This window comes from Polypterus senegalus, chromosome 13 (genome assembly GCF_016835505.1).
Source record: "Polypterus senegalus isolate Bchr_013 chromosome 13, ASM1683550v1, whole genome shotgun sequence".
NCBI classification, from domain to species: Eukaryota; Metazoa; Chordata; class Cladistia; order Polypteriformes; family Polypteridae; genus Polypterus; species Polypterus senegalus.
This window is the reverse complement of record NC_053166.1, coordinates 129959799-130980572: the sequence shown is the minus strand read 5'-3', so window position 1 is coordinate 130980572 and position 1020774 is coordinate 129959799. Positions and strand designations below refer to the sequence as shown.

General features: G+C 39.9%; 2 protein-coding genes and 1 long non-coding RNA gene across 5 annotated transcripts in view; 2 read left to right on the top strand and 1 right to left on the bottom strand.

Moving 5' to 3' along the window:
• The window catches only part of mad1l1 (mitotic arrest deficient 1 like 1), an 898611-nt gene extending 897952 nt beyond the window's left edge, over positions 1-659 (top strand). Inside the window, exon 18 of the mRNA XM_039774048.1 lies at positions 1-659. This exon is cut by the window's left edge and continues 40 nt beyond it. Coding sequence (XP_039629982.1) covers positions 1-119 — 119 coding nt within the window. The 3' untranslated portion in view covers positions 120-659.
• Positions 660-67905: 67246 nt separating this feature from the next.
• LOC120542142 lies at positions 67906-84080 on the top strand. Its single transcript, XR_005636158.1, has 3 exons — positions 67906-68243; positions 69375-69536; positions 83995-84080. It is a non-coding gene; the product is annotated as an uncharacterized LOC120542142 (long non-coding RNA).
• On the bottom strand, positions 80624-939580 carry elfn1a (extracellular leucine-rich repeat and fibronectin type III domain containing 1a). Of its 3 annotated transcripts, XM_039774325.1 has the most exons (7): positions 931054-932250; positions 685001-685097; positions 455588-455688; positions 240095-240210; positions 113976-114054; positions 108263-108419; positions 80624-84547 (listed from the first exon to the last, which is right to left on the bottom strand). In XM_039774325.1, the coding sequence occupies exon 7, from the start codon at positions 84196-84198 to the stop codon at positions 81820-81822; it is 2379 nt and encodes a 792-aa protein (XP_039630259.1). In that variant the 5' UTR covers positions 84199-84547; positions 108263-108419; positions 113976-114054; positions 240095-240210; positions 455588-455688; positions 685001-685097; positions 931054-932250; the 3' UTR covers positions 80624-81819. The 3 variants fall into 3 exon arrangements, with proteins under 3 accessions (XP_039630259.1, XP_039630258.1, XP_039630257.1); XM_039774324.1 differs by lacking the exons at positions 108263-108419; positions 931054-932250 and adding an exon at positions 939190-939580; XM_039774323.1 differs by lacking the exon at positions 108263-108419.
• Positions 939581-1020774: the final 81194 nt, after the last annotated feature.

The window sequence follows — 1020774 nt, the reverse complement described above, 5'->3', positions numbered from 1 at the left end:
CCAATTTCTCCCGCTCTCTGACCGAACTGATTGAGCTACACCTCTTCCACCAGAACAGCATCCCAGCATTCCTCAGTGCGGTGACCCTTGACCTTTTCAGTCGCCAGACTTTTGCGTAGGCCTGCTGCCCTTCTTCCTGGGAGGCATTGAAATGCAGTGGTGATTCAGCAGAGGCCATATTTGTTATTTCTTCACTACTTGCAGTTAAGGCCATGTTTATAGTCGTATGTTTTGTTCTTTTTCTCCCTGTTACATCTATAAATGTGATCAAATGAGCCTTTTATTACATTTAGGCCCAGATTTCTCTTAATACTGTAATTATCATGTTAAGAAAGAGCAGGGACAGTTTTCCTAACATTTTGCAGTTTGATCTGTTTTTTTCTGTTAATTATGAAGTTAAATGAATTGTTTAAGGTTATGCATTTTACCTATTATATATTACTGTGTGTAATTCCATTTGAATAAATAACTGGAAAGAAAGGAAGGACACCAATATTTGAAAGTAATGGTGGGGGAAGGTTTGTTGTGTTCAAATGCGTAGCTTCTAATAAAATAAGAAAAAAAATCCTTCCTGTTTTTCATTTTGTTATTTTGGGCTTCATAATTATTAATCATTGGTATTTCCATGAAATAAAATGAACCAAAAATATTTTTAAAAATGTAGTTTGATTTCTTGGAATCTGTTTAACAAGCTCAATATAGTTTAATTTAGGCAGCATTCGAGATGGCCTTGGAAGCTCTCTGAGGTGCCGCTTTATACTACACTTACCTGGTAATGTGCTCTTTGAGTGTGCATTAAAGCATTCTTGACTTGTTAAGAAATGAAAATAAAATAATCAGCTTGGGAATGTGTCTTAAGATGATGTGTCTTCATTGTTGAAGAGTCAGCCAACAGACTTCAGACTCAATGTAAAGAGTGTCATCAACTGCATTTGTAATTAGTGCACCATTTTGATGGCACTTGGGAGCCATGGCTGACCGTACGTTACATTCACACGAACACAAAGTAAATCCCGGGACATCTGAGCACAGAATATAGGTGTATCACCATGGAAAATGCTTTCCATTTCACACTGACCCTAAACTTTAGACTCTTTGCTTATGTGGGAGCATATACTCCAAACTAGTGTTCTATAACACCTTCACCTGGAGAACAGCAGTGAAGGCAATCTGTTCATTTATTCAATATGACATAAGTAGCTAATAAGTTAACAAATGCCATAAGAAGCATAGGCAGAAGTACAATGAGCGTTCAAATATAAACAGAAATTTATGAGCTGCACTTTTTTTTTTTATTGAATACGATGAATCAACTTGCATGCTGTTTTTCTGTGTAGTCTCCTGCCACTGTAATCCACTTGCTCCAGTGCTCAGAAAGCTTCTAAATCCCATGAGAACAGAAGTCTTTTGACTGCATGTTGACCCTTTCTTGCACAGTGTCAATAACCTCCTCATTCAACTTGAATTTCTTCCCTCCTAAAAATTCCTTAAGTGGACCGAAGAGCTGATAGTCCCTCTCTGAATGACTTGCACCAATCATACACTGTAGACTGAGAGAGACACTCATCCCCAAACTGATTTTTAAGTCTCAAATAAATTTGAGATGGAATGACTCCTTCATTTGTCAAAAACTGAATAATAATGCACTGTTCAACACTACTGTGTACCTCCTGCTCCGACATGTTGATTACAACTGACAGGAAGGGGGGAAAGAGCAGCTAGCAATACTAACGACAAGTTCAGAGATGCATCTGTTTGTCCAATGAGTCGTATCTGCCTTGCACTCTTTATAAGAACAGAGCCTGAAAATTCCTTTTTATAATTGAGCACCCCTCGTACTATCCAGAGTTCACACCCTGGACTCTTGTAGCTGCTGTAGTTTTAAGGTGGTCCGTCACTCTAGTTGGTGCAATTCTTTGTTACAGAACCTGTCTGAAGACACACAGCAGCTTCTGTCTTTCTCAGATATAAAGAAGTAAGGACCTGTCACACAGTTATGGCCTGCTGTTTTTTTTTTTAAGTGTTCGGTCTACTAAGCATGCCCATCCTGGGAGTGCTGAGCCATGTCTCCTTTTTACCCTTTTAAAACCCTCAGTAAGTAATTATCAAACCTTTTGTCAGATATTAAACAATTAATATTTTGAACCTTAACCTAATGAAATAAGAATGCTAAACAAAGGCAAACTGTTAAACCTTAACCCAGTCGGGCAGTTCCAGTAATGTCTATGTAGCAGTTCAATCTGTTAGTTAGTTCAGCCTGTACATCGGAGTCCATGTAATTCCTCCCGTGGGTGTACCTCCATCATCAGAATGGTACAATTCAGTTGAAAGTGATGAAAGTTCCAAATTTTTACCTACATATCACTGCATCCACCAGAAACTCTTAAACATATCCGAAATGCAACAGATGAACTTTAAAGAAAATGTTGACTTGATACCCGCAATGGTCTGCATAAAAGTTGCTACACAGCCAGTTACCTGTTCAGCGTGAAGCGATGGCCCTGATCTTAGCAAACTGATGTAGTACTGGCTTAAGACTGCTGCTAAAGCTCAAACTGTTAAAGGTAATTTTTATCAATACCGTATGCCATAATGCCAGATTGCAGTCAGTCCCTCTTATGTCCACCTAGGAAGGTAAATTGGGGTTTGAAAATAAACAATCTAGACAAACCATCACAAGATCTGAAAACACCTTTGAGCACAAGCTTCCTGTTAACTGCAAGTGCTCCATTTTTTGTTAGTGTTGTGTTTCACTCTTCATTTTTCACTTTACAGATCTTGTTTCCAATCATGGCCTTGCCTATACTTTGTACTGTCATAAGTAACATAAGCCTAAAGTATTTTTGATTGAGTTGCCTGATTTTTTTTTTGTCCAGCACAATTTCTTAACTTATGAATTGCCAACAGTGGCATGATGTCATTTTAGTGTTGACTAAGCTGACAGTGACTTGTGTCTCCATCTTGGCAGAGTGGGCTGAGTATGTTCCTTGCTTCCCGAAAATTTGTTGATTGAAAACTTTAGCCCTGCTTCATCCAGAAACTTTTGTTCTGTTCCATTGTTTCCAGTTGACATATAAAAGTCAAAGAAAGTGAAGCATCAGAGAAAAGGTGAACTCTCCATCCATCCATCCTCTTCCGCTTATCCAAGGTCGGGTCGCGGAGGCAGCAGCTTGAGCAAAGAGGCCCAGACTTCCCTCTCCCCGCCACTTCTTCCAGCTCTTCCGGGAGAATCCCAAAGGCGTTCCCAGGCCAGCCGGGAGACATAGTCCCTCCAGCGTGTCCTGGGTCTTCCCCGGGGCCTCCTCACGGTTGGACGTGCCCGGAACACCTCACCAGGGAGGCGTCCAGGAGGCATCCTGATCAGATGCCCGAGCCACCTCATCTGACTCCTCTCGATGACGAGGAGCAGCGGCTCTACTCTGAGCCCCTCCCGGATGACTGAGCTTCTCACCCTATCTTTAAGGGAAAGCCCAGACACCCTGCGGAGGAAACTCATTTCAGCCGCTTGTATTCGCGATCTCGTTCTTTCGGTCACTACCCATAGCTCATGACCATAGGTGAGGGTAGGAGCGTAGATCGACTGGTAAATTGAGAGCTTTGCCTTACGGCTCAGCTCCTTTTTCACCACGACAGACCGATGCAGAGCCCGCATCACTGCGGATGCCGCACCGATCCGCCTGTCGATCTCACGGTCCATTCTTCCCTCACTCGTGAACAAGACCCCGAGATACTTGAACTCCTCCACTTGGGGCAGGATCTCTCCCCCAACCCTGAGAGGGCACTCCACCCTTTTCCGGCTGAGGACCATGGTCTCGGATTTGGAGATTCCCAGCCACTTCACACTCAGCTGCGAACCGATCCAGAGAGAGCTGAAGATCACAGCCTGATGAAGCAAACAGGACAACATCATCTGCAAAAAGCAGTGACCCAATCCTGAGTCCACCAAACCGACCCCTTCAACACCCTGGTTGCCCTAGAAATTCTGTCCATAAAAGTTATGAACAGAATTGGTGACAAAGGGCAGCCCTGGCGGAGTCCAACTCTCACTGGAAACGGGCTCGACTTACTGCCGCAATGCGGACCAAGCTCTGACACCGTTGTACAGGGACCGAACAGCTCTTATCAGGGGTCCGTACCCCATACTCGAGCACCCCCACAGGATTCCCCGAGGGACACGGTCGAATGCCTTTTCCAAGTCCACAAAACACATGTAGACCGGTGGGCAAACTCCCATGCACCCTCCAGGACTCTGCTAAGGGTGAAGAGCTGGTCCACTGTTCCACGACCAGGAAAAAACCACACTGTTCCTCCTGAATCCGAGGTTCACTATCCGACGGACCCTCCTCTCCAGAACCCCAATAGACTTTTCCAGGGAGGCTGAGGAGTGTGATCCCTTTGTAGTTGGAACACACCCTCCGTCCCCTTTTAAAGAGGGGACCACCACCCCGGTCTGCCAATCCAGAGGCACTGTCCCTGATGTCCATGCGATGTTGCAGAGACGTGTCAACCAAGACAGTCCTACAACATCCAGAGCCTTAAGGAACTCCGGGCGTATCTCATCCACCCTGCCACCAAGGAGTTTTTTGACCACCTCGGTGACTTCAGTCCCAGAGATGGGAGAGCCCACCTCAGAGTCCCCAGGCTCTGCTTCCTCTTTGGAAGGCATGTTAGTGGGATTGAGGAGGTCTTCGAAGTACTCCCCCACCGACCCACAATGTCCTGAGTCGAGGTCAGCAGTGCACCATCCCCACCATATACGTGTTGACACTGCACTGCTTCCCTCCTGAGACGCCGGACGGTGGACCAGAATCTCCTCGAAGCCGTCCAAAGTCGCTCTCCATGGCCTCCAAACTCCTCCCATGCCCGAAGTTTTGCCTCAGCAACAACCGGCCGCGTTCCGCTTGGCCTGCCGGTACCTATCAGCTGCCTCCAGAGACCCACAGGACAAAAAAGTCCTATTGGACTCTTCTTTCAGTTTGACGGCATCCCTCACCGCCGGTGTCCACCAACGGGTTCGGGATTGCCATCACGACAGGCACCGACCACCTTGCGCCACAGCTCCGTCAGCCGCTCAACAATAGAGGCACGGAACATGGCCCATTCGACTCAATGTCCCCACCTCCCTCGGGGCGGGTTGAAGTTCTGCCGGAGGTGGGAGTTGAAGCTACTTCTGACAGGGGACTCTGCCAGCCGCTCCCAGCAGACCCTCACAACACGCTTGGGCCTACCAGGTCTGACCGCATCTTCCCCACCATCAAGCCAACTCACCACCAGGTGGTGATCAGTTGACAGCTCTGCCCCTCTCTTCACCCGAGTGTCCAAGACATATGGCCAAGTCCGACACGACCACAAAGTCGATCATCGACCTGAGGCCTAGGGTGTCCTGGTGCCAAGTGCACATATGAACACCCTTATGCTTGAACATGGTGTTCTTTATGGACAATCCGTGACGAGCACAGAAGTCCAATAACAAAACACCGCTCTGGTTCAGATCGGGGGGCCATTCCTCCCAATCACGCCCTTCCAGGTCTCACTGTCATTGCCCACGGAGCATTGAAGTCTCCCAGCAAAACGAGGGAATCCCCAGAAGGTATGCCCTCTAGCAACCCTCCAGAGACTCCAAAAAGGGTGGATACTCCAAACTGCTGTTCGGCGCATACGCACAAACAACAGTCAGGACCCTTCCCCACCCGAAGGCGGAGGGAGGCCACCCTCTCGTCCACTGGGTAAACCTCAATGCACAAGCTCCAAGTCGGGGGGCAGTAAGTATGCCCACACCTGCTCGGCGCCTCTCACCGGGGACAACTCCAGAGTGGTAGAGAGTCCAGCCCCTCTCAAGGAGATTGGTTCCAGAGTCACAAGCTGTGTGTCGAGGTGAGTCCGACTATATCTAGCCGAACCTCTCACCTCGCGCACTAGCTCAGGCTCCTTCCCTTCAGAGAGGTGACATTCCACGCCCCAAGAGCCAGTTTCTGTAGCCAGGATCAGACCGCCAAGGTCCCCGCCTTCAGCCACCACCCAACTCACACTGTACCCAACCTCCTTGGCCCCTCCCATAGGTGGTGAGCCCATGGGAGGAGGACCCATGTTACCTCTTCGGCTGTGCCCGCCAGCCCCATGGGTGCAGGCCTGGCCACCAGGCACTTGCCATTGAGCCCCACCTCCAGGCCTGGCTCCAGAAGGGGGCCCTGGTGACCCGTGTCTGGGCAAGGGAAAAAGTCGTCCAAAGGTTTCGCTCTTTGTCTCATTCCTCACCTAGGACCAGTTTGCCTTGGGTGGCCCTACCAGGGGCATAAAGCCCCGGACAACATAGTTCCTAGGATCATTGGGACACGCAAACCCCTCCAGCATGATAAGGTGACGGTTCAAGGAGGGGAAGGTGAACTCTTCATGTTCTTAATGCTGGCTTACACCTGCTAAATGAAAAAACAAACCACTAAAGAAAGCCTGCTAAATCGAAATAGGACCCTGATGCTCATGGTATTGTTGTTGCATTTAGTGGAGTGGAATGCAGGCAGCCGAGGTGTCCTTTTAGCCCATGAGATGATCTTTTTTTTGGCTAGGATATGTGTGCTGTTTTACAACTTTGGGATATATTTGTTTTGAGAGTCCTTCTGATCAAATAAGAATCCATGACATAACATTCTTTAAATCCATTTGGTTTAACTCTAGAATTTCCAAAGCCTACGAAAAAACTCATAACTCCGTCCCACCTTAAATCCCTTCGCACCTCTCCGTCAGCGTCTTTTGTCATGTAAATATGTCAATAAGCAGCAAGCAGCCTGTTATCACATCCCCCATGTAAGTAACATATAAATGTTAATGTTTTGGGCACATACACCGTCCAGATCTAAACAATAGCGTGGAGAGTCACTCATGCATTGAAGAGTCTTTAGCTGCAGGTGGAAGCTGCCGTCGCTGTACTTTGTATATAATGTTATTTACCTTGATTTATTTACTTATCTTCCTAAAGTCACAAGTAGACTGCAGAGCTTCCCGTGTACATATACAAAGTACAGCAATGGCAAAAGTGCGATGTGCATTCTTTCTCCGATGTAGAATCCTCATCTGAATTCACCTCTGTTATAGGACGTCTTTATGTGAAAACAGCAGTGTCAGATCAGGGGAAGCATGAACGCGACTGAGAGAATAAAACTGAATAAAAAAAAAACAAAACAAAGTTAACCTTTAGTATCATATATTTACATTAGCTGTTACAGACTCAAATCAAATATATGTTTTTATTCTAAAATAGTAAGAATAAGACCAGCTCACTTCCCAAAGCAGTGTCGTCCGTGAAGTTTTGATTACCAGTCAACAGTTGTTACCGTTACACCACCAAAGCAGTCATATCAAAAGGGTGTTAATGTCGCACCCTAACTCAGGTTTTTTTTCTGCAGTTATATTCTTGAATAGAAGCCCACTTGTTGTTATATTTGTACCTTTTGTGAAAGTGTTTATTTGATATTTGGACTTAAGGCTTCACACATTATACACTTCATGTCTACATTTTGTCAATTATTACTAAAACATAAAAAAGTTTCTGTTTTAACTATGTGTTTACATAGATTGTTGTAGACACGGAACACACATGAAATGCATGTGTTCCAAATAACAATATAGTAGTTACTCTAGTCTATACAACTCTAAGCAACTGACACAAAGATAAACAGACTTGAGCTGAGAAAACTGTGCGGCGGTGGGGGGATGTGATAGCAGGCTGCTTGCTGCTTATCGACACATTTACAAGACAAAGGACGCTGATGGCGAGTCGCGAAGGGATTTAAGGTGGGACGGAGTTATGAGTTTTTTCATAGGCTTTGGTAATTCTAGTGTTAAGGATGTGAGGCGCCTGTCTCCGGAACATTAGAACAATCTAGACGAGAACAGGCCATTCAGCCCAACAAAGCTCGCCAGTCCTATCCACTTGTTAAAGAAAACATCAAGTCGAGTTTTGAAAGTCCCTAACGTCTTACTGTCTACCACACTACTTGGTAGCTTATTCCAAGTGTCTATCGTTGTTTGTGTAAAGAAAAACTTCCTAATGTTTGTGCGAAATTTACCCTTAACAAGTTTCCAACTGTGTCCCCGTGTTCTTAATGAGCTCATTTTAAAATACCAGTCTCGATCCACTGTACTAATTCCCTTCATAATTTTAAACACTTCAATCATGTCACCTCTTAATCTTCTTTTGCTTAAACTGTAAAGGCTCAGCTCTTTTAATCTTTCCTCATAATTCAACCCCTGTAGACCTGGAATCAGCCAAGTCGCTCTTCTCTGGACCTTTTCTAGTGCTGCTATGTCCTTTTTGTAGCCTGGAGACCAAAACTACACACAGTACTCAAGATGAGGCCTCACCAGTGCATTATAAAGGTTGAGCATAACCTCCTTGGACTTGTAATCTACAGATCGTGCTATATAACCTAACAACCTAACCTAACATTGGGCGCAAGGCTAGTGATGCGGTCTAAAGATGTGGTGGTAGTTCGTCATTGGGCCTACTTACGCAGCCTCTACTGTAAAGGGCAAATGTTCAATACATTTAAAGAACTTATCTTTGAAAATGTGTCTGAAAGAGAAAGCCTGCACAGGCCATGACTGGCCTCAGAATTGAGACCCTAGATGCCACATTGTGAGGCAGCAGCACAAACCACTATACCACTATGCTATGCTAATTTGGCTAAACACTTGATGGAGTTTTCTGTTAGTTAAGAGCCGAAAAATGATCGGTTTAACATCAGGTGTAATTACCCGTCCCCAATAAGTTTCAGTAGTTATCACGTTATTTTGTCTAACTTGCCAAATATATGCAATAAATGTGTATGTTAAAATAAGTCGAAGGTAGTTTATACGAGAAACATTCAAAAAGTTTCCACACTTTCGTATTTTCGTTGGAAACGGTGAAGGCACGGGAGGAGTAGTAATTGGGCATAAAAAAGTTGGTACGACTCTGGAAAAATTGGATCGCAAAGGAAGGTGACTATGTAGAAAAATTATGTCATTTGTTTTTGAAATTCTTAACAAATAGAGTTAAAAAAAAAGTGCGGAAACTTTCTGAATGTCCCTTCGTATGTATCAAGCAGTGAGACTTGCAGGCCAAAGGGCAGTTCTGATTACTCTTCACCTTGTGGAAGGCGGCCCAGAGGCAAATGCATGCTAAATGATAACTGAAGGGTGGTTTTGTTTTTTCAGTCGGGGTTATCAGCCTTTTCAATCATAACATTAATTTTCTTCTCCTGTCCTTATCTCTTTCAAATAGCAAATTGAAAAAAAAAAAATCGGCGTCTTCAAATTAAATAAATAAAGATAAAAATAATGTACATGATAATCAAAGAAAACGCAGAGCACAAATAATGCAGTACATATTTTATATTTCACAATATTTGTCATTACGTATAACAAATACAGGCAGTGTTGTCATACTTAGTATAACAGTGGTGATTGCAGACTATCTGTGAAAAAAGACTGAATGATAAACTTAATTTAAAAAACGGTTTCAGATATATTCTGTTAAGAGACGTTTAAGCCTTGGCACAGGAAGCTGGCTGCCAAGCTGTTGGTTGTTTACAAATAAAAATGAGAGTTTACTTTAAAGTTCATTTTGTTTGCTTTGAGCTCCAATGATCTGCTGTAAGACCCTCCATTTTTGTCTTTCCTGCTTTTTCTTCTTAATGGCTCACAGATCTCTGAACTAGTGGCAGAGGTCCGTTATTTTAGTTTTCTGTTTCAGTCTTAGCCATGCTGTAAATAGGTTTAAGTTTTTAGTAGTAATTTCTCTTTCTGTCGAGACTAAACATTTACTGCTGGCTTTGATAGTCTCAGAACTTATTTTTCAGTGTTTTCCTAGCGATGCATTGTTTCGTATTGCAATGCTTTTGAGCTTTGAATAAGTTCAAGCTGTACAACTATGAGTTAAAATATTTAGCACAATGTCTCCGTAATGGAGCTCACAGTGGCTCCAAAAATCACAGACATGACTAAACACAAAGTGATCCCAATTGCCTAGAAACGTCTCGGTGACTGACAGGTTTAGTGACCACCAAAAGAGTTGGATGGGAAAGTTCAAAATAACAGCACATTTGTATGGACTGCTGCTTTGCAACAACAATCAAAGTGTCATTTCACTGGAAATAACCACAGGCCTAATAATGGGAAGTCTGAAATTAAAGTACCACATGCTTTGCTTTGGAAAATCTGTCCATGTTCAGTGGGAGAGGAAAAACCTGCAAGTACTCCAGTGTGCTGTGGCTCTCACTGGGAGTTTTAAGAGAGAAAAGCACTGTGGGAGGCTGGTGGATTTTGAGTTTGATCAGCCATGCTGAAAGGAAACGGTTCAATGCGGTGAGTGCTCTAAGTTGAGCTTCATTTGCTGATGCACAGTATGCTATTAGATCACCAGTAAATGACACCTGAAATCATACCTGGTGGACATCATGTATCCCACTTTAGTTGGAGGTGGCTTGGAAAAAAACAAATTTGCAGTTGAAAGTTACAAAATAGAACCGCCTGTAAAATCCTGATTATTGAGCAAATAGCCCTCATGGGTATCAGTTAACAAACTGCCAGCTTTGCTTATGGCAGAGTTAATAATTAGCAAGACCTCCCCTCCATTGTCAGAATGCCACAGTTTAGCAAATTAACTAATGGACGGCTATTGTTAGGTTCCATTTATGTTGACCACTACTTTGTTTTCTTGTCTGTTTAGACAAATCTGTGTCTTTATGTGTACTCATTACATAAAGACTCCATTGGCATTTACCTGGAAACTTGTCACAGTACCCTGTGCCTGCAGTGGAGGGCGCTATATAAACCTAAACTGAATTGGCATGAGCTTTATATACCTGTCCCTGCAGCTTGTGATCCTCACATGCTGGATTATAACAAGGCCACTGAGCCACACGTGCTGTAAGAAACAGAATAATACAATTCATCTCCAATAAAAAGAAAGACCGAAATAACACTTTGATATTTATTACCAAAAACGATGCAGGGTGAGACAGCCAAGACAAATAGATATGCAAAACAGACGTAGCCTCCCTAAGTTTGTGTAGAGGTGTTTTTTTTTCCATTGAATGCCTTATTTTAACCATTTCTTTCATCAAGCAGCTTTTCTTTTCAAATGAATATGTGGTGTCACTGAGCACTCTGGGTCCTGTGGTGTTGAAAAGACCTCAAAACTGCATTGCTCTTTGAATGTTTGCACTCTCACACTTACTGAAGAGAGAGGCCTGAGAGTAAACTGTGAAGTTCAGGAGTGGAGAAGAAACATCGCAGAACTTTGAACAGATGACCTCACTGAGTCAGGACCAGAGTCCTCCAGGACTTGGCCTTCCTAAATCTGCTGAATCCTGAAAGAGGGGGGAAACCACAAAGAAGAGCCATCTCTTGAGAACCGTGGTAAGACAATCATACAGTTCAGATTGATCTCGCCTTTCAGGATTTTATTTCTTGTGCAAATTAGAAGATACAGCAGCTTGACATTCCTAGCACTTTCCAGTTGTTTCTAATTATTTCTTAGCCTTTCTTTTAACAGATTTCTGACAAACTTGCATGAGGAAGTGAAGTGCAGAACTTTGTTAGCAGGAGCTGAGTAAGCTGAACCAGCAGTCCTTGCAGGTGGGCCTCTCCAGGGGCTTCATGCATAACGCCACGTGTAGAATTCACACTAAAACATGGCATACGGAGAAAAGCGGAAATGTGTGTGCACACAAAAAAATCCAGATGCATAAATCTGTGCGTATGCCAACTTTAATGTTCTTCTGCTCCATAAATCCCAGTCAGCGTAATAAGTAACGCTCGTGCACGCGCCTGTCGCTCCACCCTGTCTCCTCCCAGAATGACACCTCTTTGAATATGCAAATCAATATGAATAGACCCTCATGTTTTGCGTTCTGTGAAAAGACAATGGCAAAATCACAAGGAAAAGGAAGAATTTCAGCAAATACTAAGTACAGGCAAGGAAAAACGTACTATTTGTTGGTTTAAGCAGTGCTATAAACAGCAAAAGGAAGTTGATCGAGTGACAGAGTGGCGGAGAAACTGGAAAGTTCAAGTTCAGAAAGTCTCACAGTGCCCAAAATAAATAAGAAGTGGTCAGATATCAAAGTTGCCGTGAAAAGGCGAGTTGTGGCCCACCGTCTGAGTGTCATATGAAATCGTATTAAGGTACAAAGAAAAGAAAAAAAAAACTGGGACACTGTGAAAAAAAGGTCAAAATTTCCACTTTAATCACGTAGTTTACTTTGTCACTAAAGTAGAACGTCATAAACGTCATCTTAAAATCGTTTAATAGTTTCTCAAATGCCATCGTAACTAAAGTAGCACGTTAAATGCTTCATATTCTATGTACTCTTACGTGTGTGAATCAGTACATGCTTCTTAAACAGGCTTTCTGTTATGCCGACAGGACACAATACATTACATTCATGATGTTACAGCTCTCTGAACAATTCAAATACTGATAAATAAGATGCATACTTGAAATCATTTTCATGATGATAGAAATTAAAGCATGTATAAAACAGTGGTAGTGACAAGCTGGCTTCCCTTCCAGAGAGAGTTCCTGCCTCCCACAAGATGCTTGCTGCGCCATGTGCGACCCTTGATAAAATCATTTATTGCAGCCCCCGATTCCTGTCCTTCCTTTTCTTTCTCCAAATAACCAATCGCCACAAAATCAACTCTGTAATAGATGTAAAGCCATTAGAATGCCTATTAGAACGCCGATTCTTCAAAACTTTTAAGGAACATTGAAATATCTTTGTAGTACATGTTTAATTATTCCCTCCATCTATCCATCCAGGGTAGCGCCAATCCCAGCAAGCATGCAGCTCAATCTCTGGACAGGGCACCAGTTCATCGCTACCGCTGTCCACCGTATCCACACATTTAATTATTAACAGTATACATTATTTAAATTAAGTTAAAAATGTATCTGTCAAATGTAATATATATACTTTAATGCATTTCATCTTTGAAATGATATCAACAGCTCCACAAAGATAGCACATGGAAATCTAAATCGACTTAGAAGCCAATCATCATCATCTGTAAATACTCGCTCTCAATTCAATTGAATTCCTTTATTGTTATTGTATGGTACAATGAGACTCAATATGCAAATCCTCCATAAACTTATTTTCCTATAAAATGGTGAAATAACAATAATGATAATAATAATAATAGGATTAAAACAGTGAAAAATATACAATATGAAAGCATAAGTGGCTCAGGTTGTGCAATATTACAACTATAAGATAACAGTGAGGAAATTGTACTTATAAGTACAAACAGTTCTATTGGGAGCACTTGATGGACTGATTGGGTGCTTTTATAGCTCTTGGGATGAAACTTTCTGAACAGCGAGGTCGCTACTTGAAAGGCTCTGAAGCGTTTGGTGAATGGGTGAAGTTCAAATAGACTGTGCGCATGGCTGAGGCAGCGTGTGCTAGAAGCCCTATCCCGATATTTCTCCCCACTCTTGACACAATCTGCTGTAGAGCTTTCCGATCAGCTGCTGTAGAGCTGTGATTCCACACTCCAATACAGTGGGTTAAAATACTCGATATGAGGTTACTTTCAGTCTATTTGCTAAAACCACGTCAAGGATGTGAATCTCAAAAATAAAGGGAAACCACACAGGAACTAGCATTGCTTTGATGCTGGGGGCCGGCAGTTTGCAAAACAGAGCAGGGAACTTGCGTACGTAAGGGATTGAGCTGGCGTGAAAATACGCCTGGCTTTACACAAGTTTTTATACATCGCAATGTGTTTGGAAATGGGCGTACACAACATTTTTGTGCATGCGCACCGTTTATACATGAGGCCCCAGGTGAGCTGGACAAAGCGATTGCTCTTTATTTGACAGTTGTATTTGTGTCTTTCATTTAACTATGCATATATGTTAGCATTTTTCGTCAGGCCGGAGTCTTGTCATAGGACCAGAAGCAGCCTGCATCTACCCTAACAGCATCAATCACAAGACAGGATACAGTCATACACACACACAAACACTCTCCAGGCTTACAGTGCCAATAAAATAAAATATTTACTCCTTGGAAGTGTTCACATTCTGTTGCTACAGTTGATGTCAGAAGTTTCCATACACTTCGGGAGAATTATTTAAAACACACTTTATGAGCCCTCCACAGATTTTATACTAACAGACTGCAAATTTGGTATATCCTTTAAGACATCTACTTTTTGCAGGGCAAAAGTATTTTTTTCCAACAATGTTCACCATGTTAATAGTTTGTTAATATAAAATCTGTGGAGGGGTTATAAAGTGAGTTTTAAAGAATTCACCCTAATTATTTAAAATCACAAACAGGACTTTGCACAATACGTTGGCAAGCTCTGTAAGCCCTGCTGGATGATGCCCGACCTGTTGCTGCATCCAAACGGTGCCGTCTTTCGCCTTTATGCCTGGTGCAGCAACGTTGTTCTTGTATGTGAGTGGATGTGGTGGGGAGGGCTTCTGTTCTCTTTCTCCAATGTAGAACCCTCAGCCTTAGCTGAGTTCACCTCTGTTATAGGACGTCTTTATTTGAAAACAGCAGTGTTGGATCGGCGGGAGCATGAACGTGACTAAAAGAATAAAACTGAATTTTAAAAAAAGCTAACTTTTACAAATACCATAAATTTACACCGGCTGTTAGAGACTAAAATCAAGTAGTAAGAATAAGAGCAACTCACTACTCAAAATGGAGGTGTTTGGGATCGAACCATGAACATCTTCATTACGAGTCAGCAGTTCTTACCACTGCACCACCAAAGCGGTTGTATTAAGGCCGTGTAAATGTTGCACCCTAACGCAAGTTCTTTTTCTTCAGTTATAGTCTTGAGTAAAAGCGCACTTGTTCTGTTATATTTGTACCTTTTGTGAAAATGCTTATTTGATATTTGGACTTCAGTCTTCACACATTATACACTTCATGTCAAAATTCTGTCGTCAGTACTAATACATGAAAAATGTTTGTCTTTTAGGTATGTGTTCAACATTTCTTACATTTCCTGTCACCCTACACTTACATAGATCTTTGTAGACACGGAACACACATAAAATGCATGTGTTCCAAATAACGATATATTTACCGTATACAGCTCGAGGTGTCTTCCTCCCAGATAATCAAGTCTTGAGCTGGGAGAACTTTTTGCCCTTTCTTTGGCGGTGGGGGGATGTGATAGCAGGCTGCTTGCTGCTTGTGTTGATCAACACATTTACAAGACAAAAGACGCTGACGGACAGGTGTGAAGGGAAGTTTGGCCGGGATTATGTTTTTTTTTTTTGTAGGCTTTGGTAATTCTAGTGTTAAGAAATGGAAAGAGTACAGCACTGCTAGAAATCTGTCTAGAGCAGGCAGGCTGTCCACAAAAACCGAATGACAAAGAATACTAGTGAGGGAGACCTGTAAGAACTCTGAAGAAGTTATAAGCTACAGTGATTGAGATTGGAGAGACTGTGCACATGATACCTGCTGCCTGCCACTTTATGAAAGGCTGTCAAAGAGAAAGAAAGCCACTGTTAAAAAAAAAAAGCAAAAAAAAACGGACATGACAGATTGGCTAGAGGTTTGTCAGAAGGCATGTCAGCTGAAGGCTCTATGGTCCGATAAGGCCAAATTGAACTTTATTATCAAATTATCTAAAGCAAACCAAGTTCACCATGACGCCTGGTGATTGCAGCATCATGCTGTGAGGATGCTTCTCTGCAGCAGGCCCTGGAAAGGTTGTGAGGATGGAGGGAAACATGAATGCAGCACAATTCAGAAAAATCTGATGAAGTCTGTAATAAACCTGCACCTCAGGAGAAGATGTGATGTCCAGCAAGACAACAACCCCGAGAATAAAGACAACGCTACACAGGAATGGCTTAAAAACGGCAATGTTATTGTCCTGGAGTGACCAAGTCAAAATGCAGAGCTCAGTCCAACTGAGAATTGTGGCTGGACTTGATAAGGGCTCTTCACTCAGGATCTCCACACTACATGGCTGAGCCTGAGTTTTGCAAAGAAGAATGGGGAAAAAAAACCTGCAGTGTGCAGATGTGCAAAGCTGATAGAAAAAGACCACAGCACACTCACTCAAGGCTGTCATGGCTGCTGAAGGTGCATCTACTTTATAAACACTGACTTGAAGGAGGTGAGCACTTATGGGATTGATTATTTTATGTGTTGGATTGTAATTAATTTACACCGCAATGCAGAGATTTGTTTTTGACATTAAAGAGTGTTTTTCTGTTGGTCGTTGTCAAAAAGCCAAATTATATCAACTGTGATTTAAAGTTGCGTAATAATAATATGTGAAAACCTCTGAAGAGGTAAGTGCTTTAAGTCCTCCCAAATCCACACTGATGACACAGACAGGACTTCAAGACAAGTCTCCTAAAGCTCTGAGGCACTAGTACTAATCATTGGGCCACCATTTTGGTTTAACTGTGCTGTTATTGGTATAAATGATTCTTAGACTGTTTATATAAAAGCATGTCTATAAGTGTGATTGTGAAAGGTCATCCTCAATCTCATGGGTTGGTGAGCTGGTCGATACAGAAGAGCAGGCCTAAGCATAGATTAACAGGTCAGATGCCAATACAGATACAAGTCCACATTTGTGGCACATGAGAAAGGGGTCTTGATATTCTGTACACACACAAACACACACACACACACTCACTTTATATCTCAATTCCCCACTACCCCCCTAACGCACTAGTCACTGGGAATTTGCTTAGCTCTGCTTTACTGAGATCCTCCTCACAATCATTTTTCTAAACAGCCAATTTTTCACAAAGACATCAATGGTTTGCGGGCTCATGAATGTGAACTCAAAGTAAGTTATGTTTAGGATTGTCCAGATTAAAAGAGCTGGAGGAAAGCAGCCTCTTGACCCCCAAAACTATAAAGTGATGATGAAACAGAATAATTGCAGTGAAACCCTTAATGTCTTTTCGCTGCAGTTGGTCATCCAGAGGAATCACGACATATCTGGTCATCTTCTGGATACCATATGTACAGAGCGGCCCCTTTCTGTTCTTGCTGCATTGGGCAGAGGGCTTTTAAGAATGCAATTCACTTCAGAGATCTTGAAATAGCTGAATGTATTACAGGTGCCACTTATTCAAGAGTACTGAATTTTAATTTGAACTTAAACACTTTTGTAAGCTGGGATAGGAACACAGATGAAGTGATGTATTAGTCACAGATGTCTGGCAAACTCCATTTAAGTGGCCTTTTTTTTATAAAAAAAAAAAAGAAATTCCTTGATGACAGAGTGTTCAAATATACTACTCAAAAAAATTAAAGGACCACTTTTTAATCCGAGTATAGCATCATGTCAATGAAACTTCTGGGCTATTGGTCTGGCCAGTTAAGTAGCAGGGGGGTTGTTAATCGGTTTCATCTGCTTTGGTGTTAATGAAATTAATAACAGGTGTACTAGAGGGGCAACAATGAGACGACTCCCAAAACAGGAAAGGTTTAACAGGTGGAGGCCGTTGACATTCTTCCCTCCTCATCTTTTCTGACTTTATTTTTTCACTCGTTTTGCATTTGGCTACATTTAGTGTCACTATTGGTAGCATGAGGTGATACCTGGACCCTACAGAGGTGGCACAGGTAGTCCAACTTCTCCAGGAATGCACATCAATACGTGTCATTGCCAGAAGGTATGCGGTGTCTCCCAGCACAGTCTCAAGGCCATGGATGAGATTCCAGGAGACAGGCAGTTACTCTAGGAGAGCTGGACAGGGCTGTAGAAGGTCATTAACCCATCAGCAGGACCGGTATCTGCTCCTTTGGACAAGGAGGAACAGGTTGAGCACTGCTAGAGCCCAACAAATTGACCTCCAGCAGGCCACTGGTGTGAATGTCTCTGACCAAACAACCAGAAACAGACTTCATGAGGTGGCCTGAGGGCCTGACATCTTCTAGTGGGCCCTGTGCTCACTGCCTGGCACTGTGGAGCTTGATTGGCATTTGCCATGGAATACCAGAATTGGCAGGTCCCTGTGCTTTACACAGATGAGAGCAGGTTCTCCCTGAGCACATGTGACAGACCTGAAAAGGTCTGGAGAAGCTGTGGATGAATGTTATGGTGCCTGTAACATCGTTCAACATGACCGGTTTGGTGATGGGTCAGTGATGGTCTGGGGAGGCATATCCATGGAGGGAGGCACAGACCTCTACAGACTAGACAACAGCACCTTGACTGCCATCAGGTATCAGGGTGAAATTCATGGACCCATTGTCAGACTCTATGCTAGGGCAGTGGGTCCTGGGTTCCTCCTGGTCCACAACAATGCCTGGCCTCATGTGGCGAGAGTATGCAGGCAGTTCATGGGGGATGAAGGAATTGATACCATTGACTGGCCTCCACGCTCTGCTCGCCTGACCTCAATGCAATATAACACATGTCAGATGTAAATATAATCCAGCTAAATTACATAACCGGATAAATTAAATATATGAAACGCATGTTAAAGAGAATCTTTGAGAAAACTAGCAGTACCTTTACACCAGCCAGGGGCCTCAAATATTAAAATCTTGTAAAGCTTTTACAGATTTAGTCTCTGTTCTGGCTGTTCCCCCTACGTTTAAATTTATTACCTTATCAGGTGCTTTTATCCAAAGCGACTTACAAAATAAGGTCAACATAATTGAGTAAAGTCTGGGGGAATGTTTAGGAACAAGTGTTACAGAATTGATCGTCACAAGTGAAGAACTCTAAACCAAGCATAACATCACAAGCCTAGTTTATCTTCCCTTACTTATAAGAACAAAGCCATTATCAAGTAGACAGAGCAAGTGAGTTTTCAGACCCTTCTTAAATGCAGGGAAGGAGTCAGCAGCTTGGATGGAGGTGGGCAGCTTGTTCCACCAGCTAAGAGCTACAAATGAAGGTGGCAACAATGTTAATAGGGTGGGAGATGGAGATTGCGTACAGGACCCTGGGGTGTGGAGCGCCAGTCCTTGGAGACTTGTATACCTGTCCTCCCAGCACTTCCAGTGGAACAACAGGAATGAGAGAAGTGAAATCTGGAGAAAAGTGCTGCTGGTGTTGCTGTATTTCCTGGAAGGATCTGTGCCTCAGGTAGAGTGCAGATTGACAGTTCTACTAGCCCTCAGAAAAGAAAGGCTCTGAAGGGTTTGATTGACAAAGTAGGTGAGGATTTTGTCCCTAATTGAATAATATTCCCCCTATTAATGAAGTGGAAGTCTTTCCACTGCCAAGTCCAAGTCCTTCCATTTATATTTTCCTCTTATTTAACTGCTGAAGGGCATCATAACCAGCCCACTCTCTTTGAGCCCATTAGCAGCTCCATAAGGTCATTCTGGACAAAGCCTGTCTGGATTATGTGATCCCAATGAAAGTTCCTGCAGTTATCTCCCACGATAACTGATGTGGGTGAGGTTCTCAGTTTTATTAATGGGATATGAGAATAAATTAAGCATAAAATATATCAAAGAACTCCCACAGCAGTCAGACTGGGATGACACATAAAGTGATAAGGCTCACAATAACACCGCCACTTTAGGTGCTTCATTGAGTTAACGTCGTAACCCTATTTTTACATATACATACATATAATATATATTTGCATTTCTCCTTTTTTTTTTTCTCTCAGATGACCATTTCATTAGCTTTTGAAGTGAACTGCTCTACTTTTCTGATTGGGGAAATGACCTGTGATAAATAGATCTGATGAGATGTGACGCACAATGAAGGTGACTTTCACCCCCTAACTGCCTAGCTAATGTGTCATTCAGATGTTGAGTCACCTTTCGCCGCAGTCTCTTCACCTTCTGAACTCTTGCAACCCCAGCCGTGTCCTGCAGTACTGTATGTGAGAGCGTGTATCTGTCATCCAGCCAGGGGAAAAATGTGTCAGCTTTAAACAAGACCATTGTCCAAAGTGCTGACAGCAAGAAGGTGGTGATGCACTGACATAAAAATGATACTGATGGGAGCGCATACAAGTTAATGATCAGCAAGTGTGTCATTGTCGGAGAATGAGTAGTCTTGTCTGCCTTTTTGATAGCTGGGGAGTTAAATCTCTCCTGGTGTGTATCAGTTAAAATCATGTGTCTTGAAGATATTTATTGTTTTAGTCGTTCACAAGTACTCCATGTCTCACTTCCCTGTCAGTAAAGAAAACGGCAAACCTCAATATTAAACGTGACAAGGCCACAAGGGACAGTCAGACGAGAGGACCTCTGTTAATTGTTCTATCCAAGTCATGATATCAGAATTGTGCAAATGCAGTCATTTTGGCTCCACTGGAACTGTCTACAGGCCACCAGGGCTTTGGCTAAGATGGCCCTAAGGTGGCAAAATGTCAGCTGTCAAATGAACCAGGATGTCATAATAGGATTGAGGGGAGGAAGTGACACTACAGAGTGTCAATGAAACTGATGCAGTTCTTTAGATGAGAGCTCATCATTGTGAAAAAATCTGCATGTGTAGTGCTTAATGGCAGGCATAAAGACACTGCAGTGAGGGGGCCTGTATGGAACCCCAGGTCTGCACAACTTTGTCAGAGGGCATGTTGTAGAAAGGACAAAGCTAGACTGCAGATAAGCCGAAAGCCACCTATTAATGCAAGATGCACTGCTGCTTAAGTGCTTGATTTGGCCCTTGTCAGTCGCTTGGATCCTTAACGCTTGCCTATTTTTCCTGCTTCCAACACATCACCATCAAGAATTGACTGTTCACTTACTGCCTAATATCGATCTTTTCAATCTACATGCTTCCAGTAGGTCAGATTATCTCAAGGCATAATGTGAGCTACCACAGTTATGCTAACAACACACAACTCTATTTATCAATAGCACCTGATGACCCTAACTCTCTTAATTTACTGACCCAATGTCTGTCTTGTGCTTCTGAGTGGATGAGTAGTAATTTTCTGAAACTAAATAAGGAGAAAACAGAAATCTTAATAATTGGCAAAAATTGATATAAGGAGGATATTAGAAATAAACTTGATCCATTAGGCTTAAAAGTCAAGACGGGGTAGAGAATTTAGGGATAATTATTAACTCTGACCTGAATTTTAAATCGCATGTTAATTCAATCACTAGGATAGCATTTTTCCACTTAAGGAACATAGCAAAAGTTAGATCCCTTATAACCTTGCAAGATTCTGAAAAATTAGTTTTTCAGCCAACTAGATTACTGTAACGCACTCTTCTCAGGACTACCTGAAAAAGATATCAATCAGTTACAAGTAGTGCAGAAGGCAGCTGCCAGAATCTTATCTAGGAAAAGAAAATCCAAACACATCTCTCCAGTTTTGCTGTCACTACACTGGTTACCTGTGTCATTTAGAATTGACTTTAAAATACTGCTTATGGTTTACAAAGCCTTAAATAATCTGCGCTCCATCCTATATTTCAGACAGCCTCTCACCTTACACTCCAAATCGTACCCTTAGATCTTCAAATGAGTGTCTGCTTATTATTCCAAGAGCTAAACTTAAAATAAGTGGTGAGGCGGCCGTCTGCTGTTATGCACCTAAAATCTGGAATAGCTTACCAATGGAAATTTGTCGGGCTAATATGATGGAGCACTTTAAAAAAACTGCTAAAACTCATTATTTTAACATGGATTTCTTAGCTTCATTTCAGTGTAATCCTGATATTCTCTGTATGCATTTAATTATCATTTTTATCATGGCTCCGCAATCTGTACTAGCCCCTGCTTTCTCTGCTGATCTTTTTCCAGTTTTCAGTGGAGGCCATCTGCGCACCACCACCTGATCAAGGCACCGTGCAGTCCCTACATTGATGGATTGAAGGCCAGATGTCCACATGACCATCATCTAATTCTTCTACGTGAAGCCTGAACACCATGAGGACCGATTGAGGTCATTTATGTTGGGTAAAATGCCCAGTGGGGGCTTGGCGGTCTCTTGGCCTCGGGACTCCTGCAGATTTTGTTTTGTGTTTTTTTTTTTTTTTCTGACCTCCAGGCCATTGGACCTTACTTTATTCTTTGTTATTTAGTATTGCCTAATGTTTTATTTTATAAACTTTTCTTTCTTCATCTTGTAAAGCACTTTGAGCTACACCATTTGTATGAAAATGTGCTATAGAAATAAATGTTGTTGTTGTAATATATCCCACCCCTTAAAAGGTGCCATTATATCAAGGTAATTAATGTTGATCCCATCATTTGTCTGAAGTTTTAATGTTGACTGATTGGTCCTTATAGACAGGCTAGTTGTTTTAATAAAACTGCAAAGGGGGTCTCACTTCCCAGAAAACTGAACATGTCATTCTTACAGTGGACGCCAGACAATCCCCCCCACCCTGTATGCTTTTCTAGCCTATCACAGAGCACACTTGTGCCCACCTGATACGCTCATGCCAGACCAGTGTAGCCTGTGAACGTTCAAATCTGAATGAGATATAAAATTCAACAAGCTCTTCTTCTCCTTCCATAGCTATTCCCAGTTTTTATGAGGTCACTATTTTTTTTTGTCTTGAAGTCAGTTCATTCATATTGAAAATTAAGTTCTGAGTCACGGTGAACAGTATGTGTAATAAAAAAGGTAATCTGCTTGCTTTTGAATGTGAAAAAACATCCTGTATTTCATAAAAATGATTCAATTTATCTCTATTATAAAAAAAAAAAAATCTTGGCAGGGAGACGAGGCGTGATCTTCTCGGAAGACAATTTGACATCCTGCGAGACAAGGCAGTGAGACAGAAGGATAGCTGCTGTACAGGCTTTTAAATGATCGACGCACAGCGCGACAAGCAGAACACGCACCTCAGCAGCAGCAGCAGCACAAAGCCAGCAGCTGATCCGTCCGCTTCCCCTTAGCGTGTGTTCAGCTCCCAGCCTTCACAACACAAGCGGGAGAGACGCGAAGTGGCAGGAGCATAGCGCGCTTCCATGGTGGGGGTTGAGTGAAACAATCGAGACCTGATCATCTCAGAGAGACACTTTGATGACACGCAAGACAAGACATTACAACCTTAGGAAGCAAAACCCGTGAGATGGTGACTTTTGCACTACTTACAAACTAATTAAAACAAGTTCACGTACATCTAACCAAGCAGTTGCTGGAATGCTTTAGGCAGACACACTTCATGTGCTTCCAGCTCTTAAAACAACAACAAGCAGAACACACAGCTCGCCAGGAGCAGCAAGCCAGCAGATGATCCGACCACATCTCCTTAGCGTGCATTCAAAACCCCAACCCCCCGCCTTCACAGCGCGAGCGGCAGAGACGCGAAGTGGCAAAAGGACAGCTGCTGTACAGGCTTTTAAATGATCGACACAAAGCGTGATAAGCCGAGCACGCAGCTCGCCCGCCAGCAGCAGCAGCAAGACATCAGCTGAACCGACTGCAACTCCCCCCATCACAACGCAAGCAGCATTATGACGCCCTGCAAGATAGAGATTTTACCATGCCCTGGGGTCGGAAATAAAGGACAAGTATTGTTTTTACAAAAGTTTTAAAGTAAAAGTGAAAATAATGCATATGTAACAATTCCCATGAAAATAACAATCTCTTCAGATTGTAAACCAAACCCTGGGGTGGGCGAGTGAAGTGAGCAGCGGGCAGATCCCCCTAGTTTTTATATAAACATAATCGATTGCTGTTAACCCTGCCACCTGATGTCCTGCCTTTGTATGTCAAACCCAGGATTTGGTGGTGTAGACTTCTTCCAGTTCTTCTCCTGTTTTCCTTCCACATTCCCGAATATGTGCAGGTTATCAGATGACCAGGCGACTCGAGACTGAACCCCTGGCAGTGTAGTTGTGAGCTTCACTGAGACGTGTTGGGCTGTTTTCTTGCCTGGCACCTGGTGCTGTCTGGATAGCCTCCGGCTGCCTGAAGCTGAAATTGATGACTTGAGCTTGAGAATGTTATGTTATGAGAGAGAGCGCGAGACGTAATCATTGTTTATTTATATAGCGTCTTCAGGGAGGGCACCACCACAAGACACTTTGGATGAGACAAGGTAAGGTTGTTATCCCTCAGTAGTGCTGGAGCTGGGAGAGTGGCAACATGTTGACTGTTAATTAGTGCATGCAGGAATGAATTTGACTGTACTCTGTACACATGTCAATAATGAATCTATAATCACATACTGTATAAAGATAGTTTAAGTATTATGAAAGACTTATAATCATTTTCTGAATCCCAGATGTGACAGATCAGCATTGTCAGTCACTGCTCTGTGCACTGCCAGCACCTGTGATAATTCAGGTAAAGCAAAAGTCAACAGTATGAAACTCGGACACATAATTGTGATATTGACGGTTTAATTATTAAACTCAACTCCGTTATTTAGTAGTGAATTATTTTTTTTAAACTCCATATCAGAGCAAATCACCAGACCTCGTCAGGTTGTTACATCTTAAATTGAAATGAAGGCAATTAGAATGTCAGCCTTACTCCTGTGTAAAGCTATAACTCTTAATTATGGTGATAGAAGACTTTTATTTTTTAGTGTGCAGTTCAGAGCTTTATGTCTCTCTTTCATTTTGCTTTGTGATTAAGCACCAGTGTTAAAATCATCCAAGATTTACTGTACCGGTTAGTTCACATGGCAGCATAATATACCAAATTTCTTAGGAGAAGAACTACTAACTTTTTTTTTTTGCCTGCAAATGTCAGGTGGTGTAGAAGCAAACATCGGCACCAACCTCCACAGGACAGAAATATTGAAAAAAGAAAAGAGAGCTTAACCATCAATGTCTAACTTCCAAACAACAAGAAAGGTTGTGTTTGTGTCAGGCGCTGCACTTCATATGCATTTTCACACTTTCAAGTTTGCTTTTTGCTTATCTGATAAGGAATAACACTAATGTAGCTCGAATTATCTGCCAAAGGTCTTATCTCTCTCTCTTCTCTTTTCCAAACACTCACCTACTCAAAAAAATCGAACTTTAATGTCTGAACAATAAGAAATGAATAAACAAATGGCAGATGTGATAGAGGCAGGCGTGCTGCTTACTTAGATTTGCTGCCTCACAGCTCCAGGGTCCCAGCCTGTCCTTGGGGTCCTCCAGCTCTCCTTCAGGGGCGGCTCTAGGCTCGTGGCAGCCCTGGGCAGAGAAAGAATCGGTGGCCCCTTCGCCCGCCAATGTCAATATGGTATCTTATATACGCCAGATGTCTACGTCCGTTGCGGACACTGCATAGCCGCCTCATGCTCATGACACAAGCGTTTAACTTATGATAAAGTTCAGGATTACTCCTTCCTGTGACTCAATGAAAGCCTCCTGAGCCGCCTTTCTCTTTCGTTTTGAATAACCGGAGTCGTGTACTCGAAATCTGTTCATTTTGTTTAGAATGGGTATGCGAATGTCTTGTTTCCCTAATCCAACCAGATATTCACTATGACTACTGCGCTAACACTAATACTTTATTAAAACAAGGTGAAACATTAACTTGTAAGACGACTCGACCACTTGCACTAGCTTCGCTTCAGCGGTGTAGTTATTTTCTCTTTCTGCTTTATATTAAATATATATTGGCTTGGCGGCCCTGTACAGGTGCACAGTTTGCACATGCCTAAGGTCGCCCTTGTCTCCTTCCACTTTTCACAGGCACATAATAACGAAGTGGCACCTTTCGGTTGGTCCGTTCTGACTGATGGTGACTGTGTGCAGGAATCAGGTGGCCTGTCCAGAGTTGTTTCCACCTGGCAATAAAGGGAAAAACAAGCCAATAAGTAAATACACATCATTACATCACAAATCCCCCCTCAGATGGGTATTTTCTTTTTTCACACTTTGCACCTTATAAGAGATATACTGTATATTTTATTATGGGTTCCTCCCAAACATCAATGATATGCATATTTGGTCTTTAACAACACTGAAGATCTGACCGTGGGTGGATTACTACCTGATGGCCTTGCTGTGGCTTCCCGGCTGAAGGGGATTTTAGAATATGGAGGTTTGATGTCTCTTCTCTTTACACATTTACACAAAAGCCAATGACACTCATTCTTGTTCCTTTCCTTTCCAGTGTAGTGAATGATGCTAATTATCATAGAATTGTAATTTCAGAAATATCAGTTCACTGCTCATGAAATTGATCTCTAGTTTGATTCCTCTTGAAATGTGCTATTATGTAAAGTCAATTTTATGCAAGCATTACAAGCACAGGATTGGTTTGTATTTTCCCAGTTTTCATTCTGTTCAGCTCATTTGATCCTAATTATCGTCTCTGGGGGTGTAATTGTCGTAGTGATGGGCATGGATCTGAACGGTTCCCTTCTGGAGTGAGTAGCAGCTTGACTGTACCCTTCATTATCTTTGTAATCTTTCGCTGTAGCCTGCGCCCGCATCCAGAGTAGAGACGGTCAGACCCAGAGCTTCTATAACTGGGCGCCTTATTCTTCCCAGGCCTTCACTAGGATGAGATGTCACCCAAAACATCATTGTCATCTGTTCTTAACAACAATAAACAGTAACATTTGGGTTATAAATTGTTAGACCATACAGTGTGTGGACCACCAGGGCGCTCCAGCCGCCCCAACCCCGACACAGACAGGCAGAGACTCGAGTTCCAGCACAGCACACACTTTATTTCTACTTTTGTCTCGTCTCCCCAACAGCAACACAGTACAAACACAGTTCTCTTCTTCTTCCTCTTCTCTCTCTCTCTTAATCCTTCCGCCTCTACTCCTTCTGGCAAGCTTTGTCCACCTCCTCCCAACTCGGGTTCCCAGAGTAGTGGCGGCTGGCCCCTCTTATAGGGGACCCAGAAGTGCTCCAGGTCCTTGATGATCACTTCCGGGTGTGGCAGAGGTGCTACACCATAGGGCTCAGTAATTGTCCAAGTGGCCACAGGCACCAGCATGGTTGAGCTTCCATGCGGCAAATCCATGACCAGGGTGGCTGCCCTCTAGCGTTCCAGGGGAGGTAGGGCCCTGAATATGCTCTCTCCTCCTATCCTTCCATTAGAGGGGTATCCCGGCTGGGCAAGGGCCCTGACCGTCCCCCACAAGTGTCACTCACGAATTGTCATCAAACAGGCATGGGCTCAGTGGAGTTTGAGGTGGAGCATCAGTTTTCCCTGTGATGCTACTATTCAGTACTGATTGATGCTACTCTGGACTCGTCTGACTTGCTGGTATTCCTGTGATATACCGGAATGTGCAAAAGTACTAAAGGGAAATAATTGTTAAAGTTGAAACAAAAAGATCGTAAAGAGAACGGTGGTTGAAGAAGGGAAGAAGGAAGCGAAGGAGCCGTTGTGAGCGAGCGAATGAGCGAGAACAAGCTCACTGTAAGGACAGGCAGCTGGGAGAAGTGAGTCCTAGCGGGGTGTTTGGCCGTCACCGGGGGCAGTGTGATTGGGTCACTCCTGTTGAGTGCTTGAGAGGAGCAGGAGTGACCTGAAGGTGGATGCATTTGAAGGCACTGGGATTTGTTTTTTAAAAGGACTGCTTCCAGCCAGAATTTTAACCTCATATTTAATAGAATTTTTTTTTGTAATTATTTTAACCTCCACTGTTTCACCCTGGTTTTAATGGATTTATTTATTTAATGACTATGATGCACTGCACTTTTATTTGAACACTGTTTTACAATTTGTTTTTATTGTAATAAAAGCACCTTTTTGCACCATCCCCTTGCTTCGTTGGTGTCCTCGCTGTCCAGCTCATCCGGTTACATGACCGACGGTGTCGAGTTCAAGAGGCTCCCTAAAGGGAAGTGGGAGCCATGGCACAGAACCCGCATCGTCACAATCCTACACAAAAAAACGTTGAACGTTCCTCTAGTATTACAGTAGGATTCAAACGTAGGACTCTGAAACTGTGAGGTTCTAGCACTAACCACTATAAAATTACAGTATTAACTACTGAATAATATTAATGACATGCAAATATCAAAAGTAAAGATAGCTTTTAATATCCATGTTATTAATGAAAACAGCAAATAAAGTATTAGTAAATATGAATAGTCTAAAAATTGTAACAAATAAGAGAACTACAGTACATGTACTTATACTAATAAACCATTATACACTGGCTAATAACAACAAAAACAAAAATGAGGTTATGTCAATAAAAAATACACAACACTCAAGGTTATTATGTCAAAAACAGTTTCAGAAAAATCAAAGCAATAAAATGAATGTGAAGTTCACGCCGTCGATCGAGTGCAGTCCCCCTCAGATAAGGAGACTTGCAGATGATTGGAGGGATGGCAGCGACAGTGACAGCGGCAGGCTCTGTGGATCTTGTTGTGCTCCTTACCAGCTTGTCTGACTCACCCTCCTTTATGGCAGTGAATTCTTGGGGCAGCAGCTGGGGGGACCGCGGTACGATAAAATTGTCTTTTATCTGACTTCCTCAACAGATGTGTCGCCTTCTGCCTCTGCAAGATAGTTGAGCGTTCTTTATTGAATGACTCGCTTTGTGCCATAGAGCGAGCTCTTTACCTTTAATCCCACATTGATTTAACGGAATTCTTTTTGAGTAACTACTTCTGTGAAGCCTGGAAGCCCACCTCCTAGCAGTGGTTTAATGTTTCCTCTTTCCACTTGCTTTGTCAGGTTTGAGAAATTCAGTGATTTGGAGTTGTAGATCAGAACATTCTGCATGAATCTGTTCATTTTGTTTCTCTCACCTTGCTTTCCATTTTATTCCTCCTTGTCATCAGAAGACTGCTGAGTATTTGCACATTTATTATTTTGTTATAATGTCTGTTTTACACAGCTTCACTAATCCAGGAGAGACTCGATGTGATAAGTTTTTTGTCTGTTAAAATTTCCTTGCACACGTCAGATAAGCACAGCGTGGGGCAGAGGGAGAGAATTGCGTACCCCCAACCTTCACAATGATGTGTCTTATATTCATATAGATTTGTACTTGGCTGATGCTGAATAAAATACAAAATTCACAGCAAACAATTAAAGAGCAAATTCTGATCTTTGGGATTCCATCAGAGCAGCTGCAGACGTATTACACAGCCGAGCTGGCATGGCACATCAGGCTGCGAAAAAGCCTGTCGAGCCGCATAACAAGTGGATAATGCAGGCTTACTATCTCTCAGTGGATTATTTTTCATAAGCTGTCACACTGCTGCTCAAGGGGGCTTTTTATCTGCAGGTTCAAGTTAAAGTAGTTACGCATAACTCACCCAAGCACGCAGTCAAGTGGTGCAGCCATTTTACACCGCTGCACTTCCCCAAAATCTTTCGAAGGGTGTTCATTAAATTTAATTGGCCCTTCCGTGAACTGCTTAGCTTTTACATAAAAGACATTCTCAGGAGTTTTCTAAATTTTCCCTGCAGCTTATCAGTAAGAGTCATTCTCTAAAAGTAAGTAAGTAAGTAAGTAAGTTTGAGTTTCATTACCAAAAACAAAAAAGTTAACCAGCTCAGCAAATGGTGTGTGACGAGACAAGAATGGAGCCATTAACAAAAGGAGAGTGAGAGGATAACGTGAGTCACCTGCACACAAATTGTCTTAACTTTGTATGCGTAGCTTGATAATAATATGAACAGCCATTGATGCCAGACAGAAATGAGCCAAGCCAAGTCAAGTCTATAAAGTAGAACGGGCCAAATCACGTCCTTAATGCTCCAGGGTCCTGATCGGCGGCTACAGTGTAAGAAATGTGTGCTGCACTTACCTACTCTAAGTGCTCAAATACACTTTCCATTCTTGACCTTGGTTGTGAGCACACAACTCAACATTTCTCATATTATCTGCCGTTATCCAGCAATGGTTTCCATAGACTTGTGTTCTATCAGAAATGTTGGTAACTCCGTTTTCCATGAAGACATGAAATTAAAATCACTGGAAACCACATGGGGTGAGTAACATATAAAGAATATCCCTCAACAAGTTTCCCTCAACACCATTTTGTTTCTTCAGTGTTGCCACCATTTCAAGCACCCATTGCTATGACACAACAGTTGGTCGTGCAATTCCCAGAAGGCACGTCTTGGACATAACATCTTTTAATCTGGTATTGAGTTTGGCACAGCATCCAAGATTATGGATATTCTCAAAAATAAAATCAAGAATGGTTTAGAGCCTTTTCACACATTCTTTGAGTGCAAGTTTTGTTTAATGCTTTGATATTTTCTTCTAACAGATTTTAACTTGGCCTGTTTCTAACTAATATTTCTTTTCTACTGTTCCCTGGTGTTGAACTTCCATGGCTATAAATCCCCACTTAAACAGGCAGGAAGGAGGCATCATTTGTTCTGTCAACATCAGAGAGAGAGAAGATCTTCTAACCATTAATTGCATATCATGAAGTCTTTTTGCTCCCCCCCTACCCATATCTACCTTGTTTAGTGCTTATAAAAGGGTTTTTCTCCATCATGGATCTCAATTCTTTGATGTTCTCTTGTGTTTTTTTTCTTGTTACATTCACCCTTTGCACCATTCACAATTCCCTCCTTTAAAAACTGCAGACAGTGACATACTGTAAATGATCAATATTATTAAGATCTGGCCAGTCAAGTCACACCTGCTTGCTCTGTTATGTTGAGTCAGAACACAAAAGAAATTTGAAAAACTAGAAGAGACCCTTCAGCCCATGAAGCCCGTTTGTTTAGCTAATAGCTAAGCTGTCCTGATATCTCATCCTGATTCTTCTAAAAGGTTGTCAACGTTTCTGCTTCATCTCCATGTCTCTGTAGTTTGTTCCAGTCTCACTACTCTTTGCGTAATGAGGTATTTCCTGGCTTCAGTCTTAAATGGACTTAATTTCCATTGATGTCCTTGAGTGTGTGATTCGCTGTTAATTGAAAGAAATTTGCCGGATCGATGCCTTTGAGAATTTTGAAGACCTGGATTAGGTCCCCATTCAGTCTCTTCTTTGTGAGGCTAAACAGGTTTAATTCTCTGAATCTGTGGGAGCCGGTCAGGTCTTTAAGTCCCATGATGCCCTTGGCTGCTCTCCTCTGCACAGCTTTGAGTGTTGCTACATCTTTCATGGAGTGTGTTGACCAGAACGGTACACAATACCCCAGATGTCATCTCTCTTGTGTATTATACAGTCTGAGTGTGACGTCCCTTGATTTATATTGAAAGATCTTGATGATATAACCTAACATTTTATTTGCCTTTTCAATCATTCCTCCACAATGTTGTGCCAACATAAACTCCTTTTCAGATGTTGCTTCCTTTTGGACAGTGTCCCCCACCTTATATTTATCATTGACGTTACTTTTGGTCACCTGTAGCACTTTGCCCTTTTCTACATTAAACACATACAATTACTCCGACATGGATTTTGAGAGAAAAAGTCTTTCAGTGCGCATTGTCATTGCAGAAGGAGCTATGCGATTTTCTGCTTGATTTTGTATGTTCATATTTTATGGCCCTTAACCTGCTTTGCCCATCTTGTGTACCCGTCTGATCCTTCTGATAGACTTAATAGTGTTAATTTGTCACTAAACGTTGCCAATTCAAATGTGCTGTCGGCAACTGACAAAATCGACAGTTTCATGTGAAAACTTGGAACAATGGAGAATGCAGGGGATGTGGGCAGGCAATGAACACGTTCCTCACCTTGAAGGAATTCATAATGGAACCTGAACTTAGCCTGAATGCTGTGAAAAAGAAAATTGGTCCAGGCCCTTTCTGAACATCAGCATTGGAATCAATGACCGTGTTTATCAAGCATCTCAGAATTACTCCTAGGAAGTACGCTAAAAGTCTTATTAGAATTAGAATGTATTCTACCCTAGAGTAGAACATGAGAAGCAGTTATGAATCTGGCAGATGTTAAGGATGTTCAGAGTCTGAGAAATGGATGCTTGTGAAGTACACAAATCATTATTGTTGTAGAGCTGCATTTTCCTGGTGGCCGGAAAATGTAACATTACGAACATTTTCATCTTGGCTGACTGCGTATGGCTTCTCTGCATAGATGGAGTGATCACATGGAATACTAGATTTGTCACAAATATTATTACAACTCTTCCTAATCGATCATCCATTCATGCCCTCTCCCAGAGTTTTGGCTGTTAACTAATGAAGAGTGCCCTGAATTGTCAAAACTCACAACTGATGTACGTCTGCCTCTTATCTTGGATAGACTCTGCAAAACAATATTTTTTGCCCTAAATTATATATAAAGCGGATGCTGCTTACTATTAATGACAGCGGAGGGCGATTTATGCTGATCTGTGTGTGGAATTGAACCACAAACCCATTATCACAAAGATTCAGGTCGTCTGTAGGCTGCATATCCTCTTTTGACTGTAAATGAATGAAGGAGGCCGAGACGCACATACAGCATATCTGCATCGTGTGAATTATGTTATGTGAGTGACTGTGGCAAAAGTGTGCCCTTTGTTTTAGGGATGGGCGCACATGGCAGAAAGGTTGGAAATCCGTTTTCTCGTTTCCTCTGTAGGACTCCTATTAGCAATAGTGCCAGTGAATGATAATGCATAGGCTGCTGCCAAGTAATGATTCCCAGAAATCAACGGCATCAGATGATATACCATAACTTGAATTAGAGCTCGGCACATCATCTTCCTGCATGCTCATTATTTTCCTGTCATTTGCACACACTTCTCCCTTGCTCCTCGCTCATTTACTTTTTGTACCTTTAAGCTTAAACTTCGCTTTATGTTTTTAAAATGATGTTAAGTTTTTGGCTCTTATCATTACACTGGCATGGAGACTGTGCTCATCCAAACACTTTATATCCCCATGCCTCTTTAGCACTAAGTTCCCCAAATATGAATTAGTTATCTCTACGGTGGGTACAGAGTGCCTTTTGAGGGACTTGCTAACTAGCGTATCGAGCAATGGGGGTCCTCATTTTCATTGTAAAAATGCCTTAATTTTCTCTAAAATCAGTCTCTCTCTTTTTTTTTCTACATGAACTATTGTTTAGCTAGCTGAAGCCATTTGTATTAAAATCATGTCTCATCATCATTCATCAACTGTTCTCATTAAACCACTCATGTTTGATCTATACAGTTGTTTATATTAGCATTCCTTGACAATCTTGAGTTAGAAAGCTTTAAATCACTGCAACAAAAATGAGCAAAAAGAAATGTCTTGGCTTACCTTTCAGTCTCATAATATCCAGCTTTGGCATTGACTAATGATGACCCAAGGGTATTGTACCTTTTTCCAGCAATTGTAAATAGAGAAGGGATTCGGACATTCTGGAAAAATTCATAGTGATCAGACACTTGGAGGTACAACGGAGAATCAGTCTGAGAAAGCGCATGTAGTCGTGTCTATGATGTGCGTGTACTCTATGGCCTGGCGACGAGGTTAAGTGGCTCAGTGCCCACCACTGACCATTGAATCTGCCATTTCAAAGACATGGAAGCAAATGAATTGCTGTAATATCCGTAGGTCCATTTTCTATTAACTTCACCTCTTCCACTTCCTCACTCCGGCCAAACACACACATTTGCAACAACCGAACTCTGACGATGCCTCCTCACTTTTTCTGCATGCATACATTTCAGATAAAGAAGGTCTCATATTGTGATAAGCCAAGTTCAGAGGCCGTAAATAATTCAGATAAAGAGGCACCCTATCAGCTTATCACAGACATTTGGAAAGAAAAATGTAAAAGAAAGAAAGTTTTCATTTACCTATTTTAGCACCCCTGCACGGATTAACACGGCAGCGGTACAAATTTTAGTGGCGGTTTAAGTGCCAGGAAGTTTGAAGGGCTGCCTGGTGGCCTACAGGTCCTCCGAGAGGGAGCTGTGGGGCTCAAACGTGCCAACACCGAGGGACGTGTCTGAGGCCGTTTTTCGAGGGCCAAGTGCAGAGGCGCACTTCCAAAACCGCTGGAGGAGAGCGGACGAAAATGCTATACAGTTGTACCTCAGGTCACGCCCGTAATTTTTTCCAAAACTCTGGACGCAACCCGATTTGGTCGTGACCCGAATGTAATTTCACCATAAGATTGTATGTAAATACAATTAATCCGTTACAGACCGTACCGTATGTAAATATATATATATTTTTTAAGCACAAAAATAGATAATCATACCATAGAATGCACAGTGTAATAGTAAACTAAATGTAAAAACCTTGAACAACAGAGAAAGCTAACATTGTAAGAGTTCGCGCTAGACTCTTACAAACCGCACTTTTTTTATGAATTTTAAGCACAGGGAAAAAAAATTAAACGCCACTTCTCTTGTGAAACTTTTCAAACCCTCCCCTACTGGCTTTAAATTCCTCACGTTCGCCACTCGAAGAAGGATTTTTTTTTCTGAAAATTGCCATGAATCTTCCTGGCTTTCTCGCGTATGATGTCATCGCTTACGCTATCCCCTGCAAGTTGCTTCTCGTTCAACCACACTAGCAACCATTTTTCCACCTCTTCCAGCATTTGAGGCCTCTGCTTGGTTAACATTCTAACTTCTTTTGCAACATCAGCTGCTTTGTTATGCCCTGTACATGCAAACAAAAGACAATGGGAAACGGAGAATGGGAGGTCATTGGTGCGTACGAATGCGCATAGGGAAATTAGCCACCAGTGTTTTTATTCGCCACCAGAGTGTGTGGTCGTGAGCAGATGCTAAATTTTGTCAAACTTTTTGATCGTAACCCAATTTGTGCTTGTTTGGAAACGTTCGTGACCAGAACTTCTATTGTACTTAAAATCAGAGGAACAGGTGTGAAGGTTTAAAAGCCTCATTTTGAAGTAGCCAGCTAAAAAGGAATTCACACGTGTGGCAAAGTATAGGAATGAACTTGGGAGAAAATAAAATAGAACTTACTTAACAGAGGTTGAACGTGGAACCCGCAAGTCAGCAAGACAGACAGGTATGCGTGCACAAGCGATAGAGAGAGAGCAGGGACATTTAAATAGGCTGGCCCATAGACACAGAGTTACAAGATGCCGCATGACCAGCAGCATCGTATGTCAACGTTGCCGCCATATTGCGAGTGACACTGCTGTGGAGTGAAGTAATAGATAAAGATGCCTCACGCATGTGCTGCTTGGGATTGTACAAACAGCTGTACGCTCCAAACCAGATCCTGCAAGATTACATTTCATAGGTAAGGCTGAACAATTGTTTTGGTTATATCTGGCCATTAGAAAATCCCATTTTATAATCTTAGCACTCAAGGTCACCTTACAATAAAATTAAACAACATTAGTAAAATTAAAACAAGAGAATGATAAATCAAAAAACAATAATTAGCAAACAAACAAAGATAACTGGCCGTAACAGTGCAAAATTCACAATTGGTATGCCAGTTTGAAAAGATACGTTTTGAAGGTAGTTTTAAAATGTGTTATTGAGTCGAGCTGACGTATATGAGAGGAAAGAGAATTCCCGAGTTGAGGAGCACTAGGAGAGGCGCACAGAGTCTGATGTGTGGTACAGAAAGTAGAGCTGCAGATGAAGATCTGAGTGAGCGAGAGGAGTGCAAGTCTGGAGGAGATCAGTGAGGTTGTGGAGAGCTTTAAATGTTCAGAGCGGTATTTAGTATTGTATTCTGTAGTTAACAGGGAGCCAGTGAAGCTGAGAGAGAGTAGGTGTAGTATGTTCAGTGGATTTAGAACAGCAGGTTATTATCCTGGCAGCAGAATTTTGAATAAATTGTAAGCAATGGATACGTTTTTGTGGGATAACAGATAGAATAGCATTACAGTAATCTATACGTGAGGTGACTCGGGCATTAACCAATACTTTAGTACTGTGTTGTGTAAGAACAGGACGAAGTCTAGAAATGTTTTGGAGATGGACGAAGGTAGTCCGAGAAATGTTATTTATATGGGAGGAATTATTTAATAATAATAATCCTAATATATAATTTGATACTATCCGTATGTATGGTGTTCACAGCAATACCTCGAGCAGCCACAAGAGCAGCAGCCGCGGGAAGGATGCATAGGAAACAAAGTCACATGACTGACGCGGAACGTAGACTTGCTAATGCGACCACACATACACAATGAGCACAACAAACGGATGAGCAGCGTACGGCTACAAATACTACTAACACTGAAAGAAATAGTGCAAATCGGACACAAAGGACAGATGAAGAACATGCGCTCCATAATACTACTAACACTGACAGATATCGTGCTAGCCTTGCACAAGCGACTGAAGAAGCTCGAGCAGCCACAAATACAGCACGGGTTGAAAGAAATTGAGCAGCCCGTGCCTTGCAGAGGCCGAAAAGGTCTATTTTATCCACAAATCAGTGCCATGATAACAAAATCATTTCAAGAACTTAACAAAACAAATAATTCTTTGCAGAGAAAGTATGGATTTCACAAACGTTGAATTTGTAGCCCGATTCGATCGGGCTCCCAGTCGCTAATAATTATTATTATTATTTAATAATTGCCGTTATTAGTGTATAAATGGATATAAATAATTACATTTAAACGATTCGCCAAAATCTATACTGATATATATTTATATCGATACTGTTTTAAACGTTATTGTTTTTTCATCATAAAACCCGGTTTCCACGTCTACCTGTATTAGTTTAAATGGCACTTTTGCCTCTCTCAATAGGGTGGACGCGCTGACGTATCGTGTCGACTGGACAACACAGTGAATGCGGCGTCTACCAATATATGTCTATGGGCTGGACTGTACCTGAACAGGTGTTGTTGAGTGGTGCACGTCCTGACGTGACTGATTATTGGAAGTCTGCGGGAAACGTAAAGGCGGATTGGATGGTCTAAAGGTCTCGCGATATAAAACCAGGGTCTGACCGCCAGAGGTCATCTTTTGTCCAGGTATTCAAGCTGAGTAGTGGAGAGACGTACTGTTCCTTGTGTATATTGTAGGTGCTTAGTTTACTCATTTTATTTTGATTATTTTTTCCGCCTGTCCTTCGTGATCTTTTTTGTAGCTGGATGAAGGAGGTGGAGGAGTTTTTTTTTTCTGTTTTGGTCTTTTCTCCACTTTTGTTTTGGAATCCACTGTAAATATCACAACACCTCCACTGATTTTTCTTTTAGGAAGTGTCTCTGCATTGGACTCTGTAAATATTTTTTTTTTTTTGCACGACATTTCTTTGTAAAATAGTATGGACACTGCTGGAATAAAACAGATTCCTGATTTTGAATAGTTTTTTTATTCTAGTCTGAATCTCTCTTACTCCATCCCTTGGTTGCTCGGTCTCGTCTACTGACACCCCAGGTTAGGGATTATACAACAGGGTCCTTACCTGGGGTGTCACACTTATGGCAATATGTTAACATTTCTATGCTGAGACGATGCCTACTGTAGCTCTGTAGGCGAATAACTTTGGGTTCCATGTCAGATACAAGGACCTCAGTCCTGACATCAGTGTGTGGACGTCTACTCGCTTCCTAGCTGAATACACACCTCAATGGCTTTTTGTTGCTGTGACCAAAATATTTTTTACCATTTTTATTGTGCATTTGTGTCCATTTTGTTCAGTTTGAATGGTATTCATTTTTATCTTAATGTTTATTGTAATTGTTTTCATAAGCACCATTTTGTGTGCTTCCTGTCCCTGTGTAGAATGGATTGGTATCATTAATTCACAGTTTTTGCCTAAGATCTTTGCTTGTTTCAGACCTATGATTCATTTATTTTTATGTCCTTTGTGTTCTTTATTCTCCGCTATTTTATATTCACTTTGGCAGAAGACTTTTGTCATCTCCAGCTGATCTCAAAAAGCCGGACAGCTCACTGAATTTCAGATTCTGCAAACTTATCACTTTATTTTTTTTCTCACCAGACTTGGAGTTGTGTGCAGCATCTCTGCAGTGGGCACTAGCCTTGAGGTCAAAGAACCACCAAGCGTGGCACATTGGCATTAAAGCAATAGAGTACTTGGGTCAGTCAGGATATGACAATATTGTGCTATTCATGTTTTTCATTGTAATCCATATTGCAGTTCAGCTTTTCAATGTATTATTCTTTTTATTTGACTAAAGTTAAAGTTAAAATCGTATCCGTTTAGTCAATTTGTCTCATTTAATAAGAAAAATAACTGACTTGATTCATCCCAGTTATTAATTTGTCTCAATTTTTTTCTAATAGTGGGAATGGATTTTGAATGTCTTGGCAGTCTCCACCATACTGGACAACTGAGAGGAATGGTGTAGATATAATACAAAAATCATGCAAACTTAGCTCTGCTTGAGTCCTTGTGAGATGAGTCCTTTTGTTTGCAGTAGGGCTGTCTACACGTAGTTGGCATCAGAATGTTATATTTGTAATAATTATTTATGAAATCCTACTTGACCCAGAAGTGCTTACTCCATGGAGTGTCTTGGCATCAGACATATTCCTGGCTCCTGAATGAAAGCTGCCACCTCATCTCATCCGAGGAGTCAGAGCTGGGGAAGATGATGCTGATGGCCTGGAGGAGTGAAGTAAAGAGTGAGGAAAGAATGAAAAAGACAAATGAAAAGAAAGAGAGATGGATATTGTGAGACCTGTGTGCAGTTCCAGTCAGCACTCTACAAGACGAAAGGAGAGCAACAACTGTAGGTGCATCCCAGTACTTAAGGACATGTCCCAGTGTGACAGACTGAGAACTAAACCTGCTTCGTCTCGAGCAGAGGAGACTGCGTGGGGACCAAATCCAGGTCTTCAAATCCTTGTATTATGGATAATGAAAACCTTAAATACGCACATCTCCCGAGGATCTGGTGCTGCGTTTCTGTCATGCCCCAGACTTGAGGAATCCCTCTGAGAGCACAAATATCTGGTTTGACTGTCTATTTGTCTTCATATGCCGAATATTCCCAATGTTTAATAATGAGATTCTGCTGTCACCAGATTTCGTTTTTTCATCGTCTCGGCATCTGCGGTACATTAAATGGCTTAGGAATATGATGAGAGTACTTTGAGTGTTATTTTAAAGTTGAATCACAATAGAATAACATGCTGTCATTAGGGGAGACAGAGGCACATCACAAATGTATAATGCATACACCATATTGCACTGAAAACGTCAGCGCTGTGGAATTCATGCGTTCTTCATTGATAAAGATGACAAGCTGGAGAGTAGAAATACCTTCATCAAAAGGAAAACTGTCTAAAAACAGTTGGTGTAAGACTATCTTGTCTGGCAGTACACACATACGCACAGCCATTAAGTGACAAACGTTCACTCAGTACAGTGTCATCATGGCACCAGAAATAGTGTTTACTGATCACGCGGCCCACGGCAGTGACATTGCAATGCTCTTCAGAAAAGACTCTCTGCTATCATCCTTCTCTGATGTAACAAGCACCTCAATTCATAGAACTGATGATAAAGTACTTTAAATCAATCCAAAGTTAAATTTAGGAAAAATTAAAAACACAAGTCTGTCATCCTTCTTCTGAAACATGTGGCAGCAAAATGATATAAAATGAAGTTTTTAACCTGTTAACTGAGGAAACTGGAAGTTTAGCTCGGGATCAGGCAGGGATTTTTATACTTGTGTATTCTTTACTCATTAATTCTGTTTTCTTGAGTTTTATGGTTCTGTTACACTGTCGTAATTAGCTGAAAATGTGATTGTAATACTAAAAGATTCATGCCAACCCCCAGTGGTGAGCTTTAGTGCCACATTCTACCTTACAGCAGCCTTTTGACTGCATGTGCTCCAGTCGGTGGGACATGACATACCACCTTGGGTCACCAAGCATAAACAAGTGAAAAAAATGACAATGCCGTCCGTGGCTCCACACCGGAGCTCTGAGTAAAGAAGGAGCGAAACTCATGCTAGAGAGTCAAGGCCCCCACAGCATGGACCACAGTGAGCTTTAACAGGCATGTTTTTTGACAGCCCCTCCAAAAGCTGCCAAAAAAGGGGCCTGTTAAAGCCCATTGAGACATTCCCCGAGTGGTTTGGGGCTATACAAGAATTATATTATTGTTGCTGAAGTGGGCTGCAGTTCAAGTTGTTATCACTGTGTGGCTGCTTACCTTTTCGTTGAATTTATTTCCATCTCTCACAGCCTGCCATTGTTTAATAAACGCTACTTAAAATGAAACATATTTAGTGTTTCCAACATAGTTATCGTCATCTTGGATTCTGAAAATTGCTTCACATGGCATTGATCGGTGGCCATACAGTATGTGATGAGGAGAGCAGTTTCTTAAAAATCCGAGGCAAGGTGAACCATTAGAGCGCCATGCATTTTGAGCAGAGCACTGCAAAAACCTGAAATCTAAGCAAGTGAACCATTTATACGTCATTCTATTACATTTTGTTTGCCTTATTGTAAGACTTACTGACTTATCAAGAAATCTGCAGTTATGATTAGTTCACTTATTTGAACAGATATTGTCAGGTTCATTGTGCTTAGCCCATTTTTGGATAAATAAAAGAAAATGAAAAAGAATGAAATCTTCTGACTTGGCTTAAGTCCCAGTGAGGCACTATGCAGACATGTTGCTATTGGTGTGAAGAAGCCCCCTTTGTGTTTCTTGACACATGTTTGTTGAATGATTTGGTGACTGGAATCCTCAGTGTTGGTGTGTCAGAAAGCGGATGTGTAGCATTATTCATAACGGCACTCAGTTTGGTTTTAGTTCTCTCCTTTGCTACGACATTCAGCGGGTCCAGCATGTGTCCCATAATTGAGTCTGTCCTTTTAATGATCTTGTTGATCTGGTGGGACTCTCTTAAAGTGATGCTACCGGCCCAGCACACCACAGCATAGAAAATCTCACTGACCATCACAGAGCTGTAGGAGACATGAAGGATGTCACTACCCACATAAAAGGAACGCAGGCTCCTAAGAAAAAAAGTCTACTCTGCCCTTTCTTCTACAGTTCCTCTGTGTTTCAAGACCAGTCCAACCTGTCATTAATGCGGACCTCTAAGTACCTGTAGAAGCTGATCCCCTCTACGCTCACTCCTTGAACTATGACCAGACAGAGAGGCTCTTCAGGGTGGAGAAAGTCAATAAGCAGTTCCTTGGTTTTGCTGATGTTAAATTGCAGACGAATTCTCTTTGCACCAGGAAACAAAGTTCTCATCCTGACTCCTCTCCTCTGTCTTATCCTCCTTATCAATGCACCCCATAAGTGCAGAATTATCTGAGAATTTCTGCAAGTGACATGTCCCAGTGTTATATTATACATCTAGTGAAGAGACAAGGAGACAGGACTGTGCATCGTGGTGCTCGAGTGTTGCTCACATCTGCGTCAGAGACACAGTCCTTGAGTCTCATAAACTGAGGTCTGCCTGACAGATAGTCCATTATCCAGGACACCATAGGCTCATTCACCTGCATATCCTGGAGGTAAACCCTTAACACGGATGGCTGGATGGTGTTGAATGCATTGTGGAAACCAAAAAACATAATCCTCACAGTGCTGTTAGCTTTGTCCAGGTGAGAATAAGCCTTGAGGAACAGACAGATACTTGCATCCTCCACTTCAATCTTTGTTTGATTGACAGACTACATTGGGTCCAGGTGGTCAACCGCAAGAGGACTCCCATAGTCCAGGAATAGCCGCTCAAAGGTCTTCATGATGTGATTGGTAAGTGCTGCTGTACTGTGGTCATTAGGTGAAGATGCGCTGCCATCTTTGGAGCAGGAACACACTGAAAAAAGTCTAACCTTCATTCAACTTAAAATAATTAAGGTAATGATTCACACTTAATATTTTCAATCTGAACCAATATAATTCTTTTTATCTTATTGAACCCACAGTTTTTAAGTTGAGGCAAATCATTTAGAGTGATTGGGTGCAATTCACTTGTTTTATACTGAAGTAAATCTATTTTTTATGTTGTTACAATTTAAAATGGTTTATTGGTCGCAACCTGGTTTTATGCTATTAGAAATATTATGAACATAAGACATTCCAATGCTGTACTTTTTACATTTATTTAAAAACCTAGTGCAAATACACAAGCATTTTGCAGTATCAATCTCAAATATACAGCAAGAAATGATTAAACGTTTCTACAGCTTTTTTGAAAGTATGTTTTATTACGAGTTCTAATACTTAAAATGAACTGTTGAGAAACAGGGTTACTTACCAGAAGGCCTCTGTTATAAAAGTCTGCTGCTGAAAATGACCAGACCTGTACAGCCACGTCCACTCCACTCGAGAAAGTGTTCTTCATTTTTAGCAGTTGGAAAGCTGGACCGGAAGAAAATACAAATGGCCCCTCACACAGCACACGATATTAGGTTAACTGAAATAGGATTTTAATGCCGATTCCCACCACCATAACTTACTTTGGTACAAACAAATTTTTTTTACTTTGATTGAGATCTGAAGCCAAATATTTCAAGCGACAATACTAAATGAGCAATCTTAAGTTGCTTGAAAGAGAACATTCATGTTGAATGAACAACATCAATGTTATACTTTTTTCGGTGCAATGCAGAATGTTTCCCATGCACCGCAGCAGCAGCACCTTTTGCAACTCGAGTGGCAGACTGAACATTTGACAGAGGACACCACAACGCTGTTTAGCACAGGCCTTAAAAACCCGGGGGCTGATTCCATCCGGTCCCACGGCTTTTTGTGTGTGTAGCTTTCTCGGCTGTCTCCTCACTGATGATCAGTGGTGCACTCCTCACTAGCCATACCAGCTGAAGTGGTGGTAGTCGATGATGTAGCAGAGATGGCGGTGTGGCATGGGGACTGCTCATTGGAAGAAGGTGTAGGGAAAATCTTTTAAAATGTGGAGCACCTGAGCCTTGGACTGCCTGAGTTGCTACTTTTTGGCAAACAACATTAGCATGTAACCTTGGAATGAGTGGCTGCTTTACCAAGAAATCCAGTTCTTTTTTTCTCCCATGAATAATATAAAAAAATGAAATGGACTTGCTAGGGCTTGTAGTTTTGATGATGGGGCAAACTTTTATTCTTTTTCCAGGTTAGCATCACATCCAACTCTAATGATCACCGCCTATAGAGGAGAATGTCTTCCAATATTCCCAGATAAAGATGGGGGGGTTTGCTTTCATGTATAAAGTTTAAAGTGTTCCACAAAATGGCAGATGATCTCATCTACCTGACTTGAACATGTAGCTGATTAAGGAGAGCCAATCTTGTTTAAGGGATTCTTTTTAATACTTCATTACATCTTGTAGTTTTGCCATATTCCTGTGGGATCAATTCAAAGGAAGCCTCTGTCTCTTTGAAGGGGGGCTCATGAGGATACAATATCTAGGTCAGGGTAACTTTGCTTAACCACTTTGAGAAGAAGTACAATGCAGTTCCAAGCTAGTCACCCTACTGTCACCACGGAAAAGAAGGACGGAGACAGAAGTTGCCAATTGGGCCTCCGGTGAAAGGGAAGCAAGAGATGCAAGTCTTGCTCGTGGCTTCCTGCTCTGCAGTCTGTCTGTCCTGCAGCCTGTCTGTGCCACTGGCTTCTCTTTAATGAATAAAGTTCTTGCCTCCCCATCCTTAATCTTTTGCCAAGAGTGTTAGTGACAGTTCTAGCAAAGAACAGAAGAACACAGTAAAGACACATCAGTGGTTCATCTCCACCATTTGGGTTGCAAAGACAAGAGAGACAGCTACACTTCATTGCCCCTTACAGAGATGGATGATCTTCAGAAGGTTGCCAGCATCAAACTGTGTCGGTCTGCGTCCCCTTTCCTTGATCCCACTAATCCTACAACACAGAGTCAGAGCAGACAATTACGGGGGATGAAAATGTGTATTTTGAACATGAATGATACTGACACCAACAACCACACTTGTGTATTGTGGCCGGCTGCAGGAATGACTGGTCATGCAAAGGTAAACCAACAGGTTCATCCAACAGAAACGAATGCCTCTTGGTGTTCTGCTTCTAGTCCTTAGGGACAATGCAAACAAAAAAAAATGATTTGGCTCTAGTCGCAGAACCTGGGGTCAACCACAGGAGCTCTGTCTGCTGGGTCGCTTTGGCCACAAAAGACGCCTCCTTCCAGGCAGCTGGGTTTCTTATAGGTGATGAACTGGAAGGGGCGGAGCTTACTGCCCTCACTGGGACATTTCTTGGCACTGCGGGGAAAAGAAGACGACAGTGTTCACGATAGTGCCCCTAACACCCTGGCAGGTAATTACATACCTCAATTGAGCGCATGAGGAGAGCCTCCGATGCACATGCATGACATTTACTAAAACAGGTGATAGTGCATGCTGTTAATGACCCCTTTTCCCACCCTTATGCACAAAGTAACAAAGTTTCCCTGTATCAACATACACGCTCAGACATTACTACATACAGTATATTCACACAAGAGAAAGAAAGAAAATATATTAAATGAAGTTTGATGGGTGGCCCGCAGGGGACGCACAACTCCCCAAACCCGACACAGACAGATGCAGGACACAAGTTCAGCACACTCTTTTTTATTTTCCTTGTTGGAAACACCTTCCCCCATGTCCCACCTGTGCAGCACAGTTCCAAAGCACCAAACACACTTCTTATTTCTTTTCTTTTTCTTTCTCTCTCTCTCTCTCTCTCACTCTGTCCACCTCCACTCCTCCTGGCAAGCTTTGTCCTCTGCCATCTGGCTCTGGATCCTGGAGTAGTGGCAGCTGGCTCCTTTTATAAGGCACCCAGAAGTGCTCCAGATGTTCTATGACCTTTATCCAGCAGCACATTTGGGTGTGGCAGAAGTGCTGCAACCAAACGCTCAGCAATACCTGCAGCACCCGCCGGCAGCGCCCACGAAACCCAACAGGGCTGTGTCAAACGTCAACTCCCATGGAGCCCTTTGGGAGTCGAAGGCACAGCCGGATCCCTGGAAGCTGCTATCTAGTGCTCTGGGGGAGGTAATGCCCTGAATATGCTGTCTCCTTCAGTCCTTACACTGTAGAGGCATCCTGGCCAGGTAGGGGCTCCAGGTGTCCTCCACAGATGATATAAAGTCTGTTTTGCTATTTTAGGTGCAGTGGTCTTGAAACTTGAGAATGGACAGCAAGTGTATATAGCCTTAGTAGACCAAAGGCCATCCTCTTTAGGTGTTCCTCCATTTAATTGTCTTTTAGGAGGCCACCTCAGAGCAGTGGCCAGTTTGCAATCATTCTGAAGGCTGCCTCCTTGTTCTGCCTCTCTTGATTCTTCTTCTCTTCAGTGTGCTGTCAGTCTTCTAAAAGCAAAGCATTTCCCACTAGAATGCTGCATCACTTCCTCCATTGTCATGCCAGTGTGACGCTAACCCCAAGGCAGCCTGAAAGTATTACCAAGTGGGGTCCTCCAAGCTTAGCCGTCACCTTTGATGCCTGCATGACTTCTACAAGCATTTTAAATTCCCGTGTAATGTTGAGGCAACAACCAGAAAAGAAGACCTTCAGCCTATGTGCCTGTGCTACAAACTGTGTTTCACAGAAGCGTTCCCACTGTGTAATAGTGCTGCTTGAAAAGACAAATTACTGCCTGGGTCCCTCAGCCATACTAAATGGTGCACCCTTTTACTGCAGGTATTACAACGCCCTTCATCCGACTCCATTTAATTCAGAAAGTGGAGGTGAACATTTACAGCACATGAAGGAATCCACACATTGTCACCCTTTTTCTCCATACTGCCTGCTGATAGTCGTGAACCAATGGATGTTGTTTTCTTTGTTTGTTATTCTTCTTCTCCTCTACTTGCCCCTCAGACTCTTTTTTATTATGCACATAAGAATTACTTATAAACATTTTGAAGTGGGTAGCACTGCTGCCTCGCAGTAAGGAGACCTGGGTTCGCTTCCTGGGTCCTCCCTGCGTGGAGTTTGCATGTTCTCCCTGTGTCTGCGTGGGTTTCCTCCGGGTGCTCCGATTTCCTCCCACAGTCCAAAGACATGCAGGTTAGATGCGTTGGTGATCCTAAGCTGGCTGTCCCTAGTGTGTGCTTGGTGTGTGTGTGTGCCCTGCGGTGGGCTGGCACCCTGCCCAGGGTTTGTTTCCTGCCTTGCGCCCGGTGTTGGCTGGGATTGGCTCCAGCAGACCCCCGTGACCCTGTAGTTCGGATATAGCGGGTTGGATAATGGATGGATGGACATTTTGTCAGTTCAGTGTTATTTGTCTGGCACCTCCTGACTCACCAGTATGAGAAAAAGAACCACAAAGTTCAATTTGTCTTGACATCTACTTATGCAACACATTGAGCTTTTTGGGGTTCCCACTTTAGACCCAAAAAACCCAAATTTTTTGGTGATTTTTGGGACCTTATTTTGTACAGGAAATGACACTCCTATGATAAGAGTAAATCAATAGGTGTCTCCAACAAAAATGATCAGTAGGACTAGAAGCTGTGCAGGTCAAGTCAAGTGATTCCAGGGGGGTTCCAAATGGAATATGAGGGGTTAAAGTTACTCCTTTTCACAAAACTAAATTGGGGATCAAAAATATAGACATGTGGAGTGTCAGTTTAGGGCTCAAAGGATGCTGATCCAAGGATATGATCAGATTGTTGATCTCTGATTCTTTATCGGTGGTCCTAGCCCACTATGCGCCACTCCCAGATTGCTAGAAATGATAAAATTCAAATGTAAACCTATCATTTTAGGCTATTTCAAGTCAGTGATTATGAATATGATAATATTTTTGATCCTTTACTAGTGAACTAACCCTCTATGGATCTTGATCAGGGAGAAAAATGACAAATGTCTATTACAATTATTAATTAATTACATCTTGCCTGAAGAAGGGGCCTGAGTTGCCTCGAAAGCTTGCATATTGTAATCTTTTTAGTTAGCCAATAAAAGGTGTCATTTTGCTTGGCTCTTCTATACATTCATAATGGCTAACACGGTACAACACCCTAGTACTATTACAATTATGTTTATATTGAGGCAATTTTGAATATGTCAAATATCTGATTGAGCTACTCTTGTTTTTTATGCACTTCTGCTTCATGAAGTAAATCATTGCATTTCTTATGAACACCCCGATTTAGGGCAGCTTATGCTATTTCAGACAGTTCGCTACGGCCATGTGTGTGCAGAACAAGCCCGGTGGTCTGCTACTGGTAAGGCGTGTAGTTCTGTAGGGTAAGGAGAACTGGGAGCTCACGTCAGACGCCTGGCTTAAGGAGCCCCACCGGGCCGCACGTGTCACTTTGCTCTGCAGGTACTTCCTTGGACACGTGTTGTGCGGAGTGCTGCGTTTTGGTGTTTACCCTCTTGAATGGTCCAAGAAGGGAGCAGGACTGACTCTACATGAGCCGCTGCTTTGCCAAGAAAGGGAAGAATCTGAAATTACTTAATAATGGCAGGGCGTGTTGAGTGTTCAGTGCCGTAGGCATGCAATCTCTTTGGAGGTCGCTGTTTTGTAATTACTCCTCTCTTTGTTTCTTTCTACACCCTTCAGGAATTCTTCAGTTTCATACATGTGAGTGATTGTATAATTTGCTTTAATCACATACACTAGTTTTGTATTTTATTTCAATTTCAGGATTTTTTTCTTTTACTTTTTCTCATTAAGGCAGGCGTCCTGAGGGGGAGGGGAGGACCCTATTTAATTAGAGGATCCAAGACTCCATCTGATAGCCGACGCCTGGATTCCTCATATTAAGCCGGCACATCGCTTTAGAACATGGAGATAGCATCAGAAAATTATTTGTGCGCAACATAGTTGGAAAAGCTATTTCCCCCAATATTCTAAGAACTATTAACCAATTTATTTTATCTTCCAGTTGCTAGATTTATCATACGTCAAGCTTTTTTTGTGCAATCAACCCCAAGATAAGTTGGAATGTGTTTTTGAGCACTGTGCATCCTGACTCTGGGCTCCATTATTACTGAGCTCTCAAAGGCCACCTTTAGATTGCCTGTGGCTTTTCAGGTATTATCACTATTTTTTTTTTTTAAGAAGTTTAGTAATTTTCATTTCTCCAAACACATTCAGATGACGTGTCTGAATCTTTTTGAATGTCAATACCCTTTTACTAAGCTGTAATTTCTACCAGAAAGCACATCATTAAGTGGCAGACTATTTTAACATTATAGCTTCGACTTAAAGGATGGCCACAAGCTGTCGATTGTAATGTTTCAGTTAGGGTTCCCCTCCCAGCTTGAGTAAAATTCCTTTTTTATGTTTTTTGTTCTTGCTTTTTTTATGTTTATTATTGACATTATTCTTTGTTTATTGTTAGGCTGAAATCTTCTTTTATTACTCAGGTCACTCCCCCAGGAGGTGGGGCCACCTGTCCATCACCGTCACCGGACTGCCCTCATCTCTGTAAAGGCTGAGAGAACACTCAGTTCCTGGCGGTGCATTGGATACGTTGGCTGTTGGTGATTATGGCTGTGTTTTTGCTGTGCACTGGATTTTCATGTCTTTTCTCTGTTTTTTATAACATCTCTTTGAAATTGTGTATTTCCAGCAAGCCTGTCAGTATCAAAATGGAGGAGGAAAGGACTGGGAAAAGGACAAAGAATGCTCATATTCAGAATAAGAGGCACAAGTCTACTACACCTGAAGACCAGCAAAACCAAGGAGCTGGTGGTGGATTTTAGGAGACCCAGGCCCCTCCTGGACCCTGTGATTATCAGAGGCACCTGTTTGCAGAGGGTACAGACCTAAAAATACCTGGGAGTGCAGCTGGATGATAAATTGGACTGGACTGCCAATGCTGATGCTCTGTGCAAGAGAGGACAGAGCCGACTATACTTCCTTAGAAGACTGGCATTCTTCAATATCTGCAATAAGATGCTGCAGATGTTCTATCAGATGGTTGTGGTAAGCGCCCTCTTCTACACGGTGGTGTGCTGCGGAGGCAGCATAAAGAAGGAGGACGTCTCACTCCTGGACAAACTGGTGAGGAAGGTAGGCTCTATTGTAGGAATGAAGCTGGACAGTTTGACATCCGTGGCAGAGTGATGGGCACTGAGCTGGCTCCCGTCAATCATGGAGAATCCACTAAACAGTGTCATCTCCAGACAGAGGAGCAGCTTCGGCGGCAGACTGCTGTCACCGTCCGGCTCCACTGACAGACTGAGAATATCGTTCTTCCCCCACAGTATGTGACTCTTCAGTTCCACCCCTGAGGGTAAACTTTAACATTATTCAAAGTTATTGTCTGTTTTTACCTGCATTTTTATTACTCTTTAATTTAATATTAAGATTATGTGAATATCTATCTATCTATCTATCTATCTATCTATCTATCTATCTATCTATCTATCTATCTATCTATCTATCTATCTATCTATCTATCTATCTGTCTGTCTGTCTGTAACCAGAAAGTAACGCCAAAGCCTAAACACGAGCGGGAAAAATGCAAGTCAAAAGTGTGCCAGGTTGTAAACAGGGATTGATATAGAAAGGGCTTTGTTTTTTGAAATTCAGATGGTATTTTTGAAGGCAACTCCTTCTGTGCCTTTTGTGCTGCTTGGAGTTTGTTTTGTTAGGCATTTCTGTGTAATAAGTTTTAATACTTTATAAAAATGCTTAATTTGCTCTTTTTAGTTATACAAGCTGAAGGCAGGCGGACTCTTCCTCTTACCAGTAGTTTTTTTGGACTTTAAACTTTGTTTTTTGTTTTTTTGTTTTTTTTTTTGGTATACTGTATTAATCCCCGAAGAGAAATTATCTTTTTCACATACCCCAACTTACTCAGCATTTTAGGTGCAGAGCCCCTGGAGCAATTGCAGGGTAAGGGCCTTGCTCAAGGGCCCAATGGAGTAGCATTCCTTCTGTCATTTCCATGATTTGAATCTGGCAACCTTTGAGTTACGTGCCCAGATCCTTTAGCCACAGAGCCACCGTACTAGGCAGTAACCCATTTTTGAGGGCCTGCTCCCCACCTACCTTGGAGGCCTCAGTTTGGGGTTTTGTTTGGAGGAACTCCTCAATTCACAACATAGATAAATTCTTCTCACCTCAATGAAAGGAATGACTATCCACCTAATCTGTCAGAGAGTTGTAGCAAACACTTAAAAGAAATCTTCCTGTTGGAATGAGGGAAATGGCTACAAGAATCTAAGAATGTTAGAGACAGTTTGTTGTGATTTTGAGTTCCAAACATAGTGAGGCCTCCAAAAGACCCCTAAAGCCAGCCAAGACCTTCACTCACCCAAACTCTGCCAAGCCTCAGGTATATGTACAATATGGTGCTATAACTTTATTTCTGCAACAAAAACAGAGAAGTGCACCAGTTGTGTTAATGGTGATGATGATGATGATTACTGCTGCCACACATGCCGGGTTTGAGCCCTACTGCTGGTCATCCTCTATGTCACGTTTTTCCCTTCTTCTTCAGTCCATGTTGGATTTCCTCTGGTTAAACTACTGTAGTTTTCTTCCCAATGATTCTCACAGACATGAGGGTCATGTTAATTAGTTATTTTACATTGGCCCTGTTTGGGAGACAGAAGGGGCCCAGTGAAGAACTGATGTCTGACGTCGACTATTATCTTGTGCCCAGTGTTTCTGAGATGGGCTTCAGCTTACCACAAACCCAGACTTGTTTAAAAGAGTTTAACCATTCTCTATTCCTTTTGTTTTGTATGTTACAAAGGTATGCATGTTATGTCTGTTTTTCGACCTCCTTGATAGTTGCGACCATTCCTGGATAATTTAGAACATCTTTGTATGAACTGTAGTTGTAGCCTTCTTTAACTGCAGCCTTTTTTGTGAACCTGGTTAATTCCATTTCCTTTGTCTTACACCTCATCTTGTTACGTGAAGATAAATTTTAAAAAGCACACAAGCCAACCTGTTAACTTTACTGCTGCTCTCGCGAGAGGTCTCTGTTTTAATTGGTTAATTGAAAAAGGGTTTCATGCTGTGCAAGTCTGAGACATTTTCAAGATTGACACTATTTTTTTTCTTCATTCCTCATTTGTTTTTTAATTACATGAAATGTGGCAGCAGTTTATGAAAAACTGCAGCTCATCACTTTTGTTTTCTGATAGAAGAGGTTGAAGGATTTCTGGAGGCAGCCCATCTGGTCCAGGTGCTTTCCCTTCAGCCACATTTTAATTGCTTTGGTAGTTTTATCAGGGCTGCAGCTCCTTTGCTCATCATTATTGCCTGTGTTCATAAATTTCATACATCTGAATTCTTCAACTTTAATTCTCAGAACTGCATTTATTAGTTTTGAAAAATGGTCAGTGATACAAACTGTACAAGTGCTCTTTGCTAAAGTCAGTAATAGCATCTCACGTTGATGTCACACATCTTGGCTTCAAATGATACATTATTTTATTTAATTTGCAACATGGGTGACTTACAAGATGACTTACACTGCTGAGTTACAGTGTTGGACTGTGAATGGTCAGTAGGAGTTGAGCTTGGGTGAATACAAACATGGGTTAGTGTATCCTCCATGCAGCTTTATGCCTGCACCTTTGCATATCATTTTGTAAAATTGAAATTACACAGAGAATGGTGCTGTTATCATTATTAGGTAGATATATATTAACGTAGATCTGTTTTGCACTAATAGGTGCATATATATATTTACTATATGAAAAAAAGTTCTAATTTACTTCCACACCGAAAAGGAAAGACAGTAAAAAACACAACATTTCAATTATTTGGCCTTTATCAGATATGCAAAAGGTGAACTTGATTGTGAAAAGCTGCCATTAGTGATGATGAATGGAGAGGAAAAGTTAGTCGGAGTTTAAGACTGGGGGAAGTGTGTTATCCCAGGCTGAGAACGAGCTGAGCTTCCTCAATTTTTCATTGAGAATTGTCTTTGATGCCCTGTGAAAGAACACAGAGCGATTCATGTAGTAGTGATCAAGAGAAGTGTTCTACAATACACTTTGTGAGGTCTTTGGTTTTAACGGCTCGATTGTGAACCTTGAAATGATTGGCTAGCTGTCCCCCAGTTTCTCCCACAGTATACAGATGGCTGGATTCTTCCTACAAGAAATGCAATAAATAATCTGAGGCAGACAAAACCTAAATGCACCCAAAAATTCCAAATCTAAGCCTTTGGGATAAAACATTCACTGTAATTAAACTGTTGCTTTGACCAAACTCTCCATTCCATACTTCGAAATACCAAGAGTTGTTACCTCAGCCATACTGTCATCTTAACTAGTGTGAAAGACAAATCACAAAGACTCGTGTAAAGGTTTGGCACACTGTCCCGTATACAGTAGATCACTTTGATATGTCTCTCTGTAACACAAAATGAGTACAGTAATCCCTCCTCGATCACGGGGGTTGCATTCCGGAGCCCCCCAGGATAGGTGAAAATCCGCGAAGTACAAACCATATGTTTGTATGGTTATATTTATATATTTTAAGCCCTTAGAAACTCCCCCACACTGTTTATAAATATTCTCCGCACAGTTATACAGTAAACCCTCATTTATCGCGGTTAATCCGCTCCAGACAGATAAATGAATTTTCACAAAGTAGGATTCTTTATTTATAAATCTATTTTCGCAGTTAGAGCATTGAAAACCTGTTTACGACCTTCTAAATATGTTTTTTAACATTATTAGAGCCCTCTAGACATGAAATAACACCCTTTAGTCAAAAGTTTAAACTGTGCTCCATGACAAGACAGAGATGGCAGTTCTTTCTCACAATTAAAAGAATGCAAACATATCTTCCTGTTCAAAGGAGTGTGCGCTTCAGGAGCAGAGAATATCAGAGAGAGAGAGAAGTAAATAATCAAAAATCAATAGCGCTGTTGGGCTTTTAAGTATAGGAAGCACCGCGATAAGGCGGCTGCAATGAAGGGATCAATGTGAAGGTAGTCTTTCAGCATTTTTTACAGGCGTGTCCGTATCTTCTAAGCAAACAGCCTCTGTGCGAACAGCCCCTCTGTTCACATCCCCTCTGTCAGGAGCAGAGAATATCAGAGAGAGTGAGAGAGACAGAGAAAAGCAAACAATCAAAAATCAATACGGGCTGTTAGAGCTTTGAAGTGTGCGAAGCACCACGCGGGAAGGATATCTTATATCATTGAGGAGTTTTATTTAATACGTAATATGTGCTCTGATTCGGTAGCTTCTCACCATCCGCCAATAGCATCCCTTGTATGAAATCAACTGGGCAAACAAACTGAGGAAGCATGTACCATAAATTAAAAGACCCATTGTCCGCAGAAATCCGCGAACCAGCGAAAAATCTGTGATATATATTTAGATATGCTTACATTTAAAATCCATGATGGAGTGAAGCCCCGAAAGTCAAAGTGCGATATAGCAAGGGATCACTGTATATACCAGACTTCAGTAGACATTGATTGAGTGAACCAGGGGGACTTTTATAGCTGACGGACAGGAAATAACATTTGTAATGGAGGAAAAGGACCGGAGAAATGACACGGAGGAAAGGTAGAAATGAGGTCATCAGGAGTGGACCAGAAATAAAGTCATCCAGTCGCGTAGTGTTTTCGAAAGCTGGAAGTGGATTACATGTTGTGGATGTGTTTGAGTTCCAAAAGGTACGTTGTCGTCTGTCTCCTGGAGAATAAGAGAGAGAGACATAAGCATTCCTTGTCCATTCCCTTCGATTGTCATTTTCCTGCAGCATCAGGCCAGATGGCTGCCTCCTATTCGCATGTGTGTGACACTGGACATGGATATTAATAAAGCCAAAGTGCCATCTGCAAGACTATTAGAATTTTTACAATTAAGAAAACTAATAACTTGGAAAATGGTAAAAGATAAAAAAAAATGCAGTGAAGCCTTTTGATTTGAACATGATAACTATCCAAGGCAAGTGTGTAAATCATTTATGCCTCTTCCTTAATTACCAGTAAATGAAAGCCATTGGTTTCCTACTTCCTATTATAAGCTGAAGATTTTTTTTATTAAAACATTGCCTGTAGATGGAAACATTAAAAATTTAAAGATGTGGATGGAAAAGGCTTCTTTTCATACTTTTGAGCTGATGGAATAAAATTAAGCAAATGCTCAGATTGGGAGTTGTGCCCTTTTACATGTCCATTTCATTCATTTTGCAATAAAACCCTCACCTTAATACATCATTAATCTCGAGCTGTAAACAGAAACATGCAGTTGTTTTACAAGTGTTGCTCTGTCCTCTTTCTACCTAAGGACAGTCCTGAGTGGAGCTATTCGGCTTCATCTGTAATAAAGTGAGCCTCCAATCCTACTGCTCCTTCTGAAAATGACGTCTGTGTGCCTGGCATCGAGTGAACATTTTGTGATCTGTCATTCACTGTGCTTGCCGACTCTTATTTGTCTTTTGCAGTGCTTGCTCTCTTATGTTGGCTTTTTGTCATTCTTGCCAGATGCCATTGTTTGGTACTGGGAAATACTCCATAATCATCTAAGATCAGTCTTGTCCTGTTGGATTGTTTAATTTAAAAAGGCATCTGCTCCTGTTTTTAGTATCTCAAGTCAAATCCTAGCCCCCCAACCGATGTGTTTTTGGACTATTAATGTTTGGACAAAGGTCTGCACATTCATGTACCAAGCCCACTTAGTCCGCTTTAAAGTCTCTGCTTATTTTAGCAACATTGGGTTCAAGGTAAGACCCTGTCCCAAACAGGCACCCGTGATGCCTCTTGCAGAATTCCTTTAGAGTCAACAATCGACTTATCCTGTATGTTTTTGCAATTTGGGAAGAAACAGAAAATTCTCCTTGGAATCCACACAGTGCATGACCAAGCCAATATCTGATACCTAAACAAATAACCTTGATTTAGTTTTTAAGTATTTCATGTTCTTGGGGGAGTGCTTCATTCCAGCCGTGGTCACAAATCTCTGTATTCTTGGTTGCTTTGTCTGGGCTCCTCAACTGGTCTGGTGGTAGTTGGTATGAGAGAATCTGGAGATTGCATTTATTTTATTCTTTAGCAATTCATTGATACTTTGCCTAAGTTTGGTTTTACTCTTTCTTCTAAGTCTTCTCTGATGATGGTCTTCTCTGAGTTTCCAAGGCGTGGTTAATGAAGATTTTGGTGATTTTGGCCTTTTATGTCTGCTACGGAACTGGTTGAATTTTTCTCTTAACATCTCAGCAGGCCAGAGTTATTCCCTTCTTTTTTTTGCAAGTCTGCCTGTTTGTAATCCCCTCTGTATAACCTGTATGTGTCCATCAGCTGGCATGTGATCCTTAGAAATGTGTTATTTTGGAATTGTAGCCCTATTACAACCAACATATCCATCTTCAGTGACCGTAGAGGAGGCACAAAGACTAAAAATGTGATAGTAAAGAATACACATATATTTAATTTGCTTTTGAGTGCAAGTTTCATCTCCCATGTATACACAGAACTGAAGAAAGGCCAATGGGCAGTACAAGAAGTTAGCAGTCAAGTAGAACAGGAGTAGAGCTAAACTAATAAAAGATTTTACAAATTGGTGCAGTGCTTGTTCACATTTGGTCAACACAAATCTAACCATCTGCTGCCTGCTGCTAAACATGGAATACACACTGTGAGACATGCCCGGACACCACCAGTCGGAGACCACATCTTTATAAAAGTCACACGTTTATTCATTCACAAATAAACACAGTCCCAAACACCACACAATGCACAAAGCAATAATCACCCCAATAATCTCTTCAATACTCAGTCCTTGGCCTCCAATCTCCTCCTGGGAGCTTCGTCCTGCTCCCTCTCCCGACCCTAGCTCCCCGACTGTTAGGAGACGGGCCCTTTTATTCTCGCCCGGATGCATTCCAGGTGGCTGGGAACGAACTTCCGGCAGCACTTCCTGGTGCCAAGTGTGGCGGAAGTAATGTTCTCCTGGGTCCCAGGAGGCTTAAAGCGTCCCCTGGCGGTGGCCACGGGTCCCAGCGAGTAGGAAAGTCTCTCCTGCTTTCCCGTGGTCCTCTCCTGCTCCAGGGCGGTTGTGTCCTCCTGACCCGGAAACTTTTAATGCCAGCTTCTGGTCCTTCTAGGCGTCCCAGCCGGGTAAGAACCCCAGCCGTCTGTGACAACACCAACCCTGCACCGGTTGTTTCCTCTTGTGGCCTCGGTTAACAAGATCTTGTTCATATATTGGTCTGTTTTTCATTTGCCAGAATGTGATTATGTACGTACACTAAGGATGGGTGTATTAAGAGTGTCTCACTGACCAATTGTTTTCTTTAATTTGGGCTGTAATGGTTTATTTCAGGTTGTCTTCTGTTCTACACTCTGACATCCAGTAGAACATAGTGGGAAGAGCTCTCTGGTGTGAGCAGTTTTGGAAAAAGGGTGTCCCTTTGCCTTGGTAACCCAACACATGCTGAGCTATTCAAAAAATGTCCCTTTGACCTGACCGACTGTGATTTTGTCTTGTGAGGGTTACTATAAAGGACCTGTCTACCATGGCCTCAGCACTCCAGGAGCGCTGCTAAAAGAGTAGCAAGCTGAACAGAGAGTGGAAGTAATCAGACTTGTGTATGGACAGGTCTTGAGCGACCTAAGGACACACTGAGAGTTAGTAAGGCCAGAGATTAAACATGGACTGCCGTGTAAAATAGACATGATAAATCCAAGAAATTTCAAAGAATCAGAAAAAAATATATATATAAATATTGGAATTTGGAACTTGATGCTTAAATTGCTGCAGCTCATAATTGGCAGATTTCATTTTCAGCGTATTTGCTCATATTCAGCTGAACACGGGCAGGTCTTATGGACCACATTTTGCCTAAGGAACGTCTGAAAGCATGATGGAAAGGCTCCACTCTTTATTCCATATTATCTGCTTGTGCATTTAAATGTTGAGATGAGGGATTTCAAATGTGAGGCATGCGTTTTCCTGTTTGCTATTCGGATGTCTGCTTCCTGCTTTTCTTGTTTTCTCTCCCTCTGTGACTCCTTTTGTACCAGAAGCAGCAGTGGCTCAGAACTGAAAGCCGTTATAAGGCAGCTTGTGACATTGCCTGATTCTGCCTGTTTTTGTTTGTTTTTTTTTAACCCTTTTGCTTCATTTTATTTTGTGAATAAGGGGAAAAAAGTAGAAAGGAATTGTATTAGTGATATGAGGATACTTTATTAAACTCAATTAGACATGTTCTTGCAATGTATGTCATTTCTTAATTTACATTACACATACGTGTGCTCACCTTTCATAGCAGCAAACGCCATAAGAGAAGTGACCAGTTTAATAAAGGCTACACTTACAAATACAGTGTATTTATTATTTCAGTGCTAGTTAAAAAGGTGGCAGAATACACAGTCCCCAAATGTGAGACTTGCTTATTTAAAATGGAAACAGAAACATACAGTCTCACTAAAAGTAAAGACACAAAGGATAAGGAGCCATAAGTATAGGGGCCCATTTACTCCAAAGTGCAAGACACTAAACTAATCTCATGACATGAAATGTCTCAGTTAAAATATTTTTCTTAAATCACTAAGCCCCTTATCAGCACAAGAACTGTGCATCAGGAGCTTCACGAAATGAGTTTCCATGGCCAAGCAGCTGCACGTAGGCCTAAGATCCCAATGTACAGTACAATGCCAGGTGTCGGCACACGGTGCCATTGGACTCTGGAGCAGTGCAAACGTGTTCTCTAGAGTGATGAGTCACGCTTCATTGTCAGGAAACCTGATAGACAAATCTGGGTTTGGTGGATGCTGCTGTCTGGACTGCATAGTGCCTACTGTGAAGTTTGGTGGAGGAGATACAATGATGTGAGGCTGATTATCAGGGTTTATGATAGGCCCCTTGGTCCCAGGGTACTGTTAATGCTACAGCACACAAAGACTTTTGAGACAACTGTGCACTTCCAACTTTCTGGCAAAAGTGTGGGTAGGTCGTTTTCAGTTCCAGCATGACTGTGGCCCTGTGCACAAAGCCAGGTCCATAAAGACATGGAGGAACGTGAGTGGCCTGCACAGAGCCCTCAGTCCTACTGAAGACCTTTGGAATGACTTGAAACACGGATTGCGACACAGCTCTTCTCATCCAACATCAGTACCTGAGCTCACAAATGCTCTTTTAGCTGAATGGGCACAAATACTTCATACTCCTAAGAAAGCCTTCCCAGAAGAGTGGAAACTGTTACATCTGCAAAGAAGGGAAGTAGCTTAGTATCTGTGCCTGTGGTTTTGGAGTGGGATGTCCAGCAAACTCATACAGGTGGATGGTTGGGTGTTCTCAGACATATAGTGTACTCACCCTAAAAAAACTTAAAAATAACAGTGACATGAAGAGCCAGAAAAGAATGCCGAGGGTTAGACTGTGGTCATATTAAGTCACTAGAATATGAAACTGTACATTCAAATTACTACATACAGGTAGTTGTCAACTTATGACCACGTTTGGTTCCGATGGACTGGTCATACGTCGATTTGGATGTAAGATGGACGGGTATTCAAACCTGACCATATGTATGTACTGCATAATAAGTCACTTAAGTCATATTATTTGCTTTATATCCTTTTTATCATCATTCTTAGCACATTGTGTAGATTTTTTTACATTTTTGTGCAAATTATTATTTTATTGTATTATTTTGTTTCGTTATTACTGTTGCTGACATGGGTGCCAAACCTTTAACAGCGTCACAAATTCTTTCTTTATCTGTGTGATGCTATGTCATCAGTGTGAGCCTCTCCCAGTGGTCATTGCGTTAACTGTGAGAGGAGGGAGTTGTACTGGTAGAGTCTGAGCACTCGTATGTTTTCTGTTTTAACATTTCAGCCTGCTAACAACAAACAAGTTAATAAAGAAGTTCAGTGTGGTTTCATTACTCTTTCATGGTGGTTCGTACAAAGCAATATGTCGTGAGTCACAACGCAGAAGCTTTGGAAGTTAACTGGATTCAAAGCCGGAGCTCAGCAGTATAGTGCAGGCACTGAACATCGGTTACAATGGGATAACTTAAAGTCACATACGATTAAATGCATTTTCTTTCCTCCCTCACATTGTGTGATCCACCTTCATTTTTGCGTTAAGATAAATTGCCATTTTTTCTGTAATTGTAAGACAAATGTAGTCAAAACCGGTGCAGGTAATAAACTGAGATCACGATGAATGAGTCATGGCATGCGGAGTTAGCATAGCGAAAACTGCTGTTTGCCTGTGAGATGTGGTAGCATTCGTAAGTCGAATGGTCATAGGATGCACAGGTCGTAAGTTGACGACTACCTGTAAAAGAAAGCTAAAGTACTAAACCAACACAAAAAACATGTGTGATCCTCTGGATGTTTACAGCTGTCACTCTTTAGCAGAAACTAAAAGAAAAAACTGCAAGAGCACACAAATGCCTCCGTTTTAGCCACAACATTTAAAAACTCACGCTATTTGCTTTTACAAAAACCAAAAGGTGAACAACATACCACTCTGCACACCACCATACCGAGCTGCCCAGTCACAGACAACACCTTCAGTACTTATTACGATTAAAGCAGCATGTGATTATTTACTGTGTGCTACTGTATTGTATTCTGAATCTAAGACAGTTCTGACACTGGTTGTATTTATAAATTGTGTTGTCACACACGTGCATGATTGGATTGTGTGTTTGAGGGGGGCAGATTTGGGAGATACTCGGTCACAAATCTCTCTTCCTTTTTCTACCCCAGAATGGAGAAGAAGCCTACAGAAGACCAATGACCTCACATCCAGATTGCCCAAACATCCCACCTCTTCCAATCCCACTCAGACTGAAGAACAGAGCCAGCCAGAAGTTGTCGTTCATTTTCAGACCTGCAACTGCCGGAGCTTCATTAGCGTACAGGAGCAACAACTTGTGGAGGCCTGAACTAACCTGTTCAAAGTCTTTTGTGTTGTTTTAGTTATTTCTTTAAATACTGCTGCTGTTAAATGGGGTTCTCTGGGAGACCCTCACACTTTATGTGGACCTGTCTTGTTCTGTATCACAGTGTGCAACATCAGAGTGCACAAAGTGAGGACAACAAAACAGGTAGTTAAGGTGTTTGGTATTATCTTTTTTTCCCTATAAGATTTTCACCTTCAAACTGACCAAATGTGTGAAGTCCTTTATTTACATTCCTAGTGTAAACCACAAATTTAAAATGACTAGAATTTAGACAATTTAAAATCGCAATATTCTTTTTGAATGTTTTCCTTTTTCAAAGTAGGTCAGGGCCAATTACCGTGGGATGTCCTGAGGTGATCAAGAAGTGCTTTGATTGACGTTTTTAATGGGGACAATGAAACATATCCTTACTTTGCCTTTTTATTGGTGCTCTTTCTTCAATGGGTGGAGTAGTGGCACTGAGGCAAGGGATCAGCACTGGTCATCAGAAGGTTGCCAGTTCGAATCCTGTAACTGCCAAAAGTAATTCTACTTCATTGGGCCCTTGAGCAAGGCCCTTAACCTGCAATTGCTCTGTCCTGGGTATGACATTAATTTGCTTCCAGCCCTGCATGTAGGTCCTCCAACCTGCAATGTAAAAACTGGAGGTTGGTGGCAGAATTGGCCCTCCAGCCGCCATAAAAAACTTCACACTGTTCCACTCCATCTGAACTAGTGTGGTGCTGAGGTGTCACCAGTTGTATGGCTGCACTCGGGTCCTAATCTGGGATTCTGAGTTGGTTTGTCATGTGGTGGGCGAGGCAATGCGCTGTATGAGCACCTGCTCCTAACCTCTCTCTCTTTCTTCAACCTTTAGTATCACCCTTCCTGAATGAAGCTATTGGAAATGAAAGCAACAACCTAGTTGTCTTCTATGTTTTTTTTCCTGGGGCCATAGTGTGAGTTTGGATTGCGTAGTGGAGACGTCATCTATGAAACTGAAGCTTGTGACCTTCTCTAATGTGTGCCACATCGTCTTCTTCTGAGCACCTGAGCGAAGCACACACCACAGTCACAGGCTAGACACGCTTCTTTCTACAGTGGACCGCTGTAAGCCATTTTTTTTCCCACAGTCTTCTTGAACTTAGCAGCCTCCTGTGCTCCAGGTTGTCATTGGACAGCAGGCTCTTGAAGCTATTATAGCTCTGACACATGGGGGAACCAAATACAAAGCATTTCTCTTCTTTTTTTTTTTTTTAAATACATTTTGTTTGTTATAAAACACTTGCTTCACAGTGGTATTGTTAGGGAAAAGTCAGTATTTTTCATTTTGATAAGGTCATGTCTTAAAGGTCAGATCATGTCTTAAAATGGTGTTGAATGTCTTAGTCCTGCATCTAATAAGAGCTCGGTACACAGATCCATGTTTCAGGTCTGCTTAATATACACCGTGATGTAGGCAACCAGGCAGCTGAAGCAAAAATGCGAGAGGAGGAGTGGAGGAAGGAAGAGTGTATAATGTTCAAGAACAAAGCAGTGGCCCCGTATTAATGGATGGCAATTTAAAATCGAGGAAAGCATTTAAATTAGGAAGAAGACGTTAGACTGACTGCAGCTTCTTTTTGCATTTGGGTTTTGTGCCCAACCTTAATTTTAAGGATGGTGAAGATCTTGTTGTAGCTTCCTGACCTCAATTTGGAGGGTATTGCTGGTTGGCTGCATGATGTTGACCAATGTGTCTTTAGAACTGAAGCCCCTCTTGTTTGGACTCTGTGAATGTTTTATTGAAATCAGACGCTTGGTGTATTTCATTAGATTTCTTTTGGTCTTTTTGAAAGATACGTTTTGTCCAACAGTCTTTATGTCGAAGTCGAGGAGCTCATTTTAAAGTGATGCTCAAATTTACTCTCTTATGTGATGAGTTTTTAATTGTTTATATGAAGAAACAGACATTTGTTTACAATCTTAGACAAGAGGGCACAGTTTTCCACCCACAGTTTGGAATCTACTGATATTGACACCTATGTGAAGCTGTATGTAAATCCACATGTGTCTGCAGACATTTTGATGTGAAATTAGTGAACAGGTACAGTGGCACAGAAGAGCATGCAGCATGAAGATCAGTGCCATTCAGGACGCTGTAGCTTGCTGCCTCTGTTGAATTAAGTGGTTGGCTCACTGGGATCACTGAAAGCTGGAATTCCACTGTCTGCCATGTGTGATTACACTGGCATAAAATTCTAGATTATGTCCCAGTTGCAATCTGCTGGCAGTCTGTGTCACCCGTGTAGCAGGTTGGAATGGTCCTCTTGAACATATGCTTGAGAGATCAGTGTGGACAATTTGGGCATTGATCCTTTTACCAAACAAGGACAGCTAGGCTGTAGGTTGGTTTTACCTTCTGAAGAACATCCTTGTATTTACCAGCAGCACAAACTACTCACTGGATTTGTTGTGTTGGCAGTAAGAGCAGGACTGGCTCTGCCACTGGGGTGGCATTTTTTAAGCAATACAAGCTCTGACTTTCAAACACTTGGACTCATTAAAACTCGTTGTTTCCCATTAACACTATTATATTGATTTTATATTATTTTCACATACTAACAATGTTCGATTTAACGTCTGATAAAGGCCTATTACAGCAACAACAACAATGTATTTCTTACTAGCCGTCCCCCATGGCTCGCCTCGCATAAAAAAAATGAAACAGAACGATGAGGAGGACCCTGCTTGGCTCCCCACTCCTGATATCATGATTCCCCCTCCCCTCAGCCCGCAGCCCAACACAAATATATCACTCCTGCAAGTGAACTATGATTCTCAGCATGATGAGAGAAGTTGCAAAATCAATTGGAATGTTCAAGCAAATTCTAGAAAAAAGCGTGATCTAAATCTGTTAGGTAGTTTTCTCGTTTGCTAGCTAAGCAGATGTAAGGTACACCCTGAGGCTGGCGCATCAGTGAGGTGGTCCCCATACCCTCTCCATGGTCTCGGTCTCGGATTTGCGAAAATTCATCGGTACCGCAAATGAACTATGATACTTAGCGCGATGAGGGAGGTTGCAAAATCAACCAGAATGTTCATGCAAATCATAGAAAAAAACCCCATCTAAATCTGTTAAGTAGTTCTCTCCTGAAAAGCAGACAGACATGCAGACAGACAGAGGTTGGATTTTATATATATAGAGATATAGCCCAGAATCACGCAAAGAATGCCTAAATGGGCTTTAACAAGACCAGTTGCTTGACAGCACCCCCAGCTTTGACTCTCTAAGAAGATGGATGGTCTTCCAAATTCCAGGATGTACTTACTCTGCTTCTCACCGAAACTCTTCAGTCACATTTTCTTTTCTGTACACTTTTCAAATGTGGGTTCATAGTTTTCATTTTGTTTTCAGTGGCGCTGACCTTTCATATTTGGGGGAAGAAGGGTGTGTGTGTGGCAAAAATCAAGTGCTACAACATTGTTAATAATCTAAAAATACTGAGAACAACATCAATAATGGTAATGATGATAATATCCATCCATCCATCCATCCATTTTCTAACCCGCTGAATCCGAATACAGGGTCACGGGGGGTCTGCTGGAGCCAATCCCAGCCAATCCCAGGGCACAAGGCAGGAACCAATCCCGGGCAGGGTGCCAACCCACCACAGGACACACACAAACACCAAGCACACACTAGGGCCAATTTAGAAGTGCCAATCCACCTAACCTGCATGTCTTTGGACTGTGGGAGGAAACCCACACGGGAGAACATGCAAACTCCACGCAGGGAGGACCCGGGAAGCGAACCCGGGTCTCCTAACTGCGAGGCAGCAGCACTACCACTGCGCCATTGTGCCGCCCCATGATGATAATAGTAATAATAAAAATAATCCTCAAACTGGCATAGCATAGGACACACTGATACGGCAAAATTAAATTAAACGATCAAACGGCAACACGACTGCAGCTCTTGAATGCTTTGCTAAAGGCAGATTTAATTCAAACTACAATCATCTCCCAAACAGGCTTATATTAAAACTTGAATGAAAACTTTGTAATTAATTGTTCCCCATTTTTCACAGCCATCAGTGACATTTGCTGTTGGTGCATTGCAAACATTTTCCATTATCCATTTTTCAATGGATCTGATGTCATCCATCCATCCATTATCCAACCCGCTATATCCTATCTACAGGGTGACGGGGTTCTGCTGGAGCCAATCCCAGCCAACACAGGGCACAAGACAGGAAACAAACCCCAGGCAGGGCGCCAGCCCACCACAGGTCTCTGATGTCATGCACTGTTTAAATAGTTGTTGCATCATTTGCATATATTAGCAAGAATACAGTAAGCATGAATCATTTAAAGATAATCATTATATTTCAATTGAACTGAATTTTGTGATTAAATTAGGCTTGTCAATTTATTTCAGTTACCTAAATGAAATGCATTGTTTTTGGGGCTACTTTGGTAAGAATATAACTAGATTGTCACCATCATTGTAAGCTCCCTGTTAGGCTGGCAATTTCATTCAAGAGCTACAGGACACTGTTTTAGTTTAAGTGGTAATTTGATTATTTGATGCGAATGTGTGTGTAATTTTTCTAATTTAGAGACATTTTTAAAGGCAAAATCAATAAATAAAGCCCAAGTCCTACATGTTTTGTGAAATGGCAGTATGAATTTTTCTGCAACAGTCTTGTAAACAGACATTGCTTTAAGTAATCAAATGCCCCCTTCCACGTTTTCAAGTTGTAAATTCATTATGTGGTATCCAAACCCTCCATATTACCCCCTCCTCTGTTCCGGCTCCACGCTCGTGTCTCCAGGTTTCTATGTCTAGCAGTGATGATTCCACTCACGGCCAAGCGGGTGGTGGAGCAGCATGTTCAGCTTCCCCAGTCTAAAAGGCATTGTGAGTTTTAAAATGCCACATCCTTGTAAAGTAATGAAAGTGTAAACATTTGGTCCACATGGTGACAGTCAAAGTAAAAAGCTTACTTGCTTTATGAGGAGGGTGGGTTTCCAGTCCATGTGCTGCACCATAACGACCAATTAAAAAAGGCAACCAGAAAGTATCTGGAAATGGAAGCTGTAGCCCACTGCCACTTTTGCTAAACTGCACCTCAAGCACTACCTTTCATACTTTACATTATCTGACACTGACGCACTATAAACCAGGCACATTCCTGCCCAATAAAAAAAAAACCAATGAGCTCTTCAGTTTAATGGGCACAAATATGCGCTTACAGTACAATTGGCTCATTTGAGGAGTGTTAATGTGCTAATGATGAAGGCCATGTGCATCTCTGTGACCACAGAGCAGATTGATCAGTCCAAATGGATGGAGTTTTATGCTCAGGATCGGAGCAGGTGGATCGCCGAGGGACCCTTGGCCTGATTCACCAGTAACAGGGTATACTGCTGAATGAACAAATGGATGGACTCAACCCAAAACTATGCCAGCTTTTCCTTCTTATCTAATTGTTCTCTAAATGCCTTCAGATTTTTAATAAAACAGTAAGGCAAAAAAACGCAGACCTTCCTTGTGCATGTGATGCATTGGCTGGAAGTGGCAAGAGTGCTGTCTCCAAAAGAAAGGTGACAGCCGGGATGTTTCTCTACTACAATGAATCATCCTCCCTTACTCACAGCACATTTGACATGATGCTTGTTCACTCTAATTTTGGAACACACTCGCACATTTTTCATAAACTTGTTTAACTGATGTGATGTTTGTAGCATATGAACCGAGTGAGATGCCAGTTTCAGAGAGTTTGGCCCATTTTTAGAGATTCTGCATTTTCATCTGCTAAACAGCTGCTTTGATGTTGTACTTTTTTTGGTTATAATTAGGGTTTTCCTACTTGATCCGTGAGTGAGCCAAGACTTTTTTCCACTCGGCTTAGTCACTCACACACATGCAATATTTTTTTGATGAATAATGCCCTTCAAACTATATGCCTGCCTGACTCTTGCATTTCTCATTCGATAGTTTGTGATTTTTTTTGTTATACTGCATAAAGAAACTTCTCCACAGGCAGCTTCTCATACACTTCAAAAGTGCATTGTGCTCTCTGGTATCTGCCACTTATGTTTTGAATTGTGCCAGTATACCCTGCGCTTGCTATTTCAGTAATGCCAGTCATGTCTGATGGCTCAGCAAACTCAGAAGGTGCTCTTCAGGTTCTGAACTGTGATCTCATATTCTGGTAGGTCATAAATAGCTCTTTGTCACCTCCGTACTTCAATTGTGGGACCTCTCAATACACAGGCATCTCAGGACGTTCTCCACTCACCAGTGAACCTGTTTGACTTTCTCAGGGTGAGTTGCTGACTAGGGAGACTGAATATGTCGGACTGGACGACTGGCCTTCACAGGAATGTGCTGTCAACGCCCCTAACTCGCTAAGATTACACAAATGAAGACTACCACTGAAAAGTCATCCAATGTTACATAGTCTGAGACCCCACAACAATACTAGCTGACATTGGGGTTAGGGTAGGGTTAGGTTAGTGAAGACTGATACCGGCTGAGTGTCAACAAATTATCGTCCTCTGCTATACATGTGTCTCCATAATAAAAATGGAAAAAGAAAACATATGCAAAGGTGCAGGCCTCTACATATGTATGTCCTGGTGTGTGCATTATTTATTTTTGATTCTTAAAATAATGGCTAATTTCAAAACGCAAATTTAAGAGTTGCACTTCACCAATTATCTTTTCCTTTTTGTGTAATTAATAATTTTTTATATCCAAATATGTAAAGTTACCATTAAACTAAAGTACAGTTTCTTCAAGTAAGATTTAGGTGTAGTGCTGTGTAAGTGTTGTAGCTGGTAACATGCAACTTGGCGTTCTACCACTTTAGGCTCCAATGTGATCTTCTAAAGATCGTAACAGGATGTGCCGTGTGGGTGTTTCTCCTAGAAGTGACTTGCAAAGTTTACAGTTGGATCAGCTCTCTGATTGGCTCCATTGGGTCTCAGATTGTCGTTACACTGATTTGGGTTAATTGGGCTCAGATATTCTAACGAACAAACAGAATGTATAAAAAATCGAAATGGAAAAAAGCATAATTACTCTGGTACATTCTTATATTTGCATCATGTAATTATATGTTAAGTGTTTGTTATCCTCAGCAGTGCCATCCTCATCATCATCAGGTGCCGTGTGTGAATGTACAAGTACAGCTAATTTTTTTTCTCCATCATTTCCATGCAGGGTGCATGCCAACCGCTATTCACCACACATTTGTGGCACTGAAAACAGCTGTTTCTACCAGCATAATGACTGGAAAAAGTTTCCCTTAGTGATAAACCTAAAATTTAGTGCTGTGAGATCGAGGGGGGATCATTAGTTCCAGAAAAAAAATTCCTTGTAAGTACGTGTTATGAGAAGTATTTAGGAGTTGCAATGGATGTGACACTACCAACTGCCAGACAGTGTTCAGAAACCATTTAGAAGGCAAACAGAATGTCAGGTTATATAGCGTCTTGATGTGTGGAGTACAAGTCCAAGGAGGTTCTGATCAAGCTTTATAACACACTGGTGAGGCCTCATCTGGAGTCCTATGTGCGGTTTTGATCTCCAGGCTACAAAAAGGACATAGCAGCACTAGAAAAGGTCCAGAGAAGAGCAACTAGGCTGATTCCAGGGCTACAGGGGATGAATTATGAAGAAAGGTTAAAAGAGATGAGCCTTTACAGTTTAAGCAAAAGAAGATTACGAGGTGACATGATTGAAGTGTTTAAAATTATGAAGTGAATTAGTACAGTGGACAGAGTGTTATTTTAAAATAGAGTTCATTAAGAACATGGTAACATAGTTGGAAAATTATTAAGGGTTTGTTTCGCACAAACATTCGTAAGTTTTTCTAAACACAAAGAACGACAGACACTTGAAATAAGCTACCATGTAGCGTGATAGGCAGTATGACTTTAGGGACTTTCAAAATTTGACTTGATATTTTTTTGGAAGAATTAAGTGGATAAGAATAGTGAGCTTTGTTGGGCTGAATGGCCTGTTCTTGTCTAGATTGTGTTAACATTCTAATGTAATGAAAAGCACTTAATTGTACAAAGTCAAATGTTAAATTGGAGCAGTGTGGCAATAAAGTAAGACAAGCCCTGCAGAGTATAACTAGTCCTCTGGAGACCACCATGTGCCTCATTGTTGTTAATAAGTGCCAAGAAAATTCTGCTTAACATCCTTAACTATAAAGATATTGACAGGCCATTTGTTTCAGTGCCAGTAACTTGCCATTATTATGTGAAAGCTATATTGAAGGGGGAAGCTGTCAACCTTAGAATCTTGAGTAATGGAGTTCTGGGCTGTCCTGGGGCTCAGAGGTTTGAGTGACTGAATTTTAGGATTTGCGAGTAGGTGCTAATAATCGTGTTTTGTGTGCCGGCGTCACTTAGACCTCTTCGGATTAATTATAGTAAGTTGTTTGGATGGCTTAATTGTCCTGCTGCCAGCTTGGTCAGTACAGCTTTGCACTTTAGAGGATGTTTTTGTTTTAATGATGGTGTTTAATTCTTTCTTTGTGAAGAGTGAACAATTGTTTCATGTTTTATCTTGGGTCTTAAGTCAGGCAAACAAAAGCAATTTGATAATAGAATATAATTCTTTTCTTCCTTTCATTGAACAGTTATTTCATAAAAGCTAAAAAATGAGTGCATTGCCTTCATGAAAAGCAGGAGAGTTAATCAGGGATTTCTCTACACTTAGAAGAAGTCTCTGAAAATATGTTACTGAAACAGCACTGTGATGGTCGGGTGAAAAGGTAAACCATTTTTTTGTAACAGCACGTATTGCTTTATCTGCAGCTTTCCATTAAATTTAGTAAAATTAGTAAATTAAGAGTTGTTTGTGGCCCACACATGCTTAGATAGCTTTTATGAATGACCACACACGCACACACACACACACACATGTGTACGCCTACAATCACAAGAACTTCTCACACTGAAGGCTGTGTACTGTTTACATGGCACTGCCAGAGACCACCAACGGGAGGCCCCTCGGACCGCTTGGTCTTCCATCTGAGTTACTGTTAAGTGCAAGCATTTCAGTTAAAACGGTCTGATAAATATAGCCATGAAACTCAGTTAACATTTCAAAGTAATCCTCAAATTCTGTCTTCTAAATTTAGCCACACACAATTTTTGTTCCAATTTCATTTTTTATTTTTCTGACAAAGAATATAACTGTAATGAAACCCCAGCTGAAACAGAAGATCACCAGAATTTTGAAAAGTTTATGATTCTGCCAGAGGCTGGTCTAAAAATATTATTCTGATTTTTGTTCCTGCTTAGATAGGAAATTTTGTCAAACTCGTTACATTTATATTATCCTGTGATCAACATACAATCCGTGCTTTTCGACAGGTAGAAATGACCAGCATGTGCAACTAAATAAAACTAAATTCCCCTGCTCAGTTATAATATTTAATGTTTATGCCAAAATTATAACATAACAACATGGGTCTGTACCAAAATCCTCCTGCATACAAAATTTAGTGTACTTTATAGATTTAGGTGTGCCAAGTCCATTTCTGAAATTGGAATTTTTCGACCCCAAACCATTTCTGCAAAATATCGGATTCAAAGAAAATGACATTTTGAAAAAAAATGGATTTGTTTTATGGCATAAGTATTTTTCATGCTCAGAATATTTTTCAAGTATATTTTGAAGCAGTCTTTCTCATTCTTAGCATTAGTTCAGGTGAAATAAACCCGAAATCAAATATTTGGGACACATCTTTGGCTCTCAATCAGTATTTTTTTTCTCTCTTCTTATTCCTTCAAAATAGTAATGTATGTCTTTTTATTGTCCAGAAGTTAGAAAGTTGTTATATAAATGTTTTTTACTACAATCTGCAAGGTTGGGTTGATCCTTCCACTGTCTTGACCAGGCAACAGGAAAGTAAACGGTACAAGCAGATGTGGGAGCGGTCTGCCCACCAGGACATCGCTCAGATGGGGAGACGTTATGGTGGGCAGCGTTAGCAGACATCATCGTGAAACGCCCTCAGAGGGTTACAAGAGGAAATAATCAACCGAGGGGACTGCCTTTTGTAAGTAATAATTATATTTAAAACAATTGTTTGTGTAATTTATAATTTATTGAAGCCGAAATAATTAATTAAAAAAATTTTTTTTTTTTCTCTAAAATTGTATTCTTTTTTCAAACCTTCATCTGTCACAGAGTCAGTATCATAGAGCAATTAAATTGTCAGACACCCTCAAATCTAGAAGAACGGCTAAAATTTTTGACAAGTGTTTAAACTCTTTTTTTTTTATTGCAAGATATTTTTTGCAATGAATTTGACTTCTGCAACATCTATGAAATTGTATCTGCACAAAGCTATGCATCCAAAGTAAAGTTGAACACACCACCTTCCTGCAGGTCCAGTTTTTTCACCTGTCATTGACCACTGTGGGCACAGGTTGGAGACTCTAATGAGTGACAACAAAATAAAATCTGTCCTGAACGCTCCCACACAGGCCACGGGTAAAAATCAGAATAGGCTTGAATTGAGTGGTCCATTCAAATGAGACCCTCAGTTGAAGTGTAAGGCTCTGAATACTTTTTGTTTTTTGTTGTTTGTATACCAGTGTGGGGTTCAGGGGGGCATCTGATCTATGTCAGATAGGCTAAAAATTTACAACTGGGTACAACCATAGGCAAAATGTAAAACCAGACATTCATATTAATGTATGTCTAATGTTTATGAACTTCAGGTTTTTACATTTAACAATCATATATCTCTCTATTGCCTCGCAGTTAGGAGACTTGGGTTTGCTTCCTGGGTCCTCCCTGCGTGGAGTTTGCATGTTCTCCCCGTGTCTGCATGGATTTCCTCCCACAGTCCAAAGACATGCAGGTTAGGTGCATTGGTGATTCTAAATTGTCCCTGGTGTGTGCTTGGTCCCCTGCGGTGGGCTGGGCACCCTGCCCGGGGTTTGTTTCTTGCCTTGCACCCTGTGTTGCCTGGGATTGGCTCCAGCAGACCCCCGTGACCCTATAGTTAGGATATAACGAGTTGGATAATGGATGGATGGATATCTCTCTATATATAAAGTCCAATGTCTGTCTCTCTCTCTATGTGTTTCTTTATCTATAATTTGCTTGAACATTCCAGTTGATTTTGTGACTTCTCTCATTGCGCTAAGTATCATAGTTCAGTTGCGGCACCGATTTATTTATGCGAATCAGAGACACGGGCTGCGGGCCAAGAGGAGGGGAAGGCAGGACCTCAGGAGTGGGGAGCCAGGCGGGGCCCTCCTCACTCACGCACCAGCCTTGTTTTCAGTCGCTCTACCTCTCGCCACATGTTGAAGCATACCTTCCCTCCACTTAGGTAACGTTACCTGTTTGTTCAACAGACATTATCATCTAGAGATTGTTAAAGAGTATCGTTTGACGTTCTTGAGAGACAGATCACAGCTACGTGTGTTTTATCTCATTGGCAGAGATATCACAGCCACATGCTCTTCTCCCCACACAGGGGATGCTCTCCCGTCAGAGCTGAACACGATCACATACAGAGGGAATGTTTGATGTTGGAGTGTACCTACCTCCTGCTTGGCCAGAGATACCTCGCCGACTTTTTATATTTTTGGCAAAGAGATCACAGCTACATTCTCACCCCTGACAACAAAACCAAAAATTTTATATATCAAGAGGCCCTTGGATACGAAAGCTAGCGATATAAATTCTTCTCAACAGAAATTATTACATTTTAAAAAAATCTTTTTAATTGATGTTTAAAGTTCGTCTTTTTTCACTACTATGCAGGCGGTGATGTGAGGAACAGTTAGTATATACAGGGTGAGGCAGAAAGGATGGGACGTTTTTTTACAAAATCACAAAATTGTTCATTTTTTCTTACAAAGAAATTTATTGAAAGATTTGAGTTCATATTGAAATAGCATTTGACAATTTATAGGGATGGAAATGCAGGTCTAAATGCAAAATATGCCTTACCGAACGATTACTGAGGCCAAGTTCAGAAGAATGCTTCTGAGCAGATCAACTTGAACTGCGCAGCAGGGCTAGTCGTACGCTTTCCACATTTTCAGGGGTATGTGCCGTTTGTGTGGCCCCCGGCGGTCTTTTGTTCATTAGTGTACCTCGTGTACGAAGTGCTTTAACCCAACGTAGGATAGTGTTACGAGCAAGAACAGCTTTATTTCTGTGGATATTGAAATGGCAACGAAACTCACGCTGAACTGCGGTAATAGATTGGTTGTTCTTGACAAAACAGTCGTACGCAAAAACGCAGTGTTCTATCGTCCATGGCTCCATGGCTTCAACTAAAAAGGACATCAAAAATGTTAAGAATTCACGAACCTAACGCCACCTACCGCACATCTGTCATTCCACCTAATGGTGAGTTCTAGCCATTTCAAAGATATTGTTAAATTATTATCTCTTGCCTTATATGCACCTGCAGCACCTTTCCTCTGTTCTCCCATGTGTCTGAATATCTTTTGAGCGCCTTCCCGTAAAGCCTTTCATTATTTTTGAGGCGCCTTTCTCACCTCTTGTCCAGCTTTAAACTTGCCATCTTTGAAGATGACTCTCTCAGCATGCGTCATATGCCTTTACTCCTCCTCCTCCATCTCACACTCGCACTTTCTCTTTCATCGTGTCACTAAAGTCAAACTGACCAATCGCACGAAAGCCAAACTGACCAATCGGAATGCTCTTTGGGACTGGTCACACACACCTTAGTGTTTTATTACAGAGCAGATATGCTGTATAGTGGAGTAGTGGTTAATGCTTTGGATTTCAAACCCTGAGGTTGTAGGTTAAAATTCCACTACTGACACTGTGTGACCATGAGAAAGTCACTTCACCTGCTTGTACTCCAATTGGAGAAACAAAAGAAATGCTACCAATTGTATTTGAAATATAATAACCTTGGAAAAAGGTGTTTGCCAAATAAGTACATCTGTAATACACAGTGAAGACTGAATTTGTGCAGGTGTTGTCCTCTTCCTTGAACGTTTTCATAACCTGCTGTTTGGTTTTATAAGCTATTTTTTGCAGCTATACTGTGGGCCACATGAATAACCTAAATATGGTGTGTAAGTTCATTAATATTATACACAGATGGTTTATATAAAAGTGTGAAATGAGCAATTGTCAGCAGATACATGACTTAAAACTTAGAACCACCTATGGCAAAGGCCTCTCACAGATGCTGTTGTTTTTCCATCTCAAATACCAGTGCTCCTGCCTAAGACCACACTCCTTGTTTGTTATATCTTTGCCCACTCCTTCTTTTATTGGAGTGTCACCTTTTAGAGAATTGTAACACCATGTAGCCCTTCATTCTTCTACAAAAATAAAATGACAGCTGTGAGAGTTCAAGCCAGACCTGCCACCCTTGACATATACGTACATTGGATTCAGAAAGCATTCAGACCCCTTCACTTTCTACATATTTTTGTACTCATCAAACTACATTCAATGACCCATAACAAGTTTTCAGAAAGGTTTACAAATGTATTAAAAATAAGAAACTGAAACCTCTCATTAATAGAATCATTCAAAGCTTTTGCTGTGGCACAGCAGATGTGGTCAGGTGCATCCTGTTTGCTTTAATTCTTCTTGAGATGTGTCTAGAACTTGGTTGGAGTCTATTTGTGGCCAACTGAATTGATTAGACATCATTTAGAAAGGCACACACCTGTGTATATAAAGTCCCACAAGTCCTACTGCATGTCATGACAATAACCAAGCCATGAAGTCCGAGACCACCTCTGTAATCAAATTGTGGTAAGGAATAGATGAGTACAAAGGGATAAAACTGTTTATACAACTTTGAATGTTCCTAGAAGCCAAGTGTTCTCAATAATTGTAAAAAGGCAGAAGTTTGGAACCACCCGCAATCTTTCTAGGGTTGGCTGTCTGGCCAAACTGACCAACTGGGAGAGAATGGCTTTGACTAAGAGCCCAATGGTCTCTCTAACTAAGCTTCAGAAGAACTCTGCTGAGATGGGAGAACCTATCAGAAGGACAACCATCTCAGCAACACTCAATCAATCAGGAGATTATTGTAGAGTGACTACATGGAAGCTTCTTTTGAGTGAAAAGAATTTAAAAGACTCTGAGGGAAAGAGATTTCTGATCTGATGAGACAAAAATTGAACTCTTTGGACACAACTCTAAACACTATGTCTGGTGAAGACCAGGCACTGCTCAACAGTAATTTCATTCCTATATTGAAGCGTGGTGGTGGCAGCATCATGCTATGGAGGTGCTTCTTAGCTGCAGGTCATTTAGATTGGTCAGAATTGAGGGAAGGGTGAGTGCAGCCAAATACAGAGAGGTTTTCGAAGAAAACATGCCTAGATTAGTGGTCTCAAACTCCAGTCCTGGAGGGCCAAAGTGGCAGCAGGTTTTCATTCTAACCCCTTTTTTAATTAGTGATCTGTTTTTACTGCTAATTCACGTCTTTTAAATTAACTTTAATTGACTTGCTCTGGAATACTCAGACCCCTTAGGTATTTATATTTCCTTAATTAGCAGCCAAACAATAATGAGATTTAAAATGAGCCAAAACATGACCAGCAAACCATGTCCATTGTACAATATCTGAAAATAAAGAAAGGTGAAGGTCTCCGGAATGTCGATCTGCTCAGATCCCCCAAAACATTTTAACAGTGCTCTTAAAAAGAGAAAGTCAACAAAATTCACAATTTCGGAAATGTCTGCTATTGCACAATGAGAGCAGCAACAAGCCATGGAATTAAAGAGCAGGTTTAATTAACAACAAGAATTGGCGCCTAATTAAGCAACTGGTTGGAGTTTGAGGCCCTGAATTAGTTGGTCTTCCGTTGGCTCACTCACTTCAAGTTTCACGATGAGGAAATTCAGGGAAACAAATCTTAAAAAAACAAGTCAATTAAATGAAAGGAAAAAGAATTAATTAGCAGCAAAAATTGGTCATCGATTAAGAAAAGGGTTAGAATGCAAACCTGCAGCTACTGGGGCCCTCCAGGAATGGAGTTTGAGACCACTGCCTTAGAGTGCACATGACTGGGGCAACGGAGAACCTTTCAGCACTACAATGACCTGAACAATTGGTATCAGTTTAGATTAGGTGTCCCTAATTACACTGTACTCACCATGTAATTACCTGTGTAATTACAGAGTAACTAGGTACTTGCGTTATTATCTTGTACTTACTGTGTCATACAGTGTAACGCTATAATTAACTCTTAAACCGCCGCAACTGGCTATAGTCAGTTCCCAGTGCAAATTGCCAGCATGCCGGACTTGAGTATATTCGGCGACGTACATTGGTTGAATGCTACAACCGGCTAAAGTCGGTTTCCAGTGCAATTTGCCAGCATGCCAGAGCTGATCGGTCAGTACTGTACATTTGTTGAGCAGCCAGATCATGACCACTGCCACCCCGAAGTGAATCAGGGTCACTGTCCCTGGGATTCAACTGCTGTACTAGAATAGCCTGCAATCATCAGCGCTTACCTCTGTGTGCTTGCATGCAGCCAATTAAAGTGCAGTCGGCTTGGTGATTTACTGAATTTGATTAATTCTGTCAGTTGCACCTTGTACATATAATAAATTGTTGCAGTAGTTTTTTTATAGTTTTTATATTTCATTGACAGTGTGTAAAATGATCAGTGTTGCAGTAATTGTGATGCTCTTTGCATTAAAAAAAGTGTTCCTTTAAAATGTAACTTTTTTTTTGTGATGTTTCCTTAAAAAGTGCAACAAAAAAATATTTGGCGTCCGGAGGTGTATTAACCTTCCAAGTATGTGGCGGTTTAAGGGTTAAGCACTCAATAGTAATTGTTACTCCACAGTTTTTATGAGTACCAATGTATATAAATTGTGGAATAACAATTACAATTAAGTGCTTAAAAACAGCATTACATTGTGTTACACAGTATATACAATGTAATTACAACCAGTTACTCAGTAATTACACAGGTAATTACATGGTAAGGTAACACTTATATACTTATATGAATGCTTTCTGAATCCAATGTATATAACAACATTTGGGATGCCCACCTACTACTTCGCAGTTTGCCCAGTATCTATGTCACCCAAGGAGTTTAGTTTGCATTTGCAAGGCTTACTCTGAATCAGGTGACTTGTAAACACGTAATGGTCAATGTCTAACCAATGTGCCCCAACTTTTAGTGGTCCAACAGGAGCAGCAGGCCAGACGACATGCTTGGGGCTCTTGATCTTTGGAAGTTCTCTACTTTTCCATTGTTTTTCTTTCAGTATAAAATACTGCACTGCATTTGCTTTGCCAGTGACTGTCTGAAACGATTTTTATGGTGATGTTATGAGGAATGCATAAAAATTCAAAATGAAGAGCATTCTGACTCATGCATCGTGGCTCTGTTTCAAAAAGATTAAGTTCCAGAAGCTTAACATGCTAATTTAGAAATGGAATTAGCTGACAATTTAAATATTATTTGTGAAGCTTCAGCTCTATAGAGCTAGCGGTGCTTCAATTCCTTACCAATCTCTTCTTTAGATCAGAATGTATAGAAGTGCAGACAGCAGATGCGTGATTTGTAAATGTTTAACAACGTCTTTTTTTAACCCAGCTTCCTTCTTCGCACAACAGGAGTTTGAATGGCTTAGCTCTGAAAAGTGGTCTTTTGGCTCTTGTGTGTCTTGGTATTCTGTCTCTAAACTTTTCCGTCTGTTTCCTAATTACTTTAACTCCTCTTTCTTGCTTAAAAAAAATTGACTTGACTTTTCTTGGCTCTATGAGGCTGCTCATTTATTAGTGAAATCAAGCACACGGCTGCTTAGTTAAATATTTGGTTTTAAAGCAGAGGCTCGTGTTTTAACTACTAGCTTACTAGCAGCTGCCAAGGTGTCATCCTAAACTGTGACGGTCAGGTAAAGTGCACCTCCAATACGTTGTCTTGTCTGAGTTAACCTGAATTACTCCTCAAGCTCTGTTCACTTAGCCTGTAGCTCACATGCTTAACATACGGTAGAAAGTCTTAATGAGGGCAACGATTAAACTTGAAGTAGCAATATCAGTTCGTTAAAACACTTCACTTTAACTGTGGAATGGTGCCCCAGCCACTGTGCCGTCTTGTACAGTGTCAGATCTTTCATGATACTCCCTCACATTTGAAGCCATGTAGGTGTTCACATGTATGGAACACATTTTCTGTTAGGTTACTGGGTCTGTATTTATCAAGTGTCTCAGAATGAATCCTAGGAATTACACTAAAAGTCTCCCTAGGATAAGAATTTTTTATACCTCAGAGTCAAATGTAAGAAGTATTTACAAAGCATCCAACACCTGCTCTCACTTTGAGAATGAATGATATCTTGACTTCACGACACCCCGAGCCGCAAACTGGAACTGTTGATGATGATGACTTGTACTTTTCTGATACTGATGCTGCACCCCAAAGATTGTAGTAGTAGTAATAGTAGTAATAATAATGGTCAAAGTAGTAGTAGAAGAAGAAGAAAAATATAATAAGGTTGTGCAAACCTGTGCATAATTTGTTGATGATTTGAACATCAAGAATAATATTGTAACAAACAGTGTGACGTAAAGACCAAGACACACTCGCCAAATGAGAATACAGCCTGAAATCGGTCACATATATTAATGAATGCTCCATGGATTGTTTCTGCCTTGCGCCCTATGCTTGCTGGGATAGTCTCCAATCTCCGCGTGACTCTGCTCAGGATAACGCAGATTTAGAAAACAGATGGATGGCTAGATGGGTGATCCACAGCTGCACTTTCAGATGAAACACCTTCCCACTCTTATGGCCACAGGAAACATCTTGTAAAGTAACAGTTACTGACACCAGCCACGGCTATTCTTGTGCTGTTTCTGAAGCCATATTTATTCTCCCACAGTCCCAATCGTCTTCCACTGTGCCGTGCCATGTCTCTCTCTTTATGATTCCCCTCTTATCTATTGCAGGGCTCTATTTATCCAAAGCTTATGAGCTCTCCTAAATTATAGTGAAGGTTGGAGTAGTTTCCTAATTAAATAATTTATAATTAAATTAGGAAAAATAATAAAATGCTTTTACTTCTACTCCTAGGAATAGAATTCAATTTACGTCACCAGTTAAGACCTTTGTCCTCATCTGAGACACTTAAATACGGGCACTGTTTTCCTGAAAAGGTTGTAGCTCTTTCAAATAAATCATAGAGGTTGAATTCATGTTAAAAATCTCTTAGACTATGCTGAGATTTAAAAAAATATATTTTTGTGAAAAGAAAAAAACCATTGAAGACTGGAGCCTCTTCAATGTCTAGTTTGATATCTACTCCGCATTACGAACATGAGAAGTTTCACAGACGAGAGGAGAGCATTCAGTCCATCAAGCTCGATTGTTTAGCTGATAGCTAAGCTGTCCCAACATCTCGTTCAGATCCTCCTGAAAGGTTGTCAAGGTTTGAGCTTCAGCTGCGTCACTCGGTAGTTTGTTGGCAGATTAGCACAGTATTCCACTACAGTAACGTGTACAGTTATGCTTTTTGTGAGGAAAAACAGATGACTTGTATTGTTTTTCTAAATATCATAAAACACTGCACAGAAGATCACGATTTGAAAGTTCATAAAATAGCACTGTCTTTATTGTAATAACTTTTTTTTTTTTTAAAGCTAAATTCTTCTTCACTTTAATGACTTACTTACCCAGATAACAATTTTTAATCAAGCACTTTAAAAAATGAGGCTTGCAAATGACAGGTATAAAAACATACAATGTACTTCTTGTCTATAAACTATAATCTTCTTTCAGTATCAATAACTGACAGCTAAACTTTCACAATATGGACTGATGGTGTGAGGTATGTCACCACTCACTCAATCGACCAAACGTTTTTTGTAACTTCAAAACTTGGAATCCTGGGGAAATGAATCAGCTCCAGCCATTATCTAGGCTCCAAAGACTTGCCATCTGCACACAGAGGTGGGCTCTTCCTTTAGCTAGGCAGACTCCCTGATCCCAAAAGCCTTTGCAGTCTAGAAGATATACCGGAGTAAGCAGTTTTCTGACCGCAAACGTGGGTGGAAATGTAGATGGACGCTAGGATTTATGAACACACCAGAACCGCAGAAACCTGAACCTAGCCTTGTAATTTCCGGCAGTGCACACAAATCAATTTGTTAAGAGTGACGCTCAAGAAGATTCCCCACATCAACATTTGATTATAAATGAATGAGAGTAGTGTATTTGTTTCCACTATGACTGATGTACACTAATGGATGTTGTCTGCTAGGGACCCCACTGTCTTTTCTTCTTTTTCTTCTTCTTCTTCACTCAGTCCAGTTGTGATATGCCCTCATTGGGAAAGCCCAGTGGCAGTTCCAGGCTGTGATGCTTTCTTCATTGCCTCCAAAACGGCATGTGAAGCTGTAATGGGTGATTTCCCTACCCAGCCTTATACTGTATAGTAAATAAGTTGTTGAAGCATCTGATGGTAATTTTTAATAAAATCTTTATGTTTTGAAGTTTTTTCTTAAATTCACACAAACTCTGCCTTTAGAGCCGCTGAATCCCCTGTATCTGTAATGATTATTTCTCACTTGTGCACATCAGCCACCCACACAGTCAGAATTATGGCAGGTTAAAAACAAAGTTCTAAAGGCATCGGGGTGATTTATCTTGTGCTGCTTTGTGTTGCCCTCTTGTTTGCCCTATAAAGCACCCTGTGATGTTGATGAGGATGAAATGTTTAAAATGAATGTTTTTTACTGGTTTCAGAATGGAATAAAAGGAATGATCTGGCTTGTGTTTCCAGTAACATGCTCTATTATAGCTTCTTATCAAATAAAGAGGTGACACTTAGAGATCTGGTTTAGTACAGCAGGAAGGCCACTGTGGACTTTTGTGAGTATGTTAGAACAACAAAAAAATTTAGATGAGAACAGGCCATTCAGCCCAGCAAAGCTTGCCAGTCCTATCCACTTAATTTTTCTAAAAAAAACCCCATCAGGCTGAGTTTTAAAAGACTCTGATATCTTACTGTCTACCATACTACTTGGTCACTTATTCTAACTGTCTATGGTTCTTTTGTAAAGAAAAACTACCTAATATCTGTGCAAAATTTCCCCTTAAAAAGTTTCCAGCTGTGTCCCCGTGTTCTTGATGAACTCATTTTAAAGTCACAGTCTTGATCCACTGTACTAAATCCCTTCATAATTTTAAACACTTCAATCAGGTCTCCTCTTAATCTTCTTCTTCTTAAACTGAAAAGGCTCAGCTCTTTTAATCTTTCCCCATAATTCCTCCCCTGTAGCCCTGGGATCAGCCTAGTCGCTCTTCTCTGGACTTTTTCTTGCGCAGCTATGTCCTTTTTGTGGCCTGGAGACTAAAACTGCACACAGAACTCCAAGTGAGTTCTAGCAAAAGCTTGAGTATGTCCTCCTTGGACTTGTACTTTACACATCAATGTGCTATAGTATAACCTAACATGATGTTAGCCATTTTAATAGCTTCTGAACACAGTCTGGCAGTTGATGGTGATGAGCCCACTTTGACTCTTTCTCATAAGTGGTACTTTCCACTTTCAGACCTTTCCATTGTGTATTCAAAACCTAACATTTATACTTATGAGAAATATCGTACTTTCAACACACAATCCTCTGTTTGCTTCTTTTCTGAACGTTGCTGTCCATTTTCCATTCTGAGCAATCAATGAAAGTTTGCAAAAATGAGAGGCTTCAGTATACACGATACAGGACTGACAACGTGTATTCAAGTGCGGATTAGTGCACTGTTCTGGGCTGGATCTGCTGCGATGAAGCGGAGATTGACCCCTGTGTGCTGTGACCCTGTAATGGAGGTTTTGTTACAAAATGGATAATATATGTATGAATATATTCAAGTTATAAATTGCTGCATGTTGTACTTGAAGTAGAGGATATTGCTGCTATCAAATCATCATCTGCAAAATCTGATAGCTCGTTCTGGACTTTTGAGTGGAAGATGCACACCTTAAACTCGACTTTCTTTGGAAAAGGGTTGCATCTTGGGAAGAGCAGGAGGTAGAAAGAGAAGGTCTGGCAAAATGGTTGCTGTCATCCGAGCAAATTGCGGCCTCTTAGCTGACACTCGTCTGTGTTGCGTAAAGCAAGGGAGAAAAAAAAGGAGTCATTCAAAACAGACATTCATTAATGACATTGTGCTTCTGTTATTACCTTATACATTTAGGCAGCCGTAATCAATAAATCAATTCTTGAAGTTCCTGTGAAATGTACAATATGCAGGAGTTTAAAAAAAAATAGCAAAATCAAATCACGCAATATGCACAGTGATTAGTTTTATAACAAAGTAAATGAGCTTATTGGACAAGAGAGCAGGAAAAGGCAAAGAGATGTTATATTAATATTAATGATTTAAATACACCCTTCCCCATAAATGAAAATTTAATTTGGCGTCCAGGACATCAGCTGAGCAGGTAAGGACTCTTTTATCACAGCACTTCGGTAATACATAATTCAACTAGAAAGAGAGCGCGCGAGCGAGCGAGACAGACAGAGAGTGGATGAGCTTTGTACGGTTAGCAGTTTGAAGGATGATTTGTAACGTCTGCAAGTGATATGTGAAAGAGAGGGTGAGAGCAAATAATAGGCAGGATGTGTTCTAGAAGTATGTACCATTTCATTGAACAGTGCAATTTTATCCATCAGGACAGAGAGACATTCATTGGAGACAAAAATGAACAATTTGTCTCTGAAATCCATGATTTAAAACCTGGTACAAATAGGTGATATATATATATATTTATATATATCTATATATTTTTACAGCAGACTTGCAAATATAGAAATTTTATCTGTACATATCTTTTGTACGTAGAATTCACTGATAAATAATAACTTTACAATGCGGTGTGTGAAAACAGTGTGCATGTGGGTGTAGATCTCCGACAGAAACATTTGCACAGTTAGAGAGTCTTGTATACAGAGTGTTCAGTGGACACAGGGTTTGTATTTGTTCTCTTTTTTCTTTTTTTTTTTTTCTTTCAAAGTACACAATAGTTAATCCACAGAGTCACAGGACACGGCCATGCGATACCCAAGTTATTATAATCCAATGCTTTTTTGTTGTTTTTAATCTTTAAAAAAATGAATGTATACAGTTTTGCCGAGTTCATTTTTTTTGGCGCATAAACTCTCACATTTCTACTTTGAAATGACTTTGTCCAGAAACTATTTTTTTTTCTTTAATAAAAATAGCTGCAGAAGAGTTTCTTCTTGTAGTTTTTTTTTTTTTTAATTGAGTTGATTTTGTTTTGTTTTTTGTTTTTTTTTTTTTCTTTTCTTAATTTGGTCCAACTTTAAAACAAAAGTCAGAGAAGAATCAAGATTTGTGCTGGGCCGACACACCCTTCCAGTAGTCTAAAATGTCATGCAAGTCCTCGTCCTTGGCAAACTGCACTTTTTTGCGCAGTGCATGACCAGCTGCCATGTACTCCTCTTCTTTGTGTCGCTTGCGGTGCAGTTTGAAGCGCTCCCAAATGCTGTGTGCAGGTTTGCACGAGTACTCGGGGCTGGAAGAATAGCTGAGATTGTGATACTGTGGCGAAAGCTGGGAATAGGCTAGCTCTCTTGGACGGGGACGGGTCAGAGGCTCCAAGATGGATGGTTTGCGGCTGCCAGGTCCCTCGAGCTGTTCACCCTGGTGTGACCCAGGATAGGAGTGCCTGTGCTCGCTGTACTGTCTGATTTTCTCCGCCTCTGCTCTGAGGATGGCTGCTGCTGGTGTCACGGTCAGAATTGTGTCCGCAGTAGGTGATGTCTTCTCGATATACTTTGCTTCTGACTTGTATGCTCCTTCTGACCGAAAGGATCTGGGACTCCGAACGGAGCCACTTGATGAAGTACTGGACCGCTTGGGTGCTGCTTCCATGCTGTGGTGCCGTTGCAAAGGGTGATGGTAGCTGTCTTTGTACACTGGAGACAGGAAGCCAGATTTGCTCTGCGGTTGCTCTGAGATCAGCATTAACTGGGGCTCGGCTGTGGACACGGCTCCAGATTTTACTCCCTGGAAGGAGGTGGATTCCGATTTTAAAGCATCAATGCAGTTGTTGATAATCTGATTGACCTTGTCCACTTCTTTTGCAATGGTTGAGATTTCAGCCACTGAACCTTGGTTATTGCCGGCGATGGATAAATCACATTCTCTACGGTCAGGTTGCTCCCCAGTTCGCACCTCAATATAATTCCCCTTGGTTCCTTTCGGTGTATCGCTAATGTCTTGGAGTTTGTACTGCTCCAACTCCCCAGCGGAAGGCAGATATGGCATCCGGGGCATGCTTTCTCCAGCCATCATCTGCTTCTGAGTGAGTTGGGAGATGGTGCCACTTTCCAGCTCAGCTCCATATTTCAGCTCTATGATTGTCTTTTTCATGCTCCCTGCCTTTTTGTGCTTTTCATCCTGCTGTCTTTTCTTGCGAAGGCAGTAGTAAACCACACCTAAAACAATGACCATTCCAAAGAGGCAACCTAGAATGGTCATAATGTAATGAGTGGCAGTGGAAGGAATGCTTTCGGGTTCGGAAACAATGTTGTTTCGAGTATTGATGGTTAGACATGTGTGGTTATATCGCAGGGAGTTACGGATTGAAGCCACGCAGTATGTGTACTCGGTGTGGGCTTTCAACCCGCTGAGTGTTACCAGCTCCTTCTCATTTCGGAGGTTTCGGAGGTCCTGATAGAAACTGTTGTTGTAAAGGACAAGAATGTACATTTTGCTGTAGGGGTAAGGAATTTGCACCATTAGGGTAACACTGGAGTGAGTCACATGTGCAAGCTGCATAATGGGCTTAACATCAGCATCTGGATAAGGAGTATTAATAGTAATCATAATATTAGGTTCTGAACCTGAACCACAGTCATCCAGCCCACATGGTGTGTCTGGCGGAGGGGATGTGTTGCTTGGAAAGCTGGGGGGAATGTAAACGGGTCTTTCTGTGTCATCGGAGCACTCATTAAAAAGAATACTCAGAGCATTCCTGTAGTTAGGCTGGTTGGGATTCTGGCTCAAGAGGCTAAAACCGGCAAGGTTACTGGGGGAGTCGCACTGCATTCGCTCATTGGTTCGATTTGGAAAAACTGCCAGCCACTTTAGGAAGCCCAGGAGGTCACAAGAGCAATAGAAAGGGTTAGTGTACAGCTCACACGTGGTGAGTTTGCTCAGGCCAGAAAAAGTCGCACTGTCCAACCTCTGTATCCGGTTCATGGACAAGTCTATATTTTCAATGTTAGGACATTCCCAGAAGGCATTGGGGGTTACTGTCTCGATCAGATTGGCCTGCAGATAGAGATACTGCAGCTTACCCAAGCCCCGTAGAATCCCTTCTGTCAAGTTCCTTAGCCGGTTAAAGCCGAGCTGCAGGATCTGCAGGTTGAACTGGGCAGAAAATGCCCCATCCTCGATGTAGGAAATCTCATTCTTGGTCAAGTTCAGGTAAGTAAGGTTTCCAAACCGACTAAGAGAGGAGTACTGAATACTTTTGATTTTGTTCTCATTTAGGCGAAGATCCACGATAGTGCTGTTGATGTGCTGTGGGATTGCCTCATATGGGGGCTGATTCTGGCTACAAATGGCCAGCCATACAAAGCCTTTCTCCCCTTCAATAAGCCAGCAGTCCCCTCTGACTCCAGCTGCCTGCATTAAAGCCACAAGCGCCACACACCAGTAAAGAGCACTCATTGCTGTCCCTCCATGGCAAGCCATCTGTATTCCTCCCGCAGTGGGAAATGGACTTCCTCTAGTCACTGGAGCACCTTCTTCTGGCTTACAAGGGAGAGGTAAACATTCAGTTTTCTTTGTGTGAAACAGTTATTGGTTTATTACCAGTCAGGTTCAGTGCAGAGCTTTAAATTCACTGGATGATAATGTTAAGTTGCCACATTTGCAGATTGGAAGAACAGAGTGTAAGGTTTTACTTTTTCTTTATATCTTCAATACAACCTCTTTTGAGCTTGGTTTGTGCTTATTTCCCGTGTGGCCCACATTTCTGAAACATTCTCTAGTTTTCCATCTTTGCCATTATCCTTTTGCCAGTTTTCAATTGATGGTGTTTCTAAAAAAAAAAAAAAAGAAAGAAAGTATATTATCGTAAAAATACAAGCATTTGCATCAGTACTTGACTTTGGCAGTTTTTCTAAAACTCAGAGCAGAATAACGTTGTCTTTGAAATGAAAACCGCATAGTTATGTTCTTATGTAACGTAAAAAATAAATACAGTTCAGTATCATTTTCTCACATAAATAAAATGATCTTTGCTTTTAAGAGTGGCATACATAAACTCAAGTTCAATAATTTCATTATTTCAATTTAGCGTGAGTAAAAGACAGGATTTTCTTCCATTGCTCATAAAAGTATATGTTAGGATGAGTGGTGACACAAAAGTAGCTCAGTATGGCGGAGGGTGTGTGATTATACCCTGTGATGGACTGATGTCTGCTCCAGGGCAGGTACCTGCTATAGAGTCTCTGTGAATATGTACAGATTAAACAAGAAACCCGAAAAATCAATCATAAAATCAGAACCCGACTTATACGCCCGTTCAAAAATGCAACAAAGTTTATTTTTTAACATCGTCTTGCCTCCTCCAATCTCACATCAGTTTCTCAGACAAATCGAACTTTGTTGCAGCAGCGCAGTTACCAATTTCTTTTGCCACTTCAACAACTTTTAATTTAAAACCAGCTTCATATTTTCTTCTGACCAAATGCCCGATCATAGATAAAGGATGCTCTTACGATAAAGGTGTATGAGGGTGTGAGATACAAAAAACACAAAACAGTGCAAACGTCACTTTAGAATAGTTCAGGTATTAAAGCGTGGTCACGTAGGCACAATACATAGAAAAAAAAGACAATATGCCCCGTGGTTACTCTCTGAGGTGGGGCGTTAGCAGATCATAAACTCTTGTACCAATAGCGTGAGTTTTCCACATTTGACTTATATGACCGACATTATAAAATACCGGAAATTATACCGTAAAATCAAGCCCCGACTTATCCGCGGGAGAACTTAAATGTGAGTACATACGGTAAATCTAAAATACAATCATTATTAAAGCTTATGAACTTGGATAACAGCTTGAGCTTTCAAGATCATTTTTGAAGTTGTTTAGAAGTATTAATTAATTAGAGATATGCAGGTGGATGAGCCTATGGAGTCCTGGATAATGGACTATCTGTCAGGCAGCCGCAGTTTGTGAAGCTCAAGGACTGCGTCTCTAATACGGGTGTGAACAACACTGGAGCACCACAAAGAGCAGGCCTGTCTCCTTTTCTCTTCAATTTGTACATCTCATACTACAAATATAACACCAAATCAACATTATTGTGGACAAATTAAATTAAATACTCAGGATCTGTGCAAAACCTTTTTTAAACCTCGCAGATTCTAATTAATAACATTTTACAATAAGCATTTATACTGAAGAGCAGGACTTCTTTCTCTCTTTACTACTGTCTAAAGTTTTACTCTGGCTGTTGGCAGGGCCGTCTTAACATCATTATAGGCCCCCGGGCAAAGCAGTGGGGTCCCTACCTACACAACCACTCAGCAAATCACAACATACATAGATTAGCATGGGACCCTTTTGTGTGTGTGGCCCCCAAGCAACTGCCCAGCGTGCCCATGTGTTTCTAATAGGTGGGGGTTTAAATTAATTTAGTTTTGCTAAGTTTGACTTTATTGTATGGAATGTTACATGCTTTTAATAAATATAATAAAAGAAAAAAAAAACAAACAAATATAACAGCAGGACATGTCACACGTAGGAATTCTCAGACTCGGATGATTCTGCACTTATAGGGTGTATCGATGACCAGGGTGAGCCGGAGTATAGGAGTCAGTTAGAGAAGTTTGTTTCATGGTGTAAAGAGAATTGTCTGAATCATTATGTGGAGGTAGGCACTACTACAAGTACTTGGGGATCCCCATCAATGGCCAGCTGGACTGGTCTCATGACACAAAGGAAAGAAAGAGCAGAGCAGGCTCACTTTTCTTAGGAGGCTGCACTCCTTTCTTGTATGTGATAACGTCCTTCACATCTTCTACAACACTGTGATGGCCAGCACGATTCTCTATGCTGTGGTGTGCTGGGCTGGTAACATCACTTCAAGAGAGGCCCACCGAATCAACAAGCTAAATAAGAGGGCAGGCATAGTTATAGGATACACACTGGACTTGGAGGTTACAGCAAAGGAGAGAATTAAAACAAAACTGAGAGCCATTATGAACAAAGCTGCACATTCTCTGTCAGACACACTAACACCGAGGACTTTCAAACATTACAAATTATTCAGCAGAAGAATGCCAAGAACAAAAATGAGTGTGACAACATTGTAAAGGGATGTATAGCTGACTACCAGTGGCTTGGGTTCTACAGACTCACGGATGACACTGGACACTCCAACATAGAAAGTTTCAGTTTCATAGACAGGGGCTGTCAATGTGGTGGTAGACTCTGTCAGACGAGTTAGTCTCCTAAAAGTAAAACTGAGGGTGTGAGGCAGGGGCAATTTCACGGAAAACTAGCAGGATGTCAGTAAGCTCCTCTGGAGCAGCAGGTGGGACCAAACTGGTTATATTTGTCGCAAGTTATCTGGGAGATTTTAAGACTAAACAGGACCCATAGGGTACAAAGTAGAAGAGCTTTTCATCGCCATGGGTCTGACTGTTTTTTTGTATTAAGTATTGTTGAATAAACCTTTGAATGCCTGCTTTATTTCGCTATATTTTGTTTGGTGTGTGGAAGTCAAACCCGACAGTGAGTACAGCTTTTGATTCATGATTTACACCCATTTTTTGTTTGTTTTATTATCTTAAATAGGTGGTGTAAAAAGCTCTGAGTGGAGTGGTTCATGTCGCCATGTTTAGTTTCTGTGTCCTTGCACTGTGATCATTACTGATTAGGGCATCAGCTTAATAAAGAAGTGAAATGAGATGGTGAGTACAGCTTTGGGTTCATGATTTAAACTGTTTTCTTATTTTAATTGGTGTTGCATAAAGCTCTGAGTAGTGTGGTTCATGTCACCATGTTTAGTTTCTTTGTCCTTTACATAACAGACTCCATTCATACTTGTACTCTAATAGTTACTGATTCAGGCATCAGCTCAATAAAAAGACAGAATGACGCTAGTCTGGCAATAGATCTCCAGAGGGCCACCTTTGACTCTGTAAGTGATTGTGGTACTAGGCCCTAACATGATATACATGGCACTCCAAAGCTTTCTCTAACTATGTTGAAGTTAAGTGACCTGAACAAAGACTGATTAGTGGCAGGAGGAGAAGCCAGGATATCAAAAAGCTAAATTACAGTAGAGAAGAGGGGATATGATATGTCATGATATGTTCAAATGGGTGACCCACCTCACTAGATACGTAAGAAACATCATGTTAGGCATCATGGGGGCAACAGGGTGTGTTTTTCACTTTCATTTGTGAAAGGCACTTAATGTCCTTCCTGTAATTTTCATTCCATTTTATGTTCATTGGTTTTGAGCACTTAAGACATTATTGGTGTTATTCCAGATGTGAAGTTATGCCAGAGGGTTCTCTACTGTTTCTTTCACAATAGAAAAAGTGAAGCATCTTGTAAACTGTTCAAATATCTTTAAATTCTGAAAACACATTAAGGTGGAATCCAAGCCGTCGTGTATGGTGACTTTTCAGTAGTTGACAACACTAAACTGACAAATTAGACACCAAGGGTACGGCACTGTCACACCTTTTGCCAAATTAATTAAAAACTTACACCTGTTCTAAATTCCAATAACTACTTCATTAATCCCATTATCATCACACATAAAGTGTAATGCATTTTAAACACTTCTTAAAGACACGCTCCATAAAATGGGTACAAAAATTTCACCTTTTTCACATTAACAAACAGAAATTTTGCCAAGACGACCTGCAGCTTTTTCACACGGCGACCGAGCTACAGGCTATGGCCGTATATATGGACGAAAGTAGGTTCCAGTTATGACCGTTACGCGTAGAATTTCGAAATGAAGTAAGCTGTAAGGAATGAGCCTGCCAAATTTCAGCCTTCCACCTACTCGGGAAGTTGGAGAATTAGTGATGAGTGAGTGAGTGAGGGCTTTGCCTTTTATTAGTATAGATTCTAACACAAACAACCCTTCTGGCAGCTGCTGCTGTCAATAATGGCTTATAGATGGCAACAAGATGAGTTCAGACTTGATTGTACCACAGGTTTATATTTAATGCCATTAATATATTATACTATATGGGTCAATACAAGGTCCAGCTTGTAGTGTCCATGATTGGAACATGCCTAATAGACACTTGATTCCTTGTTTGAATTCGCCAGCATTCAGAATAATTCACCAAGAAGACATTGGTGAAGTTGCTGAGTCAGTCAGGATGTAGTCCCTTGGCAGTGATATGGTCATACTTCATGTCACATCATTTACTAACCCACTTAACCTAGACCAGGGGTTGAGGGGGCTGAAGCCTATCCCAGCTAGCATAGGGCGTAAGGGTAGAGCAAACCCTGGATAGGGTGTCTTTCCTTGGTAGTAACATGGACAAACTTAAGATGCAATTATCATGTCAGGTCATTTATTAACCTGCTCAAAGCATACCTGGGATGCATGGCGGGCTGGAGCCTGTCCCAGCTAGTGTAGGGTGCAAGACTAGAAAAAAACCTTGGACATGGCAGGCACCAGTCCATCACAGGCAAATACACACACACATACATCCAAACTACACACTAGGGCCAATTTAGTGTTGCCAATCCACTTAACCTGCATGTCCTTGGACTGTGGGAGGAAATTCATGCAGACACAGGGAGAACATGCAAAACCCTGGCAGGGAGAGCCTGAGACATAAACCCTGGTCTCCTTACTGCAGAGCAGCAGGTCTACCACTGTGCCACCATACCACCCAAGATGCAATTGTATTTTACTGTTTTTTCTTACTTTCCATTTTCTGAACACACTTCTTGCATTACAATGTTGTGGTGGGTCAGAGCCTGTCCCACCAGCATCAGGTGTTAGGTAGGACCATTGGGGTCCAATTGCAAGGCATGCTGAGCTAACACAGACAATCAATGATTGCCATTATACTCACAAACAATTTTTGAGATGTCAGGTGAGGTAGGTGTACTGACTAACCAGTCTGCTGCTAGGGGTTCACTGAAATTCAAATTCTACATATCCACTTCAGCTCTGATTGTACTTACAGGAGAATGAAGCATCAATATATACAGAGTTATGTGAAAAAGTAAGTACACCCCATGAAATGATTCTAGTAGTATAGCCAAATAACTATCTTTGCTTCCTCTATCCAGAGCACATTGTACAAGAAGTCCTGCTCTTTACCTAGGTGTTCTTTGGAAAACGTTTGTCTTGCCCTAATGTTCTCGACAGCAAAGGTTTCCTCCTGGACCACCTCCCATGTAGATCTAATTGTGCACTCTTGTACTTTGACATGAACAGTAGCAAGAGCTACCTGTAGGTTCTGTGATGAACTTCGAGGGTTCTTAGAGACGTCTTGTATTCTGCTCTGGAGCTGCACTTTCTGGGTCAGCCTGGACTAGAGAAGCAAGCAGTTGTTTGAAATTTTCTCCACTTGTAGATGATCTTTTAGGCAGTGAAATAGTTGATTTCCGATTATTTGGAGATCTTTTTAAATCCCTTCTTAGACTCATCGACATCTGTAACCTTCTTTCTGAAGGCCTCAGAGAGCTCTTTTGATCTTGGCATGGTGATAACACCCACTTCAACAACAAAGAGCAAATCAAACTAAATGTCTGGGGTTGAAATGAGTCAGGCTGCTCCAAGATCCTCTCTGAAGATGAAGATGTGCTAATCATTTGCACCTGATCGGGTTGACCTGATTCTAATTTTAGGTGTTTGAAGAAGGGATAAATGTGGGGCTGTACTTACTTTTTCCACGAGTGAAGTTTGCATTTAGATGTACTTAAGTTATGCAATGGACTACCCAAATGTGAATGTGGTATGGTGATCCCCTTTCTCTATTGATATGGTTAAAATGCAGATCAAATCTTGATATGTCCACATATGTTAAAAAAGAAAAAAAACATTCAATGGTGTGCATTTACTTACTGTATATAAAAATATATACATATGCCTGTATACTTAAATAAACATAAATATTTATGACTTATGTATTTTTTAATAATGAAAGCAGTTGACTTAGGGTGCAGGTAGAAAAAGTAAAACAAACCCCTTGGGTAGTTCACCTTAGTGTACATTTATCAAATCCATATCTCAGTGTTAATTCCAAAAATTGGGGAAACACCAGTAACTTTAATGTTAAATGATAAATTATATTTTATTATAAGTACAACACAAGTCAAAAGAAAACCTGGCACGTTGTCAGAGGATCAGAGCATTGATGAAAATCCAAGCACTGAAGCTCTGAAGTGGAGACGATTTGGCTGTCAGTACGCTATGCAGAATTTTCGTAAGCCCATTACTAAAAACGAATCCCATAAAGTAAAGATATATTGTAAATTATCAGCAATTTTTAAACACATAAGTTTTGAAGAATGACTAAAAATGTCTGCCATTGTGCTTTGTTTGCTGAAGAGTTTAGACTGGAAACGGATGAATCATACTTTATGCCTGTCACAGACTGGCAATACGTATATTAGCGAATACATTACCACGCAATATGTTGAAAACTGTTAACAGAGGCATGATACCCCGAGGGAAGCACAAAAAAAAGCAATCAACACATTGAGCTGTTGATTGCTTTACCAGCACACTGAGCTTTTTAAATATGGCCTTTAGTATGTTATCTGGGGGCCGAAAAGCATCCAGCTAAATGGGCTCCCATACTGGCATCACATAAACTTGATTTCAGCCATTTGCAAATGTCCTTGAGATGGAGGCTCATAATATTTTTGTTGACCTCTTTCTTTGTATGATTCTGCTGTAGAAATTAGTCAATTTATTGGGGTTGCCAAATTGATCTTAGAATGGTTACAGAATAATACATTGGCTCCTGTAGGAGATACTTTATTAGTTAGTGAAAAGTGTATGATATAATAAAAATGCCCTGGTGATGTACATGTTGTTTTGTTGTTTTGAGCTAGTTTGGCATGAGACTGTGGGCATGTCACAGCTGTCATTACAGAGAAGTTAAAGTAGAAATGTATATCATGTCCCATTTGGATCACCAGGACTTTCTAATGTGTTCTTTTTTATTTTTTAATCCAAAAGCCCAGTACCATATCAAATGGATTTTGCAGACCTGCAGTGTATACTAAACATCAAAATGACCTGCGTCCAGAGTCGTTACCAGTCTGGGAAGAATACACAAGCACAGCCTTTTGAACTGACAGACTACAGGGCTGAGAACTTTGGGCTAACACCACCACCATCAATTTATTTCTTGCACAGCCCAAAATCACAGTGGGCTGTCAAGTCAAGGCAAGTTGGGGAGCATGCACTGATACAGTGTGTTGCCACATCCACCACACAACAAAACAGCTCGGGATCCCGGTTGGCAACCCCCCAGGCAGACACAAGGTCCAATCCCACCCTCCAGAAATGACCCTCTATCTGCCGCAGCCAGGTATTACGTGGGCGACCCCTTGGCATGGTCCAGCCACTCGGGTCCCCAATAATGAGGATTTTACGAGCTGCCGTAGTGCTGTAAGTGACACTCCCTCAAAATGCAGGTAATGTGCCTCATTTGGGACTCCATGAGCAACCGCTCATTCGACACAAAGTCAAACCAACAGTACCCAAGGATTCTCCAAAGAGACACAGTACCAAAGGAGTCCTGCCTTCGTCTCAGGTCACTGGATAGCATCCATGTCTCACAACTACATAGTAAGACAGGAAGCACCAGGACTCTAAAGACTTGGACCTTCGTCCTTTTGCATAGATATTGGGAGCGCCACACACCCCTTTCCAGCGACCTCATGAACCCCCATGCTTTCCCAATCTGACTTCATAGGAAGAGTCCACAGAGACATGAATGTCACTGCCAAGGTAAGTAAACCTCTCAACAAGGTCAACACTCTCTCCCCAGATTGACACACTGCTGATGACTGTGCCTAAGAGGTCATTAAAGGCCTGGATCTTGGTTTTTATCCAGGACACTCGCAAGCCCAGACACTCAGACTCCTCGCTCAGTCTCTTGAGCGCCCCAATCAGTGCCTCCATTGACTCTGCGAAGATCACAGCATCGTCAGCAAAGTTAAGATCCATGAATCTTTCTTCACCAACAGATGCCCCACAGCCGTTGGAACCCACGCCCTCGCCCAACACCCACAGTCCATACAAGCATTGAACAGAGTTGGAGCAAGAACATACCCCTGATGAACCCCAGAATCAACTGGGAAAAACGCAGAGGTTCTGCCTCCACTCTGCACAGTACTTACAGTACTAATGTACAGGCCGGCCATGATATCCAGCAACCTCGAGGGGACCCCGCAAACCCTCAGGATGTCCCACAGGGCAGCTTGATCAACTGCTTTATGAAAATTAACAAAGGCTGCAAAGAAACTCTGCTGATATTCGTGTTTGTGCTCCATGAGAGCCCTCAGTGGGCTTTAACAGAAAAAAAAACTCTCAAACAACCTTGAAGGAAAAACAAAATGCCAGAAATCTTGGGAATGACATTTCGGAGAAAGATCCCCTTCCAGGTAGGTTGGATTTGCAATGCCTGTCAAAAAAATGGGGTAAATACAGAACACAAGTAATCCTCTTCACAGAGCTAGATGGCCCCCTCAGAAATACAATACAAGAGTACAAGCTACTTTGTTCTTGCACAGCGTGTCTCAGCAACTGCAGGTGAAGAGTGACAACTCTCAAGCCAACATCCGACCACGTCGACGGCTGATTGGAATAATTCTTCATAGGCTCTGTGATAAAGTTAAACACCGTCCTTGACTTCACTAGTATATTATTTTACTAAAATTAGCAACAAGGAGTACTGAACAATGCATAATTTATCATGAGAGATTACTTAAATAAATCGAAATGAAGTAACTGAAAAGTACAGAATTTTTTTTTTCATGTTGCTATACAAATGCAATTTGCTCTTTTTATGCTAAGTTTAAATTAAAAGCTTAGCCATAAAACAAGTTAACAATGCAGCTCAACTTTTTTTTACAGTGTTGACTAAGACCAACATTATTGTTTGTGAGTAATTATAGAGGTTTATGATCCACTGAAAGTGATAAAGCTGGGAAACAATAAATGTTTATACACAATGGCACAGGAACATAATAAGAGATAATCTGCCAGCAATTCTAATTATATTGTTATATATTGTTAGCTAAACTGAAATAATGTACATACTCAGAGTTGGGAGTAAGTGCGAAGAAAAAAAAATCCACCTTTTCTTCCATTTTACCTTGCAAGCCAGAAAACAAGAACTTGTTAATATCACATTAGGCCGCATCGGAGGGCTGCTTTGGTGTTTTTGTAGCATGTGGACAAACGCTCTCCATGTTTTACTGGCTTTCAGTTTTATCCTCCATTGCTGCAGCCTTCACAACACAGTCAGCTCTCTTAGCCGCTGGACCCCACTGCCTGCTGCTGTTGGCTTTTGACAGACTGTGCGCAACACACTGTTCAACGTTACAGAATTTATATGTCAAAAATGAAATCTGCACCTTTTTACACAACTGCAATTCAGTATATCTGTGCTAACTTAATTTAACTAAGCTAAATGTCTATAATGAAATAGCTACCTACTACGACTTAATGGAAAAAGTAGTTTCAGAAAATTAACAGATATGTAGAGTACATACATAAAACCTATACAAGCACTTTATATACAGTAGTTTTGTGGGGGACCTCGGCATGGACTTACGAGATCATCAGTACACAGTTGAAGTCACAGTTCCTTAACCAGAAACATCATGATGAATCGTGCTTTTTAAAAAAGAGCAGAAGTTCATTTTTCATTTGGTTTACTTTTCTGATGTTTCTGTTTTCTGTTGTCTTGAGAAGCTGATGGCCATTTCCTAGCATGATGTGATCTCTATGGGGACAGGCAGCCCTGATTACAGACTGAAGTTCTGATTAAACAATTTGTTAATCAGAAGCTAATTCTTACTGTCAATGGTGTATGTCGTACGGTTAGACCACTTGGTGCTGGTTATATTGCCACGTCAGAAATTCCTGCCTGTGTGTAATTTACTTTCATGAAACATCAACATTAGAATTGTACCAAAATGAATTAGCACCCTCTTTTCTCAACTTATTTTTTTCTCTCATGTCTTTCCAAATTTTAAAATAGATTCATTACTGTTGAAAAACTATAGCATGTTAGCTCATTATTTATTGACTACTTTTTTATTTGTTGAGTACTTCACCATTAAATGGTGACTCGCTAAGGGGGAAAGAAAACACAATCTTAAAATCTTAAGAGAGGACAATAAAAATAGAGCAAACAAAACTGAAGAATTGATCCATTTCTGTTAAGTAAAAGGTGTCAGACTCATAGACTCTACCTCAGCTTCCTAGAAGAATAAAACCTGCACTGTAAGTAAACTGTGACACCAGACAGAGAGTTTATGAAAATCATCTAAATAAATCACAGTGTCCGTTAACAGTTCAGATTGATTAGAAAGGAGGAAAGAATGCAGCTTCTTTAGTACTCCAAAGTTGTCAAATCCTTTCCTACATTCATCAAGCAAAACAACCCTGGACCAATTGGAAGGTACCCATAGATCTAACACACATCTTTGGAATATGAGAGGAAAACTGGAGAATGCCACAAACAACCCAGACAGATGCATAGACGATGACCTGATTGGTTTCTTCAGCCAGAACTCTGGAGCTGTGAGACAGCAGGGCTAACTACTGTAAAGATTCATCTCCTTCACCTCCTTCCCACAATTCATACTCTGAAATCCTTTAATTAGTCTTCTATGAACATTCTAAAATGCTGTCATGTTGTACTTGTCAGGTAAAGATCAGAATAACACACAGCAGTCTAGACATGACCTCACATGCGTCTTATACATCTCCAGTCTTTTGACTTGGATTCCACCTAGTCTGGACACTGTATGACAGACGGTCTTTCTTTCAAATCACATTTTCTACCTCCAGACTCATACTACTCTCCATTTATCTATACTAATAAAAGGCAAAGCCCTCACTCACTCACTCACTCACTGACTCATCACTAATTCTCCAACTTCCCGTGTGGGTGGAAGGCTGAAATTTGGCAGGTTCATTCCTTACAGCTTCCTTACAAAAGTTGGGCAGGTTTTATATCGAAATTCTACGCGTAATGGTCATAACTGGAAGCAGTTTTTCTCCATTTACTGTAATGGAGATGAGCTTCAATGCCGTGGGGCGGAGTTTCGTGTGACATCATCACGCCTCCCGTAATCACGCAGTACATAGAAAACCAGGAAGACCTCAAAAAAGCGCTGAAGAAAACATGCATTATATAATTGAGAAGGCAGCGAAACAATAAGAAGCGAGCGAGTGACATATACAACCATGTTCATGAGTTCTGCTACTTCGGAAACAAAGCACGATGTAAACCTACACTTTAAATTAAGTTCATAGACAGGCTGCCGCTGGCGTTTGTAATTTAGTGCCTGCCCATATAAGGCCGTCCGTCAGCGGCAATCCAATAGAAAACTGCCACGGGTAAATATTCACGGGTGAAGGACTGTGCTTATGGAGAGGAAGATGAGATGGTCAGGGTGGTGTTTGACACAAACTCAGCGAAACTGCGAGAGAAAGTTTTAAGTGCCAGGACTAAGGTAACATTAAATACAGCCATGGACATAGCACGAGATGGCACCAGCACAGCTGGGAACCGTCGATGCATGGCTCACGTGAACTGTCGCAGTGCACAGATAAAAAGCAAAAGTTCCAAAGAGCGCTGAACAAAAACCGAATTACACAATTGAAAAGGCAGCAAAAACTATGAAGCGTCTGATAAGCATATTCATAAATCCAGCTACAGCGGAAACAAAGCACACGTTGGAAAAAGTCAATGTCCCGCTAAAGGAAGACAGTGTAAAAAAAAAACCCGTGCATGCAGTGTGTCAGGTCTCAGATAAAGAAGAAGACAAGCTGTTTATTGATGCAGTAAGAAACGAATCGATGAATGAAACCTGTCATCTTTACAACGATTGACAAACACGGAATGTAACTTGAACACAACACATCCTACAAATACGAACCTGATTGAAAGAAATAATGATAATCAAATCCTTGATGACAGCAACACTCACAAAACAAATACTGTATATTGACAGTCATGTTACGTTATTTTTAAAATGTTCCCTTTTCTTTTTCTAGCTTTTTTAACACACTACTTCTCCGCTGCGATACGCGGGTATATATATATGTATATATATGTATATATATATCCCGATCTACATACTCGAATAATGGATACTTTATTCGCCATCAATGATTGTTTTGTAAAGCCATACTCAGTGTATTCATTAGATGAGCGGTAAAAAGTAAGAGCGAGGGAGGATGACTTATTGAGGCATGCAGGCTGTAGTGCGTCAACTCTATCTGAATTGCGATCACATTTGAAAAAATATATCTTTTCAAGTTCTATTTAGTCCATATGTGTCAAACTCAAGGGCCGCAGGCCACATCCGGCCTGGCGTGTAATTATATCCGCCCGAGATCATTTTATATACTGTATTATTGTTATTAAAGCCCGGGTATATGAAGCGCTGGTAACACAATAAACTACAGATCCCATAATGCAGCGCTTCAGCTGCCTTGCCGAACACTTACCGCGTTAATCAAGTCTACCTTATGATGCTGCAAGTTATTGCGAAGCTAGCTCACACGATGCTGAAGAGAAAAGTTGATTCTGAAAATAGAGCCTTTAAAACCGATGGGAGGCTGAGTATATGTTTACTGAACCCGTGTGTCTCATTTGTGGAGCTAATGTGGCTGTAATTACAGAATTTAATCTAAGACGGCACTATGAGACAAAACATCAGGGTAACCTGAATGCAATGCAGAAGATACAGAAAGCAGCATAATTAAATAAGAATCTGACACTTCAGCGGACGTTTTAACCCGTGCACAATCGCAAAGTGATTTCAAGTGAAGCTGCTTTTATGGGAGACACAAATGCACCAGTGCACCTTGCCAAGTAATGTGGAACCAAGTCGTCACTACGGTGTTCCCAAATACGCACTTTGCTGATAAACTGAGCGCACTGCACTGAGTTTGCATGGCGCTTTGGTGACTTTGAAGAACAAAAAAGTCCGTCTACATGCGGCTCGAACCTTGTGCATGTTTGGTACCACATATCTGTGTGAGAAGCTCTTCTCAGTGATGAAAACTAACAAAACAGCACACAGGAGTCGCCTCACTGATGAGCACCTGCAGTCCATCCTGACAATCTCCACAACACAGAACCTCACACCAAACATTGCCAAAAAAAGATGCCAGGCGTCCAGCTCTAAAATGACATCAGAAAAATCTGAATGAGAGCATGGGGTAGCTGTTCACATTGGTATATGTGGCGGTGAGCATTCCCATGTACACTGCTTCTGTCGAGCGGACATTTTCAGCCCTAAAGCGAATTCAAACTTATGCCAGAAATACCATACGCCGGGTTCGCCTTTCAGCATTAGCTTCGATGGTGATAGAAAGGGACATTTTGATGCAACTGAAGCGCAAGGATAATCCGTACGACAGAGTAATTGAACTGTTTTTGCCATACTCAGTGTAATCCTCCTTCCATTTTCTATATTTTTTGCAACTAGCCATGATTAAATGAACGGTAAAAAAGTAAGAGTGAAGCGAGGGTGACTTATTGAGGCAGGCAGGCGACAGCACAATAGCTCGCAGGCTCGATGTCGTGCGCGTCAAGTCGATCTAAAATACGCGATCAGATTCAAAAAAATATTTCTTTTCAAGTTCTATTTGGATATAAGTAGGTTCTATTTAGTCGACAAAAATACTATCAAAAATCTTTGGTAGTAATGTAAGTTGAATTTAGTCTTTAAATTTCTATGGTGAAGAAAAATGTATGCAATGATGACTAAATTTAACTCATATTCCTACCAAACATATTTCTGTTGACTAAATAAAAATTACTTATATTTAAAATTTAAATAGAACTTGAACAGATATGATAGTTCATAATACCCACGCAGCACTAAGTGCATTTTGTACAAATGTTTTTAATTTTTCTTCCTCGATGGATTCTGGCACCCCCAGCAACAGCTGCTCGCACCCCAAAGGATATATATATATATATATATATATATATATATATATATATATGTGTGTGTATGTATATGTATGTGTGTATATATGTAGGTATGTATGTATATATATATATATATATATATATATATATAAAATTTATCACAGCAACACTTATAACAGTGACAAAACAATTACATTGACAATCATGTTACATTATTTTGAAAATGTTTCCTTTTCTTTTTCATTACTTCTTTAACACACTACTTCTCCACTGTGAAGCGCGGGTATTTTGCTAGTCTACTATATAATGAAACGCTACTCTGTGTGTGTGGGTCTATGTACTGTACATACCTGGTTCCTCTTAGCATTCTGATTGGTCAGTTTGGCTTTTATCTGATGGGTCAGTCTAATTGTTAAATGTGTTAAATGTGATCAAGAGAGCAAGTGATGGGCAAGAGACATTTTGACATACTGTATGATGATATCAAAGAAAGGTCTAGGACAAACGCTGAGAGTTTACAAATGATGTTTTCACAGTGGGTACTGGGGGCCCATTTACAATTGGTGGTAGTCAAAAAGTGGACTGGAGCAACGCACTTTGAAATAACAGAGTCTGAAAGGAAGGCTTTATGCGCCTGAAAGAGGAAGTGTCAGGCAAGATAGGTTGAGACACGTGAGGATGCTGAGGAAGGGTGCTGATCGAGCAAAGAGGAGGTAAAAACAAACTGTATTTGTTTCCCATTGTGTCACCATTTAATTGGGGGTTTCAGAGGAGCGACCACGTCTCCTTGGGGTGCATTTAGTCCCCTACTTCACAACACAAGTGGCAGGGATGCGAAGTGGCTGGCGCGTAGCACAGACCACGGGGGTCGGCAAGCAAAGCGAGCAGGGGGTAACCCCCTAGTGTATATATATATATATATATATATATATATATATCCAATATCTGTCTGTCTGTATGTCTGTCCTCTTTTCACAAGAGAACTACTTCATGGATTCAAATAGGGTTTTTTCTAGAATTTGCTTGAACATTCCAGTTGATTCTGTGACTTCTCTCATTGAGCTAAGAATCATAGCTCGCTTGTAGGAACAATATAATCATGCTAATCTGAGACACAGGCTGTGGGCTGAGGGGAGGGGGAAGCGTGTCGTCAGAAGTGGAGAGCCGGGCTGGGCCCTCCTCACTGTCCTCTTTCAGTACTACATGGGCATAGCTGCGATTATATTATGGATTCACAACTTTCTTTTAAATCATTCACAGGCAGTCAAAGTACATGAAACCTTTCCAAAAATCCTACTCTCAAGTACAGGAGGCTCCTCAAGGATGTGTTTGGTCTCCATTATTAATTACACTATACACAAGTGACCTGAGGCAGGACAGTGACCACTGGTCCATTATCAAGTTTGCTGATGGCACAATGTTGACAGGACACATATCTGGAGAGGATGAAAGCCACCATTTAAACCAAATGGACTGTTGAGTAAATTAGTGTAATAAGAAATGTCTTACACTGAGTGTCAAAAAGACCAAAGAAATTATATTTGTCTTTAAGAGGCAGTAATCTGCATGTTCACAGAGTGACTAAATATAAATGCTCTGAACTACCTTAAGCTAACAATCTTAATTGGAATATTAATACAAAAACATATACCAGTACTCTAAATGCAATCCGCGCTTATTTTTCTCTCATAAACTCAGACTAAGACCTCATGTTGCCCTATTACCTCAGCGCAATCCTTTCAACCTCAATGCCTGGTTTAGTAGTCTGACAAACCAAAATTTAAAATGCTTCAGCAGATTACCAAACATGCAGCTAAACTTATTGGGGCTGGTATGCACTGCATTTACATGTACTTCAATAACCCAGTTATTCACTGAAACCTGATTTCTAAAATGCCATGTAAACCCTTGTTTCGATTAAAGAAATCGGATTATTGACCTTTGAGAAACCTGATTAACAGAGAGAGATTTCTCCACAAATAACTCAATTATATGGCAAAGTAAACCCATAAATAAGTTCCTGTTAAGGATTTTGTAGTCTGCGTGTGTCCGTTGCACTCTGTCAGCCTGCACATGCGTGTTTGCTTCACACCCGCTTTCAGCAGCCAAGGGTAGAAGCGTCCACAAAATAAATTCCAGAGGCAAATGTTTGGTGATTTAATTATTCCTCCATTTCATTGAAATAATCAATCCCAGTATTTCAGAAATTGTGAAATTTGTAATGATGAGCTGAATGTACACTCAGCAGCACAATCTCAACAGCAGCAGGGTAATATGTTAAAAGTAACGTGCATTACGTAGTCTGATTACTTTTTAAAATAACTAGCACAATACTTATTGAAGTAAAACTGCCTGCGTTATTACTATTCCAGCAGCACTGGGTGTGAAGCAAAAAGCTCATGTACTGGTATGCCAGCGCCCTCTGCAGGGCTCAATCACACATCCAAGCAGAAAAGTTTGTTGTGTGCATTTCAGTACCAGAAACCCACAAATGAAGCTTCAATATGACTAAACATACTTATAAAACACAGGAAAATGATCACAGGTGTCATGCTCATTTTCAGGTTCACAATGGCCACACTTATCCTTACATGTTAAAATGGTCTAAAATGGAAGAGGGACTGTGCCATAGTTGTAAGCAATGCCATGTACATTAAGTCTCACTAGGCGTATATTATATTATGCCAGACCAAGGCTATCCAGAATAAGTATGCATTTAGCTTATTCCCACTAATTGCTGAATGTACACAAGATATCACCTTTGCTAAGGCGGTGCAAAGTACCAACGATCATCTGCCAGCGAGACCCCTTTTGCTGCTCAGCATCTTCAGGTGCCTTGTAGTCCAGAGTATAGTTGGAGACAGAAGGTCTAATGCAGTCGGGCAAGTGACCATCAGCTGGGCCAGTGTTTTGTCACATTTCTCTACCCTTCAAAAATCCTGAGCTGTATTTTTCCTGGTTTCTGATTGGACAGCGCAACATGTTTGCATATATACTCAGCAAAAAAAGAAACGTCCCTTTTTCAGGACTGTGTATTTCAACAATAATGTTTTAAAAATCCAAATAACTTTACAGATCTTCATTGTAAAGAGTTTAAACAATGTTTTCCATGCATAATCAATTAACCATAATCAATTAATTAACATGCACCTGTGGAATGGTCGTTAAGACCTTAACAGCTTACAGAAAGTAGGCATTTAAGTTCACAGTTCTAAAAACGCAGGACACTAAAGAGACTTGTCTACCGACTGTGAAAAACACCCAAAGAAAGATGCCCAGGGTCCCTGCTCATCTGCGTGAACGTGCATTAGGCATGCTGCAGGGAGGCATGAGGACTGCTGATGTGGCTAGGGCAATAAATTGCCATGTCCGCACTGTGAGACACCTAAGACAGCGCTACAGGGAGACAGGAAGGACAGCTGATCATCCTCGCAGTGGAAGACCACGTGTAACAACACCTGCACAGGATCGGTACATCCGAATATCACACCTGCGTGACAGGTACAGGATGGCCACAACAACTGCCCGAGTCACACCAGGAACACACAATCCCTCCATCAGTGCTCAGACTGTCCGCAATAGGCTGAGAGAGGCTGGACTGAGGGCTTGTAGGCCTGTTGTAAGGCAGGTCCTTACCAGACATCACCAGCAACAATGCCGCCTATGGGCACAAACCCACCTTCGCTGGACCAGACAGGAGTGGCAAAAGTGCTCTTCACTGATGAGTCACGGTTTTGTCTCACCAGGGGTGATGGACGGATTCGTGTTTATCGTCGAAGGAATTGAGCACGTCTGGGACCTGTTGGATCGCAGGGTGAGGGCTAGGGCCATTCCCCCCAGAAATGTCCAGGAACTTGCAGGTGCCTTGGTGGAAGAGTGGGGTAACATCTCACAGCAAGAACTGACAAATCTGGTCCAGTCCATGAGGAGGAGATGCACTGCAGTACTTCAAGCAGCTGGTGGCCACACCAGATACGGACTGGTACTTTTGATTTTGAGCCTCCCTTCATTCAGGGACACATTGTGAAACATTTTTAGTTTATGTCTTATGGTGTTGACTCTTTTAGTGTTCATACAAATATTTACCCATTAAGTTTACTGAAAGTAAAGACAGTTGAAAGTCAGAGGACGTTTCTTTTTTTGCTGAGTATATGTTGTTTATGCGTTTTACTTTGTGTTTTTTAGGAGATCTACAGCCGTCCTGGGACACACTGGACAGATTATATCTCTGTCTGGGCCTGCTGCCACTGCGACCCTCACCAGAAAAAGAATGTGAGATGATGAGATGAAATGAGACATGAAATCTTATTTTTTTATTTGCTGAAGATGTGTTGTATAAAAGACACAACGTCTGAAAATCACAAGAAAAGACCGATCAAAATGTATTTTGTCAACATATATTGTAATTGAGCGCACTATAGCAGCAGTTCTATTTGCTGATCACGTCTTAAATTATATACACAATTGCTTTCATTTATTTGTTTTATGTGCAAATTATATCAATCAACAATATCAAAGACTGCATTATTTAGAAAGAACAGAGCAATATGTTGAATTTCACTGTGAATTGTCAAAAGTATTTTCAATAGTAGTCATGCGAGCATTTAATTTAATACAATATGTCACCTGATTCTATTGACAAAGAGTGGCATACCATTACATCCTTACAAAAGGATAAAAAACTGTTCAGACATTGTCAATGAAACAAGATATTATAACAGCTGCTAAAATAATAATATTAATAATAATAATAATAATAATAATAATAATAATAATAACAACAGAAACCTATGAGCATGACACACAACTGCAATAGCATGCTCATCAGGTAGAGAAACCCTGAGATGGACTAAAGCACTGATGGACATGCCAGAGCTGACCCTAACTTGACTAGCACTGATGGAGATGGCGCTCTGCACCCTGATCCATATCAGTGGGAATGGCTGACTAATTCAGATTTCCAAGACATGTTTCCTGATCAGCACTGATGAAGATGGTGAGCCAAGACTTCTTGCTTCCCTGTTTAGCATAACAGAAAACTGGATGCTGCAGGCTACATGGTTTTCATAGCGTTGAAATCCCACTGAATAATGGATATTTTGGTCATGATAGTACACTGTGTGTTATGCTGCTGTTCTACACAGCAATATGTCTTTGTGAAAATGATGCATTTGTGCTATCATTTATTTTTTATCACCCTTTCTCTTTAAATCTCTTAAACTAAGAGCGAAAATATGAGGTCAGTAGCAGGTAAATAAACCTGACCTGAATATAGCAAGAAACGTGAAGAACCTGAAGTTGGCAGATTTCATGACTGCTATATCTGCAGCATTAATAGAAGTTGGGCACGTGGATGCTTTATTTATATCAATACATCTGTACATTCTCCTCAAATAGATTTTCTCCTTTGGATAAAAAGTTATCCATATTGAATATTCACGTGCCATGAATTTTGACACAGCATGTGTCACCTAGCCTGATAACGCTTTGGTGTCACCCTAATTAGACCCCTGAACATCACGATCCTTCCAGTGTAGGTGCTTAGATCTATCTGCAGTGACCATCAGTAAACTAAACTGGGCCATCTCATATTTATGGCATCTCAGCCGTTCATCCCAGCCACTTACACTTGAAATTTCCCGTGCTGTATGCTCCTTTTTTGATCGAATGATACTACAGATAACCACCACATTTAAATTCCCGTGGCTTGTGAGCTAATCCATCTAACACATACCGTCACACTTTTCCAGGATCCTTTCAAAAGATATGATAAGGTTCGCCAGCTGCACACTATAGCCGGTATTATTAATTTATAAGGCCCATCTTGAACTTGTGTAATTTTATATTCTGATATTAGTTAGCTTCAGATGCTGGCTTCAGCTTCCTTTCAACAATCTCTGATTCAAAATATAAGCCCCCTGAGCTACCTGTTTATTTCAAATGGATTATATATCCCCACAATGCCATTTGTTTTGTTTTCAACTGTTCCATTAAGGACGTATCAACCTGCTTTACACGACATAAATAACTTGAGCAGCCCGGCTGAAGCCCTTCAGTTTTTTTTATTAAAGCTGCTGCCTTAATACTAGAGGCTGTGTTCTTCGCAGTTTTTAGTGGTGTGTAGTGAATGTCATTTTGTTTGAAGACACAGGTAACCAATATGTAAGCACGTTATATTGCATAAGCATAAGGCACATTTTGTTTCTACTTTTATTTGAAGAGAGAAGTATGTCGAAGGCACCAATTTACAAACATATTGTTCAATGCAATGCCTTAGGACCTCTTTTTAATTTCAACTGCCCAATTATTTTTCTGTTTTTGTCCAGTTCAATCAATACCTTGTTTGGCCTGAGGGAGTCGGATGCTGATACCACCATCCCAAGAAAGGCATTTATTTTTGATTGAAAATATGGCTCTTTGGGAAACAGAATCAAGCCGGTATATTATCAGTGGACTGGTGCTTGCATGTACTGCAGACAAAGCAGAATCTCTGAGAGCAGCAACAAATAAAAGTATTGTTGAAATGGGTAGGAAAAGTTATTCTGAGATGATGGAGACAAACCTGAACGAGGACTAAAATGGTGACAACTCTCTCTCTCTGTCCAAAAGTCCAAAGCAGAATCCCCCAACACTCGTACCTCACAGAAACCTCACGGGTCAGCCCCTCATGTACTGATAAGTCTGACCTTTTCAGACTGTGCCAGTGAAGGAGATAAGGCTGGAGAGCTACATGGTTTTAACAAACAGCTTACACCACCTTTCAGACAGATCTCCTCAGCAAATGTTGAACAACTAGCTGACCTCTGGCTGCAGATGTGGCCGTGTGTTCATATTGTGTGGTGTGTAATGCGGCTTTGAGAGACACAATGAACGCTGTGCTGTATACGATTTATAAAGCTGCTCGGCTCTTTTGCTCCTTAGCTTGAAAGAACCCGGAAGTGCATGGCGGCTGAGGCAGCAGTACAGTATGTGCTCAATGAATCTCAAATGAACAGGCTATTTGAGATAAGAAAATCAAATCAAACTATCTTTAATATTTTAGGGACATTTTAAGCACCAATAAATCTTTCTGATGAGAAATACATTGGATCCATTTTTTGTAATATGAGATTTCAGTTTATAAGCCGAAAGATGGTAATCTCGCTCACTTCTGGAATTACACAGAGACCAGTGCAGAATAACAATAGCTGCTGATGTGTGTAATGTAAAGCACAAGATAGCAGCTGCAGCACAATTCGAGACGTGGATTTTACTGGATTGAGGTAAGACCTTCATTCTGCAGAAGGCAAAAAAAAATGAATGGCTTGAGCACACGTGAATGGATGTTAACAATCAGCTAATTCCATGGATCTTCTGATGCTTATTTCTTTTGTTAACCCATCCAGTTTCTGACCCACTTTTTCCATTACAGGCCTTTAGTGCTGCAATAATCAGAACGGAAAACTGCGCAATATGGCAAATTACAAGAATGGAAGAAGAAAAACGTGGAATCAGTTGGCGCCATACTCTGTTTGCTATGCGACAACTCTGAATACAAAATCCATTAAATTATTGTAAGTGCCGACAGTATTTTCTTCTCTCATTTTTGAGCAAATTATACATTATGACTGTACTGTACTAATGAAAGATTAGCACGGTACTTAAAATAGAAAGCCTTGAGTTGTGTAATTAAAATGCCAAAGTGCCTCTAAAGGTTAACCGTGCTCTCTTCACTTTGTTGTTCTATTATTAAGTGCAAAGCCTCCTCTGGCTGAGGCACTCACAGTATGGTGGTGTGTCTTGATTAGTTTTCCTAATAGGTCATGCAACTATTGTATATACGGTACACAGACAGGTACAGTATGTGTTCTGAACAGTGCATGCAGAGTGGCAATGACGCTGCATGGTTTGTAGTTTCTTTTTTCAGCCTTGATCCCCATCTGTTTTGTGTGCAGTGCAATCTGTCCGAAAGAGAAGAATTGCTAATAAGTGGTCCAGTGTGGCCTGATGTGTTACATGCTAGGTGTACAAAGGTACAGTGAAACACTCAGCTTCATCAAATCCTCAGTGAAGGTAGGAAACAAGCAACATTAGAGAGGGAGAAGGTCTGCTTTCGGGGAGTCCACTATTCCTACACAGCCATTGTGAGACAAATCATACCTGAGGAAAAGTGAAAGGCTGGCAGGGAGCCTGTTTTGTTTTACATTTTTTAATCAGTACTGTCAGGCTGCTGTTTCATCCTCATTTTGTTAACTACATTCTCATATTATGCAGCAGTTGTCCCTAAAACTATACTTTGCATGTCCCCAGAGCAGATCAGACTACAAAGAGAAGACTGGGGCCTCCAAACTGGTCCACTGGGAGTCAGGATTAGTTTGTGTTCGTGAGCCTAGTGATGGGCTGCTGTCTTGTCCTGGGGCAGCTTCCCACCTTTTCACCAGTGTTCACCACACCCCATGTTGGTAAGTGTCTTCACAAACCTGGATGTACAGTAGATTGCCCCAATGATGACCAACTCTCTCTCTCCAAAAGTCCAAAGCAGAATTCCCCAACATTCGTACTTCACAGAAGCCTCGCAGGTCAGCCCCTCATGTACTGATACGTGTGACATTTTCAGATTGTGCCAGTGGAGGGGATAAGGCTGGAGAGCTTCATGGTTTTAACAAACAGCTTACAGCTCCTTTCAGACTGATCTCCTCAGCAAAGGTTGAACAAGTAACTGACCTCTGGCTGCAGAAGTGGCCATGTGTTCATATTGTGTGGTGTGCAATGCGGCTTTGAGAGACACAATGAACGCTGTGCTGTATACGATTTAAAAAGCTGCTTGGATCTTTTGCTCCTAAGCTGAAAAGGACCCAGAAGTGCATGGCGAGTGAGTGAACCAAGTGATGGGGTGCTATCTTGTTCAAGGCAGCTTCCCACCTTTTCACCAGAGCTGTCTTTAAGGCCTCATGTTGCTTTGAAAAAATGGATCGATGAGAACCAAACATGACTGCCCATTATTGCAGTGCTGGCTACTATTACTATTGAGCATCTAAAAACAAGCAAAGACTAGAATTTAAACTGTTTTTTTATTCAGACAATATAGTGTTTTAATTAACATACTCATATTTATCTCTTCCAGTACTGGATGAATTCTATAGACTTTCTGGGTTTAGGCTGAAATTAAATGAAAGCATATTATTCTCATGTACAGCCTTGCATATCATCTTGAATTTAATCAGTTTTTGTTTGATTGTTTCACAGCAGTTCACAACTGGAGTTTTTCTTTTGTTGTTTTCTGTCCTCCTGGCCATTTGACGTTATCTTCTTTTGTTGCTACTCATTCTTTAATCTTATTGCCTAATCTTGTTTTTCATTTCTTGTAACTTTCTCTTTGTCATCTTGTAAAGCATTTTGTTGTATGAAAATGTGCTATAAAATAAATGTTGCTGTTCCACTATGTGTGAGTTATAGCTAAGATCCATTTCAGTTTAGTTTTTGTAACTCAATACAAAATATCCAATAAGAGTATTAAGATTAAAAGCCTATTAAAATGCCTGTGTCTTGCAGTACTGTATATGTGTGTTTGTGTGTGTGTGTATATTTAAAAAAAAAAAAAATATATATATATATATTGTTTCAGACATACGTGTCTGTGGATCACCTTCTGGGCTCATCTGAATCAGTTACTACCATCCTGGGTCGAGAGCGGGTACTCTCGCTAACCTTCTCTTCTGTTTTTCTCTCCACAGCACCAACAAGATGCCCGGTGAGGACAATTGACTCTGCCCCTTCTGTTCTCCCACCTTTAAACACCAGAAAGAAGAAAACGGTCAATTCTGAACCAACTGCACCATAGAGTGGAGCTCCTCAAACTCTAACGAAAACAACTGCTATAGTGAAATACTTTCTTCAGTTATTTTTGTTCTATTACTTATAGTGCCATGCACCGAAGCCTTTTCTTTTGTTTCTGTGTCTGAATTAAATGGGGTCGACTACTGTAGGTTGCTGCCCCAACATTTTTCTGTGGGAACCTGCAGTGCCTTTTTGACCACAATATATAACACAAGGGTCTCCTTGATGGATCAAGTGCGATCGTCAGAGCAGGTAGGATGGTTTGTCCAGGAAATATGGGGGAAATACACTGTAATGCCAAAAGTATTGGGACACCAGCCTATACACACACATGAACTTTAATGACAACCCAATCTTAATACATAGGTTTTAATATGGAGTTGGCTCACCCTTGCAGCTATAACAGCTACGCTCTTCTAGGAAGGCTTTCCACAAGGTTTAGGAGTGTGTTTATGGGAATTGTTGACCATTTTTCTAGGAGAGCATTTGTGAGGTCAGGCACAGATGTTGGATGAGAAGGCCTGGCTTGTTCGCAGTCTCTGCTCTAATTCATCCCAAAGGTGATCTGTTGGGTTGATGTCAGGGCTCTGTGCAGTCCATACCAAACTCACTCATCCATTTCTTTATAGCCCTTGCTTTGTGCACTGGTGCACAGTCATGTTGGAACAGGAAGGGGCCACCCGCAAACTGTTCCCACAAAGTTGGGAGCATTAAATTGTCCAAAATTGCTTTGTATGCTGAAGCATTAAGAATTCCTTTCATTGAAACTAAGTGGCTGAAGCTCAACCCCTGAAAAACAGCCCCACACCGTAATCCCCCCTCCACCAAACTTTACACTTGGCACAATGCTGTCAGGCAAGTACCGTTCTCCTGGCAATCACCAAACCCAGATTCGTCCATCGAATTGCGTGATTTGTCACTCCAGAGGACACGTCTCCACTGGCAGTGTGCTTTACACCACTGCATCCAACCCTTTGCATTGCACTTGGTGATGTAAGGCTTGGATGCAGCTGCCTGGCCATGGATACCCATTCCATGAAGCTCTCTATGTGCACAGTTCTTGAGCTTTTGGAGGTCTGTAGCTATTTACTCTGTAGAAAGTGGCGACTTCTGCACATTGTGCACCTCAGCATGCGCTGCACCCGCTCTGTGATTTTACGTGGCCTACCACTTCGTGGCTGAGTTGCTGTTGTTCCCAATTGCTTCCACTTTGTTATAATACAACTAACAGTTGACCCTGGAATATTTAGTAGCGAGGAAATTTCACGAATGGACTTCCTATCATAGTACCATGCTTGAATTCACTGATAGAGACTAATTCTTTCACAAATGTTTGTAGAAGGTATCTGCATGCCTAGGGGCTTGAGTGTATACACCTGTGGCCATGGAATTTACCGGAACACCTGAATTCAGTGATTTGGAGGGGTGTCCCAATACTTCTGGCAATATAGTGTATATCGAAGGGTGACATTGGGACCCAGTAGTACAACAGGCAATGGCAAATCTCAAGCCACCAGCAGCAGCCCGCCACCCACTTTTTCAGAAAGACTAGTCAATAAACTATACACACAATACATACTGTACATACAGTGGATTCAGAATGTATTCAGACCCCTTCACTTGTTGCATACTTCATTGTGTTGGAAATTTAATTTTAAAAGTATCCATTATTCATCTACACTCAGTAACTCATAATAGCAAATTGAAAACATATCTCCACAGAGGTCTGCAAACTTATTAAAAATAAAGTATTCAGACCCTTTTTGCTGTTTACTTTTGTTATTCTTGAGATGTATCTAGAACTTGATTGGCCTCCATTTGTAACAAACTGAAATGATTAGACATCATTGAGAAATGCACACACCTGTGTATATAAGGTCCCATAATTCTCGCTGCATGCCAGGATAAAAACTAATCCATGAAGTCCAGGAAATTATGTGCAGACATGTAGGATCAAATCGCGGTGAGGCACAGATCAGAGCAAGGGCATTGAACTATTTCTGGTGCTTTGAGTGTTCCCAGAAGTACAAGGTTAGGAATCACCTGGACTCCTCCTAGAGTTGTCCATCCAGATAAACTGAGTAATCTGAACAAGAGCAGTCTTAGTCATTTAGGTGTCCAAGAACCCAGATGGTCAGTCTGACAGGGCTTCAGTTCCCTGCTAGATGGAAGAACTTGTTAGAAGGATAACCAACTTAGCAGCACTTCCATTAATCAGGTGTTTATTGTAGAGGGACTAAGATGGGACAAAGATTTTCTGTTCTGATGAGACAATAATTAAACTCTTTGGGCTAAATTACAAGCAATATTTCAGCTGAAGACCAGGCACTGCTTATTAACTCCCTGATACCATCACAATGGTGAAGCCTGATGGTGGCAGCATCATGCTCTGGGGGTGCTTCTCAGTGGCAGGGACAGGGAGACTGATCATAATTAAAAGAAAGATGAATGTATCAAAATACAGAGATATCCTTGAAGAAAAACTCCTCAAGAGTACAATTGATCTCAGACCGGGGCTATGGTGCACCTTTCAGCACATCAATGACCCAAAAGATACAGCTATGCCAATGCACGAGTGGCTTCTGGACAAGTTTCTGACTGTCCTCGAGTGGCCCATCCAAAGCCCAGACATAAACCCTATAGAACATCTGTGGAGAGGCCTGAAGATGGCAGTTTAAAGGCACTTCTCATCTAGCTTAATGGAACTTGAGAGGATCTGCCAGGAAGAATGGGATACACTGGTCAAATCCAGGTGTGTAAATGTTGTAGTGACATTTCAGGTAAAGAAGATCTGATGCTATAATTGCTACTAAAGGGCCTTCTTTAAAGTACTAAAGTAAGGGTCTTAATCGTTATATAATTGAAAGATTTAACTTTTTGATTTTTAATAAATATGTTAACCTTTCTGCTGGGATGGCTTTGGCACAAGTCTCTGACTGTCCTTCAGTGGCCCTCCAAAGCCCAGACTTAAACCCACAAGATACCTGTGGAGAGACCTGAAGTTGGCAGTTTAAAGATACTTCCCACCCAATCTAATGGAGCAATAAAGTATGCAGAAAGTGAAGGGGTCTGGATATTTGCTGAATTCACTGTGTGTGTATTATGTTTGCCATTTTGCAAATACCTAAAGCAGTGACTATTATGATACTACTCAACATCCAGTTTTACTACTAGGCCTTGATAAGCTGTTCTTTGAGACTATGAAAAGAAGCAGAAAAGAGTTAACCTCTACCTCCCTGGTTAACCACAGAAAGGAAATTGTGCTTGATCTCTTCATTACATACTTTGCTCCATGCACCTACCATTGCTAATTATTGCCAATTAGCCAGTAATCTTGTGGTTCATCGCTTACTCATAACATTGTAACTAAGTGCTGTAAGCTTGAGACATTACTGTCAGTTGCTTGCATGCACAATAATCATCTATTTCAGCTATCCTTAACCTGTAATTTATTTCCTTTGTAAAAATCACTTGGTGTTCATACCTTTAGAGATCTTTGTATTGAAAATATTGTATGGGAGCTGACAAGTTACATCAGCCAGGGATGAGCCACCCAAGTATGAGCTGGCATTACATCAGGAGCACCCATACAGTATAAGTGGCAAACCTGCAAAGTCACACGCTTTTCCAACAATGTGGCTAAAGGTTAGCAGTCCTTTTAAGGATACTGAACCACCTCAAAGAGTCATGTGAAGAGCAGAGAATCCATTCATTGCAGCGCTCGGCACCGACACCACATTTTTGCGACATTTGATCAATTATGCCTCAAACACATTCTTTGGCAACCCATTTCTTTTACCATATCTACCGCATGGTTTAAACTATACTATCAAATACCAGCGAAGATGCAGCATATACAACACCTGTTGACTCCTCTAATTTACTTCAAAGAGGTGTACCCCTGGATGACATATGGCTGTGTTGGGAGGGGGCCTTGTAATTCAAATCTTACATAATGAATGGAACTCTGCCCTCAACAAGATAGACACTTCATCAGTTTGTACAGAACATGATGTCAGTCAGTTAAAAATCGTATAACACACACATTGCTTGACTATGATTATCTGAAAGACCACCTATCCAGGGCAAGACATGACAAAAAACAAATGTTTGCTCATGTGCCAGGAAATTTTGATTTCACAACTCCAAATATTCTAAACACGTTATCTGAAGTAGCATCTGATGGGACAACATTCTGTCATGAAAAACGCAGGATGATATCTTACACTACACTTCTTACATCTTACCTTACTCAAGTCAAGGAATTCAAACCCATGCTCTATAACTCAGTAGCAATGGTTTGTCTTATTTTAATTCAAATTACAAAAGAAATCAAATTGTATCTAATAGGAAAGCTAATTCTGAATTTGGTAAGAATGCATTAATGTTTTAAATTGATCAGGCCCAGCCACTGTTAAACATTTGATGAGGGACAACATCATACTCCATTCTCCGGTCACAAAAACTCTCCAACATTTGCCAGTGATTGGTAGTGAAATATAAAAGTATATGATTTAGCCTCGACTGTATCCCTGATTGATCTGTGTCTAATTCAACTGAATGTAATGTACAAGCTCAATAAAATTAAACCTGAAGTATAGGTGGATACATAAATAAAATTGTAAAACTGAGACACAAGCCACATATTGCTGACATTGAATTGTTAAATAAAACTGTTAAAAATTACTTTTTGTCCTTTCAGTTTTAGGTAGCTGCCTAACAAGCATATTATCAACAACATACATTATTTCCAATAATATTTACATTCATTTTTTACTTTTTGTTAATTGGGCAGCATAGTGTTGTACTGGTATAGGGGGGCTTCCTCATGGCTCCAAGGGATTTCGGTCAGTTTCCTGCTTGGCCACAGTATGCAATGTGTGGATGTTTGACATTTTACTTCAGTCCGTTTGATGGTTTACTCCAGTTTTCTGCTGCATTGTGAAGACTAAGATAGTAGCCGCTAAGTTAGTGGCTGGGTGGTCTTTTGCCCGTGGTAACCCTTCTTCAGCATCTCACCAGATGGAGTTTTATTTTTTCTGTCCTCACTGGCCATCTGACCATAGCACTGGACATAGCATATTATAATCATGAGAGACTTAAGAAAATGAAGCTATAATTTAGGACTCTATCTATTACTAGTATTATTTAAAGGGGTCTAGATTTATTCATATTAAATATTTTTGGTATTTCATATATTTATTCCTATATATTCATTTTGCTTTCTGTTTGACATTTCCTTTTCCACGCTGCTGATTTGCAGTAACGAGGTTGTGTGTTTGCTTCCCAGTCCTCCCTGTGTTGAGAATGCTTTGAGTAGTGAGAAAGTGCTATATAAATGTAAAGAATTATTATTATTTATTATTGTCTTGTAAAGCACTTTGAGCTGCATACCTTGTATGAAAAGCTGCTATAGAAATAAATAACGCTGTTGTAAAAAATTAGTAACTGGAAATTTTCTCATTGTGAGTGGAGATCTACTGTATGTAAACATAAATGTGGCTTACCATGAGTTGGTGCCCCATGTAGGGATGGTTCCTTTCTTCTTTCTGATGCTACGGTGTTTGACCCCAGCTCCAAAATATCCTGCAATAGAAAGAGTACATTCAGAATATTGATATCATTTCATATCAGAACACTAACACATTGGACACACTTGGTGCTCTCAGTCTACAGATGTCTCACAAAAGAAATGTCATGCCTGTGGTTGTATGATCTGGGCTGTCTGCAACACTTAAATGGAAACCGCAGGTTCAAAAAGTAGCTATCTGCAGTACCAGCTAAAGAATTACTTTTTTGATCAAACCAGTTACAAATCAGAAAAGTTTCCCGGTTTATCATTTGTTTCAACAAAGCCATATGGTGCTTAGCCAAAAGTCAAGCTAACACTGCTACAGGTGACCATAAGAACACACTGAGGTGGATCCTCATGTATCAGCATTGCATGAAATGGAATGCACTGCTTTAAATTTTCTTTAGTGTTTCAAAAACACATGCCTGTGTAAACCTGGAACCTTTGCTCTGTTCAGTTTAAAAAAGGGTCATTAAAATTAAATATGAATTCCTGCGATAATGTGGTCATGTGGGTCAAAAATACACTATTGGGCCAAAACTTTATGGATACTTGATCATCATGAGCTTCTTGGAAATCCCTTTCCAAGACCATGGGTATTAATATAGAGGTGTCCCTCCACCACTTTGCTGTTATATCAGCCTCCGCTCTTATGGGAAGACTTTAGAGTGTGTCTGTGTGAATTTGTGCCCATTCAGCCACAAGAGCATTTCTGATGCTCAAAAAAAAGACCTGGCTTACAATTGACTTTTCAGTTCTCCCCAAGTGTGTTCAATAGGGCTGAAATCATATACACTCAAGTTCCGCCATGTCTTTATGCACCTGGCTATGAGCACAGAGGCACAGTCATGCTAGAACAGGAAGGGGTCTTCCTCAAACTGTTGCCACAAATTCAGAAGCTAAGTGTCTATTTCTTTGTATGCTGTAACTTTAATGGCATCCTTCACTGAAACCAAGAGGCCTAGCCCAAACCCTGAAAAACGGCCCCAGGCCATTATCTCTCCTTCACCAAACTTTACAGTAGGCATTATGCAGTCCAGAAGGTAGCATTCTCCTGACATCTGCCAAACTCAGATTGATCCATCAGACAGCCAGACAGTGAGGTGTGCTGCATCACTCCTGAGAACACATTTCCACTGTGCCAGAGTCTAATGGCGGCATGCTTTACACATCTCCAGCCAACGCTTGGCATTGCACGTAGTGATCTTAGGCTTGTGAGCAGCTGTTTGGCCATTGAAACAAATTCATGAAGCTCCTACCATACAGTTTGTGTGTTGATGTTACTTCCAGAGACAATTTAGAAGTCTATTGTGAGTGATGCCACAGAGGAAAGGCGATTTTTATGAGAGGTCTACCACTTTGTGCTTGAGCTGCTGTTACTCCTCATCATTTCCACTTCCACAGATCTAGCAGAGCAAAATTTTCACATACTGACTTGAGTCAATGATGGCAGGCATCCTGTGCTAGTACCATTCTTCAAGTCACTGAAGTCTTCAGTATGACCCGTTCAACTGGCACTGTTTGTCTATGGAGGCTATATGGTGATGTTTTTGATTTTATGGTCTGTTAACAATCAAAAGATTGAACTTATTAATATGGAGGGGTGTCCACATACTCCCAGCCATATTGTGCATATAAACATATTTTGTTAACATTACCATAAAGACTGCTGAGAAAAGTTTTCAAGCTATAAAAAGTAAAGAGCAAGCTGAACAATTTGAGCACAGAAAGCCGACTGTCATCTAATAAAGCGACAGAAGACTCGTGAAAAAGATCCTCCCAGAGCAGTAAGGAAACGAAAAAACTGGGCACAGTTTTTCAGCTTAACCAACACCTTTGTTAAAAGTTCCTTCTCATGCTGCTTCCTAAACTGGTATTTATTTTGTGGATAACTAAACATGAAAAGCAAAGTTGACGTAGTAGAGTTTACTTCCATTGCACAAACACAAAAAGGATTTAAAGTGGAAATACTAATGAAACACAACTGAAGGGTACTTCTTTAGGGAAGGAAAATTAATAGTGCTCAGCAAAATGTGTTCTTGTATTGCCAGCAGGAAGGACATCTGTGCTCTGAGTACCATTCCCTACAGACAAGACAGATCACATTCAACAGAAGAAATATCTTCAAAGTGGCTCTAAAAAGCACATTGTTCTTGTAATTCAGCAAGGAAAAAAAAAACGAGTTTCTTTTTCCCCTTTAAATATCCTGTTAACATCGAGGAAATCAATAAAACCCATTTTAGATCAACAGCTCTTGTTTATACACCAAGCGTTTAAGGAGTAGCAAACCTGTTTACAGAAGAGCCCTTTGACATTAAATTGATATTGCTTACAGGCGCAATGATTTTATTTTTCTGCTCGAGTTACTCCATCTTCATATCAATCCTGAAATTTTAAATTACCGTGGTCTTTGAGTTGGTTGCATGACTAGTGTAGGTTTGTTTCAGTTTCTTCATTTACAGAAGGCATTTATTTCCCCTGAAAAAAAGATTTGAGAAGCCAATTGACTCATCTAAAGAACAGCAGCTTTGCTTGCCTGCTTATGAAGTCTCTTGATGCCCTTAAAGGGTGCACATGAAGCGGCATGCGCTGGTTTACTGTTCCTCTCAGACACGTTGTGCCTGTGCACCTGCTTATTTTGAGTCATGCGATTATCCTTCCTTGGGCTAAATATAGTGCGATGAACAATTGTATCAGTGACATTTGTGCCACTGAGAAGATTCACATAGCTTTCAGTTAAATGTTGTTATGTTGCAGTGTGAAAGCAAGTTCATGGCCTTAGAACTGCTGGAGAATAGCATTTGTGACCCTTGAACTGACGCCAAATAAGCTAAATTACCTTTCGAGCAAAACACCTTTGTATTGAGGAGACTCAATATACAAAAAACAAAGTTTTTAATTCTTTTAGGAGAAGGGTACATTCATACTATCCGACCAGGGGATTCTCACAGGGTCATATAGAAATAACAACATTTGGTCCTGGATATCCACCAACATTCTCCAACTTAATTCTAACAAAAGCGAATTGCTTTGTGTCCGACCTCCAGGTCAAGACACTCGACTCTTTTCCACTTAATTTCAGATCATCTCTTGTGATCAGCCTTGAAATCCAACTTGACAATACGTTGAACTTTGATTCTCATTTTATGGCTGCAGTCAATATTTCGTTCTTTCAGCCAGGAGATTGTTCCTAGTGTTTGACTGTACCCCACCATCTCAAATGTGGAAGAGCTTTGTTAGGCTCGCATTAACTTGTATAATTGAGATTTTCAGTATTGATGAGTGAAGTATCAACATATTACAAAAGAACTTTACAAACTAAACTACTGCACTTTTATTGCATCTCATCCTGCTCAACCTTACTGGTTTCCAATCTCATAGAAAATCAACCTCATAAATTTATTGTATTTCTAGTCTCATTGAAGCCAGACGTTTAATATTTACAGTTAACCTTGAGTGAATTGTGCTTAAAGCTGGGTGGGGACAATTAGATGGATCACTGATTGTCACAACTGTAAACCAATCCAATGCCTCATGAAGACGGTGCTCAAAGTAGGGGTGGTGAACTATGAAGAGCAGGGGTGCTCTCATGGCAGAACTGTTTGCAGTCTCCTGAAAAGACCCTACTAAATATATAAATGTGTGTTGCATGTGCAGAGAGCACATATGATATTTTAAAAATAACATAACCTGATGCAAGAGAAAAACCTTTCTATAGCATCAAATTATATATTGACAAATGGAAAATGTGAAAAATATGTTGTCACAATGCTGTTTGTGTTCTCTGTTGTTAAGCATTACGATAATAGTGTAGGAGTCAATGAAAGCTTGAAAGAATTGGCATTAACGTAATGAAAATATGAAGAGAAAAACATAGATTTATTTGAAGTAAGCAGTGTGTCACACTCCATCAAAAGAACTGCTGTTGAGAGAACTGATAACGAAGAACCACAGGGGATGCAGATTTCATACTCAAAACACCCGAATCAACAAATCTGCCTAACGACACCATTAAAATCAGGGAGAAGGCTGCACAACATCCACCTTCTGACTGCATGTCTAAACGAGTAACTAAAGAAATTTAACATTACTGTCTAATTGGAAATGGAAATATGCCATGGCAAAATAGCCACAGCGTTATAACACTTTGTATATTGTCACACATGAGCGCATGGGCTTGGTTGAACGTGATATGGTGGAACAGGAGCTAATGGGATGCACTAACACCTTTTCTCTCTCCCCTCCAGACCCTCTGAACAGAAGCCTGCCTAAATCCACCTTTACTTCCAGAATCTTCCATACCAGTGACCTTACTTCCAGTTCCAGTCCCTTGAACACACCCCTTCCTCCTTGGCAGCTATAAAAACAGGAACCTTTCTCTCACTCCTCATTCCCATTTTGGACACAGTCTGAAGTGACTACTCGGCTCCATTGAGACTCAATACATTTTTTTTCTTCTATGAATTAAAATATATATGGTGGGACCCCAAACTTTTTTCTGTTTCTTTTGTCATTTTCACAATATCCATAGAACACAATACTTATGTAAACTCGGTTTGCTGTTTAATGGTGTATAGTGATGCAGTAGTTAAAATGACAGAAAGCTATCATAACAGACTGGGGCACTTCTCAAACGTGGGGAGCCAAGTAGCTGCAGCGGTCTGTGTCTGTGTGTGTGTGTGTGTCTGTCTGTCTCCACTGTCTCAGCAAATTAATTATTAAGCTTCAGTTACCTTGTGCTATTGAGCTCCTGAATGGCTAACAGCATTTTTAGCTTTCTATTTCCACACAGTGTCAAGTCTTTTGTTCAGTATCTTTTGTGCTCTCACTCAAAGCCTGGCAATGGTTTGAAATGCATGGACTGGAGAAACTGAAGATGAAAGTGTTATGAAGAAGCCCTGTGTGTGAAGCCTTTGCAGTGCAGGATTGTCCTTCTATTCACTACACACGATTTTAACGGGTTGTCCCCAGATGTGTATTCACATTTGAAGGTCACATCTGGCCCTGCAAGGCTACTGTACTTCAGAACTCTTTTTCTAAACTGCTGGATTATGAGGCTGACCTTCATGTCATATGAGACACAAAGCACTTGGACTTCTGCTCCACTATAGAACTGTTGTGTAGCTGAATGTGTTTCTTTGGCAATTATCTCAACTTTACTTTAATGTGCTGTTCACGAAACCTTAAGTATGGACTCCAGTTTAATTTTTCACAGTCGTTGTTATATTTATTTTTTTCTGATTTTCTTATGGTCATTGTTTTGTAATTTTTTTCTTCTACATTGTGATCCTTTCAAGTCATATCCTTGTGTGCGTCTTTTGTTGCCACTTGCTACTGATGGTACATAAAAATCAGTCAGTCGCTGGACAGCTGAAAAAATCCCACATACTCTTTTTGTGGAGGCCATTTATTCAAATGACACAACTTTATTCATTCATCTGTCCTCTTCCCACATCCACATTTTTCTTTGTCTTTAAGAATATCAAAGATGACCAATTAGTCAACAAATTGATTTCTCAGCAGTAGAAACAACTGATAATTTTTAAAAAATTCAGATGGATAATAATCCCCTAACAATCTAAATAATATGCGCTGTGTATTACTAAGGTGAAATGTGAGTTCTACCACAGTGTAGCAAGTCATTATCAGCAGTGCCAAGATGAACAGAAATGTGAAAAATGTACTCAGAGAAGCTTTTGTATCTACTTGGGGACTGAATCTGAAGTGAACATATCAGAAAAATCACCTTATAAATACTGGAAATGCATGATCACATACTGTAAATACTAATTATTTGCAACTGCATTTCTACTATATGATGAAACGCTAAAATCTGTGTGCATGCGTGCATGCATGTGTGTGTGTGAGTCCCTTAGAGCAGTACGATTGGTCAGTTTGGCTTTGGTGTGATTGGTCAGTCTGACTTTGGTGATGCAATCGAAAATGGAAGTGCGTGTGTCAGTCGCATGACAAGGAGAAACGACATAAGAGGCACGCAGAGAGAATCACCTACAATGGCAGAAAGTATAAAACTGGAGAAAGGCTCCTCGAAAATAGTGATGGAGTCTGAGAGGCAGGCTTTATGGGAGTGGGCACGACAAAGAGTGTGCCAGTCAACAAAGGTCCTGACACATGTGGATACAGAGAAAAGGTGCTGAAGGTACAAGTAGGGCAAGAGATATCAAAAAAATTTGAAATGATTCTATTACTCTATCAGTCTTGGAGAGGTAGCCTGGCTAGTCCCCAAGAATAAAGTAGTAACTTGCAAATGCAGAAGAACAAAAGCATCTGTCATGTTTTGAAATGTTAACAGCTTGTGATTATTTTAAACATCTTATCTGTGAGTTGAAAGTGTTGTGTGATTTTTCATCTGCTCACTCACGGCCGAGCAGAGGGCCCCATTGTTTAGACCAGGGGTGGGCAGTGTCGGTCCTGGAGAGCCGCAGTGACTGCAGGTTTTCATTCCAACCCAGTTGCTTAATTAGAAACCAATACTTGCCAATCTCAGACCTTATTTAATCTTACGGCTTGTTACTTCTATTAAGTTTTTTATTAAATCAAACAGTGCAGAATGAACACACACACACACAGATATAAATGGAAACAAGCTAGATGGAGAACTTCTGGCTGCTTTGTCATTTCAATCTTATTGCTAATAAGGAGCCATTAAAACACTTAATGCAGCTGTTTACGATTGAAATAAGCAATTAAGGGTGGGGAATCTTAACAAGAGAGACCACAAAAATGAAGCATCAAAATGTCACGTTAGCAATAAGTGCATCATCAGCAATGATTGACTTCTCAATAAGAAACTGGGTTGGAACAAAATCCTGCAGCCACTGTGGCTCTCCAGGACCGACATTGCCCAATCCTGGTTGAGACAGTCAGTACAGAACTTACTGTAACTTGTAGAGGTGAAGGTCAAGAGTAAGCAATCCCAGCTTCATCCCAGGTGGAACCCCTTTTTTCATTTCACCCTTCTGAGTTAGGTTATTAAAATGAACTTACTCACTTTTTGTCTGCTTTGGACTATGCGTGTCCTAGTGACTACCATGATGGCAACGTGACAAGCAGAGTAGATTAGACTTTAATAATTCTAGAAACTTTAAGGGAGGTCTTGGCTATATGCGGCTTATAAACTCTTTAGCATGGTAGGTTCTTATTTCAATGGGCTGTGCCCAAGCATACACTAAATACCCAAAAGTGACAAAGAGCAGTGGCTTTACACCAAGGACATCTCCAAGCTGCCATCTTTGAACTTTCTTGTCTACAGTCCAAAGACTTTCAGGTTAGGTGGATTGACGGGACTAAATTGGCACGAGTGTTTGGTTGGAATGTGTGTTCATCCTGCAATGGGATGGCGCTATGTCCAGGGTTTGTTCCTGTCTTGCGTCCTGTGATTGCTGGGATACGTTCTAGCACCCCCCATGACCCTCTTCAGGACTAAGTGTGTCAGACAATCTCTGACTTGACTGACTTTAGGGCATAACATCCAAGACACGTACCATGAAGAAGATGCCCTTTGTGTTGGTCAGTGTTATAATCACTGCCATCAATCATGAATACAACCCTCTGGTGGAAAATCCTCCCGTCCCCAGCAAACAGTAAGCCAGTCTTCTGTGAGAGGCCACAGCCTACAGTTTGGTGGTCATTGTGACTTCACATTTGGCTTCAAGCTGCTCTAACGTGTTTTATAAAGCACAGCTAAATCATTATAAGACCAGAAAGATGGCACTGTCTGCAAGCAGAAGAGATGCAAACCTCAGGTCCCCAGACTTGATAGGATCCATAATGTGTTCTTTTATATTCCAATTAAAATGAACCATTTTCACTTTTCACCTGAATGGTTTTTGTTTAACCTTTCTGTCAAATTATCATGCTACTTGTATTACAAAAACCCGTCAGAATTAAATTTAATAGCTGCACATTTTACAAGCCGCATATAAGGTCGATAAACTCCACCTTGTGAAGCTGTGTAAAAAACTACAAAACCCATCTACTGTAAGCAAACAAAATGTTACAACTGTACTTCTCTGTAGCAAACCAACGTGAAGTTACCAGATAATAGTGGTAATCTGACTAAGGGGCACCTTTTCTGTCAAACTGCTCTTTTTATTAACTTACAGAATTATTGCCTTTTCATTATTTTTTTTTTTTATTTACTCCAGATTTCTTCTTTATCACCAAACACGCACAGGCCAAGAATCAGAAAGGGCTTCAGACAGATGGAAATTGCGCAGAAGTGACAACATTCAGCATTCTTTTTAAATCGGAGTGCATTTCCACAGGGAGATGACCAGAGTGACGTATGGAGCGTCACCAACCTCTTTGGTTTTATTTTAATCTTTTTTGCTCTGATTTTTCTGTTGTTTATCAGTTGTAACGTGTTCAATCTATGAGGCACCAACAGTGATTTTATGAACCAATAATTCATAACTTATACAACTTAATGCAAAACGTCCTGGATGCCTGGGGCAAACAGCAGGAGCCAGCAGGATGGACTGCTGGGACATCACAAGGGCCATATTTGAATAACCAATTAACCTAACATGCAAACTTTTGAGATGTTGGAGAAGAAACTCCTGTTTGAAAATAAATTAAACAACATTTGTAAGTTCCTTCCTCTTCTAATACAGTATAAACAGTTTGTTGCTCTTTTGTCCATCCATTTTCTGAACCTGTTTATTGCATTTGATATGTTCAGGAATCTACAGCCAATGTCAGGAGTACTGGGTGAAATGATGGGCACATCCCAGACACTCCACTGCTTCTGGCTAACTTGGAGTCAACTACTTAGTTAACTGACATGTTTAGGGGCCAACATTCCATCTGCATTACTCCACCATGAATAATAATTTCTAAAAATGAATGCCATGTATAGTGTCAATACTTAATTTGGTGTAACCCTCAGAATAAATAGAGGGAGAAGATAAGAAATCTGGGAGGAAAACACAGAGACTAAAGCAGGGCAGGAAAAGCCAAGAGACCAACAATAAATCTCTTTACAATACCCACCCATTTTGTAAACCTGCTGGGTCTCTGTCTGTCTGTCTATCCAACACACAGGCACTCCCATGTGGTATAGTGGGTCTGTGGCTTAAAAAGAAATGGCCAATTTTAAATTAATAAATAAATAATGGATGCCCTTTCACTGGGGAGTGGAGCAGGTGAGAGCGATCATCTGAGAAAACAAGGCGGTTAGCCGGCTGTGCATTGCATTGCTGGCTGGCACGTCCAGATGGCCTCTCTCATTATCAGCCCAGGGTGGCAATCAGGTGATTGCACCTGCAATCATTCCCCAACATATAAAAGGGGAGCACACGGGACTGGGGAAAGAAAAGAGACGAGATCAGAGTGGAGGTTAAAAGAAAGAAAGAAAGAAAGAAAGAAAAGCAGGCAGGAAGATGGGAGAGAGCCAGTGGAGGTGCGAGAAAGAGAGCAAACCAGGAGGCATACTCCAAGGAGCAGGTGGCCAGTGGCTCAGAGGGCTATCAGGGAGGATCGCCCCAGCTGAGCGACTTAAGGAGCTTGGAGTGACCAGGTGGTGCAGGCGGTTCGCCACAGAAGTCTGGGAAGGCAGCGGGAGTCGATGAGGCTCGGACCAGGAGCCCCATTGTGATCACCATGGTTTTTGGGGACCCGAGCCTTGGGTCTGCAATGAGGCACCATGGAGTGTCAGGAGCCGAGACCCATAGAAGGATGGCGGGTGCCTGTCTGATAGATCTCTCCTCAGCTGCAAGGTTGTAAAGGAGTGCATCTGGGCTCAATTTTTTCTGTTATGTTTTATCCTCATTTTAATAGCTTTGTTTAATCGGTTTTTAACCTCCACAGCACTTGTATAGATTATTTATTCATTGTACATTTTGCATTGCACTTTGGACACTCTTTGGATTAGTTTGTTTTTTAATAAAATCACTGAGCACTGTTTCACCATCCCTTTGCTTTGTGTGTTTGGTCTCATCTACTCAGCTCATCCCGGTCATGACTATTGGCAATGGTGGGTTGGAGAGGCTCCCGGTGTCACCCGTTAGTGTGAAACCGACCCACACCATCACATCCAATCCTCAATTCACCTAACCTACATGTCTTTAGACCATAAATGGGGGGGCATGCAAACTTCACACAGGGAGGACCTAGGACGTGGACCCTGGCCTCTTTATCGCATGGCAACTGCTCCACCACTGCGCCAACATGCTGCTCTCCTTAAGTTATATCTAATATCTCAGTGCATCCAGCTATGGAGATGCTACTATGGTTTAAGACTGACTATCCACCCCTGGAGTGGACATTGACCCCTGCCTGGCTTCAGCTCATGCTATTAAGAGAGGCCAATTAAAGACGTTCCACTGCATACTCGGCCTATCCATTCAACCAGGAGCGCACTTTCAATAGCAGGGGGCAATGAATTCATTTTTGTTTAAATGAAGCATCATGATTCAATTCAGTTGCTGCCAAATGTGTAATTTATAAATGTCTAAACTTGGAAATTCTGTAATATTTGGAATCAATCCTTTTAGACTCTAAAAGCTATTCATCACAGTGGACTGTAACATTAACTAGTATTTCACTCCAGAATTATGCGTTTAATACAAATGTGACATCTAGGTCATGTTTCATATGCTGATGATAAATCTGTTGCTTCTAAAACGTCTTGCATATCTTTAGTGTCAAGTTTTTTTTTTGTCTTCTGTAATTTGTGCTGAATCCTCCCATGGATGTGTTGCCTCAATCCACAGCTTGTTGGGGGGATACAGTATATGCTGTGTACAGTATGTATATATATATGTGTGTGTAAGTGCATATATATATATACACATATAGATTTTTTTCTTTCTTCTTTCATTACTCATTTCTATAAAGATGAGATGTTTCTACTCAGATTTGTAGAGGATGACATTTATAATCATACCCTCTACCTCTAAGTTTCATATCAACAAACTAAACACTCCCTCCTGTTAGGGCACTCACTCTTACAGCTTATATGTCTATAGATAGCCAATACATTGTGTCATTTGGAATTTTTTCATTGTTACGTTTCATAATTTTTACAGATCCCTGGGTTTCTTGTAAATCTTTACAATGAAATAAGGTAGAAAAAAAAGAATGAGTAAAATATAAAATCCACAACCAGATATGTTTTCTTTTATGCTGTTATTATTTAATTTCTAGAAACATTGCTGCCCCTTAAATAATAATAACATTTATATATTTTTTAATTATTATGTACATTTCTCTTCAAAATGACAACTCACGCGGGTTTTGCCCTCCATAATGTTTGGGACAAAGACACAAAGAAACAATTCAGATTTTGACTAAAGGGCACATTGCAGCCTTTCATTTAAGCGGTTTTGCATGCATTTTGGGCACAGCATGTAGAAATGACAACAGTTTTTCTACATGGTCTTGCCATTTCAGGGCATATCAATGGCAGGTCTAATAAAGCCATCATATTTAGCACTTTATCTCATATCCCTCGCATACAATGACTGCTTAATGTCTACATTTCATATGCATTACCAGGCTGCTGAGGATCTCCTCTGGTGATGCTCAGCCAAGCCTCTAATGCTGTCATCTTCAGCTCCTGCTTGTTTTGGGGACTTCTACCCTTAAGTTTTCTCTTCAGCATATGGAGGGCCTGCTCAAGTAGAGTAAAATAGGGTGACTGGCTTGGCCATTCAAGACTTTTCAGTTTTTTAGCTTTGAAAACATCCTGTGTTGCCTTAGCAGCATGCTTAGATTATTATCTTGTTGTAGGATGAAGAACCATCCAAAGAGTTTGGAGGCATCTCCTAGAAATTGAGTAGATGTTTCTATACACCTCAGAATTCATTGTGCGACTGTTGTCAGCAGTTGAAGAGAAGTGTGCCAATACCTGTGGCAGCCATACAAGCCATAACATTCCCACCACCATGTTTAACAGATGCGGTGGTGTGTTTTGGATTTTGGACAGTTCCATTTTGTCTCCACACTTTGTTCTTGTTCACTCTGATGCAGGTTCATCTTTGTCTCGTCTGTCCACAAGATAGTAAGATAGACACTTTATTATTCCCAAGGGAAAATTCACAAGACCTTTTTCCAGAATTCTGAAGGTTCTTTGAGGACTTTTTTCACAAATTGTAATCTGGCTGTCCTGTTTTGGCCTAACTTGTGGTTTTCATCTTGCAGTGTGGCCTCTGGATTTCTTCTGTGGATAGTCGTCTCCAACACATGTTCATCTGCCCCCTGGAGACTGTTTCTGATCAGTCAGACAGGCATTTGGGGCTTTTTCTTTACCTCAGTGAAGATTCTTCTATCATCTATCTATTCTTCTACTGGAGGTCTTCCTTGGCCTACTAGTCCCTTTGCTAATGACAAGATCACCAGTGCATTCCTTCTTCTTAATGGTATTCCAGACAGTTGGGGTAGGTTGTCCTAAGGTTTTGCAGATGTCTGGTTTTATTCTTGTTTTTCAGGCTCATAATGGCTTCTCTTGTTTGACTTTTATTGGCACAACTCTTGTCCTCATGTTGAACAATGGCAAATACAGACTCCAAAGAGTAGAAGCAAGATGAGGTATATTAATGAAGCATTAAAACCCACCTGAGGAATCACAAACACCTGTGATGCCAAACATTATAGTCCTCTGAAATGGTGTTGTCATTTCTACATGGCATGAAAGAAATGTATGCAAGTAGAAGTAAAGTCTGCGATATGCACTTTAATTACATCTGAATCATTGGATTTGTAATTTTAAATTGTAGAGCAGAAGGGTAAATCAAGGAAAAACGTGTCTTTGTTCCAAATATTATGGAGGGCACCGTAAAGCAGCAAGGAGGAAAATTAATAAAATCCATACAACAGAAAGGGCAACAGAAGAAGGCCATCCAGCATGTATCTGTGACTCTCCGCTAATCCTTTATTACAGCCACAGAGGAGGCTGAGTGCCACCTGCTGGCACAACAGTCACTGGCAGGATAATCACCCACGACCCTCACACAAGTTAGCATTTCCATTTTTGATCTTTTGAGAAAAGTAGAAAAAAATGGAACCCTATGAAAAGAGAAATGTAAAAGACGTACTGGAAATGTCACAACATGTACATGCGTACACTAAACTTCATTCCAGGAACAGGACTTTTATACACTCTTGGGAACAACACATGCATGGCACTATATTCCTATGGCATTGCTAAAGTAGACCACTTCGTCGAGATTGTCAGCCACCTCTATCTCATGCTCCATTGGGCCTTCTACATTTGCTAGGAATGCTTGCCTTTTTCTGTTTTTGCATTGTATAATAGCAATCCATAATAGCTTTTATGAGCACATCTAATCTACCAAGATTAAAAAAGTAATTTCTCCCTAAATTGTAGCAATATATGTCTGCTCACTTAGTGACTTTGGAAATAAATAACTATAACACACTTTTCAGACTGTGAAATAGCTCCTATTGTCATTTTATTTCTTCGGATTGCACGGCTTAGCTTATTTTCCGCCGTAATAGAATTAATAAAGGCACTTTATCAGGAGCGGAGTTTAATTTAGATCCATTATGGCATACAATTTGTGGGTTACTTGCTTTATAATGTGCAAATAAACTGACAGCATTAATGAGTTGTAACGGAGGATCAACGGCTAATCTCACTGTTTATGTAGCTCAGGCTATATGACCAGGTGCCCAAGATGAGTGTGACTTAGACCTCTATTAAAAATGTGTATTTAATTATATATTTCATTTCTTCCGCAGTCAACTCTCAATCAGCACTAGATTTAATTCCATACTCAGTATTATTGTGTTGGAGGAAGTTTCTGAAAGCATATTTCCAATTAGCAGAATGAGAAAGGCATGTTCACATAATTGAAAGTGATGTATTATAGCTGAACTAACACATTGTGCTTTGCTTATGACCGAGATTTTTCAAAAAGGAAAATAAATACACCAAATGTAGGAGATTGACATTCTATGCAAACAATGAGAATATTTCTCTTTCATTATAAGATTTCAGGGAGATGTGGACTTTAGTGGTACCAGCATTTGTAAGGCAGGAATCAGGATAGTTCATCAAGTGATGCATTCCTCCAAAAACCCAAACTCACACATAGTGGACCTGTTAACCAAAAATGTACCGCATGTTTCATGGACAAGGGCTAAAAACCAAAGATGGTGATTTTAAAATTACTGACGCCGGCACTACATCGTCAAATGAGACTCTAGCCACTGTCTTTGGTCAGGAACTCTTTTCATGGATTATAATTCTTTGTATACTCTGTTCAATTTCAAGTACATAACATGGACAGCGACATCCTAACGAAATGCAAAAATGAAAATCTGATCCCGACATTTAAGATTTCTCACTTAAAGATTTACCAATGTTGTTTCTTGTCCTAGTGTGTATATAAAACACAGGGAACTCCAGTTTCTGTATTACATCTTGCCTGAAGAAGGGGCCTTAGTTGCCTCGAAAGCTTGCATATTGTAATCTTTTTAGTTAGCCAATAAAAAGTGTCATTTTGCTTGACTTTTCACTAAGTACATATTCAGAAAAAAGGCTGCTGAGACCCCGAGTTTGACACGGTATTCAGCTGACCATCACATGTAACACTAGAGGTAACCAGCTCAGGAACGAATCGGACCAAATTGACATGTTAGCGTTTCTCGGAGAGAAGCCAGTCTCTAAGAATGTATGACTTAAATGTAAGACTTTGGGCTGACAAGTGGCACCACAGCACCAGAGACCTTGATTTGATTTCAGGACTTTCCACAGCTTCTGTGGAGCTGCACATTCTTGTAGTGTCCATGTTGATGAAGATGGAAAGCAGCTTTCTGTTACACACAGAAGAGTCACAGGTTACTACAGTTAGCACAAATGGCGACTCTGAAGAAGACTGGAGAACGTCTGACCAGTCATGTGAGTGTTTAGGCCTGCTTTACTGCCTTAAGGTCATTACACTTTGTTTTTATTCAGTTGAAGAATCAGAGTATTTTTTGAATGTGTTTGAAATGAAATGTTAAAGGAAGATTCTGAAAACTGGATGGAGACAAATGGTGACAAATGAGGGATTGTGCCATTGTTCAACATTGAGCCATACTAATATTTATTTGGGCAGAGCAAGTGTAACCTTCTGAAATTCACCAAAGGGTGTTGGCTTGTGCAGATCAGTAAGCTGTTGGGTACAAACTGCACAAACTTTACGGTACCCCAGGACATCATGCACCATAACATGTGCAGATCCATAGCTGACATCCAAATGTGCAGCAACAGCAGACAACATAATATTTTTGTCTTCACTGATGAAAGAATTTGCCATGTCAATGTGTGTGAGATGTTGATGGTCAATCAGATCGAACTTTGTTGGTTACATTTGTTTTTTCTGCTTTAAATGTTTCTACCCATTTGCAAACTTTTCGTGGATTCCTGCTGTTTTCACCTCTGTACTGAGCCGACATCCTTTGGTGAATTTCAGTAGGTTTCACTCCCACTGCCCACAGCAATCTCACTACGGCATTTTATTCAATAATGGTGCAATCCCATAGTGGAGCATGTATGTTTATTTGACCTTGGCTTCAACTAGTTTAATGGCACAGCACTGTGATGTTGTGTTTGAACTACCCAGAAGCCATTGCAAATGTGTTTTTTGCCATCTTCGATCTGTTCAGTCACTGTGTAATTTTCAAATTGCCTTTACGTTTTGATTTACAAAATTGCTCAAACTCCATCAAATTGAATGGTGACCAGTGCTCACTCCCAAATGGCACCCTAGGGAACATTGGCTTTTTAATTGCAAAGCTACTGTTGTGCAGCATTGAAAGAGAGTTTTATGTGAAATGTACCACTTTTTATGATATTGCAATGTCGAATATCATTAACATTACCTATCCGACTTTGTTCTATTGAACCATTACTAATCTGTTAATGAGCTATTCAGGCCAGTGAACTTCATTTAAGATGAAGATCTAAAAGTCCAAAGTGCAAACTACTCAAATAAACCCTCTATTACCTACAGGGAGAAGAAGAGCAACATGATGTTGCGCCCAATGAAATCCCACGATGGTGTGTGGTTTAACAATGGTGCAATCCAACAGAGGAGTGTTCATACTCTTGACCCTGGCTTCAATCAGACTAATAGAAGAGTGCTGCGCTGTGTGTGTGTTCAGACTACCCATAACCCATCACAACCATATTTTACTGCATCAGCTTCTATCCATTGTGGTTACTGCATAATTTTCAAATTTCCTTTACTTTTTGATTTCCCCTTATATGAATAGGCTTATGAGTTTAAATTAATATTGGTGCATACCAACAATACACGCTCAGTTCAGTTTTTCTTGATGTGTTAGTATTCTGCCTATTATACATTAATATATATCTGTTTTTCCCACATATTAGGAACTTTTTCAAAGCCCAAAGAACTTTCATATGTGAAGAAGCCTTCCAACATGAAATGCTTCTTTGTTAATCGATGGTTCAATAAGGAAGCCCAGAACCGGAGCCTTTATTTTATTGAGTGTTCCATATTTCATTGAGTGTAAGACGGAGAGCTGCCATGCATAAGGTTACTTTTTGATGGGATTCCTACACACACACACACATACATACATACATACCGAAGGTGGGCCTTATCATAGCTACTATACATCGTCATTTCCTGAACTCTTTCTTGAGTACTCAGCTATCACATACTGTCATTAGCTAATGGTAGCTGGCAATTAGTCTAATTGTTAGCCTAATTTACTTTGCCGTCAGCCTTTCTTTTCTTTTTTTTTATCTTTCTATCGATACCGATACATTTAATTAGAAAATTGTCTGTCCCATTTGGTTAGTGTCACAATTTTTAGATTACTTGGATCACGGGGTTGTGCACACGTTTGAAGATTTGTAACTTTTACATGCTGTAGTTTTTATTTCCATTTCGTGCGTTGTAGAACATTTCAGACACATACTATCAATCTGACTAGTGGGACGTGGATGAGCTTCATTGTGCCCCCTCATGCTCTGCTAGACCATTTTTCTGAATGGCCTCAAAAGGAAGACATCTTTCACTGCTTAAAATGCATACAAGATGAAGCAAAAGACAGACCGCAAGAAGACCCTTTTATAAGGACTGGACAAAATACAGAATAAAGAAAATAGTTTTTGGCTGGCAGTAACTTTTACCCTGATTTTAATTGCATTAAGATGGTATGAAAATCATGGAAAATTAAAACCATTCATTTATCTAGTTCAAAGCTACTGGCACAAAAGAATATCATGGGGGCAAGAAGGGAACCAGCCCTGAGTGCGGTGCCAGTATTTTCCAGGGCTCACTCATTCAACATACCCACACTCTCATACTGGAGAAATTTAGATGCACCCGTTAATGAAATACGCAGATTTGGAACTGTAGGTTGAAAATTGGAGTGTCTGGAGAAAAATCCCATGCATACACAGGGAGAACAAAGAAGCTCCACATGGACACTGGCCAGGATAGGGTTGGACCCCGGTGTGTTTGGATTACAGGAGACCACTGTGCCCCCCACTACACTGCTATGCCTAAGGTTCTATTCTAACAAATAAAACTGTCTGTTGTAAGCTTGACTATGTGTGTTCCAAGTGAAAACTGACAGCTGGATGGTTCATCTCTCACTCAAGATCCCACCATTTTAAAGTTGCAATGTATTTCCTGAATGCTGTGTTATCCCAACTGCATTTGACAGTCTGCATTGGAGTCTGTCGCTAATACAATGCACTGTAATGGATTCATCATCCTTCTAAACAGTCTGAATTTACATTACACTTTTCCTTCCCATATTTAAATTGTGTTGGTCTCTATCTTTGGTCTGATTGAAAAATGCAGGGAAATGTGCATTTTGACAGAAATGGGAGGTGTTTGCCTGTCGACAAATACGCAGCGCTCAGACGCAGTAATGTCTTAATGAGCTCCAGCTCAAGTAATGCTTCCTGGCCCATTGAAGGACATTTGTGATTTTGTGACAGGCCGTTGCACAGAAGTGCGTTTTGCTTTGGCCCTTTCAATAAGAGCATTAAATAAGCTGCCGGCAAATTACAGCTGTAAAGTTGCAATGGTAGGTCAAATTTCCCCGTGTGAAAATTTTCAGGGTAAATGTGACATCATACAAGCCAGACATTCACTTCCTAGCTCTTCCACTCTTAGGGTCACAGAATTCTGGTTTGTGTGGCGGCAAAGCAGGAACCAAGCATGCTCAGTCCATTTCAGGGCTCACTGACTTATATAAATCAGTTTAGAGCAGCAAAACTGAAGCTGCATGGCTCTCAGACATGAGGGGAACGACCAAACACGCACAACCACACACTGGGAGAATGGGCAAGCTCCACAGACAGTAACCAGACCCAGGATTTGAACCCAGTCACCCGGTGGGAACAGTTTAAATTAAATACTACAATGCCACATTGCCCATTAGAGTATCATCTCCTGAGAATGCAAACATTTGCACTCGCTACATATGGCAATAAACCTAACCTTACCTTTAAAAGACCTGATCTGGCATAGAAGGAAAAGTTAATGTTAGTTTTTGTCAGGAGGTGAAAGATTTGTAAGTACAAGATGTGACCAAATGAAGATACGAGAACAAAATTCTAAAGTCAAAAATTGGAGAACTCTTTGGAGGAACAATGAGTTTCGATTTGAGAAGAAGAATTGTTCTGGCTTTGGCTTGTTTGGTGAGAGGTTAGACGTTAAATTCCAACTTTGAGGTGTCCTCTGTCACCTGTTCAGGCTCCAGAAAGTGCCGTTGCTGTGGAAAACATCCTGCATTGTTCCTGTTCCAGCCGTTTCTTCAGCTAATGACTACAGACCAGTGGCACTTACATCTCACATAAAGGGGACCTTCTGTGAAAGATCAACTGGGCCCACTGCAGTTTGCCAACCAGACAAAGACTGGAGCGGAGAAGGCTTATTCTCACCTGGACTATGTGGTCATCTCTGTGAGGATTATGCTTTTTTTATTTCTCCAGTGCCTTCAATGCTATCCAGCCATTACAGTTATGCAGGTGGATGAGCCAATGGTGTCCTGGATTCTGTACTTATGGGATATATTGATAAAGGGGGATGTGACAGAGTAGAGGAGACATGTGGATAAATATGTTTCTTAATGCAAAGAGAATTTTCTGCATCTGAACATCAGCAAAACCAAGGAACTGGTTATTGACCTTCACTGCACCAAAGACTCTCCAATCTTCCGATCACAATACATGGAGTTGATGTAGAGTTGTTACGCTCATACAAATACTTGGGAGTCCACATCAATCCTGAGCTGGGCTTATAACACAGAGGAACTATAGAAGAAAGAGCAGACTAGACTCCTTTCTCTTAGGAGACTACACTACTATAATGTGAGAAGTGACATTCTGCACATCTTTTGTAACTCTGTGATGGCCAGTGTGATTTTCTACACTGTGGTGTGCTGGGCTGGGCTGGTAACATCACTTTAAGAGAGGCCCAGGAAATCAATAAGCTAATTAAAAAGGGCAAGTTCAGTTATAGGATGCGCTGTGGACCCCGATGGAGGTTGTAACAAAGGAGAGAGCAAAGACAAAACTGAGTCCCATTATGAACAATGCTGCACATCCTCTCCGTGACACACCAACACTGAGGGCTTTCAGACAAGAAATCATTCAGCAGAAATGTGTCAAGAAGTGTAACTGTGGCTCCTTTATACCAACGGCAATATGCCTTTATAGTGCCAAACTGGGCTCTTCTTTTTTATTCATTCTAATGTGCTTTTGAGAAGGGATTTGATGCTTGTCATAATATAACATTATTATTATTTGTGACACTTCTGTAAAAAGCCACATTTTCACTGAGGATAAATATCTATCTGAACATTTGTATTTCAAATTTTAACTCCTTTCTGAAAATAACTTGTAATCACTTCAATGTATGAAAACATAGCTTGTCTGTTATGTAATCTACATATATATATAAGTCAAATACCACTGACTTACTCATCACAAAATCTCTCAAACTATGAGGACTTGGGACTTGAAATTTGTAATGTAGGTTACCCTTGGCCCATAGGTGCTTGCTAAGAAACGGTTTTAAAAATTTTGTGGTCCAAGCGCGAAATTTCTTATAAATTTTTAGACCCATTTGTATGTTTGTCCGCTTTTCACGAGAGAACTACTTAATGGATTTACATCAAGTTTTTTTCTATAATTTGCTTGAACATTCTGTTGATTTTGTGACTTCCTCATTGTGCTAAGTATTATAGCTTGCTTGCGGTACTGATTTATTAGCGCAAATCCGAGAGAGACTCATTGGGCTGCGGGAGCCCTCCTCACTCATGCGTTTGCCTTGGGACGTAACCTTAACTCTCCTTAGTTAGAGAATGAGAGAACTACTTAACAGATTAAGATCGTTTTTTCTATAATTTGCTTGAACATTCCGGTTGATTTTGTGACTTCTCTCATCACACTAAGTATCATAGTTTGCTTACAGGAGTGATTAATTCACGCTAATCTAAGACAGAGGCTGCAGGCCGAGGGTAGGGAGAAGCGTGACGTCAGGAGAAGGGAGCCATGCAGGGCCCTCCTCGCTGTCTTGTTTCACTTCTACCTGGGCAAAGCAGTGGGGGGTGGCTAGTTGTAATAAACACATCTGTTTCTCTATCTATAGTGAGGAAGGGGAACAATAGCAGAGAGAAGGTGAACTGTGATGGAGGTGAAGCTCCCAGACTGATGCCAAAGAAGACAGAGAGAAAAGCACAGGAGGTAATGTACGAAAAATGGGAAGCACTAGGGAAGGTGGAGGCCATAATATCAGTGATGAAACATGGCTGCCACAATCTGTGTAACGGAGGACCAAGAGCTAGTAGCCAAATCAGCAGGTGTACAAAGTGGGCAGCTAATAAAGAGGGGCTCCCTCTTATTTGCTGTCTTTATTGGAATCTTTTGTTCAGTCTTGTCAGATAAATTACTACTTTATGTACAAGAGAAGCAGCTCTGAATAACTTGCTGTGACCACCTATGAACTGGAGAACAAAGGCAAAGTTAATGATAAGCATGACATTTTGAACAGCTGCCACTGTCCCTATTGATGGATGTGAGCATATTTCTGTCTGTATGAAATATGGGAACAAATAAAGTAATGAGTAACAGTAGAGTCCAAATATCAAAACTTTAAATTAACTAGAGCATTTATTATTATAATATGTTTAATGTAATTTCCCCCACCAAAAATAAAACATTTATCAAGTGCATTTGCCTCAAAATCAAATGTCATGGCACTGCTCACATGCCCTTTATCAGGCTACTTCTTCTGCTCCCTTTCCCCTGTAAAAGGGATCTGCACTGGCAATCGGAAGGTTGCCGGTTCGAATCCCATAAAATGCCAAAAGGAACTCTGCTCTGTTGGGCCCTTGAACAAGGCCCTTAACCTGCAATTGCTGAGCGCTTTGAGTAGTGAGAAAAGCGCTATATAAATACAAAGAATTATTATTATTATTAATTAAAAGCATGACATTAATTTCTCATGTATGAATCACACAACAAAAGGCAAAGAGACAAAACGTCCTCGTGGTTGGTTTAATCATCTCACAAAAAAAAAAAAAAATCCCAATTAGGCCCTCTGCTGTGGATCACCGGCACGCATCATGGATAAAAGAAGCCGACAGAAGCTAGAAGGGCAGGCTTAATCATTCCAGTCCCATAGGATTACTTATACAAGCTCCCATTCTAAGATAATGGGGGGAAAAGTAAAAAGTAAAAAAAAAAGAATGCTAAATGATTTGTTTATTTGTCGGGAATTGTGTATAGCCTTTCTGTGGTTTGGGATGTGTGTCTTTTGATCAGTAAGTGTGGCAAAATAAGGCATCGCAGTATAAATGACAGGAAGGTTCTGAAAAGGTGTGCAATTAAAAGCGCTGTCATCGCGGCCAGATTTAATACCAAGAGATAAGAACTGGTGAGCGGCCAGCTCAGACATCAATAATCGGACGGAGTCTCTGTAGCTTTGCTTACTTTGACATACTTACTTTATTCAACATTGTTAATGAATACTGGAAACTGTTTCTGTTTTAAATCAATAATTATGGACATGTTAGCTAAATGGAAGCAGTATTATAATTAAATTGAAATGCTGCCTGAGGTATGAGAGAAAAAAATAATGAAAGAACCTAAAGGCGAATAGAAAGAGGACTGAAATTTAGCACTGAAATGGAATCAATGCATATTAACTGTAAGGCTTTAAAAAATAATGCATTCGGTTTAATGTGCCAAATCCACCAAAGAACAGCTGCCGATGTACAAACTGCACTGCTTTAAAAACAATACAGGTAAGAAGCATTAAACTTATAACAGCATAGGAGCTACAGTGAAAGACGCTATATAACACAGCCAGTTATCTGAGTCATTTCATTCTTTTTTTGCCTTCTCTTTTGTTTATTTTACGTATTTACTTTACAAGCAAACTACTGGAATGGTGTCTTTAAATGAAAACAATCGTGGTTCATACAAGCATTATCACATCATTTACTGTACGAAAGTACCTCAATCATTACCACTAAAATGACACATACGATGTAGACGATAGCCTACACTGGGCATTTGCCCTTCAGCGGAAAGGTCAATAAAGGGATGGCAACTCTATCCAGCCATGACATTTATTACAAAACTGCACTAACCGGTAAATGATTTGCCTTTTGCTCATGTATGCAGTACTACAAAACACAGTTTAGATGCTGTCATGCATGTGCACCAGCGGATTGCCTTTCGAGCTCACCTGAGGTATGCAGTACCACCCTGAGACAAGAGGGGGTGCTGTTGCTAACAGTGAGAAGACACCCAGTGAGGGTAACTAAGCCAGAGAAGCCCCGCCCCTTCCAGTCCAGATGTTATAAGAATGGACGTCCTCGGAAGGTGGCATTGCATTTTGGACCTGAATGCCTGAGAGATTGCAGCTCCCCGAAACCCTGACTCTTCTATTATTTCGAAAGCTGTTTAAGGGTGAAGTTCGAGGTGATTGCTCATAAAGCCTTTCTTTTAAAGTGCCACTATGTGTCTGTTTGGTTTATTTTTTATTTAATCAGTATTAAAGGGGGCTGGCCTGGTGGGCACCACAACTTACTTTGGACTTGTTCTGCCTCAGTCACCTGTGCTACAACACACAGAGGTGCACAACATAACAAATGCCATGGAAAGCCACTCTTCTATATCTGCTATATCAGAATATATCTTTCTTATACGGAGGGTGACCAGCCAGGGAATGAGATGTAGTAACGAGTACTATCCAATCAGGGAAGAGCAACATAATAAATAATAACCAATCAAAGCGTGATTATAGCCCGTGTTTTCAAAAAGCTGAGTTTTTGTCTGTCCACATTACAATACCGAGGCTGTGTTTTCAAAAGTATATGGCTTTGGACAGCATTTTTAAAAATCCTCCATTTAATGGGTTGAAGATGCTGGGGTAGTTTGGACAAAAAGTGAAAAAAGAGACTAATGTCTTTGCTTTTTAACAAAAACATAGTAGTATGAGGGGGCCTTAGTGAAAGAAAATTGCAAAAAAACATTCAAACCTTAATTTGATATCAAAAAAATGAAGCAGATCATTTGGAAACATTTAGTGCTGATGAAGAGGCTGAAAGAGAAAGATGCTATGTAATTGCTTCATAGAACTGTCTGGACTTAGGGCAGATTTGGTGTTACACCCTTGAGCATATCAGTTCCTTCTGGGCTCTGATTTAAAGGGTGATGGAGAACAGAATTAAGTGCTACACAGCAGCATAACATCTTATCCCTTCTACCCTTAGCCAGCCAAGAAGACCTCAATCACCCAAGCAAACCGTGGCATCAATCATGTCTCTTAACCTGCCTCTTCTGGTCCATCCAGCATTTGAACAGCACAATACCAGCTCAAGGATGACCAGCACTAAAATAAGGCACACGTGACCAGCTCTGCAGCTAGACAAGGTGGTGCCCCTGACATTCTTCCTGTTCTGTTTGATTTCTTTTCCCAATCACGCTGGACATCAGTTAGTCTTGCAGTACGTCTGTGTAGGGTGCATCAATGGTAATTTTTTCTACAAAATTTTCAAGATACTGTAAATAGTATCTATCTATCTAACTATTGAATTCCTCTCATAGGTTCCACAGGAGGTCCTCACAGTTTGCTTCTAAGCATGTGAAGCTTTCACAGCCCCTTCCTGCACCACAAGGCGTCATCCATCTGATTAATTGATGCAGTTCCCATTTCAGGTGTATGATATCCTTATAATTATTGAACCGTAGTAGGCATGACACACAAACTGTAATTACTCTGTCACTGTCATGTCATTCGTGCTCTAGTGTTCTGCAGAAATGTTTACATCCTGTCAAGAGACTGCATAAACAGAACTGTCAGTGTCGCCTTTTACTAGTCATAATAGTAGTAGTGCTGGTACTGTCACGTGTACTGACTGCAGGGAAACTCTTATAAAGTGTCCTTTATAAACTGGCGGCCCTGTCGCCACAGTGCTTGGCTTTATCAGACTGTGGTGCTGTCCATGGAGAGTTTAGATTTTAAAACTGGGCTTACAGTCCAAAGAATCTGTCTTCTTGCTGATGACCATAAACCAGTCCAGTGTGAGTCAGTGAAACTATCACCCAACCCCAGGCTTTGGACACCTGCAACCATGAATTCAGTTTAGCTGTTCACTATCTGCTCCTAGTGTTGCTGGTATATCCTTTCACTCGCATGTCCCTGAGCTGAATTATGTCTGTTTAAATAAGAATGGATGGGTGGTAGACCTGACAGAGCCCTGAATGACCAGAAAAAAGGACAGCATAGACCAGGGGTCTCCAACTCCAGTCCTGGAGATCTAATGTGGCTGCAAGGTTTCAATCTAACTCTCTTCTTAATCAGTGACCAGTTTTTAGTGCTAATTAACTATTTCCCTTTAGTTTAATTGACTTTTCTTGAGACTTTGACCACTGAATTGATTCTTTTTTCCTTAAACGGCACCTAAACATAAATTTGATGTGAAGTGAGCCAACAGATGACCAACTTACTTGGGGCCTCAAACTCCAACCAACTTCACTTCATTCAGTTTCTTAATTTGAAGCCAATTCTCGTTGCTAATTAAACCCGTTATTTAATTCCATGGCACTCGTTCTGCCATTCCAGACATTTCCAAAAACTGTTGATTTTCTTTTTAAAGAGTGCTGTCTGTCAAAATGTTTTGTGGACCTGAGCAGATCAACATTACTGAGGCCTTCACCTTTCTTTATTTTCAGTTATTGTGTGATGGACGCAGGTTGTTGTTTATGTGTTGGTACATTTTGTGTCTTAATATTGTTTGGTTGCTAATTAAGGAAAAAAGAATTAATTAAGGGACATGAGTCTTAAGTTGTGCATCAATTAAAATTAAGGCAAAGTGTTATTTAGCAGCAAATTCTGGTCACTAATTAAGAAAAGGGTTAGAATGAAAACCTGCAGCCACAGTAGCTCTCCAGGACTGGAATTGAAGACCCCTGGCTTAGATAATATGCACCCATCTCTCTACTTTATAAAATCTTATTGTGTTATTAAATGGCTGTGACTAGCTTTGGATAACCTTTGAGGCATCAACAAACCAAAGTTGCCAAATTAAACTCCTGTATATCAAGTACTGGTGAGTATAACTGATTCTGATGAGATGCCAGTCCATTACAGGGCACACTCACTCGCACTGAAGCTATTTAGAGATGCCTGTAATGTGTTTGGCAGTGAAGGAGTCCAGCATAGAACTCAGGTGTCTGGAGCTGCGAGGCTGCGAAGTGAACCTGAAGTAAAAAACAGGCGGATGATAATTAGAGCTCTGTTAGCATGTAAGCACACATAGAAATTGTTGTCACCTTTGGCAAATGTGCACCACTTGCTTTGTTTTTCTTTAGGATGTTGGAATGTTTATGGGGGAATGAGTGACAAGCTTCTGTCCATCTCTCGGCTTTGCCTAATTTGTTTTATTCCATCTTCCCCATCTGGGGCTTGAGCCTTGGGGTCCATTGCTCAAGTAAGATAAGCTGAATGAAGACAGCTCTGTGATAGAATGGTGACCCATTCCACGTTGATTCCTACCATGTACCTGATGCTCTTAGGGTAGGTTCTGGCTCCTCATAAGGCTGTGACAAAAGAAGAGAATGGATGAACGAATGAACACACCATTATGTCATGATATTTTCTAACCCTCTTCATACAGACCAGGGGTGTGGGGGGTGCTAAAGCCTATTCTAGCTAGGCAGGTACAAACCCTGGGCAGGGCACCGGTCCATCACAGGGTAAACACACACAGGCATGAAACACAAGCTACGGCCAATTTAGTGTCACCAGTTCTTAACCTGCATATCGTTGGACTGTGGGAGGAAGAGCAACGGGAGAACATTCCAGCTCCACACATGGAGGACCCTGGACTCTTTACTGTGCTGCCCCCCATCATTAAATGACATCCATATTTGGCACAGCTTATTGTATACAAGCCTTTATGTGTCTTTTGCTGTTCTGTGTTTATTCTTGAACCTTCTCAGATTGTTCATCCTCCAGTGTCATGTAGCTGATGAGTGCTCTTCTAAACCCACAACTTACCTCCACAACATGGAGAAGTATGACAACAACTGAGAATGATAAGATTTGGTTAATTTGTTTTTATCTACAGGTCACTGGAGCTTTACCATCTTTAATGAACAATGCAATACTATGCTGTTTTTTTATCTGTTAAAGATAAGCTAGTTAATTGGAAAGTGTGCTAATTCAATAAACAAACAGCAAAAGCTCTGAAAACGGGGGCAGAATTGCTCTCACGGATAACTAAGATTTCAAATTAAAGAAATAAAATTGCTAACGGAGTATAACTTTTAGTTTTACTATATATAAGATGACATTTTGAACAAGTAAAAAAAGCCGGTCTCTTCAAACATTTTCTTTTACTGGACGTCAGTGAGGCAAATGAATAAAAGAGTGTTGTGTAATGCATTTATATGTCTCTTTTCTTAAAGATGAAAATCATGCTCTAATGCGTTTTCAGACCTCTAAATGTAAAAAAAATTGCCAGTGTGAAAGTAGCATTTCAGTACTGTAATATTTCAGAATGAAAAAAAAGATCACCTCCAGTTGCTCTTCTTCTAATGTTTTGAGGTTTTTTTTTTCTCTTTTAAAATGAGGATTGGGTTCCATAGTAACACATCTTGCACCAGCTCAGCCGCGCTGTGCTGCTCTTTTATTTATCGCAACAATGTAGAGATGCAAAGTCCTGTATGGTTATTTCTTAGTAAATAACAGCATAGCAAATGCAGTATTAAAGTCAAAAAGTGTAGCATGGCATTTCTGCAATTTAAAAGAGACACATGCAGTCATAAATTCTCAAAGCCACTTAATCAAACTGAGGGTCGTATGGCAGCACTGGAGGCAATGCTGGAAACAATGGCAGACATGAAACTGGTCTGTTGCAAACAAATAAAGGAAATAAAAAAATGCATGAACCATAGGTTAACATGAATTACTAATGTGTATAAAATAAATGTGATCTGTAAAAATATTAGATAGAGATGTGCAACATTTTTAAAGAAATCTTTCGAATATTTTGTACTTCTTCAATTCATATAGAAGCAGAAACTGCAACAGTCTGAGCTCTCCAAGACTACCTGTTGGTGGCAGACACCTTACGCTGTTGAAGATGTTGAAGGACCACTATGACTGCACAGACTGGGGGTATTGAATGGTGGGTGTGCACAAGCCTTGTGGATGGATATGCTGATACTGTCGCATTCTACAGCTCCTTATATGAAAGTTAGTATTGTTTGCAATGAATTTGCTAGTTTCAAGGTTGATATTGTTTGCCGAGTTTTTCCCAAAAAATTAGCTGTGCAGTCAGCTTAGGCATTTTTTTTCCCAGTGCCCCATGATGCTTTGTGAGGCAAGCAACAAGTCATAGTTTGCTATAGCAGCCAGTGTTGGATGGGGATGTGAGTATCTGATCTGCACTATCTGCCTGATTTGCGTTGTGCGTGCACAGAACTTTCACACATGCAATGTGAGCGGACTCTACCTCACACCATGCTGCCTGATCTTCTTCATACCTACGTGAATAATTTACAGTGTATACATACATACATATGTGCATGATGTCGGAACTGTAGTTGGGTTTGTACCCTACATGCGTTTGAGAAAAGAAAAAAAAAATAAAACAAAAAAACAAATAAAACAACCTGCAGTATTTTCATTTCTAGGGCACATCAGCTGACCATAATGAGAATATTATGAAAATACTTTGTTGTGCTGCAAAGATTTATAGTACATTGTGATTTGACTGGTGAATTAACTGTGTTATGCTCCTCACTATGTAGCACAGATGAAGAAGTGACAGGGACAGTCCCCCGAAGTATAACACGCTGAACCCTTGCATCACAGGCTTCTGGTTATAAGTTAGTTGCAGTGACAGGAGATCAGGAAATGCAGAGAAAGATAAAGGACTCAAAGAATAATTTTAGCCCAGGGTGCACATTGGCGAAGTTAGAACTGCTGCTTTACAGCTCCAGTCACATATTTGGCCAAAATAATTGGTCCAGCACAATTGGCTGAAGCTTCCTTAGCCCTCAGGGACGCTGAAAAATACATTGCATCATTATAATTCACTCAAAGCTAGTTCAGGTTCTCCTTCCTTTCCAAACCAAGTTTGCTGAAATTCCAGAACATTTATGTGATTTTGCCAAACTCGAGGTGAAGCAAATTCAGTTGGATTTGCTCATCACTAGTGAGGATATTGTGAAAAATTGTGTAGATATAACAGTGGCAAGCCATTGTTCACTAAGGAGCTGAGGGTACTCAGATCTGAGAAAGATCAAGACTACAAGTCTGGAAATAAAAAATCGGGAATGGTCTCCCCTAGACTTTCTCGCATACTCAGAAATGGGTATGGATATCTGAGAAGTAAATCTCAAGACAATGATTATATTTTTTTATTGTGTACATTAAAGAACCATCAACAACAAATCAAACCAAATTAATAATATACTGAACAATCATTATAAAAGTAAAGTTGAATAAATCGGACTCTGCAGCTGCATGAATAGAAATGTACCACCTTTGGTTAGCACAAATAGTTCAAAAGTTGATAGTTTTTTACCTAATACTTGTATGCAAAATTTGGTTGCGCTAAGTGAAAACGAACTCAAGTTATCATGTGTACACACACACACACACACACACAGACATAAAATGGCATTTTCGGACTCAAGGAGGTTCAATTCCAATACTATATTTCTTTAAGAGAAAGTAAAGAGGAACACCATTCTGCAAAACAGTATTTCACAAAAGGCCTAAAAGCTTCAGTTCAATACAAAGAATGGCTGAAGAAGGATGTTTCCTACAATAATAGCTGGTGGTTTAGCCCTCCCTGTTAGGTCTCACCATCTTCTTCTCAGGCCTTCCTCTCCACCACCTTGGCTGTTCAACATAAACAGTGTTACTTGTCAGTTTCCTTACCCTGCTATAATCCCAGATCCCTCATCCCTATCCTATCCCCTTTACCCCCCCATCCTTATTTTTCTGTGAGACAAGAGGATGAACATCAGCACTTTGGGTAGATCAATCTCGGCTAGGTGACTGTCCCTAATAATGTGTCATTTGGAAGCCTGAAATTCTGCATAGATCAGCTGGTTCTTGTATTTGCTAAATACTTAACCCCTCACTGCTTGCTTTAAAGCTGACATTATTGTCCCAGATCCAAATAAGGATAAGATTAGGGGACTTAATGATTATAGTCTAGATGCTCTAACATGAGTAGTTATGAAAACATCTGAGTGTTTGATGCTTGCCTACCTTAAATCCATCCTCCCTTAATTGCTTCCCTTAATCTCTTACAGTTTGCCTATGCAGCAAACCATTAAGTAGAAGATGTGCTCAATTGGTGCTTACTCCACATTCTTAAACACCTCAGCTCTCCTACAACCTACAGTATGTTAGGATCTAGGATGTAGATTTCAGTTCCACCTTTAGCACTGTAGTCTGAGAAACACTTTACAGCCAGCTATGTAGTCTAGCTGTATGTCCAATTGGTCAGTGGACTACTACCTTTCCAGCAGGAGGAAACATTATGTAAGAATATTAAAACATTAGAACAAACTAGACGAGAACAGTCCATTCCTACTATACAGCTTGCCAGTCCTATGTAGGGCTGAGCCCCCATCTGTCTGACCCGATGTCAATCAGAACAGGTGCTCACCGTGGGTCTTTCACCCCTCTTATTCACATTTTACAGTAATAATTGCAGTTTGTTTGATAATGCCATCAAAATTGTTAAGTTTGCTGTTGATATGAGAATTGTGAGTCTCATCACCAATGACAATGAGATCTACTGGTCGAGAGAGCAGGACCACCTTGTACCATGTTATGCTTGTAATAAGTCAGAAATCAACATCATCAGGACAGTGGAAATGGTGACTGACTTCCGTAGAAACTCTCCTGTCTGTCACCCTGTGGCAATCTAAGGCTGGTCTGTGTCAACGGTGGATTCATTTGAGTTTCTGGGTACCATCATTACAAACCATTTTATGTATGTCAAGAACATCATATCCATTATTTAGAAAGCATAACAGAGACTGTTCTTCCTCTATCAGTTTAGGGTCCTTGACACTTCCTGATCTATCTTAACTCTTTTAGGGCTGAATATTTTTTCCAAAAACCCCAGTGTCCTGAAAAGCACACAAAGCAATAGTTTAACACATAATTCGATATAAAATGTCTGTTGCTGCATGCTGTGGCTGCTGTTCTCCATCTTTGGCAGCAGTGGCTGTGCTAGGATGGCTTGATGGCCAGAAGGAATGCAGCAGTGGCAGTCACAGTGCAACACAATCTGGTTTGTACCTCTTGTCATTGTAAGTGGTGGTCCTCCCAGGCGAACGCTGATGTAGGCGCATCAGTTGCATGAACATGTTCAGCACCACAATCAGCTGGGGACCGATCAGCTGACATTGGTACCTCACTTTCCTTTTCAATCACTTGTATCAAAATCGGAGTTCGACAAGTCAGAGTCTGACTCAGTGAAAATGAGCATAAAGGTTGCTCAAGGAGCATTTTGCTTTGTGCATTTGCTTTGGTCTCCTGCCAAATGTCTATGCCATTTTAGAGGTTGTTTGCTCTTCGCTACTCATGCACATGCAGGTAATCGAGGTTAAATCAATGAAGCTAACTTTCCTTCCAGCAAAGAGAGTCAAACTAAAATGCAACAGCAAGTTTTGTCACACTTTACAGCTGATTACTGTCCTCTACTTCTGAATCTTGACAAAAGTCGACATCCGCCTTGAAAGAGTTATATTCATCTGTCAGCGAGAATCTTGTGACATTTTCCTTTCACTGTCTACTTCCTGCCCATCTTGTCTCTTTTCAAGACCAAGAAGGGCGGAGTACAACGCAGAGGACTGACAGTGGGGATATGATTGACGCAGTATACCCAGGACGGGAGGAGGGCCAAGAGGTTCGTTGGAGAAGGGGCTAGAAGGTTGCGTTGTGGGGTTATGAAGTCTGTATTTTTTTTTTCTGTTTTTTTGCTTTTATTTAATGGCCCACAAATATGAGAGAAATATAGGAGATTGTAAATAATGCAAAGTTACAACCCTGTGGTTTTTTTCTTCTTTATTGTCCAAGTGAACTGTTTTGTGAGCTTTACTTTGTCCGTCTGTTTTTTCTTGTTTTCGAACCTGATGTGGAGGTCGCTACAATATACGCTATATATATATATATATATATATATATATATATATATATATATATATATATATATATATATACAGTATATATATATATATATATATATATATATTTATTGAGATGTTCAGAGTAGACATCCAGCCTATTTAGTTTAAGTCCCAAAAAACTGAGAAACTTGCACGGGCAAATGAGAAAAACCTTGGCATTAGGTGGTGTACTTAATAAAGTGGCCTTAGACCAGACACTTAAGCGATATAACTGGGCAAACTATTTTAGGTGGAGGCCTATATAATATGCATTTTCTCACTGAAGAATGAATAACACAACCATTCTACTTTTAATTATAAAATATTTCTTATTAAACAAGTGTTTTAATATTTTATGTTTGCTAAATATTCCCATATGAAATTCTGTATTTGTGAAGTGCAGTCTTTTTTTGTATAAATTGTTCATTGAAATACCCAAAGCCTGATAAACACAGGAACACTGAACTGTAGCTCAGCCTGTAGTCATTCCCTCTTACTTCTCTGTGAATTTTTAAATCCAAACACATTTGAGGTTCTTTTGCTCTAGCGCTCAGGGTAGCCATTCGATTGCATGTAACACAGAAATCCTTCACATTGTTAAAATAATTAAAACTGGTAGCCACAATGTGAAAATACTTACACCGATAGCAAGATTTTTATAATTTTAATAGCCTGCCATTGGCTGTTATTGAATAGCAAGCTTCCAGGCTGCAGCATAAAAGGTCTTGAGACAGAAAATGATTAAAGGCAGTGAATGAAAAACAATAATAATTTAAAGTTTCGCAGATATGGCTGCTTGATAATGGGAATAAATGGGTTGAGACTTAGGCAGACTCTTAACTATAAACGGCAGCAAACCTCATCCGTGTTTTATTTGCTGCCTTTACAATCAGAGTACATGCAGGATTGTCAGGGCAGACGTTAGTAGCTCCATTTAGTTTCTATGGGCTGAACGTTTTGTAAAAAAGCCTTGATACATAAGGGAGGATGTGTGAGCACAGCTGGACTTTTATTTGTGTGTTTTGAATTTCTTTATTGGCAGGGCCCTGGAAATCATATACTGTATATTTAGCTTCCAAAGATGTCAACCCTGAACAAGCCACCCTATGAGTGATTGCGGACGTGAGTCTAAGGTTGTGTGCCCAGCTGGAGAGTGGCACTAACCATTTAGATAACAACTCTGTATCAGGTTGGAATCTGACCTCTGCCCTTACCTGGCCAAATTTCTCATTCTTGTAGTTGTTTTGCTTGGCCAAAATAATCAAAAAATAGTCCCGTGATTGGAGGGATTTAGGGATTTTGCCTGTGCTCAAGTATTGTGTTTTGTTTATGATTAGATTAGATAAACTTTATTCATTCCATGGGTGTAGTGAGAAGTTAAGCAAAATAACACCTTTTATTGGCTAACTAGAAAGATTACAATATGCAAGCTTTCGATGCAACTCAGGCCCCTTCTTCAGGCAAGATGGGAAAATTCAGATGCATACAGCAGCAGAGTCATAAAAAATCAAGATAAAGACCCACAGGATAGATAGTCCAGCCAACCAATCAATCAATTAATAAATAAATAAATAAATAAATAAATAAATAAATAAATAAATATGAACTAAATGTTTATTGAACACTAGCTGTCGTGATTGTCATTTTTTGTAAATCATTCCTTAATTTTCTGTCACTATTCAGGTCCATGTTTATGAGGGTTTTCCACCCACTGAGAATGAATTTTGGTCACAGTTTTATTTCTATCTTGTGTCATTTAAAATGTTATATATATTTTCAGTTTCGATCGCAGGTGACGCCACATTCAAACAGTTGTGTGTTTTGTGGGCAAGAGGATGTTTCCCAGAATCCCCTGAGGCTGTACAATCTGTGATGTCAACTATGCAACCATATAAAAATCATTTTGAGCATTTATCACACTATAAAATATTATCAATATCCAGACATTATTGGCAATGTTTTCTTTAGTGTGTCCCTGGTTAAAAGTTCTTGCTGAACTTTGTTTGTTTGATTTGTCCCTTGCTTATATAAAAGATAGGTTTGATTTCTAGTTAACTGTCTCGCCACAGCTGCTTTCTGTCCTGGTCCATTCTAAAATTAAATTTCTGGACATGTAAGTGCTTTACTGGATTTTTAGTTTATGGTTTTAGATGCTTGGCATTTGGACACCTCAGAATGGTTTGTGAGCTTTATTGCAGATTACCCAAAGCATTTCTATTTTCTAGACTTCTGACATCTGCTTTCATTATAACTTTATCCCAGTAGCTGACGTCAGTCCACCTCTTCGATACTTGTCCAGGGTGCTGAGGTGCCCCTCGGCTCTCTGTGCACGTGGAGGGGTGTCTACATAGCAGGAGCTGACATTTGAAATGCAATGACATACAACTGCTAACGCATATCTTAAAGAGGAGATCAGCCAAAACAAACACGATTTACTCTAGGATTCTTCTATCTAATGTTTCACAAACCTGAGATGCAGACCGAGGCGTCGCCATTCTGTTTAAAAGTGAAATTCTTATCGTGCCGGCATTTGTCCTCCCTTTACCTTAACTTATTCTTGTTGTCATCTAGAACGTGTAACTGCAGTAAAGTTTATATTAACTCCTATTTATTCTCTGCCCTGTCAGATGTATTGCAATATATTACTCTGTTTGATTCAAATTGTAATGAGAATTGATTTGTAAAGTGCTTTGAGGTAATACTCAGTTTGAAAGATGTTATATAAAATAAACAAAGGATTGATTGATACCATAATATAAAATGTGCAATACTGACATTCAACTCAGGGTGAAGTGAGCCATTTGAAAATCATACAAGTTTCTATAGAGGAAAATGGCTCCTTGTACCTCATCAAGTGACCATAAAATACACTGCCGCCGTGACTCTGTTTTGGCTTGATATTGATGCTGAACAGGAAAGGAAATGCACCAGAAAACTATGCGGTTGACCACGTAGTCATTTCAGAAAGGTTACACATGATGAACATGATGAACACATGATGAGTCTTTAGGACTCCTCAAATTGAGCGCTGAATTGAGACATCGAGTTCTTCATTCCAAAGACACAAAATGTTGCGGCTCTCAGGTATTCTAGAGCACAACCTAAAGGCCACACCATATCAAAGATGAACAAACAAGCTTGACTTTGGACCAAAAAGTCATACATGCTCACGAAGGTCCAGCTGTAGATTCAGAAGCCTCGTCTTCTAGCTGATGAATTGTGATGGATCAGGCAGTTCCTTGATCAAGATGAAGTGCCAAAACACATTTCATCAATGAAAAGAAAAGATGCATTGGTTGATACTCATGAAAGACCGGAATTGAAATAGTGATTACATTAATGGGGATTTCAATATTAGGAACACTATTAATAGACCCCATTGTACTCATGGGGAGAGAGAAAGTGAAGTCTGTTGATAGTCAGGTTAGGAAGTGGCCCACACTCTTAAAAAGAAAGGTGCCAGAGTGGTTCTTCACAGCAATGCCATAGGGGAACCATTTTTGGTTCCCAAAAGACCCATTAATATGAAAGTTCCAGAAAGAACCTTTATTTATTTAGACTCCATATAGTGAATAACCATGAATAGATTGGATGTTAACAGATTTGTGAAATACCAATGGTTAACAATTTTGAAGAACTCTTGCTGCATATGCACAGTAACATAGGCTAAGTCCAGGCTTTTTAATTTTAACATCCTGCTAAGTAACCTACCAAACATTCAATATTTTTAGGAAGTTTTGAAAAGCACAAAGAGCCAACTTCATATACAAAGAACCCTTCCCTATTGTCAAGTACAAGTTACAAGGAACCACACAAACAAGTAAAGAACTACAAAGTGCCATTAACTCTTTGAGGGCTGAATATTTTTTCCAAAAAACACCATTTTCTGAAAAGCACGCAAAGCAATGCTTTCACACAAAAATCAACATAAAACATTTGTTGTTACATGCTGTGGCCGCCAGTTCATCAGGAATGTGTGCCAGGCTGGAGCCGTATACGTCATGATCTGCTTTGTACCTCTTATCATTGTAAGTTGCTGTCCTCCCAGGCAAACTTGCCATAGGTGCGTCAGCTACACAAACCTGTTCGGAGCTGTGATCCGCTGATGCTGGTACCTCACGTTTGTTTTCGATCACTTGTATCAAAAATGGAGTCTGACAAGTCAGAGTCCAATTCAGCTGATAATATGCAAAACATCATCCATGGGGTATTTTGCTTTACACATTCACTTCGCCAGATGTCAATACCATTTTTGCCATTGTTTTCACCTTGCAGCTCCTGCAAGTGCAGGGAATCTTGGTCAGACAATGAGGCTAACTTTCCTATTGAATACGGCAGTGGCGTGATAAGATATGATGAATGGGAGTCCAAATAAAACATAATGGTGTGTTTTGTCACCATATACAGCTGATTGCCACTTTCATTTGACAGAAGTCAACATCTTCCCTGAAAGTGTTGGCAGCATTGATTGTTGAAGTGACAGCACTGCAGCAGGGCATACGAGCTTCAATGTCAGCATCAGTGGTTGGACTGAAAGTAGTGGCGTTTAGCAAAATGGTGTGTCCTGTAAAGTGGTTAAGATGTTGGGTAGTAAGATTAAGGGGTCACTTCATCTGTTGGACTCCAGCTGCCTAATAATAGGTGTAACTGCACTAAACACTGTGGATTAAAGATATGGCTAAACAGATATAAGTGCTGATCAGATAAAAATAACTGGTGATTCAAATAGTCATGCTATTGCTTTTTGGAATTTCTTGATAAAGAATGTCTTAAACACTGAAGATGGGGTTTGCACACTCTAAAATACCGCATTGGCCAAAGGGAGGATGGTGATGGCACAGATGTATGGTATACTGATACTGTATATAAAGATGGCAATGACATCAAGTAACAGTGAGGTGACATCAGAATGTGTATGAGGCAGTGGAGACATTCATATCAGACTACGTTTGTTAAATCTTTTACCACAATGTCCAAATAGCTGAGGAGTCTGAAGCTGTACTCCAGTAGAACATAATAAGTTATTTTTTTTGCTTGACTCATTCAGTGTAATGTACATTCTGCCAGGCAACAGCATGTCTGAAGTGTGAGTAGTGACATAAAGATTCATTGATTGCCTACTGGAAATCAAATCCTGTGTAAAACACAGCTTTAGGCATTAATAACAGCACCGTCTACTTCTGACCGTGTAATAATGCTCAGCTTTTATCATATCTGCAGTGGGAAATATTGGATCTTACAAAGCGTGGGGAGCCCCATAGGGAATGTGGCTCCGCAACTCGCGGATTGAATGGCCAGTCTGATCGTGTATCAGGTCTTCAGTGAATTCACATTATAAAGCTTGAATGCCTGGTCTGGGGCAGTACCACCAATACCACAGAGCCATTTGTGGCAGACAGGGAACAATACAAAAGGTACTCAGTGCTGAAGATGGCAGCCCGGATAAAAAGCCACAGCTGGGATGGCATTAACAATTTATGTGACAGTGTTAACAGTGCTGCGGTAAAATCAGTTAGCTGGTAAAGAGAAACACAGGAGAATGCAGGGTTACACAGAAAATCCATTTCAGAAACCTCTTATCTTTATATGTTCTATTAATTCCAAATAACTGAACTGCATATTTTATTTAGTTGTCAGATGATGATGTTATAAAAACAATATTAACTGATAAATTGATAAAAAAAAATTAAATGAATAATCTGGCAGCCATTTGTTCATTAATATTCATTATACACAAGTATATTGGGAGCATCCATGTGGTAAGCACATTGCCGCCACCACCTGTGGAAATGTGGTCACCAAGAGCTTCAATCCCCTCCAGAGGATGAGTTGCATGATGACCACTGACGTCATTTCTAGTTCAGCCCTGGAGGTCCCACCTCTTCTGCTCCACAAGGTATTTACAGAACAATATCAACAGAAGATGATGTTCATTTCTGGAACCAATTCAACAGGATGGCACTGCTCTGTGGAGAGCATTTGCCTGAAAGAGGCTCTGAAGGACGACAATGTATAGTTTGGCAGACGGCTGGGGCTCATGCCCAGTTGGGATGCCTGGAAGATTACACAGTAATCGAAGAAATAGAAGCTGACAAAAAACGCATTTGCAAAAGCTTCTGGGTAGTTTAAACACAACATCACAGTGCTCTGCCATTAAACTAGTTGAAGCCAAGGTCAAATAAACATGGATGCTCCATTGTGGGGTTACACCATTGTTGAATAATACACTGTAGTGAGATTTCTGTGGGCAGAGGGAGTGAAACCTGCTGAAGTTCACCGAAGGATGTTGACTCAGAATCTAAGTGACAGCAGAACTCCATGAAAGATTTACGAATGGGTAGAAAAGCTTAAAGTGGGAAGAACAAGTGTAACCAATGAAACTCAATCTGGTCGAACATCAACGTCGTGCACACAAGCCAACGTCAACATGGCAAATGCCTTCATCAGAGAAGAACGACGAATTATATTGCCTCTGCTGCTGCACATTTGGATGTCAGCTATGAATCCACACATGGCATAGTGCATTATGACTTGGGGTACCGTAATGTTTGCGCATAATGGATCCACAAACAGCTTACTGATCTGCACATCATCCTCCTAACATCACGACATCCAAGCTAACATTCTTCAGTGAATTTCAGCAGGTTTCACTCCCTATTAAGTTATTCCAACAGTTTGAGCAACCGATTCCTAACACAAGCTCAAATTCATCTGGATGTTTTTAGCAGAATTGAGATATTTGTCAGCATCAATTTGAAAACATGCCATTCAATTTTCTATTCAACTATAGCACAGCTCATAACATTTATTACAGAAAACAACAAACTTTTTTTTCATTTTCATAATGAAAGGCATTTTTTGCTCAGCAGCTAAATCAAAAAATGGAAATTACTGTAAAATAGGCTCCAGGTTGCAGTAATATTAGAACATTTCTCATAATTTATTAATTTTGTTATCACTCTGACTGAATGATTTTTTTTTCTTACAGAAGAAATTTATGGCTCAAGAGCTGTAAAGACAGATTTAGTGGCAGAATAAAAAAAAGTTTCCCTCTTGCTGCTGTTTCATTGACTGCTGATTCTGAAAGATTGTTGTGCAAATGTGGAAGAACTGAGTCGGAGGAAGAAGGGTGTTCTCTGCAAGCACAGGATTAAAGTGATAAATTAAAATCATAAATATGTAATCAGAAATGGGCTAAGGCTAAAAATGAACAAACACTCCAGGTTTTAATCTAAAATAATTGGAAAAGATGGACTCCTGCCCACAAAGCATTTACACAAAGGATGGTTAACTCGTTGAAAACCAAACCAAAAAGACAGAGCGAGGACCATTTTAAGCTAAGAGGCTGACTGTGCACTAAACTGCTCTGCCATCCGACTGCCAGTGTGGTGGGCCTTTGACCTTTGAAATTTTATTTCGCTTTTTACCCTCAGTAAGTGAGTTAACCTCTCCATGGGGTGGGGGGTCAGATAATTAAAGAGTGCTGCCCCCTGTGGTACTGCTCAGCTTGGTTACCTTGATGTCTGAAGTAAGTGACGCCCCTGGAGAAGGAGGTCAGATGCTGGCTGAACTGTCTTCAAGTCAGTGTAGTGGGCAACCTGTTAGGTATTGACCAGATATGGCACTCTTTTATTCAGATTTTTTTTTTGTTTTGCTTTTACGAGGAGCAAAGCAAACAAACTAAATATTACAGTAGCAAGAACACTGTGTAGTGAAAATTGTGTTAGCTTTCCTTCTGCTTTGTCTTTTCTTATTTTATATGGTAATCTTACACAGGCCATTTTAAAATGCCATCCACATGGATTCAGAAATGTACTTTATGACCAAAAAGATGAACACACAAACAGGATTTTTGCTGCCCTAGGCAAAGTTTTAAATGGCGGCCCGCCATTCACTTTGCTTTGAGAGGAATCATCACTGCCAGACCTGTACATTGGGACCTGGACAAAGGGCTGGGGGCATTGAAGTATTTAGGACCTGGAATTCACAATTTGAGAATGTCGAGTTATATCTGTTTACACGACTATCTCATAAAAAAAATGCTCATGAGGGGTGCCATTTCAGAAAATAAGGAGGAAATGCCTTTCTAAAGAAACTTAACAAAGGAACACTTGTGTTATTGCTAAAAGCATAAGGAAATTCTCTAGTTATCTGTTTAAGCAAACAGCTACAGTAAATGTGTGCCTTTTGATGATGGTGACATTCTTCATATCATTTTTTGTTTTCTAAGACATTTCTATAACTTATAAATGTTGTTTAAATTAATAAAATAAACTGAAACTTAGTATAATGTCTGATAATATAATGATTATCTTTAAACCAGTCATGATAACGTGCAGTGAATACACTTGGCTTACAGTTTTCATCCTCTTTCGTTTAGCAATTTATTTGCTCAGAGGTTGATGCACTTGCTGCTCCCTGAGCATCTCTTCTTTTCTCCACCCTAGTGGCCTGCTTCTTCTCTTCTTTCATTGGCATCTTTTCACGTTAAAACTGATTAAGTCAGTGTTTGTGTTGTGATTAATTAGTACATTTTCCTTTATTTTTCACTTAAACTGGCACTTAATTCTTCAATCTGCCTCAAGAATGATTTAAGATATGAAGAGGTAAAGGAAGTGACAGCGAAGGTGGTAGGGATGAGAACAGTGCCAATACGCATGCACCATACGGACACCCTACTGCCCGCTGCCAAGAGTTGATTCTACAATAAAATAAAATAAAAATAAAAACAGGAATAACCTTGGAGGTCAATCATCACCCCAAAATCGGATAGTAGATGTCACGTAGTACAGTATATGTGTACCAAATTTCAGGTTAACAGGTGATTTAAAATCCTGGACAGACAAACGAACAGCCATGGTAGTGTATTATATATAGAGGTAGGAATCTTTACCCACAATTCCTATTCATCACATTTTTGTGTATGCAAATAATGCAATCCACCTATCCAAAAAAACGCACAACTCTTTATTACACCCAGAGCGAATTTCGCAAGTGGTATTGAACAACAGAGGATGCTATTTGTTAAGTTTTAACAGAAGTTTTAATGTATGTTCATTTGGGAGACAACGTAATTTAGTAACAGAAACCAATAAAGTTTCAGTTTAGTTTTAATCCAGGAAGGGAACAAAGGCAGATGATTAAGGATAACCTTCTCACAATGTGGGCTGGGCCCTCAATCAAGCCAGGAGCAGATCTTGTAACATCCACTCAAAGAGGAACCCCAATAATAATAATAATAATAATAATAATAATAATAATAATAATAATAATAATACATTTAATGAAACAAACATTCTGCCAGTAGTGCCATTCCACCTTCAAACTCAATTTCTCCCACATTTCCTAATTTTGCAGACTGATCCCTCCACATGAGCTACTGTTATTTTAAAATGAGATAAACAAGAACATCGGGGCACAGTTGGAAACTTGTTAAGGATAACTTTCGCACAAACATTTGGAAATTATTCTTCACATAGAAAAGAACAGACATATGGAATAAGCCACTAAGTACTGTGGTAAACAGGAGGACTTTATGGACCTTCAAAGCTAGTCTTGATTTTATTTTGAAAGAATTAGGTGGATGGGACTGGCACACTTTGTTGGCCTGAATGGTCTGTTCTCATCCAGATTGTTCTAATGAACCTTTTCTCTTAACCTTCCCTTGATCCTCACCAGGAATGTTGAGCTGTAACAGGTGCTGCTGTGTCTTTATTTGTAACTTAGACAAAGCAATGTAATATTAGTGTTACATTATTGATAATAACAACAATAGTTTGATGGTTTAAGAACCCCTTCCCCCCTTTTAGGGTAATTTTACGGCAGGGTTTTTGGGTAGAGTGCCTCAAACAAGTTTGGCAAGTGTTTCTCTGTAGGACTCTCTCTCAACACTCACAGGAAAGTCAGGCTGCCTAACTGCCAAGCTTTACCTTAACATATGGTTTGGACGGCAGGTGTGATGGTGTTCTATTCTCCCATTGGTCTGAAGTATGGCTGTTTGGAACTGGCTTGTATTAAAAGCCTTTAAGTACCACGACGCCCTATTGGCTGGCTCTAGGGGTTGGACAGAAAACCTATAAATTTGCTTGCTTTACCCAACTCTCTCTCTTACCAAACTGATGAAAGACCATGTCACATCATGAACTGAAAAGGACAACACAATGAAGAGCACATCTCAGCAGCCATATTGAGACAGGCATGCGGACTGATGTGAAGAAGGCTGATCACAAATGATGCCTTATCTAGAGAAATTTTAAGTAACTAACAAGTCTGTGTGCCACCTGAAACTACACATTGCCATTTATCCGGTTGTATGGTTGTCAATATTCAAATGTACTTTGCATATTGTTATTATTTATGAATATTATCAATAATACATTGTTTAAAGTGTGACTTAACTCCTCCTTGTCTTTTAGTATACCTAATTGCCTGAGGTTATAGATGTAGAAGTAAGGTGGGGAAAAGGTATATACTATAATACCTTATAAACAGTGGTAAGTCTGGGAGATTTGAGGCATTCTGACAAAGGCTACATATTAAAAATACAAAAAGGGGAAAAAAGAGCAATATAATACTCTACCAAGACAAAACAGTAACTTACAAATACAGTATGTGACAAACGATACCTTTGTGTTTGGTCCCTCTGGTGAATTAATAAACAACAGGCTCTTGTGAGTTGACCAATTTTATTTACTGCATTTCTTATAGGAAATGTCCTGCCATCTACATGCTGTAGGTGAAACAGGGGATGGCTACAAGACCATTTCAAGGCACAAGTTTGAGCCATTAAAAATCAAAGACCTTACAAAGTGCATTGCAGAACGCTTCACATCCATTGATCATAGCCACTGTGATCTGTGTGTGTGTGTTTGTGTTTTTTCATGAGGCCTCAAAGACACTTTTCAAAGAAAAACAGAAGAAGCTAAACTTATTCTCAGCCTGGCATCACACATTCCTGCAGGTCTCAATGACCGATTAACTTTTTAGCCTCCCCCTTCATCTTCTTTAATGGCTGCTTTGTCTCATCTAATCTCACCTTCTTCTTTCATCTGCCTGGGTTTTTTTCATTCCTTTCCCCTCTTGTATATTTTACCTGCTTTTTAATTTTTCAGGTGTACACTTGATGAAGGCTAAACAGGCGAAACATTGGGTCTTTAACCTTCTTTCCTTTTCATTGAGTAAATAATCTTTAACACTTTTTATCAGTCTGCTTATCATATTGTGTCTTTCATATCTATCAGCCTGTCTTTCTCTCCATCATAGTGCTTTTCATTCCATGTCTGTCTATCCATCTACAGTATGTAACTGCCCTTCTTACATACTGAACTCTGTTTGAGAGGACTGGTTAGAGCCGCCTCTCCGTCAGTGAGTTCTGCTTCTCAGACTTCAGTATGTCCATCTCATTTGCTTCAAGGACTGACACATAATGCCCTGATCATTTTGGCAGACTGTGTCTAAGTAGCAAAGCACTGCATTCACTCATAACTTTTCAAACCGAAGTTCAAGCTGATGTGTAAATTCACCTCGTTAATGTTAAGAACCTTTGGATGGATGGATGTTAGAGCGATTCTTGCAAATGTGATCAGACAATATGTATCAAAGCTAAAAAAAAACCCTAACATTTTAAAAACAACCATCTGGGTTTTCCTGATGAGGAAAAAGTGAATGAATATATTTTTTGTGTCTCTCTAGATTCAAGTATTCAAATTACATAAAACATTAGAGATTATCCATTTGACAAAACTGTACATCATTTCTTTCCATATTGGGACGTGATGGCTAATTTTTAAGAATATTTCCATTTGTTTGTATCTAGTCAGATCAGATTAGATTTATAGTGTAAGAAGGTTATCTGTCCTGTTTAATTGTCTTGGATTTAATATAAAATAATGCAGCGAAACATTGATGGCAGAGAAACCGTACATATTGTACCATAATGCAAATTAAACAGAAAACGATAGTATGTTTTTAAAGTGATGAAACAAATGGCCTTGGATCATGAAGTTGAAATGTTGGCTGCCTTGCATCCTCTGCTTGAGTTAAAATGACCCACATCAAGTCCTGTGGTTGCAGAAACTCAAAATGAACAACCAAAGGTCCCTGGTGCCACTGTGACCTACAAAATAATATTGTGGATCAAAAGGGAAGGCCATCTTCTTATAACATGTGATTTTCTAACCGGCATCATCCTGACCACAGAGCACAAGACAGGGCCAACCCCTAGATAGGGTGCTACTCCGTCACAGAGGGCTATCTTGTGAGCTTCATAATAGAGCCAAATATATGGACACTCCAGCAAATCATTGAGCTCAGGAGTCTCAGCTGCACCCATTGTTAAGAGGTGCATAAAATCAAGAACATTGCCTTGCAATCTCCATTGACAGAATCCGGTAGGAGAATGGGTCGTACTGAGGAGCTCAGTAACTTTAAATACGGCAATGTCTTAGGATGTCACCTTTGCCACAAATCACCACTTAGATCTGCTCTGTTCAACTGTAAGAGCTATTATTGTGAAGTGGAAGCACTGAGGAGCAACAACAGCTCAACCATGAAGTGGTAGACCAAGCAAACATCATGAATGGGGCCACCAAGTGCTAAAGCACACAGCACGTTAAATATCACCTATTCTGAGTTGCATCACTCACAGCAGCACCCGGTAGCAACATCACCATAAGAACCATGTATTAAAAGCTTCATGAAATGGGATTCCAGGACTGAGCAACTGCACACAAGCCTAAGATCACTATGTGCAATGCCAAGTGGAGTGGTGAAAAGCATGCTGCCATTAGACTCTTAAGCAGAGGAAACATGAATGAATCATACTTCACTACCTGGCAGATGAAGCTGGGTTTGGTGGATGTCAGGAGAAGTCTACCTTCTGGACTGCATAGTGGCTACTGTGAAATTTGGTGGAGGAGATATAATGGCATGGGACTGTTTATCAAGGTTTGGGTTAGGCCCCAGTGTTAATGCTACAACACACAAATATTTTAGACAATTGTGTGCATAAAGACATGAAGGAACTTGAGTGATGTGAACAGAGCCCTGACTTCAACCCTACTGAATACCTTTGGGATGAATTGGAACGTTGATTGTGAGGCAGGCAGGCCTTCTTGTCCAACATCAGTACCTGATGTCACCAAAGCTCTTTTGGCTGAATTGACATAAACTCCCACAGATGTAGTTCAAAATGTTTTGGAAAGACATCTCAAAAGGGTTGTGTCTGTTACAGCCACAAAGGGGGGCACTCTCCACATTAATAATCATGGATTTGGAATGGGATGTTCATCAGGCTCATATAGGTGTGATGATGAGGAGTCCACAAACATTTGGTCATATAGTGTATAAGTAGTGATATTAAAAGAGTTTGCATGTGTAATTTCATATTTTGCCTTCAAGGCTGGCCCTCTTACATTCATTATAAAAGTCTCACTCTTATTTTATTTTACTCATTTATTTATCTCTTTGAATATGTAAGACTATTTAAGGAATGGGTTAGTGATTCTGATAATTGTAATAGGAGCCAAAATAGTGATGCTGCCTTTTAGCAGACTCTTTAAGAAGCACATAAATAATGTATGAAACAAAACAGTGCATGGGTGAAAGATGTGGAGATGTCAATGTGACCGACTGGTCCACAATACTCTAAATTCAATTTTATAGAATCAACGAACTTGTGAGTTGTGAAGACACCAGAAAAAATCAACAGTAGCAATAAATGATTCTTACATGTGAGAAGGGGAGTCCCATGGGTGTAATGCCAGGCCACAGGATTAATTTGTTAATGGCTAGTCAGGTATGTGGACATACAGTAGCATTAGATTAGCCGTGAAAGCACACTAGACGTGAAACATTTATTAATCTCTTTGTTTACCAGACAGAAACACGTCTTTTAGAGTTAAGCTTTTGTTTAATGTCTGCTTTGTAATCTACACTTCAAACCTCCAAGTTGAGTCAGCCAAAATGTCCATCAAGTATATGTGCGACTGCTATTGCTGATCTTTAGGTTTTCAAGATAAAGCCGTCAGCAAGGTGTGCAGAAACCCAGACTGGACCTATTTGTGTGCATTATTGGGTGAGCCATTTATCATTGCGTTACTGTGAAGAAGCCTGAGTGTGGCTGTACTGCTTTAGCAGCTTTCTTGTATGCCTTCCACAGGCCCAGATTTTAAGGACTGAAGTTTGTATGCACACTACATTCTCCCAGACAAACGTAAGGGCAGAGATCTGTTATTTATGGTAAGTGATGTTCTGTCGATTAAGCAATTACTTAATACTTAATGACATTGCACAATGTTTATTTGGTGTCTTTCATAGCAAACGACATGGCAGTCAGTTTGTGTTTTCTATAACCCCAAGCATCGAGCACAATGAACGACTTACAGAATGCCCTGTCCTGTCACAACATGGTGGCACTGTGCTCAATACCGTCACCTCACACTTTTTTCAGTACCACCCAAATATTTAAACCTGTAATGGCCATGTAGAACAAACACATATTTGCAATTCTAAGTAAGTGCTTTAAAAATACTGCTACATAAAAGAGGTGTGATATTACATAATTAAGAATTATAACTCTGCTGGAGATTAAGAAGGGCATCCTAGATTTTCCATAGCATGGAAAATACAGTATTGTGGAATGTTTCATAGTCAGTGGGTATAGACCTCACATCCTTGAAAACATTAGCCCAGCACCAGTTAAACCACACGCCAACAGTGTAACTGCCCCAGCCCCTGTGAAGAAGAAACGTCCGCCATTAGAAGTGCAACTTCCCCTCACAAAAAAGCTCCTGTGCAATGTGTCTTCAATCCACCTAGCCAGACTTAAGAAAGCATATATCCTGCATAAAGTTATTCACTGCTTATTCATAGTGGCACAATTTCTGTTTAAAGATTAAAATAAATGATTTGGGGTAGCACGGCTCAGTGAGATGTGAAGACAATGAGAAATCATAGAAAGCCCCCGGACATGAAGAGTGAGGCTGCTAGACTGAGCAGAGCACCTCTGATGCAATATTATTACATCTTATTGCTCTCTGAAGCCTTCTGTGCATCGCAGCAGAATCCAATCCAATCACTCCTCTCCTGGGCGTTTAACAGATGGCTGAAAAACAGCTCTGGCCAACACCATTCTCCACCCACAGGCGCTCTGGCACTCTCGCAGTGCTGTCACTTGCCGATCACAATGGTCACTATGCTGTGGCCACTGAGGCAGTGCTTTTGAAATGATTTCTGCTTTAGCCCATCTGGCCGCATCCCCTCATATCATCATATGCAGGGAGTCTGTGAATTTAAGGAGAGCTTCAAGGCTAAGTTAAAGGCATGTCATTAGCGAACAATGCTATAATTATTCTTCTGGATGGTGGACCTGTGCGTGTGGCTTGCATGATTATGACAGAGTAGCTAAAACGTGAATTACAACTCCAAAAAACTTATTTGAAATTAGCAATTAGAAAACATGTGAAGCTCAGGAGCAGACTCAGATTCAGATCATAAAGGAGTGTTGTACTGATGGAAGGAAGCAGAGCTGAATCTGACGAAAATTAAAAGAGGCAAAGTGAAGAGGGGACTGAGAAGTAAAAATCAATAAAAGACTTGAAAACAGTGCAGTAAGTGGAATTGGTGTGGTCAGAATGTGGAAAGAACTGACAAATATAAAGATGGAAGGAGCAATCAAATGACTGCAATACAAAAAGGCGGCTAGGGTGGCCTGGCATCTAAGGTACTCAACTGTAAAGCACAAGGTGGCTTCTGCTTTTGTTCAGTGTGTGACCCTGAGAGTGACACATCACCTGCCCAGCGCTAGTTGTAATTACAATCCTGTAATCATATAGTGCCTTACAGTGGTGTGCGCCATAGACATGGCCTTTACAAATTCAAGCTGATTGACAGTTTATTCTGAAAGACTCCATGGTAGTCTTACTGTTAAGACCACATCAGGATGTACAGTGCCCTCAGAAGGTCTTCAGACCAATTCACTTTTGACACATTGTGTTAGGTTGCAGCCTTGTGCTAAAATCATTGAAATTAATTTTTCCCCAGGATTTTACAAACTTTTCCAAATGTTTTAAAAATAAATTAACCTGAGATATGACAATGACGCAGGTATTCAGACCCTTTGCTATGACACATGAAATTTGGCTCCGGTGCATCCCATTCTACTGGTCATCATTGAGATGTTTCCACAACTTGTTTGGAGTCCACCTGGGGTCAGATCATTACGAAACACACACGTCTGTCTATAGAATGTGCATCAGAGTGAAAACCAAGACATGAAGTCAAAGGAATTATCTACAGAGCTTACAGACAAGATCATGTTGAGGCACAAGACACAAACAAATCTGCAGCATTGAAGAGCATGGCGGCCTCCAGAATTCTTAAATGAAATAAAAAGGTTTAATAATACATTTTATATATATATAGCGCCTTTCCCTTGCTCAAGGCACTTCACAGAATTTAAGAAAGAACGGCAGGGCATACAGTATATAGCATTGTACAAATCAGATAAATAAATAAAGAAAATTAAGACAGTAAATTCAGAGAAAAAGCCTAACAGACAACATAATTGGTGGTCTAGCACACACACACACACAGGTTACATGAGCATCTTGACACAGAAGTAAACTGAGAGAAGGGTAATAAAGTCAAATAGAGCTAAAAGCCTTCCTAAACAGATGAGTTTTGAGTTGTTTTTTAAAAGAATTCACAGAGTCAGCTGATCTGATTAATTTCGGTAGGTCATTCCAGAGTCTGGGTGCCATACAGTGAAGGTCCTGTCACCCATGGAGTGTAGATTAGTGTGGGGCACAACAAGATTGCCAGAATCAGAGGACCTTAGTGGGCGGGCAGGTACATAGTGATGGAGGAGGTCACTAATGTAGTTTGGCGCGAGGTTATATAAGGCTTTGTAGGTTATTAGTAGGATTTTATATTCGATTCTGTAAGACACAGGGAGCCAGTTAAGACAGAGCAGGATGGGTGTGATGTGCTCGCTGCTGCTGGTCCATATAAGGACTCTTGCAGCCGAGTTTTGAATAAGATGGAGCTGTGATATAAGATTAGAAGGGGCACCTGCCAGTAGGGAGTTACAATAATCGATGCGGGATGTGATAAAAGCATGCACAAGTTTCTCAGCATTAGAAAAGGAGAGGAAGAAGTGAGCATGGGATATGTTAAAGTGAAAGTAAGAAAGTTTCTTAATGTGATTTATGTAGGCGGAATAAGAGAGGAAGGAATTAAAAATGACACCAAGATTCTTTGCAGTAGAGGCAGGTCTGATGAGATCACCGCCAAGATGGACTGGAAAGGAGCTCATTGTAATAAGTTGCACTTTAGTCCCAATTTGCAGGAGTTCAGTTTTGTTGCAATTTAATTTTAAAGAGTTCTGTTCCATCCAGGTTTTAATTTCACTAAGGCAGGTTGTAAGCTGAGAAAGCTCTGATGAAGTTCCACTTTTAATATTGAAGTAGAGTTGAGTATCATCTGCATAAAAATGATAACCCAGTCCAAAGCTATGAATAATATGGCAAAGGGGAAGCATATAAATAGAGAAGGGAAGAGGGCCGAGGACAGAGCCCCGAGGAACTCCTTGTGTGACTGGCGCCGAGCTGGATCTGTAGTTGCCAAGACTAACAATCTCTTGCCTGTCAGTCAGATAGGACTGGAAGGCAGTGCCAGAGATACACAGCATTTTCTCCATTCTGGATAGTAGAATGTCATGTCAGACTGTGTCAAATGCTACACTGAGGTCTAACAGAATTAATATGCTGGTTTGTCCAGAGTCTGCTGCCATAAGCAAATCATTGGTTACCCGTAGCAGAGCAGTTTCACAGCTGTGCCATGCCCTGAAACCAGACTGAAAGGGTTCCATCAAATTATTAGAGGTTAAGTAATTGGTGAGTTGGGAGGCTACAACATACTCAAGAACTTTTGACAGAAAAGGTAAGTGGGAAATAGTCCTTGAAATTGTTAAGATTGTCAGCATCAAGACCAGACTTTTTTAACATTGGGGTTACAGAAGTGATTTTAAAAGTGAGCGGTACAGAGCGAGTGTCAAGGGATGAGTTTATTATTGTTGTAACAGTCAGGATTATGGCCTGAAGGCAGGATTTAAGTAGTGTGCTGGGGATGGGGTCCAGTACACAAGTAGTTGGCCTCATCTTACAAAGCAGGTTATTAACAAACGCAGACGTGACTGGTGAGAACTTAGAGAAGGAGCTGGATAGAGTGGGAAAACAGGGAGAGATATAAACAGATGATGTATTTATGTTAGTTGAATTATTTAGATCTTTAATTTTGTTACGGAAAAAGTGGAGGAATTCCTCACAGACTTCAGTAGAAGAGGTAGTTGAGCCAGATGCGGGTTCAAATAGTTTATTAACTACAGAAAACAAAACCTTTGGGTTATCATGGCCACTTTCTATTATTCTGCCATAATGGGTGTTCTTGGCAGCAGTCAGTGCTTCTCTGTGAGCTCTTTGGTGGTCAGCATTTTGGACCAGAAATAGATTGAAGGTATTCAAGGCCAGAAAAGCAAAGATTAACATGAACCTTTGACAGTTTAGAGATCAAGCAGCAGTTCTGAGCTGAAAGGACCGAAAAAAAGTCTGGTTCAGATCACATCTGTATACGTTCATCTTTGGTGGGCTGTAGTTTAAATAACTTTCAAACAGAAATGTGTCACAATCGAAGTTCTCTGCTGTGAAATATTTCATTTTAAATAATACGTAAGTACAGTATACCTTTCAAACTAATTACATAGTAAGTCTGAGATCTTTGGAAAATTGTAACTAAGAATAGGATAAGAAACAAAGGAATGTAATTAGAAATGTTAATTATATATAGAAATGTACTTTTTATGCATTTTATATGCTATATATTAATATTATGAGTAAAGAAACAGAGGAATACAGAATCTCTCAAGATCAGAATTTTAAGGCTAAATTAAACATTGTTCATAAAAAAGCACCGATTTCACTAGCATCTGGACAACAAAAAGGCTGGAGGACTCACTAACTATAGTAGTCTTCCATTTTTGAGGACAAAAGAGAAGGGTAGAATCTTTGTATCAGTGCCACTGGATTGTAGTACTTTTATTTTTTTAATACTGTAACTATATTATAGAAGTTAAGTAGGAAATAATTTAATTAATGAAGTTAATTTAATGTTAATTGGTATTTTATATGTTCTTAAATAAGTAAGACAAAACGTTTTAACATGAATTTGGCAGAGATTCTCTTAATTATCTGCACTTTTGTGATCATGTTGTTTGGGATGGCTGTACAGTTTTCTCCGTGCAAACATGGAAACCTGTTGTGTCTGTGACCACTGGGATAAAACAAAGTTTGACAGAGCGAGTGGAAGTAAGAAAGCCATTCTTTAAAGGACAAAATAGGGCCTTGAAATACCGGTTGTGTACTACTGTAGACTGGACAGTCTCCTCTTCACTGAGACTTACTTTATTTAACCTGCACTGTTAAGCTGTGCTTGAAGCTGTTGTGCCATTAGATGCCTATCATGAAAGCTGGTGGCCCTCAGAAACTTGTCTTCTGATTGGGTTGTGACTTTGGGTCTGCCAAATCTCTTCCTATCCGAGCTTCTTCCAGTTTCCAGTTGCCTTTGGATTGTGTAAGACACCACTGCACTTTGATTTTTTTGGAAACATTTCTAAATGAAAGGCCTATTCTTCTAAGGGTAATAATGCTGTCTCATTTCATTTTTTAGTTTCCATTATCACTGGAATATTGCCCAAGTAGTATTTCAGAGAGTATAGTAACACCGTCTGTTCCAATTCTGCTTTAAGACAGACAGATGGTTTTTAAGTAATCAATAGAAGTTAGGACACCTGTGCAAATTGTTTGCTTCAACATGCCAGGCTTAATTTACCTTAATTGATGCAGAACATCTGTAGGTTGTAACCTATTAGTTGTTCCCTGAAGTAAGCTCATTTGTAATATTCTGATATTTCCTTTTTTCATATTTTGCTAGCCTAAACTTTAAATTTCAGCATCTGGCATTTTACTGCTTACCCTTTCCACCATTTTAGGTCATTCATTTCATATCATCTGATTACATTTGAAGAAAAACTGAAAAAAGTGAGGTGTTCTAAAACTTTTGACTGGTAGTATAAATCAGCCAAGGGAAGCAGGCACGTGTAGTCACTTCATACAGGTCCATTCCCAGGCTAAATTAAGGTCTTAACTTGAGAGACAAATGCAACATATAGTGTTACCAAACCTGACACAGATGTGGCACAAATGTGGGCCTCCATTCACTGTTTCAATATTAAGTTATCTCAGTGCTGTCTTGTAATATCTAAGGATATGTCTTTAAATTAAAAATGAAAGACCTACTGCACAGCAACATTTCCAGTGTTAAATTCACATATAAAGTGTATACAGTATATTGAAATACTGTTCCTTCATTCAGTAAACTCCATTGAGGGTTTCTTTAACACAATACAAATTAATTTACCACTCGCCTTCTTTGCTGTTTTTCTTTATCCTCAGACCAACAATAAAGCCTTGATCTGTCCTCTTTCAAATTCCACGGGGTGGATTGAAGTAGCAGTACTGTCATTTAGTTGACCTGACTTCACTAGAAGCAATATTTATTTTTCCAAAATATGAACAACATAAATATATACAATTTTGAATTTCTTACTGCTAACTTGAACCTTTCCCTAAATCATCAAAGCTGTGCTGGTTCCTTTGACTGCTGATTCCAAATTGCCCTGCATAATAACTGCAAACACAAAAGCTAATCAAACACAAAAGCTGAAGTTTGTTTCTTGGAAAAGACAATCCTGTTTTGAGCTAATTCCTTTATGTTTGAGAAATGTTATGTAAGATTAGGCACAAAGATCGTTCATAAAAGTATTCTCAAAGCAAATGGATGCCCTTTCATACTGAAAGGGTTCCCACAGAATTTACATGTCTGCTTTTCTCCAGTTCCTTAGATGTGTCTTTTGCAGCACATGGAGTTTATTCTACTAACTCCATGAGCTACGGATCTGTGCTGGTATCCAGAAGGTTGCTGGTTCAAATCCCTGTTACTGCCAAAAGAGATCCTACTCTGCTGGGCCCTTGAGTAAGGCCCTTAACCTGCACTTTTTCCAGGGGTGATGTACAATGGCTGACAGTCCTGCGCTCCGACCCCAAGGGGCATGTGAAAACCAACAAATTCCTAATACAAGAAATTGTATAAGGTGAAATAAAGAGCAATAAATACAAAGTACAAAAAAAGTGTAGAAGCACAAAAGACAGTCAAGGCATGGGAGTTAATGGGAGTTATGAGATTTAATGATGGAGTACTAAACTTTAAAAATGTTAAAGTAAAAATAATTGCATCAACTATGGAAACTGACAGCACAGAGGTTAACACTGCTGACTTCAATACCCAGCGTCTAGAGTTTGCATCTCTCTCCCAGTTATCTGTATGGTATTTGCACATAATCCTTTAGTCTGTGCGGGTCTTCCTCTCACATCCCTGAAAAAGGATTTTTTAAGTTAACTGGTGTATGGGTGGGAGAATATGTGGGATAATTCCAGAATTGCTATCTGTGATCCTAAATTGGATTATGAATGTAAGAACATTAGTAAAACTGACAAAAGAGAGAAGAGAGTCCATTCAGCATGTTTGTTTAGCTAATAGCCAAGCCTTCCCAATATCTCATCCAGATTCTTCTTAAAAGTTCTCAAGGTTTCTGCTTCAAATACATGTCTCGGTAGTTTGTTTGAGATTCTTACAAACTCTTGGAGTAAAGAGGTGCTTCCTGTTTTCAGTTTTTTTAGCACATGCCCTTGATTCTTACTGGTGCTCTCAAGTTTGCCATTAAGTCAAAAGAATTCACATGGAGTTACTTTATCTATGCCTTTAAGAATTTTGAAAACCTGGATTAGGCCCACACATAGTCCAATCTCCTCGAGACTAAACAGGTCTGTCAGAGTGCTGCAATGTCTTGAAGCGTGGTGACCAGAACTGCACACAATACTTCAGATGTGGTTTCACCACATCGGCATTCCTGTATATAATCATTGCATAACGTCCCTTGATTTAAATTCAACAGTTTTAAGTGGTGGTAGAATGTCGTATTATTTTATGCTATGTGTTAATGCAGCTATTCAAATCAGTGAGGTGTGATATAAGATTTTCACATTAATTGGATTTTTCCTTTAAAAGTGCAGCATATCTTTTTATATCATCAACAAATGTAAAAATGGTTTCGTGTTTAAACACAATCCCTGGAAACTGTTACAACGTGAACGTATAGATATTTTCTAGTTAGTGTTTGTAAACTAGCAGTACCAAAAATACAAGGTTTCAAAAGGTGCTGCCTTTAATTTGACAGGAAAAATATCACAAGAAGATAATGTCAGGAAAATGGTAGGGTTCACCGGCAAAATCTTGGGGACCATACAATTTATTTTTACGAGCTTTTGCCTTTCCAAATTACAGATGAACTTGAATGAGTCACAAACACAAATCACGATTCTCAGAGGTGGTCATCAATAAGACAGGACTGCTAGAGGTCTTAAAGTTCTCCTTGACTTGTCTGTCACGGCGGCTTTGCAATCAGCCTCCCCAGACATACTCTAAGACTGGAGGACTTTATCCAATTTCCCTTTCTATATTTACTACACATGAGGTTTCTGCACTATCATAAATTGATGCTTGGCAAACCAGGCAGAGGACAACATGTCTCGAGTACTAAGTAAGCAAAGCAACTGTAATTAGAAATGCCTTTAATTTTCCAATTAAGATATTTCAAGGCTAAAAGTGGAGATATCAAGTTGTAAGGGAAAATCCACACTTGATTTTATTAGTCACATCATCAAACAATTTAAACCTAAGATGAACAATACCAAGCAGATGGCTATCTCTGAGGGGAAATGTCAGCTCCTCAGACCATCCTGACACTCTTGTCTTCCACTACTGCCCCTAAGAATCACCATCAGTGTGACGGTTCCATTTTATTGGACAGAATCGATGAGATGCTCTTAGAATGACAGGACTTTATTTTATTGAGAAGGTGTGTTACCTTACAGATACTTCAAGGTGTTCCTTAATTAAAATCACTGCCTTCTGGGACATGTGTCTCAAATTATTAATTTTTTATTCAAACTAATCTTTATTAAATATCTTCCTATAATAAATGCAAGCAAATATTTCTTCCAACTACAGTATGTTCAGAAAAGTGCTTTATAATCACTTTGCTAATCATTTTCTTTCCTAAAGCTATTCTAATGATGACTTGGAGTTGATAACAGCACATCTGTTTACTTCAACGATAAAGTTATTTTTTCATCTTTTGACATATTGCATAGCAAATATAAAGATAAAAATAATAGTGACTGTCATAAATCACCACCATGGTGGAGCAGTGCTAACGGTGCTGCCTTGGTACAATTCACAGCTGGTAACAAACACAGAACAAAGTGACACTGCACCAAGCATCCTCAGTGGAGATGACAGATACAGTGGCTTCTCAAAGTATTCAGACTGCTTCACTTTCTGCCCACTTAATTGTGTTGTAGATTTAATTGAAATGGATATGTTTGCCATTTTTGCCCATCAATACAATATGTACTCAATAATCTAGAGTGACAAAGTGACAGCATGTTTCCAGAAAGGTTTGCAAATTTATTCAAAATTAAAAACTGAAATCTTCCATTCATAAAAGTGCTCAGATCCTTAATTCAGTATTTGGTAAGTCTGTACAAGCTTTGCAAACCTGCGTCTGTAAACTGCCATCTCCAGGTCTCTACACTGATGTTCTATAGATTTTAAGTTGAGGCTTTTGATGGGCCACTCAAGGATAGTCAGGCTTGTCCCAAAGCCACTCCAGCATTGTCTTGGCTGTATGTGTGCTTGGGGTCGTTGTCATGCTGAAAAGTGATCTGTTGCTCCATTCTGAGGTTATGTGCACTTTAAAGCAGGTCTTCAGCAAGAACCCCTCTGTATTTGGCTGCATTCACCCTTCCCTCAATTCTGACCAATCTAAATATCCCTGCCTCTGTGATGAACACACACACCACCTTGCTTCACTGTAGGGATAGTATCTGGCAGCTGATAAGCACTGGCTGGTGTTCACCAGACATACTGATTGGAGTTCTACTCAAACAGTTAAATGTTTATCTCATTAGACCAGAAAATCTTTAACTTTCAGAGTCCTTTAAATGATGTTTGGCTAACCCCAAGTGGGATGTCATATGCCTTTTACTCGAGAGTGACTTCTTTCTAGGCACTGTAACAAAAAAATGTCTGAAAAAATGATGATACAGGTTCTCCCACCTCAGCAGAGGACTTCTGGTGCTCTGTTAGCATGACCATTGGGCTATTGGTCACTTTCTTGTTACTCGTTTCAGCTGGAGAGTCAATAGAAGTGTCCTGGTGATTCCAAAATTCCTCCATTATACACATATTGAGGTCAGCATCCTCCTGGGAACACACAAAGCTTTAGAAACTACTGGTCATGGCTTGTTTTATGGTTCTGACATACAGTGTGAATTGTGGGACCTTCTATACACAAGTGTATGCCTTTCTAAATGATGTTCAGTCAATCTGGTGGGCCACAGGTGATCTCCAATGACATTCTAGAATCATTTCAAGTATAATCAAAGCAAATAAAATGCACATACCCACAAGTTGGAGTGCCACAGCAAATGCTCTGAATAAATAAATGAGAAATTACAGTATTCTACATATTTATAATTCATGTCTGAAAACATGTTTGTACTTTGTCGCTATGGCTTAATGAGTGCAGATTGATGATCAAAATGAAAAATAAGTTGTGTAGAAGGTGAAGAGTCTGAAAGCTTTAGGATAGATAGATAGATAGATAGATAGATAGATTGGCTTTATTTGTAATCAAATTAAAATTAAAACTTTTTTTTTATATAATTTATACAATTTGGTTGCACGTCAGAATGACTTAGGTTTAAACACTGTAAATGAAAATTACATGATTTATAAAAATATTTTCCATTGGTTAAATAAGTACATTGGGCAGAGTGCTATTTTTATGATATTTTCTATCTATCTCATCATCAGATGCATGCATGCACATAGACGGCACCTTACAGGTGATTGTAATTATCCACCGAACCAGGGGTTGTTGTCTAATGCCTTCTCTCTTCCTCTCCCCACAGAATGGAAGATTGACAGCCATTCCACCGCTGACATCACTTCCGTTGTTTGCCACCCTAGACTAGCCCCCTCATGCCGAGATCATATGAACAACCTGGCACAGAAATCAGTTGTGTTGTGGACTTATGTCTGAAAAGACGTTAATCTGATTTCTCTCAAAAGAATTATTTATTGTTTTTCTGTTAATACACGGAGTCACCAGGTGGTGTCCCAACTCTTTATTATCCTATTTGTGGTTTCATTACACTATCTATTTAGATAGATAGATAGATAGATAGATAGATAGATAGATAGATAGATAGATAGATAGATAGATAGATAGATAGATAGATAGATAGATGAGAAGGGCACCATACTCTTTAAGGGCAGACAGACAAGCAGATATGAAATGTTCTGCATTCTAGGCAGATGGATAGATAGGAAAGGTACGACATTCTAGATAAAGCCATTTAAGTCTGTATGTTCTAAGTAGACAGATATGAAAGGCACTTTAATAAGGATAGGTTTTAGGTTTATGGTTTTGTTATCGGCTTTTGTACAGAGAACAGTGAAATTCTTATATTGCATATTAACAGTCTCCAGTGCCATGAGTATATCTTCCTAGATAGGTACTGGTTTGCTGGTATATAAATGTGCATGTGGTCATGACAGACTTCAGTGTCCCACCCTGGGTTTGGCTCCTGGTGAATTTATATATATATTTTTTTACATTTTATCCCTGCTGACTTTATTTATGTGTTCCTGCACCCCAGAGAAGTTAGCCAAGTTAATTGGTGGCTGAACTGTAAATGAGTGTGTGTATGTGCCCCAAAGTGTGCCCTGGCATCTCATTCATGTTTGGTTCCTCTCTTGTATCCGGCAGCCGTCACCCTATTATTAGTACAAGGAGATTCAGTACATGGGAGGATGTCTTTGGGAAAAAAAACAGAAAGGAAGAGAGAAGCAATTCCATATAAACATTTTAAAAGTAATAGTTAGGGTTAGTTTTAGTTCTAGAATGGTAGTCAAAATGAGCATGAGAATTCCAAAACTCACTTAGTGCACACTAGAACATTTAAGAAATGATGTTATGTAGTTTTATGGAAGTGCATCACATGTGGAGATGATCCAGACATTGTACCTGATGCTGCTGGCATAGGCCCAGCTTCCTTGTAACCCTCTAAGTGAAGACGCTGGATTGGAAAATGGATGGATTTAGCATCTCATCTTAAAAAATATTTTTATAGAAAAAAAAATACAAATTGAAAAGTTATTCTCAATTTTAGAGAATTTGAAAAACTTCATGCATTTTCAAGATGTGTTCAACCATTTTTCCATTCTTTATGTCTTGCCCTATAAGCCGGGCCGCCCACCTCGTATCAGTGTTTTCATTTGGAAGCGGTAACATTCACAGTTATATTCCAAGGTCTCTTCACATTCCCAGTGGGACATGTTGTACATTTCAGGAAGAAGCTGTTTGGTGTTTTGTCTGAGTAACATTTAAAAAAAAAGAAGGCCGTGTCCCAGTTGGTGGATTTTCTTTAACAAGGGCCCAGGCTGTTTTTTTAAGGATGTGCTGCTATGATTGCTACCTAATTAAGTATGCCACAGGTATCCCACCTAGTTGGAGATTACAGTGATTTTCCTAATTTTAGCCACTCCATCTATTGTCGCTGAGAGCTATTTGGGTTGTCCTTGGCGATAACAGAATGAAAGCAAAATAAAAAAAGGAGAGTGTGCCATTGCTGTCAATAAAAAATGCCCTAGGGTATCCAGAAAAAAATGGCGACAGCTTGACATTCTTCCAATCATTTTCCAAAAAGCTGCGTAATGTGGTAATAGTGGAGAATTCATAAACAATTCCATTAGTGGTTATCTGAGAGAAAAAAAAAATCTCTGTGGAGGTACGGAGCTTATCGTTAATAATCTAACTCTAAAAGGGGAACATCTGTTTTGGACCAAACATAATGAGATTTGAACCCCCTGGTGGAGTGTCTGTATTGCTGCTCTGTAATAAATGAGTTTCTAGTGTCTGCCTAAACAGTTTTTTTTTTCTTTTTTCTAGATTGCAGACAGTAAACTTGCAGATTCTCAAAACTGCTCTCCTCCTTCCCTTTCCAATTTAGTCATAATGATTGCCATCAATTTAAAGGCATTGCAAAGTGCAGACAATAGCCTATTAAAGGGGGAAAATGAGAGCGACAAAACCTTGCACATTTGCAGTGGGTGAACTAACAAATTAAAAAAATATAAAAACCAAAAATTCAGGGATAATGGCACTCATCAATTTTAAAAGGAGTCTATTAAAAGTCTCCAAACTGCCTCTTTTAATAGCTTAAACATTCCTTAAACAAACATACAATAAAACGTGAGACAACAGTACTGGCATGCAAAAAAATCCCATTGCAGTAACAAACCTGGCAGCGCCTTGTGGATTTTACACGGATCTGCAGCGGCCTGACAGCGGCACGCTTACAGCACCTAATGGAAGCAGTGAGTCATCATTTCTCTACTGTGAACGTTCAGTTACTTTGTGTAAAAAGCCACTTGGAGAGGAATTTTAATTTATAAGCTTTAAAATATTAAGAGTATTGCACCATAATTACAGTTCAACTGTATTATGTAACAGCCTGGGCAGAGTCTGAAACGTAACTCGAGGACCCTGCATGCCGCTCTTGCATTAGAGCTGGAGCTGTGCCGTCTCAGGGGCACACTGACACCGTTTTGTCTTTTTCCAGGCAGGGTCATAGCAGGTTCCTTTAAACGCCTGGCGCGAGGCACAAATAGAGATGTGGACAAATTTGTTGTCACCCCTTCACAAAAAAAGAAGAAGCCACAACAGTCTCTGGAACAACTTGAAACTGAAAAAAGTAATTGACAGCTATCACCATTTATTCCATTTTGAACAAAGATCAGATTTTGCTTTAGAGATTTGCTTCAACAGAATATTTTAAATAATAGCAGAAATGAAAATGGCCTGGACAAATATGATGGGACCCTTAACCTAATATTTTCTTGCACAACCTTTAGAGGCAATCACTGCACAAACAAGCGACTCCTGGAGCTCTCAGTGAGACTTCTGCACCTGTCAACAAGTCATTTGGCCCACTCTTCTTCAGCAAACAGGTTTGAGGGGGGCTTTCTCCAGACTGCATATTTCAGTTCTTTCCATAGATGTTTAATCAAATTCAAATCAGAGCTCCATAGAAGGCCACTTCAGAACAGTCCAATGTTTTGTGCTTAGCCGTTCCTGGGTGCTTTCAGCTTTGTGTTTTGGTCAACATTCTGTTGGAGGACCTATGACCTTCAACTGAGCTTTCTGATATTGTGCAGTACATTTCACTCCAGAATGTCTTGAGATTTCATTGTTTCCTGAACAAACTCAAGGCAAAGACAATGCTAGACAAAACATAACCGAGTCTCCTCCATGTTTCCCAGTAGGTGTGGTGGTCTTTTCTTTGAAATCTTAATCTTCTCGTCTGCGGACATAGAACTAATGGGACATACCAAAAAGCCCCAGTTTTGTCTCATTTGTCCAAAGGACATTCTCTCAGAAACATACTGGCTTGTCAATATCTAGTCTGGCTTTGTTATGTGGCATCCTCCTCAGTTTTCTTCTGTTGAGCCCACTGTCACTCAAAAAAGCATGGATGGTGCAATCAGACTCTGATGGAACTTGACCTTGCAGTTCAGCTTGTAATTCTTTGGAAGTTGCCCTTGGCATTTTGTCTACCATTCTCAATATCATTCAGCCCATTCTGGGGTCGATTTTCCTCTTGTGGCCGTGTCCATGTAGGTTAACTATAGTCCCTTGGACCTTGAACTTCTTAATAATATTTGCCATTGTTGTCACAGGAACATCGAGCTGGTTGGAGATGGTCTTATAGCCGTTGACTTTTACATGCTTATCTATAATTTTCATTCTGATCTCCTCAGATTACTTTGCTTTCTCTGGTCCATGTTAAGTGTGGGACGCACGATGACACCAAATACCAGAGTTGACTGCCATTCTCCATTTAAATACGCAGCATGATTGGAAACATACATGAGAAGAAAACAGCTAGCTTGAAAAAAATCATTCTAATCCAGGGGTTCTTAACCTGAGGTCTGTGGAGCCCTAGGGGGTCTATGGATGGATTTCAGGGGGTCCATGAGGGTAAGATAAAAATTAACATTTATATTCACTATATAGCCCAGTACAGTTGATTTAGAGTAGATGTAGTAGTTGTAGTAGTAATGCTAGTAGAAAATTCAAAGGTGGTAGAACTGTTTAATTTGCACAAGAGGATTGCATTTCATAATTTATAATGTGTGGCTATTACTTTTGGCATAAAAAAGGAGTGTTTTTTTAGATTGTTTACTTTAAAGTTTAAAAATATTTTGGGTATATCATATGAGATAATCTGATCTCAATAAATAAAGTACATTATATTCATTGCATGCAAAGATGTGTTTATGTGAATATTTCTGGGGAAAGTGGTCCATAGCTTTTATCAGATTTTTAAAGGGGTCCATGACTCAATTATTTATGATCTTTTCTTGGGGTACCAGCAAATGTGTCCAGGCCATTTTGGGATATCTTTGTAGAATAAGCAATCTTATTATTATTCTTGTCACACTTACTTTGCTTTACTCGATGTCATATCCAAGATATGCAGGTATACTTGGGAACAATTGCTTTTCATGTCCTTACTTTTAAAGAGGCAGACAGCACTTTTTCAATAAGCTGTAAGGGGACCAACAAATGTGTCCATGTCCTCCCTTCTTTTTTTTGACATTTTCAGAAGAGTGGTAAGCTGGTGTCTCTCCAACAGTTAAGTGGAGAACCAACCGTGGATAAAGCACCAGTCACTTGTTTAACCTACATCCATCCATGCTGTGTAATGACCATCACAGGGTCATGAGAAACTGGAACATACAATGGGGAACCTGACAACTGCCAGAATTGTTCAAAAAAACATTTATTATAAGACTTGAAGCAATCACCTTAAAGAACTCTCCTGAAGATACAATACACTTGTCCCAGTGATTCTCCCATTCCTGGAAACACTTCCTCTGCTTATCTATTGTTACATATATTTTTACCTAGATTTCTTTCCTTCAATTTCAATTTTAATTTCAGAGGTAAAGATAAATCTCAGGGAGTGAGATGTGGTGAATAGGGGGGTGTGGAGGAACAACCACATTGTTTTTAGTCAAAAACTCTTTGACTGATAATGCAGTGTGTGTAGGTGGGCTCTGCTCTCATGGTGCGCCACTTCTTTGGACGTTTTGTTTCTGATGCTTTCCCATATTCTCCTCAGCAGTTTAATGTAATGTTGCTGCTTAACATTCTATATGAACAAGTCTGTCTGTTAAATAAAACACACGTCATCATTGTCTTTTGAAAATCTGCCACGGCAACATGGAGAAGAAAAAAATGGCCCAAATCTCTTGCACGATTGTAGAATAAATGGCAGAATTATGCACTTCATCAATTCCGCACGATGCCACTTGGCAGACAGATTAGCCCAACTGTAGGCCTGTGATGCCTTCTGGTATATTTGATAACTACACCCTACTCCCAGACTGATTTTGAGAATTTTAGGCTCTCTCTTTGTATCGAAGTAAAATTCAGGCACAAGGTAAAAATTTATGTCAACAACAAGAGCCAGCTATTTGTACTACATCCATCTATTTATTTTCTACACATGCTTTATATGGTGGGGATGGTGGGAATTGCTAAATTATTTCAACAATGTCAAACACAAGGCAGGTACCAACTCTGCATGGCATTACAGGATTTACCAAAGCTGTTCTAAAATATATTCAGCTTTGTGCCCATTGTTGCCAGGGCGGGATCCAGTCCCTTGTATTCCCGAACAGGATTAGGTGTGTTTAAATATATTATGTTGCAACAAAGTCATCTTGTAAATGCATCATAACAAGTTAATTAAGGAATTATAGGATAGAGCAATCATATGCTGGGCCCCAGAATACCTTTTATAAAAAAGATGGCACTGATGCATCTGGCATTAAGTCAGCATCACCAAAGCCACTGTAAACTACTTAGAAAGTAGTAGGAGAAGTAGGAGAACTGACACATCATACTGGCATCTCCATCCAACATACACTACATCTCCTCTCTCTGGTAAAAAAGAATGTATTAAAATACAGAACTTCTTTTACTTTAATAGAAAGCAGAAATAAGCTCAGCTGAAGTACTCCATAGCCCTCATCCTATACCACTTGCTTCACCCTTAAAGTCTCAGGTTTTTGCTGGTTAACTAAAATGACCCCATATGACTCAGAGAAAAGTCAAGCAGTCCAACACCATACACTTGTTGGGTTGTGATTGCAAACGTGTTCTGTTTAAAAGTGCTGGAATGACACAGCATAATATTCTACTTGCGTAGGGGCACAGGGCTGTTACTCTCACTGCTGTCCTTGACATTGGTAAATTACTTAGAATTCAAAGCAGGAAATAAAGTAGTTCTAACGCAAAGCAAACAAAATGGATGTGTCAAAGAAAGCAAAAAAAAAAAGCCAATCTCTCACAGCTGCTCTGTACTCCCCACGGATCACTGCTGAAAATGCATTGTAGATTTCGGTCTACACTGAGAGAAGAACCCATACACCCTATGCTAAAAATAAATGCAAATAAGTGCTCTTCTTTCAAAACTCATATATTTTAGCCATCTTTAACTGGTACAGTATTCTGGAAGTCAGGTGGCACCCAGACTGTTACTGCTTTCTAAATAAACAAATGCATCCCATGAACAGCTATGTCATAAATATAACCCTCCAGCAACACAGTATTTTTTTTTTCCCCAACATAAAAGCTAGAAATTTTGCAAAAGTAACTTGTCTAACTTTACTCAGCATTTTTCAATAGCTACTCCCAAAGAGAAACTGAACATTTTTGTTGAAGACGTTACTATCTCTACTTAGAGATTTCAATGAATTTACACCTTGATGATATCAGGGATGAGAGGAAAAGGGATTTTTGATTAGAATTTCAGATAATGAATGGACTTCTGCCATCCATAAAATCTATTCTTTTTTAATACATGCCATAATTTGGTTAAAATGTGTATATCACACATGTATCTGCTCTTTAATACATGTCTAAAATGTATCTGGGACAAGGCTCAGTGCCTGCCTCACTAGGTCATATGTTTTGGAATGTTCTGCTGCTACCATTTTGGTTTCAAATTCTTGCACATCAGACAGCCCTGAATCCGAGAATTGCTCCCAATCCATTAAAAGTCACATTTGGAGTAAAAGCAGATGAGATAACTTGCAAAATCCATTGCAATATTTTATATGACACTGCTCGCATCAACTCTCATTTTGCTCAAGTGGAATAACCCTACCTGACCTCCCATAACCCCCTAGGAAACAATGTCTCAGATTAATTACATTTTCTCAACACACACTTTTTGTTGTTTTGTTGTACAGAATAAAAGGAAGTGTTCAGGAGGGATCAAATCATAAGTTCCGAACTGCAGACACTACATTAAAAAGCAAACTGCAACTGGGTCAAGTACAAGTTTTAGCTGAGGATACTGTGATGAACTGCTTTAGGACTCTCGAAGGCCTAATCATGTCTGTCAGATCCTTTCTTTACCAGCATTTTATTATCTAGTTGCTCCTTTCTTTCTTGCTTATCTAACCACATTTATGTACTCTTTGAAAGTGGAGAAAAAGATGACACGAACAAAAGCAGACTAGTTTGGTGGGGTGGGTTGGACTGGAGGACGAGGTTATGGCTAAACAGGTTTGGTCAAGAAAGTCATCTTACACCACGACACCCCACTGGTCCATGAGATGTGTTAGGAAACTCAAGAACTTGCATGTGGTTGGTCTTTCTGTCTCTCTTGCTCCATCATTCCACTATCCAGAAACCAGGCTAAAAATGACTAACAACTGCCCGGGACAACAACCTTTTTTCACATTCTTTCCAAGACTAAATATAAACATCAATATATCCATATGTTCTCTTCTACTGGCATTATGTTGTTTAAATAAATACCCTGTCGCTTTTAAACTTCTCTACTTTGTCTTTATACCTAGAGTGATTGAAGTAGTAAAGTAAATACAGGGCACCTGGTGCAGGGGGGGATTGCTACTTTCTCTTCTCCTACAGGGTAAGGAGGATGAGGGGGTTGCCCAATAGGGTGGACACCACAGGGAGAGTAAAATATCATTGGTTGGTAAATAGTTTAAGCCAAAGCATATTAGCCTCCATGTGTCTGAGTTATTCTTGGCGCTCAAGGTTTGCCAGCATTTAAGTCTACTTTATATCAGGGGACAGTTATGCATCTAGGTTATTTCTCATGGACCAAGGTAGCCTTAGGTCTAAGTTATATTTGGGAACACCTATGCATTGTTCACTCTGAAACTTGTGAGTCCCTATGTGGAGTACTGAGGAGTGTAGGCTGTGTAAGCATCGCTCATAACCAGTCCTTGTGCAGGTAGCATCTGACCGAGTGTGGATGTGAAAGTAAACTAATCCACGAATGAACTTGGTGAGTTCCCACCATAATACAGAGCCATGTTAAAGTTGGATCCCTTGTTCATAAAGCTCTAAATGGGGTTGCTTTTTCATTTTTTATTTTTTGTTTTTGAAGTACAATGTCTGTAGCACTGTACAAATCAAATGCTGGTGGGGCTCCGTCATACTTTACAGTAATACACGTTTAAAATTCCTCACTGTGAGTGCTCTCTGATTACTAGTTAAGTTGGACGTTTTCTTCTTTTTCGAGTGAGGGGGTTGTCATTGCTTGTTTGTTGTAATATTGGTTGAGCTTCTGTAAAAACCTGAATTTCCCTCTTTGGACAAATAGAGTACTATCTATCTATAAAAACTATGGTTGTATCTTTGACAGAACTGTGACTTACGGTTTGCGTTTTGTTGCCTTAATAAAACAAAAATCTGTTCAAACATTCACCTTCTTTTAGAGGTGCAAACACAATTCTTGAAAAGCTTTTGCATTACAAGGGTCCTGTGAGTGCATCATCAGCCCAAATAAAAACCAACATGCCAGTTTAAAGCAGGGTTTTGCTAGGTGCCTGACTCCCAGAGACCCTGTCACGTTATACCCTTTATCCCCGCAGTTTCTCCTTCCTCTTTTCAGATTCCTTTAGTTGGATCTTTCCATGACTTTGCCTCTTAATTTTCATTTGCTTGACAGTCAGTGCAGTAGGGCAGCTCTGAGGAGCAGGTGTGTAAGAAGATGGCGGTGGTCTCCTGCCTTCATAGAATGATCTCCCACTGAGTCTCTTTGGGTGCTCCAAGTCGCTGTACTCAGACCCCTTGGTAGTGGTCCTTGTGTTTTGACTTCTATTCTGTTGCTGATAGCATATCACCTGAAGGTTTCTGCCTCCTTTCAAATTCCTGAATATTTCCCAGCATATTCCTGACAATGTTTCTTTTTCTGAACTTCGCTCTGTAGCTAATGATGACTCCTCATGCTGTGGACTGAAGAATCACAAAGATGAGTCTGACCTTCAAATGTAATATCTGCCTCCCTCACACCTTCAAGTACTACGGAGTGTGGCAGAAAAGTAATGAGACTGATTTTTTATTTACCAAAGTTTTTATTTTTTTCAAACATTAATGTTATCCCCTTCAAAGTAGTTCCCTTGGGCAGCTACACACTGATGGAGACGTTGTTCCCACTGTTGGTAGCAGTGCTGGAAGTTTTCCACCGGTATGGTCTTTAGCATGTCCGTTACACTCTTTTGGATGTTTTCTAAAGTCCCGAAATGACGTCCTTTGAGGACATTTTTCAGTTTAGGAAAAAGTCACACGGACTGAGGTCAGGCCTTTTGAGGTCAAATATTCTGTTACGGAGAAGGCAGTGTGACATGGGGCGTTGTCATGATGGAGCATCCATGAATGGTAAATCTGTTCAAATTCAATTGTTCACTCAACATTCTTAATGTTAAACGACGGTCTGATCTCACAAGAGTGTTCACACGTTCGATGTTTTCATTGGTTTTCGAAGTTGAAGGCCTCCCTGAACGGTGTTCATCTTCAACATGTTTTCTGCCTTCCAAAAATGATTTGTTCCAGCGAAAAACTTGAGCTCGGGATAAAGAATGTTCCCCATAGGCCTGTTTTAACTTTTCAAACGTCACACTTGCCGATTCTCCAAGCTTAACACAAAATTTAATGGCACAACGTTGCTCCAAATTCCGCTATTCCATTTTGCGTGACGCACAACCAAAAACACAACTTCGCTAATAGCATTCACAAAAATCACGTATTTAACAGAAGGAGTTGAAACTCGCACTGAGCTATGGGAGGGTACTGATACACGTGCTCTATCAAGGACAACAGCGCAGCATTGCCAGATCGCTTGCAGTGTTGCCAGTCCCATTACTTTTCTGCCATACCTCGTATATTAACTCTTGATCTTTTTAAAAGTGTCTCCTTTAAAGAGGGGTATTAACTGTAGAATGGGAGAATGACATGCCCAATTGCACCGCAATGTGACAGATGCATTCAGGTGTATCATATTTAATGTTCTTGAACAGGTGTGGATGCATTACAACAAGGCCTGTACATTGCTTCTCAAAGCTATTTAATCAGATTATGACTTGCAGGATGTTGGAGCATGTCCTTGTACAAACTGGGAGATTCATCAAAAAAGGAAATCCTTAATTCAAAATGTTTCTCGCAACTGTTTCCCATATTAGACTTTGATTTTAGTTCAAAAATGGGGCAATGCCTCCATCAAATTCAAAATAATGAATTGTAGGCAATAAACAATCGACACCTGCCTGGGGTTTGTTTCCTGCCTTGTGCCCTGTGTTGGCTGGGATTGGCTCCAGCATACCCCCATGACCCTGTAGTTAGTATATAGCGGGTTGGATAATGGATGGATGGATGGAAACAATCGACACGTTCAAATTTAAATGTGCTCTTGCTCTGTTGTACTTAGATGACAAACAAGAGAATCATCAATGACAGAGCTCGAAAGAGTCATAAGTGAAACTTACAATATGAGAGGAGATCACAAAAATAGGTGATTGCTGTAAAACAGTACATGATACAGAAATTTAAAGGGGATTTGATTTTTGTAATCAGAAGGCCAGGCTAAAGTTCAGGAAGCAAACTAATCATTGCCAAGTGAAATTATGGACAGCCGTCTTTTTGCCAATGTTATGAATTTATAATGCCAAACTAAACCCTAAGAAATGTGAGTGGGTACTGATTTGTGTCCAGAATGTAACAAATTTGGCCCTGGTAAATGCCCTTTCTCCCTGTTTGACCTGCTGACCACTAAAAGGTCTCCGCACATCTCTCTCTGAACTTTAATCAAACCTTACAAATTTGCTCTTTCGCCTTGCCATCATTGCGTAAGACAGAACGTTAATTACCACCACCTGCTGAGTTTTCTCAGCCGAAAGAGGGGCACAGGGATATTCTTCAGGTTACTTTTCCATGTGCTTCCTCCGGCATGAGGTTGCCAGCTTTACTGCTCTAATAGGGAATCCTTACATGTGGAGTGTGCTGCTTTCAATAGGTTGTGACTGGATGTTGGACTGTCAGAAAGAATATAGCTGAAAGCACGTGGATGTACAGAGTTGGTTTCCGGCTTCTTCATGTTGAATTTGTTTCAATGTCCTCATTTGCCTTTTTCTTTCTAAATAAGCCATATTTTATTGCCACTTTTGTATCTGCAGGTGTGCAGAATAGGTGATAAATTGAAACTGCCACCCATACTATGCAAAGCATTTTAATGCAAAATGTGTTGGATGTTTTTGTTAAGTTAAACTACTCTTTTTGAATTTTCATAATATCCGTGATGACGCAGCTTGCAAGCACATAGATGCTCAAAGTTGGGCTATAGAGCTGATAAACAAATGTGGACATCTTTGTCTTGCCGTATGGTTCAATGGTGTCAGCCAATTTTGAACTCAACACATCTCGACCTTGTTGATGTCTGAATGAGAAGACACACAGCTAGCTCGATCAGAAGGAATACGTGCAATATGGCGTAGTTGATAATTTCACGACAAAAGAAGGAAACGAGCGAAGGGCACACTTTCATCCACCTTGAGGGATGGCAGGGGGTGGTGAAACTTAGCTGAGGTTGTCAAAGTTGTTAAAAGAAGACCAAACATAAAAACATATTGATTATTATCACCCAAGCTTCACTTGGGGCAGTTGTGAAAACACATTGAAGAAATCAGTCAGTTCTTCATTTTGCCAGTGTCTCCCCATTTATTTCTTAATACATTGCATGTGCATTAGAGCAGATGGAAGATCCTCTTAAAGCAACTTTTTTTTTCCCATCACATTGATGGGCTGATGACAAGATAAAAAGGGCCAAGAGTGTTAATTATTTTTTTCATTATGTATTCTGTAAATGTCTGTGGACACAGAAGCTTGGTATTAGCAGTCATGACACACATCACGCTTAAAGAAAAAGAAAAGAAGAAGCAGCAATATGTGGACAATTGCGGCTGGCAGATCAATTAGCTCCAATTCTGCTCACAACCAGGGCCTGGAGAGACTTAAAAAACGCACTCACACTCTTCAGGGTGGGAGATGAAGGATATGTCAATACTTGCAGAGGCGTTTTCATTTTAAAATCATCCTTCGGCACAGACAATTTCCAGATAGTTCATTAGTAAAACTTTCATGTATAAAACTTGCATTTGTGTATCTGATAATTGCAAGCTTTCTGTCTAACATCAGATATGATTAATGTCTCAGCTCTTAGTTATTAAGGCAGTTCAAAACTTATGAGAAATATGATCCAATGAATGGTTCTTAGTTTTAGTTAAGTAAAAAATTTTTGGGTAAAGGTAGAGCAGAAAAAAAGTAAAGCTTTGCTTCTGAATTTAAGTTTCATGTAATGTTATTGGGCAAAGGTGTGGGCTGAGATTTGGCACTTTCTAAATAGGTACAGTGGAAGGGTGGTGGTCACTTTTACTTGACCCATTGTATTTTACTTATCAATCTGTTCAAAGTGTGCAATAATAGGCCATGTTTAAGGCTGCACCCTGCAGAGCTTATAAGGTCCTGTTTTCACTTTCTCATTTGGTGAAACCTGACATTTGACCATGGTTAGCCCAACTTTATTGCACAAAGTAGCCGAGGACAATGACGATCCTGTACAGACAACACATACATTTTAACAACCTACAGAGTCAATGAGAGACAGGACAAATCTAGGAGTAAGGCTGAACAAAAAATGTCAGTGGAACACTTGTTTGGTTTGACTTGGGGCCCTCAGGCCAGCCCTTAGCTGCTCAAGGTTAGATCTGATTCCTTAATGACTTCCACGAATCAGCCTGGCAAACACACCCATACATAGAGTGTGTTTTCTGAACCTTCACTAGAAAGTGCAAGGCAATAAGCAATGTCAATCATGAAACTGGTCCAGCACAGGACCCTCACACACCATATAAGAATTAAACATATGCAACTATGCATGTGCAACAGATTTACTATATAAGAAAACACTAAGTTCTGTCCCTCAGAGCAATCTGATTGGTCAGTTTGGCCTTGGTGATGTGATCTTATGGCAGCAGACTCTGGACAAACCAGCATATTAATTCTGTTAGATCTTAGAGCAGCATTTGACACTGTCAGACATGACAATCTAATGTCCAGAATGGAGAACTTGCTGGGTATCTCTGGCACTGCCCTCCAGTGGCTTAAGTCCTATATGACTGACAGGCAAGAATTTGTTAGTCTTGGCAACGACAGATTCAGCTCTGCGCCAGTGATACATGAGGATCCTCAGGACTTTGCCCTCAGCCCTCTGCTCTTCTGTATTTATATGCTTCCCCTTGGCCATATCATTCTTAGCTATGGACTGGGTTATCATTTAAATGGAGATGATACTCAACTCAACTCTATTTCAATGTTAAAAGTGAAACTTCATTAGGACTTTCTCAGCTCACAACTTGCCTCAGTGAAATTAAAACCTGGATGGAGCAGAACTATTTCAAATTAAATTGCAAGAAAACTGAACTCCTGAAAACTGGCATCAAAGCGCAACTTAAGTGCGATCATTCTTGACCACATTAACCCATCTTACTTTCACCTCCGTAGCATATCCCATGTTCGCTCATTCCTCTCTTTTTCTAATGCTGAGAAACTTATCCATGCTTTTATCACATCCTGCATTGATTATTATAAATCCGTACTGGCAGGTGCCCCTTCTAATCTTATATCACAGTTCCAGTTGATTCAAAACTCTACTGCAAGAGTCCTAACACAGACCAGCAACAGTGAGCACATAACATCCATCCTGCTTCACCTCCACTGGCTCCCTGTGTCTTACAGAATTGAATATAAAAGTCTATTCATAACATAAAAAGCTTTATGCGGACTACATCAGTGACCTTCTCCATCACTATAGTCCTGTTTGCCAAGAAAGGTCCTTTGATTCTGGCAATTTTGTTGTGCCCCACGCTGACCAGCACTTTATGGGTGACAGGGCCTTTAGCTGTGTAGCGCCCTGACTTTGGATTGACCTCCCTAAATTAATTAGATCAGCAGACTCCATACATTCTTAACACTTAAAACTCATCCGTTCAGGAAGGCTTTTAACTTAACTTGACATTCCGCCTCCTCTTTCAGTCTTCCTCTCTATCCAGATGTTCAATATAGTGTGGGTGTTAAATCACAAAATGTGTTATTTGTTCTGTGTTTTCTTTTAGTATTAAATTTAGTATTTTACTCTGGTTTATTTTCTTTTATTCTATTTCATACTTTGTATATCCTGTATTATCTGTTTTAGTGTTCCATGCAGAAAATATTCGTATCCAGTGTTACATAAACCCTGCTGTTCTTTCTGAGACTCTGTGAAGTTCCTTGAGCATGAGAAAGGTGGTATGTAAATAAAATGTATTGTCATTATTATTAAAAAAGGAAGTGCGAGAGTGAGACACAAGGTTGCATGCCGAGAGAGTTGCCTTCAAAGACAGCAAGTAAAAATCTGGACAAGAGGTGAGAAAGGTGCCTTGAAAATAATGGAACGCGGTCAAGAACGGGACCACCGGTGAAGAGTGTGACAACTGTAGAAGGCGTAGCAGCCACAACCCGACACAGACAGATGCAGGAGGCATTATAAAAACGCAAGCTTTTTATTTAGTTTCTTCACCTCGTTGGAAACGCCTTCCCCATTTCCCACAGGCACAACACAGTCCTACTAAGCACAATCAGCACACCTTAAACACAATACTCTTTTTCTCTATTCTTTTCCTTCTCTTTTCGTTCTACTCCACTCCTCCTCAGCAAGCTTTGTCTCCCTCCTCCCGACTCTGGCTCCTCAAATGGAGTGAGGCGGCCACTTTTATAGTTCACCCAGATGTGATCCAGGTGCTCCCTGATGATCTCCTGGTGTGGCGGAAGTGCTGCATTCCAGGGCTTAGGAAATGTCCAGGCACCCCAATACCTACCAGGACAGCTGCCCTCTCATGGTCCAGGTTAGATACTGCTCCTGTCCCGGTCCTTCCAATCTCTAGGAATTCCAGCAGGGCATGAGACCCAGCCGTCCACTACAAGAGACATTCAGACATGTCCAAATATGTCCAAGCACTTTGAGCTACTGTTTGTATGAAAATGTGCTATATAAATAAATGTTGTTGTTGTTGTACAGTAGAGGAAAGTGCTAAAAGTACATGTAGTGCAAGATACTGCAAATGTTCTCTTACCTGTCATTGATAGTAGCCTTGCTAGTAGAAAATTAAAAATAATAAATAAGCATGTGCACGCTTTGAAGTAAACAGTACACACCTGACCACAATTTAATCTTAATACTTATACAAATTGAATCTTTTTCAGTTTTAAGTTGATAATAAATTTGAAAACCTTTCTGAAAACACGTTTTCACTTTGTCATTATGGGATATTGAATGTAGATTGATATGCAAAAATGGCAAATGTATCCACTATAAATGACATGCACAACACAATTAAGCATGCAGAAGGGGTAGGGGTCTAAATAGTTTCTGCATCCTGTTTAAATTGGCCCCCGATATAAATATATATATGTGTGTGCATGTGCCCACCATGTGATGGGGTGACGTGCCATCTAGGGATTGTTTTTATCTTGTGCTCAATGCTTGGGATAGGCTCCAGCTTCCCATGACCCTGAACTGGATAAGCAGGCTTTGAGGTTGGATCAATAAATGGATGCACATAAAAACAAACAGCAGCACACGTTAGACAGACCATACAACCCTCTAATGCCTAAAGCCTTTGGCCTTATGCTTCAGCTGTATAACCTTCGCCATGCAACTGATTTATACAGTACACACATATATATATATATATATATATATATATATATATATATATATATATATATATATATATATATATATATATATAATAGTGATGAAGGCCATTTCATTTCTCTTGTAGAATGGAAAACAACATTCTCAAGAATGTATTTATAGGAACAGAGGTGTGTATAGAATACTAATGATATACTCATGAACTGCAGTGATAAAGACCAAGTAAATAATCGCACAGGAGGAAGTCAGACATATTGTATGAACTAACAAAAAACAATTACCACAACATCACCCCGTTATTCCTGATTATTTCACAATTAAAATTCACTTTCCAGGGAGGCTGAATTTTTCTGGGCCTCAGGACCTCGAGCTCGATGCATTATTGAAAACAGTGTTTTCTTACATTTCCGGCAAATAGTCAAGAAAGTTTCGGCTGTCAGCCAATGAGTCGAACTGGGACATAAACCAGAGCTGAGTGTTCTGTATTTGAAAGCAGTGACTTCTCCTTTTTTCATTTTTATAATTGCCACCATTAATTTAAATATGGCACAATTTAAGCAAAGTGACCTGTAATTTCATTTATTGATGTCGAGATAAATTCCTGGCTGGCCTCCACATCTTTTGGGTTTCCCTAGTTTGTAAGTATTAACATTAATGCCTTGGAGAACTCCAAATTACTGGAGCTGTTCCTGGCTTTTTTTAATGTTCACACCTAATTATTCACTGTGATATACAAACTTCTTAATATACCTTTTTTACTCCCAGGAGCTACTAGAATATTAAAGCCCACAACCTGACGTTTGAATTAAATCTGTATTATTAACCATATTTTTCCTGTTGGCATTTCTAATTCTTTTTTTTTTTTCCTTTTAATTTCATGTTTTTAAAAGTGACCATTATTATTGTTAGCTTTGGTTTACATGGCACCAAGGTGATTAACATAGAGCTTCAGGGCTCAAACTCACACTCAGTCTCTGCCCTTGTAGAATTTGCATGTTCTCCAAGAGTCAGTGTAGGAAACAACCAGGTAATTCAGTTTCCCCCCCAAGTCCCAAAGGGGTGAATGTTAAGTTTGCTGGAGATTCTAAATTAACCCTGTGATGGACTGGCTCCCCATCTGAAGTTGGTTCTTCTTGCCTTATGGCCAATACTGCTGGCACTGAATTGAGCTTACTGTCACTCTGCGATAATATAAATGGATTCAGGAAATAAATGAATACATCAATTTAGACTAATTGCTGAGTTTAAAGCAATGCTGGGACAAGGTTTGCCTTACAGCTTCAAGCAATAGGGCTTAACTTCCTGCCCATTTGCATTGGCCTTTTGACGGTCTTTTTAAGTCTAAGTGGATTTTCTGACCAGATGTTTTTCCTATCACATCTCAAATACAAAGATTTGCTGGAATGGTGACTCTAAATGGATCTGCCCTGAGTTGGTATGGACATGGGAGTAAAAGTGTGCCCTGTGATGGAGCTGCATCTTTCCTAGGGTTGCACTGGTATAAACTCTGGCACCCTACAATCATACAGGGTGGCGCAAGGAAACAGGAAATTCTGGAAGTAGGTGTTGGCGACCCTGGGGCGTTGGCAGTTGTTTGTGACTAATGCGGCCTCGTTTAGAACCCCTTACTATTAGTTATAATGGACCAGTGGAGAGCTGCTCAACAAGCGTTCACTGTGAAAGCCTTTAATAAGAATGGTGATAGTCTGACGGCTGCAGTTAGGACATCATGATCGTGTCTTGTCTGCTCATGTGATTACAACATGGGTGCGTAATTTTGAAGAAATGGGTTCAGCCTTAAAAAAAGAAGTCCCCAGGTGGAGCTACTTCGCATACTGCCCAACAATCAATGGCAGCTCTTCGACGATTGCTTGGAAGGCACGTCGTGACATTCCATGGCCTCCGAGAACACCAGATCTTTGTTTATATGAGAACATCAAGTATACTGCACATGTCCTGCAACCATTGCTGAACTAAAAAGGAGGATTGAAGAGGAAATCGCTGGTATTCCTCTTGACATGTTACATTGAGCAATGCAGAATTTCTACAACAAGCTGTCAGAATATGTACAGAGAAATGGACAACACCTTCATGATGTTTTCTTCAGAACATAAAATGAATATTGAATGAATATTGATTACTCTCATTAATTGCATATCCTGTACAATACATATTATCATTAAATGCATTTTGTAGTGTATTTATTCGTGCACTGAGCATCAATTGAAAATTTCCCATTTCCCTGCACCACCCTGTTTAACTGAATTGAGAAGGTTCAAGTTCAAGTTAATTGCATTGTTTTTCAATACAGTGAAATTACTTACGTGCATGTCTCTTCAGGAAAGTGCCAATAATGCCAAACCAAAAGACATACATAGAGTGCAACATGTACTTATGTGGTCATGCCTGGTTGTTTAGCAACTTCACGGCCTGTTAATAGAAACCATCCCTTAATCTACTGAAATGCATGGCCTTGTACTTTTGCCAGAAGGTAGGAGCAAGAAAAGCGCTTGTGAAGGACAGGTGAGGTCTTTAACAGGTGGATGGAAGGGAAGACAGATGCATGGATAGAGGGTATGCTATATTTCTGCAAATATTTCTGTTTTCTTTGCTTGTCTTCTGAAGACTGTGTCTGCAGCAAATATTTAGTTCTGGGATTGTAGTTCATTTTTTATTTGACTGAAACTACTTTTATATTAGCCACTTGTTCTTAATGGTTAAACACCCAGCATACTTGGAGTTGGGTTTTGATCTACAGGACTGGGGAAAAGTTTATAAAAATACTAATATCATGAGGGTCATATCTGTTATGGGGGAGCCCTTTAGTGATATTCTATTCAAGCTAATTTTTTATACAGCTTTTTCATATTTCATACAATCTGTTCATACATTGGCAGTCTCCTGTGATATAACAGCCAGACGCAGTGTCAGTCTGGACTAGACATCTTCACTAGATGGCTGCTGTTCTGGTGTAAAGCACATGTGAAGCTACACATGTACCCTTGGCTAATTCAGTATTGCCAAAAAGGCTCATTGTTCGGTTTATAGCAGTTCAAAATTAAGTAGCTAAAATTCTATCAATATACTTCTTTTTAAGATGTTTTAAAATTATTTTCCAGACAGAGATGGAGGAGGTGACCAGAGAAGTGTGTAAAGCACTACAATGCGGGCTCTTGTCTTCTTATATAATACGCTACCGTGGCTGTCCGTTTGTGTGTCCAGGATTTTAAATCACCTGTAGCTTGCAAACCGTTTGAACTATTGACCTGAAATTTGGTACACATATACTACGTGACCTCTACTATCCGCGTTTGGGGTGATGATTGACCTCCAAGGTTATTGTTATTTCTCTTTTTATTTTATTATAGACTCAACTCTCGGCGGTGGCCAGCAGGATGGACGTGCGGCACATGGGTATGGGCGCTGTTCTCATCCCTACCACCTTTACCGTCACTTCCCCTACCTCTTCATATCTTAAATCATTCTCAAGGCAGATTGAACACTTAAGTGCCAGCTTTGCCACACAAAAACTGACAATCAATTTTAACGCGAAAAGATGGCGATGGAAGAAGAGAAGAAGCGGGCCATTAGGGTGGAGAAATGAAGAGCTGCTCAGGAAGCAGCAAGCGCATCAACCTCTGAGCAAATGAATGCTAAATGTACGGAGAAAGAGTCTGAAAACTATGAATGCTCAAGTCAAGTGTATTCACTGCTCATTATCGTGCAGTACACTATTACTGGTATATGAATGACTAGCAAATTACCCGCATGGAGAAGTAGTGTGTTAAAGAAGCAATGAAAAGAAAAGGAAACATTTTGAAAATAACGTAACATGATTGTCAATGTAATTGTTTTGTCACTGTTGTGAGTGATGAGTGTTGCTGTCATATATATATATATATATATATATAAATATAAATATATATATATTTATTTACACACACACACAAACATATATATATATACATATCTATACATATACACATATATATACACAAACACATATATACATACATATATATATCTACATATATATAAACATATATATACATATACATACATATCTACATATATACACACACAGCTATTTCAGATCAGTGCAATACGCTGCTTGTTAAAACGGATAACTCCGCTCTTACGTGCAAGTCTGCGTGGATATTATGAACTATCGTATTTGTTCAAGTTCTATTTAAATTTTAAATAGAAGGAATTTTTATTTAGTCGACAGAAATATCTTTGGTAGGAATGGTAAAACAGACAGGAATATTATTCCTGAATAAATCAACTCAAACCTTAAACAACTTATAATATTTTGCTCTCCATAAAAATATATCCTGTCTAAATTATACAAGTTAGAAATAAAGTAAACATTAAAAGAACAAACATTCAAATTTCTTTACTCTTATGTAATTTTATATTTTATAAAAAATAAACTTAGATTTTAAATATCCCAAAAGATTTTGCTCTCCATAAAAATATATCCTGTCAAAATTATACAAATTCAAATATGAACATGCTGCATAACAAAACCTAGAAATATAAATGAAATGTGTTCTTTTCAGCAATAACAAATCAAATCATTCAGTTGTCTTTGCTCATATGTCATTTTAGAGCTGGACGCCTGGCATCTTTTTGGCCACAGGTTCGTTTATGTTTGGTGTGAGGTTCTGTGTTGTGGAGATTCTCAGGATGGATTGCAGGTGCTCATCAGTGAGGCGACTCCTGTGTGCTGTTTTGTTAGTCTTTATCACTGAGAAGAGCTTCTCACACAGATATGTGCTACCAAACATGCACAAGGTTCGAGCCGCATGTAGACGGACTTTTTTTGTTCTTCAAAGTCACCAAAGCGCCATGCAAACTCAGTGCGCTCAGTTTATCAGCAAAGTGCGTTTGGGAACACCGTAGTGACGACTTGGTTTAACATTACTTGGTAACAGGGAAAGTGGGGCAAGTGGTTGTTGTCTCCCATAAAAGCAGCCTCAACTGAAATCACTTTGTGATTGTGCACGGGTAAAACGTCCGCTGAAGTGTCAGATTCTTATTTAATTCTTCTGCTTTCTGTATCTTCTGCATTGCATTCAGGTCTTTCAGGTTACCCTGATGTTTTGTTTTATAGTGCCGTCTTAGATTAAATTCTGTAATTACAGCCACAATAGCTCCACAAATGAGACACACGGGTTCAGTAAACATATACTCAGCCTCCCATCGGTTTTTAAAGGCTCTATTTTCAGAATCAACTTTTCTCTTCAGCATCGTGTGAGCTAGCGTTGCATTATGGGATCTGTAGTTTATTGTGTTACCAGCGCTTCATATACCGGGCTTTAATAACAATAATACAGTATATAAAATGATCTCGGGGCGGATATAATTACGCCGGGCGGATGTGGCCCGCGCCCTTGAGTTTGACACATATGGACTAAATAGAACTTGAAAAGATATATTTTTCAAATGTGATCGCGCAATTCAGATAGAGTTGACGCAAGACTACAGCCTGCATGCCTCAATGAGTCATCCTCCCTCGCTGTTACTTTTTACCGTTCATCTAATGAATACACTGAGTATGGCTTTACCAAAACAATCATTGATGGCGAATAAAGTATCCATTATTCGAGTATGTAGATCGGGTTACATATATATATACCCGCGTATCGCAGCGGAGAAGTAGTGTGTTAAAAAAGCTAGAAAAGAAAAGGGAACATTTTAAAAATAACGTAACATGACTGTCAATATACAGTATTTGTTTTGTGAGTGTTACTGAGTGTTGCGGTCATCAAGGATTTGATTATCATTATTTCTTTCAATCAGGTTCGTATTTGTAGGATGTGTTGTGTTCAAGTTACATTCCGTGTTTGTCAATCGTTGTAAAGATGACAGGTTTCATTCATCGATTCGTTTCTTACTGCATCAATAAACAGCTCGTCTTCTTCTTTATCTGAGACCTGACACACTGCATGCACGGGTTTTTTTTACACTGTCTTCCTTTAGCGGGACATTGACTTTTTCCAACGTGTGCTTTGTTTCCGCAGTAGTTGGATTTATGAATATGCTTGTATTTTTTGCTGCCTTTTCAATTGTGTAATTCGGTTTTGTTCAGCGCTCTTTGGAACTGTTGCTTTTTATCTGTGCACTGCGTCAGTTCACGTGAGCCACTCGGTGTACATGCATCGAAGGTTCCCAGCTGTGCTGGTGCCATCTCGTGCTATGTCCATGGCTGTATTTAATGTTACCTTAGTCCTGGCACTTAAAACTTCCTCTCGCAGTTTCACTGAGTTTGTGTCAAACACCACCCTGACCATCTCATCTTCCTCTCCATAAGCACAGTCCTTCACCCGTGAATATTTACCCGTGGCAGGTTGCTATTGGATTGCCGCTGACGGACGGCCTTATATGGGCAGGCACTAAATTACAAACGCCAGCGCAGCCTGTCTATGAACTTAATTTAAAGTGTAGGTTTACATCGTGCTTTGTTTCAGTAGCAGAACTCATGAATATGGTTGTATATGTCACTCGCTTTCTTATTGTTTCGCTGCCTTCTCAATTATATAATGCATGTTTTCTTGAGCGCTTTTTGAGGTCTTCCTGGTTTTCTATGTACTGCGTGATTACGTGGGAGGCGTGATGATGTCACACGAAACTCCGCCCCACGGTGTTGAAGCTCATCTCCATTACAGTAAATGGAGAAAACTGCTTCCAGTTATGACCATTACGCGTAGAATTTCGATATAAAACCTGCCCAACTTTTGTAAGGAAGCTGTAAGGAATGAACCTGCCAAATTTCAGCCTTCCACCCACACGGGAAGTTGGAGAATTAGTGATGAGTCAGTCAGTGAGTGAGTGAGGGCTTTGCCTTTTATTAGTATAGATCTGGTTTTAATAGCAAAAAGAGAAGTAGAGTTGAAGGAGAAGATCCTGAAATGGGAAGTTAGTTTGGAGGTGAAAGGCCTCAAGGGAACTGCAGGAAAGACCAAGGTGATGACTGGAAGTGAAGGGTCAGGAGACATGACTGGTGTGTAAGGGGGTGTAGAAGGCTAGTGTAGTAAATGTAGAGTTACATATCTGCAATGGAGTTGTTCTGATGAAAGTAGGGACGTTCTGCCACATTGAGTGCAGATGGACATGTTGAGCACAGAGGGGAAAGTGAGAGGTCAGAGGTATATGAAAGAAATTCTGGGAGCTGTTCCCCATTTGGACTTTTAAACATCTTCTGTGGTATTGATGAAAAAACACACTAAATCAATGTGATGAGTATTATGCTCTATGGGAATGAGATGTTGCCAATGAAGGTGGAACATAAAGGAAAGCTGGAAAATCCAGACATCAGAATAATCAGGTGGATTTGTAGAGAGTCATGGAGTGAGAGGAGTAGCAATGCTAAGTTACATAAAATACTTGGTGTGGAGAACTATGGCTGGGATCAAACACCGTTTCAAAAGTGTCCTGGTTGTTTATGTTCCCCTTAGAGACGACCTACACTATATACTGTATGCATGTGACGGGCAGTGCAAAAATCCTCAGCCTTCAGTTCTTAGTGAGCTGCCACCATGCTCACATTGATGAATTCATTCCTCAGTTTATAAATAAAATAAATTCTAACCCACAGGAAGTCATGGCAAGTTTTATGAGGGGGCTGATTGAGAGAAGAGGAGGTCAGACTCCACCTGATTCTGATAAAGTCTCTTTATTCCACCATGACGATGTGCCGACACACACTGCAAACCTGGACATTGAAACTGGCGTCCAGCTGGTTGTACCCCTGTATCATTCACCTGATTTAACGCCTTGACATTTCTTGTTGTTCTCAAAAATTAAAGAATCTTTGGATGGAAAATTCTGAATTGATCGATGTGGTGAATGGCTCACAGGAGAGCTTAACTCAAGATGATTTGGTATTTCTTTGAGAAATGGTGTTGAAGTGGCCAATAGATGAACTTTCATTAGAGAGAAAAGTTTTTGCCTTAGTTGCTATTTCTTTCATGAAAGGCTATATTTTGCACTGCTCCTCATATATAGTTTAAAAGTAATTCAATGTAGTGTGTGGCAGCGAGTCTGAAAAGACAAATAGCTGCTTGTGTCTTATAACACCCTGAAAGATGCAGTTAGAAGTCAGGGGCCTGCTTGGTCACTTGGCCAGAGGGGTTTGTTTTAAGTGAACTGGTTAAGCTGCTGTTTTTGACCCAGAGTCCCTGGGTCACAGCCAACCTCTGAGCGAGCATGTGAAATGGAGTTCATCCAGGATTACTTGGGGTAAAGGGTAGTGAGGCTAAAAAGAAAGAGTAAGATACCCTTATACTTGCAGGTTAGAAGACAGAAGTCCACTTACTCCCTCAGAATTGTGGGGTGAGTGAGGTGGGGTTTCCTTTAGCTGAGCTGATTCAAACGTCCCAAGTGTCCGACATCAAATGACATGGGATGGAGCCTTGTGACATTCTATATAATATTACATGTCACAAACATATTGCCAACCTATTTAACATTTATGAGAGGTGGGAGAGAACCACAAGAGACACAGGGAGAACACAAAAACTCCACGTAGACAGTGATTGGGAATTGAACTCACCATCATGGAACCGTGAGAAAGCCGGGCACCTCTACATCATGGTATGATGCTTGTCAAATCTGATGAAAGTTTTTCACCTTGCACTCCACGCAGGAGCTCTCTAATTACGCAGCTACACTTGTGAAGTAGAGACTCATCCCTTTCAATATAATTACATGCAAGCCGCTGTCAAATTTCTAATTATTTTATAGGGATCACCTTCACATAAAGTATAAAATCATTTATATTAAACCTCCCTGACCCCCTTGTCAAAGGTTATGTTGAAAATTTACCCCATCATGTCTAATGGCTGACTCAATTTGATTGCTGAGTTAACTTAAGATTCCTGTTTGAAATTCATTACAAGGAGCATATTGCCACACAGGTGACTGCTTAGCTAATGTTAGAATTAGATTTCAATTCCCTGCATTATTGCAATGTTAAATTGAATTTAAGGAAAGGATTATAAGAAAGAGCCTATCGGATCTGCAGTTGCTACGAGCTCACAAAATTAGGAACACTGGCTGTCAGTGCACCTCCTCGTGGCATCCTAAAGAATAACTGAGTCTGATGATTAAGTGGAGGGGCCTGTCACCTTGTCATGCTTTATGGGAGGTTCGGGTGAAGCACAGTGACTTTTACATATGTAGGGGTGCTGTAACAGACCGACAGATTCAAAAAAGCAGACTGACTTTATCTCTTACAGATTATTCTGCAAAAGATTCTATTTTCTACTTACAAGGAGTCACCTGATAAGGATTTGAGCATGTTTTGAAAAAGAACACGTCCAAAGTTAATAAGCATTTTAAAATTCTAATAGCAGTTTCTGAGTTTTTCAGCTCATTGACACACATCCTGACAGGCATCACTCTGAAAGTGGTCATGCTGTCTTCAGGGATACCCAAATACATCAGACTGTTGAAAACATGAAGTTAAGATTCTTTCCTTGTTAAAATACTTCCCTTGTATGCAGTGCGTACATGCATAAGTAAAGGAAATGTATAAAGATATACAGAAGACAAAGCAGATGCACACAATATGTGCACAAGGAAAAAAATCGCTTTTTGAAATTATTTTTTCTGATAGACTGTTGCAGAAATGTATGTGCGCACCCGTATATCCATCTGTGTAGTAGTGAAGGATAAACTTTAAAAATCAATTAAAATAAATATATATATATATACACATATATATAATAATTTGTATTGAGAAGATACTGATATCTGATATTTGAGAAGATATTGCTAGCTTTCGTATCCAAGGGCCTCTTGATATATAATATTTTTGGTTTTGCTTGGGTTCCGCAGGCGCCGCCAGGGAGTGCTGCAGCAGGAGCTGCTGGCCCCTTTTGGGCACTGGTTTCACCTCACCTAAAAGTGCAGCCAGATGTCTGGGTACCCAATAAAAGGAGCCAGCAACCACCACTCAGGGGCCAGAATCGGGAGGAAGACGACGGGGTTGCCAGGGAGGAGTGATGTTGGAAGAAAAGTATGTTTATCTGTGGGCTTTGGATTGCTGTGCTTTTGGACTGTGTTGTGGCTGGAAGGATTACACGGTAGACATGCCCTCCAGCTGAAGAAAAATAAACAGTTTATTTTATTTTACCCGTGCCTCCCGTGTGAAACTGTCAGGTTGGGTGCTATATAGCGCTCATCTTACAGTAGCTGTGATCTCTTTGCCAAAAACGTAAAAAGTTGCCAAGGTATCTCTGGCCAAGCGGAAGTTAGGTATTTTCCAATGTCAAATGTTGGCACTGTATCTGATCGGGTTCAGCTCTGACTGGAGAGCGTCCCTCACGTGAGGAGAAGAGCATGTGGCCGTGATATCTCTGACAGGTACCCTCTAAAACACACGAGGATGTGGTCTCTCTCTCAGAAATGTCACTCTTTAACAATCTATAGATGATAATGCCTGCTGAACAAAAGTTATTGCTAGCTACAGTAAGTGGAGGCAAGATACACTCCAACACATGGGGAGAGGTAGAGCGACTCGAACAGAGGCTGGCGCATGAATGGAAAGGGCCCCACCCGGCTCCATGCTCTTGAGGTCCCACCTCCTCCTCCCCTTGGCTCACTGCTTGTCTCTCGGATTTGCACAAATAAATCGGTGCAGCAACCGTAGTATGGTACTTAGCATAATGAGGGAAGTCACAAAATCAAACCGGAATGTTAAAGCAAATTATAGAAAAAAAACCTGATCTAAATCCGTTAAGCTGTTCTCTTATTTGCTTGTTCCGGGCTGAAGGAAAAGGAGTTTTCACCCGACCCGGAAGTGTTACAAAGTCACATGGACCAAGGGACAGAAACACTTCCGAGTCAAGGACTTTAAAAAGACTGTGAGAGATCCCAACAGAGAGCCGAGTTGGTAGGAAGGTTGACTGAGCTGCTGGGAGGTGTGGAGGATTAATTATTGTGGATTATATTGATTTGTTATTGTGATTTATTTAAATATAGAGGAGGTGGAGGTGCTTATGCACATTATTATAATAAATAAAGTCATTATTTGGACTTTTATCTGGTGTCCGGTCCGAGGGTTCAAGGGGACAACAGCGCCTCCTATCTGTCACAATATATATACAGTATATATATATATATATATATATATATATATACTAGCAAAATACCCGCGCTTCGCAGTGGAGAAGTTAAAGAAGTTATGAAAAACAAGAGGAAACATTTTAAATGTAACATAATCTAATTGTCAATGTAATTGTTTTGTGACTGTTATGAGTGTTGCTGTCATCAAGGATTTGATTATCATTATTTCTTTTAATCAGGTTCATATTTGGAGGACATGTTGTGTTCAAGTTACATTCTGTGTTTGTCAACCGTTGTTAAGATAACAGGTTTCATTCATCAAAGTGTTCACTACCCAAATCGCTAAAGGCAAGGAGGCGCGTATTTCGAACGAAAAGGGAGAAAACAGCGAAGGAGCGGAAAAGTGAGAAGAAAAACTGTTTAAATAAAGAGCTGGGAAGGTGAATAGAAAGAAGCAGCCAGCGGTAAAACAAGGAAGACTCCGTAATAAGGATGCTTGGGTGCACGTAGAAGGTGTAACAATAGGATTGTTAAGCCTTATGATAATGTTCCCGCACGGAGGAATGTGCGTCTCTCTCTAAACCCTCCGTGCAGGAACATTATCATAAGACTTAACAATCCTATTGTTACAGAAGGGGTGCCTGCTAATCTAAAAGGGATATTCAGACCTCACGGCTTTAGTTGTCTGTTGTGGAGCGGGCGTTTGATTTATAATATATAGCAAAATACCTGCGTTGCGCATCGGAGAAGTAGTGTGTTAAAGAAGTTATGAAAAAGAAAAGGAAACATTTTAAAAATAACATAACCTAATTGTCAATGTAATTGTTTTGTGACTGTTATGAGTGTTGCTGTCATCAAGGATTTGATTATCATTATTTCTTTCAATCAGGTTCGTATTTGGAGGACGTGTTGTTATGAAGTTACATTCCGTGTTTGTCAAACGTTGTAAAGATAACAGGTTTCATTCATCAAAGTGTTCACCAAGCATATCACTACTCGTGAATGTAAAATGTTTAACAGGCATTCCCGGTATTAACTTGTGCTAAATGTACCATGGTGTGACGTAAGGGGAGCTGACTGAAAAAGGCAAGGAGGCGTGTATTTTGAACAAAAAGGGAGAAGACATCGAAGGAGCTGAAAAGTGAGAAAGAAAAGTGTTTAAATAAAAAGCTAGGAAGGTGAATGGAAAGAAGCAGCCAGTGGTAAAGCAAGGAAGACTTCGTAATAAGGACAGTTCGGTGCACGTAGAAGGTGTAACAATAAGATTGTTAAGCCTTATGATAATGTTCTCGCACGGAGGATTTAGAGAGACGCACTGGGAGAAGTATAATGTGAACCTCTCTACAGTTTCGTTCATCAAATTTACGTATCATCTGGCCTTCAGTAGTGCTCCGTCTGAATCAACCCACCCCTCAAAAACTAATTTATGGTTATAAAATCCATCTTAATATGCAGAAATACAGTATAAAGAGCTGCTGCATCGCAGATAGGTAACTCCTGTAGCCAGAATAAATGCCTTTATTGAATAGACAAACCAGGGGTGAACAAGTTCCTTTCTACTGCAGCCACAGCCGGGACACAAATAAAAAACATCAATAACAACTCATAAACTTGCAATATTATTTAGGAAAATCGCAACAATTTACTCACCAAAAATTCAGATTATTTGTAAACAAAAACCATCCTCCTCTCTTTCCTCAAAAACAGTTCAATTACTCTGTCGTACAGATTATCTGTGCGCTTCAGTTCCATCAAAAAGTCCCTTTCTATCTCCATCGAAGCTAATGCTGAAAGTCGAACCTGCCCTGTCGTTTTTCTGGCATAAGTTTTAATTTGCTTTAGGGCTGAAAAAGTCCGCTCGACAGAAGCAGTGTACACGGGAATGGTCACCGCCAAATATACCAATGTGAACAGCTGCCCCATGCTCTCATTCAGATTTTTCTGATGAAGGAAGTCAAGGAGATCAGTGGGAGATTTTCCTGCAAAATCATCCATGGCATACATTAGCCGAGACAAATCAAAAACTGCTCCGTGGCTGTTGTGTTAAACCGGAAAAGGCTGCATGCGGGAAATTTTTCTTGTATTCCCGAAACTTCTGGGGCTCGAGGAGCGTGACAAACATCAGGTTTTCGTGGTCTTGAAATCTGGTCTGTCTGGCAAATAATATTGTCCAGAATCCTGCCATGAAGTTGGCCGTAGTGCGCGTGAGGATCTTGCGCTCGGAGCATTTCAGTGGCCTCGTAGAGTTCCTCATATCGGCTTCTATCCAATCAATGGGTCTGAATACAGTGACGTTGCCGTATGCCTGCTAGAGGGCCCTACTGACACCAACTCAAAATATGATTGGTCGAAGAAACAGGTTAATCGACATTTATTCTGTGTTAGAGTGCCTACACAACGGATTGTGAAGGCCTCTCTGCCTGGCAACAAACGATGGCTGAAATCTGATTGGCTAAATGCTTTCATACAAAAATACATGCCTGGAAGCAGTACAACTATCGGAAAAGCTATGAAAAGAAGCGGACTATTTGGAATTATTGAATAAGTATTCATGGACAAAATATAATTAACATCAGTTTGTGATTGAGATATTTTTACTTATGAATATGCTAAGCACAGTCCTTCAACCGCAAATATTTACCTTATATGGGCAGGCACTCAATTACGTGGGAGGTGTGATGATGAGAGACGCAACTCCGTCTCCCACGGCCATCGAGCTGCAGTCTATTACAGTATATGGACGAAAATAGGTTCCAGTTATGAACATTACGCGTAGAATTTTGAAATGAAACTTGCCCAACTTTTGTAAGTAAGCTGTAAGGAATGAGCCTGCCAAATTTCAGCCTTCTACCTACACGGGAAGTTTGAGAATTAGTGATGAGTGAGTCAGTGAGTGAGGGCTTTGCCTTTTATTAGCATATATATATATTCATAGTCTGAATCACAATCTGATTGTATGGGTGGTTACGTACCAGTTAACGCTTGTGGTTGGTCTGAGTTTTGAACCCCGAGACATGTTGCAGTGAATGAGTACGCCTAATTAGGGTGAAACATATGTTGCGTACTCTTTGCATTATTTGACAGTAAACTATGCAACATTCTATGATCTGCTTCTCGCAACTGAAGAGGGCACCGTGGCGGATGTTTGCTGACTTGCAGACCAACCACAAGCGTTACCTGGTAGGTAACTACCCATACAATCAGACTGGGATTCAGACTATGAATGCCATGAATGTAATTACCCCAATTTACATGCTGTCAAATAAATTAACCACACGCCGTGGCGCAACGTTAAGAGGCTTCGGCGCTGACATCCGAGGTTCGAACCCTGCAAGGGGGTGCAGTGAGTGTGTACGCCTGATGAGCCCAGAATTAGGGCGAAACACATGTTGCGTACTCTTTGCATTATTTGACAGTAAACTATGCAACATATATATATATATATATATATTTATATACACAGTATATATATATACATATATATATATATACACAGTATATATATATATGTTATAGACAGATGGATAGGTAGAAAGATAGATAGATAAACATTCTAGAAAATATCTTAAAAACAGCACTCTGCCGAATCTTCTTGTTTGACCAATGGAAAATATTTTAAAAATCACCTGATTTTCGTTTACAGTGTTTAAACCTAAGTGAAGTGCGTTATTGTGGCATGCAACCAAATCATATCAATTTTATTAAAACAGATATGTAAAGCTTACAAACATTCTCAGTTTTGCTTGAATCAACTTAAGATAGACACGTATCGGCATAATTTTGCCAAAAATCACCTTAAAGCTGTGAAACGTGTTAGTTTTGAGTTAAATCTATGTATGGTGATTGAATAACAGCAATAGTAATATACAAATTGAGCCTGACTTGCACTATCAAACTACAGTAATGGGGTTATTATGTAGAACTTGGCAGAATTGTATGTGGGTTAGCCAATATTCACCCACACTTTTCACTATTCACCTTCAGCCTGGATCATTGCTTGCTTTGGTGCAGACAGAGAGTGGAGCGGCTGAGTTTACTCTTAGAAAGCAACAAGTGAAACCGAAAACCGACTGATGTGACCAGAAACACACCGTCTGGCCAAATGTGGGTGGGGAAAGCTGGATAGCCAACCCAAACAACGTGACCACAAAAGTGCAGATAATTATTTACCTATCCTCTGCTTTGCAATAAGGAGGTTGTGAGTTTGCCTCCCTAGTTCTCCCTGTATGCCGAGTGCTCTGAGTGTTGAGAAAAATGCAGTATAAATGTAAAGAATAATAATTATTATTATTAGCCTTTCTAGTGGGTAAAGACATGAAAGTACTACTGAGGTGCTCTTTGCTATTGAAATCTGATTAAACCTTCTGCTAAATCCACAGATTTTAAAGTTGATTTTATTTTCACTGCACTGAAATGTTAATTGCATAACAGACTATAAGAATTCTTTTATTTTTTCTGGCTTGTTTAATTTTCAAAACTAATAAAACATGAAGTGTTCTCTTGGGAAATTCCACTGTATTCTACAACTGTTGGGCTTACTGCTATTAACAGTTATTTAAATTTTACTGTAGAAAACCTTTAGATCATTTGGACTTCAGCTACTTCTGAGGACTGATGACAGATGGACACATACAGAGAAAAAGAAAAAAAAACAAAGCTTCTTTCTTTTGCAAAAAGTGTAGTGTGGTTTGCTCCATGACCCAATGTGCATTTTACAGAGCAGAAAATGTGACAAGAATGCAAGAAAAGCCGCTGACCAATTTGTGGTGTATTACACACAAAAAACGATGGCCAGTCTTCAGTGTTTAGCATGACAAAGGTTTAAACCCAAGGTAAAGGTGATACTGGAGGCTGAACTGGAGGAGGTGGGAAGTCTGCGGTGTGGTGCAATAATCTGTGGGTCAGGAATCAAAAGAGGTTCAGGTGGACTGGGTGGGAGGTGAGTGATGATGGCAGATCCCTCAGGATTACTGAAATGAAGAACACAATTCAGCGAATGGGTAATACTTCAATTTAGGTACTGCACAAATACATCTATTACTCATTTACTCGTATGTAACAAATCCTTAACCAAGACTCCTTTTGGTCTTTGTAACATTTATAAAAAAACAATCAATAAGTTATTCATCTCTGTGCATTGAGACCTACTAAAATAACGTCACTTTAGAATGGCCATAGGTGGCTTAACTGAGACATGTTTCTCTTGCTATTTCATACTTCAGTGTAAGAGCTGTGAATCCTCCATATTAACCAGTAATTTTACCAACGTATCAAAGGATCTTCATAAGCCACACTGCCACAGATGAACAAGCTATCTACTGATGTTTTATAAGTGTAATGAAGACAAAACAAACTTTGTTACATATTAGTGAATGAGTAATAGATGCATTTTTGCAGTACATAAGCTAAAATGTCACCAGTAAATGCAAACAGTGAAACAAATGTACACTTAGAAATGCTAATGGAGCTGCTGCTGAATATGTATATCGGGCTCTATTCCCTTGGGCCATGCTGCCAAAGCAGGTCATTCCCACTGGGCTCCCAGGATATGAGGAGTGCATAACGTAATCATCTGAGCCCACTGAACCAAAGGATCAGCTCAGGTGAGTAATCGGGCTTTGGACCGCGAGGGTGTCTGTTCTTCTTAGCAGGCCTGATTCATTTGAATTCACCATGCAAAGCACCTCAACATGCAGACACACTGACTGGCAGGTCATTGTTCTCAGTCCTGGAGGTTTGCTGAAACTGTGTGTCATATGGAGTGTGGATTTATCAAAGTGACTTTTCAAAGTACGGATTGGTGGACCTCAGAATGCGTGATGCAGCATGAATACATCAGCAGTGTGCAAATGAATTCTTTAAATAGGGAAAGACAATAGGGACACAGTGTCTGATTACATTTTCTGTCTTCAGTTAGCTTCAATTTACTATGAAGACTGAAGTCCACATCTGCAAACCTCTCCACTAAGACGACAGTGAAATCTGCTGGACAAGGCAAATGCAAAGAGGGCTCCATGAACGTGTGTCTAATAAACATGGAAACAGGAGAAGCACCATACTGGCCTAAAAACCAAATGAAATAGTTGGAATATAACACGAGGGAAAGTGTGAGCTCAGATCATTTCACATTTGATTTTCACCTTTTTAAGTTGATAATTGTTTATAAATTACAACTGTTTGTGTGAAGGTTGAATGTTTCAATAGTAATCGGGGATACATTATCAATCACTTTGTGGATTTCTAAAACTTAACATCCATATGCTTAAATGTTCTAGATGTGTTGGGTGCTGATCAGACTAAGAAAACAATTTGAAAGGTGCTATATGAAGCTGATCAGGGCACATTCTGAATTTTAACAGTAATGACACATCATTAGTAGAAATTGTTATTTTTTATTTCTTTAAAGCAAAAAGCTGTAAAGATTTATGCTTTCTTTTTTCTCCAGAACATTTTGTTACATTCAAAGGCTTGAAAAGGTGATGAATTTAATTTTAATTCCAATAAAAAAAAAACAAAAAAACTTTTATTTAAAAACGCCATTTTGTTTATCATGGGTGGCACCATTTGGGGCTTAGTTTGTGTACTGTTGCTAGCCACGTTGCTATGCAGGACAACTGAAGGTCATGAGCCATAATGTCACTGCTATGGTCACGCCAGGGTTCCTTCCTTGGCTCATGTTTAAAGTGCTTCTTTATTTTATTAATGTTCATTGTTTTCTATCTTTATTTATTTAATTGTCTAATTATGTTTTTTTCTGTTAGTTTTATTCTGTTAACTTATTCTTTGGTTTCTTCATATGTCATCCAATTCTCTGATATTTCTTGTATTTTGTGGGTGGATCCCCAAGAGGCGGGGACACCTGTCCATCACAGTAAAGGCACCGCCCTCAGCCAATAAAGGCAGGCTGGGAAATGAAGTCATGAAGTCTCATCATTCTAATGCATTTAAAAATTCTGTTTATTGGATTTTCACTTTCTTGCCCTAGATGTCAGATTCACTTATGGATTGTGATTTTTGAGATATTGTTTGGTTTGGATTGCCTTTAGCTCTTTTATTAATATACTTCGTCTTTCATGAAAGATTATTTGTGCACTTGCCTCTGCTCCAGCTAGAGTTTTTACAGTTCTCCTCCGAGTGAGACAAACCTCAAGCCTTTGAGGCTGTTTTTGTAATTATTTTGAATTTAAAAGCTTGGACTCCCTTCTGAGGCCTAGTCTGACCTTAAGTCTCCTGTTTTCCTGGAGTCAGGATTGCCTTGGGGTCAGATGTGGTTTGTGAGCTATTTTGGAGGATTCATATTTTTATTATTTTGTTCTGCCGGAGCAATCACTACAGACACAAATTAACGGGTATTAACATCAGCTCCAATACTTCTTGGTTTTAAATGGGGAGTGCATTCTGCTTATTGATTGTTGTAAACCTGGAGAAAAGCTTAGCAAATACAGTCCCAAAAACACCTCAAAATGCCCACTAGAAGGGGAGATAGGGATGCCAGATGTCCCTTATATACGGGACATATCCCATATTTGATAATTTTGTCCCCTGTCCCATACTGACCTTTCAGGGACACCCAAATGTCCCGTATTTAGTTCATTTTCAAATTTCGTAATAAAAATATATTTTTACTACCTTCTCACGGTACTTAGTTGTAACTTTATAAGTAATTATACTTTCTTTTCTCAAATTCTCTTGATGAAAATAACCCAAGTGTAACAAGGAAACTAGTGTTTGCTGCCTGTTTGCAACTTCTTCAGCTGCTATGGTTGGCTGAGGACAGCGATACTTTTACCGTTTTGCTCTCCAGCCATGCTGCTGTGCAGTTCTGTATCAGCACTGCAACATACAGAGACTGTCAACAAAGTGTGTTGTTACTACTTGCCATGGCCCACTTTTTTTCTAACTGCCTGTATTAAATAATAGTAATATTTTGCTGTTGTCTGTATTAAATAAATATTTTCAATTGATTTCCATATAACCCATTAAAATCCTTGCTTTATGTTTTTAAGTTATGGCTCTACTTTTATATAATATATTTGTCTGGGTGTGTAGGGGCCATGTATAAACTTATATATATATAGTAATATAGAGAGAGATTTTAAGAGTGTCCTGTATTTCTAATTTTCTAATCTGGTAACCCTAGGGGTAGAAACAGTCAAATCTCGGCTGGTAATGAAAATGGCATATATGGAATATTTATAAATAAAAAACATTTTTTTTCAAAAAGCTCAAAGGAGGAGATGTTTAAAATAGGCAATCCCATAGCATACAATGTTCCAATAAAAACAAGGAAAAGAATAGTTGAAAAAAAGGAGCAAAAAATTGAGAGCAACAGATCAATGAACCGCAAGGGACTGTGGGTTTTCCTCAGCCATTATAGGGCTGAGGGCAGTGCCTTAATGGGGACTGGCAGGTGGTTACTACCTCTTAGGGGGCTAACCACAAAATACATGGAACATATAGTAAAAGATACCGAGACACATAGAAACTAAACGATCAACAATTTTAACATAAACAAAAGAATCAAAGATGAAGGAAACAGACATAAAAGAGGAATCTGAAGTGCTGGCTGAAACATAACATTGATCTTCAGCTTTTGATTTAGGCCTTCATGAGCTTTCAACTTTAGCTTCAGATCAGATTAGACTTCTTGGTTTTAAACTTTTCCAGGCTTTAGACTACAGTACATCTCCTGATTCTTGATCATAAAAATCGGCCTCAATTCTTTCTGCGGCAGATTAGAAGTATGCTGACCTTCAGTGAGGTTGAGACAATGCAAACAGTGCAGGTTGTCATGATCCACTGGCTATTCTTGCTATTGTTCCCTTTGTCTTTTGAAAGATAAATCATTTGTAATTATTCATGAAGATGCCATTTTGATTTTTGACAACTGCCAGCATATCCTGCAGTTTATAGATGATGTGGCAGATGGCGGTCCAACAAATTGATTATGTCAATTTCTTTTCTTATTTAATTTGGATGTCCCCAGCATCGTCCAAGTTTCTGGATTTTCAACATTACTTCTTGTCAGTGTGTGCTTTATTTACTTTTGTTTTTAATTTTTGTTTTTGAACTTTTGCTTACAACCTTCAGAGTTTGACTTTTGCCTCACCTTTTGGCTTTGGTAAACAAATGTTTTTCACTACCATTAACAATGTCTTGCCTTCCTTAAATGATCCTTTTTACTTTTTTTATCTCCTGCTTTTATTTTTAGTTTCTGTTTTGGAAGATCAGTTACTGGCAGCCCCTATTAAATGGATTTTTTTTTTCTCTCTCGCTGTGATAAACGTAATGAATTAACCTAAATTTCAATTAAGAAATGTGTTTTTAGCTTTTCGGAACACATCCAAACCCCCCAGCTCTACCCCAGAGTTCCCTTGTGGCTCTTGAACACTTTGGTAAAGCAACTACATTTTCAATAATGATGGAAATGTCAATTTAGCATATAGTGTATATTTTTCTTGTATTATTTTTCTCTTGAACTGCAAGCTCAATATGAAGCAAGTGACAAATGCGTCTGCCCTTTCCCTCTCTGGTGCGCTCGCATTTCTCAATTCTATTGTCTCCGCAGTTCAGGGACTACAAGCGGAGGGGCACCATTTTAAAGATCTGTCAAACATTTTCACATCTCCAGTGTGATGCCTTCTGAAGGGCTTATTGTGCTGTAAAAGATTCAATAACAACTCTTGAACTAGATGGGCTTTTTGAGATATTTTGTTCACAATGCAATGTGACAGGCTGCCGAAAGAAGACTTGCACAACTTTTACAGCTTAATTGCTAACCAGCACGTTTACCTTAAAAGCCCATTAGCTCAATGACCCTTCCTGGTGGGGCTGGCAGGTATAATTCCCATCCTACGATGTCTGTGTAGCCTCTTGCTTTGTACTACTGTTTTTTCTTTCAGTCCTGTGCTAACTGGAGAAAGTCATTCTCTTCAGTGATGAGGAAGGACAGTTACCATCCAGAATGAGTGGAAATGCAAAAGATCACATGCTGCCTTTCATGGCCAATAAGACAGTCTGCTGATCTGAATAGAGGAGACAATGATCTGCAGCAGAGCTTGAAATTATCCCAGATGCAGTTTTTTTTTCTTTCCAGGAAGGAGGGCAAAGCTAAAATCTGTCAGAATGTTCTTCTTAGACTTGTGTTGTTCATTCAACTTCTAAACTGTATTCATAAACACCTGTAAGTTTATTGAAGCCTCCCTATACACATCTATATAGTGATTTTTTGCAAGACAGTCTGCTATACAGTAGATGGCACTCAAAAACATACACAGATAATAATGTATATATAGTATTACACACAATATGCATACAATAAAAATGCACTCAATTCTTATTCTATAATTTTATTCTATAATATACAGTATATATATACTGTATATATATATATATATATATATATATATAGTAAGGCTTTTGAACTCTTTTGGGACTCCTCCCAATGGTACGACAAGCCAAAGAGCATCGCGAAGTGCAATCACTGTGTCTGTGGAAGACAGTTTATCAGTTGCCAGGGCAACCACGGGCTCCCAATGCTGCAGCGGCTCGCAGCTATAGCAAATCCAAGTTGATCGCATGGGTGATGCAAGGAACATTATAAATGCAGGGAACAGGATTACTTGGCCACTAACCTGGTCACAACCCTACCGGATTGTTGTGTCTGTGTAGAGGAGAGTGGTAGGTCCCACTACAGTAAATAATCCTACTGCTCCTGTTTCAAGAGGAAGAAAGTTGGCCCTGCTAAAGTACTGAGACCCAGCCTCGTGTTTTGGAGTGCAAGACAGGGACTCACACGTCACAATATACCGTATTATAGATATACAGATATATATTATAATGAAAACATCTTGTGTCGAGATGTGATTTTCTCAGAGACACTTTAATGTCCCGCGAGACAAGGAAGTGAGACAAAAGAACACCTGCTGTACAGGCTTTTAAATGATCGACGCTTAGCGCGACAGGTAAAACAAGCAGCGAGCCAGCAGCGAGCCAGCTGATTGAGCATAGAGGAGGTATTTGTTTCCGATTGTATCACCGTTTAAGAGGGGATTTTGGAGGAGCGACCGCATCTCCTTAGCGTGTGTTCAGTCCCCCTGTTCTCATTCACTACAGCTTTATTACTGGCAATTATCAAGAAATAAAAATTGAATGAAATGAAAATAACAATCTCTTTAAATTGTATATCCGGTTGACCAAACCCGAGGGTGGGTGAGCAAAGCAAGCAGGGGTATAGTATATTATATATATATATATATATATATATATATATATTTTGTGATGGATGGCCTGCAGCTCATCCTGGCCGACACATCCAGGCCGCTAGATGGAAACTTCCCTGCAGCTTAGAGGTGCCCCGGATTCCTGCAGGGCACCATGGGAGATTGAGTTCGGCTTCACAGCCCTGCTGGGTGCTGTGGGTGCTGCTGTGTGACGCTGCAGGGAGACGGGGGGATTTCTATTTTTCCTAAAGCCCGGGAGTACTCCCAAGTCACGGGGACAGAAGAACAGAAGTACTTCTGGGCTGAAGAAAAATACGTGTCCATCTGACCCGGAAGTGCTATTAAATCACATGGACAGAAGGACAGGAGCACTTCTGGGTCAAGGACTATTTAAAGGACTATGGGAAACCCAGCAAGCTGAGCCTGAGTTGGGTGGTAGTGTGATGGACCTGCTGGGAGTGGAGGATTGATTTATTGTATTACTAGCTCCAGCAGACCCCTGTGATCCTGTTGTTAGGATATAGCGGGTTGGATAATGGATGGATGGATTATTATTATTATTGTTTATTGATTGGCTTATGGTGGTGATTGCGGTGCACTGTGGCACAATTGAAAAACGAAAAGAAATTAAAAATTTTTCTGGTAGTTTTACCTGGCGTCCTGAACGTTTGTCTGTGGGGTTTGAGGAGCGACAGCGCCCTCTAGTGTCACAATATATATACTGTATATAGTGGTCACAATATTGAACTATTGCAGCTCTACAAACCCCAGACATGACTACACAGATAGAAGTCTTGGGTTCAAAGGCAAGCTTTATTACATTAACAATGCCCTACACAGGCTTCTTTCTCAACAATTACATGAACCAATACTCTTTCTTTCTTTCTTCTCCTCCATTTCCCCCAGGTGAGCTTTGTCCTTCTTTCTCCCAACTTCAACTCACAGAATTATTCCTTTTATCTAAGACTCATGAGTACTTCCAGTGCTACGACATGGTTCGTTGAAAGCACTTCCAGGTCATGTAAAAGTCCCATAAAGCAGGGATTTGAAAGTCCCCCCCACAGTGATTCCTGGAACACCCACAGAACCCAACAGTGCTGCATTCTGGGAGTATAGTTCCTTGCATGCCCTTTATGGATACTGAAGCCCAGGGACACTGCCATCTTGCCTATGAACGGAGAAAGTATTCACAAGTTGTGGTTTCTCTACTCTTTCCATTGTACAGACCTCCTGGGTAGGTAAGGGTCCCTGTTCTATCCCAGCTGAGATACCAGGGCATGGGTTCCGTCCATGACTATATATAAAGAATAATGCCCTGTCTTGTGTGCATGCAGTATTCTTCCATCTGTTCTTAGCCATAATTTTTAACACAGTTTTACACTTATGGCATTACAGATTTTCAGGAATCAACATGAGGGACAAGACAAGGACCATCGCTTATTGAGAGACATATTCATCCTAATGTGTGTCCCGATATACATGCATCATATGTATAATATGTTTAATGGGACAGAATAGGAGTCCCGGAGAGCAAAGGTATTTTGTAAGTACAAGACACTGCAAAGGAACACAGATTTATCAATATTATAAAATGCTAAAGTTTGTCTGCCATACAATTCCTCAGGAACTACTGAGGCTATAACCTTGATCTTGGTCTCTATCAAAAGCTTACGACCAGATACATTTTGGAATTTCAAAATATTTCACATAGCGGCAACCTCAACAAAGTTACCAGTGGCCGTGGGCTTATTACAGCAAAGTGATTGCCAAGCCAAATGACAGAGTGAAAGGAAAAGAAGAGTGGCGACATCTCCTGGGTGTCAAGCAAATCGCAGAGGCCAATGACGTGATGAAGAACACCACAATAGGAAGTAGAAGAATAAAGAGCAGCACCATGTGCTCAGTGTCATTTTACAGGATATAAAATGCAAAATGACAAGACAAAGGAATACAGTATATTCAATCATCAAATATATGCTTAGAATTCATAATGTGTGAGTATATAAACAACTAATGGAGAGTTTACTTTGCTTTATATTTCACCTATTGTTGTGTCACAACACGCTCTCTAATCCAAAAGGCTCCCTACGTTCCTTCTAAAACAACATGCTTATAAATAGAAGTAATCTTGAATACAGAACAATTGAGCTGCACAAACACAATGGCTTATAGGCATGCAAGACAAAGCCCAGGATACAGAATGCAAAATAGAAAACAAGGGAGAAATGTTTGCTGACAGGTGACAAAATAGTCAAATAATTATTTAGCAAACATAAGAAGTATCAACAGCTCCCTATCTATAACTTGGTTTTTAAGTCAGTCAGTCATGTCAGTCATTTTTCAAATCGCTATATCCTAATACAGGGTCACGGGGGTCCGCTGGTGCCAATCCCAGCAAGCATAGGGCTCAAGGCAGGAACAAATCCCGGGCAGGGCGCCAGCCCACCGCAGGACACGGACACACACACACACACACCCACACACCAAGCACACACTAGGGACAATTTAGGATTGCCAATGCACCTAACCTGCATGTCTTTGGACTGTGGGAGGAAACTGGAACACCTGTAGGAAACCCACGGGGAGAACATGCAAAGTCCACGCAGGGAGGACTCGGGAAGCAAACCCAGGTCTCCTTACTGTGAGGCAACAGCGCTATCACTGTGCCACCATGCTGTCCCCACTTGGTTTTTTACTTGTCTTTTATTTTAGGACCATGGACTATGAATTCTTTTGCACGGGAATCACTGGCTTGTCATTAATTATCACTGTTAAGAGACATTTTGGTCAATTCAAGACAAAAAGATGTCCCCCTTTCCTTGCCTGACAGGCTTTCTTCTCAGGATCCGGTATCTCCATTTCCTGTTAAAGCTTTTTTCCTTACTGTGCGCAGCCAAAGCCTTCAAAAGACGCAAGCCATGAGCCAGTTTGGATGGAACTCCGGTCCATGACAGGACCCACTCACATTGACATTGGGTCAATTTAAAGCCTCCTGTCAACTTATAGTACCCTGAGATAGGCACATCCGGTCTGAGAGCTGTTATGGAGTTTTGTGGTAAAGTGCCATACAGAATGATTACCTTCGTCTGACTGTACTGTACGCTCACTGCTGCATTGTTAACATTTGTGCAGATTTATACTATCGTGCATTTTAAGCTTCAGATTGTGATTCAGCTCAGCTAAAATGAAAGAAAACTATCTGCAATGTTTGGAATCACTTCGCTATCAGCTAAGAGAGAAAATAGCTTCAAATCAAATTGTAAACTGAGCCTGTAAGTTTTCTTTCTTTATGTTTATGGGGCAGAGTAAAATTAGTCATGCGAGTGCCCTAAAGATGGCTAATCAAACATCTGTTTTCCGTGCTCTGTTCACATCTGACAGTTAACGCTCATGCTGTACAGGAGGTGACATTCACTCTTGTCTCGCCTTGGTATACAGATACTCAGAGTTTATTTTGTATCAAGATACCGAGAGTGAAAACAGCTTATGAATATATCATATAGCTCTCCGACTAAAGTGTTCCCTTTTTTCTCTTTCATACATAATTCTTTTTGAAAAGGCTGTGCCCCTGATATGGCTTATACTAGTTACTCCATGATCGAAGAAGAAAAAAATAAGCATCTCAGTGTTCTTCCACTTTGGAATGCAATCTTCAAGCACAGCTGAATGTTTAACAAGTGGCCAGGATAAAAGGCTGTATTTACTTCATAAAGTAACATTTCTGTCTGTAGTTTGTGAACCGTTTATACTGAAATAAGTTCAAAGGACTTGATAGAGATTTCAGCGTGAGACGGAAAAAACAGAGCATTGGAATAATCACAGGATATATCATGTGTTCTAATCATATAAAGTCATCAGTCTAGTTTCTCAGTGTACTATGTAGATTGTAAGTTCATCGTCGAGGAGCTCCTGCTGCCTCTGTTAGCAATCCTGGATACAAGAACACTCTGCAGCACTTGATGGACATCATTCCATCACTGGACAGCCACACAGACCTACAATTGAGAGTCAAAATAAATCAAAATGGACTTGCATTATCCCTTTAATGGCCTGTATAATATCTATGTATCCATCTGTTTTCTAAGCCCAATGTCTAATTCCACAGCCCATCCTTGAAACATGGGAGCCAACTCTGGACAAAGAGCATTTTCCATGTTCATTCCTACCTCACCAGATTAGAGACCTTGTGAGCCTAACGTTAAGTTTCATTCAATTGCACTCTGATTACCCTGATGAAGGTTATGGTGGTATCATGATGAGCTTCTCCATAACCAGATCACACTATCCTTATCAACTTCTTCCTATGTCCCATGAAGAATTCTCAGATGCTTCTAGCCCAGCATGTCCGGGAACTGATCTTTGGTCTTCTACTTGTGGGTTGTAACTCCTTCTAAAGGAGGTGCCCACAGTACATCTTAACTGTATATCAAACCAGCTCATATGACTAATCCCAGTCATACTGCCAAGCTTCTCACTCAGTCACAGAGGGTAAGTGCAGCAACACTGTTCAGGAACTTCATGTTGGCTGCTTTTCTTTAGGACTTCATTCTTTCGATTCCTTCCCAGAGCTTGTGACCATACTTGATGATGTGGATGTATAATTGACTTGTAATCTCAAAGCTTTGCTTCAGGGCTCAGCATAAACACTTTTACCATGAACGCTATGATGTAGTAGTTCCCAAACTTGGTCCTGGGGACCCACTGTGGCTTTTCGAGACCCCTTGCTTGCCTCCTGTTAACTTTTTGGTACCACTAATGATAAAAGGGTCCCCCATTACCCGCTGTGAAAACATAATTTGTATTTTTGCAAACACTTCCTATGTTTGAAGGTGACTTGGGTTGCACCTCGCTAGTATTTAGCGACCTAACATCTATTGGTAAGTTATTCACTTTTTTTTTGTAAAATGCTCCATTTTAACTGCTTTCTTATAAATAAAAAAATAAAAAGTGGTCACAACAAGGAACTGAATTTTGGAACCCTAAAATATTGTGTCATCATCCCTATCACTGTGAAAAACTAACTAATCAGATCAAAGCCAAACAGTCAGACAGTAACATTTTATTATATAGTACAGATTCTTTGAGAAATGAGACCATCTTTGAGTACTAGGCCTCAGAACAAGCCAAGGCTAGATCTGAGAGGCTTTTGCCATATCTGAGTTTGGGACCTGTAGGCAGGGTTGCCAGATTTCCAAAATCACAGATCAGGATAGCCACCATTTTAAGCGACCAAAAAAACGATGTTAAAGAACTAAGGAAGACAAAAAAAAAGGTAATTTAATTAAATTATAATTAAAGATAAATAAACATGTATAGTCTAAATATATGAAGATATGTTTGTAGTAGTGCTACCGTGGGAAGAACTCCATTTCCCAGCAGCCCAAGGGGGATTACGCACATAGGATTACTGAAATGGAAGTAGGGGCTGCTGAAGATAAAAGTGGCCAGTGGAAAAGTTGAAAAGGGGGACCCGACGGAGCAACAGGAGGGAGCGGTGTTTTGTGTATCCTGTCCAACGTGTCGTCTAAAAAATCAATTGTGCCCTGGATTGTTTCACTTAGTAGAATGGACTGTCTCTAGCCTGCCTGTTGTGCCTGTTGTGTGTATAGTGGTGGATTATTCTTAGTGCATCTTCAAAAGGAGCGTTCCTAGAAATCCCACCCATTGCCACTCAGGACTACTGGTAGGACTGTTTCACTCATTTACTATGGAAGCTGTTCTTGGGATTCTCATTTTCACACCAAACCATGTCACCTGCTTTTGCTGTATTGGACTGTATTAGGACATTGTCTTGAGTGTTTATTGTTGTGGTTCATTGTTATTTTACAACTGTATCGCCTGAGGGGAAAGGGGAGGTTTGTGTTTGTTGTGTATTCGGTTTTCATTTATTCATTCACTGGTTTTGTGTCTCTGCTTGTGAGTGTGTGCAGGTTGGGCCAAGGCTGGGTGTGTCCCTGGAATCTCCACCAAAAAAATAAATAAATCACTGTCTCTTCGACAGTGTGGATCTTAGCGGCATTGCACCACTACATGTTAAAACATACACATACAGAAGAGAACATATATAAAGTAGTCACAGAATAATCATCCCTTCACTTTCAAAATGAATTACACACGAGCACGAACCACCATGATGAGCACGAGAAATGTACAACAACACAAACACACAATGTACACGAACACATGCAATTCAAACATTCGGATTTCAGCTGACAGTTACAGAATTATAGCGAGCCTCTTTAACTTGATATTCAATGTAAAAATTAAGATTTTTTTTCTGCCTACAATTCTTGTTCAATCAGGAGTTTCAGAAGCAATGCGGGACTCGGGATTTGTCTTTTGAACTTGAGACAGTCCTGCTCAAATCAGAACGTCTAGCAACCCTACCTGTAGGTAAGAAAGCCTGAGGCTCCATTTCAGAGACCTTTTAGGCCTCATCTGGCATTTTTGTATTTCTTGTTGCACACTCAAGCGTTGAAATCACAACTGGAGTTTGGAGTCCAGACACGGGGAGCAACTTCTTCAGTATCACAGGTGGGAATGGACCCTGCTGTCCAACGCCTACACTACTATATTACACATAAATTCTGCATTAGACAAAGAACTTACATGAATCCATTTCTAAAAGCTATTTTTAAATTCATCTCTTATACATTATGCATTTCCTTTAAATAGCTTGTAAACATTTTCAATATCCAAAACATTTATTAAAATAGGATTTTTTTTTTCTATTTACATTTTGTCAATTAGGCATTAATCATTTATTCTCTGTATTCACAAAAACACTCATTAACTTTTGAATTTGTGAATTCAGCAGCAAATCCCCACAGACGAGATTATGAAGTGACGGTGTTCCAGTGGATGACCTTCCTCCCCTCATTTTGGATCTCTGCTGTGAAATGGCTAGGAAGGCTGCCTCAAAAAATTCGTGTGGTGCCTCGCAGATCCTATCGCAGCTCGCCAGCAGCAGACACCGCAGCAAACTTTTAGAACTCTAGAGAACACTGGAATCAGATAAAGCCTGAACTTAAGCTTCTTTAATCCACTGTTATCTGCAACTGATTTAGTTCACTTACAGTGTACATCTGTGATTGTTATTCTGTGTATAATCTCATTATTTGCTTTTAAATTATGTTGGATACTGGACAGCATTTAATAAGTCTTTACGATATTTCAAAAACGTTCATATTCTTTACAAAAAAAAAATCTGTTTGCTTCACAAACACATAGTTTTCCATTTGAAGCTGAAGCTCAGTCACGCCACTACTGATGTACCCACACATCGCAAAAGCCGAGTGCCATGAGGCACATGAAGTGGGTGCTCATATCAGATGTTGGAATTCACTCTTTGCTAGGAGAATCTGACAAGTGCAAGAAATAAGAGACAAAAGTGGAAGTCTACGGACTCTCAAAAACACAGCAGTCCTCACAGAGTGTTAGGATTTACACATTTACTGTATAAAAGATTGTATCAGAGTAAAAAAAAACTTTTGTCACCCTTAAAGAAGAGCATGACAGTGGCATTTCAAAATAAAGGAGATATATTCATCGACAATTAAGACAAAAGAATAAGAAACAATAAAAATGATCAAACAAATATCATTGCAGATAATCACTTTGTACCCACAATCCTTACAGTATAAAAAAAGTCACTGTGTATTCTACAGTAAATTACTGGCAGCAAAATTGCAAGTAAGTATTGTAAGTAGCAGTACACGAATCAAACAGTAATCACTGGACAGTAGACAACTGTAAGCACCTTCTGTTGCAGAAACACTTAAAAATGACAATCACAAACTCTGGAAAGAACTTTGGTGTAATCTAACAGTTAATATTTCCAAACTTTAATTCTGTAAAGTTTAATAAACTATCATTGTTTTGTTGCTCAGAACAACACACAGGCATATAAGTCCAAGCCCTTCCCTGAGGAACAGGTGTTCCATCTGGACCCTGCCGATGTAAGGTGGACACTTTCCTGAGTCATCCTATGGAAACCTGCAGGTCCAGACAACATTGAGAGTGTGCTGACCAACTAGCTGATGTCCTTACAGACATCTTTAACATATCTTTGAGCCAGACTGTGATCCCCATGTGCTTCAAAAAGACCACTATCATTCCAGTGCCAAGGAAGTCAACGGTGACGTGTCCTAATGACTACCACCCTGTAGTACTGACCCTCCATCATGATGAAGTGCTTTGAGTGGCTGGTCAAAAGACACATCAACATGGACCCAATCTAGCCTGCTTACCATTCAAATTGCTCCACTGATCATGCCATCTCGTATACCCTGCACGCTGCACTGTCCCACCCAAACACTAGGGATATGTATGTCAGAATGCTGTTTGTTGATTTCAGCTCAGCGTTCAACATGATCATTCCCCTGCAGTTGGTGACAAAATTCTCTCCATAGGGCCTGGACACTCCTCTTTGCAACTGGATTCTGGACTTTTTGATAGAGAGGCCACAGTTAGTATGATTGGCAGCAGAACATCTAATACCATCAAGCTGAGCACAGGTGCCCCCCAAGGCTGCGTGCTGAGCCCACTATTGTTTACGCTGCTCTTCCATGACTGCACCACCAAGTCTGAGTCCAATGTCATTATCAAGTTTGCGGATGATACAACCATGGTGGGTTTCATCAGCAACAATGATGACACATCCTATAGAGAGGAGGATGAACATCTGGCAAGGTGGTGAGGTGAAAATTATGGCTCTCTTAATGTCGATAAGACAAAAGTTAGTCTGACTTTATCTTTAACATGTCCCAATAGTTTAGTTACCCACCTAATCAGGAGTAACAATCTGAAATAAACTTCTGCAGACGGCTGTTAAGCCCTGATTCTGTGTTACTGTCATGCCTTGTCTTTCAGTTTGCTTTCCTGGGAAAATATGGCTTCAAAATTTAAATGCCTACTACCTCAGCATACACTGTAATTATGAAAATTAGCTGAAAAACAAACAAACTTATGCAGATCAAACTTGCACTAATTATGCAGTTTAAATATGTAGACCGTCTCTACAGTATCTGCAACAGGATATGGCAGCTGTGTACGCTTTAGCCCGTGAAGAGTGTTAGCCCACACTAAAATGCATTGGGACAGGCACACAGCACGCACAGGGCCTCTGCAGATTTGACTGCTAGATTGCTGTAGTTGAATGGAAATGGGGCTGCATGGTGGCACAGCGGTTGGCACTGCTGCCTCACAGCTCCAGGAGACTGAGCTGAAGTCCCCGGTCCATTCACATTCAGTGTGGGGATGCCTTTTCATATGTTGCACATGCAGACTTTTCTCGTGCATTTCAATTCAATTCAGTTCATTTTAATTGTCCCAGAAGTGAAATTTGGTTTGTCAGCAGGCTTTACAAAGAGAGCAGAACATAACATTAAAAAATGTCAACAGAGAATATGGCAATTAAAACTTAAACTTAGTAGAAACAAATAAAATACAGAAGTGAGCCTAATATGTATGGTGAAACATTAGATCTAACATATTAGACATAAACATTAAACCAACACTTAGACTTGACTGACAATTGTCGCAAATTCAAACTGGATGTTTAATAAACTTAAATGTATTTAGATGATTAATAACACATGGAATGAGAGAGTATTTGAATCGGTTGCTTTTTATCCTTGGAACCTGATGGCAACAGCAGAAATTGAGAATGTCCTGTGTGACAGGAGACTCCGCCACTCTCTGTAATACTTGTTTATTAAACTGGCCTTTGTGTATTATTTTACAATCTGATTTATTCTGTTTTTGATACTGACACTAAGACTTTTTCTTTTCATCTACCATGATGATGAAATTAACTTACACGCAGCAAATGAAAGAACAAACAAAAAAACAAAAACACCCCGTTTTTACTTGTGATTCTTGTCAGACGTGTCCCTCTTTACTACACAATCTGGGCCCTCATTGCTGCATTTTGTGATTTCATTCAAATCTCCTCATGGAAGGTCTGGGGAGAGTGTAGGGCTTCTGTCTCATTCTGTAGCTCCGTGGCTGTGAATATCAACTGCGGATTTTACTCGAGATGCATTTATTTAGCTCTTCCCATATTTATTTATAATCAAACTAGTAAATACTTCAAATACTGCAGTATGAAAGGTGCCACCTCTCAGATAAGCCGACATTTAACCTTTTCTGCTACTTTCTTCTCTTCATTGAACCTTTGAAAATTACCAATTTCTGCCTTCTAACTCCGTACTGCAATGCACAGAGAAAGCCAGTTCATAAAATTGTATATCCAACACGTCATGTTTAAAATTATTTTTAGATAGATAGATAGTGTGGACTGGGACCCGGACACAGGCAGACGGACAACATAGTTCCACCACACACTGTTTATTTACACTACTATTTACACAAATTACGTGCACTCACAACCCCAGTGCCTCCAGCACCGATTCCCCCAATGTCCAGGCCACACTCTTCCAGTCACTGTGCCTCTCTTTCGACCACCTCCCGTCCTCTCCCGAGCTCTGTCCTCTTCCACCCGACATCCACTGCTGACTGGAGGGAGGCAGCTCCTTAAATTGGAACCCGGATGGGCTCATGCTGCTTCCCAGCAATCAGTCCTGACCACACCCCAGTGTGGCGGAAGTGCCGGCTGCACACCCGGAAGCCGTCCGGGTGTCCCCTGTCGTCTTCCCCCCAGCACTTCCTGGTGTGGCGGAAGTGCTGGGCTCCAGGGTTCCTCAGGCACCAGGGCGCCGCCTGGCGGTGGCCACGGGCCCCTACAGGGTTGGGCTTCCAAGCCCCCTACCCGTGGACCCCAATACAACCAGGGCGATCGCCCCCTTGCAGTCTGGAGGAGGCACAAGCCCTCCTCTGGTCCTCCTGGCGTCCCGCCGGGCTCCAGCCCCGACCGGGTCCCACACGGGATACTCCGGCATCGGGGCTCCGCCTGGCGGTGGCCACAGGTCCCTACAGGGCTGGGCTTCCAAGCCCTGTACCCGAGGCCGCCAACATAACCAGGACGGACGCCTCCTTACGGTCTGGAGGAGGCACAAGCCTCGGCCAGGGACCACAATAGATAGATAGATAGATAGATAGATAGATAGATAGATAGATAGATAGATAGATAGATAGATTAGGCACTATATAATAGTAGATAGATAGATAGATAGATAGATAGATAGATAGATAGATAGATAGATAGATAGATAGATAGATAGATAGATAGATAGATAGATAACTTTATTTGTCCCTGGAGGAAATTTGCTTTTTTACAGAAGTTATTTTAATAATAAAAAACATAAATAGAGAGATAAATATATACACATGCACACACAATTTACTCTGAACACACATCAGAATGACTATAAAGCAAGTAAATTAAAAAGAAAGAAAACATCTGACTTGGCCGTCACAGTCCCAGTGGGGCATTATGCAGATGTATGATGGTTGTTGGTATAAAGAAGCCCCTATAATTTTCTTCACACACTTCTGCTGAATGATTTCTTGTCTGTTACTGTAGTGTGTCAGAGAGAAGATGTACAGCATTATTCACAATGGCACTCAGTTTTGCTTCAATTCCACCCCTTTGTAAATGCTAACATTATTCAAAGTTGTTGTCTGTTTTTACATGCATTTGTATTACTGTTTAATTTAATATTGTTTTTTTGTATCAGTATACTGCTGCTGTGAATTTCCCCTTGGAATTAATAAAGTATCTATCTATCTATCTATCTATCTATCTATCTATCTATCTATCTATCTATCTATCTATCTATCTATCTATCTATCTATCTATCTATCTATCTATCTATCTATCAATTACCTTATTTGATACTACCTCCATAATGGGAAATAATCATTAAGAAAAAAAAAGTAGAGAACAATTGCCATCAAACATAATCATAGCCATGTATGTAAAGCTCGCTTAAGAGGCAACATGAGTTCCCGTCTCTTCTCCTCACCATAGAGTTGTACTGGGGTGGACCACACTGGCTGTTGTCCCCAGAGGCATTGTCAGGTCCTAGTGGCACAGGGAACATAGGTATCACTAGCATAATTATAATTTTTTTGTCTTAGTTCTGACCCATCACTAGAATTGTTTTATGTGATCTCTGGGGGCTTGCATTGATGTCACTACCTGTACAACAGATAAACTACAGTTAGGAGGTCCTAATACGGTGTCCATTAATGATTATTTCCTGATTAGGGTGTGCGGTACGTATTTAGCGAATAATCTAACATGGGTTTTTTTTTGCACATATCTACATTTTCACATTGCCTCTAATAGCACTATAACAGCTATTAATTAATTTATTGTCATTGCGGAAGCAAAAACTCCTGTGTGTGTCAAATGACTGTTCAGAACAAAGCAGGAACTGAAAATCACCTGATGCTGTGTTCATTGAGTGATGAATTACTGAAAGTTTGTTCATATTTTCCTCCATTTGATCAAAACTTTTTGAGATTACCAAGGTTAATTACAACATTATTGGTTATCCACTTAGGGAATCCTAAGTGTTTATGTAAAGCCAGCCTTTGTCATAGTTAAACAAACTTGTTTTCCGATCACGTCGATACAAATACATCTGCTGTTCACGTTTTTGACATTGCTCAAATGTTCCATTAAAAAATCTCTAAGTGGTGGAACATCTCAAGGGTATGAACTTTCTTTATCACGGAAAACATGCACATTTTTAAAGAATTTCTTTTTATAGCTGTCCATCAATCTCAGAGTTTGCTTCATGATCCGATAATTTTTTTATCATATCCTCTCTTACATTTTTAATAGGGTTTCTAGGCAATTTTTACTTTTTTTTGGATCAGTAGACTGCACAAAAATCCCCCCAAGCAAGCCGGAGTATGCTACTGACAAATTTTAAAAGGCCACTAAAACAGTTTTTGACACCTAAACGTCTTTAAACAGTTACTCTTGTGAAGGGATTTTTTTTCCCGCAGGTATTTAGAATGTGTACATGGTTTACTACTTTCATTAAAATGATAGCAAATTGTGGAAAGAACAGCCATGCAATAAAATGGACCATTATAAGTTAGTGGCTGTGGAGGACAGAACCGGTGCTGAGCTACGGTTTGCCAGAGGTGAGACGAAATGTTTCCATGAATGAATGTTATGAATATTAAATTGTTTGCTTTTTTTGAAAGGCTGGCTGAGATATGAAGGCATTTTTATTATATTTTTAAACTAGAACAATACAATGAAAACATATAAAACTACAAAATCAAGTGCATTAGTTAACATCACAGGGATATGATTAAGATGGAAGAAAAAAATTATTTGTGAAGAAGGAAAAAAAAACTAAACAGTATAAGAAATGCGAGTGGACGCTGGCAAACTGAATGGACTGAGTGGACGAAGACAAGCCTTTAGAACCACAGCTCCTTCCAGAAGCGTAGGCTGCCCTGAATTTTTCCAGTAAATTGGTCGGCTGAGGGAATTTGTGTAAGAAGCTTGAGTGCAGTGCTCAAGGGAACTCAAACTGGCAGTTTTTTTAAGATCTGCTGTAATTTCTAGGAATTTATCAGGTTTGCTTATGTAAGGAAAAAACTGCAAGAATGGAAACAAATAATCATAATGGCCTCATGTAAGGTGTACTGATGTTGATGCAAGTAAACGAATCCTAAGATATCTGGCTGTTGTTTGTATAAAGTTGATGAATAGCCTGGTCACTTTTCACAAATGATCACAAACTGTTGTTTCAAGTTGTCATTATAGATACACTGACTGATAAAATAATTAGGTACACCTCTGCACCTGCTTATCCATTCAAATATCTAATCAGCCAATCATGTGGCAGCAGTGCAATGCATAAAGTCATGCGGATACATTTCAGAAGATTCAGTCAATGTTCACATCAAACACCAGAACGAGGAAAAAATGTCATCCCAGTGACCTTGACTGTGCCAGATGGGCTGGTTTGAATATTTCTGTAACTGATGATCCCCAGAGATTTTCATGCACAACTACCTGAAAATGGCGTGAAAAGCAAAAAACATTGAGAGTGGCAGTTCTGCAGAGAGAAATGCCTTGTTGATTAGAGTAGTGAAAGAAGAATGGTCAGACTGGTTTGAGCTGACAGAAAGGCTACAGTAACTCAGACGCCATTCTGTACAACTGTGGTGAGAAGAAAAGCATCTTAGAATGCACAACATGTCAAACACTGTCACAGATGGGATAAAACAGCAGAAGACCATGTCAACTTCCACTCCTGTCAGCCAAGAACAGAAAGCTGAGTCTGCAGTGGGCACAGGTTCACCAGAGCTGGGCATTTGAAGACTGTGAAAATGTAGCCTGGTCTGACGAATTTCAATTTCTGCCGAGACACACAGATGGTTGGGTCAGAGTTTGGTTATAAAGCATGAAGCCATGCACCCAGGCTGGTGGTGGTGGTGTAATGGTATAGGGTATGTTTTCTTGTTACACTTTGGGCCCATCAATACCAATCAATCATTGCTTGAATGTCATGGCCTATCTGAGTGTTGTTGCTGGCCATGTGCTTCTCTTTATTGACACAATTCACCTTCTAATGGCAATTTCTTGAATGATAATGCTCCATGTCACACATGCAAAGGTCATCACAAACTGGTTTCATGAACATGACAATGAGCTCAGTGTCCTTCAGTGGCCTTCCTAGTCACCAGATCTGAATCCAAAAGATCATCTTTGGGATGTGGTAGAACGGGGGTTGATGACATGAATGTACAACTGACAAATCTGAAGAAACTGCACAATGCAATCATGTCAACATGAACCAGAATATCAAGGCAATTTTTCCAACATCTTCTGGAATCCATGCCAGGCAGAGCTGAATCTGTTTTGAGAACAAAAGGAGGTCCTACCCAGTATTAGTATAGTGGTCCTATAGTGGTGCTCAGTGAGTATACAGTGAAATGTAACACAACCTGTATCAGTAAGCTGGGGGCAAAGCAAACAGTGCAGTCAAACTGCTGTGGTGAAATGACTGGAAATGAGGACTCGACTTATTTAGGAGGGATTCTGATTTGAAGGTGTTCATTTTTAATACCGCAGGTAGTAGCCTTTCAACTCTGCTCTGAAAATACTGCACTCCGCAAGTGGAAATTGAGCTTTGTGCAACTTTCAAGTACAGCGGCAACAGCAAACGTAGGCCAATGAAGCTAGTGGGACTTCCCGTTATTGTTTTGTTCCAAATCTGTTTACTTACTCAAAAGAATACACGCCATATTCGCTGAAATGCAAATATAAAGTTCACCCTATGCATTCCCAGATTATCTGAGATTGGATAAACACATCGATTATGTGCGATTCTTTGTGTGATTTCTGGTAGAATTGAGCTCTGAATATTTGACTTTGGTCTTTTGGTTAACGCTTGTTTTTTGACTATGTCAATTCTCCTTGTTCTTCCTCATAACATTTTTTAAAAAGTTTTGAATTATTTCCCCCTTACATTTACCTTTGCTCTGGATCTTCACCCTTGCCATTCTTGGACGAGCTGTACCTCTGATACGATAGCTCCTTTGGTAGCAATGATTGCAGTGCTACCAGCAAAGTACAGGAATATTCAATATATCTCACTTTAAAGTTCCTCGAAGTCTCTTACATTCACAGATGTTGTGAACGTAAGGTAGCCTTCAGATCCTCAGTGCTCACCACGTGACACCGCAGCTTTTCTGCAAGGCAAATGAGACGAACTAAAGCTCAAGTCAGTGTTCACGGCAGCATATCCTCAATTTATAAATCCATTTAAAAAATCCCCTAGACTTTCTCGTATAGTCAGATATGAGGATGGATATTTGAGGAGTAAACCGCAAGACAATGATCATATTTTTATTTTATGTACATTAAAAAACCATCAACAACTAATCAAATCAAATTAATTATATATATTGAACAACTATTATTAAAGTAAAGGTGAATAAATTGGACTCTGCAGCTGCATGAATAAAAAAGCACCACTTCCGGTTAGTGGAAATAGCTCAAACGTTGATAGAAATCTACATTTTGCATACTTGACCTAAGTGAAAGCGTATTCAAGCTATCGTGTTTACACACACACACGCACACACACACACACAGACAGACATAATTCCAAAAATTGTATTTTCAGACTCAGGAAGGTCTAAAATACGAGATTTCATCAAAATCTGGAAACTGAATTTTTGGACGATTACAATACTTTCTGTACGAGAAAGTAAATTGGACTCAGGGAAGTCTAAGATTCATCAAAATCTTGAGGTCGAATTTTTGGACGATTACAATACTTTCCCTATACTTCATATATGAGAAAGCAAAAAAGTAACTTATAGTAACCTGCCAGTGGCCAAATCTTAACATTAAGAAAAAGAAAAGAAAAGAAAAGAGAGAACTTCTGTGAAAAGGCTGTCAAATGGTGCGGCACCCATAGGTTTGAATTTGTTGAAAGTTATAGCTTGATACAATTATTTGAACCTGTGTGTTCTTATATTTAATGCACACAAATCTGTGTGTGTTCTTATATTTAATGCACACACATCTCTTTACAATCTCTGCAGGGTCCAGATATTCATCCTAAAGGGTGGTACTGTATATGAAATGAAGATTGATTGGGTGGTAGCAGACTCACACCTCCTCAGGCCTGAACAGCTGAATTTCAGGGCTCCTTCTGTAATAGCCACTCACACAGCTGTCACTTCCAGACACAAGCTTTTCAGCTAACTAGAGTTCCTCCCTATTGTGTCACTCATCTGATAATGATCACCCAAGTGAACCTCAATTAGTCCAACTGTTACCCTTAAATAATACAGACAATTAGCCCAGCTAGCTTCTTATCTGATCATAACAATTTAAAAGCCCCAAGTATTTCTGCTTGCCATATGTTCATTCCATTATGTGGGGTGATTTACAAACTAAATTAACAGTCAAGAAAAAAATAAAACAGCCCTCCAAGCATCACAAGACCAACAAGTCAAGCAGTGGAATTAAACCATAGCAAGAAGCAATTGTTCCTCTTCTGCAGACTTTATTACTGCCTTAGCTGCTTCTGCTTCGGCTCATTTCTGGGGTCTCAGAATTGACAGGCAGTATGGCTACAGAGCAAGGCCTCACTCCACATTCCATTTGTAAGCCATCTATGACCCCCAAGCAAGACATTTAAACGAAACGGAAAAATATGGCACATTCAGAAAGTGTTAAGACCCCTCCACATTCTGCACACTTAATTGTGTCATAGATTTAATTTCAAATAGATAAATGTGCTGTTTTTTCTCATCAGTCCTCACATATAATAATAACAAAGTGAAAATTTTCAGAAAGATCTGTAGTATTAGAGTGTTGTGCTGTGTTAGCCATTATGAATGTAGTGAGAAGTCAAGTAAAATGACACATTTTATTGGCTAACTAAAAAGATTATAATATGCAAGCTTTCGAGGCAACTCAGGACCCTTCTTCAGGCAAGATCTGCAAATTTATCAAAAATCAGAAAATGAAATGTCTCACTTCAATAAGTATTGGCACTCCAAATTATAGTCGGGTATATCCTGTTTGCTTTAATCCTCCATGAGATATGTCAAGAACTTGACTGGAGTCCACCTGTGGCAAACCAAATTGACTGGACACTTATAAAGGCCCATACCTGTGTATAGAAGGTCACACAATTCACAGTGCATGTCAGAACAAAAAAGTTCACGTCTGTAAGCTTCCACAATCAAATAGCATAGATGAGGGTATGAAACCATTTCTAAAGCTTTGAGTGCTCCCAAGAGCACAGTGGCCTCAATAATTTTTAAATGGAAGACATGTGGAACCACCAGGACTCTTCCTAGCGTTGACTGAGTAAATGGACAAAAGGCCCTTGGTTGGTCAGGGAAGTGAGCAAACACCCAACAGTCACTCTAACAGCGCTTCAGAAGTCCTCTACTGAGAAGGGAGAACCTGTTGTAAGATGACCATCACAGTGGTACTCCATCAATCAGTTGATTCACTCTTGAGTAAAGGGCAAATGACAGCAGTTAAAGAACTCTGACAGCATAAGAAAAAACATTCTCTGGTCTGATTAGACAAAAATCTAACTCTTTGGGCAGAACACCAAACACTATGTTTGGTGAACACCAGGCACTGCTTGTCAGGTGCTTAACACCATCCCTGTAGTGAAGCATGTGTTGGCAGCATCATGCCACAAGTGTGCTTCTCAGGGACAGGGACATGGAAGACGCGTCAGAATTTTGGGAACAATAAAGATACAGAGAGTTCCTTGAAGAAAACCTGCTCCAGATTGCATGCAACCTCAGACTGGGGGTGATGGTTCACTTTTCAGCATGACTTTGACTTGTAGCATATGGCCAAGATAATGCTGGAGTGCTTTTGGCACAAGGCTCTGACTGTTTTTGAAAGGCCCAGGTAAAGCCCAGACTTAAACCTCACAGAACATCTGTGAAGAGACCCGAAGATGGCAGTTTAGAGATCCAGCAGAGTTTGAGGCTCTTCCAGAAAGACTGAGATAAACTGCCCAAATTCAGTTGGGCAGACAATATAGAGACTTACCCAAGAACACTTGCAGCTATAAGTGCAGCCAAAGTGGCTTCGACAAAATAGGATTTGAATATATAAAAAAGTGATTTCAGTATATAATTTTTAATATATTTTTAAAACCTTTCTAAAAACGTGTTTTCATTTTACAACACAATAAAGCATGCAGAAAGTGAAGGGTCCGTATACATTCTGATTGTGCTATATACTTCTCTTGATAGTGTTGTGCAGAACTTGGAAACATTGTGTGGTGGCAATCACTGTTAGAATCACATAATGGCCAACTATTTAGGTAATGAAAGGTTGCCTTTGGGTATCACCTATATTTAGGGCCTAATATTAAAGTCTCAGAGTCATTGTGCCATTAGGTTGTAGGGATCTGAACTTGAATGGGTGCAGAACAACAAAAGAAAATTATTGTTTTTTAAAAGAGAGACGTTGTTTACTGTGCATTTTGTCTTTTACATTGTTATTGCAGATTGGGTAATGGCACTCAGAATCATTTCAGTGATACAGCCTCTGATCTCCTGTGTTGATATACAATGAAAAAGTTTTAACGTCAGCAGGGCTAACACATTATATCTAGGATATTCTTTTTTGTATCTCAGAATACTGACACTGCACATTTTTGGGCCATTTTCTTCTTTTATTCTTTTCTTTCAGTGATGAGTAATGGGTGACATTTTGCATCACTTGTATACTGGAGTGCAACAGCACCCTTTAAAACCCTCTCGCACAAAGATAAGGGACCCCTTATGATTCTGAATTATGAAGAGCTTTGCTTATAGGCACCAATTTCATCTTTGAGTGATTAAGCTTCTGTGTTGGATGTAGATAAAAAAAAATGCTCCTCTGGTCCTTTACAAGCAGGCTTTCAGTGGTCTTTATTGACACGCTAAAGCCATGTTGGCATTTGGAGCACAAACTGATTAACTATAATTTAGTATTTACTTCCATGACACGGTGAGTCCCCTTTTTAAGAATTGCGGGGTATAGGCTGCAAACAGAATGTCAAAGGTGCAGATGTGTTATCAGAAGCACATGAAAGGGTCAGAAAAATGTCAGGAAGTCAAAATAACAAGCAAGAGATCCTAGCAATAAAGAAGTCTTAGGATTCCTTTAGCACTAAAGAGTGCAAGAAAGAGTAGCATAGGCAAAGAGAAACAATATGTGAATATCAGAAGCTTTGAGTAGCCATTTATTATAGGTGACAAATGATGAGACAATACATCAGACAAGCTATGTGCCTCATGAAATTCAACAGGTGTAGGAACTGTAAAGAATATGGCTGCAGCCATGCCAATAATGTCCCAAAATGGCAATGACTATTCAAAAACAGCATGCAACAGAATGTTACTAAAGTATCAATATACATGGTGAATCAAAACTATGTTAACATTTGAATGGCGGAAACAATTTATTCACAAAACTTGCTTCATATGTGCAAGATGATTTACAGAAATGTCTCAACCTGTTTGTCTCAACACATGTACCATATGTAGCACATAAATTGTCCACAAAAATGGTATATAAGTATATACATAGCAGTACCATTAGTGTTAACATAATTTTGACTCACCCTGTAATTATTCAAAAAGTATAAAAACAAATTGTGACGTGTGAGTCACTGTCTTGCACCCTAAAACACGAGGCTGAGTACTTTAGCAAAAACAGCTTTATTTAGCTTGAAACAGGAACAGCAGGGTTATTTATTGTAGCGAGATCTACCACTCTCCTATATAAAGACACAGCAATCAGGTAGGGTCGTGGCCAAGGAATACTGTTCCCTGCACTTACAGTATTCCTTGCATCACCCATCGATGGCAGGTGCTCATAACGTGATCATGATCTTTTCTAGTCTGTCAAATGCTCTATTTGTTTTTCTACATTATGTACACTTTAATGTAAGAGTTTACAAACCTTACAAAATGAATATGAACTCAAAATATACACAAAGTGCTAAAAGGTCCAAACTTAGAATACAATATGAGGTTGAGATGTACAGTGTTCTTCATGTATATTGCTTATTTGCCTCAGCGATAGTAGTCATTCTTTACTGTTTTTGAAAGTGTGAATTCTTAAAGCTGGCATTTCATTCTAACTTTGATCTTTTATCTTGTTTTACCAAAGCTCTCAGAATGTAAACTCTGATAAACTCTGCCACTAGCAGAAGAGCAAAACATTTTGTTCTCAGTGACTTGTATATCTCACAAGGATGCACAGTTGAAAGAACTCCTGAACATCTGCAATATTTTGTAAATTCATGAAACTAATCAGCTGCTGTAATTTAGTCATTGCCTTCCCAGTGCTGCATGTCTCCATGTGTGTAAAATAAAGGCTTCTCCTCTCATCTTGAGACTAGCTCCATGAATTTACCTTTGATAGTGTGACGCTGCGAGCAGGATTACACCTCAACCAGCCACTTGCACTGCCGAATAATGTAAAACAGTAGTTTCTGTCAATATTATGTAGTGACAGTGGAGGCTAGGATCTTAAAGAATTGTACAAGCCCTTCCAGGAAGTGAAGTTGAACTCCCCAGTGGATGAATGCTAAAGACTAGATCCTGAGCACCTTGAATTCCTGGGAACCATGACCTAATGTAGGGAGGATGTAAAGAGTATGTAGATGAGAGGGAGACAGAGAAAGGTAGAGAATGAGAAAATGTATAAAGCATGTCCCAGAATAGAAGATAAATTAAATAATTTGAGGGTGTTGTTTCGGGTAGAAATGAAAAGTAGGCATGGAAAATGTCTTGTGTCAAAACAAATCCCACAGATTCAGAGAAGAAGAGGCTTCCATGGCATCCTCCCTATAGTATATTAATGGATGAAGTGAAGAAAATACAAGGAAATGAGACCGCTCTATGATAAAGGGAAAAAAAAATGCTTGCCCATATTTCAGTTTAAGTATGGGTGAAGGAGAGGAGTTACAGTCTTTTTTCAAGCCTTCAAAAACCTCTGACTTAATACTCACTCTTCTTTACATAATTCTAAGCAAAGAACAGTTACAGTACACATAAAAATGGGACAAATGCAATAAACAGTAATTAAAACTTGAATTTATATTGACTCATTATTGCAGTGGAGAGAAGTTCCCTTTATTCTGTTGCGGTTTTATATTTGTAGGTCTGTACATATCATAAATAAATACAACTAAATAAAACCAGATTATATACAATACATAAAAGACGAATCCAATTAGGAACTTTGTAAAAGCCCGCTCATTTGCTTTTGATTTACTGAAGGAAGAAATGTAATTCACTCCTGTCTACTTGTAGGCTTCATCTTCTTTACTCTCAAAGCAGTGTGTCTCTCCAGCTTCTACCTTCTACTCCACACCTCTGATTCATCTCAGCCAGATTTTTCAATGTATGTTGACTACATGGCATTTTATATCAAGTTACTCTCATTTTAACATATTCTGTACCCTGCTTCTGATCACCTATATGGTGTCGGGTCAGTGGTTAGAAGGGTATCAAGAACTGCACTATTGCATAAACAGTATATTTAATATTGTGATGAGTGAAATACTGGAACAACACTAAACTTATCTTTTATGATGCTCTAGTTATATTGCATCTGAACCACTATGTGCAGCTCTGGTCATCACACCACAGAGATGATGGAGCAGTGCAATAAGGAATGAGCAGAATTCAATATGCTGGTGTATTTTTATCTTTCATCACATTAATAGAACAAATCAGCAGTAGGATGGCATACAGAAACACAGTCCTCAAGCAGAATTTCTGTTTTGCTTAAGTGGTAAGTCTCTCCTGAAGGTCTTCTCTTTGTAGTCAACGTTCGGAAGCTTCATTGTGTTCACTGCCTCTTTTAATAGCAGAGCTGAGCTGCCAGTGGTTGCTGGGCTCGCTTACATTACTTTGGTCAGCAACCTGTTGCAACTTCCATCACAAAATAAAAGTAATATAAGTAAGCACAGAGCTAATGAAGTAAAAAAAGCCATCAGTGAGAAATAAAAGTTAAAAACATTTGAGCACATGATGAAAAAGTAAAAATGAAAACATCATGATTTAATTGTAATAATAATAATAATGAGAAACAATAACAAACTGGAAAAAATTAATAATAAATTAATAACACACTGAAACAAAACCAGTCACAACAAGTCACACTGGAGACCAGGTTATGGATAAAATTCTCAATAAAGCTGATCCAAATAAGTTATTCTAGTTTTAAAAATAGTGGGCCACCCAGTGGTGGTAGATTGTTTCTTTGTTTTGCAGTATTCTTAATTGTTTGTGAATTTTGTAATTTTTTCTTCATTTCTATATGGGTTCTCTATTTACATTTTTTTTGTATTATTTGTAATTCTGCCTGGGTCGCTTTGCTCATAATTGTGTAACCTGAAAGCTTTATGTCAGGCATTGGTTACCTAAACCTCAGAGTGTACAGAATTCAACAAAAATCTTGTCAGAAACGACAATGTTAGAAACAAATCAAATGGTCAAAACAAGAGAACAAAGACAGAAATAAGAAAATCAACAACACTAACCGAAAAATCAAAAGCAAAAGTCAATTCCAAAAACTTTCAAATTGATATGAGGCTGCAAAAGGTGGCCTTTTACGTTACCATCCTGCATTGTGGAAAGGATTTCCGTGACATCAGAACACATGCGAACCTCAACCCAATGACACCAAAAATAGCACTGAAGAAGTGTAATCTTCAAAATAAAGGCTATGAATAAAAATGATGCCAGAAAATAAATCTTTGGGTCTATCTATCTTTCTCTTTCTTTCTTTCTTTCTTTCTTTCTTTCTTTCTTTCTTTCTTTCTTTCTTTCTTTCTTTCTTTCTTTCTTTCTTTCTTTCTTCAGGAAAGCCTGACAAAAATGTAATGCAAACTGAATTTATAACAAAGGGATGAGGCAGATATATTATCTTTAAATAATTATGCAAAATAAGAAAAGTCCTGTAGTGTGTTTCTGCTATTATAATGAAGTGCAACCCAATGATATCACTATGCCTTGGATTTGTGATGACATCTTACTAAGACAAGGAAATCAACTGTGTCCCTGCCATCCTCTTAGCCTGGCCACCATCAATGTGCGAGTCTTAACTGTCATAACGTCAAGGCTGTGATCAGAAAAGCAGTGCCAGTTATCTCAACGTAATTCTCTGGTGTTTTGAAAAGAAAGGACCAGAGAGAAGCAAAACTGACAAAACTAAACTTATTAAGCAAGTAAATGGCACCTCTCACTTGTTCATTAAGGGACCACAAGTACATTTGTAAAGAAGTGTCAAAAATCAATTTTAAATGCTTCAGGAAATCACACGTCAGGTTCTCTTTTGTTAGCCGGGTCCGATTATGTTTTGCAAATCCCAGAGCAGGCAATCATGTTACACATTGCATCTTGGCAGTGCTTAATTAACAATGCAAGCTGGCAACCAACCTGTAAGAATCAAGAAGAAAATCTTGAAAGTTTAATCTTTTCTCTAACCTAAAATTTGGATTGGTAATTTTGTTAATTTCAGGTTTCTGTCACAGAAATGTATTTGAAAGATATTTAGAATATATTGGATGTTCATAAGAAGCACACCAGACCTTCAGGAGTTTGGTAAGTGGGCATGTGTAATGGTACATGATTTACTTGTTCTTACCGACAGAAAATGAACACAAAAAAAAAAAAAATTGCAGACACAAAGAATATAGATAACCAGCAGATGAATTTAATAAAAGCTCAGTTTTTCCTACTACAACACTGTTGTTGTGAATGAATTTTGAATTATAATTTTTACACATCTTCTTGAGCTCCTTTTGTTAAGGTTTACTACATATCAGCCATATTTGAGTCACTCAATTCACTGTTTGTATCTATTTTTTAGCTGTGATTCTGTTTTAAAATTGTTATTTTGCATCATTCCTGCCTCCATTTTGTTTACTTCAGAGTGCTGCCATTTTGTGAGGAATCTACTACAGCATTGTCATGGAAATCTACAAGAAGTAGATAAAGAAGTTATAAAGGTCGGCATTGGGCACTTGTTGATAAAAATAAAGCAAGTTTCTTGCTAGTTTAGCATTGCGGGTTATGTTCTTTGGACTTAGAACTTCTTATTTAGCACTAGAAATTCTAGATAGTGTTTTGAAATTGGTAAAAGTAAGGATGGACGTTTGGTAACTGAATTTGTGGCTCCTTTTTTGATGTTATATTCCTGGTCGCCTAAATAATTTCTTATTGCCTTTCTCTTCATTAATGATAATGAGTGTCTCTAGATTACACTGGGATGGCAGGGACATTTTACACTTTTTGTAGCAATTCTGCCATTAACCTTCAATTCTTTCCATGCATGTTTTTTTCTTCATCAAGTGGACACATAGTTTCTTATTAGATATTCACGTTGAACCCCCTTTCAGAAGCATGTGAAGCAGGCAGTCCAGCTTCCCAGTCAGTACAAGGAGAAATAGCTCAGGTAAAGTGACCCCATTGCATATGCAGATCTTTGCACTGATGAAGAAATGCTTTAACAAGCCCTAGAATAAATAGCATGAACATTTTTATTTGAGCTTGTGTTATAAAATTCAAAAATGATATCGAAAATGTCTTAATCCTGCTTTTGGTATGCAGTAGTGCAACAGAAAAATGATATGATGACACATCTACTTTTTTGCAAGAAATATTTAACCATGAGCTTTGGTGGAAGACCAGTAGCATGCAAAACTTTTTAGTCACAGTCTGACTTATAAATTATTTAAGATACTGACCAGTAGACAGAGTAGTATGGAATAACAAGAAGATGAATACAAAGGGATGGAAAAATCATATTGAAGATCATCAACTGAAAAGACTAGCAATCTGACAGCTGATCCTAAAAACTAAACACCCATGTAAGTTCTATAAGCAGGAAACTCTAAACTCCTTAACACTATGTGTGTGTGTGTGTGTATATATATATATATATATGCATATGTATGTGTATAGTGGACCACCAGGGACATACCACTCCACAAACCATGACACAAACAGGTTGAGACACAAGTTCAACACAGCACACGTTTTATTCCTCAGTGGGGAAGCGTTTTCTGTTCACTTCAAAGCAAAGTACACTACAGTACAAAAGCACCAAATAATATGACACACAGTTCTTTCTTCTCTCTCTCTCTCTTTTCTTCACCTCTACTCCTCCTGGCACACTTTGTCCTACACCGGAAGTGCTTACAGACCATGAGGGTGGAAGAAGAGAAGCCCTTCCAGGATAGGCAGAAACCCCATGCCATATGGCTCTTTCATTTTTACCGAACCCCCTGGCAGCACCCAAGGTACCCAACAGGGCTTAGATAAAGAATAGTGATGAGCGAGCACCAAAGTGTTCGGGTGTTCGGTCCGAACACATCGCGATGTTCGTGTGCTCTACCAAGCACCCGAGTATAATGTAAGTCAATGGGAGACAACCAGGCTCTGAAGAGGGGAGGGTGTCTGGTCCATTGGAAAAGGTCAGAAAGTGACAGAAACACCACCCAAATGGACCGGGGACAGCATGGGGACAATGTCTGGATGCATGGAGTACTTACCTGCCCCTTGATTGGCTGTCTCCAACACGTGCGGGGCGTAGACTTGAGCATGGCGCACAAGCACATGTGGTGCTCGTTTGAGTAGCACCATGCTCCGAGCATAGCGATGCTCGAGCCAAAAACATCTCATTCATCACTAATAAAGAACTCCAAGTCCCACAGTGAGCAGCGCTGCAATCCAATAAATATAGATAGATAGATAGATAGATAGATAGATAGATAGATAGATAGACAGATAGATAGATAGATAGAGTCAAACATGTGTGCATGGAAGGCAGTTGAAAAGTGATTCTCCAGACCCTCCAAAGAAGATCCAGCATGACACTACTTCTGCTTCAATCACACCACTTCCTGTCTACCCTCTATAAAAGCCTGCCTATTCTCAATGTACAGGGTTCTTAGTTCTGTTTGGAGCACATTTTGTTCAAAGAATACAGGGTGGCTACCCAAAACCTGTTTCTGTCCTTCTTGTACAATATATATATATATATATATATATATATATATATATATATATATATATATATATATATATATATATATACTTTTTCAGAAAAGTCCTTTTAAACAAACATTATCCTTGAACTTGATGGAACAGTATCAGAGTCTTTTAAAGTTAGACTGCAAACGCAGTAAACTTTCTTGTTTGGCTCAAGTCACCTCTTTCTGGAAGGTAAATAAATCCTCTGTGCTGCCTTGCTCTGTAAATAGTCTACAGCAGGGGTGTCCAACTCTGATCCTGGAGGGCTACCATGGCTGCTGGTCTTCATTCTAATCCATTTTCTTAATTAGTGACCAGTTTTTGCTGCTAATCAACATATTTTGCCTGAAGCTTAACTGACTTGCTACATAAGAGTCAGACCCTGTAATTGTTTCTTGTTTCCTTAATTAGCAGCCAAACAATAATGAGATAAAAAACGAGACAACACATGACCAGCTATTTGGTGTTTATCATGCAATATTTGAAAAGAAAGAAAGGCTAAGGTCTCAGTAATGCTGATCTGCTTAGGTCCACAAAATGTTTTGATAGAATTCCTAGCAAAATAAAATCAGCAGTTTTGGAGCTGTCTGCTATGGCAGCATGAGAGCACCAACAAGCCATGGTATTAAATGGCGGGTTTAATTAACAATACAAATTGACTTATTAAGAAACTAGTTGGAATGAATGTGGTTGGAGGTTGAAGCCCCGGCTTAGCTGGTCATCTGCTGGCTCACATCACATCTTATTTTTGTTTAGCTGCCATTTAAGGAAAAAAGAAGCAATTCAGAGGACTGTGTCCTTCCTAAAGAAACAGGGCAATTAAAATAACAACACATCTAGTTTTAAAAGCTATTAAAGTCCTACTGTCTAGCACACTACTTGGTCACTTATTCTTATATGTCTGTGGTTCTCTGTGTGAAGTAAAACTTCCTAATGTTGGTGCGAAATTTACCCTTAACAAGTTTCCAACTGTGTCCCCGTGTTCTATATGAACTCATTTTAAAATACCAGTCTCGATCCACTGGACTTATTCCCTTCATAATTTTAAACACTTCAATCATGTCTCCTCTTAATCTTCTTTTGCTTAGCCTTTAAGTGTTCGGCTCTTTTAATCCTTCCTCATAATTCATCCCTTGAAGTTGTGGAATCCGCCTACACGCTCTTCTCTGGACTTTTTCCAGTGATGCTATGTCCAGCTTTTCCAGTGCTGCTTTGTCCAAATGAGGGGAAAAGAAATCAGTTAACAGCAAAAATTGGTCACTGATTAAGAAAGTAACAGGAATGAAAACCTGCAGGCATTGTAGCCTTCCCGGATCAAAGTTGGACACCTCTGGTCTATAGGACCGAGAACTCAGCCAGGCAGTATAACCAATATGCAGTAAGTTGCAGAATTGGTGGCTCTAGGCATAGGTTGAGTAGGCACCAGCTTAGTGGCACCACGACTTGGGAGGGGGCACCAAAAAAAAAAAATATCCAAGAGCCCCATCAACTGCAGATGCATGACATTTTCAAAGATGTACCTAAAGAGAATGTCAGTTTCACATACTGCCATGACAATGCCAATGTCCAAGGAGGACATCAGTTTGTCTATTTTACTTATGACTGCGAGCCCAGTAATCTCCAAGAATTACCCAAAACCCCTTGTCATCCATCAGTTTCACATGCTGTCACAAGCGACCAGATCTCCAAGGGGAATCAGCACTTCATTTATGAATTGTGGGCATCTGTACCCTACACTGCCTAGGGGTGCCATCTAATCCTGAGCTGGCCTTGGTTCCTGAGCTTTAGAAGTTTCTTTCAGCATGAGACACACGACATTGCACACTGGCCTGCCACCACCTGCAGCTGCTTACATGGCTGAACTGTCAGTGTGTTTTCTTTGTACTTGAACCTGCCCTAGAAAATGAAAGCACCGCCTGATCTGTCACAGTATATCCATAACTACACAAAACTTCAGGTTGTTATATTCTTGTTTTTGAAAGAGATAGACAGACAGAGATATGAAAGACACTCCATAAGATCGACAGGTTGATAGATTGATCTACAATGCTTCTAGTTCAGAAATATTATTAGTTTGACTTGCCGCCTGCGCTGCCTGTTTCAAAGATTTCTACTCCCATATATTTTTAATAATATTCATCTCTTCGGATGATGAATGCTTTTTCAAAACCTTAATCTTTTCTTCCTTGAAGTAGTTCATGTTTGATTTTCAGGTACTTTGTCTTATCTTGTAATTATCCAATTCTTTTCGCTTTCAGTTTTTTCACTAACTGTTGGACATAAGTTTTTTAGATTTAGATTTTAGGATTTTTGTATGGTCTGATGAAAGAAAAACTGAAATCTGAGCCCAAAATCACCACAGGTACATTTAGAAAAAAAGGCACATAAAGAATATACAAGGCAACTTCTGCAAATGAGATTATTACTATGCACTGAATAGGGTGTCCAAAGTTTAGCATATGCCATAGTTTTCCATTTTTTCCAATCTCTTAAAATTCAGCAAATGTGCAGTAGTTTTATATTTAACTCTGCAGAAGTGTTTTATGTTTTATTACCTGCTGAGGCTGTGTCATCTCCTTTTCATTTGCAAAAATAACATGTACACGGCTTCAACTCCATTATTAAATTTTCAGATGACACCAACATCATCGGTTTGAACATCAGTAATGAAGAAACAGAAAAGAGGTCTACGTGCTGACAAAGTGGTGAATGGACAATGCTCTCACACTTCATGTCAGCAAAGCCAAGGACATGGCAATGGACTTCAGGAAGGAGACCACACTGCCATCTTCATTGTACCAGATGATGCTGAGAGGGTGAGCAGCTAAAAGTACTTGGGAGTAACCATAACTTTATACAGGTGTTTCAGCTCTTTTCAAGAAGGCTTACCATCTCTTTTCAATATGTAACCACTGATTCCTTAATGACCTCTGATCACCACAGGTTACCCCCATCTGTTCTCACTAACTTCTACAAGGGTCCAGCAGAGTCCGTCTACACTGGCTACATGGCACCTGCTCAGCTCCGGATCACAAAGTGCTGCAAAGGGTGGTGAAGTTGGCACAGCAATGCGCTGCTCTCTCTTCAGCACATATATACAATATTCACAACTTTAGGAAGGCTAACAGGGTTATCAGTCACATTGGTCTTCCTGCATAGTTACTTTTCATACCTCCTCCGGTAAATAGTGCTAACACCAGTAAATTCACTGACAGTTTCTACTCAAAGGGTTATATGATTAGTGAACGGCCAATACGAATTAACAAATATTTTAACAAAAAAAAAAAACTGCATAAACAAATACAATTAAATTCTATACATTTTTGAGTGTGTTTTGTATGCATGTGTATGTAGGACTTTGGTATTAAGTTATTGTCATGGTATTGATGCAAATATTAATTTCACTGTATATATACATTACAATAAACTAGGGGTGGCCAAATTTTTGCACATGATGGTAGACAGAAGTCAAAATATAAGACATATAAAGATAGGAAAGACACTATGATTGATAGACAGATAGATAGATAGATAGATAGATAGATAGATAGATAGATAGATAGATAGATAGAGCAATATATAATACATTTATATAAAAGGGAAATATTAATTTCACTGTATATATACATTACAATAAACTAGGGGTGGCCAAATTTTTGCACATGATGGTAGACAGAAGGCACTATATAAGACAGATATAAAGATAGGAAAGACACTATGATAGATAGATAGATAGATAGACAGATAGATAGATAGATAGATAGATCATGCACTATATAATATATTTATATGAAAGGCATGGTATGACAATTGATCAGAAGAGCCTTTTTGGCCAGTGCATATGGCTCAGGCGTGAATGTAACAATCGTGACATCTTGTTTTAAAGATCTTTACAAAGGCAGAAAATCAACCGCATGAATCTCAAGTCACCTCAAGTTGTTTCCAGTTTGGATGCTTTCTATCTAAACCACATAAGGCTGCCACCTGCTTTACTGCACATGAGTCAGCGGCTGCTACGTCAAGGCAATTCCTAATGAAAAGCCAAATTGCATGAATCTAAGTCCTCACACAAAATTCAGAGGTACGTCAAGTGAAAATAAAAAAGGAAATAGTTTTGTGGGAGCAGCAATCATGTGAACCTAAATGAAGGTGCAGTATGTGATATTAAAGTTGAGCTCAGTCGAGGGAGAAGCGGCATTATACAGTAGGTCATCTAAAATGAGTCAAATCCTACCTTTTATTTGACTTCAGTGTTTGCCGCTGATTTGCCTCTTTCACGCTGCCAACTGCAACTCCTCGGGAGTCTTTAATAGAAAACAGTGGGCATGCAAGTTTACAAAGTGGGAGAACCTAAAAAAAAAGAAAACAACATTTCATTCTCACTTAATAATTTATACAGCAATTGAAAGTCATTTTTTAAGACATTTCAGGGCACCAAAGTAGCAATTCAATTAAAAAGCCATCTAACCATTCTTGTACCCACTTCTCCGATTACTGGGCAGTGAGAGCTGCGGGCTGCCCAGAAACAGTGGGAGAATGGCAGGACCCCCTGAAATGGGATGATGATCCAACACAGAGCACACTCACTCATTGACGCGGCTGTATTTAGGATGGGAAGGAAACGCGGACACCTAGAGAATATCAATGCAGACACGCAGTTCTCAGGTTCATTCTGGGAGACCACCCTAGATGAAGGTTTTAATCCTGCTTTTTAACTAGACCTTCTCCATAATTAAAGAAGCTGCTCCCAATATATGTAAGTTACAAAACTGAACTTTTACATCTTTTGGTGAAAAAACAAGCAGTTCTCTATGATACATGGAGATAATATCATTTGTTTCATTATCATTTTAAAACTGTAACCATCACGACAATGTTCATTTCACTTTTCCAGGTGTTTGACTGAGTTATGCCATATTGATTAACCAATGAGAGCACTAGTAGAGCTGACTGCCTTTTCTGTATTCAGGCCTGCTTGCTCCTGTGTCCGCTCCACCTGCCATTACTTGTCATTATTAGGATAAAATTAAAGGAATAGAAAAAGTCAATTAATTCAATTAACAGGAAAAGAGCTATGGCAAAAAATGTAAATACTTCTAAATTTATTATAAATATAAATTTCACACCATTGTGCTTTTCTGAATGCATACTAAGAAAAAGGATAAAAGACAAGCTAATTAAACAATGAGATTAATTAGTTGGAAACTATCTCATTGATTGTGAAACTGGTTAGGATGAAAACTTGCAGCCAAAGGGGTCTCCCAGAACTGAGCTTGGGGACCTCATCCAGCGTAATGTGACAGACTCAAGGGTATTCCTTAAAGGACTTCCAAGTCTGTTTCCAGCAATGGCAACATCATCTAAGGAAAGGCATAACTGTGGAATGTCTAACAATATCATGTTTTAAAATGGTCAAACATAAAGAAAGGCTTTACTTAATACTGGTTAAAACTAATACTGTATAGATAAAAATCTCAAAAACTGAGTGGTCAGCTAACCAGGGGGAATACAGGTGGGTTGAGATGAAAGGTATTTAACAAGCCAGCATAATCTGAAATGGAAAAGAGAGGTAGAATTTACACCTCTGGAGGAAAGCATCGGGTGGAACGGAGGCTGAGTCTACCTGACCAAGAGGTGTGTCAAGAATGACAGGACAGATTTAAATGAATAGCTAAGAGAAAGGCAAAAGGCAAGGTGTCTGCCGTTTTCCATCCTTAGTAGAGACCATTTCTGCTGCCATATGTAAACTCTCTTTCCTTACAAAACTGTGTTCATTTAATGTGAGAAATGACAACCTTCACACCTTTTACAACTTTCTGACGGCCAGTGCAGTTTTCTACGATGTGGTGAGCTGGGCTGATAAAATCACTTCAAGAGAGGCCCACCGAATCAACAAGCTAATTAAAAGGGCAGGCTCAATTATCGGACACACTCTGGACACCTTGGAGGTAGCAGCAAAGGAGAGAATTAAATCAAAACTGAGTGCCATTACGAACAATACTGCACATCCTCTATCAGACACAATAACACTGAGAACTTTCAGTCAACAAATTATTCAGCAGAAGTGTGTCAGGAAACGTGAGGGGGCTCCTTTAGACCAACAGCAAAATGCCCTGATAGCGCCTCACTGTGCCTGGGACTGACAAGTCAGAAGTGTTTGTTCTTTTTAATATACTTGCTCTTTACTCATTCTGGTATGTATTTAGGTCTTAGAGTGTGTGTATATTTATTTATGTATTAAAATATGTACCTATGTATTTATGTAATTATTTATTTAATGAGCTTCTGTAAAAAGCCAAATGTCATACTCGACACAAAGTTCATTCATTTGATAGATAGATAGACAGAAAATAAGCTGTATTAAACTAGATAGATAGATAGATAGATAGATAGATAGATAGATAGATAGATAGATAGATAGATAGATAGATAGATAGAGTGTATCCGGAAAGTATTCACAGAGCATCACCTTTTTCACATTTTGTTATGTTACAGCCTTATTCAAAAGTGGATTAAATTCATCCATTGCGCTGTGAATATTTTCTGGATGCACTGTAGATAGATAGATAGATAGATAGATAGATAGATAGATAGATAGATAGATAGATAGATAGATAGATAGATAGATAGATAGATAGATTTACAGAAGATCCAAAAAATAAATATGCTAAAAGACAAATATTGTTTGTTATTTTGGCCATATAATACATTTTAACAAGTTGCCTGGGGCTGTAGAGTGTAAATGAAGGTGGAATGTATTGAACTACAACAACAGTTAACCCTGACAGTGTGGTACGAGTATTGGATTTGGGGCAGTCTGTTAAGGTTTACATACAGTAATAAAAGGTATAAAAGGGAGAGTAGGGTCACCCTAGGACCCTGTCATGACTTAACAGCTATATAAAAATGAACAAATGATTATTAAATTCTTAACATTCAGATCAGTACAGTTTAATGCCTAATAGTTAAGCACATTTTTACTTAGCAGTCCAGCATGTTATAAAATAATTACAAATGTAGCATGGCTAAAATAAAAAGCAATGTCAAGATGAAACAAAAAATAAACAAAATGGAGTAAGTCATACTACAGTTTATGGACTGTACGTTCTCGATAATATCCTGCAACATGTAAAACACATTGAGGCTGGTTAGCATAAATCAGGCTGTAAGACAATTCCTATGTTAGACTCCTCTACTTTCTTCAGGTTTAATGAAGCTGCTGTTATGAAGCAGAGTTCACTGCCCAGCACACAGAAGCACACTAACAGTTCATCTTATTGAGAACTATTGCCAAGTCCTGCCATTTGGATTCTGTACCACCAATCTTGCTTTCATGAGAATGATCATATTTTGATTGAAGCTGCTTTTACCTACAGTATGTCTTGTCTTTATTTAGATATTCTCTTGTCTGCTCAGGAATGGTGCATGAATGTTTCTGCATTTCGTGATGACTATTGTGTAGGGAATCAATAACAAGCAGCGTAGAACTGCCGGCTTTGCCAGTGGCAAAATTAACATTAATGAAATGTGGTTGAATGTGTATCAGTTTCATCGTCTTGTCAAATGGCCTCAGCGTTTGCCTTTTCAAAAGATGCTCTGCTTAGAGGCATTTGAGACAAAGCATTTGTATAATGGGAAAAAAAATCTTTAAATTAAGAGCAGGCATTCAATGACATCGATGAGTAATGGCATAGTTTACCCCTACTTCTACTGTAATCGTTGAAGAATTCAATATCTGATGAAAGCTAATTTGAAATGAACAAAGGAATACTTAACATAAAAAGACAGACACACAAAACCCACATCTGAAGATACTCTAGAGGGCCCCAAATTATTACAATTATGTAAGTTTCATTGTGTAATTGAGCCAGATGATTACTCAGAATTGATTAGGAGCGTCCCACGTTTGAACAACTAATCCTCGTACTTCTTTGCAGGTTCTGATATATGATGCCATGGGAGAACGGTAGTAAATTAAAAATGTAATCGGCCTAACTGAGGCATACAGCGGCAGCTTGTATGATGCCCGTGGGCAGGTCCATATTTGGCTTGAGAGCACAGGGCCCGCTACTGAAAGATCTCACTCTTTATCACCTTCTTCAGCCGTATCTCCCAAGTGCAGAACCGTCCAGGCTTAATATCACTGAGCAGAGCAGGCTAGCCAAGAGATACAGCTTTAGAGTCTTTAATACAAGGTTTAATAGAAAGTGTTTAAGTTTACTGGGAAGAAATAAAAAAAAGGGTCTAGTAATAATAAAGTTTACTGGAGCTTAATCTATGAAATAAAAACAACAAAGGCACAAGCAATAAAAAAAAAAACAGGCTGACAAAATGTGATAAATTTCACATTACTTGTGGCTGCTAGGTATTGGAAAAGGATAACGCCTCCATGCATGTTCTTTAATTCAGTTGCTCTTTGGGCTAATGTACTGTGGAGGATGAGCCACTCGTCTATCTGATTCTTATCGGAGAACTCGGTTAATATGATATACGGCTATTCTTCGCACTGGTCAAAGAACATTTTCTGAAAAAGGCTTAGACCTTCCTTCAAACAGAAAATGTCAAGCTGTAGGTGCTACCAACGTGCGGCATTAAATGTTTATCTGAAAAGGTCATTTCTGTTCTGTACACAGCCTACTTTTAACTTTCTGATTGTTCCAGTTTTTTGCATTCTGCCTCAATTATTAAGGAGCACAGCCTTTGCTCTCCCATTACTAGAGAGGGGATCTGATTTAAATAAAAATGTCTTCTCAGTTGTCTCACAATCCAACACAAACGTTGGCCACAAATACATGTGCTGCAGTTCAACAGTTAAAAACTGGCAATAGGGTAGCACATGGTAGTTGAGTGTCCAGTCCGGGGATAGCATCTCTGCCCAGGCGCAGTCACCATCGAGTCCGGACATTGTTCCTAATGCTTTGTGGGGGCTTTCTCTTGGAATGGTGATTTTCATTGAAAAAAGTGTGTGAAAGGTTAAACAGAGATTCAAAATCGGCTTTTTATTAGGAACTGTGTCCTTAATTGGAATGATGCCTTGCTCCCAGTGATGAAGAGACCTCTGGGAATTTACAGTATTTTGCAAAAAAAGTGTTCAGAAATCAAATCAATGAACAAATGGATGAGAAGGAAAAAAATATTTCACAGGTGTCAACAGATACTGTATCAGCATAAATTCTTAATAAATTAAGAGGGTATATTTCATGCTAAATAATTTAAATATAATGGATCACAGTTAATTTACTCATTATACTTCCTCTCTATACACTGTAGTTTTTTATAAATATGGACTGAATCAAATAAGATGCTAGCCTAGATGAGTAATGCCTTACTTTGGTCTGACATCTACCGAATTTGGCTGACCGAAAACAGCTGGACCTAGGGTAACACGTATGTATTTCTGTATATGACGTTTCCCTATTTATGTTACAACATTATGTTTCGAGTTTGTTGCACTTCATTTTTCATATTTGTATTAATATGTAACTCTGGGCTCATAAGTAGAAGTGTACCTATGTCGGAGATGGCTGGGGTGGCAACCTGGCCGGGATGCCTAGGAAGATCGGAGGAGGACTTACGCCTTCCCCAGACCATGTGGGGCGACCGCCCTGGTTCCTTTGGGGGCCACGGGTACAGAGCTTTGAAGCTCCACCCTGTAGGGACACGTGGTCACCACCAGGGGGCGCCCCAATGCCTTTGGAGCCCTGGACCTCAGTACTTCCACCACACCCGGAAGTGCTGGGTAGAAGAAGAGAGGGGACACCCGGAGTGCTTCTGGGGATGCAGGGGCGTGTCCGTGGAAGATTGCCGGACCCCACCTGGAGCCTCATACGAAGGCGAGAGTTGGGAGTGTAGTGAACGAGGCCTCTGGAGGCGGCCTGAAGAAGGAAACAGGCATTGTTGTTGGCCAGGACTTTGGGGTTTGTGTGCACTTGAACTTGTTAATAGTTATGAATAAACGTGTGTTGGGTGACCTTAACATGTCCGCCTGTCTGTGTCCGGGCCGGCTTCCACATTAATAAGAATTATTTGAATTGAATTAAATACAGTAGCGCTGTTGCCTCGCAGTTAGGAGAGCCGGGTTCTCCCTGCGTGGAGTTTGCATGTTCTCCCCGTGTTTGCGTGGTTTTCCTCCAGGTACTCTGGTTTCCTCCCACAGTCCAAAGACATGCAGGTTAGGTCCATTGGCCATTCTAAATTGTCCCTAGTGTGTGCTTGGCATGTAGGTGTGTGTGTGTGTGTTTGCCCTGCAGTGAGCTGGTGCCCTGCCTGGGGTTTATTTCTGCCTTGCGCCCTGTGTTGTCTGGGATTGGCTCCAACAGACCCCTGTGACCCTGTAGTTAGGATATAGAGGATAATGGATAGATGGATAAATTAAATATACTAAACAGAATCCTTAACTGAGGCAAGAATCCAGCAAATTGGTAAGCCCTGCTGCCTTGTAGATCCAAGGACCTAGATTCAATTCCTGGCCTGCTCACCCTGTGTGTGTTGTCTGAATTTTATTATAAAATTAAAGGAATAGGAAAAGTCAATTAATTCAATTAACAGGAACAGAGCTATGGCAAAAAATACTTCCAAATTTATTATACTGTAAATGTAAATCTCACACCATTGTGCTTTTCTGAATGCATAATAAGAAAAAAGATAAAAGACAAGCTAATTAAACAATGAGATTAATTAGTTGGAAACTATCTCATTGGTTGTGAAACTGGTTAGGATGAAAACTTGCAGCCAAAGGGGTCTCCCAGAACTGAGCTTGGGGACCTCATCCAGCGTAATGTGACAGACTCAAGGGTATTCCTTAAAGGACTTTCAAGTCTGTTTCCAGCAATGGCAACATCATCTAAGGAAAGGCATAACTGTGGAATATCTAACAATATCATGTTTTAAAATGGTCAAACATAAAGAAAGGCTTTACTTAATACTGGTTAAAACTAATACTGTATAGATAAAAATCTCAGAAACTGAGTGGTCAGCTAACCAGGGGGAATACAGGTGGGTTGAGATGAAAGGTATTTAACAAGCCAGCATGATCTGAAATGGAAAAGAGAGGTAGAATTTACACCTCTGGAGGAAAGCATCGGGTGGAACGGAGGCTGAGTCTACCTGACCAAGAGGTATGTCAAGAATGACAGGACAGATTTAAATGAATAGCTAACAGAAAGGCAAAAGGCAAGGTGTCTGCCGTTTTCCATCCTTAGTAGAGACCATTTCTGCTGCCATATGTAAACTCTCTTTCCTTACAAAACTGTGTTCATTTAATGTGAGAAATGACAACCTTCACATCTTTTACAACTTTCTGATGGCCAATGCAGTTTTCTATGCTGTGGTGTGCTGGTCTGATAAAATCACTTCAAGAGAGGCCCACCGAATCAACAAGCTAATTAAAAGGGCAGGCTCAGTTATGGGACACACTCTGGACCCCCTGGAGGAAGAAGCAAAGGAGAGAATTAAATCAAAACTGAGTGCCATTATGAGCAATACTGCACATCCTCAATCAGACACAATAACACTGAGAACTTTCAGTCAACAAATTATTCAGCAGAAGTGTGTCAGGAAACGTGAGGGGGCTCCTTTAGACCAACAGCAAAATGCCTTGATAGCGCCTCACTGTGCCTGGGACTGACAAGTCAGAAGTGTTTGTTCTTTTTAATATACTTGCTCTTTACTCATTTTGGTATGTATTTAGGTCTTTAGGTTAGAGTGTGTGTATATTTATTTACTGTATGTATTGAAATATGTACCTATGTATTTATGTAATTATTTATTTAAAGAGCTTCTGTAAAAAGCTAAAATATCATACTTGACACAAAGTGCATTCATTAAATAGATAGATAGATAGATAGATAGATAGATAGATAGATAGATAGATAGATAGATAGATAGATAGATAGATAGATAGATAGATAGATAGATAGATAGATAGACTTATGTGACACCCCTCTTAATCATTGAATTCAGGTGTTTCAATCACTTCCATGGCCACAGGTGTACAACTAAAGCCCCTAGGCATGCAGACGGCTTCTACAAACAAGCAAAAGAACTCTCAGGAGTTCAGTGAATTCAAGCGTGGATGCCACCTGTGCAATAAGTCCATTCATGAAATTTCCTCACTTCTAAATATTCCACAGTCAACTGTTAGTGGTATTATAACAAAGTGGAAGCAATTGGGAACAACAGCAACTCAGCTATGAAGTGGTATGCCACGTAAAATTACAGAGCGGGGACAGCGCATGCTCAGGCACACAGTGTGCAAAAGTTGCCAACTTTCCACAGAATCAATAGCTACAGACCTCTAAAAGCTCAAGAACAGTGCAGAGTAGAGAACTTCATGGAATGGATTTCCATGGCCAAGCGGCTGCATCCAAGCCTCACCAAGTGCAATGCAAAGTGTCGGATGCAGTGGTGCAAAGCACACTGCCAGTGGAGACGTGTCCTCTGGAGTGACGAATCACGCAATCCGATGGACGAGTCTGGGTTTGGCAACTGCCAGGAGAACAGTACTTGAATGACTGCATTGTGCCAAGTGTAAAGTTTGGTGGAGGGGGGATTACGGTGTGGGGCTGTTTTTCAGGGGTTGGGCTTGACCCCTTAGTTCCAGTAAAATAAACTCTTAATGCTTCAGTATACAAAGCCATTTAGGACAATTTCATGCTCCCAACTTTGTGGGAACAGTTTGGGGATGACTGCACACCAGTGCATAAAGCAAGGGCTATAAAAAAAATGGATGAGCGAGTCTGGTGTGGAGGAACTTGACTGGCCTGCACAGAGCCCTGACGTCAAACCAACAGATCACCTTTGGGATGCATTAGAGTGGAGACTGCGAACGAGCCAGGCCTTCTCTTCTAATATGAGTGTCTGACCTCACAAATGCACTCCAGGAAGAATGGTCAAAAATTCCCATAAACACACTCCTAAACCTTGTGGAAAGCTTTCCCAGAAGTGTTGATGCTGTTATAGCTGCACGGGTAGGCCAACTCCATATTAAAGCCCATGTGTTAAGAATGGGATGTCATTAAAGTTCATGTGTGTTGTAAAAGTAGGTGTCCCAATACGTATGGCATTTCCCTACTTAATCAATGGTGTCCCCAAACATGTATCATTAGATAGATAGATAGACAGACACAGGCAGTGTATTAGTAGTCTGCCTTGTGCATCTTGTTTCATCTGACTTCCATGGATGTGCAGTTAACATTTAGATGTCAAGTTTTTATTATGTGAGCACCATAAGTCACGTGTTTTACAAGAAAAGGTACTCTGGTTTGAATTATTATTATTCACTGCAGTTTTTGATTATTCATTCTTTGTATTAATTTTACATTTAAAGCTCCAAAATTATGTTATAGAATTGACACTATTTAGATAAGAGCTCTACCTACTGTTTATTTAAGCTAATATGAATCTTTCATCTCTTTGTCTTCTCTTTTCTGCTGGGTTAGAGAAAGGAACCATGCAGAGTTGTGTGAACATATTTTCCTTTGGCCAAATGAACATTTGTTAAATTATTTTTTTATACTCATTAAAACTTCCTCTAAACTTTTAACAATGATATAACTTATGCTTCCTGGTAACAGTAACTGACTTAGACAAGCGATTTATAGCCCCTTTCAGTGGAGGTGGGCAGCCTAGGTCGCCAAAACTGTCTTTGCCTGTTATAACCAACCATGGAACCCTCCAGAGGTTTATTTTCTCCTGGAATCAATGGAGGTTTTGTTCTCCTCTCCTCTGTTGTCAATCGGACACATCTCAATTGATAATGTTAATGGGCTGGATGAAGGTAGTTTGTTTGTTTATGTGTGGAAATGTTGTAAGGTTTTTATTAATATATTGTAAAAGCATTGTGGAAGTGGTTTTAAGCAAGCACTCTGTACTCAAAAATAAATTAAATTAATCAAAAAATAATGTTTAATGCAGCTTTACAATAAATACTAATTCCAGTTCTTTCCATAAAGCTTCCCTGGGGCTTTGATTTAAAGAAAAAAATACAGTGATTAACATAAGCAAAAACAGATGACATTTTGGAATGACTAAAAATTTCTGAGTTGGTTCACTTAAATTGTCCTAAAGCCGTGTGAATGGATAGCCCGTGTGAATTTGAACACACACACACACACACACTCTGCAGACAGTCATGGAGCCTTGCACAATTAACTATGCTGAAGCACCTTCAGGAGTATCTTTAGGGTGCTTTCAAACAGATTTGGTATGTTTTGTCATTTTGCTTTCCAAAAGCTTCAAGACATTGGTATCCTTTTTTCTTTCCTTTTGTAGGTTTTGAGGACAGCAAAAGGCACAGACGACATCTCACATTTATAGACTCGGTGCTAATGATCATTAACTTGCACTGCTCGGCTTCACTTATTTAAAGTGTATGACAGTTCTCCTGGTTTATGGCTGGAGCCCGGTCTGTTTAGAGACAGGGAGAGAAATCACAAGCGGCGTTCGTTTGAGGTCTGGAGTGTGGAAAGAAGGCATGTCAGGCAGAGGTGATGCAGCAGCCTCATGTATCAACTGCACACTGCTGTCCACATATTCTCTGATTCTGTCTTGTCTATTATAGGTGGCCATAACATACACCTACAGCATTGAATACAAGGAAGGAGGCAGCCATTGTAATGCCATGTAAAGCCATGAGGCAGCCATTCAGTAAGAACAATGAATCAGCATACTGAGAGGAGGTGCAGGGGTTAACGGACTTGTGCAAAGCCAACAACCTGTCCCTGAACATGGAACATAGACAAAACAAATGAGATGGCTGTTGACTTCAGAAGAACTAGAAGCGATCACTCTCCGCTGTTCATCGATAGCTCAAGCATGGAGATCGTCAAGAGCATCAAATTCCTTGGTGTTCACCTGGCGGAGAATCTCACCTTGTCCCTCAACACTAGCTCCATAGTCAAGAAAGCCCTGCAGCGTCTTTACCACCTGTGAAGGTTGAGGAAAGCCCATCTCCCACCAGCCATGCTCACCACCTTCTACAGAGGGACTACTGAGAGCATCCTGCACAGCTGCATCACTGTCTGGTTTGGAAACTGCACTGTTATGGACAGAAAGACCCTGCAGCAGATAGTGAGGACAGCTGAGAAGATTATCAGAATCTCTCTTACTTCCACCATGGACATGTACACCACATGCTGCAGCTGCAAAGCCACCAGAATCGTGGAGGACCCCATCACATAAACTATTCGCCCTCCTGCCATTTGGAAAAAGTTACAAAAACAACTGGGCCTTCACCACCAGAATATGTAATAGTTTCTTTCCTCAGGCCATAAGACTCATAAACAATCAGGAACAAGACTGACAGCAAACACACACCTTCCCACTCAACGAGATCTTTATATATATTATTATATTGATTATTACACTGTTACCTTCTTCCTGCTTCCAGTGTCACATTTACACCTATTCTTTCTATTAAGATATTGCCACATTTTTGGTACTTTAACGTGTATTGGTCTGCGCTGCACTGTCTTCATTTGTACCGCTGTCTGTCTTTGCACTCTTCTGCAACGTTTGCACATGCTTGCTTACATGCACTTTATGTTATAATGTTTAGCTTTTTCTGTAGCACCGCAGTCCTGAAGGAACATTGTTTCATTTCACTATGTACTCTGCTAATTGCATAATAAAAGCTACGGTACTTGACTTGTAAGGGGTGCCAATGCTTTCAAAGTTTTTACAATATAATGTATGCTTTCAGGTTCCAGTACCAGTGCCATCTGAGATCAGACAATTAATGGGGGTACCCCACACCCCGTCAAAATGTAATAATAATAATAATCTACTCTATATATATAAAATCCTAACCCTAAAAGTGCAACGTTTTTGAGCGATGATTTTATGTGACATTTTTATGTCATGTTTTTTGTCACGCTTTAAATAGGACTTATTTTAAAACCTACATATATATGTTTGATATCATTCTTTTCAGAATTTATCAAACTTTAACGTGATGTTGTTAGATTTTCAGATTCTTATTCCGTTTTTAAATTATAATCTAAGATATCAAGAAAGTTGTGGTGTTTATTTTTGATTGAGTAAACTTTCTTTCACAGGAACAAACTATTAAAAAATATCTATTCATAACACCAATGTTTGTATTTACAGGTTGGTGATTTAGTTAGCTGAAGGTCGAATTACGATGACCCACTTTAGTTTTCACATGATTTTTCCTGTTATTTAAATGAGTTATTTTTTTAAAAAAACGTTTTTTTGTCTATAAGAATGTCAGTTAAAATGAATGGATCGTTTATTTAGTCTCTTATAAATACTCATCGAGCATAGTGGACCTCAGCTTAATGGGAATACTCCAATCGGTAAGAGAGTAAATATTTTTATGATTCTTACATTAAATAATAATTTATTTTTCTTTTACATATTTATAGAATTTCATGATTTTGACTCCAATAAATAATAATTTTTCTTTTGTATATTTAAGATTTTATTCATATTTTGGCTGCAACTGGGGTTTGGGTGCGAAGGTGCCAGTGGCTTGGCACCTCTAGTAATAATAATAATAATAATATTGTGCCAAAAATATTATAGAGGAGAATTTGACTTTTTCACAGTTTTTTTTTCCTTAAAACATGCCTGGTGCAAAGGCCATGAGCTCGTAATTCAATTTCAATATTAATTTGCTTAAGCTGAGATAATAATAAAAATGTATTTTAGGTCATACCATATAATATATAAGGTGCAGAATTCAGTTCTTATGTCTTTAACGTCCTCAAGTGCACTCATCTGTAAATATTCAGGATGACCTAAAGGCCTAATGGCATAAGAAGTGCTGTCAGTGGGCACTAAACATTATGGAAGTATTGTTGTGTATTGTATTTTACGGCTTTTCTTTGGAGTGTTTAATTTGCATGTGGCTTATAATAAAAAGATTTATAAACAAACATTGAATCATTCTTATCTGTTGCTTCTAAAAGACAACATATTCTGGATGCCTTTGGTTGTGGCAGAGGAATAAATAAATAAATGTGCATTTTTGTTTAGCCAATTCATCAATGCTGACTTGGGCCATTTTGCAGCCAGTCCACAGACTGTTCTGCATAGTAGAAAGAATTATTTATTTATTTTTCTTGCTACTTTAATGCAAAAGGATAAACTAGAGCTAGTTGCTTGTTTTTTCATTTTTATCTGAGAGGAAAAGAAAGTGTTGATAAAGCAAAGCACAGCATTAAGTACCCTACCGTGAGTCAAGGGAAGATTGTGGTTTGTAAAGACTGCCCCCAGTCTAATAAATCATCATTTATAGTTTATCCCCCAGTAACTATCTGTATGTGTTTCTCATATCACTCGTGATCTGCTTCCTAAAATAGAGGTTTTTGCTAAAAATCGTAATCAGCAATTACAGAATGTCAGCCTGAAGCCCATTGACTTAAAATCTTGTTCTAAAAGTGCTTAGGTGAATAGTATGGGCTTTTTTTTAAACTATTCAATTGGGACAGTTGCGCTTTTAATGTTACTCTGTCCTGTCTATGCTGTTTCTTATGTGACTGATTTCCTGATTGGGAATGATTGATAAATGAAATTCTAAGAATTTAATGCAGCCTCAAATGACAAATAACAGCAGACACACCATTTTATTATGCTGTTCTCTCAGCCATTCCCACTTCTCCACTTTTATCCGCCCCTTCTGTCTTGTAACCACTTTAGCCCCTCCTTCCAGGTGTTGTTAAGCCACACCCCCTCATTCAAATTGTATTGGGCTTCTCAATGTGTTGTAACTTGGTGATGTGTCTTTTTACATGTCTAAATCCACTAAATGCACATACCAAAAGCAAAATTTCAATCTGTTTGTTATTATTCCTGTACTTGAATGATAATACATTCTTTTAGTCTGTTCTCAATTTAAAGATTCAGATTTGAGCTCCTTGAGACACTATTCATTTCACTTCTGGATAATTTTGACCTATGTTTCTGGTAAGTTTATATTTTTAATTACTCAGACAGTGACGTTATCATGATTTGCTCTTGGATAGTTGTTTGCTGTGTGTGCCGCTGCTTTGCATTGCTGATGGCTGTGAATTTCCTGCCAAGAGAGATCACAAGGCAGTTTGCATTTGATTGGGGACCAGATGATGAAACATAGTCAAAATAAACAAGCCAAAGTGAAAATCAGGAAGTCATTTGAATCAAATAATGATGCCAAAATGATAAGCCCGAAATGTAGTAGAAAGAAACAAAGCGAGAGTGTCACGCTAGGAATACTAGCAAGACGTTATTTTTCATAACTAGGAGAAAAGATGCTATGAAAAGCACCAAAAAAAGGTCAAAATCAGAAAGACTAACAATAAGAAACCAAAGCAAGAATGCAAATCAAATGTTGTAGTCGTGAATGCAGGCAAGGATCAAAAACTAGAGATTCTAAGAAATTATTACAAAAGTACATATATATAATCTGTCAAAATGGACACAGAAACAATCTTTTTGAGTGAAAACCCCAATGTATAATTGTATAGAGGTCACAATCTCTGAAGCCATTGAAATACCAGAGAAATCCTAGAAGCCAGGGTACATACCTCTTGAAAAATAATAACAACGAATTTAAACTGTAATTGCAAAAACAAATGGCTGATTCATGATTTGCAGTACTGAAAATCCCCAGTTAGAGGGCAAAATGACCCTAAAAGAATGACGCAAATGTAGAAAAATTACAAAGACAGAGGGTCAATATATCAAAAAGGATGTAAACTAAGAATCTGTAAGTAATGAAACACACACAAAAAAGTCTTTAGTGAAATCCAAAACCTCCAATAAAGAGGAAGTGTGTGTACCGTTATACTGTTGGCATGAGTATATCATAGCTCATGACCTTCAGTCATCCCTAAGAAAAAACCATGAAAAGCCAAAATAGAGTTACAATAAATGTGAATACTTCATGTGTGAATGAAAACAACTTCAGAGTAAAAGATGTTGAGTCAATGACTAAAAAAACCTGTAATGTAAACTAAAAGTCTTGAAAAAACATCAAAACCATGGGGGAAAATATTAAAATGAGCCCAAATCATAGTAGTAGCTTTATTGTGTACGGTAATGATTTTCACTGCCAGTCACATGATTGGGAAGTGACATAGTGCTTGACGTCAGCCCCTATATAAGATGGTGGTACACATATTCCAAAAATCCTTTCTTTGGATCAAAATGCAAACCAACCGTATATGATACTCTTTCTCTCTTGCTAGTGTTAGAGGAGGCTTAATGGCAGCTCCAAGAAGATTTTAGCATTAAGACCCAACCTTTGCTTCCAAGACTTGGGTTCTCGCTTTGCATTTCTGCTCGGTCGCTCTCTTTCTGCTGACTCCTGTGTCTTCACCCTATTGGTTTTACCTCAGTGCTTTTATCTCCCAGTCATTTATTTTATAATTTCTATGGGCACACACTTTTACTACGGAGTGTCCTTACCCATTAAGGTTTTTTGATTGATTGTTCATCTTTATAGGTTTTCTTAAGCTCTACACAGTCAAACCTGTTCACCATTTTTTTTTAACACTCTTCTTTCTTCCACTTTTCTTTCTCATGGGCTATGACCCTCCATGGATTGTATTATTCAGGTTTGAGAATGCCATATTATGTCATTTTCCTCTGATGCCAATGTCTGTTCTTCAGCTGATTTAAACCCTGTATCACTTTTTGTTTCTTTCTATATTGTACTTTTGTTATTCCAGGAAGGCACATACTCATTTTTCCTTTATTGATCTAACAGTCAGTTTTTCATATTGCACTCATTTCCTTTTACTTGCTTGGCAGCTTATGCTACTGGATGGGTACATAACACATGGGCCGTGAGAATTTAAAGAGGTTCTCAGCCTCCATCAAGTGCTCAAGCACTGGGCCCATTATGTCTAGTTTGCTTCTTTCTTGTTTGGATTTTGCTTCATGTTTTCAGATATTTTTGAACTTAGGCTTTGTAAAAATGTTTTTGAAGAAAGTTTTCCTGGTTTCATTTATTTTTGACCCCTGATATTTTCAAGTGTTCAACCAAACATGATAATAAAAACTAACAAAGCTGTAATAAAGCCTGGCTGTATTCAGTAAGTGGATTCCACCTTTAATTGGGCTGATTAAACTAGGAGAGGTAATTACTTTTTTTTTTCCCCCAACTTTGACAGTTGGTTTTGCATAACATCAGTCGCTATAAAAATTAAATAAGATAAAAAGTGTGTTTACTGATGTGCATTTTATATATACTTGCTGTGCCCTGCAGCTCTGACTGTGTATTAGTGAAAAAGGACAATGACGAGGGCCCTGCCCGGCTTCCCACCCCTGACGTCATGCTTACTCCTCCCCTCAGCCAGCAGCCTGTGTCTCGGATTTGCAGGAATATATCCCTCCTGCAAGCGAACTATGATTCTTAGCATGATGAGAGAAGTCGCAAAATCAAATGGAATGTTCAACCAAATTAGAGAAAAAAACCCAATCTAAATACGTAAAGTAGTTCTCTTGTGAAAAGTGAATAGACATACATACAGACAGACTTTGGATTTTATATATATAGAGATTATACATTGGTTGAAGAGCTTGTAACATTCAATGTGACAAATTTGCAGTAGTAGTAATAGCTGTATTGTCAGGTGGACAGAGTACAGTGAAAATCTTACTTGAATGGCCAATCAACTCCGATGCCATGATGAACAAGAACGTATTAAAATATGGAACATCATTCAATTGGTCAATGCTAAAGTAGTGGGACATCTCCGGAGAGTAAGGCTCTAATTTCAAATACACTAAACTGGAATGTTAAATAAATGTATGATACAAAACAGGAGCAGGCAGGTCATCTAAGGATGTCAATGATCAACATAGTGTATACATTAGAGAAAGTGTTACTCAGGACTAAAATATAGAAGGGCAACAGTGTGTACGTGCAGGCAGTGAACACTGCAGGGAAAAGATCATTGAGCTGCATGGATGTAGCTGTTGAAGATTGGATACAGCCTCTCCCAAACCTTGCATGAGAAAGTGACGGAAAAACAAAGCATTTTATAATGTATTAAGCTGCCAGCTGAAGTACACTGTCCTGCTCAGGGCTTATTATCACAAGATTAATGTACTAAATCTGCTCTATATTGAAATAAACTCTAGTGATGGATGCAAAAATGGAATAAAATGTATTAGTTTAGATCTCTAAATAAGAGTAGCTCTGTCTAGGGGGCATTTACTTTGCAGTGTTGCCCAGCTCAGGTCAGAGAGGTGTAATGGCTGGAATTGTTAGATCTGACATGAACATCACAAGAATAGCCATGGAATGTCCTCCAGCATTTGGCTATAAAAACTGCTAACAAACTGCGGTCTTATCCTATTGATCTTTACCATCATGGATGAGTGTAACATCAACATTTATTTTCCTACAAACTGTGTTATTTGTTCGTGGCTTTCTAACTATTGTTTCTTAATTAAATTTAGAAACTTGACCTTCATGCATTTATCTATTATTTGGTTTTTAATGCTTGGTATTAATGTGTAATCTGTATTATTAATATCATCTTTGCTTTTATTCCTATTGTATTTATTTGAATATTTGTAAAGCGGTTTGTGCATAGGAAAGTTGGTATGCAAATAAAGTGTATTCTTCTTCTTCTTTCGGCTGTTCTTGTTAGGGGTGGCCACAGCGGATTATTTTGTTCCATATCTTCCTGTCCTCTGCATCTTGTTCTGTTACACCCATCACCTGCATGTCCTCTCTCACCACATCTATAAACCTTCTCTTATGTATTATTATAATTATTATTTTTATTATTAGTAGTAGTAGTAGTATGCAGTACAACTACCGAAGAACAGTATTAAAAGATAGCTCACCATCAACATCATATACTCAACACCAAAAGCAGAAACACAAATGAATATTCATAAATTTCTAAATTGTGTTCAATGATCAAAATGCTAAATCATGTTCTAATTGATGTGATTCATGATAATAATGACGACTTCTCTAAAACAGCATACCCTTTAAATTTCATCACAAAAAAGCAATCAATATGTCACTTAAAAGGGCTTCAACCTTCAAGCCCTAAGGCGCAAATGAAAAGTTCAGGCCGCTGTGGGGAGAGTGAGCTCCCTCAGACTTCAGTTTTTTTAAAGAATAGTATTCAGGTAATATGCTGTAAAACGTTCCATCCACACCCATTGATGAAAAAAAAGGACAACTTTAAAAACTAAAGTAAAGAGCTGCACTTTATGTCATTCAAATGCTGATCACATAAAGTGTTGAAAGAAGCCCATTTTTGATTTTTCTTTAAACTCAATTTTTACCTCTTCGGCTCGATTATGTTGGAGCAGACGCTACAAGCAAAGTGCAGGGAAGAAAAGCACAGCAAATGTCCCATTATGAAGTGATCATCTTCTTTAGTTCAAGGTCGTAGTATTTTCCTTCATATATTGGTAGGCCTCTCCTTTCCTCCATCATACACTGTATTTCTGTAATGTTTTTTAGCATCCCTCAAGAAAAACGTAAGCAGCCATGTAAAAGTATATATTTTTTGGCTTAGTTACACAAATTTACCTTTACTACATTAAGACATTAAACACTGCCCTAGTAAACATATAATTATTATATTCAAATCTCAGCAATGTTTCAAAACCTCACAATTGTAAACCTAGTCATAACAGCAAAGCATCACAGCCATATACATTTGTAACTCTGACCATAGCAATAGATTGGCACACAAAATGGTCACAATTACAAACCATGGCATCACTCCAAACATTATACTGTGTGCCAGTGTTCACGGACAACAGCACTGCAACAAAGCCCTTACTGTAAGAGCACACGCAAAATATGTGCCAGAAACACAACAGGGTCTAAAGGCCAGCCCAAACCAGTGGAAAAAAGGCTACTGGTGCCAGGCACAAAACATTTCACATACTCTAAAACAAAATACATATTTTTGAGATAGGTAATTGCATCAGGCATATCATGGAAAATTATAGCAAACTCAACTTAGTTGTTATAATAGTTTAATTTTAACAATGTGCTAAATTATTGAAAAGTGTTTTATTTCTTATCTAGGAGTTGCACAACAGTGCCATCTCTTGGGGGATAAGGAGCAGTGCACCACCTCCCCTTAGAACAGGGGTCCTCAATCCTGGAGGTCCGGAGTGGCTACAGATTTTTGCTCCAACCCAATTTTTTAGTAAGAAGCACTTATTGCTCAAGTAACATTTCTGCTTCACTTTAGTTTTCTCGCTCGTTAAGATTTTGAACCCTTATTTCTTATTTTAGTCTTAAACAGCTGTAGTCTTGGTGTTAAATTGCTCCTTAGTAGCAATAACATGACAAAAGTGACCAGCACTTCTCCATTTAGCTTGTTACCATTTACACATGTGTGTATTTATCATGCACGATTGGGTTTAATTAAATACTTGGAAGGAAAGTGAAGAGAAAAAAATGAAGGACTGAGAATTACTCCTCCATTTTAGCCTTCAAACAATTTGGATGATATCCTTAGAAAGGGGAAGAAAATCTAGGATATGAGAATGACCTGACATAGCAGAGTTAAAGCACCAACAAGCCATCAAATTAAAGTATTGCCAAGAATTGCTTTCTAATTAAGAAACCGGGCCACAACAAAAACCTGCAGTCACTGTGGCCCTCCAGGACTGTGATTGAGGACCCCTGCCTTAGAACATATCAGAAGACCATTCAGTCCATCAAACCCATTTGTTCAACCAATAGCTAAGCTGTCCCAGAATTTCATTTAGATTTTTCTTAAACATTGTCAAGGTTTGTCTTAATAGGTTTTTCCAGATTCCCACAAGTCTTTGAGTAAAGAAGTTGCTTCCATGCTTTAATCCTAAATGCACTTCTCCTTAATTTCCACTGGTGTCCTCGAGTACGTGGTTCACCGTTAAATTGAAAGAATTCGGCTGGATGTGCTTTATCAATGCCTTTGAGAATTTTGAAGATCTCAATTAGGTCTCCATGCAGTCTCTTTTGCATGAGACTAAACAGGTTTAATTTTCTGAGTTTGTCAGAGTAGGTTATGTCCTTAGGTCCTGAACCTGGCTGCTCTCTCCTGCGCAGATTCAAGTGCTGCTATGTCTTTCTTGTAATGTGGTGACCAGAACTGCCCATAATACTCCAGATGTGATCTTACTAGTGCAATACAGTATATGGTATGTCCCTTGATTTAAATTTAACAGTTTTTATGATATAACTTAACATTTTGTTTGCCTTTTTTCACTTCTGCTCATTGTTTAGATGATGACAATGTTCTGTCACTATATACCTCCAAATTCTTTTCAGTGGTCGCCTCCTTTTCGACTGTGTCTCCCAACTTGCATTTATAGTTGATGTTCCTTTTGCCATTGTGTAGCACTTTCCACTTCTGCAGGTTGGCCAAGTCTTCTTAAAATGTTTTTGATGCCTTCTCAGTGTCTACTATCTCTTCAATTTTAATATCGTTTACTCAAAATCTATGTCATTAATACAAATAACAAAAAAGTAGCAATTCAAGGGCAGACCCCAAAGGACTCCAGTGATGACCTCACTCCAGATGGAGCATTCTCTGCTTAATGTAGGGACGCCACTGCTAATGGCACAATGTTCTCTGTTGAGACGGAGTCACAGAGGTTGGCTCTTGTCACCATCCTGTGAAGTGTCCATCTTTTCCTGTTGCTGACCAGTGGTTCTCCTTACTGCTGCTGTTTGTGCATTTTGGCCTATGCTGTCAGTATTTTTGAGTCTGTATCACTTGGCACATGAAATCATTTTGTAATTTTCGTGAGCAATGCACCTTCAGTTTGACCACCAACAGTTTAGAACTCTGTAAATTGCCTCATGTTACTTAAAACACATATATCACATATCAAAGTGCTAATTGTCAGGCTGCTTTTCTAGCTGACACATATGGCTAGCAGAACTCATCTTTGGAATTGGGATTAAGTTCAGAGTTAATCTTCTTTTATTGTGGTGTTTCCATTTTTTTGTCCACCCCCTGTACAGTTTCTCATTCCTGATCCTGGAAACAAACGTTTCCCAAAACCTTCTAGCTGCTTTTGCTCTTTCATTTATAGTTGCAGTGATTTTTTAAGCAGACCTTGTGAAGATTAACAGAGGTCTCCAAACAGTAGAAAGCCTTTGGTGTTTATTTATTGACGTTTAACTCTTGGCTTCAAAATGTGGTTATTTTTTTGCACAATTTTGCCCATATTTATTTACAGTCAGGTCTACAAAAAAAAAGGCCTGATTTTAGGGTTAACCATTACTGCGTGTGTGTTAAAAATATTCCTGCTTCCATCAAGTCTTCTTTTTTCCACATACTGTCCTTTAAGGTAAATGCAAAATGTCAATTGCTGAATGTGTGAATAACCTCACCATTGCTTACTCTCAGCAGGCCTTTGAAGCAGGTATTCTTAAATTGTAAACTTTATAAAGCGGCGTTTATACCTGAAGGGACACGAGCCATTAATAATTCATGTCACTGTTATTTGTCCTCTCTGACTCACTCTACCGAGTAACGTAGAAATTCACAGGTGCAGTCTGGGCTAATTAAATGAGAATAAATTACTGTGCACTTGTGTGTGTGTATGTGTGTGTGCATGCATTTCCAGCCTTATTTACAGTACGCATCCAGCATTTACTAAGTTGTCTGCAGAAGCTCTTGACTGCAGATGGCACCTCTCAAAGATAGTCTCTATTGCAAAAAAAAAACAAAAAAACCTCACCTTTTTCATTTTTATTGAGCTTTCATACTCTGTCTATTGCAAATCACTCAAACACTCCTAGGGGTCCATTGCTAAAAGTTTCATTTTTTTAACAAGGTAGAGATGATCTCTTAGCAGAAAAGTGGTGCTTCAGGCAGATTTGAGTTTAGGTTTGTATTTTACTCTTATTTTTTAAAGTAACAGTGCCCTGGCAGGCTGCTTTGCAGGTCAAATTTAGAGGGCCCTGACCTAATGTATCATTCTGGACCCTGCTATTGGTCAGTCCTTTTATGCACTTTGTGCCTCTGACACCGCCCTTCTTATTATGTTGCTGGGCAACATCTGTGCATTAGTAGTCATGTGATAGGAAAGGCGGGAAATAAAAGAAGGGCAATCCCAGTTTATAGGAAAAGGAAAGGAAGAGGAGGAGGAGGAGGTTGGGAGCATGTGCTGAGTACAGCACGTTGCTGCAACCACCAAAGCATCTTAGTTTAATCTGGTGTTTCTCCAGTAGGCTGTTTTGGATTTCTAGATTTTGCTTTTTGTTTTTGTGGTCTACTTTTACTGTTACTCAGCCTGAGGATTATTGTGACCAAGAAGACCAGGAGATAAAACAGAGGCCAAAAGGAGAAATGAGGTGTCAAAACCCAGGATAAAAAGAGAGAAAAGTGACCAGTGTTAAAGGGCAAAGTGAAAGGAATGGTCAAAGCCATCAGTGAGGTCAAAAGCAAAATATCAGTCCAACCACTAGGGCCTACTTTGAACAGAAACTGACGACCACTAAAGTTCACATAATATCCACCGAGGGATAAAGTAGTATGCACTCACCACATTTTTATAATGCCACAACAGGCAACACCAGGACTGTTTACAAACGTGATCACGTGAACAAACTCAAAATCATGGAATTAAAATATGACAGTAAAAAAAACCAAAAAGCTATAAATTACCAAATTAAACAAAAAGGTGATACTGAACATGACACACTCAGATAAAAAATCCCAAAAATAAGAAAAATGTACATATAACAGATTTATATATTTAAAATGCTAATGTTTCTGTCTGTGTGACATGTGATTACTCACAAACCACTGGGACTAAAACTTTGATCTTGGTCTTAATCGAAAGATTATGGCATGATAAGCCCTGGTGAAGCAAAAAAGTTGGGTAAGAGCATCCTTTGTGAAGTTGTTAGGGTTTGTGTCTTTCTCATGGCCAGTTGATGAACATGAAATGCATTGCTGAGGCTGCTCATAAGAAGAAGAAAAGCAACACCATGTACTATTTGCTGAGCGTCAAGAACTGTATACAAAATACACTCACAACAAAGACAGGAAAATGCCTGAGCAAACTGGCTTGTGCTCATGTCCTCACCCTAAACTGATCATTATGATCTCAAAACACAGTGATTTGCACCATGATGGCGATAAAAAGAACTCCAATGGCGTCATCTTCTGAGCATCAAACCAAACACAGGGCGTGATTTAGTAATGAAGAACAAGAAACAATCAGATGAGAAGACACTGAAGCACAGAGCAAAATAGAAAAGTTTATCTTGCTCCACCTTTATCTGACAACGGGAGGTCTGCGCTCTTCCTTGTCAATTTGGATTTTAAGGTATATTCATTATTTTACAGTGTTGCTCTTCCATTTCTAAAATGGCACTGTAAACAACAAGAAAAATCAATAGTGCTACATGATCAGAGATCGAGAAATTGAGTAATACAGTAAATCCTCACTATCTGTGAATTTGCTTATCCACTATTAGTGTAATCCATTCCAAGACAACCGTGGTGCAATTGTGTCTATTCGTGGATAAGGTTGTCACTGTGGGCCAAGTTATGGGGCAGGGGATGGACATCAGTGGGTTGTATTCATGACCACATGCAGTAGAACAAACATTCTGACCTATTGCGTATGAGCGACATGTGAGGTTGAGCAATAATACGTCTGTGATGCACTTAGATGTCTGTGGCCATGCACACGGTATACTGAACAGGTTAACATGGGTCTAACTGGCATCGAGAGGCGTGGATAAGCCATTCATGATGGGGTCTAGGGCTTGCAATTGCTGTCTACGAATGAGAAATACCCAGATAGATGTTGCAGGTTATAAGTCTTTGTCCTTCATACACACTGCCCATAGCTATACGGATTGGATGGTTTAGTGAAGCCCTTGGAACTGCCCAACTGCACTTGATCACAGCCTCTGACAGAGCGTTTTGAACACGACTGAAATTTAGTACAGAGGAAGTAAAAATCATAACAAAGTTACCTATGGAAGGACCATAACAGAGCCTTGTGGAGCAAGAGTGGTGCACTGGTACGTCCACCTGACCCTATCTCCCCCCCATGCCAGCATCCCTCCAGAACCCCATTTTTCCCATAGGATCAATGCTCTAGTATCTGGATTTTCCACATCCATGCACTTTTTTAGGAACGTAATCCCACATATAATGAGAACTGATTGTACTAACAATGGGATATGTGATAAATTATATATGCTTTTGGAGATGATGGTCTGCCATATTGGTAAAAGACAGCCCTGAGTAAAATAATAAAAAAGACCGGGAAATAAAAAAGAAGCAAAGTCATAAACCAGAGGTGAGAAGCAATAAAAAAAGATAATAAACCAAAAGTACCAAAGGCCAATACGTAAAACAGTCAGTTCACAAAAAAAAAAAATCACGCAGGGTTCTGGCTCCCTAAACTTATCTGGAATAACTAAACACACTGCAAGAATTTCCTCTTTATTTAGTAACTTGGATGGCAGGATTAACATGCCACCATGATAATTTGTTAAAATGTGCTTATACATTTTATTTCATTTTTGTTGTCTTTAAGTTATTGTATGTCATATGTTTACAAATTTCCCATTATGTCTATTATTATTATGTTCTATCTTTTTGTGGGTGGACACCCAGGAGGCGGTGCCACCCTGACATCATCAATCCTGATCCCGCCCTTTGGCTGTTTAACTCAGCTGAGAATGCAGAGTATCAGGATATCACTTTTAGTATATGGTATACTTTATTAATCCCAGAGTGGAAATTGTCCTTATACATGATCTTTGGATTTTGTCATGAAATAAAATGTTCAAAAATGCTAAAAGGGTGTGACCTCCATAAACAGACCAAGAAACAGGCAGGACCTTGATTAACCTGCCCAGAAGAGGCTCACCTTAGCTCATCCAAGCCCCAGATACTACCTGCAGACATCCAAACACATGGAAAGCTGGCAAAACAACATGAAATGTCCACAAATATATCAAAAAGCTGCATAAAACAGAGGAAAACAATAAGTCTCTGGCTTGTGAACCAAAATATCAACAAGGGATCTGTCAAGATAATATTTGTTATTTTTTGCTCTGTGCCCTCCCTCAACATAACCTATCGTGTAAGGGGGAGGAGCGAGAGCTTTAGCTGATTTTTCACAGATCTCAACATTTTAGGGTCCCCTGATACCAAAAACATCCCGATGCTGGTTGTGTGTCTGTGTCTCACAGTTTCTTGAGGACGATCTAGAGCTAAAGCGGCTGGATGGAAAAATACCAAACTTGAAACTTAAGCCTGTTATGAGATGACAATGTGCTGATTAGTTTTTGAGCCAAATTGTACAAGAGAAAGAGGCATTGTAGAGGAACCTTCAAATACCGTAATTCTGCAATTAATTATGAATTCTTCTTGTCAACTGCTATTGTAATGACCTATTTAAAGTTCAGAAAGATCAGCATCAGAGCGGTAAATTATTACTGAAAGGTTATAGAGTAGTTTGGGTGACTTGGTTCATAGGGCACAAAGCCTACTGACGCTCATGTCTGAATTTGTACTCTATAGGAAATTCCCTAATTATGACAACACCATTAATTGTAGAATTCAACCTACCAGCCAGTGGCAAAGCCAGTCCAACTGAGCTTGTGTAGAGTAGCCAATCCACCTAATCAGCACGTCTTTGAGATGTGGGAGGTAATAAAAACCAGCCCTAAAGAAAAGGCATAGGGCACAGGACATTTACAAAGTAATCAGAATGAGATTTAGACCCAGAAGCCATAAGTAGCAAACAATAATCACTAGACTATCCGGGTTTGTTTTATAATTTTTAACTATTGATCCATCCATCCATCTATTTTCTAAACCCACTTTATCTTCAGCAGGGTTGCAAAAAAGCTGGAGTCCATCTCAGCAAGTATAGGGCACAAGACAGGAACAGGACGCCATTCTATTAAATACATTTTATTTTTCTTTGACTTAGAGTAACTATATTTCCTGATTAGTCATTCAGACAACACTTTCAGAGAAACTTTTTCTGCCTCTTTTCATTATTCTATATTCCCATCATCATAACAGATAGAAATGTATTTTTGGCAGTATTACTTTCATATTTCAACCACCAAATGAGTCTGCTTGAGTGTTTTTTTTTAAATGAGTCCCTCTGGGGTTACATATCCATGGTAATATTTGCAGTTTTGTTCAGTCAAATAGGGTCACGTCTCTTGTAGATGTACCGAGTGTCCCCACGTCCTCATCGCTGGCTCACTATGTGCGGCTCTCAATGATTGTCAGGGGCACAATTTAAGCACTGCTTATGTGCTCCGACACCGGTCACAGCAAACTTTAGAACTTTCTGTTTTGCCCATGGCTATCTTACTTTGACCGTCTACAATGGCATCACAACTATTCTATGCAGTCCACTCTAAGGTTTTTCTGGCTGCTGATGCTTCTATAAAGTGGTGTTTAATATTAGCTCAGCTAATATTTGTGAACTTAAATAGTAAGTGAAATTCTCCTTGTATAGAAGGGTGGTGTGTAACGGGAGGCCCAGGCCCCCACAACAGATGCATAATCTTACTAAAATAAGTCTCATATAAAGAATATTTCTTTCCTTGAGATTTTTTAGGGCCACAACTAATGGTAAAAAAGTCTAAACTAGCATAAGCAGCCCTAATTCAGTGTGTTCATATGAAATGTAATGATTTATTTCATGAGGTAGAAGTACATAAGAAACAAGAACAGTTGCATCAAATATTTAAACTATTAAAATGTGTGTTTAGTTTAGCAGTGTTCTCTGTACATTTATGTTTAATGGGGTCTTTTTGGGAGACAGTTTATGGTAATTAGAAGCTTGCTCTCTTTTGGCGCAGGTTAATGAGAGCACCTCTGCTCTCTGTAGTTCAAAATCACAACCCCTACATCGAGTGCCGCCTTCACGCGGTGTTGCATTGGTTTAGAAATGTGACACTCAATCAGCCATCTATTTGTTTCCACCTGGCTTTAAGCAAAATTCACTCATGGTTGCATCCAGAAGTGTATATTATGTACACCTGGGTCTGCAAGACTAATGGGTAACATTTTTGTTTAGGTACTGCAAAAACTGCCTCTATTCCTCATTTACTCTTATGTAACAGGATGGTAACAAACACTACTTGGGTCTTCATAACACTTCCAAAGCATCAGTAAGGTGTTTAATCATGTCTGCAGTGTGACCTACTAAGAGAACTTCACTTTGGAGTGGTCTGAGGTGGCTTAACTGGGATGCATTTCTCTTGATTTTATATATTTAGTATTAAACCTATGACTCCTAACAACTCATTTTTACCATCATGTCAATATGCCACACTGTACAGAGAAGAAATAAGATATCTACTGATGTTTTTAAAGAAGCCTTTCCTAAGGTCTTGTTACATAAGAGTAAATGAATAAAGGATGCAGTTTTTTAGCACCCAAAAAACACTAAAGTGTTACCGAAGTTTTACTGTATATCACAAACTAGGTGTGTTACCCATCTAAGACAGGTTAAAATGGAAATAATCAATTGGCACTTTTCCACTGCATAGTACCGCACAGCACGGTTCAGTACAGCTCACCTTGGTTCGGCTCAGTTTGGCTCGGTTTTGCGTTTCGACTGCAGTTTAGTACTGCTTTAGAGTGGGCGGGATTATTCACGTGTCGTTATAGTTGCGCCGCCTCTACTGCCGTGACATCATCGTAAACGCGCCACAAGCGACCTCCTGAAAAACTTTTTCATTCCGCGTCGCCCCATCCAGCTCTCACTGGATCCGCTCCTCGGCTACCAACGAGGAACGTCTGTACTTCCTCAATAGACCACGAAACAGCCATTTTTGGTTAAAACAAAATGGTGCATCTGAACCTTCGCTGGCTGTGCTAAAAATCTAGCGGGTCTGTTGTGTCTCGTGTCGCAAGTTCAGTGATGCAGTAATGACGATTTTCTCCGGCCAATCAGTGACCAGCAGAGTTTACACGTCACGTTTTGGTAACGGTTCGACGCTCTTGAACCTCGGCTGAGGTGGTACTAAAAAAAGGACCAGGTACCACGTACTGTTCCCAGTGGAAAACCCCCCAAAAGTGAGCTGAACTGAACCGTGTCGTGCCGTACTATGCAGTGGAAAAGCGCCAAATGTAGACATCAGCATTAACTTTTTCAGTGCACCATGCAATTCATATGTCTCTGTTATTTGTCAGTTGGTATTGGAGTCATAAAAGCAGTGTCAATGTTTGTGATGCACCATCTATTTTACTGACAAATGCAATGCATTGTATTACTAAACATGTTTGTGATGTGCCATGAGACATAGCAATCAAAAAGGCAGATTGACGTTTATCCTTTTATTAAGGTGGACAAGGTACAGTATTGGGCATGGGTTATAATGTAAGTATTAGAACAATCTAGATGAGAGCAAGTCATTCAGGTAAAGAAAGCTCGCCAGTCCTGTCTACTTTATTCTGCTAAAATAACATCAGGATCAGTTTTGAAGTCCCCAAAGTCCACATTACATTACATCTGCTACTCTACTTGATAGCTTATTGCATGTGTCTGTGGTTATCTGTGTAAAGGAAAACTTCCTAATGTTTGTGTGAAATTTACCCACAACAAGTTTCCAACTGTCCCTGTGTTCTTGATGAACTCATTTTAAAATAACCGCTTCGATCCACTGGACTAATTCCCTTCATAATTGTAAAGGCTTAATCCATGTCACCTCTTAAACTTCTTCTGCTTTTTATCTTTCTTCATAATTCATCCCCTGCCGTCCTGCAATCAGCCTAGTTGCTCTCCTCTGGACTTATTTTTTAGCGCTGCTATCCTTTTTGTAGCCTGGAGTCCAAAAATGCACACAGTATTGCAGATGAGGCCTCACCAGTGTGTTGTAAAGCTTGAGCATATCCTCCTTGGACTTGCTCTCCACTCATCAGGGCGCTATATAACATGACATTATGTTAGTCTTCTCAATGGCTTCTGAACACTGTCTGGCAGTTGATTGCGTCAAGTCCACTACAACTTCTAAATCCTTCGCATAAGGTATATTCTCAATTTTCAGACCTCCCATTGTGTATTTAAGCCTAACATTTTTACTTCTACATGTAATACTTTACATTTATTGACATTAAATTTCATCTGCCACAAATCTGTCCAAGTCCCTCTACAGTATAATGAGTTAACAGATTTGAGATTATCTGCCATTCCAATATGACTAAAAATGCAATTATGTTTTATGGTTCATCCAAGGGCCCGAATGTCTAACTCCATCCATGCTTGTATCATGTATCAAATGACCTTCTGTTTCACTTGGCATAACAACATTCTCAGACCTGCTTAGCTGAAATTAGGGTGATGATGTCTAATTTGGCAGGATCAGGTGCAAAGAAGGAAGCAACCCTGGACAAAGCAGCAGCTAATCTCAGTGCCCACTCATGCATGTTTAACATATGTGGGTAGTGATGACTTAGGTATGCAGACGGCGCACAGAGACAGTGGCCAATCACTTGATCTGAACCAAGGGCAGTAGATTGATGTGGCAGAAGTGAGAATCACTGCACCACCATGGCTGCCACATTTGATCTTGACTTGAACTGCATTCTTTTTGGCTTTATAAGGCACCTTGTAATGATGTGCTCATAAAGACTGGCTGATCAGAAGGGGTAATTTTTGATAAGAGAGGACTGTGTTGAGTTCTTATAACATACGCAGGGTTTTCTTACATGACCATGACTGACTCCCATGTTTTGCTAGTGTAGGTTATCTTGTGTTGAATTATACTTTTATTAAATCTGAAACTCAATTTGTGACAATGAGATCTGCGAAGGGTGCTATATAACTGAAGGAGCTCTTGGGTGGTAAGGCGAGCTGCATTATGTTGTTCCACTTACATGTATGCCTTCATGTTTGCAGCTGATTGCCATGTTTTGCTGCTCCTGCCAGCTTACATTAGCCCATGGTGGCTGAGTCTGTTCCCAGCAGAGATGTGAGGTGGCCAAGCTGCTTACAGCTGTCCTTTCACATGCTGCAAACACTCTCTGTGATGATTTTCCACAAGTCTCTAACCCTTGAACTTTTGAGACGGGTCGTGATTTGTTGTCGGCTCTGGCGGCTGCCAGGTCAGATTTAGGCCGTTAACGAATAGCTGTGCTAAAATTATGCAGGAGCCTCGGCCTTGAAAGTGACAGAGCTTTCATAGCCTTGCCGCTGGAAAGCGTGCACTTGTATCGCTGTCTCACTGTACAACTAGCATGTCACTTTGCATCCACGGGAGGATCTCTGAAGAAAATCACCTTAAAGGGTTATCACACTGCAGCGCTTATTTTACCTCCGGCATCTTGGCATTTTTTTTTTCACATACCTGATGACAGCAACTTTGCTTTGCAAGCAGCACAATAAATAAAAGGGAAGAGTGCAAAAAGCCAAAGGAAAGATAATATGAAAAATAAACCGTCAGCTCTGGCGGTGGTCATACAGCTGCAGATACCTTGGTTCAATCACTATCTTATTCACTAAAAACGTACAATGTTCAACAATCAACAAGTATCTGCTTTATTGGATATGCTTGATTGTTCCCACTCTCTCAAGTCAAATCATTTTAAGTGTTTTGCCAGTACTTATTAGTGTGAGTTTCCTCAGACAGAATAGTGTCTCTTTCAGATCTAGCTGATGTGTTATTCCCAGGGCTGCTGGGATAGGCTTGGGCTTTCCATGACTTTGTAAAGACCAAAGCAGATTCAGATTATGGAGAGATCAGCTCAGACTGTGTGAATTCACTCATTTCCAATCTGATTCTGATCTAGTAATATGCTAGATCTATAAACTATACTAGCACTATATACTATGTGCACTGAAAAAGTACACTCACGGAGCAAATTGGTAGGAACGCTCAGCTAATATTGGGTAGGGCCTCCTTCAGCTCTTAAAAGTGCCTCAGATATTCATGGCATGGATTCCACAAGATGTTGGAAACATTTTATTGAGATTCTAGTCCACATTGACAAGATTGCACCACATAGTTTCTGCACATTCATGCTATGACTCTCTCCTTCTGCCACATCCCAAAGGTGCTCATTTGGATTCAGATCTGGTGACTGGGAAGGCCACTGAAGAATACTGAACTCACTGTCATATTCCAGAAAACCAATCTGAGACGACATTTGCGTTGTGACATGGTGATTTATCATGTTGAAAGTAGACATTAGAAGATGAGTAAATTGTGGCCATAAAGGGATGCACATGATCAGCAACAATATTCAAAAGGTCGTGGCATTCAAGTGATGATTAATTGGTATTAATGGGTCCAAAATGTGGCATGAAAACATTCCCCACACCATTATAACACCAGCACTAGCCTGGACTGTTGACACAAGGAAAATTGGGTGCGTGTGCCAGATTCTGAAGCTACCATCTGTATGCCTCAGCAGAAATTGAGATTCATCAGACCAGGCTACATTTTTCCATTCTTTCAAGGGTCACGTTTTGGTGAACCTGTGCCCACTGCAATGTCAGTGTTCTCTGTTTGGCTGACAGGAGTGAAACTAGACATGATCTTCAGCTTTTGTAGGCCATTCACCTCAAGGTTCAATATGTTGTGCATTCCGAGATGTTGTTTAGCTCACCACAATTGTACAAAGTGGTCATCTGAGTTACCGCAGCCTTTCTGTCAATTCAAACCAGTCTGGCCATTCTTCTCTGTCCTTTCTCATGCTTCCATCTGCAAAATTTTCACCCACTGCATGTTTTGTTTTTTGCACCATTCTGAGATCGGAACAACCTACCACTAACGCCGGTCTATACTATAACACTTGAGATATAGTGGACGCGTTCATGTAGAATTAAGCCGAAAGTCAGAGGCCAGTCACTGAAAGTACGAAGGCAAGAACAAAATTGGTAAAGATGGTGATGATAAGCAGCCAGAAAAGGATTTTCAGTGTGTGGTGTACTTCTGCCAGGGCAGAGAAACATTCAACATGGGCTGGCTTACTCTGAATTTTTAGTCTGCAGAAGAAATTTGAGAGGCTTTTCCCTGGAATGTTGGAGGTTGTTCGAATGGCTCAGCGGCAAGAAAATCTGAAATTCCTGTCTTATTTTATGAGAAAATTCACTATGCATAAAGGAAAAAGAAAATTGAAGGATGACCACGTGCAGCCCAGTCTTTATCACTTAAGAACAAATGGCAGTGGCCTGTGAACAAGGTGTATACAGATTAGCACAGACTCAGAATTCTGATTTATCTTGATTTGAGCGACAACGAATTGGAAAGTCTTCCGGCAACGAAGAGATGCGTAGTTCATCTACAGACTCTTATACTGAATAACAATCCTCTACTGCAGGCCCAGCTCAGACAGCTACCTGCTATAGTAGCTCTTCATACCCTTCACTTAAGAAACAGTCAGAGAACCCAGAGTAATCTTCCAGCACATCTAGAAAGCCTTACTAATCTTGCAAATGTTGGTATATCTTGCAATGGTTTGAGCAGAGTTCTTGAATGTGTGTTTTGGAATAGGCTCACAGCTAGCAAAGACCCATTTGCAGTTTGTAAATTGGATACGCATACAGTTTTCTGACGAAAAAATTGTAGCTGCGTTTACCCAAAATTAACAAAGTTCTGCAGCTTTAGTTTGCTTCATGGGATTCTGGTAATAGCTTGATGCATTTAGAAATGGTTCAACTTTATGAGCAAACTTAAAGAATGGAATAAGATATATAAGCTTTAAGCAGAACTTTTCTTTGCTATATCAATTTTTTCTCAGTTTTTGTGTGAACTGTGTGTAAAGTTTAGAGACTGTTTTGTATGAAAAAAGATCTGATCTGGCAGCAACAATCATGCCACAGTCAAAATCATGGAAATAAAACTTTTTGCCATTTAATTGGCTGATTAGACATTTGCATAGATAAGCAGCCATTCCTAATAATTTGCCCAGTAACTACATATGAGATTTTGGCTAAGGGTTGAACTTTAATCAGCAAGGCTGTTGGTTCAGCTCCCAAATCTACTGCACCATGCGACCCTGACGTAAGGGGGTATCAAGGCTGAGAAAGAGAGTCTGCTACTGTTTAATATGGCATGCAGGCAGTTGTAGTTGACATCAGAAGCCCGCTTAGCTCCGATGGTCAGGGAGATTTCCCTTTAGCCGAGTTGGCGAAGGTGCTGCTTTCTGATCAGATGTCTCAAGTTTACCGTCAGTTTCTGAATGTGAAATGGAGAGGGGCAAAGTCCTGAATTGTTTCTCGAGTGTGACAAACCCTGAACAAGTCACTTAAACTGCTTGCTGTCCAAATGTAAAATGAAAAATGTATGAAAACATAATGTAATTTATGCTCATCTTGTAAGTGTCTTTGGATAAAGCCAAATTTAAAAATATAAAATACAATCCTTCATTATTTAGCATCATTTATTTATCAATTGATACAAAGGAAATCTTCCTCTAAATGTCTGAATGCATTCTACATACCAAGTATGCTTATCAGCAAACAATAGAAGTTGGTCGCTTGCTGCCAATGCAGAAATCCTGTGATGGACAGGAGGCTCCTGAATACTAATGCCAGTCTGCCCGATTTACAGAAGTTAAAAATAAAGCCTGTCTGCCTGTAGCCTGACCTAACAGAAGGAGTCCTGGATGAGGATGACAAGCACTCATCACAGTGTGGGCAGGGCTTACAGTCCAGGATGGTGGTCACTCAAAGGAAAACCGGCCATCCTTCCAGCTTCTTAACCCACTTATCTATGGCAAGGTTGAGTGGAAGTTGGAGCTTATTAAATGAAAACTCCACATGGAAAACATTACCTTCAAATGCATCTTCTGAAGTTACAGGCGAGCAGTCAGGTGGTGTGATGTCTGGGTTTTTACTTGTATTAGTTTTGAACTTTTTACACTGTATGGTTATTTTTAGCATTATCATTTAATATTTGATAATGCATTTTGAATAGACACAGGCTCCTCCATTTTATAATATTTTCTCACGGACAACAGCAGTTGTTATCTATGGTGGCGTGTCACGTGATCTTTGTTAGCAGGTAAATACGTCCAAGATTACGGATGTACTAAAAACAAGCGGCCTGTCTGGTTTTATTTTCTTGTTAGGAAATTTATTTCTTAGTGACAGTGCAGAAGAGTGGTTATGGCATTTTTTCCTTTGATTTTTGGTATTCACTTTGGCTCTTAAAGATCTTGGTACTTTTTAACCTCCCGATTGTTATAATTTGTTAACCTCTATTAATATTTTCTGAACTCGCTACTTTTTCTTTGAGTTTTGATCATTTTTTTGCGGAGACTTTTAACGTCAAAGAATTCAAGAATATAATAATATTTTCGATTTATTTTTTGTCACGTTTTAAAATTACACCAAGGAGTCTTTTATTCTTGGTTCTTTTATGATGTGATGATTAATGGTGGCTTGAAAGTCGTGCAGAGTGTTGATATTGTTGTGACGATATTTAAACACTGCAGGTCCTGTAATTTCCAGGTTTGTGAGCAAAATATCAAAAGAAAAAAAATAAATATTTTGTGCTATATTGTTGTTAAGAACATTTCCTACGTTATTCATTTTGGTTTTGGTACGTTTTGACTTTGACTTGGCTTTTGGTTACCTTTATATGTTCCTCTCCTGGTCCTTCATATGAATATACTCCCTGCATTCATTATCTCGCTGGTGCAGAACAATGATGACAAACCACTTTTAGCTGTTGTCTTCTCCCTTGCTCTTTTCATCTCCTGGTCTGTTTGTCTTCTTTTTGGGACAGGCCTTTTTCCCCAGCATAATATCAAGACAGTAATGATTGCTCTTCATGAGCGAACTTCAATCAATAGTTCCAACTCTGACTGAAACTAAAACCTACCATCCTGCCACTGTCCTGAGGTATCAGCCATCATGTGAGTTTTAGTTTATTAATATTCTAATAAGCATCTCAAAATATACCCCGTCCTACACCTAACCCAAGACCCTCCTACAAAACATAATGAAAAAAAGCTGCAATCTTTGTCAAGTAATTTATTTATTTTTTTTTAACCCTGGCCCACTTTTGCTAGATGATTTGTTATAATGCTTTGCAGATGCTTAGTATTTGTATTTGTTTAAATAAATGATGAGGTATAAACAGGCCATAATAAATCATAAAAGCAAGCATGCAGTGAAGTGCTGCATACTCAAACATTTTTACATTAGCAAATTATCTTCTCAATATTATTCATTAGGACCCATTTGTAATGTAAATGTTAAGACTAATACACATACAGTACCGTTCTTCAAAATAAGAGTAATTAAAAACGTGAGTAGAAAATAATGATGAATCTTGGACCAAGTAATAATGTAAATTAAGAACATCGCCAGAAAGAAACTGGCATAACTAGTAAATAAATGACTCCAATCGTAGGAGTGTAATTGGGAAAGAATATGCTGCTAATGTGCATCATCAAACTATGTCAAATGGCTGACGGCTGAGAAGCCAGCATTCAAAAACTTAAATGAACAAATGCTAAGCCTCACCTTTCTGTCTGTGTCATGTGATGTAGCTGACACCACATGTGAACTTGTCATGGTCAAGCCAGGGTTGCTTCCCTGGCTCATGTTTTAAAGTACTTCTTTTCATCTTTGCTCATTATTTTTCATTGTTTTCTATCATTTCCAATAATTGTTGTACTCATTTATTATCTAATTTTGTATTTTCTGATTCTCTTTAGTCATTATTTAGTTTCAGTGTACAGTATCCTATTACTCTGATGTTACATGTACTTTGTGGGTAGTTCCCTAGAGGTGGGGCTATTTGTCTATTACCATTAAGGGTCCGCCCCCAGGCAATAAAAGCAGACTGGGAAGTAAAATCCCTTTGCAGTTCATTCGAATGCTCTCTGGTATTCTTGTAGTTATTGTTCTCTTTGTGGTTTCTGATTTGTTTGGGCATTAGATCTTTTCTGTTCTGGAGCTTGACTTTTTCGTATTGAGTTTTTGATTTTGTTTGCTAGGACTGCCTTTGGCAACTTCTTTTTTGCTCTTTTACACATTTGTTGTATTTTTCTTTTCATTAAATAAATTCTCCTTCATAAAGATTTCTTGCGGATATCCTTGGTATAAGCCATGGGTTAATTCTCTCACTGTTTCAGAACATTTTAAATGTGATTTGGGACTTTTCAGAATATATTTTTGAACTTTGAGAGTGAAGCATGTATTTTCTCCATATAGGCCAAAGCCAGCCACTCCATATAAGCTTGGCTGCCTTTGGTGCACCTCCTTTAGGCAGGATGGTGGGATTCCCTGGGTGATTTTGAGGACTTCACATAACCTTGGCAATTTGTGAGATAAATCATAACACTAGTGAGTAAACTGTTCTGTTGATCTTTACATAAAAAAAAAGAAGTTACTAATGATGCTTCATTACCGATTCCAGCACAGCTAATGCAAATATGAAATATAAGAATCACACACAGGGTAGGCTTATTGACAACTATAAATTGTGCAAGTATGTGTGGCTGTACTGTATGATGACCTGATCAATGACAAAAAGAAATACAGACAGAGATAAAATGCATTAAAAAAAGTGTACCCCAAAAAGTGGATGTGAATAACATGTGCAGAATCAAAATTGATTTATTCTTTCAAAGTGGGATGCAAGTGAAGTGGAAGTCTGCCATGAAGCTTAGAGGGCCACGAAGCAATGAAATATAATCAATGATGTTGGAATAGGAAGGCTTTGCTCCCATGAAGCAATGAGAGCTATGAGGATCAATGATATGTGGATTTGTGGTGGGGATTTTTTTACCCTGTTAGGCGTCGAGTGCAGCTAAGCAATGAAACATAGTCGACAAGCTTTGTCCCTTGTTAAGCGCCATGATAACACCTTTATAGAAGGTATTGTGAGGTTTGTTAGAATTTTACATTACTTGTGCTTTAATGGAAGGTGTTATGTACGTACACCCACACCCTAGTGATATGAATTACTATATGCAAGAAGCTGGCTGGGCTGCATTTCCCTACTTGATCAATGATGTCCCCAAACATGTATCGATAGATAGATAGATAGATAGATAGATAGATAGATAGATAGATAGATAGATAGATAGATAGATAGATAGATAGATAGATAAGCGTCAGCGCTGGGCTGACATCCCAAACCCTTACCCTAAACTCCAAATCCTTACCTAACAGGAAGGCCAGTGTAATGGATGGACAGGGGAATTGCCTCCTAAGAGCATACACCACCCCAAATCACTGGATGGGGACACTACTGGACCATTATGCCCATTCCTGTACCTGTGTTCGGAATTGCGGTCCCATGGGGCAGTTCATCTGGGTTCCCTGGCTTTAAGTACATCCACCCACACCCTAGTGATATGAACTACTATATGCAAGAAGCTAACTGGGCTGCATTTCCCTACTTGATCAATGGTGTCCCCAAACATGAATCGGTAGATAGATAGATAGATAGATAGATAGATAGATAGATAGATAGATAGATAGATAGATAGATAGATAGATAGGTGTCAGCACAGGGCTGACATCCCAAACCCTTACCCTAAACTCCAAACCTTTACCTAAGAGGAAGGCCAGTGTAATTGATGGACAGGGGAATTGCCTCCTAAGAGCATATACCACCCCAAATCACTGGACGGTGACATTACTGGGCCATTATGCCAATTCCTGTACCTGTGTTTGGAATTGTGGTCCCATGGGGCAGTTCATCTGGGTTCCCTGGGCACCGACTGGGGGAGTTGCTGGCTGATGCTTGTCATATGTTATGGAAGGAAGGAAACTGAATCTCTGTGAAGGTATGGTTGAAAAAAGAAATGCCTTTTATTCAAACCCAGAACTATGTTGTGAAGGTGTGCCTGGGGGTTTTGGGTGCTGCAGTGCTCCCTATAAGCCACATTAGATAGATAATACTTTGTTTGTCCTCAAGGGTATATGCATATTATTCAAAATCTAAAAATATCCAAAATCAGAAATAGTTCCAACTTTCAAATTAAGTCCAGAATTACTGCAGGTAATGCAGGCAGTTTTCAAATGCCAGTCCTGAGAGGTTCTGGTCCTAATTTCTTTAGGGTTTTGTCTTCCTATCAAAGTTTGACTATTTGTTTGTCTCGTGCTCTTGTTTTCTTTTCCTGGTCATTTTTACCCCTTCTTTGGCTCACTTCTTCTTTCAGCTACTTCCATTAGGAGTTGCCACAGCGGATCATCTTTTTCCATATCTTCCTTTCCTGCATCTTGATCTGTTACACCCATCACCAGCATGTCCTCACCACATCCATAAATCTCCTCTTAGGCCTTCCTCTTTTCCTTTTTCCTGGCAGCTCTATCCTTAACATCCAATATACTCAGCATCTCTCCTCTGCTCATGTCCAAACCAACACAATCTTGCCTCTCTGACTTTGTCTCCCAACCGTCCAACTTGAGCTTATCCCCTAATGTACTCATTTCTAATTCTATCCATCCTCATCACAACCAATGCAAATCTTAGCATTTTTAACTCTGCTGCCTCCAGCTCTGTCTCCTGCTTTCTGATCAGTGCCACCGTCTCCGACCCACATAACATAGCCGGTCTCACTACTGTCCTGTAGACCTTCCCTTTCACTCTTGCTGATTTCCATCTGTCACAAATCACTGACACTCTTCTCCACCCATTCCACCCTGCCTGCACTCTCTTTTTTCACCTCTCTTCCACAATCCCTATTACTCTGTATTGTTGATCTCAAATATTTAAACTCACCCACCTTCGCCAACTATGTTCCCTGCATCATCACCATTCCACTGGCCTTCCTCTCAGTCACACACATTTATTCTGTCTTGTTCCTACTGATCTTCATTCCTGTCCTCTCTAGAGTATATCTCCAACTCTCCAAGGTCTCCTCAACCTTCTCCCTACTGTCGCTACAGATCACAATGTCATCAGCAAATGTCATAGTCCACGGGGACTGTCTAATCTCAACTGTCAACCTGTCTATCACCATTGCAAATAAGAAAGGGCTCAGAGCCGATCCCTGATGTAATCCCACCTCCACCTTGAATGCATCGGTCACTCCTACTGCAGACCTCACCCCTGTCACACTTCCCTTGTACATATCCTGTACAACTCTTATGTACTTCTCTGTCACTCTCCTCTCGAGGCACCCTGTTATTTGCTTTCTCCAGGTCTACAAAGACGCAATGTAACTCCTTCTGGCCTTCTCTATACTTCTCCATCAATGACCTCAGAGCAAACATCACATCTGTGGTGCTCCTTCTTGGCATGAAACCATACTGCTGCTCACTAATCATCACTTCTTCGGCTCAATGTAGCCTTGTTATTTCTTATAGTACAGTTTATAAAGAAAATAATTCCAAAAAGATTTGCAGCTATTGCCCTATCATGTTCAAATGTCAATACTTGGAGGTTTAGTTAGTGGTTTATAGGCCAATGCCTTAACCACAATGCCAAATGTGCAACAGATAAATGTATTTTATAGACCATCTTTCCATTTTCAATACCACCATAAACTATCTCACAGGCAATTCTTTTCTGTATCTCTAAGATTGGAACATTGGAAGGTTAGCAGACTCATGAAAGGGCAGTCTCCTGATTTTATATACGTAAGACATTTTATAAATTGAAAGAAAGAGAGGCTTCTAGCTACGGTATGGCTGTCATGAACAGCACCACATTATGTGACTCAGTCAGAGATGCACAGTGAATAAATCGCAGGTACTGAGTAGCAACCTTCAGGAATGCATTTAAACGTCCTATGCATTATGTAAAATGTCTGACATACACACTTTATTTTACATAAATGGTGAATTTCACCTAAGGCATTTCAGATGCACGGTATGTTACAGCTCTTTGATTTTTTCCACTAAGCTTGTCAACTGACTCAGGGTCAGGCTGTGGATCAATGGTAGGGACTGAACTGGAAGAAAGTGTGCTTTGCAGTCCAGCCTGTTGGTTACTAGGACCCACTTCATGCTGCAATATGTTTTTATTTTTCTTTTGCAAATGAAGCTTTAATACTGCTGATGCATCTGACATGTCAGGTTACCTTCCTTTATTAATGTACACACAGAAGCATATTAGTGAGAACTGCAACTGTAAAGTGCCTTGAGGTGATGCCAGGTTTGAAAACTAAAACACAAGATACAGACTCGCCTCATCATTACAATGAAGATGCAAACCACAGATATTCAACTATGTGAATTTGAATTTCCCCTTGGGATTAATAAAGTATCTATCTATCTATCTATCTATCTATCTATCTATCTATCTATCTATCTATCTATCTATCTATCTATCTATCTATCTATCTATCTATCTATCTATCTATCTATCTATCTATCTATCTATCTATCTATCTATCTATCTATCTATCCTAGCTAGCTAGCGAATGTCAAGAAGGCGGAGCAATGTTGAGTGGGAGGGGACATATTGATGGAAGGGATGAAGTTTTCAAAATTAAAGATCGTCAAACACAAAGCTGTCAAAATAAAAGTTTGTCATGAATATTCTGAAGTTTTAAAAGCTTATGCTATATATAATAATGAAAATATACAATTTAAATATAAAGTTTAAACAGAATTGACAGCATACACTGCAAAAAGAGTTAAGCCGTGTTCCCAAAACACAGACCTAAGTCAGCCTAAGATCCACACCAAGATCTTTAATTACACCACCCCCAACACCCCCAATTGAATTTTACAAAGGCCAGCTTGGATATTTCCAATTAAATTGGACAATAACTTTAAGCCTTGCAGATAGGATCGAGAGGTACAAGTTATTGCAAACCTTATCTTGCGAAAGCAGATTTACATAAATTCCTTCTCTCTAGTTTGGGAACTGCAGTGTCTCTGACTGCAAGGTCCTACAATGGATAGTGTACACAGCAGAAAAGATCATAGGGACCTCACTACCCTTCATTGAAGACATTTTTATTAACTGTTGTACTCACAGAGCCTTGTGAAGGATCGCTTCCATCCTTCTCACAGTCTCCTTGTGGTGACTCATAGCATTCAGACCACTTCTGCCAGGTTCTGTATCGGGTTCTTCATCTGTCTGGAATTTGAACTCTGTGCTGTCCAGCTCCCCTTAGATCTGCTTCTAGTAGTTGATCCGAATGATGTACCATACTTGTACATGTGTTACAATTGTGTCTTGTTATCATTTGTGGTTTTCATTAAACTGTAATTAATTAGCTCAGATTATTTGATCTATTCATTATTGTATTTAATTAATCAATAAGTATAGTATAGTCAGGTATACCTTTAGTGTAGTATAGTTTCTTACTTGTCCTGCACTTATCCTGTTTCTTATGTTATACTGTATGTGTTGTACTTGATTGTGTAAATGTTGCACGAGGTCCTTGGGAACTTCACTGTATACTGTAATGCTGTGTATGGGCGGTAGGTCAATAAAGTCACTCTTACTTGACACTGTAGTCCCTCATACTTGACATTCGGTTCCTGGCTGCAGTGATAACTTTCTCCAGATATTAGACACAGACACTCACCGGCCCAGCTCTCAAATTGTGATCGACAATGACAATGCTGCAGCCCTCTGAGGATTGCTGTAATCATTGCTAATCCTTGATACTACATTCCTTTAAGAGTCTTACTTGGAAAATGCTTTTGCTAAAAATGGTGTGAAGGGTTGGAGGTCTTTGCTTGATTTGATATGTACCAGTTGTAAGTCCAGTCACATTATAAATACATTTTTTGGTTATTATATAAAAAAATCTTGGGCTGAGATGTGATCATCTCGGAGAGACACTTTGATGTCATGTGAGACTAGACATTTCAACCTCAGGAGCAAGACCCGTGAGACAGTGACTTTTGCACGTCACACCCTACATACAAAAATTTAAAACAAGTTCACGGACATCTAACCTCACAGTTGTTGGAATGCTTTTGGCAGACACACTTCATGTGCTCCCACCTCTTAAAAATGTTATACGTTCTAGATGGCACGTGAATGACTAAGCAAAGAAGAAAAAGCAGTGCGTCAAAAAGAGACATGAAAGGCAAAAAAGGATGCCCAAGAGAACAATAATAATCTATGTGCAAATTCAGAAAATAAGGAAAGTAGTAATCAGCCCGGACCAAGTGGAATTGAAAAGCTCTAGGCCCAATTGGGGTCAGAAATAAAAGACTTCATAGTGACGTTTAAAAACGTTGGCGTGATAAACATGCAGAGCGGGTTAGAGATTATGAAAGTAGTGGAATTCGAAAGGCAATAAAAAAACATTGACGTGATACACATGCAGAGCAGGTTAGAGATTATGAAAGTTGGAAAATTGGAAAGTATCAAAAAAAAAGATAGTAAAGATCACATTAGCATAAACAAACAGAAATTATTACTCGGTGAAATAACAGAACAGCAAAAAGAGATTGAATATATGGACATAAGTGATATGTCAGAAGTATGTAGATATTGTAAGGCTTTAAGTTTAAGTCGGAGACTTGTAGATCATCTAACTCCTGTTGTCATCAGGGAAAAGTAGTGTTGCCTCCCAATGAAGAAGTGTATCCGCGAAAATTAAAAGATTTGTTGTTTGGTGATAGTGAAATCCACAAACACTACAGGCAATAAATCCGAGCCTACAATAATCTTTTCGCGTTTGCATCATTCAATGCTGAAAACATAGTGTAAGAGCCATTTTCCTACTTCTATAAGATTAATGAATATTTTACTAGATGACAATGCATAATCTATGGGAGGTTCCTATAAGCCCCGTAAACAGGTATTGGTATATTCCTACCATTTCTAACAACTTTGACTAAAACTATAATCTTCAGTTAGTGACAGCCTTGCCTTGTGTAAGGTATAGAAGGCATAAGGTTTTAAACCGTGCCAGGGCACATGTCTATGTGCCAATTGACCTACGGGTCTATTGAGTGAGTAAATATGTAAGAAAACAGCACTCATGCTGTGCCATTTGCTTAAAGCATACAGAAGAAGCTAAGAATCTTTAAGTATATAAGAATTTAAGAATCTTTAAGAAGAGAAGAAGTAAAGAACTTTTAAGTACAGAAATAACTGAAGTTTCTCAAGAAAAGCTAAGTTTAAGACAAGATACATTTTTTCCCTTTTTTTTGCCTTTTATTCTACATGCGTAACTATGTTTTCTTCTATTCTTGTGTGGATTATTTGCTTTTAACTTTCACTAAATATTTTCAAAACAAACTTTTAGACTGTGAGATTTCTTTAGACACGCATTTTACCCGTGCTTGACCATACCTTATTTCGGCAGCTACACGTAGATTTACACGATTCAGGACCATACACTATGAGAACCTGTGGTCCCACAACAATTAAAGCTACAACAAGTTTAATTTCGAAGACACCACAATTCGGGAAGGTGTTTATTTATGATAACGGAGAAGTGATGCAACATAGAATCAAAACGGTGTTCGGTCAAATCAGAGCATACATTTACACAATTGAATTTCAAAAATGGGGTTTACCTCACATGCATTTATTGGTTACTTTGCAAAATAAATTATTAACTGCTGATGATATAGATTGGTTTGTCTGTGCTTAAATTCCAAACATAGAAACCTATCTTGAATTATGGTACAAAGTCATTAAACACATGTCTCACAGACTTCATTTAAAAGATTCAATATGTTGGGACTCAAAGGAGAAAATGTGTTTAATGAAATTTCCAAAAGCATTCGTTCAATCAACAGGTAAGACTAAGGCTGGCTTTCCAGATTATCGCCAAAGAGATAATCATCACAAACAACACGGCAAGAAAGATGGTAAAATTGTGATGATCGATAACTCAACGATTGTACCATATAACCCGTATTTGCTCAAATGATTCGATGGTCATATTAATGTCGAATATTGTGCATCGAAAATGAGTATTAAGTACATCTACAAGTACATTCATAAAGAGCACGATAGAGTATGTGTACCTTTATCCAATGAACAGTCTCAGGACGAGGTTCAAGCATATTTAGATACCCGGTGTGTCAGTGCAATGGAAAGCAGGTGGCATTTAATGGAATTACCAATGCACGGTTGAAGTCATTCTGTTCAATTATTAACGATTCATTTACCAGATCAGAATATGATTCAATTTAAAGAGGGTGAAGAAGCAGAAGCTTTAAAGGTAGCGAAAAATAGAAACACAAAATTACTTTGAACTTAATAAAACAGATGTAAATGCAAAAGCATATACATATGCGCAGATCCCACAACATTACACATGGCAGAAGCAAAAAGGAGTGTGTATGTGTATATACTGTATGTGTGTATATGTAGGTGTATGTATATATATGCATATGTGTGTGTATGCATCTAACTAAGCAGTTACTCAGACATTAAAAAGAAAAGACCCTCTTAAATGGTGATACATTGAGAAACAAATACAGTTTTTTTTACCTCTTTTTTGTTTGATCAGCTGCTGCTGTGTCATGTGATCTGCATCTTGTACGCCGCTTTGAACATTTAAAAGCCTGTACAGCAGCTGTCCTACTCTTTGTCTTTCATTTCCAGCCCTGGGCATGGTTAAATCTCTTGGCAAAAAGTCTCGTCTCACAGGACCTGAGTTCTTGATATTTTTTAGTTTAGAATTTAAAAACGGAATAAGAATCTGAAAATCTTACATCATCACATTAAAGTTCGATAAATTCTGAAAAGAATTATACCAAACATATATATGTAGGTTTTAAAATAAGCCTGATTTAAAGTGCGACAAAAAAGTGACATAAAATTTTTGCACAAAATTGTTGCACTTTTAGGCTTAGGATTTTATTTATAGAGAGTATATATATATATATACACACATACAGTAGATATATATATATATATATATATATATATATATATATATTAGTGGCAGATGGCCGGGACAGTGTCTGGAAAAGTTGCTCCCCACGTTTCACCCCGACACAATTTTGCCCCCTACATTTCGTTCTTGACACTTCGCCCCAGATATTTTTTCTATCACCTACCTGGATCATTTAAACTTTTTTTTTTAATTATTACTACCTGTATTTTATTGTTTTTTTTTTTATTTTGATTTAAAATATCAAAATAGTGTTCTATAGAACCATTACTCAATTTAAGATGTCCGAACACACTACGGCCATTACACAGTGTGCATTTTCTGTTTCGCTGCCTGACTATCTGCAGTGCATCACAGTGCTGAAGAATAAGCTGCGTGTCACAGACAGTGCAATATTAATATATACGCTGCCACACACTGCACCATATAATATTACAAAAATTTACAATGGCAAAAAGAGTTCCATCAATAAGGGGCAAAAGAAAATTGGAAGATGATAACAGCCACATTTATGTGTTTTCAAAGAGATGTTGAATTAATTTGTTTTTACTATGGAGATAACAGTGACTTTAATGTATAGCTGGTACAACTGGCTTGGAGACAAAATCAAAAATGGGACTGTCATTTTTATTGAAACTCTGATATATTTTTCAAAACATTATATGATATAGTAATCGTCTTAATAAGCACTGCTTAAATATATTTCATATTTTTTTGTTAACCTTAAAATTCCAGGTATATTTTTAAGTTTATTTGTATTTCACGTATTTGGTAAATGTTTTGGCAATTTTAACAAGTGCATTTATTAAATCAAAATAAATTAGAAGATTTAAAAAATTAGATGCATTATTTACATTTCTGTAACCTACTCATTATCTACAAGAGGCAAATTGTTGAAGGAGAAATCTGGTAAGGGCAAAATGTGAGGAGCTAAGTGTGGGAGGTGAATAGTTGGGGGTGAAATGTGAGGGGTGACTTTTCTGTAAACCAGCTGGGATGCCTGTATAATGAATGGGCTGGGGGAGAGAGAGAGAGTCTTCAAGGCTTTATCTCCCCCAGGAGGATAGAGGGCAGCCCCCCTGGGTTGCTACAGCACCACAGATTCCTATAGGGCATGCTGGGAGCTGGAGTTTGCTACAACCCTATTGGGTTCTGTGGATGCTGCCAGTGGGTGCTGCAGAGCCTGCACAGCCCTATTACATTGGGCTTCCGCCACACCTGGAAGTGCTGCCAGAAGAAAATCACTGGACAACTGGAGCACTTCTGGGTATCTTATAAAAGGAGCCAGCCACCATTACTCAAGGAGCCAGAGTCAGGAGGTGGAGGACAAATCTGGCTGAGGAGGAGTGAAGGTGAAAATAGAGAAAGAGAAGAAGCGAGGACTGTGCTTATCTGTGCTATTTGGTACTTGTACTGTGCTGTGTAGTGTGGAGCAAAGGAAAAGCACTTCCCTACTTTAGATAGATAGATAGATAGATAGATAGATAGATAGATAGATAGATAGATAGATAGATAGATAGATAGATAGATAGATAGATAGATAGATACTTTATTAACCCCAAGGGAAAATTTACATAATCCAGCAGCAGCATACTGATAAAAAACGATATTAAATTAAAGAGTGATAAAAATGAAGGTATAACAAACAGACAATAATTTTATATAATGTTAGCGTTTACCCCCCCGGGTGGAATTGAAGAGTCGCATATTGTGGGGGAGGAACGATCTCCTCAGTCTGTCAGTGGAGCAGGATGGTGACAGCAGTCTGTCACTAAAGCCGCTCCTGTTCAGTGGATGCAGTGGATTTTCCATTATTGACAGGAGCCTGCTCAGTGCCCGTCGCTCTGCCGCGGATGTCAAACTGTCCAGCCTACAATAAAGCCTGCCTTCCTCACCAGTAAATAAACGTCTGCTGTGCTGTGTGGTAAGACTGGGCTCTGTGTCTGTTATGTCCGGGTTCCCTCATGGTCCACTTTATATATATATATCTATATAAAGGGTGGTCCAGATCTAATTATGCAGATCCAGATCGTCTTTATGTGGGGACAATTCCAGTTTGGAGTGAAGACGATTTTTCATGTCGTCAGTTCACACACTTCTCGATGGTCTGGGATTTTTCTGGCGATTTTCTATGTAATAAACTTAATAAGTTATAGTGTAATGAAAATTGCATAATCAGATCTGGACCACTCTATATATACCAGTAATGGTGCACTGCATGATAACGTGAATACACTTGACTTGAGCATTCATAGTTTTCATACTCATTCTCTGTACGTTTAGCATTCATTTGCTCACAGGTTGATGCTTGCTGCTTTGTGGGCAGCTCTTTTTTGCTTCACCTTAGCAGCCTGCTTCTTCTCTTCTTTCTTTGGCATCTTTTTGCGTTAAAACTAATTAAGTCAGTGTTTGTGTTGCAATTACTTTGTACGTTTTCCTTCGATTTTCACTTAAGCTGGCACTTAAATCTTCAGTCTGCCTCAAGAAAAATTTAAGATATGAAGAGGTAGGGGAAGTGATGGAGAAGGTGGTAGGGATGAGAACAGTGCCTGTAAGCATGTACTGCACGGCCGCCCTGCTGGCCACTGCTGAGAGTTGATTCTACAATGAAGTAAAATAAAAATAAAAAGAGGAATAACCTTGGAGGTCAATCATCACCCCGAAGTGGATAGTAGATGTCACGTAGTATATGTGTACCAAATTTCAGGTTAATAGTTCAAATGGTTTGCGAGCTACAGGTGATTTAAAATCCTGGACAGACAAATGGACAGCCACAGTAGCAGATTACATATTAAAAAATATACATACACACATATATATATATACTGTATATATATATATATATATATATATATATATATATATATATATATATATACAGTAAATAAATAAATACACCAAAAACAAATGCACATATACAAATTTAAAAAGCTAAGGCAAAAACATCGGCTTTCAAGCGGGATTTAAAAGTTGGTGCTGACCTAATATAAAAAGGTAGACTATTCCAAAGCTTAGGGACAGCTACTGCATAAGCATGGACCAATAACTTCTGGTCAGATAACCTCAGTGTTTGAGAAGGAGAGTAAGGGTTTAAGTGGTCAGTAAGATCAGTAAGATAAAAGGGGACTAAGTCATTCAGGGAGTTAAAAACAAGCAGTAAAATGTTAAACTAAATCCTGTAGCCAACAGGAAGCCAGTGAAGACAAGCTAAGACAAGTGTGATGCAATTCTGTTTCCATGTGCCTGTTAGAACCCTGACAGCTAGTTGAAGACGAGTAAGAGTTGATTGATTAACTCTGATGTATAATGAGTTGCAATAGTCAAGCCAAGAAGAGAAAAACGCATGAATTAGTGTTTCAAAATCATGTACTGAAAGTAAGGGCTTGACCTTAGCCAGTACCCTGAACCGATAAAAATAGGCTTTAACAATGGAGATGTTTATCAAATTTGAGGGCATTATCAAAAATCACACCAAGATTTTCGTGTAGGGTTTACAGTAGGGTTTTCAGAGGGCCACAATTAATTTATGGAGCACACGTAAGATCAGAAGGTCCAAAAACACACTCTCTGTTTTTTTGTCATTTATACCTGGAAAATGTATTGATTAGAATTATGGAAGAGTAGAGTGTAGACCGTATTGGTCCTTCATTCTTGTTTTTACTAGCATGTAATCTTTTTGCTTTTCCTATTTATTTTAAATTGGACAATCAACAAAGCCTTTATTATACTATTTTAACATGCATTTTTTTTTTACTTAGTTGTGAGCCCTGACAGGTGAAGTTATTCAGTCAGGGTCTAAAAGTCTAAGATTGAGTCAGTCTAACTTTGAGCTTTACAAATATTAATGTATTCATATTATTAATTATTAAAGTCAAGATTTTGCCTCTGGCTTTTTATTATATATTTTTTTGAATACATTTTTAAATTGAAGTTATGCTGCTGTCATCGCAAACCCGAGTGTCGATGCTTCTCAAATGTCTTTCTGACATTTGTCACAGGGTGAGCATAAAGAATCCGATGGCTACCTTATGTCTACAATTATGACAATGTAAGAGACCCTGTGAAACATAAACTGGAGATACTGTATATTAAATATTATCGCCACTGCGATCACTGCCAACTAAAGAACTCTGTTAAACCTTACTGAAAGAGCAGCTCATCCGAGGATTGAAGGGGCAAAGAAGGTGGAAAAGTTTCAGAACTGGTCTGCCACCATATAATAAAAAATGTTCAATTGCTTTTAAATGAATGTTGGACGAGCTGTCACATCTCATGGCAAGTCATGTCAAGTTTGATTACTGTGGCATTTTGTTTAAAGCGGAGGACCAGCTTAAATGTCTTATTTCAGATGCTATTTTAATGACGGGTGATCAGACGGAATGGAAAAAGCAGAAAACGAGCTGGAAACTTATGTAAATAAGGAATGGTAAAAAGCAATCACATTTTAATTAAAATAATCCAGATATTGAAATACTGACTGAATTTGTCCATGTTACTGTCTAGGAAGATATGTTACATCATGTTGGTCAATATTTCGTAACTCAGCAACAGGAAGCATTCATTCTGTTACCAGCATTTTAATGATGAATCTTTCTGACCCTAGAATGCTGGTGACTTCAACCAGGGGAACATCGGAAAGCACAAACTTCAATCAGCATGTTCTATGTGTGGACACAACAAGCTGGACCTGCTCTCTTCAAATGTCAATGCCATTAAATGTAGACCTGTGGTACAACTGAGCAGATCCGACCACATCAAACTGCCCCCAGAGCCTGTTATCAGACGACAGCAACTCTCTTGTGATCCAAGTCAGGAGTTCTTAGGTGTGTTTGGGGGATTGTGGTTTGTTGTAATATTTAGATTTCTCTTCAGCTTCTGTAACAAAGCATTTCACTACAATTTACACAGTGTGTATAATTGTATGCAACAAATAAAATTAAATTTTTTTTTTATTTGAAATAACCAACAAGGCTGATTTAGGATCGTTTTCATTTATGTAAAACTATAATAAAAAAATAGATTTTCATTAATTGTATTGGCAGCACCAGTTTGTATCTTGCTTCTGGCATTTTGGGGCTTGTGCATTCTCCCTCAGTGGGATGAATGTTACTGTAGGTGTTTTATTTTTCCGCCCTTACGTTAATTGGTGGCTCTAAACTGACTCCACATCCATAGTTGCTTCCTATACATTAGAGACAGCCCTGAACTTAATATGCACACCCAACAATAAACTTGAACTTGAATGGTTGGGAACTCTGCTACTGCAGCTTATAGGAAGCTGCTGACCCAAGTGGAGGGGTTCTAACACCACAGCTTACCGATGCAAGTGAGGGTAGAAGTGATCATGAGACCAATGATATTGCAGTATTCGTCATTTAATTACTCCATGGTAACACTGAGTCAAGATTCCTAATGTTTCTGTGAAATTTACTCTTACAATGTTTCCACCCGTGTTCCTCTGGCCTGGGCTTGGTGTTTGAATAAACTTCCCTTACGGTCGGTTATAAGCTCAGGGTGCTGAGTGAAAAAATGAAACCACAAGAATAAGAAGCTAAAATGAGGTACCTACAGTGGGGTACCTGGGTTCACTGTCCATGATAGCATGAGGAGTACCTTGCAATAGAACTGATTGTCCTCTGAGTTGAAAGGAGCCAACTGAGGTGGATTGGGCATTTAGTTAGATGGTGGCTCCTAAGTTTTTTGGTGGGGTTTGGGTTGGGGGGCGGTGCTCATTTCAGGCACAATCTTCTAGCAGAAGACCCAGGGTACTGTTGAGGGATTGTATCTTTTGACGGGGTTGAAAGTGCCTGGGAATTCCTCAAGGCAGCTGAAGGAGGTTGTTAGAATTAGGCTCAGTGTACTTCCATATTGTGTATCTCACTTCGAGAGCAATGTGAAATTTTCTAAATTATTGGGAACTAAAGTCTTTAATAATATGTTCATTTTTCAAACATCATCATCATCATCCACAAGACCTTAAACGCTTATTCAGCTTCTTCCACTAATAGATGTCTATCTTGCCAGCCCACAATGTCCACATGTTAAACCTTTTTATTCCAGGTAGACATCACAAGCTGTGATCCGTATTCCACAACATGTTCTGTCAAGCAGGCCAATGCCATGAAATTCATCCATTAGCAGTGAAATTCTGCTGTAAAATGTGAACATTGTAGGCTCACTCATTTGCCAAAAGACAGGATTTGCTAAGCTTATCTACTTGTCACCATGCAAATTAAATTGCCTACACTAGAAAAAGCAATCAGTCAAACAAATATTTAATATTCTTGTGTCAAAGAGGATTGTGCAGCCATATCTAAAATCAAAGCCTCATATGCATCTAACGTTTACTGTAAGAATTAAAAGACGTGCTGAGTTACGAGTTAAACATCAGTCACATAACTATCAGTGGCTGGAGTATGAGTTCAGCTTGGACACTTCTATGCAGGCACTTCACCAAGGACAAAGTCACAAAATGCCCGAACTACAATACATCCACAATGCCTCAGGAGCTGATATAAAACAACAGTTCGCTGCACATTTTCAGAAGTTCCTTCACACAACAGAGTTAATGGGAAGTTCTACCTTTAGTCTGAGTAGCAGCCTAAATGTTATTATGTGGCCAAAATAACCAAAATCCTTATTTTAAATAATAAGTATATTCATGTTTACTTAATATTATATTTTGAAATTATACACATTCATACCTCCTCTCTATGAAAATGTTTTCATATTCTGTACCATAGTAGTTATCCATATTCTTTATATACAATTTCATTTTAAATCACAGAGATGTGAGAGATCGGAATTTCTCCAGGTGTATTACACATCCACCTCTCTGGATTGGTCACCACTTTATAGCCAGACACACTAACCTATCCCCTGTGAATAAATGCGTTATATTGCGTCCGACCCGGCACAGACTACGCAGAGGCACGTATTCACACTCCAGACACTAATTTTTATTTCTTCAGCCGTGGGCACACGTCTTCCCCGTGTCCCACAGGCCCAACACAGTCCAAGCACAAAACCCACACAAACCAAACTTTCCTGCTCCACCACTCCTCCCAGGCAACCTCGTCCTCTTCCACCCGATTCTGGCCCTAATTGCTGGGAGGCAGGCCCTTTTATACCCCACCCGGAAGTGTTCCAGGTGCTTGACCAGCTGGTCTTAATTGCACCTCCGGGTGGGGCTGATAAACCGTCCAGTGTGGTGGCTGGTTCTCTGCAGCACCCCCTAGCGGCCACCCCATCTCCCAACCGGGCTGCTGTGGTGGACTCCAAGTCCCATGGAGCCACGGGGGAGATTGAGAAGGGATCCACGGCCAGGGAGACTGCCCCCAAGCGCCCCGGGGAAGGTACTGCAATGTCCATGATGGCTCCCCCGGGACGTATGCAGCAGAGGCGTCCTGGCTGGGCATGGGACCCGGCTGTCCGTCACACCCCCTAAATCCCCCCCACCAAACCAAGCCCATTAACATTCATTCATTCATTCATTCACTTCCAAGCAGTTAAAGGAACCAAATTCAAACACTTTACTGCATCGTAAGACCCATTAACGGTGGGATTAAAATGTAATTTGTGGACCTATGGGTCAGGGCAGTGACCACTGTACCACCATCGCCTCTATGTCAAAATAAACACTAATATTAATATTCAGAACAGTATAGCTTTATTTTTTTAAATAATTGTTTCTATAACTATTGTGATTGGTGTTACTATTTTTTTTTTTGCTTTCCTGAGGAATTTGTTGGGACTCCTTGGTGGCTGTTATAGGGTTTCTGAGGTCAAGGAATATGAATCAAACATTTATTGTGTTCTATCTTGGTTCCTGACTAAGATGTAATTTTGTCAAAACTAACCACAGTGCCATTTTAAATACTGATGGGCAACACCATCTTGGTAAATTTTGCTTTGACATAGATCATGCTTGGGTGTATAGAAAAGTGTATTCTTAAAACTGGTAATGTACACGTACTACAAAAGTATTATAAGCACATGAGAAAGTAAATATTGTATTTCACTAAGCATTAAAAATGTAACAGGATTGAAAAGGCTCATGCCTACATATGTTTTATTATCATGGCTATCAAATGAGAATGCCATCAGCAGACATTTGGGCATAAACCCATCATATGCAAACTTAAGAAGAACATGTTCATAATAAATAAAACTTTACAACCAATACCCCCGATCACACTGACTTAGCCCCCCCCGCCTACCCCCCACCTCCACGTAATTTTTGCTGTTTATTGCTTTTGATTCTTGTAAATCTAAGTATTATCCTCTGATAAAGGCCCCTGGCAGGGGCTGAAAACTCAGGAATAAAAACTACTTTATGATACGTGATTCATTTTCTCCCTTTGTGGATCTCCAGCTGCAAATATTTTAATATCTATATACAGTATATAAAAGCCAAATACCACTGACTCACTCATCACAAAAGCTCCTGAACCATGAGGACTTGGGACTTGAATTTTGGAATGTAGGTTACCCTTGGCCAATAAGTGCTTGCTAAAAAACGGTTTTAAAAATTTTGTGGTCCAAGCGTGTTCTGTCTTTATGTATGTCCGCTTTTCATGAGAGAATTACTTAACGGATTTAGATCTGGTAGTTTCAATAATTTGCTTGAACATTCCGGATGAGTTTGCAACTTCTCTCATTGCACTATGTACCATAGTTTGCTTGTGGTACTGATGTATTTATGCAAATCCAAGAGGGTGGCTGTGAGCCGAGAGCAGGGGGGCGGGGCCTTCAATATTCACTCGCCAGCCTCTGTTCGAGTTGGTCTCCGTCTCGCCACATGTTGGAGTGCACCTTGCCTCCGCTTAGCTAGCAATACAGTGAAACCTCGGGTCACGACCGTAATTCATTCCAAAACTCTGATCCGAAGTAAATTCCCCCAGAGGATTGTATGTAAATACAATTAATCCGTACTGGACTTTACGAACTGTATGTAAATATATTTTTTTAAAGATTATTAAGCACAAAAATAGTTAATTATACCATAGAATGCACATTGTAATAGTAAACTTAATGTAAAAATCATTGAATAACACTGAAAAAACCTTGAACAGAGAAAACTAACATTGCAGGAGTTCATTGCAGGAGTTTTAAGCACAGGGAAAAAAATGAATATTTGAAAAATCCTTAATTTATACAAAAACTAACCATAAACAACCAAGAAAACTAACCTTGCATGAGTTGAGTTCTGCCATGAAGGAAGTGTGGAGGAACTGGGTGCACAGTTACAGATAGCATCCCTCTGTGCGATGCACGTCTGACCGAGAAGAATTTACTGTACAGGGAGAGACTGAACACGTGCGTAAATTACCGGTGCGTACGAACCAGAAGGGAACCGAAATAGAGCACAAAGAGTTCACAGCGATTGCACAGGGAGAGACTGAACATGTGTGGAAATCATCGGCGCGTACGGACCGGAATGGAAATTGGCTTGTTTGTCACCCAAGTGTGTGGTCGTGAACAGATGCAAAAGTTTGGCGAACATTTTGGTCTTAACCTGATTTGTACGTGTTCCGAGACGTTCGTGACCTGAGGTTTCACTGTACCTGTTTGTTAAACAGACATTATCATCTACAGATTGTTAAGGAGTAACGTTTGACATTTTTAAGATAGAGATCAGAGCTCCATGTGTTTTAGAGGGTAGCTGCTGGTTGCCAGAGATATCATGGCCATGTGCTTTTCTCCCCACGCGGAGAACGCTCTTCTGTCAAAGCTGAACACGATCAGATATAGTGCCAACGTCTATTGATTTTTAAATTTGTCCTGTTTCATTACTATGTGGGTGCCAATATTTCATAAGTCAAAGGTTAGACAGGCAGGAGAACTGGAAAGGATGGATTCCTTTTAGGGAGGGAATGTGAGCTTTCCAACTATTAATATTGGTGGCAAGTGTTGAGCTAGTAGGGAGTAAAGATAGGCCTTGTCAGACTGACATGAAGGACAGAGAGGGGTATGACACTCCCTCAGCTAAGAAATATTGGTGGAATCAATAGGAATAGAGCAGTACTGTAGAATATTAGGAGTCAGATGAGGATGAATGATGGCTTGCATGATAAGAATTGCAATAAATGTTAGAGTTGGCCATGGCTGGGCACTCATTCCATTGGAAGTGAGTCTGGATGTGCGCCGTACAATAAATCTTGATTCTGCTGCCTGTCCTGAGACTCATGCCCATGCCTTCCTGCTTCTACAGGTGATGTCATCGTTGTGACCCTAAAAAAGTTCATATTATATACAGTACTATTTTAATATCATGTTTGGATAAAACTAAAGACTGAACATATGCTTCTCGGTATTTTCATTCTTGGTGTTCTGACTTATGATTCTGATTGTTGTCTCACATTTTGGCATGGGTGAAAGATCAGTTTGCCTCATTGTTTTCAACCCCGGTGTGTTCTCTGTTTTGGTCCCAGTTCAGTTTCTGCTCCCAAAATAAAAATCATTCAGCTTCGGTAGAACAATAATTAGTCCTCGCATTTGTTTGTCAAATGCAACCTGAGTCATAGCGGATTAAATTACTAATGAAGTAGGAAAGCCTCTAGCATGCATGTGTTGATTCTGGAGTTGTATATTGTAGAAACATCAGCTAATTCCAATAAATCACCCAACATAGGAGACACGGAGTAGTGGGGATGTTATTTTCAGAAAAACAATGGCTTGTTTTGAGAATTTACTGTTGTGATATAATTGCTTTTGACTGTTGTGAGCCATGCTCATTGCCAACAGGTGCCAAGTTGACGTAAGGTAAGTGAATTTTTCTGGGCAGACATTCACTTTGGTGCGTGCACATGTATAATGCATTTGCTCATACAGAGCTTGATCTACATAAATATATATATTGAGACATGCCACAAGATGAAATATGAATAATGCACACCTAGCAGTTGTAAGCTAGTGCGTAGAACATACAAAATATCTGACTGATATGGAGATACCAGTTATACATACTTACTGACCCCAGTAAAACTCTCATGAACATGAAGGAATACATTTTTCTTTTTACTTATTTTTGCCTCAAAGGCCACATATGAGTTTGGTTTTATAATACCTTCTACAGAGATCACCCCTATAAGGCCCTGCACAAATCATGCAGTTACATAATGTAACATTCTCAAACAGGTGTAATTCAGGATTGCTAGAGGCCAGAGACCATCCTGATAGAAGTAGGAACAAAGCAGGAAACATCCATCCATCAATTATCCTAAAGAAAGCGGCATACCGTTACAGGGTCCACTCACACCCACACAGATGCTAACTTGGAATCACCACTTCAATTAAAGCCGATGTCACCTTCACAACTACTAGTTGTAGAGTATGTCAGACTTACTGACTGCCATTGCTGATCACGTCGCGGGTCCATGTCAATTTACATGAAAATTTTGTTACACACAGTAATGTCTGCCCCTTTTTATGACAGCCAATAGCATGCTACCTAATGGAGCTCGGGCTGTACAGAGGTTTAAGATGTATGGCAAGTTCAGCCACAATCTCACCCATTTTTACTTTCTCGTATATGTCTATTCAAAGATTTGATATCGAGATTTTGATGAATCTTGATGTTTTAGACCTCCCCGGCTTCCTTGTATACGAAGTATAGGGAAAGTACTAGAATCCTCCTAAAAATTCAATTTTGAGATTTTGATGAATCTCAATGTTTTAAACCTCCCTGAGTCAGAAAATACTATTTTTGGAATTACGTCTGTGTGTGTGTGTGTGTATGTAAGCATGATAACTTGAGTACTCTTTCACTTAGGTTTGCATATAAGCATGAGGTACAAAACATACATACCTATCAACTTTTGGGCTATTTCTGTTAACCAGAAGTGGTACTTTATCTTTTATTCATGCAGCTACAGAGTCCGATTTATTCAACTTTACTTTTATAACAATTTTTCAATATATTATTAATTTGATGTGACTTGTTGTTGATGGTTCTTTAATGTACATAATTTAAAAATACAATCATTTTCTTGTGGTTTACTCCTCAAATATCCATCCCCATATCTGAGTATACGAGAAAGTCTAGAGGTGACCACTCCCGATTTTTAGTTTTGGGATGTAAAACACGAGTCATCAGACAGCCAAGCTTCTTTTCTGTTTGTGAAGTCTAAAACATCCACCTTCCTTATTCCTTGTCAAGGGATTGTATGTGTTATTCTTCCAGGAGGGTTCTCATTGGCTGTCAGCTCTCATGCACACAGTACCTGCCCCTAAGATTAACACATAATCAAACCAGTTTGATCCTTTTGAGGTGAGTCACAGACTAGTAGGAGTGAGTTGCTGGGTATGCCGGACTAGATGATCAGATCATCTTTATGGAAGCATAACACCCACTGCCTCTAAGATGATGTCAATGAAAGCTATGACTGAAAATCTCTGGGAAAATTTTCCAATGTGACATGGTCTTGATGTGCACATCTTTGATGATGTGGAAAGAGAACTGAAATACTGGAAAGAAAAGCTGCATAAACAAGGGAAGAAGATGCAAACTGCACACAGGTGCTGGGACTTGAGCCAAAGCTACTAGATCCATGGTCCTACCACACTACAAGCCTATAATTCAAGATAGTTATAATACGATACAAGAGGCATCACCAGGAAATATTCAGATGCCTCAAAGGACCTACAAAACTCAAGGCCAGTCTCCCTTTTACACATTCCCCATCGACCAATTCTTTAAATGAAAAAAATATTCCAAACATCTTCATGGTGAAACATTTGAAACAATTTCCTACAGCTCTAGGACCCCTGACCTGAACTCTTAAGGGGGAGACAACACACCCCCATAAAGAGCTGAATACACTGAGATAATGTGCACAAGCTTTAGATCAAATCACGTGCCTGCTATGCTCAATCAGACCAAAGCCCAACGTTCCACACATTCAAAGTGGCTTCATTTGGATCCCACCTTGTTTTTATATCTTCCCCAAAGTGTTGCAATATCAGTGCTTCTGTCTTGGTACTGACATTAATAAGGTAAGACTAGTCTTATTAATGAATATTCCCTTCCTATCAATAACACATTGTTGTTTTCACATTAATGTTCATCTGTAAACAGACAGCCGATGGTAAGGTGTATTGCTTTGGCATTATTCAGTCAGAAAATGAATGAGCTCATTATTTAAGGAGCACAGTGTGAACATTTAGTTTCCAAGTAGCACACAACTGATAAGCTCCACTAAACATCTTATTATACACAGCATGCGCACACCATTTCAATGAAATCTTTGCAGATTCTTTTCGGAAAATGCAAGGCTTCTCCAAACAAACAAAAATAACTAAGCGGGCAGAATTGGTTTTAAGTTGATTTGTTTGGTCAGTGCAAACCTTAGCAAACAGGAGCTGTCAAAGCTCATCTGACAGGGTGCATAAAAACAGCATGAGCAGCAGTGATTGACATGCGGAGCCATTAACGCAGTGGGTGTCGCTCCATAGAGGGATATTATTCACGTGGGATTGTCTCATTTTAATAGGTACAAAATAAATAAATAAATAGATGCATAAACACTGATGGAAAACTAACAATTATAAACTACATTTAAACACAGAGCAAGACAATGGCACTGTGAGTAGTACTGCTGCTTCACTGTTCTTCTACCTCTGGTTGACTGGAAGATCTTTAGTGGTCTGTGGAGATGAGCAAAGGGGTCTGCACAACTAGAATGTTCCTGTGCAAATCATCGTCCAACACAGGGACATGTAGATGTAGAAAATGGACGGGTGAAATTTTAAAATATGCCATTATAATTCCTATTGTACCATTCACACTTACTGAGCTGACCAAGATAGATAGATAGATAGATAGATAGATAGATAGATAGATAGATAGATAGATAGATAGATAGATAGATAGATAGACAGAACTTTATTTGTCCTTAGGTTGAAATTTGACTTTTTTAGAGAAGTTCTTTAAATACATAAATAGATATATATACCAACGACTTTACTCAGGCATATTGCTATTGGTCTAAAAGGAGCCCCTGTAGCGTCTCTTGGCTACACTTTTGTTGAATAATTCGCTGGCTGAAAGTCCTCAGTGTTAGTGTGTCAGAGTTAGGATTTTTTTATTTTTCGATTTGATGTACTTTCTTAATCCTTTAGGGGAAATTGCCTTTTCGCATGACCTTTTGAAGGTCTGAGTGCAGGGTTCAGATGAACAACATTGTTCATAATGGCGCTTCTTTGCTGCGACTTCCAAGGGGTCCACAGCATCCTTCTATATAAAAGCGGTCGGGATTGTCCTTCCGTCCCGTGAGCTCTACGCAGGCGCGGAGTTTCACACACGCCCCATCCATTTTGCAATGCACGATGGGATTTGAAGTTTCGTTTTTTCCAGGTAAAAGATGATTTTCTACTCCAGACTGTGCGATATCTTCTAATTCTTTCTTACTATATAAAAGCGGTCGGGATTGTCCTTCCGTCCCGTGAGTGGAAAGCGTAGCGGTATTCTGCTTATCACAGACTTACTACTAGCAGCTTGCAGTACGAAGCGACATGATGTGAGCAGAGTTCTGGTGCTCCCATCGTTCCCTTGCTTTTGTGCGTGATGCGCTGGAAAAATAGACAAAATTATGTCTCTGGAAATAATTAATGTTGATGGAGTACAAATGCCTCACCGCGTAGTAAATATCAGGGGGGTTCAAAAGGGCGACCTCAATAGAGAAAAAACGTTTAAATTTCATGACAAAAATATCAGAAACTACGAGTATTAAAGTAATACTGCTCAAATGCAATATAACCAAATTAATGAGTTTGTATAAAATATCAAATTGATCTACATATTGAATTGCCTTAAGAAGTGGTCAACTTAAAAGTCGGTCACCTTAAAAGGCGGGTCAGCCTAGTATCTTATAACTGAGTTTGCTCTTTTAATTAGCTTGTTAAACTGGTGGACCTCTCTTGATGTGATGTTACCAGCCCAGCAGACCACAGCGTAGAAAATTACACTGGCCATCACAGATCTGCAAAAGATGTGAAGGATCTCACTATCCCACATTAAAGGAACATGGTCTCCTGTACAATTCCTCTGTTTTTCAAGACTACTTCAATCATTCATTAGTGTGGACCCCAAAGTACCTGTAGGAGTGGACCACATCTACATGCAATCTCTGAATGGTGACCAGACATAGAGGCTCTTTGGTGTGGTAAAAGTCAATAAGTAGTTCCTTGCTTTTGCTGATGTTAAGTTGAAGACAATTCTCTTTGCACCAAGAAACAAAATTCTCCACCCGACTCCTCTCCTCTGCCTCATTCACCTTATCAATACAACCCATAAGTGCAGAATATATTTATACTCAGTGGTGTACAGAGTGAAGAGAGGAGGAGACAGGATTGTTCCTTGTGGTGCTGCTGCAGTGTTGCTCACATCTGTATCAGAGACACAGTCCTTGAGTCTCACAAACTGTGGTCTGCCCAACAGATAGTCTGTAATCGACAAAGAGCACAGAGAACGATAAGAAACATGTGTGTTCGCTGATTTGAACTCTTTACATTTTTGGTGTATTCCTGTGAATTTGAATTGGCCTGTAATTGGTTTCACCTTCCGGGTTGGTGTTTGTTTTTCATCCAGACACAGGCTTTTGGTACAAGAGATACATTGGCAGGAAGAGACAGCAAAATATGCAAAGGCTGAGGTTCTGACAAGACAAGCACAATGGATGAGCTGGGAAGGAGTGGAGAAAAGACATCAGATAAGTGCCAAAGCCCTTCTTACCCCTTCACCCCACTATACAGCAATAAAGTTTTCTTCTGTGAAGGCGAGGGTCACGCCAGACTCATCATATCAAGACCAGACATTGGACAGCTAGATGGGCCATGTGATTGGAAGATGGTGGCAGGCTTAGGCTAGAGGCTCTGCTTCCCAGGTGAAATCTTTGCAACCAACCTCAGACCAGACCTTGTTCTATGGTCGGCCTCACTTTGTTTCATTTACATTATCAAGCTTTCAATGTCCTGGGAGGATGCATTGGAGGAGGCTTACAAGTGCAAGAAGTTGAGGTATGCGGAGCTTGTAGCCAACGTGCAACAACATGTCTGGAAAGCAAATATCCGACTGGTCAACTGGGCTGCAGATGATCCATAACCACATCCACATTAAGACTATCCTGGGAATCTGGAGGGAAGTCCTACCAGGGAGCTGTCAAAGACCTCTCCAGAGCTGCTAAACAGGAAAGTAAGTGGTACTTGATGGAGAAGAAGGATTCCACTTTTGCCTTCAAGTGAGTGTATGGCATTTAGGGGGTGAGCCTGGGATGCTGGGATTCACTGCTGACCCCTCTGGAGGTCTTACAGGCCTATCAGCAAAACATCAAGAAAAGAGAGTGCCCACTAGAAAACCCAGAAGTTATCACCACTCACTTGACTATCCTGTAGAGTCTATATGTTGGAGTGATTCCATAGAAGAGCAACATTGGAACTGTTGCTGTTTGAGTCACAAAAGTTTCCCACAGTGCAAAAGATGATCTAGCAGAGCCTAGGCAACATGTCTCAGATACACGATTAATGGATAGAAACATCTAACTCTACACATCCAATCAGTGTTACAGGGATAGGCTCCATCTTCCTGTGACCCAAATCTGGAATACATGGATTCAGAAAATGGATGAATATCTGCCTAAACTGTGTTACGTAACAGAGGCACGGTTTTGTATTTTTCTGTTGCTGTTTTTTATATGTAAATATTTGCAGCAGTCTGAGCCTGTCCTTTGAAAACAGTGCCATATAGTGTAAGAATAAATTGAATTAAAATAAACTGAAAAAATAGATAATCACATCTTGCCCAAGATGATTCTGTACCCTAAGTGAAATAACTGCAGAGAGCTTTACTGAGTTTTGCTCTATTTTGTCTACTTTATCTAGCAAAATATAACCAATTCAACTTTTTATAATTAACCTTAGCACCTCATATCATTTAAGCTACTCCAAAAGGTTCAACTTCAATGGCCAAACTACAAAGACTAAAACAAATAAGAAGATTATTTGAAAAGAATTACTATTCAATAAAAGCTGCTGTCTCACAGCTCCAGAGGACTGAGTACAAATGTAAGCCCAGCTAGTGTTGTTGTGAAGTTTGTGTTCTTGTTCTGTACATGTCTGTGGGTCTCCTACCCTACCACCAATGCCAAACTCTGGTAAGCTTATCTAAATTAGCATGATGGGGTGACTGTAAAATGGCCAGGTGTGGAAGTGTGAATGTGCACTATGACACAACGGCACCCTGTCCAGAGTTAACAATAAGCAGAACACTTCCACGCTATCAGCAGAAAGGATCAGGCATGCCTTTAATCCCTTAGATCAGGGGTCTCCAACTGTTTTTTCATTTTGTGTGTACTGCAAACCATGACAAGTTTCTACATATTCCTATTTACCATGTCGACTGTGTCTGATATTTTCATGAACTGTAATTCAGAACATTATTGACTAGCTGTCAGATAATCATCAAAAATGGGCTCACATATTATTTTTTTTAATTGTTTTGTAAGCAGGAAATGAATGTTAAATCAGTGGTTCCCAAACTGTGGTACAGTTTCAGGTGGTACGCATCGCAGTCCCTGAAATTTAATTTATCTGTGCAAAACCCTGTTGTGAGCAAAAACCAATGAAACTGTTTAAATACAATAATACGTGGATTCCCAAATCTAGTGTGGTATGAAATTTCGTCATCTGAATAAATAAAACCTATTATTCGAATCAGTATTTAGTTCATTTAACGCTACCATAATTCCGTTTCGCAGAAGTCAACTTCTTCTTCTTCACTGTTTGAGCTTTTTGTCACTAGATGAAAGCACAACACCAACACTATTTAGTCTTCGGTAACTCTGCCTCACAGAAACCGCTCGTGTTTGTTGTTATACGTGCAATGCCGCTGTATCACATCGTAGTCACTAGATCTAAGCACAAAGCTGATACCATTTCGTCTTCGGTAACTGCGTCACATACCGGCCGAAGGCAGGATTTAGTTTTGGGGTGGAATTTATCAATTAATGTACATGCACAATTTTTTTCATTAATTTTATGCATAATTTTTTCCAATTCTTTAACTTTTATTCAGATTTCGGGGTGTTTAAGACCTGAACCCCCCCCCCCCTTACAGCTCTCCCTCCCTTTCAACAAGGTGCGGGTGGTATGCAACGCCAGTCACTTAACCTCAGGTGGTACTTGACGTCCAAAGGTTTGGGAACCCCTGTGTTAAATCAAAACAGATGTTTGAAATGAGTTGTCTTAAACCTGGCCAGGGATGAAAAATGAACAAGACAAAAAAACAAAATGGCAAAGTCAAAAAGAAACCCAAAACTGCAAAATAAAAGTCAAAGACACATTTTTAAAATATCATTTGTTGTTTAGAAGCCATTATAGCTTCTGCTATGTAAAGTCTTTCCTTAATGGATTAGTTAAAAGTTTAGACACTTTCCTGTGAATGCTTTAATGTTTTATATGGCCAGCTTGATGACATCACATCTCACATCACTCCCAGTATATGCAACTAGCTGTTGGTATAAACTTTACTATATGGCCAAACATTTGTGGACAATTGACCCTCATAACTATATAAGCTTGCTGGATATTTCATTCCAAACCGGTGGGCATTAATTTGGGGTAGCCCCCCCATTGTGTCTATGAGAGCCTCCACTCTTCTGAGAAGACTATCCACAATATTTTGGAGTGTGTCTGTGTGAATTTGTGCCTGTCTCGCCAAAAGAGCACTTGTGAGGTCAAGTAATGATGTTGGGCGTGAAGACCTGGCTCACAATCGACGTTCCACTGCTCAGAGTTCAATGGCAGTGTGACAGTTATACCACGGGCCAAGGGATTTACCACAAAACTGTAGCGACCAATAAACAGTTTGCCTTTTTTGCATGTATGCAGAATTCAAAACTGTACAATTTAGATACATACACGTAAGCAACATAACAAGCACCCTGGAAAGCAACTCTTCATTATCTGCTGTGCTGTAATATGGTCACCAATCAGGTAATGAGATGTTGCAATGAGTATGGCCCAATCAATTTGGAGGGCCGCATAATAAGCATGAACCAATCAGAGTGCAATTTGTGTGTTTTCGAAAGACTGCAATTTTGTCTGTATAACATGTTTTCAGAAATTGAATGCATTGGAGAACATTTTCAAAAGTCTCCCTTATCATGGTTAGTGTGAATGAAAGGCAAAAACAGAAACTATTGTCCCCACTTTTAAATGAAAACGTGTTCATACAGACGGGGCTTTAGAAATAAAAAAACAAAACAAAAACAAAAACTGCCATGCATTGAATGTTAACTTATCAACTGTATACCCTGCTGGGCTGGAGTTTCTTGGGCAATAAGAATAATCCACAACTTCAGATGAACCTTGGGACTTTTTTTTCCAAAATGTGAAGAATCCTTAAAAATGATATATAGATGTTACTATATACTACTACTATAAGAGATGCACCCTTCGGTCTCAGCTTTTATTTTCCTGCTGAAGACTCACTACTTCCGTTTAGCATATCCTGACTAGAGCTGCTGATTAACTGCACAGACTGCATTTCTATTGTTAGTCATTAGCACTAAAACATGATAGTTATAATTTGTTACTAACCCTCACCTATTCCTTTTCTCTTCTTGGTACTCAAATGTGGCACTTGGTGCCACAGTCCACCTGCCAGGTTGTTTTGCCTGCCTAAGGTAAAGTCATCCCTGATAGAGGATAGCAGGAATCATGGGGTAGAGGGGTCCTTTCATTGGATTGGCTGGCCCAGCACTTGCCAAATGTGGGAGGCAGCTTGATGGCTGAGGTCTCCAGGACTCTAAATAAATCCAAATCATGTTAGGTGATATCATCTACTGTTCAATTCTGCGCCGTACTTGTAAAATTTTTATTTTTATACTGTATTGGGGATTTGTTCTGTTCTGTGTATTGTATTGACCCCCTTCTTTTTGACATGCACTGCACACCCAACCTACCTGGAAAGGGTTCTCTCTTTGAACTGCCTTTCCCAAGGTTTCTTCCATTTTTTCCCTACAAGGTTTTTTTTTTGGAAGTTTTTCCTTGTCTTCTTAGAGAGTCAAGGCTGGGGGGCTTCTTGTGTGATTTTGGGTTATACAAAAATAAATTGTATTGTATTGTATGTTATATGATGAAGCCTCATAATCCTCAGAGTTTCTTCACTTCGTACGTATATAGTGCTTTTCCATAAGGAGGTTCCAATTTCAATGCAAGAGTTTAGAATTTGAAAAGGTAAAATGGATATACACAGACAGACAGACAGACAGACAGACAGACAGACAGATAGATAGATAGATAGATAGATAGATAGATAGATAGATAGATAGATAGATAGATAGATAGATAGATACTTTATTAATCCCAAGGGGAAATTCACAATGTAGACATGTTGGCTGGGGGAATTGTAATGGGCACAGGGCTTAGCTTAGCACTTTTGCCTCACAATCTTACAATTTGGCCATTGTGTTTGTGTGGGGCTTTCCTCCTTTGTCCTCCCATGTGTAAACAACATGGACGCTAGGTTAATTAATGACACTACATGAGTGTACCCTGTGAATGACTGACGCCCATTCTGTGGTTGCTTCCTTCCTTGAACCCAGTGCTGCCACGCTGTGAAGCTGAATTGAATAACTGAATTTGAACCTGGATGGATTGTAATGGTATATGATGATGTGCAGATAATGTTATTCTTAGTGAAGTACTATCTGCAGAGTGCAGTAAATATGAAGCACTTTAGCTGTAGTTCTCTTCAATGATTGAATAAAATGAATAACTAAAACAATTCAGGCAAAGACCCTGGGAAATTGCCTTTTAGTGATTTGACTTAACCGGTTACTCATCCTGCATAGTAAGACTTTATACCTAACAGCTGAGGAGACTCAATGGCATAGTGTGTGGCAGGGTAGCACAAAGATGCATAATGTTTCCAAACATGTCATTACGTTTTTATGATAATTAATAATGATAGTACTATTCAAAGTCAACTGCTTACACTGTACAAATGTAATTTTCACTCCCAGAAGATTCAATTTCCTCCCTGTGCTGTAATCCTTCAAGGTTAAAGAACCTTCTGCAACGAGAATATGAAAAGATAACGAGCAAAATCTATTTTCTCAGGTTTCACTTTTGAGCAGTTAGAGTAAGTAAAACTTTACATTTATTAGTTCATTATTCTAAATTTAAATGGGCATGTCTGTTTATAACAGTTGACCCCTTGCAGGACTGTTTCCTGTTGGCTGTCCAGCTATACTTAAAAGCGGGGACTGAAATTGTACATTCTACTTTAATGCCCATAGCCATTGCTGCTAGGCCCAAATCAACTGGAACCCCAATTCAGAAGGGTCTATCTAGGGTTTATGAAACTACCCCCCCATGTAGGCCCTTATATTGGGTAGAGTTTAATAAAGTGAGACATGGCCTTGGTCTCATAAAGTTGAAGACCTATCCATCAGGACATCTTTTATTATTGCCACTGAATAATGTTACCATGTGACCTGACATCCCAAGGAGGTCTGTGCAAAACTCTTAAAGAGAATGGCTGCTACAGTAAATCTGGATGTGTAAATCTGTATGATGAGGGACAAGGCTATGGCACCCAAGATCCCAATAACTTCTATGTTCACTCGGCGGCTAGATAGGCAGCTCGCTTTGAGCCATTCCCTCATATGCCATTTATCTCCTGCATGTTATTGAGAATGCACGACCGTGCAGAGCCAACATTAAAGGAACAACAAAGTGAGAATCAGAAGAAGAAACAATTCGGTTATAATGAAACAGCTTCTCCTGGGAAATTAAGTCATTCAGCTGACTGAGTCTCTGAATTTGGAAAGGGGGAAGGAGGGAGGGCAGGTGAAATCTCGTTACATGCACTGTTGACATGATTACAGATCGCTGTTAAGTACGAAAAGAGGAACGACTAGAAGAGAAATGTGAAGCGTCAGACCGCCCAGAAGTCTGGATGTGAGATGTATTTTCACCATAGATCTTACAAGCAACCGTCAGAACATCTGTCACCTTCTCTTTCACAAGAGCAAGTCAGAAATCTTTCAGTCCCACATGCCACAAGTGATGTCTTCCTCAAAATTACAATCTTTTCTCATTCAAATATAATTATCTTAATTATTTTTATTAGTGTAACCTTCTAGGTTTTTTTTGTAAGTTTGCTCTTGGGTGCGTATCCTCTGTAGTATGTTACATGTCACCAGCAACTTCAGAAGTTGAAGAACAGCTTTTATGCTACACTACATGTCACTTTGACCTCCAGAGGTGATGAAAAACTTGTATGATGTGCTCTGGGATGTCTTAAATACTGCTTTAACCTCCACTGTCAATGAATTCAACATAATGCTACAGCCTCAAAAGTTTGCAAATAACCACAAATAGGTTTTTATGTCCAGCCTTTCAAGTTGATGAATATCCTCATGTTGGGTCTCCATAGTCAACAGTTAACCTCAGTGATGTTCTCTATCCTTCTTTAGCCATGAAGGTTGTGGAATAAATTTGGGTGACCTACGTGCTGCTTTAGCTTTCAAAATTTAAGAATGATCTCAATGGTGCTTCAGCCTACAAATTCGTTGAAAACTCCAATGGCTTTCTATGTGATGTTTCGGTCTTCAAAGTTGATGAATAACCTCAGTAGTTTTCTTATTTGCACCTTGAGCCTCCAAAGTCGATGAAGGACCTCAGTTGTGCCCAATGTGCTGCTCCAAACTTCAGAAACAACGAGCAACTTCAAAAAAGGTCTTTGTGATCCTTCACTCTCCAAAGGTGATGGTTAGTCACAGTGATGCTCTGTATTGGTCCTTCAGCCTTCAAAGTCGATTAACATTTGTGCTCAATATAATGGTTACCAGAGCTGGCCCCAATGTCCTATTGTGTTTCCATAGCCATAGACTCTAAAGCAATAATATACACTTTCCTTTGATAAATCTCATTTTGAAAGTGACCTGAAATGCACTGAAAACCTTACTGATTAACTGAATATTAATAGTGTATTGAGTATTGATATAACATTGAAAACTTAATTACAAATTTTAATGAAAACAAAGTCCTACTTTTGCTGGTGTCTTCCTTATCAAATTTCTTTCATGCTTTTGGAGGTGGAATGCTCTGTCACAATCTCTGAGGTCACTTGGAAGGATCAGAATGATGTTTGTCAAAGCTCTTTGTGTCTCCTTAAATGGCTGAAGTATCCAATTTTTAACCCACTGATCTGGGGATGATGGGGGCAGGAGGTACCTTTTAGAATTTCCTCGCCATCCTTCAGGTCAGTATTAAAGGAAAGTACCACCTAAGAGTGGAGCCCTACAGGATTATGGATTAATGGATGTCAGGTGGATCTAACATTGTTGCGTTTCTGTGGATCCTGGAGCCATATCAAAGTTATCATTTCAGGACACTAACTTGCCTTTAACCAATCAAATTTAGAGGGAGCCTCTGACATCATCATTTATAACCAGTGGCATTTTTGACATGAGAATTATGTTTGAGCTATACCAGAATCAGTCTAAATGTGTGTGGATATCTCTAATGGTAACATTAACTTATCTTACTAATAATGTATGTTCCTTTTTTGGTAGTGATAAGTAAGAAGTGCAAGTTCACACACCATTAGCATTACAAAAAAACTTAAAAATTAGACAAACAGTGGGATGCTTTTTAATCTGATCTTTGTGATACCCTCTGCCATTGCCATCATCTGATGAAATAGAGCAGTGTAGAGTGAAACTTTTAGTAAACTGAAGTCTCTCAACCACCTGCTGCCTTGAAAATCTGTTGGCTAAGAACTGTCTAAATTGAAATAGCAACACCTCAAGTTACAATGACTGAGGTAAAAAAGATCAAGCACAATAACACAAAAAAAACAGTAAAGCCGGGGATATATGTAATGCTAATTGACGCGTGCGCCGGAGGATGCCACTGCCATGCAAGCAGTGTACCGACTATACTTGCTCAAGTACTTTAAGTAATTCTGGAGGGTTCTACTAGGTGTCAGTGTAAAAGATCATCACGGTGAGAAAACAACGTCTGGTTTTGCTGTGTTGTGAGCTGAGGTAAGAAAAATGTTAAAGAAAAAAATTCTTTTTTAATTTCATGCTGTTGCAAAAAGACGGCAAAAGCAACACAGAAGAAGGTACGTGAGACCTTTAAATGTATGGCGTCATTACAATGGGGAATATGCGTTACTTGTATTGCCTGTGCAAGAAATGAAAGAAGAAAAGCAACATGAATACATTCGCATGTCAGCATTTAAGTTTGACGATTTGCTTCACCACATTGTGCCATTCACCAAACATTGAAATACTCACATTGATCTTGTTGAAGTTACATTGCGGCTTGCTGTCACAGGTTGATAGTAAACAACAATGCTGATGTCACGTACCAAAACTTGAACACACAGTAATTTTTTTAGTTAAACAGTAATACAATAGAAGTGTTCCTTGGAGGTACTAAATCTGTACTTGCTAAGGCTAACAACCCTCCAGTTTTGATAAACAACACATTTACAAATATCTCCTTCAAGGTCAAATCATTCTGAATAGTACCTTTTCTTTTTCATCTCATATAAATACTGTTTTTAGGATTGCTTTTTTTCATCTTTGAAATATTTCATGACTTAATGCCCTAGTTACCTCACGTATAGACTACTGTAATGCCATTTTGTCTGGCATTCCTAAAAAACGTACCCATCGTTATCGAGTTATTCAAAATTCTGCTGCAAGGATAATCACTTGTTCTAAGTCCACTGAACATATTTCACAGATTCTTCTCCAACTTTATTCACTCCCTGTCTACTACCATATGCAATATAAAATACCGCTCTTAACATTTAAAGCTCTCCACAGTCTTGCTCCTCCCTATTTTAGTGATCCTTTAAAGACTTATATCCCTTCCTGCACTCTCAGATCCTCATCTGCATCTTTACTTTCTGTGCCACATGTTCTATGGGAGCCAGAGCTTTCTCTTCCAGTGCTCCGCAACTCTGGAATTCTCTCCCTGCTCATATTCACCAGCTAGACTCAATGACAACATTTAAAACTAAAATAGACCTCTTCAAACTGGCATATCAAAAACTAGCCATCCCCCTGCCTAGCTTCCTACTCCTGATGTCACGCTTCCTTTTTCCTTTGGCCTGCAGCCTCAGTTTCGGATTAACGTATATAAATCGCTCATTCTTAGATCGATGAGAGAAGTCACAAAATCAACCAGAATGTTCAAGCAAATTCTAGAAAATGACCCGATCTAAATCCGTTAGGCAGTTCTCTCATTCGCTAACTAAGCGGAGGTAAGGTACACGCTGCGAGGCTGGTGCGTGAATGAGGAGGGCCCCGCACCCCTCCCATCGGTCCGCTGCAAGTCTCTCGAATTTGCACAAATAAATCAGTACCGCAAGCGAACCATGATACATAGCGCAATGAGAGAAGTCACAAAATCAACTGGAATGTTCAAGCAAATTATAGAAATAAAAACCCAATCTAAATCCGTTAAGTAGTTCTTTCATGAAAAGCGGACAAACACATAGACAGACGTTGGAGTTTATATAAACTGCTAAAAAAAAAAATCAAAGGAACACTTTGAAAACACCAGGGCATCACTGAGCTCCTGGACAGTCTGTGGTGCAACCTGGAGGTGTTGGATGGACCGAAACATAATGTCCCCGAAGTGTTCTTTTGGATTTAGGTCAGGCAAGCACAGGGGCCGGTCAATGGTATCAATTTCTTCATCCTCCAGGAAATGCCTACATACTCTGGCGACACGAGGTCGGGCATTGTCGTGCACCAGGAGGAACCCAGGACCCACAGCACCAGTATAGGGTCGGACAATGGGTCCAAGGATTTCATCCCGATACCTAATGACAGTCAAGGTGCTGTTGTCTAGCCTGTAGAGGTTGGTGCGTGCCTCCATGAATATGCCTCCCCAGACCATCACTGACCCACAGCCAAACCAGTCATACTGAACGATGTTACAACCAGCATAACGTTCTTTATGTCACATGTGCTCAGGGTGAACCTGCTCTCATCTGTGGACCTGCCAGTTCTGGCATTCAATGGCAAATGCCAATCGAGATCCACGGTGCCAGGCAGTGAGCACAGGAGAATGTTGGGCCACCTTCATGAAGTCTGTTTCTGATTGTTTGGTCAATCAATTTGCTGGAGGGTCATTTTGTAGGGCTCTGGCAGTGCTCATCCTGTTCCTCCTTGCCCAAAGCAGCAGATACCAGCCCTGCTGATGGGTTAAGGACCTTCTATGGCCCTGTCCAGCTCTCCTACAGTAACTGCCTGTCTCCTGGAATCTCCTCCATGCCCATGAGACTGTGCTGGGAGACACAGCAAACCTTCTGGCAATGGCACATGCTGATGTGCCATCTTGGAGAAGTTGGACTACCTGTGCAACCTCTGCAGGGTCCATGTATCGCCTCATGCTACCAGTAGTGACACTGACCATAGCCAATTGTGAAACTAGTGTAAAAACAGTCAGAAAAGATGAGGAGGGAAAAATGTCAGTGGCCTCCACCTGTTAAACAATTTCATTAACACCAAAGCAGCTGAAACAGTTGTCAGGGATGCCAGGGGCAACGACCCGGCCGGGACGCCGTGAGGGACCGGAAAAGGGTCAGAGCCCACCCTGGATCACGTGGGGCCGCCTTCCTGGTTGCTCTGGGGGCCACGGGTACAGGGCATGGAAGCTCCACCCTGTAGGGGCCCGTGGTCACCGCCAGGAGGCGCCCCAATGCCTTGGGGACTTGTTTCCCCAGCACTTCCACCACACCAGGAAGTGCTGGGGGGAAGATTTAGGACGGCACCAGGAGAGCTGCCAGGAGGACGGCCGGCACTTCCGCCACGCTGGGGCGTGGCCAGAGGAGGAATGCCGGGAACACCTTGGGCTCATCTGGGGACTGTTTAAAAGAGGCCGTCTCCATTCATTCAGCGCTGGAGTCGGGAGGAGAAAGGATGAAGCACAGAGGAGGTGTGGAGGCGGCCCGAAGAAGGCATTTGTGGCCAGGACTGTGTGATTATTGGGGTTTGTGCACTAATTTGGGTCTTAGTGACCATTATTTGGGTCTGTGTGACCGTTGCAAATAATTGTAAATATTGTAAATAAACGTGTGGTGGTTGAGAAACAACATGTCCGCCTGTCTGTGTCCGGGCCAAGGCCACACAGTATATATAGAGATGATTTTATTATTTGTCAGTCAATTTGTTGTAAGCTTGTTACTTCTTTCTTGCTATATTGCTGTTGATTTTTATTTGTTCCAATTTATATTTTATTGTTGTTTAATTCTTTGTATATTATTATTATTATCACCACCAAAGGTGTTTCAACAAAGTATATAGGAAAGGGTCTAAATACATGTTTCAGTGTGATATTTCAACTTTTTAATTTTAATGAATTTGCAACAAATTTTAAAATTCTGCTTTCTTTCTTCATTTTTGGGATATTGGGTGCCACTTGACGTGGGGAACAAATTCATCAAAATATTTTTTAACACAAAATAATGTGACATAACAAAAATGTGAAAAAGAGAAGGGATCTGAATATTTTCTCACCTACTGTGTGACCCTGGGCAGGACAAAAGGGGTTTAGGAGATGGATGGATGGATGACAGCTGCCTTTTGTCTCTCCTCTTTACTTTACTTCTGTTTTGCATATTTTAAAACCACCAAATATCAAAGGCCCCAGAGCAAAGAAAGCAGTTTTTTTTGGATTTCATATTGCTGAAAAAGGCAGATTCACACAGTAACTGTGGATTTTTATATAATTTTCCAGACCATCCAACCAGTACCAGGAAGCTGACTTTTTTGTATTTCTGAGCGGTGCAGCCGGAAGCATGCGGACACAAGCCGGTGGTTCTCTGAGATGCTGAATCACTGCTGCGACGCAGGCTTGACTGAACGCTTCTCCAACCATCATCAAAAATAAGAAGATCTGCAATTTCCTGTGACTGCTAAAATGAAGGACGGCAGCCACCGAAAATGATTGGTGGGATGAAAGATTTGTTTTTCACAAAGAGCAGCTTGGAAGCTTTGCAGACAGAAATTCAGACCATGACAAACTACCTTGATGCTGTATGCATCCCCCTCAACCAAAATGGACGGTTACCACATTGTTTTTTGAAAAAGGTGGCTACTCATGATAAACACACAGACATGCCATTAGCTAAACTTCAATGAAGTGCTGTCAAATTGACAGATACTTTAGCCACAACCACCTTCTCTGTCATTTGTCAGTTTGACTCACTTGTGTTTAGTCCCCTTAAATTATGGAGTGGCATCTGAGGACGCCACATTGTTAACTCGATGGAGATGAGTTCTTCTGACTTGTGCACAGCACTCAGGATTCATTTGGGGTTTTGCAACTATTGCGAAAAGACAGCAGGATATTATAAATGTTAGTGGGCAATGGATCATTCCTCCATCCAGTTTCCGATGCCCATTAAAGGGCTATGTGAGGACAGAGCCTAATCTGACAAGTCCAAGTGCAAGGCAGGGCCTAACTCAGGTCGGACAGACACACAAGTCCATCACTGGGCACTGCAGGATAACACTGACACAGAGCATAGGTAGAAAGTGCAGACTTCATAGAAACTGTGAGTAAGCCAACGCTGAGCTCAGATCCTGAAGCGGTGCTAATAACTGTGCTGCCATTCCACAGTTCAATAATGAATCCAAGCCACCTACTGATTACTGAACCTGCTTCTTCCAGTATGAGGTGGTTTGGTGGTACCCGTTCAAAAACTATGTATGGACTGGCAGTCAATCATACACTGACACCCAGGTGGCAATTACCACACATACACACACACAGGTGGCAGTTACATGAACATACATTTCTTTTAGTTTTAGGACGAAAACATCCTAGTGGGCTAGGAACTGAACCCAATCTCTTGGAGACGGGAGGCAGAGGAAATATTTGCTATGCCACTCTAAACTATAAAAGATCTTTTTCTTCTTCTTCTTCCAGCTGCTCCCGTTATGGATTGCCACAGTGGATCATCTTCTTCCATATCTTTCTGTTCTCAGCATCATGTTCTGTTACACCCATCACCTGCATGTCCTCTTTCACCACATCCATAAACCATCTAATAGGCCTTCCACTTTTCCTCTTCCCTGGCAACTCTATCCTTAGCATTCTTTTCCGATATACTCAGCATCTCTTCTCTGCACATGTCCAAACGAACGCAGTCTCGCCTCTCTGACTTTGTCTCCAAACTGTCCTCATTTCTAATCCTGTCCATCCTCGTCACACCCAGGGGAAATCTTAGCATCTTTAACTCTGCCACCTCCAGCTCTGTCTCCAGCTTTCTGGTCAGTGTCACCGTCTCCGACCCATATAACATAGCTGGACTCACTACCGTCCTGTAGACCTTCCCTTTCACTCTTGCTGATACCCGTCTGTCACAAATCACTCCTGACACTCTTCTCCACCCATTCCACCCTGCCTGCACTCTCTTTTTCACCTCTCTTCCACACTCCCCATAACTCTGTACTATTGATCCCAAGTATTTAAACTCATCCACCTTCGCCAACTCTACTCCATGCATCCTCACCATTCCACTGACCAGGCCTCCCTCTCATTGAAACACATGTATTCTGTCGTGTTCCTACTGACCTTCATTCCTCTCCTCTCTAGAGCATATCTCAACATCTCCAGGGTCTCCTCTACCTGCTCCCTACTTTTGCTACAGATCACAATGTCATCAGCAAACATCATAGTCCACGAGTACTCCTGTCTAATCTTGTTTGTCAACCTTTCCATCACCATTGCAAATAAAAAAGGGCTCAGAGTCAATCCCTGATGTAATCCCACCTCTACCTTGGTCACCGCAGACCTCAGTACAGTCACACTTCCCTCGTACATATCCTGTACAACTCTTACATACTTCTCTGCCACTCCCGACTTCCTCATACAATACCACAGCTCCTCTCAAGGCACCCTGCCATATGCTTTCTCCAGGTCCACAAAAATGCAATGCAACTCCTTCTGGCCTTCTCTAAACTTATCCATCAACACACTCAGAGCAAACATAGCAACTGTGGTGCTCTTTCTTGGCATGAAGACATACTACTGCTCACTAATCATCACCTCACTTATTAATCTAGCTTCCACTACTTTTTCCCATAACTTCATGCTGTGGCTCATCAATTTTATCCCCTTGTAGTTACTACAGCTCTGCACATCCCCCTTATTCTTAATAATCGACACCAGTACACTTCTTCTCCACTCTTCAGGCATAATGTCACTTTCCAAGATTCCATTAAACAATCTGGTTAAAAACTCCACTGCCATCTCTCCTAAGCACCTCCATGCTTCCACAGGTATGTCATCTGAACTATACAAAATAATCAATACTAAAAACCTTATTAATGTACACCAACTTTACTTTCATTCCAGCGCGTACATTTTACTTCCCTTTCATTTCTTTTTCATACAATTCTGCATTTGGATGTTGAACAGTGACCTAGGCCTCAATGGAAGGAGGCAGACTTTCCTTGGGGAACAGAAGAGGAGATATTAAATTTAACCTAGTCTCGCCGAAGCCAGACATGTAATATACTTCTTGGTGCTCTAATTCTGCCAAACATGACTTTCATAAAACTGTAACCAAGAGCAGCAACCAAAATGTCAGATGGACAAGAGTAAATTAATATTTCTCACATTAACGTTTTTAACCGAAGCATTCAACCGAGGCAGCTTCCAACATCTGAGATACAACTGGTTAAATTTCTTTTTGTTTTTCCAATTAGAGCACAAACAGGTGAAGTGCCTTGCTTATGGTCACACAGTGTTAGTACCGGGGTTTGAAGAGCAAACCCTTGGCTAATACGCCACACTGGCTTCACTGTTTCCATTTCAAATCTTTTACTGGACCTGATATTGTACAATGGACTCATAGGGGCAAATGGGATGAAGTTATCTGGTCACCTGTTGGCTTGCTTTACATCTCATTATTGTTTGGCAACTGATTAGGAAAAAAGGAAACAATTAAAAAAAATGTGAATCTTAAAAGCAAGTCAATTAAAATTAAGGCAGCAAAGTACATTCCATTAGCAGTAAATGGCAGCTAATTAAGAAAGTGGGCAGAATGAAAATCTGCAGCCATTGCGGCCACCCTGGGTCCAAGTTTGAGGTTTTCAAAAAGTGTAAAAAAAGGACAGCTTATGATAATGGTATCCATAGCAAATATGACAACCTTATTATTGTTATTATCATCATCATTAATATTTCTAGTTGTGTTATCCGGCTTTGCCTGGGAAATCCTAAGACAATAGGCCTTATTTATAGTTTGCCATTGGTTAATCAGGTGTATCAAAAGTACTATGTAAAAGACTATCCATCCATCCATTATCCAACCTGCTATATCCTAACACAGGGTCACGGGGGTCTGCTGGAGCCAATCCCAGCCAACACAGGGTGCAAGGCAGGAACAAACACACACCAAGCACACACTAGGGACACTTTATAAAATATTTGTAAGGTTTTTTTTTTTAAGCCAAGTACTAATATTATTAATAGTCAGTGTGGTGCAGTGGTTAAAGCTTTGGCCCTAGGACTTCAAACCTTGTAGATGTGTGTTTAAATCCTGGTACTGACACAGTGTGACCCTGAGCGAGTCACTTTACATGCCATATGTATATCAAATGTTCTAAGTCGCCATGGATAAAGGCGTTAGTCAAATAATAATAATAAATAGTAGTAATTTTATAAGGTCACTGTAGCTGCTCACTCCACAAACCCTAACCCTAATTGCTCATGAGTTAAACATTCCTGCCACAGTTCAGGTCCTGCTTTTCCTACTGGCCTTTGTTGATGGTCTTTACAAAACACAATCACACAGAAAAGTGTATTCTTTCTAATTCAAATGGGTAATCAGTATTAATGATGTAAAATCTGAGTCTATACTATGAGCATTAGTAGATGTTTGCGATTTTCATTTGTCCACATCATTCACTTAAGTATTTCTTTTTGTATTTTCGTCAGTTGTATGTTGTCTCCCTTTAAAGTCCACAGATAAACAAATGCATATTTAAAAAAATTTTAGAGGGTGGGGAGGGAGTGTGGTATCTCTGTTCAAAGTAAGTAGAAGTGCATGTAAATATAAAGTATTTCAGCGATTGGCACCCTTTCAAAGTTCATGGGGGCAAATAAGTGTTACAGTGAAGTAGCTCAGCTTGTGAGGCACCTGTTGAGGTTAAACTGTCTCAGATAGTCTTGGATCTGAGGACACCACTCTCACCTCTACTTTTCTTTGCCTGCCTTTTTGCTTTTAGTGAAGCAACACCTACAGTATGCTCACAGCCACAGCGCCTGACACGCACATGCTCAAGCTTTATATCTTCCTTGAGATGTGCCAAACTTTCGCTTTTCATTTCACACCTGACTGTGCATGCTAACTGTGACCACATATCTTTATACCTGTAGAGGACACCAGCCCTTCTTCAGTCATCTGTCCACCCTACTGGCTAGAGGTGCCGTTGGCTTGGTCTGTTAATTGCTAATGCTGCATTCTTTATTTGCATAAAGCCCCCATCTTGGCACAGTGCAGAGCATTTATATTAGCAGAATATTAAAATGCAGGAAATCAACAATTAAAAAAACACAGGCAGATATTTTTTTTTCTTTTATAAACCAGTCAAAGCCCTTTTGAGATTTTGGTGTATTTAGTTTTTCTATTGCAGGTTTTTTTTTTAACCAATATAAATACTGATATATTGAAATGTTCTTTCTCAGTGGATACCTGCGAGGCCTAGTTCTACAATTCTGCCAAATATCAGCTTTTTAACTAAATGTTTTGAGAGAGTCAGTCAATCAGTCAGCCTTGCAATATATACTGTATATCGTCACGCATATGAGTCAGAGAATTGAACGCAGACTCAGTCAAGGTATATAATAGCACAATAAGATGAGAGGGGACACTGCTGCTAACACTTTCATCTCCTTCTTTTCCCACAATGGCTAGAATCCATCCAGTGAGGGCAACTGACCCCGCCCCCAACTTTTGTGCCTTTTAGTTGCCTCCTAGGCATATGTGTGTGACAATATCTATACTAATAAAAGGCAAAGCCTTCACTGACTGACTGACTGACTGACTGACTGACTCATCACTAATTCTCCAACTTCCCGTGTAGGTAGAAGGCTGAAATTTGGCAGGCTCATTCCTTACAGGTTATTTACAAAAGTTAAGCGGTTTCATTTCGAAATTCTACACGTAACGGTCATAACGGTCAACAACGTCCGCCATTTTGAACTTTCTTATTTATGGCCCCATCTTCACGAAATTTCGTAGGCGGCTTCCCTGCGCTAACTGAAACCAATGTACGTACTTATTTCGGTGGTATGACGCCACTGTCGGTCGCCATATTGAACTTTCCAACAGTCTTTATTACTTATGGGCCCATCTTCAAGAAATTTGGTACGCGGGTTCCCAACGCTAACTGAATCCTACTTACGTACATATAAACGTCCACAGCCTGCAGCTCGGTCACCGTGTGAGGCGGCATTGGGTCCCCCATCCCAACGCCTCCCACGTTGTTGGCTGCCTGCCTATATAAGGCCATCCGTCGCTCCGATCTCCACATTCCCTTCCTTGCTTCGCCATGGGATTCACGTCTCCCTGTTGATAACTACAGCCTTTTTGTTTAATCCACGGTTTCTCCTCTGTTTTATTGTTCGTTTATTACGATTATAGTTATTGTGTAGGTATTTTAGACTTACTTTACATTGTTCAGGTACCCATTTCCTTTATTGTTCCAACCATACCCCCATTAACATGTCTATCGAGGTGATCAAAGAACTGTCACTTACCGAGTGATTTCCATGCCCAGAGATGGCACCTACCTTTTCCATTCTCTTTGTTACATATTGCACGGCCATATCAGGCTCACTCTTGATATCCAGAGGAACATTGTGTTTTATGTATTGAATGACTTGGACAGGTTCAAGGTGTGGATTGATGACGGTACAGGAGATAATTATACTACACAGGAGCACAATAAGAGTGAAATGCTTAAGCCCTTCACTTATGGTTCTGCATGTGAGTTGATGGCTGCCGCTGAATTGTTCGGTTGTCGCTTTCAAGTGTACCGAAATGGCCAAATATTTTACACCTTTCGACAACCACCAATGCCTCTTAAACATCTTAGATTCACAGGTGACGATTTCAGTAGTGGACACTTTGATGTTTATGAATGTTTAAACTCTCAAAAGCTGGATGTGAAGTTATCGATGAAACCGGTTGTATGCTTATAACGCTTGACTGATGCCGAATGTCACTTCAACACAAGTCCTGCAAATACTGTTATAATTGAAACAAACCATGAAACTCAAACCGATTAGGACAGCAGCAATCCAAGCTGTGAGATTTAAAACAAGATTACTGTTCACATGGCCAACTGTACGTTGCATGCTCAAGAGTAAGCTCAGCGCACAGCTTGGTCATATTACAACCGGAGGGCCGAACTCACAATGTGATATACAAAGAGATCCTTAAAAAATAATTATTGGTATATTTTCCCACAGTTTAAAAAGGTTTAATTTTCGTCTAAATAAAAATTTTAAGGCAGTACTTCGCCACTGCGAAGCGTGGGTATTTTGCTAATATATATATTTTATATATATATATATATAAATTGTGACAGGTGTCACCACTCTTACCAGTAAAACTATCGCAAAGAAACACAGCTACCCTTCAGAATCTCCCTCTTAAACAGCATTTTAATGGGTAACAAACGCACTCTTGCCCGTCCCCTTTGCAGGATCAGGTACAGGCTTACAGGCTTACCGTGCGATGTACTTCTCGCACAATGTTTAGGACATTTAAAAGACCAAGTCCTGGCCAAACTAACAGCTCCTCTCTTCCTCAGACTGCTTCTGCTCCAGTCACTGGCCCGAACCATTGAACCCACTTGATGAGGGGGATTATGTGCTCTTTTGACCTGGAGACGGGAGCTGAAGCGTCATGTTTGACAGGTGCTTCCTGTGTGCTTTTCTGCTGTTGACAAACCCCTTCTGGATAAGGTCTGGTGTTTGTACCTGCCAGGTCAGCAATAAACATATTATTCCTTGGAAACCTGTTTCCTTTTCTAGCTTCCGGTGGAACTTAGTGACCCAAGCTTGACAGTATATACAGTACATTATTCAGCTTTATATATACTAGCTGTGCTACCTGTCTAAATTGGATTGAAATCTAAGTAATCAACACAGACCTCAGCATTAATGTTTCCAGTGCACCATGCAATGCTTATGTCTCTGTTATATGCAACTTAGTATGAGATTCATAAAAGCCGTGTTAATGTATGTGATGCTCCATCTATTGGAATGACAAATCCAAAGCACATGTCTTTATAATATGCGATTACTATGGGATTCGCCAAAGCAATGTTAATGTTTGTGATGTGTCATCTAGTGGAATGACAAATGCAATGAATTTTGTTACTAAATCTCTTTATAATCCACTATCTTTTGGAATGACAGAGACATAGCAACACAGACACACAGACAGTTATCCTTTTAGCAAAGTGGGTATATATGCATACTGGGAAGGTAGGTGTACTCCCATTGGCCGCCTATGGCAGCCCAACCCCACCTTGATAGCTCGCTTTGCTTGCTGTCTGTCCACAGGTATACTCCATCATGGCCAAAACTCTTGCCCTGAGATTTATTTTAGTTATAGCAAATGCAAAAACTATTGGAAGTTGCTGTCTATGGAAGATGAATGGCACTCTATTTGCTGAAGTATCGCCAGTATCTAACTTAATACGCAGAAGGAATACAACTTGTCCTACATGATCACCAGTCATGATATTGATGGCAACTGAACATTTATACAGTTTTACAATTTGTACGCGTGTGCCATTGCAGAGGTTTTATTTGTCAACTGCTAAGACACAACTGAACTACTACTGTTCTTAGAGGAGCAGATGAATATAAGGGATTTTGTTTGACATATGCACGTTAAATTGGTTCTATTGTATTGACAAGAGAGTATCGAAAAAACGATATACATTATAGATGTATACTACTGCATATGACATAATGGTTTTCAAGAAAAATGAGCGTCAAATGAAAGTATCACATGTTCCATGATTTTGCTAATCTTTTTATATTATTATTACCGATAATATTATTATTAGGTTTTGCATGACTGGTCTTAAGTAGTGCATTAGAGTTCTGATTCCATGCAGGAGAGCTGCCTCTTAACTGGAGGTCTCCAGCATGCCGCTTCCTCAGGCAGCAGTAAGTATCAGTAGATTGTTTTGCTGAACTTTCATCTAAGTGCAGGAGTTAAGCAAACATTCACACAGCTCAATGAAGTAATTTAGAGTCACTGAGCTCATCCCTGTTTTCTGCTTCTGTTATCCACAGATGTAGGACTAAACTCTCTCTTGTGTGATCAGATGCAATGTTTTTTTAATGCTCTGCCTAACAACAAGCCTCCATAATGTGGTGCTGACCTGAAGAACTAACCCTGTCTTCCAGGTCCGTATCTGTGCTGGCCCTGATTGATACATGCAATTTTTTAAAGAAGATAAGCTTTTCAAAGGGATAATTACAGCAAAAAGAATAATTCCATTTTTATAAATCACCACTATCTTAGGCAGTCAGAATGCCCTCAGCATTTACAATAGATAAATCAATGGCCTTAATCAGCAGAAATAAGGCTTTGTGAGTAAGCTGTGTGCTAATGCTGTACTGGACTGCTCATCTAAATGAAAACTTTTGGGGCAGGAAATGTGAAAATGTGTACCTTCTTCAGAATTCTTCTATCAAACTGGGCAAGGAGAGAGTTAAACCTGCGCTGCAACCATGAGGTGGCAGGGACCTGAGCTTAGCTTCACTGAACACTTCTAGCTCGCCATTGTGACAGTCATTGGCATATCTCAGAAATGAGAGCTGTCACTCTGTAATTGACGGCGGTCAAGTCCAAGAGACTTATTATTATTATTTTTTATGAAATACAATGGGTAAGCCAGATTCAGATGTCATTCATGCTAAAGAACTCATCAGCTTTTCAGACAGATAAAGTTAACACTGCCTTTGTTGGGTATTATAAAATGAAAAAAACGTAGCTCTTGTTTGTGCCTGCAGGACTTTGTGGGTGTGCTTGAGGGTATTAAATCAGTGCTGTTTTATGGGTGAATTAAGGATATCAAATGCAGCCCTGTGTATAAAAAACATTCAAATGCAATGCAAATTTGTGTCATGCATTTCATTTTGGCATGATTATTTTGTGTCATAATTAAAAAGCAATCAATTGAGTTATTAATTGCTTTTCAATGAATCACACTGCATTTCTTTCTAGGAGCCTGCATTAATTGTGCCAAAAGTAAATGAAATCAAATGACCAGTCAGCTTCAAGAAGTGGGTAGGGGTGTCAAGAAGGAGGGGTAAGAGACGTTCTCCATCATTAGTCTACCAAATGGTTGTATTTACTGTAATAATGTAAATGAAATCAAAGTCAGAACTTGCGTTTATCTCAATCAAAATGATTTCATTCCATTCCCAGTGGGGTTACAGCCTTAGCTGACTTAATAATTCTGCCCTATTGTTCTCTGCCCCCTCTTTTTTCCCCTAACCCGTCACTTGAGGTTTCCTCAGAACAGTCTCCACTTTCTCTATCCACTGTTTTCTTAGTTGTCCAACACTTCTGTTGACTTGTGGGTTACTACCATTTAACCTGTCCATGTGTCACAGCCATTACAGTCTTCTGATTTTCATTTTGCTCACAAGGTCTATGTTCTTATATAGCTCTGTGACTTCAGCATTAGTCCTTACTAGCCAACCCGCGGTGCACCATATGCCGCATAATCAGGCCGGTTTTTTAATGATTTTTAAGCACAGGGATAAAATTAACATTTGAAAAATCGGCAATGTAATAAATCAGCAAGAAATGCAACATTGTAACAATGCACGGAACAAACCAACACACAATCGTTCGTGACTGAAAACTGGCGGACCAATCTTGTTGATGTGAGCGAAGGTAATGTAGACGATCGCCTTCTGTTCTAAAATATGCGTTGACGATGTATTGCTGGAAGAGTTTGCCACTGGAATGCAAGACACTAAATGAAGAACTCATGGCAAGCCTGAAAGCATAAAATTGGAGCTGTGTGACTCGCGTTCTTTTCGCGCTTCGGTTTTACACAACATGGGTTAATTGTATATGCCAGCCTGGATCTCCGTAAGGGAATAGCAGTGGAAAAACCATGGGGTCACAGTTCATATTGAGAACAGAACTTGCAAGCATCTCCCCTTGGATATATGCAAATGTCACGTTGTGCAGGAGGTTCCCCGTCTTCACCTACAAAGCAGCAACATCAGTTTGACAGGATGGGGCGTTATACCTTCTCATATCCAGACCTGGATTTTCCATGAACACCATTCGTACAGCAGTAACAGAGTAACCGTGAGTGATAATGTCATGCATTTGAATGTAAGACTTAGCGAAGGGATTAACCTGGCGTATCATGTTGTCTAGTTGAAGCAACAAAATGTCACTGCAAGCGCTATTATATTCCTTTTGCAAACGTTGACTGGTAGCCTCAGCAGAATCAAAGATATACAGCTGACCGTATTGTGGTGACGTGTCAGGATTGTTATATAAAGGAGAGACCTGGTGATAAACTTGACCGTGGATTCTGAAAGCATACAGTCCTTGTTCAGATGGTTGAGCGATGTGTGCACCCATTGACGCGAAAGCTAAAGCAGAGTTGTATTCCCTGATATGATCACAGTAATTTCAGGACAGCGGGTTCTTGCCAGTCAAGAGTTCTTCTAATAAAAGAGGGGGCTTGGTCAGCGGTGGCAAAGACACCTTGCCGGCATGACAACACTTAGTGTAATGTCCGGATTTGCTGACCTCTGCTGGCCAATGAAGAGCATTGCAAGAAGCACATAGTGCGGTAGGTAGGCCAATGTTATGTTCTTGGACATGAATGGCGGTATCTTCTTAAAAAGCTGCAGAAAAGTGAATGCGATGTTTGTGCATGAACGATTTAGTGCTGTGTTGACACTGAAGGGAATTGGAATGAGTTGTGTCGAAGCATTGCTGGCAATGTTCACATTGCATAATTCGTTCAGTGGAGTGTGTTTTAAAATGCATGTTCAGAAATCTCTGCACTTGAAACGTTTTTGAACAAATCGTGCATTCAAATATCTGTTTGGAATGCGTTTGCTCAGTGGAGTGGGTGTGTAAATGTGCTTTGAGATATTTCTGGCATGTGAAGGTTTTGGAGTAGTGTTGACACTGAAAAGAATTCATCAGGGAATGTGTTTTGAGATGGTTAGTAAGGTATCTGCGTGCGTGAAAGTGTTTGTCGCAAATTTTGCATACAAATCTTTGTGTTGAATGGATCTGCATATGGTTGTGGAGATCCATCTCGCCTGTGAAGTCCTCGTTACAAAATGTGCAATTGAAGAGGAGAGTGGAATGAGTTCCTAAGTGGTTTTTGAGAGCGCGAGTTGTCTCGAAGCATTGTTGGCAATGTTCACATTGCATCATTTGGTTAGTGTTGTGTTTTTTCAAATGTGCGTTCAGATATCTGTGCACTCTGAAGCTTTTGGAAAAAAGGTGCATTGAAAGTCCTGTGTGGAATGCGTGTGTTCAGAGGAGGGTGTCTTTAAATGTTTTTCAGGAAGAGGAGAGTGGGCAAGTGGGTGTGCACATACCGACAGAGTCAAAAGATGTCACCAGAAGGTAATCACACGGTTATTTGAGAGGCATGAGAACCTCGTAATGCCCATGATCCAAAGGACCGCTAAAGAGCAGGGATATGAAGAGACGGTGGGCCGGATTGTAAACTTGAGGAGAGGCATGAGGACGTTCTTGGAAGTAAATGCTGATAGTAGCTGGAAGGATTTGGGACATTGCCACATTGTTTGATTTGGCGGGCAGTGGTCTGAGGTGTATTCCTGAGCACGTGGGAGTAGGGGTAGAGTTTCTGGGTGGGGCTTCGTTGTTCCTTTCGCATGGTTTTTCCATGGTGGACACGGTCGGGTGTTGAAACCGAAAAGAATAATGAAAAGTCAACGTGGCTTAGACGTGCATGTGGACTCCTAGCACAGACAAAAGGGGCTAATTGGGTGGTCGGTGAATTTTTGCGTCCGGGCACATGGGCAGGCAGTTTGAATGCCTAGAGAGCGAGGGTAGAAGCGGGCCGGTGAAAAAGGAGTGTTAGTGGGCAGGGAAACGTCTTCCGTATTTCTGCAGGAACATCTAAGAAGACGCATGTTTGTTGCGGATGTGAATTGCTGTATGTAGCGTGTAAAACAGTTTGCCATGGTGGACGCGGTGCGTCGTAACCGAAAACTCGGTTTTAAAGACTGCTTACTTCATTGTGTTTTAACCTCAGTTGTAAAGGATTGTTTTAAAGATCCCATGGGATACCCCTCGCAAACTGTTTTACACGCTGCATATGGCGATTTACCTCCGCGAGAAACATGCCTCTATGAACCGTCAACGTGCAGGTGCATGTGGCCTCTACGACAGACGAATATAAATGATGCCGTTTCTTCTGTGTCGTCGCGTCCGAGTTGGTGGGCGTGGCCCTGCGTGTTATCGTCATATCCAATGGTCTTGGAGTTGGTGGGCGTGGCTCATTCCTGCATGCGCCATAGGTGTCTTACTTGTTGGCGGCTCAGTGAATCCATGCACCTTCCGGCGTGCTTTCCATGGCTGTCTTGCCTTAGTGAATTTTATATAAAGATTCTCCTTGAGCCATCTGCATTTACTGGCCTAAATTTCCACCTCAAGGCCATTTTTTCCCAGACTCTCAGCATGTTTCTTCACTTTTTGTTAATGTGCAACATTCAGACCCCCCATGGAAATACTAGTTTTGTGACTTTTTACAATTGCATGTTAAGTTTTTGGTCAACAGGCTTGATTTGAATATTCCTAGTAAAGCATAACAGTACTTGTTTACCGCAGCCAGTCTTGAATGTTTTTCATTGTTTAACTTCAGAATGTTTTTCATTGTTTTCTTAATAAATTAATCCTAAACATTTAAATTGATTTACCCTCTCAAGTGTTTTATTAATGTTGTTCAATGTCTCTACTTCGCTAATTCTTCCCCTACTCTTTGTGCTTATCATGTATCTTGTCTTGTCCTGATTGATTTCCAGGCCTGATCTCTTAGATTCATTATTAAGTACTCTAGCTTTCTCTATTAGGCTCTTTGGTTTTTTAGTAATCAGCAGATGTCAATGGCACAGGCTTAGGTTAAACACTGGGTCCTCCTATCAGTAATCTCATTAATTGATTTGTACTCGGTTTTCAAGAAAGACCCAACTTGGATTTTCTTCGATAGGTCTTTGTTTTTGGAAATCATCAAAGACATACAGAAACTAAATAGAAGGATCAGGAAGAGGGAGAGTGGAGAAACAAGAAGGGGTTAAAAACCAGGATAACAAAAAAGCCAAGCGACTAAACCTGGGATTAGGCAAGAAATTAAAAAGAAACAAGGTTAAAGCTAAAATAAACATGACAATAAAAAACAACACAAGGTGATGGAACGGTATTCCCAAAGTTGGACAATGAGGCTACTTGTACCATTGCGGAATGACGTAAAGAGTGTAGCCTCTGGTGGGTCTCCCATAGTCAACAATAGCAACATCAACCGAAAAATAAAATGGTGTCGCCGGATATTCATAATGCAAACAAAATCATTTAAAATGTTTTCAGAATTACTTTCAATACAGGAAATAACTAATCTCCTGATTCCTGATATTCAAAAACATACCGTACATGGAGAGTCTTAAATTAAAAAGGAAAAAATGTATTCTTTTCTGAATAAATGAACAACAGTGATTCAAGACACCAGTCCACTCAAAAATGGGAAGCTAACTTCAAAGTATGTCAAATGAAAATCAGAAACGCTTTGTGAGAAGACAATCTTAGCCATTGCTTCTGCTGAGGCAAAAAATGTTATGATTAAACATTCCTAATAAAACAAACCATAATTATAAAGAAATAAAAAATAATTACCATCTTGCTTCTTGGTCCATCACTCTTTGTTTACTTTGTTGTAAATCTACCAATAAGAAATAAGTTCATATGTTCTTCAGCAGATCCTGGTGTATTGAGCTATGGGCCAACAACTTTAGGTTACTTTAGAAGGCAGAACATCAGCCAACTATCCTTTATGAAAAAGTAAGTGCCAGCTCATGGTGAACATTTTTTGCTGGGGCTTCATGGGTTTCTTGTGATCACTTGGCAGAACAGGTGATCACAGTTGTTAGAGAGCAATGGGAACAATTAAAAGGAGGTGGAAGAACAGACTGAACCCATGGTCACAAAACAAACCAAAAGAAACTGACTGAACAGTTCACCAAAATCACAACACTACATCACTATACGTACAAAATTATATGTTGCTAAAAGCTTTTATATTAACTTGACTACTACATTCCCCTACATTTTGCTAAAAAGTTTTGAATGTTTTAAGAATTGGCCCAATACTTGGACGACACAATTCTACCACCACCATCTTAAATAGGTGCAGTATGAAGACAAAACAGAACCTGTTACCAGTAATAGACACAGTAACTGTAAGCAACATGGCAGCAACCATACAACGACAGTCTTGAAAAGACAGTAATCATTTTGGATGAGAGCCTCAGTAGGCTTTGTGTCTTAGGAACCAAGTTACCCAACTATTCTATAACATTTCAGTAATCATTTACCGCTCTGATGCTGATCGTTCTAGCAATTGACAATAAGAATTCATGATTAATTTCAGAATTACGGTATTTGAGGGTTCATGCCTCTTTCTCTCATCATCATCTCATAACAGGCCTAAGTTTCGAGTTTGGTATTTTTCCGTCTAGCCTCAAGAAATTGTGACACCCAGACACACACACACACCCATTATTAAGATAGCAATGGTTTTGGTATCAGGAGACCCTAAAATGTCGAGATCTGTCGAAAACTGGAGATCAAAACTTTTGATAAATCTAAAGCTTTCGCTCCTCCCCCCATAGACAATAGCTTATGGTGGGAGAGGGTGCAAAGCAAAAATCAATTAAACACAAAATGGCATTGTTAGAATCATGAGAAGATTAATAAACATATTGAAACAACCCTACAAACATTTTAGAGCTGAAACCAATTGGATTAGGAATGGCAGAAACCATGGATTCATTAAAGTTGTTTCCCAGCACTGTGTTTGATTCGTAAAGGATTCGATGAATGGTGCCTTTTACTGGCGTGTAAGTAAGCTCTGGACTCCGCATACCCATTTGCTGTAATTATCTAGAGGTGAACTGTTTGGGTTTATCTTCACTTGTTCCAAAAGCCATTTTTGTAATGAAAACCCGATTGCTGGTTCTGTGCAAGCCCAGTCCTTGTGTCACATCATCTGCTCAAGCATAACCCGTGAGGGCTGGGGGTGATATAATTCAGTCTATTGAGAAATTATTGAAAAACGTTTTGACAGCTATAAACCTGCTTAATTAACAAGTGTAACGCTGTTTTGTTTCAAAAGAATTATGGAAAAGAGTTAGGGAGATATAATTCATTTTGATTTACATTTGCTGATTTTGAGTCCATCCAGTAATCCATTTTATAATCCTGCTTTCATGCAATACTGTGCACCACCACATGAAATTTAACTACCTTGTTTTGCCCTTTTATACTCTTTATTATGTAGACCTTGCCAAAATGTCTCAGATCCCATACACTTAGCAGTTTGTGTTCAGATACGTTAACACTACCCTCCTCCCTTCTCTTCTACATCTGTAACCTCAGGCAATTAGACAAAGTAAAGACACAGACAGGAGTTAAGTTACACATTTAATGATCTATTATTGATAGAATGCCCATAAATATTAAGAAAGCAGAGTACAATGTGAATGTTGGCAAGCCATATTATTAGAGACTAGCAGCGCATTTTGTGTCAATAGGCAGCGCTCAGTTAACCTTCAGTCTAGTTTGCATTGCTACTCCATGGACTTTGAATTAAGTATTGAAACAGGCCACATGTATGGCTGCCAACACAGAGTGGTCTTCTCTTCTCTAGCCAGATGGTGAGAGAGAAAGAGGTAAAGGCAAGGTGACCAAGTTTATACCATTCGTATCACAAATCATTAACCAATGAGGCATTGTGACACAGTATGGCCTCTAATTTCAAAACCAATCATAAACAGTCACACTTCAGATCTATAAAATTAGTTTTCCAGTCCCTTCCTGGGCCATTTACCAATGAATGCTTTACAGGTACAACTCATCTCCCAGCTGCTTTCTCTAAACAGTTTTTGGCCTTTCTGTGGTGGATGGCTTATAGGCTTATGTAAGTCCAAACACAGTCACCCTTGCCAAGATGGTTTGATACATGCTACATCTCCTCCTGCCATAAATGTCACATCCTCAGTAAGTCCTAAAGTCCTCCTCAAACACTATCTAATGTTACATTTGCTTTATCTAGCTTACAAATGAAGACATACAACATATTTATCAACTCATATGCTGGATATACACTCCACTCCACTACCAGAACTCGGTTCTGTAAGCATTTCACACACTCCAACAAAATGAAAAGGTTTTCCTGCTTCTCACAGTGTTAGACAACAGAAGCAGCTATCAAAGCACAGGTATTCTCTAAATGCAATCAGCGTTTATTTTTCCTCCGTAAACTCAAACTATTTAAAGTAGACACAGACCGAATGTTGTCCTTTTATCGCAGTATGATTGAGTCTGTTATCACTTTCAGTTTCACTGCCTGGTTTAGTGGTCTAACAAACGAAAACTTAAAAAAAGCTCCAGCAGATTACTAAGCATGCAGCTAAAGTTATTGGGACTGATGTAGATGATCTGGCAAGTGTGGGTCAGAGGACAATGCTAAAGAAACTGATGACAGACCTCAATTACATGTAGAACTTAACTTCAGTAAATCAGGAAGGATCATCGCTTTGAAAATTCACACAAATTGCTCCAGAAATTCCTTTCTTTCTAGCACCATATGACTTTTTAATTAGGCATATCGGAGAAAATGGTTAAGGTTTGATATGTATCCTGTATACATTTTTGTGTAAATATGCATGAAACTGCCTTACCTTCACCTGTCTTTTCTCTGTTTTGTTTCATTTCTTTCTGTGTTGTTATTGGATGCAACTGAGAAGGCAAATTTCATGTTTTCTTGTGCAAACATGACTAAATAAAGCAGCCTTGAACATTGCAAGACTTTGCATGCCCACGTCTTACATTACAGTAATTTGCCCAGTTCCTAAAACTAACTAGAGATTGGTAAATTATACAATCTCATATTATGAACAAAAAACATCAGGTTCTGATGTGACGGTAAATGGGTGCATCACTACTAATATGACAGAAAAGCAAATTGGAGTCAAACTCCAATCTGAAACAGCAGAGCTGATGTGCTGCTTTAGACTTCTGAGAGTCATGTGGTGACCATCACTGGGAGAGTCAGTGGGTTGCTTCAGATTCTCAAGAGCTGCATCTTGATCGACACTTAAAGTTAATGAGCTACATCAAAATTCTAAGAGTTACCATTACTGGAAAAGGCAGAGATGCTGCCCAGAACCACTTCACCATCACTGTTGGAAGAATTGTGTGGTGGCTTCATTTTGCTAAAAGTCATATCCCAATCATCAGTGATGTGCTGGGCTATTTTCGAATGCTGCTTTGGCTTTTTTCAGGACCACAATGGGACTGCTGAATATGCTGTATAGGCAGTGCTCTTGTTCACTTACAACATTAGAACACCCTAGACGAGAACAGGCCATTCAGCCCAACAAAGCTCGCCAGTCCTATCCACTTGCTTCCTCCAAGAAAACATCAAGTCGAGTTTTGAAAGTCCCTAACGTCTTACTGTCTACCACACTACTTTGGTAGCTTATTCCAAGTGTTTATCGTTCTTTGTGTAAAGACAAACGTCCTAATGTTTGTGCGATATTTACCCTTAACAAGTTTCCAACTGTGCCCCCTTGCTCTTGATGAACTCATTTTAAAATAACAATCTCTATCCATTGTACTAATTCGCTTCATAATTTTAATCCCTTCAATCATGTCACCTCTTAATCTTCTTTTGTTTAAACTGTAAAGGCTCAGCTCTTTCGACATTTCATCATAATTCATCCCCTGTAGCACTGGAGTCAGCTTGGTCGCTCTTCTCTGGACTTTTTCCAGTGCTGCTATGTCCTTTGTGACAATGTGTCACACTGGTAAGGTACTGTTATACACTTTCTTTACACAATTGGATTTAACTTTTTCTCACATGAAAGATAAATTAGTTCTATAAGGTAATGTGTTAATTTCAGATATAACTAAATAAAAGTTCATCAATGCAACTTCATGATGAAGCCTTCATCTGTAAGCAACAGCACTGCAGATCAGATCAGTTTAAGTAATAATCAGAGATTTTCTCTTTGTTGTTTCTTGCCATCTCCTGTAACTTCTGCATTTGATAGTTGATTGTGAAGTGACCTAGCATGCTGAGCCGCAGAAAAGTAATTTAATTTTCTCTAGGATCCAAAACACCTAAATGTTTCCTTTGAAGAGCATATCACTCATGTGTCTGCCTGTAAAAATAAAAGCGTCCCTTTCTCAGTTTCAATACGATCAGATCCAGGAATAAAAAAACACTTCCAAAATAAATGAATATTTTAAAAGATAACATCCCTGGAATATAACAGCTGCTCCCCTTTAAAAACAGGCACCCATATACCGCATTGTTAGTTTTTTTCTTTTTTTTCAGCGCTTCATTCCAATACGGGTCACTCATTAATTATAAAAGCTAACTTTAAGGGCCTAGTGGGTCAAATTAAACTGATATTTTGAATGCATGATGAAGAAGAATGCCACCTCCTTGGTTTTATAAATGAGCCCCTAAGAGGCATGAAAGCATGCTGTTATAACTATAGTCCCATTAAAAGTAAGCACAATGCACACTTCTTTCTTTGTCAGGTAAGTCAGCAATGAGCTTTACAAACAGGAGAAAGAATAAAGTCTTTTTTCTTATAATTCTGAGGACACAAACTCCTGCAGTGGAAGTGTAAGGTAAGAAATTTGGCAAAGATTTCTTATTGGGCAATATAGAGAAGGGCCTGATGTCCAAGAAGTCTCCATTTTAAAAATATTATGGAAGGCTGAGGTGCTCATAGTAAATATTTTGTTAAACTGGAAATTAGAGCATTAAAATTGTGATGAGAACAGGCCATTCATTCTGACAAACTCATCCATCCTATTCACCTAGATTGTATAAAATAACATCAAGTTGAGCTCTGCAGGTCCCTAAAGCCCTACTCTCCACCAGGCTACTTACTGATTTATTCCATGTGTCTGTGGTTCTTTGCATGAAGGAAAGCTCTTTAACATTTGTGAGAAATCTGCCCTTAACAGGTTTCCAACTATGTCCCCTTGTTTTTATTTCAGAGTTTATTAAGTACCAACTGGGAATCTATTGTAGAAAATTCTTTTATAATTTTAAACACTTCAGTCATGTCACCCTTTGAGCTCTGATATCTTAAACTGAAAAGGTTCATCTCCTTCAGTCTCTCCTCATGCAGTAGCTCACACATCTCAGGCCTGGAATCAGCCTAGTCGCTCCTCTCTGGACTTTCGCTAGTGCTGCTATGTCTATTTTGCAATATGGAGACCAAAACAACAGACAATACTCCAGGTGGGGCCTCACTAATGTGTTATGAAACTTAATCCTAATCTCCCTTGACTTGTGTTCCACACATTCTGCTGTATAACATCCTATTAGCTTTCTTGATCACTCATGTTCACTGTCTGCATGAGTCCACTATGACTCTCAGAATCCTTCTCATAAGGCACACTTTCAATTTTCAGACCTCCCAATGCAAATGTATGCAAATCTAACATTTCTACTTCTGACATGTGACACCTTATATTTACTTACATTAAATTTCATCTGCCACAAATCTGCCTAAGCCGGTACACTGTGCCAAGTCCCTCTGTAATAATTTAGCCGATTCTACATTATCATCCTGGGTATGACGTTAATCTGCATCCAGCCTTGCATGTAGGTCCTCCAACCTGCAATGTAAAAACTGGGGGTTGGTGGCAGAACTGGCCCTCCAGCCACCATAAAAGCCCACACACTGTTCCCCTCCATCTGAACTAGTGTGGTGCTGAGGTGTCACCCGTGGCATGGCTGCACTCGGGTCCTAATATGGGATCCTGAGTTGGTTTGTCATGTTCTGGGTGCAGCAATGCGCTGTATCAGCACGTGAAAGGTGAAAGATCTAAGAAATGTCAGTGTGAAACCCGACCCTGATCAAACTCCATTCAAGTAATCGACTTATCATTTTGCTCCAGACATGTCCTATGAGGTCACTCTACACAGAGAGCTGCCAAAAATTGGTTCAGTAGTGGCTGGAAAAGAGAAGAGAGAATTAGAGGTGACTGGTTGGCCTGCTGTGTGAAAAGTCTAGAAGGCAGAGCTGCTGCTGCCTTGCAATTAGAGAACAATTCAAGCCCTCGCACTAGGCAGGTCTGCACGGGGGCCTGTTAATTGGGCTCCATTTTATCATTTGTACTGTAGTTCCTTCCTTGTCTGCCTCATGTGTTCAACATTCCTTGTAAAGAATACACACTCTTTTTGTGTGCAGATAATTGGGTGTCTCTGTGCCCACTCTTGGATTGATGACACACAGAAGGTATCCTGTCACACTATTTCTGTCTGAAGGAGTATAGATAGTAAAAATGAATCGTTACTTACCTGCCAAACCAAAGATACAATGTGCAGTGCTCCTTCCTAAACTGGTGTTACACCATTTGGATTTGTACTTGGCTGGTAACAGTGGGGTCCCAGATAAACCCCATACAGGGAGGCTTTAGCCCTGTGCCAATTGCCGAGCAGAAAGTCTGTGGTTACAAGTAACGGTGACAATAAAACGCCTTGACAGAACAGAAATGCAATTTGACCTCTATTTTTTTTTTAAATAAAATCCCTCTGTTTTATAAACGACCATGAAGTGAACAACCTAGAGCTGCAGACTTCACTTTAAAAATATAAAAGTTATTTACACGCAGACCAGGTCTTCAACACCCAACAAAACTGCCAAGCAAGTGGTAATTGCTGAATTTCAATTAAGAGGATACTTCACCTCTTTTGCAGAGAGGTTTTCCTTCTTTACACCTTTTTTTTTTTATTAAAAGCTCAAGTGGCCATTTAGTGTTAATGAAACTTGGGCACTAATGCCGATTCAATTTTCCCTTTTTCAGCTCATATAAAACCGCATTCTTCCCTCCAGATGTTTTTTTGTTACTCCCTGTAAAACTCTCAACCCCAGGGGTGGCGCCATAACACTTCCTTTCCCTCTTGGATCACTAAGGCTGCACTTTGAGCTTGTGTTATGAACCTCTGAGCAGTGGTGTCTCCTGTGAAGAGCCGAACATTTTATACAAATTGATTTAAAGCCGAGGATGAGGTTATGCTTTGTCTCTGGTCTTGCCTCTGCACCTGGGAGCCATGTTCCAATTCAAGTTTAATTTTGAACAATTTGTAATAGGAGGAGGCCATTGTGGCAGTCCTTTACATCTCGGAAAGCGTGAAAGAGGAAAACATGAGCAGAACTGGTGCATTTATTAAACACAACACGGGGAATTATAAAATTGACATTGAAAAATATACCAAATAATCCCAGAATTTATAAAACAAAAAATACTTTATTATACAACTTATTGCAATTCTATTTTAGTCACGGTTGAAATACTCCCTTCAGATGTAACACACTTGTCCTAGCACTTCATCCATTCCTGGAAACATCCCCCGTACTCATCTTTTGCTACCGCGTCTAGCGCCTTTCCCACAGTGGCAGATCGTCTTTCCTTCCATCACAATTTTAATTTCCGGAACAAAAAAAGTCACAGGGTGTGAGATCAGGCAAATGCAGGGGTTGCAAATCAACAGCTGCAGTGTTTGTGGTCATAGACGCTTTGGCTGACAATAGGGAGTGTGGACATGAGCCGTCATGGTGCAGCAGGGGTGTTATCAAGGTGCAAAATGCAGTTTTGCGTTTGCCACAGGTCTAGAGGTTATTTCCTGATGCTTTCCCTTACATGCCTCAGCAGTTCAGTGTAATGTTGCGGATTAGTAGCCTTTGCATGGGGAATTCTGTTAATATCGACAAATGCGATCATCATTGTCTTGATGTTTGATGTGACGTGTCGTGCATTTTTCAGCTTGGAGAAAAAAAAATCTGCAAAGTCATATGCATGATTGTAAAATAAATGTCATAAATGTACACTCAATCAAATCAGCACAATGCCACTTGGTGGTGTTATTAACAAAACTGTAGGCAGTCACACAATACTTAGTGGCAGAGCCGAGAACGACACCCTACTCCCCTATGGCCGAATGTGACATGGCATGTGTTTTTCAGCCCAGAGGGAAAAAAAAAAGAAATCACCAAAGTCACATGCATAATTGTAGAATGAATGTCTGAAATACACGTTCAATCAAATCAGTATAACGCCACTCAGTGGACTTATTAACAAGACTGTAGGCACACAATACCTAGTGACATAGTCTAAAACGTCACCCTATTCCCATGCTATTGACCAATTCTGAAAATTTTAGGGTCCCCCCCCTTATAATAAATATGCTGCCCCTTCAGACCTGACCATAAAAGTCTTGGTGCCCTGTCTATCTGATTGATTGGCATGCCCTCTTCTCTCCATGGAACCATGGAGCCATAGTGCCAGTAGCCAGACCACCTGCACTTCATAATAGATAATCCCCCTTAAATGAAGCATGTTTGGGCCTGGCCAGTACTTGGATGAGAGACCATTTAGGAAAAGTTTGTGTTTCTCCTGCAAGAGTTGTTGGTGAAGCCAGTAGGGGGCGCTTACCTGTGGGTTGTGTGTGGATTCCAGGGTCTCAAAGCAATGATGCTCATCCTTCGAATAAGATGTAAAACCGAGGTTCTGATACTCTGTGACCATAAAAGATCTCTGGGCATCTTTCAAAAAGAGTAAAGATATTTCTAAACGTCCTAGCTACATTTTGGCCCATCCCCTGTCTCTTATTGGCACTCTGTCTCCCTCACCATTTAGTCACCTGATAGCTAAAGTGTGGTTAGCATACTGGTGCAAGAATGGCTGCCGTCACATCATCCAGGTGGACGCTACACATTGTTGGTTGAAGTGGTTCCCCACTGTATTTTTGAAAGTGCTTTGAGAAGGATGGTAATCAGTCAGTCATTTTCTAACCCGCTTAGTCCTGAACAGGGTCACAGCGGCCTGCTGGAGCTTATCCTAGCTAGCATATGGTGCAAGGCAGGAAAAAACCCTGGGCAGGGAGCCAGTCCATCACAGGGCAAACACACATGCAGACCCCAATCACACAGGAATGTCAAATTCACTTGACCTGCATATCTTTGGACTGTGGGAGGAAACCGAAACATCCGGAAGAAACCCACACAGACACGGGGAGAACATGCAAAATCTAGAAAGGGACGACCAAGAAAGCAAACCCTGGTCTCCTTACTGCGAGGCAGTGGTGCTATAACTGTGCCACTGTGCTGTCTTAGGTTGAAAATGCTCTATGTAAATGTAATTAATTATTGGTATTTCCACACAAAAGTATTCGCTATTTTATCTCCCTCTCCTGTCAGTTAAGCATTTTCCCAACTTGATAAGTCTCTATCGGATTTATGTTTTGGATTCAAACACAACCCTACCCATACCCCAGAAACACCAGGTTACAACTTTCTTGAGCAACTTCCTTTACTCTATTGACGTGTATTTGATTCAGATTCAGCAGGCATCTGCTTTTTCTTTTCATTAATTAGTTCAGTTATAATGGGCTCACTCTACACCATTTTAGTCTCCATTTTCCAGGAACATTTTTGAGAGTAACGACATAATGTAATAATGACTCACAGTAAAAAATAATGGCAGCTAGAGAAAGTCATTACAAGTATTAAGACAGTAAATAAAAAAATTGTAATAATGTTAAAAACCAAACCGAAATAAGTTTGCAGTGGCTGAAATGACTTTCATAGACCCTAGATTCAAGTGATATAAAAATTGTAGGAATTGATTGTTAGTTGTTGGATAAGAAGAGTCTTTGGTTAACTGTAGTTTTCTTCTTCTTCTTGTTTCAGCTGCTCCCGTTAGGGGTTGCCACCGTGGATCATCTTCTTCCATATCTTTCTGTCCTCTGCATCTTTCTCTGTTACACCCATCATCTACATGTCCACATCCATAGAGCTCCTCTTAGGCCTTCCTCTTTTCCTCTTCCCTGGCAGTTCTATCTTTAACATCCTTCTCCCAATATACCCAGCATCTCTCCTCTGTCCAAACCAACGCAATCTCGTCTCTCTGACTTTGTCTCCAAGCCATCCAACTTGAGCTGACCCTCTAATGTACTCATTTCCATCCTCGTCTCACCCAGTGCAAATCTTAGCATCTTTAACTCTGCCACCTCCAGCTCTGTCTCCTGCTTTCTGGTTAGTGCCACCATCTCCAGTCCATATAACATTGCTGATCTCACTACATTTCTTAAACATTTTTAGAAGAAGTGCCTTATGGAGAGTTTAAACATATTGTGTTGCTTCTGGGCTCTTTTGAGACCCTCTGCATGCCAAAACATGATTGACGTGTCTGTCGAAGGCTGCTTGTCTGTCGCCAAGGCAAACACAGGTTCGTAGCCCACCGAGGCAATTGAGAGTTCACAGCCTCCCTGCGTAATGCGTCTGTTGCCCGATGGGTGATGCAGGGAACATTATAACCGGAACACTGACCTGGCCCCATCCCTGATCATTTGCCGTCTGTGTCTGTAAGGAAGTAGTATCTCCCGTTTGAATAAATGACCTTGCTGTTCTTGTATGGATTGAAAATAAATCTGGTTTTCCTGAAGCCCTTTGGCTCAGCCTCTTCTTTAGGGTGCAAGGCAGTGGCTCACGCGTCACAATATGTTAAAGCCTGACTGCATGCACATTCAGCAGAGGTGACAGCGAGTTCTTGGCCGCAAGGCTGACTCTGCTGGCTTTCCAATAACTTGTATTCAGAGTAAAAGAGGAAAATATATAAGTTAAAATAACCTCTCTCAGAGTAGGTTTCAAAGAGTAAATGAATTTGTAATTGAGGTCATGCAAAATGTTTTTCTGTTCTAAGACGAATGATTTCAAAAAATTTGGCAATACAATACAATTTATTTTTGTATAGCCCAAAATCACACAAGAAGTACCGCAATGGGCTTTAACAGGCCCTGCCTCTTGACAGCCCCCAGCCTTGACTCTCTAAGAAGACAAAGAAAAACTCCCAAAAAAACCCTTGTAGGGGAAAAAATGAAAGAAATCTTGGGAAAAGCAATTAAAAAAGAGACCCCTTTCCAGGTAGGTTGGTTGTGCAGTGGTTGTCAAAAAGAAGGTGGTCAATACAATTACAAAACACAGAACAGAACGAACCCTCAAAACAGTATAAAAATAAAAATTTTACAAGTACGGAGCAGAATTTAAGAGCATTCTAAAAGGGAAATTTTACTGCACACCCTATTCAAGATAGCTCCATTAACAAATTTCCTTAAAGAATAAGTGTACCAAAGTTTAACAGAACTGGTTCACCTTGTTTCATGCAGTCAGACAACGATAGTAGGTGCTTTCCAGTTTTATGCACACTCTTATAAAACTTAAGTAAAAACCTAATTGTATTTAGAACACAAATGATGAAGGCTTGTAACACACAAAAGGAGCACTTAATGAACATGTTACCTGTTTGTATAAACAAATCAGTGTCTATAGATGCAGAGTTGATTTCTTGACTGTCTATAATGGAGAATAATATCTGGGATACATGTTGATAAATTTTTATTATGTCTAACAGTATAAATGTTTAAGTCAGTCCATTTATCAGATAATGTTTTTGTATTCAGCTTAAATTCCCAAGTAGGAATTTACTGTCCAGCTAGCCTGGAGGAATACAGGACACAACTGGACTAGGCTAAAACAGCTGCTACATTGGAGGACTGGAGTTGTGGCTGAATAGGATTTTTATGTAATAGGGAGTTAGCTTAGTCCATTTGTTTGAGAGGTACATCAAAGAAGATAAAGAGAGAGGTAAAAAAAGAAATGTAATCTCTCTCTTTTCCCACCTATGGAGGAGAAGATTAAGTCTGTCTTCTGCGGCCATATGTCTGCCTAGCCCTGTGATGTTGATGAACTGGCTAAAAGAGAATCAAGTGTAAGTACAAGTTTATGGGCTACCAGAAACTACAAACCTAGCACTTTTTGCAGATGGCTGGGACCCTTGCCTGGTTGGGATGCCTGGAGAATGAAAGGACCAGTAGAGGGGAGTTATCTTGCCCAGGACGCAAGATTGCATTAGGGCCACGGGAATGAAACATGAAAGCTCAACCCTGTTGGGGCTCGTGGCTACTGCCAGGGGGCGCCTAAATCATTTCAGAGCCATGGACTGCAGCACTTCCGCCATGCCAGGAAGTGATTCCAGTAGAGGAGCTGAATGCACCTGGAGTGCTTCTGGATGCTAATGCAGAACTTCCGCCACACCAAGAGGTGTCAGACCTGTGTCCTTCTACCTAAACCAATGTATGTAAAATTAGAATGTTTTTGCGTTAAAAAGATAAAAAGGCACACACACACACACACACTTACTCTCAAATCTGTGGGGATCAAGCTTTTTATTTATAGTGAATGTATTCTGCTCTTTGGGTCCCCCTCAGTGTCTTTACTTAGAGCTAGGGTTCTCAAGTTCATTGAGCAATCATATGTGCTTTCCTGAGGCACTTCATATAGTTCACTGGAGGTCGCCACTTTTCTTACCCCGAGAGACTGTCCACTTTTTAATCAGTTGAACACTCACTGGACTGTAGTAGATGGTGGTCTAGAGGGACGCCTGTGACAAAGGTCATGTGTCATTCTCCCAAAGCATTGTGAATCTCTAAAACCTCTGATAACCATATACAGAGAGTACAGTGTGTTAAGCGACCATTCCTGACAACATACAGGGTGATTCTTAGCTGGTTGTCAGGGTCCACCAAGGACTGTATGTGCACTTGGGTATGTAGTTAAAAGATGTAACATGCAAACTGGTTTAAACTACACAGATACAGCGTTTAAAGTTATTAGTATTGTGCCGAATCATATTCTCATGTGCAAAGTTAACCATCCCGTAATAGTGTGAAAAATGTACTAAATGAAAAAATGTTTGAAACTGTAAATAACAAAAACAAACAATACACGTATAAGCTAATTTATTTCACCAATCAGCAATGAAATTGTGATCCATTCTGTACTGGTTCCTACTTTATACTTAATGGTGCAGTATAAGTTACAGCACTCCATGGCCCTAAATTAAATGACAGGTCTTTATTTAGAATGTTGTGTTATGTTTCATTAAAAACACTACAGTGAGACATCTTATAGTAAGATATTTTGTAGGGTTTCAAAATAATCAGTCATGCAGGGTTTCAAGTCGAGAAGGTACTCGATTTAGCTTTTATTTGGCTAGAATCAATAAAACAATTACATTTTTTAAAAGAAGGATAGTAGAACAGGAGGAGAATGATAAGTTTGTTCTTAAATGGATGAATAATATGGATTCTGACATCAACTGATTGTCTTGAAATTTGATTAGTCAACCTTAGTCCCCCTGTTTGATGTGCTATGGATTGCGATTAGTCCATGTCAACGCCTGAGAGGATAGTGATACAATTTGAATTCTCCACGCCTTGGGCCACAGCTAATGCTGTTATATTATCAAGTGGAATGTGTTTAAGCTTGTTGAGTCGGCCCAAACGCATTACGGGCAGTAATGAAAGTCACAGTGCTCTGGGAAATCGGTCGCTGGACTGAGTGACATGGGATCGAATTACTGGGATTAAAGAAGTCAGATGCTAAGGGAGAAATTCAAAGTTAGGGTTATAAAAAATAAAACTGTAATTGCACCCTGGGTTATGCTGCACATTTATAGTGCTGTGTTTCAATTGACTAAGAGTTTCATTTTCATTTTAATATCTAAGATTTTCTGATGCAATTTTATTACAAATTGTAGGACAAGTTAAGACAATCATCAGTCTCCCAGTACTGTTACATTGTTGGTGCTATAAAACGTCTTGAGATGCCACAACACTCCAGCTGTAAAGATGAGTATGTAATCAATTGTATGTGGATCTTGTGATTTACCTTGGATAAAGACATAACCTAAACATCAAATGATATAAAAATAATGGACAGCATGGAGGAATAGTTGTTAGTGTTAATGTCTCACAGATCTGGCACCCAAGGTTTGAGTCCACAGTCTAGTTTTTGGCTGTACGGAGATTTCACATTCCCCCCACATGTGTTTAGCTGGCGGCTGGCAGTTGCAGACTGTCCTTGTTTGTGTGTGTTAGTGGTCCCTATAATGGACTGCATTCCTTCCTGGTGGGGCTCTTGATTTGCGGTCAGTAATGTTGATTGGTGAAACTCACCAAAGCATTTTCTCTGTTCACCAGTGACCTTATTCATGGACTATTTTCCTGGAAATTCACTGTATGGCTGGCTATACCAGTTCTGTTCTTTTTTTATTCCAGTGCCCCATGATGTATGGAGGACAACTCTTACTGAATTCATGCTCCATGTCCCTGAATGTCTGCAAGAAATTTTAGTTTATATTAGTTTTGTCTCAGCAATGTACAGTGTTGCAGTGGTTAGGACAGCTGGGGTCACATTTTTTTGATCACTATAATCGGCCCAGCATAATCGGCAAACATTTACCTAGTCATCGAGGATAAATACCGTTGCATCATTACAGTCCACGGAAAACTAGTTTAGTTTTTCAATGCATTTTACTATGTTTGCAAACTTCCTGAACATTTCAGATGTATTTGCTTAACACAAGGCAAAGCAAATTCAGCTGGGTTGGCTATTCACTATTGGCCAGCACTGTCAAGACAGAATCCAGTACCCTGTAACCCTTAATTGCATTAGGTGAATTGTTTGGGTCCATTTCCTATTAAACCAAACACACAAAAAAGGCCAATATCAATCAATTTTAAATCAGTAAGGATAAAATAATGTAAATCCCCCACTGGCACCAACTGCGGCTCTGCAGCCCTATAAAGAGAAGTTCCAGACCAAGGAGAAGTCATGGCCTTAGCAGGCTGGTCAAAGATTGGAACAGAAATGAGAAGCACACACCAGATATGCAGATCACAGTGTTAGGGGAACGTCAAGAATCTGATCACAAGCCATCCAGTTTTCAACCAGACACACAGCTGACTGGCCCATCTTGAGTTTCGAGTCAGAGGGCCAGTTAATCTGTGCCACAGAGATTTCAAGAAAACTACATTATAGGAATAGGTGGTCCAAAAGTTAAAAAAGAAAGAAGCAGAGGATATCAAGAGAGGCCAGAACTAATTTGGCAGCAGTTGTGTCCAGGTAGAATAATGTCTGTTGGGTAGAAGTAGGAGGGTAGTGAAGTCCAGAAGAAGCAAGGCATTAGGTGGAAAGTGAATGTTATGAAGAGAATAAAGGGCAAAGATGGATGAGGAGTCAACCCAACAGCAGTAGCAAGGCTCTTAATAGAACAGTTGAGATCAGAACATTAGAAAAATGGTGACAAGAACAGGCCATTCAGTCCAATAGACTCTGCCTAGATGTAAGAGCCATTTGCTAGTTATTTAAGTTACATTAAGTGTTTGCCTATATATTGGTGCATAGTCTATGGGAGGTTGTTACAAACCCCACAAGTTAAATTGAATTGGTATATTCTAACTATTTCTAGCCTATCTGACTACAGATTAGTCTCATATAGTTTTCACTAAATCTTTTAAAATGAACTTTTGGACTGAGAGATTTCTTTCAGGGGCGGCACAGTGGCGCAGTGGGTAGTGCTGCTGCTTCGCAGTTAGGCGACCTGGGTTTGCTTCCCAGGTCCTCCCTGCGTGGAGTTTGCATGTTCTCCCCGTGTCTGCGTGGGTTTCCTCCGGGTACTCCGGTTTCCTCTCACAGTCCAAAGACATGCAGGTTAGGTGCACTGGCAATTCTAAATTGTCCCTAGAGTGTGCTTGGTGTGTGTGCCCTGCAGTGGGCTGGCGCCCTGCCTGGGGTTTGTTTCCTGCCTTGCGCCATATGTAGGCTGGGATTGGCTCCAGCAGACCCGTGTGACCCTGTAGTTGAGATATAGCGGGTTGGATAATAGATGGATGGATTTCTTTTGGCACACGTTTCACCCATACTTAATCCTATCTTACGCACCAGTAGCTACACTAGATTTTTTAAAATAACATGCACCACGCTACATAGTAACTTATTTCATGTGTCTGTTGTCCTTAAGAAAAATGTTCTGACATTTGCGCAAAATCTGTCTTTAACAAGATTCCAACCATTTTCCCATGTAACAGCTGGGATCCAATGTACTAATTCCTTTCATAATTTTAAACACTTTAATCATGTTACCTCTTAATCTCTGATTACTTAAACTGAAAAGGTTCAACTCCTGCAGACTCAACTCTCAGTCCTGGAGTCGACACAGTTGCTCTCCTCTGCTACGTTTTTGTAATATGAAGAACATCACTCCAGGTTAGGCCTTGCTAGTACGTTATATAAGTTAAGCATAAGCCTCCCTTGACTTGTACTCCGCAAATTGTGATATACAGTATACCCTGATACCCTATTAGCTTTCTTGATCGATTATTTGCCCTGTCTGGACATCAACAGTGATGACTCTCAGGGCCTTTTCATAAGGTGCTTTGTCAAGTTTCAGACCTCCCATTGTGTACTCTTATCTAACCTTTCTACTGCCTATATGCAATACTTTACATTGATTTTCATCTGACAGAAATCTGCTCAAGCCTGTATGCTGTCCAAGTCCCTTTTAGCTGATTCTCCATGATCTGCCATTCCAACCAGTAATGCTTATGAGGAATGAGATACAGATGATGCTCAGATTTAAATCAAGTTTGAGAATGGCTGGATTTTGGTTCTGAAGGGAAGGAGGTGGGTTTAAAATGTGTTTAGTTTAATTGTTTTCCAAGATGGTTGTGAATGTGGGAGGTCCCCTTTCCACAGTGAAAGTATGGGCAAAGGCTTTAAGGACACCTAGCACAGACTTGTGTGTACAACAGAGCTTCCACATTCCTCAAATTGGGGGACAAGTAACAGAAAAAGAATGAGAGGGTGGGAAGAAAAAGGGAGAGGATACTGGGACAATGTTTAACTTGAAGACTTACTTCAAGCAAAAGGTGGAAGAGATAGAAAACATGGATCTTATCAATTATCACATTTCAAGCCCTGAATCATCAAAGATATCACCAACATCATGATACATCAATGTGCTCAGGTCTGAGAATAATATTAATAATCATAAAAAGATTCATTGCTGGAATTCTGCTGTGGTTATGAATAAAAATCCATTTTCTGACTCTTTAACACGAAAACACTAAAGCAAGGCCATCCATATTGTCAGATATGGTATGGTATTTATGTTACTTTATGTCAGGCCATAGAAATAACACTTTAGATTAAATTTCCATCTTTTTCTGAAATGCTTTAGAGATTTTTACTCTTTTACATCTTTTTAACATTACTGTATTACAAGGTTGATGGCGTTTGAGTGACATTACCTTTCGGAGACAATTTTTTTTTAATCTGTTTCAGTTAATAGTCACAGAGTTTCACGTCAGTGTAAAGGAAACGTATGGTTTCCCTCTCGTGAAATACGGAAAGGCGTGCATACTGCCATCGAGCAGGAGAACAAGGCACATTGTAAAGCAGAAGGGACAAATCCACTGCAGCTGCTCTCCATCGTGATGGCAGCTACCGCCTGCCAACCTGACAAGACTTTCCACTCTTTGAACTGTTGGAGACACAAGCTCACAAAAAAGCATGTAGAAAGCTGGCAAGAGGAAGACCCATACGCTTATGTATCGTTCAAAGTAATGTTATAAGTAAGAGAAAAATAGGATTGTTATGCTTTATAAAAAAGAGCCATACTAGCGATCACATTAAGCAGCACTCTTCTGTAACACCTCACTAGGCTCTGCTCCTCTTAGGCACCATTTGGTGTTTCATGCCACCATAGAGTGTCCTCTTTTGTCTGTCAGTAAGGCAAACTGATCCAAGGTCAATGTGCTCAGCTGCATGTGTAAATTTAGAAATCTTAAAATCATATTAACTCTTTTAGATGTCAACTTTTGTCAAGAGGAGAGGTTGAGGGTGGTAATCAACTGTAAACTGCGACCAAATCCACCATTTTGTTTTAGTTTGACTCTCTTTGCTAGAAGGACAGTTAGCTTCATTGGTTTGACTGAGATTCCCTGCACTTGCGTGAGAAGCATAGTGCAGACAATGGCAAAAATGGTATAGACATCTGGCGAGAGATCGAAGCGGATATGCAAAGCAGAAAAACTCCATGGATTACGTTTTACATGTTATCATTGAATTGGACTTGTCAGACTCCAATTTTGATGCAAGCAATCGAAAGCAAATGTGAGGTACCAGCATCATCTGATCAACCCCCAGCTGATCCTGGTGCTGAACACATTTGTGTAGCTGTTGCACCTATGGCAGCATTCGCCTGGGAGGATTGCCACTTACAATGACAAGAGGTACAAACCAGACTGTGTTGTGTTGCAACTGCAATCTCTCCTGCAAAGTGAGTGGCTCGAGCTGCAGAAGAAGTCAAACTGGTGGCCATAGCATGAAGCAACAGAAGTTTTTTTTTGTTGATTTATGTATGAAACCATTGCTTTGTGTGCTTTTCAGAAAACTGTTTTTTTTTGGAAAAAATATTCAGCCCTGAAGGAGTTAATTAATCTGTGAGGGGCTGAAAGCTACAACATATGGATTGCTTTCTTTGGGCATCACTCCCATTATTTTCTTTTAGTTCAAAATATAAAATGAGACACAACAAGGGGTGTTCTTATAACCTCAAAGAAGAAACAGCATCACCTGCACATTGAAAACTGAGGCAGCAGATACACCGAGGTCAACAGCTCAGCCAAAGGTATGGACAGGCGAAACTTTAACTCACCCAGCTCTTTGGAAACGTTTCTGTAAAAAGAGCACATTTAGAGGCGGTAGGTGTGGGTGTGGTCAAAGTGGGAGGGGCCACGGCTAATTACCATAGGTCATACCTGGGAAGGGCAGACAAGTACAAAATATCATGAATCAGCTGTAAGCTGGATTAAAGCGTTTTACACTGCAAAAGAAAAGTTGAAATGTTCTGCAATTGAAAATATAAAAAGTACATTCAATTCATCAAGCATGCTTGGTTAGCTGATGGCCAAGATCTCCTTCAGTTTTGAAGGTCTCTACTTCAACTTAACAACTTGGTGCTTTGTTCCAGATTTTCAAGCCCTTCTTTGGGGGCAGGTGAGAAAGTTTCCACCTTGAAAGCCTTTCTTAATGTCCATTGGTGTCCTCAAACATGGTTAAAGTGACTATTGTCAAGTTGGTCCAAATGTTCCCAAGAACAGAATCACAAAAGCATTATTTGCAAACAGTAATTTAAGGTTGCATTTTTAAACCTACTTAGACCAGTTCTAGAATATGGGGTGGGGGTGCTGGGGACAACGCAATAAATAGCCATGGATAGGGAGCCAGTCCTTCATGGGACAACACACACAATACCAACTTAGAGTCACCAGTTAACCTAACATGCATGTCTTTTGGGATGAAAACTGGACACACAGACACACGGAGAACATGGAATCTCTACATAGAGAACGGCTGGGCATGCAATTCAAGGATTGTGAATTCATGAAACTAATAATTATTAGCAACACAATTTATTTGTAACGTTATTCACATGGTGTGGTAGAACATTTTTTAGATTCTACTGTTTAATGTAATGGACTACACGATAAGTGAGGCCTTCATCTTATAGCACTAGCATCCTGGGTTGTGATCTCTGGTTCATCCTCCTTTTATGTGAAATAAAGATATTTAAGGTATTTTTTGATAATTCATCAGTGTGCTATGACATGGAACTCAAAACTGGGACTACCCTTTTCCTTTGGTGGCTTTCACAGTCATGGTTGGTGGGTGGTCCAAAGCCCCAGAAGAAGCATTGACTAGATTTGATGGATGTGACCTGGCTTTTCAATGGGAAATTAGATATATTTTAGGCTTCTGTGTAGTTTGGGGAATTCTGCTGCATTTTGTTTCCATCCTTAACAGTGCACCGCATAAACTTATTTAATGGGCAAACTCACTTAATGTAAGTATACACATACACACCCACATATCACACTGTCCACACTCTAGCAAGTCAATCATGACAATACAGTACAGGTTAAGGAAAATGGAGAGAGAGAGAGACAGAAAAGCAAGTACAGTGCTCAAGTCTACCAAGCTGGCTGCCCCACAAAGTACCCTCATCTTTAGCTCTCATTTAACCCTCTTGGTCCCAACCTCCTCCCCTGCTGGTTCATCTGGCCTAACATTGTAGAGACAATATGTCCACTTCAATGATTCAAAGCCAGGGTTCAGTCACAATGGCCAAGACTGGCATTCATTTTTTTAACTGACTTAACCATCAGTCATGACACTAAATGGACTACAGACCTCTGCTGTCTGTCTGATCAAATATAAGGCCAGAAATCCCCCAGGGCCTCCCATGCCAGTTGTCTCCAGAGAAGGACCAGTGAAGGACTAATGAGAGAGAAAAATCTATGGTGGCATTCAGAGAGCTTCTCTGCATGTTAGTGTGGAGACTCAGACAGCTACTAAACTCTACACAGGCTTAACGCAGATGGCCTGGAAGTGCTGTGCATTTGTGGTGACGTTCTTGTATTTGTTGTTTTCTACTTCTTTTTAACAGTGGCAAGAAAAAGGTATGTGTACCCTTTGGAAACAACCACATTTATGTATAAATTGATCTTCATCTAAATTACAATAATGAACAAACATTATTAGTTTCAACTAATAATACACAAATTATAGTACCGTTCTTGTACATCTTGAATTTACACATGTATGTTAGAAAAAATATGTGAACCCCACCCCTAGGCTGATGACTTTTACAAAAGCTAACTGGAGTCAGGAGTTAAAAAATCTGAAGTCCAACCAATCAAGCAAAAGTGGAGTTGTGGCTTAGAGCTACAATGACCTATAAAAAAAGACTCAAACATTTTGAGTTTGCTTTTCAAAAGAAGCATCTGCTGATTTGATCTGCGATCAAGAATTGTTGATTTGCATAAAGCTAGAAAAGGTCACAAAGTAACTTCAGAAGGTTTACATATTTCTCAGTCCACAATGGAGACAACTTAGTAAGGAGGTGCTGCTCTGCTTTACAGTCTGCACCCAACCAACACTTGAAAGGTACAATGCAGAATGTTCAGTGAGGAAAAAAGAACTCAGGAATAACAGCTAAAGGTTTGGAGGATTTTTTGGACTTGGTTAACATATCTGTTCTTGAGTTTACCATACACAAACATTGAACAGGCATGGTGTCAAAGGCAGAACATCAAGGAGGAAGCCACTGCTCTCCACAAAAACATCTCTGAATTCCTAAGGTTTGTCAAAGATAACCTTGACACCCTACAATGCCATTGAGAAAATGTTTAATGAAATGAAACCAAGGTTGAATTGTTCAGGAAGAATACACATTAGTATGTATAGCGTAAAAAAGGGAGCACAGACCAGCATGAAAAAATCATTCCATTGGTGAAATATGGTGGAGAGAGCCTTGTGATTTGGGCACTGCTTTGCTGACTTGGGGCCCTAAGGAATCCCTAAGGTATCCTACAGGATAACATCAGGGTGGCTGTCCGCAAGATGAAGCTCAGTACAAGTTGAGTGTTTCAGAAGGACGATGACCCTAAACATTGAAATAGATCTACTACAGTATGACTTCAAAAAAAGAAAATCTGGCTTTTGAAAATGGCCCAGTCAAGAGCACACAACCTAATCCATGCTGTGGCATGACCTCAAGAAAGCCATTCACACCAGACTTCCGAAGAACATGGCTGAGCTGATGCAGTTCTGTAACAAGGAAGGGTCCAAAATTCCTGTGGAACATCGTGGAGGTCTGATCCCTAGCTACCAGAAGTGATTGTTAGAGGTTATTGCTAATGAAGGAGGTGCGACCAGTTTTTAAATCCACGGGTTCACTTACTTTTCCCACAGCCCACTGTAAATGTTTGATGAGACAGTTCAATAAAGACATGAAGGATTAGAATTGTTTATGTATTATTAGCGAAAGCATATTGTGTCTGTCATAACTTGTGATTTAGATGAAGATCAGATCAATGAATAATTAATGCAGAAACTCAGTTTATTCCAAAGGGTTTACACTTTTACTAACTGTGTACTTTGCTATTCAGTTTGTCAATCTAAAAGTGTGTCGTAATCTTATTAGTTGAACAAAGCATCTTTTTACAGTGTGTGCTAGTGCAATACAAGATAGATAGATAGATAGATAGATAGATAGATAGATAGATAGATAGATAGATAGATAGATAGATAGATAGATAGATAGATAGATAGATAGATAGATCACAGAAAACCAAGTGATATTATTCTTGATATTCCATATTCTCCCTTGGGGAATAGTGTTGCTCATAGTCATGCTTATGATACACAATCATACCAGATATGTCTATAATATAATGAAATTATGAAACTGCTTACCTGACATTAATTTTTGAGGCTGAAAAGATTTTTTTAAACTTCCATTATAAGATCACTGGTCCAAGCTGACAAAATGGTGAAATGATGAGCTTCATGGGTTGAAACAACTCACTGACTGTTTAGTTTGCATGTCCTCCCTGTGTCCTTGTCCTTCTAGGGTTTCTCCAGGGCCTGCAGTTTTCCTAATTCACCTCTGACATGTAGTATACATGCTAACAGGTGTGTGGCCTGTGATGGACTGGTTTCTATTTCTAGGATTGGTGTCTACCTTGCACTCTTGCTGAAAGGAGAGGCCCTCATTCCCTTGCATTGGATGAGGCAGGTTAGGAAGGATGGATGGCTTAATGGTCTGAGAGAATCAATCATACAGTCCAAGGCTATTGATTGGATAGAAGAGGGGTGTTCTGGGGTGCATTTGTCTGGGCTGAAACCTGACATGCCCACAAAGGTCTTCTCTTTCCTACTCATGAAGTGTCTCACATACACACACACACAAACATTTTTGATGGTGTCTGTATTACCCACCAATTAAATGTATTCCATTTGAAATGAGTTCTGTGTTTTTAGCATAATAATGAGTGCAAATATCTTACACAAAGAGCTATATTTAAGCTATGCAAATCCAAGGACTGTCGAAAGGCACCTTTAATTTATGCATACTTAAAGCAGAGAGAACCCTTTTTTATAACACTATACAAGCAAGTGGAAATAGTTAGACACTTAAGAAATTAAGCAGAAGGCAAACATTGAAGATAGGTGCAAACGTTCACTGCAAATGTGGGATCATTTAACAGGCACATTTTTAGATATGGCTAAGTTAAGCTTGGGTGTTTGCTGTTCATGCAGCATTCCAAAGCAACATAGTGTTCACGGCCCTCATCCTAGGTTCGTGACCCCCTGTATTGCTTTAACTTTAATAACTTTAACAACAGCATACACTGAATCCGATGTAAATACTAGCCACAAAAGTGGTGGGAGTGAGTCCTTGTCTGAAGTCCCTGTGTCTGCAGGACTTCATTTTTCCTTTCCAGTGGCACATTACTGCTCTGAACTGAAGGCCTCACTTCATTAGATGTCTTAATATGTCATTCTGGGGAGCCAGAATCAGTTGGAGGTATGAATTATAAGAAGGGGAGTCCGCTGGAATCGAACGTCTTCAGCCATCATATTTTCCTAAGAAGTATACAATTTGCAGCATCTGGCAGAGTTTCAAAAAGAGCTTCTCCTCAGAAAGCATGCACTTATATTTGCTCTTTTGTCTGTCTGAGAAGTAATTAAAAAAAAGGTTTCTTAACTAGCATTGTCAAGGAGAAGTTGAATTCTCAAATGTAAATTCAAATTAACAAGATTACTTAAAAAAGCAAAACGCACGCCACGGGGGAGTCTTAAATTCATCCACAGAGTGCAGGAACACCTGAACTTGAAGTGCAATTAATCAAAGGGAAAGGCACCAACCCTACTATGATTTGTGAAAACGGTAGCAATGACCCCAAAGGTCAGTGTGGCTCAAAAGGTCAGGGCTGTCTGTCTTTCTCTGCAAAATCTAATGAGGTATACGCAAATCCTTCCTTCCCTTTCCCTGTCCATGCATGTTTTGACGTGGGTTCGGAGAGTTTCCCGTGGGGTCATGGGAGAAGGAAATGGATTTTCACAGCAGCTGGCGCATTTTCTGCTTCTGCACTTTTAAGCACAATGCATCCAGGGAACAGTGACATCACTTCCATCCCATCTCCACCTCCTGCTCATCTGGCACCAACTTTTACAAATCGAGAACAACAGGAAGGTGACATTATTTGAAGGAGCATGCTAGGGGACACAATGATGCTGTCTTCCAAGTGTTCTGGTATTTCTTGATAATTTTTCATTTTCCAGCTTTGCAAAATACCAATTAAACTGTGTTTTTGGAGACCATCCCTTTTATAAGCTTTTGTCTTTTCTTATAAAATTAAGGATCACAATGTTTGAAAATGACAGAACGTATAATCCATCCATCTATCCAATTTCTGTTCTTGCTTTCCCATTTAAGGGACATCAGAAAACATTGAAGGAGTCACGCTCACAACACCACTTAATCACAATGACAGGTGTAGGTCTATCCAGATACCAAAGGCTTTTTGTCACTTTGCCACACTGAGCCTTTTGCTCCATGTTGAAGACTAGCCTCAAGAGTAGGACTACTGGCTACGAAGCACAAAGTTCAATGGATCGAGAATTGGAGACTTCATTACGCAGAACTAAACTGAAGGTTATATTGTTACTCTAAATGGCATGAAATTCCTTTTCAAGGCTGACCAACAATGGAAATCCAATTCTATGATTTTTTTATGTCAAGCATAGAAAACTGAATGAGTTACACAAGATAGTCCATGCAAAGAGATGCCTCTTTTTATATAGTGTAACCAGATGTTTGAGTGAAGACCACCAGCTACCAATAAGAGGAAACCAGAACACAGAAAAAGCAGGATGTCAAAATGGATGGCAACCCAATGCCTCATCACCCTTATGGCATATATAAATGGTCAAAAAAATGAAAGGAACACTTTGGAAGCACATTAGATGTCAATGAGAAAAAAAACCTGCTGGATATCTGTACTGATATGGACTGGGTAATGTGTTAGGAACGAAAGGATGCCACATCGTTTGATGGAAATGAAAATTATCAACCTACAAAGGGCTGAATTCAAAGACACCCCGAAAATCAAAGTGAAAAAATGATATGGCAGGCTAACTCATTTTGCTGAAATTTTATTGCAGCAACTCAAAAATCGTACTCAGTAGTTTGTATGGCCTCCACGTGCTTCTATGCATGCCTGACAACATTGGGGTTGGAGGCCATGCTTCTAATGAGATGATGGATGGTGTCCTGGGGGATCTCCTCCTAGATCTGGACCAGGGCATCACTGAGCTCTTGTACAGTCTGAGGTACAACCTGGCAGCGTCGGATGGACCGAAACATAATGTCCTAGAGGTGTTCTATTGGATTTAGGTCATGCGAGTGAGCGTGGGGGCCAATCAACGGTATCAATTCCTTCATCCTCCAGGAACTACCTGCATACTCTCACCACATGAGGCCAGGCATTGTCGTGTACCAGGAGGAACCCAGGACCCACTGCACCAGCGTAGGGTCTGACAATGGGTCCAAGGATTTCATTCCGATACCTAATGGCAGTCAAGGTGCCGTTGTCTAGCCTGTAGAAATCTGTGCGTCCCTCAATGGATATACCCTCCAAGACCATCACTGACCCATCACCAAACCGGTCATTCTGAACGATGTTACAGGCAGCATAACATTCTCCATGGCTTCTCCAGACCCTTTCAGGTCTGTCACATGTGCTCAGAGTGAACCTGTGCTCATCTGTGAAAAGCACAGGATGCCAGTGATGGACCTGCCAATTCTGGTATTCTATGGCAAATGCCAATCAAGCTCCATGGTGCCGGGCAGTGAGCACAAGGCCCACTAGAGGACGTCGGGCCCTCAAGCCCCCCTCATGAAGCCTGTTTCTGATTGTCTGATCAGAGACATTCACACCAGTGGAGTGCTGGAGGTAATTTTTGTGAGGCTCTAGCTGTGCTCATCCAATTCCTCCTTGCCCAAAGGAGCAAATACCAGTCCTGCTGATGGGTTAAGGACCTTCTAAGGCCCTGTCCAGCTCTCCTAGATTAACTGCCTGTCTCCAGGAATTTCCTCCATGCCCTTGAGACTGTGCTGGGAGACACAGCAAACCTTCTGGCAATGGCACGTATTGATGTAACCTCCTGGAGAAGTTGGACTACCTGTGCAACCTCTGTAGGGTCCAGGTATTACCTCATGCTACCAGTAGTAACACAGAACATAGCCAAATGCAAAACGAGTGAAAAAACAGACGAGGAGGGAAAAATATCAGTGGCCTCCACCAGTTAAACTATTCCAGTTTTGAGGGTCACCTCATTGCTGCCCCTCTAGTGCACCTGTTGTTAATTGCGTTAACACCAAAGCAGCTGAAAGTGATTAACAACCCCCTCTACTACTTAACTGATCAGATCAATAGCTCAGGAGGTTCATTGACTAGATGCTATACTCTGATTAAAAAGTGGTCCTTTAATTTTTTTCAGCAGTGTATAAGGGCTTAATTTAGACATGTTCTTGAGAGCCACCCTGACCAGCAGAGCACCATCACTGTAAGAGCATTTTGAAAACAACACTCTTCTGCTTGTCTTGCTGTTTTGTTTAATTCCATTGCTGATGGTCACCTGATTGACCCCTTTGACTGCTCACTAAACTACAATAACATAATCTTTTTTTGATGCACTTCTGTTATAATCTTTATGAAAATCCTTGAATTTTTGTACCATAGCAACAACATCCATGGGAGATAACAAATTTGGGTAGCACACAGACACAATTGCACTAAGATGCTGCCTCATTTTTGTTCTGTGGCTGAACTGAAACATCTAGTTTTGCTTTAATCCCTGCTGAATCCTTGTCTGATCCTAACTGTGTCGCTTCACATGCCTTTGCTTGCTTTGTATGATATGCTAACAGATTTAGCACACCTGTAAAGCAGCTTGGGTTACTTTTTACTATATAAAGTCACTATATAAAAGTGACGCTCAAAAAGTTTCTGCCCTTTTTTTTTAAGAAATTTCAAAAACAAATGACATCATTTTTCTACAATGTCACCTTCTTTTGCGATGAAATTTTCCCAGAGTCGTACCAACTTTTTAATGCCATCAGCAAAAAATGTTTTTGGTTGAGTGCATAGCCACTAATGCACCGTTGCTTTCACGTCATCATCATCACATGAAAATCTTTCCCGTCCACAGTGATCTGCATCTGTCACACTAGAACAGCCAATTTCGAACATTTCAATCCACTTAAAGACAACTCTACGAGAGAGAACTTTATCCCCATACTGAGAACACATGCAGAGATGAATTTGTACTCCTGGCACACCTTCTGCCCACAAAATAACATACGACAGAACGCTGTTCATCTCTGGTGCAATTCATAAGTTTTGCAGCCATCTTCACCTCTTCTTCTTTCAGCTGCTCCCATAAGGGTCACCACAGTGGATCATCTTCTTCCATATCTTTCTGTCCTCTGCATCTTGTTCTGTTACACCCATCACCTGCATGTCCTCTCTCACCACATCCATAAACCTTCTCTTAGGTCTTCCTCTTTTCCTCTTCCCTGGCATCTCTATCCTTAGCATCCTTCTCCCAATATACCCAGCATCTCTCCTCTGCACATGTCCAAACCAATGCAATCTCACCTCTCTGACTTTGTCTCCGAGTCGTACAACCTGAACTGACCCTCTAATGTACTCATTTCTAATCCTATCCATCCTCGTCACATCCAATGCAAATCTTAGCATCAATAACTTTGATACCTCCAGCTGTGTCTCCTGCCATCTGGTCAGTGCAGCCATCTTCACCACAGGGCGATATCTCTTACACTAAACAGCAAGGGCAGCCAGCTTGCAAGACAGAAAAAGTCACATGACACTCTCAGACATGACCAATTACTACTCCTCCCATCTTTTCTTGCTCTGCATGATAAGGTGTCATTGTTAAGCACCCTGGTTTGACATTAACAATGTATGTTGCTATACGAGGGGGGACCCAAAAATAACCAGAATTTTGTTGTTGTTAGGTTGGTACTTGTAGTACGTGGTGGGGCCGCTAGGGCGATCTATTTACACTCCTCACAAGTCAGTCTGCCAAGTGCCATCAGTCTGGAAGGTTGTGCTCGTGTTCAGTGAATTTTGTAAAAGTAGTTTTGTGCAAGCGTCGTTTTATTACGATGGCCGATTATCGAGAGCAACGTGCGGCAGTGAAATTTTGTTTTCTTCTTGAAAAAAGTGTTGCAGAAACTATTGTTATTGAAACGGTATGACAACCCTGAACCACCCACCCTACTCACCGGATTTAGCTCCGTGTGATTTCTTTTTGTACCCTCGGATGAAAAAAGACTTGAAAGGAAGGCGTTTTGCTGACGTCGAAGAGGTAAAAAAAGAAACGACCAGAGCATTAATGGGCATTACTTCAGACGAATTTAAAAAATGTTTTGAACAATGGAACAAATGGTTAGATAAGTGTATTTCCACCAATGGAGAGTACTTTGAAGGAGACTAATTGTAGTTTGTACAGAAAATTAAACTAAACATGTTTTAAAAATATTTCCGGTTATTTTTGGGTCCCCCCTCGTATTACATTAAAAAGCTCGTGTCCTCTAGTGGATGAGGTACTGAACTGTAAGGCACACAACTGTGCTGAGTCACTATGTGCCATATCTATGATTTGCCACTGGTAAGAAATCTTTACATTTATAAAACACAGTCCCTGTTTGTTTGCTCTTGACTTGAAATCTGGCACGCTGGTCATTTTCAGTGTAAGTCTGGTTTTTTGAATGATAATTTTGGTCTTCTCTTCCGAAGGTGGCAGCAGAGCTTGAGCGAGTGGTCAGAAATTCTACAGTATGAACAGAGAAACAGCAGCCCACACTTCATGATGGTGGTGAGTTATTTAGCACACTTGGTTTTCAATGATGAAATCTACGTTTGATTCCCATCCATTACAAATTCACTTTTTTTAGAAAACATTACCCTGACTGTTATTTCATGTTCCCAAGCTAACCCAAGTGTGGCCATATTGTCTCTGAAGTTATTTACTGCAATTTGGGGTTCAATTGTCTTTACAAAAATGTCCATCACCTGTTTAAAGTGTTGTTTAAAATTGGTTGTCTTGTGGTATGCCTTAAGCTTTTTGGATTGAGCCTTAGGGGGTTCTGATATTGCAACTGAGGAACTGCTCTCTGGTCGTTGCATTGGGCTCTGGGGGCTCAGCTCTTCACCAAGGTAATGACTCCTATTTGTGTTTGTTCAGCTTTCCTTTGAAACTGTGAATACAGTAAGTTCTTTTTTTGATATTGTGGTTAATGAACTCTGTGCTACTTAGATTCTGATTTTAGGACTGCAGACTTGCTTTTGTTCATCTTCAGGCTTGATCCTATGAAGCAACCCTTTTGGCATCTTTTGTTCTTGTGTTTTGCCTTTTTAAAAATTACATTAAAAAACATTATTTAGAGCCACAATTTAATGGTTTCCATCTCCCTCTATTGTGAATTTCTTTTCAGGCTGATCTAGTTTGATCTTTGCAGGCAGTGAAGCCTGCTTCTTGAGCTTATGGCCAGTCTACTTGTTGTTTGGTCATCTACTGTATAATGTCTAACCTTTCTAGCTTTCCTCTTTCTCAGTCAGCCAATGGCAGATAACTCAGCCAGTATCATTTAAATAAATAAAGGTATGGATCTCTTTCCCTGTGTGCATTTCTTTTTGTGCTAATGATAAAAAAGCTGTCTGCTGAAAAGAAATTCAAAGTATAAATCAGCCTTGACCAGGAGATAATGTGCTCAGTCTCCCAATAAAGAGCATTAGAGAGCATAATCAGAAAACACCTCTTGAGTAATTACACTACTAGGTAATTATAAGAAATTCACAGAGCCGAGTGCGTAAGCACATTGTGTGCTGAAACTCCAATTTTACAATCCCAGTGAAGACACACGGCGATCTTGATCCTATGTACGGTCGTGCTCATATGTTTACATACTCTGGCAGAATTTGTGAAATTTTGCCATTTGTTTGGAAAATATAAATAATCATGCAGAAAGCTTTCCTTTTAATTAATGAGTGTGCTCAGGTGAGACAATTTATTATCACATAACTGTGTGAGACCTTTTTAAATCATAATGATAGCTGAAATCACTCAAAGGGCCCTGATCAAAGGTTTATATACCCTTAAATTTTGGGGCTGACATTATACACACACTTTGACACACACAGGTTCAAATTGAGGGTAATTAAGGGCCGGTGTCCACACATGTAACCTCGTGGACTGTAATCAGTGTCTGTGTATAAATAGTCAATTTAAATTTATGTAGAGCTGCACTGACTTTGCTGGATACCAAGCCATCGGGAAAGCAAAAGAAATGTCAACGAATCTGCAAGAAAAGGTTGTTGACTTGTATAAATCAGTAAAAGAATATAAAAAGTTACCAGGAGAGCTGAAAATGTCTGTCAGTAGTGTTCAGACTCTGGTAGAAAAAAGTGGAAAGTTAGAGGTTCTATTGTTACCAAGCCACGGTCAAGAAGAGTAACCGAAATTTCAGCCACAACTGCCAGGATCATTTGTCGAGCTGCCAAGAAAAACCCACAAGCCACTTGAATAAAAATGGGCTGCATGGCTGAGTTGCAAGAAGAAAAGTCTTTACTGTGCCAACGCCACAAAACAGCCCACTTACAATATGCCAAACAGCAACTAGACAAGCCTCAAAACTTCTGGTACAAAGTCATTTGGAGAGATGAGACCAAAATTGAACTTGATGGTCACAACCATAGACGCTATGTTTGGAGAGCATGCAACAAGGCCCATGACAAAATGTACACCATCTCTACTATGAAGAATGGAAGTGGATCTCTGATGTTCTGGGGGTATGTGAGCTACAGTGAAAAGGTAAATTAGTGAAAATTGATGGCAAGATGAATGCAGCATGTTACCAGAAAATATTGGAGGACAACTTGAATTTATCAGCCTGGAAACTGCACATGGGTTGACAACGACAACGATCCAAAACACACGGCCAAATGACCCTTGGGTGGCTACAGCTGAGAAAAGTGAAGGTGCTGAAGGTGCCATCACAGTCTCCTGACTTCAGTTTCATTGAGCTACTTTAGAGAGATTTCAGATGTGCAGTTCATGCAAGGCAACCCAAGAATTTATGGGACTTGGAAGCTTTTTGCCAAAAAGAACGGGCAGCTCTACCACCTGAGAAAATCAAGGGCCTCCACAAATATCACAAAAGACTGAATGCCATCATTGATGCTACAGGGGGCACTAAACAGTAATATGAACTAAGGTATGCCAACTTTTGAACAGTGACCATCTTGTCATTTTTCTTATTACTATGTTTTGTTTAATGGTTGTGCTGTTTTGTGATGCCTTATAGTTTAATAAAAGTAAAGGAAATGTCTTTGGCCTGATAAGCCATCTTTTCTTTAAAGTATGGTACTCATCTTACAAATTCTGCCAGGGTATGTAAACTTATTAGCACAAGTCTATAGATGAGATTGTTAAGATACACGATGTGCATTTAGAGAGGGGGAAAGACCGTGTTGGAGCAGAGTAAAATAGAAAGTCGTACCAAAGACATTTAACAGATACACAGATCAGCCACAACATTAAAACCACTGGCACGTGAAGTGAATATCTGGTTACAATGGCACCTGACAAGGGCTGGGATATATAAGGCAGCAGTCAGTTCTTAAAGGTGATGTGTTGGAAGCAGGAAAATTGGGCAAGCATAAGAATCTGAGCGACTATGACAGGGGTGTCAGAGAATCTCCAAAACAGTGACTCTTGTGGGTTGTCCCAGGTAAGCAATGGTTAGTACCTACCAAAAGTGGTCCAAGGGAGGACAACATGTAAACCAGTGATAGAGACATGGGTACCCAATGCACACTGATGTGCGTGGAAAGCAAAGGCTTTCCCACAGAACAATCCCACATAAGAGTTACTGTAGCATAAATTGCTGAAAAAAGTAACACTGGTCATGAGAGAAAGGTGTCAGAACACACAGTGCATCGCATCTTGCTGCATATGGTGCTGTGTAGCAACTGACCAGTGAGAGTGTCCATGCTGACCACTGTCCACCAACGAAAGGGATTAAAATGGGCACATGAATGTCAGAGCTAGACCTCTGAGCAATGGAAGAAGGTGGTGTGGCCTGATGAGTCACATTTTCTTTTATATTAGCTGGATGGCCAGATGCATGTGCGTCATTTACCAAGGGAAGAGGTGGCAGGAGGATGCATTCTGGGAAAAAGGCAAAACAGCTGAGGCATTGTGATGCTCTGAACAATGTTCTGCTGGTATACCTTGGGACCTGGCATTCATGAGCATGTTACTTTGACATGTACCACCTACCTAAAGATTGTTGCAAACCACGTACGCTCCTTCATGCGAATGGGATGGCAGTGACCTCTTTCCACTGGATAACGCGTCCTGCCAGCCTGCAAAAATTGTTTCGGAATGGTTTGAGGAATAGGACAAGGAGTTTAAGGTGTTGACTTGACCACCAAATTCCCCAGATCTCAATCTAAACAAGCAACTGTTGGATGTGCTGGATAAACAACTCTGGTCCATGGAGGCCCACCTCGCAATGTACAGGACTTAAAAGAATCTGCTGCTCATGTCTTGGTGTCAGATACCACAGGACTCCGTCAGAGGTCTTGTGGAGTTCATGTCTTGACGTCTTTGCAATATTAAGCAGGTGGGTTTACTGTTGAGGCTGATCGGTGTATATATAGTCCATAGAAGGTTTCTGCATTATAATAATTATAGTATATTTTATTTATAGTATAATGCTCCATGTTTTTGCTTGGTTTGTGAACAGCTATCAATTAAACATTTTATTGCTTATTTTATAGTTAAGATGAATAAACCTTCATCCTTTTCTTAGAAACTGGAGGAACAAAGTACCATCATTGTCAGGAAGTAATATTACCACATAAAATATAAATATTAGCAAAATAAACATTTAAAGGCTGCTCATAAAAATATTGCAGTTCTATCTGCAATGTTACTTTTTCACAGGAGAGGCACAGGATCGGCTCTCATTGTGCCCATCACACAACTTGTGCACTTACGTGCTCTCTAATATATCTGAAGGAATACTGGTTGTGTTTTTAAAGCTTATTGGGAAATTTGAGCTTCCTAAACAGAAGAGAAAAATAATGGGATGTTCAGAGGTCTTGCCTGAGGATGCCCACTGTGTCCTATTGCAAGGTAAACTGGTAAAGAGCCACTGCACCCACAACAATGCATTAAAAAGAAGCAAAATTGGACCTGGGGCCACAAAACAGATTTCTGTATATAAATACAGAAAAGGGAAGCACAGAAAAGTTGTAAGTCGCGTGTTTGAAATCATGCTGAGACATCCAGACGAGGGTTATTGATTGGGCTTTTGCTCAGACTCGCAGTTAATGATCTGCTGGGAACGCCATTTTTAAATGACTGAAGTTATCTGGATAGACTAAAGAGCACGGCTGAACATTTATTCTTACTTGAAGTCAGTAAACTGAAATCCAACAGTGTTTATGTTCAGCAGAGCTAGCGCAAGACAATTGGAGCCCAGCAGGAACCCATTGTGGTGTAGGAGGATTAATCACTGTGCAAAGTCTAATTAAGAGACGTGTTTGCAGAGGTGTTTAAATACGGATACTGGGCTGTTTTATTCTTTTCTAATGACTGATACCCCCCCATTATCCCACACACCCATTTCTTTTCTATTGAGCATACAAGTGAATAAAGAAAGCTGGCAACAGCCTGTTTCCTTAATCAATTGAGAAACTTGTCCACATTTGCCAAGATTTATGATGACAAGCAAAGATAAAGACATGTAAGAATGCAACAAGTCAAATCACAATCTTCTTATCATTCGACTCTGTTAAGTGTCAAATTAGGTCAGGGCCTGCTGCAGTATTCAGGTTTACTTCAAGTCTTGCCTGCTATACTCGGGCTGGTGGAGGACCACAATTATGGATTTATCACCACTATTCTTATGTTACTGAAAAATGTGAAAATGAGTGATTGTTTTTTTATAATGTACTTTTACTATTATTATTATCTTAGCTTTTTGCCAGGAAACCACTTAGATCTTACAGTCCGATGATCGGAATTTTACAAAGTATGTGGGCATTTCCGAAGGGGACAATCTTCTGCACATGGCTGGTACTTGCTTATCCTGGCAATCTATCAAGATATTTTTGCAGACCTAGTCAAGCAGTTCCAAATTACATCAGAAATCATGTGAACCTTTGTATTCCACATGCACAAAATCTCAATCTTGAGGTCTTTGTATTTACTGCCTCTGCCTCTTTGACTTGGACATTCAGTTCACCTAGAACCATCAATGGTGATGAGTACATTCTTACTTCTATCATTGAGAATGATGTCTGGTCAATTTGCTCCAAAAGTACAATCGGTTTTTGCAACCATATCTTGTAGAATGGCAGTGTTCTCCATTTCAGCAGCCTTTCAGCCTGGTGATCACACCAACAATGCGGCACTGGAAGGCCAAGCTCAAGAAGCACGGACCAGTGTACATAGCTAGCTATCCAATTGTGTCGATTAGTGTATTCTTTTGGCGCTAGCACTGAGCATCCAGCAACAATATGACTGATGTGCTCTTGTTGTTTCTGGCATATCCTGTCCCTGCTATGAATATCCACCTTAATAAAAAGTATAATGGTGATAACTTGTATTGAGTACCTGATTCTGAGCTGCCATGAGGAGACTCTCTGTCTGACGCCTTGGCCGAGAGCCGCAAAGCCTTCCAAAAGTTGGATTCTTGTCAAAATAGTTGTCTGTTTGTAGAACTGAGCATGGGGTGATTTTGACAAGAAGTGAAACTTTCTTCCTGCTTTTGATGACTACATGGAGTTATCTGAGAACTAGTATTGGACTTGAAGATTGGCTTTTTGATTTCTTCACCCATTTTGACAAAAGAGTACTTCTTTTTCTGTTTGTTGTGTCTCATTGTAAGTCTGGTACATTTGTTGGTTCCAAGTGTAATGTATTTGCAAAGTCCGACAATTGCAATCTTGTATGCTCTCTCCAGCTCAATGAGTCCATAGCCACCACTTTTTCAGGGGATGGAAATTTGGACTATGTCAGCTTTTGGGAGCAGGAGACCATGCTTAGTTTGTAGCTTTCTGGTTTTTCGATTTCGTCTCCTGGATTTCCTCCTCTCTCCATTCAAAGATTCAGAAGCCATATTGTGGCACTGCCACTGCTAAGCTGTTGATAGCTTGCATTGTGTTCTATGAGTTGTTATTATTATTCTAGTAATAACCTAACAAACTGTTATATATGAAGATCATAAAGAGTTGTTTTATTACTATAGCTATTACTGCAATCTCTGTTACTTATATATTGTCATTTGACAGCTGTTCCTGATGGCAAAACAGTGAAACACATGCAGTCGTGCGCATTGATGCAAATATACCATGGAATGGGATGGGGTCAGATGTAGGTTGGGTTGGTGGGCTGAGTGTTACCAAATAAGAAAGGTATAATATTATGTGTGTATTTATTTATTTAATTTGCTAATAATGATATCCTTTATTTATTCAATGCTAGTTATGTAAGCCCGTGCTGTAAAAAGTCCGGAGTCCTAGACACTATTGAAATCGGCAGAAAAAAAATTGAAATGTAGAGAAATCAGGTAATTGAGAGGAACTACTCTGGGCATCTCTCTCCTAGGAGGACTCGTTTTGCCGAAGTCGCTTGTGCATTAGCTGCGGGAGGAAAAGTAAAAGGGTTATTGTTTTGCCGATGTTAACGGCTACGTGACTTTGTCTTTCTTCTGAGGTTTCGTTTTGTTGACGTGCTGGCTTCACTTGTGTTATTAGTGGCTAAGCGAGTTTTCTGTTTCCTTGGAGGTGGAGCCCTTACCCCGACTCCACCTCTCACTTCCGGGCCGGACAGACACACATACTTTCATGCGTAGACTTTTATATATAAGAAGATGGTAGTAATGATACTGTTTATACAAGATAAGCACCATCCTTTACTGTACCAGAATGCAGTGGTAGGTTTCTGCTTCCACCCCTTCCTGCAGCTGCACTGCGCCTTGAATGAGCCTCAGTCACAATGTTTCACTTCTTTTTCTCCTCTAAATCAAAGTAAGTAAGTAACATGATGCCCTGTCTTTAAAAGTAAAAAAAAAAAAAAAAGCAACGTAACTTATGTAGAAATGCATGAAAGATGGCTCGGTGACACTTTATGCTATGTTTTCTGTAACACTAAAAGCAACCTTCCGACCTCCTGACTGCATTTCCTAAAGATTATAATGATTCAGTACTTCTGTGACACCACAATTTATTGACAAAGTGCAACAATGATCCGCTATCCATCACGCTCGTATTTAGCCAACAATTTTAATTTGAGATTTCTGTAAAGATTTTAAATCTCCACTGGATACTTCTTTGTGCTAATGCTAATGTAATGTTTAAGAAATTTAAACTCCAATTAGCCACAGACGCTCCACAGTATGAATGTTTTCATCACTTGAGTTTGAATCTGATGTCAGCAGTCACATGATATTGTAACACGGTATTAAAGATCACTTTATGTACACTACTAGTATGTGTAACTATTCTGTTATTCCTGTTATTTCTGAATATGAACCATTGTAAGAATGTATGCAATAAACAAAACGGATAAAAAATGTAAAGGTACTTGAACCTTCAAACTGTCCAAATGAGTTTCCGAATGCACCTGAATGTTACCTCATGTGTTCATTTTCTTACTTGATTAAATTTGTTGCACGTATAAAACTATAATGCATCATAATGTAGAATATTCCATCTGGATATAAATTGAAGTCTCAGTTTATCAGTTTTAATAAATGAGTCAAACTCAAAGACGTACAGTACAGAATAATACAACAGCCAGGTACACACACATTCATGGGAATCATTAAAACAGTAGTGGTGTGTCACAAGCATCGCAAAATCTAATTCACTTAGAAATGCAAAGTGGTTATTTAAAACAACTTAAATTTTTAATATTTTCTACTGAGATCCAATAACTGGCCATGAACTCCATATTGAAGTCATTGACGTCACCAGAAAGAAGTATTACAATAAAAGCAGCACCACTGCAGAGAGTGTTGGTACACAAGGCAGCAAATTGACGGTCATCAGGAATTTGTGGATTGTCAGCTTCAATGGGAGGATTCTAATGAGGCAGAATCACCAAGACCACCTAAGGAATGCTTGGCTTCCTTCGTAATGGAATGTCATGGTCACCACGTAATAAAGCAGACTAAATATTACCATTTGTATTTATTATTAATTGTAAATTAATTACGGTTTTCATTTCAGATATGTGAAGATGGGTTAGTTGCATAATGCTGCAGATTAGAAATGAAAGCCAGTATACGGTGTGGAGTGAAGCAGATACTCAAAGTGGAATACAAGACAAACAGGAGCACTGGAAGTTGACAAAGAGACCCGGGCTTGTTCCTTGAGTTTAGTGAAAGCCAAAAGAGGGGATTGTAAACCAGAAACTAACAGAACAACAGCTTAAGCCTTCAAAATCCAGCATTCCTCTGACACGTAAAATAAAGAGCACTTTAAGAAATTAATAAACAGAGTGTAGGGATTTCCCCAAAAGCCTATGGAAGGTAATGCCAAGTTCACGTGCTATAGACGATATGGGAGATACAAGGTCAGAATTAATTTTTAAACTCAGGTAACACCAATGTGCAAAGCATGGGAACTTTCAGGGAGGCTGGTACCCACAAAGTAATTCTTCTGACCCCTGATATTCTAAAAATCAAAACGGGTGTGAGTTCCTTGAAAATGAATTTTAAGGCCATGTTGCAGTGCTATAAATCACTCATTACTGGATTTGTAAGAAAATAAGCAAAAATAAGAATTGAGAAGAAGATTTTAGCCTGCTTTTCTCTTCAAACTGCATGCTAGTGCTGCCCATATTTTTACGTAACTAGTGCTCCAGCGCTGGACCGTGGCAGGGTGGTATTTATGAACTATTGTTTAGCTACATAACAGAAAAAAAAAGATCTGGGCTCAAAACGTTTTGGATATACTTCTCAAAAAATTTAAAAAGACATTTAAAATGTCCCAAAAAAAATAAATAAAATTTTACTGCCAATGAAGCAATCATTAGCATTGCTATGGAAAGTAAGTTGGTAGCTCCTGCCTTCTTTTACATAAATGGATGTTTTCCACAAAACGTTTCCTGATGCTGGTCAGAAGTGCAAGGTGGTGTAGTTTAGTTAACAGATCTGTGTTTAATGAAATTATTTTGTTTAAAATATTCACACCCTAATATTCTGTAATGGATAATTGTAAATTACACAGTAGCAGAGTAAGATTTCAGCATTCAGCCAACAATGGAGAACTAATGGGATCATCCCAGTTACCAATAGTTATTTCACACTGAGTAACACAATTAGCACAGAATTCCCAAACTGGCAGATACCACTTGCAACGTAGTTTACATGAAAATTCCAGTGGGAGATTTGTATATTACATGCTTCTCAAAGGCCAATAAGGCAGACAAGTCATTAATCCGAGTTATTAAGTTGTTCCTTCAGTTTCTCTGACCTGATGTGAATGCAGCATATGGACACTGAGATTACAGAACACATGGAAATTAGGATATGATGCTCTCATACAAATGCAACCATCTGGACGGATGAATAGAAAATGTGTAGAAGTGAACAAGAAAAACTTTGATGCAGACAGGCTGTTCACCCAACACGGTTTTCATTTTCCTATCTACTTAATGCTTCCATAATACTGTTGAGATTTGAAAATCCTCAGAGTGCTTTTCTCAGTTATGATACTTGGTAGCTCAGAGACATGGAGTTAAAACAACCTTTGAGAAATATCTGCAGGAGATATTGGGACTGCGTAGCTATTAGCTAAGCAAATGGTTTGATGGACTGAATGGTCTCCACTCGTTTGTCAAATTTCTTATGTTCTTCTCTGCTTAACTCTTATTTTCTATTTAAAAGGTAGGAGACAATTAGAGGAGACAGGGAAAATGATCATTTCAAAACGGTGGACTGAAACGGTATATATCTACAAGGAGGGAAACAGTTTGAGCTACAAAACACTACATTAGAGAGATATGGACCAAGTTTTGCCTCATCTGGAGTTGAGCACAGCAAACTCTGAATCTGTATGCAGTCTGCACTTAAGGATGATTTTAGTATTAACTAGACAAAGTGCTTCTTTGTCTCTATTTCTTGAAAGTACATATTTTGGGGGACATACTAAGGAGAATTCAGATCTCAGAGCTAATAACTGCCCAAGAATCCCTTCTGCAAGTTACCAATATTAACAGAATTATATATGAAAATGGTACTGTTTTAAAATGGCTTTACCCATGCCAGTCCAAAGAACTATGCACTTTACTAAACAAAGATACCAACCAGCATATTCAAAGGAGGGCAGGGTCCTGTAACAAAGAGAAAAGAGCGGGGTTTATCTCAATCAGCATATGATGTCCCCAGTTAGAGAATCAACTTTATATTTAATGAGGGCCCAAGATGGGAGGAAAGGATCAGATGAGGTATCTGAGCTTCTGGTAGCCACTGTCATATGAGCCTGGGGATGAATTGCTGCTCCATGTTTAAGGGTGAGCATGCTCTAAATTGACAGGGATAAAAATTGCTTTTATGGTGAAGGAATGGCCGAGGTGGCAACAACATTAAATAGTGTATCTTTTATGCGTACTCATAATGTAAGTAGAACTTTCCAAAGTTGCATTTTTATCTTCCTGTGAACTTGTCTCTGACTTGCATCTTCTCTCTGACATACAGAGACAGAGTAAGGAAAAAAGCCCATAAAATAACAGCAAAGCAGGTCAGTCCCACAAAGGAGACCATGCAAATAATTATAGTGAGCACTTTAGTGTTTGTTGTTTAGTATTATGTGATTTACTTATCGGAATTCATCTTCAAATAAGGCCTGAGAGGTTAAATACTGTATTTATTATTTACTTACTTATCTAGTTTCTTCTTATTTTATCTTATAGATTTCACTCTAGAGACACAATGTCCTTTCCTTTTACACTGGAGGTGATTTTTTAATACTGTGCTCATAAAATTATTAAAACTACATCTATGATAATCTAAGAATTCCAAAAAGCAGACATCTGGTAGCTAATTAAATTTCATTAATGGAATGTTAACGGAGTGATTCAGGAACTAAAATGAAATAAAGCAATAATGCAATAAACCATCCCCATAACCTTAAAACGGATGTTGTTGTTTTGCTGCACAGCATCATAAATTGCAGAGAAGATAGGTGGGACAGATATTACTTTCTAATTTCCCCTACAAACCTTAAGGTATAGAGACTACAGGATTTTACTTTTGTAGCACCTTAAGTAAGTGCTGATCAGGAAACTACAAAAAAAAACTTTGTGAAGCTGGCTAATCTGTTAGCTCCTTTCTGGGATGACTTGGAGGTAACATCCAGTTTTTTTTCCTTCTCAAAACCATAATGTATACTTATGATCTTCTATTGGCATGTGATTTTCTTAACTTCATTGTGGATTTTGTATTCAATTCTAAATCCATCTTCCAATAGTCTAAGACAACATCAAGACTTTGTCAGCCTGCTTACTTTGTCTTTAAATATGAAAGTGTTCACCTAAAACCTGTGTTTTGTTTTCCAGAACCAAGTATTCTTAAAAATTCCCTACCTTATGGGACAAGTCATCAGATTATAATTAAATGTCTGTAACACAGGAATAGTAGAACCGGTTGCACCCTGAACAATACCAGGCCAAGGAATATCTGCAAAAGTTTTCCATCCATTAACAGAGTATGCTTTATCCAATGTGGCAGATGGCTGGGGCTCCTGACCAGCCCGGATGTCTGTAGGATGGAAGGACTGGGAGAGGGACAATACCTCCCCTGGGACACGAGAGAGCAGCTGCCCTGGTTTTCATTGGGGCCAAAGAATCAGAGCTTAGAAGCTGAACCCTCAGGTCACACAGGGGGCACCTGGATGGTTACGGAGCCATGGACAGCAGCACTTCCGCCATACCAGGAAGTGCTGCCAGAACAGGAACTAGGTACACCCGGAGTGCTTCCGGGTGCCCATGCACCAGGAAGTGCAGCAGGAAGGTCATCAGGGAGCACCTAGAGCACATCTGGGTGAACTATAAAAGAGGCCACCTCACTCCATTCGAAGAGCAGGAGGAGAGGACAGAGATTGCGGGAGAGGAGTGGAGCCGCAGAAAAGAATTTAGAAAAGGATGGAAAAGAGAGAAGAAGAAAGAAAGGACTGTGAACTATTTGTGGATGATTAAGGCATTGTGTGGTACTATGGAGGGAAGAAGAAATAAATATGTGTGTTTTTGGACTTCTGTGGTGTGTCTGTCTGTGTTAAAGGGCTGATCTTCTACACCAGTTTTAAGGTTTCAGGTTCAAAAGTCTAACTTAAAAATTATGGAGTTGGTCACAAGGCAAGAACCAGCCCTGGTTTGGGTGCCAGCACATCACTGGGCGCAGCAGTCTCTCATACCATACTAATTTAGAATTACCAATTAACCCAAAAACCTTTGGGATATGGGAGGAATACTGGAGTATCTGAAGAAAGAGCTGTACACCCAAGTAGAGAAGATGGGAACTTCACACAATGACCTGGCCAGTATGTGAACTCAATACCCTGGAGTTTCTGAAGTTACGAGGCAAAACTGCTAACCACTAGACCTTTGTGATGTTCTTGTGCATAACAATTTAAAATGTACTATACAGCCGGGCATCTAGAAATGATTTTTGGACACTCTGTTCTTTCCCAAACAAAGTAGGTTCTCAGTACTTTATACCACTTGCATTTATTTTCAGAAATCCAAAGTGCGGACTGTTCTTAATGGAACTATTGGACCTTGGAAGTGCCCATCTACTCACGTATGACTACTGTTTGGTCCTTCTCCAGCACATGTCATTCTTTTGCTCTGTTACCCTGTTGTATAACTTTTCTATCAGTATGGAAAACAGCACTCGGTCTGATCTCAAATAAACACAGCCCATCTGCCTATTGTATTGGGTTGATTTAAGTGATGGTCTGTCACTTCCCGGTAACCTGTTTTCCAGGTGAATGGTTGGCTGTTAAAAAGGCCACTGACCCTTGTCCCTCTGATACCTAAGAGACAATGAGTCACTTGTTCCTTAGGGAGGAGCTGTCCGTTTTACTGCCACTAACAAATGTGAACTGTCAAAGCCAAAAATGAAACTTGGAATTTCAATGGGATGAACAAGAACAGCAGGAGCAACTTTCATTACAAGGACGACTAATGAGAATCTCTGTTAGACACCGAGGGACCTCTTTTATGAAGAGCACAGAAGTCTTAGTGGCAAATGAAAATCTGCAGCAGGGCTGCCAGGTGAAACCATGTACGATGTTATTATGACATGAAACAAGACATCACAGTTACATTCACATATTGATTTAAAATTACAATGAAAAGGGTAGGCAAGACAAACACTAGGAGATAATCAATGCGTAGTCAGAATGTCTCAATGCCTAATCAATAGGGGATTATGACAATCAGTGACATTAGTCAGTTAAGGCACTCTGACGTTAATGGAGCATTACTGAGTTAAGCCTAGATGCAATCTGTAAGCACTGACTCCTCTTGATGACCAACAAACAACATTTTCATAAATTATCTTAGACCTAACTGCAGGTGTAACTTCTTCAATATACCATGGCTTGTTAAACAGACTAAATGCACAGCTTATTTCTGATGTCATGCTGCTTGTTTTAACTTAAACCACAGTCAGAAAATAATCAAAAGCAGCAGATGAAACACAGAGTAAGAAGAGAAGTTCAGAATATATCAGTCCAAATAAAGAGGAATATACTGTTTGAGGGGCTGGGTGGGCCTTAAACCACAAGGATTCCAGTTCAGTCCTCACTATTGGCCCTATATGTGACCTGAGCAACTCACTTCATCTGCTAAAGCTCCAAATGAAGAAGGCGAAGAAGAAGAATGTGTACATGCATGGGAGACAGCTTAAGGGCTCTGGTGATGATGATTAACCTCCAAACCAAGGGTTGGCACTGTTGTGTAATGCGTTTTGTCTTCCTCACTCTGCATAACAGAAGATTTACAGCCTTATCACCTTTGATGTCACTTCCTTTACCCACTCTCCTGGGCCCTGCCCTTCCTGTCTGGGACATATAAAACTGAATACGCTGCCATGTTGTTAGAGTCTCTATTTGACTGCTGTCTGTGAAAACGTACTCATGTTTTCTTTGACTTGTTGATTATTTAATTTCAACTACTTACACGGGGATCATAACGGTGACCTAAATCTCTTTTGATCTCATTGTGCTTTTTTTATGATGTACACACACATATATATATACAGTATTGTGGTGGACAGCTGGGCTTCCTACCCAGCCGGTACACCTTTGTGATGGAAGGACTGGGGGAAAGGACATACTCATGGCAATACCTGCCCTGGAACACATGAGGGTAACACCCCCCCCGGATTGCATCTGGGCCATGGGCTTGGAGATTGAAAGCTTAACCCTGCTGGGGCTTGTGGACACTGCCAGGGGTCACCTGGACAGTTCTAGAGCCCTGGACTACAGCACTTCTACCACACCCGGAAGTACTGCCAGAAAAGGATCCATGTGCACCTGGAGCATATCTGGGTACCCATGCAACACTTCTGCCACACCGGGGAGTGCTACCAGAAGAGGTTCACAGAGCACCTCAAGCACTTCCGGGTGCACTATAAAGGAGGCCGCTTCACTCCATTCGAGGAGCCAGAGTTGGGTAGAAGGTGGACAAAGCTTGCAGGAGAGAAGTTGAGGTGGAAGAAGAGAGAATGAGTGAGAGATAAAGAGAGGAAGGAGGAAAGAGAAGGACTGAGTTGTATTATTGTGGTGATTTGTACATTCTGTCCTGGGAAGGCAACAAAACAAATAAACTGTGTGTTGTTTGCACTTGTACGTGGCTCTGTGCCTGTCTGTGTCGAGGTTAGGGTGGCAGTACACACCCAACACTTTCACTATATATATATATATATATATTGTCACAGACGGCTGGGGTTCTTACCCGGCCGGGACGCCTAAAAGGACCGAAGGTGGCATAAATAGCTTCTGGGTCATGAGGGGGCAACCGCCCTGGATAAAAAGAGGACCATGGGAAAGGGAGAAACAGAATTTAACCCATTGGGACCCGTGGCCACTGCCAGGGGGCGCCTTAAGCCTCAACAAACCAGGAGAATTGTCACTTCTGCCACACCAGGCAAGATGGCGGATGAACCTACCAGGGACGCCCGGAGTGCTTCCGGCACAAAGGGCAGCACTTCCACCACACCAGGAAGTGCTGCCAGAAGGACGTCATCAGCCACCTGGAGCACATCCGGGTGGGAATAAAAGGGGCTGCCCTCTTACACTCGGAGGGAGGGAGCAGGACGAAACTCCCGGGAGGAGATTGACGGTCAACGTGTGAGGAAGAAAGGACTGAATTGGGGTGATTATTGCTGTGTGCATTGTGTGGTGTTCTGGGACTGTGTTTATTATGATTAATAAACGTGTGAACTTTATAAAGATGTGGTTTCCGACTGGTGGTGTCCGGCCAAGTCTAATATATATACACACTCACACACTACCACTTAAAAGTTTTAGAACACCTCAGTTTTTCCAGTTTTACTTCATATGTAATCAGTTGAAGTGGAATGAATGACCTAAAATGGTGAAAAGGAATGCAATAAACTGCATGAGATTTAAGCTTAAAATTTAGGTGAGCAAACACTGAAAAAAAGAAATATCCAAATGTTACAAATGGACTTTCACCAGGGAACAACTAATAGGTTACAACCTAGAGGTGCTCTACAGCAATTAAAGTAAATTAAGCCTTACAAGTTGAAGCAAACAATTTGCACAGGTGTCCCAACTTGTGGTGATTATTTAAAAACCCTCTGTGTGTCTTAAAGAAGAGTTGGAATAGACTTTGTTACTGCATCCTCTGAAATACCACTTGGACAATATTTTAGTGATAATGGCAAGAAAATAGCAATTAAGAAATGAAAAGAGAGAGAGCATTATTACCCTTAGTTTAGAGAAGTTGCAAAAAAGTCAAAGTGTCATTAAGTACAGTAGTGTCCTGCATAATCCAAAGGCAAACTCCAAACTCTGATAGGAAGAGATCTGGCAGACCCAAAGTCACAACCCAATGAGAAGACAAGTTTTTGAGGGTCACCAGGCAATAAGTGTGATAGGCGCCTCACAGCACAACAGCTTCAAGCACAGCTCAGCAGTGGTCAAAAACAGCAAGTCTCAGTGTCTACCGTGAAGAGGAGACTTTGACAGGGCAAGTGGCAATAAGAAAGCCATGCCTTAAATGACAAAATAGAGCACTGAAATACTGGCTATGGACTACTGCAAACTGGACAAAGTCTTATGGACCGATGAATCAAAAGTTTAAATCTTCTGTTCATCACTCAGGAATGTTTGTAAGCCGTCATGTTTGTAAGAGAATGGTTCCTCAGTGTGTGACACCAACTGTCAAACATGGAGGAGGAAGTGTGATGGTCTGCGGTTCTTTTACTAGAGGCAGAGTTGGTGACTTGCACAGAGTGACTGGCATTCTGAATCATAAGGGTTGCCACTGTTTGGCTGTTATATGAGCAAAAGGTGGCTACTTTGATGAATGAAAAATTTGAATCAGATTTTGTACACTTAATGTTTTCTTGACCTTTTTTATTTGCCATTGTTTATTTGTTCTATGCATTGATTTTATGAAACATTAAGACATTAAACTGTGTGTATTTCTATAAAATCTGAGATGTTCGAAAACTTTTGACCGGTAGTATATATATATATGACGTCAGTTAATCGGGTGCATCAGAATTACTATGAACTAACTAAATACTATTCTATATAAAATATTGTACTTATTTATTAAGGGCTAATAGTATTGGGAGACAATGTGGTGTAGTGGTTATGGCTTTGGTCCTCAAATTCTAAACGTTGAGGGTTCAAATTCTGGTATTGATCCTGAGAAAATCACTTTACCTGCCTATGCTCCAAAATGGAAAAAGTAAAGAAATAGGACCAATTATATCTCAAATGTTGTAAATTGCTTTGGATAAAGGCATCAGTCAAATAATAAGTGATAAGAATATTAGGTCACTGGAGCTGCTCACTTTTGAACATGCTATATGTACAATTGCACCGGAGTGAAACTATCCTGTTTTTCCTAGTGACGTGACTTTTGTTGATGGCCATTCCAAAGCACAATTTTACCAGAAATTGTCTTCTTTTAAATGAAGTAAGTGATCTGTAAGAATAATGTGAAATTTGAGTATAAATTACCGTATATACTCACGTATAAGTCAGGTCTTGAAACCCAAAAAATCGATCATAAAATATGACACTCTTGCCTCCTCCAATCTCACATCAGTTCCTCAGACGCAATTTGTTGCAGCAGCGCAGTTACCAATTTCTTTTGTTACTTTAACAACGTTTAATTTAAAACCAGCTTCATATTTTCTTCTGATCGAACGCTCCATTGTAGATAAGGGATGCTCTTACGACGAAAGTGTATGAGGGTGTGAAATACAAAAAACACAAAACAATGTAAATGTCGCTTCAGAATAGTTTAGGTTTTACCGTGTGGTCACGAAGGCACAATAGAGAGAGAGAGGTTAGGAGCACATGCTGATACAGCACATTGCTGCATCCACACAGAAAAAAAAAGGCAGTGCGCTCTGTGGTTACTCTCTCTGGTGGGCGTTAGCATATCATAATCTCTTCGACCAATAGCGGGAGTTTTCCACATTCGACTTATACGACCAACATTATAAAATACCAGAAATTATACGGTAAAATCAAGTCCCGACTTATCTGCGGGAGAAACCACGAGTATATACGGTATTGTCATTATTAGATGTTTATGATTTTCATTTGTTTACATCATTTCTTTTTGTGTTTTTTCATTAGTTGTATGTGGTCCCCCTTTAAAGTCCACAGGTAAAAATGTATATGTAAAGGATTCTGGAGAGTGGGGTCAGGTGGGGTACAAAGTAAGCAGACATGCATGTAAAAATTAATCACTTCAAAACAGCTGAGTCAATGATTGTGACGTTTTTTCATTACTGTTGATAAAACAAAAAAATCTGCATGTTAAAGTCTTTTAAAAGTTCCATCGAGAAATCGACTTGTAATGCACAAAACCTAAATGACATCCATCCATCTTCTTCAGCTAATCCGAGATCGGGTCGCAGGGGCAGCAGCTTGAGCAGAGATGCCCAGACTTCCCTCTCCCCAGCCAGTTCTTCTAGCTCTTCCAGGAGAATCCCAAGGCGTTCCCAGGCCAGCCAAGGGACATAGTCCCTCCAGCGTGTCCTGGGTCTTCCCTGGGGCCTCCTCCTGGTTAGACGTGCCCGGAACACCTCACCAGGGAGGCGTCCAGAAAGGATCCTGATCAGATGCCTGAGCCACCTCATCTGACTCCTTTCGATGCGGAGGAGCAGCGGCTCTACTCTGAGCCCCTCCCTGATGACTGAGTTCTCACCCTATCTTTAAGGGAAAGCCCAGACACCCTGCGGAGGAAACCCATTTCAGCTGCTTGAATTCGCGATCTTGTTCTTTCCGTCACTACCCATAGTTCATGACCATAAGTGAGGGCAGGAACATAGATCGACCAGTAAATTGAGAGCTTTGCCTCGTGGCTCAGCTCCTTTTTCATCACGACAGACTGATGCAGAGCCTGCATCACTGCAGACACCGAACCGATCCACCTGTCGATCTCATGCTCCATTCTTCCCTCACTCGTGAACAAGATCCTGAGATACTTGAACTCCTTCACTTGGGGCAGGATCTTACCCCCAACCCTGAGAGGGCACTCCACCCTTTTCCGGCTGAGGACCATGGTCTCTGATTTGGAGGTGCTGATTCCCATCCCAGCCGCTTCACACTCAGCTGCGAACTGATCCAGAGACACTACATATATTATAAACACTAAATAACATTATAACACTAAAACGGTTCAGCCGATGGTAAGGCGTTTGGCCCTACTTACTGTACAGTGAAGGCTAACTGTGTCCCTCGGCCTCCTTCACCATCTAACAACCAATGTGTGGTGAGCGTTGTGAAAGAAAATGTAACTCCTTGCAAGCTACTAAGGGTTAAAAGCTGTTTTGTTATACAGTAAGGGCAGGTTGTTCATACAGGCATATGTCATAAGACAGGTTGCAATAAGCTGACCAAGGACAACTTTATTTAGAATGCGTCCGTTAGACACAGGAAAGATGACTTTTCCTTCTTTAGGGCCCCTTTTGCAATGTACATAAAAGAAAAAACGGTTAGCTAATGCACGCAATGTCAGATGAAATGACTTAGATAAACATATTGTGCTTATTGATAAGGGGAAAGGGGAGGAAGGAAAATTATTAAAAGTCAAATGAAACTTGGGAACTTTGCTCTTCTGCCTTGCAACGTGGATTCAGCATACTCAACTGTGAATAAATAAAAATCGAATCTCTGGGGTTACTTCCACAGCGTCTTGGCACAAAATGGCTACCGCCGCATCATCCAGGTGGATGCTGCACATTGGTGGTGAGTGAAGTGGCTTCCCAAAACCTATATAAAGAGCTATGATGGTCTTATAAAGCGCTATATAATGTCTTCTTTTTCCAATTCAGTGATTCAGTATGGGAGTGCGATGGGAGCCAACACAAAAATCGCACATTACTCAAAAATAGCCAAAGTCCTATTCAGATGGGATTAGTTTTACATCAAGAGGGGAGGTAAAGTAACAATTACCCGGAGCACAGCTGTAATTTTAGCTCTGGATGAATCACTCATGTCAGTAACTTTTTACAGACTGTGTGTTCAAGTCTCAGTAAAGATTAAGGAGCCTTTTACCGTCTATAAAAAGTCTATAAAAAATAACCCCAGGTTAAAGTAGATGAGAGCAGGAGCACTGGGGAAGAGCCGAATTGCGCTCGGTGTGAAGCTCTGGTGTCGTATTTCTTCTCTAGTATTAGTTCTCCAATGTGAGGTTAATGCCTACAAGTAGCCAGTGAGCTTAGACAAATGCAACGAGCTTCCTCAATTAGCACAGACAAGACAAAGCCATCTAATGACACACATGGCGTTGTTGTTGCACTTAATTCCCCTCAGAATATCAGGAATGAGCGCGCTCCACGAGGACAGTCCCAGTAGTGTCAGCTAGGTGGTGGCGTGGTGACAGACACTGAGCAGCACGCTCCTTGGTACCTTTCACTGCCAGGTGCTTAGAGGGCTCATCCTACTGTGGAAGGCGAGGACACAGTCATTCCCTGGCATTGACCCATTTGGCAGCACACACTGCACCGTTCAAAGTGCCCGTCTATTGAACTTGTATTTCTTTGAAGGCTTAGTAAATTCAGCTTGTTTTCTGACAACTACTCATTCCTTTGAACTACGCAATTGCTTCTGCTGCCTTATGGAATTATAGTGAGAAACTGCATTTTTAGAGTTCTCAAAGTCACCATTAAAGCCGACGATGCCTTATCTCCACGCCTGCATAGTCTTTAGAAGAGCTAACATAAAAGTGCACTAAAGTCTGCAATGGGCCTTCAAATTTAGAATAAGCCACGCACAAAAAAAGAGAACAATTTTGTTTTTTTGCTTTTTCAAGATAGCTTATAGTCTTACCACACATAAATATCAAGCCACTATAATAAGAGGACTGATAAGTTATTTCCCCCTAATGTTCTGAACAAAATGAGAGCTGCTGGCAGGGAGGGAACTTTAATGGATTGCCTTTGGGGGGGAAGAAATAATAAAAAAAAAAAATGATGATGAAATAGTGAGACAAAACTTAAGTTTCAAAGATATCTGGCATCTACCTAAAGTGATATGACCTGCTGTCTCTTTTACATTAAAGCACTTTTCTTGACAAGGTGTCTTTTTTTAGCACAATACAAAAGCTGTCAAATGGAAAGTGTCCCACAAGGAAGTAGATAAAGATGGCACTTCACTGCTGCCTCGCTGCAAAAATGGGAAAAGCCACCAAAGCCTCATTGGATGGTAAGGACTTTATTTTTTTTTGTTTTAAGTACATAAAATTTGCATTTTCTTTAATTACTTATCCAAAACATCCACGTGATTATTTAATTAATTAATTGTAAACGTTTGTCATCACTCACGACTTCAAACAGTAAACCCAAAATTCAGTTTTCCAGCCTGACATATCCTCAAAAAAATACATTAATAAAAAGGAGCACATATAAAGTCAAGCAGAAGGGCAGTTTATTAGTTGTAAAAGTTTCCTCTCCACTTATTATTCACATAAAGTACAAGAAGGAAAAAACCAAGTGCCTTAACAGTACAACTTCTCACGATCACTTGGTATTTTGCGAGGCAACTTCTTAAATTTCCTCTAATGAGATTTGATCAAGTGTATTATTATCCACTGGGTAGCAAAATACAGTCCTTTAATCTTCAAAGCACAATAATAATTTATAAATGAATTACAGTGTACTTGATTGGTTGCTAAGTGACCAAGGGAAAAACTTTGACTGTGATCATACATATTCATTTATGTTTAAGAAATAACAAATTCTAACGACCTTTCAATTTCTTTAAATGTTGGCTCCTTTGACCTACAATAATGGCATGACGAGGGAGGTTAAAATGATTAACTTAAAACATTAAAATCTTTTCAAACATATCAGGAAATGCAATCCAATTTTACAGCCGGTGAAAAGAAAACCATAATAAAAGACCTTTAATAAGGTCTTGAAACCTGCAATATTTAATTGTAAAGAAGTGAAACGTTTTTAGGAAAAATTGTTAGAAGTAAAACAATTTCAGCGCTCCGGTTGTGTAAATGACAGAGTCCTTGGTAAAGAACGACAAGTAATTATGCTGTTACAGAGGTGGTTATCATTTTATGTTTTATTTGTTTTTTCAGATATATATAATGCCTAAATATTTATCCAGTTTAGTAAAAGCTTAAGGGTCTTAGTGTCTGTCAAGTTGCTATGTCTCTATTATTCAAACAGATGGTGAATCACAAACATTTTTAGTAATAAAGGTATTGCACTTGTCATTCCAACAGATGACGCATCACACACCTGTGTAGTAATAAAATGCACTGCACTTGTCATTCCAACAGATGACGCATCACAAACATTGTTAATAATAAAATTCACTGCGTTTCTCATTCCAACAGATGGTGTATCACAATCCTGTGCTGTAATAAAATGCATTCATTTGTCATTCCAACAGATGGCACATCACACACCTGTGTAGTAATAAAATGCATTGCACTTGTCATTCCAACAGATGACGCATCACAAATATTGTTAGTAATAAAATGCAATGCATTTATCATTCCAAATGAGGCTGCATCACAAACATTGTTAATAATAAAATTCACTGCGTTTCTCATTCCAACAGATGGTGTATCACAATCCTGTGCTGTAATAAAATGCATTCATTTGTCATTCCAACAGATGGCACATCACAAACCTGTGCAATAATAAAATGCACTCATTTATAATTCCAACAGATGGTGCATTGCAAACATTTTAGTAATAAAATGCATTGCATTTATCATTGAAATAGACAGGACATCACAAACATTTTTAGCAATTAAATGCACTGGATTTGTCATTCCAGCAATTGGAACATCACATACATTTTTAGTAATATAATGCATTGAATCTGTCATTCCATCAGATGGTGCATCTGAAACATGTTTAGTAATAAATTGTATTGTATCTGTCGTTCCAACAGATGGCACATCACAAACATTTTAGTAATAAAATGCAATGCATTTGTCATTCCAACAGATGGTACATCACGTACATTAACAATGCTTTTACACATCTCATACCAAATGGCATATACTGTAACAAGACATACGCATTGCATGGTGCACTGCAAATGTTAATGCTGAGGTCTACGCTGATTACTTACATTTCAACCCATCTTAGACGGGTAGTAAAGCTAGTAAATATCAATACATGTCACCCTGAGTATGATTCGGGTTTAACCAGACCTGCATAAAATTCCATGCCTGAGGCAATTGTTAATTTTGCTTTCTACTATTTATTTTAATATTACTTGCATTTATTGTTTGCGTTACTCTTTGTTTTTGAATATGTCTACGTATGTAAACTACCTGGGTTATGTTCCATGTGTTTTGTGGGTGGTCCCCCAAGAGGAACTGCCCTCCACCCTATAAATCTGGAAGATTTCCCATGGCTCTGGGCAGTTTATTTCAAAAGGCTAGGGACTTCTGTTGAGTTCTTGTGTTTTACTGTTCTTTTCTGATTTGTTTTTGTGGTTGTTCTTGATTTCTGGCCTGTTTTGCTCTGGTTTGTGATCATATTTTAGATTTGTGATTTGAGACTTTGTTTGCTTGGATTGCCTTATGTTTTAGGTAACTCCATGTTGTCATTGTGCTCTTTGGAACTTCACAGAATCACACAGCATCTTTTGTGAAAATAAAACCTTTTTATTTTTATAAAGTTTCTGTATGTCCTGTTTAATTTTGGTCAGGTTTTGGTGGTATATCTCCCTCTTGCAACTTTCTGGGATTACATGCTTTATAACTTCTAGTTCACATCACCCTGAAGTTGGGGAGTAAATAAGTACAATGCACTTGGTATCGTCTCCTGTTGTTTATGTGTCCTTGGTTTCATGAGTATACCAGCTGTGGGCAATGCGGGGCATCACACATCCCCAGAGATATGATGTACAGCTAGCTGAGTAAGGTCTACCAATTCTTCCATCGTGAAGATGGGGCCATTAATAATAAAGTTGCACATGGCGGACGTTGTCGACCGTTATCGACCGTTATGATCGTTACGTGTAGGATTTCGAAATGAAACCTGCTTAACTTTTGTAAGTAAGCTGTAAGGAATAAGCCTGCCAAATTTCAGCTTTCTACCTACATGGGAAGTTGGAGAATTAGTGGTGAGTCAGTCAGTCAGTCAGTGAGGGCTTTGCCTTTTATTAGTATAGATATACAGTATATATAATCAAGCACATGCACTTAGGGGACGTCCTCAGAGTTCTGATAAGGCAAACAATAACGTCCAGGGTAAAAGGAGGTGCTAGCACTAATCACATTTCCATTTTTGCCTTTAGTTCCAAGCTGCACCAGCTGGACGACATGTGATCCAACTTCTGTTTTTGCTAAGAAGCTCCACCCCTTCTGGGTCAACGATTTAAAAATCCTGAAGTCACCAGAAATGGGCTTTCATTGAGGACTAACACTTGACAAGGATGGAGTGTTTCCTCAGCGCCTTCTCATTCTGTACTTGGCTTTATGCCACCCTTGTATGCACTTTAGTTTCACCACTTTCACCAAGCAGGGTTCCTGGCTGGTACCTCTTGTAGTTCTTGCACCTTACAATATATACTGTAGGTGTATATATATATATATATATATATATATATATATAAATATACTAACAAAATACCAGCGCGGCGGAGAAGTAGTGTGTTAAAGAAGCAATGAAAAGAAAAGGAAACATTTTGAAAATAACGTAACCTGATTGTCAATGTAATTGTTTTGTCACTGTTGTGAGTGATGAGTGTTGTTGTCATATATATATATATATATATATTTACACACACACACATAAACATATATATATATACATATCTATACATATACACATATATACATACATATATATCTACATACATACACACACATATATACACACAAATGCATATATATATATATACATACATACACACACATATATAAACATATATATACATATACATACAGTGGCGTAGCGTGGGCTTTCGTCGCCTGGGGCCGACCGGAAATTTGCCGCCTCTATTTAGTTATTCTTAAAAAATAGACAAAATAAAAAAGCTGCATTAAATTTTTTTATTGATTAAAAATTTACTTTTCGTATTTTTTTAATAGCAAAATCTTTTATACAATTGTCAATATCAATATGTATGTCATGTTCAATTGCCAGAATAGCTAAATTTGTTAGCCTTAACGTGGACATAGTTGATCTGAGATAATTTTTGATTAATTTGAGCTTAGAGAAGCTTCTCTCGCAACTAGCATTACTGATGGCAGATGTTAAAAAAATTCTCAACATTATGACAATGTTTGGTAAACCATCTTCAAATTTGGACTCAATAATATATTTTAATAAACTCAGAGAGCCGGACCTAATGAGTTCTTTTTACAGTCTGGGTCTGTTGCAGCTACAAAAGCTTGTAGACGTCGCTCAAGTAGAAATTCTTCTTTATTAATGTCTTGAGGAGCTTGGTCTAAGTTAAGCTCGTCCCTGCTCAATATCACTTCAGGTCTTAAAAAATCATATTTTTGCGCTAGATTTTGCAACTGATGGAATCTTTCTCGAATTTCAGCAGATACTCTGTCTATTGAAAATTCACTTAGGTAGGTTTTATCGTCACTAGATACTGTCGTAGATTGACTCTACAATGCGCTGTAAAAACGTCTGAGAAAATTTCTATTGCACCACCTGCTTCACCTGCCACCCTTTCCGCACCCACGCTGTCTGCTTGGCTTGAATCAGCGCGGCGCGATTTGCAGTTTCAAATATACCTATATTTTTTAAATTTAAATATCATGGTGATTGCCGCCCCTTTTGATACGCCGCCCGGGGCCATGGCCCCCTCGGCACCCCCCTCGCTACGCCACTGTATACATACATATCTACATATATACACACACAGCTATTTCGTATCAGTGCAATACGCTGTTTGTTAAAACGGTTGACTCCCGCTCTTACGTGCAATAACAAATCAAATCATTCAGTTGTCTTTGCTCATATGTCATTTTAGAGCTGGACGCCTGGCATCTTTTTGGCCACAAGTTCGTTTCTGTTTGGTGTGAGGTTCTGTGTTGTGGAGATTCTCAGGATGGATTGCAGGTGCTCATCAGTGAGGTGACTCCTGTGTGCTGTTTTGTTAGTCTTTATCACTGAGAAGAGCTTCTCACACAGATATGTGCTACCAAACATGCACAAGGTTCGAGCCGCATGTAGACGGACTTTTTTTGTTCTTCAAAGTCACCAAAGCGCCGTGCAAACTCAGTGCGCAATAACTGTAGTAAGCGGTAAGTGTTCGGCAAGGCAGCTGAAGCGCTGCATTATGGGATCTGTAGTTTATTGTGTTACCAGTGCTTCATATACCCGGCTTTAATAACAATAATACAGTATATAAAATGATCTCGGGCGGATATAATTACACGCCGGGCGGATGTGGCCCGCCCTTGAGTTTGACACATATGGACTAAATAGAACTTGAAAAGATATATTTTTCAAATGTGATCGCGCAATTCAGATAGAGTTGACGCAAGACTACAGCCTGCATGCCTCAATGAGTCATCCTCCCTCGCTGTTACTTTTTACCGTTCATCTAATGAATACACTGAGTATGGCTTTACCAAAACAATCATTGATGGCGAATAAAGTATCCATTATTCGAGTATGTAGAGCGGGATATATATATATACATATATATATACCCGCGTATCGCAGCGAGAAGTAGTGTGTTAAAAAGGTAGAAAAGAAAAGGGAACATTTTAAAAATAACGTAACATGACTGTCAATATACAGTATTTGTTTTGTGAGTGTTACTGAGTGTTGCTGTCATCAAGGATTTGATTATCATTATTTCTTTCAATCAGGTTCGTATTTGTAGGATGTGTTGTGTTCAAGTTACATTCCGTGTTTGTCAATCGTTGTAAAGATGACAGGTTTCATTCATCGATTCGTTTCTTACTGCATCAATAAACAGCTCGTCTTCTTCTTTATCTGAGACCTGACACACTGCATGCACGGTTTTTTACACTGTCTTCCTTTAGCGGACATTGACTTTTTCCACCGTGTGCTTTGTTTCCACAGTAGCTGCATTTATGAATATGCTTATCAGATGCTTCATATTTTTGCTGCCTTTTCAATTGTGTAATTCGGTTTTGTTCAGCGCTTTGGAACTGTTGCTTTTATCTGTGCACTCGCCAGTTCACGTGAGCCACTTGGTGTACTTGCATCGAAGGTTCCCAGCTGTGCTGGTGCCATCTCCTGCTATGTCCATAGCTTTATTTAATGTTACCTTAGTCCTGGCACTTAAAACTTTCTCTCGCAGTTTCGCTGAGTTTGTGTCAAACACCACCCTGACCATCTCATCTTCCTCTCCATAAGCACAGTCCTTCACCCGTGAATATTTACCCGTGGCAGTTTGCTATTGGATTGCCGCTGACGGACGGCCTTATATGGGCAGGCACTAAATTACAAACGCCAGCGCAGCCTGTCTATGAACTTAATTTAAAGTGTAGGTTTACATCGTGCTTTGTTTCAAGTAGCAGAACTCATGAATATGGTTGTATATGTCACTCGCTCGCTTCTTATTGTTTCGCTGCCTTCTCAATTATATAATGCATGTTTTCTTGAGCGCTTTTTTGAGGTCTTCCTGGTTTTCTATGTACTGCATGATTACGTGGGAGGCGTGATGATGTCACACGAAACTCCGCCCCCACGGCGTTGAAGCTCATCTCCATTACAGTAAATGGAGAAAAACTGCTTCCAGTTATGACCATTACGCGTAGAATTTCGATATAAAACCTGCCCAACTTTTGTAAGGAAGCTGTAAGGAATGAACCTGCCAAATTTCAGCCTTCCACCCACACGGGAAGTTGGAGAATTAGTGATGAGTCAGTGAGTGAGTGAGTGAGTGAGTGAGTGAGTGAGTGAGTGAGTGAGTGAGTGAGTGAGTGAGTGAGTGAGTCAGTGAGTGAGTGAGTGAGTGAGGGCTTTGCCTTTTATTAGTATAGATATACAGTATATATATATATCACACATGTGATTTGGTAATGGAAATTCTCTGTCACTCCATGGGGTGGCACTGTAAAATGATGTTCTGTCTTTTCCTCCTTCTGCAGACCAAAAGTTTGACAGCTTTCTACCGCCGACATCACTTCTAGTGTTCAACCACCTGGACCAAGCACCATATGACTGGACGAACTGCCATCTTGGGAAGACACAACAGGACTCCAAACTTTTTTTTTTTTAAACTAACTTTTCCTCCAACAATAAGGGGTTTGCCTAAGGTTGCTCCAATACTGTTCTCTTATTACTCTCTCTCTCTCGCTCTCTGTATATATACTGTATATATTACCATTGTGACGCATAGCCAGAACCCTTGCTGTGGCCACCACCAGAGGGAGTTTAGACTTAGTTGGAGCCCTGTGTGGCAGCACTGGCAGTGCTGGCAGAAGCTGGTCAACGAGCATCTGGAGCACTTTTGGGTGCTTTATAAAAGGGTTCAGCAGTCACTACTCCAGAGGCCAGAGTTAGGTGGTGGAAGAGGATGAAGCTTGTGGAGGGGGAGTGGCGGTGTGTAATGGAGGAAGAAAGAAAAGAACCTGTGGTTCTGTAAGGAAAAGCTGTGCTGTAAGAGTAGGAAGCAGGGAGAAGCTGTTCCCACATCAAAACGAAAATGAAGGTGTGTTGCACCTGCGCTTACTGTATGTCCAATGATTTTGTGCAGCAATTTTATGTGATGTTTTTATGTCACGCTTTAAATCAGGCTTATTTTAAAACCTCCACATATATGTTTGGTACCATTCTTTTCAGAATTTTAACATGATGTTGTTACATTGTCAGATTCTTATTGTGTTTTTAAATTATAAACTAAAATATCAAGAACTCACATCCCACGAGACAAAACTTTAACCACACCCGGGGCCGGAAATAAAATACAAAGAGTAGATGACAAAGACAGCTGCTATACAGGCTTTTAAATGTTCGAAGCCCTGTGCGAGATGCAGATTACGTGGCACGGCAGCAGCAGCAGCAAGCCAGCAGCTGATCAAGCAAAGAGGAGATAGAAAAAACAAACTGTATTTGTTTCCTGTTGTATCACTAGGACCGCGTCTCTTTGGGGTGCGCTAAGCCAATCTCTTCACAACATGAGATGCGAAGTGGCTGGTGCGTAGCGCAGGCTAGTTGGGTTGGCGAGCGAAGCAAGCAGGGGGTATGCCCCATAGTATATATACTATATATACACACACAGTAAATATATGAAGAAAACCATAAACAATTTATTTGGTTAGGATGTAGAGGACAAACAGGGCAGCTTATGCCCCTTTTCCAGCCATAGTTCACCACTTAACATAGCTTTTTATTATTTATTTCTATTTTTGAATTGTTCAAGGCATCTAATAATGACACAGTGAAAAGATGTCAAGGATTCCATTGTCACATGGATTTGGCAGCTCTTTTCCCTTTCTATCAAAGCAGACCTGCATAACTATACAATCTTCTGATCTTTGTAGAAACCCAGACTCCTTCTGCTGACTAAATAACTGTTTTCTAGATACTTTTTGCTCTTTCTTTGTGTATGCTTTTGTTATTCCATTTCAGGCATCTTTATGTTGTGCTTTGTTTGCTTGTTTTTGATTTCAACAATGTGATGACTGCCTTACATGAAGAAAGGAAGGTGTAAAGGGTCAGATGGGTGACATATGCTCTTGTGAGCCCAGGACTGTTGTTTAGCTTCCTTTTCTGGATAGTGTTACGGCCTGCTGGATTTGTCTGGGACCGAATGCTGTTTCTTATGTTTTGATCTCCTGATTGCTACTTATATTCAGCACATCTATCTTTACAAACCGACTGATTGTGATGGCGGGGTATTCGGGTCAGTTTATTCTACACCTGGTTACAATACAAAGTCTTGAAAGATTGAAATCAGGAATGAGAGGAAAACAGAGGAGAAAGATACTTGGACAGGTAACTCCTCGTGGATATCTAGTTTTGACACTGTGCTCAGTAATATTTATAGGACATGGGCACTAGTGACAGCTCCATGAAAGTAGTTTGTGAGTCCAGCCTGGTCACTGTGTGTGTTCCTGTTAAGACTTTTACAACAAAGGGTACCAGAGTTAATAAGGATGACCAAGAGTGGAAATGATAAACAAATCAATGGTGAAACCTAAAGTCAGTCCTATCCTTTGTCAGAAGAAAATCACAAATCAAGAAATCATAGAAAGAAATTTAGAAACACAATTAGGAAATGGGAAAGCCATTGATCAATTACTAACATAAGAAGGATTGTTATTTCAGGATATCCGCAAACTCGGATGATGATGAATCTAATAAGCCTTTTTTATAGCATCACACTAAATGACATAAATCATGGCACTTTGCACAGCAACCAATGCCACATCATGACAATAGTGGCACAAAACATATAATGGCAACAGAAATGGCACAAATTAAATTTTAATAACAATACCAAAAATAATAGTGCAGTCAACAAATGTGAAAATTCAGAAATATTTGACCCTCTTTCCTAACTGTGGTGTTGAGTGTCAAAGCAGGATACTTTTGTGGTTTAATATATTTATTGTTTTTATTATTTTTTTCTATTTTTCTAATTCCGCTGGTTAACCAGTCTTGACATTTACAGTGCATCCGGAAAGTATTCACAGCGCATCACTTTTTCCACATTTTGTTATGTTACAGCCTTTTTCCAAAATGAATTAAATTAATTTTTTTTCCTCAGAATTCTACACACAACACCCCATAACGACAACGTGAAAAAAGTTTACTTGAGGTTTTTGCAAATTTATTAAAAATAAAAAAATTGAGAAATCACATGTACATAAGTATTCACGGCCTTTGCTCAATACTTTGTCGATGCACCTTTGGCAGCAATTCCAGCCTCAAGTCTTTTTGAATATGATGTCACAAGCTTGGCACACCTATCCTTGGCCAGTTTCGCCCATTCCTCTTTGCAGCACCTCTCAAGCTCCATCAGGTTGGATGTGAAGCGTCGGTGCACAGCCATTTTAAGATCTCTCCAGAGATGTTCAATCAGATTCAAGTCTGGGCTCTGGCTGGGCCACTCAAGGACATTCACAGAGTTGTCCTGAAGCCACTCCTTTGATATCTTGGCTGTGTGCATAGGGTCTTTGTCCTGCTGAAAGATGAACCGTCGTCCCAGTCTGTGGTCAAGAGCACTCTGGAGAAGGTTTTCATCCAGGATGTCTCTGTACATTGCTGTACAATGCTGTACAATGTACTGTCCCTTTATCCTGACCAGTCTCCCAGTTCCTGTCGCTGTAAAACATCCCCACAGCATGATGCTGCCACCACCATGCTTCACTGTAGGGATGGTATTGGCCTGGTGATGAGCGGTGCCTGGTTTCCTCCAAACGTGACGCCTGGCATTCACACCAAAGAGCTCAATCTTTGTCTCATCAGATCAGAGAATTTTGTTTCTCATGGTCTGAGAGTCCTTCAGGTGCCTTTTGGCAAACTCCAGGCGGGCTGCCATGTGCCTTTTACTAAGGATTGGCTTCCGTCTGGCCGCTCTACCATACAGGCCTGATTGGTGGATTGCTGCAGAGATGGTTGTCCTTCTGGAAGGTTCTCCTCTCTCCCCAGAGGACCTCTGGAGCTCTGACAGAGTGACCATCAGGTTCTTGGTCACCTCCCTGACTAAGGCCCTTCTCTCCCAATCGCTCAGTTTAGATGGCCGTCCAGCTCTAGGAAGAGTCCTGGTGCTTTCAAACTTCTTCCACTTACAGATGATGGAGGTCACTGTGCTCATTGGGACCTTCAAAGCAGCAGAAATTTTTCTGTAACCTTCCCTAGATTTGTGCCTCATGACAATCCTGTCTCGGAGGTCTACAGACAATTCCTTTGACTTCATGCTTTGTTTGTGCTCTGAAATGAACTGTCAACTGTGTGACCTTCTATAGACAGGTGTGTGCCTTTCCAAATCATGTCCAATCAACTGAATTTACCACAGGTGGACTCCAATGAAGCTGCAGAAACATCTCAAGGATGATCAGGGGAAACAGGATGCACCGGAGCTCAATTTTAATCTTCATGGCAAAGGCTGTGCATACTTATGCACATATGCTTTCTCTTTTTATTTTTAATAAATTTGCAAAAACCTCAAGTAAACTTTTTTCATGTTGTCATTATGGGGTGTTGTGTGTAGAATTCTGAGGAAAAAAATGAATTTAATCCATTTTGGAATAAGGCTGTAACATAACAAAATGTGGAAAAAGTGATGCGCTGTGAATACTTTCTGGATGCACTGTATGTGCACTTTAATAACCTGATTGCTCCTTAGAGAGGTGTGGCAAGTTCATGGCGTCATCTGGGACAGGCCGCATGCATAAAAAGAACAGGGGCAGGTAAGAAAAGAGAAAAAGAAATCAGGAGAAAGAAAATCAAGAAGTTAGCGGATGAGGAGGAGCTTGAAATGTGTGGTTTGAGGTGAAGGATGGCAAGAGAGACAGAGAGAGAGAGAGAGAGAGAGAGAGAGAGAGAGGGAAAGCATGAGCAAGTGAGAAAGAAAGAGAGAGAGAGGAAGAGGAAGAGAGAGAGACACGGAGACAGGAAAAGCGTGAGCAAGTGAAAGAGAGCATGGAGTGCAAAGCAGCCAGGAGGAGACATCTGGATATGCAGAATAACTAAGAAGTAGTTTTTTTTTTTACCTTTTTTTGTTTTTATTTAAACAACAGTACGCACTTACATTAACAACAATAACATTTTATTTCTTGTATAGCCCACAATCATACGAGAAAGGCCTCAATTAGCTTTACCAGGCCCCATTTTTTGACAGCACTCCCAAAAAAAAGGTGTAGGAAAAAAAATCGTATAGAAATCTCAAGAAGCTTTTAACAAATATTAAATAACACTAATAGATTTATATTATATGATTTTATGTGATACAAATTATTTTCAGTATTGTTTATATATTTTTAGGTTACATGTCATCTATGAGTTTCTGCAATCTTTTGGCAAGCTCCAAAAATGATCAAATTTAATTGTTCACGGCCAACTTGTGAACATCTGAAACCTTGAATATCAAATTTGTAAATCTCAGCTGTAATTGCAAAAACATGATTCAGCATCTCAATAAACCAATACAGTAATCCCTTGCTACTTCGCGGTTCACTTTTCGCGGATTCATGACTTCGCGGGTTTTTAAATATAGTAGTAGTATTTCCTAGTCTAAGAACAACAAAACAAGTTCGGTGACTAAGTGCGTTGTAACACGGGCTGTGGTTGGTACATGGGAGGGAGACAACAAATCACAGCTTCCCGCTTTCTAATCGGGCCCGTGATTGACTGATGCCCAGATCCCACAGCATCTCCCCTTGTCTCTCTGTCGCGGCCATTTCGCTTCAAGCTTTCTCGACGAACAGTTTACTTTACACTGTACTGCGTGTGATTTTTTCGTGTTTTTTTTGTGTTGAACTTCGCTTCAATTTTCACCCCCTGCAATGGCTCCCAAATGTGCTCCTTCTTCCAAGGCTGGTGCTGAGCCTAAACGCCGTTCAATCGGTCCAATTTTGCAACAAGGTCGACGACGTCATGACCGCCTTCAAGCTGCTCATCGACCGGAAAAAGAAGCAGCGGCAGCAACTGCCGATCACAATGTTTTTGCAACCTCGCAAAAAAGAGCCAGTTCCTACTACTACTACTACGGACACACCTTCGGAAACCGTGGAAGAGGTGCCCCAGGAAATGTTAGGTAGGTCCCTGTTATTAATAGAGTAAAGGGTGGGTTGTAAACAGTACAGGGAGGGTTCAAAAATGTCCAAATACACGTTAAATAATTAAATGAATATGGTGTCCCTACTTCACGGAAATTCAGTTATTGCGGCCGGCCTTGAAACCTATCTCCCGCGATAAACGAGAGATTACTGTATTAGAAAAAAACAAATAGGGAAGAAGCTTGCACAAGTATTCATAAAATGTCCAAGCCTTTTCTCCGAATACTCCATTTTTTGCAGGTACATCTCCGATGCATGTTACTTTCATTGGTATCTTTAAATTGGCCTGGTGTGTCATGTACGTAATGTAATGTGCAAACTTCACCCAGATAATGACTAAGCCAGGAACTGAAACAAAGTGCTGGCAGCAGACGGGTGCAACTACTAAATGCTGTGCCACTGGGCCCCCAGAAAATTTCAGATGTCTGTAAATGTTAATTGTGTTTATGGAGAGTCGATGAGGCATGACAATGGCACTATCACCTTAACTGGCATCATTTTTATTTTCCCTGCTCCCTATTCTGTTCTCTTCTGCTAAGTAGAGAGGAAGGTGTGCAACAGCAAAAATAAAGATTTTACATTTTGGGAAAACACATCAGTTTTTGATTGCCTTGCAATATATCATTCTTTTCATCTGACAGGTAATTTGTTTTGTTCTGGCTCCTGATTGATTTGGTAAATTCATGCATGGCTGCTTGTACAATGAGGTGGTACAGTTAATACAAATTATTTACAAGAATAGCTGAAACGGGCTGCCAATATTAAATATGGAAAAGAAACCCATGAAGGGGTAAAAAATTCCTTCATATAGTTTTGAAAGGACAAGAAACGGCTGGAAAGAAGAGGGTCCAGGGAGTCTATAGAGCTAATTGCTTAATAGAGAGCCATTCCCTTTTATGAAGCCGTGGCTGTTTAATATTTAACCAAGGTCATAACTAAGCCATTAATAAATACTGTTTAAAAATTTAAAACCTGGAACCATCCTAGTAAAGAAATGCTGCATCTCTAGTATTTTTAGTTTCAACTTTGCCCAACACTATAGTTTGCGTACGTGTGCTCCAACAAAATCGCAAGGACGATTTTTCAAGCTCTAATACAAAGAGCATACGATCCACTTGAAATTCTGCCTGATGTCTATCCCCAGGGTCCCCACTGTTGGGTCTTAAATTCTAGCTCTTGTCGAGTTCTACATTTTCATTACAGACACAGAATAAATGCAACGTGTTTATTTATTCATGAACATACTGCTCAGTACTTTAAAAGATAAAAGATGATACCTTCTAACATAGAAGAGGTCCAAATTGCTAAAACTGAAAAAATAATAATTGAAAACTGAAGATGCCTTTTTGAATTTATGTACCACGCTCTCAGGCCTCATAATTACAAACGTCAGCACTAGCTTTTAGGAATCATTTTCTTCACGTTGGTGTCAGTAGTAAAAGAATAAATGAAATGTCAGTTCTTCTTGAAAGGCCATGTCACATTAGATGACTTTTCCAGAGTTTTCCAGTTATAGCCATTTACGTAATTTTAGCGAGTCAGAGACCAGCGATGGCGCATTCCTGTGAAGGCCCATCACATAGTCTGACATACCCAGCGACTCACCCCGACAAGATCTAACCGGTTTGGTTTTGTCTTTAGTTGCAGGGGTGACCTTTGTGTGCATGAGAGCTGACAATCAATGACTGCTCTTCTGGAAATACGATGTATATAATGAATAAGGCAACAAGGAATAAGGAACATGGATGTTTTGAGACTCAATAACATAAATGAAGCTCTTCTTTCTGATGTCTCATGTTTTGCATACCATGAAAAAATGGAAAAAGAAAAAAAGGGGGCAGTTGAACTCGCCATACCTTCGTACAGTCCTTGCTATGTCAAGGCAGCAAATTATTAGCGGTCACAAAAAGGGGCAAGCAGAGGTGTTAGGCAAAAATTAAAGTACAAATATTCAAGAACAGGGTCATAACTAAAAGTACACACAAAAAATTAGTATTTTAGCACAAAGGCACGTAAAAGATTATCAGTGGACTTCGATTGCAAAAAACCATATCAAGTGATCTTCTAACTCTTTAGTTTTCAAGCTGTGACCTCCGCAATAACTGCAAGATATCTCTAGTGATACAGACAAAAAGACAAAAGTGTGATACCCATGATATACAAAATGGTGGCAGAAATGATTCAAAATAAAATGACAGATTCTAAAACAATGCAGATAGAGTGCCTGATTACAGATACTTGCCTCAAAAAAGGTTCAAAAATGCTGAAAATAATCCATCCTAAGAGCTCTTTACTTTGTTCTATCCACAAAATTGAACAAACCAGGACGTGCATGACTCTGACCTTTATACACTTGACCGGGTGATGTCATGCACTGCGCAATTGGTGGTTAACGTTGCTTAGCAGCTATTCGGCAACCAGATCAAACACAAAGCACAAATGGTGGCACAAATGTCACATACAAAACAGTGAGGTTGCAAAATGTGCCTTGTTGTTGATAATGTAATTAAGAAAGTGTCTAAATAAAAACAATAAATGGAACAATTGTGTTCCTTGGCATCCCAAACTCCCCACAATGATGACTTATATATTTTGACACCCAAGGAATGACAACAAAACACTAAAATAACAACTTTGATCATGACATCTATACAATTTGCACAAAGCTCTTTGTAAGGAGGACTCTATTTAAGATACAGTTATGTATTTTGATATATTCTTGTGTTTCATGGTGTATCATTGAAGAAATGTGCAGAAGCAATTAAAAAAACAAAATGTTACATTACAGCATAAAAACTGTTGAATATAAAATAAGTGATGTTTTGCTCAGACTATATAATGCAGTGGTGAGACCACATCTGGATTATTATGTGCAGTTCTGGTCACCATGGTACAAGAAAGACCTAGCGGCACTTGAAGCAGTGCAGAGGAGAGCAACCAAGTGCATCTCTGCTCTCAAGGACGTGTTGCACTCTGAAAGACTCTGGGAATTAAACCTGTGTGGGGACCTAATCCTGATCATCTTCAAACTTCTCAAATGCATTTATGAAGCAGATCCAGCTGAATTCTTTCAGCTTAACGGTGAATCACTTACTTGAGGACACCAGTGGAAATTATGGGGAAGTAAATTTGGGACAGCAAATAGGCCTGAACATCAGTGCCTCCTAAACACAAGTGATGTGCATGAATGCCAACCCAAGTGCACCTCTCACAGTAAATGATGCTCCACTTGAGAATATGTTGAGAAGTTTACATATCTTGGTAGTCTTGTTAGTAAGGACACTGCAGTACATAAGGAAATTAGAGCAAGACTTGGGAAAACATGCAGTGCATTCACAAGACTTCAGCCCATCTGGAAATCCAAACAGTATAGGCTGAAAACAAAGGTCAGACTCTATAACAGCAATGCCAAACCTGTTCTTTTGTATGGCTCTCAATGCTGGTGTGTTGTAATGAGGGACATGAATAAGATCGTCACCTTCCACAATGGATGTCTCAGCAAGATCTGTCATATCTTCTGGCCCAAGAAGATCTCTAAGGTCTCGTGGCCTGGATCCCTTGCAGATTTTTTTTTCTACAGCTGTCTGGGTTTTTTTTTTTTCTGTCCTCTCTGGCCATCAGACCTTACTTTTGTTCTATGTTAATTATTTATTCTGTCTTTTTTCTCTTTCTTCATCATGTAAAACACTTTGAGCTACATTGTTTGTATGAAAATATATGCTATAGAAATAAATGTTCTTGTTGTAATGAAGAGCATTACAAGAAAGCTAAGAGCCAGAGTGTAGTGTTGGAGATCAAGCGCCAACTCTGAAGATGGTTTGGCCACGTCTTCAGAATGGACCACAACCGTATACCTAAGATTGCTCTGAGATAGACACCACCTGGGAAACGCAAACATTGCCGGCCTTAACCAACCTGGCAATGAACTGTGATAAATAAGCTAAAGGAGATGGACCTAAAATTGGGTGAGGCAGAACACGTACTGTAGCTCAAGACAGGACAGATGGGGGCAAATCATCGACAATTTAGGCACCATTCAGCATGAAGAGGATTAATCTATTCTACTAAAAAGCAAAGCCCTCACTGACTGACTGACTGACTCACTGACTCATCACTAATTCTCCAACTTCCCGTGTAGGTAGAAGGCTGAAATTTGGCAGGCTCATTCCTTACAGCTTACTTGCACAAGTTAAGCAGGTTTCGTTTTGAAATTCTACGTGTAACGGTCATAACTGGAACCTATTTCCGTACATATATACGGCCATAGCCTGCACCTCATTCGCCGTGAGAGGCAGAGTTGCGTCCCCCATCATCACACCTCCCACGTAATTGAGTGCCTGCCCATATAAGGCTGTCCGTCAGCACCAATCCAATAGAAACGCTGCTGCTAAATGTTCATGGATGAAGGACTGTGCTTATGTAGACGAAGATGAGATGGTCAGGAATAGACTAGTGTCTTGCACAAACTAAGCGAAAGTGCGAGAGAAACTTTTAAGTGCCGGGTCTTAGCTAACATTAAATAAAGCCGTGGACATCGCAAGATTGCACGAGATAGCACAAGCACAGCTGAGAACCTTCGATGCATGTACTCTGAGCGGCTCATGTGAACTGACTTTGCAGGACTGGGAAAGGTAAATCCGTGCATGCAGTGTGTGATGTCTCAGATAAAGAGGAAGACGAGCTGCTTATTGATGCAGTAAGAAAGGAACAACCCTCTGATGCTGAACAAGCCTTTGTAGACATATCAATAGGAAAGCAAGGTGTAAAGCTTAAGTTTAAATTAAGTTCATAGACATGCTGCCGCTAAATATTCGCAGGCAAATCCACAACTTAATACCAGGAATGCCTGTTAAACATCTTAGATTAACCGATTTGAGTAGTGAACACTTCGATGAATGAAACCTGTTATCTTTACAATGGTTGACAAACACGGAATATAACTTGAACACAACACGTCCTCCAAATATGAACCTGATTGAAAGAAATAATGATAATCAAATCCTCAATGACAGCAACACTCATAACAGTCACAAAACAATTACATTGACAATTATGTTACGTTATTTTTAAAATGTTTTTTTTTTCTTTTTCATAACTTCTTTAACACACTACTTCTCCGTTGCGAATCGCAGGTATTTTGCTAGTACTAATAATAAATTTAGGACTGTAGTCATGAAGTACTTCTTTATACAAAGACTTGTGGAAATCTGGAACAAACTACCAAGACGTGTAGTTGAAGCAGAAACCTTGACAACCTTTAAGAAGAATCTGGTTGAGATATTGGCAGAGCTTAGTGATTAGCTGAACAAACAAGCTTGATAGATTGAATGATCTCCTCTCGTTTGTCAAATTACTTATGTTCTTATGCTGGTTGGGCATGCAAATAAGAATTTCATCAAAATCTGTCCTCAGGATAATATCACTACTACTACTACCACCATTTCATGACTGTTGAAATCGCTTTTCTTTTTGTTGAGTAGTTCTACCTTAATATAAATTATTAAAATAATATATGGATCTGGGTTTCAGTCCTGGCCTGGTCACCATCTTCTCCTTTTGTGATTTTGTTTTTGCCTGCATCTTAAAGATGAGAATGTGAGGTGTGGATGAAAGTAGTGAACTAGCGTACCATCCAATATTGGCTTCTGTTTGCAGTCAAAGCTGCCAGCATAGCATTAGCATTATGTTGTTGTAACCCGGACATGTCTACTTCCACAATTTCTCAAAAACAGACAAGCTGCTGGGACTATCTGTTTTTTCCATTGACATATGATTGAAACAGGTTCAATGGCTTGATGGGTGGGTTAGGAAGTTTGGGTGGATAGATGACCAATGCTCTAGTTTTATAGAAGCTGGTTTGAATGTCAACTCAAAATTGTTTGAAGCAAGTGAAGGTGGAAAAATGTGAGCTACAGTGGACTGGTGAGCTAGCGTAACCGGCGAAGCTCTAAGTTCACTACAGCCTTGTAACAGTGAATGCAGACTGAAAAAGTGGAGGGATGAAAGCATTTTACTGTATTTCAAGGAATGGACACTTGCATGGTTGACACATTCACTTCTACAGAAGATACAAACTAGGTGGAATGACGGTTGGGAACTTGTTAAGGATAAATGTCACAACAACATTGAATTTTGGAGAAGATAGATGAATGGAGATTAACAAGCTTTGTTGAGCTGAATGGTCTGTCCTTGTCAAATGTTCTAATGTTCTTGTTTTGCCAAAAACAGAAAGGTAATTTATTTACTGAGCTAAATTGGGAGTCGCACATAAAACATGAAACCAAAACAGATAAAAAATAAATCTAGCTACTGTATCCTAATGAGAGACAAGAATCGAAGTTGGATAAACATTCAAGGAGGTCAAACCAAACAAAACTCGAGAGAAGCACGATAGCAAAAGGTTTCTTTCAAGTATTTTTGTAAAATGTATTTAGGATGTTTGTATCCACAAATAGCATAATGAAGAACCCCAGCCAATTTTGTAGCCCTCTGCATCAATTACAATACCCTAGAAGCCACACCCCTGGCAACGTGGGAAGTGGTGTCATTGACGGATCTCAATACAGCGTTGATAAAGGACCTGAAGAATAGTGTTTAAGACATAGAAAAAAACAAAATTAATTCATACTAAAGCTGATCATAACAGTTCTATTTTCAGAATTCTCACAAGATGTGCACTGGAAACTGTTGTCCAAGCTCTGGGTTTGCATGACCATATAGCGAAAAATTAGGTTTGGTGACTAAATGGCTGGGTTCAGAGGCAAAATGAATAGATAAAAACACCATAATTATAGTTACTGACAAGAATCAACCCACTTTTACACCTTAACTCTTGAAGCCACTTGATTTGCAGCTGTCCGAGTTTTGTTAATGAAGTAAAATGATTGAATTTTGGACTCCATAGGTTGGTGATAACCCAGAGAACGCTCAAGAAACATTATCTATATCTAGGGAAAGAGATGTCACTCAGTAATCTGGTAATCACTTGTATAAGATAATAGGAATTCAGGCCTAAAGATACATTTGAGCAACGGAGAGTGGAGACCCCTTCCATATGGGATTGCGCAAAGTGGCTCCCAGAGAAGTTCAATAACTAAAGTATGAGCACAGGTGATAGAAGGATATGAGACCAGAGCCAGCATGTTTTTGACAAATGGCTTCTGGGTCTGTTACTTCTGAAAGTGCTAATGTATATTATAATTTCATGCTGTGCTGCCCCTTTGTATGCACTGATGATAAACTCTACCATCATTTATTTATTTACTTTTTACAGAAAAGGCAAGCTGTTATGTTGGGCCAGTTGAAAACTTTAAACTAAGAAAGTATCAGCATCAGAGTGAAAGGGCCTGGAGATGGACTGTCTACCCCAGGATGGGCTCCAGCTTCCCGGGTGATTTCAAATTAAATAAACAGGTTTGAAAATGGATGGATGGGTCTTTACTGCTGTATGACGATGTGAAGTATTGTTAGAAGAGTTACATGAATATGAAGATGGCTTGTTTTTTGTTCTACAAAGTCATTCTCAGCGTAATAAATAACTAAAGCAATTTAGGCAGCGGGGCCACATAATAAGTATTTGTTTTATGTCTGTGTTGAATTGCTTTTTGATTTCATCGTCCCGTTTACTATCCTGTATATATGTGCATCAGTAAATGTTGTCCCCATAAGTGAAAAGGGAAAGGATGATGGAGAGAGGCCGCAGCCCCGAGACGGTAATTGCCTGTTAAACTCACCAGATACATCAGGGACATTACGTATTTAAAAAAAACGAGTGAAAGGCAAAAGAGAGAAAAGTGGAGAGAGAGACTGAGAGAAATTGAGAGGAGAAAGGAGATAATTTACCTGTTCAATGACCAACTCATCACTGCCATTCAATGCATCATTCCACTGCTTGCTTTTTCAACATCTGATTCATTATCATCATAAGAGTCAGTGCCGAGAAACCCCGGGATTCGGATTCATACCAGCCATTGCCAGGACTTTCATGGTGAGGTCGCTTTGTTTTCGGGAAGGAACACAATACACTACAGCCAGTATCCATACTGCCGGACTTTATTTTGGACTCATTTTTCACCACATTTCAACTGCCATGTTTGTGTTCCGTGTTTCTATTTACTGTTTAGGGGCAAGGGAGAGTTCTTTGTAATTATTTGTATATTCATTTTTATATAATAATTAGTCATTGGTGTCACTGGGATAGTGGTGTTTTGTGTGCACATATTTACATTATTGAATATTTGTTTGTCTTTTTCATTTACAACATATCCGTGTTTGAGTTTACATTCCTGTCTACTGTTTGCTGGTTATTTTGTCGTTTGGGAAAAAAAGGACAACTTGTAAGGAGTACGGCTTGTTACTAGATCAAGAAGCCTCAGGTTATCCAAGGAATAGTCTTGGTAATGTAGCGGCCGGTCTGGGTAAGGTGTCGGCCGTTACAAAGCAAAATGGTAATTCTATTTCAGTAGTTTGGCTTTACTTGTCTTAGATGTTTAAAAAGTACTGATAAACTGTTATTTTACTGTACAATAAATCAGAAAGTGGGAAGTCTGCTTATACTTTTGAGAAAACATCTTGATTACCAATGCTCTGCTTGTTAATATTCTTCTGGCCAACTGTTCATGATGTCACCGTGTTCGGCGGTCCCTATTACATTTCTCTTTCACCATCCTAGCACATTAGATTGTGCAGAAAGTGCATTGAAATGTTATGCCACGCAGAGTGGTAGCTGAGAAACCAGGCTGAGAATGGCACAAAGCAGGACTCAGTGTGGTTCTAAGAATGGCAACAGACAAATGGAAGAGTTAACAGGAACATTGGGGAGTATGGAATAAAGTGACAAGTCACATAAATGGAGTCCCTGCTGCCTTTCAAGAAGTACTGAGAAGAGCTGGCCACCTTTTGTTTGACTAACTTAGAATTCAGAGCACTGCTGTCCACAAGAACCCTACAGATACGACACACGGTAGGGCGCTAAAACACACTGCTTCATTTCAAATTGATTGCAAATGGATTTTTTTATTTCTAATTATTTGTTAGAGACATATTCCTAAGATTTACTAGAAGATTTATTTCTAAAGCTATATCTGTACAAAGTAACTAGAAAACAATATTTATATATTTACTCTACACAGCATGGAGACTCGGTGTAACAGTAATTGAGAAAAAGACAGAGCAAGATTCTTAAAATGAGACTGCAGAAGCTGAAATTTGCAGTGCTGAAATCAAAGTGACATTTGAGCAACAAGCTGAAGCAAGCAGGAGCAAATGGTGGCACGCCACTGCAGGCAAAGGGGTGTGGCCCTAATGTCACCGGGTTCTTTTAGTGTCACTTTCAAGTCCTCATTAAGTACTTGCATAATTATACATTTTTGTGTAAGGGTGATTAGGTGGGAAGATTCGGAGGCCTGACACTGACAGCTCAAAGGGAAACTGTCCTTGAACCCTGATGCACAGTGGTGTCAATACACAAAGCGAAATGCTAAATGGGCTGGCTTCATAAACAAAGTAGAAATCAAGAGGAGGGCCACGGGTGCAGCTGTTGGACTTGGAGCTGCGTGATATAAGTACACGCTTGGGGCTAGGACAGCACAGCGTTTCATACCGTGAATGCCATTATTCTGTTACGGTATGTAATTAATGACTGCAGTTTTGTAAATGACTGTGCTCAATTTTTATTTTTTTTTGGCCATTACACTACACTTTCATCGAAGTAACTTGCCTTTAATTCCATAAAAGCTAAAGCATGCATGAAAAACTAAAACCACAGCCATCAATGTCTCCGGCTTATATTTTCTAGTCTTGTAAACGTGTCCATCAAGCTAACAAAGTGTCCAGTAACGCTACCTCATATAGTAACTCTGCATATCTAGGTTTGAATCTGCAGTCTCATTTCTAAAACTTTGCATGGATTTCTGCCTGAAGGTATGAATTCACCAAATAATAAGAAAAGATGTGATTTACAAAGCTTGGCATATGTACAGAATTTTCACTTTATCTTGTCAATGTGCCCATGGGAATTCTCCTCAAATCCCAGTTGCCACCATGAAACAACCCAGTATAGATTATGTTAATCAACCTCATAATATATGCAATCACAGTGCTGCAGATCATTGTTGGCTGGTAGAGTAGCCCCCCATATGATGCATCCAGATACCCCCACCTGCATTTGATGTGCTCCATAAGTGAGAGTATGAGTGACACTATAACTCCTGTCCTCTGCACTCTTGGGGTCAGAAAAAGACAGAAGGTGTCTCAGCAGGTAGCCACTATGACCTGGTACATGTAATGACATGACTGCTGGTACAATGAACTGCATAGGCCAAACGAAAAACTGCATGCTACCTTATCAGCAGGCCAGCCATCACATACAAGTCATCTGCCAATGCTGCATTGCCTCAAAATAAATGAATCACAGTATGACCCAAGCCATAACGTTTGCCAGTCTCATCTTGGCATCACAGATGACTTGCGCATTAATGGAATGTAATGGCTTACAGTTGACAAAAGCTGCATCATTCTCACTAGGTGCCCTTACTACAATATGAGTGCAGTCAATTGCTGGACCCTAAAAGCTCATTCCCTCTGTATGACCATTTGCATAGTCTTCAAACAGTGGCAAGCAAGCCTTTTTATGTCAGACCATTATGAATCACCTACAAAGTATGAGATTTACAGCTTTCTGTATGCAGGCAGAGAGTCACACACCTTCATTTTTATTTAGCTCAATTATTGACAACAACGTATTGCATTGGCTTCTAATCCTGAGAAGTGACAAGAGGTAGCTGATATAAACAGATGAAAAAAACAAACAAGTTCTTCAATGCAAATATGCAGCATTGGCCCTCTTTAAAAAGTAACTAAAACCGAGCCTGTACGTCATTTGCATCACTTCTCAGGTTTAATGATTACACGCCAATGCACCTCATAGTAACGGCTCGGTGATGAGAATTATTACATCCCTGAGTCGTCATTTAGCTGGTTTGGCTGCTTTATTTCCCTGCTTCATCATGGGTGTCATTATTTTTCACTTACCCCAAACATTTTTTTATGGATGTGTTAGAGCTGATGTTAGTATAAACAAGTTCTCCTGTCAAATTTTCTTTTTTAAATTCCGACTTTTGCATGGAAAGTTGCTTACACACATTTCAGGCTTTTTTCTGTTTATTTTAAAAACAAAGGGTTTCACTACTCCACCTTTTTTTTTTACTTCCTGTGCCCACCTCAGGCATGATGACATTGCAGTCAGAATTGCCATTTTTGTGGTACACAAAGGTAATTGAGACTTCAAATGCATATCCAGGATTTCATTACACTAAGGTTAGGTTAGCTTAGGGACTGTAGTTTTTTTTAACTTAGGTTCATTGATAAAATGCTTTTACTTCTACTCCTGAGTGTTGGGCTAAATTTACATCCTATGCTTGATAAATATGGGCACAGAAAAAACTTGACAAGAAGGTTATGAAAATTAAAAACAAAACAGAAGCATCACAGGTTGCCTTTCCTTTAAAGGTGTGACTAAATGTGAAAAGGAGATGGGAGAACGCAGAGGCAAAGTCAGAAAAAGGCTATGGTTCTGAATGCCTGAAGAAATCAAAATATTGATTGACAAGTACAAAATGCGAAAGCAACATGTCATGGCGGAAAACGCAAGCAGAGGGTCCTGATACTAACTTGTTTTAAATATATCTATCTGAATATGAAGTTGCTTGTATTTCATACCAAATGCAAGACTCAGGGTGCAGAAGCTGTGTGCCGCCATCAGATATAGACAAGCAAAAGGATATAATTTGTCATGTGACCTGCAAGGTATTCTGGCTTTAAACAGCAGAAGGCATTTTTATGAGATTGATCAGAAGATGAGACGTGGTGAAAATGTAGCAAAAAGTGAAAAACTGAAAGATCATAAGCATGGGCAACCATAGCTGAGACATGAAAAAATATCAAAGTCAAAAATTTAAGGAAACCAGATCAATACTAAAAATTTCAAGGAAGTTTTTAAGTATCAAAAATAGCATGCAAAGATAGAGTTTATCTGCAACTTAGATAAGGAAACATAGAAATGGAGATCTTTTAACCCATATTGAACTAGTCCAAGAGTTGCAAATTACATAAAAAAGACCCCAGCAACCATGATGGCATCTCAGATGATGGGTACAGAACACAGAAACTGCCTCTGAAGACAAAATAGCAGTGGAAACAGTACAAACTGAAAATATAATATCAAAATGAAGTATGATTTTAATAAGAGAAATTGATTCCTTGGACAAAAAAACATGGAAAGGAATTTAATTAGATAGTAATATCAATAAGCAAGGGAGCAGTAAGGAAGCAACCCATTAACTCATGATACAAAGGGCATGGCAATGTTTAACAATACAACCATAAGAAATAAAATGGTGTTGCCAGAATAATAATAGTATTTTTCTGTACTCTGAAAATGTATAAGATTTGATCAAGATTATATTATATTATAGTAGCTGTTTCATAGATCATCAACTCAACATTTGAAAGTCCTCCAGGTACTACCATCAACTACGTTGCTTGGTAACTTACTCTTAAGAAAATAAGAAAAGAGGAAATATATTGAAAAAGAAAAAATCACAGGCACACTTACCAGCTAGTTGACTGACAGAAACGGCTGAAGATGGTAACAGAAAAATAATATGAGCTGCAAGGGAAAACTTAAACAACCGTGGCTGCACTTTTGCCTCACATTCATCTTTTCATCTCACACATCAAAAGTATCAATTTAGACTTCACTGTTCATTTACTTATGGGGGAGCGCTGAATACTTTTCTAAGAAGCTATTAAAGAATTGCACATAACCCTCAAGAAAGAAGAAATGTTGGAAAAGGAAGGAAAACCTCCCTGGATCTGTAGATGCTGTGTGTGTGTGGACTGTTTTCAGAAATTCCTCATGGCTCTCCGCCTGTAAGCAGGGACTTTACAGGAGCCTTCACCTACAATTACACAGCAATCTGGAGCCAAAGCAACAACTTCAACCACTAGAGGGCACGTGGAAGTTCAAATGACAGGCACAAAATGACAGTTGTTTTCAGCAGAGTACGCATGCTCATGTAGGGCATCTATTTGTCATTACACACACCCCAAGGTGTCCACAATTTTTATAGAAGCAGCGTCACAGTGTGAAAAGCATCTTTCTTAAAGCTGATGTAAAAAAGAAACATCATATTTTTAAAATGGTTCAGAAAATACGACATGCATATTTTTTGACCTATTATTTCTTCATTTTCTATACTTCAAAACCAGGTCAGGAATTTCCCACCTTTTTGAAATGATGGTTTCAGGAGTTACAAATATGGTAGGCGAAATGCTATTTACAGCTTTGCTTTTATTATTATTATATTTTTGTTCATTAACTATGATGTCAAAGAACAAATCATCTATATGTATATTAGTATATGGTTGAGATGACAATAAAGTTTGCTTTGACTTTTGACTTTGAAATACTCCATCCAAAAATGACATTTGTTTTTTATAACTTACTTACCCTATGCAGTTTGTAGTGATGGCTGAGAAAAATGTTTACGTTTTCAACATCGTTTATTGTGGTACACTAATAGTTTCTATCATATCCATCCATCCATTATCCAACCCGCTATATCCCAACTACAGAGTGATGGCGGTCTGCTGGAGCCAATCCCTGCCAACACTGGGTACAAGGCAGGAAACAAACCCCGGGCAGGGCACCAGCCCACCACAGGGCACACACACACCAGGGACAATTTAGAAATGCCAATACACCTAACCTGCATGTCTTTGGACTGTACCTGGAGGAAACCCACACAGACACGGGGAGAACATGCAAACTCCACTCAGGGAGGACTCGGGAAGTGAACCCGGGTCTCCTAACTGCGAGGTGGCAGCGCTACCCACTGCGCCACCGTGCTGCCCTTCTATTATATCCTAATTTTCTAAATGAAAACAAAAGATAAAAAATACCACTACAAACTACACAGATTAAGTAACATTTTCGGAAGGAATATTCCTTTAAGGCACCAAACCAAAATGTGACGTTAGTACAAAATCAGAAGCAAAAGAGTTTCGTACCTAAAAAGGTCCTTTACTAGCTTGGTGGCCAATCCATCAAGAGGATAAAAAGAGTCGTATAAAATGGACATGAATAACAATTAAACGTTACAAAGTGGCAACATCCACAAACAATCAGAACTACAAGATGAGCAAACAACTACAAATACAACTAAAAACATTCATAAAATGATATGTAGAAGTTCCAGGGAAGCCATAACATTAAATCACGATTGTGACTTTTTGAAGACTGTACGTAAAAAAACTTCTATGGAATTAGAAGCGCGTCATGTGTTGAAATAGAAAACACAATGATGCCACCATTTTCATCACTTTTTGTTACAATGTGGTAACTCTTGGATCTTGTGATGATGTTTTTTATGTAAAGTGGATACGCAAAACAGGTAGATAGATAGATAGATAGATAGATAGATAGATAGATAGATAGATAGATAGATAGATAGATAGATAGATAGATAGATAGAAAAACACAAAAGACTCTCATAAAGGTGTCCCATATACCGTAGGTTGTAGAATAGTCTTTTTGCACCACAACTCAAGTACATAAACATACTTTTTATCAGACATTGATGAGTAAAACAAGGGAGACTTTTATATCAGATAGACAAGAAATTGCATTTGCAGTGGAAGAAACAAACCAGAGATGATGATACAGAGGGAAGGCGGAAGTGAGGTCATCAGGAGTAGACTGGAAGTGAAGTCATTTTGTGGCCTCAGATCTTCGGAACCCAAAAAAGGTTTACTTGTTGTGGATGCATATAGTTGTGGCTGAATTCCAAAAGGTAGGCCATTTACTCATCTTCTTTTTTCCTTGAGGGTGAGAAAAAGAGGCATACGCATTCTGTATCAAATCCCCTCAGTTGTTACTTTTGCGCAGTGTTGAGTCTGTTGGCTGCCCCCTATTTGCACATGTGTGACAATAGATAGATAGATAGATAGATAGATAGATAGATAGATAGATAGATAGATAGATAGATAGATAGATAGATTTAAAAAGCACTATATATGAGATAGATAGGCAGATTAGATTCTAGAACACCAGGGGTGCAGTTCCTAATTCTTGTATCTCTCTTATCAGCCACAGCTCCGAGTAGATGCCCACTAAGGGCAAATGACCACATCCCTTCAAGTCCAGGAGCTATAAAAGAGAGGCTCTCCCAAGAAGTGGTGTCTCATTCAGGAGATAAGAGCTCCGATCTGTGGGACCTTCTATAGACGGCTGTGTGCCTTTCCTAATCATGTGCAATCAATTGAACTGACCACAGATGGACTCGAAACAAAGGAGGTGCAGAAGCCCCTCAGTGAATGGGAAACAATTTTCAAGTGTCATAGTCAAGGGTCTGAATAACTTTGTCATTGTGATATTTCAGTTTTTTTCATTTTTAATACATTTGTGAAATTTTTCAAAAATCTTGTTTTTGCTTTGTCATTCTGGGGTATTCGGTATTGCTTGATGTGGGGAAAAAATGCATTTGAATGATTTTAGAGACAAGGCTACAAAATGTGTAAAAAGTGAAGGGGCCTGAATACTTTCTGAACTGAACATATACACCAGGTACACACACAGATAGATAGATAGATAGATAGATAGATAGATAGATAGATAGATAGATAGATAGATAGATAGATAGATAGATAGATAGATAGAGGTAATAAATTTGCAGTAGTACTGCCAAAACAATGGAGAACAAGGTGATATAAGTTCTTGTGCTGTGTTATCACAAAATTATTTATTGCTGTTTCAGATTTTAAGGGATTAGTCAAAAGGGTTAGAAATCAATCAGCACAATTCAATGACCTGAGCACCACCCAGGATAGCTCGTGGTTGAACAAAAAATAAATACCCAGGAGTAGGAGCTAAAAGAAAGTACATAGAACTGCCTACCAGGAATTATAAATTATAAAAGTCCCTGTCATGGGAATGCAGCAAAGGTTTTTAAAAAATCCTTCATTCCTGAAAAAATTCCTCCTGTGAAGGCCCTATAAAGTACCATAGTCCCCATCTTTGTGTGACACCAAGTTCTGCTGCCCATCATCACTTTACACAATATTGTAATACATGTATTGTGCCTGTAAAGGCGCTATGCTGTATAAATATTTTTCATTGGTAAATCTCAGTATAAAGATAACATTCTGCTTTTTAATAAGTTCAAAAAGCAGTCCAGCTATAACCAGCTTTAAAAGAACTTTTCATAAATTATGCGTCAGTTCAAAAGTGCTAATGAAAGCCATTGGGCAGTGCAAAGAGGGACAATAAAGCCATTTATTTGCTTGTAGTGCATTGTGCCCTTCTTTACACCTGCAAGAATATTACAAACTAATCTTGACACCCCCTGGAACTTCTGTTGGTATTTCCTAGAGTAAAAAAAGAGAATAAAAAAGATTGCAACATGCAAAAACAGCCTTCTGGGAATTGGTGAACTTTAATAGAGAGAAAAATGATTACCTGAAAGGTGCAGGAACAGTAGAGAGGGGAAACACAAGTGAGAGTGATAGATCGAAACTGAGACGGCTGCCTCCTGATGATGACAGCCATGAAGAAGAAAAGCGTCTTTTTATATAAAATTAACATTGCTAATATTAGAACATTTCTTAAACCAAGGCAAAAGTTTCAGATTTTATCTACATGTTGTGCAAGCTTCTGAAATGTACTTTAAATCATAGAAAAATGGGATGGAAATAACATATTATATAAAATACATGGGCACAAAAAATGCAAATAAATTACTTCTGAATGGAAAACACTGTGTGTTAAAACTGGTGAAAAACCCAAAGCATGCCATTTCTGCAGTTTTGTATGGCTAATAAATATAAATTAACTAGTTCTTAAAGACTTCTCCAAAGTAATAAGGTCCTCCTTTATGATATGAAACACACTCGTTCTTATTTTGCAGACAGGAGCTGTTGTAAGAATATAAGAACCTCCACCTACGGACAAATGGAAGACATCCTTGTTATCTGTGCCTAGGAAATGCCTTTGACTTCTCTGAAGTGGGTGAAGATGAGAGTCAGGGAACCCACACTGCATAGTGCTTTGTTATGAGCTTCCTTCAGCTGATAATTTTTGGGAGTGTAAGCCGATATCAAAAACACCAGCTAAGGGCATTGTGTTTTTTTAATGTTACTTTTCCTCATCTTAGTATTTCCTTTGGGTCAGATTATTCGCAGACATGGCCTTAACTTCCACTGTTATGCAGACAATAGACAGTTATATCTTAGTACACACTCCCCTACAGATTCACTTCCCAGCACACTCACTGATCTTAATCTATGGATGAAAAATAACTTTATCAAACTTAATGCAAATAAAACTGAAGTGTTACTGGTAGGCCCAAACTCCCAACTTTCTAAGGCATCCAATTTCTCTGTTTCTGTTGATGGTAAACTTGTCAAACCTGCTCCTGTTATCAGAAATCTTGGTGTTTTGTTTGATTCATCACTTAACTTTGAGCTACACATTAGGTCTCTTTCCAAAATTTAATTCTATCATCTCTATAACATTGCCTGCCTCTGTCCATTTCTGTTCTTAAATGATGCTCTAACTCTCGTTCATTGTTTCATTATGTCTTGTATTGATTACTGTAATTCCCTCTTCATTGGCCTCCCTGCAAAATCTATACAGAAGCTACAGTACATTCGGAACTCGGCAGCCTGAGTCCTCACCCACACAAAGTGTTTTGCTCACATCTCCCCTGTTGTCTCCCAGCTTCACTGGTTACTGGTTTTATCAAGGATTAAATTCAAGATTCTGCTTCTCACCTTCATGGCCCTACATAACCTTGCCCCACTCTACCTCACTCAGCTCCTAGCTCCTTGCACTCCTTGTCACTCTCTCAGGTCCTTGAGCAGTAATCTCCTTACTGTCCCATGCACCAGACTCTCCACCCTAGGAGACAGGTCCTCAGCTCTGGAACTCTCTTGCTCTTCTACAAACTTTTGTCATCTGTATTATTTTTTTTTTACTCTGTATGTAAAGTGACCTTGGGTTTGTGAAAGGCGTTGAATAAAAGTAACTTATTATTTATTATTATGATTTCAGCCATAGCCGTCACTTCCACTGTCACACACAAGAGCACTGTGAATGCCTTAAGTGAACTGGTAAAAGGTTTACATTATGTATAATAACATTTTTCAATTCCATTGCCAGAAAGGAGGAAGGCCGACCTGATTTAGACTAACGTCACTTCCACCGCCAACTTACACCTTACCTTTTCGTGACATATGAAAGAAAAGGGAACCAACCCAGGAAGTGGGGATCAGAAGATCTGGAGCTGTCACAAAACTGTTAAGATGGCTCTATACATGAGGCAAATACCTCTACTTAAAGAATTCTTCAAGCTTACTATTAACACTAGAACTACCAGAGCCTACGAGAAAACTCGTAAATCCGGCCTACCTTAAATCCTTTCTCACCGCTCCGTCAGCGTCTTTTGTCCTGTAAATGTGTCGATATGCAGCAAGCAGCCTGCTACCCCCCAGACCCCCACCAGTTCAAATCACAAAGAAGTTTCTCAGTGCTCAGTGTTTATCTTCGCATGAAGTGCTTTATAGGGTAAAAAAGTATATCATCACTTGGAATACTTACATTTCATGTGTGTTCAGTGTCATCAACAATCTCTGTAAAAACGTTGTTAACACAGAAACGGTTTTCATGTTTTAGTAATAATTGACAAAATGTAGACATGAAATGTATAATGTGTGAAGCCTGAAATACAAATATGAAATAAACACTTTCACAAAAGATACAAGTATAACAAAACAAGTGCACTTTTATTCAAGAATTTAACCGAAGAAAAAAGAAAGCAGGTTACGGTAGGTGGTTGATACGACAGCTTGCGTAGTACAATGCTAAGAACTGCTCACTCCCAATCAAGAGGTCGCGGTTTCGATATCAGCTGCTTCCCAAATTTACCATTTTGAGTAGTGAGCTGCTCTTATTATTTATATCATACAATAAAAACATACATTTGATTTGCGTCTGTAAATTTATAGTACTTGTCAAAGTTTTTTTTTTTCAGTTTTATTTTCTCATTCACGTTCACACTCCCCCATCTGACGCCGTTTTCAGATAAAGACGTGGTACAAACTTGTTTTATTATACCCCCTTTCTTTATTTGAAAACCGTGTCAGATGTGCGAGACTGGGAAAACTGTGGACATGGATGTGAGTGTTGTGCGTGACTGAGAATGTCTGTGGATGTGAATTTTTTTCATTCAGTTTTATTCTTGAGTGTTCCTGCTCACGCTGAATTAGTATGCGCCTTCTGATCCATGATGTCAAAGTTGCACTGACAAAAAAAGAGAGACTTAGGTATATATGACATTTGGAATAATTCATTCTATGACCAGTATTGTACATTTCGGAAAATGTTGTTACACTAATGCAACATTATATTCATTTGCATACCATCATGCGGTTGTAGTCATGACGGGACTGCATTTGTTTTTTGTTTTTTTTTTTTCGATCTTTGCCAATGTTCTCATGTCGCTGCATGTTGGTATTTTTTTTGAACTCCAGTAGATGCAGAGGACAGAATAGTACAGAGAGGTCAGTTCCGCGCTATATACAATCATCAGATTCAAATGTTAACAGTTCCCACACACACCCAAGGACCATCATACCTACATTTACGACATGTGTATAAGGTGTGAGCATGAACAATCAAGAATAAAACTGAATAAAAAAAATTCAAATCCATAGTCATTCTCAGTCACTCACTCCACTCACATCCATGTCCACAGTTTTCCCAGTCTCGTTCGTTCACAAGATCTGACATGGTTTTCAAATAAAGAGGGGGTATAACAAAACAAGTTTGTACCGCGTCGTTATCTGAAAACAGTGTCAGATCGGTGGCTGTGTGGGGTGTGGAAACTTGAATGTGAGTAAGAGAATAAAACTGAAAAAAAAAACTTTGACAAGTACTATAAATTTACAGACACAAATCAAATGTATGTTTTTATTGTATGATATAAACAATAAGAGCAGCTCACTACTCAAAATGGTAAATTTGGGAAGCAGCTGATATCGAAACCACGACCTCTTTACTGGAAAGCAGCATTTCTTTGCATTGCACGAGGCAAGCTGTCATATCAACTGCCTACCGTAACCCGCTTTTTTTTTTCTTCGGTTATATTCTTGAATAAAAGTGCACTTGTTTTGTTATACTTGTACCTTTTGTGAAAGTGTTTATTTCATATTTGTATTTCTGGCTTCACACATTATACATTTCATGTCTACATTTTGTCAGTTATTACTAAAACATGAAAACCGTTTCTGTGTTAACAACATTTTTACAGAGATTGTTGATGACACTGAACACACATGAAATGTAAGTATTCCAAATGATGATGTACTTTTTTACCCTATAAAGCTCCAGCACTTCATGCGAAGATAAACACTGAGCACTGAGACACTTCTTTGCGGATTGAACTGCGGCGGTAGGTGGGGGGGGATGGAATAGCAGGCTGCTTGCTGCTTATCGACACATTTACAGGACAAAAGACGCTGACAGAGAGGTGAGAAAGGATTTAAGGTGAGCTGGATTTACTAGTTTTCTCGTTGGCTCTGGTAATTCTAGTGTTAAATGTGAAATTCCCTGCTGGCACCCCAAATCTTTTTATGGACTCAAAAAGTGTACACATATCTCTCCAGCTAAGGAGGGCAGCATGGTGGTGCAGTGGTAGCGCTGCTGCCTCGCAGTAAGGAGACCTGGGTTCGCTTCCCAGGTCCTCCCTGTGTGGAGTTTGCATGTTCTGTCCGTGTCTGTGTGGGTTTCCTCCAGGTACTCCAGTTTCCTCTCATAGTCCAAAGACATGCAGGTTAAGTGCATTGGCAACCCTAAATTGTCCCAAGTCTATGGTTGGTGTGTGTATGTGTGTGTGTCCTTTGGTGGGCTGGCACCCTGCCCGGGATTTGTTCCTGCCCTATGATGGATTGGCTCCAGCGGCCTCCTGTGACACTGTGTTAGGATATAGCAGGTTGGACACTGACTGACCAACTATGGAAAAACCTAGTATGTCACATCTATCAAGTTTTCGAGAAACTGAGAAAATTATGTCACCCCATAATTAACGATCTATAGCTTCACATACACAATATTGTTTTAATTTTCATGAATCAATTACATCTGCCATTTAAATCATGCAGTTGCAGCATTTAAATCATGTGATTGTAATCTGATGTTTTCATTGGTTTGCAGTTTTTCCTCATTGGTCTGTGGAGTTGCTAGGTTTTTGACTTGTAGTATGTAAAATATTCTGTACATAAAAGCTTCTTCCATCATGCTATGACTGGAATGAAGACATATTTGGCCATCATCACTCCCTTATAACATCAGGAAAGACCTAGTAACTGCAACAAACTAAAGCAAAAAAAACTCACTTCTGATAAAATGGCAGTTACTAGGCTTTTCCAAAGTACGTGAGAGATGCTAGTTGTATACCCACCTAAGATGAGGTGAAATTTAATCAGTGCACCATGCAATGCATCTGTCTCTGTTATATGAAATTTAGTATGGAATTTGTAAAAGGTGTGTTTGTTACGTGCCATCTGTTGGAATTGCAAACCCAATACATTTATTGCTCCAGATGTTTGAGACGCACCATCTTTTGGAATGACAGAGAAGATATAGCAACATAAATGACACACAGACAGACAGACACACAGATGCTTATCTTTTTATTAAGGTGGATTGGTATATGGTGTTTACATATACAGGTTTTAGTGAGACTGCAATACTTAAAATCTATCTGTCAAAAGAACATAGTCCCAGGAGCGTATTCTCCCATTAGCCACAGTTACATACAAATGAATAGGATTAAGAACATCTTGAAGTGGGATGTCATGCTAACCCTACAAACTGAGAAGGAAAGGACTTGATAATGATTTGCAGTTCACTTTTACCCTTTTTACACACATTTTGAAAATGAAGGTCCTCACTCATTAATCTTAATTCTGCAAAAACGTCCATCTCAACTTAAAACTGCATCCAAAACTGGTAACTGTGCCAAATGCTCCTGTCATCCTGTTTGACAACAGTGCAGCAGTTGAGAATGCCAGGATCACAGTGGACCTTCATTAGCTCAGTTGGTGGTGTCACATGTTGGAAGATGGTATCAGGAGTATTGTATGATCGAAGAATTAAGGTGAAGGTTAAAGGTAAGATTTTTAAGACAGAGGTAAGACCTGCAATGATGTATGGAGCTGAGATATGGCCAGTAAAAGAAGCACAGGAGGAAATGAGAATGTTGAGATGAATGTGTGGAATTACAGAAAAAGACAGAACAAGAAACAAGACAATCTGAGGTACAACAATAGTGGGAGAAACATTAAAAAAAAAAACAGGAAAGCAGGTTGAAGTGGTATGGACATGTGATGAGGACACACAATGAATAAGTGGCCAAAAGAATGATGGGGATGGAAGTCAGAGGAAAAGAAAGTGAGGGAGGCCATAGTGGAGGTGGACAGATAAAGTAAAAGAAGTTCTGAAGAAAAAGGGCTTGACTGGCGAGGCGGTGCAGGACCAAACTGTATGGAGTAAGTTGATCAGGCACATCAACCCAACATAGAAATGGGGAAAAGGTGAAGAGGAAGAAAAAGGTAGTGTCACACATGTGAGCACAGGGCCCAAGGTCAGAACACACGTAACAGATAAGCCACTGCTGGCGCTTAAAGGGAACCCTATTACACTTACAGTCTTTTCACTAGCAGCGGTGTCTTTGATCGCGGATGTAAGCTGTGATGAATGAAACAGTTAGTGGGGTAGATACAATGACATCAATATCCTCGCAGATTAAAAAATAAGACTAGACAACAGACTCTATTTGTTCAGCCCAGCAGTTTAGGCTACTCCACAAAACATGGCAGTGAATGCACAGGATGAGACTTGACCTCAGGTAGGCAATGAGTTGCTTTGCAAATTCAAACTTACAGTATGTCAGGTTATTTGGCTGTCATTTACAGTTCAGCATTTAATATCTCGTAACCGTATGTTGCTCTTAGTACACTAAGGCAGTTGAATGTCATTTAGATGAATGAGACTCTTGTTATTAATGCTGGTGTCCCCCAAGGGGGTGTGAACTCACAGTTGTTATTTACAAAACATACAAATGAATCCACTAATAGCACGTTAATCAGCCCTGTTTGATGTTACAGCCATTGTTGGTCTGCTTGAGACAAGACAAAGTAAAGGAGATTTGTTCAGGGTACAAAGATAACTGTCAGTCTCATCTTTATGAAAATGAAGAAATGATGTTCACCTTAATTATGTCTGCAGTCATTCACTTGTTCTTGTTCATGATCAGAGCACAGATATCCAGATGTCCATATGGATCCTAAATAATCAAGGAGTGGACTGCATTTGTTGTCTGATATTGTTTGGATAGGAGTCAAAAAAATACTTCTCACTTGTCACAGAGTAATAAAGAGCATATTCCATGAAGGTCCTGCATCTCAGCCTCGTTGGATACCTTTAACTCCTGCTTAAATCTAAGGTAACCTGCTGGATGGCTAGCTACAGAAATCAACAGAGTAAATCATACATTCTCCCTTTTGAAAGCCTATGAACAGATTTTCCTTATTCGAGTCCTGAAGATCACTTTTTATCAACTTCTGTGTGATTTCTGCACACTGACTAGGCTGCTTCTGTCAACATTTCAAGGTACACAGATGTACCCTAGGAAGATGCACAATCTACTTAGTAACGGTGTTAGCTGAGCTCGGAAGTAAGGGGGTAATTCAGCAAGGTAGCATGTTTAGAACATTTTATATAGGGTCAGTGTAAAGTCCAGGCAGTTTTAAAAGGTTTTCACTTGAGTTCTATACATGTTAAAATGAATCCGTAAAAAGGGTAAGTGACAGACTTTATTACATTTATGCATAGATGAACGGGGTGTGGGGAACAACAAGTAAAGGCAATTTGAAAATTATGCAGTAACTGCAACAGATAGAAGCTGATGCAATTCAACATGCTCGCAATGGCTTATGGGTAGTTTAAACATGCACAGCAGAACACTGTGTTATTAGTGTAGTTGAAGCTAAGGTCAAATGAACATGGATGCCCCACTGCAGGATTGCACCATTGTTGAGTCTTGTTTTATGTTATCTTATCTTTATTGTCTCTTCTTATCTTGTCAAGTGTTATGTTGTATGGGGTTATCTTGTCACATTTTAAGTTTCTTTGCCTCATTTTATCTATAAAGTGCCCCAGTACTGCTGTGGTCTGGACACACATGTGACACAACCTTCTTCTTCTCCTCATCCTCCTCCTCGTTATCTATTCCCATTTCTGTGTGGGGTCAATATTCTTGATGAACCTTTCTCAAAACAGCTTGATCCTGTACCTTCTAACCAGTCAAACCCTTTTCCTTCAGGCTTTTCTTACTTTAGGGTGGAGTGGTAGCTCTGAGGCTTTGAGGTTGCTGGTTTGAATCCCATAAATGTCAGAAGTGACTCTACTCTATTGGACCCTTGAGCAAGGCCCTTAACTTGCAATTGCTTCATGCTAGGTATGATGTTAATCTTCATCCAGCCCTGCAAGCAGGTCCTCCAATTTACATGGAAAGCTTGGGGGTTGGTGACAGGATTGGTACTCCCGCCACTGTTCCAGAATGGTGCTGAGGTGTCACCCATTGTACTCAGCTCCCAATCCAGGTGATGTGGTGTGTTAGTTCACTTTATCAATCCATCTCTGCATTAACATCTCTTGCTTTTTCTTCCCCTGTACTTCCATTCCCATCACTCTTGTCTGTGCCCACATATCCATTGTCTCTACTCATGACGGGTCCTTAGCATCTTAACCTACTTTACTGTACTTTCTTAGATATCACTCCCATTTTTGTTGTACCTCTGATTGTCTCATTTCTTATTTTGTCCTTTTTTGCACCTCCTCGCATCCATCTCAACAATAACATTTCTGCCATATCGAACTTCATCTCCTGCACTCTTTTACAGCCCATGTCTCAGCTCCATACATCATTGCTGGTCTTACTGCTCCCGTAAAATTCTTACCTTTAACCTTCACCTTATTTCATTGATCACACAATACTCCTGATATCTTCTTCTAATGTGTGACGCCATTGACTGAGCTAAAGAAGGTCCACTGTGATCCTGTCATTCTCAACTACAGCACGTAGCACAGTTACCAGTTCTTGACCCAGTTCTAAGCTGAGATGGAGACTTGTAGACCTTCAACTTGTCCTATTTTGACTTCTATTACCTCATCTCGTCTCAGCTTCTATCACTTCTTTTACCTTATGCTACGTTGTTTTAGTATTTTCTCATTTTATATGATGCTGTTTTGTCCTGCATTGCCTCACCTTATCTTATCATGCCAGTTCATGTTATCTTGTCCTGTCCTGTTGTGGTTTATTTCTTGTGTTTCCTTATCTTGCCTTGCTTTCCCATTTTTTTTATCTCATCCTACTTTATATTTTCACTGCTCTTTCTTATCCTGTCCTGTGTTATTCTTCTCGTCTTACCTTGTATTATCTTGTCTTTACTCATCTTGTCATAACATCTAGTCTTTCCACAAAGACGCATTCATTTTTTGCTTTAGTTTTATTAATTTAAGTAGAAAAAGCAAACACCTAATAGCCCCTTTTTCAACGGCCCATTTTTCAGTTCTTTCCAGGCCACCTTCTTGGGTTCAACAGGAAATCAGTATGTTTGTGCTTCTGAGCATCAACATTTTAGGCTCAGAGTGTTTTTAAGGCTCAGTTTGAATCTAACTTCATGCAAGTTGAAGATACAGAAGTTTGCAAGATTACTGTTAAATTGGATGATTTCATACTCCATGCAATCACAGTGGAAAGACCACAATTCCCAAAAACCTTGACACTATTTTCCCAATGAGTGAATTTCTAGGGGAGTTGTGGGTATATAGCAAAATTAGAAACACTTGGATCGATTTGCCTACTATCACTCCTCCCATCATCCCTTTCCATACAACCACACAAATACTAGCCAGAAATAGCATGAACCACAGGCAGTAGGAGACACAATGCCAACTCAGACTAAGCATCTTCTTGTCAGCAGTGATGTGGCCATGCACTCCTCAGATGGCAGGGCAGATTCAAAGGGTAGAATCTCATTTTTATTTTCCTTTACTTACTTTTTTGAAAGCATTTCCTCCACTGACACCAAGAGGTTTATGGCACACGTGTTTTAAATTATATGTTTTGCAAACATTCAGTTGCGGCAGTTATCCCCCATATAATCATTCATTTCTCACTTGAATGAATGATTTGGTTAATCAATTAGGCGCATGAGATCCCTAACAGCAATGTTTATGTCCATTCGTATGCATAAAATGTCAGACTTGGATGTCTTTGAGAAAGGCCAATAACTTAAAATTCTCACAAAAACACGACAAAGAATTTGCTTTTGAGTAGGCAATGGATGTTAGAAAATATGGAAAATAAGAACACTCTACCAGTGAGGAGCCACTTATGAGCAAAAAATGAAAAGCAACCAGGGCTCAGGGACATTCAAACAAGTGCCACCGGCTGGAATGGTGATCCCAGAAGAATTAGGGGGTCCTTCCTACTCTGAGGGGGGGATTTTGTCCTTTGACGGTTGCTGTTTTTCATCTAATAATCAATTCCAAAATACAAGTCGGTAAGTGGTGTCTTATCCCAAACCCCTGTCTGGCATTTGTCATTTAAAAAAGCATTTATTTAAATTAAAAAATGCAACGATCGGTGCAGGGTCACTTAAATTTAGGAACTATTGTGAATTTCAGATTTTATAGAATTGTTTTTCTGGCTTAAAATGTTTGCCTTCTTAGTTCTCTGAACTATTTTCACATTTTAGAAAATGAGGATTACACCTTTTTAATTATCTTTGTTAAAGAATAGCATTTTGGGACAATAACAATGAATTATTGCGTGTTAGTTTTGTTATGGTGGCCCACATTTTATGCATGGTCTCGACCACCAGTTGCTAGGTGATGACCCTGAAAGCAGCACATGATGTCATTGTGGCGATGGTTTATAAGCCAGTGATGCAATATATTTATTATACAAGCTCGATGAATTCTTAATTGTGATTTAAAGAGTTTCTGGTTACAGATTCCTGGCAATGACCTTATGACTGATTGCTGATTTTAATTTTGATTATGTTTTGGGTTCTTGATGTCTGATAGGATTGATTTTCTTATTTTGACTATGCTTGTTTTCGACTCACATCTCATCTTCTGATCTTTCATAATTTTGCCCTTACATTCATCTATGGTCTACTTTTTTACAGAACAAGAACACATAATAAAACTGGAAAAGCCTATAATTCAGGGTGTGCAGATATGAGATGCCCATGTAATTGAGGTGTCATTTGTCCCAATGTCTTTTTGTCTCTCATACCTTTTCCTTTCTTCTTGTAAACAGTCATCTCTTGCCACTATGCTGTTAGCTTGCTATACAGCAGCCATATTAAAACTCTGGCATCTTCTGCTGGTCCTTCGAGTCCATAACTGAGAAATCCTGATAACAGGCCAGGGATTCTCAAAGCCTTTAACAGCAGGAAAGAAAAATCCCGCTAGGTTTCTCCCTGTTGCTGTTGTTTGCTACCAGGCTATAAACTGTGGAACCATCACTCACTGACAGCAGGCCCATCAGGCCACTTCTTTGTCCTGTCATGTCAAAATCAAAATCTTAAGTAGTGTTGACATGGCATTTGTCTTGTTTTTTTTTTTCTTGTGTTTCATTCTTTGGTGTTATATTTATGTTCATTTGTGTACTGCTTCATCAGCTCTGGTGCACTGCGCTATACTCTAGACTAGGGGTCCTGGAGGCCCACTGTGACTTCAGGTTTTTGTTCCAACCAGATTCATAATCAGTGACAACATCTGATAACACTGATCTCACTTATTTACAGTAGCTAGTATTTTTTTCTCTTCTCTTATTCTACAGTAAGCACCACAGCATGATTTTTTCATTTATAAGACATTTAGAAATATTTCCATTTTTGCTAGAGATTTAAATGCGTAACCCTCTTTTGTTGATTTTATTATATTTTGCCCTTTCTCTGTGCAGTTTGCTTCCTTCATTGTATCTTAATAATGACAACCAGCAGAGCAGACAGCCAGGAAAACAACACTGAATAATCAAAGGCTGCAACTACTTTAGTGTTAGACCCACTAATTAGAAAATAATGAATTAATTAAACAATTAGAACACCTGACCAAAAGTAGAATGAAAATCAAGATGAAAATATTGCAATATATATATACAGTATATTGTCACACACGTATGTGTGGGAAACAGCTATAGTGCCTAGATAATAGTAATTCTACGCCAGACCAGGGTGCGGTGGAGTGTGCTGACTGTCTCTCTCAGTCCCTTGCAGACCATTCTCAGGAAATGCCACTTGACTCCGGCACCAATCATGATGTCGCTCCCGGTTCTGCGCCAATGACGATGTCACTTCTGGTCACGAAGACACCACTTCCGGTGCCAACGATGATGTGACTTCCGATCATGAAGATGTCACTTCCAGTTTCAGCACCAATGATGTCATTTCCCATACTCTATGTTAAAAATGCCATTTTGTCTCAATGCCAATCATTTCTGGTTTGGACTCTATTCTGTTCTATGAACATCTCTTGCTATTTAAAGCAACTTTTGCAGCCAGGAAACAATATATGGGAGTCTGCTCCATACCTTTATGATGTCTATGACTCGTCTGTGTGATTCTCTCTTTCTCTCTATATATATATACTAGGCTGACCCGCCTTTTAAGGTGACCGACTTTTAAGTTGACCACTTCTTAAGGCAATTCAATATGTAGATCAATTTGATATTTTATACAAATTCATTAATTTAGTTATATTGCATTTGAGCGGTACAGTAATCCCTCCTCGATCGCGGGGGTTGCGTTCCAGACCCCCCCGCGATAGGTGAAAATCCGCGAAGTAGAAACCATATGTTTCTATGGTTATTTTTATATATTTTAAGCCCTTATAAACTCTCCCACACTGTTTATAAATATTCCCCGCAGAGTTATACAGCATAATCCCTTTTGTATTCTCTTAGATATTAGGTAAAATTCATTGAAATTATGTATATAAACACACTGTTTATATACAGTAAAACCTAAATATTATTTTAAAGATATTGAGTGTCTCCGATAGCACATATGTTACAGCCATTACGATAGACATGCCACCAGCAATAAATACGTACAATACAAGAAAAATAGCATACAGTAAATGTGTGTACAGTGACACTAAACGCACATACATGTACTAAGTACTGTAAGTAGAAAATTAATTATGGTTACTCACCAACAATGACACGATGACTTGTCCGATAACAATGAGTTTTATTTTACTGCACAACAAAGGAGAGCGTTACAGCTCTCCTAAAGGAGCCTCTTCAGGCGATTGTGTAGCACTGCCATTGTTGTTCTTCTGGCAGTCTTCAATGCAAATCCCTAAAGCAGATTCCATCCAGACTACTGCCTTATTACATCCACTTACAACTCGTTTTGCACCCTGGTTAAAAGGACACTGCGGCCGTAGATCTTATATTCCTTTCCTACTTTTTAAATAAAAGAATCGTAGCCTTCAACAAATCCAAAACGTTTACCTTTTCGGCAATCGTTAACATCTTCCGTTTGCACTTAGGCACGGCCCCTGAAGCAGTAGCAGATCGTTTTGGAGCCATAATGAAGGGCTTGACTATGCACAAAGATAAACACAAAAGAGCACAACTCTTTACACAGCGAAACACGTTGATGCTGAATGAGCGAGACGAGACTTCCTGGTTAACACTGCATTCAGCAGGCAGGAACTTAACTGCGTGCTCTGATTGGTTAGCTTCTCAGTCATCCGCCAATAGCGTCCCTTGTATGAAATCAACTGGGCAAACCAACTGAGGAAGCATGTACAGGAAGAAAAACGACACATTGTCCGCAGAACCCGCGAAGCAGCGAAAAATCCGCGTTATATATTTAGTTATGCTTTCATATAAAATCCGCGATAGAGCGAAACCGCGAAAGTCAAAGCGCGATATAGCGAGGGATTACTGTATTACTTTAATACTCGTAGTTTCTGTTATTTTTGTGATGAAATTAAAACTTTTTTTCTATATTAAGGTCGCCCTTTTGAACCCCCCTGATATTTACTACGCGGTGAGGCATTTGTACTCCATCAACATTAATTATTTCCAGAGAAATAATTTTGTCTATTTCTCCAGCGCATCGCGCACAAAAGCAAGGGAACAATGGGAGCACCAGAACTCTACTCACATCATGTCGCTTTCTACCGCAAGCTGCAAGTAGTAAGTCTGTGATAAGCGGAATACCGCTACGCTTTCCACTCACGGGACGGAAGGACAATCCCGACCGCTTTTATATAGTAAGAAAGAAGAAGAAGATATCACACAGTCTGGAGTAGAAAATCATCTTTTGCCTGGAAAAACGAAACTACAAATCCCATCGTGCATTGCAAAATGGACGGGGTGTGTATGAAACTTCGCACCTGCGTAGCATTCATGGGACGGAAGGACACCCGACCGATTTTATATAGAAGGATATATATATTACCAAACAGTTTTCTAATTTCTACATTTTTCCCAAAATACAGAATCCGGCAAATAACAGCTCATTTAATTAGCCCAGGAGTCCAATTAAAAATAGATGCTGGTTGGAACAAAAAACCGCAGCCCAGGACCAACACTAAGAACCCTTGCTCTAGACCAGTGTTTCTCATCCTTTTTCCGTGGTGGCACACCACTGTTCTACTAACCACACATTATAACTCATACATGTGCTCAACACTCCGAAGGGGCAGAACTACTAGAGAAGCGGGTAAAAAAAGGAGCTCCGAGAACAGCACTCCTAGCTTCTCCCAGCTGCTTCGCCCTTTTGCCCACCCCTCTCTGCCTCAGGGGAGACTCATATGCCCACTATCCTTCAGCTCTGTGAGACTCACTGGCAACCACACACCCAGGAAGATGGACTCTAGCAGAGCCTGGAAACATGTCTGAAGTGCTCTAAGTACTGTAACTGCGACATAGCGATCGTGGAGCTGCTTCTATGCCATCTTCTTAAGGTAGTCCTGACCTCCTCAGACAGGTCTCGACAACCTGAGGATCTTGTCCCCCTCACGTTCAGACTCAGGTACACTACACTATTATTTCCACAGCACACGTGGGTAGCTCACACCATACACCACTGTGCCACGACACACTGCACTAGAAAGAGTAGAAAATAGGCATGGGGTTAACATTTTGAGTAAGAGAACAGTATTCTTAGAGATACAGGCCTGCTTATGGAGATCAGACACTGAAGCAGCACAAAATTGTCTTTTTGGGTGCTGTGAACTGATTCTTCACAATACATCTAAAAAGCTGACATGACAGAAGAACTGAAGTGCTGAAATACAAATGCCATGAGGTACAAAGACATTTCAAAACCTGAAACAATCCAAAAGCAAACAAAAATTATTTCAAACCCAAGAGGCTGCTATTCAAAACAAATAAATAAAAGAAAAATTAATTGGTATTGATTGCACAAGGCAGGCTGGCATCAATTCTACTCAGTGTGTTATTCTGATAATTGACACAAAAATCGGGTTAAACTGCTGAGATGCATTTTAAAATGCTCTGCCGCATATAAACACGTGTATACATTCTGTAGTATACTTCCAAAATGATCTCTGGCTCTGCACAGCTGCAGAGCTGTCTAAACAGAGGCTGTAAACACAAAATAGATGTGTGTGTCAGGCTTTATATAAATTATTGCCATTATCTGCACAGTAAGGGATTTTTAAAAATTCAGCAAAAGAGCACAGATCTGCAAGGACTGTCTAAAACAAAAAAATAAATACTGGATATATATGTATGCTGTATATTTCAGAGGTAATGGAAAAAATCTAAATAGTGAGGAGGTAATCAGGGGTGAACACGCAGACATCACTGAGAGGAAGGCTCTTCGGGTAAAAGCATTCCCTCAAGACAGCCTGTGAAGATGTCATTTTCTTTCTTTTTTGCTGTTTTGTAAACCTGCGCTCAGCATGAGTACAGCACTACCATGCCTGTCAGTCAGAGATGGTGGTGGGAGCTGCCAGCATGTTCAATTCGTGTGAGCTCCTTATTTATTTTTGCGAGACAGACTGAAATGAGAAAGTATTGTAGTAATATTTGCCAGGCATGAGGCACAGCACCTTTGTAGTAAGTGACGTCACAGAAGGCAAGTGGAAGAGGAAGCTGGGAGGCAGCCTGCGTGTACATCTGAATGACTTTGTTAAGGACGTTGTATTTGTATTGATTTCTTGCATAATTCCTTGTGAACTAGACAAATAGGTCCAAACAGAAGGGACTTAGGGGCACTGCTTTAGAAAGAGCAGAAATAAAATGTGAAATGTGATCCCTGGCCACAAAACATAAGCCCTAAATTATATCAGAACACTTTACTAGAAGATTGAACATGGAGAAAAGAGATGCTTCATGGGAAGCAACAAGAAAATTGTACATGGTGGTGCTAACAGCCTTATATATTGTAGCAGAAGGTGATGAAACATTTCATATCTATAAATTGGTTTTGTCACACTTGTGTGCCTAAGTAAGGTAAGCGGTTCCGCTCCAGACCAAGTGAAGGCGCTGTTGCTAATTTTTCTCTCTTTTCCTTCCACAGTACTGAGAAAAGCCTTGATGACTGATACCACCCACAGGACCTGGACAAGGCCCTACGCCTTCCAGACGGGACTGAACAAATGGGGGGCGTACCCAGAGCGTCGTGTCCCATTTTTCCACAGGACTCTGAAGTTTAATTGGCATAATATTACGACTACTTTTCTGTTATTTAATAATAATAATAATAATATGGGTCCTCCCTGCGTGGAGTTTGCATGTTCTCCCCGTGTCTGTGTGGGTTTCCTCCGGGCGCTCCGGTTTCCTCCCACAGTCCAAAGACATGCAGGTTAGGTGGATTGGCGATTCTAAACTGGCCCTGGTGTGTGCTTGGTGTGTGGGTTTGTTTGTGTGTGTCCTGCGGTGGGTTGGCACCCTGCCCAGGATTGGTTCCTGCCTTGTGCCCTGTGTTGGCTGGGATTGGCTCCACCAGACCCCCGTGACCCTGTACTTAGGATTCAGCGGGTTGGAAAATGGATGGATGGATAATAATAATAACAATACATTTCTCTCTATAATCTGGGACGAGATGAGACTTTTTAGCCTGAGATGAGACGTGACTTTTTCAGAGAGATACTTTCATGTCCCGCGAGACAAGTTTTTGTGCCAACAGATTTAACCATGCCCGGGGCCAGAAATAAAAGACAAAGAGTAGATGACAAAGTAGAATGTCATAAAGAATTCAAAAACATTGGTGCGATACACAAGCAGAGCAGGTTAGAGATAATGAAAGTAGTAAAATTAGAAAGTCTCAAAAAAATGATAGTAAAGATCACATTAGCTCAAACAAACGGAAATTATTATTGGATTAAATAACAGAACAGTGAAAAGAGATCAAATATATTGTTTGGATTTAAACTTTAAGTCGAAGAATTGTACATTGTCTCATTCGTGTTGCCATCAAGGAAAAGTAGTATTTCTTCCCAATGAAGAGGCGTATCCGCAAGAATTAAAAGATTTGCTGTTTGGTGAAAGTGAAATGCACATACGCGAGTGGCAGAGACGGGAAGTGGCTGGCATAGCGCAGGCTGGTTAGGTTGGCGAGTGAAGTGAGCAGGGAGCAAAGCCCCCTAGTTATTTATATAAAGACTGGACTGGCCAACTTACCTTTCATTTGCAAGCCATAATTATGAGCCTTCTGACATTAAATGGGGTTGCCTGGCTGGCTCCTCAGCGTCTACTGTGGTCTCCTCAAGTCTTCCTGAACGTGATAGTTTATGCAGGGGTCAGCAACCTACGACACGCGTACCAAGTGTGGCACACGGAACAATTTTCAATGGCACTCTGATTGAATTGAAATATAGTAAAAATTATATTTTAATTACAGCACATGCGTTCATGCCCCTACCTACTTTTTGCATATGCAGCTTACATGTACAGTAAATGGAAACCATGTATTCAGTGCAGGCTGTGGTATGTTAAAACAAACCTCTTGTTATTATTAAGTAATACACTGCCCTAAAATGACTCATAAAAGACAACAACTTGATGTTCGCTCATTTCAGAACTCTTGAACGAAAGAATATGGATTTGTACAACAAAAGGATCGTGCTATGTGTACATTATGCTGTGAAAGTGTTGTGTGTCATACGTTAAGTGTACAAAGACATTATAAAACTAAACATCAGTCCATGTTTAAAAACTCTGATGAGAAAAGTGAAGCTATAAAAAGAGCTTTTAATGGTTTTAAAAAAACAAACTACTTATTTAAGTCAAATAATTGGAACCAAAAATAAAGCCACTGAATTGATTAATAGCTCTGATTAATAATAAAGAATGATTAATCATATTACAATTCTTGATCATTTATTTTATTCAAACACCACTGAAAGGTTGCCGACCCCTGGTTTATAGGATCACTATTATCACATGTACAGAGCAGAGTGAAACTTTTATTTCCCTTTGTTATCAAACATTCAATATGTCACCACTCTCTCACACTATGAGCATAATCACCTTACCTCAAAGATTCTGTCTTCTTTAACTGAAAAATCTCTAGGCCTATTTCTCACTAACATGAACAATCGGTAAGTGCCAACAATCACCTTAAAGCAGCCTACAGTATATTTGAAGTCAGTGTGGCCTATGGAGTTTCAATGGAGAATAGGACTTAAACTGTATCTTATAATGTTGCTTTGCCTTGTTCCATGTTGTATCGGATTGTGCCATATGTCCCATAGCATCACACTATAGGCTTAGAACGCTGCCTACCAGAGTGCAGATTTGAGCCAAATGCTTTGTCTGCTTCACGTATCACAAGACAAGTCTAAGAGGGCTTTCTGAATGATCATGGAATCTATGCTTCTCACTTCTGAAGCTGCTTGCTTGAACACCCCAGAATACTTACATATTCAATCGACAACACATCAACTTATATAGACAGATAAGATCTTTTATAACTGACCGCATAGGAAATGCTTTTTCACGTCTGTGGCATCTACTATCTCCACCTAGATCTGTCTGGGAAGCTGTCTGTGATGCTGTTGAAATCTAGACTAAAGACCTACCTGATGTCCCTCCATTTGCAGTTCTCAACCATCCTTACTGTCCACCTGTCTATAAATGAACTTGGTTGCTGGTTGTGAAAGTTCAAAGCCTATAATACCAACTTGTCCAGTATTACTCTCACTTCTCAGTATATTGTACTGTATACTTGGATGAAGTCCTAAGGTTACTTACAAGATTGGGAAAGACTACAATTGTTTACATACTATGACAGTTCACTTTTCTTCCTCTTCCTACTTGTAACATCCAAACTACAATGACATGGGAAAACCCGCAAGGAACTCCTACATGTGTCACAGGAGAGGACTGGAAATAGCCAACAATGGGCATGGCGGTGATGGAATCAGAAGTACCTGGGAGTGAAAACTGCACAGCACTGATGCATGGGTTGGCTCATACTCAGATGCTGGGCATGATCAGGTTAAAAAATCAGGCATTGGTGCAGCTTGACAAATGACTAAAAGCAACAAAACAACTAAGAAAAAAGTGTTTTCAAAGGAAGCAAATAGCAGTATAAGGTGTTGCTGAGGCACATTTCTTGAGGACTATGCAAAGGACAATTTTCTTGCTTTTTTTGGAAAATAAGCTAACAAGTTTTTCTCTTTCCCTTCCATATACAAACCTGCAAAGACAATTCCTTGTATTCCTCAACCAAGTGTTAGCAGTGAGCACAACTTCAGCACAGCAGGTCGTGCTATAGAATCAACACACAACCGACTGAGTCCTAATGGAGTGCCAAAGCGGTGCTAAAATGAATATAAATGCAAAGCCTGTTAATTTAGAGCATATTGTTTAATCTATTGAACTCAAAACACATGTAATGAAGTACCAAAGGTGAGCTTGCAGTAAACATTCCGTACTTTGGTTTCTATTTCATTAAAAGTGAGGTAAAGACATTATGGTGGGAATTGTAGGCTGTTAACCTCTTTTGGATTGTTTCTAATATTTCAGTAAACTTAATTAAATTTTTGTTCAAATGATGCTTGATGCCATCTTGTATTTAATAAAATGCTGACTCTGTGTGTTGTGTGTATCCAGTTCTTCCATGCAATCCGATTGGTCTGTTTGACTTTGATGATGCAATCAAAACAGTAAGTGTCAGGCAAGAGAGGCTGAGACACACAAAGAAGAATAAAGGGGTGGGAGGCATGCTGACAGTCGCCTTCAAAGAAGGGAACAATTTGCAAGAATAGGGATGATGTTTTTACAGTGGGTAATCTGGGGCCCACCCACCATTGTTGCTAGTTGTAAAGCAGACAGAAAATGACATGGAATGACAGTCTAAGAAGCAGGATTTATAGGAACGCGCTTGAGAGATTCAGACCCATGTGGCGTATGATGAGTGTTGAAGGTACACGTGGGACACGAGATATCAAATATTTTAAATTTATCATGTTAGCTGTCTTTAACATAAAATGGGGATAGTTACTAATAAAGTCAAGTTTGGGTCAGTAATTTGAACATTTTATTTTGAGTTGGGTGGGAACAGGTTCGTTATTCATAATTGAATAAATAGGAAAAAAATAAAGCCGACCTGAACACCACTACCACCTATAGTGAGGTCCAAAATGGCTACTGGCAATCTGTATCATGAAATGATAAAAGAACAAACTAAACTGACTACTAGCGGTGCCTTTATACAGGGTGGCCAGAGTGGCGCGCCGATTGACTACCCTCATCACGAAAGCTGTGTAGACGTAGTGCAAACGTGTGAGTACGAGCTGAGCGTCATGTATTCCATTCCACAAAGAATCATTTTCAGCACTTTCTGTAAAGAGTGAGTAAAGATTTCTGCATTTCAAGTTCTTTCTTTCTTTATGGAAGGGCGCCTTTTTTCGCCAGGGAGGCGGGCTACTTTTTCGTGGGCCACCCTGTAGTAAAAGGGGTGCTACAGCTGAAAGTGAAGGAGCTTCTTACGATCCTGTTTTTGATAAGATTGTGGGTGAACCATGGTGGATATTATCCAAAGAGCTTGTTGCACTACATTTACAAGACAATAGAGACTGGGACTCTGATTAACCCTAGGAGGATGAATTTCCTATCAATTCCAGGGTGATTTCCTATCAATTGGACTGCTTCGCTTAATTTTAATAAACCTTATCCTATATTTTTTCAGCATGTTCTGATTGGCTTCATTGTTGTCATGTTTCTTTTCACAGTTAGAGCACGGGAAAGGTAAGCGAGGGTCCGTAAAAGTGAGCGGAGCCAGTAACTGAACCGAGAACCTTGGGTTTTAAAGATCATTACCTGAGCTACTATGCCACACGAGCTCGTCCAGCAATCAGTATGGATGAAATCTGTGATTTATATTTGCTGCTTTTGAATTTATTGTACTAATCAGATTTTTTTTTTATATTATAGCAAATGTCTTTAATTCTGATGGTGCAAGCTTCAAATCATAACATGAAAGATAAAGACTGATTTGATACAATATCATGTGACCGATATTAAGCCAATAATGTTCAGAGTTGGCTTACAAATGCCAACAACCCCTTGAAAGCAGAGTTAAAGAGCATTTCACAATGGATGGATTTCTTGCAGTAGTTATTCCCTTCTTTATCTATTGTTTTATAAGACTTATTTAAAGAAATTGTAAATTATTACTGGTACTGCTGCATTTTAGTAGCCAAGTTAGACAGAGAAAGGTTAAAAAAAATCCACTTTTCTTTCTAAAGAATCAACTGAAAGCAATTTATACTTACAACGCTGCACACAGATACCTGCCAAAATTTCCTAGACCTTGTTTCCACAGGGCAGCAGACCAGAAAGAGAAGTCAGTTAAAGAGCCTCCATTGTTAAGATGCTCTCTCTTTCTCTTTCTTTTCCTCTCCCTCTCTCTCTCTCTACCTCACCAGATCTTGGCATGTAATATGGAGCTCTTCTTCCTTGAAACGAATCACAGCGTGCTCTCTCCCAGGCCGTCAATCACATCTCTCTGTCCTGATTCTGTATTGATATTCCGCAGCCAGGTTTCCATCTCTCTGACCCAATTTTATTTTTTAGCGTGTGATTTTTTTTTTTTCTGTCCCTGTGGTTTGCAACTAAGATGAAGGCTGAATGCGAAAAGAATGCATTTTGAGATTATGGCATAAAAGGGAGTTTAATGTATTTAGATATAATTACAGAGAATCTATAATGCTTCGATTCCCTGGTTAAAAATGCCAGGTGTAGAAAGAAAGAACAACTGAAAAGCCCTAATACTTTCTACTTAGACTGAATGTTAATGTGGGAGGAATTATTTAAAATAGGAAATCTGAGAGGGTATGAAGTCCTTAACCTTGCCTGGCAAATTACTTTGTTTTTTTCCCCACAGTTAGAGAATGAATCCGTAAAGCTGATGGAGGGATTGGTAAATAAATACACGGATGGCTATGCTTTTGAATTGCTTATCATTGATGTTCCTTGTGAATTAAAAAGTGTTGCTTATTTTTGAAAAGCCAATTAATTAATAAATCAACTCATGATAACTTCTCATTTACAATATAGGACAGCCGGCGTCTGCTCTTCTATGAACAAATGCAGCCGCTCCCAAAGGCCTATACTGAGAGTAATGTCTGTCACACTTTTCTTAACAGTGGTGCAGCAGTTAGGATTACCACCTCACAACAGTTAAGTCATAAATCTGAAAATAAATAGTCACATAGTTCCCGTCATGACATATAGCAGTGTTTCTACCAACTGGTGCTGCTCAAAGATGTTCTATTAGCTCAATCTAGAAAGATGCCATCATCTCCAGTACAGGACAAGAGTCAGCGCCACTCCTGGTAACTGGATAACCCAAGTTACACTTGGGGTGAAGCGAAGAGGTGAATGCCCCAGAATGCAACATTTTATTAACATTATGAAACAATAACACAGAAAAGAATTATATTTACATTTATTTGCTTAGCAAAACTCTTTTATCCGAAGTGACTTACAAAAGAGGTAAGAAGCTGAGAAACAGGTTTGTTCAGTAAGTGTAGTAGGATGGGTAACAAGTGAAAGGATTGCCACAAGAGAAAAGCGAACAGATATACTGTAATACATTACATTACATTACATACTCATCCTGTTCCTTAAGTATATACAGTACCATCTTTAAAAACTGTGAGAGATATTTTCATTTTAACTTACTTTATCTTCTCCCATTATACCTGACGCTGTTGGGCTCTTGAGCCAATGATTATATTTTTTTTACTGTCTTTTGCCGGGATCTTCACTTCTTCCATGGTCAACCCTCTCTTTCTTGCTGCTTCTTTGACGTTTTCTTTCTATACCCTTCGAGGTAATCCCCTCTGTTTTTTTAAAAGTTTCCAATTGCACATAACATGTGCAGAAGGTGTATATTGTTTTTGTTTTTATAACTTATGTTGCATACTTTACTGCTTTAAAGCTAATCTTTTTCATTCTCTAAAAAAAATAATATATATATATTATTATTTTGTCATGGGGATACAAAGTATCATGAGAGTATTGTACTGTGAACCCTGTTAAGGGCATCGTCTCATGTCTAATATGAATACAGTATATGGAGTGGGAAAAAGATAAAAATGTACCTTCCCTCAGGTAGCATTACTCAAAGCGCTGGTCACACCTACAACAGCAACAATAATTTATTTCTTACACAGCCCAAATTCACACAAGGAAAGCCTCAATGGGGTTTAACAGACCCTGTTTTTTGACAGTCATGAGCCTTAACTCTCTAGGAAGACAAGAAAAAATTCCCAAAAAGAAGGAAAAAAAAATGGAAGAAATTTTGAGGAAGGCAATTCTGAGAAAGACCTTCTTGAAGGTAGGTTGTGTTGTCAAAAAAATTGGACAAATACAACACACAAAACAGAACTTCTTTATCAAGTTAAAGGGCCAATCTATCATGGCCAACTCAGAAATACAATACAACAGTACAAACTATTATATCTTGCCTGAAGATGAGGCCTGAGTTGCCTTGAAAGCTTGCACATTGTAATCTCTTTAGTTAACCAATACAAGGCGTCATTACAAACTACAAGGAAAGAATAAATTATACTCCTCACTAAGTATAGAACTATTACATATTTTTAAAATGCATCAAAAACAAAGTAACATAAATGAAAAGCAGCAATATCAGTCCATCAGCCAACTGTAAAGTTATGGTCAGACTGTAGGGAGGGAGCCAGACAAGCCACACACAGTCAGAGTCCTGGAGGCCTCGGCCAACAAGCCGCCTCTCCCCTACTGGCCAGCCAACCTACCTAGGAGACAACCGTCTAAGGCTATGTCCAAACTACCATGTTTTCATTTCATCTTCATCTATACTAGTACGGTGGAACCTCGGTATACGTCCTTAATCCGTTCCAGATCCTTTGACTTATACCAAACAGGACGTATACCAAACAAATTTTTCCCATAAGAAATAATGGGAAAATGATTAATCCATTCCCATAAAAAAAAAAAAATCCTATTGCTCTTGGCATATTATACATTGATGGGGTTGTATAAAATAATTTAAACACTGCTTAATACTAAAATACATAATTACAAAAGCAATTAGATGAAATAAATGAAAATTTTACCTCACTTTACTTTTTAGTAACATCTTTGTTTTTCACAATCGTAGATACCGTCGTTTTCGGCAAACGGTATGCAACAGCCATGTCCCGGATACGCATGCCACCTTCATACTTTTCAACAATCAATTCAAATTTACATGAAAAAAAACACAAAATCACGTTGTGACGATGCAAGTTTGCTGTATGCTCCCATCTGCTGCCGGGGAGCCCTTGAACCCTACACCGTCGGCAATGTGCCTCACTGCTAACCTCATCAGAAACAACAAAGCAAGGGGATGGTGTAAAAGTGCAAATTGCTTTTATTAAAACAATTAACAAAACAAGGTGTTCAAATTAAAGTGCAGTCTCCAAAGTTCCAATAAATAATCCATAAAATCAGAAGTGAAACGTGGAGGTTAAAAACAATAGAAAAAAGTCTTCTTAAAAACAACGAAGTTAAAATAGAGCAGGAAGCATTCTTAAAACAAAAAAGAAAAACCAAGAAGAAGCCCGGTGCCTTTTTACCTGGCGGTCCCCCTGCTTCCCAACAGGGGAGTCACCCTACTTGCAGCTGACGTTAACTCTGCCTACTTCAGCTACTTCACTCGCTCGCGCTCTCTCTCTCTCTCTCACTCACTCAACCTCCCGTCCGTTCTTTCTTTTTCCTCCCCTTCTAGCCAACTCGCGCTTCTGTTTATCAAGATAAGCAGCCCCAGGAACAATCATGAATGCGGACGGCCCCTCACAAGTGCACTTTGGTGAGAAACGCCCACATCGCTAATCGCCCTGACAACCTTCAGCCACATAACCACCACGCCCCCTCACCAAGCTGCGAGCGAGGTGATTATTTATTTTAAAGCTGGACTTTGACAGGAGCTGTGGGCCCGCTATATCACACACGTGAAAATTCACAGAGAGTTATAGCGCGGGTTGTTCACTGAATGCTAGCAACTGGCGCACTAACGCTCGTGGGCAGTCATATTCCAAACAAAGGTCGTATACCAAGCAAAATGTTTCGTGTCCATACAAGACGTATACCAATTTGGACTTATTCCAAAGCAGACGTATACCGAGGTACCACTGTATTTTCATATAATTTACAAAAGTATCTCTTGTGGAGGATTGCCGGCTTCTTACTCCGGCCCTCACCCCCAGGCCATCAGGAGGAGCTCTCCAGACAGCATGATCATGCCCCGAGTTCCAGCAGGGCCTCATGGAATATGTAGTGTTTAAACACAGCCCTGCTGGATACCTTGGGGGCCACCAGGAGTCGCTGTAGGGGGGCTCGTGCGCTCTTATGTGCCCTTTAATCTGGGAGTACGTCATGATCACATGACAGGAAGGAACGACGTGCTCCCGGGTTGAAGAAAAGGACTGTTTACCCTAACCCGGAAGGAATAAGGAACTGTGGACTGATTGGGCAGGAACTCCTCCGGGTCAGGGTCTAAAAAAGGACTGTGGGAAAGCCCTGAGACTGAGCTGAGCAGGGAGGCTGTCTAGGCAAGGAGGAGAGAGTATTATTGTTGTGTTTATTTAGTTTATGAGTAGTGTGGAGGGTGCTTTGTGCACGTTAGTGTTATTTAATAAAGAAGTCTTGGACTTTTATCCGGTGTCTGGAGTGGTACCTGAGGGTTCAAGAGGTGGACAAGAGCGTCATCTGCGACACTCTGTCCACACTAAAATGACCAAAAACGTATACGTATGACGTAAACTTCATGAACTACATTCATCAGGCACACATGCATACATGGGCGGAGGAATCCTTGAAGGAACAGTAACACTGCATACATTTTATGCACGTGGGCAGCATTTCAAGCCTCACAAAATGCAATGTAGATGCATACAGCTAAGTAACACAACAAGAGCCATAGAAAGCAACTCTTGTATGCCCACTATGTTGGAATATGGATTTCTTCTGTCAAGGGTGACCAATCAAGGAATGAGATGTTATAATGAGCAAGACCCAATCAGAAATGTGCTTCATAATAAGCATCAACAAATCAGGGTGTAATTAGAAGATTAGAGTCTGCATTTTTAACAAACTGTGTTTTTTGTCTATTCACACCACAATGTAGTGGTTGTGTTTTCAGAAGTATGTGGCTCTTGAAAGCATTTTTAAAAGTCAATGTATTCTGGGGATGAAAATGCCAGGATAGTGTGGACGAAAAGCAAAAATGGAAACTAATGTTTACTGAAAATGTAGTAGTATAGACAGGGCCTAAGTGATAAATATTAAAGAACTATATCATGTCATGTCATTTTCAAGCCCGCTCAATCCAGGTCAGGGTCATGGTGGTGCTGGAGCCTATTCCAATTATAAATAGAGTGTAAGACAGGAACAAACCCTGGAAAGGATGCCAGTTCATTGCAAGGCAAACACACACTAAGGCCAATTTACCATTTACAAAGTCGCCTAAACCGCATGTCTATGGACAGTGGGATGGAAGCCGGAGCACCCAGAGGAAACACACACAGACACAGGGAGAACATGCAAACTCCATGTAGGGAGAACTCAGGACATGAGCTCTGGTCTCCTTACTCTGAAGCAGAAGCGCTATCACTGTGCTGTCCCAGAATTATATCAATGTCTCTCTACTATAAAAGGAAATCTTGGGACGAAACTTTCATGGAGATAATTTCAAGTCACACGAGACGAGACTCTTTGCCAAGAGATTTTGACAAGTCCCGCTCTCCTCTCAAGCATTTACAGCCATGCCCACAGTCCAATCACTTCGATTTGTGTGAATGCTATTGTTAGACACAGTTTCTGCGCTCTCAGCTCCGAGCGGGGTCGGAAATAAAGGACAAAGAGTGCATGGCGCAGTGCTTGATTTTATACACCTGTGACAATGGGTCTGACTGAAACCCCCGAATTCAATAATTAAGAGGTGGGTCCCAATACTTTTGTCCATATATTGTTTGTTGGCTGGGATGCATTTTAAGAAGCAGTTTAACAAAAAAAAAAAAAGAAATTCACCCAAATTGTTTTAAATTTCCAACTTTAATTTCTAAATGTTTCTGGACAAGAAACAACAAAGTTTTATCTCAATAGTACAAACAGATGATAATATATCTCAATATATTCAGCCTTCACTGATGGTTTTCATTTTAATTGCATTATTTATGATACTGCATGTTTCAACTTCTTATAAGAAGGACAATAAATCAGGAAATAAGCCTAATTGACTGCAAAAAAAGTTGGCTACAGTATCTACTTGCATAAACAATCAAAATCTAAAACTTGAGCAAAATGCTCTGAAATACACATACTGTACAGGCATGGACCCTGAAATGTGGGGAAATATGTGGTTTGGGCATCAACAGGTTAATAGAAGTACAGAAGTGAAGAAGGTGACTGGGCGACCATGTCAAGATGGTGCTGCCCAATTGTGAATATATTTATTCATGAAAATACAAAAGAAATGCATTCTCTTATCACTGGTTGACATTCAACTTTAAGGTGAACAGAAAAATTAAACAAAAATGATTTATTCAGCATAGTAATATGCATGATTATAGAGAGGACCTGTTCACAATAAAACAGTTGGAGTGCTAAGACAAAAAAGGCAATCCAAGATGAGAATGAAACTTGTAAAACCTCACAGTGTGTTTTTAGAGCCCAGCAGCTTCATGTAATGTAGCACACCAGCTGCAGGTTCTTTCATAACACTTTAATGAAAGCTGGGATCAACAAGAGGGAACCACATGCAACCAGAATTACAGCCAGTTGCTCTCATCTAGTAGTCTTAATACTTAATTCTCACTACTCAGAATAACCTGCTGTAACTTTATTAGACCTGTTGCAGAACGGAATAAAACTAGCATGTGTGTGAATCTAGATGAGGTCGGGCCTGAGGTTGTAATATTCCGGCCTGTGTTGTGACTAAAACGTTGACCATTATGGATCACAGATGTAATGGATTAATGATGGATGGACAATGAAGGATGCTGAATGGAGTGTTGTTTGTCTTCCTAGATGACAGATGGCTGCTACCGTACATGTTTTACTCTCTTTGAAGAGCCTGACCCTATTAAAACAAATGGGTTATGCAAGGATTCCTATTGCCACCAGGGGGACCTCTGGGAGTTTGGCTTCTTGCTTTTACTGAAAGTAACCATCTGGTTAAATTAAAACTGCTTTACAGCTGCGGCTTTAAAAGACATAGGCTAGACAATGAAAAGCAGTTAATCGTTCAACCACTGCTGCCCACTTCACTTGGGCTCTACTGCAAAAAGCCCATCGCTCAACCAGTAGTCCTGATTTTCAGTGAGATCACAGAACTGAAACCAGCAGAATCATCCCCAGTGTCATAATCTCAGAAAATAATGAGCTCTTTTTTTACTCCAAAAAAGAAAGGCACACAAAATATTCTCTTTCTCACCATTCAGCACTGTTTCAGGACATGTTAAAAAGATTGTGAGAATTCAGCTCAAGGGTCCAGGGGTCTCAAGTGTAAAACATGCTTATGCCATTTCTTACACAAAAGGTGGAAATTATGAAAAACACAATTTTTGTAAAAATTGGCTTAACGTTACGGCAAATGTTACTTCTGTGATGGCTCCCATTTTTTTTTTTTTCTAATCAGGGGAAATTCCTGACCACATGTTACTTTAAATGGAGACGTCTTGGGTCAAAACAGGAAGTCCATTTTCTCTGCAAAAGTTTGAAGGAGGAACAATAAGAATGCTCAAGTAGAAGAAATTACAAGCTCAGTGGGCTTTGAATTGTTAGGGGTGGTTTATACTTCACACTCTGATCACTTATGTGCACACATCATGGCTGCCATGGTTTCCAGTGTTCTTTTGACACGTCCTCTGAGCGTGAGTTGCAGTACCAGAAAAAATATATGGGTGATGTTTTTGTGAACGTTTTGGTACATGACGTCTGTATCGTTGTTTGCTATCAACATGTGACAGCAAGCTGCCATGCAGCTCCAACAGGATCAATGTGCGTGCTTTGATGAACTGTTTGATATGGTGAAGCAAGTCATCAAACTATATGGGTGATGTTTGTGTGCAAGTTTTGGTACGTGACATCTGTATCGTTGTTTGCTATCCACGTGTGACAGCAAGCTGCCATGCAGCTCCAACAGGATCAATATGTGTGCTTTGATAGTTGATGAATGGTTCAATGCAGTGAAGCAAATCATCAAATTTAAATGCTGACATGGAAATGTCTTCATGGTGCTTTTCGTCTTCCATTTTTCTCACAGGCAATCCAAACGCCGCATATTCCCCATCGCAATGACACGATACATTTAAAGTTCTCGCATACTGTCTCGACATTCTGTGTTGCTGTCTCTCTCTTTTTATCATTATTTTTTTTGCTCCTTTGTAACAGCATCAGAATGCAAATTATTTTTATTTTTTAACATGTTTCTTCCCTTAACTCACAACACAGCAAAACCGGATGTAGCTTTCGCCATGCAATAATTTCTCGCACTAAAAACTGGTGGAATCCTCCAGATTTACTTAAAAGTAAGTGCACAAGTATAGACAGTACACTGCTTGTGCAGCAGCAGTGTCCTCAAGCTCAATCATCGCGTAACATTAAGTATATCCCCGGCCTTGCCAAATCCCACAGGTTAAAGTAGAGGTGCTCAACGTTTGTCTTATTGAAGAAAATGTTCTATCTTGTGAATAACATGATCACTCCCACTATGTTTTCTTGTAATCAGTGGATACTCCTCTCCACAGTTACTTCAAATCGATACTACTTGTGTCTTGGGTCAGAACAGGGGTCCGATTTTCTCTACAAAAATTTATAAAAAGGGAGATTGCATTCAAAAACCCTACAACCATGTAAAAATGTTTTCTTCAGACTTCTAGATGATGTAAAATAAATGACAATGTAATCTATCACAATGATTTTCCAAGACTAGATCAGAATAGGCAAGCATTGCCCAAATTGAATGTTATATTATTTCAGGGTCATATTGTGACATTCTCAAACCCAGCTAATCTAATGCATGGTCTTGGGGTTTTGGAGCCTACTCTGGCAGTGCTGAGACGAAGGAAGGAAATGGTGCTGGTCTGGGAGAAACTCCATATCATATAAATGATAATTCTATTACAATGGAAGCCACAGGTTAATAGTCTGAACTGAATGCACACAGCACCCTCAAAGCTTGTGTCGTTCAGCAGTGCAAGCCATGCAAAGTCATTTATGCCAATATTGGTAATATTCATGATGTCACTACTATCAGCTATATATAAACTAAAATTATCTTTGAAATTGAGTGCTATTGACATTAGTCTACAAGTGACATTAAGGGTAAGTGTGGGTGACAGTAAGTCCACTTATAGGTCTATGGATTTATAGAATTAGGAATGGATTTTTGTCAATTTGTGTAGGTGTGTACTTTGTTATGAACATCCTCCAGAGAAAAGGTGACCAGAAAGAGAAAAGAGGATCACCAGGAAATGACAGAAATTGAGATGAGGCTGGAATGAATCTAAATTAACAGAATCATCTCTAGTCTCACAATCTCAGATAATAAAAAGCTGTTTCATTCCAAAAAACAAATGCAAACAAAATATTCTCTCTTTCCCACCATCTAGCACTATTGAGGTTTTTGCTTCTCAGTATCCTTCCATCTCTGCAATCAGAACATTTTAAAAAGACCTGGGGAATGCAGCTCAAGGGTCCAGCGGCCTCATATGTGAAACAAATGTAAGACATTTCTTACATGAAAGGTGGGTTTCATAAAAAAACAGTAACAGTGTACTGCACGATAAAGTGCAGTGAATACACTTGACTTGAGCGTTCCTAGTTTACATCCTCTTTCTCTATACGTTTAGCATTCGTTTGCTCAGAGGTTGAGCAGGTTTTCTCCACCCTAGTGGCCCACTTCTTCTCTTCTTTCATCGGCATCTTTTCGCGTTAAAACTGATTAAGTCAGTGTTTGTGTTGTAGTTACTTAGTATGTTTTTCTTAATTTTTTCACTTAAGCTGGTACTTGAGTCTTCAATCTGCCTTTAAGAATGATTTAAGATATGAAGAGGTAGGGGAAGTGATGGTGAAGGTGGTAGGGATGAGAATGGTGCCTGTACACATGCACCGCACGGCCGCCCTGCTGGACACTGCCGAGAGTTGATTCTACTGTACAATAAAATAAAAAAAATTAACAGAGGAATAACGTTGCAGGTCAATCATCACCACGAAAGTGGATAGTAGACGTCACGTAGTATATGTGTACCAAATTTCAGGTCAATAGGTCAAACGGTTTGTGAGCTACAGGTGATTTAAAATCCTGGACAGACAAAAGGACAGCCACGGTAGTGTATTATATAAGATGATGAACTCGGTGTGAATATTTGGTTAACAATACGGCAAATCTCAACCATCTGTAAGTCCTACACAGATTTTCGTGATATTGATAGCGACTCCTGATGACAACTCAAAGAGAACAGAAAATTTCATTTTACTGCACATTTAATTAACATGTCGGCGACATTCTGATGTTCTTCATCTAATTATGTCACAGTTAACTGACATACAGTGTTCTCTTCAGTGTTGGTAATAACGCCTAATGTATACGCTTAATGTTAATTGCCTGTCTAAGCTGTCAATAGCAGCATTACCAAGAAGCCAACCATCACACACAACATAACCCTGGGGTCTGCTTCCCACACTCCTATTTGATAAAATAAGGGAATTTATGGGTTCAGTCGGGGCTACCTCAGAACAGCCTCAGACACATTTGAGCATCACATATTAGTTGTATATTAATTGACTGAAAGTGATTTCTGTTTAAGTAAATTCATTCTGTGATGGTGCATTTATCTTAACATGTGCATTGAATTGTGTAGATTATGTTAGGAAAATCAGCAATTACCCTGCTCACTCTGACTGTAATCAAATTGGGACATCTTTTTTTTTTTTTAACTACTCCCAGAAATTCTGTAATACTAGGATCATGCATCAGCAGGTGGTGTGAACCCCACCTGTCTTGGCCACTGTTCCCAAACATCAGTTTTAAATGCAGTAGACAAACCCACATGGGGAAACCTATCAAACATTAAACTGACAGGGGCATGACCACAGAGAAAAAAATTGATATGCAATGTTCGACTGTAATTAAAACTGGATATATCTGGGTAACATCTTAAATATACCATCTCATTCAGATGGCACGACACAACTCAGGGATGGCTGCGAGATTCCTGACTGGTCAATTCACACTGAAAATCGGCTGTCACCAGATTCCTTATGGTTGTTAACACCTGTAATGGGACAGAGATTGGGTGATTTCTACGTGATGCTCACTGTACTTACTGAAGGCTCCAATTCAGTACACAACTCTAAGAGGATGGCTTTGTAATGTCTTATAAGCCAGTCATCATTTTGAGACAAAATCTCACTGCGATCCCCAATGGCACATTGGCTACTGCTCAATCCACTCAGCTGATCCCACTCTTGGTTTTATCTGTGATTTCCACAGAATGTTTTTGTGGTTCTTTACTTCAGTCAGTAATACCTCCAGTTCATATTTACTTACATTTCCTGTTCTGTGTTCTGGTGGTCTGTATGTCATTCAGGAACATGGCAACATTTATATAGTGATTAGATCAAGAATATTTAAAAAATGCCACTTTTTAAGCCATATATGGTTACTTACAAACAGTGATGGGGAGTCGGTAAAAGCGCATGCGTGAACGCAGTTTTAAATTAATTTGAGATTTATAAAGGAGCATGGCATGGTACATGGTGTTTTAGAAATCTGATTTTTTATTTGTGTTTATGCTGTTTTTGGTTTTTCAATATAAGCAAAGTTTTAGTATGGCATGAAAGCAAGGTTTTATACGTGAACCTCTGTAGGACTGTACTGCCATCTGGAGGTCTCCTGACGCCACTAAAATGTATTATATACAATAATGGGCAGAAGTAAGAGACTTGCACTTGATAAGACTAACAGACCGCAATGAGGAATAAGCACCTTAGCACAGCCATCAGAAACAGGCAGAATGAATGCTTTTGGAGTTTGTTTAATCATAATTTACATAGCTGAAATCAAATAAGAAAAGTAGAAAAGATTAAGATCATTTATTATGTTTGTACCTTCTAGGAATCAACAGACATTTTTCTGCATGAACTTGGAAGACTTTTGTTTTGTTTCTTCTATTTATTCCCATCTAATTTGATTTTAATCTAACTTGGGAGAATGAGGACAGCTTTCTGCAATTTTTATTTATGAGATTCCAGTAAACGTCCCCTCTAAAACAGAAAGGATAGCTTGAAGCGTTTTCAAAATTACATTGTGAAGCCTGCTAAAACACACAATGGCACTTGGCCCCTGAGAGGGGATAACATCCACCTTGTCATGAGACACACGTGAGTTATGGGACATTTTTCAATACTGTTGGGATCTATTAATTTTCAGTCTACAGTCATTAAGCAACATTTAACATTTCACAAATAGCCATAATAAGTCACTAAACAGAATGGAGTGATTAATTAGGTGGTCTTCGTTCAAAAATATTTTTATACAGGTTATGTTAATTACATGTCCGGATCCTAACTTATCACTCTCTCAGTCTGAGAGTCCCATTAGGTTACTTATTCTGAATTGCAAGTGGGCTTTTATGTGTCGTCTGGTCAATCTGCCATAAAGCCCAAATTAGTGGAGAGTTGCAGTGGTGGTTGTCCTTCTGGAAGTTTCTCCATAGACGTTCTCTAGAGCTCATTCAGAGTGACCATCAGCTAACTGGTCACCTCTCTTACTGAGGCCCTTCTCCCCACTTACTCTGTTTTGGTCAGGTAGCCAGCACTAGGAAGAGTCGTAGTTGTTCCAAACTTCTTCCATTTATGGATTATGGAGGCCACTGTGCACTTGGGCCTTCAATGCTACAAAATCATTTTTGTAGCATCCATCTGATCTGCACCTTGACACAATCCTGTCTCTAAGCTCTGTAGGCAATTCCTTGAACCTTATGGTTTTGGTGTTTGCCCTGAAACATCTCATCAGCTATGGGACCTTCTACAGTCAGGTGTGTGCCTTTCCTAAAAATGCAACCACTTGAATTGACCACAGGTGGGCTCCAAATGTAGAAACGTCTCAATGAAGATCAGTAGGATGGGACGCACCCAAGCCAAGGTGTCATAACAAAGGGTTTGAATACTTGTGTCATGGTGATAGTTCAGTTCCAAAAAAGTCCAACAATTCTGTTTTTGCTTCTTTGACATTCCACATGTTTTTTGATGAGAAAAATAAACGATTTTGAAACGATTTTAGCACAAAGCTGTAACCTAGCAAAATGTGTGAAAAGGGAAGAGGTCTGAAGACTCTCTGAAGGTCTTGTATGCTCTCAAATCAAAACAGTGTTGAGTGATGCTGCAGCCTATCCTGGCAGCTCTGGGCACAAGGTGGGAAACAACCTGGGACATGTGACTCACTCACGTAGACTGATGTGTATATGTGTGGGTAGTATAGAAAAATATATTCATATAATTGATAATTTCAATGTATTAGAAATGTATTATAACCACATAAGAAAAGTAGACACTATATTTTATAATGTACAAGCAGATTACCCAGTGGCTTTGCTCACTGAGCAGAAGGGAAAAAAATAAAATGCAGAATCGGGAGGAATTTGTGGCTCGCATCAGGCAACTGACGCCTGTTTGACATGGTAGCCTGTGAAGACTGCATCCATCAAATCCGATTCTGTTTGGGTATTTGTGAGGCCCTCAATTGTGATTGTCGTATACGTTGATCAGCAAGCCTACTTTCTCGATCTGCTTCTGTCTCACTTTCTCTGTGTAACCTGACTCTTTTTGTCGAATGTTGACGGTTCCTGAAGTTCCCCAATACATTTTTTGGGGGGATTTGCCCCGGTATTTTCAATGTCGGTATAAACCTAGACTGTTCAGTAGGAGCCATGCTGCCAAACGATGTCGTCTGAAAACACGAATTGTATTTCATAATGTTCTGTAAAAAATGAGTTTAATGTGGATTTGTGCCAGAAATGAGAGACAACAACGGCACAGGTGGATGGCTTAAAGGTGCTAATTTCACATTGCCGACTGAACAACACATCCCACGTGATTCAAATTTAAACCGCGCCTCCCAGCGTCTACTTTGTTCTTACGACCCGTTGCCACTAAAGGCGGTTTACTGCTCGGCACAGTTAAAAAGTGTAAAGACGCAAAGCTGTTTTATTCATCTCTTCTACTATAAAGTACTGGGAATTAAAAAAAAGTTACAATGTGGCAGTTTTGTCTGTCTCTCAGCACTGGAGTCCAGAGCGGAGGGCTGGGAGAGGGCGACGCGGGGCGCACTACATAATACATAATTTCCAAATCGCGTGGCCATACGTAATTTCAGTTTCAAACGTGAAAATCTCTATATACTGTATAATCTTCATTTGGATCTTGATCTTTGTTTGTCCGCGAATGAATTAGAAGAAGAAGCACTAGATGGCAGTAGAGAGACAGCTAAAACATACGTAGGTATTACATTAAGAATCTCCTCCAGGCTTATACTACTGAAGACTGTAGTACTCCAGTCACACCTCAAAACACAGACATTCAAACTAAACAAATTGTTGTGCTTTAAATTCACTAAAGAGATTATTATTGTTATGTTGTAGCCCGCGAGTGCTGCGAGTCTCACAGTTGTACCATGGCTTGCTCACATGTCAGTGAAGTGATCCCTATTTATGCTTTAAAGAGCCTGGATATCTATGTGTCCCCCTTTTATAACCATTGCTCCATGTATATTGCCTTACTCTTTGGATTGCCACAAAGCAACCTGCGAGATTGGAGAAAGGTTGAGAAGAGATCGTGAGAGGAAACGACAGCGTCGTGAAAACGAGACGGACTGCGAATGGACACAAGCAGTAATGCTCCTATACCACCACAAAATATAAGATTCGGACAGTGATTCTGAGTAGGCCGTTCCTATCGAATCAATATCCAAGGGTTTTCTTTTGTAATTTTGTTTCCCTTATAAAAAATCATAATGCTGTGTGACGAAGGGCCCAGTTCACGACTGGCAGCCACGTTTAAACAGGGAGCCCTTCACAGACAACTTTAACACGCGCAACGTAGTTGGGCGCACATGGCTAGTAATTTTATATATACAGTATATAGATTAAGATGTGAGATTTCGGAGTTAAAAAGCTCATGTCTATATAATTTTATTATCCTGTATAAGCCACAGACCACCAATATCTCTGAAGTTAAAAGTCTGGATGTGTAGGAGAGATAAGAAGAGGTGGTCCCCTTGATAAGGAGGGGAATGTAAACTCTTGGGTTGTAAATAATGGGAAAGAAGGGGGTGCAGGTAGGAGCTGTCAAACAGATATGGAGGACAGCGAAGAGTTTGCCACCCACCCAGCCGAGAGATAATGGTAGGACTAGAGCAATGGAATGCTAGAAGTCAGATGAGAAAGAATAATGACTTAAATGATAAGAATGGTAATAAAGAAGAAGATGTTTATGGTTCCATCTTAAATGAGTCTGTATGGGCGCCATGCAATAAAGCTTAATTCTGCTGTCTGTTGTGAAATCTCCGAGTTGCCTTCATTGGGGCGGAGGACACCTGTGCTGCTAATCTGCTTCAACAGATTGTGGAAGGAAAACTGGAGAACCTGGAGGAAACCCTGAATCCGAGTTTACCAACCATATTATCCAATAAAACAAAAGGGTATTACTAAATAAATTAGAGCTTAGCAATACAATTTAGTAAGCCAGATACTGTGATACAAAATGAATAAGTTATAATAGGGAGATCCAAAAGTGCCATTGATATTGAAAAATAGTTTACTGCCATTCCATTTCTGCTTGAGAATTATTGATTCTTCTGCATGTATCTCAGATGAGCTCAGTTACAGTGCTGCCTTTTGGCGTATGTGTTTGGGAGTCTGACACTGTTGATCGTATACACTGGTGGTCTCAAACTCTGGTCCTGGAGGGCTGCAGTGGCTGCAGGTTTTCATTCTAACCCTTTTCTTAATTAGTGACCTGGTTTTGCTCCTAATTAACTTCTTTTGAATTATTATTAATTTTTGACTTGAAGACTCAGACCCCTCAATTGTTTCTTTTTCCTTAATTAGCAGCCAAACAATAATGAGATACAAAATGAGCTAAAACATGACCAGCAAACTGTGACCATCATACAATATCTGAAAATAAAGAAGATGAAGGTCTTGGGATTGCTGATCTGCTCAGGTCACAAAAACATTTCAAATGTGCTCTTAGAAAAGAGAAAACCAACAATGTCTGCTATTGCACAATGAGAGCAGCAAGAAGCCATAGAATTAAAGATCGGGTTTAATTAACATCAAGACTAGGCGTCTAATGAAACAACTGGTAAGAGTCAAATTGACTTAGTTGGTCTTCTGTTGGCTCACTCACTTCACATTTCATTTCTGTTTGGGTGCCATTTAAGGAAATAATGAAACAATTCAGGGGAACAATGAAGAAAATCAGGGGAACAAAACTTAAAAAACAAATCAATTAAAATGAAAGGAAAAGGAGTTCATTAGCAGCAAACATTGATCACCAATTAAGAAAAGGTTTAGAATGAAAGCCAGCAGCCATTGCGGCCCTCCAGGACCAGAGTTTGAGGCCACTGGTATACACGGTCATTACAGTGACATGCACAGAGTACAGTGAAATTCTTACTTCCATGAATTATTCAACTTTGAAAGGCACTTTGTGCTGATATACAGTTTATTTTAATGGTGTTAACATATTACTGATCCAGATGATAGACTTTGTAACATGCTGTGGCATCCAAGGGCTGACCTCAATTATTTAAGGACACCGACAAAAAATAAAAGATCACAAATGCAATGTGATTAAAAGCGGACTTGTCCACATTTCTAGAGAATGGGTTGATGTACTAGGGAGAAAATTTAATTGGCTTCCCCTTGAAAAACCATAAAGCAATTAAGCACCTATAATAATAATCTTATTACATCTTGTCCCAGCATCTGAAGACATCACTTCTTTCATGCCTCCACTTGCCTCAAATGTCTACTGCTGCATCTTGTTGGTCTTTCCGAGCGCCTCGCGTTATTATATAAAATAAAGACTGACTGATCGATGTGCTTTCATGTTTCATAAGCGGCTTCTTCTTGAAGTTTCATGGTTCCGCTGTCCAAGGATTAAACAACACTTTAATCGCCTTCTTCCCATTAAGTAAAAAAAAAAAAAAGATTCTTTTGACTTTCTGATTCAGAGCCTCTTTGCTGCTATGCTCGTCTCTTACACCAGATAGGAAGAACGTACCAGTGTCTAATTTAAAATTTTGTGTTGTACGTGGGAAAGGCGCTGGCCCCCTGCAGCTCTGAATTGGATCACGTCCGTTTGAGAATGTTATCTCATGGTGCACACAATACTAGGATTGAATTGCTGACCAGACGCTGTTTGTCCGGAGTCTCATGATGTCCCTGCCTGTGTCCCACATCTCAGACACATGGATAACTTTAAACTGGCCAGGTAAGAGAAAAGGTGGTCTTGCACATTAGTATTTCATATTTGTTTAAATAAATTCTTTTAATTTTGTACATAGCTCACTTTAACTTCTAATTCCAATGTGCATTCACTATTACAAATACAGTTTAGCCAATTAAAAAATAATAATAAAATGTTAAACACAAATACATCATTATATATCTAATCATATATCTATCTTATAAATAGTGTGTCACATATGTTTGTCCGAGGTCACCTTCCAGGCTCATCTGAGGTAAGCGCTGCCATTCCAGGACACCAGGTGGCGCAATTCCTAATTCTTGTTTCTCTCTTATCAGCCTTTCCTAATCATGTGAAATTAATTCAACTGACCACAGATGGACTCAGAACAAAGCAGGATGGGAAACAATTTCCAAGTGGCATAGTTAAGGGTCTGAGTAACTTTGTCATTTTGATATATTAGTGTTTTTCATTTTTAATATATTTGTGAAAATTTCAAAAAATCTGGGGTATTGAGTATTGCTTGATCTAGGGAAAAAATGAATTTAAATGATTTTAGAGACAAGGCTACAAAATGTGTAAAAAGTGAAGGGGTCTGGATACTTTCTGAACCAAACATAAATGTCAGGCACATAGATAGATAGATAGATAGATAGATAGATAGATAGATAGATAGATAGATAGATAGATAGATAGTGTCGCAGGCAGCTGGGGGTGGAGCCCAGCCGGGACGCCCGGGAGGACTGGAGGAGGGCTTGTACCTCCTCCAGACCGCGAGGGGGCGACCGCCCTGGTTGTATTGGGGGCCATGACTAGAGGGCTTGGAAGCCCAACCCTGTAGGGACCCATGGCCACCACCAGGCGGCGCCCCGGTGCCAGAAGAAACCTGGAGCCCGGCACTTCCGCCACACCAGGAAGTGCTGGGGGGAAGAAGACAGGGGACACCCGGAGGGCGTGCAGCCGGCACTTCCGCCACACTGGGGCGTGTCTGCGGAGGAATGCCGGGAAGCAGCTGGAGCCCATCGGGGTTCCTATATAAGGGGCCGCCTCCCTTCATTCAGAAGCGGAAGTCGGGTGGAAGAAGGACGGAGCTGGAGAGAGGACTGGAGGCGGCCAGAAAGGCATCTAGACTGTGAGGCCTGGACTTTGGGGGATCGGTGCTGGAGGCACTGGGACGTTCAATAACTGAACTGTAAATATAAATTGTAAATAAACGTGTGTTGGGTGCAACAAACGATGTCCGTCTGTCTGTGTCCGGGTCAAGGTTCACAATAGATAGATAGATAGATAGATAGATAGATAGATAGATAGATAGATAGATATAGATAGATAGTGTGGCAGGCGGCTGTGCATCATATCCAGCCAGGACGCCTGGAAGGACTGGGAGAGGGACTGTATCTCTCCCGGACCACGAGCGGGCAGCCGCTCCGTTAAGTATGGGGGACATGGGAACCGAGCTTGGAAGCTCAACTCTATTGGGGCCTGAGGCCACCACCAGTGGGTGCCCAGATGATCCTACAGCCCTGGTAACAAGGAAGTGCTGGCAGAAGGAATTCCAGGGTAACCCGGAGTGCTTCCAGGTGCTCGAGCGGCACTTCCGACACATCAGGAAGTGCCCCCAGAAGTTCATCGGAGGCACCTGGATCATGTCTGGGCGGGGATAAAAGAGGACCTCCTTCCTATGATCAGAGAGCTGGAGTCAGGTGGAAGAAGGTAATGCTTGGGAGTGAGGAGGAAGGGAGGCCCAAGGAGGACCATTGAAAGGCCCAGGAATAGAAGGGTGCTTGGTGCTGGAGCACTGTGTGTGTGCGGAACTGGTGTTTGATGACCTTGTCAAGAGTAAACATGTGTGTTTTTTAGAAATGCCAGTGTCCACCTGGTTGTGTCCGGGCTGTCTTCCACGATAGATAGATAGATAGATAGATAGATAGATAGATAGATAGATAGATAGATAGATAGATAGATAGATAGATAGATAGATAGATAGATAGATATTTACTGATTTACTGCGTGACCCTGAAGAAGATGTGAAAAACATCCTGTGTATAAATAATTGTTCTGTATTTTGATCTTTTAAGGTTCATTGTATAAATATATTTATAGAATAATAATTATAGTAACTGCTCTGTTACGACATTGCAGCACAGCACAGGTGAGCAAGAGAAATTCCAGCAGAGTGAAACGAAACAACAGGCTCCTTGATGGCAATGACGCTTCCACTTTCCCAGCTAGAGAGGTGCAGCTTGATCAAAGTGGCCATCACTCAGACCACCATGCCCTGTCGGCTCCTGTCTGGTGTCCGATAGTGCTGGGACAAGCTTCAGATTAAGTGAGTGCAGATAATGGATGTTCTGCGCACCATTTGTATGACCAAATGGAAATTTGTTCTTTAGTGACAGGTCTGCTTTCAACTTTTGTTCATTATAATTCATTTGGCTTTTATGCCAGCTTATACATATATTGATAGGGGCAAAATTGCTTTCAAATACTTTATTTTCACATAAAATATTTGTCTGTAAAAGACTTTTTTCATGTCAAGGCCTTATTTTCTTATGAAAAGGCTTTTTTTTCCCCTCAAAGTTACGTTTAACTATATCAAATGTGCCACAAGTGCCTCCATGAACAGTCACCAAACCCATCCACCCACAACACCTCTGTAAAAGCTGCCAGCTTCACGTCAACCTTTATTACCGTTAATACCATCAAAACTGATATCACCTTTCATGACAGGCACTTGTACTGTAATGGCAGGACTAGGATATAACAGTGGGATTGCTTAAATAAGGAAATATTTGAAGAATAAGCTTTTGATTCATAAGCAAAAGGTCACGGCAGCATGACATAAACCCTTTTAGTACATATATATCAAATTAAAGTCTTGCATGTTCTGACAGATGTCTCTGAAAAACGTTAGCTTTCTGAAGAAAAGAAGAATGGCTGTCAGTAGGCAAGCCACATGTGATCCATAAAGGGAATTGGAATGTGATACAATTTAGGATAAAAAGAAAACGTAAAAGGCTTCTAAAGTGAAAGTGTGACTGTCAAACCGGATGCTGAAGGTGTACTAAAGTGACACAATCAAAGTCACCACAAGCACAACTGAGATACCTGAGATATTAGGATCAGAAGCTTAAGCCAGAAGATTCATTGTCTCTCCAAAACAGAATCACTCATTTGTCACTTTGAACCATAAAGGATTCAGAGCAAATTGTGACAACTGCCTTCCAACAATTTAAACCTTAACTGCAAGGCAATCAAAGCTTACACGTTTAACTTAAATCTCAGATTTGTTTGAAATGCTTATTATTTGAGGAGAGAAATTTGAATGACATGTAATTGTGGTACTTAATTTGGTTTGTTAATATATATATAGTAGGAGTCACTAAGCTCAAGGCAGAAACCAGCCCAGGATGGGATGCCAGTCATCACAGGGTGCCCACATTCACTCATGCTGGACCAACTTAGAGCCACCAATTAACCCAACATGCACATCTTCAAGATGAAGAAGGAAAATTGAAGAACCCACAGAAAATCCTCCACACACACGTCGACAAAGACTGGGCGCTAAACTCTTGGATACCACCTATACTACCAACACTACCATGCCACCCTATACTCGATCACACTGGGCCAACACTACCATGCCACCCTATACTTGGTCACGCAGGGCCAACTACCATGCTACCCTACACTCGGTTACACTGGGACGACATCACCATGCCACCCTACACTTGGTCACATTGGGTCGACATCACCATGCCATCCTTCACTCGGTCACACTGGGCCGACACCACCATGCCACCCTATACTCGGTCACACAGGGCCAACCACCATGCCACCCTACACTCGGTCACACTGGGTCGACATCACCATGCCACCCTACACTTGGTCACACTAGGTTGAAACTACCATGCTGCCCTACACTTGGTCACACTGGGCCGACACAACCATGCCACCCCTACACTCAGTCACACTGGGCCTATACCACCATGCCACCCTCAGTGCCGGATTCAGACTTGATAAGGCCCTAAACTATTTGAAACATGGGGCCCTTGCTCACTCGGACAAATTGTTTTGGGGGCCCCCAAGAAGGCGGGGGCCCTAAGCTATAGCTTGTGTAGCTTATACGTAAATCCTGCACTGGCCACCCTACATTTGGTCACACTGTGCCGACATCACCATGCCACCCTGCACTTGATCACACTGGGCTGACACCACCATGCCACCCTACACTCGGTCACACTGGGCAACTACCATGCCACCCTATACTCGGTCACACAGGGCAACTACCATGCCACCCTACACTTGATCACACTAGGCTGATTTAAAGATGCAATCAACATAAAAAGCTGGTTTTCATACCTGAAGAAAGGTGGAGGCCCTGGAGAATATCCCACGTGCTGCATCAATCCAAAATTAATTCTTTACTCACGTAAATTTCATGTTTTTTTTAGATGTTTCTAAAGTGGCAGTTCTGTAAATAAGTCTTCAAAATGCACTTCTCCCCATTAATATTTTAAATTAAACTAAACTTCCAAGCTAAGCAAGAATTAAGAAGAGTTATGTTTGCCTGAAATCAATTAGGTTAAATTAATTTGTAAAATTTAACTCTTCCTTTCACAAACCACAATTCATTAGGTTAATTTGCTTGAATAAATTATCTTTGCTTTCATTACATCATTTCAGGCTCTAATCTAATTGCAACTTCATATCCTAATATGTTCCTGTACCTTACTAGAGGGGTCCTATGTTGAAGAAAAAAAAAATTAAAGGCCAACATACATTAACTTAAATGTGCCATTATTTTAAAAGGAAATGGAAGTTGCAGATTCAATTTGATTGAATGTAATTTAAATGAACAGAAATGTTTAAATGGTTATACAGTGGGTAATAAATTAGATTTTATACGTGTTCTCTATACAATGGATCGAGAAAGTATTCAGACCCCCTCACTTTCTACACCCATTACTGTAGATTTAATTTTAATGGATCAATTTCCTATTTCTGCCCATTAATCTACACTAAATATCCAGAGTGAAAACATGTTTTCAAAAAGATTTGCAAATTTATTAAAAATCCAAAAAGAAAACCTCTCATTCATATAAGTATTCCGACCCTTTGCTGTGTTACTCCACATTGTGGTCAGGTGCATTCTGTTTGATTTAATTCTCCTTGGGATGTGTCAAGAACTTGATGGGAGTCCACTTGTGGCAATTACAATTGATAGGGCATTGTTTAGAAAGGCACACACCAGTGTAAAGAAGGCCCCACAATTCATACTGCATGTCAGTTAAAAAGCCAAGCCATGAGGCCCAAGGAGTGCTCTGTGGACCTCCATGGTCAAATTGTGAGGCATAAGTCGCAAGGGGATCAAACCACTTCTAAAGCTTCAAGTGTTCTCAGGAGCACAGCGGTCTCAGTCATTGTGAAATGGAAGAAGCTTGGAACAACCAGGATTCTTCCTATCATTGGCTGCTTAGCTAAACTGAGTAACTGGGCAAGAAGGGAATTGGTCAATTGGGTGACCAAGAGCCCACTGGTCACTCTAATAGGTGACCTATTGGAAAACCAACCTGCTCAACTTCTCTCCATCAATCAGCTGTTTATGGTACAATGGCTAGATGGAAACCACTCTTGAGTAAAAGGCATATGTCAACCCACTTGAAGTTTGGCAAACAGCATTTAAGGACTCTGGAAGCACAAGGAAAACAATTCTCTGATCTAACGAGACACAAATTTAAGTCACTGGGCAGAACTCCAAGTAATATGTCTGGCATAGTCCAGGCACTTCTCATCACTTGCCTAATACATGCCATTCCTATGGTGAAGTATGGGGGTGGCATCAGTGTTTGTCAGTGGCAGGACCAGGGAGACTGGTTAGAACTGAGAGAACAATCAACACAGCCAATCAAAGAAACGTCCTTAAAGAAAACCTGCTCCAGAATGGAGACAAAAGTTCACATTTTATTCACTACAATGACCCAACACTTACAGCCAAGACAATGGTAGGGTTGCTGCTGGATAAGTCTTTGTCTGTTATTGAGTCATACCACAGACTTAAACCTAACCGAATATCTGTGGAGAGACCAGAGGATGGCAGTTTATAGACGCTTCCCATCCAATCTAATTGATCTTGAGAGGATCTGCCAGGAGGAATAGCATAAACTTAACCAAGAAGACTCAAAGCTGTAATTGCTGCCAGAGGTACTTCTACAAAGTACTGAATTGAGGGTCTGAATACTTGAATGTGAATGAGAATTTGTTTTTCATTTTTAATACATTTGCACACTTTTTAAAAAACATGCTTCCACTTTATCATCATGGGTTATTGAGTGAAGGTTGATTGGCAAATATGTCAAATTCATCCAGTAAAGTGTACAAATATAGATAGCCACAGGTAATTGTTCTATCGCTATTTCTTAATTAGAATGCAATCATCCATGTGGAAGGATTTATGGCTTCAGAAACATTTTTGTGCTTTATATTATTTTTAACTCTCTTTAATAACTTATTTTAGTCTTGTTTGTCTCTTGTTTTCCTAAACAGCTGCCAATTAATAATTCATTAATGTAATGTAAATTGGTCACAGAAACCGACCATACGAGTGGATCACATGTCCACCTGTGTGTGCTTGTCACGAAGTTTCTGTTTTAATAAAATGCTAGTCACAGTAACTGTTGAAGATCAGTAATCCTCTTTAATAAAAGCCCTGTGTGTGTCCAGGTGTCCGTGTGTGTGTGTGTCTTCTGGTGAAGTGCGCATGCGCGGGGCCGCACGGCACGTGTTCAGTCTCTTCCTGTGCATTCGTTGTGTGTGCAGAGAGAGAGAGAGACACACAGACACACACAGGTGCGTGTGGGCGAGAGACAGACAGACAGACACGCAGGCCCGCCCGAGACAGACACACACACACACACACACACACACACACACACACACAGACAGGCCCGCATGGGGGACAGACACGCACAAACACGCACGCAGGCCCGCAACAGAGACAGACACGCCCTCCCGCACACACACACACACACACGCAGGTCCGCAACAGAGTCAGACACACACGTACACACACGCACACGCACACAGACACGCACAAACACGCACGCAGGCCCGCGACAGAGACAGACACGCCCTCCCGCACACACACACACACATGCAGGTCCGCAACAGAGTCAGACACACACGCACACACATGCACACAAACACACTCACACACGCAGGCAGGCCCGCGTGAGAGACACACTCACACACACACACAGGCAGGCCCGCGACAGAGTCAGACACACACACACACACACACACAGGCACACGTGTGCATTGTTGCAATGTTACTTTTCTTGGTTGTTTATTAGATTATGGATTTTTTAAATGTTCATTTTTTTCCCTGTGCTTAAAACTCATTAAAAAGGTGTTTTTAGCGAGCAGGTCGTAAGGCTATAGCGCGAACTCTTGCAGTGTTAGTTTTCTCTGTTGTTCAAGGTTTTCTTAGTGTTATTCAATGTTTTTACATTTAGTTTACTATTACGCTGTGCATTAAATGGTATAATTAACTATATTTGTGCTTAAAATATTAAAATATATATATATTTACATACAGTTCATACGGTCTGGAACGGATTAATTGTATTTACATACAATCCTATGAGGGAAATTACTTCGGTTCCACCGAGGTTCCACTGTATTACTGTCCGACAAAATTACAGGCATTTTACGGAAATACAAACCAGTATTACTGAGAGAGAAAATTAAAGGCACACAATACAGTGACGCATATTACAGCCACATACAAGGTTCCTTGCTATTTAATATAAACTGTTCATACAAATGTTTATGAACTACTGTTCTAGCGCCCGTTATTGTAATGGGCTTAATGTCTAGCAGATAATATTTGCCATCTCTTGCCCTACATGTACTTTCAGCACCTTTCCTCTGTATTGGCGTGTATGGACATCTCTTAACCAGGGCTCCTTTCTTGAGCATGTTCTCTGTTTTCTTTATTTTCGAGGCGCCTTTCTCACCTCCCATCTGATGTTACACTTGCAGTCTCCGACGATGACACTCTCAGCACGCTCCATACACCTTTACACCGCCCCGTGCATCTCACACTTGCATTTCCTTCTGACCACGTCACCAAAGCCAAACTGACCAATCAGATCATAAGTGGGACTGGACACACATACCTTAGTGTTTTATTATATAGCAGATTTGGAAGCAACCGCAAGAGAAAAAAGTGAAGGATTGAGAGTTTCTGTCATGCTCTGAGCCACAAATCATTTGGATAATATCCTCAGAAACTGACAATCTGCAATGTAAGAATGACCGGATATGGAAGACTGAAGACTTAAAAATAGGGAACAGGTTCCATAAATTTTGAATTATTTAATTTAGAACTTGGGTTGGAACAAAAACCTACAACTACTGTGGCCCTACGGGGCAGGCCTTGGCCATATATAGTTTATATACTGTATGGATTCAATAGGAGGACTGAGATTAATTACAGCTGAGAAAACATACCATTTAAATTGCTCTTGTTATATAAGCATGTGTGAGTGATCTGAATCTGAAAGGAGTACTGTACTGATTTTGTTACTATCTAAAGATTAGCTTTTATATGCTAAAATATTTGAGATGCACGCTTTTAGCATTTGTGGTTAATAGTGATTACTTTCTACTTCAGAATAAGGTCATCATGGATGCTACAAACTGCATAGTCAAGTATCATGCTGTCACCGATGGCGGCACATTAAGGTGACTGGTCCTTGTCCATGCTGACTAAGTGTATTTTTCTGGTGTTAGAAATTCAGCGATAGCTCGACACCTGACTGCATTACTCAGCATCCAAGTTGGTGTGGTTCTGAAATCAGAAACCAACTCATAACTCACATATTTGAATTCACAGAAGCTCATCGTCAGCCACTTGCATTTCTATTGTAGAATGTCTGCTTCAGGTCTTGGCTCAATTGTTTTTGATCGCACCAGTATATTCCAGTCCACTTAATAGGGGATCACTGCCTGGCCCAGTAGCAAGTGACACAAGTCTATCACCGGACACACTTGCTCTTATTCCTTATACTAAGAAGATTAAACAACATGAAGTTTTGTCAGTCCATCTACTTTTCAAAAAGTCTTTTGCCCCCAATTCCCACAGACTGTTGGGTAAAACGTTCTTTGCATTAAAACACACATCCGTATGTTTCAAGCAGTGCTCCTAAGTGTCTGATTCACTGTTTAACTGATAAGATTCATTCTGATGGCTGATTGTGTCCCTCACACCAAGGCACTTTAGAGTCACACATCAGCCTCACATGAACTCCTTTGGATGACTGGATTAACTTGGGCACAAAAAGTACACAAAAGTAGAGAGAAATCGACACAGACAGCAATCAATGCCAGTTACTTGAGACTGTAAAGCAGCAATGATGACCACTGTGCCACCATGCTGCTGATCACATATGAAAGTGTAGACAGTACAGATTACTGGATACTTTAGAAAAGGACAAAAAGCAGAAAGTGCCATCTAAAGGTGTGATAGCGCAGAAAGCAAGGAACTTTTTAAACCTGTCCTGTTACAGTTTATGTCTAGCAGAAAGAATCCTGCAAGGCAGTGTGATGTAGTGGTTAAGGTGCTGGATTTCAAACCCTGAGGTTGTGGGTTCAAATCCCACTACTGGCACTGTGTGACCCTAAGCAAGTCACATGACCAATTGAAACACCAAAAGAAATGTAACCAATAGTGACATAAATGTTGTAAGCTGCCTTGGATAAAGGCGTCAGGTAAATATAAATGAAGACTTCAGTTGCACATTGAAATAATTGCTCTGGCTTTTAAAGTGTTTTAAAGGAAGGTTCGTCTGCCAGGTTTCTGGAAAACCCCAATGCTTTCTAGGTGAATCTGTTCTGACATCTTTACTGACTCTAAATATACATTTTATACAATGCATTAGACAAGAGAAAAACAGAATCTTGAGTGATCTGTGAAAAATCATGGAGATGTAACACACCTAAATGTAAAAGCTTCTATTAAGGCAGTGGTTACCAAATTCTGACCCCCTATGGATGCAGGTATTAGTTCCAACCAGATTCACAAAAAGTGATAATCTTCTTCTTTCGGCTGCTCCTGTTAGGGGTTGCCACAGCGGATCATCTTCTTCCATATCTTTCTGTCCTCTGCATCTTGTTCTGTTGACCCATCACCTGCATGTCCTCTTTCACCACATCACCACATACTGTAAACCTTCTCTTAATCCTTCCTCTTTTTCTCTTGCCTGGCAGCTCTATCCTCAGCATCCTTCTCCCAATATACCCAGCATCTCTCCTCTGCACATGTTCAAAACAACGTAATCTCGCCCCTCTGACTTTGTCTCCCACCCGTCCAACTTGAGCTGACCCTCTAATGTACTCATTTCTAATCCTATCCATCCTCGTCACCCCCAATGCAAATCTTAGCATCTTTAACTCTGCCACCTGCTTTCTGGTCAGTGCCACCGTCTCCAACCCATATAACATTGCTGGTCTCACTATTGACCTGGTCTTTTTATTCTTTTCAGAAAATTACAGCAGTATGACTTTTGCATTATTAGACATTTAGAAATATTTCTATTTTTTGCTATAGCTGTAAATGCTTAACTATTTTTTGTTGTTTTCCCATTAATTTCCCCTTATATCTGTGTAGTCTGCTCCCTTCATTGTATCCTAATAGTTACAATTAAAAAACAAGCAAAGCAGACACCCAGGCGAACAACACTGAATAATGAAAGGCTGCATCTGCTTCAGCATTAGACCAACTAATTAGTCAATAATGGATAGGCAGAATGAAAATCAGGATGAACATAAATAAAAAGTCAAAGAAAGAAAAAAATACATTATCCACATATAACTGCTTAATTTTTTACTGAAATATATTAACACACTTTCGTTTGTAATTTCTTCATTGACCCCAAAACACAGAAACTGGGAAATTTCAGCTCACTTAATTAGGCCAAGAGTCCAATTAAAAACAGAAGTTAGTTGGAACAGAAACCTGCAGCCCCTGGAGGGTTCCCAGGACCGAGTTTGGGAAGCACTGTTTTAAGGTAAAAGCAGTTCTGCACTTTCTACTTAAAATAACAAATTCCAAATTGTTATAATGTTGGCAAATATCTGCTGTTAATAAGGCTTCAGCGAAATAGCACCATTCTTACACTCATTCATACAACCAGCAGAAAAGCAGGAAGTGTCTGGGTCCATATTTTTACTCACTTGAGCAGTTAAGCGCACGGTCCTTTCAGGCTGTAGCTTTATTGTGCCCTGCAATTTCATAGCATTTCTTCTTCATTATTTTCCTTTTTCTTTTGCTTTTTCTAAAGAAAAAAGGTACAAAAGAGAGAGAGATAATGGTTATTGACCTGATGCTTTTGTTCAGGGAATGAAACGATGTCTCAATTCTTGCAAACTCTGATAATACCGCCTCATTCTTTCACCAAGCCTTAAGTCAATAGGATAAATGCAGGAAAGGTCTGTTACTTGTTAAGACCTGGAAAACCCACAGCAAACTGCCCTCAAAGTATGGCATTGTCAAAAAACGCTGGGCAAATGATAACGTCAATAAATATGTAAAGAAAGAATTGATACCACACAAATCCAGGCAGAAAATTAGCACCATTCATTTTGCAAACCAACAGCCATGGCCACCTGGACAACAAAACACAGAACTAGATATCTCTTTTTAATATACTTTGGAAATGGCAGCTTTTTTTCAAGAAGAAATCTGACTGTCAGTGACTTCTGTTAATTTAATGCTTAACTCTACACAAGTGTGTTAATGCATGGCCGGTGTGAAAAGGTTTTTAATTAGATATATTCTGGTTGATCAAACAGAAGTAAAGTTGAATTACAGATGGCTATTAATATGCTGCTGGTTTTTCAGCGATAGTCAGTATGCTGTTCCTGAGAAACGGGGGAAAAAAATGAAACATTTTCAGAAAAGTCACATCCAACCCCCCCCCAAGCCATATTGCTGTTACTCCCACATCCCTAGCACATGTGTATACGGTTGACTGGATTCATGTATGCAGACTCTGATGGCCTGGCACCCCCATCCCGAGTTGGTTCCTGCTTTGCACAATGATGCCCTTTACCCCTGCAAACCTAAAGTGACTCATGTGGGTTTGGTAACGTTTGAAGTTTCCTTTTTTTGGCAAGTACTGTGCCGGAGTGGCCGACATAACTGCGTCACATTTCCAGCTTGTACACTGAGTGGAGCTGGCAGGCTTTCCAGCTGTCAGTGTTGGTTATGACCTGTTGATTCAATGTTCTCTTCCATTCCAGAGGTGTGAATTTGTGGTTAATACTTCAAGCCATACCACATTTACTTCAGAACAGCTCATCCACCTAAAGTGACACATATTCAGTGCCTTGCCAGTGCTTGAATGGGAGACCATTTAGGAAAAGCTTGGGTTGCTGCTGAAAGAGACATTGGTGAGTCCAACAGGGGGAAACCTACCCTATCATCTGTGTGAGGAGTGACAGGAACACTGTGCTGTAAAAATGGTACTGTCCGTCGGATGAGACGTAAAACCAAGCTCCTAACTCCCTGGGTATCCTTTGTAAGGCACAAGATGTATCCCAATCTTCTTCTTCTTTTGGATGCTCCCGTTAGGGGTTGCAACGGCAGATCATCTTCTTCCATATCATTCTGTCCTCTGCATCTTGTTCTATTACACCCATCACCTGCATGTCTTCTCTCACCACATCCATAAACCTCCTCTTAGGCCTTTCTCTTTTCCTCTTCCCTGGCAGCTCTATCCTTGGCATCATTCTCACAATATACTCAGCATCTCTCCTCTGCCCAAACCAACGCAATCTCGCCTTTCTGACTTTGTCTCCCAACCGTCCAACTTGAGCTGAACCTCTAATGTACTGATTTCTAATCCTGTCCATCCTCGTCACATCCAATGCAAATCTTAGCATCTTTAACTCTGCCACCCCCAGCTCTGTCTCCTGCCTTCTGGTCAGTGCCACCGTCTCCAAACCATATAACACAGCTGGTCTCACTACCGTCCTGTAGACCTTCCCTTTCACTCTTGCTGATACCCGTCTGTCACAAATCACTCCTGATACTCTTCTTCACCCATTCCACCCTGCCTGCGCTCTCCTTTTCACCTCTCTTCCACAATCCCCATTACTCTGTACTGTTGACCCAAGTATTTAAACTCATCCACCTTCGCCAACTCCACTCCCTGCATCCTCACCGTTGCAGTGACCTCCCTCATTTACACACATGTATTCTGTCTTGTTCCTACTGACCTTCATTCCTCTCCTCTTTAAAGCATATCTCCACCTCTCCAGAGTCTCCTCAACCTGCTCCCTACTATTGCTACATATTACAATGTCATCGAAGTCCAGGCTAAATTGCCCTCCATGGCCTAGTCTCTAATTGGCTATCTTTTTCTCACCACTTCACCCGCAATCTATACTAATAAAAGGCAAAGCCCTCACTCACTCACTCACTCACTCACTCACTCACTCACTCACTCACTGACTCATCACTAATTCTCCAACTTCCCGTGTGGGTGGAAGGCTGAAATTTGGCAGGTTCATTCCTTACAGCTTCCTTACAAAAGTTGGGCAGGTTTTATATCGAAATTCTACGCGTAATGGTCATAACTGGAAGCAGTTTTTCTCCATTTACTGTAATGGAGATGAGCTTCAACGCCGTGGGGGCGGAGTTTCGTGTGACATCATCACGCCTCCTACGTAATCACGCAGTACATAGAAAACCAGGAAGACCTCAAAAAAGCGCTGAAGAAAACATGCATTATATAATTGAGAAGGCAGCTAAACAATAAGAAGCGGCGAGTGACATATACAACCATATTCATGAGTTCTGCTACTTCGGAAACAAAGCACGATGTAAACCTACACTTTAAATTAAGTTCATAGACAGGCTGCGCTGGCGTTTGTAATTTAGTGCCTGCCCATATAAGGCCGTCCGTCAGCGGCAATCCAATAGCAAACTGCCACTAAATATTCACGGGTGAAGGACTGTGCTTATGGAGAGGAAGATGAGATGGTCAGGGTGGTGTTTGACACAAACTCAGCGAAACTGCGAGAGAAAGTTTTAAGTGCCAGGACTAAGGTAACATTAAATACAGCCATGGACATAGCACGAGATGGCACCAGCACAGCTGGGAACCTTCGATGCATGTACACCGAGTGGCTCACGTGAACTGACGCAGTGCACAGATAAAAGCAACAGTTCCAAAGAGCGCTGAACAAAAACCGAATTACACAATTGAAAAGGCAGCAAAAAATATGAAGCGTCTCATACATACAAGCATATTCATAAATCCAACTACTGCGGAAACAAAGCACACGTTGGAAAAAGTCAATGTCCCGCTAAAGGAAGACAGTGTAAAAAAAACCCGTGCATGCAGTGTGTCAGGTCTCAGATAAAGAAGAAGACGAGCTGTTTATTGATGCAGTAAGAAACGAATCGATGAATGAAACCTGTCATCTTTACAACGATTGACAAACACGGAATGTAACTTGAACACAACACATCCTACAAATACGAACCTGATTGAAAGAAATAATGATAATCAAATCCTTGATGACAGCAACACTCAGTAACACTCACAAAACAAATACTGTATATTGACAGTCATGTTACGTTATTTTTAAAATGTTCCCTTTTCTTTTCTAGCTTTTTAACACACTACTTCTCGCTGCGATACGCTGGTATATATATATGTATATATATATAACCCGATCTACATACTCGAATAATGGATACTTTATTCGCCATCAATGATTGTTTTGGTAAAGCCATACTCAGTGTATTCATTAGATGAACGGTAAAAAGTAAGGCAGGGAGGATGACTTATTGAGGCATGCAGGCTGTAGTCGCGTCAACTCTATCTGAATTGCGCGATCACATTTGAAAAAATATATCTTTTCAAGTTCTATTTAGTCCATATGTGTCAAACTCAAGGGCGCGGGCCACATCCGCCCGGCGTAATTATATCCGCCCGCGAGATCATTTTATATACTGTATTATTGTTATTAAAGCCCGGTATATGAAGCGCTGGTAACACAATAAACTACAGATCCCATAATGCAGCGCTTCAGCTGCCTTGCCGAACACGCGTTAATCAAGTCTACCTTATGATGCTGCAAGTTATTGCGAAGCTAGCTCACACGATGCTGAAGAGAAAAGTTGATTCTGAAAATAGAGCCTTTAAAACCGATGGGAGGCTGAGTATATGTTTACTGAACCCGTGTGTCTCATTTGTGGAGCTAATGTGGCTGTAATTACAGAATTTAATCTAAGACGGCACTATGAACAAAACATCAGGGTAACCTGAAAGACCTGAATGCAATGCAGAAGATACAGAAAGCAGAAGAATTAAATAAGAATCTGACACTTCAGCGGACGTTTTACCCGTGCACAATCACAAAGTGATTTCAATTGAGCTGCTTTTATGGGAGACACAACCACTTGCCCCACTTTCCCTGTTGCCAAGTAATGTTAAACCAAGTCGTCACTACGGTGTTCCCAAATCGCACTTTGCTGATAAACTGAGCGCACTGAGTTTGCACGGCGCTTTGGTGACTTTGAAGAACAAAAAGTCCGTCTACATGCGGCTCGAACCTTGTGCATGTTTGGTAGCACATATCTGTGTGAGAAGCTCTTCTCAGTGATAAAGACTAACAAAACAGCACACAGGAGTGCCTCACTGATGAGCACCTGCAATCCATCCTGAGAATCTCCACAACACAGAACCTCACACCAAACAGAAACGAACCTGTGGCCAAAAAAAGATGCCAGGCGTCCAGCTCTAAAATGACATATGAGCAAAGACAACTGAATGATTTGATTTGTTATTGCTGAAAGGAACACATTTTATTTATATTTCTAGGTTTTGTTATGCAGCATGTTCATATTTGAATTTGTATAATTTTGACAGGATATATTTTTATGGAGAGCAAAATCTTTTGGGATATTTAAAATCTAAGTTTATTTTTATATAAAATTACATAAGAGTAAAGAAATTTGAATGTTTGTTCTTTTAATGTTTACTTTATTTCTAACTTGTATAATTTAGACAGGATATATTTTTATGGAGAGCAAAATATTATAAGTTGTTTAAGGTTTGAGTTGATTTATTCAGGAATAATATTCCTGTCTGTTTTACCATTCCTACCAAAGATATTTCTGTCGACTAAATAAAAATTCCTTCTATTTAAAATTTAAATAGAACTTGAACAAATCTGATAGTTCATAATATCCACGCAGACTTACACGTAAGAGCGGAGTTATCCGTTTTAACAAACAGCGTATTGCACTGATACGAAATAGCTGTGTGTGTATATATGTAGATATGTATGTATATGTATATATATGTTTATATATGTGTGTGTGTATGTATATATATATATATGTATTTGTGTGTATATATGTGTGTGTATGTATGTGTGTATGTATATGTATGTGTATATGTATAGATATGTATATATATATGTTTGTGTGTGTGTGTAAATATATATATTTATATTTATATATATATATATATATATGACAACAACACTCATCACTTACAACAGTGACAAAACAATTACATTAACAATCATGTTACGTTATTTTCAAAATGTTTCCTTTTCTTTTTCATTGCTTCTTTAACACACTACTTCTCCGCTGCGAAGCGCGGGTATTTTGCTATTAGAAATAAAGGTCTAGAAACAGGATTAGTGTGCCAGAGCCTTTTGCCTTTGGGCTTTCATCCCCTAACCTAACCCCAATACAGTTTATCCAAATCAAGGTAATAAACAAACAAACAAATAAATAAATAAATAAATAAAGAGTACAGGTTCAAAAATTTGTGGAACCCCTGAGGGGACATGGTTTAATTTTTTCTTCATGGAAACAATCTGGTGGGCACCACTTACTAACTCATGTCCACAACATACTTTCTTGTGCGTACCACTCCTTAGTGCATTCAAAATGAAAATTCAGGATCTGTGGAAGACCCTTCAGATTTACAGGGCAGAGGGCAGTTCCAGGCAGTGTTTGGCAGGTGGCCCTGTCTTTTGGGGCACCACCTATAGAATACATGGAGCATAACAAAAGGTAGCTTATATACTGTACATAGACAAACACAAAAATGAAGAATGGTGCACAAACTCCACATAAATCAAAGAACCATAAATGAGAAAAAGAGACATAAAACATAATTTGAACTCCAGCCAATGGATGTAGCATTGCTGAGACATGTTAATACTCCAAGCAAAAATACCACACCAGGCTTTCCTCTTTCTCACCTCCAACATTTCTTTCTTTCACCTGAACTTCCTCTTCCATCCAAAAGTCAATTATTTCTTCTTCTGTGTATCTCACCTCCATAATCAGTCACTGACTTTCTAGAAACAGCTCTCAAGTCTTGAGCAGGAATAGAGGGTAAGTCTCTACCCTTTATCCTTACATTTGTCTAGTAACAACCCCAGGTATCCCTATAATCCTGGACCCCTGCTTTTCCTTAAAGGGACATGCAAGCCCCAAGTCACTATAACAGATAAATGGAGATAGTCATCTATACTAATAAAAGGCAAAGCCCTCACTCACTCACTCACTCACTCACTCACTCACTCATCACTAATTCTCCAACTTCCCGTGTAGGTAGAAGGCTGAAATTTGGCAGGCTCATTCCTTACAGCTTACTTACAAAAGTTGGGCAGGTTTCATTTTGAAATTCTACGCCTAATGGTCATAACTGGAAGGTATTTTTCTCCATTAACTGTAATGGAGTTGAGCTGGAATGACGTGGGGGGGCGGAGTTTCGTGTGACATCATCACGCCTCCCACGTAATCACGTGAACTGATTGTCAATGCAGTGCGTAGAAAACCAGGAAGACCTCCAAAAAGCGCTTAAGAAAACATGCATTATATAATTGAGAAGGCAGCGAAACAATAAGAAGCGAGCGAGTGACATATACTACCATATTCATGAGTGTTGCTGCCTCGGAAAGAAAGCAAGGTGTAAACCTAAACTTTAAATTAAGTTCATAGACAGGCTACCGCTGGCGTTTCACATGCCCACAGGTAATGCGGGATACAAGTTTAATGAGAGGACGCAGGATATAAACGAGAGTTTTGATCACTTTGTAACTAAGTTAAAATTGTAGGTGAAGGGGTGTGCTTATGCAAATTCCGAGACTGTGTTTGTGGGGGATTGACAGTTAAGGCGGGTGGGGGAGTCACGTCATCATCTCCCCTCCCATTCATCTAATTTCGGTCTGAGCTGAGCTCTGCGGCTAACGCCGTCTTCCGAAGCAACTTCAGACTGCCACCAAATACTCACAGAAAAATCCACAAGTTAATACACACGCTGTCTCTATAGAGTTTCTACACACTGAATCCTCCAGGCACTACTTACAAAAGGTCACATTGACAATCGTGTTACGTTATTTTTAAAGTCTTTCCTTTTCTTAGCACAAGCACAGCTGAGAAGCTTCGATGCATGTACTCCATAACGCGTTAAAAAATAATGCATTTAATCACACTTTGCATTACAAGCAAAGGGGAGCTTTTGTCAATGCATGATTTCCTGGTACAACGATTACATTGATCAGCACATCCCGATTCATTTTACCCTCGCACCACCTTAGTTTGAGAAGAAGTATGAAAAAATATGAGGTTAACACAGAAAAACAGATCACCAATTCAAGCTTTATGAATAATCGATTCGCCATCAATAATTGTTTTGGTAAAGCCATCCTCCTTCCATTTTATAATTTTTCCGCCACTAGCCATGATTAAATGAACGGTAAAAAATAAGAGCAAAGCGAGGGTGACTTATTTAGGCAGGCATATATATGATAGCAACACTCATGACAATGTCAATCATGTTACGTTATTATTAAAATGTTTCCTTTTCTTTTTCATTACTTCTTTAACACACTACTTCTCCGCTGCGAGGCTGGGATTTTGCTATATATATAATATATGAATGACCTCCAAAGAGCGCTGAGACTTTTGATATCATGAACGTGTCTGCAAAAACTGTGGTCTCCTGCCCTGCAAAAGTCGAGCAGCCAGCGCGTGCATAGCTGTGCCGGCCTTTGAGACGCTGACTGCGCTTCTGCCTTAAGTCAAAGTGAGCACTTTTAATTTTTTTCATCCTCCCCCTGCGCTATAGCCCAGACAACTGCAAACACGGGACCCCTTTTCTACACCACGGCAAAATAATATTAAGGCGATTCACACTTTCTTTTGCATGTATACGATTATGAGGTCCTCAACTCGGATTATGAAGACACGCACAGGAGTGGAGGACTGACAGTGCCATCACAGCCGATTAATGGCGGGGACGTCTTACCTGTCTACACAAGACCCACGCGACTGTCCCCAAAAGGCGATCATAACGTCAGCGAACACATCTCTCTATACTATATAAAAGAAAAAGGCAACTTTCCTTTCTTTACACCTTTTTTCCTTTTATCCCAAACCAAAGCCTTTCTCTCTTAACACTGCAGAGGACACAAAACTAATTTTCTTTAAATGCCGGTAAGGCACATTACCAGAGGCACAAATTTGAGCGTTCACATAGAAAATGTAATTTCTATGCCACAGCCGTCGTGTAGCGCCTTTCAAAAGGGATCTACTACCGAGAGATGATCCATATACATTTTAGCTGCTGTTAGTTACTTACCTGTTGTGTTACACAGTCTTTAAAATGTAGTTTACCTGAAACCACTCCAGTAGTGCTCAATGTACCTGTACTTCTTAAAACGTTAATGTTTTACTGTTTAATAACTTATTGACTATATTTTATTATTTTTCCCTTGCACTCAGTGACCAAAGCTATACACACACATATAGACACATACAAACATACACACAAGTATACAGTATGTATGTGTATATATATGTATGTATGTGTATATATATATATATATATATATATATATAAACACACACACCCCTATCTATATTATATATATATATATATATATATATATATATATATACACACACACACACACACATACATACATACATACACACATATATATAATTTGTGTGTGTATGTATGTATGTATGTGTATATATGATGTAGATAGGTATGTATATATATATATGTGTATATGTAGATATGTATGTGTGTGTGTGTGTGTGTATATGACAGCAGCAATCCAAGCTGTGAGAAAACACTAAAAAGGAGGTGTGTGAGACATTGTGGTACATTTTCTGATGCAGCTAGATGAAAATAACTTAGTGACGCTGCCGCCAAATACACAAAACAATTACTTTGACAATCATGTTACATTATTTTTAAAATGTTTCCTTTTCTTTTTCAAAACTTCTTTAACACATGACATCGCTGCGAAGCGCGGGTATTTTGCTATATAGATAGATAGATAGATATATATATATCACAGCGACACTCATAACAGTGACAAAACAATTACATTGACAATCATGTTACGTTATTTTCAAAATGTTTCCTTTTCTTTCTCTTTCCTTCTTTAACACACTACTTCTCATGAAGCGGTATATATATATATATATATATATATATATATATATATAGATAGATAGAGATATATATATATAGATAGATATGAAAACAACATATATATATATAGATATATATATATATATATATATATATATATATATATATATATATATATATATATATAGATAGATAGATATGAGTTGCGGTGGGTTGGCACCCTGCCCAGGATTGGTTCCTGCCTTGTGCCCTGTGTTGGCTGGGATTGGCTGCAGCGGACCCCCGTGACCCTATTCGGATTCAGCGGGTTAGAAAATGGATGGATGGATGGATGGATGGATAGATATGAGAACAACACTCATATCAATGACAAAACAATTACATTAACAATCAAGTTACGTTGTTTTTCAAATTTTTCCTTTTCTTTTTCGTACCTTCTTTAACACACTACTTCTCCGCTGCGAAGCGCGGGTATTCTGCTAGTAGTTAATATACGGTGAGTGTACTTGTGAAAAAATGGCTGCCATCACATAATCCATTTGGATGCTGCACATTAGTGGTGGTTGAAGTGGCTCCCCACTTTGAGTAGTGAAAACAGAGCTATATAAATGTAAAGAATTATTATCTATATATATAATTCACTAAGGCAAGACACCCATGGATATACAAGACAACCATGGAAAGCACGCCGGAAGGGGCATGGATTCACTGAGCCGCTGACAAATAAGACACCCATGGCGCACGCAGGAAGGAGCCACGGCCACCAACTCCTGGCACCTCCGAGCCACGTTGACTGTTCATAGAGGCATGTTTCTCGCGGAGGTGAATCGCCATATGCAGCATGTAAAACGGTTTGCGAGGGGTATCCCATGGGATCCTTAAAACAATCCTTTACAACTGAGGTTAAAACACAATGAAGTAAGCAGTCTTTAAAAACCGAGTTTTCGGTTACGACGCACGACCGCGTGCACCATAGCAAACTGCTTTACTCGCTACATACAGCAATTCGCATCCGCAACAAACATGCGTCTTCTTAGATGCTCCTGCAGGAACACGGAAAGTCTATGTGAGTCACAGGTGCATCTAAACTGTGCAAAGACGACAACGACTCAAGTGACGAGTTGGAGGTGGGCACATGAGCGATGGCAGTCCGCCAGTTTTCAGTCACGGACGATTGCATGTTGGTTCGTTCCGTGCATTGTTACAATGTTGCTTTTCTTGTTGATTTATTACATTACCGATTTTTCAAATGTTAATTTTCTCCCTGTGCTTAAAAATCATTAAAAAACCGGCCTGATTATGCGGCGTATGGTACGCCACGGGTTGGCTAGTTATTATTAATCAGTCCTGCATGTGAGAGTGTTCTGGATAAATGATAAATTGCTGCTTCCCACCCAGTGTTTACCAGGATCAATGTAATCTCGCTGTCATCTCCACGTCTCTGCTCTGTTGAGGAGCCAATCAGACTGCACACATGTGATGATGTTTGACATCCTTTGTATTATTAATACCTCCAGTTATTTGCATCTTTCCCAACACACGCATCTCAAGGTATACATCGCACTTCATTCTCGTAAAATATGCTTACAAAACAATTAAAGAAATACTCCACCCAAAACGATGTTTTTTGTATGTTAATTACACCATGTAGTTGGTACTGATAGCCGAAAAAAGTTTTGTTCTCTTGTTTTCAAACAGAATGAGAGAAAAACGTTTATGATATAACAGAACCCAATGATGCCAAACAATGTGAAAAACATCCATGAAAAAAGCTACATATTCTCACGTTATTTGTTATGGTGGAGTATGTTGCCTATACATTTATAAATATTTTGTATGTCTTTATTTGTAGAACTAACATGTTTAAAAAGGAAGTAAAATGGACAAACCAGTTTTTCTGCTTTACCCACAAAGCTTAAGGAATGCTGTTTTTTACGACTGAATTCCCGACTACCTGTGACACAGGCTAGTTTTACTGCTGAATGGTTTTGATTTCCTTTTTTGGTTGATTGTTTGAAGGATGCTGACAAGAAGCAAAATTATTTGAGGTGGAGGGCTGTTCCTGAGCTATTTCACTGGTGAATATAGCTGCACAATGACAATAAAGAGACAGGCTTGAGAAGGCATGCTGCCTCCTGACAAAAGCAGACCAGATGATGACCTGAAGAAAGTAGGTGGCCTGGGCCCGTGAAGATGATGAGCTGACTAAATGCAAGTAAAAGTTATTTAATCGCCTTTGCGACAAACTGGAATCGTCCCCGCATAAATCAAAGTCATCCAGATCATCTGGATCTGCATAATTAGACCTGGACCACCCTGTATGTCATATATGTATGAGACAATCAAATCTCAATAAATAAAGCAGATTATATTCATTGTATGAAGAGCTATGTTTATGTGAATATTTCTGTGGAAGGGGGTCCGTAGCTTTCATTATATTCTTAAAGTGGTCCATGACATAAAAAAGGTTAAGAATCACTGGTCTAGATGTTAGAACCTTGTAGCTCTGATTTTAGCTCCCCATGTAAATATATCATTTTTAGTGTCTCACAAAACATGGCAAGCTAGAGTGTGAATGTCATCCTGAACAATTCCTTGATTGTGAAACATGTGAAAAGAAACAGTTATGTTGTTAGTATATTTTTTGTGAGACAACACATTTTTGCAATTGGATGCTTTTTGTGACAGGGAAGATCTAGCAATTTTGTAACCTCATCTACACTTGACAATATGACAATTGATTACAAGAAAGAGCACCACGTAATGTGACCAGTTTAGTGATTTTAGGGTTTTGAAGGGTGTGTGGTGTGAACCAAGCACACACTGAAACTTGAACATATACCTGGAAACATTACAACTTTGTAGAACACATTTTCTGAAAGACCCTCCTGATTCACAGACAATATATTTGTGGCTATATATGCTAACTATTGAAACCCACCAAGAAGTTTAAAAATGGACTTTTCTAAGTGGAATGGATGGTTGGCTAGGATATTATACATCAAACCCATCTGTTTCTCTTTATTTTCATAAGATGGCCTGTGTATCAGTGATGCCCCTTGATTAAAGGAGGAAGATCACTCTTACAGTTCATTTCCTTCCTTATTGTGTAAGAATTTCTCTTCTGCATGATACATTTACTGAGGCAAGTTGTTTGAGTAAATAATTGAATAACTGCTCTACTAAACTGGAAAGGCTGAAGGAGGAGAGTATGGCATAGTAATTACTCAGTCAGATAAGTGAACTCAGCTCAAAGAGATGCTACATTGACTAAGGAAGCCCTCTGAAGAAAAAACAGAAAGTGATACAGCTGAACACATGGTATGCAGTAGGACTTGTTTATTACACACACCTGTAAGGTTACATTTATTTATTTTTTACTAGTTGTCCCCCACAACGTCATAGTGAAACAGGACAGACTTTAAAAATCATCAAACAAACAGGTAAACTAGCTTATCAGAGGTAAGATACACTCCAAAACGTGGCCAGAGGGAGAGTGATCTGAACAGAGACTGGCTTGTGAGTGAGGTGGGCCACGCCCAGTTCCCCACTCCTGACATCACGCTTCCACCTCCGCTCGGCCTCTGTCTTGGATTAGTGTGAATATATCGTTCCTGCAAGCAAACTATGATACTTAGCGCAATGAGAGAAGTCGCAAAGTCAACCAAATGTTCAAGCAAATGATAGAAAAAAAACCTGATCTAAATCCATTAAGTAGGTCTCTTGTGAAATAGCGGACAGACATATAGACAGACATATATATTGTGGCAGGAGGCTGCGGGCCAGACCCAGCTGGGACGCCTGGAAAGACCAGGAGGTGGTCTATATGTCCCCCGGGCCATGAGGGGGCAACCGCCTGGATGATGACGGGACCATGGGGATGGAGCAAGGAGGCTCAAACCCACTGGGGCCTGTGGCCAACCCCATGGGGCAACCCAAGCATCATGGAGCCTGGGAGATCGACACTTCCATCATACCTGGGAAGGTGGAAGAAGGACCTTCCAGGGACGCTCGGAGTGCTTCCGGGTGCTAGTGAGGTCATCAGCAAGCACCTGGAGCACATCCGGGTGAATATAAAAGAAGCCACCTTCCTGCAGTCGGGGAACTGGAGTTGGGAGCTGGAGCAGGACGAAGCTCCAGTGACAGGTGGAAGAGTGGCGGCCCACAGACATTGAAGGCTTGTAGAAGTGTGTTGTGGTGCTGGAAGCACTGTGTCTGTGTGGGACTTGGGTTTTGGGACCTTTGTTTATTAAAGCGTTTGTATTTTAAGAACTGTCAGTGTCCTTTTGGTTGTGTCCGGGCTGAATATCTCACTGTATATATATAGAGAGAGAGATGATGAGGGAGGCAAGTGTTGTACATGGTTTTCAGAAGAGAAAGTCCTGCACTTGAGAAAGCAGGAACAAACAGGTGTTCTGCATGTCCTTGAAGTGTTATGGTACGCTCTTAATTTTGTTAATTGTTTTAATCTTTGTTCATTTCTTGAGCTTAATATATTTTCTTTGCAATTCAAATATTTTTACAAAGGTCTGGAACATTGGGAACTTAAATTTATTATTGTTTCTTTTAATCTTTTGTTTGAAATGTTATCAATTTTATTTATTACTATGTTTTCAAAATTTCCACATCGCCAATTTGTTTTTTCTGGCCACCTCCATTTTGTGGCCTCGTCACTAAATTGCAATGATCCATTGCTAGGTGGCATGGTGCTGGAAGTCACACCAGGTAAGGCCAATGGCACGGCAGTTTGTAAGCTTGTGCTGGGTGTTCTCCAGTGAACAAGATTGTGGATAAACTCTTAAATACTTTACCAGCGATTTCACTGTTTAGTCATTCTTTTTGAGAAATATTGTAAATTTTTCTGTAGATTTGGTTTGTCCAGTGGGTTTTGGCATTTTGGAATAAACAATCTCCTGGTTTTGAATTTGTCTAATCCTTGTTCTGACTTTAATACTGCCAGTAAGATTTTTAATGAAAGAGATCAGGAGAGGAGATGCAGTGAAGAAACTGAGCTGAAGTTGTGGCCAAAATCTCTAATTAAGCATCAAGCTCAAAAAGTGAGTCGAAATTATATCAAAGGTTGGGAAAGAATTATATAAAAAGAGAACCACAAATCTAAACTGCTAATATCCTAATCTCAGATACTAACGGGATGCATGTACCAACTTTTAAGCGGTCACTCCAGTGACATCACATGTGGTGCTTTTCTGGGAAACCATGATACTAAGTGTAGTACACAAAAATTGCATTGTGGAAGAACAATAAAAAAATATGTTTTCCCAGCAGACTTTAATCAACAAATTAATATCAAAAATGAATTCTCTACATAGAAAAGCCTAACAGGGATGCATAAATGTCAAGAAAGAACTTCTATGTAAAATGAAATGTAAATTCCAGATCATAACTCTCCTGACTTATCTAAACCATAATTCCTTGCCATAGTGTTCCACCACTTTACATCTCCTGGCAGAACAAGGACGACAAGATGCAGTATGACTTTAAACACAGCTGTGTTCAAAAACACCCCTACGATTGCTCACCACTAATCCAATGGATAACTTGACCCCGAGCCTTCACAGTTTCAGCTTTCAAGTTATCTCAACAGAAGTCCAAAAACCACATTGTGTCTCCTTTCCTAAATTTCAAAATTTACACCAGTCAAACAAAATGCCCAATGTGTTGGTTGTGATGTTAAATGATAGTTGTTATGCTACAGCCATGGTTTGTTCAGCGTATACCTTCCTTTTTATTATTATTTTTAATTTTTATTTTTCCTTGTGGTTATATAATTTTTGTTAATAATATTTTATTTAAATATTACTTTTGTATTTTGTACATTTGTCTCCTGGCTATGTTCTGTGTAGTCTGAGGATAGACACTAAAAAGGCGGGGCCACCATGACATCACTTCGTGGGACCGCCCCTCTGCCTTGATATTCTGGTTGAGGAAATGTCACTGAGTGTTGTTGAGTGCAAATTTCTTTTGGCTTTTTTTGTTTCATTGGATTTTAACTTATTATTTTGGATTTGGAATTATACTTCTAGTTTGCCCTACATGATCCAATAACTTCCACTTTATGCAGCCTAAGGAGTTAACTGATGAGTAGAAGATTGTTAAAATGAGTGTGTTTCCCACATTTTTTTATTTCTTACAGAGACAGGCATATACTTTATTTTCCAGCAGAACAAAAGCCAGACCAAATAGAAAAATGATGGTATGACCAGTCTTTTAGGGCAACTATTGAAAAAACAAATGACAGGTTCTGAAAAAAACAGCATCTAAAATAACTGGCATCAGACCTAAAGCAAATAAAGTACTGTATGAAGGGGGGGCTTTCTGACTGATAAGCAGAACATTTACAATGTTGCTTTTAATGAAGGTCTCCATTCTTGTTTTGCTTTCCGAGGTGGAAAATTTCATTTTCACACAAAAGAGCACGCTTTATTAACATGCAGCATGGCGTTATCACAGATGACGAAAGAAACATCAAAAGGGCGCTTTAAATTCCGCATGCTGCATTGTGTTCATCTTTGTCCAATTCTCTGTGAATGAAAAATGAATCCTTTGCTCTCTCCTATATTGTATAAAAACATTCATTTTTTTTTTTAGTGCTAGGAAAAGAATAATTGGCTGCTCTATGCGATTAGGATGGCCTTTTTATTGGGAGTGTATTCTACCACACAGTCTGAAGAGCATAGTCAACCAAAATATTTAATTAATGAATCATAAACAATTTGGCTCCAACAATAAACTCATTATTTTTAGATTAAGTTGAAAAAAAAATACCATCCTATTGTATGTTTTTGATGTTCTTGTAAATTTAAATAGGCGATAAAAGCACAAGGAGAAATACTGTATACTGTATATCATTAAATTACTGCATAAAGTATAAGCTTGCAAAATTGGCCACACATATCTGAAGGTGGGTGTTGTTTGTTTGAAAATATGGGGGAAAAAAACCTAAAAGGTGACTGCCAGAAACAAAAAAAAAAAAAACCCAAAGCTTTAAATAGATGCAGTCTAATTAAAGATAAGTCATGCGCTGGCAATTCCTTAATTTAGCAACACAGATTTAGCTTGGAGAGCAGGATACTGTAGTTGTTAGTGCACAAATTGCTGCCGGCGGCAACTGACACCGAATATTTGGTAGCGTTTTCTTTATCTTTTTTTTTTTTCTAATCAAAAGCAGGCATCTTTTACAGCCTCTATTGGTAGTGAACCAAAAAAAAATATATATATCAAACTTCCTAAAGTGAATTTTTAGCTAAACCTTGCTTGGCATAGGAAGGCGGCGCATTCACAGCATGAACTTCAATTAATAGCATTAGCTAATTTGTGCTGCCGTGAAGCTTCTGCTCCACTTTTACTTATGCGAGAGGGTCTGCAAATCAGTTTGCCTAATTAAGATAATGAACAATTCCTAAAAGTGGGTTATAAAAGGGGACACAGCAACGAAGTAAATCTGTTCTGGGGAATATCAGTTGCGTAGTCAACTCTATTGGCAGTTAGATGCTGATAAGAAAACAGGCTTCATTAAAAGGTACATTATGATTATGACCTACATTGTGAGCAAAAAAAATGGGTAAATACATACATATTAAAACAAAATCTATGGCTATGTACTGTAAAACTGCTTTTCTGGTTCTTTTGCTGTGTTATGAGAGCATTCACATGCACTGGAGATTTCGGTTTAATTGGCAGTGCATGAGGAATATTTAACATTTGACATCTGTTGGATGATAACATATGAAACAAGCATTTGCATTGGACCCTGGTGACTGATGCACTTTAACTCTAAAGGCATTCGTGCATTCAGGCTAGCCATGCTGAGTGATCAGATAGCCTCATAAAATCAGGACGTGGCAGACCAGGGAGAATTTTCTAACTCACCACTGCAACAGAAGGTAATCATTATAAATCGTGAAAGAAAAAAACAAAATAGGCTTTCTATCCAAGTATTTACTGAGCTTGCTTATCTCAATTTAAGAGTAGTGGGTAGACAGGACCTATCCTAACTTCATTGAGTATGAGCCAACCTGGAGTGGAGTGCCAGTTCATCACGGGGTACACACTGGCACAACCCCACACTGTGCTCAGTTACTGCTACCCATTAACTGTTTACACACTCCAGAGATTGTGAGAAAAAAGGAGTTTGGAGAAAAGTACATACGGACATGTGCAGTAGTCCTCTTGGACAGAGAACTACTATCGTTTTTATTCAATGTTAGAGCCCTCCATCTAGGGCAGGTACTTGCCTTCCATCCATTGCTGATGGGGTCACCAGACCATCACAGGGTCCTGCCACACAAGGCCCATTCAGAACTGCCAAATAAACTAATCTTCATGATTCTGGGAAATGTGAGGAAGAGGAGAGTAGCCAGAGGATCTGTGAGGAGGCAATATAACACACTGTGCCACCTGAAGTGTACTATGTATACAATCACTTGAGTTTTTACCTATTTCTGTGTAGACAGAGTTCAAGTCTTAAATGATATCCTAGTCATTGGACTGTTTTTAAACCACATGCTTAACAGAAATTATTATGGCACGTGCTGTAGAAAGGATATACGTAAATCATTGACTGGATTACAGAGGTGCAGAATATGCAGCAAGATTAGGATACTTCTTCAGAAAGTCCATTCCTCCACCCAGAGGTCATTCTACTTTTTTTTAAGCTTTAACAAAAACTCTTAAAGCCTGACATGGTAGTAGTAAACAAATCATATGAAACTGTACAAGATTCCTCCTTGATCATATGCCAGATTTAAAGAAAATATTACTGTTCCGAATGCACATACACTAATGGTTAGAATCGTAGTTCACAAGTGCCTGTTTTGTGCCAACTGACATGCCCAGGGGAGACCTGGATAGATCACATGGTACAGCAGGCATTTCTGAAAATGTCAAAACTCACTCCTGCCAGTTGCACACCAGAATAACAGGTCTAGTCATTTCTGAAACTAAGTAAGACATAGGAAATGACAGCAGCATTTCACTTTTATTTCTATAAAAGTGAAATGTAAAATCAGGGACGCCATAAACTGTACTATGTATATACAGTACTTAATAATAGTCTTCTTGATAAAGGGTCTTTGCAGGACAATGAAATCTGAGCTGCAAAATCAAGGCCTCCTACTTTTAAAATATTAACAAAAAATATAGAAAGGGTGGCGATTTTATACATAATAACATGCTACTGTCTGTACGTGTGTGTCTGGTCCCTCTGAGCTGAGCAATCCGATTGGTCCATTGGCTTTGTTCTGATTAGTCGGTTTCATTTTGATTGGTTAGTCAAACACAACTGAAACAGGAAGCAGAGAGCAAGACAGGATGAGACACACAAGACTACAGGCCAGGGCAGAGGAGGCACGCCAAGAGTCACCTTCAAAAACCAGAAGTATTCACACGAATACTAAGGTGTTATACCGTGTTAGCCATTATGAATGTAGAGAAAAGCCAAGCAAAATGACACCTTTTATTGGCTAACTAAAAAGATTACAATATGCAAGCTTTCGAGGCAACCGAGTTGTCTCAGATGATTGCATATTGTAATATTTTTAGTTAGCCAAAAAACGGTGTCATTTTGCTTGGCTTTTCTCTACACAAATACTAAGAATGTTTTTACAGTGGATAATGGGGTCCTGTCTAGCACTGGACAGGTGGAAAACAAGGTGCATTGAAAAGACAAAGTCTCAGAAAAAGGCTTTATGGGGGATGCAATCGACAGAGGAAGTGCTGGACAAGAGAGGTTGAGACACATGACAATACACACCAGAGGTGTAGGAGGAGTGCTGAGAGTCACCTTCCAAAATGGGAAGTATTGACAAGAATACTAACAGTGCTTTCACAGTGGGTAATGGGATCCCACCTACCATTGGTGGTAGTCAAAAAGTGTGAGGTAAGCAAGGTGCCTTGGAATTACAAGAGTCTCAGAAGCAGTTTTTAAAGGAATGGGATCAGAAGAAGCAGCCCTGGGCAAGAGAGGCTCAGACAAATTGAGAATACAGACCAGAGGTGTAGGAGGAACTTTGAGGTTCTGCATTAGGCAATAGATATCAGATATTTAAAATGTATCTTATTACCAGTCTTCAACAGGTAAACTAGCTAGTAAACAGATTTATATTTACAGTATATAATAGATGTATATATACGGTATATTAATAATAATGTATAACATATATAAGGTTAGATTCATCTCTTCATTAACACAAATGTGCAGCTCCTCCAAAGAGCCAATTACATGGCCATAAATCAATATACACAGCATGTAGACTTAGTTAAGAATTATAGTCACTTTTCAACCAAATATAAGACAAAATACATATTGAAATGGAATTGACTATAATATGATTAAGGATGCCAGATGTAGTGCCATCTATTAAACAGCTGACCTTCTGGGATTTTTGCTGTTTCCTGAAGAAAATGGCCAGCTTCATTCAAGCTAATGGAAAATCCAGAGATATTGAAACAGAAGCTCTTTCCAACACTCATATACAGAAGGACATGTCTGAACACACATCACATTAGATCTTCAAGTGAAGTGGCTGCAGCAACTTGAAAAAAAAAAAAGAAAGAACACACACACACGCACGCACACACACACACACACACACACAAACACACACTGGATTTAAGTAAAAATTGTAAGAAGAGGCTTCAGCAGGCAAGTGATCACCTGGCCACCTGGTCTGACAAAACTTGATTTGTGTTGTGATATGCAGGTGGCAAGTTCAGAATCTATGGGCCTATCTTGCTTTGTGACAATGGAGGGAGCTTGAGTGATAGAGTAAAGGCGTAAGGAATGTTTTTTTTAGCGCACATTAGACTTAACAAAAAAATAAGGACCAATTGAATCCAATGGCCTACCTGAACAGTGCTGCTGATAATGTGTACCATTTTAAGGTCACAGTCAATCCTGTTTCAAATGCCTACTTGCACCATGGTAATATGCCATGCCACAAAACTTGCATGATCTCATGCTGGTTCCATGAAAATGTTGGTGACTTCAGTTTGCTCTAATGGCCTGCACAGTCCCCAGATCTCAACCCAGGAGAGCATGTCTGGAAAAAGATTGAACAGGAGGTTCTCAGTATGAACGTGTAGCCCAAAACACTTCAGGAATTACTGTACATGCTGTCATGTCAGTACTCATCAGTCCAAATTTTATCTGAGGAGTCAAAAGTATCTTTGCTAGGTCAACATGTGCTATATGTGCCACACTCTTCTGCCCTGGGGTCACATGCTCACGAAGTGCCCAGATCTTTTTAATGCAACGACCATAGCGTCCCATTCACAAACAGCATTTTGTATATGTGAGATACCTTCCTAGTAGCATTGACCCTAGTTTTAGATCAGCACAGAGGTTCCAGTCATAGTCTTATTGTACATGTATACTTATTATATGAGAGAAAATCACAAAAATAGACGACTAGAATAAAACAGTACGTGAGAACATCTCTCCAGTTCTGATGTTACTACATTGGTTACCTGTGCCATTTAGAAATTACTTTAAAATACTGCTTATGGTTTACAAAGCCTTTAATAATCTCGCTCCATCCTATATTTCAGAAAGTCTTTCACCTTACACTCCAAATCGTATCTTTAGATCTTCAAATGAGTGTCTACTTAGAATTCCAAGAGCTAAACAAAAGAAGTGGTGAGGCGGCCTTCTGCTGTTATGCACCTAAAATCTGGAATAGCTTACCAATAGAAATTCGCCAGGCAAATACAGTGGAGCACTTTAAGAAACTGCTGAAAACACATTACTTTAACATGGCTTTCTCATAACTTCATTTTAGTTTAATCCTGATGCTCTGTATATACATTTAATTATCATTATCATTCATGGTGGCTCCAAAATCTGTACTAACCCCTACTTTCTCTGCTGTTCTTTTTCTGATTTTCTTTGGTGGAGATCTGCACCACCACCACACGATCAAAGCACCGTGCAGTCCCTACATTGATGGATTAAAGGCTAGAGGTCCACATCACCATCATCATCTAACTCTTCCACGTGTAGCCTGAATACCATGAGGACTGATTGAGGTTATTTATGTGAGGTAGAATGCCTAGAGGGGGCTGGGTGGTCTTGTGGCCTCGGAACCCCTGCAGATTTTGTTTTTTTTTTCTCCAGCCGTCTGGAGTTTTTTTGTTTTGTTTTTTTCTGTCCTCCCTGGCTATCAGACCTTAGTTTTATTCTATGTTAATTAGTATTGCCTAATTTTATTTTTATATTTTGTCTTTTTTATCTTTCTTCATTCTGTAAAAGCACTTTGAGCTTCATCATTTGAATGAAAGTGTGCTACAGAAATAAATGTTGTTGTGATAGGAAAAATCATATGTGATGTTTGAGATCAGGAGTTCAAAATCCACATGATACACCCAAATGTGTTCAGAAAGCAAATCTTCATTGTCCAGTGTGAATTAACTTCATGAATCAAAAATAGAATTACTAACCTGTGTTTCTTTTCTCCTGGAAGCTCTAAAGTTGCTAGCTGAGAAGAAATGACTGTGGAAAGCTGGGCGACTCACACAGAAGCAATAGTCAATGTAATAGAACTCACAAATTTACATCCCTATGATGCACAGAATCATGTTTGCAATACGTATTCAGATTTAAGCGTGTATAATGTTTAAAGACTCTCTCCCTTGTCATTGTAAAATACAGTTCAGGGCCCCGTCCAGAAATACCTTGTTCTAATATTCAAGCTGTGTAGTTACTTAAGGAATGGAACGCTGTCATGTGTGATTATTGTGAGTATTTACAGTGGCCTTTGACCCTAGCTAAAGGCATTTGAACAATTAGGCGTGCAATATTATAGTAGTAGTAACTACTGGGATATTTTCATCCCCATAAGTCTGTTTAACTCCATGGTCTTTGAACAGAAGAAAATAAAAAGTACAGCTGGGTTTATACTTGCCTTCATAAAGTCTCTGTGATTTTGTGCGTTTCCCAGTTTAAACTGTAGAAGATGTCTCTCATTATAAAGTCAGCTGCAAGGAAATGACCTTGATTATTAAAAGAGTACAGAAGACAACTCTGCAAGTTGACGACTGAGACTACAAGCCATAATTTCACTGATGGAACTGCTTCCCAGTTTAATTTTACAAGCCCACAGCCATAGTGGATCGTTGTCTCCTCAAGGCCCAAATGTCGCATCATGACATCTCAGGGGTATCACACTTTACACAGTGAAAGTCACTCATATCATGGAATCAAGGCAGGAGCTGGCAGTGAAAGGCATGCAGAAGCTGGGTCATGAAATAATGCAATTTTTCTTTTCATGTACCAGATTCAGCTTAGCACTGACATTTCAAGGCAGGGGTGTTTTGTGTCCTACACTGGTTAAGTCCTGGTTTTGAGTGATGGAACACATGGTTTGGTCTGATATTTGGTTTTCCATTTCTGTAAATATTCCACAAGTTTAAAAAGTTTAATTGTTATGGTCACTGAGCGAGGTCATTTAATGCTCACGGCCATGTTGTTTGGCATCACAGCTACCTTTGCTGATCATGTGGTTTGACATCACAATGTCATTTTCTACGCTGCTTAATCCAAACTAGGTTCCTTTGTGTTGCTGGAGCCTATCCCAGCCACCATAGGGCACAAGGCAGGAACAAACCCTGGGCAGGGCACCAGTGCATCGCAGGGTGAACACGAACACACACACACCAAACACACACTTGGGCCAATTTAGCTTTGCCAGTATGGTATATATGATGAAGATGGTTGCATGGGAATATTTTTTTTGTGAATGAAATTAAAATAAAAAAAACTTTTTATAGGTTTATCATTAGTGTAGAGTTATTGGGCATTTTAGATATATAAATTTATTTATGGTTGTCTATGGTAAAGATTGAGTTTTTGAGGTTTGTTTTTCACTTTGGCTCATATTGACATAGTTCCTTTTCATTAAAGTCTTGTTTTTCTTGACCCGACACTCCCTCTCGTAACCATTTCATTTGCATTACTGACGTCACAGGATGTGGCACTATAGATATGGCAGCCTTCACAACATTTGCTATCCCTCAGTGGATACATTTGGCGATTCGTTCAAGAATCTTACCACTAGTTAGCTTCAATTCCAGTAGGCCCAAATGTCAGTTTTGTTAACATTTCTTGATCCGTCACTTGATTTTTGCTTTGCCCGACCTTTTTACTTTTCTTTTTGGTTCTGATCTCTGGCTGTTTTTTAGCCATACCTTTGTTGGGTGGTCCTATTTTTTTCACGCATTAATTCTAAGACTGCTCATCCCAAAACAATGCGTTTCTGAACCCTTTGCACCTTTAATGTGTGTATTGGCTGCTTTCATTTTTGCTTTAGTGGCCTGGGCTTATTCTTTGGTTAATATCTGTTTGCTCATCTGCTGGAGACATCCGCTCATAGTGGTACTGGCTTCCTGTAATGAATCATCTCTCCAATAAAATAATGAAATGATTTGCATATTAGCATCATTGATTTTTTAAAATTAAATTCTTGTCATATAAATAGTAAAATAGTTTCCAGAATGAATACTGGGATTAATTTGATTTTACATTGTAAATTCATACTGCCTTTTTACCATCCACATAAACGTAAATGACCATCAAAATGTTATAGAATAGTTTGGGTAACTTGTGTTCCTAGGGTGCAAAGCCTACTGATGCTCATGTCCAAATTTTTTACATTGTGTGGAGTTTCCTGATGACTAAACCCTAGCAAAGATACAACGTTTTTGAACAAGTGGTTTAGGCATTTTCAGCCCTGAACACTCAGACCTATGAACAATGCTAACTTCTTCTTTGAACAAATTGCATTGTACACATTTTTCTTGCTGCAGGCTCCAAAGCCTATTGGTTTTAGTCCACTTTGGTCCAGTACTTATCCCCATATCCTTCAAAAACAGTCTGACCAATGTCCAACGGTAACAGCCACAGAAATTGTCCAATTTCCTTCTCTGTTTACTAAAGGAACCAGGCCTATTGATTTGCAAAATTTTTGCACAAGTAGCTTTTGTAAAATGCAGTTTACTTAGATATACAGTAGAATCTCAGTTCACGACCATATTTCGTTCCAAAACTCTGGTCGTAAACCGATTTGGTCGTGAACCGAAGCAATTTCCCCCATAGGATTGTATGTAAATACAATTAATCCATTCCAGACCATACGAACTGTATGTAAATATATATTTTTTTAAGTCTTTAAGCACAAATATAGTTAATTAAACCATAGAATGCACAGCGTAATAGTAAACTAAATGTAAAAACATTGAATAACACTGAGAAAACCTTGAACAACAAAGAAAACTAACACTGCAATAGTTCGCGCTATAGCACTACCAACAGCTGGCTAAAATCACTTTTTTTAATGAGTTTTAAATACAGGGAAAAAAATTAACATTTAAAAAAATCCGCAATTTAATTAACCACCAACAAAAATAACATTGCAACAATGCACGTTATGCACCAATCGCTGGAAACAGAAGTGAAAACAAAATCAAGCCCAGTGCATTCTTTAACTGCCTTCCTACCTTAATGCGTCCAGCTCTCTCTCTCGCACTGCCTCTGTGTGTGTGTGTGTCTGTGTGTGTGTGTGTGTGTGTGTGTCGCGCTCTCTCTTGTGCTGCCTGTGTGTGTGCGTCTGTCTCTCTCTCGCTCGCTGCACAGGAAATGCACTGAGAGACTGAACATGTACAAACCGAAAGGGAAACTGGCTTGCTCGTATACCGAGTGTGTGGTCGTGAACCAAGGCAAAAGTTTGGCAAACTTTTTGGTCGTAAACCGAGTTGTACGTGTACAGAGATGTTCGTGAACCGAGGTTCCACTGTACATGTATACACATACAAGTGTGTGCATCAACACACACTTAAAGAAATTTATGAGTGAGCTTGTTTACCCTGCCAAAGCCCATCCTGGATGATGAAAAGAAGGAAATGAAGGCCCACAAGCACACATAAACTCACACACTCACCCCTAGATCTGTAAAGGTACCCAGACGTGGAGAAAGGTGTTAAGTCACTTGGGACTAATCCGTCTGTCTATGCATCTTGTTTACTTAATTTGAACCAATGTGTTAGTTTCAAATTAAAGATTATTTAAAATTGTTCATTTGCTTCAATTTCCATATCATTTTATTCTGCATTTATAATTTTTTATATTTACCTAATACATTTAAGTTAGTGTACCTGTCTCTTTATTACTTTACATTATAGTAAAATATTTAGCTGAGTGATTTCCTGCAGTTTCACTAAAGTGGTATTTACATGGAAGAAGAAGAAAAAGAATAAGAAGGCGAAGAAGAAGAAGGCATTACCTTTCTATAGCCCTTTTCTCACTACTCAAATTACCTTACATAGAGGGAGGGTAGCCACTTCGATCGCCACCAATGTGCGGCATTCAAATAGATGATGCAACAGTGACCATTTTATGCCAGTATGCTCACCACAAATTAGCTATAAGGGGCCAGAATGTGCAGGCCAGGGTGGACAATTTAGCCAGGACATCAAGAAACACCCTACTCTTTACAGAAGATGGAACTGCAAGGGTCTACAGCAGGTGGTAAAATAGGCACAAAATATCATTGGAACAGCACTCCCTGCACTAGAGGACATCTATAACACTAGAGTTCTCAGGAAGGCCCATAACATTATTAAGGACACAACCCACCCACCCACAACATGAACTGTTCATACTGGTACCATAGGGGAGACGCTACAATAGCATAGCAGCTAGAACAAGGCTGAAATACGGTTTCTCCCTCATGCCATCAGGCTTGTAAATAAAACCCATCCACTTCCCCTCGCAACACCTCATGTATGGAGGATGGAAGGCCTTCTTGAGACCATATACCTATAGAGCTTACATGGAATCATGTACAGTGGTACCTCGGTATACGTCCGCTTTGGAATAAGTCCAACTTGGTATATGTCCTGTTTGGACGTGACAAATTTTGGTTGGTACATGACCTTTGTTTGGAATACGACTCGCGTGCTAGAACAGCGCGCGCTACCCTTGTTTACCTCTCTCGACACAAAACCATGACTGTCCACGAGCGTCAGTACGCCAGTTGCTAGCATTCAGTAAACAACCCGCGCTATAACTCTCTGTGAGTTTTCACATGATTTTATGTTTTATCACATAAATTTGAATTGATTGTTGAAAAGTATGAAGGTGGAATGCGTATCTGGGACTTGGCTGCTGCATACTAACTGCATCCTAACTAGAAAAAGAAAATCCGAACACATTTCTCCTGTTTTCATGTCGCTACACTGGTTACCTGTGTCTTTCAGAATTGACTTTAAAATTCTGCTTATAGTTTACAAAGCCTTAAATAATCTCGCTCCATCTTATATATCGGAATGTCTGACACCCTATATTCCAAATCGTAATCTTAGATCATCAAATGAGTGTCTCCTTAGAATTCCAAAAGCTAAACTTAAAAGAAGTGGTGAGGCGGCCTTCTGCTGCTATGCACCTAAAATCTGGAATAGCCTGCCGATAGGAATTCGCCAGGCTAATACAGTGGAGCACTTTAAAAAACTGCTGAAAACACATTACTTTAACATGGCCTTTTTATAACTTCACTTTATCTTAATCCTGATACTCTATATGTTCAATTCATCATAATAACTATTCATGGTGGCTCTAAAATCCGTACTGACCCCTACTCTCTCTTGTTTCTTTTTCCTGTTTCTCTGTGGTGGCGGCCTGCACCACCAGCACCTACTCAAAGCACCATGATGCCCCAGCATTGATGGACTAAAAGCCAGAGGTCCACGTGATCATCATCATCATCATCATTAAATCCTTCCGTGAAAACCATAAATACAAAGAGGACTGTTTCATTTATGTTAGGTAGATTGCCCAGAGGGGACTGGGTGGTCTCATGGCCTGGAATCCCTGCAGATTTTATTTTTTTCTCCGGCCGTCTGCAGTTTTTTTTTGTTTTTTCTGTTCCCCCGGCCATTGGACCTTACTCTTATTCTATGTTAATTAATGTTGACTTATTTTATTTTCTTACTGTGTCTTTTATTTTTCTATTCTTTATTGTGTAAAGCACTTTGAGCTACATTTTTGTATGAAAATGTGCTATATAAATAAATGTTGTTGTTGTTGTTGTTATATGCCGAGAACAACGGTATCTACGATTGTGACAAACAAAGATGTTATTAAAAAGTAAAGTGAGGTTAAATTTTCATTTATTTCATCTAACTGCTTTTGTATTTATGTATTTTAGTATTAAGCAGTGTTTAAATAATTTTATACAACCCCATCAATGTATAATATGCCAATAACAATAGGATTTTTTTTATGGGAATGGATAAATCATTTTCCCTTTATTTCTTATGGGAAAAAATCGTTTGGTATACGTCCTGTTTGGTATAAGTCAGAGGATCTGGAACGGATTAAAGACGTATACCGAGGTACCACTGTAGTTATTTGCACATGCACTCTTACTTCTGTTTGTTTTTTGAATTTGTTTTTGTTTATTGCTGGAGGACTTGCAGAATAAGATTTTTATTGTACGGAGTACATATGACAATAAAGTGGAAGCTGAAGATGTCCACAGATCTTTTCTGGAACAACTATAGGGATGATTTCATACCATTTCTTACTGTTATTTTAATATTTTCTTTATTGTTTATTTCATAGGCAAGGCCATTTTATACAATTTTCTTATGGCGGTGGTGATATACTTTATGCCGGTTGCCAGCCATGTGTTTGGCAATTTTGAGAAGCATGCCATCACCATGCTACAAGGTACTCTTCAGAATGGTAAAGCCGTGCATTTCATATTTTAGATTCAGACTGTTCTTGAATTAACTGTTTTTTTTTTTGGAAGTAATTTTTACATTCAACATTAGAAATCTGTTTTAAAAATTAACGATCAGCTTTCTCATTTTCCTCCATCTTTTAGACCTTCTCTCGTGTTGTCCCTAAAGAAAATCCTTAATGTCTTATTCTCCAAAAATTAAGAAATCCAGTGGCTTCCTAATGTATACCATGGCAACTCTAACAATGTATTGAGAAGTCAAGCAAAATGACACCTTTTATTGGCTAACAAAAAAGATTACAATATGTAAGCTTTCAAGGCAACTCGGGCCCCTTCTTCAGGCAAACACCCTAGTACTAACTCTAACAATTATAATATTTTGTGTTAAAACAACATGCTGTATATAATCTCACTTATTTATTCACTGTCTGCTACCCAAAATGCCTGTGAAGCGTAATTTCAAATTCAGCTTGTGTAACTGAATTTAAAACAAAAAGTAAATTAAAACTGTGGCAAACATATCAAGATGATAATGAGACCTCTATTTGATTTACGCATATAATTGGCAATTAATACACAGGTTAAAACCAGAAAAGTGTGTGTAGATTAAAGCAATATATCATAATTTATTGATAGCATGTGGAAAGCAGATTTTAGCCTCGTAACCAATAAACATCAGTTCACGTACGACTACAAATCATCTCTGAAACAGCCTTTAGATAGAGTAGCTCCTCAGAAAAAGAAAGAGAAAGGTGGCAAAAAGATATCTGCCACTGTTTACTGTTACTTTGACGATTGCTAAATCAAAATGCCAAAAATTGTATGGTAGACAGAGGATATTTTTAGTTACTGGTTGACAAAACAGCATGTACTGAGAACTTTTCTATGTCCCACTCAAAATAATATTCCAAATTTATAGCTGAAAAATAGAAACCCCTATTGCATGCTGTTCACAGCATTTACTTTAACAAATAAGAAATTTGAACTACCATGTACGATTGGACTTAAGACTCTAATTTTTGTATTTACTTTCTCTATATATCACATATGAAGGCAGTAATGGTATCACAAAAAAGTGACTCGAGGTTTTCAATAGAAAAACATTTGAAAGCATTTTGGGAAAAAGTGTGTGTCTCTATGTCAATGGGCACTGTGGGGACCAATTCATATGAACATTTGTGGACAACCTCTGATTGATTTCAACAATTCAGGTTCAACCTTTCTAAAATTGGCATCAACAATGGCCAAACCACTGCTCAAAATCTGGCCTATGCATTGAGAACTTTAAAAGAAAAACTTCTGTGAATTTTGTGTTCAATGCACACTTGTACTTTGTGATTGAATTTTTCCAATCTATTAGTCAGAGCAGATAAACTCTGCTGGGATAGGCGCTGTTCCCAAACATCCTCACTTGGATTAACTTTAATAATGAATTCATGGGTTTCTTGCAGCTTACACCTTTGAGGGTAACTGATACTTTGAGTATGCCTCATTTTAACATTGAGTGGATTACTTGATAATTATATATAGGTGTGTACTTATAGGTCGGCAAACATGGCATTGTTTTGCATTTCTATTACTATTTTATATTTGCAAAATAGCTTAAGTGTTCTGAGTATGTCTTCTACACAGTGAACTACACAAGAATGAACTGAACTGTTTCACGCACGTGTGCATGAGGGGCCGCTAAAGGGTTCGAAAAAGGATAATTCAATGCCGGACCAGGGGGTGGCAGACTGCACTGATCCTTTCTCTTTTTCTGACCATGGGAAAATCCGCCTAGGCTCGACGACGTCACTTCCGGTTCCAGACCCGATTACATCACTTCCGGCTGGCCCCAGAATACACCACTGCTGGTTCCTACCCGAATGATGTCATTTCCCCTACCTGGCTTTAAAACCACCATGTTTCATCTGTCTCACCAGTTTTATTTTGGACTAATGTCTGTTAAGAACTTTGTTGAACAAACCTTTGCTTTTTGACAGCCTATTTTCCAGTATATGGGTCGCTGCCTCTAAACCATTTTGCTGTGCTGTTTAAATCATTTTAAAATTGATATGAAAATTTAATACTGAAAGACAAGCTTTGAATACATGGATGCTGTTTTAAGCAGGAACAGCAGTGATCAGCCAAAACTCCATATTAAAGGAGAAATATGTTCAGTCACAGTTAATTCAAATATTATATCCTAATGTAAATGAGTTGACATGGAGCTTCACACTTAATATTCCTTTGTAAGTAAATGAAAAAAAAAATCTGTATTTTTCAGAAAGTGTTCTGATAAAACTGTCTTCGTAAATACTAAAGGATATGGCACAATGAATTCTTCAGACATGAAAATAATGAATTGAAGTACCATACATAGGTTACATTACTGCTCTGTACTACTATACACTGGGGAGGGGGGGTGTGTAGTGGCTACTGCTGCTACCCCCTTTGTGGGCCCTGGTTGGCATTTTTTTTATTTTTTGTTCTTTATTTCGCCTTATACAATTTCTTGTATTAGGAATTTGTTAGTTTTCGCATAACCCTTGGGGTCAGAGCGCAGGGTTGGCCATTGTACAGCGCCCCTGGAGCAATTGCAGGTTAAGGGCCTTGCTCAAGATCTCTTTTGGCAGTGACGGGGATTTGAACCGGCAACCTTCAGGATACCAGCGCAGATCCTTAGCCTCAGAGCCACCACTCCGCACTTTACATACCAGGTCCGAGCTAAGTGCTAACAGCTGTTGTTATCTTTATAATTCAGAAGTGGCACTAAACCTAGGGTATCTGTTTTACAAATCATTACCTCAGAATATCTTTGAGTCATGGCATGTGTACAGTACCCACGTTAGTGCATTTTGCCTTATTAAGCAGACAATTCAAAGCAAAGACCACCGATTAACCAGTTTGTCACACTTTGTTGTGACACTGAACTACTGCATTAAATACTGTAAACAGCAAACTTCAAATTTGCTACCAACAAATTAGACAAAACACTATAAGAAGGGTTTTTGTTACAATTAAATAATTAGAAACATGATCAATAGCATGAATTAGCTCAAAAACGTTTGTAACGCCATTGCAATTTTACAGATTATTGAGAAATGTAGAAGGCCTGGGACTGAGGTGATGTGCCATCTTAACTTTTCTTCCCAGAACATAATTAAAAAAGTGACCCTTATCTGGACTATAAATATGTTCTTATAAAGTATACAGTGATTTTATAGCATTTAAACGGTTATTTTACCCAACCCCACTAACACGATCTACTGTATGATGCAAGCCTTGAAAATTCCTCTACTCGCAATCACTGCCGGCTTGTAGCCAATTAGTGTCGTCTAAATGAGTTGCCATATCTGTTTGGGTGAGGATCAGCTGTGTAGGAATACATTAAAAAACAAACAAGCAAACAAACCAACCCACACGCTGCCCTATATATCAGCTGACTGCTCATCCTTCCAGCTTCTTCGTATAAAATTTAAAACCATGTACCGTGTCTTGGAAATAAATTACACCTTTTCATCTCTTATTTGCTTGTGCTTTCTGTTTAACGTTCAGTGAAGCAGTATGAGCAGCATCGTATGAAATTATTTTTTATAAGAGCTGAAGCCACTGAAAAGAATAAAGAATATATATGTCTTAATACATACATAAGATATAAAATATAAATGTATGATATACATTTTAAGGAACCCATTTTTATTTAACAATTAAAAAACTTTATATGCACTTATATTTGTACAGCATATATGTATATATGTATTGTTTAATAAGCAGTATCTGTGTACTATATAGCTATAGGAGTATACCTCGAAATAAATGACACCTTTTCATCTTTTATTTGTTTGTGCTTTCTGTTTTATCGTCCAGTAAAGCAGTATGAGCAGCATCATATGGAATTATTTTTTATAAGAGCTGAAGCCACTAAAAAGAAAAAAGAATATATATATATATATATATATATATATATATATATGTCTTACCACATACATAAGATGTACAATATAAATATGCATATATACTTTTGAGAAACCCATTTCTTGTTTAAAATAAAAAACTTTACATGTGCTTATATACGTATGTAGAGCATATATAGTTGTGCTTGAAAGATTGTGAACCCTTTAGAATTTTCTATATTTCTGCATAAATATGACCTAAAACATCATCAGATTTCCACTCAAGTCCTAAAAGTAGATAAAGAGAAACCAGTTAAACAAATGAGACAAAAATATTATACTTGGTCATTTATTTATTAAGGAAAATGATCAAATATTACACATTTGTGAGTGGCAAAAGTATATGAACCTTTGCTTTCAGTATCTGGTGTGACCCCGCTTTGCAATAACTGTAACTAAACGTTTCAGGTAACTTTTGATCATTCCTGCACACCGGCTTGGAGGAATTTTAGCCCATTCCTCCGTACAGAACAGCTTCAACTCTGGGATGTTGGTGGGTTTCCTCACATGAACTGCTCACTTCAGGTCCTTCCACAACATTTCGATTGGATTAAGGTCAGGACTTTGACTTGGCAATTCCAAAACATTCACTTTATTCTTCTTTAACCATTCTTTGGTAGAACGACTTGTGCGCTTAGGGTTGTTGTCTTACTGCATGACCCACCATCTTGAGATTCAGTTCATGGTCAGATGTCCTGACATTTTCCTTTAGAATTCTCTGATACAACTCAGAATTCATTGTTCCATCAATGAAGGCAAGCAGTCCTGGCCCAGATGCAGCAAAACAGGCCCAAACCATGATACTACCACCACCATGTTTCACAGATGGGATAAGGTTCTTATGCTGGAATGCAATGTTTTCCTTTCTCCAAACATAACGCTTTTCATTTAAACCAAAAAGTTCTAATTTGGTCTCATCCGTCCACAAAACATTCTTCCAATAGCATTCTGGTTTGTCCACGTGATCTTTAGCAAACTGCAGACGAGCAGCAATGTTTTTTTGGAGAGCAGTGGCTTTCTCCTTGCAACCCTTCCATGCACACCATTGTTGTTCAGTGTTCTCCTGATGGTGGACTCAAGAACATGAACATTAGCCAATGTGAGAGAGGCCTTTAGTTGCTTAGAGGTTACCCTGGGGTCCTTTGTGACCTCGCCAACTATTGCACGCCTTGCTCTTGGAGTGATCTTTGTTGGTTGACCACTCCTGGGGAGGGTAACAATGGTCTTAAATTTCCTCCATTTGTACACAATCTGTCTGACTGTGGATTGGAGGAGTCCAAACTCTTTAGAGATGGTTTTGTAACCTTTTCCAGCCTGATGAACATTAACAACTCTTTTTCTGAGGTCCTCAGAAACCTCCTTTGTTCGTGCCATGATACACTTTCATAAACATGTGTTGTGAAGAGCAGACTTTGATAGATACCTGTTCTTGAAATAACACAGGGTGCCCACTCACACCTGATTGTCGTCCCATTGATTGAAAACACCTGACTCGAATTTCACCTTCAAATTAACTGCTAATCCTAGAGGTTCACATACTTTTGCCACTCACAAATATGTAATATACGATCATTTTCCTCAATAAATAAATGACCAAGTATAATATTTTTGTCTCGTTTGTTTAACTGGATTCTCTTTATCTACTTTTAGGAATTGAATGAAAATCTGATGATGGTTTAGGTCATATTTATGCAGAAATATAGAAAATTCTAAAGAGTTCACAAACTTTCAAGCACAACTGTATGTATATAAGTATGTATGAACTGTTTAATATACAGTATGCATGTACTGTATATCTAGAGGAGTATACCCTGTATGTATAAATATATATGTTTACTTTACATAATCAGACTCTGACTTTATTCATACACACACACACACACACAAATACACAGTACCTTATATGACACAAGCTGACCAGAAGTCTGTGTTTATTTTTAGGACCAATATCTGCTCAAGCCACACTAGTCCACACTTTGAAGATAGCACAGAACAAACTAACTTGGTTCTTTCCTTTTTTCTGTTTTAGATAATTTAGCACCGTTGCTAGTAAACAGCGATCTCTATAAGACACACACATACTGTATATATATGTGGATTTTAGATGCTAGGAGTTGCTGTTGCCCCTTTAAACCCAACAGACAAACACTGAGGACACCAGGTAAAAGCACTAAGGAAATATTTAATTATTTTCTTCTTAATAATAGTGCCCTTGAAGTAGCACAGCCACAATAACACAAGCAAGTAATAATCACAAAGCACAATAATTATCTTAATTTTCTCCTCCACACCTTCCAGCAAGTGTTGTCCACCTCCTCCTGACTCAGGCTCGCTTGCTGGGTCTTCAGCAGACCTTTAAATAGTTCTCAACCCAGAAGTGCTTCTGTTCTTCCTCCCACTTGACTTGCCAGCACGTCTCGGTCAGATGGAGAACTCAAGTTCTTTAATCAGCCCATTTAGTACTTCGGGGCTTCCATCCTCATGACTTTGTACTTCCAGGCTATGGGGAAAACCTGACTGCCCAGGATCTCTTGCAGTGTCCCCTGGCGGCACCCATCGTACCCAGCAGGGCTGTAATATAAAACTACATGTCCCATGGTGCCCTGTGGGAATCCCGGGCACTGCTAAACTGCAGGGAAGCTGCCATCTAACGTCTTGGGAGAAAGTATTGTCCTAAAAAAGTTGCCATTGCCCATCCTTCCATTTTATGGGTGTCCCGGACAGGTTGAGCTGCTGGCCGTCTATTACAGGATATAAGGTCTCTATATATATGAACAGTATATGATGAATGCTTCGATACATACAGTATATATGTATGCATTTGTGTGTGAATGTATACAGTATGTAGTGAAAGTAGCAAGTGTAAGAAAGCCAAAATGGAGGTAGTCCTCTGTGAAAATAAAATGCCCACACATCACAATGCCTAGATAGTTGCTAGAGAGGGAGATGGTCTCCTTTCACATAACTGACTAATATGGCTATAACTCTTCACTCTAAATCCAGTGGCTTAAGTTTGTGTTCAGCCTTTTCGATTTGTTATGACTTCCCAACAGCCCAAGAAACTGAAATTGACTTTATTTCAAAAGCCAAGCCACAAAGCTACAAATATGGTCTAAAAAGAAAAAACAATCAGCCTGGTCTCAAACTTAAAAAGCAGAATTCATGGCCTGCACAGGCTGAAATGGCCCAGACTAAAAAAATACCACAAAATGAAAATGGGGTTCCGTAAAAACCCCCTGGTTCAAGTAAACAAAATAATAAATATGGTATTATTTAATTTATTGTATTAAACAATTTTCAAACTAAATTCTAAACCAGGAGAACTGATCTCAGCAATAACCAAGCTAAACAACACTAAATAATGACTGAAAAATCCATGGGGCAAACCAATAACAAAAGCAAAAATCACAAGCCAAAAAAAAAAAGTGCAAAACAGAAATGGTCAAAAGACCAGCAAAAATTGGCAATGAAAGTAGAAGGCAGGATACGATCGACAGTAAACAGGGATGTTGCTAAGTCAGTGGTTCTCAACCTGTGAGGTGGGCCTCCCTAGGGGGGCATGAAGTAACAAAAAAAAGAAAACAAGAATCAAAAATATGAAAAAAACATCTGTTGAAACCAAAACAAATTAACTTCAACTACATTCTGATACTAGAGCAATAAATATAGAGTTAGATAAATGTCAATAGAAGTTAAGTAGGTATAATAAAATATGCATCTACATTTAAAAAAAAAATGTGTGTGGGGGGGCGCAATTAAAACTGTTATGAAAACTCGGGTCGCAAATACTTAAAGGTTGAGAAACGCTGTGCTAAAATGTTAGCAGAGGGCCCTGAAGGTGAAGGCTTATATAAACCTGACCAGGCCAAACCTGAAGGCCCTAAACATGTGGTTATAGAGAAAGGGACCCGCGCACAATTACAAATAATACAAAAATATGAATAACAAATGAGGAAGAGAGAGAAAAAGTCAAAATACATAAAAGGCAAAAAATACTACAAAACAAAGATGTAATCCCACCGTGATTGAAGATGCTCAGTTCACATGAGTTAATTTCTTACTGATGACAGTATATGTACTGTATACGTATATTTTGATATACATATTACACACTTTTCTTGTTTTTATCATTCTTTGGCTTTAGCTCTGCTAAGCAATATTGTTGATCTGGAAGTTTGCTGAAATACTTTGCCAGAAGTCTGCCTCATTTTTTAAATAATACTAATAATACACTGTGCAGCCAATCCAGGTGTTCATGTAAAAAACATCACCAGGCTCTCCGGATTCAGTCATACTAAGTTTTTCTACACTACAAGACTTCAAGGTTGCCATCTTCCTCCTCTTCTGTTTATCTTGTGCACAAATGAATGCAAGAGTTCACAGTGAAATTTGCCGAAACCATTTGTCATTGTGAGTCTTCTGGAAGATAAGGAGGGCAGCCATGAACCTGTAGCTTTGCAGAGTTTTTGCAGTGATGTGATCATTCCTTTTTTTTGAGACCAACGATATGGCTGTAGAGGTTAGAAGCTCCCCTTCTCCTACTCTCTCAACAATAATTAAAGGGAGACAGTAGATATGGCAGAGCACTACAAATATTTAGGCACAATCATTGATAACAGGCTAACCCTAGATCTTAACACTGAACAAATTTGTAGAAAGGGGCAGAAACGGTTATTCTTTCTTCTCAGACACAATTGTTTTAAAGTGGACAAAACAAAACCACAATGACACTTTTTAATTAAATCTGTTGTTACGTTTTCTTTTATTTGTTGCTTTGACAGCCTCAGCATTAAGAATATAAACTATTTTAACAGCACAGTAAAAGTTAGCAATAAAATAACAGGTTTGCAGCAGACCTCTGTCACTAATCTGTATCTCAAACAAATTAAAAAGAATGTCCGAATCAATTCTGTCACACCGTGGCCATCTGGCTTTTACCTAACATTCAGCAGTTGCCATCAGGCTGCAGATTTAGCATCCCAAGGATAAAGAGTAACAGATTTCAGAACTTGTTTATTCCCAGGGCTATAAGCATTTTGAATTTTGTTACTTGTAGGGATGTTGTGGAATTGTGTGCACTGTTTTAAGAGGTCACTGAAAAGGGTGTGTGGTGCTCCCAATATCTATGCAAAAGGACGAAGGTCCAAGTCTTTACAGCCCTGGTGTTTCCTGTTTTGCGAGACATGGAGAATATCCAGTGACCTGAGACAAAGACTGGACTCCTTCTCTTAGGAAAGTCCTTGGGTACTGCTGGTTTGACTTTGTGTTGAATGAGTGCTTTCCCAGGGATTCCCAAATGCCTGCATTGTGAGGGAGCATCAGTTACGGCACTACGCTCATGTGATGAGAATCCCTGAGGATGATCCTCTTTTTTGAGGACCCGAACGGCTGGACCAGGCCAATGGGACACCCACCTGACACCTGACTGCAGCATACAGATGGCCATTTCTGGGGTGAGACTGGACCATGTGTCTGCCTGGAGGGCTGCCAGCCAGGATCCCGAGCTGTTTCATTGTGTGATGGATGTGGCAACACGTTTTACCAGTGCATACTCCCAAACCTGACCTGACCTGACCGTTAAAGGTAATTATTCTTTTTATATTAATCTCAAGTGTGTGTACTTATAGTAACACTGGCTGTCAGTTTTTGTGCCTTGGTTTCTTTTCTTTTATTGGTGTAACAATGCTTTATGTTTTGCACTTTCCTCCTCTGGAATAATAAAGTGTACCTAAACTTTTTACTGGTATGGACACACACCCGGTATATGTTCATATATTCACTAAAAACAGGGGGGCCTTCAGTTCCTGTGGCTTCCCCTGCTTTGGTTTCATTAAATGAATTGTGCTGCTTGCATTTTCAATATACAGAACAGTCTGATTTGGTTTTTATTCTATTAAGATACTCATGCTGCTGATAATCTCTATCTGCAGAGACACAGATACATCTGCTATCTTATTAATAAATAAATAAAAATGAATCAAGAACCTCACCTCCAACCAGCTTTGCTTCCCACGGCTATCAGAATGCAACTTGAATTTTAATAAACCCTACGACTATGGATAATGTTGTTTAATTAGCTGGTAAAGGATGCAATTTGCATTTCAGTGAAAGAGGTGATAGTTTTAGGGCCTCAGGCAGCTGCCATTTGGCCAAAAAAGAGAAAAACGCAAATGTGCGTAAAATAAGGCAAGAGTGAAAGTTTGAGACTGGTACACCATTCTTTTAAGTGTGTATTAGAATGATCCCATTCAGGCGCTCAATGACCCATTTCATCGCATTCATGTGCCTGAATCTACAGAGGGGCTTGGCGTCAATTCTTCTTCCAGCTGCACAAGTCTACCTCATCCCATGAAGAAAAGAACTGCTGCTGTTGTCAGTTCTGGCCTGCCATTTATGGATTCTTTAAAGCCTTTGCACGTTTAAGACAAACAATGATTTCATTTTTGTGTGCATCCAGTTGTTAATGCTATTGTAAGACTTTTTTGTTTGTTTGTTTGTTTGTTTACTCTGTTTTTCATTTGCAGTGCCACTATTCAAAAGGCATTTTAAATTCTAGCTGCCAATAAATACATTATAAAGCACCAACACATTCTGATTTAACAGATCAATCATCACTGCTCCAAAAGTTTGGCTTGAAATCAATAAATATAAAGGTGCCATTTACATCCCGTTAAAAATGAACACAGGATAACATTATAATTATATCTGACTCACTCGATCGTTACTCTTAATTTAGTCCTGGGGACACGACTGCTCACGCACTCCTGAATGTGATCGTTTTTAGAGACTCCTAAATAATAAAAATTATACTTGTCATTTTTTTTTTTTGCTCTATTCATTTATGCTGCACGAAATTGGAGACATAATTGTTTAGACTGAAATAACACTTTTTATGCTCATTTTTAGGGCTTGGACAACTGAAAGTGTAAACCACATCATCATAGTGATTTGTGAAGGTCACTGCCATAGACAGTACAAATTCTTCCTGGCAGGGAATGGTGGGCAATTTTGTTCATTAGCTGTTTCCTGTTTCCTCCAATGTAGATATGAATTTTTCTTTCTTCCATGTTTTATGGAGATGCTGCCAAAGTGAAAAGAGCACGATTTTAGGGGGAGACTAACACAGATGATATGTTCTATTCTACCTGGGAAGTTCTGCAGTGGAGGATATTGGTTCATAGCATATTCTGAGAAGCAGGCAGTGCTCGATTGATCAGGTTTAACAAAGGAATATGTCTATGGTGGAATTTGGCACACCACAATGTAGGGATTGCTAGATGAGGAGATAAAAAGAAAGAGACTTTGAGAGTTGTATACTCACCTGAATAACAAAAGAACAAAATGTCAAGCCCTGAACAAAACCCAATACTCAATGACCAAGACACCTGCAATAATTTCCTGAAACCAACTATAAATCTTCAGCCTTAACTATTCTATGCACCAACAATATTTAATTTTGTTTATCCATAAACTTGAACATCTGACATACTGTGGCACCATCTTAATTAGTGGTGACACATTATATCAACCCAATCAACCATCCATCTATTTTCCAAGCTTACTTTTTTTCAAAAGAATAATACACCCTGCCACACTGCACACATTGTTCAGAATGGCTTGAGAATCACAATGAAAAGTTCAAGGTGTTGCCCTTGCATCAAGATTCTCAAGATTGCAATCCAAATGAGTGACTGATGCATGTTTCTGAACAACACCGCACAACATAAAGGAGTTAGAAGATCTGCTGCTACCATCCTGATGCCACATAACACAGGACACCTTCAGAGGTTGTAGCAAGGCTACATAACTTATTAGTCGGGTTGGTCTTCTGGACTGTCCGTCTCTTTATAATGTTGCTGGGAGGGTGTCTACAAATAGCCCTTCAGGCACTTTTGAGGAAGACCCAGTGCTGGGAGGATCCCACCCGGTAAATATTCCAGCTGCCTGTTGCCGGCATCATGTTTCCATAACAACCGAGAGGGGAAAAGATGTTTCGGCGGGAAACTTTTTCTTTTTAAGGGGAATGGCGGATCAAGGAGGAGAGAGAAAAAAAAGGAAGGAAAAGGCCGAGGGCAAGGAGGCGATGATATACGCTTTAAGAAACATCAGGATCTGACTTCACCCAGGGACGTCTGCTATTTGTGGGTGGCCACCCTAAAGAAATAATCAGTGTGACGAATCCCCGAGAAGAGGCCAGGGTCTGGTGTTCTGCAGGTGCTCCCGTTTGGTGTGTTGGACTCATGAGTGCCAGCGGAGAAGCCGTTTTCACCAGAGGACTGTTGTGTTCCCTCATGCCTTACGGTAGGAACTGAACTGCAGGTTTTCTTCTCAGTATATATGGACTACGTTAAAACTTACTTTCTGCTTTCTCTGAAAACAGTTTTTTATTACTGTCTGTGTCAAACCGGGGGATAGGATTTGGCCACAGGGGAGAGCGTCTGGGGAAGTGGGATCACAAATGAGTACTCAGGCACCGGGCAAGGAAATGTAATCAGCAGTTTTCAATATATTTATCAGTCCCACTTTTTTCTGATTTTGATTTTGTTTTTCAGTTATTTAAGGGCATGAATAGGGGACAAGAGGGGCCGTGGCCTGAATATGGTAATGCTATGTTATCCTTCAAATATCGTCCACTTCCCTATCAGGTGGTAAAGTGTAGGAATCGCGTTCCCGTATTGGGCGATTGCTACAAGGTCTTGAAGAGTCCATGTATCTGCAGGTCGGGGCTGTTTTGGAGGCACAAAGAGGAGTAACAGCTTATTAGGCAGGAGATCATAATGTTTTGATCGTCTGTGTATATATACAGTATACAGTTTACCAATATACTGCGCATATTCAACTTGCTTAATTCCAATGTGGCAGCGCTGGGTGCTAGTCTCTCTTTCAGATCCACTTTAAAGTTGCTAATTAACCTGACAGGTACATCTTTAAGATATGGAAGGAAACAGCACAAACCCAGTGGAGGAGACCTTGCAGTACTGACCAGAGTGCTACTCCTGCAGTGCTAACCATGCTCACTCCTAACCATACCCAATTAAACTTCTTTAAATCATATTGACATATTGAATTGCAGACAACAACATTTGGTTACAAGTATCTGGTGTTTAAGGATCAAGAACTACAAAGCTACTAGTTAGTTTCCAGCAATCCATAGATTTTCGAAACCTACTTATCCAAAATAGGGAGCTGGAGCCAGTGCGATTTCCCCCATTGTAATGTTCTTATTATGTCCAGACTGATTTTCCTAGACCTTTTTATCCTATGAAATAATAATGACCTCAGACTTCAAGGTGCTAAACATCATCCCTGCTGCTTAACACTAATCAATGTATTGCTCGAGCAGATGCAGACGGTCTCAGTTAGATGAGGCAAACAGGACATCATCACCTGCATAAAGCCATGATGGTAACTCCTAGCCTCACTATCTGGACATCCTCACATCCTCAGTAGTGCCTTGACAGCCTGTCCATGAAAACCACAAACAGGAGCAGTGACGAGACACAGCCTTGACAGAATTCAACACCCACAGTAAACAAATTTGACTTAATGACAACTATTCTAACACCCTGAATTGCCAGACAAGAGTGGTGATCCCAATATTTAAGCAAGCTAACCGCAGGATATGTTACAGCTACAGAGGGGTCACAATCCTCCACCTTCCAGGTAAAGCCCATGCCAGTCAGTTGGAGGGGAGACTCCACCTGATGGTAGAGCCTACTATACAGGAGGAACAATATGTGGAATAGTAGACCAGTCATTCAACCTGACACAGTTGCTGGAGTGTGGGTCGGAGTTAGATAACCCAGCCAACATGTATTTTGTAGATTTGGAAAAAGCTAATGACCATGTTCATTAGCATGTGTTGGCCATGTCCATCTGCATGTGTTGTGTTAGGCATTGCAGGAATATGGGGTAACAGGGTCACTCTTATGTGCCATTCATTCCCATTGTAATCTTAAAATACTTAACCCTGCTAAAATACCAAACTATGTACATGGAAGAAGTAATTTAAACTAAATTAATTTCACCTTAAATTAAGCCATACCTTTTGTAGTATGTTAGTTTAAAACTGACTTAACAAATTTCAATATCGCCAAACATAAAGGAAAACATTAGTGGACTCTATTATTTTCAACTCTTCTCTCTTGGTATAAACACCATATTTTGAACAAATTTGTCTTTCTTACACAACATTACTATTGAAACTTCAGGAAAAAACTGGTCAACAATAAATATTTTTGTCTTATTTGACTTGATTAAAATAACACTACCATTAAAATTATGATTAATGCTTTTCAAGGAATCTCAGTCTCTTTATGCACTATTTTCGTTAAAAACAAATCCCGCATGTGGAATAAATGCATTGATGTAACATTATGGCTTTCATCCTCAATAATGAAAGATTTCCTCATCATCTTGAAAAAACAAGTCAACAAACATTTGCGTTTGAATTTCATTTGATGAAATTAGCACTGATGTCCACACAAAATTAATTTTACTAATTATGTATTAACTGATGTCCAGTTGAAGGTGATGGCCAACTGAAGTAAAAGAAAACAACACCTGTCTGGTTCTAGATGTTTTAAACCTGACTCTGTTGCATTTGGGTGGTGTACTCGCGATGTTAATGGTCTGCCATCCCAGCTGACCCTTATTTTATAGAAAATGAGACTAGAAATTTAAATTATTTTTGAAATGCTGGCTTAATTTAGGCTCACAGTGATATCAAAACGTTCATAGCTGATGCTTCAGTATAAAAGAACAACAAAAACATCACCATACACTTTAAGGTATTTCATTCATAAGCATTTCGAAATTACAAATTAGGAAATGTATCAACCAAAGTAGGTTACAGAGCTTTCATGGCCGACAAAGCATGCTCTGTTTTTTTTTTCCTCTTTTTTTGAGACATTCAGAGAGCTGGGCCAGCAGGAGGTTGATTACTTCCTCTCCTTTAACTTAACAAGCAGGAACGAGAAAACCTAAAACAGAGTCCTGAAAATAAATCAATGGAGCCAATTCCACAAGCAGCAAGAAGAGTTGATGCAAATGCAACTGGCAGGCTGGTAACTGGGGCAACTCAATCCCATCATGCGGCCCCTGAGAGGGACACTGGAGGAGTTTTGCACAGCCAACAGGCCCATTTTTCAGAAGGCATTAAAAAGAAATCAAAGAAATATGCAAATGTGTTTCTCAGACTACTTTGGTTATGATACACACTTTTGGTCTGTTTCTACTTTGCACCTGATGCAGCTGGTAGAGGCTGCACCCTCCATGACCCTGGATTTAAGAACATTATCTCTGGCATACTTCAGAGTGGAGATTAGTAAGAATTAGGGCTATTTATAAACCTTTCAGAGTTAGCTCCTACAACTCCATTTCCACCTCTCGTTGACTTGTTGGGTTTTCTCCACACTCTCCAACTTCCTCTTAAACCTTAAAGTGAACCTGCAAATTACTAGATGAGAGGTAGGGTGGGTTGGTGTGCTGCAGAGATCTAGCATCCCTTCCAGGTTTCATAACTGCAGCATAAGCTTGAACCCTGACCTGCCATGTACACCTCTAAAAGACTAAGAAGGGTAAAAAAATTATTCTCTAAATTTTTTTATCTGGTTTAGCTTCATGCAGAGCAGGTTCAGTAGCGGGAACCCATCCTGGACATGTCTGCACGTGCATCACAGGATAAGCTCACTCATACTACAAGTATTCATACAAAGCCAAAGTAAAATCACTTTTCTACCTTACCTTCAAAAATTTAACATAATGTAACATTCTCAAACCTTCAAAATGCAATTCAGGGTCACAGGGATTTGGAACCTACTCTGACAACAGGACAAATCTGTCCTGGATGGGGCACCACTTCACTCATGGCAAAATAATTCTTCCTGACTGGAAAATAGGTAATCAAAAATATTGAAAGTAGGACCTGGAGATAGATTAGACAAAACAGTCATTAAAGCTAGAGAAGGTAATTACCAAAAGTCAAAATACAGTGCTTGATGTATCAGGCTTAACAAAGGAATATGGAGGACATGACTGTGGTGGAACCACAATGTAGGGATTATTAGATCAGGAGACAAACAGAGAGAGACTTTGAGAGTTGTATACTCGCTTTAATAACAAAATAACAAAACGTCAAGCCTTAAACAATACCCAGTACTCAATGACCAAGACACCTGCAATAATTTCCTGAAACTAACTAAAAATCTTCAGCCTTAACTATTCTATGAATCAACAATATTTAATTTTGTTTATGCATAAACTTGGACATCTGAGATACTGTGCCTCCATCTTAATTAGCGGTGACACATTACGTCAACCCAACCAATCATCCATTCATCTTCCAAACTTGCTTTTTTTTCCAGAAGGAAAATGTGCTCTGCCATACTACGAATTGTTCAGAATGGTTTGAGAATCATAATGAAGAGTTCAAGGTGTTGCCCTTGCATCAAGATTCTCAAGATTGCAATCCAAATAAATGACTGTTGGATGTTTTGGAACAACACCACACAACGTAAATGAGTTAGAGAATCTGCTGCTCTCGTACCGGTGCCACATAACACAGGTTTGAAGAGTCCATGTTTCTGCAAGTCAGAGCTACTTTGGACGCACAAAGTGGAGCAACAGCTTATTAGGAAAATCCACTACATTACTAAGTCCAATACGCAATAATCAGAAACGAGGGGACACACAAGAATTTCCAAACATTTAGCCAAAAACACACACTAACTAACAACACAAATATTGTTTGCTGTTTGAGTCCAGAATCTTGGACAATCAGGAAGTGCATGTTGTTGACCTTTCTAGACGGAGACCCACATGCCACAACTTCTATTTAAGTTTAATGCCATGGCACTTATTATTTTTAGCCACTCAAAAATGGCCTTATTTCGCAAAACTAATTAAACACACCAGTTCCACATATTTAGGAAAATCCATACAGAAGAGGATAGAAAAAAAAGTGGAAAACACAAGAAAATTAACAAATATGTTAGTTCACAACACATATGTGATACTTTCAAACTTTGGTAGCTTCTCTCAACTTTTATAACAAAGATTGATAAAAATGATAGGCGAACAATGGAGGAAGGAAGAGCAGCACATTTGTGACAAGATGTAGACAATGCAAAGCTCTCCATCTACAGCGCTCTGAAGCAGGATGGACATATTAAAGGGTAAGAAGCTAACAAAGCCTCTAAAGCTTCAGTTATGGGAATCCATCAGGGTTAGTGTTCTATAAAGGTCCAGGCGACCCTGTAATGGAGTAAGTGGGTTTCAGGAATTGGTGGATGGATTTAATCGTTTTGGAGGTGCAGTCGTCTTCTGTTTGGAGTGTCCAATCTACACTGCGTCAGACAATCAGACACAAGAACACTGCTTTGTTCTTCTCGCCTTCTCTAAGGCTCCTTGAAGCCATCAAAGTGCAAATTATGGAGGGAAGGTAATCATTAGGATGACGAGTAATTTACATAAAAACTTACAAACTTCTCCTCCAAATACTTGGTAGCTTAGGGAATTGTATTTCATACAGCGAAGGGCATAAAATAATGAATTTTTTAGGCAGGCTGTTTACCCTCCTTGTTGTGTTTTTTTTTATACTTTTTATAACATCTGCTCGATGAAGGCATTAATCTTCTATTCTGCAGACAGCCTGCAGCAGGGAAACAGAAAAAGGAAAAAAAAAGAAAAAATACAAAGCAACAACAAGTCCCTTCAGCAGCAAGTGAAAACAACAGCATTTGTGCTCTACTTTCCCAAATTTGTTTGTTGCAATTGACTAGAAGATAAATACTGTGGCAAACACTGAAATTGTTGTACCCGGGATGCAGGGAACCTAATATTAGATAAACACCTCTATTCAAAAAATATAAATTTTTAACTAACTTACAAAAAATACAAGATGCAAAGGCAACACGTATTTGTTGAATGGCCTGACAGTTCTTTTTAAACAGCTGATCCATTGTGTTTTAGCACTGAGTTAGCATCTTGTATTCAAACATTTCATCTGTTTAGCATCATTAAATTGTCACATGCAGCAGTTTATGATCGGCTAAAACACCCCAGTATAAATAAGCCAAATCAACTTCCGGAGCCATCTGTCCATAGCAAACACCGAATAAAACATGACGCCGGGTAGAAGCAGACGGTGCAAAGCTCTTAATCTGTGCTTCTGTGAACTATGGCTTTTCTGAGCAAGTTGAAGCAGTTTGGATGCATTAAACAGAAGGAAACTAATCAAGTTTCTGAAGCAGTGTGCCGCTGTTCGGTTCTAGGGATCCAAGGGGGTCACTGGCAACGAGGAATTGAGTTTAATTGCTGTCCTTGGTGCGATTGCCGTTTTTTCCATTTGATCTCTAATGACACTAATTTCATTCTCCAAAAATAGAATTTGCTTCATTTTTCCATTAAGTTGTGTGCCTTTCTTTGATACTGATGCTCCAAAGGACCAGAGTGAAACAGTTTTGTTTCAAATATTTCATCTACTGCTTGTGTTTGTGCTGGGTGACAGATAAAACAAATCAAAGTTTTCAAAAAAAGGGATTGCATGCTTCTTTATTCTGTAATAGTGTCAGTTTTTAAGACAAATCATTTTTGTTGTTTCTTCCAAAGTTAGCACCTTTAACATTCCAGATTAATTAATGAATGCAATAAGCAATCCTCCACTTCTGCCAACTGTGGTGTCTAACTGGTCCCTCTCAGTAAACATTTAGAGATAGGCATACACATTTTTGAAAACAGAAGAGGGGTGAGGATGGTGAGAATGCATGTTGGACCACTACCCTGGCCTGTAAAGCTGTACAGGACATTGGAAAAAACAATTGTAACAAGAGACGCAGGATCAGAATCTGAAGGAATCCATACTTGTTAACATTACATAACATAATGACAACTTAACATAACATACTGTAATATGATATAACATTTTCAAACCCATTTATTCTAATCCAAGGTCATTAAAAGACCAGAGTCTATCTTGGCAGCATAAGAAGGATACAACTACGAAAAAGCTGCCAATCCGTCGCAGTGGCCACTCATACTCACAAAGGGCCAGTTTAGAGAAAAATAAAACACATTTTTAGGCACAGGGCCATATAACCTGAATACTTGAAGGAAATCCTATACAAACGTGGAGAAAGATTTTAACTTCCAAGCACACAACCATGGACAAGAGACACACCCAGACTGTTGGACCAGTGAGATAAGAGAATTACATACAAGGCCCAGATAAATGTAAAGTGCATGCATTTTTGTTGTTGTTATTGTTGTAATAATAACACCCTTTACCATTTTTAACCACTGCAAACAGTCATTAACCATTTAAAACAAAAAACCTATAGTTCCATTTAAAGTCCACCTTCTTTGTGAATGTTATAACCCTATATTCTTTGAATATAATTTAAGTTAATAAAATGCTGTTTATCCCATCACAATCCATCCATTAATTTCCTTAATTTTAGGGTTAAAGGGAACTCGGGCCTATGTCAAAAAGTAGTGGCTGCAAGCAATACTGGTGCTTGGTTATTTTGCACCCTAGGCCAAACTTATTAGTGTGCTGAACATCCAGTAGCTAACCCTTGCAGCTAGGTTTTTACCCCCTGTATGATCTGTGTCCTAGGCACATGCCTAATTCGCCTCAATGGTGGTGCTGGTCCTGGGTGCCAGGTAGGAAAGAAACCGTGAATGGATTGCCAGTTCATTACAAGGCCAACTTGTGCAGACATTCACAATCACTTCCATTTGAGAAATTAGCTTGCAAGCAAGGGGAGTATTTCATGGGTGTTGGAAAGGGTAATAAACAGGAAGAAGATAACAAGGGTGCACAATCACTAACCCAACTTTCATTTCAAATACTATCTCAGAGAAAATCGTTTTAAAGAGAGGACCTGAAAATAAGACATAGTCAAAAAACACGCTAGGATTGGAACCAGGAAAACAAAAAACACTAAGCAAAAATCAAGGTCAAAAAGAGGATCACAAGTTCGGGAGATGCTAAATATGTCATATTTCAGCCAGGGTCCCCCTTCCCGGCTAGTTTTTATTTCCATTTTGTTCATTTCTGATTTTTTTGTTAATGTAAATATTGTTGTTCCTTTATTTTCTCTACGTATCTACTGCAATGTTCAGTGTGTCTTGTGGGTGGTTTCACAAACAGCAGGTGTCACCTACCTATCACCACAAGGGACTGTCCTCTGCCCTAAAAATGCTAAAGGAAAACCCACAGTCCCTTGCAGTTTACCGAATGTAGTGGTTCTGGTGAGTTTTTTGGATTCTTATTTATTTTGTGTTTTTGTAATTTTCTGAATTTCAACATTTTGCATATTATATGGGGAGAGTAGTGAAAGGTTTAGATTCGTCAAAAATATTGATCCCGGTTTACTACAGATCTCGACATTTTAGGGTCCCCTGAGATCGAAAATATAAGGTATCTTGATGGTGGGTGTGTGTGTCACAGTTTCTTGAAGACAGTCTACAGCTAAAACAGCTGGATGGAAAAATGCCAAACTGAAAACTTGAGTCAAATCATGCAAGAGAAAGAGACACTCTAGACAAACCCTTATATACTATACTTCTGAAAACAGTTATGAATTCTTTTCGTCAATTCCTATCATAATGACAATTTTACAATCAGAAAGATCAGCATCAGAGTGGTAAACAATTACTGAAATGTTACAGAATAGTTCAGGTAACTGATGCTTACGTCTGAATTTTTTGGATTTCCAAATCTTGCTTGGATTCTTGTATTGGCGTATTGTTTGCTTTGAGATTGCCTATGTTATGCAACACTCTTTGGAGCTTCACTGCTAACAAGAGTAGTTTTTGCGATATTAAATTTTTTTATTTACAAAGATTCAATCTCTGCTTAGGAATTCCAAGTTTATGACAAAATAGCATTTTTGAATTTATCTGCAAACTTGGATAGAAAATGAGCAATAAAAGACCCTTTTAACCCTTCTTTGTATTTGACATTGAGGTTGTCATCTGTATGACCACACCTAAAACAATCGAATAGCGTCACATTACAATGTCACAAAACAGCAGTGTTGTACACATGAACAGTGTAAAATAAATTTCAAAGCATTAAACAGTAACCTAAAAATAAAATAACTGCTGAAAACTACTCCTGGATGTCTAAAGACTCTTATATTTCTGTAAGAAAGGTAACAAGTTGTTTCGTAGTAAGATAAATAACAATTAAAGAATGAAGCCATATCACAACTTTGGCTTTCTTAGAACATCCTAGAAGACCGGTGACATCACTTCTGCTCTGGCACTCCGAGCCCCGCCTCTTTCACTTCCTCCTGCATATAAACCTCTACAGACACCCAGAGGCTGGTGTTCATTTTGAGGCCTGCTTGTGAAGGAGATGGAGCTCCATAAGAAGAAACACTCTGTTCTGCTTATTTCTAGAACTAAATTCCAACACCACATTTTTCATCCTTTTCAAATCTCTGGACGTTAAAATGGGACATCCTTTGAGACCCTAACTCTTTATCTGCCTTTTTTGTATTTGTATGTATAATTGATTAGCATTCATTCATTTTTTAGGCCTGATTAAGTTTCTGGAGAACCAATCAGAGCAGCATCAGGCCCAAGGCAGAATTAACTTTGAATGCATGCTCATCTCACAAATATGCTCTCATACCTGAGCAATTTAAAAACATCAGCTAACCTGACATACAAGTCTCTTGCATTTCTAGTTGGAGACAATCAGATCTTTCCCAGCTGTTACTGTACATTGCATGTGCCATGTTTATATATGAACATTACATTTGTAAGTCATTTAAGATTTAAAACTAGAGCCATTATTTATTTAAAACAGAAGGAGCAACATATGTAGCAAAGTGAGTCACGCTCTAATGTACTTTTAATTATCCTATATATTCTGTAGCACTAACTAGTAGTGGACATGAATTCGGCTTGCCATAATATTTGACATTTTAAGGTTCTGTTAAAACATTGGACAACATAATTGCTTGGCTGTATCTGCTTCTCAAGTTCTCTCTAAACACGATACTGTGATAATTGTAATTATGTATTACCTGGTATGTATGACAGAACTTCATGTACTGTGTAACATTATTTTTATGAATAGTTCAGGCCTTATAAATTTGTTGTTAATAACAACACATGACAAAGATAAAAAGATACAAGTCCAATAAAAGATGGCTGCAACCAGCAAACATATTTATTTATAAACAACACTTATTTGCTAATTGCGAAGTTATTGGCTGATATTTTTGAACTGATTATCAAAAATAAGCAATATTTAACATACAGTGGTCAAAACAATCAGACAAACTTTCAAAGAAAGGACAACTCAGCCTCCAGAAGCAGCAATGATGGAACCTTGAAATTCTTTATTTTGAAATGTTTCTTTTAGAGAATGTGAAGTCTGACTGTTGTTGGCTGTAAAGTACAAAACAGGGCCATTGCAGACCCCTCATGCATACCAGTGTGATGATTTTACCAAATATTACGATCAACGACAGAACAAAAATGCTCAGACAATAAATAAGTTTCTTTTTTTACTATCAAATTTTTACGGGGAGAAAAAATGAAACAAAATCAATATTAATAGACATAATTAAACAGCACAAAAAAGAACAAAGACACCCTCAAAGACACTATCAAAGGCACCCATGATCACAATATTTCCTGAAGTGGTTCACAGAAGAGAGAACTCATGCCACAACCTAAAGGAGTGAAGCAGAGTGAAAAACGTGAGCTTTATTTGGTGGGTCTATTATGAAACAAAAACGAAAAAGGACTTCCACTTTGTGAGTGCGTCCCCAGTGACGATGGTTGTGGTCTGCTTGTTTGTGACTGTCAAATATTCTCTGAGCTTTTTCTCAAAATTCTGCACTGCACTACTTTGTTAGCATTTCCAGCATGTTTAGTTTAGTGCATTCAGTCGTCGTTAAATTTTCTGATGAATGAAGTAGGAGGCCTGCAGGTTTTCCTCAGCAGCTTTAACAGACTGGCTTTTTGCCGTACTTAAAGGTATGTTAAGCGAAAAACCATGGGCTCTTACATTTGACAAGATCGTCTCCCTTTTGATTTATTTCCATTTCTATGTTGGGTTGATGTGCTTGATCAACTTTCCCCATACAGCTTGGTCCTGCACCTCCTCTCCAGTCGAGCCCTTTTCCTACAGATCTTCTTTTACTTTATCCATCCATCTCTAGTTTGGCCTCCTTCTTTTTCTCTACCCCTATATTTCCAATCCCATCACTGTTTAGCCCATATATTTAGTGTGTTTCATCGTCCCATGTCCATACCACTTCAACCTACTTTCCTGCACTTCTTCAGTCTTTAATCTTTAATTGTCCAGCAACAAGCACATTAATGTTCACCACATCCAAGACTGAAAGATATTATATATATTGCTTCCTCCTAAAGTAGTGAGAAGTCAAGCAAAATTACACCTTTTATTGGCTAACTTGAAAGATTACAATATGCAGGCCCCTTCTTCAGGCAAGATGTAATACAGAAACTGGAGTTCCCTGTGTTTATTGAGACACATGGACAAAAGACAACATTGAAAAACCTTTAAGTGAGACATCTTAAATGTAAAAAATAATAGAACTCCCCAGGCTAGGATTAATTTAGCAAGAGAAGAGAACAATGTGTAGTCAAGATCTTTGGATAAGATAACTGTCCAACAAAGTCTTTTGAAGTTTCTGATGTGTTTTTCAATACAATGTGGTTCCTGTAGACAGGTTGTCTAGGTAAGTCCGAGAGATACAAACAATCGTCATATCTGGCCATTAAACTCTTGTCTCTATTCATACCATGTTGTAATGTGTTAAATTTTAGCATGAGTTTCACTTCCCGTTCTTTTTCCTCTTGCTGTGTCCTGAAGTTGTCCATAAGCACTGAGACTTTAAAGTCCCTCTCATACTGTCCATGGCTATTGAAGTGGGCTGCTACAGGAACATCTGTGTGGCCATGCTTGATGTGTAAATTCATTCTCTGACGGAGTGTTTGTCCAGGTTCTCCCACTTAGAGTACAGTACAGTGTCAGGACACTTCATACAGAGAATGAGGTACACCACATTAGATGATCTCCTAAAGTAAGTTTCTCACATGACCATTCTAGGTCTTTCTACTGTCTAGTGTCTTAGATTCTCTTTAAAAAGGAAAGAGAACAGCAATATAATCATAATAGTTTAATAAAATCAGCATTGGAGTACAAGAAAGGTATTGAAGAGCAGAAGAGTGTAAATGATGCCTAATAAACCAAACTACACGCTGTTTTTAAGAATGCGAAACTTTTTACAATTGCTAGTTAATACAGATGACTTTAAAACTAGGAATAATAATAGTAATTCAAGCATCCAAAGGTGCAGACTGGCTTTAACTTTAACAGTTGCCGAGAAAATTACAGTATAAAACTCACATTACAGGAGTTAAGGGATTTACAAGTCTTCAGAAAAAAATGAATCTCTGAGCAAACAAAGAATATGAGGAGACCTGGCATAAGAATTCACAATGATAATGACAATAAATGGATGCCAGCTGTTACACAGAAATACTTTCTCAAAAAAGAACATCAGGGAGTTAGTTGAAAGCCCATTTCATCCAGAATTTAGAAAACACTTTTTATACAAGGAACAGTTATTACTGGCAGAATGATGCTACTCTAAGTATCACGCTGGGTGCCTTAAAGCCTTGGCATGATTCCGCCTCGGTGCCACTGGCAAACAGGAACCCGAGGAGCTGAGTTATGCTTAATGGGATCTTCTCATTCTCAGGTTGTTATCATTTTTGGTTTACTGATGAAGGTAAAGTTGATTTGTGAATATTCATTGGTCCATCCATATTCAGAAACATGATTCCCCCAATGGGAGGCACAATGGTCACAGCTCAGGGCTCAATTTTGACAATAAGCACCATCGGCGGGGGTTCGCTCATTCTCCCTGTGCCCGCATGACTTTTCATCACATACTTCAGTTTCCTCTGTCATCGTCATTTGTGGAAGGTTTATTGGTGACTCTAAATTTGCCCAGAATGAGTAAATGTGGATATTGGAGTGAGTGTGCCCTGTGACAATGTGACATCTCTTCCAGGGCTGATTGATACCTTGTACCGGCTTTGCTCAAATAACTCCTGCTGGAAAATGGTTTGGAAAATGAATGAATGTATAAATGACCCGTATGATAAGAAGTGCACGAGTCAGGTGGGCTACGTTACCGCATTCAATGTTCAATTGACATGCAGTAGTAATTAGATAGATAGATAGATAGATAGATAGATAGATAGATAGATAGATAGATAGATAGATAGATAGATAGATAGATAGATAGATAGATAGATAGATAGATAGATAGAAACTTTTTTTGTTCCAAGGGGAAATGTAGCTTTTGCAGAAGCTCAAGAAATACAGCAACATTATAACAATACCACCACCCTCAAAGAAACACAAGAAATATAAAAAAGAAGACAAAAACGAAATGTATGTCACAACATATGTCAACACTTCATCCATCCAGCTATATTTCAGATCTGCTTTGTCCAGTGCACTGTCACACAAGTCTATTCTAGCTATAAGGAAGAAAAGCAGGAATAGGCCCAGGATGAAAGGCCAGTCATATTCAAGTAGTGATGTGCTTTAAAAAGCCTTGTTCATCCAGTATCCCTAACACCTGCTCTTTAATACTCTGGAGATTCATTTAAGATGCTGTTACTGTACTAGATGATATTTTCTTGTGTTGAAAATGACCATCAAAATTATAGTTGACCAGTAAGTACTATGAAATTAGACAACTTGACAAATAGATGTTAGGCTTAATCTAATTTAGGATATAAAGATGATGGACACTCTTCTGTTTAGACCAGAATTCCTCAAACGTTCTGATCCTTAGTTCTTTGTATATAAATTTACCAGCCTGGCTCAGAGATGCAAGTGCAGTCTGCAGTTCTGCTTGTGGTCACCATCGGAGTGAATCAGACTTGACTACTCTGATAACTTCACTGTTTAATTTTTCATTCTAATATCCAGATAGAGTGCACAGCAAATAGATGTGTGGCCTCAGCCTTTTATTTGCTTATAACATTCTATAGATTTCAATTTTTAATATGCCTATAGCAAAAGCAAAGTGAAATAGGCATGACAAACACCCCATACAACCTGGATAGATAGCCGGTCTTCTTGCTAAAATTCTAGGCGGCTCTTTTAATATTGCATTGCACTTCTGAGCTGACAGCTCTTTGATGTGCCGTGGTCCCTGGATGGACTCAATCAAAGGAGAGAGAGACACCAACATGCTGGACGACATGAGTTTTGAGCTTGCTCACTCTACCCCTTGGACTAATGGGAGATCATAGCTGAAAAGCCAACTCCCTTCACATGCACATGCCTTGTTCCTTTGAACGAATCCTGATCATGTACAACTGATGTTCTCAAACCTTCAGTCAATCACTCTTGTACTCATGGCCAAAGCTTTGGCAAAACATGTTTTGTGGTGTTTGCAAGCCTAATTTGTGGTGAAGGTGTGAAGTTAGATAATGCATCAAGCTAGCCTTGGATGACCTCAAGTTCCTCTTTTCACCAGTTTTGGCTGGGCACAGGTAAGCAAAGCAAACAATTATTAACCAAACAGTTACAGCAGAAATTTCCTCTAGAATACAAAGAAATGTTTCTAATATATGCATTATCTTTATAAACATATATATGAAAATATACAACAGCACACCTACCACTTGCCCACAGCCTGTTCCCGTATCCATCATAAGCTCCATGCGTTGACAATCAATTTTTTGGAAGAGCGCTTTAAGACTATGCAAATGACTACCAACTTTGTGTCTCTCTATATATTGATGACAGTCAGTGATAATTTGCCACCTACCAGTCAGCTCGCATGGAGACAGAGGACGACCCCAGCCTGTGTTCATGCAATTCCAACACAACAGAAGTGCATCATGATGGACTTCACAATCCGCAAAGCTTCTTGAGTTGCTGCTTAAAGCGTTGACCAGGGCCAATCATTATGCTAAAGAAATATTTATTGATTAACAGTAAACAGACTGAAAGAGTGCTCATTTAATGTCATTTCTTGTAAATAAACATTCATTCAAATGAGATGAACTAAACCAGAAAAGAAATGGGCAAACGAGGCCTGTGTGTGCATATTCAAAGGAGCTGTATGTGGCTCGTGATACTACTGAGAGCTCACATGAAGACAAGCTGACTTTTTTCACTTAAAAGCTTTCCCTGATAAGTGATGTGGATTATTAAATCCACTTTTGTAGGCGGCCTAATTCTTTAATTGCCTAAGACGCTAACACAGCAGTAAGGAAAGAGACAAGAAAGGATGAGTTATTAAAATTGCATCCCTTTCACTATAGATGGGCAATGGGTATCTAGACTTAGTGCAATAGAAACAATATTGATGGGCCAAGTAAACCTATAGCTATGATCTGATAAGGACAAAGGCGGCTTTTAGGGAAACCGTTTTCCATCCATAAAAGTGAAATGTGACATCCTAGACAAAAGGAGTTCAGTTTGAAGGCTAACCATAAAGAAGCTGCTAAGGCAGGTCATGTGCAGGGAGGGCAGCTCACAGAGGCTTCCTAAAAGCCAGGCTCTCAGACCCCCATAATCTGAGCAAACTGAACACGTGGTATGGAAATGGGAGAAGCAGTTTATTAGGTAAGTGCCTTTGTGTTTTCTATGAAATAATGTCTTTTTAAGAAATGCCTGAGAGTTCTTGTATGTTGGGTGGATATGCAAGTAAATGTTTCACTGTACTTTGTTTGTTATAGCAGTAGAAGAGCCATATACCCAATCGTCTTTCCCCACCTCGTAAAACATTACAGATTCTATTTTCATTCTGTCTTTGCTGCAACACCATCCTACCAGACAGATCATCAGATACTCATACTAACACTTTTAGCATACGATATCAGGGAGTTTAGATTTCATTAGTAATTTCTCTCAACAGAAGATTTTATTCCCTGACTTCAGTGTAACTTGTGGCCTAAAGCACAGGGTATATTGGATTACAAAACATTTTATTTATGACTTCCAAGAATGGCCAGCAGTTTAAAACTAATAAGTTCTGGTTATTTCTTTATCATTTTGTCTCTCTCTGAAGACCATTTACTTCTGATATTTAGAAGCAACACCATGTGAGCTGCCTGTGTAACTTTAGAGACATTGCCAGGCTGGACTTCATCAATCTACAGCAGGGGTCTCCAACTCTGGTGCTGGGGTGCTACTGTGGCTTTCCGTTCTATCCCTTTTCTTAATTAGTGAACAGTTGTGGCTGCTAATTGACTTATTTTCCTTTCGTTTTAATTGACTTTTCTTTTTTTAACACTTCTTTTTTTTCATTAAACAGAAAGGAGATGTGAAGTGAGCCAACAGGTGAGCAGTTAATCCTCCAACTCCAAATAATTTCACTCCAACCAGTTTCTTAATTTGAAGTCCATTCTTGTTGTTCATTATTTAATGTGATGGATTGTTGCTGCTCTCATTCAGCCACAGCAGGCATTTCCAAAACTGTTGATTTTCATTTTTCTAAGAACAATGTCAAAATGTTTTGTGTAGCCAAGCAGATCAACATTACTGAGGCCTTCACCTTTCTTTCTTTTTAGATATGGACAACAGTTAGCTGGTCATGTGTTGAACATTAGAACATTCTAGATGAGAACAGGACATTCACCCCGACAAAGCTCACCAGTGCTATATAAATGTAAAGAATTAATAATAATATAATTCTAAAATATTTTTCTGTTGTGACAGATAGGGAGCGCTCTCACTCCCTTGAACCCCTGTCCACGACTCCAGACACCAGGTAAAAGTCCACAAGTTGACTTTATTAAATTGCCACAGTGCACAAGGCACCCTCTCCTCCACTATACTCATAAACACTCACAAAAACTACAATAAATTAATCTTCCACTCCCAGACACGTTGCCAACCTTCTACCCAGCTCAGCTCGCCGTCTGGGAGCTCCCACAGTCCTTTTATATACCCTGACCTGGAAGTGTTCCCAATCCCCAGTCCATGTGATCCTGTATCACTTCCGGGTCAGGTAAAAGTTCAGTTCTTCACCCCGGAAGTCCGCCGCTCTTCCTTTGACGAACTTCCGGGTCATAGGGCACAAATAAGTCTTTGGTCCTCCCTGCAGCTCCCTCTTGTGGCCCCTGTGGTATCCAGCAGGGTCTTGTATAAAAACTACATAGTCCATGACTCCCTGCTGGTCTTCGGGGCACCTCCATACTGCAGGAAGGGCTCCATCTGGCGGCCTGGGGGTGTTGGCCGGGATGACAAGCTGGCCACATCTCACACTGTGTATTCATTATTATTTTTACCCATATTTAATTTGCTTTTCTTTGCACATAACTAATTCTTTGACATGTTGTAAAGCACATTATTTGTATGAAAATGTGCTATAGAAATAAATATTGTTGTCATGCAAGTGTGTGGAGGACCCCCTCATGGGCTTAGCTGAGGTATGTAATGAACCACCGAGATGAGGGAGGGCACTACCACTCACCCTCTCTTCTCCTTTCCCCACAGTGCAGAGAAAGTTGCCCAGAAACGTCAGTTATGTCTGACCCCTTGTAGTTCAGCCTCCATAAAGTCCCAGGCGTCCAGGAAGGAGGCATCGTGTACTGGCCTGAACAACCGCAAGACGGTGGTTCGCTAGAGACAACTGCATATCAAACTCTTTTGTTAGTTATTTCCCCCACAAATGACCCACTTCATGGAGCGTTATTTATTTTGCCTTACTTTCCATTTGTCCGTGGACAATAAAGGGGTTGGCACCCGACACTCTCTTTACCATTTGAAAGATCTGTCATTCCCGTACCTGGCCACACTGCACAGGAGTTTTTCATTTTAGATGCTAGAGAATTCTAAAATGGCGTTCTTCAGTCTGTGGTCTTAGCAATCTATCTTGTGCTGTTGATTTAGAAAATTAGTCAAACTCATTAGAAGATATCATGAAGTATTTAAAACAGGTTGACCTACTGACCGATGAACAGATGACTGGAATCACTGTATCTCTTAACAGCACTCCCCGTTGCTTTAATGGATAATTTTTTAATCATTGTCATAAACACAGACTGCTTTGTACATTCAATCAATCAATCAAATGCAAGACTGTTGGTCTCTTTGAGCATTCTTCTCTTCTCCATAACTTGTCATACTTTAATGTAGCTGGAGGCCGAATAGTGAAAGCCAGGGTAATACATTGTTGCAAAAATTACTCAGGCTGCTAGGAGGGATAGAAGGGAAAGAAATTCAGAGATGATGTGATCCACGGTCTGATGGCTACTACAGACTTTTCTCATCTGTCAGTGCTAGAGCATGATTAATGGCACATTGTAACTGTTGTGCGTGCAGAAGCGATTAAAGACCATTCATAACAATGCAGAAAGAGAGGTTTGCATTAAAAATAAATTCAGTATGCAGTGACTACTGAAGTCAAAATGTCAGAGCCATTCATCTGTAAAGAAGAGGCACTGACTGCACTGCTCACTCTGCCATAGCACCCCTACCGGCCACGTTCTGGAGTTGTAATACATGTTAAAAATTGAAAGACAACCTTCATTTAGCCCAGATGACATATATTGCAAATATAAATGGACACCTAGCCTGGGCCAAATGCCATCTGATCGCACATCCAGAGGTGAAATATTCCTACACAAATAATAAATGGCTTAAAGACAATAATACTCTAATTTAAAACACAGAAACAAATGAAAACCTGTGCCTAAAAATGCCATCTAAGCCAGTCTTCAAAATAAAAAAAAGCAGTAAGCAATTGTTTTGAAATAATAATAAAAAAACCCCCACAATATCTGCTTTCTTCAGGGCATTTTTGCAACCTCCAAATCAAGCGTAAACTCCAGGATTAAAAAATAGCCCTGATGTCTGCATAATAATGGGTTACTGACAGCAAATGTATGAACAAGTGAACTCATTTGTAGCTTATGCATATTTTAATAAACTCCATGGGGGTCAAACCAACCAGGAGGATGCTGCTTTTTAATGCTACATGTACGGTTTCAGACAAGCCTGTGAAAGCTTCATTTTAATGATCCTAATACTAGGGCTAGGCTGGTGTTAGAAAGGCTTAGTTAACTTTTTTCCTTTTAACTTTTACAAAAAAAAAAGTGTGTTCATAAGCTGATGAAAACGATATGTGGAAAGCTTCTGAATAAAGATGAATGCAGAGGTCACCTTTTATTGCCCTTTTGACTTCCTTCAGATTAAATGGCTCCCTTTAGGATACGGCCAATTATGCTGGTGTTGCTGGGGTGCCATAGTTGCTTTACATAAGAGGGCTCTGTTATATTAACACATGGTTCTATTTTAACAAAGACCATTTCAATTTCATAGATTTTTACATATCAGCGACTATACAAAGCATTTGGTTCATTAGGTGCATTTGTGTTAAAGTGAGTATATGGTGGATTTCAGAAGTATTCAGACCCCTTGTAGATGCCACATGGGCTGGACGGACATCCCAGCCAGGAGAGTGGATGGTTCCTTAGCTGAACGGGAGGACCAAAAGGGATGGACGGACAGCTCACTAGGAAAGAGAGACATCACTGGAAGCTTTTTATTCCCCCAGCATGCTAGATGGCAGCAGCCCTAGATGTCGTTGACCTCTAGGTAACCAGCAAGGCATGCTGGGATATGCAGTTCGGCAGAGCAGACCTGGTGGAGTCACTGGGGGCCATGACAGGGCGTTGCAGAGAGACAAGCTCCATGTTATAATAGACTTCTGTGTGACCTGGAAGTGCTTCCATCGGGCAATCACCCTGGCACCAGAAGTACTCCCGGGTCTGTAATAAAAAGGACCACACTCCCTTATCCAGGCAAGTTGGAGCTGGGAGGTAGTGGAGCAATGCTTGAGTGGAGGAGGGTAGTGCGGTAAGAAGAAAGTATTGTGGAGAGACAACCTGTGTTTTGTGCTTGTGTGACAAATAATAAACTAATAAACCTACCTTTATTTGAACCCAGGACTGTGCTTGTGTTTTCGTGTTGGGGTTTGGGCTTCCTGGTGCCCGAGTATCCATCACACCCCTTCCCTTTAAACATATTTTGTTATATTGCAGCCTTGTGCTAAAACCATTTAAATTCATTTTTACCCCCATCAAGCAACATTAATTAGCCAGAATTAAAATGCGAAGACACTTTTTTTAAACATATTAAAAATGAAAAACTGAAATATCCATTGAAAGAAGTATTCAGACCCTTTATTCAGTAATTAGGTGAACCAACTTTGGCAGCGATTACGGCCTGGAGTCTTCTTAAATATGGCAAGATTCATAAGCCTGGATTTGGGGATTTTTCCATCATTCCTCCCTGCAGATCTTCTGAACATCTTTCAGCTTGGAATGAGACAACCAATGGACAGCAGTTTTCAGGTCTCTCCAGAGATGTTCAGTGGGGTTTCAGGTTGGGCTCTGGCTGGGCAACTCAAGGACATTTCCAGAGTAGTCTCTAAGTCACTCCTGTGCTGTCTTTATGCTGTGTTTAGGGTCAATGTCCTCTTGGAAGATGAACCTTTGGCCCATTCGCCAATGAAAGATCTTCAATACTTCACTTTTGGAATGGTTGCACAGTCAAGGAGTGGTGCCTGCTTTCCTACACATATGTTGCTAAACCCGGCTTCATCAGACTAGAGAATCTTGTTTCTCACAATATTAGGGTCCTTTAGGTGCCTTTTTACAATCTCCAAGTGGGATTCCATCCGAGGAGAGGCTTCTGGCCAGTGTGTGGGTGGAATGCTGCAGTGATGATTGCCCCTCTGAGAGTTTCTCCCACACAAGCTCTCTGGTGCTCAGCCAGAGTGACCACTGGGATCTTGTTCACCTCTCTTACAGTGACCTTCTAGAAAGAGTTGTGGTTGTTCCAAACTTCAACCATTTAAGAATTATGAAGGCAACTGTGTTTTTGTGAACCTTCAATGATGTAGGAATATTTTATAGTGCTCCACAGATCTGGCCCTCAAAACAGTCTCTGCAGGTAATTCTTTCGGCTTCATTTGCTGCTGGTATTTTGAATGTCCATTGCAGGACCTTCGATAGACAGGTGTGTACCTTTCGTAATCACGTGCTATAAATTGAATTGACCACATGTGGAAAACACACAAGGTATAGAAACATCTCGATGATGATAATCAACAGAATGGAATACACCATGAGCCAAATTTCAAGTGTGGTAGCAACGGGTCTGAATACTTGCACCAATGTGATATTTCAGTTTTTTCATTTTCAATAAATTTGCAAAAAACAAAACTTTTTGTTTTGTTGTTCTGGGAATTCGGTGTTGCTTTATGTAAGGAAAATGATTTTAGCACAAGGCTGCAACACAGCAAAATGTGAAAAAATGAAGGGGTCTGCATACTTTCTGCATTGACTGTATATTGTGGCAATCTCACACCAGAACAAAAGAACATTAGCTCATTGAATTAATAAAAAATGACTTTGATGTGTTCATGCAAACAGGGATATCTGGGTAATGATCAGTGCAAGTTCAGGGCATGGTAGGATGACATTATCAGCTTGAACCATTTGTTCACACTTGGTTATGATCCTTAAGATGGGCTTCCTGTGGATTAACAAGGGACGTCAAAGGGCTGGTAACTTGATGTTTTCCAAGGAACTTTTTATAAGGCAAGTTAATAAAAACAGTAAAAAAGGCAAGCCTTCTGATTTGCCATACACAACTAGGTGAAGTCCAAAAAAAGACAAAGTCCTGAACCACAAACTTGGGCTGGTCAGACACACAGGCCACTGAAAACCCCCTCAAACTTGTCTCGCTGACAGATTAATGAGAACAGAATGATGAATGATGCATGAGAGCAGAATAATGAGTGACTCAAGGAGTCTGCCTTAAAGCTATAATTTAGGCATACAACAAAGCTAAGGTGGGTGGCGTGTTGGCACAGTGGTTACCCGCTGCTGCTTCACAGCTCCAGAGTCCTTCATTCAAATTTAAGTGTGTGTGTGTGTTCTTTCTGTTTCTGTGTAGGTTTTTATTTATTTATTTACTATTTTTATAGACAATTCAGTTTTTCCAAAGACAACTGCAATATGCATGTCACCCCCATTCGCGTGCATTTTCTCTCACATATCAGAAACATGCAAGTTTGGGTTAACTGGCCACACTATATTTAACGAAACAGACTGAAATGGATAAAGCTAAGATAATTGAGGAAATAAGCAGCAAGTAGTAGGAGACATGGTTTATGAGTAGTGATGAGCAAAACGATTTGTGTGAAATTGATTTTGCAGCAAAAATCTATATATTTGTACCGCTTCACCAAACATTTTGCTAAATAAATAATGTTTCACTTCATGAGAAATTGATGTTATTCATAACATGACAAAAGTAATTTAGTTCATGCCTGGAAGTGTTTCCTTGCATTAATTTCTCATGTATCTGCTTGTTATTTAGTATTTAAATACAAATCTCTTATGGTAGAAAGTAAGTGAAATGTGCATATCCTCAGCTAGGATAAGGCAGTTGCTAATGTCAGACACACACAAGTAGGGGACAACTGCATGGCTGCCATTTGCACAGTACCACCTTCGAATGTGAGAGGGTGTTGTCCACTTTTACCTCCAGCCCAGATCCGTCACTGCCACAGCTTCCTCCACTTGCAGCCCAGAAGTCTCATCCCTACTGCCTCAGACTGAACATAAAGGATGTCCATGCCGAATGTCAGCATACACTTGTTGAATCTGTGTCTGTTTGTTGTTGTTTTTTTTTTGTTTTTGAAAGTTTTTTTAATTTTGCTAATTATATGGGGCATACTTTCATGGTATCCCAGTCCTTTCTTGTTTGTTTGTAACTTGTTCAAACCTCTGTCTCTAAGCCTTGCTTCACTTATGTCTCCCTTTACACTCAATCCTCTCTCGAGTGAAACTTTATTATGGCACCATTTGTCTCTGTGAGAAATATACTGGGGGCACCAACTTCTTCTCAGCTAATCATCCTTCATGAGAAAACAGCAGGATATGCACTTGGGGCCTTTGGATTAGAGAACATCCTTTTCTGGAGCTACTGGAGATCTCCTTTTATTACAATGACCAACTGTGCTTCTGACTACTTTGGTTCTTACATACGCAGTAGCAGCTTAACTCTCCCTGTCTCTCAGCTTTGCTTTCTTTTCCTGTTTCCTAAACCTTTCATATTTTTCTGCTTTACTTTTTTTATTTGTGCTTTGTATTACAAGGATTCTCAAAATACCATTACTTTCTTTTTTAAAGTTTTTCCATATACCATAAGTATTTAAGTTCTCCCGCAGACAAATCGGGGCTTGATTTTACCGTATAATTTCTGGTATTTTATAATGTCGGTCGTGTAAGTCGAATTCGGAAATCTCTCGCTATTGGTGCAAGAGATTATGATATGTTAACATCCTTCCTGAGAGAGTAACCACGGGGCACACTGCCTTTTTCTTCCTATGTATTGTGCTTACGTGCCCACATGGTAATACCCGAACTATTCCGAAGTGATGTTTGCACTGATTTGTGTTTTTTGTATTTCACACCCTCATACACCTTCATCGTAAGAGCATCCCTTGTCTTTGATGGAGCGTTCGGTCAGAAGAAAATATGAAGCTGGTTTTGAATTAAAAGTTGTTGAAGTGGCAAAAGAAATTGCTTACTGCGCTGCTGCAAAAAAATTTGATGTATCTGAGAAACCGATGTGAGATTGGAGGAAGCAAGAAGATGTAAAAAAAAAAAATGTAAGGGTCGCATTTTTGAATGGGCATATGAGTCAGGGTCTGATTTTATGATTGATTTTTCAGATTTAGAGACCCAACTTATACGCAAGTATATACGGTAATGTAAATCACGTATCATCTTGTTTTGAAAATGATTATTTTAATGGGAGGACCTGTTGCTATGACACAACGTCAGGTTGCTAGGGGGCATGTCTCAGAAGTCGCTTCATGTGGCATCATTGGCTTAATTGTACTTATACCAATGCCGCATATAATACTCTGTCCAAATTTCAAAACACATTCTGAAATGAATAAATTCCTTTTATTGTCACTATACACATGTACAATGAGATTAAAAGCAGCTCCTTCAGTGCAGACATATATGAAGTACACAACAAGTAAATAAACAAATAAACAAATGGTGCAAAAAGTTGCAATGATTGTGTTTTCTGGCAAACAAGCTAGATTACTAGTTTTTGACTACACTTTTTGGCTCTGATGAAAGATAGGCTAGGTTTCCTGGTTAAGACCCACACTTTGTGTTTTGACTAACGTTTCATTCCCTGCTCTATTCCTCTCTTTCATTCCTGTGCACCACTCCATGTGGGTGGGGTCCAGTTTTATACCCCTAGAATGCGTGATTTAATATCATTATAAAATGCAACCGTCAACACATTTATTATACACAATCCTTGAGCCCCTTTAACGTCCCATGTACAACTTGATTTCTTGGCTCCTTTTGTTATGGCGTTCAGATGTAAGCTAAGGGACAACGTGATAAGGCAGACTCATGTGTGGAATGCATAGACCTTGAGTCCTTTGCACAAATAATTTTCTGTTTGCTAAAACAAAGCATGCTTTTACATGGTTTTGTAAAGCTTACTTCTCAGACATGAATTAGTACAAGGGAACGAAGAGAACATTCGTCTTCCACAGTGGAAGAACACAAAGAACACCTGATTGGTCAGATCTTGGGCTTCATTTGAATAGAGCTCATGTGATTGGTGATTAAACGTAGTGCATCAACCTACAGCTTGTCAGAGACACAGAATGTTAGTAATAATTGATCTAAGAAATGAAGAAAAACTAAAAGGATACTTGTTTGTCAGCCACGAGCTCATAAACATTTAAGTGAAATAAGCCAATCACCCAGTCCAACACAATATTCAATACTCATTGTCAAAAAAATGCAAAAGTCAAAAATACTTATGCCAACTCCACATGTAACACATTCTGTAATACATTCTGAAAGTCTTGTGCATTTTTTGATGGTGTTTTCTGCCAGGTAACACTGGGGGTTTGGGCCTTGGCAGTGGCTGTTTTCCATGTTGTGACATTTTGCTATGGAGAAAACCCGGCAATGTGCATGAAGGTGCATTTTTGTGACTTCATGAGAAAAATATGGAGATTTTTATATGACAGGTAGAAACAGAATTGATTTCCCCAATGTGGTACATATTATATGTAGGCCTATAAGGCATCTGGACAAAAGAACACAGATAAACATGAAAGTGTAAACAAGGCTTTAAAAAGCAGTGTTCCTTGCTTTCTAACTAAAAAAAATAAAGTTTTAAAACTCAAAAAAAACTATTCAGTGAGTTTCACATTTCACAATTGCACAATCGCCTGTAAAATTCATTTTAATTCATTTAAACTTGCCTATTTTGCTCATCACTATTTCCAAGTAAATCACATGCAGGGCTGGTCAAGAGTGTGGATTATCTAAACTGATGCTGGTGCCCCTTTTTAGTTGTAGGGGCAGCGTTTCATTTCCTACATTTAGCAGGAAACTGTAATAGGTGTGCAAAAAAAACCCTGTCAGCATGCAGCCATTTACACTACAAACTAGCAATAGGATATACAAACTTTCATCAAGAGGCATGATGGAACGTGTCACTTCTGATCCCCAAATATATTTAAAGGATCAACTGCTAAGAACTATTTTTTTGCCCCTAGTGTGAGCTAAAAGAGGAACTGTCCAGGCTTCTACTTCCTAACTTCACTGCTGCCAAGGGTATGCCACAAATGTAGGCGGGTGGTCCTGGGGTGGTCACAGTGGCTGTAGACTTTAATTCCAAATAGTCTCTCATCGAGATGCCAGTTTTTTTGATTTATGGAACATTTTAATTGACGACGCAGCTCCTTGAACCCATTACAGTCAGAAATTCCATCCAGTCAATTACTTAACTTTTCGAGGAAAAGCAGCAAAGTAGATTGTCAATGATTGGAATCCTACAGCTCCTCTTTCTATATTTTAAAAGTATTTTATTGAAAGTAACAACATAATAATGACCACACAAACCTTCTATATGAAATTACCCAACAATTTAACAGATTAGTAATTTTGTGTCTTCTAATTTACCACTGAGGGGTAATTGATTTTGGCTAATAAATAAAAACAATAAAGAAAAAAATCATAAGAAGCAAGAGAATTAAAATAAAAAAGGAATAAATTGCAGAGACCTTTGTGCAGTATAAGACATGGCAGCAGTTAAGTGTGCCTCAGAATTTCAAAGAGAATTAAAAGTCAAATTATTATTAATTTCTGACAGAGCAGAGCGAGTGAGTCATCTAATTAAACATGGAGTTCAATTTACAACAAGACTGACATTAAATTAAGAAATGAGTTGGATGAACAGCCAATAGCCGCATAGCCGTCCAGGACATGTACTGCTGATCCCTCCGTTCTGACTTCAGTCACAGTGATACATTTGCATTGATACAACCAAGCAGACATATCCCAGAATTACTTGTCTTCTAATGTGTGCTATTCCTCTCTCTTTGAGGAATTCACCTCCTTGCTGCTTGTCCATCTGGGCAGTTTCAGGACACGAAGTTGCAGTCTTTGGATTATAGTGGAGGATTCCAAATTGCTGCAGTGGCTAACTGGACTTCTAACTATGAAGGTGCCTCTTATGAAGTAACAACTACACTTTTTTCTACCCTGAGTAATTCCAGGTCACGGCCCCATTTCTCCTTGTTTTGCATTCAATAAGGCGACTGCAGTGGTTGGCATACTTGGGGTATACAGATTACAGAATATCCTCCTCAAATAAAAAGAGTCCTTTTTTTGTTACACTGTCTGATTGAAATTCTAACTGCAGGACTTGTCTTTTATGAAGCGACAGTCTCCCTCTCTGTCTCTAAGCCTTGCTTCACTTATGTCTCCCTTTACACTCGCTCTTCTCTTGAGTGAATCTTTGTTATGGCACCATTTGTCTCTGTGAGAAGTATGCTTGGGGCAACACCTCCTCCTCAGCTGAGAAAACAGCAGGATATGCCTTTGGATTAGAGAACATCCTTTTCTAAAGCTACTGGAGAACTCCTTTTATTAAAATGACCGATTGTGCTTCTGATTACGTTGGTTCTCACATACGCAGCAGCAGCCTAGCTCTCCTTCCCTCTCAGCATTGCTTTCTTTTCCTAAACCTTGCATATTTTTCTGCTTCAGTATTGTTTTTTTAGTTATGTTTTGTATCCCAAGGAATCTTAAAATACCATTACTTGTTTTTTTTTACCTAATTTAAATTACATACCATCCTGTTTTGAATATTACCATGACATCTTTTTGTTTTTAATGGGAGGACATGTTGCTATGACATAACGACAGGTTGCTAGGGGGCGTGTCTCAGTGGTCACTTCATGTGGCATGATTGGTCTAATTGTACTTATGCCAACACCTTGTGTAACACTTTATCCAAATTTCAAAATACATTTTGAAATGATGGTGTTTTCACGTAAACAATCTGTATTACTAGTTTTTGACTACACTTTTTGGTTTTAATGAAAGATAATCTTGGTTTGCAATGACCCACTCTTTGAGTTTTGACTAACATTTCATTCCCTGCTTTATTCCTCTGCACCACTGTATGTGGTGGAAGAACACAAAGAACACCTGATTGGTCAGATCTTGGGCTTCATTTGAGTAGAGCTCATGTGATTGGTGATTAAACCTACAGCTTGTCAAAGACAGAGAATGTTAATAATAATTGATCTAAGAAATGAAGAGAAACTAAAAGGAGACTTGTTTAACATTTAAGTGAAATAAGTCAATCACAAAATCCAACACAATATCCAATATAGAATTCAGAAATCCTAAACCTTATGTTTCATTCTTTCCTTGGTTCAACTAGTAGTCTACATTTTAAGATGAAAGTTTGTCATGCATGCTGTCATTTTATAATGACCCACAGGACTGGTAAAGAAAGTAACTAACAAGAACATGCTCCTGTCCATGAAATCAGCAAACAAAGTTGTGCGGCCCCCATTAAGAAAGCTTTGTCGTGAACAGGGTTGTGGTTGGTGCTGGAGCCTATCCCAGCTAGCACAGGGCACAAGGCAGAAACAAACCCTGGACAAGGTGCCAGTCCATCACAAGGTGAACACACACACATCTCAGCTGCACACGAGAATTAATTTTTGTATTGCTAATTCACCAAGCCTGCATGTCTTTGGACTGTGGGAGGAGAACGGAGCACCCAGAGGAAACCTACACAGACATGGGGAGAACATGCAAACTCCATGCATGAGGATGTGGAATGCGAACCCTGGTCTCCTTACTGCGAGGCAAGTGCGCTATCACTGTGCCACCGCATGCTACATATAACATTAAATATGAAAATCAATATTAACACGGATAATAATATGCACTAATACGAAGTAAATGTTTCAGGCAGGAATCACGAGTTCTCAGCAGTAAAGATTTACACTCAACAATGTGCAAAGTGTTACATCTGCATAAGTTACCGAAATGCAAAATTCATCACGCCTAAAATAGCAATGAGCTTTGAAAAATCTAATACTATTTGTTACGTTAAAATTACCATAATAATTTGGGGAAAAAAAAGAAGTAGATCTCATATCAGGTGTGCTTTCAACACAAGACATCAGACTGATCATAATGTGGCTAAGGAGCATCCCTTTGATCTTCACTCACCATCACGACTACGGAGAGCCACCATCTCTGACTGACGTGGCCAAATTTAGGAAAACAACCAACAATCCTGTTATCATTTTGTAGCCTGCATGTTGTGTCTGTGTCATTGTGGCTTGTCCTCTATCACCTGAAAGCCATTCGATTCTAAACTGGCTGTGTTGCTGTTTCAATTAAGCCAGTTCAGAGTCGATATATTCTCCTGGGCAGTAGGTGGCCGCTAGGCCCACCATTTACGTAATGTTTAAATCCATATTGCTATATTTCGTCAGATGACAATGCCAGAGGGAATCACAATGATCTGATGACAGTCGAGACAGACTAGACTCCAACATCTGGTGATCTGTAAAGATTCAGTGTAAAGGCAGATAGCTGATGAGTCTCACACACACACACAAACACATCCACGATAATTCAGTGTTTTTATTGAAGCTAACATTGCAAACCTTAGTAAACTGCTGTCCTAAAAATCCTGATATCACTTTCTCAAATTTTAAGTCTTCCTAGATTATCTTTACTGTTTTACACAATTTCAAAGAGAAAATCTAATGAAGTTACTCTTCGACGCTGTTTGCACTGCTGTTTGGTTTAGAGCCCTGCAGCCTAGGTGCTCTCAACGCTGCTCAAGCAGTCTCTCTACAAATTACATTTACATCACTAAAATAGCAAGTGTTTGCTACACCATCTGTAATTAAGCATAATTATAATTCTTGAAAAAGAATAGAAGATAGCATGGCATTATTTTATTGTGATATTGTCACTGTAGACCTTATTCTACTTCTACCTACTTTTAATTAATATGTATTATTGTATAACTGAAAACTACAGTTAATTACCTTGTTATTTGCCTTGTTTATTTATTTGATTTTAAGGCACTGGTGCGGTAATACACAGTACAGTATGATACAATTTTGTCTAGCCTCAAAGCTATTCTCTTGATTCTATTAATTCCGCTCTGCTTCCATGAGTGACAGGGAGGCAGGTCAGAGGAAAATTGTGGACCAGTTTTCAGAGCTCTAGAGGCAAAGGCACACAAGATGAGAAAATATTTTAGGAATTATTCCAGTGACTCATTAAGATACAATAATGTAGGAAAAGGATGAAATTGTCTTGGGCAGTACTGACTCTTTTTCTGTTAAAAGAGCAGCACACATATTAGAACCCTCTACTTGGGGCTTCCTTGGCTTTTGCGCCCCTGTTCAACTTGATCCACTTTTTTTTACTTCCGTTTCCTTAATATGAATTTGTGGGAGACTATGCAATATTGCATATTTAAGTGACTTTAAAAAATGGCATAGTAGTGGGACTACAGTAGCTGTGGTTTTGTCTGTGGCTGTCACAGATTACCACCCAAGATAGGCCGTGGTTACAAAAACAGCATGGCTGGATGTCAACACAGATTCTACACGGAGACACAAACTCCCTAGTCAGCGAGCTAATGAATAATTAGGACACTGGTGCCTATTAGAATGAACAACGCTGTAATAAATGGGGTGAGTCCCCATCTTGAACCCCAAAACACAAGGCTGAGTCTCAGTACTTTAGCAAAACCAGTTTTATTCAGCTTGAAACAGGAACAGCATGGTTATTTAGTGCAGCGGGTTCTACCACTCTCCTATACACAGACAGAGCAAACAGGCAGGGTCAGCACCAGGTTAGTGGCCAAGTAATACTGTTCCCTGTATTTATAAAGTTCCTTGCATCACCCATCGACGACAGCCGCTTATAGTGCGACTGTGGTCAGAATGGAGTTGCTTCTGTGATGAGCCGCTGCAGCGGTGTGAGCCTGCGGTTGCCCCGGAAAGGGATAAGCTATCTTTAACAGACACGCAGATCGCGCTTTGAGAGGCTCTTCGGCATGTCGTCCCTTTTAAACGGTCATCCCCAAACAGTTTAAAAACCTCATAATAAATATATGTTGTAATATCAGGATATTCATCCACATCTCCATGAAAGTTACTGCACTGTTCTACTGTATTGCTATTCCCCTCACCTCTAGGGGTGATAGTGAACACTAATAGAATGCCACTTGTCAGCCATTTGGCTTCTGCAGAGTGGTGGCACTCAGTGCTGACCCTTCCTATATGCACATTCACACACTATGCGTGAGGCCCGTGATCAGAGGGCTGCGGGGGTCAGGCTGTTGATGCAATTCAGGAGCTTGACAGTTAATTGGATTGCACATCTTTTTTGCTTAGTTTACTTGACTTGAGTCACATAACTCTTCCCATAACTCTAATATTAACCATATAATGTAACAGGCTTTATTGCGTAACATCATTGCATTACAATGCAAAGAAACAACCTCCTCAATACAGTGGAACTCTGGAGGTCTGCAGATTGCTTGACTCTATTGGGATTATTGAAGTTTCATGAATTGCCAAATTAACAGCATTGATAGTTGCCTGTTGTGATAATTTTCTGTTACTGAGCTGAGAAATGGCTTCAAATCAACAACAACCAGGAGCACAGAAAAGACAAAAAAAAAAGCAAAAGCATGAAGAAGCAGCATTTGCTGCATTTGAGGTTCATAATCTCCATTTGCCCAACTTCCAGCAAGCTAATGCTACTCTGTCACTACACTAAAGCTGTTGGTTTACTGGAGTAACAATAGAGTAACAATAGTGTTGTGTGTAATAGATTTGATATTGAGTGTTGATATTACAGTACTTAGCTGTCACATTGATGAGGATTATTTATTACTGCCATGTAAACCTCATGACCTCAACACTTTGTTAAAGGCTGGTGTCTAGGGCACCAGTTTGGCTAGGGGTGGCACTGGTGACACTACACGATAGAAAGCAAAAAAATCAAGAATGATAAATGCAGATTTAAAATGAGAAGACTGGTTGCTGAAAAGGTAAAAAATCATATCGAGTTAAAACAGGAAACAAAAAACAAACCAAAAACAACAAGATTTAGGAAACAACGCAACTTGACAAATGACTCCTGAAAACATCCCTCTTAGGAATTTTGATAATCGAGGCTGGAATCAGCCTGAGGTGACATGTTTGGATTTGAAGAGCAACAAAAGCGCACAGCTCCTGATCGCACCACCATCCTCCCATAAGAGCAAAATTGTTGTCTTTTGAGGATAAGGAGACATTCTTCTCAGCTAGGCTGGTTAGTTTCTAGTCGTCTACTTGTAAATTCAGCATATGGTGAACTGCTTTAGATAGCAATATTATGTAACCTGTTCAGTGTATTATTACTTTATTGGGGAAAAATGTTTTCTGTATGTGTGTAGTATCTTCTTACAGCCAGCGTCTAAGTCTTACCTTTGTATTAAGTTAAGACAACATAAATGTCTTACATTTGCAACTGGTAACAATTACCACCAGAATGGTCTGAGATGGCACACACATCAACACACAACAGTAAATTTGCAACACAGGGCAGGGACCTTAAAAATAATGCTCTGGACAGTGACGACTAGAAATCAGGGTCAAATACGTTTTATTAATCAGGTCAATAAAACTCAACACATTAATTCGATCTTTGACAGAAAAATGGCTCCAAGGCTAATTTCAGTGATGGCTATTGTGTAACATATTCCAGGCAAGGCATAAAAGCAAGCAGAGTTTGTAATGCATTTGGCTGCAGGGAACTCCCAGCTAATGCTGTTCACCATCAGCTCTAAAAGACAGAAAGGCTCACAACTGAGGCTGAGCTCTGAATAGCAGCACCATAGACCTCTGAAGGATCACAGCAGTACAGTACCATGACATTAATGCACATTTTAATTGTTCTGCTCAAGAAGCCACTTACGAACTGTGCATCTTCTTTGGTCCAGCCATTGTGTGAACAGCAACCATAACAACCTGCTTTTTCTAGATACACTTCTTTGGGGGACATCGCTATACATTTGGTATTGTAATACAGTGTGTGTGGGTTGGAAAGTTTCTTGACTATGGAGTTACTGAAAGGTTTTTAAAGAAAGAAAGATTTTACAATTTTAGTGCTGTAAGGTGAAGTATCCTAACCACAGTCAGCCAATGAATCAGTAAAGGGTTTCAAACTGACAGCCTTGCCATCTCTAGTGTATTAATGTCATAGCCACTTGTGGACTGTAGGGGGCACTCCAGCTCCCTATACACCCATAACGATCAGGCCCGGACATATGTTAAAAAGGCAAAGAGTTTTTTATTTGTGGGATGCGCTTCCCCAAGAGTTTCCCACCTCAGCCACAAGTACAAGTATGCAATAAGCACAAGTCTTGGAACAATAAAACACTCTTTTCTTCTTTCTCTCTTTGTCTCCTCCACTCCTTCTGGCAAGCTTACTTAATCCTGATACTCTGTATGTTCAATTTCCTCATAATAACTACTCATGGTGGCTCTAAAATCCGTACTGACCCCTACTCTCTTTTTCTGTTTCTTTTTCCGGTTTCTTTGTGGTGGTGGTCTGCGCCACCTCCACCTACTCAAAGCTTCATGATGCTCCAACAATGATGGATGGATTAAAAGGCAGAAGTCTACATGACCATCATCATCAAGCCCTTCCGTGAGAACCCTAAATCCAAAGAGGACTGTTTCATTTATGTTAGGTAGAATGCCCAGAGGGGACTGGGCGGTCTCATGGTCTGAAATCCCTACAGATTTTATTTTTTTCTCCAGCCGTCTGGATTTTTTTTTTTTTTTTTTCTGTCCACCCTGGCCATTGGACCTTACTCTTATTCTATGTTAATTAATATTGACTTATTTTATTTTCTTATTGTGTCTTTTATTTTTCTATTCTTTATTGTGTAAAGCACTTTGAGCTACTGTTTGTATGAAAATGTGCTATATAAATAAATGTTATTGTTGTTGTTGTTGTTGTCCTCCTCCGGACTCTGGCTCTTCCATCTGAGGCAGGCTGCTCTTTTTATTTTAGCCACCCTGGAAGTAGTCCCGCTCTTTGCAACATGTGGTTTGTAAGCACTTCTAGGTGAGATGGAAACCCCATAACGTAAGGGTCCTCAGTCCTCGCAGCACCACCTGGTATCACCCACAGAACCCAACAGGGCTGAGTTAAAGAAAACCTTGTCCCCTGCTGCCCTGTGGGAATCCAAGGCACCGCTGCAACCCAGGGGGACTGCCATCTAGCAGCCCAGAGGAGATAATGCCCAGTGCACAGTCCTTCCCTCTCTTGGGGGTCTCAGCCAGGTAAGGGCCCTGGCTGTCCGCTACACAACATAACATTATTTATACGGTATCATGTGGAAGTGAATGCCATGCCACCGTCACCTGTCACCTTCATTTTAAAAATAAGGTTTAGAAAATGAAGGAATGAATGGACACTCCATAAAGAACAGCATGCTTTAAAGCATAGATTCTGAAATTATGGGTCATAGGTTGCCTTCTTTTGGGTTGTACGGGGTCGTAGCTCTCCATTGTATTCATTATGAAAGGATCTCAAATGGTTTACTGTAAAGTAAAGTGTCTCGCGATGGGCCACCTCGGGTGGTTTAAGCAATTGACATTGATCGGTGACAATTCTTGAAGAGGGAAACTATGACCCCTCTCCATTACAATTGTCTGCAACAATTTTCAAAGGAAGATCATGCCCACTACCCCCCTGTTATGACTGTTGCCGGCTGTTGCTGTGTCATGGTCATCACAGGCTGGATCTCAAAAACACTAAGAAAGGTAAAATTGGGTTGCAAGAAAAAAAATCCAAAGATATACTGCAAGTGTTTCCACATTTCCTACAAGGTGAGCCCCGTCAAGTCATGTGACTTAATCAGGGTCATACATGTAGTCAGTGTTGGGAACAAGTTGACCACGTTTTATACGAGAAGGGACCAAAACGCTTCCTGGAATTGGTCAACAACACAAGAGGAGGATGTGGTTTGCAAATACATCTCAAAGTATCTTATGCCTTTAGTCTAATTAATTTGTCTGCTGAGTGGCATTACGGCGAGTTGATCGAATGTTCTTCAAACCACCATGACAGATTTTCAAGAGATAATGATGATTGTGTTTTTTGACACCGACAGACTTGTTTATGAAGAGTTTGTTCACTGTGGACAGACTGTTAATCAGCGACATTACGACATTACATTGAACTGCTGATGCAATGATGGGAAAGCATCAGGAAGAAAACATAAGGAGATGTGGCGCACCAAAAACTGCATTTTTCATAATGCTTCAGAATATACGGCACTGTCAGTCAGAGAGTTCTTGTCCAAACACAATGCGGTTGTTGTTTGCTCCTCCTTATATTCATCTGATCTCACTCCTTGTGAGTACTTTTGTTTCCAATGTTAAAACTGAGACTGAAGGAAAGAAGAGGACATAATCCACAAAAAAAATACTGGAAGCTTTAGAAATGATCACAGAAGATGAGTACAGGAAACATTTCCAGGAGTGGCAGAAACACTGCCCAGGTCTCCTAACTGCGAGGCAGGAGTGCTACTCACTGTGCCGCCCAGACTGATGAATCAAAATTTGAAATTTTCTCTTCGTCAGTCAGGGTGTTTGTATGCTGTCGAGTTTATGAAAGAATGGTTCTTCAGTGTAACACCAACTGTCAAACATAAAGAAGGAAGTGTGATGATCTGCGGTTCTTTTGCCGGAGGTAGACTTGGTGACTTGCACAGAGTGACTGGCATTCTGAATCACAAGGGTTACCACAGTTTGACTGTTATCTCAGCAAATGTGGCTACTTTGATGAATTAAGTATTTGAATAAAATTTTGTACACTTAATGATTCATTGACTTGTTTTTTATTTGCCATTGTTTATTTATTCTATGCTTTGATTTCATTAAACATTAAGAAATTAAACTGTGTGCATTTCCATAAAATCTGAGGTGTTCTAAAACTTTTGACCAGTAGTGCATATGGAGATATTTATTTTTTCCTATAGTGTTGTGGTTTTTCATACCCAAGGGGGGTTTTTATTACAGAAATACTAGGCTATTTTCTTACATGTACAACTGTAACTCAGGAATGATGGCCTTTTCCCAGCATATAAGCTTGGTGATTAAGGATAACCCAATATAAACTGCTGTTTCCACCATTTGTGAAGCAGCAAAATTTATATATCTTAACAGCTTATTTCTGCAAAAGTAGCCTTCAATTTACCCCAATCCTCACTGGAATAAAATGAAACTTAAAAGAGAATGGATGGACGGATGGAATCTTCATTTTACATAAAAGAGCACTGCAGGCATAAAAATAAAGTGGCATCAAAAGAATAACAAATTTGGTGGAGAACTATAAGGTTTCATTATGCTATGTATTTTATATGTTCTCATACAATAATCCAAACACTCAAGAATTATTAGTGTAAAGCATGTTTGTGAGCGGTGCTGAGACTCCAGCTTTGAAGAGCTAGAACAATATAAAATATATATATATTTCTTTGGAGACTCATTTCTATCAAATAAAAAATTATGATCTTCTACTTTCAGATATAAATTGACTATAAACGCCCGAGTATTTCTCATTTATTCTGCAGCACACAATGACATTTAATATTATCTACTCACCTATCCACCTATACATTTTCTGACTAACGTAATCCAATTAAGAGTCATTAAATTATCAATTCAAAATACGGTTGTTAAAATGTAATGCTATCTTTACATTGAACATAGGCTGCTGGAACTTAATACACTTTGTGATAAATCATTAATGATAAAATACTGTAATGTTACAACAGCTAAATAAAGCACACTAGCCAACCCGCGGCGTAGCATACGCCGCATAATCAGGCCGCTTTTTAAATGATTTTTAAGCACAGGAAAAAATAAACATTTGAAAAATCCCTAATTAAATAAACCACCAAGAAAAGTAGCATTGCAACAATGCACGCTACGAACCAACATACAATTGTCCGTGACTGATAACCCGTCCCCAACTCCATACCTGAGTCGCTTTTGTCTGTGTACAGTCCACACGCACCTGTGAGTCACGTTGACTGTTAATTTTCCAAACACCGCCTCAGTCGGTTTCCACGTTGATTTTTCATTGTTCTTTGCGGTTCCGGCTGTTTTTTTTTATATATAATTTGGTTACCCGGTTGGCTGCCGGGGCCTGTTGCGGGGCCTGCATTGTTGAAGCAGGTGAGACGGTAATGAAACAGAGGCACAGGGCCTCTACGTTGGGTTTTAACCAATGCATGGAACGAACCAACACACAATCGTCCATGCGGCGCTCAGGGTGGAACGGGAGGAGAGGAGAAGGACATCCACTCCGCTCCCTCCGTCATGCTAGTCTGCTGATTTCTCATTCAGCATACACTACCTGCTCATGTGCCCACCTTCAACTCGTCACTCGAGTCGTTGTCGTCTTTGTACAGTCCAGATGCACCTGTCACTCACGTAGACTTTTCATTGCTCTGTGCGGTTTTGGCTGCCTTTCTATATATAATCCACCACGACACCCGACCACGGTGGGAGGGGGGTGTGTACAAAGTGCAGGGTATCTAAGAAGACGCATGTTTGTCGCGGATGCGAACTGCTGTATGTAGCATGTAAAACAGTTTGCTATAGTGCACGCGGTCGTGCGTCATAACCGAAAACTCGTTTTTTAAAGACTGCTCACTTCATTGTGTTTTAACCTCAGTTGTAAAGGAACGTTTTAAGGATCCCATGGGATACCCCTCGCAAACACTTTTACACGCTGCATATGGCGATTCACCTCCGCGAGAAACATGCCTCTATTAACAGTCAACGTGGGTCGGAGCTGCATGTGACCTCTACGACAGATGAATATAAATGACGCCGGTTTTTCTGTGTCGTTGCGTCATTTATATTATATTTACTAGCAAAATACCCGCGCTTCGCAGCGGAGAAGTAGTGTGTTAAAGAAGCAATGAAAAGAAAAGGAAACATTTTGAAAATAACGTAACCTGATTGTCAATGTAATTATTTTGTCACTGTTGTGAGTGATGAGTGTTGTTGTCATATATATATATATTTACACACACACACATAAACATATATATATATATACATATCTATACATATACACATATATACACACACATATATACACACATATACTTACATACACACACATATATACACACAAATACATATATATATATACATATATACACACACACATATATAAACATATATATACATATACATACATATCTACATATATACACACACAGCTATTTCAGATCAGTGCAATACGCTGTTTGTTAAAACGGTTGACTCCGCTCTTACGTGCAATAACAAATCAAATCATTCAGTTGTCTTTGCTCATATGTCATTTTAGAGCTGGACGCCTGGCATCTTTTTTTGGCCACAGGTTCGTTTCTGTTTGCTGTGAGGTTCTGTGTTGTGGAGATTCTCAGGATGGATTGCAGGTGCTCATCAGTGAGGCGACTCCTGTGTGCTGTTTTGTTAGTCTTTATCACTGAGAAGAGCTTCTCACACAGATATGTGCTACCAAACATGCACAAGGTTCGAGCCGCATGTAGACGGACTTTTTTTGTTCATCAAAGTCACCAAAGCGCCGTGCAAACTCAGTGCGCAGTGCGCTCAGTTTATCAGCAAAGTGCGATTTGGGAACACCGTAGTGACGACTTGGTTTAACAGTACTTGGCAACAGGGAAAGTGGGGCAAGGTGAACTGGTGCATTTGTGTCTCCCATAAAAGCAGCTTCACTTGAAATCACTTTGTGATTGTGCACGGGTTAAAACGTCCGCTGAAGTGTCAGATTCTTATTTAATTATGCTGTTTTCTGTATCTTCTGAATTGCATTCAGGTTACCCTGATGCAAGGCAGCTGAAGCGCTGCATTATGGGATCTGTAGTTTATTGTGTTACCAGCGCTTCATATACCCGGCTTTAATAACAATAATACAGTATATAAAATGATCTCGGGCGGATATAATTACACGCCGGCCGGATTGGCCCGCGCCCTTGAGTTTGACACATATGGACTAAATAGAACTTGAAAAGATATGTTTTTCAAATGTGATCGCGCAATTCAGATAGAGTTGACGCAAGACTACAGCCTGCATGCCTCAATGAGTCATCCTCCCTCGCTCTTACTTTTTACCGCTCATCTAATGAATACACTGAGTATGGCTTTACCAAAACAATCATTGATGGCGAATAAAGTATCCATTATTCGAGTATGTAGAGCGGGATATATATATATACATATATATATATACCCGCGTATTGCAGCGGAGAAGTAGTGTGTTAAAAAGGTAGAAAAGAAAAGGGAACATTTTAAAAATAACGTAACATGACTGTCAATATACAGTATTTGTTTTGTGAGTGTTACTGAGTGTTGCTGTCATCAAGGATTTGATTATCATTATTTCTTTCAATCAGGTTCGTATTTGTAGGATGTGTTGTGTTCAAGTTACATTCCGTGTTTGTCAATCGCTGTAAAGATGACAGGTTTCATTCATCGATTCGTTTCTTACTGCATCAATAAACAGCTCGTCTTCTTCTTTATCTGAGACCTGACACACTGCATGCACGGGTTTTTTTTACACTGTCTTCCTTTAGCGGGACATTGACTTTTTCCACCGTGTGCTTTGTTTCCGCAGTAGCTGGATTTATGAATATGCTTATCAGACGCTTCATATTTTTGCTGCCTTTTCAATTGTGTACTTCGTTTTTGTTCAGCTCTTTGGAACTGTTGCCTTTTATCTGTGCACTGCGCCAGTTCACGTGAGCCGCCGGTGTACATGCATCGAAGGTTCCCAGCTGTGCTGGTGCCATCTCGTGCTATGTCCATAGCTTTATTTAATGTTACCTTAGTCCTGGCACTTAAAACTTTCTCTCGCAGTTTCGCTGAGTTTGTGTCAAACACCACCCTGACCATCTCATCTTCCTCTCCATAAGCACAGTCCTTCACCCGTGAATATTTACCCGTGGCAGTTTGCTATTGGATTGCCGCTGACGGACGGCCTTATATGGGCAGGCACTAAATTACAAACGCCAGCGGCAACCTGTCTATGAACTTAATTTAAAGTGTAGGTTTACATCGTGCTTTGTTTCCGAAGTAGCAGAACTCATGAATATGGTTGTATATGTCACTCGCTCGCTTCTTATTGTTTCGCTGCCTTCTCAATTATATAATGCATGTTTTCTTAAGCGCTTTTTTGAGCTCTTCCTGGTTTTCTATGTACTGCGTGATTACGTGGGAGGCGTGATGATGTCACACGAAACTCCGCCCCACGGCGTTGAAGCTCATCTCCATTACAGTAAATGGAGAAAAACTGCTTCCAGTTATGACCATTACGCGTAGAATTTCGATATAAAACCTGCCCAACTTTTGTAAGGAAGCTGTAAGGAATAAACCTGCCAAATTTCAGCCTTCCACCCAAACGGGAAGTTGGAGAATTAGTGATGAGTCAGTGAGTGAGTCAGTGAGTCAGTGAGTGAGTGAGTGAGTGAGTGAGGGCTTTGCCTTTTATTAGTATAGATAATGGTGGGCGTGGCTCTGTGAGTTGTCGTCGTATCCAATGGTCTTGGAGTTGGCGGGCGTGGCTCCTTCCTGCGTGCGCCATAGGTGTCTCACTTGTCGGCGGCTTAGTGAATCCACGCCCCTTCCGGCGTGCTTTCCATGGTTGTCTTGCCTTAGTGAATTATATATATAGATATTCTTTTGCTTGGAATGTAATAGAAGTAAAGACCTCAGTAAAGTGGATGGCATAATTGCTACTGCTACAGCCTCACAGATCTTGAGACCTGAATTCAATTTCCACTCTTCCCACTTTCTGCATGGAGTTTCCATGTCTTTTGAATTTTTTTTTCTTAAAGTTCCCCTCTGATTTTGTCCTTCACACTAACTTCAGGCTGACAAGGTTCACCCAGTATGAGCAGGTCTTATGTATGTAGTGTATATGAGTCTGACAGACAGCATTCCAGTCAGTGCCAAAGACGAGCAACCATAAGACCTCAAGGCCATTTACTCTTCAAAGCAGAGTTACAATGTATGGTTTGTGGAGGTCCTTGGGGTGTTACTAGAGAAAAGGGAAAAATTCATGTCAGCCTAGCGCCCTTGCAACTCTCATCAGTCTGCGGTTCTGGATCTCTACCAAGCATCCTGCTAATTGCTACAAGCCATCTCTTTTTGAGTCTTCTATGGAGCCATCACAGCATCAGAGGGTTTAGTCAGGCAATTAGTCCGATTTGCTAGTCAAGAAGGGCCCTGCTTCTGACTTGAAAATAATATCCAGCAGATGTGAATGTGTATTTTCTTACAACACCTCTTGATGTTGTGATCATACAGGTAAATTAACTCAGACATTCCTGCTCTTTTATCACTAGTCACTTATGACACTTGCATGAATCATACCAGGTACTCTAATTTTGCCTCCGATATAACCCTGTTAAATTTAGAGATGTGGATGACAACTTTAATACAATATAATGTTATGTAATTTACTTTACCAGGTTATGGACTGGCACATTGTTTAGATGTAGGCTCTAGTTCCTAAAACCCTAAGATTAGATTTGCTGAGTTCAGAAAATGAATGAAAGTATGGATTCTGAAGTGCACAGGAAAATTAAAAGTTGTCCTCACCTGAGGACCTAAGAATACCAGATATCTCTTGAGCCTCCGATAATAACAGAGGAGTTTCTAACTCTGCAGGGTGACTTTAACTTCCATGATAAGAACAAAGAATAAGCTCTCATCCAGCAGCTATCTCTTAATAGAGGTCATCTGGAGTGTCTTTTCTGAAGGCAGAAGATCTGCTACTGGTTCTGGTTTTATACATTGCTCTTAAGTGGTAAGACTTCCCTCCCACTTGTTTAACAGTTCCTATGTTATCTATACAGTGTCCATATCTATTTTTGGTCTCATTTATTCCACTTTAGCAATTTAGGTGGATAATGTTAGGTGGAAAGCCAGAGCCATCCTTGGAGTGAACATTTAGTCACTTATGGTTGATTTCCTGTAAAGTTGCCAATCAATGTGTTTTCCACATCAAAAAAGAAATCCAGGATAGGTTGATTGATAGAGATGATGTCCACATGCAACCTCAATACAGAAACTGAACTGGCTGAGATTGAAGCTGAATCTTCCCTTTAAGATATGCAAGTGATATTTTACTAAGAAGACAAGCTAATCTAGCTGCTCTTCTTCGAGAGTAACAGTTTCCAGGCTGTTAGCTAGGGTATGTACAGTATTTCTATTCCACCATCAAGACTGGATTTCTGGGGTTCACCTCATAAATGCCATTTCTCCTGCTTTGCTTTTCATGTTAGGTTGGTTCCTACCTTGTGGTTGATATGACTACGATACCAAAAAGGACTATGCAAATTAATAAAATGGATGGATGAACAGGTAATATATGAAGAAAAAAAGCAATAAAAGTAGTTGTGCACACATTGGGCAGACTTCAAAAACACGAAAATCATCTGGGCAATCCATAACTGGCTTTATTAATTAATGCTACGATATCCTTGACATTAGTCATCTGTAAACTGTATGGTGGTAATGCAATATGTCATTTTCAATTTGCGCCATGCTTTCTCATCCTGCATTTTTGTAGAGCGGCATCAGTAGGCGGGTTTTTTTTCCTTAATTAATTTTGAAACAGAAAAATATTTATTCATGGTATAACAAAACACATATTCTCCACAAAGCAGTGTGAAAGCAATAAGCAAAAAAAAAGGAAGAATATTTGTGCGTAAATCTCTCTCTCCACACACTGACCAAAAAAAAAAAAAAGGAGAAAAATGAAGAAAGGAAAATGTTATACTTTAAACTGTTCTTCAGGGAAATATTAGTGATCTTCAAAAAGTGAAAGTTATCGAGTTTTATAAGCACTTCCCATTTGGAATGAAAGCCCCTGCTGTACAGGGTGTGCCTAAAGGCCTTTATCATGTGTTATGTTTCACATATCCACATATCGTTTTATCCCTTTTCCCAGATCATATTTTTTGAAAATGAATTTATTGTTGGCTTTATATAACTAAAGTGCATCTGAGCCCTGTGTAGGACATCAGGTCACTGTAAGATAAGATGGCCAATTTAGAGGTGAAAACCTGGGAACTCTTTGAGGAGACTCTTAAAAGCCTGGGGAGGTCATGCACAGAGAAAAACCAAATGTCCACTTGATGCTTCATTATGGTACCTGAGATCTGTCATATCCTATTCCTAATTTCATTACGACAGAACATATTTTTCTCATTTATAATTTGCACAAGTTATTTGGTGACTCAGGTTACATCCACAATTACTTGGGCAGACCATTTCAACCAGACACATTTCCACCCACACAGCCCAGGTGAGGTGGAAACTATGCGACAGGATTCGGCTAAAGGTTATAGCTCACATCAGGCTAGAAAATAAGAGCAAGACCAAAACTCGACATGTCTAAATTGTTAAGACTGCTGCATCTCCTACACCTCTTTTAGTTTTTCTTTGTGTTTGTCATTTTCAATTGCTCCCTTCCCTTTGAGCTTCTGACTTTTCATTTTGTATTTTTGATTACTTCCTCTTTGCTTGTATGGATAGACACCTTATTATATTATTATATTAATGCCCCCAGGTGATGTGGCCTTTAAAGTTGCAGTTACATGAAGGCTATTAAAGACCATTGTTGCCATGGCCTGTTTATATTATGATCTTTGGAAATTATACATTGCTAGGTGAAAGTGAGAAGAATCATTAGTGCTGATCCAAGATTTAGATTGATGTTAATATAGATAGATAGATAGATAGATAGATAGATAGATAGATAGATAGATAGATAGATAGATAGATAGATAGATAGATAGATAGATATGAACGGCATTATATGATGAACAGAGAGATGGATGTGAAAGATGCTACATGATAGACAGACCAATCCTACATGGTTTTCCTTTGATAAAGTGGTAATACACTGTACTTTTTTTTCAAATACTTTGTCACGACCTTGGTTGCAAAAGTTGCAGTATTAATTAAATTATCAATTTGAAACTCAACTTTTAAGAATTATAAATTGCCTTGACAGATTTGCCCGCATATTTATAGCTCTTTGCCGAGTATCACGCTGGGTGCCTTAAAGCCTTGGCATGATTCCGCCTCGGTGCCACTGGCAAACAGGAACTGAGTTATGCTTAATGGGCGCTTCTCATTCTCAGGTTGTTATCATTTTTGGCTACTGATGAAGGTAAAGTTGATTTGTGAATATTCATTGGTCCATCCACATTCAGAAACATGATTCCCCCAATGGGAGGCACAGTGGTCACAACTCAGGGCTCAATTTTCACAATAACCACCATTGACGGAGGTTCGCTCATTCTCCCTGTGCCCGCATGACTTTTCATCACATACTTCAGTTTCCTCTCTCATCCTAATATGTGGAAGGTTGATTGGTGACTCTAAATTGGCCCAGAATGAGTAAATGGTGTGAGTGTGCCCTGTGACAATGTCACATCTCTTCAGCGCTGATTGAGGACTTGCACCAAATTTGTTCAAATAACTCATGCTGGAAAATGAATGAATGTAGAAATGACTCGTATGATAAGAAGTGCATGAGTCAGGTGGGCTAAGTTACTGCATTCAATGTTCAATTGACATGCAGTAGTAATTACATTAGATAGATAGATAGATAGATAGATAGATAGATAGATAGATAGATAGATAGATAGATAGATAGATAGATAGATAGATACATACTTTGTCCCCAAGAGGAAATTAATATAATAAAAGGAAACAGCAAACCACCCACTTTAAAGCACCATAAAAACTTCTGGCTTAGATGACAAAGAGGAGCCACTGTCAATACAGGCTTGTAGGTGGCAGAAAGGTGAGGCCAGACCTGCTCGAATTGTGCCACAGGTTTATATTTAAAGGCATTAATATTTGGATAGATATGTGGACCAGGGTGGTAACCTTACTCTGTAAAAAGAAAAACTCACTTCGGAGCAGCTTACATGGAAAGAAGGTGAAGTATCCCTTGAAGTAAAAATATGGATTGTAGGCACCAGCGTCAAAATGTGCAGCGTGGTGAGATGTTGAGCTTGTTGTTGACTTTCAGTTGCAGCTCTGTTTGCTAACTCTCTGTTTTGGCTAATTAGTTTCTGAGTTTGCTGGCTGCGCCCACAAGAAGTCCAACCTGGCATATGCTCAGATTAACAACCCAAGCTGGGGCAGAGGAGAAGCCTGTTTGTTTTCTTTTGGTACATAAAAGCAGATGGAGGTTGCTCAATCTGAAGTCATTAGGCTCTGCATAATCAGTACTGAGTAAATTCATGAAACACAGCACCGTGTGTGCCTTTGTGATTCAGCAAGATCTTTTAAATGAAAAAACATCATCATGAGATATTCCAAAATATGAACATAAAATGAATGTAGCACTCATCCCAAATGTTTGCAGCAGTTGCTCAATTCCCTAGACAAACATGTTTTTTTTTTTTTTTTCTCTGAATTATTCATCCAGAGGAAGGCGAAAAAAAAAGAGAGGGTCAGCAGATCAACTAAATGATATGCCAGGCCTGACAGCAGCAAGGATTGGAGGTGTGAAGGAGGCAACATTCTCAAAAGCACAACAGGGACTTCATTAAAAGTTGTTTTCTATGCATTACAACTTAGGCTGGCAATTGCTGTTGGCTTTGGTGCAAGTCGGCCTCAATTGTAAAGGTGTCTATTCACTTATGGAGAAACATTGAGTTCAACTGTCACATTCGGAGTAATAACAGGGGATAATGGAAAATGAAGATTCATCTTGGAAATGTCGAATACTGCATAAGGAAATCATTAACTAATCAAGTGACTGAAATTCTGTGGTGGCTTGGCTTTGGCCCCCATACATGTTACAGCAATCTTTTACTGGTCTGCTCAGGAGGAGCACTTGTATATCGAAACGTGCACCATTTAATGCAGTTCCTTGTATATATTGAGGTGGAGCATACTGGTTATATTAGTTCCAGATTTCCCTCTCGTGATCAAATGTGTTTTTTTATTTAATCTTTTAGTTTTTTTTCAATTATATTGGAAATATTACTGATTATGTTATGGTTTCAATGTTGTATATTGGTTCTCTATAAATCATGTTTGGTTTATTCATTGTTCATACAAAATGGTACATCAAAATGCCAAACTCTCTTTTAGGGTTGGCACACAGGGTATGATTTTTAGAAAACTCCATCAAGCAATTACTCACAGTGCACAAGAGTCACAAGTTGTATACCAGTCAACATCTGAGTGTGTTCAGAAACTCTTAATTTTAAAAGTTTAAGAAAGTTTAATACTTATGGCAATGCAATGTCAATCTTGTATAATGCTGGGATTTTTAGAAGCTTGCTTCTGGCAGTACTTAACCTACAAGAGATACCAACTAACTTAGCAGAAGTACAGGGGTTACTAGCGTAATGGAGATGCCCATTCTATAACAGAAAATTGGAGGAACTCACACAGGTGTCCTTCAGAGAAGAAGAATGCACTCTTTAAGTGATGTAGGTGGATGATCCAGTCCAGAGAGCTAGAAAAATGGGGGGACAGCAGTCGGAAATAAGAGCAAGGTAAGAGGTGCACACTGTCCAGCCACATCAGCCCCAGAGGTAGAGGTGTCCAACCATCTCCAGCAACATGTGGAGATGAATTATGACTGAGATGGTAGGCAAAAATGAGGCGAACTAACAGAGAGAAGTAGTGATAATAGGGGACTCAGCTAGTAAGAGAACTGACATAAAGGCTAGCTCCAGGGGTAAGGAGTCTCATACAGCGCATTGCTTTATAATTGCACATGTAGGAGAGCATTCTGGGCATATGGATGGGTTTTCCTGGCCAGAGCTGCAGTGGATCCAGTTGTCAGTGTCCAAGTTGGAGAATAAAGGAAACATGTAGGGAGAAGACTGTCAAATTTAAATAGCTACGTGGTAAGTGGAATAGCAGAACTAACAAGGTGTTTTTTTTCTAAAGTTCTACCTAATCCTAGACCTAGGTAGTATTGTACAGATCAAAAGGTTTAAAATATGTCTCAGATCTTGATGTTTTTTAAAAGGGTATAACGTTAATTGGTCATTGGATGACAACTGAAACAATGGAACACTGATGCATTAATAAGTCATGTAAATAGCTTAGTTAAGTACTCTTCACACTAGCATATGAAGGAGCAGGTAGTTTAAAGCCAGGTTTAGTGGTTCATGTAGGGAAACAATTATACTGTATTAATACAATCATAAAAGAAAACTATATAATATATACTAATAAAAGGCAAAGCCCTCACTGACTGACTGACTCACTGACTCACTCACTCATCACTAATTCTCCAACTTCCCGTGTACGTAGAAGGCTGAAATTTGGCAGGCTCATTCCTTACAGCTTCCTTACAAAAGTTGGGCAGGTTTTATTTTGAAATTCTACGTGTAATGGTCATAACTGGAAGCTATTTTTCTCCATTTACTGTAATGGAGTTGAGCTCGAAAGTCGTGGGGGGGCGGAGTTTCATGTGACATCATCACGCCTCCTACGTAATCACGCAGTACGTAGAAAACCAGGAAGAGTTCCAAAAACCGCTGAAGAAAACATACATTATATAATTAAGAAGGTAGCGAAACAATTAGAAGTGAGCGAGTGATATATAAAACCATATTCAGCGGCTCACGTGAACTGACGCAGTGCGCAGACAAAAAGCAACAGTTCCAAAGAGTGCTGAACAAAAACCGAATTACACTGCTATGCTCAGATAGACAAACCATACGCTGTGGCGCAATAATAGAAGCTTCGCCTCTAGCACCGGCGTCCGAGGTTCAATTCCTGAGAGGGGATGCACTAAGTATGTATGCGCGCTTCACGATTCATTTTAGCCTCGCATCTCCTTGGTTTGAGATGTATGAAAAAATATGCGGTTAACGCAGAAAGACAGATCACCAATTGAAGCTTTATGAATAATGGATACTTTATTCGAGATCAATGATTGTTTTGGTAAAGCCATACTCAGTGTATTCATTAGATGAACGGTAAAAAAGTAAGAGCGAGGGGAAGGTAAGTTATTGAGGCACACAGGCAAAACCACAATAGCACACGGGCTCGATTTACTGTAGTGCGCGTCAACTCGATCTGAATTGCGCGATCACATTTGAAAAAATATATCTTTTCAAGTTCTATTTAGTCCATATGTGTCAAACTCAAGGCCCAGGCCACATCCGCCCGGCGTAATTATATCCGCCCGAGATCATTTTATATATTATTGTTATTAATGGCCGTTGGATATGAAGCGCTGGTAACACAATAAACTACAGATCCCATAATGCAGCGCTTCAGCTGCCTTGCCGAACACTTACCGCGTTAATCAAGTCTAGCTTATGATGCTGCAAGTTATTGCGAAGCTAGCCCACACGATGCCAAAGAGAAAAGGTGATTCTGAACATAGAGCCTTTAAAAACCGATGGGAGGCTGAGTATATGTTTACTGACATTGCCGGTAAACCCGTATGTCTCATTTGTGGAGCTAATGTGGCTGTAATTACAGAATTTAATCTAAGACGGCACTATGAGACAAAACATCAAGATAACCTGAAAGACCTGAATGCAATGCACAAGATACAGAAAGCAGAAGAGTTAAAGAAGAATCTGACACTTCAGCAGACGTTTTTACCTGTGCAAAATCACAAAGTGATTTCAAGTGAAGCTATTTTTATGGGAGACACAAATGCACCCGTGCAACTTGCCCCACTTTCCCTGTTGCCAAATAATGTTGAACCGTAATGTATAAATAATGTTTAAAGTCGGCACAACGGTGTTCCCAAATACACACTTTGTTCATAAACTGAGCGCACTGCGCACTGAGTTCGCATGGCGCTTTGGTGACTTTGAAGAACAAAAAAAGAATTTTGAGTTTTTTCGCAACCCATTTGCTGTCGATGTGGAAACTGCACCTGTGCAGATTCAGATGGAGGTGATTGAGCTGCAGTGTAATGGCACACTGAAGGCAAAGTACGATACTGCACGGCCCGCACAGTTTATTCACTCCATTCCCGCAGAAATGCTCCAGCTCCGTCTACATGCAGCTCGAACCTTGTGCATGTTTGGTAGCACATATCTGTGTGAGAAGCTCTTCTCAGTCATGAAGACTAACAAAACAGCACACAGGAGTCGCCTCACTGATGAGCACCTGCAGTCCATCCTGAGAATCTCCACAACACAGAACCTCACACCAAACATAATGAACTTGTTGCCAAAAAAGATGCCAGGCTTCCAGCTCTGATAAAATGACATAAGAGCAAAGACAACTGAATGATTTGATTTGTTATTGCTGAAAAGAACACATTTTATTTATATTTCCAGGTTTTGTTATGCACCATGTTCATATTTGAATTTGTATAATTTTGACAGGATATATTTTTATGGAGAGCAAAATCTTTTGGGATATTTAAAATTTAAGTTTATTTTTATATAAAATTACATAAGAGTAAAGAAATTTGAATGTTTGTTCTTTTAACGTTTACTTTATTTCTAACTTGTATAATTTAGACAGGATATATTTTTATGGAGAGCAAAATATTATGTTATTTAAGGTTTGAGTTGATTTATTCCGGAATAATATTCTGTCGACTAAATAAAAATTCCTTCTATTTAAAATTTAAATAAAACTTGAACAGATACGATAGTTCAGAATATTCTGGAACCCCCAGCAACAGTTGCTTGCACCCCAAAGACTGTATATATATATATATATATATATATATATATATATATATGTGTGTGTGTGTGTGTGTGTATGTATATATGTAGATATGTATGTATATATATGTTTATATATATGTGTGTGTATGTATATATATATGTATTTGTGTGTATATATGTGTGTGTATATGTGTATATGTATATATGTATATATATATGTTTATATGTGTGTGTGTGTGTGTGTATATATATATGACAGCAACACTCATCACTCACAACAGTGACAAAACAATTACATTGACAATCATGTTACGTTATTTTCAAAATGTTTCCTTTTCTTTTTCATTGCTTCTTTAACACACTACTTCTCCGCTGCAAAGTGCGGGTATTTGGCTAGTTATAAATATATAGGCAAAATAATAAAAAGTAGATTTATTAAAACAAAAAAGAGTTATAGTACATGTGTCTGCATATAAATATGATTTAATAGCATAAGTCGAGACCTGACTAAAGCCTAGAGATAGGAATGAGTATAAGTGCATACACAGTATGTATAAAAAACATACATGGCCACTCATCACCATTTTGGTTCTTTCCAAGAGTAGCCAAAATACCCAGCGTTACCTGGGTGTATATACTGTATAGATATATCTTCTTATATAATACGCTACCGTGGCTGTCTGTTTGTCTGTCCAGAATTTGAAATCACCTGTAGCTCGCAAACCTTTTGACCTATTGACCTGAAATTTAGTACACATATACTACGTGACCTCTACTGTCCACTTTCAGGGTGATGAGTTTTATTACTCCTTTTAGTTTTATTTTATTGTAGAATCAACTCTCGGCAGCAGGCAGCAGTGTGGCCGTGCGTGCGGGCGCCGTTCTCATTCCTATCACCTTCGCCATCACATCCATCACATCCCCTACCTTTCCATATCTCAAATCATTCTTGAGGCAGATAGCTAGAAGACATCATCACTATCACCTTCGCCATCACTTCCTCTACCTCTTCTTATCCTTAATCATTATTGAGGCAGATTGAAGACTTAAGTGAAAAATTAAGAAAAATGTACTAAGTAATTGCCTGAGAATCTATAACCGATGAATTTCCAAAGTGAAAGAAATAGAAAGTAGAAACAGAACAAACAGCTTTCTGATTCACATGGTATTGTAATAGGTAATATAAGTGCTAATTCCAGAGCTTTTTGGATACACTATATTTTTTGTTTTCGCTTGTGGTGAGAAAATGAACAATATCTGAGGATCGACCACTCTAGAACATGCTACGGAGAGTTGTCCGTGTGAAAAGCATGGATTTTTGAAATTGATGCCTACAACTTGTAGTGATTGCACTTGAGCCTTATTAATTGACATAGCAAAAGCCAAACGAACAGGAAATTGGAGCAGTTTGAAATCAAAGGGTAAATCATTCACAATCAGCAGTATTCTAGGTAGGAAAACATCTTTACATTTTGTGCACCGTGTCATGATAGTTGCTTCAGTAATATTTGGATAGAGAGTCTTGACACAAAGGCAAGTGGTATTACAAAGTAAGGAGTGTCTGTGTTGAACCGTGCTGCCATATAACGGACGTTGGTGATGGTAACTACAGAGAGAAGTGACATACAACTTCTGCTGCGTGTGTGGAAAATGTCGGGGGAAGGATGCCGTCTGTGAGTCTCTGTTCAAACGTGCTGCCATATAACTGACGTTGGCAACTGAAATACAGCACAATAAGTGCGTGTGGATGTGTGGCTCGTGGAAATGCGGGTGTGTCAACCGGTCACGCTTTCTGGGTCGTTTACGTTTTACATCGATATGGCAGTTCCCCTTCACCCAAACCAATCAGTCTGCCTTCTCATACTTGGACACTCCTGCCATCTCTTGGCAATTTAAAGAAACATGGATAGAGAGTGACACACAGGGACCAAAGCTGGCGCTAGATGGTGGTGCGGTGAAGCTCTTTTGCAACGTGCAGCCATCTTGAGTATAGGGTCATGTGCTGAACGTTGTGTCGGTGAAAACGTGCCCTGCGTCTCACCACAAACATTTTTCCGAACCAAACATACCCCATGACCTTCTCCTGTTCACAAAGGAGCCCCATGCCCAGTTTGGTGGCGATTGGATGGCCGGTGCAGATTTGTATGGCAGACAAACAATCATGCACACACACATACACAGACTCTGCTTTATATATTAGATATATAGTGGTTTAAGGTAAGGAGCAGATATTTATGTATTGTTTAAATATTGACACTTTGGTCATTGCTGGTTGAAATACTTATGTCCTATCTGTCATCTACACTACCTTTCTGATAACAATCAATTTGTCTTTTCTCAATAAAGAACAATTTGTCCTATGATTAAATTCCTTGCTAGTTTGAAACCATAAACTACTTGTTTGTATTTCTTGGTTTGGTATGGTTTTTGCAAATAGATGTTCAATCGCATATTAATGAACTGGATGTCTTGTTGAATCACTAAATTCACAGACCATGGAAAGAATCTACAGAAGAGTTGTCCGGGGCTTCGGATTCACATATATTGCTGCAGATCTCTGTATTGTTACAGAAGGCAGTATCCATGGTGGCATTTAATGATATTATAAAGATAATTCAAAGTTGATTTAAAAATACTACAAATCAGAACACTGTATTGGCATCAAAGCCTAAAATTATTACTGAGATGAGAAAATGTCGACCACCAAAAAACACTAAAAATTACTAACACCACCCTCCGGCATTCTCTTTCTACCATAATCTGAACAGCAACTCAACATGTGCTAAAAAATTCTATTTTGTTCTGCTTCATTATGGCTCATCTCTGCTGCACTTGGTAACAATATGCAAGAGTAGATTGGCAAGGTTTGCCTTGAACCGTTGACTCTTCCTTTTTCTATTATTTCAGAGTTACTGTCACATGTGCACAATGCAATGAAATTCCTATCGGCATACACAGAACAGGCCGCCATTGTTCTTATCTGACAGTCCAAATCTTACTATATTGATAATATATAATATGCATCCATCAGTCCATCCACCCATCTGTTTTCTAAACCTGCTTATAACGACCACAAAATACTAGGTAGTGGTGAGTGAAACAACCCCGTTTCCTTTTTCATTCAGTTTCACAAAACTAATTCTAAAATTTGCGTTTGTATGCAGTTTCACAACTGCAAAAATAAATAAAACAGGTATGTTGCAGTTTTAAAAGATTTTGAAGGTTAGAAAGAAATGAGAATTGCTCCTTAAGGATTTGACAACACTGTATATTTCCCAGAAAAGTTTTCAAATGAAAATTAATGAGGAAAAACAACACGTTTTTTACATATTCAACATGGCTAAACCCAACCCACAATGAGAAAAATAATATACTGTGAGACAAAAACTGTCACAGCTACTTTCCCCAATATGCCATATAGCCAATATTTTAAGATGGACCAACGGCAAAACAAATGCAAAAATGTTTTGAAAATCATTTGAGACATTTTTGTATGACTGGTAAACAAACAAACAGACAGAAAAACTGCTTATTGTTTTATTTATATAGAAACTACTGATATATCAGTTTGCTTCAAATTTTAGATGAACCTCACCTTCTAAATGGTATGAGCATTCAACTGGAGAGCAGCAGACATAGAAAGTGATGTTGGGATTGCAACTCATTTGTGTTAAAACACAAATGAGAGCAGCAGATTACTTAAATGTATTATTCTGTAATATTCAGGATAGAATGCAGAGGGTAGAGGTTATTGAGTCATTAGGATCTAATGATCATAAGATTCACAGTATGTACACAAATTTAAAACTATGACGTTCAATTTTATCAAGACAATGTAGCAAAATGTAAAAGAGAGAAATTGGGACAAACATTTAAGAATGGAGACAGTCAAAGAGCAGTAAAGAAGATTTAAAAGCATTTAACATATAACGCAGGGCAGGACCACTCAACATTTAGAAACATTAGGAAAAATGTATGAAAAATCCGCATTGGATAAGTAAGGAGCTAAGAAAGAAATTGCAAGAGACAAAGCATCTGTATAACATATGCAAGACAATTAACTTCAGCATTAACTGTAAGGACAATTAACTCCAGTATTAACTGTAAGGCTTATGAGGATACGAGAGCATCAGTTAAATAGGATATTAGGAAAGCTAAAAGGCAGTCAGAGGGCAATTTTGCTGAAAATGCAAAAGTTGGCCTGAAGAGGCTCTTCAGTATTTTAGTCATGGTCAAGGAAGAGAGAGAAGTACAGTATATTAAAAGACAGTGAAAAAATGAAATTAAATAGAACATTAGAACAATCTAGACGAGAACAGGCCATTCATCCCAACAAAGCTCGCCAGTCCTGTCCAAAATAACATCAAGTGAAGTTTTGAAAGTCCCTAAAGCATTACTGCCTACCACACTACTTGGTCACATATTCCATGTGTCTATGGTTCAAACCTCTGAAAAACACCCTAATGTTTGTGCAAAATTTACCCTTAACAAGTTTCCAACTGTGTCCCCGTGTTCTTGACAAACTCATTTTAAAGTAACAGTCTCTATCCACTGGACTAATTCACTTTATAATTTTAAACACTTCAGTCGTGTCTCCTCCTAATCTTCTTCTTCTTAAACTGTAAAGGCTCAGCTCTTTTAATTTTTCCTCATAACGCATCCCCTGTAGCCCTGGAATCAGCCTAGTCGCTCTTCTCTGGACCTTTTCTAGCACTGCTATATCTTTTTTGTACCCTGGAGACTAAAACTACATACAGTACTCCAGATGAGGCCTCACCAGTACAAACACAATGAAACAAAAAATGCTCTAAACTCATATTTTTCCTGAAGTTTCTACATCTGATGAAGTCAGTAACTAATAGAAGGTACTCAGTGATTTAGAGGTTGCAGAGAGCATTCAGATACATCTTCTGATGCACTCACCTGGATATGCCACCAGTGGTAGTGTTAATGGGATTAAAAAGTCTGAAATCAAAGCAAATCAATCTCCAGGGACAGATTACATTTATATTAGAGTACTGTACATATAAAAACTCTAACACATATTTTTCAGAAGTTGCTAGACATGATTTCTAAAGACTGTGAATTAACCGTTTACATTTTTGTAAGAGGGCATCCAAAGGGACCATTAAACTTGGTTTGTGAAATAAAAGATTACTGACATTGGAAACAAAAGAATAATCAAGTGAAAGAAAGGGACAACAGCCAGCCAAACAATCACGAGAAATGATTTCCAGAAGATGAGAAAAACAAAAACAGAAGCTTAAAAAGGTCTAGCGATTTTGATAAGATCCCAAAAAAAGGCTAAAAGAAGTGGGAGATCAAAGCACACTCTCTGGGTGGGTGCAAAATTGATTTGAACAAAGAAAGTGAAAGGGTTGTGGTAAGGTAACCTTTCTCAGGATTGGATGATGTTAAAAGTGCTACTCAGAGATAAGTGCTTTGGCCATGTCTTGTATAAATTTATAGAAGTGACCGTGAAAAGGATGTAGCTAACAGGATGGGTTGTTTGCTGATGACTCTAAACTAGGAGGAATGACAGGAATGGCCCGGATTCCAGCAGAATAGAAGGTTTTGTCTTGTCCTCACACAACCACATGTGCACCCGAGTTATTGTCGAGCACTACATGCCGAGGGGTACCACAGTCACTAGTGCAGGTTACTGTGACTTGCTGGAGACCAATGTAAAGCCTGCTATTCAATCCGAGCAGCAGGGACTGCTGTCTCAAGGAGTCCTTTTGCACTAAGACATTAAACACACACTGCTAAGAACACCAAGGCTTGTCTGGAGAAACTGAAGTTTGAGGTATTGCCACATCCTCCTGTCACAAACACCACGGTGAGACATTAAGAAGGTTTGGGGCAGCTACCCGTATAATATGTCCTGGGTGCAATGCAGAATTGCTATACAGATCTTTCCAGATTAGAGTCCACAACTGAACGGCCAGGAACAAATACAAGATGGCCGCTTTAAAGGCCAGAGTAGGAAGTGACATCATCAGAAGTGGAGTCCAGAAGTGACATCATCAGAGGCAGGGGCCAGAAGTGATATCATTAGAGGTGGGACCGTAAGTGATGTCATCACAGGTGCCGGAACACTGCGGGATTTCCCAAGAACGGTCTGCAAGGGATCGAGAAAGACAGTGCACCCTGCCGCCACCTGGTCGGACATGGAATTGCCATTATTCAGGCCCTTTAGCGGACTCCTACTCGCACGAGTGTGACACTCCTTATATTGTGTGATTTCCACCTTTTTGGACCTCTTAAAAAGCATCTGGGTGGTCGTCGATTCAAGACAGATGGCAATGTGAAGAAAGCGGTGCACGAGTGGTTGTGAGGACAAGACAAAACCTTTTATTCTGCTGGAAACTTGGCACTTCCAGGCAGGTGGCGCAAGTGCATTGAGAAGGGTGGAGACTACACTGAGAAATGACATTATCAGTTTGCTCCATTTTCTAATAAATCCCATTTTCTAATTTAATCTTGACTGATGGAAGGATGCTATTTTGGATGCCCTAAAATGGACACTGTATTACTAGACTGATTTCAGGTGGTATGAGCTCTGAAGAAAGATCCAATGACATGTATCTTATCATTTTAAGTCGGAGTAAGAGTGAGCATGACAGAAGTGTTGAAATTATGAAAAGGATTAGTACATAAATTGTAGCTGTTAATTTAAAATTATTTCTTCAACAAGAAAATGGGGGTAAAGATGCATGCTGTTAAAGGGTAAGTTTCGCACAAACATTATAAAATATTTCTTCACATGGCGCACCAGTGATGCAGTGTGTGAAATAAATTACCATGTAGATGGTGTATTGCAGTGCTTTCCAAACTCAATTGTATGATATTGTAGAGAGGTCTGTTGAATAGGGATTGAAAAGATATTCTAGGCTATAAGATTGTTCTTATAGTCTTAGTTTTCATGCCATAGACACCTTTGTAAGGAAAAGTACCATTTGGAACAAGTGTATCTGCGAAGCATGTAATAAATAAGAAGAATAAACACAATATATAATGAAATATTATGATACTAAAAAATTATTTGAATTATTCACCTTATCAAGGTTTCACATGCAGTTGTTACTGCTCTGCAGGCAAAGCAACAAAACGCACATATTGCATCTACTCAAAGGCTGCTCACGGCAATCCAGTTGATTTAAAGTATGATTTAAATCACCACTGACAGTGTTATACTGATCATCCTAAACCTTTTGGAAATGCCATAATGAGAAGGTGTACTTTATAATCCACATTTCCTTCTTTATCTTCTTGCAATATGTAAATTAATTTAATAAAAGTCTAAATGTCATTATTTATGCATTTTTACCATGGACAAAAAACTCCATGGAATACAGTTGTATCTGTGCTCATTTCTATTTTGCTACATAAAGACAATTATTATTAAGCTACAAACAAAGACAGAACAAAGATGCGCAGCATTCATTTTTACCTAAAGGAAAAGAGCTTGCATCCTCGTGAATCATTCTTTCTTTTAGCTTTTGCTTAGCATAGTTAACATAATGTGACTATTATATCCTGTATTTTTAGAATAACTGCACACATATGCAAGAGTCGACAAAGCAATACAGCAAATAAGGGAGTAATCAGTGTCCAGCAGCACGTCCTGCTCTAGTGTGGGCCACCACACGACTTCAGAGTTTTCTCATCAGCAGCATTTAAAGAATGACGTTGGTTAGTGGCAGGAATCACTTGGACTGGAATTGATTCTGACAGCTCATTTTCTGGCATCCTTTACAAACATGACCCCTTGGTGTTCACACCTTTTGCTTTGTTTTTTTGGATAGTCCTAGTTATTACTTAACTAGTAATACTATATCAAATAAGATGGCCCAACGAGGAGTCTGTGTAATAAATTTCATAATCTGATCCTACAAACATCACATAATATTTTTTCCCTTTCACCCCACACAATCACTTCTACCCTTTTTATTATATCCTGATTATTCCAGAATAATAAACCTAGGCAGGCTTCTGTACTTATTTGTGTTTTAATTAAGGTCAACCTCTGTCCTTCCTGCTCTCCAGTCAAAGACCCATAGTCTCTATAAGATGTGGTTAGTTTCTCATTTTAAGCAAAGAGCACTTTAGAAGAACTTGCCTGCTGCTGAAATCCATTGGCTTAGGTGTGAAGTCACAGCTAAGTCTCAGGGAGGAATGAAGGATGGGTAGATGGATCTTTATTTGTCCCAAGGGGGAAAGCTGGCTTTTTACAGATGTTCTTTAAATAAATAAATAAACACACTTTGGTCTGAACACACACTAGCATGACTATAAAGCAAGAAAATTAAAAAGAAAGAAAACTTCTGACTTGACAGTCCCAGTCCCAGTGAGGCCTTATGCAGGTGTATTGCTCTTGGTATGTAGGAGCCCCCATAGTGTTCCTTGACATACTTCTGCTGAATTATTTGTTGGCTGAAAGTCTTCAGTGTTAGCGCGTCAGAGAGAGGATATGCAGCATCGATCATAAAGGCACTCAGTTTTGTTTTAATGCTCTCCTTTGCTACTACATCCAGGGGGTCCAGAACGTATCCTATAAATAAACTTCCTGGGTTGAGTCAGCTTTCAGAGCTTAGGAACATGAGTGTTAATGGTGCTGTCTCTGACCTCATATACTGTAAGTAGTGTGAGGTAGAACTCTTGGTGTGCATGAGGCAGATGAGAGCACGTGGAGCTACCTGGATGGAGGTATGGAAGAGTAGGGTGGTGAATTAGGCATTGGAGGATGGTCATGGATTTGGCGAAGGAATAACTCCTGATGATCAGTGTTCATTACTATTCAAAACAGAAAGACTAATTTAAATGCAAAAAATCTAAAGTATAATGTTGGAATGAGAGACCAAAATGAGGGTGATATTAATCTTGCAGACACAGATTATAAAGAATGTTTGAGAGATAATGAAAGACCAACTACAGGTAAACGTAAATTATTCCTACAGTTGAACTATAGAAAGTCGTTATTTCTGACAACATAAAATCATCTCTCACCTCCACAGTGACAGAACAAGCCAAAAAACTAGAGTCAAGTTTTAGTTTTGGTCTGAATGTTGAAAATCAATTCCCACTTTGATTTTCAGTCGATTAGGCTAATGTACTGCACTGCTAAAAGGACATCAATTGGTTGCCATTCGTTCAGAACGCAGCAACAAGAATCTTAACCAAGGAAAGAAAATCTGAGCCCACTTTACCAGTCTTAGCATCACTACCCCATTTACCTGTATTCTTTAAAATCAAATTTAAAGTACTATTAATGGTATATAAAGTTCTGAATAATTTGCTCCTTCTTACAGTGCCTATCCCCATTAATTCCTTGTTACAGTCAATCCAAGAGCTAAGCATAAAACTCATTCAGATGTGGCCTTTTGCTGTTATTCACCAAAAATCTGGAAGCAGAAAATAATGATATGGTAGTCTAATTCCTTTGAACATTTTGAAAAAATCTTTAAAACCTACTTTCTTAATTTGAGTTTTTCATAGCTCCACTTGTAGTAGATTATATACCATATATACTCGCATTTCAGTTCTCCTGCGGATAAGTTGGGGCTTGATTTTACTGTATAATTTCCCATATTTTATAATATCGGTCGTATAAGTTGAATATGGAAAACTTACCCTATTGGTACAAGGGATTATGATATGCTATCGGCCACCTGAGAGAGTAACCACGGAGCGCACTGCCTTTTTTTCCTATATATTGTGCCTATGTGACCACACGGTAATATCAGAACTATTCCAAAGCGATGTTTGCAATGCTTTGTGTTTTTTGTATCTCACACCCTCATACACCTTGACAGTATGAGCATCCTTTATCTAAGGTGGAGTGTTCTATCAGAAAAAAATATGAAGCCGATATTAAATTAAAAGTTATTGCAGTGGCGAAAGAAATTGGAAGCTGCGTTACTGCAACAAAATACGATGTGTCTGAGAAACTGATACGAGATTGGAGGAGGCAAGAAGATGTAAAAAAAAAAAAAAAATAAGTGTTGTAGTTTTGACGGGCATATAAGTCGGGGTCTGATTTTATGAATGAGAAACCCGGCTTATATGCAAGTATATATGGTATGTGTGGTAATTTATATACTTCCTTGCAGTTGCAATTATTATTAACCTGTACTGTTCTCCATTTTCTTTTCTGATTTTCTGCAGTTGCTTCTATGCCACCACCAAAGAGTCTGCAAGCCACCTGGGAGCTTGGATGGAACAGCGACACTCCAACATTTGATGAGACGCACTGCCTCAAATCTTCTAGGATGACTCATAAAAACAACAAAGTCATTCTTAAGCATTTGTGTTTAGTAGGATGCCCAGTAGGGCCTGAGTGGTCTTTTGGCCTCGAAACCCCTGTTAATTTTTTTTTTTTTTACTTCTGTATGTCATCAGCTAGAGTTTTTATCTTTCCATCCTCCCTGGCCATCTGACTGTAGCATTAGAATTATTGTTATAATCATTAGAGGCTTAAAAAATACATTTAGCAATTTAATCCGTAATTTAGAACTCTATCTGTTACTTGTTTAATCAGTATTACGTAAATGTGTATTGATTTATTTATTATTTTTTATTAATAATAATAATAATAAAAATAAATAATAAATTATATAAATAAATAATATATAAAATAAAATATATAAATAAATAATAATAACTTATGTATTATTTTTTGGTATTTTAATTATTAGTCCACTTATTAACTCAGTTACTTATTAATTTATTATTTTACTTTTTACTTGCAGTTTTTCCTTTAATGTATTGTAAAAGACTGAGCTACATGTTGGGGAATGTGCTACAAACTAAACATGCTAACCCTTTAGGTACTGCAAAAATGCATCTATTACACATTCACTCTTACGTAATGAGGCATTAACTAAGCCTTCTTTTAGTTTTATGACACTTACAAAGCATCTGTTATTTATCTGTTATTTATTTGTGCAATATGGCCTACTACATTAACTTCACTTTGGAATGGTTCAAAGTGGCTTAAGTGAGACAAATTTCTCTTGATAGTGCATAGTAATTAAAAGACTTGTGAATCTGTAATATTCATAAGTCATTTTACCAGCATATCAAACGCAGAGATGAATAACTGCTTTACTAATGAAAGAACCCTTTGTTAAGGTCTTATTGTATAAGAGTAACAGATGCATTTTTGCAGTTCCTAAACCTAAGTGTTACCATAAATGGTGTTGCTGTTGCTATCTCTCTTACCCCTCCTGGGGACACAAGATGACTTTATTGGGCTTAGTTACACCCCTAATGCAGCCTCACCATTTACAGGACCACTTGGCCAACTGGCCCATGCATATTTGAAATCAACTAACTAAAGGTTATAGTAGTTTCATTACTCCTGTTCACAGTTGCAAATACTAGCTGGAGTGGAAAATAAAGAACTTGTGGTACTCCCTGTTTTTTTTTTTTTGCTTCTTCATTCTCTTCCCACATGTTTACACAATACAATACAGTTTATTTTTGTATAGCCCAAAATCGCACAGGAAGTGCCGCAAGGGGCTTTAACAGGCCCTGCCTCTTGACGGCCCCCAAGTCTTGACTCTCTGAGAGAGTTTAATGTTTTAGATGCAATGGTGATATTACAATTTCTTCAAAGATGGGAGGAAAGGGTTTTAGAGAGGCCCCCACCACCACCACCTTGGAAATGTGAATGCACATTGAAAAGACAACTTTTGGTTTTTCCAAAATACAGCTTGGTAGTGGCATAAAGTGCTGATACGTTCCAGTACACATACTATAACTGTTGGCTTTAAAGGAGTGATTAGCGGTACCAATGAGTAACAGCCACTTATGTTCTTCCCATTGTCTTGAACTTGGGGATATGTAGAGAGTATGGAGGATATCACATAATGGTTACCAACACTGATTAAGACAGTCACAGTTTCCACAAACACAAACAAGAGTAATGTTACTCAGCATTTAAAATGCCATAATTTGTCACTTAAAGGTTCCTGCACGCCACACTGTTTGTCAGCTTTTTGATGGCCTCTAATTGAGATTAGCCAACCTATGTGGCAACCAAATTTTAATTAGAACGTTAGAACAATCTTGATGAGAATAGGCCATTCAGCCCAGCAGAGCTCACCAGTCCTATCCATTTAATCCTTTAAAATATCATCAATTCGAGTTCTGAAAGCCCTAAAGTCCTTGTGTCTGCCACACTAACTAGTAGCTTATTTCAAGTGTCTGTGGTTCTCTGAGTAAAGAAAAACTTCCTAATGTTTGTGCGAAATTTACCCTTAACAAGTTTCCAACTGTGTTCCTGAGTTCTTAAAAACTAATTTTAAAGTCACAGCCTCGATCCTCCTTCATAATTTCAAACACTTCAATCATATATCATCTTCGTCATCTTTTCCTTAAACTGTAAAGGCTCAGCTCTTTAAATCTTTTCTCGTAATTCATGCCCTGAAGCCCTGGAATCAGTCTAGTTGCTCTTCTCTGGACCTTTATCTACCACTGCTATGTCCTATTTATAGCCTGGAGACCAAAACTGCACAGAGTACTCCAGATGAGGCCTTACCAGTGTGTTGTAAAGCTTGAGCAGACCCTCCTTGGACTTGTACTCCACATATCAGGGTGCTATATAACCTGACATTCGGATTGCCTTCTTAATGGCTTCTGAACACTGTCTGAAGTTGATAGTGTAGTGTCCACTACAACTCCTTCTCATAAGGTGTACCCTCATTTTTCAGACCTCTCATTGTGTATTCAAACCAACCATTTTACTTCCTACATTTACTTATATTAAATATCATCTATCACAAATCTACCCAAGGCTGTATACTGTCCAAGTCCTTCTGTAATGATACAGTGAATTCCAGATTATCTGCAAACTTAACCAGCTGGTTACATATTTTCCTAACCACATCATTTATATATATTAAAAGTAGCTGTCCCCTGCGGCTCCACCAGCATAGTAGTGAAACAGGACAAACTTTAAAATCAATAAACAACAGGTATCGCTAGCTAAGTGGAGGCAAGGTATGGTCCAAAATGTGGCCAGAGGTAGACTGATTCGAACAGAGGCTGGCACGTGAGTGAGGAAGGCCCCACCCAGCTCCCCACTCCTGATGTCACGCTTAGCCATCCACTCGGCCAGCAGCCTCTGTCTCGGATTAGCATGAATTAATCGCTCCTATAAGCGAACTATGATACTAAGCGTGATGTCAGAAATCACAAAATCAGCTGGAAAGTTCAAGCAAATTATAGAAAAACCCGATCTCTATCCCTTAAGTAGTTCTCTTATGAAAAGCGGAAAGAGATACAGACAGACAGACAGACAGACATTGGATTTTATATATAGAGAGACAGCACCTAGCACTGACCCCTGAAGAACACCACTCTTAACATCAGCCAATTCTGATAAGAGTTCTTCACACCATAACCCTTTGGTTTCTATGTCCGAGTCTGAATGAGGTGCTATAAAGAGACAAATCAGTTAACAGAAAAATGGGGCCAATAAGTACAATTTCTTCATTTAGAATGAGGTATCTGAAAAAATTCTGCCAGGTTACGGTGTAAGATGTGGAAAGGCAGCAGAAACATTTTCAAAAAGCAAGTACTAAGAGGCCTTAGATGAATTTCACAAATTAAGCTGCTCCCCTTCTCTCAACATGAAGCACTAACAACAGTTTTGATTCTTTACACAAGTTGTTTAAAATTAATGCATCTATAAGGCAGAACCGTCTTGTGTTTTTGCTGAGATTACTGTCACATCCATCAGGTCACAGCAGTTTCAAATGTCTGAGAATGTAGCTAACTCAGCATTTAAGGAATGGCAGAAGTGTAAAAGAAATACTGAAGAATTTATCCTAAAGAAAAGTGTCAAAGGTGCTATATTTATTTTGGGAACTGCCACAAACTTTATTAGACCTTGCATCAAAAGATGATAGCACTGCGTGCAGTGTGGTACTGATGGCGGCACCAGGTACCAGGGTCGATTCCCAAGCTTGGTAAATGCCTGTGTGAAATTTACAAATTTTTATCCATATCAGCGTACCTAAGACTCTCATCCAGAAAGCATCCATACTTGTTAGCATAAGTGAGGACTCTGTGTTTGTGAATAACGCCTGATGATGGACTGGCTTCCCTCCTCACATCACCCTAATGAAGAATCAGTGTGGACGTTGATACATATGAAGACAAACTAAAGTGTGGAACTCAAAAATGCTAATTGGTTTCCAGCTAAAACTGCCAATGCCATATTTGTATTACCTGCTTGTACTTTACTAATAAGCAACACTTTTAAAGGTATTTATTCAATAATTAATATTATTTATGATCTCAGTGCAAGCTTTCATTTTCAAATTTGTTACAGTACATATTTTTCCCCTGTAAATGTATGCAACATACTACACTACATTGACTTTTGTATTGGAAGGTGTGATTTATTGGTTTGTATTAATTGTATCCTTGGAAAAAGGCATTAGCTCAAAAACAAATATTAATAAAGAACAGTGCATGGGTTAGTGAGCATCATGATAAATTTAATATGCAGTCCATTTGCAAGATGCTGATGCACCTCAAGAGTCCACAAAGGCATCTCTCAGCCTAAATTGCAGTATAAATCACGGCTCTGTTGTTAATCATTCATAATTAGTGTTTTCATATTTATTTTTTAAAAGATCACCGCAACTTTTCAAATAATTACGAGTGGCTAGAGTATAACAATTATTCATCAGCCTCTCTCTCTGCCTCACACATGTATACCTCACTGTATTTTTCTTTACATTCAAGTCCACAAACAAAGCTCAGGTACATTTCTTGTTTAATTTGTTTAGTATGGTAGGGAAAATAACATAATGTGCATTAAGGAAAAGGCGACCATACTGGGCTGATGGATACCACCTGCTTGTTTTAATAACAGGGGAGTAAATAAGTCAGAAAAGGCAGTGCAACCAGATATTAGAAAGCAACAAATCAAGCAGATGGTACATAATTTTATAATACAGAGGTTAGAAAAGATCTGATTTCATCGCAGAGGCAACATAAGGTAAGCGTTAAAAGGCAAATTGAAATAAAACGTTTAATATACAATAGCTTTTCCATGAGTATTTCGAAGTAGCTGACAAGAATACAGATCCCTTCTCGTACTCATCTATTTACAGGTGGGTAACAGCGAGCGAGACTCCAACAACTGGTGGAGCAACCAGCCTGGATGGGAGGCGCTCCATGACAAAGCACATTATAACTTACAGATATTGGGCCAATATGCAACAGTTATGCAATTGTTTCATTAAATTTACATTTTTCAAGTTTACAAAAAAGTTAACTTTTTATAGACAGTGTTCTCTTCATTTTATAAACTGCCCTCACATGAATCTCTAGCCTATTGTTGCTACAAAAAATATTTTCATCGATCAGTGTTTTTTTCCTGTTTGTTAAGTTTATCACATGGCCATGAATCACACTTTCACACAATCTGTTCCACTTCCAAATATTTATGTTCTTTGGAAAAAAGAAAAATTCTTAATTTTGTGCTAATGTTCTTTTGTGAGTAGAATGAAGATCAGTAATTTGTCTCGGTCACGGCATTGTCACTGGTAAGAAATCGGTCTCCGTTTTCCATCTTCATAAAGAGAAACGAGTCACAAAACCCTGTGCCGCTGAGTTTATTTATTGCTGCTAAAGAAGAACTCATCCTGCCTAAGTGAGGAGGGCTATCAGATTACACACTCACAGGTTTTCTCTCTGTCTCTCTCAGCCTCGCTGATACTTAACAACAAGCAAAGTGGTATGTTGTGTGACAGTACAAGAGAAATGTAATGGTTATATAATGACTCATTAACTTTACGACAGAAAGAGACTGAAATCTGCTAGTGAGGTATGTAAGCTTCCACAACAGCGTAGTCGGTATGACCATCACCTTGGGAGTTATACATCTTGCCCTAAGGAAGGCAGATCATGAAATGGATATGATTGGCAGAGAAGGCATAAACTGAAGCCAAAATCAAAGCCAGAGATCTCCTCTATCATTTGCCACTACCACAATGCTAATCAAAAAAAATGATAGTAAGGAGACAAAGGAAAGAATCAGAAACCAGCAAATCTAAAGCACAAGAACTAAATACACACGTGCAAGAATTATAGTGTAAGGACACCTGTAAATTTGGATACTGACATGTGTAATGCAATGCTTTTTATATTGTCACGTCAATTACATTAATGATTGTATATCTGCAGACACACTCCATGGCAACCAACACTTCATCGTAACAACGGCAGTGCAACATGGTGGCAACCTATTAAAATAAACAAAAAAACTAAATGTGACAGAAATGGCACAATTGTTTTCATTAATAACTAAAAACAATATAGAAGCTGGAGGAAGTACTCAGAAAATATTAAAGTGCACAGAATCACAACAGAGAGTGTGCTGTGACAACGTGGCCTTGGTCTTTGGTCTCATTTATTTTATCCTTTTAAAATATTCATTCAGTCGAACTGCATGTTTTTAGATATTGTGAATTCAGAACTTAATTTTTTTTCTAGTGTTAGAAATTTTTCTATTGCTTAGTCATGCATAATTTCTTCATTTTTGGTCTTGGGAATTTTGATTATTTTTGAGAATAATTTTAATTGTACAGTTTATAAAATTAATTATGACTTCTTTTAGAATTACCACACAGCTATTTTCTACATTTTAGCTATTTAACAAGGTTGCAGGTTGCTAGATAATATCACCCAGAAGTCGCAATGAGTGACATCAACGATGCAACAAGATACGCAGTGCCCTCCATAATGTTTGAGACAAAGACACATATTTTTCCTTGATTTATCCTTCTGTTCCACAGTTTAAAATTACAAATCAAACAATTTGGACGTGATTAAAGTAAGTGCACATTGTAGGCTTTTATTTAAGGAATTTGCATAGCGTTTCAGAAATGACAACACTTTTTCTACAAGGCCCCCCACATTTCATGGCCCCATAATGTTTAGGACAACTGGCATCCCAGGTGGGTTGCATTGCTTCATAAGATACCTCAGCTTGCTTCTAACCTTTGGAGTCAGTAGTTGCCATTGTTGAACATGAGGACAAGAGCTGTGCCAATGAAAGTCAAAGGCTGAAAAATACAGAAATTGGTAAAACCTTAGAATGACCTAAATCAACTGTTCGGAATATCATTAAGTAGAAAGAAGACACTGCTGAGCTTGATAATCACAAAGGGACTGGTAGGCCAAGGAAGACCTCCACTATTGATGATAGAAGAATCCTCACTGTGCTAAAGAAAAGCCCCAAATGCTGTCCGACAGGTTAGAAACAGTCTTCAGGAGGCAATATGCATGTGTCGGAGACGACTATCTGCAGAAAACTTCTTGAACAGAAATACAGAGGCCACAGTGCATGATGCAAGCTACCAGTTAGACACTAAAACAGCATGGCCAGATTACAGATTGCATTAGAGTCCTAGCAGAGCATCACTACAGAAGATCAGCTCAGCTCCTGGTGACATCTATGAATCTCAGACTTCAAGCAGGCATTGCATACAAGGGATCTGCAGCCAAGTACTAAATATGACGGCTTTAATAGACCTGCCATTGGTGTTTCCCAAACATTATGGTGCCCTGAAATGGAAAGACCATATAGAAAAAGTGTTGTCATTCCTACATGGTGTGACCAAAATATATGCAATCACCCTAAAATGAAAGTTGGCAATGTGTCCTTTAATCACATCTGAATTTTTTGATTTGTAATTTTAAGATGTGGAGCAGGGGGGTACATCAAGGAAAAATGAGTGCTTGTCCCAAACATTATAGAGGGGACTGTAAATCGACAGCACAAAGCACACATCATCCTAGTATTAGGATTGACTTCGTATTTTTGCAGGTGTTTAAAATGAAGGACTTTCAGGTTTCAAATTTAGCTACAATATTCCTGATGACAAGTTTGGCTAAGCATTTACAATTCTGACAAAATTTGAGGACTGATTTAAAGGAACTTGAATTCATAAAGATTGCACTGTGTTTCACCATCTGACCCATATCTTTATTTACCTGTGTAGCCTGCCATTTCCTACCCTCTGACAGAACAATATGAAAACAATTTTCAAACTGCCAACTTGTATTTAAGTATTACTTAAATGTAAAAAATGATATTTAAAATGTTTCTTACATTTGATACACAAGGGAAAGCAATATTTTGGGGTAGGATATGAACCTTGTCACTCTAAGAATATTTTGTAATCATATTTCCTTCATATAAAGGATTTTCTTTACTTTACCAATCAATTTTTGCTTGCGAGCAACACTTCAAAGCTTCTGGATTGCAACAGTTCAAAAGTACGAATAATACCGGAATGCACAGAGAGGTTAAGCGACTTATTCAACGGCCACGTAGTGAAACGGCAGGGGAAGTGAACTCTGCAGCCTTGTGGCTTCAAGCCCAGCTCCTTAGACACTAGGCCCAACCACCCTGCAGGAAGAACAATATTACCCATGCCAGGCGGACAGGATTAGCAAGTATTTGATGCGGATAATAAAGTGATTGTCTGTGGAGTGATCGATATTTCCAGGGAAGGAGTTTGTACATCGGTTAAAATGAAAAAGATAAGATGGCATATCTTTAGGATCTTTCCACTGCTTCAGTTATGAGAGCTTAGCAGTCTGATAAAACACTGCTGAAGAATTCAATCTGTGCATTCCAAATCAGTGCTGCCCAGGTTGTGCCAATTCATAACACAGTAATTAAAGTTAATCTACTGCTTGGGAAGGTTCAAAACATAACACCACATGCCATATGTTGGTACACCAGCCTGTTTCTCTACAAAACATTCAACAATATTACTCTTTACAAGCAGTAAATTAGGGCTGCACTATGGCGCAGTGATTAGTTCTGTTACAGCTTTAAATTCCTGTGCCCCTATTTATCAAGTGTCTCAGAGTAGGAACAAAGTCCCAGGTGGCCGAAAAATCGCTCAGTAATACAAATATGGTCCTACTCTTAGGAGTAGAAGAAGCAGCATTTTATCAAATTTCATAATTCAGGAAACCACATCTATCTTCACCTGGATTTTGAATAATCTTGTGAGCTGTCCTAACTCGCTCTGAGCTGGCACAGAAGATGGCTTTCAGGCAGAGATCAGCATGCACATCCCAGGAAAGGAGGAATGTTTTGGAAACCTTGGACAATAATAAACTTGAAAAAGGGAGAGGTGAGAGGAGAGGAGAGGTTGGGAGCATGCGCTGATAGCCACACCCACAACATGATGAACCACCTGGATTGGGACCCGAGTGCAGCAGGTGACACCTCAGCACCACACTGAACAGTGTGGGGTTTTTTATGGTGGCTGGAGTGCCAATCCTGCCACGAACCCACAAGTTTTCTCTGTAAGTTGGAGGACCTGCTAATATTTTGAAAAAAAAAATTATGAAATAATATAAAATATGAAATAATAATATTGCTTTGTTATACATATTTTTGTGAAAGTGTTTATTTGATATTTAGACTTTGGTCTTGAAAAAATATACACTTCATGTTAAAATTTTGTCATTAGTATTATAACATGAAAAAAGTTTCTGTTTTAGGTATGTGTTCAGCATTTCTTACCTTGCATTTCCTATCATCCTACACTTACACAGATCATTGCAGACATGCAACACACATGAAATGCATCTATTCCAAATAACAATATGTTATTTACTCTATACAACTCCAGGTACCTCACACCAAGAAAAACAAGACTTGAGCTGGGAGGACTTATTGACTGAGCTAAGCTCCGTCAGTGCAGTGGATGGGATAGCAGTCTGCTAGCTGCTTGTGCTGAACGACACATTTGCAAAACAAAAGACGCTAATCTAGAGGTGTAAAGGAATTTAAGGTGACCTGGGATTACGAGTTTTTTCATAGGCTTCAGGGATTCTAGTGTCAACAAACATGTACATTGCATAATTGATCCATCTTCATGGAGAAGCCATGCACTGTCAGCCAAAATGAAAGTGTTGGTAACGTTACTTTTTTCGCTGCAGGGAAAATGCAGCTTCACAATAGCGATGATTTGTCACAAATCAACAATTTCTCAAAACACCCTTACTATGTATGAGGTAATGTGCAGATTTATACACTTCCCAGTGACTCCATGTGAGATAATGTTAAAGCAAGCTGCAATCATAAAAATTCGTACGCAACTAAAGTTCATTATCCCAAGTGTGGATGAGCTCAACTATGTGAATCGCAAGCTGCATCACATTATCAACCCACAGATGGTCATGGATACAAACTTTATTGTAAAAAACAGCATATTACAGTAAAGATAGGTAGGCTGAATGGGTGATTGAAAGAGTAATGTCGCAAATGATATGCTGAGCTCTGGACTCCATGACACCCATGGAACATTCGTGTTACACTTTACAGGCCAAGAACATTCAAGAACTCAAAAGACTCCTTGGGTGTTAGACAAAATGGAGCCCGACAGAAGATAAAAGTGGATCAAGGAAATTTGCATGACGTGTAACTCTGGTAAATGATCGAGAACTATGGAAGACTGAACGCAACTTATAGCTATGGCTAGTTTCAGTAACTGCTTCTTTATGAGGTATTTCCTGTGGCCATAATAGCAGGAAGTTGATTCTTCTGAAAGTGCAGCTGTGGATCATTCATTGTTACTTTCTTGTATATGAAGTACAGGGAAAGTATTGTAATCGTCCAAAAATTTGATGTCGAGATTTTGATGAATCTCAACGTTTTAGACCTCTCTGAGTCTGAAAATACAATTTTTGGAATTATGTCTGTGTGTGTGCGCGTGTGTGTGCGTGTGCATGTAAACATGGTAACTTGAGTACACTTTCACTTAGGTCAACCAAATTTTGTATACAAGTATAATATACAAAACATAGATTTCTATCAACTTTTGGGCTATTTTTGCTAACAAGAAGTGGTACTTTACCTTTTATTCATGCTGCTGCAGAGTCTGATTTATTCAACTTGACTTTTATAATAATTGTTCAATATTTTATTTATTTGATTTAATTTGTTGTTGATGTTTTTTTTTAATGTACATAATATAAAAAAATAATCATTATCTTGCGGTTTACTCCTCAAATATCCTTCCCCATATTTGAGTATACAAGAAAGTCTAGGGGAGACCACTCCCAGTTTTTAAACCAATATGCCAGTTATTCTCGATGGAATTAATAAAGTTTATCTTATCTAATCTAATCTTATTGAGCTCAAATTTCATTCATTGTGCACCTCTCAGTCTTTCCTTCTCAGTGATCATTCCATTATTATTCTTGAAGTTGTTTCAAAGTTGCAACAATTACATACAGCTTAGCACAATATCTGACTTTTAACATGTTTTATTTCTTCTCCTCATATTTCTTTCAATATTATTATTATTGTTACTTTGTGACAAAGCCTTAGAATTAGTATCGGAAAACTACAAAATCTCCTTATAAGTTCCAATTCGGTGCCATAAGATCGTAACGTCATTCATTCCCAAATGTTACTTTCTACTCCTTGCTGGGAGTGGAAATAGGAGACATTCAAGTTCCCCTCTGAGGCAGGATAAATTCCTCTCCTTCTCCTCAGACTTTTAGTGCAGTTCTTTGATAAACATGGGCCCAGAACTCCAGTCCTAGCTCAGCACCTGTCAGCTATCAGCCTGAATATTCCTGTTCATGGTTGTGCAGATTTCCTCCAAAATCCCATGCATATATGCATATTAAGATGACTGAGGTCTACCCGTGCATGTGAGTGTGTCTTGTAATGGACTGGTGTCCCACCCAAGGCTAGACCTTCCAAATCCTTGTAATAGACTAAGCAAGCTCACAATCTCAGTGAATGAGTGGTAATTTTAAGAAAGCAGACAAGGACAAAGCACAAATAAGACTATTATCTCATTGATTGTGTCAAGAGCACGCCTGCTTCAAAGACAAGACTCTTAAGGGCTAAGGAACATTTCAGACACTAACAAATATTTGCTTCTAAATGATTTGGTAAATTGATTTTAAAAGAACATTTTTCCTCTGTAATATTAATGCTTTGTCTTAATGATTCATTATTTTCAGATTAGCCACCCCCTCCAGCAGTCAGCGCAGCCGAGGCAGAAATGAAGATGCTCCAGAGGCCTTATTTTTCTTTTAGCTAGTTTGCTAAAGGCATGGAGATGCTGTGGCATGATACGCCACAATATAAATGGAGCTTCCTCTGCCTAATGGCTTCTGTAAAGCTTATGGAACAGAATAAACATGTAGGATTACAAAGCATCAGTGGCATCCCAATGTCTTACTATGGGGGAGTGATTATTTAAGGCAATGCAGAGTTTGTCCATAAGCAAGGCTATTCAGAGAGCATAAAAAGGTTGGGATATTTAAAGCAGTGATTATTGATGTATCTGCTCACTACTATACTAACTGAACAAATTATTAGGAATTCCTGTACAGCTGCTCATCCATGCAATTATCTACTCAGCCAATCATGTGGCAGCAGTGCAATTCATAAAATGATACAGATACAGGTCAGGAGGTTCAGATAACGTTCATATCAAACACCAGAATGGGAAAAACATGTGATCTCAGTGATTTCGACCATGGCTTGATGTTTGATGTCAGACGGGCCAGTTTTAGTAGTTCTGTAGCTGCTGATATCCTGGGATTTTCCCACACAACAGTCACTAGAGTTCACTTAGAATGGTGCAAAAAACAAAAAAACATCCAATGAGTGGCATGTGTGTGGATAGAAACACTTTGTTGATGAGAATGGTCAGACTGTTTAGAGCCAACAGAAAGGCTACAGTAACTCTGATGGCCACTCTGTACAACTGTGGTGAGCAGAAAAGCATTTCAGCATGCAAAACGTGTCGAACCTTGTGGTGGACGGGCTACACCAGCAGAAGACTACATTGGGTTCCAGCACTGTCAGCCAAGAACAAAAATCTGAGGCAGCAGAAGGTATAAATTCATCAAAACTGGATAACTGAGGCTGGAAAAATGTAGCCTGGTCCAATGAATCTCAGTTTTTTCTGAGGCAGATGTTAGGGTCAGAATTTAGTACCAACAGTATGAATCCATGCACCCACCCTGCCTTGTGTCAACAGTCCAGTCTGGTGGTGGTGGTGTAATGGTGTGAGGAATGTTTTCTTGGCACACTTTGGGCTCCTTAACACCCATCAAGGATCTCTTAAATGCCACTGTCTATTTGAGTATTGTTGCTGACCATTTGCCTCCCTTCATGTGCAACATTCACCCATCTTCTAATTGTTACATTCACACACCATGTCGCAACGCAAAAGTCATCTCAAACTGATGTGAACATGACAATGAGCTTAGTGTTCTTCAGTGGCCTTACTAGTCACTACATGTGTATCTAACAGAATAGCATTGAGCTGTCAAATTTGGTGATGCAATCATGTCAATGTGGAACAAAATCTCAAAGGAACGTTTTCAACATCTTATGGAATCCATGCAAAGAACAACTGAGGATGTTTTAAGAGCAAAAGGAGGTCCTACCAAATATTAGTATAATGTTCCTAATAATTTCTTAATATGTGTATATATATATATATACATATATAAAATCCACCGTCTGTCCGTCTGTCTGTCTGTCTGTGTGTCTGTCTGCTTTTCACGAGAGTACTACTTAATGGATTTAGATCAGGTTGTTTTCTGTAATTTGCTTGAACCGTCCAGTTGATTTTGCAACTTCTCTCATCGCACTAAGTATCATAAATCACTTGCAGTAACGATTTATTAGCACAAATCCAAGAGAGACGTTGTGGGCTGAGGGGAAGGGGGTGGGGCCCTGGTGATTGCCAGAGATATTACGGCCACATGCTTTTCTCTCCATGTGGAGGACGCTCTCCCATCAGAGCTGAATGTGATCAGATGGCAACATTTGACTAGGAGCATACCTACTTTCAACTTGGTCAAAATGCATGGAAGGCAGTCAATGGGCGTGGTTGGGCATGTAATGCCAAGACAAGGGTTGGCAGGATGCACTAATGCCTTTTCCTCTCTTCCTTCCAGACCCTCAAAACAGAGGTTAGGAGCATGCACTGAAACAGCACATTGCTGTACCTACCACATGACAAACCAACTCAGGATCCCAGATTAGAACCCGACTACAGCCATGCAACAGGTGACACCTCAGTACCACACTAGTTCAGATGGAATGCAACAGTGTGAGGTTTTTTTTATGGTGGCTGGAGTGCAATTCTGACACCAACCCCCAGCTTTTTCCCTGCAGGTTGGAGGGCCTCCATGGAGGGCTAGATGCAGATTAATGTCATACCCAGGATGAAGCAATTGCATGTTAAGGGCCTTCCTCAAGAGCCCAAGGTAGTAGAATCACGTTTGGTGTTCCAAACAGAAGCCTGCAAAATTCCAGAACCTTCCCTCTCAGTGACATCACTTGGACACACACATATATATATATATATATATATATATATATATATATATATATATATAGTGGCGAGTGGCTGGGGTGGTACCAACTGGAATGCCCAGAAGGGCTGGAGGAGTTGAGGAGGGAGCTCGTCTGGGTGAGAGTAAAAGGGGCCGCCTCCCTCCAGTCGAGGACGAAAGTCGGGTGGAAGAGGATGAAGCTCGGAGGAGAGGAGTGGAGGCGGTGAAGAGAGGCATTCAGGAAAGGGCCTGGACTTGAGGGTGATTGGTGCTGCGGCACTGGGTTGTGTGTATGGTGTGTGGTGATTTAAAACAATGTCTACCTGTCTTTGTCCAGGCTGTTTCCCCACTATATATATATATATATATATATATATATATATATATATATATATACAGTATATCCGGAAAGTATTCACAGCACATCACTTTTTCCACATTTTGTTATGTTACAGCCTTATTCCAAAATGGATTAAATTAATTTTTTTCCTCAGAATTCTACACACAACACCCGATAATGACAACGCGAAAAAAGTTTACTTGAGATTTTTGCAAATTTATTAAAAATAAAAACAGAAAGCATATGTACATAAGTATTCACAGCCTTTACCATGAAGCTTAAAATTGAGCTCAGGTGCATCCTGTTTTCCCTGATCATCTTCTAATTGTTACATTCACACACCATGTCGCAATGCAAAAGTCATCTCAAACTGAGATGTTTCTGCAGCTTCATTGGAGTCCACCTGTGGTAAATTCAGTTGATTGGACATGATTTGGAAAGGCACACACCTGTCTATATAAGGTCCCACAGTTGACAGCTCATGTCAGCACAAACCAAGCATGAAGTCAAAGGAATTGTCTGTAGGCACAAATCTGGGGAAGGTTACAGAAAAATTCTGCTGCTTTGAAGGTCCCAATGAGCACAGTGGCCTCCATCATCCGTAAGTGGAAGAAGTTTGAAACCACCAGGACTCTTCCAAGAGCTGGCCGGCCATCTAAACTAAGCGATTGGGGGAGAAGGGCCCAAGTCAGGGAGGTGAACAAAAACCCAATGGTCACTCTGTCAGAGCTCCAGAGGTCCTCTGTGGAGAGAGGAGAACCTTCCAGAAGGACAACCATCTCTGCAGCAATCCACCAATCTGGCCTGTATGGTAGAGTGGCCAGACGGAAGCCACTCCTTAGTAAAAGGCACATGGCAACCTGCCTGGAGTTTGTCAAAAGGCACCTGAAGGACTCTCAGACCATGAGAAACAAAATTCTCTGGTCTGATGAGACAAAGATTGAGCTCTTTGGTGTGAATGCCAGGCATCACGTTTGGAAGAAACCAGGAACCGCTCATCACCAGGCCAATACCATCCCTACAGTGAAGCATGGTGGTGGCAGCATTATGCTGTGGGGATGTTTTTCAGCGGTAGGAACTGGGAGACTAGTCAGGATAAAAGGAAAGATGACTGCAGCAATGTACAGAGACATCCTGGATGAAAACCTGCTCCAGAGTGCTCTTGACCTCAGACTGGGGCGACGGTTCATCTTTCAGCAGGACAACGACCCTAAGCACACAGCCAAGATATCAAAGGAGTGGCTTCAGGACAACTCTGTGAATGTCCTTGAGTGGCCCAGCCAGAGCCCAGACTTGAATCCGATTGAACATCTCTGGAGAGATCTTAAAATGGCTGTGCACCAACGCTACCATCCAACCTGATGAAGCTTGAGAGGTGCTGCAAAGAGGAATGGGCGAAACTGGCCAAGGATAGGTGTGCCAAGCTTGTGGCATCATATTCAAAAAGACTTGAGGCTGTAATTGCTGCCAAAGGTGCATCGACAAAGTATTGAGCAAATGCTGTGAATACTTATGTGCATGTGATTTCTCAGTTTTTTTATTTTTAATAAATTTGCAAAAATCTCAAGTAAACTTTTTTCATATTGTCATTATGGGGTGTTGTATGTAGAATTCTGAGGAAAAAAATAAATTGAATCCATTTTGAAATAAGGCTGTAACAAAATGTGGAAAAAGTGATGCGCTGTGAAAATTTTCCTGGATGCATTGTATATACTGTATATATCTGTGTCTTTCGCAGAGAGCACTATTAAAAATATCTGGACATTGCTGAACAGATCATTTTGAAATAAGATTATGCTCTCAGTCCCTTCCAATTTGTCCCCTTGCAAAAATTCATTAATGTGCATTGAGTCACACAACTTAAAACCAACCATAAAGGCTGAAACACTACAGCCTTCATCAAACAATTAGGGAGAATATTACTAGAATTAAAACAAAAAATATGTACAGCGGCAGTTAAAAAAAACTCCACTTGGATTACGCTATTTAGCATTCAGCATGCAAATTCAATGTTAAATGCAAATTGAATGTAGAAGTCAATACGCACTGATAAGGTGTCTAATTATCATAACGGAAGCGCTTCCTTTTCATACGCTTCGAGATCTTCAGAACTTGATTATCCTTTTTGAAAGCCAATATTTATGACCTTTAGTATGTTTAAACACAGATATGAATATCACTTTTTAACCATCCACAGGTGTGCAGGGGCGCATTTTAATACTCCTTGCTGCATTTTGTTCAGAATTGCCGTTTAGCTGGAAGCGTCAAAGACATTACACCAGGAAACCAAACATCTGTGACCCAGCCTGCTAGTGCGTCTCTTGGTATTTTTGTTAGAAGAGGTCACAGAGATTCAACGCTGCTGCCACAGAGCACTTCAGCTCTCAGACTGACTCAGGGCACAGATGCCTTCATTCTGTTTGTCTGAATTCCCACCTACAGACTTCGTTTACTCCCACCATCCAAAGTTGTGCATCCAGTTTCATCATCTCTTGTAAACAACCCCGTTATTAGGTCATGAGCGGCTGCCTTTCAATGCCCTCAGTCTGAATGGATCCTGTATTCTGCTTCAGGGTAAGCCACAGCTCTTGTAACGCCTTGAATTGTATAAGTGCGTAAGAAAATAGATGGATGGAGGGACTGAAAATGCCACTCTTTGAATGATTGGCTATGGCGAGACTGAGGGAAAAGCCCAAAAGAGTTTAATCGGTTTGATCCATGGAATCCATTGAAAGGCCAAGTTGGCACTAAGAATGTTTGAAGAGCATAACGGATTAGTGTCGGATGAATAGTTTGGAGAATACAGAATTTAGGCCAAGGGCCGTGAATTTTATTTTCAAAGGAAGTGACTCTCTCTAAATTATTTTATGATGGTTGTGGTTAGACACTATCTCTGAGGACATGGCCGGGCAGACACCCTTAATAGTAAGAAACACCATGTCTGAATGAGGTCAGCCTACCTTTTATCATTTTACTTCATGTTACTGTGGTTTGTCTGCATGTGCGTGTGTCAACCCACACATAACCTACAAGATAAAAGAACGATTTCCCCTGCTTTTTAAGACGCAGAAAAATACATCAACAACAAAGACCCAGATTTTCATGAAAATGTAAGCGGTCTGGTTATTGAGAACAGGTTCTAGTACATGCAGCTGTTGTAGAGTGGTGCACTTGAAAATGTGAGCATCATTAGTTTGTACCGGATTGCTGTTTCGGAGGTTCAAGACTCCCAAAAGCAGGGTTAGCATAGCTATGCCAAGATCTACCCTTAGTTCCATTTCTGCCCTATTAATTATTCACAAGGCTTCATAAATATGCAAAATCAATTCACAGTAACTGATTTGCTCACACCATCTGGCCATTAAGCACCTTCTGAACAATATGACAGGCAAAGCCAACTGTGTTACTGTAGCTAAATAGCTGACTCAAGCACGAACAAGCACAGAGGAATTGTGAATCAAGCCAGCAAGGTCAAGGTGCTTTTTTCCCTTTCTTATTGCATTTGCTATTCTACAAATGACATCCATATCTCTAAAAGCATGAATTTCTACTACTGCTTTAATAAAAGTAAATTTCTGTTTTACTTCAAATTTTCAGTTGACATTATTTAGTAAGTAGGAAATAATAAGAAATAAAATGACAATCTGCTTAAAACAGCGTTACTATGTTAGCAATGTGAACATGATGGCGCAGTGGCTGGTGTGGCTGCCTCACACCTCTTAGCATGTTCACATTTTCTCATGACTGTGAGGATTTCTCTGGGTATTCCACTCCAGAGATGTTTGGTAAATTTACAAAACACTAAATTGGACCTCTGCCATTGTGCTCCATGATGACCCAACAACTTATCTATTGCCCATTCCTACCTTGCTTTTCTTGGTGCAGGAACAGAGTCTTACAAACTGGAAGCTTTCAAGAACTCTAACCAGTATCCGTACAGATTATGGTATTAACCTATAAATTTACACATTTGTATTTAATTTTGACTGCAGAAAGTGTCTCCTGTCACGATAAAAACAACCTAAAAATTTTGATCGTGAAAATAAGTTTAAGTAATTATTGGGCTTCACTTGCAGTGACACAATTTTAAAAGAGTGTATCAATATACATTTTCTTTGTTAGCCTACGGCTACTGTTTAAGCGGTTAGCACTGCAATACTATTCTCGATTGCGGCTTTCATTTTGTTCCATTTATCTTTCTCTTCTCAGTTCCCATAAGGGGCACTTGGTCTACCTTATTACTCTATTTGGGTAAATGCTGAGAATATGTCTGCTTTACTTGACTACACAATTTTCTGTCTACTTTCACTTTTACTTAATTTCATTTTCAAATGCAAATGGATACTTTTAAAGTTCGTTTGTGATTTTTCTAAGCTCTTGATACTTGATTCCTCTTCTGACTTTTTGACTGCGAGTTTGTTTCATGGTTAGGCTTTGTCGTTAGGTATTTTTTAATCTCACAGTTTTGACCTCAGCTTCGTAATTTTGACTACTGTTTATCTCCTGGGGCCTCATGTATAACGCCGTGCGTAGAACTCGCACTATAATATGGCGTAAGCACAAAAGCCGAAATGTGCTTACGCACAGAACAATCCAGATGCAGGAATCTGTGCGTCTCAACTTCCACGTTCTTCCGCTACATAAATCCCGATCAGCGTGAAAAGTAACGCTCGTGCACGCGCATTATGTAACGCCCCAACTCCTCCCAGAATTACGCTTCTTTGAATATGCAAATGAATATAAATCGCCCTTAAGCTCAGCCTTCTGTGAAAAGACAATGGGAAAAGCACGGGGGGAAATATAAGAATTTCAGCGAATACCAAGTGGAGGCAAAGGAAAAACATACTATTTGTTCAAATAAACCGTGGTATAATCAACAAAAGGAAGTTGATCGAGTGACATAGCGTGTTGGAGAAACTTGAAAGCTCACGTTCACAACATTGCACAGTGCCGGAAATAAAAAAGAAGTCACATATAAAAGTCGCCGTGAAAAGGCGAGTTGTAAGCCCACTGTCTGAGTGTCATATGAAAGTTTATTAGGGTACAGAGAAAAAAAGGCACACAGTGGGGAAAAAGCACGAAATGTCAACTTCAATCTCGACATTTCCACTTTAATCACTTAGTTTATTTTATCATTAAAGTAGAACATCATAAACTTCATCTTAAAATCGTTTAATTAACCAGTTTCTCAAATCACATTGTAATTAAAGTAGCACGTTAAATGCTTTGTTTTGTATTTGATCTTCTATGTGCTCTATGTGTGTGAATCACTACTTGCTTCTTAAACCGACTCTCTTCCTCCAACTGGACACAGAGTCCATTACATTCGTGATATTATATCTCTCTGAATAACTAAAATACTGAGATGTATATGTGATATCATTTTTATGATGAACGGAGTTAAAGCACGTTATTAAACATGGCTTTCACGACGCAGTGGTTGTGTGCGACCTTCGATGAAATAATTTATTGCAGCAGTACTCAGGGGCGGCTCTAGGCTTGTGGTGGCACTTGGCAGAGAAAGAATTGGTGGCTCCTTCGCCCGCCAATGTCAGCAAGATAGCTTATGCACAGTGGATGGCCACGTCCGTTGCAGACACTGCATAGCCGCCTGGTGCTCATGACGCAAGCATTTAACTTTTGCCGAAATTTGTCGCTGCGGTTTTAGCAGTGTTGTTATTTTCTTTTTCTGTTTTATATTCAATATATATTGGCATTGCCGCCACTGCAGTCCTTGCTTTTCTTTCCCCAAATACCCAATCACCACACAATCAGCTCTGTAATAGACGTTAAGCCATCTGTAAGCTTAGAGTGCCGATTCTTCAAAACGTTTAAGGAACATTGAAAAATCTTCGTAGTACATGTTTAATTATTCTATCCTTCATGACACTCTCAGTGAAGAATATAGATTATTTAAATGAAGTTAAAGTTTTATCTGTATAATATTATAAACATATTTTGCTGCATTTCATCTTAAAAATGATATCGTTATCATATGTAAGTATGCGTCCGTACATGAAAGTCTTTGAAATGTTTTGCCGTGGTTGAGGTAGCGTGTTCTTGAAGCTGTATACCGATAATTCTCTTTCCGATCAGCTGCTGCTGTGATTCCCACTCAGATACAGTGATATAAATACTCTGAGTGGTGCAGTGAGAGTAATATGGAAAAAGATGATCCGCTGTGGCAACTACTAACAGGAGGAGATGAAAGAAGAAGAAGAAGAGGGTGAAGTGAGAGTAACAACGCTAAAGCAGTTATGGTATTTGAAATACTATGGCTATTCCCTGGACCATTATATTGTTACAGATTAATTACAATCAGATTCATTACACTAATAAACAATATGCGGTTACTTTCAGTGCATTTATAAAGCCGCATCAGGAAAATAAGGTGGATCCACACAGGAACAGTACCATTGCTTTGACTCTGGGTGCCGCCAGTCTGCAAAACCAAGCGGAGATCTTGCGTACGACAAGGTATGAGGTACCGTGGAAAAGTGCGTGGCTTTACGCCAAGTGTAGGTTTTATACATCGCGATTTGAACGTGGAAAAGTTCTTACGCAGCATTTCTGTGCATACGCACCTGTTTATACATGAGGTCCTTTCACTTTTAGTTTCTTGTTCTGCCTTTTGGATAGTCACGTTGTTTTTTTAATTATTGATTTTTTTGGATATCAAGACTCTCACATTTCTAATCTGTTTAGACTTGATATTTTTTAAAGAGTTTCTTGTTTAGTTTACTTTTGCATTTTTGTTAAATTCCTTTACTTTTGAACTGTTTTGTTAAGCCTCATGTAAGTAAAGCCTGTCTGAGTCAATGGAATGACCAGGAAAGGAAACGTTAACCAAAGTCGAAATCAAAACCAGAGATCTGTCCTGTCATTTGATGCAACCAAATCGCTAACCAAGGAATTGTAGTAAGGAATACAAAACCAAAAGTCAGGAACTGGAAACTCTAAAGCAAGTAAACACAAATGCATAAAAGATGTTTTTTGTCAATTTATCTGCAAACCTGGATGATTATGTGTCGAATGCAGCAGTTTTTGTAGTGTGACATCTATGACTTTAATTGCGCTACGCCTGGAATAGCAATGTCGAGACAATGGCAACTCAAAATGAGCAAAACAAAATGTGACACAAATGGCACAAATACATTTTGTAATAACTGAAAACAATATTAATAATGAGACCCAAACATAAAATATGAGGAAAAACAACCTTATAAAAAGAAGCAGAAACAAGCATTCAGTCCAGAATCATCACAGGTTATGATTGCTTTATTTTGTATTGATTTAATTATTAATGAAACTCCTGTTTTTTGCTTTTCTTTTTATATGGTTCCTTAACTACAGTAAATTATGTGAAATTATTGCTCAATAAATATAGAATTAAATGATTGATGTTTCAGAGTTTAAGAGGGTTTTTTGAACATTTTGGATTTCCCATTTTGATAGTAAACCAAAACCCTCGGTATTCTTATTTTTAAAGTTCTGTTCTCCAAGCTTTGATTCTCCATGCTGCTTCTCTTAATAAGCCTACATGGATTACATGATGCACAGGGTAACATTTTCAGTATAATTTACTTGAATTCAAGTATGTACCATCCCAATTTTCTTAAGTGAACCTCTATTTTTAATGTACTGACTTGGATGGACATGTAACTAGCAAACTGGGAGAAAAGGAGGTCATTTACAAGGGAAAGAAATAACTAAATGTGACATGACCCATGACTCAAACATGTATGCAGTTTCATTCCTATTCCAGAGATCTGCGAGTTACCGCAGTTACAGAAACCTGGTTGACTGAAAACCGCTCTGACGCTGAAATGACTATTAATGGGTTTGGTCCTCCTGTTTGTATGGACAGACAGACATCACCAGTAAGTCACACAACAGTTATGTCTTCCTGTACATCAATAAATGGCTGTGTAAACTGGTGATGACTAGAGAAAGATTGTGTATTAAGGTTGTAGAATGATCCAACTCAATGAATCCTGATTATGTCCCCAGAGACTCCACACAATTCTTTTTCCACACAAGAGTGGTTGTAAAAGTTGTAGTCTACAGTAAAAAGAAACTTGAAATACAGTCTTCTGATGCAAGCACATTTTACCAAGCATTTAATGTGAAAAGCCCCTACTGCGATCATCATGTCTGTCTCTCTGTAGCTCTGCATGCATCACCTCAATTCCCAGTAGACTGATTCTGTTGAAATTTGGTACACTTATTCGTCACATGGAATTTGTCAGGCAAATTTAATTTTTATTGAGATATCCTGAACACATCATGCTGTACAAAGCTTTCAAACTTTTCAATTAAAATGATTTGGCACATTTCCAAACTTGTCTATCAAAACTTAGAGGAACATATTGTGTGGCTTCAATTACCAATTAGTTTACTGTTTCAAAAACACCTTGGGAGAGGTCACTCCAGTTTGTAAATTTTGTATATTGTCCTCTTTTTCCTAATGACAAAACAGATCCAAAATACAAGTTACTCAAAAACATAGAGAGGTGTGCTTGAGCAAGCCGGTGGTACAGCAGCTCACTTCTCCTGCTACTTGAGGTAACTTTCTCTGTAAGTGCAGCACAAACAAATGCAAACTCAGTATTTACAATAAGTTGCAGCATCTGCACATTAGAATCATTTAACACTTCTCTGGCAGTATAACTTATTAACAAAACTCAAGACCTGCTCTCCAACATAGTATAAAGTAGCCAAAAATGTTACCTTGAGATTTCAGCATAGATTTTAACTTTACATCAGATAATTATTTACATTAAAAATGTTGTGTTTAAGAACTTTGAACCATTCGCAGTCACAGACCTGGAGTTTCAAAACATTAACATTTGAAAATATTCCATAATGTCCACTAGAGAGAAATTTACCATCAAACCCTGGATGGATATAAGGGCCAGCACTTAGGAGGTTTATTTTCAAAAAAATGCTCTGATGCACAAAAGAAACTTCTGTGGAGCACAAAAGTCATAAGGAATTGGCAATAACAATAAAGGTGATCCAATGTTGCTTGTTCAACTCATCGGAACAGAGAGCCCAAATATATATATATATATATATATATATATATATATATATATATATATATATATATATATATATATATATATATATATATATATATATATATATATATATATATATCCAAATATATATACTGTATAATGTATATGTGTAACACGGTATCTGCCAAACAATACAAAGAATACACATCACGTGTTTTGCCCTTTTTGGGGCTCATCAGGTGTATGCACTTTTTGCTTCCCCTTGAGGGGATTGAAACTCAGATGTCAGTGAAGATTGGAATAGATCAGAGTACAGTAGGTGTAGATTAGGTACCGTATTACGTAAGCACCTAAATAATCAGACTGCGATTCAGAGCTAAGAATCACATTGCAATTCAGAACTAAGAATGTAATACTATACTCTGATCTTCACCCTGTCAAATAAGCGAACTAACCGCAGTGGCGCAACGTCTGAGGCTTCAGGTGCTGACGTCTGAGGTTCGATCCCTGCAAGGGGAAGCAAAAAATGTGTACACTTGATGAACCCCAAAAAGAGCGAAATACGTATCGTGAACTCTTTATTTTGTTTGAAAGATACCATATCATATATCTATGAACTGCTTCTCGCAGCTAAGAGCACGTAGCGGATATTTGCCGACTGGCCGACCAATCACTAGCGTTACCTGGTAGGTGACCACACAAATAATATGATTGCGATTCAGTACTAAGAATGTAATATATATATAACATCCATATATATATTAAATCCAGAAAAAAGGATAAACCTAGCATTATCCGGGTAAAGCTCACATTATCCAGCAGACCTGGGTATAGCTGTAATGACATGTACGTTTCTACCTTTACCCAGGTAATCTCTGGATGATACAAGCTTTACCAGGGTAATGCTAGGTTTATCCAATTTCTGGCTTTACCCGTAACATGCTGTGTATATATATATATATATATATATATATATATATATATATATATATATATATATATATATATACAGTATATATATATTTGTATACAGTTTACAATCTTTTTTGCATATTATATTTTTAACTGTTATAATAAAACAACAGACCCCAACCACCAGGACTTGGACCGGTACTGGGCTGCACAGAAAGGACAAAAAACTTTTTATTTTTAGTTTATTTCCATTTTATTGACTATCGGAGTCTGCAGGGTGTTTTATTTTGCAAAATGGCCAGATCACCTCTATAGAACAGTGACTATGTTCTGTTGTTCATGTACCCTAACAGCCACTGGGGCGGCAGTATTAAGTAAAATTTGGATGTGCGTGCAGATTGATTTTTTTATGGTGTACAATAAACTGTTCATGACTGTCAATAACTGTGACCACTCGTCATTGAACAATCTCTCTATCACTTCCGTCTATGACTCTTTCCCACACTTGTATCTGTCACAGTTTTGATGCCCAATAAATTAAGCCTACAAGCTAACCCTAGCTAAAATTAGTAAAAAACAACCGTTTGTGGCACTGTAAACTTCCATCTCCAACATCCTATTTTTGGGAAGCAGAGTTTTCTGCAGTGATAGCAACCAAAACTAAATTATGGAGTTGACTGGACATAAGGAACACACTTCAGGCATCATTTTCTCCCATCACCACTAAATGTGACCGTCTCATTCTAGGGAAAGAAAGTAACGCTGATTTTGCATTATGGTGAGTTGTTGAGTGAAGTGGCACAGAGGTAGCACTATTGCCTTGCAAAAAGAAGGTCGTGGGTTTGTGTCCCGGGTCCTACCTGTATGGTAGTGCTTTAAGTAGCGACAAAGGTGATATATAAATGTAATGAATTACTATTACAGCTTATTATGCGCGTGTGAATGCCGGTCCATGGAATATCATCTTACATGAAACCAGTCCAAGGTGCAAGAAAGGTTGGAATAAAATTGGTTGGTATAGAACCACCCTGGATATTCTGTATGTAAGTATGTATGTATGTACTGCACTGTGCTTCCTCTTAGTTAATGTTAGAACAAATGAAACCCCATATTTTAATACGTTTTTGTTGATCAAGGCACCGGAGAGTGGCAACATGTGGCATGTTGGTCGGACAAGCAAGTAAGAATTGCCAAGTACTTACTAAGTGTGACAATGCTACAGTGACTACTAGCGGTTCGTTCACATTTTTATATTTGTAATTATTAAATAGCATAAGTGTAAATGTGCTTAGGTAGAATTATCTTGATTGAATTGAACAGCCAGTCAAAAACGAGAAGGGAAAAGAACAAGGCACTGCGCACATAAATCTTTGGTCTTTTACGCCAATGTCCAGTTTATCAGTTGCCGGGGCAACCACAGGCTCCCAACATGGAAGCGGCTCGCAGTTAAAGCAGATCCGAGTTGATCGCAGTCACGCTATAAGTGCCTATCATCGATGGGTGATGCAGGGAACAGTATTACTTGGCACTAACCTGGTCCTGACCCTGCCTGATTGCTGTGTATAGGAGAGTGGTACATCCCGCTACAATAAATAACCATTCCTGCTTCAAATTAAATAAAGTTGGTTTTGCTAAAGTACTGAGACTCAGCCTTGTGTTTTGGGGTGCAAGACAGGGACTCACACGTCACAACATGTTGCCTTTGAATGTCAGTTTATACGTCTAGAAATCGCAGGTCATGTCAAGGACAGTCCAGCATAGTCAGGTGTACATTTCCAAAGTATCTCAAGCTTATCCCTTTTTCTTGGCAGCCAATAACGTGCTGCCCAACAGACTCAGTGCTATGCAAAAGGTTTGCAGGTATCGGGAGTTCAACTATTTTCTCAGCAATTATTTTTTCTTTTTGTATTCTAGTGTGGCATGTAAAACATGAGTCATTAGAGAGACGAGGTTTTGTGGAACTTCTGTTCGCGAGTCCCACAACACTTACATTCCTTACTTCTCGCTGCTGCATTATATGAATTGCACTACCTGGTGGATGCTCGCTCATTGGTTGTCGGCTCTCATACACACAGAGACACCTGTACATCTTACGACAGAATCAAACCATTCTGATTTGGTCACGGCAGGTTGTGGACTAGTTGGTCTGAGTCGCTGGGTATATCACATTATGGTCATGGCTTCCCTGACTCACTCGGGTTAGATAAATTAATGAAAATCGCTGAAAAGTCACTAATGTGACATGGTCCTCTCTGTATGTCTCCGTTTCACACTGATAGGGTCGAAGAACTCAACAAGCTGTCATCATGTAGAGTTTTAATGAGAACGCTCAATTCACCATATCTCATTAATTCTTGCTTGTCTGTGTGAGGGATGAGTAATAATGATTGGGTAAATGATAAAGAAAGACAATAAGATGAAGCTCCTTTTCTTCCATTAGTCATTACAAAATTTGTCAATTTGCTTATAAAACCACAGCATGACAATCACAATGCTGCCATCATACTTTTGTAAACCTTTGCAGGTCTCATATATCCATGCACCCCCAACTTATTCTCTTTGTGTCATGTAACAAGGTAGAAGTCACGTCATTTTGTACGATTTGCATGTGAGGGTATTTAAACAGCAACATTTCTCTAGTCCAAGTGGAATGGCAGTGTGGGCCCCCAGCTGTCAAACACAGCTCAGTTTGGGCTACCCTTGCATGTGGAGCCTGTGATCAAGATAATGTCATTTGTTTAAACTTGGTGAGTTTCAGTGGGAGAGTATTAACTGTCTTAAAAAAAAAAAAAAATAAAAGAGAGCCTCATATAAATCAATAGGTAAGTGATGATCCACCATTTTCCACTGGGGAAAACAATGTCTGCCCTGACAGAATTGGGGGCAACACAGAAGCCAACCTTGCCATTCACATATACACTCACTAGCCACTTTATTAGGTTCACCTTGCTAGTAGTGGGTTCGACTCCCTTTTGCCTTCAGAAATGCCACAGTTCTTCATGGCATAGACTGAACAAGGAGCTGCAAACATTCCTCCAGGATTTTGGTTCACACTGACATGACACCATCACCCAGTTCCTGCAAATTTGTTGGCCGCACATCTATGATGCGAATCTCCTGTTCCAGCACATCCCAGTGGTGCTCTATTGCATTGCGGTCTGGTGATTGTGGAGGCCATTTGAGTGCAGTGAACACATCGTCATGTTCAAGAAACCAGTTTGAGATGATTTGAGCTTTGTGACATGATATGTTATCCTGCTAAAAGTAGCCATTAGAAGATGGGTACACTGTCGTCATAAAGGTATGGACGTGGTCAGCAACAATACTCAGGTAGGCTGTGGTATTTAAGTGATGCTCATTTGGTACTAAGTGTGCCAAGAAAATATCCCCCACACCATTACACCACCACAAACAGCCTGAAACTTTGATACAAGGCAGGATAGATCCATGCTTTCATGTTGGCGACGTCAAATTCTGACCCTACCATTCGAATGTCACAGTAGAAATTAAGACTCGTGAGATGAGACAATGTTATTCCAATCTTCTATTATCCAAATTTGGTGAGCCTGTATGAATTGTAGCCTCAGTTGCCTGTTCTTAGCTGACAGGAGTGGCACCCTGTGTGGTCTTCTGCTGTTGTAACCCATCTGCTTGAAGGTTTGACATGTTGTGCCTCCAGAGATGCCCTTCTGCATACTTCAGTTGTGATAAGTGGTTATTTGAGTTACTGTTGTCTTTCTATCAGCTCAAACCAGTCTGGCCATTCTCCTCTGACTTGTGGCATCTACGAGGCACTTTTGCCCAGAGAACTACCCTCACTCACTGGATATTTTCCCTTTTTCAGACCATTTTCTGTAAACCCTAAAGATGGTTGTGTGTGAAAATCCCAGTAGATCAGTAGTTTCTGAAATACTCGGACAAGCCCATCTAGCACCAACAGTCATGCCACGTTCAAAGTCACTTAAATCACCTTTCTTCCTCATTCTGATGCTTGATTTGAACTTCAGGAGGTTGTCTTCACAATGTCTACATGTCTAAATGCATTGAGTTGCTTCCATGTGATTGGCTGATTAGATATTTGCATTAGCAAGCAGTTGAGAACAGGTATACCCAATAAAGTGGCCAGTGAGTGTACGGATTTAGCATGTACTTTTATCAGAAATGAATGGAAACCAAAAGTTCACGAGAGGAAACCCACATGCATATTTAGAGAATGTGCAGACTCCACAGAAACACTGACGTGGCCGGGAACCGCACTCAACTCCCTGGTGCTTTGTGGCAAACACTGCTAAGCACTGTGCAGCCACTACACAGGATGATAACATGTGTAATTTAAAAGAAAGAAAAGAACAATTCTCCTGCATTTCTAAGTACAGTGCCTGAGAGCGAGAACCAGCAGTGAGGTAGTGGGAAAATGAAACTGACAAGAGCAACAACAACAGGGTGAGGACTGGGAATTCAGTACCATCTGCTCGGCTCCAATGGCTCCAAGGCAAGCAGGATTTGATCCAAAAGTATCACTATTATTTAAATCTTTCAAATCAAGCTAAATACAAATTGCTAAGCAGATCCTTCAGTTGCTCTAAATCCCTGCCTGATGCTGTTTAATGTTTTTGGTAAAGCAAAAAAAAATTTCTAGTCTATGATTAAATATAATGGTCTTCATTGGTAACATTTTGAAAACAGAGTGGTGGACACGTCACTGTGTGGTACCCCAGGTGACACCCTTCTTTGAGAGGAGTCCCCGGTTCAAGTGTTTTTTTCTTTTTGCATATTCTTTTCATTGTCTTTAAATATTATGCGGTTGAACACAGGGGTGGAGCGGATTCTCCCTGAAAGAATACGGGATGGCCACTCTGGGGAAGCAGGAGTTATTGGGGACCAGGGACTGGGGGTATTGCAGTTTAACAATGCTGTATACAGTATAAACATTAGAAAAATCATGACAAGAAGAGGCCGCTCAGCACAACAAGCTTTTCCATTCTATTCACTTAAAACACGTTTTCACTGCTCATGCACATGGCAATTTTAAAAGAATAAAACCAAACAAACACCCTCATTAAAGCCACTCATTTCATAAAGTATTTTGATACTTTAAACAACACCTTATGCACATGGTGGCTGTCTACAACCACTTTCACACTGCTTGCACATAATGATTACTCAATTGAATTAGAAAGTTTTACAGAGCCAAAGTCACAACCCAATTGAAAGACAAGGGACACCAGCTTGTGTGATCACAGGCGCCTCACAGCACAACAGCTTCAAGCACAGCTTAAGTGTTTCAGTCTCAGTGCCTACCGTTTGGAGGAGACATTGTCCAATCTGCACTAGTCCATAGTCAGTATTTCTAGGCCCTATTTTGCCCTTTAGGGAATGGCTTTCTTTCTGTCACTCGCCCAGTCAAACCTGCAGCACAAAGTCTCCTCTTCACAGTAGACACAGGGACTTGCTTTCTTCAACCTGCGCTCTTAAGCTGTGCTCGAAGCTACTGTGCCGTGAGGTGCCTATCATGCAAAGCCGGTGACCTTCAGAAACGTGTCTTCTGATTGGGTTGTGACTTTGGCTCTGCCAGATCTCTGACCTTTGGATTGTGTAGGACATCACCGTACTCACAGACTCTTAGATTTTTTTGGCAATATCTCTAAATGAAAGGCCCACACTTCTAAGGGTAATAATGTTCTGCCTTGTTTCATAATTGCTGTTTTCTTACCATTACCAATGGAATATTATCCAAGTGGTACTTCAGAAGGTGTAGTAACACTGTCTGTTCCAACTCTGCTTCAAGACACACAGAGGGTTTTTAAGTAATCAACAGAAGTTGGGACACCTGTGCAAACTGTTTGCTTCAACCTGCAAGGCTTAATTTACTTTAATTGCTGCAGAACATCTGTAGAATGTAACCTACTAGTTGTTCCCTGAACAAGGCCCATTTGTAACATTCTGATATATTTTTTTTTTGTTTTGGCTCACCTAAATTTAAATTTAAACCTCTGTTTACTGCTTATCTTTTCACCATTTTAGGCCATTCATTGCATTTTAACTGATTAAATTTGAGGTGTTCCAAAACTTTTGACCGGTAGTGTATACACTGCATGTTAAAACACTGACCGTATTCTGGCATGGCATGTTTAGATTTCCAGTTAGGCAGTGCTGTTAACTTACCTTAGTTATTCGTTTAGACGTATATCCAGAAGATGGATGCTTTGCAGCCTTGTTCGTGGTTCTGCTGAATTGTGTCATGTGTCGGCACATTTATTGAATTGGTTGTTTTGAGTACTGAAATACTATCGCCTGTCACTCTTAATTACCAGTTCTCTTGGTGGCGGTCCTTTTCAAATTGTTTTGATGTGGTGAGACACATCTTTTACTTTAAATGTTGTGGCGAGTGGATGGGGTTGCTACCCAGCCGGGATGCCCAGGAAGACCGGAGGAAGGCTTGTGTCCCCTCCAGACCATGAGGGGGCGACCACCCTGGTGGCTTTGGGGACCACGCATGCAGAGCTTGGAAGCTCAACCCTGTACGGGCCCGTTGCCTTTGGAGCCCTGGCCCTCAGCACTTCCGCCACACCCGGCAGTGCTGGGGGGAAGAAGACCAGAAACACCCGGAGTGCTTCAAGGTGCGCAGCTGGTACTTCCGCCACAATGGGGAGTGTTGGTGGAGGCTTGTCAGGAAGCACCTGGAGCTCGTCCAGGTGTGGATAAAAGGGGCTGCCTCCCTCCATTCGGTGGCTGGATTCGGAGAAGGACAGAGCTTGGGAGGAGAGGCAAGGAGGCAGCCTGAACTTTGGGGGAGTTTTGGGGTTTGTGTGCACTTTAGTTGTAAATAATAATTGTAAAATAAACGTGTGGTGGTGCTTTGCAACATATCTACATGTCTATGTCCAGGGCTCGTTCCACAATGTATATTCTGCGATTCAAATTTTCACAAATGAAGCTGCTAATTCTTTCAACCTTACATTGACTCCTACGCTACCATCGTAACTGAACAACAGAGAGCAGTCACAGCACTTGTGACAACGTATCGTTCACTTTTACCACACGCTGACTGATGTCTTCAAATATCAATGTATAATCTGATATCATAGAAAGGTTTTTCAATTGCAGAAGTTTATGTTTATTTTTAACACATTTAATGTGCTCTTCGCACAAGCGACACACATTTCTATGTTTAATAGGAGACTTTACACTGGTAGACGGTTTCTTGTGATCAGAAGCTTACTCTCTGTCGGGCCGGGTTAACAAGAGCACCGTTACTCTTTGTAGTTCAAAATCACAGCCCTTACTTTGAGTGCTGACTTTGAGGCATTTAGAAATGTGACATTCATTGAGATTTTGAATTGTTCCCACCCGCTTTTAAGCAAAATTCACTCATGGTTGTCCCCAGACATTAAGTATTATATGTCAGGCATTGCGAGACTAGTACAACGTTGGCAGGAATTGAGCTATATCTATACACTGTCACGTCATAATTGAATTAAATGTGAGGACATTGCTTGAATTCAAACTTTGCTTCAGATCTGCCAATTTACTGACTTACATGAATTACTTTGCTTACAATTTTAAACTTTGGTTTTGGATACCTTTTTGGAAATGCACATACCTGTTTGTGCTTCCTGGCTTGACTGCATGAGTATAACTATGCTGTCACTTTTAGAAGTATTATAGCATTCAATCACAAAGCCTTTGTATCATCGTGTAGGAATAAATCCAGAGAATAATTTTACTACTGAGGTCTTCACTGAAGGTGCAAGTTATAGCGTACTTATTAGAGTAGTAACACATCCTCAAAGGAGATCTGATCAACTGACTTTGTAAAAGCAGGGCATTGTCCCTGCTGCAACAAAGGAGCGGACTGGCTGGCGCTTTCCCAAAGTACTGCTGGGTATTTTGTGGTTGCTTTATATCCAGATGAGGTGAGTTAGCAGCTGTGGAGTTCAGGGGAGCTGAACTGAGAAAAGGGCAAAGTCACACAGAGCAGAGGCAAACAAAAAAAGAATGAAAATCCAACAAAGCAGGCAAATTCAGGGACTGAAAGAAATAGGAAAATTCTGTAAAATGACAAACCAAGTTAAGGTCGAAGCAGCAGCTAATTTACAATTCCTTTGAAGTCTCTGGCTTGTCATCCTAGAAAGGAGGTGAACCGCTATCGAACAATGGTGAACTTTAAAAAAGGACCTGGGCTGAAAAGAAGGGAGGAGTGAATAACACAACATGAGAAGATAGTAGCGCTTGCAGGGTACTAAAAATATGTAATTTATTCAGATGAAACATCTCTCTTAACAATGACCATCACCAAGTAAGCTACCAAGAAAAGCAATTGAAAGAAACACCATAGGGAACTACAAATCCCATCTTTGTGGCATGGCATAGTCTCATCAAAACACTGCTCATTTTCAGCTTATGCTTATAAGTCAGCTATCAGTTTATTAGGATTCATTATTGCAAAGACCACCTCTTTAAGATAAGATCTAACTCACACAGACAAGCCAAGATATGATCTTAGCTAAAATCAAGAACACTGTAAAGAATGCTCTACATAAAAATTCAGCTCACCTCATCTCTTTTTCTAAAACTGCTTTTCTGGTGAGCGTTGTGGTGGCAGCAGGTCAGCCCAGACCTCCCTGTCCCCTGATCCAGGTTTAGATTCGTCCTCTGCAAGTCCCCAGTGTTCACAAGCCAGCCAAGAGATATAATCCCTCCAGCGTGTCCTGGGTCTACCTCGGGGTATCTGCCCAGTGAAATGTACCCACATTGGCAGTAAATGGTGACATTTGGGGGAATCCTTACGGCATGCCCAACCCACCTCAGTTGGCTCCTCTTGAGCTGGTAAAGTGGCAAGTCTAGTCGGAGACTGTCCTGAATCTCACCGTATCATGAAGTATCATCCCAGCCACCCTGCAAAGAAACCAAATTTCTGCCACTTGGAGCCATCCTGTGGGCTTATCACCTGCAAGGTGAAGGGTGAAGGCCAGTTAGTGGCAGGCATAAGTGGGAAAGACCTAGACAGAGTAGACCCTGGCAATGGTTTCAGCTCATAGTTTTATTATTATTACCAACTCTGTGTTCCTCATATGGATGCAAACTGAAAAATATATTTTTAGAAATCTGAAAAATATATTTTTAGAAATACTGAATACATTATATGTTTATACTCTTCAGTACATATGGAAGGTGGTATGGTGGCATATTGGTTAATGCTGTTGCTTCCAGAATCCCGGGTATAAATCATTCTTACTCCACATAGGCATTTTGCCAGATGATCTCCCTGTGCCCATGTGGATCCTCCTCCAGGAACTATGTTTTCCCATCCATATCCCAAATACATTTACTGTCCATATTAAGCTGTGTATGTTCTTGTTCCTCATTTTGCTGGGATAGGTTCCCACACCTAACCAGGATTAAGTGAACTAGAAAACAGATGGATGGATTGGACTTTACTCCGTAACTTTAGGGGTTCAAATCCCACTACTGACACCAACTGGCCTGTGCTCCAACTGGAAAAACAAACATATCTCAAATATTGCAAGTCACCTTGGATAAAGGCATCAGCCAAATATGTAAATTATCAAAGCAAATGTATAATGCTGTTCTTCCCAATATGCCATAGTTAAAATTGAACTCATTCCCTATATAGGATCAAACCCTGAGCCTCACATTTATGTGAAATGGGGTCAAAATCTACCTTAAAGCCTGAATGTGGCATGTCCTTTAATATGGATGAGTAACTTAAGCAGTGCAGTGTATGTCGTGGTTGATCAGCCGAACAGTGTGAGATGACAGCAATGCCAAAGCATGAAACAGTAATGGCAGACTGCCCAGGATACTACAGTAGGCACTAAGAATGAAGCTTAACCTTAGCTACAAAGGTTACAGAAATGGGGAGAGCAGGCAATTAGGCTAACAAATTTAACAGGTGGAAAGTGCAAGAGCGTCACACATGTCAAACTGTTACAGTACAGTGATGGCACATATCAAGATGGGGCCCAGGCTCTACGCTTGGCTTCTCTTTTCATGTGCTGTTTGTTCCCGTTCTACCAGTGTGCTTATGTTGCTTGGCAAAAATGAGTCATGCTGGAGTCAAGTGATTGGAAAATAGGGAGCCTGGCGACATGACTTTGTTCTCCGTAAAAACCTTATCCTTTGAAAGCTCTGTATTTAGGGATTTTCAGGTTTTTGCAGACTTTTCTGGATATTTTATTTGTGCTTAGTGTTTAATTGATATCTTTGCCATCTTTTGTTTTTTGCTTTATGTGTTTGCATAAATTGTTTTGGATTATGGATTTATTTGCAAAATATATATCTGTTTTGACGTGGCCAGACATGGCTCCTCTTCAAGCACCTGCTTGTTCAGATCCACATTTTTAATTCATTGGGTGCTGCCTGCCAAGTGTCATGGCCATCGCACCATTCTGCGGTTTCAGCTGTTGCTTGTCAGAAGTTGAGCAAAAATCTCCAAAGTGTCAGAAACTTATCACGGCTTTTTATAATTATTATTATATGTGTTGTTATTATCTTCTATGTTTATTCTTCTGACCTCACTTTGCTGCCATTATCTTTAATATGTACTTTCTAAAGGTTGCTACCATTTTGTGTCTCACATGGGGGCTACCATATATTTTTTTTTTCTGTATACTATATTAATTCCAGGAGGGAAATTCTCTTTTTGGCATACCCCAACTTACTCAGAGTTCTAGGGGCAGAGCGCAGAATCAGCTATTTGTGCAGAGCCCCTGGAACAATTGCAGGTTAAGGGCCTTGTTCAAGGGCCCAACAGAGCAGCATTCTTTCAGTCACTGCCGGGATTCGAACCGGCAACCTTCCAGTTACTAGCCCAGATCCTTTAGCCACTGATATGCCTTGCTCAAGGAAAGGCTGATTGAGATATATAGGGGTGACTGAGAGAGCAAACATTAGCTGAAGCCGAGGTCAAAACCAGAGATCTGCTCTTCATCCATTACCAAATTCAGTCATCACTACTAAAATACTAATCAAAGAATCAAAAGCAAAGCACTGGGAACTTGGTATTTTAAAGCACTTGGAATACACACACACACACACACACACACACAATTTCTATTTTCTGAGATATCCACAAAGTCGAGTAATATTATGTCTGATGTTCTGTCACCATGTCAATCACCATTCCTGTGAATGTGCTACATAGCCACTGACACCATGTCATAATAACAGTGGCTCAAACGGGTGGTACCCATAAAAAATAATTTGAAAATCACTACATGAAGGCACAATTGATTGTCAAGCACCCGAAACACAATTCCTGCAGTTAACAAGAAACCTAAAAGCTGAGGCTTTGGTGCATACAAACAACAAACTTGACTTTGGGTACAATGATGTTGAAAATGGTGAAGCCCTTCATGGATGACAGCAATCAGAGTGTTCAATATGCTAGCACAGTGATGGCACCACATGATGCTGGTCAGTGGCTTCTTTCAATGACACTTTAATCAGTAATTTAAACAAAGACACTCTATTTTAAATATTATCATCTTACAAGTAAATAGGCATTTCTATAACTGTAACAAAAACTGGAGAATTCTGATGAACAAAACTAGCAGAGAGAATAAAGACAAGGCCTGAAAACAGGTACATCATTTTTGAATTTTAACAAATACTTCCGTAAGTTGGTATAGTTGTCTCTAGAGATAAGCCTAAAGATGGCTTTATTAATTATTATTAGTTCTTAACAACAGGCCTCAAGGGCCAAGGTGTCTTTCGCTTTTATGCCAGGCATGATTTCGACCACCAGTTTAATTAAGTAGAAACATTTACCATATCTTTAAGACACATGAGAAAGTGCAACTTGATTTAAAAAAAATATATATATACTGTATATATATATATATATATATATATATATATATATATATATATATATATATATATATATATATATAATTATTAAAAGTAGATGACAAGGAAAACATCTTGGACACATTGGGCAGAAGGAATAATTAGATCATGTTAATTTTCAAGACTAAGCAGGAATTAAAACCAAAAGATGTGGTGGCCCTGAAGGACCAGACCTGAGGGGACCCGGTATCTACTTTTGTCAGTTGAAAAGCAGAATGAGTAATGATAGATTAGAGTTTTGCTAATGACTAAAGAGCCATGGGGCTATTTCGGTTTACCTAATTTATATACTTAGTCCAAAAAGTGGCAGTTTAAAAAAAAAACAAAGAAACTTCTCCTCTGAAGGGCTATGCAGCCATCCAGATTTTAAGTACATTATCACTTTATTTATGGGATGCATTTCATGTGTGTTTTGCTGTGTGCTCATCATCTGTGTAAGTTCAGTGAACATGATAATAGGGAGCGGGATAAAAACAAAAAGGAAGTGAGATAGGAATTGATGTCATTTATTGATCCATCTAGAAAATTTTATGGAAATGGCATTCTACTGTACAATAACCACTTTATCTGAAAACAGCAAATGACGAATTTAGGGGAAGTCATTACAGAGCATTAAGATGGCTGCTGTGCTATTGACCTAATATTTCAAATGGAGCAGATCTGCCAGTTGTTCAGTGCCTGGTTGGCATACGCCTGCTCTCCTCATGTATATGCACTACAGTTTCTTCCCATAACCCGGAAGGCATAGTTGAGTTTAGTTGAGTAGGCGCCCGGTTGTAAATGAATGAGAATGTGTGTGTGTGTGTGTATGTGTGTGTGCCCTGCAGTGGACTGAGGTCACATTCAGGGTTAGTTGGCACATTAGACGTGACGCTCTCATAACATGCTGATGAATGAATGAGGGTGTTATGCCAATGCAAAGCAGTTGCTGGTGCTGGCAGGTGAACAGCCTGTGATTTTTAACTAGTGAGGCCTTCTTATTACCATAACCATTAATCGTACGGTTAGGTAAGTATGACATGACACAAAAAGAATCAAACATTTCTAAATGATTACTCAGCAACTAAGCATCTTATAAACATGCAGACTAAACTATTTACAAAGCAGCTCTCCCCATGTTTTCTCAATCATACAAATGCTCAATATGAGGCCCTCGTGTCACACTGCACACATCACTCCTGCATGCCAGACCCCTTGCCGTGTAGCCCATCAATACGGATTGCTGATTTGGTAGTCAAAATTCACTTAATCATTTCCTCAGGCATGAAAATCTGCAAATCAATTATGGGAGAGTTCTACAATTTGGGGCATACAACGTGTTAAGCTGATTCTGAGCAACTGTTTTTGAATCCCCTTGCACTTCCAAAGTAAAGAGCTGTTATGGTTGCACTGAGGTAGAATTATGTGACTGCGAAAGACACATTCTTCTTATAATTCTATGGAACGTACTAAATTACTTTTTTTTAAACGGAAGGAAGCACAGCTCATTAGTTAGCCTATTTGAAGACACATATCAAATCTAATTCAGTGCAATGGCACCTGTCTGCACAGATCAAGCAGTGAGTGAATCTTATTTCGATTAAAGGATAATCAACAAGCCAAATCATTTAAGACCACCCTATAAAGTTTTTATTTTAAATGTAAATCCCCTCTTCCGGACCAACATAGTAAAGAATGTCAGTAAGAACAAATGTGAAAATGCTAATTGCGATCTGCGGGCATGCTTTACAAGAAACAGCCATCAGATCCTATTATACAATTGGTCTGGAAGTTCTTGAGGGCATTCTGTTATGCGACCAGCTAAGCAGTCAAAGTGAAGTACGTCTTCAGTCAAACCCCATCTGTTTATTATCATCAGCCGGATTTCTGCCAAAGTAAGAGGGGAGGGCAGGGGCACAGGGGGCACTAGCCTGCTAAGTGCTGGGCCATCCCCTGCTCATCTTGTGTTTCTTCAGCTTGTGTCACATAAATAAAACTGGCATCCCTAATTGTCACTTTTACTGTTTCATGAGGAAATACTAAAAATAACTAAACAAAGTGGTGGGGTGGCCTAGTAGCTACTGCACTGTACTTTGGGCCATCAGTCACCTCGCTTCTTGACTTTAGCAAGTGACTTAGCCTGTCTGTATGCAAATCATACAAACGATAAATAAACAGTTGTACTCCCGATGTGTATTGTAAAGCATCTTGGAGGGGCGTTCACTGTAAAAAGACACCATCTATTAAGTCACAGGGTTGCTGGTTCAGTCCTCTGCCTGGACTATCTTGAGTGAGTTGCTTAAACTGCCTCTTCTAGCCTCATACGTGTAAACAAACGGCCATGTATTGTGACCTACTTACATTCCTTGGGTAAAGGCATCTGGTAATTTTAAAATCATTATAAATAATAGAAATTAAGTGCAAGAGCTGAACAACCACAACCAACACCTTTTCTTTTCTTATTATTTTCTCTAGAATGGTTGCATAAGCTAAGCAGGATGTATCCACTGTTTAAAAACTGGGCTTTAAATTAAACAAATGCTGGTTCCTCGTGTGTCTGGTTGATCAGTCTGCCAAGTGGCATCATGCCGAGTTGATTGAGCGTTTATTGTCGACATATTTTGTACAATCATGCATATTGACTTGAACTTTTTTTTTCTCTTCAACCCACCATGTCAAATTCTAAAGAGACGATAGCAATCGTGTTTTCTGACATTGAGGGGCTTGTTCAGAAAGCATTTGGACACGGACATTACATTGACCTGCTGAGGCGTCTACAGGAAAGCATCAAGATAAATCAACTGGAGAAGTGGTGCACTCAAAACTGCTTATAGCTCCATGACAGCACACCAACACACACACACACACCACATTGTCAGTAAAGGTGGCAATACTTACGTCTTTTTACGTAAGGCTATCTCCAAGTCTTTGCCCATTCATTTATCACGGTTTGCTCCTCCTGATTGGGGCCTGATTTTTAAGAACATCACTTTTGCTTCAAGAAATCCCAGTCATCAGCAGAACACAATTCAAATGTGTGCATTGCTTGTAAATCATTCCCCATAAACGGTTTGCTATGGGCCTATCTAATGATCCCCTTTGTTGATTTTGCTCTACTGGTGCTGTCGGAAGGTTTTGACCTTTTGGAAAGCTGTGCCACAATTCCATTCTTCTGTCCTCTCCTATCATTTTCCACATACTCCACAGGTTTTGATTCTTTTGGACATGTCTGCTCTCTCTTTCCTCTTTCCAGCAGAGGTTGTTCTATTTGGGCACAATTGCTGCAAAATTAGCCAAAGCTTTAAGCTGGAAATCTCTCGTCTTTCTGTCCTACAACTTCTAGGAATCCTCTTTCTAATAACATGCTTCTCAAGCTATCTGTTGATAGAATTAATGGTGCTACTGGCCTAAATATTTCTAAGTGGAAATCATATATACAACTTTTTTCGACTTGCCTGGATGGGAGCTTCACTTAATGACCACTTTGTTTTTCCTGTGTGTAGCTGTTCCTTCCCTACTCTATGATCAAAGCTTTGCTAATTGGGACTGTGTTGGTGGGCGCAGTGGGATAGCCACTTTATTTTTAATTGACATTTTCTTGGTTAGGTTTGTTTTACTGCAACTTACATTTTTTTTATCTATTTAACAAAAATGCGATTCAAACAAAAAATAAACAAGTAAATAATGTGGTTGTTGCTTATATATACAGTATATATATATACACATATATATATATACATATATATATATATATATATATATATACATATATATATATATATATATATATATATATATATATATATATATATATATATATATATATAGTAGTGAAACAGGACTGTGAGGAGGGCCCTGCCTGGCTCCCTACACCTAGCATCACACTTCCCTCTTCCCTCAGTCCGCAGCCTCTGCCTCAGATTAGCGTAAATAAATCACTCCTGCAAGCGAACTATAATTCTTAGCGCGATGAGAGAAATCTCAAAATCAACTGGATAGTTCAAGCAAATTATTGAAAAAAACCCGATCTAAATCCATTAAGTAGTTCTCTCGTTCGATAGCTAAGCAGAGATAAGGAACGCCCCAAGGCTGGTGAGTGAGTGAGGAGGTCCCCATCCCCTCCCCTCGGCCCTCTGTGTGCCTTTTGGATTTGCACAAATAAATCGGTACCACAAGCAAACTATGATAATTAGCACAATGAGAGAAGTCACAAAATCAACCAGAATATTCAAGCATATTATAGAAAAAAATCTGAACTAAATCCATTAAGCAGTTCTCTCATGAAAAGCATACAGACAGACAGACAGATGTTGGATATACTGTATATATATATATATATATATATATATATATATAGTGAGGTTCCTGAACTCTTTTAGGACCTTCCCCAAATGGAACAGAGTGACTTGTCTGTGGAGGACTGCTTGTCCATTGCCAAGGCAACCACAGGTTCGCAGCACAGCAGCAGAGCACTGCAGAAACAACTATGAGCTTATCAAGATCGCACTATATGTGCCCGTTGCCGATGGGTAATGCAAGGAACCTTATAAATGCAAGGAACAGTATAACTTGGCCACTAACCTGGTCATGACCCTGCCTGATTGCTGTGTCTGTGTATAGGAGAGTGGTAGATCCCGCTAAAATAAATAACTGTGCTGTTACTGTTTCAAATTGAATAAAGTTGGTTTTACTAAAGTACTGAGTCTCAGCCTTGTGTTTTGGGGTGCAAGACGGGGACTCGCGCATCTCTCTCTCTCTCTCTCTCTCATATATATATATATATATATGGAAAGGCAGGGATGGACAGGCTTCCCAACCATAGTTGATGGTTCCCTGCCTGGCTGATAGACCAAATGGAAGGTGCAGAAAACAGGATGTCCCGATCAGGATGGATGATGCAGTCTGCAGTGGACTATGAAATAGAAGGACAGGAGGAGACTCCCCATCAGTGCTGCACACTGCCCCCCATGCGCTGGATGACGGCATCCTTTGGCTGGATTAACCATGTGCATACTCATAAGGGAGTTTCTCTATTCAGAGGAGGTCTGGCTTGGCCTCATGGTGCTTCATATGTGCATTGTCACAACAGCTGAAGTACTGCTGGGACAGGCATTAAAAGGAGAAGCTTCACACTACTTGGGGGATCCGGGTCGGGACGGAGGGAAGGAGGACAAAGCTTGCCTATGGAGGAAGAAAGAAAGAAAGAAAGAAAGAAAGAAAGAAAGAAAGAAAGAAAGACTGGGGCATCGCATTTGCGTGTTCCCTTAATGAAGCCTGTAAAGGTTCTGCCAACAAAATATGAAGGTTATTTTAACCAGGGACTTGTGTGTGTGGTTGTGTCTGGAGTTGAAAGACAGGTCATAATATAAAATTAACTTTTCTTAGTTTTACTTCTTTTTGATATTTCCTTTTGCTATATTGGGTTTTCTTGTTATTCATGGAACCCAATTCTGTTATTAGTTTTTTAGAATGTTTTACATCATCTTAAAATTCCATTTTGTTTCTCACAGATGCTACCATTTTGTGCAGTATTCCTGTTGCAACTGCTATGGGTGATGTCTGGAGTCATGTCATACGTATCATTAGGTGGGCAGTTCCATGCACTTCCAGGAATACAGGATTGGATAACAAATCCTTCCTTTTTGGTGTGAGCGTTCGTGTTTGCTTTTCTGGTTTATAAAATCCTTGCTTTGATTTTTATGTACGGATCTTGGTTTTGGTGTAGCACAGTGCAAACTTTTGGTTAAAGAATCCAAGCTTGGCTCTCAGTAATTTTTCATCTTCTGGTCATAACGTCTTCTTGGCTGTTTCCACACAAGTGCTAACAGCTTGTGAGATCACACAGTCCTGAGCAGGATTAAGTGCATTTGATCGTAGACAGCTATTATACTACCAACAGGGTGGCACACCAGAAAGCAGCCTGGTCTTGGTGTGAAAACCATTGAGTGTTTTATCAGCAAATGTTGTTTTATTATTATTATTATTAAAGAAAACATGTTGAGATCATGGCTGCATTGACCTGTGAGGACTTCTTTCCATACAATTTGTGACAACCTTTGGAGTACGTAGGGAAGGCTCTCTTGGTTTCACACATGCAGTAGCATGTCGTATTTTCATCCATTGCTGAATTGTTCCAAGAGTCCCTCACATGTTAACTTGAAGCAGTCTGTAGCTCTACAATTGAAATATGCTGTTCCAATGAACACAGAATGTTTTTTCTCCAGCAAGACAACAGAGATAACAAAACGAAAATGCAGTGCTAAGGAGTTTAAAGCCCCTTATTTCTTAAATTGCCTCTCTGCAATGTACAAATGTGGTAGCCATTGGTACTTTTTGACTCAGCTTTAAACAGCACCGTCTGCACAAGAGTTGCAATCAGTCACTGAGACGGGAGAGTCTAATAAAAAAGACACTCCACCAATAAAACTTTAGCTGTTAATTGCTGACCACAAGGACAAAGTGTTGTAAAATGACTGATTAGTGGCAGATACTCATTGTTGGCACGCTACCCAACTGCCCCCAATATCTCCATGAAATCTGGAAACTTGGCACAATGATAATGGAAAAGAATTATAAAGCATTTCAGAGATAAGTAGAATCTGATGTCCCATGACACAGTGTCATTAATACGCAGACATTGGAAAAAAGGTATCTAATGATACAAAGAAGGGGGGGACACCAAGCTGTGCAGCCAGATGGACGAGTGACAGCTGAAGTCTCTGACCTGCTCTGGGCCACTCTGCAGTGCCTCTTCCTTTTTAAGATTGTAAACTATTCCCCAGATTAAAGCCTAAATCTAACAAAGCTGGACTGCAAATAAGTTAGTGGCAGAATATATTGAAATGTGTGTGAAGCTGAAGAATTAAACCATAGAATTTGTTTTAAACAAGATTACACAGATGAGCTATAAAACAAATCAAATAAGAACTTCAATCATCCATCCATTTACTAAACTGGTTAGTCCAAGTTCACATTTATAGAGGATCTTTCCTAGTGGAAGGTCCCTCAGGGAAAACCTTGAATGGGACTCTAGGGCAGAATTACTTAAAAAGTTTAATCAATTAAATAAACTAAACATAACGCAGTACCAGCGTTGACTTCTAGAATGAATTCTTTGCTTTATACATGGCTCTTTTTCACTATCCTTAAAAGGACTACTTGACATTGTTCAACGAGATGGAACTCTGTTTGCGACATTGTAGGCCTACAGTTTTGACAGGTCCCACTGCCGCTGGTTCTGAAGCTGCTCATCTGCATGATGTAATGCCAGCTTATACTGTGGGTGACTCATCCCTGGCTGATGCAGCCTGTCAGTACCATTACATGGCTCTCCGTTCAAAGTCACTGTTACTCTGGCGACCACTTCCAAGTCTCTAAAATGGCACACAACTCTGTGAAACATCAGATGGGTCATTTCCATTGCGGTTGTGTGGACAGTGACAAAATCACATCAGCAGGAATCTTGAGCGTTTTGTTGCACAGTGTAGCAGGGATGCAGAGTGTTGCATTGTCAGATGGTGCAGCATGGATGCAGTGCAGCAGAGATATTAATAAACACTGCACTTGTGTGGCGAGCTATCAATTACAAGTAAGCAGGCGAACTGCCTTGTGTGGACCTGCAGTTGTATTGGTCTCTTGGCCATTTTCCGTCACTGATGTGATGCTGCAGATACTGTTCCACGTCCGAACTTAGTTTTGAGACACTCCCTGCAGGTCTGTTCTCTAACGCCTTTGCAATCTGCCTCTTCCTTTGCCTGCACAGTTTTACCATCATCCCTGCTTCAATTGGCTTACCTGGGTTCAGTGTGACAACTCGATCTGCCACGTATGTTTCCAGCTCAATAAGACAGAAGCTCTGCTGGTATCTGTGCATCCAGGCCAATGGACTTTAGCAGATGGAAAAGTGGTGGTGGACCTGCAGAGGCAGCCTTCTCTCAGCTGTTTTCATCTCTGCACTGATGCTGCAAACTGCAGACCCACATCTCAGCACTGAGACTCTCTAGTAACTTCTCTGAAGAGCCTGACAGTTCTGCTGCAGTCTCTGTAGCACTCTGTGCTTTGCTAAATTGGGCAGTAGGTCTTATCTCAATCCCACTTCTAACACCAATGTAGCACTGGAGCAGAGTGCCAGAATGGATCTTTTGTGGTTTACTGGCTCTTTTATGTGGGGTGCTATCCGTAAAAGTACTGCTCAACATTGATGAACTAAAGGGAATTCTGTTTGTGACTTTACAGGCTTACCATTTTAATATTATATTATATTATATTTTATTATCTTATATTATACTAGCTGTGTAAGCCTGTGCTGTAAAAAGCCTGTGGTCCTAGAAACTATTGAAATTGTTAGGAAAAAAAAATTGAAATGTAGAGATGTCAGGTAATTGAAAGGAACCGTTTTTCCTATGTTAGGGGCTAACATACTTTGTCTTTCTTCGGAGGTTTCGTTTTGCCGACGTGCTCGCCTTGCTTCTGTATGAGCGGCTAAACGTGTTTCTGTTTCCTCGGAGGTGAAGCCCTTACCCTGGCTCCAACTCACACCTCCGGGCCAGACAGACAGACAGGCACACACACTTCCACGCATAGACATTTACACTCACCTAAAGGATTATTAGGAACACCTGTTCAATTTCTCATTAATGCAATCATCTAATCAACCAATCACATGGCAGTTGCTTCAATGCATTTAGGGGTGTGGTCCTGGTCAAGACAATCTCCTGAACTCCAAACTGAATGTCAGAATGGGAAAGAAAGGTGATTTAAGCAATTTTGAGCGTGGCATGGTTGTTGGTGCTAGACGGGCCGGTCTGAGTATTTCACAATCTGCTCAGTTACTGGGATTTTCATGCACAACCATTTCTAGGGTTTACAAAGAATGGTGTGAAAAGGGAAAAACATCCAGTATGCGGCAGTCCTGTTGGCGAAAATGCCTTGTTGATGCTAGAGGTCAGAGGAGAATGGGCCGACTGATTCAAGCTGATAGAAGAGCAACTTTGACTGAAATAACCACTTGTTACAACCGAGGTATGCAGCAAAGCATTTGTGAAGCCACAACACGCACAACCTTGAGGCGGATGGGCTACAACAGCAGAAGACCCCACCGGGTACCACTCATCTCCACTACAAATAGGAAAAAGAGGCTACAATTTGCACGAGCTCACCAAAATTGGACAGTTGAAGACTGGAAAAATATTGCCTGGTCTGATGAGTCTCGATTTCTGTTGAGACGCTCAAATGGTAGAGTCAGAATTCGCGAAAGAGAATGAGAACATGGATCCATCATGCCTTGTTACCACTGTGCAGGCTGGTGCTGGTGGTGTAATGGTGTGGGGATGTTTTTGGCACACTTTAGGCCCCTTAGTGCCAATTGGGCATCGTTTAAATGCCACGGGCTACCTGAGCATTGTTTCTGACCATGTCCATCCCTTCATGACCACCATGTACCCATCCTCTGATGGCTACTTCTAGCAGGATAATGCACCATGTCACAAAGCTCGAATCATTTCAAATTGGTTTCTTGAACATGACAATGAGTTCACTGTACTAAAATGGTCCCCACAGTCACCAGATCTCAACCCAATAGAGCATCTTTGGGATGTGGTGGAACGGGAGCTTCGTGCCCTGGATGTGCATCCCACAAATCTCCATCAACTGCAAGATGCTATCCTATCAATATGGGCCAACATTTCTAAAGAATGCTTTCAGCACCTTGTTGAATCAATGCTACGTAGAATTAAGGCAGTTCTGAAGGAGAAAGGGGGTCAAACACCGTATTAGTATGGTGTTCCTAATAATCCTTTAGGTGAGTGTATATATAAGCTTCTATTATATTAGTTTAATTCTTGCATTCAGCCAATTTATTAATTTGCCATTTTTTGATGATGTTTAGAGTTATTGCATTATGATTAAGATGCTATATAACGCATTGTCTCCCGTAACTGCATGTGAGGTGTTAGTCTGTATTAATTTTGAAAACAGGTTTTGGTGTTTTTATTATGCACATGACATTAATTAATGTGCTATCTTTATCATTTAGTCTTTTTACAATGTTTTGTGATAACTGCATAATCTTAAGAATAAGGAATATGACATATGAGTTATATATGCTAGCTGTAAAGCGGCTCAATTGCACGATGAAATGCCAGCTCATACTACTGGAGGCTTATGTCTGGCTGATACAACATGTCAGTGCCATTATAGCTTTTCCTTCGAAGTCGATGTCTCCAGTGACTACCTCCAAATGCTTACAATGGCCCACAATTCTTTGAAACTGCAGAGCGATCTTCATTTCCATTGAGGTCGTTTGGCCGGTGACAAAGTCACATCACCAGGGGTCTTGAGCGCTTTGGTGTCAGGTGGCACAGCAGGGATGTTGAGTGCTATGTTGTCAGATGGTGCGGCGTGGATGTTGTCTGCTGCACTGTCGTGTAGTGTAGCTAAAGTGTTAAACATAATATTTTCACACCCGATTAAAATATAAGGGGCGCACGCACATTTTTTAACTCAGTTTATTAAGAATTTAAAAAATAAATGACATCACTTTTCTACATAGTCACCTTGCTTTGCGATGCAATTTTCCCAGAGTCGTACCAACTTTTTGATCCCATCAGCAAAAAATGCTGCTTTCTTTCTCCATTCTTTGTGGTCATGGCTGTAGCTGGAAGTCCAGAGCGCTCTGCATTTCTCACACTAGTACGGCCATTTCTAAACATTTCAATCCACTCACAGACGACTCTAAGAGAGAGAACTTTACCTCCATACTGAGCACACATGTGGAGATGAATTTGTACTCCCGGCACACCTTCTGCCCACACAAAGCGTAGCATATGACAGTATGCTGTTCCTCTCTGGTGCAATTTAAAGTTTCGCAGCCATCTTCACCACAGGGTGATAACTCTTACACTACACTGCAAGGGCAGCCAGCTTGCCAGACAGAACTAGTCACATGACACTCTCAGACATGAGCAATTACTATTCTTACTGCCTTCATCGTTTCCAATAAAAATGTAAAACTGCCGAAATTTTTTGGACATCCCTCATATTTTAATGCCAGAAGGGTGCTGGAGCCAATCCTGGCAGAATTGGGAAAAAGACAGGAAACGGCCCAGGTACCAGTCCAGTGCAGGTTACACTCACTCACTTACCTCCGCAGGGCCAGTTTGTACCACCAATGTTTTGGGCATGTGGGAGGAAAACCCATACAGATATGGAAAGAACATGTAAACTCCACAGAAGGAATTACCAGGCGTGGGATGTGAGCCCATGAGGAACAGCACCAATCACTGTGGACCTCAAACAATTAAATAAACAAAACAACAGTGTCCTAAAGAATAGGGTACTGTACAAAAGAGTGAAAAGAAGGTGACATGATGAGAGAAAAAGAAATTTCCATGACATGAACATTGTCCTCCACAACTTTCCATCTATGTAATGGTAGGGTAGCCTTTCAGCTCTTTCATTATTACAACAGTCTATTGCCAGTTGCTATTAGTCTTCCACAAGAGTCCATTAGTGAGGGTAGGTCTGGGGATAAAATCCAAGCTCCAGTATTTTTAGAAGAGATTTCTTTTTCTGGGTGTAGAGAGCACTGTTCCATAAAGACCATGGCTCCCTTAGGCTTACACAGACTTTTCCAGCACTGTCAGAATTCAGGCTATTTCCAGCAGTCCTTTACTGGCAGCCTGACCTGAATCTCTCTATCAGCTCATGGCTAGGATTGGTTTTAACTGCATGTGAGCAGGCTGACCTTGCGTTCCCAAAAGAATAGGAACCAAAGAACTGTGAACAAAATCATCTATTGAGGAATGAAAAGAAAATAAGAATGAGGAAAGTCAAGGAACATGCTGGTGCTTTCTATGGCAGGGACATAAAAAAGCAACCACTGTGAAGTGAAGTGTCGCTCAAGTAGCAGTTTGATGATGATGTTCAGGATTACTAACAATTTCAGGAATAACACAGGCTGCACTGTTGTTCATTGGTTTACACTGCTGCATTATTGCTCAAGGCTTCAAATCTGATCCAGGACACTATCTGTTTGAAATCAGCATGCCGTCCCCATACCCAAATTTTTTTCTCTGGGCCAGTGGCATCACACTCAGTTTAACTGAGGACCAAATAAAGCACTTTATATCTATTTTTATTTGTATGTGCTTAGTAGATGCTTTCATCCAAAGCAACTTACAATAGTGGGCAACATAATCTGTTACTGCCGGCCCAGTAACGACACTGCCTAGACCTGTGGCCTGGAAACCTGTGGGGCGTCAGACTTGGACAAACTGTACTTCTTCTAATAACTTCCCAAATCAGTGATCAAAAATAAGCAAAAGGACAAACAGTATGTAAAATAATAAAGAGAATATAAATTATATATATATATATAAACAATAAAAAAGAAGTGAAACAAAATGCCAAACAGTGTAAATATCTCACCTTTCCTCTCCCATAACACCCCCAACCTCACAAGTGAACGGTGGAATATTATAATAAACGGTAAAGCAATAAAAATTAATTGCAAACCCTCCCTTGACCCTACACTGAACATAAAACAGATATGACGCACACAAAACACATATCATACATAAAGTCCAGGAAATTGTCCAGAGAGTGATTAATGATAATGACCTTGAACCGGTTAGAAACTATCCAGCAGTAACTGCGATATGGAAGCACTTGATTGTTTGCTCCTCTCCCGAAAAAAAAACGGTCTCCTCATATGGTCCTTGGTGTGTCCTGTTACTACTGAACCCTGGGGTTTTGTGAGAATGGTGAGAACATTACAGGTCTGGCATTGAGAGCAGCAAGCAGTGGAAAGGTGCGTGACAACCCGGATTGGCGTTTCTCTGTCATGATGCGTTCGATGTTGTGTTTGGTTTATTTTTCCTTCGACTTATTTCCCTCCTCTCGTTTAAATAAGAAATAATTCAGATGGACTTGATGGAGTACCTTGAGGGGTTTTGGTTCTGCAGCATTCTCCTTCCCCTTTGTTTCCAGGGGGCAACATTTACACAGACGCACCATAGACTATATAAATGGGACAATGCTATGAAAGACGTGACTTGGCACAAAACACATTAAGACGTTCCCATTCATGTAGCACTGCTACAAATTGAGTAAATATTAGTCAAGATGGTTGTTTTGGAGCAAGTGTTATAGGACAAGGATAGCAAATTGGTCACCACAAGTGAAGAGCTTAGAACAAAATACAAGTTAGTTACAAAAGCTTAACAGTTAATAACAGACAGAAATTCAGCAAACGCTTCTTAAACACATTGAGGGAGTCCGAATTTCAATTGGAGGTCGTCAACTTGCTCCACCAGCTAAGAGCTACACATGAAGATTTGATTCCATACAGAGAGTGGCATCATTAGATACTGTTCATCAGCAGACCTGAGTGGTTGAGAAGGAGCATAGGACCTCGCAAGTATCTTCATATATATTAGCGCTAACCTGTTGACTACTCTGTAGGCAAGCACCAAGCATCTGAATGTCATATGTGATGCTACAGGGAGCCAATATAGTGGTTTGGACAACAGACTTGCCGCTGCATTTTCAAACATCTGCAGATCCTTGGTGACACATGCTGGTACTCCTTGCAGCCCAAAGTTGCAGTAGTCCAAATGCGACAAGACGAAAGCCTGGACCAGAAGTTATTCTGTATATGCTGTCAGATACACATGGATCTTGTTGATGTTGCATAGGTGTTATATACCTAACAAATGCCAGAATTTACAGTATCAACAAACCATTACCACCACATTTTCTTTACAAACAGGACAGAGAGGTATCTCTCTGCTCATCACAATCATATATTCTCCCTTATGACTCTCATGGAATGGTCTTCCCACTTTATCAGATTTTCTTCTCTTGAACATTGCAGTTGATTAGGAAAGCACTGAGCGAAATCAGCACTGAGTGAAAGAATCCTTTCAATGCATGAAGTGAGGTAAATGCTACAGTCCAGACATGGCTAAAGTAAAGTGCCACAGTTTACATCTTGTCACACACGTGCGCTTGGGAGTCAACCAAAGGGACCAGAAAACGGCAATTCCACACCAGGGGCCTCATGCATAACGCCATGCGTAGAATTTGCACTATAACATGACGTAAGTACAAAAGCTGAAATGTCGCACAGAATGATGCAGGAATCTGTGTGTACTCCAACTTCCACGTTCTTCCGCTAAATAAATCTCGGTCAGCGTAAAAAGTAACGCACATGCACATGCCTGCTGTCCGGCCCCAATTCCTCCCAGAATTACGCCTCTTTGAATATGCAAATCAATATAAATAGCCCTTAAGTTCAGCGTTCTGTGAAAAGACAATGAGAAAAGCACGGGGAAAAATATAAGAATTTCAGCGAATACCAAGTGGAGGCAAAGGAAAAACATACAATTTGTTTAATTAAACTGTGGTATAATCAACAAAAGGAAGTTGATCAGGAGTGACATAGCGTGTCGGAGAAACTTGAAAGCTCAAGTTCACAAAGTTGCACAGTGCCCGAATTGAAAAAGAAGTCACATATCAAAGTCGCCGTGAAAAGGTGAGTCGTAGCCCAACGTCTGAGTGTCATATGAAAGCTTATTACGGCACAGAGAGAAAAAAAATAGGCACACAGTGGGGAAAAAAAGTACAAAATGTCAACTTTAATCTCGAAATTTTCACTTCAATCGCGTAGTTTATTTTGTCATTAAAGTAGAACATCATAAATTTCATCTTAAAATCATTTAATTTACTAGTTTCTTAAAATTCATCATAACTAAAGTAACACGTTAAATGCTTTGTTTTGTATTTGATCTTCAATGTGCTCTGTGTGTGTGAATCACTACGTGCTTCCGTTCTTTCTCTTTCTCCGACAGAACACAGAATCCATTACATTCGTGATATTACAGCTCTCTGAATAATTAAAATACTGAGATGTATACGTGATATCATTTTCATGATGTTTGGAATGAAAGCATGTTATTAAACATGGGAACACGGTGGCGCAGTGATTGTTCATGTCTCACACAAGATGCTGCTGCGCCATGCGCCGACCTTCGATGAAATAATTTATTGTAGCAGTACTGTCTCTTTTAAACGTACTAACCTCCAATTCCTGTCCTTACTTTTCTTTCCCCAAATACACAATCTCCACACGTTTAGCTCTGTCATAGACGTTAAGCCATCTGTAAGCTTACAACGACAACTCTTCAAAAATTTTAAGGAACATTGAAATATCTTCATAGTACGTGTTTAATTATTCTATCCGTCTATCCTTCCAGTGTCACGCCAGCCTCAGCAAATATACAGCACGCAAGGCAGGAACAATACGTGAACTTGCTAGCGCTGCAGCACCGTGTCCTCACATGTTTAATTATTAACAATACAGATTATTTAAATGAAGTTAAAGTTTTATCTGTATAATATAATCAACATATTTCGCTGCATTTTATCTTAAAAATGATATCGTCATCATAAGTAAATACACGCTTTATAAAATGGCGCAGGTTGTGCAATATTATAATCGTAGTGCAAGTTTACAGTGGGATAATTGTACTTATAAGTACAAACAGCTCTACAAGGAGCACTTGATTGAGTGCGTTTATAGTTCTTGGGATGAAACTATTTCTGAACCATGAGGTCCGTACAGGTAAGACTTTGAAACATTTTGCCGTGGCCGAGGCAGCGTGTTCTTGAACCTGTATACCGATAATTCTCTTTCCGATCATCCACTGCTGTGATTCACACTCAGATACGGTGATATAAATACTCCGAGTGGTGCAGTGAGAGTAATATGGAAAAAGATGATCCGCTGTGGCAACCCTTAAAGGGAGCACCTGAAAGAAAAAGAAGAAGGTGCAGTGAGAGTAACAACGCTAAAGCAGTTATGGTATTTGGAATACTATGGCTAATCCCCGGACCTTTATATTGTTACAGGTAATTTACAATCAGATGCATTACACTAATAAACAATATGCAATTAATTTCAGTGTATTTATAAAGCCGCATCAGGAAAAAAAAGGAAAACCACACAGGAACAGTAGCACTGCTTTGACGCTGGGTGCCGCCAGTCTGCAAAACCGAGCGGAGAACTTGCGTACGACAGGGTATGAGGTACCATGGAAATGTGTGTGGCTTTACGCCAAGTTTAGGTTTTATACGTACATTGTGATTTGAACGTGGAAATGTTCTTACGCAACATTTCTGTGCATACGCACCGTTTATACATGAGGCTCCACATCAGGGGGTGGTGGGTTGCACTGAACCATTCTGTTTTCTCTCTGCAGACCAAACATGAGAAATCCTGCCTGTATTAGATTACGCTCTAAAGCTGTCACTTCCTGTCCCAGCCACGAGGACATCACTTCCTTTGAACAATGACAACAACAACATTTATTTATATAGCACATTTTCATAAAAATAATGTAGCTCAAAGTGCTTTACATGATGAAGAAAGAGAAAAAAGGACAAAGTAAGAATTAACATAGAATAAAAGTAAGGTCCGATGGCCATGGAGGACAGATAAAAAAAACTCCAGACGGCTGGAGAAAAAAAATAAAATCTGCAGGGGTTCTAGGCCATGAGACCACCCAGCCCCCTCTAGGCATTCTACCTAACATAAATGATCAGTCCTCATTGTATTCAGGGTTCTCATGGAAGGACTTGATGATGACGGTCATGTGGACCACTGGCCTTTAATCCATCAATGTAAGGACATCACGGTGCTTTGATTAGGTGGTGGTGACGCAGGTCGTCACCCCAGAAAACCGGGAAAAGAACAGAAGAGAGAGTAGGGGTTAGTACGGATTTTGGAGCCATCATGAATAGTAATGATAATTAATTGAATATACAGAGTATCAGGATTAAGTTAAATTGAAGTTATGAGAAGGCCATGTTAAAGTAATGTGTTTTCAGCAGTGTTTTTTCCACTGTATTAGCCTGGCGAAATCCTATTGGCAGGCTATTCCAGATTTTAGGTGCATAACAGCAGAAGGCCGCCTCACCATTTCTTTTAAGTTTAGCTCTTGGAATTCTAAGGAGACACTCATTTGAGGATCTGAGGTTACGATTTGGAATATAAGGAGTCAGACATTCCGATATATAAGATGGAGCGAGATTATTTAAAGCTTTATAAACCATAAGCGGTATTTTAAAGTCAATCCTGAATGACACAGGTAACCAGTGTAGTGACATCAAAACTAGAGAAATGTGCTTGGATTTTCTTTTCTAGTTAGGATTCTAGCAGCTGCATTCTGCACTAGTTGCAATAGATTTACGTCTTTTTTGGGTAGTCCTGAGAGGAGCGTGTTACAGTAATCTAGTCGACTGAAAACAAATGCGTGAACTGATTTCTCAGCATTTTTCAATGATATAAGAAGTCTAACTTTTGCTTTTGAACCGCCTATGAAAACTCCTCATCCTCCATAGTTGATCATTTCTGTTTTGGACTCTAACCTGTAGGCCTACACATTGTACGCAAACTTAAGCATTTTGCTGCCAGGGAAATTATACCGGGTGGCTGCCCAAAACCTTTGTTGTGTGTCCGGCTGGTTATTTCACATTCTGTATTAGCATGTGCCACAACCAGATCACATTTGACCATTTACAAAAAACTGGGTGCACTGGTGATTGAGCACACAGAACACATTCAGAGTCAGTCAGACATACATTGTGATCACATTTAACATGAGTGACACATAAAACAACAAAGAAAATGTGTAGGGCAGTGGAAGCAGTGGGGTAAGTCGCATAAAGGTGGGCAGCCCTCACACCAGTGCATCTTTAAAAAGTGAGATGAGCTGCCATCTCCGTCACTATACTGTCACATCTTTGGCATCACCTTAAATAGTAATGTTCTTTATGGATGTGTGACATGTCTCCTTCTTTCGACTTTTTCTGTTGATTCAGTTTCCATTCCAACTACAAGTTAATAGCTATGGTAAATGGAAACTGGGAATGCATTTTGATGCCAAGTATAATCCAAATAAAGCATATATTTAATTGATTTATGAAATATACGTTGAAGGTGGGTTTGAAAAATCTAACGGTCATTGCGGGCTGTATGTAGCATATTTTGAATCCTGATGTAAAAGAGTCGAAGAGCTGATACCCCTGCTCTGGGCACATTAGTTTCCTTGTGTCATTAATGGTCAACTCTGGCCCAGTGAAAGTAAGCCTTGCATCCCATTCTGGACTGGTTTCTGGTTTCCTCCAAGGAATGGTTGTGACTCCCTGCAACCCTCTATCAGAATCAGTGGATTCAGAAGATGAATTAATGGGTACAACTCCCAATTAATAAGTTAAGGTGGCATTCTCAAGCCCACCACATCCAGTTCAGGGTGACGGGCGATCGGAAGCATCAGATACCAGACAGGAACCAGACGTATCTAATAAGATTCTTTACAGAAATCTGAATGAGGGCTCTTTCTGTTCCTATCATTTTTCTACTTCTGAGTCTACAACACATTGCAAATAATGTCCAGGCCTAAAATGACACGACCTCTGCTCACACTGTACTTTAAAAGAGAGGTGACCTTTGGGTTAATGCCACCAGAAAACACAGAATCTTTAATGAAGGTTGGATCTTTTTTTTTTACCTCGAGTCCAAATACAGAAGAACAAATATTTCATTTAAAAATGTAATATTGTCAAAGAAAAAGCCTTTGAAATCTTCATTTCCAGCTGTTATAATGCAATGTGTACATATTCTTGGGATTGGTTTTTCCATACGGCATTAAAAATGCTCTTTTCCAGTGATAAAACAGTTTCTCTTTATATGAAAGCAATGCATTTTAGGAGGAGATAAAGGATTGCTTTAATTCATTCTGTTATTTGAAAATCTGACATTGCAGGTGCAAGTAAAGAGCGATGAAATGAAAGTATCTGTAAATGAATTCCAGCTTCAATAAAACCTACATCTTAAACGTGCCTACAAGAAAAGACCGTGACAATAGACAGTTTAAAATATGTAAGCTGCTGAATATTAGGATAACTGAAGACGGATGCTATTTCAGGAAAATAAGAGATCGTCGTTAAAAAAAAAATAAAAAAATAAAGTAAATTTAAAAAACAGTGCACAGCTGCAAATGTTCTGCTCTCGTCCACATTTCTCCTCATACTCTGGCAAACCAAAGAACACGTAAGATGGACGAGCTTTAAACTGGGAACTTGTCTGAGTGACGGTGTGAGTGTGTGTGTGTGTGTGAGGGAGAGGTGTCTGGTCTGCCAAGCTCACACTCAGGTGTCCTGTTAGGCTTGTTCTTTATTGGCTCATGGCACTGCTGCATTGGAACAATTGGATGGATGAATGGACAGTAAAACCTTGATTATCTGTCAGGGGTCGGGATCGAGATAAGAGAAAAGACAGATAACAGAACAGCTACTTTAAAAATGATATACAGTACATTAGTTTATTGAATAGTCGTATTTATTTACAAATCAAAAGTATATTCACAAAATTAGTTAATTCATATAATATTGTAATGACCAGCATAATAAGCAAATACAACTCAGAGATACTTGGGTTTTCTATGTTTAACTTGGAGTTTTCGTTCCGCAACAAATGGTGTCTTATATTCAGTTATCTGGTTATGGAGCAAATAAAACTCAAAGTTACTGGGGTTTTCTGCGTTTTACTTGGAGTCTTCATTCCATAAGAAACAGTGCCCTGTCTTACATTCTGTCATCTAGGTTACGGAGCACACCTCCGAAACAATAAAAGAAGGTTTTCCCTACCAATCAGTTTTTCTCCTGCCACTCACGTTCTGTCTTTCTCTATACTACAAACACTCTTGTTTATTGTCTCCTGACTCCCTGCACCTTCCTTTTTCTCCTAACTTCTCCCGTCACTCACCTCCTCCTTACAGAACAGAAGCCCTTCACCAGATCCCATCACTTACAGCATTCATTCCACGCTTTCTTTGAGTCTCTGTGTCCGCACGCCAGCTCAGTGTAAGACAGTGTTCCTCAACTGCTGTTGCGCCGCCGGCGGGTTGAGGGTTGCTGTCATTTGTTCATGAGTGGGTCGTGGCGGATCACCTAAATTAGCATTTCTCAAGCACGTGGTTGTGAATGAGGTTGCCGCCGGTGGGTTGCAGGTTGCCATTGTGGGTCACCTATGCCAGCGTTTCTCAACCTTTAAATATTTGTGACTCGAGTTTTCATAACAGTTTTAATCGCGACCCCCCATGATGTTTTTTTTGAAACCCTAATAAAATTTATTCCTATATTTTTTGCTGCAAGTTTTATTATACCTACTTAACTTTTATCGACATTTATCTAACTCTATATTTATTTTTCTAGTATCAGAATATAGTTTAAGTTAATTTGTTTTGGTTTCAATAGATGTATTTTTCATATTCTTGATTCTTGTTTTCTTTTTATCACATCTTCGTTCCCCCTTTTTTGTTACTTCACTCCCCCCTAAGCGGGTGCACCCCACAGGTTGAGAACCGTCAACCTACGTGATTGGTAGTACTGCAGAATAGGTTTCTCTGTTTCTAAGTGAGCTTGTTTCACCAAGGGGGACCCCCAACCATGCTTTTTATCAAGTGGGAGGTTTGTAATTGCTGCTAGAAGGTCATACAACGAACTTAAACAGGCAAAACTGGGTTATGGAACCATAAAAGTTGAGAAACACTGGTGTAAGGGGAGGCAGTGCGGGCTGAATGCATTAGCCACATGGAGTGATGCCGATCAAAACAAACCATAAAAGGCTGGTCAAGAGTCAGAAGACAATAATAATGATAATACCCAAAGATTTATTGCTGCGACTGGTTCAGACAATTTCTAGAACATTAATACCTTATTGTTTTTTGACCTTCAGTTGAAAGTATCAATCAGTTTAATTTCAGTCAGCCATATATTGGCGTATGACTGCACTTGCAATCTTTAGACCACCTTTGTTGTGTACTAGCTATGCTACCTGTCAAAGACAGGTAATAGAATACATTTTAAAAGATTTGAAAATTAAAATCTCTTGCCTTACAGCATTCCTCCCACGCCTGTCTTCAGTATTCTTGTGTGTCTCAATCTGTCTTGGGTGGCAGTTCTTCTCTCTCAGTCACATTCCTATAAAGCCTGCTTCTCTGACTCCATCATTTTGAGGCATGTTACTTGCATCCTGTCCACTTCTTGACAACCACCAATGGTAGATGAGCCCCCCCCCCCATTACCCACTGTGAAAACATCATTCATATTCTTGTGAATACAGTCCATGTTTGAAGGAGACCCTCAGCATTCCTTCTGCACCCTTCCCGAGTATCCTTGTGCATGTCAACCTCTCTTGCCCACCTCTTCCAGTCTCAAAATCAAAGCAAAACTAACCAATCAGATTAAAACCAAACTGACCAATTACATTTGTTGGAGGGACAGGACACACCCACACCCAAAAAGTAGCATTTGATTAAGCAGCAGATATAAATGACTTTGTCGTTTTATTTTTCTGGCTGACAAATGCAAGATGCTGTCCGTGTGTTAAATTTGACCTTTTCTTCAAAATGTCCTCCCCTTTATTATTTTACATAAGCAGTTTGTTAGTTTTCATTTGAAAGTCGAACTGGTGCATGTTTTACCCTGCAGCTAACACTCAGAAAAGCAGCCTCCGGAGCGCAAGTGGCACAACTTTCTAGTACGTTAAGCATTAAGCGACATATTAATGAAGGCTGAAGGTGAATAATCTCCTCGAATGTATTTCAGTGGCGGAAATCCAAAGTGTACTGACAATCAAACTGAAATCCAGAAATGTGCCTTGGGGGCCTCAGAACAACACTGCTTGCATTCTTCAAGTTTTTTTTTTTTTAATATAAATAAAAGTCAAGCTATAAATAATAATATTCATATTAAATCCTTGGATCAAATGTGCTTAAAATTACTACCAATAATAAACCTTTTATTAAGAAAAAAAAAAATCACACTGAGGAAATATATTAACAGTCCTAAGCCCAAGTTGTATTCTGCTGACGGGCTGTTTGAATGAAGTGTGATTTTTCACATACCAGCAATGCATTACTGGAAGCCTGCGCCGCATACTCAATGAGCCTCACTTTGTGCTTGCTGACCGTTTCCCAATGTCCAATCAACTCTGAAAGCTTTCTTGGAAGAGGATGCTGATTTTTTTTTTTGGGTATCACTCTTGCGGCGCCTCTAATTTCTTAGTGATTTTGCCATCCTAAAGCAGTTTTTCAAACTCAGTGCGTGTGTGAACATCTTGTACATTTTTTCTTGGTTACTAGGTACAGTATTTTCAAATTCTTTTAATAATTTAAATTCCTTTGAGCTTTGTTTCAGGTACGTAATGGAGGACAGCATTTATCAATTCCGAGTGCAGCACGGCTGTAGAGTATCGGCTATGATGGATGAGAGGATATTACATTTCATAAATTCAGAATGGACTACAGTACTGCCATTGGGCATATTTCACAGGCACATTCGCTGAAACACAAGACCCTGACTGGCACTTTGAAAGAGAACTTGTCTTTAATTAGCTGTGTGCTGCTTAGGCACTGCTCACTTCAAACAAGTGCACGCTGCTGGAAAAGTCCTTTTAAAACCCGTATGTTCTCTTTCTGTCCTTTATGTCGGCTGGACTAGGATGGACTTTAAAAAATGATGTGCCATGTCTTTCCAATATTTAATGCATATATTGATTAGTAGGAGTGACACTTATCCTACAATACAACTCATATTGCAATAATCTCACAGTATGACATTTTCACAAAAGAAATGTTCTACATGATTAGTGTAACTTTTTATTAGTCAATAATGAACAAAAGCCTTGCATGGCACATTCAAATCAGTATGCAAACACACAACTGATAATGCATTTTTGTACCAAAACAAACAATCTATTTCACAACGTGTGACTAGAAGGGAGCTGAATGAACCAAGTGGAGGTAATTACCCACCAGGCCAGAGGGTTGCGGGGTGAGCACTAAACCTACCTCTGTTATCTGTGCAGGCCAAATATGGGAAAACCTGTCTGATTCAACATCACTTCTGGTTCAGGCGCCCAGACTGACATCACTTTCGGTTCCCGCTAGATGACATCACTTCCGCTTTCGACTTATAAAGCCGCCATCTTTTCCTAACAAGTTCAGTTCAGTTTTGGAACTCAACCGAAGCACATCATTGCTATTCTCTTTGCCCTTTTGCAGCCAGGGACAATATATGGTGGCTTCCCCAAATTTTTTTCGTGTGTTGAGACTACTTCTTTCACATCTGAAATATTGTAACAAAAACAGAGATGGAAAGGCACCCACCAAATAACAGCTAAGCCCAAGAACTGGTCCATGTATTTAACAGTGAAAGACTGTACTTGGAGAAGCTGCATCTTCTTACTGTATGGCCATGGGAAACGTCTGATACAACAGTAGACACCAACTGGCAACTAATCACAGCTTTTATGGTTCCTTAATTGTCATCAACTCTCACGCAGGGTCTACCCTCTGACAACTCACTGAAGACCACTTATCTTCTGTGAGGTCTTCACTACTCTGAGAGTCTCCTGGACCTTCCTGGACTTATGAAGTGTATTGTGAATAATCCCAGGGTTTAAGTGTAGTGATGACTGTTTTGATTCACTTTATTGATTCAGTTCTTTCAAACTACCCATTTAAGTGAATCGATTCTTTAGATTTATTTACAGCTTGGTGTATATGGTGAAGTCCGGGTTGTCCCCTCTGATGACTGAAGGGAAGTGTTAAAAGGTCATAATCAAAGACTTGGATTCTACCCCAGATACTGCAGCCAGAAGCCTTGCTAGAAATACTGACCAGTTCACTGTGTAACACAAGAAAGACCTTCCACCTGAGCACTACTACTACAGGAGTCTAGTGCTGCTATCCATCCAGGTTGTATTTGAGGTACGTGCCGCACCCATATGTAATCACTTTGCTACAGCTTTAGGCACATTTTAGGAATTAAGGACATTAATGCATAAGGCGTATAATGAGGGAATAGACAAGATGATTCTGCTCCCTTGCTTGATTGCTGTACACTCTGTTCCTGTCTCTGAATAAGCTGATGATAAATGACTCATGTAGTCAGTCCTGGTTTGGTTCGTCTGTAATTGTCATGGTTCAGCCAGCACATTCCCCCTGGCTAGTGTTCTAAGTTGTGTTTCTTGTTTCTTTCATTTGATTTTATGCCTTTTACTTGTATTAAGGTTTATTTTGTTTGTTGTGCACATTTTTCTTTGTGTCCATTTGTCCTTGTCCCTTGTGCCACCTGCCCATCACCACTAGGAATGGCCCTCCATCCTATTTAACCACTAGGAATCTAGTGATTCCTTGAACCTGCTGGAGTGCAAAGTGTTTAGTCAAGTTACTGTGCTATTGCTTTGCTTTGTGTTTTTTGGATTTTCAACGCTCTGCTTTGTCTTGACATCGATTTCTGGATTTTGTATTGGGACTGTGTCCTTTGGTATTTTTGAACCTCTGTTCTGTTTAATCAAGATTTGGAAATTCTGTATTGGGACTTTGTTTACTGTGTATTGCCTTGCCTTTTAGGCCTCTCCTTCATGCTCTTTAGAGCTTTGTGCTTGTTCAACTATTTTTGTAAAATAAATCTTTTATTTTTATCAAACTTTGTCTTGGCCCTTGGTGTTTCTCCCCTCTAGTGGGCAATTTTGGGCGTGTTTTTGGCAGCTGTGCTTTTGAATCCAAGCAACTTCATGACAGTAATCAGTGCCAAAAGATATCACAATTTGACACCTGACTGCTAGATAAACAGGAGGTTGTTACATTGGGAACATCGTAGGTGAAGTGGAGTCCCTCTGTAACACCTCCATGACAAAATACCTTTAAACCCTCACAATATGTGGCTTCTGTTTTGTGTGCATCTTTTTGATAATGCAGTACTTCACTCCTGGTTAACTGAGCTTTCCCATCTGGCTATCATAAAAGCAATCACTGGCTAAGAAAGGGCAGGTTTAACCCAACTACCGCACTCCTTTTATCATCACCAGTTATTCCACTAAATGTTATTACACAATCCAGAGTTGCCAGTGCAAACATTAGTCCTTGTTCTAAACTTAAATTCATATTTACTCAGGGTGAGACAGTGCATTTTTGAATATAAGGACTGGGAGCTGAGCACAGTCAGAAACAAGCAGAGGTTAATACCAAAAGTCAAACCAATATGTTGTCAAAATCAAATCGCTCACCAAAATGTGTAGACCTATAGCAGAAACTGTTTCTTTCAACTAGGAAGGCGATGATCAATAATTACATTTTCATGATGAACAGGGACCATCTTGTTCAACTAGAGTATTAGGAAGAAGATTTAGAGAGAAGAAACTGGGAGTAAAGGCATAGTTAAAACCAAAAAAAAGGAGTCAAAACCAAAAATACCAAAATGAAAAAAAAAAAAATTAAAGAAAAAATACAGAAACAAATCAAAACTGAAAAAGATACTTAGAAGATTTGCTTTAGCACAAGAACAGATGTCACAAAGGCTTTTGGGATACGTAAACTCGGATGAGGAAGTGTTCCATATAGCAACCTTTTAACTGCTGCATCAGAATCGGACAACATGGGAGCTGCCCGAATGAAGACCAAACAAAAATGGCAGCAATTGTAAATAAACAAAATGGTGGCAAAAATAGAAAAGTACATCACAGAAACAAAACTAAACTTTGATTCACAAAAACTAATGTGAGATCCACACTCCAGGCCTTGAGAAAGTCTCAAATTGAGTGCTATATTTTGTAAGTTAATTAAGAAAAACCAAAAAAACTAAATAATGAACATAACATCACCATCAATCTTGGATAGCGACAGAATATGAGGGATAATCTTTTGTTTTGTCCACTGATGTAAAACATGATGTAACAATGCAACACACATTACAAATTCTGTGAACTATCACATAAGAAATACTCGACTCTGTTGTTCTAAAATGACAGCACCCATAACAAGACAAAGATGACATTGCAGTGTAACAGTAAATATTCACAGTTTATTCAGTATGTCAAACACTAATACTAAATTCAGAGTCCTAAAAACCAGATAAATAGGCACAGAAGATACTTTGTAAACACATATTCTGGAAAACTCACACAAAAATGAAGAAAAAACAATAATCGTAACAATACAAGTAAGTGAGCTTATTTGGACTTCTAGCTTTGTCTGCCAAAAAATTTGCTATCAAAATCTGTTTATTGTTCCAAAGGAATTACTGAAGTATACAGGTGTCTGGTTGATTCAAAATTATGAATGGCACTTGAATGTTATGTTTGGGATACATTGCTCTGATCCACTATTTCTCATCTTTCTCCCCTTCTTACATACATTTAGATTTTAAGGAAATATGTGCTTAAACACTGTCACACACGTGTGCATGGGAAGCAGCTGAAGGGCTTAGAAAATACTGTTTATACATCTGCCCAGGGGGGGGCGGGGTGCACTGACGCTCTTTCTGAGTTCTCTGCAGGTCTTACCCGGAAATCCCACCAGGAGCCGCCATTTCCAGGAAGGACACATCACTTCCGTTCCGCCCCAAGAATGAGGTCACTTCGGTTCCGCCCCAAGGATGATGTCACTTCCAGTTCCGGCCCAGAGGACGACATCATTTCCGCCCTCTGTGCTATAAAGCTCACTGCCTTTGCTTAGGCAGGCAGTTCTGTTTTGGACTCTGTTGTGTAACAACTTTGCAATGCCTCAAAGACTTTTGCAGCCGGGAAACCGTAATAAACGGGTGGCTGCCCCAAACCTTTCCACGTCTCTGGTCTCCACTTATTACAGTGGCGTAGTCGGCAGGATGGTGTCCCGATGAACCCGGACACGAACTATCACGGAACCAGGTGGGTGAGTACCGGGCCGAGTTTGGGCGGGAGTGCGCAGAGGGTCAGGAAGGACGCGGTGCAGGCTCTGCTCCATGAGCATAACCGGGGGACCACCCATCTCGTGGAGAACGTAGAGGGGACCCACAGGCGTGGGCTGGCTTCTGGGGAACACACACGAATGGCTCAGTATGCTCTCCTTGGCAGGAAAGCCGAGCTGCCCATCGGGACCAAGGTCCCAGTTAGCGATGGGTTGTCCCCAGGCCGGCAGGTGAAGGAAATCATAAACTGGGAGTTTAACCCAAGCAAAGGGCTGTCAGAGCAGGCTATGGCTCTCTGGCAACAGGTGGGTGAGTGGCTACGCCATTGAGTTAACCCCCTTACAAATAGTGCAGCAAGTGGCCTGTTTTCTGCTGCTCAAAAAGACTACCCCAGGAATTTGCCCAGCCGGCCTGGGGCGAATTCCATTCTATGGACGAGCTGCTACAGCTCTTGCAAACCCAGAGGCCGGCTGTGAAACCTGGGAGGGCAGAACAGCCGCTCTGTGGACTACCCGGAGCTATGTCCTACTAAAGCAGTCCCTTCCACGCATTCCAGAGCTTGTTCTGAAGTCGCCGGGCCGTCTGGCTTGCGACCTGTCGGGGAACAAGGCGGACCGTAGGGGACAATGGCGGGGTTGTTTGTGTGCCCTTAGCAATCCCTGGCGGATAAACATACGGGGAGCTTCTTATTAATGGACATAAGATAACAGCGCTGTTTGATTCCGCAGTAACGTGTCTGTCGTTGCTCGCCGCTTTTCTACCGCAACAATGGATTAAAAATAAGACCAGTCTAAAATGTATACACGGAGATATCCGCACGTACAATACCGCCCGGTGTTACGTATGTCTCGGAGGAACCCTTCGACAGCTTACCGTAGCGGTGCATCCGGATCCTCCGTTTCCGTAATCCTCGGGCGGACTGGTCTGATAGTAACAGCGTAGTTTAGAAAGCATTCCCGAAAACTTATGGCCTCGTTATAGATGACAACGATTCATCTCAAGCTGCTTCCACACCGTAATCAGCCGACAGGGAGTGGGCGGTAGGCCAAGAGAGATGACGAAGACACTCCCGGACCGTCGCGGGCTACTACGTCATCCACTAGCGCCCCGGCAGCGAGGGAGATCTCCGCCCCTTGAGGTCAGACCGACCCCTCTCTGAGTTGCACTTTCAGTTTAGAGCAACACCGGCTTCTTTCAAGAGAGAACAGTGGAATGACGACTCTCTGAAACACATAAAGAATGCAGTGGTTCTCGTTAACGCCAACGACGCATTTGCCCATGCCACAGGGACCTCACTTTGTCATTGATAATGAATTGTTGTATCGGGTCGCTGAACATGAGGGGAAGGTCCGAAGTTGTTGCTAATCCCGCTGGACCTACCGGCGGCAGGTTTGCGAGTTAGCACACTCCCACCTTCTTGGAGGCCATCTCGCTCCGATAAAACATTAGAGAGAATTAAGCTCCGTTTTTTTTGGCCGGGGATTAATGAGGAGGTTCGCCGCTTTTGCATTTCCTGTCCGGAATGTCAACTGCGGCAAATTCCTAGGAAGGACCGTGCTCCTCTGTTCCCCTTCCCCTTATTGACGCTCCTTTGAGGATTGGGGTGATATAGTAGGACCCCTAGAACCCTCAGCCCGAGGATATAAATATATACTCGTCCTCGTGGATTATGCTACCCGATTCCCTGAAGCCGTTCCGTTGCGCCGGCTACCACTAAAAATATTGCACGGAACTAGTAGGAGTCTTTTCGGTAGGCATTCCTAGAGAAGTCCTGACGGACCAAGGAACGCCTTTTACCTCGGAAACGCTCAAGGAGACTGCCAAGTTACTGAAAATAAAGCATTTAAAACCTCGTGTATCATCCTCAAACCGATGGGCTAGTGGAGAGATTTAATCAAACTCTCAAGCAAATGCTACGTAAGGTAGTCAGCAAGGATGGGAGGAATTGGGACCAACTCCTCCCCTTGTCCTCTTTGCCTACGGAAGTTCCTCAAGCCTCTACGGGTTCTCTCCATTTGAATTACTGTACGGAAGACAACCCCGGGGTTTATTAGATATTTTAAAAGAGGGCTGGGAAGGGGAGGCACAGCCCTCCACTAATATTTTGGAATATATCGCCCAATTGCGCGATAGATTTGATGCAATAAGACCGATTCTAAAAAGTCATATAGAGGAGGCAATCAGCACAGGCCCGCCTTTATGACCGTGGCACGACTCTCCGGGAGTTCCAACCGGGGGATCGCGTCATGGTATTGGTACCAACTTCTCACTCTAAACTGCTCGCATTGGCTAGGCCCCTACGAAATTAAGGAGAGGAAGGGATTGGTTGACTATTTGGTGAAACAGCCCAATTGCCGACCAGCTGAGCGAATGTATCATGTAAACCTGCTGAAACCGTGGAAGGAGAGGGATCCCGATCCCTCCTCCGACAGCCCTGCTCTCTCTTCGGAAGTAAGTTCCCTTAATTTCGCGAGCAGCTATCCCCAGACAGAAACAAGAGCTCAAGCAGCTATCCGCTCTGTCCCAGAGGTGGTAAGTGAACAACCAGGTCGGACCTCTCTGATTGCGCATACATATTGACTGACCCGGGGGTGATCGTCCGTGAGCGACCCTACAGACTCCCGGAGGCAAAGAAAGTAGAAGTGGAACTGGAAATCAAGCGAATGCTGGCACTAGGAGTAATCGAGGAAAGTAGTAGTCCCTGGTCCAGTCCCATCGCCTTGATTGCTAAGCCTGACGGCAGTTGGAGGTTTTGCAATGACTTCCGTCGGCTTAACCAAGTTTCCCGATTTGATGCTTATCCCATGCCTCGCGTGGATGACCTCCTCGAGAGACTGGGACCAGCCAAATTCTTGACTACACTTGACATGACAAAGGGGTACTGGCAGGTTCCTTTAACGGAGTCCGCGAAGGAAAAAAACGCGTTTAGCACTCCTAGCGGACACTGGCAGTATCGTGTCCTTCCATTCGGGTTACACGGGGCGGCTGCGACTTTTCAGCGTCTGGTGGACAAAGTGCTCCGCCCCATAACTCGCTCTGTGCTGCCTATCTGGATGACGTGTCATCTATTCCAGCACCTGGAAGGAACACATACAGCAGGTCACAGCAGTATTACGGACCTGGGAGAGGCGGGCTCGAATCAACCCCAAGAAATGTTTCTTTGGATTGAGAGAAGCCAAATATTTGGGCTACCTAGTGGGCCGGGGTACTGTGAGGCCACAGTGTTCCAAGTTGCAAGCCATAATGGCCTGGCCCGTCCAAACCAAGCGGCAAGTCCAATCCTTTCTCGGTTTGGCGGGTACTACCGCCGGTTTGTGCCTCGCTTCTCGAGAGCGGCGCCTTGACCGACTTGACAAAGAAAAGAGCTCCTAATACGGTGGTATGGTCTGATAAAGCGGAGGCTGCATTCAGTGACTTAAAAAGGGCTCTGACTTCAGCACCTATCTTGATCTCCCCTAACTTCTCTCTCCCTTTTATCCTCCAGACGGACGCTTCGGACACAGGCTTGGGTGCCGTGTTGAGCCAAAGCGCCGACGGTGTTGAACACCCGTTATGTACCTGAGCCGAAACTGTTGGACAGGGAGACCAGGTACGGCGGTGGAGAAAGAGGCTCTGGCGATCAAATGGGCGGTAACTCAGCTGCGGTACTACCTCTTGGGTCGCGTGTTCACTCTGGTGACGGATCATGCACCTCTGAAGTGGATGGCCCTTCACAGGGAGTCGAATCCGCGGGGCACGAGGTGGTTTCTTGACCTGCAGCAGTACAAGTATACGCTCGTTCATCGACAGGGGTCTCTTCATGCCAACGCCGATGCCCTCTCCCGGGCCCACGACCTCTCGGTGCAGGTCGCCCGACCCAACGGGTCTGGGCTGAGGGGGGAGTCTTGTCACACACGTGTGCATGGGAAGCAGCTGAAGGGCTTAGAAAATACTGTTTATACATCTGCCCGGGGGGGGCGGGGTGCACTGACGCTCTTTCTGAGTTCTCTGCAGGTCTTACCCGGGAAATCCCACCAGGAGCAGCCATTTCCAGGAAGGACACATCACTTCTGGTTCCGGCCCCAAGAATGAGGTCACTTCGGTTCCGCCCCAAGGAGGATGTCACTTCCAGTTCCGGCCCAGAGGACGACATCATTTCCGCCCTCTGTGCTATAAAGCTCACTGCCTTTGCTTAGGCAGGCAGTTCTGTTTTGGACTCTGTTGTGTAAACAACTTTGCAATGCCTCAAAGACTTTTGCAGCCGGGAAACCGTAATAAACGGGTGGCTGCCCCAAACCTTTCCACGTCTCTGGTCTCCACTTATTACAACACAAACTGTCAGACGGCCTGTGGTTTTATATGCTGTACACAAATTATGGTCTAAAAGAAAAAAGAAACCCCACTCTCTGTGTTATGCAATGTTAAAGGCTTGAAGTGAGAAATCCATTCATTGGCCAAACTGTACTCATAGACTGAGACCAAGCTCACATTTTGGTCTTTCTAAGGACACCACTGAGCATGTGTATGAGGGTTTGTCTGTGATGAATTTCAGTGTTTGAGTTTCTGCTTGATAATAAGCTTAACTTAGCTGCATGTTGGTTTGGGCCCCATAAGACTATGCAGTGTGTATTTTTTTTTTATTTGCTACTTGGATGTCCTGGGGGTTTTGTTCTATTTCTTTCTACTCGTTGCACTTATACAAAGTTGTGCTTTAAACAAGTGTGTTTGATTGGTCCCCATTTACACTTCTGTATTATTCCTGCCACCTAATAACTAATGGCATGTTCTGGCCCATTCAGGGTTATAGGTGTTAAACTGACAATCTGTGATGTGTTAACAGAACAATTATCAACAATTACTTACAATGAAATGAAAACAATTCCTTCCTCATCATGGATTAAGTGAGAAAGAAATGTTAAAACATGATTGAAAAACCCACTGGGTTAGGCACTGCGGCAGTCAGGGGCTGACTAAGCTTTCAGCACCATGGACAGTTTCAGCCATTTACTGCTATAAAAACCCTGTCACTATAATATGCATCAATCCATTTTTTTCTTCTTCTGGCTGCTCCTGTTAGTGGTTGCCACAGTGGATCATCTTTTTCCATATCGTCCTGTCCTCTGCATCTTGCTCTGTTACATCCATCACCTGCATGTCCTCTCTCACCACATCCACAAACCTTCTCTTAGGCCTTCCTCTTTTACTCTTGCCTGGCAGGTCCATCCTTATTATCCTTCTCCCAATATACCCAGCATCTCTTCCCTGGACATATCCAAACCAATGCAATCTCACCTCTTTGACTTTGTCTCCAAATCGTCCAACATGAGCTGACCCTCTAATGTATTCGTTCCTAATCCTATCCGTTCTCGTCACACCCAATGCAAAGCTTAGCATCTAAACCTGCTTATCCAGAGCAGGGTCACAGTGAAGTAGCAGCCCTTTCAACCGAGCATCTGATGCAAGGCAGGAACAATCTCTGGGCAGGGGGGCCATCCCATTGCAGGGTGAACACACACACACACTGGCCAATTTAGCATTGACAATCCACCTAATTTGCAAGGCTTACAATAATGCACTTACTTTAAATTTGTGCCACACCACTATACACCTGGCTTCATACCACTTAGCCCTCTCTGTCAGAGTAGGACATGTCCTTAAGTCCTGAGATGCACTTGGCTGCTCTCCTCTGCACAGCTTCAAGTGCTGCTATGTCTTTCTTGTATTGTGGTCACTAGTCTCACTAGTGCATTATATAGTTTAAACATTAACAGCCCTTGACTTCTATTTTATTTGCTCTTTTAATCACTTCTACACATTGCTTAGACGATGAATACGTGTTGTCAACATAAACCCCTAAATCCTTTTCAGAGGTATTTAAAGTTGATGTTCCTGTTGCACTTGATAATGTGGGGAAATGCAGCCAAACCAAATTACTCACATGCATTATTATAATATTATAATAGAATTATAATAACAGCTCGGCTCTACAGCTCTCAAAAGTGTTGAATATGATATATAGATTGAATTTCAGTTTCCTTTTAAGACAGCCAGTGTTGTGCATTTTCACTAAAGAATGTTTTTGGTTTTTCATCAGTTTATATCTGTCACCTGTTGTCACTTCTCAGGGATATGGTCACATGTGATGTCATACCAAATGTGATGTCAAGGATGAAGCTGACAAACATCACGTCACTGTGGCCAGTGTCAACCTGCAATTCACTTATGTTGTGGAAAACTAGCTTAGGCAGACCTCAGTTTTTCATATATTCTTTACTATTCTTTCTATCAGCAATCATGCCATTACATGTGCCAGGTAATACCAGTTACCCACTGAGGCACTGGCACCTTATGCCTTTCCCAGACCCCCAGAACAAATAGGAGAGATGCTATGATGCTGCACATGATCTTGTGTGCTCAGTTGCGGAGCGTAGGTGGATGAACTTGAATGTAGGCGGTGGGGTCTCGACATGTCAGTAGGAAACCACTCTACTAGCCAATGAATGTCTGCAGCATTGGTAGTGTATATGTAGGAGGCCGAGTAGCATCAAGGTATGTCCACATATGTAGGTGATTGTCGTTATGGAGGGTAAATTGCATAGAAATGTGTGTACACCAGGTTTTATACATGAGACCTCACTCCATGTGGAGGATTCTCTGCTTCTTATACTGTACATGCTTTGTGTCTCTTGTAGATTAACCAACTTGTAGTCAAGTTTTTTAAGTTACCTCTGATGCCTACAGCTTCTAGATTTAGAATTAATCTTCTGTAATGGGCAATAATAGAAGCTTTTTGAAAGCATAAGTAAATTATGTCACGTCAACTATTCCAGTAGCCTACTCCAAAACAATCTGAAACATTGGTTTGTCTCTCATAAACCCATTCAAGGTAGCAAAGCAAAGACAACAGTCCCACTATGCACTTTATCAGACAGTCAAACAACTACATTAGCAGCCAGGGTTGAACTGTGCATGCCAGGAAGCAGTAGGGGGTGACAACATCACTGTAAGTGAGAACATTTGGAATCCCGAGAAGATGGCAAGTTTATTTCTCCAAGATATCAGAGACATATGAAATAGCATATCCTAAGACTGCTTGCCCCTCCGAAACAGATTGAGACTTTGAAGGACTGGCAAGAAACTAACACAATTCTATATCGGCCAGAAGATGGCAGCAGAAAGATACCACTAGTGATAAATGGGACCCTGCTATCCCAGAGAGAGAGAGAGAGAGAGATGGAGTGTAGAAAATCTGAAATTAGTATTGGACTCCTGGCTCTGCATGGGCTAATCTAAGCTCAGGAGTTCAGGGGGCACCAAAGTTATGTTTAAATTTCGCCCAGATAGTGTTTGGGCTGGGATGCAAACTCACTGTACTGGAGCCTCGAAGCATCAACTCACTACGCCTCAGACTTTAAGTAACAAAGACCCTCGGAGGCTGCTTAAATAAAACTTGTGGTTTTATTGGGTTGTTGGAGCAACTGTCATCACCTAGCAACAACAAACAGGAAATGAGGAACAAGACAGGACTGAGGCTAAGATGTGACAGCATGTTTTTTTTTTTCCAAAAAAGCAATGTTGTTGATTGCTTTTTAAGGGGCTTTGAAAGGTGGTATACAATAAGAATCAAAGCTAACCTTCACAACACAACCTCTAATCCAGTCATCGAGTGATTTGCATTTTATCAGCAACAAACTGAAGGAAGGCTCAATAAAGACAACCTTGACATCTGTGCATGCAGGAAGAAAGATTGAAAAGCATCAGACAGTGGCTTACATAAAGGAAGATGCATCTCCTTCTGGTTCCCAAAGAGACACACCAAAGAAACTTAAAACATTGCCATCTTCTTTTTAATTATCTACTAATTTATATAGGTTAAGACTACCTCATATAAAGGCGAAGAACAGAGGGAAAGTGAATAAAACAACAAGAGGAAAGCAAATGTCCAGAATGTCAAATGCCTTTTTGCTTTGTTCAGGAATATCTGTATAAAATACATGACCTCATCAAAAGGTGGGGGAGCCATCTTGCATTTATAACTCCAGTCTAATAAATAAAACAAAAGTAATTGTTGTGTGTGAAAGACACTGTATTAGATAGATGGACATGAATGGCATTATATGTGACAGACAGACAGACAGACAGACAGACAGACAGACAGACAGATAGATAGATAGATAGATAGATAGATAGATAGATAGATAGATAGATAGATAGATAGATAGATAGATAGATAGTGTAATGAAAGGCAGGAACATACTGGCATCCCAAATGAGATGGTTGGTGTGGTGAAGTGGTTAAGGCTTTTGGACTCCAAACCCTGAGGTTGTGGGTTCAAATCCCCCTACTGACACTGAGTGACCCTGAGCAAGTCACTTGACCTGCCTGGGCTCCAATTGGAAAACCAAAAAGAAATGTAACCAAATGTGTTATAAATGTTATGAGCTGCCTTGGATAAAGGCATCAGCCATAAATGGTGTTCCTTTTCCCAGGCTGGAAAGCAAAGCAGAAGGATGGAGGAGACTACTTATCAGTACTGCATACTTCCCCCAGTGCACTAGGTGGCAGTGTCCCTTTAATGAATCACCCATGCAAACATCCACAGGGCAACTTAGTAAAAGTAGTTTCATTGGGCATTCCTTTTGTGTACCATGGGTGCCACCATAGCGGGATGCCGAGAGTAGGTGTCCTTATTTTGATGGGCTTTTGCCTGATTTAGAAAGTCCTTCCATCTTGTAATGTTATGGCACCAGAAGTACTCCAGCATAAAAGGAGCCACCTCACCTTGCTGATGGAGTTAGTCGGGTGAGGAGGAAGAGGAGGAGGAGGACAAAGTTAACCTTGGAGGTGTGGAGAATAAAGGAAAAGAAAGAAGAGAGGGAATTGTGTTGGGGCTAATTTAGATGAAAAAAAATATTTCTTTATATAAAAATAAGTCTTTTGAACCTGGGACTGTTTTTCATGTAGTTGGGTCTGGGGTTTGGGGATCTGTTACACCCCCTACAGGTGATAGATAGATAGATAGATATGAATATGATGAACAGACAGATGGATGTGAAAGATGCTACATGATAGACAGACCAATCCTACATGGCTTTCCTTTGATAAAGTGGTAATACACTGTACTTTTATTTCAAATACTTTGTCACGACCTTGGTTGCAAAAGTTGCAGTATTAATTAAATTATCGATTGAAGCTCGACTTTTAAGAATTGTAAATTGCCTTGACAGATTTGCCCGCATATTTACAGCTCTTTGCCGAGTATTTCTAATGTGCTGTCTGACCAGTTTGTAATAGTGATGCATCATCAGTGCTTTGAATATGAGAATGTTTAAGGGGTAATCAATAATCTGTCCTCCTCCTCCTCCTCCTTTGTAAAGCTACAGGATTGCCAAGAGTTTAAAGGAAAGCATAAACTTGTTTTCCCTTTGAGTGGTGCACGGATAGCTTGCCTTTTTAATTAACACTTGTTTGATTCACAAGTCACTTTGGATAAAACCTATCCGGTCATCTTGTGAACTCTCCTAGTCCGTTATATGGTTTCTATCAGCTATAGTCCAAACCCAGATGACACTCCTAACTTTATACACCCAAGTCAGAGTAACTAAACAACCAAACCTGCATACCTTCAATTAGAATAATAAAGAAAGAAAATATCTGGACGTGATGGCTACGAGTAAATCACCATGCAGACAATAGCAATCCTGGGATTTGCACCCAGGTCCCTGGAGCTGCCAGACAGATATAACCATCTCAGTAAGCAGATAGAAATATTATGAAGAGGCATAAAGGTTAATAAATGTTGAGTACAGCCCAAAGAGACAAGTGCATAAGCCTGAACTCCCAGTTTGGAATGAAACGAGTGGTCCAAAATACTTGTGGACTCATAAAAAAACAACCAGTGGCAATTACAGTGCTGAATGTTAGCGAATGATAGTGGTCCAAAACTAAAAATAGACAGCAAAACAGGAAGTGGGAATTCAGTTGATAAAGAAATCTAAATCTCTAGACACATAAATGTACCAAACTTGGCCCGTGAGAAGGAATTTTCCATTACTGGAAAGTGCGAGTTAGACTTCTGAGCTTTGCTTACATGCAGCCCCAATCTGAACCTCAAAAAGAAACCAAATTGGTAAGAGGCTACCACTAAATCACACTGCTTACAATAAAATTGCGATGGCCTATCTAAATAAACAGATGTCAGTTTTTCGACTATTGCAGAGGGAGTGCTGACTGTTAATGTCGCGTCTTATTACACCGGTCTGAGGCTGAAGGCGTCTCAGAAAGCTTCCTGCTTACTTATTGTTGTAACGTCTCTGCACACCTGTAGGGGCCAGCATAGCCAGAACAATAAACGGGATGAGCGCAGACCTTGGGGAGGGTTATGTCATTAGTTTCAGCATTATTTTTTATTTTGTTGTGTAATTTACTCCTATATACATTACCAATTTAGGAAAAAAAAAGTTAATGGACAATGCTTTACTTTTAAATACATGACTGAAGAAAGGGCCTGAGTTGCCTCGAAAGCTTGCATATTGTAATCATTTTAGTTAGCCAATAAAAGGTGTGATTTTGCTTGACTTCTCACTAAATATATGACATTAAAATATTAAGCAGTATTTTATAGCCATATATCAGTACAGCATATCCATTTGCTAACTTGTTTAATTTCATTTTAGTGTCAAAGGGAGATGGAGCCCAGCTTGGCAGTATAGTGGCAAGGTAGCAACCACCTCAGCATGGGGCACCAGTCTGTCACAGGGCATACTTGTGTTTACACCTACACCTACTCACAAACTTATCTTTGGGATGTTATTTATAATTACACTATTCTTCAAAATGTGTAAGATTTACATATCGAAAAGCCATATAAATAATAAAGTATTTTAAATTTTGCACAGATTAGTGAAGTGTTGCAGAGGCAGTTGGTCTTTTAGAAGTTTCTCCAATCTCCAACAGTTTCTCTGGAGTTCAGCCAGAGTGAGCATAGGGTTCTTGGTCACCTCTTTTACCAAGATCCTTCTCCATTGATTGTCACATTTGGCAGTGCAGCCAGTTCTAGAAAGAGCTGTTGATGTTTTACACTCCTTCCAATCAAGAATTACGAAGGCCACTGTGTTCTTGGGTACATTCAATCCTGCAGATATTTTTATAGTCTTCTCCAGATTTGTGATTCAACACAACCTTCTCCCTAAGTTCTGCAAGCAGTTCCTTCAAACCCATGGCTTCGTAAACTGTGGGACCTTTCACAGAGAGTCGTGTGCCTTTCCTAATCATATCCAATGATCTGAATTGACCGCAGGTGGACTCCAAACAAGGTGCAAAAACATCTCAATGATGATCAATAAAATGGGACTCACCTCAGCCAGACCTCAGCCATACTTTGTATCACCTCTCTTACCAAGATCCTTCTCCCTTGATTGTCAAATTTGGCTGGGCTGCCAGTTCTGGAAAGAGCTGTTGATGCTTCAAAGTCTTTCCAATCAAGAATTATGGAGACCACTGTGTTCTTGGGTACATTTGATCCTGCAGACATTTTTTGTATTCTTCCCCAGATCTGTGATTCAACATAAGCTTCTCCCTAAGTTCTGCAAGCAGTTCCTTCAAACTCATGGCTTGGTCAACTGTGGGACCTTTCACAGAGAGCTGTGTGCCTTTCCAAATCATATCCAATGACCTGAACTGACTGCAGGTGGACTTCAAACAATGTGCAGAAACACCTCAAAGATGATCAATAGAATGAGAATCACCTCAGCCAGATTTCAATTGTCAAGGAAAAGGGTCTGAATACTTGGTGTCAATGTCATATTTCAGTGTTTTTATTTTTAATACATATAATATTGTCGTAAAAAAAGGTGATTTAAGATGTCGTTAGTGTAATCACTCTGACTGCTTCTCTCTTATTCTCCTCTCTCCTAGTATCCATCATTTCCCCCCCATTGTCTTCTTTACTGGACATATTTTAAGAAGATATCACTATGGGTTTCCTGTCATGCAGGTCACCAGAGATGCACAAGACAGTGACCAGCATCCTGTCTGACACGATGAAATGCCAATGACATGACAAAGGAGGCTGCCATCTCAAACTAAGCCCTCCCCCACTTTACGGTAAAGTCTTTTATCGGTTGCTCTTCTCACGCATACACTGACAGCTGCAGTCGTATGAAAGACTTCAGTGGAGCTCACTAACATGGACTTGCCTGGTTTCAGGACAGGAAGCTTACAGATCTCATGTCTTAAAAATAATAAAAAGGAAAATGTCAACTCGAAATGTGCCCCACGTGACTGAGTGTGAGTCTGTGCACATGTTAAAGCCATTGACGCCTCTTCTTTAGTAAAAGTTACATAATTCGCGTTTCACTGCAAAACCTTATGTGGTTTAAGTCCCCGTCTGCAGCTTATTCTGTGGTTAATTTGAAATGTTTTGCTTGCTACTACAGTATATTTGTGTGGTGATGTGTGTTTTAAACAACAGGCTGTTACTGAATTTATCAAGTGTTATATTATTGAATTGTTTGAAGCACAGAAGGAATCAGTAATGAACAGTCACAGTGGGTAAAAATATGTATTTCCACATCTTTGATGCCATTTGTGGGAAAATGTTTGTGAATGGATCTGATCTGTGATAAAGAAGTAAAGAAGGCAATACAAAATAAGGGATTCAGACAAAAACACACAGGCAGGCATTTTTACACTCGGAAAGCACTTTAAAGTCCAGGCGTAAATGCGCTTGTGATTGGATAACTCAGACCACATTTGAAAGTGGGCAGAAATGGATAGCCACTGCGTTTGACGTAAACGTGAATGTACTGGAAATGCATTTTCTGTCTGCATGAAGATAATTTGAATTTTGAGCAGGGAGAGTGACATCAGATCTCATTGTCAACAAGACGCAGGCAGACACTGAAGACAAATTTGAATGGTAGATTTAAATGCAAGCTGACTAAATCTGTGTTTCCCAGTCTGGGCTGGTACCAGTCTGTAGAATATAGTTGTTGGCCTGCAGATCAGTACCGGTCAGTAGAATATTTTTAGCCAGTGATGTTTTTTAGACAATGTGAAAACTTTTTTAATAACATTTTGGATGAGAACTTACTTTATGCTGTATCTGAACTCTCAAACCTCCAAGGTGGAAACACTCAGTCCCACTTCTAGATAAATCTAGATGCTTGAAACACCTGCACTACAATCTAATGTTAGTAAATCTGGATGCCCAAAGTTCAAAGAAGGACCTGCACCTCCCATCTAATGGTAGCAAATCTAGATGCTTGAAACTTCACTCTCTAATCTAACATTAATAAATCTGGATACTCAAAGCTCAAAGGTAGACCTGCACCTCCCATCTAGACAATGTGAAAACTTTTCTGATAATATTTTGGATGATAACTTACTTCATGCTGTATCTGGACTCTCAAAGCTCCAAGGTGGAAACACTCAGTCCCACCTCTAGATAAATCTAGATGCTTGAAACTCCACTCTCCAAACTAACGTTAATAATTCTGGATGCTCAAAGCTCAAAGAAGGACCTGCAGCTCCAATCTAATGTTAGCAAATTTAGATGTTTGGAACTCTGCTTTCCAATGTAATGTAAGTAATGTGGATGCCCAAAGCAGGACCTGTACCTCCCATCTAATGGTAGCAAATCTAGATGCTTGAAACTCCACTCTCCAATCTAACGTGAATAAATCTGGATGCTCAAAGTTCAAAGAAGGACCTGCACCTCTCATCTAATGGTAGTAAATCTAGATGCTTGAAACTTCACTCTCTAATCTAACATTAAAAAATCTGGATACTCAAAGCTCAAAGGTAGACCTGCACCTCCCATCTAGACATTTGTGAAAACTTTTCTGATAACATTTTGGATGAAAACTTACTTCATGCTGTATCTGGACTCTCAAAGCTCCAAGGTGGAAACACTCAGTCCCACCTCTAGATAAATCTAGATGCTTGAAACTCCACTCTCCAATCTAACGTTAATAATTCTGGATACTCAAAGCTCAAAGAAGGACCTGCAGCTCCAATCTAATGTTAGCAAATTTAGATGTTTGGAACTCTGCTTTCCAATGTAATGTAAGTAATGTGGATGCCCAAAGCAGGACCTGCACCTCTGATCTAATGTTAGCAAATTTAGTGCTTGAAACTCCACTCTCTAATATAACGTTAATAAATCTGGATGCTCAAAGTTGAAAGAAGGACCTGCACCTCCCATCTAATGGTAGCAGATCTAGATACTTGAAACTCCATTTTTCTCCAGTCTTCTGACAATCGACAAGTCAAAAAGGTTGAAACCTGCTGGACCAGATTATTTCCAGATACAATACCGTTGCATCATGCATGTTAATTCCAAGTGTAAATGGGGTTAAAATGAATGCATGCACTTGTTTCTCTCTAAAACAGGGCTGTTGAAGTCGATGTAGGTTAAGTAGGAAAAAGAGTGTGTTAAATACATGGAGTTCTCCTATTTGTACTGCCAGAAGAGTACAGAGCCGAGGTTAGAGAGAGTGAGTCAAGAAGTGATATTTTAGTCAAATAAATGAGCAGCAGTTGTTACCAGACACTTCAAACCAATGTGCATCAAGGCCAAAAATCAAAGTCTAAAAGCCAGAAGGTTAAGTTCTAGTTTGTAACAAGGCACTACCACAAAAAGTTTTAAGAAAATATATGCAACCATAGATAATCTGATGATGTGCAATGCTAGTATAAACACACTCATGTCGATGATGCCACAAGGTGCAACTTCTAAAAATGTGCTACCTATTAATTGATTGTCACATCGTGGCAACGGGACTAGAAAATGGGAGATGGTATGTATTCTTATTGTGATTCCTTGTTCTACACATCTTATTCTTCAGAGGTTAGCTGAACAAAAGAGAAAATGCTTCTGCATGTACAGTATTCAGATTTGGATATCGTTTAATTGATTTTTAATTGTAGCTTTTAAGAGATTTACTTCACCTAAAGAAACATCAATCTTATTACCATTGAGAAATCACTCAGGGCTCCGCACCTCTCTGTTTCATCACCTCACACGGTGAGGCTGGTGGCAAACACAAGGTGCCCAAGTCGGTAAGCTGTAGCTCTACTGCACTAAAGGAGAACTCTTCACACCAGTGTGACTAAGTGGGCTTCTGAATTTTAAACTGCACCTAAGTGGGCATCATGCTGTAGGGTGTCTTGAACTCTGGTTACAATTAACCACCTATAATAACATGTAAAGCACATACTCAGTCATCATCAAAGACCAGGGTTACAGCAATTCTACACACTAAAGTTATACCAAAAATCTCCTTTGCGAAATAATGTGACTTATTAATATAACATTATTACCCCAAATAATTAAGGTCGACTGCATAATGCTGCCTCACAGCTCCATTGGATTGTCCATTTTAGACCATAGAGACTTTTCACCTTTCCACTGTGGAAGAATAATTTTAGGGTAACACAGCTTTCATCTTAAAGAAATAGCATAAAGGGTTATTGAATGTCAGAAACCTTTGCGGGCATGTCAGGAGGCCGGATAAAGGTTATGTGAACAACAAAATGTACTGGAAGATGCCTGAGAGCAGATGTCCTGTAAACAACCAGAATGGACAGTTGGTTATATGCACAGTAATGTCAAGGGTGGTGGCTCATCTCAAAAGGTATAAGAAGAACCAGACTATCATATAATAGACTTTTTTTTTTTATATAAGTCATTTGGATGTAAACCAACGAACCAATCAGAATAAAATGTATGTATTGATTGACACTGTATGTAAATTAAACAGTTTATAAAATGAACCTCTATTCTTTGTTTTCTGATCATTCTGACCAGGCTGTAACAGACTGCTCCATCCAAGGCTTTTTGATGAGGTGTAATTAAAAGATACAATGAACAGCTTGATTACTGATTTGCCCTGTTAGATGATGTTTCTTTCTTTAATAAGATGTTAAATTCCTACCACACTACATGTTGGATACTCTGATTTGCTCCTTCATACCAAAGGTATACTGTAGGTTGACTGGTAGGCCTAAACTGGCCATGTATTAATAACTACCCATGTGTGCCCCTTGAATAAACCCTGGAAGGGGAATCAGCCCTTATTGTTGGGTTCCTAGCCTTTGTCAAATCATAAGAAAATGACATATTTTGGAATGGGTACGTTTTTGAGTTCTCCTGGATGACCTTTAAATAAAACCTGCGGTGTCATCTAACTTTGCAGAATGCAAAGTCATAGCTTCCTGTCACCTTTCAATGTTACTAATTCAAAAGTTGGGAGATCAAGGGTAAGGTCACCTTAGGAAATCATTCTTCACTGAGGCTCTATTCACTAGTCTTCTTATTCACAAGTATTTACAACCTGGTCATTTCTTTCTCAAAGCACTTTCTTGAGACCCTCAGATCAATAAACACTGGAATTCCACCTTCCCGCTCACTCTTTGACGCTGCTTTCTGAGGATTTGCATGCATGGAAGTTAAGGAGATACCTGCTCTCTAGTGCCCTGAATGAATGCAGTCTGACTGCTCCCAAGCTGCTATTAGTCTCTGCTGGTGACCATGCCCACCGTTGCTCTGGTATGACCAGGACATGCATCGGGGCTTCCTATAGTGGCCTGTTGACATGCTTTACTGTTGCTGACTTGTGCATTTCTCTCTCTCCTGGCTTTGCCTCGGCTGTATAGCGCCTTGCATATTAAATAACCTGCTCATATATAATCTTCTTAGCTTAGATGATTTTCTGCTTATCATTGTGCCAATTATTATCTTATATACCTAGACTATGATGATTTGTAAAACTCGGTTTAAACAAAAAACTTGCTGCCGAGATTTAGAAAGTCAAAGTTTTAATTAGTTTTGTTGAACTCAAACAATGCTGAATAGACTTCAAAATGTCACATCACATAAACTGCTTCATTGCCGTGTATATTAGGTTAAAATGCTGATCTAATGTAAGGGAACATAAATGAAAAATTATGCTTTTTTATGAGTGCCTGGCAACACGGACTGGCAGTTTTTATCTGCTCTAAAGTTATGGCTTGAAGACATTGCAAGTTATTAGAATGAAGACCCCATTGTGCTATTAATTTGACTGTCACTTAACCACATAGGAGGAGGAGGAAGGCGGAGTGGGGGGTTAGTAATGGGGGGGGTGTGATTGGAAGATGAATATGAATCTTAATTTTAATGTGCAATGTCATTTGAAGGAAAGCTATACACTGCGAAATCCCATCAAGATCACACAGTAAGTTCAACACCCACTCTAAGAATGCACCGACCACCCGTTTCACTTTCAACATACAACTGTAAAATTATCAGTATGGAGACAGTGACAATGACAATGACAAACCGTCTCCTTAACCAAAGAAATGAACTAAACTTTTATTCTTATTGCAGATAAGTTACAAGGGATTTAGTATTCTTGTTTCAATTAGTCTGCTTTTATATAAAAAACAGGAAAATGCTTTTTTGGTAAATAATTTTCCACACTAAAAGAAAATGATCTGCTATGATTAGTACATTTGGTTAATTTTTCGTGTCTTTGGTTTTTTTTTTGGTGATCTTCCAGATGTCTGTGGCTAAACTAGGGTTTTAAATCTTGATACTTGATTTGTACTCCCTTTCCACAATGCCATTTTGGATTGCTTATGGGTGCTGCTATTTTGTGGTAGGAGTGTCAGCCATTGCCTAGGCGTTGCTACCTGAGCTGTGTTGCACTGCCTGATGCGTGTTATCATCAGTGCTGGCATGGGTGATTCTCATTTATCTCTGAATAGATACAAATACTTTTTTTTATCTCTGTATTCCGACTTTGTTTTCGTTGAACACTTGCGTCTTACGTTTCCGGCTTGGCGAAAAATTGGTTTGTCTTTCTGGTATCTGCTTGTGTTGTTTCAATAACATTTCAACCCCTGATTCTTTGATGAAATCTTTTTTTACGTCTCCACCCGAAACAGAATATTATTTTGGTTTATTTGTCAAATTTTTAACAAAGCATTCGGGGAAAAAAATTTGCAAAAAGCTTGAAATTGCCCAATAAATGTAAAATATATTTTATAAGATTTTTACATTATAACAGTGTTATGAATATATATGGTCTTTAATTTTCCTTGGGCATCAAATTCATTGGGTGGTGAATTGGTTTAGAAATGTGATACTCAGTGAGTCATCTATTGTAATTGTTGTCAATCAGTTTTAAGCAAAATTTGTGGTTGCAGGCGTATATGATATATTATATATCTGGCTCTGCAAGACTAATGAGCATACGGACACAGTTAATTCTTACAAGGTGTTGTCGGAAAATTTGCAATCCAACTAAAACAATTTATTTTATCAGACACGACAATGACAAACCACAGTTTTATGTTATGAAAAACTAAAGAGAAACAATGCAAATAATGTTTACGAAGAGGCCAAGGCTATTAAGAATGCCAAAAGCAGACAAAAGGCCAAACTGGAATAGAATTTCTACACCAGTTGCTGCTCCTCTGTCTGGAGTACTTTATAAATGATGACTGGCTGCAAATACTCCCATCACAAACTAATCCATCTCTACCTGACCAGTTGAACAGCATTTATTGCATGTTTGGGAAGCCCCCCCCAAGTCACTCAGGACATCAAACCAGCTGATTTATCTCTCTATTAATCCTACTGCATGTCCCTTCAACACATTTCTCAGTAGGAAGTCCAGTTTACTCTTCTAGAGACAGAAATGTCATAAAGCTCCTAAGGCAAGACAACAATTCTCTCTCCACACTTCTGATCAGTTAGCCCTTGCGTTTACAGGAACTGTCACTTAAACTCAATAAAAAGCCTGTGCCTGTTTCAAAGAAGCCACAATCATCCCTGTGCCTAAGAAGTCTAAATGATTACAGCCAACTGGCGTGGACCTCTATAATGATAAAGTCATTGGAAGTCTGATTCTTCAGCATCTCAAGTCTGTTACAGATTCTCTTCTTTACCCACTACGGTTTGCTTATCATTTCAAGAGGTAAGTTGTTGAGGTGATGAACATGGCTCTCCACTACACCTTGCAGCATTCTGACTCACCAGTTACTTAGTCCAGGATCTTTGTGGATTTCAGTTCTGCATTGAACACAATCATACCAGAGCTTCTCCATAGCCAACTTCTCAGTATGAACAGGGACTGTGCCACATGTTCCGGGGTGTCTACCTTTCTAAGGAACAGACATCTGACAGTGAATTGTAGCGGCCCACTATGGGTATCGGCAAATAAAGCAAGGAAATTCTACAATCAGCAAATGGTAGATTATTTGAAATAAACCAATATTTACTGCTGATTATTCCTGTTGTAAAAACATTTCCCATGATGCTTCAGCAAACAAAACTTAGCAGGTAGAAAAATATCTGAAGTGCTAGTTCACTTTAGCGTTTGTGTGCACAACACTAGAAATGCTATTTGCAAAACTCTGTTCTGTGAAAATTTCATGAGGAGGGAACACTAGTAATAACTACAATACAACAAATCTGATCACTCACCTCAAGGCAAGACATACGAAGGATAATGATGAGTTTCTGAAAAGAAAATCTGCTTCAGTCAAAAATGCTTGTGTTCCACTGCTGGCTAAGGGTGGTGGAACTCCAACAATAGCGCAAACATTTTAGAGCTGAAGAAAATTCAATTCACATGCAAAATGCAAAGTATTATTTGGAACGTAATCAAATTCATCAAGCTGGAGTTACGGCAGAATTTTTTTTATTAATCTCTCTCTCTCTCTCTCTCTCTCTCTCTCTCTCTCTCTCTCTCTCTCTCTCTCTCTCTCTCTCTCTATATATATATATATATATATATAGAATACCAGAATACCAGCCACTGAAGTAGTGTGTTAAAGAAGTTATGAAAAGAAAAGGAAACATTTTAAAAATAACATAAGATGATTGTTAATGTAATTGTTTTGTCATTGATATGAGTGTTGTTGTCATATCTATCTATCTATATCTATATATAGCAAAATACCCGCACTTGGCAGCGGAGATGTAAAAAGAAAAGGAAACATTTTAATAATAACGTAACATGATTGACAATGTAATTGTTTTGTCATTGTCATGAGTGTTGCTGGTATATATATATATATATATATATATATATATATATATATATATATATATATATATACAGTATATGTATATATATTTATATATATTGTGGTCCCCGGCCGGGGCTTGTGACTCCTGCAGACCACGAGTGGGCGTCCGCCCTGGTCATGTTGGGGGCCTCGGGTAAAGGGCTTGGAAGCCAGGCGACGCCCCAGTGCCTGAATATCCCGGGAGCCCAGCACTTCCACCACACCAGGAAGTGCTGGGGGGAAGACGATAAGGGACATCTGGACGGCTTCCGGGTGCGCAGGCGTGGCTACGGAGGAATGCCGGGAAGCAGCTGGAGCCCATCCGGGTTCCCATTTAAGGGGCCACCTCCCTCCAGTCATCGGCGGATGTCGGGTGGAAGAGGACGGAGCTGGAGTGAGGACTGGAGGCGGCCAGGAGAGAGAGGCACAAAGGACTGTGTGGCCTGGACATTGGGGGATCGGTGCTGGAGGCACTGGGGTTTGTGCACTGTAAATATTGTTGAAAATAAACGTGTGTTGGGTGAAATATGATGTCCGTCTGTGTGTGTCCGGGCCAGCGTCCACAATATATACACACAGACACACACACACACATATATAAATATATATATATATATATATACACATCATATATATATATATATATATATATATATACATATACATACATATACATACATATATACATATACATATATACAAATATTGACATATATATACATATATATACTGCTCAAAAGAATTAAAGGAACACTTTTTAATCAGAGTATAGCATAAAGTCAATGAAACTTATGGGATATTACTCTGGTCAGTTAAGTAGCAGAGGGGGTTGTTAATCAGTTTCAGCTGCTGTGGTGTTAATGAAATTAACAACAGATGCACTAGAGGGGCAACAATGAGATGACCCCCAAAACAGGAATGGTTTAACAGGTGGAGGCCACTGACATTTTTCCCTCCTCATCTTTTCTGACTGTTTCTTCACTAGTTTTGCATTTGGCTACAGTCAGTGTCACTACTGGTAGCATGAGGCGATAGCTGGACCCTACAGAGGTTGCACAGGTAGTCCAACTTCTCCAGGATGGCACATCAATACGTGTGTCATTGCCAGAATGTTTGCCGTGTCTCCCTGCACAGTCTCAAGGGCATGGAGGAGATTCTAGGAGACAAGCAGTTACTCTAGGAGAGCTGAAGAGGGCCATAGAAGGTCCATAACCCATCAGCAGGACCAGTATCTGCTCCTTTGGGCAAGGAGGAACAGGATGAGCACTGCCAGAGCCCTACAAAATGACCTCCAGCAGGCCACTGGTATGAATGTTTCTGACCAAACAACCAGAAAGACTTCATGAGGGTGACCCAAGGGCCCCATGTCCTCTAATGGGCCCTGAGCTCACTGCCCAGCAGCATGCAGCTTGATTGGCATTCGCCATAGAATACCAGAATTGGCAGATGCACCACTGGTGCCCTGTGCTTTTTACAGATGAGAGCAGGTTCACCCTGAGCACGTGACAGAAGTGAAAGGGTCTGGAGAAGCCATGGAGAACATTATGCTGCCTGTAACATCATTCAGCATGAGCAGTTTGGTGGTGGGTTAATGATTGTCTGGGAAAGCATATCCATGGAGGGTCACACAGACCGCTACGGGCTTGACAAAGGCACCTTGGCTGCCATTAGGTATCAGGATGAAATCCTTGGACCCATTGACAGACCCTATGCTGGTACGGTGGCTCCTGGTGCACAACAATTCCTGGCCTCATGGGGTGAGAGTATGCAGGCAGTTCCTGGAGGATGAAGGAATTGATACCATTGACTGGCCACCACACTTTCCTGACCTAAATCCAATAGAACACCTCTCTGACATTATGTTTTGGTCCATCCAATGCCACCAGGTTGCACTTCAGACTGTCCAGGAGCTCAGTGATGCACTGGTCCAGATCTGGGAGGAGATCCCCCACAACACCATCTGTCATCTCATTAGAAGCATGCACCGATGTTGTCAGGCATGTATACAAGAACACAGGGGCCATACAAAGTGCTGCGTACAATTTTGAGTTGCTGCAATTAAATTTTGGCAAAATGGACTAGCCTGCCACATAATATTTTCACTCTGATTTTTGGGGCGTCTTTGAATTCAGGGCTCTGTAGGTTGATCATTTTCATTTCCATCAAACGATGTGGCATCCTTTCGTTCCTAACACATTACTCAGTCTATATCAGTATAGATATCCAGGAGGATTTCTTTTTCCTATTGAGATCTGATGTGTTTTCAAAGTGTTCCTTAAATTTTTTTGAGCAGTTTATATATACACACACACACATATATATACATGTATACACATATACATATCTACATATATACTGTATATACACACATATATATATAATATACATATCTACATATATATATATACAAATCTACATATATATATTAGGGGTGGGACTCGATTAAAAAAATAATCCAATTAATTCGAGGCTGTGTAATAATTAATCTTGATTAATCGTATGTAATCACACATGAAAATTTGCCCCAAATCGCACATTTTTTTTTTTAATTTAAAAGGGTTTTAGTGAGCGACAGAATCAAATAATAGACATGGACATGAATATTGTAAACTCAAGCTCTTTTAATTTTTGAAAAAAATGCTTTTAAACTGCATTTGAATTCAAAACAGAAACAAAAATATCATCCCTGGTTAAAATTGGGCAGACTTAAAAATAAAGTGGTATTTTAATTACTTTAAGTACATTTTCAGAATGGTATTGTCTTTAAATAATAATAACCAAAATTTCAACATAAAGTGCAGTTTTTCTTCTTAAAAAAATAAGTCAGAAACATAAAAGGTAATTTGACCAGCTTACTCTTTAAACTCTGAGTAACATTAGCCAAAATTATTTTGTACATTAGGCTAAAACAGTGTGATCATTGAACATTTTGTAATTAGAATTACTAACGGTCACGGAAGTCCAATGATCCCCAGTAAGAGCCACAAAGTCCGCTTTCTGTAATGCATCTAATTTTGCTTACTTTTCAGTGTGCACAAAACCATGCTTTTATCAAGGCTTCCGTCGGGTAGTCTTTTGAAATGAAATTTTCCTCCGATCAGTCGTAGAAACGCGCTTTATTCTGACTCTAACATTTTTGTAGCTCTGATGTGTGCATCAGTGTAATCGATGTACCAGGAAATCATGCATTGACAAAAGTTCCCCTTTGCTTGGAATTGAAAGTGTGATTAAATGCGTTATTTTTTTAACGTGTTATGGAGTACATGCATCGAAGCTTCTCAGCTGTGCTTGTGCTAAGAAAAGGAAACATTTTAAAAATACCGTAACATGATTCTGCGTTAACCGCATATGTTTTCATACGTCCCAAACCAAGGAGATGTGAAGGTAAAATGAATCGGGAAGCGCGCATACATACTCAGTGTATCCATTCTCGGGAATTGAACCTCGTATGTCGGCGCTAGAGACGAAGCCTCTACAATTGCACCACGGCGTGTGGCTTGTCTATTTGAGAGTATGTAGATCGAGTTAAAGAAGTTATGAAAAAGAAAAGGGAACATTTAAAAAAAAAAGTAACATGATTGTCAATATACAGTAATTGTTTTGTGAGTGTTATGAGGGTTATGAGTGTTGCTGTCATCAAGGATTTGATTATCATTATTTCTTTCAATCAGGGTCGTATTTGTAGGATCTGCTGTGTTCAAGTTACATTCCGTATTTGTCAATCGTTGTAAAGATAAGAGGTTTCATTCATCGATTTGTTTCTTACTGCATCAATAAACAGCTCGTATTCCTCTTTATCTAAGACGTGACACACTGCATGCAAAGGTTTTTTTTTTACACTGTCTTCCTTTAGCGGGACATTGACTTTTTCCACCGTGTGCTTTGTTTCCGCAGTAGCTGCACTTATGAATATGCTTGTATGTATCAGACGCTTCATATTTTTTTGCTGCCTTCTCAATTGTGTAATTTGGTTTTTGTTCAGTACTCTTTGGAACTGTTGCTTTTTGTCTGTGCACTGCGTCAGTTCACGTGAGCCGCTTGGTGTTCTTGCATCGAAGGTTCCCAGCTGTGCTGGTGCCATCTCGTGTGATGTCCACGGCTGTATGTAATGTCAGCTAAGACCTGGCACTTAAAAGTTTCTCTCGCAGTTTCGCTGAGTTTGTGCCAAACACCACCCTGACCATCTCATCTTCCTCTGCATAAGCACAGTCCTTCACCTGTGAATATTTAGCGGGAGTGTTTCTATTGGATTGCCGCTGACGGACGGCCTTATATGAGCAGGCAGTAAATTACAAACGCCAGCGGCAGCCTGTCTATGAACTTAATTTAAACTTTAGGTTTACACTGTGCTTTGTTTCCGAAGTAGCAGCACTCATGAATATGGTTGTATATGTCAGTCGCTCGCTTCTTGTTGTTTCGCTGCCTTCTCAATTATATAATGCATGTTTTCTTCAGTGCTTTTTTGAGCTCTTCCTGGTTTTCTACATACTGCGTTGATAGTCAGTTCACGTGATTACGTGGGAGGCGTGATGATGTCACACGAAACTCCGCCCCCCTTGGCCATCCAGCTCAACTCCATTACAGTATATGGAGAAAAATAGCTTCCAGTTATGACCATTACGCATAGAATTTCGAAATCAAACCTGCCCAACTTTTGTAAGTAAGCTGTAAGGAATGAGCCTGCCAAATTTCAGCCTTCTACCTACACGGGAAGTTGGAGAATTAGTGATGAGTGAGTGAGTGAGTGAGTGAGTCAGTCAGTCAGTGAGGGCTTTGCCTTTTATTAGTATATATATATGTATATATATACAAAGTATATATACAAAGTATATATATATATATATATATATATATATATATATATATATATATATATATATATATATAATTCAATGTCAGTCTGTCTGTATGCCTGTCCGCTTTTCACGAGAGACTTACTTAACGTATTTAGATCAGGTTTTTTTCTATAATTTCCTTGAACATTCTGGTTGATTTTGTGACTTCTCTCATCGTGCTAAGATTAATAGTTTGGCTGCGGCACAGTTTTATAGGTGCAAATCCGATAGAGTTGGCGGGTAGGATCTCAGGACCTCACTCACTCACCAGCCTCCGTTCGAGTCGCTCTACCTCTTGCCATGTGTTGGAGCGTACCTTGCCTTCACTTAGCTAGCAATATCTGTTTGTTCAGCAGACATTATCATCTAGAGATTGTTAAAGAGTAACGTTTGACATTTTTGAGAATCACAGCCATGTGCTCTTCTCCTCATGCAAGGGACACTCTCCCGTCAGAGCTGAGCACGATCAGATGCAGTGGCAACGTTTGACAGGTTAACTGTGAGTTTACATCAGTGGCCGAAGCTTGACGATTGAGGCCACTTTGCTATGTGGCAACGATTCCGTTATTGTTTCCACAACATTATGTGTTTATTTTGTTTATCAAAGAACTGGTTAGGAGATGCTCCTCAGCTCCCACACCCCTAGTTATAAACAATGTCACTGTGGATAGGTTGGAAATCGTTTACATTTCTTGGCACCACTATCATTCACAGTCTGTGCCAACATGAAGACATAACTGTTCTGGTCAAAAGAGCTCAGCAGCATATGGTTTTTCTTATCAATTTAAAGCGTTCCACCTGAAATTAGTGCTGGTCCAGTTTTATAGAGCTGTCACTGAAAGCATCATAATTTTCTCCATAACAGTCTGGTATGGCAATGCATCTGTACACTTGAAACATAAACTGCAACACGTATACAAAGTGAAGAAAAGATTGTAGGTGTGAAACTAAACTCCACTGAGGTCCTGCATAAATCACAGGTCGGGAAATGTGACATAAATATAATCAAAGACAACACTTACCCTGGCCGCCATCTCTTACCATCAAGGGAAACGTTGGCAGTTATTAAAGGCAAGATCAACTCGACAGATAAAAAGGTCCTCTCCTACTGCAGTCCCAATGGTTAAACACTGTACCTGGTTCATCTCTGGCGATTTGTGAGCGCCTCTGTCCAATCTAAATTATGTTCATTTGAAATTTTCTTAAAGTACTGTATATATTATAAAGATTTGCCAGATATATTCCCAGGCGGGAGTGCAATTCTATATTACTGTATTATTTTATATACAGTATTTGTATTTTGTCAATATACTGTATTTTTCACTATTGTCTATATTACTAACCGAAGGCTGTATATATGCACGGATGCCAGAGGCCAGAAGCAAGCCATGCACGGATGCCAGAGGCCAGAATCGTGCACAATACAACCGCCGCCCGCACGCGAACGCGCACACCACCGCATATACAGCCTTCGTTTAGTAATGTAGATCTCCAAGCTGGGATCCTCCGCCATGGTCACTTCAGCATGTGAATCCGGAGCCGTCACCATCAGGCAACTAGGTGGCATCGAAAGCTCTTCCCAGAGTCAGTAGGTGGGCCCAAACAACACAACACAACCTGTAGGGATTTACCTATCTGAGCCTGTATTTGGACATGGAGTCCGACATTCGTATGACGTTAAAGTGAAGATTTTAACTACTCCATATCAGGCAGAACTGATTCAAGGACAGGAAATCATCTTTACCAAAAATATTGTTTATAAGGAAATTTTTGATTAACTATTTTGAATTTACCATTTTATACATTTTTTGTTTCCAATTTACTTCATTTAAACTCTTGCACTCCAATATTTTTTTTACTTATGAGTGCAGCAACACAAAGACATTTTGGACTTAAATGATATAACAATTAAATTTCAATTTTAGTTTTAATAAATTGGTTAATTTTAGTACAAACATATTTATTTAATTAAATGAAAACTTTCCCAGGACGCTCCCACCCTCCATGATTTTTCATCTCTCCAAAGATCGGAGAAAACAGAAAGTGATTGCTATTCTTAGATTTCCGATTACTGGTTTTATATAACGTGGTGTTGTATATTGTATACTGTGTTGTTTAATTCTACTTTCCTTGTTATGATGTAACAAAATAAATTCCTACAGACGGTTACTGGGATATAAAGTTGAAATTCGATGCTCTCTCTCTAACTTACTCTCTTTTTATTGACCACGACTGTGTCTGCTCCATTTGCTCCTCGTCTTCTTGTCTTTTTCATGCACATTTGTGCACCGTGATGCACGTCTTACCTTTTTTAAGTGTTTTACTACACCTTGGTGGACACATCAGGGTAGACTCTTGAAAAAGTCTTGTAAGAGCCAAATCTTTTAAGTTAACGTTAATGGTTAGTTTACTTTAGTCTGCTTAGCTTGACCTTGAAAATAATATAGCTTATCATAAATAATGGAAGATTCCGTTTAACCCATTATAAGTTATAGAAAGTGGAATGTACATAATGTTAATTTTGTGTGACAGTAGGTTTGCCCATAGATTTGATTTAGACAGCTAGAAATGAGATATTATAGGCATATAGCTGTCTGACCGTCTGCTGTATAGAACAATGCATTGAAACTTTAAGAAATGTAACCTAGATACAGGGTGCAGCAGAAATAACTCCCACATTTCGAAAAATCACTGTGGGGTCCCCAAAGCAGGTAGAGGGGTGCGGTCCATTCCGTTAGGTATGGTACATAATAAAGTTTTCAGTCATCACCATGCCGTGGTCGGGTGAGCATCAAGACTTTGTAGTGGAGGCTTTTTACAAAAATAGCGAATCTGTAGCTGCGACGCAGAGGATGTTTCGCATGCGGTTCAGTTTACGTGCTAATGAAAGTGTTCCAGACCGGAAAACGATTTTGCTGTGGGTTCAAAAAGTAGGGGCAACAGGAGGTTTTCAAACATCGTCCTCGGTCCTTGGACCAACTAAAGGAGGCTATTCAAGAAGAAATTGAAGGAATTTCGCCCGACATGGTAGCGAGAGTAATGGAAAACTTCCTAGAACGGCTCCAAATGTGTATCAGCCGTCAAGGCCACCGTTTGGATGATATAATTTTTAAAACTTAAAGTAAAAAATCGTTTTTATATCTACATTTGGGAAATAAAAAGTTTCTGGTGATACCTCGTAGCATTTTTTTTTTCAATCCTCCTTTGAAATGTGGGAGTTATTTCTGCCGCACCCTGTATTTAAGCAGAATATCGTGAGTTTGCCTTTTTTCTGTGTACTTTCATCTTTTTTCTCTATTTATCGTGTAAACTGTTTGCCTTGAATTTTACTAAAATCTTTAAAGATAAAGACCCTAGGACTTTACCGTATTTTTTGTACGGTAAATCACGCTAGTGCCAGAATGTCTATCTCAGTTGTCTCACACTCCGGTCCTGGATGGCTGTAGCGGCTGCAGGTTTTCATTCTAACCCTTTTCTTAATGGGTGACCAGTTTTTGCTGCTAAGTAACTCCTTTTCCTTTCATTTTAATTGACTTGTTTTTTAAGATTTGCTCCCCTGAATTTCTTCATCGTTCCTCTGATTTTCTTCATTTATTTTCGTAAATGGCACCCAATCCTAACCCTGAATTGATTCTTTTTTCCTTAAATGGTAATTAAACATAAATTTGATGTGAAGTGAGCCAGCAGAAGGCCAACTAAGTCAGGCCCTCAAACTCAAACCACTTTCACTCCAACCAGTTGCTTATTTAGGAGCCGATTCTTGTGGTTAATTAAACCCGTTCTTTAACCCCATGGCTTGTTGCTGCTCTCCTTGTGCAATAGCAGACATTAGAGAAATTATCGATTTTCTCTTTTCTAATAACACTGTGAAAGTGTGTTTGGGATCTGAGCAGATCAACACTCCTGAGACCTTCACCTTTCTTTATTTTTTAGAAACTGTATGATGGACACAGTTTACTGGTCATGTTTTGGCTCATTTTGTATCTCATTATTGTTTGACTGCTAATTAAGGAAAAAGAAATAAGGGGTCTGAGTCTTCAAGAGCAAGTCAATTAAAATTAATTCAAAAGAAGTAAATTAACAGCAAAAAAACAGATCACTAATTAAGAAAAGGGTTAGAATGAAACCCTGCAGCCATTGTGGCCCATCAGGACCAGGGTTTGAGACCACTGGTCTATCTGGTAGCTGCATTTGAACTATTTTGAACCATTTGAAAACCCACGTCAAATGCAGCTACAAACCCCTCTATTATAAACTAACTAACAATAAATTCTTCCAAAGACAGATTGTCTGCTCTGTAAAAGTCAAAACCAAACAGACCCCAAGCACCACTGTAATGTTATCCTGTGCAGTTTTGAGCATCTCTAAAGCTACATGCATAAACCCAAAATTAAACTGGCTCGTTATCACAACGAGATCACAGGAACCAAACAACGACTATGTACAAATAATCGGAAAATATGTAGGTTGCTCTCCTGAATTTGCTTCAACGTGCCCCCAGATGATGTATTTTTTCCAGTTATGAGCCATGATGAAACTCCTGCCTACCATATAAACTTTAATGACAGCACAGCCGGTTCAGATGCTGGATGACTGACACTTCAGGAGAACCTCAAACAATTTGTTTTCCAGCCACTCACTTAATTGGCTAGTCTGTACCTAAAAAAAAAAAAAATCTGTGCTCCAAATATATATCACTAACAAGAACCCATTTTGCCTTGTTAAAATGTCCCAGATAACAACCTGGTGTAACAATATCATCTCAAGATAATGCCATCATCTTACAGATGTCTTTACGCATACATGATGATAAAACAAATCAAAAAAAAAAAAAAAAGACATTCAAAGAACAGATGTATTATCTGTGTCAGGATTTGCTGCCAAGGTCTTCTTCTATGCTTCATATAAAATACGCATCACAGCAGATTCATAGAACTGTAGAACAACTGGTTTATCAAATGCAATGCATAAGACAATTTATTTATAGTCGGGCTTAACACATACAGTTCAATGTTTGGGGGGCGAGGGGTGGCATGCTGGTGGATTGCGCTGAGGCCTCATACCCGATGGGTTCAATTCAGTGTGAACTGGGCTTTCAAATCCCACCCAGGGACCACCAGTATGCTGTTTGTACGATTTCGCTGTGTCTACATGACGTTATTTTTTTCTCCAAGCACCCATCACCCAAAACCATGAAGGTTGCTAAATGGCGACTGTAAATTTGCCTGTCATGAGTCAGCAGTTCTTCTAATGGACTGACACCCCCTGACCTTGGCTGAGCAGGTTTGAAAATGGATAGATGAATCATGGGAGTATACAGTGCAATAATTTATAATTTTAATGTATATTATTGCAATTGAATCCAAGACATGAAGGTCATAACATAAGACCTTCCCAAACTTAATCACAAATAACATTTACGTTTATAATTATTTTTTTTTAGAGTCAACTCACGTAGGCACATATATATGCGCACAAGACACACACATAGAGGGACACACAATAACAGCAACGACTTTTGTATTTGGGTGTAATGTCTAAACTTGAGAATACAGTAAAATTATCTATAGCAACATAATGCGACGAAAATATCAGATGATCTAATTCAGGGGTTCCCAACCAGGGGTGCGAGACAAAATTTCGTTGACAAAAAGGAAGGCACAATTCAACAAAAGTGAGTGAGGTGCATTGTCTGACTTTATCATGGTGTAATTGGCATCTTGCAGTGGGCTGTCATTTGTTAGTTAGCACTCTTATTCTATGACAGGAAAAGAACCAAGAACTATACACGCAATTGTCTCCTGTGAATGATCCACAGAAATGTGCGTGCTCGCGGGTTCATCACCCATAAAGGCAAAAGACTCTTTTAAAAGGACAGAATTTGGACTTTACGATGATCCATAAAGAAGGGCAAACTCTAGTATTGATCGATGTGCAAGCCCTCATTGTTTAACCTCACTGATTTCGAGGTTTGATTGACATTTTTGCCAGGGGGGAACAAGAGGGACTGAATTGGATGCAATACCAGCTGCTTACAGTCAGCTCATCTCTCCTGCCGACAGTCCTGGCAGTAGCGCAGCAATTGTTACTGTGTGGGGCTTCTGTTTTTGAACTGCAGTGCAGGTTGGTTTAATCGGGAGACAAAGCCCATCGACTGTGTTTCATTGCTGAGAGGCATGCCTGCACCCATTGCCTCACAGGGGTCTCCAGTCCCCCAATCACCTCAATAGCTGATTGTGTGTCATTGACTTGCTTCACAGGACACCCCAATTTCCGGATTATCAATCGGGCTGTGTAAGCTTCACAGGGAACACATTTGCAAGATTATTTATATTTATAAAGGTAAATTGCTCAATTTATATTTTAACTTTATGCACAGAGTTAAATGCTTATTTTTTTAGCTCGATTTGTTCACTCGCAGCACTGTATGTGGTTCAATCTGAGGTTCAAAAATGAGAAATTTGATGTCCTCATCTTCAAATGGGATATTACTTTTGCAGGGGGCGCAAACATAAATCAAACAGTTTCTAGGGGTGCAGGGCACAGAAAAGGTTGGAAACCACTATTCTAATGTCTGGACTTTTCTGGAAATACTAATCACAAACAAGGCAGAGTCAAGGTGGTTTTACAACAGGTTACTCCAGTCCGGCAAATTCAGCTGCTTTCTTTGAGTAGACAGTGGACATGAAGAAAGAGTAATAATAGCATTGACCTGAAATTACATTAAAAAGTCTCATGAGAGACATCAAGCCACCTAGAATTGGGGATGGATAGATAGATAGATAGATAGATAGATAGATAGATAGATAGACAGATAGATAGATAGATAGATAGATAGATAGATAGATAGATATGAAAGGCATTATATGATGTATTTGTGTGATTTGATGAGTATAGTAGAGAGGAGGGTGCTTTGTGCACTGTGCTGTGTTAATAAAGTCAACATTTGGACTTTACTTGGTGTCTGGAGTCTTGGACAGGGGTTCAAGGGAGCAATACTGCCCCCTATCTGTCACAATAGATAGATAGAAAGTGTTTTACAGAAGCTAAAAAAATAGTGAAATATTATAGCAAACAACAGCCCAGCCTCAAACACTCATAAGAACTACAGAAAAGAAGAAAAAAACTTGTGACTTGGCTAAAGATAAGAGAGCAGTCCAAGTGAGGCACTATAAAGGAGTACAGCCATAGGTGTGAAGGAGCCCTAGTGGTGTTTCTTGACACATTTGTGAATAATTCATTGGCTGAACATACTAAAATGTTAGTCTGTCATAGGCAAGACTGTAGCATTATTCACAACAGCCGCCATCAGTTTTGTCTTCATTTTCCCCTTCACTACAACCTTCAGTGGGTTGGGAGTGTGTGCCATATCTGAGCCGAACATCTCAATCAGCTTGTTAATTTGGCAGTCCTCCCGTGAAGTGATGCTAACAGTCAACCACATCACAATGTAGAAAATCACACTGGCCTTCACATAGTTAATGAACGAGTAAAGCAGAGTGTATTCATCTTTTATGATGGCTGGGTGTATTGTTAATAACAACATATACAGTGCAAAGTATATAAAATCTAAATGTGACTCAGATAATTGAGTACCTGCATACCTGAACAAATACCCCTCTATTATAAAAAAAAATTCTTGAAAGGAGACAAGACGTAATTGTCTCAGAGAAACACTTTCACATCCCACGAAACAAGTGTTCGTGCCAAGAGATATATCTACTTCTGGGGCAGGAAGCCCTGCAAGACAAGAGCTTTATGCAAAGAGATTTGGAAAAGTCCTTCTCATATAACCAGGCACGCGATTCAATCATTTCTCAGTTATGTGAATGCTATTGTCAGTCACATTTCTTGTAGAGTGAAAGAAATGATATTCACTCACGGGCAGTTATATGTTGCATTGTCACAATGTAATTCCAAATATGGAATTAAAATGCAATACGATATTGACAAAAAGGTAAAAGCGAAAAGAGATCGAATATATGGACATAGGTGATATGACAGAAATGCACCTTGCAAAATGCAGATCATGCGGCACGGCAGCAGCAGCAAGCCAGCAGTTGATCAAGCAAAGAGGAGGTAAAAAAAATACTGTATGTCTTTCCCATTGTATCACCGTTTAAGAGGGGTTGTCAAAGGAGCAACTGCGTCTCCTTGGAGTGTGTTCAGCCCCCCCTCTTCACTACGCGAGCGACAGAGACGTGAAGTGGCTGGCGGGTAGTGTGGGGGATTTGGCAAGCAAAGCAAGTTGGCTTTAAAAACTGTTACTCCAAGAATCTACTTTAATTATATATATAATGTTTCTCCTTTTTTTCTTTCTTTCTCCCTTCCGCACGCACGCTTCTCCTTTTTATATGGGGACTTAGCACAGGTGTGGTAATTAGCAGCTCCCAGCATCAATTACAACCACGGGCAACTCTGCACCTGTGGAAACGTCCGGGAACCACTCCCACCACACTATGACACTCCCCCACCCTTAAGCCACAAGTGTGACGATTATTTATTTAAAAACTGGCCCTCCATTCAGAGCCGCGGACACACTATATCACTATATTAAAATTTTGGACATACAAGTCGAATGTGGAAAACTCGCGCTATTGGTCCAAGAGATTATGACGCCCACCTGAGAGAGTAACCACAGAGCACACTGTCTTTTTTTTCCATGTATTGTGCCTACGTGACCACACGGTAATACCCAAACTATTCTGAAGCGACATTTGTACTGTTTTGTGTTTTTTGTATCTCACACCCTCATACACCTTTAGATAGATAGAGATAGATAGATACTTTATATCGTAAGAGTATCCCTTATCTACGATGGAGCGTTCGATCAGTAGAAAATACGAAGCTGGTTTTAAAGTAAAAGTCTTTGAAGTGGTGAAAGAAATTGGTAACTGCACTGCTGCAACAAAATTTAGTGTGTCTGACAAACTGATGTGAGATTGGAGAAGGCAAGAAGATGTTAAAAAAAAAAAAATGTAAGGGTCACATTTTTGAACAGGTGTATAAATCAGGGTCTGATTTTATGATTGATTTTTCATGTTTCAAGACCCAACTTATACGCAAGTAAATACAGTATTTCTGGAACTCTAGGCATGAAGCAGGATGTGGTGCATAAAAATGGACTGTCTTGAAAAAAATACGGGATGTCTGGTCAGCCAAACTGGGACATCTGGGTGCCCTGCAGAACAGCACATTAGTGCAGAATCATCTGAGAATTTCTGCAAGTGCTGTGACCTACATATAGCATGAATACAAAAGGAGACAGGACTGTGATGTGGTGCTCCAGTGTTGTCACATCCATATCAGAGACACACTTCCTGAGCCTCACAAACTGCGGCCTGCTGGACAGCTAGTCCATCACCAATGACTCCATTGGCTTATATACCGCTGTATCACTAAGCTTACCCTCTAACAGGGATGTTTCTGAAGGCACTGCCATTTGTCCAGACGGGAATAAGCTTTGTGGAGCATACGGATAATTTCATCTTCCACCCCACAGTTGTAGTAAATGTTAAAAAGCCGGTTTGGTAACTGGCTGAAAGACAAGCAAAAGCAGGCGATTGTTAGCGGTTTGTCTTGTCCATTGGAGATCTCTACAGTGATGTCCCCCATGGGTCAGTTTTGGGCTCTGCACTGTCACTTAATCTTATAAATAATTCAGGGAAGAATATTGGCCCCAGGAGTGAGATTTGCCAATAGTTTATAGCTTTGAGATATAGCAGGCAAAGAGGTTTATGCTGTTCAATATGTCTGATGAGATTTAGTAACAGTATGTGTAAGATAATAAATGGGAAACTTCAAAAAATTGAGTTTTGTAAAAAGATGAAGGAGAAAGAAACTATAAAAAAAATGCAGCACTATATGATAGGGGAATTAGCCCTAGATACTTCTCATGCTGTAAATAGTGAATAAAATATGACCACTGCAGAAGCTCAAGAAGAACATCGATCCAGCCACTTAATTTCTAACTTGCTTATTGAATTCAGAGACAAAGTTCCAGAGTCTAGCCTCGCAAAAACAAGATCAGTCCTGCACCAATATTTGGGAGGACATTTTCATGTACACACAGTCCAACGTGTGTGCCTGGCAGACAGCTTAAAGTCTCTGGTGGTGGTAAGCAGGGCTGTCTTAACAGCATCATAGGCCCCTGGGCAAAGCAGTGAGCTGGAGCCCCTGTTTTGATAGCAAAACAGAAACATACATAGGCATCAGAAATATTGTGGGGCTCTATACTCCTGAGGACCCCAGTCAATGCCCACTCTGCCCATACGTTAAGATGGCCCTGTGAACCCTGGCCGATCCACAGGGTGCTTCTGCATTCTAACACCTCTTCTCTTCCTCCCATTACAGACTGGATGATTGACAACCTCATCACATCTGATGTCATGTCTGGTGTTCATCCCCCTGGACCCGCCTCTTCCTGCCTGTCCTAAATTTAACAGGAAGTGTTACCATCCTGGAGGGCCTAATTTCAGATTTGCATCTTCAGAGATGTTTTCTTTTGCTGAAAAGCATTATTTATTTTTGTTTTTAGAATATACAGGGTCTCAGTGTCATTAGAACAATCTAGATTAGAAAAGGCCATTCAGCCCAGCAAAGCTCACCAGTCCTGTCCACTTAATTCTTTAAAATAACATCAAGTGTAGTGTTGAATGTCCCTAACATCTTACCATCTACCACACTACTTGGTAGCTTATTCCAAGTGTCTATCGTTCTTTCTGTAAAGAAAAACTTTCTAATGTTTGTGTGAAATTTACCCTTAACAAGTTTCCAGCTGTGTCCCTGTGTTGTTGAAGAACTCATTTTAAAGGTCTCGACCCACTGTACTAATTCCCTTCAAAATTTCTCCTCTTAATCTTTGTTTAATCGGAAAATCACAGCTCTTTTAATCTTTTTTAATAATTCATCCCCTGTAGTCCTGGAATCAGCCTAGTCGCTCTTTTCTGAACCTTTTCTAGTGCTGCTATGTCCTTTTTATCGCCTGGAGACCAAAACTGCACCCAGTACTCCAGATGAGGCCTCACCAGTGTGTTATAAAGGTTGAGCATAACCTACTTGGACTTGTACTCCACACATCAGGGCGCTATATAACCTGAAATTCCGTTAGCCTTCTTAATGGCTTCTGAACACTGTCGGGAAGTCAACAGATTAGAGTCCACTACGATTCCTAAATCCTTCTCATAAGGTGTACTCTGGATTTTCAGACCTCCCATTGTGTATTCAAACCTAATATTTTTACTTCCCACATTTAATACTTCACATTTACTGACATTCAACTTCATCTGCCACAAACCTGCCCAAGCACATATGCTGTCCAAGTCCTTCTATAATGACATAACGGATTCTAAATTATCTGCTAATCCACCTATCTTGATATTATCTGCAAACTTAAGCAGCTTGTTACTCATATTCCTGTCCAAATTGCACCCAATCTTCATCTTGTCTTTGTCCTCCTTTACAATGCCTCTATTCACTCAATGAGGGCCAATTTATAGTCATCAACCAACATATCTTTAAAATGTGGGTGGTAAATCCACAAGGACAAAGGACATTATGCAAAACACACACTGCCACAGTAGCAGAAATGCAGTTTCAGAAAAATGGATGGATAAAATGGCCAGTCTAGAAGCCATTCAAATCTGAAGAAAGGTTTTCATTATGCAACCAAATGCCAATTCAACTTTTCCTTTCTTGAGTTCATGTAGCATCTTCACCTCCACTGACAAACTAGCACATAAATGTATAATACTCGATGAATGTGTACGACAAGATGTCCTTGGCAAGTGGGTTTCCTGAAGGATGTGCCCTTTTCCTTCTTTACTCAGTCTATACCAAATTGGATGACATATTAATTATAATTAGTCTTATGACTCTGGTGATTTTGAGCTTACTTAATGAGAACGAAATGTCATTGTCCAATAGTTGATACGTTCGTTAGCTGTCATGGTAAGTGTAAAAAAGAAAGATTATTGATTGTAGAGGAAACTCAAGAGACAAACATCAAATTGCTGGCAGATGCACTTGCTGAAAGTTGTAAATATCCAGAGATAATCATACCGATGTTCAGTCAAGCAGCAGCCTACATGAAAGGACAGCACCACATCTTCAGTCTCCAAAAGTGGAGTCTTTTATAAATTAATTTCATAATTATTGTATTATGAAACTTTAATGAGGTCTGTTTTAACTACAGTATATGTACTGCTAACCTGGCTTGGAAACCTTAGTGTTAAAAAATAAAACTAAAATCAATCAAACTGTGAAATGGAGTAGCAAGATGACAAGGCCCTAATGGCCAAATCTACCAGCATTTTTCAACATGTAAGGGGTGCAGGAACCAGAACATATCCTTCGAGAGAGCAGCCACCCACTACAGCAAATATTCCAGCTTTTATCATCAGATTAGGGTTTAAACATGTTGCCTGCTTCCAATACTTGTTCTTTCCAACAGTGGTTAAGCTACTCAACAAGATCGGTTTTAACAGAAGGAGTGTTAGATGCCGGAAGGCTGCAAGCTTTTATTTCAAACATTTCCTTGGTTAGTCCCCAAGGTCGGCTGAAAATCAAATATGCTTTTATTGCCTTATTTTAATGGACAGGATTTTTAAGAGCCAGACCCCTAAATTTTTCTTTTTATTTACCAAGAGCTGGACATGAGATCCAAAGTAACCCATGAATAGCTAACATAATCCCACTTGCACCTATCTGTCTCAATAATTTTTATAAATAGAAAAGTGTTCTACTCTGCTGCTCAACAAATTTTAATGGTACTGTGACCAGTCGGGATGCTACAGCCCCACCAAAACCCAGATATAACCACACAGACACAACTTCTGGTTTGAATAAAAGGTTAATTGTGCACAAATACCTTAACCAGGCTCACCAGATGACTCTTCTTCCTTCCCTCTTCCCCTCCATTCCCCTCAGGCGAGTGTTGCCCGTTCTCCACCCCCAACTCCAACATCTCACACCTGGGAGTACTTCCAACGCTAGGACATGGCTAGGTGGAGGTCCCATGGAAAAGGGACTTTACATCCCCATAGCACCCTCTTGCAGTTCCGACGGAACCCAACAGGGCTGCGCTCTGGGACACCATTTCCCAGCATGCCCTGTGGGTATCCAAGCCCTAAGGACACTGCCATCTAACGTGATGGGGGAGAAAGTACTCAGAAGCTGTTCCCCTGAGTCCTTCCATTCCAGCCAATGCATACCACCTGTTGCAGTGCTTTTAGAAAAAAAGGGAAAACAACAGTTTTAGAAATGTCTGGTATGGCAAAATGAGAACACTGATAGGCCATATTATTAAAAAATGGGAAGAATTGGCCTTTAATTTAGAAATTGCTTGGAATGAAAATGGTGGCCTTCCAGGAGCTAAGACCCCGAAGTTATTGGTGCGTCTGTTGGCTCACTCATAAATGTTTGGCTGCTGGCCATTCTGAAATAAATTAAGCAAAGGGTCTACATAAATGGAAGGTGTCCAGGTTTCTGATTTCTGTTTGTCTTTGGGAGTTTGGAGTTGTAATCTGACCGGGCTTTTGATGGAACTGGTGGCAAGTTTCCAAAGGCAGATCCCCTTACTGAATGCCGAATTGATTTAGTCAGCTTCTGCGCCACCTAGAGGATTTGAGGACCCTACTCATAACCTGATCCTATGAGCAATTCCTTCTGTAAGGCAGCGGTTCTCAAACTTTCTTATTTCGTACCCCGCCATTTTCAACCTGGAATAATTCTGCACCCACTGAATAATATACTGTAAGATAGATGAGAATAACCCATGATACAACTAACAAAGGTATGATACTCGTGCCGTCTCGCGGTATCCTATCATTTTATACTTCCATAAGATTTGCATCGACTAACTTCGATTAAATATTTGCAATTTCTTTTAAAGTGCTTTAATAACTGTTAAAATGCCCTGTGTGGTTTTTGGTAGTAATTGTAATCCCAAAAACAAAGAATAAATTATTTATTCTTATTTAATTATTTTTTTATGTAAAGAAATGATTAAATATGTTTTAATTTTTTAAAATCTCGTAAACGAGGACACCGATGAAGTCAATCTGCATGAGACGAACGTATTTTCATCCAACAAATATAATACTGCTGTTAGTTGCATCATGAAAATAACCGAATACGCAGTAAATTATTTAAATCAATTTGGCAATATTGGCTACACTGCCAATGAGGTGCAGTCGCACCGCATTATCGCCTGATCTACTGTTACCCGAAGTTTGCGACAGATACTGACACGTCTTGAACTTTCTGGATTGAAAATACGTGACTATAAAAACAGCAGCAGCGGCGCCGCTCGTCAGTTAGCTCATAGCTGTGTCGTTGTGACTGTGCTACATAAGAGATTTTGTCAGTTGGAGTTCAAACTCTGAAAAAAATATTTTTATTTAAATTATATTTACTTAAACGTTCAATAAATATGGATAGATTTTTAATTGGAGGCAAACGTAAGCTTAAGGACGAAGAAGCATTTACTTCATCAGAAATGCCTAGTCCCAGTGCTAATTCTGTTATAAAATCAAAAACAAGAAAATATTACCAAGCATACTTAAACTTTGGTTTTACAAGCATTGAAATAAGTGGTGAAGAAAAACCTCAATGTGTTATTTGCCTCAAAATTTTGGCTGCAGATAGCATGAAACCCAATAAATTAAAGAGGCATTTAGAAACTCTGCACAAAGAATATGTCGATAAGCCCCGTGAATTTTTTGCAGAGAAACTTAGATCTTTCGGGAAACAGAAGTCAAATTTCCACAAAATTCTCACAGTAAATGACAAAGCTGTATTGGCATCATACAAAGTGGTTTATAAAATTGCCAAATGCAAGAAGCCACATACGATTGCAGAGCAACTCATTTCACCAGCTGCCACAGAAATTGTGGAAACAATGTTTGGTGAAAGCTATGCTAAACAACTCAAGAATATTCCTCTGTCAAACAATACAATTTGCTGAAGAATTAACAATATTTCTGTGGATATTGAGCAACAGCTTGAATGTGAGTTATTTGCCATACAACTTGATGAAGCAGCAGGAAGCAGTAATGATTCTCATTTGATTTGCATTATCAGATCCTGTCTGGGTGCAGAAATAGTTGAAGAATTACTATTTTGCAAGCCTGTACAAGGAAGAGCAACTGCTGTTGAGTTGTTCAGAATTACAAATGATGTTATTGTCAGCGCAAACTTGCAGTGGAAGGATTGTGTTGGCATTTGCACCAATGGAGCTCAAGCCATGTCTGGTAGATATAACAGTTTACAAGCACTTGTGAAGAAGGAATCTCCAGGAGTAGTCTGGACACACTGCATGATTCATCGGGAAGCCTTAGCATCAAATCGCTAAGTCCTGGGCTAAACATTGTTTTGATAGTAGTTATTTATGTACTGCAGTTAATTATATAAAAACCAGACCTCTAAAATGAAGGATTTTCACTGCTCTTTGTGAAGATATGGGAGCTGAACATATATCATTGTTGTTTTATTCTTCTTCCAGATGGCTGTCACGCGGTAAGGTGTTCAAGCGTGTCTATGAACTGAGAAATGAAATAGCGATATTCTTGAGCGAGGAGGGTCATAAGCACGCGGAAAAATTCTACGACAATTTATTTCTAATGAAGCTCTCCTACTTGGTAGACATATTCAAAAAACTTAATTCACTTAATCTTCAACTTCAGGGAAATACTACAAATATATTTGATTTAAGTGAAAGGGTCAGCGCTTTTTGTATGAAAATACAGTTAGAGAATAATGAATTAAAAGAAAATTTCTTTGAGATCTTTCCCACAATGTGTGAATTTATCCACAGTTACCCGCCGGAAGAGAATCACAAAAAGGTGTTGCTAAAGACAGTGGAGGGTTCATTTAGAAAACTTGAGCACTACTTTCAGCAAATACTTTTTCGCAGAAGAAGACATTAAATTGGGTGACTGGAATTGGGTAATAAATCCATTTGAAAGTACACCTACCAGCCTATCACTGCAAGCAGAAGAACAACTGACAGATCTTTCTTCAAGTACTGCAGAAAAATCTAATATTGCTATTAAGTCATTAACAATTTTTTGGAGTGAACTGTCTTGTAACTATTCTCATATTTAAAGCAAAAGTGTTTCGGATACTGTTACCTTTTCCTGCTTCTTACCTTTGCGAAATTGTTTTTTCTCCTGTAGCTGCTTTAAAGTCTAAATATAGAAACAAACTTCAAATAGAAAAGGAGCTCAGAGTGTCTCGTATCTCGAATATCAAACCAAACCTGGACAGGCTGTGTACTTTAAAGAAGGCACATTTTAGACATTAGATCTATGCCTTAGAAATGTTTTATTTTTACTTTTAGTTATAATACATTCATTGTGATTATATGCTTGCAAATTTAAATTTGAAATAAAAATGTAAAAAATAAATGTTGATGTCTTGTTCATGCCCTCCTTTGTACAGCTTCAGCGCCCCTCCAGGGGGGCACGCCCCAAAGTTTGAGAACCGCTGCTGTAAGGAGTTTACTTGTTATATGTGGATGGCATGAGTTAGTAAAATCGTAAAACCAGTGGCAATGACTCTCTGTTATATCATTTATTGCGTTGCTCATTTGATACATGGATTGCTATTGCTAGGATGGCATGGTGCCAATTCTATAAATTAAAAGTATGACACCAAAAGGCATATGTCAGCATACTAGTGTACAATACACAGCAGACCGTGCAGTCAATTGTAAGTAAATCTAGCATACTCACAGACAGTGGCCTGTCTGAGCTTTTAATTAAAACAGATAAATTTCACATTATTTGGCCAAATTATTTAGGATAAAATCTGCCACTGTTTTAACCCCAAGTCTGTTCTGTCCTTCAGTGCACTTTCTCTTGAGAGCCCCAGATGCAGCATGTTCAGGTGCCATTCAAGTGTTTGCTCTCTTATTATCATTATTATTCATGGTATTCATATTCAAAATTCATACTAACCCCTACTTTCTCTTCTGCTCTTTTTCTATTTTTCTGTGGTGGCAACCTGCACCATCACCACCTAGTAAAAGCACCGTGATGTCCCTACATTGATGGATTTAAGGCCAGAAGTCCACATGACCATCAAGGTCTTCCATGAGAACCCTGAAAACCATGAGGACTGATTGAGATCATTGATATTAGGTACAATGGCCAGTATGATCTGGGTGGTCTCGTGGCCTTGGGACCCCAGCAGTTTTTATTTTCTTTCCAGCCATCTGGAGTTTTTTTTTTTGGTTTGTTTTGTCCTAATCCTCCCTGGCCATCAGACTTTACTTTTATGCTATGTTAATTAGGCAGTCAGTCAGTCAGTCAGTCATTCTTCAACCTGCTATATCCTAACACAGGGGTTTGCTGGAGCCAATCCCAGCCAGCACAGGGCGCAAAGCAGGAACAAACGCCGGGCAGGGCACCAGCCCACCACAGGACACAAACACACACACACACCAAGCACACACTAGGGACAATTTAGGATCGTCAATGCACCTAACCAGCATGTCTTGGATACAAGAGCACCCGGAGGAAACCCACGCAGACACGAGGAGAACATGCAAACTCCACGCAGGGAGGACCCGGGAAGCGAACTCAGGTCTCCTTACTGTGAGGCAGCTATTTAATTAGTGTTCCCTTATTTTAAATCTTATTTATTTTGTCTTTTTTGCTTTCGTCATCATGTAAAGCACTTTGAGCTACATTATTTGTATTCAATTGTGCTATATAAATAAATGTTGCTAATTTGTCCAATCTCTTGATATTTGAAGAATTATTATTATTATTATTTAATATTTTCCTGGCACCTTTTCTAAACAACAATATTTATTTATAAAGCACATTTTTCATACAAATGATGAGCTCAAAGTGCTTTACAAGATGAAGAAAGAAATGTTTATAAACAATCTACATATATAAAATTCTTTTTGCGTTTGAAACTGAAATTACGTATGACAACGCGAAACGGAAATTACGTATGACCACAGAACATATTATAATACAGGAACTAATCACTTCGTTTGTGGACGCCACTTTTATATCGTCTTTACAAATTGTTATTATTTGTGTGAGAGTTATTTTACTGATATTGAAAAGAAATAAATACAAACACGTCGATCTATCCCATAGAAGTGCGCTCCGCGTCGTCCTCTCCCAGCCCTCCTCTCTGGACTCCAGCGCTGAGCCATCCGCCACCAGGCGCGTTCTGACAGAGAAGTTTTATTTATTCGTCCATGTGACTGTCGTGGAAACTGCCACATTGTAACTTTTTTTTTAATTGCCAGTACTTAATGGTAGAAGAGATGAGGAAAACAGCTTTGCGTCTTTCTACTTTTTAACTACGCCGAGCTGTAAAAAATGTGAAGACATGACCACCTTCAGCAGCAATAAGTCGTGAGAACAAAGTGGACGCTGAAAGGTGTGGAATGTCGGGCTCCTCCACCGGGTCGAGAGCTTCGCAGTTTCGGGCGGCGTCCTCTCTTCTCGCACTGTTTGTGACACTTTGAGTGCCATGTCGGCACCTGGGAGAGTGGAAATCTTTGCGAATGAGTGTAATCGGCACCATCAAACCAAGACTCTCTTTGTAAATTGCACTTCACGACTACTTACTGCCCCTCAAGGGGAGTTCAGGTCACTAAAACCCTGCAACATTCAAGGTTGCTTTTGTGATGAATTCTTTTAACAACATGTAGGGTTTACATTTAAGAAGAAGTACTGACCTCTTCGTGTAAAGTATTGGACTTGGGAATTGTTTGGACTTTCTGCCCGTTAAGCATGGAATGGCAGCGTCCACATTTGTCAGAATCTTTTTTCTCTTAAATCACAGGCACATAGTGCAACGTTGTCAGGCAGAATCACATACAAAATGTTATTTCTATACCATGCTGGTCATGTAGCGCCTTTCACAAGGGATCTGCTACCGAGATATGATCCAAATACATTTAAGCTGCTGTTAGTGCTACTTACCTGCTGTGTTATAGCACCTTTAAAATGTACTTTACCCTAAAGCACTCCAGTAGTGCTCAATGTATCTTTACTTCTTAAATGTTAAAGTTTTACGGTTTAATAATTTATATACTACATTTTATTTTTTTCCCTTGCACTCAGTGAGCGAAGCCACTGGGTAATTAGCTAGTACAAATATAAAAGTAAGATTAGGCAATACTAAATAACAAAGAATAAAGTAAGGTCTAATGGCCAGGAGGACAGAAAAAAAAAACTCCAGAGGACTGGAGAAAAAAATTAAATCTGCAGGGGTTCCAAGGCCACGAGACCACCCAGCCCACACTGGTCATTCTACCTAACATTAATGATCTCAATCAGTCCTCATGGTTTTCAGGCTTCAGAAAGAATTAGATAATGATGGTAATGTGGACCTCTGGCCTTCAATCCATCAAGGTAGAGACAGCACGGTGCTTTGATCAGGTGGTGGTGGCACAGATTGCCACCACAGAAAACTGGAAAAAGAACAGGCAGCTTACAATGTCAAGATAATAGACAGTGGATTCAGAAAGTATTCAGACACCTTTATTTTCTGCAAAATGCATTATTGTGTTGAAGGTTTTGTTTAAAATGGATGCTGTCATGCCTGCACGGATGATGTCCTTACTGGCTCACTCGGGGTATGTAATAACATGCTAAGACAAGAGGGGGGTGTTGCAATCTCCTTCTATTCCCCACATCGCTGAGAAGCCCCCAGAAGGATGGCGTTCTTTACTGGTCAGAGCAAACCACAAGATGGAGCTCCACTAAGAGCGACAACCCATTTGCCTGATGTTTCAGCTGAAGGGATAAATGCTTACAAGCGTCCCTTTTTTGTTTTCCTTTATTTTGAATTTTTGTCTTTGGATAATAAATAGGATGACCCAGTTGTCACCCTAAAATTTCTTTGCTGTTTTTGAAGCTCCTGCTTTGTGCCTGATGCTGCTGCTGCCACACCCACCACATGACAAAACAGCTTGGAATCCTGGTTGACAACGTACCCCAGGCAGTCCCACCCGCTGGAAAGGACACTCTGTCTACCACAGTCAGATGGTATGTGGGTTTCCCCTTGGTATGGTTCGGCCACTTGGGTCCTCAACAATGAGGATCCTACAAGCTGGATCACCCTCGGGGAACAGCACCACATGGTTGTAGTGCCGTAACTGACGTTTCCTAATAATGCAGGTAATGTGTGTCATTCAGGACTCAGTGAGCAACTGGTCATTCAACACAAAGTCCAACCAACAGTACCCAAGGATTCTCCAAAGAGACACAGTACCCAAAGGACTCCAGTTTTCATGTCAGGTCACTGGATAGCGTCCATATCTCACAACCATATAGCAAGAAAGGAAACACCAGGACTCTAAAGACTCGGGCCTTCCAACCCACCCTTTTCCATTTCCACCTTGCTCTTCCAATCCATCTACTGACTTCATAGGAAGAGTCACTAGAGACATGAATGTCACTGCTCAGGTAAGTGAAACCTCTCGACAATTTCAACACAAGTTTGGCTCAGACACAGGAAACAGAGGGTGATGGTGCGAGGAACCTTATCAGAATTGGCCAGTGTTAAGAGTGGTGTTCCACAGGGGTCAGTGCTAGGGCCGCTGTTATTTTTAATATACAGTATATAAATGATTTAGATAGGAATATAAGTAACAAGCTGGTTAAGTTTGCAGATGATATCAAGATAGGTGGATTAGCAGATAATTTGGAATCTGTTATATCATTACAGAAGGACTTGGGCAGCATACAGGCTTGGGCAGATTTGTGGATGATGAAATTTAATGTCAGTAAATGTAAAGGTTTACACATAGGAAGTAAAAGTGTTAGGTTTGAATACACAATGGGCGGTCAAAAAATCGAGAGTACACCTTATGAGAAGGATTTAGGAGTCATAGTGGACTCTAAGCTATCAACTTCCAGACAGCGTTCAGAAGCCATTAAAAAGGCTAACAGAATGTCAGGTTATATACTGTAACACCCTGATGTGTGGAGTACAAGTCCAAGGAGGTTCTGCTCAAGCTTTATAAAACACTGGTGAGGACTCATCTGGAGTTCTGTTTGTATTTTGGTCTCTAGGTGGCAAAAAGAACATAGCAGTGCTGGAAAAGTTCCAGTGAAGAGCAGCTAGGCTGATTCCAGGGCTACAGGGGATGAATTAAGAGGAAAGATTAAAAAAGCTGAGCCTTTACAGTTTAAGGTGAAGAAGATTAAGAGGAGACATGATTGAAGTTTTTTTTAATTATGAAGGGAATGAGCTCAGTGGATCGAGAATGTTATTTTAAAATGAATTCATCAAGAACACGGGGACACAGCTGGAAACTTGTTAAAGGTAAATTTCACACAAACATTAGGAAGTTTTTCTTTACACAAAGAACGATAGACACTTGGAATAAGCTACCAAGTAGTGTGGTAGACAGTAAATCTTTACGGATTTTCAAAACTCGCCTTGATGTTTTTTTGGAAGAAATAAGTGGATAGGACTGGCGAGCTTTGTTGGGCTGAATGGCCTGTTCTCATCTAGAGTGCTCTAATGTTCTAACAAAAAATTCTCTGCAGACAGACATACGGCTGATGGCTGTGCCTAAGAGGTCATTAAAGGCCTGGTTTTTATCCAGGACACTTGCAAGCCCAAACACTCAGTCTCCTCGCTCAGTCTCTCGAGATCCCTCATCAGAGCCTCCATTGACTCTATGAAGATCACTGCATCATCAGCAAAGTGAAGATCAGTGAATCTTTCTTCACTAACAGATGCCCCACAGCCACTGGACCCCACAACCCTGCCCAACACCCAGTCCATACAAGCATTAAACAGAGTAGAAGCAGAACACACCCCTGACAAACCCCAGAATCAACTGGGAAAAACGCAGAGGTTCTCCCTCCACTCTGCACAGCACTCACAGTAACAATATACAGTGCATCCGGAAAGTATTCACAGCGCATCACTTTTTCCACATTTTATTATGTTACAGCCTTATTCCAAAATGGATTAAATTAATTTTTTTCCTTAGAATTCTACACACAGCACCCCTTAATGACAACATGAAAAAAGTTTACTTGAGGTTTTTGCAAACTTATTAAAAATAAAAAAACGGAGAAATCACATGTACATAAGTATTCACAGCCGTTGCTCAATACTTTGTCGATGCACCTTTGGCAGCAATTACAGCCTCATGTCTTTTTGAATATGATGCCACAAGCTTGGCACACCTATCCTTGGCCAGTTTCGCCCATTCCTCTTTGTAGCACCTCTCAAGCTCCATCAGGTTGGATGGGAAGCGTCGGTGCACAGCCATTTTAAGATCTCTCCAGAGATGTTCAATCGGATTCAAGTCTGGGGTCTGGCTGGGCCACTCCAGGACATTCACAGAGTTGTCCTGAAGCCACTCCTTTGATATCTTGGCTGTGTGCTTAGGGTCGTTGTCCTGCTGAAAGATGAACCGTTGCCCCAGTCTGAGGTCAAGAGCGCTCTGGAGCAGGTTTTCATCCAGGATGTCTCTGTACATTGCTGCAGTCATCTTTCCCTTTATCCTGACTAGTCTCCCAGTTCCTGCCGCTGAAAAACCCCCACAACATGATGCTGCCACCACTATGCTTCACTGTAGGGATAGTATTGGCCTGGTGATGAGTGGTGCCTGGTTTCCTCCAAACATAACGCCTGGCATTCACACCAAAGAGTTCAATCTTTGTCTCATCAGACCAGAGAATTTTGTTTCTCATGGTCTGAGAGTTCTTCGGATGCCTTTTGGAAAACTCCAAGCGGGCTGCCATGTGCCTTTTACTAAGGAGTGGCTTCTGTCTGGCCACTCTACCATACAGGCCTGATTGGTGGATTGCTGCAGAGATGGTTGTCCTTCTGGAAGGTTCTCCTCTTTCTACAGAGGACCTCTGGAGCTCTGACAGAGTGACCATCGGGTTCTTGGTCACCTCCCTGACTAAGGCCCTTCTCCCCAAATCGCTCTAGGAAGAGTCCTGGTGGCTTCGAACTTCTTCCACTTATGGATGATGGAGGCCACTGTGCTCAATGGGACCTTCAAAGCAGCAGTAATTTTTTTGTAACCTTCCCCAGATTTGTGCCTCGAGACAATCCTGTCTGAGAGGTCTGCAGACAATTCCTTTGACTTCATGCTTGGTTTGTGCTCTGACATGAACTGTCAACTGTGGGACCTTCTATAGACAGGTGTGTGCCTTTCCAAATCTTGTCCAATCAACTGAATTTATGACAGGTGGACTCCAATTAAGCTGCAGAAACATCTCAAGGATGATCAGGGAAAACAGGATGCACCTGAGCTCAATTTGGAGCTTCATGGCAAAGGCTGTGAATACTTATGTTCATGTGCTTTCTCAATTTTTTTATTTTTAATAAATTTGCAAAAACCTCAAGTAAACGTTTTTCACGTTGTCATTATGGGGTGTTGTGTTTAGAATTCTGAGGAAAGAAATTAATTTAATCCATTTTGGAATAAGGCTGTAACATAACAAAATGTGGAAAAAGTGATGCGCTGTGAATACTTTCCGGACGCACTCTATTATAGTTAGATGAATACCCCAGAGGAATCTCAAGCAAATGCCCAATTAAAAAATGACACTGAAATATACAAATGTCAGGATTGTATTTTAATTAGGCTTCAGTAATGTCACAGAACATTATTGCATACAATTAATGAAAAGCGTGGTGTCTATAACTTTATAAGTCTTTCTCAAGTGACGTTTGTTACAAACAGATTAAATAAACAAAAATTACACTAAAGTAGAAACAATATCTTGCTGTATTTTTATTTTGGGCCAGTAGACTCTAGAAGTGTTTAGGAATTTTATTTGGTGCCGTGTTTTGTAAAGAGCTCAATCACACCATAAGATGTCCTCTCATATTATCCTTGCTCTAAATGACGAGTGATTGAAGTATTTATAAGATTCACCCGTCAAGAAGGCAATCCGAGAGAGACACCGACGGAATGTCCTGCTGGAGAAAATTGTTGCCATGTTAAACATATGGCACACAACAGCTTACGTGGTGTCTAAACTGAGGAAAACAGAGGAATTGTCTAAGAATATAAAGATCAAAAATTCAGCTCAAACAGTGAGCACCATGGGGTACTAATTCATGGCATGAACAAAGATCAGATTTCACTGACCTGACAAAAAAAGTATTTTGGAGAATAATACAAAATCCTGCATAAGCACAAAAATTCACATCTGGCCCTGTGCCTCGAGCCCACCAGAATAAACCCCAATAAGCCTTATTGCTGTGCCCACACTTACTTAAAGGAGGCCAGTTTAGAGGTGCCAACAGGACGAAGCTTTTGGAAGTTTACTCAATCAAATTAATATTTAAAATGTGTTAATAAATGTATTATGGCATCACACGTTTTTACAAAGGTTTATTTGTTAATTTGAGCCACAAAGTCAACTCTTTCTAGTTTCAGTTAGTTAGAGTCCTGTATCTGAATTTGCTATTCCTGTTTGAGTAGATATGGAGAGAGGATGGGAGCGCTATACAGGCAGAAACTGAATGTGGCATTCAAACAAGGACGCTAGATTTGTGAGGAAGGAGAGCTAACTATCTAACAAATCAAAAGTCCACCCTTATGAAAGACAAGTGTCTGTGTGTCCACCTGCTTGCTATGTCTCTGTCATTCCAACAGATGGCGCATCACAAATATTTTTAGTAATAAATTGCATTGCATTTGTCCCTCCATCTGTTGACACATTACACATGTTAACACTGCTCTTACGGATCCCATACCAAATGGTTTATAACAGAGACATATGTATTCTATTTAAAATTCCAACAGATGGTTCCTCGCAAAGATTTATAGTACATTTCATTTGTCACTCCAACTGATGATACATCACTCACAATAACATCGATTTTAGGGATCCCATACTAAATGGGATATAACAAAGACATATTCATTGCTTTTGTTATTCCAACAGATGGCACATAATAAACATTTATAGGTATAAAATGCATTTCATTTGTCATTCCAACTGATGGCACATCACCCACAATAACATTGATTTTATGGATCCTATATCAAATAGGATAAAACAGAGAGATATGCATTGCATTTGTCATTCAAACAGATGGAGCATAACAAATATTTAGTTATAAAATGCATTGATTTGTCACTCCAACTGATGGCACATCACACATAATTACATCGATTTTAGGGATACCATACTAAATAGGATATAGCAGAGACATTTTCATTGCATTTGTCACTCCAACTAATGGCACATCACACACATTAATACTGCTTTTACAGATCCCATACCAAATGGGTTATAACAAAGACATATGCATTGGATTTGTCATTCTAATAGATGGTGTATCACAAACATTTGCAGTAATGTATTTTATTATTACAAATAAGGCTTTTATGAGCTCTTAACAGAGATTCAAAGGCTGGGTGACACTGACCTAAAGCAGCCAACTTACAGAAGACACTACCTTAGCCTGAGTGCATTTAAACAAAATGAATATCGCTTTTCTTTTTCCTTTCATAAATCTGTATACTGCATGCCGTCTCATTTTCTTTCAGAATAAAACTTTCTGTCTCTTTTCTTTTGCATGTCCTTCTGCCCACTCAGAACAATTCAGCGCCAGATTTCAGAAGGTAATGCATTTCCTTTAGTGTGACAGACACCCGTGGCGTGTGGCACAATACATGCTGAATTGAACTGCTACAGCTTTAATGTGAGTACAGATCTGCATTCTGTTACAAGCTGTCATGACTGAGCTTTACCCCTCATCATCTGCTTCATTTTAATGCACTCACCTTAATTATAACCCAAGTTCTATTAGTTTTAAATAACAAGAGAGCAAGGCTCACTGGTCATGAAGATTCATTTGACTTTCAACATTTGTTCATGTCTTTGTTGTTGAAAATGCCTGCAAAATTATGTACCAGGACATCAAAATAATCAAAAACAAAATCAGTATAACCAAAACTAAGAGTAGCCTGATAAATTAAAAGGTAACTGTTGGTTAAATGTCACTAGACTCCCCCATAATTTATTCCAAATGCAAGCACAATTACACTGTTATGTAATCTGATGCTTAATAAAGAGCTCTCTCTGTCTTAGTGCTCGCCATAATAAGAACAATAATGTACCACACGACCCTGCCATTTCAAAGCCCCTGTCCTATGGTTAGTGCCTTGCGTCTATTGGCTCAGTCGTTTCATGCTTTCCTCTCAGACATGACCACACCTCTCATGGCTATAAGTGCTGTAGCCACACCCACAACTGCCTATTGGATATTTACTTACTTCTTTGTTGCTTTATCCAAGGCCACTTATAACATTTGAGATACAATTGGTTACATTGCTTTTTGTTTTTCCAATTGGTGCACAGGACTTGCTGATGGTCACACAATGTCATGTGCAGGGTTTGAACCCACAACCTCAGAATTTGAGCTCTAAAAACTTAACCACCACACCACACTGCCTGCAAATGTTTACACAGACTCCTAACCTTCAATCTCCATTCAGTAGCCTCTTTTACGTCTTGGATGCACCTTTTTTGTTTGGTAATACTTTGCGTTACAGAGTTGGCCAAAAAAAAATTGTCAGAAAATTGCTTGTTTGTTTTTTTGACATTCTGCTTACAGTTCTGAGGTTTACGTTTATCTGCTTGGTTTAACTCTTCTCTGTCACCCAATTGTCTTCTTGTCCTATGGTTGTCCATGTCACTAAAATGAATCTACTCTTTAAAACTGTCCCCAGGTGATCTAATCCTTCCACTTCCTGCCAAGATCTCCAAATGGGTTGGGGTCTCGGTAACCGGTGCTCCAACAGGAAATGTTCATCAAAAATATCCAGTCAAGGCCTCCACAATCCTTTATTAGTTCAAAGAGACATCATGTTACGCAGATTGAGAACGTATCCATAGTGGTGCCCTCCCTGCCCAATGTTGTTACTAGAATGGGCTTCGGACCCCCTTTACCCTAAGAATTTATGGTGTCCCATGCTTGGAGGAAGTTGAGTGCTCTTGTTCTCCATTGTGATGCTGAACTGCACATGTAGTTAAAGTGTTTTTAACATAAGTTCAAGTTCAGTTTGCCATGAGTATGCTGCGCTTGAACTCCCCTCTCTGTTTGTTTGGGGCATACAGCTTAGATGTTGGTTGGTTTGTGATGCTATTGTTTCATGGATATACCTCAATATATCATTGAATATAATATGATATTTGATTTAACTGATTATATATAAACTAGATATGCTACCTATCTAAGACGGGTTGAAATCTAAATAATCAAAGTAGACCTCAGCGTAAACGTTTGAAGTGCACCAACGATTAGAATGCTATGGAGCCCTGTAGGTGTCAACCAAAAAACAAACAAAAAAAACTGTTTAAACGAAACTTATTCAAGCTAGATATGTAACTAATTCAAATAAATAATACACTTGTTCGATTGAATTACATCACTCCTTCAAATGAATCAACTCGCTTGATTGAATTACATAACTCATTCGAATGGATCATTTTTATTTTTTTTCCCCCGACTCTCATTTCACTAGCACAGAGTCACGTTCTGTATTAATTCATTCAAACGGATTATTATTATTTTTCCCCTTGCAGTCCAGTTCTTACTATGGAGCCCTGTACGACTTTCCTGGCATGCAGTTCAGTGAACCGTAAGTGAACTTTTAACATCAGTGAACCAGAATAGGAGCTATTTGGGAGACCACCACGCTTGAAACGGTTCTTCTGAGGAGTCCTGAAATGAGTTTCAAATGCAGGAAAAGTTATGAGAATGGAATTTCTTTCAAGAAGGTGATATTTCAGAGTCAGTGGTGGAAATACTGTATTAATAGAAGAAAAGGTAAGTTTAATATCTAGTCGTTAATGGCACTGAACAGCGTAGAATAGACTGAAACTATTGGCTGGCTATACTCTTTTGGTTCTTGTTCACTAAACTACATATTATCAAAAATAAATAACAACTGAAATAAGGAAAAAAAAATTTAATTCCATTAAAATTAATTATGCAATTTGTTTGAACGAGTTAATAATTCATGTGAACAAGTTACGTAATTCATTCGAACGAGTTACTAATTTGTTTGAAATGATTATAAACTGATTTCTTTTTTTTGCCTGATATAGAGATTGCATTTTGTAATGCATGGAGTAATTAAATGATTTGTTTATCATTCCGACAGGTGGAACATCACAAACATTTGTAATACTAATGTATTTATTATTATAAACATCATTATTATTAGAAATGTTTGTGATGAGCCATCTGTGGAAATGACAAATGCAAAATGAATATGTCTCTGTTATACACCTTTTAGTATGGGTTTCATAAAAGCAGTATTATTGTGATGCATCATCTGTTGGATTAACAAATGCAATGCATTTTATTACTACAAATGTTTGTGATGTGCCATCTGCTTGAATAGCGGAGATATAACAACTGGATGGACACACAGATACACAGACACCAGACACTTGTCCTTTTATTAAGGGGGATATTTAATCTCCACATCATAAAATGTGCTCTGTAATCTGCGAATTTAAGGCTATGGGTATTATAATAAACTAGCCGAAGCCCGCCGTAGCATACTGCGGTGTAAGAATAGGAACGGAAAATGGTGAGGAAGGAATTCACTATAACAAAGGCTTAGTAAACCACCGACGCAGTATAACGAAAATAGCAAGGAGCGAAACCAATGCCAATGGTCGAGAGAGTACCTTCCTGTAGTAGGCTACGGAAAACATAAACATATATAGATAGACGCCACATTCACTGTGTTGCCCAGTCGACACGATAAGTCAGCGCGTCTGCCTTATTGCGAGTGGTAAAAGTGCCATTTAAACTAATACAGGTAGACGTGGAAACCGGGTTTTATGATGAAAAAACAATAACGTTTTAAACAGTATCGTTTACATACAACAGATTTTGACGAATCGTTTACATGCAATAATTTATATCCATTTATATACTAAATGTGTGCGTATCCCATGGTCTTAGAATTGGTGGGCGGGGCTCTGTGAGTTGGCGGGTGTGGCTCTTGCATGCACTCTCTGTCTTGCTTGCCCTTAGAGTTGGCAGGTGGGCTTTGGCGGGTGTGGCTTTTTGTCTTGCGTGCGCTCTCTGTCTTGCTAGCCCTTAGTTAGAGTTGGCGATCGTAGCTCTCTGTCTTGCGTGCGGTGAAAAGTCAACATGGCTCAGAGGTGCATGTGGACTTTTGCACAGACGAAAGCGACTGAGGCTGTGTTTGGTGAGTTGTTGCGTTCCTTGAGAGCGACGCTGGACTCGGGAGGACGGTTACAGGGCGTGTGTGGCTCTGTCGTGCATATCCCATGACGCGGTAGGAGGGTTAGAGTTGGCGGGCAGGGCTCTGTCTTGCTTGCGCTCACTTTCTTGCACGCCCTTAGCGAATTATATATATAGATTACAAATATACACAACTTGTTAGTAATAATTACCAGTGAATATGAAATCAAACTAAAGTTCATAATGACACTTTTAACTTTTGAACTTCATTCTTACTGTGCTATTTATTGCTAACTATATTCCAGGTGAGTTGGCATTATGGGATAGCGGTTGGCACTCGTACCTCACAGGTTGAGGAGAGTTAGTTTAAATTTCAGCCTGGTCACAGGTCATAAGGAGTTTTTACAATCTATCCATGCCGCATGTCAATTCGCCTCACATCCTAAAAATCCATCCATCCATTATCAAACCTGCTATATCCTAACTACAAGGTCATGGGGGCCAATCCCAGCCAACTCATGGCGCAAGGCAGGAAACAAACCCTGGGCAGGGCACCAGCCCACTGCAGGGCCATCCTAAAAATGTGCATGTTATATGTATTTGTAATGCAAAATTGTGTTAATGTCCTGCGGTGGTTGGCGCCCTGCCCGGGGTTGCTTCCTGCCTTGCTCCCTGTGTTGGCTGGGATTGGCTCCAGCAGACCCCCGTGACCCTGTGTTCACATTCAGTGGGTTGAAAAAAGGATTGATGGAAATTGTGTTAATAATTTCATTTTAACATTTGTTTTTTTTTTTAGACCTCATTTTGTTTTAGCACTTTTGCCACCATTTTGTGTTTTTTGAGTTACTGGCGCTTCCATCTTATTTACTGTTACTGTGACACTTGCTGGTCACCTGTTGCTATGACAAACAACATTATGTCAGTCACCCTCTGTACTCGGGTCCCAATCCAGGTGGCTCGTCATTCCTATATAGGATGGCGGCCACCAGGTTACAGTAGGCAAGTTTTTCGATCACTAAAGTGTGATTTTTGAGTTAAAGTTTTTAGAACATTACAACAATTTTGCAGAGAACAAGAATTGAACCTGACAAGCCTGCAAATCCTATTCACCTAATTTCTCCAAAATAAAATCAAGTTTTGAAATATTCTAAAGTCCTTCTCTCTGCAACACTCATTTCATGCGTCTATGGTCCTTGGTGTGAAGAAAAAACTTTCTTATATTTGTTCAAAATTTCCCCCCCCCCAGTGTCATCATGTTCTTGTTGAAGAATTCATTTTAAAGTAATTAGTGGGATATGCTGTACTAATTCCTTTCATAATGGCCTATAGCTGCTTGTATCAGCCTGATCACTGATATGATGTGGTAATATTTCCTATCCTTCAGTCCTTCAGAATTTCCCCACCACAGTTATTTAAAAAATGTGTCTGGATAAGCAGGTTTGGAAGATGGATGGGTATGTCAATGGTTTATATATAGTCACCTGTCCTCCTTAAACACTTGAGAATAAATGTTATTTGGTCCTGGCGACTTGTTAGATTTCAGCCTATTTAATCCAAACAGGACTTTTCCCTCCACAATGATCAAATCACGAAGTACTTTCTTGGCTGTGCCTGTTACTATTGGGACTTTCTCACAAATATAAACATCAGAAAAATGGAACTTTAGAGCTACTAGAATGGATTAGGTCATTTGCTAGTGTTGTTATCTTGATTTATGCTGTATAATTTTGATTTGGGACATGGCAACTCTTAATCCCAGTTAATGATCTTTACCTTATTTACAATGTCTTGTTGTAGTTCTTTTAACACTTTTTCATTTTCTGGTCCTTATTCTAAAAAAAAAAAATACTTTGTCTTTCTGCACTAACCTTTGTCAGCAAGACAGAATAAATGGGTTCTCTGTATCGTGTGTGAGATGTTACTCTGTGACACTCCACTTCTCCAGAAAATGGGTTAAAAGGGCTTAGGAAATGGATATATTGATGGATGGATGTACGAATAACTCATATATAGTCATACAAAGCAAAAGTATTTGTAATTAATTTAAATTCTTCTCTAGTATTAAAGTGTGTAAGCATGAGCTGGTGACCCAGCAGAGATGGTTCAAAATTTCTTTCCTGGTCGAGAAGCCAAACCAATACTGAGACAGGAACTAAGGCAGGATGTTCCCTGCCTTAACCAGCAGAATAGCAAAAGAGTGCCAACGATGCAGTGCAGTTGCTGACGTCCTTGAAGGGCTCAGTTGAGGACCCGTGCCCAGTCATGAGGCAATTATTACTGAAGGACAAAGGGAAATAAAATATATGAAGTATTTTCCCCACCGAGACACAAGATGGCAGCAACCGTGGTCTACGGCACCAGTACAGACACCTGCAGGGCATGGTGGGATCTGTAGTCTGGCAAGATGGCCTTGTTCTGTGGGTGATGCAGGGATCTGTGAACCTTACTTTGTGGGACTTTCACATAGCCTGGAAGTGCTTCCAATGGACTATGTCCTAACACCAGAACTACTCCCGGGTCCTAGGTTAAAGGAATTGCTCCGCCTCACCTTAATGAATCAGAGTCGAGAGGCAGAGGACAACACAGTAGGATGGAGAAGAAGGAAGTCCTTAATTCTTATTGTTGTTGGTGTGCAGTGGGAGAAGATTCTAGAAGGGCCTGTTAAGGTACTGGAAAGAATAAAAACCTGTAACTGTTGTCATGTCAGTTGTGTTGAGGGTTTGGGATGCTGCAACTCCCCCGGAGGACAGAAATACATCTATTAACTCTACACTCGATATGGAAAAAACGTACATGTTTTTCAAGTATAATACACATTGTTGTGTATTGGGATCATCCTCAAAACACCAACAGCTACAGGAAAACGCAACTGCTAATAGACTTTCTCCTTTTACCTGCAGCTCGGAGGTCACAACACATTGATGTCACTCTGATTTCAATCCCACAAATCCTGTCTCTTGTGCCCAGCAGGATGTAAATAACACCGGATAGCTGGAAGTCATCACTCAGACCAAACCCATGACCACAGGGTACGACAAAGCAAATCACTTAGCCTGAGTCTAATGCCCTCGATAGCATATGGCCAAGACTTTTACTATTTGGCCAGGTTTTTCCTGTTTGCATTAACCGGGATGCTGAATGGTCCCCACCCCTTTATTTTCTCCCTCTTCTCTATTTATTTTATAGCATACACACAACACATTACTTTTCATTTCTGCTTAATGTAATTCAGGGTGTTGGAGGAGCAGATCATATCCTGGCAACACTGGATACACACACACTAGGACCAATTTAGAGTCACCAGTTAAACTAACTGGAGTATAAATGGGAAAACTCGTGTAATGTGCAAACTCAAAAGAGACAGTGACCAGTCACACAGATCAAGGGTGCTGAAATCCATGAGGTAGCAGTAACTGAGCAGTACAGTAAATACTTATAAAATACAATGCTCCAGTGTCCTTTCAGCAAAATTATGATATTATATCCCACTTTTCAAAATACTTATATGTTTAGAAAAGTATCACTCTAAATGTATGAGTTAAAAGGTTTGGATGATACTGTGATTTGTTTAAAGATTTTAATATACTAATTACATTATACATTTCCCAAAGCCCTGTGAAGGGTTGGCGCCCGGCCCTGGATTGGTTCCTGCCTTGCACCCTGTGTTGGCTGGGATTGGCTCCAGCAGACCGCTGTGACCCTTTGTTCGGATTCAGCGGGTTGGAAAATGGATGGATGGATGGATTTCCCAAAGCCAACAATTCTAAGCTCAAGCTTCTCCTAGCAAGGACCAACCATGGATATGATGCGACTCCACCACAGGACAGGCCCCTCACATGCACGGCAGGCCAACTTAAACTCGTTAATTCACCTGACCTGTGCATCTCAAGGAAGAAGAAGGTTCTCAGAGCAGCCAGAGTAATCCCACGTGTACAGACTCAAAACAGAGACTAGTCAGGGCCCAAGAGCGGTGAGACAGAAGCGCTAACTGCTGCGCAGCCGTGCCGCCCAAAGATCAGTCGGAGGACCATTTGAAAATCATTTACTATGCATAATAGAAAGAGACCCCTGAGACTGTTAATCAGACTAAGTGGATATCTTAAGTCCTCAGAGGAGATGCTGGTGTGGGCACTGATTTTAATCTCTATAACGGAAGCAGTAAAAAAGCAATCTTTTTGCGGCCAGTGCCAATATGCTTCTGCCGTCATGTAGTGATACATCGAGCTTTAATGTTCTCTGTGAAGCCACTAGAAGACTGAATGTAAAAGATGTCAGCTGAGGGAGTTAAGCAGTAATCACAGAAAATAATGTAACGGGGCAAAATAGCTGAGTCCTAGTAGAACATGACGCATAGTTTGTTTTTAACATAAGAATAATTTTACCATAAAGCATATTTTTTCACAAAATATCTGAATGATCTACTTTCAAAAAGCCATACATAAGCCATGATCTCAAAAAAAAAAAAAGATAAGCATCTGTTACTCATGCTGCATTCATAATGAGACACCATTTAAAATTCAACAGGATCTACGTCAGCTCTCATCTTTTAACATATTTCTAAGCAAGACCCTCAAGTGAAACCATCAATTTGCTAAGATTTTCTATAAAAAGATTTTATCTGTAGACCCAGCGAGTCTTACTAATAAAAAAGAATGACTGCAAAATGTAACACAACATATCTAATGGAAAAAGTGAAAAAATTAATGATCCGGCAATAATGATATCCTGCAATATAATTCAATCAAATTTTATTTCTATTAATTATTATTTTAAGATTAGTATTAGGATGTATCAGCAGTCAAGCCTTACATCTTTTATTTAAACCTAATAAAGTTTCATCATTTTGTGGTGACTTTTTTCCTTGAACTCAAAATTCTGAGTTGCTCCAATTTCCCAACTCATCATAAGTGATCCTAAAATTAATAAACTGACCAGAAAGAGAAAATTGTGGAATGATAACCCCTCTAAAAATGAAAACAATTTGAGGACAGTAAATGAATTATAATCATAGGAGGAGTCTTGACAAGGCAGAGTCCTGTTTTACTTTCATATTCCGGCTCAGTGTCAAAGTATTAACCATGTCTGAAAGTCACATCGAAGACACTGATCTGAAGGGACAAAGTGACGAGTCTATGCTGCTCCCAGTAGTTCCAGTGGTTTGTACAAAGATGTGTGGTGGCTCTGTGGGTCGGGACCTCCAGCTGGGACACTGTCTGTGTCGGTGTTTGCATGTTCTCCCCTTGCATTTTTGAGTTTTCTAATATTGTCAGGAAAGCTGACCTCCCTGGCCCACCGGGGAAAGCTTGACATAAAAAGTGAACTGGGCCAGAAATGGACTGGAGTGACTTAGATAATAAAATACTAGTTGGGAAAAGTTGAAGATTAAGCAATGAACTGATCAAGAGATTGAGAATAGCAGATTTGTGTTCAAAGCCTACCTGAAAATATCAACTTATTTCAACTGTGAGGTTTTTCTGTAGTTCTCTTTTAAGATCTAAACTAAGCCAGTCGGTGATTTTCTAACATGCTTAGTTCTGAACAAGACTTTTATGTGAAGAAAAGTTAAACACAATTGTTTAAGAATCACATATTAGGATGTGACTTTCTTGACTATGAAGACTGACTTTGGCCTACAGCTCGTCACACAGTTATGATTGGAAGCGATTTGCTGTAATTCCATTCTGTTCTCAGGTGGCTGAGATTTAACTACAAGTAAAACGCTCTTTTTGAAAGATGGCCTTGTTGGTCAGGATCACGCAGGTGGCGCAGTGGTAGTCCTGCTGCTCTGTGGCTTTGCTTCTGGCCTCCTTCCAGCATGAAGAGGACTTTGAGTAGTGAGGAAAGCGCTATATACGGTAAATGTAAAGAATTATTATTATTAAGATCATGATTATACTGCTCTATTTCTTCTAGCTGAATACTGCCTTTATTAAATTTTAGCTAAAGTTTACAGATCTTTCTGTTACTAGTGATTGAAATGGATGAGTTTATATGAACAAAAGCTGCCTGGCTTTGTGCGCTTCACTTACTCTTTTTTTTTTTTAACTGAAAATCATTAGTCATTTAAGTCAAGTGATTAGAATGAAGTAGCTGCATGGAGCAATGGCCCAGTGCCTCAAATCTGAAGCATCCAGGGTGTGAATGCTGTGCCCTGTCACCTCCATGTTGGAGTCTGCATTTTCTCCATGGATCTGCATGGGTGTTTTCATTTAGGTACTCTTGACGTTTCTCCCGTCTCCAAGATGTGCTTAACTTGCAATTCTAGACTGGCTCTGTGCCACTGTGAGTGTGTGCGTGAGTGAGCCTTGGGAAGCTCTGGTGCCTTGTCCAGGGTTAGTTCCTGCTTTGGGATAGGCTCCATACCACTGGACAGGCTGTGATGCAAGGCTAGGAGACCGCTGTTATGGAAGGACAGCTGGGTAGATTGGCATCCAGACCAGGATGTGTGCCTCAGTTGGGACACGGGGGCACTGCCTCTGTTGAGAGACTATTCCCTCAGTATGTTAGGTTGCAGTGCTCTTCAGACATGCCACCAGTTCAAACTTCCACATGGCTATATGGGAATTGTAATCCAGGAGGGCAGACCTGTTTGATTCCTTGGGGGGCTGCCAGGGAGGGGACGACTTTGTTTTATGTCTGTTCCTACTTGCTAGGGAATGCTTCCTGTGTGCAATGTTCTCAATTGGAACGTCTTCTGGTTCCAGCAAAATAAAAGAAACCACTACACCTTACTTGTGTAACTGGAGTCGGAGTCGAGGTGGTCAAAGTTTATCTGAGATAAGCGGAGGAGGACATGAGTGTATGGAAAACAAATTTCTGCAAGATATTTTGTAAAACAAAAGGTCACTTGAGCCTGGAACTTGTGTCTGTGCAGCTGTGTCTGAGGTCTGGGGCTCTGAAGCGCCACCTGCTATTACAATACTTATGTAGTGTAGTCAGGGGTGTAGCACAGAACTCTAGGTCCTATACATAAGCAGTCTCAGTGGGCCCTTTCCTCTCGGAAACAAACTTTTCATTCCAGGGTTTGAGACCCCAAAAGAGGGCCCTGGGTAATCATTACCCTGTGTTCCCCCCACTATGACATAGTGTAGCAGAAATCTATTATCACTCTGAGTGGGAAGAAATACACTATATTGCCAAAAGTATTGGGACGCCTGCTTTTACAACACACATGAACTTTAACGACCTCCCATTCTTGATACACAGACTTTAATATGGAGTTGGCCCACCCACCCTTTGCAGCTATAACAGCTTCAACTCTTCTGGGAAGGCTTTCCACAAGGTTTAGGAGTGTGCTTATGGGTATTTGTGACCGTTCTTCCAGGAGAGCATTTGTGAGGTCAGGCACTCATGTTAGATGAGAAGGCCTGGCTCGCTCGCAGTCTCCACTCTAATTCATCCCAAAGGTGATCTGTTGGGTTGATGTCAGGGCTCTGTGCAGGCCATTCAAGTTCCTCCACACCAAACTTGCTCATCTATTTCTTTATAGCCCTTGCTTTGTGCACTGGTGCACAGTCATGTTGGAACAGGAAGGGGGCATCCCCAAACTATTCCCACAATGTTTGGAGCATGAAATTGTCCAAAATGGCTTTGTATGTTGAAGAATTAAGAGTTCCTTTTACAGGAACTAAGGGGCCAAGCACAACCCCTTAAAAACAACCCTACATCACAATCCCCCCTCCACCAAACTTTACACTTGGCACAATGCGGTCAGGCAAGTATCGTTCTCCTGCCAACTGCCAAAACCAGACTTGTTCATCGGACTGTGTGATTTGTCACTCCAGAGGACACGTCTCCACTGGCAGTGTGCTTTACACCACTGCATCTGACGCTTGGCATTGCACTTGGTGATGTAAGGCTTGGAAGCAGCTGCTCGGCCATGGAAACCCATTCCATGAAGTTCTATACACACTCTTCTTGAGCTTTTGGAGGTCTGTAGCTATTGACTCTGCAGAAAGTTGGTGACCTCTATACACTGTGCGCCTCAGCATGCGCTGTCCCCACTCTGTGATTTTAAATGGCCTACCACTTTGTGGCTGAATTGCTTTGTTATAATACCCCTAACAGTTGACTGTGAAATATTTAGTAGTGAGAACATTTCATGAATTGACTTATTGCACAGGTGGCATCCTATCACAGTACCATGCTTGAATTTACTGAGCTCTCGAGAGTGACCCATTCTTTCACACATGTTTGTAGAAGCAACCTGCATGCCTATAGGCTTGATTTTATATACCTGTGGCCATGGATTGCTCGGAACACTTGAATTCAATGATTTGGGGGGGTGTCCCAATACTTTTGGCAAAACAGTGTATTTGCAGCTGCTTGGTCTTCTCCAGAAAGACTGTGCTCAACTGAAATTGTATTCATAAGATGGAGCCTTTTCTGGAAGGATCTTTTCAGCAGTCAGCAGACCTATAACTCGGCCAGCAGTGATTACACCAGGGACACTGCAGGAAGAAGGGAGGTGAGTGAGTAGCGAGGAGGCTGGAGGGAGTAACCGCACAAGGGCAACCTATGGGCACGGTTGGGGAGATTGTGCAATGAGAGAAACAACTTATCGGGCTGGTGGATTGGAATTAAAGAACATGATCAAAGCATGGACATCAAGGGCTGGAGGAAAAACTGGGCAAAGAATGGACTGTGCTTTGAGAAACAGTAAGAAGTAGACAGTAAACTGAAAAGAGACAGAGAACAAATGTGTGTCCGAGTGTTGGCAAAGTGAGAGGACCAGCAAGCTGTCCCAGCTTACAGACGTTAGTGTTTGTTGATTTGGACATGTTCTTCTTAGCCTGAATGGTTGAGAAGTTTATTTCAGGGATAAGAGTATGATTGTTAGTAAAACGATAAAAAAGGGCTGAAACAACTAACCCTATGTGGTGTCTCGGTCTCTCATCTTCATACTTGTTACATATATAACGTACTGTATATACTCGCGTATAAGTTGAGTCTTGAAACCTGAAAAATCAATCATAAAATCAGACCCGGACTTATACGCCCGTTCAAAAATATAACATTTTTTTTTTTACATCTTCTTGTTTCCTCCAATCTCGTATCAGTTTCTCAGACACATCAAATTTTGTTGCAACAGCATAGTTATCAATTTCTTTCGCCACTTCAATGACTTTTAATTTAAAACCAGCTTCATATTTTCTTCTGATCAAATGCTCCATTGTAGATAAGGGATGCTCTTACAATAAAGGTGTATGAAAGCATGAGATACAAAAAACACAAAACAGTGTAAATGTCGCTTCGGAATAGTTCAGGTATTACCGTGTGGTCACGTTGGCACAATACATAGAAAAAAAAAGGCAGTATGCTCTGTGGTTACTCTCTCAGGTGGATGTTAGCATATCATAATCTCTTGGACCAATAGCGTGAGTTTTCCGCATTCGACTACTACGACCGACATTCTAAAATATGGGAAATTATACAGTAAAATCAAGCCCAGACTTATCTGCGGGAGAACGTAAATGCGAGTATATACGGTATATATGTATGTGTGTTATTTCTGAAGAAGTGCTGGCTGCACAGATCCTATGACAATATACTGCATAATGCCAGCCTCCAGTTATTATGTTACAATTTCTGTGAACCATTAAGTTGTTGTATAAGAATTTCTCTAAATGAGATTTTATAAGTAGAGTGCGTTATTACATTTGAAAGAGATGTAGCTGCATAGGAAATGGAAATAATGAACTATATGCAACATAAATTAAACTTAGATTTTCTTTTTCTGATTACAGCCTTCTTTATCAATGTCATTTGCTGGGCAGCACAGTGGCACAGTGATTGAAGCTCCCACCTTTGGGCACCTGGGTTCAAACTTTACCTGGTCACTAAATTCTTTTTTAATAGATTTTTTTTGGATTTGTTTGCCACTTGCACTTGTTCAGGACTTTTAATGTAATCAAATTTCATCCAAGGATCCTTTTTTCAAACTTGTTTACTCCAATGCAGAGTTATTGGGAGCCTGATGTCATCCCAGTAATGTCGATCGCAAAGCAGGAACAATCTCTGGACAGAACATCAGTCCATCACAGGACAGTTGCTAATTCACTATAAGTGAATGTGGGAGAAAACTGGAGAACCTAAAGTAAACCCACATGTGCGCAGGGAGAACATGCAAAAGCCATACAGGATGTAGCCTGACCCGGTAAGGTCTTGTAGTTGTGATGCTGCAGTGCTAACTACTGCAAGGTCATGATGCTCATTACTGAAAATGTATTAAAACTTAAAAATATGGATAAATGAACTTGCTGTGGTATAATATAAAGACATGTAAGTGATGTCTAGCGCCCTGATAGGAGATGCCAGTATAGGATTATAACACAATAATGAAAGATGTTAAGAAGCAATTTTGGTAAGACAAACATCACACAGTGATTCATGCAGGTTTAATAGTCTCACCGAAGCCTCCTGAGATTTAAGCATGAAATGTGTCAGCACACTGAGAAAAGAAACAACTTCAGAAAATAATGAATTTCAAGAAAATGCCACAGACTTGAATTGTAATAAAACTGTTTAATAAAATGTACACAGTATCTGCCTGTGCAGTGTCTGCACATTCTCTCCATGTCTTGTTGGATTGTCCTCAGGTACTCAGTTTTCCACCAACATCCCCAAGACATGCAGACTAGGTAGTCAGTGATTCTAGGTTGACCTCTTGTGGATGTGCAATCAATGCTGGTTACAGCATCCTGTATTCGTTCCTGCCTTGCAGCTGGTGCAGGTGGAACAGACACCATCATTCCTGGTCTAACTAACAGGGGTTTAGAAATGAGATAAGTATAAAATCAGGGCCATCTCTAGGCAAGCACCCTCTAGTGGTCAGGGCGCATTACTCAAGGTGTAGCATAGAAGAGACAGACACAACGAAATTAAATTAAACGGTCAAAGCGGCAACAGGACTGCAGGACTGACTATGATTGTCTTCCAAATGGACATACGTTAAAACTTGTGTTAAAAATATTGTCCTCTGTTGTTCACCACCATTTGTGAGATTCACTCTGGGCACGCCAAAGCAGTTGTGTATTTTTTCAAATAGGTGGATTGCATTATTTGCATACACGAGCATATGGTAAATAGGAATTGTGGGTAAAATGGCCTATTTGAAGATATTATATTCTTATTTGCACCGGATTTTGTAATTTTGACAACAGTTTACAATTTATTTTATCAATTTAAACAATATGTACGATATGTTATGGTAATGTCAGTTTAAAAAATAAATAAATAAATAATATTCTATATAAAATTCCACCATCATCGAGAGGGACATGTTTTAAACTGGTAGTTTAAATAGATAACTATTAAACTGTGTGTAGTTTTCACAAAATATATGAATATACAGTATATGCATATTTCATGCTTGAGTTTGTAGAATATATTTTGTAAAATTATATTGTTTTCTTATATAATACGCTACAGTGGCTGTTCGTTTGTCTGTCCAGGATTTTAAATCACCTGCAGCTCACAAACCATTTGACCTGTACTTTGGTACACATATACTACGTGACGTCAACTATCCACTTTCGGGGTGATGATTGACCTCCAAGGTGATTCCTCTTTATATTTTTATTTTATTTTAGAATCGACTCTTGACAGCAGTCAGGAGGGCGGCCGTGCGGCGTATGCGTATGGGTACCATTCTCATCCCTACCACCTTCACCTTCACTTCCCCTACCTCTTCATATCTTAAATCATTCTTGAGGCAGATTGAAGACTTAAGTGCCAGCTTAAGTGAAAATTTAAAGAAAACACACTAAGTAATTGCAATACAAACACTGACTTAGTCAGTTTTAACGTGAAAAGATGCCGACGAAAGAAGAGAAGAAGTGGGCCGCAAGGGTGGAGAAAAGAAAAGCTGCTCAGGAAGCAGCAAGCGCTTCAACCTCTGAGCAAATGAATGCTAAGCACACTGAAAAAGAGTATGAAAGTCTAGTGTTATCGTGCAGTGTGCCGTTACTGGCATATTATAATAGTTGTGGTGCAATCTTATTATCTTTTGAAGTGCAACTTTATTTTATTAATGTTTGATCTCAATGTCTTTGTGCATAAATATACACAGTTGGTCTGAATGGAAGGTTGCTGTGGTCACGTGATCAGGTTCATCGGTGGAGTGGAAATGCACATATACTTAATTGACGCTAAGCTGAAGAAAGGTGTTTTTCATTAACAAAATGGACATGAGTGCGGTATCAGAGAGATTGTAATAAAGAATTGTGAATTTGTGGTCCGAAGGTGCACACGGTATGTTTTAATTTTTTTCTCCCTACTCCTACTGTATGTAACTCATTTATTGTGTAATTGACTAGCTTTCTTTTATTTTAGTTTTTCATGGCGTTTGAGAGCTGTAAAAGATAGAGAGAGCATATAAATACTCTTCAGACATCAGTCGGAGCGTGGTCTCATCTGTACCAGGAGAACACTTTCAGGGGCAGCTACAACAACTGAAGTGTTTCTAAATCTTCTTTAGAGAATTGTTGAAAGAAAGAAATAAAGACCACTAATACAGCCCCATTCCTGCTTATTTTCTGAAATGGCTCCCCTCAAGAGTATATTTTTCTAAGACAGTCTTGTAAACAGATGTTGCTATAACTCGACATTCTCAAATTGTGAATTTGAGGTCCTAAATACTTCGCTGTCCCCAGTCCTGTCTGCAGGTCTCAATGTACGGGTCTGGCAGTGATGATTCCTCTCAAAGCAAAGAGGGATGGCAGGGTGCCATTTACAACTTCGCCAAGGGCGGCAAAAATCCTAGAACTGGCTCTGTTAATCAAGCCATCACCATGCAGCAAGCGGAAACACAAGAACTTCACCTTCCAGATTCAGAACTGCCCAGGAGTGAAGAACAATTTGCTTAGCAACATTCCCCATATCTGAACACCATGTGCCAATCGTTTTGGTGCAGTGATATAAAACCAGAGAGGAAAATGAACAACTTACTTTGAATTCTGTGTACGTTCAGGCCATGTCACATCAGGATACCGTCATTTCCCAATCATTTAGCCCTTTCTTGTTTCAGGTGCTTCAAGAATGGTTTCTGTAAATTCACAACAAAAAAAAAAAAGGACTGTTAACATTGACTGTTGTCGCCACAGAAGCACACAATCTTTTTCCTTCCCATTTGTGTAGCGTCTGTTTTAACAGACAGCACTTGTGCCTCAGAAGTAAGCCTGCAAGGCGCAGGTATTCTGGGATTGTGCTGTTCAGGCCGTAGCTCCTCCTTGTAGGAAAGCACTCAATGGTTTTATGGCACTTGATCAACCACAGGCTGCGCCGGCAGGTCAAGCTGCTTTATTCTGCTTGGACCAACACTTCAGTGATTTCCTCAAGTGTTTGTTTAAATTTGGCCCCCTTAGCAAAAGCTTGATATTTCTGTGATTTTTTATTTTGTATTTATTTCACACAAAAACTAGCAGCCACACCACAATATAGAGATAATCAGTTATAGCGACAAGCAGCAGACTTTATAAAAATGAATCAAAAGTGTGTTTCAACTGCGCCTAATGTCCCCCTAAGAAAAGCTCCAATAAAAAGCAGCACACACCCAACTGAAGCAAGCCCGACTTGCCATTACTGATCCCCCAGCTCAACTCGGTGTAAAGAAGGCTGGGAGATTTGCTCCGCTTCATTACAACGGAGCCGCCTTTGAAGTCTGAATGTTGGCAGACCAAACAGCACAAAGCTGCCTTTTTGTCATTAGTGTAATATTGAGACCTTTTTGGCAGGGAATGGGAAAAAAAATTAAAATAAAATAAAAAAATAATACTGTAGACATTTCCCTGCTTATGCATATTCAAAGGGGAACTTCTGAAGTGCATGACGGATGATCAAATGTACCGGATTACAGAGAAACAACACCAGCTACTCTAGTTTGGCAGTTAAATTATCATCACTTTCTCTATCAAATCAAATGGTAATCGAAAAAAAAAATATTAATAGCAAAAGCAAACCCGCATCTTTGGAGAACAACAACTGGAAAACAAAAGGAAAATATGGAAATGATGAACCTAGTAGATTCAGAACGTATTCAGACCCCACCACTTTCTGCACACTTTATTGTGTTAGATTTAATTTTAAATGGGTACATTTCCTATTTTTGCTTATATATCCACACTCAGTAACCCATAATGATAAAGTGAAAACATGTCTCACAAATTTGTTAAAAACTAGCTGTGATGCCCATCTAACACAGGTTGAAATCTAAATAATCCAAACAGACCTTTTTGCAGTACACCATCTATTGGAATGCGTTTTGTAATAACATGCAGTGCATTTATCATTTCAAAAGATAGTGAATCACAAACATTTCTAGTAATAAAATACATTACAGCAAATCTTTGTATTACCAATGTTTATGAAACACCATCCGTTGGAATGACAAATGCAATGTATATGTCTCTGTTAAATGCCATTTTGTATGGGATTTGTAAAAGCAGTGTTAACATTTGTGATGCGCCACCTGCTGGAATGATAAATCCAATGCATTTTATTACTATAAATATTTGTGATGTGCCATCTGTTGAAATGGCAGAGACATGGCAACTAGACAGACATACTGTACACATGCACAGACACACAGATACGTATTTTTTTATTTATAAAAGAAAAACTTTTTTGAATTCAATATAGACTTAGGATTACTGAACCTATATGGTAATATACAGCATGGCAGCACATCACATAGCCCACAGGTTCTCATAAGGTCGATCTGCAATTATTATTGTGTGTGTAGTGGATATTTACCCTGGACAGCTGACACATTTCGGAAGTAATTATGAATAACCGCAACCGCATAAAATATGAAAAGGTCCTTCAGTCATTGTCATGTTTGCCTGTGTGTCCAGACAGCTTGGTACTCCGTAGGATAATTCCGTTGATATTTGGTGCACACTTGGCCACCGGTGATTACAACAAGGACACCTCAAGAAAAAGAGATTTGTATTCTTTCCAGGAAATGTGTTCAGTTTTGTTGAGATATATTGAGGAGAATGTGCCATACATATTCACATTTAGAAATTGTAAAAAGTCCCGTTTAAAAAGCATTACCATTCAAAATCAGCTTTCTTAAAGCAGCTGCTGAATCATTTGCTCTTTGAAATTTACCTTAAGAGAGGTTATTTCAGCTTGGATACCTCGTGCGTTTTCCTCTTTTACATGTCGGATAGGCACTCCTGACAGTAAAACACGTTCCCAATACAAATTACAGATCAGTCTCTCTCCGCTCCTTTCTGTCTTAAACACTGGAACATGCTGTCACTGACCAACTCTATTCCTTTCTTCTACAGAACTGACTGCTCGATCCTAATCAGTCGGTCTTCGGGATGGGCCATTCCATCAAGATGGCTCTACTATTTATTATCAGCACTTTAGAACAGGCTACGGCTACCAACATGTCATCTGTCCTCATCCTGCTAGGTCTCTCCTCTGCCTCCTAAACCAGCAGATCCTCCTTACCACCTCCTCTCATCCTGGCATCACTGGGACTGAAAAGTAGCACACATTCCAGCATAGCGGACATAGAAGAAGTTATTATTGTGATGCTAAATTGCATTTTGTACAGTTTAAAAGCTGAATACTGCACATGTGCAAAAGGCAAATACATTACTGCTAGCTACACTTGTGCAATGAGTTCCGTGGGCAAAGGCAGTACTCTTCTTCCAAGGATTCTTTCCATGATACTTTCATAAACAATGTTAAAATGCTAATGTGGACAGAGGACATTTTCCTTTAAAACTACAATTTTAAAATGAAAGCATTGAAGTGGGTATACAGCAAGTACTGGAGGCAGTTTTTTTCATTTTGTGATAGGTGATTAGCAGGTTGATTAATGTCTGCTCAAATGTGGAAATGGTTACTGCCTGTTATGAGTAGGTCACTACCTATGTTGAGCTGGTCATCACCTATGTTAAGCTTTTTTCCACCAGGGTGGAACTGGTCTTTGCCTATTTTGAGCTGGTCATCACCTACGTGGACCTAGTTATTGCCTAAGTTGAGCTGAACAGTCATGGCCTACGTGGAATTAATCACCACCTATGTTAAGCTAGTCATCGCCCAAGTGGAGGTGGTCATTGCCTATGTGGAGCTGGTCATCGCCTAAGCGGAATTGGTTATTGCCTATGTTGAGCTGTTCAGTCATGGCCTACGTGGAATTAGTCACCACCTGAGTTGAGCTGGTCATTGCTTATGTGGAGTTGGTCACTGCCTATGCTGAGCTGGTCATCGTCCAAGTGGAGGTGATCAATGCCTATGTGGAGCTGATCATTGCTTATGTGGAGCTGGTCATCGCCTAAGTAGAACTGGTTATTACCTATGTTGAGCTGGTCATTGCCTATGTGGAGCTGGTCACTGTTTATGTGGAGCTGGTCATGCACTAAGCAGAGCTGGTCATTGCCTGTGTTGAGCTAGACATCCCCAATGTTGAGGTGATCATAGGCAATGTCCAGCTCCACATAGGCAATGTCCAGCTCCACATAGGCAATGTCCAGCTCTACATAAGCAATGTCCAGCTCCACATAGGCAATGTCCAGCTCCACATAAGCAATGTGGAGCTGATCATAGGCAATGTCCAGCTCCACATAGGCAATGTCCAGCTCTACATAAGCAATGTGGAGCTGGACATCCCCAATGTTAAGTTGGTTATCGCCAAAGTGGAACTGGTCATCGCCTATATTGAGATGGTCATTGCCTAAGTGGAGCTGATCACTGCCTATGTTGAGCTTGCACAAGCTCCTGTGTCTGGGGGGGATTTCTATTAAGTCTCCCAAAGAGCAGGAGGTAAGGTTTGCTGGTAACTCAAAGCTGACCCATTGTCGGCGAGTGTGAGTGTGTGACTGTGTTGTGCAGAGGACCATCTCAGGTTCATTTGTGCCTCGCACTCAACACTGCTGGGATATAATCTGGATCTTGGCCAAGATGAATAGGTAAAGTTGGATGTGCAGTATTATCAGGCTCTTTCTTGAGTCTCTTTCTCACTGTAAACTTTTAGAGGGGATTATTTATATATTCCTTGCAGCCAGAGGAAATACTTTTATTTGTCTCCCTTCATGATATTCTTGCAGTAGCCACATCACAAAAGGCAATTCAAGATTTAAATGGTCAATGCTGAGAGAACCTGTAGAATACGAGTACTGCAGAAGGAGAGTATTACAAACTGTAAATCTAAAACTGGATAAACTCAGGGCTACCATCATGTCTCTGTTGGCTGCACTTTTACTTAATAACTTTTACACAGTGTAGCTACAAGAACATAGGCAGTATTGGGGCATAAACTACAAATCACGTCTTCTTGTTTATTCATCCTGCAATAACAATTCATCTGAACAGAGTTTTTAAAGTTTCCATAGAAGGCTTTAATCATCTTTCTTCTGCCATTATCCTTCATGTCTTCTTCTTCCAGTCACTTTAAATCCAGCATTGTTTTCCTAAAGTAATCAACCTCTGAGTGACAGTTATTTGTCATTTGTTCATTTTGACAACATGCTTTCTAAATATTGAAATGTTTATATTTGCAAGAATTTTTACTCACAGTTAATGACATGCCATTTAATTTGTACTGCAGAAAATGGGTTACTCTTCCTTTCTTTTCTCTGTTATACGGCACACACTAAAATGTAAACATCAAGAAATAGACTAGAACGTTGTGAGGTAATTTGAATTAGGGTTATGCAACTCCAGATCTGTCGTTGTTATAGTTCAACACATATACATATACTGGTGTCACACAAGCGAGTCTGAGGATCACCACCCAGCTCTTCCCAGGTATGTGATACCACCCCAGGCCAAAAGGGGGCGCTGACACTAATCGTCTTGTCATTTTCTTCCTCCAGAGTCTCAAGAAAATGCCCAGGGAGGACAACTAACTCCACCCCCCCAATTTTGGAGCTTCAAAGAGATAACCGCTGAGAAGGAGTTGTCCCATATTGTGGAGAAGACTTGACCAAAGGAGCTCCGAGTCCGACGACCCATTGGCAGAGAAGAATTAACCAAAGGACACCACACTATGGGGAAATTGCTTTTTTTGTTGTTTTCTAACGCCATCAAGCAATGTTTTTTTGTTCATCACTGTTTGTAAATGGGGCATCCCAAAATATTTCAGAGTTGATAACCTTTCTTCACTTGAACAACCATGCTAGATACAGATTAAATTGTGTAAGAAATAATAAAAAAAAATTATTGGGCAGCTTAAAAGGGGCTAACCTTCAAACACATTGAAACTGAAAAGTTCAGACAGTAAAGCTATGACGAGAACACTGCAGGGTCAAAAGGTCTGCCGAAGAAACATGAAAGCAGGCTAGCAGCTCCAGGTATAAAGATATGAAGAAATTCCAGATATGCTAGATAAGAAATGTAATCATCATGTAGCCATCCCCCAAGAGGTTAAGAGGTTAGCTCAGAGCTCAGCAGGTGGATGAGCCTATGGTGTCCTGGATAACGGACTATCTGTCAGGCAGACGGCAGTTAGTGAGACTCAAGGACGGAGTCTCTGATATGGATGTGAGCAACATCACAAGGAACAGGCCTGTCTCCTTGTCTCTTTGCTATATTTATATACCAGCATTCCCAGATGATTCTGCACTTGTGGGGTGTTGATAAAGGGGATGAGACAGAGGAGAGGAGTCAGGGGGAGAACCTTGTTTCTTGGTGCAAAGAGAATTGTCTGCATCTTAATGTCAGGAACTGGTTATTGACTTTCACTGCACAGAAGAGCATCTATGTCCGGTCACTATTCAAGGTGTGGATGTAGAGGTGGTCCACTCCTAAAAATACTTGGTGGTCTGGTCTCAGAACACAGAGGAACTATAGAAGAAAGGGCAGAGCAGACTCTTCCTTATGAGATGGCATTCCTTTAATGTGGGAAGTGACATCCTCAACATGTTCTAAAACTCCATAATGGCCGGTGCAATTTTCTACACAGTGGTGTAGTGGGCTGGTAACATCACTTCTAGAGAGGCCCACAAAATCAGCAAACTGAATAAGTAGGCAGATTCAGTTATGGGACACTCTCTGGACCCCCTGGACGTAGTAGCAAAGGAGGGATGATATGAACAATGCTGCACGTCGTCTGTCAGACACACTAACACTGCGGACATTCCGCCAATGAATTATTCAGCAGAAGTGTGCCAAGTAATGCCATGGGGGCTCCTTTATACCAACAGCAGTACGTCTACATGATGTCTGACTGGGACTTTGACAGCCAAGTCAGAAATGAACTTTCTTACTTTATAGTCTTTCTGGTGTGTGTTCAGACCAAAGTGTTTACGTGTATTTTTATGTGTATATTTATTCATTTACTTACTTATCTACCTATTTATGTATTTATTTATTTAAAGAGCTTCTGTAAAAAGTCCGATTTCCTCCTGGAGACAAATAAAGTTCTATCTGTCTAACCATTGATGTGTTTTTTATTGTAATCACAAGCAATCCCAAGTAGCCAACAGATAAACTGTGCAGGCACTAAGGTTGTGTGGTATGCCGGTACTGAACAAGGCCTGAAAAAGGCACACTCTTTAAAGAAATATATTTATTATAAATGCACAGAAGACTCCAAGGTGGCACCTCATATTGATTTGCAGAGTGCAGAAATGCTGGGAGGCACGCGATTGTGAGCACAGAGGCGTGAGATTGTGAGATAAGGGGGGATTGCACAGGTGGGGGAGTTATTTGCCTTTTGCTTTGGTACCATTTTAATTATTGGTACTGAGATCTGCCAGCTGGTGTTGATACCGAACACAAAGTTTTAGTGCCAATCCAACACTAATAGGCACCAAAGCAACACATTCAAAACAAGCAGCAGAAAACAGACCTCTTTATTGACCAACTTTCTTTTTTATTTTTAAGCCTGAAAATAGCGTGATTTAAATAAAGACTTTAAAGTCTAAACATAGAAGGCTTAGATCAACTTATTGAAAACATCTGAAAGGACAACAGGTAGAGCTATATTAATCAATTTAGCAAGTAATGGAATTCCCCGTGATCAATGACCTGGCCTTTTCGGGTTCCTAGCAGGTAATCGCGTATTTCAACACGTGTTTTAGATGTTGTGCTGCTCATAATGCACAATGTGTCATTACTTAATTTTTATTGCCTCCAAATGTATCTGAAATACTACCAAGGTCAACTTGAAAATCCACAAATCACTCAGTAATGTAGCCTGCCCCGAAATCAGCAAGCTGTTTCACATCAGCCGACGTTACAGTAAAAAAAAAAAAAAAAAGAATCAGCCATGAATGTCACTTTGAGCACATCTCTCTGCCAGCAAGGCATGGCCTCAAATCATTTTCAGTTTACAGGAACAACTGAACAAAGTCTGAGATGAGATATGAGATGTCAGGGATGCCAGGGGCGACAACCCGGCTGGGACGCCTTGAAGGACCGGAAGAGGGCGTGCGCCCACCTTGGACCACATGCCTTGGGAACCCTGGACCTCAGCACTTCCGCCACACCAGGAAGTGCTGGGGGGAAGAGAAGCAGGGACACCCGGAGAGCTTCCGGGAGAACAGCCGGCACTTCCGCAACACAGGGGCGTGTCGGTGGGAGATTGCCGGGAAGCACCTGGAGCACATCCGGGTGTGAATAAAAGCAGCCGCCCCCCTTCATTTGAGGCTAGAGTCGGGTGGAAGGAGGACGAAGCAGGAGAAGCGAGAGTGGAGGCGGCCCGAAAAAAGGCAGCATGTGAGAGAGGCCTGGACTTTGGGGACTTGAAGGGGTTTGTGTGCACTCGAAGTTTGTAAATATTGTAAAATAAACGTGGGATGGTGGAATTACAACATGTCTGCCTGTCTGTGCCCGGGTCCCGTTCACAGAGATTAGGAGGCATAACATCATAAGAGGTACAGTATGTGGAATAGAACACCTTAATGGACCTGTACCTTACTAAACTCAATAATCAAAATATTAAAACAACGGATCAGACAAAACGAGAATACAAACATGCAGTCAATACGGGGCAGCCCAAGAATATTTACAAAAGTCATTTCTTGCCCCCCGATCTCATCAAAGACGTGTCTGCATCAAGCAGCTTTCTGTCAACTGTAAGCAAAGAGAAGGATAAATTAAAAAACTTTTGTGTGTTTTTACAGTATCTGTAGTGAATGCATTAGGAATGCATTTGGCACCAATTGAATTAATTTTATTTAATTTTCTGAACCTTATTCATTTTTATTTTTAGTCTTGAAATATTCTTTTTTATTATCAAATCATCACCTTGTCATTTTGTGCCTTTATTTTTCCATTGACACTGTCGCATTGAGTGTGTTATTTAACAGTAAGGGATTATTCCTTGGCTTGTAGTTATTTTCTGGATTTCTGTTGCTTTTGTTGGCTTTCAGTCATTATTTTTGTCATTTCTGCTGTTATGCTTGTTATTCATTATTTCTGCGCTGTCAACTGTTCACCTTTTTACTATCTATGTATAGTGAAGCATTCATTTATGTACCTTGTGGGTGGAGCCCCAGGAGGCGGGGCCACCTTGGTGCCACTGCTGAAGGACCGCCTACTGCCTTTATCTTCCAAAGGCTGAGAGCTGATCCTTCTGTGGTCCTTTGTTGTTTCTTAGGTTCTGTCCACACTAATAAGTTTTTATTTTAAAATGTAGACATTTCCCTACGTTTTTTGCTATTTGTGCACATTAATCTCTGAAAACAAATACTTTTAAAATGCTTTCTTGGGATGTAGATGTCTGGAAACAAAGGTGCAGCATTTCAATATAGATGGGGGAAAACATGAATTTTTGTAAATGCTGACCCCATCACACTCTGACTGGTTTGTACTTATTAAATGGCCTTTTCCTGATTGGATCCTGCTCATTACAACTTCTCATTCCCTGAATGGTAACCTTCATGAAAGAATAATGGATTCCAAACAACAGGCACAGAGGAGATGCTTTCCATGGTGCATGTTGAACTGCTTACCTATAAACATCTAAGCTGAATTTTGTGCATCTTGAATAATACATACATGTGAAAAAGACAAATAATTTACCAGTTCCCACAGCTTTTTCATTAATCCCATTCCCATTCAATAAGGATTGCCATTTTCCACAGTAAAATTAACAACAAGGCACTTGACGAAGTAGACTTGTATAGAATGCAGCCGAGCCCCCAAGAATACTGGACAGAGAGGGACACGAAAGCACAATGCAGTAAAGCGAAGATACAGACACACACATTTATTCATTTATTTATTTTCTCAAATGAGTTAGTTTATGACTGTGATCAGCGTATTACTGTGACACTGAGACGATTCCCTGCGGCTCCTTAACTCAACTTGTTTGCGTAGTTTACTATAAGAATCCTACTAAAATTTATGTCATGAGAAATTACCCTTTATATCAGGGTGAATATAATTTAACTTAACAACAGCAAAATGCAAACAGGCAAAAACTTAAACTGTATAATAATAAGCTGCTTCCAGATGTTTCTCTCATAATGATATCGGGGATGACAGTTAATTAAGAGAGTTTTATAAATATTCAAAATTGTTTATTTTTAGTGATGTGCACACACTAATCCACTTCACCTATTTATAAATACCACTTTAAATATTAACAGGGATTATTTAGATCAAGTGATGAATTTAAAGTTTGAAAATAAACAATAAAAGGCCAAATATTAAGTATGGGATTGCAGAAGAACCTCTCACTAGCCCCATCTCATTTTCTCTTCACTCTGTACACCTCTGACAGTAAATATAAAATCAGGTCACATTCCCTCAGAAATTCTCTGATGATTCTGCACTTATGGGGTCTATCGATAAGGGGGATGAGGTGAAGGGTAGGAGTCGGCTGGAAAGAGAGTTGTCTTCAACTTAACATCAGCAAAACCAACAAACTGGTTATTGACTTTCACCGCACTAAAGAACCTCTATATCTAGTCACAATTCAGGGAGTGCAGGTAGGGGTTGTGCAATCATACAAGTACTTGGGGGTCCACATCAATGACAGGTTGGACCAGTCTTGCAGCATAAAGGAACTATAGAAGAAAGGGCAGAGTAGGCGCTTTTTCCTTAAGCGACTGCCCTCATTTAATGTGGGAAGTGGCATTTTTCACATCTTCTATAACTCTGTGATGGCCAGTGTGATTTTCTACGCTGTGGTGTGCTAGGCTGGTAACATAACTTCAAGACAGGCCCACTGAATCAACAAGCTAATTAAAAGGACTGGCTCAGTTATGGACATATTCTGGACCCCCTGGAGGTTGTAGCAAAGGAGGGAATTAACACAAAACTGAGTACCACTATGAACGATGCTGCACGTCCTCACTCTGACGCACTAACACTGAGGACTTTCAACCAACAAATTATTCAGTAGAAGTGTGTCAAGAAATGCAACTGGGGTTCCTACATACCAACAGCAATATGCCTGTATAATGCCTCACTGTGACTGTGACTGCCAAGTCAGGAGTTCTCTTTCTTTTTAATTTTCCTCCTTTTTAGTCATTTCGTCTATCTATCAATAATACAATGCCTTTCATGTCTGTCTATCTATAATATACTGCCTTTCATGTATATATCTATCTATAATATACTGCTTCTCAAGTCTCTCTATCTATCTATCATCAGACGTATGCACATAGGAGGCACCTTACTGGCTCCGGTGATGGTAATTATCCACCGAACCAGGGGTTGGCGCTGTTGTCTAATGCCTTCTCTCTTTCTCCCCCCACAGAATGGAAGATTGACAGCCATTACACTGCTGACATTACTAATGTTGTTCACCCTCCTAGATCCACCCCCTCATGCTGGTATCATATAAAGACCCTGGCACCGAAATTTTGAATGAGTTGTGTTGTGGACTTATGTCTGAAAAGATGTTAATCTCATTTTTCTCAAAAGAATTGTTCATTGTTTTCCTGTTAATACACAGGGTCACCAGGTGGTGTCCCAACTCTTTATTATCCTCTTGGTGGTTTCATTACGTTATCTAGATAGATAGATAGATAGATAGATAGATAGATAGATAGATAGATAGATAGATAGATAGATAGATAGATAGATAGATAAGAAGGGCACCATACTCTGGATGGACAGACAGACAGCCCATTTCATATTCTAGGCAGATGGATAGATAGGAAAGATATGACATTCTAGATAAAGCCATTTAAGTCTATCTCTGTACGTTCTAAATAGACAGATATGAAAGGCACTATAATACGGATAGGTTTTAGGTTTATGGTTTTGTTATCGGCTTTTGTCCAGAGAACAGTGAAATTCTTATTGGCATATTAACAGTCTTCAGTGCCATGATTATATCTTCCTAGATAGGTACTGGTATGCTGGTACATAAATGTGCATGTGGTCATGACAGACTTCAGTGTCCCACCCAGGGTTTGGCTCCTGGTGAATTTATATAATTTTGTTTTACATTTTACCCCTGCTGGCTTTATTTAGGTTTTCCTGAACCCCAGAGAAGTTAGCCAAGTTCATTGGTGGCTGAACTGTAAATTAGTGTGTGTGTGTGTGTGTGTGACCTAAAGTATGCCCTGTGTAGACTGGCATCTCATCCACGTTTGGTTCCTGACTTGTATCCGGCAGCCATCACCCTATTATTAGTACAGGGAGATTCAGTACATGGGAGGATGTCTTTGGAAAAAAACAGAAAGGAAGACAGAAGCAATTCCATATAAACATTTAAAAAGTAATGGTTAGGGCTAATCTATCTATCTATCTATCTATCTATCTATCTATCTATCTATCTGTGCTCGATGAATGTCTTCTGTTGTGTTTTGGTAAATAAAATGTTAACACTGCAGTCTTTACTGCTTGAGCTCTGAAATGATCTGTAAGTGATGTTTGTATATACAGGACGCAAACCGGAAAGGCTTGCCAAGAGGATCTTTATAATTTTAAGAGTTTACCACTGGCTTCAGTTAACTGGAACGTTGCCATAAGAGTTCAGATCATCTTGATGCAGTCCAAAAAAACACAGAAACAAAAGCAATAAGAGGCCTATCCTCTGTTCAGAGGACCGATGCAAGTTAGCAATGCCTGAACTCATCCCGTTTCTCTATTTGCTTATCCTTACCAGGAGGATGCACACAACTCAGTATTAAGATTTTCTTACAGTTATTAATTGCAAGCCAATAATTATTTCTGTTTGCGATATGAGAGCGAAAATGAAGACACTGATTAAACAAAAGTGTTAAAACTTAAATTGGTTGGCACAAAGACGGCACAGCGGTTTGCACTGAGGCTGCGGAGATCCAGGGTTCGTATCCTTCATCCAGTTGGCCACACATTGTCCCTGAGTCTCCATGGGTTTTCCTCACACATTTCCGATGATGCGCAGGTTAGGCTGATCACAAATTGTAAACTGTTTCATTGTGAGTTTGGGTTTTGCATGTTCATGAGTGGACCCTGTGATATTCTGGCACCCTGTCCAGAGCTGGTCCTGCTGTGTACAATTTGCTGCCAAGACAGACTGTAGCCAGCACAATTCTGAATGGGATTTAGGGGTTTGTAAAAGCTATGTAATGTACAAATATGAAGGCCCACCATGGTGTGATCTTGCGAAACAGGCAATTAAAATCCCACATAATCACAATCAGCTTGCCTTTTGGTATCAGTAATTAAAGGATAGTGCTCAATTCTTATAAAAATGTTGAGAAATTAACATTTTTAAAAGGCAGTTAATAAGCAGTTTGAAAAAAGTGAATCAAGGGAAAAGTTCTCTGCCCTGAATTGTATTTATAAAGTAAATCGTCATCAATTAATATTTGGAGAATCTTTTTTTTTTCTTTATCATAACTTGATCTGTACAAGCTTGCACATGACATTCTGCTTAGTGCGACTCGGCCTGGAATTCTATGTAAATACGGTTACTCCTGAGTCTGGCTAGGGGTGACATGTAATTATATGTGTTTACAGTGTAAATAAAGCCCAATGTGTAGGCAGGCAGTACACAAGACAGATGTGAACATGTGGAGCCGCTTGGAAGATCAGGGATGTGGGCAATCAGAGAATAGGAAAGTGTTTTTGGCTGCAAAACATTCCCTAGGAAGCAATATTGTTTGCTTTCCACCTAAAACAACTTTAAAGAAAAACAATAATTTTAATGATTTTTACATTCCACAAGTGCAAAAATCATACTCAGAACTAATTTTATGGGTAATTTTCTGAAACTATATCTGAAAGGACACTCCAAGGTTTTGCTCATCACTAGACAACCTGTAGCTGCAAGAAGGTCCTGTCTCAATGAACAAAATGGCAGCACCCACTATCACAAATAAAATACAAAATGGCGGCCCTGAAAGGTTAAAACAAAATGGCATGTTTAAACTGAAACTATAAATACAAAATACATGCAAAACTAGACTCTGAACCTTTCAAATTACTGAATCATAACACACATCTTGTGTCAGATTAAATGCGACTGAAATTGATGGAGTTATCCCACAGATGAATAATATTTAACTTTAATGACCAACTTTTAGCTCATGGTTTTGGAAAGCGTAAAGGCCGCGTGACCTTATTCAGCCCACAGAAGCTATTTAATTAGTGATTGCTGTGTACACAAAATCTGGCAGCCTCAAGATCTCTGACCCTTACTTGGAAAAATGCCAGCAAGTATACAGCAAAAGTAATTCCCAATGCTGTGTGCTACAGGCCAATTAGTTCAAAGTCTTTTAAAATGCAAAAAGATGGGAATGCCAGCAGCACCAATCTCCGCTCTCCATGGATGTGAATCACAAAATCCTTTATCTGACATATATGGCCATTTTATGATGAATGCAGTGTGTATTTTATTGTGTGTCTTGGAAATAACTTACTCAGTGGAAAGCTTGACAGCGATTTGTCAGAGAGCTGGCACTGGGAGTTTGGTGCCAAACTAATTAGAACAATGAATTTTCAGGAAGACATTGCCAGCACAAGGCAGTGGGAGATGGGGATGGCAGACTTTTCTAATTAATGCCCCCTTTGGTACATAGGTTTCTATATATTTATTTATATTTTAAAGTACTGATTTCCAGAATTAATGCCTCAAAAGTACATTTTATCCATATTTAGCTAAATAATGTGTTCTGAATTTGCCTAGCAGAAGATTATTTACTAGCAGAGTTGTTTAGAGCTTTAAAATGTTGCCATGGCTTTCTAAGTGACTTTCATTGCTACGAGCTCTCTGCGAGACCAACATGCTGAAGAGAAATTATTTAAATGAATCTATGAACAAAATGAGTTTGTCACTTTCATTCAAGGTCTATAATGAATTGCATTTTTACTGAATGATAGGCCTATTTAATAGTCTGCCTCACAAAGAAAATGTATCTTTTCTGAACAGGTTGTTTTCTTTCTCTTTTACTTAAAATTGTATATATTATCTCCATTAACATTAATAATACATTTATTATCTATAAATAATCCATTGGCTCACTCACTTATTTACTTTACTCTTGGCTTCTCCTGCTTGGAAATTTCAAAGGTTTTCTCAGACCACATGAAATATATCATGTGAGGTCTTTCCGAAGTCACTCCAGAGTCAACTGCGCCCTGTTCACCTCCAGGGTTTCCCTCAGTAGATAATTACACTACCATAACTGGCTCCTCCAGTTATGAAAGAGGAGCAGAAGGGTTCCTCTTAGATCATATAAGACTTTCAAGATTCTGACCCGGTCACAACTAATGAGCCCAGCAACTTTGTGCAAGGGCCTCAGTTTGGCGACTTGAGGTCATAATCTCATTCTGTTTGCCGCTCCCCAAAGCTTGTGATCCTAACTCAGAACGTAACTTGATTTGTAAATTAACACCAACCTCATCAACACTTTGTGATCTCTTCATCCCTCAGATGATATTCTACCCCCAACTCAGCAACTAAGCAGACTGTGAACAACATCTACAGTTTAGTTACTGTAGTGATCAGATGGTGATTTCTTTAAATTATGGTGCTTAATGTACTCCATTTGGGGAAGTCGCTTTCCTCCTTAAATGTTGAGAGTATGCACTGTATTTTTGGAGCAGATCATGGATGTGCAGTGTCAATTCCAGACCAAATCACATTTCATTGTAAATTAGAGAGATGGGCCTAAAGGGCACCATTATCATCCTGCTCATCTTGATAATTCTGTAAAGCTTAGCTGCACGTCAGCAGCCTTTCAATGGAAATCACAAGCGGGAGATGGCGGATACCATCTCCCTATTCACAGATTTTGGAACCGAACAGCATAGATCAACTCACGCGGTCTCACATACTTTCCGCAAGATAAGATGGAAAATATGCCTTGGCCATAAACCTCCTCCACAGCCAGGATTGTATCTCCTTTATCCCATGTTTGACTATTAGTTGATATTACTCTCCCAGTGGCTTCATTGACTTTTTCAGATAGATAGATAGATAGATAGATAGATAGATAGATAGATAGATAGATAGATAGATAGATAGATAGATAGATAGATAGATAGATGATGTTTGTTTTTTGCAGCACATCGCCATTATGTTTCTTAACTGTCAGGACAAGGCAAAGGTTTGCTTATTGGTAGTTACAGGAAGTCACAATGGCATCACCTCATTATGGTAACCATATTTATATATTTATTCTGTATACAAATGTGATTCTTGTGGAGTAGTTCATTTTCTTAATATTTTCTCCCGGTGACAAATTTCTGCATGTTTTCCTTTGACTATAGTTGACCTTTAATTTTTGGTTAGTGATTCTGTTTTTTCATTCAGCAAATTCCATCTTGCTGGTTCATACCCTTGTATATTTATGTTTTCAGTGATCTCCTCTTTCTGTATTCTGTCTCTGCCTTTACAAATTAGTATACACATCTCCCTGGGATTCAAATTTTATTTAACAATGCTGTTTTATTATTGCAAAGCAAAAACTTGCACTGCAGTTTTACAAAATTCCACTCAGCTTTCAAGTTTGTATCAATCTTGTCCCTCCATATATTCCCATCCTTCACAATGTGAGCTTTAAGCACTCAATGTTTGATACCGAGTCAATAAAAATTACAAAACTGAGCCCCAAACTAACCATTTCAGTGACTGCAACAATAGTAAAGATTATCCTATATGCAACTTAAAATCACACCAAGGAGACCCCTTTTATATTAATGCAAACTCCAAAGTTAGGGAACCCACCCAGAGACTTGTGAGTATCTACGCATCTGCTTATGGCTTCTCTAAAGTAGTAGATGGAACTTCCCTCAACAAGAAATGCTCCAGAATATTTTCAATTATTTGAGGCCACCAATATCAAACCTGATATTTAAACTCCAGCATTAAATCTTCCAGCAAAGGAACAGGATCGCTGGCACAGTGAACAAGTACATTCAGGGACAGTTCTTATCCACAAGTCATTATATTACTCAGCAATCAATCATCAAAACAAATATTATAACATACATTGAATATAAAAAATATGTGCAAAACATACTATATCATAGCATGTACTGCATTCTGCATGTAAGGTATACACTCACCTAAAGGATTATTAGGAACACCTGTTCAATTTCTCATTAATGCAATCATCTAATCAACCAATCACATGGCAGTTGCTTCAATGCATTTAGGGGTGTGGTCCTGGTCAAGACAATCTCCTGAACTCCAAACTGAATGTCAGAATGGGAAAGAAAGGTGATTTAAGCAATTTTGAGTGTGGCATGGTTGTTGGTGCCAGACGGGCCGGTCTGAGTATTTCACAGTCTGCTCAGTTACTGGGATTTTCACACACAACCATTTCCAGGGTTTACAAAGATTGGTGTGAAAAGGGAAAAATCATCCAGTATGCGGCAGTCCTGTCGGCGAAAATGCCTTGTTGATGCTAGAGGTCAGAGGAGAATGGGCCGACTGATTCAAGCTGATAGAAGAGCAACTTTGACTGAAATAACCACTTGTTACATCCGAGGTATGCAGCAAAGCATTTGTGAAGCCACAACACGCACAACTTTGAGGCGGATGGGCTACAACAGCAGAAGACCCCACCGGGTACCACTCATCTCCACTACAAATAGGAAAAAGAGGCTACAATTTGCACGAGCTCACCAAAATTGGACAGTTGAAGACTGGAAAAATGTTGCCTGGTCTGATGAGTCTCGATTTCTGTTGAGACATTCAAATGGTAGAGTCAGGATTTGGCGTAAACAGAATGAGAACATGGATCCATCATGCCTTGTTACCACTGTGCAGGCTGGTGGTGGTGGTGTAATGGTGTGGGGGATGTTTTCTTGGCACACTTTAGGCCCCTTAGTGCCAATTGGGTATCGTTTAAATGCCATGGGCTACCTGAGCATTGTTTCTGACCATGTCCATCCCTTCATGACCACCATGTACCCATCCTCTGATGGCTACTTCCAGCAGGATAATGCACCATGTCACAAAGCTTGAATCATTTCAAATTGGTTTCTTGAACATGACAATGAGTTCACTGTACTAAAATGGCCCCCACAGTCACCAGATCTCAACCCAATAGAGCATCTTTGGGATGTGGTGGAACGGGAGCTTCGTGCTCTGGATGTGCATCCCACAAATCTCCATCAACTGCAAGATGCTATCCTATCAATATGGGCCAACATTTCTAAAGAATGCTTTCAGCACCTTGTTGAATCAATGCCACGTAGAATTAAGGCAGTTCTGAAGGCGAAAGGGGGTCAAACACCGTATTAGTATGGTGTCCCTAATAATCCTTTAGGTGAGTGTACTTTTTGTGCGAGTTTGTGTCTTTGTATTGTTACAACTGTTCCATGCAGATTATGCAGGACATGACAATCATGTAAGATGCAGTCCTAAATGTTAGTGTTAAAATTCAGATAAGTGCTTGCTTAACTTGAATAGAATTAAGTTTCTTATAGCTACATAAATAATGAAAGATTCTGTTTTAGCCCCTAGAGCTAACTAGCAATAGAGCCATCTTATTACTCGACAGTATTTATAATGTAATAACAGAATTTCCGACAGTCTTCTACTTAGCTAGAAAATGAATTGTTAGATTTGCTTGCAAATAAAAGGACAAAATGGCATACAGTTTCTGATCGTATGATTGCATGTTGTATCACACTCATTGCCTGAATCTTTCTAGAAAGCAAGCTAAAGCTGTAGAGATGCTGCTTTATTATGGCAAAGCAAAAACTTGAACAGTTAGAAACCCTGGAAAACCACAGCTACACTGGAGTCGACTTGATATTCCCATAAGCTAATTTCCATTTTTCCTTCCCTGATGCTTGGTCTATCCAATGATCTGGATTCATGACCATCAAATATTGGCAACTTAACCTGAACTTTTCTTCTTTATCTTTATTCTGGGTGGTGGTTGCACATGGCAGTGTACACAGGACCTTGTTATGAACTCAGAGTCCCAAGCACATAGTCCCTAAAATTTCCACTAGAGGCGCAAACTGTCAACCCCGGGTAGTAACAAGGACAAACAAAGAATCCTTATATATAAAAATATTTATTCTTCACAAGAAAACTGCTCAGTTATAATACTGTGAACCTCTGAAGAGAAATGCAATGCGTGTTAAAGGCTAATCCAAAGCAAACAAAGTCCCAATAAAGCATCCAAAGGGGTCAAAAGAAAGAGCAATTATGTCAAAAATCCAATAAATCATTCAGTACAGTTGAAAACACAAGAATACTCACTGACTTCCTAGCACATACAAAACGAACCGTCAGAAATTGTGGGAGAAACTCCAATTATACAGAGCCAAGGGCAGCGGCTGCCTCTTGGGGGGCCACTCTAACAAAACACATGAAACACAACACAGGCTAAGAAATTTAGCTGACAGCTAACAAAAGTAACATTAAGATAAATAAATGGTTCAATGGGAAACAAAAAGGGCACAACACATGGATCTTAACCCCAGGCCGAGCTGTAATTCAGGCTCAAATATAATAATGGTCACTCTAAGGCAGCACCAAAAAGGGAGGGCAACTTCACCAAAGCAGCAGTGATCAAGTCACATACGAGCTCCAGCATCTTCTTCCCCAGTGAACTGATATTCCTAGTCCCTAATTTTCATTGCCAAAAGTCTGGTCCACCCCATGGATTGGACTCATGTCTGTCAAACCTTGGTGTCTAAACTCAAACAGAAGCCTTACTCTTCTGGGCAATAAGGACACATTACAGTGCCCGCCCTCGCCCCAAACTCCACCCCCAATACCATATTAGGACAGTTGGGTCAGTTGACAACAAGGAACTTACAAGTGCCTCCAGGAATGGGTGTGGCTCTCTGTCTGCTCATTACAACTACAGTATCTGTGGAGTTCACTTTTTGGATATAAATAAAATAATGATAAGTAGATAACCTTTACTTTTCTAAAGTGTAACTTCATTCTGTAGAAATGAATTATTTAACTTACATGTCAATCATTTTCAATGTATTCTTAAACAGCACAGACTATTTACACATATTAAAATAACTGAACTAAAATTTATATACATAGGCACACGTCTTATTTAAACAGACAGCGCTATAGAGATCCATAAAGTTGATTTCAACTGCCCTCAAAAGAGGAATTTAAGAACCATACATCAAGCAAATGAGGCACAGTTTAGCAGGATACAGAAATAATGCTAACAGAAGATATGGCTAGTTGGCAATAAAGATATCGATTTGAGCTCTTATGTTGCCCACCTGCTGGCGTGTCTTCTCGTAATACCTTTAAAACATGCTTTATTAAGTATGATAGTTTTGTTCTTGGAAATGGAAATATTTAATGAAGATTTTCAATTAAGATGGTCATTTTCTTTTTCCAGTATAATGCATTCAATTCTCCTTACTGCAGTAGTGTTTTCAAGAGTACATGGGTGTGTAATAAAGTCGTGAAAAAATTAATGATAGTTAAAAAAAAACTAAAAATACATCTCTCGGGTCTTTTCTTGTTCACTGTCAGGGTAGCTATAAAAATGTGTACATCATGGGGGACTATCTTTGGATTGAACATTTAGTGCAGGGGTCCTCAATTCCGGTCCTGGAGGGCCCCAGTAGCTGCAGGTTTTCATTTTAACCCTTTTCTTATTTAGTGGCCTGTTTTTGCTCCTAATTAACTTCTTTTGAATTCATTTTATTGGACTTGCTTTTGAAGACTCAGACCCTTTTAATTGTTTCTTTTTCCTTAATTAGCAGCCAAACAATAATGAGGTACAAAATGAGTCAAAATAGGACCAGCAAAATGTGACCATCATACAGTATCTGAAAATAAAGAAAGATGAAGGTCACAGGAATGCTGATCTACTGAAGTGCCCAAAAAATTTTGGAAATGTATACCATTGCACAATGACACCAGCAACAAGCCATAAAATTAAAGAATGTGTTTAACATCAAGAAACAGAGCCTAATTGAGCAACTGGTTGGAGTGAAATTGGAGTTTCAGGCCCTGACTTTGCTCATTCACTTCACATTTCATTTCTGTTTGGGTAGGTACCATTTAAGGAAAGGAATGGAGCCACTTAGAGGAATAATGAAGAAATTCAGAGGAATAAATCTTTAAAAACAAGCCAATTTAAACTAATTCAAAAGAAGAAGCAAAAACAGGTCACTAATTAAGAAAAGGGTTAGAATGAAGACCTGCAGCCACTGGGGCCCTCGAGGACCGGAGTTGGGGACCCCTGATTTAGTGACACATCACCCTCCTTGCCTAGTTTTACATTCACTAGAATGAGACACAAAAAGCTGAGCCAAAATTTTCTAAACTCATAGCCAGTCCCAAATCCTTCGCGTGAGCGATTGGTTATTTTTATCTCGCATGCTAATATATCATCAATTCTTCACAGCTGCAACTAATGGGAAGTGAAAAAAAATCACCACTGCAAACTTATCAAAGCATTTGCAGAAGAAGCGGCATTATCAGAGTTTTTGATCTTAAAGGATTCTTCATTCCTCATTAACATGTAATCAAGTTTGATCTGTGTGTGTGTGTGTGTGTGTGTGTGTGTGTGTGTGTGTAATAACAGGGTAACGCACAAATCGGTGAGTGACAGCCTATTATTAATGTGCACAATGACAATTGTGGGACTGTTTTTTTAGCCAAAGTGTAACATCATTATTCATGTTTTAAATAATGGTTTTCAAGGTTATTCCTGTATGTATGCCAATGCTTAATATGTTAATATTTCAAAGTATGATTAAGTCAACTTGCTGGAAGACTGCAAATCAGAAATGCATAGCTAAATATGCCTTGAGCACTCCTGGGCTTAACTAGTCGAAACTGCTTACTGATGGTTCACTGGGTGCCTTGGCCTCTTGTGCTTGGTAAAGATTATTACCACATTGATAATGCTCTTTACGTAGGATGGGGTGCCTGGGCAGCATCCACTAAATCAAGCTGATGTCAGCATGTTGAAAAAGAAAAAAAATATTTATTATAAAGAAAAAAAAAAGAGAACAGAACATCTGCTAGGATTGGAGAAGCATTCCAGCATTTCAAAATATTATATAGGAAGAAGAAAATTACTAATAACAGCAAAAATGGCCAAAAGGAAAGAGAAATTGGATGGACTCTGCAGCAGATGGCATTTTCCAGCAATTTTAGCCATTGAACGGGCACGTTTAAAAGCAGTAGCTATGTTGCTGTCAATGAAAATATTATAAATTTCCCATTACTCTGGAAATGAAATGAAGCAATTAAAAGAAATTTCACCCCCACGAGACTGGGATTGCTTATCACTCGGCTACAAGTGTGCAGGGCTTGCTGTATATTGGATATGACTGCTCACGAAAATATATAAATAAAAACATAAAAATGGGGAGGGGGGAATAAAGAGCATTTTTACACGCCGCCTCTTCCCAGCTTTTGACTTCTGAATGTTAAGCATTAATAAGAAGGCCTTTTAAAGGAAACTAATGGAGGTATAATGAATGGCTTTTCTTCAGGGTGCATTTAAAATTTATTTACTCGGGCTCGGAGTTTGCTGTGTGCAGAGAACAACTTACAATTTCTCAGACATGTCAAGCCGCATGATCATGACAAGAAAGAATTAAGGAACTCTCCTTAGGAAGTTTGCTTCCAATAAATCATAGCCAACTTATAAAAGATACTGAGAATCTGGCTTTTTGTACAGTAGAAAATGTAGCTTTTGACGTCATAATGAAAAAAATCCGGAGTGGTCTCCCCTCAACCTTCTTGTATACTCAGATATGTGGATGGATAATTGAGGAGTAAACCCCAAGACAATGATTATATTTTTATATTATATACATTAAAGAACCATCAACAACAAATCAACTCAAATCTATCACATATTGAACAATTATTATAAAAGTAAAGTAGAATAAATCAGACTCTACGGCTGCATGAATGAAAGGTAAAGTACCACTTCCGGATACAGAAATAGCCCAAAAGTTGATAGAAATCTATGTTTTGTACCAAAAACTTGGTTGACCTAAGTGAAAGCGTACTGAAGTTATTGTGTTTACATACACACAGACAGACACACAGACAGACACTGTAAGAGTTGAATTTGAATCCTAATCCTATGTGCACCTAGCATGCGTCTGAGTCTCATACCTTTCTGAGCTTATGCTTAAAAGCTAATACTGTTATTTTATTATTCACTACGATAAATTCATTTCTTGTTATTTTATATAGCCCCTTAAGAGAAAATGTTAACATTTTATGGCATAATCATTTTTCTAGATTTCCGCTTAGTACTAAGTTTCCTGTTTTTGAACCCAACTGAATCATAAAAAAATTAGATCTTCTTCCTCTTTCTTTTAAAAACAGGATGTACTTGGAAAAAGTCACACATCTCCTAAAATAAGAATAAAAATAATACATTTAAAATGACATGTACATCCTAAGCAAACAGGACTATCAATCAAATTGTGGTCATTTAACTCTTTGAGGGCTTAATATTTTTTCCAAAAAACAATGGCTTCACTCAGAAATCAACATAAAACGTCTGTTGCTGCATACTGTGGTTGCCAGTTTGCCAAGAATGTGTGGCAGGCTTGCTGCCAGGCTGTCTTTGCATGGCTGGCACAGCAGCAGCGGTCACAGTCACAGTCCATTACAATCTGGTTTCTACCTCTTATCATTGTTAAGTGGCAGTCTTCCCTGACGAACATTGTCTGTACCACGACTAGCTGGAGACTGATCAGATGAAGCTGGAACCTTGCATTCGTTTTCGATGACTTGTATCAAAAACGAGTCTAACAAGTCGTAGTCCAGTTCAGAGATAACAGGCAAAACGTCCATGGAGTATTTTGCTTTACGCATTTGCTTTGATCTCTCACCAGATGTCAGTGCCATTTTTGCCGTTGTGTGCACCTTGCTACTCATGAGAGCACAGGGAATCTCATTCAAACCAATGAATCTAACTTTCCTTCTACCAACAAGTTTTCTAAATAAAACATAAAGGTTGGTTTTCTCACAGTTTACAGTTGATTACCATCGTCAACTCCTCCTTTTGACAAAAGTCGACATCAGCCCTGAAAGAGTTAAGGTATCAACATCTGCCATTTCCCGTTAGCAACTAGGTGTAACCAATCATGTTAAAAGTTTTCTGATTATGGAATTAATTCCTTTTCTGAGTAGTGACCTAATCAATGAATTATATAAATATAGCGCAGAGGACACTTTTTTCTTTGTAACACTAGGGGGCTTTGTCCCCTGCCCGCGTCGCTCACCAAGCCAACACCCGGGGAGCACTACGTGCCGTCCACTTTGCGTCTTAGCTGAACGCATGCTAAGGAGATGTGGTCGGATCAGCTGCTGACTTGCTGCTGCTGAGCTGCATGTTCTGCTTGTCACGCTGCACGTCGATCATTTAAAAGCCTGTACAGCAGCTGTGCTTTTGTCTCACTGCCTTGTCTCACAGGACGTTAAAGTGTCTCTCTCGGGACGTCAAAGTGTCTTTCCAAGAAGATCACATCTTGACCCAAGATTTCTTTATTATAATAGAGAGATGTGTCGAACATGTAATGCACTTGTTTCCCTTTGTGAGATTTATACAAAGAATAACGATTGATGCTTTCTCCTGCCTGTGTTTTAGTACTTAAATCAGGCATTCTGGTTGGGGGGCGTCTGTATTCAAATTCTTTTCTTCTACAACACAAAGACTTACTTAATTCCAAAAATGGTATTTTCCAACTCAGGGAGGTCTAAAATGTCGAGATTCATTAGAATCTCGAAATTGAATTTTTGGAGGATTCCAATACTTCCCTACAATTTGTATACGAGAAAGCCAGTGAGGTTCACCTCTGTTATGGACACACAGAGTGCCATGGATTATTGTGAAGTAGAATGACTGGCAGATGAATCATAGTCAAAAGAGTTAGCCAGGGTCAAAATAACAGGAATTAGCGTAAGGTCAAGTAAGAGTTCAAGACCACAGGCCTACGCTACCAGCTATCAAACACTACTGATATTCGAGATTTACATCCACAAAGGGATACCTAAAAGTGCAGATGCCACCAGATTTATATGTAACATCATGTCACAAGCATGACTATCAAGGTCACTTAATCAGTACCGAAGGGGTTCTGTAAATAAGAAAATCAACATGGTAATATAAACTGGCTTTTTAGTTTTCAGTGAAAGCACAAATATCAGCATTAGATTCTGCATAAATAAAAACCTCAAATAATTCAAAAAGATACATACAGAAATGTGTGTACACCACAACCTTGCAGGTTTAATTGTTGGAAAAAATGGTACCCAGAACCTTGAAATTCTCTTCTCCCTCTCCATCCCGCTTTGTTTGGGTTTGAAGACAGCATCCCGGAATGGAGGAATTTAAACACTCAGGGTGTTGTGCATAAATGACAATAAACTGGAATCATGAGACAACGGTAGTGCTGAAGTGGGAGTCTTCTGTTTACTCTTCTATTTACAGTACAATTTATTCATTTCTGTGTGTAGTGACCAAAAGAATCAGATCAGTAGTACAAGTAGCTAAATGGAGGTGCACACAAAAGGTTGCTGCAGTCACTGTCCTTGAACTTTAGGACACAGCTCCTTGAGATCAAGAGTAACTAGACAACATGGTTTTTGCAGGAGGTACCCTTGGTTTTCATCTGTGGAAAATGAGCTCAGCATGGCTCCTGGTAGTGGACTCAAAAGGAGACTAAAGATACGGCCGAAGGAAGTTATGTCTCTGTTAGACTACCGAGACGTTCCTCAGGAGGGAATGGAGACCATCGATGAAGACAGGAAAACCTGGTCTGATCTACTTAGTCTGTAATCATTATGACTTCTACCAGGACAAGTGGAAAGTGTCATGAAATTTTAGTTACAACAATTGTAAAACTCAGTCTTGATGCTATTTTGTCATTTTACTTACACTTTGGAATCTTTAGTTTTTTTAATTGTTTTTTCAACAGGCAGTCTATCCAAAGCCGCTTGCTACTTTGAACTTTCCACTCCCAACAACTCAGAAACAGAATTAGAGAAATCAGCAAATGACTGAAGGAATAATTCATTAAAAAAAAATATATATATATATATATATATATATATATATATATATATATATATATATATATATATATATATATATATATATATATAGAGAGAGTGAGAGAGAGAGACAGAGATATTTAAAGCGGTTACTACTTCACAGAAGTGGAGTATGTGGTTCAAATCCCACCTATCTGTCACTATCTGTGTGGAAGTTGCATGTTCTTCCTGTGAAATTTTCTGACTTTTTTCTGGATACTTCAGTTTTTCTCCCACATCTCAAAGACATGCATGTTGGTTTAAATGGTCATTTGAATTATAAGTGAGTGTAGGTACGTACATGACAGGGTCTGACACCCCCAAACTAAAAAGAGATAATGTCTCTGGCTGCTTCTGGCTTTCAGTTACTAAACATGAATTAAAAATGTAAAGAACTAATCATTATTTTGATTTCTATAGTTATTGGTACTCTAAAATAAGGATACTGTAGTATGACTTTGAAAGTGCTTGCATTAAACATCTATCTAAAGGTGAACAGAAAAGCTGGCCACTAGCAATGGACAGTTAGCCATCATAAACCAAAGTTTCATAGCAAAGAGACCATCATATGGGTGCAGGTGCTTTGGACTGTATGATGACAGACAAAAGTACAGAAATAAAGAGCCATCTACAGCAGTGACAATGTTCACTTACAGTTCAGGTCAATGGAAAGGCTGATGGCAGCAGGAAAGCGCAATGAGCCCATGATGAGAGGAGGAGGAGAAAGAAAAAAAACACAAGTCTTGTCAAGTGCGCTTTTCATTCCAACCGTGGGAAAAACAAACACCTGCACTGCTATTTATACTCTGTGATATAATCTTGACAGAAGATTGCAAAACAAGGGCTAAAAGGCCTTTGATTTGACAGCACCTGCCATTATTATCAGCAGTTGTACCTCTCCACTTAAAACCGGTCACAGTTCTAAGAGCCATTACTGTACATAAAACTGCTGCTTTCCTGACAGCAATCAGTTTTTCCAAACTACATTCACACACTGAACAAGAAAATGTCACACTCCATTAAACCCAGTCAGATGCATATTTACCTATTTATACATTTGCGATGAAGTTTCTTCAGAAATGGGGTGTCTAATGGGGCTGTGTGATAATAAAACTTGAAAGGGATGTCAGAAAATTAAAAAACAAATGCAGGGCAGTGAACTTTATTCATTTTTCTTTTCTTTTTTTCCCTATCACATTTACAGACATTAAATATCCCTGTACCGACAGTGGAATGCAGATAATGGTCCTACTGAATGTTTCAATAGGTGCTTTAAAATAGTTTTACTTTTATAATTAATCCTAATTTCTGAACTCAAGGTGCTAAAGCCTATCACCGCAGCGTCAAAAGTGAGGTAGCATCCAAACCTGGACTGGACGCCAGTACAGAGTAAGATCACTCATGTTACATTCAAACTAAGCTGCACACTTGAAATATCTGGAAATGGTGCGAATGACATACGTTCAACCTTAACTACTCTCCAATGGGACAATTAAAGACGTGCACTCCTACATAGTGAATTGTCAACTCAGGCAGTGTGATGCAGTGGTCAAGGCTTTGGACTTCAAACCTCGAGGTTGTCGGTTCAGATCCCACTACTGCCACTGTTTGACGCTGAGCAAGTCACTTGAACTGCCAGTGGGCTAACTGGAACACCAAAAGAAATGTCACAAATTGTATCATAAATGTTGTAAGCTGCCTTGGATAAAGATGTCAGCCAAATAACTAAATGTAAGTGGTGGAGTTTCTAGATGGGAGCCACTCTTGAGCAAAAGGCATATGACAGTTTGGAGATATGGAGTTTGAAGGACTTGGACAGCATGCAGTAAAAGATTCTTGGGTCTGATGAAACAAAATTGAACTCTTTGGACAGAACTCCAAGGATTTTGTCTGGAAATGACTAGATAATGCTCACCACCTATCTAATACCACCCCAATGGAGAAGCATTGAACTGACGCCATCATGCTATGGTGGTGTTTCTCAGTGGCAAGAAATGGAAGATGGATCCTGAACTGAGCGAAGAATGAATGCAGCAAGGCACAGAGAAGTCCTGCTACTGAGTGCACATGACCCCAGACTACGGAGATGGTTCACTTTTCAGAGTGAGAATGGGCTGAAACATGCAGCCAAGACCATGCTGGAATGGCTTTGGGACAAGTCACTAAATTGTCCTTGAGTGGCCCAGCCGAATGCCATATTTAAATCCCAGAGATTATGTGTGGAGAGACCTGAAGACAGCAGTTTACCGATGCTTCTTGTTCAGTCTAAAGGTGTTTGAGGGGATCTGCCAGGAAGAACGGGATACACTGCCTAAATCCAGGTATGCAAAGCTTGTAGGGACTTACCCAAGAAGCTGTTAATTGTGGCCAAAGACGTTTCTGTAAAATACTTAATGAAAGGTCTCAATACTTATATGAATGATAGATTTCAGCTTTTGAATTTTAATAGATTCAAATAAGTTTCTGAAAACATGTTTTCTCTTTGTCATTATGGGTTATTGAGTGTTAACTGACTAAAATGGAAAATTGATCAATTTAAAACTAAATCTGCAACACAAGAAAATGTGCAAAAAGTTAAGGGACCTGAATACTGTCTGAATTCACTATATTTAGGGATTTTAAATTTGAGAAACTTTCAACTTATTATCCCAGAAGCTATTCTATGGCATTCACTGATATTAAATTGATTAGAAGTCCTTATTGAGAAGAACGTCTGCATTTTGGAATCAGCACTTATATCACATCACTACAGAGAGTGGAAAATACTGACTATCTGTCCAGCTGGAATCTCCCAACACCTTCAGCCATGAACTTCCTCCCTTTTGTGTGAGAATTATGGCACAGAAAAGTGAACATATAAGAAAATAGTGAGCCAAAGCGGAAAAACTGTGATAGGAGTATAAATGTAGATTCTGATAAATGTATAATGTACTATGTATTAGTATAAATGTAAATTCTGATAAATGTATAATGTTCATTCTATTAGTATAAATGTAGATTCTGATAAATGTAGATTGTACTTTGTATTACTACACATGTAAATTCTGATAAATGTAAAATGTACTATGTATTAGTATAAATGTAAATGCTGATAAATGTATAATGTTCATTGTATTAGTATAAATGTAGATTCTGATAAATGTAGATTTTGACACATGCTTTAGAAGGATACAGTGGCATACTAAAGACGTCAAGTACAACGTACCAGTCAAACACAAGTAAGAACAAAGGAACAAATGAAGACATGTCCAGGTGCAGAGAAATTGTAGAAGAAATCAGACAGTAGTCATTACCATAAGGAGACAGCCACACAGAATGCAAAGTAAAAAAATACCAGAAATTACTGTAGCAAAAAAGAAATAATAATAGAATGCAGTGTCAGGTAATAGAAGACTAGAAAGGGACACATGGCAAAAAAAGCAGAATGGACAAGCACCAATACATTAGGCTGCAGGGACAGACTTGCTATGCTGAGAGGATTAAACTGGCATAGAAATGTCCCTTTTTGGTGTCTGCTTCCTCAGTACGACTGCCAGCAAGCATTCTGGAATCCAACAGAGAGCAAACAGGGTTCAGTCGAAAATGGGCCTCCTGTGGCTGCAGTTAGTAAAGAAAACTGTCAGTGTTTGAGGTGAAATGAGCCTGGCAAACCGCTGTGAAAAGGAGCATCACACTGCCATTTACTGTCCAAAATAGCTTCTTGCTAAGCAAAAGCAAGGGTATACCTGAGATTGTAAACCAGTGCACAAACACGAAGCCCTCCGGTTCTACTTGTGGGGATGGCAGTTCACCCTAGTGACTAACCATGCCCTGCTCTAGTGGTTCTACATGCATAAGGATACAAAGGCCCGGCTCACTTGGTGGTTTATTAGTTTACAGGCATTTGCTTTTGATGTTTGCTACTTTCCCAGGGCTGCACACATCAATGCTGATGTTCTATAATGCCTGGCTGTGCCTCGCTTGGATGGTTGCTTTGCCCACACTGGTGTGGACAAAGCTAAGGGGGGTGTAAGAACTTTTGAGACCCTCCCCAATGGGACGTAGAAGCGCGACTATCACGTCTGTTGAGGGTTGCTCATCCATTGCTGAGGCAACTTATAGGTTCACAGCGCCACAGAAACATCTACAAGCTTAGCGCCGGTCGCCCAATAGGTGATGCAGGGAACATTTTTATTTGGCCACTGACCTGGCCCCAACTCTGCCAGTTTGCTGTGTCTGCTTATAGTAGAATGGTAGATCCCCCTACAATAAATAATTTTGCTGTTCCTGTTTTGAGTTGCTTAAAGCTGGTTTTGATAAAGTACTGAGATTCAGCCTCGTCCAAGAGAGGCATTTGGGGGTAACAAGTATATATAGCAAGTGTATATATTCTCCAGCGTATATATGTTTGAGATGCTTCTAAGAGGAACCCTTTAAAAATCCCTCTTCAAATTCAAATTCCATACATGTATGTCTTTGAAAACATTCCATAGTCCAAATATTAATGCACAAAAACATTTATCGCTAATGATAACTGGCTGACATGACATCAATGTGAGTTATGACTAGGACATCCTGCATATCGAGACTCAGGGTATATTTGCAATTTGGGTACTTTTCTAGAAGAGGCCCTACTAATTTCCACATGACACTGCATTGCATTTCGCACTGTCGTGGTATTGTCATGAATTATAAATTGCACTTTTTAAATAGATTATATTTTAATAAAGTCCACGTGTTTGCTTGCAAAAATTTAGCTGAATATTAGAATGAGAAAATTTAGTTTATATTAACATTATTTTTATTAAATTTGTGCACAAGTTTATACAGTCCACATATACCGGTAACAGTGTTTGATGTAACCAGCCCCATGTGCGGTTAGGTCAGCCCTAGGCCCCGCACACCCCTAAGGCCGCCTCTGGCCTCGTCTTTGGAGTGCAAGTCACTGACTTATGCGTCTCACACACTCACACAATGTGCTAGCTCAGAAGTCTACATCCATCGCCCATTATGTTTAAGGGAGCAAACACAATGAATATTGAGGGAGTGAACCACAAGGTAGCAGTCAACTCAGTTAATAAGTACAAAACAACACCAAAGGTACCACTCAATTTCTGTGCTTATTAAGTGTCACTCCTAGGAACTGTACTAAAAGGCTAAGTAAGATAAGAATTTATACATGTAATAACCATGCTACCTTTCCATCTTCTATGTTACTTTTCCATAACCTGTTCCTTTCGTTAACAGAATGATCAAAAAATATTTGCTATCTCTTGCCCTACATGTACCTTTAGCACCATTCCTCTGTATTTGTGTGTCTGGATGTCTTTTCACCGGCTCTCCTTCTCTCGAGTGCGTTCTCATAAAGCCTGCTCCTCATACTCTGTCATTATTTTCAAAGCGCCTTTCTCACCTTCTGTTCGGTTTTATGTGTGCTGTCTTTGAAGGCGACTCTCTCAGAGTGCACCTTTACTCTTCCTTGGGTGTCTCACACTCACTCTTCCTCTTTCATTGTGTCATCAGAGCCAAACTGACCAATAACACCAAAGCCAAACTGACTAATCAGATTGCTCAGAGACTGGACCCACTGACCTTAGTGTTTTATTATATAGTAGATACGTATGTATATTAGTTTATAAACATTATATAAATTATAAATCATTATGACATTTTCCTGTTTCAGTAAACAAAGAATGACAACATACTATTTTAATTGCATAATTAATATAAGACATTATGTTACAAAATTACAGCTGCCTCGCAGTTAGGAGACCCGGGTTCGCTTCCCGGGTCCTCCCTGTGTCTGCGTGGGTTTCCTCCCACAATCCAAAGACATGCAGGTTAGGTGGATTGGCGATTCTAAATTGGCCCTAGTGTGTGCTTGGTGTGTTTGTGTGTGTCCTGTGGTGGGTTGGCACCCTGCCCAGGATTGGTTCCTGTGTTGGCTGGGATTGACTCCAGCAGACCACCATGACCCTGTATTCGGATTCAGCGGGTTAGAAAATGGATGGATGGATGAGAATTGTGTGACCTGTTGGTGGATAATGACTCAGTTCATGGATCAAATGAACTAGAATCATACAACCAGCTCTCACTGAATGATTCGTACATAAATCAAATAAATGAAAATCATACAAGGGCTTCTTCTCAGGTAAATGTTTTTGAATCAGATGAATGACAATTGCACAATTGGTTCTCGGGTATTGATTCAGTCTGAACTCAAAAGAATCAGATAATGATGCATATAGTAGATATATGTGTATACTAATTATATATTTAACATATATTATAAGTCATGCAAAATTTTGCTCCTTCAGTACACATAAAATACCAACATACTATTTTAAAATTCATAATATAAATAAGACATTATGTTACAGAATCAGAAGTGAATTAGAATTGTGTGACTCGTTCGTGGGTTATGTCTCAGTTCACGAATCAAATAATCGAGAATTGTACAACTAGTTCTCGGGTAATGATTTTCATTCATTTGATTTATGAACAAATCATACAATAGCCTCTCAACTAATTTGTTCACTTATGAATAAGAATCTCAACTGGTTCTCTGGTAATGATTCATTCACAGATGTAAAGAATGACAATCATATACGAGCTTCTCAGGTAATTTGTTTTTGAATCCAATGAATGAGAACCACACAACTGGCTCTTGGGTTATGATTCAGACTGAACTCAAAAGAATCAGATAATGATGCATATAGTAGATACATATGTATATTAATTATATATTTAACATATATTATAAGTCATACGACATTTTGCTGATTCAGTTCACAAAAAATGATAACATACTATTTTAAAATTCATAATATAAATAAGACATTATGTTACAGAATCACAAGTGAATTAGAATTGTGTGACTCGTTTGTGGGTTATGACTCAGTTCACGAATCAAATAAGCGAGAATTGTGCAACTAGTTCTCGGGTAATGATTTTCATTCATTTGATTTATGAACAAATCATACAATAGCCTCTCAACTAATTTGTTCACTTATGAATAAGAATCTCAACTGGTTCTCTGGTAATGATTCATTCACAGATGTAAAGAATGACAATCATATACGAGCTTCTCAGGTAATTTGTTTTTGAATCCAATGAGAATGAGAATCACACAACTGGCGCTTGGGTAATGATTCAATCTGAACTCAAAAGAATCAGATAATGATGCATATAGTAGATACATATGTATATTAATTATATATTTAACATATATTATAAGTCATACGACATTTTGCTGATTCAGTTCACAAAAAATGATTACATACTATTTTAAAATTCATAATATAAATAAGACATTATGTTACAGAATCACAAGTGAATTAGAATTGTGTGACTCGTTTGTGGGTAATGATTCGTTCACAAATCAAATGAATGAAAATCATACAACTGTTTCTCGAATAATGATGATTTGTTCACAAATCAAAAGAATGACAATCATACAAGAGCTCCTCAGGTAATTTGTTCCTGACTCATATGAATGACAATTGCACAACTGGTCCTCGGGTAATGATGATGCATGCACAGTACAGTCAATGAGCCGTAAAAAAAGTGTGCACTGTAGTGAAGTTGAAAGGAAATAACTGAAAGAAATCAAAATAATATATTTATAAGTTCAGTTTTGTGTGACTAATTTGTTGAATGTACAAAGGGACATAAAAATATTATTTTAATATTATTTATATATTCAGTTTAAAATAAAATCTCAATAACGAAAACAAAGTGCATTCTAATGTAAATGTGTTGTTACTGTATTGTACTTGTAGGATGAATGGTGGAATTATCAGTGACAGAGTTTTCGTGTGCTGATATTGGACTCAAAAGGCTCATACCTGAAGTGAGAAGAGACTCATTCGCTTGCACTATAAACATCTACCAGCATCAGACGCTGTTCACACCACGCAGGACACACCATCCTGCTGAGCTCTACTTAATTAAATCGTTGGTGCTTGTGAGCCAATTCATATGATTCACTGAAAAGAGTCAGCCAAAAAGAACAAACTGTTCATGTGTTGTCCAACATTAGAGTTAATCCTGGTAATTCTGAACAAGAATCAACTGGACAAGGTCCGACAAAGGGCCCCCACAAATCCACACTGGAACTGACATTTAATATGTGGGAGCAAAGCCAAAGCAGACCTGGGGAGAATGTGTGAGAGATTCAAATGCAAGAAACACTTCTGTAAATAATAATTATACACGATAGTGCATAGGTATTAGATAAAAAAAATATAATTATTGTTATAAAAGCTCCAGCAGCTTCCACATGAAACATTTTTTATTTTATTTGAGAACCTAAATGTGTTCACACCGCCTTGCAAAGTTAGGAAATTTTATAAAAGTGTTAGACTTCAGGTATATTTTAATTTAATTATGCATTGTAACAAACAAAAGGATGATGTAGACGTCTCTGTTACATTTGTTTTTTGAAAGACCAAGCTTTTCAACTTTTCTTTGCTGAACCGATAAAAAGCAAGATCTTTAAGTATTAAAAAGCAATAACAAAGACACACTTCCTTATGAAATGTGTATTGCGGACTAAAGCTTTTTTTGCGACAATCTAAAACCCATGGGATAAACATCCCCGGCCTGACATCAATTCTGTAACATATGACACACAAGGAAAATGAAATTGAAAATCTGCAAAATAATATTGACGAATTCTAGTGCTGTTGATTAATATTAGAAATGAATAAAAAAAACCATAAAAAGGCTTTCAGATTACTGAGTCACCCTATTGTTTTATTGTAAAGGTGCAGACTGTGGGCAGCCATCAAAGGCATTATACAGAAAGGAAGAAACAACTACGCAGGAGGCAGTTAGCATACCGGAGCCAAATGGAATCCTCTTGGTCAGTAGCTGGAGATCCTGGAGGAACTTGGCAAGGATGGCACACAGCAGCTTGTATTTCATGGAAAGAAATTTGTGGTCATTGATCACAGTTGTCCAGAGCTGGTGGTCAGAAAACTAACACCAGGCAGGAGTTCACTATTTACACTCTTATGGAAAAAAAAATGTGGTGAAGTGGAAAAAAAAAAAAAGGAGGCCACTGGAGAATAAAGATCAGTGTGTTATGTGATTCCATGAGTCATCAGTTTGAAATGGAAATGACTGAATGATTCATGGAATATTCAAAAATGCTGAGATTCGTTCACTTAGTAACAGCAGAGCAGAGACATCAAATAAAAGGAACACAAAGCAAAACTGTTCCTTATTATTTTATATTGCATTTGCTGGTTTTAGAGCTGTGACCAGAAAATCAAGACACATGAGGGAAGGTCATTTTTTTTTTTTTGTATATGACATGGTGCTGTGACACAGACATTATTTGAAAACCAAGTCATTATACTCTGTTGGCTAAAGCAACCAAAGCACAAAATATGGCCAGTAGACTGAACTCTCTTTGCAGCTTTCATGGCTTATTTAGCAATTGACGTTGTTTTACATTTCATGTTTGCTTAGCCTCGCCTCCTTTTGGAAATCTTCAATACAAAATCCGTGTTCATTTTCATTCATTATAGTCTCAAACAAAGGACTGGAGGCAACAATGAGTGAATTGTGCTTAAAAGAGGGTGGCGACAGGTTAGACAGTTTGCTCAGTTTGAAATCTGTAAACCAAGCCAACGCCTCCTGGAGGCGGAGCTCACAGAAGGGGCGGGGATTTCAACAGCAAAAAGCAAGAGTGTGCTTGTAGGTCTGAAAGACAGCAAGACTATGGTCACAATGGATAAACCTGCTGCGGCTGGAAAATCTCTTAAAAAGATCCCATGAAACATAAATGTGTGTCATATATGTGGAGAACGCTTTACATGTGTTAAAAATAAACACAACCTGTGGTAAAGGAAAAGCCTATTCCTGTAAAAACATTTTAAGACATCACTGGGCTGGTGGTCAAGATGAACGATGCACCATTGCTGGCTGTATGTGGTGTTTTGTCACCTTCAGTTACAGCACTAATGCTGTAGTTGATATGAGGATGAAAGAAATGGCAGCTATGTCCACGAAAAGATGAACTGTAAGATATGCATTATGATGAAGCAGTATGACTGGCACCCTGTCCAGGTGTTGTCCCTGTCTTGCACCCAGTGATTGCTTGGATAGGCTCCAGCTACCCCATGACCCTGCCCTGGATAAGCGGGCTGGGAGGATGGATGGACTACACTGTGTGCCATCACAACCAATTTAAATAAGGTGAAAAGAACTGCTGTTAAGTGAGATGTTAAAGAAGAACCACAGGAGATGTCATTTTCAATCCCAAGTACACCTGAAACAATAAATGTGCTTAAAGACACTGATACAACTCAAGCAGACTGTGACGATGCGGGTTCAGCTCCATGCTCCCATCGGCTGTTCGGGAGCCCTCGAACCCTACACCGTTGGTAATCACAAAAACAAAGTTCCAATAAATAAATAAATAAATAAATAAATAATCCATTAAAACAGTGACAATCGTGGAGGTTAAAAAATATACAAAAACAATCCTTTAAAAAGACGAGGAGGTTAAAACGTTCCTGGAAACAGTCCTTTAAAACAATAAGCCCTGTGCTTCTTTTACCTCTAGAGACGGTCAGCTGCAGAGAGAGCGTCTCGCCTGCTGCAGGGCCCAAACGGGGGAAGCAGGTGAGACGCTCTCTCTGCAGCTGACCTTCTCTCCCTCACACAGGTGTGGAGGCCGCCCGATCCTGGCTTCGGTCACGCACTTATCCCAGGCCTGAGACTCCCGCTTTCTTCAATGGCGAGTCACCTTCCTTGCTAGTCACTCCCGCTCTTCTCCAAATGCTCAGCGGGAGCGACTACAATCAACTGCCCTAGGTGCTAGCTAAACACCTCGCTAGGGCCCACAGTCCAGCTGCACTTGAGCCTGATCTCTCACTCGCCCTTGTGCTTTCTCCTGCTCCGTGCTCTCCAGCAACCTCCGTCTTTCTTTCTTCTCTTTTTTCATTCATTCCCTCCTAGCCGACTCGCGCTTCTATATATTCCGAGAGGCCATAGCAGCTGCAGCACATTAACAACCCCAGGAATGATCACCAATGTGGGCAGTCCCCCACATGTGCACTAGGTTAGAAACGCCCACACCGCAGATCGCCCTGTGATCCGCTACAGCCACCACGCCCCCTCGTTAAGCCGCGAGCGTGGTGATTATTCATTTAAAAAAAACTGGCCTTTGCTGAGAGATCTGTGGACCCATAACACCACACAGATCCACAGACGAGGATGCAAAGTTCCCAACCTGATCAGTGCATGACTAAGTGAATAACTAAAGGAAGTAAACACCTAAAGTCTAAATGTAAATGCCATGTCAAAATGAAATTGCAGCATTTTAACTTGCTTCTATGTATATACTGTCATGGCTAGACTTCCAAGGGTCACCTTCTTCCAGGCTCATCTGAGTTGAGCATTACCACCCCGGGACACCAGGGGGCCTGATCACTAACTCTCTTATCCCTCTTATCACCCACAGCTCAGAGAAGACGCCCACTGAGGACAATGGACTCCACTCCTTCAGATCCAGGACCTATAATAGCGAAGGTGCTCTCGAAAGGTGGGTGAGATACCCGCATTATGGAGCTCCAACCCTGTGACTGGCCGGCTTTCTAGAGCCTATCAATTTCAAGCCAATGGGTAAAAGATTCCTTGTGTTAACACACTGTGCTATCAGGCGCCTGTTATTTTCAGTTCTTTTACTTTGCAGGTAAACACGGTGACCCAGGTGACACCGCAATGTTTCTTTTGTGTCCTGCCCTTCAATCAACCAATGACAATACACACACACACACACATATATGTCACTGCTTGGGCTCACCTAAGGTATGTCATACCACCCCAGGATGAGAGAGGGTGCTGTTGCTAACAGTCTTGTCTCCTTTTATTTCCCCTCACAGTGCAGAGAAACCGCTCCTTGAGGGAAACAGGGGGACGTCCCCGGAAGGTGGCAACTCATTTGGACTTAACAGCCAAACTGTCAGGAACGACTGCAGACCAGAGATACTCAGAAAACACAGTTAGAGGGCAATAAGAGGCTATAGGCCAGTGCCATGGTATGTCTGTTAAATTAGTTTTTTCGTTTTGTTTGAAATTATAAGTGGTTTGCCCAGTTGGCATTCCAACTAATTTGGGACTCGCTTTATGTATATATAGACGGCAAAGGTTCTCTAAACACCATTTGCTGCTGTTATGCCATCTACTTATACGACAGACAAAATGACAGTTAAGATACATAAATAAGGCTCTGGGTATAGAGCTCCTGAATTGATAACAGCTACTTGATTATTCTGTTTCCTCTCAGTGTCAAGTCTTTTGTTCAGTTTCTTTTTCTCTCTCCCAGACTTTCCATGGTTATTTTACATATTTGCCTAATTATAAGAACAGAAAGGGAGCACTGCAACCCTAATTGTTTTAAATGCACAGACTGGAGCAAATAAGGGGTGGATTTTCAGGAAGAAATCCTGTGGGAATTTGTAGCAGCAGATTTCACCCCCATTCACTACAAACATTTTAGTGAGTTGTGAGCAGATGTGTGTTCTTGTTCAAGAACCCAATTTGGCTTTTCAAGACTTGGGTCAATAGCATGCAACGTAACGTAAATCTGTAGATCTTTACAGCATTTTAATTTCAAAAAACACACTTATTGAAACAGCTGTTCAAGCTTAAAATTTACCATAGCAGTCTTGAGCCATACCTTTACTAAAACTTACATAAAACACAAAAAGTAGAACATTCCAAATATATGTTTAATACTGCCTCAGGTATCACGTATGAGAAAACTTTAACATCAGGCAAAGTACCACAAACACTCAATCATTCATCAGATTTAGACAGTACAATACAATACCATTTATTTTTGTATAGCCCAAAATCACACAGGAAACAGGCCCTGCTTTTTGACAGCCCCCCAGCCATGACTCTCTAAGAAGACAAAGAAATGCAGTGGGTGTCAAAAAAAGGGGGGTCAATACAATACAATTCACAGAACAGAACACAAGTAATCCTCAATACAATATAATAGTGCAATAGAAATATTACAAGTACAGAGCAGAATTCAACAGTAGATGATATCACACAACACGATTTGGATTTGTTCAGAGTCCTGGAGACCTCAGCCATCAAGCTGCCCCCTCCTATTGGCCATTCCACAGCTGAGTCAGTGCTGGGACAGCCAATGTGATGAAAGCACCCCTCTACCCAATGATTCCTGCAACAGCAGGCTTTCAAAACAAGTGTTTAGTCAAGAGAAACACGGACGAGCAAAACAGATGAAACACTTCAAAGAGACCCTCAAGATTCTTATTCTTCTTTCGGCTGCTCCCATTAGGGTTTGCCACAGTGGATCATCTTTTTCCCAATCTTTCTATCCTCTCCATCTTGCTCTGTCACACCAATAACCTGCATGTCCTCTTCTCACTACATCCAAAAACCTTCTCTTAGGCTTTCCTCTTTTCTGCTTTCCTGGTCGCTCTATCCTTAGCATCCTTCTCCTAATATACCCAGCATCTCTCTTCCGCACATGTCCAAACTAATGCAATCTCACCTCTCTGACTTTGCAACAAGAGACGCTCAAGATTGCCATACAGTATTGCAAGATGGGGCCGGTGGGTTGTTAGTGAGCAGGCATTGTGATGAATTGGCACCTTTTCCAGGACTGCTTCCTGCTTTCTTCTTAGGCTCTGTAATCATGGATTGGGAATGCTATGTTATTATTAACTTTCCATATTTTACCCATTATAAACTAGCAACAGACACCCAACTACTATTAATGGGGTCAACGCAGCCTGGAAATAATTGCATTATTTTAGCACAGATGACAAGATTCCAATATGCAAAAATAAAAAGGAATGTGGTTTTAATATTTAATAATGTTATTTGAAGAGGAAGTCATATTTTTAAGTGTTCCATACAGCAGAAACAAACTGATGCAATTTTGTGAGTAGTTTCACTGCATTGTTCTTTTTATAGTACGAGAATGAGAATTTAATATTTAAAAGCACAATTTAAATGTGCCATCATAATTTCACAGGTGTCAAAACAAATTTAAAAAAGACAAATAATGATATTGTGGTGGATGGCCAGGGCTCTCACCTATGAACTAGAAGGGACCGGCAAGAGAGACCAGGCATACAGCATTATCTCCACTGGATTGCTAGATAGCAGCCCCCCCCTAGCGGCACCACGGATTCCCACAGAGCATGCTGGGAGTTGGATTTTGGTGTCTCAGCCCTGTTGGGTTCCGCAAGGGCTGCACAGCCCTACCTTTTTGAGCTTCCACCTCACCCAGAAGTGTTTTCTGGGCTACTGGAAATACTCTCAGGTGCAGCATAAAAGGAGCCAGAGTTGAGAGGTGGAGGACAAAGCTTGCTGGAGGAGGAGTGGAGGCAGAAGGAGAGACAGAGACAGAGAGAAGAAGAGAAATCATTCCAGTGTGCCTTTGTGCAGTGAACTGTGTATTGTGCTGGGCTGTGGGAAACGCTGCTCGGGAAGCGTTTCACATGAATAAAAGCTGTGTGCTGTGCAAAACTTGTGTCTGCCTTTGCTTAGGTTGAGTTTGGGGAACTGGAGCGCACAACACTAACGTCTGCAACAAAGAAAAAAACGAGGATCAAATGAATTTAGCCAGAAGTCACTGTTAGCGTTTGGATATGTGATGAATAGTGACACAGTTTAAGTCTTATACATCCCAGGCTAATGGCTGTGCCTACATAAAAAGATGTAGCTTTGTTTCAAGAGGACCTTCGAGCATGAAAATGGACCTAAGCACATCTCCAAATCAACAAAAACTGGTTAAGTGAAAACAAATGGCTGGACCTAACCTAAATCTGGACCTAAATTTAATTAAAAAGACCATTCCACAATAAAGGATCTGGAAAGATTTCTGCATAAAGAATAGTCATTGATTTTGCAGTTTTCTACGCACTGAATACTCACCACAATGAATCCAATCATTTGTGCATTGAGTATATGATACCTGGAATAATGTGTTTTAGAAGAATTCCAGTACAATAAAGCCTCTCAGTTTTCCAGTTTGAGTCTGGTCCAGTCTCTAGCCATGTATTCCAGCAGAATCGGTGGTTTGTTGGCTGTGCATATTTACGCCATCATGGATTCAAGTGGGTCATCACATCATTCTGTCTTGTACACTCCCTTTTATTAAAAACGCTATCTAAAATGTGCAACTCTGTAAGTTCAAATTTTGTGAGCAGTTAACTGCTCTCTCAGGCTTTTTCACACTTTTTTTCATTCGCTTACTAAGCTACATTGAAGAGGAATGTAAAAATATTTTTCCGGGTGTAACTTCGTAAGCAAACACAAACTTTCTCCTTAGTTTTTTTTTCCCCAACTCCTGACCCTTTTCGCTAAACCTCCAACAATATCTTAGCAGCAATCACCTGATCTCAGATAAATGAAAGTTAAATGGCCTCCCCACCCATAACTACAGTTATCAAAGGTGACAGGCTCAAATATGTAAACCATTCATTTACCTTTACCACAAAAGTAAAGCTAAGATGGAAGCACTGGCAAAAATTCAATAATCTAAAAATAATTCTCATTTTGATTCCCTTCTAATTCTGAGGTCACATTTCACTCAGGAAGTCACCCCACATTTTTATAAATGAGCCAAATCAAATGCCCTTCATGATGTTCAGTGATAATGCTTCCTCCCTAGTTCTTTAATGTTTTCTAACACAGACAAATCCAGAATTTCAACTTCACCTGCTTCTTTCTGGCTTACAGAACAAGACATCAGAGAAGCTGAGAAGCAGTTGGATCAGAGTCAGCATTAGCAGTGATGGACCAGAATGTTGAAGGATGCCCAGTGAGATGCCCGGAGGCCGGCAAGTCTAATTCATCCAACTTTGCACTTTTTTGCAATCTACAGGCCCCAGAGAGAGTTTTTGCTTTCCTGTCCTTTGTGGCTAAATGGCCATTTATTTTCGTAAATTATTATCGTCATTCCCTTTTTGAGAACATTAAAGCCAACAATTGTAAAGATTTACATGAATTAATTAATCGACTACTGCATATTTACATGGATATTTGTGGATCCAGGGTGGCATGGTGGCTAAGAGTTAAGTGCACCCTCTTAGTTCCAAGGGCTTATGTTCAAAACCTGGCCTAGACGCGGCCTATGCCGAAGTTGCTTGTTCTCCCTGAGTCCAAGTCTGGTCATGCATATTAAGTTAAGTGGTAGCTTTAAGCTGCACTGTGACAAAATGCTGCTTGTGTCTGCCTTGCACCTCATAATACCAGAAAGCTCTGCATTCCCTCTAAGCAGGCATGGCCATGAATTGTGCTGCTAAGCCGCTGCTGGTTGTCCATTATTGCTAACAGACCCATGGTGGTGGAAATTCCATGGGGACTAACCTGCCTGCCTGCTCATTATTCGTCTGTTTGTGCCCCCCAGTCGATCAAAGCTTAAAGAGGACTAACTACTCGTCGACCCTGTGTTGATGCTTCAAAGCAGATTCAATAATCGCATTTATACGGTGAGCACCAGCCCATATGTTATTATAATGACAAAAAAAAATTTGAGCATTGACTATGATGGATTCTCCCTTTGCTGTGTAAATGAAACAAGCAGTTTTATAAAATGGATGAAATTGTACACAGAAAAATGATGCAGAAAGTATTCAGACCCCTTCACTTTCTGCACACTTTATTGTGTTGTTAATTCAATTTTAAATGGACCCATTTGCCATTTTTGCCCATCAGTCTGCTCTTAATAAACCTCCACGACAAAGTCACAACATGTTTTCTGAAAGGTTTGCAAATTTATTAAAAATCAAAAACTGAAATCTATCCTTCATGTAAGTATTCAGACCTTTAATTCAACACTGTGCAGAACTGCCTTTGGCAGCAATTACAGCTTCAAGGCTTCCTGGGGTATCTCTATAAGCTTTGCCCACCTGGAGTTGGGCAGTTTAATCCCATTCATCCCGGCAGATCTTCTCAAGCTCTGTTAGAAGTGTTTGTAAACTGCCATCTTCAGGTCTGTCCATACATGCTTTATGTGGTTTAGGCCTAGGCTTTGGCCTGGTCACCCAAAGAAAGCCAAAGATTTTGTCCCAAAGCAACTCCAGCATCATCTTGGCCGTGTGCTTCAGGTCATTGACACGATGACTCTAAATTTTGGTTGCAGTCATCCTTTCCTCAATTCTGACCAGTCTTCCTGTCCCTGCCATCCCCATAACAAGACCACATGTCATCGTAGAGATGATATTAGGCAGGGGATGAGCAGTGCCTGGTCTGTGCCAGACATAGCTCTTGGAGTTCTGCCTAAAGGCTTCCATTTGTATCTCATCAGACAAGAAAATCTTTTACCTCATGCTCTCCATGTCCTTTAAGAGTCCTCCAAGCAGGCTGCCATTTGCCTTTTACTCAGAAGAGACTCCTGTCTATCAACTCTTCCACAAACACCTGATTGATGGAGTGCTGCTGAGGTGGCTGTCCTTCTGACAGATTTTCTCATCTCAGTAAAGGACTTCAAAAGTTCGGTTAGAGTGACAATTGGGTTTTTGGTCACCTCCCTGACCAAGACCCTTCCTACCAAATTCCTCAGCTTGGCAAACCTTACGAAGAGTTCTAGTGGCTACAAACTCCTATTTCACAATTATTGAGGACACTATGCTCCTTGAAACACTCAAAGCTTTCGATATGGTGTTGTTCCCTTGCCCTGGTCTATGACTCACCACAATTTGATCATGAAGATCTGCAGAGAGATCCCTGGAAGTCATTGATTGTTTTTAATCCTGATGTGCACTGTGAATTATGGGACCTTCTATACACAGGTGTTTGCCTTTCTAAACAATCAATCTGATTTGCCACAGATGGTCTCCAATCAGGTTCTAGACCAGGATGTCCAATTCGAGTCCTAGTGGGCTGCAGTGGCTGCAGGTTTTCATTCTAACCCTTTTCCCAATCAGCAAGTAGTTTTCACTGCTAATTAACTCTCTTCATTTTAAAAGCCCTGATTTAAGGATTCAGTCCTCTGAATAGATTTGTTTCTTCAACAAATGGCAGCCAAACAGAAATGAGATGTAAAACGAGCAAACAGATGACATCAAACTCTAGCCAATTCCACTCCAACCAGTTTCTTAATGAGAAGCCAATTTCTGCTGTTAATTAAAGCCACCATTGAATATCATGACTTGTTGCTGCTCTCATTCTGTCACAGCAGACTTGATTTTCTGTTTAATCCAAGACCACCGTCAAGATGTTTTGGTGACCGGAACAGATCAACCTGACTGAGACCTTCACCTTTCTATATTTTCAGGTTAGCTGGTCATGTGGCATCTTGTTTTGTGCCTCACTGATATTTGGCTGCTCATTAAGGAAAAAGAAACAACTAAGGGGTCTGAGTCACGTCAATTAAAACGAAGGCAAAACAAGTTAATCAGCAGCAAAAATGGCTCATTAATTAAGAATATGGTTAGAAGGAAATCCTGCGGCCACTGCTGCCCACCAGGACCAAAGTTGGACACCCCTGTTCTGTACACATTCCAAGGAGAATTAAAGCAAACAGGATGCACCTCAGCACAATTTGGAGTGTGATTTTTAATAAACGTGCAGATCTTCCTAAACACAGGTTTTCACTTTGAGATATTGAGTGGAGATTGATGGGCAAAACTGCCAAATGTATCCGATTAATATTAAATGTCCAATACAATGAAATCTGCAGAAAGTGAAGGGGTCTGAATACTTTCTGAATCCTCTGTACATTGTATGTGTGCACAGTGTTGTACTCTCTGTTACTGCTATTATTTGTGTTCACCTAAAATCTCCCATAGCCTCAGTACAGATCCCCTAAATAAGGCGTCTAAATCTTGTGCATGTCAGAAGCTCGTGTGAATGCCTTTAAAACCCCTTATCAAGCGGGTCATTTTTGCTAAATCGCTTGTAATTCGACCTCTCCAAATTAGAATCATTGCTGTTATTGAACTATCTGGAGTATAAACACATGTTTGGTCTCTTTGTAAAGGTAACATTCTCTAGTTTCACCCTTAGTAGTCAGAATCACTGTAGGTGTGACTGATCAAAAGTTATGCACATTAGAACTCACAAAAAATGAATTTTTGTTCTCGCCTAAGTTTTTTATGAAAATAAAGGAAAATAAAGCTGCAGTAGGTAGGTGGGGACAGAAACACACTATGTACCAACAGAATAACTTGTTGACTACTCACATTTCAAATTTGAAAAGAATACCTGTAAAATGACATTTTTACACCAGTTTTATGTGGGCATGCCCAGGGCTTTTAGAGGGACCATTATCCACATTTTGGAACATATGGAAAAGTGTAATAACTTTTGAATGCTTCAACCCACATATATCAATGAGGGCTCTACTGAAAGCTTACACCTAAAGGAATCTATATCTACACACAGTGTCACTCTATTAGTTATAAAAATAATAAAAACAATAAAAATACACATTTCTATGTAAAATAGTCAATACAAGTCTTATGGGCCAAAAATATATTTATATTTTTATTTTTACTTTTTTTATAAAATGCACACAAACTATATACATTTCTTTTACAAACTGTTACAACACAGCTCAGCGTTTTCCATGTGCCACTTGATGGCAGCAATCACTAGCAAGCAGAAAGCACAAGGGTGTGGCACATGTCGCTCTCTGCCATTAGACGTCCCGTGTGCCGGTTGAATACTTTCGCAACGTGTACATGCATCTATTATTTAATCGAGCATTTATTTACGTTTATCGTACTTTATTCATATTTAAAATGCGAAAAACTTGGCGAAATCACAATAAACAACCACGCACCAACTCTGCAGACTGGCACAAATGCCACCTTCAGCAGCTCCGATCGTTTTGTTTACAAGTTAGTATGGCAAGTTACATATCAAAATGCTCGGCTGCTCATTGGCTGTAAGTTTTGAGTGTCAGTCACAGTGTCCAATCCAACTGGTAGATTCTACCAGGGTTTGGAGTTACGTCATCCTTCAGCTGTCTGTGACACTCGTTGGCTATACGAGGTGCCAGTCAACCCCAGACCCGTCGTAATTGGCCAACTTAGGTGTCGATCAGAAGCTAACACTTCCGTGTTTCATGCGGTAGCATGGTTATCGCCGACAGAAACAAATTACGTCTGATATGATCAATATAAATGAAAAAATTACGTAGGTGGTCTCAAGTTATGAAACGTTTTCTGGAGTTTTTGTCCCTTTGAGGATATATGTGTGTTTTGGACCTAATCGTTTTACTGGATTATATTCGCTGGAGCCTTACGGACACAATGGGATCAATACTGCTCGGAAATATTGATGTTTGACTTGCAGGGGTCTTCAAAGGTAGGGAAAGTCAACTCTTAAAAGTATGTACTTCTCTGTAAAAAGGCTTTAGTGTCAGTGCTGTGGTTGTTGTGTGTCAAAATGGTTTATATCATCGGTAAGACGAGACTTTGAAGTTTCATTTGATGGGTAGTATGTCGAGATGCATGGCAGATAATGTTTTAAATGCTGTTATGTCCCGGGACCGTACATGTGTGCTAAGGGTATCAACTCAGTTCTGCTGCTGCTTGAAGTTGTAACAGGTAAGTTAAATGACCTTAAAGTAAAAAAATGAAAGCAAAGAAAACAGAAAGTCATTTAACCTATTTAGGTCCTGTAAATTGTTATGAACAGAGAGAATAAAACGGCATTTACCTTATACGAAAAACAACCTCATGAATAGGAAAACTGACCATTTACCACAATATCCAGAGCTCCCTGAATGCGCCTGAATGTTATATCATACGCATATTTTATTTTAACTTCTTTATATTTGTAAACTAGCCATCCTCCGTGGCTTCACCCACATACTAGTGAAACAGGACAAACTTTAAACATCAATAAACAGGTATCGTTAGCTAAGCAGAGGCAAGCTACACTCCAAAACACAGAGTTACAGCCACTCGAACGGAGGCTGGCGCGTGAGTGAGAAGGGCCCTGCCCGGCTCCCTAAACCTGATTTCACACTTCCCCCTCCTGTTGGCCCACAGCCTCTGTCTCAGATTAGCACGAATATATTGCTTCTGCAAGCGAACTATGATTCAAAGTGTGATGAGAGAAGACGCAAAATCAACGGGAATGTTCAAGCAAACTATAGAAGAAAAACCTGATCTAAATCCATTAAGCAGTTCTCTCATTCACTAGCTAAGCAGAGGTAAGGTATATTCGAAAACGCAGAGGTAGACCGACTCCCCACTCCTGACGTCATGCTTCCTCCTCCCCTCGGCCTGCAGCCGCTGTCTCAGATTAGCGTGAATATATTGCTCCAGCAAGCGAACTATGACTCTTAGCGCCATGAGAAAAGTTGCAAAATCAAGCATGTTCAAGCAATTTCTAGAAAAAAAACAGATCTAAATCCGTTAAGTAGTTCTCTTGTTCGCTAACTAAGCGGAGGTAAGGTACATGCCCAGAGGCTGGCATGTGACTGAGGAGGGCCCTGCCCCCTTTCTCTTGGTCTGCTGCGTCTCTCTCAGATTTGCGCAAATAAATTGGTACCACAATGAAACTATGAAACTTAGGATGATGAGAGAAGTCGCAAAATCAACCGGAATGTTCAAGCAAATTATAGAAAAAAAACCTGATCTAAATCTGTTAAGTACATTTCTTGTGAAAGCGGACAGACATACAGACAGGCGTTGGATTTTATATATATATATATATATATATATATATATATATATATAGAGAGAGAGAGAGAGAGAGAGAGAGAGAGAGAGAGAGAGAGAGAGAGAGAGAGAGAGAGAGAGATGAGTGATCGAGCTCTGTCTCTCTCCAGAGAATCAGAATCACTTTTATTTGCCAGTACTTAATGTACAGGTAGATTTGGAGCTGCATATAACAGAACACAACATCACATACAAATAACATAAATGGCATAATTTAAAAACAAAAATTTCATACAAGTTTTCAGAATAGTACAATTATAAAGGAGATGTGCAAATGATGATGTGCAAGTGAAAGTGTGAGTGTAGTGCATATGCACATGCACACACATACAGTACATGTACATATATTGTACACACACACACATTCATAGAGTATCTGAGGGAATGCATGAAAACACAAAGAAGTCAGGCTGTTACAACTTTGAGAAGGCTATGGCTCTGGGAAAGAAACTATCGAGGTGACTGTTAGTTTTAGTTGACCTGAAGCATTTAGCAGAGGGGAGTTTATGGAATAAGTGATGAGCAGGGTGAGAGGAGTCCATGGTGATCCTTATGACTCGGTTAGTGACACGAGATGTATCCAGGTCTGCCACAGATGGAAGGGCACAGCCACTTTTAGTTTAAGCAGACCTCACAACACACTGTAATTTAGATTTAGAGTGTGGCGGTGCTAAACCAAACTACACAACAATGGAGAATGTGATTACACTTTCATTTCTGGCTGAATTATGAAAAGCAAGTAATAGAAGAATAGTATGAATTTGAATTCAGCCGTGCACAGTCCAACCATTTTGCACTTCAACAGTTATTCTTGGCCTGCACATCACTGACATCCGGGGTGAAACGGAGACAGCTTTTCAAGTTTAAGCCTTCACATGTCTTGTCATAAACAGGCCAAGTGTTCTTTTCACAATATAGCTGATCTCATAAGGCTGGTATGTTTAAAAATAAATAAAAGAGAATGAGAGAGTGCCCTGGTAGAAAGAGTGAATTTACAAAGCCCAGTATATTCAAACACGAAGTTACCAGGAGACAGCTCTAATAAGACAAATAAGTGCCCCCTGGTAGCTCTTATAATAAATATCTAAAGAAAATGCAATTACACTAGCCACTAAATTCCTCATCAGCATAACCTAATGGACAGTGCCAACTTACTTTCAAGGCTCTTATTATCTAGCATCATTACACAAATCATCCTCATTTTAAAGGGAAGAGAGAGGAAAGGTAATATGGGGAGACCTCTCTGATCTCCAAAATGCCAAGTCCATAAAGTGCATCTGAAAGCGTTCTGTTAAATGTACACCACATTTGTAACCAGGTCATGAAAAAAAAGCGATGTAAGAAAGAATGCGGTCACAATAACCGGTAATGAATGCATCCAGGACTGCACATTACACAGACAGTGGATTATTTAAATAGTGGATATATAGTCCGAGCAACATCACAAGCATGGCAGGAGCCAACTCACTAGGCTCTGGCCTCTGTAGCCCAGGTTTGAAAATAGATGGATGGACTCGCGGGGTACGAAATCTCTCTCTATACAAAATACAACGTCTGTCTGTCTGCTTTTCACAAGAGAATTACTTAACAGATTTAGATCGGGTTTTTTTTCTAGAATTTGCTTGAACATTCCAGCTGATTTTGCGATTTCTCTCATCTCGTCAAGAATCACAGTTCGCTTGTGGGAGCGATATATTTGCACTAATCCGAGACAGAGGCTGCGAGCCGAGGGGAGGGGGAATCATGATGTCAGGAGTGGGAGCCAGGTGGGGCCCTCCTCACTGTCCTTTTTCACTAATACACGGGCAGAACCACGGGGCACAGCTAGTTTGTAATTGACAAACATTTCTAAAAACATGAACACATTGTTATCATGGGTTGATTTTGCGACTTCTCTCATTGCAATATGTATCATAGTTAGCTTGTGGTACAGATTTATTTGCATGAATCCGAGAGAGACACAGCAGGCCAAGGGGAGAGGGGAAGGGACTTCCTCACTCACGCGTCAGCCTTGGGGCGTATCTTACATCCACTTAGTTAGCGAACGAGAGAACTACTTAACAGATTTAGATCAGGTTTTTTCTAGAATTTGCTTGAACATTCTGGTTGATTTTCAGACAAAGTATAGCAGACATGTGGAGACCTTTGTTTCTTGGTGCAGAAAGAATTGTCTGCAACTTAACATCAGCAAAACCAAGGAACCAGTTATTGACTTTCGCTGCACCAAAGACCCTCTATTCAAGGTGTGGATGTAGAGGTGGTCCACTGGTATAAGTACTTGGAAGTCCACTTCAATAAGAGGCTTGAGCTGGGCTTATAACACAGAGGAACTATAGAAGAAAGGGCAGAACATTTTCCATTCTCTTAGGAGACTACACTACAGTGATCCCTCGCTATATCACGCTTCGACTTTCGCGGCTTCACTCTATCGCGATTTTTTTCTAATACACGCTTACGTCACTACGCATGCGCTTTCTGAGAACTTTTTTCTAAGCCCTACAATGGCTCCTAAATGTGCTGCTTTTTCTAAGCCTTCTGACAATAAAATTAAGCGCCAGAGGAAGATGCTTACTATCCAGGAGAAGGTGAAACTCTTGGATATGATTAAAGATGGCAATACTCTACAAAAGCCTCCTCACGCATATGAAAAGACAATGACAGCAACTGCCTATCAAGATGTTCTGGAGACGCGCACCCAGACACCCACTGCCTACTCCTAGTACTTCTTCACTGAAGACAACAACGCACCTGCTGAAGATACTGCACCACCTCTGAAGACTCTCCTACTGAGGTCGTGCCTTTATAGGTTAGTGGTTGTGTGCAATTAAATGTACAGTACAGTAATCTACTATATAAAAGCGTTCGGGATTGTCCTTCCGTCCCGTGAGTGCAAAGCGTAGCGGTATTCCGCTTATTACAGACTTACTACTTGCGGCTTGAGGTGCGAGTGGCGATGTGAGCAGAGTTCTGGTGCTGTCATCATTCCCTTGCTTTTGTGCGCGATGCGCTGGAAAAAGACAAAATTATGTCTCTGGAAATAATTAATGTTGATGGAGTACAAATGCCTCACCGCGTAGTAAATATCAGGGGAGATGGTGCTTGTTTATTCTCATCTATAGCTTATTTACTGCATGAAACTCCGTCTTTAGCGGTACAGATTCGGGCTGACATTGTACGACTTTGGATAGGCACTTGAGGGGATAAAAATAGCTTAGGTTTTCGGGAGATGTTATGAATGGGCACTTTGATGTTCTCATTCTCTACACTTACATGCCTGATGTACACATGGAGCGCACAAAAATTGAGGATAAAGTCGGTCGCCTTAAAAGGCGAGTGCGCCTAGTAATATGATATTTGTAACGTCTAATATGTCTTATTTTCTCTTATTTTGTCTAATATATTGGGTAATACGAGTGTAATGGTGACTAAAGGGTGTTATTTCATGTCTAGAGGGCTCTAATAATGTTAAAAAACGTATTTAGAAGGTCGTAAACAGGTTTTCTATACTCTAACTGCGAAAATATTCGATTTATAAATAAAGAATCCTACTTCGCGAAAATTGATTTATCATGGTAGAGTTTGGAACGGATTAACTGTGATAAACGAGGGTTCACTGTACTATAATGTGAGTAGTCACATCCTTCACATCTTCTAAAACTCTGTGATGGCCAGCGTGATTATCTACACTGTGGTGTGCTGGGCCAGTAACATCACTTCAAGAGAGGCCCACTGAATCAACAAACTGATTAAGAAGGCAAGTTCAGCTATAGGATGGTAGGTAAAAGTGAAGAAGAGAATTAAAAAAAAAATGAGTGCCAATGCTGTACATCCTCTCTCTGACACACTAACACTGAGGACCTTCAGCCAAAAAATTACTCAGCAGAAGTGTGTCAAGAAACACAACTGGGCACCTTAATACCAACATCTGCATAATACCTCACGGTGACTGTATGATTTTTTCTTTTTAGTCCTTCTATTGCGGTGGGCTGGTGCCCTGCCTGGGGTTTGTTTCCTGCCTTGTGCCCTGTGTTGGCTGGGATTGGCTCCAGCAGATTCCCGTGACCCTGTAGTTAGGAAATAGTGGGTTGGATAATGGGTGGATGGATAGTCAATCTAATGTGAATTTCAGAGGGGTTTGTTTATTTACTTGTTTATTATTTTATTTACCCTGGGGTCAAATAATAAAGTGCTGTCTAAATTTCTGTCTATCTAAATGTCCTCTTTCATAGTGGAGTGATTAGAAATACTTTGAAGACAGCGCCACTCTCAACAAAAAGCCTTTATCTGCAGCCACTATCTGCGTAAAGTGGACTGGGCGCATGAGCAGTGCTGCCAAAGAGAGGTTGGGTTCTATCTTTAAGCTACATTATTTGTATGAAAATGTGCTACATAAATAAATTTTGTTGTTGTTGTATCTTTACATTCTCTTTGCTTATTGGACATTACAAAAATAAGTGGGTCTCAAATGTCACATCCAATCAGAGAAGAGCATTCTGCCACAAAAGTTTAAAGCTACTCCACACTGAAAAAGCCTCTTACTTGGCTACTCTTGCACTCTCCGCGGAGTTGAGCCATAACTCTGGAGGCGTGAGGTGCAGGTGAGCGGTCAGGCTATTTCAAGTTCTATAAAAATCAAAGCTACTTTCACATTAAAACAAAGCAGGGCATCAAATCTGGAATTTTTCTATACATTTTAAAATGAAGACAACTCACTTTTTTAAATGTAATAATTTTCGAATGCAGACAGTAAAGCCAGTTGACATTTAATAATGAAAAGACTTGTGATTTTCTAGATAACATTTGGCTAGACTGGCCAGAATCTCTGCAAGGCAATGAAGGACAAGATGAGGGGGTGGAGGTTGCTGCTTGCTTCAGTCAGTTGGGCTTATAATTCATATTAGTTTTTCATATTTTTCTGCTATAATGTCGGCGGTAGAACATACGCCCATATCTTTCAGACACTTTCACAACTCCACAAGAGTAGGCAAACCTCCTACATGAGCCACATTACTCGTGTGCTGTGGACAGGGCATTACACATGCAAGTCACCGGCCACTAATTCAAAATCAAAACTAGTCAAGATCTGCACTATAATTCAAGTAATGTCACACACGTGTGCATGAGAGACGGTTTACGCGCTCAAATATAAGGGTTTCTTAACCAAGCCAGGGGTTGGCGCTGAACTTTGATGCTTTCTCCTTCTTTCCCCTCAGCAGACCATCAGAAGAACCCACCTCCAAATGACATCACTTCCACCTTTCAAGATAGTGCAGCCTAATGATGTCCCAAAAGATCCCACCTCTCCCTGTTTCTGACTTAAACATCCACCATCTTAACTTTGTTTTTTTTAACCCAATTTTTAAGTATATGGGGAAGATTCCTCAAAATTTTATGCTTGTTTTTGAGCCTTTTTACTGTAAACAAAAATGTATAGTTTTTTCTTAGCATACGGTGCTATGCTGCTGTCTGAACATGTTAATAATTGTCCTTATATCTATGACATTGGTGACACTTCAGATTTAACAACTTTGAATCTCACGTGTATATTAAAGCTACACAACATCTGGAAATAAACGCAGCAGATATGTAGATAGTAATGAACACAAACCAGAAACTTACAGAACTCAGAGATTAAAGCTGATTCAGAAATGCGTTTACAACTGCATTACTTACTGCATTCTTTTTCATATTACTACAAGTATATATGCCAGGTCCTCCAGCTTCATCGCTCAGCAAACTTTTGATATTTTTGGCAGTTCTTAAGCATGGGCAAGCATATGTTGCTTGATCTAGACAAACATCCATCCATCCATTATCCAACCCGCTATATCCTAACTACAGGGTCATGGGGGGTCTGCTGGAGCCAATCCCAGCCAACACGGGGTGCAAAGTAGGAAACAAACCCCAGGCATGTTGCCAGCCCACCGCAGGGCGCGCACACACACCCCCCCACAACAAGCACACACTAGGGACAATTTAGGATCGCCAATGCACCTAACCTGCATGTCTTTGGACTATGGGAGGAAACTGGAGCACCTGGAGGAAACCCACGCAGACACGGGAAGAAAATGCAAACTCCATGCAGGGAAGACCCAGGAAATGAACCCTGGTCTCCTAACTGCGAGGCAGCAGCGCTACCCACTACACCACCGCCCCTAGACCAATATAGATAAAATAAAAGTTTGGGATAGAGAAAAATAAGCAAAACGAACTCTCACTGAGTACAGCATTTACTTAAAATATTGTGCATAAGAAAGCATTTTCAGCTTAAATATGTTTTTTAATTCAATAAGGAGTTTTGTGAGCATGTAAGTTTTATAATATCACTAGCATTTAAGCATACGAGTTGCACGTATACATTGTGAAGTGCAAATGTGGGAGAGGAGAAACCAAGAAAAATTGGGGTGCCTTTGTCTAATACAAAGAACAAAAATGTGCATGTGATGGTGCAACAGAAATCAGGAGTGGCACAGGGGCTTTTTAGCACTTATGGCCTCTCAAAGTAATCGGCTCTATTGAGCAAGTCTGGGTTGAGGAGCTCAGCTATACAGGATTGTGTTTCTTAGATTGAGATGCCACCTTCCAAGGGAGCCCTCGAATTGATGTGGTCCTGTCCAGAAGAGGTATGGTTTAGTTAAGGGGACGTGACTGAGGTGCACTCACCAGGTGTCTCCTCCGAGTTACAGCGGTGAAGAGAGACCATTTTGTTAGCGTTGACAACCCCTCTTGCTCCGGTGGGCTACTGCATACTGTTCTGAGCCTGGAAGGTGATCCTCAGGCGCCCATGTGTGACAACATACTGTATACTGTTACAAGTTACTGGTTTGTGTGGTTCCTTGTAGCTCCACTGCTTGACAAATCTTTGTATTTGAAGTTGGTTCTTAGGGCTCTGGAAAGGTTCTTAATATCTTTAATGTGTAGCAGACTACCTAGCAGGATATGAACAGATCATATAAAACTGAGCTGAGCCTGACTTACCGTGTGCATACTTAGCCCTTTTAAAAATTAGGAACCCATTGGAATTTCACAAATTTGTTATAATTAATGCATACTTATTTGTAGAGCTTCCTACAATGTAAATAAATAAAAGCTCTTTCTGGAACCTTCACGTAGACTGTTCTTTTAGAAACCAACAATGGTTGCCCTATGGCATTGCTCTGAAGATACCAACTCCTGCTTCGTCTTAAGCTAATGTAATTGAATTTTACTTTTGGACTTTCTTACTTAAAGGTTTTTTCTTATATGTAAAAAAAGCAAGATCATATTTTACCTTTCATCTGCCTTGCCTTTTGTTCAGTCCTTTCGAAACCCTTCAATAAAGTGTTTAATATTCAAGGAACTTTTGTTGTTTTCTCTTAGCCAGCTTTTTTTTTTACAGATTTTCCCTTTCTCCTTTCGATATTTGTGGACATTTTAACATTCTTTGAATTTTAAAAGCCGTGGCCCCATTTCTGTGTCTAGCCCACCTGTTCAGTTTGGGATCAGGCTGCCTCGGGTGAGGTCAGTTTATGACTAGTGAGGTCCAGCTATGGCTTTTGTTTTATTTTAAGGCCAGATCACAGCAGAAAGTTTACTCTAATTATGAGTACAATATTGAATAATTAAGTAATCTGCAGGTGAAAAATGTCTAGCTTGCAGAGATCACATACTGATCTTGGGGGTAATTAAGGTAATAACGTTGAAGGCAGCATCATGCTCTCTTAATAAACAGACTTGAATGTCAATGTGGACTTAGGAATTTTAAAAGAATCCCAAGTAGGCTCATAACTCTCCACTTGCGTGCTTTCAGATTTAGGATTTACTGTATACAGGACACAATGTTCACCCTCATACTCTCCCCATCCAACCTGGTAAACTTTTCTATGCCCACCACAAGATTACGCAGAGTAAGGTTCCTCTTATTATTATTGTTTTATTCTTGGATGGTGTTATGAATGGGTGCATTGTTAATTTTTGAATTCATTTAGCACTCATTTTGGGGGGTTTCCTTAAGCCCAGGATTCTGAATCTTCCATTATTTTTTTGATTCAAGATTTACCTGTGTTATGAATTATTTTGTACAATTTTCGGCACCATCTGGGTTATTTATGATCACTGTTATTTTGTCTTCTTCTCATTAAAGAAGCTCCTGTGTGGTTTGGGGTGGGCTCCTGGAGGTCATAACCCGTGTTACAGATGTGACAGGTCTAAAATATCATCATAGATCATTTGCTTATCCATGTTTATGGATTCTAAAGACCAATCATATAGTTTTGACTCTTTTCTGACTCTGACTACATTTTTTCTTATGCATTTCCTTCAAAGAAAACCCCATACTGCTAGCTTGCAATTAGTACAAATGATGCCTCTATGCATGATGGGCTACATGACTAGAATATAGTGCATTCACTTTCATAGATTTTTTACAGCTTGCAATACTAGCAGATTAAGCGACTTCCTCAGGGTCACACAGTGAGACATAGGTGGGGTATAAACTGGTGACTACAGGCTTTCAGGTTTAATGCTCTTATCTACTACACCACACTGTCTGATTTAAAGCTCTCTTAGAAATGGTGCCAAATCCAGAAGAAATACTGAAATGCTACTGCCAGGTTGTGAAGAACAAAACCAAAAACACTTCACTAAACATTATTTTCCTATGGAGGAAACAGGCACCCAGACTCTTCTGACATTATCGTCATTTATTATTGTGTTATGGGGAATTCTGAAACTGACCTTCAAAATAACATATCGAGACATTTTTTAATTCCACAGCATTGAAGGGAAAAGAAATCCAGCTAGTATTAGACAGACACTTCACTGGGGTCAGGGAAGCAGCAGTGAACCAAAACCATTCCCTACAAATACAAGATGAAGGGCAAGAAGATGACATTATAATATTAACACTCGGTGTAAAGTCCAACATATTTCCAGAAACAAATTTAGAATTGCTGAATTGAAACCACCTCTGCAAAGAAGAAACAAAGATAAATCAAGGCTGAAAAACGTAACTGGATGATTAAGGCGCTCTGTACGATGAGTCATGCCCATTAATTTCAAATCTGCACAGTTACTGATTTCACATGGTGATTCCTGGTAGATGCAGTACAAAGTTGCTCATTATTCTTTATGCACAGTGGACCTGGGGCCACATAGCTGACCAGCCACCTAGAGACCAATGCAGCAAATCATCAGCCCACGTTTGAACTGATCTCCTTTTTGAACCACATAAGGGAAGAAAAGGAGACTGTTACTTCAGAGCAGCATTAAGCAGAGTCAAGATCAAGGCCTAAAGTAGTAACACATGCTGGCTTCTAAAACAGGGACATCTCAATGTATTTAAATTACTGACAGGTGAAATGGAGTAAGAGATATTCACTTACAATTTAGGTGTCCGTGTAACAACCATGCTATCACTTTAAGTCTGGAAACTGCATGCTAATTTTCTGCTGTTCACAGAATTTTTAAGAAGGGCTGTGGCACCCTGGTTCAGGCTGCACAGTCAAAGCTCAATGAATTTTGACCTGGTGTCTATCTGAGTGTAGTCCAGTGGCGTAGCTAGTGTTTGTGTCGCTCAGGGCGGGGTGGTGCTTCAATTTGCCGCCCTCCAACATATCTGAATATATTAACCTGTTTAAATAGAAAATTAAAACGACGTATAGAGGAAAATTAAGATAAATTTTGCATAGTTTCATTCATATACAGAGAAACAGCAATCATTTTTCACATATAATTATTTATAAGCATCAACTAGACAAGAATATAGTATAGACACACTGATAAGCCGTGTTCTAATTATTAGGTTAATATAATTATGCTGTGAAAACCAGAACCAGTGTAATGTACAAGTGATAGGTGGGGATGTTTTCTGTGCAGAGCAATAACACATTCGGATTGATAACAAAACAAAATTATAAATTGTAAATTAGCTGTTTATCTTCCTAGAATTTATTATTGGTGTAATGTTTATTTTATTTTTGTTATTGCCATATAAATTTCAATTGCTGTGTCTGATGCCGTTACAGAAGGACAGTCTGAAAATTTTACTTTTTTCATTCATGGTTGATATTTTTCCGAACCCTGCTGCTTACACACGAATTGTACTGTGCTTTTTAGCCAATAATGCCCCCAAAAATGTGCCAAACTGCCCCCTCCGCCTGCCCCTAGGTACGCCACTGGCGTAGTCTGCATTATTCCTGGACTTGATTCCTGCCTCATGCACCATACTGTTGTGATATGCTCTCCATATGTTATATTATTACCCTGGCTTAAGTTTATTTCCTGCATGTTTAATTACAGGAATGACATGTATATTTAATTTTATTTTTGTTTTGTAAGTTAATTTGTTACTAATTCTGTATTTGGTTTAGTTTTGACTTTATTTAAGACTAGCCGTCCCCCCCGGCTCCACCCGTGTAGAAGTGAAACAGGACAGTGAGGAGGGCCCTGCCCGGCTCTCCACTCCTGACGTCACACTTCCCCCTCACCTCGGCACGCAGCCTCTGTAATTGGAATATCGCTCCTGCAAGTGAACTATGATTCCTAGTGTGATGACAGAAGTTGCAAAATCAACCGGGATGTTCAAGCAAATTATAGAAAAAAACCCAATCTAAATCTGTTAAATCGTTCTCTCGTTTGCTAGCTAAGTGGATGTAAGGTACGCCCCGAGGCTGGTGGATGAGTAAGAAGGGCCATGTCCCCTCCTCCCCTCGGCCCGCTGCGTGTCCCTCAGATTCATGCAAATAAATCATTACTGCAAGCAAACTATGATACATAGTGCAATGAGAGAAGTCGCAAAATCAACCAGAATGTTAAAACAAATTATAGAAAAGACACAATGTTACTCCGGAAGAGTGAGCCTGATATGGCCGTGCAATACGTAACAAAGAGAATGGAAAAGGCAGGCACCATCTCCGGGCATGGTAACCACTCAGTAAGTGATAGTTCTTTGATTTGATGGTGATCACCTCGATAGACATGTTAATGGGGGTACGGTTGGAACGATAAAGGAAATGGCTACCTGAATAATGTAAACTAAGTCTAAAATACCTATACAATAACTATAATCGTAATAAACGAACAAAAAATCAGCGGAGAAGCCGTGGATTAAATAAAAAGGCAGCGGTTATCAGCAGGGAGACGTGAATACCGTGGTGAAGCAAGGAAGGGAATGAAGAGACCGGAGCGACAGATGGCCTTATATAGGCAGACAGCCAACAGCGTGGGAGGTGTGGGGATGGGGGACCCAACGCTACCTCACACAGCGACCGAGCTGCAGGCTATGGACGTATATATGTATGTAAGTAGGATTCAGTTAATGATGGGAACCCGCGTACCAAATTTCTTGAAGATGGGCCCATAGGTAACAAAGATTGGAAAGTTCAATATGGCAGCCGATAGTGATGTCATACCACTGAAATAAGTACGTACATTGGTTTTGGTTAACGAAGGGAAGCCGCCTACCAAATTTCGTAAAGATGGGGCCATAAATAAGAAAGTTTAACATGGCGGACTTTGTCGACCGTTATGACCGTTACGCATAGAATTTCGAAATGAAACCTGTTTAACTTTTGTAAGTAAGCTGTAAGGAATGAGCCTGCAAAATTTCAGCCTTCCACCTACACGGGAAGTTGGAGAATTAGTGATGAGTGAGTCAGTCAGTCAGTGAGTGAGTGAGTCTGTGAGGGCTTTGCCTTTTATCAGCATAGATAAAGAGTATAAAACATGTGGACCTCTGGTCGTCAAATAAAGGTGCTGCATAGAGAGAAAGCCAAACATTTCCATTTTGACCACACATTCTTTTGTTTTCAGTATGAAAAAACGGCACCCCATAGTGAGCACATCACCAATTCAACTTCCAAAAGTAGTGCACCTCAACCAAATATTGAGCGCATTTACATGCACATACATAACCAGGTTAAGGTGATTCACCCGGTTAAGGCAGAAACCTGGCTTCTTAATAAGGGCAACTAAATTCCTTTAGTTCTCCTGTGTCAAAACACTCCAACGTCTTTAAACTGGGAGAAAAAAAAAAGAGTTAAATGCGGCCGTGAATGTGAATGTGAAACTATGCATTATGCCTGCAATCATTTTCTTGTATTTATTAAAAATCGTGACGACTTGCGAAGTAACTGACACACGTCAAAGTGTTTTACTGGTAATCCCAGTACCTTTATTGCTGAAAGTGTCTTACTAAAAGGGGTTCCTTACTGGTTTCCATTGTCTTGGTCTCGGAAAACAGCATCAAAACAATAAATGTTCGCCTACAGCCTGCAAAACAGTGGTCTCACTTCTTCCACCTAGCGCTTCCCCTGCTCTAACTAGTGCACCTTGTGATGTGTTCCCCTTTTATGGATGCAAGCATCCTTATTTTTTTTAAGGTGCTTTTTTCCACAATTCTCTGAGCAGTACACAATATGTTTGGTCAAACTGAAGCTTTATTTATAGCAGATTGCATGCAGCAAATTCTTTTCTTGTTGGTTCTGCTATTGAACCCTTCAGATGACTCAGTATGTGAGCTTCTTACTGCTGGAAAAGTAATAAGGCAGGTATGTTTACTTCAGTATGAAGAGTATTGCACTAGGTTAATCATTATTTTAAAAAGTAATCAGACTACGCAACACACACGTTAGTTTTAACTTGTTACCGTACTGCTATTGAGATTGCATTGCTGAGCTTAGCACTGTATGCTTAGCTCATCAACATAACTTTAGCAATTTCTGAAATAACGAGACACATTATTTCAGCCAGGAGAAGAAATAAAGCAATCACACGAACATTTCCCTCTAAAAATGAATTTTGTGGATGATTCCATCAGTGGTTGCTGAAAGCGTGAGTGAAGCAAATACATGCATAGGCTGACAGAGTAAAACAGACATGCAATGGTAACCCAGTTAAGGGTTTACATGCCCACATAATCGGGTTATTTGCGGAAAAATCCACCTTAATTAGGTAACTCAGAGGCCAATAACTCGATTTCTCTAATTGGAATTAGGTTTTACATGGCATTTTGGAATTCAGGTTTCTGTGAATAATCGGGTTATTGAACTGCATGTAAAACACACTGACTGATGTAACGAGATTAAGCAATGATCACATATGGGCAGAATTAGAGAGTATTTGACAATCTCCTCATTAATCAGCATGCATTTCTCCGTTGTTGTCGTTCTGTAGACTGGAGTATGTGTAGCATTTCAAAGAGCCATAATGTTAGCCAGCTGCTCTCTGGCTCTATATACAGGCATACCTCTCATCATTCTTCATCACTGACATGCCTCGTGTGTTTGGCTTGACACACAGAAGATGCAACTGCTGGAGGTATTTCTCCCATCAATCACGGTGTGTAACACTGTAGGGCAGTTTGCACAGGCATTTGTCTGTCTTTGTCACATGTACAGTACATTCTGTTTCCCATGCTTGATGCTCAGTAAATGGGGCTGCTGAACTTCGTCTTCTTTTTATGAGCGGCATCAACAATATGTCTGACGCTCTACAGATGTTGCCGCTGTTCTTTCCCTTTCAGCTATGCCACCCTCTTGAGCAGTTTGCCATAAGTAAGATGTGAACCCTGATAATGACACAAAGGCTGCTGCTATCGAAATGTTCTGCTTCACCAGCACGTTTCACATCACAAATCTTTGACTAAGACCAAAGTTCTAACCCTAGCGGTCCGTGAGTAATCACATGACAGATGGTCACAACCCTTAGCAATTTATATTTATAGATGATTCCTTTCTTTAATAATGTTTTGTTTAACTACCGTATATACCCGCGGATAAGTTGGACTTGATTTTACAGTATAGTTTCTGGTATTTTATAATGTCGGTCATATAAGTTGAATGCAGAAAACTCATGCTATTGGTTCAAGTGATTATGATATGCTAATGCCCACATGAAAGAGTAACCAAGGAGCACACTGCCTTTTATTTCTATGTGGGTGTGGCAATGCGCTGTATCAGCATGTACTCCTAACCTCTCTCTCTCTATTGTGCCCGAATACCCGAACTATTCTAAAGGAATGTTTTCACTGATTTGTGTTTTTTGTATCTCACACCCTCATACACCTTTATCGTAAGAGCATCCCTTATCTATGATGGAGCATTCGATCCGAAGAAAATATGAAGCTGGTTTTAAAGTAAAAGTCGTTGAAGCGGTGAAAGAAACTGGTAACTGCACTGCACAAAATTTGGTGCATCTGAGAAACTGGTGCAAGATTGCAGGAGGCAAGAAGATTAAGTGTCGCATTTTTGAACGGGCATATAAGTCAGGGTCTGATTTTATGATCGATTTTTAGGGTTTTAAGACCCGTCTTATACATGAGCATATAAGGTATCTCACTTGCAAATGTTTTTTATGTGTTTTGCTTGCATTCCTTGTGTTTTGTGGGTGGAGCCCCCAAGAGGAGGGGCCACCCTGAAGGACCGCCTTCGGCCAATATATTGTGAGGCTGAGGAGGGGATCTTTCATTGACATTCACAGACTACATTGTAAGTATTTGATTTGGGTAAGTATTGAGTTTTTTGGGGATTTTTGTGTTTCTATTTTTGGTTTTGACAGTTGAAATACATATTGAGGCATATTTGTATTGGATTTTGTTTTAGGCAGCTCCATCCTATTCACCTAGAGTCTCCAAAATAACATCAAGTTAAGATCTGAAGGTTCCTAAAATGCCCTGCTCCACTACACTACTTGGTATTTTACCCCATGTGTCTATGGTTGTTTGCATGAAGAAAAAAAATTCTAAAATGTGTATGAACTGTGTCGCTATGCTCCTGTTGAAGGTTCTCCATCATATTCACCTAGAGCGAGAGAGAGAGGTTAGGAGCGTGCGCTGGTACAGTGTATTGCCGCACCCACCACATAACAAAACACCTCAGGATCCCAAATTAGGACCTGAGGGCAGCCATGCAACGGGTGACACCTCAGCACCACACCAGTTCAGATGGAGTGGAACAGTGTGAGGTTCTATGGTGGCTGGAGTGCCAATTCTGCCACCAATCCCTAGGTGTTTCCCTGCAGGTTGGAGGGAACTACATGCAGGGCTGGATGCAGATTAACATCATACCCAGGACAGAGCAATTGCAGGTTAAGGGTCTTGCTCAAGGGCCCGACGGTGCAGAGTCTCCAAAATAACATCAAGCTGAGATTTAAAGGGTCCTAAAATTTTACTCTCCACTACAGTATATGGTCATTTATTTCATGAGTCTATGGTTCTTACTGAAAGGAAAAAAAAAACAAAACTTTCTAAGCATTTTATGCAAAATCTGCCCACAACATGTTTCCAACTGCATCCCCATGTTCTTGTGTGATGTCACCTCCTAATCTCCATTTGTTTAAACTATAAAGGTTCAGCTCCTTCAATCTCTCCTCCTAGCTCATGCCTGTCAGTCCTGGTCATTCTCCTAAGGACTTTAACATTTTTTTTTTGTAAAATGAAGACCAAAACTGTACACAGTACTCCAGATGAGGCCTCACTAGTGTATTGTTTTACTGACCATAACCTTTGCTTGACTTGTGTGACTTCGTCACTTCTGTTCACTGCAGAGATAGAGAGATGGAACTTCATATGTCCACATGGAGAAATATGGCTCAATGTGAAAAGTGATTGGTCCACAATGACTCCCTGGTCTTTCTCATATGGAGTACTTCCAAATGTCCCACCTCCCACTGTGTATTCAAATCCAACATTTTCTATCTATAATAGTTTACATCCATTTACATTAAATTTCTTCTGCCACAAATCTGCCTGAAAACACAGTTCAGCATTTTTGAAGTCACAGTTATTTTTGCACAGTTCTTTCATAAATTAATTTGCCCTGGAAAATTGTATTGTTAGGTGAAGCATTATTTATGTATTTAACAACAAACAAAGCAATCTATAAAAAAAAAAAGAAGCATCTTTTCCCAGCAGCTTCCAATGGCAGCTTAAGGGGCACAAGATAACTGCAGGCCTCAACATCTTTGTGCCAACCATGCTTTCTCAATTTAGCAAAAACATAACGCATGATGGATGAATTCATTTCACATGTAGTGTGTAGGAGTGGTTCATCCAGTAGCACTTTTAGGTTGGGGGGGCAACATGGTGGTGCAATGGCAGTGCTGCTGCCTTGCAGTAAGACAACAAGGGTTCACGTCCTGGGTCTTCCCTGCATGGATGTTGCATGTTTGCACTGTGTCTGTCTGGAGTTTCCTCCCACAGGCCAAAGACATGCAAGTTAGGTGGATTGGCAATACTTAACTGGCCCTAGTGTGTGTTTGCCCGATGACAGACTGGCACCCTGTTCAGGGTTTGGTCCTGCCTTGCACCCTATGCTGGCTGGGAAAGGCTCCAGCACCTCCCTTGTGACCCTATTCAGGACTAAGTGGGTTAGACAATGACTGACTGATGACAATCAAGCTGTAAGACACAAGTAAGAAACAGAAATGGGGGGCAAGGGAGCCCTGCAACTTTACTCAGGATACAACAACCTTCATTCATATTAATAATCTCTGCAATGATACTTATGTCCATGCTTTGAGAATCATACAGAATGCAGTGTAATTTGCTAGTTTTCTACCCCAAATCTTTAGCTAATAAGCTTCTGCACATTAAGATACTTGTGTTTGATATAATAACGGTTAGTAACCATCTGGTTTAAAAACAAGAAACTACTTTAAAAATCTGTCACAATGTTTTTATTACATTAAATTACTGGGCTATTGTTTCGCCAAATGATTTTAACTTTCATTCTCAGCCTGCTCAGGGAAGCGTGCTTCACCCTGCAGTTACACAGAAGTGCAAGAACTATAGCGAGAATATTTTCTTATTGACAGTAATGGAAAAAAAAAAAGTGCTTCTAAATACAAAGACAGAATCACACTCATTACCTAGTAAGAGTTTTCACCTCCTAATGATACATGGAAAAGCTGTTAGCAGAAAGAAATTAACAAGAGTTATATATTTGAAAACATGAATCATTTCCCATTTGCATCCTTCTGAATTTAAGTCTGGTTAGTTCAGTGAACGGCAAGAGTGAACAAGTCCAGTAATCCTAATGCTGTCCAGCTCAAGTTGTGCGGATAACACGTCACAAAGGACTGAGCAATACAAGCCACTTCTAGTAGTGATAAGCCACTAGATACACAGCTGGGCTGAGAAAAAAAAATAAGAAATACTGTCAATAATCCTCATCATCCTCAAATAGGGGCGACTGATATCTAAATGTCTCCTGCAATAAAATGGCAACCTTTGCAGGGCTGAATTCTCTATTACACCAACCACTATTCGTTAGCTTATAACAGAAGAAGTAGTTCACAAAAATGAAAATTTGAATGAATAGATATTTCGATCTTTTTTAGTACTTTATATTTTTTGGTATTCCACTCATAATTGAAAGTATCCTTCTTTTTAAGAGGCATTATACCCAAAGGAGTGTCAGGTTACATGCTCTATCACACGGCTATCGCAGTCTTCCAATTTTTTCTAATTCAAGAAATCAGAAAAAGTAATGAGCTCTTGTCCTATTTTCATTATTACATCGGTATATGAAGTATATTTTGTCAAATATGTAACCTGAAATGGGGAAGCACAGAGGTAGACTGAGGGCAAGCTCTAGTCAGGATATGCTAAACTGAAGTAGTGAGTCTTCAACTGGGATTTAAAAGCTGAGACTGAAGGGGCATCTCTTATAGTAGCAGGCAGACCATTCCACAGTTTAGGGGCCCTGTAACTAAAAGCTCAACCTCCCACTGTTATTTTATTAATCCTTAGAACCATAAGCAAACCGGCATCTTGAGATCTTAATGTGCGCTCTGGTTTGTAAGCCATGATAAGTTCAGACAAGTAAGCCAGACCTTGGTCATGTAATGCTTTATATGTTAGAAGGAGGATTTTGAAATTTGCCCTAAACTTAACCAGGAGCCAGTGTAAGGATTTAAGAACTGGAGTTACGTGTTCGTATTTTCTTGTTCTTGTGATAATTCTTGCAGCAGCATTTTGAATTAACTGGAAGCTGTATAATGAACAGTTTGAACATCCAGTGAACACCGCATTGCAGTACTCAATCCTACTAGAAATAAATGCATGAATTAATTTTTCAGAATCCTGTTTATTTAGAAAGTGCCTTAATTTCCCAACATTTTTAAGATGGAAGAAACATGATTTGGACAACTTTGTAATATGCTCTTTAAATGACATGCTAGAGTCAAAGATAACTCCTAGATTGCGGGCTGATTCAGTAAAATTAATGGTGAGTTAAACGATGACAGAATATTGTTGTGATCAGTGTCATTCCCTCCAACAATTAACATCTCTGTTTAATCTGTGTTTAAAGACAAGTCGTTCTCATCTATCCACTTCTTTAATTCACTAACACAACTAATTAAAGACAACATCAGAGAAACTTCATTTGATCTAAATGAAAGGTATAACTTGGTATCATCTGCATACAAGTGAAAATTAACATTATGTTTCCTAATGAGAGATCCCAGTGGAAGCATGTAAAGTGAAAACAGTAAAGGTCCCAGTACTGAGCCCTGCGGGACACCATATCTCACTGATATCTAATGATGGAGTACTGTACATATTGGAATCGATTTGATAAATAAGAACTAAACCAAGCGAGCACAGTGCCTGTAAGGCCAACGTCATTTTCTAGCCTGTGCAGTAAAATAGAATGGTCAATGGTGTCAAATGCTGCACTTAAGTCTAACAACATTATTACAGTGGAGTTTCCTTCATCAGAGGATATCAGAATGTCGTTTACAACCCGCGTTAGTGCCGTTTCTGTACTATGACCAGTGTGGAAAGCAGACTGGAGTTTTCTCAAATAAATTGTAATGCGTAAGGTGTGACTGAAGCTGATTGGTGACTACTTTTTTTAGTATTTTAGAGAGAAATGGTAAATTTGAAATAGACCTATAATTATTAAATATGTGTGGGTCTAGGTCTGACTTTTTAAGTAATGGTTTAATGACTGACACTTTTAGTGCATCAGGTACTGTGCCATGCAATAATGAATTATTGAAAATGATTAGAATAGTTGCTGCAAGAACATCCATTGCACTTTTTACTAGTTTTGTTGGCACTGGATCTAGGGAACAAGTAGTGGGCTTCATTTTAGAAATTAAAGTTAAGACTTCCTGCTCAGTTACAGGATTAAAATGATTAAAGTGCTGAATGCAATGTGAGACGGGGTCTGCTAAGCTAGTATGCAGTTTGTACTGTGATGCTGAGATCTGGGATCTTGTATTTTTAATATTTAATCATTGCTGACAGTCAAAGTGGAGCAATGTCAATTGCTTAAGCTGTCCACGTCCACGTCAATCCATCACAAGACACTTCACAAACTGTATGTGACCCGTTTTCATTGAATACAAAGGTTAGTCACAACCCAGCACAACCCAAAGGATGGTAGCCCATGACCCATTTTGGAGTCCCTGTTAACTGGAGTTTTTGTTATCCTCTCCTTTTGTCCATATCTTAATTGTAATGGATTTATGTTGTCATAATTATATGTTATTGTTATATTATTGTGTGTTCTATTGTGAGCATTATTGTGTATTATTGTGTGTTCTATTGTGAGCATTCACACATATAACTGATGTATGGGTTATTTACTTTTAATATAGCGTGCATCCCAACCAGATTGGAAGAAGTTTTATTACCTGGCTGGGTCACCAGTATGACAATGCAAAGTGGCTGGCAGGACAGGAAAATACTTTTATTCCCGAGCCGATATAATTTAATAAATGCAACAGCGGAAGCTGAGAGATAGGGAACTGTTCAATCCACCATACGCCAGTTGGCAGTAGTCCTCATACGGCAACCCACAGGGGTGCTTGGGAGATGGAGTCCAGAAATGCAGCCCAGTGAGGGTCCCTACATGCCAAAAGAGGGCTCTGTCGGTGGAGGACCTCCCTGCTTTTTTCATGGCACAGAAGTGCTTCCAGGAAGACCGGAAGCATTCCCGGGTCAGGCTTAAAAGAGAGCCCAAAGGCACACACAGACGAGTCAGAGTCACGAGGCAGTGGGCAACACTCAATGGGAGGTATAGAGGAGGAAATAATTCATTTGTTTTTGTGTATTTGGTTTATCTGAGACAATAGATGGAAGTACTAGTTACATTTTAATGGTGTCTGGCTGGCTTGTTGATCTCAGTAGGCTCATCACTTTTGAATGAACCATGTTAAAGTACTAGACATTTCAGTGAGCGAACATTTTAAAAACAAAGGGTTGAAAACTTTGTACAACAAATCTGATGACACCCAGGTGAAACTGTACTTCACTGGCAGGAAAACATATTTGATAAAAAACAGAGTTCTAAAATACACCAGTTAGCAAGTTACTCTCCATGTCATCCCAGTAAGCAAAAGGCCTTGTTTTGAGATCTGTGATCAAGGTAAGACTCTGGGATTCTCTTTGATCCTTGAAGGAGCATTTCAGATATAAAAACATGACACTTCATAAATTCAGCGAATGCTTGGATTAGCAGTTCAAAGTTTTCCAGGGAGCTATCATGAGAGTTACGGTACAGAAGAAGAAGCAGCTGAAAAGACTCTGTAGAATTGGAGTGATATTTAATATTAATGGAAGAGGCAGCCCAGAAATATTCTTTATAATAAAAACCTCTGTTGATGTTTAGCAACCTGTGATTTCATCACATCACACCTATTAAAGATGGCGGCCTGCCTGTCTTAATTTAAAATACTTAAAGGAAAGGACTTCAGTGAAACTAAATCATCTTGGGGAAAGTTAAGCAGGAATTTTAGTTGTGATTTCTTTCTGATGTTTGGCGTCTGCCGTTCTTTTTACTATGATTCTGCATGTTGGCAAATTTGTGTATTCTTGTTTAAGTCGCATAGGGTAATGGTTAAATCCATTGATGTTTATTAAGGTGCTGAATCGTATTTTTTTGTATTTATTTTTATTCTAGTTTTTTTTTTTTGGTTAGTAGAAACTTTTTGCATCATTTTCACTAGCCTTTTGTTTTACCCTGGGGCTTCAATTTTGTGTTGCCATCATCACGATGTGATGGAGGAGTTATGTCGTGCAGTCTCTAAAGTTACTGGGCTGACATAATCAGCACACCGCTACGAGAATCGGTGCATCTTTTTCGTTATTATCCAAATTTTAAGATACTCAGTAATAAGCACATCAGACTTCTTGGTTCTTGAATATTACTTACTGTTTTCTTATTTCAATTTTTTGATTAGTGGTTTGGCTGTGACAGAAGATATGACTGGTCTTTAGTTTCAATTTTTTGCTTGTCTTACATTTTCTCTTATGCCCTTTACAGTTAGTAACTTTTCCTGTGCTAGGCCAACAGTTTGGGATTTTGCCATCTTCATTAAATAATTCTCCATGGACTACTTCTAGCTTTTCTCGGTTTGACTCCTGTCCTGTCCTGAGGCTTGGTTATACACCTGTACACTATTTGATCCAATATATACACAATAAAGTGCAAATCCAGAAAGAGTTAACCTTAGAAAAGCCACTGAGATGTCACTTCCTAAGAGTTTAGTCTAACAATTTACACTTAACTTAACATGTGTAGAGTATTTCACTTTATCACACACAGCGGGCTACAATGACAGCTACGACACAACATTAAACAGTCCAAAAGTACAACCAAATCCCTCCTCCTGTAAGCCATCCTAGGCCAATGTTGGTGCAATAAAACGTCTTGACATGGCTCAAGCCCACAGCCTGTTCACTTGGTATCTGTTAGTCACCTAAGTGAATACTCTTAACATGGCGATTAAGGATTTTATAGGTGACCCTGTGACAAGGGGGTTCACACACCAATACAAAATGTGGTGAAGTACAGTCTGGGGGGCTGGCAAAAGTGAGTGCACCCATACTGAAACAGCATCTAAAAACTTCAAATTAGTTTAAGCAAGATATTAAAAAAAAAACAGTAACTAGGCATGTTTATTGTTAGAATAAATATTATTATCATTAAACCTGTTCAACATACAAAATAATATGCCAAAATTTAAATTATTTCTTAAAATTTGACATTCATGAGGATGATCATTTCACAACAGAAGCACATCCATTAGTCCTTCTTTATGACCACTGGTAGATGCCCAGTCCCCTTAAAGAGAATGTGCTATGGTTTTAAATCTGAACCTGAAAGTTGTGGAGTTTCATTTGAAGGTGCTAACCATAGCGGAGATAAATATTGAAAGATCAAAAGGGACCAGAGACAAAGTGAAAATATAAAAAATCTATGAGGCAATCAAATAGTTAGGGCTTTCTGTTCTGTTGCTGAAGGCCTAACAGGAAAAGTCACTGTGATCATGGACAAATCTTTCTTCTTGCTTAATTCAAATAAAACCCACTTTTTCAAACAAATAACAAAACCTGAAATATCAGTTCCAGAAATAAAATATCAAAATTCAAACAATTTAGATTTTTCTTAGACATTCACAGCCTGAATTGTCTGCCACTAAGGAAGTCAACTTCTAGGCAGTACAAGTAATGGAGTACAAGTGGAATACACGCCAGAGCAGGGCCACAACATGGGGTGAGATGGTACTTGTGGTAAAATGAGTACAGGGAGGTGGTTTTGTTGTTTTAAATTATTTAATGATTTTAATTGATGGTTTATGCAACTCATTATTTTAGCTCATGTTAGTACGAGGTCTACACATGGAGTTTTGGGGGCACTTAATCAGATTACCGGTCAAGCAGTGGGCACCAGCTGGGGTTGACATGGGTAGAAGAAGGAGCGGATTAGCACTGGAGAGGAGGTGTGTTCATTTTGTTTTGAGTAGGAATGTGAGTGAGAATAATCAAGGGTGGGAGAGGTAGTAGTTTGGAGAAGGAAAGGGTAACCTCAGCGAGGAAGAACCCGACAGCCAGATTTGAAAGGCATTATATATGAGACATATAGTGCAAGTGCCATATGGGATTGTATCCCTTTAAGGAATAAAAGTGGTCCCGTGGTCCCTTGCCAGAAAGGGAGGCTTAAGTGGAAGGAAAACAATGGGCTGGCATCCTGACCAAGTTGGGAATTGAAGGATGGATTGAGGGAATTAGCCTGTTCGGAGCATATATTCCCCTGACACGCTAGAGGGCAGCATCCATGGGTCACTGCTTCCATTTTCCAGGCTGAGAAATGTAGTCCTTTGGAACAGCACTGCTGGGTGTCGTTAATGCCGCTGTAGGAGCTACAGGGAACAATCATCCCTGCTTTATTAAACTTCTGCCTAACCTGGAAGTGCCTCCTCTGACTTTAAAGGAGCCCTAAAGTCTCACCTCAGTGAGTTAGAGTCAGCAGACAGAGGGCAACACATGTGTGAAGGAAGATGGGTTGGGAGGAAAATAAGAAAGACAAAGGATTCACCATCCTGATATCCAGTATACAGTGACATGTAAGGTTTCGAATGAAATAAAATCCATTAAAATTAAATCTGTGATTGTTCGGGGATTGGGGCTCAGTGATGCCCCCTGTCTTTCACGATAGATAGATAGATAGATAGATAGATAGATAGATAGATAGATAGATAGATAGATAGATAGATACAACAACAACATTTATTTATATAGCACATTTTCATACAAACAGTAGTTCAAAGTGCTTTACATAATAAAGAATAGAAAAATAAAAGACACAATAAGAAAATAAAATAAGTTAACATAGAATAAGAGTAAGGTCCAATGGCCAGGGTGGACAGAAAAAACAAAAAAAAAAATTCCAGACGGCTGGAGAAAAAAATAAAATCTGTAGGGATTCCAGACCATTAGACTGCCCAGTCCCCTCTGGGATAGATAGATAGATAGATAGATAGATAGATAGATAGATAGATAGATAGATAGATAGATAGATAGATAGATAGATAGATAGATAGATAATTACCTAAGCATTGTCTTCCATCCCGTACTAAATGCTAATAATATCCGATATTCCCCATAAACCTCAAATGCTTTGAATGTAAAATGCATGACTTTAGGATTACAGTGCAGTGCCATGCTGCAGTGTCTTTAGTGCTGTTGCCTTGTGTTTGCGATATCCTGGGTTTGAGTCTCATGCCCGTTCATCGTTAGTATGGGTTTTGCACGTTTTCCTGGCTCAGTGTGTTATTCTAGTTGTTTTAACTAGAGATGGTTGGGCCCAGTGTGAAGGACAGCTGCCTATCAGGTTTGCTAGATTCTGAATAGAATAAGCAGGTCCGAGTATATATAAGTAATAGATTACTAACATTCCAGAAAATTGAAACTATTTAAGCAAACTAGACATAAGTTTACGAAATGGGGAAAAAAATGACTTTTCAAATATAATGCACTGTGACAGCTAAAGCTTTTGAAAAGTAAATTTGGATTTCACCAGGGCCACATTTTTCAGCACATGTAAGTGAACACAAGCAAATTGTTGCTCAGATACTATTGAACAGTTGTAATGTCGTCTCTCTCTCTACATTCAAAATCCGTCATTAGGCTTTTGGGGGTCCTATTTAAAGCCTCTGATATCAGCAGGTCCCACTTGCTTGTCTGGCTCTTTCAAGCTGCATACTTTCTCTTGTACGGATTTAGTAAATCTCCGACTAGAGGCTAAAGCCTAAGAGAGCACCTGCCTATTCTTTTTGGAATGCCCTGTCTGCAAAGGGTAGAGTCGACTCAATAGGATTACAGGAGATAAAACAGCAGAACAAAACAAGTGCTTCATTTTTACAGCTACAATTTGCCCTTGCAACACGAGCGAACAAGCTGCTAAATGTTTTCAGAACAAGACATGTGGAATGACTCACTGTCTTACACTAAAGAATCAGCATGCTCCATGTTTATATGAATTACCCACTGCAGCGAGGAGATTAGAAGGAAGAACATATGTTTCTTAGTAATAGGGCACAAATAAACCGGCTGCATTATGCTTTGCTGTGAGTGACACAAATTAACCCTCTAAAGTACAGCCTTGTCAATCTCGGTTTCTTTTTCCCATTCCAAGTCTTTGAAATCTTTCATATACTTATGGTTATAATACACAATGACTTTCTTTCAGATGTTTTACTTCATTCCTTGTGAAAAATGGCTATTTATTAATCAATGATTTATTTCGTTCCCAGGTCTTTTTAGTCAGTACTGCATATGTATAATGACATTTCTGTTATCTGAACATAAAATCTCATAGTGCTCCACAGCAATTTTACTTTAAAGTATTTAAAATTTGTCAAAACTGCACTGTAAACTGTACAGATACAGTATGTGGTGGCCCGGTCCCCACAGCCATGGCCACCAAACTTTACCAGGACATCACTAGTTATAACCGAGTGGGACCAGAGCGAGTGAGAAGACAAGCAAGGCTTTCCTTTCAAAGGTACAGCAGAAGTTTATTAATAACAAAGAATTAAAAGTGTCAAAGTGCTTCAATAAATGTGTCATGATACTTCATATTTAAATACCCAGGAAATAAATACATCCAAACACACCTTCATGAGGTATTCCCTTCATCACAACATCGTCACAAACTTCTTTTCTGTAGCTGTCACACTGCGGTCTGCTACATCAATCAGTGCCCTGCAGACATGAACTGCCACCTTAGTAAGTCACCACAGCTCCTGAAATGCTAACTCTTTCACCAGCCCTCCTGAACTAACAGTTCAGTTGGTCACCATAGCTCCTAAAATGCTACCTCAGCAGGTCACCACAGTTCCTGAAATGCCACCTCAGTAGGTCACCACAAGTCCTGAACTGCTAACTCTGTCACCACCCCTCGTGAACTACCAGTTCAGTTGGTCACAACAGCAACTGAAATGCCACCTTACTTGGTCACCACAGCTCCTGAAATGCCATCTTAGTCAGTCACCACAATTCCTGAAATGCCACCTCAGTCAGTCACCACAGGTCCTGAACTAGCAGTTCAGTTGGTCACCATAGCTCCTAAAATGCCACCTCAGTAGGTCACCACAGCTCCTGAAATGCCACCTCAGTAGGTCACCAGGGCTCCTGAAATGACACCTTAGTTGGTCACCACAGATATTAAATTAACAGTTCAGTCAGTCACCACAGCTCCTGAAATGCCACCTCAGTTAGTCAACACAGTTTCTGACCTGCCAACTCAGACAGTCAACATAGTTTATGAACTGCCAACTTAGTGGGTCACCACAGCTTCTGAACTGCTAACTGTTACCGACCCTCATGATCTACCAGTTCAGTCAGTCACAACAGCTACTGAAATGCTACCTTACTTGGTCACCAAAGGTCCTGAAATGCCACCTCGGTCAGTTACTACAGGTCCTGTACTGCTAACTCTGTCAAGTCTGCTCCTAAACAACCAGTCCAGTTGGTCACCACAGCTCCTGAAATTCGACCTCAGTCAGTCAACACAGTTTCTGAACTGTCAACTTAGACCGACACCGTGGCTCCTGAATTACCAGCTCAATCGGTGACCTCCTGAAATGCCAACCTCCGCTGGTCACCACAGCTTCTGAACTGCCAGCTGTCAGTTGATCATTGAAGCTGAACATAGCACCTTTTCCTCAAATGGATGCCACTACACTCCGGATCCTCCCGTCTTTGTGTTAGCATAGCCACACCTTAGAACCTCAGCACCTGCCACTGGTCTTCCTCTTTTTTTCTGCAGCTCAACAGATCCAACAACACATGTTCTCTCTCCACTTACTTCGTCATTGAATACTTCTCGTAAAAATCATTCTTTCCATGAGCGATAGCTCTTTCTTTCTTGTTCCATTCTTTTTGATTTTTTTGCATTCAAACGAGATCTAACCCACCTTTTTATTTCATGGCAATCCCAGCTGACATTTGTCAGTTACAACACATCACTCCTCCATAACTAACTCGACACAGGCGATCTCACACACACAGGCAAATGACTCACTCAAGGAGGGTTAAGCCACCAGCTTGTGCTTAAAAACAGTAATAAATTAATGCATTAAAAACACCCTGGACAAGTTATCACATATTATGGCTTCAAATAATATTTAGCAATCTTAAATCAATCCATGTACTTATTCATTATAGGCATTTGATAAGGTGCCACATGAGAGGTTGGGGATCAAACTAAAAGAAGTGAGGGTTCAGGGTTTGGTGTGTAGATGCGTTCAGAATTGGCTCAGACACAGGAAGCAGAGAGTGATGGTGTGAGGAACGTTCTCAGAATTGGCCGGTTAAGAGTGGTGTTCCACAGGGGTCAGTGCTAGGGCCGCTGCTATTGTTAATATATATACTGTAAATGATTTAGATAGGAATATAAGTAACAAGCTGGTTAAATTTGCAGATGATACCAAGATAGGTGGATTAGCAGATAATTTGGAATCTGTTATATCATTACAGAAGGACTTGGACAGCATACAGGCTTGGACAGATTTGTGGCAGATGAAGTTTTATGTCAGTAAATGTGAAGTATTACACATAGGAAGTACAAATGTTAGGTTTAAATACACAATGGGTGGTCTGAAAATCGAGAGTACATCTTATGAGAAGGATTCAGGAGTCGTAGTGGACTCTAAGCTATCAACTTCCAGACAGCGTTCAGAAGCCTTTAAGAAGGCTAACAGAATGTCAGGTTATATAGCGCCCTGATGTGTGCAGTACAAGTCCAAGGAGGTTCTGATCAAGCTTTATAACACACTGGTGAGGCCTCATCTTAAGTACTCTGTGCAGTTTTGATCTCCAGGCTACAAAAAGGACATAGCAGCACTAGAAAAGGTCCAGAGAAGAGCAGCTAGGCTGATTCCAGGGCTACAGGGGATGAATTATGAGGAAAGATTAAAAGAGCTGAGCCTTTACAGTTTAAGCAAAAGAAGATTAAGAGGAGATATGATTGAAGTGTTTAAAATTATGAAGGGAATTAGTACAGTGGATCGAGACTTGTATTTTAAAATGAGTTCATCAAGAACACGGTGACACAGTTGGAAACTTGTTAAGGGTAAATTTCACACAAACATTAGGAAGTTTTTTTTTTACACAAAGAAGGATAGACACTTGAAATAAGCTACCAAGTAGTGTGGTAGACAGTAAGACTTCAGGGACTTTCAAAACTCGACTTGGATGAAATAAGTGGATAGGACTGGCAAGCTTTGTTGGATTGAATGACCTGTTCTCGTCTAGAGTGTTCTAATGTTCTAATCGAACCTTGTGCCAATCTAACACTGGGCACAGGGCCAGAATGCAGTTGCCAATTCATCTAACACACAACTCTTCACTGAAGGCTATGATACACAATAATTATGCAAAGAGGTCAGAAATGAGGCTTGCCAGCATCAACCTTCGTTCAGGCATTTCCCTTTATACTGAACGCTGGGAGCTTAGTGAATATGGAAAGGCTGTTTGTGGGTGAATGATGCCAGCTCGCCAGAGCGCAAGAATTGTAAGATTGCAATGTAATAAGAATACTGCATAATTCTATGGAAGTCTTTCATTGCAAGAGCTCACCAATCAAAACATTAAATTATTACTATAAGGGCAGCTTAAGGGCAGATGAGGTAATTTCTAAATTATTTGATAAGAGCTGAGCTTGGCATTTTTTTTTAAAGACAATTGAGAGGCTTTGGGCTCTGAACATTCGCTCTTGGGAAATTGAAAGGGTCATAACAAGTAACAAATGTTTAAAGGCTGCATTTATTGGGTCAGCATAGTTAAAAGGAAAGGTGGGGGCGAGAAGGACAGCATTTGTCAGGGGAACCCAGTGCTTGAATGTTTATTATGGTGGAAAGCCAAGCGCAATGGGAACAGAAGGAAAGGCTTCAGATTAGTGAGGTGCAGCCAGGCTTGTTTTATTTTACCACTATATTGCAAGGGATAGCCATTTTGTCCCCTTCTGAATTGTTATTGCTGTGACCTCGTCAGTATTATAGCTTCTTGCAAAGAAAGTTACGGGATTAATATTACATACTGTATTGTCAAGCGTGTGTTCATTCACACAAGCATGCCAGGATTTATGGGAGAGTGGTGTAGAAACCACTGACCAGCTCAAATATTTATCTGCTTCTTCTCTACTTTCAAGGCAATTGAAATAAAATCCAACTCCACATCCAGTGCCTGTCCATCAACACGGCGGCATCCACTTTTAACACAATACTCCTGGTGAGATTCCAGTTATTTAATGACCAGGAGTGAGTCAAGATTCATTACTCTTACTGAGTGTGTGTTTTGACACTGCCCAGCGGTGTGCAAAAGTGGGAGAACATGCAATCTCCATATAGGAAGCACCCGCGACATGAACACTGCTCTCCATGATCTGTGACAAAGGAGTCATCACCACACCACCATGCCGCCTGATGAGATCATATATGATTTTTTATGTGTAGTGTTTCTACATAAGAAGCTCCTATTTAATTATAAAATGTTGCCAAAGATACATAGATATTTTGGTATCTTTAGATCTATAAAGATGTATGGTGTGTTACAGATCATACTATTTATCTGTATGTTGATTGGTGCAAACTGATCAAATACTTAACTCTATTATGCAAACTATGCTGAATTCATAAAATAATGCTCTGCCACATTTACTCAATCTACTACAGTGAACCAAGCTGTTCATATGCAGGATTCCCTCGGGCTTGTTGTAATAAAGAATGTCCATATTGGAAACCATTATAGTGGTGATCATGACTGTTATTTAAAAAAAAATGTCTCCAGCAGCCCCAAACCTTTGTCATCCATCTGTTCCTTCATAATTTAAAATAACTGGACTGCCCACTCAATGAAAAATGTGGGTATGTGTTAAAGTCTATTGACCTAATATAAAAAACAAATAAGAAAGTACTAACTACAGGAAAAAATCATCTATTCATCTGTCTATCCATTATATAGTGCCTTGCAAATCTATCTATCTATCCTATTCCTTTCACATCTATCTGTCTATTATACTGTATATGGTGCTTTGCACACCTATATATTATATATAGTGCCTTGCACATATATCTATCTATTATATAGTTCTTTGCACATCTATCTGTCTATTATATACAGTGCCTTGAACATCTATTTGTCTATTATATACAGTACATTTTACGCCTGTCTATTGTCAGGGATGCCAGGGGCAACGACCCAGGGCGCCCACCCTGGACCCTGGATCACGTCGGGGCCGCCGCCCTGGTTGCTTTGGGGGCCACGGGTTGAGGGCATGGAAGCCCCACCCTGCAGGGGCCCGTGGTCACCGCCAGGAGGCGCCCCAATGCTTTGGGGACCTGTTACCTCAGCACTTCCGCCAAACCCGGAAGTGCTGGGGGGAAGATTTAAAAGGACACCTGGAGAGCTTCCAGGAGAACAGCCAGCACTTCCGCCATGCTGGGGCGTGGCCAATGGGGGAGTGTCGGGAACACCTGGAGCTCAACCGGGGTATGGATAAAAGGGGCCGTCTCCCTTCATTCAGGGCTAGAGTCGGGTGAAAGAAGGACGAGGCAGAAGAGAGAGTGGAGGCGGTCCGAAGAGAGGCATTTTGTGGCCAGGACTGTGTGTTTGGGGTTTGTGCACTTGACTTTTGTAAATAGTTGCTGTGTAAATAAACGTGTGGTAGTGTTCTACAACATGTCCGCCTGTCTGTGTCCGGGCCACGTCCACACTATCTATATATTGTATATAGTGCCTTGCACATCTATCTATCTATTATATATAGTGCCTTGCACATCTATCTATCTATTATATAGTGCCTTGCACATCTATCTGTCATATATAGTAGCTTGCACATCCATCTATCTATCTAATATATACAGTGCATTTTACACCTGTCTGTCTATATATTGTATGTAGTGCTTTTCACATCCATCTATCTATTATATGTAGTGCCTTTCACATCTATCTATATGTATGGTTGTATATAGTGCCTTGCACATCCATCTATCTATCTATCTATTATATATAGTGCCTTGCACGTCCATCTATAATATATATATATAATACCTTGTACATCTATCTATTTATCTATCTGTCTATCTATTATATATAGTTCCTTGCACATCTATCTATCTATTATGTAGTGCCTTGCACATCTATCTGTCATATATAGTAGCTTGCACATCCATCTATTTATCTATTATATACAGTGCATTTTAACCTATCTATCTATATATTGTATATAGTGCCTTTCACATCCATCTATCTATCTATTATACAGTATATGGTGCTTTGCACACCTATCCATTAAATATAGTGCCTTGCACATATATCTATATATTGTATATAGTGCCTTGCACATCTATCAATGGATTGTATTTAGTGCCTTTCACATCCATCTATTTATATATTGTATATAGTGCCTTGCACATCTATCTATCTATATATTCATCTCTCTATCGATATCTATCCAGCCCCGGGTCCAGACTAAGCTGGTAAGGAGAGCTTCTTTAAATATTATGCAGATTATGACATGATAAAGTCCCAAAACTCCAACAAGTGGCAATATACCTGACAGTGTGGATTGGGTAGGCTTGACATGATATTTGCAGGGGCTTAGCCTAGCAAAATGACCCCCTGGAGCTGGGCCTGTATCTATCTATAGTAAATAACTGCTTTTCTATTTATCTCTACATTATCTGAAAAAATGCCTTCAGTAACAGGTTCGTAGAAAGCAGCAGTGCTATTGAGTGCTAGCACATTGCATAATGACCCCTCCACACTTGGACTCCCACCGAGGCCATTTAGAGTTGAATAGCTTTGGGATCTGGGAGGAAACTGGAGTTGTTTGAGAAAATTGACCTGAAAATTGGAAGAATGTGCACATAGTATATACAGACAAAAGTATTTCATGTTCAATGCAGTGTTTTCAAATAATATTTTTTTTTAGATTTAATTAAATAAATACACAAGGAAATAAGGAACAAAAAGCATACATTTCATTCCAACCTCACATTTTTCTAATTTGCTTATCCAGGGCAGAGTTGCAGGGAAGCTGGAGCCTATCCCAGCAAGAACAGGGGACAGGGCAGGAACAATCCCTGGACAAGGTGCCACTCCATCGCAGGGTGACACGTATTTCATGACACATGTAATTGTGTGAGTGCTTTAATATTTTATATTCCATAAAATACTTATTTATTAGTGTATTTGATTTTGTCTGCATTATCCATTCATCCATCCTCTTCCGCTTATCCGAGATCAGGTCGTTGGGGCAGCAGCTTGAGCAGAGATGCCCAGACTTCCCTCTCCCCGGCTACTTCTTCTAGCTCTTCTTGGAGAATCCCAAGGCGTTCCCAGGCCATCCGAGAGACATAGTTCCTCCAGCATGTCCGGGTCTTCCCCGGGGCCTCCCCGGGGCATCCTGATCAGATGTCCGAGTCACCTCATCTGACTCCTCTCGATGGGGAGGAGCAGCCGCTCTACTCTGAGACCCTCCCGGATGACTGAACTTCTCACCCTATCTTTATGGGAAAGCCCAGACACCCTACGGAGGAATCCCATTTCAGCCGCTTGTATTCGCAATCTCATTCTTTCAGTCACTACCCACAGCTCATGACCATAGGTGAGGGTAGGAACGTAGATCAACTGGTATATTGAGAGCTTTGCCTAACGGCTCAACTTCTTTTTCACCACGACAGACCAATGCAGAGCCCGCATCACTGCAGAGGCCTCACCGATCAACCTGTCGATATCACGCTCCATTCTTCCATTATTCTTTTTATATTCCTATAAGTTAGTATTTATTGTTATTATTATTATTATTGAACTAACAATGGTAATTATCCCCCTTAATCCAGGCATGCATCAGACGCAAACAAGGAAAAGATAGATAGATAGATAGATAGATAGATAGATAGATAGATAGATAGATAGATAGATAGATAGATAGATAGATAGATAGATAGATAGATAGATAGATAGATAGATGGGTGCCAGTCTATCGCAGGGCACACTTGCATATGGACTACTTTCACTTATAGAATCCAAATTCAGCATTTTGTATCCTAAAATGTATAACTTTATGATGTGGGAGGAAAACTGGAGTACCTGCAGAACATGTTGTGCAGACGCAGGGAGAACATACAAATTCCATGCTGACAGAGACAGGATTTGCATCCAAGACTCTGTATAGCTAAGGCAGTACTGTGCCATTTAAGACTTGGTCTAGAATAGTTTTTTCCAGACCAGTACCAGGACCATTGAATATTTGAATCAGTGAATTTTCAAGTCATCTTTTGTAGTCAATGTGAACACTGTTCACTGTTTGAACAGAAAATTATGTCACATAACCCAACAAGGAAACTTGAATCTTCTATGAGAGTCAAAAGGTTCTACATACCATTCTACAGAATCCAGTCTCCTAATTCTAGATTCAAGGCACCACAATAAACCGGTCTCTGGTCTAATGTTAGTAAATCTTGATACATTTGAATCTCCACTCTGTTAAGATAGCAGACATAAAAAGAGAGTATTGGCACTTATGTGTTTCCACTTTAGGTACTAATAACTGATACACAGTGTCACACATGTGCACATGGGAGGCAGCTAAAGGGTCTAAATGAGAGTAATTCCTCACCAGACCAGGGGGTGGCATAGTGCACTGACCTTTTTTCTCGCTGACCTAAATTCCATATAGGCCCTTATGATGTCACTTCCAGTTCTGGACCCTTGGATGACGTCACTTCCAGTGAAGAACCCATGACTGAAGAGACTTCCTGCTCTGGCCGTTTGATTACATCACGTCTGAGTCCAAACCTATGGAAGAGGACCCTTCCGCCCTTGATGACTTCACTTCCTTTTCTGGCCTTTAAAGCCACCATATTTGACTAACCTAATCAATTCTGTTTTGAACTCCGTTCTGAGTACATCAGTACTAGCAATTTACCCATTTGCAGCCAGTGAATATTATACGGATGGCTGCCCCAAACCTTTTTATGACTCTTTTGTCTGCTTTTTGTGACAACAGAAAATACATTTATTGTATTTTCCACCTCCCTAGTCTGGTCTTCTTCTGGTCCACAAATTAAAAAGGTTAAAAAAAGGCTGGTCTAGATAGTAAATAAATTCCCAGAGTATTGTAAATTTTGGGAAAAGGCAGAAACATGACAACAGCTGTAAAGATTGAGAAGAAGGATGCCAGATGAAAATGCACACTGTGACTGGGAGCAGTTACATAGGAAAGCCAACAAAATGTCCATCCTCATATTTGTGCTATTAATACATTCTGTAAAAACAGCTTTTATTTACTTAACTGGTAACATCTGGAAGTGTCCTATAATCCATTGTCTTATTTAGTTCAACAGTTAAAATAAAATGACGCCAGTCTGCATACCTGCTATAGAAAGTAGAATGCTCTCCTATTCAACTGTTTTCATACAAATGGTTGGTTGTATAGTCCATCTTATACTTGAATATTTGAAAGTGTATTAAAATATTTCATCGGATTGAATGAACCAATTCAGCATCAGAAAGGGCAAAATATTTGTGCATGTAGCAAGGTCACTCTGTGTGTAAATGGCACATTCAACGAACAGTGATTGGAATTTTAGCCTTGACTGGCAGCTTGAGGATGCCAGCGCATGACCTTTACTTAATTATCTATTTGAACTTTTTCAGATTCTTTTTACCTTTTGTTAACATGTTAATATCCTGCACTTGACTGCATTAAGGAGCACATCTACCGCTGAAGACATCCTCCGCGCACACACACACACACACACACACACACACACACGCTAGTGGCTGCTAGTGCATGCACACCTGCTCAGAAGGTCAGCAAAGTGCATGTCAGAAGAGCCAGGCCTGAGCATTATCCGACTTCTAAAGGCAACAAATCCAATGACCTTCTGCCAGGGTTCCAGTCTTTGCTGACTCCTTTTAATTGATGTTGACAGGGATTTTGAAAGAGGGTCTCAGAATGTTTACTGTTTGTTTAGCACAGGGCAAGATGAATTGCAGCCGTTTAGCCGCAGACACAACACTGCACTGATCTGCTCAACAAAAGGACAATTGTCATCAACAGCGACGTCAAACGCTGGCACCTTACTGCTTGGTTCTATTTTCTGCTATGGTATTATCATTACAATGCTGTTTTCATACATGGCTTTACTTACTTGTGTTTGTTCCAGGCAATTAAGAAAAACAGGATGTCACAGGCATTTGTACTGCACTCTCACAATTCAAGGAAAATGCATTTCATTTTTTTTGGCTTGTAAGAGGTGCGCACATTCTCCTCATTTCTGCAATGTTGTCTCACTCCAGCCTTTTCCCACTTGTGATGTTACTCTGTGACTCTTATTTGAATCACTGGAAGTGTGAATGTGCGTGTGTGTGTGTGTGTGTGTGAACGTGACCGACAGTAGCATTTCATTCTTTGTTACCTGATGCTGCTAGTATAAGACAGTAACCTGAAACACAGAAAAAATGGATCAATGGAGGGAAAGTAAAGAAGGGCCTTTCAACATCAAGGTGGTGTCACACACGTGCGCATGGGAGGCAGCTAAAGGGCTAGAGTAAGGGCAATTCGGAGTCAAAATGGGATGTGGTAGAGTGCACTGATTTTTTTTCTCCTTGGCCTGCAGACCATCCACGGGAGATTCCACCTGGCCCTGTTGACGTCACTTCCGGGTCTGAGCCTTATGGAGGAAGACCCTGTTGGCTACAGCCCCTGTGATGTCACCTCCGGGCTCAAGCCTATGGCTGAAGACCCTTATGAGCCCAACCCCTCTGACTTCACTTCCTGTCTTCCCCTTTAAAAGCCTCAACCTTTTCCTTATTCCCTCAGTTCTGTTTTGGACTTGGTTTTGTCCACATCAGTGCTGTATAAGCATTTTTACAACTTTGCAGCCATTATACCAAATATACTGGTGGCTGCCACAAACCTTGCTATGGCTCTGTGTGGAGTTTCTGACAGTGGTAATATGGGGGGATCATCTAATTGTTAGATGTTCAGAATATTATTTAACTCCTTACTGCTGAAGTCACGCTTCCCCTTCCCCTCGGCTCACAGCCTCTGTCTCGGAGTAGCGCAAATAAATCGTTGCCACAAGCGAACTATGATACTTAGCACAATGAGAAAAGTCGCAAAACAAACCAGAATGTTCAAGCAAATTCTAGAGAAAAAAAAAAAAATGATCTAAATCCGTTAAGTAGTTCTCTCGTGAAAAGCGAATATATATATATATATATATATACACACACACGCACACATATACATATATATATCTACTGTATATATATATACACATATACTGTATATATATACACACATATATATACACATATATATATATACTGTATATATATATACACACACATATATATATATATATATATAGACACAGTATATATATAACCTAATGAGCCCCAATAAGGATGAAACACGTGTTGAGTATCTTTGCATTATTTGGCAGATATTGTACAATATATATATAGAAGACAAAGAGTAGATGACAAAGTAGAATGTCATAAAGAGGTTTAAAAACATTGGGGCGATACACATGCAGATAGTGAAAGTACTAAAATTTGAAAGTCTCAAACAAATGATAAAGATCTCATTGGCGCATTATTAGATAGATAGATAGATAGATAGATAGATATTTTATTAATCCCAAGGGAAAATTCACATACTCCAGCAGCAGCATACTGATAAAGAACAATATTAAATTAAAAAGTTATCACAATGAAGGTATAGCAGACAGACAATAACTTTGTATAATGTTAATGTTTACCCCCCTGGATGGAACTGAAGAGTCGCATACTGTGAGGGAGGAACAATCTCCTCAGTCTGTCAGTGGAACAGGAGAGTGAAATAACGGAACAGCGAAAAGAGATTGAATATATGGACATAAGTGATATGACAGAAGTATACAGATATTGTTTGGATTTAAACTTTAAGTTGGAGACTTGTAGATCATCTAATTCCTGTTGCCATCAGGGAAAAGTATTGTTTTTTCCCAGTGAAGAGGCATATCCACAAGAAATAAAAGATTTGTTGTTTGGTGAAAGTGAAATCCACATATGCGAGTGGCAAGTTTGCGAGCGAAACAAGCAGGCAGCAAACCCCTCTAGTGTATATTATATATATATATATATATATATATATAGGACTCCAATAAATTCTATTAATATTATAAAACACAGTGGCGCAGTGGGTAGTGCTGCTGCCTCGCAGTTAGGAAACCCGGGTTCGCTTTCCATGTCCTCCCTGCATGTAGTTTGCATGTCCTCTCTGTGTCTGCATGGGTTTCCTCCAGGTACTCTGGTTTCCTCCCACAGGTTAGGTGCATTGGCGATTCTAAATTGTCCCTAGTGTGTGCTTGGTGCGTGTGCGCGCATTCTGCATGGGGTTTGTTTCCTGCCTTGCGCCCTGTGTTGGCTGGGATTGGCTCCAGCAGACCCCCGTGACTCTGTAGTTAGGATATTGCAGGTTGGATAATGGATGGATGGTATCCAGGAGAATGAGTATGAATCCTGGCCCAGACCCTGTCTAACTGGAGTCTGTCTGGATTTTCCTACTGTATCCCAAAGGCAGGCCTGTTAATTTAACTGATGATTTTGACAATGTATGTCCTGTAACAAACCACCAAGTGTTCAGAGATGGTTCCTGTCATAGGCTCCGGCTCCAGATGGTTCTAAATTTGAACTGAGTAGATCCAATGGAAGGATGACTACTGTAGGCAGATGGGTCGTTAATTCTGTGGGGTAAAATGGAATGAGATATTCACCAAATGTGCAGGTACACCTGGATTTGAGGAGCGCTGAATCATGCATTCAGCATGTGTAATTAGATGGATGGATAGATAGATGGATAACAACAACAACTTACTGTAATAATATTAAGGAGGAATAAAAACCCATGACAAACTTAAAATGCAGTAGAAAAGATGGACTTCATTAAGATATCCACATGAAGCACGTCCCAGGGGACACTTTTTCAAAGGGTACATTGCCCTTGCACTTTTCTGAATTCAGGCGAATCTGTAGTAGAGTACAAAGAAACTGTGAAGGATACAAGGGAATAAAAAGCTCAGCCGCAGGCCTTTCAGTAACACAGAAGGCCCCAGTTCACTAAACAATAACCTGCAGTCATCTCTTCAGAAAAGCCCGTAGAGGAAAGCCACTGCTGAAGAAAAATTATCTCATGAGGAGGCTCATTTGATTGAAACCTACTTAGGGATTTTTCTTTAGTCTTTATTAAGAAAAACAACCCTGCCTTACCTTAAAATTAGTGTTTTAGGTGTGAGGATCATTGTATACCTTTTAGGTAACAAACTGTGACAGAGATAAGAAACCGTGTCTTGATTCAATTAAAAGCAGAACGTACGTAAATGAAGCATTTCTTTAAAGCAAGGCCTTGCAAATATTTGGCAATAGTGTATGGTGGGCTCTTATTAGGCGAGATGCTTTGAAACTCCTTGGGCAATTGCACACACCTTGCTCAGGTTTGACTGGTCGCTGCCCATTAATGGCACAGTTTGATGGTGGCTTGGTCACAAACATGGCTTTATATGCTGTAGTATTAGGCGATAATTACAGTGGCTGCAAGAAGTATTTGCTGCATTCATCCTACTTGAATGGGTTAGAGCACACAAAACTGGCCAGCGAAATAAAAAGTATGCAGTGAGCAGGACATTTACAAAGGTGTTGGTATTCAAAATTATGAATCTAAGATCATACAGGAAATAAGCTATGCAGACAATATGGTTTTGTTCACAGAACTGAAGGAAGACTTCAACCACACACTTAATGAAACAGCAGAGAAGGCCAAGAAAGTCTGCTTGCAGTATGCAAATAAGAGGGATAAAGAAGTAAAACTAATGCAGAAAAATGAAAGAATAAGGCAAGAAACCAACTTCCAATATCTCAGAGTATGGATTAATGAAAACCTGAAGAATGATGTTGACAGAGCCAAGGCCAAGCAAAGTTTCTGGAGAAACGAGAGCTGATGAGGAAACAAGCTCCCTCCAAAAAAAGATGTGCTCCATTCTCAAGTATATCACAGAAATGTTTTCCCTTACAATGTCTCTAAAAAGAAGATCACAAGCTCTGAACTATGGTGGTACAGAACCTTGAATTTTTTTGCCAGGAACGAGGAGGTGCTGCAAAGAGTCAGTGAAGTGGAAGGAATATTGAAGAGGAAGTGTCAGTTCCTTTGTCGCATCACAAGAAACTTGGCTAGAGGAGAGTCATGCAAGACTGTAGAAAAGAACGAGACAAACAAAGGGAAAGAAAGGAGAAGAGGAACATGGTGGACGGATGACATCTAGGAAATGACAGGCAGCCTGTGACAACAGGCAGAATATTAGCCTGGCAAAAGGTAAGGCCTGGCAGAAAAACAAAGATGGAAGCAAGGTTCCAAGTCTGAAGTTCACTTATGACCGCAAGTGATCGTGTGGTGGATGGATGAATGAATTAGGTGTCGGCCATCTGCTGGCCTTCACTGGTAACTTCAATGCCAGCGGGTAAGTGACAGCTGCCACCTCTCTTCTCTTTCACTCCACTCACCCCAGGGACGGTCAAACTGGCAACATGCAAGGCTGAAGAAGCCAGGCCTGCATATTGTGGTGGACAGCCGACAGTGGCAGGACTGAGTGAGAGAGCTTGTTCAGTGCATTACCAGAGCTCCTTGGGAATTGGAGTTTGGAGCAGTCTTGCTAGGTTCAATGGTTGCCGCCAGGTGGCGCTGTAGGAACGACTGAGCCCAGTTTGGGAGCACTTCCACCACTCCCAGAAATGCTACTGGAAGAAGATCATTGGGTATCTGGAGCCTGAATCAGGTGGAAGAGGACAAAGCTTGCTGGAGGAGGAGTTGAGGCAAAAAAGAGGAAGAAAAAGAAGAAGAGAACTGTGTTTGTGTAGTGCTTTAAACTGTGCTATACAGGTGGGAAACGGGGGGAAGGTGTTTCCCACAAGAAAAAAGGACAAAAATAAAAGCGTTTGTGTTGTTCTCGTGTCCTGCGTCTGTCTGTGCCGGGTTTGGGCAGCCACAGTATCCAGATCTACTTTATCCCAGCTCATTAAGTGGAATTCCCAGAAGTCCCAAGTAATTGAAAATCATTTCTTCCTCTAGTGTGCCCATAGCAAAGAACAACCCTGTCATGACTGTCTTAACCATTCCAATTAAATCTAATGCATCCTAACCTGGAGCAAGGAAACCAGGACCCTCACCTGGAGCCATGGCCAGCTCTAAGTACCCGGTCAGGTTCAGCCCAAAATGATGCTTACAGATTCTATGTGGGCTCATCACTCAAAGGGAAGGGTTTAGGGTTGGGTGCAATGCCAGTCTTGTGACAGGCAAAAAAAATGTGATATAACATAATTTAAGAATGTTCCAGGATCTTTGAAAAAAATATTTTTAACCTCTATAAAGTAGTATCCAAACAAGATGCATTCATTGATCGTATGTGTCATGTGTCTTTAATCACAAAGGAAGTCATTATACACACGATGGGCAGTATTTCAAGCATTTGCCAAGGATGAACCCTTCATGTGGGGCCATTTAAGTCCCTGAATGTCATATCCCAAATCCCCAAAAACACACATTATCAAAACAATCAGAGACTCTGCAATATAAAATGTAAACTGAAGGGGGTCCATACTGCTCCCAAAACCAAGCATCACCTCTCAGGGCCTAAATACCATGTTGAAAAATGAAGACTTGTGTCTAAAACTAAATACTGATGCCCTATAAACAATTTCCATGGTTGATTTTTTTTTCTTTGCTTTTTAAAAAACAGCATTGACTCATCAACTTACTAGATGTGGCCCTGTGAGAAATAAAGTTGAACGACCTGCCTGAAAGCAATCTTTAATATGAGCCAAGCTACTCCTGCACCTGTCCAGCTCTTGTCATGTACAGCATTTATTTCTGCTTAAGGAAAACATGAAAACAGCAAAAAAAAAAAAAAACTCTTTAGCAACTAACATGACTATGTTAGCAGTTTTGTATTTCTTCAAGCTCAAGTCATTCATCAATGCCCACACACTCCAGCCAAAAGCTGACCAGACATAACATCCTAGGATTAAAAGCCTTATAGGGTTTTATTTAGCAATGTTAATTTTTTGAAACCTTTCACTTTTTGGATTTCCTACATTTACTTCATATTCATTCGTAACTAACTACGTCTATTGTCCACGAGGCCTGCTTGCGTTTTTGATCAAATGAGCAGTGACTGGGTTCTTTGTAGTGCTCAATACCAAGTGGCCACCCAGCCCTACACTTCTCACGTAAGGAACTGCTGAAGGTGTCCTTTATAGTTTCCAAAGTTCTTACTAGTGCTAAGAGGACGCGGGCCACTGCTCAAGTGTTCGAGATTTTTAACTGCTTAAGAAGAGCATGGGTTTAACTAAATGGGCGTCCCGACCATTTTTTTGGAACGTAGAATGTCAAGTTTCCTCCGGGTACTCCAGTTTCCTCCCACAGTCCAAAGACATGCAGGTTAGGTGCATTGGCAATCCTAAATTGTCCCTGGCGTGTGTGTGTGTGTGCATGTGCCCTGCGGTGGGCTGGCGCCCTGCCCGGGGTTTTTTTCTTGCCTTGCGCCCTGTGTTGAATGGGATTGGCTCCAGCAGACCCCCGTGACCCTGTAGTTAGGATATAGCGGGTTGGATAATGGAAAGATGGATGGATGGAATGTCAAATGGACGTTCGGTACTGACCCCTACTCTCTTTTCTGTTTCTTTTTCCGGTTTCTTTGTGGTGGTGGCCTGCGCCACCACCACCTACTCAAAGCTTCATGATGCTCCAACAATGATGAATGGATTAAAAGGCAGAAGTCTACGTGACCATCATCATCATCAAGCCCTTCCGTGAGAACCCTAAATCCAAAGAGGACTGTTTCATTTATGTTAGGTAGAATGCCCAGAGGGGACTGGGCGGTCTCATAGTCTGGAATCCCTACAGATTTTATTTTTTCTCCAGCCGTCCTGGAGTTTTTTTGTTTTTCTGTCCCCCCTGGCCATTGAACCTTACTCTTATTCGATGTTAATTAATGTTGATTTATTTTGTTTTATAATTGTGTCTTTCATTTTTCTATTCTTTAATATGTAAAGCACTTTGAGCTACTGTTTGTATGAAAATGTGCTATATAAATAAATGTTGTTGTTGTTGTTATTATAAAATTTGTACATTGCTATTCCTTTATTATTACTTGAACCCATGCAGAGGAATTAAAGCATGTAATCCACACCATTTTCATTAGTAGCACGATTGAAAGTGTTAAACCAACATCCTCCGAATGAACTGAATTGGCTTATCCTATGTCTAAGTGGTAGGAAGCACAAGTTTCTCCTGCATAGATGAACATGCCAGTCCATCACCAGGCCAATTCAGACTTATACGCAGGTCTCTCTTAGTTAGCCATTTATCCATTATCCAACCTGCCAAACCAAGCTCAGGGTCCCAGGAGAGGGAGTTGATTTCAGCAGTATCTAGAACAGGGGTCTCCAACTCCGGTCCTGGAGGGCTGTAGTGGCTGCAGATTTTCATTCTAACCCTTTTCTCAAATAGTGACCTGTTTTTGCTGATGATTAACTTCTTTAGAATTAATTTTAATTCACTTGTTCCCTGGAATTTCTTCATCATTCCTCTGAATTGCTTCATTTCTTTCCTTAAATTGCACCCAAACAAAAACGAAACGTGAAGTGAGTGAGCCAGCAGAAGACCAACTAAGTCAGAGCCTCAAACCCCAACCACATTCACTCCAACCAGTTGCTTATTTAGGCGTCGATTCTTGTTGTTAATTAAACCCATTCTTTAATTCCATGGCTTGTTTCTGCTCTCATTCTGTAATAACATACATTGCCGAAAGTGTTGATTTTCTCTTTTCTAATAGCACTGTGAAAATGTTTTGGGGACCTGAGCACACCTTTATCTTTCTTTATTTTCAGATACTGTACTGTTTTGGCTCACTTTGTTCTCATTATTGTTTGGCTGATAATTAAGGATGAAGAAAAAATTAAGGGGTCTAAGTCTTCAAGAGCAAGTCAAATAATTGAAAAGAAGGAAAAACAGGTCACTAATTAAGAAAAGGGTTAGAATGAAAACCTGCAGCAACTGTGGTCCTCCAGGACCAGAGTTGGGGACCCTGATCTAGAGCAAGGCAAGAACTAACCATGAATGAGATACCTGTCCATCACAGAGCGTATGCACTCACAACGGCCTGAATTACAGTCGTCCATTTGCCCATCACACACATTCATTATCAAATCCACTCAAGCTTCACAGAAATTCTGGGTAAGATACCAATCCATTACATTCCACCTTCACATCAATTAGCTTTTTCTTACCCCCGTTCATTCCATTGTCAAACCTGCTAAATCCTTTAGAGGGTCATGGAAGCAAAAGCCTATTCTGCCAGCAATAGGCACAAGGCAGGAACCAACCCTGAATACGGTGGCAATTGAGCATGGCACATTTGCACATGTAATGCTTAATCATTCACAGGGTGCCAGTTTAGAAAATCCAATCAGCCTATCACATGCATTTTTGTTGGTATTGCTATTTTTTACAGTGGTCTTCAAAGAGGACTGTTTAAGGGTAGCACAGAGACCACCCAATTAAAAATCATCAGCAAGCATCCAAAGGAAATGAAAGGTAGTAGAAACGTCGGAAGATGGATCAATGGATGGATGGACAAATTTTAGAGGCAATCTTACAAAAGCGTATACAAGATGAAACTATTTTGCTCCTCACTACTGATAATGAAAGCGTGAGGAGCTTTGTTTCCCCTTGTCATCTGGGTAAACATTTTTATTCCTCATGTGTAAGTGAAGAATTTCTAGGGAGGTCCTCATGTTAAAATGAGAGCTGTTTGAATGATATCGTCAATATTATCACATGTGCAGTGAAATTCTCTTTAATGTGCTAACATTAACATGCAACATGTTGTCTCTGCCTGGTGCCAGGAGTAGTGAGGTGGAGTGTTGAGCACAGCTTGGGAATTCTCGATTCAAGGCCCAGCCCAGTTAGCGTCTTTGCAGATTTTTGTTTCATCTCCCTATTCCCATGTGGTACCCAAGAAGTTTAATGTCAGTTAAGTTTAACTCCTTGGGGGCTGAATATGTTTTCGAAAAAACAGTTTTCTGAAAAGCATACAAAGCAATGGTTTCTCACAGAAATCAACATAAAACGTCTGTTGCTGCATGCTGTGCCTGCCAGTTAGGCAGGAATGCATGGTGGGCTGGCTGTCAGGCTGTCTTCGTGTGGCGGGACAGGCAGAGCAGTCACGGTTCAGAGAGCATCATAATCTGGTTTGTACCTCTTATCAGTGCAAGTGGTGGTCTTCCCAGGCGAATGTTGTCAACACGATCAGCTGGGGATCGATCAGCTGATGCTGGTACCTCACATTCGTGTTCGATCACTTGCATCCAAATCAGAGTCTGACAAGTCAGAATCTAATTCAGCGATAATATGTGAAACGTCATTCAAAGAGTATTTTGCTTTACACATTCACTTCTATTTCCCACCAGATGTCAATGCCATTTTTGACGTTATTTGCTACTCGCGCCGGAACTCTCAGTCAACCCAATGAAGCTAACTTTCCTTCTAGCAAAGAGAGTCCAACTAAAACATAACTGTGGGTTTTGTCACCGTTTACAGTTGATTACCACTCTCAAACCCTCCTTTTGACAAAAGGTGACATCTGCCCTGAAAGAGTTAACGTTACTTAAACTGGCCAAATGTGAAGGAGCATGGGTGTGTATAAGAAGGTGTTCTGTGATAGGCTGGCATCATACCCAATGTTGATCCTTGCCTAGCACTTGATGCTACCAACGCATCCAGCTCCTGGACCCTGAAAAGGACCAAGCAATTGAAAAATTTGATAGGCTTGATTTGGTTCTCCCCATGTCTGTGTTGCTTTTTAATGATGGGCTGGCTGGTTCCTGGTAACTGCTTCATAGCACCAGGATAGGCTTCAGCTCCTTTCAAATCTGTAATGGAGAAGTCTGATTCAGAAAAAGGATGGAACGGTGGCTAAAAATGGAACACAATAAAGCAAGCAGCTCCAGAACATTTCTATTAATGATTGTTTTTGTCTTTAAGCCGCACATCAAAGTAGGGGGGGGGGGTGCTGCCAGAACAAGCTGTTACTGTTCTGTTGGTCCCTATAATTACAAATGTGCACAGGAAATAAGTCTGTCCTGCATCCCATAGGCTTTTTACCTGAAATGGAAAATTCAAAACTAAGCCCTAGCAGAGAAGGCTGCAGAGAAGGAGCCCAAATTTAGACCACAGGATATTCAAAAATACAATTTATTGAAAAATTTGGAGCAAAGCGAGCTGAGTAGATCTGACAAGGCTGTGGGGGGTTTTAAGACAAGCGCTTAAATTTGTGGTCATTTTCTGGTGATTAAAGAGATTTGCAGCTTTAGTTCCTTGCCTGTCTGCCAGCAATTTGCTATGATAGGTTTTATTATTTTTTTTTTTACTCTCATTTGCACTTATTTACAGTTGTTTCCATCAATGATAATTTTAGTTGCACAAAAGTGTTAAATTCCTTTATTAAATAAGTCTATATATTTAGTGAAGTGAGAAATGGAACAAAAATAAAAAGTTAACACCTGCTGGCTGCTTCACCCCTCTGAAAGATCCAGTTGAATTAAATCAGGGTTTCCGTTTGATTCTTTATTTTTTAATTAACTAGGAACTGAATAGGAAATTCCAAGTGTCTGCTCTCCATTTATGAGTGTCCCTGGTGTGGCACACGTGCAATAAGGAGGGAGCTGAGTGGACCAAGTGGAGGTAATTACTCACCAGGCCAGAGGGTGGCAGGGTGCACTAAACCTGCCTCTGTTATCTCTGCAGGCCAAATTTGAGAAAACCTGCCTGATTCAATGTTACTTCTGTTTCCGGCACCCAGACTGACTTCACTTCTGGTTCTGGTGCCCAGACTGACATCACTTCCACTTTTCTAACCAGATCAGTTCGGCTTTGGAACTCAACCAGAACTTATCTCTTTGCCCTTTAGCAGCCAGGGACAATATATGGGTGGCTGCCCCAAACCTTTTTTTGTGTGTTGAGACTATTTCTTTCACATTGGGCAAATCCTAAAACATGGTTGGACTCAAGATTGGCAGATATTGAGTCATCTTTATACATACTAGTCTTTGGAATGAAAGGCACTATATAAAACTGACATAGCTGATGAAAATATGAAACTCAATCCACATGACTGGTCATGATGTGTTAAAATGGGAGGCCATTGGGTGACAAGATGGTAATGGTATCTTACTTCATACTTTCAGATTGTTACTGAAGCGATCAAGAAGGCTAATGGGATATTAGGTTATTAATCACGATGTGTGGAATACAAGACAAGACATATGTAAGGCACTAGTGAAGCCTCACCTGCAGTTTTGTGTCCAGTGTTGGTCTCCATATTACAAATCCAGAGAAGAGCGACTAGGCTGATTCTGAGGGAAATCAGCTACAAGGAAATGTTGAATGATTTTAAGCCTTTTCAGTTTAAGAAAATGGCGATTAGGTGGGAATATGGCTGAAGTGTTCAATATTTTGAAGGGGATTAGTAAAATGGATCCAGGCTGTTACTTTGAAATAAGTCCTGTAACAAGAGCACAGGGACACAGTTGTAAAAGTTGTTAAAGGCAGATTTCACACAAATTTCAAAAGTTTTTCTTCACGCAAAGAAACATGGAATAAATTACCAGGTGGAAAGCAGAACACTAGGGCCCTTCAATTTTGACTTGATGTTATTCTGACAATATCTTGGTGAACAGGATAGGTGGGCTTGTTGGTTTGAATGGCCTGTTCTCATTACAGTTCTTCTAATGTTACAGAAGGGTACAGTGCTGCACTACTGCTCGTGGACTTGTCTCTGCCATTTTCCTCTCATTGCCCATGGCTGGCCTGTACACTGGTACTGTGAGTGCTGGGCAGAGTGGAGGCAGGACCTCTGCATTTTTCCCAGTTGATTCTGGGGTTCGTCAGGGGTGTGTTCTGCTCCTACTCTGTTCAATGCTTGTATGGACTGGGTGTTGGGCAAGGTCGAGGGGTCCAGCGGCTATGGGGTATCTGTTGGTGAAGAAAGATTCACGGATCCTGACTTTGCTGACGATGCTGTAATCTTCGCGGAGTCAATGGAAGCTGTGATCAGGGCGCTTGAGAAACTGAGCGAGGCATCTGAGTGTCTGCGCTTGCGAGTGTCCTGGATAAAAACCAAGATCCAGGCCTTTAATGACCCCTTGGGCAGCAGTGTGTCAGTCTTTAGAGAGAGTGTTGACCTTGTCGAGAGGTTACTTACCTTGGCAGTGACATCCATGTCTCTGGTGACTCTTCCTGTGAAGTCAGTAGATGGATTGGGAGAACATGGGTGGTCATGAGATCACTGGAAAGGGGTGTGTGGCGCTCCCAATATCTATGCAAAAGGATGAAGGTCCAAGTCTGTAGAGTTCTGGTGCTTCCTGTCTTGCTATATGGTTGTGAGATATGGACGCTATCCAGTGACCTGAGACGAAGACTGTACTCCTTTGGTACTGTGTCTCTCCGGAAAATCCTTGGGTACCATTTCGTGTCGAATGAGCGGTTGCTCATGGAGTCCCGAAGGAGGCACATTACCTGCATTGTGAGGGAGTATCAGTTACGTCACTACGGCCATGTGGCACATTTCCATGAGGGTGATCAGGCTCGTAAGATCCTCATTGTTGGGGACCCAAGTGGCTGGACCAGGCCTAGGGGTCACCTACGTAACAACTGGCTGCGGCAGATGGAGGGTCAGGGTCATTTCCGGAGGGTAGGACTGGACCATGTGTCTACCTGGGGGGTTACCAACTGGGATCCTGAGTTGTTTCGCCGTGTAATGGGTGCGGTAACACACTATATCAGTGCATGCTCCCCAATTTGACTTGACTTGCCCAAAGGTGATTGCTCAGGTTGAATGCTATCACAAAATCAGGGGTGTCCAACTCCGGTCCTGGTAGGCCGCAGTGGCCACAGGTTTTCATTCTAAGCTTTTTCCTAATCAGCAAGCAGTTTTCACGGCTAATTAACTCCTTTTCCCTTCATTTTAATAGCTCTGTTTTTAAGGATTCAGTCCTCTGAATTGATTCGTTTCTTCATTAAATGGCAGCTAAACAGAAATGAGATATGAAATGAGCCAACAGATGACCAGCTAAATTAAAACGTCAAACTCCAGACATTTTCACTCCAACCAGTTTCTTAATGAGAAGCCAGTTCTTGCTGTTAATTAAAGCCATCATTGAATATCATGACTTGTTGCTGCTCTCATTCTGCTACAGCAGACTGTTGATTTTCTGTTTTTATGTAAGACCACCGTCAAGACGTTTTGGTGACCTGAGCAGATCGACATGACCGAGACCTTCACCTTTCTTTATTTTCAGGTTAGCTGGTCATTGGGCGACTTGTTTTGTGTCTCGTTATTGTTTGGCTGCTCATTAAGGAAAAAGAAACAACAAAGGGATCTGAGTCACATCAATTAAAACTAAGGCAAAACAAGTTAATCAGCAGCAAAAATGGCTCACTAATGAAGAAGATGGTTAGAAAGAAAACCTGCAGCCACTGCGGCCCACCAGGGTTACTCTATCTGTTGTGTGGCTGTTATGATAGGAAAGGGCCTGGAACAACAACAAAGTGACTTATAAATATGCAAAAAAGTATACATTTCATAAGGGTTGGACAGAGGGACCCGGCCTGTCTGCACAATTATTGAAATGTTTGCATCTGGTGGGTGTTATTTTACAAGCTGTTTATGCTTTTAATTTAATTGGCATTCCCTTACTCTTTTCACTCACATCACCAGGAAGTGATAGTATAAAAATGTCAGTTGCATAGGTCCAAGGTATCCCTCATACAACAAATGACAGTTAACTTAATTACAAATAGGCCTACCACTAGGTTTAATTTCGGTACTGAACTAAACTTGACTTTGGTTTTGGCTTTGCCATTGTGTTTTGTCTCCTCGTTAACCTTTGTTTTTGACCTTGTCTGTTTCTTACCTCCCGGTCTTTGAATTCACTCACAATAATTTCTATTATCAGAGTGGCTAACACACTTCCCCACTAGATAAAAAACACACCAAAAGCACTCCCCTTCTCACCTCCAGTCTATTATTCTCTCGACCCTGGCGTCGGTCTACTTGCAAGTGGATGAGCAATCGCCAAATAAGTCCACGTTACTTCACACTTAATCTACCCCAGCCATTAGAAGAGTAGAACATTAGAACAATCTGGACAAGAACAGGCCATTTAGCCCAACACAGCTCACCAGTCCTATCCACTTAATTCTTCTAAAAAACATCAAGTCTAGTATTGAAGGATGTTCCATTCCACTTAATTCTTCTAAAAAACATTGTCTAGTTTTAAAAGTCCGTAAAGTCCTACTGTCTACCACACTACTTGGAAACTTATTCCATGTGTATGCGGTTTTCCGTGTGAAGACAAATTTTCTAATGTTTTTGTGAAATTTACCTTTAACAAGTTTCCAACTGTGTCCCTGTGTTCTTATTGAACTCATTTTAAAGTAGCAGTCTTGATCCACTGGACTAAGTCCCTTCATAATTTTAAACACTTCAATCACGTCAACTCTCCTTTTACTTAAGCTGGAAAGGCTCAGCTCCTTTAATTATTCCTCATAACTCATCCCCTGCAGTCCTGGAATCAGGAGTACCCTACACCAGGATCATTGAAATGATGAAGAAGCTGTTCCAAGGACACCAAGCTAGACTTTTGTCTAGTGGCCTCTGGTATACAAGCAATCTTGAGTCTTCAGATAGTCTAAAAGTCTTGGGTCTCCCAGGTAAAATCCATATTGCCTGCCTTAAAAAGACAGCATGATCCCAGTTCTTCTGGTTTTGGTGTTATAAGCTACAGCCTATCATGCTGAAAGTTTATGATTGGCTTCCAATCAATTCATATCTTAATAAAGGCAATATGGCTTCATTTGTCACTGCCTGGGACCATGTATTGCCCTTGGTTGAGCATGAGGTGTTTCCTTCTCCTATAAGCACCCCACAAATCTTCTTCTAGGTTCTTCAGCCTTCACTTTTGCCAAGGGCCCAACACTTTTTTTGTCACCCTTGTCTACTATAACTGGGCATCCAGAACACACACAGGGCATCTTGCCCACCTTAGCCTCTCTTACTACCAGTGTGGCTCTCTAATCCATGGAAGTCTTCTGATCTGTGCAGTTCCAGTTGTGCCCTTGTCCTCAGCAGCCTCCTCCTGGTGGTGTACCCTGTGAAGAACTGGCCTCCTGGGGTAGCGTCCTGCCTTAAATTTTTCATTTTCTGATTAGCTGTTAATTTCCAACCACACTGATCTGAACTATCAGTGTATAAAAATGAACAAATGAGACTGTCCGTTACACTGTAATTGGGTCACAGGGAGCCAGAGCCTGTGTTGGCAGAAAGCAAGTCAGGACACATTCACACACACACACACTCCTATACTCAGTCATTCCAGGCCCCACACATAACAGTGTCCCCTTTGTATAAAGGAGAAATGTGGAATATCCAAACAGAAAGAAAATGTTGAAATTCCACCGTGAAAGTGCATACAAATTTCAAACCTGGGTGTGTGGAGCTGTGAGGCAGTACCGTTGTGACTCATTTATATGAAGAATAAAATTTGGCCACGCAATTGATTTTAGCATTGTGTCAGTTACCAACTTTTTTTTTTTTTTAGGGACAATTGGGGAACTAAATACTGTATTATTGCCTGATTTATGCAAGTAATGCACTGCAGAGAAATCAACTAACCGCATGATTTCATTTGTGAGGCAATGAAGAACATAACAGAATAAAGTTTAAAAAAAAGATTGAAAATCAAGGGAATGCTCTAAAGGGAGCCTCCATCCAGCCAGTCCATTCATTTTCATGGCAGTTCTCCTTGTGAGGGTCACAGTGGCAGCAGGCTGAGTAGAAAGTGCAGCCCTCACTTAGCAGATTGTAGCTCCTCTTGGAGGATTCAGGATTTGCCAGCGGAGAGCTCTAATCCCTCCAACATGTACCGGGGTATTCTCTCAGTGGGTGTCTTATGAGATGCCCGGATCATGAGGACATGATCCAGATGTGTAGCGGATTGCTAGAATGCTAAACTCTTCACTCCTCTCATGTGGAGAAGCCTCTCATTGAGATTGTTTTGGGGAGATATAGTTTAACCGGTAAACCATCTGTTTTGGCTGGAAATTCATTTTTCGCTTCATCTCCTGGACTAGAAAGGCATCTATTCCTATCTATTTCATATTCAATTAGATTTTAGTAATGAAATAATAAGTTTCTCATTTGTGCTAAAATGCTTTATCATGTTCAACACACAAAGTAGTTTACAGGAAGTACACAGTTTCAGACCCAGTTTTGTTGAGGTGCTGTCCACACCAGGGAAAAGTCTTCCTGGCTCTGAAGAGGTAAGCAGTACCACCCCAGGATGAGAGGGGGCGTATAACGCTTGCAGTATCTTCTCTTTTCCATCTCTTCCAGCATTGAAAAGCCATCTAAAGGAGAATGCCTAGCCAAGGCCCCAAGGCGGCTCCGCCCTTTCCTGCACAAACCATATAAAGAGGAGCCACTCCCAGAGAGGGGGCGTCACCTTCTGAGCTTTTTCAGAGAGGACAGAGCCTTCCAGCCTAGATATTAATGTTTAGACTAAGCAAAGCCATTTTTCTGTTGTGTTTCCCAGCTCAATGTTTCTGTTTTTAGTAAACGGGGTGACCTGCTTGGTACCCCAACTATTTATTTGAGTGCTCTGGGTCCCTGGCTATGGTACACAGGCTGTAGTAAATATGCTAGCCTATGAAACAAAAAAGTTAAACTCACAAAATGTTAAGCACTAAAAAAATAAAGCCTGTCCTCTTAGCTTTTGTAAAACTGGCCAAAGCTTGAGTGCATTATTCAAGTTACAATAAACAAGCTGATAAAATATAATGAGAGGAGTAAGGTAACTGTCTGTCATGTCCCTTCATAAAGCTGATGTTCATAAATTACAGCCAGCCAGTGTTTTATGGGTTTATGGGGTCATTATTGTCACGTATCAAAATGTAACACTTATTTCATTATATGTAATGAAATGGAAGTATCGTGTTTTGTTTGAAAAATTCATATTTCCCTACCCAATTGTGCTTCATGTCAATCATACACATGCATAAAAATGGAAGACATCACCATAGAGCAAAATCTACTGATGTTGATGAAACCCTAAGCTACATTACGCAGCTTCTAGTTGTTAGGCATGTCAGGTTACCAACCGCAGTTATGGATGTCATTGCATATCCAAGTCAATTTATACGACTTTAGCGACTGCGTGTCGACCTTCTAGCACAGTCCTGCTCGTCCCTTTTTTGTAACAGCCAATATTGTGCTGCCTGTTCGAGTCAGTGTTGTACAAAGGGTCAACAGGTATGGCAAGTTCAGCCTCCATGTTGGTCCCTCATTTTCCATTTAGTACTCTGTTATGGTACGTAAAACATGAGACGTCAGACAGATAAGCTTCCTTTCTATTTGTGAGACCTTATTCCTCATCCCTGCATTATATGAATTGTAATTCTGGAGGAGTTTTCATTAGAGTTAAGTTATGTTATTTGGAGTCGTTACCATTCCCAATCATTCTCCGGAATGCATGGGGAACCCAGAAGGAAGGTGGAAGGCACTGTCCTTCTGACATAGGGGCCACCCTCCATTTTCCTGCTAAGAGAAGTTTCTAGTGTCTATAAGGATGCTGTGTTTTGTATAGGCCATATGTGCATGCAGATAGCAGGAAGGCCTTGAGAGCTATTGGGCTCTACAGGCTTTAGGGTCAGGTTGTACTTGGAGATGCAGCCTCCTTGACTTTAAACTTTGATTTTGCCACTTTGGCCTTTTAGGGTTTTTACATCTAGTAAATGCATCTTGTTAAGTTATGTTATTTGGAGTCTCCACCATTCCCAATGGTTCTCCAAAATGCATGGGGGACCCAGAAGAAAGTTGGAAGACACTCTCCTTCTGACATAGGAGCCACCCTCTGTTTCCCTGCTAAGAATAGCTTCTAGTGTCTGTAAGGATGTATAGGCCATGTCTTAGTACAGATAGCAGGAAGACCCTCAGAGTTATTGGCTTGTATCGCTCTCATGCTCCAGACTCCTTTTTCTGGCTTTGCGGAATAGAGGTTGGACAAGGCCATGAAAATGGAGTTTGAGGACCCTCATATTCCAGGCATTGGTAACATTAGGTTAGGTAGAATTTTATTACACCAGAGAGAATTTTTTCAGATTTTTGTCAGAAGGAAAATATTAAACATAATGTATTGTTACACAGATACAAGAAGTAAGCCAAGAAACAACATCTGAAAATCAGTGCCATCATCAATACAATCACACACGATTTCGATACATAAGAGTAATGACCTTTAACCTCACACAATAATAAGATTTCAAAATGTAGCAGCATTCTTACAAGTAACAGAGTTCAAAATGTTCATAGCTTTAGGAATAAAAGACTTCTTAAATCTGTCGCTTTTACCCTGAGGAACCCAAATCTGCAGCCTGATGGCAAAAACTGAAATTTAGGAAAAATAGGATGGCTACTGTGTGACCAAACTGAGTCGGCCCTCTTTCTGGCTCGATTGTGGTAAAGCTCAATGACAGATGTCGGTTACAGACCAGTAAACCTACTGCTGATTTTTATGGTGTAGTTAAGATAGGTTATGTGTTTAATGCTGACAGCCTTCATGTACACAGAGCCGCTCCAACGACTAAAGGCAAAATGAAACCTGTTCATTTTGTCAGAGAGATTCGTGGACTAGAGTCGAGTGAGGTGCTGAGCATGTCACATTATGTTTCTGACTTCATGGGAGCTCTCTGCTGATGGCCTCCAACTTACTAAGATTATATATGAAAATCGCTGGAAAAGTCGTCAAATGTGACTTGGACTTTTGTCGTTGATCATTTTGCAATGCTAATAACTGTGCAAAGTTTCATTTGGAATGAGTGATCTGCTTTTGAGTTACTCTGTCCATAGATGCGTGTTGTGACACAGATAAAACACACATCACTGAAACGGTGGTCAGATTATGTTCAAGGAAGACTTAAATACCTAACTCTGTTGAAAACCAATGTTAGACATTTTGAACCCATTGCAATCTTGTCTTTTTATATTTCAACAGAATAATGAAGCACTTTTGCTCAATCAAACAGGCTTCTGTTATTTTACAGTGCTAACAACTGTACAAACTGTAACTGTTGGGCCAAGTGTGTCATTTTTGAATTATGGGCTCACATTCTTACACAACTAGACATAAACCCAAAAATGGTTAAGTCATGTCCAGGGATGCTGAAAATTGATTACAACTTGAGACCCTGTCACTCAATACTTTACATATTCACTTTAATAAAAGGAGAAGTGTCTGTCTGTGTGCCTATCTGGTTGCTATGCTATGTCACTGTCACTCCAAAAGACAGCGCATCACAAACATTAGCACTGCTTTTACAAATTGCATACCAATTGGCACATAACAGAGACATATACATTGTATGGTGCACTGCAAGCATTGATGCCAAGGTCTACATTAATTATTTAGATTTCAACCGATCTTAGGTAGGCAGCACAGCCTGTACATACAGAATATGTAAGGAAAGTAAGATGATTGACTAAAGACCACATGTCATCCTCAAAATCCGAACTAATGTACTTTCAGGGTGCACTGCTTCTTTTCAGGAACTGAACCCTGCTTAGGAAGCATCACAGTAAGCTAAACCATTCAGCCCAAAGGCTAGAAAGGAAGCATCCTGATGGAACCTTTCATCCAAGGCACTTAAAATGAACACTTAAGCGAACATAATATGACATGAAACTCAATTTTATATCTGCAGTCAATATTTTTAATCTTATGCTGTTGAAAATGCCAATGCTGCACGTAATGACCTGTGTCTGCTGCCATATATCATTGTACAATGCACCATACTGTCCTAGATGTGCTCACACATAATAGGAAAAGCACCTACTGTGGTTGCCAAGTCTGTCTGTCTGAAACAGCTCATATCCCAGTGGATCGATTTGGTTGAAGTTTGACACACTTATTCTTCATGGAAATTTGTTGGGACAGATATCTCAAATAGCAGTGTACAATTTTGAAATGTTAACATGTCCCATTGAAAAGCATTGGCAAATTTTCAAAGTCGTCTATTTTTAAAACCGAGAAATATTCTCCCTGTTTTCAGTTATGCAGTTAATTTACTTTTTCACTTTCACTTGAATAATTTTCTCTTTTGTTCAACCGACAGCCACTCCTAACTCTAAACGGATTCCTAATGCAAGTCGGTCAAATACCGGGAAAGTGTAAATACATGCAGCCGCTCACTCCTCCTGCCGCTTTAGGTAAGTTAATGCAAAAGTACAGGAAAAAAGCAAAAGGTTACTTACTGTATGTAGAAATGAAGGTAAGAGGTAAGACATTATTTAAGCATTAGTCTGTAAGCATAAAATGAACAAATATGTACCTGCTCTGCATTTACGCTACACTAACAGCAGCCTCATGGCTGTACTATCTGCATGCTGTAATGCTTCATTATTTCTCTGATGCTATCATTTATTGACAGAACTCCAGACCTGTTCTCCACCTTGACTCGAAAGCAGCCAACAACTTTATCTTTTTTTTTTTTTTTTACTTCCCATCTTGAACTTCTTTCAAATATTTTAGTCACAGGTTCTCCACAATCAACAACTAGCAGCAGGACAGCAATCAGCGCCATTTTTGAATCTGCTACCTCTGACAGCGCCTCTGGCCTATTTGAGCTACTTTTTTAACTACACAGTATTGTAAGGCTCTGTGTAATAAAGGATGCATTTATTGCCATCCACTAAAGCATGCATGCAGTTGCATTCTATTATTGATGTTCCTTTAATTACTAAAAGATGTAATAAAACACTTTTTAATAAAAATTAAAGTGCTCCAACTTTCAAATCACTTAACCAAGTCTCGAGTTGCAACTAAATGTAATGCCATGTGGACATTTTTCAACTTGTTCATGTTTCTGACTGACTAGCAACAGATTCCTTTCATTGTTATGTAAGGCATAATGGCAATATATGAATTGAATAAATAATATCGGTGATATCAGTTCAAGTCAAACTGGGTCATACTAGACAAAATCAAAGTTCTGACGTTTTCTTAACTTGGCCTGAAGGCTTATAAAATATTGGTGGTTCTTTCACTATCTGCCCATATCAAATAAAATGTAAAATAAATAAACATGGCCTCAGAAATCATACACCATTCCAAAAAGAACAAAAAGGCAATATGAGAAAAGCAATACAAAGGTATTGTGAGTCTCGCAATGTGAAATTCTTCTTCTTCCTCTTTTCCCATTGTGTGTGTGGTTCATGTGCCTGATCAACGTTTCCATACAGCTCAGTCCTGCACTTCCTCACCACTCAAGCTCTTTTCCATTACCCATCCACCTCCGCTTTCTCACTTTCCCTGTACTTCCATTCCTATCACTCTTGTGCCCACATATCCATTGACTCTACTCGTCTCTACTCGTGACATGTCCATACATTCTTAACCTACTTTCCTGTACTTTCTTAAATATCTCTCTCACTATTGTTGTGTCTCTGATTGTCTCATTTCTTATTCTGTCCTTTTCTGTAACTCCACACATTCATTTCAACATTCTCATTTCCTCCTGTGCTTCCTTTATTGCCCATGTCTCAGCTCCATACATCATTGCTGGTCTTACCACTGCCATAAAAACCTTATCTTGAACCTTTGCCTTAATTCTTCTATCACACAATACTCCAGATACCTTCTTCCATTTGTTCCGTTCACACTGCACTCTATGGGTTACCTCTGTATCGACCTTTTCCTTCTTGGGCTATCACTCATCCTAGATATTGAAACTTATCCACGCTTTTCAATAGCTCTCTCTGCAGGCTAACCACTGAACCCCGATCATCATTAAACCTCATGTATTCTGTCTTCTTCCTATTTATCTTCAATCCTTTATCTTCCAAAACCCTTCTCCATTCTTTCAACTTTCTTTCCACTTCATATTTTCTGGTGCTGCACAACACAGTGGTATCAGCAAAAAGGATGAACCAATATAACCCAGCTTGGTGCTGGTCCCAAGCCCGGATAAATCGAAAGAGTTAGTGCCAGGAAGGGCATATGGCTATAAAATGTAACCAAAACTTTAATGATGCGATCAAGCCAATCAGTCTAAAATGTGCAATGAAGTACAGAAAGGCAGAGCAGTGTTAGATAATCAAGCTTGTTTTAGATTGTCATAACAGTTATGGCTCGAGTGCAAAATCTCGTTGAGCTTGATGTTCTGGAGTATATGGCTGCAATTCACCTGGCATACTATAAAGGTGAAAATCATTAATGGTCGGAAACCTGTAAAATAGTCACACACCTCCTTATGGTGTAGTTTTCAAGTGAAACGAAGGTATATTCTTCCATATCTTTTTCCATATCAGATATTACTGCTTGTGTGGCTGTGTTACGATACTATATGGTGACCCCATCAGGCAGGACACTATTCATGTTGCAGTAGTAAATATTCTGAAGTATCAGCTTACACGCAGAGTACTGTATTTCCCCAGGTACTTAAGAAAATTAAAGATCAGACCTAACTAGGGTGGGTCAAAGAGATCACCATAGATCTATAATGCAAGGAACGTGAAGCAGTTAACAGCTTCCACGATTGCTCTATTTTATTCTGTTTAGGACATATCCCGTTCTCTGTGCACAGTGAGTTATGTTGTTGTGGTGACATTCAAGCACAGGTCGTGGTCATCATATAACATTTTCTGGTCTTTCAATTCAATCTTACTAATACCCACAGGGCTAACCTCAAAAATATAGCTACTATTAGTCAGATTTTCAGTATTCAGCATATCTCGGAAGGAATTCATTACTGCGACAATGAGGACGAGGCTCATCTTGCTAAAGAGGGGCTCCCAAAAACTGCTGTCAGTTCAGTAATACAAGAGGAGTAGCACTCAGACTAGTTGCTTGGAATACAGTCATCTATGCATTTTTTAACAGTTCAGGATCAAGGTGTTATGATTGACTTTGTTCTTTCATTTTTTTTAAATGAATCCCTGAAGAGTTTCTGACAATGTATATACTGTATCTTATTCTGGATTTTTTTTAACCCAAGGAATTTGAATCTGGCATTTATTTTTCTCTGGAAAGTTTCCTTAACAGTTGATTCTTTTTTTAATTATCTTGTGATTTTTTTTAAATGTGGGCATTGAAAAACAATCATGTAGGCTGTTGATATGGGGCTCTGACCTGGGATGACGTCACTGGAACAATCGCATAAAGTTCAATGCGTGCATTTCTGGATCTTCTCATATTAAGATAACACTAAATTATCAAAGCTTTCCTAATCCCCTGCACTTCATAAATTCACTTGAAGCTAAGCATGTTTGGGCCCGGCCTGTACTTGTATGGGAGACCATCTAGGGAAAGATTGGGTTGCTTGCTGCTGAAAGAGGAGCTGGTGAGGAGCTTACCCTGTGGTATGTGTGAAGATCCCAATGCCCCAGTACAGGGATGGGTTAGGCTGAACTGTAAAAATTCACCCATCGGATGAGATGTAAAATTGGGGTGCTGGCTCTCAGTGGTCATCAAAGATTTCTGGTAATCTTTCGAAAAGAGTAAGATGTTTCCCAATATCCTGGCTAAATTGCTCACCATGGCTTGGTCATTCTGGCCTTTTATCTTTCCCTGCCTTTAATGGGCTAACTATCTCTCTCATCCCTTCACCACCTAATAGTTAATGTTTGGTGAACGTACTGGCACAAGAATGGCGGCCATTGCATCAACCAGGTGGAAGCTGCTCATTGGTGGGGGGTCACAGTGGTTCCTAAGTGTCTATATAAATTGCTTTGAGTAGGTTACATAAGCAATATATAATGAATTATTATTGCTATATTAAAGTGTTGGTGTGTGATGCTTTCTGTGACAATTGTAGTTCTTGGCTTGATAACAGATTGTTTTGACTCTCTGGTTAGCAGACGTGGTACAAATGTCAACAATGTCTCATCACCTTGTCCTTCTATGTTAAAAAATGTCTCCATCTTGCTCTGAGTCAGTACACTATGAAGGTCCATGCTTTTTACAGAAGAGGTGGGCACAAGGTGGGGACCATACCTGTATGGCAACGAGCGGGTCATGAAATGCACTGACAAGAAAAATTAAAAAGAACAAAGTGATGCTAAAGAAGTGAAAGTGAATGAGTTCATTAAGAGACACGAAAGGGTGAAGCCAGCTGAGCATAGTTCTTTAAATCGGGACATGGAAGTGTAATACACAGAGGGAGCACATTTTTATTTTGTAGGGTGGGAATAGTTCATGACCTGTGGCCTGCTTTAAGTCAGTTGCTCTAAATGCTGACTGCATAATAAAGTGGAATATTAGAATTAGGGTTAGAGGTAGGGTTAGGGCATTTCCGACCGAGCATGATTGATGAGTGCACTAAAGTATCTTTATGTATTTGTAGTTTTATTTACATTTTATTTTTATAAATTTTATTTTATTGAAGAAGGCAAAGACATTGTTAGGTGAGCAATGCAGTGGTATAACCTTTTTAAAGAAAATACATGGAAGAAAACATCAATGAAGTCAAACAGGAACATACAGCCACCTTCCTCATGTTTCAAAAAATTAGCAATAAGATATTTTTAGAATTGATTGTCATTATTTTAATTTAGTACAAAAAAACTTTTTCCTGATTGCAACATTGGTTTATTAAGAACACAATCAAGTCACTTTGATGAAACACACATTGACATGCAGATTAGCTGCAACATCACTGTCTGTACAAATAATAATAACAATAATAATAAATGATTGAATGCCATTCCCAAGTTCACACGGTGGCCATTGGGATGAGGTATCTGTGAAAGAAGGCTCACCTGTTAACAGTTATGTCCTACACTGGCACCTAATTTAGTTGTGAAACTGCATGGCACACATGCCAACTGTGTTAGCGATCAGAAACAGAAACACTGGCAGACTATAAAATTTGCCATGACACATCTGCTCTTGAAGACGACATAATGATGCCCTGTCAGTTAACACTCCCACTTGTCAAGGCAGCCCTCACTTATCAAGTTTTGGCAATGAGCATATTATACCATGTACCCACTTCCAACTGACAAGCATGAAGACAGACCCCCATATTTCCTTCCAGTTGATTTCTACCATTTGCAGAGTGAAGGGAAAGCCCCCTCTACAAACTAAAAATATGTGTAGCACTTGCAGCCAAAATCAACTCCCAACACTACCATCTGCCACTCCATTTAATGTCCTCTGTTTTACAGCTACATATTCAAATGGGCATCAATTTGTCTTTGAAAAGGTTTACACCTATTATTCAATACACAAAAGAGTTATAAATACACTAGCAGTTGGCATGGTGGCATTGTGTCTGCCACTGCTGCCTCACAGCTCCAGTGACCAGGCTTCATTGCCTTGCCCAATCCCTAAACATGAGGAGCTTTTACAGTACATTTGCCCTGTCTATGGGTGTTTCTGGTTTCCTCCCAAATGCAAAAAGACTTTCTGGTTACCTTAATTGACAACTCTGAAATTGCCCAAAATGAGCGGGCATGACCTGCAACGAACTGGTGTACCATTTGATATTGTTTCTTGCTTTGCACCCAGTGTTGTTCAGATATACCTCAGTACCCACGTCACCAATAGTGGGTACAGGATGGATGACTGGATGAATGTCCACAGGCAGGATTGGCCATACAGTCTTAAGGTTGTGGATAGACAGGTGTGCCCAAATTCAGAACGAGTTGATGGACACAATCAAAAAGGGTCAGGCTGTGCAGAGCATGCATTAGAAGTTGTGAGCCTTCTCCCTTGGCGTCATTCAGTAAACCGAAATGGTGTGGTGGTGATAACATTTTTTGCTTGTGCACTGGAGGGAAATAAGAAGAAAAAAAATAATAAAAAGTTCTTGTATTTTCTTTTGAGTACACACATCCCCAAAGATCCATCCATTTTCTGCATAAAGTATGAGGCCCTGGTGCAGCTTAAGTGATACAGGTTTAGCGTTCAGTCAGCTGAGCGTCGACTAAATGAAAAAGATCCATAAATAAAATACGTCTCACAGACTTACTACAATATTGGTATGAATATTTTAAAGGGAGGCAAGCCAAGTGGCACATTCTGTACCATCAGATCAAAATGAAATTGTGCTTAATTCAGATTAAAAGAATTAAACCTTCTACCGCCACACATCCTATTGAAAGAAAAAAAAAATTAGGTTTAAAAATGCAAATGGCCGTTAACCACACAAGGTTATCACAAAAAAGCGACAATAACTTAAAACAAAGGCTGATATGCCTAGAAGGTTCATGTATTAATAATTGGAACGTTAAAAGAAGTGCTCAATATGGTTGTTTACTTTGTCGAGCTAGCAGGATACGTTTTCCTCAGGCTATCTATATTTTAAGCCTAAAAGAAATGATTAAAGTGGAAGAGAGAGAACATTCTGACATCGCTTATCACCCAAATTAATAAAACATCAATTGTTTTCCTCAAAAATAACACTCTGCTACATTCACAGATCTACTGTTAACTCTTTTTGGGCCTGATAACTATGTTCAATTGTCTCTTTAACGAAAGGAAACCGTGTGAGTTACCATCCACTCCCCTTATTGCCTCCACTTTAACTTATCCCGTGGAAAGCGAGTGCAGTTTCATGCATATGACCGACGTAACATGGCAGTGATTCATCATCATTTCATTTGCTGTCAAATATTTATGCTCACTGGGATGGACACATCCAAAAGCAAAGTGCCTACTCGAACTGCAAAGGAGTGTGTCTTCCGTTAAAAGGTTCCACAATCCATTCCTAAAAATAGCAGAAGCCTTGACTCCCTACATGGGGCTATTGATAATGAAAGCTTGTTAGCTGGCCCTGGGTGAAGTCACAGCTTCAATTGACTCCTGCCCCATTAACACATCGTGTCGCCAGCTTCACCTTATCTCAACTTAACATCATCTCAAGCAAAGGACTGGTCTGCCTCCTTCAGTCTGAGACACAGGCAGACCCCATGCACTCCTTAGAAGGGGATTGTCGGTTGCACTCTGAACCTGTCTGACCCCACTGCACTGTCCTCCAGAATGGACTATGGAGAGGCTGAAAGCAGCTTAAGAAAGCATGAAATGCATGCAAATGAAAAGTAAAACACCCAATGCTGGTGATCTGAATCACCTGTGGAGAGCATCACGAGGCAGACGAGAGTCGGATTTGGTGGGGTTTGCTGTGAGCCAACTGCTTCGACACCACATACTCTTCTCAGGAAAGATCTGGGTAGCATTAAATATAATGAAGACTACAAAGAATGTGACACGGCACAACACAGTGAGTTGTTTTACATTATTCAGTTTACGCGTATGATTATTCATTTATTCTTTTATTTTCTAGCCCACATATTCCAATAGAGGACTGCACAGTGGTGAAGCCTATTCTAGCTGTTCTGTCATTGAACTGAAAAATAAACTGGAGATGCATGTAAAAAAAAAATATACAAAGCGAAATGAAACAGAAGCCCAATAAGAGAGACGATAATCGTGATCAGAACAAGAGGTCAAAACCGAAAGTACTTGAGACAAGAACACAAGGATAAACTTCCAGACATTAGGTATCTGCAGATCAGCACCCATAGCTGTCCTTTTATCCCATTGTGTCGATTCTGACCTCTGAAACCACGCCCCTAGCAACGCTGAAACAGGACATAACAACGAAAAAAAAAAAACACTGGCAGCCTCTGAGGACCCAAAATCATACCGAATCATCACACTAGCAACATCCAACCCAGGCTGGGCTGCCAGTTAGAGTCACCAATCAGACTGATGTGTATAATCAGTCACAAAATTAATCTGATCAAAAATAAAGACTAGAGTCACTTTTAGCTACCATGTAAATGTAACCTTAAATGATCTCTTTATGCCAATACCACCATCCAGAAAATGTTAAAAGTATGAAAATGTTAAATTGTTAAATTAAGGTTTGACCGTGAATGTTTTTTTTTCCCCAGAGGGGGCCCATGAATTCTGTACTATGCCAGTGATTGATGTCCGCTTATGGGAATCACTGGAGCGCACTGGATTTCCTAAATGGCTAGATCTTCAGTATTCATTGACAGTCACAAGTAAATTGAACGCCTCTTTTTTTTTCTTTGGTTATATTCTTGAATAAAAGTGTTTATTTGATATTTGGACTAAAGTCTTCTAACATTATACACTTCTTGTCAATATTAGTATAATATGGAAAAAGTTTCTGCTTTAGGTATGTGTTCAGAATTTTTTGCATTTCTCACTTTCCTTTCATCCTACACTTACCCAGATCTTTGTAGACATGGAACACACATGAAATGCATATATTCCAAATAATGATATACTGCATCATTTACCCTAAAAGTAACGGTGCACTGCACAATAATGTGCTGTGAATACACTTGACTTGAGCATTCATAGTTTTCATACTCTTTATCTGTACATTTAGTATTCGTTTGCTCAGAGGCTGATGCACTTGCTGCTTCCTGAGCAGCTCTTCTTTTCTCCACCCCAGAGGTCCGGATCTCCTCTTCTTTCTTCTGCATCTTTTTGTGTTAAAACTGATTAAGCGAGTGTTGGTGTTGCAATTACTTGTATGTAACTAGTATGTTTTCTTTAATTTTTCACTTAAGCTCTTCACCTACCTCTTCATATCTTAAATCATTCTTCAGGCAGATTGAAGTGATGGCGAAAGTGGTAGGGATGAAAAATGCGCCCGTACACATGTGACGTACAGCCACCCTGCTGAGAGCTGATTCTACAATAAAATAAAAATAAAAAGAGGAATAACTTTGGAGGTCAATCATCATTCCGAAAGTGGATAGTAACCGTCATGTAGTATATGTGAACCAAATTTCAGGTCAATAGTTCAAACGGTTTGCGAGCTACAGGTGATTTAAAATCTTGGACAGACAAACAGATAGCCACGGTTGGTTGCAAATTATATAAGAAGATACAACTCCAGGCACCTCACATGCAGATAAGGAGCATTGGCTTCAACTGGGAGAACTTTTTGGCCGAGCTGAGCTCCGTCAAGGGATGGGACAGCAGGATGCTTGCTGCTTGTGCTGATCAACACATTTACAAAACAAAAGACGCTGATGGTAGAGGTGCAAAGGGAGTTTTTTTGTAGGCTTTAGGAATACTAGTGTTAATGACTTGTGGTTTTTTGCCTCTCTTGTAGCTTTGTAGAGATCATTAGGATTGCTGGATTTTCATAAATCTGCAACTCTTGTTTGAATCCTTTCTGGAGCCCTCAATTCATCTGATTGCCAAGGAATCTTATAATCAGCTGAATGCATACAGTATGTAAGACTTTGAAAAGTTTTGATCACATAAAGTTCTAAAAAGAGTGTGGAGCACATCCATTGTGATAGAGCGTGTTTACTGTAGACAGGCTTGATCCGTCAATAAATGTGCATTCAAGAACAATTGTTGTGAAAGGTGATTATCAGCATGCCATGGTATTTGAAAAAACAATATAAAAACAAAAAACCACACCTCGAACACACTTGCGTGGAGACCAAGGTGGCCAGGCAGTTTCAGAATTTTCCAACCTTCTTACAGAAGGTCTGCAGTTTAACAGCAGTTCGTAATTCTGCTGCATCACTTCTTGCTAGCAGGGCAACATCAAACAATGAGCACAACTACAAATGTGGAACCCTCTATCAAATCACTTCATCCCAGAGCTAACTGACACTAAATTAAAGCCCCTTGCCTTGTCACTTCTTTGTCATATCATTATCATGAAAGAGGCTCTTATTGTCTACCTATTCATTTTTTGCACCCATTTGTTTTGCTTACAATTTCAGGAAGTCAGATGCTTTCCCTTAAAAAATTCAATCCCAAGACAGCAATCAACCCCAGCCAGGAACGTTTTGTAGTGACTCTATGTGCATTTCAGGTTTTGCCTAATTTGACTGCAAATAGTGCAGAAATGGAGAGAAGACTGGTGTCCAGAGAAGATGGGAGTCTGATCAAGTGGGCTAGCTAAAATGGATTGCAAAGCTCACAGCAGCAACTGACAGGCCTGTATTAAATGAGATCAAAGTGATGTACACAGAATGTTTCCAAAGCCTCGCCATTTAGGACAGGCAATGTGGGTTTCGAAAATGAGAAAGACGATCGATAAAATGTGACATAAATGTCAGGCGAGAAAATCAACTCGACTCTGAGGGCTGATTTTTAAAATTCTCATTTGTGAAATGGTGAAAACAAGAGGTTGTTTCTGAAGAACAAGCAAACTTGAACTATGATATTGTTTAGTGTGGAAAGCCTGAGACTGTGCACAATTTTGAAATGTTAATTGATGGTCTGTTGAAACTTCCTCAAAATTTGTGGGATGGAACTGATTCCTGGTAATTTTGAGCAAGAAAGACCATTGTCAGTTTCATGTCCAGCTTGGGACCATCTTTTTAGTCTTCTTTGAGACTGCCAGAGGAAATGATCAGTGCCTCTTTACATAAAACAAATCTGTAATGCTTTCAAAGTGTACCAGGGACAAAGCACTGGGGTTCTTCTGGTGCCACCTCAGACTTCTATGACACTCCCAGGGGCCTCTGCAGATCATTTTCAGGAGCAGCAGGCCTGTTCTGCTGCCTACTAGTGGTCTGGGGGTTTCCGCAGCTGAGAACTTTTTATCTTGTTATCCTGTCCTGGATGTGTACTGGACATTCATAACTGCCATCTGTTAGCCCTTCTTCACATATTAAGTTAGTTGGTAACTCCTAGTGGGTGTGTGCCCTGTGAAGAAATGGCACATTTATCAAGGGTTGGTTTCCACCTTGTCCACCATTCTATTGGAATTAGCTTGGGCTCCTCCAACAACCTTAAATTTAAATTAAGGGGTTAGAAATTATAACTTTAGAAAAAGAATATAAATTTAAGGCGTTTTCAAGATGCAAACAATAGTTTCCATAGTTCTACAACATGGCTGTGACATTGGGTGGGAGCTCAACTGGCAACTTCGCTCCAAGGTGCCTTAGATATTTGACTACAATTTGTGTGCCTGCACTCATCACTCAGCACAGCTGTGACCATGGCAGCTATGGATGGCCCAGAATCGTGCTGCTATAGGGTCAGACGTCCTAGAGATGTGAACAGAGGGTCAGCTAGAAAATGTCCAAATTACAGATGTGGACATTGTGTGTGCTGGAAGTATGAGCTGCAAATCTTAAAAGATCTCTCAACTCTCAGATCTCTGATTTGTCCGCCTGCTCCGGTGTAGTCACTTAAGGGTGACCTGAACTCCGATGATCATCTATTCTTCATCATGTCTTCAGTTGTGACAAAGTGGAATGGCTTAATCCAAAATGTCTGGCAATGTTGCCATCTGACATGCCTGTATGCATCATGCCAACGGCCCTCTCTCTTGTCACATTCAAGGCAATATGGAGTGCGTCTATGACTAAGCATGGCTTTTGTCCTGCTGTGACCTAAGCTTTGAATGAAGAACTTTTTAAAAGTGACCTGATCAACTTATTCCTCTAAGACTTTGTTTAGTGAAAGTTCATATAACAAGATTTAGCATATTTGGCAGCTTTAGGTACTGCACCACACAAACTCTACCACTGGCCAGAGGGCAAAAACAAATTGAAAACTTTTTGTGAAAATACACAAACTATATATTTTTTTCCTTCCAGAAAGTGTTGTGTTTAATTCTTCCATCAGTGTGCACCCTAAACACACTATTCCAGCAATGTGGGATAAAAGGAAGCTGGAGCCAATCCTGGCAGTATTTGGAACAGGGCAGGAACCAGTGCCAGGTTGGGTGCCAGTCCATTACAGGGGACAATTCTGCACACATTCTCATATTGGGCCAGTTTATCATCACTAAGGAACCTAAACATGATGACTTTGAGGATGTCACCTCTTTTCACACTAATTACAATTAAACAGTGCCATGCAGGACGATATATATAGAGCAGAAAACAAGTCTATTTGCCTAAGGACATAATAAAAATTTTGAAAGAGTTATGAATATGGAGATACCCTGACAGCCCGTACAGAGTTTCTTCCTGCCTTTGTGCCCAATGCTGCTGGTCTAGGCTCCGGCTCCCCAACCCTGAATTAGATTAAGTGAGCTTGTGAATGCTCTATTAACTATAAAAGCAGTTATGCGCTGAAGATGAACTATTTAGGACATTGTGAGGCAACTCATGTATTCCTGAAACCCACCCATCCAGTATCTGAACCTGCTTAGTCCTTTGCAAGATTTTCCAGAAGCTTCTAAACTAACCCTGGACAGGCTTGATGGACCATAACAGGGCCGAGGCCGAAATGCTGCTTTTTCTCCTGCTTCTTCTCAGAGCCATTCTTATTATTATAAAAGCTACAGATATTTATTCTAATAAAATCTCTAATGTACCCATGGGGCTTTGCTTCCCACCTCTATCCTCATCCTTGAACTGAAGAAGCTTTATACCTTAAGATGTGCTATTGTCAATTTAACTCACTTCATTTAGAATTCTTCCCTATCACGTTAAGACACACTTTATATTCTATTAGAATTCTATTAAAATTATTCATTTCACCTTATTATTCCATTATTACAAAACCGAAAAGGAATTCTACAAATTAGGCAGGCTCTCTTTTTTTAATTTAAACTTGACATTTATAGATGCTTGCTGCTCTAGTGAGACACAAATGCAATGGACTATGTAAAATTTGCTCTCTTAACAAACCACAACAACAAAAGGAATCTTTGCCCAGAGCTCTTGAAAGCTGCCCAGCATTTCTGTACACTTTGTGTAACCCGTGTCTAGGCAGATCACCAAGTTATTTTTGTCTCTAATCATCTTTTTGTCATACGGAGAGCGGGTTCTTGGAACAACCAGGCTGGCATCCTTTTGAGTGCAAGAGTGTACAGCGTACAACAATTATTCTTATTCAGGGATGAAACAATAGCTGTTGTTGAAGAAGATGCCCTAAATGCCACAGTGCTTGAACAAAAGCAAATGCCTTGGGTGAAACTGGGACAAAAGGCAAGTCAAAGTCAGCAGCCGGCTTGTTTTTTTTTTTTTTTTTACAAATCTGCATACTGTAAACAACCCTGTTCATTTAAAATCAATAAAACATACACTGTGAAAAATATATGAATTTAAAATAGCAAAGGATAATAAAATAAAAGCCAACTGCACGTTAAAGAGTTTGCACCAAGCAGACCTGTAGATGGAGAGCCGTTAGAGGCTTAGTTATGCCAGCAGCAGATTAAGCCTGAGACTCTCTCAGCAGGTCCACGTCTTATGCCATTGAACTGAGAAATTACGATAGACAGATCTGCCGGTTCAATTCATTGACGCATTTGGAAAGCCGGGAAGATTAGCAGCTGATTTTCAAACTTTGCTCACCTTGGACTCATTTGTAATAAACATTTTACCACAAATTGATCCCTTCTTGACTTACAGTCCACTCTTTTTAAAAATGACAGATGGCTCCTATAAACCCCGTTTATCATTTGCTCAAATAATACTTTCTGATTCCGCTTTCATTACGGGCCGGGCATTTCTAAACTTGAACAGGTGGTGCAATAGCTAAAGTCGTCTCGAACAAGCCTTCTGCAATACTTGGATTGATTGATTACTTGATCAGTACACAGATGTCTCAGCCAATGCATTTACAAGCAATTAGAACTTCTCGGATCTGCTTAATGAGGTGCAGGAAGACTGGAAAACAAAGAAGAAGCCTCCCGTTAACAGATACAGTGCCATCCATTACGTTTGGGGAAAAAGACACATTTTTCCTTGATTTCCCCCTCTGCTTCACAACTTTATATTACAAATCAAAGAAATCAAATGATGTGGTTAAAGGGCACATTGCCAACTTCCATTTAGGGGAATTTCCATACATTCTGGTCACACCATGTAGGAATGACAACACTTTTTCTATATGGTTCACCCATTTCAGGGCATCATAATGTTTGGAACATAGCAATGGCAGGTCTATTAATGCCGTCATATTTAATACATTGTCGCATATCCCTTGTATGCAATGACTGCTTAAAGTCTGCGATTCATAGACGTCATCTCTGGTGATGCTCTGCCAAGCCTCTAATGCAGCCATCTTCAGCTCCTGCTTGTTTCGGCTGCTTGGCCCCATAACTTTTCTCTTCAGCATTTGGAAGGTCTGCTCAATTAGATTGAAATTGGGTGCCTGGCTTGGCCATTCAAGAATTTTCAAATTTGTAGCTTTGAAAAACTCCTATTTTGTCTGAGTTCATTATCTTGCTGTAGGATGAAGCACCGTCCAATGGGTTTGGAGGCATTTACTGGAACCTGAGATGATAAGATGTTTCTGCACACCTCAGAACGATTGTGCCACTGCAATAAACAGTTCCATCATAAATGAAGAGAAGTGTGCCAGTATCTTTGGCAGCCATACAAACCTTAACACCCCCACCACCACGTTTAACAAATGAGGTGATCTGCTTTGGGTCTTAAGCAGTTCCTTTCCATCTCCACACGTTGCTCTTGTCATCACTCTGATGACGGTTCATCTTTGTCTCGTATATCCAAAACACCTTTTTTCAGAATCCTGAAGGATCTTTTTTACAAACTGTAATCTGGCCATCATGATTTTTTGACCTAACTAGTGGTTTGCATCTTGCAGTGTGTCCTCTGGATTTCTTCTGTGGATAGCTGTCTCTGACGCATCTACATCTGCCTCCTGAAGACTGTTTCTGATCTGTCAAACAGGCTGTGGTCCACCAAGCTGGCACTGCCAGCCTAACCTGACACAGATGCACGTGGGACACAAGTTCAATGCACACTCTTGACTTTATTTTCTTTTTCCCTTGTGGGAAACACCTTTCCCGTTCCCCACAAGTATAACACAGTATATCACTCCTCGGGTCAAGCTTCGTCGCTCCTCCTCCCGACTCTGGTTGCTGGCTCTTTTTATAACGCACCTGGAAGTGCTCCAGATGCTTGATGACTCATTTCCAGCAGCACTTCTTGGTGTGGCGGAAGAACTGCCAGTAAGGGCTTAGCATCTCCTGCTGCAGCATCCCCTGCTAGCGCCTGCGGTTCCCAACAGGGCTCCACCAAACTCCTACTCCCATGAAGCCCTGCTGCAACACAGGGGGATTGTCATCTAGCATCCCGGGGGAGGTAATGCTCTGGCCACACTTGCTCCCCTGGTCCTCCCAGTGTGGAGGTGTCCCAGCCGGGCAAGAGCCCAAGCCGTAAGCTACACAGGCGTTTGGAGCTTTTTCTTTACCATAGTGAGGATTCTCCTGTCATCAACTTCCTTGGCCTACCAGTTCCTTTGTGATTACTGAGCTCGCCAGTGCGTTTTTTCTTCTTAATGATATTCCAGATTTAGGTAATCGTAAAGTTTTAGCCATTTCTTGCATTCAGCTTGTATTTCAGCTTATAATGGCGTCTTTGACTTTCATAGGCACATCTCTTGTCCTCTTGTTGAACAATAGCAACTACAGACCCCAAAGGGTAGAAGCAAGCCGAGGTATCTTATAATGTAGTGAAATCCACCTGAGGAATCACAAACACCTCTGACGCCAGTTGTCCCAAACATTTTCATGCCCTGAAATGGGGAGACTGTTTATAAATAGTGTTGTAATTTCTATATGATGTGACCAAAATATATGCAAATACCCTAAAAGTAAAGTCTGCAATGTGCAGTTTAATCACATCTGAATTATTTGATTTGTAATTTTAAACTGTGGTGCAGTGGGGTAAATCAATAAAATATGAGTCTTTGCCCCATACATTATGGAGAGCACTGTAGATATACAGATTCCTTAAGCTGCCTCTAATAGTGTATTATCTATAAATACTCAGATTACCATAGCTGCCTAGTCTCTTGCAAGAAAGACTGATCTCTCTATTTGTCTCAAATATCGCTATGTAGTTAGACAAAATAACTTCTGGGACCGCTAACGTTCTTGATAGATGATAGATTAGTGATGAATTTACAGTAGCTGTCTGTTGGAATTGGAATCCTAGGTAGATTGATGTCATAGATGTCTCTGACAGTCCTAAACTGATTGATAGGTACATGATTGCTGTGATGCCTGGAGAGAGATAACTACTGCAACTCACTAACTATCTATGGATTGTTCACAGTGTGAGTATCTTGTGCCTCTTCAAGGAACTGAATTTGGTGAGTGCATTGATCTGGGTGTGACATTGGCACTTACATGACTCCCTCTTGCTCCCCTAGAACAAAGGACCATGTCACAGAAGAAGAATTGTAACCTCATATCAAGATCTGCTTCTTCTTTGGTTTTTGCTATAAAGGTACCCAGGGAATGGGAAGTCATTGTCAGTCTATGATCAGCAGAGGAAGACCTGATCAATTACATTTTTTGTCCCACCAGCAGCAATCAAATATGGTAGCACTGTTACCCCAAACCTTCCTCACATCTTCTTGGTGTCATTCACCTTTTTACCTCACCAACAGCAATCAAACATGGTTGGCATTGTTGCCCCAACCATTCTCACTTCTTGTTGGTGTTTTTATTTTGGCAACATCTCAGTCTAAGGCAGTGCTTCTCAATTATTTTCTGTCATGCCCCCCCTAGGAAGAAGAAAACATCTCGCGCCCCCCGTGCCACTATAAATAGTAAGTAAGTACACCTCTGCATAACACTGTATCCTTATTAACGTATAAGAGAATAAAAAAAGAAAGAAATATGGACCAATTTACAACAAAGAATAGCTTTATTAAATGTAACAGAAAAGATTTAAAGTGCATTCTAAATTAAAAAAAATTTTTAAAGAAAAATAAAAAAGCATGTTCCCCGAGGTCAAACGCGCCCCCCCTTGACGGAGCCACACGCCCCCCACTATTTGAGAAACACTGGTCTAAGGTAATGGCCCTGAGGTTTTTGTCCTGGAGTGCCATATTGGCTGCAGGTTTGGGTCTTAACTATTTTTGCAACTTGAGGCCAGTTCTTACAGACAACAAAGCCTGTTATTTAACTCTACTGCTTCTGTCAGGGATTTCATGTTTATTAATTAATCAGTTGAAGCTCACCATGAATTGATGGTTTCTTCATTTATACCAAAGAACCAGATGAGCCCAACACAGTTTCCTTAAGCCTGTTTCAGAGTGAACTGAGAAAATATTAAAAATGTATGAGTATTTAAAATTCGTGGACATCCCCAGGTTAATCAGTATATAACTGTCAGCTATGGGTGCTTCTTTTGTTATATCAATCAGTCCAGTGCAAATAATTCACTTAATCTTTCAGAATTCCAGATTAAGATCTTTGTACTGAAGAGTCTACACTTTAGCTTAAAGTAAATGTTATTGTAAAACATCCCCCCTTCATTTTCATTCTCTCATATCAGGTCAGTCTTATAATAGATATTTTTCTTTCCCAAGAAGTTCATCCAAATGATTTGTGGACTGCAACAGATTGCAAATTCTCAGTCCTTCACTTGTTCTCCTTTTATTTTTGTAACAGCATGTCTGTGGAACAAAAGGCTGTGATAGTGGGTGGCTGCACAAAAGAAGGGTGAGAAAATGGATAAAGAGTGTGTGCGCTTTCAAGCTTCTGTAGGTACATGGAACCTGTAAGCTTTAATACTTTTTATATACAGTACTTGTATGCTTACATAACTCCTTTTCAAACTAAATAACTTAAGAAAAACATATTTCCTTATACATGTTTAGTAAGTATAGTTGCTTCAGAAGTAATAATTGCCTTTTAATGTAAGAAACTGGATTGGAACAAAAGCCTTCAGTCACTGCAGTGCCCGTGTACTGAAATTCAGGACCCTTGGAGTACAGTATAGTTTACTAACGCTGCCTCTATCATTATCGCATCAAGCTAGTAACACTAGAGACAGCAAAATGACAAATGTACAAACGCAGCCATTGAAACTCTGTTGTAAGACCTCTGCTCACAGAATATCATTTGTAAACTACCATGTTACATGCTTGGCAAGCAAAAATGACAGAAATTTGGCACTCATGATGCTTTATTTGTTAGTGATAAGATTACTTCATTTACTCTCTCATTATATCCATTTAAATCATTTAATAGGAAATATTACAGCTACTAGGTCTCTTACCATGATTATGCACATGCATGATGATAGAGACAGGAAGCAGGCAATATCTTTGTGAAATAATACAATAATTTTGCAAAATAAGGCAAAGCATCATGGAAATATGCTTCAGAACATTTTACTACCAAAAAGAGTTTTTGCCTTGTAGATGTGAGCTTGAAAAACATACATAATGGTCACAAAATACAATTTATTAACCCTTTAAAATCGATAGAAGTCTAAACAGTGCAAAAATTATATTCTACAGGTGGAAAAAGATTGTCATCGATCCTTGCTCAATATTGACAGCCGTTGTTTTTCTAGTAGAAATGTAGTGTGCTGCAGGCAGAACACTGCAAAATAACACAGTATGCCTCACTCATGCTGAAGAGCTACATTTGTATAATGAAATCTATGCATCAAGAATATCTATCTATCTGTCTACTATACTGCCTTTCATGTCTGTCTGTCTGTCTGTCTGTCTGTCTATTCATTATAGTGCCTTTCATGTCTATTTATCGATCTATCTAATATAGTGCCTTTCATGTCTGTCTGTCTATTTATTCATTATAGGGCCTTTCATGTCTGTCTATCTAATATTTTGCCTTTCATGTCTGTCTATCTATCTATTCATTATAGGGTCTTTCATGTCTGTCTATCTTCATTTTTATTACTATTTAATTTAATATTGTTTCTTTGTATCAGTATACTGCTGCTGGATTATGTGAATTTCCCCTTGGGATTAATAAAGTATCTATCTATCTATCTTTCTATCTAATATTTTGCCTTTCATGTCTGTCTGTCTATCTATTCATTATAGTGCCTTTCATGTCTGTCTATCTAATATAGTGCCTTTCATGTTTGTCTGTCTATTTATCTAATATACTGCCTTTCATGTCTATCTATCTATCTAATATAGTGCCTATCATGTATGTCTGTCTGTCTATCTATCTATCTATTCATTATAGTGCCTTTCGTGTCTGTCTAACTATCTGTCTATTAAAAGTGCCTTTCATTATGTATTAAATTGATTATTTTTCTATCTCTCCATGCATCTCTTATAGGGTATCACTTAATCTGTTACATAGTACCATTCTATCGATCCGTCAGTTCTATAGTGCCTTTTATTATCCATCTATCCTACTATCTATCATTTCTAATGAGATAAATTCATGAAGCTTTCTCTAACGTTCCCATAGGATGTATGCAATCAAACTTAATTTTTCATTCTCAGCAGATCAACTGGCTTAAAACCCATCAGGTTTGCTGCCTCCCTCCATTCCTGTTACACTTGGATATGTGCTGACTTTTCTCATTTCTTTCTTTCTTTTTTCTTCACATTGAAGATACTACAATGTGATCTGAGATCAAAGTCGAACTGACAGAATTATCAAACATGCAAAAACTGATCTGTAAAAAGGAAAAAAAAAATATGAAAAGTTTTTTAGTAATTGATTTGAATCTTCAAAGCCCTTGTAAAACTATAAAGGAAGTCATCTTTTGTCTTGTCTTAAGCCATGATAACTTGTAAAAAAAAAAAAAATCTACACACTTCAAATCACATTTTGTTTATTAATTAGAGGCATATGTAATGGACTAAACCTTTGATTAAGAATTGTAATAATGCATCATATTTTTTTGATTAGCCTAACATATACAACTATGCTAGGTGGTGCCATTCCAGAGAGAAGACCACAACAGGACCATAACAGGTAAACCAGTGCGCTCCAGACAGCAGCAGCACATACTTACTGTAACTTAATGACTGACTTTGCCATTTTCAACAAGCTCTAGGGACCAGACAGGGCCAGACTGAACCAGAGTAAACTTGCATCCTGCTTCATTTGGATGGTTTCGAAAGCCATACTTAATGTCTTCAATAAGGCCATGCTGACAAGGCAACAAGACACACAACACTGTTAATGGAGTCAGCCAGTCTTTAAATGTTAGGATTGGCTTTGTTTTGTACAATACTCACTTTTTTCCACAAAAGGGAGACACAAGTGTATTGGAGTTAGGGCTGATGATGGTGTTCACAATGACCCATAATGAGAAAATATATAGGCCACCAACTAATACAAATAACTTGGAAGGAGTATGCTGTGTGTGCAGCATAAAAGGCTGCATTGGGATATAAAAATGAAAATAAAAGCTTAAAATACCAACATGATAAGCAAGAAGATTGCTTTCATTTCCAATATATTATGGGAAATATGATACAGATATTTGATATTTAAATTTGATATTAATTAATGCAGTTAAATCCTTTCCTTCAGAAATTGGACAATTTGCCACTAGAATGGTGGCTGTTACATTTCATTCCAGTATAAGCTTATGGGGATCTGCGCCTCTAGTAGCTTCCCAAGATAGAGAGAGAGGGGCATTGTTGTGACTGGTGAGTCTTTTCCATGAAAGAACATAAAGATTCTATTAGGGACTGCGCAAAAGAGCAGCTAGGATATAGCCAAGGCCAACTGGTAAGGAACAAGAAGTTAACAAGTAAAACCAAAAGTGGGAATAAGAAAGAGAAGTTCAACAAAAAACAATATGAAAAAAGTAAGAATGGCAAAACATAAACTTTTCCAAGCCAAAGTGTTTTCTTGCTTTTTTCAATAAAGTTCAGAAGCTGACATTCATGTGAGCTGGCCTTAAAATGATGTCTGCCATGATGCACATAGCCACGCCCACAATCACATGTAGCCACACCCACTAGCACTGCATGACATCAAGGCAACAGACAGAGATTTTCTTGTCTTTGTTGAGGCTACCCCAAGAAACTCCATGTCTTAAAGCTTGTCCTGGTTCATGAAGCCACCAGTTTCTGTATATGACACATTTACAAAGCATACTTGCAGTGCGAGTTGTGCAAATGATGTCAGACTGCATATCAACGTGGCCCCTGGTGTTAATTGGTGAAATCTGCCAAAGTGTTTTTCACAGTAAATTTAATGGGTTCAACAGTGACCTTCGCCATACTTTTTCCTGAAAATTCGGCATAGGTAAACTTTTTTTCCCAGAGCCCCATTATGCTTTGAAAGGCAAGCTTGACATTGCAGAGCTGTAGCAGTCAATGTTGGATGGGGAACTGATTACCTGATCTGCAGACTTTTATGGATGCAGATTGAAAGCGCACTCCACCTCACACTTAATGGTGCTGCCCGATCTGCTTTCTGTATGTGTGAATAATTTACTGTATATGGCCACATGTGTGATGTCACTGCACTGTCGATACTCCAGCTGTATTGGCACTGGCAATTCCATAGTACACTTTACTGCATGGCCCATGAGTATACACACCTCACGGTATTTTCATTTATAGGGCACATTAACTCATTGTTGTTCAATCACTGGATCATGAGCGGGCTGCCACAGGTGGGTTGTGAGTTGTCGTTTTTTATAATGGCAGTGGGTTGTGGTTGGTCATGGAGTGGTTGGCTCCAACAATCAAGATTGAACCCTCATGCACTCGATTCAACATGCCCCCCTCACACTCTTACATTTGTGCTTGATTCATCAAGGGTATGGGGGGCCAAGAAGATACCTATATGGGGAAATGTGGGCCATGACACCAAAAGGTTGACAAACACTGTATGAGCTGACCATAATGGGAATAACAAGAAAATAGATTCTTGTGCATAGATTCACTATATGTTGTGTCTTCGCTGCTGGATTAAGCAAGTTATGTGCCTCGCTATATAGTGGAGATCAAGTAGTGACAGGGCAGCCATAAGAGTATATAGCACTGATCCCTTGCATCACAGGCAGTGTGGGTGTTAGTTTGTCATTGTTACAGGAGCTTGAGAAGCGCAGAAAGAGATAAAGGTATTGCAGAATTGTGGACTTGGCATTTAATTTTATTTCCAGGAGATATGATGGCACAATGGTTAGCAGTGCTTTGTCACAGCTTGGGTTACACGTTAGGCTACAATAATAGTGTAGTTGGCAAACACTTTCCTACACCCTAGGGACCCTTTAAAGATCACTGCAAACTTATAACCCACTCAAAACTAGTCCAGTTTTGCCTTTCCTTTTGACTTCAAAGCATTTCACCAAGTTTGACCAAATTCCCAGACATTTTGGATTTTCGACAAACTTGAAGCAAAGCAAATTTAGCGTGTTTTCGCTCATCACCCGTGGGCACTAGACACTGTAATTTAAAATTTGCTTAAAGTAAGACTCAAATGATCAGATTTACTTATGATACCACAGTTATCAGAATGTTCAAGAGTAACCATCAGGCTGTGCCAGGGAAACAAGCAGCAGGTCTGATAAAGCGATGTCACAACAACAATCCGATGCCTTGAACACCACCAAGACAAAAGTATTCATCACTTCCACAAAGACAGACATCTCTGTGAGCTTCGATTGAGCAGCAGTGAAAACTATTAGCCAGTGGAGACTCAACTGGTAACAGATCGGAAAACGCAAAGATCATGATGAAGACATAAGAGGAACTTCACTAACTGAAACTAAACTGGATCGCCTTGAATTTCTGATTGCTGTGCTGTAGAAAGTTCTGGACAGAAAGGCCATAAATTGGTTTGTAGCATGCAAAAAATTAATTTTTAGCATATGCACCATAAACAAAAACCAATGATATCTAAAATCTGAAAAAATGACACAGATCAGATCTCCAGGTTCAAAGTCAGTCTTTCGATTCGAAAACCTCATCTCATCCTGAATGACTTACTGTTGCTCCTTCCTGTCGTGAGTGATGAGTGCCATGGCTTTGTTCTGGGTAGGGTGCCACACACTGTTGCATTCTATTGTCTATTGTTTTATACAAAACATGAATGTAACACTTGTATACCCTTCTATTTACTGTTGCTTTATTCTCTCTTTTCTTCTACTAACACAAAACTTTTAATCTGTATTACACTACGATGTTTGTTAAAAATTTCCAAACAAAACCTAAAACTTCAAAACAATGGTCAACAGGTTAAGAAAGACCAAGCTGGCTGAGGCTGCCACTTTTCTAAGTCTAAAAACTCTATGGATTGCATGATTTCCTGCCTCACTCCGCACTTTTTGTGCAACATGGCTGCAGAGAGCTTAAAAAACTCGACAAATCCACATAAAAATGACAAGGGTGAGCATTCTGGAAGGCTTTTACTGGACATACCTCTGTGTAAACTGAAATATATACAAAGAAACATACAGGTGTACAATCAAAAACAATAAAAAATGACTAGGGGGTTCCCCCCTGCTCACTTTCCTCTTCAACCCCCTTTGGCCTGCGCTACGCACTAGCCACTTCATGTCTCCGCCACGTGTTATGAAGAGGGGGGCTGAATATATGCAGTCGCTCCTCCGAAACAACTCTTAAAAAGTGATACAATGGGAAACAAATGCAGTTTACTTTTTTACCTCCTCTTTGCTCGATCAGCAGCTGCTGCTGCTGCCGTGCCATGTGATCTGCATCTCACGTGACACTTCAAACATTTTAAAGCCTGTATGGCAGCTGTCCTACTCTTTGTGTTTTATTTCTGGCCTGGGGAGTGGTTAAATCTCTTGGCACAAAGTCTCATCTCACAGGATGCGAGTTCTTGATATTTTATAGTTTATAATTTAAAAACAGAATAAGAATCTGAAAATCTAACAACATCACATTAAAGTTCGCTAAATTCTGAAAAGACTGATACCAAACATATATATTTAAGTTTTTATATATATATATATATATATATATATATATATATATATATATATATATATATATATATATATATATATATATATATATATATATATATATATATATATACACTCACCTAAAGGATTATTAGGAACACCATACTAGTACGGTGTTTGACCCCCTTTCACCTTCAGAACTGCCTTAATTCTACGTGGCATTGATTCAACAAGGTGCTGAAAGCATTCTTTAGAAATGTTGGCCCATATTGATAGGATAGCATCTTGCAGTTGATGGAGATTTGTGGGATGCACATCCAGGGAACGAAGCTCCCGTTCCACCACATCCCAAAGATGCTCTATTGGGTTGAGATCTGGTGACTGTGGGGGCCATTTTAGTACAGTGAACTCATTGTCATGTTCAAGAAACCAATTTGAAATGATTCGAGCTTTGTGACATGGTGCATTATCCTGCTGGAAGTAGCCATCAGAGGATGGGTACATGGTGGTCATGAAGGGATGGACATGGTCAGAAACAATGCTTAGGTAGCCCGTGGCATTTAAATGATGCCCAATTGGCACTAAGGGGCCTAAAGTGTGCCAAGAAAACATCCCCCACACCATTACACCACCACCACCAGCCTGCACAGTGGTAACAAGGCATGATGGATCCATGTTCTCATTCTGTTTACGCCAAATTCTGACTCTACCATTTGAATGTCACAACAGAAATCGAGACTCATCAGACCAGGCAACATTTTTCCAGCCTTCAACTGTCCAATTTTGGTGAGCTCATGGAAATTGTAGCCTCTTTTTCCAATTTGTAGTGGAGATGAGTGGTACCCGGTGGGGTCTTCTGCTGTTGTAGCCCATCCGCCTCAAGGTTGTGCGTGTTGTGGCTTCACAAATGCTTTGCTGCATACCTCAGTTGTAACAAGTGGTTATTTCAGTCAAAGTTGCTCTTCTATCAGCTTGAATCAGTCGGCCCACTCTCCTCTGACCTCTGGCATCAACAAGGCATTTTCGCCAACAGGACTGCCGCATACTGGATGTTTTTCCCTTTTTACACCATTCTTTGTAAACCCTAGAAATGGTTGTGCGTGAAAATCCCAGTAACTGAGCAGATTGTGAAATACTCAGACTGGCCCGTCTGGCACCAACAACCATGCCACACTCAAAATTGCTTAAATCACCTTTCTTTCCCATTCTGACATTCAGTTTGGAGTTCAGGAGATTGCCTTGACCAGGACCACACCCCTAAATGCATTGAAGCAACTGCCATGTGATTGGTTGATTAGATGATTGCATTAATGAGAAATTGAACAGGTGTTCTTAATAATCCTTTAAGTGAGTGTATATATATATATTAGCAGTTGGAGATCCACAAAGGGAGAAAATGAATCACGTATCATAAAGTAGTTTTTATTCCTGAAATTAACCGACACATCAGCTTCCTGGACATCTACATTGAAAGAAGTAACGCCACCCTGACTATAGTGTTTACCGTAAAGAATGCTATGCAGACAAGATACTACACTTCGCCAGCAACCACCCGATATCTCATAAACGGAGCTGTGTTAAAACTCTATTCAGAAGAGTCCACACCCATTGTAATACGAAGGAAACAAAAATGAAAGAGAGACACTATCTCTTCCACCTTTTCACTTCAAACGGATACTCGAAAACATTCATTAATCGAAGCCTACACAGAAGACGCCAAAAAACTCAACAAACAATCGACTTGAATCATAACCCCCACCCAACCTGGCACTCACTCCCTTATCACCACAATGTCTCTGAAGGTGCTGCACGTATCCTGGCCAAGTCAGGTGTCAGAATAGCACACAAACCCATGAACAATCTGCGCACGGTCCTCTTTAATGCCAAAAACAAGAAATCGACAGCAGAAGCACTAAACGCAGTATACAGCATTCCATGCAGTTCGTGCTCAGCGGTATACATAGGACAAACTTCAAAAAGAATCGCAACACGTATACAGGAACACCGCAACGCCGTCAGAAGAAAGGACGCACGGTCATTGATCTATAAGCATACTAAATCAACAGGACATACATTTAATTGGGACGATGTACAAGTAAAATTTAAAGCCAATAATAAAAGTGCTAGAGAGCTGGCGTAATCCTGGTTATCAAATGAGAACGCCATCAACAGACACTTGGACATAAATCCAGCATATACAAACTTAAGAAGAACTTATTCTTAATAAACAAGATTTTACTCCCAACAACCTCACCCCATCCCCCTTTTAAGGTATTGCTATATATTGCCTTTGATTCTTGTAAGTCTAAGCATTATCCTCTGATATAGACCCCTGGTAGGGGTTGAAAGCTCAGGAATAAAAACTACTTTATGATACGTGATTCATTTTCTCACTTTGTGGATCTCCAACTGCTAATATGCAAACCGTATCACAAACCTTCTCTTCCATATATATATATATGAGAGAGAGAGAGAGAGAGATTTACAAAGCAATACGTAGCAGGCAGTACACATTAAACAATAAAGCTTTAAAAGACACTTACAAGGCGAGTGATTTCCACAGTTGGATTAAGATAAAGATAAAGGCGTAGACAGAGGTTCAGATTGCTGCGTGCCACAACTAACCAGACCCAGGGGTTTATATACATTAAAAGACACGCTTTGGATGTGACTGAAACAAGAGATAAAGGGGTGCCTACGTGAGACACATGTGAGTTTCATAGACATTTATGACACCACTGTGACTGACAGGTGTGTTAATAAATGACAAGACAAAGGTGGAGCACAGCTCAACATATAAGAGCTAACAGCATACAAGGCAGGTCCACAACTGTAGTAATCTGCCGTACTTCAGTGGATGCGACATGCACACGCCTGCACATACAAGATGCAAGAAACGCAGAGTTTCACTTTCAAACCACAGTTTCAAAGCTTCAACTTCCTCAGTTTTTGGCACATATGCATTTCAGCTTGGGAGGCATGTGATCTGCAGGCCTCTATCACAACATATGTGCAATGAATGAGGGCAAAAGTGTCAGAGACAAACATTCGCAAGTGTGTAGACAGCTCTTCAGACAAGTGTGATCATCTGAGTTGATGTCAAAATGTATGCGTCTGTCCGCATGAATTCACAAAAACTGAAAGTACAAATGGGCCTTAAAGGGGAAAGCATGACAACAACGGAGCTGGAAACGGATCTAGAGGTGGGACTGCAATGCAGCTGCCAATGGAGATGGAACAGACAGTGGAATAACTAATAGGCTGGAAGTTACTGCTCGATTCACAACAAAGGAAGCAGAGCAACAAGGGAAGCCACCAGCTTTGGGAAAAAAGACGAAGAACATTAAGGAATGGATCCAAGAAAACAAAATAAAAAAAAAACAAAAAACAAAACAACATCCGGTCTGAGTTTCTGATGGGATGTGGAAGGGAATATTCTTATTTCAGAAAAGAAGAAGAGGCTGGCTTTTCAAAACACAACAGGTGTTATGGCGACAGAGTGGACCATACCTTTAAAATGATAAGTGTAGCCCCTTGGGCACTAGGCTCTGATGGAGAATGGTGGATTGCAGAGGAGTGTAGTTGTTTTATTCAGTGAGGAAGTGTCAAAGCCTTCAGTGATGACTTAATTTGAAATTTTGCATGAATTGTATTAGGTGCCTCTATCTGTTTTTCATAGTAGCTTTCACATCTATGTTTTATATATGCTACATGTTTATAATAATTTTAATTCTGTGCAACTAAACAAAAATGATGCCTTCCATGGAAGGAATGATACCGAGAGATAATGGCATTTTTTAATGGAGCATATGCATAGTAAATAAATAATGCTATTTAGTTATAAAGATTTTATTCAGTAATGCAGGCTATGAAATCTGCACAGTTATAGAAATTTAAGTTGCGAGGTAGCACTACTCAGATTCACTAGACAAGTAAAGCACTTATTATTGTGTAAAGGGCACATGCTTTACAGTGGAGTACCCAAAAAAAAGGCGCAGAAAATGTGAGAAGGAAAACCATGCGGCTGCTGTTTGTGGTAAAGTTCCCCATCAAATTAAAAAAAAAAAAAAGAAACACTTATATGTGTGGACCCCGGTGGTAACCAAGCTATTCTGTACAACATAAAATGCAAGTTTGGCTCCAGTTAATAACTATACATTAGGTGGCCCTGACTATGCCATGTCGCCTGTTTGGCCTTCAGTTGTAGAATGGCAATGCTTGTTTAGCACTATAATGGTAACTCTTTGGAAGGGTCTCAGTGGCATAGGTAGAGTTCATGCCACCCGGGGCGGTGCGGTGCTTCAATTTGCCGCCCTCCAACATATCTGACTATGTTAAAATATTTAAATAGAAAATTAAAATGACATATAGAGAAAAATTAAGATAAACTTTGCATAGATTTATTCATACAGTATATAGAGAAACAGCAATAATTTTTCACATATAATTATTTATAAGCATCAACTAGACAAGAATATAGTATAGACGCACTGATAAGCCGTGTTCTAATTATTAGTTTAATATCATTACACTATGAAAACCAGAACCAGTGCAGTGTACAAGTGATAGCTGGGGATGTTTTCTGCACAGAGCAAGAACGCATTCAGATTGATAACGAAACAAAATTATAAATTGTAAATTAGTTATTCATCTTCCTGGAAGTTATCAGTGTAATGCTTATGTTTATTTTTGTTATTGCCTCATAAATTTCAACTGCGGTGTCTGATGCCGTCACAGGAGGACAGTTTGAAAATTATTTTTGAAGCATCTGTGGATAAAAATAAGAGCATTTTACCTTTTTCATTCATGCTTATACACGAATTGTAGTGTGCCTTTTGGCCAATAATGCTGCCCCCAAAAATGTGGTGCCCGGGGCGGACCACCCCCTCTGCCTGCTCCTAGCTACGCCACTGAAGGATCTTCATTATAATCAATTTACTTAGTTTTAATTCCACTTCCTTCAGAGTCACGAGAGCCCCTTCAAGATGGTTTATGGGCAAAGCAGGACACAATCCTGAGAGAATGGACCACCAGGGCATACTTGTGCATTCAGCCCCACTCACTGACACCCAGCCAGTGTAACGTCACCAGTTTAAATAAAGTGCAAACTGGCTGGTGCTTGTAACTGCTTGTCGCTATAAAAAATAAAGTTAGCAGCTGCTGCTGTTGTTGTTTCTGGGGTTTATACTCTAATGGAGAATCGGCTTAGGGGTTTGATACTCGTCGTACAACTATGCTCAAGGTGTTGCTACAGGGTCCTCCATTATAATCTGCCCAGTGATGTATGCCACCTTATTAAGCGGACGCTGAATTTCAATATCCTCTATCCCTTGGGGCCAGTCTCTCGATATAATTATTAGGATAAGTATACTTGCATATATCTCCATAGACTGCTTTGAAAAGTATTAACTCCCTTGGAAGGGAGTTTCTTGCTTATGAAACATTAAATCACAATGGTTTTAATTTTGGCCTTTTGACTTTGATGACAAAAAAGAGAAACAGTGGAAAGTGGTCTCAACCCTTTCAGCCCTGGATTTTCTGTATTTATGGGAAAAAATATTTTGTGAGATATTCTACCTTTGAGGTGTCTAGGAAGCTCAAAAATGAAAAAAATGGATCAATATTATTATACAACTGCTGCCAAATACTTCAATCTTCTTGAGGAAATAAAATTGAAAGTGGAGCTACTTACTATGTGTTGCACACAGTCCAGAAGCGTCCATTTTAACTTCCGTGTTTCGCAGACTGTATGCCAGTCTCTCCAGTCTGCGCTAATAGTAGCATGTCCGGTTTCAACGGCTGCAAACGTACCTGTGCTTTACAAAAATGGCTGCATATTTATGTACTAGTAATAGGATGTCAGGGCCGAAAGGGTTAATTTGTTTCAAACATAAAACATAAATTAATTGATCTCATAAGTATTCACCTCCTTTACATCGGTATTTAGTAGATTTACCGCTGGCAGCCATGACAGCCTTGAGTCTGTGTGTACAGGTCTCTATCAGCCTTACACATCTGGACACTGCCTTTGGTCGCCCATTCTTCTTTGTAAAACTGCTCAAGCAATGCCAGGTTGCGTGGGGATCCTGAGTGAACAGCCTTTTTCAAGTCCAACCACCAATTCTTAATTGGATTGAGATCTGGACTTCCAATAGGCAACACCAGGACATTAATATTCTTGTTTTTAAGACATTTGTATAGCTTGACTTTATAGTTGGGGTTGTTTTTGCTGGAAAACAAATCTTCTCTCGGGGTGTAGGTCCCTTGCAGACTTCCTCAGTTTAATATGACACATCTAAATCATCACTGATGCAGCCAATTTTTGCAGACGTCATGGACTTGGTTCAATAGAGATGACCTGTGTGGAGTTTCAGTTGATTGTAACATAAGTGGTCCTTATCTGGAGGGTCCAGCTTATGATGAGCCAATATGATGGTTTATCCTACACAATGAAGACAAACGAACACTCCAAGCAACTCCATGAAAAGGTGACTAAAGAGCACAAGTCTGGGAATGGTCATGAGAAAATATCCAAGACATTGAACATCTATGGAGTCCAGTTAAACAAGTCATTAAGAAGTGGAAAGAGTATGGCACAGCTGCAAATCTGCCTAAAGCAGGCCATCCACAAGCACTGCATGATCAAATGAAAAGATCAGTGAGGTGGGCCACCAAGAGATCTTCCCAGGGAATCACAAGCTACAATGCCAGAGTTTGGAGAGAATGTCAACACAAGCACTGCTGCCTAGGTGTTTCATTGGTCATGGCTTTATGAGTCAGTAGAAAAGAGAAAGACGGTATTAAAACATACGGAAGACACGTGGGAGACTCTGAAGTCAGCTGGAAGAAGGCTCCATGGTCTGATGAAATCAAACACTGCACACTATCAAAAACACATCCAATCGCACTGTGAAGTGTGGTTGTGGCAGCATCAGGCAGTGGGGATGCTTTTCTGCAGCAGGCCCTAACAGGCTTGTGACAGTAAAATGAATGTAGCAAAACACAAGGAAATCCCCTGGAGGAACTCCTGATGTAGTCTACGAGAAATCTGCAGCTTGGGAGATTTATTTTACCTCAAGAAAGAGACCACAAGCATAAAACTGAACCTACACGAGAATGGCTTAAAAACAAACCAACAATGTCAATGTCCTGGAGTGGCTGAGTCAGAGTCCAGATCTCAATCTACAGTAACTGGGAATTTGTTGCTAGACTTGAATGATCTCAGAGCAACCTGACAGAGCTTGAACAGTTTTATAAAGACAAATGAGGAAAAATGGCAGTGTCCAGATGTACAAAACCCGTGCGCACAGACTCAAGGCTGTCATGGCTGCCAACCGTACTTCTACTAGATAAGGTGCAGTTATACTTCAACTAACTGTACCCTGGACAGGACAAACTTTAAAAATCAATAGATGTTGGCACTGTATCTGATCATGTTCAGCTCTGATGGGAAAGTGTTCTCCGCATGGGGAGAAAAGCACATAGCTGTGATATCTCTGGCAATCAGCAGCTACCCTCTAAAACACACGTAGATGTGATATCTCTCTCAAAAATGTCAAACGTTACTCCTTAACAATCTGTAGATGATAATGTCTGTTGAACAAACAGTTACTGCTAGCTAAGCGGAGGCACTCCAACACGTGGAGAGACGCAGATAAACTCGAAGCGAGGCTGGCGAGTGAATGAGGAAGGCCCCAAATCCCTGCTCTTGGCCCACAGCCATGCTCTTGGATTTGCATAAATACATCGGTACCACAAGTGAACTATGGTACTTAGTGCGATGAAAGAAGTCGCAAAATCAACCGGAAAGTTCAAGCAAATTATAGAAAACAACCAGATCTAAAGCCGTTAAGTAATTCTTTTCATGAAAAGCGGACAGACATGAAACAGAGAGACATACAGACAGAACGCACTTGGAAAACGAAATTTTTAAAACCATTTCTTAGCGAGCACCTATGGACCAAGGGTAACCTACATTACAAATTTCAAGTCCCAAGTCCTTGTGGTTCGGGAGATTTTGTGATGAGTGAGTTAGTGGTATTTGGCTTTTATATACACGAGGGGGGACCCAAAAATAACCGGAATTTTGTTGTTGTTAGGTTGGTACTTGTAGTACGTGGTTGAGCCGCTAGGGCGATCTATTTACACTCCTCACAAGTCAGTCTGCCAAGTGCCATCAGTCTGGAAGGTTGTGCTCGTGTTCAGTGAATTTTGTAAAAGTAGTTTTGTGCAAGCGTCATTTTTTTTACGATGGCCGATTATCGTGAGCAACGCGCAGCAGTGAAATTTTGTTTTCTTCTTGAAAAAGGTGTTGCAGAAGCTATTGTTATTCAAACGGTATGACAACCCTGAACCACCCACCCTACTCGCCGGATTTAGCTCCATGTGATTTCTTTTTGTACCCTCGGATGAAAAAAGACTTGAAAGGAAGGCGTTTTGCTGACGTCGAAGAGGTAAAACAAGAAACGACCAGAGCATTAATGGGCATTACTTCAGACGAATTTAAAAAATGTTTTGAACAATGGAACAAACGGTTAGATAAGTGTATTTCCACCAATGGAGAGAACTTTGAAGGAGACTAATTGTAGTTTGTACAGAAAATTGAATTAAACACGTTTTTAAAAATATTTCCGGTTATTTTTGGGTCCCTCCTCATATATAGATTAACTGAAACCTCAAACAGGTGGTCTCCATTTAACTAAGTCTGTGACTTCTAAAGCCAATTGAGAGCAGCAGTGATGATTTAGGGGTGTCATAATAAAGGTTGTGAATACTTATGCAATCATTTATTTTATGTTTTATATTTGTAATAAATTTAGACCATTTTACTTTGACATTAAAAGAGTCCTTTTCTGTTGATCATCATGAAAAGTGCCAAATTCAATCCTCTGCAATTCAATGTTGTATAACAATAAAATGTGAAAACTTCTAAGGGGGTGAATACTTCTTCTAGGCTCTGTGCAAATGTATCACTGATGACTCGGCAGCTAATTTTTAAAAAGATTCAGGACTAGGCCAAGCAAGTCAAATTTCTAAACATTTGTCTCATGCTGCAGTAGCAGTGATGTGGATTGTGAATCACATGAATTATTTAACTTAAGCCCATTGCCCACTCAGGCATTGCAGAAACTTAATTGGATTTTTGGGAACAATATTTTTTGGTGGCCTGATTGCTGTAATTAATCTGTTCTAGCATTATTATTTTTTTTGTTTTTCATAAAGCTGAGCTCATCAGAGCCCACAGAAATCAATTAAAGCTCACCCTAACTAGCTTATAAATTCATAGTGAACAAAACGTGAAGTTTGTCAGGGCAAATTCGACAAAGCATGTGGACACAAGACATGACACATTACAAATAACAAATGTATTACAAGATACTACACAAACCAGGGGAGCTGAGGTCATTAAGGAATAAACCTACAATCAAATGAGTAAATAAAAATAAAAATGGCAATATTGAAGATGGTATTAAAATCCAGATAAACTGAAATGGTTTATTTAGCTGATAACCTTTACCCTGAAGTGGACCCCCTTGATATCCAGAGTCTAGACTGTCCACATTGAGCACAAGGGATGAATGAATCAAGCCTGGGTGAGATTCCATTCCATGAAAAAGACGACTAATGCACCCAACTGGGATGTGAAGAAAAGCACTTTGAATTTGAAGATGAAACCCATTAAAAGACATTTTTAAAGAGTTAGCACCTAAGCCTCAGCCCTTCCTCTCCCTTCCCCAATCACAATGCGCTTTTCCAGCATTTTATCAGGTGTAGTCCTCATATTCATAACCTTTGTGACTGGTTGACCGTTGTGACACATGCCTCTAATTGTCAGTTGTGTAGCGTGTTATCCCCAACTCAGTCACAGAGGTTAGGCTCCTGTGTGTGTGTGAGAGAGAGCTGAAAACCCAATGAGCACTCAGCCGGAGTGTGCACAATAAGGTGGTAAAGAAAGAAGAAAAAACAGTGTTTTGGACTATTGTAACAAGTGGGAGTGTTGTCCGTCCAATATCTCATGTGTGTTGTACCACAACAGAATTATAAAAGACAGCCCGGACTGTGAATAGACTAGCCGAGCAAAAAAATGCGAGCACATCTCTCCAGTTTTGATGTCACTACACTGGTTACCTGTCTCATTTAGAATTGACTTTAAAATACTGCTTATGGTTTATAAAGCCTTAAATAATTTCGCTCCATCTTTTTTGGAATATCTCTCACCTTACACTCCAAATTGTAACCTTAGATCCTTAAATGAGTGTCTGCTTAGAATTCCAAGAGCTAAACTTAAAAGAAGTGGCGAGGCAGCCTTCTGCTGTTATGCACCTAAAATCTGGAATAGCCTGTGAATAGGAATTTGCCAATCTAATACAGTGGAGCACTTTAAAAAAACTACTAAAATCAGTTACTTTAACATGGCTTTCTCATAGTTTAGCTTAGTTAAATCCTGATGCTCTGTATATTCAATTAATTATCATTACTATTCATGGTGGCCCCAAAATCCGTACTAACCCCTATTCTCTCTTCTGTTCTTTTTCAGGTTTTCTGTGGTGGCGATCTGCACCTCCACCACCTGATCAAAGTACCGTGATGTTCTTACATTGATAGATTAAAGGCCAGAAGTCCACATGACCATCACCTTCAAGTTCTTCCATGAGAACCCTGAATACAAGGAGGACTGATTGAGGTAATTTATGTTATGTAGAATGCCTAGAGGGGGCTGGGTGGTCTCATGGCCTCAGAACCCCTGCAGATTTTATTTTTTTTCTCCAGCCGTCTGGAGTTTTTTTTTTTGTCCTCCTTGGCAGTTGGACCTTATTTTTATGCTATGTAAATTAGTGTTCCCTTATTTTAAGTCTTATTTATTTAATTTTTTTTCTCTTTCTTCATCAAAGTATCTATCTATCTATCTATCATATAAAGCACTTTGAGCTACATTATTTTTATGAAAATGTGCTATATAAATAAATGTTGTTGTAGCCATACATGAAAAAAAAAATTGCACAGTCATTGTTACAAACTAGAGAGTTCCCAGGCATAATAGTCCCAAAAATTCTCAAAAAAAGTCCACTAGAGTGGGGATAACAGTAAAACCCTGGCTAGTGACAACAAGGCAGAACATTGAACCTTTATAAATTCAAAGATTTATTGTCACAAATGTGCTCCGACAACAGTAAGGCTCTGAAGAGCAGAAAAAGCAAAATGAGTTGTCCAAAAAGACAATCTCGTAGCAAACAATGTCCTAATATATGATATCAAGAATGCTTGTAAAAACATAGCAAAGGGCTTAAAAAAATCCAACAAAACTCATCAACAGCAATGCATGGTTGTCATTCTGGAAGTTTCTCCCCTCTGCACAAAGGTTCTCTGGAGCTTAGCGTGAGTGACCATCAGGTTCCTGTTCCCCCCTCTATAAACATTGCCGGTCTCCCAGGAATACTCAGTTTGGCCAACTCTAGAGTAATTTGTTCCAAAATTCTTCCATTTAAGAATCCTGAAGGCAACTGTGCTCTTGAGAACCTAAAATGCAGCAGCAATTTTTTTTCAGTAGCATTCCCTAGATGTGTCCCTTAACACTAACACCTCAATTCCTTCAAACTCATGGTTTGGTTTTTGCTCTCATACATATTGTCAATGAGGGACCTTTTCTGATCACATCTAATGAACTGACTTGTCCAAACGTGGACTCCAAACAATGTTGAGAAAAGAAGATCAATAAAACGCAATGCACCCGTGCCAGATTTCAAGTGTCAAAGCAAATGGTCTGAATACTTGTGTCAATGTGGCATTTCAGTTTTTTCTTTTGAATACATTTGCAAAAAAATAATGATTAAATCCTGTTTTCACTTTGTCATTCCGGGGTATTGAGTGTTGCTTGATGTGTGGAAAAAAGTGAATTTAAATAATTTTAGCATAAGGCTGTAACGCCGAAAAATGTGCAAAATATGAAGGGGGTCTGAAAACTTTCCGAGTCCACTTTATAATTAATATCCTCAGAGAAATACAAACATGCCTTACTTTATAGAGCGTCTTTCCAAAGTGAACACCATCCCATGAGACTTTACTGGTGTAGTAAAATTGGCTTCTTATTCCATAACCCGCACCTTGCTTTGTATGAGATCACTCTGACAGGGAGACAGGGTAGAGTTAAGCCCACTAGGAGGTGCCACCGCCTGTGCTTTGGATTTTTACTGCTGTGAGCCGCCCTTATTGAGGTGAAATCCATCAACATCCATTCTTAGACAGCACACTAGCTTTATACAGAAAAATCTGAAATGCGACCAATTTCTGCTTGTTGTTGTGTTGTGGCACCAGTGACTCATATCAGTTCCAGATCCTCTCTTTCACGATGCTTAATGGTTTATTTTAATCAGATTGCTTCTCTTTTTACAAAGGCAGTCCAGGGTCTGCTTGTTAGGATGTTTTATTTTTTCTTTCCCATTCGCGACTCTGTTTCAAATAACAAATAAGTAAAGCTTTTCTCCCACTGTGATTAAAATGTGCCTTTCAGAAACAAGGACACTCAAGTCATAAAACTGAAAACAGTGTAATTTCTGTTTACTCAAGGCTTCAAAAAGCTGACACCGGAAAGAAGAAAGGAGCCATTAATGCCACTGCAGTATCCCTCTCAGATACCTACAGCTAACACCTAAATGTTCATAAATAACATTACATGACTGAGCCCATTGTTAGTCCTCTACGGCCCAGGAGTGGCTGGGAATCGGTCACCACTCCAAATTCATCTTAACATACGGGCACTGGCTGGGGGTCCCAGGAGCTTAGGGGCCCACGATGTTTCTGATACCTATGTATGTTTTTGGTTTTTCTATTTGCCCGGGGGCCTATGATGGTGTAACAACAGCCCACCTTCAAGGTTCTGACACTTAATGTTCTTTAACTGCCCAAGAACTACTGGATCAGTGAAGGAGACACGTAGTGCACCTAAATGGGAGCGAGGAGGGGAATCTTCCATGTATGATGAATGGAAAGAAAGAAAGAAAGAAAGAAAGAAAGAAAGAAAATCCCAGATGGGCCTAAAATGAATAAGGACAAACTGATTGTGATGGCCTATGCCACAATATAAGCATGTAGACGTAACTTGCTTGACTGGAAGAATCCCAGCCCATTCTCTATAAGTCAGTGAGTAACTGATGTTCTGTACTATTTGAAACTGGAAGAAATCAAATTCTCGTTTAGAGGTTCTGTTCAAAAGTTGTAAAAACCATGGCAAGATTTAATTAATAAAATAATCATTCATATCAGGGTAAATGAATATTTCCCCTTCTTTTTTTATTTCTCTAACTATTGTTGCCCATGCTGTTGGCTCTCGTCTGTTTCTCTAGGTTGGGAGATGAATTCTGTTTTATTAGGTTTTTGTCTTTCTTTTCCCTGCTTTCTTTTAATTTCTTCTAATTTGACTATGGAGCAATTTGTTGGACTTGATTGTTTGCAGTTATTTTCTTCAATAAGAAAGAACGAAAGAAAGTAAGAAAATCCCTGCACTCAACCTGATGGACGTTTTTTAATTAAACACAAATCTTCATAATGTAAGGACAAGGAAAAAAGACAAGAAGCCCGTCCTTCTCATGCACCACCTAGTGGACATAAGGGATCAGTGCAGATGCATCCATGTCATGTATTACGTTCTTGTATACGAAATACAGGGAATGTATTGGAATCGTCCAAAAATGTGATGATTTTGATGAATCTTGACGTTTTAGACCTCCCTGAGCCTTTGAAATCATGCCTGTGTGCCTGTGTGTGTTTGTGTGTGTATGTAAACATGATAGCTTCAGTACACTTTCATTTAGGTCAACTAAATTTTGCATACAAGTATTAGGTACAAAACGTAGATTTCTATCAACTTTTTAGCTATTTCTGCTAACTGGAAGTGGTACTTTTTTTATTCATGCAGCTGCAGAGTCTGATTTATTCAACTTTACTTTTATAATCCATCCATCCATCCATTATCCACCCCGCTATATCCTAACTACAGGGTCATGGGGGTCTGCTGGAGCCAATCCCAGCCAACACAGGGCACAAGGCAGGAAACAAACCCGGGCAGGGCACCAGCCCACCACAGTACTTTTAGAATAATTGTTACATATATTATTCATTTGATTTGTTGTTGATGATTCTTTAATGTACATAATATAAAAACAGAATCATTGTCTTGTGGTTTACTCCTCAAATAACCATCCCCATATCTTAGTATAAGGCAAAGTCTAGGGGAGACCACTCCCAATTTCTTTTGTATTAATTCTAACAAACGTTTAGCACTGCCACACCACAAGTCCAGTGTCATGGGCTCAAATCCTAGGTTGGTCACTACAGTATGTGGTGTTTGCACACTCTCCCTGTGCCAGTGTATGTTTCATTCCAGGTACACATTTTTTTTTCCAACATTCCAAAGAATGATATGTCTAGTTATTTGGTAAAAATGACAGGACTGTGTGTGTGTGTGTGTTCCCTTCATTGAACTGGCACTTGGCTGGTTGCTTTCTGCCTTGGGTTTGATGGAATTGTGATAAGATCTTTTGTAGGCCTGCCCTTCATGAAAGGAGTTAAACAATGGATGGATGGATTATTTCTCTTAGGTGCACTACATCAGGGCAGATTATGACTAAGTAGGATTTTCAAGTGAAAGAACTCTTCTTTGTTAGATACACGAGGAAAAACTGTGATCATGTAAAGAGAAGTGTATCAGGTGCGGCTCCATTGCATACATTAATACTGTTTAATGGAAAACAACAACCAAACACCTTGGAATATGCCTTGAGACCACAAAGGGAACAAAATGCTTAACAGTGATTTGTTTTCTGATTCCAGTGCATCAGGCTGATCTTTAGTATTGCTGGCGCTCAATACACGATTTATGGAATGTCTCAGTCATGTCTACTCAATGCATGCAAAGAGCACTCAAGGGAATTGACATTAAAGCTGCAACATTGAAAGAGTTTAGTAGGAGGGGAAAGGGCAACTGGACAGCAGGTCACAGGTGACAGAGGCCATGACCTGAGGATGGCAAGATAGCATTAAAGAGCTTGTGGTTAGCAAGCTAGTGTGGTGCAGCTTCAGAGAGATGAGGGGTTGAACAGATGATTTGGACAATGATGTACAGTCTAGCAGTTACAACAATACACACAGCACATCCTGATAATCTTCAGATACAGTTGGCTTGAAAATCTCACCAACTTTATTTTACGGAAGCCAGTGGGCCCAGGCCATTGCATGTGATAAACGTTCTGATTTATCCATCCTCTGATGGCTTGCACAGTAATTAGCGCTGCTGCCTTAAAGCTCCAGTTTTGTGTCAATCCTGGCTGGTTCAATATCTGGCTATGCACAGATTGCATATCATCATCATGAGGTCTGGCTATATTTTCTCCACGTAATGAGGTTTCCCTCCCACTTGCCAAAGATGTGCACATTAGGCAACTCTTTGGTACATTTTTGTTTGTGGTTGTGTCCTGTGATAAATGGCTGCTGCTGGAACATGTGATGCTAAACTGACTTCTCTCCCAGAAAGCAGCAACTACTGAACCATCCAGGCACAGTCTCTGCCATCTTAGCCACTATTTCTTGGGACTCCCGTGCTCTCTGGGGTCTCTTGGTGTCCTCCCTCACTGTTCTTCTTGCATAATCACTCAGTTTCAGCTCTGCCATACTCTTAACCATTCCTTCATGATCGATTTAACTGAACTACAAGGCATATTTTCTTGACCTGTGCTTTCAATCGCCTTTTCACAGGGTTTCTTGTAGCTCAGGCCATGATACTGACTCACCACAAGTTGGACCATCAAGATAAAGTGCATTTATACTTTAGAAAGGTGGTCTCCATTGAGCTAATTCTGTGACTATTAGACTATGTGACTGTGCCAGTGATGATTTAGGAATGTCATATTAAAAGTTTTGAATACCTATGTGATGAAATATTTTGTATTTTATATCTGTAATTAATTTTGACCATTTAGTAGAGATCTGTTTCTACATTGATATTAAATAGTCTTTTTCTGCTGATCAGTGTCAAAAAAGCCCAATTAATTCTACTGTGATTCAATGTTGTATGACAATAAAATGTGAGAAACATCTAAGAGTGTGGATACATTTTATTAGATAGATAGATAGATAGATAGATAGATAGATAGATAGATAGATAGATAGATAGATAGATAGATAGATAGATAGATAGATAGATAGATAGATAGATAGATAGATAGATAGATAGATAGATAGATAGATAGATAGATAGATAGATAGATAGACAACCATTTTCTTTACCTCCTCTCTTGCCTGATCCTGTTTGAATCCTCAGTGACCTGGTACAATGGTAATGAAGTGTCCAGGTTCAGGTGGCCGGTAGACTTAACTGCGTTAATGTGAAGACCAAACATAGTCTAAGTCAGGGCCTGGAAGGATAACGAGGTTATCCGTCTCTTTTCCTGGGCTAATTAGTGGGATATATGGAAGCAATGGTGACTTTTGGGCCCCAAAGCTTCAGCTTGCAGTTCCAGATATCTGGCCCTAGCACATGGTGTTGACAGTTTTGGTTTACCTGTTGTAGGCCATTGTCACACAGACCTTTATTTAACATTCCTAACCCTTCAATGAAGCCCCTACGATGACACCCTCACATTGACCTGTACCTTTGAGACCAGAAAAGATAGAATTATAAACCAAATCATTATTCAAAGATCTTTACTGTATTCATTATGGTACAAAAATGTTCCTAAAATGATAAAATATGACCTGCAATATATAAGTAATAGTAAAATGTATATTCTTACAAAGATCCGGCAATGCTGACACAGATTCAGACCTTCCACTCTGTCGTCAAAATGATTGCTCTATTTTACAAACTTATTTAGTTTTTTATAAGAAAAACCTGCTCAGAATTGTTTGGCTCCAACTCTTTCATATTTAACATTTGTGTTCCACTCTGGATTAAAGAAAACAATTTATTCTTATACCTAATAGTCCATAAAACACTATTAACATAGACATGTACTGTAATTGCATAGTTAATATTTACTTATTTCTGATGACGTTACCTCAAGGTTCACATTTACTTTTTTTTTTTTTTTAAACAGCACTACTAAGATTTAATATCTAATAATATTATCGACACTGTGACAGATAAAGGACGCTATCGCTCCCTTGAACCCTCCGATCAGATGTCAGACACCAAATAAACGTCCAATAATTGACTTTATTTTCACAGTACAGTGCACAAAGCACCCTCTCCTCCACAATACTCATACAATACAATAATAATAATCACAATACTCTCCACCAGCTCCCAGACGCATTGCCCTCCTACCACCCAGCTTAGCTCAACGCTCTGGTGTCTCTTTCAGTCTTTTATAGTCCTTGCCCCGGAAGTGTTTTGCCCTCTCTGTCCACGTGACTAGGAACACTTCCGGGTCAGATAAAAATCTTCTTCTTTACCCCAGAAGCATGTCATTCCCCTTGTCTATGTGTACTTCCGGGGCGTAGGGAAAATAGTCACTGTTCCTCCCTGCAGCTCCTTCTAGTGGCCCCCATGGTATCCAGCAGGGTTGTAAAGGAAAATTCCAACGTCTACAATTCCCTGCTGGCATTCGGGGCACCTCCATACTGCAGGGAGGGCTCCACCTGGCGCCGTGGGGTTATTGGCCGGGATGAACAACCAGCCATCCTTCACAACACGTAATATCTGAGCAATAAAGCCAATTAGTTGTTCTCCAATCCCACACAGAAAACTGAACAACCATGTAGTTCAATGTTTTCAAATTATTTACAACAAGAAATTTTAAAAAATGATTTAGTTTAGGTCTGAATAGGGTAGAACTTCAAAAACTCTCATCATGAAAAAGTTGAGATTAGCGGGCAGAAGTTGACCAGAATTGTGCTGCCATTGTCATTCAGGAGTTGCGCTCCTTATTTAATCTTCAACTACTCTGAACTGTCATCCATATTTTTACAGGCTGATTTCTGTCTTTGATTATCTGTGTCTCCAGTCCATATCTGGTCTGATCTGTTTTTTAGGCCGTGCTTTTGCTTTTGTCAATGGCCCCCAGTCTGGTTTCTTAACAGCATACTCATTTGTAGACACACAGAAGACACACTAGTGAGAGATTGAACTGACACATTTAGGTGACAATGTAAGTCAGTCCATGATCCCAAAAATATAAAAAATTCATTTAGTTTCATCTGTTACAGGTTTCTAGTCAGGCGCACCCCTAGAAGCAGTGAATGAACAATTTGCACAGCACCCCCTGTGCATGATCAGCAGCACCTGTTGCAGAAAATCAATAGAACATTTTGAGGCCGACTTGTAATGTGATTGATTTCTTCCTACAACATTAATGCAAATGCTAATGAGCTGGCCCTTATCAGGCAGAAGTAAAGAATCCATTTTGTGCTTTGGGCCTTAGAGTATTTTAAAACATCACTTTAGTTTATAACACACTACATTTTTTTTTAAAGTCATCGGCATGAGCGGACCTCCATCCCATCCAGTACTCTTTCACGCCTTCTCCATGCATAGCGGGCAGGATGCACTAAGACACCCTGACCCTGAAATAGATTATGTTGTCATTAAAATGTATAATCCCAAACTCTCTATTCACCACTAGCACATAAATTTTAATAAGCAAACATTTATTAGCTTTTCTTTTTTTTTTTTTAATAAGTACTCTTTATATACTTGGTTTACTTTCACCACTTCATAAGCCTCAAGGGAGCCCTGCAAAGAAGAAAAAGTGATCTCTCAAAAGTGTGCAAATTGAATTGAACGACAGTCTGGGGCATTCCTTACTAAATAAATAAATAAATAAATAAATAAAACGGACACATGTTTTGCACCCTCTCAATTTATTTAATATAGTGTGGTTTGTAATGGTGCAGCATCAATTAATTAAAGTCTGCTTCTCAAATGTATTTTTGACTAAATATCTAAGCAGTTCAACAAGATCAGACCTTGGATTCACCAAATGAAAAGGAGTAATTAAGTAAGGAATTCATTCATTCTTAACAATAATGACAATAATTCTTTACATTTATATAGCACTTTTTACACTACTTCAAGTGCTTTTAATAGTGAGTGAGTCTCTTCAGCCACTAATAATGTACAGCATTCACCAGGATGATGATGCGACAGCAGCCATTTTTGTGCCAATACACTCACCATATACAGTATTAGCTATTAGGTGGCGATGTCGTGAAAGAGAGAGAGAGAGAAATAGTCAATTAGAGACAAGGGATGATTAGGGGGCCAGAATGACTAGGCCATGAAGCTACTTAGCTAGGACATCGGGATATACCTTACTGTTTATGAAGGATGCCCAGGGATCTTTCATGACCACAGCGAGTAAGGACCTTGATTTTACATCTCATCCGAAGAACAGGACTACTTGTTACAGTACAGTGTCCCCATCACTACACTGGGGAATTGGGGTTAACATTCAGACTACAGGGTAAGTGCCACCTGATGGCCTCACCAGAACCTCTTCCAGTAGTAACCTAAGCTTTTCCTAAATGATCACCAATCCAAATACTGGCTGGGCCCAAACATTCTTTTCTTCAGTTGGATGAACTCTTCTGAAGTGTGTGTATGTGTGACGACAGGTCCAAGGCAAAATGCAGTTTTGAAATAATTAATCGCAACCCAGGAAGTGCAGACTCCAATTGCATGCGGGCATATGTCAGTGCGCTTCCCTCCAGAGTTGATTAGTGTGCTTGGACTGATCGTGCATACACATGCAAATGTGAGCGGATCAGTCAGGTGCCTCATTCACACTTCTAGTTGGACAAAGCACCAATTGGCAGGATAAAAAGGAGCCTGCACAGCAGAGGGGAAGAGTGGAAGAAAAGAAACAGAACAGAAGAGAATGGAGAGAGAAGGGCAGGAATGAGAGAGAGCCGTTGCGAGACTGAGGCGAAGCAGGTGGGCGGGCAAGTGAGTCGCCGGGAAGGAGTGTGTGGATGACGCTCAAGAGGGGGCTGAGGGTTGCTCCTGCTGAGCAGTCTGGAAGCAGGAGCAAACAACTACTTCAGGAGGACTCCACCTCATTGACATGGAAAGGCAGGGGATGTTAGAGGGAGTACGTGGCACCCTGCACATGCCGATGGACTGGCAATAGGTGCCTGAGCGGGTTTAAAGGGTTATCTGTGCCTGCTGGTTAACATCTTCTCATGCTGCAGAATCTGAAGAGGATAAGCAGGGGAGCCGCTGGATTTTAGAGAACAGCAGTAAGGCTTGTAGTTTTTGAAGAAAATGTTCACCCTTGTGTTTTAACCTTGTTTTATTGATGTTTTTATTTGAACTTTTAACCTCCACAATTTGCACTGTTTTTATGGATTATTTATCAATCAGGGTGATATGAATCACTGTACTTATTGCACTTTGTTTTTGGATTGATTTCAATAAAAGTACCAATGCTTTTTTGCACCAACCCCTTGCTGAAAGTGTGTGTCGTCATTTGCTTGGCTCATCTTGGTACATGACTATCAAGGCTCCAGGATGTGACAAAGGAGCACGGAGCCAACACGAACAGTCACAATGTGGTATCACATCATCACTGGGTGATGCCTACAAATGAAATGAATCGCCAAGAAATCCCTTTCTGTTTATTCTTAATTGTACTTCCTCCTGTGCTTTATTCTTTTTGAGTTTTCTTTCCAAATGTAGTACGTGCTTTGAGGCTGAGCAAGAGAAAAACATTTTTAAAAATGCGTGTATAAAGGAAAGCATATAGATAGACTTGTGTCCTCTCAAGTGATGAATGATGGTTCATGTACCCTAAAAGAGTAAATAGATCCAGAAAAATAATAGATGGATGAGAGCAAATCTAATTATTTAGAAGAAATCTTGCACTTCTTAAAAAGCACACAACATATGTACAGGCATCTTGCAAGAAATAGGAAATCCTAAAATTCATAATTTATCACTTGAGTTGTGTGAAATGCAGAAAGTAAAGATAAAAAACATGTTAAAAAAGGAGTTGTGTTTAAACTAGAACTTCAAGGATGGTAAGCTTGATTGTAGTGTCAATCCTACCAAAAAATTGAATTTCCAGGCATGGGGACTGAGATCACAAGAGATTCACATTTTTGCAATTAATAAAAAGTGAAGGGGCAACAGTTAATTTGAAAAATAAAGTAGCAAGTCTCCCAAATTCAAGGCAAGGCTCAGACACGGTGGCACACATACTGTATTGCCATGTTGTGCCTGTTCGGCCTCCTTTTGTCTCCTCGTTCTCACCCCAGCCAATGTTCATGCTCCTAGCAGCCGTCTCGTCTCCCTCTTAGAAAAATGCGTCTAATCAGCTCTAAGCAATCAAAATCCTGCTTAGATCATTAAGTGTAGATTGACCCACATACGCACAGGGACATACTCTACTAGGCTGGCAGCTTGTAAGACGCTGTCATGGGGTAACGTGTGGAGTGACAGTATCTCATCCTACAGCTGGCCAGATTTCAATCAGAAACATCTGTACTAATTATTACCCTAATGGCTCATGAGTGCATGTGCTCAATGGAACAGTGATAAAAGAGTGAATTATTGAGCAGCACCTCATGACGTGTCATTTACAAAATGAAATGAAAGAGTTTGGACTGCAAATGTGGGACCTGTACGGGTCCACATAGAAGCAGAGACTTACAAAAGGGTTCAGAATTGGGTGTAAGCAATGGCAGCTAATTAATATTCAGAAATGAGACGGTGGTAGAGAACAACAAGCTCAGTGAGGAATGAAAAATCTGAAAGCTGGGTGAAGCAGTGATAAGCTAAAAAGCACTAAATGATTTATCAGGAAAATATCACCCATTGTGAAACCAAAATTCCAAGACAGGAACTGTCACCATGGCACAGTATGATCTGGGCCACTTGTCTTCTATGGCCAACGTTAGGAATTTGGCATGGAAGTGGAATCTGGGCTCCTCAAGGCTTGGTGTGAACACAGTGCTAGAATCTCATGCCATCTCTTCCTTCTTTTTATGCACTGGTAGCTGTTACAACTTTTACTCATGAGGTTCAGTGTTTGGAATTCTTGACAATGACCATTCATTTTATTGATTCAGCATGCAATTTACCATTATAATCCACTCAAAACTAATTCAGTTTCTCAATCCCCATTGACTTCAATACATTTCACCAAGTTTGGCGAAGTTCTCAAACATTTCTCACAATTTTGCTGAACCTGAGACAAGAATAATTTAGTGGGGTTCGCTCATCACTATTCCTAAATTCATGTTTCTACTATGATTGTGTAAAGGAAGTCTATCTATTCACTCTTAAAACATTCATAGTACTTCGTGTAAGTATTCAAAATGTTCAAAATATGTTTCTAAGCAATTCTATGCAATTTCTTCCTTCCAAAGAGTGAGAACAGCATTAATGAGGATCTGCTAGAAGAAAAAAACAGAGAAGCCTATTTTAATACATCTCACAATACCATTTACTAAGTTGTCTGTATTTTAAAATCTTTACTTCTCTCCTTCTACAGGAAAACTGTGGTGGCCTCTGTCTTTAGAACACAGAAGAGCCCTCGTCCATATTGATGCACTCAGGTGTGCAAACACGAAACTTTTCTTACACATAAATTTATTACCTTAGCAGAGTATTCAACCATCATTTTGTTAATCCCAATCAGAATTAAAGCTTGCATTGATTGTATTCTCCATCAGATGACTATTATTTAAAATCAAAGGTAATAGAATAAATTTAAAAAATGTTTGATATCTCTTGCCCTACATGTGCCCTCAGCGTTTCTCCTTTCCTCAGTATCCACTTGGGTCTGTCCAACACCCTTTCTCGAAGGCATTCCCATAAACCTGCTTCTCAGATTCTGTCATTTCAATGCACTTTGCTCACCTCCTGTTTACTTTTCGACTACCACCAATGGCAGACGGGCCTCCATTACTCTCTGTGAAAGCATCATTCCTATTCCCATGTATACTTTCCGTCTTTGGGGGCGACTCTCCTAAACCTGGATTCCTCCTCTTGTGCTTCAGCTTCTCTTTCCTGGCACTGTATCTGTCAATTGTGTCGCCAAAGCCAAACTGACCAATCAGATCAAAGCCAAACTGACAGATTGCTCGGAGGGACCAGACACACACCCACACACACACACGGATGTAGCGTTTTATTACACAGTAGATAGATTTTTTGCTGTGCGCAGTGTTTTCCTTGTCATTAATCAAGAACAATTTAGTTAACTGTGCAACACAATCAAAACCTGATTCTGAAAATGTGATATTTTTTCATTTTCTCTCACTAAATTACTGCAAATTCAAAAACTATTTCTTAACGATAAGGCTTTTGCATGCTGAAGCCCATTTTTTCTTTTCCAATATAAATGCAGGTTTGAAGCAGACAGGTAATTCAGCTTGTTGGCTTTTCATTGATTTCTTTTAGGTAGTATTCTGCAATTTTCATTTTATGTAATTCACTTCTTTCATGAAAATTTAAAGAGACCATTTCTTGGCACATTTTTGTATTTTCCTTTTACCTGCCAAAAAGGACTGAATATTCGAAAATTAAACTGTCATTTACAAAAATTGCACAAGGACATGAAAAACACAATTTATTTGTTTTCTGTTAGATAATGGACATCATGCAGGCTGAAAAAAGCAAATTTAGACTCTCAAGCTAAATTAATGTTCCTTTATCTCCATAGTGTGCTTTTTGGTACACTCTCTAGAATGAGTGAAGAAGCACCGAGATTGTAATTTAGTCTTCTGGTGTGGAAGTGAATGGGATGCAGCTGGCACAACGGAAAATTCATTTGGTTGTGATGCTTTGAATTGGCACTCTGTGAACTTATATGCACTTAAATGTTGCAGCTTAGCATCGCCAGCAAGAAAAGAGCTAATAAAACAATTTTAAATCATCCATCCATCATCCAACCCGCTATATCTTAAATACAGGGTCATGGGGGTCTGCTTGAGCCATTCCCAGCCAACATAGGAAACAAACCCCAGGCAGGGCGCCAGCCCACTGCAGGGCACACACACACACCCACAACACACTAGGGACAATTTAGGATCACCAATGCACCTAACCTGCATGTATTTGGACTGTGGGAGGAAACCGGAGCACCCAGAGGACACCCACACAGACATGGGGAGAACATGCAAATTCCAGGCGGGGATGACCTGGGAAGCGAACCTGGGTCTCCTAATCGCGAGGCAGCAGCGCCACCGTGCCACCCATTTTAAAACATCCAAGTTTTATCCAAAATATCTCTCATTGCTAAGGTAATCATTATCTCAAAAGCATGGTTTTAGAAGAGAAGCGCTTTTTCCCCAATTTGTTGTACAGCAATGCTCATTACTGTCTCCTTTAAGAGCTCCTATTTTATATACAGTATGTATCCTGTGTATTGTAAGATTGTTAAATTGCATGGGTATTAGGTTTCATAGCCATATGGGCACTTGTTTGTGTTTCTTTGCATTTCATTTGGTATTGCTTGGATGGGGAATTTAGATTTTTACATGGATTCAAAACATTGTGAGATTTGAAATGGGAATGGCTACCAGTCTGTCGTACCAGTCTTTATCATTTTGTGCTTCAGTGGTTTAGGTTTTGAAATACTTTTGCTTTGTCTAATTTTTATATTTCACAAATTTGCTTTCCTTCCAGTTTTTAACTCTAACCTTTCTGCCTACTGTATATCTAATATGTTTTGCCTTCGTCATTTGCACCGATATGATGCTTGTTTTCCCTCTTTAGGAGGTAGTTCATGGCAGGCAGGCACATAGGGACAGATAAGTAAAGCAAAACTTTGCAAGTTCATTTCTTTATTTAAACAATTTTATTACTTGGTATCACTTTTGCACCAAATTGTTTAGAAGCTGTTTGTTTCTAGGACTGTAAGAGCCAATCTTAGAAAGTTAATGTTAAATTCACACAGGTGTCTGCTAATTTCAAAGAATATCAGTTTCACATAGTTACTTAAATTATTGGTATAATCTTTTACCTCGTGTAAGTTAGCATGAAACAGAACTTTCTTAGCTATTCCTGTAAAAACAGAGTGTTAATTAAACCAGCTAGGAAATAGTGTGACTTCTAGAAGCAAGGACTGGTAGATTAGTCTACAAACAGAACATTGGCAAAGAGTAATCTGACTGTTTTCTTTATTGTTCTACAGCCTTTATTAAACACCAGTAACGCCGAACTGCAGTGCAGTGAATACACTTGACTTCAGCATTCATAGTTTTCATCCTCTTTCTCTGTACGTTTAGCATTTGTTTGCTCAGAGGTTGATGGGCTTGCTCCCTCCTGAGCAGCTCTTCTCGTCTCCACCCTAGTGGCCCGCTTCTTCTCTTCTTCTGTCGGCATCTTTTCACGTTAAAACTGATTAAGTTAGTATTTGTTTAAATTTTCTTTCAATTTTCACTTAAGCTGGCACTTAAGTCTTCAATCTGCCTCAAGAATGATTTAAAATATGAAGAGGTAGAGAAAGTGACGGCGAAGGTGGTAGTGATGATGCCCTCTAGCTGATTTGAGATATGGAAAGGTAGGGGATGAGAACAACCCTCTGCCAAGAGTTGATTCTACAATAAAATAAAAAGAGTAATAAAGATCTGCTTCCCGAAAGCAGACAGTAGAGGTCACGTAGTATATGTGTACCAAATTTCAGGTCAATAGGTTAAATGGTGATTTAAAATTCTGGACAGACAAATGGACAGCCATGGTTGCCTTTTATATAAGAAGATATGAACATCTGAAAGTCTGCGATGTACTGGCGCCCTGTCCAGGGTTTGTTCCTGCCTATGCTAGCTGGGATAGGCTCCAGCAGACGCCTGCAACTTGTTCAGGACTAAGCAGGTTAGAAAATGTCTAACTGGCATTTGAAAGTTTGTCTGTGTGCTCAAATATAGAGAGAAATGAAACAAGATAAGTAAGCTTTAAACAGAACTTTCTTTAAACTATTCTTTGTAATATCAATCTTTTCTCTATTTTTGCATGAATTTTGACTTGAATTTTACTAAAACTTTTAAAATGAAAATACTTGGGTTGTTTAATTATGTGAACATGCGTCATACTATTGTCTGAATAGTTCTATGAAGTAAACTAAAGCTGCAGAAATGTTGGACAAATGCAGCTACAAGGAATGCAAGTGCATAAATCAGTGATCTCCATCATCAAGATATGGTTGCACACTTAGGTTTTGTTCTGTGCATCCGAAGGAAGCGGCACCCACATAGCATTTAATTGTTCAATTAGTGCAAGAGATTTAAGTTTTTTAAAAGATGTCGATCAGCCAGGCAAGGCACAACATGTGAAATATGGATGAGACAGGTAGCCGGGTTTAATGGCTAGTTTGTAAAACACAGCTAAGAGCAAAACCGCATATCAACCTTTATTTTGAAATAAAGTCCAAATGTGAGTTAGCACTAGGCTCAGATTTGAAGAACTAACCAAGTAACACATAAAAAAGGAAACAAATATTCAAAATGCACCAAAAAAATTTTTTAAATGATGATGATTCTAATAGAAGCAAACACTTTTCAGGTCGACATGACAGATAAAGAGCACAATGACATCTGGGGTATTAATATCCTGATAGATGTTGGTGTTCAGAATGGCTTTAAAATAATTAGTTATTGGAGTGGGAAAATAATAATCAGGAGATAGAAAAGTACCAAAGAAGAGTGAGGCAAAATCATAGGTAAACACACTCAAAGATCTAAACCAAAACTGGACACCATACACCAGCGTCACCCAACAAAATAACAAATTAAGAAAACAAGTGATGCAGTCCTTAATCTGCTTTGCACTTTTGCTCCTATCTAGTACTAGGAAAACAGATTGTCTTTTGGTTTTAGAAATTGATCCAACTCCCAAATGTCAGTGTTGTGTTATGGTATGTGCTAAGAGTGCCTGCAAGTGGGCTTCCTCCCAGGCTTAGCGGAGGTGTGTAGTACCACTCAGAAGCAAGAGGAGGCATTGTTGCTAACCTTGTCACCTGTTTGTGCCTCCACAGCGCTTAGAAGACACCCAATGAGGGCAACTGACTCCGCCCCTTCCAGGCCAGGTCCTATAAAGCCGGACATCCACAGAAGGAGGTGTCTTTCATTGAGTCGAATCAACCTAGAGGACAGAGTGCGACGAGAACCAAACACCCGCTCAACTGAACAGCAACACTACTAAAGAAAAGGCTACTGCCCATTTTTTTTCCAATTTTGTTTTCTGTTAAAAGAATTAAATGAGAAAATCCAGATGGTGTCTCAACATTTCATCCCTGAAGATGGTTAGTTGTCATTGTTAATGATTTTGTGTTGTTATTTTTCATAGTTTTATGTTATTTCTGACAATTTTGTTTATTATTGGTTAATTCTGTACTGTGTCTTTAAGTTTACTTATGTTCCCTGCTGCTTGTGAGTGGAGCCACAGGAGGCGAGGCCACCCTGACATCACCAGGCCCGAGTCTTCCCTCTCACTATTCAGGTCAAATCCAAAGGACGGCACATTGTATTCCATTGAAGTTATTGGGAGTACTGGGTTTCTTGTTGGATTTTGTAATTATTTTTTGCTCTGGCCTTTTCTTATGGATTATGCATTGGGACTTGTTTGTGGTGGATATCTTTTTAGGCCTCTCTTTTTTAGCCATTGTGTCATTTTTATTTGCTTTTCTATTTCATAATTCTTTGTTTATAAAGATTTCTTGTTTAGCTGGTTTCTTCAACCAAAGGTTTTTACGGTTTCCTTTCTTTGAGAGACACTTTTGGTATATGGGATATGTAAGTTTGTTTTGAGGCTTCTTGTGTAGGCCAAAGGAGGCCTGTGCATCATGAGCTAAGCTCATTGAATGAGGCCTGGTCTAGGCAAGCACAGAACGCCTGGAATGGCCTGTAAAGGTAGTAGGAGTCCTCACACCCATTTATGTTGTCTTTAAGAGTCCAGTTCATGACAGTCAGGACCTGTGTGTCACCATCTTCAATACAAGGACATTGAGGAGTCAACAGGTCATGTGGTTTTGGAGTCACATAACTGACAACAGTATACAACATCACCGTGCAGAGCCATTCACAAAATGGCAGCAATTTCTAGAAAACCACAACAGAGAATGGCTCATCTGAATATAAAAATCCATATATATAATTCACTAAGGCAAGACAACCATGGAAAGCACGCCGGAAGGGGTGTGGATTCACTGAGCAGCCAGATACAATTGGACAAGTAAGACAAATATGGCGCACGCAGGAAGGAGCCACGCCCACCAACTCCTGGCACCTCCGAGCCACGCTGACTGTTCATAGAGGCGTGTTTCTCTCGGAGGTGAATCGCCATACGCAGCATGTAAAACGGTATCTCATGGGATCCTTAAAAAAATCCTTTACAACTCAGGTTAAAACACAATGAAGTAAGCAGTCTTTAAAAAACGAGTTTTCGGTTACGATGCACGACTGCGTGCACCATAGCAAACTGTTTTACACGCTACATACAGCAATTTGTATCCGCGACAAATGTGCGCCTTCTTAGATGCTCCTGCAGGAACACGGAAAGTCCACGTGAATCACAGGTGCATCTGGACTGTGCAAAGACGACAATGACTCAAGTGACGAGTTGGAGGTGGGCACATGAGCAATGGCGGTCCGCCAGTTTTCAGTCACGGACGATTGCGTGTTGTTTCGTTCTGTGCATTGCTACAATGTTGCGTTTCTTGCGGATTTATTACATTACCGATTTTTCAAATGATAATTTTCTCCCTGTGCTTAAAAATCATTAAAAAACCGGCCTGATTATGCGGCGTATGGTACGCCGCGGGTTGGCTAGTATAAAATAATTACAAATGCTTTATGAACATTCAAAAATACAACTAAAATATTATTATAGAGTAAAATATGAAGATATGTTACAATCTGATTTTTACAATTTTTTAGCTTGATGTCCAGTACTGATGAAAATAAAAATGATGGTGGGCTAATCAGTTCAAGGCAGATGCCCACCATGCCAGTCTCTGCCATCTGTAGACGTTCTTTATGGTGACTTTCACAAAACAACGAAGAACACAATAACTGTGATTATTTGCATGCAATGCTTACTCATTTCAAACCTTTGAATTTTAGACAACAGCCAATGACCATTGCTTTTTACTGAGATCGGTAGCGGACACAAAGAGTCCGATAGCTGATTTGTTTGGTATAATATCTGTTAACATTAATGGTAAGGACTTTTTGAATTACTTCAGTTAACAAATTAAATTACATTTGACTGAGAACTGAGCAGTCAGCCTCTGCATTTGACAAAAAAAGACTTCAATATGCTGCTAACACAAGTACCATTTTAGTAATTTAAAATTAATAACAAAACAGGAAATTTTAATTATAATTTAAAAAACAAGACCAAGAGTGTGTCTCTTACATCCCATTTCAGCAGGATCACTAAATAGCTCCCCCACAGCAGAGTTCATTCTTAAATTATGAGTAGCTCTTAACTATCAGGTATACATAGTTTAACATATTCATACTCAACCATTTAATTATTAATATTTGGGAACTTTAAGAACCCACTTTTATAAAATCATTAAATATATGTAATAAAATAATAACATTCTCAGACCAGGCCGATTTAATGCAACTTTTGGTACAAGATAGGAATTGATCCTCAGGCAGCAGATGATCATGGGGTCCACTTATCTCTAATTCTCTTTACATATTCTATATTGAAAAATATTCATATATATCTTTTTGTAAATGTGTGCAGTTCTCTGGGCTGATAAAAGGAAGTCTGCTATTAACAAATGAATTGAATTATATTATTATGACCTTAGTCATTTGACTCATGGCTGAATAGCGAGTAAAGTGGTAAGAATGATAAATCTACATCATTTGTTTACGTTGACTTAAATAACATTATTTATCTTTTAATACAATTGCATTTTTCAAATGAACTGTACAATTAACAATATATTGCACTCTTCTGAATGTGCAGATTGTTCAATATGTACAGATTTTCATATAACAATTCAATAAGTACAAAATGTTGAGTTGCAATAGCACTTTTCTCCTTAAAAAGAACTGCACCATTTGTATGTTATATGGGGGATTGGGTCAATCTTAATGAAGAATTCGGAGAACAGTCCATCTTAAAATGTTAAATGTTACCGGCTGATGTTGTGCTGAACACTGAAGTCCATTCTATAGCCTGTCTCACTTTTAGATGCTTTCTCTTGTTCTTACAGTTCTCAGTGGTCCAACAAACATGTCCTTCACCCCATCAGTACATTGAAATGAATCAAGCCCCGTTTAAATAAGGAATTCAACCTCCTTGAGGCACATTCAATTTACAAAATTTTCTTCACACGTGTAAAGAGTTTTTGACATAACACTAAATGTGCAATAAGATTCTGACCAGTTTTATATGACCAATGAAACTATATTTAGCATAAAACACGGCCATGACACTATATAAACTGAGTCACACCCCCTCCAACAACACCTAGGCAGTCACCACATCATGGTGCCTCAACAATTCTTCATAGATAGATAGATAGATAGATAGATAGATAGATAGATAGATAGATAGATAGATAGATAGATAGATACTGACCATTTTCTTTACCTCCTCTCTTTATTTGTTGCCAGGGGGAAATTGGACTTTTTACAGAAGCTCTTTAAATAAATAAACAGGGACATAAGTAATAAAAAAATAAATATTCATAAACACTTTGGCCTGAAGACACACCGAGTGACTATAAAGTGAAAAAATTCAAAGGAAGTTAAGGTTTGGACTTGGCCATTACAGTCACACTGATGCATTATGCAGACAGTTGACACGCTTCTGCTGAATAATTTGTTGGCTGGAAGTCCTCAGTGTTGGTGTGTCAGAGAGAGGATGTGCAGCTTTGTTCATAGTGGCACTCAGTTTTGTTTTAATTTTCTCCTCCAGGGGTTCCAGAGTGCATCCAATAGCTGAGCTTGCCCTCTTAATTTCCAACTTGGTCCCTTCACCTCACAAGCTCGTCTGTCATTCCCTTCTCTTTTCCTCTTTCTTATACACACCTCTTCTGTCTGCCTTCTCACTTTGACTATTACAATGGTTGTTGTCGTGGGGAATATTAATCATATTATGGTGCATCATCAGCACTGTTCGTAGCCCACGTCTCAGATCACATGCTACAATAAAATGTAAGCTAAATAAATGGTGGTGTGTCACTCTCCATAGAATCTGCTATTGTACACACTTGCCTACTTTCACTTCACCGTCTTGTGGGGACTCATCACAAAAATGACCACAACCCATAGGTTACGAAGCACTGCTCTAGAGGTTAGGGTTTTAAAATTGTCTTTATCTTCTGGCCAGTTCTGATTCTTCCCTCATTCCTAGTTTTCTGCCTGTCTGGATTTCTTGGCCTTACTTTACTTAATTAGAATAGAGTGTTCATTCTTTCCTGGTCTGTGTTGAGCTTTCTTACAGTTTTTCTTATTGTTTACTTTATTTCTCAACAGATTTTGAGGGTTTATTATTATTCATTTGTTATTTATCTCTGAAACTTTGTGTTTCTTGTCGTGTAATGTTAGGTTGATACATTTCATTTTTTTATTATTTCAGGTATATTTAATTGGGGAATAAGGTTTCCGGGTTTGGTCGTCTTACTTTTTTTTCCAACCCCTTATTGTGATTCTTGGTAAAATCAATTTGCAATTTATTAGTATTGTCACAAAGTATCACTTCCGTGTTGAATGATGTTATTCATTTTAAGAATTTATCCAGAACTGTTCAGAAGATTCCGTCAATAAAAGCACAACAAAGAAAACTGATTGATATTAAACTTGAAATTTGTAACTTGGTGGACATTTTGATTTTGATAAAAATGCAGAATGTCATAGGCAGGGCTGCAACTTAAAATGATTTCTGAATGACCCCAAGAGACAAACAGCAGTAGACAGACACAGAGGCATCAGCTTGACAAGATATGTCCAGGGGCCATGTCAAAACGAGAGGGTACTGTCATGCCTTGCATCCATCAATAGTGTTTGCCTCTCTTTTTTCTTAATGTTTTAAGTGAACCCATTTGTAAGTGAGCGCCCTGAGTAGACAGAGGGACATCTAAGCAAAACAAAGAAATGCAGAGTTTAAAAGGTGCCGTTATAAGGCATTACAGGCTGCTCATTTATACTATATGTATTATTAGGAAATGTACAGTACCTTAGACAAAATCCTTACATGTTTATAATGATAATGATGATTTAAAAATGTTGTTGCTGCTGCTTTTTAAATCATTACATGGGTATGCTCCTATCTATTTATCTGAATTGTGTTTTTTACACCAGCCATCCAGAGAGCTTAGATCTACTGGTCAGTTGTTTCTTGTGGTCCCTCATACTAAGTGGAAAACTAAGAGGGATAAGGGCTTTTGCAGCTGCTGCACCTCATCTTTACCTCATTACATTAACGAGTTGCCCTCAATTGAATTGTTTAAAATGAGACTGAAGACACATTTCTATTGTATCGCGAACAAAGACCTTTGATGATAATGAAGGTTCGCTCCTCTTACTCACTTGTTTGTTTCAATATACTGCTGGTTTTATTGTATTTTATTCTATTGATTTTATTTATGGTTATTGTATGTTTTATTGTAGAGCTCTTAGGCTACAGCATGACTGGTGTTGTTTTAAACGTGTTCTATAAATACATTAACATTAACACTGACAGATAAAGGGCTGGATTGACTGTAATTCTTTTCTGCCGCACCAGGGGTTGGCACTGTGTCCTAATGTCTTTCTCTCTTCCTCCTGCAGACCGGATGATTGACAGCTATAATATCACTGATGTCACTTCCCGTATCCATCTACTTGGACCCACCTCTTCCTGCCGAACGGACTGAAAACTTACCTCCTTACTCATTTATAATGAGAACATCAGAAGTTTACATTCAGTCCATGAGCCTTCCAGGTACATTTTCAAAAATACATGAATGAGTTGGTCGTTTGTTCTAAATTCCTGGGACTCTGTACTTTGTAGAAGCCATTTTGACAGCAATGACAGCTTTGGGTCTACCTGGGTAAGACTACAAGGTTTGTTTATTCCATTCCTCCTGGCTGATCTTCTCAAGCTCCATCAGATTCGGTGGCAAGTAATAATAATAATAAATAATAATTTATTTTATTTATAGGAGCCTTTGAAGGCACACAAGGACACCTTACAGAGCACATTAATAACAACAGTCACAACATAAAATTAATAAAATATTACAGTACAATAAAACCAGGATGGATACAATAATAAAACTGAATGTAAGTGTATCAGCTAAAATTATCAAACAGAATAAGCCATCTTAAAAAGATGTGTTTTAAGATGAGATTTAAAGGTAGGAAGAGAGTTGATATTACAAATGTCTTGTTGGAGAGGCAAGGGTCCACTCGACTGAAAGCTTTAAACCCCATGGTAGTCAAGTGAGCAGGAGGTGTAAAAAGATTTATAGAGGAAGAAGATCTAAGGATACAAGAAGGAATGGAGCTGTGAAGAATATCATAAAGATACAGTAAGGAGATGCCAGATTATGAAGGCTCTTGTAATTAATAAACAGAATCTTAAAATCAATGTGATATTTAATAGGGAGCCAGTGAAGCTGTTGAAGGACAGGAGTAATGTGTTCTATGGAAGGGTTCTGGTAATAATACAAGCTGCAGCATTTTGAACTAATTGGAGTTTGTAAAGAAGTTTGTGAGGAAGACCAGAAACGATAGAATTGCAATAATCAGTATGAGACATAACCAGAGCATGAACAAGAATAGCAGTGCTGGTAGCTGAAAGAGATGGAAATATGCAGACCAAGTAACATTATTAATATGTACATCGAATTTTAAGAGACTATCGAGAATAACACCTAAACTCTTAACCTGAGACGAAGAAGAGATTAGAAAATTATCAATAGTCAATAAAATATTATCACAAGTGTCCATAAATTGCTTTCATTAGATCTCTCCACAGAGGTTCTGTGGGGTCTAAGACTGGGCTTGACTGAGACACTCAAGGACACGTTCAGAGAGTTGTCCTCAAGTCACCCAAGCACGGGTATGCTACGGGTCATTGTCATGGTGAAAGGTGTCCACTCTGGAACAGGTCTTCTGCAAAAACCTTCCCTCACTTCTGATCAGTTACCATGTCCCTGCTACTAAGAAGCATGATGTCACTACCATTATACCTCGCAGTAGGACTTGTATTAGGCAGGTGATGAGTAGTGCCTGCTCTTTACCAGACGTAGTGCTTGAAGTTCTGCTAAAACAGTTCAATTTTTGTCACTTCAGACCACAGAATCGTTTTCCTCCTGTTTTCACAGCCCCTTAAATGCCATTTGGCAAACTCCCAGGTGGGCTAGCCACTCTACCATAAACACCTGATTGATGGAGTGCTGCTGAGATGGTGGACATTCCAACATGTCAGCAGAGGACTTCCAAAGCTTTGTTGGCATGACGTATCCTGACCAAGGCCCTAGGAGTGACAGCCAAAAGCATAAGCGTTGCCTCCTAGCAGAAGTTAGAGTGGCGTTCTGCAGGAACAGTTAGAAACCAGCAATGCAGAATGTAGGTAGGGCCACCCAGGCTTTATATATTTTGGATGTTGTGTGTTTAAATTAACACTCCTGCTCTGCTCTTTTCTATGGTCTACATCAGTGCATTTCATCCTCAGGGTTTTACATAAAGTATACTCCTATACATACAAGTATGGGGAGCTTTCAGCTTCCTAACCAATTTTATGAACCTTGTTTTCCAGCAGCAATTGAGACAAGTTAGGCAGGCATCTAGTCCATAACAGGGTACAGTCCCTTAGCTCAGATATTAACATCATGTCTTAGAAGTACAAGAAACAAAACGGCATGAGTACAAAGAGAAATGGCAAAATCTACAGAAAGGGGAATGCATCCAGAAGGACAAACACTGTGAGGTGACAACACTACCTGCTGTATCACCATGCTGCCCACATCCGTGATATACAGTATATAAGGTATGATGATTCAGTCTGCTTCAATCTGCAGACAAAGTTCCTTGGACCTTTTATAACAAGAAAAGCTTACCGAAGCCACAAGTGGTGCGTGGTCCGTTTAAAGGAATTTAGAAATGTACAGCTGCTGCCTGGAGTCCGTGGGCAGAGCTGGATGGATGCCAGAGCTGTGCACTCAAAATGCATTTCACCTTTTCCTTATTATTTATACCTGTCAGATTCTTTCCCCAAGCCCTGGTAAAATATATATGTGTGGCGTTGCGTTTGGAATTATAAGCAGGTTTAAATTGACGGCCACAATAAAGCAATTACAGTACGAATAGTGAATAAAGCCAGCTGCTTTCAGGTGCCCACCATGGCTCTCTTTAAAGACGCCTCCAAAAGCATATGCATTTGGTGCACTGTGCACTGGTTTTAAAGACCCAGAGACCCCGTTACTCCACATAGGCAGGCACGTGCTCACCAGGACTAAGCTGCTTGAAAAATGGCTTTCATCTCCTAGGTGGACTAAAGGCAGATGAGCCAAACCAGTGCATAAATCACACGGGACCACAGTGACATTTAATTCCAGCAACTGTTTTATTAACGGAAGCGAGTGTGTAAATTCTGAAGTCTTCATAGCACATCTCAGATTTCCAAAATATATTTTCAGTACCTGCAGTGCAAACCCGTAATTGCCTAAACTCCATCTACTGTGTAGTTATTGATTTATTTATATGAGTTATCATTTTATTCATGAACTGCTCTGTGGCCAATCTTTTCATACTCATTTTTTTTTGCTATTCCTAAGGAAGTGATGGACCAGTAACTTTCAGGATTCTCTGAAAATCCATTCATCCACTTAATAAAACCGCTTAAGCCAATTCTGGAAAATGGAGAGGGAAAGCCTATCCCAGCAGAACCAGGAACATGGCAGAAAGCAACAATGAACGGTGTGCTGGCAGGGTTGGCACCTGGGGTGAGCTGACGAGGTGTTCATCTCAGGTGGAATTTTGGTCAGGATGGCGTTTTTATGTAACATTATGAAATAATAATACAAAGAATAAGAGTTAATTATGAACCTTAAGAATTACATGAATATCCAGTTCACTATTTGTATACCACTTTAATAACTCATATATTTTCATTTTTAAATTTTCAAATCTCTCTCTATATAAAATCCAATGTCTGTCTGTCTGTCTGCTTAACAGATTTAGATCAGGTTTTTGCTTGAACATTCCGTGACCTCTCCCATTGCACTAACAGTTTGTTTCTGGTACCAATTTATTCTCTTGAATCCGAGAGAAACGACGCAGACCAAGGGGGTCACTCATGCACCAGCCTCGGGGTGTATCTTACATCCGCTTAGCTAGTGAATGATAGAACTACTTAATGGATTTAGATCGGCTTTTTTCTAGAATTTGCTTGAACATTCTGGTTGATTTTGCGACTCTCTCATCACGCCTAGTATCATAGTTCGATTGCAGGAGCTATATATATGCGCTAATCCGAGACAGAGGCTGTGGGCCGATAGGAAGCAGAACGCGTGACATCAGGAGTAGGGAGCCGGGCATGAACTTATCCTCGCTGTGCTGTCTCACTTTAACACGGGCGAAGATGTGTGGGACAGCTAGTTTCTAATAACACAATTTGTACAGCCTTGCTGTGCCATGAGCTTTTGAATTTCAAACTGGCACATGTGCACTTCAAAGCTACAGATCAGTGCTTGATATTGGTGTTAGTTTTTCTGATTTTCACATATTGCATTGTGAATATGTTTATTACAGTATGTCATTTTGCAAAACTTTGTTATGAAGGCGTCTGTTAAGTGCCTCTCCAGTTTACAATGTGTGTGTTTAGTCAAGAAGAGCCTAAGAAAGTTTAAAAGTAACACAGTAGATATGTGTGCACGGTGAGTGAAACAGAAAAGTGTTTTTTCACATTCAATTTCCCAATCCCAAAACTAATTGAAAAGGTTGTATACATTCTATTTTCTTTTTAATTTCTGTTTAGTGTGTTTTATTTTTTCAAAGGTAATCTTTTTTTAATTTATATTAAATATTTTGTTCATCATTATGAAGATGCAAAGTATCATGGGAGTATTGTATTGTGAAGTTTGTATTACTTACTCATCGGAAGATCGCCTTTCAGGTTTGTTGGAGGGAAGTGATACAAACATGGGTGAGAGGGGGCACAACTGCTAAAATTGTGTTCTTTTGTCACCCAGAGCAGCAAGCAGAAGCCACTATGGGTAACTGACTCTTCCCCTGCCAGCCAAAGGACTTTATAAGAGCAAATGCCGCAGAGAAACTCATCACATTTCAGACCTGGACTGCCAGCAGCACGAAACTCCAGATGAGAGTCTGATCAATTGAGCTCGTAACTTTAAAGAACATCCCAAAGACTCCTTTTTGTTTCTGTTTTTGTTTAGATTTCCTGTAGCTCCATTAACATTAAAATCCCTGAAGTCTATGAAAAAACTCCTAATCCCGGGCCACCTTAAATTCCTTCACACCTCTCCATTAGCGTCTTTTGTTTTGTAAATGTGTTGATCAGCACAAATAGCAAGCATCCTGCTGTCCCATCCCCCCACCACCTTTTGTGAAAGTGTTTATTTGATATTTGGACTTCAATCTTCACACATTATACATTTCCATGTCAAAATTTTGTCATTAGTACTGTAACATGAAAAAAGTTTGCTTTAGGTATGTGTTCAACATTTCTTCAACATTTCTTGCTTTTCCTGTCATTCTACATTTACACAGATTGTTGTAGACAGGGAACACACATGAAATGCAAATAACAATATATTATTTATCCTTTACAACTCCAGGCACCTCACACCGAGAAAAACAAGGCTTGAGCTGGGAGCTTTTTGCCTAAGTGGAGCTCCATTGGTAGGGGGGATGGGACGGCAGGCTGCTTGCTGACCAACACATGTACAACACAAAAGACGCTGATGGAGAAGTGCAAAGGAATTTAAGGTGGCCCAGCATTATGGGTTTTTTGTAAGCTTCAGGTAGTCTAGTGTTAGGTGTTCTCTTAGGTTGGAATTATTTATGTTAGGATTAGAATGGTGACCCAGAGTGGATGAGTGAAAGGCCACCCGTGGACGTCAAGGAAGTGTTGTGGTGTCAGCTGGGTATATACAGTATTATATATCCTTAAAAACAATAAAAAACAGAGTATTCATTAAAACAATACAAATATAAGATATGAAGTTAAATGCAAATCAAAACTCAGCTGTACTGCTCATCCCACACAGAATACCTGGGCTGTTTTAAGCTTCATTCTTTAAGCTTAAAGGCTTTTGCCCTTTGTTACTGAACATGCGGCAAGAAAACTTAAGAGCCTTTTATAGGACATTCTGACTAACAGCTTAAACAAATTCCCTGAAATTAATAAAATTTTATGCAGTGACATAATCAGTATATATATATATATATATATATATATATATATATATATATATATATATATATATATATATATATTGTGAAGGATGCCCGGCCATTTATCCCGGCCAATACCCCCAAGCCGCCAGGTGGAGCCCTCCTTGCAGCGTGGAGGTCGCCAGAAGACCAGCAGGGCATCATGGACAATGGAGTTTTTATGCAAAGCCCTGCTGGATGCCGTGGGGGCCACAGGAGGGAGCTGCAGGGAGGTCCGAGGGCTTCTTCGTGCCCTGTGACCCAGAGGTTCGTCACAGGAAGAGCGACGGACTTCCGGGTTGAAGAAAAGGACTATTTACCCTGACCCAGAAGGAATAAGGACTTGTGGACTGTTGGGCAGAAACACTTCCGGGTCAGGAGATATAAAAGGACTGTGGGAGCTCCCAGACGGCGAGCTGAGCTGGGTGGAAGGGTGGCAACGCGTCTGGGAGCTGGAGGATTGGTTTATTGTATTTGAGATTTATTATATGAGTATTGTGGTAGAGAGTGTGCTTTGTGCACTGTGGAAGAAAAATAAAGTCAACATTTGGACTTTTACCTGGTGTCTGGAGTCGTGGACAGGGGTTCAAGGGAGCGAGAGCGCCCCCTATCGTTCACAATATATAATGATATGCATGGATGTTGACTTGTGAAAAACATTGGGAGAGGGAAATTATAGGCAAAGGCATAGATAATAATCCAGCAACAACAATAATAATAATAATAACAATCCTCAAACTGGCATAGCCTAAAAGACACTGTTGTGGCAAAGTAAATGATAAACTACAACTGTAGACTTTGAATACATTGATTGATGATGACTGATTTAATTTGAAGTATTAGCATCACTCAAGTGAGCTTGCATTAGTACTTGCATTAAAACTCCACAAATTCTGTCCTCTGTTGATCACCTCTATTAATGAAGTGATGACAATCTTTTCTGGCACACTAAAAAACTTCTCCATAGCTGGAAAAAATGATGGCATACATTGATTTGATGGTGATATTGAATTATTTGCATACATTAGTGAGGATACGGTAAAAAGGAATAATGGGTATATGTTTAGAGATAATCAATATACTTTGATTTCATTGAATTTTGCAGGTCTATTAGGTTAGTCAATTTATTTTAAAGGCCTAAATACAGTATAAGTTATATCATTACAGTTTATGGGGCTGCATAGTAAAATTAAAATACTGCATTCACCACACAGTCCTGCATGTTAAATACAGTGTTACCCTTATTTCGTATTTACACAGCTATTCGGTATTAATGTATGTCTTCAGAAATGTGAATGATAGCTTAGAAGACCATCTGTAGCTTTGGACAGTGGGACTTTTAATGTTAGTCCATTTATTTGAGGTAAATTGCATTATGTCCCTTTCAGTCATTAATTAATAAATTAATTTTATCAATATTACAAAACACCTGAAATGAAAGGATTGGCAAAAATATACCTTGTCTCAGGTGACATTATTTAAAGTGCTGGTTCATCTCAAGGTACTCTCTCTTTCAGGGACAGCTCTAGCATTTTGGCTACCCTAGGTGAAGCTGTATACAGTATTAGTATTAAATATGCAAAGCAAGAAATTCCAGTGTTGTAAAGCATATGATGACCAGTTTAGCTATTAGGCAGAACTCCAGTCTCTGAGTATTTTATTTATGTAAATATTATCAGCATTCATAATAAGTACATGAATGATCCTTTCAAAAAGTGCTTGCAATGATAATGCACTGCGCTAACAAAATAAAGGAAGAAACAGAAAGAAAAATATGTGCATTCAAAAACTGCATCAATTGAATGGCAAAATAAGGAAAAGAAAATAAAGTACAGAAAAAAACGTACTGAAAAGGAAAATGGCACTAAAACACTAATAAAAATTGAAGTGCTTGAAGTGGAAGGAAATACAGTAATTGCCAGTAGTCATCTTAGCATTCCTCTCAATGCTGTGTAAATTTTGCTCAGTTTCTCTCGTTAGGAATTTCAAGGGCATTGTTATGTCTTTAGTCAATCCATGAAAGGCTGGGGTCCCCCTTTGTGTTTGATTGTGCTAATAATGTACGTACGTATGTAGAGGTGGGACAGAGGTGGTCTGTGCTGGTGTTGTGTCGAGTCAGAGAATATCTAGGTCTGAAATATTTAACAAAATGCTGCCCCCCAGATTTTGCTGCAACAAGCAACTAACCACTTTGCCTAAAAGGCTGAGTTAGCCCTGCTCTCCATTGGCTAACAGTAAATAATAAAACTTAACCTTTTTGGGTTATTAAAGAAAAGCCACATGGACACAGGGAGAAGGTAGAAAACCCAAAGAGATGAGCCCTGGGCCAGAATTTGCACTCAGACCACTGTGTCTATAAGGCAGCAGCTCTAAACACTGCACCCTCTCCTATGGATATGACTAATATATAATAATGTAAATTCTTCTCATAAAGCAGCCATCAAATAATCCAAATATATTTTCATATACACTTCAAGACACGGGCCTTAGCACTTCGTAAAGTGCCCACTTCTGAGAGCTCACATCCACCAGTTCATTGTGACATTCACTTTCCTTTGACGTCATTTATCCGGCTTCACTAAGTTTTCAATCATTATTAGTGTTTTCTATAGAATTTTTCGTAACAATCACAAAACTCCATAATGTACAGACACAATGCAATGCTTCTACATGTGGAACCCTGAACAAAAAGAAGGTGACCTGCTCTGGGTGATGCGGTGAGGATTTCAACTAAAGGGCAGCAAGTTGAAGCCTAGCCGTTTAAACCCATTCAGAGATTTCTATTCAGTGTGAAAGGACTCTCTCACGGGCAGAGCATTGCTCTCGGTGTTTGCCTTTTTCTCAGGTTCGACTTCTTTAGGGGTCTCTCACCTCCTCAGGACATGCATTCAGAAATGTACTGACTCTGAAAATCAATTCCACTTAAAGCATAATGAAGAGAAACACTTGGTAGTGGCCATCTGCTCTCTGACAATTATTACCAGGCAGCTGGCAACTGTAAATCAAATTAAATAAATTACCTTAAAAACATCTAAACTAAGGAATAATAAATTATAATGATTATTATTTACTCCAAAAATTTGGCATGAGGTACTTGTGGGAAAACAAGCAGAAAATTTAAATGTCAGTCAGTCAGTATGTAAAATTCAAGGCATTTTAAGTCAAAGTGATCTCAAACAGAAATATATTTAATTATAAAATAACATTACAAATGACCCAAAGACCCAAACTCTGCCTTTCAGGTATTTCTAGTTCTTCTAATTTCCTTTCCACATTTACAGCTTTGGAATATTTTAAAACACTCGGGAGCTGCTGGACTTTCAGGCTGTTGTAATTACACATACCCCACGCTGTATATGTATAAATGCTAATGTGTGCTGAAATAGGAGGCCCTGTCCCCTGCAGCAATAACGCCCGAGTCCAAATTAGACATTTCATTATTAGGGTGCAGGCTTTACAGACAATGGAGCACACAACACATAAACATAGGTGGCTCTGTGCTATCGGAGTGCCCTTGCCTTCTCTAATTAGGCCCCTTTTGGCCCCAAGACTGTGTGCCATTTCCAACACCCCACCCTGACTACAAGAGCCCTAATTGGACCGTTACCTTTCCTAGTTGCAGCCAATTATCCCGTTTCTTATACAACAGGCATTTTTGGGTATCTGTTTGTTTCTGCCTTGCATGGCACTCCTAATAAAGGGCAGAATGCCCCCCTGAGCACCCTGTGCTCTGACATAGCTCCTTAAAGCCAATTAAAGATACTCCAGACTGTGCCGTGTGAAAACAGTGTAAATTTTGATCGGTCCAGGACACAATGTCACAGTATAAGGGATTTGCATGAGGAGGAAAACTTTGACATAAGTGCTGAATGGCACCTGACTTACACAAAATGTGGGCTGCACATAGCAAGTACCACATGAAGCAAAAGAGAACACCAAACGGCTCTGTTTGGGCATGGTAGAGTTGTATTGCCCCTCAAAATCAAGGGTGGTGGCGCATATACTAAAATACCACATTATGTTATTGTTTGGGGACCTCGACTGAGAATACCCCATATCTACTTTTGGAAGTTTGTGATTGCTACTTTTGACATTGATTGATAAAACTAATGTGATAGTTTTGTGAGTCCTTTTTAAATAGGCCCCAACCAGAATCAAAGTCATAATTCTGCTGAACCATTTCCTCTAGACCAGGGGTCCCCAATTCCAGTCCTGGAGGGCCGCAGAGGCTGCAGGTTTTCATTCTAACCCTTTTTTAAATTAGTGACCTGTTTTTGCTCCTAATTAACTTCTTTTGAATTAATTTTATTTGACTTGCTCTTGAAGACTCAGACCCCTTAATTGTTTCTTTTTTCCTTAATTAGCAGCCAAACAATAATGAGGTACAAAATGAGCCAAAACAGGACCAGCAAACTATGACCATCAAACAATATCAGAAAATAAAGGAAGATGAAGGTCTCAGGAATGCTGATCTGCTCTTAGACAAGAGAAAATCAATAATTTCAGTAATGTCTGCTATGACACAATGAGAGTCATTGAATTAAAGAACAGGTTTAATTAACAACAAGTCTCAGCGCCTAAATAAGCAATTGGTTGGAGTGAAATTTGGTTGGAGTTTGAGGCCCTGACTTAGTTGGTCTTCTGTTTCATTTCTGTTTGGGTGCCATTTAAGGAAGGAAATGAAGAATACAGAGCAAAAATCTTAAAAAAGAATTCAATTAAAATTATTTCAAAAGAAGTGACCAAAACAAGTCACTAATTAAGAAAAGGGTTAGAATGAAAACCTGCAGCCACTGGGGCCCTCCAGGACTGGAGTTGGGGACCCCTGCTCTAGACGGACCACTGAATGAGAATGCCCTGCCTCTGTCTTCTTCTAGTCCCACATGATTTAAGGTTAGAGACTTCAAGATGACCAACAGAAGCATTTCAAAAAGTTACTTTACAAAAGGCTGGAATAACATCATGAGAATGGCAACCAATATATCACATGATCCATCAAGCAGTAAATTACTTTGTGACCACCCACCTCTGTAATGAGTTACATAATAGTCAGAAAATAAGGTGAAAGTAGCTTCTCCTTGTAACATTCTGCATGCACAAGACCTGTGGCTGGGGTTTGGACTCTAAAGTCATACATGTAGCCTTGGTGGACAGCATTCTCATTGTGAGTGCCCACCACAAAATTAAATTGTTCCTCCTATAAACCTTCTACTGACCAGCAGAATCATAATGCATCTGATTGATCCTTAGCAAACCTGTTTTTAGAATTCATGAAATATAAACCTACCTCCCTTAGGAACACCCATGACCTATGGTTGTCCATTTCGCCACATTTGCCAAGAAGTACAATATCCCACATTAATAGACTTGTAAATTGTATGAGGAACAAATTCCTTCATGCCACCAGGCTTGGAGGGAAGCATAACTACCTCCGGTCTTCCCAAACAAGTCCTATACTCCTAGGTGAGCTGAGGTTGAAAAACTAAAGACTGATGATGATCACCAAAGGAAGTAGTTGAAAGACACACTCAAGGTTGACCTTACAAACGACTGTAATAACATCATTAGGTGGAAGACATTTTCTGTTTAACTGAAGAAATGTTCCATTAGCTTAGAAGACCATCTGTAACTTTGACAGTGGGAATTTTGATGTTAGTCCATTTGTTTGAGTCACTTTCACTGTGTCCCTTTCAGTCGTTAATTAATAAATTAATTTTATAAATATTACAAAACACCTAAAAATTTATTTACGCATTAAGGCAGTAGAACTGGAATTGAAAACAATTGACCAGTTTTTTGTTTCCTTTTAACCAGCGCACACATTTACCCCTTACCTTGTTTCCACTAATAGCCTCACCAGGACAAACTGACAATACACAGTGGTCATGTAATATTAAATTATGTTATCTTCTAATATAATATGCTACCGTGGCTGTCTGTTTGTCTGTCCAGGATTTTAAATCACCTGTAGCTCGCAAACTGTTTGACCTATTGACCTGAAATTTGGTACACATATACAATGTGGCCTCTACTGTCCGCTTTCAGGGTGATGATTTTTATTACGGTTTTTATTTTTGATTTTATTTTATTGTAGAATCAACTCTCGGCAGCGTGCAGCAGGGTGGCAGTGAGGTGCATGTGTACGGGCTCCGTTCTCATCCCTACCACCTTTGCCATCACTTCCATTACCTTTCCATATCTCAAATCATTCTTGAGGCAGATAACTACAGGGCCTCATCGCTACCACCTTCACTGTCACATCCTCTACCTCTTCATATCTTAAATCATTCTTGAGGCAGATTGAACACTTAAGTGGCAGCTTAAGTAAAAAATTAAGAAAAACGTACTAAGTAATTGCAACACAAAAACTGACTTAATCAGTTCTAACACGAAAAGATGACGATGGAAGAAGAGAAGAAGCAGGCCGCTACAGTGGAGAAAAGAAGAGCTGCTCAGGAAGCAGCAAGTGCATCAACCTCTGAGTACACGAATGCTAAACGTACAGAGAAGGAGTATGAAAACTATGAATGCTCAAGTCAAGTGTATTCATTTCATGTTATCGTGCAGTATGCCATTATTGGTTCTTATATATTTGTCAGCAAAAACTTGTTATATTATATTATGACCAGTAACGATAACGTGCAGTGAATACACTTGACTTAAGCATTCCTAATTTTCAGACTCTTTCTCTGCATGTTTAGCATTCGTTTGCTCAGAGGTTGATGTGCTTGCAGCTTCCTGAGCAGCTCTTCTTTTCTCCACCCTGCTTCTCTTCATTCGTCGGCATCTTTTCGTGTTAAAACTGATTAAGTTAGTTTTTGTGTTGGAATTACTTAGTACGTTTTCTTAAATTTTTCACTTAAGCTGGTACTTAAGTCTTCAATCTGCCTCAAGAATGATTAGCGAAGATGGTAGGGAATGAGAACATCGCCCGTATGCATGCGCCACATGGCCGCCCTGCTGCACGCTGCCGAGAGTTGATTCTACAATAAAATAAAATAAAAATAAAAAGAATAATAAAAAATAAACACCACGAAAGTGGATAGTAGACATCATGTAGTATATGTTTACCAAATTTCAAGTCAATAGGTGAAATGGTTTGCGAGCCACAGGTGATTTAAAATCCTGGACAGACAAACAAATAGCCACGGTAGCGTAATATAGAAGAAGATATTATATTACATAATCAATGGTGGGATGCACAATTAGAGTGTTCTGTGGAGCAGATGAAAAGATAAAGGAACTAGAAGAAGAAAAATCAAATAACACACCAAGTTTGTAACCATAATTTCAAATAAGTCTTTCGTCAAAACAAAAATAGAACCTCAAGTCCCAGTTGAAGTTCAATACAGAATGGTCCTTTCACCAGCAAACCAAAAACAAAACACCCTTGCTAAGTTTCACTGTCATAGTTCAATCTCAGATGACCCTTTTATGTCATTGCAATGGTAACATCATGTGTCGCACATTACAATATTAATCTGGTAGCAATGTGGTGGCAACAACTCAAAATGAGTTTGGCTATAAAAACCAAACTGAAAATACTTGAAAACACAATCAACAAAGAAAATAAAATTGGGAATGAATTCCACATCTCAAAAGAAACATAATAGCCATCATTTTTACTGAAGGAATCTCTTGAAAATGAGATAAACAGTTACAAACAGTATATAATCATAGCACAGAGTGTACTGTCTACACTGGGTAATAGCTGTTTTAAATGCAAAGGAATTGGGAGGAGTCAAGGAGTCAAAATAACAAGAGAAGGGTTGAGAACAGTGAAGACTTAAAATACATAAAGAAAGCCCAGGATGTGAATCAAAGATCAATTCCAGGATACAGTATGGTATTTCCTAGCCATAATGGAACACATAATTAGAACCAAACTGAACAGACATTAAAGGAAATCAAAGAACAGAAGAAGAATTTGTAACTCTTACATATCAGCCACAGTTCCTCCTCAGGCTCAAGTTCAGTTCCTTGTTTTATGTCATTTTTGCTCATTTTTGAGTTATTTATGTACTAGCTACATGTGGTGTTCGTGACAAAAAACAGCCCAAAGACTCTCTACCAATTTTACCCTGTTTGTGAAATTGGAGAGGTGTCAGCTAACTCTTAAGAATTACCCAGTGCAGTGGACTTGGACCCATCTGTGCTTGTGCACCACTGGCTTTCATAAGAAGACACTGGCAATATCATATCTTAGCCATATCAACTAGCATATGAGTCCTATTAATCTTTGTCTTGAGAAAATACCTCCAGATAGACAATGTTTTTGGTGAAAACTTCATGCCTTGCCCTCCATTGCTTAGGTGTTCTACTTGCATGTTGTTGCACGGCATGCATGTCTTTCGTAGTGAGAACTAACATGCATGCAAGCAAGCACCGGAAAGAGTTAAAAGTGCATGCATGTGCCATCTAGTGGCTGCGGTTGAGCGTGAGCAGAGTAGACTGCTTCATACGTGCACACACGCACACACACACACAGGTATTTTGTTTAGATATATGTCTAATGTCAATGTTTTTTGTTATGTGCCTTGTATCTTGTGTGTGGTTCCCCATGGGGTGGGACCTCCTGCTCATCACCACAACGGACTGCTCTCAGCCCTATAAAGGAGAGGGTTTCCCACAGTTCCTGGCGGTTCCTTCAAACATATTAGGGAGTCAGTTATTTTACTCTTGTTTTTGCTGTGCTTTTGCTTTTGTGATTTGCTGGACTTTTTGACATTCTGCTCTGTTTTTGTAAGTATTCACTGGATTACTATATTGAGAGTTGGTTTCTTTTGGAATTGCTTTTGGCAGGCATTGTACGACTTCTGTGCACTTCAATGCTTTACAGTGTAACAGAAACTTTAGTGAAGTAAATCTTTTATGTTATAAAGATCTTGTGTTTGCCCTTATATCTAGCTGGGGTTTGACAATAAATCCCCTCAGTGGGCATTTTTGGAAGTTTTTTTGGACTCTCAGCTTATAACAGTAACCTGAATATTCTATTAAGAATTATCACTAAAGTACATTTTCTATCATTTTATAATAAGAATATGAAATCTCAGACAATCAAGGAATGTACAGACTGATCTATATACTGTCACGCTGCTGACATCATGCCTTGCACACTCCTAAACCAACTTGTCTGGTAACTGCATAGCAACAGTCAACAAAAATGGCAGCATCCATAAGAAAACAATACGATAGCACTGTTGGAAAACATAATTAAAAACACTTTGGAATAAAAAATAGATATAACCACAGCATTCTTTGGTCGTCGAAATTGTGGAAATTATGTTAAAAAAGACCAAAAACAGTCAGGAAAAATTAAAGTCTCTAGCTATATTGTGACAGAAAGTAAGTGGGGTAGCCACTTTCACAGCATTTGGTGTCTTCTGTATCGTGCTGCCACGTCCTCACTTTGTTCAGGCAGATTTCCTCCTGGGATTTTGATGTTGTCCAACAGTACACATAGTGGCACGTAACTGAGTGTGTGAGGGTGGAGTGACCTGGTGTTATTGGTCTTATGAATGGTGCTTTTGTATCATCCCTTTTGTATATTTTGGTCCTTTTGGATTTGTATTTCTCACTGTTTCATTTATTCATTCCCGTACAATGCCATTTTGAGAATTATGACAGCATCATTTTAGATATTTTATGTGGTTTGAGCCATGTTTTTGGTGGCAATGGCATCATCTTTATGCTCCATCATTATGCTGCTTTACTTTAAGATGGCAGAGCATAACTGAGAATGCCCAAGCATGGGACTGAAAATCAAATACGCTCAAACCATTGAACATGCTTTTGGATATATGGGGAAAAGATCTCTTATTTTGTCTGAAATTTTGCTTTGTTTTCTCAACCATGAATTTTGTTTTTGACGATTGGCTTTCTAGTTGTCTGGTGTCGACCATCTGCTTTCCTTCGACTATTCCACATGGTTCGCCTTGATAGTCCAAATAGTTCACTATTCTTTGTCCTATTCTGTGCATTTACAGCCTGTTCGTTATACTGGGTGTGACGTTAAGACTCCCCTACACCCAGATTACAAAACAAAAATGGACAAATGCATCACGATTTGTTACTTTTATAAAAGGACTGGATTTATTGTTTTTAGGATAGTGTTCCCCTGAAGAGAAACAGAAACAGCAAATGAATAGATGAATGTATCCGTCATTGTAATCTATGCATTTTTATTTACTTTTACCCCATGCCCTTGTAACAGACCGTTTCTTTCATTTTCCATATGGGTGCCTGCCCAAAGGGGATAAATAGATGGATGTGTATGATCAATGCATCTCTGCTTTACGCATGTACATGCCCTGTGTAAAAGAAACAGAACAAAGCAGAAAGGTTTGGGGGATCCACCCCATATATTGTTGTTAAAACAAAGAGTCAAATTAGAGTAATCAATACTGACTGAGTCAAACATAAAACTGAAGTGAAGGGTGGAGAGATCAGTCTTATAGGAGCGGTGTAGGAAGAGGCGGGTTCTTAGGCGGAAGTGAGGTCTGTAAGAGGGCGTGGTCTGGCAAGGGAGGTGGGTGGAGTTCTAGGTTGGCTTCCATAGACTGCCTCCCATGCACGTGTGTGTGACACCTCTAAATGACCGAATCCTGTGTTTTAGGGCGCTTCTAGTGAAAGTGATCTGAGCAAATGAACAGATTAATGTATAAACGAATGCAATTAATGTGTTTCTGTTCTCTCTTACTGAATAATGTGTAATGGACCAAATTCAGAGGGCTCTGGTTCTCTGCAAAATAAACTTCAAGAATTGGATGACTATAATCAGTATGTTCCTTTTTCAGACATGTATGCTACACTGTGATGGACTGGCATCTGGTCAACGGCTGGTTTTGCTTTATGCCCAATCCTACCTGGATAATATCCAGCCCTTCTTGACCTTGAATGGGAAAAATAGGTTTGTAAGTATTATATTGTATTACATGTGTCATACAATGTGTTTTATTCATTATTTCCCTGATTGGTGGTGTCTTAGGAGAAGGCCTGGTAAATGAATACAGAATTTCATTCATGTGTCTGCCTTTTTATTTTATTTTTTTTTTAACAAATGACTCCAGATTAACAAGCTTTGTGAATGAATGTAATCAATGTGTATCATTTTTGTTTTGGCCAAATTTCTGCCTTCTTCATCATCCTTGAGTAGACTAATTCCTCTAATATTAAAAACATACAGCAAGCTAATATGGCACGCTAGCCACCTGCATCTGTTTGTGTAAATTGACCTTCACCAAATATTCTAAATCAAATACTTTTTTTGTACTCCTTTGTTTTCATTTTCTTGCAGATACGGTAACTACTCAGAGACGTCAGTCACCATTACTGGCACCGTACACTTAGTGCGTCACTGGGCTGCTGTAGCCCTGTCCTAGTTATTTTGTCTTTTTGGTCTTGAATAAAACATTGCAATGTTCAAAGTTTTAATCATTCCTCTCGTAGTACGCAGACTATGTATGTACTTGTGATCTCAAGAACTCTTCCAGTAGTCATCCATTACATTTTAAATAGTAGCCACTAGAAATCTGAACAGGCGTAAGTACAGAGAATACCTAGGAGGGGCCGCCAGTCATTTAACGTCAATCCGAGGTCATGTCCTATGGCAGTGGTAGCATATCAGATGGGCACTGGGAGATTATGCAGACTCTACACAAACAGTGACAGTGTGATGATAGAACCCCAGGACCTTACTAAAGGACTGTGCCACCATGGAGCCTAATGTGAACATTGCATAAAAAAATTAAAATGCAATGAAAATAAGTTTTTCAGTTAATTAAAATTTCTGATCCTTTGAATAGTGACTCTGGGTGAATGCCTTTTAGACAATGACTAGAAGGAAGGATGCAATTATCTATTTGCTCCATAAGGTTTATTCTCACCTGGACAAAGCTGGCAGCACTTTGAGGATTATTTTCTTTGATTTCTCCAATGCCTTCAACACGATCTGGCCATCCCTGTTAAGAGTTAAACTCCAGGATATGCAGGTGGATGAGCCAATGGTGTCCTGGAGAATGAACTATCTGTTAAGCAGACCGCAGTTTGTGACACTCAAGGACCGTGTTTCTGATATAGATATGAGCAACACTGCAGCACCACAAGGACAGTCCTGTCTCCTTTTCTTTTCGCTATATATCAGGTCATGTCACCTGCAGAAACTCTCAGGATGATGCTGCACTTATGGGGTGCACTGATAAAGGGGATGAGAGGGAGTATAGGAGTCAGGTGGAGAACTTTGCTTCTTGATGCAAAGAGAACTGTCTGCAACTTAACATCAACAAAACCAAGGAACTCCTTATTGGCTTTTACTGCACCAAAGAGCCTCTATGTCCAGTTACTATTCAAGGAGTGGATGTAGAGGTGGTCTACTCCAACAAGTACCTGGGGGTCCACAATAATGATAGATTGGACTGGTCTTGTAACACAGAGATGCCATATATGGAAAGGTAGAGGAGACTCTTTATTTCTTAGGAGACCATGTTCCTTTAACATCATTCAAATCTTCTACAACTCTGTACTGAATTATGCAAATTGCTTTGTTGGGATGGTAAAATCACTTCAAGAGACACCATACAAATCAAAGAGTTAATTAAAAGATCAGGCTCAGTTTTAGACAAATTTTGGGCCCATGGAAGTTGTAGCAAAGAAGAGAAATAAAACAAAACTAAGTGCCATTCTGAACAATGGTGCACATCCTCTCTCTGACACACCAACACTGAGGACCTTCAGTCAAATTATTCAGCAGAACTGTGTCAAGAAACGCAACGTGGGGTCTTTTACACCAACAGGAATACACCTGTATAATGACTCACTGGGACTGAGAATGTCAAGTCAAATGTTACCTTTCTTTTTAAATTTTCTTACTTTTTAGTCATTCTGCTGTGTGTTCAGACCAGAGAGTGTGTGTGTGTGTGTGTGTGTATAAATGTACTTATCTCTCTTTTCATGTATGTATGTATTTAAAGACCTTTTGTAAAAAGCCACAATTTCCTCTTGGGGATAAATAAAGATGCAGTATGTCTCTCTCTGTCTATCTACCTACCTACCTAGTTTTATATAGCTCCTTTTCTATCTGTCTACCTAATTTTATATAGCTCCTTTTCTCTGTTTATCTATCTATCTGACTACCTAGTTTTATATAGCTCCTTTTCTATCTGTCTGTCTATCAATCTATCTGACTACCTAGTTTTATATAGCTCCTTTTCTATCTGTTTATCTATCTATCTATGTATGAGGTACTCAAATCAGAGGTTGCACCCTTTGATGAGAAACTGATAACCACTGGGCCAGGGGACTCTTTCATTTTGTTCTTCTTTCTAAATAAGTTTTAAGTGTCACATAAGTATGATATATTATAACATAATCCAACAGCTAAAGATTGTGTGTGTCTGAAAAACTGTTCCTTGCAACCTTCCAGATATATGAAGGTTTAGGTACTGTATATTGGAAATTTGAAACTGGGCCAATGCATGTGTGCACATGAACATTACTGCCACGATATGCACCAGAACTGCATTACACACAAGTGAAAAAAGGTTAAAAATAGATAAATAGCTGTTAAAAAATCTTTGACTAAGTAAGAATATCTTTGTCTTCATTGATGGATCCATTCCATTGCATTCCTAATCATCTAAAATAAATAAATAAATCATTCATTCATTCTTTCATTTCCTGAAACCATTTATTCAAGTCCTACTTACAGCAGTAACAAGCCCTTTGAGGGATGCCAGTACATCAGAGGCTATATGGACAGATTTTGAGTCATTAAATAACCTACTCTTTATGCCTTTTGGCTATTGGGAACAAAATTGGACAAAATCTACACTGACATGAGCAGAACATGCAGATTCCACATAACAGAGATCAACATTAGGTTCAAACCCATGAAAAAAATGCTAATTACTGCACCACCTTGTCACCCGAGAAGTACCAGCCATCTCCATCAGATATTGATTGTTTTGCAGGGTCGAGGGGAGCCTCAGTCAATGACGGTGCAAACACGCCTGTGAAGAAATGTTTCATTAAACTCTCTCCTGACAAGTATAACTATCCTCTGCTTTCAAACATTTTTTTTTTATCTTGTGTCAGACAAGCTTCAGATCCTAAATTATTTACTAAGATGGATATAATTCACCATCTGCCAGAGCTAGAGGCTTAAGGAACCTTAGTGCTTGATTTAGATATATGGATCTCACTCAGCATAGTCGTAAGAAATCTATTGACAGTTGATAAAAATCTGCAGAGGGTCTGCATTTCTGCTGATGTATACAACACATAAAAGCCACAGGAAGATTTATACCGTGTTGCTTCCTGTTCCTGTGAGGTGGCAGGTTAAATATTTCTGTCAAAAAGCAAGGTGTTTCTCTCCATAATTAAGATGCTGGCATCTGTGATTACATCCAGTCAAGTTTTAACATTTTGGAAGCATTAGAATATGAGCTACGTAGGTGCATCTAATAGGCCTCTTTCTACTGTGTAGTAAATGCTGTGGTCTTAAAAAGAGCCCCCAAAAGCACCAGTGATAACATTTTAATAAATGCACTCTGAGCTCTCCCTATTCTAGTCACTTACTTATGATATCGTTTATTATTTAGTGTGCATCAATAAGTGACTCCTAGATGCCCTATAGCAATCCCTCGAGGCTCCTACTCTAAAGTACTCCCTGAAATATTCCACATCTGCTTTAATACCCTTTACCTGAAGGGGACAAATGGTCATTTAAGAATAGCGAGCTGGCCACTACTGGCCATCCACATCACTGGCTGCAGCTGTGACAGCCATGAGGCTCCATGTTCGTTTACCACCAGACAAAGTGCTTCCCCTTTCCTATATGGCGCCTCTCTAAGACAACACGCATAAAGATTTGAAATTCTAGCAGCTTGGTGAAGGGTGGCCGCTTTGCCAATATGCCACCCATCTGTAAAGGAAAACTATGAATGTGAGGAGTTACACTCGTTATTGATCTTTTGGATCTTACTTTAAAATATATTTGTAAGCACCAATTTCAAAAAGTTAATGTTAAAATTCAAACAAGTGCTTGCTTTAGTAGACTGGAACGTTACTTTCAGATAGTTATTTAGATAAATGGATGGCATGGTGGAGCAGGGTTCACATCCCAGGTCCTCCCTGTGTGCAGTTTAAATGTTCTCCCCATGTCTACATGGATTTACTCCGGGAGCTCCAGTTTCTTACCACAGTCCAATGACAGGTTAGGTGGATTGGTGACACTAAAGTGGCCTTAGATTGTGTGTGTGTGCGCGTTTGCAACTATCTTACCCTGTCCAGGGGTTTGTTCCTGTCCTGTGCCCTATGCTTGCTGGGATAGACTCTGGCCCCCCTGCAGCCCAGATCTGGATTAAGTAGGCTTAAGGAATGGTGTGGTATTTAGATAAATGGTATAATCTTCTGCCCATGTAAGCTAACATGTTACAGAACATTCTCAGCTATATCTGTAAGAAGAGAATGCTAATGAATCTGTTAGAAACCTAATCTCTCTGACAGGACAATGAACTGTTAGATTTGCTTACAAATAGAAAAATGGCATGTAGATTTCTGACCATATACCCTGATGTATATCCATATATCTGCAAAGTATATATATAAATTTAGTAAGTGCCATCGTGGATGGATTGGCAGCATGACTGGGATGGAGGGTGGATCCTTGCTCAGCTGGGAGGCCATAACAGAAGCTAAACATGGAAGGAGGCATAACGTGGCTGGGATAAGACTTGATTTTTATCCCATTCAGGGTGAAGGACTAATTTGGGAGGTTGTTTCACAGGAGCAGTTCTTCCACTGGTGTAGTACATGGTGGTGATCCTCTGGCATGAACCAGGTGTGGATACCTGCAGCAGTTTATGGGAATCATAGTCCTGAAAGACAGCCTTGTTGGGGTCCTTGGGTACCACTGGGAGGCGCTGCAGAGAGAGAGACCACCCATTTCATAGGACTTCCACATGACCCAGAAGTGCTTCTGCCATTCAGTACTTTGGCACCAGAAGTACTGATGGGTCCAGCATTAATGTAAGTCACCAGTTGAGTCAGAGTCAGGAGGCAGTGAGCAACACTCAACAAGAGGCAGAAGGAGGAAGAAATGTATTTATTTTGTAGAGTTTTGGCTGGCGTATTTTATTTGAACGAGGAAATGCCTGAGGTACCATTGTGTCTTAGAGTGGTGGCTCAGTGGTGCCCAACTAGATACGTGTGTGTGTGTGTGTATGTGTATATACAGTATACAGTTCATATATAAAAGGTACTATATGTAATGGTAGCAGATTCTTCCAGGAAGCATTATGGGACCAGTCAGGAAGAAGTATTGAAGCTTACATGATTACATTTCCTTCACAGTTTCAAATTATTTGCTAAAATAGCCATTTTTGAAAGCATATCTTCCATGCTTGTTACCTTTGCTCACATACACACCTGGAGAAGTCTCTACTTGGCTCCTGAGATCATACAGTCTAGTTACTAGTGCCCTATAGACAATGCCTTAAGCATACCAAACTAACAATGAAAACCAAAAAAGGAAGCAGACTACTTTCTAAGATGGAAACCACTTGCCACAAATTATTATTTTATCTCAAAACCAGACAGCTACATTATAATTTCTAGAAAAATAATATGAACATGTTCTTTCTTAGCTGAAGGTACTGGGCTGCTTGTTTACTATATGGCGGTTGTATTTTTTACTTGAAGTGATTTTTTGAAGTGTTCATGCACGACTAAAACAAGCAGGTGTTGACATACTACAGACTTGAGCTTCAGAGTAACAGGATAGGTGGCTGGTCACATGTTGTCACTGTTTTACACGCTACATACAGCAAATCGCATCCGCGACAAATATGCGTCTTCTTAGATGCTCCTACAGGAACACGGAAAGTCCACGTGAGTCACAGGTGCATCTGGACTGTGCAAAGACGACAACGACTCAAGTGACGAGTTGGAGGTGGGCACATGAGCGATGGCGGTCCGCCAGTTTTCAGTCACGGACGATTGTGTGTTGGTTTGTTCCGTGCATTGTCTGCTTTGACCAGAACTAATATGAGTGGTGATTAACTGTAGCACACTGATGTACAGTTTATTGTGACCGTGCTCTTTCCACAAATCTCAAGCAGAACCTGAACCTTAAACTGACCTACATAGAAAGATGTTACAGAGAGGAGGTCAAGATCAAAATACTTTAAGTCTAATAAAAGATAATCTGGTTCAAGGAAATTCACTAAATTCATATTCAAAAACAGTGACAGACTTGCATTTTTGGGGCACTAAAGCTTCAACTGTTATGGGGGCCCCTTTACAACCAGCAACAAGGTTTGTGGTAACCACTGTTATCTTCTTCAGTGGGGTTGTTCAATGACAGATCATCACACATTTTTTTCAGAATGTAACCACTACATGTAGGTGTTTAAAACACCTCTGCTCATACAGTAGACACCCAAAATAAATCAAAGTCATTTCTGGGCCCTTTCCTGGATCAGGGCCCTGAAGCTTAAGCTTCATTAGTTTCATATTAGATCTACTCTTGGCCAAAAACATCACTAGAGTCAATGTCAGAAGTATCTAGAGTAGAAGATTACTCAAAAATCAAGTTCTTAACATCTTTCCTTTATATCTCAGTAACTTCTCGATGCAGTTCATACCACTGTGTCATTTTTTATACCATGATAGCACATACATCACATGCCCAGAGATAAGTAGTATTCTGACAACCCAAATCTCCAAAATCGCGGCAGTCATAAAAATAATAGTAGAAACTCAAATGAATAAGTAAGCAATCAACAATGCATTGTTTGAATAATCCTGGTACAGCTAACACAATGTGTGCATAAACTACTTACCTATACATAAATAAAATATGGGACAAATACAAATGCTTTGTAAGGATACACTTAACCTTTGGGTGACATGCAGAAGAGTGCACTGGGAAATATAGATCTCGCTCATTTGCATCAGTGCTGAACAAAGCATTTCATTGTTGGTAGGCAGTTCAGCCCCCTAGTGGCTAAGGTGTTGGAGTGTAAACCAGGAGGCTGCCAGTTCAATGCTCAAACCCAATTCACCGTCCAGCCCCAAGTAAGTCACTTCACCTGTCTGAACTACAACTGAAGAATAGCATCGATCTATATATATAATTCACTAAGGCAAGACAACCATGGAAAGCACGCCGGAAGGGGTGTGGATTCACTGAGCCGCCGACAAGATACCTATGGCGCACGCAGGAAGGAGCCATGCCCACCAACTCCTGGCACCTCCGAGCCACGTTGACTGTTCATAGAGGTATGTTTCTCGCGAAGGTGAATTGCCATATGCAGCGTTTAAAACGGTTTGCAAGGGGTATCCCATGGGATCCTTAAAACAATCCTTTACAACTGAGGTTAAAACACAATGAAGCGAGCAGTCCTTAAAAAACGAGTTTTCGGTTACGACGCACGACCGCGTGCACCATAGCAAACTGTTTTACACGCTACATACAGCAATTCGCATCCGTGACAAATATGCGTCTTCTTAGATGCTCCTGCAGGAACACGGAAAGTCCACATGAGTCACAGGTGCTTCTGGACTGTGCAGAGATGACGACGACTCAAGTGACGAGTTGGAGGTGAGCACATGAGCGATGGCGGTCCGCCAGTTTTCAGTCACGGACGATTGTGTGTTGGTTTGTTCCGTGCATTTATATAATGTTGCTTTTCTTGCTGATTTATTACATTACCGATTTTTCAAATGTTAATTTTCTCCCTGTGCTTAAAAATCATTAAAAAAAACGGCCTGATTATGCGGCGTATGGTACGCCGTGAGTTGGCTAGTTCACTATAAAAAGCTGTAGAATGACGACCAGATTCAACCAATTCATGCTCTTTTTATATTATACATTATGGTATAGAGTGTTTAGTGCCGCTGCCTCACGATTTTAGGTATCAAATCCCATACCTAGTCACGTTCATCTGACTCTTCTACCCTTGTCTGCAAGGGCTTTTTTTGATGAGTACTCTGCCTTTTCCCACCATGTCTCAAAGACGTGTGTGGTAGACAAATTGGTAATTCAAAATTGGTGCCATGGGATTGCGTATGTAAGCTGTGATGGACTAACCCCCTTTAAGGATTCTGGCCTTACATCCATTGTTCCCAGTTTAGGCTCAGTCTCCGTGATCTGTAAGTGTAGCGGGTTGAACACTGAGTAATGCCTATGGAAAGTCAGAATGTACCCTTGAGAGGCTAAGCTGTCCATAATGCCATCTGTTTAGTCTCCACCTGTGTCCCTTTGTGTGTCACCTAACTGGTCTGCTCTCCATCTTGAAGTTAGAACTTTAATTTTGTACACACAAAGAATGGAGTTCACGTAAGAGCGATGCTATGTAAGATAAAGCCTGCATGCTATTACAACCTTACTGAAAATAGATAAATAGTTGCAGGGCATCAAAATGATTAAATATGAGGAGAGGATTTTCTGGAATGGCATGCCACATTGTAAGTTACTGTACAATGCTGTGTGCCACTCTCCATTATGAATCTCATCCACCATGGCCTGATGCCAGTGGGGTAATCTTCCACCAGATGGGTCCCAGACCTGGTAGGCACGCTACCACTCTACCGCCACCATTTGCTACCCAACCACTAAAATGAATCTGACGGTGAACCCTGATCCATTGTGATGCACTCAAAATGAAAGCCCAAGTGGCACTGCCGCTTACCCTCGTATCCAGATGAGGAATGTGAAACAAAATATCAGGAGCACATGGGATTAGGGACATTCAGCAGGTGCTGAAATATTCATCTTGTTTCACTTAATGATTAATTCAAGCTGCAGCATGTCTTAAAATATTTTTATTTGTGCCACGATTGTCATTATACTGTAATTATATGTCCACCCCCCACAACCACCTCCAATCCCTGTGTGATCAATCACTAGAAAAATCATCTAATTTTAAAAAGCGGCATGGCAGCATGCGTTTTATAGAAAGCTTGCTGGAATACTTTTACATCATCTTTTTTCTGCTTTATTTTTTTTCATCATTTGCTCTATTAACGGCTCAAACTCCCTATAAAAAGTAGACATTTGTGCTTACATACTGCATCTTAATTGTTTTAAGGCCTCTTGCATTTCGAGGGACCATTAAATCCTGACAGCTGGTCAAGTCTGTGATGAATAATGATGACAAAAAGAAGATAATTAAACTCAAGTTTTCACTTAATCAAGAAGCGTGACGTTTCATAAAAGGCGCCTGCTGTCCCCCCCAGTCCTACTCACGGGCATTGAAGCGTCTCTGAGCAAGCCGTTCCCAGGACCCAGAAGCTCTCGCAGGCTTTTATTTTATTTTTTATTCTGTCTTTATGCCGTGCCTATTTAGCAAATCACAAGATTCAGAGGAAGCGCTGCCCACAAAAAGTGACATTTGCATTTCAAGCATTTCATCAGCAAAGACAAATGCAGCAATTATGGCATTTGCATGCATTTTTAAATTATTGTTTAAGTTTCAAAGGGCCCATTCACGTTCAGGATTGCAAGATGACAGTGCGGCATTCTTGTGCCCTGAACAGATGTTTTAGTTTTGAACCTTTCAAAGAGTTACTCCCTTCACCAAATGTTACCGTAATAAACCATCAAGTAGCAGCACCAGCTTCTGTCGATAAATGTTCCAGTGATATAAAGCCATCACCGTAATTGCCGGAAATGCTTTACTCATGCAAATCAGACTCTGGGTGCAAATATTTCACTACAAAGTCCCCCTTGGCAGCGTTTCTAGGATGTACAAATCAAAAGCACATGAAGCAGGGCAATATTATTCTTTCAGATTTATTTGGTTCACTGTGAGCTTTACCCTTCAGGCTCAGGGTCTCATAAGGCACCTTTCACTTTGAACCACCATGGCCAGCCACTCTGCAAAACACTCTCCAGTCACCCAGTCAACATTTAACATGCCATCCGACAAACTGGTCTGCAATCACAAAGCATTCACCAAGTCTTTATTTTATATAGATACCAAGTAAAAATTTTTTAAAATCCTTAACTTTTAAACACTGGTGCTAACCCAGAGCTTTAAGTGTCATCCAATGGCATTCTCAATGTGCATAATACCTGAAAATGTTTTACAAAAAAAAACTTACCAATCATCCTTTTTTCCCCATTTACAAAACAGCCCCTGGTTAGCATCAAATTGCACAGAAATAATAATAATAATAATAATTCTTTGCATTTATATAGCACTTTTCTCACTACTCAAAGTGCTCAGAAATTACAGCTGAAGGGCCTTGCTCAAGGGCCCAACAGAGCAGAGTCCCTTTTGGCATTTACGGGATTCAAACCGTTTTCTGTGCCAACTACAACCAGTATAAGCCCATCACATGGTGAAGTAAAAGCACTGTTGTCCAGGTTCACAGCAAAGGAAAGCCAACCATCCTAACAACCAGAACCGCTTCAGACTGGTCAACGCATACACAAGCAGAGCATGCAGACTCTGCATATAGGCAGCACCACCAAGGTTGCTGAAGTACTTCTTGAACTTATTGAACATGCTGCCTTTCACAGTGGACCTGACCATAAGGTGTTTTAAAAGGAAGCAGGTCGACAGTCAACACCATATGCAGTGCTTTCCATAATGCAGTGATTTCCAGTCAGTTGCTGCTCACATCATATGGAGCCTTTCAAAGTGGGCACAATCACAATGCCCTTTATGATATTACTAGCTGGGTTACCCGCCTTCACTCGAGACATTTTGGAACACAATGGGCATTATTTATATTCTTCTTCTTCTTTCAGCTGCTCCCGTTAGGAGTTGCCACAGCAGATCATCTTCTTCCATATCTTTCTGTCCTCTGCATCTTGTTCTCTCACACCCATCTCCTGCATGTCCTCTCTCACCACATCCATAAACCTTCTCTTAGGCCTTCCTCTTTTCATCTTGACTTGCAGCTCTGTCTTTAACATTCTCTTCCCAATATATCCAGCATCTCTCCTTTGCACATGCCCAAACCAACACAATCTCACCTCTCGGACTTTTCCTCCAAACCGTCCAACTTGAGCTGACCCTCTAATGTATTTGTTCCTAATCCTACCCATCCTCATCACACCCAATGCAAATCTTAGCATCTTTAACTCTTCTATCTTCAGCTCTGTCTCCTGCTTTCTGGTCAGTGCCACCGTCTCCAACCCATATAACATAGCCGGTCTCACTACCGTCCTGTAGACCATCCCTTTCACTCTTGCTGATTTCCGTCTGTCACAAATCACTCCTGACACTCTTCTCCACCCATTCCACCCTGCCTGCACTCCGTTTTTTACTTCTCTTCCACAATCCCCATTACTCTTTACTGTTGATCCCAAGTATTTAAACTCATCCACCTTCGCCAAATCTACTCCTTGCATCCTCACCAATCCACTGACCTCCCTCTCATTCACACACATGTATTCTGTGGTGTATCAGAAGGACTATACTGTATACATTTTTTGCCAAGGATTAATATCACTGGCAGGCAGTGTGGTGTAGAGGATAAGTCTTTAAACTCTGGACTTCACACCCTGAGGTTGTGGGCTCAAATCCTGCTACTGACACTGTGTGACCCTGAGAAAGTCACTTCACATGCTTGTATTCCATCTTGAAAAATAAATGTAACCAATTGCGTCTCAGATGTTGCAAGTCACCTTGAATAAAAGGCGGTATTCAAATAATAATAATATAATTAGCTGCTCACTCTTGAACATGCTATAAACAGTACAGTTGCACATGTGGAAAACATTCGTGCATCAGATCAATTCCCACTTTTCCTAGTGACTTGGCTTTGTTGTTGGTCATTACACAACATTTTTATAGGAAAGTCCATTCTTTTGAATCCAAATGAGTAATTCGTAGGAATAACATGAAATTTAAGTATACACAGTATTATTTTCATTACAAGATGTTTATTTTCATCATTCACTCAAGTAATCCTTTCTGTGTTTTTCATCAGTTTGTATGCCTCCCACCCCTTTTAAAGCAGATGTGAATGTAAAGAATAATGGTGCCTATCCTAAACTGGAACAAGCTCTGGACTGAGCTCCTGTCTATTACACGGCCCATTCACACACCAACCCATTGCAGAGTTAATTCAGAATTATCAGTCAGCCTAGCATACAGGACTTTAGGGATGTTAAACAAAAACTAGGGAACTCAGGCAAAAGTTTGTGCACAGGACACAGGATTTGAACCTGGCAGTGGCTCTGTGAGGAAGTAGCACTCATACATCTATCTGTGTGTATGACAACAGAGAGAGAGAGAGATTATTAAGATATTATTTAATTTTTGTTTTATGGATGCTGTTTCTTGATTTTTCTGACAATGCTGTGATCTTCTCAGAGTCAATGGAAGCTCTGATCGGGGCGCTCGAGAGACTGAGCGAGGAGTGTCCTGATAAAAACCAAGATCCAGGCCTTTAATGACCTCTTGGGCACAGCCATTAGCAGGGTGTCTGTCTGCGGAGAGAGCGTCGACCTTGTCGAGAGGTTTACTTACCTTGGCAGTGACATTCATGTCTCTGGTGACTCTTCCTATGAAGTCAGTAGACAAATTGGGAAAACATGGAAGGTCATGAGGTCGCTGGAAAGGGGTGTGTGTGGCACTCCCAATATCTATGCAAAAGGATGAAGGTCCAAGTCTTTAGAGTCCTGGTGCTTCCTGTCTTACTATGTAGTTGTGAGACATGGACGCTATTCAGTGACCTGAGATGAAGACTAGAGTCTAAGTACTGTGCCTCTATGCAAAATCCTTGGGTACCGTTGGTTTAACTTTGTTTCAAATGAGCGGTTGCTCATGGAGTCCCGAAGGAGGCACATTACCTGCATTGTGAGGGAGCGTCAGTTACGCCACTACGCCCATGTGGTGCGTTTCCCCAAGAGTGATCCAGCTCATAAGATCCTCATTGTTGGGGACCCGAGTGGCAGGACCACGCCAAGAGGTCGCCCACGTAACACCTGGCTGTGGCAGATAGAGGGTCATTTCCAGAGGTTGGAACTGGACCACGTGTCTGCCTGGGGGGTTGCCAACCGAGATCCTGAGTTGTTTCGTCGTGTGGTGGGTGCAGCAACACACTGTACCAGTGCATGCTCCCCAACTTGACTTGACTTGATCCTATTCATTGTGGGCACATTGACTGACAAACTGACAGCTTTAAAGAGAAATTTACAAACACTTGATTAAGCTTTATTACTTTCCCTATCCATCCATTTTCCTAACCCACTAATCCAGAGCAGTTACAGGGCATCTGGAGCCTATCCCAGCAATCATCAGGTTCATGGCAACAACAATTCTTGTGCAGGGTGCCAGTATATCACAGGGTAAACGCACTCACTCACACACACACACACACACACACACACACACACACAAACACACACACATAGATAAAGACCAATTCAACAGTGTCATATTTCCCTCCACCCTAACCCTTCCACAGTGAACACAGACCACTTTAGAAGAAATTTACCAGCCATTCAAAGAATGTTTACTTACTCTTATTTGATGTTAATTAATGTTGATTTATTTTGTTTTCTTATTGTGTCTTTTATTTTTCTATTCTTTATTATGTAAAGCACTTTGAGCTACTGGTTGTATGAAAATGTGCTATATAAATAAATGTTGTTGTTGTTTGCTTTGCACAGGGCCTTTCACAGTGAACACTGACCTCTTTCTAGAGGAAATTAATCTTTCTTGAATCTTTACTGTGTATAGCGCCTTTCATACTAGACAGCATTTGCTTTACATGGTGACTTACAATAATTCAAAGAATGCTTTATTTTATGTCCAAACCAAACATTCTACAAATTAACTAATAATAATTCTAAACCTATTGAGCAGCATGGTGGTGCAGTGATTAGCACTCAACTTCAATCTCACACTTGCACATCAGCCTGTTCTCCTCTGGGCACTACAGTTTTCCATCCACATTCCCAAGATAGAAGTGCCTGGTTAGCTTATGTCCATGTGTATTTGTTTTACATAAGCAAACAGCACAAGAGAGCATTTTGTAAGACAACTAACAATCTTCTTATTAATAATAACATAATATTACATGGTAACTTAATAGTAGCAAACTTTATAAATCACCCACCAATTAATGTTTGGTAGTAACGGCTCTCTTCAGCAAAGTACAGAGTCTTTTATTTCACCGCAGTACATGGCATACACATGGGTACCCAAGTGGCGGTGCTACTTTGATGTAGCAGGGGGCCTGGTACTGAGCTAATATTAAAATCTGTTAGTTTAGGATGTGAGAGCTTATTATGAATGCTTTATTTGTGGAATGCACAGGGGGCCTTTTGGCAAGTGGCTCTAGTAGGCTGCGGTTGGAGCGAGTGTTTACATGTGCTTTTTTTGTCTTTTCATTTTACAGTACATGCTAGCACTGCAGATGAACCCTTTCGACTTTATCTGCAGTGACTTTCCCTGCATGTACAATTAAGACCCGTTAATGTCCTCTTCCCTTTGGGAGTCACAGTTTGGACATTTATTTTTACTACCTTTTGTTCAGAATGATTGACATTTGCTACATGTGTCCTTCAAATAAAAGGAAAGCACAGTCACATAAAAATGAGAGTAAAATGTTTTGAGAAAGCTCTGCTGTCACATCTGAAATGAACTCCCAACGGTTCCCAGAAACCATCTTTGTGAAGCTACGTTTCCAGCAGTGGGGTACTTTGTAGATACCAGCACTGGATGGGATGCTAGTACATCACAGGGTACACTTACACCAGCATATTAGGTCAGCATTTCAACTAACGGGAGTAATGTTATAGAAAACTAAACCCCCAGGGGATAGCCACATAAACTCTCAATCTGACTTTGACGCAATCAGTCTGAAGAACAAGCACTCACGGTGCTGCCCATTTCCTTTTATGTGTTGTAATTTTATCAGTGAAATCAAAAACTACAATAATTATGTTTAGCCTCTGTGCAAAATCTGCACTTACCAGGCTTGTAGCTATGGTCCCCCTTATGTCTTCAGCGTACTCTCCTTCTCGTGTGATCTTGACCACAATCTGCTGCTTCAGCTTCTGCTAAGGAGTCTCACCCTCTTCCTTTGACTTTCCCTAATACCATTATGTCCTCTGATTTAAGACGTAGTCTAATGAGAGTATTATAACATGTATGCGTGAAAGAGGATTATATGATTTCATTCTGCATCCATCTGAAGCGTGTTTAGGCATTAATCGCAAGCCAGACATATGGAAGCCAGCATTCTCTTATCTTTATTTGCACAATCTACCTTTGGATTTCCCATTCTCTCACACACACACACACACATACTGGATGTTGCCTTGGGGGACACCAATTCCAACATTAGGATTCAACAAAATTGGCTCTCACCACCAAAAGGCATTGTTTTAATATGTTTAATGTGGGTTAGCTCACTAGGTGCACAAGCTGCGGCTTCTTTTATGGAGCAAAAGCTTACAAAAGGACATGTACTTAGTGGGCCAAAAGCATTGTCTAGAATTCCAGCCTCACTACCTGCAGATGATGTTTAGCTTTTTGTTGGCCAGTTGGGTGATCCTACCTGATTACAGACCTTTAACAAAGACGGGACATTGATCATCTTAAATTATATGCAGGTTATATTCATGGAGGTTCACACCAGGAGGCGAAGCAACTGGCTTTGAAATGGATTGGTGGCATTGTTTGGTTTAGAGCTCTTCGCTTGTGATGGTCAATTTTGTAGCTTCTTTGAAACTTTTGCTTTGATGTTCACTCGATTATGTTGACCTCTTTTGCAAGTTGCTTTGGGAAAAGGTGTCTCTAAAAATGAATACATGGAAATGTGCATGCAAATTCTTTGGAGGGCAATCAGGTCATGTGGGTTTTCCGGTTTTCCTCCTACACCCCTAAAGGTGTTAGGTTAAATGCAGCCATCTTCAGCTCCTGCTTTTTCTGGAGGTTGTCCCTTTAAGATTTCTCTTCAGCATATGGAAGGCATGCTCAGTTGGATTTATATCAGGTGCCCCAGTAATACGTTTGGGATCCTTATCTTGTTGTAGGATAAAGGGCCGTCCAATGAGTTTGGAGGCATTTACGGGAACCTGAGCAGATCAGAAGTTTTTATACACCCCAGAATTCATTGTGTAATGGCCATCAGCAGTCACATCATCAGTGTTACAGTCCATTTAACAGCCATGTATGCCCAATCCGGAACACCCTCACCTCCATAGATGAGGTGGTATGCTTTGGATTTTGTGCAGTTCCTTTTCATCTCCACACTTTGCTCTTGCCATCACCCTGATGCAGGTTCATCTTTGTCGTGTCTGTCCACAAGACCTTTATCCAGAATTCTGAATTCTGGCTATCATGTTTTGGTGGCTAACTAGAAGTTTGTATCTTGCAGTGTGACCTCTGTATTTATTCTGTGAATAGTCATCTCTGACACATCCACATCTGCCTCCTTAAGACTGTTTCTGATCTGTTGGACAGGTGTTTGGGGCTTTTCCTTTACCATACTGAAGATTCTTCTGTCATCAATAGTGGAAGTCTTCCTTGATCTACCAGTCCCTTTGTGATTATTGAGCTTACCAGTGCATTCTTTCTTCTTAATGATGTTCTAGACAGTTGATTTAGGTAATTCTAAGCTTTCATCAATGTCTCTGACGGTTTTATTCTTGTTTTTCTTCTTTGACTTTCAACACAGCTCTTGTCCTCATGTTGGACAATGGCAACTGCAGACTCCAATGGGTAGAAGCAAGCCGGGGTATCTTATGAAGAAATGAAACCCACCTGAGGAATCACAAACACCTGTGATGCCAGTTGTCCCAAACATTATGGTGCCCTGAAATGGGGGAACCATTTAGAAACAGTGTTGTAATTTCTAAATGGTGTAACAGAAATGTACGCAAATACCTTTAAATGAAAGTCCACAATGTGCACTTTAATTAGGTCTGAATGACTTGATTATGTAATTTTAAATCGTGGAGCACAGGGGTAAGTCAGGGCACAGTATAAATAATCACTTATTAAAGTCCCGAAAAACAATACCAGGGGTGGGGATTGAAGAAAAATTACTTTTAGTTGTTTGTTCTTAATAAGTGTTCAGTACTTAACAATTTAAGACTCAACAAATTATGGTATTTCTAAATATTTAATTTCTGGTCAGGGTTTCCCAAGAATAAAGGTTGAGAACCCCTGGCCTAGAGCTTGCACTCAACATTTGGTCACATATGTGTCAACAGCCTGCTGTAGCTAAGCATTTGCTTTAATTAATTGGTCTATTAATATGCAAAATCTTGCTACGTGACTTCGCTTAGCAGTAACCAAGAATCTAAGATCATACTCTTCACAGCATTGGATTTATATTAGCCCTCAACAGATGGTACATTTTGGGAGACCTTAGCTTAAAAAAAGATTGGGAACCCCTGGCATCAGAGACAAAAGAAACGAGTCTACAGTCCTTAACTCTCCATAGATTCTTTTCAATTTATTCACAGGTATAGAAGCAAGACTATTACACTTCTGGAGGAGAACGTACATCCAGTTGTGATTTGTTTTGCTATGAAATAAGATCTTATTTTTTCAAAATTTAGATAACTGGTTAAAAGGGTAATAGTAACAGATTCTTCTCTTCGCTGTTGTGCAAGGTGACAGAGGGCCACCTTTCGAAATGTTTGTCTCAATGAAGGTATTCATTAATGGAAATAAGAACATTTAACCATTAGACGAGCAATGCTTTATGTTAATTTTCAAAACTGCATGGGAGGGGCACTCATGCTCAGCTGTCAAACAAAACATCCTGTTATGTAAATGAGATCATTTTACTTTAAAAAGTGACATTACTATATGCTAATCTGACAGTTGATGGAGGGGTGGATACAGCTCTGAACATTTTCCCCATCAAAACAAGCCTTCCTTTATGGAAATGAAAAGCTTTTACAAGACAAAAACAGGGTAACTATATAATATGAAGTAATATTCTCAAATGCACTTAATGCAGTTCAGAGTCACGGGGGGCACAGCAGACTCAGGTGTGATGCAGAAAGTAACCGTAAGCTTGGTGCCAGTCTCTCTCAGGTGTCACTTCATGCTAACATGTATGACGATGTACTCAAATGGAGCCTTCTGTTACATCAGTCACAACAGCAATGGCATGGAACATTAAACTCTATTTCTGCCATACACCAAAACACCCCCTGGACATGTCACACTAGTTGCTGACACTAAATTGGCCTGGCATACACAAATGTGGGTGTCACTGCGCCCAAGGCTCCTGCCTTGTGCCCTGTCCTGCCAGAATAGGTTTCAGCTCCCTGTACTTCTATACTGTACTGAATTAGGAGGCAACAACATTTTTGGATTACTGAAAGGACAAATATTCCAAAAATGATATGAACATGGCCAAATCTAACCTAAAAAGTGCAGTGCTCAGCCTTTTTATTCTCCCAGAAATTGTACAAAAATAGTAAAACTGGGCAGGAAACCATCCATCTGGCAACACGGATCCTGCCAACTTTGCCCTTAGTTCTGAGGACATTATGTTAGACTGTGTATCCCAAAAGTAGTTTACTGAAAGACAGTTGTCTTCAGAAAAGAATAGGCTGCCTTTTGCATGTATAACTGTTATTATTATGTTAATTCTAAGCCTTGGTATGCTCTCATGGCTTTCCTTCATTTTTTTTTTTTTGAACACTTAAATATTTTACTGACAGACATACAGAGTGAATTGACATCAGTGATTATAATTTCTCTGCAATTCATTCTGCTGAAACAAGATTGATGGTTAGAAAATGAATAACGTTCATGTCTAAAAAATTCATTATGAGATGAGTTATGAGTAAAGGTCACACTGACTTCATAAAAAGAGGTGGTTGTATCTACCCACTGGGCTGAAGTTCCTTGCTGCTCATGTCATGCCGCACTCTTGAACCATGAGCGTTCACTCATCCTCAAGTCATGCAGTAGGATTTTTTCAGTATGCAGTTTTCTGATCCAAGAAACATACTCTCTAATTTATGTTTAAGCTTAGAATGACTTGAGCTTAAATTACCCCACCAGGCCACGGACCACAAATCATTTAAAAGACCTCTGGGTTACAACACGACACAGAACTTACTGACTTCAAACAAGGGAAAAGCCGTCTGTCACTGTAAATTGACATCATTACCTTGTATATTATTGTAAGCCAATGAATGGCCTAATAAACCTGGGACCAGAGGTCCCATTTATAAAACTTGTGTACGTACAGAAAGAGGTTTGAAATGTGTTTATGCAGCTTTCCACGCAAATTTGGCATTTATAAAGACAATAAAAATGTGTATATTTACAAAAACTCTGACCCTTTCATACGTAAAATTTCAGATAAACTGGGAAATGATGACGACATTGATAAACTAGGGAAATGCAGCCAAACCAGGTAAATAACAACTCACATGCAAAATATTTCATATCACATGTGACAAACATTACACCTCAAAAGTGATAACTATGATGTACAGAGTTCATATTAGTTCTATTTTAAGAGGGACAATTTTACGTACTTGCACTGAAGAACCTTTTCAGTTTTTCGTCAATTTACATAGCTTACTTTTTGTCACGTCACAGGAAACTGGCCAACACGTAAGGAGTATCTCGGCTAAGCTTCACTCAACCACTCCTGCTGTACTGTAAGCCATTAACAGACCAAAGAGGTGCTGGTGCCTTACGCCTTTCTGACACCCAGAGCATAGAGGTGAGGACTATAATGCCTTGCATGCTCTCAATTGCAGGGTTAGGGTTAGGGTTAGGATTAGGGTTACCATAATGAGTCATGTGGGTGGCTGCTCTACCAATCAACAAAGATTTGTAGCATCGTAATTGCATATGTATGAGATGGATTAGCATAGTCCATATATGGTTATTTCAGGGGGGCAACCGGGTAGAGCTGGGGGAATATTTAAATATGCACATTTACAAGATGATTGTAATTTGTAAAGGTTAATGGCGGAGAAATGTACACATGCCTGGTTTTATGAATAGGATTTTTTTGGCATACACATTTTCCTGTTTTTTTAGCTTAAGCATATTTTCAGCCTGAAATCAGAGAAAAGTTTTATGAATGAGGTTTGTAAAAATGTTGCATACATTTGTGTGCATCGTCTTTGTATTGTGCCAAACTAATGCAAACGAGCCTTTAGAAAGAACAGTCATTGAGTTGATTTCAGTTTTTAACAATCCTAAACAGCGACAGAAGAAAAAATAAAAAAAAGCCCCTTGGAGATAAACTATTAAGAGATGTTCACAATACAAAGTTCAAATTTGGTTTGCAGTGCATAGGAGTAACAGTGGGTCACAATGGGGGGAAATGAAAATATACAGAGCTGGCAAAAAGAAAAGCACTAATCAAATTGAAATGAGAGGAGAGCTTTCAGAATTGAAATCTACTTGCGGTGAGAAGTTGGAGGGCCGTCTGATGTTCATTTAAACTGGCGTCTGTGTAATGCATTTATTAATAGACTTATTGATTTGTAAGCAGGTCTGCAGAATAGATCTTCTTAATTTGAATATTCAGTATGTGCTCATCACGGGGAAATGCGGCTGCCTGCACAGGTTACTGAGTGGCAGCCATCGGAGAAGAGGAATTCCAATAGTAGGACTAGCAAGGCTGTCATAATTATTCTTAACATTACTTTGGAGAGCTTTAAACATTTGCAGGCATATTACACTAATCCTGTTTGATTTTACGCACACATGGAAGGGAAACACATATATGCCAGATGTGATACTGACACACTGTAAGTAAAGCGGCCTTTTTCAGAACCAGATTAATTGTTGTACTGGATTCAGGCCAAGGCATACATGCTGGGTTCCATATGACAATAATTTAATTACAGCCAGCATTACAGTAGCTTACTTTGACAATAAGGAGAGAGTTTAGATTAGCTTAGCATAGGAAATACTGGGTAAAAAAAAAACAAAATATGAATACATAAAGTCATCACTGCTTGTACATCAGTAGGGGGAGAAAAGAATATGCAGCTCTGGAGCTCTTGGTTTTAGAATTAGGAAAACCTGATAGTGAAGCACAGCCTACTGTGGCACCTCTGTCACAGCATCCATGTCCTGAATGCCATTCAATTTTAACCACGGAACCACCTAATAAAATGGCCGTCAGCCAAATCATGTCTGACACAGCAGTGTGCCACTACCCATAAGCTTATCTACACGTGCAACACCATGTGAAAGGCCTCAATCCTCTGATCCATGTCAGAGAGGATAACCGAGTAAACATCAGCCCACATGTTCTATAAACACATATAAAGTCATCAGAGTGGCCATTCTAATTTACACAACTAGTACAATTCAATAATAATATACCACCAACAACTATTTATTTCTTTTTAAGTCCACAATCACACAAGGAAGGCTTTAACATGCCCTGTTTTTGGAAAAGCCTTGACTCCCCAAGAAAAAACATCCAAAAAAAAAATAAAACCTTGTAAGGAAAAAAAAAAAAATGGAAGAAAAATTGAGAAAGGCAATTCAGAAAGTGACCCCTTCCAGATTGGTTGGGGTGTCAAAAACTTGGATACCGCATATACGCGTGTGTAAGTTCTCCCATGGATAAGTCGGGGCTTGATTTTTTTCGTATAATTTCCAGTCTTCTTATAGAATACGCTACACCAGTGTTTCCCAAACTCGGTCCTGGGGACCCCCTGTGTCTGCAGGTTTTTGTTCCAACCAGCTTCTGTTTTTAATTGAACTCCTGGGCTAATTAAGTGATGTGTTATTTCCCAAGTTCTGTGTTTAGGGAACAATAGAAATTAGAAAACTAAGTTTGCTAAAAAAAAAAAAAAATTTTTTAAATGTACCAAGCAGTTATATAGGAATAACAGTATTTTCATCTTGATTTTCATTCTACTTTTCAAGGTGTTCTAATTGTTTAATTAATCCATTATTTACTAATTAGTGGGATTGACTCTAAAGTAGTTGCAGCCTTTGATTATTCAGTGTTGTCTGCCAGTGTGTCTGCTCTGCTCATTTTTAATTGTAATTATTAAGATACAACGAAGGGGGAAAAACTGCACAGAGAAAGGGCAAAATATAATGAAATCAACAAAAGAGAGAGTTAAGCATTTAAATTTATAGCAAAAACAGAAATATTTATAAATGTCTTATAAATGTACAAATCATGCTGCTGTGCTTTTCTGAATGTCGAATAAAAAAATAAAAAAAACAGCTAATTAAGTGAGATCAGTGCTGTCAGGTGATTAGGAAGCTGGTTGGAACAAAAACCTGCAGTCACAGGGGTCCCCAGGACAGAGTTTGGGTAACACTGCGTTACCGTGGCTGTCTGTCTGTCCAGGATTTTAAATCACCTGTAGCTCACAAACCATTTGACCTATTGAAGTGAAATTTGGTACACATATACTATGTGACCTCCAAGGTCAAAGGTCATCCCAGGAAGGTGAAGGTCAAAAGTCAAATAACCTGTAGCCTGAAATTTAGTAAACATATACTCTGCTAAAACTCTGCACTACAGTTTTATATTAAAAGCAAAGAGTTTTGGAAATATTCCTCTTTTTATATTTTTATTTTATTTTATTGTTGAATCAACTCTCGGCAGTGGCCAGCAGGGTGGCCATGCAGTGCATGCCATTCTCATCCCTACCACCTTCGCCGTCACTTCCCCTACCTCTTCATATCTTAAATCATTCTTGAGGCAGATTGAAGACTTAAATGCCAACTTAAGTGCAAAATGAAGGAAAATATACTAAGTAATTGCAACACAAAACCTGATTTAGTCAGTTTTAACGTGAAAAGCTGCCGACAAAAGAGGAGAAGAAGCGGGCTGCTAGGGTGGAGAAAAGAAGAGCTGCTCCGGAAGCAGCAAGTGCATCAACCTCTGAGCAAACGAATACTAAATGTACAGAGAAAGAGGATGAAAACTGGGAATGATCAAGTGTATTCACTGCACGTTATCGTGTAGTGCGCCATTACTGGTATTTTATAATGTCAGTCATATAAGTTGAATACAGAAAACTGACGCTTTTGGTCCAAGAGATTATGATATACTAACGCCCACCTGAGAGAGTAACCATGGAGCACACTGTGGTTTTTTGTCTACGTGGGTGCGGCAATGCGCTGTATCAGTGTGTGCTCCTAACCTCTCTCTCTAATAATAATAATAATAATAATACGTTTTATTTATATAGAGCCTTTCCTATTCTGAAGGTACTTTACAGAGTTTAAGAAAGAACGGCAGGGTATACAGTATATAGCATTGTGCTACACCAGACAAATCAATAAGAAAGTGTAGGATTAAGGCGAATTGTGCAAAAAGTTTCTCTCTATTGTGCCTACGTGACCACACGGTAATACCCAAATTATTCCAAAGTGACATTTGCACTCTTTTCTGTATCTCACACCCTCATACACCTTTATCATAAGAGCATCCCTGATCTACGATGGAGCGTTCGATCAGAAGAAAATATGAAGCTGGTTTTAAATTAAAAGTCATTGGAGTGGTGAAAAAATTTGTAACTGCGCTGCTACAACAAAATTTGACGTGTCTGAGAAACTGATGTGAGATTGGAGGAAGCAAGAAGATGTTTTAAAAAAAAAAAAATCTCAAACTGTTGCATTTTTGAACAGGCATATAAGTCGGGGTCTGATTTTATGATCAATTTTTTGGGTTTCAAGACCTGATTTATACACGAGTATATACTCTATGGTAAATACAACATTGCCACATCAGAAATACAACACAACAGTACAAACTACTTTGTTCTTGAACAGCAATCATCACCAACTGCAGGTGAAGAGCCACAACTCTCGTGGCAAAAACACGAGAATAGATTACACCACTCACTAAATATAGAACGATCACAAAACAAAGTAGAATCTAATTAAGCTAAATGAAAAACAACGATATGTGTCCATCAGTTAATTGTAGAACCACAGCCAAATTATAGAAAAGGAGCAAGACAAGCCAGACACAGTCACAGACCTGGAGACCTCGGCCAACAAGCTGCCTAAGGTTCACTTAGTCAGCGCCATCCATAGAGGCAAAGTGCGCAAAAGGAAGCAATGTGATGTGAGCCAGCTTCTTCTGAACAGATAATTGAAAATACATTATAGCTGAAAGTACTGGGAAATGACTGAGTCGACACAAAGCCAGAGCAACTTGGTCTGGCTTCAGAATAAAAAGTGATTGTCCTTAAGTGATTCAGGCAACGCTAATAAAGTTATTGGGATCTTTCTAAGATTTTCAAAACAATATCTTGATCCGCACTTTGAGCTGATGGGCATCACACTTTCAGGAATCTGCAGATGTCTATCATCATGACTCAAGTTTATATGCTGCTTTAGATTGCGCAGAGCGATTTAAGTACTGTTACTGTTAAAAAAGCCTATTCAGGGTTGCTTTGGATTACTTGGAACTACTGACCAATAGTAATGGATGAAACAATTTTGGCAAAGTTGAATTTTGCAGAAAAACCCGGTCCTTTATGTTGTCAAAAAAGTAGCGAAACAAATGCTGTTTCAGTTCGGGCAAAATTTATGCCATTGCCAAAAGAAGAGTTTTTGTGTCTGGAAATGTAAGCCTGTATTTTAATGATTTTTTGGTTTTTTAAAAATCACCAGAGTTATTTGTTGTCATCTGTAAATATTTTCTTAAGCCATCAGACGTGTGTTGTGATTGTTCTAGTAGTATAATGCCCCCTTTGTCAATTATGATCATAACCTTGGAGATCACAGTCCTAAAAAAATTAAACCCTTAGCTCCATGGCTTTTGGAGCCTGCATATCCTAACCCTCAATTGCAGGAAAAAAGAAACAGGAAAGGGCTGGTTCTAGGTTTGGCGTTTCTATGTACAGTAATGAGTTTTCCTGTGGAGACGTTCACAAGGTGGTCTTTTGGTGTGTCTTTGAATGGAAATTATACGACATGTCACATTTTTTAAAAGTGCACTGCACTCCCTTCTGGTGACGTGAACAAGAGGCATGGATAGAATATGTTTTACTGATGTGCCACACATTGCCTAGAATTACAAAGCTGTGGAAAAAAAACACAGTTAGGCACCGAAATGTGAATGAGACATTAGGGAGTATTATTTGTTTTTCGTCCCTAAAAACACTTTAACTGTCCACAAAAAGCTATTTTTTGTAACGTTAACATTTTGCATTTGAAAAATAAGCTTTAGTGTCCATTTTGTGAAACTGTACGTAACTCGAATCCTCTTACACTTATCACTACTTGACAATTGTCATTTGCTTTGGAATTTCAGTAGTCGTGAGTCAGTGGTCCTCAATCTTTGGATAGCTTTGAATTCCCAAATCTCATTTAACTATCATCATTGTTGGTAGAGTCAATATCCTGCTTTGGAATGCTCACTTGTCAATATCAGTAGAGTCGATGAGCTCCCTTCGATTTACTAGACTTGTGCTTTGGCTGTCATATGCAGAATTTGTAGGCTTTTCTGAATTCTAGAAAGTCACTCATCCATGTCACGTGTAGAGTTGCTAGTTGTTTTGGTACTCCAAGGGTTCACCCATTCATTTTTGTACAGTCAATGGGTTGCTCTTTGGATTCCCTGGAGTTGCTCACCAATTGTCAATAGTTGGGCCAGTCCACTCTTTTGGATTTCCAAGATTTGAACCTCGATTGTCAGATGTGCAGTATGTGTGCTGCTCGCTCATGTATCATTATTAGTAGAGTTGTTTTGCTGCTTATTTCCCTAGAGTTGCTCACCACTTGTCATTCGAATGTAGGTAGATTCCAGAGAATTGTGCTTCAATTGCAGCATGTAAGATCTGTAAATGAAGTGAATTGTTAATTTAAAATTAATTCTTCAATTATCAAGAACAAAAGGGAAACAGTTTAGAAAATTCTTGAAATTAGACTTCACACGTATGTTTAAGGTTTGAACCGTAGACAAATGGAAAAAAATTACAGAGTAGTACAGTGGAGAGCATTACTTTAGGGACCTTCGAATATCAACACAACATTATTTTAGAGAATCTAGGTGAGTAGGATGGATGAGCTTGTTGGGCTGAACGGCTTGTTCTCATCACAATTGTTCTAATGTTCTGATGTTCTAACTCCTGAGATTTGCTCAGCTATCATCATTAGTAGATTTGATGAGCTACTTTACATTCCTGAGAGTCACTTACTATAATCATTGGAAGAGCTGATGGATTGCTTTGCTGTCTTGAGATTTGTGCCTCAGTCAACACTGGTAGTGTTTGAGGGTTGCTTTGAATTCCCAAGGATTTTTTCCCAGTCTTTATTGGAAGAGTTGATGGATTAAAGTCAGATCCCAAGAGTTACACCCCAGGTGAGTTAGTGAGCTTTTTTGAGAGTTGTGTCCCAATCATCTTTAGCACAAACCGCAGACTTTCTTAGATGTCAGAGACACACTCAAGAGTTAGGACTGAGCAAGTGATTTTTGGCTGCTGCAGAGTCTTACAATGTCTGCAGTCACAAAATGAAAATCGCAGTGGGGTTGGCACACAAGCACGGTGTCTGTTGAATGTGTACTATTTTGGTGAATATGACATGCTGTCTGTAATAGTGTATTATAGCAAAGACAGCACATCATATTGAACAAAACTGCACATTCACCTGCTTTGGTTAAAGATACAGTACTGATGCTTTTAATAATTTGTTCACTACTTTGACTTTTTCCTGATTTGTATTACATCATCTTCTTTCGGCTGCTCCCATTAGGGGTTGACACAGTGGATCATCTTCTTCCATATCTCCCTGCCCTGTACATCTTGCTCTGTCACACCCATCACCTGCATGTCCTCTCTCACCACAGCCATAAACCTTTTCTTAGGCGTTCCTCTTTTCCGGCAGTCCTATCGTTAACATCCTCTTCCCAATATACCCAGCACCTCTCCTCTACACATGTCCGAACCAACGCAATCTCACCTTTCTGTCTCCCAACTATCCAACCTGAGCCGACCCTCTAATGTACTCATTTCTAATCCTATCCATCCTCGTCACATCCAATGCAAATTTTAACATCTTTAACTCTGCCACCTCCAGCTCTGTCTCCTGCTTTCTGGTCAGTGGCACTGTCTCCAACCCATATAACAAAGCTGGTCTCTCTGCCGTCCTGTAGACCTTCCATTTCAGTCTTGCTGATGACTGTCTGTCACATATTACTCCTGACACTCTTCTCCACCCTTTCCACCCTGCCTGCACTCTCTTTTTCACCTCTCTTCCACAATCCCCATTACTTTGTACTGTTGATCCCAAGTATATAAACTCATCACCTTCCCCAACTCTACTCCTTGCATCCTCACCATTCCACTGACCTCCACCTCTCCAGGGTCTCCTCAACCTGCTCCCTACTATCGCTACAGATCACAATGTCATCACCAAACATCATAGTCCACGGGGACTCCTGTCTAATCTCATCTGTCAACCTGTCCATCACCATTGCAAATAAGAAAGAGCTTAGAGATGATCCCTGATGATCCCTGATGTATTCCCACCTCCACGTTGAATGCATTCGTCGCTCCTACCGCAGACCTCACTAAATTCACACTTCCCTTGTACATATCCTGTACAACTCTTACATACTTCTCTGCCACTCCTGACTTCCTCATACAATACCACAGCTACTCTTGAGGCAGCCTGTCATGTGCTTTCTCCAGGTCCACAAAGACGCAAAGCAACTCTTTTTGGCCTTCCCTATAATTCTCCATCAACTCCCTCAGAGCAAACATTGCATCTGTGGGGCTCTTTCCAGGCATGATTTTTATTATATAACACACAATATTCTTAGATCCCTTCAATCCAAGCCAAGGTCACATTGGGTTGCAACTGATCTCGGATGCAACAAAAGCAAACCAGGCAACAGCCCTGTCAATTGTGCACACACACTCATAATCACATACTCCAGTTTGAAAATGTGAATAAAACTAACAAGTTTATTATACTTCTTATATTGTTTTTCTGAAAGAATTCAAAATCTTGTGTTTAATACTTCTTACTTGTGACACCACAATGCACAACCTCCTGGTGTCACGTGATAGCAACAGAGCCCCTTGCTATCAGCAATATGGCCACCAGTACCACAAAATGGTGGAGACCTCAGCAACCAAAATGGTGGCCAATGCCAATAACAAAATAATATGTCTCAGTAAACATTACAGAACCTTTAATCTTCTACAAAAAATCCATGAAAACATGTCAGTAAAACTTAATAATCTGAGTGATTTGGTGTGCCAAAAATTACATAGGTCCTCCAATAATGATTACTTTACCCAGTGTCTAAAGTGGAAAAAAGAACTGCGGGCATTTGTTGTTGTGCATGCTTGAATGACAGGTAAGTGGGGTAACCCTTCAGAGGTCCAAAGGTGCACCGATATGCACAATTTACATTGAAAAGCAAAGGGGTGCATATGGACATATTGTTGTTATAAATAAGGGTTACTAATGTGGTCCAAACCGGTGGTACACACCAGTACATATACATTAAGTACCAGTACTCAGAAGGCAAGAATACAAGTGCCTCTGGGTGTAAAGTTAATACCTAACAAATTAGTCTTAAAAATTACAGAGATTCTGTGGTAACAATTATCTTTAACCCACCTACTAGTGTAAAAGTAATTCTGAAGGAATAGGATTTGAGATTGCATTCAGTTTCATATTAATAATTGTACTGTGCTCATCAGTTTTGGTATAATGTTTAGATAGATAGATAGATAGATAGATAGATAGATAGATAGATAGATAGATAGATAGATAGATAGATAGATAGATAGATAGATAGATAGATAGATAGATAGATAGATAGATAGATAGATAGAGCTCACTGCCACGGGGGCAAGAGTTTATCACAGCAGCACTGGGCACAAAGGCAATAGCCAAACGTGGACAAGATAAATTGAACATATTGCTAACTAGTTATAATTTTAAGTAATCAGCAATATAAGCATTATTTACCTTAAGCAGCAGTTATATCCAATGCATTAGAATGCTCCAAAAGTGAAGTCTGTAAAGGTTTTGAATGCACAAGGCATCCACCATGATGTGCCATGTGGAATACCTTAATCATTTTAGAGTTTGTGAGATCAGTCTTCTCCTGACTAATTACTGTGATCACTATTGATGTTTTAGCACTGAGGTGATTCTCAACTGTGGAGATGCACACATTTTCATAATCTTTCATTGCTTCATCTAGTTAGCAATACTTTATGTGTGCATAAAACTATACTCTGGTGAATTTTTGTTATTAAATCCATTTATTTTAAAATTAAGTCTCTTTTTTTATTGTTTTGTCAAGTTAATTTTTCAAGGTGCCAAATTTGACCACTCCAATCCATCTCAGTGCTCCTGAGAAACTCTCAAACAGATGGGATCTATGATACCTGCCATATGGCCAGAGTTCTTTAAATTTTCATGGAATTTAAATGGCGCCGTAGGAGAAAGAAGCATCAGATCAGCACTTTTTCTGTTTGTGATTTCTGGGACCTGTCTGACCAATCCACTGCCAAGCTTTTATGTGTTTGATATGAAAAAACACCACTATCAGCATTAAAGAGGAAGCCATTATGGTCAATACAAAGTTGTAAATTAGTGGCGCATTTTGTATGTTTGATGTAAAAGCACATGTCAACACTTGTCAAGAATACGCAGATTAAAGGGTCAATCACACACATAACATATGCAAATCTGCTTCATGGGTATCAAGGAGCTGGAGGCTATCTAGACAACACTGGGAGTAAGGCAGGAACTGACTCAGGATGTGATGCCAGTCTACTGCAGCCAGGGTGCTAGAAAGGAAAACCCATCTGGTGGTTGAACCTCAGACTCAGAAGGAAAAATAAAGATTTGTCACCCTTCTGGGACACTGGAGCAGCTATTTAACCTTACAAGAACTGAACTTTGAGGAGGCATTTGGCCACGTCCCTTGGGACGTTCTGTGCGGAGTTGTGCTTCTGGAATATCGGAGTCCCAGGCCTATTCTTGCAGGCTATTCATTCTCTGTACAACTAGAGCTTGGTTTTTAATTGCTGAAGGTCAGACTTGTTTCCGATGGTTGCGGGATTCTGTATTTTGTCACCGATCCTCTTCATAATTTTTTTATGGACAAGATTTCTAGGCACAGCCAAGAGGAGGAAGGGGTCCAATTCGGTGACCTCAGGATCGCATCTCTGCTTTTGCCAGATGATGTGGTCCTGTTGGATGAAGATGTCAGGTGTGCAATGGGGAAGTTTGCAGCCAAGTGTGACATGGTCAGGATGAGAATCAGCACCTCCAACTCCGAAGTCATGGTTTTCAGCCAGGAAAATGTGGAGTGCCCTCTCCAGGTAGGGGAAGGAGGTACTATATCAAACTGAGGAGTTTGGGGTCTTGTTCATAAAGTAAGGCAAGTAGGAAATAGACAGGCAGATTGGAGCAGCAGACAAAATACAGATATTGTAACAGTCAGTAATAGTGAGGAACGTGATATGGGAAATGACAAAGCTCTCAATTTACTGGTCAATTTATTTTCCTACTCTCACATATGGCCATGAGCTTTGGGTAGTGACAGAAAGAACTAGATCACAGACACAAGAAGCGGAAATGGCCTTCCTTTGTATGGTATCTGGGGTCAACCTTAGAGATAAAGTGAGGAGAGAAGACATTCAGGAGGAGCGCAAAGTAGAGAGCCACTGCTTCTCAACATCAAAACTAGCCAGTTGAGGTAATGCAGGCATCTGATTAGGAAGCATCCTGGTTGTCTCCCTTTGGAGGAGTTTCAGGTATGTCCAACCAGTAAGAGACCTCAGGACAGACCCAGAACATTCTAGAGAGATTATTGAGAGAAGATGGAGGAGGTGGCAGGGAAAGGCATCTTTATTTAGACTGCTTCTCTCATGACCCAGACTAGGTAAGTGGTGGAAAATGGATGGATGGATGGTTACAACTGAGGGAGACAAGCAATGATGTGAACAGCTCATCTGGACTTCCTTTAACATGGCAGAATGTCTGAAAATGACATTGATCTCGTAATGAATATTAGATATTATAATGACCATAGACAGTATAATATGTATGCAATCTCAAGATGCAGAACAATACTGAAGAACATTCTTGGCTTGAAAATGGACATATTCAGTAAGAATTAAGGCTTCTGTTTCCACATGTGGACCAATACCCTACTGATGCCATTTTAAACCCCAAGAACAGGCATGGTATTTATTATTAATTTAAGAAAAAATGCAAATTAGTATGTGCAGTATATCATAATTGTAAAAATACCAAACTTATTCTTTAAAACTAAAGCTGAAACTTCTAAAGAACAAATCACAGAGAACAGAACATGAAAGCTGACTTTCTCACGTTGAAGTAAAGCTGTTGAGGTTGAATCTGAAGTGTTGACGTTGATGCAGCAGCTAATCTCGAAGAGTTCAAGCCAACACACAAGTTTTAAAGCTGACTCTGAATTACTTCTGAGAAAGTGTGAAAAATGAAGCCTGAATGTCAAAGCTGCTGTTAATGGTGAACTGTTGAACCTGAAAAGTGGAAAGTGACACCGAAGTGAATGTATTGGTGCTGAAGCCGATCTTTGAAGATAAAGTCTAACTGTCAGGGCTGGAGGTGAACTACAGAAAAATGGGAAAGAAAGACACCAAAGAACTGTGAAGTGGAAGCTATTGAAGATGACGGTAAATCTCTTATTTCAGGCTGATCATGTGTTCTTGTGCAATGAATCCATTTGATCATCTAAAAGGAGTTTTGAGAGGTCATTAATATAACAAGGAGGACAGGATGTGCTTAGAATACAATAAAAAGATTCCTTACATAGTTGTGCATTCTTTAAATGGGCACTTATGGGGGAAAATGAGGTCTTTCCTTATCAGTTTCTAGTTATATGTTTAACATTCAGAGGATAGGGCAGACTTTGTGGTCAACGTTTAGCACAAGAGGAGTTTGAATTGGAACTCTTTATTGTGTATCTGGAGGCCACCTTGTGGAGACAAGGGCAAGTGCATGCAAGATGGGATTGTAGACCCACTTCCTTGGGCAAAGTAGTGAAGAAATCTCAAACAAAATTTCATGGAAATACACAGATGAGGCAATGGGTCAACTTAGCTGTTAACCAACTAAATGAACCCGAAGAACCACATGGTCTCCCTCTTGTTAGTTAAGCATTTTACGTTTTTATGAGGTAAATCGAAAAAGACACAGCAAACAAAACAGTCATTTGAAATGTAGAATACACGTCAGAGAATAAATGTAGAATAAGTCATCAGGCTGAATAATACTTTTCCAGGAAGCAGACCTTAATGCCTCCAAGACAAAGGCTTTGTGCTCAGCCATTACCCGTCTTTGTGGTTTAACCTTGCCTTGACAACTGTATGCTGCTATTTGTTGGAGATTAATGAGCTATTCTTTCTGTGGAGTTTTCTTTAGCATCATTGGTTGTTCAGACTAAAAATAGATGGAGTGACTAGCTCACGAGCAGGATGTGGATGCAGAAGAAAGTATTCTTTACTTCTCCAGATTATCCACATTTGTCCAATATGCAGTATGTTACCTACAATCCACTCATGTCCACTACTGCTTCTTAAAGATCAGATCATTTTTGAAAATTCTAATATAGGATCAATCCAGGCATTGACCAGTCATGATGCCATTTTAATGTTGGGTATATTAACTTGTTAAATAATCATTTGTGCGCACAGGGAAATCATAAAAACTCCACAGCGAAGTCATCCAAGACTTGACATGAACCTAGAGCTAAGCAGTCCTAAAACAAGCAAAGCAAATGGTCTCAAGGAAGTGAAGCCCTCCGCAGTTATATCAGCACACGACAGGAGCCAACCCTGGTCAGGGTGCCAGTCCCTCACAGGACATACTCCAGTACACTCAGAATTTCACTCACTAATTTATTTCATTGCATGCCCCACTGAAAACTGGAGCCTATCCTAGGGGCACCAAACACAAAGCAGGCGCCAGCTTTGGATGAGTTGACAGCATTCACATGCACACACTGAAGCATCCATTTTCTGAGTTCCTTTATTTTACTTCAGGAGCATGGGAGGCTGTGGCCTATTCCAAGTTAAATGGGCACAAAGCAGGGACCATCCCTGAGTGAGGTACCAGTCCACTTACACTCTCATCCATAAATCCATTTTTTAAGCTCTTCTGTTTTAATGCAAGGTTACCAGCAGCTGAAGCCTTTCCTATCTGCAATGGCACAATGCAGGAATGAAACATATGCAATGTTTAAGGACACATCTCACATACACTCCCTCATTCCCTGAACTTGTATACAGTATTTCATTTTATCATCACAGGGAGCTGGAGCCTATCCTAGCTACAACAGACTCTGACAGCAACCAACCCCTGATGAGGTGCCAGCCCACTGCACTACAACCATCCATCCTTCCTTCCATTGGAACTGACTTAATAAATAAAAGAGTAACAGGAGCTTTCACAGCTTTATTAGATGCAGGTAGGAACCAAGTCCGGAGAGGGTGCAATTTGATTGAGAAAAATCTTGTAATAACCCTTTAGCATCTTGGACTCTCAGTGTAACCGCATTAAATAAGGAAATATTGATCTAAGAGAAGGTGGTGTGATCAGCTTCTCTTTGAAAGGGTGCCATAAGGTTACCAATATAGCAAAGGCCCTTTATACTGACTTTTGCCTATCTGCTTTAAAGTAAGCAGACACTTCTCTAGGAAGCAGCCTCTGATCTTGAGTCTCTGCACCATAAATAAATTGTTATTCAAATTTACCTCATTCTCTACCATTTTAAGTAAATGTACCTGCCTATAATGTGTTGTCAGGGATACCAGGGGCCATGACCCGGCCGGGATGCCAGGAGGGACCGGAAGAGGGTCAGAGCCCTGCCTGGATCACGTGGGGTTCGCCTTCCGGGTTGCTTTGGGGGCCACGGGTCAAGGGCATGGAAGCCCTTCCCTGTAGGGGCCCGTGGTCACCGCCAGGAGGCGCCCCGATGTCTTGGAGACTTGTTGCCCCAGCACTTCCGCCACACCAGGAAGTGCTGGGGGGGGAAGACCTTGGGTGTTACCCGGAGGGCTGTCAGGAGGACAGCCGGCACTTCCGCCACGCTGGGGCGTAACGGAGGAATGCCGGGAACACCTGCTGCTCATCCGGGCACTCTATAAAAGGGGCCGTCCTTCATACATTCGAGGCTGGAGTCGGGTGGAAGCAGGACAAGGCAGGAGCAGAGAGGATGAAGGCGGCCCGAAGCAAGGCATTGTGAGGCCAGGACTTTGGGATAAGGGGTTTGTGCACTTGTGTGGGTCTGTGTGACCAAAGGACTGGGGTCTTTGTGACCAAACGATTTGTATATATTGTAAATAAACGTGTGGTGGTTGTGCAAAACAAGATGTCTGCCTGTCTGTGCCCGGGTGCCGTTGACAGTGTATACTATAAGATGTATGCTAAAGATGCTTGTATATCTTCTTTCAGATGCTCCCGTTAGCAGATCATCTTTTTCCATATCTTCTTGTCGTCTACATCTTGTTCTGTTCCACCCATCACCTTCATGTCTTCTCTCACCACATCCATAAACCTCTTAGGCCTTCCTCTTCCCTGGCAGCTCCATCCTTAGCATCCTTCTCCCAATATACCTAGCATCTCTCCTCTGTCCAAACCACCGCAGTCTTGCCTCTCTGAATTTGTCTCCCAACCATCCAACTGCCAGCTGACCCTCTAATGTATTTGTTCCTAATCCTACCCATCTTCGTCACACCTAATGCAAATCTTAGCAACTTTAACTCTTCTATCTTCAGCTCCGTCTCCTGCTTTCTTGTCACTGCCACCGTCTCCAACCCATATAACATAGCTGGTCTCACTACCGTCCTGTTGACTCTCCCTTTCACTCTTGCTGATACCCGTCTGTCACAGATCACTCTTGACATTCTTCTCCACCCATTTTCCATCCTGCCTGCACTCTCCTTTTCACCTCTCTTTTCCACAATCCCTATTACTCTGTACTGTTGATCCCAAGTATTTAAACTCCTGTATCCCTATCTATAAAATCTCTCTTTGGACAAAGACTGTGTAGCAAATCTGTAATTACAGAGCAAGAAAAACATTTCGCTGAGGCATCGTAGCTGAAAGATGAATTTTTATAGACTTGCTGGAGTCCTGAGAACCTTTGTGTTCTAGCGACAAAGTAAACTGGGGATCAAGAGAAATCTGGGATCAAGAATTTCTCCCTATCAGCACTCATAATGCCCCCATACCAGGCCATTGTGATTCTGCCAGCTGACTTAACAAGTATGTCTTTGGACCAAAAGACTGGACACACTCCACAGAGACCATGTGTCAAAGGCTACGAGGAAGCGGCACACTCTTAGAGAAGTTCTCCAAAGAGATGCCATAGGGAAACTGTTTTCGACTTCCAAAAGAATTATCCACATGAAGGTTCCACATACAGCTTTACTTTATTTAGACCCATAACAGTCTCAATAGCTAGCCATGAATAGGTAATAATGGATTTGAGAAAGATCAGTGGTTTTCAGATTTCAGAAAGGACTCTTGCTGCACACAGTATCTCAGGCTTGATCTGCTAGTACCCAGACAGGTCGCCTACTATACATTTAAGGTTTCTGTTTTGTCCACATATTAGAAACCTTTTTAAAGGCCGAGGAACCCATTTGATATGCAAGGAACCTCACAGAATGTCCTTAATTGACAAGCAATGGGTCTATGAGGAACAAAAACATACCAGTAAAGTGCCATTAAGGAGCGAGTATTTTTAAAAGTGAACTTACCACTGTGCCATCATGCATCATGCCATGTAATGGCTGCTCTTATTGGCCTAGTATCAGTCCAGGCTTAGGTGTGCAGAGCTGGGGTGGGTTGATGTTTTTAGGTTGGAATCCACTCTGAATTTTATTTGATGTCTTTTCGATTTGATTGATCACACACAGAGTTATGATTCATTTACTTTCTCACACCACCCAAGTCACCCGAAAAATAATTCCCTGTTCAGTTGTTGGATTGGCCACCAGTCCAGGGTTTGAGTCTGCCTTGTGTCTGATATGCTAATGGAATAGACAGCAGCTCCTTGGAACCTCCATAATGATGAAATCAGATTTCAAAAACAGATGGGTTTTAAATTGAAGAAAGTGATGGCATGATTCATTGTAAAATGACAAATGTGTACTCTTGTAATTTACTTCTTATTACCTTTTTGTTTTGAATAAAAAAAACACTGCTACATCTGCCTTCTTTGTGTATGAAAGATAACAGCTTGACTGGCACTTTCAGGAAGCATTTCTTTTTTTTCGCATACACATTATAAATCTAGTTTTTGGTAATGGAATGCTGTTCTTAAATACACACCACCAGAGTATTTTGTACCTAAATTGCCCGTGGATAGAATGCATAGAATTTCTTGTACACCTGCTTTTAAAGGCATTGCCATTGCACAGAAACCCAACGTCACCCGCCCGTGCAAAATTCAAATCAATGTCCACTTATGTGGGGGTTTGCTTGCAGATTTGCATTCACAAATATGTTATATGTGGTCACCATTCTTTTGTGACCACCTCCAAAGCTGGTTTTAGTGATGCAATCATAAATGCACTCACACCAAGTTATTAATGTGGTCAAGATTTATGCGATTGTGAAAGCACATCTCGTCACGCGTGGAAGGATTCAGAAAGCAAGCTAAAGCTATGAGATGTTGAGCTCAGATTCCTTCAGAAATTAGTCATCCATCCAAGTGCTGGTTGAAGCCCATTTTGGAGCCCTAGGTGAGGTTAATGGATGTCACCCCTTCATATCCATAGCAGGTAGTCAGTATTATTAGACTTCAGAGACTTTTCGGATCCCCTTTTATGCTCTCTCCCCTTCAATAGCACAAACACTTTGTGTGTGTGTTCCTCAGGCTTTAAGGAATAAGTGCCCCTTGATGTACTGAGAGCATAAACTTTTACTTTCAAAAATGGTTCCCACCCAGTATCAGAGTTCAATGCCCTGGCGGCCTTCAGAAACACAAATAGCACCCGTTTGTTCACATACTGCAGACATTAGTATCATACATGTGCACCCTTTGGTGCCCAGAGTGTGCAACCTTAACTTTCATAAATGGCACCCGACAGTTGACAGCACCCTGGATGGTCCACTATGCTGCTTAATGCATCCATCTCTTCTTCATCAAGCTCACTTAATCCAGTTCAAGTTCACCTTGGATGGCGGTTCAAAAATTATCCAGATGATTGAAAATCCATTGTAACAGATATAAAAATCAGTCTGGTGTCATTAGTGTTTTGGTGTTCTTCTGGGTTGGTGCAATAGTGGAGACCGGATTTCAAGTTCAAGGTACACTTTTCAAAATAATGGTGAAGTTCCCCCCCTAACCCCACCCCCGAGAGATGCCATAGGGGAACCCTTCCAAAAAGAACCTTTATTTATGTATTTATTTATATAGATCCCTAACATTCTTCATACTTAATCAGGAATACATGGTAACAAATCTGTAAAATACCAGCAGATTTCTAATTTTAACATGATTTTTGTTGCACACAATAACACTGGCTCAGTTCAGCTTTTCTTGATCTGTTGTATTCTGCTAGATAGCCTGTTTTAAATGAAAGACATTAGATTTGTTCACATATTAGGAACCTTTACAAAGTCCAAAAAAAAAATGTACATGTACAGTAAAGATCCCTTCCCAGAAAGAAAATGGTTATGTAAGGAACCACACAACCCAGGAAAGTGCCATTAAAGAACCAATATTTTTAAGAGTGATGCTCCCCGACTGGCATTTACATGCCCTCCTAGTGTATGTGATGTTGTCCTCCCAAACACATGCAGGTTAATTGGACTGGCCATGCTAAACTGGCCCCTGGTGTGTGGGTTTTCGCCCTGCCATGGACCCTGGTCCAGTGATTGTTCCTGCCGTGTGCCAGACCATTATTGGGATAGCTGCCCCGTGACCCTGCTCTAGATAAGTGGGTTTGGTTGGTGGAGGATATTCTGCTTTATTTGGCTTTACGGGGGTGGTGTACTGAAAATATTTTCATTTGTTGAATACCTTATCTTTATTGGCTCATTTCAGCCAACAATCAGGCGTGCAAAGATCAAGTCAGTTCTTGATGGCATTATGTGAAGTTCAGTTCCACAATCAGAAAATAATTGCTGGGTGAGAAGGGTTCAGGAGCTATAATGTGTTCCCTCTTCTTCCATATGCTACACCAAAAATTCCCTTTGAAAGTTAAAAATGCAAGGCACACACCCTGATCCCTCGCCCGTAATTACACAAAAAACCCAACAGCACTGCAAGAGACATGTTAACATAAACCATTATCATCAGACAGCATCCCTGGTGAACTTTAAAATAAACCACTGCACTAGATTTGTCCCAGCAGTAAACAACATTACATTTACATGCGGTTTGGCGGCCAGGCCGTTTACTTCAAGTGGCGCGCCTTAAATAAAGCTTGACCTGGCTGATTTAGGAGTTTGTTTCGACCCAATGCAGCCTGGCCATTGATTTGCTAGAATCCACAGTAGGCACAAGCCAAAGCAGACTGAAGGAAGCTCATTTTATATCTAAGATCCATCTTGCCCAGCTCTTGGCTCTTCTGCTCACCCCTGCCAGCCCTATTGCATATTTTATTTTTCTGCAAAGTTTCAGACAGAAGGTTTCAGTTGTGAAATAAGCTGCCAGTCCCTTTTCAGGAGAACTACAAAAGATATCTCTAAATTTGAACAACTTTCCTGGCTATGGCTTTCAATGCAATAATTTAACAATGTCTACTCCTCATTTGACGATGTTCCATAAAACCAGCACGCTTTTTCCTTAGCAATTTATGATCATATGAGCACTACATGGCACTGCCTATTATGAACGACTGACTCGTAAATCCTTACGTTAAAAACTACTCAACTAGACAGCAAGGTGGCATAGCAGGAAGTGCTACTGAGCCTCATTTCCAGCAATGATATTGTCATGTCCAGTGCATCAGTGGTGTAGCAGCTGCAGGGGGCTCCAGACCCCAAATATCCTCTCATTGGATCTCCACAAACACATATATAACCTTGGAAAAGACAAAAAAAAAATTATCTGTGCACGTGTAGGTTAAACAAAGCAGTGGGGAGCTGGAATGTCACGTCATGTGACGTTATAAGCAACAGAATGGGTTGACGGGTGGGCGAGGTAATACCTGAAATCTGCACAAGTTAGCGAGTAGACAGTGAAGAGCTGCATCATGATAAGGAAACAAAAATAACGAAGTGCTGCTCAAAGCAACCTAAGATGACATCTATGCTTAGATCATCAGTGGAATTGGCAAAATGCTACAACTGTACTCTTAAAAATGCTGGCTCTTTAATGGCCTTTTACGGTCCTTTAATGGATACTGTGGTTCCTCGTTGGACTGTTGCTTGACAAATAACCAGTTCATTCTTGGAAGGGTTCTTTGCAAATGCAGTCCGTTGTTTGTGCTTTGAAAGACTTCCTAAATTGGAGAAGAACTGAAATAGTTAGTGTTTTATAGGCTACTTAGCAGGACATTAACAAATTAAGAAAACTTGGACTTAGTCTGTGTTATTTTATAAGGCAAGAGAGCTTTTAAAATCATGCGCCATTGGTATTTTACAAATTCCTGGTTATTTACTGTAAGGGATCTGAATAAATAAAGGTTCTTTCTGGCACCTTCATGTGGAATGGTCTTCTGCGATCAAGGATGGTTCCCCTGTGTCATCACTCTGAAGAACCACTCTGGCACCTTTATTTTTTTAAAGTACGAGTGTCATGGAAGGACATTACCGTACATCAGATGAGTGGAGCATCATGGAGAGCTCAACAGCTTCTCCTTGCACAATCTCTTTCCATTGTAGATTAATAAAGATATTCAGAGCAATCTGACAGTCCCAAACCCAAGTAGAAATAACAATATGCAGCATTTAGAGAGCTAAGTAAATAACGTTGGGATCTCAAAATATCTCATACTTTAACTCCATAGCAGTTTTATTCTGAAATACAACAGGCACAACATAGTTTTAATTAAAGCCGATATCCAAGAAAACATTTGTTTAAATAATTACCGACTTGTGGCAGAAAGACAGATAAATTTGAAATACACTACAAAACACAGGTAGCTTTTTTCTATAATCTGGCAACAAATAAAACAGTCTGAAAAGCAGGAAATTGTCAATGGGTTTTTGTGTTAGGGACACCCAGAGGAGGGAAGGATGGGGGAAGGCAGATATTTTTCGGAGACTACCTCCCCCAAAATGCTAGATGGCAGCTCCCCTGGAGTTTAGCAGTGCCCCGGATTCCCACAGGACATCCTGGGACTTGGAGTTTGGCTTCTCAGCCCTGTTGGGTGCTGCGGGAGCCACCAGGGGGTGCTGTCAAAGGACCTAGCGACTCATCCTTTCCCTATAGTACAAGGTAGTTAGTCATGAGGATGGAAGAAAAAAGCCAGTTCTTCATTAGACCCAGAAGTGACTTACTGATGTGCATGGGGAGCAAAGGTAAGTCTGTCTGGTCTGATCCTACAGAAGAGCTACTTTAGCACAAATTGCTGTGAGAAGTCAAGCAAAATGACACCATTGCATTTCGTTAAGTAGAAGATGTCGCTATCCATGTGTGCCAGTTTTTTGCAATGAACTAAAGTGTTGTACCGTGTTAGCCATTATGGATGTAGTGTACAACATCCTAATACTACAGACATACAAGACACTGAAATGTACCGCTACTATATGGAAGAAACAGGCACACGTGGACAGTGACATCTTCTTAAATGCAAAAGGAAAATCTTATCCCGAAAGGCATCATCATAAGGAATTCAGCCTTACACACTTATAATACTCGGTTTGCAGACATTTAAGATGCCTCACTTAAAGTTTTTCCCAATGTATCTGTCCTAGTGTGTATATAAAACACAGGGAACTCCAGTTTCTGTATTTTATCTTGCCTGAAGAAGGGGCCTGAGTTGCCTCGAAAGCTTGCATGTTGTAATCTGTTTAGTTAGCCAATAAAAGGTGTCATTTTGATTGACTTCTCACTACATTCATAATGGCTAATACGGTACAACACCCTAGTACTACATACAATGTTAATGTTGTCCATGAGAAAAGGTGTCCGAATACACAGTTCACTTCACTGCAGTTCAATGGAGATGCGTCAGCTCAGGGATGATGGTGTGTATGGGACTAGCGATGACCGTTAAAGGATTAAAGAGGATTGGATCAGTCAGTCTATTATTTCTTTGAAAAACAAAACAGTTTGTCATACTCCTTAACTAATTTCGGTACTCCTGTAGGTCATGTCCACTACTGTTCATTAGGTTCAGTCACAGTGATTGATGCACTTCCACCCTCTCTTTGCATGTCCGCCAGACTCTGCTGATGTCATTTGTAACGAAATTGTGCTGACCATCTCTGTTCTGCCGGGCTGGTCGGTGTAGACTTTACAAGACTGGGTTAGGTCAGTTATTGCGTTCCCTAAAACAACAGGTTCCGTTATGGCACTTCATGGGGTAATGTGGTTCCTTGCAGAACCATTCGTTGACAAAGAACCATTTCAGTCTGGAAAGGGTTCTTTGCTAATGAGATTGGTTCTTTGGATTTTAAAACATCTTTAATGTTTAGAGTGCTACCTATCAGGATATTGATAGATCAAGAAAACCTGAACTTATTCTGTATTATTGTATGCAGCAAGGGAGGAGGAGATTGGGAGCATGCGCAGATTACAGCACATTGTCACACCCACCACATGACAAACCACCTGGATTGGGACCCGCGTGTAACAGGTGACACCTCAGCACCACACTGGAACAGTGTGAGGTTTTCATACAGTGGCTGGAGTGCCAATCCTGCCACCAACCCCAGGGGTCCTTTGAAAAATCAGGAAACCATTAATATTTCATAAATCCGGTATGGCTACTTAGGGGTCTAAATTAACAAAAGTTCTTTCTGGAACCTTCATATGGATGGTTGTTTTGAGAGCCAAGATGGTTCCCCTATGGCATGGCTCTGAATAGCCAATTTAGCAGTTTTGTTTTAAAGTGTGTAAAAGCACTGAACGTTTGCTTTTCTCCAGGGACAAACTCCCAATCAGGCCGCTGTTTTTATGATCTCTCTTGACGTTGAAATCTCTTACTTTTGAGCCAGTTACCCATAGTGACTTTTTTTTTTGATAGCCTGATATCAATAGTGTTAGGTTGAAACTGTAAGGTAACGCATGTAACAGCTGCTGCTACCGTCGTCACTCGTGCTCGCCTCTGTCACCCGTTTCTATTGCTTTGCCCAGCTGTCTGTGTTGATGCCTAGTAATTCTACTGTATTAAATATTAATGGGTCAAGCAGTAATTAATATTTGGCATTGCATGGTTCGAATGCGTCTATTTTAATGACAATTGCTTGGTCTACCTATTGTTTCTAAACAAAGAACGACCTCATGTTGCTTCAATTGACCGTTAAAACTCCATGCTTTCGTCTCAGTGGGAGAGATGCCCAGGAGTCGGAAGGCATCACTGTGAGGCAAGGACGGAGCCCACTGACGAGTCTAGAGGCTCTCATTAGGCGCGTGAGTATCCACTTAGGGATTATTATCCCTGCTGGACATCGTTATTTCAGGAATAAGGTTATCTTTAAGTATGTAAATTGCACACCCTCTCCTTGCTAGCCGAGTCTTACCAACTAGGACGAGCGCAGTGCGCTAGGCGTAAGGAACACAGCCGAGTTTCGAATCGCACCGCCGAGTCCGCCCACGAGCGGCGGCTCGGCCAGAAGAAGAGCTTTGGAACATTTTTTTTAAAAGGGTCATGTTTCATGAAATAATTGACTTGGAACGAGAATTTTTTTTAAACACTAATAAAAAAAAAAATAAAAAAAAATAATAAAAAAACTCGCCAGTTTTATATATCATTTCAGTTATTCAACCTGACTGCCATTTGTCATTTGGCAAAACAAAATCTGACATTTAAGACTTCGCTGATGTTTTTGCAATCCTGTCGAAACAGAGTCCGCCTTCAAGTTCAACTCCAATGTAATCAGTTTATGTGGAAAGGCATAAAATTCCAACATAGGCTATTACATTTTTTGCTTTATATTTCTGTTGTTTTGTTAGGGTCGGGGGGAGAGAGGAGATATTCAGTACTGATAATGTGAATCAGTCAATCACAGTACTCCCCTCTACAGCGGTGCATGCTATCCAAAGCATAACATGGGATCTATCTATCTGATTATATACGGCCTATTATATTTCTGTATCTATTATATAGTGTCTTTCTTATCTTTTCTTTCTTTCATATATAATAATACTATCTATCCATTTATTAATTTATTATGAAGTAAATTTCATAACTATTTATAGTGGCTTTTATTTTTTATACAGTGAATTTCATATTATATAGTGTTTCATCTACTATATCTTATGCTGTATTTTTATTTCTATATTATACATTGTTTTTCTTATCTTTTCTTTCTCATTTATAATACTATCTATCCATTTCTTCTTTTATTAGGAAGTAATTTTCATATCTATATATAGTGTCTTTTATATTTGTTATACAGTGAATTTCATATCTATCTGATTATATAGTGTCTTATCTAATCATATACTACATTTTAACATCTATTTATCTATCTTATACTGTATTTTTATTTCTATATTATATATTGCTTTTATCTTTTCTGTATTTCATTTATAATAATACTGTCTATCCATTTCTTCATTTATTACGCAGTAACTTTCATACTAATTTATAGTGCCTTTTATCTGTTCATCTGTTATACAGTGACTTTCATATCTGTCTATCTGATTATATAGTGTCTTATCTGCCTACTATATCTATCTACCCTATGCTGTATTTTAACATCACATTTACTTATCTAGCAATGTATCTATAATATACTGTATTTTACAATTTCTATCTATTACATACTGCCTATCTTATCTTTTCAGTTTCTTTCTTATATATTTTATAGTGTCTATTATCCATTTTTTCATCTATTATACAGTAGCTTTTACATCTATTTTTAAATTCCCTTTATATCTGTTTATCATATGCCACCTTTCATTGCTATCTAGTTAAAGTGCCTTTTATATCTATTACAGAGTGAATTTCATATCTATCTATCTATCTATCTATCTATCTATGACTGTCAGATACCTTAAGTTTCAAACTTTTGTTTGCCTTTCATATCTATTTTATAGTGTCCCTCATATCTATCTATCTTTGTAACTATTATGAAATACATTTCATATCTCATTTTTAGCGTCCTGCGGTGGGTTGGCACCCTGCCCTGGATTGGTTCCTGCCTTGTGCCCTGTGTTGGCTGGGATTGGCTCCAGCAGACCCCCGTGACCCTGTATTCGGATTCAGCGGGTTAGAAAATGGATGGATGGATTTTTAGCGTCTGTTAAACTACCTATATTTTAAAAGAATTTTTCTGTTTGTTATATCCTGCCTTTAATATGTACTAGCAAAATACCCGCTTACATGCGTAAGTACTGCCTTAAAATTTTTATTAAGAAGAAAATTAAACCTTTTTAAACTGAGGGAAAATATACCAATAATTATTTGTTAAAGATCTCTTTGTATACCACATTGTGAGTTCGGCCCTCCGGTTGTAATATGACCAAGCTGTGCGCTGAGCTTACTCTTGAGCATGCAACATACAGTTGGCCATGTGAAAAGTAATCTTGTTTCAAATCTCACAGCTTGGATTGCTGCAGTCATAATAGGTTTGAGTTTCATGGTTTGTTTCAATTACGACAGTATTTGTAGGACTTGTGTTGAAGAGACATTCGGCATCTGTCAAGCGTTGTAAGTATACAACCAGTTTCATCGATAAACTTCACATCCAGCTTTTGAGAGTTTAAACATTCATAAACATCAAAGTGTCCACTACTGAAATCGTCACCTGTGAATCTAAGATGTTTAAGAGGCATTGGCGGTTGTCCAAAGGTGTAAAATATTTGGCCATTTCGGTACACTTGAAATTGACAACCGAACAATTCAGCGACAGCCATCACCTCACATGCAGATGCATAGGTGAAGGGCTTAAGCATTTCACTCTTCTAGTTCTCCTGTGTAGTATAATTATCTCCTGTACCGTCATCATTCCACACCTTGAACCTGTTCCAGTCATTCAATACATAAGACACAATGTTCCTCCAGATATCAAGAGTGAGCCTGATATGACCGTGCAATATGTAACAAAGAGAATGGAAAAGGCAGGTGACATCTCCGGGCATGGAAACCATTCGGTAAGTGACAGTTCTTTGATCGATGGTGATTACCTCAATAGACATGTTAATGAGGGTACGGTTGGAATGATAAAGGAAATGGGTACCTGAACAATGTAAAGTAAGTCTAAAATACCTAAACAATAACTATAATCATAATAAATGAACAATAAAACAGCGGAGAAGCTGTGGATTAAATAAAAAGGCTGTAGTTATCAGCAGGAAGACGTGAATCCCATGGCGAAGCAAAGAAGAGAATGTAGACACCGGAGCGACAGACGGCCTTATATAGGCAGGCAGCCAACAACATGGGAGGTGTTGGGATGGGAGACCCAACGCCGCCTCACACGGTGACCGAGCTGCAGGCTATGGACATATATATGTACGTAAGTAGGATTCAGTTAGTGTTGGGAACTCGCGTACCAAATTTCTTGAAGATGGGCCCATAAGTAACAAAGACTGTTGGAAAGTTCAATGTGGCAGCCGACAGTGGCATCGTACCACCGAAATAAGTACGTACATTGGTTTCGGTTAGCGCAGGGAAGCCGCCTACCAAATTTCGTGAAGATGGGGCCATAAATAAGAAAGTTCAACATGGCGGATGTTGTCGACCGTTACATGTAGGATTTCAAAATGAAACCTGCTTAACTTTTGTAAGTAAGCTGTAAGGAATGAGCCTGCCAAATTTCAGCTTTCTACCTACATGGGAAGTTGGAGAATTAGTGATGGATAAGTGAGTGAGTGAGTAAGTGAGGGCTTTGCCTTTTATTAGTATAGATATACTGTACATCTTTCATATCTTTTCATTCATCTATTATACAGTGCCTTACATAGCTGACAGACAGACAGAATACTTTTTAGGGCCACATACGATTCTTCTGATGTCACTAGAGAGAATAATTAAACTTACTTAAAAGATGGATTCTTATACTTCTAATTAAGATGTAAGAATTACGAAAACATGGGTCTCAAAGAGCAAATACTTTTTTCTTGTGTAGCAAAATGTTCCCGAGGAAGAAAAATTAGTACTTTGAAACATGTCAAGAGCAGTTGAAATATGGTTTCACCTTCAGCACAAATGTAATCATCAGTACCAGATGCATTTTAAAACTGTTGTTAAAACCCACCTTTCTGTGCAACAGAACATATAATTGCTGGCTTTTATCTTACACTATTTGCTAATGTAATAGATGGCATTAAGAGACACAGGAGCACATGCTTTAAACGTCTTAATGGATTAAGATTTTTGCAGCTGCTTAATGTATTGTATTCACAGAGGTTTGACAAGGTGAGAAGATCTGGTAAGCAGAGAATTATCTACTGACCTGGGCTTCTGTAGTTTGTGTTGTCCAGCCAGTGTTGTAATGCATGACTGTATTTTCCATATTTTTAATCGAGTATTACATTTCATGTACACTGCAACAGTCACAAGGAGCCTAATAAAGGAATATTTTTACAGCTTGTTTTTACAAATTCTGTAAAATAACAGGCAAAAATGTGCTGCCTTCAACCCGATTCAGAGTGCTTGAATGCCATAAAAAAGCAACCATCCATTCATTCATCATACCCGCTTATCCAGGGCAGTAAGTGCACAGGAGGCTATCCCAACAAGCATCAGACTGAAGGCAGGGCCACTCCTTGGACAGGACACCAGTCCATCACAGGGTGAGCACACCCATACGGATCCAAATTAGCATCACCAGTCCACCTAACCTGCAAGTCTTTGGGAAGAAACCCACACAGACATTGCAAGAACAGGCAAACGCCATGCAGGGAGCACCCGGGATGAGAATCCCATTCTCCTTCTTGTATTTCACCACCTCCGCACCCAGACAAAGATTGTTTTCAAGTTAATCCCAGTATGATTTACAAGTAACAGTTACAAAAAAGTGTAGTAGTAGTCATAGTAGTAGCAGCAGTAATAATGTCACATGCTGTATACAGAGTACAGTGAATTTCTTACATGTATGTCTGACCTCACTGATAACACTCTTTAAATCACAATAATTTAAAACAACCCAATCTGTCCATCGCTTGTTAGAGACAGCTACGCATATCTCAAGACAAGCATGAGAAAAAAAACCTTTCAACGCAATATAGTGTCAGAATTGATATTGATCTGCTGTTATTTGAAATGAAGCAAAATGTAAATTTACAGATCCTCATGCCACCACTTCCCATCATTCTGCGGAGCAATTTGTTCAGTACATTTACACATCTTTCTTAGAATATTTCTTTAACATCTCTGAAATGTATTCTAAAGCAGTTGTCAATTGTTCTACCTTTACTATTTAACTTCCTTCCTTCAAAGTAACAGGTGGCCACAGCTTTATTGATTTACCTCTTTTGGTAATTGTAAATACCATTACTAGGTTTCTGCTAGTGATGAATCTACTGTGTATATTCAAATGTGTATAGAGGTAGAACTTAGAGATTTCTTTCTTTCTTTCCTGATTCACTGTTTCAGCCTATTAGTACATACAGTAGATCACATGAAGAGATTGACTTAAATTCCCTTTCTTCAGTTTATAGACTATAAGACACATACATACATACAAAAAAGGAACATTCTCGAATCAGAGTATAGCATCATGTCAGTGAACCTTTGGGCTATTTATCTGGCCAGTTAAGTAGCAGAGGAGTTTGTTAATCGGTTTCATCTGCTTTGGTGTAAATGAAATTAACAACAGGTGCACTAGAGGGGCAACAATGAGATAACCCCCAAAACAGGAATGGTTTAACAGGTGGAGGCCACTGACATTTGTCCCTCCTCATCTTTTCTGACCATTTTTATACTAGTTCTTTATTTGGGTATGGTCAGTGTCACTACTGGTAGCATGAGGTGATACCTGGACCCTACAGAGGTTGCACAGGTAGTCCAACCTCCCCAGGATGGCACATCAATATGTGCCATTGCCAGAAGGTTTGATGTGTCTCCCAGCACAGTCTCAAGGCCATGGAGGAGATTCCAGGAGACACGCAATTACTCTAGGAGAGCTGGACAGGGCTATAGAAGGTCATTAACCCATCAGCAGGACCGGTATCTGCTCCTTTGGGCAAGGAAGAACAGGTTAATCACTGCCAGAACCCTACAAAATAACCTCCAGCAGGCCACTGGTGTGAATGTCTCTGACTAAACAATCAGAAACAGAGTTCAGGAGGGTGGCCTGAGGGCCCAAAGTCCTCTAGTGGGCCATGTGCTCACTGCCCAGCCCCATGGAGCTCGATTGGCATTTGCCATAGAGTACCAGAATTGGCAGGTCCAACACTGGCGCCCTGTGCTTTTCACAAATGACAGCAGGTTCACCCTGAGCACATGTGACAACGTGAGAGAGTCTGGGAAAGCCGTGGGGAACATTACGCTGCCTGTAACATCGTTCAGCATGACCGGTTTAGTGATGGATCAGTGATGGTCTGGGAGGGTATATCCATGGAGGGACGCACAAACTTCTACAGGCTAGACAATGGAACCTTGACTGCCATTAGGTATTTGATGAAATCCTTGGACCCATTGCCAGACCCTATGCTGGTGCACTGGGTCCTGAATTCCTCCTGGTGCACGACAATGCCCGGCCTCATGTGGAAAGAGTATGCAGGCAGTTCCTGGAGGGTGAAGGAATTGATGCCACTGACTGGTTCCCCGTGCTTGCCTGACCTAAATCCAATAGAACACATCTGGGACATTAGGTTTCGGTCCATCTGACGCTGCCAGGTTGCACCTCAGACTGTTCAGGAGCTCAGTGATGCCCTGGTCCAGATCTGGAAGGAGATCCCCCAGGACACCATCAGTCATCTCATTAGGATGTTGTCAGGCATGCATACAAACTGCTGAGTACGATTTGGAGTTGCTGCAATGAAATTTCGGAAAAATGGCCTGCCTACCATATCATCTTTTCACTTTGTGTCTTTGAAATCAGCCCTCTGTAGGTTGATAATTTTCATTTCCATCAAATGACGTGCCATCATTTCATTCCTAACACATTACACAGTCCATATCAGTACAGATATCCAGCAGGATTTTTTTTCCCCCCATTGAGATCTGATGTGTTTTCAAAGTGTTCCTTTAATTTTTTTTAGCAATTATATTCACCAACACACACACAATGTTTATAAAGAAGTGAACTGCAAAGCTAATATTGGCCACTACAGAATCGTTTAAAAATGTGAAGCCAGCACTACATTCACTCCTCTGCCCGCTTTCTTCTTGTCATCATATTGCTTGCATTCCAAGGCACCAATTTCAGTCCCACTTTGCAGTCTGTACCACAATGGTGATAAAGAGTAGCTTGCAGATGCATTCCGTCACAAAATTCACAAAGTTAAATGAATTATGCTCCAGAATAAAATGAGATCTTTCTTTTGGCAGCCAAGGCAGCTCCTGCTAAAAAATGCAATAATAGAAGTGCTGAGCTCTGTCAGAACTCATCTGGCCAGTATGACACCATTTGTTTCTCCAAGGGCCTCCTTATTTTTACAATTCCTTCGAGAAACAGAGCATAGAGTCGAGTGAAGTGAAGGGACTAACTGGAATAAGAAAATACACCTCAGAAAAATGGCTGGAGCCACCAGGAAATGACATTAATGGGAGAGGATTCAGTCAGGCACTTTAAACCACTGAAGCTCTGTATGTGCTGCATGTTAAATTTTTGAAGAATTTAGCAAGACAGATTCAAAGCAGAAGCTTTAATGGAAACTTTCATCTCCTTTCTTCTTTCACCGATTTCTGTTTACACTGGAATTCTGCAGCAAAACTTGTCCAATCGGCTTAGGAATGGATGCAGGTTTTCATTCTGGCCAAGCTCTTAATCGGTAATGCTTTTTAATGGGATTGTTTTTTCCCCTTAATTCTCTTGTTCATGGCATGAAGGTGGGCCAATGTGTCATGTGTGTGCCCTAAAGATGAAAGCAAATTGAGTGATGCGTGTCTCCATGTCCACACCCTCCTGATATATGCTGAAGTTTACTGTCCAGAATGACATACTACTCGATAAACTGCACATATATGTTGCATAGGCCCAGTCTAGACTCACTGCAATTATAGTTTTTATGGATGTAAAGGCTATAATCAACACATATCACGCCAGGCCTTTATTCACAAGATCTTGCATCAGACCTACAAATCTTTTTAGTGTAAATAAAAAAACCCTTCAAAGCCTTGCGTTCACAAGTGCTAAAGCTGCTCTGTGGAGAGACAGATTCATTGAAAGGTTACACACACCCAGTTCTCCACTCCTGCTTGCCAATCTGAAGGTCTACCCCTTGGGGCATGCTACAGTGTGCCAATGATGAAGACATCAAGTCGGCTACAGATGAGTGGTTGCATAAATAAGAAAATCATTTAGTTTGAGAGGCATAAAATAGTGTCATGAATATTAAAACAAAAGTGCATTAGTGCTCATGGGGATTAGGTTGATAAATTGAGCTGGTTTGATTTTGCTGGTATGTCTCTTACTGGTCAGGTTCTGAAGTTTTGATTACCTTTTTTTTGGAATGTCAGCCGTTTCCTGCTGCCCAACATTTCCATATGTTACTTATCTGCCAATCCCAGAATTTACGCACAGAAGTACCCATAAAATCGAACCTACAGGTATGTGACTGCACTACACAGTGTGTACTGTACAAGCTGACACACATTGTGCATCTCCATATGTAGTGTGTGGTTTGTGTGATCCAAAGCGACAATTCTGGATAGCACAGCACTACCATCGTCTCTAATTTTGTAACAACTTCTTGGGCTTAGAAGAATTTTGCCTTTTGTGTAAATGTATTTTGCTTTATTGTTGCTGTGTTTTGTGTCTTTTGGTGACGATGACAGTATATTGTGTCTCAAGATGCTTTTTTGTTGCAACAGTGCCATTTCTTCACACACGCGCCAGCCTCGGGGCATATCTTGCATCCACTTAGCTAGTGAACGAAAAAACTACTTAATGGATTTAGATCAGGCTTTTTCTAGAATTTGCTTGAATATTCCATTTGAAGAATCATAGTTCCTTTGCAAGAGCGATTTATTTGTGCTAATCTGAGACAGAGGCTGTGGGCCAAATAGGGTGGGGAAGTGTGACATCAGGAGTGGGGAGTCGGTCTACCTCTGTGTTTTGGAGCGTAACTTGCCTCCGCTTAGCTAGCGATACCTGTTTGCTTATTGAGTTTTAAAGTTGATCCTGTTTCAGTACTACGTGGGTGGAGCCGCGGGGAATGGCTAGTCATGAATAAGTGAAGGCCCTGAATGAGGATTTTCTCCTTCACCTTTACCTGCAATGCAAAGGGAAGACCACAAGGAGGCAGCATTGCATAGAATCACCTGATATTTGGAACAAATCTTGGCAGGGTATCAATATATTTAAAAAAAAACAAAAAAAAACTTGTCATTTAAATGAGAGTACTGTTGTACCATTTGATGCCCTCACAAAGCGAGACATGATAATATTTTACATCTTGCACGCCATGCAGCTCTAGGCTTAAAGTAACGAACGTCATCTTATAGGTGTCTCTCCATTTTCAGATCTCAGAAACAGCCTAAAGTAATTCTGCACTCATTTCTTGGTACCCTTCTATAAAAGACTTCTCAAATAATCAAAAAAAAAATCCTGAGGAGTAGAAGACAGTGCAACGACACACAATGGCAGCAGGCTGTGACAGCGCCTTTCTTTCCTCCCGACAACATAAATTCTGGATAGGGATTTATATCACATTATTTGAAGAAAATGAATTCTCTGTTGACTTTTTGTGTGCTCATTAGTCCTGCCTGCCTATTTGCGCCATCTCTTTGTGAGATGAAAGTCCATTAAATGACTTGTGCCTTTGATTGGGAGCGACGGTTGGCAAAGCTGATGCAAAGTTTTAATGATCTGTGAGATGTTTCCTGCTGCGGCTTTAAGCGCTGCAGACATTTTATTATACAATGATTCAGATTAGAGTGAAGATGGACAGCATTAAGTTTGCAGCATTAACAAAACACTTCTGCTGCATACAAGTCTTAATATGCCTCCTCTTTTGCCTTGTATCTTGGCACTAGAAGTTTCATGCAGGGCCCCTTAAACCCCTACACTTTGATAAATAAGAGAGCCGCTAGTAATTTGGTTCCGCTTTAAGCATTGTATAATACTAGCTGTGTAAGCCTGTGCTGTAAAAAGCCCGGGGTCCTAGAAACTATTGAAATCGTCAGAAAAAAATTAAAATGTAGAGATGTCAGGTAATTGAAAGGAACTACTCTGGGCATCTCTCTCCTAGGAGGATTCATTTTGAGGACGTCCTCGCATCACTTGTACATTAGCGAAGCGAGGAAAAGTAAAAGGGATACCGTTTTGCCGATGTTAGCGGCTAAGCGACTTTGCCTTTCTTCAGAGGTTTGGTTTTGCCGATGTGCTTGCCTGGCTTGCGTATCCTTGGAGGTGGAGCCCTTACTCAGACTCCACCTCTCACTTTCGGGTTAGACAGACACAAACACTTCCACGCATAGACGTTTACCGGTACATACACAAGATAATCTGGGAGGTCTGCGATAGACTTTTGCCTTGTTTGGAGTGACACTTGTTGCGGACAGATAGAACAGTAGAAACACTTTTGACGAGATCAGATTACTCAGCCTAACAATCATATCCACCTAATTCCTCCAAAACAACATCCAGTCCAGTATTGAATGTGCCTGGTGTCCTTCTGTCCACCACACTACTCTACTTCTGGCTTCCCAGCCCTGAATTGGATTAAAAGGGTTGAAATTGTTATGGTTATGGTTTGCAGAAGGTGACCTGGACTGCCTGTATTGCTGCCTCACAGGCCGTGAACACCCAGCGGATTTATTTTTCAGCTATGACGTTTTCTAGGTGTATGTTCCACCTTATGTGGTTATCAGTTTTGCTTTTAAGTGGGCTAGTAGTGGGTGTGTGGGTGACTAAGCCCCTGGTTTACTGGTCCCCCATTCAGGAGTACATACTACTGCACTGGCCCCTAGAAGTAGTTGTTACATAAAGATATATTGGTAATGTAGGTAATCGTGGGCAAATATTCAAACTGCAAAGTGAAACCCATTAATAAAGACAAATGGGATCCATTGTAATTTAAATAATTTAAAAAAAAAAGAAGAATATTACAATTTTCCTAAAAGGAAAATTGGTGTATCGATAGAAAAAGCAAACAACAAAATTCGATTACTGTCCATAGGAGGAGTGTTTTTGTCTTCTGTTTGCTCGTGTTTGTGTGTGGTGTGACGAACAGAGGATTTTATATTTTTACTGACAAGAGACTATTAAAGTTTCCCCAGTTGTCGTCTGCAGACAGTGCCTTTTGGGAGATGATGGATGGTCACATACGTATCTAAAGAATGAAACTGATAAGCTAATTCCAGGATCCCATCAGAAATCTATTGTGGTAGGCATCCACAATATGTAGAGCCAGACTGTCATTTTCATACATCAGTGAGGCTGAAATTGGGGGGAAAAAAAAAAAAATCACATTTGAAATGTTGGCTAACATACAGTGTCTTAGACAGCAAACAATCTCTGCAATTGGAAAATGTGTTTATATGGTAAATATAATGATATCACATTTTATTTTCGTACAACACAGTGAATTTAAATTTGACCTTTTTACGACACTGATCCACAGGAAAAGACTCTTTAAATGTTGAAGTAAAAATGGATTTCTGCAAAGTGGTCTAAATTAATTACAAATGGAAAACACAAAATACTTGATCCCTGTAGAAGGAGAACAGGCATCCTGGATGAGACAACGAAAATACATTACCCTAGAGCAACAACGGAAGCAAATTGGCCAGCATATCAGAGAAATAACTTTGCGTCCGGCCAACAGAATAGACCAGCAGAAGCCGACATTCAGGAACGGCTTCCTCTGCTATATGCAAGGTGGCAGCGATCCTTATATTGCACCCACAGGGGGGCTTGGAAATTGGAGAATGGAAGTGCAGCCCTGTTGGGGTCCCTGGGTCTTGTTAAAGGGTGCTGTCTGAGGAGGACCTCCCTACTTTTTATCGCCCAGAAGACATGGAGAGGCATCAGAAGCATTCCTAGATCCAACATAAAAAGGAGTTTGCTGCCTCAGTTGCAGTCAGTCAGAGTTGGGAAGCAGCGGGCAACACTCAGTGGAGGAGAGGAGGAAGAACTGTACGATTTATTGTATTGTATTATATATAGAGAAGTGATCATTGGAAAGGTGCTGGTATTGAATAAAAAACATTTTATTCATGTAATCAGTAGCACTTTACTGTGTCTGTGGTTTTTTTCCCCCATTTCCCCTCAAAGGGTCTGAATAGGCTACACGAAATGTTTAATTTTATGTGTTTCTTAACAAAACACGTATTTGAATGGAATGGATTTGCGTTTTTAAATTTACCTCCTGTTCTTTATTTCATGATAAGTTGGTTAATGAATGGGTCTTGTTTTTACTTTAATATTTTTAAGTGCGTCTCTTGCGTTCTGACAGTTAATCCTTAGCACTGATTAGAGAGTGACTGAATAGGCTACACGAAATGTTTCATAGTTTTTTGTTTTAAGTGCCTTCTTTAAAAAAATGCTTGGCAGAATTCTGGTTTTTGAGTCTTTTGAAGAAATTCAAAGTGGTCTTTTTTGACCAACACTTCTAACTCTGTGGAAGAGTATTCAGCTTTACCATCCAGACACTGACAGCAGCTCGGCTCTGTAGATTCCAGACTCGCAGTTGAAACTGCCAACATAATCAATGCACTGTGGATTCCACTGACAACTACGTTTTGTGGTCCAGTGCTTTTTGCACATTTGTTTTGATATAAATATTATAGAACTACATGGTTTATTTATTTATGAAGCTCCACGCTTTATCAGAGGCTGTCTCGAGACTAATATTTAAGAGTGAAATGTATGTGTAAAAGCTGAATCTACTGTCTCCCCATTCATACAAAAATTCCAAGACAAAATGGTGTTTGTTGGTTATTGGAGTCTGTCCCTGTACAAGAAAACTGATGTACAGTGCATCCGGAAAGTATTCACAGTGTATTACTTTTTCCACATTTTGTTATGTTACACCATTATTCCAAAATGGATTAAATTCATTTTTTTCCTCAGAATTCTACACACAGCACCCCATATTGACAACGTGAAAAAAGTTTACTTGAGGTTTTTGCAAATTTATTACAAAAAAAAAAAAATTAAGAAAGCACATGTACATAAGTATTCACAGCCTTTGCCATGAAGCTCAAAATTGAGCTCAGGTGCATCCTGTTTCCCCTGATCATCCTTGAGATGTTTCTGCAGCTTCATTGAAGTCCACCTGTGGTAAATTCAGTTGATTGGACATGATTTGGAAAGGCACACACCTGTCTATAGAAGGTCCCACATTTGACAGTTCATGTCGGAGCACAAACCAAGCATGAAGTCAAAGGAATTGTCTGTAGACCTCCGAGACAGGATTGTCTCGAGGCACAAATCTGGGGAAGGTTACAGAAACATTTCTGCTGCTTTGAAGGTCCCAATGAGCACAGTGGCCTCCATCATCCGTAAGTGGAAGAAGTTCGAAACCACCAGGACTCTTCCTAGAGCTGGCCGCCATCTAAACTGAGCGATCGGGGGAGAGGGGCCTTAGTAAGGTAGGTGACCAAGAGCTCCAGAGGTCCTCTGTGGAGAGAGGAGAACCTTCCAGAAGGACAACCATCTCTGCAGCAATCCACCAATCAGGCCTGTATGGTAGAATGGCTGTATGCTAGTACAAGGCACATGGCAGCCCACCTGGAGTTTGTCAAAAGGCACCTGAAGGACTCTCAGACCATGACAAACAAATTTCTCTGGTCTGATGAGACACAGATTGAACTCTTTGGTGTGAATGCCAGGCGTCACGTTTGGAGGAAACCAGGCACCGCTCATCACCAGGCCAATACCATCCCTACAGTGAAGCATAGTGGTGGCAGCATCATGCTGTGGGGATGTTTTAAGCAGCAGGAACTGGGAGACTAGTCAGGATGAAGGGAAAGATGACTGCAGCAATGTACAGAGACATCCTGGATGAAAACCTGCTCCAGAGCGCTCTTGACCTCAGACTGTGGCGACGGTTCATCTTTCAGCAGGACAACGACCCTAAGCACACAGCCAAGATATCAAAGGAGTGGCTTCAGGACAACTCTGTGAATGTCCTTGAGTGGCCCAGCCAGAGCCCAGACTTGAATCCGATTGAACATCTCTGGAGAGATCTTAAAATGGCTGTGCACCGACGCTTCCCATCCAACCTGATGGAGCATGAGAGGTGCTGCAAAGAGGAATGGGCGAAACTGGCCAAGGATAGGTGTGCCAAGCTTGTGGCATCATATTCAAAAAGACTTGAGGCTGGAATTGCTGCCAAAGGAGCATCGACAAAGTATTGAGCAAAGGCTGTGAATACTTATGTACATTTGCAAAAACTTCAAGTAAACTTTTTCACGTTGTCATTATGGGGTGTTGTGTGTAGAATTCTGCGGAAAAAAATGAATTTAGTCCATTTTGGGTAAGGCTGTAACATAACAAAATGTGGAAAATGTGATGCGCTGTGAATACTTTCCGGATGCACTGTAGATTGTGTGACCGGGCTTAGACTTGCGATTCGCCGCCCCGGGCTTAGACTTGCGATTCGCCGCCTGAATAAGCTTCCCAGTCCAGCCCTGGACAAACCATTACATTAAACAAATGACAAACTTTGTTTTTGTGTGTCTATTTAGTAGCTTTTGACAGACAGAATCTAACACTCATGTGCACCTACCAAAACAGTACAATTTCCACAGATTAAATAAAGACTAATTTAAGAAATATACATCCATCCATGTTCTAAACAAGGTTTTTTGATGTGGTAAGCTGGCATCATCAGGGTCAAGGAAGAAACCAACCCAGGATGGGACTCCAAAGCAAATCAGGTCACACACACATAATCATTCATACGGTGCCAGTGGGAGGTGATAAAAGTTCCCACAAAATCCCTCATTGACAGAACATGCAAACAGAGAATGTCAAAGATGGCTACTGAAGTCAGAACAACTGGAGCTGGGAGGCAGAAGCACTAGCCACTGTGTCACCATACCACCCAGTCCATTTCAAAGTCAGCCGTTATTGTTTTTGGGCTATGACAGAGACCCCATGAATGTACAAAAAACACCCCCACATTTCACAAAGAAAGATCAAGCAGAAGCTGAATCAAACTGACCTGACCGGTGAGGTGGAAGCTGACATCACTGTGCTGCCATTCCACATAAGCCAGTTTTGATTTATAAATAAGCATGTTTTGGGGATGTCAAAGAGCAGTCTTCACCAACAAAGAAAGTATGCAAACTCCACTCAGGCTGACTAGGCAGAGAGCTGAGATGGTGACCAGGGAGCTGTGATAACAACTGTGTAGCTGAGCTAATTAGATAATTTAGCAATCCATCTGTCCATTTACAGAACTGACATATTGCAACTGCGTGCTGTGGAGAGTGGCAGAACCTATCAAAGCAGGAGCAGGCACAAGGCAGGACACCCTTAAACATCCAAATACAGTACTGACACTTCATCTTACCTGCAGGTGTTGGGATGTGGGATGATAGCTAAGCACTAGAAGAAAACCCACAAGAACAGGTGAAGTGTGGGCAAACGCTACCTAGATGAAGACTAGACCTGCATTGGTAAGGGTGGGAGACGGCAACACTAAAAGCTGCACCTTCATATCGCCTGTATTGAGAAGACATTGTTATTGAATTAAATGCATGTCATAGCAGGTCAGCTCAGTATTGGTACAACTGGAAACATCCGAGTCCACAGGTGCAGTGGAGATTGCATTGAAAGGCAAGTGTGCCATCTTATTCTGGCTGTACTTGGCACTATATTTAAAGCAGTCCTTACTGAACCTTTTGACATATTCAACTGTGTGTCTTGATACTCCAGTTTTTTTTTTATACATCCTAAATACGGCACACGTGGTTTACTGCACATTCATTTTTAAGAGTAATTTGGCACTACGAGTGGGAGTGTGGATGTGAGTGAGTGTATGTTACTCCATCCAGGCTTCATTCCTGAACTGCCACCTTTGCCCATGAATTGGATAAAATTGGTTTCAGAATGTTAGAAACTGAAGGCGTCATAGCAGATAGACGGATAGTCATTGTTTGATAGTACAGAAGCTTATTTCCACCAATTCATTTTTTGTGTGGTGTTTTGCAAACATTTTAGGTCATTTCACAAAATGAATTGGATTATTTCACATTGCTTTGTTTTGCAATAATGTTTCCATTATAGAGCAAAAGTATTGCATTATTTCAAAAGGATACTGCCTGCTGCTGTCTGTAACATGCCGCATGCCTATGCTGCGGTCGTCTAGTGACAACTATTGTGGAAGAGATTCAGCACAAAGGTAGCAAACTGAACAGACATTATAAGTATACGATTAGCTTTAATCAGCTGAAAGTTAAGCAGAGACATTTTAACACAGGCAGTGCAGTACCACGGAGCTGTCATTTCTGTCTCACAGTGCCAGGGTTTACACATTCTCACCATGCATTTTTGGATTGATTAATACCAGTGAGGGTGCTTAGCCGAGTATGGTTGCCTGTTTTAACACTGAAATGTGTCACTAATGTGTCAACAGTGGCTTTCTGGTTAAAGGAGCTGGACTGGTAGCTCGAAGATTGCTGGTTCGAATCAGAGCAGTGCCAGAAGGAATTCTAACCCATTGGGCCCTTGAGTAAGGCCTGCAATTGGTCCAAGTTCACTGTACAAATAGCTGATCCTCTGCTCTGACTTCAAAACTCTGGGTGTCTCTGGAGAGTAAGCTGTGGTATGCGAAAAATGACAAATTCCTAATACAAAAAAATTGTGAATGGTGAATAAAGGATTAAAAATCATTAATACTTCTCAATTTACAAAATAGGTTTAGTCCTTCATGTGATGTGTGTTTTCCCCAAAGCAAAAGTCCCAGAAGATTTGAAGTACAAACACTGACCACTGCACCACCAGATCACAAAATATCTGTAGCAAATAACTGGATTCAATCTACACAGATACTTTATTTATTGGCTTCTGTTATTGGATTGCAGGCTGCACCCTGTATTCGGATTGGCTGTGTGATTGAGCTCTGCAAAGCACTGGCATATCGTCCACAACCTTTAGTTCTTAATGAACATCCATTGCTGTTATAATAATCCCTTGCTCCCTGCGACCCTAAACTGGCTTGGATTAAATGTACAGCTACAACATTTGTTCACTTCTTGTCACTTCATTGCCAGCTACATGTGTGCTTAACCTCTTCCATACTATCTGCGACTAGACAATCTGAGCATGTGTGTGCATAGTGACACCGACCACAGCAAGCAATATCTTTGCAAAATTATGCAGTATTTGCTATTAAATAATAAAATAATTTAGAAAATGAGTAACTGAAATTCCAAGTTTAGTCATGAACAGGGTCACAGTGGGGTGCTGGGGTCTTTCCAACTAGCATGGGGCACAAGGCAGGAACACACCCCAGACAGGGTGCCAATGTTTATAACGAAATAATGTAGCACTAGGGTGTTGTACCGTGTTAGCCACTATGGATGAAATGAGAAGTCAAGCAAAATGACACCTTTTATTGGCCAACTAAAAAGATTACAATATGCAAGCTTTTGAGGCAACTCAGGCCCCTTCTCCAGGCAAGATGAAATAATGCAATACTTTTATTCATTTTTTGGAGTTGTGGGAATAAGCACCTTTATGATAAGCAAAATTGTGAAGTCAAAAATGTGACTACCATTGAAGTCACTGTCCAATAAATAAATAAATGTGAATCCTGTATTATGAATGAGTTCTGTTACTGGCCTAATGTGAAGTATAATAAATCTACAGATTTTTTAGAAGGCGATGAACAGCTGTAGTGAGAAACTGAAAGAGCACAAATGTCTGCAAACAGCAACATAATTTAAAGCTACACATATGGCAAGTATGAAGAAATAATTCATTTTTTGTAAAGAATGTTGGACCAACTATTACAGGAAAAAAAATATCAGAATAGGCATTTCAGCAAAAGGTGCTGTCCATACCACAGCTCTGGTGACCCCAAATTCAGGATGCTTTACAGATGGATGTTTTCATGCAAGTGGACAGATTTGCTCCAAGTCACTCGGACTCAGGGGTAGGGATGGAATCAGAAATGTTATGGCAGCCAGCACATCTCTTTAATAAGAGCCCCTAACCACCTGGTACTTGTGTAAAAATAAACTGTAACATAAAACATTAATAATAAAAGACTTCTGCTGAAGTCCACTGGTCAGTGTATTATGCATTCAACACATCTCTTTAAAACTGTATGCTGCGTACACAAGGAACAGAAGGCGAGCTGCATAAAAGCAGTTTGTTTTTTGCCCAAACTCTTAATTATTACCATCTTAGATAATGGTTGCTTTGGCTGGATTCCTAATAATCTTGTATTTCTCACATTCTGCCTTAAGCAAACTAAATAATACAGTGTAAATGTAAATTAATTAAATCTGTGTATTACAGAAAATGCCACGGTTTAAGTAGGCCATTTCTAAATAAATAACTTTAATATGGACAAATGAGAGTAAGACCTATGGACTGGGAAAATTAAACATTTCAGAAAAGTGACCTTTTACCAAGCAGCATTATTTAAATACAAAAATGGTCATCTCAAACCCGATGAGTAAAACAGAATTATTTAAGAAGCATGGCCTGGCCCAGATGAGACATTTCATTTGAAGCAAGCTGTGTCTACCGTGTGCACTCTTCACAGGCAAAATAAAATCATTAAAAAAAGTGTCAATATTATGCATGTATGCAAGAATAAGGACTATTTCAAAATTTGCCGCTAATGTGATTTATTATTAACATGATTCTTAAGAACAAAGCACTTCGTATAGACCAAATTAATACCCTTGAGTAATATTTATGAATTTGGAAACATAAAAGCTGAAGTCGCAATGCATTTTTATGAAGCCTATAATTAGAATTTGATCAAACTTCTGAACCAAAGCAATAGGAAAAGCAGATTTCAACTTAACAGAAAGTATCCCATGTTTATTTTCTTGGCTCTGACTTGCTGCTGCCTGGGCTCACGGTTTGTTCTAAACATCCACACGGTAATCATGCATGGCTTCTCTTGATTAAACATCCCTCTGAACCGTGACTTGGCATAATAATAATTATATAAAAAGGGGTAGTTACCTATATTTTAATGATAAAGGGCAAGCCAACAAAAGCAGCGGTACTGTAGGTAGTGCAGATAATGAGTAAACAGATAAAACGACGGCGCTTGAACACTTTCAGCACCATGGACAGCACTAGCGCACAGTAGCCGCTTTTCTTATATGAAGAGGGGAGTTAAGCGTAGTGAACTGCGGGACTCGGAGCATTTCCTTTTAATTCTTTCAGCTCAAAATAAATGTATTTACTAAAAAAAAACCAAAAAAAAAAAAAACCACAACATTCATTACTGGGATATGAATGTTTAAAAGCCCAAATATGAAATGCGGCTTTGCTTTAAATATCATACAAAAGGAGACAGTCCAGCCCTGTAGCTAAAGCAGTAACATTTAAAATTACATTTTCAATCATTGACATAAATTTATATATCGGAGGTACCCCAAATTCCGTCTTAGGGTGCCACTGCGGCTGTGGGTTTTCGATCCAACCAGTTTCACTATTAAAATACTTCTAAATAATCTTTTCTTTTATTAGTCCTTTTATTCTCTTATTTTGCATTCAGAAATGTACACTAGTATATTTACATGTAATGAATACAAATCAGAAACGTTTTTAAATTATAACATTCTTTTACGGTATTCTTTTTAATTCACCCTTTCCTGGGTCTTTTACTCACTTAATTGTATCCAAATACTGACAATTAGTGATCAGCTGTGCAGACACAGGTGCAAATCACATTCAATACTAAAGGGAGGAAGCTACTCCAATTTCACATTCATTTGTGTGCTAATTAGTAAAACAGAAAAGTAAGCGGTCCTCAAGTTCAGTCCTGCAGACCACCTCAACTGCAGGTGTTCATCCCAACCACTTTCTGCTTTTAACTGGACTCCTGACTTTAATATGCTGTTATTTCCCCACCTTCTGCTCTTCTTTCTGTGTCAATTCAGAAATTACAGAATGGGTTTCTTAGATCTTAGAGGAAGGTAATTAAGTGAGCGGCATGGTGGCGCAGTGGGTAGTGCTAGGAGACTCAGGTTCGTTTCCTGGGTCCTCCCTGCGTGGAGTTTGCATGCTCTCCCCATGTCTGCGTGGATTTCCTCTGGGTACTCTGCTTTCCTCCCACAGTCCAAAGACATGCAGGTTAGGTGCATTGGTGATTCTAAATTGTCCCTAGTGTGTGCTGGGGGGGTGTGTGTGTCCTGTGGTGGGCTGGCGCCCTGCCTGGGGTTTGCTGGGATTGGCTCCAGTAGACCCCCGTGACCGTGTAGTTAGGATATAGGATATGGATAATGGATGGGTAATCAAGAGTATGTATGTGTGTGACATTAATTACTCTTCTTTTCCTTGCTTTTTAAGATTTTTTATGTACTGGTCATTTAAGCCTTTTCTTATTAATTAGCTTAAAAGTGAATTTTATAATGAAGTAGCTACTAGTATATAGTAGCTAATAGTAGCAGTATTTGGTGTCCTTTGCACTGATGTCTGCACTGCTCATCACTTGTCAGTATTTGATTAGTAAACTTAAGGGAGTAAACTCCACAGAAAAGTTGAATTAAAGAGAATATGGTAAAGGAAAGTCAACATTTAAAGATATGGCAAAAAATAGAAATTTATGAATTTTGTTAACATGTAAATATACAAGTACATATTTCTGAATGTAAAATAAGAGAAGAAAAAAGGCACATTAAACAATGAGATAATTTAGAAGTTGACTGAACTGTTTATGTAGTTGGAATGAAGACCTACAGCCACAGTGGTACCCCAGGACTGAACTTGGAAACCCCTGTGATATCGGACTCTGAACAAGCCACTAGTTCTGTGTGAGCTAAAAATAAATGTATATGAAAACAATGCTAATAAATCCCAATTTTGGAAGACACTTTATATAAACTGCCAAAATATACAGTATTCTAAAACTACTATTTAATTAAAGCAAAGAATACACCTAGATTACTGTGTGTGCTAGATCACTGTTCTCTTATAATTTTACAAGAAAATATTTTAAGCATTGTAAACATTACAAAGAGAGTCATGGAGGTGTAGTGGTCACAACTGCGTTCAAACTCATCCCAAATTACTGTCTTGGCAGGGCTTGCCTTTTCTTCTCGTGTTTTTTCTAGATTCACTTGTTCCAATACTCACCTCCTTACTCAAATATACACTCCAACACAAACACACACACACGAGATGTTCACGGTGTTCAACTCATTATAACTCTTAACTGACTCTACATATAAGAAAGTGTGGATATTTTCACTCTTAAAAATGTGGCTTCTTTAATGGGACTTTACTGGGTTGTGTGGTTCCTCACAGAGGCTTTGCTTGACAAAGAAGCAGTTCATCCAGGGAAAGGTTCTTTGCATATTAAATTTGTATTTTGAGTCTGTGGACACCAAAGAAATCTTTAAGATGTAGTTGGCAGGATGCTAACAGATATAAAAAAAAAATTAAAAACCTGAAATTAATTTGTGAGATTGTATGCAGGACTGCGGTGGGTTGGCACCCTGCCTTGTGCCCTGTGTTGGCTGGGATTGGCTCCAGCAGACCCCCGTGGCCCTGTGTTCGGATTCAGCGGGTTGGAAAATGGATGGATGGATGGATGGATTGTATGCAGGAGTTCTATTGAAATCAGGAACACACTGGTACTCCATTAATCTATAAATATCAAGTCATAGTTATTTATGGAGCCTGCAACAGGTCTAAATAAAAGTTCTTTCTGGAATCTTCATGTAGATGGATCTTTTTGGAAACTAAAAATGGTTGCCTATGGCATCACTCTGAAGAACTGCTCTGGCATTCAGATGTACTCTTAAAAATGATGGTTCTAAAAATGGCACTTTACTGGGGCTTACACATTACACTCCAAATCGTAAACCTTAGATCTTCAAATGAGCATCTACTTAGAATTCCAAGATCTAAACTTAAAAGAAATGGTGAGGCGGCCTTCTGCTGTTATGCACCTAAAATTTTGAATTGCTTGACAATAGGCATTCGCCAGGCTAATACAGTGAAGCACTTTAAAAAACTGCTGAAAACTCATTACTTTAACATGGCCTTCTCATAACTTCATCTTAGTTAAATCCTGATGCTCTGTATATTCAATTAATTGTCATTATTATTCATGGTGGCTCCAAAATCAGTACTAACCCCTACTTTCTCTTCTGTTCTTTATCAGGCTTTCTGTGGAGGTGATCTGCACCACCACCACCACCTAATCAAAGTACAGTGATGTCCCTACATTGATGGATTAAAGGCCAGAAGTCCACATGACCATCACCATCAAATTCTTCCATGAGAACCCTGAATACAATCAGGACTGATTGAGGTCATTTATGTTAGGTAGAATGCCTAGAGGAGGCTGGGTGGTCTCATGGCCTTGGAACCCCTGCAGATTTTTTTTTTTTTTCTCCAGCCGTCCGGATTTTTTTTTTTTTTTCCTGTCCTCCCTGGCCATCAGACCTTACTTTCATGCTTTGTTAATTAGTTTTCCCTAATTTTAATTATTTATTCTGTCTTGTTTCTCTTTCTTCATCATGTAAAGCACTTTGAGCTACATTGTTTGTATGAAAATGTGCTATAGAAATAAATGTTGTGGTTGGTTCTGTGGTTCCTCGCAAAGCCATTACTTGACAAAAAAATATAAAAACCATCTCATTCTGGCTAGTAGTCTTTCCATATATTTTTGGTTCTGTGGGCCTTGAAAAGATTCCTAATATGTTCAGAAAACAGAAATCTTTAGTGTCCAGTAAACTACCAAGCAGAATTCTGGCAGATACAAAAAGGACATTCAATGTGTTCAACTAATTAATAACTCTAAACAGACTCGGCATAAGAACGTGTGGGTAGGTGATGACTGACATTGTCTCTCAGAAACATAATGGGCCTTAAATGGTATTTTACGGAGTTGTGGGGTTCCTCAATAGAACCATTGCTTCACACAGAAACATTTCATCCTGGGAAGGGTTCTGTGCTTAGAAAAAGGTTCCTAATATGTGGACACCACAGAAATTTTCAACGTGTAGTAAGCAGGATACCAACAGATCAAGAAAACCTGAACTTGGTCTGTGTGATTGTATGCAGCAAGAGTCCTTTTAAAACCGGCAACTCATTGGTATTTCACAAAACTTTTATCATCTAGTCATGGTTATTTATGAAACCTGCTACAGATCTGAATAAATAAAAAGGTTATTTCCGAAATCTTCATGTGGGAACCAAACAAAAAACAATGGTTCCCCTATGGCCTCACTCTGAAGTACAACTTTGGCACCTTTATAATTAAGGGTGTTGGGTCATAAGGAGAAAAGTAGCTTTCATGGAATGGAAGGACATATACGGTCAACTAAATTTAAATATGATTTTTAAATATATTGCATTAACTGGTCGCCATGATCAGAGGCAGTTCCAATTCCTGCCCAAATCTCCTAGTGGTTAAGGCTTTGGACTTCAAACCCGGAGGTTGTGACTTCTGATCCCACTACTGCCACTGTGTGACCCTGAGCATGTCACATGACCTTCCTGTGCGCTAACTGGAACACCAAAAGAAATGTCACCAATTGTGTCATAAATGTTATAAGTCGCCTTGGGTAAAGGCGTCAGCCAAATAAGTAAATGTAAATGATTCGCAGATATTCACCAATTGTGTCCTGAAGGCAAGAACTTAATTTGATTAAAAGGAGGAGTCTTTTTATACGCATTTGAAATCTTTTATTAAGCAACTTACACCTCAGAAAAGAATGTGTGTTTAAAGTTCATTGATATCTGCAGTCATTGGTTCTTATTACTGTATTATCACGGACCCAACACGATTACATTACACTATTTCTTATACTGTACACACTCTTACACTATCCGGGGTGAATCATCTTATTTAAATGTGTCCTTATTTATTAGATTATACAATGGCGTGCGTTCCACCAACAAGCACTTTGTTCTGCCTTACCTTATCTTGAATATAACACTGAATATTCAGGCAGTGACAATCTGGAGTAGCTAAAGTCATATTTGAAGAGAGCAAATGAAATCTTTGTACAAAACTAGAAGATATTGACTAAGGAACTCTGCATACATACAGTACATAAAAATATGTAAATTGCTTTTGTAGTTTTATTATTAATTATTTTGATAGAGTGCATTACGAAAACAACTTGACAAAGTAGTTTAATGAATGCTGCTGGGAAGAGGCAGCTCTTGTATAGGGAAAGCATTAAAGGCGGTGGTGTTGCCAAGTGCTGACTGATAGGAGTTCTTCATTAACAGCTAAAAGCAGGCCTGCTTAGCTGTCACAAAGCGCACCATCGGCGGAGTAGTGCAGCCAGGTGCTCGGCCTCGGCACACTTCTAAAAGGTTATTCAAAATTGTCTGGAAATTTGGTGGGGATGTATGTGGGGTGGATTCCTTTACCCAAGCCAAGGGTTAAAGCTCCTTCTTTGGCTTTAAGTAGGCTAACTTCAGTGTATCCAGCACTTGGAGTTTACAATGAACTGTGCAGTGTTTCCCGATTTTGAAACCAGAGGCACTGAATGTTGTTTGTTGCAATTAAGGGTGGCACAGTGGTTAGCACTGCTGCCTTCTATCTCCAGAACACTGGGCTCGAATGCCACCCTGGCAGTTACCGGTGGGTATTCTAGCATCTTTCCTCATTGGAGGAATAATAATTAATAAATACACATCAGTGTCTTGGTCTCTGCATGGCATCTGTGTTGCTGGGACAGACTCCAACCTTTCTGACTAAGAACTGTAATAAGTGTGAGAGATGGATAGATATTTCATTTAAAATTTACCAGTTGGTCAGTAAGCCGTGATCTCTACTCACAGCGAGGACTCCATCCTTCTGAGCTGCATGTGTCTTCTCTCCACAGTTTTCACCCAACTATTTGTTCTTACGGTCTGAGTTAACTGGAATTTTCAAGCTGCCCATTTTGTCTGGTATTCCCAGGCATCCCATTCGTGGCTTATCAATACATTTTTCTGGGACCATAACTAGAAATTCACACAGTGGAATCAAAATCCATTCAGAAGCCTTCATTTTCTGCACACTTATTGGGTGGTAGATTTAATTTTAAATGAATAAACTGGCCTACTGGTCCATCAATCTACACTCAGTAACCTATAATGACAAAGTGACATCATATTTTCAGAAAAGTTGGCAAATTGATTACAAATCAAAAACTGAAACCTATGTAGACATTTAATGCAGTACTTTTAGAAGCCCATTTGACTGTACAGGTAGTTACAGCTATGAGTCTTCTTGAGTTAATCTCTACAAGCTGTGCAAACCTGGATTTGGACAAATTTTCCCCATTCTTCCTGGCAGGTCCTTCCAAGTTTCTTTGGGGGAGACAGGAAGCTCCTGTAAACGGCCATCTTCAAGTCTCTCCCCACATGTTCTATGGAGTTTAATTCTGGGCTTTGGCAGGACCAGTCAAGGACTGTCAGAGATTTGTCCCAAAGCCGCTCCAGCATTGACTTGGCCGTTTGCTTTGGGTTATTGTCTGGCCGAAAGGTGAATAGTCACCCAGTCTGGGGTCCTGTGCACGCTGGTGCAGACGGAACCTCCATGTATTTGGGTTCATTCCCTCAATACGGACCAGTCTCCCTGACCCGGCCAATGAGTGGCACCCAAATAGCTTGATGCTTCATCATAGGGATGGTATTAGGCAGCCAATGAGCAGTGCCAGGGCTTCAGCAGATATTGTGCTCGAAGTTCTACCCAAAGAGTTCACATTTTGTTTAATCACACCAGAGAATCTTTTCCCACATGCTCTCAGAGTCCTTTAAATCCCATTTGGCAAACTCCAAGTGGGCTGTCATACGCCTGTTACTAAATGGTGGATTCTGTCCAGTTACTCTACCATAAACTCCTGATTGCTGGAGTGGTGCTGAGATGGTCATCCTTCCAACTGGTTCTCCCATCTCAGCAGAAGACTTTAGAAACTATGTTGGAGTGACCATCAGGTTCTTTGTCATCTCCTTGACTAAGACACTTCTTGCCTGATTATTCAGTTTGGCTAGACAGTCAACTCCAGGAGGAGACCTGGTGATTTCAAACATTTCTCACTTATTGAAGTCACTGTGCTGCTGGGAACACTCAAAGCTTTAGAAATGGTTTCATCGCCGTTTTCTGATCTATGCCTTAACACAACTTTATCATGGAGGTCTACAGAGAGCTCCTTGGACTTCATGACTTGGTTTTTGTCCTGACATGCAATGGGACTTTAAGGACCTTCTATAAACAGGTGTGGTGGTCCTTTCTAAATGATGCCCAAACAATTCAGTGGATTCCAATCAAGTTCGAAACACCTCTCAAGAGGAATTAAAGCAAACAGGATGCACCGACCACATCTGAAGTGCCACAGTAAAGGGTCTAAATACTTCAATGAACAAGCAATTTCAATTTTTAATGAATTTCCAAACCTTTCTGATAGCAGGTTTTCACTTTGCCATCATGGGTCATTGACAGGCAAAAATGTATCCATTTAAAATTAAACCTCCAACTCAATCAAGTGTGCAGAAAGGGTTTGAATACTTTCTAAATCCACTGGATTGAGAGAATGCCTGGAGAAAGTAACAGCTTTTATATACTGCAGTCTATCGATGCTCTTGTACAGGGCAATACACGTCTTCCATTTTATTTCAATTACTGAAACTTGTGATATGAGAAACAGTTATTTCAAACATAGTGAATCATCCATTCACTCACTCAGTTTTCCGTTATATCATGGTGGATTGGCTGGAGCTTTTCCCTGCAAGGACTAACCCGGGAAAAGGAGGTCAGTGTGCATGTAATGGCTTGGTTATTGGCTGCAAGCTTCTGGTGCGCCTAGGGTGCTTTAGATGCATGTGGGGAACTTCACAATTCTCTCTTAAATGAAATAATTCACTTTTGAATAGCACGTCCTACAAGCGACAACGCCGCTCTTCATGCTGCACAGTGTCTGTCACATCCAGGCTGCATCGCGCCATTAACTTAAACTTGTTCCCGTTCGTTATATATTACTTTCCATGCGCTGTCCGAGAAGGTCGTCATGAAATTTGAGTGACTCTATCCCCAATGCACCCTCCTGCAACTCCGCCACTCCTACCTTCCCCTTATGCATCTCGAAAAGATGTCAAGTTTAAAAGACTAATTAAACGAATTATTTTATTGACTGTTAAAGGGAGTTGCATCGGTACAAGCTACATGTAATTTGTCTTCCCCTCTAACGATTTGCTTTTACAAAGTGCGCACCCTCTCTTTCTCCATCAGGTTCTCATTGTAATTGCAAACCTCTCGCTCTAACCTTATCCACGAGAAATCAATTGGATTCTGACAGCCAAACCCCCAAACAGCATCAGTTATTCAGGAAGTGTGCCAAAATGAGACAGTCTCGCCCGGTATGGCAAAGAGAAGGAATATCGACCAGCTATTACCATAATCTCCAGAGTCCACTTGACAGCGCTCACGTAGTCCAGGCGATCGCTGCATGGGCGCCGTACTGCAATCTCGTATAATTTACGGAGCTCACAAAAGTATGCGGCACACTGGAGGCTTGACCGCAAGTAATGGCGCGGACTACTCATACCGAGGAGGAGGAGAAGGCGGCTGCTGCTGCCTCGATCACCGATATCGACTTATAACTCTAATCACCGCCTTCCAGAGCAACACTACTGGACTGGAAAGTGAGGGCCCGCAATCTACCCGTCCGATCCGAGCGCTATACAGCACCGGTCCAACTTTGTGCTGCTATCGATTTAGTTGGCTTTAACGACGGACTGCTCTACAGCAGGAATTGATGCATTTCAGACTTACACGCTACCAGTCAGTTGTTGGCGACTGTACGGCCGTTGCCGTTTTAGAAGCGAAGCACTCTTTGTGTAGTTTGTATATATTTAAATTAAAATTAAAATAAAAAAGGAACTTCATCATGTTAACTGATATTGCACGTGCACCTCAGCGGCTTCTCGTTTACAAAAGGACGGGTAACGTTTCAGTAACAACTAGTGCGTAAAAGTGCAAAGCCCGCACCTTCACTTTCCACCAAAGTCGCTATATACTGCACTAACATGGACTTATCTTCAAGATGATATTTTTAATAATAATAAACAACAACATTTACGGTATTTATGTTATTATAACACTAGAAAACCCGCTTCATGACGATTCTGCTATACTAAACATTTGGGTACCCCATAAAACAGCTCCTGGATAAAATATTAATGAATACAAGTCTGTGTTCTTGATAGGCTAAAGAGGAAAATGATGCCGAAACTCTACCTAAAAAATCCTAAAACGGGAAGGTGAATATCCGAGTAGTCGAGATCATCCCACGCTATATTAAATTTAACTCAGGCGGCCGGGTATCATGACGCGAGCCATAAGAAACAAGTGAACCTATCCGATAATGCAGCATGGGCTACTTAAACATTAACACAAGTGAAACGTTACAATATATTAAATATTTGTAACACGATAAAGTCACAGGGAGCGAAGCAATTATCCTAGCCAGAACAAAGTATTTTTACTCAAGGAAGACAGAAGTGAAAATGCTATATAACAGACAGACATGAATGGCACTATACAAGGACAGATAGACCGATAACTGTATTCACAATTATGAGAGAATTAATATGAAGTGGATGTCATTGTTAAGGTCGTCGACTCCAAAGCGTCATTACATTTATACAAATGAAGTTTGATTACTCTTGCTGCGCTAAAAAGGACAAGACTTTTTCACTCCTCTGACTATTACAATAAAAATAAAGAATCTGAGAACACTATATATTAGATAGATCAGTGACACAATTTGCTGTAAAGTCTGCATATCGCGTGCATACAAAACGTATGCATTGAACACCAAGGCACACATACAGACGCGTCTAGTGGTGCAAATTGTAGAGAACAGCACTTACCTCATGTATACGAGCAACATAAGCAAGAAAGTAGAAGAATAAAGTCCAGTAAGTGCCTTTCAGGGAAGCTCTTATCCGTCCGTTTCGGAATGTTCAAGAGTTCAAAAATCAGTTTTCAGTAAATGTTGCCTTGCATTAAGGTTCTATTGCGTGACAATACGAAATCGAAATCGAGTGGCTTCTTCTGTGCCGTTTCTATATCCATAGGTATTTTACAGCTGGAGCCCAAAGTCATCCACAAGTCACCGAAAGCGCGGCGTGAAGGAATGTAAAGAAAGCAAAGTCGCGGCCGGTAAATGAAATCCACGTGTTCACTGCCAGCTTCCGTACAGCACAGGCTTCAGCAGCATGCCTGTAGAATCACAGCACCTTTCAGATGACAAGGACCCTCCATTCTTAACTGTCTTGAATCACGCTTGATTGGCATGCAGTGCCCGTCCCCTTCATTTAAAGCATCCGCCTGTTTGTCTTCATTGATTGGCTTAAGTTGTGCGCTTGTCCTTTCAGGTCCCTTTAATAGTCTACCGTGCCCATTCAATAACCAGACAACCAAAAATAAAACAGCTTTCTGGAGAAATGACCCTTTGATGGTTTCCGTGTTCGAGTTCCTCTTTAAATACCTCAGTCTTCATAAAGAGTTTCCCAAGGCTTCCTTTGCCCTGACTAGAAACCAAATAAATATTCAGAAGCCAAAGGGCCCGCTACGGCGTTAGTGGTCACGTTTCCGGGCTGCATAATAATGTTCGGCTACTCGTTGCATCTCATTTTTGCCGTGTCTACTTTTCTGCTGTACGGTAAGTAATAATGTCGCGACAATCTGGCACTTTTGTTTAATTCCCTCCACACTGACCACAGAGACAGAGTAACCCCAAGGTGTCAATATTTAATTATCAGTTCAAGTAATCTAGTCGTCAGAGCGTTGTCAGCGATCAACACGGAGATCCTCTCTGTCGTTTTCCATCTGGGACTCTAACCTCTGTGCGTTGCAGGAATGCGGCTCTTAATTGGGATTTGAGATTCGGTTCCTTTTGCCCCGACACTGGCTCCTGTAAAGCGCCATCCTCTTTCGGTATACACAGCACGATCTATCTCCCCTCAACAAAGCGCTCAGCCAAAGCTTCCAGCATACAAAACAGCTGACTCAATCCACAGACAGCAAATCAAGATAAAAGAGAACGAGGGAAACGGAGACGGAAGGAGATGTGTGCACAGGCAGCACTACGTACCCATTGAATCCCAAGCAAAACAGAAAGGCGATTTTTTTTTCTATCACTTACTCATACGCCTACACATTCACATTCATACAATCGAAAGTGAAGAACTCCGCTATTGTGTTTTATCATTTTAAGCATTAAATAACGCGGCTGACATTGGGATTAACGCAGCATGTAACTCAGACGAATGCAGCAGCTCAAGAATTTTGTCTCGTCAGCGGAATTGTTTTCAATGATAGTTAACTGGCCCTTATTACGAACGCTGTTTGGGAATGGCAATTTACTCCTGGGGAAAGGGGAGGTAGGAATTCAGTCTCAAAGTGAGATAGGAAATATCGTATAATAACCAAAGTCAAGTCTATAATGCAGAAGACTACCGTGAAATGGCAAATAAATAAAAGCGCGCCTGTGATGATGTTGTCTTTCAAGCAGACTTCTAAGGAGTTTTCCACGGCAAAATTGCAATACACAGAGGGAGCTCCCCAGTAGCACTAAATACGCCTAGGGAGTCCGTATCCTGTAAATTACTTTAAAGGAGACCTGTTTAAAGCGATAAAAGTTTTAAGTACTGCCCTTTATAAAAAAAAAAAAGAGGGCATTTCTGATATAACTAATTCTAGAACTGCAGTGCGTTAAATCTGTCTATAAAACGGTGTCGAGCAATGAGAAGTCTCCAGCGCAACTTGGGAAACGGACATATTCTATCTTCAAAGAAAAAGAAAAAGAAAGAAAGCAACAGTGGCATAGACCGGACCTACTCCATGATACTGACGTATTTTAAAGTTGGGACAGAGTGCCTCGAAGAGCCCCTCGTGGAGCGCGCTGCGCACGGACACAGCAAGTTCACGCACTTTAGATAATATTTCCAAGGAGTTGTACAGATTTTTCGCTTTTCTGCCTTTATTTTTACGGTCGTTACATGAATCAAACACCTTCTCTTGACTCCACAGATAAACGTGTACTTCATCAAACACTTTTCGTATTTTATTTTTAAAACATGCCCGGTTGTTGCCATCTGACCCCAACAGTTTTAATTTATTTTCGGATCTTTAAAGGTCACTTGCAAATTGGCATATCATAGGCATCTTTACAACAGTGTGACAATGCAGCGGCCACAGACCCTGGAGTAGAGCTCCCCAAAATGATTTTGATTTCATGTCTCTGTTCAAGCACCATTACTATAATTATCACAGGAACAGACCAGGACAGTTAACTTTGAAATGTGTTATTAATGGTCTCTGTCCAGTTTTGAAACCAATAAATATTTCATTCAGTGTTAACTGGTAACACAAAGCATCGTACTATAGAGGCAGGGAGAAAGCGATAAAACCTGCAATAGTCAAGTCCAGAATAAATTATAAAAGACGTAGAACGACCTCTTCAACTTAATCTACACTGTCTTGCTTGACAAGTGTGCCCTGTGCTCGCAGGGACAGGCTCCAGTAGCCCCCGCGACCCTGCTTTGGATTAAGTGGGTTACAAAATGACATGACTGCTATATATTTAAACAGCTTCTGGAAAAGGCCACATTCACCACCTGGGGACACATAAAGACATTCTATCTATCTATCTATCTATCTATCTATCTATCTATCTATCTATCTATCTATCTATCTATCTATCTATCTATCTATCTGTTTTATATAGCGCCTTATTTATCTATCTATATTATATAGTGCCTTACATATGTATCTATCTATCTATATTATATAGTTCCTTACAAATCTATCTATCTTATATAGTGCCTTACATATCTATCTATCTATCTATCTATCTATCTAATATAGTGCCTTATCTATCTATCTATCTATCTATCTATCTATCTATCTATCTATCTATCTATCTATCTATCTATCTATCTATCTATCTATCGTCTTAAAAATAAACGTGGCGGAATGGTTCTTCGCAATGTTATGAGGAACAATTTTTGTTCCTCAAAGACCCATCCACATGAATGTTCCAGAAAGAACCTTTATTTACTCAGATCCGTAATTAAGCACCATGGAATAAATAACCATGAATAGATGGTAACAAATGTGTGAAATGCCAATGGGTTATATTTTAACAGAACTCTTGATGTATTGAATAACATAGTCTATGTCCATGTTTCTTAATCTGCTAGAGTCCTGCTATTTAGCCTACCATACGTTTAAGATTTCAGCTTTTTGTGCATATTAGGGAGTTTTTCAATGGACAATTAACCAACTTCATTATCAAAGAACCGTTTCCAGAATAAAATGGTGTTTTGTCAAGAAATGTTTCTAACAGGAACTACGCACCATAAAATGCAATTAGAAAAACGTTATTTTTAAATAAGTATCTATCTATCTATCTATCTATCTATCTATCTATCTATCTATCTATCTATCTATCTATCTATCTATCTATCTATCTACTGCCTTTCATTATCTATATATCAGCTTTCAACACCATCTTTTTCTAATATAGTGCCTTTACTATCTATTTTAAAGTGCCTGTCATTCGTATACAGTAGTTTCACTTGAAGTGCTCACTATAAACAAAGACTTCAAATCCAGCAGTCAATGCAATTCATTCATGACTTGTGCCCTGAACCAAAGTAATACAGATACTCCGAATGAAATGCACGTTAATTTAATAGCTGACTAAATGCCATTCATTTGATTCTAGTGATTTATTTTTTAAGTGTAGTATGGCGAAGATGAATCTGTAAAAACCCGACTGCATGTTTTCCACGTCTTTCACTTTTTCTTATAGAACACACCACTTCGTAAAACGGTAGTCTTCACCTAATAATAGAGACTGTCTTTTTTCTCCTCCTTTCAGGCACTAATATCACTTCTGACGTTGCCCGTGGCACTCTCAGTCTGGCACACACTAAGACTTGCCCGCGAAGTTTTTGCGGGTGCTTGTCGGGCACGACGATGAGAACTGCCGCTGGGATGCGAGTGCAGCGTTCATTACAATGCTGATCTGGTGTTAATGCTTGCATATCACTTTGACATTTTTCCTCTTTACAACTAAATGTGTATTTTATACCCTCCTTAAGAGCAACATCAATACTGTATGATGGATAAAAAAAAATCAAAGCGTATCGGCGACACTGTTACTATAGCAACCAAATTATATTACTCAGAATTCTCAGTTTTTGCGTTTGAAGTTTTCAGCGGGCTGATCTGAGGTGTTGTTTGGCCACTGAATGACATTTGGAAATATGAATCTAGTTGGATCCCGCAAAGAAACGTTATAGCGAGATATATCAGGTAAACCGAGAGGTTCATCACTGCCCGCTGTGGTTTGAAATTTGTTTCTATGGACTTTAAGCACGATATGCCCTGACAGCATACCTCTGAAGAAACCAAGGTTTCAGCTGGTAGCATCCGTTATCTGAAGACTTGAACCAAACAGAGGTTCTAATCCAGTCACATACATTTTGGGCTCATGTGGCGAAAGAGTTGTCAGTGAAAAGCCCCTAAAACTGTTGTTGTGCTGCCTATATGAAATAACCAATTTAATTGAATGTAATTCTAAACACATTCTCCTGTTATGTGAGGAATACTGTAGAATTCCATCAACCTATCCATCTATCCATCCATTTTCCAAACCTACTTACCCTGAGCAGGGTCATGGAGGAGCTACCTTAGAATTCCTTCTAGTGGAATTAAGCCTCTATAATTCTTAATATACACAGTACAGTGTGTATCGTGAATGTGCACACCTCAGAAAACGTATACAGTATACTCTTTAATAACTATCAGCATAAAGTCATCAGGTTCAACCTCACCTGTGAGGACATTAGGTAGATTAGTTCAGGACAGACAAAGTCAGTCAGGTCTCATTTCAAGTTTTGCTTCGGTGAGACTACAGTATTGAAGTGAGGAAATGTCTCCAGCTGAAACTTATTTAGATTGGTATTTTTATCGATGAACAAATAAACGTTTTAGGTCAAGGTATATTCTCTTTATATATAGTGTGTTGTAAGAACGACACGTTCTGTAGTGTTTATATTTCTGCATATACGCGTATTGAAAACTTATTATTTGGATCGTTAAGGTTCAGGGAACATTAAAGTGAACAGTTGTGCATTGCAGGACAGGCTCCAGCTTTTGCGACCCAAACTTCATTAAGCTGGTTTAATAAAGAATGAATGCATGGAAGTGCAACATTGCATAACTGATAATTCAGTGTTTTGCATTACTGTTTGAGATATGTAAATTAACACAATTTAGCAAAATACATGTCGTCTGTGGCACTTAATGATAAATGTCCATAAAACCCTATTGATTATATTCATCCTAAGAAGCCTTTTCATTTACTAAACTAAGGAAACTTTTTCACATATGCAAAATATGTTAGGACATCATTCGTTAGGACTATGCCTGCATTTTTGCTATCTATCCATCTATCTATGTCTTTCAGAGTGATCGATCTGTATTATATAGCATCTTGTATAGTGCCTTTCATATCTATCTATCTATCTATCTATCTATCTATCTATCTATCTATCTATCTATCTATCTATCTATCTATCATCTATCTAATATATTACAGGAACAGGTAACTTGTGAGGACTTCTTTCAAGTCAAAATCCAGGGTTTCTGCACCACCATGCATAACACGCTAGATAATTTTGGAAAAGGAAAGGCAATAAACCCAATACACGTACATATTTCAAGATGAAACTAGCAGTAGTATGCAGTAATTTGTTTTAAGTAGTCCAAGCTAGGATAAAATAAATTAACAAATCCGAATATAGCTGCAATATATATGTATTTTTGATAATCACAGTGTGCAGTGTAAAGCAGGATTTTAAAAAGTTAGAAAATCTACCGTCTTAGACTGTATAACTCTATTTATGTGGCACTTTTTCCTAATAATCTATAAAAAAATGTTTTTTGGGGAACAATATAGGAAGTAAAGATGAGAATAAAATGTTCTTAGACTGCATTGCTAGGAAAGGGCAACCTTTTAAGATGCTCCCAGGCTCTATTTGACTTAGCTTCTATGAATATAAATGAACTACATGCACAGAAAAGGAAGCCACAGGTTCCCAGATAAGAACTTATTTTGAAAGGCAAAGATTTAATTGATGGCGCAATCTACTTCAAAGCTCTTTTTCTCTTCACCTCTCAAAAATTAAGTTTACAAATCTTTAAAACATCACAAAATGGAAAATTCGGGGCTTTATATATTCCTGTAGATTACAAGAACATTGCACCGTGTTTAAAACCCTTTTCAGACTTGCCACTGCGTTTTATGATAAATCTCACAGTGGCGCATAATGTAGGAGTGCATGTCGCCCTTTATGAACATTGCAAAGGAAATGAGCATAGCGTTCAGGTCTGTCATTCCTGCATGAATACACTATTTGTAGTTCTGGTTAATTCATGTATGATTTCTAAACCATTAATTGTTATGCACCCGTATTACATCTCTTCATTCATTCATTTATTCATTCATTCATTTATTTATTCATTCATTCATTCATTCGGTCAGTCAGTCAGTCAGTCAGTCAGTCAGTCAGTCAGTCAGTCAGTCAGTCAGTCATTTATTCATTTATTTATTCATTCATCTAAAGTTAAGCTGTTAGTCGCTGCTAACGATGCCTAGAAAATGAAATGCAAATTAAGTAATATCATCGGTGCATGAACGGTATAGCCAACTATTTCAATTTTGTAAAATGCACTTCGAGTTTGAACAAGTTTCACCTCTTTTTCAGGAAGATGACAATTGTAATATTTGACAAATAAAACAAACATTTTAAATCATAGCCAAATAAAAATCACAAATTCAACACATAGAATCGCAGAAAAAATTATATTTTAGATATCGCCACTTACAGTATTCGCCATGGCAAAAGATGCCAACTACGAAAGCTTAGAACTTTGAGCAAATAAAAGAATGTAGGATATAAACGGACCGTCTGATAATCTCGAGCGCACTTTCAAGACAAAAGGCTTCTTCCTTTAGGCGGTAATGGGAACGAAAGCCTTGTAAACTTTTCATTTGTAAAAAAAAATGTTGACTTCCGCATTCAAAGTTACGTCATTTAACTAAAGACACTTTTAAAGACATATGACTTTTTGAAACGTTTCATCATAACTTTTAATACACTTCATCTACTGTATAGTCTACCTAATACCGTGTGTGAAATTGGATGGTCAGGAAACAGAAAGGCTTGAAGCGAACTCTAGCGGCACGAAACGCTATCCGCCCCTGTGGTGCTGAAATCTGACTGTAATTAAAGAACGCCTAGTACTATTTTGTTATTGCACACAGCTTAACAACGCCCTTTAAACAGATGCAAATGTGTACCTTAAAACGGAGAGAATGCACAAAACATCGCAAACACCAGTAACACTAACATAGCACCATGTAGATTCGGGTAAACTTTTAAGATACTTCTTCAATTGCTAGTTCAATTTGGACACCTCAGTGTTTTTCAGATGTGGTCTCTGATTACCACGACATATGTTATAAAAAAGAAGCCAGATGAAAAGATCCATGTCCTGTACATTAGCTTTTAAACAAAACGCTTGGAGAAATAAAGTCAAACAGCGATCTCTGCTGGGTTTATTTTATAGGACATACAATTAAATGCATATATCTGGAATATGAAAGTAACACAGAAAACATATTTAATATCTTCGGCTGCATATTTTCCGGTCATCGGCGTTTCAAATAAAATAAGCATGATGTACAACTTCTCTAGGCTCGGGATCGGACATCGCCTCTCTCCGCTCACGAAACAGATAGCAGCATGTCTTATTTTTCCTTCGTATGTAATGTAACTGGAAAGCCAATACAGAAGGGAAAAATCGAGGTGGTTTCCGGGCTAAAATATTCTTTTTAAATCTTTACTGCAGCACAGATGTGTATCGACGGAGAAGCGAAGCGGCAACAACCCTCGGCGCAAGCACATTCAAAAGACGATCTTGCTTACCTTTTTTTTTCTTTTTCTTTTCACAGCAGGCAGGGTAACCAGGAGTTTCCAGGTCACATCCAATTCAAGGGAGTTTCGATGTCACTCGGAACCCCCAAGAAATATTCACGGAAGACAGCGAATTTCTAGCCGAAAATCCAGGGCTGTTCACGGCCTGAGAATAGAAAGAGCTGCAGCTCCTCACTGCGTCAAGCGCGAACCTCAAAGATCCATTAAACAGAAGGTGATTAATTCAAGGCAAAACCCTGATTGAAAGCTCTGTTGCTCCTTGCTTTTATTTATTCCGCACAGATCCGGAGTCAGGAGTATCCATCGCGCTTCGGAGACGCTGAGTTTCTCTTAAAGAACGGAGGTGATACCACATTTTAACTGTCGTTATAGTGGTTTAATATTCAAACTCATAGATAGATAGATAGATAGATAGATAGATAGATAGATAGATAGATAGATAGATAGATAGATAGATAGATAGATAGATAGATAGATAGATAGATAGATAGATTGCGAAAGCGTGGTGATCCTAAAGTCTTTTAGGACAGAAGTTAAATCTCCTAATCAGATTGTATGACATTCACTGTCTATAAATGGGAGTAAAGTTGCTGCACGGGATCCTTACATTGGAATTCTTATTTCAAATTGTGTGTGCCTGACGAAGAGCACTTCAGTGCCACTCTATTTTTTTTTTTAAATCGAACCCACATAACATTATGCACAACGCCGCTGTTTTGTAATATATTAATGCGGAGGAATACTACATGTTTCATTTTTGGTTCATGGCCACACTGTCTTTCATGAACCAGTTAGGTGGCAGGTTCAATTAGACAGCATGAATTGGTGTGCCATGCCTCCAGATTGAGGATGATTAAACATGATGAAGAATGGCATGCATATATATAAATACCATATATATATATATATATATATATATATATATATATATATATATATATATATATATATATATATATATATATATATATATATATATATATATATATATATATAGTACTGTGAGTGATTTTTATTTTTATTAATTAACTTTTTTCTCTGACGAGGTGAAACATTCGCAACACTGTGTGTATTATTAATTTGCTGGGTGTAATTGGCACGCGTGTTTTTTCCCAATGGAAAAATCCGCTTGACCGAAAGTATACAATTTCAACAGTCAATTAACTCTCTAATCAATGTTCATAATGCAAGCAGTGCCTTTCAAAAGCGAGGCCCTGCAACATCATCAGCACATATTAAGAAAAAGAAAAAATATGTCATACCACTCCCCCTGAGCCTTACACGGAGAATCGTTTAAATGCCACGCCTGGAATACTGAACTTATGGCATCTATGCCTCGTTCAGTCTTAAAGGGGTAACAGGCAACCAGCAGGCTCACAGCTCTGTTAGCCCCATGTGATGTCTTCATAAAACTGATTGTGTTGATGTTCAGCATTTTTAGCAAAAGAGAATGTCCAAATCTCAGCATGGTCAATGTTCTCCTTGTGTGAGTGTGGACACCATAGACGTAGCCAGGGTCCTAAAGAAGGCTTTCAGGTTACAATTAATTCCTGACTATGCTCACGGTTTCATCATAAAGATATCAATGTAGAGTCTATTGGCTTCCTTGCACAGGGCTTGGATGAGTGAGTATGTGTGATCTACCATGAAGCAGTACTCCAGTCTATAGCCTGATACTGGCAGGACTAATTATGTGTTAAAGTATACTGTGGATACTTCTGGAAATTGATGAAAGATATTGGCAGAATAGGATCTGGCGCCTTGCAACCCTTACTTGAAATATGCAGGTTTACAAATGTTGTGTTCTGCAGACATGCTAAAGCATCACATATAGCCCCAAGCAGCTATGACACTCTCCATTTAATTCTTCTTTATTGTTAAGGTACGGACATGGTTGGACAGATCTCGTAATGATTACATCCCCTAAGCCATACCAGTCAGCATTTGCTGCATCTGGACGTAAGCGAAGCATGCTAGGCATCACTTGATGATAATTCGGACAAGGCCGAGTGGGCCTGGTGGTCGAAGCAAGGGGCACGGTTGACGAACAACATAAAAACTCGGAATAGGCTTGATGACGGGCTCTTAACTAGCCTCACATATAGCCTCAAGCAGCTATAGTTAATTTTACGTAATACATTAGTATTAGTATATGTGGCATTTCATAGATATAGATCAAAAATGTCCACAGGGTGTACACTAGGGTGAAGACTGCCAAACTTCACGTAAGCAATAGTGACTAAAGATAAAAAGTTAACCCTGGATGATACCAGACTGTGTTTGCACTGGTTTTATGTTGAATATGCACTGCTGCCAGGTGTTCCTTGCGTGGAGTTTGCTCTGGGTGCTCCTACAATTTAAAGACAGTCAGGTTATGTGAATTGGCCTTGATAAATTGGCTCTTATGTTGTGCGTGTGTGTCGGTGTGTACTGTATGTGTTCATTCTGTGGTGGGCTGGTGTGTCCTGTCCAAGTGTTCTTCTTGCTTTGAACCCTACAGTTTCTGGGATATGCTTTAGTGCCCTTGATTAAAAGGTTAGGAAGATGGATGAATATGTTAATTGTTCAAGGACAAACACTGAGTGTGACAACAAATCACAGAACTAAATGAACAACCACAACGACAAGCAAAATATCAGCAAACTGTTTTATAATTCCTTTCGATAATGAGTACCATCCTAAGGCACTTTATAATTCCCTTATTTCAATACTGCTTCAAATGTAACTCCGGCAGGTGAAGCTACTCACTTGGGGTCACACTTTGAGGTACCGCTGATGATCAAAGTGACAGCCATGTACTTTACAGTCTGACACTTTAGCTGCTAAAGGGCCACACAGCAGCAGCACTTCAGGAAAGGGAAAAGGGCCATCTTGAGGCCATCTCACTTGTTGAACGGGTTTCTAACAAGGTAAGCAAGTACCTTGAGACTGCAGGGTCTCAACAAAGATTCCGAAATAGCCAAGAGAGCCAATATCATCAAGACAGCCAAGGGGTACTGTGATCATGCTGCTTGGCATGTGCTACACCTCTGGCAGTGGCACTGATACATATTAGGGGGGCACCCACCACTGTTCAGCGTAAGAGGCATGTCCAGGATCAGCTCAAAGCTTTGAATCAGTTTTTTTTACAAATGATAGCTCAGGATTCAACTCACTGAGGCCTGGGAGGGAGAGTGCATTTTATCATTTTATTTTTTTTAATAATCCATTTTGAAGCACATAAAAGTACTGAATGATTTCAAGAGCGAGCCTTACATTTTCAGTCACCGTTCTGATGTTTTGCCCTGTGTTGTGTTTTCATTTATTTATTTTTGGTGCAGAAAACAGGTTCAAAGAAAGGGTGACTCAGTGGTTGGCACTGCTTCTTCCTGGGCACGGCATCCTGGGTTTGAATCTCACATGTGGTCATTGTCTGTGTAGAGTTTGCACCTTCTACCTGGGCCTGTGTCGGTTTCCCACATATCTAAAACATGTAGGTTAAATTAATTGCCAACTCTAAACTGGCGTGAGTGTGAAAGCACATGTGTGTGTGTGTTCTGTGATGGACTGGTGTCTCCCAATTTAAAATCCAGTGTTGCAGAGATAGCCTGTGGTTATGCCAATGCAAGTTCAATAAAAGCAACTCATACAGCCATTTTATGAAACCACTTTTACATCTGCAGGTTTTCAAAAGGGTCAGAGTTTGCCTTGCCAACACAAAAAAAGATCATCCTAATGGGGATGGTAGTTGACTCAATGGCACATTCAAAAATGGCACCTTACTGCACTATTGGCACATAGACTTATCTTGGTCAATTGGAAGAATCCTAACTCACCTCTGTTAAGTCAGTTGGGTAACTGATGTCATATACTATTTGAAACTGGGAAAAATCTAATTTGCACTTAGGGGATCTGTACAAATTTTTTTTAAAACCTGGAAGGATCTAATCAATAACATTTTAGAATAAGCATTTTAATTGACAAAGTAGGTTCTCTCCCCTCTTTTACTCCATTTATCTTTATTCATTTATTATTGTATCAATTTACTTACTTTTACTAGCTTTACGTTTTACTCTGCTAGCCTAGCTCTCTTTCTCGGGGGGTGGATTGATTTTTTTTTTTTTTTAAACTTAAGTTATTTGTACGGAATGCTACTTGATTTTAATAAAATCAATAAAATAAAAAAAAACACTTTTTAGATTTATTCTGGGCCTGTTTACCAATGTCACTTATCAGAGTATATCTAACTTTGAGGTATGGGAAAAAATAGAAAAGCAGCTGGGGAAAACCACAGACACACAGGGAGAACGGACAAACCACACAAAGGCAATGAAGCCCACATTAGTGACAAAGAAGTGCTAACTACCTGCACTACTTAGATGTGATTCATTTATAGAATCAAATACAGTCAGGCTTGACAACGCTAACTGCTAAGGCGAGTCTAATTCTTGGATACAACTCCCTTTTGAGGTTTCTACCTGGCTTTATAAACTGGTGCAGAATTAGGTGATCTTAAAAGTAATGTTTGGGACAGTGTTGTGCATGAACTCGTTCAAAAGAGTGCGTTCATTGAACAAGCTACGTTTTCTAAGAACGGTGAACTTAACGTAACGTATTTTCAAGTGAAGAATTTAAGCGTGAGCTAGTTCAGTGTTATGTGACATTCTGGATCTGGTTTAGGTCCAAATAAAATGTTTTTCCTTAAACTGTAATGTAGAGATGGAGCCGAATCCAAATCCAGTACTCGGATAAGCACAAATAGTGGATTTTTACGAATATTTATTCCATACGAATTTTTTGCCATTTATTTGTATTCAAAAAAATAACAAAATCAAATAGGCACCATCTGTGTCTGCCTGCTTGTGCTTAAGCTGCATACCCACTGACACAAGCACGTGGTGAAGCTCCACTTTCGCTTTTAGGAAAACATACATGGACCTTCATGCTGATTCCACTGTCACCATTTGTGTCACATGGTTGGACATAGAGCGGTAATTTATGTGTACAGTGGTGTGAAAAACTATTTGCCCCCTTCCTGATTTCTTATTTTTTTGCATGTTTGTCACACAAAATGTTTCTGATCATCAAACACATTTAACCATTACTGAAATATAACACAAGTAAACACAAATGCAGTTTTTAAATGATGGTTTTATTATTTAGGAGAAAAAATCCAAACCTACATGGCCCTGTGTGAAAAAGTAATTGCCCCCTTGTTAAAAAATAACCTAACCGTGGTGCATCACACCTGAGTTCAATTTCCGTAGCCACCCCCAGGCCTGATTACTGCCACACCTGTTTCTATCAAGAAATCACTTAAATAGGAGCTGCCTGACACAGAGAAGTAGACCAAAAGCACCTCAAGAGCTAGACATCATGCCAAGATCCAAAGAAATTCAGGAACAAATGAGAACAGAAGTAATTGAGATCTATCAGTCTGGTAAAGGTTATAAAACCATTTCTAAAGCTTTGGGACTCCAGCGAACCACAGTGAGAGCCATTATCCACAAATGGCAAAAACATGGAACAGTGGTGAACCTTCCCAGGAGTGGCCGGCCGACCAAAATTACCCCAAGAGCGCAGAGACGACTCATCCGAGAGGTCACAAAAGACCCCAGGACAACATCTAAAGAACTGCATGCCTCACTTGCCTCAATTAAGGTCAGTGTTCACGACTCCACCATAAGAAAGAGACTGGGCAAAAACGGCCTGCATGGCAGATTTCCAAGACGCAAACAACTGTTAAGCAAAAGAACATTAGGGCTCGTCTCAATTTTGCTAAGAAACATCTCAATGATTGTCAAGACTTTTGGGAAAATACCTTGTGGGCTGATGAGACAAAAGTTGAACTTTTTGGAAGGCAAATCCCCGTTATATCTGGCGTAAAAGGAACACAGCATTTCAGAAAAAGAACATCATACCAACAGTAAAATATGGTGGTGGTAGTGTGATGGTCTGGGGTTGTTTTGCTGTTTCAGGACCTGGAAGGCTTGCTGTGATAGATGGAACCATGAATTCTACTGTCTACCAAAAAATCCTGAAGGAGAATGTCCGGCCATCTGTTCATCAACTCAAGCTGAAGCGATCTTGGGTGCTGCAACAGGACAATGACCCAAAACACACCAGCAAATCCACCTCTGAATGGCTGAAGAAAACAAAATGAAGACTTTGGAGTGGCCTAGTCAAAGTCCTGACCTGAATCCAATTGAGATGCTATGGCATGACCTTAAAAAGGCGGTTCATGCTAGAAAACCCTCAAATAAAGCTGAATTACAACAATTCTGCAAAGATGAGTGGGCCAAAATTCCTCCAGAGTGCTGTAAAAGACTCATTGCAAGTTATCGCAAACGCTTGATTATAGTTATTGCTGCTAAGGGTGGCCCAACCAGTTATTAGGTTCAGGGGGCAATTACTTTTCACACAGGGCCATGTAGGTTTGGATTTTTTTTTTCTCCTTAAATAATAAAAACCATCATTTAAAAACTGCATTTTGTGTTTACTTGTGTTATATTTGACTAATGGTTAAATGTGTTTGATGATCAGAAACATTTTTTGTGACAAACATGCAAAAGAATAAGAAATCAGGAAGGGGGCAAATAGTTTTTCACACCACTGTATACCTGAATCTATTTCATTTCTTTTTAGACTGGAAGGATATTAGCATATATGGTTATACGTGTTTGTTGCTGGGTATAACTCAATAAAGTATATTTAAATAAAAAAGTCTTCAAAATTATTGTATTTTATTCAAGAATACTATAATAGCCTAATATAAGGCATGCAAAATTAAAAAAAGTAAATTCCTGGGTCATTTACTCTCATTCCTTAAAAAATGTGAAATGAACTTAACATGAACAAGTTCAAAGTTGAAATGGTGAACTATGAACGTGAATTTATTCATTTTAATCTGTGTGAACTGAACTTTGAGCAAATTCTTGTGAGGTGTGAACTTGCACAACACTGGTTGGGGATCCTGCTATTAATAATCTTATATATAAACGTCTACGAGTGGTAGTGTGTGTGTCTGTCCGTCTGGCCTACAAGTGAAAGGTGGAGTCGGGGTAAGTGCTTCACCTCCGAGGATATGCAAGCGAGGCCAGTGCATCGGCAAAGCGAAACCTCCGAAGACAGTCTCACTTGCTTAGCGGCTAATATGGAAGTGAGACAAGCACATTGGTAAAACAGTATCCCTTTTACTTTTCCTCCCGCCAATAACACACAAGCGATGTGAGCACGCCGGCAAAAGGAAACCTCCAAAGATAGACAAAGTCACTTAGCCGCTAATGCACAGGCAATGCGAGCACGCTGGCAAAACGAAACCTCCTAGGAGAGAGATGCCCAGAGTAGTTGCTTTCAATTACAACAACAACAACAACATTTATTTATATAGCACATTTTCATATAAAAAAAATGTAGCTCAAAGTTCTTTACAAAATGAAGAATAGCAAAATAGAAGACACAGTAAAAAATAAAAATAAGTCAACATTAATTAACATAGAATAAGAAAGGTCTGATGGCCAGGGTGGACAGAAAAAACAAAAAAAAAACTCCAGACGGCTGGAGAAAAAAAAAAATCTGTAGGGATTCCAGACCATGAGACCGCCCAGTCCCCTCTGGGTATTCTACCTAACATAAATGAAACAGTCCTCTTTGGATTTAGGGTTCTCACAGAGTCACTTGATGATGATGGTCATACAGACTTCTGGCTTTCAGTCCATCAATGTTGGTGCATCATGATGCTTTGAGTAGGTGGAGGTGGCGCAGGACGCCACCACAAAGAAAACGGAAAAAGAAATAGAAGAGAGAGTAGGGGTCAGTATGGATTTTAGAGCCACCATGAATAGTTATTATGATGAATTGAACATACAGAGTATCAGGATTAAGTTAAATTGAAGTTATAAAAAGGCCATGTTAAAGTAATGTGTTTTCAGCAGTGTTTTAAAGTGCTCTACTGTATTTGCCTGGCGAATTCCTATTGGCAGGCTATTCCAGATTTTAGGTGCATAACAGCAGAAGGCCGCCTCACCACTTCTTTTAAGTTTTGTTCTTGGAATTCTAAGCAGACACTCATTTGAGGATCTAAGGTTACGATTTGGAATATAAGGTGTCAGACATTCCGATATATAAGATGGAGCGAGATTATTTAAGTCTTTATAAACCATAAGCAGAATTTTAAAGTCAATCCTGAATGACACAGGTAACCAGTGTAGTGACATCAAAACTGGAGAAATGTGTTCGGATTTTCTTTTCCTAGTTAGGATTCTAGCAGCTGCATTCTGCACTCGTTGCAAACGATTTATGTCTTTTTTGGGTAGTCCTGAGAGGAGTGCGTTACAGTAATCTAGTCGACTGAAAACAAATGCGTGAACTAATTTCTCAGCATCTTTCAATGATATAAGAGGTTTAACTTTTGCTATGTTTCTTAAGTGAAAAAATGCTGTCCTAGTGGTCTGATGAATATGCGATTTAAAATTCAGATTACAGTCAACAGTTACCCCTAAGTTTTTTACTTCCGTCTTAATTTTTAATCCTAATGCATCAAGTTTATTTCTGATAACCTCATTGAGTCCATTGTTGCCAATTACTAAAATTTCAGTTTTCTCTTTATTTAGTTTGAGAAAATTACTATTCATCCATTCAGAAATCCCAGTAAGACATTGTGTTATTGATTCGAGAGAGTCGGTGTCATCAGGTGCTATTGATAAGTACAGCTGTGTGTCATCAGCATAGCTGTGGTAGCTCACGTTGTGCCCTGAGATAATCTGACCTAACGGAAGCATGTAGATTGAGAAGAGCAGTGGACCCAGGATAGAACCTTGTGGAACACCATATAGAATATCAGGTGTCTTTGAGATGTGATTACCACAACTAACAAAGAATTTTCTCCCAGCCAGGTAGGATTCAAACCAATTTAAGACTGTGCCAGAGAGGCCCACCCATTGACTAAGGCGATTTCTAAGAATATTGTGATCAATGGTGTCAAATGCGGCACTCAGATCTAAGAGGATGAGAACAGATAAATGGCCTCTGTCTGCATTTACCTGCAAGTCATTTACTACTTTAATGAGTGCAGTTTCTGTGCTGTGATTTGTTCTAAAACCCGACTGAAATTTATCAATAATAGCATGTTTATTGAGGTGGTCATTTAACTTCATAATGACTGCCTTCTCTAGAATTTTACTTAAGAAGGGCAGGTTCGAAATGGGTCTAAAATTTTCAAAAGCAGAGGGGTAGAGATTATTTTTCTTGAGCAGGGGTTTAACTACAGCAGTCTTAAGACAGTCTGGGAAGACCCTCATATCTAATGATGAATTACCCTAACATCTCTAAATTTCATTTTTTTTCGGAAGAGGACGTGTGCCCATCTTGGGTCACGTGGGGGCCGCCACCCTGGTTGCTTTGGGGATCACGGGTTGGGGGCATGGAAGCCCAACCCTGTAGGGGCCTGTGGTCACCGCCAGGGAATGCCCCAATGCCTTGGGAACCCTGGACCTCAGCACTTCTGCCACACCAGGAAGAGCTGGGGGGAAGAGAAACAGGGATACCCGGAGTGCTTCCAGGAGTACAGCCGGCACTTCCGCCACACAGGGGCGTGTCGGCGGGTGTTTGCCGGAACCCACCTGGAGCACATCCAGGTGCTGATTAAAGGGGCCACCTCCCTTCATTCGAGGCTGGAGTCGGGTGGAAGCAGGACGAAGCAGAAGAAGAGAGTGTGGAGGCGGCCCGAAGAAGAAGGCATTGTGTGGCCAGGACTTTGTGGGGTTTGTGTGTACACTGATTTTTGTAAATAGACATTGTAAATAAACATGTGGTGTTGGAAAAACAACATGTCTGCCTGTCTGTTCCCGGGTTCCGTTCATAATATATATATATATAAATGAATGGGATAGAAATGAAAGTAACAAATTGGTTAAGTTTGTAGATGATGCCAAACAAAGTGGAATGGCAGATGATGCAGAACCAGAAGGACATGAACAGAATACAGTTGTGGGGAGATTTGTTGCAGATTAATTTAAATGTAAGTAAATGTAAAGTATTACACATAGGAATCAGCAATGATAGATATGAATATACGGGGGGAGGAATGAAAATTGAAAGTACCTCTTGTGAGAAGGATCTTGAAGTTATAATGGACTCAGTACTATGTACATGAAGACAGTGTACAGAAGCCATTAAGAAGGTGAAAAGGATGTTAGGTTATATAGCGCCTTTATGTGTGGAGTACAAGTCCAAGGAGGTTATGTTCAGACTTTATAATGCACTGGCGAGGCCTCATCTGGAGTACTGTGTGCAGTTTTGGTCTCCAGGCTATAAAACTGGCAATGCAGCAGTAGATAAAGTCCTGAGAGGAGCGACTAAGCTGAATCCAGAAATGAGAGGTATGAGCTATGAGGAATGATTAAAGGAGTTGAACCTTTTTAAAGCAAATGGAGTTTAAAAGTGACATGTATTCTGCCACAAGGGTAAGAGAAAATGAAAATGACAGGAAGAAAAGACATAGAAGAGAAAAATACAAACAAGGCAACAGTCTAAACCAGGAGAACAAAACATACACCAGTTACCAAATCCAAAAAATGTGAGACAAGAACAAGGTCTAAAGGATTGCAAAGTTCAAAATCACTAAGGCAGCAAACACTAATTAACAAAATTAAAGTGCAAGAAGGGTTTAGTTATCCGAGTAGTTGCATAAGTAAGTGAGCCTGGAATGACCCTTTCATCCTGATGAAAATCATTAGTACAATCTAGACGAGAACAGGCCATTCAGCCCAACAAAGCTTGCCAATCCTATTCAATTAATTCTTCTAAAAAAACATGAAGTCAAAGTTTAAAAATCCCTAAAGTCTTACTGTCTACCACACTACTTGGTCAGTTATTCCAAGTGTCTTTGGTTCTCTGTGTAAAGAAAAATGTCCTAATGTTTGTGTGAAATTTACCCTTAAGTTTCCAACTATGTCCCCGTGTTCTTGATGAACTAATTTTAAAATAACAGTCTCGATCCACTGGACTAATTCCCATCATAATTTAACTAGCTTGTTACTTATATTCCTATCCAAATCATTTATATATATTAAAATAGCAGCGGCATTAACACTGACCCCGGTGGCACAGCACTCTTAACATCACCCAATAAATGATGAAGAAGATCTGACGGGATTATGACCTCTGAAGACACACTCCTTACCGGGTAAAGTCTGGCAATTTAGCACAGCTGAACCGAACAAACAAAATGGCAGTGGAAAATGGCAAAAATCAAAAATTAACTTTTAAATGAAGCATTGAATCAAAAAACAATTTCAAAATATTTCTTGGTGTCTAAAACCTCTATAACGGTATGCAGCTCAATATTAGAGAAAGAAAATATCCAGTCAATAGTTTACAAAAAGTCTCAGTATCCTGCTAACATGATTGAAGTGTTAACAATTTTGAAAAGAATTAGTAGAGTGGATTGAGTCTGCTACTGTTATGATCTGACAGTCCCAAAGCACTAAAAAGGTCCAAGAACACTTCCAAAAATGCCCACTAAAAGGGGAAATCTTATCAAAAACCCGGTCTAGGTGCAAAAAGGACCAATACAGAGTCTTTACTAAAATAAAAGACTTATTATCACAAAAATGCTCTGTAAGTACACAAAGCTCTGTAGATCACACAAGGCAAAAAGGAATTGCCATCAAGGGCAATCCAAGGTGAACATGTTCCAATACACAATCCAATGGCGAAGTCAAAAAACAGAGCCAAATGGTCAAAAATCCAATGAATCAGCAAAAGAAACATAAGTAACACTCAACAACACTCTAGCACATTTGAAATGAGACATTTGAAAAGACCCTCTGGAGTTATAGGGTGGAGGGCAGTTCTCTGTTTAAGCCCTAGCTTTTTTCCATAAATGAAACACTGAGTAGGCCAGAGAAGGTGAGAAATGAGCAACAGACAAAAGATTCTCTACCTGGAAATGTCTTTCATTGGTTCAACATTCTTAGTATTTGATAGATGAGTGGATTGCTGAGAAATTGACGACAGCATTAAATGGACTACAGAACAGAAATCAAATCAAAAGAAAGTGTAAATTGGATTTGATTTGATTGGATTTGAATTCATGAACTTCTGTTGAATTCCAAAATTTTATTGCATGTATTGTCACATACGCACGATTAGGGGGCAGCCAATGGGCCTGACAGAATGTGAGGAGGTGCTGGACCGCGTATTAATGTGTTTCCCTCTTTCTCTCAAGAAAAAAACTAAGCTACGCAGCCCGAAAATATATAAAAAAAAGACAACCTATCGACAACAAAACCCTCCGCACCTCCTCTTGTGATGGCTCCTTACGATGAAGTCACCTCTGTCCCGCTCCATTCATCCTCATTTCCCCTGCATCTGTATTCGTTCCCGTTCGGACTTCATAAAACGTCCCTCTGTCAGCTACTCATTGTCTTGTGTGTAATCTGTATGCATCTGACTGGTACCTCAGTGCTGTTTTCACTGTCTGAGTGCTACACCCTAAACGGGGGCATTTCCCCAACCCTTAATCTGTTTTTCTCTCTGTTTTGTTCTTCACAGTATATTTGGTGTCCAGTAGTAAACCTGAACATTAGGTAGTGCCAAGCTGCCTTCTGCTTTAGATCTTTGTAGAGTCACCTTATGAATGTGTAGCCATTTTGAATTCCAGATAAATTGAGACTAGTTTCTTCAAAAAATATTTGCTTACATCTGTAGGGATACCCTGGAATAGACAGAGCAGCTTGGAGTATTAGGTTATATAGCATGATGTGTGGAGTACCATCAAGGGAGGTCATGCCTAAATTTAGCATGAAGTCATATACAGATATTTACCGGTTACTTCAACTGTGGTTGATGGAAGGATTACAGGTCCACAAATAGAAATGTTCGGGTGGAAACCCGGTCATCCCAGTTTAATCAAATGAAAACCATAAACAAGACAAATACTTGATGGTGCTGGAAACTAACAAATTAAGGGTTTTCTTAAGGATGAAAACCTCTCTTCGCTTTGGTCACTGAGTTAGAAGCTCCATCCTGTGGTGTGCTCTTCTATCTAGTGACGCCTCCTTTGGGATATAAAGCTGAAAGACCAGAAGGAGCAGAGCCAAATGCCCTCACTGGGTGTCTTCTCAGCACTTTGGAGGGAACAGAAGAGGAGAAGGTGGCAGTACATACCTCAGATGAGCCCGGAGGAGGATCCAATGACACACATAGCTGACAGATATTACAAGAGTTAAGATAGCACTGCCTGCTTTACTGTGTCCATAATATCACAGCAGCATATTTATTCAAGTCTTCAAATTTGTAATTATAACTCTCAGTTTAAATCTTATCAAATTTTAAATATTAATCTTTAGTGATTATTACATTAAATATATTATTAATTATCTTTAATTTCAGTAGTAGTAATAACAATATATTTCCACGTGCCTCGAATACAGTGAAATACTCACTTTCATTGCTTCCCAACATGCAACATGCTGCCACTCACCAGCACCTTGATAAACAGGGATGGATTAAATTACAGAACTTCATTTTATTCAATAAAAGATACAAATCATCTTCCCTGAAGTATTTCATCCTGCTGTTTCCATAGCGCTTGCTCGGTTATGCTAGATACTATTGATACAGCAAAATGACTTTGTAAATGAAATATACCTAAGTATTCTATGCACAGATGCTGTTATGGAGATGATTGATGGTCTTTACCTGCCTACAGATTGTGGATTGAGTTCCAATTACCCATCACACCCCAGACACCCGCCGTTCACTCTTACAGGGCTCAGATCCATCCCTGAAGAACATATCCACCAGATTTCAGTTTACAGTTCTGATCGCCGTCTTTTCCGACACCATTTTGTTTTGGCTATAGGCACTGCTGTTTTGCAGACATGGTGTCCCTCATTTCCTTGAAAATATTCCCATGATGTAGCAGGTTGTTGCTACAAGTGCACCAGTATAATGATTTCCCAAGCAGTCACTCAGTATCCAAGATTAGAGCATATTTATAGCAAATTTTCTGTTCTCACTTGTGGCTTTGAAACAAGCTCTGCTTTTAGACTTTGATTTTTGTTTTGCATTTTGGCTCTGATGATTCTCTCAGTTTGACTTTTCTTTCTCTTGATCCTCACTCTCTCTCTGTTTTTCGGACTGATTACTCTTTTTTTATCATCTATACAATAATGACTGTTTCTTTCCCTTGGGGTTTTTAAGAAGTGTAACAGAATCAGATGGAAAAAAAAAGATAAAAGGTTAAGGCAACTGCAAGGTAAACTCTGTTTAACAGGCATGTCTATTAATGAAAATCGTAAAAAAAAAAAACGAAAAAGAAATTAAAGGAAAGAGTAAAGGCAATTTGTTGCTCCAAAAATTAGAGTTTCAGTTGCTCCTGGTGTAAGAGATCTCTTCTCTAATCTGACTCAGCAGGAAAACAGATAACTGATTTCATGAGTAAACCGGGAGAAGCAGACAAAAGGCAAAACAGAAGAAAATAAAAATAAACAGAAGCAACCAAAACCTAGACGAGAGGAAACAATCAAGAGGCAATAAGTCAAAAGCCAGGCAGTACAAGAAGAGTAAACACATAATAAGTCAAAATGAAATTAAGGATTTTATCCACAGATTGGATAAGGCTCATAGTGAAAGGCTGACCTTTTATGCCGGTTGCTGATTGACCCCTGACACCCCACTCCTAGCAACACGAGACATAAACCTGACAACGGTACACAATACGGTGTAAGCCACTAGGGGGCGTACTGCCACCCTAACCCCCGACACAGACAGGCAGGACACAGGTTCAACTCAACACCCATGTTTACTTACAGTTTGTGTGCCAATCACCAACACCACAATACACAGTCCATTGCCACCAGTCATTTCCACCTCCATTCTTCCCCAGGCTTTGTCCACTCCTTCCTCCCGACTCCCGAATGGTGGGACTGGCCCCTTTTTAATGAGTTTCTTCTTCTCTTCTGGGCGTGGTGGAAGTGTGGCCAAATAAGGCCCTGAAAAGTTCCCTGCGCGCCCTGGTGGTGGTCAAGGGTTCCACCAGGGTTGAGCTCCCATGCTCATAACCTGTGGCCCTACTGGAAACCAAGGGGGCTGCCCTCTTTAAGCCCTGGAGAGAAACTGTCTTACAAATACTGTCAACCCCGGTCCTTCAACACTCTGGGTAAGGGTTCTGACCACCTGCCACAACCGCTTCTCTTAAAGGAAAAGGCTACAAAATATTTATTTTCAGCCTAAATCATGACATCCTCCCGGATGTGTTTTTTGATTAAACAGCAAATTTCTCTGGCTGGCACTCTTATGTTTGGTCTGGGCAGAACAGGACATTGTGTGACATCCGAAGAGGTGACATTATAATTCTTCCATCTGTTTATCCTCTGCTCTGAGGGCAAAAGGGGAGAAGGTGTAAGAGGTAGGGCCAACCCATTCTCTGGAGATGAACTACATTCTCTGTAAGAGCCTTGAAGGTGCCTTTCTACTTGCATGGATCTCATAGGTGGAAGTCAAGAAGAGGCAGGAGCAAAGGTATGGCTTGAGGTTATGGCACTGATTTCAAAGGAAGAAAGAGATAAACATGTAAGTGACACAATTGGGCGGCACGGTGGCACAGTGGTAGTTCTTGCAGTAAGGAGACCTGGGTTCGCTTCCCGGGTCCTTTTGTTTTGTTATAGGCTGACACACACCACGAGGCTTCTCAGCTTGACGATTTTCACTGTGGTAACAACCAGTGGCCAGCTGTAAACCTGCAAAGTCTAGATCACAATGGCTTTTAGAAGGAGTTTCTTATTGATCTGAGCGGAAAAAGGCTTTTTGACCTTTCGTCCAGCGTGCAGTGTTTTTGAACGCTCCAAGTAGAGTGCTTCCTGCCGACTACGCTAATTGTTTTATCGTGCTCTCACACACATCATACCATGTCATCTAAGTTCACAGGTTTGCACTGTAGTAACAGCAAGAGGCCAGCTTTTAACCTGCAACGTCTCCATTACAACAGTTCTCAGAAGCAGTTTCTTACTGGCCTGAGCTAAAGGACGCTCCTCGACCTTGACTTTGATCGAGCTTATAGTGCTTCTGAATTCGGCGAGTGGAGTGCTTCCTGGTGTGGTCAGCTGAACTCTCTCTCTCTCTCTCTCTCTCTCTCTCTCTCTCTCTCTCTCTCTCTCTCACTCAGCCTCCAACACTGGACACAGTGCATCATCTTTCCCTTTAGGTACTCTAAATATTGGTCGCCATAAGAGGCACACTATACTCACATATTGGAGGCCCGGTATCCATCGCTGTACAGAGCCATAGTCTGTAGCTTATCTCATTAACGGTGACAGCACTCACTACGAAAGATGTCTTGTGCACTTTGGAGGACATGTCCTACGAGCCGTCACCTGAAATCACGTCACCTATACAAAAACAAAATGGCGTTGCTGGAATTCCAAAAGATAATGCTAAAGTAAAACGATAACTCTAAACATCAAAGTGTTTTCCTACAAAGTATAAGTACCATTATATTCCCCAAATCCAAAGTAGAAGTATTAAAGGAAAATAATGAAAAATTGATTAATCCAAAAAAACAATTAACTAGACAAAAGCTAATCTAACACTAGTTATTTAATCTATTCTTTATTAGACTTCAATCAATGGTTTATAAAACCTAGCTGATAAAATGGGCTAAAATACTGATTTCAGATAAACCTGCTTACAAATACAAAACGATAATTAGCTATATTTATTCTAGCACTTATGACTTTTATTTACAACTTGTGTGAATAAGTGGGAAGATTATGGAAACAAAAAACAAAACAAAAAGCAAAACATCTAGCAGTGTGAATGAACTTTGGAGCAATCAAAAATGTTTTCACCAAAAGCTGTGGTTCAATTTCTGAGAAAAGCAGTGTACAGAGTAGGTGGCACATAAACAAAAACTAGTCCTACATTTCTAAAGCAGTTTATGTTAGACCAGGGTGCACCAGCTTGCACAGTTCCAGGTCAGAATGGGGTTACTCTGGTGACACCAGTTCACCTAATCTGCACATGTGGGGGGAAAAGTGGAGCATCCAGAGAACATCCACCCACATGGGGAATGATAAGAAAACTCCATGCCAGCCGTGGCCAGGCTTGGACAAAAACCCAGAACTCTAGAGCTGTAAGGTAGCAGTGCCATGAATTGTTCAGTAAGATGATACACAACAGAGCAATGGCAACATTTATTTTTAGAGCATATTTTCATATTGGGTTGGCGCCCTGCCCGGGATTGCTTCCTGCCTTGCGCCCTGCGTTGGCTGGGATTGGCTCCAGTGGACCCCCGTGACCCTGTATTCGGATTCAACGGGTTGGAGAATGGATGGATGGATATTTTCATATGAATGAATGTAGCTCAAAGTGCTTTATAATACCTCAAAGAAGTAATTATATGCACGAAAAACAAATTAAATTTAGATAACAGTCAGTCAGTCAGTGTCCAACCCACTATATCCTAACACAGGGTCACGGGGGTCTGCTGGAGCCAATCCCAGCCAGCAGTAAGGCTCAAGGCAAGAACAAATCCTAGGCAGGGCACCAGCTCACTGCAGGGAACACACAATAGGGACAATTTAGGTTCGCCAGTGCTGGAAACCGGAATACCCAGAGGAAACCCATGCAAACACTGCAAACTCCATGCAGGGAGGACCCGGGAAGCGAACCCAGGTCTCCTTACTGCAAGAACTACCACTGCACCACTGTGCCACCCAATTTAGATAACAATAATAACGAATACTGTAATGCACACTTACATAAGAAAGTTATATAATTTAGAGATAATTTTGAATTGTTTTTATTAAGTTTCTAAATGCCAGTCTGATAATATTATCAGATGGTCAGAGTGGACAGAAAAAAACAATATCTGCAGGGATTCCAGGCCAAAATACACCCACGGACACCCACTGGACATTCTACCCTTTTAGGCTTCATCTTAGTGAATGTGACGCTGTGGGTCGTGTGACAATTTGGGGGTGCCTGCACAGAACATCAATCAGGTAGTGGCGGCACTCTGCTTGTGAAGCTACAGATGAAATAAATCATCTGCTACCATGGAGTTTGGGAAGCACTCCTTGGCATTCCTAAGAAATGTTTGCCATGTGTGTTTGGAAATGGAGCTCCTGCCAAAAAACGCATGCAGTTCTTAATGGGACCTCCTCAGCATTTCATATTGCAGATGATGCTGGTAATCGTAAGCAATGACACCTGTCATTGCTCACCCAATACCCATTGCTCAAGTGATGTGCCTCTCAAAAGTGCAAATTTAATCATTGTCCATATTTGCCTTAATGAAAGTATCCAGCACCAAGGATAAACAAACCCTGGGAAATGCAATGTCATGGTCCATGGAATTAGCTGATAATCCTTGCATACACCATGACTGCAGATGGTAGAAATCACTGATGAAGATGCTGTGATAATGTGACTGATTCTCACATGGTTTGTTTCTCTGTACTGTACATCCTACACCATTTCACATGGACACAAGAGACGCCCTGTGACTGTCTTTTCTAGCAATATTAGAAAGTATGAGGGTAAAGCAATATCTTCACTTCTCCATTTTTAAAACAGTAGAGAACATGCAACCACTCATTCTTCAACATGCTTTTCAGTGCCCTTAGTCCAGCATTCTACAAGTTTGTTTGTGTCCTCAGACATAAACATTTTGCTTGGTCTCTCAGCCATGGTATGCATCACTTCTTTCACATGTTGGTCCATAGGGAATCAAAGACCTTTCCAAGCATCTTTAAGTGTAAATAAACACACGGTAATCTCAGGCCTATATATGGAAGACAGTCCAAGACCACAAATTCCAGATTTGGAAGTGTTTCAAACAGTATGGGAAACAGTGATTATTTTCTTCAAAATTGAATCATCTTCATTACAGATGTGGTCCATAAGCATAGACAGTTAGACGATTTTGCTAATGCTGCTTTGTGAGCTGTTTCGGGACCCACCTTGCAGAGACTTTATGAAAACCAAGCTGGTTGTGGATGATGTCATATGCAGAACCATGGCTAATTTGCATAAGATTTGCCACTTCACTGATAGCCAGTCATCGGCACATCAGAATCATGGCATGGACTTGCTCAGTGATATCGTTGGTAGTGGATGTGGATGGGCATCCCACTCCTACATTCTTAACATTTGCCTGGCCATTTTTGAACTTCTCAATCCGTTCATAAACATTTCATTGTAGATTCCATATTGTGCAGAAAGTCTTCTATGGATTCCATCCCCTTGTATGCATTCAGAAAATAGAAAAAAACATAATTACTTTATGGTCTTCTTTGGTGCAAATGGTGAGTGGAGTGGCCATGTTCACTCCTAAAAATCAAGCAACAGAAACTGACTGATAAAGGTCAAATATTTACCACTGTAATCATAGACACACCATGTTTTTGACCTGTTCATTGGGAAAGTTGTATGGCCAACCCAAATGAAATTATCGCAAACATGCAGATAATTATTAACTTGCCCTCATTTTATCTCTATATATTGTCACACACGTGCGCTTAGGAGGCAGTCAACGGGGGTTGATTTGCGGCTCTCTCTCTCTCTCTCTTTCGTCAAACAAAGAGAAGAAAAGTAACATACCTTCCATATTTCCGGGTTCCAAAGATGGCCACTGATCATCACTTTCACCTCTGGCTCCCTCTGATGACGTCACTTCCAGTTCCATCCTAATGACGTCACTTCCTACTCCATCTTAATGATGTCACGTCCAGTCTCTAGAAGATGATAGATAGATAGATAGATAGATAGATAGATAGATAGATAGATAGATAGATAGATAGATAGATACTTTATTAATCCCAGGGGGAAATTCACATAATCCAGCAGCAGTATATTGATACAAAAACAATATTAAATTAAAGAGTAATAAAAATGCATGTAAAAGCAGACAAATGTCACTTCCACTACATCACTTCTGGTTTCTTTTGATGACATCATTCTCTGCCACATTGTTTCTGTCTGCCATCTTTGTACAGTATAAAAAATGCCGTCATTGTAATCCACATTGTCATCTGCTGTAAATAGTATTTGATCAACCAAATTTTGCCTTTTTGCTTTCTTTGTCCTTTGGACATTTTACAGGCATGGTCCCCTACTCTTTTTCTTTGTGGAAGCATTATTTTTTTCCTTATTACAATATTTATATAATACAGCGTCTGTCTCATTAGAGAACTACTTAACGGATTTAGATCTGGTTTTTTTCTATAACATTTAACTTTAACATTCCGGTTGATTTTGTGACTTCTGTCATTGCTCTATGTGCTATAGTTTGCTTACAGGAGCGATTAATTTGCGTTAATCTGAGAAAGAGGCTGTGGGCCAAGGGGAGGGGGAAGCGTGACGTCAGGAGTGGAGAGCCGGGTAGGGCCCTACTCACTCACGCGCCAGCCTTCGTTTAAATCAATCTACCTCTGGCCACATATTGGAGCATACCTTGCCTCCGCTTAGCTAGTGATACTGGTTTGTTTATTGATTTTTAAATTTGTCCTGTTTCACTACTAGTACTTAATAAAAGCCAGTTATTTGACTGCTATCAAACTGTTACTTCTACAACTGAACAGTGAATCGAATGTTCATTATTAATGTGCTGTAGCAATGAAGCAAAAGTCTCGAGGTCACCAAAATGTGAGCCTTGCTACGGTGAGCCCGCTGTTGGCCGTGGTATTTATGAGCACCAATCCTATTTCATGCCAAGCAGACCAGTGCTTCATGGTCCAGCTGTCTTTGATCACTGCAAATGGTAGAAATCACTGGATATAATGCTATTGGTTATCACTTGCAACATGTACTCCATCACAGGATTACTTCTGCATTGATTTTAGAGTCAATCGTTTGCAATCTATTTCTAACGCTGGTGTAAAGCAAATTTTTCAAGAATTTATTAAAGTTGGTCATTTGTAAGCCTTGTAGTCAACAGGAGCAGCCTTTGATCTGACTACTTTGTTCATAAAAAGTTGCTTAACTGATCATGGGAGATATTTTACATTTTAAACAATCACATGTTGGCACCATCTTACTAGTGCACATTGTCATGTACTGTACATCTGTGGTTACTGGATAAGGACAGACCACCCTGCATGACTGCATCATTTTCTGTTCTCCAACTCGCTTTGGGTTCTTGGACAGAGTAGACATTTGCATTTTGTCTGACACCAACAATGATGCGTCAGCATTATTTGTAACGCACCAGAGGATTCTGATGGCTGGGTCAGTTTTATTCTGTTTCTCTTTTAAATGCTTGTCCTAAGAGACCTTTCCCATATCACATGCAGATCTACAATCTGCCCCCTATGCCATATTGCTCAATTTGGATATGTGAATAGACACCTTAATAAAACATATGCCAAACGCAGCTTTCCAGCATAAACATCCTATTATCATGCATATCGCACTTGGGTTAAGGTTTACAGGGTCAATAATTCCTTTAGTAATCTCGTTGAATCTGACAGCCTCCAAAGAAGGAAAAACATAAACCTGTGGCAGAGAAGCAAGCAAGCCTGAGAGGCAAAACTAATAGAGAAAAAGCAAAAGGCTGCATGAAGTAAACAGTTCTGTCTTTTTGCTTGCTATTGCAGAAGAAAATTGATCTCATTATATACATAAACATGAGGGAATGTGAAAAGATGATGATCCACAAATGCATGGCAATGGGCTCACCTTAATGGGTTGGCTCTTTGTGCGCTTTATATGCATACAATATATAAAATAGACAAAACACTGTTCAATATGTTATTTTAAATAAAAATAATGATAAAATAATAATAAGGATGAAAATATTAAACAATGAGTTCACATTATGCTCTTGTAGGATTGTGATTTTGGTCATGGTGGAAAGATAATTAGGGCTATAATCTCTGGGCTCTTCTGTTATACCTAGTCTAATTGGAGGATCCAGAAAATGATCGATCCAAAATTGCTCCCATGATAGTTCACATTAACACCAAGAGAGTCTCAGTCGGAATGTTATGAAGCTACAGTACAAAGTGACAAAAATGGAGTGCAGGCCTCAAAATATCCTAAACCTGATCAGAACTCACATAGGGTCAGATTTATAAAACGTATGCAACGAAATTCAGCCAAACCAGCTAAATGATCCCTCACACGTATAATAATCTGTATCACTGAGCCGTTATTATAATGTATGTTGATGTCACACATATATTAAACTTAAAAGTGATAATTATGATGAATACACTGTATTGTGGCTCCCTTGTTGGAGGGCAAATGCACAGAAGAACTCTTTTGGTTTTGCTTCCCCTGGGGACAAATACATTTCTTACGATCCATCTATTGCGGAAACTGGCCCAGACACAGACAGGCGGACACAGATGGTTCACCAACCAACACACGTTTATTTACATTTTCCATATTTACAAAGTACCACACTCAACCCAGTACACCTGTACCAATCACCCTCAATTCCAGGCCTTTCTAATGCCTCTCTCTCTTATAACCGGCTCCACTCCTCTCCTCCAGGCTTCGTTCTCTTCCAACTGACTCCAGATGCCGAATGGAGAGAGGCGGCCCCTTTTATCCTCACCCGGACGTGCTCCTGGTGCCTCCCAATGAGCTTCTGCTGGCACTCCCTGGTGTGGCGTGGTCTATATGTTTGGTATCATTTTTTTCAGAATTTATCAATCTTTAATGTTATTTTCAGATTCTTATTCCTTTTTTAAATTATAAACTATCGTGAGATGGGACTTTGTGCCAAAAGATTTAACCAAATAAAACACAAAGAGTAGGATAGCTGCTGTACAGGCTTTTAAATGTTCGAAGGCCCACGCAAGATACAGATCACGTGGCATGGCAGCAGCAGCCAGCCAGCAGATGATCAAGCAAACAGGAGGTAAAAAAAAAAAATAACTGTATTTGTTTCCCATTGTATCACCGTTTAAGAGGGGGTTTCGGAGGAGCAACTGCATCTCCTTGGGGTGAATTCAGCTGCTCTCTTCACAACGCGAGTGGCAGTGATACCAAGTGGCTGGGGTGTAGCGCAGGCCGGGGGCGTTGGCAAGCGAAGCAAGCAGGGGGAACCCCCTAGTAATAATATAATAATACTAGCAGACCTCGTGGACTTTGTTGCAGTCACTGTAGTTGGAATAATTATGTATCTACATGCGATTTATAGAGCTTCTTTATATACAACATTTTTGGTTTGTCCTCCTGGAGCCAAAATATACTAAGAAACACTAAGTAGAAACGCTAAAGGAAAAAATACTATTTAGTAAGTACTGCATCTAGTAAACAGTAAATCAGTAAAGGAGAGAGGACTAAACATTAAGGAAAAAGAACGGCAAGACCACGTCAGCTGCGGAGCTCAGCTCGGAGCGAGATGAAGTGAATGGAATGAGGTGAATGGGAGGGGAGATGATCACGTGACTCCCCCACCCGCTTTAACTCTCCATTCCTCCACAAACACACAAACACAGTCTCTCGGATCCCAACTCTCCTTTATATGTATAGATTACATTAATATAGTGCTTTTCTCACCTACTCAAAGTGATTTACATAGACAGATGATAACCACCAATGTGTAGCATCCACCTGGATTATGTGACGGCAGCCAACACACTACCAATATAAGCAATAGAAACTCAGTGGTTGAGAAATACTGCCATAGGACATACGTTAAGGGTCTTACCTGACTCATCTGTAGCTGCACACCTGCATGCTCTGGTATAATGCCACATAATATGGAATAATAATTACAGATGTCATTAACAGATCAGTATCATAGAGCGTAAATATGCTCTTTTACAATCCGTCTGCATTCACACTCTTGCAGCGCCAAGCAATATGCTTCTTCTCCTCTTCCATGAAGTTGTTCCTACTTATTATTATTATTATTATTATTATTATTATTATTATTATTATTATTATTTCAGGCATGGTGCGGCCAGTAGAGCTCACTACATTCATAGCAACACAATGATGCCATTTAACATATTTGCACCTGATGGTGACACACCCGTGCTTAGGCCACTAAGTAAAAGTTCTTGGCATGTCTCTCCTTTAGAAATGAGAACTTCTGTCTGTCGTTCTTCAAAGTTTTTGCTTTTTGACTCTCTTTTCTTGTCACCATTGCTTCACGCTAAATTTAAATCTGTTCATTAGATATGCACGAGGTTGATTAGAATGCTCCATAAATGATTGTTTCAGGGCAATAACTGGTGTGGATTGAGTTGCGTTCACATATGCACCTTTACAAGATGATTGTGACTTATAAAGGTCAGTTGAGTACCAATGTGCATACACAAGGTTTTATAAATAAGAATATTTTTTTGGTTTACATATTTTTATGTTTTTTGACATATGTATATTTTCATGCTCGAATCCATGCAAAGTTTTATAAATGAGACCCCTGGCCTGAAACCTAAAAGCAAACTTAACAGGCAGGCCTTAAGGCCTGTATAGGACCAAATGGGGCTTAGACATTTAAAGTTGAAAAATTATACTTTAAAAGCCCAAAATCTTCAAAATTGTTATTCAAGTGAGAAGAAACCATAAACTTCTAATTCAAAGGATGTGGCCAATGACAGATCTTTATAAATAAATAATTATTAGAAAATAATCTATAGAAAGTAAAGAGAGGACAGCAAATAAACACCAAAATGGCTTATAAGCACCAAGAATGTGATGGACCTCTTCCTTTGGAATGGCTCTTTTCCACCTCAATATTCATAGGCAAAATCCCTCGTTTTCTGACCCGTAGCTACTCCACCACCTCCAGTTCTTAATTAGCAGGCAGAAAGTCTTTCAAAGATGTACCAGTCATCTTCTCGTCCAACCACCAAATACGCACAGGTCCATTCAAAGGAGTGTTACGACATCCCACCAACTCCACTTGACTAAGTAGACTAAAATCTGTAACCCAATCACCAATCTAAAAAAACTAAGCAGCACAGCAGGCTTTGGAAACCCTAAGCACATTACAACTATAACGTTAATGAAGGCTCATAACTTTGTTCTGACCAACCTGTGAGCATAGCATGTGTAAGTACATGGCAAAGCAAGTCAAAACTGTGTCCGACAGCTCCATCCAGCTGGAGACAATCCACCAGTGATTTCTCTAGCTGCTTGATCCGTGTCTCAGCCCACTCTTGCAGTTGAGCCAAAGTGTGAACTGCCACCTCACACACAACAGCACTCTCAGTCAAATCTGCAGATCTTCAACATGCTGAAACAGACCAGCCCATGGGGATTCCACTTTAACATCCTCTTGAGTCTGTCCCTTGGGAGTTGAAATATAGAGCTCATTGAGCATACTCGACATTTTGCCCACCTCTTGATGTGCTCTGACGGTGACATGCTGAGCTAGCTCACCACTACTCACCTGCTACACGCTTAACACCATCTACAAGACCCTCCATCCACATAATATATTAAAATGGATTGAGGAGAAAAAGGATAGCAGCTAACGCAAGGGTCCCTGTTTGAGCACCAAAATCTGTCACCCTAACTTGGAACATAAAGCCTAGATTCATGTTCAGTCCTTTACTGAGGCAAGCTACAATGTGTATTATTTGAATAAATTCAGAAAAACAACGTGAAGTTCCTGTTAAATCATTCAATTTCCACTCATCTAGAAAAAAAACACTCTTAGTCTGGTTAGAAAATCCATACGTCCATAAAGGTATATTAAGGAATAAAAGAAAAAAAATACACACATATGCACATTTACCAGTCCCCCAAGCATATTCCCACTACCACTCAAAATACAGTTCCTTCCGTGTTACTTCCCCCTTTACACACCCACACATACATATACAAAAAAATCAACAATAAGAAGTCCACATTCAAGGGATCAAATGCAGACAAAAATCAGTGATGACTTGTCAGCAGTGGTGTAAAAGTTCAGAATAAGGTGATTGTGAAATTAACTTTAACTTAAAAACAAGTAAATGGGGGCGGCATGGTGGCGCAGTGGTAGCGCTGCTGCCTCGCAGTTAGGAGACCCGGGTCCTCCCTGCGTGGAGTTTGCATGTTCTCCCCGTGTCTGCGTGGGTTTCCTCCGGGCGCTCTGGTTTCCTCCCACAATCCAAAGACATGCAGGTTAGGTGGATTGGCGATTCTATATTGGCCCTGGTGTGTGGGTGTGTTTGTGTGTGTCCTGCGGTGGGTTGGCACCCTGCCCAGGATTGGTTCCTGCCTTGTGCCCTGTGTTGGCTGGGATTGGCTCCAGCAGACCCCCGTGACCCTGTATTCAGATTCAGCGGGTTAGAAAATGGATGGATGGATGGACAAGTAAATGGTTTGATCCTACCCATAGGTCAGTGTGACATGCTAATCTTCCGATCTGGACTCACCTTGCTGAAAGTATAAAGGCAGGTGTGGTGGTTGCTGATGCCCTTACTTGGCTGGACGCCTCTGTAATTGAAGGAATGGGGGAGAGAACACACACAGGGTATAATCTCCCCCCAAGGCTCTAGATGGCAGCCCTGCTGGGTTACAGTGGTGCCTCGGATTCTCACAGGGCTTCATGGGAGTTGGGGTTTGGCACAGCCCTGTTGGGTTCCGTTGGTGCAGCCAACCCTATATTAATCAGGCTTCCGCCTGACCAGGAAATGCTTCCGGATCATGCTAATAGACCATCGGGTGCATGATCAAAGGAGCCATCTGCCAGTATTCCAGGAGCCAGAGTCGGGAGGGAGAGGGCAACGCTTGCTGGAGGCAGAGAGAGACAAAGAGAGAATGGGAAAAGACTAAGACAAAGGGCTGCAGAGTGTGCTACTTTGTGACTGTGCTTCACTGTTGTACTGTGCTTTGGTCTGTGGGAAATGCTTAAGGGAAGAGTTTCCCACAACGGAATAAAAGCTGATGTTTGTGTTGGGCTTGGGCCAGCGTCTGCTGGTGTTGTGGAAGCGAAAAATACACTGAAGATTCTCACTTTAAATAAAAGCTAAAGGAGTCGAAGGATAGGCAAACAGAAAAATTAGATTTATTGCAATAAACAATAACAAGGACTCAACCCAATTAGGCCAAATCGAGCTGAGCTCCGAACAGTCCAAAAATCACAGTTCATGTAATAATTTCTTATCATTCTGACCTCGCTCGAAACAGCTTATTCACTGCTTATTCTGACTCCCTTTTCTGCAGCTGGCCTGTCAAAAAAGTTTTTTTATGGGAACCACCGGTAATTTTATTTTCTGTTGTTTGTCTTTACTTTTCTCTTTCGCTTATTTTTTAGTCAGCCTTCAGCTTGCAGATGTTCCCCCTCTTCCACCCTTGGAACTAAGTTTAATTAAAAAGAAATATGGCATGTGCCTTTATTTAACCATTCGTTTAGCACGCCTGACTTGCATTAATATTTGCACTAAGATTAATGCTTATACGTTTTTCTATATTTATTTATGCAAATAAATGAATATACAAATTTTATTTTCCATAGTGTCAAGTTTGAGGAGCAGGTGTGCCCCCTGCGGGCCATATAGGTAACATTCTTTTTGGTTGGACTGCTATTTGCAACTCCTCATCAGCGTCTAATTCCATGTTACTTCTGAGTACTCCAAAACCTCCACCACATGCATCACAGCACCACCCTTTTGCCATAGCCATCTGCCAATCCAGGTTTACAGTGAGGCCCCTAAAAGAACTCTGGGATCAAGACTTAAAGGGGTAGAAAAACCCATTAAAGGGAAACTGCACTTTTTAGTGACATATCACCAACATTTTCTCATCAGTTACCAACAAAATGAATTTTAAATCCCATTACAAAGGTATGCCAAAAAAGGCAAAACAATGCAAACAAGTCTAAATCTAAAATCAACAGCAAAATTAAAGAGAAGAGGTTAGGAGCACATGCTGATACAGCGCATTGCTGCACCCACCACATGACAAACCAACTCAGGATCCCAGATTAAGATGCGAGTGCAGCCATGCAATGGGTGACACCTCAGCATCACACTAGCTCAAATGGATTGGAACAGTGGGAGGTTTTTTATGGTGGCTGGAGTGCCAAATTAAAGTACAAGGCAAAAAAATAATTAAATAAATAATCAGAAAATCTTTAATGATCCTCCCTAATTAAAGGATAAGTGTCAATGTGCCTGTCTGTATGTCCATCTGGTTGTTATGTCTCTGCCATTCTAATAGATGATTCATCACAAACAATAACACTGCTTTTACAAATCCCATACCAAAGGGCATATGAAGAAGACATATGCCTTTCATGGTGTACTGCAAACATTAACACATTGATTATTAAGATTTCAACCTATCTAAGATGGGTAGCACAGCTAGTACCTGTGTAAGATTGTAACACTCCAACACTCAGTGAGCCACTGAGAGATTCCTGAATATAAAGGTGAGGGTGGTCCCTTAGTGGTGACATCCCCACCCCTTACAACATGAGCTAGGCCCATAACTGGAAAAGTCTTCAAACTGATGTCAATTCCAAATTGTTGAAATTGAAGAAATAGAGCCTAAAGATCTGTAATTAGAAACAAAAAAGTTTTTTAAGAAAGAATCACCGAACAAAGGTTGTGTGTTATCCACAATCTCAATCAAGAAAGAGGATACCCCTGACTTTTTAAGCCATCTTGCGCTACTTACATTCATTAAGCTTCAAGGGCAAATGCTAAACAATAGCAACAAAATGGTGGCATCCATGGAAAACAAAAATGTTATTGAAAATGGCACAACATATTTTTAACTATTTTTAAGAAATGTGAAATCCAAAAACCATTGCAAGGTTTGGATTTGTCATAGCTGAAAACTGAAAATGGGTGCAAACCTCAAAACAAAATAAAAGGAAAACCCAGCAAAAATTGCAATGGGACCAGTTGATATCATCAGAACAGTCAGCCTGCAGTGAACCTTGACTTTTGGAGGGTGAAGAGACTGCAAACAGATTTACGCAGCAATTCTACTGCTAGCCTTGTAAAATGAGGGACAGATAGAATTAGGCCAACAACTAAGCCTAAGACTTTCCCATATCACCACCCAAATATTAAAGAAACGCACCAGAAAAATGTCAAGATGACATAGGTGACATAGGTATACACATGTTTGCACAACAAAACAATGAAAAGTAATGATATAAGTACAAAACATATGACCCCATATCACTCCCCCCAAAATATATTCAGTCCAAAAAGTCTTTACCGTGAACAGTGATCCTCAAATGCAATGAACAGTTACTTACTAAAAAGATATGATGGAACAGCCCCCCGTTTTAAACTGGATAAATGGATAATACAAGACAACACATCCTTACCACAATTGTCCAGAAGGTTTATAATCTTCAGAGCTGAGCCTCTTCTACAAAGACAGGAATGAGAGCAATGCCCACTGCTGGCCCGGTATCTGATGGCAGTGCCAATCCTTTACTACAATAACCCAGTCAAAAGGGCTTCTTGCTGCTGCCAACGATCGAGCGTGTGGAAGAATGAAAAAGTCAAAAAGTCCTGCCATATCCTTCTCTTTCAGTTTTCATATGTTTAGTGAATACAATTACAAACTACAACTCCCACATGACCCGACTAAAGCCACAGACCACATATTTACAGCCCAGGAATCTGTACCTTCAGTATTGTTACTAACATACTGTATAACTAACATTAACATTAAAAAGAAACTCCTATATGTGTCAACGCTACAAGTCTTCTAAGATATTTTTGGAGCAGTGCTTGAAATAGCACCACTTACTGACTCGGTAGACCTAATGGTAGACTGATACAGAGAATGATAGAGAGGAATGGAGGGCATAATTAGAAGGTGTTACTTGCCTGATCGGAGCCTAATTAATGAATTGCTATTGTCTGTGTGGGGTGGGGAGCTGTTGTGTGCCATTCAGGAACTAGAGACTTTTTTAAAGTTTAATAAAAGTCACATTGCGGTATATAAAATAGTCCTGTTGGGAATGTAAATTAGATTATTTTACTGTATTTTACTGTTATGTCGTTTTCACATTGTTTTGATGAGGTCATTTTCTTTTGAGCAGCCATTTTGGCTGTGGCTTCATCAGCAATATGGCTCACATAATGAATAATAATAATAAAAATACTTCTTTACATTTATATAGCATTTTTTCACTACTCAAAGCACTTTGTAAAACTCCATGTAGGTATGACCTGGAACACAAACCCATGATCTCCTTACTGTGGGGCAGCAGCGCTACCACTGCATCAATCACACTGTCATGGCTGTAGGTACAGGAAAGATGTCAGTGCGGCACTATGGTCATCCTTATATTGGGACCAGTAACAGTGCAGTGCACGATAACGTGCAGCGAATACATTTGACTTGAGCATTCATAGTTTTCATACTCTCTCTCTATACATTTAGCATTTGTTTGCTTAGAGGTTGATGTGCTTGCTGCTTCCTGAGCAGCTCTTCTTGTCTCCTTTCTAGCGGCCCGCTTCTTCTCTTCTTTCGTCTGCATCTTTTTGCGTTAAACTGATTAAGTCAGTGTTTGTGTTGTAATCACTTAGTCTGTTTTACTTAATTTTTCACTTAAGCTGACATTTAAGTCTTCAACCTGCCTCAATAATGATTTAAGATATGAAGAGGTAGGGGAAGTGACGGCGAAAATGGTAGGGATGAGGGATGGTTGCCCTGCTGGCTGCTGCTGAGAGTTACTTCTACAATAAAATAAAATAAAAATAAAAAGAGGACTAACCTTGGAGGTGAATCATCACCCTGAAAGCGAATAGTAGACATCAGGTAGTATATGTGTACCAAATTTCAGGTCAATGGGTCGAATGGTTTGTGAGCTACAGGAAATTTAAAATCCTGGACAGACAAATGGACAGCCACGGTAGTATATTATATATATAAGATACTTCCAAAAAAATACTTATGGCTGCTGCATGATTGTTTTGCTACATTGATTCCTGCTTTTGTTTCACCTGCCTTCATGATGCTTGATTTTTGTCTAGCATTTTGGTTTTCTTCATTTGTACTTTTTAGCAACATCTTTAGCCTGTATTGTTTCACTGTTCTGGGGCTTAAACCGTTTATTTTATCATGATCGTGTCCACAAAAAACACTTTAGCCTCCAAAGATGAATCTTATTTTGTGAACAAAATAATCCTGGAAATGCCTAGATTATTCACCGTGTTATACATGTAAGACCCCACAATACAATACAATACAATTTATTTTTGTAAAGCCCACAATCACACAAGGAGTACCACAATTGGCTTTAACAGGCCCTGTCTTTTGACAGCACCGCAGACTTCACTCTCTAAGAAGACAAGGAAAAACTCCCAAAAAAAAACCCTTTTAGGGAAAAAAAGGAAGAAACCTTGGGAAAGGCTTCAAAGAGAGACCCCCTTCCCAGGTAGGTTGGGCGCGCAGTGGGTGTCAAAAAAAAGGGGTAAATACAATACGATACACAGAACAGAACACAAGGAATCCTCAATACAATATAATAGTGCAATAGAAATATTACAAGGACAGAGCAGAATTCAACAGTAGATGATATCACATAATAAAATTTGATCTATTTATAATACTCACCAATGGAATCCTCAATAAAGGATGGCTACTGTGGTAAAGAAAAATTCAAAACTGAAATGTCGTAACAATGGCTGAGGGCACTTTAGCCTCAGTTTTCTCCAAAGCAAAAGATGAAATACTGGATACCCTAACAAATGCTAGTAGCCTTCTCCTGCTGGATCACATATATCCCACCGCTCCCAGTTTACTGCCTTTGAAAGGATTTTGAACTGCTATGAATAACACGGAATGGCTACCCTCAAATGGCTTGCGGAAAATACTCCACCAGAAGCTAGGAGCCTGCTCCTGCAGAACACAGCCTGCTCCCAGTTTGCTACCTCTGAAAGTGTTAGACCTTGGTGGGCTCTTGTTACCTGGGATAGTTCTCTAGTGTCAGTAAAACAACAAGGCTGTTTCAATTAAATAATACCTAAACTTTATTGTCACAAGAACGAGACATAAACAGATAAAGGTTTGGGGCAGCCACCCATATAATATGGTATCCTGGTCGCAAAGTCGTTTTTTATCCAATACACAGCCCTGATGTGCATACAACTGAGTCCAGAACGAGACAGGAGGGAAAAGGTGAAAAGGGTAGGCTTTTAAAGGGGAAGACAGGAAGTGAGGTCATAAGGATCGGGCCCATGTTCTTCAATCATTGGTTCAAGCCCGGACGTGACATCACAGGGGCCGGAGTTGGTAAGGTCTACTTCCATTGGCTTGGTCCCGGAAGTGACGTCAAGAGAGCCAGGTGGAATCTCCCAGGAATGTTCTACAGGAAAGGGAGAAAAAGAGTCAGTGCACTCTGCCACATCCCAGCATGCCTCAGAACTGCCTTCACTCAAGCCCTTTAGCTGCCTCCCATGCGCACATGTGTGACACAATCTAAACTTATGTTTATTTGAAGAGAAACCAGACACATCAAATACAAAGCATTTAAAGCAGATGAAATGAAATCAAAGTCCACACAGCAAGCTTCACATCAGCAAAACCAAAAGAGATGTCTACGTAAACTGAGAGATCCTTTCTTCCTAATCCAGTTATGGTGCTCTTTAAAAGTGCATCCATCCCGCTGTACCACGTTTTTCCTCTTAATTCTTGTCTCCATTGGGACACATTTTTATTTTAATGCTGGGACTGTACTTTTTGAAGTTTCATTGCATTTTCACAACCATCTTGCTCATGAATCTCCTACATCATCTTTCTCATACCAAACACGATGTCATTTAGTATTCCTTTCTTTTATAGCATGCCACGGTGGCTAATTATAAAAAAATTTGCAATTGTTGCATCAGTTAAAACTAGATAAATAATCATTCCCAATGGTCTTGTTACTTGTCAGTGAAGCTTAATATGAAGACATATTACAGTAACTGTAACGTCCCAGGCACCTATTTCACAACTTCTCACAGGCATATACATACTGGTTTGTTTATCTGCACTTAAAATAGTAATAGCCCTTTTTAATTTTTTTTTTTTTTTACCTTTGTTATTTAATCTATTTGCATGCACCCCAGAATTCTTTGTCTCTTGAAAAACACACTCAGGGTGTTTACATGGGCACACAAAACCAGGATAAGGTGAACAATCTGGTTAAGGCAGACACCGGGTTTATTAAACCTCCACTTACATGTGCAAGTAAGCTTCTGAAGTTCACCTTAGGCAAAAACACTACGATGTCATTAAACTGTGCATAAAAAAGGTTAATTACTGTATATGCTCACATATAAGTCAGGTTTTGAAACCCCAAAAATCAATCATAAAATCAAACCCCGACTTATACACCCGTTCAAAAATATGACACTCCTCCAATCTTGCAACATTTTTTCAGACACATCGAATTTTGTTGCAGCAGCACATTATCACTTTCTTTCGTCACTGCAACGACTTTAAATTTAAAACCAGCTTCATATTTTCTTCTGATCAAGCGCTCCATTGTAGATAAGGGATGCTCTTACGATAAAGGTGCATGAGGGTGTGAGATACAAAAAACACAAAACAGTGCAAACGTCGCTTCGGAACAGTTCGAGTATCACAGTGTGGTCACGTTGGCACAATACATAGAAAAAAAAAGGCAGTGTGCTCCGTGGTTACTCTCTCAGGTGGGTGTTGGCATATCATAAGCTCTTGGACCAATAGCTCGAGTTTTTCGGATTTGACTTTTACATCCGACTTTATAAAATACTGGAAATTATACAGTAAAATCATGCTCGACTTATCCATGGGAGAACTTAAATGGGAGTATATACGGTAAACGTCATCACCGGCCATTGTGGATCTGAAAACAAGCATGAAACCTGCAACAGTTTTCTTGTATTTTATAAATAGGTTTAGTCCTTCATGTGCTGTGAAATAAATAACATACATCCCGACCTCAGCCCTCAAAGACTCAATGTATGGACACTGGCCACTACATGATCTGATCACAGCTTCAACATTTCTATAGCAAATTGTTCAATTACAAACTAAACTGAATCTTTATTAATATGTTTCTGTTTCCTGACTGCATGCAGTACACCCTTTTCTTCTTGGTGTGTGCATCTTGCCAGTGCTGCTGGGATAATAATAATGCCAGAATTTTGACTTCAGTAGGATATGTTTTTTGTTAGATTGCATGTTACTTTAAAAAGTAATCAGACTACGTAAAGCAATTTACTTAAAACATGTTAACCTGAACTCCGCTCGAGAGTTTGCCAAGCTTAGCACTGTGCATTCAGCTCATCAAAAGATATTTAGTGACTTCTGAAATGTTGAGAGAGATGATTCCAACCTGGAGAAGACGTAATGCGATCGGTCGAACATTTATCTCAGGAAATTTCTTCTTGTGGACTCTTCTAAAGTCTTCATTAAGTGGCTGCTGAAAGCGCATGTGAAACAAACAAATGCTCGGGTGAACAGAGTGCAACAGACATGTGTAGACTACAGAATCCATAACTGTAACCCAGTTGAGGGTTTACATGGTCAAATAACCAGGTTACTCACGGAGAAATCTATGGCACATCTGTTAACTTGGCTTATCAGAGACCAATATCCTGGCTACTCTAACAGGAATAAGGGTTCACATGGCATTTGAGAAAGCGCACATAAATGCATTTTGTCGTTTCTATGGGTCCTGGTCATGCTGACCAAAAGGCACCTGCCCTGGCTGTCAAACTCTTGTTTAATTCACACTGTTTCAAAAATCTTTTTTGCTTTCCCAGTTTATTCACTTTAAACAATCCTACCTAAATACACCTTATATCAACACAAATTAAATATTGTATGTGTCTAATTTAACAAACCATGAAAGCCACAATATTTCCTTCTTTTTTTGCCAACCATCCTTTAAAGTGAGGCCTATGTTCATGTCTGAAAGGTTCAATCAAGAAAACACTATTTTAAAGAGGGAGTTAAAATACATTCAAATGTTAAAAAATAAAAAACATCCCTGGACACATCAGAGAGCTGTTTAGAGGAAAAACAAATCTTAAACACTGGGCGTAAAACAGAAACAAAGGAAGGTGGATGGCAGACTAATTTTAGAATAAAATTAATTAATTCATGACACAATTCAGAAAAAAAAACTCAGCAGTGCCTCATGCAAAGAAAATTTGATTTTTATGCAAAATTTTGCTTTTCCAATGAGCTATGAATGGTGCATTAGAAGCAAAACATAGTATCAGAGATGACTGTGAGGAAGTCATTACATTACATAACTGAGTCAAATCCAATGTTCCTCCTTAAACTGCTGTTAGAGAAATATGAATAATTGTAACTTTAATATTATATAAAAGATCTGCAAACTTTTTCCCTTAAAATACTGTAATCTTAGTATAGGACAGTCCTAAAACCTATGACCCAGTGACGCCGGAGTCAAATGACATTTTTCATAGTCCCAAATAGATTTTGGACAGTTTTAATCTAGAATGATGTGTACAGTGGAGAATTTGAAGATGAAGCGTTTTGCACAGATTATTAAAAAAACTAGGCTGACCCGCCTTTTAAGGCAACCGACTTTTAAGTTGACCACTTCTTAAGGCAATTCAATATGTAGATCAATTTGATATTTTATACAAACTCATTCATTTGGTTATATTGCATTTGAGCGGTATTACTTTAATACTCGTAGTTTCTGATATTTTTGTGATTAAATTTAAGCTTTTTTTCTATATTGAGGTCGCCCTTTTGAACCCCCCTGATATTTACTACGCGGTGAGGCATTTGTACTCCATCAACATTAATTATTTCCAGAGACATAATTTTGTCTATTTTTCCAGCGCTTCGCGCACAAAAGCAAGGAGCGATGGTACACCAGAACTCTGCTCACATCATGTCGCTTTGTACAAGCTGCAAGTAGTAAGTCTGTGATAAGCGAAATACCGCTCGCTTTCCACTCACGGGACGGAAGGACAATCGAGCGCTTTTATATAGTAAGAAAGAAGAAGAAGATATCGCACAGTCTGGAGTAGAAAATCATCTTTTACCTGGAAAAACGAAACTACAAATCCAATCGTGCATTTCAAAATGGACGGGCGTGTGTGAAACTCCGCGCCTGCGTAGCACTCACGGGACGGAAGGACACCCGACCGCTTTTATATAGAAGGATAACTGAGACCCTTTTTCTACTCAAGATGCAAATACAGAGGTATTTTCCCAGTGGTATATAAGATTATTTACTGTAGAGGTGTCCATAATATTAACTGATTTTGTCCATAATTACTATCAATTTTCTCTTCGTTTCTAGCTAAAATACAGTAAAGCATGAATGCTGATGGAGGATTAGGGAATGATTTGATTTGGAAGGACCCTGGGTTGACGCTCTTTCCCTTTAATACTGTTTATCATTTTACAGGCCTTAACAGAATGTTCCTAATCCCATACTCTTACCACCCTGCAGGTTACTGTAGTTCAGCACTTCTCCTTCCTTGGACCTCTGTTATCCCAGGCAATCAGACAGAGTACAAGAACAGGCAGGAGAAAAGTTACACATTTATTCATGTATTATGGATAATATGTTTTAATTTTCTAGTAGTATAACTTGTGCCATAAACAAAAACCAAATAGAATTTAGCTTTGCAAACCGCACAACCCGATAGTGCTAGATGCTCTTAGACCAGGGGTCTTCAACCTTTTTTCCCCTGAGAGCTACTTATACAATATGAAAATGGCCAAGAGCTACTCATGTTTTCTAACGTTTATTCTCATAGCTTATTTCAACCCAAACAAATTGAATAAGCTTGTTTTACCTGAACATTTATAATATGCTGGTGTCCACAACTCACATTTTACATTAAAACATCACAAAAAATGTTTAGTTCACCTGCAAGTGCATTTTGTATGTCTCTATGCATTTTCTAGTGGATCCCACACTATTGAATTAAAACATGAATGCTGTGAAAACAAAACAATGTAATTCTAAATACACAGAGGTTACTTACTCATTTGACATTTTGTTCCATGTCACTGTTTCACTTCACAAGAGTATTCACATGTCCAGTTGCATGTGTGATGTGTTTTTAGTTAGTGAGATGACTGGCACTGCATGAAGTCAACAAGAGAGGCAGGTGTATGGTGGAGTGGAGCCACTTAGGTTTACTCTAATGGAGTCATTTAAATGTTCGTCTGTCAGTCTTGTTCTGAACTTTGATTTCATGACATTCATGTCAGACTCACAGAGGTATGGAGACCCAAACAAAGCAGACATTTTCAGAGCTGCTTGGTGAAGATTCTTCTAGTTATCTGGCTCTACTAAGCTCCAGAAATGCTGAGAATGCTGTTGAGTCTTTAACTGCACATTATTTTGAAGGTTTACTAATATATAATATATAAAATCCAATGTCTGTCTGTCTATATGTCTGTCTGCTTTAAACGAGAGAACTACTTAACAGATTTAGATCAGTTTTTTTTCTATAATTTGCTTGAACATCCCGATTGATTTTGCGACTCATTGCGCTAAGTATCATAGTTCGCGTGCAGAACTGATTTTTTTGCACGAATCTCAGACACACACAGCAGGATGATGGGGGGGTGGGCCCTCCTCACTCACGCGCCTGGCTCGGGGTGTACCTTACATTCGCTTAGCTAGAGAACGAGAGAACTACTTAACGGATTTAGATTGGGTTTCTTTCTATAATTTGCTTAAATATTCCAGGTGATTTTGCGACTTCTCTCATTTCGTTATGTTTTATAGTTCACTTGTGGTACTGATTTATTTGCACGAATCTGAGAAACACGCAGTGGGCCGAGGGGAGGGGCCTTCCTCACTCACTCGGCAGCTTCAGGTATGTTCCTTAACTCTGCTTAGCTAGCGAACAAGAGAACAATTGAATTCAACTTTGTTTGATATTTAAAATAAAGTGTCCGGATATTCTCTTAAGTGAATGCCACATTGAAAAGATAGATTGTAATTCAGATTGTGGATCATCATTTTGTGTTAAAAGGATCATGATATGATTTTTTGGAAAGATCACCCACTCCTAATTTGACTAATTACGTTTTCAAATTTATGTAGGATTCATTAAACCTTTGGCAAGCTGCTTGGAAAGGGGTTGTGGGCTACTGGTAGCTCAAGAATGATGTGTTGGAGACCCCTGTCTTAGAGGAACAGGAAAAATTGCAAATTTGATGCTATGTAATAGATCTGCAAATATTTTCCCCCAAAGTAATTTTAATATAGGACAGTCCTAAAACATATGACTCAGCGACACCAGAGTTAGATGGGATTTTAAATATTCCCAAACAGATTTTGAACAATTTTAGTCTAGAAAGATGTGTACAAGGCATAATCTAAAGATGCCATGTTTTCCATAGAATATTAAAAAATAACTGAGATCCACATTCTGCCCAAGGTGCTAATAGATAGGTCATTTTCCCAGTAGTGCCTAAGGTCATCTACAAGTGCCCATGATATTAATTGATTATTTCAAGAAATACTGTCAATATTCTTCTAACATCTAGGTTAAATACATTGAAACATGGGGGTTGATGGAAGATTAGGAAATGTTTTGATGTAGGAGGGCCCCAGGTTGACTCTTTTATACTCTTTATCATGTAGACCTTAATGGAATGCCTCATCCCATGCTCTTGCCAAACTGCAGGTTACTGTAGCTCAGCACTTTTCGTTCCTTGGACATCAGTAACCCCAAGCAATCAGACAGAGCGCCAGAACAGGCAGGAGAAAAGGTCCGCATGTATTCATATATTATAAATAATATGCTTCAATCTTCAAATAGTGTAACTAATGCCATAAACAAAAAGAAAATGTGGATTTGCAAAGCATACAACCTGATAGTTTTAGATGTGCAGTTTCAGTCTGCACATGTACTTGTAGTTTTCCCCCGTTTTCTTTGGTCAGATTAGCATCTGGTCTGCTATTTTCTTAGTCATCTGATCATCTGATGTTATAAAACTTTCTTTCTTATTAGCCTCTCCCAGTCACATTTGCCTGGCTCATGGATCTGAAAACCTATTTCTCCTCTAACCTTTATTTTCTGTATGCACAGAGTTATAGCAAAGCACCCTTTTAAAAATGCACCCCTTTGAAGTCCGCTTTATGGCCTTTTAATGATCTTTCATCTCAGCCCACCTGTATTCCCCCAGGCTAGTTGGCTGTAATTTCTGCAATTTTATCATTACTAGTTTTAACTTGTATTAAGTTCTAAAATATTATTTTTCTTTCTAAGGGCACATTTTTTGATAGTTTTATTAAACTGTCCTTATGACAGAGAAGTTAGCCCTGTTTCTATTAAAGTTTCTGACATGTAAGTAGAAAATGTTGTAAGAAATTTGCCCACATTTTTTGCGTTCCTTACAGGTGAGCATAGGATTTCACTTGCAGTGTATTTTATCTTCCCTTCTGTATGAGATTTTTATACAAAGACTGTCAAGCTGCATCTCAGTTTTGAGATAAGGGCTGTGGCTCCTAAATAATGTTTTTCAGCTGTTGCCATCTCAGGGTGGGAAGTCTAGTAGACTGTGGGCTAGACTAATGGAGGGGTTACATGTTTATAAGAGCTTAGGCATCCTTGCGGACCTGACAGAAGTTTAAACCTGATACTGGGGATAAGAAATCCTGATCAACCTCCTTTTCTTGATTAATCGGACATGAAACGAGACAGAATAAAATTTCTAGCAGCAAAGGCATTCTTATTATAATTTTCTTATCAAAACCTTTCCTTAGCATGCAGGTTAACCTTTTCGAATTTTCATTTTCTATGTAAGGTGCACAAATAAAAGGCAATTCTCCATATTTCAAAAACACTTCTCATGACTGACATTTAGCAGATGACAATCTTATCTACATTTTATCAAAAATGATTTTTGTAAATGTCTCTATAGCAAACTGTCTCTATGTCAGAAACTGAGGACCAGTATCAACAAAACTGCACACTAAAAAACAATTTAGTTTGTCATTGCCAAAACACCTGCATGATGCCTGGCCTTCTCATTTAATAAGAAAACTAACAGACTGGGAACCCTCTGTCAAAAGATATAAATGGCTTAGGAGTAAATGGAAACATTTGGGATTGCCCTGTCTTTTCTCCTTAAATCTTTTAACCAATAAATGCATGTTTGCTCCTTCACTAAATTGTCATGCAGCTAACTGGCTGAGTGTATCAGTAGGTGTGCCGTGTTATGGACTCTTCAATACTATAAGGCTGGTTATGGTCTTATTAGTCTCAAGGGTGAGACAGGAATATTGAATAAGAATACACATTTGGGGACAACTCGCGAAAAGGTTTATAGTGAATAGCAGTGAAATCCATCCCTGAAAGTCTTTATCCACAAGGACTCTTCCTCAAAACCCACCCCCACTTTACGCTAGTCGAGCACTTTAAACATCTAGGTTTGCAGTGTCCCATTCCATATCATGTATAAGAAAAATATGCAAAATAACCATGGAAAGACAGGAAAGGAGAAAAAGAAACTGAGCAAAAGACTTGTCACTGAAATTGCTGTTATCTATTCAAGAGCTTAGTAGCACAAGATAAATGAAGCTCAATGATTAATTTCTATATTGTAATGAGCACCACGACAAGAGAGACAGGCCCCCATATGTCTGTCATTGCAGATACTTGGCCCAATGTGTTTGAGAAGTTGTTGTTGAGAAGAACAACACTAAATACAGTGAAGATAAGCATTGTGTTCTATGTATGTAAGTATTGTGACGTGTAAGTCCCCATTTTGCACCCCAAAACACGAGGCTGAGTCTCAGTATTTTAGTAAAATCAGCTTTATTCAATTTGAAACAGTAACAACATGGTTATTTATTTTAGCGGGATCTACCATTCCCCTATACATAGACACAGCAATCAGGCAGGGTCGGGGCCAGGTTAATGGCCAAGTAATACTGTTTTCAGCATTTTTAATATTCCTTGTATCATCCATCGACGGCAGGCACTCATAGCATGACCGCGATCTTTTCAGATTTGTTTTCGTGGTGAGCTGCTACAGTGCTGGGAGCCTGTGGTTGCCCCAGCAACCGATATGCTGTCTTCCACAGATGTGGAGATTGCGCATCAGGATGCTCTTCAGTGTATCGTCCCATTGGGGGGAACCTCAAAAAAGTTTAGAAACCTTGCAGTCTGTACTAAGTGTTAAAACACTGCTTCTATATTTGGGTGTTGCATGTTTGCATTGCCAATTTGTCAGTAATGATAGATAGATAGATAGATAGATAGATAGATAGATAGATAGATAGATAGATAGATAGATAGATAGATAGATAGATAGATAGATAGATAGATAGATAGATAGATAGATAGATAGATAGATAGATAGATAGATAGACACTTTATTAATCCCAAGGGGAAATTCACATAATCCAGCAACAGCATACTGATACAAAAAACAATATTAAATTAAAGAGTAATAAAAATGCAGGTAAAAACAGACAATAATTTTGAATAATGTTAGCGTTTACTCCCCCGGGTAGAATTGAAGAGTCGCATAGTGTGGGGGAGGAACGATCTCCTCAGTCTGTCAGTGGAGCAGGAAGATGACAGCAGTCTGTCGCTGAAGCTGCTCCTCTGTCTGGAGATGATCTTGTTCAGTGGATGCAGTGGATTCTCCATGACTGACAGGAGCCTGCTCAGTGCCTGTCGCTCTGCTACAGATCTTAAACTGTCCAGCTTCTTTCCTACAATAGAGCCGGCCTTCCTCGCAAGTTTGTCCAGATTTGAGGCGTCCTTCTTCTTTATTTTTTTAATGTTAACTTATTTTAATTATTCATTTAGATGTTCAGTCAGAAATTGGATGCTGTGCAGCCTCATCTGTGGTTCTGCTGGAGTGGTGTCTTTGTCATTAGGCACTTATCCTGATTCAGGTATTTTGAGCACTGAAATCTGCATCTCCTGTAGCTCTTTGTTATCAGATCTCTTAATGGCAGTTCTTTCCACTTCCTTTTGACGCGTTGTGACACACTCTTTACTACAAATGCATATTTCACAACTCTGTTGACACTATTGTCGTAACACACAGCACTTGTGATGACATATCATTCACTTTTCTCAGTTTTACTAGTAGGCAATCGATGGCTATGAATGCTAAAGTATAATCTGATTTTAACAAGAGTTTTTTTTTTTCCCTTGAAAAATGTTAGGTTAATTTTTGGACATACGATGAGTGCATCAGTTTGTCGTAATCAGAAGTTTGCTGTCTGTCAGCCCAGGTTAACATGCACACCATTGCTCTTTGCAGTTCAACATCTCCGCCTCTACTTTGAGCGCTGCTGTCATTAGATGTTGGACTACTTTAGAAATGTGACGATCAGTGAGCTGTCTAATTGTTCCCAACCACTCTTAAACCAAATTCACTCATGATTGTCCCCAGATGTATGTATTACATGTTTGGCTCTGACAAACTAACGTTTTATAGACTTCAGAGTTTTCTCTTGTCTTCTACCTGATGCAATTGTTATGATACTGTAATGTCAAAATTACAAAAAGAGTGAAGAGGCCACAAAATATTACAAGTCAGACCAGGAGAAGTAGGCTTTGACCCCAGAAATAGGAAACACCTCAAGCACCCAGACGCCAAACTGAATAGGCAGGCTTTCTGTCCAGCTCAAAATAATGAGAAATGCCTTTCAGGGGACAGGATAACCATAAATCTCTGGCTTTTATCCATCCATCCATTATCCAACCTGCTATATCCTAACTACAGGATCATGATGGTCTACTGGAGCCAATCCCAGGCCACACAGGGCGCAAGGCAGAAAACAAACCCTGGGCAGGGCGCCAGCCCACCACAGTCTGGCTTTTATGATGAAATAAAATTTTTATATTAAAATCAATTTATTTATTAATCAAAAAGACTCACAAAATGCAAAACCAAGGGAGAAAGGAGCAAACAATAAGTTCACCCCATATCCAGTCTGAAAAAGAAAATCAGAATCCACTAAAACGTCCACGATACCCAGAAAATCCATTTATTATAATGATCTGAACTCCACAACAGACAATGACCTCAGCCTTGAACCAGAATATAAAGACAGAGGGTGGTCCCACAGTTCTGATGTCAAAGTGGACCTGCTTCTTGGTGTTCCAACCACAGAACACAACAGATATGAAGAAACGTAAGTATACAATACAGTAAAACTCAATAATTCAATAAAATATTAATATAAATCATGAAATTACATCATTTCAAAAGAAAACAAAATCAATTTGAAAATGGAATTATCATGAACATACATGACAAACCAACAAAAACCTCAAAATAAAAGAAAACATACTTGAGCCAATGGTTCAACCTAAGCTGGCATACAGTATAATAGTCATGAGCTCTGCCTGGCACAATCCTCAACTGTGATTAAAAGGGTTTAAAAAAATCAATAACCAAAGACAAAAATGAAAAGTCAAGTAACCAGAATAGTCAAAAAGAACTTATTTACAAGCACTTAGAAATCCCCAAAAAACAGAACTACAATATTGAATATAAGCTGACAGCCACAGGCTTGTGTCCTGCTAGGCTTTTAAATAAGGCTGGGGCAGATTCACAGCTGCAGTGTCAGGGGGCCTCACCCCCCTGGGCTCAATGTACAGTGTGCAAGGCACATAGCACAAAACACTAATAAATACACAACTAACATAATACAATAATAATAATAATAAATAAATAATAAACAAAACAATAATTATTAAGAAATAAAGTGCACACAGAAAGAAAACATAAACTATTCAGTAGCCATCCATCTTTCAAATTCACTTATACAGAGTAGATCGCCAGGAAGCTGGAGTCTATCCCAGCAAGTATCGGTCACAAGGTAGGAACATTCCCTGGAGATGGCACTAGTCCACTGCAAGATGAACACACACACACACACACATAATTTAACAACCTACATGTCTTTGGACTGTTAGAGGAAAACCCAAAAAACTCGTAACTTGAACCTCAGTCCTCTCTTTGTGAGGCTGCAGTGCTACCATTGTACTACTGTGCCACCCATACTCAATAGCATACTTTACAAAATAATATTTAAAAGACAAAGAAAATAATACATAAAAGGTAAACATATTATAATCTACAGTGACTGACATGGCGGAAGGGGTGTGTGAGGTCTATAAAAGACCCAAAAGCAGGCCCCTCGTGTTTGTTAAATGTGTTGTGTTCTTCGGGTTTGTGGGTCACTTACTAAAGCATACCTACAATTAATAGCAGCTTGGTGTTGCCCACACATTAAAATACATTTCTCCACCCTTATCCTCAACACTCCATCTATCAATCCACATATCTGCCTGTCCATTCATCAAGCTGTCTGTCTATCAATCCATCCATTCATCCACAAATCCACCTCTTTATCCTATCATGCTACCAATTTGTCTCTTAGTCCACCTGTCCATTGATAAATTCATTCATCAGCCCCACCATCTATTCATCTACTTTTCACAAAATCACCAAGACCCAAAACAAATTTCAACGCATAATGGCCCTACCACAGCAGCGGGCACCAGGCAGGGACCCATGGTCTACCAGTACATTGCAGATCAGACAAATACATTCATATAAACACACACACCCTCATGTGCTCAGGCATGGCCTGTTTGAAACTGTCATTCAGAAGTTGTTTCATGGTAGTATGTAGTTTAACAAGTTTCCATGTATTTTTTTGCAGTATTTCTCATTCATTTTCAACTCATATAACTAAATTTCCAGTTCAGACAAAATAAGTACACCTTGATTTGATCTGACCTAAAATGTATACTTGTCTTTGGAATGTAAGTGGAGAAAACCCCTCAATGACAAGAAGAGAACAGCAAGCTTCACACAGAACTAAACTGAATGAGGGTCTTTCGAGCTGTGAGCCACTAACCACTCCGTCATTACTCCATCCCTTGAAATCTTGACCTCATCTAACGATATGGAAAGTGAATTCATGCTGATAACCACAGTAGTTTTAAATACTTTGCTGTCAATTAAACCTTCTTAATGAGCATCATCCCTAATCCCCATAACTCAGTATGGCACTGATTTTATTAATGAACAGCTTGAGATGTTTTCACAAATAGGTGGCCTGTGAGACTGTCAAGAACAAGGGCCTGAAGTCCATTAGATCAGAATTTTAGAACTAGGGCATTGATAAAATAAAAATTCAAATCTTTATTTCTCAGCCTGAATATTCCAGTGTTTGCTGTCTCCTGACTGTCAACATTTCCCCGGCAAACTGTGACAGGACTTGTGGAAACACATTAGAGAACTGTCTTTCCAGACAGCTGAGACAATTTGTCTTCGGTTGTAGCTAATGTCTTCTTCTAAATAAGCGGTAGATTTATGGATGCTAGTTATTATCAGAAACGGTGTGAAATAATCACAACTGATAGCCTACATGCTTGTGGCACATTCCTTCAAATGAACACTGCTCTGAAGGGGATTAAGTAGGTTTATAATGGAGGAACAGATGGATTACACTTTCTAAAAATGTGATTGAATATTCATTGTGCACTCACTAAAATAAATTCAGTAATTTGAAATGCTTGTAATTCAACCTGTAGACAGGAGTCCTGCTAAGGTACTTAATCCGGGCCATTGAGGGTACATGTGAGCCACCGCCACATGTGTATATGAGTTATTAACATCTGGTTTAGTTCCAGGGAAGGTCCTCCTTCATTGTGAAATTGGTTGTTCGGTAGACACTGTGTATACAGGCATTTCTTTTATTATGAATTATGGAGCAGTAGACATTGTGCATACAGGCATTTCTTTTATTAAGAATTATAGAGGCTTTTCATTCATTATTGAGCAGGTTTTAAAACCACACTTGGTCATTAGTGGACCAGGCCTATCCCAGCAGTAATGAACACAAGGAAAGAACCAAACCTGGATAAGATATTAGTCCATCCCAGAGCACTCTTATGAGCCCAGAATTGGCTCTAGAAGGAAGATTAAAGTTGCTGTGAATCCAACACATTACACCTTTAGTCATGAAATGAGTTGGGTCAAAGGTTCAAACAGAATGACGAAGATTGGCCCAAGGAATTTAAAGAGAGAGAGAGAGACAAAGACGCACTAGTGAGACCACATTTGGAGTACTGCGTGACGTTTTTGTCTACAAGAAAGGCATAGCAGCATTTACAGATGTTCAGAGGAGAGCAACCAAGTGCATGCTGGGACCTAAAAACATGTCCCACTCTGACAGACTTAGTGAAAAAAACCTGTTTAGTCTCAAGAATGGGAAACTGCATGGAAACCTAATCCAGGTCTTGAAAATTGTCAAAGGCGTTGACCAAGTTTCTACTTATGGTTGAATCATGTACTCAAGGACACCATTGGAAATTAGGACTGAAACTAAAAAACTTTATGCAAAAAGTTATGGGAATCGGGATCAAACTGCCGATAACTGGAATTAAAGCAGAAACCTTCACACCCTTTAAGAAGGATCTGTATGGGATATTAGGCCAACTTACCTACTAGCTAAATAAATAAGTCTGGTGGGCTGAATTTCTTATGTTCTTGTTTTCTAAAGAGAGAAGACGGGTGCATGTTTCCAGGTCACTGAGGAACCAGTGTCTATACCAGCAGGAATCAGCCATGGCTGGGGTGATAGTCATACAGCCATATAAACGTACACGGACATAAGAGCCAATCCAGAGTCACAAATTAACCTAATTCGTCTTAATTTATGGTCACGGTGGGCTTTAGTCGATGTTAGCACAAAGCAACCTGGATATGGCAGCAGTCTGTTACGCGGCACATCCACCCGCACACTCACACTCATATCCACACAGATGCTTCAGCTTTGCCCATTAAACTGACTGGAGCCCATTATAACAGCATCACTAGCAAGGCAAAATGGGGTGCCAGCCCAAAACAGGGCACAACCTCACTCACTCACACTGTATGTGAACAATTCAGGGGCACGAGATAAACTAACTTGCACATTTATGGGACGTGAGCATCACAATGAAGTACGTGGAAGCAAAGAAAACACACAAAAATAGAGAAGACCTGCAAACTCCAGAGAGACTGTGACACTACCCCCTGTATCTCCATGTTTTCCATTAAACAAATGGTTAGATTTTGAATATGGTTTACCAGTATGAGTTTTAAAAATGTGTACTTTCATTTGTTCACTTGGCACAAGTGCACTGATTTTCAGAGCAGCCTGGTAACAATCAGGTGATGCCAAACAGAACATTTATGTGAAATGAACCAAGTGACAGAGCATTTAAAGCATGCGCTCGGGTGTAGCTGAAAATAAATGAAAATAAAATGGTGCAAGGAAGATATATGCCGCTGTTGTTGGTACACAGGGACCATTCCAGGGGGATGATGGGATTTTAGCAGATTTGTTTTGAGCCTCTTAAGCCTGGGATAAATATTTAAACTTATTTGCAATATTTAACGGTTTAAAATTTAATGGCAGTGATTTGTGTTTAAGGAGACAAGAGAAAGCAGACCAATAGGTGGAGTGCTGGAGGTGATTTATTCAAATCCTCCATTTATTTGCTAAGCCTATTAGGCAGTTAAACAGAGTGAGGTGCAGGTTATGTGTTCATACTTATTATTCAGCAGAAGAGATTGTGAGTGGCAGCAGGCGTAATGGAGCTCCTGCTGACACTCAATTCCAAAGATCCAATTTAACATCTGAACTGGTTGATTAACCCTTTCAGCATGGCAGTAGGTTAAGAAAACTCACTTCTTTACTAATCCGTTTGTATATTTTGTTAACATAGCGATGACATTACTTAGTGCTGCTGTCCCATTGTCTCTAGAGACTAGGTTTGATTCCTGGCATCTTTGTGGCATTCCCACGTTCACAACATGATGGACTTTATTTTTTTTTTTCCGGATACTTGATTCCCCCACCTCTTACAGGACATGTGTGTTGTGTTAATTGACAACCTGTTTTGGTATGAGTTTAAGTGTGGCCTGTGATGGACTGGTGCATTGTAAGAGAGTGGATATGAACGCCAAAGCTTAATCATGTCTGCTCATTGTGAGGAGTCTGAAAGCTCATCTCACTTTCAGTTAGAAACCTGACCACGCTTAGTTTGCAACTGTGAGACTTTCATGTGGAGTCCAAGCAGCTCATTGTTTGAATCCGTGTCACTTACAGTTTAGACTTGTGGTCAAGTCATTTGACATGGTGCCACTGCTGGTTTAAATTTCTGACACTTAGTTTGAGTCTGTGCTATGTGAACTGTGAAACCAGAACAGTTTTTTGTGAAATGTATGTTTTTGTATTATAAGTATAAAAAGACATTATTAGATATTTACAGTATAGGATATACTATATGTTATGCACTAACTGATCATATTATTTGGACCACTACTAAGACTGGATAGGAAATCCTTATGCCCTCAAAGCAGCCTCAGTTGTTCATGGCATGGGAACACAATATGGTGGAAGCACTTGTTTGAGATTCTGTTCCACTTTGATGTAACTGGAATCCCTGCAGATTTGCCAGCTGAATATTCATACTGCCCAATTTCACTTCTACCACATCTCAAAGGTGTTCTGTTGGATTCAGATCAGGTGACTGAGAAGGCCACTGAAGATCACTCAACTCATTGTCACTCTCATGAAACCATTTAAAGAGAACTTTTGCTTTCTGCTTTGTGTTGCATTATTATTCTGGAAGTAGCCATTAGAAAATGGGCAAGTGTGACCATGAAGGGATGCACATGGTCAGCAACAATACTCAAATAGGCCATGCCATTCAAGCAATGATTAATTTGTATTAATGGGCCCAAAGCGAGCCAAGAAAGCATTCCCCACACCATTATACCACCACCACCACCACCAATATGAACTGTTGACATTAGGCAGATTAAGTGCATGGATTCATGCTGTTGGTGCCTAATTCTGACCTTACCCTCTATGTGTCTCAAAACAGATTGAGGTTCATCAGATGAGGTTGCGTTTTTCCAGTTTTCAACAGTCCAGTTGTGGTGAATCTGTGCTTACTGGCTGAGAGGAGTGGAACACAACATGGTCCTCTGCTGTTGTAGCCCATCCACCTCAAGGTCCAATGTGCTGTGCAATCTGATATGCTTTTCTTCTCAACACAGTTGTACAGAGTGGTTGCAGGTCAGAGTGGTCTGGTCATTCTTCTCTGACCTCTTTCATCAACAAGACATTTCTATCTGCAGAACTGGATGTTTTTTTGTTTCTTGCAATGATCTGAGCAAACTCTAAAGCATGTAGTGTGTTAAAATCCCAAGAGATCTGCAGTTACAAAAATACTCCTGTCTGGCACCAACAAACAAGCCACCCTTGAAATCATTGAGATGACATTTTTTCCTCATTTTGGTGTTTAATGAGAACATAAACTGAAGCTCCTGTACTGAATCTGCATGATTTTATGCATTGCACTGCTGCCACTTGATTGGCTGATTAGGTATTGAATTGAATGGATAAGCAGGTGCACAGGTGTGTCTAATCATTTGTTCAGTGAGTGTAAATGTGCTGTAGGTGTTATATGTACAGTGTCAGATGTTTTTACATGTGTGTGTATATAATATATGTGTAATATGAATATTAATAGGTAAATATCTTATTAATAATAATAGATATTACATATACTGTTTATAAATATCATAAATATTATGTATTAAATTTAAAGTATTAATAGTCATGTGTACAAATGTAGTATAGGAACTAATAGGTTTTACATATGTTTTAGACCTATAATGGGCATTAAAAGATAATGCAGTATGTGCATGCAATGTCTCTGTTACAAATCTATATCTATTAAATATTTTATAATTTCTTTATCCATCCATCAATCCATCCATTATCCAATACGCTATATCCTAACTAAAGGGTCACGGGGGTCTGGAGCCAATCCCAGCCAACACAGGGCGCAAGGCAGGAAACAAATCCTGAGTAGGGTGCCAGCCCACGACAGGCACACACACACACACACACACATTAGGGACAATTTAGAATCGCCAAGGCACCTAACCTGCATGTCTTTGGACTGTGGGAGGAAACCAGAGCACCAGGAGGAAACCCACGCAGACACGGGGAGAACATGCAAACTCCACGTGGGGAGGACCCGGGAAGCAAACCCAGGTCTCCTAACTGCGAGGCAGTAGCGCTACCCACTGCACCATTATGCCATCCCATAATTGCTTTAAGTATTATATATGTTATTGGTATTTCATGTATTATATGTTTCCTAAGTATAAAAATAGGTTTTATATGTCTCAGACTATACATGCTATCTATCTATTTTAATGTTTTTACCTTTTAACAGAAATAACATGTATTAACTGTTTAATTAGCATTATACAGATTATATTCATTAAAAGGTAATAATAGGTGTTATCTATCTATCTATCTATCTATCTATCTATCTATCTATCTATCTATCTATCTATCTATCTATCTATCTATCTATCATATATATTAAAGGCATTAATAAGTATCATGATATTGGTATTAATACATATTACATATGATATAAAGTATACTTTATAAAAGTTATAGATATTATATATACTATAAGTAATAATATGTTTTAAGTGTATAAATTATTATAGGTAATAATAAGTATTACAAATAATGTATATTTTAAACAAATAATAGGCATCAATTGGTAATATACTTATCATATGTATTTTAGGCATTGTATGTACTACATGGGTGGTAACATTATATGTACAATAGCTATCATATGTTTTATAACTGCTTTATAAATTATGTATATTTTTGTTTTTACATGTATTATATGCTTCCTATAATAGTATAATGGTTATTAACAGGCATCATTTGTACCATGCTGTATGTGTTATTGGTATTATAATATTATTAACAGTGTAACAGGTATAATAATCTCTTTAATTAGCACTACATATATTATAAATATTAATAGGCATTATATGAATTAAATGTTTTATAACTATTATATATGTTATACAATGAATAGGAGTTATATGCAGCATAACTATTATATGCAATTCTTTCATGTGAACCCTGAATACAATGAGGACTGATTGAGGTCATTTATGTTAGGTAGAGTGCCTAGAGGGGCCTGGGTGGTCTCGTGGCCTCGGAGCCCCTGCAGATTTAATTTTTTGTTTTGTTTTTTCTGTTCTCCCTGGCCATCAGACCTTACTTTTATTCTATGTTAATTAGTGTTCCCTAATTGTAATTATTTATTTTGTCTTTTTTCTCTTTCTTCATCATGTAAAGCATGTTGAGCTACATTGTTTGTATGAAAATGTGCTATAGAAATAAATGTTGTTGTTGCATTATAGAGATTAATATGAATTAAATGTAATCTACCTCTGGCTAACTCACTAAATAGCTCATTTTTTGCTTTTATCCCACTTTTAGTTTTCGGTTCTTTATGCTTGTAGTGCAAGTCTGGTTTTTTGGAGTCACATTCGTTTATGCAGTTTTCTTCTACATTGAGTTTCAGTCTGTGCTGCTTGCACTTCAACATCAGCCAAGCACCTTAAAGTGTTCCTGGTCTGACTTGTCTTTGCGATTTATACTTGGCAGTTTCAGTCTTTACTGCTTGTAAACTCAGATTGTGCCACTTATACTCACAGCCCCTGGTATCTGTAGTTGCACTTGTATTTACATCCTCTACTGCTTATAGTTTGACTTTCTGCAGCTTGCAGTTTGAATCCATGCCAGTTACACTTGTAATTTTAAAGTGTGCAAATTCTAGTTCTGCCCTTCTATTTTGAATTGATGCTGCTTGTAGTTTCATTCCCTGCCATTTATTAACCAAGGTTGTGCCATCTGCACTCCAGACCTCTGACATTTATAGTCCAAAGTCAAGCCACTTGCCACTTGATTTTTTGCTGCTTATACTCTGACCGTCCCTGACTTTGCTTTGCATTCTTGACCCCTTTACTTTGAATTTGTCTAGTTGTGATTTTAAATTGTGTAAGTGCCCATTTTGAAAATCTGCTGTTTATTTTTGGAATCTATGCTGCCTGAGGTTTTTGCCTTGGCCACTTGTGAATTCAAACTATGCACTTTAAACCCCAGCCACCTGTGTAGTGTGTTGTTTGGGTCCCTACTGTCACAGACTGCGCCACTTATACTTTGAAACGTGTCTGCTTTTAGCCTGAGTCCTGCAAAACCGAAGCAGCCCCTGGCCTTGTCTTTGTCCGCTTGGAGTTTCAGTCCCTGCTGCTTGTGCAGCCTGAACTCTCGCCACTTCTACTTTGACCCGTGATGCTGTCATTTTGAAATCCCTCTACTTGTAGTTTGAAACTGTCTGAGTTGTTGTTTTATCGTTTCATCCTGTGCCCCTTGAATTTGTTCTGCATATAGATAGATAGATAGATAGATAGATAGATAGATAGATAGATAGATAGATAGATAGATAGATAGATAGATAGATAGATAGATTAGGCACTATATAATAGATAGATAGATAGATAGATAGATAGATAGATAGATAGATAGATAGATAGATAGATAGATAGATAGATACTTTATTAATCCCAAGGGGAAATTTAGTCCAAATCCAGATGCCCCAGTGCCTCACGCCTTTACAATTCTGTGCCTGTATAGAATTTTCTCCTCGTCCAATGCCTGTGCTCTGATTTTGCCCAAAGGATATACACATATAATGAACTTACAACCCTAAAGTGGCCCTTGGTTAATGACTTTGTGTGCATTTCCTACACTGACCTGGCATCCCACCCAGCACTGGATTATGGGAACTCAAAATGGAGGGATGAAGGGATAATCTGAATCCATACCCCTTGCGCGTGAAACTCTGTGCTACTTGCAGTTTAATATTTTACAGGGTTTAACTTTTAGATGAGATGATGTCTGTTTAGACTGCTACAAAGTCTCTAAAAAAGCTGATAAAATAAATTTAGCCTAATTGGTACTATAACTGCAGTTAAAAAAAACACATTAATGATGCAAATGAAGAAAATAAAATGCCCACAGCCATATGCCCAGAGCCTTAGAGTGAGAACAAGTACCAGTAGTGAATTACTCCCTAATTGTCGTTTGTTTTTGTTTTGGTTTGCTTTTGAACCAAAATATCTTATTTAATATCCTATTATCACTTATGTTCAAATTTCTAAAACACTAAAACTCATTATGTGGCTGGCACCACTGAGTGCTGCCAAAATGAACTTTGTGCTGCCTCATCTGTTTTTTCTGTTTTTCCCAGGGCAGATAATGACTCCAAAACCTTTTGCGATGGAGCCTTTGTTCATTTATTTATGCAAACAAAACAATAAATTAGATTACAAAGCGTGCCATTTATTGTTTTATTATTTTTCTTCTAGTTATATGTCACCAACTGTTGTGCCTAACATCTAATAGCTCTGGATCACTGGTGTAAATGAGCTGCAAAAATTAAAATGCAGGCAACTTGATCAGAAAGACACTTAAAGGAGCCGCAGAGAATGGGCTCATCTCACAACAATGGGCACAAAGTCAAAGAATTTTAAATGGCAGACTAAAAATCATGACTACACTTGAATGAGAAATGAGACTGAGGCACCACGCAGAGCAAGCAGCCATTTAAGGACTGGACATTTTATGTCATGTTTGAACACTTGGTGATTTCATAACCCAAAGGGTGCCTAAGCAAACCTCCCTGCTGTTAGGGGGTATTCCTCAAAAAACAGCGTATACATACCCAGACTGTGGGGCCAATCATGGCTGGGTTCTCCCCCTAATTCTTCATTTGTGTTCAAGGAGCTCATACTTGCAATGGACTCCAACCAGCAAAGGTTATACTTTCCCTTAAAAACGTTTAATGCACCTGCAGAAGTGTTGCAGATTCCAGCATGTGAGTTCTTGTGGCTCCTGACCAGGCACTTTCAGGTCTCTCCACAGCATAAAGGCCATCCTAATACTCTTCAGCTCCTTTTAATCCTTAACAAGATCAATTTCATGCATGCTCTTGTTGCTTCCTTCTACTGCTCCAACTCCAGTCTGCCTGGTAGTCACAGCACAACCCCTTGAAAAAAATCTTCCCGATGTGCAATCTCACCAAGTGTGTAAGTGCTTGGACTGCCAGACTGCTGCCCTGACCACTGTAGCTAGATGACCACATCCCAGCTCTATAGGTCACGGCAATCTTATTCATTGTATGTGAAGGGGTGCCCATCTGGCAAGAGGGTGCAGGGCCAGGTCACCATCTTGGTGGTATGATGCAGTTCTACACTAGAGAACCTCAATAGCTCAATGGTAATGCAGGGACCAGTATTGGAAAAAGTGGGCATGGGACTCATAAAAGCAGGAATGACAATGTAACACATTTTATTGTTACAAATGTTTGTGATTCACCATCTGTTAGAATGAATATGCAATGCATTTTATTGCTACAAGTGTTTGTGTTGCACCATCTGTTGGAATGACAATGTAATGCATTTTATTGTTACACATGTTTATGATGTACCATCTGTTGGAATGACAATGCAATGCATTTTATTGCTACAAATGTTTATGATGCACCATCTGTTGGAATGACTATGCAATGCACTTTATTGCTATAAATGTTTGTGATGCCCCAAGTGTTGGAATGAGAAAGACTTAGCAACCAGACTGACACACAGATTCAATGACACATTTCTTTTAAGGCGGATTGGTGTCCAGTAGCATTAGCCCCAATTCTAAACAGGACACACTCATGCGCACACCTACCCTCACCCAACATGGCTCAATTTAAAGTAGCTAATCAACCTCATTGCATGACTGTCAGATGTGTGAGTAAAAACAAAACACACAAATGCACATTGGAGAGGATGTACGATTTCAGTGCTGGGACTTGAACCTCAGAGCCTTGAGAAAGCAGTGCTAGACACCATGATGTTCCTGTCATCAACATGAATACTGGGTGAGGCACATTTTATAGTGGTTAGGATCCTGGCCTGTTTGCTGTCACTTCTCACCAAGTCCACAGTAGCCTCCTTTGGGCCCTTCAACATCCCAAAAGTGTGTTTTACATCAGGTTGGACTTAGTGGCTGATGGATTAATTCTTGTCTTTAACCTGAAGCTGCCAATGTAGACTGAAAGTGCCAGAGAACGTTGAATGGAAGTAGCAGGTTTTAGAAATGGATGGATGGAAATGATATAAGAACTTCACATGGAGATGGAGTCAATAATAATGAAACATGAGCAGACTTACAGTATGTGTGCAAATCATGCTATTTAAAAAAGTATTGGAAATGATTTTGTTTCTTACAAGAAAAAAAGCAGGGAAATATATTTTGGCAGCCCTTTGTGTCTATGATTTCCTCACAACACACAAGAACTTATCTTTTCCGAGTTCTGTATTTCAGAAGACCGCAGGTTCTGTGTGCTGCTGTCAATGAACGTTTGGCTCTTCTAATCGCCTCCAAGTCACACTGAATTTTCCTCTAAGACTGCATGCTGGGAGTCCAGATTTACTTCAGGGTGCAACCTGCAGTTGCGCATAGCTTTATTTTTTAATTTGCTGTCCAAGTTGCCAAGGCTTACATTGCGCCTGGAAGTTGTTTTATTTGCTTTCGTTTACTGCAGCCCTACTGCTGCGCAGCGAATCAGAGAATGCTAGTGGGATCCTTGCTAGATTTATAAGGCAATTTATCACTTCCCTCGGTGCTTCGGGAGGGTGTTGGCCACATAAATAGTGTTCTGCGAGGAGAAGCCGCAGGCTGCATATAAATGTCACAAGCATCAGCTTTGGATGCCCTGATGGTAACCTTTAGAAAGAAGCTGACCCAACAGTAGGCAAGTGTTTCAATGTCTACCTTAAATCTGTCAATTAGGTTCATGAAGAGAATGTGATGAATGGATTATCTACATGCCAACCCCATATGCACTTACATGGCCTTGTCTTGTGTATTTTTTATTTATTCATTTTTAACAAGGGGGTCAAAATCAGATTCGTGAGGATCACAATGGTTTGCAGGTATTTTGGTCTCGCCTCTTTTGTGAATTACTGCTGCCAAAGGAGCTTACTTCATTTGCCCTAATTCAAACTTTTTAAGTTTTTTGGAATCAGGTGATGGAATGGGTTGTAACCCAGAAGACAATTAACTAAGTAATAAACCTCAGGATGTGTAGCCAGACTTGTGGTCAGAGAACCAAGGAGTAAGTTGTAGGCCAAAACTTGCAATACATAAATCGTAGAAGGCAGACAAAAAGTGCTGTTAGAATAAATTCAAAAACTAACAATATGAAATGACACAATTGTTCCTTTTCTCGAACATTCTTGGAGGCACTGGCCTTCTAAAACATTGCACTAATGATGTCATGATGCCATAAGCAATGGTACCTCAAAGCCTAGCAACATGGGAAATTTCGCCTAGACTTGAGGATGTCACTGCCAGTTCCGGACCCATTGACATCACTTCCGGTCCCTGCCCTGATGACATCACTTCCGGTTCCTGCCCCGATGACATCACTTCCCCAGCCCGGCTTTAAAACCGCCATCTTTGCCTGTTATGATATTTCTATTGTTGAGCTAAAGTCTGTTGAGACCTGTTCTTTGGAATCAACCTTTCAGTTTTGCAAGTATACGCCCCCCTCTTCCTGTGTCTGTCCAATCTTTTCACACCATATACTCAAATAGTTTGTGGAAGCCAAGGAACCGTTAGAACATATTAAACACCTACAAGCTAGATCATCACAGGCAGGCCACTTGTCTGGACAGTTAAGTCCACATTACTCATTTAGAATGCCCCGTAACTTTGGCTCTCCTCCTACTCACTCACTCATTCTGCATCATAGCTTTTTTTTCCTCTGTTTAAGCCAGTGTTGGAAGCACACTATTCCCACATTCTTCCAGGAACTGCCAGTAAAGTCTCAGCAATCTCAGCTTTAACACAAATATGTTGGGACAAGAAAAGCTACAACATCCTCCGTTCAATCCATGTCACTGATTTGTCATGCTCTAGTGAGCCCAGCTCCATTGCCTTTCTGGTTTCAGATTCAATACAATTCATCCATCCATCCATCCATTTTCTAACCCGCTGAATCCGAACACAGGGTCACGGGGGTCTGCTGGAGCCAATCCCAGCCAACACAGGGCACAAGGCAGGAACCAATCCTGGGCAGGGTGCCAACCCACCGCAGGACACACACAAACACACCCACACACCAAGCACACACTAGGGCCAATGTAGAATCACCAATCCACCTAACCGGCATGACTTTGGACTGTGGGAGGAAACCGGAGCGCCCGGAGGAAACCCACGCAGACACGGGGAGAACATGCAAACTCCACGCAGGGAGGACCCGGGAAGCGAACCCGGGTCTCCTAACTGCGAGGCAGCAGCGCTACCACTGCGCCACCGTGCCGCCCTCAATACAATTCAATACAATTTATTTTTGTATAGCCAAAAATCACACAAGTAGTGCCACAATGGGCTTTAACAGGCCCTGTCTTTTCACAGCCCCCCAGCCTTGACTCTCTAAGAAGTCAAGGGAAAAACTCCTAAAAAAACCCTTTTAGGCAAAAAACAGGAGAAACCTTGGGAAAGGCAGTTCAAACAGAACCCCTTTCCAGGTAGGTTGGGCGTGCAGCGGGTGTCAAAAAGAAGGGGTTCAATACAATGCAATTCACAGAACAGAACAAAAGTAATCCTCAATACAATATAATAGTGCAATAGAAATATTACAAGTACAGAGCAGAATTCAACAGTAGATGATATCATATAATATGATTTGGATTTGTTCAGAGTCCAGGAGACCTCAGCCATCAAGCTGCCTCTCCCTATTGGCCATTCCACAGTTGAAACTGCCAATCTGATGAAAGGACCACTCTACCTGACGATTCCTGCAATCCTTTGTTAGAGACGACTTAACCTTAGGCAGGCAAAACAACTTGGCAGGTGGGTAGTGGCACCGAGTGCCACATTTGAGTACCGAAAAGAGAAACAGAATAGATGAGGGTTAGTAAAAAATGATAACTATCATATTACTTATATTTTTGTGCTAATGACTAACAACAGAGATGCAGTCTGTACAGTTAATCAGCAGCTCTAGTCAGGGTATGCTAAACTGAAGTAGTGGGTCTTCATCTGGGATTTGAAATCTGACACTGAAGGGGCATCTTTTATAGCAGCAGGCAGACCATTTCACAGTTTAGGAGCCCTGTAACTAAAGGTACAACCTCCCACTGTTATTTTATTAATCCTTGGAATCATAAGCTGACCAGCATTTTATGGTCTTAATGTGCACTCTGGTTTGTAAGTCAGGATAAGTTCAGACAAGTAAGCCAGACCTTGGACATTAAGGCTTTATATGTTAAAAGGAGGGTTTTGAAATCTGCCCTAAACTTAACCAGGACTCAGTGTCTAAGCATTTAAGAACTGGAGTTATGTGTTTGATGATGCTCATCCTCAGTTCTTGTGAATAATTGTTCTCTGCTCCTCAAATCTGAGTCTTGGAAGTACACTGCTACTAGATTTGACCAGGCTTCCAGAGTGATTTCCAATAATGTCTCAGAACTTTGACACATTCTCAGGTTTGAAGTAGATTTGAAGATCCAAATATGTAAAAAGAAAGGGGCTGCAGACTGCACAGCTCAGGACATGTGTCTTCCACCTCTCATTCCTACTGTGCTGCTGTCCTCCTTCTTCTAAGGTGTCACTTATTGACATTGCACTCCATTACTGGAAGTGTGTTATATTACTTCTGCTCTACTTGTTCACAGATTCCCAGTGGCGTTCTTTAATACTTCCTCATGCTAATAACTTGTCTGGTCTGCTCATCACCTTTCTCTAAAGGTTATCTCCATCCCTACTTATATTTTTTGGATTATCACTTGAATTTATGGACAAGCTCCTGTGGGTGCAATGGTGGTTCTGATGGTAGGGATCTGCACCGGCAATCGAGGGGTTGCCAGTTCGAATCCTGTAAATGCTAGAAGTGACTCTACTCTCTTGGGCCCTTGATCAAGGCCCTAAACCTGCAATTGTTTCATCCTGGCTATGACGTTAATCTGCATCCAGCCCTGCAAGCAGGTCCTACAACATATAGGGACACCTTGGGGGTTGGTGGCAGGATTGGCACACGAGCCACTACAAAAAGCCTCACACTGTTTTGTTCTAACTAGGGTGGTGCTGAGGTGACACCTGTTGTACGGCTGCACTCAGGTCCCAATCCCAGCGGTTCATCGTGTGGTGGGTGTGTCAACGCACTGTAAAATCAGCACATGCTCCCAGCTCCTCTCTTCTGTATAAATGGTGTTTGCTGATCTTTCTTTCTATCCCATTCTAGCCATTTCAAATTGTTTTCTACATTTTTCCTCTTTAGTACTCTCTCTATGTCTCTTCTTCTCCTCCTACTTCTCATTCTCTTTCTCTCTCATTTTCTTAAGTTTGGTCCTTTTGTGACAGATGGCCATGGCCATCTGGCTGGATGGAAGGACCGAGGAGAGAACCTGTTTGGGACAGTATCTTCCCTGAGTTGTTAGAGGGCAGACCCCCTGGGTTGCTATAGTACCACGGGTCTTTGCAGGGCATGCTTGGAGATGTAGTTTGGAGCAGCCCTGCTGGGTTCTGTGAGGGGGTACTGCAGGTACGGCCGAGCCCTTTGTGGCACCCGAAAGTGCAGCCAGAAGAAGGTCAAGAAACACCTGGAGCAGTTCTGGGTGCACTATAAAAGGAGCCGCCTCGCCACCAATTGGGGTGTCAGAGTCGCGAGGTGGAGAACAAAGCTTGCAAGAAGGAGTGGAGCCAAAGAAGATAGAGGAAAAAGAAATGATTCTGTGTTATATTATTTGGTTCTTTTGTGCTGTGCTGTGCTGTGAAGTGGGGAGCAACAGTAAACGCTTCCCCATTTAAATTAAGGTATGTTACCAGACAAGCCTAGTGTCTCAGCCTGTCTGTGTCGGGTTTGGGGTGCTGTAAGTCCCCTAGTGGTCCATACTCTGTTTCTCCATCACACAAATGCAATGAAAATCCAATATATTGATATACTAGACATTTTTTCCCAAAGTTTTAATAGCATGCATGCAAATGAAATTGAAAAGAAACAGTAAAAAACAAAAGTATTTGAAATTTGAAATATCAATTAGAGCCGTCATAAAAGCGAATTTTGTAATAAGCATGTTTGACAAGGAAGGCCTGTCTAGACCGATAAGCCCGGTGTACATACAGAATAAAAGGCACACTGCAAACAGCACATTTCTCTTCGGTTCACTCTTCGGTTTTACTTGTAGCCGAAGATGACAAGATGCTGATGGCACCTCTTTGGAGGAATATTAGCCGCCATTTAGAGAGAGAAAATAAATGTGCCGCATTGTTTGAGTTGATGTTCTGCTCGATTGCTTGAGCTCAATTTCAAACACGGTGCACTGCTTGAGATGCGTTTGCAGATTCAGTCTGGCTGCAGCTGATGAAGAATTACAAAGACGCGTGGAACATAAAAGAAGGAGATCAAAGGTGAGAGGAGCTAAATTGCATATGGCAGGAGGAAACTTTGGAGCGCTGATGAAGTGTCTTGTGAAGTGAACAGGAGGTCAGGGTAGTGCATACTGTACCGCATTACCTACTCACCGAAGTACAGACTGCATGACAAAACACTTACTCTGCTCTTTGAATCAATGAATGACACCTCTGAGAAGAAAAAAGTAAAGAGGAGAAAGTAGCCCCTGTTTTAGAAGTTTTCAAAGCAGCTGTTGGCAGCACCTAGCAGCTACCTGGGTGAAAAATGGCAGCTATTCAGCTGAAGCCGTCTTTATTTATTAACCACTGCCTCAGGGACGCCAATAGACAAAACACCATGCACTGCTTTCCTTGTCCTGACACCAGAGTCTTCCGAGGTCACCGCAGGACTCAACAGACGTTCCAAAGACGTGGACAGAAATTTTAAAGAGGTTAATGGCCATATGGTGGCCATTAATAAAGAATGGATACAATGACAGAGTACAACAGATAGACAAAAAGATTAAAGAAATAAACACAGAAACAATATTAGTGGTGATATTTCACTGCTATCCGAAACACATTTTTATTTTTAAAGATGAATCATTACAGCCCCAATAAGAATTGAAAACACTCCAATGCTGTGCCTTTAAAAAATATTCACCCCCCAAAGGATGTTATTTTATTACCAGTATCGGCGCAGAATACACTTGACGTGAGCATTCATAGTTTTCCTCCTCTTTCTCTGTACGTTTAGCATTCATTTGCTCAGAGGCTGATGTGCTCGCTGCTTCCTGAGCAGCTCTTCTTTTCTCCACTCTAGACGCCTGCTTCTTCTCTTCTTTCGTCAGCATCTTTTCACGTTAAAACTGATTAAGTCAGTGTTTGTGTTGCAATTACTTAGTATGTTTTCCTTTATTTTTCACTTAAGTCTTCAATCACAGACATTGGATGGGAAATCACTGGAAAAATGTATTATGGTCATCGTCCTGGAACTGCTGTTCCTCTGTTGCAGACAACACTGGTATTTGGTGTGTATTTAATGAAGAAGCCAGCTGAGGTCTGGTTTCTCACACTACAGACTCTGACGTTCTTATGCAGTTGTGCCTTCTCCTTCTTTTTCCATTCTGGTCGGATCTATTCTGTCTTCTTCTGTTTAGACAGAAGCAGACACCTTTGTAGGAAATCTTCAGTTTCTTGGCAATCTGTCATATGGACAAACCTTCATTCTGCAAAGATAAAAAAAAACACAATAGACTGACATTCTTCTTGAGGAAGCTTCTTCATTTTGACCTGTGGAAACCAGTGGCGCTCTGGCCACACCCAACCCCGACACAGACAGGCAGGGACACGAGTTCCAGCACAGCTCACGTTTATTTACATGGGCAAGGGCTTTTCCCTCGCTCCCCACAGCAGCACAGTATAATGCATCAAGCACAATACACTATTCTTTCTTTCTTTCTTTCTTTCTTTCTTTCTTTCTTTCTTTTCCAAGTCCTTCCTCCTCCACTCTCTTCCAGAAAGCTTCGTCGTTCTGGCTCGCGACGGCTCCTTTTAAGGTGGTCCTGGGAGTGATTCCAGGTCTGATTAACGAGCTGTGGTGAAAGCCCAATGTAAGGCCCTGCAGCTCCCCCTGGCAGCCCCCACAGAACCCAACAGGGCTGTCTTGAACAACAACTCCCCTGAAACCCTGCTGGAATCCGTGGAGCCACAGCAACCCCTGGGGGGCTGCCCTCTAGTGCTCCGGGGGGAGGCAGCTTCCTGTGCACATCTGCCCGATCCCTCCAGTATATTGGCTTCCCGGCTGGACAAGAGGGTACAGCCGTTCATCATAGGCCATTTTTGAACCAAGAATTGAACTTTACAAATGTCAATAGCTTACACTCCAAGTGAACAGAGTAACAGGTGTCAGTGGTCCAAATGAATAGCCAAGGATTCTCTAATAACCAATAAACTTGACTAAATAAGATTAAGCTAAGGGAGTTGATTATTAGGACACTGGAGGAATGGCTGCTGAAAATGGGCCTTTGCAGCAGCCATATATGGATACTAAATTAAAAATCAGTCATTTCAAGCAGTAAATGGCATTACCAACACTACGAATGTATTGCCTGTACAGTATTTTTACATGAAATTAGCTATCAGTTTCTTTCAGAAGTGGTGAGTCCCATTTTCCTCCTAGAACCCAAAGGCGTATGGGTCTGCTTATGTGACAGTCTGACAACTGGTGTGACTGTGGGTGAGCCTGTGCAGGGCTGTGGCCTGTAATGGGCTGATATCCCACCCAAGGTTGCTTCTTGCTCTCTGCCTGATTCTGCAGTCCTTCACGTCCCCATATAAAATGAACCCGGCTCAGTAAAGGGATGGCCTGAAAACCCACTGGATTGGAATGAATTTATAATAATTGGATTTATAAGTGATGAAGCCTTCTTCAAAAGAAGAGCTGTTATCACAGATGATTGTGGAGAAATTCACAGATATGTCAAAGGCTTCATGAGGACTGAGTTTAAAAGACTGCAGTGATCAGGGAAGAGAAAAGTGCTGAGCAGCCCTGGGTTAGTGAGCTTATGAAAAGGTCCAAAATGACGGCATGCGGTGTGTTTAAGAAGTTATCATGAACTGGAGATTTGATTGCATTTGTCTTTAAACCTCCTTCAATCCGACAAAAGCACTTTTCTATCCACAGTACAAGGGTAATATAATCATCCCCTGTCAACATGTCTTAAATTTTAAACCAGTCAATGCCTAAGAGCATTTTCAAATTCCCTAGCTGCTTGTTTCATGAGACATTTCTGTGTGGAAATAAAGTGACCGTGCTCCAGTATTCATTAGTCCCGGACTCTAAATACTTCTCTTTAGCCCGTTTTTAATTTTCAAAACTACTTCATGTCTGAGGGATAACATAAATGTCTTGAGAGTCATAACTTAGGCAAAAAAAAAAAAATACACTAAAAACCTTGCATTTCAATCATTACTCCGTTAGTTAACCTCAGCAGTCATTTTAAACAACTGTCCACTTATTCAGCTCACACCCCTGTCCCTCTGCAGGAAGTGTTATAAATTAAAAGCTCAAATTGATCCATTGTCAAACCCGATTCATGCAGTTCACGGTTTTTTCATGTTAGGTTCACTCTTCCAGCAGCGGTGGGCACAAGGCAGGAGCCAACCTTCCACCAGGCTGCTGTTGCAGGGTTCATAAAATCAGCAACACTTGGCCAGTTTAGAGTTGTCAATTACCTTAAAACACACGTCCTTAGGATAAGCAGGAGAATTAACCACCATGGAAAGCTACAACAGTTCTCAGGGCAGAATGAGACCCCAGGACCCCAGAACTGTGAGGGAGCAGCACAAACCACAGTGCTCTTCACTACAGTTAGCAAACTGTTTGAAATTTCAAGGTGTGTCTAGAGTCTTTATTGGTGATATCTGTTGATGTATTAAGAGCTATTAATGCTGAAGACCACCAGAAAAGAATAATAATAACACCTTTCCTGCCTTCCAGTGAAACTTGTGAGGCTATTGCTGTATTTTTTCATCACAAAATTAATGATATTAGAAATAACATAGTATATCTCCCCAACACGGTGCATCCTCTTAAGCCCCAGTACTCTGTTATAAACAAATTAAATTCTTTCACCAGGATAGATTTACCTGATTTCTATAAAATAATTTCTCAACTGAAACCCTCCACCTGCGTCCTTGACCCAATACCAACAAGTTTTTTTAAAGAAGTATCAGGCGTGCTAATTGACAATATTCTTGACATAGTAAACTCGTCATTAGATATGGGGGTCATCCCAGACTGTCTTAAGACTGCTGTAGTTAAACCCCTACTCAAGAAAAATAATCTTGACCCCTCTGCCTTTGAAAATTTTAGACCCATTTCTAACCTACCCTTTCTTAAGTAAAATTCTAGAGAAGGCAGTCATTATGCAGCTTAATGACCGCCTAAATAAACATGCTATTCTTGATAAGTTTCAGTCAGGTTTCAGAGCAAATCACAGTACAGACACTGCACTCGTTAAAGTAGTAAATGACTTGTGGGTAAATGCAGACAGAGGCCATTTATCTGTTCTCATCCTCTTAGATCTGAGTGCCGCATTTGACCATTGATCACAATATTCTTAGAAATCGCCTTAGTCAGTGGGTGGGCCTCTCTGGCAGTGTCTTAAATTGGTTTGAATCCTACCTGGTAGGTAGAAAATTCTTTGTTAGTTGTGTTAATTATATAAGGCGGTCCAGATCTAATTATGCAATATTCATTACACTATATCTTATTAAGTTTATTACATAGAAAATCACCCGAAAAATCCCAGACAATCGAGAAGAGTGTGAACTGACAACATGAAGAATCATCTTTGAGCCGAACTGGAATCGTCCCTGCATAAATCAAACTCATGCAGACGATCTGGATCTGCATAATTAGATCTGGACCACCCTGTACTTCAAAGACACATGATATTCTATATGGTGTTCCACAAGGCTCTATCCTGGGTCCGCTGCTCTTTTCGATCTACATGCTTCCGTTAAGTCAGATTATCTCGGGGCATAATGTGAACTACCACAGCTATGCTGATGACACGCAACTGTATTTATCAATACCACCTGATGACCCCAACTCTATTGTGTTACTAACACAATGTCTTACTTGTGTTTCTGAGTGGATGAGTAGCAATTTTATCAAGCTAAATAAAGAAAAAACTGAAATTTTTGCAATAATGGATATAATGAGGTTATTGGAAATAAACATGCTGCATTAGGATTAAAAGTCAAGATGGAGGTAAAGAATTTAGGGGTAAGTGTTGACTGTAACCTGAATTTTAAAATGCATATTAATCAGATCACTAGAACAGCATTTTTTCACTTAAGAAACATAGCAAAAGTTAGACCTCTTACTGTATATCATTGAAAGATGCTGAGAAATTAGTTCACGCTTTTGCTTTCAGTCGACTAGATTACTGTAACGCACTCCTCTCAGGACTACCCAAAAAAGTCAGAAATCGACTGCAACTAGTGCAGAATGCAGCTGCTAGAATCCTAACTAGGAAAAGAAAATCCGAGCATATTTCTCCAGTTTTGATGTCACTACACTGGTTACCTGTGTCATTCAGAATTGACTTTAAAATACTGCTTATTGTTTACAAAGCCTTAAATAATCTTATATATCGGAGTGTCTGACATCTTATATTCCAAATCGTAACCTTAGATCTTCAAATGAGTATCTGCTTAGAATTCCAAGACCTAAACTTAAAAGAAGTGGTGAGGCGGCCTTCTGCTGTTATGCACCTAAAATCTGGAATAGCCTGCCAATAGGAATTCGCCAGGCTGATACAGTGGAGCACTTTAAAACACTGCTGAAAACACATTACTGGCCTTCTCATAATTTCATTTTAGTTTAATCCTGATGCTCTGCATATTCAATTAATTATCATTACTATTCATGGTGGCTCCAAAATCCGTACTAACCCCTATTCTCTCTTTTGTTCTTTTTCCGGTTTTCTGTGGTGGTGATCTGCGCCACCACCACCTAATCAAAGCACCATTGATGGATTAAATGCCAGAAGTCCATGTGACCGTCATCATCAAGCCCTTCCATGAGAACCCTGAATACAATGAGGGCTGATCATTTGTGTTAGGCAGAATGCCTAGAGGGGGCTAGGCGGTCTCATGGTCTGGAACCCATGCATATTTTATTTTTTCTCCAGCCGTGTGGAGTTTTTTTTTTTGTTTTTTCTGTCCTCCCTGGCCATCGGACCTTATTTTTATGCTATGTAAATTAGCGTTCCCTTATTTTAATTCTTATTTATTTTGTCTTTTTTTTCTCTTTCTTCATCATGTAAAGCACTTTGAGCTACATTATTTGTATGAAAATGTGCTATATAAAAAAAATGTTGTTGTTGTTCAAATACAAGTACGGTTAAACAAATACAGTATCTTCCTAAAACAGCAAAGCAATCCACTCCCTAATAAACTCTCAAACATTATTTAAGCAGTACATCAAAAATGTTCTCTGCATGTTTACTAGAGGGGTCTCTACATTTAATACACTGCCACTGCCACTGGCCCCCTGTATCCAGCAGGGGGTGTTAGCTCCCTTGGAATGAATTCTTTTGTAATTGTGGCGTGTTACATAACCCAGAAACTATATAGATATAATATAATAAGGCGATACCCCTCCCTTAGTGATACGGCGGTAAGAAATCACATAGGAGAAATAACTTAGCTTTGTTTAATGACGGCTTACAATGCATAACAGATGAAAGAAGTCAATGGCAAAAACCCAGTTCAGGAGTGGGGGCACCCGGTGTGTAGAGTCTGCCATTTCCACCATTGCAGTTTAAGGATTTTCAGGATCGGATGATGTTATCTCCCATCCGCCCATTGGCTTTAAAGGTGTGCCCGCAATGTTCCAAGACTTTATACTCTTTCTTCACGTGCAGGGCCCCACGTAGGTGAATCATGCAATTCCAAACAGGGCAAAAGAGGATACAGTTTAACGCAGACAAAAATAGTATACAACAGTCCTCAGTCTGACTGCCTGTTTCCCAGTTGTCTCTATCTGTTTTGTCTTATAATGGTTGCCTAGCAGTTCTATATGGCGACCCCTGTGCTAAATCTGGCTCTGTGGCAACTGTGCATGGAGTAGGAAAAGGCAGATTTATCAGATATATTTGCACAGCAACATTTATTTCTATAGCACATTTTCATACAAATTATGTATCTCAAAGTGCTTTACAGGATGAAAAAAGACAAAATACAGAAATAAAATTCAGCAATACTAATTAACATAGAATAAAACTAAGGTCTGATAGCCATGGAGGACAGACAAAAAAAAAATAAAAAACCTCCAGACGACTGGAGAAAAAAAAAACAAAATCTGCAGGGGTTCCAAGGCCATGAGACCACCCACCCCCTCTAGACATTCTACATAACATAAATGACCTCAATCAGTCCTCATGGCATTCAGGGTTCACATGGATGAACTTGATGATGATGGTCATGTGGACTTCTGGCATTTAATCCATCAATGTAGGGACAGCATAGTGCTTTGATCGGGTGGTGGTGGTGCAGATCTCCACCAAAGAAAATCGGAAAAAAGAACAGCAGAGAAATGTTGGAGTTAGTACGGAGCCACCATGAATGATAATGATAAATAAATGCATATACAGAATATCAGGATTAAACTAAAATGAAGCTATGAGAAAGCCATGTTAAAATAATTTGTATTATTAAACCTTTGTATTAGCCTGGCGAATGCTTATTGATAAGCTATTCCAGATTTTAGGTGCATAACAGCAGAAGGCCGCCTAACCACTTCATTTAAGTTTAGCTCTTGGAATTCTAAGTAGACACTCATTTGAAGATCTAAGGTTATGATTTGGAGTGTAAGGTGAGAGGCAGTCTGAAATATAGGATGGAGCGCAGATTATTTAAGGCTTTGTAAACCATAAGCAGTATTTTAAAGTCAATTCTAAATGACACAGGTAACCAATGTAGTGACATCAAAACTGGAGAGCAGCAAATAGCAATTTTTTCTAAGAATGAAAAAAGCAGTAAGCTCACGTCAGTAATTTAATATGCTGTTAAAATGTTTATAGCAGAGTCAGCTTAAGCCTACGTCACATTAAATGACTCTTTCAGTGATTTTCAGTTGTAGCCTTCATTACGAGTTGGAAGCAATCAGTGTTGAGCTCTTCCATGGAGCCAGTTGTCTAGTCCGACATGCCCAGTGACTCATTCCAACCAGTCCGCAACTTGCTCCGATAAAATCAAATTGGTTTGATTTTCTCTTAAGTGAGTAGGGTGGGCTATGCATGCAGGAAAGCTGACATCCAATGAATGCTCAACCAGACGTACAACATATGGAATGTGTCGACATGGAATAAGAAACGCAGTTGTTTTGGACCTCACAAACAGAGAAGCCCTTCTCTTTCTGATTCCTTATGTTTTACATACTAGAACAGAATAGCAAAAATAAAAAAGGGACACAACTGCAACTGAACTCGCCACAGCTATTAACTCTTCATACAGCATTGGCGCCATCAGACAGCACGATGGCTTTGAACCTCACAAACAAAAGAGAGACTCATCAGTCTGATATCTCGTGTTTTACATTTCATAACAAAATGTAAAAGAAAAAAAAAAATTAAAAGAAGTAAAGGCCCAAGATTGCTGCTGAACTCACCACAGCTATTAACCCTTTGTTGAGCAGCGTGTCCGTCAGGCAACAGAATATTGGCTGTCAGAAAAAGGAGCAAGCATAACTGTGCTGGATTGTCAGCAAATCTGCCATGGGCAGTGATTTTCAGTCATTTAAACTGACATGGTGACACAATCAGCAGCTGTGGTCAGCCACTCTGACATACCCCACAACTAGAAGTCCACTAATGTGACACCGGCCTTAGAAGTCACAATCATCTTTTCTACTTTTCCCTGATATGCTCAGTGATACTTCTTTTCTACAAAAAAGTTTGTGTGTGTGTGTCTGGTGCCGCTAGTCCCTTGGACCCTGAAGTATTTTCTCTGCAATTTTTCTTATGTGTGCGCATGTGCAGCCTGATTTCGTCTCTTCTACCTCGATGCTTTTTTTGTATTGTAATTTAAAAGTGTGCAGGAACTCGTATATTTTGCTGTTTTGTAGTTGTCATCATTATCATGAATCATATTGTTGTTTATCTACAAAATGATTTAGCAGTCTGGCCACTAAAAAAAAATTTGAAAGATACCAATAATCATCCTTGTCTGAACTTTCAGTATGGAGTTTTGATATTGATTTTGACTTACTTTTAAATATGTATATCTTTGGTGGTTGTACTTCATGACAATATGTTGATAGTGCTACATTTTGGGTGATTTTCAATGCCATTACTTGGCCAATATTCTATAATCCATGATGCTGGTTGTGTAATACAATGTGAAATGCTGGGTTTCCTTCTCTCTTGCACCCTAATGTAACTGATCTCTTATAGCTCTATCCGTGTGGCTCCAATGATCTTTAATTCTACTCCATTCTTTGCCAACAAATTCATGTCTTTTGGCTTCATATTACACCTGGGGTCAAAGGCAACACCATTAGCACTCATTCATGTCTGTGAGCTGAGCTGATCCAAGCCAGTATCCCAGCCAAAGCTCGTCAGCAGTCACATATCCAGGCCAATGGATTGAAGCAAAGGTTTAGGTCTCATAGGTTCTGTTCTTTAAATACTCGATCATCTCTCTCTGTGTGTCTCTCTCTCTCCTCTCTTTCTCACACACACACACACATACTGTATATATATATATTTACATATCTATATATAGTAGGGGGTTTTACCCCCTGCTCGCTTAGCTTGCCAACCCCCCTGGCCTGCGCTACACACCAGCCACTTCACATCTCTGCCACTCACATTCTGAAGAGGGGGGCTGAACGCAACCCAAGGAGACACGGCCGCTCATCCAAAACTCCCTCTTAAACAGTGATAAAATGGGAAACAAATACCGTTTTTTTTTACCTCTTTTTTGCTCGATCAGCTGCTGGATTGCTACTGCTTGCTGCCATGTTGCGTGATCTTCATCTCGTGCGGCTGTTCAAACTTTTAAAAGCCTGTACAACAGCTGTCCTTTTGTCTCACTCCTTGTCTCTCTTCTCCCCTAGACATCCTCTGCTCCTGTTGGGGGTCCTGCTCCCGAGACGCGACCCTATGAAGAGGAAGATTTTCTATTCTTTTTATTGAGAGACGGAACTGTCCCTTCCAACTACACACGGATCTCGATTTAGTCCTGAAAGAGACGTATGTTTGTTTGAAGTGTTTGAATAACGTTTCTGTCTCTAAAATCTCCTGTGTATCTGTCTAACTCTGTGAACCAAGCATGACAGCGTATGTGAAGTTCACATCACCAAACAACAAATCTTTTAATTCTCGTGGATACGCCTCTTCGTTGGGAAGAAAAAGTACTTTTTTTTTTCCCTGATGGCAACATGAATTATATGATCTACAAGTCTCCGACTTAAAGTTTAAATCTGAACAATATATTTGATCTCTTTTTGCTGTTCCATTATTTCACCGAGTAATAATTTTAATTTGCTTGCGCTAAGCCTATCTTTACTATCCATGTTTTGAGACTTTCAAATTTTCGTACTTCCATTATCTATAACCACAGTTCAATCATTTCTCATTATATGTGATACACATGCAGAGCGCATGTGTATCACATATAATGAGAAATGATTGAACTGTGGGAGTGGTTGTAAATGTTTTAGATGTGGGCGGGACTTTTCCAAATCTCTTTGCATAAAGTCTTGTCTCGTGGGGATTTAAATGTTCCTAAAAGCGCATCATTCCTTTATAAAAATATTAGGGGGCTTTGCCCCCTGCTCACTTCGCTTGCCAACAATCCCCACCTGTGCTTTGTGCCAGCAAATTTGCGTCTCTGTCGCTTGTGTATGTGGATTTCACTTTCACCAAACAACAGAACTTCTAATTCTCGCAGATAGGCCTCTTCATTGGGAAGAAACACTACTTTTCCCTGATGGCCACACAAATTAGATGATCTACAAGTCTCCGACTTAGAGTTTAAAGCCTAACAATATCTACATACTTCTGTCATATCACCTATGTTCATATATTCAATCTCTTTTCGCTTTTACTTTTTCATCAATATTGCACTGAATTTTGAAACTGCCCGTGAATGAATAACATGACAATAGCATTCACACAAATGAGTAATGATTGAACCGTGTGCGTGGTTATGTGGGCATAACTTTTCAAATCTCTTTGCATAAGCTCTTGTCTCGCGGGCTTGAAATTTTCTCTCGTGGGATTTCACGTTCACCAAACAAATCTTTTAATTCTCACGGACACACCTCTTCACTGGGAGGAGACACTACTTTTTTTTTCCTGATGGCAACATGAATTAGATGATCTACAAGTCTCCAACTTAAAGTTTAAATCCAAACAATATATTCAATCTCTTTTCGGTGATCCATTATTTCACCGAGTAATAATTTCCGTTTGTTTGTGCTAATGTGATCTTTACTATCGTTTTTTGAGATTTTCAATTTTTAGTAGTTTTATTATCTCTAACCTGCCCTGCATGTGTATCGCGCTAATGTTTTTGAATTCTTTACAATGTTCTACATTGTCATCTACTCTTTGTCTTTTATTTCCAGCCCCGGGCATGGTTAAATCTCTTGGCACAATCTCGTCTTGCGGGACGTGAAAGTATCTCTCTGAAAAAGTCACATCTCGTCCCATGATTTTTTTATTATAATAGATATATATATATACATATACACACACATATATATATATATATATGTATGTGTGTGTGTGTGTGTGTGTGTGTGTGTGTAGTGGACACTAGGGGGCATAACTAAGCCACAATTCCTTGACAAAACACAGGTAACAGTCCAGGGTTGAAATCAGCCATTTTTTTTCAAACTAAATAACTCTGTCACAGGCTTCTACCCAAATACAGTTTGCTTTTCTTTCCTTTTCAATATTTTCCAACATACTGCCTCCCAGTGTACAAGGGTGGGGTCAACCTGAGCATGGAAGGGTCCTACTGTTCCAGATTTCTCCTGGCCTTTCGACAAGAAAACTAACTGCTAGCTATCCCTTTTGGGATGCTTCTCCATCCATGTCATCCATCCACTATGCTGGCCTTAAAAGAAGTTCTGGTGCACCCTCTGTCACAATGCCCCCTCAATCCTTTCACCTGACTGGGATAGGGAATATCACACTTACCTACCCAATGAGTTAAGAGAATCGGGTCCATCCCAGCCTAGATGCCGGTCCATCCATGATATATATACTGCAGCGTGCAGCCAGGGCCATTGCCTGGCCATGATGCCTTCACACTGGGAGGACTGGAGGAGCAAGTGTGGCCAGAGTGTTACCTCCCCCAGGACACTAGATGGCAACCCCCCTGGGCTTCAGTGGTGCCTTGGACCCCCAAAAGGCTTTATTTAAGTTGGAGTTTGGTGCAGCCCGGTTGGGATCCGCAGGCACTGCCAGGGGGTGCTGCAGCAAGAGCTGCTGAGCCCTTATGGGCAGTTTTTCCACCACACCTGGAAGTGCTGCCAGAAATGAGTCATCTAGCACCTGGAGCACTGGTGCGTTATAAAAAGAGCCAGCAGCCAATACTCGGGAAGTCAGAGCTGGGAGAAGGAGGACAAAGCTTGCTGAGGAGGAGTGAAGGAGAAAGAGAGAAAGAAGGGCTGGGAGAAAAGAAAGAGTGAGAGACAAAGAAAGCAGAAAAGAGGAAAGAAAGTGTGTATTTGGACTGTTGGAGACACTGAACTTTAAATAAATCATGTGTGCTTTTTGGACTTGTGTTTCCAGCGTCTGTCTGTGTCGGGGTTAGCCTTTACTATATATATATATAGTATATATACACACACATATACACATTTACATGTTGACATGATAACATCACTCAGTTTCTGCAGATCTTTCAGCTGCACATTCATGCTGTGAATCTCCTGTGCCACCACATCTAAAACTTGTTCAATTGAATTCAGATCTGAAGAACACTGAATCCATTGGCGCGTTCATGAACCCAGTTTGAGATGATTTTTTGACATCCTGGTACATTTTCATGCAGGCAGTAACCATTTGGAAAATTGTGGACATGAAGGGATGCACATGTTCAGCAACAATACTCAAAGAGGCATTGGCATTCAAGTGAAGATTAATTGGTATTAATGGGCCCAAAGTGTGCCAAAAAAAAATTCCCTGCTCAATTACACCACCAGCAGCAGCCTAGATTACTGACACAAGGCAGGTTGGCTGCATGGATTCATGCTATTGGCACCAAATTCTGACTTGCTCCAGCAGAAGTTGAGACTCATCAGACCAGACTATGTGTTTCTGACATTCAGCTGTGAAGTATTCATGAGCCTGTGCCCACCATAGCCTCAGATTTCTGTTCTTGCATGGCAGGAGTGGTATCTAACATGGCCTTCTTCCATTGTAGCCCATTTACCTAAAGGCTGGACATGTTGTGCAGTCTGAGATGCTGTTCTGCTCACCACTCTTGTACAGAGTGATCATCTGAGTTACTGTAGCCTTTTTGACAGCTCATACCAGTCTAGCCATTCTCCTCTGATCTCTCCCATCAACAAGGCATTTCTGTGCACAGAACTGCCACTCACTGGATGTTTTTTATTTTTCGCAGAAAAACTATGAATTGTTCTGACTGAAACTTCCAGAAGATCAACCATTAGAGAAATACCCAGACCAGCCTTTCTGCCACTAACAGTCGTGCTGTGATCAAAATTACTGAGATTCCATTTTTTCCCTACTCTGGTGGTTGATGTGAACACTAACTGAAGCCCCTGACCTGTATCTGCATTGTGTTGCTACCACATGATTGGCTGATTAGATAATTGCATGGATATGCAGGTGTACAGGTGTTCCTAATAATTTTCTCAGTGAGTATGTATGGCTATATAAGCTTTTCCACATTTTGCCGGATGTTTTTATTTTTGCTCAATTTTCTTATTGATGTTTTGTGTCACTCTCTCATCTCCTCTTTTTTAATTTCTTGTTAGTTTTCTTTGCACAGTTCGTTCATATCTTTGTGTTCTATATTTATAACTCAATTATCTGAATTCTGGAACAGCTGGATAATACCGTTTCAATGCTGACTGATTGCCAGTTATTCTAATTACTGTTGACTGCTATTTATAGATGATAATCGTCATACTTGTTCTGAAATGCTTACACTGCAGCTGGCCTCATTACTCACGTGAAACCATATACATTATACAGAGTACAGAAATGTACAAAAATCAGGCCCTTTGGAGACAAACAAACTGAAGGAGATCCGAAAGTTAAGAAATCACTGGAACTTATTTTGTGGCGATTGTTTTTTGATACTAGAAATTGTAACTTGACAGAAGTTAATGGTTTCTAGATGGCAAAGACATATCTATGCACAAATGTAGCCCTGATCATTTTTCCTTCATTTTAAAATAGCCTCTCCATTTATGAAATATTTCTAAAACATTTTAAGTCATTCATTCAACCTCAACATGTCTTTGAAAGTATGAAGGGTATAATTCAGTTTGGTGTGGCTGAGGCGTTGAACTGTAAAACACAAGCACAGGATTAATGTGCACACCTGACGAACTGGGAGGCACTGAGCAAACTGCTTTCCATGTAATGAAATAGAGAAACAGGTAACTTTGTAAGTCACTTTTTGTAAAAGGTCAGCCCAGTAAATTAAAATACTGGAAATACTAACAGTGTACATTAAATCCATCCATTATCAAGCAAATCAAGGTGAGAGCACCATTGCTATGCTCATTTAATTTTCTGATTTTTTTTTTCCTGGTATCAATATCATAATTAAATGTAGCTAAATGCAGTTTTATCTATAGCAATTTATTTATTTATAAAGCACTTTAAAAACAACATCAAGGCTGACCAAAGTGCTGTACAATAAAAAAAAAAAGAAAGCCCAACATATCAGACACACAAAACCGAAGGGTAAATGAAACAGAAACACATAAACACATAAGAAAAATGAAAAGATTTTTAATTAAAAGTACACAGATAGCCAACATATCGTACTGGGTTAAAAGCCAGAGAGTAAAAATGTGTTTTAAAATAGGATTTAAAGACAGCTAGCGAAGCAGCCTGCCTAACGTGCAACGGCAAATCGTTCCATAGTTTTGGGACTGCAACTGAAAAAGCCCGATCACCTCGGAGTTTGCATCGTGCCTTTGGAGCACGTAAAAGGATCTGGTCTGCTGACCAGAGAGAGCGAGACGGTACCTAAGGGTGCAGCAGTTCCGACAAATAAAATGGGGCACAACCATTAAAAGTTTTAAAAACAAATACAAGGACCTTAAAATGGATTTAAAAATGAATTGGAAACCAGTGAAGGGAAGCCAAAATCGGGGTAACATGCTCATGCTTTCTTCTGCCAGTTAAAAATCACAAGAAATCTCTCTATTATAAAAGAAAATCTTGAGACAAGACTTTTGCCAGGATATTTTTTCCAGTAGCGCGAGATGAGACTATTGCCAAGAGATTTTTTTTAAGTTCTGCCCTCCTCTCAACCATTTTCAAACTCTCCCACGGTCCACTCAACTCTCATTCGTGTGAATGCTTTCATCAGACACAGTTCCTGCGCTGTCAGCTCTTATACATTTTTACGTTTTTCTTATTTTGAGTAATTTATGAAAAGCCCTCAGTTTCATCCTTTAAAGAAGCTTTTCTGGACAGTTTTTTACACATACAATCTATTCATTTCCTTCGATGTACTGTAGTCCTTTTCTGGATAATAATTTTATATATTCTATATGACACGTCAACGGCTAAGCGAAGAAGAAAGGGCAGTGCATCAAAAAGAGGCCTAAAAGCACTGGAGAGAAAATAATTCAAAAAAGAACAATAATAATGTAAGTGTAAATTCGGAAAATAAGAAAAGTAATAATCAGCCCGGGCCAAGTGGAATTGAAAACCTAGTAGGTCCAAATGGTGTAAGCAATGCAACATAGAATCGAAAGAGTTAAATGATTGGACGTATTAGAAATTCTACATCCAATAATGAATACAAATCAATACGTCCAAAGTATTGCACTTTATACGAAATTTATCTGCAAAACAGGGACAAAGAAGTTTTCTTGGATTTCTATATGAATCCACAAGATCACAGTCACATTTATAATAAACCAACATGTAACGAATTGTCAGCGATAATAGTTTTGAAATACGAAGATATCAAAGACAGAAGTACAAAAAGTATTTGCATGCTAATTTCAAAGCCAAACCAGAATGAAAACATATTACTCAACGAATACCCCTAATGCAAAATGAAACATAATTTTATTTCAATTTAATACGTTTTACTATTCTTAACTATGGTTATGCATATGTGACAGTTCCCATTAAAATAACAATCTTTAAATTGTACATCCGCTTACCCATAGCGCCCGCCCGGGGTTTGGAGAGCAAAGTGAGCAGGGGGCAGAGCCCCCTAGTTGTCATTATAAAAAAAATCTCTACATGTCCCATGACCAAGATTGTTAAACCAGTCACTTTATCCAGGGTGGTCTGCTGAGCTGCAGGAAAGGCAGCACCTAACTACTCTTTTAGGTTTATCTAACTTGTCCCAAAATGCCTGCTGGCACAGAAGGAAAGTCACCACCAGCAGTGGTGGGCTAGTTGGACTGGGACATACTGTATGTATTTCTTCAGGAAACCAAAACACAAAACCCAAAAGGGGAATTGCCAGAAGATGGGAATTAAAGACACCATCACAAAACCTGAATGTAACACCAACAATGAAACTGTTAACAGTGTAAAGAGAGGAGTTATGATGACTTTAAAACCAAATGTCCTTTAATAACATGAATACACACACACTGAAGTTGTTAGGGGATTGAATCCTCAAACCGGAGAATCCAAAGCCGAATACCAAAGTATAAAACCAGAGCTAGCAGTATCAAAAGCTGACAAACTCGGGCCTGGTCTATCAAGTCCAAGTTTGTGTGACTTCACATTATGACGTCAATGCAAAATGAAAATGCACACCACAAACCCTTAAGTACAGCAGCACTTTATAGATTGAATTTGCGTATTAGAAGAATTAACTTTAAATGAATCACCTCAATCCATAATACTGAATATTGAGAAGGTCAACATTAACATTACCAGAATGAACAATAATGGACTAATCAATGTCAGCTTGATGCAAGCTACTCTTCGTACGTTGTGCTCAATTGTTGCTTTGTTAATTTTTTTTTTTTAATTGCATCTTCCAAGCAGAGATAGTACTATTTATCGTTGCCTTTATTAGATATGACAACATACTTTTTGCGCTTTCCTTGCTTATCTGTTTCTTTTTCGGTCCAGACTACAGAACTGTAAGTCAGTGTTTGTTGCTGGAGCACCAGCCAAATACCAGCTTTCATGGGGGCATCCGTGTTTACTTTCCCACTTGCGCAGAGGTGACAAATGATGCAGTTGTGACTTCCGACTTCCTCTGAGGTCCAGAGTGTTCTGCAGCCAGTTTTCGTTAAGGATATCTCTGTCCTTTGTTCTCATTTCGACTTTCCCTCAACTCTAACTAGTTTCACGGTCCTTGTTCCCGATAAACAATCTAACGGCGTCAGGCTGCCACAACTAAGCTTCACTGCCTGAATTGTGACAATCAATGACAGGTTTCCATCAGACATGACACTTTGAATTGAGGCCAAACAGTCTTGTCTTGGTTTCATCAAACTGGAGAATCTTGTTTCTTATAATCTGAGAGTCTTTTAGATGCCTTTTTTGCAAATTCCAAGCTGGTGTAGTCTGGCCACTCTGCCTTAAAACCTAGATTGGTTAAGAGTTGCAGTGGTGGTTGTCCTTGTGGAAGTTTCTCCCATCTCCACACAGGTTCTCTAGAACTCAGATCATCAGATTCTTAATCACCTCTCTTAGTAAGGCCCTACTCCGCTGGTTGCTCAATTTGGCTGGCCAGCCAGCACAAGGAAAAGTTGAGATTGTTCTTCCAAGTAAGAATTACGGAGGCCACTGTGTTCTTGGGACCCTACAATGCTGCAGAATTATTTTCGTAGCCTTTCCCAGATCTGTTGCTTGATGTGTTCCTGTCCCTAAGCTCTGCAGGCCATTCCTTCAACCTCCCACACTGGTTTTAACTCTGATACACATTGTCATCAGTGGGACCTCATATAGGCAGGTGTGTGTCTTTCCTAATTATGTGCAATCAATTTAATTGTCCACTGGTGGGCTCCAAACAAGGTGTAGAAGCATCAGAATGAAGATCAATGGAATGGAATGATCTGAACCAAATTTCAAGTGTCACTGCAAAGGGTCAAAATGCTTGTGTCAATGTAATACCTGAGCTTTTCATTTTTAATAAATTTGCAAATATTCTAAAGTCCTGATTTTGTTGTTTTTTGGATCTTGAGTATTGCTAGATGTGCAGAAAAAATAATTAAAATTATTCCAAAGGCACTCTATGCTCTACAATATTTTTGTTTTATTTTCTAACCCACTTAACCTCAACCAGGGTCAGGGGTTTGGGCTGATGCCTCTCCCTGCATACATGAAGCAGAAGGGAGGAACAAACCTTAAACAGGTGTAACGAGAAAACACAAAAGAAGCTCATAAAGAGTCTCGGGCATCCTTAGGCAAACCCTGTAAATTAAAGGGAGAGCAAAAGGCGCAAAAGAAAACGCGGGGTAAATGGAGACTAGTCCTGTGAAGAGATGACGTCTGCTCCAAGATGGCAGTGTCTTTGGTTAAGATGTTTTCCGGGAGGAAGAAGTGGGTACAGTTGGGCAATACCCGGAAGTGACGTCATGGATGGAGGCACGTCAGTCTTCCTTTCCACTATTGTACAATGCTCTCAGGTGACCCAGGGTAATATTGTCATCAACTAAGCCCGTAAGTTGTTTCCAAAGCACACGCGTGTGACACAGGACACCAGTCCATCACACAATGAACACACATTAGGGGCAATTTAGCATCGTCAGTTCACCTAACCTGCATGTCTTTGGACAGTGGGAGAAAACTGGACAATCCTGAGGAAACAACAACAGACACAGAGAGAACATGCAAATTCCAAGCAGGGAAGACGCAGGATACAAACCCTGGTCTCCTTACTGCGAGGCAGCAGCCCTACCACTGTGCTACCATGCACTATACTTTAAACAAATTCAATTTAATAAATCTGAGATAATTAATAATATGCATTTAACATCTCAGGCATTGAGCTAGAAAACACATTTCTGAATGCACTACCTCTAAATGTTCATTTGGCTCGGCTCTCACTTTCATAGTCCCTGGTGGTTTTGCTCACAAATACCACATTTCTTTATCTTCCTGTGATGCACATGATGTGCCAAAGTCTCTTGAGTATAAAAACTGAGTGCGGTCAATTAGAATATCATCTGTTCATCTTGGGTTTGATTGGCATATCCATCATGATATCACCCGGCATATTGGCAAACACATTATAAGATCATCTGCCAGTTAGGATGTGTGTCTCTCTCAACCTGCATATGCAAATCACATCTACACATATGAAATGCTGGCTCCCAAATGACGGTAATGGTATGTTTATTAGCAAACCAGTGATTATTCTGTTTATGAGTCGGCCTGAAATATAATTGGATCTTCCAGCCCGGTTTGCCAGAGGACACAACGTCTCCCTGGTTTTTTTATCCTCTCAAGTTCTCACAGCCACAGGTCTTCCATTTGTCTCTACACCAGTGTTTTGTTCCCTTTGCCGTGCGGCAGAATGCACCAGATGGTTTAAGCTAATTGCTAGTGGGTCTCTGAACTTAGACATTTTGCATTTTATATGATGCAAGTCCCGCTAGTACTGAGATGTAAAAAAGGTAGCACTTCTACATCACTCTGAGCTGAGCAAATTTGGAGATTTTATTTGAATTTAGAAATGTATGCATTTTCCTTCAGCCCTACCTTCATAGTCTGCACCATGCCATGGTGCGTTGAAAAGGCAGACCTTCATTTTACTAAGCTGCTTATTAAAAAGCAATGGAGTGCAGAAAGGTTGGCACAATCCTCCCCATTGCAGTCTTTTCTAAACCAGCTTCACCATGTCTGTCCAATCAATCTTTATTTGATACTAGCTGTTAAAGCTCAGGCTCCTAGAAACCATGGATTCTGGCACTTCAATCAATCAATCGCATCAGTTGTGCATTAGCGACCAAGCAAGGTTCTCTTCACTCGGTGGTTTCATTGTGCCAACGTGCTCGGCTCCATTTTCTATCAGAGGCTAAGGGAGTTTCTCTTTCCTCTGAGGTTTTGTTTTGCCAATGTGCTCGCCTCACTTGTTTCACTTTGGCGACAGAGTCAATTTCTTTGAGCTTAATGCTGTAGCTTTGCACTTCCGGGCCGGAAAGGCACACACACTTCTACACGTAGACGTTTATATATAAGATAGCACATTTAGCACGAGGCATTGACAAAACCTAACTTACAAGGCTCACAAAAATATATTTTATCAAAAATCAAAAGTGAAGAGTACAACAAAATTAAAAGAACATTAACTACACACACATAAGATATGCACTGCTGCTGTCAACAGAAAGGAGTTGAAAGAATACTAGACAGATTTTAACATAGCAGTAATTAAATGATCTATATAAATTCAGGAAATTTACAGTATAAATAGGATACATTTGTAAATTTAAGGTACAGATATCAGATATAGCAGGCTAAGAGTTCTGGCTGTGTCTGGCAAATCATTTTCAGCAGCCAATATAAAAACGACGAAACAGTGCTGGCCATCAACAACAAGTGACAACTTAGTAAGACTCTATCTATCTATCTATCTATCTATCTATCTATCTATCTATCTATCTATCTATCTATCTATCTATCTATCTATCTATCTATCTATCTATCCATCCATCCTCTTCCGCTTATCTCGAGGTCGGGTCGCGGGGGCAGCAGCTTGAGCACAGAGGCCCCAGACTTCCCTCTTCCTGGCCACTTCTTCCAGCTCTTCTGAGAGAATCCAAAGGCGTTCCCAGGCCAGCCGGGAGACATAGTCCCTCCAGCGTGTCCTGGGTCTCCCCCGGGCCTCCTCCCAGTTGGACGTGCCTGGAACACCTCACCAGGGAGGTGTCCAGGAGGCATCCTGATCAGATGCCTGAGCCACCTCATTTGACTCCTCTCTATGCGGAGGAGCAGCGGCTCTACTCTGAGCCCCTCCCTGATGACTGAGCTTCTCACCCTATCTTTAAGGGAAAGCCCAGACACCCTGTGGAGGAAACTGTATTCGTGATCTCGTTCTTTTGGTCTCTACCCATATCTCATGACCATAGGTGAGGGTAGGAACGTAGATCGACTGGTAAACTGACAGCTTTGCCTTACGGCTCATCTCCTTTTTCACCACGACAGACTGATGCAGAGCCCGCATCATTGCGGACACTGCACCGATCCGCCTGTCGATCTCACGCTCCATTCTTCCCTCACTTGTGAACAACACCCCGAGATACTTAACTCCTCCACTTGGGGCAGGATCTCTCTCCCAACCCTGAGAGGGTGCTCCACCCTTTTCCAGCTGAGGACCATGGTCTCGGATTTGGAGGTGCTGATTCCCATGCCAGCCGCTTCACACTCAGCTGCGAACCACTCCAGAGAGAGCTGAAGATCACGGCCTGATGAAGCAAACAGGACAACTATCTTTCTATTAAACCTTTAACAGCTTGCATAAGGCACCTTATAGAGCAAGCAAATTAGTTCAGTCAGAGTGTGATCCCTACGATTTGAATCTAAGACCTTGAGGTTGCCAGACCACCACCTGAGCCATTAGTCGTCCATTTTAACAATAATGTGGTATTTTGGCTATTTGGCAATTGAATAAGACAAGAGCAGATGTACCAA

What these genes read in the sequence shown, in the direction of transcription:
- elfn1a (XM_039774324.1), bottom strand. Translation starts at nt 84,198, where the DNA reads ATGGCTTGCCATGGAGGGACAGCAATGAGTGCTCTTTACTGGTGTGTG.